This window comes from Ambystoma mexicanum, chromosome 9, assembly GCF_040938575.1.
Source record: "Ambystoma mexicanum isolate Mex_15411 chromosome 9, UKY_AmexF1_1, whole genome shotgun sequence".
Classification (NCBI taxonomy): Eukaryota; Metazoa; Chordata; class Amphibia; order Caudata; family Ambystomatidae; genus Ambystoma; species Ambystoma mexicanum.
Window position 1 is genome coordinate 185,427,011 of NC_090931.1, and position 1,153,433 is coordinate 186,580,443.

General features: G+C 47.7%; 2 protein-coding genes across 5 annotated transcripts; one reads left to right on the forward strand and one right to left on the reverse strand.

The window, feature by feature from the left end:
* Positions 1-15,466: 15,466 nt before the first annotated feature.
* On the reverse strand, positions 15,467-930,803 carry UBE4A (ubiquitination factor E4A). Of its 4 annotated transcripts, XM_069614442.1 has the most exons (22): positions 930,669-930,774; positions 877,527-877,580; positions 855,662-855,807; positions 854,573-854,608; positions 851,871-852,044; positions 773,829-773,941; positions 757,134-757,286; positions 662,014-662,173; positions 595,227-595,429; positions 448,518-448,709; positions 447,094-447,427; positions 361,240-361,366; positions 332,320-332,627; positions 331,990-332,122; positions 325,347-325,534; positions 245,536-245,636; positions 245,048-245,161; positions 237,167-237,341; positions 160,664-160,844; positions 159,448-159,595; positions 89,806-89,963; positions 15,467-16,632 (listed from the first exon to the last, which is right to left on the reverse strand). In XM_069614442.1, the coding sequence occupies exons 3-22, from the start codon at positions 855,771-855,773 to the stop codon at positions 16,497-16,499; spliced, it is 3,246 nt and encodes a 1,081-aa protein (XP_069470543.1). In that variant the 5' UTR covers positions 855,774-855,807; positions 877,527-877,580; positions 930,669-930,774; the 3' UTR covers positions 15,467-16,496. The 4 variants fall into 4 exon arrangements, with proteins under 4 accessions (XP_069470543.1, XP_069470541.1, XP_069470542.1 ...); XM_069614440.1 differs by lacking the exon at positions 877,527-877,580 and having other exon boundaries at positions 930,669-930,803; XM_069614441.1 differs by lacking the exon at positions 877,527-877,580 and having other exon boundaries at positions 855,662-855,804; positions 930,669-930,788.
* A 91,235-nt stretch (positions 930,804-1,022,038) lies between these two features.
* On the forward strand, positions 1,022,039-1,025,125 carry SPAG6 (sperm associated antigen 6). Its single transcript, XM_069614444.1, has one exon. It carries the CDS (start codon positions 1,022,693-1,022,695, stop codon positions 1,024,217-1,024,219), a length of 1,527 nt encoding a protein of 508 aa, XP_069470545.1. The 5' UTR covers positions 1,022,039-1,022,692; the 3' UTR covers positions 1,024,220-1,025,125.
* The last annotated feature ends 128,308 nt before the right edge of the window (positions 1,025,126-1,153,433 follow it).

The following is a 1,153,433-nucleotide window of genomic DNA, read 5'->3' on the forward strand; positions in this document are numbered from 1 at the left end:
CAGTATAAACATTTACTCTGAGTCCCTGGGATATCTCACACGCTCTAGTCAAAGGAATTATTTCGGCAGTCTGTGCAGAGTTATGAGGAATTCTCCTGCTTTTGATAGTTGGGTCTACGGTGGTAATTGCATAGGCAGCGGTGGAAGTGCCGTCTGGGAGTTTCAAACAAGAACCATCACAAACTATTTCCCAGTCTGGGGATGGCAACAGCGTTTCTCTCAAATCAATCCTCCCTTTGGTGTTTTGTTCAGTGACAGAGGCAATCATGGGTCGTGTCATTAGTACTGTCCTCTTTTAGAGGAGGTAAAAGTTCAGCTGGATTCAAACAACAGCATCTTTTAATTTTGATGTGGAGTGCAAATAGAATAAGCTTGTATCTCGTGAGCCAGGCAGATGTGAGATGCTAAGTTTGTGTTCTATTCAGTAGTAAATCTACCCAGCGAGGCACCATTAGTGTATGATATTGTCTTGTGGTTTTATATTCATTTTGACCTGGGATATGTTTACTGTGGCTCATGATGCTTAAAGGATTTTTTTTTTTTTTTTTAAACAAATCCAAAATAATGAAATGAAATGACGTTAGCGGAGTAGAGTGTTGGACAGGTGGTCCAAAGCAACCTGTTCGCATGAGGTGAGCCTCTGTCAGTCGCTCCTCCGAGTCTAATAGATTCACATGCTGCTGAATAGATTGCAGAGCAGTTCAAAATACATGAACAGTCCTGTGCTGGAGAAGGAACAAAATACTTACCTGTAAACTAAGGTACTCCAGCGTTGGTATCTTTCATAGATTTACACGCAACCCTGCACCCCTCCCTGCTCCCCATGATACTCAACGCTACACACTGCCTGTACATTAAAGTGATCTGAAGATTACTCCTCCTGGGGGTAGGGGGGTAAAGAGGGAAGGGGGTGCCTATTTGCTTCAGAGCAGATGAACCAGACATGGCTCTAATAGATCTCTAAAGTGAATGCAGGTCATTGTTTCTACAATGCACACAGCTATTTATATACAGAGGATTCCTAGCCTGGAAATGGGGAACATTGCACGACATGTGAATCTATGAAAGATCCAATGCTAGAGAATCTGGTTTGCGCTGCACGAGGGTCTCTGAGACATCAATCCACAGCTATATGTCTGTGGATGCAAAAGTGTAGTTTGGCTAGCTAACCTTAATTGGAAGGCCAGCAACACTTTGAAAGGTGCACAGATGTTGACTGGTGGGCCAGCATGACCATCAGCCTGTAGGGAGACCCAGAGTCATTGTAGATATTACTTACTGGAAGATCCTGGAGAGATGAGGCGGCCTTGAAGATCAGCGGCTGGTTGTGCTGCAGACACCACATCCCAATGACAAACTATGCCTCTCTATATACTGGAATCCTGCTTTAGGATCTTCCGGATTTTTTAATTCAGCAGGCACAGCTGGAACCTGCGGCCTTGAAGTCCTTTGTGCTCCGGGTAAATGTGATAGTTATAGGATCTAAAGTGGGAGCTGTTCCTTGAACCTCTGCTGCTGCAAAACCTACCTGGTCCTTCATGGTACATACTGGCTCAAACTTCTGCTGCTACACTTCCTTTTGGGACCGGCCTGCATCTTCGTCCTGAGAACCTTTATCTGCACTGAAGCTGCCTGTGATGTCACTGTTGTACTTCCTCACTGCTGCGGTCAATCTCTCCTCTTAGTCACCTGAAGGGTGACTTAGCTGCCCAAAGAACACAATCACAGACCATGGATATTTCCAGGGGCTTTGCTTTCAGATCCTGCAACGTGGACTGGCACTGCCATCAAAACTAAATTCCACCATGATATCCAACTACCTGTTGCTTATGGGCATCATTGACTTCTTCCAGCAACCTCAGCCACATCACAGGAGGCTTTTGATCTTCAATCCATCACTGCACCTCTTCTCCAGCAGCTTGGGGAACCATCCGCAGTGCCTTTTGCAAGTGACACTCGTCTGCGATACCCACTGCAACAGGGTTTGGCTCCAACTCTTCTTCTCTGGGCCTTTGTTATCATTCTTAGGTTTGCAACTCTTCTGGTGGGGGTGTATTAGCCTCACCAGGCCGAAGGTTATCTCCTTTGTATTATCAGCTTCCAGAGGAGCTGCAAACTTTATTTGTTCACTATAATAATTAGGTGTCCATAGACTTTAACAGGACAAGCATTTGAGCTATCTGCGAGGGGTCAGTAATGCGGGGTGGAAACAGTCTCCTTTGTTCCACCGTATGCTACTTCCACGTGATATCCACTGACAGTTTATACACTACCACAGTTCATGTACTTCTGCTTCTTCTTATACAATGTTATACTTCAGAATGTGTAGGTATATAAAAGACAAGACACTTCAACCTCTACAGGTAGGCAAGGCACTCTTCTTTCCTATGCTACAAGAAAAGGGCAGCCGCAAGTATAACCTGCCTCTGCTCCAAGACTGACTTAATCTGGAAGATTGCTGAAGTTAAGACAATAATCTTCTGCATCATTCTTTTACAAGAACCCAGCTCCCGTCCCCAGCTTGGTTCCCACCTTCTTGGTTCCATTAATTACCCTGATGCTGTGTTACCATTCATGCAGCTTCACATAACAATGGCACACTTGTATCAGTGGACACTGGACCTTTAACAACCTCGAGATCAGGTGGATATTTCTTAATAGGACTGGTTTCACTATGGAAAGGGTTCGCCTCTTGGCTTGGGTAATGCTTGTTCTTCTATTCAGTACAATTTATGGGCTTAGAGAATAAATGTTCTGAATACTACAAGGTTCAGTCATCAAAGGCACACATATTTAAGTACATGCAACCACTCTGAGATAGATCTTTAACCTTAAAGAGATACCAATGATTGTATTTCTCTTCAATATCACAGAGATGGTTTCAGACTCCTGTAGGGAAATACAATAGATACACAACCTTCCTTTGATGCTGCATTCACTTGTAACACTTGTGGAAGTCAACATTAGGTTTTCGGAATGGTTTGTAACAGGCGTTCCCTTTTTTAATGAGAGACACGCGACCACTCCGGCAATAGTAAATTGCTTAACAAGGGAAATAATAGGCTTTTCTTCCTAAGCGAGCACTAATACTCCCACTAATAGTTTGTGTGTTACATTTCCATTATTAAAATGAATTTCCACAACAACAGTTTACACTCACTTTTGAACTTAAGCTAGTTACTTCTGAGCTGGCAACATTTACCAGCAAGGCTTGCTGAGTGAACCTGAACATCAAGCTTCACTCTCCGGCTCCAGGAACACAGCGGATGTGGGCTGCTCCACTCTCCAGACTTCAACTGCTACTTTGGGTACTCTTAGCACCCACACCCTTCTGCAGCACGGGTGTCTCCGGTCCGGCCATGCTAGTTGGAGTCTTCTTCACTCCTCAGTCCCTTGACTTGCCTTCTGCTACAGGCCTCGGGCTTCAGCATGGTCATGGTTCTGCAATCAAAACTACTCGGCGCACATGGGGAAAAGCTCCTTTCTCAGCACATCTTCCTCAGTGCAGCCACGGCAATGCAAGGTTTGAGACCACAGGACCCTCTCAGAACTTGCAGGTGAAATCTGCTGTCCCCACGTATCCTTTCTGTGATCACACTTCCTTGTGAATTGCCAGCTTTGTGCTCTTCTACTACTGCTGCCAGCCTTCCAACTCCTACACCAGCTCCTTCCTTCTCTCCTGTTGCAGCCTTTTATGCCTTCAGGTGTGAGCCATTAGTTTCAATTGCCTGACCTGTGCAAAGGCTGTTAGGCCTAATTGCCGGACTACATCTACATGCCTCTTAAGCCCTCTTCTTCGTTTTAGTCCCTATAGGATTCTGGGACATTTAGTTTACTTTATTAAAGTCAGGTTTTTCTACTTTTTGAAAATCTTTAAGGGTAGATTTAATTCCCTTAGTAATTTTAACAGAGGGGCTGTATGTTTTAACTGTGCTAGAGGAAGCGGATTTAGAAAAGACAACATTTCCGCCATTCCTTGTAGTGTACCTTTGGTATTGAGGAGGGCATTTGATTTTAGGCACCAAAAAGATAACTTTTGGTATAATATGTTTTGGTATTACAACTTTAAGGTTTACCAACTTAGATTGCATAGGAGGTTTAGAGACTTTTTTTTGTATTTAATTTATTTCTAAAGCGCTGGAACAGGACTGACTCACAAGAAACATAAAACAAAGATTTGATGAACTAGGTATCAGCAGCCAGATTGACGAAATGATAGTAAGCCATAGCCTTTTCTGGTACAGTGGTAAGAGTCTGCCCTGTTAGAGGAAAAATACTGTGTCTCATCCCACGGAATCTCCCCACTTCCCGAGGCCTTGTCTCCACCCAGCTGATCCTCCTGCATTACAACACCTCCATGGTTGGGATCAGGAAGCGTCTGCCATCCCCTGGCCACCTGGAAGGAAACTTTAGGCAGGGTTTCAGTGACGGATCTGCAGGATTCTTAAAATTTCTAAAACTATTAGAACCTTAGAAACATGCTCACCTGTAAAATTATATTTACTACTTGTTCAGATAGGAGGTTGACATTCATCTTTAGGAACACCTCTGATTTTTTTTACATTATTAACTTCCATTCATGAAGGACAGGTGTAGTTTAACAAAGTGTCCTAATCAGCTAGTTAAGTTTACTTACTTGTACAAGTGTGTTCAACTGATTTTAAAAGTGCTGTCTCAGTTAGACTTGCTGTAAAATCCTTAAAGTGCCCTAGTTATTACTTGCACTGTAGCTATTTCTTGTGGCTTGTCTTGAATTTAGAACAAAGAGTATATTTTTCAGAAAATATACTGTGATGGCTTTACATTTATTGTTAGCCGGTGGAGCCTGACCAGGCTCTTGAAGTTTGGGCTGTAAACCTTTCTTATAATATTTAAAAAAACGCATCTCTCCTTATCTCTAGTGGTGGTTTTCCCTACATCAATCAAACTAAAACTCGGGTTTGTCAGGAAGTCTGATGTTCTGGTCCAAACTTCTAAACTATCCCTACTACTGAAACAGAAAAGTCCAAACCAATAAAACCACACCCCAGGAGAATACCTCCCAAGCTTGGGTGTTGGAACTGGGATTGAAAAGTCTTCTTATTTAGTTTCATCTTGATTCTCTTATAGTTTCTTGTGCAGGGGGTTAAGGGTTTTATCCTTTTTTTCCTTTGGTGGAAAGGGGAAAAACAGACTCTCTGGGTGATCAGGTGTTGACACAAAAACCACTCGTTGACGTATGTAGTCTCTCTCTACTGTGGGGGGGGGGGGGGGGGGAAATCTTGCTGTCTCGATGCTTTCGGAAACAGCTTCAAAACAATGCTCGTTTCTGCTTACTGGGCTTTGCCCACTGCCCAAATTACTAAGCTAACAGAGGCGTTCTTATCACAACTCAGGAGAAGAACAAGTTACTTTCTTACCTGGTAACGTTCTTTCGATGGGATGGTCCGACGACGTATTCCATATCTATGACATGTAATCACCACAGCTGTGCTGCTTCGGAAACTTTTTCGGCGTCTGCGTCCTGCGTCGATGACGTCGATGCGCCGTCGTCAAGGACCTCCTCCGACGTCCGACGTCATTCGATGTGATAAGTAGGACGCACGACGCCCATAGCCTCAGTTGTAGTTTTTTCCCCCAGAATGTGTGACATAAGTCAACTGCCAGTCAGACACAAAGCCTTGCGGAACGTAAGCTGCAATCGCAAAAGAAATTCTGTAGCGGGGAAGGCAGGGCGGGAGCGATATGGAATACGTCGTCGGACCATCCCATCGAAAGAACGTTACCAGGTAAGAAAGTAACTTGTTCTTCGAGGGGATTGGGTCCTCCGACGTATTCCATATCTATGACAGACTCCCAAAGCAGTACCAAAGCAAGGAGGAGGGAAAGAATTTAGAATCAAAATGTAGAATAGCCAATCAAATAGCAGAGCAAAGGACCGCCTTGCCAAAGGCCAGATCCTGTGCTCGGATGGAATCAAGGGAATAGTGACGTACAAATGTATGTACTGAAGCCCAGGTGGCTGCAGCACAGATGTTGCGAATAGGAACACCCCTCTGCAGGGCAGTAGACGCAGCCATACCCCTGGTAGAATGGGCCCGCAAGCCAGCCGGTGGGTCCTTACCCGCCAAACGGTAGCACTCCGAGATGGCCAAAATAATCCAGCGAGACAAAGTCTGTTTCGTCACAGCTTGCCCCAAACGCTTTCCAGCGTAACCAATAAAGAGTTGATCATCCACTCTGACCCGGGACATGCGTGAAACATAAAAGCTTAAAGCTCTCCTAGGATCAAGCCTATGGAGCCTCTCCTCTTCCTTACCAGGATGCGGAGGAGGATAGAATGCCGGAAGAACAACCTTCTGGGCCAAATGAAATTCCGTCACTACCTTCGGAAGAAAAGAAGGACGAACTCTAAGGACAACCCTGTCCTTGTGAAATACAGTGAAGGGAGGCTTAACTGAAAGTGCCTGTAACTCACTCTGCGAGCGGAAGTAACCGCAACTAAAAACACAGTTTTCAGAGTTAACAGCCTCAAAGGGCAAGAATGTAAAGGCTCAAACGAAGCACCCATAAGAAACTTAAGAACCAGGTTTAAATCCCAACCGGGCACCAGGAAAGGTGACGGAGGGAACACATTAGTGAGCCCTTTCAGGAACTGTGAAATCAAAGGGATTTTAAAGTAAGAACACTCTTCAGACGAGCGCTTAAAGATGGACAGCGCCGCCAGGTAACCCTTAACGGTACCCACTTGCAAGCCCCTGTGGGCCAAAGAAAGTAAAAAGGACAGAACCATAGGGATGTCGCATGCAAAAGGATCCACATTCTGAACCCTGCACCAGTCGCAGAACTTACGCCAACGGCAACGGTACAGAGACTTTGTTGCCGGCCTTCGGGCCGAAAGCAACACCTCCATCACGTCCTCAGGGAGGTCCCAATCCTTATACCTCAACCTTTCAGAAGCCAAGCGTGAAGGTTGAGGGATCTGACCTCTGGATGGAGAACCTGACCCCCCTCCCGTGAGAGCAGATCGTCTCGGTAGGGAAGACGACGTGGAGGGCAGATGGATAAGTCGAGAAGGTCCGGGTACCACGTCCTCCGAGCCCACGCCGGGGCAATGAGGATCATCCGGGAACCGAACTTCCGTAACCTCCGCAGCACTTGCGGGATGACGGGGACTGGAGGAAACGCGTACAGCAGCGGGAATGACCACTCCACCACGAACGCGTCTCCTAAGGCTCCTTCTGGAGGAAATTCCCGCGAGCAAAACCTTTCGCACTTCCGGTTGACACTGGAGGCGAAGAGATCCACTTGAGGGGTCCCCCAAAGGGCGAAGATCTCCAGGAGAATCTCCTGAGCCAACTCCCACTCGTGAGAGATCGCGCTCTGCCTGCTCAGAGCGTCCGCCGTCACGTTTTCGGCTCCGGCCAGATGAACTGCCGAGATCGAAACTTCCTGCTGGATGGCCCAGAACTCGAGCTGCATCGCCTCTCTGCACAGAGGAAGTGACCCTGCCCCCCCCTTTTTGTTGAGGTAGTGCATGGCCACTGTGTTGTCCGTCAGGATCAGGACATTCTTCCCTCGCACAGACGGCAGAAAAGCCTTCAGGGCTAGCCTGACGGCCCTCAGCTCCAACAGATTGATATGGAGTCTGGACTCCGACGGAGACCAACGACCGCTGACTGTCAGCCCGTTGGCATGAGCTCCCCATCCCGTGAGGGATGCATCCGTCACGATCGTCACCTCCGGCCAGGGAAGCCAAAATGGAGCCCCCTTCATCAAGTTGCCTTCGACGGCCCACCACAGAAGGTCCCGGGCGACCGAGGACGGCACCTGAATCGAGTCCGACATCCTGCCGGAGGACTGCGACCATTGCGTCTTGAGTGCCCACTGCAAAGATCTCATCCGCAGGCGAGCCTCTGGCACCAGAAGAATGCAGGATGCCATGAGGCCGAGCAACCTCAAGAACTCGAACGCTGGGAGCGTCTGGGCATGCTGAAACTTGTGCACCATCTGCTGAATGTGAAGAGCCCTCACCTGGGGAGGAAAACACTGCCCCAGGGAAGTGTCGAGCACTGCTCCGATGTACTGGAGCCTCTGTGTTGGCGTCAAATGGGACTTCTTTAAATTGAGGGAGAAGCCCAGCCTGTGAAGGGAGCGACAGGTGATCGATAGATGATCCAGGACTTGCTCGGGAGAGCTCCCCCTGATCAACCAATCGTCCAGGTAGGGGTAGACGTGAATCCCCCCTTGCCTGAGATGCGCTGCCACCACCACCATGAGCTTGGTGAAAACCCTCGGAGCGGAGGTCAATCCGAACGGCAGGACCCGAAACTGAAAGTGCGAGTCGCCAACCGCGAACCTCAGGTACTTCTTGTGCTTGGGATGGATCGGCACATGGAAGTAAGCATCCTTGAGGTCGAGTGACACCAACCAGTCCTGAAGCTGAAGGGCCTGGAGGACTTGAGAGAGAGTAACCATGTTGAACTTGTCCTTCCTGAGGAGTTTGTGCAAACCGCGCAAGTCCATGATGGGTCTCAATCCCCCGTCTTTCTTCGAAACCAAAAAATAAGGGGAATACCATCCCTTGTTCCTCTCCGCTACAGGCACCAGTTCTATGGCGCCTTTCTCCAGCAGGGCTTGAATTTCCTGCGCAAGGAGCGGATCCGGACTCTGCAAAGAGGGGTTCCCCGGTGGATTGTCGCGAGGCCTGTGCCGAAAAGGAAGACAGTAGCCGTGGGTTATGATCTCCAGAACCCACACATCTGAAGTAATGGCTTGCCACTCTACAAGATGCTGCGCCAGCCTTCCCCCAACCGGCGAACCATGGGACATGGCCTCACGACTGAGTGGGAGCGGCTGCGGCGTTACCTGAGGGCAAAGAGGCAACTGCCCGAGCGGCCTTGGCACCACGGGTACCCTGTCGTCCACCTCTGGTACCCCTGCGTTGGCCTCTTTGACTGCCAGCTCCTCTCGCTTTACTGAAGGATGAGTAATAGCGAAAGGAACCACCCCTCCACTGCTGTCCCCTAGGACGAAAAGGCGGAGGTTGGCGAACTGCAGCGCCCAACGACTTCGCTGCAGCTTTTGAGGTCTGCAACCTCTCAAGGCTCTCGTCAGCCTTGCTGCCAAAAAGGTGTTCACCATCAAAGGGCATGTTGAGGAGCCGGGACTGCACATCAGGCGCAAACCCTGACTTCCGCAACCACGCAAACCTGCGTATCACGGTGCTCGCCGCCATGGACCTACTGACGCATTCAGCTAAGTCCAAACCCGACTGAATGGACTCACACATGGCATCCTTACCATCCTGGACCATAGCAAGGAAACCATCCCGTTCATCCCCTTCGGGAACATGTTCAGCCGCTAACGCAACACAGTTCCACAGAGTGTGCGTGAAACGTTACAAGGCACAAATGGAGTTGGCCGCCTGAAGAAACACTTTCTTCGCCCAGCCATCAAAACGTTTGTCGTCCCTATCAGGAGGGATGGTAGGGTACGACGCCTGCTTCACCGGGGCCGTGGCCGCCTGCACCACCAAACTCTCCGGAGTGGGGTGCCTGGTCAAGTAGCAGGGGTCGCCACTGGCTGGACGGTATTTTCGCGACAAGGATCTGCCCACCGCCGGGAGACTCTCCGGAGCAGTCCAAGTGTCACGCCCCTCCGAGGACGGTTGTCCTTGTGGCATAAATGGACCTTAGGACGGCGGGTGTCAGCCATTTTTACTCACAAGATGGCCGCCGTAACCGGTGTTGCGGGTCTAGTCTCTGCACAACCCGGTTTCCAGGAAGTGCTGCCTCCCTACCCGGGAGTTGGTATATCTGTCTCCGAGATCAGCACAGAGTTGCGTTGCTACTCCGCTATCACAACGCTACGTAAGTTCGCTTCTAGGCATCCTTATACGATTGAAAGACATTTCATTACAGCTGTCTAATTCTTTTCCTGTTCTGCCTCGCCCTTTTTAGTGCAGCTCCCTTTGCCTCCCTTTCTCCCGATTCCACGGACTCCGTCCCTCTCTAACCCAAGTCTGCCTTCCGGGGCTTCTCCGGATCGCGGTAAGCTGAATTCGATACTCTTCGGAATATCTGTTCCCGTCTTTCCTTCCTTCCCGGCTCACTATGCTATCTCCCTTCGCATAGGTACAGGAACAAGTCACCCCGACATTACGACCGCCCACGCAAGACTCTGCTACACCATAACAACTTCTAGCTCCGCCCTATTAGCCTCTCAGGTAAAGACTTCCCCGTGGCTTCCCATTATTCTTTTCTACTTTCCCACGGTTTTCTCATCCAACCTCTTTTATAATTATAGAAGTATCCTAAGGCTGACTGGCACCTTTCCCCACACAACGTTCCTGTTTAAGGGTAATTTACATTACTCAGATTCTTACATATCCACTATTCACTTACCTGCTGATACTTACCAGTCTCTTTCTCTTTCAAGACGAACGACCTTCGGACTGCTCCGGAACCTCCGTCTGCAACTGAAGACATCATACCGCTACCTTCGGCACAGGGTTTTCTTCCCCAGAGGGTTTCCCTAGGATTTCTTCTCCTGCCTGGTTTTATCTAGGGAGGGAAGAAGTACTTGGGAGGCTTTTCGCTTTCTTCTCTCCGCTTGAAAATTGAGGAGCCGTTTTTCCCTGCAGGAAGGTGCCAGTCATAGGAGGAGGAGGAACAGAGGTAACGGTGAGTCCCTGGGGGATACCTGCCAGTTGTTTTCAATTATAAATATTGTGATCAATCACATCGGTTTGACACCAAGCCGCCGCCACCCTTCTCTGTAAAGCCATATGGAACGGCAGAACCGGGTCAGTTGGGGGACCAACATCAAGGATGTCTGTCAGATCATCCTGCACAAACTCCCCTGGGGGAGCAGACCATCCCAAGTACTCAGAAACCCTAGCCATAAGGCGCCGGTACGAGGAATCAGCATGAGAGCCAGGCTCAGGCCTACAAAACTCCACCTCCGGAGAGGTGTCCAGTCCACTGGCATCATGCAGTGACTGTCTCAACTCGTCAAACTGACTATGGCCCGAGACAATGTCATCCGGAACCTGACTAGGAACCAGGCCATCAGAATCCTCATCCGCCTCTGAAATATAGTCCAGGTGGCGAAAAGAAGGCACTCGAGAGTGCTTGCTCTTAACCAGAGCCTTCCTAGGGGGTCCACCCGTGCCCTGGGGTACCTCCGACACGAAAGGCGTCTATGGCGTCGAGCGAATCGGCGCCAGCGTCGAGAGAACCGGCATCGGCGCCGAGAGGATCGGCGTCGACGTCGAGGAAATCGGCGTCGACGGCAGATGCAGCGCCTCCAGAATCGGCGGCGTCGACACAGCCCTCGAGGCCGGAGCCCCGAGCGTGTCCCTCGACGACCTGAGCGTCGACGGCATCGACGACTTCCTCGGAGCCAGAGCCTCGAGAAAGCCTGTCGACGCCACAGACGTCGAAGCCTTCTTCGAAGACCTCACAGGTGCACACGGTCTCGAACGCGTCGAGGACCGGGAACTGGAACGGGTAACGTCGAGAACGAGTCCCCTTGTCCGAACGGAACCTCTCCCGTGACTCGTGCCGACCACTCTTGCGAGCGGTGTCTCTCGACCTCACACGACCGACCCCACTCGGGGGCGCGGACCGACCCCACTCGGGGGCGCGGACGGCTGAGTACCCTGCGACTCAAGAATCGCCAACATCTGCTTCCCGAAGGAAGCCCATTCCTCCGGCGTCGCACGGCCTGAGGGGTAAGCGACGTGCCGGGCAGAGCCCTCTGAAGAGGACCTGGAAGACGACCGATGTCGGCGCTTCCGAGAATGCCTCGAAGAGGCAGAGGAGTGGCGAGACCGACTCCTAGAAGGAGACCCACAAGACTTCCGACGATGACACGGAGAGTCACCCCTCGAATCATCCGTCGAAAGCCCCGCAGACTTCGACTTCCGGGGCTTGGACACCCGACCTACCGACAACTTCTTCTTACGTTCGCGTAAGGCTTTGGACGTGAGCGACTGGCAGTCGATACAGTCATCCGTGTCGTGGGCCTCCCCGAGGCACCAGAGGCAGGCGTCGTGCGAGTCCGTCACCGACATCTTGGACCCACACTCCCCGCACTTCTTGAAACCCGGACGCGGGGTCGAAGACGAAGTAGACATCTTCAGAAGGATTTTCACAAACGAACAGGTTCGAAGAACTGAGAAGAACAGAACTCCAAAGAGTCGAGGCGTTTAAACCGAGAAACACGAAGCAACACGTTCGCGGAAAAAACGGATCTGAGGCTATGGGCGTCGTGCGTCCTACTTATCACATCGGATGACGTCGGAGGAGGTCCTCGACGACGGCGCATCGACGCAGGACGCAGACGCCGAAAAAGTTTCCGAAGCAGCACAGCTGTGGTGATTACATGTCATAGATATGGAATACGTCGGAGGACCCAATCCCCTCGAATGACTTCCTTCTCTCCTAGGTAGAAGTATCTCACAGTTTGGGTTTTTATACAGTTCCACAAATATCCTGGGACCAGGAGAATGGCTCCCTTGTCCTAGTTTACAACCACCCTTTAGCAGGCTTTTCTTGACTTGAACACGGTCTCTCAACTTCCTCCCACCGGGATGAGGGAGAGACTCCCCGAGCTCTCCTTCACCTGTAAATGTTTTCTTGAGTTACTTCAATTTTAGATTCTTCATCAATTCTTTACGTTCTCTCCACAGATTTAGAATTCTTTCTATTTGAACATGGTTGTTCAACTTGCCCCCACCAGGATGACAGAGAGGCTCCCAGAGTCCTTTTTGACTCTTCAATACCAAAGTCTTATGGAACCCGACCAAAGAGTTGCCTCACAAAATGATCTACTTCTCTTTAGTCTTTGTGTTTCACCTTCTCAAGTTTTCCGGCCCCCTCCCGGACTTATTACTGTTTCCAGTACCTTCTCTCTGGGAACTCTTCACTGGTTTCACCAGGGGCCACAGGTTTGTTTCTTCGCTTTCTTCCGCTCTCGTTTGGGCTGCTTGACTTCACAGCCAGTTATGGTTGGCGGTCAGGGCGCATGTTTCAGACCAGCCGGTCCACCAGTTACAGGTTGTGCAACCACCACAGTTCCTTGTACTTCTCATGCAATCGCTTACGCTGCACCAAAGTAGGCTAGTGTTGGCAGTCTCGACAGTCCACCCACCATAGGTCACACCACCACAACGACTCAACTTCAGGGCTGTTGGCTCACAGCCAACTGACAAGATGCTTTTCTTGCATCCCTCGGTCCCTGGTTATCACTTCACACTGCTGCTTCGACACAGCCTTTGACCGCCTTGTTACAAACACAGGCTTTTTGGCAGCCTCTTAGCTCACCGACTTCTACTTCCAGATGTTGTGCTCGCTCTACGGAGGCTACTCTCTTTGACCTTCTTTATTGTTGGGACTGCCCCAGCATAACTTCAGTTTGATTGACAACAGCTGGTCGAACACTCTTCATGTTTGATGGTAGCATTCTTTGGTTCTTCTTTGTCCCAGTACCTATCATAATGAGACTGAAACATTACAGTAACACATGGTCCTGGATTTCACCATAGGTAAGGAAGGGTTGGGTGTTGTCCTAACCCTGTGGGGTTGGGAGATAAAGGGGCTGTGTCTGAGATGTACATCCTTGTCCTCAGGAGGCGAGTTCCTCCTACAGGTTACCACCACAGGGGGACTTGAGGTTAGCAGCCTCAACTCCCTAGCCTCATCGAAAGGGGCTTCCCTCTGGGGAGAAGTGAGGCCATCTGAAGGATCACCATGCCTCTGCCCCACTAAGTGGGGGTCAACTGCTCGATCGCAGCTACCAATACAAGTCAGAACAACCTAGATTTAAACCCTGCAGGTTGGTCTTTGCAAACCTTCACCAGAGGCCTTGTCAAAAAAACCTTATTGTTTATTGTGTGGAAGTATATTATTTAAGTGTACGACCCATGCATTTCCAGAACAGGTTTATTGCATGGACATGGATGAAAAATGAGAACATGTTTCACAGTTTTTCCCCTTTCCATGTAGGATTACATCTTTCAGATTTTGCAGTAGATCACGATTGGTAAGCCATTGTCACACTGCTTGAAAGCAGTCTGCAAGTTTCATGCCAAATGGCTTACCACACCGCCCTCCCCTCAAGATAACCCTCTGCATACAAGCCCAATCACACCTCAACCAAACATCTCTAAAAGATGCTACTTCTCTAGATTTCTTCATGAAAATGTCCTCAAAAGATATTTAGAGGGCCCAAATTAGCACATTCCCATCTCCATTTACACTAATTTTTCGCAATCCGTGCTTCACCCCAGGGAACAGAGGAAAGGGGTTTAGTAAATGGCGGGAGGGAGGTTGCCATAAAATCCGGGATATGTTCGAGGGGATAGAAATAAAATCATTCACCCAATGTAAGGCAGACTTTGGGGTGGAAGAAGGGGAGAGGTTTATATATACACTCAAATAAGACATTGGTTAATGCAGTCCTCCTTGAAGGAAGCAGTGACGCAAATGTTAACCCCTTTTGAGAATTTCTTAATGACAAACACCAGGGAATAAACATATAGTGGGGGCAATCTACTCCTACACCAAACAGGGTGAGGTGCCAAGCAAAAGGAGATACATGGCGAGTTGGGGAGGGGCAACAGGCTAATCAATAGAAGAAGTAGAGTCGAAGAAATTGTGGGCCAATATTCCCAAGCTAACAAGGTCTCTTCCAGTCCAGGTAAAATGTATGCTACAATGGCACCCAATTCCATACATTTTATCCCACAGTGCCCAATTCTTGTTGGAGGCAATGTGGAAAGGTGGGAACCTGGAAACATATTTGGTGGGAATGCTAGAGTATTCAAGAGTTTTGGGGGGCAATACAAGAAGCAGTAGTGGAAACTCTGCAAGTGCAGGGAGGGGGCAACAGATGGTTGGCAATGTTGGGCCTAGGAGGAACTCTGGAGGAATTATTCACAAGAGCAGAACGTAAAGTATACGTGATCTTCATGATGGTGGAGGCGTGTGGGGTGGCGCAAAACTGAAAATCAAAAGGACCCTCCTACGGAACACAAATGGGTGGGGAAAATTTGGAACGTAGCAGCCCTGGAATGGGTAACCTACTCTCTACAAGGAGATCAAGGATTTTTACCAGATTGGTCACTGGTGCTAGGGGTACCTACAGAAAGGAGCCGGGGGGGGGGTGTGGAGATGGGGGGTGGATCTGATGCTCGAGGAGAATAAGACTGTTGTGAATATATGTGGAGATCCACCATAAGGGGTACAAGGTTGGGGACATTCAAAATGATGGGTTCTCGCCAATCTAGCAGGGCCCAAGACACAAAGAAGAAGGAGAACATGGAAGGTGGGGGCACGGGGGAGAGGGTCCAACGAGGGGATCAAGATCAGACTACAGGGGGGAGGGTGGGTTTATATGTTGGAAAAGCTTGAAAATGTCAAAAAGTTACATGGAAAAAAAATGATGTTAATAGCAGCATGTAGAATAAACAACACATTGCTGAAAATGGATCAGATTTATTTCATTTCGCATTGCATTGGGCCCTCCTTGAAAGGCTGTTAGGAGAGCATCTGATGAGAACATGCCTGCAGCAGTTTACGGGTCAACTACCCGTGAAAGGTTTGCTCTACTTCGGACTTGGATGCAGTTGGTGATCTGAAAGCCAGCATTATTAAGCTTCTTGCGGTACATTTTCCTTCAGGATGCAGAAGTATTTCGTCCAACCAACCACTGCCCACCACCCACTGCTGAAGTACCGGGGCCCTCCAACATACACTCAAGTTCTCACCTGATCCACAATCAGACAAACCCTCCCAGCAGCAGCTTTCAAAAGGGACAATATTCTGGGTACAACAGTGGCTTCTTTATCCAGTGTATCACTGTCAATAAAAGAAAATAAATATGTATACATATATATATATTTTTTTAAAAGCTAGTTGGCCACCAATTTTAGGCCCTTAATTTACAACACCATCCTGCTGTAATAGTCGCAAAAAAAACCAAAAAAAAAAAAAAAGACGACTCTGGTCTTGGTTACTGCGCAGTTCACAGGCCTCGTCAGTCAATAGCAATGGCACAATCTGCAGAGGCAAGAAAGTTGGGCATTTAGTCTCGGCAGAACCCACCTGGGAAAGGTACAGTGTTAAGGGAGAAAGGGATAGCACTAGGATGGTTCCACCTCTTTTCATGGCATACAATGACCACTGAATTATTCCCCCAAAGTCTTTTTTTGCTCTTTCTATATATGAAAAATACAAATCTAGCAGCCAGCGATATCTGAGGGCTTCTTAGCACAGCAAATGGCACCAGTGCCGATAATGGTTTAGAACACCAGTGAATTGAGAAATCTGGCCTGACAAATTTGCAGAATGGAGAAGTTGTCAGATTACGGACAGCACTGTCTAAAGAAGGGCTTTCAGCCACGAGTCGATGGATTGATTTCATGTGTCATTCAATGAAAACTGCTCATTTACACTTCAGGTGGTTTGCCACAGCCAGCTATGTATAGGTTTAGTCTTGTTTTGCTTGGCTCATGACATCTCCTCCCTCTCTTCCTTCTGACGTTTTCTCTCATCTAACCATGCCTGGATTTTATCCTTCAGCTCTGTGTTTGGCCTGATCTGGTCCATGGTGAGGGGGCTTCGATTGAAGGGATCCGTCTGATCACTGCAACAGAGAAAAGCAAAGATTACACTGGAGCCAAGCAGTGCAACTACTCCATTCACATATAGCCCAAGAAAAATATATGTACATTCTTTTACACAAGGGAAACCCTTCACACTGCAAGGTGGTAAACACCATGGTTTGCACTGTATCAATGCCCCCAATCATGGTGCAAAATGCGCGCTCAGCACTAGCCATTGGCAAGTGATATTTGACACTCGGTGAGTATGAAATGGTGTGCTGTTTGTATGCATATAGTTGGGGTGGCCAGCAACTTTTTTTTTTAATGCCTGGCTAGTAGCTTGCCACTTGATTATTTGCACCCTGCTCCCAGTCACTCACTGTACATGATGTTAGTGTGTCAATAAAGAACAAATTACTTACCTCCAACTATAGATCCAGTCACAGGTAGAAAGGTCAACAGATGACCCAAGATCCCAAATAAGTTCCAAACCACAGGGATTTATTTTGGTCAAAAGATATAGGATTGAGAAGGGCTAGAACTAAGAACTTGTAAATCAAATCAAACAAGGATAAATGTCCATGAGACAGTGCAGGAGTCCAAGGAAAACCAAACTGGTGCGAGGGGGGTGTAAAACCCTAATCTAAAGTAGAACTGTGGTCCCAAGTCTCAGTACCCTAGTCTACAAACGTTTGTAGTCAGGGTGGCTCACACAAAGCTACTCCCAGTGGCTAGGGAGTCCAGTGCCCTGGTGCTTGGGCAAATGGGTCCACTAGGGTTTTGTCCAGGTGACAGTCTATTTTTTCCAAGTCTGTTTCGGGTGGATTTTCAGGCTGCAGTCATTGCTGTGTCCTCCAGCCAAGCGTAGTATGCAGAGTCTGGAGTTAGTCATACGCTTTGGTATCTCAGGAGCTCACCCCTTGAAGGCCTTTCATAGACAACACAAAGCTTCCTCCCTTGCCGATTCCAAGAGGAATTGCATAAAATAGATTTGTTTGTTTCTATTTCCTTTGCCTCTCCTTCCCCTCATATCCAAGTTTCTCAGGGATCTACAGTCTTTCCCCTGGATCTAGGTACCTAGCCTCTGCAAGGCTCATTGTGCTGTTACTTCCTGTCAGGTCTGACTTAGCCAGGGTATGGGGCAGAACTACCAGCAAGGGTCCTCTCCTGCCAACCCAGGGGCTGGACTTACTTTCTGAAGCTTGGTTGAGTCGCCACTTTACTGATTTTCTGTTGCCTTTTTCCTTCCTTTTTCTCTGCGATTCAATGCCATCCTCCTCACTTCACTGTTTTCTTCGTCCTCCTTCATCTTGTGCTCCAACCTCTGCCTTATTCGCCTGCCTCCTTTTTGACCTTTTGCCTCTCCAGTCCCCTCTCTTTCCAAACTGCTTTTTGATCTTTCCCTAGTTCTGCTCATACTTTTGTTCTCCTTCCTCCTTTTCCTCCAAATTCCACCTTGCTCTCCTTCGTACATCCTTGAGCCTTCCCTGCACAACTCCCCCTTTACCCCTTTCCTGCTCACTCACTTTTCCAACCTCCTTCCAAACGCCATCACTTTGGTGCAGTCTCCAATCCTTATTTTTTTTTAATTAGTATAATACAGCCTTTAAGCATTACATTTACAAAGCCACAAAATTCATTGTATTGAAGCAGTAAATCATAACTATTACAGACATTAATTCAAGGAAAATAGAGCAGTGTGCTCTCCAACTCAGTGCACTGCGTTACTTCAACACCAGAATTATCACAAGGCACCTTTCATAATTGTGACTTAATGTGAAGACATAATCTAGTGAAGTGATAAATCGGCGGTATATGGTTTCCCTTCAGGTATTCAACCCATAGTAACTCATCTTCTAGATGCAACCACCCCCATGTTCCTGAGGCTACTAATGCTTTTGTTTTTAATTCCACCATTGCGTCACAAGAGCACAGTAAGTGCTTCGCTGTTTCCACTGTCCCAGTCTAGCACATCCTACAAGTGCAATGGATTCGGTCTGTCAAGGAACGTTCTCCAATTACATCTTGTGTGTTGACCAAGTGAAATTTTACCATTGTTTGAGGAAGTTCAGTGATCAGGAGCATTGTAGGAATGAATATAGTCATGACTGGTTGACTTGGAAGCTAAATTGATCATATTCTGCTTCCTGTCTAGGCATGGGACAGATTTCTTGGAGTTTTCTAAATGTAGGCCCATTAATGTCCTTCGGATTAAGTTGTAGTAAGTTGAACCACGTCATACCATCGTTCAAGATTCTGGTTTGTGGCTTCAATTTCTGCCTGTAACATCACTCCTGGTAGGCATCTTGGATCATTTAAATCACTTCCTGTGACCATCTTGAGTCAACCCACTCTCCAGCTGAAGGCCACAAAAGACTCCTCTGGGAAAACTAATCCAGAAGTAATTGCCTCATCCCAGCAACAAAATCAGAAAGAGCAACCACTGATGGACTAGGCGATCAGGTGACAAGACTCTACATCATCACTTCTGAACTTCTTAGAGGCGTCCAGTCTGGGGTGTCCCAGTTAAGGGTGGTACAGTGAAGGGTGATGACCAGCCTATTTGTTTATGAGCCTGTGCTCTTGTATTCCTCCCTGCTGCACCTGTGAGTACCCCCAAGCTTCCAATTACAGTACTCCCCTATTAGGCATTCACCCCAGCTCCTCATCCTAGTCACCGCTCCATACGCTTTCTCCAATCATGCTACAACTTCCTCCTTCCCTATCATAAAACTAACATCTCGAAATCCCACATACTTCCAACAAAGCCGACGAGCTAATCATACCTCCTATAACACCTATCCACCTCTCCTCTTCCTCTGAAACTCAACTTCTCTACTCTTCATTATCGCATCAACTGAACATTGCACTCTGGGATGCTCAATCTCCATGCAACCAAACTTCCTTTATCACTGACTACTTTCACTCCAGCTCTCCTGCTCTAGACCTTCTTGCTATCACTGAAACCGGGACACTGCCACTCTGGCGGCCCTAGAAGGCTACAAACTGTCCTTCATTCAGTCTCCTCGACTGACTGAGGTGGAGGCGTTGGACACCTACTCTCTTCCTGCCTCACAAATATCCCATGCTACCACCTCTTACCGCTTTTGAATTTACCATTTCTACTATTGCTCGGTGCAAATCATCTCCATCTGTCGCCCTCCTGGTCCCACCGGATCATTCTTTGATGACCTTGGGCAACTCCTTGATTCTATTTCCACTAAACATCACCTCATTCTCTTCAGTGACTTTAAACTTCCCTCTCCAACCACATCTCAGAAATCTGAACTGCAGTCTATTCTTAGTGACCAGGTTCTCCACTCCATCCATGACGTACATACCCACAAAGGGTTTAACTCTTTGGATCTCTTCTTCATCTCCACCTCTCTCTCAGCCACTAATACTACTGTCACACCATCCCCCATCTGGTCACTCAATTGTTTCCACCACCATCTCCTTCCACCCTCTGACCTCTCCTCACCATTTGCCTCACCTATTACTAAAATGAAATGTGGGTATCCAGTCATTTTATCGGAACCAAAACAGAGTGGTACATAACAGAGTGGACAATAACACAAACCCCTGAAAAGTTTAAATAAGTGGGGTAAAGGGTTAAAATGGGTTGGGATGGCTTTAAAAGGGACGAAAAAGGGGGAGGGTGTTTGGGGGCACACCCCTCAAATTAAAAAACAAAATTCTGAGTTTTTCAGTGTTATGTCCACAATGAAATTTACCACGCTGTAATTGTGGTCGCTAAGATCACATATAACCGAAAATGTGAACCTTCTGCCATTTCTCCCTTTCTCTCTGACCTACAATTCGCTCTCTTCTTTCACATCCGACGCCTCTTCCACCAACACTCCCATCTCCAGCTTCCAATCCCTACTATACAACTAATTCTCCCATCACTTACCACTGCTTACTTTCACCCCTACGTCTCAGCATCGTCAACCATGGGTCACCCCATTCATATGCTCTCTCCACACAGACCTGCGTTGGCTGCTGCACAAATGGAGGCATACCCACTCGCCTGAGGACCTGCAACTCTACCTCTTTGCCCTGAACTCTCCCAAGTCCTCTCTTGATATAGTGAAAGGAACAAGTTACTTACCTGTAACTGTTGTCCTCCAGCATGGGTCTGGCATGGATTCACATGCTCATGAATATTCCCCGTCGTAAGGCCGGGAATCCTCGGTAAAGAAAAAAAAAATCAGTAACAGTTTCGTTTCTGATCTGTCTTTCTCAGTAGTAACCAATCACTGGTCTCTGTGTCATACTGCCCCCAGCCAATGACTGCCCTCTCGCTAAGCCCCGCCTCTGGCAGCAATCCTCAGATTTGGTAGCATGCAAAGTGGCAGTATGACCAAGTGAAGAGCCGCAGAGGGGTAGGAGGGAGGGTTCGCATGTGAATCCATGCCAGACCCATGCTGGAGAACAACAGTTACAGGTAAGTAACTTGTTCCTTCTCCAGCATGGGGTCTGGCATGGATTCACATGCTCATGAATATAAGAATACATAGCAGTACACACATGCACAACCAACAGGAGGTGGCAAAGGCTCAACATTAAGCATTACATCAACAACGCAACATTAAGCAATTCTTACCTCCTCACCAGGCTCACCTTAGGCGAACAGGTTGCGCAGCACTGCTTTGCCGACCCTGGACTCCTCCCTGGAATCCCGGTCGACGCAGTAGAATCTCGTGAAGGCGTGCGTCGACCTCCACGTAGCAGCCCTGCAGATGTTCAGCAGGGGCACACCAGACAAGAACACTGTGGTAGCAGCGATAGCTCTGGTCGAATGGGCTCTCGGACGGCCAGGCAACGGCCGGTTTGCCAACCGATGACAGTGCATGATGCGGCCGGAGAGCCATCTGGAAATGGAAGCCTTCGAGAGAGCCTTCCCTTGGTTCACAGGTCCAAAGTTCACATATAGCTGTGGAGGTGATGGCCACAAGAAACGCAGTCTTCCACGACAGGAACTTCAACGTTGCCGAATGCAGGGGCTCGAATGGCGCCCCCATGAGCCTGGTCAGCAACATGTTGAGCTCCCACGCCAGGACAGGGGCCTTCACCGGCGGGAACGATCGGAACAGTCCCTTCATAAATTCCTTCACCAGGCGATGGGACCAGAAGGACGCCCGTCCTGTGGTTCTGGTGTATCGGGAGATCGCAGCCAGATGTATCTTGATGGAGGTGTGAGCCAGTCCAGCCTTGGCCAGTGACAGTAGGTACGGCAGCACTTGAGGGGCCGTAATCCGTAGAGGGTTAATCTTCTGTGCACGGCACCAGACAGAGAACCTCTTCCACTTATGTCCGTAGCACTTGAGAGTTGAGGACGCCCTGGCCTTTGCAAGAACCTCTCTGCAGTCAGCCGGGATATCGTACCCTCCAAACTCTAGTGCTGCAGGAGCCAGGCCTGCAAGTTCAGCGACTCTGGGGCGTGATGAAGTATGGCGCCTCCTTCTCTGGAGAGAAGAGCCGCGTCCGTCGGCAGCTTGACTGGTGGGGACGCTGACAAGTCCAGAAGGTCCGGGAGCAGGATCTGCCTCGGCCACGCCGGTGCGACGAGGATCATCCTGCACCGGGACCGCTTGAGCTGGTTGACGAGTCGGAGCAGCAACTGAGGGAACGCATATAGGAACAGGCCGTCCCAGGGGAACGAGAAAGCATCACCCATGCTCCTCGGCTGGGGGAACCTGCTGGCGAACCTCTGGCACTTGGAGTTCGTCGCCGTTGCGAACAGGTCGATCTGCGGTTTTCCCCATCGTCGGAAGAGTCGATCCACTTGATCCTGACGTAGTTCCTGACGTAGTTCCCACTCGTGGCACGAGCACAGCTCCCTGCTGAGTGAGTCGGCGATGGTGTTCTTTATCCCTGCTAGATGAAAGGGCACCAGAAACATCCCTTGGGCGACGGCCCAATGCCACAGATCCTGGGCTTCCTTGGAGAGGGCTGGGGATCTGGTTCCTCCCTGCTTCCGGATGTAGAACATCGTGGTGGTGTTGTCGGTGAAGATACTCACCACCTTGCCCTTGAGGGACGGGAGAAAGGACCCGAGGGCCCAGAACACTGCACGGAGCTCCAGGATGTTGATGTGGAGCGGCTTCTCCTCCGGGAGCCAAAGGCCTCTCGCGTGAAGTTCTCTGGTGTGCACTCCCCACACTTCCAGGGAGGCATCTGTCGTCACCGTTATCCGGTGAGATGGGGTCTGAAAGTTTGTGCCCGCCGTCAGATGAGCGCTGGTGCCCCACCACCAGGTCGCTCGTCGGAAGGTCTCATTGAGCGGGATCCTGTCCTCGAAGCTGCCAGTCGCTTGGATCCAGCGGGCATCGAGGAACTCTTGCAGAGGGCGCATCCGAAGCCCGCACAGGCGCACAAGATATATGCAGGAGGACATCATCCCGAGGAGGGACTTTATGGACCTCACCCTGGCCACGTCTGTGGCCAGCAGACGCTGCACCTTGCCCAGGATGGCCTTCGTCCTTTCCTCCGACGGTGAGGCCAGATGTGCCACTGTGTTGAGCTTGGCTCCCAGAAACAGTGCGACTTGCGACGGGACCAGGTGGGATTTGGGAAAGTTGATGGAGAATCCCAGGTCCGTGAGCAGCTGGACGGTCTTCGCTGTGTGATCTACGGTGAGGCCAGACGCGCCACTGTGTCGAGCTTGGCTCCCAGAAATAGTGCGACGGGACCAGGTGGGATTTGGGAAAGTTGATGGAGAATCCAAGGTCTGTGAGCAGCTGGACGGTCTTCGCTGTGTGATCTACGGCAAGCTCCCTTGTCCTTGTTCGGATGAGCCAGTCGTCCAGGTAGGAGTAGACGTGGATCCCCTGCAGGCGCAGCCACGCCGCCACCGGTGCGAGGCACTTGGTGAACACCCTGGGTGCCGACTTCAATCCGAACGGGAGGGCCTTGAACTGGTAGTGCCGTCCTTGGTCCACGAACCTGAGGAACTTTCGGTGTCCTTTTAGAATGGGGATGTGGAAGTACGCATCCTCCAAATCCAACGACGACAGGAAATCGCCCTCCTCCAGCTGTCCCAGCACGTGCTGGAGGATGACCATCCGGAACTTCTGTGCCGTGATGTACTTGTTCAGTCGTCGCAGGTCCAGGATGGGGCGCCATCCTCCTATCTTCTTTTTCACGAGGAAGTACCTTGAGTATACTCCGGAGCCCCGGAGCCTTTTTGGGACGAGCTCGATGGCACCTTTTTTGAGCATCGCCCTTACCTCCAATAGCAGTTGAGGGACGTGATTTTCCTTCCTGGCCACGGGTGGAATGCGGGACTCCCACACGCTGACGAACTTCGCCAGCCGGCCTCCCACCGGGGTGCTCCGGTGGGGGCCCGACACCGCTGTCGGTTCAATCTTGCTTGGAGGATGCCTTGCCGCCTTGGCCTCCCTGGCGACGACGGAAGGTCCACCCGACTTGCAACGTCCTCTATAGGCTTCCTGCAACGAGGAGCGGGCCGCTTTGCAGTACGTAGAGGAGCCACCGCCGAATCCCTTGGAGGCACCCTGCTTGCCTCCGGTGCTCCAAAAGGACGGCCTTCGTTGCCGGAGAACGCCTAGGGCCTTAGCTGTCTCTGTGTCCGCCTTCATGGCTTGGAGGGACTCATCCACTGTTTTCCCAAACAGATTGTTCCCGTCGAACGGCATGTCCAAAACCTTGGCTTGCAAGTCCTGGCGGAAATCCGTCGCCTTGAGCCACCCTCGTCGTCTAAGGCAAACGCTGTTGCCTAGCTGGCAGAAACCGGTGTCGGCAATGTCCGTTGCCACCATAATGGCGTGGTCTGATGCCACTTCGCCTTCTTGCAAGATCTCCAGGGCTTCGGCCCTCTTGTCGTCCGGTAGGAAGTCCAACAGGGGGGGCGATCTTGTACCATAACTCCCTGTCGTTGGCTCTTCGACGCCCTCGTCGAGGCCCTCTAAGACTTCTACCAGCTCCTCTTTGGATGCTGTGTCCGTGTCCACAATGGACACCGCCCCCCCGCACCCCCTCTTTTACCGCCGGGGGTCTTTTCGATGGGTCTGAAAGAGGCTTCCCTCCGCGGAGGCAGGGAGACTCTGGGCCCGAGGTCGCCTCCACTGGTGTAGCCTCCACAGGCTGCGCCAGGGCCGCCGCAACCTCCTCGATAGAGGCCTTGGCCGGGTGAATCAAGGCCTTTACCACCTTGTGTGGGCCTGTGGCCTTCACCTTGGGGGGAGGGTCACCGCCTCGCTCCCCCTCGGCCGGATCCTTCGAGCTCGACCGGGGCCTAACCAGAAGCTTCGCTGGTTTCTCAGCCTTCCTCTTCGCTGATCCAGAGCGTTGGCTCGTGGTTGATGGCGCAGGAGAGGGTGCGCCCTGCCTGGCAGCCGAGGAGCCCGACCGTTCGGCGCTCCCGGTGCCCGCGGACTCGCAGTGCTTTGCCTTCTGTTGGGCCCCTGTCGCCAGGGCGCCCTCACAGGACTTAGAAGACCGCTTGGACTTCTTCTCACCTGACGGGCTCTTTCCTTCCAGCCAGTTGGAGAGACGAAGGTGTCGGTCCCTGATGCTCCGTTCCGACATGTTCCTGCAAAACGCACAGTCCTTATCCACGTGCGTTTTGTCCTCATGAAGGCAGTAGACACATTTCGAGTGCGCGTCCTCCTTGAGCACATTCTGCAGCTGGCATCCAGGGAAAACCCTGAACAGCTTTCCGGGCGTCGAACTTCCTTTCTCCTGGGCCATGTTCGGGTAGGCCGCAGAAACTTCTGGACTCCTCCAAGAAGCGTAACTCGACGAAATCTTCACCCTTGAGGGGTGTAGAAAAATCCGACATGGATCCCCGTTAATCGGATGTAGAGACGGTGGAGCTTAAGGCTCTATTTGACCGAAAAATGAGAAATTCTCTTTGAAAAAGCGTGAAAACACAGCAAACGCTTGAGAGCTAAACACGAGGACTCCCAACACTTGTGTGCGGTAAAAATCTGAGGTTGGCTGCCAGAGGTGGGGCTTAGGGAGAGGGCAGTCATTGGCTGGGGGCAGTATGACCCAGAGACCAGTGATTGGTTACTACTGAGAAAGACAGATCAGAAACAAAACCGATACTGATTTTCTCTTTACCGAGGATTCCCGGCCTGACGACGGGGAATATTCATGAGCATGTGAATCCATGCCAGACCCCATGCTGGAGAAAGGGAGTTCTACCTCACCCTCATTGACTTACTCCAACCATCCCCACCAGATACAGAGCACCCTAAACTCACTCCTCACAAATCTACGACTATCAACTCCACTCACAGCCATTGACCTAGATCAATACTTTGCTTCAAATATTTCCAAAATTAGAGACTCTCTTCTGACCTTCCTCACTCGCTCCTCCTACATTCTAAACTCTGCCTCTAGCTGCCACTTTAGTCACACTAATACTGACAATGTCCTATCTCTACTGATGATGGCTAACCCCTTGTGCCCCATAGCTAGCCAAGACTATTGCTCCTTTTGTGGCCACCCACTTCGGCAGAGATCTTCAACTTGTCCTTCGACTTGGCTTGTTTTCCCTCCATTTTCAAAACAGCCATGTCATCCCTCTCCTAAAAAAGCAAGGGGCTGACCTGAACTTGTCGGCTAACTTTCACCCTGTGTCTCTCCTTCCGCACTAATCTAAAGTGCTTGAAAGGGTTGTGTTCTACCATTTTACCAATTTCTTAGACATCCACAACCTTCGAGACCCCCTACAAGCAGGTTACCGCTCATGTCACTCCATGGAAACTGCTCTCATGAATGTGTCCAAGTTAATCGCCTCTACTAAGCACTCCAACATATGCTAATTCTCCTGGACTTGTCTACTGCCTTTGACACTGTCAATCACTATCTTCTTGGGATTTTTCAATCGAGCCATTGCCTGAATTGAATCCTACCTAGCACCTCGCCAATTCTCTGTCGCTTGCAGCAACGATAACTCTGAACTCACTCCTTTAACTGTTGGTGTTCCACAAGTCTCGGTCTTGGGTACACTCTTCTTTGAACTCTACACCTCTGTTTGTGGATGACAACCAGATCTTCTCTTTTCCTGAACTCTCCTCTGATCGCTCTATCAACATTTCCAACTTTCTCTCTAGCATTAAACATTGGATGGCTTTGCACTCTCTGATGTCAAACTCTACTAAAACAGAGGTGCTCTTCTTGCCTGCCACATGCTCTCTCCCTCTTATCTTGTCCTCTGCCTATCCAGTTCCCACCTAACACTATCCTCTACTCAGCTTCAGCTAGAAACCTCAGGGTCATCTATGACCCTACTCAACTTTCATCCCCAAAACTGCAACAGCAGCTCGCCTCAACCTCCCAAATATTAGGAAACCTGGGCACTTCCTTCCTTTTAACACCGCCAAGCATCTCTCAACCACGCTTGTCTTGGACTACTGTTCCAGCATCCTCTTTGGTCTCACCAACTACGCTTTCTGTCCTCACAACAAGATCATTAACTTCGGTACCAGGACTCTCTTCGAACTCCCTCCCTTCACACCATAGTACCATCACCAGGCTGAATGGCTTATGACGCAAAACAGGGCCAGACCTAAATGTCTTCTGCTGGTTCACAAATCCATCCACAGTATGGCACCCCCGTATTTATCAAACTCTACAAGCCTTTTTGTAATCTCTGCTCTGCCTCGACTACCCTTGTGGCTCCTGACCCTCCCTGTGCTTCCTCTTGCTTCCGCTCGCTCTCTCTTCTTGCTCCACTTGCCTGGAATACTCTTCCCCAGATATCTGAGAAACAGTCCACATAGATTTGTTTGAAAACAAACTAAAAACCTACCTCCTCGCATCAAAGAGTTACCCTCTTAACCTACCGCTCATCTGTCTTCTAACATTTTTCTCCTCGCCTCTAACCTGCCTCTTTCCCTCACTTTCTCTGCCTCCACTCGAGAACTTATTACATCATGGTCACAACCCGAACACAGCTTGCCATACCGCCTACCTGCACTTAAAAATGTCTAATGTTGATTGTCCCTTATCTATGTTTGTTATGTTAAAGGTTCTTACACAGCGCACTGTCGCCATTTGCTTGGTTCCTTGGCGCTGTATGTCCACTTATGTATTGTCCCCGGTGACTGTTCCATTTACTCCCCTCCACAACCTTGTCAGAATGTCCCTCAAATTCACCCCATTGTAAGAAGACCACTGCTTCCTGTCAAATCAGATTTCTTATCTATTGTACTTTCTTTTGTGATCAAAAGAGCATTGTTCCTCCCTGCATGTATAAATAAATCTTGTAAATGTCAATTAAGGATGTCAGGAAGAAGCATGCATAGGATTTATTATTTATTTATTACATTCATATAGCGCGCAGGCAGCCCAGGGGCATTGTGGCGCTGTTACTTGTAAGGAGACTTAGTTACACTGGGTACAGGTTTTGCCTTGGGTTACAGTAAGGCAGGGACCTGTGATCGGCTATAGGTGGTATCATACAACATAATACATCATACATGTTATTCATGAGAACTTGGACATATGGTGTTGGTTAGGTGAACAGGGTAGTTTTCATGGCTTTACGAAAAGCAGTCAGTGAAGGTTCAGATCGCAGGGAGGTGGGAATGGTGTTCCAGTGTAAGGCAGCAAGGTAAGGGAAGCTGGAGCCCCCTGCTCTGGCTCTTTTTACCCTAGGTACTGAAAGCATGTTTGCATAGGGTGACCTAGTGGGTCTTGTGGAGGAGACCGGGTGGATTCTTTGGGATAGGTACACTGGGGCTGCAATGGGACGCTTCTCTGGCAGCAGTGATGTGCTCTCTCTTGGCAATGCCTTGTGCAGCACGTAGGGCACTGTTCTGGATTACTTGCAGCTTCTCAAGGTTTTTGTTGGAAGTCCCTAGGAAAAGAACATTACAGTAATCTAGCCGCGAACCAGTTATGGCTCTGGCTATGTTGGTGCATGTGTCTTTTGACAGAAAAGGCCCGATTGCGTTGAGGAGTTTTGCATGGTAAGCAGCAGAGGAGGCGATGGCGTTTACTTGTCTGGTCATGGATAAGTTGGAGTCTAGATAGATGCCTAGTGTTTTTACCGTGTCTAGTACTGGGATTTTGATTGAGTCAATGGTAAAGTGACTAAACTGGGCGTTAAGTTTCTTGAGGGTGTCAGGGGAGCCTACGAGTAAGAGCTCAGTTTTGTCAGAGTTAAGGCAGAGGCCGTTGATAGCCATCCACATTTGGATTGTGTTCTATATGTTGTTGCGAGTTGCGCAGTCAGTGTCAGTCGACTGTCAGTGTCAGAAGGATCTGAGTGTCGTCGGCGTAGTTGGTGTAAGAGATGCCCATGGCGTCAAGGATGAGGAAGAGGGGGCGGGTGAAGATGTTATAAAGGGTAGGGGAGAGGCAGGAGCCTTGGGGCACCCCACATAGCATGATGGTGGGTGACGCAGTGGCTAGGTCAGAGAAAACCTGCATGGTCCTGCCTTGGAGGAGGAGGTGATCCATGTGGTGGCTTCTTGGGAGAAGTTGGCTGTGGAAGTGAGGTGATGGCAGAGGATGTCGTGATCTACAAGATCAAAAGCTGCCGAGAGATGGAGGAGGAGTAGGACAGGTTTGCTTTGGTCCCTTGCATGATCCATTTGGTTTTTGATGTCGAGTAGGGCGGTCTCTGTCCCGTGCCTAGGGCGAAAGCCAGATTGTCTCAGTCCTAGGAGGTTGTGCTCTTCGGGGAAGTGCTGGACCTGCAGGTAGGCTGCTTTGTCTAGAATCTTGAGGAGGAATGGGACTGTGGTGATGGGGCGGTAGTTATTGGGGGAGGTGGGGTCAAGTGTAGGTTTTTTTTTATGAGAGGTCGGACCCATGCTTCCTTAAGGCATGAGGGGACTCTTCCTGTGGTGAAGGAGGCGTTGACGAAGGCTCTTAGGAAAGGAGCCAGGGTGTCTGTGCAGTCTTTGATGATGGAGGCAGGGCAAGGGTCACCTTTGCAATTGGAGGGTTTTATGTTTTTCATGATGTTGATCATGTCTTTCTCCTGGATGGGTTTGAATGAGAAGGTGGGTGGGGCCTCTGTGGGTGAGGGGAGGGATGGGGTGGGGGAGGAGGTGGAGAGCGCTAGTTTGGTGTTCAGAATTTTGGCTTGGAGAGAGCTAATCTTATTACGCATGGCTGTTTGGATGTCATCACACCATCTTTATCCTTGGTGAAGTTTTGGGGGGTGGGTGTAGGGGTCTCAAGTTCCCTGAATATGGCGAACATTTTCTTGGTGTTCGATTCGGCCTCAGCGATTCCATCTTCAAATGATTTAGCTTTGACTTTGATGATGGCTTTCTTATATTCATTTGCAAGGGATTTGAAGTTAAGTTTATCTTTATCATCCTGAGATGTTTGCCATTGAGCTAGTGCTGCTCGTTTGTCTGTGTGCAGTTTTAGACGGTCTTGGGTGAACCACGCGTTGGTGTGTCTAGTGGGTTTGGTTTTGCGCGGTATAAGTAGGGCGATAGCACTGATTGCTGCCGTAATAGCAGTATCTTAGTTTCTGGCCAGGGTTTCTGGGTCTTTGGAGAAGGGGGCTCTGAAGGCAGGTCCCTGTAAGAAGGGTATGAGTCTTTCTTTGGTCAGTTGACGGGCACTTCTTGTGAGGGCTGGTGGTAAGGGTTAGGGGGGTGGGATGTAGTTGAGGTGGTGGGGATGTTGAAGGTGATGGTGTGGTGGTCGGACCACGGGGTGGGGGTATTGCCTGTGACTGTTAGGGGGCAATTGTGGTGGGCAATCCAGTCTAATGATCTGCCTAGGGCGTGTGTGGGGTCAGTGATGGTGTTGGCGAATCCTAGAGTGGCTAAGGCTGTGTCAAGTACTTTGGCAGCAGGGTATTTGGTGTCGTTCAGTCCAAGGTTGATGTCTCCAAGGAGAATGGCTTTGGAGGGCTTTCAGGTTGTCAGCCAGGAGGTGGGTGAGGGAAGCCTGGAAATCTAGGGGGCTGGTGGCCGATAGATGAGGTGTAGGGTGATGGTGCAGTGGTGTGAGATGGTGAGTTTCAATTGAAGGTAGTCGCTGTTATTGTTAATAGTTTTGTCAACCTTTCTAATGGTGATCGAGTCTTTGGCTATGAGGGTGACACCGCTCCCTGTGGACAGGCGGTCTTGTCTAGTGATGGCATAGCCTGGTGGGAGTGCGAGGGATAGAGCGGGGCCTCAGACTGTGTGTAGCCAGGTCTCAGTGACCATTAGAAGATCTAGATCTAGGGTGGTGATGAGGTCGTGGATGTCTAGAGCGTGAGCATTGATGGATCGTGCGCTGGCGAGGGCACATTTGATAGAACCACGTTGTTGGCGTACTGCAACCTTTATTTTGTCCAACTGGGCTGACCAACTAAGATGGGGGTTGATATTGACTCCCAAATTATAATATACGTTAGTTGGCCATGCTCCAGATAGAGCTGCATTTCTGTTTTCTCATTCCCGGAAGAAAGGACATTAACTTGGTATTCGTGATGTTAATCACTAAATCCATGGATTTGGCATACTCTGATAAGGATTTAAGTAATGTTTGTAGAATCCTGGGCGTCGGTCTAATATCAGGTCATCAGCATAGCCAAGCCATGAGACTTGGGTGGTACCAGTTTTTGTAGGGTGTGAGTCTGTTTGAAAATATGCTGCAAGGTCAGCCATGAAGCGATTGAACAATAGCATGGCCAAAATACAGCCCTGTTTCAGCCCCTTGTATGTAGGCAGAGCATCTCCAACCCTCATTAGAAATGGGACTCACAGTAAATTGGCAGCATTCATTTCCTCAGGGACACCTAGGCGATTGTAGCATTGGTTAGGTTTTCTGCGAATTACACCTGCTCCCTGACCAAATGTGCAGAAGTTTGGCTGAATTACTGCTTTCAGACCCGCAGGACTGAGTGAATAAATGTGGGTGCCGCAATCTGGGAATCAGGCAGTATGCCATGGCAGCCTCCAACTTTGCCATGGTTTGCTGGTTAGTTCAAGATGATACGTGTTGTTTACTTGCCTCCAACCCCCTCACACAAAAACTCTATAAGGTTTTCCAGCATCACCAGTCCTGAAAAAATGGACTGTCTGCTATAACTGATTTACACAAATGTATAACAAGTTTATTATTCAAATAATTTAAACTGAATTTAAACAAAAAACACTACCCTCACCTAACACAGTGTACTAAACATTAAAAAACAAATATAAAACAAATGTAAAACATCCAATAACTTATTTATACGACACAAAAGATATCACATAACACACAAAAAAATCTCAATGTGTCACTAAAACAACAAGCATCCCAACATGTTTCTGTTCTTAACTGCCCAGTTCAGGCGAACATTCTTCAGGGGATAAAATTAAAAGCATCCACTAATCTCTTCCACACCGTGTTGAAAGGGTAGATTCAGGCACCTAAGAGGGTAAAAGGAAAACAAACTCCAAGCCTTTAAATGGTGAAACTTCAAAGCACGTCACAGAATGACAAATTTGCTTGTTTCCCTCCAAATGAGAAATCAATACTTCAACAAAGCATCACAGTCCGCTAGAGTATCGCCACACCTCCACAAATGTAGGGATCAAGACTGCAATTCACAATTAAAACATCCATACGATCAAGCAATAAAGTACTCAGTACTATCCCAAGGCCAGGAAGACCCACACTAGCCTGTTGCGGGTGCCTTGGACGCAATCCTGGCGCCGTTGGCACCAGGTTCACTTGGCAAGTATGGTTTCCACTGGACAATGGGTGAACATGGCTGCCCTCACAAGGATTAATCGGGGAACTGAAACAAGCAGGCTAGCTTCAGGGCGGGGTCCACCCCAATGGCACCTGGGATACCTGCCGGGTATTTAAATCACCCCTGATCGGAGGCACGCGATTCGCGTTATTCTGCTTTTGCAGCGTGACGTTCACCGGGTCCTGCTCTGTATCCTGGCCTGCTCGGGCGAACAACTTGGAAGAACATAGCTATCCTTACCTGCTCAGCTCCAGGTCTTCCATCCAGTAGGAGCCTTTGAGGACTTTTCTATAGGTCCCCAGCTACATCTTCAGGACAAAAGAGGCAAGAATGAAAAGCTACTTACCATCTCACCTGGAAGGCCTCCGCCATTCCGAACATCACCTTTGACGTTCTGTCCCAATGCATCGTCGCTTCCAGGAATTCTCTGCAACCTGCGAAGAAACAAAGCACAGGTCAGTCAACTTGCAAGGACGCTTTCAGCGCCGCATCTAGCGCATCCTTACCTTCTCGAACTCAGTTGTCGGCCTCAGCAATCTCCATCAGCCTCTGCAAGACAAGAGAAGGTGGTTACTTGGACATTCATCAATATAGACTTTATTCAAAAAACACTAAAGACTTACCTGAAAGATGGAGTTACAGCCGGTCTGGACTCCAGGCAAACGCCAGTGAAGTAACTTGGCGGATCAAGCCAACAACGACACGCCCCTGCCTAGTACGGCAGGACGGAGAGTGCGGCATTACAAAAATCAAGGTGAGCGAAGTTCCAAGGGGAAACCGCAAGGGAAAACTGGGAGGCGGGCCGCGGGAGAAAAGGAGAAGTCGCTAAACCCCCTCCTATCTTCTAGAACTGATTCCTGGCAGAACGAAGTCCGGGGAAGGTGCCGAGAGGCCAGAGGTGTCCCAGACCAGTTCAGAGGCGTCCCTGTGGATACAAGGTGAGCATTACCGAACGCGAAGCCGTACTTAATAATCCACCCGGGCGCCTGGTATGGAAACTTCAGACAGATCAATTGGCCAAATTGTTGGGGCAGTTGCGCGTAGAGACCCACTCGTCGCGGCAGGAAACCAACGCCTTGAGGAGAGAGCCAATTGTGACCAAGGAAAGGACGGACGACCTTAGTAGGCAACTTCTTCAATCACAAGCCGGGCAAGCCCCGTTGCCAGGGATCGCCCCTTCTACACCAACTCCAGTGAACAATCCGGTTCAGATCAAGCTACCTGGAACAGTACCATTAGCACATCCGGAGCGATTCTCGGGAGATCCCCGACGATATGCAACCTTTATGAACCAGTGTCGCCTCCATTTTCTGTGCAGGCCCGGGGCATTCCCAAACGACCAGTCGCGGGTGGCCTTCGTCCTTTCCTACCTCAGTGGGCGTGCTGCTGATTGGTCGGTGCCATTCATCAGTCGGGATGTTCCCCTATTGCAGGACTTTGGAAGGTTTCTACAGGAGCTGGAAAAGCTTTTCGCCCGACGCCACCACGGACAGGCGTTCGATGACACACTTTTGTCCCTTCGACAAGGGAACCAGGACTTGCTGACATATATCGCCAAGTTCAACAGACTGGTGGGAGAGGCAGATTGGCATGACGACAAACGGACTACCCTGTTCCATCGGGGTCTGCGAGGAGAGCTGAAGGATGTGTTGGCTCAAGTGGTGGACCCACCTCGGGATTGTGCTGCATTCATTAGCCTTGTAGTGCAACTAGATCAACGACTGCAGGACCCAAAAAGCGAACGTGGTAATCCAGAGGCCGGCCCAGTATTTGTACGACCCAAAGACCAAGCTCCTCAAGCGTCTGAAGGTACCATTGAACCCATGCAAATAGGAGGAGTCAGACCTCCTTTAAACAAAGCCGAACGGGAAAAAAGGAGAGAGTTGCAATTGTGCTTGTATTGTGGCAAGGGTGGCCACTTCCTAAGAGTGTCCTGTCAAACCGCCCAGAAGGACCGTCGGAGCTACAGACAAGGAGAATCCCGGTGAGGAGTCGGAAAACTGCCAAGCACGGCAATTGTAGGGGTCCAATTGTCGAGCGAGGAGATTTATCTACAGATCTCCCATTTTGCTCTGCCTGTAATCTTAATCACTCACCAGCACCCATCGGTCATGCATTCCATAGAAGCTTATATCGACAGTGGAGCAGTGGGGAACTATATTGATCAGGACGTCGCAGCAAAGATGGGGCTACCACTCTGCCCCAAGTCAACCACCGAAACGGTCACAACCGTTGACAGCACGAGATCGCTTTGGGACCTGTGTCTGAATGCACGACAGAACTCACCCTCTTGTGTGAGGATGGACATCGTGAAATCATCACCTTCGATTTGATCAAGGCACCACAGTTCCGGCTAATCTTGGGAATGCCATGGCTAGTCGCACACAACCCGCAAATCAACTGGCGTGCCCGTGAACTGGTTTTCGCCCATAGTTGCACGCACACTTGCTACCCAAAAGGTCGGAAGGGGAAGCACGCCAGTTCTCCAGTGCGTGAGGGTGCGGTGAGAGTCCTGGGAGGTGTCGCTACGCTGCCCATACACTATCAAGACTTTCGGGAGGTTTTTCAGAAAGAGCAAGCAAATACGCTCCCCCCTCACAGACCCTACGATTGCCAGATCGATCTGCTGCCTGGAGCCCGGATTCCGTGTCGGCGTATCTATGCGCTCACAGAACCAGAAAACCAACACCTGAAAACCTATTTAAAGCAATACCTGGCCGGTTTCATCCGCCCGTCCAAGTCATCGGCTGCGGCTCTGTTATTCTTCGTACCGAAAAAAGAAGGGGACTTGAGAATGTGCATCGATTACTGTGCCCTGAACCAAATTACCATCAAAAACAGTTATCCTCTGCCGCTGATCCCGGAGTTACTAGACCAGGTCAAAGAAGCTCAGATCTATACCAAATGAGACCTTAGAGGGGCCTACCATCTAGTGCGCATTAAAGAAGTGGACGAGTGGAAAACAGCATTCCGCACCAAGTACGGCCTATACGAATATCAAGTAATGCCGTTCAGTCTGTGCAATGCCCCAGCCGCATTCCAATACTTCATGAATGATGTGCTTAGAGAACTCATTGACGTCTGCGCCCTAGTGTACATTGATGACATCCTGGTGTACTCTAGATCGGAGCAAGAACATGTAGGGCATGTACGGCCAGTCCTGACCAAGCTTCGACAACACCACCTCTACGCCAAGCTGTAGAAATGCTCGTTCCATGTTACGGAGGTGGAGTTTCTGGGTTTTGTCCTTTCACCCAGGGGAATATGCATGGACGCTCATAAGGTTGACGCGGTTTTCAACTGGCCAGCGCCAAGTCCCATCAAGGGTGTCCAGAGTATGCTGGGTTTCGCAAACTTCTACCGCCGCTTCATACCCGGGTTCTCCCAAATTGTGCACCGGATTACTTCACTCTTATGGAAATGCAACAAGACCTTTCGCTGGACAGAAGAGGCGAAGGAGGCTTTCCAAGAACTCAAGGCGAAGTTTACTACTCCCCCGATCCTGCGGCATCCACGTCCAGACCTTCCCTATATTGTAGAAACAGACGCGTCCAGTATGGCGATGGACGCAGTTCTGTCGCAGAAGGACCCACACACAGGCCAACTGCATCCAGTGACCTTTTGGTCACGGAAGTTCACGCCGCCGGAGCTCAACTATGCCATCACCGATAAGGAGCTGCTGGCTATTAAGGCCGCATTCAAGGCTTGGCGACATTACCTATTGGGAGCCAGATCTACCATCACTGTGATAACAGATCACCAAAATCTCCAATATTTGAAGGATGCGAAAGCTTAGTCATCTCAGCAGCTACGTTGGGCCCTTTTTTGGCAGAGTACGATTTTGTAATCACGTATCAACCTGGAGTTAAGAATGGCAATCGGATGCCCTTTCGCGTATGGGCACAGAGGAAATGGCACTTGTGCCTCCTAATCCCGTGGCCATTATCCCTAATGACAGAATCCTAGGTATCACCACCACCATGACCCAGGACGAGCTCTTATCCGAAGTTCGGCAAGTGCTAACTTTGCAACTACAAGAATGGGGTTCCAGAGGTGAGCACTTTTGTGTTAAGGACCAGCTGTCGTACAACAGGAACCGGTTGTTCGTGCCGGTGAAGGAACTGCAAGAACAAGTTATATCCGAGTACCATGACTCTCTCATAGAGGGGAAACCCGGGAATTGCAAGACCTTGGCTAAAGTGAAGAGGAGGTACTGGTGGCCAACGTGGCGCAAATATGTAATCAAATTCGTCACGTCTTGTGGAATCTGTGCCCAGAACAAGTCCTCCAAACAAAGACCCGCAGGACTCCTTCAACCTTTGGACATTCGGCCGGCTCTGTGGCACACGCTGTCCCTAGACTATTATGGACCTCCCTTCTTGTCACGGCTATGACACAATCCTGGTAGTCGTGGACCCATTCTCCAAAATGGCTCATTTCTTTCCATTCAAGGGTTTGCCTAATGCCTCCAGCCTCGCCCGGATCTTCCTCGAGCAGGTAGTGCGCTTGCACGGATTCCCTTCGGACCTAATATCGGATCAAGGAACTCAGTTCGTATCCAACTTTGAGAAAATGCTGCTCTCTAGCCCAGATAGACATCCAACTGTCCACTAGTCGCCACCCCCAGACAGACAGTCAAACTGAGAAAACTAATCAGACCCTCGAGCAGTACCTACGCTGCATGCTCCACCAAACAGAAGGGGATCGGAAGGACCTCTTATGGATCGCCGAATACACCTACAACACATTGCAGAACAGCACTGGACAAACGCTGTTCTTTACGGTCTACGGAAGACACCCACGCACGTCCGAGCTAGACATCCTGACGACTCTGGAGTTGCCAGCCGTCACCACCCTCCACACGACCATTACACAGGCCTTCAAGAGAGCTCAAGAACATCTGCAATTAGCCAAGGCACGCCAGAAAAAATATGCAGATCAACATCGCACCAAGGCTCTGGACTACCAAGTGGGGGGATCAGGTGTGGCTAGCCTCAAAACACATACCTATTAAGCGGAAGCAGACATTTCGCCCGCGGTTTCTCGGACCGTACCCAGTGGAATCCATCATCAACTCAGCTGCTGTAAGGTTGTCATTACCTGTCCACATGAAGATATACCCGGTGTTCCACGTGTCACTTCTAAAGCCGGTAAAGTTGGGGACTCGGCTTACTACCCCCACCAGGGCCCATAATCATTCATGGAAAACCGGAGTATGAAGTAAAGGACATCCTGGATTCTAAGTATGTGAGGACAAAACTCTATTTGGTGGACTCAAAAGGCTACGGTCTGCAGGACAGAACATGGAAGCCCAGTGAGTACATCCATTCTCTGCGCCTGCTATAACGTTTCCATCAAGAGCACCCAGACAAGCCAGGTACAGGAAGGAGGGTCTCCGTGAGAGGGGTCTGGGGGGGAGGGGGAGGGTAGTGCTGTCATGACCTCAAACCCAGACTATGGGTCTTGGGCACCATGGCCCCTGCCTCAGTACTGTCCCAAGGCCAGAAAGACCCACACTAGCCCGTTGCGGGAGCCTTGGATGCAATCCTGGCGCCGTTGGCACCAGGTTCACTTGGCAAGTATCGTTTCCAATGGACAATGGGTGAACATGGCTGCCCCCACAAGGATTATCGGGGAACTGCAACAAGCAGGCTAGCTTCAGGGCGGGGTCCGCCCCAAAGGCACCTGGGATACCTGCCGGGTATTTAAACCACGCCCGATCCGAGGCACAGGATTCGCGTTATTCTGCTTTTGCAGCATGACGTTCACTGGGTCCTGCTCTGTATCCTGGCCTGCTCGGGCGAACAACTTGGAAGAACATCGCTATCCTTACCTGCTCAGCTCCAGCTCTTCCATCCAGTAGGAGCCTTTGAGGACTTTTCCATCGGTCCCCAGCTACATCTTCAGGACAAAAGAGGCAAGAATAAGGAGCTACTTACCATCTCACCTGGAAGGCCTCCGCCATTCCGATCACCACCTTTGGCATTCTGTCCCAATACATCGTCGCTTCCAGGAATTCTCAGCGACCTCCGAAGAAACAAAGCACAGGTCAGTCAACTTGCAAGGATGCTTTCAGCGCCTCATCTAGCGCATCCTTACCTTCTCGAACTCAGTTGTCGGCCTCGGCAATCTCCATCAGTCTCTGCAAGACAAGAGAAGAAGGTTACTTGGACATTCATCCATACAGACTTTATTCAAAAAACACTAAAGACTTACCTGAAAGGTGGAGTCGCAGCCGGTCTGGACTCCAGGCAAACGCCAGTGAAGTAACTCGGCGGATCAAGCCAACAACGACGTGCCCCTGCCTAGTACGGCAGGACGGAGAGTGCGGCATTACAAAAATCAAGGTGAGCGAAGTTCCAAGGGGAAACCGCAAGGGAAAACTGGGAGGCAGGCCGCGGGAGAGAAGAAGTCTCTAAACCCCCCTCCTATCTGCTAGAACTGATTCCTGGCAGAACGTAGTCTGGGGAAGGTGCCGAGAGGCCAGAGGCGTCCCAGACCAGTCCAGAGGCGTCCCTGTGAATACAAGGTGAGCGTTACATTTCGGTTTACTACATTGAACACTGTCTCCATGGGAACTGGATGAGATGGCCAACGATGGGAGGAGAGGCTCTGTGGGATCCACCACATACTGCCTCCAGATTTAGCATCGCAAAGTAGGTGGCATTCCATGGCTCCTAAAGTCTTTCACCCCTTTCCCCAGCTACTCGCATGCAATTCCCTCACAAACCCTAACTTGCGACATATGTAGTTAATCTCTCAACCAACACAAAATGTCCAGCAAAAGGAGTAAAGCATTTACTTATTCCTAGTTTACTTTACTGCCAGTGTACAATAGCAGATATATTAGTCCTTCAACTTTTCTCACTGGATCGGTACAACTAACCTAGTGGCATGGAAAATTAGAAAGTTCTGTTAATGTATGGTGAAGCATCACATCAGGGCTCCCTTTGTCATGCAGTTTGCATTTTAACAGGCAAACCAGCATCAATAAGCTGTAGTTGCAATAGGGCAGCCTGGGGCGATAGACAACTGGCAATGGCTTGGTTGGTCCCTGGTAAGAGAAGATCTGAGTTTCCAGGATGCCCCTGAATCCACACACAAATGTTTTCATAATTCAGTGTGCAAAATACAGACCAGGTGCTGCACTACAGTGGTATATGACGTAATCTGCCTTGGTGGGAAAGCAGAGAGATACTCTGGATTTAGAAGCACACTCACCACAGCAGGTTCTGGAGCAGCTCCCAAAATTAAAAGGCAGAAGGGTTGTTTCGGAGTACCTTACATAAAAGGATGAGTTGTCTTTCATCCTTGAATTTACATCTGTAGAGCACAGGAAGCAGGAGGTGTTTTCAATAGGATGGCACTCTTGAGGGTCTGCAGATTCCAAGCAGAGGGGCTTTTGCTTAGGAGACTCATTCATTCTTACAGAAGGATGAATAAGCAAAACTCTCACCCAAACTGCAATCAATCTCCACAGGCTGTCCTCAAAGATGTTGTTACTGGAGTAGTTACACAAGCGAAGGATTAGGACATAGTATTCCAGGGTGTCAACAGCCCTCATGCTTTTTAGAGGCCAAAGATCCTAGCCAGAGAGGGGATGTTTCACCTTTCACCTCCTTGGCTGGTATACAGCCCATGCTTTCAAAGCACATGCCCTGCCCCTACTCAAAGGGAATTCAAGGCCAAATGTAACAGTTGGAGGAATACCTTGTTCCTCTCCCCTAAGAGAAGTCATTCTAAAGCAAAGGGATACTTGGGGACACCTTTCCTTCTCCAGAAGGTGTGGGAAAGAAGGCCTGGCTCAGATAGGATTTTGATCAAGTCTTTCCCAGAAATGGCAACTGCTCACACATCAGGGAGAGCCCTTGGAAAGAGGGAAACCTGACAGTCAAAACAGCTGCAAATGACAGAAGCCTTACTTTAACTCAATGGAGCATGCCACAGAGCTCAGTACTGTCTTCAAAGCGTAAAGACAAAATGTTTCTTGCTCTACACAAAAATACGTGAAGGCTGTATTCCATTTACGAGTTAAAGGTTTGGAAAATTCAGTTACTGTCATTGGTTTGTCTGCGCGCCCCTGCCCCCCCTCCCCAATCTACATTTGGCAATACTGAATTTATAGCCATATACAAAAACAGAGGCATGCTTCCTCCCTACAACTAGAAAGGCATCTGGGTATGCAGCAACCTTTGGAAGTTATGCTGCACCCTTCTATCAAGAGGATCCAGTCACATCACAGACATAGACCAGTCAGGGGAAGACTGGGTATAGGCTTCCCTTGAAGAAATACATATTTTGGGAATCCAATGACTTACCAGTAACTGTACATAAGCATGTGCATCTACCACCTACAATGTATCACATATACACCACTGTGTTCTAGTCCTTTATTCAAATGCATATGGTGTTAATGTTAGGAGGATTTCTTTTAGAACGAACACCAGTGTGGGTTTCTGGAAAGCGAACCTATTGGACCTTAATGGGTTTTCAACAGTTGGTCGAACCAAACCCTGTGGATAGAGCAGTCTGTGTAGGAAGGCTTAGTCATAGGGGGTCAGAGGCTAGGTGCCAGGTACAGCTGCCATCAAATAACATGGACAAGGAAGTGAATCTACACACAAGTTTAAAAATAAACCATTAAGAAAACCTCACAAGCATTAAATCATTATTTCTACTTGTTAGGGGTAGTTTTTCTAAAGTCTAACTAAGGGCTTCATAAAACCATATCTGGGGCAGTAAATAACTCCACTCTTAGTAAAAGGCTGTACCACCTATGAATATTTGGTAGCGTACACAGAGCAGCCAGGCTTATGTTAGGAGGGAGAGGGGGCTGTAGCTTAGTACAAAGAAATTGTAGCATCTATATGGTCAAAAGAATCACCATGTATTGTAAAAATAAAGGGATTATTTAAATACAAGTAGGACAAGATAAATCTTGGGGAAGGTATGCACTATCACATATCCTATAAACACAATTATAAAAACCAACTCAATACTATGGTATACAACAAAAGAATAACCATATTAAGAATAGTAGTCAGCAGTTCAACACATTCAGAGTGGCATTCAGCTATTCTTGGGGAGTTAAACCACAGTAGTTAGACTTCTAGAATACCATAAGTAATTCAAGGGTATGTGAGAAACCTGAGGGTACTCTCACTCCTTCCCCTGGCTCAGGTGGCCAGGGGACGGCCATTGCTGTTGGATCCAGAACCTGGGGGTGGAAAAGTGAGGGAGGATCACCTGGGTGGAGGGTCCTTGGGGATTGGGAGTGAGGTATCCACGGGCGTGATGCAGTATCCCCCCTCCTATTGAAGGCCAATTTACCCTTACCTCTCCCACGACCTCTTTAGGTTACAGTAAAACATCTCTCATGTAACTACTGGTACAGAGACACAATATTCCCCCCTTCCCAATTATACATCATAATCTCCCTTTACTAGGTATTTTCCGTCTCATCCCGTTCCCCCCTGCCCCATTTCCAACAAACACTGAGGTGAGGAAGATGCAACTAAGATCAATGAGGATTACCCCTAGGAACAACATCGAGATGCAAAAAGAGGTCTACTACATACCACCATTAGGCTGTCCCATTAATAGTCAGGCAAAGTCAGGAACCTGACTACAACTGTGCACACCAGACTGTACTTGATGCTCCCATACAAATTATTAGAAAGAAAGAGCGGGGAAGGAAAAGGGATACTGCACCTTTAAGATCTCGCTAACCCTGTTTTTGTGAGGGGCTGCAGAGTGGCTTGGTAGCCGTGCCTCCAAGGAGTCGGAGTGAGGCAGCCTGCATCCTGCTGGCAACAATCAATGAAGTGCTCGTTCCCTTGGGACCTGCGCTGGTGCCAAGGTTGTCTGAATGGCAGGTTGCGAGACCCTGACCTTAAACCCACATATTCCGAGGGAGACCGCCTGTCAACCTGACGCTGCCCAGTGAGTTTTGTGAAAGTCAGAAATAGAAACTCGGGAGCGTGCATTTGACCGGACGGGAGAAAGGCACAGTTTGCAAAGCAACACGGAACGGAAAGAGAGAGAAAGCATTAGAAGTACAGACAGTGTAAGAAAGAACAGAAATGGGGAAAACAGAAGAAAGCAAAAGGCGCTAGCGGCGCTGATGGAAAGTAAAGGCATATGAAGTGAGCAAGAGGCACAAGAAACAAGCAGACAGGTACAAGTGTGCACGGTGAAATAAAGGAAACAAAGGATGGCAAGAAGGGGTGCAGGAAGCACCAGAAGGTGAACAGTTAAAAAGGAATAGCAAGGAATAAGGAGAAGGGTCAGAGTGGTCGCGCTTAGGAGGAGTAAAGAGCCCAGCATTCACGAAAGTCTCGGATACTACCCCATGTAATAACTGTACAGTGAAAGGTACGTCCTGACTAGGAGAACTTCGTTTAAAGACAAAAGAGAATAAGCAGGGAGAATGGAACCCAGAGAGGCCTAACAAGAGTTGTGCAAGCGACATTGTTGAACTGTGTAAAGAGGCATAAGTTTGGGGAGGGGAACCCTGAAAAGGTGAAAGAGGAACTGCATTATATTTCTTTTGTTGTGTTTGGACAAGTGAAAGTTTGTGGAAGGGAATCCGAAGGAACCAAAGACATTGAAAGTATTTGAGAATATTTCAAGGGCCCTGTGGAGAAAATCTTACAAACAGCCCTTTTTGATTGAACTCATTTTTGTGACATTGACCAAACTACACCTGGTGAGAAGACCACCTGAAACCAACCCGAAACCCCAGGCCCCCCCACCCCTCCACATTTCCCAAAGACAAAGCCAGGTGCTCCCTTATTCAATCTACCCTCACTATCAAAACACAACCTCAGAAACAAAACTCAAGATATCCTTGTTCTCCAAAGACAAAGGCCACACACCCACTGCCCCCCTTTCCACTTCCACACCGTCTCGCAGACAGGTCTCTTACCACAATCCAACATCTCAAAGCCTCAAACTGCACTGGTGTGATGACATCTGTCCAGTCCGCCTCATTAAGCTGTGTGCAGAACCCCTTGCTCCCATCATTACCAAATTTACCAACGCCTCCTTCAACTCCTGCACAGTGCCCATCTCCATAAAGGAAGTATGGGTTGTACCCATCCTAAAGAATCCCTCCCCCAATTGGACCCAAAAATTACTGCCCCAACACTACAGTACCCTTCCTCCTGAAAATTCTGGATTGCTCAGCCTATTTACTCCATCTTACCTAGAAATAATCCTCTTCCACTAGAGTATTCACCGGTGCAGAAGCAGCTGATCCCATCCCTGTCTCCTACGGGGTTCCCCAAAGTTCCTGCCTCTCTCCCACGCGGTACAACATTTACACCAAGCCCCCTCTTCAATCACCTGGACAGTCTGAACATCCCTTACACTAACTTTGCTGATGACACGCAGGTTATTCTCAAGCTCACAGGCAACTACGAGCTCGATTCCGCCAGCATCAATCATGTCTACAGCATTATTCAGGTTTGGATGACTAATTACCATCTCGGTCTTAATGATGAAAAGACGGAACTGCTCATTGTTGGCTCTCCACACTGCCCGAAACACCTGGACCCCGCCTTCTTCAACCTCCGCATCAACAGGAACACCATTCCCATCTCACCCCATGTCAAAACACTAGGGGTTCTACCTTGACTCAGAACTCAACATGCACACAAACATATCAAACCATAGTCTCGTCCGCAGCATACTCGACTAAACTCAACCTATCCAGAAAGTTTCTTACCCCCAACAACTGCCTCATGCTAGCCACAGCCATCATTGGCAGCAAATTAGATTATTGCAATGCCATCCTCGCAGGCACCTCTGCAAAAATCATTAAACTACAATTAATACAAAACAATGCCCTCAGAGCAGTGTGGGGCCTGAAACGTTCAGATCATATCTCCCAAATTAGACGTAAAGCTCACTGGCTTCCTATCAAGGGTCGCATTGAATTCAAGATACCATCCATCACGCACTGTTGTCTCCACAATGCAGCACCTCCTTACCTCTCCCATTGCATCTCCAAAAATATCCCATCCACGCAACCTGCGCTACTCCACAAGCTCATCACTATCCACCCCCAGATTCATCAGAAAAAGAGCTGGAGGATCGAGCTTCACTATCATTGATCCCTCCCTTTGGAACTCCCTGCCCCCTCCATCCAAGAAGAACTCTCCTACCTGACTTTCTGCAAAATGGTCAAAACGGCTCTGTTCAACTAATTGGCCGCTGTATTTGTCATCATGCTGTCTTATCGATTGTAGCCATATCAATACCGAAATACTATGTTCTTGCCCGGTGCTCAGAAGGTCTACACCTACTAGTGCTGTGTTACCTGCAGGTCCTGGGCGCTATCAAATAAAATAAACCTTGGTTTCCTATTTTCTGTTGAAAAACTATTTTTCCTTTTTAAAGTCTCCCTAACACATTTTTGGAATGAGTGTGGGCAAGCATAGGTTTAGACACAGACGTATTATTGTTTTGGACTTTCAGACATCGACAGCCCTTAGAAACATCAGTTTAGGGAACCATCTCTTTAGAGTTAGGGCCAGTAAGGCATTACACCAACCCAGGAACCTCAGTAAATAAAGATTTTGAAACTAACATCTTTGAGTCTGTGTCTCTTGATACCATGCCTGTCTCACGGGTAGACCATATTGGTCAGAGTATACTGTGTTATTCAGATACAGAATCACCTAATTAGACCAAAACGTGTTACAAGTCTATCTTGTAACCTATGTAACTTTCTTCTTTTAAGAATGGATCCAGTTAAATACCAATGTTATTTTTTTGGAACACCGTTAAGAGTGATAAACTTAACTAGTAGTGGCTCATGCCAGCCCCTGTTAGAGAAATTACAGTAACGACAGTTCCACTGTTTAACGAGTAGTGGCTTGCACCTGCAATTAACACAGTCAAATGGTAATTCAGTTATAAGCTATTAGTGTTAAAAATAATGTAATAGTTTAAAGCATAGAAATAGAAAGTTTAACAAATAATATTTTTCAGAAGTGTGTTATACGATTCTAAGGTAAGTTAGAACTCTTATGACTATTTTAGAAGTGCTCTAGAGCAGTTCAGGGAAAGCATAACCCAGTTATACACTTTTTGAAAGACACAATGGATTTCAAGGTAAGTAAGGAACCTAGTATATTTTTAAGAATGACATTGAGCAATTCATAGTTAACTAGGTGTCTCGGAGGATAGCTCATGGGCAACGTGCGCGCCTTGGAAGCAAGATGACACGGAGCAACACAGGTTCGGTCCGCACTAACAAACCTGTGGGTATTAAGTGCGTTATAAATAACCTTTAATATATCATTAACTACAAGACTGTTTTAGAAATGCACTAGGCAGATCAGGGAATGCAAAACCCGTTGGTACACGTTAAGAAGAACACAGTCATTCAAGGTAGGTAAACCCTATTGGTAAGCTTTTACACTCATTCACTTAAGAGTAATAAAACATTACCAACACCATTACTTTTAAGAAGAGTGGAACACTATTCAAAGTATATACTTTTTAAAGGAGCAACCAGCAACTTAAAGGTAAGTAATAATACATTACAAACCCTTTTTATACTTTTTAAGACAGAAGCCTTATCTTTTGTATTCCTTCCCTATTGTAAGCATGAGTGATCTCAGAGGCAGACAAGGGACCGTAGTGGTCTAGGAGCCAGCTGTAGGCAGGTCAGGAGAGGGTTTAGATGCAGGAAAGTCAGAGTTCCAGTGGATATCCTCTTCAACAAGTAGGTATTAGCTTTAGAGTTAGATAAGTGTTCAGGGACTTCACAGAAGACTCCCTATATGCGTTCCAGCACTGGGCAAGGGTGAATGGTATGGGCAAACTCGCAACCGCACAAATCACCCCCTCAGCCTTACAGGATTCACACAAGGCTTAATGTAAGTATTACCCAAGCCAACACAGTACCCTAGAAGAAAATAAAAGCTTCTGGGTGGAAGCCTTCAAGATGAAGCAGCACAGGACCCGGATCCTAGATTCTTGGTCTGGAGACTAAAGAAATGGACACTGGATCCGAACATGCAGCAGCAGTCACCCGAGGAGGCTTCCAGCAAAGGATTCTTCGCCGTTTCTCGCGTCTGTCGATTTGGTGCCCTTTAACAGGAACCAGATGGACGGATATTGCTGGTCGGATTCTCTTCCCTCTCTCGGTCCTGCACTCTGGTGAGGGGACTTCAGGGATTCCAATCTGGTCTCTGAAGGTCCAGCAGGAGTCCACCAAAGTTCCAGACGGATTTGGACATCGGAAGACCATGCACTGCACTCAGGGTCGATTTCCCCTGGTATTGGTGTTTTGCAGCCCACGAAGGTCACAGCATGTCGGGGGATGGCTCGTTTTGCAGGTCTTCATGAGACTAGGGGATCTCACCAGCCTCTGGGTAGGAGTCATGGCATTCGGGATCCCCAGGTTGTTTGGAATGGTTGCATCAGGCTCCAGTCACAGAGCAGGCTCTCGGTTGCTGGAAATGGCTAGAGATGTCTTTTCTTCATCTCCCCCTTTGGATTCAGCTACAGTGGACGACTTGTCAGCAGCTTCCAGAATCGGAGTATTTATCAGGAACTGCAGCACAACTTCTGCAAACTCTCCCTGCAGTTTACAGAAAGGGGCGGTCTGGCTGTCCAATCAGGACAGCCAGCCCACAGTGGGAACTGTTTCCTTTCAAGCAAGGTGAAAGATAAAGGGCTTCAGAGTTCTCGACTCCTCTCTTGCTTCCTGCCTTCTCAGGCACTCTGGAGTCTTGGCAGAGAATACAAAGGATTCCTGCTGAACACAAAACTTCAAACAAGGTTGTTCACGCCTAGGATGGCAGAAGACAACCTAGGAAACAATAAGCAATCAAGAAATGGTGAAAAAAGAAGGAGCCCACCATTCTAGAGGAATGGTGGCCCTCTTGTGCATTACCGAGCTGATTTGACAGCATACGAGTAATAATGACTAAAAGTCATAAAAGTAGTTACACTGCCACCAGCCATTCAGTAAACTTGCAATTATAAAAGAAATGTTACCAGATAAGTAAGAAAGGGGATACATTGTATCACCCAGCACGCCTCATAAGTTGGGGCATGCTGGCTCACTATATAAAAGGTGAAGCCTGTGGGGATCAAGGGCGCATGTGTTGGGCCTGGCATACTCATTGTTTTTCGCCCAGGAGGACCACCGTATCCTGCTGCTGGGCAAGGTCATGCCCCCTCTTGCCATATAATCACAGACATTACCCGCCAGGGCCGAAGCCCGTGGGATTCAAGGGCGTGGGTGATGCGCTCTCGCAGGGTGTTCTGCGAGCGCAAAGTGATTGGTCTCTAGACCAGGCGAACAGACCACATTTTGTTCCCAAGCTCTGGATCCCACTGAATATTGTAACTGAGGAACCTTACACGAAGTGCTTCACGAAGTGAGAGTGGAGAGGGTTGGGGGCTGAAGTGACTAGTCTTGATTTCACTGTGTGAAGCCGCATCGAAGATCATTCACAGAGGTGCCGGAGCCTATCTTCACCGCCTTACAACCCTCACATTCCCACTCCATACATCCCATTCCCTGCTAATCATGCAAGCTTACGTCGAGCCCAAACGCAAGATCCTAACAGTGAGACGCAAATTGGGAACTTGCCCCCCTCAACATGGCTTGGATGGTAATACTGCACCAATACTGTTTTTTTGCAGAAAAAGATTGCAGCCCCGTTAAAATTACTGGAGAAGCCCATTCCTTAATAAAAGAAATAAACCCGTTGTTGGGGTCTAAGCAAAATGTCCTGGGGCAGTATAGGGGGGGCATACATAAACTCAGAGCTCATCACATAGGAGATACAAATAACAGCCTGGGGGGGGCCGACTGGTGCATGCCCCGAAGAATACCTTATCGGCAAAAATCAAGACGAATCAACCATAAAAGAAGGTCTGTTGATCGCCCTAGGACCCTCCAACTGCCCTGACAATGACGGAGAAAGACACTGGCAGTGGAAATGAAACGTTAACGACTATGGCCGAATTCCCCCGCATGACAAATTCTCTGTCACCCTCCCACTTATTGATTACCTTCCAACCCCGAACAGTGCTGTCTAGCTATGGATTAGAGTCTCCTGTACAAGCTGCTACCCTTTTTGTACTCAGGGGGGCTGCCTTCCAATACCACTTTTAAGGAGCAACTGCTTGGCTCCTCAGCCTCTGATTGTGCCTGGGCTAATCCAAATGGACAACACTCTGCCTATACTGGTAGAGAAAGTTAGCCCCCCTGGTCCCATTGGCTCAAAGGAACACTGAGAAAGACGATGTGCCTGAAGATAAGCCCTCCCTTACTAGTAGTGCCTGGTACAAGCACATGATAAACATGTGTTAAGGGAACAGCTCTTTGCTCTGTTTAACCCCATTAAGGGGCTCCAAGCAAACCATTCAACATACCCGACCTAATTCTGAATTTTCTTCTAAGGAGGATCTCTTTGTTCAGGGATGCAACTGTAAACTAGCGTGAAGTTGCATGCCAACTTGAATGCTGTTTGGTTGGCTGGCTGGTTGTGACCGAGCTACCTTTCAATCTGGAACACTTTTACGAGGACGTTCATTGCCGTGGTACGCTGCTTTGCTTCTTTGGATTCAATGCACAGCTCGGACTATCAAGTGCGACGTGCCTCTGCCTGAACATTCAACCTGGATTTTGCTGGAACTTTTTCCTGAACTTTAATTTTAACCCCCTTTTTTTTTGGTTTTGTTTCTAGATCCCACCCTCCTTGTTTGAACGCATATAGCATGGGTTCCTCGCGCATAGCGCACGCGCCTTTCCAAGTTGCATGCCAAGTAGAATACGGTTTGGCTGTTTGGCTTGTTCGCTGTAAGCCCCTGATTTTACACTCTTAGTGCGTGAGTTCATTTCTCCCATTACTTGGAGTGGTTATACTCAACTGCTGACCCAATATTTTACTTGAACACGACACTGCAATCAGTGCAAAGAATACACGAGCACTCATATACGGACTCATTTCTAACGGTCCTTACACGCTTAAAACGGGCATGCCTTCAAATTTGGTGGTTTCCCGGGTGTGTGTCACCTTGAAAGCTACCCCTTTAAAGCCTTCTCCCATTATTGCACATCGTAAGAAAATCACAGGCGTAAAATCTTTTGTGCTCGATAAGCAATCAGTGGCAGATGACATCTGCGATATTCGCAATGTTTGCAATGTTTGCCGACCTCGAGATGCTGTTTCAGAAGTTGTGGCAGTGGCGGAAATTGTTGGTCTCTCTTGTCCCGTGATGCATACTGAATTGCAGGTAAACCCTCAAAATGTTCTTAATAAGTAAATAACTGACATGCAATTAATGTCTGGGGGGTATGGTTTGCTGGACGGGTTTGATCCGCAGTTTCCCACTGTTGACTTAACTAGTCAGCCTACGACTGATTGTGCAAATAACTTAGGGCGTGCTGAGGAAAAAGTGTGTACTTCCAATTTGAATGATGTAGACTTACAAGCATGCTCCGGATGTTGTGGAGGTAAATCCTGTAGATGTGGTCCTTGTGAGTCCTGCCGATAAGGACTCAATTCTTTCTCCAATTGGAGTACCTCGTTGTTTCTCACCGCCAACTGGTCGTGACAAATCAGTTCATTCATTAAATCAGTCTCATAGGTTATTTGAGCCTGCAAATCCGACGGCAACAAATCTATCAGGGTCTTACATTCAGCCTACGCCCAGAAGGCCCCAACATATTTCTTCACCTTACAACAATCTGAGTGAGGCTGTTGGGCGTAGCCAAGAATTGTCATCGTTGCTTGAGATCACTTTGACTGCGATTAACACCTTGGTGTCATCACTCCTCAAGTTGTTTGAGAGCATAGAACAAAAAATCAACCGTCAATCTAAACAGATTGATGACTTAGCGAGGTGGATGAAAAGCATCAAGCTCAAAATGAAAGAAAAACTAGACTTGAGGGTAGAACATTTTCCAGTTGTTTGTGATAAACCATGTGAAGTTAATTCTGTTGATTCGATGGCCATCTCCGGGAGTGTTCTACCAACCTTTCCTCCGATTATCAGACCGGATAGTTCTTGTTTGGATCAAGGTACTCTTCAGGTTCCGGGGTGTGGTTCCATTTCGGCTGAAAATCAAGAGATAACATTAGGCAGTATAAGTCCTGTCCCCATAAATTCGATGGTGAACTTGGACATCCAGCCTCCTGTGGCTACTCTTCCTTTTGAGCCAACTAACCCAATAAATAAGCCCTCAGTTTTGACATATAACATGTTTCAATTGAAATCCCCATGGAAACCAAAAGCCCGACATACCATACAAAAGTCACAAAGAATAATCCCTCCCCCCCCAAAAAATACCCACATTTCTAAAAATCGGGTAAAAAATGTTGGCCAGGTTTTAGCCAGCAGTCAGTCTGGAGCTCTTCCACCGCCGCCTAAAAAATCATGTAGACTCCCGAAAAGAAAAGATTATGGATTGCTCGATGTTGGAAACCGGGCTCCCAGACTATGCTCCACTTAATGCATTAATATCAGCACTGGCTGGAGAAGAACCACCCCAAAAGTGCAAGCAGGTTGAATCAAATGTGACTTTGGGGCAGTCACATGGTCTGGTGCGTTCTACCAGTAATGATCCTGAGCAAATCAAGCGTGTACTTCCTGTTGAAGGTAAAACAGTGGCAAACCAAGATAAAACATGCAGTAGTCTGCCAGCTGTAACCAAAATACAAGAGACTATGCAGGAGTCTGATATAGCCAAAAATCTGTTACCACAGATTAGACAAATGATACATTCCACCTTGAACGACCCAATGGATCCTAAAAATCAGGCTAATAACTTGGTTGATGGTGTGACCTCACATGACACGCTGAGAGATGTCCCCCCCTGCGTAAAATAATCAACTCCACCAGCATGGTCAGATGACAAAAACGCTTGCTGATGGTAAAGCAACCAGCCTGAACAAAAAGTCCCTAGCTGCGCACTGCTTCATATTAAAGTGTTGCGCGGCTCCGTATCCTATGTATGATCTGAATAGATCCTCAATCTTGCCAATATTTGAAGACATCTCAAGTCTTCAAGACATTAACACCAATGTAATTGTGCAGGGTGACTTGCTTAACGACCTAGACCTTTCCATAGTGAGAATTTGGATTTCGTCTAGTGTTGTGCGAAATCTTATTTGGAATGCTAAATCAGAGTTATTTGCTATGGGAATTTTGCTGGCTCAAGACCCATCAGCGGTCAAAGATGTTGCAGAGTTTGACTCCCTAAGAACTGTAAGTGTAAATTCAACTGTGAACATGCGCCAGGTCCATGGAGTCCAACAATCTGGTGCACGTTTTGATGGTCATATTCATGATCCTTATGTTGACCTGTAACCAACAAGATTGATCAACAATAAAACATTAAGTCTGGTCAGTTGGAACACTTGCAGATCTTCACACTTAAATGAATCTAGCTTCAATTTCTTATTGCTATTCCAGATATGTGCGCTTCAAGAGACTTGGTTAGTCACTACGCCTGTTTGGAATGGATAGGATATCAGTTTACACCCGGCTAAATCTAATGCCAAGGGCAGACCATTCTCAGGATTAATGGTGGCAGTGAATCATCAAGCAGGCTTACAGTTTTTTCCTTGGTTAACTCCCAACCTCAATACACAATTGGTCAGAATCATGTTTTGTAAGCTTCATATATCGTTATTTAATGTTTACCGTAACCCTGCTGCTGTTGCGGATGGTGGTTTTTTTGTGTGATTTAGAAACACTATTAGATACAGTGGTTCAGAAGCCTGAAATTACCAATGTAATACTGGTCGGTGATCTGAATTTGCATCTGTTGGGGTCAAATGCCGTAAAACTCAAGAGAAAGAACGAGAGTGTTGTACGGTGGTTGACCTTGTTGAAAGATACAGTTGGTTATGCTGAATGGTGCCTTTTCAAAAGACATTCCGCCTAGAAGCACATGGCATAGGAACAAGAGCGAGTCCATCATAGATTATATATTTACGGATAGGACAACATTCAATCACATTAGTGATTTTGAGATAGTCCCTCAAATGGCTAGTGATCACCATCTAATAACTGTAAAATGGTTTGTCGATTTGAGTGTACTTCTCCCCAATGTGAACGTATATAACCATTGTATCAGCATTAACAACGCTGGTATCCACTTTAAGTGGAATGAAGCAATGCTAGATAATCTCTTACAGAATGGGTGGCGAGATGAACCATACACCAGAACTCTCCAACTTTACCAAGTTTCAAATTGTAATTACTCAAACAGGGCGGTCAAAAACCAACATAATTTTGATGTTGAGGTTAAAGTGCGTAAGAAGACCTTACACAATGATCTTAAATTGGCTCGCCTTGTTCCTCTCGCCTCACGACATTTGCTTACTCGATACTTATAAAATGTAAATATCGGAACTGGTTACGTATGTATAGGAGTACACTGTATCAACATGATGGCGAAGATATGTTGAAAGCCAAACGTAGTAAAAACACTTTTGATACATGGACTTTATTAAATAATGCTATTGCTCCGAAACAACTGTTAACACAGATAAATGGCGTAACTGAATTCCAATGGAAAGAATACGTGTTAAAGATGTATGCGTTACCAGAAGGCCAGACTAAGAGCAACTGCAAACTAAAGCATTGTTACAGAGACCTGCAAATAACCAGAGAAGATATTTTGTTTTTTATAAATAGTTCCAGTGACTCACTGGCTCCAGGCCCGGATGGGTTGAGTAACTGGGTCTTTAAGCAGCATCCAGAGAAGTGGACCCAAATTTTGTATAACCTTTTTCAACAGATTATTACGTCCAATTGCATTCCTGAGTCATGGAGAAGCTTGGTGGTTGTTTCAATTTTAAAGAGGGGGCGATAGGTCAGGGCCTTCCAACTACAGGCCTATCGCCCTTCTTGACGCCCCGGGCAAGCTCTTTTCTTGATTCATTCTAAGGGAATTTAATGCTTGGTCATATACATACTCTAAACGTGAACCGTTTCAAACAGGGTTCATAACAGGAATGGGCACTTCTATTAATCTGCTGACCATTAAAGCCTTGGTCTCATCTCCCGCTAAATCAGAGTCGAACGCTGCCTTCAGGTTGACATAAATCATGTAAAGGGACTTTTTCTAGAGAACTTCTCATTGAGAAGTTGACTGAGGCTGAATGTCCTGCACATTTGGTTCAATTAATCAGCGACCTGCATACCAATACCAATATGCAAGACAGACTAGATCTACAGGGCACGATGACTGCAGATATTGAGACTCGAAGGGGGGTGAGGCAGGGATGTATCCTTGCCTCTGCCCTCTTCAATTTCTTTATCTCTGATGTTAGAAACTCCTTTGTTGATATTGTGGCTGATGCGCCTAAATTGGCTGCCAGACCGATAACAGCCATTCTTTATGCTGATGATCTTGTTTTAATCTCTAAGTCTCCGCAGGGACTGCAGAGATTGCTGGAGGCACTTTCCAGATATGTAGAGAACTTTTTGACCATCATTTTGACAAAAACGAAAGTCTTAGTTTGTCACAAAAGTAACTCTAAGATCAAAAAGAAATATCAGTGGATGTTGCAAGTGTTGGATCAGGTTTATCAGTATACATACGTGGTGTAATGATAGCGAATAAATTAGATGACATAGCTCATTACCAATGCTTGGAGCTAAAATTAAACAGATCTATGTCTCAAGCTACAATTATCGATGGTATATATGGGAAGTTCTCCCTTCAGTCCACCTTAACATATTTTCTGCAGAAAACAGCTCCCATTATTCTATATGGTGCCGAAACTGAAGACACAATCACTGAAATTATATGGAATAAATTGGAATTTCGGTTTTGGAAACATGTTCTAAAGTTTCCAGGATGTGTCCCAGGCGTAATGATTAAATACGAACTGGGTATGATCTTACATTATGCAAGTTACATATGGCAGGTCATTGCACTCTTTAGGAAATGCCTTTTGGCGCTTGATTCAACATAACTCAGGTATTTTATCGCGACATATGTTTCGATCTCAAAATCTGTTTACCAGGAGATGGCGAGTGACTGCCACTCGTGCTTTGATTAATGCCAACATCACACTTGATTCCTTGTTGCTTAATCCCACCAAAGCAAAAGCATTATTGTTTCAACTAGATTGGATTCAAACCAGACGCAAATGTATGAAGTATCAAGAGTTCAATGACCAAATATAAGAAATAAAGTCAACCTGAAAAATATTTAGATTTCTCTCCTACAGCCAAGCATAGACTTGACTTTATGTGCCTACGTTTCAACCGATGGCCTACCAGGCAAATTCAGCATAGGCGGAAAATAAGTATTGAATACGCCTTGCACCCCCACCCCCCCAGCAGTGCAGGGCATCTGCCAGCAGGCCCCCACACATATCCCCTGCACCCCCACCAAAGCAGTGCAGGGCACCTGCCAGCAGGCCCCGACACATGTCCACCCAGCCAACACGTCATCACAATCTAGATCCCTGGCCCTTATGGCCAGCCTCCACAGGCCAAAGACCCCACCCAGTATTGCATCCACCCACATAGAAATGCCAATTACATGATACAACCCCAATGACAAGTATGTAAATGAACACATGTCCGTCACACACACACACAATGGGTGCAAGTGAATGTCAAAACCCATATCATGACATGCATGAAATCAAGGAGATAATACCACAAATGCAAGTGTAGAAAAATATATATTAAAGATAACATGAACGTAAATCAAATTAAACACACAACAATGGGAATAACAAAAGAAATGGTCCATGTCCGATAAATAATGAAAATCAAGAAAACATAAGCACAAGAACTCCAAAAAGAAATGTTGTCCAAAGTCACAGTCCAAAAAAGCAAATCCAAGGGAAAATAAAAAGTAAAAACCATTGCTCCATGGTGAACACAAAAAAAATATTTAAAAAGATGAATCCAATGTAGAACTAAGTACAATTAAAGAATCCAGGGTCCCTGAGCCCAACTTAAGAAATGAAACCTACCAAAAACTACTACCTAATAAAAAAACTATATACAAAAATGTGGTGCATTGTCCAAGCGGTCCAAAATAAAGAAAAAACAAAAGGAAACCTAATACTAACTAACTATTTACAAGGGCAGCGGGCAAGTCCAACGGCTCATTTGTTGATGTCCCAGGCCAGGGCATCATCGAACTCCTGCTCGATGTCCCGGAGGCGGTCCTCTTCAATGGCCCCGAGGGTTCGCAGGGACGATGACATCTGGATCTCCATGTCCCTGCGAATGGCCTCGAGCCACTCGGCCCGCCTCAGGGCCCTACGTATGGAGTTCTCCGCCCTGACCATTGTGAGCCGCGCCTCTTCCGCCCGCCGCCGCTCCGCACCTATCTGCTGGCCCAACCGCAGCCACACGGAAGACACTCCCATTCCTCGGTCCTCCTGCCCTATGGCCGATGCCTGCCCCCTCCGATGTTGATGGCCCCCGAGCCATCATTGCTCCCACCTACAGCCTCCTCCTGCTGCTGCTGTCCATGTGCCCTGTCCGTTGGTGCCTGCACATCCTCCATCTGCTGGTCTCCAGTTGTGGTGTCCACCCCTGCTGGACCGCCAACTCCCGACTGTGGCAGGGATGGGATCTCCACCAAGCTGGCTGTGTTGGTCAGGCCAGGTCCACAGGGGGCCCTGGTGGAATCTGGGCCGGAAGACGATGTGGAGAACGACCGGCGCATAGCCTCCACAGAGGAGAGGTCAGCCAGAGTCCGCGTCACATGTAGGAACCCACCGACCAGGGCCCCTCCCAGCAGTGCCACGTCACGACGCTGCTCTTCGTGATGGCGTGCGTTCTCCGCCCAGGAACAACGCACGTCATCACGAATGTCACGCGGGCGCAACGCGACATCCACCAGGACGGATCCCATACGGTCGTGGGACCCCTCGCCCGCAGGTAGTGGAGAGGCAGGTGATATGGCACTCTCCCATACCTGCGGACGGGCCTGGGACAGGGCCTCCCTGCTGGTGCATGATGGTGCAGTCACAGCGTCAAGGACAGCGACATGCACAGGCCCCTCCGCGGTGACCTGTGCTGCCTCCTGGCCCTGTACTGCACCACTTGCACCAGTGGTACTACCCCCACCAGGCCCCATGTGCGGCTCAGTAGCGGGCTCCTCCTCCTCTGTGGAGACCACCAACCTGGATGTCTCCACACCGTCTTCCGCCATTAGAAGCCCCTGTGGGGGCTCACCCGGCCCTTCCGCCACAGCTGTTGTGGCAGACGCGGCACCAGCCCCCTCGCTCCCGGATGATGGTAATTCCTGGGAGGGTGGCTCGGCCTTGCGTCGCCGCCGGTGGAGGCATCCCCGCCGCTTGGCTCCACAGCGCCGTCTCCGCCCTCTTCTTCACTTGACGCTGCGTAGAGGGAGACACAGAACACAAGCATCAGGGTACAGCACAAAATACCCTAGACAGGAAGCAATAACATGAGTGGCACTGTCAAATGTCACTTCCATCCTGTCCTTCCACAACACATGGGTCAATGCATGCAACACACATGCAGAAACACTCCTGGCGCCTGCAATCAACATCAACACCCATGTACAAGGGCCCCTGTAAACAAAGATGTTGCCTTCAAAATCACATGCGTCCATGGCGTTTCAAAGTCAAACACACACTTCTCTGGCACACACACACACACACACACACACACACACACACACACTTTCTGGTGTGCATTCTGCATAGAGGTCCCCATGTTGCATTAAAACACATGCACCTACCATGTGGTTCACACATAACTGGTCCCACATGCATGACCATGATGTCCCTGCACACACACATCCATACATGGCCTATGTCACACATACAGGCAAGTATCAGACTACCAGGACACTGCAACATGCCCTGTCTCACACAGCAATGCTTGGCCACTTACCGCTCAACTCCAGACGGGTCTGCCTCCGAAGGATCTGGGCGTGGAGCGCTGGGCCTACGCGTTCCAGGACCCTCATCTGGATGTTGCTCAGGCTGACCCGGCCCCCCTCCGCGAGGCGCCAGGCCTTGTTGAGGGTCCTGGACCTGAAGTCCTCCCAGCACTTCTTGACATGTTGGTAGTTGCAGGCTGCCACCCCCTTCGCGTTGATGGCAACCACTGCGTCATCCCAGATCCTCTCCCGTCCTTCCTTGTTGGCGCGTCCTGTTCCGAAGAGGGCATCATAATGCCCCAGGACATGCTCCACCAGGACACCAACTTCGGTGGCAGTGAAGCTGGTGGCCCTCTGCCTCTCTGGCTGGGGGTTGCCAGTGGTGCCAGATGGAGATGTGCCCGACATGGCAACCCCAGAGGCAGGAGTGGGTGGGCAACTGCGTCCTGGGGCTGGGCTGTGGAGCGATGGAATCCCAGTTGGGAGTCTTCTGTTCCAGCAGGGGTGGACACAGCAACTGGACTCCTGCAGATGGCTGACGTGCAGGCACCAAATAGCAGGGCACGTGGGCAGCAGCAGATGGCTGGTGGGAGCGTGCTCGGGGCTCTTGGGGGCAGGAAAATGGCCTTCAGGGCAGGAGCATGGTCTTCCGTGTGTGTACGCGTGGCCAGCTTGATACGGAGTGATTTGGCACGTGAAAATCTTGCACGTCAGCGTGCAATTCGAGGAAAGGCCCTTAGCGCGTATGCGCGTCAGCACACGTATGCGATATCATTGGACCAAAGGCCCTCAGCGCGTAAGAGCGTCTGTGACGTATTGTGCACAGGTGTTGCCCTTTCGCATGTAAAACTTGCCGCGCACCCCTGAAATACACGTACTCCCTCGAACAGGGCCCTTTCACGTGTGAAACTTCACACGAACCCCGTAATACACGTACCCTGCTGAAATCGCGGGTGAAACTTCACGCAAACCCCAGGAATACACGTACCCTGCTGAAATCGCTGGTGAAACTTCCCACAAACTCCAGGAATACACGTACTCCGCTCAACAGGGCCCTTTCGCGTGTAAAACTTCACGCTGTACCCTAGAACTAAACGTACCCCGCTTGCTCGGACAGGGCCAATATTCCTGGGGTTCGCGTGAAGTTTCACACGCAATAGGCTCTGTGCGAGTGGGGTACGTGTATTACTGGGGTTCGCGGGAAGTTTCATACACGATAGGCTCTGTGCGAGTGGGGTACGTGTATTACTGGGTTCACGGGAAGTTTCACAATCGATAGGCCCTGTGCGAGTGGGGTACGTGTATTATTGGGTTCGTGGGAAGTTTCACACGCGATTTAGCTGTCAGAGCGGGGTACGTGAATTTCGGGGGTGTGCGGGGAGTCCTACACGTAAATTGGCAGTGTGGGTCCTCCCAGGTGTTCCCTCTATACCCTCCACGGCCCCTGCAGGCAGACCACACCACAGGGGACTACCCCGCACCCCTGGTCATGTCCCGCAGGCAGCCCATCCACCATAGGCATGCACCCCAGCCAAGCCACCTGTCCGCTTGCACCACTGATCACCAACTCATGTCCCCCTGAACCCCCACCCCCTAGCAGTGCAGGGCACCTGCCAGCAGGCCCCCACTCCTGTCCCCTTGCACCCTCACCTCCCAGCAGTGCAGGGCACCTGCCAGCAGGCCCCCACTCATGTCCCCTTGCACCACCCCCCCCCAGCAGTGCAGGGCACCTGCCAGCAGGCCCCCACTCATGTCCCCCTGCACCTCCACCTCCCAGCAGTGCGGGGCACCTGCCAGCAGGCCCCCAATCATGTCCCCCACAACATGTCATCACGATCCACAATCATGGGCCTAATGGCCACCCAAATCCCAACCCATGCCACCCCAGTCGAAACACACAACCAAGTATTACATACACCCCACATTGAAATCCCCATCACATGAAACATCCCAAAAGGCAAGTATGCACATCAATACATGTCCATCACACACACACAATGGGTGCAAGTGAATGAGAAAACATGCATCGTGACATGCAGGAAACCAAGGAAAGCATACCACACAATGAAGTATCAAATAAAAATTGATTAGACACAAAAGCAAGGGAATGAAATGAAATCACACAATAATGTAAATAATAAATAAAAAGCTGCATGTCCAAAATATGAAAAAGAAGATGTGTAAAACTAGAATAAAAATCAATCCAAAAGCAAATGGGTCCAAAGAGTCTGTCCGTCAAATCAAATCCAAAGTGAAAAAAAAGAAAAATCCATTGATCCATGTTTAAAAAAAAATGGCAAATGAAGTGAAATCCATTGTGGAACTATATACAAAGTACAAATCCAGGGTCCATGAGCCCAACCATTGAAAGGAAACCTACAAAAACCCTACATGATGAACAACTATATACAAAAAGGTGGGGCATTGTCCAAGCGCCCCAAATGAAAAGAAAAACAAAAGGAAACCTAACACTATATAACTATTTACAATGGCAGAGGGCTAGTCCAACGGCTCACTTTCTGATTTCCCGGGCCAGGGCATCATCGAACTCCTGCCCCATGGCCCCGAGGGTTCGCAGCGACGATGACATCTGGACCTCCAGGGCCCTGCGAATGGCCTCGAGGCACTCGGCCCACCTCAGGGCCTTATGCATGGAGTTCTCCGCCCTGACCATCGTGAGCCGTGCCTCTTCCGCCCGCTGCCGCTCCACATCTATAGCATGGCCCAACCGCTGCCACACGGAAGACACTAACCGTCCTGGGTCCTCCTGCCCTCTGGCCGATGCCTGCCCCTCCGATGTTGAAGGTCCCGAGCCATCATGGCTCCCACCTTGTTGCTGCTGCTGCTGTGCCTCTGCTTGTGCCTTGGCTCCTGCTGCCTGCACATCCTCCTTCGGCTGGGGTGCAGTTGTTGATGTTGCCACCCCTGCTGGACGTCCGACTCCCGACCGTGGCAGGGATGTGTCCTCCACCAGCCTGGCCGCAGGGTCAGAGGCAGCTCCACAGGGCACCCAGGTGACACATGGGTGGGAAGATGGCACAGAGGACGACTGGCGCATAGGGGGTTCAGTTGAGGGGGTCGGAACAAGGTCCAGAAAACGGAGGAATCCGGCCCTGGTGAGCTGTCCCAATGGGCCAACGCGGTCAATGAGCCATGCAAGAAGACGTGCAGTCTCCTCATGAAAAGACTGCAGGTCAGCTCGCATGGCACGTTCACGTAACGCCACCCCACTTGCTGCTGGTGCGGGATGATGCAGTGACAGGATCGGGGACGGGATTACACACAGGCACCTCCGCGGCGGCCTGTGCTGCCTCCTGTCCCTGCCCCGCACCACTAGCACCAGTGGAATCCCCACCTCCAGACCCCGTCTGTCCCTTGCATGGCCTCCTCCTCCTCCAAACCCCCCACCAACCTGGATGACTCCGTGCCATCTTCCTCCGTCGGGCGCTGTGGGGTCTCAGCTGCCCCTTCTGCTGCCGAGGAGTCCAACTCTGACCTCCGCCTCTTGGACCTCCCCTCGGCAGCTGCGACCTGGGACGCGGCACCGGACTCCTCACTCCCCGACGAGATGACAACCTGGGAGGGGAGCCGGGCCTTGCGTCTCCGGCTGGCGGTGCGATCCCTGCCGCTGTGCTCCACAGCACCCTCTCCGCCCTCTTCATCAGTCGACGCTGCAGACAGGGAGAGATAGGACACAGGCATCAGGGCACTGTACAATGGACTCATACACACAAACGACAGTTGCACACGAGTGTCATTGTCAAACTTCAGACATGGCATCACAATCCCCAACACACATGTCATTTCAAATCACACACGAGCTATTCCACAGCCATATCGCAACAGCCAGCACCATCCATACACATACAACAGCATGAGCAGGCAAAGATGAGCCAGACATCACATGACACAGGGAGAGCACTAGACATGCACACACGCCACCACACTTACATGCATGTGTACACCTCCACCAAGTGTCGCAGTGATGAGATCGGCATCCATGTCACATCTGGAAATCAGTCTTCTACATATCAGTCTCACATGCATCCATGTTGCATGACAGTTGCACATTTGTCAGATACACATACATGCACATGTACACAGTGCAGATACATGCAGCTGGAACCAACATCCATGTGTGACACCACAAACTTGACAACTGACATACACAGCCATTCAAACATGTGTGCTCACACATCTGTATTTGGCCAACATGCTTACCCACAAATACACCATCCATGTGTCTTACACATGAAAGGACTCACATGTGTCAGCCTCACGGCCCTGTACATACACATCCATACATGGCCCTACAAAACCACATACATGTGCAACCTGCACACTACCACACGCACAGCTTCCAATCAGTATGCATGTACACTTACCGCTCGACTCCAGACGGGTCTGCCTCTCAAGGACCTGGACGTGGAGCGCTGGGCATAGGCGTTCCAGGACCCTCATTTGGTCTTCCGACAAGTGGCCCCGGCGCCCCTTAGCATCCGCTGCCTTCAAGAGGCGCCGGGCCTTGTTGAGGGTCCTGGACCTGAAGTCCTCCCAGCGCTTCTTGACATGATGGAATTCGCGGACTGCCACCCCCTCCGCGTTGATGGCAGTCACGATGTCCGTCCAGATCCTGGTCCGTCCTTCCTTGTCAGTGCGCGACATTCCGAAGAGGGCATCATACTGCCCCAGGACTTGCTCCACCAGGACACCAACTTCGGTGGCAGTGAAGCTGGTGGCCCTCTGCCTCTCTGGCTAGGGGTTGCCAGTGCCGCCAGATGGTGTAGTGCTGGACATGGCAACCTCAGAGGCAGGAGTGGGTGGGCAACTGGGTCCTGGGGCTGGGCTGTGGAGCGATGGAATCCCAGTCAGGAGTCTTCGGTTCCAGCAGGGGTGGTTACAGCAACAGCACCCCTGGCTGACGTGCAGGCAGCAAATGGCAGGGCATGTGGGCAGCAGGCAATCAGGCAGCAAAAGATGGCTGGTGGGAGCGTGTTCGGGGCTCTGGGGGGCAGTAATTCAGCCTTCTGGACAGGAGCGTGGTCTTCCGTGTGTGAACGCGTGGCCAGCTTGATACAGAGTGATTTGGACAAGTGAAAATCTTGCACGTCAGCGTGTAATTCGAGGAAAGGCCCTTAGCGCGTAAGCGCACGTACGCAATTTCATTGGACCAAAGGCCCTTAGCGTGTAAGCGCGTCTGTGACGTGACGCGCGCGGGTGTTTCCCTCATAGCACGTGATGACAGAGCACACGTGGAAAAGCTGCACGTCCGAGTGTCAGTACGTGTAATAGGAGGAAAGGGCGCGTACGTGACGTGTACTTGTGGGCCGGTTTAAAAGGTACGTGTAGGATGCTTATTTTTGTGTTTCTCGGTGCCACAGCGTAGTGCGGGTTCATTTTTCCACGCACGTGGTCTACGAGGGGTTGCGTGCACGTTTATTTTTGTTTTTGGGCTGCCTGTGCGTTGCGTGACCCTTCATCTTCCCCCAGGGGTCACAGACAGGCTTGTTAGAGCACTAGGGCACAAATTCCATCTAGTAACCTACCCCTTTGACCCCCAATTGCCCAGGACAATAGTTTACTGCTCCTCCCATACACACAACAACATCAGTGCCATGGTTGGGAGGCGACCAAGTGATAAGGGAGGCAAAGGTGGCCGACCTTCAAAAGGAAGACGTGGTGGGCGCGGTAGGGGACGTGGCCAGGATTTGCAGGGTGCCCCTAGACCCCCATGTGTGGAGGACCAATCAGGGACACCCATGCCCCCCCCCCATGGTTGAGGGAAACGTGGCTGAGACCATCCCAGCTCAGCCCCTGTTGGACCAGCCCATTGTGGCACCTGACCTGGCACAGGATGACTCCCTGGCGGACTTCCAGGTCAGCAAGTCTAGGCCACGTGTGGCGGTGCAAGTTGTCGCCAAGGCACGCGGATCTGGGGCAGCTATGTCATCTGCTGCCCCAAGCATGCAGGGTGGTGAGGCTGCAGGGGCAGCTGCAGCTCCATCCGCCCCAGCTCTGACTCTCCCAGCCAGGACAGTGTCAGTCCTGGTCCATCATACTGATGTTCCCCCTGCCAACATCACACTTCAGACAATGCCTGCACCAAGTCCTTTGGTCAATGTGCATTTGCACACTCCAACAACCCAGTCCACCGGTGATTCTGCCCCTACTGACCAGAGCGGCGTTAGCCACTCTGGCTCCGCTCCACCTTCTAAAAAGAGGAAGAAGGGTGCTCTGGCACGACAGGCTGAGACCCCAGGCACGGCTACACACTCCGGCACGTCAAGGAAGCCTTGCTTTAATGACACAGAGCTTAATGCACTTGTGAGCTATGTGTTGCAACATAGCCACGAAATGGTGGTGACTGCAGGGTCCAAGACCACACCTGGTCAACGTAAGGCACACTGGCAGACCATCGCCAACCACATAAGTGCCCTTGGATTTGTGAGGCGCTCAGCTAATTGCTACAAGCGGTGGAACGACCTGAAACGCAGAGCAAAGGACAAGCTGGCCTCAAGTCATGCCGCTACTCTGGTGATTGGCGGTGGGCCTCCACGAGAGGACAACGAACTCACTGAACAGGAGTCTGTTGCTGGGACCTTCGTCACAGAGGAACAGATCTGAGGTGTGGGAGAACTACCCGATTATGACACATTGTCCGGTGAGTGCCCATGCGTGTGTGTGTAATGCATGTGTATGTTGTTTGGGTGATGGGTTCTGATTGAGTGCCAGGTGAGGGTGTGTGTGACTGAGTAGTATGGGTCACCCATGTGCTTCATCCAAAACATTCTGCGGCCTTGAATTTGGGTGTGACACTATCCCTTCTGCTCACAGTAGTAATTTAGCGCAACATTACGGCAGTTGCCCTTGAGGTGGCGTCATGCAACAACATTGTTTGTATTTTACAGTGTTCTTTCAGGCTGATTGTTTCAATTCTCCCACTTTTGCAACACATTCCTCAGCCCTATTGTGACATATGTGACATGCTTCCGTCAGTGAAGAACCCCACATAGGCCCACATGTGTCACCTTGGTAGTTGAAAGATTTGACCATTCAGGCTGAATGAGTATTGTCCTGATCACATGATGTTTTTGGGCCTGTTTGAATGCAGAACATGCTAGTTGTTTCCTGTCATGTTGAAGTGCACAACCATTGATGTGTACATGGCCCTGCAATCACTGTATTTTTGTACACGATGTGTTGCAGTGAGGGCACATGGCGTATCTTTTCACACTATGTGGCATTTTTCATCTCTTCATGTCCATCTCACATGGATGGGTGACAGTACTCATTCACTGACATATGGATGTACTTGTGGAATGTACCATGGCTATGGTACATGCCATCTGTGTGATGGCATGTGTCATTTATGTGTATAGGACAAGCGCCTCACAGGCCAATGTGTGATGGCAGTGCTACCCAACATGCAGCAAATGTGTTGCTCTTCCATCTTGGTGTCATCAGTGTCAGACGTTTACCTCCCCTTCCAACTCTGTGACAGTGCATGCATGGGAGGGTTATAGTCATGTGGGACATGTGTAAATCATGTACTGGTTCTGTAGCTTGTCAGGCCTATTTGTGTGCTATGGTGCTAATGCCTGTTTCCATTTTTTGTCTTTCATGTTTTTGCAGGGGATGACACACTTGATGCTGGTGAGGTTGAGGAGATGGTGCAGACCCAGGAGGAACCTGAGGCACAACCGGCCACCAGTGGGGGACGTGGTGTGGTGGTGGGTGAGAACCCACTCTTGCTGCAGACAATTCTGTCAAGGGGTGTCTCTGGGTGCACCTCCCCAGACCTCTATTCAGGTGTTGATTCGGATGATGAGACCTATGTGGCGTCGCAGGTAAGTGTTTCTGGAAGGGGTTCTGTTCTGTCCAACCCACCTGCACCAGGGGTAGTACCCTCTATGGGGATGTCAGTGTTGGTTAGTCAGCCTTTGGCGGTTACGGGTGCAGGGTCACACTCCACAACATCTGTTCCTGGTCCAGCAGATCAGAGGGGGAATGCAGTCCTGTAGCCTCAGGCAGTGCCGGCACAGCAAGGCGCAGATCGCCTTGCCCCAAACAGGTGTGGTGCCCGCCGACGCGGTGGCCATACGCCACCAGGCAATACCGCATGGAAACAATCCATTTACGGTATGGCAACCCAACAGGCAGCATCAGTTGAGATGATGGCTCAAGCAATGGAGAGGGTGGCCACTTCCATTGTCCCCCCTGAAAGGCAGATGGAGCTACTACAGCAGGCAACAGACTCCATTTGCCAATCACACAGGGATGACATGTTGGCGTCCAACAGGGACAGACGGGCGGCACTGGAGACTCTATGCCAATTGATATCAATAGAGTCCCAGGGAAGCCCTGAGGGTAGAACTCCATCACCTCAGGGAGACTCTTGTTGACCTTGAGACTTCCACTAACTTGAGGACAGAACAGCAGCTGGAGCGGCTCACAATTTCGCTCTCAGCTGAGATGCAGGGAACTCGGGAGGAGTTCCCCCCCCCCCTCCCAACATCCACACAGGCGGCTGTTGGTGCGCACCCTGTCCTCTGATGACCTCCTGGTTGCCCCCCCCCCCCCAGCCCCCACATGGCCATTTTTGATTTTTGCTTTTTTTGATTTCTGATTATTTTTTAACAGTGTGTTGCCTTGTGTTGCTCCCGTGGGCATCCACTGTATTCCGGCTGGGCACATGCAGGCTTGTCCTGAGTTTGGGTTCGATACTTGGGTTCGTGAGACACACACCCCTCCTGCTTCCCGTTTCCATGGGCTTGCAAAGGGTGTGACCAAGTGACAGTGATGTACACAGTGATGTTGGGCTCCCAGGAGCTGTGTGGGCAGTCTGTAGACAATACTGTGTAGACATTTCTTGTGTATATTGTTGTATTGTACACTGCATGTTGGAATTATGTATGCTCCTGCTTCCATGTCTCAGTCTGAATTTGCAGGTTCATTCCTCATGTCTTCATAAGGCCGTCTACTTTGGAGATGGAGTTCATGTCGTATGCAGTACACAGACAAGTTTTGAAGCCTGCAAGACTATAGTTGGAAGGGGGCGATGTGGTGGCATAGTCAGGTTGTAAGACTACGACTACTTTAACTTAGTACTGTCATGTTTTAGTTATGTTTGAGCTTGTGTAGCTGCATTGTATTGTTGGTAAGTATTTGGTCATGTGTGTTGTTAGTTCAACATTACTGGGAGCATATTGTGTGTGGCCAGTTTCCATTAGGGACACTGTACTTTGTGACACTTGTGTCAGGTTTTCGGGATTGCTTTGTTTGCTCTCACATAGCATGACATGCCATGGTGTGGTGGGTGGTGGTGCTGGGGAGGGGTTGGGTGACATGGCACTGTTCTCATGTTGTATTTTGCAAGGGGGTAATGCATTTAGCAGCATATGTGTCTTTTGATGACACAGCATTGGTGATGTTTCTGTAGGTAGGGATGCACACATTGTGACACTTCCAGGTGACCAATCTCAGGCTGGTATGGTTGTGACAGTTCACTGTCCCTTGTGTCATCATCGATTGTCAGCTGTGTGCACTCCGCAGGGGTGTGATTCTAAGTGAAGTAATTAGCCACCAGCTGCGTGCGGGCTGCCCCACCCCGTGCCCTTTCCCCTCCCATGCACAGAGGGCATGCATGTGGTTGGGGATGTGGGGGCACCACCATGTCCACCGGCAGGCCCCGGCGTGTTGCAACGTTGTGCAGGACACATGCTGCCACTATGATCCTGCACACTACTGGGGGAGCGTATAACAGCTGCCCGCCAGAACGGTCAAGGGAGCGAAAGCGTGACTTGAGCACGCCGAATGTGCGCTCCACTATGCCCCGGGTTGCAATATGGGCTGTGTTGTATCTTACCTCGGGTGGCGTGGTGGGGTTCCGAATTGGCGTCATCATGTGGGTGCTCAGAGGGTAGGCACTGTCCCCTGGGGAGGTGGTGATGGGTATCATTAGTAGGGTTGTGACATTACTCAGTATCTGGCATACATGCATGTGCTGTGGCATTCATACTTACCGAGCAGCCATGTATCGCCATGCCTCCCAGCTGCTAGGTCCCGGTTTAGGGTTGACATTCTGTAAATGAAACTGTCGTGGGTGGACCCTGGATAGTTGGCATATACTGAGGTGATGATTCCTTTGGCATCACATACTACCTGGACGTTGATGGAATGCCAGTGCTTGCGGTTTCTATAGATGTGCTCTGATGCCCTGGGGGGGGGATGTAGAGCCACATGGGTGCAATCAATAGCACCTAGGACTTTGGGGAATTGTGCCACCCCGTAGAAATCCTGGACGGCAGCCTGCCTTTCTGCAGGTGTTCTGGGCAGGTATATGTGCCTGCGGACTGATGGGCGTGCAGTCATGATGGCCAAGACCCGGTGTAGGCAGCATGACTGCGTGTCCTGTAACCAACCCCCCCCCCCCCCCACTATGGCACTTGTCCGCTAAAATGATCCAGTGGCCAAAAAGTGAGGTACATTGAGGACCTTCTCCAGGGGGCTGAGTGCTTGGGAGCAGAGGGTGGGTGATGTGAGGTCATCCTCCCACTCACTGATCAGGTCGAGTATTATGTGAGGTGGAAACCTGTACCTCTCATACACCTGGTCATCAGGCATGCCAAAAAGGCTGGTTCTGGGTGTGAAAGTTCTGGGTCCGACTATCCTCCTCCTCCTCCTGCGGTATCCCACGACCACTACTGCTAGGAGCGGTATGTTTATCCTGGCGTCTGAGCTTGCTTGTTGTTTGCGCGCACTTTTATGCTGCGCAGGTCCACGTACGCCTGCTTCCTGCTGGCGTACGTGTTTCCGGATTAGCGCGTCTTTTTTGGCGACTGCGTGTGGGCGTTCCACGCATTTGCCTCCTGTACTTCCCCGCCCACCCCAGTAATACACGTACCCCGCTCGCCCAGGCCCAATCGCGTATAAAACTTTCAGCGAGCCCCTGAAGTACACGTACCCCGCTCACCCAGGCACAATCGCGTGTAAAACTTCCCGCAAGCCCCTGAAGTACACGTACCCCGCTCGCCCAGGCACAATCGCGTGTGAAACTTCCCACGCACCCCCGCAATACACACTATTTTTGACACAGCGTGTGTCCGTGTTTGTTGCGTGCCCCTTTGCACGTCATTTGTCCTAGAGGGCCACAGTATGGGACATTCATCAGAGCTGTATATATGGGCTTTTTGTTAGCGCAGGGACGCTACCGCCTGCCTTCGTGTGGCAGACATGTGTTGATGTACATAGTTGACTTTTGGTTTGTGTCATGAGATCGCCATTTCACTGCTCGGGGGTGGGGGTGCAAGGGGACATGAGTGGGGGCCTGCTGGCAGGTGCCCTGCACTGCTGGGGGTGTAAGGGGACATGAGTGGGACATGAGTGGGGGCCTGCTGGCAGGTGCCCGACAGTGCTGGGGGTGTGGGGGTGCAAGGGGACATGAGTGGGGGCCTGCTGGCAGGTGCCCTGCACTGCTGGGGGGTGGGGGTGCAAGGGGACATGAGTGGGACATGAGTGGGACATGAGTGGGGGCCTTCTGGCAGGTGCCCCTTAGTGCTGGGGGGTGGGGATGCAAGGGGACATGAGTGGGGGCCTGCTGGCAGGTGCCCTGCACTGCTGGGGGGTGGGGGTGCAAGGGGACATGAGTGGGACATGAGTGGGGGCCTGCTGGCAGGTGCCCTGCACTGCTGGGGGGTGGGTGTGCAAGGGGACATGAATGGGACATGAGTGGGGGCCTGCTGGCAGGTGCTCCTCAGTGCTGGGGGGGTGGGGGTGCAAGGGGACATGAGTGGGGGCCTGCTGGCAGGTGCCCTGCACTGCTGGGGGTGCAAGGGGACATGAGTGGGACATGAGTGGGACATGAGTGGGGACCTGCTGGCAGGTGCCCTGCACTGCTGGGGGGTGGGTGTGCAAGGGGACATGAATGGGACATGAGTGGGGGCATGCTGGCAGGTGCCCTGCACTGCTGGGGGGTGGGTGTGCAATGGGACATGAGTGGGGGCCTGCTGGCAGGTGCCCTGCACTGCTGGGGGGTGGGGGTGCAAGGGGACATGAGTGGGACATGATTGGGGGCCTGCTGGCAGGTGCCCTGCACTGCTGGGGGTGCAAGGGGACATGAGTGGGGACCTGCTGGCAGGTGCCCTGTACTGCTGAGGGGCGGGGGTGGAGGGGGTCATGCGCTGGTGATCAGTAGTGCAAGGTGACATGTGGCTTGGCTGGGGGGCATGCCCATGATGGATGGGTTGCCTGCGGGACATGACCAGGGGTGCAGGGTAGTCCCCTGTGGTGTGGGCTGCCTGCAGGGGCCGTGGAGGATGTAGAGGGAACACCTGGGAGGACCCACACTGCCAATTCACATGTAGGGCTCCCCTGCACCCCAGATATACACGTACCCCACTCGCATAGGGCCTGTCGCGTGTGAAACTTCCCGCGCACCCCCGAAATACACGTACCCCGCTCGCCCAAGGCCAATCGCGTGTGAAACTTCACGCGCACCCCAGATTTACACGTACGCAGGCCAATCGCATGTGAAACTTCCCGCGCACCCCCGAAATACACGCACACGCTATTTTTGACACAGCGGGTGTTTGTCGCGTACCCCTTTGCACGTCATTTGTCCTAGAGGGCCACAGTATGGGACAATCATCAGAGCTGTATATACATGCTTTTTGTTGGCACACATTTTGGCGCACATTTTTTTCATGCGCAGGGACCCTACCGCCTGCCTTCGTGTGGCGTACGTGTTTAGGCCTGTGCGCGCCTTCGCCGGTGCGCTGGTTTGCCCTATTCGATTCCATGAATACGTGTTGTAGGCGAGCGTGTGGGCGTTCCGCGCACTTGCCTCCTGTACTTCCCCCGTGACGCCCACATTTTCACGCGTTGTTCCCCATTCCGCGTGTCACGCCCCCTGTTATGCCTACTTTTGTTATGTGCGCCGCGCTATGTGCGCTTTCGCTGTGGCCGTAGCGCACGCCGTTCGATGACCTGTGCGCCAGCGTGCGCAACGCAGATTTTCAGCGCACATCCCTCGCGCATGGACTTCCATGAATCGATGTGCGCGGGTTTTGCTGCGATTTTCGCACTTGCACTGCGATTCGCACGGTTTCGCGGGAATTTTCAGCGCACATTAATTTCATGAATCGGCCTGTAAATCCTTACCAGTCCTAAAGGGAACAGCCATGTTGGACCATTCAGTGATGGCTACGCAGCCCAACTTTGGGGGTTTTAGAGATCTGACAGATATTAGCATCATTGAACTGGCTGATCAAGCTGAAAACGAATTGGAGGCCTTGATTATGGAACATTCTAATCTTCAGTCTCAGCAGCCTCTCAATGCCGCTACTCTTGACTCACCAACTCCATTGGTGGATGCTATAAATGAAGAATTACCTGGTCACAACCAAGAAGACTCTCAAATTCCTTTACCAACGAAGGAGGACCTGGGGGTCTATGAAGGCTCCTCAGAGTTACATCATACATTGTAGGAGGTGGATGAAAGTATTTGCTTATCTCACCCTACTGTTTCGGCTTTGAATATGGTGTTAAGTTCTTTTGTTGGCCTATATGACAACATGGGCGGAACTGAAATCCACCAACACTATATTGACTAATGTTACTTCAAAACTTGAGGAATTAAGAGTTTGAGATTCGGTTTGCTAACGTGCCCATGAGAGATGAGGATCAAATTAGATCTGTACCACAGCCTAAAGCAAATTCAGATAATGCCTTGGGGTCTGTTATTGAAATCTCTGACGATCAGGGCTCTAACGATCAGCCAACCCACATGGGAGCAAGGTCATCTTCTACTGGAATGGACCCTTTAATTAACTTGCCAAGACAGAGAACTTCTGGGACCGTGGTGGACATTATTGACATCTCCAATGATGAAATCCCAGTAAAGGTGGTGGCCAATATGCCCCTGGAGGGTGAAGGGACACTAGCGAAAGGGCAAGAGAATTCCCCAGTTTCTAAAAAAAAATGTACTACTGCGATGAAAGGTTCTGATTTGAAGCAGAGGGCGGTGGCCAAAAAAAACCAGATTGTTATCTCTAAGAAAGGCCCATCGGACTCTTTCAGGCTGAACTATCCCCTGTTACGGAACAGGTAATGCCAGTACCGATCCAGAACTGGTAACTCAGAATACATCTGAGAATATTGCAACTATACCAGATAGGGTGGTGGGGGTTTCGGCTCTTCGGAATCCTATCATAGATTCACTGGTAAAGAGTATGGATATTACAAGGGCAGGGGGAGCCACCAATATGAATCTGGGTGTGAGACTGAATGATTCTCCGATTGCCCCATTCCCGTATTTAACTGGGTCTTGGGGTGAGCAGGAAGGAGGTTCTGGAAGAGTTAATTCATTCAATTCAGTTTCTAGTCAATTTCTGTCTATCTGGGGTCCATTAGAGGGGGCAACTACCTCTCTTATGTTGGGGAATAAAGTGGATGGGAAACTGGTACATGCAAGCTCCTTCGTAAAGCCCCCTGTAGTCCAAAATGATGTGCCGGTAGGTGAGTCATGGTGTTCTAAACAACCTGGCCATACCCATGTTGGACTCAGGGGATATCCCTATCACTCATCCGGCCCTCACTTGTCCTAATCCTACTTTCACTATAGACAGGGTAGTGGCAGGATCTGGAATGGGGAAATCAATATTCCTCAAAGAGGTGGTTGACCTCCCCCCGGAATCTAACTACCCTAGAGTGTCAGCTAGTATGAAGAATTTGTTGCAGCGCTTTCACTACCCCTCAAGTGTTATTGCTCGAGGGCCTACTGGTGCTCCTGTAGGGAATGCAGAGCCATGTGATGGTCCAGCAGGAGTCCCTTTAATGAAACATTCTTATTCGGATGTACTCAAAGGGAAAATAGTCACCCAACAGAGGGGGAAGGGTGGGAGTTTTGCAACTCATGAAGTCAAGATCCACTGCACTCTAGGGTCGGACTATCAGATTTGTCGGAATCGGCCTAATATTCTAACCATTTTTGCATCTATCCCAAGCTTGGCCTTGGTGTCATCAGCAGATATTGGGAGAGTTTCCTTCCCAGTCAGAGAAGATTTGAGTACAAGTATTATGTCTCTGTCCTCTCCGCTGGTAAGAGAACTAATTTTTACCCAAAAAAAAGTAGCAGAGATGGGTTTGGAAATCTCTCCGATTCAGGAATTAAAGACGGAATTATCAAGAATGGGAAGAGCCAATCTACTGCTATAGTAGACCTTAAATGGGTTTTGCCAACCTTTTGAAAATAGGCATCCCCACACAGATTTATTCTATTTCAATTCATTCTAACCATTCACTTAAGTGCCCGTTGGATCTCTTTTCTCCCCTTTTTTCCTTTCTTCGATTTTTACAATAATAAATGTTAGCGCCCTTCAATCATGCACGCGCTAGATTCTTATTAGAGGCCACTCTTCGTGTGGTATTTTCACAAATGTGCATTCTTGAATGAGATGCATTAGCCTGCTCCGATTTCTTCCATTTTTCATGAGTTGCTGCTTTTTATTGACATGCTGACTGTGGCTGAGAGAGGCTTGACTTCTTTAACCTATAACAACGCAGACATCGGCAGACATGTCTTTCATAGCGCGACACACATGCAGGCCAATCAGAGGCAGTTATGCACTCTGCCTCTTTTCCTTTTCTTCACCCTCTCGGACAGTGCCCCGTAAATCTCTTGGATTACTGCTGTCGGGACGCATTTGGATACATTCCAAAAACCGTGTGATTTCAACTTTGGAAACAAGGTAAGAGGGAAACATTCACTGTGAACTCACGCAGCTGACTAGGTTTTCCACATAATATTGTTGTTCCTCTAAAGTGAGGCGTTTTCTGTTTTATGGCTTCTTGCAGAATGGATTAAAACACTTTGGGGACATGAGCCTAGCAGACCGATTTGTCTCCCACTTTTCACTATTTCTAAGATAATTGGGTCCAACAAAGCAATTAAAGGGAACGCTCTCGCCATTATTTTGGCCAATTCCATATGAGAACTTAAGGTAGGCAGATTTTACTACTTCCGAGCCCTGCTTAGTTGTTTTTTCCTCAAGCATTTGCACTTGTCCTTAGCAACACACGCATGATTTCTCATGCATTTTCTTTGATTTATTTATTTCTAAGGTTATCAACATGGAAACTAAGAGGCGTGAAACAGAATTCAGCATTTCCTACCTACAAAACTTGTCTCACTTGGCAAATGCATGCACTTATTCCCGAAAACAGCGAGACAGCCAGGTATGCCATTTGTATTTGGCCAGATGGCACCTTCAATAAATAGTGCATTTTTTCTCTATTTTCCTTTTTTAATTTCTGAGCCTTTAACTGCGCAAAATTATTTTCCACAGTGGTCGTGTCTACTGGCGCGCCATCTGTGAGGTTGCCCCGTGGTTGAGATCATCTCTGGCCTATTTTCCATATGCTCTGCTCCGTTTTTTTGTCGGTAAGCACCACATTTGGTTACCTTTACTTCATTACAGTCAAACTTTGTGGCATTCTTTGCTGTATGGCCAAAACTTACTTTGCAAGCAATCTCGATAAAATTTAGTGCTCGAAATCGAGAATTCATGTTCTTTTTCTAACATAAAAGATATTTTTTGTCTGCTTCCCCACAGGGTCCAGTTGTTGTTTCTTTCGTCCTGAGGAAGGCAACATTTGGGAGTTAATTGCCAGACAGGTGGCTTATTTGCCGAAATGTGCTCTGGACATCCGAATTCTTTGCCTATTAAAAAGTCTCAAAGAACATTTATGTGAAAGAGACCTGCACGTTGGCAGACCTGTTTTAAGTTACAATTTGAATTGTGGAGATATGACAATGCATTACTTACCGTAAAAGCATTTCTGATGGTTGTATCTGCTTAGATTCACATGCTGTGCATAGGTCCGACATCCAGTGGTCACTGCGGAGTATTGCATTTTGTTTTTCGTAGTCGAAAAGGGACTTCGACAAGGCGTGCCTGAAATACTATCCCTATAGTGACGTGCGTTGTACCCACAATCCCTCACGCGTCGAGGTCCCTCTGTTTGTATTTTTCTGCCCTGAGGGAGCCTTCTAGACGCGAGTGTACAGAAAAGAGATATAAAAGGAAGTCTATGTTCCTTCCATCCGAGCGGGGAGGAAGGGTGGGCGCATGTGAATCTAAGCAGATACAACCATCAGAAATGCTTTTACGGTAAGTAATGCATTGTCTTCTGATGTTTGTTAATCTGCTTAGAATCACATGCTGTGCATAGACTAGCGAGCAGTACCCGGAGTTGGCGGTGGGTTATGAGAAGGAACAGTAGAGAAAAGATGTTTTAATACTGCCTGTCCCACCTGGGAGTCAGATCTCGAGTGTGCATCTAGACAGTAGTGTTTTGTAAAGGTGTGCACAGAACTCCAGGTAGCCGCTTTGCAGATGGACTCAAGGGGAACATTTGCAATGAATGCTATGGACGCCCCCGTGCCTCGAGTAGTGTGCTCTAGGCTTAAAGGGCAGTTCTCTCTTAGCAAGAGTATAGCAGAGAGTGATGCATTGAACAATCCATCTAGAAATAGTGGACTTTGAAACTGCATCCCCTTCTCTTCCTGCTGCCACCGAGACGAAGAACTGATTAGTCTTCCTCAGTGGTCTGGTTCTTTCCATGTAGAACATGACCGCTCTGCGCACATCTAGTGTGTGCAGAGTTTTTTCTCCCAAGTTGGAAGGATTTTGAAAGAACGTTGGCAGTTCTATAGACTGGTTTACGTGGAATTTCGAGATGAATTTCGGAGCAAACCTTGGGTGCGTGCGTAGAACCACCTTATCTCTGTGAACTGTAACGAAGGGGTCTAGAACAGAAAGAGCCTGTAGTTCACTTACTCTCCTGATGGAGGTGATAGCTATTAGAAAAGCAGTCTTAAGAGTGAGGTGTTTAAGAGATGCTTTGTGCATGGGCTCGAATGGTGAGCCCATGAGTCTGGTAAGTACCACGTTAAGGTCCCATCCGGGAGCTGGGTCAGCTATCGGGGGGTGTATTCTTTTTACTCCCTCCATGAAGGCCTTTATAACAGGGATCTTCCACCACGACACTGAGTTGGGAAGTGGTGTATGCAGAAAGTGCCGCTAGGTGGACTTTAATGGAATTGAACACTAGACCTGAATCCAATAAGTGGGTCAGGTATAGAACAATATGTGTGGGAGAGCAGTCAATCGGGTTGATGCTCTTTCCCCTGCACCAGATGACAAATCTCTTCCACTTGCTAGAATAGCAGTGGCGAGTGTTAGGTTTTCTGGCTTCCCTGAGGATGTCCATGCATCTTTGCGGGAGCTGTAGATGTCCGAATTCTATGATCTCAGGAGCCAAGCTGCTAAGTTCATGTTCTGGGGGCATGGATGCAGAGTCCTGCCCTTGTCTTGTGGCAGCATGTTGTACGGGCAGGGGAGTTTCACTGGGGGAGATAGAGACATCTCCATTAAGTGAGCGAACCATGGCTGTCGGGCCCACATTGGGGCCACCAGTATCATGGTCACTTGTTCCTGGTGCATCTTGTGCACCACCTTGTTGAGAAGGGGAGTCGGGGGGAAAAGCGTAAACAAATTTCCCTGACCATTCCAACGACAGACCGTTCCCCTTGGATTGGTTCTGGGGGTACCTGGAGGCGTAACTTTGGCATTGTGAGTTCTCCAGGGTTGCGAACAGGTCTATTTCTGGGAATCCCCATTGTGTGAAGACGTCGAAGACGATGTCTTCGTGCAGTCGCCATTCGTACTCTTCGGGCAGGGGGAAATTTCTGCTGAGTCTGCCAGCAGATTGAGTTCCCCTGGTACATGTTGTGACAGTAGGAACATGTCCTGTTTGAGAGCCCACTTCCAAATATTTTGGGCCAGTTTGGACAGTCCTGGAGAGTGGGTGCCCCCCTGCTTGTTGATGTAGTACATGGCTGTGGTGCTGTCTGTAAGGACCATCACAGTCTTGCCTTGTAGGTGTTCCTGGAAGGCTTTTAGCGCCTTGAACACAGCTAGTAGCTCCAGTAGATTTATGTGTTTGGATGCTACGTTCGGAGTCCACGCTCCGTGAGCAGTCTGATGGGATAGGTGAGCCCCCCCATCCTGTGGGGGATGCGTCTGTGGTTAGAGTGGCTTCCGCCGCGGGTGTGGCAAAGGGTTTCCCTCTTACCAGGTTTTCCTTTGTCCACCACCGTAGCGAGAGAACCAAGGGCTGCGAGCCCGCCACTAGATCGTCCCATAGTCCGCTGGCCTGACACCACTGGCTGTTGAGCCACTCTTGCATAGGTCGCAGGCGCGCGTGAGGTACCAAATAAATACACGACGCCATCATGCCTAGCAAGCGCATTGCTTTGCGTACCGTCACCTCTCGACCGGTCACATATTGAGGGATCTAAACAGCATGTTTTGGACCCTCTCGTTGGAGGGGAAGACGAGGCCGTCCTTTGTTTGAATTAGAGTCCCTAGGAATTGTTTGATTTGGCTGGGGTCTAGGCTGGACTTCTTTTCGTTGATGGAGAAGCCCAACTGGAACAAAAGGTCTACAGTCTTTTGGGTATTGGAGAAGCATGTTTCGTAAGAATCCCCTGTTATGAGCCAGTCGTCGAGGTAAGGGTAAACTGGGATGGACAACCTGCGCAGGTGGGCCGCTGCCACTACCTTCGTGAATACCCTTGGTGCCGATGCTATGCCGAAGGGTAGCACTCTGAACTGGTAGTGTTTGCCCTCTATCATGAACCTGAGGTATCTTCTGTGCGCTGGCAACATTAAAATATGAAAGTATGCATCTTTCATGTCCAATGTTGTCATGTTATCTCCGTGTGATAGAAGTGGGATCACTTCCTGTAAGGTCACCATACAAAACTTCTGAGGTTTGATAAACTTGTTCGCTGGGCGCAGATCTAATACAGGGCGCATGGTTAGATCCTTTTTGGGTACAAGGAAGTACACTGAATAAATACCTTCCGTTACCTGAGATAGAGGCACGACCTCTATGGCTCCTTTTTCCAGCAGTTGTTGTACTTCTTGGAGAAGGATGGCAAGGTGTTCCGGTGTCATGCGTCGTCCCCTCGGGGGTCTGTATGTTGGGGAACTGTTGAATTCGATGCAGTATCCGTGGGCTACGGTGGAAAGTACCCAGCGGTCTGACGTTATTCCCTCCCATGCTGGAAGAAAGGATGTTAACCGGCCCCCGACCGGTGTTGCATGGGAGGGGACGCGAATCTTCGCGTCACTTGGTGTTGTTGGGGGCTTGGGAGCCTCTGGGGGTGGACCCCCGCCCTCTCCCCTTGCCCCTGCGCTGTCCTCTTTGGCTGTACTGCCCACTATTGGTCTGGTAACTGGTGGCAGGGTACTGTTGTTGCTGATTCTGCTTTTGGCGTTGGCCACGAAAAAAGCGTGTGTTGCCATAGCCGCGTCTGGTAGTGGGCTTAGAGATCTGGTCAAGAGTTTTGATAGTATCAAACTCTTTTTTAGCCATTTCTAGAGCCTCATCCACCGCTTTCCCAAAGAGGTTTGCGTCTTCAACAGGTTTATTTATTAAAGACGCCTGTGTCTCTGGTTTGAACCCTGAGTTGCGCAGCCATACATGGCGTTTTAGGAGTATTCCCTGAACCAGGGAACGTCCCGCTGTCTCAGCAGCATCCAGAGAGTTCTTTACAATACTCTGGTTGTCCTGGGTTCCTTCGCCAATAGTTGAAAGCAGGCGTGTACGTAGTGGTTCCGGCGCTTCTTCGGCGTCCTTGCGCAGTTTGGCCCACTGCGCGTCCGCGTAGCTAGCTAGCAAAGAATTGTTGTTCGCAATTCTTGCCGAAAAGGCAGCCGAGGATGTGACTCTTTTAGCAAGGGCATATAACCTCTTGCCCTCCTTGTCAGGTGGTGCCTCACTGGTGGACAGCGGCACCCCTGCCCTCTTCCTTGCATTAGTTACTACAAGGGAATCCGGAATGGAATGTCCCCTGATGTACAGCGGGTCTGAGGGTGAAGGAGTGAAAAGTTTTTCAATCCTTGGATTAACTTCTCTGATTAGTGCGGGTGTGGATAGCGAAGGGATGATTCTTCTCTTCACTGAAGCGAGGAGGGGAATGGTCTGGCTGACTGGGGGTTTCTCCTTAATTACTCTTTCCACAAAGTCTATTTCCGGCGAGATCTCCCCAGTGTCCAGTTCGAAATGTGCTGCTGCTCTGCGCAACAGGGCATTGAATGTGGGCTGATAGTCAATGGGAGACGTGTTTCTAACAGGTGAATTGTCTGGAGGATTTAGGTTCAGGACATCAGTGTCCGAATATCCTGATGGGGATTGCCAGGGATGAGAAGGTCCTTCTTCTGGATTTTCTCCGAAGCCTTCTCCTACCATGTCTGGGCTGTCTTCCAGACCTTCCTCTTGGTTCTGTCCTTCATTGTCCACAAAATCATCCTCCTCTTCCAAGTATTGTTCCTCACCAGTGAGGTCATACACATTATGGAAGTCTAAGGCTGTATCCTGCCTCGGGTATTTGGCCCTGGGGTCCTCCTGAGGCCCTTCTCTTGTTCTCTTGGGAGTGGGAGGGTTTTGGGTGTTCATAAACCTCTCCATTCTCTCCATGCAGAGATGGAGCCTTTCCATGGTTTCATGGGGTACCCCCGAGCGGTCTAGCGGGGGAAAATTAGTGTTTTCTTGCTGAAAACGGCTCGACCTCTCCCACAACGTCGAGGAAAGTGTCCCGTCGCCCTCCGAAAAGCCTTCCGGTGTGCTGGGGGTCCCCCCGACTGAAGGGGGTAGTCCCTGTTTTTCTTCGGGCTTTTTCGGCGTGTCTTTCGACCTTTGCGTAGCGCTCGACGTATCTTTCGGCGTATGCTTCTGGGCGTCGGCTACAACGATCCTCGCCAAGCTCTCTGACTCGTTTGTCAGCGGAGGGCTGTGGTTTCGACGTTACGGGCGTCGAACGTTCTACGGCGGCGTGCGCTCTCTGCTGGTGCTCGCCGGCCGATGGTTTGGGGGCGGCGCCCTTATTTGCCGAAAGTCCAGTCGCTGGTCGCGGCTGCGGTTGCGAGAGGGGCTTCGAACCCGAATGGTCCGAGGAGGCCGCCGGTGTAACCTGCGTCTCCTTGGGCGCTGATGCTTTCTTCGTCTTCGACGAAGAAGAGCTATGGGTTGTGTGTTTTTGTGTTGTATCGTGTGCGTCAGTGTCGCCGGGGTGTTCATCCCCATAAGCAGGGCGTGAGCCGAGCCCGTCGGGGCCGGGGACAGACGACGAAGAGCGCGAGCGCTCTTTAGAGGGGTGTACGACTTCTGTAGCGGAGGTTGTGTTATCACGTTCCTCGTCACTGTCGGTGGTAGCAGCGGCGGGTGAAGACCCGGCCTTCGACATAGCGTAGGCCGCCCACCTCTTGACCCTACGGTCTTTTAGAGTCTTTGGCTTTAGAAGCCGACAAGCCGAGCAACCCTCCTCTACGTGATCGAGGGGCAAGCAGCGGTTACACCGTGAATGCTTGTCCTTCCAAGTAAACTTGCCCTTACAAAGTGGGCAAAACCTAAAGGGTGTCCTCTCCATAGCTGAGGCAATAAAGCGTGATAACTACCCCAAGGGAAAGGAAGGGGAAAAGGAAAGGCATTCTCAGAAAAAGAATCAGAGATGTCCCACGACCCCACTCTCCCTACTGTATTTGGCCTGCGAGGCCAGGCCACGTGTTCGGCAACGCCGACGGATCTCCTCCGCTCGTCCCCTCCGTCGAAGATCTTGCTCGGCGGAGACAGCTTCACCACTGCGTCGAGGGAGGGATCGATATATTAAATTTTTAAACAGGAAAAAAACGACCAAAGGTCGAGGAGATGGAATCTGCAATGTCTCTCGAGGAGCTCCGCGTAAAGGCGACCAGTAGCTGGGCGGAAAAAAACAATCTGAGGGACCTCGACGCGTGAGGGATTGTGGGTACAACGCACGTCACTATAGGGATAGTATTTCAGGCACGCCTTGTCGACGTCCCTTTTCGACTACGAAAAACAAAATGCAATACTCCGCAGTGACCACTGGATGTCGGACCTATGCACAGCATGTGATTCTAAGCAGATTAACAAACGTCAGAAATATTGTTTCTTAAATCAAAAACGATCTATTCTGTTTTTCTTGTTAATGTTTAATTTTTTCCTGTTTAAATACTTTTTCGGATTATTGTCCAATTCTAGACTGTCTAATAAGTGTCACAATGTTTTCACTGATTTCATATGTATTTGTCTACTGATTCTTTGGTCCAATTTGGACTTTCGTAACACAATTATCAAAATAAATGTTTTCCTTTTTTACCCCTTCTACTTTTTCAATATTGTCTTGATTGCTTTCAAAGTCTGAGAACGCCTCCACATTTGTTTTTTCTAGTGAAATCATTTGATACACTGCATATCTGAATCATTTTTAAAAACATTCTGTTGAATCATTTAACCAGCAGTTCTGACCTTATTGTTATTGATATATTGTTGTTCCGCCCCACTGCTGTGTTTGGGACACTCCCCCAATTTTTTGTTTTGAAGTCTTCCCAAGGCTGCCACGATTTCTGAGGGGTTAACCCAGTGTGGAGTGTCAAACAATATGTATTGGGCATCCATTATCTCCTCTTTATGGCAACAATTGGTCCCATGAACAGACTCCCCCTGTGGGAGAGATTTGGAATAGCATAACGCTATGTTTGAAATCTTGGAATACCCGAGTTATATCCACTTATTTACAAACCCTGGCTGTATGAAAACTCTTGAGAAAAGCGAACTGTATTTGTCTGCAAGAGACATGGCCAACGTCAGCACCCACTCTGGAGGGTTATAATGTTTTTATCCAATCGACTAGAGATGGGACGGGGGTGGGGGGAGGGAGACCATCAGGGGTCCTTTTGATAGCTGTAGGTATTTCCCTTGGCCTCAGTGGGGTGACAATTGCGAACTTGCCCTTTGGTATATTGGGGGTTGACTGTAGGTCATTAGACGGTTCGCTTAATTTGCTATGAATCAATATCTATTGGCATAAAGGTATTGAATTGGTTGGCCCATTTATAGATTGCCTTTGTCGGGTGTTGGATGAGTGGATAGAAAAATCACCCAGATGGCAGGGTTATAGTCACGGGAGACCTAAATGCGAATTGTGTACATTCCCATATATCAGGAGAATTGGAAATGACTGGTGGGGGTGCCTCAGCGAGGGATGCGGCTGGTCAAAAAATGGTTAATGAATTTGGAAGGGAGGGGTCTTTTTCCATTGATTGGGAATAGCACTGGATTAGGGAATTCTAGTAAATGGCATACTTGGCACAGAGGGGATAGTTCCTCACTGATTGATTATATTTTTGTAGACTGCTCTCTTATGAACTCATGCCAGTCATTTGAAATATTTCAAAATAATTGGAGCAATCACTGCATTCTCACGGCACAATTCAATTGGGTTCTGAAAACAGGGGCAAAAAATGTATTTAACGGCCAAGGTAGGGCGGAATGCTGTTAAGTGGACTGACCCCAAGATTCGTGCCTTGAACTCTGAAATATATCACACATGGAGTCGTTCAACTTATGATTGGAAGCTCCAGAATTTGAATGCAGTTGAGTTCCAGTAGTTTGTGGGTTAAATGACTGATTTAAAAAAGGTTATGGCTTTGGGGATGATAACGAATGGTTCCCGCAAAGTTAGGCATGTCCATTGCCATAATTCCGAAGTAACATCAGCAAAAAAGATGTTAAGAAGAACAATAAAGCAGATTCAGGGTACTAATCAGGATGAGGCAGTGCGCAGTATGTTCATTAGGAAGATTAAGCAATCATAAGAATTATTGTAAGTCTATGAAATGTGTAATGTTGAAGAATGATTCAGAAAAAATGCTCGGGACCCTAATTTCTGCAAACGCAAGTGCATTTTGGTATTTGGTCAATGGGCAGGACCCAAATTATACAACTTGCCAGTCAAATTCAATTTCAGAAAAAGAGTGGGCCGAATATTTGGAGTACAGATTTGGGAACTCACCAAAGGAGCAACCGTTGGTTTTGGACTCGACTACAGAGCATAGGTGGATCCCAAAAGTTGAGCTAGAAACCATCTCAAAGTTAATCACCAGAAGTAAGCGCTCTAGGGCTCCAGGCCCAAATGGCCTAACAAATAATACATTTAAGGATGATCCTAATTTGTGGGCTCAGTTGCTGCGGCTGGAGTTAAGTGACATTCTGTCCTCGGGGACGACCCCTGTATCCTGGAATACAGCACATATTGTACCACTCTTCAAGTGTGGCAGCAGGATTGATCCGGCGAATTATCGTCCGATTTCTTTAATTGATGCGGATTATAAGATCTTCTCATCTTTCCTGTTGTCACACTTGGAGGAGTGGGCTCTTAGATGCCACCCGCTGGCCCAATTCCAGAATGGGTTCAGAAAGGGCCATTCGACCAATGTCAACGGTCTGGCCTTGAAGTGTGTACAAGAGGCGGCTTGGTCAACAGCGGGGGCTGTACGTATATGGCTTCAATTGACCTGACGGCCGAGTTTGACCGGGGCAGGTTGTGGCTAAAACTGGCTGGGGCCTACCGGTAGGTCTTTTGAGATTAATCTGTGTGGTCTATGAGAATTGTGGGGTTTGGGTTCGTTTGAACCAAGGAGATTTATCAAGGAGAATTAGATCCCATCAGGGGGTCAGATAGGGTTGCACTTTGGCACCCTGGCTGTTTAACCAATATTTTTCAGATGTAGCCATCTCACTTGCCAAGGAAGGACAGCTGGCCCCTAAAATTGGCAATAACATTATTTGGTTAGCTTATGCTGATGATTTGTTGATATTTGATAACACCAAGGTGGGGTTGCAACGGTCTTTAACAACATTTGAAGCTTATGCGAAAACCAATGCTTTACTAAGTAATCCCTCCAAAACTCGAATTTGTCCTTTAGAAAAGGCAGGGGCAAGTCTTCAAGCGTTATTGGTAAGTTGGGGGAGACTCCTTTGAAATTGGTGGAGTCTGTGCGATACTTGGGGTTTAACATCTCAGCCTATCAGGGCTCTAAGCCTTTAATTGAATCTATATTAGATAAGGCAAAATTGTTAGAAGCACAGTTGGTCAGGATTGACTGAAAGTTTGGTTAATTTTCTCTAAAGCCTGCTCTGATATTTTATGAGAGGAAAATTATACCCAAATTGATCTATGGTCTGGAATTGGTTCCAGAGAGAGAGAAGGAGTCACTTAATTGCATTGAGGGGCGTATTTGGAGAAGATTGTTATGTATGCCAAATTCAATTCCAATCTCTGAAATTCGATTTGAATTGGGCGTTACATCAATGTGAGCTCGGGTACAGTGGGCTTCTTTATCTCTGTATGCAAAAATTAAAACTGGAATGTTAAGCACATTGTACCACCTATTAGATAGAAATCTAGGTCATTCAAGTACATTGACTTCTTTAAGGGATCAATCAGAGGCCATTTTAGAAAAGATTGGAGTGACAACTGAGTCTTTAATCTGTAATCCTATGTATGTAAAACGTGCATTATTCAATTTTGATTGGTGTGAAACTGTAGATACATTCCATTCTTATCCCTCATTGGTGCACTTGAACCATGAACACAGAGCCCGGGGATCTGCCGCAAAGGTTATTCTACAATTTCCAGATAGATTATATTGGGGTATTGTTCTTAGAGCTAGATGGAATGTACTTCCCACCAGAGACATTTTGGCCAGAAGAGGGGCGATCCCTGTGGATATAGCTGGATGCAGGTTCTGTCTGGCCAAGGAGGAGTCTTTAAAACATTTGGTTATGGAATGTGCGACTCTTCGTCCACTTAGGGTAAAATATCTGGAATCCCTAAAACTGAACTCTAGTTTGTTTGAGGATGAGTGGGCATGGAAAAGATGTTTAAATATTCAAACCATTCATGAGGGATTGGCCCTATCTGGATTTATTAAAAGCTTAAATGTATAAACTTTTAACACCATATAGCTAAATTTGTTATAGTAGGATTATGAAATTGTTTATGAAATTGTCTATGAAATTGATTTTGTAATGTTTGAGTACAATAATCAAACTTTTTTTATCTTGTCTTAATGGTCGGCAGAGTTGTCTATGTATAATGTGAAAATATTCTTTTTCACTGTGTTCTCCTTTTAAATGACTGTTTTAAATAGTGTTCAAATGATTTTTTTTTGATGTTTTTTGTAAAGGTTTGAATAAACCATTAAAAATATATATATATATTATCGTCAACAATGCAAAGTGTTAAGATGGATTTCCTAAATCAACCCCGGTGGATTTCGGAGACCAACCTATTACAGTGAACAGGAAAGAGACTGTAGCCTAGCAAATCCAAATCAAGGTAAGTAGCAGAGTGGTAGGGCTCAGACTCAGGAGGGGCGTGAGAGTGGTTTAGTGCTACAATGAGAAACAAACAGAGCACTCAAATAATTCCAGTTAGACAGAAACGTACAAAAATATACAATGATTTATTAGGCCTTTAAAATACAAACTAAGCAATAAAACATTGATTTGATTTTATGTTGCACACAGGTCCTCCAGGGAGGATAAATAACTGGGCAAAATGAACTGCATCTGGGTGCTGATGTTTCTTTCCATGGAATTACATGCTAAAAACATTACCTACAGAGAAATGCTCGGTTATTTGAAAAAGATACGTTTTAGACTTTTCAGAAAAAGTGGAAATGAGTCCAGGACTGAAAATAATCTGTCTCTTCTATGCGTATGATGGGATACTAGTAAAACAGGTAGACGTTGGTTGCCACGGAAAAGAGATGGAGTTGGCCGATAAGTATGGTTCTAGGGTACCAGATATGCTGGTGCTAATCCATTGATACATTTAAATAGGAAAATCGTATACTTACCTTGAGGCAAGTATTGTCACACTACTACACATATATAATCAAAAAATAGTCGAAAGGCGCCCCTCTGCGAGAACGAACACGTCTAAATGACCTGTTCTTTGGGAAGGTACCCACTCGAGAGTCTGTAGCCACACTTTACCTTTCACAGAAGGTAAATAACCATTTGCATATCAGTCTTGGTCCCACCCACATCGGCAGTCCAGCACCGAAATGCTATGGCAATTCTCTTCTGAACAAGTGTACCAACAGCAAACCCAGACACGGGTTTCAGCCTTGTTGGGCCTCATCAGTGAGGTGGAGCTGTGCCTCTGATGTATATATGTATAAACTCAGAGTATACATATATACATCCGACGTTGGCCGTCCCACGGAGGAGCCAACACTTTAGCTTAAAGATAGTTAAGCAACAGTTTAGTACAGTTATCAGAAGCACTTTCAATAACTCTCTGGTAAGGTTAGTGAAAAGACAGAAGCAGTTGATTCACAATAAGATAAATGAAACACTAGTAAGTAATAAGGTTATAAAAAACACTTACTGAGAGTTAGGGATTTCATTCAAAGATTGTTTGTAATAGCTGCCCCGAGAATGGAGTCTAGTGACCTAGAGTTATCAGTTCCACAAATTATACTGATCAGGTAGGTTTACTATTGGATTGTGCAAAGCCAATGGTTGCAATTCAGTGTTCCAAAAGTTAGAAAAGTTTCAGGCAAGTATCTCTCTCGGTCTCACCACATTAGAGAAGTCTCTGGGATATCCTGGACTAGACTACCACCCGTCTGAGCCAGGAAATGGATGGATAGGTCCAGGACCTTATGCCCATGTAACACTATGGAGGACAGGGAGGAGGGGGATAATGAAATGGGTATGTTAACCTGCCCACCACCCCATACTCCCGACCCCTTACTTAGATTTTCCCAGAGACCACTTCAGGGGTTCTGGAATCCGTTAGGTTAATGTACTTCTGGGATCTTCAGATGCAAACCAAGTAGCAGGCTATGCACAGCTTCTATTGGGACTGGAAGGCTGAAAATGCAGGCGCAGCAGTGTTGTAGCACAAGTTGAAGATCCTCCAACTCCGACGGATGGACTCGGAACGGCGATGACTGCAGCGAGGCAGCCCAGGAGAGAGCTGGTCAGTGCATTGAGTGGTCGAGGGATGCTTCTGAATGCTCAGCAGGCACATATAGTCATGCAGGGGTTCGAGACTGGTGATTCCCACTGATCCAGGAGTAGAAGTAGCAACAGGGGCCTTCTTGAACTCAGGACAGAGGAGCAGGGTTTCAATAAGACTTTTCTGGGCTTCTTTGAAGCAGGCTGCACTTCTTTTTAGGGGTCTTGGCTCCAATGATGATCTGTTGAATGCTTGCAAGAGTCCTCCTTTCAACTAGGATTTGCACTGGAGTCACCACCAAGTCCACCTATTGTAAGGAATTGCACCATTGAAACTGTCAGGGGCTGTCCAATCAAGCATATCCACTGTTCAAACAGTCTTCCCAACAACAGACACTCAGGGACAAGGATGTGGACTAGGACCAGACAGTTTGAGCACCCACATCATGACTGACACACACACTTTGCATGTATGGCAATTCTGGACCGAGAGGCCAGGAAGAAGGACCAAGAATAAGATAGCCAAAGCACAGGCAAAATGTTGTGGCACAGCCCTTTTAGACCAATGCTACTCTTTAGGGCATTATGCAGTAAAATTCAGAAGTGAAAAGTGAAAAACATGGTAGTAAAATATCTGCTGCCACCAGCCCATCCTGGACAGACGGAATGCATTTGTACCCACAAAGTTACAAAAGAAAATGTTAAAGATAGAAAGCATCCTAACCGCATTTCGCTGCAAGGTGATGCATGCAGCTTTTAATACACAAGCAATCCAATAAGGGAGATAGTCTCCTGTCTTATGGGACAATCCTTTTCCCCATATAAATGAGCACAAAGCAAGGGGAGTAAAGCATAAGGCTTACCTTGCCTCCAAAATGTCAGGTCAGCAGTTAAAACAAAGCAAAAAGAAAGGCTGTCCCATAGAAGTCTAGACTATGGTAGAAAAGAAGCAAACAATCTCTTTCCTAACACTTAGGAATGTTGAATGTTCTTTTGAGCTATTAGGGTAGTCGTTGGTCTGGGGTCCAAGTTCCTGGGTGACCTGATCCTGCATTTCGATTGCGAAAGGGACACTTGGCTTACCAGATTGTTTATCCATTCATGGGCAGGTTTCCACAAACTGCCACAAGTACTTACCTTTGGTTCTTGGGTTGGTGGATTATTCAAGATACTTACCCTTAGGGTTCCCCCATGGTGCATGATCATTTGGTTCAGCAGGCCCTTTCAACTGCATTTTGCCATTCATTTGTACAGGCTCGGATTCTGCTCTGCGTCTCTACTCCGTGGGACGAAGACCTTGCATTAGACTCTTTAATAGGGCCTTTTCTGATGTCCCCTGGGGTCGGCTGTCTTCTCTGAACCTGTTGGATAGAATTTGGACACTCACCACAACCGCAGATCTGCCTACTGACTTTGGCCTATTATTCCCGTGGGGAACTTTTAAAACTTTGCTAACACTATACTGAAGTGGCACCTACCTTGACATTTTTCCTGGGTTTGCCATCGGTCTCTGGATTTTATGCCCAAAGACTTTAATTTGTGCTGCATTGCTGATGTTAGCTGCCTTTTAAAAACCTTTGCTACGCTCCTGCCTTTGGAAACACCTTTCTGACACTTGCTTGTACTTTTGTTTTTTGTATTTGCAAGGAATGTAATGAGTCCCTGTGGCTAGAACTGTAATTCTAACCCAGTTCCTTCCTTTTGGGGTGCTCTCTGCATTTGGCTATTAAAAGTTTAACTTCCTTTTCTCCCTCTAGGTCTATATGTATTCAAGGCATAGTGTGCATTTGTATCTACCATGTCGCTATGTGCTGGAGGGATCAGAGGACTGTGCTTACTGTTGGTATCTAAATTCATAACAATGACTAAGTGAATGCAAAGTTTACCAAGTCTAGGGTTCCCCTGCCCGCCACCGCCACCCCTCTCATATTATATGTACAGAGACGATCACCAGATAGTGGACTTGTATGATAATAGTAAGGGTGGATTGGGTCTTTGCTGACCATTCCTTTACAAACACTGTTTCAATTATTTGCTATGTCTAAATCAAGTATTTGTTTTGACCCAGTAGAGATTACACGTGTGACTTTAATAAGTGTATACTTTTTCAGCAAGCATGCCAGTGTTTGGTGTTCCTATGTGGACTAGTTGAAATGTATTAACAGCCTTCCTTCATCCCTTGAGTTAAGCATTACTGCCTTGCTATAGGTGCCACTTTAAAGAGGCGTGGCTTCACCTTTGCTGGGAATTACTCTTTCACCATTAGGTTAAATGACTGCACATCTCTGACCAGAGGGCTGTGCAAAACTATCCCTAACAACTGTCAGACTCTGTCTGCTACACACAATGCATCTTATGCTCTATAAAAATGATCTTTCCAGTCACACATCTTGTCCCCCGTTTTCTTTTACGGGCAAGGCATCCACCTTTTTAGGTGATGCCACACTGTGGTCCTCCACCCAAAAGCCACTTTAGCTTCGACATCTCTAGCACTCTACCCAATGTCACAGCATTCTTGTCCTCCCAACTCCATGGAATCCACAGAGCCCCCTCCATCCAAGTAGCTCTCAACCATGGTCTCCGACTCTTTAGCTGGGGTATTGAGAGCCCCGACACCATTAATGCACCAAAGCTTTGCAACACTGGTTTCCGTTTTCCAGATCCATGCTGTTGCGCAAGCACAGTGGGACCAACAGACAGCTGCTGTCCTCTTTCTGCAAATATGGCCAACATAGTCAGAAGGACTTCATGACCCCAATATCACTGGCATGGCATGGCAAACCAGTGCCTGCAGCTCTGTAAATACCAGCTCCACAAACCCTTCAGGTGAGACCCTGTGTGGTGACTTGTCCTCTTCCTTTGCTGGAATGTTTGTTTTGGGTGGATCTCGACGCACTCCTGGAGTGGGGCCTCTCCCTATGCTTCTTGACCTTGGAACCAGCCGTGGGACTCTAGTCGATGTCCCTCCCAAGGAGAGCACTGGCTACGCTGAGCCAATCCAAATCTCTGGCAGCAGTCTTGTGTCCCTCTGAGACAAATAAAGTCTGAACTCTCTAGAACAATGGCTTTCGAAAGTCAGACATGGGCAGTTTTTGCTGTCATGATGCGTCCCCAGACACTACATGCAACGTTCATGGGATTCCTTGATAAACCTTGTCCTTGAACAATTACTGTATATACTTGCACCCCAAGGGCTTTTTTTGCAAATTAATTTTGGTCAAAGTTTTGAGAAAATCCCAATAATTCAAACATGTAGGATAAGATTAAAATTATGTGACTGTTTGAGTACAATATTCCAAGTGCGTTCTGTAGTTCAGTTAATTGGCATCAGAAAAGGAACCGTAAGGGTAGGGGCAGAGAGTGCCAAGTTCTGACACTGCCACTTATGGTGGAAGTCACAAGATGCACTTGCATTGTCATCGATATGTGTTGGCTCTGCAAGCGTGATTTAAAAACTTCTGAGGTCGCAGCCTGGTGGCTGGACAATTCAAAGTTAAAGAAACAGGAGAGTGGATAGTATCCAAAAAAATGAATCAATATATGTAGAGAACATAGAAAACGCAGTACAGCCACTAGAAAAGAGCAGCAAGACAGGTTACAGCAGCACACTTGACAAACATTGCTTCTATGGACCATTGAGTTTCAAGGAATCAACCACAAGGGAATTCTTTCTCCTTCTGACTGCTGCCTGGCGGAGAAGGGAAGTGGAGAGTTGGTGATTGACAGTTAGGAAATAAAGGAAAAGCAAGAGACTATACTAACCTTAGAAGATGGCGGGCAATAGTGGCCCTGTCGACAGTGACTCGGGACGATGGCAGCATCACAGGGTCAACCATCAGGGCACTCATAATGGGATCCAGAAACTCGTCTGGTGCATCGGCATACGTCTCCTCGTCCTGATGCTGACGATCTGCAAAAGACTGTAGAGTAAAACCCATCAGGGTCCCTTCCGGGAGAGCTTATGTTCAAATCAGTAAGAATATTGTATAACGTGTCCAAATGCGCCGAGACACGTTATGATTTATAGGTGTGGCCTGCCGCATGGCAGGTCGTTTACAGCTAACCCTTAAACCATAAAGTTATGAGAAATACATGAAGTATCCACTAGCACTTCCCGCATTGCCTCTGCTTTCAAAGGCATCAATTGCCTGTAGTTTCATAAAACAGTCCTTCAAAGAAATAGTCCCGATTCTTGAGAGAGCATCACTCGACACTTAAAAGAATCGGGACAATTTTATGAAACTACAGGCCTTTGAAAGCAGAGGCTATGCGAGAAATGCTAGTGGATACTTCATGTATGTTCAAATCAGTAATGGTGCAAAAAAATTGCTTGTGTGTCTTTGAGACTCAGTTTTTGTAAGTCTATTTATCATGATAGCATACACCACTACAGTGAGACATAGCGACTTTTCGCAGTTTGATTTCCATTCTGCTCCTAGTGGCAAAGTCACGCTGTGGGAGTCATTTGGAGAGAACTATAAGGCTCAGGGGAAGCCACCTGCTCCACGATGCACCCCCCCTGGAGGTGGTATATGGAGAAACATGCACAGCTTCCTTTTCCTCCCCAACCTGGTGTGTGAGATTCCAAGTAGAGACTACTGGACAGGGATTAGAACATTAGATGGGCGCTGTAGATTCATGCCAGAGGTTTGTGGATGCCATAGCAGAAAAGAAGCCGCAGTGCTCACAAGCTCAACCCTGCCTCATCCACAGCAGAGTGGTCATCTCCCTAACCTGCTCATGTAGACAAGGCGTGGAGGGTTGACAACCAGGGGGCCCATGAAGTGAGTGTGTGGGTGGAGGTTTAGGGGAGCTAATATCCAGTGAAGCAGGCAGCTGGCCCACAGAGCTGCACAGATGTCATGGCTGCCCCGCCAGAGTCAAAGATGGTGGACCAAGGGATAAAACCCTTGGTGCACACAGAGAAAGAAATGTGGCAATTGTTTTGATGGATTTTCAAAATAAATCAACTGTTGGGGTTGAATTTTGGGAGGCCAACCTATAATGTACAGGAAAGACACTGAAGACTAGCCAAACCCAGCCAAGGTAGGTAGCAGAGCGCAAGGCATAATCTCAGGAGGGCTGTGAGAGTGGTCTAGAGATAAAATGAGTCCACACAGGGCAACAACAATAGTTCCATTTAGACAGTTAAGTACAAAACAAATCTACAATAATTGATTATGCCTTTAAAATACTAAGCCATGAAACCTCTAGGCAAATATGTCACCCATTTATTGTAAAAACCGCACACCCCACCCCCCCAAGTGCTTCAGAGTGAGGTGAAATGCATTTGAAGCACTATGATGGGCCAGGGGCGAGAAGGGAGGGGGGGGTCGATGAGAGGACCACCTCCCAATACAAAGGACCCCAGTTTAATATAATCAACCCACATAGTGTAGCACAGGGCACGAGCAGCATTGATATTTAGCGTAGATTTTAGTAGGGTTCTCATACTGACCAAACCATGACCCAGCCCATCCCCAGGCGACCACGGGTTATAGCCCATAACTGACCAAACCTTAACATCCCTGAATTCCATGGATCCAGATGCCCTCTGACTGCCAACCCCAAATTAACAAGTCCTGAAATGTTCAAAGAGGACGGGCAGGGCACATTGTTGAGCGACAATCGTGTGATTTATGCTGGGAGGCATACATTATAGTTCAAAACAAGGGTGGAGACTTTGGAGCCGGATGGCGCAGAGGGAAGTCAGTGAAATGTGTGTGTGAATGTTAGAATGCTCCAGAACCTCCTTTGTGTCGGTCTTAAGTCCTGCGTGATGGAAGACTGACAGACTGGGCTGGAACCAATGGCCTGGAATCTCTTGTTTTCCTTTAAAAGATTCCACTTGTACTACTTTTCGGCATAACTCTTTCAGAATTGTTATCATAATGAGCATATGTTAACTTGAAGAGTGCAGGCTGGTGTTGGAACCCCATGATGGAGGAGTTCGGGTGAGCACACACAGGTGAGTAGAGTCTTGTAAGTGATAACAAGTAGCGGACAGATGCATGGGGAGGTGTACAAGGTGTGAGCAGGTGGAGAGTGAGGTCATTGATGTGACATGGGTGAGGTTTTTAGCTTGCCATTTTAGTGTATTGTATTTGTGTTCTATTGGATAAAGAACAGGCCCTAGAAGGGGCGGTAATTGTTTGCGTCGCGGTGTGGCGTGGCATTGGATGGTTTCTTGGAGTGGTGTAGGTGCGCAAGGAAGTGGGACAGGAAAGGGTGGGTGTTGATTTTCTTTCTTTTTAGTTACAAGCAAGCGGCAGTGTTAGCGGCACTTTGCAGGGTCAGTAAGGGATAGACCTCATTAGCATGGGGGAGGAACTCCAATAGAGTACATGTACAAGGCCCTGCCACTGTTTCATGACAGGGTGGAGAAATATCACAATCAGTGAGTTGATCGCGGAGACAGGAGGCTGGGGGATGCCCTGCCCATGGCCAGAGCAGGGCTCACACAATAAGAGCGTTTTGGAACATATGTCCACATTGTTAGTAGGAAAATATAAGGGGAAGCAGTTACAGAAGAGAAGAAATCTTAGACCTCTGGCGTATGTTTGAAGACACAGAAGACCAAGGGAACAGAGTAGGGGCACAGAGACAGAAAGATGGAAAGTGCAGGAAGGGAGAAGGAGAGGGTGGAGTGCCAGTGGAGCGTGGGGGATTATATCCCTTGATGGCGAGTCCCGCAGAAGAGTACACAAATCCCATCTATGTACCAGTCGTGATAGGGACCCCTTCTGCTGTGGTAGAGACCCATTCAGCACCAGTAACACCACAGGCTACCGCTCCCCCACCCCCATAAGCAAACCCACCTGAAGTATCAGCATCCGGGGGTGTCAGGTCAAGAGAGTTCAAAGACAGGTTGTCAGAGTTGTTAACAGAATTGAACAGGATACACACATCCTCAAGAGAGGTGAGGGATGTAGGGGCACGGGAAGATGGATCAGGAGAATGGAGATCAGAAGATGTGTTGCTTAGAATGAATTGGGGAGAAATAAAAAATGTATGTGCGGCAAAGGAAGGAGGTGGGGTAAGCGGACATATTTCGGATCAGATACGGTGGTGGGAGATGTTGAGAGGGAGGACGATAGTGACTTGTTCACTGAAGAACAGGGTGAAGTAGTAAGGGTGAAGAGGTGGCTGAGAGTACCCCCCCCCCCCCCAAGCAGTAGGTGCCTGTGGGAGGGACAGGTTGAGGAGTAGGACCGGCCGGATGGAAAAAAGGGAAGTGTGAAGAAGGGTATGGGGTAAAGATGCAGATACCCCTTAAACGTAAGGGGGCGGGGAGAACATAGTATGTGCCCTGGACCCAGATGGATAAGAATATTTTAATTAAGGGCCTCCCAAAGCTAACAGCAAGGGCATTAAAGTGGATATGCGAATTTGAAAAACAAACAGCAGGGATGCCTCTGGCAATAGGGGATATTAAGAGCTTGATGGTTGCTATAATTGGGGACCAGGCTGGGGACTTGTGGGTTAAAGCTGGGTATTCGGGAATAATCCTGGGGAAGATGACCATGATGGAGCATCGTTTAATTGAATTAGAGCACAGGTGTGGGATGCGTTATAGGGGGCTTTCCTGGATACCCCAGATTTACAGTCCCTGATGCAGTGTACAATTGGGGATGAGCATCCAGCTAAATGTATTCTTAAATTGCAAGAGATGTGGAGAGCTGAAACGGGAGGACTGTGGGATCGTTCAATATCGTTTTTCTATTTCGTTGTAAATCAGAGTTTGCCAAAGGAAGTGCAGGAGGCTTTAGAGAAGATTGTGGGTAATGAGGCAAAGGGGTGGCCGGAGATGCAGAGTACAATAGTGCATCTTTTCAAAAGGATTAAAGAACTGGAGAGGGATACAGCTCAAAGGCGTCAGGCGGAGGAAGCAAAATTGGTACAAAAGAAATTGGCAACGGTTGTCGTTCAGGTGCCTGCGTTGACGCCTGTACGGGTTGAGGGGTCAGAGTATCCAACAAGTTGTGAGCGCCACAATTGCTGCGCTCTGGGCTGAAGGAGGACAAGGACAGTGGGGTGGGGACAACAGTATTCTGGCCCACAGTGGCAACAAGGAGGACCGCAGCGAGGAAGTGGGGGGGTTGAGGAGCAAGAGGGGAGGTTTTGGACCCAGAGGGGGTGGGTTTGGACCATCTCACTGTTGGAATTGTTTAAGGTGGGGCATTTGGCAAGGGAATGCAGGAGCAGGTCTGCAATGGGGTATAATTACAGGTCACAGCAGCAGGGCCAAGGGCCCCAAAGATTAGGGTATCAGCAACAGGGTCAAGGATATCAGCACCAAGCGTATCCACAGGGGCAACACCAAACCTATAGTCGGCCTCAAGCAGCTGGCATGCAGGTGCAGCATCCGTCACAGCAACAGCAGGGTGGTGCTGCCCCGGTGAGTAAGGTACCGAGTGGGGCTACCGCTCCCTTTGGAGGAGAAGCTGTGATGGGGGTAACCCCTTCTCGTTCCCTGAAACAAACATATCCTGATTAGGACAGCCCACAGAGAGCACTCGCGTGTCTGGTCTTTTCAATGACCATCCACCCTGAAGAGGAACCTTCTGTTGGGGCAAAGATTGGAAGCAGTTCATATTTATGGTGGACTCAGGTGCAATAAATCATGCAGGGAAATGTTCCCTTATCAGGAAAAGATCTTGACACAGACAGGGATTCTCTGGGGCTATTTCCAAGGATCCATACACTGAAGAGCTAGACGTAAAGGTGGGAGGGAAGGTAGTACGGGCACTCTTACTATATTCCGAAACTTCCCCTGTTAATTTACTGGGCAAGGACCTGTTCAGCAAATTAAACATGACAATATGATTTACGAATCGTGGTATAGTTTGCTCCACGCCTGGGATGTGGAACTATAAGAGTGATGTTGATAATACACACAATGAGAAGGGAGGTGGTGGTCCGCAGGACTCCCGTGGACCCAGACATGTTCAATTATGGTATCACTGTGCTCATGGAGGCAGTGTCTCAGATTGCTAAACAGTGTTGGCGAGTGCCCACAGATTTCATCTTTCGTTTAGCAGTGCCACCTGAGGTGGTGGTGGTGGTGGTGGTGGTGGTGGTGGTGGTGGTTGGAACAATATTGTTGCTGGATTTGCAGGTATTGCTGGTCTTTGACAAGAGGGTTGTTGTGTTAGGAGTTGACAGTGACCGGTGTGAGGGGCGCAGAGTGCCCTGTATACATCAGTACAGCTAAAGGAAGTGACGGATAACAAGTTGTTTGAAAATAACAAAGAAGGCAAGCTAATATTAGAGATTTGTATCTCCTGTGACATAATTATACAGTACCGAAGGGTGCAGTGCCCCCTGATGGAAGTATTAACCTCACCCCTATTTTTTGACGAAGATTTACAACAAGTGCATTCAAAGTTGTGGACTACATATTCTACATGATGTAGGATTACTGAAAGACATGACCCCTGTGCGTATAACACTGAAGCCAGGTGCAGTGCTGTCCAGAGTAAGACAGTGGGCCTCATTACACGGTAGGCGGTGGAACAAGGTGCTATTAGCACCTTGGTCCATGCCGGTAAAATACTGGCACCGCCTTGGAGGAAAGGGGAATTACCGCCCTATTCCAAGGTTGGCGAGGCGGTAATTCCCCCTTCCCCCATTGCCCTTCCCCATTCCCATTTTTGCCCCATAGGGCATAATGGGAATGGGGAAGGTGCTAATTACGGTACCGCAAATTGCGGTACCGTAATTAGCACCCTGGTCCCTTTGCGGGTTGGTTTTTAACGCCTGCTAAAAAGCAGGTGTTAAAGTACCAACCTGCAAAGGGACCTCGTAGTAAGGCGGTAAGGGTTAACGGTCACTGGTACCATTACCGGTGACTGTTAACCCTTACCGCCTTCCGTGTAATGAGGCCCAGTATCCATTATCGAGGGAGTCAGAGGAGGGTATTAGAAAGAAAATACAGGCCCTACTGGACCAGGAGATCATTGTGTCGTCAGCATCTCTGTGCAACACAGTGATATACCCTGCCAAGAAACCAACAGGGCGCAACTGGAAAATGATCCAGGACTTGCATCCCCTCAATGATGTGGTACAGAAAAAATTTCCAGTCGCCCCGAATCCTGTGACAATTTTATGCAGCCTCCCCAGAGAAGCTACATACTTCACTGTGGTGGACTTGAAAAATGCATTCTTCTCGATTCCACTCCACCCTAAAGTCAAGGTATCTCACGGCATTTACACAGGGCGAGATGCGGTTCAAACATACTAGGTTACCTCAGGGGTACTGCGAGAGCCCGAGCATATTCAACAGGATACTGCACACTGATTTAGGGAACATTCAGGTGCCTAGCACGATTATCCAGTATATGTACGATCTGCTAGTGTGTAGTGAGTGAGCAGCAATGCCAAATGGATTCCATTACACTCCTACAATTGTTGGCCTATAAGGGGTAAAAGGTCGACAAGGCTAAATTGCAATACTATCATCAAGAGGTGCTCCATCTGGGGCAGTTCATATCAGTGAATTGTAAAAGAATACTACCAGATAGGGCATGGTCAGTACGCGCCACTCCCAGACCTGCCTCAGTTAAAGAAATGCAGATGTTTTTGGGCCTGTGCAACTACTGTAGAGCATGGATCCTAGATTACATGGCATACACAAGGCCACTTTGGAAGGCCATCAGGGAAGCACAAAAAACAAAGGACCACAAGTTACAGTGGACGGCAGACATGATCAAACAGTCTGGAATTTTACTTATTTTCATTCAGGTGGCCAGCTTATGTCAGCAGTATTGAGAGAAGAGCACTATGAGCCATACGCCATTGGCCTATTATAGCGGCACTATGGATGCAGTGATGCAAGGGCAGTTCATGTGCGAACAAGCTTTAGCAGCTGGTGCTTTCGCAATAGAGACAGGTTCTACAATTGGAATGGGGTGCTCAGTTAAGTTGTATGTGGAATAAAAATGTGTGCCATTCTAGAAAGGTCAAAATCTACTCTGATTACACAAAGATTTTCAGTGTATGAGATTATCATTTCTAAACCCCATATTCATGTGGTTAGATGTAAAACAATGAACCCTGCCACCTTCTTAACAGACGAGCCTACTACACAAGACTTAAGGGTGCACGACTGTGCCACATACGAGGGGGAGGATAACGATATTCCCAAAACAAGGGACTGCGCATTGTCAGAGGGTGAGATACTTTTCGTTGAACGGTCTTTCACAATTGACAGGAGGGTGTGCAAAGACATACAGGGGTAGCGGTGGTACGACTTGAGGAAGGGGAGTACAAGACGGTGGTTATGAAAAGGTTGCCCATGCGCATTTCTGCACAGGTGGTGGAACTTATTGAAGCTTTGAGAGCGTCTCAACGGTGACATGTCACAATATATTCTGACTCAGCGTATGTCAAAACAACTGTGCATGCGGGTCTATCCCGCTGGAAGAAGATGGGGTTTCGGAGGCAGATGGATCTCCAGTGCAGCATGCGGCACTGTTAGAAGTACTGATAGAGGCATTATCCTAGCCATCTGTTGTGGTGGTCGTAAAGTGTGCTGCCCATACTAATGGGACAGACAAAATATCAATGGGGAATGCAGCCACCGATGTGGCAGCCAAAATGGCGGCGTATCTGCCAAATGAAATACCTGCTAAATACGTTGTGACTGTCCCACCGGCAAGCCAACATCCAGCACCTTACACAGCATTGCCCATCTCCCAGATTATTGAACTACAAGGAAGAGCCCCTTAAAGGGAGAAAGAGGAGTGGTTACGGAGAGGTTGCAAGCAATCCCGAGAGATCTGTTATGGAGGCAAGAGTTCTGGGAAGACAGTAATGCCCCAGGAGCTGCTAGCAGTAGTCTTTGAACAGTTACATTACCCATGATCCCACAGTTCGAAGCAGCACATAGCAGTAGATATACAGGAAGATTGGTTTATACCAAATATTCAGGAGAGGATCACCTAAATGGTTGTACATTGCACCACATGTCAAAGTTTCAGTACAGGGATGCACTATGGATGTTACAGGGCACCTTACCCCGCCCTACTGGGCTGTTCCATGAATTACACAGATTATGCTGCCATGGGTGAGCGTTGTACTGGTTCTAGGTACCTCATAGTAGTGGTTTGCCATTTTTCAAGGTGGGTGGAAGCAGGGCCGTGTTTACACCCGGATTCCAAGTGGGCTGCTATATTTCTAGTATGCAAGGTTTTCCCTCGATGGGGTGTGTGCATGGTTTTAAGTTCAGACAATGGCACACATTTCTTCAATGCATTGTTTCAGCATGTCACAGCGCTACTTGGTATCAAGCACCGGAAGTGTTCGATTTACCACTGTGAGAAACTTGAAGGTGTCTCACCCGCTTGTCCCCGGGGATCTGTCATCCAGGTGGCCAGGACACAGCCATCGCTCTTGGATCCAGTTCCTGGGGGTGGACCAGTGCAGGAGGATCACCTGGATGAGGGGTCTTCGGGGAGTGGAAGTGGGACACCGAAGGGTGAGACACGGTATCCCCTTCCTTATAACACCATTTCCCCATCCTAGCAGGTAGGATACGTAGGAAATCAACCCCCCCCGCCCTTTCCTGACAAGAACACATTCTCGCGGACTAGTGACAACAGGCTAACACCAGAGCCTGATACCTGAATTGTCGCAACAATGTTGTCAGGCATGATCAGTCAAATATGGATCATTACACACAGCTGACTGCCATTACACTTCCCCACACAGATACAAGGTGGAGCACGCAAGCACACTGTGAGCGAGGCAAAACACATGAGGAGCCAGCAGTTCCAAGATGGCAGTTTAAAGACAAGGAGAAAGACGGTGAGAGAGGGTAGCAACAAGGGAAGTTCCCTTGAATTCTAAAGACTGTTACTTTTGTGAACCTTGGAAAGTAAGAAACCTTAGACCAGGAATGAAGGCTGATCAAACCTGTACAGTGTGTCAGAGGTATCCAGGGCTCGCCAGCGTTGATAACCCAGGCGGGGAGCAGCGATTCCTGCCCAGCCAGTGAGTCGGAGAGCCTGATACCAAACCAACTTGTGTTTCGAACCAAGGTTGTAAGCAGCAACTTTGTATAAAGAGAACTGTGAGAGGCGTTTGACATGAGCAACGCGAATAACTGAAAGCTATCAAGGGTGATTGAACTTTTGGAAGGTCAAGCAAAGATCCCATATACAGACTGGTCTGGCGCCATATGGGTGCTCATTCGAAAGTCTGTTAGGTATTCAACTGATGCCATATGTTAAGAAAGGAAAAATCAAAGTGGTCATATAACGGGTCGAGATAAATCCTGCATACGAAAGTCTTCGAACGTGTGAAGTGCATCAACGTTGGTCCGAGCCCGGCTGAGGTAGACTAATTGCTGTGAAAAGGATCTGAGCCCGGCTGAGGGGTATCCAGGGTGATTCGTGAGTCACCCGAGAAAGAATTCTATAATATTGTTGTGAAAATAATCTGAGCCCAGCTGAGTGGGATTCAGGGTGAACCGAGAGTCACCCGAGAAAGAAGTCTATGATATTGCCGTGAAAGAGATCTGAGCCCGGAAGAGGGAGATCTAGGGTGAAACGGCCTACTGGCGAATACTGGTGCAGGGAAAAGAAAATGTGTTTTGTACAATAGGCCCCTTTGAGTCAATAGACTTGTAAGAGGCAAAGAGGCCTGGACACAGAAGGCCCGGAATTGCTGAAATTGAACTGTATCCTCGTGCCGCAGAAGCCAGCATGTGTGTTCTGCTCGAGTGCCCCGCCTTGCCCTTTGCTTAAAACATGGAGAAGGGAGGCCAACAGCCCAAGCATTCTAACATACCATTTCGGAACACTTTTCTTTTTCATGAACATTACCCCCCATTATTTTTAAATGAGTGGTAATGAGTGACCATTTTTTTTTTTTAGTATAGGCCCTTTTTATTAGACAAGGCTCCACTAGGACAGAATTATGATGGTCGTAGCTTGCTCTCATCTGTAGATTTAGGTTTACCATTGCTAAAGTTCAGTAAACACCCTTGAACTGTGGTCACTTGTGTCTGCCTTACTATTGCCACCGTGCGTTTCTTAGTCCACCCACAGGCCAACAGTGTTATCGAAACTGTGTACCACGTTGAAGAAGAACTGGGTGCACTGTTTGCCCCTGGCTCACTTCAGTTTATGCACACATCCTAGCAAAGACCACCATCTGTCACCTCACAAAGTGGTCACTGGTCGGCGTATTCACAACATTATAATCGACTCTAAGAAGAGCTTCAGACGCACATAGGACAGCATCGGTGCTAGTCGATGAGTATTTGACCATACTAACTTGGGCAATTAAATATGTCTCCCGACAGACTGCACCTCCCACAGTTGAGAAGACAGACAATGGACATAGCGACTACTACAGCGACAGATCCTGAGCATATGACCACACAACTGCTGCTGCCTGGTGACTTTGTATACATCCGTAATTTCATGCGCAGGTGGAACAACCCTCGGTTCCACAAGCCCTACGAGGTGGTGTTTCCCACTTCCATTGCAGTGAAAGTTAAGGGGTTGACCTATTGGGTCCACCTCTGCGACATTCGGAGGGCATCCCCAGATATTACATTGGTACACAAGCTATCTGGAAAAGGAGGGGTAGCAATACCTGTATGCCATCTACTTCACCGGCCTGTCCAGGCGTAATACGTGTGCAGTGGCACATTGCAGTGGCGGCCCGAAGCTCAGCTGCTAGCTCCACAACTTTCTTTTTTCAGGATCTCCTTCCTTTCCTTCTTTTGTTCCTTTTCTTGATCTCTCTTTTCCTCTGTATAAAAAGTAAGTCTTGTACATCTCTCCCTCTCATTGTCTCGTGTATCTGTGTTTTCATTTCAGGAAAGAAGATGGACGTGGCTAATGTAAATAATTTGTTAAGTAGGGACCCAAAGTATAGATGCACAAGAGCATGTATAGGATAATGAAAAGATTAGTACGAAGAAAGTATAATACGTATCAAGGGCTGGGGTTTGGATGTGATTCTCGGGAGGATAGCTCAGCGGCAACGTGCTTGCCTTGGAAGCAAGACGACACGGAGCAACACCAGTTCGACCCCCAGGTCCGCGCTTAGAAACCTCTGGGTATTAAGCGTGTTATAAATAACCCATCATATCATTGAAGATATCAGTCATCCCGCATTTACCAACTCATGGTATTCCAACATGAGTGATGTGGGGAGAAACGCTGTGAATGGAAGCCGTTATGCTATGTGTGTTCACTCATTTTGCAAGCATCAGGGGCTCCCAAGGTATTAGTGCTGTTAAAGAGGATCAATGCCTACTTTATCTTGCACTATGCAGAATAAAAGGAATGTTCCAGGAACATAATGTGCAACTGCAGATGGTGGGTCCAGATCTTGTACAATGCAGCAGCGATCCAAAAGACATCCAGTGTGTGAAGCTACCATATCTGATGGTGAAAGGATGTAAACATGTCAATAACTGACAGGACACTACACTACCTTGGTTGGCATAAGGAGTGGCAACACATAGCAAGGAAAGGATAGCATGGGTGGACACTTTCTGTGCACAAATCTGGACAAAGCATATCACAAAGCTGGCGTGGATTGCAACAATGGAAAATCCGGTGCAAGTGCACGAGGAAGAAGAATATAGACTCTGTTTCCGCAGTAAGGGTACATTCTTTGTCGGCTTGAACAAACGTTGCAATAAGAGTCTCCTGATCACAGACATGAAGAAAGGAACAGCAGGGATGACCGATTAATACTTGGTCTGTGGCCAACAAGCTTACTTACACCGCCAACCATCATGGAGGGGCTGTTTGCTAGCCACATTGCACTCAGCGCTACTAGTAATCCCAGAAGAACACCTGAAGGGGGAACACTGCCTGCCGAGGGGCCAACTAGTCTCCCCACATTTAAAAATGAAAATAAGGGGTTGATCCCCATACAAGAGCTCCACATCCTGCCAGGAAAAGGACAGTTTCAAGGATTAAAGAGGACGAAAAGATTACATTGCATATCCTTTCTATAGCTGAAATACCAGAAGAATACAGGCTCTTTAACTCAGCAGAATCTGTTTTTTGCATCTATACTCTTGCCGGGAGTGCAGGCCGCAGCAAATGCCAAATGGTTGCAGATTGTGAGATGGGAGCTGGTCTAGCCTGCGAACAATACAGAAAACTGGTTCAATGTGATCAAGGTTCAGTTGTGTGCATTGAGACTTATGACGATGCAAAACCGATGTGTTGAACATGTTAACAGCAATGGAAGGAGGGGTTTGAAAAAGGTTTGGCGATTCCTGCTGCACATTCTTGCCTCCAGACGATGCAGAGAACGCATCATTATCCCACATCATCGCAGCTGTCCATGGCCTGGATGTTTGCATGAAGGAGGGAGGACTAGACAACAGTGATTGGTTTACTTTGGCATTCAGTTGGGCCCCGCTGTGGCTCAGTGCGGTCATGAAGATGTTGATGCCCATCAACATGTTCATCCTTGTTATTTTTTGCACCCATCAACTGTGCCTTTGATGTTGTGCCAATGTGCCTAATAGCGCAAGAATTATGGTATAAATTGGGGTTTCAAAAGCACCCCGGGAGACAAAAGATATTGAAGTACAGACTGATATCCCACAAAGTGGCCCCAAGTATGAAATGCTCCCCATCCAGTATGGAGATGAAGTTGATTATCTATACCACACTCATTTCTCCACCGCCTGATCTACAAAATCACAGAGGTTTGGGTGGACCTGGCGGGGATGGATCTATATGACTTGCTCACCTGAAGAGTACACACATAGGGGTATGGGGGAGAGTTTGCAGTCAGTGTGTAGGGCCTGGGTGCCAATAGAGCCAACCCAGCCACGTGAGGAAGCAGAGAGGGAGCGGGAGCACAGAGGTATCCCAGAGTTGTTACTGTAGAAGTAATGAGGGGGGAATGTTCGTTCCACCCCCTAAGTGCTTTAGAGTGAGGCGAGATGCATTCAAAGCACTATGATGGACCAGGGGGGAGGTGGGGATAGTGAGAAGACCATTTCCCAATACAAAGGACCCCACTTTAATATATTCAAATATAATCAACCTATAAAGTGTAGCGCAGGGCGCGAGCAGCATTGCTATTTCGTGTAGTAAGCATGGGTGGAAGGGAAGGCCTGCGCGGCAAATGCAGCATTGTTTGCACTAGGCCTAAATTGCGAGACGATTGAAATCTCCAGCCATGCCCAAGCTCCCATGAGGACAGCCCACACCCCCAACTGCAAAGATGTGTTTTTTACTCAAGAGGAATGCGACCACCGACCGGCGCCTGGTGTGCATGTTATCTCACACTGGCCAAAGCATAACCTGGGCCATGCCCAGGCGACCACGAGTTATAGTCCATATAACTGACTAAACCTTAACATCCCTGAATTCCATGTCACCAGGTGCCCTTTGACCACCAACCCCAAAGTAACAAGTCTGAAATGTTCAAAGAGGACAGACAGGGCACATCATTGAGGGACAATCATGTGATTTGTATTATGAGGTGCTGGGAGGGATAGAGTATGGTTTAAAACGAGGGTGGAGACCTTGGAGCCAGACGGCACACAAGGGAGTAAGTGAAATGTGTGTGTGAAGGTTGGAGTTCGCCAGAGCCTCCTTTGTTCCTATATATTTAATTTGTCGTTTTTGACCTTCGACACGAGAAGATGATCACGGCAGCACCCATGTGATGGAAGACCTACTGACTGGGCTGAAAGCAATGGCCTGGCATCTCTTATGGAGTGGGCGGATCATGTATAGGCACACACCAACCAGCCGTGCAGGTTTTTACTACATGTATTGCATCATCTATGACAATGTTTTCCTTTAAAAGATTCTGCTTGTGCTACTTTTCGGCAGAACGTTCTTTGCTGTTGCTCTCATCTGCGTGCGTGGTTATCCTTACAAGATCGACTTGGGCCTCTCTTCCCTAGCGGGTTGTATTCTCTCTAGTGTGAGCGTTCTGGGACTTGCCTTCATTAGTCAGATGCATAAGAGACAGTAGCAACACTAGAATGGTTTCCCTAGCACTTAGTAAGCCCAGCCCTAAAATGGAATGGGGTCTTATGCCCTAAAGTCATCAGTTCCAAATGAATATACTTTTCAGGTAGGTTTACTATGCGATTGGACAATGCTAGTGGAGATTCAGATTTCCAATAAGTTGAGGAAAGTTCAGCCAAGTAACTCCCTCAATCCCACCACACTAGGGTAGGCCTAGGAGGGGGACACTTAACCAGATTGCAGGCTATCTATGTCAGGAAAGAAAGAGATGGGGACAGGACAGGGGGTGGAGGGGGAGAAACGGGTATGTTAATGATTTGATCAAGCTTTATTTTGGGTACAACCCATAAAAGCACAACAAACATGTTAAACTACTTGTAAATTGGGGACATGTTATGTGCTTGGTCTGGTCTATGGAGGTCCAGGGGTCTTGGGTGCAGAGGTCACTTTCTTATGCAGGATTTAGTTTTGGTTTGACACAGTGCTTGAATCCCGGCTTCAGGCACCTGCCAGCTGAACACATTTGTGAAAAAATTAAGACTTTTGCAGATCAGGTGACTTTACGACACCTCCAGGGAAAGAAGACTACTGGTTGCAACAGGAGTCGGCCTGGTCATACGGCAGCAGGTGATCTTCAATGGACAAAGAAGCAGGGCCACGTTGCCCATGTAGCCGCCTTACATATGTCAACCCGAGGAACATGCCTTTGAAAAGCTATTAATGGCTATTAATGCAGATTTCGCCCTTAGTAGGTGGGCATGCAGCCCTTCAGGTCGACCCCTTCCTTGTTTTGTGAGGCCCTATGATAGCCGTGAGCAACCAGCACACACTTGTTGCTTTCGCTGCTGCTTTGCCAACTGTTAGATCACCAGAAGTTATAAAGAGCCATGTAGCCTCCCTCAGTAATTTAGTACACTCGGGACAGAATTTTAATGCCCTGGCCACATCCAACATGTGTAGTGTCCTTTCCGCCTCCATTTTGGGTCTGTGAAAAAGACGAGCAATGCTCGTTCCTAATTTATGTAAAAAGTGGAAACCACCTTTGGTAGAAATGTGGGTGTTAGGGAGAATTCTCAGAAATGCGCTAATTCCCCTCTACCTCCCCCAGAATCTTTGCTGGATTTTGAGGACTTAAATGTTTTACCTGGAGAGAGCGAGACCCTTTTTCCACACTCATGTATTTTTGCTATGACTTGAGCACTGTTTTTTTTAGTTGTGGAGTCTGACAAACTCCATAGGCATCTTTTACATTGTACCACACAACACCTTCAGTGCAGTGGCACAGGGAAGTCTTTCAGATTTCCCAAAGGTTTAAATACCTGCTCTTGGATAAACTACTGTTTCCAAGAGCAGTGAAGTGAAATTGACTTTACTTACATTGTAACTTACTAGACCCAGCACACATTATCTTACAATAGGGTGCTGCAGGGGTTACTTAGTATCCCCTTTGTCTAGTTTCTCATGGAAAATTTTTATGTTACCCCCTCCTTGATGGATGGCTTGGTGGCAGTGGTTTACTTTAAACTACTGTGGTGTGCATTTGCCGCAGGCTGCATTCGCAGCTGCAGTAAAGCACCAAAGGGTGCATTTATTTTCAAAATGGCCTGGTCTTTTTTCGCCATTTCTTTGTGGAAAGGTCCTTCTTGAGATTTACTCTGCTCGCCAAACCAGGTTTGGTCCCTTTGTTCGTTTTGTCTTTGGTGGGATTCACGAGTGAAGCCAGCTTCTGGCTCCAGGGTGTCTGGCGGAGGCAGGAAACGAGGGAGGTGCCTGAAACTCCCTGTGCTTAGTCTCCTAGGAGACAGGAATGGGCCGGCTGGCTGTCCGGCAAGGACAGCCATCCTGTTGTGTGACTGACAGCTGGGCTGGAATGAATGGGAGAAACCTGCATAAAAGGCAAGGCTTTTTGGCTTGGAAGGCAGAGTCGACCACTGGACGAAGGAATCCGAAGAAGAACTTGAAGACGACGCCTGCTGCAACTCCTGGAGCGTTGTTTTTTTTCAATTTCGTTTAGACTAGGGAAGCCCTGCAAGGAAGACTTCTCCCCTTGAGTTGGTGGGACCAATCAACTCCTAAGTAAGCCACCTGGACATGCTCTCAGAGCTGGTTGAAATTCCACTGCAGTTGCTGCTGGAACAGAATAGCCATGGAGAGGAACAACAGATTGTGTCTGTTGCTTTTAAGCTGGCCAAGAGCTCCAGGAATATCCTGCGGACTCCCAGGAAGCAGGACTGACCGAGCCTGAGCCACCTCAACAGAGTGCTGAACCGCAGATGCAAGGAAAGCCCATCTCGACAGCCAGGAACCGCAGTGTTGCTATTTGCGGTAGACGTGAGGAGCTGAAACACCGAAGTGCCACTTGTTTGAAGGTTGCGGTCGGTGACTGTTGCATTGCAGTAAAGGAGTCCCCAGAAGTCCTCCCTCTTGTCCCCACAAAGGAAGCCCAGGATCTGCAGAGCTGCACAGGAACAGAAGCCATCTGCTGCACTTTTCTTCAACCTAAAGGTACTGTACAGTCTAAAAGAACTTACCTCTTGTTGTGTAACCTCACATGTCCTCGTTGGAGACTTGTCTTGGTTGCATCTGTAGAGTTGCTAACAGCTTCTTTACCTCACAAGCCTAATCAGTTTGTGGCCCTGCTTGGATTTCTTCTCTTCTACAAAGACTTCTAAAACATTGTGCAAGACATTCTACTTATCTGCAAAAAGTGCTTCAGTTCACCTTGACTTTTGCCAACATAACATTGGCTAGGCTGGCTCCCTGAATTACTCTTCTCTCTTTTGCTTAGGTGTTGTGTCTTCCTTCCAGGAAGGGGTTAACTGACTTTGCATTGGGGGGTTATTTTGAAAGTACTTAACTGCTTAAGAATCATTGTGTGAATTCTTGTCTATTCTGAAACCTCTCTTCTTTTGACACTAAATGCAACAGTGATATATTAATGGCCCCAACTATTGAAGTCACTGAGGGTGTAGATAGTGTCTGTGGGCCATCCCAAAAGGGTATTTGCTGATTTAGAAAACTAAGTGTGTATTTTGAATTATATTTGTGTGCTGCTTTATATTGCCACCTTCTGAAGAAGGCTTACTCTAACTGACTATTAAAAAAATTAATAATTGTTTAATCAAGAAACCTTGTGCGTAAGAGTTTATTTGAATACTTGTCACTGTGAATCTGTGTAATTCCCCCACAGCTCACATTGACCCCTCTTGAGATAAGCCTGGCTGCTCAACACACTACCAACCTGTGTAGTACAAAGGTTGGAGTCCTATTGCCAGGAGGTCAGGGTTGTTGTAGTGCACCCAAAGGGTACTGCATACAATATTGCCTAACAATGGTAAATGAGTATCAAGGTAGCTAGACGAGTGTAAAAGAGAAAGAGGGAAAAGGTATTCTCTAAAGAAAAATGTAATTATGTTGAACCCCTCTCTCCCTGCTGTAAGGCCAAGCATGGTTTAGGCCGCAGCCAGCAGTCGAGGAATTTGCAGAGATTTTCTGGAGGCGATGGCTTCAGTTGAGATGTTTGTCAAAGAAGCGTCTGTTGAAGACTGAATAATATTAATAGTCAAGATTAGGTAGCCATGCTACGAACTCTGTATAACACGCCCAACCACTAGGTGGAAAAAAACAATCTGAGGGACCTCGACGCGTGAAGGACCATGGGTACAGTACACATCACACTAGGGATAGCATTAAAAACATGTCCAGTCCACATCTGGTTTTGAACTTCGAAAACAAGTTATGCAATACTTAGCCCTGTACCACTAGATGTCGGCCTATGCAAAGCATGTGATTCTAAGAAGAAAGTTTGTACTTTCAAAGGCCAATAAATCATTGTATATTTGTGTACTTGCCTGTCTAAATGGAATTATTGGTGGTTTTGTGTGTGGACTCATAGTAGCTCTAGACCACTCTCACACCCGTCCTGAGACTATGCCTTGCCACTCTGCTACCTTAACTTGATTGGGTGTGGCTGGGTTCCAGTGTCTCCCTGTTCGCCATAATAGGTTGGCTTCCCGAAATCCACCCCCAGGGTGGATTTTTGAAATTCTTCTGAACAGTAATTGTAACCACAAAGGTACAAAATAAAAATGTGAAATAATACAAAGTATTCTAATCACACTTCACTTTAAGATGATGTGTAAAGCTTTAAAAATACAAGAAATCCACTAAGAGACACAATGGAACGCATTACAAGCTTCCCGGTATCCCGCTGGTAATTCCAGCGGGATACTGGGAAACTGCACTTGTCTCCACTGCCCAATATCCCGGTATTACCGGTATTGGGAGGAATTTGACCATCCACATTGTGGGCGTGCGCTCGCCTGGGCTTTTTGAAATGTTTAATTAAATGGAATGATAGTAGACCAACTTCTGGAAAATATGTGGGGCTAATCCACTGTAAGAAACCTGAAGGTGTCTTACCCGCTAGTCCCAGAGGATCTGTCATACAGGTGGCCAGGACACGGCCATCACTTTTGGATCCAGTTCCTGAGGGTGGACCAGTGCAGGAGGATCACCTGGATGAGTGGTCTTCGGGGAGAGCAAGTGGGACACCGGAGGGTGGGACGCAGTTATCCCCTTTCCTGTAACACCTTTTCCGCATCCTACCAAATAGGATACATAGGAACTCAACCCCAGCCCCTTTTCCCAACACGAACACTTTCTCACGGACAACTCACCATGAGCGAAAACGGACTAACACCAGAGCCGTATACCTCACATGTCCCCATACAATGGTCAGGCAACGTCAGGCAATTGCTGATCATAACACACACCTGACTTCAATCACACTTCCCCACACGGATAAAAGGTGGAGCACGAAAGCACACTCTGAGCAGGGCAAAACACATGTGAAACAGCACTTCCAAGATGACAGTTTAATACAAGGAGAAAGACGCCAAGACCAGAGAGGGTTGCAAGGAGGGAAGTGCCCTTTCAGACCGTTACTTTCGTGAACCTTGGAAAGTGAGAAACCTAAGACCGGGAACTAAAGCTGAACAAATCTGCATTGTGTGTCGGAGGTACCCGGGGCTCTCCTGCGTCGGTAACCAAGGCAGGAAGGAGCGGTTGCCACCCTGGTACTGTCCTTGGCTCCCACAACAAAGCAGCGCCAGTAAAGACAGCACAGCTGTTGAGTCCGATAGCAAACCAGCCTGTGTTAGAATCAAGATTGCAAGCAGCAACAGTATATGAAGAAATCGACAGAGAACAGTGTGTGAAACGTATGTGATGAGCGACGCAAATATAATTGAAAATCAGAGGAGTGATTGAACTTTGGGAGACCAACCAAGATCCCGTAGACAGAGTGTTCCGGCGCCACATGCACGCTCATTCGAAGGTATCTGTTAGGTATCCCAACTGATCAGCAACTGTGGAAAAGGGAATTTTGAGATCCAAGTGGTCCTGCAATGGGTCAACCTAAATCCTGTGCACATTCGAAAGTCTTCGATAGTTTAATGCAAACTGCAATTGGTCCAAGCCCGGCTGAGAGAGACTAATTGTAAAGGAGGAAGGCTATGAGACCAGCTGAGGGGGATCCAGGGTGAGCACCCGAATCGAACACTTATAAGAGGAAAGGAACTTTGTGCTTTGATTTTTTACATCAGTCCCTCTGAATCATGAGACTCTGAGAAGTAAAGAGACTTGCACCACAGAAGGCCTTGATGCTGGTAATGGAACTGTATCCTCGTGCCGAAGAAGCCAGAGTGTGTGCTTTGCTTGAGTGAACCACCTTGTCCCATGCTGAAAACATGCAGAAGGGAGCCCAACGACCTAAAAATGCTGACATATGATTTTGTGAACAATTTTCTTTTTCATGCACACTACCCCATAGTATGTATATTTAGCGGTAGGGATTGGCAATAGTTTTTGTTTTAGTATAGGCCCTTTTATTTTTACAAGACTCCACTAGGACTGAATTATTATTATTTGATGATCGTAGCTTGCTCCCATCTGTAGATTTAGGATTAGATGGGCGTTTCACACCCTTGATGAAGTTCAATAAACACCCTTGAACTGTGGTCACTTATGTCTGTCTGTTGATACCATGCCTTCCTTACACCACACACATTTTCCTATGCTCACACCACGACAAATGCATAGACCTGTGTACTCTGGGTGGACAGAGCCCACAGGCACATTCCGCCCTGTTATTTAGTTGGAATGTGACAGCCAGGAGTGCACCATGTCATCTGCAGGAAGGGGGAGGGCCAACCTTACCCCTGCCATGGTCAGTGTGATTAACTAACAAAGGCTCCATGGATATGCTCTGCAGCTGGTGGCAGCAATTAACATACCAATTAGAGGGCATTTCAAACAGGCCCACATGGGGCCTGGCTGCAGAGGTTAACAAAGGAGACAGGACACCTAAACACCTTTCATATGCAACTGTCAACCTGAGACCAGCTGCCGCCCTAGTCAATGACAGTTAACTGGCATGTCTGGGGCCCCATACATAAGGTAGGAGAACATGGTTTGCAGGAGCCAGAGAGACTGGTCTCGCCACAACTTAAAAGGGAGAACTGCCGCTTTAATAAGGAACCACAGAAAGACCCATTTCCCAGAGAGACTCGTTGATCAACGATAAGAAGATGGATGGGACTTCGTATCACAGGTTTTCACCCTTTTACCTTTCCTGTTGCAAAGCGCTCTGGTTATGACCTGACACAGGAGATTTTTGGTAGGGAGCCCAGCATTGGTCCATTAGGGTAGGCTTAGCCTACACCAATCAATGTGGCCCACTTGATTTTAAAAAGAGGGCTGAGACACTCTTGGCAGATCATCTGAAGACTTCACAACACATCCTGGACCCTGACTCGAGGTACAGTCTGCCTTACAGCTTCTGCCAGTGATGGAATGGCAGGACATCCAAAGAGGAAAGCAAGATCCCTCCCTGTAACTTCTCCCAGAGGGCAATAAAGAACTCGGAGGACCCTCGAGCAGTACACAGCGTGCCCTGCTAGGCTCTGCAGCAAGCTCGTGCTAGGTGGTCGCTGAACCTACAACCAAGAACAAGGCAGCTGCCTGCAACACACTCCACAGCTTTGGGCCATTCGCCTTAAAGGACGATACAAGCCCATTGAAGAAGCTAAGAGAAGTGCCTCGACAAGCATCTACCGGCATCCGCCTTAAAGGACATTTTCGAGCCAGTCGAGTTCCTCGACGGCTACCGACTGCAACTCTGCTCGTTGTCAAGTCGCAGTCCCTGAAAGAAACCCGAGATGTGTCCACCAGTGCCTTAGAACCACTGATCAGCACTGAGACAACAATTCCTGACCCCGAGCCACTGTGTAGGCCAGCCTGCAGCTGTTTGTCCAGCTTAGCTCGCCGTACCGTCGTGCCGCTTGATACCCACAGCGATTCCAGTCTCGAACTCTGTCACAGAAGCCTGCAAAGAGCCCTGAAGCTGACTTGACCCTATCCAGCACCAACAACATGTACAGCACAAGGTACATTGTGGTTCTGTCCCCGTGGTTCTTCCGAAAAGGCCCCCAGAGACATTTTAAGACACATTGCTCCGTTTGTGCTAAAGCCAAGAAACTTCAACAAACGGTTGTGGCTAATAACCATACAGATTATCCTCCTGTCATTATTCAGAGTACATCCCTTTTCCTTCTTTCAAAGAGTTTGTCCTCTGCATTCCTTTACATGGTGGGTTGTATTTCATAGTGTGCTAGAACTGTCTGTTGGGATAATAAAGTAGATATTTTGAATACAGCCTTGACTGGCCAGTCCCTTTAATCAATGGGTAATTGTATTTTCGCTGTGTTGCAACTAACCAACGATCCACGACCTTTCGGAGATAAGCCTGCCGCTCTGTCGACGATACCAAAAATTAGACAATGAGGTTTATAATTTGCTTATTATTCCAATCTGTTTGGATCCCTTCTGGTGTATTAAAGGTGTGGGGCCGATTGATGGTTTAGAAACCGATGTTCACCCCTGGATAACTGGTACCCGGAAGTTGATATTAGGGGCAGTGGAGACGTCAGTAAATTCCCATTTACCTATAGGACTCCATGGGATGGGATTGCTGGAATGACCAGCACCAGTATTCCAGCATTTCTTTGCCGGTAAGGGCCTGATCTACCGGCAGGTCAGGCCTGCTGGTAGATCAGAGTCCCCACTGGCAAACTCGGGTTTCCCCGGTCCGGTAAAAATACCAGTGCCAGTATTGCCAGAGATTGTGATGAATTTTAACAGACTGGGGACCTCGTAACGAGGCCCAGTGTTTTAGGATTACTATACCCATTAAAGTGAGCAAAAAGCAAGGGAAGTAAAGCGGAGGGCTTTACTTACATCTGTAATCAATCAGGAGTAAGACTCGGGCACAGAGGCATTGTGACGATTGCAATAAAAGTTTATAGAAGTAAAAGGAGGGTTTGAGAAAGACCTATCTCGCCGTATCACAATGAGGTGTTTCCCTGCCTCAATGAAACTAAAGGATGTCAGTGTCAGAATTCGAAAAATTAAGAGTTCTCTGCCCTGTGTTCAAAATCCGTTCCTGAAGCTAAACTCAAAGAAATGCGCTAAAGGATGAAGTATTTCAGCTCGCCATCTGTAGATTTTCCAATGTTCCAACACAAAGTTCCAAAAAGGGTGTACAAACGCACAAAGTTCCACAATCCTCAGGAGGGGGGGGGGGGGTTCAGTTTCCCTGAGTTTATCAGCCTCTTCCCAGCTTAAAGTCACATTTATTTTCCAAGCATAGGTTATTAACGAATCCTGGGGGTATGGCTCCCTTCCTCTGGATTCCACACACTCATGGGGTTCTTTTCTACTCTCTGCTTTCCACACTTTATTCACCTTTCCAACCCAAGAGAAATGGTTCCCTTCCCAACTTTCCATAGGCCTGCCTGGTATACTCTCCTGCCAGGACCTTTCAATGTTCTCTGTATTTAGTTGCAGGCCCAGACACGCAACCTACTGCCTGGTTTACACTCCTGCCAGGACCTTACAATGTTCTCTGTATTTGAGTGCAGGTCCCAGACTCGCAATCACACTGCCTGGTTTACTCTCCTGACCGGGCTTTCACAATCTTCATCACCGTTAAGGACACAAGGGGGTATGCCCCTTGCCCAAGTATCTCATTTGTAGTCCTTCACTGTTATTTACTTCGGTGTACTTGTCCTTTAACTTCCCCAAGCACTGGGATTATTCAGAACACTTAGTATGCACACCGTGGGATTTTGTTCCCCACGTTCGGTGAGTAATATGTTCCCAGAGCACAACCCAGTGTCCCAACCCTTCACCGTGGGCTCACCAGTCTTCTCTTCTCTTCTCTCTTCTCTTCTCTTCTCTTCTCTTCTCTTCTCGGTTTCTGCCTCACTGGCTTCTCGTCACGGTGCGAGCGGCTCTGCCCTGCAGCTGAACAGTGTTTGCCTAACGCTCCAGCTTCCCTTGCTAGCATGAAGCTTCTCCACTGCCTCCTCCTAGCTTTCCAATATCTGAGTTCCCAGTCTAAGCTAGGGAGAGTTCTCTGCTCTCGCCTGGCATCTCCGTGCTCAACTGCCCAGTGGACAGCTTGGCTTCTCTCCACTTCCAGACATGCGTCGGGTGAAGTGAATCTCCTTCCATCTCGACGTTTCATCCTTTTAAACATCGTGCCACCTCCTGGACTCCACAAACAATTAGAGTGCGTCTCCAGTTCCGTGCTCATTATTGCTCCCATGTTCTTCCTTGTCTCAGTGTCTTTACAGAACATGTTGGAGTTCTACTATTGATGTAAGGTGGTTGAACTGGGTCTACACCACAATAAGCCATACAAATATGGGAGTTTGGGAGGGCAGGGGGAGGGAGAGTCATGTTCTGAGTACAAAGGGGGAGCTTTGATATTAGTCATCATGGGGCAGGCTAATGCAACATTGCAGTATAAAGGTCTGGTATTGAGGGGGAGGTCATCAGGATCTAGGGGAAAGGGGGAATACCATCTCTTGTCCGACGATGCCTCTCCAGACCCACAAGGGTTATCCCCCACCCCCCCCCCCAGCCGCCCCATGTGGTCCTGCCTCAGATAGCCACTCCCAGGGTTAGGATCAGGCAGCTTCTGCCTTTCCCTGGCCACATGAGGAGAGACTTTCCCCAGGAAAGGAGTGATGACATTGCCAGATTCATCACACCTCCCAAAAATTAGGTAAGCAAGCAAATAAAAGTAAAAAGAAAGGGGCCCATGCAAGTCTAGTGGAGGAAAACAGCAAAAATAAGCTACTTCAGCAAGATTGCAGACCTGCCACCTCCAAGTTCCAAAAACATAACAGCAAGAGAGGGAAGCAGAAACCAGGTAGAGCCTAAAAAACACTTCACAAAGGGTCCGGTTAAAGGTTGCTGAGGGCAAAGCGTCATATCACCAACCATTCTGGTTTATCAGCAGGATTGCCATGTAGCCATATATACCTCCACAGGAAGTGAGATGGTGAGCCAATGAACCTACAACGGACCTAAATTAGTTAGGACCAATATGGATACTGCCACTGAGCTCGCCAAGTCGCCAAGTGCCCACAATGTTAGAAAAGCTGTTTTAAGTCCACCTTGTGGTTGCCCTGAATTAAGGAAGCCCCGAAACAAATTGCAAAAGCAGGATAAAAAAAAGAAGAAAAAAGAAGAAGAAAAAAAATTGTTTTCCCAATGGCTACTAAAAAAATACATTGGGCTACCAATGCAGTAAAATCGCTGGCACTCCTGTTGAACCCAAAATTAAAGTACACGGGCCACATATCTACTTCTTAAAACCTGGGCAAACATGGGTGGTGAGAGGGGGATCTCTGGGACTGGACGCCTTAGGGGCAACCCAATACCTACCTTAAGTAAAGTAAAAAGGGTCATACATAGCAGGGGGACGTCTGGAGAAATCCCTTTCTTCACCAAAAAGAAGGCAATGATCCAAATAAAGAAAGGGAAAAAGCTAAAAGTTGAGGGACTCAAACGTTACACTAGAGTCTCCAAAAATCGAAATTCTGTGTTAAGAGTGCCCATCTCCAGATAGTCGGCCTACAGCATGATACAGGAGCGTGGTGTGTCATTATGGCATTTACAGTAATACACCACGAATACCTTTACCGTTTGATTTTGCTTACTAAAGCAAGCATTACTCAGTATACCCGAGTGGTGTATTTTCTATGGGTAAGCAACTTTGCCTCAATTTTTATGGACCTTCAAACCTTTTGGTTTTGAACTCTGTCTTGAATTTTCCACTGAAGTGAAGCCTTCTGCTTCACTCCACTGCACCTTTGCTCATGTTTATGGGGAACTGACCAGTCCTTAAGGCTCTCAGTACTTGGAAACTAGGTTTCCCTTTTCTTTATACAGTCTATTTTTTGGGTAACTTTGTATCATTGCACAATGCACTGCAACAGGGATTATTTTGTATGACCCTAGACTACAGTCAAAGGGATGTGTTGGTTACTTTAGATGTACCTAAAGAGAAGCTGGTGGCAGCAGTTGCACTTTGACTATTTTTGCAATAGTTTTTGATAGCCTTACCACGTTTGGCTACCAACTGTGGCTAGTGCCCCAACATGGCCGTGACACAAGGTTTTTGCTTGTTCTTTTGGCTATCATGCCCCGTGACCTTCTTCCTGCCCTGCCAGGTCGGGAAATGACATTGCCTGGGAAAGCCTTGGTTTTCATGGGCTAGTGCAGAGCCATGTGTGCGTGTTCCCAGGAAGTGGACTGGACTGGTTTCTGTATGGAGAGAGAGAGTGATCTTCCATTGGGTGAGCTGAGGTTCTGAATAAGGAGGAGTCCTGCAGCCATGCCTCAGAGATCCTGGATAAATCCTTCAAGGAGCCAAGTATCCTGCGTTGCTGAAAACGAGTAACAAGGCTGTGGACCCGTCTGACGAAGGCCTGGTGACCAACTTCTGCTGCTGTCCTGGTAGAGCCCTGTCTAGCAAAGTCCTTGGGTGGAGCTTCGACCCTGGGAGTGGAGGGGACATCCATTGAAGACATCTGCCTGGTGTCCTGCAATCCAGGGGTACCTGAGCCAATCGGGGGATGACCAGCTCCAAATTTGGGCTACCACGCTTTAGACATCACTGTTCTGTGTTTTCACTCAGAACTTTGAGGACCGCCGGCTTGTCCTACAAGAGTCGCCTCTGCGAAATTACTGCATTCCAGCCTCCAAGATACCCGAGACTCGGGGCCAACTCGGACGCGATAACTGCATCTCTGTGCAAAGGTGACCATTGCCAGAAACTGCTTTCCCGTATCCAGTCATGTGCGGAGAGGAGGCCTGCACTCAAGTGAGCTGCATTCTTCCACTGGAACATGTTGTACGATCATCTGTGGACGGTCTGAGGATTCACTCGAACCTGCAACTCCTGGGCACAGAGGACGGGAATAAACGGTAGGAAACATGACCTCTGAAGACTTCAAGTCCCAAGAGAAACCAGAGTACAGGGGATGGGTTACTTACCTGAAAACCTATCTCCCCTTTTAAAAGTGTTCCTAACAGTTAAAGCTTTTATAGTATTTTGGCTTTGCCAATGACATTGCTTGTTTGTGCATGCACTCCGAAATCTGGGGACAGTTTTATTCACTAGAATAGACCCTACTCGACTTTTGGAACTCTCCTCCCCATCCACAAGACCCTCCTCCTAACTTTTTCTTGGCTCACAAAACTACTGGAATGTTTGTGAACTTTCAGGGCACAAGGTCCATGGCAACCTAGGGTTGGACTTGTAAAGTTAGGGTTGAATTCTTGTGGACTGCCTTTGTAAATCTAACCATTACCTCCCCTTTCATTATTTTGGAGTGGGAGTATTGTGATTTTATTGCACTGGCTAGATGGTTTTTTATATGCATTTTAAGATGTGTTCTGTGATATTATTACTTGCTTATAATCATTTTCATAGGGTTTGATTGGCCATAAAAAAATATAGTATTTGTTTAACTACTTGTCTAATTGTAATCTTTGGTTACTTACTTTGTGGACTCATTGTGGACCCTTGGCCAGGCTTACCCCTTCCTGAGACTTAGCCTTGACCACTCCCCACGCTACCGTGATTGGCTTGGCTACAGCTCCCAGAGTTGTCTGTCCCTGTTCATTAACTAGGTTGGCCTACTATACCTCTGTCCACCAGGCCACAGTATATAAATCCAGTCTAACAGTGTGAACTAATAGACTACAATCTCTTCATTGAGTTAAAACTGATTGCCTACTACTCTACCATTTTAAGAGGGGTTTAGCATCCTTTTTGGGCTATGTGCTCTGCTTCACCTTAAGGTCCGCGGCTATAGATCTTTCACCAGAGGCCTGTGCGAAAACCACCTTAATAGTGATGCAAGTGGAATAACTTATTGTGCTTTTTACTGTTTGTTGTTGCTTGGAAAAGACGCTATATATGAATAATACATAAATGGCTACCCAAGCTGTTAGGATACTGAGTGGTGCAGCAAAACTTAAAAACACACGGCTGGCAGACACCTACTACTTAACTACCGCTCCCCTCCCAGGTAATGGTCCACTTAAGATAGGACACCAAAGATGAGTTGCAGATGTCTGAGACCGCTATCAAATTTGGTCAGCAAAAAGTAAGCCTAGAAACAAAAAAGCCAGCATATACGTAGGGGACTATTAAAGTTAGCAAGAGGAAACACCAATATACAATGATAGTGTGGGGAGGAGCCGTCATGAACAGATGCTTTACAGTTCAAACATTTTGCTCTCTTGGTAAAACTTTAAAGCCCTACTGGGGGCTTGAGTGTGGTGGGTTTCCACAGTTTGACCCTTTTTTTTGTAAATGAGACCAGGAGATTAATTTCTTGATTTTGATCCAATGTCAACAAGCATTTTGTAAAAAAAAAAAAAAAAAAAAGTGCTGTCTTTATGAAGGATTAGATAGGGTGACCACTGAGCAAAACACCAGAATTTCAGGGACATCAGGGCTACCAGAAAAGCCATCTTGCAGGAGACATACTTGATATCTATTGATTCTACCAGGGAAAATGGCCTATATACAGGAGTGGTGAGCCGGATTCTCACGTCCCAAATTGGATGTAGTCTCAACTTGTGGGAAAACGTTTTGAGTCATCTTAGATTGGAGTGCCAGACAAGGATTTCTAATCTGTTCAAGCATTTGACTTTTAGCAGGAATTTCTCTTTGCAGAGTTATTTTATTGGACTGGGAACCCACTACCAAGATCTCCCTGAAAGCTGCAACAGGTTTGGTGATATGCTCTACGTAGCCCATATGGCTACCGTGTCAGGGACACTGCAAGGGCTCTAAATTTGTTTCAGTGCGAGTATGCTGAATAAGTCAAGCTAGCAGACGGGGATATCGGTGCAAGAGACTCTAAGGGCCGAGTAACGCATTCAGCTTTGCGGACATCCGAGGCAGTAAATTGATTATTTCCCAGAGACTCTGACCCGTACCCAGCATGTGTAATAGGGTCCTATGTGTTCACATGGGGATGTTGAGTAAAGGAAACATTACCCGAAAACCTTGGAGAACCAGAGTGGTCCATGAGCCAGGACTGTGAAATTAATGAGATCCATTTTAGAGCACAGGTACAAGAGAGTGCTGTCCGCTTGCAGAACTTCAGAAAAGCATTCATACTCTCTAGCTTGAATGTGCGGAGGACAGAACCGCTCATGAATGGGGCATCAGAGAAAAGGTAGGTTTGGAGCCGGGGAGTGAAAAGTTGAGTATAGGGTGGCTATGAGAGGGTTGCATGACTACAAGATGGTCCACCTCCGATTATCTCTGCCTGCAACCAACCATTAACACAAAACTCTGTACATCTGATCCACAGTGTAGGGTAAAGTTATCAATGCCCCAATTTCCACATAGGCGAGAGTGTAAAAGGGGCTGGGTCATGAGCAGATCAAGGTAGTTTTATAAGAACATTGCAGAAGCAGAGCTTTGCAGAGAATGAGCAAGGAGGAAGGAGCGTGAGGGAGCGGTTGGGGCTGGAGGAGGTAAAGACCAACGAGGAGGCAATGAGAAACGCAAGCATGAGAAAAAGGTTTGACTCTAGGATGGCCAGATAAAAGAGAAGGAAGGAGAGGGAGGCAGGAATTGGAGCTGGGTAATACCAAGAAGGAATAGGAAAGCAGAATATGCATGATAACAAAGTGAGGCAGTGGAGCGAGCAAGTCAGGCTGAGGGAGGCATCAAGGTGTTGTCTTGCCTGTAACTTGTCGCAGGTTCTAACCAAGATCTTGAATCAATGAGAAAAGCTTGCATATAGCCCGTTAAGGAGATTTTTCCACAGACCTCTGTAAGGATGTGAAATCATCTATCCCAAGACGAAACAGGGTTCCAACCAAAAGGAGAGACCAGACCCCTGTATGGGAGTAGCTATGGCAGAGCGGGGTGGGGGAAAAGGATGGTAGTGAAGTACAGTTAATCCCCACAGTTACTTCAAAAGAATACACTAGATTGGTATTCTGAATATCTGAATAACACATTACTGGTACTCTGAAAAAGTACACTATTATAAAATCAAACAAAGACCTCGGGTTAGGTACAATTAAACCTATGGGTTAAACAGAACACATAGTAATAAGAGTGTATCCATAAAACAGTAACAGTCAGATAAAACCCAACCCACTCCAAAACTACATGTGTTTCCCAGCATCTGGTGGCATGGTAGACAAGACAAGGAGTGGGAAGAAAAGGGAAACCTTTACAATAAACGGCACACATTCATAAAGTCATAAGGACCTAATATGCCAATACAGAACAGACACAGTAATTCCTGAACCACTAGTATATAGTAACATACATGATACAAATGCACCATAATACACTAAGTACAGCACCTAGAGGGAGGAAAGAGGTTACTAATTTAGAACCCAAGATCCTAAGGCCACAAACGTCAAGATACAATTAGACTGATAGTGCCAGACCCATACAGTCAAATTACAATCCTAGTTGCAAGACATTTCCATAAACCAAAGTGTAATGGAAAACTTGAAAAATGCATTAAATATTCAGTGGTACATGCCAAAATTCTAGTTTTTGGCCTAAAGCTCCCTGGACCCAAGGGCAGGTAAGTGCCCGCAAAGGCACTTAAGAGTTTCTTGTAAGTTAAAAAAGATCCCTATGGGAATCAGCAGGACACAAATTATAGGTACAGCCACGGTGATGGGGAAAAAGAAAAAAAAGGAGGTAAGCCTCTGTTCTCACCCAAGAAAGGGCAGCAAACTACCCCCATGAAGTGCTAGAGGACACACTAAATAAGAGTTCCAGGTTCAAGTCACAAGAGCCCCAGTAGACAAGGAAGCACAGTAGGATTCGGGCCAGTGCAAGTGAATGGCAAAATGCAGTTGGAGGCCTACAGAAACCGTTGACCATGAACCACTGGGACCCCTGAAGAGAAGTGTTAAAATGGATTTTCAGAACCACCCTGTGGGATGATTTGGGTAGGCCACCATACTTCGTGAACAGGGTAATTGTCCTAGGTCTAGCCAAACTAGATGAAGGTAAGCATGGACTGAGCGGTGAGGCACACTGTAGAAGACAGGAGAATGGTGTAATACATAAATGTACAGAATGTGCGATCTCCTAGTGATATCACCTACCTAATACACTTCAAACAGTAAAAACAGTACAAAATAATTGGAGCAGGGGAAACAGAGCAGTAAAGTGGAAAGAAAATGCAATACAATACAAAACCATATAGTCGGTCTTAGAAACCTAAGGTCCTTGTGACTTAAGAAGTCCTTCCCTACCAGTTAAGTAGGACTAGTGCCTCGAAAGGAGGCAATGTCAGAGGGAAGCATATGTGTATGGAGCAAGACGTCACAAAAATTCACCAGAACACACTTTGGCAAAGCGAACAGGGGAGTACAGGGGCCATGGCACATGGCCAGAACTACACCAATCCCAACCATGCAAGGTAGAGTTAGGGAGTGGACGCTGCACTCATACAATATCCATGGTGTAAGGGGGCGAGAAAACCGGTATGCAAGCTTGCGCCCTGAACTCCAATTTCCTGAGTGACTGCCTGTAGGACATCCGAATCGTTGGGCCCACTTCTGTTGGTACACTTGCAGGGATCCAAGGGCCGTGTGTCTAATGGCAGTATTTGGCTTCAGGATGGGTCCCACTAGTCGCTGGTTCTGCGATTCTGCTGCACTGTTTGCAAATGCTTCTTACAGGACGGCGTACACACCTCAAAACCGCAGCCACAGCAAGTCCCACGGTTAGAGAAGACCCACAGAACACAAACGACAGACAGCAGCAAGGATCACCACGATTAGATGGAGGCAGGGGATACTCATGGTAACAAAGAATATCAAGTTCCAGGAAAGCCCCTCTGCATGCAGTAGAGATGGTCTCTGTTAAGATGGATTTCTAAAATCTTGCTTGGTGGACAGATTTCAGGAGGCCACCCTAGTTATAGTGAGCAGGGAGTTTAGCCAAACCCAATCAAGGTAAGCGTTGAGAGTAGTCAAGTCTCAGGAGAGGTGAGTGAGTGGGGTCAGCAGTCCACAATGAGTTCACACAGTGAAATACACAATGAACACAGAGTGTTTGTACTTAGACAGTCAAGTACAAAAATACTGTATTGTAGTCCCAAAAACACACTATAAAAATGAATCAAGCAGGTAATATCACACAACACTCTAAACATAAAACATATGGGATACAATACTCACCGTTATCGTATTTCAGGTGCTTGTATCTGCTTAGATTCACATGCTCTGCATATCCGACATCTAGTGGAATTCGCAGAGTATTACAGGATTTGTTTTCGAAACTCGAAAAACATACGCCAACAGGGCGGGTTTAGTAATACTATTCCTAGTGTGACATATACTGTACCCATGGTCCTTCACGCATTGAGGTCCCTCAGATTGTTTGTTTCTGACATGAGGTTGTATGAAGTGTAGCATGAGTACAGATGTGATAAAGAAGAAACAGTGATAGCCCAGAAAACATCTATACGCCTTCCACTCCAGTAGGGTTTGAAGGGTGGGCGGATGTGAATCTAAGCAGATAAAAGTACCAGAAATACGATTACGGCGAGTAATGTATACCTTCAGGATCTGCTTAGATCACATGCTCTGTATAGATTAGCGAGCAGTATCTGGAGAAGGAGGTGGAAAGTTAGAAGGTACAGTGGCAAAGAGATGCTTTAGGACCGCTTGTCCCACCTGTGAATCTGCTTTAGTGCGAGTGTCAATGCAATAATGCTGTGTGAAAGTATTGATGGAACTCCATGCAGCAACTTTGCAGATGGCGTCTAGAGGGATGTTTACAATGAAAGCTGAGGTAGCTCCTGTACCTCTGGTAGTGTGCGCCCTTGGGGCGAAAGGTAAGACTTTCTGGGATAGGGAACAGCAGAGCTGTATGCATTTGACTATCCATCTGGCGATGGTGTTCTTGGATATGTGATCGCCCTCTCCATCAGGTGCTATGGAAAGAAAGAGTTGGTCTGTTTTCCTTCGAGGTTTCGTTTTGTTCACACAAGATTGCCCTGCGTACATCAAGTGAATGGAGGCTTCTTTCTGCTGAATTTTGAAAAAAGGTAGGAAGTTATATGGATTGGTTTACATGGAACCCTGAAATTAACTTAGGCGAGAACCTAGGATGTGCTCGGAGGACAACCTTGTCCTTGTGTATAATGAAAAAGGGTTCTTGTACAGACAAAGCCTGTTCCTCACTGACTCGTTTTATGGAGTTGATAGCTACCACGGAATGCAGTCTTAAGTAAGATGTTTAAGGTTGGGCTTGTGCATAGGCTCAAAGGTTGGACCCATGAGCTTGGAGAGCACAACATTGAGATCCCAACCCGGAGGAGGGTTGGAAATTGGGGAGAATAGCCTCTTTACCCCCTTCCATGAATGCCTTAATGACAGGAACTTTCACCAGGACACTGTTCTGTGAGGTGGTGTATGCCAACAGGGCCGCTAGATACACCTTTATGGAATAAAATACCAGGTCGGAGTCTAGTAGGTAAAGCATGTAGTGTAGAATGTTAGCTGGAGAACATTCTATTGGGTTTAGTGATTGTGATGTACACCATTACAAATCTTTTCCACTTATTAAAATAGCAGTGCCATACACCTCTGTGGAAGATTTAAGTGGCCAAACTCTAGGACTCCACGAGCCAAGCTGCCAAGTTCGATTGTGGACGTTGGTGGAGTGATGCTCCTTTGTGTTGTGTCAACATGTTGTATGGGCACAGGAACTTGATTGGGTCGCACATTGCCAGTTTGAGCAGATGTGGAAACAAAAGGCTGTCTCGCCCTCATAGGAGCAACCAGGATCAGAGTTACTTGTGCACTATTTTGCTCAGGAATGGTGACGGGGTGAAAAGTGTAAGCAAATTTCCCTGACCAGTTAATCCACAGGGCGTTCCCCTTGGACCCTGGTTGGGGAAACCTGGACGTGAAGTCTGGGCATTGTGCGTTTAGATTTGTGTCGAACAAGTCAAGTGTGGGGAGACCCCATAGTGAGAATATTCTGACTAGGATATCTCTGCCGAGTTGCCACTCATGTTCTTCTGGTAGAGGGTGTCTGCCAGAGGATTGAGTTACCCTGGAACATGTTGAGATGTTAGGAACACGTTCCGCTCGAGTGCCCACTTCTGGATTTTTTGGGATAGCTTGGACAGAGTGTGAGCCTCCTTTATTGTTGAGATAGAACATGGGCGTGGGTGCCGTCTCTGCAGACTTGCACCGTTTGACTCTTGAGATGTTGCTGAAAGGCCTGAAGAGCCTCAAGGGCTGCCAAGAGTTCTAGGAAGTTGATATGACTATGGGCAGTAGTGTGTGTCCACTGTCTGTGGGCTGTGTGGTGGAAGTGGGCCCCTATCCGGCGGGTGAGGCGTCTGTAGTTAGGATCGCTTGTGCTGGTGGAGCGCAAAAAGGTTTTCTTTTTAACAGGTTGACCTTGGACCACCAGCCAAGAGCCTGAAGGAACAAGTTACTTACCTGTAATAATTGTTCTCCAGCATGGGTCTGGCATAGATTCACATGCTCATGAATATTCCCCATCGTCCGGCTGGGAATCCTCAGTTAAAGAAAAAACAGTTTCACTTTCAAACTGTATTTCTCCTCTAAACCAATCACTGAACCGGTTGCTTTGCGTACAATTATCTGGCGACCGACCTTGCAGTGAGATACCTGCAACAGCATGTTCTGTACACTCTCGTTTGAGGGGAAAGCCAGCTCCTCTTTTTTTTTTAATTTAAGATAGCCCCTAGAAATTGTTTTATTTGGCTGGGGATTACACTTTATTTCTTCTCGTTGATGGAGAAACCCAGATTAAAGAGAAGGTCTATTGTGTTTTGCATAATTAATTAGCATATGAGGCGTTTCCCCTGGTGATTAGCCTGTCGTGCAGATAAGTGTATACTGGGATGGACTTTCTGCGGGGGTGTGCTGCCACTACTGTGAGCACCTTTGTGAATACTCGGTGCCGCGGCAATGCTGAATGGGAGTACCTTGAACTGGTAGTGTACTCCCGCCATCCTGAAACGCAAGTATTTTCTGTGCGCAGGGTGCATTGAAATATGAAAGTATGCATCTTTCATGTCCCATGTCACCATGTAGTCTCCCTGTTTTAGGAGTTGAATCACCCCACTTGTAGCCTGGTCATAAAAAACTTTTGGGGTTTGACATATTTGTTTGCAGGGCGCAGATCTCATACTGGGCGCATGGTAAGGTCATTCTTTGGCACAAGAAAGTACGTTGAATAAATACCCTTGTTTACCCCGACGATCTCTATGGCGTCCTTCTCGAGCAGTGCCTTTATTTCCTCCAGCAGTATGCTTTGTTCTTCTGCAGTCCTCTTCTTTTAGCAAATCAATACAATACCCACCTGTCACGGTGGACAACACCCACTTGTCCGATGTTACTCCCTCCCATGCATGGGTGAAGTGAGAAATTCGGCCTCCTACTGGAGTGGCATAGGAGGGGATCCGAAACGGTGTGTCATTGTTTGGGAGGGGTTTAGCCACTCCCAGGTGAGGTTCTGACCCTTCCTCTGCCTCTTGCATCCTCTTTGAAAATTGGACGAGGAACATTGGCCTTGTGAATGGCCCCAAGACGAGGACCGCCCCTTCTCCCCCCCCCCCCCCCCCCCCAGGGTGTAGCCTGAGGAACGTTGCGCACTCTGGCCCCAAAATCTCCTAGAGTTTGGGGAACCGCATTGGCAATAGGGTTTGTCAACTGTTTAAGAGTGTCGTACTCCTCCTCGGCACTCGTAAGGTTGTCTTCCACAGTCCTGCCGAAAAACACATTTGGCTCCACTGGCATGTTTAAGAGGGTTGCCCGATTCTCTAGCTTGAACCCTGACTGCCCAAGCCAGGCATGGCGCTTGATGAGCGCTCCCACTGCTATGATACACCCTGCATTATCTGCTGCATCAAGGTTATTCTTTAGGATGCAGTTTGAGATCTGCTGCTTTCTGAGATAGTCTTCAGTAATTGAGCCCTTAGTGGTTCTGGGACGGCTTCGATTTGGCGTTCCAGATCATCCCATTTGTGGCAGCCGTAACTAGCTAACAGTGTTGTTAGCGATTCTGGTCTGGTATATGCTGCAGAAGAAGCGACCCTTCTCCTGAAAGTATACATCTTTCTGCTCTCCTTGTCTGGCGGGGCTAAAGCCAACGCCAGGGGAGTGCCTGCCCTTTTCCTGGTGGTAGTGACAATTAGGGAATCTGGTTTGAGCTGACCCCGAATATACAGGGGGTCAGTGGGCACAAGTCTGAATAGCTTCTCTATTCTAGGGTGAACTGCCCTCATGACACTAGGTGCCAGTAGGGATGGCTGGGTATGTCTTAAGACAGACTGCAGGAGTGGTATAAACTGGAAAGGAGACTTTCTGTCCCCAAGAATATCTTCCACAAAGTTCTTGTTGACCTATGTCTCCTGAGTGTCGATATTAAAATGCTGTGTCGCCTCAAGTAGCAGTTCATTGTACTGAAGTTGATTGTCAATAGGCGAATCTGCTACCGGCTGGTCCTGATGGTCTGGCGACTGGATCACATAAATGTCGTCATCATAAACTGGTGTTGACTACAGAGGTCCCCCTGAGACCTTGGGTCTGCTTAGTCATAATACGAGTTCTGAGAGGGGTCTTTCCTTGTGGTGCATAGCCCGAGAGAGTATCGAAGTGGAAAACCCCGTTTGTGTCTCTTTTGGGGCCAAGGGTGTGGAAAAATGTGTGTTTCTTAATGAGATCCTGCATGTTCAGCGTTTTCTTGAGGGATGCCGAAACGCCTTTCGTCGCTTGTTTTTCAGGATGAGAAAGGAGGGCTTTTTAATGTGTGGTGTCCGAACAGACTTTCGCTTTCGGGGAACTGTCGTGAGGTGAAAGTGTGCGCGATGGCCCAGAGGACAGAAGAACCTGAGACTGTATCCCAGGGCACCATATGGGCCTCGACGCTACCGTCGAGAGTCGGCTGTGGGTTATGTCTTCAGTGCGTTTGTGCTTGTGTGTGCTTTGGCCGCCGGGTGTCTTCTCCATCAAAGAACCGCCGGCCTGCTTCTTGGAGTCGGGGGCCCGCATCAGGAGTTCTGACGGACCCCGTTCGCCCTCAGCGTTACTCATGACCCCGATACTGCCCTCGCTGGATTCTTCCATCACGTCGATGGAGGCCTTGGCCTGCATGGCGTGAGCGGCCCAGCCTTTAGTTCGCCAATCCTTTAGGGTCTTAGGCTGAAAAAGTTTACAGGATTTATAATCCTTTTTGGAGTGATCCCCTAGAAGACTGATTGCACACTCAGTGCGTGTCCTTCCACAGGAATTTGTGGTGGCAGCAGGGGCATAATTTAAATGAGGTTTTGTCCATTATATTTTTAGAAGGGGACATTGGTGAGAAAAGAAAGGGGATGATGGAATGAGCATGGTCTGCAGAGGTCAATGTGAAGAACCTCCCCCCTCTGTCCCTACTCTAATGGGCCGAAGCGGCCTGTGAAGGCTGCGCCTGGTCATCGATCAGTCAGTCGCAACGCTGACGATGATGAGGGTGCTCGTCAGGAGCAGTCGAACAGTTACACGGTCGTGCGGCAAGGCAAACAACAAAGGAAAGCAAGAAAGTCTATGTACAACCTTAGCTAATCAAAGGCATCTGCCTAGAAGAGAACTCGGCATTTGCGACAGACTTCAATGGTGGAAAAAAACAATCTGAGGGACCTCGATGCGTGAAGGACCATGGGTACAGTACACCTCACACTAGGGATAGTATTACTAAACACCCCCTGTCGAGGTCTGTTTTTCAAGTTTCGAAAACAAATCTTGTAATATTCTGCGACTTCCACTAGATGTCAGACTATGCAGAACATGTGATCTAAGCAGATCCACAACCTCCCGAAATACAGTCAAAGTTAGTTCATGTAATGCATACAGTTCACCATATACCTGAAAGGAAAGGTAAGTAGTTGGGCAATTGTATCAAGAGTCAACAGGAATAGAAGCCCAAACTTTAGAAGCCCAACCCTAAGTTCAATGGGGCCTTGTGCCCAAAAGTTCAAAGTACCTTTAGAAGTTGGGACAAAGTTAGGAAATGTTCCTGTGGGTGTGAAGATTGTTCCAGAAGTTGCTCAAAGGGATTTGCAGGTGAGTAAATTACTTTTCCTAGCTTCTAGAGCAGCTTTTTCAAGAAACGTTTAAAAAGATATTGAATGGAATAACAAATTAGTTTGTCACAAACTAATGGAGCAGATAGGGGCACCGGTGAGCATTGAGACCACTCACTGCCGTTACTCCGATTTTCCCAAAGGCAGGTTGAATACTGGAGGTAGGTTTTCCTGCCATCGGATCAAGTAGAAGATGCCCAGGAGCGGCGGGTACAAGCAAGTTTCCGGTCGGGTCCAGGAGAAGAGTGCAATCCTTTCTAGTGAAGAAATGCAGCAGGCACCGATGCAGGACTCGTCAGGCCACTCTACCAGATGGTGAAAGGCCAGTTCCAGCGACAGTCACTACACACGGGCAGGCTTCTCAGTTGTCGTGAACAAAGGAAGGCTCCCAGAACAGGATCTGTCTATGCTGGGAGCTGAAACTTGCAGGAGGGCTAACTGGAGACCACTGACGTTCCGGGCTCAAATGCAGAAAAGCAGAACAGCGACACATTTAGCACGGTGGCCCAAACGGAGCTGGTCAGTCTACCAGGTTGTCCAGGGACACTTCAAGGGTCCAGTATTGTTAGAAGGCATCAAGAGTGGTTGGGCTCACCAGTCCAAAGCGAGGGTCTTCTCAGATCTGGTAGTCCAGTAGGGTTTCACTGGGACAGCAGCAAGAATGATGGTCGCTCGGCCTCTTCAGGATTTGTCCTTGGGTCTTTTGTCGTCTGCAAAGCTACACAGGATACTTGGTTCCTCTTCTGATCTGCTGGTATGGCTGCAGGACTCCTCTTATTCTAAATTCAGGTGAGTGGTCAACCTCCACCCCCCCCAATGGCAAGGATCTGCACCATGAACACCAGCAGTGGTCCAATCAAGGACAACTGTGGGGTTGACTCATGCATGCACATAAGTCATACTGGACCCAGTATGAGGAATGGGACCAGACAGACCCAGCCCACACACACATGGCATGCACACGCCCACGAAAACAGCAGCAAAATCCATGACCATGACAGGGAATTCCTGACTTGAGAAGGCAGGAAGAACAAGTGAAAAATCTCGGGACACTAGCCACATTTAGAAGCCAAACGCAGTAAACGTGAATTAGCCAACTAAAAATATAGCAAAAATTGTACAAATGTAACTGCTGCTGCCAGCTTGTCATCAGATTCTTTTGAGCAATCACTGACAAGTAACTTACCTGCAACAGATACATTCTGGAGAGAAGCATTGTGGCAAATGTGACTTTCTTAGGTATAGAACTGCTGAAGTTATGAAATATCACTCGCTTCAATCTTTACTGCTTCACTTTACTTACATTCTTTGCTGATTTAAGTCATTGAATCAATTTTAAAAACATATGGTAACCGTATTTTGGAGTATTGTGATAGTATCACCTGCTTGTTTCATTTTGTTAGTGCGTGTCTTAAGACCTCAAATAAAAATTTGTATTTTTAGACATTCTTGTCTAAATTGAACTTGTGTGCTTCACGGTGTGGACTCATTGTGGAGCCTCTGACCCTGCTCACACTCTCCAGGGAATAGCCTTGATTGCTCTCCATTGCTACCTTGATTGGGGTTTGGCTAACCTCTGAAATACCGGAGGGTACCTCACATAGCAAACCTCGAGAGACTATTATTCAGGTGGCCAACGAAGAACTGATCCTGCTCAGATACCAACTCTGGGGGTGAAAGAGCGAAAAAGGCTCACCGGGATGGGGAAGGCCGGGGTTATACTCGAGAGAATAACCCAAGGGAGACGCTGTATGGCACAAGCCAGGGAGGAGGAGAGGAGGTCGAACACCCCAAGATCTTTAGAGGCTATCATAAATCTGCCTCGCTTCCTTCCATTCAATCTCTCCTGCCCGATCCAATGATCCCTCTGTACCGAGCCAACACCCTGGCACATCCAAAAACTCTCCCTCCCAGAATACCTGTTTTCCTGCATCCTGGCCGAACATTCTTCTCCACGTCCCTATGATCATTCTTACCCAAATACTCACAGTAATTTTCCTTCCCATCCACCTGGTTTATTTCATGGTCCCAGCTATTCCCGTTTGCCCCACAAACCCTATCAATCCCGTCCCTCTGATTGTCATTTTCCGAACACTCAATCCATTATGACAGAACACTACCGTTCCCCCAATCCTCTCTGTTCACAATCCCAGACATTCTCATTTCACAAACCCTACCTATCTCGTCTTTCTCAGTCTACCAACCAACCCCCTTCTTATAACACCTTTCCCCATCCTCTCACGTAGGACTTTCAAAAACACTGCCCACCCCTTTCCCGACACAAACACTTTCTCACCACACAATAGACAACGGACCAACACTAGAGCCGTTTACCAGACATGCCCCAATACAAGGGGGTCAGGCAATTGATCAGAATCGCACATACCAGACAGCCCTTTCCCTTCACCACAGGGACAAAAGGTGGTGCAAAAGAGCACAGTACGAGCAAGGCGAGCACGGCAGACAGCGCGACGAGACAGCTAACCAGGCGCAGCAGTTCAAGAGAAAGAGAAAGGCGGTGAGAATCGAGAGGGTGGCAGGGAGAGAAGCGACCTTGCCATTTTTTCATCCCAGGCCCACTGAACCTTTGTGGAGTAGAGCATATGACTGCGAACAACAGCGCAAGTATCTTGCAGCACATGTCAATGGTACACGGGCAGGCATACGCCGATAAGCAGGAGCGAGGGAAGCTCCCACACCCGTGGTACCAGCCTTGACTCCAGAAAAGAGAAAAGCCAAGCGGTTCACCACAGCCAGGTGAGTCGAGGGGAGAACCGATAAGAACCAGGATGTGTTGAGTGAGAATCGCAAAGTGGCAAGTTTGAACCATGTTCAATGAACTGTAAAAAGTATGAAGGAGAGACCAACTGCAGAGGAAAACCGGCACCACGTGGGTGGTAACTTAAGAGACTCTGGATCAATCCCCATCTGAGCCAAACTACAGATACCAGAAGGCCATAGGAGAGCCATCGAAATAGGTCAAAGTGGTCATACTGAGGGTCAAGCAAAATCACTGTACAATCGAAAGACTGATCTACAAACTGTGTGAAAGAAAGATGTGAATCCACAGCATTGAAAGTATTGAACTGGCAAGAGTGAACACGAAGGAGGGATACCAGGAGAAGAGGGGCAAAGTCTGAAGTCCCAAGAAACGGTGTGTTGACAGACATGAACCTGGCAGAGGGATGCCCACTATGAACTGTTTGGAAAGACATTGAGAAACCAATGGAATTGAATCCTGCTAAAGAGAAGAGACAGCCATAGTGAACCCGGAGGAGGGAGGCTGAGATTTGAGAAGTGCCCGAGCCCGAACGAGGGAGATCCAGGGGTGAAGCTATCACCCAAGTACTGGCAGTCAAAAGGGGGCCGAGCCCGAACGAGGGAGATCCAGGGGTTCATTGAGAAAAGAATGGATACGTAAATTGTGGTATACTATACATGAGGGGTTGACGCCCAGAAGAGGGACCGAGGGATGAAGCCATCACCCTACGTGAACTGTGGCTAAGAATTGAGACGGTTCAGTGCCCAGAAGAGGGGGAACCAGGGGCGAACCATTATCACCCTAAAGAACTTTCATTTGGTGAAAGGAACTTTTTGAATTTGCTATTTAAAACACGCCAGGCCCTCGAAGGCAAGAGACTTTAAAAGGAAGCGAGACTTGGCCATCAACGGTCCCGAGAGCTGCAATTTGAGCTGTCGTCTCGTGCTGGAGAGGCTTGAGAGTGTACTGTGTTCCAAGATCCCACCTTACCCTGTGCTCAAAACGTGGGGAAGGAAGACCCAAGCTACCGCATCCTGACATATTGTTTGAGAACACTTCTTTCTTTTTCTTGAAAACCACCCACACTCGCTTGCATTAGTTGTAAGGATTGGCAATGGGTTTTTATTAGTATAGGCCACTTTTATTTGACACAACATCACTAGGACTGCCTTATTTTTCATTTGATGGTGGATGCTTGCTTCCATCTTAGATTTAGGTTTAGATTAGGCGTTTTTCTAACCTGCATACAGTTTAACACCCTTGAACTGTGATCACTTGGGTCTTTTGTACTTGTTGCCGCCATGAGTTCCTTACACCTCTCACAGATTCCCTGTTCACTATAACTAGGGTGGCCTCCTAAAATCTGTCCACCAAGCCAAGATTCTAGAAATCCATCTCAACACCTGGCAACAGACCTCTCCTGGCTGGAGTGTGGGACAAGAAAGCCTGATTTCCCCCCCCCCATATCTAGTCTAGATGCATACACATCCAATCTTCTCGGGAAATCTAAGGTGAAGCATGTGAAGGTTCATGCCATATATACCCAACAGCCCAAGAATGCGGCCAAGGAACAAGATGTCGAAATGACAGGGCGAAACTGCACAGCGCTGCTATTTTGAGTATATGGTTCTCAAAAGGGCATTTTTAAAGGTTAAAAAAATTAAACATGCACAGAAATAGAATTGAACAATGGTAGCATATAATGCACTGCCATCAGCATCTCACACAGGAGACATTGTCCCCCTGTACTTGTAACCATAGGGCCTGACCTCTTCCCCCAAAGGAGGTAAATTGAGCAAGGGAAGTAAAACTAAAATACTTCAAAAGTCAGTGCAGGGTTCAAGCCATGCCAAATAGTTGGTGGATCTACTGATGGAAGGAAACTTGCAATAAGAAAAAACGTTCCCATCAGTAAGTATCTTGAATAACCCAACAAGAAGGGCCCAGTGGAAGGTAGAGTGTTATTTTCCAAAATGATGGCTAAGAAATGCCAAGCAACCCAGTGAGTAAAGGATCTCTCGCAGGGAAGTTTACAGGATCCAGTGCCCCAGGGACTTGAACCACGGATCAACTACACCCAGACGACTCAAAGGAAGAAAAATCGACCTTCGTAGGAATGAGACTCAGTGGCCAGTAGAAAAGAACAGCTATGAAGATGTCAAGAAAGCAGTGGTGCCCGACCATGCAGATTTCAACAGCTCAAAAAGGAGCGGTCAGTCAGCAGAAAACCATTGATAAAAACAGTGGAAGCGACTTAGGACAGCTAAGACAAACAGGTTGGAGTACAGCTGCTTCCTACTCTGAGGTGCATGACTCATGCAATATTTTGGAAAGAGGCCAGAAAAACAGACCAAAAACCATCCCAGCATGGTGTGAGCAACCTGAAGGTTTCTCAACTGCTAGTCCCCGGGGATCCGTCATCCAGGTGGTCAGGATATGGTCATCGCTTTTGGATCCAGTTTGGGAGGAACACCTGCATGAGGGGTCCTCGGGAGTGGAAGTGGGACACTGAAGGGTGAGACGCAGTATCCCCTTCCTTATAACACCTTTTCCCCTTCCTGCCAGGTAGGATACCTAGGAAATCATCCTCCCCACCCCTTTCCCAACTCGAACACTTTCTCACGGACAGCCCACCGTGAGCGTCAATGGACTACCAGAGCCGTTTACCTGACCTGTCCCAACACCAGGGTCAAGCAAGATCAGTCAATTATGGATCATTACAAACACCTGACTTCCATCACACGGATAAAAGGCAGAGCACGCAAGCACACTCTGAGCGAGGCAAAACACACGAGGAGACAGCATTTACAGGATGGCAGTTTAATACAAGGAGAAAGACGGCGAGACCAAAGAGGGTGGCAAGAAGGGAAGTACCCTTGAATTCTAAAGACCATTACTTTCGTGAACCTTGGAAAGTAAGAAACCGAAGACCAGGAGGAAAGGCTGATGAAGCCTGAACAGTGTGTCTGAGGTACCAGGGGCTCTACTGCGTTGATAAGCCAGATGGGGAGGAGCGATTGCCGCAGTGGTACTGTCCTTGGCTCCTGCAAAAAAGCAGTGTCAGAAAAGACCACACAGCCGGTGAGTCGGAGAGACCAATATCAAACCAGCTTGTGTTTCGAACCAAGGTTGCAAGCAGCAACTTTGTATAACGAGAACTGTGCGAGAGGCGTTTGCGATGGGTGACGCAAATATAATTGAAAGCTATCAAGACTGATTGAACTTCTGGAAGTTCAAGCAAAGATACCATATACAGAGTGGTCCGGCGCCATGTGGGTGCTCAATCGAAAGTCTGTTGGGTATGCAACTGATGCTTTTTATTAAAAAGGAAGATTGAGATTGAAGTGGTCATACAACAGGTCAAGATAAACCCTGTGTACATTCCAAAGTCGTTGATCGTATAAAGTGCATCGCCATTGGTCCGAGCCCGGCTGAGGGAGACTAATTCATGTGAAAAGGATCTGAGCCCGGCTGAGGGGGATCCAGTGGGAACCGTGAGTCACCTGAGAAAGAATTCTACGATATTGCTGTGAAAGGGATCTGAGCCCAGAAGAGGGAGATCCAGGGTGAACACCATAATGGTGGATACTACTGCAAAGAAAAGAACATTTGTTTTGTACAGCAGGCTCTTTGATTCGAGAGACTTGCAAGAGGTAAAGACGCCTGGACACTGAAGGCCTGGACTTGTGGAAAATTGAACTGTATCCTCGTGCCGTAGAATCCAGAGTGCGTGCTTTGCTCAAGTACCCCGCCTGGCCCCATGCTGAAAACATGCGGAAGGAGGCAAATAGCCCGAGGATCCTGACAAATGATTTGTGAACACTTTTCTTTTTCATGGCCATTACCCCCTATTATTTGTAAATCAGTGGTAAGAATTGGCAATAGGTTACTTTTGTATAGGCCCTTTTTATTTGACAAAACTCCACTGGGACCGCATCATTATGATTTCATGGTCATAGCTTTCTCCCATCTATGGATTTAGGTTTTGATAGGTGTTTATCACACCCTTGCGAAAGTTCAATAAACACCCTTGAATTGTGGTAACTTGTGTCCGTCTTACTACTGCCACCATGCGTTCCTTACAACGGGCATCCTAGTAGATAATAATGAAATGTACAATCACTGTACAAATATATTCTTTATATTGATAGTATGTAAACGCTGACAAAACGAAGAAACGCGTTTACAACAGCAACTTCCACAGAAGTCACTCAAAAGTTTAAAGGTTCAGTTCTTGAGTCCCATCAAGTGTGGAGGGACCAGCAGAGGATGAAGACTGCCCACTGTCAGGTAAGATTTTCATATTTGTGATAAATCTTCCTGACCTGTCCCTTTTTGCTTGGACTTGGGGATATTTTCTCCTTGTCCCTAGGTGCGTGGGAATCTTTTTCCCCTCTCACCTAGTCTTTTACTCTTGTATGGGTGACATTTTTATGTCTCTCTCCATTTATCATAGTTTCCTATAACTTTTGGGCTTAGGCTGGGTTGCTCCTTTGGGCTTCCCTGTTAATTTCTCTTGCATGTACTTGGGTGAACTACTGTTCCAAAGGGGTAAAGAGGGATTTTCATCCCCCTTTACATTTTATATAGTGAGCCAGCACAGCCCGCCTATGTGGAGTGCTGGGGGATACAATGTATCCTCTTGCTTACTTACCTTACAATTGCAAGTTTACTTGAATGGCTGGTGGCAGTGGTTTTACCTTAGTGACTTAAGTCTTATTACTCACAGGCTGTTAAAATCAGCCTTGGTAATGCACAGAAGGGATACCATTTTGCTAAAATGGTGGTCTCCTTATTTTGCCATTTTTCGTTTGCTTGTAGTTTGAGGTCTTTCCCTGCCATTCTAGGTGGGAACGACTTCCGTGGAAATTTGGTCTCTGGCGGAAATCCTTTGTATTCCACGCCCAGGTTCCAGAGTGTCTGAGAAGGCAGAGAGCAAGGGAGGAGTCCAAGACTATGCAGCCCTTTGTCTTTCGCCTTGCCTGAAAGGAACCCAGTCTGAAAGGGGGAGCTGCCTGTCCTTATTGGACAGGCAGACCGCCCCTTTCTGTAAACCGCAGGGAGAAATTGCAGAAGTTGTGCTGTAGTTGTTGATAAATACTCTGAACCCAGAAGCTGCTGACAAGTCGACCACTGGAGCTGAAACTAAAGAGGAAGATGAAGAAAAGACATCTGTAGCGATTTCCAGCGACCGGAGAGCCTGATGCAATCCTTCCTTCCAATCAACCTGGTGGTCCCATATGTGACAACTCCTACCCACAGGCTGGTGGGATCCACTAGCCTCAAGACAACCTATATTATGAGCCATCCCACGACGTGCAGCGACCTTCCTAGGCTGCAAACCACCAATACTCTGGGACCTCGAGCCTGAGTGCGGTGCATGGTATTCCTAAGTCCAAATAGGTCTGAATCTTTGGTGAACTCCTGCTAGTTCTCCGGAGACACTATTCGAATCCTTGAAGTCCCCTCAACAGAGTGCAGGAAGAGAGAGTGCAGAGACTCCGACCATTTGTTCTTCATCTGGCTGCTGTAAAAAGGCACGAAACCCACAGAGCCAAGAGAATCAGTAATGAAACATTTGCTGGAAGCCTCCTCCAACGACCGCTGCTGCAAGTTTCCATCCAATGTCCAGTTCTTTCGTCTCCAGACCAAGAATCCATGGACCAGGTCCAGTGCTCCTGCATCCTGAAGGCATCCACCCAGAAGCTCTTGTTTTCTCCTAAGGTACTGTGTGCAGTGGCGTATTTAGAATTTCTGCCGCCCTAGGCCCAAATAAGTGCATGTGCCCCCCCCAATATTACTCCACCTCTGCCAGACGCTGCACCATAACCAGATTTCGCCCCTTCAACAAACTTCGGCCACGTTGACCAAAGTACACCCTTTCACACCCGTTTTGGCACCATAACATAAGGAGATCTTTAAGGTAGCAGTGAATAGAAACATATTGCTTCCTCTCTATTAATACAAGCCCGGCATCTTCTAAGTTGTGCTAGTTGAAAGTGTTTTCAGGTCTCTGCTGCCCAAGATTTGGAGAAGGCAGCAGGTTCTACAGTTGAGTGCCCGAGAGGTCATTGTTATGGCCAATTGTTTACTTTCAGTTTGGTCCGAAAAAAATCTTTTAGAAGAAGTGAAAAGAACATAAGCCCTCTGCCAACTGGACACAAGTGAGAGAAGTTTGGAACGAGGAATTTTGGTTTCAATGAGAATATCTGGTTTCTCTCAGAAATTGCCTGCTGTCACTGAGTAGTACCTAGCCTGGTCTGTAATATTAATGCAAAAAAACAAAATTTCTACATCCGGTCTTGTCAAATGGTAAAGTTTACATATGAAATATATTCAAGTGGTACAGGCACATATTATACTTTTTTTTTATTTAAAGAACTCGGCCCCCTTCTCTTGGTTACAGCTCTGGTGTTAGCAGGGGCAAAATGGAAATAATGCAAGCAGCCGATGTACCTCCGATCCCTTGGGCTGGAACACCATTAAAATATGGGACAATCACAAGTGAAGTTTGTAAGCTCTACCTAGGCATAAACACCTCAGTAGAGTAAAGACAGTTGGAGAAGGTTCTTGGAATCTTTGGCTGGGCAGGTGTCCGGACATTTCATCGAAAACAATTGGTCGACAGGACATTTGGTCGACGTAATTTCGTCGAAAACCAAATGGTTGAATTTTTAATTTTTTTAATATATATATATATATTTTTTTTTTTTGAGGTTGTAGTTTAGGGGAAAAAAAAGGGTTTTTTTAGACAAAAAAGGGGGTTGGGAGGGGACCCCCTTGATCCCCCCCCAAAAAGGGGGTAAACATAATTAAAAAAAAAATTCGACCATTTGGTTTTCGACGAAATTGGTTCGACCATTTGTCCAGTCGACCAATTTTTTTCGATGAAATGTCTGGTGACCGGCTGGGCATTCTCATGGTAGAGTAATGGATAAAGGTGACCCTGAACATTCATGTGTGGGAAGCAACAGCATTCCTCGTAGCTGAACAATGCAGGCACCTTTTATAACAAATTTAGTGGTACATACTGTTTACATCATTGCTGTTTGTGCAATCGTTCAAAATACCCAAGACTCCAAGAGTAAAAGTCAGCATTGGATCGGACGTTCCAGCACAATATTACTTTTGTGGGTGTGGTTTAGGCTACGGGACTTGCCCGCTTGCGTTTAAGGTAATTACAACTTGTTGTTAACTCCGTAGAGTTGGACTGTGCAATACATAGGAATTATTTGAGATTTGTGGGTATAGATATAGACGTGCCTCTATCGTTTGAAGTACTGCTTCACAGTAAAAACCCTACCTTGTATTTAAAATATAATTAATGTAAAGATTACTTATACACATTACATCTGTGCATTGTGTGACATGCTTTGCAGTTGGTTCTCCTGATAGTACTGAACCTGCAGCAGAATCAAAGACGCATGATAAACCCAGCACAGGTGCCATTTGCCTGCTTAGCACTGAGCAGCTTCTGGCTGAATGGATATCTTTATGGGGCACCCTTACAGCTGTGAAACAGTGTTCCTTTGGCACACAGTTTTTGTTCTCAGCCTTTTATGTCTTTGGGTATCCTTTCATAGGATTTACTCTTTCCATTTTAACTTCTCTATGATCTATTTCATGCTTGCATCTTTTGGGTGGCCACAAACCTCTGAAATGTGGTGACATGGAGCAAAATGAGTGCTTGTTTCTGAACATCATTTTAGTGCCACCTGTGAGAACTCTGTTCTTGATTTCAGCATAGGCATGTCTTTAATATTTTTAAAAATGATGCATCATGTTACACCTTTACTTTTCCGAAGGGAAACCCCTAATTTTTGCAACAGTTTAAAAAAAAATACATGTCGTGTATTTGAATATAAAAGTGATTGCTTAACACAGTGTATGTGTATTGATTCGAAAGAACTCCAAATATAATGTGAAAGAGTACCAATAAAACCAATGAGGTTTTGGTTGTTTTTCATATTAAAAAACATTTTGTGAAGATGAGAATGACCAAAAAGCTTTATATCTGGCATATATATCTGTGAGAGTTGTACGACTGAATCACTAAATACCTAAAGCACGCTGTGTTTGGTACGTGTTGCCTTTTTTCTTTTTAAAACAAAAGTCAACCAAACAACAAAGCTTTTTTAAATATCAAGCATCTATACAAGTTTTGCCATCAAAAACATAAGCTGTCAGGGTGGAATGACTACTAACAGCTCATAATTACATGTGGATCAGCCAGACTTGGAGAAACAAAGCTGGCTTTATATTTTAAAAATGACAACCAGTAAATTAAAAAAAACTGCAATCAAATTCTGCTCCTCTGACATTCTGCCACCCTAGGCCTTGGCCTAGTCAGCCTTGTTGTAAATACATCTATGACTGTGTGGTCTTCGGTAATACTTACCTTAAGTCTGGTGTGCATCCTGTGAGGCTGAGTGGGTGATTAGTGTGGTTGGGAGTTTGCCCATACCACTTTCCTAGGCCTAATGCTGGAACACATATAGGGAGCCTTCTCAAAAGTCCCTTAACACTTAACTAACTCTGAAAGTGAATACTTACTTGTTAAAGAAGATATCCTCTGGAACTTTGACTTTCCTGCAACTGAACCCTATCTCAACCTGCCTACAGCTGGCACCAAGACCACTAGGGTCCCTCTTCTGCCTCAGAGAACTCATGCAATAGACTAGGGAAGGACTGGATAAGAAAAGGATTCTGCCTTGAAAGTATAACAAGTGTAAAAGTACTTACTTGCTGCTGTAACTATCTCTGTGAAAGAAGAAGTTGCAAAGTGTCATTAAGTTTATGCTTACCATTGAGTTGCATTTTGCCCCTCTAAAAAGTATATAAGTTGCTAACTTTGAATGGTGTTTGCCCCCTTCTGAAAATCAATAAGTATTGGTACTGTTTTAGTATTCTTAAGTAAAGGAGTTTAAAAGCTCACCAATAGGGTCTCCATACCTTGAAGAACAAAGTGTCATTCTTAAAGTGTATTAAAGGGTTTTGCTTTCCCTGGTCTGCTTTATCTTTTTTGTTGTTTTTTTTTGTTTTTATTGTGACTAGACAATTTTACAAATGAAGTCAGTGAATTTTTCTTGGTTATGTTACGTATAAAAGCTTCTCAGTTTTGAGTTTGTGAAGTATTGCTTTGGGGCTTTTCCCTCTAAATCGAGGCTCTGCAGGAATTTGGCTATGGGTATGGTCAAGGATAGGTTCTCGCCACACATCGCCCAGTTCTACCAGGCTTCTTCAGTTAATTTCAAGTGTTGCAGCCTGTGTGATTGGAGGTAAGTAAGTCTGAGTTGCTCGGTTCCTGGGCATAGCATGAGAAAATGGCACACTGTTTCGGTGGAATTTGAATTCTCACAGAAGCAACATCTGTTGCACTTAAATTGTCTTTGAAAGTGCAATATTTCGTTTGTTTTCATAAGATTGAGACGTGCCCCCAGGAATGTTGTTCAAAGCCCTTTGTCCGGGAATCTCTTTAAATATTTTCAAACCTCATTCACTTTTTGTGTATCCCATGAAAGGTCCATGGATGACTTGTACTCTTTGGCTCTATCAAGTGTGACAATCCTATCCCAGGTCTTCAATTTTCCCTCGACTTTATCTGGAATGAATTCGAGCTCCCATTGGGAACTTCCAATTGTTTCGAGCAGATCTAGACAGTTTTGGAGCCATGCTGTTAGGGTCCTGCTTTTTCCGTTGGTCAGTTTGTTGTAAAGTACGTGGAGGATTTTTGGTCTTGGCTTTCTTAAGATATTTCCCAGGAAAAGTATTGTGTTCCTCTCGACCACTGATTTCATTGATGGTAGGCATAGTTCTCTTCGAATTACAGCCATGGGGGGTCGAAGATGGTAATCTCAAGACATGCCGCCAAATTAGGCCTTCAAGTTTTATCCACAATGTGGAGGGTAATTGGGGCATGACCTTGGCACTGTATGTTATTGCCGGTGTGAATTTTGTTTTGAAGAAGTTTAATACCGGAAGTAATGAACATTTTCCAAACTTTCTTTCCAAGATCGTTGCTTGAACGGCAAGGGTTCTTGCTTTTGCAAATAGATGTTCCTGCATAGTGACCTCGGTGAAGCTCCGGGATATTTTAACCCCCAAATAGCTGAGGCTTTCGACCAATTTCAATTTCTCCGAGTTCATAAACCACTGATGTTTTCTGTTAGATTTTGTTTTGTTCTTTTCAATGCGCAGCATTTTTGTTTTACTTGCGTTGAAATCCAGGTCGTTTTTCTTAAGGTATATCGCCAAGCTATTTATTTGGCGCTGTAGGTCAATGGCTGTCTGGTCCATGAGTATTATATCATCAGCATAGAGGAGCCGGGTGACCTTGGCCTCCCCTATTGTTGGTGGAAAAGAACGAGTATCATTTTCAATGTCCATAATGTCGGCCATGTAGGCATTGTAGAGAGTGGGGGCCAGTGGGCATCCCTGCTTGACCCCCATGGATGTTATGCAGGCGGACAATTGGCCCTCAGCGTTCAGACGCACTTTCATTGAGGTGTCGGTGTAATGCTGTAATAGGGTCTAAGATGGTAGCTTTTTGTCAGAGTTTTACCCTATTCACACGATCGAAAGCCTGGACCAAGTCAATAGATGCCATGAATATTTTTGGCTGGTCTTCCATCACTGTCACCTTTAGGATGTTAATCATCATGATGTTAATTGAGGTATTCAGGTGTTTTACAAAGCCAGATTGGAAAGGGTCCGCTATTTTAGACTTTCTGCCAGGCTTGGAATTCATCCAAGATCAGAGTTCCAAATAGCTTGCCAATAACGTCAAGTAGCGCTATTGATCTATAGTTTAGGGTCGTTCTTCTTTCTCTTCTTGTAAATCGGAACAATATTGGCTGTCTTCCATGATCAAGGTATATTTCTGGTGGCAAGGGACCCGTTAAAGATCTCGAAGATCAAGGTAGCCCATTCTTCCGGGTCTTTCTTAAGGTGGATGTTTGATATTCCATCAGGTCCCGGAGCACTTGCGTTGTTCAGCTGCTTTATTTTTTCAAGATGGTTGTCTTATCGTATGGAATGACCCAGTCGCATGGCACTTGTTTGGCCCCGTTGTTTACAGGTGTTGGTGGCTGTTTAAACAGATCAATAAAGTACTTCGTCCATGTGTATTCACTGATAGTAAATGAGATCGCAGAGGCTGTGGGAGCCGTTGTCTGTTTAACGATAGACCAAAAGTCTTTGGAGTTCCTCTTACAGTTTTCCCCCAACATTGTTTCTGCATCCCGTTGGTAAAGTGTCCATCGAGAGGTTTTTAGACAGTTTTTATAGCTTTTCTTCAGTTCCAGTGCTCGAGCGATGTTTCCGGGGAAGGGCACCATTTTGGCCAATCTTGAAGTTTTTCTGGAACTAGCTTTTCTTACCATTAGTTCCTCGTTACGACTATGCACGTGTGGGTTTCCAAGGCCACTTCTTGTTGGTCTTGGCTGTAGATGCGGGACCAGAAGTGGATAGAAGTCCAAGTTTGTTACTCTCGAATCGTCCGTTTCTAGGAAGTAATTTTCCTTGTAGGTAGTTGTGATTAGGCTAAGGGCTTCTTTAGTGATTTTTAGCCGGGTTCCTTGCAGATTGGCTTCAACCTGCTGTGGCATTACCAGTGGTATTTCTTTGGAAGAAGGCCATGATGCTGTTAAGAGGTTGTGATCACTTCAAGTGGTTTTGATCACTTTAAATGAGTCGATAAGTGCTTAGAATTCTTTGGAGACGTAAATGTGGTCGATAGTGCTCTTGCGGCCTGCGCTCTCCCAAGTAGGTTCGGGCTCAGTGGAGTTATCCAGTTGGTTTAAGTTGTATAAGTCCCAGGAGTCCATAAGATCGGCCCATGCACGTCCTCTCAAAATTTTACTCTTTGGTGGAGTGTGTTCAGGTTGACTAGATTTTCCACTCCTTTTGCATGGATTGATGAGTTACGGTCTCCACATATCAAGAGGTGGTCCACATTATGGGCACTTATTGCCTCGGTTAGAATCAAATCCACATCGTTTAGGAATACTTTGGTTGGTTGCATGCAGGGATTTCAATATACGTTCATTAATAGTATTAAATCCGCCTTCGTGGTCATAGGAGACATACCGCTTTGGTTCCATATCAGCAGGGCCGCTTCAATAAAGGTCAATAAGACCAGGCTACATTTTATTCTCAGGCTCCCTCCTATACGAACTGCTATTAGGAGACCTGAACTCAGACGACCCTTGATTCCTTTAGATGCGGGGGCTAATGTTTCAAAGCATCTATAGTTGGCGGAAGGCAGAGCCAGGTTTCTTGGAGGCTCAAAAGATCAAAATTGACCGATGTTGAGCTCGCCTGCATGAGTAGGATGGGAGGAACCTCTGGTATTCCAGGATCCAATGGTTAATCTGCATTGTAACGCTTTGTCATTGGATGTTTTTGGTTGCTATTTCCTGGTGTAACGGGACAGTGCTGCAGGTATCCAGGCCCACCTGTTGTGGTCTTTGTCACTGGTCTTCTGTTCATTTGTTTCTGAGGGGGCTCCTGACGTATCTTTTCTAATTATTTCTGAGCTCTCCAGTTTAGCTCTTGGTCCAGGAGGTTTGCGCGGGACGTCTGTGTTCAAGTGAGGAATTCCTGGGGGCATCAATGAGGAACTCGATGTAGTTCGTGCCACGCTTGCATCGGTAGGCTGGCTTCTAGATAGTGTTCTGTCTCGAACACGGACTCCATCTCTCAAACTTGAAGACCCTGCAGGGTTAAGTTGCAATTGTCTTTTCGCAATTAATGATGGGTACATTTTTCCTCTCCCCTTGTTATGGCTAGACTTGTTTGATCCATCACTTTTCGCGCACTTTATATTATGGATATCCATACCTCTTTCTTCTGACGTAGTTTCGCGGAGATGGTAACCTTCTTCTTAATTACTGAATGCGTGGGCGGACCCACGCAGGCGCTTCCCCATCCAATATGATGATGTGCACCAACCCACCAATCAACACATAGCCCACAAACTCACAACTCCTCCCACCGCCCCGTCTGTCTCACAAAATCCAACAACACACTGCTCCTCCTCCTGCCTCTCACCCAGTCACCTCCCAGCAAAGCCTTCCCACTCATCTCAGCCACACCCAGCGCAGACAACCGAACCCTCATCAATTCTCTCTCCACAACATGTCTCTCACACCTAAGCAAAAAATGTCCCACAGTCTCAGGCACCTCACACACTGCACAGTCCCTCGACTCACGCTTCCCCACTCGATGCAGGCAGTCATTCAGCCAACCGATCTTCTGTAGTTTGCCAGCATTCTAGAGCAGAACTTTCTTTATGGTTTGCGCTGTGATGTGTAGGAAGATACTATCAGACCTCCCTTTGTGCGCAAATTCTACGACCTTTATATCCTCACTGCGCAGCTGGTCTTCATTCAAAGTTGTCTTGAAGAGCTTCAACATTGCTCTTCTGTTTAGGATGGTTTTGTCATCTGTGATTGAGGCCGTTTGTAGCTTTAAGGTTCTTGTGGCCTGGCTCTTATGTGTAAAGAGTGCTGATACTCTTATTTGTTGAGAAGCGGAGTATGAAGGCAGGTAAGGGTTGTGTCAGTGGTGTCTGTTTTGTCGGCTGGTTTTGCCCACGGACTATAGGCACCATTTTGTTTGGAGAGGTGGCTCCGCTCGTGGGGGCGGTTAGACTTCGATCTGTCTCTTACACTGAGAAACCCGTTTCCTTTGGGTATTCTTTTGTCCTTTTGCGAGTCTTCATTGTATCTAGAACCAGTCGATCGCCGATTCCCTGGACTAACCACGTGGTGTTCGATGTTGCTTCTGGCTCCTATGTGTTGACTCTTGTTTAACTTCAGACCTGACAAGCGACTTAAAGTTCTTCTTTCTGGGCTAATCCGATTTCTTTCCAGAGGGACCTCAGTGTTTTTTTTAGAGGCTCTTTCAGTGAACCTGTATTGTTATTAGAGCAATACTTCCATGGTCCCGATCGAGTTAATGGCTCATCCGCGAAAGACTTTCCTTTTTTTCCCCTGGGGGAGTAGGAATTTGAGTCCGAATTTTCTACGGAGTACACACGGATGTTGGATAGATCGATCATGTCCCTTCCCGAGTCTTCTTGGGGCACTGCAATGTCACTCCTTAGAATCAATGGGTTTACTTGTTTCAGAGAGCCTCTGAACACCAGAGTATGTGCACTGTTTTTCTTTGAGTAAACTGGCACTTTTCTTAGGTTTGTACCATTGAGATCTTTAAAGTCCTCATGTTTAAATTTGATTTTCTTCGTGCCTACTTCAGTATGGCCCACTTTGACTTTTGGTTGGAGTCAGATGGCTGTCTTGTTCCAGCTTTTGACAGGAGACAATCCTGTTGCTACTGAACTATAGGGAGGAGCACCTGTTTCACAGCTCTCAAAGATTACTCCCCGTCTTTATTGAAGATTTTCCCTTGTTGAGATGAGTCATCATTCGGGGGGATGTTCCCCAGACAATCCAACCTATTTGAATTAGTAACCTCCTTCGCCAGGACTTTCTCAGTAGTTCTTTCTGGTTTTGATGTTAAGGGCGTTTGGGTTTCAGCCACTACCGACTGCTTTTTAAACAGAAAGACCTCTTGTTTTTTCTTTTCAGCCGAATTGGTTGGTATGGGAGTACTTTCCGTCATTGAACCCTGGTCTCTCGTATTCGCATTCCAGGCTTCAGTAGCCATGATGTAACCCTCCAAATAGGAATGTTTGGCACTCATGGTAGCTGTCATGAAGGTGTGTTCTTTCAGTATTTCATTTAATGATTCATATAGCTTTCCGAAAGGAGCCAAGGCTATCGCCACTGCCGACATTATGGCAAGTATGTCCGTCTTCTTTTCCCCAGCAAATTTCTGTTGAGCTAGGTATAACCTTTTGCGGTTTCCCTTGTGATGGGGTGATAGGTATAGATCTTGATATGTCCACGTGAATATCCTCTCTTGAATTGGGTAAAGTCAATTTCGGGTGGGAAGTCGCCTCTGTGTTTAATACGTTTCTTTTCTTTGAAGTTTAAGGTGATGTCGGCCGGTTTATCTTCTTTAAAGCCCGTCGGGTGAACAGGTGTGTCAAGTAGGGTGTTGGTCGATTTCAGGGGATCGAAACTGACGATCCACAGTTCATTCATCTTTTCTGTCGTTTTATGGTGAAGATCTGTTTTTTTTCTTTGGGGAGCTTTTTTTTGCCCCTGAGGGGCGGAGGAGGCCTGCGACTGATCAGCCAAGCTGGCAAGTCCAGGCGGCTTGGCCAAAGTGCCAGCGTATTGGGATCGAGGATTTACCCCTGTAACAATGGACGTCTTATCATTCTGAGCGAAGACGTTCTCACTGACTGATGCAGACATTCCCTCCAATATTTCGGCGTCCGATAGTTCACCTACATTGCTCAATAACGTTTCGTCCATTTTATTAAAAAACTTGCCAATGGGGTAGTTAATGTAGGGCTTGATTGAAGTCAGTTTCCTAGGGTGAGTTTTTGTAGGAGCTCTCTGCTGAGGTGTCGATGATAAGGTAATGCTTGTTTTTGTTGATATAGAGCGTTGGTTTCGAGGTACTTCCAGCATTTTATGAGAACTTGTCTCTCGAGGGGCTTTCAAAATGTTGAGATCATCTGTGTCAAAATCGTCCAGATCTTCTAAGGTGATTGAGGTTGCATTGGCAAGAGGATTTTCTTTGAAATCCGTTAAGTTCAGCTGTGGGCTGGGTAATTTGCCTCTGGCCGTTACCAGGTGAATTTCGTTATCTATGTCAGGGCAATTCGATGATAAAACGCCTTAGTGTGCGTTTAGCATTTCTTGCAGATTTTGAGGACGAATTAGCCTTGTTGCGTTATTGCCTGTGGGCTGGTCCTCATACAGCTTGGAAGGTGTGTGTGGACAGTCCGTGCTACAAGTTTTCGTATTAGAAGGAGCGTGCTCGGGGCTCTGTGTTGATTTGGACTCACCTGGCGCCACAGCCGTGTTCGGCTGCTCTCCCTGCGCCACGTCCACGTTCCTCCCCCGACCCGGCGCAGAGGCGGTGCATGCCAGCGCTGATCTCACCGCGGGCGGGCTGCGACACTCGCCCGACTCCGCCCCGGCACACACCGCCACACCGGTCCTCTGCGCCCCCAAATACAGCCCCGCCGACACCGCCCGGACATGCGGGCCAGCCAGTGTCAAGTGGGGGTTTCACTCTGACAAAGGCGCACGTTCCGTGCCAGTCCAAAGGTGAGCGCTGTTTGTGGGGAGACCTCAGTGGTGGGATTGGAGGACTGAGGTTTGTCACCGAGGGCGAACCTTTCGGGGTGGAATTGTTTGTAATTGTATGCGATTCAAGACGGTAGAGACCACTCGTGATCTCATCACTGAGTCTGGGTCAGAGTCAGGGGGAGAGTAGGTGAACTAGAATTGGGGCCCTCAGGGCAAGATGGGCCAAGCCCTCCGACCCTTCTGTCGTTATCAAACGTCCACTACGCAGGAGCCTGCCAGATTCTTCTAATATTGCTCCTGCGTCTTCCATTTTTCCCTCATCAGTAGCAGATCTCATTTTCCTTTGGTTTTGTGTGTTCGCAATGAGTGTCTTCTCTCTCAAATCGATCTTAGGTGTCTTAGTTGTTGTTAGTACTGCCATTTTGGTCCTCGTCGAGGGCCTGGGCTGCCAGAGTGCACCTACTTCTGCTGGCATACTCGGATCAAAGGCTCACGGGCCACCGTCTCCGGTCGCCAATGGCTCTCGTGATGTCAGTATTGATTGTTTTTGATAATTGTAGGTGGACACCCAGCACCCAAGCAGCTAACAGCCAACAGCAAAAAGTAAGTCGCGCCCTTCACTGGCGCGGGCTTAACCGCTATACAGATCTAAAAAACAGTCTGGAAGTTAATACTTGACTTTTGAGTTGCATGGAGCCCCTCTTGAAAGTATATGGTACTTACCTTTAATAGCTGCTGCTCTTCTAAACTTTTTAACATTGGGTTGTGCCTTCCCTGGAACTGCTTAGAGCATTTCTAAAATAGTCACAGGGTCAATTACTTACGTTGAAATACACTGTATATTTCTTAAAGCGTAATCGGGTTTTGCCTTCCCTGATTTGCTTTGTGCATTCTAAAATAGTTATTCTGTGTTCATATTTGTCATTGAGTAGTTTAAGGCCCCTGCAGAAAGTATATGAGTTGTTTTACCAGCTCTGAACTGATTTCTAAAAAGTAATGTTGCAAGGTGTATACTTGTAACAGGTTTGGCTTATTATGTGATTTCTATAACAGTGTCACTGCACGAATGACCGGGTCTACTACCCTTGAAATACTGATTGTATTCTAAAAGTACATCTAACCTGGTCTTATTCCCCAATAATTGTATATTACTATCCTGAATGTACAACCTTAGGTTTGGCTCACCTCGACTTGCTTCTTGCTTCTCTAAATAAGATTATACTGTGGTTTGCATACCATAGGTATTCAGTTGGTGTTCTATGATTGCGTTTATATGATGTTCTAGTACTTACCCAAAAATGATCTTGGTCTACTTGTATTTAAATAAACCCTTTATTTTTACAATACATAGTGTTTCTTTGGACTACATGTATGCTACAATGTCTTTGTACCAAGCTACAACCCTCTCTCCCTACTAAGATAAGCCTTGCTGCTCTGTCCATGTTACCCCATTCTCAGGTGGTACAGGCCTTATACTAAGAGTGGAGCAGATGCATTGCCTCAGATGTATGGTTTTATGAAGCCCTTAGTTGGACTTTAGAAAAACTGTCTTAACACCCAGGAAGGCTATGCAGCAGCCGAAAACAAAGAATTGGAACAATGGGAAGGATATGAGACCTAGCCACGATGGCCAGACCTGGGCCCAAAATTGTAGCAGCAACGGCTCTGTGACAAATCTTCTCCAGCAGGCAAATAAGCAACCTACCAAAATCCCACCACCTAGATATACCAAACAATCATGGGCTGGTCTAGGCACAGTGGCACTCAAAGGTTTTGGCAGCTAGCCAATAAGGCCTGCATAGACCAACTTCACTCAATATCACTGTGTGCCTATGGGAATTGAACTATCTTTGGAATCCTCAACCAGTTATAAATGGACGCTATTCACACATAGGGGCTTCTGTGGGCTCTGGAGAGCGCACAAAAAAGGTAAAAATGGCTGCTCATCATGGTGAAACACACAAGAAAGAAACAAACACTTAAAAACCCCTTGGTAGCCTTCGGGGAGCAAGTGGCTATCAATGAATTAAAAAGCCTACACCCCTGTTGAAACAAACATAAGGTATAATGCACTACCTGCCTATGACTTTAACCCACTTTCAAGCCCTTTGTCTGGACCAGAGCATCCTGTGACGAGCTTAAGAGGGTTAATATGCTCTCTGGCTGCTGCTTCTTCTTCTGTTGAGTTTAGCTCTACGTGGGGGCAGCTTGCAGTGGTCGTCCAAAGTGAGTTTCTTACCGAGTCATCTCTAGGGGCTCTGCTTACAGATCCTGCAACAGGAACCTGCACCATGACCAAAACAAAAACAGGATCCCAAACAGCCATCTGCACCCACACATTTTGGGCTCTGACTTCCATCAGCATGGGCCACATACTTTCAATCCATCACTGGTCTCATTCTCTTAAGTCTTGTGGCATCGCTTGAATCCTTCTCAATCCTGCACCACTCCACTCGCTGCAACAGGGCTGGCTTAATCTCTGCGCCCTTCCTTTCTCTGAGGTTCTTGTCATTGAACACTCATTTGGAACTCATTGGGTTAGTCCTCCATCTGCAGCAGGCTGAAGTTGGTCTCTTTTGCAGCTCCCCTGGAACTGTGGTTATATTTAAAGGTTTTCATTATAAGCAGGAGCTTCCTATTGACTTTGTCCCATTCATTTCTACGGACAATCTTTCTTAACGTCTAAAACGGTCTAAAAAGTACAACAACATATTACATACCGGTAATATTGTGTTAGATAGTTTAGGATTTTGAGACACTTTAAAAATATAACACCAGCATATTAAAAAATAGCGAAGTACTGCAAACGTGGACATTTCTTTATGCCTTACTGTAAATAATGGGTATATTTTCAGTATATACTGTGAGGCAGAGGCATTGCTGGGGGGGTGAGGGGATATAGCCCCCAGTCTTTTGGTTTTAGCCCCGGACAGAAGCTCAGGGACTGCAACAAAAAGGCTTTAGCTAGCCCCGAATCCCGCCAGTCCCGACATTAACTTAGCCCCTGATCTTTTACAGACCTAGCAACACCCCTGCTGTGAGGACATTCTTGTGTGCTTGTGTCCACAAATTGTACTTTTTGACCACCCAACTTCTGGGCTAATGCATAACTTGGTAGAAACCTCCAGCAGAACATTTCAGGTTGTTTTTCTAAGACTGCATGAGAGGACACTTAAAAAATGAAAAGCCTCCCTAAACAACCTTTTAAAATGCCTCTTTGCCACTCGGTTGGCAAATGAAAAATAACTCTGAATTGTGACAGCAACCCAACAACAAGAGGCAAGTCCGGCATAAATCTAACTTGATGTTTTATCTGGTCAAATCTAAGGTGAAGAGAGTATAGCATCCATGGTCTTCTAAAGAGGGTTCATTTGCCTTTCCAAACTCCAACAGCAAAACCCGGTCGATTTGGTGGCATATTGAGCCCTTGCAGAATGCTTTGCTGTCTTTAGAATTTTAAGGTTATTCTGAGACGGAACAAGACCACAGTACATCAGTTCATTAGGGGCCAGGCCTCTAAGGACAGTTGAGAGGGGAAGAATCAGACCGGCTACCCCATACCCCGACTGAGAAAGCATGTGATTGTGTCCTGGTATATTACCGGTGGAAGCCACAATAACTCCAGATGGTAAGAAGACCAAAATATGCAGTGCCAAATGGGAGGAACAATTCATAATGTGTTCGGAAATATTGTTTAGCTGCTTTTCCTCCATTGACATCAATGGGTCACCCAGCTTTTTGCAATTGTTTTGGACCGGTACTGACTTTTGGAAGCCAGAGAAACATTTTTACTTCACTGGCCTTGCTAAGAATATTTGATTTTGGGTTACTGATCAGTTCCTATGGCTATCAGTGCATAATAACTACGTTCTCCTTAGGAACATGTTCTGTTCATTTTTCTGTGCACACATCAACTTCTGTGATGTGCAGTAGGGACGCTTTGTGTCCCTGTAACTTTGTTGTTTGTAACTTTTTGGTTACAAACATGTGTCCACGATGAGCTGGTGGCAGCAAATAATTTTCTACTATTTTCTTCTTAATGGTCTCGTGAACTTTTGCATTTTGCTGCCTAATGCCATTTAGGGTACCATACACCAGTGGCCCTACTTGGCCTTTTTCCTGCCAGTGGCCCTACTTGGCCTTTTTCCTGCCCTCCCAAGGCTGGATTTTCGATATATGCTAAGCCCTTTTCCTGTGGAAAGCTCCAGCTTTCGTGGGCAAAGGGGCAGTGTCTATGCAGCCAGGACTGTCTGGTCCCAGTCCACATCCATGCCAAACTGTCAGTTGCTTGGGAGATTTGTTGGCCAGAGGCTGTCCAGGATTTGACAGCCCCTTCCAGCCCCTGAATGTTGCAGATCCTCACCATTGGTGGGCTTGGGGACAACCTCATCTCGAATCTGTATGAAAGCGGGACTCCTGCAGCGATTCCTTAAATTCTCATTGGAGCCAAGACCCCTGCAAAGAGGAGCATCCTGCAGAAGACCATAACTCATCGTTGGAAGCCAGCAAGCAGCACTTTCTTTGATCATCCTGGAGAAGCCCTGCTCCACTGCTGCTCTCTTAAATGCCTCCATTGGTCCTTTGACCCCTAGACCGGTGGAAACAACCAGTCTTGACCCCTGCTTGAGGATCCTGCCCTTGGAAGCCTTCAGAAGCATCCCGGAACCATCATGTGGGCTTACTGGCTTCAAATTGGGCTACCTCGCTGCAGCCTTGAGACTCCACAGACCCTCTACTTACAAAACAAGAAGCATTCCCCTGCAGTTACAGCTCTCAAAAACAAAGGGTGCCTGGTTGAGCAGCCTGAGTAATGGCTGCCTAGCTTTGTAGCTCCGTGTTCAGACATCAGACATCACAAATCCGACATCATCTGCGGTTAGACTCATTATCCTGCATCTGTAGCTGTTACCCTGTGTGGCGGACGTCTCGTGCTACATTAGTTCCCAATCCCGAAGGAAATCGGAGCTCAACAGCCCCACAATGACTCTCCTGCCTGCGTGTGTGGCCTGGCTGGAGGCCATTCCGGACTAGGCCATGTGGAACCTCTAGGCCGTGTGGAACCTCAGCGCGCCCACTAGGGTGCCACCATCCGTCTGCACCCTCCACCTGCAGCGATCAGGCACCGGCTGGGGCGGCGGACACTTGTTCAACCTTTGCGCTGCCCTGTGTGAGGCCCGAACTCGTCACGAGCGTGTGGTGTGTCTGGCAGGCCATGTTCATCCACGGCCCCTGAGCTGCACGGCAGCCCGGCAGTGCGCACACATTGCCCCAGTGCACTGTCATACAGGGCTTGCCGCCGCGGCCCAGGGCTGCAACTGTGCAACGGTGCCCCTCCCAGCGGGACCCCAACGCTCTCCCTCAACCAACAGGAGCTGGATCTGCATCAGTACAGGTGAGGAGCTGGGGAGGGTTACCTGCTGAGCTCTGCAGAGCCCTTGACACTGGACTGGCACAATACCCCAACTCGCTCTTCAGCTGCCACCCGGTCACCCACGTGTGTGGCCTGCGCCGTAGGTCTCGCCCCCCCATACCTGCAGACCTGATCACTGCCATCCATCGGGGAGTCCAACCGCATCAGGCCACCTACCCTCCCTCACTACCACCATTGACTTTTGAAGCGTGGTCCGTGCCCCAGGTGGTGCCCCCTATGACCTGCATGCTCCTGAGTCCCGCTAGCACCATGGTGCAAACTACACTATCAATACACACATAATCATCGGCATTACTCTTCGCAATTAAACTGGCTTAGTTTCACCTGCCGCAATTGCATGAACCACCGCTTGGCAGTAGCGGTCGGCCCTCGCACCCATATTGCTACTAACCTTGTCTGCAGAGGCAAGACTTCTTGGCCCCCATCATCGCTCACCTGAACCTTGCTGCGGGGTGGTCAGTCTGCTGTACCTAAGCTCATACCTGACCACGGAGTGCCTAGTCTTCACAGCTAGATCACCCTGCTCTGCTGGGTCACCACCTCAAGGTCTCATCGCCCCCTGCCGCAACAACCGGGTGCGAACTAACCGATCTGGTCCGCAGAGGCCGACCCCACCTCCTAACTATCACTGATTCAACATTCTTCCATCTCCAGCCACCCAGCCATGTCCAACAGATCCCGTGGCACTAATAAAATGGGAACTATGGATAAATTCACAAAAGCAACACTTAGGACGGAGTCCGGTCAGTCATCCTCGACCCAAGATGGATTCATGCCCGAGAACACCAACCACCGACCTTACTGCAATGATGGAATCCATGGCAAAAAACTTCGCCTCTTTCCATGAAAAATTGGACGACAAACGCCAATGTCGCATCGCTCAAATCTCGACTGGACAAGGATCACTGAAGCAGAAACAAGAATTGGAGCCACTGAAGATGGGCTGCATACCCTTTAGGACACTGTTGCTTCCCTTACACGTGACATGAAGACCGTAAAAACAAAATGTGATGATTTAGAATCCAGATCACGCAGGAATAACATTCGGATTATCGGGGTCCCGGAGAATGCGCTCAAGGGCCGTATGGAGCTGGCGGTCGAAAATCTACCACAACCTAAACCTGGAGATTTTCCGAGACCTATCATCACTAGGATTCTCAATTACAGGGACAGAGACCTCATCCTCCGCCTGTCATGTCCGAAGGGTGAACTCCGCCTTGGATCCCAGGTCATTAGGATCTTCCCCGATTTTTCTGTGGGAGTGCAGCAAGAGAGGCGTCAGTTCCTTGGCGTGACAAAACTGCTCAGAGATTGAAACATCCCGTATGCAATACGGTTCCCGGCTCGACTCAAATTCACTTTTAGGGAAAAGGTATACTTTTTTACCGTCCCGGATGAAGCGGTGAAGTTTATAGAGGCGCAAATACCTTGCCATAAGCTGGCTGAAGACCTCATGGACAATGACTGAGTCTTAATTTAGCTGGCCTCCTATTGTCTCCATTATGTACGTTGCTATACACCCATCATTGGGCCGGTAATAGTATTGATCACGTCGCCTTTCCACTGCAAATGTGGGAATTCTGATTGAATGCAGAGCGCCCGCTCTCCGTGTTGCACCTTGTCACTCATTGAGGAATATTTAATTTTGACTTTGCGATACAGCTTGATGCTTTCGCCTAGGTACCAACCACCACCTTACATGTTATTCAATATAATTGTACCGCGTTCACCGTTACTCATACTTTACTGTTGCACACTTACACTAAAATACATTGGTGGGTGGAAATTGTGCTGTGGTAACAGTCAATCCTCGTATCAGTAATGGTACTCCTTGCTCCTAAATAATTTTCTGCACGGCAACAGCGACCCCCACTGCGGTTGCAATGACTATTCTTTAGTTACTGGCCCCATTTGGGCCTTTGGAATCGCTGGACCAAGTTGGGGTGGGTCTGCCGGAGTTCAGTTTTTTTTTTTGGGGGATTGGGTGGCGAGGGGGGCGGGTGGGTACATCTGGGGAGGTAATATTGAAAATGGCAGAGGTGTTGCGGTGGGCCGCATCATGGAGGAGTTTCGTAGTGTTAATTACCATAGTAGGAGATACACACTGGTTCGCACTTCTTGGGATGTACCCTGAACTTTTGCCGTGCTCACTAAGGTAATGTCCTGGAACGTCCAGGGGTTGAGCAATTGCACCAAGGATCGTAAGATTGTGGCTTATGCCCAAAGGCATGGCGTTAAACTGTTAGTGCTGCAGGAGATGCATGCTCGGACCCACCTGGCTACCACTATTGCACCTTCCAGGGGGCCCAACAGATTCTATACTACCTCTTCCACACAAGCTAGGGGTGTACCGACTTTGGTCCATACATCTCTTAAGTTCATCCTCCACAAAAGCTACGTGGACCCTGAAGGTAGATATGTTATATTACATTGCACATTAATAAACAGGGAATACCTACTGGTGAACACTTATGCCCCCAATGTGGATTCCCCTGATTTGACAATGTGGCTGCAATCCTGATGAGCTACGTGGATGTCCAGATCATTTGGGTGGGTGACATGAACCTCATATTTAACACTGATTTAGACAGAACTGGGAGGGCACCCAGGACGCTATCGCGAGCAGCACGCAATCTGCACACACTGTTGAACTCAGGATCTGCGACGTGTGGAGGGTTCTCCACCCCTGACTCCGCGAGTACACGTATTATTCAACCATGCATGTTAGTTCATCTAGAATAGATCTCTTTTTGGTTGCCGAGGAGTTCATTGGGAATATTAATGAAGTTCAGATCCTCGCTCGCAATCAGATCGTGCTCCAATAACCTTGTCGGTGGAACTCGGATCGTCTGCGTCCACTTGTAGCGCTTGGCACTTTAAGTCTGCCGCCCTCTTGGACATAGTATTCAAGGCTGACATACTTGCAGACATAGTCACATTCTTTGAATGTAACACCTTTCAGGCCACTACAGCCGGAACTCGCTGGGATGCCTTCAAAATATAAATTAGGTGGATGTCTATTTCAAGGGAATCAGGAGTGTTGAAGACCATCAGAAACCGCCTCACTCGCTCCGAATCCACGCTTCATGAACTGGAACTAGGCTGCACTACTGCTGCCGACCCTGCCAAACTGGGCCAAATCAACGAAGAACTGGAGGTATTCAAGACGCACGCAGAAAGGGATGTCCGCTATTTTAGTTGCCCGCAAGCTGCACGCAGATATGGGGAGGGTGATGGACCCGGGAGAACGCTGGCTAGGCTGATGAGGGGAATGGGCCACACCCAGATTGTATCTATCAAGGACACGCTGGGTATTTCTCAGTGGTCTGACCAACAAATCTTTACCGACTTCTATACTAATCTCTATTCACAGCCCCCTGAACACTGAGCAACACATGAGAGATCTCCTGGGCCAGATCCCCACCACATAATTCTCTGACGCTACAACGGACCAGCTAGACTCTCCCATCCTGTTAGAAGAAATAGTCAAGGCGATCTCGGACCTCCATAGGGGTAGGGCACGCGACCCTGATGGGCTTACTCCCGAGTTTTATCAGGAACACATTGCCATTCTCTCCCCCAAGAGAGGTGTGGGATGAATCACTCCGTCTGGCGGTCCTCCCTCCCTCCCTACGCGAGGCCCTCATCACAGTGCTACTTAAGGCTGGCAAGCAGAGTGATGAGTGTGGATCGTATAGGCCCCTCTCTCATATGAATCTAGACACCAAGATCTTTGACAAAGTTATAGCTAATCGCTTCCTCCCGATTATGACCCATTTGGTGCATGAAGACCAAGGGGGGGTTTGTGCCTGTGAGATCCACTTCCCACAATATCCGGCGGCTTTTTGATGTCATGGCAAGAATTCACCAAGACTCGAATGCCACTGCTGTCACTCTGGATGCCCAGAAGGCATTCAACATGGTCTCGTGGAAATATATGTGGTTGGTCCTGGAGACTATGGGTATCGGCCCCAACATGATTGGATATAGCAAACTGCTATACACTGGCCCAGTGGCCAGGGTCCGGATCAACTCTAACTTCCACCATGTTCACGTTCTTTAGGGGTACCCGCCAGGGCTGTCCATTCTCCCCGATTCTCTTTGCATTAGTAATAGAACCCATGGCGGATCATGTCAGGACACAACATGCTCACAGAGGGATACGATTGACAGGCAACCCCGAAATAATATTATATGCCGACGATGTGCTATTATACATCAGAGACCCCGCAATCAACCTTGACCCCATTCTTCGCGACATCACACGCATTGGTACCTGCTCAGGGTTCACAATTAACTACTCCAAGTCAGAAATCTTCCCCCTGACTAGCAATACCCCACAACCTGTTTCAGAGTATCCACTCCGCTGGTCCCCTGAGGGTTTCAGATACTTAGGTGCCCAGGTGTCCCTGACCAAACACATCCTGCTGACGGACAACTATACAGCCATTGCACAGCTTTCTGAATTTGAATGGCTCCCTTCCTTTGTCCTTAGCCGGGAAACTCTCTCTCATCAAAATGATTCTGGTCCCTAAACTGTTGTATGTTTTTAGTAACATACCGATCTGGCCAGGTAGACAGTACTTCACGTCCCTACACAAAGCATGTGCGCAGTTCTTATGGTACTCGGGTGCGGTTCGTAAAAAATTGTCAGACATGGTACTTCCATATGAGAAGGGGGGTTCACTGCGCCAGATCTGCTGTTATATTGGACGGCGGCTCAAGCCCAATACGCCACGTACTGGTATCCAGGTCCTTTAATCCGCCTACCTGTCAAATTGGAGACGCTAGCTGCAGATAAGACTAATATTATGACCTTGATATTTCATCGGGAATACTCCCCCGACTCCCCACTCGATCCAGTGGCGGCTACTCTATTCGCTTGGAACCGCCTCCTAAGCGGGACAGCTGACCCGTGCCCCTACTATAAATGGCTCCCTTTTTGGGGGTTCCCGGCACTGAAGCAGAATTATGATGCTGCTCTGGCCCGCCACTGGGGTGCTTTAGGCTACAATGATATTGCTGATTTCTTTCCCAACGGGAAGTTCATTGATCCACAGTCATGGAAACAGGGCCACTCGGGATCTGCACTTGCGATGTTACAATATTACAGGCTTCACGCCGCCTTCCGTGCCAGGTGGCCCACATTCCCGAACGAACCGTCTGATACTCCTGAAGTCGCCTACATAGCTAACTCAAGTGGTACTCGTGGTGTTGTCTCCTCTCTTTGCAAGCTGTCGTTGGCTAGCATACCTGACCAGCCCTCTAGGGCACGCACCGAGTGGGCAGACGAACTGGGCATGGAATTATCAGATAAATTGTGGAAGAAAATGTGCTCACACACAAATAAAGTCTCCCTTAATTACCGCCACCGAGCAATGCAATTTAAACTGCTTAATAGACTGTACTATACCCCCCACAGAATCTCTAGGTTTACCAATACTGATACTAATACTGATACACAAGCATGCTCCCATTGTGGAGAGAAGGGTGCAGATCATCTACATATGTTCTGGGCATGTCGCAAGTTGAACAACTTCTGGGAAGGGATTCTGAAGGTCCTAACTGAAATCACAGGTGAAGTGGTTGACCCCGGACCATTGGGAGTCCTGTTCGGGGTATGGGGAACTGAGGGCACTAGGCGAGACTCTACATTTCTGAACATAAGCTGTATGATAGCCAAGAAATGTGTGCTTCAGTGCTGTAAAAGCCGCCCCCCCCCGCCCCAACCTTTCAGAAGTGGCTTGGTACACTCGCCTGGTCCCGGACCTGCGAAGAGGAATACTTGACCATGCTCCCTGTACACACTCGCCCCAAGAATGTGTGGTCTTCCTTTCATAGTTAACTCAATAATATATCTGAAAATGCAGAGAATGGTAGCTCGCCTCTGGTTTCACAGGATTGCTCTTAAATGTTATAATGCTTTATTAACCATTGTTTCTCCTATCGATGTAGTACCTATATATTACCTGTATAATGCACGAGTAGTGTATTGAATGTACATTGTTCTCCAACATGTGTGATCACTGTAAACCTCTGCCTATAAATAAAAGTTTTTTAAAAAAACAAACAAAGGGAGCCTAGTATGAGCAGTTTCTTTGTTTCTGCCACAAGGGTCGACTTCCGGAATGTCTTCAGAGTGGCTATCGCTGATCACGACCTGCATTGTATCTTGGGAAATCCTCTGAAGTAGTCACCGGAGAAGGGATGCTTTCTTCAGTCCAGTAGATGTGTCCAGCAATGATCCAACAGAACCGTAAACTAGACAGACCCAAAAACCCAATGTCGAAAGTGACCGCTGCACACAAGCCCAATTGTCCCCCTCGACAGAACTAAGGTGTGAGAAAAGGGGGACTGGAGATTTCAGGAACGACTACAGTGGTCCCTTAGTGAATCGAAGTACAAGGGGTGAGGAAGCAGAACTATTCTGCCCCTCCCCGTCTCTAAAGGGCTTGACGGCATGAAGTCCTTACCCTACCGCTTCCTTGCCCGACTGTGAAAGGTGGCATTCTGGTCAAGTATTCTCCCATGGGCATCTCTTCAGGTGGTTGGATTGGGAGGGGGCCTCCTAAAAATGTTTCTTTAATAGTTATCCAACTTTAGGACACTTACAAACTGTCTGTTGGCGTTGTCAACTTATGTTTAGACTGTTAAAAAGGTTTGCAGCCTTCGAAAGAGAACTACATTGGTATCTGTGACTCTAGGGCACTAGCCCCATCTTTTCTAGTTAGGAAGGACATTTTACAGTGAATTGCCTTATTTGATAATGCTTTTATGGTGTTTTTAACTTCTTTATTTTGAACATATTTCTCAAACTAATGGTTACTTATCTGGTTCTTTTCATTCACTTGCTTTGCTAATCTAAAGTAGTCTAAACTGCGTTAACTGTATTCTAAAAGTGAAGTGTTGGTGATCTTAGCAGAGCACACCAAAGATATTGTGTATCGAACAGTAGTGAATGTATTCGTGTGTTACTTAACTGTGGTCTTTCATGGCTAAGAGTTTGTCGAAGGCTCACTAAACAAGTAATTTTATACATTCTGTCGAACTTGTATTATTAAGAATGCTCTGTGTGGGCTTAACTGAATTCGTCTCCACTCTCACACTTCCAGTGTCTAAGCATTGCTGCTTAGTCACACTGCCAAGATAAAGTTTGGCTAGATATTAGTGTCTGTTCGCCAGAACAGGTTGGCCACTCAGAATCTGTCCACAGGGTTGATTCTCAAAATCCATTTAGGAAAAATAAGGTTGGTGCAATTGAGCATGCTACTGCTAGTTGCTCTTGCCATGTCCAGATGGAGGACTGCTGGCATTTGGGGGCGGAATCATGTTTGAGAAATGTATTGTGGGTAGGGGCGTAACTAGACACGTGCGCCGGACCACTATATTTTATAATCTAACCCTGCCCTGCATCATGCACTCATCCTGTTCCCCACTCGGAATGACACCATACAATTATGGAGCGGGGGATGGATGTAGGAATGGCTTTGTGCCCCTTCAATCACATGCACAAGTGTGATTCCCCATCACTCACCTTAATCACCTCCGCCAGGTCACTGAAACCCACAATCATGCTCCCGGGCTTGTTGATTTTCTTTAGGACCCGCAACGTCTGTGCAAAGAGCATGGGTGAGTATGATCGACCATCTTTAGGCACAGTGGCACAGAAATTCTGCTCATTGCTGAAAGGGTAGTAGAGAAGAACAAAAGAGTGCATCAGGCAAAGGAACAGAAAACAGTTCACGAGTGAAAGCATGCAAGAATAATGAAAACTGCAGAACGCCTGTCTGACACTGGTGGTGGCCTCGCTGCGCTTTGGTCTGCAAGATAAAATGGAGGTGGGGTTCATTAGTTGGAAAGGCAGACATGAAAGCTGTGGCATTGATGGATGCTGGTCGGAAGTTCACAGTACTAGGTCAAGCCTGCTTTCTATGCGTTTGGCGGAAGACACTTTGGAGAATATTATAAATAGGGAAGATGCCAAGATTTGATAGATTTCAGTGTTTTGGGCCTGGTTAGCCGCTGATGTGGGAGAAAGCATCAGGGCCAAAGAGGAGAGCTTAGCCGTGGCTTTGTTAGTGTTGATGTGCTAACAGCTAGGCCTGCGGTGGCCTTCTGTGGGGGGTTTGTGTGTGTGTGTGTGTGTGTGTGTGTGTAATGTAAGGTGGTAGGAGATCTTAGAGGGGAGTCAGTCGCGGGAAGGCAGGAGTAGGCCTGACAATGCAAAACACCTGCAACCTTGCACTCCTACCCCAGGCCATTTCAAATGCATACATTGTACCCTATGAGGAACAAAACAAGCACCTGAGAGTTGGCAGATAAGGTAAAAGGGTGGCATTGCAACAGAGACATTACCATAACGCCCTTCTTAGGCTTAAAGGGTGGCAAGAACTTAAGGTTCAGTGGAAGGGAAGAGTGGCAACAACTACTGGATTTAAGCAGGCATCATAGACAGTTCAACCAGCTGATGAAACAAGACACAATGGCACAGCAGCCCAATTCTTTACCTACAGACTGTCACAATCCCTTAACCCCTTAACCCTGATTCAGGCCCATGTTCAGGTAACAGAACTCTGCTTCCAACCTTCGGTGGTGGTATGTTCTAAACAGACACCATTGCCCCTTGTATGAGACGCATTTAATAGATCAACATCACAATGCCTTGACTAAGGTTCACATTTACTAGTTATGCAGAACTAGCCCCCACCCCAGATTCAGATATACCCTGCAGGTACACTACAGTCACTTACCCCAAGTTCAGGTAGATGGTACAAATGTCAGACACCAGCTGCTGAGGTTTAAAGTCAAATTCGCTAAAATCCTTCACCTTCAGAGCTCCCATCTTTGGCCCAACTAAGTGCTGCAGAAAGTAGTTCAGCATGGATATGATTCGTTCAGCGAGAAATGGGTGTGCAAACAGGGAACGGATCTCTGGGGGAGAAACCACAGGCTTAGCAGATATCTCCTCTTAATGTTAATGAAGAGAAAGAACAAGGAAAAATAGACTTCAGTAAACACACCTATCTAAGTCACCATAGCAAAGGAGGATTCTCCTCAGCCCCATAAGCATGTCAAGCAAAGACTGGCCCTCATTTAGGTTGTAGAGCCTTTCCTTTAGATGCCGGACTTACCCAGACAATAAGCAAATGTCCAAACATTGTAAAAATATATTCTTTATAAAGATGAAATTCAGAGATGAAAAGGTGCAGTGGTTAACGGCTAAGTAACCTAAGGTGCGAGTTCAGAACAGCAGCTTTCAGAGAAGTCACGCAATTGTTCAAGGCTGTTTCGAATTGTTTCAATTCTTCAGTCAAAAAACAAGTCTTAGTGAAACCCAATGTTACTCAACGGTGTGACCCCAACAAGAGAAAACTGAGTTTATTATAAAGTTTCTAAAGTCAGCACAAGCAGCGGGTCAGAAGCAGCTTGCACTCCCTAAGGCTCTTGTGGTTATGGGAGCTGTCAAACATTTCATGGCAAGCATAACTCATGGTTTAACTAAGAAGGTGCAGGGTATGCAGTGTGAGACAGGCATGGTATCAAGAGAGACAGACTCAAAAGATGTTAGTTTCAAATCCTTTTTTACTAAGATTCCTGGGTTGGTGTAATGTCTAACTGGCCCATCTCTTAACTGATGTTTCTAAAGGCCGTCAATGTCCGATAGTCCAAACTAAAGGTCCGGTTGTGTCTAAACCTATGCTTTCCCTCACTCTCTAGGAAGTCCTTAAAAAGGAAAAACAGTGGTTCAACAAAAATAGGAAATTAAGGTGGGTTTCAGGTGCTCTTCTCAACAGGTGTAGCTTGGTCAATGCCACAAAAATGAGTTCAATCAAAAAGGGCTGTTCGTAAGACCTTCTCCAGAGAGCCCTTGCAATATTCTGAAATACTTTGTGTCTTTGGTTCCTTGGGGCTCCCTTACCAAGCTTCACCTTGTTCAAAGTCCAAGCACCACAAAAAAAATATAACAGTTCCTCTTGAAGCTTCTCAGGATTCCCTTGGCCAAGCTTCAATCCCTTCAACAGTGCAAGACAATAAGTCTCCATATTGGTTAGGCCTCTCACAGTTCCTTTCCCCAAGCTCAAGCCCATTTTCAGTTTCCAACACAAATTCAGTTTGGTCAGGATGTGCTTTTCTTTTCTTTCAATATCACAAAAAATAACAAGTATTACACTTTGTTAGGCCTCTCTGGGTTCCCTTACCCAAGCTTAGCCCCCTCTTGGTTTTACACACAAGTTCATCTTGTCAGGATGTACCTTTCTTTTATATAGTTCTTTCAAGGGGTAGCATCAGAGACTTTCGGCAGGTTCCTTGCTCCTCCTAAGCCCGACCACTCCGAGCTTTAACCCCTCTCTATTGTTTCTGGCTTTTCCTTCTCTTAACCTTTTTCCTTCAGGGGCTTTCTGCACCCCTTCTTATTCCCCTCTGTTTTCTCGACTTCCTTCTCGTGCCCACTGGCACCTTCTTCCCTTCTCCTGTACGCGTGCCCCTTCTTGCGCACCAGGCACTTTCTACAGCTTTTCTGTGCCCCCTTGAACTCTCTTTATCTTCCAGTACCCACTAGCACGGTTTCCAACTTTCCTGTGCCACACTTGCACACTTTCTACTCTGCCGAGTCGCTTGTACCCTTCTCTTTCGTTTCGGGTCACACGCGCCCTCTTTTATTATAGTTCTTTCACTTCGCACCCCTTGCACGCTCTGCTGCTCTTGCTTTCTCTTGATCTTGTCACTCTTCCTTCAATCTATATTGCTTTACTAGTTTCCTTTCATTTCCCCTTTTCTGTTGTGTGCCGCTTTTATGCATTCCTTTGGCCCACTCCTTCATTCAGCCGCATGCTCCAGATTCTCTCTCTCTCTCTCTCTCGCTCTTACTTTCACAGGACTCACACGGGCAGCAGCGTGGTGACAAGCAATCTTTTCTGGTTGTGCGGGCCCGAGGTCAGGGTCTAACCACCTGCACCTCAGACACCCCTGGGGTCGGCACAAGTCCCAAGGGAACTAGCAATTCTCTGACCGCCAATATCAGCCTGTAGGGTGCTTCACTCCAGCTTCCTGGAGACACGGCTCTTTAGCCACGCTACAGCCCCTCACAAACACTGGGCTAGCGTCTCGGCACGCCATTTTCTTCTGGGCCGTAGATGCTGCTGCCCTCTGCTCCATGGCTTCTCTGGTCCAGACAACGTCCCCAGCCCGCTCAACTCCTTGTGAAAAACCACACCTTTTATAGTTGAAACAGTCAAGTGGAGTCAGGTGTGAATGGTCATTAAGTGCCTTACCCTGCCTGACTATTAGTGGCATAAATTGTGTTCTTTCTATAGTAGATCTCCCTTACTTTCCCCATGTTGTTTCTATGGGTAATCTTTACTGCTCTTAGTTGCCTTCTCCTCGTCTCTGTATTTGTTGGAAATGGGGAGGGGGACATGAGAGGAGATTGAAAATACCCCATGAAGGCTGAGGGGAAAGTGGGTTGGGGTATTATTGGGAATGGGGGAATACCATGTCTCGCCCTTGGGTAGCCTCCTCCCAATCCCTCGTGACCCTCCACTCTGGTGATACATCCCTCGCTTGTCAACCCCCAGTGTCGGGATCCAAAAGCGATGGCCCTTCCCAGGCCACCTGAATGGATGATCCTCAGGGAGTAGGTGGGAGAATACGGTCAGGTTTCTCACAGCAGGCAAAGAACCATGAACTGGGGAGGAGTGAACCAAGGGCCCTGGATGTCTGAGAGACTACAGCGACAAATCTTATGGCGGGCCGTGGTGCAGCGAGTTTGGTTAACAGATGATGTAGGTCCAGTGGAAACCAGATGCAAGCAGTGCTACAGTGGTTTGAAGAAGTTTAAGAGCGAGAATCCTCGGATGCTCTGGCAGTGATGCCGCTGCTAGTTCTTCAGAGAGGTCTGATCAAGCCAAAGGATGAACCACTGTGGATCCAGCACATAAGCAGTCAGGAGCAAGGAGTCCTTGAGTTGAGTAAACTAGCTAGTTCCCATTAGGAGACGGGAGTCCTGATCTGCTTCCCTGTGGTTACTGATGAGGTCTGGATTATACTTAAATGCTGCAGCAGTTTTTCTACAACCCGCTGGTGAGGACTGTTGAACCACTAACCCTTTATTGGGTGGGGGGAGGTGGAGGGAAGAGATGATTGAGGCAACACCTGGTGCTAAAGTGGATTTTCATTTTCAACTCCAAGGGTGGATTCTGAGAGGCCAACCTATTATGGAAAACAGGAAAGACACTGAAGTCTAGCCAAATCCAGCCAAGGTAGGATAGCAGAGCAGACAGGATTAGATTCAGGAGGGGAGTGGTGGTCTAGAGCTACAATGACGCACACAGAGCACTCCAACAATTCAAGTTAGATAGGCAAGTATACACATTATTTATTAGACCTTTGAATACAATATAAGCAATGAAAACCTTAAGTATCACAATACAACCACTTCAGTATACATCCACTATGGGGGGGATTGTGGAGGAGCGGGGTGTTCTGTACAGAACCCTTACACTTTGCCTTTGAGACAGTGAAGCAGCAGTTAGCTTAATCATAAGTAATACTTGTAATAGCTGTGTAGTAAAGCGAGTGGAGTTAGAAAAACTGATTCAAAACCAGTAGACTACAGAGGTAAGTAATCAAGTACAAGAATTTTGTAAAAATACTTATGAGCAATCCTAGAATTCGATCCCTAACCCATAGTAACTTCAGGCCCAATATTAAATGGGGCCTAGTGCCCTAGAATCATCAGTTCCACAAACTATACTGTTCAGGTAGGTTTACTATTGGATTGTGCAATGCCAGTGGTTGCAGTTAAGCATTCCAGGAATCAGACAAAGTTCGGGTAAGTGTCTCACTCAGAACCACCACGCTAGAGAAGGCTCAAAGGGGGTCCTTAAACAGGCCACCACTATGTTGGTCAGGCAGGCAATGGAAATATAGGACCAGTACTTTACACCCATACAACCCTATGGATGGAGGGGGTGCAAGGTATGTTAACTTATCCTCCTTACTCGGATTTTCGCAACTACTTCAGAGGTTCTGGAATCCGCTGGGTCCACTCATCAATGCATGGTCTGGTCGAGAAAGGTCCAGAGTCGCGGGTGCCGAGGCGGTTTAGGAATCAGGATTTTGTTTTGGTTGGTTGCAGTAACTGTATTATGGTTCCAGAGACTAGCACACTGGGCACCCTTGGCAAAAAAGGAAGACTTCTTCTGTGAAACATCATGACTTCGAGACCTCCAGGGATTGAAGGTTGGATTCAGCAGGAGTCACCATAGTGACAGACAGTCTTCAGTTTGCGAACAAAGGACCAGGCCCTGCACTGCTTCTGTTGGGACTGGAAGGCTGAAAATGTAGGAGGAGAAGGGGACGTAGCAAAAGTTGCAAATTCTCTAGGTTGCACCCAGAACAGCCATGGCTGCAGCAAAAGCAAGGTAGCCCAAGGGAGGACTTGCAGTCCACCAGGTGGCCCAGGGACACTTCCAAAGGCTCAGTAGGTGCGAATTCTTGAGCAGTGATCGAGGCAGGTTGTCCTCACTGGTCCATGGGTTGTAGCACCAATGAGGGCCTTCTTGAGATAAGGACAGAGGAGCAGGGCTTCACCAAGACTTAGCTGGAGGCAATGCTGGTCAGCTGCAACGGTTGTCCTCAGGTGTTGAGCGTACTGCACTTCTTCCTATGGGTCGTAGCTCAAATGATGATCTGTCGAATGGCTGCAAGAGTCCTTTTATCCATGATTTGGACTGAAGTCACTAGCCAAACATTCTGCCAAGCAACAGATACACTGTGGTTTGGATGTGGACTAGGAACATCCAGCTACATACATAGACCGCCACTTTGACAGGGCAAGCAGAGGCTTTGCCCAAGAAAGGACTTTATACATATGGCAATTCCAGACCCATGAGGGCAGGAAGATAACTAACATACAAAATGGCCGAAGAACAGGCAAATATCTTGTGGTATGCCCATTTTAGAGTACATGGTATTATGCGGTAAAATGAAAAGCTACACTTGTAAAAATGTAAAAAACAAAGTGGAAAAATATCTTTTGCTACCAGCCCAACCTGGACACATAGGAATTGTAGTTACAAAAGAAAAAGCTATAAAGGATACCAATTAGCCTAACCACACTTCACTTTAAGGTTATTTGTGCAGCTGAAAAAATGCAAGAAATACACAATAGGGAGACGATAGTCTAGTAATGGTAGTCTTAGGGACTGATCAGTTTACCCAAAAAGCAAGGGAAGTAAAGTTGAGGGATTTACTTAACTCAAAAGAGTCAGGTCAGCAAGTAAATCCCCTGCAAAAAGAAAGGGTGTCCCATAAAATGTGAGGAAAGCAGCAAAAAAAGTATTTCCTTAAACTGAACACTGCCTTCTTTTGTTCGCTGAGCTGACGGATGCCTTTTGAGGGTTCCTAAGTCTTCATGGGAACCTCCTTGCCGAACTCTTCTTTGCAGGCTTGAGCCTTTGTTCCTTTTCCGGGTTGGTGGTAACATTGCTGACCCAGGTTTCAAGTGCCTGGCAACCGAATCCTGAAAACTGCACCCGTAGAAAAAAAGCCCTTTACTCACTGGGTTGTTTTGAGTTGCTGGAGTCTTTTTTTTGCTGAAACCTCTGTTGCAAGAACCTACCTGTGGGTCATGGGGTAGGAGGATTATTAATCGAGATGCTCCCCCTCAGGTGGCCCTCCGGTCTGGGGTAGACATTACCTGGAGGCCCATCTTTACTGCAATTCCCATTTTATTGAGCCTTCTCATGTTCCATCTTCCTCTGGGGACCTGGAACACCATCATGCGGTCTCCTTTGGTCTCCTCGCGGTTGCTTGTTTCAGAATCTGCTCTTGTCGGGCAGATACAACTTACAGCCATTAAAGCAGATGGCCCTTCAACTGCTCATTAATTCCAATGGAACTGTGAAGGTATACAAACTCTCCTGAAATTGACTCGCACTTTTGATTTTATGTTCATCAATCATAAACTAGATTTCTCTTTAGGGGTATGGCCTTTCAAAACAGTGACACATTCTGGTAACAAAGTGTATATTTTTCCTTGACATGTATCAGGAAGGTAATTGGGTCATTCATGTGGATTAATTCTTGGAACCCTTTGGCTACGGTTTATACTTGTTTGTCATACTCTTTGTGAGTATAGTGTATTCATATGTGTACTTAAGGATTCATTTTAATATAATGTTACTTATGAATAAGGATTACTGTTACAGGCCTTAGGGAGTTTGAAAAGAATGTTATGCTGGTAAAATGGTGTTTCCCCTTTTTTCATCCCATACCCTATATGCGTTATTTGCTGACCAGCAGGTCCAAGCCGTCAACATATTCTAGAGTGGAGTTTTGTCTTTAGGACACTGCGCATTATTGCGCAGGCTCATAAGGGATTTACCTGCTTGTTGGGTTTTATGGCCCCTTGGCTCACTCAGCCACTTGTTATTTTAGTTGGGTGCTCACTTATGGTACAGGGGCCTCCTCTAGACATTGAGTTAGGAGAGTCCTTATAATAGGCATTAATATACACTATTAAAAAAATACTAAGAATATTATAAAAACATTACCTAAAGTAGTTACTCAAAATTATGTGCAACTTTATTAATGTACATTGTTTTCAGGATATCAGTGTTTTGTATGATCTATAGATGTGTGTGTGGACTGACTGTACCTTTGTGCCAGCCATTCAATAAAGGAGAATGGGGGTGGTGGGGCTGGTAACTGTTAAAATGGATTTTGGGAGGCCAACAGATTATGGTGACCGGGGAGACACTCGAGTCTAGCCAACCCAATCAAGGGAGGTAGCAGAATGGTATGGCTTAGACTTAGGAGGGGTGTGAGAGTGGTCTAGGGCTACAATGAATCCACACAGAACACCACCAATAATTCTAGTTAAGACAGGCAATTTAAAATATACAGTGATTTACTAGGCCTTTAGAAATACTGACAATGGACGGGATTCTATCAGCAGCAGTCTCGAGGGAGGGACTGTGACACGACTTTCAGCAACTTCTTGGTTCACTCTGTGGTTTTAGCGCCTTTTCTGCAGCACCAACAAAAGACACGAATCGCCTGGTCAATCTTCTTTGTTCCTGCAGTGCCCATACTCTGTTGAGGGTGTCTGGGTGAGTTGGATCAGATCCCTGGAGTGTCCTTACGGGTTCAGCAAAGATTTGGACAGATTCAGCCTTTCCACGACGATGCACTTGCAATGGGCAGAAGGTCTCCTGGTATTGGGGTTCCGCAGCTCTGGAAACCTCTTAGCACCTCGGGTGAATGCTTGTTTCAAAGTTCGTCTTGGGACTGATTGTTCCCACCAACTAAAGGGAAGGAGCCGTCTTCTTTGGAGCTCCTCTGTGGCATAGAAAACGGGGTCAGGAAAGCAGTGGCCACTTCACGGTGTTGCAAAGGGGGTCTTGCAGGCATCTCTGGTTGTCTTCTTCGGCTACATCAGCTTCCAGTGATCGATTTGCTTTTCACTCCAGAAGCCTCACCTTTTATACAGTTCCAGCACACACTTCTCTGCAATCTCTCTCAGCATTTTACAGAAAGGGGCGTTTGGCTGTCCAATCAGGGCAGCCAGACCCCCTGTGTGAGCTGGACCTATTCAGGCACTCTGGTAGACAAAGGACAGGGGGCGGAAAACTCCTCCCCTACTTCCTGCATGCCTAGACAGTCTGGAGCCAAGGTGGGGATACCTACAGGTTCCTGCCAAAGGCAAAACACATACACTGACCTCCCCATCCCAGAATGGTAGAAAAAGGGCCAACAAAGAACAACCACACTAGTACTGGCGAAAAAAAGAAGGGATGCCCCAAGTTGGTACTTGGGTGCCCCTATTGTGCCTTACTGCGGCTATGGAAATAGCCGGTGGTATACAAAATACACAACAGTTGGTAGAACATGTCCACTACCACGAGCCATAACTAGGTGATGGTCTATGTGACTAAAAAGTAACAGGAGCAGATAGAAGGGGGCTACTAAGTATCCCTTTGGCACTCCACTGAAGGTGGTGTGTGCCAATCTCTCAGACTACAGAGTTTTGGGAGAGATACTAAGTCTCTCTCTGTCGTTAAGAACTGTAGTTCCTTTAGGATACAGAAAAATAATCTTAAAGGAGGACCCTATCGGTCCCCAGCAACACTGCCCATAAGGTGCTGTGTGCTGCAGAAGTAAAAACACTGATGCCTTTAAGAGCTATGAAGCAGACAGACTCCATGGTATAGGTAGAATACAAAAAATAGAGTTCCAAAAGGCAGAGCCCACAAGAATGAATGAGAGGAAAAAGGCTCCATTCATTTAGGATTAAAAGAAAAAGGACAAAAGTCGAGCAAAAAATTGCTGGGGGTCTCACTCGGAGAAGGGGTGAAGCATAAAAATTATAAATCACCCTAACACTCGTCCCCCAAGACAAGGGACAGGAGTATCTAACCCACTACTGGATGGCTCTCTTGATCTAGTCAGTCATACTTTCTGTAGAGACCATCAGCATTCTTATGTTGGGTACCTGACCTGTGCTCAATAGTAAAGTGAAAGCTTTGTAGGCTTAGGGAGCACCTGAGCAATTTTGGGTTTTCTCGTTTCATCTGCATCCGCCCCCTAAGGGTTGGTGGTCCATTTGAATCTTGAAAGTAGCTCAAAAGTAGGTATGGTCTGAATTTCTTCAGTGCCCACACAATAGAAAAACATTCAATGGTTTCCCACCTTGTTTCCCTAGCTTTTAATGTCCTACTAATAAAGCAGAGGGGCGCTCCCTGCCTTTGCCATCAAATTTGCTCAAGAATGCTTCTATCCCTGTGCTGTAAGCATCAGTTTGGACTAGGAAGGCCTGGGTGTAATATGGAGCTTTCAGAACTGGAGCTTTACAGAGGGCATCTTTAAGCCCCTGGAAGGCTTTTTCACAGTCCTCATTCCACTTGACCCTTTTAGGGTACTTGGGAGAGGATTTGGTATTCAGAGGCAAAGCTAGGGTCCCATAGTTCTCAATAAAGTTTCTGTAATAACCACAAAGTCCTAAGAAGGCTCTTACTTGTGTTTGAGTAGTTGGAGTGGCCCATCTTGTACAGCCTGTACTTTGCTGGGTAAGGGCTTGATCTCTCCTCCTCCTACCTCATGACCAAGGTAAGCCACTTTACTCCGACCACCTTGGCATTTACTTGCTTTGATGGTCAGATTGGCCTGTTGAAGGGCCTGCAACACATGTCCCAGGTGGTTAAGAGTTTCTTCCCAGGTAGGGCTGAACACTGCTATGTCATCCAAGTATGCCCTGCAGAAGTTCTCTAAACCATTCAGAACATGGTTAACCATTCTCTGGAATGTGGCAGGTGCATTCTTTAAACCAAAGGACATGAACTTAAACTGGTACAAGCCTTTGTGGGTTGAGAATGCAGTCTTCTCCCTGGACCGGTCAGTCATGGCAATCTGCCAATAACCACTGGTCAAAAGTGTTGTGAAGACGCAGGCGGAGACAGGTAAGACTTAGTATATATATATTTATTGTAAATCATAAGAAGGAAAGACCCCCAGCAACAGCAGAGGTCCCCTTCCTCACTGTAATATCTCCAACTGACACAAATAGAACGTAAACAAAGGAACAACAACTAAGATTCCATGACATCATATAGAACGCCATGTAGTGAGGATTCTACTTGCGCTTGGTACAAGCTCCCCGCTACCTGGGGAAAGCATCACAACACATCTTCCCCCTTTTTTTTTATCACATCAGCAGATTAAACTTATGTCCTACTTCAGCATCTCACACATGATGACTCATCACTGTGGCGATTCTATCTTTATTCCACACTTGCCCTCCAGCCACACGCACAGCCCCTTTCATGACTGCTACCACCCTGACGGGATCAGAGTAAAGGGAATCTCCTTTTCTCTTAACAACCGCCTTCTTTATCCTGACCCAGTCACCACATTCCACATGCAGTTCCTTCCTTCCTCTCCTCTTATTTTCACGCATGACCCATTCAGTCTTCTTCACCAAAGCATTCCTCACTTCCTCAATAACCACATCCGTCTCTCTACTCCTACCAAGCCATGGCGGACACACCAAGGAATACGGCTTTCGTCCCCTCAAATTCAAAAGGACATGGACCAGTTGTAGAATGTGGCGCCATCCGCAAAGCCCATATCCTGTTTTGTATAGTAGCTAGTTTATCGAAACCACACTCTTCCCCCATGCGGATGCTCTCCATCACACACCTATTCATCCTCTCAACTACTCCATTGGTCTCTGGATGATATAAAGCAGCCTTTCTGTGACCAACTCCACACTTTCTTAAATAGTTTGAAAAACATCCACCTATAAACTGAGGACCGTTATCGGTCAAAACACTTTCAGGCAGACCCTCATTGGCAAATATTTCCTGCAATACTTTAATCATACTTTCTCCAGTGATATCTCTCACAATTTTAAAGTCTACCCACCTGAAAAACAAATCCACAACCAAAACAATGAACTTTCCCCGTCCATATCCTAAATCCACAGGGCCTAATATATGTCCATGGCAAGATCACTCCATATCCTTGATGGAAGTCCAACATCCACCAATGGCTGTTTCTTAGCCACAACTCCCTTCCCACTTTTGATACACAGCTGACAATCCGCTAAACGTTTTTCAATCTCCTTATCAAAACCCGGCCACCAGTAGTCCGCTCTTAATACTGCCTTGGTTTTGGTTACTCCAATGTGGCCAGTATGAGCTAGATCTATCACCCTTTTTCGCAAACCAACAGGAACCACTGCCCTTTCCCATCTGAACAACATGCCATCGGCAACAGATAATTAGTCTTTTACCTCCCAAAATGGCTTCACACCCTCCGCCAACTCCGACTTATTGGGCCAGGACGTGGACATTACATATGGGATTACCCTATTGATTACTTCATCTCTTTATCTCATCTAACCACTCTTGCTTGGACACAATACCATCAGTGTTCACGAACACCACTTCCATTTCCTCATTTTCCACAACATCTGAAGAAATAACTCTTACTCTCGATAAGCTATCAGCCAGAATGTTATCCTTTTCAGGTATAACCTCCATTCTAAAACAGTGCGTTTGCATTCTGGTGACCCCTCCTGCTACTCTACGCAATACTTTGTCTAGACCTTTATTTTCAAATATAACTTTCAAAGGTTTGTGATCAGTCCGGACCACAAACACCACACCCCACACAAAATTTCTGAAGCGTTCAACAGCCCAAAAACATGCCAGGGCCTCCTTTTCGAGAACAGAATACCTCACTCTTGCTCCTCGGCTTCTCAATATTCTTTATGGAATTTATCATATCTTCTTGGGTCTAATGGGTTTTTGGGTCTAATACCCTCGCCTGATACCTCGTGACCTAGATAATCTACTTTTGTCACCGCAAACTTACATTTCTCTTCTCTCAAAGTAATGCCCCTCTCTTCAAATATCTTCAACACCCTACTCAAATTTTTATCATGCTCTTCCAACGTCACTCCACTCATCAACACATCGTCTTGGAAGCAAAACACACCTCTCAATCCTCTCAAAAGACGATCCATGATTTTCTGAAATACTGACGAGGCTGACGCCAAACCAAACGGCATCCTTCTAAACTGCAACACTCCTTCATGCGTCACAAAAGCTGTGACTTTCCTACATGCTTCTTCCAATTCGGCCTGATAAGCCGATGTCATATCGAGTTTCGAAAAATACTTTCCCCCACAAACCATGGTTAACATCTCACCCATGTTGGGTAGAGGGTGTCTGTCCACCATCACACACTTGTTTAACTCACGCATGTCTACGCACAACCTCAAATCTCCTGAACTCTTCTTGACAATCACTACTTGAGAGACCCACTCAACCCACCCAGCTCTTTCAATTACACCCGACTGCAACAATTTCTCTATTTCTTTCTTTACATTATCCCGTAAGGCAAAAGGCACCGGCCTGAGTTTTGCAACAACGGGCGTACTGCCCTTTCTTAAAATTATTTGGTGTTGAAATCCCTTCACTTTTCCCAAAGTCTTATCAAACACTCTACCATACTCTGAAGCATACTTGCTGGAAACCGGGGACAACTGATACTTGCAACACTTGTTCTGGGTGATTGGGATCAAGTTTGATACCAAGATTCTTCTGTTCCCTCCATCCCAATAAGGATTGGCCCTTCTTGGTAACGTACACTTTGCCTTCACATTTGCGTCCCTTGAACTCGAACCTGCTCCACACATATCCCAGTAGCTCAATTCTATCCTGATTATAACCACCAGGATTGATGTCGGGTTCCGACAATTCCGACAGCAGCCCTTTCATTTCACTCTCAAATGCACTCCTGGACAATAGGGTCATTTTTGAACCAGTGTCAGCCATCATCGATACCTTTCATCCATTCACTGTCAAAACGACATCATCTGAGCTTTCACCATTCGTAACAAAATTGACAGTATTGACAATGACATTCTGCAATGGCATCGTTATTTCCTCTTCCGACGATCTCCCGTCTTCTTCTTCATTTACATAAAGGACCTTTCTTTGGCCTGCCTGGACAAATTGGTAGTTTTTGCAGCACGTCGCAAAATGTCCTCTCCTTTTGCATTTGGTACATATGGTTTCCCGACCTGGGCAAACTACAGAAGATGCAAAATGTGATGCACTAGTGCAGCGAAAGCAGAGTCTCATCTTTTCTTTCGTCTTTCCTTTCATTTCTCTGCACTGGTTCTTGATTCCTCTTTTATTCAGTGTTACTCCGACTTGTCAGTTTGTTTCGTCCTCTTTTGTTCTTCGCTTCGCCCACATTTAATATTTCCGACTTGTTTTCCTTTGGCTCACCCCCTCTGTGCTTGAGAGTGTGGCTACACACGCCAGAGAATGTTCCACACGCTTGGCCAGGTCTAGCACTTAGTTCAAGTTTGACTCATTTCTTAACCAAATTTCCTCCCGTATTTTATTGGAGCGACAATGGGTCATGAACTGATCGCGAATATGTTCATCAAAAGCCTCTTGGAATTTACATGGTAAAGCCAGATCCCGAAGTGCTGTAACATAACCTTCCACGGACTCTCCATGGCCTTGTACTCGCATGCGGAAATTATATCGCTCCAGGATAGTACTGGTTTTAGGGTTGAAGTGTTTATTGAGCTTCAATAAGGCCACATCAAATTCGTTTAGGTCACCACTGCCTTCACCAGTCTGCTGAGGGAGGGTTTCTAAGATCCTTTGACCCTTGTATCCAAGGAAATGTAATAATAAAGCCACTTTTCTCTCACTGGAATAAGACGTTCCACCAGCAGCCTTCATATAGTGTAAAAATCCTTTACGCCATTGGGGCCATGCTATTTTTGCCGGTCCCGGCATTGGCATGAAAATAGGCGGGCCCGCTATGCCTGGTAAAGCTGCCATTACTTTGTGCGAGACACTTTGGTATCACAAAGCTTTCTTTAGCAGCTTCCTTTCCTTCCAAGTCTGACTATGTTTCCTTGAAAATCCGCACAGGTGAGGACGTGGGAGAATGCTGGGTTTCAAACAAACTCACAATCCTCTATTATGACATCCACCAATGCTTCCAAATGCACGCATCTGGCAATAGTCAAACTGTTTTCCTTACTTCGCCTTACACCTCTGTATAGAGTTGGTGGTATAAAGCACTTCCTCTGCGTATCATTAAAATGTCACATAAAATGAAAATTATGTGATGTGTCTTCCAATGCATGCGCACCCAACACCAAACTATTTGCCACTTGCACGTTCGGCTTACATCACAGTAAGCAAGTTAACGTTGGTTGCCGTCCTCCAGCCCAGTTTGTCTTGCGCCTCTATGAGGGTGTGTACGGTAATCTGCGTGCGTACACTTCCCCTCTCTTCCTGAGCAGGGGCGGATCTTCGGGTCCGGCTGGTATGGGAGTGGAACGCGCAGTCACATAGGGGTAAAAAAACCACTTACTTGTGGGGTGGACGGCAACGTCAATTGGCGGCCGCTCGACGCCTAGCGGAGGCGGAGCGGCCTGCGGGATACCCAGTCTTCTCTCGTTCTGCGCTACCCCGCACGTGAATCAGGCCGATCGACACCACACACGGGTGGAGCAGCCCGCAGGGGAACACGTCGGGGTATCCGACGGTCTCTTCTTCGGCCGGCGTAGCTGATGCTCTTTACACGGGGCCGCCGCTTCGAAACCTGGGGCAAGGCAGAGCACGTCAGCGGATCACCTCGCGGCTGGCACAGCTGATCTTCTCGTCTTGGGGCCGCCGCTTCAGCGTCAGGGAGAGACGGAGCGGGTCAGCAGGGCAGCTCGTAGAGGGGCACAGCTGGCGCAACTGGTGTTTTCTTCAGGCCGCCGCTACAACGCCACGTTGAGGCGGAGCGGAGGGGCAATATGGCTGCTGGGGGTCTCCTGTCTCCACTAGCATCCCATCCTCGTCGCCATTGTTGTGAAGACGCAGGCGGAGACAGGTAAGACTCAGTATATATATTTATTGTAGATCATAAGAAGGAAAGACCCCCAGCAACAGCAGAGGTTCCCTTCCTCACTGTAATATCTCCAACTGACACAAATAGAACGTAAACCAAGGAACAACTAAGATTCCATGACATCATATAGAACGCCATGTAGTGAGGATTCCATTTGCACTTGGTACATGCTCCCAGCTACCTGGAGAAAGCATCACAACAAAAAGTACTGAGTCCAGCTTATCCAGCAGTTTATCTGTCCTTGGCAAGGAATGGGCATCCGTCTTGGTGGCTGCATTTAATGCCCTATAGTCCACACAGAATCCAAGTTCCTTAGTTCCTGCCTTTGGTACTAACACAACTGGGCTAGCCCATGGACTTGTGGAATGTTCGTATCACTACAAGGTCAAGCATCTTATTAACCTCTTCTTTTAATGCAAGTCCTCACATTATTGGACATCCTGTAGCCCTGGCTTTTAACAGGTACACTATCACCACCGTCAATGTCATGCTGGCCCCAAAGGGTCAAGCCTGGTGCAAGTGAAAACAGAGGGGCAAAGTGAGTTAACAACGCTTTGCACTCCTGTTGCTGCATTGTCAGATTAGTTTGACCCCTTCTACTGACCCATCTAAAGGGTGTCCCTTAGAAGATCTGGGAGAGGCTCACTCTCTTCTTCATCTTGATCAGAAGCTAAGAGCAAAGGTCCCATCTCTGGTCTGGAAACATAAGCCTTCAGACGGTTGGCATGAAAGACCCTGGGGCCCTCCTTGGGGTTGTCCAAGTCTACCAAATAATTGACCTCTCCAGGTTTTCCTACAACTATGAAGGGTCCTGTCCATTTGTCCTGTAAGACACTCTGTCTTACTGGGACCATGACGAGAACTTGTTGGTCTCGAGTAAACTGCACCATGTTTGCCTTCTAGTCATGCCAATGCTTAACCAGAGCTTGAGCAGCTTTGAAATTCTCAGTGGCCTCTGTCATCATGAGTGTCATCCTCTGTCTGAGGCCAAGCACATAGTCAGTGACCCTTACTGCCTTGAGGGAAGGAGCACTCCCCAGGGCTAAAGGGCCTCTGACTGGATGACCATAAAGTAACTCAAAGGGGCTAAAGCCCACTACAGCTTGAGGAACATCTCTGTAGGCAAATAAAAGGCATGGCAGAAGACGTTCCCACTTTCTTCCAAGTGGTTCTTCCAAAGCTCCAATCATGCTCTTCATGTGTAACGCTCACCTGATTCCCGCAGAGGCGCCGGTCTTGACTGGGTGAATGCCGTATCTTCAAAGGTGATGTGTAACACACGGTTGGCTCTTTGGGCTGGACCTCTGTGCACTGTATGTCTGACTCGAAGAGTAAGATGTCTTAGGTAAGTGAACGCCGAGCTCTCCATCTGCCTCGGGGCAGGGTGCCGTAACCAGTTTCTTCACTGGATAAGGGTGCAGGCCTCTTGACCGCAGAGGACTGCTGTCCATCGTTAACTGCATGAACGGTAAGTTCTGGGCACTTCAAATGTCTTAAAAGTCTTTTGTAATGATATCTCTTGTTTTGCAGGGTTCCGGCGATGGCGGATGGCGGGCTGATGAGAGTTGAGGATCGAACCCGCGTGAGGAAGGAACAAGTTACTTACCTGTAACTGTTGTTCTCCAGCATGGGTCTGGCATGGATTCACATGCTCATGAATATTCCCCGTCGTCAGGCTGGGAATCCTCGGTAAAGAAAAAACCAGTATCAGTTTCGTTTCTGATCTGTCTTTCGTAGTAATAACCAATCACTGGTCTCTGCGTCATACTGACCACAGCCAATGACTGCCCTCTACCTAAGCACCGCCTCTGGCAGCCATCTTCAGATTTGGAAGCACGTGAAGTGGCAGTATGACCAAGTGAAGAGCCGCAGAGGGGTAGGCGGGAGGGTTCGCATGTGAATCCATGCTAGACCCATGCTGGAGAACAACAGTTACAGGTAAGTAACTTGTTCCTTCTCCAGCATGGGGTCTGGCATGGATTCACATGCTCATGAATAAAGAATACATAGCAGTACACACATGCACAACCACGGGAGGTGGCAAAGGCTCAACATTAAGCATAGCATCAAACTCAACATTAAGCATCTTACCTCCTCACCAGGCTCACCTCAGGCGAACAGGTTGCGCAGCACTGCTTGGCCGACCCTGGACTCCTCCCTGGAATCCCGGTCGACGCAGTAGAATCTCGTGAAGGTGTGCGTCGACCTCCACGTAGCAGCCCTGCATATGTCCAGCAGGGGCACACCAGAAAGGAACGCCGTGGTAGCTGCGATCGCTCTGGCGGAATGGGCTCTCGGACGGCCGGGCAGCGGTCGGTTTGCCAACCGATGACAGTACATGATACAGCCGGAGAGCCATCTGGAAATGGAAGCCTTCGAAAGAGCCTTCCCCTGATTGACAGGTCCAAAGTTCACAAAGAGTTGTGACGTCTTCCGAAAACACTTCGTGCGGTCCACGTAGAACTTCAGCGCTCTAGCTACATCCAGCGAGTGCAAAGTCCTCTCAGCCGGCGACGAAGGCGACGGGAAGAATACAGGCAACACCAAGGGTTCGTTGAGATGGAAGTCCGACGGTACCTTGGGCATGAAGGAGGGGTGCGTCCTGAGCACTACCCTCGTGTCGTGGAAAGTCAAGTACGGGGCCTTGCAGGAAAGGGCCTGGATCTCTCCCACTCGTCGTGCGGAGGTGATGGCCACAAGAAAAGCAGTTTTCCACGATAGAAACTTCAACGGGGCCGAGTGCAGAGGCTCGAACGGAGGTCCCATGAGCTTGGTCAGCACCACGTTGAGCTCCCACGCCGGGGCCGGAGCCTTCACCGGCGGGAACGATCTGAACAGTCCCTTCATGAACTCTTTCACCAGACGATGAGACCACAAGGACGTCCGCCCCGTGGTTCTGGTGTATCGGGAGATCGCAGCAAGATGAATCTTGATGGACGCGTGTGCCAGTCCAGCTTTGGCCAGCGTCAGCAGGTACGGCAGTACTTGGGGGGCCGTAATCCGTAGAGGGTTAATCTTCTGTGCGTGGCACCAGACAGAGAACCTCTTCCATTTGTGTCCGTAGCATTTAAGAGTCGAGGACGCCCTGGCCTTTGCAAGAACCTCTCTGCAGTCGGCCGGTATGTCGTATCCTCCAAACTCTAGCGCTGCAGGAGCCAGGCCTGCAAGTTCAGCGACTTCGGGTCGTGGTGGAGGATGGCGCCTCCTTCCCTGGAGAGTAGATCCGCGTCCGCCGGCAGCTTGATCGGCGGGGACGCTGACAAGTCCAGAAGGTCCGGGAACCATATCTGCCTCGGCCACGCAGGTGCGACGAGGATCATCCTGCACCGTGACCTCTTGAGCTGGTTGACGAGCCGGATTAGCAGAGGCAAGGGAGGGAACGCGTAGAGGAACAGGCCCTCCCAGGGGAACGAGAAAGCATCGCCCATGCTCCTCGTCTGGGGAAACCTGCTGGCGAACCTCCGGCACTTGGTGTTCGTCGCCGTCGCGAACAAGTCGATCTGTGGTGTGCCCCACCGTCGGAAGAGACGATCCACCAGACCCTGCCGTAGTTCCCACTCGTGGCACGAGCGCAGCTCCCTGCTGAGTGAGTCGGCGATGGTGTTTTTTATCCCTGCCAGATGAAACGGCACCAGAAAAATCCTTTGGGCGACGGCCCAATGCCACAGGTCCTGCGCCTCCTTGGACAGCGCTGGGGACCTGGTTCCGCCCTGTTTCCTGATGTAAAACATGGTGGTGGTGTTGTCGGTGAAGATCCTCACCACCTTGCCCTTGAGGGACGGAAGGAAAGACCTGAGGGCCCAAAACACTGCACGGAGCTCCAGGACGTTGATATGCAGGGACTTCTCCGTCGGGAGCCAGAGTCCCTTTGCGTGCAGATTTTCGGTGTGCGCTCCCCACCCTTCCAGGGAGGCATCCGTAGTCACAGTCTCCTGGTGGGCTGGGGTCTGGAAGTCCATGCCCGCCGTCAGATGCGCGCGGGTGCCCCACCACCGTATCGCTCGTCGGAAGTTCTCGTCGAGCTTGATCCTTTCCTCGAAGCTGCCCGTCGTCTGGATCCAGCGCGCATCCAGGAATTCTTGCAACGGGCGCATCCGGAGCCTGCACATGGGAATGAGGTAGATGCAGGAAGACATCATCCCGAGGAGGGACTTGATGGACCTCACTTTGGCCGCGTCGGCCACCAACATCCGTTGCACCTTGCCCAAGATGGTCCTGGTCCTCTCCTCCGACGGGGAGGCCAGAAGGGACACTGTGTCTAGCCTCGCTCCGAGGAACAGTGCGACTTGCGCGGGCACCAGGTGGGATTTGGCGTAGTTCACGAAGAGTCCCAGGTCCGTGAGGAGTTGGACGGTCCTTGCCGTGTGAACCACGGCGAGTTCTCTCGTCTTGGCGCGGATGAGCCAGTCGTCCAGGTAGGGGTAGACGTGGATCCCCTCGCGGCGCAGCTGCGCCGCCACCGGTGCGAGGCACTTGGTGAATACCCTGGGTGCCGACCGTAGTCCGAAGGGGAGGGCTCTGAACTGGTAATGACGCCCTTGTACCACGAACCTGAGGAATTTTCGGTGCCCCTTTAGGATGGGAATGTGGAAGTAGGCATCCTCCAAATCCAACGACGACAGGAAATCCCCTTCCTCCAGCTGGCCCAGGACGTGCTGGAGGGTGACCATCCGGAACTTCTGCGCCTTGATGAACTTGTTCAGACGTCGGAGGTCTAGGATGGGGCGCCATCCTCCCGTCTTCTTCTTCACGAGGAAGTATCTCGAGTAAACTCCGGAGCCCCGAAGCCTCTTTGGGACGATTTCGATGGCGCCCTTTCTGAGCATCGCCTTTACCTCCAAGAGAAGTTGAGGGACGTGAAGTTCTTTCCTGGCCACGGGGGGGGCACGCGGGCACCTTCTTTGAAACTCGAGCGCGTGACCCCGGGCCAGGGCGTCCAGAACCCAACGGTCGGTGGAGATGGACTCCCACACGCTGACGAAGCCCGCCAGCCGGCCCCCCACCGGGGTGCTCCGGTGGGGGCCCGACCCCACAGCCGGTTCAATCCTGCTTGGACGCGGCCTTGCCGCCTTGACCTCCTGGGCGACGACGGCGGGGTCCGCTAGACTTGCCTCGTCCTCTGTAGGCCTCTTGCGACGACGAGCGGGCCGCTTGACGGTAGGAAGCGAAACCGCCGCCGGAACCTCTGGAGGCGCCCTTGCCTCCGCTGCTCCGAAAGGGCGTCCGACGTTGCTGCAGGACTCCGAGGGCCCTGGCCGTCTCAGTATCCGCCTTGATGGCCTGAAGGGAATCGTCCACTGTCTTCCCAAACAGGTTGTTCCCGTCGAAGGGCATGTCCAGGACTCTGGTCTGGACGTCCTGCCGGAAATCCGTAGCTTTGAGCCATCCACGACGTCTAAGGCAAACGCCGTTGCCCAACTGGCGGAACCCAGTGTCGGCGATGTCCGTCGCCACAGTGATGGCGTGGTCCGAGGCCACCTCACCTTCCTGCAGGATCTCCAGGGCCTCCGCCCTCTTGTCGTCCGGCAGAAAATCCAGCAGGGGAGCTATCTTGTACCAGAGCTCCCTGTCGTAGCGAGCCACGATAGCCAAGGCGTTGGCCGCTTTAATCGTCGTCGCTGCCGACGAGATGACTCTACGTCCCATAGCATCCAATTTCTTTCCCTCGCCGTCCGGCGGGGAAGTCGATGTGGAGGCCGCACCCCCCCCCGCTTTCTTCCTGGCTGCCGCGGAGACGACGGAATCCGGGGTAGGCTGTGCCCGGAGGCACAGGGGGGCCGTGTCCGGGACCCGGTACTTCTTCTCGTACCGGTCTCTTCTAGCTGGCGTCGTGGAAGGGTTCTTGAGGAGGGAAAGGCCCTCATCCCAAATGTCGTCCAACAGAGGCACTGCAAGGACCGTTCCGACATGTTGCCGCAAAACGCACAGTCCTTCTCCACGTGCGTCTTGTCCTCATGAAGGCAATAAAGGCAGAAAGAGTGTTCGTCCTCCTTAAAGACGTTCTGCAGCTGGCATCCAGGGCAGACCCTGAACAGCTTTCCGGGCGTCGAGTTTCCCTTCTCCTGGGCCATCTCCGAGACAGGGCCTGAGAAGCTTCTGGAGTCCTCCGAAGTGTAGCTCGACGAAATCTTCACCCTTGAGGGGCGCAGACGAATCCGACACGGGTCCCCGTTGATCGGATGTAGGATCGGTGGAGCTTGAGGCTCTTTTGACCGAAAGAATCGAGTTTTTGTGAAAAAACGCAAAAAAATAGCACTAACGCTCGAGAGCAATAGCACGAGGATCCCAACACATGAACGTGCGGTAAAAATCTGAAGATGGCTGCCAGAGGCGGTGCTTAGGTAGAGGGCAGTCATTGGCTGTGGTCAGTATGACGCAGAGACCAGTGATTGGTTATTACTACGAAAGACAGATCAGAAACGAAACTGATACTGGTTTTTTCTTTACCGAGGATTCCCAGCCTGACGACGGGGAATATTCATGAGCATGTGAATCCATGCCAGACCCCATGCTGGAGAATAGAAGCGCCTGGAAGCACGTAAGTAAGCGCTTGTAGCCTGCTTCATGATGCGCACTAACTGTCCCTTTTATCTTGCAGGTACAAGTTCGGAGCTTTAGAGAAGCTGAAGGGTGCTGGAATACCCACTGGATTCGGCGTGGGAAGGAGTAATGGCACGTGAGTAATAAAGTTGCCCAATGTCTTTAAACGCACCTTCTTTTGTCTTTCAGATGCGGGATGCAGCGCCGAAGGCCTCCGGAGCATGCGAAGAGTAGGTAAGCCTTTGTCTTTCAGATGCCGGAATGCAGCGCAAGGCGTTGGTGACAGCCGATGGACCAGGTAAGAGATGCGCTGCCACTGAAGACCGTAGTGCTAACCTGTTCTTTCTTTGTCTTTACAGGTGCTGCTGAAGACTGGATTCCTGGATGGTAAGCCTTTGTTCCCTTAGGCCCAGGATCAGAAGCAGAAGACACGATGAGCGTTCTGCTGCAGAGAATGCAGAATAACGCAAAGCAAGATTCATCCATCGGGTGTGGTTTAAATAGCCTCCTGTAGTGCTTAGGTGTCTCCTTCCACAGCCACGCCTAGGTAAGAAAAGAGTTCCTGCTTTCCAGAAGAGTTCCAGTGTTCTGAACCTAGGGAGTGGCTCCTGCCCCACCCAACAGGAAAAGTAGTCCCAAACAGAAGAGGATCAGGGGTTCAACTGGCAGGTAAGTAAGCAGCATGGTCTGCTGCAGGTAAGTCCACCCAAGCATTATGAGCCCGGCGCTTCCAGCGCTGGGACTGGGCATCTTTATGAGCCTGGTGCCACTGGCGCCAGGACAGGGTCCAAAAGGTCCCAATTGGGACTGGCTGGCACTCGGAACCGGGGTTATGGGTCTGCTTCCAAGGGAGTCGGGCAAGTCCTGATCTTTTGGAAGCAGAGATCATGACATCATGGTTCTATTAAACCTCTCTACCAACCCATTTGTCTGAGGGTGGTAGGCAGTTGAGAACTTGTATGGGACTCCACAGGTGTTCAACGTAACTTGCATGTAGTGGGACATAAAATGTGACCCCCTGTCGGATACAACCTCCTTAGGAAATCCTACTCTAGTAAAAACACCAAGTAGGGACTTAGCCACAGCCTGAGCAGTAACAGCTCTCATTGGAATAGCTTCAGGGTACCTGGTGGCATGGTCCACCAAAACCAATATAAATCGGTTGCCTGAAGATGTTGGAGGGTCGAGGGGACCAACAAGGTCAATCCCTACCCTCTCAAAAGGGACTCCCACGACTGGGAGAGGCATTAAGGGTGCCACATTCGTGGCTCCACTCTTGCCAGATACCGGGCAAGTGCGACAGCTCCTACAGTGTTGTTCAATCTCTGCACCCATCCTCGGCCAGTAAAAGTACAATTAAATCCTCTCCTTGGTGATCTTAGAGCTTAAGTGACCAGCCAGAGGGACTTCATGTGTTAACTGTAGGAATCTGGGTCTCAATTTCTGAGGTACCACCCGTCTCATGAGGTCTCCTGGAATACACACCATAAGCTCACCGTATAGAAGTTGTTAGGAACCAGAAGTTGTCTCACCCACTAGTCACCTGGGATCTGTCATCCAGGTGGCCAGGACACTGTCATCCCTTTTGGATCCAGTTTCTGGTGGTGGAAAAGTGCAGGAGCATCACCTGGGTGAGGGGTCTTTCAGGGAGTGGGACACCCGATGGTTAGACACAGTATCCCCTTCTCTGTAACACCTTTACCCCATCCTACCAGGTAGGATATTTAAGGACTCCATCCCAGCTTTAAAACACTAACAGTTTCTCACATACAACCTGCTATAAGAGAAAACAGACTCAGGAAGTGTTGAGGGCAAGTGCTGTTTCGCTGTGGCACTCTGAATATTCATCGAACCTCAAATTGGTTGAATTATATGTGTATTATTGGATTTACATTGAAACCGGACCTACCAATGCCCCTTTACCCACAATCCCTCTTTAACAGCCACGCGCGCGCGCCTTCGAGAAAGTGATAAGGGCAAGTGCTGTTTAGCACGTCAGCGGAAAGCGTTTCCCTCTAGAATCTCATTTCAGTTTTTCAGTATTGGTCCGATTTTAAACTAAGAAATAAAGCACCATTCACTGTATACTCATTAAGCCTTGTGTGCTTTGCGGCATGATCATTACGACGGGTTTGTATACACCAACAACTTCAATCGAGACCCATATCAAACGGCTTTATATGTGGTCTTGGAACGGCAATTAACCTTACCACCATGAGTGCCATCAAGGCTCACTGAGCTGAAATCAACCAGCTCTTGTACATGGCGTTTGTCGATTTTAAGTCGGCTTTTGACACTGTATATATAGAGCTGTTGGCTAATAAATTAGCACTGGCTGGGTATCCGCAATCTCTACTGACACTAATAGTTAGAATGCATTCAAATACGACAGTTCAGGTACGTCTAACAATGGATGGACATTTGACGCAGCTTATAAAGACCTTGTGAGGTGTAAAGCAGGGCTGTATATTGGCCTCAACGCTAATTATTTTATATCTGATATGAGTATGACATTTGCAGAAGTTGTCTCTGATGCTCCCAAACCGGGTCCGCATCGTGTCTTATGGCTTCTCTATGCGGACGATTTAGTCCTTTTGTCAAAAACTCCAAAAGGCCTGAAGAATCTATTAGGTGCATTAGAACAGTATACTGTGAATAATCATCTGGTGATTAATACAGAAAAGACCAAAGGTTCTTCAATTTGTACAGAGGCGGGTAAAACAAACCTCAATCAATTTGGTCTCTACATAGTATTGAGATAGTAGATGAATATCGATATTTGGGAATTAACATAAATAATCTTGATCAACCATTTTGTCTTGAACTTAAGAGGAAAGTCCAAACAGCTGTATCTCAAGCCTTAATCATCCATTAAAAGTATGAGAAATTCTCTTATTCAGCTGTAATCATCTTCTACCAGCAAAAGATTGTACCTGTCCTGCTACAAGGTGCTGAGACCAAATCCTTGAGGTTAAAAGTGTTTTGGACCCAAATCGAGGGTTTTTTCTGGAGATGTATTCTGAAGTTACCCCAGTCGTAGCCAATGTCCATTATCAGGCACAAACTTGGTTTGTCATATTTGTACAGTATGTACGAATGGAAACTAATTGCCCTTCTGGTTGAGTCTTAACCTGGAAACCTCTTGCAAATTCTAGCATCGTACTTTGCCAGTTCAGACCATCGTTATGCAGTTAAATGGAGACAGCGAGTTCGGTCAATACAACAAGCGACAGACATCTCACCGGAACTACTCCTCCCCAATCCTGCCCAAGCTAAGAAACAAATCTTTCAGAAAGATTGGATTGAAACTTGTGAAACATGTCTCACCCATTCATCATTCTGAGCCAGTCCATTTGGCCTAAAGAGACGGGGGAATCCAGAGACTTAATCAGATTTCTGTCTCAGTCTTATAGAACTGCATACTTCCGATTTAAAAAAGATCTAATGGCCAGGCGAAAGATAATATCACAAATTGACAATGTATGTAGATTTCGGAAGAACCCTAATCAATGTGGAACAACTCAACATCTTATGGTCGAATGTGTTGGTCTGGTTGATAAGCAAATGCAATACTTTGCAAGCCATTTTAGGGCTCGAAGGGTATTGACACATGAAACAATGTGGCAAGAACTATTTGCAACTAGCAGAAATGCTCTGAGAATTACGATTGTTAGATTTTTTAACTCTTTAAATCTCATTTAAGTACAGATATGCAAAATCGTGTTCTTTTGTTGTTGCATATATTTTATATATCTCATCTATTACTTATCATTGGACTATATGACGTCTGTTTTTATATCTGTTAGATGTTGAGTTAAATTGTTATATGAACATATACTACATTTCTCTTTTCTAGGTTACATTGAAAGGTTGATTAATCAACCAAATCAATAAAAAAAAAAAAGAAGCCCAAGCCGTATACCAGACATGTCCCAATACAATGGTCAGGCAATTACTGACCATCTCACACACCTGACTTCCATTACATTTCCCCTGTCAGGGACATCAGGGGTCATACGGGAAGAGTCAGGCTAAGATCTAGGATACACAGTCTCTGGGGTGAAAAGGTTGGAGGGTTGTGGAATTATGTGCAATTCAAAATGGTTATCTTATTTCCTTAATGCCTTTTCTCAGAGATCAGCATAGTTAAGCACTCAAAATGGGGGTTTGGGCTCGAACCCAAGCCAAGATGGTGGATTCCCTCAGCAGTGATCCAATTTAGAAAAAGGAAGTTTGAAGAGACCAGCTATCTACTATGAACTGGTGGGAGCGAAGCTTTTTGGTGAGCTAACAGCAAATTAAATGTTTAGTTTTAAAGACTCTGAACAGCCTGACTAGTCAGGGAAAGCAGCGCATGAAGGAATGAGTTAATGCTCAGTTGCAAGGTGTTTCATGTAATGACTGATTCCTGAACTGATGTGATCAGACTGAGCATTCAGCTTTGCATCGACCTTCGCGCTTTCTTTATTAAACAGAAACTGACTTGCGTGTCTACACGAGTTGCAGCGTAGTGGCGCTTGATATAATAAGTATTTTGTACGTGACAGGCAAAATGGTTGCTTTGATGTTCCTGAACTGTTCCGTTGAAACTAGGAAAGCTTTCTGACGAAACGCGACCTTTCGCATAAAGTGATTTTCTCAATTGTGAAACCGCGCAAAAAGGATTACTACGTTGCTGGCAGGGCTGGAGCTTTGAATGTTTCCCGAACAGTTTCGCTATAAAAAAAAAGCATTCCGAGTAAATGCAATCTAGAGTGCGTAATTCATTTCTGTGCTGGGAAGCTTTGCAAAGCCGTGCATGCGTTTTTCGTTAATATAAAAGGATTACTGGAGTTCTGCTGGCCCACGCACAATAAGCAAGCAAGCTTTAGACTTACGAATTTGAAAATAAATAACAAGAAAGCCCGTACCTGCATGAGCACCAGGAAGCAACACATTTTCTGAAAGCCTCGCATTTATAAAAAGCTGGTTAAGACACTTTTCTCACAATCAAAAGGCCGGCGGCCATCTTGTTTGGGCATTCTGGGAAATGCAGTCAGAGATGCGCATCTTAGTTAGCTAGTAGTTATTTTGTCCGAAAATAAACTATTTTCATTTTTAGTTTCTTTCTGAAGTTTAATACCTTCTAGTTGAAAGACTAGCCGAATATGCTAAGCAGTGGGGCAATTAAAGGTTATTTCACAAGCTGCACATTTTAACTACCCTTTTTTGGAAAACTGGTTCGATGTTCTAATACAGTATAAGGAATGCAAGTTTACCTGGAAGGTAAAAGGTGAAATCTGAAGAAAGGCAATAGAGCCAAAGAAATTTAGAATTTCAAAAGACATTTAAAGCATAACAAGACTAATCCTTTCCTCCAAGTCAGAGGAGTCACAGGTATATTACAGTTGAATTGGACGTGTTCAATTTCAATTATATGTGCTATTCTGTTTTTACCTCCTTTAATTCCTTGGCAGGGCGTGCGCAAGAAGAGCTCCTGTGTCGTTTATTGTTTTGTCCCATTCCCCTCCCCCCACCCCAATCTGATCTGATCCACATTGTAAATCAAAAGTGAACAGCTGGAGAGGGACCGTGGGTTCAGCAGCTACTAGGGAAAGGCAAAACAGAAACCTGAGAGTTCCCCACACGGATAAAAGGCAGAGCACGAGAGCACACACTCAGCGAGGCAAAGCACACAAGGAAACAGCAGTTTCAAGATGGCAGTTTAATAAGAGGAAAAAGATGACGAAACAGAAGGGGATCGCAAGGAGGGAAGTTCCCTTGACCTTTTCGACAAGGAACCATTACCATCACAAAGCCTGCAGCATAGAAAGTGCAAGACCAGAAAACAAGGCTGAGGAATCCTGCATTGTGTGTCAGAGGTACCCGGGGCCCTCCCGGTCGATAATCAAGGCGGGGAGAATTGCCAGCTGCTGTGGTACTGCCGTTGACGCCAAATACAAAGCAGTGTCAGTGAAATCAACCCAGCTGGTGAGTTGGGGAGACCGATACAAGACTGGTCTGTGTTGAAGTCAAGGTTGCAAGCAGCCACATTGTATGGCGAGCGCTGGAATGAACATTGTATGAAATGCGTGTGATAACCAACACGAGTCAAGTTGAACTGCAGATGAGTGATTGAACTTTGAAAGCAATATACAATACCTTTGACAGTGTGGTCTGGCACCCCGTGTGTACTCAATCGAAGATCTCTGAAAGGCATCCAGCTGAGAGTTGACTAAAGTGAAAGGGTAGCAAAGGATTGTGAATCGAAGTGGTCCTGCGACGGGTCAAGCAAAATCTTGCACAGTGCGCACAATCGAAAATCTTCGATGTTAATACAGTAAATGACTGTTTGTGTTACAATAGATAAATTGTTCCGAGCCCGGCAGAGGGAGACGGATTAAAGATTTTGTGTCGAATCGGATCTGAGCCCAGCAGAGGAACTGGATACATGAAAATCCTGAGAAGATTGTGTTAAAGTGGATCTGAGCCCGGTGGAGGGGGATCCTAGGTGAATAGTAAAATCACTTAAGAAAATTGTGTGTATGTGAAAAACAAAAAGGAAAGGAAATTCGTTGCATCAGGCCCTCTGAAAGAAGAGACTTTGAATGGCAAATAGGCTTTGGCACAGAAGGCCATGATGGTGAAACTTTGAACTGCAACCTTGTGCTAGAGAAGCCAGAGACCGTGCTAAGCTAGAGTGTGCCGCCTTGTCCCGTGCTGAAAACACGGGGAAGGGAAGCCAACTGCTTGAATATCCCGACATATCATTTCTTGAACACTTTTCTTTTGCATAATATTATTTCCCACTATTTGTATGTAGAGGTAAGGATTGGCAATAGGTTTATTAGTATAGGGCCTTTCATTTTGACAAGACACCACTAGGACTGCACTATTATTAGTTGATGGTCGTAGCTTGATCCCATCTTTAGATTTAGGATCAGATAGGCATTGTTCAAACCCAATTGAAGTTCAATACCCTTGAACTGTGGTCACTTGTGTCCGTTTTGCGGTTGATACCAGGGCTTCCTTACAAAGACCATCTTCCCAGTCCAGCCTTTGTTTCCCAGGATCTTGCCCTCCATTCTGGGAAGCTCCCTGCTGATGCAGACCTTCTTCAGAGGGATCCTCTGTTTGTCCCCTAATGAAGTCTGTCCTTGAGGGTCCACCTTCTGCAAGCGAAGTCTGCAGCTCAGGATGGTTCTTGGATCCAGATCTCCTAGACAGGGTTGAATCTCCTCTTCTGACTCATTAGAAGAGGGTTGTTCAGGGGATTCCTTTGGTACCAACTCAGCCTCAGCAGGTGGTGGGGTCACAGGAGTGACCTCTAGGTTTTCAACAGGAACCTTTTTCCTTGTGGAGGTTTTGGCGCCTGGGGCCCTTCTTTCCTTTAGACTCTAGGTTTCCCCCTGGTCTCAGATGGAAGATCCTGTAAGGTTGCCTCTCTGGCTTTCCTGGTCAACTCCCTTCTCTTCTTAGATTGGGGGTGGGGGGGAGGTTTGGGTGTGCTGGAAACTACACCTAAGTCCTTCAAATCATTGCCTAACGGTACCCTTCCTGGCACTTCTGATTGAACACTTATAGGAATCTTTAGTCATCTCATTACACTTAATAGCTGGCAATATTGGGAAATTTGGACAGGGCCCTGCTGCTAACTTGGTAAGGCTTTTGGGAGCCTTATCAACTTCCTCAGGTTGAAAGAAACTTTCATCTACCATAGTTATACCAGCCCCAGTGTCTCTAATGGCACAGGTGTCCCGACCCTCCATAGGTACACTGTTTTTATAATACTCTTTAGTATTATCAGGAATGGAATTATAGACCTCAATGTTCTGTTGGTCCCACAGTCCCAGAGATACTTAAACTCTAGCCTGAACTCCCAATGGGTTCTTCAGCTTGAGGGTGTCATTGGAATATCCACATCATGTGTGAATGCTAAACTGACAGAGGGGATCCCTGAAGGTTTACCCTTAAATCTGGGATCTCCTTTCACATGGTCACTAGACCCACAAACCACACATTTGCCAAATATATTTTTGAATGGAGGTTTCTTATAACCTGCCTTTGGTTTGGGTCCAGAGGTTTCACTAGCCCTATAAGGTTGTTTATGGAGGAATTTACCCTGGTTATGTCTGTGGCCCTCTTTTGGTGGGTGATTTTTGGAATTATCCTTCACATCCGTTTCATGCTTTCCACCCTCCTCTTTCTTGTGAGGAACCCCAGCATCCTTCTGAGTAGCCCTATTGGCCACCTATAAGTCAACAGTCACTGCTAGCTTCTTGGGGTCCAGTTCTTTAAAGTCAGCAAGGTGCCGTCTCAGGTCTAGGGAATAGGCATCAAACACTTTGCAGCATGAAGAGACACCTCATGCCTTCATAAGAGCTCATCTTGTAGCCCTTAATCCACCCATTTAAGTTTATCAGGCTTTCACACACCCTTGGTCCACAAGTTGCCATCTCTCTTCTTGTGGTCTCTAAATCTTCTTAGGTATTAGGAAGTAGTCTTCCCAAACCAGGCTATGAGAGCAGTTTTTACCAACTGGTAATCTTGTCTATCAAAATCATTTAACTCCATCACATCCATTCTAGGGGAGCCCAGAGATTATCCATAGAACAAACTCACTTTCACACATACCGTGTAAATTCAAATGTACTCAGCCAATCAAGAATATCAGTTTTCACATCATACACACCAAATCTTTGGGGAGTCGCGGATCCCTGCTTCTGGAGTGGTCTGGCAAAAAGGACTGAAACAAAAGTGGAATCAAGGGACAACTTTTTAATCTCTAGCTCATGATACATCTCGTTTTCCCTGAGTTGCAGTTCCTTCCTCATTGCTTTGTTTCTCATCTCAGACAAAATTTCTAGTTTCCTGAATTCAAGCTTCTTTTTTTTTTAAGTTCTAGAACCAGCTCAGCCGACGTGTTAGATACAGGTAGGGTGAGGTCAGCGGATTGGCAGGTGGATTAATATTTACATTTTCATTCACCTGCTCTTCTACCTCATTACCTGGAAGTTGAGGGCTAAGAGTTAAACTTTGACCATCATTGTCTTCTAGATCTATTCTGGAAGCAGGGGTTACAGGCCTACTTACAGTTTGGTAATCCAACACGTTTTGTATTAACTCAGCTTTTGTACCAAGACATTTGTCTTTCACATGTTTCTTTCAGTTTTTCAACAGTAAAACATAAGAGCTTCTGCATCTTTGTGTACAATCCAACCAGATATCGGTGTAATCAAACCTACGCAAATCTCACCAGCTGTAACACCAGTGTTAGGGGAGTTTTTTTTAAGTCCTACTGGCAGTAAGACTTTAGTAAGCTATCCCAGTGGTTTGTAGATCCCCCAACTCATAGTATCACTCTGCACTAGCTCAGGACCTCGGTAGAGTGGCAGAGCAGTATTTTAAGAGGAAGATGTGAGCTGTAGGTAAGCACACTGAATCTTAGCTAGGCACAACAAAGAAGCACTTACAGTTATATAAAAGTATATATTACATATACACCAGAATCACCTGAAATACTTCAGAAGTATAAACTAGAACATGTAGGATTACTTGATAATACACTTCAAAGAGAACTTTCACTTTTGTGTTTGTTTGCAGTTACATTTGTAGCAATGTTAGAAAGGGAAAAGACAATGTTATCGTATTATTGGGCACTCATGAGGTTTTCAATGGTTCATAAGGTAGTACATTTACTATGCAAACACATAGCAAAGTCACTTAAGGAAGGAAAATGGTTAGTTAGTGCAACAAAAGCTTAGTTTAAGGTTCTAGAGACTGTTTCTTTGCCTAGTAAGTCTTAAGTCCAAAAACACAACCCTAGCTAAAGGCAGTTCGGAGAGGACTTGAAATCTTGACAAGCAGCGAATTACAAAGAGTTCCTGTAGATTTCTTCCAGTGTCTAGAGTTATTGAAGCAGCAAGTCAACAACTAACAAGGGACACAGACTCGAGAAGGGGACACAAGCAGTGGCTTGGGTTTGAGGTAATAGGGGGTTCTGTCAAGTTCCCACTGAGCAAGTTGGTTAAAGGAAGGTTTAGAGTATGGAGCAGGCAATCAGGTAAAGGGTTTCAGATTCTGTGATTAAGGCAGTGGGTTAGTGTGAGCCATTTGCTGTCTTTTTCCTTAGCTCTAATAGTCAGGGGGTGGGTAAACCACGATACAGTAATAAACACATACAACCCAATAGTAGTAGCACAGGGGAAAGAGTTGAGAAAAAAACTTTTAAAAGCCTGAGAAATATTCCGAAACGGACCAGAATTGCAGATACAAAGAAACAAAAGCAACGCTACCAGAATTGGCTAAAACAATACAAATTCAATCTTGTGCAAAATGATGCCACAAACATGCTGCAACTTATATTGAGCAAGAATTCTAGATTGTTTTGGTCAACAATAACCAGTGCGCTCCTATGTAATCCCATCTTGGAGGATGTATGGGTGTCACATTTTAATAAACTGTTTGGGAATACGCATCAGATCAGCCCAAGGTCCATCACGAGTAGTGATCACATCTGGAAAATATCAATGGACTGAGATGACCTAATAGATCTGATAAAACAAGCAAGTGCCTCTCGAGCGGCAGGACCAGATGGTCTTTCCAACTACATCCTAAAAACAAATTCAGACCAATGGGCCAACTTTTATTTCATCTTGTTCAACCACATATCAGAACAAGCTTGTTTACCGCCATCGTGGAAACAAACAATTCTGGTGCCAATATTTAAAAAAAGGAGAGCGAATGAACCCTGTAAACTACCACCTGATTGCACTACTGGACATTCTGGGCAAATTATTTGCAAATACTATTGAAACATCTCAAAAAGTGGCCCATAAAATCTGGCAATTACGATAAAAGACAGACCGGTTTTGTCAGAGGAGTAGGGTGCGACCTAAATCTCCTATTACTTAACACATTGAAGATTCGAGCACTGTCATCTGGAAGACCGCTATTTCTGGCCTTTGTAGATCTGAGACAGGCCTTTGACAGTTTCAATAGGTCTTCTTCTTGGGGCAAATAAAGAGCATGGAATAGCCCAGATAATCTTCTTACTCCGATCATCGAACTACACTCAGGCACTAGGATACAAATACGGCTAGATGCTTCTGGTTATCTATCAAAAGAAATCTTGACGAAAAAAAAGGAGTAAACAAGGTTGTCTCTTAGCCACCAAATTGTTCAGCCTCTACATCTCGGACCTAAAACATGTATTAAACAACTCTGAGACATGTCCACCAAGGTTCAATGAAGAACCCTTAGGTTGGATTATTTATGCTGACTATTTAGTCGTGCTATCCCAAACCCAAATTGGTCTACAAATAAGGTTGGCCATCTTGCAGAACTACCTGAAGATGAATGATCTTGAAATCAATACAGGAAAAATCATAATTCTGATATTCCAAAACTAGGTAAAAAGAAGAAGTAATTTCGCTCGAGATTACACAATGACTTCCTGCAAACTATAAAAGTGACAAAATACATAGGTACATTTGTCAATTCAAATCGAGATGACAGATCCAGAATGTGTGAGTTGAAAAGGAAAACAATAAGCCTAAGATACCAGGCCCAAGTCTTCCACAAAAAATATGGCAAGTTTTTCTCATCTCCCGTTATTGAATTTTATAAAAATGAAAGTAACTCCAGTGCTGACATTTGGTGCAGAAGCAGCCCTCTCAACGTCTTGGAAAACGTGGGACCTACTAGAAAGCAGCTTCTGGAAAAAGATTTTGGGTCTTCCAAATTCACTGCCAACAGCTGCAATCAGATGGGAGTTGGGTCTAACGTCCATGTATGGTCGAGTCATGTGGAACACTCTCAATTTGTTCAGGAAATCCATTTTGGAAGACAGCCTGCTGCAATTTGAGATTTTAAAATAGAAATTCAATCAAAAGCAAGACGCAATACGATTGGCTTGGTCTACAAATTGTAAACATATATTACAAGACATTGATTCCACGGAGGATCAAAGGGAAACAAACCCTAACAAAACAAAACTTAAATTATGGTGTGCTGATAGGAATCACACTTAAAAACAAATGGGATCAATGAATTTGGGGAGTCTGGCGAAGATGCATGGCAAAGTGCCAAACCAAATACCCAAGTATCTGCTAAAATATCCATGCCTGAAGCAGAGAAACATATTCCTCTGCATTAGGATGAATGTGATCCACACAAAAGAAGTCCTTTACACAAGGAAAAAAGAAGACATTTGTGATTCAGCATGTAGATTTTGCTGTGGCCAGGCAGAAAATGTGAAACATCTTCGATTGAACTGGGTGGCAGTGAAAACACAAAGATCAACACACTTGGGCCATTTAACATCAGATGCCATATGGACGAATGATGAGTGGTGGGAGCGTCTTTATGGCGGAAACAAGTTCAAATTCATTTTTGGGCTGACAAATTTCTTAATGGACATTTTTCGACAGATAAATCGATTGTAAGGCAAAGGAACCTCACAAATTAACTCTTGAAAGAACCAAAAATGCCAAGATGTCCTTTTACAACAGGAGGAAGACTTGTTTTGTTCTCTAGTTTCAGCCCTATTGTTTTCTTTTATGTTTTTCTTAATGAATTCAGTTGTGTATGGCAAACGTTTGTTAAACTATTTTCCGAATAATTAAAAAAAAATAATAATGTTAGGCAGCAGGAATTTTACTGATGTAAGATGGTGGCCCAGCAGAACAACACAGATTGCTCCAGAGCTTTTGTGAGGTAGTTTGGAATCCCTGCAGAGGTTCTAAATTGCCTTTCATTCAAGACAAAGCTCACAGAAGGTCACAGCAACAAGAAGCACCAGAGAAAATGTAATTAAGCAGATGTTTCCTGAAGTTAAAGAACTAGGAACAAGAACTCCTTGAACAGTGAGATCCAAAGAAGGAAGATTCAGATAAGTGACAATTAATATAAGGAAAAGAGACACTATGTTTTAAAGAAGTCAGAGTAATTGAACTAGTAACTGTTCAGAGACTTTTATGAGGAACAGTGAAGTAAATATTTATTTAAATCGTTGAAATATCTGGCTAAAGTTTACAGTTTAAAAGTTTATGTTGAACGTTTTCTAACTGTTGCAGTTCGGGATAAATGCAGATGCAAGCTGCTCGTCACACAAGCAATTTTAAATACCTGAATACCGGTGTTTCGTATTAATACAGGACGCACGCGATAGTTGAAAATATAGCATCGGGTAGCAGTGAGAGTGCGTAGAGTTTTCCTTGACTTGCACTTGAGTAAAGGACCCTGTGGCGTGCGCTTGCGTTTCGTAATAAGGAAGAAAACCACGGTGAGGCTTTACAGGTTCCTATTCAGCTGCACAGCAAGGATTACCGATTGATGTGGAGGAGAGCGTCGCGTCGGATGCCTGGTGTCAGATTCGCGTTAGTTTGTGAAAGTGAGACAGACACGTTGAATTTACTCTGGGAATGATTGCGCAGTGAGATTTAGCAGCGCGGCTCACTTAAAAACATTAGTACGTAGTTGAAGTTGTGGACTCAAGGTTTTGTAAGGGACAAGGAGAGACAGACAGGTAAGTGGAGTTTTAATCACAACAGTTATTCTAATGAACCAAAAAAGAAAAGCTACATTCAAGAAACTCAATTAGTAAGTGCACAAGGAAGTGATAGCTCATGCCTAACCATTAGATGCATTTATTTTATGTTTCCTGATATCAGAAGTTTTGGAGTTGAAGACGTTTCGAGGAGACCTGATGTTTTTTATATTATCCACTTCCCCTTTCCCCTCGGAACAGTCACAGTAGTTGAAATCAAATAACTGCTGGGAGGACTGAATTAAGGGGTCTGCAGGGCTATTGTCTGCTCCTGCAGGATTCTACGCTGGGACCCGATAGGTTGCCCTGGGCACCTCTTGCAAGCAGGCAGGCAGGCAATACCTTATTCCCCACAGTAACTTAGGTTAGAAGAAAATGTTTGTGTTGGATGCGCCGCGATGTTGCAGCTCTGGACCCAACCTGCGGATTCCTTGGTCTGGTTACGGAAGGCAGGAAAATGGACGGGCTCTCAGCAGTAGACTCGAGGGAGGACCTGTGGCATAACTTCCAGCAACTTCTTGGTTCACTCTGCGGTTTTGGCGCCTTTTCTGCAGCATCAACTAAGGACACAAATCGCCTGGTCAATATTCTTCGCTTCCTGCAGTCCCAAACTCGGTTGAGGGAGTCTGGGTGAGTTGGATTGGATCTCTGGAGTGTCCCTATGGGTTCAGCAAAGATTTGGATGGATACAGCCTTTTCACAATAAAGCACTAGAAATGGGCAGCAGGTCTCCTGGTATTGGGGTTCCGCAGCTCTGGAAACTTATAGGACCTCGGGAGATGGCTCATTTCAAAGTTCATCTTGGAACTGATTGTTCCCACCAGCCAAAGGGAAGGGGTTGTCCTCTTCGGAGCTCCTCTGTCGCATAGAAAATGGGGTTATGACAGCAGCGGTCACTTCACAGTCTTGCACAGGGTCTGCAGGCGTCCCTGGTCATCATCTTCTTCGGTTACATCAGCTTTCAGTGGTCGACTGCTTTTCACTCCATCTCCTCTCTTGGTGAGGTAGAACATGGTCACTGTATTGACAGTCATTATCAGGACATTCTTTCCCCTTACAGAGGGCAGAAAGGCCTTCAGCGCTAGTCTGATTGCCCTCAGCTCCAAAAGACTGATATGCAGTTTGGACTCTGATGGAGACCAACGACCGGTGACTGTCAGATCGTTGGTGTGGGCTCCCCACCCCGTGAGTGAGGCATCCGTCACTATTGTTCTCTCTGGCCATGGTTGCCAAAAAGGTTCTCCCTTCAGAATGTTGTCCTTGCAGGCCCACCACAGAAGATCCTGTGCGACCCTGCTTGGAACCCGAAGTAGGTCTGACATCTTTCCTGATAACTGGGACTATTGAGTTCTGATAGCCAAATGAACAGATCTCATTCTCAAGCGAGCCTCTGGCACCAGAAAAATGCAGGATGCCATGAGGCTGAGCAACCTAAAAAAAAAACTAAAAAAAAACATAAAAGCTGGGAGACACTGGACACTTTGAAACTTGGTGACCATCTGTAGAATGTCTTGAGCCCTTAACTTAGGTGGCAAGCTCTTTCTCAAGGAAGGCTGTATCCAGAACAGCTCAGATGAATTGGGAGTTTCAGAGAAGGTGCCATATGGTGGTACTTGTAATTGAGGGAGAAGCCCAGTCCGTGAAGGGAGTGGCAGGTGATGTTGAGATGATCCAGGACTTGTTTGGGCAAACGCGCCCTGATCAGCCAATCCACCATGTAGGGGTTAGACGTGAATCCCCCTCCTCTCCTGCGACTCGCTGCCACTACCGCCATCAGTTTGGTGAATACCCTTGGGGCGGACGTCAGCCCGAATGGCAGAACCTGAAATTGATAAGGAGAACCACCAACTGCGAACCTCAGGTATTTTCTGTGCTTGAGATGGATTGGCACATGAAAATAAGCATCCTGAAGGTCCAATGACACCATCCAATCCTGAGGTTGGAGGGCCTGAAGGATCTGAGAAAGTGTGACCATCTTGAACTCGGCCTTCCTGAGGAACTTGTTCAAGTATCTCAAGTCCAAGATGGGCCTCAGTTCTCCGTCCTTTTTGGGCATTAGGAAATAAGGGGAATATGAACCTGTGTTCCTGTACGCTACAGGCACAGGTTCTATAGCGCCTTTCTCTAGCAGGGTTAAAATCTCCTGCACAAGAAGCGGATCTGGAATCCTCAACGGGTGGTTCCCCAGTGGATTGTTCTGAGGTCTCTGTATAAAAGGAAGGCAGTAACCGTGGGCTACAGTTTCCAAAGCCCAAGCATCCCAAGTAATGTCTCGCCATTCTTCTAGATGCTGAGACAGTCTGCCTCCCACTGGTGAACTGTAACTCAAGCCCTCAAAGGTTTTGAGGCAGCTGATGCAGTGGCAGATGGTAACAATGCCCCTGCTTGAGCTGGCTTTGCACCTCTTCCTCGTCCACCACAAGGAAATCATCTTTGGCCCCTCTGACCAGCCGTTCCTCTCGCCCTTCCAACTGAGGAGTAGTAGCGAAAAGATCTACCCCCTCCAAGGTTGTCCACTAGGTCGAAAAGGCTGATATTGCCTAATAGCAGCACCTTAAGATTTGGCTGCCACCTTCCAGGTCTGCAACTTCAAGACTCTCGTCAGCCTTGTTGCCAAAAAGGTGATACCCGTCAAAGGGCATGTTGAGAAGTCTGGATTATACATCTGGTGTAGAACCCGACATCCGCAACCACGCAAACCTGCACATAGCATCAGCCGAGCCATGGCTACGAGCACTGTTATCAGCAGAATCCAGACCTGAATGAAGAGACTCACACATGGCTTCTTTGCAATCTCTAATTATGGCTAAGAAACGGTCTCATTCATCCCCTTCGGGAATGTGCTCTGCCGCCATGGAAATGCAGTCCCATAGAGTGAATGTAAATTTTGCAAGGACACATGTGAAGTTGGCACATTTGAGTGCCATACTCCCTGCAGAAAATACCTTCCTTGCCCATCCATCTACTCTTTTGTTGCCCCTATCTGGAGGGATGGTAGGGTAAGCCGCTTGCTTAGATGTTGCAGTAGCTACATGCACCACTCTGGAGTGGGGTGTTTCGACAGGTAGTCAGGGTCACTACTGGAAGGGCGGTACTTCTTGGTCAAGTTTTTATTTACAGCCAGATTCGTTTCTGGTGTTTCCTAATTCGTTGCCACCTGTTTTTGCAAGGATATATGAAACGGTAATATATGATCTGACTGAGGACCTTTATCTAGGATGCCTGTTAAATCATCATGTTTGAATGGCAATGGAGGCCTCCTCCACCCCATGTAGTCCGTTACCTTGGACATGTTTGTACGATGCATCAGCATGCTCCCCAGCCTCTGGTCTCCCAAACTCCAACTCAGGCGAGGTGTCCACCCCACTTGCTGTCTGTAGGTTGTCAGAGGTCTCTCAACCTTGACTCCTCTGCTATAAAACTCTGGTACATTTGGCGTATCATATTGGAGGCCAAAGGGAGCCTTGTCATCCGATTGTTCATTCTCCTCATATATAGAAGACACTTAAAATAGCTTTTTCTTGGCAGAGGTGCATAGGTCTTCTCAGGTATAAGGGGTTTTACAAACAATGGATTCGACGCTGGAGGAGTTGTCGAAACTTTTTTCATTGGCGCCATAGGCTTTAGTGGGGCGATCAGTGTCGATGGTGCAGCTGGCGTAGATTCCTTCGGCATCGAAGTCGAGGGTTTTGCTGGCGTCGAAGGCGCCGCCAAAGTTGTCGACTGAGTGGACGACCTTGACTTATGCTTTCGGCTCGACTCATCTTTCGATGGAAAGTCATCGGATCGAGGCCTTGACGGCTCCCGATGTGGATCGGGCATTCGTCCTGGGCTGGAGGGATTTAGGTCAATCCCTTTCATTCCGGCTATTTTCGAAGGCGCGGTAGGAGCATTGCTTGGAGGCTTCTGTTTTTCAAATATGCTGGGACTGCGTTATTTTGTATTTGATGGTCGAGACTACTTCCATCTTAGTTATAGGGTTCCAATCGCAACCATTTGTGATACCATGCCTTCCCTACACCAGTCAAAGGGAAGGAGTCGTCCTCTTCGGAGTTGCCCTGTCGCACAGAAACTGGGGTCAGGACAGCAGTGGTCGCTTCACAGTGTTGCGAAGGGTCTGCAAGCGTCTCTGGTTGTCTTAATCTGTTACTTCAGCTTTCAGTGGTCGACTTGCTTTTCCCTCCAGGAGCCTCACCTTTTATACAGTTCCAGCACTCACTCCTCTGCAATCTCCCTCTGCAATTTACAGAAAGGCACTCTGGAGATCCGACCAAAGGCAAAACACACACCGGCCTCCCCCTCCCAGAGTGGTAGAAAAACGGCTGACAAAGAACAACCATGCTTGTAATGGCGAAAAAAGAAGGGAGGCCCTAAGTTGGTACCGAGGCTATGGATATACCAATAGTTTATAAAACACGTCCACTGCCACCAGCCATAACTAGGGGGACTGTCTATGTGACTAAAAAGTCACAGGAGCAGACAGAAGGGGGGATACTAGGTATCCCTTTGATACTCCACACAGGGCGGTGTGTGCCCATCTCTCAGACTATGTTGTTTTTGGAGAGATACCAAGTATCATTAAGAACTGTAGTTATTCTAGGATAAGGAAAATAATCTCAAAGGAGGACCCTACGGTTCCCCATCAACACTGCCCAGAAGGAGATGTGTGCTGCAATAGTAAAATACAGATGCCTTTAAGAATTATGGAGGAAAATAGACTCCATAGGATAGGTACAATACAAAGAATAGAGTTCCAAAAGAGCCCATATGAATGAGTTGAAAAAGGCTCCACTAATTCAGGAAGTCCAGCAAAAAGTGCTGGGTGTCTCACTAGGATAGGGAGATGAAGCATAAAATGATAAATCTCCTTAAGACTGACACAAAGATGCAGCATTCTCAACATTAGCCATTTTATTAACAGAAAGGGGTTTGGATAAAGGCCTAACTTTCCCTTTCCTAATAAGAGTGTCCCTTCCTATGAAACTAAAACTAAAGCAGGATGACCGTGTGTCCTAACTCAATCTGACCCTCGCACTAAAACACACACAAAATGTGCAAGGTCAATGTTTCAAAGTTCAACTCGGCAGAAAAGGAACAAGTTAGTTACCTGTAACTATTGTTCTCCACCATGGGTTTGGCATGGATTCATATGCTCATGAATATTCCCTGTTGTCAGGCCGGGAATCCTCAGTAAAAAGAAAAAAAAAAAAACAGTCTCATTTTCACTTACAAGTGGTCTTTCTCCTCTAAACCAATCACTGAGCTCTGGGTCATACTGCCTCCAGCCAATGGCTGCCCTCTCCCTACGCCCCTCTTCTGGCAGCCATCCTCAGATTTGGTAAGCACGTAAAGTGGCAGTATGACCAAGAAGAGTTGCAGCGCGGATGGTGGGAGAGTTTGCATGTGAATCCATGCCAGACCCATGCTGGAGAACAATAGTTACAGGTAAGTAACTTGTTCCTTCTCCAGCATGGGGTCTGGCATGGATTCACATGCTCATGAATAAAGAATACATAGCAGTACAACATTACACAACCACTGGAGGTGGCAAGGCTCAAAAGAAGCAATTATTCTTACCTCCGGAACAGGCTCACCTTCAAGCGAACAGGTTGCGTAGTACTACCTGGCTGACCCTGGACTCCTCTCTGGAATCCCTGTCGACGCAGTAGAATCTTGTGTAGGTGCGAGTGGACCTCCACGTAGCAGCCCTGCAGATGTCCAGCAGACGCACACCAGACAGGGACGCTGTTGTTGCAGCGATTGCTCTGGTGGAATGGGCTCTCGGACGGCCAGGCAGCAGTCGGTTTGCCAACCGATGACAGTGTGTGATACAGCCGGAGAGCCACCTGGAGATGAAAGCCTTGGTCAAGGCCTTACCATGGTTCACAGGACCAAAGTTTACAAATAGTTGAGACATCATCTTTGTGCATGCCAAATAGAACTTCAGAGCATGAGCCACATTCAGCGAGTGCAAAGTCCTTTCAGTAGGCGACAAAGGTTTCAGAAAGAACACAGGCAACACCAAAGGCTCGCTGGTGGAATTGTGACTGAACCTTTGGCATGAAAGAGGGGTGCGTCCGCAGCACCACCCTTGTGTTGTGAAAAGTCAGAAAAGGCTGTTTGCAGGATAGGGCCTGGATCTCACCCACCATCCTGGCAGAGGTGATGGCCACGAGGAAAGCTGTTTTCCACGAGAAGAACGTGAGGGGCCTGATGCATAGACTCAAAGGGGGCCCCCAATGAGCCTGGTCAGTATCACGTTGAATTCCCACGCCGGGGCAGGAGCCTTCACCGGCAGGAACAATAGAAACAGTCCTTTGAGGAACTCCTTGACGAGAGGGTGGGTCCAAAGAGAAGACCGTCCTCGAGACCTGGTGTATTGGGAGATAACCGCCAGATGCACCTTGAAAGAGGCGTGCGCCAGCCACGCCTTGGCCAAGGACAACAAGTACGGAAGAATCTGTGGGGCTGTAACCCTCAGAGGGTTGATCTTCTATGACTGGCACCACGTAGCAAAATGTTTCCACTTGTGTCCGTAACAATTAAGAGTCGATGACACTCTGGCCTTGGCAAGGACCACCCTGCAGTCCGCCGGTAACCCGTACCCTCTGAACTCTAAGGCTGCAGGAGTGAGGCCTTCAGATTCAGCGATCCTGGGTCGTGTGCAGAATTGTGCCTCCTTCCCGGGTGAGCAGATCCGCGACCGCTGGCAGCTTGACTGGAGGCGACGTTGACAGGGTGAGAAGGCCTGGGTTCCAAATCTGCCTAAGCCATGCCGGGGCGACAAGGATCATCCTGCATCAGCACCGTTTGAGTTGATTGATGACTCCCAGCAGGAGAGGCAACAGAGGAAACGTTTACAGGAAGAGGCCTTACCATGGAAAGGAAAATGCGTTCCCCATGCTCCTTGGCTGGTGGAACCTGCCGGCGAATTTCTGGCATTTAGAATTCACCACCATCGCAAACAGATCGATCTAGTGTCTGTCCCATTTGAGGAAGAGGCTGTCCACTTGATCTGGTCGAAGCTCCCACTTGTGGCAAGAGCGTAGCTCCCTGCTGAGGGATTCAGCAATGGTGTTTGACTCCCGCCAGGTGGAAAGGAATGAGGAACATATCCTGGGCGACGGCCAAGTGCCACAAGTCCGGCACCTCTCTCGAGAGCACTGGGGATCCGGTTCCCCCCTGCTTCCTGATGTAGAACATAGTGGTGGTATTGCCCGTGAAGACACTCACCACCTTGTCCTTGAGGGACATAACGACTTGAAGGCCCAGAACGCTGCCTGCAGTTCCAAGACATTGATGTGGAGATCCCTCTCCTCCAGCAGCCACAGGCCTCTGGCGTGGAGACGTGCGATGTGGGCTCCCCAGACCTCCAGAGAAGCATCTGTGGTGACGTCTCCTGGCATGTGGGCTCTGGGAATCCGAGCGACCAGAGATGTTGGAGCGCACGCCCCACCACCTTATTGCTCAATGGAACTCCTCATCGAGAGTAATCTTGTCTGCAAATCTTCTGTATACCTGAATCCACAGAGCGTCCAGGAATTCCTGAAGGGGTCGCATCTGCAACCTGCAGAGGCGGATCAGGTAAATGCAAAACGACATCATGCCGAGTAGAGACTTGATGGTCCGCACTGTGGCCGTCTTCAGTGTCAAAAGTCGTTGCACCTTGCCCATCAGGGCCGCAATCCGCTGGTCCGAGGGAGCTGCCAGGCAGGAAACCATGTTGAGTCTGGCCCCCAGGAACAGTGCTTTCTGTGATGGTATCAAGCAGGACTTTGGATAGTTGATGGAGAACCCCAGATCCGTCAGCAGCCGGACGGTCCTCTACGTGTGTACAACGGCCAGTTCCCTTGACCTGGCCGGGATGAGCCAGTTGTCGAGGTACGGGTACACATGTATCCCCTGTAGACGCAGGTGCCCCGCCACTGGTGCCAGGCACTTTGTAAATACCCTGGGCGCTGACTTCAGTCTGAAGGGGAGGGCCTTGAATCAATAGTGCTTTCCCTGCACTTCGAAGTGCAGGAATTTTCGATGTTTTTCGTGAACGGGGACATGGAAGTAAGCGTCCTCCAGATCCAGCGACGTCAGGAAGTTTGTTGATTTATTTATAACGTGCACCAGACCCGAGGGTATAAGGGCGCAAGAGGCATGAGGAGGGTTGTTCAGCTTTGGTTACATTGCTGTGAAATATACATTATGTACACATTATGGCAAGAAAGCCTCAAAAACAGTCAATATGTTCAATAAGAGACAGTTATATACAATATGTGCAAACAAGGGAGAGGATGTGGTGACAGTGTGGTAGGGAATCAGATGTCGTGTTCCTTAATCCACTGGATAAGGTTGGATCTAAAGCGTGGGTAAGGTGAGTCGAACCTTAAGGTAGGTGGGAGCGAGTTCCAATACTGGGCAGCTTTGACCGGGAAGCTACTTCCACCAGTCTTCGTAAGTTTAAATCTAGGCACCTGTAGGAGATTGACGTTGGCCCTTCTCGCAGGGCGGTTGGAGGATTGTCTCGAGAATCTGGCAATGAGGTATTGTGGGGCAGCTTGGTTTAGGCATTTGTGTGTCAGGGATGCTGTTTTAAGGAGACTTTTGTCTTTAGTAGAGAGGCAGTTGTTGGATCTCCTGATGTCAGAGATATGGGCTTTCTTGGGAATACCGAGGGCTGTTCTCAAGGCATTATTTTGCAGAATCTGGATCTTATTAGTGATGTATTTGTTGCTCCCTACATACAAGGCATTACAATAATCAAGTTTGGATAAGACAAGTGCTCTTGCTAGGGTGATGCAGTTATTGGGTGAGAGGAATGGTTTGGCAGCTCTAATTAACTTGCAAGTGTAGGCAGTAGTAGTTGAGGCCATGGAGTTCACTTGCTTTTTGAAGGTTAAGGTGGAGTCTAAATAGAAGCGAAGAGTTTTGACTTCCTTGGCTACTGTAAGGATGTTATTGTCAATTTTGAAGTTTGAATAGTGGTGGCCTCATTTATTAAGGTTGGCAGGGGTGCCAAGGATGAGTTCCGTTTTGTCATCATTTAGGCATTGACCATGGGATGCCATCCATGCCTGGATGATGAGGTACACTGTCCAGAAAGGCCAAATCCTTGTTATAATCTCCCGTCAACGGGATGAGGATCTGGGTATCATCTGCATAGTTTGTGTAGGTGATACCCAGGCCATCTAGATCATCAAAAAGGGGCTTTGTAAAGATGTTGTACAATGTGGGCGAGACGCAGGAACCCTGGAGCACACCGCAGGTAATAGGTATGGGGTCAGCAGCTGCTAAGGGCGAGAAGACCCGCATTGTTCTGTTGTCCAGGAAGGATTGAATCCAAACTATGGCTTCTTGTGAGAAGTGAGCAGCGGAGTCCAAGTGTTTGCAGAGAATCTTGTCGTCGACCAAGTCGAACGCCGCTGAGAGATCAAGTAGCAGTAGTAAAGCTGTCTGGCCATTGTCTCTCAGGGAATCCATTTGTGCTTTAAGGTGGATAAGCGCAGTTTCCGTTCTGTGTAACGGTCTGAAACCTGAATGACGTGCTCCTAAAAGGTGGTTGCCTTCCAGAAATTGCTGGATTTGGAGATGTCATCTTATCTAAGATTTTTAGTAGGAATGGGACTGTGGTGATGGGGAGGTAATTGGTAGGTATAGCAGGGTCAAGAGTTTGTTTTTTGAGAAGTGGTTGGACCCACGGTTGTTTCAGGTTGTTTGGAATGATCCTGGTAGAAAGGAAGTGTTTATAAGCTTAGTAATGAAAGGTTAGAGGTCACGTGCAGCATCCTTTATGATTTGTGCTGGGCAAGGGTCACTGTGGCAGTTGGACGGTTTGATGGTTAGGATGACTTTTTCAACTTCTTAGATAGATACTTTCTTGAAGTTAAAAAGGCCGTGGGTGTAGTATGGAGGGTAGGAGGCAAGGTGGTTATAGACGGGGGAGCAAGTATTTTATTTGGAGTAGGGACGGTGATTTTAATGGGAGAATGGGGGAGGAGGAGTATTTCTTTTTTATTGGTAATCTTAGTCTGGAGGGTTGTTATCTTGTTAGGTAAGGCACACTGTCTGCTTGTACACCCGTTTTTATCCTTGAGGCAGGTGTCAGGAGCTTGGATAGGCCTTTCTATTTCTTTGAGGATTGTGAACAGTTCTTTGGTGTTAGAGTTGGCTTGGGAGATGCGCATGTTGTATGACTCTTGCTTGGCAAGGGTGATTTCTTTTTTGTAGAGGGAGGCTAGTTTATTAAGATTGCTTTTATTAGTGTCAGACGGCTCTAGTTTCCAGATTTGTCCGCTCTAACATTTCTCTAGTCCGATTGCTTTTAGGTAAGGAGAGAACCATGTATTGACACATTCTTTCGGTTTGCTCTTTCTGATTTTCAAAGGTGCTATGGCATCTAGCGCAGATAGCATTACTTTGTTGTATTCTTCTACCAAGGTAAATGGGTTAGTATAGTGGGTTGGTAAGAGTTCAGGGTGGGAAGAATCAGAGGAGTGAGTTTATCAGCTGTAATGCTCTTTTTATTTCTGGTATGGGTAGCGGGAGCTATGATATCGGTGAGTGAAGGAGCTGCAGCTTCTAGGGAGAAGGAGATCAGGCAGTGGTCAGACCAAGGCTGCAGTGTTAGAGGTGATAGAGGTCTGGCAGTTGTGCTCAGCTATCCAGTCATGGGTCCTACCTTTGGTATGGGTCGCACCCGTTACCTTCTGGGTGAACCCTAATTCCTCGAGGGACTCATTGATCTGTGTGGTGTTGGGATCTGAAGGGTCTTTAAATCCAAGTTTAAAGTCTCCAAGGAGAAGGCATAGTGAGGAGTTCTTGAGGTTGTCAGAGAGGATGTTGGTCAGGTCTTCTTCAAAGGAGCCGAGAGGGCCAGAGGGTCAGAGGGTCTGTAAATGAGGTAGATAGATAATGTCTTGGTGTCTGAGATGGTCAGTTTGGCAGTGAGGGATTCGCAAGAGTCTACCTTAAGTGAGGGGGTGAGTCTCAATGCTAGGCTAGATTTTGCAATTATGGCAAGGCCACCGCCTCGGGAGGTATTGCGATCTAATCTTAGACGTGTGTAATCCTCGGGAATGGCGAACATTATTGCTGGGCCCGCTGCTGAGTAAAGCCAGGATTCAGGAATGGCAAAGAAGTCCATTTTTTCTGTTAAGATGAGCTCGGCTATCTCTGTGGCATGGGCGTCCATAGATTGGGCATCTATAAGAGCTCCTTTTATGCCGGTCCGAGTGGGCTCCATAGGTAATGCCTGGGTGCTGTGGTGGTGTCGTGGGTGGGTATTACGGTCTCGAGTGAGTCGGCTGTTAAGTTGGAGTGGGTGCTGAGTGCTGGTAGATTTGTGCAGGGGGGGTTTGAGGTTGGGTTGAAGGCCTCTTGGGTTGCAGCTGAAGTAATTTGAGAGGTATAGGGATTTGGCTGGCGGTTCATAGATTTTAGGTAGTCTAGCACAGAGTTTAAAGTTTCTTAGGAGGAGGCTACAGGGTCTTGTAGAGGAGACATGATTAGAGAGTGTGTTGGGGGTGGCATGGTAGAGGCTAGTGTGCCAAGTAAGTATAGGATAGTCCTTAGCAGGACAGTGTAGATTGTGGGCATATACATAGTTAGTGCGTGGAAAGCTGTGCCCAAGTGTCTGGGCGTGGAACTTTCACAGTAGTCACAGGTCGCAGTGCAGTATGAGCAGTGTGGGCGTAAGGCTGGAAACAGGTATCTAGATTCGAGAAACACAGATAGTACTTTCACTAGGCTGAGACCAGATGGGTCCAAGGCTTGGTGCACATTCAATGTTGGCAATTGTAGCTAATTACATATGTCTAAATATGGAGCTTTTACAGTGGTCACAGGTAGGTACAGTAATCTGGGACAAACGCATGTGCAGGTATCTAGATTCGAATTAGCTGCAGATAATATATTCGCAGGTTAGAAGCAGAATAGGTGCAAGGGCTCACAGGTATCTCATTGCCAGATGTATAAGCATGTCAAAATATGGTCCTTACACAGAAATCGCATGCTATGGGCAATGTGGGTACAGTAGGCTAGAATGAAGAATGCATAGGTATCTAGATTCAATTTAAATGCAAATAATACTTTTGCAAGGCTAGAAGTGGAGTAGGTGCAGAAGCCCACGACTAGGTAGTCAACATAAATAATTGGTTGCAAAGTGGGCACACATCTATGCATAGGATCTTTCAACGTAGTCTTGGCAGGCTAAGGACAATGTAAGCACAGTATACTAGGATAAGATATACGTAGGATACTAGCTTTGGCATAGACATAACAGTAATGATACAGTAGTTATAGCGTTCGACTGGTCGTGAATCGGCTGTGAACAGGACATGTATACTAGTGGTGTGAGCATATAAGGCACACAATGTATTATACAGCTTTGGGAGAGGGCATCAAATGATAACGAGAGTCAGATGCCGGCCGTGTTGAAAAGTCCGTTGCCACGGTTGGCGCAGTGCCCCTCTTCCCCATACAAGGCAGGCGTGGGAAGGCACATCTTGGAGTTGGTTGCTAAATAGACTCCGTATGTTTGTGCTACTGGTGCAGGGAAGGTAGCGATGTTTGGTATGATGCCGTGTAGATGGTTAGATTAGTTAACTGAAGTACAGGTTCTAGAATGTAGAGTGGGACTTACCAGAAGGGTGACAGCATGTGGGGGCCCATGGCCCAACAGCTCCAGACAGGCTCACGACAGGCCCTTTGGCTTGGCCCTTTGGCGCCGACTTCCACGCGGCGGCTTCCACCTGGCAGTGGAGGCGGGTGCTGGATGAGGGGCAAGGTAGCCACGGCTTTGCCAGGTCCTAGGCCTTTAGAATTGGCTAGAGGACTCGAAAAAGGTGGCGGCCATTGACCACGTTGCGAGCAATGGGGAAATCAATGAGTATAGGTCTTTTTGGAAGCTATATGGCCTTCTGGTGCTTCCTCCAAATGCAGGTGCTGTAAACTATCCCCATTGCACAGTGTGGGGAATATGCATCTAGGGAAGATGCTATTTGCAGGCCGCGATGATCATGGGTGGTAATCTCCTCACTTGGTGGCTCCGTGCTGGGGAAGGGGGAGAGGGGGCTCCTGCCCGCTCCTCTCGTCAAGTTGGCCGAGATGTGAGGGGGGACAGGCTCACGACAGGCCCTTTGGCTTGGCCCTTCGGCGCTGACGTCCGCCTGGCGGTGGAGGCAGGTGCTGGATGAGGAGCACGGTAGCCAATCATGGCTTCAGCAGGTCCTAGGCCTTTAGAATTGACTGGAGGACTCGAAAAAGGTGGCAGCCATTGACCGCGTTGCAAGCAATGGGGAATCAATGAGTATAGGTCGTTTTGGAAGCTATTTGGCCTTCTGGTGCTTCCTCCAAATGCAGGTGCTGTAAACTATGCCCAGTGCACAGTGTGGGGAATATGCATCTAGAGATGATGCTGTTTGCAGGCCGCGATGATCATGGGTGGTAATCTCCTCACTTGGTGGCTCCGTGCTGGGGAAGATGGAGGGGGCTCCTGGCCGCTCCTCTCGTCAAGTTGGCCAAAATGAGAGGAAGTCTCCTTCCTCCAGTTGGCCGAGTACGTGCTGCAACATGACCATCCTGAATTTCTGGGACTTGAGGTATTTGTTGAGGTTACGCAAGTCTAGAATGCGCCCCCAGCCCCGGTCTTCTTTACCAAGAAAGATCTGCAGTAGACTCCGGAGCCCGGAGATGCTTTGGAAGCAGCTCGATCATTCCCTTTTATCATCATGGCCCGTACCTCCTGCAGGGGCTGGGGGATGTGCTGCTTCTGCCGGGCCTCCGGCGGCATCCGCAGACACTTTAATTGGAATTCCAGAGTGTGTCCGTGGGCGAGAGCGTCCAGCACCCATCGGTCGGTGGAGATCTTTTTCCACTTGCTGACGAAGTCTGCCAGCCGGCCTCCCACTGGGGTGCAAGGGTGGCGGTCCCGAGGTCCTGGCCGGTTCAATCTTGCTTCGGGGCCTGCATGCTGCCTTGGGAATGACAATGACGTTGGACACCTCCTCTGAAAGTATTGGAGCGGCCCCTGCAGGCCTCCTGAGACGTGGATTGGGAGGTCTGGTGGCACGAAGAGGACCCCCCGCCGAAGCCCTTCAAGGACCTGCCAGATTTTTCTCCTGAGGCACGAAAGGAAGGAAGATGTAGCTGAAGCGTACCCAGGGCACGAGCTGCCTTGGTGTCGGTCTTAATGGCCTGCAACGAATCGTCAGAGGCATACACCGTTCCCCATCTGGCAGAACTCCATGTCCGCGATGTCCATGGCTACAGTGATGGCATGCTCCGATGCCACCTCGCCCTCCTGGAGTATCTCGAGTGCCTCGACTCGCTTGTCTGCAAGAAACTCCAGGAGCGCAGCCATCTTATACCACAGCTCTGTGCCGTAGCTGGCACGGATTGCAAGCACGTTAGCTGCCTTGACTGTCGCCGCCGCAGAGTAGATCACTTTCGCACCCATGGCATCTAACTTCTTCTCTTGAAGATGAGGGGTTAGATGGAGAAGGCTGAGAACGTAGGCACTTGGGTGCAGACTCCGTTACCTGAACTTTTTCTCCAGTCTATCCCTCTTTGCCGGGGCAGAGGCCGGGTTTCTCATCAACACCAGGCCCTCATCCCAAACGTTGTCCAGGAGAGGCACCGCTAGAATGCTCACTCTTGGCTTCACGCCATTGGTAATGGAAACCTTCCTTCTTGGTCTCTTCTGGCATCAGCTATAAGAGCTCTGATGCTCTGGCTACCATGGCATCCAACAACTCATCCGGGGGAGAAGCCCTCAGCGGCGGAGAAACACTGCTGTCGTCCGTGTCCGTAGTCGCTGTGTCCATCCCTATATCCCTGGGGAGCAGGGGGGTAAGGGCATGTGCAGAGGCTGATGCAGCAGTGTAGGGTGCAGTCTCCTCTTCTTCGAAGGGGGCTGGCCTGGTGTCATCGGAGGCACAGTCGGCATCCTCTTCTGGATTTCCGACACCAGGGTGTGGAGGGTCGAAAGGATGTCCAGCGATACGTCCCTTGGAGGTGTCAGGGGCGGAGGTTTGCTGGGCCCAGCGTCGTCGGCATTTCTGCCGTCATCGTCCCCCTCAGCGTTTATGCCGTCATTGTTCCCCACGTTCTCTGGGACCGTGTGAACGGATGCCAGGTCCTCCTCATCCGAGGAAGAAATATCCGTGCCCTGGAGCCCGGTTGAGGCCTCCCACACCCGCCTTTTTTTGCATCCGGAGGGGTTGGTCTTAGGGATGGCATCCTCTTCTCCACCGGCTTTGCTGAGGCCTACTGCCTTAGGGGAAGGGATACTCTAGGCAGAACTGGGGCCCCCTGGACCGGGTCAGCGCTTTTCGCCTGCGAGAGGGCAGCTGCCACTAGCTCGATCATCGAGGATGACTTTTCCTGGGCCTTCAGCGGTAGGTCTGGCACCTTGCCCTGCGCCTTGGTCTTCTCCCGCAGCTTCCCTGGGTTAGCTGACTTCCTCTTCGAGGAGGAGCTGGAGCGATGACTAGAGATGGAGGCAGACGGTGAAGATGCGGCGACCCTGACGGAAATGGACTTTGGGTGCTTGACCTTTTCTTGGGCTACCATAGATGGCACACCCTCAAAAGACTTAGAAGCCCGCTCCTCGGATCGGGCGGTCCTGGGTGAGGCATGCCCATGCTTTCCACACGGGGTAGAGGCCTCAGCATTGAGCCACGCCACCAACCTACTGTGACGATCATCGACGGTCCGCTAGGAAAAACCAAGGTAGATATCACAGTCCGCTTTCCTCTGGTCTGGATGGAGACAGTAGAGGCACTGGAGGTGCATCTTCTACAAACACATTTCTCAACCCACAGCTGGAGCAGAGCTTGAAGAGGGATAATCCCTCCTCCTCCGACATGGTCCGGCATGCAGTGTAGGCCCAAAGGCTTCTGGAATCTTCGATGAAACTTTGACGATTCTTGCCCTTGAGGGGTGTTGAAGATGCCGACAAACAGATCCCTGCTTGCTAGTCAAAGCAGCAGAAGAGCACACAGCTCAATTGACTAAAAATAGAACTTTTCTATTGAAAAAAAAAAATCACAAAAACGTAGAAAAGCTCACAGAGCAAAACACAAGGACTCCCAACACTTGAACGTGCTGTAAAAATCTGAAGATGGCTGCCAGAGGAGGGTCTTAGGGAGAGGGCAGTCATTGGCTGGGGGCAGTATGAACCAGAGCTCAGTGATTGGTTTAGAGGAGAAAGACAGTTTGTAAGTGAAATTTTTTTCTTTTACCGAGGATTCCCGGCCTGACGGGGAATATTTTAAGCATGTGAATCCATGCCAGACCCCATGCTGGAGAAGTGCAATAGCTCATATAACTTCAACTAAAACGCTTCTTGTATCCAAGGGTTGGCTCCTGTCCCCTGGATTGCTTCAGGCAAACTATTCACAATGTTGTGTGTCAAAAGCAGTCTCTTAAAAAGTATTACAAAGACCTTTTTTACCTAATACTCTCCTCAAGATGACAACACAAATGTTTCTTCCATGAGAATGATTTGAAAAAGAGAGTCTCTAGTCCTTCAGAATGGCACAAAAAAAGTATATTTTCCACAGTGTTGGTTTGAATAAGATAAAGTTAAGTCTTTAGTACTTTTCAGGATGCAAAACAAATGTCTCACTACAGAGATTCAAGTATGGCAAAAGGCAAGTCTTTTCAATGTTTCTGGTTGACAAAACGTTCAAAGGACACAAGAACTTAATATAACCAAGTTTCTTTTCAAGATACCAAATTAAAGTGAGTTTCCCGGTACACTCTCCTGCCAGGAAACTCATCAACTGAAAACTCTATATATCCTGGTTTAATATCCCCCTTTTGGTTCACTTGGATCCCCTGGTGTACTCCCCGGCCAGGTATCCTTGTCCAAAAAGGTTTCACTACCCGATATCCTTATCAGGCTTCTCTTCACATTAAGTATCACAACTGTGCTTCTTCACTAGCACACTTTTGTTGACTTCAACTGTTACTTGTACCAGTTTCACCAAAACTGACATCCAATATCGGAGGGCTTGTTCAAGTTTTTCTTTCAACAATCTCTTGACTCTTGGCAATGCTTGTTCCAGGCTTCCCCCAACTGGCATCTCATGTCAGGAGAATTGCACCACATTTGCCTTTTCCATTTAGTTCTATTAGGTCAGTATTCAAAAGTACTTTTACTAAGCTTTTCAGCATATCCGTACATCCCAGGCCCCCTTTTGAAATAAGGCTAACTCGCCGGCTCTTCGTGCGCCGGTTGAGAAGTGCTTGCAAGGAGACGGCTTCCCTTTATTGGCAGAGTCCCGCTAGGTCTCTGCGTCGGCTCTTCCAGCTTTCGCTGCCAAGACCAGCGCAGCTTTGAAGTACCGCATCTCCGTATGCAGCTATGCTGTGCACCATCTGCTTACTCTGGACCGCCGCTCCTCTCCTCCGGTCCTGAACGCCGCCAGCTGACTTCTGGCAAGATTTTCATCCCACAGATCTACGTAGGATTTCCTTTGCCATCCGTCACGATCTCCATTCAGGTTCCATTAACTGCAGGTGATTTGGGAATTTAAAAGTCCAGCACAGCTGATTTGATTTGTGATAACTAGAGGGCACAGTATTCTCAAGGTCAAATTTCCTCCACATACACTCCTTGCTCCTCTTCCTCGTCACAGTACTTACAGATTTCTGGGACTTTGAGTCCAAGGAAGTGTCAAGGGATTTCACATTACATGGTGGAACAGTTGCAATAACATTACAATTACCATAAACATCAGATGTTTCATAAGTTTTCATTTCGCCATATCTCCATGAAGACTGAATGGATTTTTGTTCAAACAGAGAATTTCCTATGGTTTTACAATCAGATGGTTTTGAATAATGGCTAATGGCCATCAAAACCCCTGGGATCTTCTTCACAATAAAAAGAAGTATATTGCTTCTCTCCTTATGGAGTCACCACTGCAGCTGCCGGTTCGGGGGGTGAGGTCTCCTTGGACCCCTCTCAAGCACCTTGAGGATGGCGCTCCTCCTTCCTGGAGACTTCAACATCCATCTGGATGCTTCCTGTCCCTCCTCTGGACTCTTGAGACCTTTGCAACTCTTTCTGTTCTCCCCTCTGGCTGAACTCACTCTGCAGGGCACTCTCTGTATGTTCTGGTCTCTTCAGACCTCCCTCTCTCTATCCCTGTGACCATTCCTCTCCTCCCATCTCTCCCTCTCTAGCCCTAAGGGCAAGCTAACTGCAACACTGCCACCTACCTTCTCGGTCATCCGTTGAGGCTTTCGCTCACACCTTTTCTCCCCCTCTTCCTCCTCGGGCTGACTCACATCCTGACACAGCCCTTTCCATGCTCTACTCTTCTATCTCTGATATTCTTGATGTTCTTGCCCGTCATGAGGATCCACTTGAAGCCCAAAGCCAAGTGCAACTCTTGGTACGACTCGGACCTAGTTACCCTCAAACGCAAGTGTACGGTGGCTGAGAGGAAATGGCGGGTTTCTTGTGCATCCTCTGACAAACTGGCCTCCTCGTCCGCAGTAAGAAGGGAGCCCATATCCAAGTCTGCGTCTCTGCAGCATCTAACAACTCAGCCAAACTCTTCAAACTCTGCAAAGAGCTGGCCAACCCTGCTCCAGTCTCTACCTCTCCTGTCGCCTCCCAAGCCCTCTGCACGACACTTGCCTCTAAAAAATCCAGGACATCCTGTCCACCCTCTCGTCCTCTCCTCGTCTTCCTCCATCTCTCTCCGCTACCTCTGGCCCCCCTGCAGCCGCCTTTCCTCCCTCTTTCTCATCTTTTCCTCTGTTCTCCCCCAACGTGGTTTCCAGACAAGTCTGATCTATGAAAGTCTCATCAAAACAGGTTCTTCCCTATTCATCCAAAACTATCAAGGACCACATTGACATCCTTGCTCCTATTCTGGCTGACTTCTGCAACCACTCCTTTGCCTCTGGAGCCTTCCTCTCCCATCTGAAGCACTCTTGCGCACCCTCTTTTTAAGAAACCCATAGTTGACCCCTCTTGCCCGGATAACTACCGCCCGATGTACATCACTCCTTTCCTGGGCAAACTCCTGGGAAAGCTGGCCAACTTCCAGCTTAATCTTCACACAGATTCTGTTGGCTGTCTCCATGACAATCACTCTGGCTTCAGAGCTGCCAGAGGCACGGAAACTGATCTCCTGAACATCCGTGAAGACCAGCTCTCCAACCTTGAGTTTAATATCCTATCTTTCCTCATCCTACTCCATCTTTCGTCTGCCTTTGACACGGTCAACCATGTCATCCTGCTCCATCGCATCCGTGATAACCTGGGCATCACTGATCAGGCCCTGGTCTGGCTGAACTCCTTCCTCTCCAACTGACCCTCCCAGGTCCAACGTGGGTCCTTCCTTTCCTCTATCTCACTTTCTATCTGGGGTGTTCCCCAGGGGTCTAACCTCTCCACCTGGCTTTTCAACCAAGACTTGGCACCGCTTGCCCACTGCATTGCTGTTCTCTGCTCAAACTTTCAGTGCTATGCGGATGCCACCCAACTTGTTTTCAGGCTCCCCTCTGCCACCTCTTCTTCCTCTCTCATCTCCGACTGTTTGCAATCCGGGAGTGGCGCGCTGCCAACAACCTCTGCCTTATTGCCTGTAAGACAGAGATCCTCCTCATTGGTACACCTGCACCTTCCTTTCCTGTCACTATCTGGCTGGCCTCCCTTGGCCCACTCCCTGCTCCCACTTGCGAGGCTAAGAACCTCAGGGTCATCTTCGACTCCACGCTTTCCTTTTCTCCACACATCTCTGATGTCTCAAAAAAAAAAAAAAATCTAACTACCAACTGCACCTCCTCAGAGGCATTCTTCCTTTCCTCTCCTTCCCCAGAAGCTCAATGTCCATACAGCTCTGGGTCTCTCTATGCTGGACCATTGCAACAGCCTCTTTCTAAATCTGCCTGCAACCACTCCGCCCTCGGCATCTCATCCAGAACAAGACTGCGAGACTTGTCCTTCAAGCCCTGGGATCGTATCTCTCCAGCCCCGAAACCTCTTCATTGGCTCCCAGTGTCTGCAAAGATTAAATTCAAGACCCTGTGCATTGTCCACAGGGCTTTCTGGGGCCTTGGTCACAATACCTTCAACTCTCTCCGTAAATACCTCCCTACTCGAGCTTTTTGCTCCTTCACCTCCAACTCCCTCAGGGTCAGTAGCTTCTTCAAGCAACGAGTTGGGGGTAGCTCCCCTTCCTTGGCTGGGGCCTCCCTCTGCAACAGCCTCCCTGCCTCTCTGAAACTTGGAGAACCATCTTCGGTTCCGGAAGCACCTCAAGACCTTCCCCTTTGCTTCTGCCTTCGCTCTTCCTCTCCCCTGCTAATGTGTGCTTTGGCACCGGGCACCTGGCTACACTCTGATTTCAGACCCAGATCCCTGCCCTCCTAGCCACAGTCCTGCACTGCCTCCTGGCAACCCTTGCATTTGGGTCTGTATCCGTTACCCTACAGTACCCTTCCAGCACTTATCAGACACCCGTTGTCTACACCTTATTCTCGCACTTACCACCTGCTTGCCGCACTACCTGTTATGTTTATAACATTTCTTAAGTGCAAACGGTCGCCGTGGGGCATCTTGGCGCTGCAGAGAAGGCAAACTGTCCATATCAAAAGGGTAAAGAAAAGCAGATGCAGAGTTAGAAAAGAATAGTCTTTATCGCTTTCCTAAAAGCTAGGTGGCTGGATAGTTTCTTTATAGGAGGTGGCAACTCGTTCCATGCAATAGCAGCAGCCACTGAAAAGGAGTGACCTACTATCCTTGCACGATAAGGCGGCACCACGAGCAGGTAAGCAGTGCCAGAGAGAAGCTGGCGTTGATGGAGATAGCGCACAAACTTGGCTTACAGAAACTCTGCTCCCAAATTGTGTATCGCCCAGTGAACAATGCACAGAGCCTTGAATCTAATAGGCTGATACACTGGGAGCCATTGCAGGGAACGCAGAACAGGGGAAATATGTGCTCCATAGGGGGAACCAGTAGCTACTCTGGCGGCCAGGTTTTGCATGCGCTGTAGTGTCTGGATAAGGCCCCTTGGTTGGGCTAAATATAGAGAATTACTATAGTCTAGCCGTGAGAGAATTAGGGCAGCTACCACCGGGGGACGAAGATGCTCAGAGATTAATGGCAGCACCTTTTTAAGAACTGTCATCTGCAGGTGGCCAGTTTGACATACAGTAGCAACCTGACTCTCCATAGAGAGAGAAGCTGATAATGTAACACCTAGATTCTTTACCTTACCTGAAGGAATGGGAAGGTTGCCCAATGATGCAGTTGTAGTTCATCCACTTAACCACGGCCGTCAAGCATTCTCACAGGCACAACAACATCTCAGCCCGATCTAGATCTAAACGAATCAGAATATGAGTGTCATAGGCATACGAATAACACCTGACACCGAAGGAGTGGATGAGGCAAACTAAAGCCCAAATATAGATGTTAAAGAGAATCGGCGATAAGAATGAACCCTGCGGCACTCCAAAGCTAAGAAGGCATGGGGTAGATAAAAAGGTGGCATAGAGAGAGTCGGAGTACGATCCGCCAGGAAAGATGTGAACCATGCCAGTACTGGTCCAGATATACCCATCTGGACAAGACGGGGCAGCAGGATGGGGTGGTCGACAGCGTCGAAGGCCGCTGATAGATCTAGTTGAATCCCCCCCCCCCCTCCCTCCACTCCGAGTCCATCCACCAGCCTGGCCATATCATCCCGACGGAGATCAGAACACTCTCTCTGCCTCTGCCAGGTGTAAAGCCGGCCTGTGGCGGGTCAAGAAGAAAAGATGATTCCAAATAGGAAGAGAGTAAAGTAGAGACCAGAGATTCCAATCATTTAGCAAGAACAGGAAGAAGTGAAATGGGGTGGAAATTGGCCAAACCAGTAGGGTCCAGAGTGGGCTTCTTTAAGAGAGGGATCACTCTGGCAGCTTTCCACTCCGAAGGAATGGTCCCAGTCTGGCAAGAGTTGTTAATGGCTGCAGTAATTTCCCTTAGAAAATCAGTGGAAATAATTTCATGATCGCTACCGGGATGGCATCAGAAGGGGAGCAAGATTTAATCTTGTGAATAGCTGCTAGGACTACTTCCGTAAATGGAGGAAATACTGACCATTCAAATGAAGATGCTCTCTGATTGGGTTTGTTATTACTATCAGCAGTCAGGAGTGGTCTTAGCAATGTTGAGACGAACGTCGCTAATTTTAGTAATAAAGAAATGCGACAGATCGTCACAGTTTGTGTAGGTCTAACACTAGAGGTCAGCTTGTCAGAAAAGGAAAGAGCCTTAACAGCAGTAAATAGGACTTTAGGTTTACACAAAGCAGTTTCAATTTTCTCATAAATATATAGAGTTTTTGCTGCCTTAACTGCAGCCGAGTAGTATGCTAATTGTCGCCTAAAAAATGCTTTCAGATGAGGATCATAGGCTTTGCGCCAGATGCGCTCCATCTGTCCAAGTTTGAGCCTCTCCGCTTTAAGAGAATCGGAGAACCAAGGCTCCGATGGTAGCCTGCTGGGTTGTACAAGTTTAAGGGGAGCAACCTTGCCTGCCGTCTCCTGAAAGGATAGGGCTAGTGTTGATAGAGAAATGTAAGGAGCCGTATTACATTTGGCTGCCACAAGAGAAACCAGATCCTGTGAATCGACAGAACGCCATGAGCGAAGCCAGATTTTAGGAGCAGGTATATTAGCACGTGCTGTCAGTCCATTGAGCTTACGTGTAATTACAAAATGGTCTGTCCATACCATCGGCTCAACTGACTGTATCGATAGAGTATTAGTAATAAAGACCAGATCAAGTATATTCCCCAATTTATGTGTTGGAGAAGACACAATTTGATGCAAGTCCAGATTAAGCATACCATCGAAAAATAGGTTAAGAGCAGGGGGCCTAGGTAGATTGAATTTTAAATTGAGATCACCCGGTACTACTAGATGAGTATATCCCATCTTTAAGTCGGCGAAAAGGTCTGGCAGGAGGTCCCCAAATGTCCCTAAGGGGCCAGGGGGACGGTATATGAGCAAAAAATAACAAGAGCATGCCGGGATATGGTGCATTTAATAAAGCAGGCTTCCATATCAAGATTATGTGAAAAGCTTAATTGAGTAACAGTAAATTCAGATTTATAAAATGATTGCAATACTGCCACCATGACGTGGAGGGGGGCGGTCAAAATGAATAATGTGGTAGTTAGGAGGGATGGCTTGTACTAATGCAGGGGCTGAGCTAGGGACCAGCCATGTCTCGGTCAGACATAGCAAAGCTGGCCATCGTTCTGAGATCAGATGATGTATTTTGGCTGCATGCGCCGGTAGGGAACGGGTATTTAGTAACAATGTTGGGTATGATGGAATAACTGTGTCCATCACTGTAGTCATACCATCAAGCGCAGGTGTCAATAGGAAATGCATCCTTCCATCCGTGCAGTCTAATGGTATTAGAGGGGGCAAGTGCCATCAGCTGACTTCTACAGTAGAGCCGCCACCCCTTTTGCACCGCCTCTGCACGGACGGGCACAGACAGGCTTGCCTCAAGTGCGCCCTTGGCACGCACGCTGTGCCCGTCTGCAGTGCGTGCAGTCTACGCGGCACATAAATGCTGGTGCCAGCATGGAAATGAGGCGGAGAACCCGCCTACCTGTTCTATCTCGTGTTCAGCACTTTTCACTCCTTCGCTGCCCCTCACACTTTCCCCCTTCCCTCTCCCCTGCACTTGCATGTTCTCAAAGTCACTGGGCCTATTAAGATCGTCGTTTTGTCCTCCCTTGTTTCCCCTCCCTTGCCTGGTCGCGCTCTGAAACACTTGTGTATGGGTGTGATACAAATAAAATATATCACTCTCCCCTTACAGCCATCGCCTCCCATGTTATCCACTCTCAGAATACCACCTCCTAGGGTCAGGATCAGATAGCGACTGCTTTCCACCTGGACTCAAGTGAGGAGCCTTTAGGCTGGGGATTAGCGATGACTCTACAGGATTCATCACACTTGGTGTATATATAAAAGAAATAAATATTTGTATATAACCTTTAATGTGTCAGTGTTTCTTTGTACCTCCTTTCAGCCTTTCTCCCTCCCAAGAAGACTGGCTGCTCAGCCATTGATACCAACAAAAACTCTGTGGTTCAGGCCTATAATAGAAGTTGTTGGAGCCTTGTGTCCCAAGTGTGAGTCTTCTAAAGTCCCACCTAAGGTGGACTTTTGCAAAATTCCCTAGCAACACCCAAACAAAGAAAGAAGTCTTCTGCGAGACAGAACCTCAGAACGCCTTCAGGGAGCAATGAAGACTAGTTTCAACTGGAGTCATCACTGTTCAGTGGTGACCGGCGATCTTCGGTAGGCAAATAAGGGAGCATGTCCAGCACAGCTTCTGCAGATGCAAGAAGGCTGAAAATGATGGAGTAGGCATCGTTTAGTACAAGCTCAAGATCCCCAAGTTTCGAAGATGCACTCGGAATGGCGACGGCTGTAGCGAGGAGAGAGCTGCTCAGTCTTCTGGTTGGTCCAGGGACACTTCCGTTGGCTTAGAAAGCAAAGATCTGCCAGTAATGTCGAGACTGGTTGTTCCCACCAGCCAAGGGGACGAAGCACTGATGAGGGCTTCCTTGAGATTAGGACAGTGGAGCATGGCTTCATCGGGACTTGATGCTGGTCAGCTTCAGGAGTCATCCTCAGACTGCTCTTCTTTGTAGGGGTGTTTGGCTGAAGCAGCTCCTATTTTATTTATAATGCACCATGGCCCGGCAGGCATCAGGGTGCAAGAAAGACACATGAGACAGAACATAAAGCACGAGACAGCTATGCGAGAAGTAAGACGTAGAACACTTATTGAAGAATAATGTTTTTTAGTTGCTTTTGAAAGGGCAGCAGACGTCTGTCGCAGAATCAGCGACAATGAGCTCCAAGCAGAAGCTGCTAGAAAAGGGAAGGACTTGTCTTTCCCATTAACTCTTCTCGGTTTGGGACAGGAGAGTAAATGATTGCTGTGTGATCGCAATGTTCTTTTTGGTCGATAGCTAATTAGCTTTTCTTTTAGATAAACTGGAGACTTCCCGTAAACGCACTTGTGTGTCAGAGTAAGGATTTTAAATTGCACCCTGGCAGTTACAGGTAGCCAGTGGAGATCTTTCCTTGATTGAGATATGCTTTCCGGAAGGAACGCATTGGATTATGCAGATGGCATCATTTTGGATTACTTGAAGTCTTTGGCGATTACCCTTGTTAGGTTAGATTTTCATTTTTATGCTAAATCTCCATTACCTGCGAGACCCCCAGCACGTTTTGCTGGACTTGTGCATTTTTTTTCTATGTTCCTGAGTGAATGGGAATCTTTTCCACCCACTCACCCTTTCTTTTACTCTTTATGGGTGTCCTTTTTATGAATCTCCATAGTTGATTTTTGGAAGTATACTTTCGATTTGGGTGACTGAGCTAAAGTCTGCTGCACTTTTATTTGAAGGACTACAATTACCGGGTGTGTCAGAGGCAGTTGCGCTGCTTGAGCCTTTGAGTCTCTGTTTGGGCTGTATAAAGCTGGTGCCGACGCACTGGAGTGGCGCACAAGCAGCATGACAGCGACTTGCGCACAAAGTGCATCGCCATCAGGCAGCTGCCATGGAATTGGCTGTAGTGGGAGAGAGCTTCATGAGGTCTTCTTGAAAGCAGTGGAACAGGTGACCCGAAGTTCTACAAGCTCAGGCACCCTCGGACATGTCTGCAAAAACAATTAAAGTCTCAATGAATTTAAGTGGTGGTCTGAAATCTAACATTACACCTTTTTTGCGCAGAAAGGAGGTGGGAGGTGTGCCCTGCCGCTGCTCTAACTGAATTAGATTTGGTGTCTGAGCTATCTGCTTTGCTCTGTATCCTAGGCTCCAAATTGGTTTATCTGACCCACTGGAAACTGTAGTAGCCATTCGGGCTGTCAGGTCACATTGCAAGCCAAATGGGGCGAGTAATCCTATTAATAGTAATTATGTCCCCATTGAGGATCAGCCGAGCACGAAAACAGCACATCATTAGGGGCTGTCAGTACACACTTGATCGTGATCGATTGAATTAACTTGCATGAATCTACTGACGCTTCTGTTGGTTCCACACTCATCCCCTTCATCACAGATTGTGAAACTCTGGACATCTCAAGAGACAATGGAGGAGACTAATCTGGATTCCACCTATCATAGTGCCCACAGGGCCTCTTCTGAGACAATGGGCCTCATTACGAATGTGCTGGTCCGGTAACAACGGTGGCGGTAAGGCTACCGGCACCATTGTTACCGGACCGGCACACTACGGGTTTGCTTACCGGTGCCGCTTTGTCCGACAGGGCAGACCCTGCTGGTCACAGCGGCCACGGTAAGCGAGACATAATGGAAGCACCGGCACCATTATTAATGGTGCTGGTGCTTCTGTGTTTCTAATTCCCATTGAGTCCGCTAGGAATCAATGGGAATGGGGAATTACAAAATTACTGGCACCTGACTTCCTGGCCACCGGGCTCGAAATAGCCCGGTGGCACCGGGAAGTCAGGCGCCAGTAATTCATTACAGGTCCAGCGGCAACCTGCCGGTTTTACCGGCACCGTTACCGCCCAACCCATTGTTAGGCAAGATTGTGTGCAGTACCCTTTGGGAGACTACAGCAACCTTGACCTCCTGGCAATAGGAACCCAACCGTTGGTCTACACAGGTTGTTAGTGTGGCTGAGCAGCCAGGCTTATCTCAAGAGGGGTCAATGTGAGCAGTAGGTTTTTACGCAGAGATTCACAGTGACAAGTATTCAAACAAACTCTTACACTCAAGGTTTCTTGATTAAACAATTATTAATTTATTTAACAGTCAGTCCAATAAGCCATCTTCAGACGGGAGCAATAGATAAGTAACATACAAATACACTTCAAAATACACATTTCGTTTCTCTAAATCGGCAAGTACCCATTTGGGATGGCACACAGATGGTTCCTACACCCTGAGGTGACTTAAGTAACTAGGACAATGTGGATAGTAATATATCACTGGTACATTTAGAGCAATACTGAGTTGGCGTCAAAGAAAAGGGTTTGGGAATAAAACAAAAAGGTTATACAAATATTCTGCAGCACGTAAATACTTTTTAACCCCCAATGCAAAGTAGATTAACCCTTTCCTGGAGGAAAGGTAAAACAAAGTCAGAGGTAAGACGAGTCTTTCATGCAGCCAGGCCAGCCAATGTCAATTGAACAAAAGTCTAGGTGAACTGAAGCACTTCTTGTAGGTAAGTAAAAGTCTTGCATAATGTTTTAGAAGTCTTTGTAGAAATTAAAAAAATAAATAAAAGAATCACAGAAGGGCCACATGCTGGGAGGCTTGTAAAGGGCAAAGCTGCAAGCAACTCATCAAATGCAACCAAGACCAGTCTCAACTGAGAACAAGCAAGGCTACACAACAAGAGCTAAGTCCCCTTAGTGTTACAGTACCTTTGGGTAGAAGAAATGGTTCCTGCTGGCTTCTGTTCCTGTACAGCTCTGCAGATCCTGTTGTTCCTGGGCCTCAGTCGTGGGGACAAGAGGGAGGACGTCTGGGGACTCCTGCACAGCAATGGAAGGTCGGCAGCAGCAATGGGCAAACTTCAATTCAGCAGCACTTTGCAGTTTCAGCACCTCGCTTCTATAGCAAATAGCAACACTGCGGTTCTCAGATACCACTTCTGACTTTCCTCGCATCTGGGGTCCAGCACTCTGTTGAGGTGGCTCAGGATTGGTCAGTCCTGCTTCAGGGAAGTCCGGAGGATCTTCCTGGAGCTCGGGTCTGACTTAAAGACACCCACTCGATTCTGGTGTACCTCTCCCTGGCACTTCGGTTCCTGCCTGAGCAATGGAAGTACAGCCAGATCCGAGAGGATTTCCAGATGAGCTTGTCTTGGGGTTGATTGGTTCCACCAACCCAAGGGGAGAAGTCGTCCTTTGCAGGTCTTCTCTAGTCAAGGCAAATTCGGAGCTTCAGCACAGCAGCAGGGCTTCACCGGGCAAACCAACGGTCCAGGAGTTGCAGCAGGCATCTCTTCCAAGTTCTTCGGATTCCTGTTCCAGTGTTCGACTGCCCTCCAAGCCAAAAGCCTTGCCTTTTATGCAGGTGTCTCCCATCCATTCATTCATTCATTCATAGCCTAGCTGTCAATCACGCAGCAGGGTGGCTGTCCTCCAAGGACAGCCCTCCAGCCAATCACCCTTGGGTGCATTCCTGTAACCAAGGAGCCTAAGCACAGGGCGTTTTGTGCACCTCCCGCACTTCTGGCTCCAGCATGTCTGGCAGGGGCCAGAGGCGGGCTTCACTTGTGAATCCCGCCAATGACAAAATGAACAAAGGGATCAAACCAGGTTTGGCGCGCAGAGTAAATCTCAAGAAGGACCTTTCCAACAAGAAATGGCTAAAAAAACAAGACCGGGGCGATTTTGACAAAATGGGCACTCATGGGTGTCTCACTGCAGCTGCAATTGCAGGCCAAGGTAAAAACACAGTGGTAGTAAAAAGTAAACCACTGCCACCAAACATTAAGTGTAGAAAGGGTAACACACAGTTTACATGAGAAACTAAACAAAGGGGATACTAAGTAACCCCTCCAGCACCCTATTGTAAGATAGTGTGTGCTGATTCTAGAAAGTTACAAAATATAAGTAAAGTCAATTTCACTTCACTGCTCTTGGAAGCAGTAGTTTTAGCAAGAGCAGGTAATTAAACCTTTGGGAAATCTAAGAGATTTCCCTGTGCCACTGCATGAAGGTGCTGTGTGTCACAATGTAAAGAGGATGCCTATGGATTTTGTCAGGCTCCAAAGTCAAAAGAAACAGAATTCAAATCACAGAAAAATACATGAGTGGAAAAAAGGTCTCACTCTCCAGGTTAGAAATTAAAAGTCCTAAAGTCCAGCAAAAAAGCTGGGGGTCTCTAAGGTAGAAGGGAATTAGCACATTTCTGAGAATTCTCCCTAATACCCGTAATGAGGCCCCAATGTTCTCTAAATTGGAACATTGTCTACATATGTTAGAGGAGAAATGTGATAATATTGACCGTAAAATGGATGCACAAACTGTGGGGTTAAATCAGTGGTGGAAAAGTAAATGTAAAGATTTTAAGAATGAATGTACTAGTACGGATCATCCGTCGGGTTTAGTGAACTCGGGGGAGGAACCGGATGTCATTCACATCTCCACACAGGAGTCAGAAATGACCATAACTGCACCCAAGGAAAGGGCATTCGGTAAGATTGTAGGTGTAACTGGGAATTAGCTAGTTCGTGGAGGGCTTCCCTAAGAAGGAAGGAGCCAAACGAAAAAGGTACAGGGCTCACCAAGTGGTGATGTATATTAGACTAAAAAGAGATGAAATCTCTTCTGTATGGCACATTGCTGTGGATGAAGCTCTTAGCAGCGAGACCCCACAACTTAGTGTCAGGGGAAAACAAGGCACAATTAAAGGGAAAAGGGGTCACAAAAAACATTCAAGCCTTGGGAAGGGTAGTGTAGCCGATGAATCCTTCAGTATTGTTGAATGCCCACTAGTAAGTGCCCAAGATACAATGAATGTTGGGGGCAGATTGACACATGGTGCCATTAGGTCTTACCTTATGAAGAATAATACAAAAAACGCCCAACCACTTGTGGAGGTAAAAAGAGCTGAACGCAATGAAAGAAAACAGAGGGTTAATGCTGAAATTGCTGAAATGTCTTGATGGATATTTAAGGTATTTTTTCCACCACTGAAGAGAGAAGTAGAGCAGATCAAAGTGATGCTATAATTCAAACTTCCCCGAACATGCAAGAGTACATTACCAATACGCCTAGCCAAGTACTGGAATGCCCAGGGTTGGCAATGTAACTTGGTTTGAAGAAACGAGAACTTTACAGTTGAAGGTTGCTTCTTCCTTGAATCAACATCTCCCATTAAACAGGATTGTGGTTTTACTGATGTTAAATAGTGTGATTCCATTTAGAGTAATCTCCTCAGATTACATCAAATTAGTTGTTCAGATGGAAGATGTGAGCCTGCCCACAATCACTGTATGGTTTAACTGCAAGGAGACGTTTGGACTATGTACTGAATCACGAGAACAAGATCTTCAAAAAAGGATACTTGTATTCTCTGGTTAAAGTTCCCAGTGAGACATTTTGCAGGCAGGAACACAGAAATGTTATTGTTATACAAGCTGACGTGTTGAGGGGGAGTGGAGTGTACAAGTGGTGATGTAAATTATGAACATGTTATTCATTGGTCCCCTCTGGGTAAAAATAATGGCATGCCTCATCTAGCCAATTCTGCCAGGAACAAACATTTTCTAAGTAATGATCCATTAAAACCTGAATGGTATTGGCAGTGGTTGCCAAGGCTTTTTAAACCAATTTCCTCAAGGGACCCTGATGAAATGTTTACTATGTGTAGTTGGAACACAAGAGGTTCCTCACATGACATTGATGAGGGTGGTTTAGTGGAACACATTGACCGGTTTAATATTTTGCTGTTGGAAGAGGCATGGCCAGTGGATGTTATGGAGCATGATTGGAGATCTAAAAGACTGGTCCTAGACACCAAGTGCCTGAAGAGAAGACCTAAGGGGGCAGATTATTGTGCGTGGTTAGTCACCCAAGGATGATCACAAATTATATAATTCAGACTGAGTTTGTTTTGGCAGTAACAATACGTTTGGGTCCGGTCGGTTCCAACGAGTTGTTGCTAGTGAACGTGTATGATCTGTCTAGTAGAACATTTAACAAGCACATTGGGAACTTGATTAATACTCTTTTGGTGGGTGCTCCGGAACACTTACTGGTCATAATAGCAGGAGATGTTAATGGTAAAATTCCGGGGGAGGCTATATTTCTTCAGGGCAGAAAAGGTTTTATCAGAAATAGATTTAAAATTGTTTAATGCAGAAGGAGTTGCCTTGGTAGAAGTACTATACACGACCAACTTAATCATGTTGAACAGTAATAGTAAGGGGGATGAACACAGCCTATACGCGAGTGAACAAGAAGATGGACTGTTTTTGTTAACCAGTTCACCCTCTCTAGGATTAAGGATATGCAGTGACATGTAGAGGAGAGCGATCATTTACCCGTAGGTGTTTGGTTGGAGGCTGACACTAGGGGGCGGAATATGATTCAAACAGACATATTTATCTCCAATGGTCAAAATTGCATTGGTCGGAATCAAAGAAGGTTAGACTGGGCGATACCCATGGCTGAAAAGGCCCTTCTTAATTTCATTGGGAGCCCGACATTTGATCATCATAGTGGCCAGTCAAAATCCAGGCCAAAGAAATGACAAATCCAGGGAGGAAAGATGTAATATTGACAGGCGAAGAGATGGAAGCCACGATAAGAAGATACAAGAGTCAAAATGGCAGACGCGCCATGCTATAAGTAGATTGAGGCTGATGTGCTGCAGATAGGTGATCAACTTTCTGAAAAGATAACAAAACTCAAAAAGAATTTTCATAAGTGATTAAAGAACTATCGTAAGGAACTTGCAAATAATTGATGGAAGCTACTCGCAGAAAGAGCGACAAATCAGGACTATAAGAGAATGTGGAAGGTCATTAACAGCTCCATGAGACGCGCATTACCGCCGATTGGTGTTGATGAGGGTGAGTGGATCAATTATATTGGTTCCTGTTTGGGTGGTGATATGGTAAAAGAAAAGATTTGTATGGGTAAAAAGAGCCAGACTGGAATTATATAACAGGGGTGGATCATCTAGAGAACCGAAAAACGAGCGGCTTGCCCTGAGACCTGGGAGCTGCAATGTTTCAATCAAGCAACATCCACGTCTGTGGGTCATAGCACTGAATACATTATTTGTTGATATTGGGACGGAGGGGAGTGTTCCTGCATCATGGAAGGATAGTAATAGCCTTCCAAATCACAAAAAAGGCTGTTGGATTGATCCAGGAACTATAGTCTCCTAGCAATGCAAGACATTCTAGCTGAAACTCAAGCACTCAAGGTAGCAGGCGCCCCTCTCTCGGAAGAACAAGGCATGATAACCTGTTCAGTGATTGTTAACCACATTGAGAGTTCGCCATCTGCTTTTTGCTCACTGTACCTTTCACAGATGGGAAATATCCATTTGCATATCAGACTTTGTCCCGCCCACATGGGTAGTCCAGCACCGAAATGCTATGGCAATTCCTCTCTGAACAAGAGTACCAACAGCAACCCCATACACGTGTTTCAGCCTTGCTGGGCATCATCAGGTTCACCTCACTGATGATGACCAACAAGGAGATCATGGTCCGGGAGATCGAACGCTGCCGATAGATCAAGAAGAACCAACAGTACACACTTGTTTTTGGCCACAATATCAAGCGTATTAATCTGTAGATCGAGCAAGGAACTTTCTGTGCCATGGTTTGGTCTGAAGCCGGATTGGCTGAAATGTAAAGTGGAAGTTTGATCCAGATATACCTGAAATTGCCTAGTGGCTATTTTATCCACTATCTTCAGCAGAGAATATAGTTTGTGAAGGGCATAAGATTAGAGACATTGTCCAAACTGTGACCGGCCTTTTTGATTAATGGGGTAACTTCCTTAATATTGTCGAACAATTTCTTATCAAGAATCAATTTGGAAGGAAGGACATCGCCTGGGCAGAAGGTAGGGTGCATTCCTTTCAGCACTTCCTCCCATTCTAACACAGCTACGTCCTAAATGAAAACTCTTGGTGATCAGTCGCCTGAGTTGGTTCATTAAAAATTGGTAAATCAGTAGCTGGTTCCACAATAGGAGCACGGAAATCAGTTAACAGATCGGCTTTAATTTTATCACGTGCACTGAGAATTTTGTCTGTGAAGGCTTGTTGCACTCCAGTACAGTCTTCTTTAGTTGGCAAAGAGACCTGGGGCTGATCTTTGGGTTTTATCTAACATTTTCGAGATCTTGAAAAGTTGCTTAGAACGGTGTCCAGTCAAAGTTTTGAAACAATAGTTTCAAATGCCAAAAGTTCTGAAACAAAAGTGCTGGGAAAAAAAGTTTTGAATGTATTTTTTTTTTATATTAAAGGGTTTATTTTAATTTCATATTGTATAAGTTAAAAAAAAAAACTAAAAAAAAAATAACAGGGGTTCGGGGGACCCCCCCAATAAAAAATAAAAACTTTTTTTTGCGGCACTTGTGTCGGAACTTTTGGCATTCGAAACTTTGCCTGTCGAAACTATCACTAGGAACCGCTTAGAACTATTTTTAGCATTTGTTCATTTAAGAAATTCTTCTTAGTTTCATATATAGCAAGCCTGTACGTTGCTTTATTGTAGTTACATCAAGATACATTAAGATGTCTCACAGGAACCCATTGGCACCCATCACGCAGGCAGGCTCTCTTCAACTGCCTAAGTATGGAACCTTTGCACATAACATGCTCGCACTCCTACCACAACATTCTCCCAGCATTCTCTCATAAATCAAATGCATCCATCCAAGCACATTACAACAATATCATATATAGCTAGCCTGTAGGATTTCTCTTGAACTTTCCATGCATCTTTATGGAGGTCTGATTTAGACTTTTGCCAAATGCGTTTGACTTGTCTTTTCTTCTTTTTGAAATCAAGTGAGGGGGTGAACCAACTGTTGTGTGAACATCCATCCCTTGCAGTTTTTACACTCATTGGTACTAGCTGATTGAGCATTTGGGTCATATATAATCTGTAAGATGTTACTAGAGTATTGGAGTTGTCAGCTACCACTGTAACCGACAACCGCATATTAGTCCACTCTGGGAGGTTATAGGTTTTCATCTTTTTAAAGTTCCTACTGATGATTTTCTTAGGTGGATTCATTTTACGCTTCAAGTGTTTTGGGAGATGAATTTGAAATTTTACAAAAAAAAAACGGTCTGACCAGACACATGGTCCGGTATCAAATTTTACCAACAAGATTCCGAGTAGCCACCCAGTCTAGTGTTTTACCTTTAACATGAGTGGGGTCATTATTTAACACATGTTCAGTATTATTCAGACTTTGTTCTATGTAGATTGCCTCTTTATCAGAGGCATTTCTGTGCCAGAGATTAAGGTCCCCAAACCCTAGGGTGGCACAACCTTGCCTGTTTGAGGACTGTAGTAATTGCATAATTTACCCCTTGAGTTGGGCAGATCTTCTCGGGATGATAGACAAGTAAAATAGGATCTGATTTTAATTTAAAGTCAATAATTTCACAGCCAGAGCAGACAAGAAATTTCAAAACGCTTTAGTACCTTCCTGGCGATACACGCCACTCCTCCATTGCCAATGGTTTCGGTTTTGGTAAAAACGCATAGTTCTTGGGTACCGTCAGATCAATTTGAGTCCGGTTTCTGTTAAGCACAATAAGTCAATGTGATGTTCCAGGATATAGTCATGAACGCCAATAGCATGGGAGTTCACTGACCTGGCATTTAAGAGCTAGGCTTTAATGATTTATTTACCTAGAACCTTTGCAGGAAAACAAGACTATTTCGGGACTCAATTTGACAAGCAGCAGTCATTACTAAGTGGGGATTTTCCGTGCTACATTCTGAGGCGCCAAGATTTTGGGCTAGGAGACCGCCTAAGCCAATGGCAAGGATCTGCACCATTTAAACTGCCAGTGGCTATTCAATCATGCATAGCCACTAGCCACAACATCTGCCCAGCCAAATACATCGAGGCACTAGGTTGTGTACTGGGACCAGACAGTTCCAGCCCCCACATCAGGGCTCACAAAACCGCCTTTCAGCCTATATTTTCCATATATGGAAATTCTGGTCCTGACAGGGCAGGAAGAAGGCCAAAGAACAATATGGCCCAAGGACAAGCAATAGCCTTGTGGCACAGCCATCTTAGGGTGATGGCCACCCTTAGTAGCCACTTGCAGTACATTCAAAAGTGCACAAGTAAAAGTAACAAAACACCAGCTCACCTCCTATGCACATTCTAAAAGGAACCAAAAAGCCATTAAAGGCAAATGTATAAGTATCCTAACCACACTTCGCTTTAAGGTAATGTGTGCAATTCTAACAATACAAGAAATTCCCAAAGAGAGACAGTCTCTCAGTACTGATATTCTTTTGAACTGATCAGTTTCCTCCTAAGAATGAGAAAGAAAGGCAAGCAGCAAAAATAAATGTTTTTCTAACAATGACCAACTATTCTGGCTGGTCACTGAAACAGCCACTTAACTAAAGTACACCACACAAGAAGTGAAATAGCCCAGACACCCACAACAGCCTAAGCCAGTTACGACCAATATGGAGGCTGCTATTGTGGTCTCACAAAGAGCCTAGGTGGTCAGAACAGCTGTTTTAAGGCCACCTCGTGGTGACCCTGAACAAAGAAAGCCTTGAAACACAAAAATGCTGAATGCAGGTTTTTAAAAAAAAAACCTATTGGTAACCCAAAGGCTACCCAAAAAGTTCATTGTGCTACCAATGCAGTAAAATGGCACACACCCTTGGAGAAGCAAAAACTAAGGTATAGCTGCCACCAACTTCGTCCCTAAAACGAGTAACCCTAGGGGAAAAATGGGGATTCTGAGAGGCACCCCTGGGACTGGGCGCCTTAGACGTGGCGCAACACCATATAATTCAAGGTAAAAAGGGACTGTAATGGCAGGGGGACTTCAGGGAAAGTACCTTTTGCATCAAAAAGTCAAAGATCCAAGAAGCACAAGGGGACAAAAGAACAAGTTACTTACCAAAGTGGTAACGTTCTTTCGACTGGATGTCCCTCCAACGTATTCCTCATCTACGACATGTGATGTCCACAGCTGTGATACTTCGGAAAGATTTTTGGCAGAGGGCGTTGGGTCGATGTCCCTCGGAGGCCTCCGTCGAGGGTGACATCATCGGATGTTATAAGTAGCACGCACAGCGCCCGTAGCCTCAGTTCATGTTTTTCCCCCCTCACAACGTGTGGCACACATGCCGAGAACACAGCCTCGACTGCACTTAGCCCTGCGGGACGCAAGCTGTAATGGCATGGTAAATTCTTGCGAGGGGTAGGCTGGGAGGACGATGAGGAATACGTTGGAGGACCATCCAGTTGAAAGAACGCAACCAGTTTGGTTAGTAACTTGTTCTTCGAATGGATTGTGTCCTCCGTATTCCACATCTAGGACAGACTCCCAAAGCAGTAAAAATGATTGGAGGAGGGAAAAGAATTTAGACATACCCAATTAAATGGCAGAATAAAGCACTGCCTTACCAAAGGCAACATCCTGAGCATGGGAAGTATCCAGGGAGTAATGCTTGACAAACCTGTGTATAGAAGACCACGTTGCAGCGTCACAGATATTTTTCACCGGCACACCCCCCTCAGGAGGGCTGTCGAAGTAGCAATGCCCCTGGTGGAATGAGCCCGCAAACCCGCAGGAGGATCCTTACCAGCCAACTGTTAGCTTTCTGAAATAGTGAGGATAATCCACCTAGACAAGCTCTGCTTCGCAACAGCCTATCCTAAACGGGGTACAGTATACCCCACAAAGAGCTGGTCGTCCACTCTGATCTTTGCCATTCTATATAGATAAAAGCTCAAGGCTCTTCTAGGATCCAACCTATGAAGCCGTTCCTCTTTCTTACTAGGATGAGGAATAGGGTAGAAAGTGGGGAGTACCACCTTCTGACTCAAATGAAATTCAGACACAACCTCAGGGAGGAATAACGGACGTTCTCTCAGTACAACCCTGTCCTTGTGGAACAAAGTAAAGGGTGGCTTAGAAGTAAGTGCCTGCAACTCGCTCACTCTCCTAGCAGATGTAACTGCAACTAAGAAAACCGTTTTAAGGGACACCAACCTTAAAGGGCAAGAGTGCAAGGGTACAAACAGAGCACCCATCATAAAGTTTAGAACCAAATTAAGGTCCCAGACCAGCACCTGAAACTGCGACGTCGGGAACACATTTGTGAGCCCTTTCAAAAACTGAGTGATCAGTGGAATTTTAAAATAAGAACATTCCTCTGAAGAGCGCTTAAAGATAGACAGCGCTGCCAAATAACCTTTAATGGTGCCCACTTGAAGACCCCTGTGGGCCAAAGAAAGTAAGGTGAGTACCTCCGGAATAAAACACAGAAAAGGATCCACATTCTTTCCTCTGCACCATTTACAAAACCTACTCAAATGGCAACGGTACAGGGACTTTGTTGCAGGTCGCCTAGCCGAAAGCAACACCTCCATCACGTCATCTGGGAGGTCCCAATCCCTATATCTCAACCTCTCAGAAAACATGCGTGAAGGTTGAGTCTCTTGACCTGTGGATGGAGAACCCGACCTTCCTCTCGCGAGAGAAGATCCTCTCTTTGGGGAAGACGCATTGGAGGGTAGATGGACATGTCTAGAAGGTCTGGGTACCACGCTCTCCTGGCCCAATCCGGAGCAATGAGGATCATGCGGGTCCCGAACCGTCGCAACCTCCTGAGAACTTGAGATGATGGGGATTGGAGGAAAAGCGTACAGAAGCGGGACGAGCCACTCCATCACAAATGCGTCTCCTAGAGCTCCTCCCTGAGGAAATTCCCTTGAGCAGTACCTTTCACACTTCCCGTTTGCCCCCGATGGGTTCCACAAAGGGCGAAGATCGCTTGAAGGACTTCCAGAGCTAACTCCCACTTGTGGGAGACCGCGCTCTGCCTGCTCAGAGCGTCCGTCGCCATGCTCTCTGTGCCAGCTAGATGAATCACTGAAAGGGACATACCTTCGCTCATTGCCCAGAACCAGAGCTGCATTGCCTCCCTGGACAGAAGTAGCGATCCTACACCACCCTCCCTTCTTGAGGTAATGCATAGCCACCGTGTTGTCCGTCATTATCAGGACATTCTTCCCCCGTACAGACGGCAGGAAAGGCTTCAGCGCTAGCATGATGGCTCTCAGCTCCAAAAGATTGATGTGAAGTGTGGACTCCAATGGAGACCAACGACCGCTGATGGCTAGATAGTCAGCATGAGCTCCCCACCCTGTCAGGGAAGCGTCCGTCACAACCGTGACATCCAGCCATGGCCACCATAAAGGCTCCCCTTTCATTAGATTTGTCTCATCGGCCTACCACAGAAGGTTCTGTGAGACCGGAAATGGAACATGAAGGAGATCCGACATCTTGCCCGAGAACTGGGACCATTGAGTCCGTGGAGGCCACTGAAGGGATCTCATTCTCAAGCGGGCCTCTGGCACCAGAAAAATGCAGGATGCCATGAGGCCGAGCAACCTTAATTCAAAAGCCGGAAGACTCTGGGCTCGTTGAAATTTTGTGACCATCTGAAGAATGCGATGAGCCCTCACCTTGGGTGGCTAGCACATCCTCAAGGAGGTATCCAAAACAGCCCCTATGTACTGGAGCCGCTGGGATGGTGTTAAATGAGACATCTTGAAGTTGTGGGAGAAGCCCAGCTTGTGAAAGGACTGGCAGGTGACGCTGAGATGATCCAAGGCTTGTTCGGGAGAACACGCCCTGATCAGCCAATCATCAAGGCAGGTGTAGACGCGAATCCCCCTCTCCTGAGATGCGCTGCAACCACCACGAGCTTGGTGAAGACCCTTGGGCCGAGATGAGCCCGAAAGGCTGGAACCCAAACTGGTAGTGGGATCTGCCAACTGCGAACCGGAGGTATTTTCTGTGCTTTGAGATGGATCGGCACATGAAAATGAGCATCCTGCAGGTCCAATGATGCCAACCAATCCTTAAATTGGAGGGCCTGAAGGATCTGAGAAAGAGTGACCATCTTCAATTTGTCCTTCCTGAGGAACTTGTTCAAGCATCGTAAGTCCAAGATGGGTCTCAGTCCCCTCTCCTTCTTGGGTATCAAAAAATAAGGGGAATACCAACCCTTGTTCCACTCCGCCACAGGCACCGGTTCTATAGCGTCTTTCTCCAGCAGAATGAAAATCTCCTGTAACAGGAGCGGATCCAGAACCTTCGAAGAGTGTTTCCTCAGTGAATTGTCGTGAGGCCATTGGAGAAAAGGAAGGCGGTAACCGTGGGCGATCGTATCCAGAGCCCACGCATCTGAAGTAATGGCTTGCCATTCTTCGAGATACTCCAATAGACTGCCCCCCAACCGCAGAACCATAAGTCATGGCCTCAGAGCTGTTTAGAAGCGGCAGCAGCAGTGCCGGAAGGCAAAGAGGCAGCTGCCTGAGCGGCTTTGGCATCCCTACCTCGTCCACCACGAGTGCCTCTACGGAGGCCCCTCTGACTGGGCATTCCCTTCGCCTTTTCAAATGAGGAGAAATCGCGAAAGGAACCACCCCTCCATTGTTGTCCCCTAGGACGAAAAGGCAGAGGTTGTCTGACAGCAGCGCCCAAAGATTTGGTGGCTGCCTTGGAGGTCTGCAACTTTTCAAGACTCTCGTCAGCCTTGCTGCCAAAAAGATACAACCCGTCAAAGGGCATGTTGAGAAGACGGGCCTACACATCGAGTGCAGAACCGGACTTCCGCAACCATGCAAATCTGCGCATGACGGTGCTTGTAGCCATGGACCTTGCAACACAATCCGCAGTGTCCAACCCAGATTGAAGGGATTCACACATGGCATCCTTGCCATCTTTCACAATAGCAAGAAAGCCATCCCTTTCCTCCCCTTCGGGAATATGCTCAGCCGCAAGCGAAATACAATTCCACAGAGTGTGCGAAAATTTTGCCAAGACGCAGGTGGCGTTGTCCGATTTCATGGCCATACTCCCAGCAGCAAATACCTTGCACGCCCATCCATCCATGCGTTTATCGTCCCTATCCGGAGGGATGGTAAGGTATGCTGCCTGCTTAGAGGTGGCCGTAGCCGCCTGAACCACCAAACTCTCTGGAGTAGGGTGAGTGGACAGGTAGCTGGGGTCGCTACTGGATGGGCAGTATTTCCTTGACAAAGACTTGTTAACTACCGGAATAGACTCGGGGGAAGTCCAAGTAGCAGCCATCCTTTTTTGTAAGGCCACATGAAATGGCAACACCGGGTCAGTGGACAGACTCTGATCTAAGATGTCTGTAAGATCATCCTGATCATACTAAACCTGTGGCCTGGACCAAGCCAGGTACTCAGCAACTGTCAACATCAGTCTCCTATAGGAGGACTCAACATGCTCACCAGGCTCGGGTTTCCCAAATTCCATGTTAGGAGATGTGTCGAGGCCACTGGCGGCATGTAAGGACTGACGCATATGCTCAATCCGACTGAACTAGTCAATTAGACATTCTGGAGCATTAGGCGTCCCATAAGGCAGACCAAAAGGAACAAAGTCCCCATCAGACCTCTCATCATCATCATCTTCCTCATAAAAGTTTTGGAGAGACTGGAAAAACTCCTTCCTAGGGAGAGAAGTGCACCTCTTATCAGGAATAGGCTTCACAGATTTAGCAGGAGCCTTCCTTGGAGGTTCAAGAGACGCAGGGGCTTCGACGGCAAATAGTACCCAGCAGGCGCTGATGGCGTCAAAAAAGGCGCTGAAGAATTCAAAGGCTTCGAAGGTCTGACCCCAGGTAAAGCCCTAACAGACTCACTCGAAAGGTATGGCGCTGATGGCGTCGACACCTTCTTCGACAGCTTCTCAGGCTTCAACGGTTTCGTCGGAGACAAAGACTGCGACCTGGACCTGGCATGTCTCTGGCGATCCCCTGAAGCCTTGTCCGAAACGGCACCTTGAAGGATCCCGATGTTTATCGCGCTGAATGCCCGGGCCTGAGGGCACACGTGCATCAGACCGACACCGTTCCTTGCCGGTTTCAACCGAAGGCGCGCACGGAACTGTGCTGCGAGACTGAAAAATGGGTAACATTTTCTCCCGAAAAGCCTCCCTTTCCTCGGGTGTAGAGGATTTAGTGGGGCACAACATCTTTTTTGGGTATCCGTCATCCAAAGAGGACGGGGAAGGCGAACGGTGACGCTGCTTCTGGGACTGCCTCCACGAAGAGGACGAGTGGCGCGAACCACTCCGGGACCTAGATATTCTGGACTTCTTCCGACGAGGAGACTCGTCGGTTGACATTACCAGCTGATTTGGACTTACAGGGTTTGGAAACACAGCCTACCTTTAATTTCCCCTTATGCTCCCGCAAGGCCTTTGCAGTCAACGACTGGCACTTCGTGCAATCGTCCGTGGCGTGGTCCTCACCCAGGCACCACAATCAGATACGGTGCGGGTCTGTGATGGACATCTTGGACCCGCAGTCCTGACATTTCTTGAAGCCAGACTGCAGGGTCGTCAGGGTGGAGGAAGAAGACAATCGTACAATACAAAATTGAAGACACGAGGCGCACCGAGTTCTCAACGCAAATACATTTGCGGAAACAGACAGAGGCTTCGGGTCCCGTGCTTGCTACTTATAACATCCGATGACGTAACCCCCGACGAAGGCCTCTGAGGCACATTGACCCGACACCATCGACGCAAGGAGGCCCTCTGCCAAAAGAAATTCAGAAGCAGCACAGCTGTGGACATCACATGTCATAGATGAGGAATACGTTGGAGGACACAATCCATTCGAAGCACAATGTTCAGGAGACGTAAAACAGTGGTGCCAGACTATCAAAAATAGGAATTTTGATTTAACACTACTATTTTCTTTTACTATATTAGGACTGCTTTATAATTTTAGGATGTTTTCATGTAGTAGAGAAGAGGTCATTTGAAGCAAAGGGGTAACAGCACGACTGTTGAAAGGAACTGCTGTTACCAGTTATGAGGAAGGGAAGAACATAACCCTTCTGTATTGAGAATCCTCTCGACAGGGGACAAAAAGATGAGCGCGACTCTTATGAAGTTGAGAAAGTTTCCAGATATCTTACCCGAGGTCAGGAAGGCCAGAGTCCCAATTGTTTCATTGGACATAATGTTGTGGAATCGGGCTAGCTGTCCAAGCATCTGCAAGCTGGCCTCCTTCTCCCGTCGGGTCTCTGGGGCCAAGCTGTCCCATTCCCCCCGGTCCTTCTCGATCTGCTGGATCTTAATTTTACTCAAGTACTAGGAACAAGAAGAAAAGCATTTCATATGAAAGCCCACAAGGACTGAATTTATGTAGAGTACCACTGATTTCACATAAATGCACAGTGAATCCCTTTACACATATCAAAATAACCCAACCTCTGAGTACAAGGCTTTTATTTTTGGCAATTTCCCCATCTCTGGCAATAGGAACCAAGAGTATATACGTTGACGGTTTGTATGATCCTGATGTGATTTGAGCAAGGGAGGATAAGAATATGTCAAATACACTGGAGAGTCCTTAAGACTACCAGAACAGGGAGAGACTACCACCCCCCCCCCATTTAAGGCTGACCTAGTTCCCCTCTCTTTTTACTTCAGGGCCTCTATGCCCAGGTTTAATGTTGCAGGCTGGTGGCCGTGATACCATATTTACACACTGTTTAGATGGACCTCTTCTTTATAACTCGAACATAGCCATTTTACCACTGCGGTGGGCAAAAGGGCTAACCTTGTTGATTAAGCCCGGTCTTTTAGGGTCACAGTCTTTGTTGGCTCTCCTATTCCCAGGAGGGGTAGGATACATCAGTATATGGTCATTGTGTTCACGTACTCTTGTTACTCTTGTTAGCGCCGGGGAATTATCCTTTGAACTTGAGTGGAAATTGTTTTGGGGTGGCTAAAAAGGTGGCAGACAGCCCTAACACACATTCCAAATCCGAGTTCATGTACTGCCATCCAGAATTTGAATGTTGTAGGTCCCACAATAGGTGGGCTAGGGTTCCCCAGGCTAAATGTATGTATATGAACAGTGGGTGTGAAGTAATTCAGCTAGTAAACCACTGGAGACAAGAATAAGAAGCACAAGAGTCCAGTGTGCTGCTACAAGCTGCTACTGGGACAACCCTTGTCCAAGCAAACGACTGCATGGCGAAGCTCTGCTCCTTCTTCAAAAGGGGGCGCCTACTAAAGTCCCTTGTACTCTTGAACTAGTGGGCCCAATTAATTCCTAGTCCTACATTGCTGTGATCGTTGCCCAGAAGAGTAGTGGGCCTGTAGCTGGCTTCCAGAGTGGGGATGACTTCTTTATTTATTGGATATTTGTAAGGCGCCTATACAACAAATGGTGTTCCAAGGTGCCAATGGTAAAAAAAAAAAAAAAAAAAGAAAAGGGTGGGTGGAAACAAGGGAGAAGATAACAATAATGGTCCTACTAGGCCTTGTGACTTTTGGATTGTGCCGGTCTGCACGAAATGCAAAGTGCTAGGGTGGGAAAGGAAGTGCAGCGCAAAGAGGAGAGAGTGCAAGTGAGAAGGGGAGGAGAAGAGGGCCACAGGGGCTAGGGGAATGCTAAGGGGAGGCGGGATGGGCAAGTGCAAGGGATTGCATGGGGTGCAGGGGGTGAAAGTCCACATGCTAAGTGCAAGGAAGGGGTGGACTGGGCTGGAGGCCTGGTGCCCTGTACTTCAAGGGAACCAGGTAGCCGGTCACTGAGGCAGACGGGGGAGTTAGCAGGGTAGGGGGAGAGTGAAGGAAGTAGAGAAAAGGAGAGCCTTGAGGAGCTTCCGAAACTTAAGGAGATCTGACAAGCCTGAGAGGGGCAGGGAGACCATTCCATAGGTAGGAACCTATTGAACAGAGATTTTCGCCATTTCTTTGTGAACATTGTTTACTCTGAGCGCCAAACAAGGTTAGGTCCCTTTGTTTGTTTTGGCTTTGACAGGATTCACGAGTGAAGCCCGCCTCTGGCTCCAGGGTGTTTGGCGGGGGCAGAAAGCGAGTGAGGTGCTCCAAACTCCCTGCGCTTAATCTCCTATGAGACAGGAATGCACGCTTTGGTGATTGGCTGGCTGGCTGTCCGGCAAGGACAGCCACCCTGCTGGGTGACTGACAGCTAGGTTGGAATGAATGGGAGAAACCTGCATAAAAAGATGAGGCTTTTTGTCTTGGCTGAGTCGACCACTGGACGAAGGAATTCGAATTAGAACTTGAAGAGGGCACCTGCTGCGACTCCTGGACCATTGGTTTGCCCGGTGAAGCCCTGCTGCTGTGCTAAAACTACACATTTGTATCGACAGAGAAGCCCCTGCAAGGAAGACTTCTTCCTTTGAGTTTGTGGGACCAATCAACTCCAAAGTAAGCCACCTGGAAATCTTCTCAGAGCTGGTTGAATTTCCACTGCAGTCGCTGCTGGAACCTAATAGCCAGCGAGAGGAACACCAGATCGAGTGCGTTGCTTTTTTAGCTGGCCAAGAGCTGCAGGAAGATCCTCTAGACTCCCAGGAAGCAGGATTGGCCAAGCCTGAGCCCCCTCAACAGAGTGCGGGACCCCAGATGCAAGGAAAGCCCATCTCGACAGCCAGGAACCACAGTGTTGCTATTTGCGGTAGACGCAACGAGCTGAAACACTGAAGTGCCACTTGTTTGAGGATTGCCGGTTGCGGTCGGTGACCATCCCATTGCAGTGCAGGAGTCCCCAGAAGTCCTTCATCTTGTCCCCACGACTGAGGCCCAGGAACACCAGGATATGCAAAGCTGCACAGGAACAGAAGCTATCTGCTGCACTTTTCGTCAACCTAAAGGTACTGTAAAATCTGAGAGAACTTACCTCTTGTTGTGCCACCTTGCTTGTCCTCGTTGGAGACTTGTCTCGGTTGCATGTGTAGAGTTGCTAACAGCTTCTTTACCTCGCATGCCTAATCAGCTTGTGGCCCTACTTTGATTTCTTCTATTCTGCAAAGACTTTTTAAACACTGAAAGAATTTCTACTTACCTGCAAGAAGTGCTTCAGTTCACCTTGACTTTTGCTAACTTAACATTGGCTGGCCTGGCTCCCTGAATGACTTCTCTTCTTCTTACGTGTTGTGCCTTCCTTCCAGGAAAGGGTTAACTGACTTTGCATTGGGGGGTTATTTCAAAAGCACTTACCTGCTTAAGAATAACTGAATACTTGTTTTATTCTGACCTCTTCTCTTTAACACACCTCAAGAATATTCTAAATGCAACAGTGAAAAATTAATGTCAACAGCGCCCTAACTATTGAAATCACCTGAGGGTGTAGGAAGTGTCTGAATGCCATCCAAATGGTTATTTGCGGATTTAGAAACTAAGAGTGTGTATTTTGAAGTATATTTGTGTGTTGTTTCACATTGTTCCCTTCTGAAGAAGGCTTATTCTAACTGACTGATAAATAATTGTTTAATCAAGAAAACGTGTGTGCACGTGTTTATTTGAATACTTGTCACTGTGAATCTCTGTGTAACTCCCCTACAGCTCACATTGACCCCACTTGAGATAAGCCAAGTTACTCGACCACACTACCAACCTGTGCAGTACAGACCTATACCAAAGGTTAGGTTCCTATTGCCAGGAGGTCAGGGTTGTTGTATTGCACCCAAAGGGTACTGCATACAATCTTGCCTAATAGAAAGTCACAGAGGCTGCAAAAGAGCCCAGTGGCCGAGTCAGGAGAGTCAAAGTGAATATTGAAGTCTCAGAGGAGGAGAAACTTGGAGGTGGAGGCAAGAAGAGAAGAGGCCCGACCACTCCAAGAGGAAGAGGGAGATAGGACCAGGGGTCCTGTAGATGATGGCGAGAGTCAACAAAAGTGTTGGAGACACCAAGCCACAGCCAAGGCATTCGAAAGAAGAGGCAGTCCGAGTAGGAATGATAGTAGCAGGGACCCATACAGGGAAGATCAAGGCCACTCGCCCACCAGACCGGTTCGGCCTGGGCTTGGATAGGAACTTGTAGCTCTCAGGGAGGAGTGTGTCAAAAGCAGTGACAGAGCTGGCAGTGGACCAAGTCTCAGTGAGAGCGAGAACATCAAGGTCAATGTCTTCAAGGAGGAGACTATTAGGCAAGATTGTGTGGAGTATCCTTTGGACGACTACAGCAACCTTGACCTCCTGGAAATAGGAACCCAACCTTTGGTATAAGTCTGTACTACACAGGTTGGTAGTGTGGCTGAGCAGACAGACTTCTCAAGAGGGGTCAATGTGAGCAGTAGGGCTTTTACATAGAGATTCACAGTGACAAGTATTCAAACAAACTCTTACACTCAAGGTTTCTTGATTTAACAATTATTAATTTAACAGTCAGTTCAATAAGCCTTATTCAGAAGGGAGCAATATATAAGCAACACACAAATACACTTCAAAATACAAATTCTTGGTTTCTCTAAATCGGCAAGTACCCATTTGAGACGGCACACAGATGGTTCCTACACCCTGAGGTGACTTAAATAGCTAGGACACTGTGGACATTAATATATCACTGGTACATTTAGAGCAACACTGAGTTGGTGTCAAGGAAAGGGGTTTGGGAATAAAAAACAGGTTACACAACTATTCTGAAGCAGGTAAGTACTTTTAAACCCCTAATGCAAAGTAAATCAAACCCTTTCCAGGAGGAGAGGTAAAAGACAAAGTCAGAGGTAAGAAAGAGTCTTTCAGGGAGCCAGGCCAGCCAATGTCAATTGAACAAAGGTTTAGGTGAACTGAAGCAGTTCTTGTAGATAAGTAAAAGTCTTGCATAATGTTTTAGAAGTCTTTGTAGAAATAAAGAATCACAGAAGGGCCACAAGCTGGGAGGCTTGTGAAAGAAAGCTGCAAGCAACTCTGCAAAAGCAACCAAGACAAGTCCCAACTGAGAACAAGCAAGGTTACACAACAAGAGGTAAATCCCCTTTGGTTAGAAGAAATGGTTCCAGCTGGCTTCTGTTCCTGTACAGCTCTGCAGATCCTGTTGTTCCTGGGCCTCAGTCGTGGGGACGTCTCGGGACTCCTGTACTGCAATGGGAAGGTCAGCAGCACATCACGGTTTCAGCTCCTCGCGTCTATAGCAAATAGCAACACCACGGTTATCAGATACCACTTCAGCCTCCCCTCTGGGGTCCAGCACTCTGTTGAGGTGGCTCAGGCTTGGTCAGTCCTGCTTCAGGGAAGTCCGGAGGAGCCTCCTGGCGCTCGGGTCTAACTTAAAAGGCATGCACTCGATCTGGTGTTCCTCTCCCTGCCACTTCGGTTCCAGCAGCAGCAGCGGAAGTACAGCCAGCTCCGAGAGGATGTCCAGATGAGTTCACTTTGAGGTTCATTGGTCCCACCAACCCAAGGGGAGAAGTCGTCCTTGCAAGGCTGCGCTAGTCAAGCAAATTCGGAGCTTCAGCACAGCAGCAGGGCTTCACTGGGAAAACCAACGGTCCAGGAGTTGCATAAGGCTTCTCTTCCAAGTTCTTCTTCGATTCCTTCGGCAGCGTTCGACAGTGCCTTCCAAGGCAAAAGCCTCGCCTTTTTATGCAGGTTTCCGCCATTCATTTCAGCCTAGCTGTCAATCACACAGCAGGGTGGTTGTCCTCCAAGGACAGCCAGCCAGCCAGCCAATCAGCCTTGAGTGCATTCCTGTAAACAAGGGGATTAAGCACAGGGATTTTCGGGCACCTCCCCCACTTCCTACCCCAGCCACACATACTGGAGCCAGAGGCAGGCTTCACTTGTGAATAATGCCAAAGACAAAATGAACAAAGGGACCAAATCTGGTTTGGCGCGCAGAGTAAATCTCAGGAAGGACCTTTCCAACAAGAAATGGTGAAAAAACAAGACCGTGGCCATTTTGACAAAATGGGCACCCATGGGTGCCTTACTGCAGCTGCGAACGCAGCCCGCTATAGAAACACACAATGGTAGTAAAAAGTAAACCACTGCCAACAGCCATTAATTGTAGAAAGGTTAACAAACATGTTACATGAGAAACTAGACAAAGGGGATACTAAGTAACCCCTCCAGCACCGTATTGTAAGATAGTGTGTGCTGGGTCTAGAAAGTTAGAAACATGTAAGTAAAGTCAATTTCACTTCACTGCTCTTGGCTTGGAAACAGTAGTTTCACCAAGAGAAGGTATTTAAACCTTTGGAAAATCTAAGACTTCCCTGTGCCACTGCACTGAAGGTGCTGTGTGTCACCATGTAAAGATGATGCCTATGGCGTTTGTCAGACTCCAAAGTCAAAATCACAGAAACATACATGTGAAAGTGGGAAAAAGGTCTCACTCTCCAGGTTAGAAATGAAAAGTCCTAAAATCCAGCAAAAAGAGCTGGGGTCTCTAAGGTAGAAGGGAATTAGCACATTTCTGAGAATTCTCCCTAACAGACGGATGTCAGGAGAGTGTTTAACTGCAGAGTGTGTGGTGAGGGCAGCTAGGTGAAGCCGGTGGCCACGTTTGAAGGTCTTTGCCTGGATCTCACACAGCCTGGGTTAGTGAGTCTTTCAGTGCACCCTCATCATGGGACCTGGACCTTAGGCTTCAGAAAGGCTCCTCTTCTTGGCAGAGAGCCACAGAGCTTGAGTACTTTGTCTTCATGCCTCTAGACACTTTGTTGGGTCACAAAGGGTGGGTCACAAAGACTGTTCATCCCAAATGCAGCATCCCGTGGGCTCTCATCAACACAGGACCAGAAGCAGAGGCCCTTCATCTTCAACCCAAGTCCAGCCTAGCAATCCTTAGGACAGTTACTGCCAAACCGTGCTGCAAAAGTTGTCAAATAAAATCAACCAACAGTGACTGCAGTTGTTCCCAATGGCCTTGGCCTAGACTTACCTACTGCCATTGTCTGTCCTAATCATAGTCCAAGGCACTGGTTAACATACCTGTTTCTGTGTCCCTGTGGACCTAATTCAGTTTTATGCAGCATAAATTCCTGCATAGCAGCTATCTTTGGCCTACCTTTGGGTGGTGGAACCTGGGTGTAAGAATCTTGTCTGGGGTCCTTCTAAACATCCAGGATTGTCGGAGGCCCATTAATACACAACACACCTATGATCCCTATACTAAGAAAAGTGTCACTATCTAAAGAAATGGACTACTGTATTGAGCATATTGCTTCAAATGAGAAAACATTTGCCCATTACATCTAACTCAAAGTACCGACAATTTGGTTACTTAGCGGACATTTTGTTGAACACGTTTGTAGGTGAGGGTTGGAATCATGAGGTTTAGTGTGTTGGTGTTGCTTTATAATTTTATAAGGCCTATGATACCTACACTAACCTCTTTTCCCATCAATGTAGTTCTTGTAACAGTATTGCATTGAATTTTATCAATTTTCAATTGTCTTCCATTTAGACACCTTAACTGTGATTGCATATATCTGTATATGGTTGTTACTTACTTGTAGTAGTCTAGCTTAATGCATTTGTATTGTGAAAAAAGTATATTTCTGATACTTAAACCAAAGTGGGCAAGCTATTGCTTGATACTCTGTTGCATATGTTCACTGTACTTTACACCTAGCTCCTGATTTCCTTACCCTAAATGTCTTACTGCTCAGTCACTCCGCCAAGTGATTTTGGTTAGAAGTTTGTGTTAAACCTAGCAGGTACACGAAGATTAGCTTCCCAGACCCCTACACTAGTAGTGGCCCTGAAAAACCATCAACGTTCAGATCAAACAATAACCTCGCTCGCGAGGGCAACTAGTGCTGAAGTTGCAGTCCATACAAGCATAGCTTCAGTTCTCCAAAACCGTTCTGTGGATTCATATCCTATAGGGATCTTCCAGCAAGCTTCAGAAAAGTTCCTAAATGCATGTAAATCTATGAAAGATTGCAACGGAAAGCTAGCATAACTCACCGCTCCTATCACTGGGCCAGCATTCAAGGAGACATTAAAAAAATAAAAAGGGAGGGTAACACGTGTCTGTTTGGACAAGAGCACAGCCAGGGGACCTGGGGTCTCATGGTCACCCCTTACCTGGATAGCTTCATCCAGCAGGAAGATCGCATCATTCATGAGCAGATTAAGGAAGCGTAGAAAGAGTGGAGGGTTCATGGCCTCAAGGTTCTCTGAAGCATAGTTTGCCAATTCCTGCAATAGTAAAGCACACTCTTAGAAAGCAGGGACTCTGCTGTGGCATCAACATCATTTAAATGGAGTAGGGGAGAACCAGTGTGTTTAAGTCGCGTACATAGCGAACAGTGACATAAGCCATTAACTGAATCTTCTGCAGACAAGTGCTACATTTTCAGACAAAGTCTACAGGCTCCAATCAGGAAAAAAAAAGTATTGTGCTGATGTAGCGTCTTTTTCCCCACCAGCGTACAGGCAGACATTGTAGGTTACAAACCAAGCCCATAGCAGACTATCTCCCCCCAACTGTGTGTACGCAATCTAGTCCATGCCCTCAAAAATAGTACCTAGAATGCAGAAGGCTACATGAAGACATTGACTAGGTTTCTCACCCTGATGCTTTTCCGGTACGAATCCTGCCCCCACATGTACTTCAGGATTGGATACATGGGCCTACGATAGTTAAACTTTTGCTCAAACTGATGGGGATCCCCTGCAAAAGGATGCCAAAAAAAGAAACAATTATTAGTTCGAAAAAGGACAACACTCTAGTTTATACCTCTAAAACCAGTAGGATGCAGACTTCTCATCCAGGGCTACCTTGTCCAATCCACACTTTCACCTCTACATTCTTTTGAGCACTTCATTCACAGAGCCATCCAAAAATTCACAAACACGACCCATTGGCAGTGTCCTCACCAGGTCTGGGAGGTGCATTGTGTATACAGCCAGAAAATGAAGTAGACTACAACGTTAAATCGTCAAAGGAGGCATCTGCAGCATACCACCAACCAAATCCTAACCCATTATTATTATTATTATATAACCCTAAGCCTCCCAACATCTAGAAGGCCAATGTGATCACTTTTACTATACATTCTTTAGTTCATCGTTTTTGATCACCTTTTGTACCAGTTCACAGAGCTGGTGAGAAACAGTCATGTTTCCATAGTTTCCTTTAAAAACAGGAATGCCGCCAAAAAAAAGAGAAAACCACCTGATTAATCTTTGGATAGGTGGAAATGAGAGGCTGACTTTCTGACTGTCCCCGTTAGCAACACAACCAGAAAAAAGACTCTCCTGCAGAACTACTTGGTGTGAAGTGATGCTATTATAATAAAAGTGAACTGTTGTATTTACCTCTTGTTGATAAGAGAGTAATTTGCTCTAATGGGGTCCTGTTACAGTATTATCAAGGCTGTTTGGAAAGAATTATCTTTTGGCAATTCTTCCTCTATAGTTCCATGTACCCCCAAATATTTTGTTTTACTTTTGAACCTGTCCTGACTTTGTACAGGGAAGTGAAGCCTTCAGTTTCACTCCTTGTCCTTTTGCTCATTTTGTTCTGGGGAAACTGATCAGTCCTTCAGACTATCAGTACTGGGAAGCTAGGTTTCCCTTTTCAATTTTACACTTTACATTTTAACATTGCACACAATCTTACAATGCAGTGCAATGTGGATACTTTTGTATCACCCTAGTCTTTCATACTTGGCATTTCTGGCTACATTTATATGTGCCTAAAGACAAGGTCATTGCAGCAATTATATTTTTATCATTTCCTTCCGATTTCTAGTGTGTGCATTCGCGTTTACAGCGTGTGGCTTCTAAACAAAGGCAGTGCCCTAAAATGGCTACGCCACCAGAGATTTCATTATTTTTGGGCTATGTTGTTGTTTGGCCTTCTTGCTGCCTTGCTAGGTCAGAATATCCCATATAAGGCCATGCACTTGCCTGGGAAAGCTGCTGCTTTCGCGTGCTAGTGATGCCTTTCTGTGCATGGCTCAGGAAGTGGGAGGGACTGTCTGCCAGAGAGTCTAGGTGTGTGGCATAATTGAAACCAACGTTGGTCCCTGATTGGACCACTGCTGGTAGTTTGCATGATGTAGATCCTTACCAGTGGGGTCTTGGACTCACTACCAGGCTGGATTTTGGTTAAGAAGAGGACTCCTGCAGCAATTTCACTAGATCAGTATTGGCGCCAAGAACCTGTCTAGAAGAACAGCCAAATTAAGAACCAAAGAACACTCCTGAAGAGGCCTAGCATCCCTTCCTGCATCTGGTTGGTGAAGCCCTCTTGGACTATCTGATCTGCGACGTTCCCGAGAGGGACTTCAACCGTTGGGACTAAACCAGTCTTGAAGAGTTCTTGAGGATACAGCTGTCCTGAGCCTTCGGATGTGTCCCTGGACCACCTGGTGGACTGACTAGCTCGCGAGTGGGCTACCTTGCTAGAACCGTCGCTGTTCTGCGTTTAGAGCCTTCCTCTCAAATTTCAGCCTCCCAAGGGATCCTGCTCTGGAAGATCATCTAAAACCGCGACTGGAAGGATGCCTGCTGTCATCTGTGTGCCATGGCCGTCACTGGAACCCGCCTTCCCCTATCCTATGACGTGTCCTGAAGGTCTGCATTGGTGCTTTCTGCATTTCTCCATCGCCAAGGTTTGCACTCTGTTCCTGGGCCCGACCCGGATAATCCTTGCAACCAACCTCCAGCAGCCTCCAGTCAACCCATTCAGTCCTCTGGGAAAATCGGAGTCAGGAGGGTTAAGTAAATACAAAGCATTTGTCTCTCCACCCCCGGTCCTCTATAGGATAACAATGAGAACAAGTCTCTTCGTATCCTTCTATTCCACTGCTTTTTGGTTGTCATACCCTGGGCAGTGGAACCTGAAAGGTAAGAACACATTATTTACTTACCAGTCACTTTGTTGCATTACTTCTTTTGCACATTCACCAACACACGTACTTTACCTGCATCAGATACATTCTGGGGAGAAGCATTGTGATCTATGGGCACAAGGTCCCACTTTTCATAGGGACTGAACTTCTGAATCTAGGGCATATTTCTTGTGACTTGGTTCCATTTTACTGCATCACTTACTTACCGACCTTTATTGATTTAAGTCAATTAATGCATTTTAATAACCTATGATGACTGTACATATGTTTATTGGAGTTGTGTGATATCACCTGCTTTTTTCTTTTTTTAGTGTGTGTTTTGGGCCTAGAATAAATATAGTAGCTTCGTACATTCCTGTTCAAGTTGAATTACTGTGTGCTTCACTGTGTGTCCTCATTGTTGACCGCTTGCCCCACTCACACGCTCCTGAGAATAGCCTTGTCTGCTCTCTGTTGCTACATTGATTGGATTTTGGCTAACCTTTGACAAAACTAGAGTATCTATCTTCAAAGCACTGAAAACGTCAGGCAGGGTGAGTAGCACTCTTCACTTTTCCAAAAATAGTAAGGTCCGGACATCAAAGTTGAAAATAAAATAGTCTTTATTTATGCTTTGCAAAGTGGCAAAAAAGGTTAAAAAGCGATTACAGTAAGGCTCTCCCAAAGTGCAAAATATCTGTGCGCGTGATCACAACACATATATATATATATATAATACATTACTCACCATAATCATATTTCTGATGCTTGTATCTGCTTAGATTCACATGCTGTGCATAGGCCGACATCTAGTGGAAGCTGCAGAGTATTTGTTTTTCGAAACTCGAAAATGGGCGTCGACAAGGGGCTTGCCAGTAATACTATCCCTAGTGTGATGTCCACTGTACCCATGATCCCTCACGTGTGTAGGACCCTCAGATTGTATTTTTTTTGACATGAGGTAGCATGAGGAGTAGCGCGAGTACAGATTATCCAAGCAGATAAAGGAAGATAAGACTACAAGTATCCATGCGCCTTCTCTCAGAGGGGAGGAAGGGTGGGTCGCATGTGAATCTAAGCAGATACAAGCATCAGAAATACGATTACGGTGAGTAATGTATCCCTTCTGAGGCTTGTGGAATCTGCTTATATCACATGCTGTGCATAGATTAGCGAGCAGTATTAGAAGGAGGTGGGATGTGAGAAGGGTCCGGAGCAAACAGATGTCTTAGAACCGCTTGTCCCACTTGGGTATCGGTCTTGGAATGAGTGTCAATGCAGTAGTGCTGAGTAAAAGTGTGAATAGAGCTCCAAGTAGCTGCTTTGCAAATGGTGTCAAGGGGGACATTTGCAATGAAAGCCAGAGTGGCCCCAATGCCTCTTGTAGAGTGGGCTCTTGGCGTGAAAGGCAGAGTTTTTTCTGAAAGGGAGTAACACAGCTGGATACAATTAACAATCCACTTAGAGATGGCACCTTTAGAGACACAATCTCACTTTTTGCCTGTAGCTACAGAGACAAACAGTTGGTCTGTTTTTCTTAGCGGCCTGGTCTTGTCTACATAGTAGAGGACTGCTCTTCGCACATCTAGAGTGTGTAGTTTCACCTCAGCCGAGCTCTTGGGTTCTTGGAAGAAAGCCGGAAGCTCAATGGACTGGTTAACGTGGAATTTAGAAATAAATATAGGCGAGAACCTAGGGTGTGTACGTAGAACCAGTTTACCTTTATGAATAGTAAAGAAAGGATCCTGCACTGACAGAGCCTGAATTTCACTGACCCTTCTTATGGATGTAATGGCTACTAAGAAGGCAGTTTTATAGGTTAGGTGTTTAAGACTGGCTTTATGCATGGGTTCAAATGGTGGCCCCATGAGCTTAGCAAGCACCACATTAAGGTCCCAACCCAGTGGTGGGTTAGAAATTGGAGGGTGGAGTCCTTTTACCCCTTCCATAAAAGCTTTAACCACTGGTACTTTCCACCACGAAACCTTGTTATGGGAGGTGGTGTAGGCTGACAGAGCCGCCAGGTGTACCTTAAGTGAATTAAATACCAACCCTGCCTCCAGCAGGTGGAGCATGTAGGTGACAATACTGGAAGGAGTGCAATCAACCAGGTTGATTTGTCTATTCTGGCACCAGATAACAAATCTTTTCCATTTGTCAAAATAACAGTGCCTAGTGTTTGGCTTCCTAGATTCCTTTAGGATGTCCATGCACCTCTGTGGTAAGTTGAGGTGTCCAAACTCTGACTTCAGGAGCCATGCTGCCAAGTTCATTGAGCTGGGTTGAGGATGCACTGTTTGGCCTTGGTGCTGGGATAGTAGGTTGTACCAGCACGGGAGTCTGATGGGTTCGCACGCTGCTAGTCTGCGCAGGTGTGGGAACCACGGTTGTCTCGCCCACATGGGAGCATCTAGGATGAGCATCATCGATTCCTTGTGCATCTTGTTGACCACCTTCCTCATTAGAGGTGGTGGTGGAAAAGCGTAAGCAAACATCCCTGACCAGTTCGTCCACAGGGTGTTCCCCCTTGGAGCCTGGTTGGGGAAACCTGGATGCTAAGTCTGGGCATTGTCTGTTTTCACTTGTGGTGAATAGGTCTATAGTGGGGAAACCCCACTGTGAGAAGATGTCTTCTACGACTTCTCTGTGTAGACACCATTCGTGTTCTCTTGGGAGGGGATCTCTGCGCAAAGCGTCCGCTAGTGAATTGAGATCCCCTGGAACATGTTGAGATGACAGGTAGATGTTCTGTCTGAGTGCCCAGATCCACATTTTCTGGGCAAGCTTGGAAAGATTTGGCGAACGAGTCCCTCCCTGCTTGTTTAGGTAAAACATTGCTGTTGTGCGGTCTGTCAAGATCTGCACTGACAGGTTCAACAGGTGGGGCTCGAAAGCTTGAAGCGCCCTGAATACTGCCAGAAGCTCTAGCAGATTGATATGATTCTTGGCCACTGTGTGAGACCAGAGACCCTGAGCTGTGTGGTGAAGGTAGTGGGCTCCCCACCCTGCCAGGGAGGCGTCTGTTGTGACAAAGGCCTGTATCTCTGGATCGTAGAAGGGCTTCCCCTTCCTAAGATTCTCTCTTGTCCACCAGCGAAGACTCTGTACTAGTGTTGGCGAAATGACCACTATATCGTCCCACTGACCGCTTGCTTGAGACCACTGTTTCGCCAACCATTCCTGCATGGGTCGCAGGTGCCCGTGGGGAACCAGGTAAATGCAAGATGCCATCATGCCTAGCAAACGCATAGCTTTGCACACCCTTATTTGGCGACCAGCCCGATATTGAAGAATTTGCAGCAACACATTTCGAATTCTTTCCTCTGATGGAAACGCCAACCCCTCTTGGGTATATAGGACAGCTCCTAGGAACTGCTTTGAGGTGCTTGGCACCAGGCTTGATTTTTTCTTGTTGATTGAGAAGCCCAATTGGAAGAGGAGGTTGATTGTTCTTTGGATGTTTAGTCTGCAAATTAGAGGGGTGGGGGGGACTCCCCTGTAATGAGCCAGTCGTCCAGGTAAGGGTACACTGGGATTGTCTCCCTGCGTAGGTGCGCCGCCACCACCGCCAGTACCTTGGTGAATACCCTTGGAGCTGAGGCTATTCCGAAGGACAGCACCTTGAATTGTGGTAGTGCTGGTTGTCTATCTTGAAAACGCAAGAATCTTCTATGCGCTTGGAACATTGAAATATGAAAATAGGCATCTTTCATATCCAATGTTGCCATGTAATCCCCTTTTTGGGTAGGGGAGATTACCTCTAGTAGTGTAGTCATGCAGAATTTTTGTGGCTTGACATACTTGTTTGCAGGGTGCAAATCTAATACTGGGTGCATTGTCAGATCTTTTTTGGCACAAAGAAGTAGGCTGAATAAATACCCCCGTTTACCTGGTTGAGCGGGACGACTTCTATGGCGTCCTTTGCTAGCAGAAAGGCAATCTCCTCGAGGAGGATCCTTTGGTGTTCCAGCGAGTGTATTTTCTGTCGCGGAGGATGGTCGTGGCGGCGCCCTAGCAACTCTATGCAGTATCCTCCGGACACTGTGGACAGCACTCATCTGTCCGAAGTGATCCCCTCCCATGCGTGGGTGAAGGTGGAAATGTGCCCCCAACTGGGGATGCATGGGAGGGGACCTGAAGCGGAACCTCACTGCTTGTTGGGTGGCGTACCACCTCTGGCGGGACTGCCTCTACCCCTAGTGCGGCCCCTGCGTTGCCCGCTGGGGAAGCCCTGTGAGAAATGGGATTGTTACGCCATGAGGTTCCTTGATTCTGGTAATAATTTGAACCCCTTTGGGAACTTTGGCCCCGAAAGCGGCGAAAATTGCTGTTTCCCCCTCTGTCCAGAGGGTTTATTGGTGAGTTCGCCAAGAGATTTTAAGATCTCGTACTCCTCCTTTGCCGTCTTAAAAAGCTTTCTCCACTGCCTTGCTGAATAGTACATTCAGCTCCACAGGCATATCTATCAGAATTGCTTGGGCTTCAGGTTTGAACCCTGACTGCCTTAGCCAAGCATGACGCTTTATAACAGTGCCTTCGGCGATTAACCTCCCAGCATTATCTGCTGCCTCAAAGTTTGTTTTTAGCATGCAGCCTGATACAGACCTTCCATCTGCTGCCAGTTGAGCCAACTGGCTCTTTAAGGGTTCCGGTGCGGAGGATACCAAAGCGGATACCTCCTCCCACTGATGGCAATTGTAACTTGCCAAGATGGTGGCACTGTTGGCAATTAGTGCCTGATAGGCAGAAGTGGAGGCAACCTTTCTACCCAGAGCATATATTCTTTTACTGTCCTTAACAGGAGGTGCTTCCGCAGAAGCAAGCGGTGTACACGCCCTCTTTCTGGTGGTTGTTACGACCAGGGAATCCGGTTTTAATTGGCCCCTAATGTACAGGGGATCTGAGGGTGCGGCACGGAACAATTTCTCGACTCGTGGATTAACCGCACAAGTGAGATTTGGGGTTTGCAATGAGGGATCAATTCTACGCTACCTCATTGAGGAGGGGTTTGTTACCTATAGGTGAGTCATGCACCGGGGGGTCTTTAGGAACTGGAGAGTCAATATTGTAGGCTTCAGCCGGGACCCACTGCCAAGTAACCCACCAGGTCCCACAATTTCCAAAATGGCGCTATTATTTTTCCATAACTCTCAAGACTAAACCCCTTGGTTATTTCTAACCTAAGCCTTTCTGTCCCCCTTTGTTGCACTATTATAGGGACAGGAGTCATAAGGATTAGGACAAGGTATCAGCCATTTGAGAACTTTGGTAACACAAAAGTGTAACGGCAGCCGCACACGAGGTTGAGGGACGGCCTAGGACGCCAAACCAGACACGACCTAAGACTTGGGATCAAGCTATCGGCAGGTAAAAGTCACTACCGATACATAAGAGGTTTTCATTTTCATTTTTAATGCACTGAGTCCGACATATACTGACTTATTTTGAGAGAGGGAAATTCAAAATCTTCCCCCCTTTTTTTCTTTTCTTTTTCCATATCCATACAGGGTCTTCAAAATAAGACGCCCTGATGAAGGCGGACGAACAAAGTAGATTGACCGCCGAAACGTGGAAAGTTTGGTTGAACACCAAACCCCACGTAGGCAAAGAATTCTTTTACTAGGCAAGACCCAGATACGTGGCTAAAACAAAGCCCCAGAACAATTCTCAGAACCCTCATTAACCCCTGTCTCGTTTTCCAAAACAGAATAATTACAAGGAAACGAAATAGGGAGTTCTTTTCAAGATATCTACTACAGAGGGTTAAATCAGGGAACTGAATTCAAGTCTTTCCCTTTCAAAAATTCACTCTGAATGTCACATTTTGAAATTTTAATTTTGTCAGATTGTGGAATGTTTTTTGTGATGAACCATGAAGTTAAATGTTTTTTCTTTTGATTATGATATGTTCACTATGGAATACATCACGGACTTCTATGTTGAGCACCGATTATTTTTGTATTTTTGTATTAATGTTTTCTAATTTTATTTACAAGAATGAAACAGCACATGTGATTGAAAAGGTTTTCTCTCTCCAACCAGCTCAATTATTCTAGGATGTCTATAAACAATTTGATTAGATGATTGATGCAACCTTAAGGTCACCTGTAAAGCAATAATTAAGTGACCTCCCCAAAATTGTTTTTTCTGTTGAGATAATAGGGTGGGATACATCTTTATGTATATATTCAGCCTCATCCTCATCATGGTCCTCGACATCCCCATAATAAGAGACACCCGTCTGGTCATAAACCAATTGCGGTTCTGTTTCATTACACTATGAATCAGGGTGGTAAGGTTCAACCACAAAGGTGTCTGACTAAGCCCTGAACCGGGGCGTCAGAGCGGAGTTTCTTAGCAGGGGGTTGAGAGGACTTGGGTATTGCCTTGGACCCTGAGGGAGCAGAGGTAGGAAGGGGTGTTGGAGTAACTATAAAAGTAATTAGGGTCCTTTTCATAGAAGTCTGCCATGAATGATAACCTTCTCATGACCCTATCAATGTCAGCTGAGTTCCAGAGCTAGGAACAACAACATGTTCTAGTTCCTCATCAGTGCCCATATCCTGAGCAGTGGGAGGAATAAGTTTACTCTTAGTGGTAGGATCTAAGCCCTTGGACTTCCCTATTGATTTAGGGGCTTTATGCTTCTCTTTATGAACATGGGGTTCTGAAGATGTCTATGTTGTTTATCCCCTCCCCCATGACTAAAAGGAGTGTTTCCCAGTGTTTTTATGGGCCTCTGAGGGGTTTGATGCCTCGCGTCGAGTTTGGGCAGTAGGATTCGAAGAAGGATGTCGAATCTCGGGTGTACGGTCAGACGTCTCACGTTTAGCCTGTGGAGGATAGAGGGCGGATTAGTCATCTGACGATCAGGCCTCAGGGACTATTGATCGTGCGACACCTTTACCAACTGAAGTCGGTTGGGCTTTGTCATGAGGCGAACGCCCAGAGGACACAGATTCGTTGGACCGCTCTCTTGGTGTCGTACGGTCACGGCCGGGGTTGATGTGCTTAGTGGAGGTAGAATGAGTAGCGCTCTTGCCGCCACGTGTCCGAAGTCACCCTTTGCCATTCACCGTCCAATTTGGCGGCGTTGCTGCCATCAATGAATGTCCCCTCTACTTCCATGGCCTCTAGTTGCCTGGCGTAGTGGGCCCAGCGCTTAGTTGAGCGGTCCTTAAGGGTTTTCGGCTTGAAGAGCTTGCAAGCTCGACAAGTAGCGTCGGGATGGCCTTGTGGGAGACACAGATTGCACGTATTGTGCTGATCCACCCAGGGAAACTTCCTATTACACTTAGGGCAGAATTTGAATGGAGTACTCTCCATATGTTACAAAATGGCAGCGGGCGGGTATATGTACGAAAAGGTGGGAAAGAAGCCTGTACGATCACCCCCCACTCTCCCTACTGTACAGGGCCGAGGCCATGGGCCTTCCAAGCCCAAAGTCCGTCGAGGCAGTCCTCGAAGGTGGATTTCCTTGATCTTCACCGGCGTCGATCTTCGGCGTACGGTGGAAGTGAAAGGAGGAATATTAACAGGAATATTAACAGTAATTGTTAACTATAAACAGCTAAGCACCGAAAGAACTCTGCAACATGCGTACGACTAATAAGGCGGAAATAAAAAACAATCTGAGGGTCCTACGGTGGGGCGTGGCTTGGCAGCCATGGAATAGGCTGCTCTATTCGGGTGCTCCTGGATCCGGCAAATGATCTGTGCGAGCGCATGCTTTCCGACCGTCTGTTTCAAAAAGAAAGGCGACAGGAATAAATGGGAGCTGAGCCAGATGCATAGTTCTGCGAGAAGATAGAGTGTCAGGGAGGAAAGTTGTGATACTTTGTAGCCTTAGACGGTGGATGAGAGGCTGGCGGCAAGATGGCGGCGAATAGTAAACAAAAGAGTCTCCGGGAGCTCGCACCGCGCCTGCCACGAGAAGCACTGCAGCAGTGAAGGGACACGGCTATCTAAGTGCTAAGGACAACCGGCGTACACGTTAATGGAAGGAAGTGCTGGAGCGCCCGGACCGAGGGGAAGGAGAGGGAGGACCCTGCGAGCGCCGGCGCAAGAGGAGGTCTCGCCGTGGAGGAAAGATGAAGGTCGTTGCACTGCCAGGGAAGAAACCAGCCGCAGAGTTCTTCGGTTAAAAGGTACTACCATTCTATTCGCGGTAGTGCTAAACCGTGGTATTCCGGTTGCTGGGGTGCTTGGCACGGGCAAGGCGGCCACGAGATGCTTCAGGAAGGTGAAAAGGCGGTAAAACTGGTTATCCCCACCAGTCAAAGGAAGAAGACTCTTCGTACTGGAGATCTCCTGTCTTCGGGAAAAGTGGTGAGACAGTTCAGCAGGGCTCCACCGGTGGTGTTGTCGTTGCAGGTCGGCTCAGCTTCTCCCTCCTCGGATTCTTAGGTCCTGTGGCGACTTCTGAAGTTCCAGTCCCCAAAGCCCTGCTTTTATGCAGCAAACCCCCATTCATTCAGCCTAGCTGTCAATCTAACATGCTAAGTGGTGAGCTGGCCGGCTCACCACTTGGGCCAATCACACAAGAGTGCGACTTGAGTTGCCAAGGCAACTCAGTCCAGGGTGCCTAAACCCCCTCCCATACCCCCTGTGGTACCCAGACAGAGTGGCACCACTTTTGGAGGCTTCTGTGGAGAAGCCCGCCAAAACGTGGAACAAAGGGCTCGACTTGGGTTGGAGTCACAGAAGAGAACACAAACGCCATTTTAGAATCGAGTTCTGGCAAAAAATACCAACCGGTGAATTAATATTAAATAAATAAACCGGCGGTATGTTCGAGGCTATAGGAATTAAATAATTAAAGTTGGTAGCCTCGAACAATGGGAAAATCCCATAGAGATATATTTGCGGTCGAATATAAAAAGTAGTATCCACTGCCACCAGCCAAAACTCGATCAGGGGGGACGGAGACGTGCCCCCTCGAACAACAGACCCCGGGGCAAGAGAATTGCCTCGACCAGTACATCCACAATATGATGGTTTGTACTGATTTCTGTTCATAATTTGGGACTAGTAAAGCCAATGGTGACTTTACATGCCCTGGGAGACAGTAGTCAGTCCCAGGGTATGGAGTCTATGTTTGGGGGTCGCTGCGACACCCCAGGGTTACGGCACGGAGGGTGCTGTGTAACCCACATCAAAAACACATGAGACCCTATGGAACAAAAGACCCCATAGCCCATAAAACACATGGAAAGACAAAGGAACACCTCAAATCATGTCTAAGAGTGGGAGGAAAAGAGTCTCACTCTTAGCAGGAGAAAAAAATAAACCCCAAAAATCCAGCAAAGCCGCTGGGGGACTCACTAGGTTTGGGAAATTAGCCTTTACAGAGAATTCTCCCTAACAGTCTGGACCAGATAAGAGGATATGAACGCCGCATGGGCACGGAAGGCGAACATGGAGTACACACCATGTGGAAAACGAGACGATATTGAAGAACTAAGGCAACACAGTTGCTTGAAGTGAGTGTTCTGGGCGGGCTACGAAGCTGCGGCCGCTCAGTGACTGACCAAAGGAACGGAGGCGGACTGGAACAGTACGACGGGCAGCGCTATAGGAGGCCTGCAGCCACGGAAAAGAAGCGGCGAGGGAGCAAAAGACCCGCTCACTGTTGGGAAAACGGATCCTGGTGTGAAGACAGGGTGGAAAATGTCTGTAAGAGGAGGCAAAACTAACGGCAAGCAGCCCACAATGGACATCTTCGCTAAGTCGCAGCAGGCCCCCACTACCCCAACACAAGGTATGGCTACTGCATCCGCAGACGCGGCCTCGCCGAGAGAGGACCAGGGAATAGCGATGGTAGACCTGAGAACCGTGCTAGAAACCAAGATAGATGCAGTGGGGATAGAGGTTAATCTGCTGAGACAAGATGTGAGCGCTTGCGGAGAGAACGAGTGGCCTAGAGTGCGCGGTGAAAACCAACACGGAAACCAGCACAAACAATGCCAAGGAAGTCCACATAATGAAACAGCAGGTGGCCAACCTGGAGAACCGAGCGGAGGAGGCCGACGGACGAGCGAGACGCAACAACATACGCGTGGTCGGCCTGCCGGAGGGGGAAGAAGGCCAAGACCCCACAGACTATGTGGAGAACATGATTATACAGGAAATCGAAGCTAGCAAGCTCTCCCAAGGGTTCGCATTTGAACGTGCACACAGGGCCCTGATGAGGAAACTGCAACCCGGAGCCCCCCCTAGAGCAATCAAAGCAAAGATCCTGAACTACAGGGACAGAGAAGATCTCGGAATTCTTCCGGAAAGGGGGGACGATAACAAGGGCGTCAGCGACCATCACCGAGTACTCTGATTACACCATGCTGGTACAGAGACAGCGTTACAGCTATGTGGCGATCAAGAGGAGACTGCGCACAGCTGGATTTAAATACATGCTCTTGTATCCCGCAAAGCTCAAGATTTTACATAAAGGCAAAGCGCACTTTGACACCCCGGAGGAAGTGGCGAAATGGTTGGACGCACATGGCTGTCCGGAACGAGATGAGGAGCAAGGCCAAGAGGAACACGATAAGTGATTAAACAGCCATGTATGATAAGAAGTGGGCGGGGGGTCTGGGGGCAGAGACAGTAGAACAGATAATAATGGCGCGGCCAGAAAAGATAGTAATGGGAAACTGTGACATTTGAATACGCTGGACTGGAATATAGAACGTGAAAAACAAAGTGGGCGGCATTGGGCACGCTTAGCTTGATGACCAAAAAAGGAGTAATAGGATGGAGACACCCTACGCCTGGGAGTTAGAATAGTAGTATTGCCACTAGGGCGATATCTCCCTGCTGATCTGCGAGTACGGCAATAGCTAGAAAAGGGCTAGATGTGTGGGTGCCTGAGATCCAGGGATGGAGCTGGGCAACAGTTGGGGAGGGGTAGAGATAGGAGGGGGTTGAAGGGCAAGTTGGGGCGGGGGAGTAAAGGGGGGAGGTTGGGGAAGAGTTTGGTAGTGTGTTGGGGCTGGAAAGGAGGAGGGCGGGAGGGAGGGTGGTGAAGTGGAAGTGTTCATAGTTAGGGAAAGTTTATATAGGAGAACGAGCCTACCCGTAAAGGGGAAAAAACCTAAATATGGACTGTACTTTCGGAGGGAGAAGCGGAATCCTAATACATTATGGGGGACCTTAAAGTAAATACTTGTAACGTTCGAGTGCTCAATAGCTATTTAAAAAGGAATAAGGTTATGATGTATCTGCGTAGACAGAAAATAGACATAGCTTTGTTACAAGAGACCCACCTCACACAAGAAAAGCTAGAGGTGATCCAGAACAAGTGGAGGGGGACCGTTGTAGGCGCAACATATTCCGCCTATGCTGTCCCATTACAGCGATTGCAATCTACAGTTGAGGCAGATGGGAGAATGGTTATAATAAGAGGCTGGTGGAAAACAGGGAAATAAACAAACGCATTTGCTCCGAACCAGGATACAGCGGCATACTTTAGGACTCTATATAATAAAATCAGCATGTGCTTAGGGGGGGCGGTGATAACTGTGCACTAAACCCGAAAATAGATAGATCAGATAGCAAAATAGACGGACCCACTCCAGCCGCTAGGACGTTGCAGTCACTGTTAATGGACTTAGGGTTTGAGGATGCATGTCTGTCGCGCCATCTACAGGACAGACAATACTCGCATTATTCAGCTCCACAAAATCTACATACTAGGCTCGACTACTTGTTTGTCACACAGGAGCTAATGACAGAAATAGCGCAGACAGAATATAAAGCGAGGGTCCTTTCAGACCACTCGCCATTGATACTGGTATGGCAATACCAACCCCCGAGAGCAAGGATACCGACATGGCACCTCAGAGCAGAGGCATTGAAAGATACCATTTTCAGGGAGGATCTGAGAGAGGAAATAGTAAACTATTTTGAGATCAACACTGGCAGTGTAGAGACAGCGGGTATGCTCTGGGAAGCATTTAAAGTGGTAGTGAGGGGGATAGCCATAGCAAAGTCCAAGGGACTACAAGGAGGGATTTTAGCAGAATTACAAGAGGTGAAAACAGACCTAGAAACAGCGTCAACAAGGGGAGGTAATACCAGGGAAGATAATGAAGCAATACTCAGGCTGCAACAAAAATGCGCTGGGCACTGGGAGAGACTGTGCAATCTCAATTATAAAAAGTATATAGAGAGAGAGCATGCAGGAGGGGACAAACCGGTGAGGGCCCTGGCATGGTTATATAAGAGCGAGACCCCTAGACCCACAATCAGAACGATAACGAAGGAGGATGGGCGCATAGAGGACACCGAAGAAGGCGTTAATCAGGAATTTGCAGACTATTACCGACTCCTGTACAGTGATGAAGAGGGGAGTGATTGCAAGGAAATAAGAGAAACACTGGAAGACATTGGGTTGCCGCAAATTAGTGCAGAAGAGCGAGAGGAGCTGGATGCTCCGATTACTCTAGATGAACTGGAAGAGGTAGTGGTGCAGCTACCCACCAGAAAGACTCTGGGGGCAGACAGACTCCCTAGCAAATTTTATAAAATGTACAAGAACGAGGTGCTCCCCCTGCTTTTAGAGATGCTAAATGAGGCATACGAAGTGGGAAGGCTACCAAAGTCCCTAAGAGAGGCGATTATCATACCACTCCCTAAACCCAATAAGACTGGCAATGATTGCGGCTCATATAGACCACTGTCAATGCGGAACCAGGACAGTAAAATACTAACAGCAGTCTTGGAAAACAGAATGAGCAAGATCATTAATAAATTAATACACCCTGACCAGACTGGCTATGTCCCTAATAGGAATATATCCAACAATCTCAGACGACTCCACCGAGTCATTGAACACGCGAATGGGGATGCGGGCGAAATGGAAATAGTATCGCTGGACGCAATAAAGGCCTTTGACTCTGTCAAATGGCCTTGGTTGATTGCGGCCCTGACCAATTATGGAATAGGACCTGGGTATCTTAAATGGGCCAAACTATTATATAGCGTGCCGCTGGCCAGGGTCAAAACAGGAGCTGTTATATCAGAGAGGTGGCAACTCAGTAGAGGTACTAGACAGGGATACCCGTGATCCCCCATGCTCTACATCTTAGCCCTAGAGCCTGCGGCAATATCCCTGAGGCAACAGTATGACATAATAGGCATCACCATAAAAGGAGAACCGCACTGGTACGCAGATGATATGCTGTTGTATCTACGCTACCCAGAAGAAAACCTCCAGTATGTCCTGGAAGTGATGGAGCGATTTGCAAGGCTGTCTGGCATAGCTATGAATCCTAAAAAATCTTGTATATTTCCACTGGGCAGATATAAAGGGATCCCGTTAGATCAGTTACCGGTCTTGCAGATACCTTGGGAGATCAGTACGTTTCGATATCTTGGGATAGACATGTACCATACGTTGGAGGCAGAGCACCAGCATAACACTGAGAAGGCGATTAAGATTATTGAATATAGTATGATTAAGAGTATTGAAAATAGTATGAAGTTCTGGGTGAAGCTCCCCTTGGTGATGAAGGGACGAGGGGCAATGCTGAAAATGGTGGTCCTGCCAAGACTATTGCATTACTTTGGGAACATCCCATACCTGATATCAAGGCGATTCTTTGCTAGGATACATAGCATATGCAGGGAATTCCTCTGGGATGGGACGAGGAACAGAGTGGTCCTTTGGAAGCTACAAAACCCACATTAGAAAGGGGGTATAAAACTGCCAAACTATGAAATCTACTATATAGCAAGCCAGCTACAATATGTAGCAAAATGGCTCTCTGAAGAACCAACCTCAGAGTCCAGACTGTTTCGACTGAACTGTGCCCCATTCTTTTTAAAAGAAATGATGTGGTTGCCCAGATCGGAGATGGAAGGGTGCCCAAAGATGATACTAGGGTGGGAGATATGGCGTAGGGCCTGTCAGGTAATGGAGAACCCATCCCCGTGTTCCCCGCAAGTGCCACTGGTTGCATTGGCAGGAAAAGAAAAGCAATTACGGATGATGATTAGGAAGCACTTGGATCCAGTTGGGATAGCTACAATGGGAGCTATATGGCAGGAGGGGAAGATAAAAGACTGAGATGCTGGAGGAGGAAACGGGGCTACACACGGGACAATTTATCACATATCATAGGGTGGTGCGGTGAATTGCGTTGAATCAAAGAGACATGGTCCGAAGTAGTACTAGAAGACCAACCGGATGCCTCCATAGATCCAATATATGACATAGCAGAACGAGGACACAAGATATCTAGGATATATGAGATGATTATGTCGAAAGCAGGAAAGGAAGTAGTACAACTGAAGAGGAAGTGGGTGCCCCAATGAGTGATGGGATGAGGGAGCGAGCCCAAGGGTACCATAAGAAAGTGTCAAGGAATGCAACACTACAACAGATACAGTTATATATAACCCACAGGGCGAATAGGACACCCCAAAGGATAGCCAAATTCAAAAACACAGGACGACAATCATGCCCCAAATGTGACGAAGAAAACGCTGGAATGGTGCACATGTGTTACGGTCACCTGGCTCTCACAGGGGCGTCGATCTGAACTGGACAGCTGCGGCCTCCACCAATGTGACGCGTAGTGCCGAGATGACAGACTGGACTGGCCCACCTAGCTTCGTTTGCTTGGCCCATAGGAATATTCTTCTGCAAATGGAGAAAGGGAATTAACCACCCGTGGAGTTGAGCGTTAACCCTCCCCCACTCCCGCTGTTCTCCCCACTGATCACCTTTGATGTCCCCTCTTATAGTCTCACCTGATGGTTTGGAAAGACGAGCTCTCCATCCTGCATTGAGCGCAGGGGCACGTTGATAACCAGTTGCTTCACTGGCTCGAAGGAATTGGTGAGTTCCAGAACAATATTGACTCAGATTCTCGGCAAGACGCCGTAAGTATGTAGTTCGTAAGAGTTCAAATGTCTGACATTCACTCTTGTCCGATTCCTTGCAGGTTGCAGCTTGACCCTAGCGAAGAGTTCCTCGTGGCAACCGAAAATATTCAGGTAAGGATTTGTATTATCTAACAGTTCGATAAAATAATGTCAATATGTAACCTGTTGCGTTCTCCCTTATTCAGGCGCTGAGAGAAAATATGAAGTCGGGGAATAATGCCTCCGGCGGTAAAATCAGGTAAGTCTATTGTGGTGAGGAGGTTTCCCCTTGTTTGTCCCTTTGTTTCACCTTGCTGTTCCTTTGTTTCCCCTTAGGGGCCGGGGTTCGGCGAGGATGCAGTGGAAGCTGCGCCGACCCGTGAAGAGGAATAGTACCCCCAGTGGTAAAATCAGGTAAGTCTATGGGGGGTAACTAATATTGCCTCTGTGTATTCCCTTGACTCACCTTGCTGTTCTTGTCTTCCCCTTAGGTGCTGGAGTGCGGCAGGAGCATGCAGAAGGATGCGGTGGAATGTGAAGATGCTGCAAAGGCCGGTGAGTTCAGCGCGGCGCTGCTGTAGGCGTGTCGACGCGCATTAAATAACTTCTTTCTTCCAGCTCGAAGGCGCGATGGATCGGGAATTCAGGTAAGGATCAAAGGTATTGCTCTTGTTCTAACCTTTTCTCCTTCTTTCTCCCTTTTTCTAGGAGCTCCAGACTCGAGGCGGGCGTGGCAGAAGACTGGATGCAGACTTGCAGGCACGGTGAGCGTTATGCTGCTGGATGCAGAATAACGCGAAGCGTGTGCTGCTCTTCGGGCGTGGTTTAAATAGCCCCCAAAGTAGTCCCAGGTAAGTATTCCTCCCCAGCCCCACCCGAGTAAAAAAATAGTCCCTAGGTAAAGTAGTCCCTTCCAAGCCTCTTTTGGCTTGGAGCTCTTGCAGCATGCATCAGGTAAGTTTTAATCTATGAGCCTGACACTCTCCATATGAGCCTGGCGCCATCGGTGCCAGGACTGCACCCAAATAGGCCCTAGCAGGGGTTGTTGGGCTTGCTTAGAATAACATGATGCCTGCTTCCGGGGTTGCTGGACTTAGTCTGGGTGCCCGGGGGTAGGCATCATGACAACATGTTCTGGACATGTCCAGTAATTGAAAGGTTTTGGGGAGAAGTAGCACATAGGCAGGAGGAGAAATGGATTACGATAGTGGTGGATACACTGTGGGCTTGCCTGAAAGGGGGGTTTCCTAGACCATGTAAACTCAAGCATGTAAGCAAACTAAAAGATCTGGTGTATGTACTCGCAAAGCAAAGAATCGCTATGGGGTGGAAGGCATGCCATAGACCAAGAATAGAAGTATGGTGGAAAGACCTGCAAAAATGGGCCGAAGCTGAAACTACAGTATGGCAAGACGCCAGTGGTTCTGGGGGGGAAGAGGAGGCTGAAACACTGATAGCCTGTAAATATCTAATAGCAACGGTATTTGGGCCCCCGCAAGACCGATCGAGTGATCGGGACACAACAGAGACCATGGAAGAGGAAACCCTACTGCAAGACGAAGAAATACAACATGAAGAAGAGTAGGCTCGAAAGGGGGGGGGAGGCAATGGGAGAAGCAGTGGACATAGAACGAGTGATGTAAATTCAAAATGTTATTATATGCACTGCAAGTTTGGTTTGTATTTGTTGAAATAAAATTAATAAAAATTGTTAAAAAGCAAAAAATCTGAGGGTCCTACACGCGTGAGGGATCATGGTACAGGGGACGTCACACTAGGGATAGTATTACTGGCACGACCTGTTCGACGTCCCTTTTCGAATATCAAACTAATACTCTGCAGCTTCCACTAGATGTCGGCCTATGCACAGCATGTGATCTAAGCAGATTCCACAAGCCTCAGAAAATATATATATTACATGGCCTGCGGTAGCAGCCATGTAGTTATATTTAGGTTGCTAAATCCATAGGAAGAGCACTTTTTGGGTGGCTTATAACTTTGCTCCCCCTGGACGAATCCGCACCAAACTTTGGAAAAAAAAGTATAGTGAGGTTTGGTCAAGGGTGGGGAGCAAAGTTATACGGGGGTCCCAACATTTATTTTTTCCCATAGACTTAAAGGGAAAACATTTCCGTCATGCCTACAGCCCAAACCACTGGACGGATTGTCACCAAATTTGCGGCAGGAGCTGCGGCTTGGTCCCGAAAGCGTGCTTTTGTTAATTTGGTGTAAATCCGTTCAGTAGTTTTTTTTTTTAAACAACCAAAACGTAAGGCAAAAAAATTAGTGCCATCTATGCCTGCTCCGTGGACTCGCTTCCCTGTTCGGTCTGCGGACTGGCCCCTGATTGGCCAGAAAAATGTGGACTTTTGCATGGTCCGCAGACATCGGTCCATGGGTGCCAATTGGGTTGTGAGAAAATGTGAAATGCGTTGGTTTTCCCGAAACGCCTGCCATCTTGGATTCGCATACTTTTTGGGTCCGCGGACAGCGCAAAGAAAATATTTTTTTAAAAAGCAGCATTGCACTTGTCAAACTCAACAATAAATCTCTGGGGATGCGGGGGGGGGATGAGGATGGGATATGGCCATAAGAAGCCAAAAAAACGGTTGTTTCACCCCCGACTATCCGCAAACACTCCAGATGTCCTGGGGCAGTCCTCTGGTGTTCGCGGACACTTCAGATGTCCTAGGACATCTGTACCTGTTTCTGCATTACACGGTTGGGAAAAAGCAGTTTCTGGATGGCTTATAACTTTTGTGCAACTCTATGAAACTGCATGTAATTTTGCAATTTTATTCTAGAACTAATCCTGAATGTGGGATTCTGTGAAGAGGGGGCAAAATTAGAGGTCGGGTCCCCAAAATATTGTAAAAGCATATAAATGTGGTGTCATTTGACGAATCTGCACAACATTTGGCAAAACGATTTTGGCTCTAGATATAAATGGTTGGATTTTCTCAAGAGGGGGCGAAATTAGAGGGGGGGGGGGGGTGAAGTCTCAACATTTTTTGATGGCTTATAACTTTGTTACTATTTGATGGATGTGGACAAAGGTTTTGAGAAAGATTATAGACCCTACCTTCAATGTTTGTGTAAAGACTGGATAGATTTTGTCAAGTGGGGGCTAAGTTATATGACTATTGTATGTACATACATTTTGATACTTTAAAAAAAATAAAACATGTGCAGATTTCAAGCAAACTCGTGAGGAGCATTGGCAAGGAAATTAAAGCATGGCTTTGCAAATGTGCCTGTTTTATTTTTTGACAAGTGTCATAATGTAGGTACAAAAAATAGTCATATACCTTTGGTGACTGAGGTATATAGCCTTTGGCCGTGGGCAGTAGCCAGATTGTCTGGGTCATGTCATAAGGTCATGACGCGGACAATCTGGCTACTGGCCATGACCGCTAGGGACAAGAAATTGTGTTAAAGTGGCTATGTCTACCAGGAACCGGCCATGTGGTAAAGTTATTAGAAGGTAGAATAGGTTTGAAAGGGAAAAAAAGTGCTTGTGGTAACATCTTCAAAGGGTTTTGCAGGCTGCCATGGCAAGGGAAGAGGGGCTGTGTACGGAGCCCCACCTTCTCTTTCCAGGTTGGCTGTCTTGGAAAAGGATTTTCCTTCCTACAGAGGGACACCGCAGGCGTCCCGCTATAGGAAGAAAAATCGATGTTTTAGCACCCTGGGTTCCCGCTTTGGGAACCCGGGGTGCTAATGGCCTTTATCCCCCATTTCAGGGGCTGCAATAGACAATAATGGTCCGTAGCCCTCCTTATTTATTTATAACGCGCCAAAGCCTGCAGAGATCAGGCTGTGTGGTTACAGTATTTGTTGAGGAAGATGAGGTGGAGGAAGACAGCTTACTACTTCCTGAGAAAGAACAACCTTTCTGAGAGCATTGCGGTCATTGGATTTGGTGTGGCGGTGCATGGAGGTGGTCCCGTAGGAGTACTGTCCAGGGAGTCTCCGACCGAGTGCAAAATCGGTGCATTTCACTTTGGTAGCCTTAGCCTTTGGTACACTCCCAACAGTAGCAAAGAACGGGCACACCCATGATTCGATCTTGGTGCTAGAAGTAGGCACTTCCTCTACCTCATCTTCTTGGTCCTCTTCACCGTCTTTGAAAGTACTACGCTTTTTTTGTTGTGAAGATCCTCCAGCTGGTGGTGGCTCTTGGGGAGGAGGGATGGCAATAACTGATGCCATTTAAAAGATAAATAGCAGTTTTGATAAAATTCTTCAAAGTATGTACTGTGTACTAGATTGATAATGAGTACGAAAAGGTGCAGGAGGTGAGCAAGGGAAATTTTGAAGTTTAAGGTTCCTAGATGAGTAGAAAATGCAGTTCCGGACGGTCTTCAAAGCACGGATCCGATCACGAAGCGCAGACGCCTTTGCCAACACCTCACCATGGCACGTGCAAGCGTATGGTCACGTGGCACCGTCCAGAAGGTCTGCGATTAAGTCAGATGTTCCCGGACATCTACAGATGCATAATTATTTCAAAAAGTTTCAAGTGTATAGACGTGTTAAAAATTATGCTACAAGGTGGGAAATGGCAGCGTTTTAAGGTGAAACTTTGTAAATTGGACAGAAATATTGCTTATTGGCTAAGTATGATATTAGTAAGATGTAGGAAAATAGCATGCACTTAAAAACCCATGAAATTCACTGAACATTTTTTGTTAAAGGGACATTCTGGTTAAGTTGCACTAATAAAAACCTATGATATTCAATGGAAAAACATTGTTACAGGGACGTTATGGTTATAGGTAAAACCGAAAAACCTCATAAATTCGCTTGTTATGGTAAGCTAAGCAACCATAACTCGTGCCACCACTGTGCACTGCTAAGACTAACACTCAGGACATCAATGATGACATCACAAATGCCATTGATGACATCACTGATGACATCACATATCTGGCTCACTTATTTTGATTCACTTAAACATCCTAGGCCAGGTGGTTTTATTCACTGACAATCAGAGTATTAAAATTCAAAAGGTGCTGTATATCAAAACGTTAATCTTGTTGTATGTTCTTAAAGTACTTTCTTTAGGGTTTGGTCTCAGCTCATGGTGCACATGCATGGGGCAATAGCAGGCCTCAAACACACAATTCATTTGTATACAGGAAGATAAACATTAATGCTATTAACATTTTCTGATGGTGCCGTTTTTTTCTTCCTTACTTTAGTTCCCCTGTATGTGCCTCTGATTTATATGCAATGTGGGTCTTCATATGTATTGTTTGTACTAGCAGAAGTGTGTAGTAAGTTGAATTGTTAGCTCGTTATTACATGTTTAACATTACACAATCACCCCTGACATCTTGTTACCAACATAATATAAACAACCCCTTGTAGGTACGGACTTTTCATCAACATTCATTTCACATGTGATGTCATCAGTGATGTCATCAATGACATTTGTTATGTCATCTTTGATGTCCTGAGTGTTAGTCTTAGCAGTGCACAGTGGTGGCACGAGTTATGGTTGCTTAGCTTACCATAACTAGCGAATTTATGAGGTTTTTCGGTTTTACCTATAAGGAACAAGTTACAGTTAAGTAACTTGTTCCTTCTCCAGCATGGGGTCTCGCACGGATTCACATGCTCATCAATAAAGAATACATAGCAATACACACATGCACAACCACGGGAGGTGGCAAGACTCAACATTAAGCATTTCAACATCTCAACATTCAGCATCTCTTACCTCCTCACCTTCAACCGAACAGGCTGCACAGCACTGCTTGGCCGACTCTGGACTCCTCCCTGGAATCCCGGTCGATGCATTAGAATCTCGTGAAGGTGTGCGTCGACCTCCACTTAGCAGCCCTGCAAATGCCCAACAGGGGCACACCAGACAGGAATACTGTAGTTGCAGTGACCGCTCTGGTTGAAAGGGCTCTCGGGTGGCCAGGCAACCCGTGACAATGGGTGATGCAGCCGGACAGCTACCTGGAAATGGAAGCCTTGGAGAGGACCTTCCCTTGGTTCACAGGGCCAAAATTCACAAACAGCTGTGATGTCTTCCGACAGCGCTCTAGCCACATCCAGCGAGTGCCAAGTCCTCTCAGCCGATGATGAAGGCGACAGGAAGAAAACCGGTAACAAGGGCTCCTTGAGATGGAAGTTCGACGACACCTTGGGCATGAAGGAGGGGTGTGTCCTTAGCACGACCCTCGTTTCGTGGAATGTCAAGTACGGAGGCTTACAGGAAAGGGCTTGGATCTTTCCCACTCATCGTGAGGCGGTGATGGCCACAAGAAACGCTGTCTTCCACGATAGGAATTTCAGAGGCGCCGAACGCAGAGGTTTGAACGGAGGACCCATGAGCCTAGTCAGCACCTCATTGAGCTCCCACGCTGGGGCCGGAGCCTTCGGCGGGAACGAGCGGAAAAGTCCTTTCATGAACTCCTAAACAGGCGATGAGACCACAGCGACGACCGCCCGGAGTTCAGGTATAGCAGGAGATAGCCGCCAGATACATTTTGATGGACGTGTGCGCCAGCCCCGCCTTGGCCAGCGACAGCAAGTACGGCAGCACTTGAGGGGCCGTAATCCGTAGAGGGTTTATCTTCTGTGCAAGGCACCAGACGGTGAACCTCTTCCATTTGTGTCCATAGCACTTAAGAGTCGAAGAAGGCCTGGCCTTGGCAAGTACCTCCTTGCAGTCTGCCGGGATCTCATACCCTCCAAACTCTAGTGCTGCAGGAGCCAGGCCTGCAGGTTCAGCGACCCTGGGTCGTGATGCAGAATCACGCCTCCTTCCCTGGCGAGAAGATCTGCATCCACTGGAAGCTTGACTGGAGGGGACGCTGACATGTCCAGAAGGTCCGGGTACCATATCTGCCTCGGCCATGCCGGTGCAACAAGGATCATCCTGCACCGGGGTCTGAGTTGACTGAGTTACAGAAGCAACGGCAACGGAGGAAACGCATAGAGGAACAGGCCGACCCAGGGGAAGGAGAATGCATCCCCCATGCTCCTCGACTGGGGAAAACGGCTGGCGAACCTCCGGCACTTGGTGTTCGTTGCCGTCGCAAACAGATCGATCTGGGGATTGCCCCATCGTCTAAACAGTATGTCCACCTGATCCTGCCGAAGCACCCACTCGTGGCAAGAGCGCAGCTCCCTGCTGAGCGAGTCGGCAACAGTGTTCTTCACTCCTGCCAGATGAAAGGGTACCAGGAACATCCTCTGGGCGACCGCCCAGTGCCATAGATCCTACGCTTCCTTGGAGAGGGCCGGGGATCTGGTGCCCACCTGCTTCCGAATGTAGAACATCATGGTGGTGATGTCGGTGAAGAGCCGCACCACCTTCCCCTTGAGGGACGGAAGGAATGATTTGAGGGCCCAAAACACAGCCTGGAGCTCCAGGACATTCATGTGCAACGACTTCTACTCCAGGAGCCAAAGGCCTCTTGCACGGAGATTTCCGGTGTGCGCGCCCCATCCCTCCAGGGAGGCGTCTGTTGTCACTGTCTCCTGATGTGCTGGGGTCTGAAAGTCTGTGCCCGCAGCCAGATGCGCGCGGACGCCCGACCACTGAATCGCTCGGCGGAATGTCTCGTTGAGGGCAATCTTGTCTTCAAAGCTTCCCGATACCTGGATCCAACGGGTATCTAGGAACTCTTGCAGTGGCCGCATCCGCAGCCTGCACAGCCGAACGAGGTAGATGCATGACGACATCATGCAGAGTAGGGACTTGATGGACCTCTTCCTGGCCACTTCGATGGTCAACAGCCGTTGAACCTTGCCCAGGATGGCATTTATCCTGTCCTCCGACGGTGAAGCCAGGCACGACACTGTTGAGCCTGGATCCCAGAAACCGAGCATCTAGCGATGGCACCAAGCAGGACTTCGCACAGTTTATCGAGAACCCCAGTTCTGTGAGTAGGCGGACGGTCTTCGCTGTGTGCTCGACAGCGAGTTCCCTTGACTTCGCTCGGATGAGCCAATCGTCCAGATAGGGGTAGACGTGGACCCCCTGCACGCGCAGCCGCCCCACGACCGGCTTCAGGCACTTGAAGACCCTTGGCGCCGACTTTAACCTGAAGGGAAGGGCCTTGAATTGATCATTTTACCATGGACCACGAAGCGTAGAAACTTTCGATGCCCCTTGTGGATGGGGATATGAAAAGAAGCATCCTCCAGGTCAAACCACACCAGGAAGTCCCCTTCCTCCAGCTGCCCCAGCATGTGCTGGAGGGTGACCATCCGAAACTTCTGGGACTTGATGCATTTGTTGAGGCGGCGGAGATCCAGGCGGGGCCGCCAACCACCAGTCCTTTTCCTGACGAGGAAGTACCGCAAGTACACTCCGGAGCCCCTGATCCTCTTCGGGATGAGTTCTATTTCACCATTTCTCAGCATCGCTCGTACCTCTAGAAGCAGTTGTGGGATGTGGTTTTCTTGCCTGGCCACTGGTGGAACGCGGGGCCACTTCCTTTGGAACTCTAGGGTGTGTCCGTGGGCCAGGGCGTCCAGCACTCAACAGTCGGTGGAGATGGACTTCCACGAGCCAACGAAGTAAGCCAGCCGGCCTCCAACCGGGGTGCTCGCATGCGGGCCCGACGTCCCATGGCGTCTTGCTCCTTTCCCTCGCCGTCCGGTGGGGAAGTGGAAGTCGCCGACCCTGTAGACTTCTTCCTGGCTGCCGCCGAGACCACCAAGTCCGGGGAGGGCTGCGATCTGAGACACTTCGTTGCAGAGTCTGGCACCCTGTATTTCTTCTCATACCAGTCTCTTTTTGCTGGGGCTGAGGACGGGTTCTTCAGGAGGGACAGTCCTTCGTCCCAGAGGTCATCCAACAGCAGGATCGAGAGCACAGTCTTCCTCTTGGCCTCTCGACACTGATAAAGGAATCCCTCCTTCTGCTCCGCGGGGTTCAGCTGAAATAGCTCCCCCTAGAGATCATGGAAAGGGCCGATCTCATCGAGTGGCGAAGCCCTGGGTCCTGGCGACTGGAGGTCCGTTCCGTCGTCGCCACCATTGTCGCCCATCCCAGTCGTCGCTGCCTCGAGGGGATGGAGGTGAAGGATGGCAGGGTGTAGGCGGATGGACATGTCTCCGCTTAGGAGGCGGGTTCCCTGATGGTCCAGGCACCGCTGGATTGCCCGCCGGGGGCACGGGCATCCTTGTCCGTATCTCTGACAACAGGGTGTGCAGAGCTTGTAGGATGTCAGCCGACATGTCCGTCGGTGGTGGAAGCGGTTGGGACGGGCACGTCGGCAGTGGCGTTGTATCCTCCGGTTCCTCACCGTCCTGCCGCCCCTCGTCGGTTCCCTCGTCGCTTTCCACGTCCGCCTCGTCGGGGTCCTTCCCGTAGGACCAGGCCTCAAAAAACTTCTTGTCAAGCACCGTCTTCAGCCCCAAGAGTTCCTCCTCAGAGGAGTTATCCAAGTCCGGCAGACTACCATGCCCCCCCCCCCGCCCCTTCTTCCTCGGCCAGGGGCAACGGCCTTGGGGAGATGATTGGCATCGCCTTCACGGGGGTCTTTTCAATGTGCAGGAAAGTTGATTCCCTCGGAGTGGGCAGGAAAACTGGTTTTGGAGTTGTCTCCCCTGGGGCCGCATGTGCGGTCTTCGCCGGGGACGCCACCACTCCCTCAATAGATGCCTTAACCTGGTAAATCTGGGCCTTCACGACCTTGGGTGCGTCTGAATCCTTCACCTTGGGGGGAGGGTCAACGCCTCGCTCCCCCTTGGCTTTCTCCATCGGAGCCGACCGGGCTTTCTCCCGAAGCTTACCCGGGTGGTCTGACTGCTTTTCTTCGCCGAGCCGGAGTGTTGGCTCGTGGTTGACGGTGTCGGCGATGCTGTGCCCGGCCTGGCTGCCGCAGAGCCCGTACCAATGGCGCTCCCGGTGCCTGTGGACGCGTGGTGCTTTGCCTTATGTTGGGCCCCCGTCGCCAGAGTGCCCAAAGGTCTTAGAAGACCGCTCCGATTTTCTCTTGGGAGAAACATGCTGCCGGGGCTCAACCGCCACCGGGATCTTCGTCTGCAGCCACTCGGCGAGTTGCTTGCGACGGTCCTTCATGGTGCGTGGCACCATGTCCTTGCAGAACGCACAGGCCTCCTCCATGTGCGAGCTGTCCGAATGTAGGCAATAAAGGCACAGGGAGTGCCCATCGTCCAGGAAGATGTTCCGCAGCTCGCATCCTGGCCAGAGGCTTCGAGTCTCCTTTATCCTCGGCCATGTCCACGTGGTGTAGGCCTCCAATAATCTTCTGGAATCCTCCAAGAAGTGAACTCAACGTAAATTCGCCCTTGAGGGGCGTAGAAAATTCCAAAAAATGGGTCCCAGTTAGTCGGTTGATGGATCGATGGAGCTTGAGGCTCGATTGACAGAAAAATAGAGCAAAACTCTGAAAAATCAAAAACGCAGTAAAATCTTGAGTGCTATAGCACGAGGACTCCCAACACTTGAACGTGCGGTAAAAATCTGAAGATGGCTGCCAGAGGAGGGGCTTAGGTAGAGGGCAGTCATTGGCTGGGGGCAGTATGACCCAGAGACCAGTTATTGGTTATTAGGAGAACGACAGTTCAGAAACTAAACTGAAACTGATTTTTTTCTTTTCCGAGGATTCCCAGCCTCACGACGGGGAATATTCATGAGCATGTGAATCCATGCCAGACCCCATGCTGGAGAACCATAATGTCCCTGTAACCATGTTTTTCCATTGAATTTCATAGGTTTTTATTAGTGCAACTTAACCATAACGTCCCCTTAACTAAGTTTTTTCATTGAATATATATATATATATATATATATATATATATATATATATATATATATATATATATATATATGATACATTACTCACCGTAATCGTATTTCTGATGCTTGCATCTGCTTAGATTCACATGCTGTGCATAGGCCGACATCTAGTGGAAGCTGCAGAGTATTACAGTTGTTTTTGAAATTCAAAAATGGACATCGACAAGGTGTGCCAGTAATTCTATCCCTAGTGTGATGTCCACTGTACCCATGGCCCTTCATGCGTCGAGGTCCCTCAGATTGTTTTGTTTCCGACATGAGGTAGCATGAAGTGTAGCGCGAGTACAGGTGTATCAAAGCAGTTATGTCTCAGACAAGGTCATAAGCACTCATGCACCTTCTCTCCAAGGGGAGGTGCATGTGAATCTTAGCAGATACAAGCATCAGAAATACGATTACGGTGAGTAATGTATCCCTTCTGAGTCTTGTGGAATCTGCTTGGATCACATGCTGTGCATAGATTAGCGAGAAGTTTTAAGAGAAGGTGGTGGGTTGTGAGAAGGTTCATGGGCAAACAGATGTTTTAGAACCGCGTGTCCCACCTGTGTATCGGTCTTGGAATGGGTGTCAATGCAGTAGTGCCGAGGGAAAGTGTGTACTGAGCTCCATGTAGCTGCTTTGCAAATGCTGTCTAAGGGAACATTTGCAATAAATGCCAGAGTAGCTCCTGTGCTCCTTGTGGAGAGAGCTCTTGGCGTGAAAGGCAGTGTCTTGTCTGAAAGAGAATAGCACAGCTGTATACATCTGACTATCCATCTTGAGATGACATTTTTGGAAATGCAGTCTCCTTTTCTGCCTGGGGCTAAGGAGACAGTTGGTCTCTTTTGCTTAGCGGTCTGGTCTTGTTTACATAGTAAAGCACCGCCCTCCTTAAATCTAGTGTGTGGGGTATTAGCTGAGCTTTTTGGGTTCTGGAAGAAAGCCGGAAGCTCAATGGACCAGTTCACATGAAATTTAGAGATGAACTTAGGAGAGAACCTAGGATCAGTATCTAAAACCAGTTTGTCTTTGTGTATGACAAGGAAAGGATCCTGCACTGAATGCTTGCAATCCATTAACTCTTCTTATGGAAGTAATAGCCACTAAGAAGGCAGTCTTGTAAGACAGGTAAGCCATTGGCTCGAAAGGTTGCCCCATGAGCTTAGCAAGTACTACATTGAGATCCCATCCTGGCGGTGGGTTTGAAATTGGAGGGTGGAGTCTCTTTACTCCCCCCATGAATGCTTTGAGGACTGGCACTTTCCACCATAATACCTTATTGTGGGAGGTGGTGTAATCAGACAAGGCCGCCTGGTTGACCGTTATATAGTTGAATATTAACGCTGAGTCTAGCAAGTGGAGCATATAGTTTAGAATGTGGGATGGGGTGCATTCTATGGGGTTTGTTTAGACTGGCACCAAATTACAAATCTCCTCCACTTGTCGAAAAAGCAGTATCTAGTGTTTGGCCTTTGTGCTTCCTTGAGGATATCCATACACCTCTGTGATAGGTTAAGATGTCCGAACTCTAGGACTTCAGGAGCCATGCTGCTAAGTTCATCGAGTGAGGTTGCGGGTGCACTGTTAATCCCCTGTGCTGAGTGAATAAGTTGGACTGGCATGGGAGTTTGATGGGATCGCACATCGCCAGTTTGTGCAGATGTGCATACCATGGCTGTCTTGCCAACATAGGAACAGCTAGGCTGAGCGCCACTTGTTCCTTGTGGATCTTGTTCACCACTTTGTTCATGAGAGGAGCTGGGGGGGAGATACGGGGGGGGGGGGGGAGTGAGCAAATCTCCCTGACCAGTTCATCCATAGGGCGTTTGGAACCTGGTTGGGGGAACCGCGATGCGAATGCGAAGTCTGGGCATTGTTTGTTTTCGCTTGTAGCAAAAAAGTCTAGCGTGGGGAAACCCCATAGAGAGAAGAGGTGGTCTATGACCTTTGTGTCTAGTTGCCACTTGTGTTCCTATGGTAGGGGATCTCTGCTCAGTGAGTCGTCTAGAGAGTCGAGTTCCCCTGGAACGTGTTGAGGATAGGAATATTTTCCGTTTGAGTGTCCATTTCCAAATTTGTTGTGCTAGTTTGGACAGATTTGGAGAACGTGCGCCCCCCCACCTCCTGTTTGTTGATGTAAAACATTGCTGTAGTGCTGTCAGTGAGGACTTGCACTGACGGGTTTGCTAGGTGTATCTCGAATGCATGTAGGGCCTTTAACACCGGCAGTAGTTCCTGCAGATTGATGTGGTTCTGCGCCGTGCCACGAGTCCACAGACCTTGTGCTGTGGGATGAAGCTGATGAGCACCCCACCCGGCGAGAGACGCGTCTTTCGGAACTATCGCCTGCACTTCTGGATCGTGGAAGGGTTTCCCCTTCAACAGATTTTTCCCTTGTCCACCAGCAAGGCTTTGTACTAGTGTTGGCGAAACTACCACTAGATCATCCCACTGACCGCTCGCCAGAGAACACTGTTTCGCCAACCATTCCTGCATGGGTCGCATGTGCAGGCGTGCGTGCAGTTCCAGGTAAATGCAAGATGCAATCATGCCTAGCAAACGCATAGCTTTCTGTACACTTATCTGGCGGCTGGCCTGATAATGAGGTATTTGCAGTAACATATTTTGGACTCTTTCCTTGGACTGGAAGACTAATTCCTCTTTTGAGTCTATCACAGCTCCTAGGAACTGTTTGGTTGTGCTTGGCACTAGGCTCGATTTTTTCTCGCTTATTGAGAAGCCCAATTGAAAGAGAAGGTTGATAGTTCTTTGAATGTTTTGCCTGCAAATTTGGGGAATCTTCCCTGCAATCAGCCTGTCGTCTAGGTAAGGGTACACTGGGATTGCTTCCCTGCGCAGGTGCGCTGCCACCAACGCCAGTACCCTTGGTGCGGATGCTATTCTGAAGGATAGCACCTGGAATTGGTAGTGCTGGTTTGCTATCTTAAACCGCAAGAATCTTCTCTGCACTGGGAACATTGAAATATGAAAATAGGCATCTTTCATATCCAATGTTGCCATGTACTCTCCCCGCTTTAGCAGGCGGATTACCTCTTGTAGCGTAGTCATGCAGAACTTATGTGGCTTGACATAGATGTTTGCAGGCCGTAGGTCTAATACTGGGTGCATTGTTAGATCTTTTTTGGCACATGGAAGTAGGTTGAATAAATTACCCTTGTTTACCTGGTTCGCTGGGACGACTTCTAGGGTGTACTTTTGGAACAGCGTTGCGATTTCCTCGAGAAGGATGCGTTGTTCTTCCTTCGAGTGAGTTTTTTGACGCAGGGGATGGTTCTGTGGTCACTGGATTAGTTCCACACAATAACCATCCGCCACGGTGGATAGCACCCATTTGTCTGAGGCGATTCCCCTCCCATGCCTGGGTTAAGTTTGAAATTCGCCCTCCTACTGGAGAGGCATGGGAGGGCGGTTAGTTACTGTTTTTGAGGTGTGGCTCCACCTCTAGCAGAGGAGGACCTCCCCCAGCCGCGAGATCTGCGCTGTCCCCTTTGGTAACCCTGTGAGGCCTGGCCTCGATTGTTACCCCAGGACGATCCCCGATTTGGGTTGTAGCTTGAACCCCTCTGAATTTTGTCTGCGAAAGCGACGAAAATTATTATTACCCCTTTGCCCTGTAGGTTAATTGGTAAACTGGCCCAAGGACTTTAAGGTGCTTTATTCCTCTTTAGCAGATTTTAGGGCGTCTTCAACTGCCTTTCCGAAGAGGACGTTGGGCTCAATAGGCATATTAAGAAGCGTAGCTCGAGTCTCCTGCTTGAAGCCGGACTGGCATAGCCACGCATATCTCTTAATTGTTCCTTCTGCAATAATTCTGCCTGCGTTGTCAGTAGCGTCTAAATTACTTTTCAGAATGCAGCTCTAAACTGTTCTGCCTTCTGCTGCTACCAGGGCCAATTGTGTCTTAAGGGGTTCAGGAGCTGAAGACAATGCGGACACTTCATCCCATTTATGGCAGTTCTAACTCGCCAGAAGTGTGGTATTGTTGGCAATCCTCACCTGAAAGGCAGCTGAAGAGGCTATTTTCTGCCCCATAGTGTATAGTCTCTTACTCTCCTTGTCAGGTGGTGCCTCCGAAGAGACCAAGGGTGTCCCTGCTCCCTTTCTTCTTCTTTCTTGTTACTACAAGAGAGTCTGGTTTGAGCTGTCCCCTGATCTATAGAGGATCTGTGTGAGCAGGTCGGAAGAGCTTCTCGATGTGTGGATTAACTGCCCACGTCTGGTTAGGTGTTTCCAGAGAGGGCTCCATCCTCTGCTGGATAGACTGCAGGATGGGAATGAACGGTGTGACTGCTCTTTTATCCCCCAAAATGTCCTCAAAGTCTTTGTCTTGTTAAGTTTCCCGTGTTTTTATCTGAAAATGCTCAGCTGCCTTGATGAGCATGTCGTTTTGTAGTGGCTGGTTGTCTATTGGCGAATCTGCTACTGCGGGGGGGGGGGGGGAAGGCCGTCTAGGGTGACGGGAGAGGCTATGTTATACAGCTCTCCCTCCTCATTGTTATCGCCATAGTCCTGTTCTGTGCCCTCCTGTGCTGTATAGGTGTCTTCATTGTCGGTATCTGGGTCATACAGATCAATGAAGGGTGGGTTCTGCTGGGGAGCGATAGTCCGGGTATCAGGATAAGACCTTTTAGGAGGGGGCTGAGTGAGGGCATCTGCAGGGATTTGAGAACCAGAGACAGCTGTAGTGGGAGGGGTGATCTGAACATTTTGGAAAGAATCTGTTCATTTCGAAAACATGTGTCATAAAGGTCATCCTTCTCATGACTATCAATGTCCTCACATACCCATTGGGCCGAGCTTGGAATGGACATCGGGCCTAGTTGGAAATCCTGACATTGAGGTGTGACTGGGACGGGAGGTGAGGGTTGACCCTTGTTCTTTAGAGCTGCTGACAAGGATAAAACTTCCTGTGGAAGTAAATCCTTTTCCTTGTGTGGATGGGAATCCCTCTCCCCGGGTGTAGAATGGGACCTTTCCTTATGAGGGGTCTTAGAAAAGTGCTTCTTGGACTCCTTCCCCTTCAGTAGGCTCTTCGGGACGTGTTTTTTAACCAGGTGGGCTAATCCCGACTGTTTAGGGCTTTTAGCCGTCTTTGACGAGGCATGTAGAACTTCGGCTGCGGAGTGACCCGACGTCTTGTCAGCCAACGTACGAGAACTGATTTTGGTACAACGTCTGTGCTGTCTTTCTATAGTCGGGAACTGTCATGCGGCGATCGGGACCTTGTGTGCCCAGAGGACAGGGATTCTGTGGACCTCTCCCTAGACGTCATGTGTGGGCCCTTGTTAGGGAGAATTCTCATATATGGCTAATTTCCCTTACCTAGTGAGTCCCTCAGCAGCTTTGCTGGATTTCTAGGATTTATCTTTTTCACCTGGTAAGAGTGAAAGCCCTTTTCCCACTCTTACATGTGTTTTGCTGTGTGTGTTTAACATTTATTGTGTTCATGGACTGTGGAGCCTCACCTACTCCCCAGGCATCATCTTTTAACTATGTGTTACACAGCACCCTCAGTGCAGTGATGCATGGTTGTCTTTTAAACTTCCCAACTCAAACTCCATTTTCTGGGGCTGACTACTGTCCCCCAGAAATGTAAAGTTGCCATTAACTTTACTAGTCTCTTTTAAAATCCACGGACCCAGTACAGATCATCTTACATGGAGTACTAGAAAGGGTTACTACTTATCCCTTTTTGTCGGTCTCTCTTGGAGCATTGCTTTGCTCCCTTTCCATTAAGACCTGGCTGCTGGCAGTGGTAACTACCCTATTTTTTCTACCGCAGTTATCTTAAATAACCCTGGTATTGTTTTAGGCTATCTTGGTAGCCTCGAACTTAAACCCGCTTGACCATATTGTTTTTAATATTGTTCTGGCTGGGTTTAGTCGCCATTTCTTTTTGGAAAAGTCTTTCTCGTGTTCGTCTCTATGCAACAAACCAGGTTTGGTTTCTTTGTTCACCATCTTTTCGCGGGCTTCTACATAGAAGCCCTCCTTTAGGCGCCTGAAAGTCTGAGTAGGCAGGATTTGAGGGAGGGGTTTTAGGACCCTTGCCATAGGTTCCCTTGGTAACCCAAGTCACACTCATGTTTGATTGGCTAGGTGACTGTCCGGCCAGGACAGCCACCTTGCTGTGCGATTGATAGCCAGGCTGTGTGAATGGGGGAAAACGGCATAAAAAGTAGGTCACTGGGATTGGAAAGGCAGAGTTGCTACTGGAACGAGAGAACCGAAGACGAGCTGACAGAAGAGGACCCCTACAACTACTGAACCGCCCGGTGAAGCCCAGCTGAAGGTCCGAATCTTCAGACTCCAACGACAGAGGATCTTCCAAGCATCTTCTTCCCTTGAGCTGGTGGTACCAACCAGTTCACCAAAACTCCAAGCCAGGACCCCCCTCTTCTGGTCGAATTCACTGTACAGAGCTACAGTGGGCCGGATAGCCAGGAAGGTCTGACCCTGCTTGGGTTTTAAGGAGCGGACCTTTTATTCGTTGCTTTGCTCTGCTGCTGGTTTCTTCCCTGGGTAGTGCAGGACCCTCCAGTCTTCCTACTTTGTGTCAGTCTGACAGTCGCTTCAGGAACCGTGAGCCTGAACTACCAGCAACGTCCGCCGCAGCCACAACTTCTTCTCCATTTAAGGTACTGTTCAACATCCGGTTGTTCGTTCCGTCCAGCCGCGGTGGCAGGGTGTGAAACCTTTCGCCAATCCGAGGGCTTGTCCTTCTCTTCTCTTTAAGGTAACTTTTCTGCTGACCAACTTCGTTCTGAACTCTTGGCAAAGACTTAACCACGAACTACCCTGAACTGTGTGATCGTGAGCAAAAGACTTTTGTCCTATTGACTTTAGCCCTAAGCCTGTTTGACCTGATTCCATTACTGTAGTTCTTCTTTCTAGATTGCCCTGCTTACTCACCTGTTGTATTGCTTCCTTTCTGCCCAATTTTGACTTTCCCTCCCTTTTAAATTAACAGAGTGCCATTTTGCTCCCACTATTTTGTGAGCTTAACTTGTCTGGAAACTATTGGGAGTGGTGTGGTGTATTAAGAGTGTGATTTTTGAACTGCTTCACTTTGGTGAAATGTTATCCAACTGAAGAGTAAATAATTGTATGTTCTTTTACTTGGAAACCTTGAGTGCGTGTTTGTTTGAATCATAGTAACTGCTGTCCTTTGTGTACATTTGATTCTGCTCACTTGCTCTTGAGATAAGTCTGGCTGCTCAGCCATTGCTCCCACTTTACTGTGTAGTACAGGCTTGTACCAAAGGTGAATTTGTGCTGCCTTTTGAAATCCTAATTGTGTGTAGTGTTCCCAAAGGGTACTGCATATAATTCTGCCTAACAGCCCTTGATCGACGAACGTGTTGAGTCACGGCCCTTGGTTGCGTGTTTAGTGGTAGGGGTAGTGTGAGCGCCGATGCCACCAGGGGTCGTCACCGTAACGGGGTGGAGTCTCTTTACCCCTTCCATAAATGCTTTGACAACTAGTACTTTCCACCATGACAACTTGTTATAGGAAGTGGTGTAGGCTGATAAAGCTGCCAGGTGTACTTTAAGTGAGTTAAACACTAACCCTGTGTTAGGCAGAAACCTGTGCAGTTCCCTTAGGGACCACTGCAAAAGATTTAGGACTACAGGTGGTTGGCAGTAAACCCAATTGGTAGCTGTCTGTACCACCCAGCTTTACCTCGTAGCTGTGGCTGAGCAGTCAGACCTCTCTCAAGATGAGTTAGGCAGTATATAGAGTATACACAATAGGTACAGAGATACAGTAGCACAAGCAAACACTGACCAGAGCTTTGGTGTAAAAGTATATATTTATTTAAAGAGACACTTGTAAATTACACTAGCACACAAAGAGGTAAGTCAATTCAACACACAGTCACTATTATATATACAACCCTAATTACTTATTAGACAAGTCTTAATGAGAAACACCACTTCTTTTCAGACAGAGGTGAGCACTTAGCATAAGATGGCACTCTTATAAGTTATTAAAAAGGGAGGGAAAAAGGCAGAGTTATGAAAGCACACACATTTCAATACTTTTCAAAGAACCACAGTGAGGCAGGTTAGGCAAAGTCTAATGGAGAGCAAGGAAGTTCAAATGCCAGGCCCACTCTTAGAGAGCAAGCGAAATGTGTCCAGGATCATACAGTGGGGTTATGCCCAAAGAGTCTTTGTAGAAAGTTCAAAAAGATGAGATCAAGTCAGGAAAAGTTAGTTAACAGGTCCCAGGCTAACCCAGGTTAGAAAGTCGAGGATTTACTGTCACCCCGAACGATCTGTCGCAAGGGAGGCCAGGCGGGACACAGTACCTGAAAGTGGGAAGAACGCTCCAGCGGGGACTATAAGTCGGTGTGTCGTCCAGAGGAAGAGGAGGTCTCGACGTGGAGGAAAGCTGAAGGTCGTTGCGCTGCCAGGGAGGAAACCAGCCGCAGAGTTTCCCGGTTACAAGGTACCACCCTTTTCTTCGCGGTAGTGGTAAACCGTGGTATTCCGGTTGCCGGGGTGATTGGCACGGGCAAGGCGGACACGAGATGGTCCAGGAAGGCGAAAAGGACGGGCAAACTGGTTATCCCCACCAGTCAAAGGAAGAAGACTCTCCGGACTGGAGATCTCCTCTGTCGTCGGGAAAAGTGGTGAGACGGTTCAGCAGGGCTCCACCGGTGGTGTCGTCGTTGCAGGTCGGCTCGGCTTCTCCCTCGGATTCTTTAGGTCCTGTGGCGACTTCTGAAGTTCTAGTCCCCAAAGGCCTGTTTTTATGCAGAAAACCCCCATTCATTCAGCCTAGTTGTCACTCAAACATGCTAAGTGGTACTTGGGCCAATCACACAAGAGTGCGACTTGAGTTGCCGAGGCAACTCAGTCCAGGGTGCCTAAACCCCCTCCCACACTCCCTGTGGTACCCAGACAGAGTGGCACCACTTTTGGAGGCTTCTGTGGAGAAGTCCGCCAAAAAGTGGAACAAAGGGCTCGACTTGGGTTGGAGTCACAGAAGCGAACACAAACGCCATTTTGGAACCAAGTTTCGGCAAAAAATACCAACCGGTGAATTTATATTCATTTAATAAACCGGCGGTATGTTCGAAGCTATTTTAAAAAGTGGTAGCCTCGAACAATGGGAAAATCCCATAGGAATATATTTGCGGTCGAATATAAAAAGTAGTATCCACTGCCACCAGCCAAAACTCGGTCGGGGGGGGACTTGACAGTGCCCCCTCGAACAACAGACCCCGGGGCAATCAAATTGCCCTGACCATTACGTCCACAATAGGATGGTTTGTACTGGTTCTGTTCACAATTCGAGACTAGTAAAGCCAATGGTGACTTTACATGCCTTGGGAGACAGTAGTCAGTCCCAGGGTATGGAGTCTATGTTTGGGGGTCGCTACGACACCCCTGGGTTACGGCACGGAGGGTGCTGTGTAACCCATCTACCAAAAACACATGAAACCCTATGGAGTAAAAGACCCCATAGTCCATAAAACACATTACAAAGTCAAAGGATATCTCAAATCATGTCTAAGAGTGGGAGGAAAAGAGTCTCACTCTTAGCAAGTGAAGAAAATAGACCCCAAAAATCCAGCAAAGCTGCTGGGGGACTCACTAGGTTTGGGAAATTAGCCTTTACAAATAATTCTCCCTAACACCCTGCATCCAATAGGTGGAGCATATAGGTGACAACATTAGAAGGAGTACAATCAACCGGGTTGATTTGCTTATTCTGGCACCAAATAAATCGTTTCCATTTGTCATAGTAACAGTGCCTTGTGTTAGGTTTTCTTGACTCTTTCAAGATATCCATACATCTCTGGGGTAAATTGAGATGTCCGAACTCTGACTTCAGGAGCCATGCTGCCAAGTTCATTGAGTTGGGCTGAGGATGCACTGTTAGTCCCTCGTGCTGGGAGAGTAGCTTGTACCGGCATGGGAGTTTGATGGGGTCGCACACAGCCAATTTGCGTAGGTACCACGGTTGTCTCGCCCACATAGGAGCAACTAGGATGAGCGTCATCGGCTCCCTGTGGATCTTGCTGACCACCTTCCTCATCAGAGGGGTTGGTGGAAAAGCGTAGGCAAACATCCCTGACCAATTCATTCATAGGGCGTTCCTCTTTGAGCCTGGCTGGGGGAACCTGGATGCAAAGTCTGGGCATTGCCGGTTTTCGCTTGTGGCGAATAGGTCTATAGTGGGGAAAGCCCACTGAGAGAAGAGCTACGACTTCTTCGTGTAGTGTCCACTCGTGTCTTTCTGGAAGGGGATCCCTGCTCAGAGCATCTGCTAGCGAGTTGAGATTCCCTGGAACATGTTTGGATGACAAGTCAATCTTCCGTTTGAGTGCCCATCTACAAATCGTCTGGGCAAGCTTGGACAGATTTGGCGAACAAGTGCCCCCTTGTTTGTTTAGGTAAAACATCGCCGTCGTGCTGTCTGTTAGGATCTGTACTGACAGGTTGGATAGGAGGGGATCGAATGCCCGAAGCGCTCTGAAGACTGCCAGACGTTCTAGCAGATTGATGTGGTTTTGAGCCACTGTGTGAGACCAGAGACCCTGAGCTGTGTGGTGAAGGTAGTGAGCTCCTCACCCTCCCAGGGAGGCGTCTGTTGTGACGACGGCCTGTATCTCTGGATCATGGAAGGGTTTCCCCTTCGTAAGATTCTCTCTTGTCCACCAGCGAAGACTTTGTACTAGTGTTGGCGAAACGACCACTAGATCGTCCCACTGACCGCTTGCTTGAGACCACTGTTTCGCCAACCATTCCTGCATGGGTCGCATGCGCAGGCGCGCGTGGGGAACCAGGTAAATGCAAGATGCCATCATGCCTAGCAAACGCATCACTTTGAGCACCCTTATTTGGCGACCGGCCTGATATTGAGGAATTTGCAGCAACAGATTTCAAATTCTTTCCTCTGATGGAAAGGCCAACCCCTCTTGGGTGTTTAGAACAGCTCCTAGGAACTGTTTTGAGGTGCTTGGCACCAGGATTGATTTTTTCTCGTTGATTGAGAAGCCCAATTGGAAGAGGAGTTCGATTGTTCTTTGAATGTTTATTCTACAAATTACGGGGGTTTCCCCTGTGATGAGCCAGTCGTCCAGGTAAGGGTACACTGGGATTGCCTCCCTGCGTAAGTGCCCCGCCACCACGGCCAGTACCTTGGTGAATACCCTTGGAGCTGAGGCTATACCGAAGGGCAGCACCTTGAACTGGTAGTGCTGGTTGTCTATTTTGAAACGCAAGAGTCTTCTGTGCGCTGGGAACATTGAAATATGAAAATAGACATCTTTCATGTTCAATGTTGCCATCTATCCCCCTTTTTTAGTAGGGGGATTACCTCTTTGAGTGTAGTCATGGAGAATTTTTGTGGCTTGACATACTGGTTTGCAGGAATCAAATCCAATACTGGGCGTATTGTTAGATCTTTCTTTGGCACAAGGAAGTAGGTTGAATAAATACCCCTGTTTACCTGGTTGCCCGGGACGAGTTCTAGGGCGTCCTTTGCAAGTAGAGTGGCGATTTCCTCGAGAAGGATTTTTTGGTGCTCCAACGAGTGTACCTTATGTCTTGGAGGATGGTCGTGGAGGCGCGCTAATAGTTCTATACAATATCCTGCGGACACTGGATAGCACCCACCTGTCCGAAGTGATCCCCTCCCATGCGTGGGTGAAGGTGGAAATGCGCCCCCCTACTGGGGATGACTGGGAGGGGACCCGAAGTGTAACGTCACTGTTTACTAGGTGGCGTGCCACCTCTGGCGGGGCTGCCTCTACCCCTAGTGCGGCCCCTGTGCTGGCCTATGGTAAATCGCTGTGATGTTTGGAACGGATTGTTGCCCCACGAGGTTCCTTGATTTTGGTAGTAGTTGGATCCCCTGTGGGAGCTTTGGCCGCGAAAGCGACGAAAACTATTATTTCCCCTTTGACCTGCGGGTTTATTTGTGAGTTGGCCGAGAGATTTTAGGGTCTCGTACTCTTCTTTAGCTGTCTTTAGTGCCTACTCCACTGCCTTGCCGAATAGAACGTTCGGCTCTACCGGCATGTCTATAAGCGTGGCCTGGGTCTCGGGTTTAAACCCCGACTGCCTGAGCCAAGCGTGGCGCTTTAATACTGTGCCTTCGGCTATTAATCTTCCTGCATTATCTGCTGCATCAAAATTTGCTTTAAGGATGCATCCCGACACAGACCTTCCGTCTGCTGCAATTTGGGCCAACTGGCTTTTTAGTGGTTCAGATGCAGAGGCTACCAGAGCAGCTACTTATTCCCACTGGTGGCAGTTATAGCTTGCTAACAGAGTGGTACTGTTAGCAATATGTGCCCGATAGGCTGATGTGGATGCAACTTTCCTACCCAGAGCATATATCCTTTTGCTCTCTTTATCGGGAGGTGCTTCTGAAGAAGCTAGTGGTGTGCCTGCCCTCTTTCTGGTGGTTGTTACTACCAGGGAGTCGGGTTTTAGTTGACCCCTTATGTACATGGGGTAGGAGGGTGCGGCCCGGAATAATTTTTCCACTCGTGGATTCACTGCTCGAGTAAGATTTGGGGTTACCAGCGAGGGATCAATTCTGTGCTGGATTGATTTTAATATGGGGATGGCTTGGGTAATGGCTCTATAGTCCCCTAGGATTTCTTCCGCGAAATCCCTATCTTCTTGGACACTCTGTGTGTCTATTTGAAAATGAGCTGCTGCTTTCGGCAGTACCTCACTTTGGCGTAAGGCGCTATATAAATCAATAAAATACAAATACCTCATTGAGGAGTGGCTGATAATCGGCGAGTTACCGGGGGATCCTTAGGAATAGGGGAGTTAAGATTGTAGGCTTCCGCCTCATCTTACTCTTCCTGGTCCTCATCATCCCCATAATAAGCAACCCCTGTCTGGTCTTCCAGCATCTGTGTCTGCCTCCTCACCATATGACTCTGGATGGTAAGGTTCAATTAGCAAAGGATCTGAAGCCAATCCCTGCGCCGGACCCTCAGAGCGGAGCCTTTTAGTAGGGGGTTGAGAGTCCTTGGATCCCAAAGGGGCAGAGGTAGCTGGTGGCTTGCATAGCTATGGAAATAATTAGGGTCTTTCTCGTAGAAGTCTACAAAAAAAGACATCCTTCTCATTACCCTATCAATATTGGCTGCGTTGCATTCCTTGGAACTGGGAATAAACCTCTCTTGCTCTGGTTCCTCATCCATGCCCATATCATGAGGAGTGGGAGGGACAATTTTACCCTTAGGAGTAGCGTCAGGGACCTTGGACTTTTCTATCACTTTAGGGGCCTTCTGAAGGTCTCTTGTGCGGTTTATCCCCTTCCCGCGACTAGAGGAATGTTTTCCAGAAGTTTTATGGGTTTCTGAGGGTATTCGACGCTTCGCGTCGAGATTCGGAGGTGGTAGAAGGAGGGCGTCGAATCTCGGTAGTAGACGCTACACGCTTGGACTTGGGAGCATAGAGGTCGAAATAGTCTGACGACGGAGCCTCTACAACTATTGGTAGTGCAGCACTTTTCCCCAACCATGGACGGTTGGTCCTTGTCATGTGGCGAACGGGAACGCCCAGAGGACACAATCGTTAGACCGCTCTCTCGGTGCCTTCCGTTGCCGATCTCTCGACATGCGTGTCTGGTCATGGCTGGGGCTGATGTGCTTAGTGGGAGTGGTGTGAGTTGTGCTTTTGCCGCCCGGTGTTATCCCCATAACTGGGCCGCTGGCCAGTCCTTTGAGGTCGGGGGCTTGCGTGTGGGTGTCTGAAGTCACCCTTCTGCCTTCGCCGTCAGACATGTCAGCGTTGCTGCCATCGCTTAAGGTCCCTTCGGCGTCCATGGCCTCTCGTTGCCTGGCGTAGGGGGCCCAGCGATTAGTGGAGCGGTCTTTAAGTGTTTTCGGCTTGAAGAGCTTACAAGCTCGACAGGTAGCCTCAGGATGGTCTCGTGGGAGACACAAATTGCACGTATTGTGCTTATCTACCCAGGGGAACTTCCTGTTACACTTTGGGCAGAATTTGAAAGGCGTACGCTCCGTATAAATTAATTTGGCAGCGGGCGAGTATATGTAGGAAATAAATGTGGGAGCCTGTATGACCACCCCCCACTCTCCCTAATTGTACAGGGCCGAGGCCAGAGGCCTTCTGAGGCCCAAAGTCCATCGTGGAGTTCCGACGGCTGGTGTCCTCGATCTTCACCGGCGTCGATCTTCGGCGTAGGGTGGAAAGAACGGGGATTTTTTAACAATAATAATAGTATAATTGGCTAATGCCAAGGGAACTCCGCAATATGCGTCCGACTGGAATGGCGGAAAAAAACAATATGAGGGTCCTACACGCGTGAGGGATCCTGGGTACAGTGGATGTCACACTAGGGATAGTACTACTGGCACACCCTAGTTCGACGCCCCTTTTCGAGTTTTGGAAAACAAACGAATACTCTGCAGCTTCCATTAGATGTCAGCCTATGCACAGCATGTGATCTAAGCAGATTCCACAAGCCTTAGGGAAAAAAAAAAATATATATTATATATATATATATATACACACACACACACACACACACACACACACACACACACACACACACACAGGAATGACGTACATAACGTCTTTGAGGGGCAGAGCAGTGTGGCATCACAGAGCCCGCAAAGGAAGGAATGCCAGAAGAAAACGCTGGAGACCTGGCGCAACGGAGAGTAGGGAATCCGCTGTCAGGATATCCTGTGTGGTGGCGTGACCACAGAAAATCTATATAGAATATGGGTACTTCTCTACATTTTTGTTTACGGGGGACAGATTGAGTCAGGAAAGCTAAATATATACTGATAGGCGCGAAAATGGGTTACCCCTCTCTTAGACAATCACAACTATTGTGATTACCCTCAACGATCTAAGTGGTTAGTCAAAACCAACATTAAACAGGGCATCCGTGTCGACAATTGACTAGAGGACATACCTTCACCTAGTCCCCTATTTTTTTCCATAAACGACATTGTAATAACAAGGTCCATGTCCCATATCTATCGTATTTTTCTGTAAAATGTTTACATAGGTCATCATTGTGACAAGTGCATTTTGTGTTATTTAATCTTCGTAGTGGAAGTACAGATTATAGCTGTGGGCATTGTTTTTGTTTTTTTCTTGATGAAAACAACTGAATAAGTTGTCCTGATCCATCTGTCAGAAACAGTGTACTGGATATGTTTTGAAGTCACTCAGTACTGACCCCATACACTTAAAGGTTTTAGAAGAACAAGTTACTTACCAACTGTAACGTTCTTTCGACTGGATGTTTCTCCCACGTATTCCTCATCTTAGATAACTTGTCTCCCAGCTCTGCTGCTTCAGAAAATAATTTTCATCAGAGGGCGCTGTGCTCGAAGCCGCAGAGTTGTAGTTTCTCAAGGACCGCAGTCGAGCGTCTAAGTCATCCGCAGTATAAAGGGCTCGAGCCGCGCCCGTTAGCTCATTTCTGTTTTACGGTGTTAATGGTCGCATCAGTTGATCAGGCTTTCAAAGTCCTCTGGCTCTTAAGGAAGTTCGAGTGCAACTGGCGTAAACTGTACAGAGGGGTAGGTTGGGAGGGCTCGATGAGGAATACGTGGGAGGAACATCCAGTCGAAAGAACGTTACAGTTGGTAAGTAACTTGTTCTTTGAATGGCTTGTGTCCTCCCACGTATTCCTCATCTTAGGTAGGCTCCCAAAGCAGTAAGAATTTGGAGGAGGGAGTACCAGAAATTTCAATCATGGACTGAATGAAGGACAGTTTTTGCAAAGAGGCATCCTTGATTTGATGTAGAGTCCAAGCAGTAATGCTTCACAAAAGTGTGCATTGACGACCAGGTGGCCACAGCACAAATATCCTGCACCAGAACACCACTCTTAAGAGCCGTGAAAGTAGCCATGCCCCTGGTTGAATGCGCCCTTAGCCCATCTGGCAGCTCCTTCCCAGCCAATATGTAGCACTCTGAGATTGCTAGAATTATCCATCTGGATAGAGTTTGCTTAGACACGCCAAGGCCCAATTTGTGTCCAGTATATCCAACAAACAGTTGGTCACATTGTCAGAAATTTGCCAGTATAGAAATATAGAAACTGAGAGCCCTTTTTGGGTCCATTCTGTGCAATCTCTCCTCTTTACTTGCATATGGAGGAGGGTAAAAAGAAGGTAAGGTAATCTTCTGTGACAGGTGAAAGTCAGACTATTTTAGGTAAGAAGGATGGTTTGACCTTTAGAATGACCTTGTCCCTATGGAAAATGGTGTGAGGAGGCTTACAAGAGAGTGCCTGCAACTCACTCACCCTGCGGGCTGATGTTATAGCCAATAGCAAAATTGTTTTCAAAGTGAGGAGCCTTAACGGGCAAGAATGTAAAGGCTCAAAAGGGGCACACATTAGAAACTTTGAAACAAAAATGAAATCCCAGATGGGAACCTGAAAAGACGTTAGAGGGTACACATTTGTCAGTCCTTTTAGAAACTGGGTAACTAAAGGTATTTTAAAATAAGAAACATCTTCCGAGGAGTGCTTGAAGATAGATAGTGCTGCCAAGTATCCTTTAATAGTGCCAACTTGGAGCCCCAAATTGGCTAAGTGTAAAAGGAAACAAAGTACTGTAGGAGTACTACACAAGAATGGATCCACAGTCTTATCCCTGCACCAGATACTGAACTTGTTCCAACGACACTGATACAAGGATTTTGTTGCTGGCCTCCTGGCCGAAAGCAAAATATCCCTTACGTCATCCGGAAGGTCCCAATCTTTATATTTCAGCCTCTCAGAAACCATGCGTGAAGGCCGAGTGTCTTGACCTCTAGATGGAGAACCAGCCCTTCCTCTTGCGAGAGAACATCCTCTCTTTGTGGAAGACATATTGGAGGGCAGATGGACATGTCCAGAAGCTCCAGGTACCACGTCCTCCTGGCCCAATTCGAGACAATTAGGATTATGGATTTCCTGAACTTTCTCAACCTCCTGATCACATGTGGAATGACGGGGACAGGAGGAAATGCAAACAGGAGTGGAAATACCCAGTCCACCACGAACGTGTCCCCTAGAGCTCCTCTTGGGGGAAATTCCCTTGAGCAGTACAGTTCACACTTCCGGTTGGCTCCGGTCACGAACAGATCCACTTGAGGGGTTTCCCAAAGGGTGAAGATCTCTTGAAGGACTTCCTGAGCTAGTTCCCACTCGTGTGAGACTGTGCTCTGCCTGCTTAGAGCATCCGCCGCCGTGTTCTGCTCACCGGCTAAGTGAACTGCGGATAGAGAAATTCCTTATTGCATTGCCCAGAACCAGAGCTGCATTGCCTCTCTGCACAGTGGAAGTGATCCTACGCACCCTCTTTTGTTGAGGTAGTACATGGTCACTGTGTTGTCCGTCATTATCAGGATGTTCTTTCCTTGTACAGGGGGCAGAAAGGCCTTCAGCGCTAGTCTGATTGCCCTCAGCTCCAAAAGGTTGATGTGTAGTTTGGACTCCGATGGAGACCAACGACCATTGATCGTCAGAACGTTGGTGTGGGCTCCCCACACCGTGAGTGAGGCATCCTTCACTACCGTTATCTCCGGCCATGGTTGCCAAAAAGGTTCTCCCTTGAGGATATTTTCCTTGCAAGCCCACCATAGAAGATCTTGAGCCACTCTGGCCGGGACTTGCAGAAGATCGGACATCTCCCCTGAAAATTGGGACCATTGAGTCCTGAGGGCCCATTGAAGGGGATCTCATTCTTAATCTGGCCTCTGGCACCAGAAAAATGCAGGAAGCCATGAGGCCCAGCAACCTCAGAAAATCGAAGGCTGGCAGATGTTGGGCATTCTGAAACTTTGTTACCATCTGCAGAATGTGGTGAGCTCTCTCCTTGGGAGGCGAGGCTTTCCCTGAGGAAGTATCCAGGACTGCTCCGATGAATTGGAGTATTTGGCATGGAATCATTTGCGACTTCTTGTAATTGAGGGAGAAGCCCAGTGTGTGTAATAAGTGGCAGGTCATGGTCAGATGTTCCTGGGCTCGTTCCGGTGAACTTGCCCTGATTAGCCAATCGTCCAGGTAAGAGTAGACCTGAACCCCCCCCCCCCCTCTCCTGAGACTCGCTGCCACAACAGCCATCAGCTTGGTGAAAACCCTCGGGCAGAGGTCAGTCCAAATGGCAGAACCCGAAACTGACAGCGAGAACCGCCAACCTCAGGTAGTTTGTGCTTGAGATGGATTGGCACATGAAAGTAAGCATCCTGAAGGTCCAACAAAACTAGCCAGTCCTGAAGCTGAAGAGCCTGAAGGATCTGAGAAATGGTCACCATCTAGAACTTGTCCTTCCGGAGGAATTTAAGTCCAAGATGGGTCTTAATCCTCCATCCTTTTTGGGAATTAGAAAATACGGGGAGTACCAACCCTTGTTCCTCTCCGCTACAAGTACATGTTCCATTGCACCTTTCTCTAGCAGGTTTGAAATCTCCTGCACAAGTAGCGGGTCTGGAATTTTGACAGAATTGGCTCTCGGTGGATGATCTTGAGGTCTTTGTTGAAAAGAAAGGCAGTAACCATGGGTCACTATCTCTAGCGCCCAGGCATCTGACGTAATGTCCCACCATTCCTTCAGATACCGAGTGAAGACCTCAGACTGGCTTTGCAGCGGCTGTAGAAGTGGCTGAGGAGGAAGTAGCCGCTGCTGGGGCTGATCTAGCACCCTTCCCTCTCCACCACAAGGGGGTTTTCTCTGTTGGCCTCTTTGACTGGCCTGTCCCCTCCCTCTTCCAAAAAAGGAGTAGAAACGAAAGGGACTGTTCCTCCATGAAAATGACCCTGCGTAGGAGTGTTGCTGAAACTGTTTTATAGCGGCACGGAGTGATTTAGCTGCCATTTTCGACTTCTGCAGCTTCTCCAAGCTCTCGTCCGCCTTACTGCCAAACAGCTTCAAGCCGTCAAAGGGCATATTAAGTAATCTGGACTGCACATCGGGTGCAGAGCCAGATTTCCTCAGCCATGTAAATCTGCGTAGGACCGTGTTAGATGCCATGGACCTGCTTACACTATCAGCAGTGTCCAATCTTGACTGGAGGCATTCTTCCATAGCCTCCTTTCCATTTTTCACTATCGCCAGGAAACCATCCTGTTCCTCACCCTCCGGGATATGTTCAGCCGCTGATGTCATACAGTCCCACAGGGTGTATGTAAATCTTGCCAAAGTGCAAGTTACATTTGTAGATTTAAGGGCCATGCTGCCCGAAGAGAAGACTTTACGGGCGCAAGCATCAGCTTTTTTGTCATCCCGGTCAGGTGGTATCAAAGGATAAGCGGACGGCCTAGTGGAGGTTGCAGCTTGTACCACCAAGCTTTCTGGCGAGGGCTACTTAGACAGGTACTCAGGATCTGATGAGGATGGCCTGTACTTTCCCACAAACTTTATTTACTGCAGGCCCAGAATCTGAGGTATCCCAAGTTGCCATCACCCTTTTTTTGCAGAGCCTTATTGAAAGGGAGAACAGGGTCCCTCTGAGGTCCCTCATTAAGGATGTCTGTTATATCGTCCTGGTCGAATATTGGGGAAGTTGTTTTCCATCCCATGAAGTCAATCGGCCTCATTACGACCCTGCCAGTCCGGAAAGAACGGTGGCCGTAAAACCGCTGCCACTGTTGTTTCTGGACCAGCTGATTAAGAGTCCTGCAGGCGGGACCAGCAGCATTTCCACCACCCGCCTGCAGGCGCAAATGGAAACACCGGCTCTGTCATAGACAGAACCAGTGTTTCCATTGTCCCCATCGAGTCCTATGGGATTCCATGGGAATGGGGACTTGCAGAATTATGCCTCCAGAATTCCCAGGTCACCAGGGTCGTAATGCCCAAGTGATTCCAGGAATCACGGAGGCGGAATGGTAATACGGGTCTGGCGGTAGCACGGTTAACGCCGGACTCGTAATGAGGCACAATGACTCTTCCCATTAGGTTTCTATACCCAGGGTCTGTATGATCTGCAGGGTGTGGCCTCTCAAACTCTACTTCAGGGGAAGTATCTAGGCCACTGGCTGTCTGAAGGCAATCATAAAGATCAGCCATCTTAGAATTTGGGTCCATCAATTCCTCAGGAACCTCCTTGGTGCCAAATCTAACCCCAGCTGAAGTAACATCCTCTTCAGAGGACTGCTCCTCGTAAATAGAGGACATAGATCTAAATAATTCTTGCCTGGGTTGAGGATGGAAGATTTTCTCTGGTAAAGGGGATGGCATTGACCTAGGCTTAGACAAATACATCGATTTATGCATCGGGATTAAAGAATGCCTCGACAAAGGCGTCAAAGGTATGGACGCTGGCTTCAACGTTTTCGAAGAAGGCTTCGACGTCATCGAAGGAGGCTTCAACACTGTTGCGGAAGGTATCGACGCCATCTTCGATGGCGGCCTCGACGCCCAAGGCTGCATCGAGTCGATATTCAACTTCGATGTGGACGCCATTTTGTCATCCGTTACCCCCCGATTTATGCACCAGTGGTTTTACTCTCGTTTCAGGAGGTGCCACACAGCACATTTTGTTCATGTGGGCAACCTACAGATTTGGGCCTAGGGTGTCGAAGCCAGCAAGGAAAAGAGGACACCCGTGGGAATGCACAGAGGTCCGACTTGCGCGCAGCGGCCTAGAATTGATTACCCAGAACCCCAGCCAAAGTGAACATTGTGTTTTTCCCCCACCAAATATCACACTTTGTCGGGGATTGTGGCTAATAAAAACTGGGGCCCTTTGCGCAAGTCAGACCTCTGTGCATTCCCACGGGTGTACTCTTTTGGGAAATGCATGGGGTTCCCCGTTTTCCTTGCTGGCTTCGACACCCTAGGCCCAAATCTGTAGGTTGCCCACACAAAGTGTGCTGTGCCGAAAGGTTTGGGGTTACCAGTGGGTTACCCTTTTCCTATTGCCCCCCGGTAGGTGCACCTATACATGTGAGGTACCACTTTCGTCGGGACACCTGTGGGAACGCGGGAAGGTATGACATCTGTTGTTGGCGACGTGTTTCGGTGAGTGGACAGAGGGAAATGTCTCTGAAATTGGCTGGAAATAAAAGACAATTCTCAGACATTTGGCTCTGGCCACCCACCGAAACACCCCGCCAACACCACATGTCCGACCTTGCCGCGTCCCCACATGTGTCCCGATGAAAACAGTACTGCACATGTGTGGGTGCACCTAACTGGGGCGCAAAAGGAAAAGGGTAACCCCAAGCCTTTCGGCACTGCACATTTTGTTCATGTGGGCAACCTACAGATCTGGGCCTAGGGTGTCTTCTGAAAAGAAGACACCCGTGGGAATCCACAGAGTTCGGACTTGCACAAATCGGGCCAGAATCTAATACCCAGAACCCCCGGCAAAGTCCAGATTTGGGGGTAAAGAACACAATTTTCAGACATTTCACTCGGCTCACCCACCGAAACACGCCGCCAACAACAGATGTCATACCTTCCTGCATTCCCACAGGTGTCCCGACGAAAATGGTACCTCACATGTGTGGGTGCACCTACCGTGGCACAAAAGGAAAAAGGCTACACCACTTTTAAACCCCAAAGAGTTTGGGGAGACAATCTACCGATTTGGGCCTAGGGTGTCCAAGCCACCAAGGAAAACAGGGAACTCCATGCATTTCCGAAAAGAGGACACCCGTGGGAATCTGCAGAGGTCTGACTTGCGCAAATCAGCCCAGAATTTATTACCCAGAAACCCCGGCAAAGACCGAAATCTGGCGAAAAAAACCCCGCATTTTCCGCACATTTCACTCGGCTCACCCACCGAAACACGCCGCCAACACCACATGGCATACCGTCCTGCGTTCCCACAGGTGTCCTGATGAAAATGGTACTTCACATGTGTGGGTGCACCTACCTGGGCGCCAAGGGGAAAGCCTAAAAGACCCCTAACCCCAAGTCTCTTCTGACAGCTGAATTTCACACTTTTTCCAGACAGGCACACCATACAGATATGGGCCCAGGGTGTCCAAGCCACAAGGAAAACTCGGAACCCCATGCATTTCTGAAAAGAGGACACCCGTGGAATACACAGAGGTCTGACTTGTGCGAAGTGGGCCAGAATGTATTACCCAGAATCCCCGACAAAGTGAACATTTTGTTTTTTCCACACCAAACATCACACTTTGTCGGGGATTGTGGCTAATAAATTCTGGGCTGCTTCACGCAAGTCCAACCTCAATGCATTCCCACAGGTGTCCTCTTTTCAGAAATGCATGGTGTTCCGAGTTTTCCTTGGTGGCTTGGACACCCTAGGCCCAAATCTGTATTGTGTGCACATTAGTCAAAATCCTGCTGTGCGAAAAGAGTTGGGGTTACCAGTGTTTTAGGCTTTCCCCTTGGCGCCCAGGTAGGTGCACCCACACATGTGAGGTACCGTTTTCATCGGGACACCTGTGGGAACATGGGACGGAAGGCCATGTGTTGTTGGCGGCGTGTTTCGGTGGGTAAACTGAGTAAAATGTGCAGAAAATGTGTTTTCTTCGCCAGATTTCGGACTTTGCCAGGGTTTCTGGGTAATACATTCTGGGCCGATTTGCGCAAGTCAGACCTCTGCAGATACCCACGGGTGTCCTCTTTTCAGAAATGCATGGGGTTCCCCGTTTTCTTTGGTGGCTTGGACAACCCAAGTTACATATCTGTATGGTGTGCCCGTCTGGAAAAAATTTGAAATTCAGCCGTCAGAACTGACTTGGGGTAGGGGTCTTTTAGGCTTTCCCCTTGGTGCGCAAGTAGGTGCACCCACACTTGAGGTACCGTTTTCATCGGGACACCTGTGGGAACGCAGGAAGGTATGACATTTGTTGTGTTTGTGTGGTTTTCATAAGGTTTTGACCCATTTGCTGGTGCCCTTTGTCACACAACCCTTTCATTTCCTAAATGTGCCCTACATTTAGTCGCTGCTTTAGGCACCATACACTTTTGTAACCTGCTCAAGTCACCTACCCTTGAAAAGGTCTGCCTGTGCTCTTTCAAAAAATGTATGCGTGCCATTCCTCACCACATTGGTTTTCCTGATTTACACATGCTAAGTATGTCTGTTCAGGCCGTAAGCATAAAACTCCTGTGTATCATGGCTCAGTGTTTGGCTTGTGGTATTGCTTGTTTTGTGAAACACTATAAAAAGTATGTGCTTTTCTAACTGCAAGAGTCGGGGGAATGTAGCAGAGCATTTTTTTTTCCTCAAAATTCATAGAAGCCATTGCCATACCAAGCCAACCATGTCCACCACATACCTTTTTTTTCGGTCATTTTCCCGCTTTCCCCCCAATCTATGGCATTTTCCCCTTCCTCGTTTTTGCCCGACCTATGCAAATCACCCCTTCCTAAACTTGGAATATTGTCTACGTTTCAGAAATATATGCCTTTCTGTCCTCCAATTCGGCTTTCCTACCCTTTTCTTCCATTCGGTCCATGCATGTCCAATTGGCAAAAACGGCCAAAACCGCCTACCTCTCACAAAACGGTGGATAACCACATCAAAATATTTTATTTTCGTTTCCACTTAACCTGTTCTTGAAAGCCAGGAAATTGGGGAATTCAGCACAGCAAACCATTTGTTCCTAGCTCTTACAATGAAAAAACACAGGCTTCTTTGTACATCATTCTATTGGCATTTTTTCAAAAAACCCATATTTTCACACTTTCTGGTTATTTTCTCTCACCACCCTACAGCAACCTAGGATTCCTGGGTGGTGTTACGCCCGCCTACATGTGGGAAAAAAGGGGCCACATTTGGCCGAGATATCTCATGTAACAAAAAAGTTACAAGGCATTGAATGGTCACATACCAAAATCACCAAAAAAGGCCTTGGCACTGGGGGGAAATATCCATGGCACTTAAAGGGTTAAAAGTAAAGTGTTGGTGAGCACCAGAGAACCCAAAATAAACATGTATGTTTACTGTGATATGAATCCATTAAATTCATCCCTTCTTTCCCAAGGGGGAGTCTCGCGCCCCCCCCCACCCAGTGATACTAGGGAGGTAAGCCAGCTATGCAAAACCCCCCTTAGGGGTTACGGCAAGCGGGATCTCACTTGGAGTGAATCCCTCTTAGGGGACAAGGACTCCCAGTTGAACAAGGTGCAGCATGGAACAAGTTACTTACCTGTAACTGTTGTTCTCCGCCATGGGTCTGGCATGGATTCACATGCTCATGAATATTCCCCGTCGTCAGGCTGGGAATCCTCGGTAAGAAAAATCAGTATCAGTTTCGTTTCTGATCTGTCTTTCGTAGTAGTAACCAATCACTGATTTCTGCGTCGCACTGACCACAGCCAATGACTGCCATCTCCCTAAGCCCCGCCTCTGGCAGCCATCTTCAGATTTGGTAGCACGTGAAGTGGCAGTATGACCAAGTGAAGAGCCGCAGAGGGGTAGGCGGGAGGGTTCGCATGTGAATCCATGCCAGACCCATGCTGGAGAACAACAGTTACAGGTGAGTAACTTGTTCCTTCTCCAGCATGGGGTCTGGCATGGATTCACATGCTCATGAATAAAATACATAGCAGTACACACATGCACAACCACGGGAGGTGGCAAAGGCTCAACATTAAGCATTACATCCAAAACTCAACATTAAGCAATTCTTACCTCCTCACCAGGCTCACCTTAGGCGAACAGGTTGCGCAGCACTGCTTGGCCGACCCTGGACTCCTCCCTGGAATCCCGATCGATGCAGTAGAATTTCGTGAAGGTGTGCGTCGACCTCCACGTAGCAGCCCTGCAGATGTCCAGCAAGGGCACACCAGATAGGAACGCCGTGGTAGCTGCGATCGCTCTGGTGGAATGGGCTCTCGGACGGCCAGGCAGCGGTCGGTTTGCCAACCGATGACAGTACATGATACAGCCGGAGAGCCATCTGGAAATGGAAGCCTTCGAGAGAGCCTTCCCCTGATTGACAGGTCCAAAGTTCACAAAAAGTTGTGATGTCTTCTGAAAACTCTTCGTGCGGTCCACGTAGAACTTCAGCGCTCTAGTCACATCCAGCGAGTGCAAAGTCCTTTCAGCCGGCGACGAAGGCGACGGGAAGAAAACAGGCAACACCAAGGGTTCGTTGAGGTGGAAGTCCGACGGCACCTTGGGCATGAAGGAGGGGTGCGTCCTGAGCACCACCCTCGTGTCGTGAAAAGTCAAGTACGGGGGCTTGCAGGAGAGGGCCTGGATCTCTCCCACCCGTCGTGCGGAGGTGATGGCCACAAGAAACGCTGTTTTCCACGACAAGAACTTCAACTGAGCTGAGTGCAGAGGCTCGAACAGAGGTCCCATGAGCTTGGTCAGCACCACGTTGAGCTCCCACGCCGGGGCCAGTGCCTTCACCGGCGGGAACGATCTGAACAGTGCCTTCATGAATTCCTTCACCAGACGATGAGACCACAAAGACGTCCGTCCTGTGGTTCTGGTGTATCGGGAGATCGCAGCAAGATGAATCTTGATGGAAGCGTGTGCCAGACCAGCCTTGGCCAGCGTCAGCAGGTACGGCAGTACTTGAGGAGCCGTAATCCGTAGAGGGTTAATCTTTTGTGCGTGGCACCAGACAGAGAACCTCTTCCATTTGTGTCCGTAGCATTTAAGAGTTGAGGACGCCCTGGCCTTTGCAAGAACCTCTCTGCAGTCGGCCGGTATGTCGTAACCTCCAAACTCTAACGCTGCAGGAGCCAGGCCTGCAAGTTCAGCGACTTTGGGTCGTGTTGGAGGATGGCGCCTCCTTCCCTGGAGAGAAGATCCGCGTCTACTGGCAGCTTGATTGACGGGGACGCTGACAAGTCCAGAAGGTCCGGGAACCGTATCTGCCTCGGCCACGCAGGTGCGACGAGGATCATCCTGCACCGTGACCTCTTGAGCTGGTTGATGAGCCGGATCAGCAGCGGCAATGGAGGGAACGCATATAGGAACAGGCCCTCCCAGGGGAACGAGAAAGCATCGCCCATGCTCCTGGGCTGGGGAAACCTGCTGGCGAACCTCCGGCACTTGGAGTTCGTCGCCGTCGCGAACAGATCGATCTGGGGTGTGCCCCACCGTCGGAAGAGGCGGTCCACTAGATCCGGTCGTAGTTCCCACTCGTGGCACGAGCGCAGCTCTCTGCTGAGCAAGTCGGCGATGGTGTTTTTTATCCCTGCCAGATGAAACGGCACCAGAAACATCCCTTGGGCGACAGCCCAATGCCACAGATCCTGAGCCTCCTTGGACAGGGCTGGGGATCTGGTACCGCCCTGCTTCCTGATGTAGAACACGGTGGTGGTGTTGTCGGTGAAGTTCCTCACCACCTTGCCCTCTAGGGACGGAAGAAAGGACCTGAGGGCCCAAAACACTGCACCGAGTTCCAGGACGTTGATATGGAGGGACTTCTCCGTCGGCAGCCAAAGGCCACTCGCGTGCAGATTTTCGGTGTGTGCTCCCCACCCTTCCAGGGAGGCATCCGTGGTCACTGTCTTCTGGTGGCCCGGGGTCTGGAAGTCCATGCCCGCCGTCAGATGCGCGCGGGTGCCCCACCACCGGATCGCTCGTCGGAAGCTCTCGAGTGTGATCCTGTCCTCGAAGCTGCCTGTCGTCTGGATCCAGCGAGCGTCCAGGAACTCCTGCAACGGGCGCATCCGAAGCCTGCACAGGCGGATGAGATAAATGCAAGAAGACATAATTCCGAGGAGGGATTTGATGGACCTCACCCTGGCCGCGTCCGCAACCAGCATCCGCTGCACCTTGCCCAGGATGGCCCTCATCCTTTCCTCCAGCGGAGAGGCCAGAAGCGCCACTGTGTTGAGTTTCGCTCCCAGAAACAGCGCGTCTTGCGCGGGCACCAGGTGGGACTTGGCGTAGTTTATGGAGAATCCCAGGTCCGTGAGTAGTTGGACAGTCCTCGCCGTGTGCTCCGCGGCGAGCTCCTTGGTCTTTGCTCGGATGAGCCAGTCGTCCAGGTAGGGGTAGATGTGGATCCCCTCCAGGCGCAGCCGCGCCGCCACCGGTGCGAGGCACTTGGTGAACACCCTGGGTGCCGACCTCAATCCGAAGGGAAGGGCTCTGAACTGGTAGGGACGCCCTTGGACCACGAACCTGAGAAACTTTCGGTGTCCCTTTAGGATGGGGATATGGAAGTAGGCATCCTCCAAATCCAACGACGACAGGAACTCGCCCTCCTCCAGTTGACCCAGGACGTGCTGGAGGGTGACCATCCGGAATTTCTGTGCCTTGATGAATTTGTTCAGTCGTCGTAGGTCCAGGATGGGACGCCATCCTCCCGTCTTCTTCACGAGGAAGTATCGTGAGTAAACTCCGTGGCCCGAAGCCTCTTTGGGACGAGCTTGATGGCGCCTTTCTTGAGCATCGCCTTTACCTCCAAGAGAAGTTGAGGGACGCGATGTTCCTTCCTTGCCACGGGGGGGACGCGCGGGCACTTCTTTAGAAACTCGAGCGCGTGACCCTGGGCCAGGGCGTCCAGCACCCAACGGTCGGTGGAGATGGACTCCCACACGCTGATGAAATTCGCCAGCCGGCCTCCCACCGGGGTGCTTCGGTGGGGGCCCGACCCCACGGCCGGTTCAGTCCTGCTTCGACGAGGCTTTGCCGCCTTGTCCTCCTTGGCGACGACGGCGGGGTCCGCCCGACTTGCCTCGTCCCCTGTAGGCTTCCTGTGACGACGATCGGGCCGCTTGACGATAGGTGGAAAATCCGCCGCCGGAACCTATGGAGGCACCCTGCTTGCCTCCGCCGCTCCGAAAGGGCAGCCGTCGTTGCTGGAGAACACCAAGAGCCCGGGCCGTCTCCGTGTCCGTCTTGATGGCTTGTAGGGAATCGTCCACCGTTTTCCCAAAAAGGTTGCTCCCGTCGAACGGCATGTCCAAGACTCTGGTCTGCACGTCCTGACGGAAGTCAGTTGCCTTGAGCCATCCATGCCGTCTAAGGCACACGCCGTTGCCCAACTGGCGAAATCCAGTGTCAGCGATGTCCGTCGCTATCGTAATGGCGTGGTCAGATGCCACTTCTCCTTCCTGCAAGATCTCTAGGGCCTCCGCCCTCTTGTCTGGTAGGAAATCCAGCAGGGGGCGATTTTGTACCACAACTCCCTGTCGTAGCGGGCTACGATAGCCAAGGCATTAGCAGCCTTGATTGTCGTCTCTGCCGATGAGATGACTCTGCGTCCCATCGTGTCCAACTTCTTTCCCTCGCCGTCCGGCGGGGAAGTTGACGTAGAGGCCAAGGCCCCCCCCGCTTTCTTCCTGGCCGCCGTGGAGACGACCGAGTCCGGGGTCGGCTGTGCCCGAAGGCACAAGGGGGCCGCGTCCGGGACCCAGTACTTCTTCTCGTACCGATCTCTTCTCGCAGGCGTTGTGGATGGGTTCTTGAGGAGGGCGAGTCCCTCATCCCAGATATCGTCCAGTAGCGGTACAGCGAGGACCGTCTTCCTCTTGGTCTCGCGCCGTTGATAAAGGAAACCTTCCTTCTTCTCTTCCGGGCAGAGCTGGAAAAGCTCGGATGCCCTGGCGATCATGCCATGAAACGATCCAATCTCGTTGGGCGGGAAAGCCCGGGGAGGAGGTGACGACGGGAGATCCTCATCGTAAACCTCGTCGTCTGTGCCCGTCGCGGCCGTGTCAGTCCCCGTATCATCCCCACAGGTCGTGGACGGGGAGGAGGGCTGAGCAGGGCGCGATGGTTGAAAAGGAGGTGGAGGATGAATCCTTCTTCTCTTAGGAGGAGGGCTCCCAGAAGGGCCTGGCTCCGGGTCCCCCGTCGGGAGAGGTTCCTCCGTTGGTGGTAACGGCAATCTCGTCCTGATCTCCGAGCATAAGGATTGTATAGCCAACAAAATGGCTGCCGAGTTGTCTTGCGGCACTGGTTGAGGGTAGTCCAACGGGCGGTCAGGAGCCCTGTCGGCACCCTCGACGTTCTCGTCGTCTCCTACGTCGGGGTCCCTCCCGACGGGCTGGTCTTCCACGCCAACACCGTGGCTTAAGACTTCGATCAGCTCCTCCTCAGAGGTTGAGGCCGAATCCACGACGACCTCCTGCCCCCCCTTTTTCTTCTCCGTCGGAGGTTTCACGGGGGTCCTGTCAATGGGCATGAAAGAGGACTCCCTCCGCGGTGGCAGGGAGACTCTGGGCCGAGGTCGCCACCACTGGTGTAGCCTCCACAGGCTGAGCCAGGGCCGCCGTGACTGTCTCGATAGAGGCCTTGGCCGGATGGATTAAGGCTTTCACCACCTTAGGTGCGCTCACCGCCTTCTCCTTGGGGGGAGGGTCACTGCCTCGCTCCCCCCTCCGATGGGGCCTTCGAGCTCGACCGGGGTCTCTCCAGGAGCTTCGCCGGGTGCTCGGCCTTCCACTTACCCGAGCCAGAGAGTTGGCTCGTGGTTGATGGCGCCGGGGAGGATGCGCCCTGCCTGGCGCCCGTAGAGCCGGACCGTTCGGCGCTCCCGGTGCCAGCGGACTCGCAGTGCTTGGCCTTCTGTTGGACCCCCATCGCCGGGGCGCCCTCAAAGGTCTTAGAAGACCGCTCGGACTTCTTCTTGCCTGACGGGCTCTTCCCTTCCAGCCAGTTGGCGAGACGCAGATGACGGTCCTTCATGGTCCGCTCCGACATATTGCCGCAAAACGCACAGTCCTTCTCCACGTGCGTCTTGTCCTCATGCAGGCAGTAGAGGCAAAGGGAGTGTTCGTCCTCCTTAAAGACATTCTGAAGCTGGCATCCAGGGCAGACCCTGAACAGCTTTCCGGGCGTCGAGCTTCCCTTCTCCTGGGCCATGATCGACATGGGCCTGAGAAACTTCTGGAGTCCTTCAAAAGCGTGGCTCGACGAAATCTTCACCCTTGAGGGGCGTAGAAGAATCCGACACGGGTCCCCGTTGATCGGATAAAGAAACGGTGGAGCTTGAGGCTCTTTTGACCAAAAGAGAAAATTTTCCTAAGAAAAAGCACGAAAAAAAGCACTAAAGCTCGAGAGAAATAGCACGAGGATCCCAACACTTGAACGTGCGGTAAAAATTTGAAGATGGCTGCCAGAGGCAGGGCTTAGGGAGATGGCAGTCATTGGCTGTGGTCAGTATGACGCAGAGATCAGTGATTGGTTACTACTACGAAAGACAGATCAGAAACGAAACTGATACTGATTTTTCTTACCGAGGATTCCCAGCTTGACGACGGGGAATATTCATGAGCATGTGAATCCATGCCAGACCCCATGCTGGAGAACTCCCTTTGCCCCAATGCCCCCTGTGTTTTCTGCATACATGGGAGCAGATGATAATATTCATGTAATGCGCTACTTGTGCATGCTTGGTTTGGCTTCCGATCCTTCCTTAAAGAAGAAGCCCCAGGACCAATTGGATGGTGTCCCTCAATTTAAAGAATCGGGATAGAAGGGACAAAACTCTCACCTGGTGAGCGAGAGGAGCAGACGTCAATCCACCCAACCCAAAGGAAGCCGCGCAGAGCCGAAGTAGCTTCTACAGTGCGTAGCCGATGCAGCCTGAAGTCAGGACCACAGCATCTACATGGTGGGCGAAGAACCTGCACAACCCTGCTGAGCCCAGGATTAGAGTCGCAGCTCCCTCCAAGATCTTTGCCGGCAAGAGACCAAACCGCGACCGATGCGGAAGACCGGTGCGCCTGAGAGAAAGCAGCTGCAACAGAGAGCAAGTAACCAGCGTTCCATGCAAGAGTGTTCTGCCACAGATGGAGCGACCGCCTCCCCCTGGGAAGGAGAGCGCGGAACAGCAGGTATACAATAAGGAGAGGTGGAGGGCAGCTAAGGTCTGTGACACTACACAAGAGATTCTGAGCAACAAAGCCATTCAAGTAGCTCACAGGCCCCAGGGGCCTAACAAAGTGAAAATAAACTCTGAGGGGGAAGAGTGAAGATGCGGAAAAGTCCAGAGAGGCGTTTATGTGAAAGGCGTAGTCTTCCTGAAGCAGACTTGCCTGAGAGGCAAAGGCCTGGAACGGCCAGATAAACAAAGCCAAAGACGGTGCCTAGAAAACTATAGTCAGTCACTTGAATCTGAATCTACAGGTTCACATGGGACTGAAAAAAAAAAAAAAAAGAGCCATCCCATTCTGGGAACAAAACAGCCTCTAATGGGTGGGCCAAAGTAAACCTTTTAACAAATGAAGTACATTCCAAACCACACGCGTGGAGCACACATAATGGGTGAGAGGGTCCCCTTGCACTGATAGCCAGAAGGATCAATGAATTCCAAAATAGATTACTTAAGCAAGGTTAGTGGAGTAAAAATATTTTACCTTCAAAAGTCAGGTTACAAAAAAATAAATAAATAAATAAATAAAAAAAAGCAAAGCAGCTAAAAGAATGCATTTTCCAACAAGGGGAAAAACCAAAAGTTAAAGGGTTCCTAAAAAGAACCAGAACCCCCAAAAACGAAATTATCTTGACATTGTCCCAGACATTCGGGCTTACTTGCCTTGAGTCCTCAGCTGACAACAACAGCATTTCCTCACTACTTAACAGAATTCAACTGGGCTTTCCTGTGCAGCTGCCAAGAGCTTGAATTTTCTATGCCTTTTCGTAATCCGGCAGAAATTCTTGACCGGCCACACGGCTCTATAGTTCAGTGCATGCTCCTTTGTTAGTTTCTGTCAGACCTGCTTTGCGATCTGTGGAGTGACCTACAAGTTCTCAACAGCCTACCATCCCCAAACAAATGGGTTGGTGAAGAGGTTTAATAGAACTACGATAGGTGCTTTAGAAGAACCCTTTAGAAGAAAGTGGGGCTTTCTACTGCCATGCCTTCTCTTTGCTTATAGAGAAGTACCTCAAGAAGGGGTTGGCTTCAGCCCCCTTTGAGCTTCTCTATGGTCATCCGGTTAGAGGTCCATTGGCCCTAATCAAGGAGTTGTTGTAGAGTTCTCCTTCCCACAAGCCAGTGAGAGTCAATGACTTTGTGTTAGGTCTCCGAAGGAGAATGACACACATGACAGAAGCTTCAGAAAACTTGAAAGCAGGGGGAAACTGACTAGTCCTTCAGACTGTCAGTACTGGTAAACTTTCCCTTTTGTCTTTTTTAAATGTTATCAGTTTGGGTAACTTTTTCATGTGCACAAAGCATCTTTCAATAGAGTACAATGGGGATACTTTTGTATCGCCCTAGACTTGCCCTCAAAGGATTTTTGGTTACTTTTAAATGTGCCTAAAGACAAGCTGGTGGCAGCAGTTACATTTTCACAATTTTTGCTATATTTTAGTTTGCCCGCGTGTTTACCTACTAACTGTGGTTAGTGTCCTAAAATGGCTGTGCCACAAGGTTTTTTTTTCTTGTTCTTTGATCATGTTGTTCTTTGGCCGCCTTCCTGCCTTTTATATAATACAATTGAGCAAGGTCATGGGAACCCACAAAGAGAGGAAACAATAAACCTGACAGTCAATGTACGAACAAATAGTGGCAATGACTACTGCATGTGATTCAATTTTAATGCATCAGAGCATATGTTGCATATACATAGGGAAGGAGCATAGGACATTCAATAAAATATATAAAACGTACATAAAACAGTATACAAATACATGTGCCAAAATATGATGATGATTTGGACATTCAGACTGTAAGCCATTGTGCAACACATTACGATTACATAGGATCTTTTCATATAACATTCTTCTCCATTCTGATGAAGGCCGATCAAGTTACAGCTACACAAGAACAGCTCTGAGGCCGACATTTTTCACTCACCAACAGTCCAGTCTATCGACTTGTACCTAATGTACTGCAATTGCATCATCCTACCTCATGTTATCCCCCACAAGAGACCATAGAGATTGTAATTGCTGATAAACTCGTCCAAAAGAAGTTATTTTGGCACATGTATTTGAAAACTGTTTTATGTAAGTTATATATATTTTATTGAACGTCCTATGCTCCTTCCCCATGTATATGCAACATATGCTCTGATGCATTAACATTATCACATGCAGTAGTCATTGCCACTATTTGTTCGTCCATTGACTGTCAGGTTTAGTGTTTCCTCTCTTTGTGGGTTCCCATGACCTTGCTCCTTTGTATTATATAAATGTTCACCTACCTGGGTAGAGCAGGGATGTAACCAGGCGCCCTTTCTTATAAAATGATGCCTTCCTGCCTTGCCAGGTCAGGAATGTCCTTTTATGATCATGCATTTGCCCAAGAAAGCAGTGCTTTTTGTGAGCTAATGCATGCCCTGTGTGTTGGAACCCAGTAAGTGGGCTATAACTGTCTGGTCCCAATTCACATACTGGTTTCGGTGTGTCTAAAGTATATGCATGAGTTTGGCAACAGTGGTCCCTGATTGGACCACTTCTGGAGTGTGTGTGTGGGGGCAGATCCTTCTATTGGGGGGCTTGAGTTTCTACACACAGCAGATATTAGAATATGAAGAGCAGTCCTGCAGTCATTCCAGCAGATCAGAGGGAGGCGGCAAGTATCCAATGTAGCTCTGCAGATGACAAAGACCAGAGGAAGAATCCTGGCAACCAATTCTTGCTGCTTTCCCGGTGGAGCCCTGTCTGGCTACTGATCTCAGAAGACTGAAGAATTCTATGGATCCCTCACTGAAAGCCTCTCTAAAGTCTCCTCCCAGGTGGCCAGGGAAAGACAGACGTCTCCTGATCCTGACCTTGGGGTGGTGTACTGCGGGAGGATTACCTGGGAGCAGACAGGGCCCAGGGTGGTGAGGAGATCCCGTGGGATGAGGCACAGTATTTGTCCTTTGAAAGGAAGTGTCTTTCTGTGTTACCAAAAGAGGTAATGGCACATTGTCATTATAATGTTCGTGACCCTTACATATCTGTGACCCGGGGTACACATTTTGTTAAAGCAGAGCAAGCCTTATTAACAGAACGATCTTTCAAGGTATCTCAGGATAAACACCCCCTTTACTTCTAGAGGTATGATGTAAAAGGATCTAGAGAAAGTGCCTTAAATCCAATGTCTTCTTCTGTCACAGCCAATTATAACAGTTCTTCTTTTAATGAGTTTAAGGGAAATAAATCTACCCTTAAAAATAACTAAATTGTTAAAAGAGCTAACTTTGCTAAATGGAACTACAAGTCCCATAATCCCAGGAGTATTGGGACGAGGAAGAGGGCTGAAGAGGCATGCAGATGCAGAAGTCAGGCAATTAAGACAAACAGCCAATACCTGAAGGAATCTCAGAGCCATAAAAGGCCCCATCAGGTGCAGGCAATTGGAAGCAGAGGAAGGAGCTGGAACTGTGACTGGAATGCAAGCTGTAGCAGAAGGTATGAGGCTGGCAAACCAAGCAGAAATATGAGAAGGAACAAGTTACTTAACTATTATTCTCCAGCATGGGTGTGGCACCTGGATAAAGTCTGTTTCGAAAAGCCTGACCCAGTTTGTGGCCTTTATAGCCAATGAAAAAGCTGCTCATCAATGCAAAGTTTTGACAGCCTGGATATATAAAAGCTCAAGGCTCTGCGTAATCTCTCCTCCTCCTTGCCAGGGTGAGGTGGGGGATAGAAAGAAGGTAAAACAATTTTCTGCCCTGCGTTAAAATCAGAAATGGTTTTGGGTAAAAATGAAGGTTTCACCCTTAGAACAACCCAATCCTTATGGAAGATAGTAAAGGGTGGCTTGGACGAAAGTGCCTGCAACTGCTCACTCACTCTGCAGGCTGAAGTTAAAACTACCAAGAGAATGGTTTTAAAAGTTAACCTTAAGGGACATGAGTGTAAAGGTTCAAAGGGTGCACACATGAAAATGTAATACCAGGTTAAGGTCCCAAGTTGGAACCTGGAAAGTGTGGAATTTTAAAATATGAACATTCCTCTGACGAGCGCTTAAAGATGGACAGCGCCGTCAAATAGCCTTTAATAGTACCAATCTAGAGCCCCAGATTGGCCAAGGATAGAAGAAAGGATAAAACACAGAAAAGGGTCTACATTCTTGTCTTTGCACCAGTTGCCGAATTTGTTCCAAAGGCACAAAGACTTTGTTGCTGGCCTTCTGTCCGAAAGCAAAATCTCCATTACGTCATCCGGGAGGTCCCAATCCTTGTATCTCAGCCTCTCAGAAACCATGCGTGAAGGCTGAGTGTCTTGACCTCTGAATGGAGAACCCGACCCTGCTCTTTGTGGAAGATGTATTGGAGGGCAGATGGACATGTCCAGAAGCTCCGGGTACCACTTTCTCCTGGCCCAATCCGGGCAATTGGGATCATGTGTTTCCTGAACTTTCTCAACCTCCTGATCACGTACGGAATGACGGGGACAGGAGGAAATGCGTACAGGAGTGGAAACTCCTAGTGCACTACGAACACGTCTCCTAGAGCTCCTCTTGGGCGAAATTCCCTGGAGCAGTACAGTTCGCACTTGCGGTTGACACTTGTCGCGAACAGATCCACTTGAGGGCTTCCCCAAAGGGTGAAGATCTCTAGAAGGACTTCCTGAGCTAGCTCCCACTAGTGGGAGACTGCTCTGCCTGCTCAGAGCATCCGCCGCCGTGTTGACCTCCCCAGCTAGGTGAACTGCCAATATGGAGACTCCTTCCTGAATTGTCCAGTACCAGAGCTGCATTGCCTTTCTGCACAGTAGTGGTGACCCTACACCTCTTTTGTTGAGGTAGGTACATGGCCACTGTGTTGTTCGTCCTTATCAGGACATTCTTCCCCCGCACAGAGGGCAGGAAGGCCTTCAGCACTAGTCTGATTGCCCTCAGCTCCAAAAGATTGATATGTAGTTTGGACTGTGATGGAAATGACCGCCGACTGTCAGATCGTTGGTGTGGGCCCCCCAACCCATGAGTGAGGCGTCTGTCACTACTGTTAACTTCGGCCATGGTTGCCAAAAAGGTTCTCCCTTCAGTATGTTGTCCTTGCAGGCCCACCACAGGAGATCCTGTGCGACTCTGCTGAGAACCTGAAGTAGGTCTGACATCTTGTCTGATAACTGGGACAATTACGTTCCGAAAGCCCAATGAAGGGGTCTCATTCTCAGGCGGGCCTGTGGCACCAGAAAAATGCCATGAGGCCGAGCAACCTCAAAACAAATCGAAGCCCGGGAGACGCTGGGCACTTTGAAACTACGAGACCATCTGTAAAATGTCTTGAGCCCTCACCTCGGGTGGCAAGGTCTTTCCCAAGGATGTATCCAGTACAGCTCTGATGAACTGGAGCTTTTGAGAAGGTGTCATATGGGACTTCTTGTAATTAAGGGAGAAGCCTAGTCTGTGAAGAGAGTGGCAGGTGACGTTGAGATGATCCCGGACTTGTTCAGGAGAACGCGGTGTGATCAGCCAATTGTCTAGGTTGCGGTAGACGTGAATCCCCCCCCCCCCTCTCCTGAGACTCGCTGCCACTACCGCCATCAGTTTGGCAAAAACCCTTGGGGCAGAGGTTAGCCCGAAATGCAAGAACTCTAAATTGATCATGAGAACCGCCAACTGCGAATCTCAGGTATTTTCTGTGCTTGAGATGGATTGGCACATGGAAATAAGCATCCTGAAGGTCCAATGACACCATCCAATCCTGGAGTTGGAGGGCCTGAAGGATCCGAGAGAGTGCCGTCTTGAACTGTACCTTCCTCAAGGATCTTGTTTAAGTATCTCAAGTCCAAGATGGGTCTCAGTCCTCCGCCCTTTTTGGGTATTAGGAAAGAAGTGGAATACCATCATTTGTTCCTCTCCGCTACAGGCAATGGCTTTATAGCGCTTTTCTCTAGCAGGGTTAAACCTTCCTGCACAATGAGCGGATCTGGAATCCTCAAAGTGTGGATGTGGAATTCTGAAAGAGTGGCTCCCCGGCGGATTGCTCTGAGGTCTCTGTATGAAAAGATGGCAGTACCCATGGGCTATGGTCTACAATGCCCAAGCACCCGAAGTGCAGTCTCACCATTCTTCTAAATGCTGAAATAGTCTGCCCCCCACTGATGAGTTCCGACTCAAGACCTCAAAGAGGTAAAGATGCCCCTGTTTGAGCTGGCTTTGCACCCCTCCCTCGTCCACCACGAGGGAACTTTCTTTGGCCTCTCTGACCAGCCATTCCTCTCACTCTTCCAACTAAGGACTAGTAGCGAAAAGATCTACCCCTCCAAGGTTGTCCACTAGGGCGAAAAGGCTGAGGCTGCCTAATAGTGGCACCTAAAGATTTGGCTGCCGCCTTCGAGGTCTGCAACTTCTCAAGGCTCTCATCAGCCTTGTTGACAAAAAGGTGAGACCTGTCAAAGGGCATGTTGAGGAGTATGGATTGCACATCCGGTGCAAAACCCACTTCCTCCACCACGCAAATCTGCGTATAACGGTGCAAGTAGCCATGGCTCTGCTGATGCCGTCAGCAGAATCCAGACTTGACTGAAGAGACTCACACATGGCTTCTTTGCTGTCTCTAATTATGGCTAAGAACCCGTCTCTTTCATCTCCCTCGGGAATGTGCTCTGCCACCATGGAAATGAAGTCCCATAGAGTGAATGTAAATTTTGCAAGGGCACACGTGGAGTTGGCCGATTTGAGCGCCATGCTCCCTGCAGAAAATACCTTACTTACCCATCCATCCATCTACTCTCTTTTGGCATCTGGATGGTAGGGTAAGCTGCTTGCTTAGAAGTTGCGGTAGCTGCCTGTACCACCAGTTCTGGAGTGGGGTGTTTAGACAGGTAGTCGGGGTCACTACTGGAAGGGCGGTACTTCTTGGTAACATTTTTTCATTGACAGCCGGATTGGTTTATGGCGTCTCCCAATTCGCCACCACACTTTTTTGCAGAGCAATGTGAAATGGTAATATAGTATCTGACTGAAGACTTATCCAGGATGCCAGTAAGATCATCCTGTTCAAATGGTAACAAAGGCCTACCCCACACCATATATTTATGTTTATGGAATGTATATAGCGCTTTACGCCAAAGCGCTATATAAATATATTCCACTACCTTGGACATGAGCGGTATATATGACGCATCAATCAGCATGCTCCCCAGCCTCTGGTCTTCCAAACTCTAGCTCAGGTGAGGAGTCTACCCCACTGGCTGTCTGCAGATTGTCATAAAGGTCTTTCAACCTTGATTCCTCAGAGATCAAGCTTTCTGGGACATTTGGCGTACCAAAATGGAGGCCAAATGGTGCATCGTTGTCTGAGGGTTCATTCTCCTCATATATTGAGGTAAGGGACTTAAAATAGTCCTTCCTTGGCAAAGGCACATTAGTCTTTTCAGGCATCAAGGGTTTAATGAATAATTGATTTGACGCTGAAGGAGTCATTGAAACTTTTTTCAATGGCGCCATAGGTTATAATGGGGCACTCAACGTTGATGGCGCAGCTGGCAATGATGGCACAGTTGGCGTTGATGCTTTCGGTGTCGAAGGCGACGTCAAGGGTTTGACTGGCATAGTAGGTGCAGCCGGCGTCAAAGGTGTCGATGAATCCTTCGATGACACGTTATCGGATCGAGGACTCAACGGCTTCCGATCAGGATCAGGCCTTCGTCCCAGGCTCGAGGTCGCCCTGGATTTAGCTCAAGCCCTTTCCTTCCCGGTATCTTTGGAAGGAGCAGTAAATGCATGGCGTGGGGGTTTTTGCTTTGCAAATATTTTTTGCATCTATGCTCTAAAAGCCTCCCATTCGACCATGGTGGATATCTTTGTGGGGCAAGATACCATCTCAGGGGAAGTGTCCGACGAAGTCCAAGAAGGCGACTTATGGTGCCCTCTTCTTGGACTTCAACGACGAGGATTGGTGGGAGCAACTCCTCCATCTCGACCTCTTAACTTTCTTCCTCCAAGAACAGTCGCTTCTCGACTCGCTGGTCAAAAGATTTTGGATCGAGGTATATGATTTGAGCTTTCGACCTACCATCAATTTCCCCTTTGGCTCCTTCACGGCCTTTCCTATCATCGACTGGCAATTGGAGCAGTCTGAGGTCTCATGCTCCACCCAGAGACACCATAAACCTATACGGTGTGGTTTGGTCAGTGACATTTTCAAACCACACTTCTTGAACCTGGTCTTCGCCGATGAAGAAGACAAACTCATATGAAGTAATGAAGTTGTATGAAGTAATGAAGCGCGCCGTATTTCTCAGAGCGACGTCATTCGCAGAAAAATGGAACTGAAACCAAGGGGCGCTGCGTGTGCTAGATAGGACTTCAATGACATCCTTGAGACGGAGGCCCCAGAGGGACAACGGGTCGACGCCATTGACGCACAGCGCCCTCTGCCAAATTTTCTTTTTTTTACAAAGCAGCTGAAGCTGGTTATCGAATATCAAAGATGAGGAATACGTGATGGGTGATGAGTATCATCCTGCATTAGCACCAAGTGTGTTGATCACTCGTAGCAGGAGAGACAACGGAGAAAACACGTACAGAAACAGTCCTTCCGACGGGAAGGAGAAGGTGTTCCCCAGGATCCCCGGTTGGTGGAATCTGCTGGCAAACTTCTGGCATTTGGAGTTCGCTGTTGTCGCAAACATATGGATCTGCGGCCATATAGATCTGGGGAAGGACACAATCCATTCAAAACAATATTACAGTTACGGGAGGTGGCAAGGCTCAACAGAAGCAATCTTCTTACCTCTGGGACAGACTTACATCAAGCGAACAGGTCACGTAGCACTGCTTGGCCGACTCTGGACTCGCAGTGATCGATCTGGTAATGTGGGCTCTCGGACGGCCGGGCAGCGGTCGGTTCGCCAACCGATGACAGTGCATGATGCAGCCGGAGAGCCACCTTGAGATGGAAGCCTTAGACAAGCCCTTCTCATGGTTCAGAGAACCAAAGTTCAGAAACAGTTGAGAAGTCTTCTGAAACTCTTTGTGCATGTCACGTAGAACTTCAGGGCATGAGCAACGTCCAGCGAGTGCAAGGCCCTTTCAGCCAGTGATGAAAGCTTCAGAAAAACACCAAAGGGTCGTTGAGGTGGAATTCAGATGGGACCTTCGCCAAAAAAAAAAAAAAAAAAAAAAAAAAAAGAAGGAGGGGTGCGCCCGCTGCACCACCCTCGATTCCTGGAAAGTCAGATGGGCATGGATCTCACCTACCCTCCTGGCAGAGGTGATGGCCACAAGGAAAGCTGCTTTCCACAAGAGGAACGAGAGGGGCCCAATGCATAGGCTCGAAGGGGGCCCGCTCCATGAGCCTCGTCAGCACCACGTTGAGTTCCCATACCGGGGCAGGAGCCTTCACCGGCGGGAAAGATTGAACAGGCTTTTGAGGAACTCCTTGACAAGTCGGCGAGACCAAGATCTTCCTGGAGACATAGTGTAGCGGGAGATGGCCGCCAGATGCACCTTGATCGAGGTGTGCACCAGACCGGCCTTGGCCAAGGATAGCAAGCATGGAAGAATCTTCGGCCGTGACCCCCAGAGGGGTACATTTCTGAAACCAACACCACATAGCAAAACGCTTCCACTTGTGACCATAGCACTTCAAAGTCGACGACACCCTGGACTTGGCAAGGACCTACCTACAGTCAACAGGACACGCACATCCTTCAAACTCTAGGGCTGCAGGGGCTAAGCCTGCAGGTTCAATGATCCTGGGTTGTGGTGAAGGATTGCGCCTTGTTCCCTGGTGAGAAGATCCGGAACCACTAGCAACTTGACTGGAGGTGACGCTGACAGGCTGATAAGGTCTGAGTACCAAATCTGCCTCGGCCACGCCTGGGTGATGAGTATCATCCTGCATTGGCACCAAGTGTGTTGATCACTCTTAGCAGGAGAGACAACAGAGGAAACACGTACAGAAACAGTCCTTCCGACGGGAAGGAGAAGACGTTCCCCAGGCTCCTCGGTTGGTGGAATCTGCTGGCAAACTTCTGGCATTTGGAGTTTGCCGTCGTCGCAAACCTATAGATCTGGGGCCTGCCCTACTTGAAGATACGGTCCACCTGGTCCTGTCGAAGGTCCCACTCGTAGCAGGGGCGCAATTCCTTGCTGAGGGAGTCTGCGATGCTGTTCTCGACTCCTGCTAGGTGAAGAGGAACAGCTCTTTTCCGACGGCTAGGTGCCACAAGTCCTGCGCTTCCTTGGAGAGCTCTGGGGTGCGAGTGCCCCCCTGTTTCCCGACGTAGAACATTGTGGTGTTGTCCGTGAAGATCCTCACCACCTTGCCCTTCAGAGACGAAGAAACGACTTGAGGGCCCAGAACACTGCCCGTAGCTCCAGGATGCCGATATGGAGATTCTTCTCCTCTGGTAGCCACATGCCTTGTGTGCAGACGCCTGGGTGGGCTCCCCAGCGTTCCAGGGAAGCGTCTGTGGTGACCGTTTCCTGGAATTTAAGGTTTTAAAACACTCTGCCCCAGGCGATGTTGGGGCAGATGCCCCACCACCTTATCGCCCGACGGAACTCGTCCAGCGTGATCTTGTCCACAAAGCTTCCGCACACTTGTATCCAGCGAACATCCAGGAACTCCTGAAGAGGTTGCATCTGCAATGAGGTAGACGCAGGACGACATCATGCCAAGCAACGACTTGATGGTTCACACGGTCTGTCTTCATCAACACAAGCCGCTGCACCTTCCCTTGAATGGACGATACCATCTCCTCCGAGGGTGACGCCAGGCAGGACACTGCATTGTGTCTGGCTCCTAAGAACAGCACGTTCTGCGATGGTGTCAAGTAGGACTTTGATCTCGGATTCTCCATCAATTATCCAGTCAGCAGCTTAATGGTCGCCTCAGTGTGTCTGACGGCCAACTCTCGCGAGGGGCCCCAGATGAGCCAGTCGTCGAGGTATGGGCGAGAGCGTCCAGCATCCATCTGTCGGTGGTGATCTTTTCCCACTCGCTGACAAACCTCGTCTCCTGGCCACCCACCGGGGTGCATGGGTGTTAGGGAGAATTCGCTGTTTAGGCTGAGTTTCCTAACCTATTGAGTCCCCCAGCAGCTTTGCTGGATTTTTGGGGTTTATTTTTATTTTTTTCTCCTGCCAAGAGTGAGACTCTTTTACCCTCACTCTTGGGCATGATTTGAGTGTGTTTCTTTGAATCTAGATGTGTTTAATGGGCTATGGGGTCTTTTACTCCATAGGGCTTCATTTGTTTTGTGATGTGTGTTACACAGCACCCTCAGTGCAGTGACACAGGGGTGTCATAGTGACCCTCCAGTATAGACTCCATACCCTGGGACTGACTACTGTCTCCCAGGGCATGTAAAGTCACCATTGACTTTACTAGTCTTAAATTCTGAACAGAACCAGTACAAACCATCATATTGTGGACGTACTGGCTGGGCAATTCAATTGCCCCAGGGTCTGTTAGTCGAGGGGGCACGTCTCCGTCCCCCCTGATCGAGTTTTGGCTGGTGGCAGTGGATACTAATTTTTATATTCAACCGCAAATATTTTCCTATGGGATTTCCCATTGTTTTAGGCTACTATCTTTATTTAATTATTTACGGTAGCCTCGAACATATCGCCGGTTTATTTAATTAATATTAATTCACTAGTTGGTATTTTTTGCCAAAACTTGATTCTAAAATGGCGTTTGTTCTCTTCTGTGACTCCAACCCAAGTCGAGCCCTTTGTTCCACTTTTTGGCGGGCTTCTCCACAGAAGCCCTCCAAAGTGGTGCCACTCTGTCTGGGGTACTTAGGAGGGGTGGAGGGGAATTTAGGCACCCTGGACTGAGTTGCCTAGGCAACTCAAGTCGCACTCCGTCCTGATTGGCCCAAGTGGTGAGCCGGCCGGCTCACCACTTAGCATGTTTGAGTGACAGCTAGGCTGAGTGAATGGGGGTTTTCTGCATAAAAGCAGGGCTTCGGGGACTGGAACTTCAGAAGTTGCCACAGGACCTAAGAATCCGACGAGGGAGAAGCTGAGCCGACCTGCCACGACACCACCACCGGTGGAGCCCTGCTGGACCGTCTCACCACTTTTCCCAACGACAGAGGAGATCTCCCGCCGGAGAGTCTTCTTCCTTTGATTGGTGGGGATAACCAGTTTCACCGTCTTTTCGCCTTCCCAACGTACCTCGTGGCCGCCTTGCCTGTGCCAAGCACCCCGGCAACCGGGATACCACGTTTTACCGCGAAACAAAGGTACCACCTTTAACCGGAAAACTCTGTGGCTGGTTTCTTCCCTGGTAGTGCAACGACCTTCATCTTTTCTCCAAGTCGAGATCTTCTTTTCCCCTGGAAGTCGACGCGACTTGCACCCACTGCCAGGAACAACTGCCACCGCTGGAGGATCCTTCCCACTTAAGCTACCGTGTCCCGCCTGGCTTCCCTTGCTACCGACTGTACGGGGTAGATTTAGCCCCCGGGTTTCGAACCTGGGTTAGCCTGGGACACCCTGGCTTAACTTTCCTAAGCCTCTCTAAACTCTTTTTGAACTCTCTGCAAGACTTTCTAAGCCTAGTGTAACTGATCTTGGGCGCATTTGTGCTCTGCTCTCTCTAAGAGTGGGCCCAGCCTTTGGACTTTGGCTCACCAGTGACTTTTGCTCTTCTGCCTTGCTAACAGTGTTCCTGAACCTTAAAGTGGTGTACCTTTCCATATTCTGTCTTTTTCCCTCCCTTTCTCACAAACTATTGGAGTGCCATCTAGTTAAGCGCTCACCTCTGTATGAAAATAAGTGGTGTTTTACTGTGACTTATCTGATAAGGAAAAAGGGGTGTACATATTACAATAGTAACTGTGTTTAGAATATTTTACAATAAGAGTGCTGGAGTGTTTCAAACCGTGTGTTTTTAAATAAAATAATTATATACTTTGATACCAAAGCTCTGGTCAGTGTTTGCTTGTATTATTGTGTCTGAGTGCCTATTGTGTATACTTTGCATACTGCCTAACTCTTCTTGAGGGAAGTCTGACTGCTCAGCCACAGCTACCAGGTAAATCTGGGTGGTACAGACTGCTACCAAGTGAGTTTACTGCCAACACCTGTAGTCTTAAATCTTTTGCAGTGTTCCCTAAGGGAACTGCACAGGTTTCTGCCTAACAATGGGTGGGGGCCCAACGTCCCGGTCGGTTCAGGCTTGCTTCGATGCTGGCATCCTGCCTTGCGGGTGACAATGCTGTCCTCCGCCACTGTAGGCCTGGGAACAGCCCCTGTAGGCTTCCTGAGTTGTGGATCTGGAAGGCTGACTGTACTAGGAGGATAAACCTTTTGAAGACCTCCATACTTTTATCTGGAGGAGCAAAATAAAAAAGGAGAGTGGCGCGGCTGGAAGGTGCCCAGGGAATGGCCCGTCTCTGTATCCGCCTTGATGGCCTGTAGGGACTCGTCGACAACCGTCCCGAAAAGGTCATCTCTGTCGAAAGGCATGTCCAGTACTTTTACTTCGACCTCCTGGCGGAAATTCATAGCCTTCATCCAGTCTTGGCAACAAAGGCAGACACTGTTCCCCATCTGCCGGAACCCTGTGTCGGCAATGTCCAGTGCCACTGATGGCGCGATCCGACACTACCTCCCCTTCCTGGAAGAGAGCTATTGCCTCATCTTCTTGTCGTTGGGGAGGAACTCCAATATAGCTTGTCCCACAGCTCCCGGTTGTACCTGGCTAGGATCGCCAGTGCGTTGGCCGCCTTGATGGTGGATGCCGCGGTGTAAATAACCTTCCTCCCCAAGGCGTCAATCTTCCCTTCGCTGTCCGGAGGGAATGAAGATGACAAGGACAGGTTAGCCAACAGTTTCTTGCGGCCGCTGAAACCACTGAATCTGGCGATGGTTGTGACCTCAGTGACTTGGGTTTGTATTCCGGCACCCAGTACTTCTTCTCCAGCCTATACCGTTTTGGCTGGAGCCATGAAAGGGTTCTTCAAGAGGGCCAGGCCCTCCTCGCACCCATTATCCAGAAGGGGCAACAGCATGATTGTCTTCCTCTTGGCCTTGTGCCTCTGGTACAAGAAACCCTCCTTGGTTTCTTCAGGCACAAGATGGAACAGCTCGGAGGCTCTGGCGATCATGGAATGACCCCACCTCATCCGGCGACAATGTCATCTGTCGTCGTGGCTATACCCGTCCCCATACCTGTGTCTGGATCTGGTGTGGGAGAGGGGGCCCCGATGCAGATGTGGAGGCTGAAATGGGGCGTTGGAGGACTCTTCCTCTTCTTTGCTGGCGGCTGATCAGGGGGCTGGGGGACCATTGGAACCAGGCCTTGTGGCATCCTCCTCTGGATCCCTGACACCAAGGTGTGGAGGGTTGACAGGATGTCCAGAGGCACATCCCTTGGCTGAGCTGGCGTGATCGGAACACTAGGCTCTGTGCCATTGTCGCCGTCCTCCTCCTCCTCCTCCTCTTCCTCTTCCTCTTCCTCCTCGTGGACCGTGGACTAAACTTCCATGGCTTGGGCCAAAGCTGGGGACTGATCCGGGGCCTCCTTGCCTGCCGCCCCCCCCCCCTTTTCCATCTTGAGCGGCAGGAACTGGGTTCTGAGACTGTGTCCCCATCTCTGGCGTGCCAGCAGACTTTGCAAAAGTTAGTGCAGCGGTTTTGTGCTTCGGGGGCAGGGATACGCCCCCTTAGCCTCAGTGAGAGTGGCCGCCACTAGCCCTATCGTCGACGAATACTTATTCTGAGCCACTTGGGCCTTCTTGGGCAGTTCAGCCTTCTTCTCCTCCGTCCGTGTCTTCTCCTTCAGCTTAGTCGGGTTGGACGATTTTCTCTTCGAGGAGGAGCTTGATTGCCGGCTGGCAATGGAGGCAGAGGGTGATGTCAATCGCGCCCTGTCCACCGCAGAACCCGCTTCCGCAGCGACCCCGGTTGACATGGACTTGCGTATCTTGGCCTTGATTTGGGCCCCCACGGATGAGGCGCCCTCAAAGGACTTAGAAGACCGCTCCTCGGACCGGACAGTCCTGGGTGAGGCATGACCCTGCTCGGAGCACGGGGCAGAAGACTTGGAGTTCAGCCACACTGCCAGTATACTGTGGCTATCCTTTGTCCTCTTCTTGGAGAAATCGAGGCATATCTCTCATTCTCTTTCCTTGTGGTCTGGATGCAGGCAGTAGAGGCGTTGCAGGTGGTGGTCCTCAACAAACATTCCGTAGCCCACACTTGGTGCAGCACTTGAAGAGATCTTCCTTCTTTCTTCTCCGTCATGGTCGGAGGGTGCGAAGTAGGCCCGGTGGCCTTCTGGAATCTTCGCCCTTGAGGGGCGCCGAAATTCCCCCGACAGCTGATTCCCACTGTCGGTAGATGGAGAAAAGAGCACAGGCTCTTTCGAAACAAAATTTGAACCCTTTTCTGTCAAAAACACGAATAAACGTAGAGGTAGCTCGCCGAGCAAACTCGAGGACTCCCAACACTGAAGCGTGCTATAAAAATCTGAAGATGGCTACCAGAGGAGGGTCTTCGGGAGAAGGGTGTCATTGGATGGGGGCAGTATGACCCAGAGGACAGTGATTAGTTTAAACGAGAAATACAGTTTGTAAGTGAAAGTGAAACTGTTTCTCTTTTACCAAGGATTCCCAGCCGGACGACGGGGAATATTCACAAGCATGTGACTCCATGCCAGACCCCATGCTGGAGAACAAGAGGGACGCCAGAACATGGAGACAGCATTTATCACCTGCTAATTCTGAGGGGGTCCTGTTCCCCCAAACTCTTGTGCAGAGACTGCACAGGGGAAGGCATGCAGGAGACCGGTCTTTCTCCATGTGAGCCTATTGCTGTGGTTGGCAAAGAGCGAGCATGCTGGAGACCGAGGCGAGGAGCAGTTGTCAAGCCATGGGTCTTAGGAGCAAGAGGGGCTCCATAAACATGTGGCCGGAACAGAAGCACCTTAATAGAAGAAGGGTGTGGGCCCCTAAGAAGCCAGAAGCAGTAGAAGTTTTTACAGAAGTCATGGAAGGAGTGCGACTTGCAGAGAAAGTGTTAAAGAAGCTGGTAAGTGAAGTACAGCATTCTAATACCTTGCCGGCAACAGTATCCAGCTCCTTATTCACTCGCATATGCTTTAAAGTGAGTAGGAGCTGTTTGTTGAAGCTGAAATACCTCAACAATGGCAATGTAGCACACGTATGATATGAAAATCCTTGACTTTTGCGTGAAAAGCAAATGCTACTAAAACTCATTGTTCAACCCTTAAAAGACGCGTGTCACTAATTTAGAAGACTAAACGTTGCAAAGACCAGGCACCTCATAAGTTTGGCTTCACCCCGCCTGGTTGCTGCCAGAACACTGTTTCCGCTGCCTGAGATCCCAGTGCCGCCCGCGGGCCATTACAAGTCCCGGCAGACCGAGATATCAGGCGGTGGAAAATGTTGTGCACCATTCCCGTGGGGTCCCATAGTACTCCATGGGAATGGGTGCACGGAAGCATCGGTACTCTTAGCGGTGTCAGCGCTTCCATTGCAAACATGCCTACCGGTGCCAATGCACCTGGCTTGTCAGACCTGCTGGGTGCATCGGCCCTGGCAGGCAGAGTTGTAGTCTGCCGGTACGTTGCTACTGGCACCCTTATTTCTGGACCAGCAGACTTATGACGCCCCATCATTGAAAACGTACCCTTAACACAATTGTTGAAATCTTTCACTTGTAAAAACTACATCAAGGAGTGGTCGCATGTGCCAAATTGTAATTCTCAAAAGGAGGACTTCACCCTAGCCTTCACTTTCATAAGGGAATACAATTCAATACCAATCTGAACTTTGAAAACTACATTAAGACGTGGTTGCGTGTGCCCAATTATAATGACTAAATAAAGACTAAATTGTATTCTTAACTTTATTTAACGCGGCATACCGTTCATTTATAAGTTAAAAGTGTATATATTATTGAAAAAAAGAACAAGCATTGTCCAAGCCAAGAGTCTCCCCATGTTAACAGTGAAACCAACCTTTATGAAAGTCAAAAAGCAATATGTTACTGTAAAGCTAATAACAGTTCAATTGGCATAAGATACCAGTGTGCAAGCATTACCTGAAGTTAGGAGAGTATCACCAAGGCTTCTGGGTTATTAATTGGGCTGATGGCTGGCATAAAGGTGCAGGTAAAGTTGGGGAAGGGAAACTGGCTGCTTGTAAAGAATAATTGTGAAGTGGACACAACCTGTAGTGCAGGAGACTGTGGAAGACAAGAGAGAAAGGAGTCTTAAAGGAAACTCCAGGTTGTTATTGTGGCACACAGACAACAGAGGCAAAGAGGCTGCCCCTTTTGAAGAGTGATACTCAGAGGAAGAGTTCCTTGCCTATCTGAAGGTGTTGAAGGTCTTTAAAGTAGATCTTGTCAAAGCCTGTCTAGAAGTACAAATCACTGAAGCTGTGGTAGTAGTCGAAAGTACTGAAGCTGTGGTGGTTGTCAGTAGATGCAACACTGTAGTAGTCTAAACAAGGTGGAGTACAGTGAGACCAAGGTGACTGTTCTCATGGTGAATCAAGTAGAAGCGAAGTTGTTGAAGTGGAAGCAGCAGCACTGAGAAGTCATCCTGGCAAATATACCATTCTGAACTCTAAAACTTTAACTAAGGAAATACCAATTGTTAAATAAGAACAAAGTTGTGGAGATTGCATTTCTTTTGAACTGTGGCAAATCTTCTGGAAGAGGTGATCAAGCTTTTTGACTGGGATTACCATTGGTGCTATTTGGTGGAAGTAGAAAGTGGATATTTCACCAGGGAGAAGAGATTTGCCATAATTGGAACTTTGGTTAAACTTTTACTATGAAACATCAAAAACTGAGTTGAGACATTTGTTCATTTGGTTGGACATTAGCAGAAATGACTTTGAATCCTTGGGAAGGGAAATTACCCAAGACCTTAGAAGCTCATTTAGAAACTGTGAATGTTGTTCATGTCATGTTGTATTGTCATATATTCTGTTTATTTGTTGCTTAGTGTGAGGGCCAGTTATACTGTGTTAAGAGCGTTTCCCATTAGTTTGGATAGCCAGGGAAATCCTCAGCAGAGTAGGGTGTGACAAACCAGAAGGTGTGACAAACCAGAAGGTGTCTCCTTAGCTAGTCCCCGGGGATCTGTCATCCAGGTGGCCAGGACACAGCCATCGCTATTGGATCCAGTTCCTGGGGGTGGACCAGTGAGTGAGGATCACCTGGATGGGGGATCCTTGGGGAGTGGGAGATGGACACTGATGGGTGAGATGCAGTATCTCCTTCTTTCAGCACCTTTTCCCCCATCCTAACACGTAGAATATTTAGAAACACTGCCCCCTCCCCATTTTACCAACACAAACACTTTCACGCACCAAGAAAGACAATGGACTAACACCAGAGCTGTTTACCCAACAAGTCCCAATAGGCGGGTCAGGCAAAGCCAGGCAATTGACCAGAACCATGCACACCTGATGGAGTTTTCCCTTCCCCACAGGGATAAAAGGTGGAGCACGAGAGCACACTACGAGCAAGGCAGACCGCATGACGAGACAGCAAATCCAGTACAGCAATTCAAGAGGAGGAGAAAGGCAGCGAGAATCGAAGGGGCGACAAGCGACTTTGCCCTTTCCGATCCAGACTAGCGAAGCCTCCCTGAAAGGAACTGAAAGACCACGAACAATAGCTAATGTATGTTGCAGCAGATATCCATGGTACACGGAGCACGTCTACGCAGATAAGCAGGAGAAATATGTCTGCTACCGTGGTACCGTCCTTGCCTCCACATGCCCTTGCCTCCACATGCCAAAGATGGCAAGCAGTACCTCCCAGTCGGTGAGTCGAGGTGAGAGCCGATGAGAATCAATGAATGAAAGTTGCAAAGTGGCTAAGTAAGGGAAGTTCAAAGAACATTGACTGTTAAGGGAAAACCTGCCGCAGAGGGGTCCAACACCACGTAGGTGCTCAATCGAGACACTGGTGAATCCCGCAATTGTGAAACTACAGGTACCAGAAGATCAAAGTAGTCATAAAGCGGTATTGCCAAAATCCTCTGTAACGTCGAAAGTCTTTGCCCGAAATAGGAGAGATATCCTGCTTAAGACACTGTGGGACAAGAGTGAACCCGACGGATGGACGCCCAACAGTGTATTGTTTAAAAAGACATTAAGACCTGTGAAGTGCAACAGGTGAAGGTGTTTATGAAAGGCCATAGTGAACCAGACATAGGGACACCCACAGTCAAGAGGAATCAGAGCCCGAACAAGGGGGGATCGTAGGCTGAAAAGCAGTCACCCTAAGACTGGTGAATATAAAGATGAGAAAGCGTATGAACAAGGGCCATAGTGAACCCGACGGAGGGAGACAGATTCGAGAGGAGTCGGGCGATCCAGGGGTGAACCACTATCACCCTAAGTGCCAAAAGAAAGGAACTTTTTTTGTTATATATTGTATGTCAGGTCCTCGAGAGAAAGACTTCTTCTAAAAAGAGCCTTAACCATCGAAGAAACTGAAAACGAAACTGTCAGCTCGTGTGCTGGCAAAACTCGTGTGTGTTATGCTCACAAGTGCCAACTTATCCCATGCTCAAAATGTGGGGAAGGGTGACCTCTGGCCAACACATCCTGACTTATTTGTGAACACTTTTTCTTTATTGTAAACCTTATCCCACACTCTTTCTATATTAGTCGTAAGGACTGAATATTTTTTTTTTAGTGTAGGCCCTTTTACTCTGACTAGACGCCACAAGGACTGCCTTATTTTTCATTTGATGGTCAATGCTTGCTCCCATCTTAGATTTAGGTTAGATTAGGCATTTTTCCAACCTGCATTCTGTTTAAACAAACACCCTTGAACCCTGATACTTGTGTCTGTCTTTACTGTTGCCACCATGAGTTCCTTACAAGGGATAGTGAGGCATATTTCATTTGAGAGTAAAATGGCATGTTTTGTACAAACAGTCGTCCTCCTCGCATTACTCTCCCCTCACAAGACCATTGCTGGGGCTTCAACCCTTTGGACTGGTGGGACCAACCAGTCTTGAAATGTTTTCGTGTTCCTGCAGCCTGGAGTTGTTAGAAGCTTCCCTGTACCACCCATTGGACTGAACAACTCCAATTTTGGCTACTGTGCCAGAGGCATCGCTACTGCACGTTTTCGTCTGGAACTTCAATGATCTCCAGCTAATCGCATCAGTCGCCTTCCTGCGAGATTTCAGCATCCCAGCAACAAAGGGTCCTGGACTGGAAGGCTCTCTTTGACCAAGACTACTGAGACGTCTGCTATCACCATGCACGGTGACAAACACTGGATCCGGTCATCCCCCTCTAGTAGTGTGTCCCGAAGAGTCCTGCATTGGTGCCTGCTGCATTCGTCCACTGCAAAGGGCTGCATTTCGCTTGCGGACACAACTGGAACTTCTCTTGCACCCGCAGCTCCTGGTATCTGCTACTGGGTCCAACAGCGGGAAGACCTACCTCCAGTGATCTTCCTTCGACCTGCCAAGTCTTGGGAACAATCAGAGTATGGGTGGTGAGTAGTTGCCATACTTACCAGTGCCCCCATTTCCTACATAAGGTTTGTGAAGAACTTTAATTTGTTTTAAACTTCTTTGCTTTGGCAACACTTTTTGCAAAAGTCTTACAAAGATAAAACAAAAAGTATTTTACTCACCAGTAAACTCCTGTGAAAGTATTCAGGACTCATCTTCACATCTCCAGGAATATTTCCCTAACATTTTTCCAACTTCCAAAAGTACTTGTGAGCTTTTGGGCACAAGGCCCCATTCAACTTCAGGTTGGACTTTACAAGTTAGAGTTCCTATTCCTGTGGACTGTGGAGCAATTGCTACTACAAATTCTAACGTTTTGACATGATGTGCAGGGATTTCCAGATATGGAAAGATATTATGAAATCTCACGGCAAAGAAGCTGTCTGCCAGTTCATTTTCTTGTGGCCTAGTGGAAGAAAACACTGGAACAAGAAGAATACTTGTTGCAGGGATATGAAATGCTTTCATTCCATCCATAGACATTAAATCTTTATACTGCTTTTGAGACCAATTCTTTAAGATTTCTAAGAGGCTGCTGCAATAATTGTTTTGGAAAGATGTGATGGAGGCAAAATAAAAGGCAACATTTGACCTGGCACCGTTTGACTTCCAGAGCACTCAGTCAATCGCATTTACACACTCCTACGTACCTGTAAACTCTATGTCCACAAAGACCTTGATGAGGGCCTCTGCCAGGTGTGCCGCATGGCGGTAAGAGCAGAAGACTCGTTCCCTCTGGAAGACACTGGACAAGAGAGGATTCTGGACAGTCTCCAGATGGGGCATCACCGCCTCCAGCACTTCTGCCAACTTGGCACGCAGATGAGGGTTCTTCATCCTACAGCAGAGCAAGAAAAATCACAATGTGGTCCCCGGGGGCGAACAGCAAGGAGCATGTGCCACACGGGGTAAGGATCCAAGGTAGATATAGATGGTAGCACTTCATGAGGCAGGGAGCCCAGGGCTAGACAGCTGGGAGAAGATGGGACATGGGGAGGCAATATAGGAGCAGACTGGTTGGGTGCTTTGAATATGGATCATTAGCACTCTGGGTGGGGATGCCAGCCAACTGAGGGGCTTGGAAAGTGGGCAGTATTCACTGGTATAAGCCTGAGTTACCCAAGTGCTGTGTGCCCCTTGGCCCGTGTGCCTCTCCTGCTCCCCCTTTAACCCCATGCCACCTTTAGCACCCATTGGTGATAAAGGCTAAAGCAAATTGAAAAAAAGGAAAACCTGCCTCACCTTCCTTCCTGCGACAACCCGCTTCTGTGACAGAGAGTCTGCATTCAATGATTAAGTCATCACACTCAACACTGAAAACGAATTCCTTTCCCAGAAGCAGCGCCACTGGGACCAAAAGGTCATTAAGTCACTTTTAAAAAAACAAATATATTTTAGCAACACACCTAGGCTTTTTTTGTGGGTGCTGCTGGAGATACAACACTTGAGGTTGGGCTGACTGTCGGTAACGGCATGGTCATCCACATTAAGAGACCCTTGCTTCCCTCTGGCCCTTAATTTGGGCAGCAGACAGTTACTGGCAGGATCAGCCTGCCACTGCGGATTAGATCAACTCAGTAACTACAATAGACAAGGATCCAAAGCACATATCACTGGGAGTGCCTGTGACAAGGGACAAAGATTCAAGTAACAGGCAGCAAGGAGCATGTGCTACATAGGGCAGGCTTGAGGTTGTGGGCATGCTGCCTGGGTCAGACATTACAAGAGCAGACATCTATGGGTATCCGCATCCTTACACATGGATACCAAGCAGTAGCAGCTGGATTCACATGGAACAAACGTATGTGGGCACATGCTACACGAAGTAGGGATCCCAAGGGACAATAAAAAAGGGGCACATGCATCTAGTAACATGTGTAGCGATGGAAAAACAGGGAGTGACTGTTTATGGGCATGTCTTATATGAGACAGCTGCTACATTGGAAAGTGGCCACAGAGGTGGACTGCAGGCACCATGATCCAAAGTGGTACAGCTTCCTTCATTAGCACAAGACATTTTTTTTAAAAACTATTGCGGGAACAAGAGCAAATTTAGACCAACATGGGCAGAACACAAATCTTGCCATCTTTAGTCATCTAAACCCCATTTTCTATGGTATAACAACAAATCCTTGAACAACCAGGAAGGCCTAGAATTTAAGTAACGCAGGCTCAAAATTGTCTTGACCACTGATGGGAGGGAGGACGAGAGGCGGTGCGGGGATGGGGAGGGAGGGGGGAGAGGGAGCTGGCAGAGCAGGAATGGCTGGTATACAAGAAGCTGAAAAAGGTTTTTATTCCTGGTGTTGAGATTTCCAAGGATTGTGGGGGAGGAGGTGGGAGGGAGGTGTCAACCCATCATGACGAATAGGAAAGATGGTGTAGCCTAGGCAAACCCAATCAGGGTAGGTAGCAGAGCAGTAAAATCTAAACTCAAGAAGGGTGCGAAAGAGGTCAGGGCTACAATGAGACATACAAAACATTACAATAATTCTGGTTATACAGAAGTACAAAAATATACAATTATTTATTAAGCCTTTAAAATACACACTTCGCAATGCAAAATTAAGGTAAGCACTGTCACACAATTACTATTGAATACATATGTGCATCCACCATTGGGGGTTCTAGAGAGAACCCCTACACTTTACCTTAAAGACAGTTGTGCAACAGTTAGCATATTTATCAGCAATACCTTCAATAACCGTATGTGGTAAAATCAGCAAAAAGATAGAAAAACAATCGATTCAAAACCATTAAACACAGGCAAGTAATCACTTGAGAAAATATAGTTCAAACACTTGGGAGCAATCATAGAATTAAATCTATAACCCTTAGTAAGCCCAGCCCTGACATGGAAGGTGCCTAGTGCTCTGGGGTCGCCAGTTCCACAAATTACACTGTTAAGGTTTACTATTGGTTTGTGCAAAGCCTGTGGTCACCCTAGCCACGAAAGGAAGAAGACTTCTGCGGAGCATGCAACCTCATGAGACCTCCAGGGAGCAAAGTAACTAGGATGCAACAAGAGTCACGATGGTTAGGCAGAGACAGGCGATCTTCGGTTGACGAACAAAGGAGCATGACCTGCACAGCTTCTGTCGAGACTGGAAGGCTGAAACTGCAGGAACAAGCATCTTGTAGCACACATTGAAGATCCTCTAAGTTGCAAGTATGCACTTGGAACAGCGATGGCTGCACCAAGGTAGCCCCGGAGAGAGCAGGTCAGTCCACCGGGTGGTCCAGGGACCATTCCTAAGGCTTAGAAGGCACAGATCCTCAAGCAAAGGCCAAGAGTGGTTGTTCCCACTGGTCGAGGGGTTGAAGCACTGACAAGGGCCTTCTGGAGCTCACTATAGGGGAGCAGGCTTTCACTGGAACTTATCTGGAGAGAGGACTGGTCAGCTGTAATGGTAATCCTTCAGTCTTCGGGGGGCTGCACTTCATTGTAGGGGTCTTGGCTTCAATGAAGATCTGTCAGGGGTCTACCTTTTATCCAAGATTTGGACAGATTTGCCACCACGTCCACCAATGGTAATGATCTGTAATATTCAAACTGGCAGGGGATGTCCAATAATGGACAGCCACTGGCTAAACATTCTGCCCAGCAACAGATACTCGGGCACAGATATGGACTGAGACCAGATGGTACTAGCCCACACATCCGACAATAGACACAGGACGCCACTTTGCCCATGAAAGCTGAGGCTTTACCCTGGAAAGGACTTCCAAGAGGGCAGGAAGCGGGCCAAAGGATAGGGAGAAATATTGTGGCATAGCCATTTAGAGTATATGGTACACTTTATGGCACAAAGCAGTAAAACGCAAAGTGCGTGAGTAAAAAGTAAAAAAATGAATAGAAAAATATCTGCTACCACCAGCCCATCCTGTCCACATTGTATATCCAAACCGCACTTCACTTTAAGGCAATGGGTGCAGCTTTAAAAATACAAGAAATCCATTAAGGAGGACTGTATCCCGGTATTGATAGTCTTATGGACTAATTGGTTTCCCCATAAAATGAGCACAAAGCATGGAAAGTAAAGCTGAAGGCTGTACTTCCCTCCCAAAACATCTGGCCAGCACAAAAAGCAAAAAGAAAGGGTGTCCTGTAGAAGTCTGAGAGGAACAAAGAAAAAATGAACATCCTCCTATGTCCTGAACTCAAGAAGGCCCTTGTCAGTGTTTCGTCCCCATGACCGGTCAGAACAACCAGTCTCAACCGCTGCTCAAAGAACCATGCCAGCTGAACATTCAGAAGTGTCCCTGGACCAACCGGTGGACTGACCTCTCTCCTGGGCCATCTTGCTGCGGCTATTGTTAATGCATCCTTGGAGGCACTTCAACTTGAGCTACAAGTGGCCTGCTCCTGAAGTTCAGCCTTCCATTCCCAATAGAAGCTGTGAAGGGCCTGCTCCTTTGTTCACCAACCGAAGATCGCCTGACAGTGGTGACTACCGTTGATTCCAGTCGTCTTTGTTCCCTGGAGGTCTCCTGCTACACAGAAGTCTTCTTCCTTTTGTGTACACAGTGACTAGATAAGCCAGTCCCAAGAACCACAATATGGGTTCTGCGACCAACCAAAACTAAATCCTGCATCCTATAATGACCTCTGCACCCACAACCCCTGGACTTCCCTCGACAGGGCCAAGTGCAGATGTAAGTGGGCGCAATGGATTCCAGAACCTCTGAAGTGGTCTCAGGGAAAAATCGGAGTAATGCGGGGGGTAACTTGACATATCTGTTTTGTTCCCCCTCCTCCTCCATAGGGGTACATGGGCAAAATGGCCTGGCTTATCTCTGCCTTTGCGGACTCAAATTGGGTGGTGGTCAAGTCAAGGATTCCCCCACACCCCCAAGGCCTTCTCTAGTATTGTGGGATGAGGGAAATACTTAACTGAATGTTTTGAACATGAATCACAACCACTGGCATTGCTCAATCCAATAGTAAACCAACCTAAACAGTATAAGTAGTGGAACTGGTGACTCTAGGGCACTAGGCCCTATATCCATGTCAGACCTGGACTTACTAAGAGCGATGGATTTAATTCTAGGATTGTTCTCAGGTGTTTGAACTTTATTTTCTCAAGTGATTACTTATCTGTGTTTTACTAGTTGTGAATCAACAGTTTTTCTATCTATTCACTGACTTTACCACATTGTTATGGTAAGTATTGCTGATACATCTGCTAACTGTTGCTTACCTGTCTAAGTTAAAGTGTAGGGGTTCTCTCTAGAACCCCCAAGAGTGAATGCTTATATGTATTTAATATTTTCACCCGGGGAGGGTGCGCCAACCGACACAATCCTTACCTGCTTTTCCAGCCACCTGAGGCCCTTCCCCAGATGTCGCTTTTTTTTTTTTTCTAACGTGGGAGCCTCTCCATGTTGCCCCCCCCAAAATAACCCAATTGCACTCCCCCCCGCCCCCGACACCAACTTACCTGCGTGACCCGAGACTTGCTCTCCGGACCAGATCTCCTCCCGTCTGTCTGCCACAATTAAAATAGAAAAGGGACTAGGTCCCTTTTCGGATGACAGTGGCCATTATTTTACATGCTTTCCACGACTTCCCTCATCCGAAAAGGGAACTAGTTCCTTGTCAGTTTCAATGGCGACGGGCATTGTTTTACACATTTTTTTCTCCAATGAGCTCGCATAGAGCTGATCTCCCGTCGGATGAAAAAGAAAACCATCTGCACCATGGTAAATCGCAGGATGCAAATAGCTTTCACGGCCCGGGTGAGGGGCAGACATGGGCTTTAACGGGTCACAGCCTGAGGGGACGCCCGAGCCGGCCTGGTGGGCTGTTAAAGCCCATGTCCGCCCCCCCCCCGCAGGGTGTAAAAGCTATAGTAGTTAATATTTGTGCAACAATACTTACTTGAAGGAATTGCTTAACGTGTATTTTAAAGGCCAAATAAATCATTGTATATTTTTATAATTCTCAATCTAACTTGACTTGTTCAAGTGCTGTGTGCGTCTCATTGTAGCCCTCGATCACTCTCGCACCCCTCTCAAGTCACCTACCTTAATTGGGTTCGGTAGATTTCACTTTCTTTACTGTTCACCATTGACGGTTAGCTTCCCAAACTCTACCCCAGGGCTGATTTTGGAAATCCAGCTTAACACTTACAAAAAACTATGAGAATTGGACACCAAGTAGGACATCGAGGTCCTGCAAAAGTTGGGCAAACTAGCAGACTTTCTGCCATCATTTACTAAAACTGGGAGCCCATCCAAATACCCTGGATCTCGTGCCCTCAGATCACACTTAGATGTGTAAAGCCCTTTGTTTACTGAGTCGATTCATTTTACCCCATTTTGCTATTACTCTGAAGCAGTCGTATTGGCGCATTTGAGAATACACTAAAAAAGCACCTGCTAAATAGCGACAAACAAGCAAATTGAGTAGAAGAAACAACATATCTCTGATATGCGGGGATAAGTGATCTGCAGAAAGAAAATACTGAGGGTTGGCATGGCTTAGTTTTTGTTATTATGATTAGGGTTTTTATTGAGCACTGACCTAGCTTTGGGAAGCAACCAAGCACTTCACAAGTAATTTCCTATGGAACTTTCAACCTGCTCTGCTAAAAGCCTCTTTAAAAGAGTGATGTGTTAATGACGAAATAGGCTATTCAGTGGGTATGACTGGCACCAAAGGAGATCTTTACAGATTGCACATTATACATTATACGTTTGAGATCATAGTTTGACTTCACATTGCTTTGTTACTGTACATACAAGCAGAGGCGTATCCAACGCTGCATTTCCCTGCTGCTACATCACCTAATCAGCCAGTGACAATCTTCTGCAGAAAAAAGGAGCAGCCCTCTCTTTGTATTATCAACTTGGGTTAGTGTCTGCCCCTCTACACTTCCAGTCCCTGATCAACATGGGCTTCTCTGCAATTTCCACTATCGAAACTACTGGTTGTGTTCATAGCACCAAATCAGGTTTGAGTTCCGGCCAACGTTCTCTTTCCTCTGTATTTCTAGGTCAAGAAAGGGCCACTTGTCCATACAGTGACTATTACTGGTGCCAAAGACGACTCACATTTGTATGCTTCCTGTTGTGGAGCAAAGGGCCTTACACCCCTTTATGCGCTACGTTCTGGTGCCAAGTCCCGCTAATGTCTGTATGTGCCCCAAGATGGTGCACAGTAGCCCTCACCTCTCTATACTCCCATTTTGATATCAGCAAGACCCTTTAACATCCCTATGCTCCATCTTGGTGTTGGAGGGAGCTTCACAGTGCTCTACGGTCCCTATCCTGGTGCAGAGGGCCTCTCACCTCTCTACGCTCCCTGTGAAGATGGTGACGAAGTGCAGGACCTGCTCCAGTGAGTCTGCCGAGGTCTCCAGGACATCATCGGCAAAACGCCGGAGGAAGATGAAGAAGTCTCCCAGGTTGTCAGCAAAGAACTCTGCAGGCAAAACATAGTTGCTAAGGTTAGGGTTAGGGATGACATACCTTTTGGAGTTTGGGATTAGAGAGTGCAGGAGATATGGCCTTTAAGATGGTGTAAATCGAAGCTGAAGAAGCAGTGCATATGCATCGCAGGGATGGCATGTACAGATTATAAACCCCTGCAAATACTCCTCAGGAAGACAAGTAAATCACCTGGTACAAATGCCAGCATGCTGTGCTGCACCTCTGGCAATGGGAAGCTCAGTTCAATTGTCTCGGTTCCTCTGTTCCCGATAGCAAACTGCACCAGGAGAAGCGCCATTGAAACCTGCAGGTTCAGGCAGTTCTGCAGCATCTGGGGTTCTGTCATGACAGCCTTGGTGGAGAGGTAGACTGTCATAAGCCGCTCAAATTGCTCACGCAGGGCCTCAGATGTCGGGCTGGAGCTTTGCTGGGATTCCCTCCATGTTACCTGTAGTCGGTGTAGACTCTGGTTCATCTTTACCATCTGATCATGCAATCTAAGAAAAGGCAGAGCGATATACATGAGGTTAAGCGAGCACTGAGAGGAAAGGGATATGACTGATTATAGAGGGGCTGACAAACGGCAGTAAAGATATGACAGAGCTCCAATAAAAGGCAGACATATGGGACGGTTTAGACAATAGCATTTCAGTAAGGGCCAAGACATGACAGCAATAAACAGATACTTCAGATAGGGAATGTATACAAACAGTTCTTTATTTAGGCATTAGCAATGAAAAACACAATTAAACGAATACATACATACATATATATATATATATATATATATATATATATATTCACATTGGTGTGCTCTGCTAGGAGCACTAACACGTCACTTTGAAAATACAGCTAGAAACAGTTTTCAGAATACTGTAAGTGTAATAAAGCAAGTGAATAAAGAAATCGGACCAGGTAAGTGATCAACAATTTGAATTTAATAGACTTATGTTAGGGCGGATTACAAAACTACTGTGAGATAGCGCTTCGGAAAGCCCAACTTGGGTGAACAGGCTTACACTACTTAGGCTTATCCTGGATCACACAAGAGTTTCGTAGAATAGCGAGCAGCAAGGCTTAGTGTAAGGAGGGAGTAGGGCTGTAATGAGGTACAAAGAACTCACAGCATACACTTGGTCCAAGAAAACAATGATACAGTTTCTTCCTCCCGCCTAGTCATTGCTCCTTCCTCCCCTCCCTCCTACATTTCATGTTACAGCACTAGCACGTTCTGAATGTCTCAAGGCCTACTAGGAATGTTTTTGTTTTCATCATCTCTGTTTCCTCCCCGACATCCTCTCCCATGCATGTTCTTGTTCAGCACTTGCACAATCTGAATGTCTCAAGGCTTAGTAGGATCGCTTCTGTATTTTTTTCTTCATCCCAGTTCCTCCCCTCTTGTCTTGATGCACCTTGCCACAGTTATGCTACGTAGGTGCATTACAAATAACCAATAAATAAAGAAATATAAATTAGATTACAAGTTATATACCAAATAGTTATTTATTATACACACTAAGGCACACTGTTGTAACTTTCAAGTCAAGTAAGTACTATAAGAACACTTGAAATATTCTTTGGATAATAAACCACAGATGTAGTCAAATTAGAATAGCTTTTCAGGAACAAATCATAATGTAAAACCATCTGAAACATATATGCAAACTTTTCCAAACTCTTATAATAATGTTTAGTAACTTTGTTCCAGCCTGTCATAAAGAGTCCAACCCTATCCTACGAGAGTCTCATAATGTTCAGAGGTTACACTGGTCGTGCAAAAAGGTACACTGGCAGCCTGAACAGAGAGCTTATCACAGTAACCAAAAAGCTACAAGAGTTGAGAAAAGGCATACATGGCATCCCCTCAGCCCTCCACATAAGGTGGTGTGTGCTGATCTTGCAAAAGAAAAAGCAGGTAGGATAAAAAGTATTCCACTGCCTTGTTAACGGAGTTAACCAAGGTAAAGTAACGAAACATTAAAGTGGAATGCTCTAGGAGCTTCGAGCAACACTGTACAGAAACTGCTGTCCTGCTGCTTTAGTAAAATATGGATGCCAGAAAAGTTGGAGGAAAACATGACTCCAAAATGAAATACCAAAAAAGGTTCCCAAAAGCAGAGTAAAAGAATGAGCAAGTGTGCAAAAAGGTTCCCACTCACTCAGGAGAACGAGTCAAAAAGTGCAGGTGGAGAGAATTTTATACAAAAAGGGAAATCTACTCTTAACAGCTGAAAATAAAGGAGTTACGAAACACCATGCAAAACCTGAAAACACAGGTACTATTCTTAAACAGTCGTACCCTAGCCTGAAAAGAATGAGCCTGGTGCCCTTAGAGCCAGAGGTCCCAATACAAGTATTTTCAGGGATCAGTGATCACTGCAGGCCCTGTAATTTTGGGTGTCTAAAAATGTCAAATCCGAAAATGGTAGTGCGCTTTGATCACTTAGATCACCATTTCCTGCATCCCCCTTACCCGCTACCCGTTTCCCCCTAAAAACCTGTGGGCTGCACACTCACCTTCTTTCCGTTCCCTCGTCTAGGCCCTTTCCCTGCGACGTCAGTTTCCAAACCCAAATGTGGGTTGGAACATTAGGACAAAGGTCTTCTTATTAAACTTTATTATCCCCTGCTCTCCATGCAATGGAAGCGGGGAACACCCCTGCAATCCCTAAACCCACTATACTGTTCAAAGGGAGCGGGGCACCCCCCCACCCCCCCTCTGCCCCCACCCGTCTCCCGCTCCCACCCGCCACCCCCTGCTCCCCTTGTTCGGTATTCTGGGGTTTGCCATTTTCGTAAATACCGAATGTGCAGTTAGAGCGCATTCTGCATTTTATTTACGTGATTTTCAAGTGATATCCTTTTCAGAAGGCTAGGAATCTCTTCAGGAAGTTGAACATGTGTAGTCTTGAGCAAACAAGTAGTTTGTAAGGGTTCCAAAGTACAATAACAGAAGTAAAGTTCTTTAACAGAGCCTCTCCCAATCCAACCACCTTAGGGGAGATCAAGGGGAGGATGCCTGACCAGAAACCCATGGTTCAAGGCTAGGCAAGGGAGAGGTAGGACCAAGGCATTACTCTCATACAACCGTAGACGGAGGGGGATGAGCCAAATCGGGAAGGTTTACTCACTTCTTGTTCTCCAATTCACCCAAGGACCAAATTAGGAGTTCCTGAATTTGGTAGCCTTCTGGATTCATGCCTTGGTTCTGTTGAAGGAATTTCAGTGGCCCCAGGTACAGCGGTTACTTCATTTATCAGGTTATTGGGTCCCATTAGTTCATGGCTGCAGGCTCCGATGGAGCAGTTCTGGAAACTCATCCAACACACCGACTATTGGACCACCACTACAGCAGCAACCTCAGAGGACTCCCAGAATGAGATGCAGGCAGACGACAGTGATGGCCATGTACAGCAAAAAAGGCAGATGTGTATATAGTACTCCAAATGGCACTATGAGGGGAAGATGCACAAGACAATAAAAAAGACAGCACAAAAGTGACGTGTGCAGGTAAAAAGAGACAGAATATTACTAAGAGTGTGAAAATTTGAAAGTGCGACAGAAGATGGAGAATACATAAAACCACCTTTAAGTGGACTTTATGAATGGATACAGTGTGCCAAGGCCAAAGACTGGCATAAGACGTGTGACACATGATGGAAAGGCAAGAGGGTAACCAGGAGAAGCCAGGGGAGTGTGAACCTGCTCATAAAGCCAAGAAGTTGACAAAGAAGTTAAGTGAATGTGAATCTGTACACAAGGACACACAGAACAACCTGTGTGGGCTGAAGAGCCTAGGGTTCTTGGTTGCACGACCTGTGATGGGTGGAACATGTGGTCTGACAAATGCACCTAGACCAGGGAGGCCTGAATTGGGAAAGCCAAAGACTGTGAAATAAGCCAAGAAGGAGCACTGAGTGAACTGTTAATGCACTCTAGAAGGAGGGTCAAGGTGACCTAGGTTTGTTTTGAACTTTGAAAGACTGAAACCAGTACAAGTTGCTACGTTGAAGTCTTGGGGAAGGGAGCCCTGAGACTTGATGAACTGCAATTACTGTCTTGAGGACGGAGCCTCAAGACCCCTTTTCGTTTGAACTATTTTGCATCGAACTTGGGGAAGGGAACCCAGAGCAGATGATTGTGTGGGGCTATACTGCCTTGAACTTGGGAAAGGTAATCTTGAGGCTTTTGTGGAACTGTCGAACTTGGGGGAAGGGGAGCTGAAGAGGTAGTTAAGAGCTGGCAGAAGCTCAGCATTTTGCATTGATCACCATTTCTTTTATTAGCGACATCCCTACACATTGTTCGCTTTAGTGTTGTGGGCAAGGATAGGTTTCAGACACAGACAGACTTAAGTTGAACTCTTTGACTCAGACTTTCCTTGGTTTCGTTCAGGTAGGAAATCCCACCTTAGCATAGGGCAAGTAAGGCCTGCTACCATTTTGACATTTGATTTAATAAAGCATTTTATTTTGAACTTTGAATCTGTAGTCTGTGTCTTACTTCATGATGCCTTCACAGATCCAAAAACAGACTCCCATTTTCCAGATCCAATCTGGACGTAAGACAGAGCCAGCCGTGTTCAGGGTGCAGGAGGGTGCGGGGGGAGTTTGGGAATGGGGCTCAGTCTTTAAAACCCCCACATGTGCCATGCTTGTTAAACCCGGTGCCACCCGTCATCACCCAATGCCTCACAGCACTTTTTAGGGGCAGTATTCTCTTTTCTTGTGTAGAACTACAGGTCCCAGAAACCCTGGCAGCAGAAAAATCAAAAGATCCACGAGAGAGAGGAAAGTGGACCACTACACAACTTACCTGTAGTCAGATGGAAACCGCTTACTATGCACTGACAAAACACACTCCAACGCAGCAGAGCGAAAGCTACACACCACATGAGCAGATTGTAAAGACGCCATCAGTCACGGCTCACAAAACTGCGATGAAAAGGAATGCAGGGCTTGAAGGATTTTTTAAAGTATTTTACCTGTATTACCTGGCCGCTGGTGAAAAAGGGAGGTAAATATTGTTCCCTAGAGTCAGGTGAGCGTGGCAGATAATGGAAGAGAAGGGAGAGTCAGAACTAGAACACTATAGTACGGGGAAGAATGGAGTGCTGGGTGTGGGTTGTTTGGCAGTGCTGGTGCGGTCAGGTTGAGGGGAGGCGGACCAAGAGACCAGGCGGAGGAAGGATAGTTGAACAGAACATGAAGGACACTGGTGGAGAACCTAAGAGGTGAGGTAGTGACTGTGAAAGAGAATGTTACCTGTGTATTAGTGTGTCTGAATGACTGTTGAAAGTTGTGAGTGAGGATTAAGGAGAAAGAGTACGATACCAAGTGAGTGAGACGAGTGTATGAGCGTGTGAAACGGGCAGCTGTGTGAATGGAGAGGAAGGAGGACAGTGGGGAGGGGAGGGGAGAAGACCGGAGAGTAGTGGGTAAAGGAGAGAGCAGAGTGGAGAGTAAGATAGGAGAGTGGTGAGAAGACTGGAGAGCTACATAGTAAAAGAAAGAATGTGTAGCCAAGTTTGTGAGACCAACAGACACACAAGAAGGGAATACAGAGGAGAAAGAAGGCGAGAGAGAAGGAGGGGAAATGCTGAGGGAGAGGAAGAATGAGGAAATAAACATCAGGGAGAAGAATGCAAGTGCACAGGAGTGCCGAGTGCAACGATATGGGCATTTGAAAAGGCACTAGGTCCTATTGAGAACCCGACATCCAGGGGAACTGTTGGGATAGGTTTTCCCATAAATGTCCAGGTTTTCCCATAGAATGCCCAGGAGGGGGTAAGATAGGAAAGGCTGAAGCCTTTAGGCAATTATTCTAGTCAGAAATATAGACAGGAGTAGTTGCCAACCTAAGGTTGAAAACTAGCAGAAATAGGGAAGCCTTGGCTTCATTGCGAGACCTTTTTCCTACTGTGGTGCTGCCCACCTTTGCTCATCGGACCACCAGGACGTGCTTGGCCAGGTTCCCCAGTCTTCTACGAGCCATCCTTGCTGTTGCATTTACTTCTTGCTGAATGGTCTCACTCCTAGGAAGGCTGATTATTCTTCATTTCCACCATCTGGTTTATCATTGGGTCGAGTTTCAAGTCCCTGGCTGTTAGGGTCCTGAAAGCACATCTGTAAAAGGTGAGTTGTACTCATCAGTTCATCCCTCCTTCCTGGAACAATCTTTTTGGGAAATTCCATTGTCGGTTCATACCTCTGGACCTTCCATAATTAACCTCAGGGGACCCTGTGGTCACTAGTTTGTGGGGTACATTTACCAGCCTAGCAGAACTCCCCAACATTACCAAACTGCACTTCAGCAGTCACCAGCAGAATGGCTGCGCTGGCTCCGTTGAACACTATTGTCTTGCATCAAAAATGCATTTTGCAGTCACCAAAATAATGGCTGCCCTGTCTTTACGAGGCACATATGGGGCGAGATGAAACATAGAATACCCTGAGAATTACTGCAAGTTATTTTTCTTCATGTGCACCAAAAAGAATTCAAAAGCAGCCTAGTGCAGCGCTGCTATGCTGCCAGCTTAAAACCTCCGACTGGAAAAGAAAATATTCTGTGTTAAAATGGCTTGACACGGATGCCCTTTCCATCTTTTCAACATGAGTGTTTCCAGTAAGACACATTCATGCCCATCTATCTTCAAGCCATACACCAGCAAAAGAGGCCAGTCCTCCATGAAAAGCATAATCTGTCAAGCAAATCTGTAAAATAGCAGAGAAATTAACTTCAGCCGCATGGCAAACATTTTCCCTTTGCAACAATCTAACACCGTTCAAACTCTTCAGAAAAGCCCTCTACTTTTGTTTGATGTCAGTTTCAGAGAATCCTTGTTTTGGACAGATTTCTGTGTATGAGAAATTGACTAGGGTTATAAATAATGTTCAGAATATGGATGCAAGGAAAAATCGCATCTGTAAAAGTGACATTCAAGAAGAATTAACCCACGTGTGAAATGGTGCTTTTGCCAAGCAAGTACAGGTCTTTTAAAAGTAAATGTTAAAATTATGCCCTGTGCTTGCACAGAAATGTGATTGGAGTTGGGGGTTGCCCTATAATGTACATATTAGTCCCAAAAGACTTGGCTTTTGTGAAAGAAAAAAAAAATTAAAAGCTGTTTGAAGACTTCAGAATGTGCTGTCAAACCGGTTTTTGCAAGGCAGGCACTTCAAAGTTGCCCTGCCTCTCCTGGGAACAGAATTACTTCCCCCAAGTGGACCAGCCCCCTGGGCACATGAAAAGGGCCAACGTGGGGGATTTCCCAATCTCAGACTGCTTGGCATTCTGCAGCCAAAAGACAATGGACTGCCAGGACCCATAGGTGTGAATTCCTGGTGACAACTCTCCTTAGCTGCAACTGCCAGGGTCAAAGAAGTCGTCATGACCACCTTTGAGCCAGTGGGCCAGAGAGAGACATTTGGCTTGGCAGGTGGAAAGACTGCCTCTTTGGGGACAAAGCTGGCCCACCTGGGTCAAAAGACTTTTCTTCTTAAAACTTATTTCTGCAACCTGAAAATGCAGTAATGTGAAATTTTTAACAGTTTGTCATTTTCGTGCCTTTAAAACAAGACTATGTGGACCTCTCTAGCATGGGGGAGGGAGGCGCAAACACCAGAAAAATGACATTTATGAAAAAATTGTTCATGACACGGTTATGAAAGTTGGATGCAAATATGTCACTCATTGATCGGCTTCAATGTACCGATTTGTAGATTTTTAGGGGAGACGATTGCCATTAGAAATTGCCAAAGATTATTAGAAGGACTAAACGGCATTCCAAAAAACTTGGGAGTTGGAATGACAGGATCTGTGTAAAATATGGAATCTGCCAATGTGATTTTCAAAAGCGCAACAACTGTAAAAAGGTGAATTTTTGTGTCATAACCAATTTTGGTAAAAGTAACTGTGGCATGGCCCTGTATATCATAAATGCACACAGCATAAAACTGAGTCAACTCCTTCAGTCCAATATTTTTCCAGGGGTGAGGCGACAGTAAAGCTTGACCTATTCGATTTTAGAGGTAGGCCTAGCTTAGTTCAGCCCACATAGTAAAAATACCCTGTCATGCTCCTTGTATAAAGGGGAGGCCTAGAGAGCTCTGGGCAGACACTCTCTTCTGACTTTCCAGCTCCAGCACATCCAGAGATTGACATTCCATATTTACCCAGCAAAATTCCAGATTCCAGAAGCCAGGCCGGAGCTAGCTGATTTATCCTGGAAGTGCCATCATCCAGAATTAAACCCCACAAAAATCCCAATAATTCAGGGAGCAAGGGGGAAAGGCAGTGGTACCCTTTTTGGGATCATCCTCTGACCAGACCTGCTTTGCCCAGCTGATGCACCTCGCTATCTACTGACACCAGACCCCGGTTGCCTCGCTGAGTCCCTAGAGGAGAGATTAGCTGGTGCACAGTGACCAGACTCCTGTCCCTGTCCAGAGACCTGGTTAGCTGTCCAAGCTACCCCCACTCAAGTATTGGTTGTAAGTATTTCCCTTCCCCTTAGCAAAACGTAGCATATCCCATTTTGATACCTTGCCATTTGTTCCACCCTATAAGTAATCCCATAAATACCCTAGTAACTTGTTATAATGGTCAGAATCCTCTGTGCATCCTGTTTTTGATCTCCATGTGTTAGCACCATACTTTTCTGTCCTCTTAGTCCATTGCATAAGTCCTTAGTCATATTTGGAATAAACAAATTCCCACATAGAGACACACAGTATGCAGGGGGGTGGGGGGCTAAGACTTCAGCTTAACCCTTTTCACGGGCAGCATTTGTCTTCTTTATAATCTAGCCACAAAATTATAGTTGCAGTAGCACTTATCATTTTCCTTTTTAAATTGATTTTTCCCCCCCGTGTAGTGCTAGTATCCCTCTTAAGAATCTTATCCTACCAACCACCAAAAGTTACCCTTTCACTGTAGTCTCACTGCTATGTGCCTTGGTATGTTAGCATAAAAACTGAAATTTGATTATCTCTGTTTAATTCATACTCCTACGTCCCGTCCCCTTTCCTCCATACTTATGGGACATTCCTCCGTCCTGTGGGATGGGACCGGAGCACTTTGTAAAAAGCATCACATTTTTCAAAAAGGTGTCCTCTTTTTACATAGGGTAACCCACGCGGCCGTAACCCGTCCCTCCTTAGCTCCACCCAGCGCATCGCCCAGTCCTTTACTCCGCACGTTCGGGACTGGGCGCACCTGCATCTTCGGAAGATTTTTTTTCCTTCCAGTGTTGTCCTCTCCTGCTCAGGCTTAGCAGTCGCGTGGTAGTCCATCTATGCCGCTTCGGTTTGATTTTCCTAATTGTTCTTCCTGCAAACGAGGCTTCGCTAGGGCGGATCCCCATCCTCTTTGTTTAGTGTTTGAGTCCGGACCACCGGTGGGACTCATGCTTCTATTGCGATTCCCTTTCGGTCCGGGCACTTCAACATCGTCTGGAACGGTGGGAGGCGGTGTTTCTGCACGTTCCTCCTCTGCATTTTCAGAGTTTCATCGATGAGAAGAGGCGCCCGGTAAGTTCTTTCATTTTTAGGGCACCCCGACCGGGGAACTCCTTCCTGGGGTCTTCGCGGACCAGGAGGGGCTTTAAAAACTCTGTCACTGGGATTTCCCCTCAGGTGCCTTCCAGGCCTAAGAAAAGTACCAGAGTTTTCTCCGAGGGTCTCCGTAAAAGCCTACTCACACCGGATTGCAATCCGAGGCCCCTCCTGTGGGGGCTATTCAACAGCCAAGTTCTACTGAGGCGGTGGGTACTGGAGCTTGCCCTGAGGCCTCTATTGAGGTTTTCTGTACCGAACCAAGGTTCGAGGCCCCTCGTGAGGGAGCTGATACTGGACTCTGGTCCTAGGTTCCTCTTTTGGAGGCTAAGGCGACCGACAGAACTGAGAGGCCTGTTAAGGTCTTGTTGGTGAGGTGGGTTCCTCATCAGTCCCGCTCTAGTGGGGATACCGGTTCTGTTGAGGGGGCACAGAGTGAGGTCACTGACCATAATTCCTCTGTTGCAGAGGTTACTCTTTCAGAGGCTAATTTGGCTACTAGTATGTCTCTGAAACATCCTAGGCCAAAGTACCGGCTCTTCTGAGGTTCCTTGTGTCAAGGCTAAAGTGAAGACCCCTGACCTGTCTGTGGAGAGCCCTGCCTCACTCGCACATGTGACGCAGTTTCTCAGGTGTTGAGGAAATGGTGCCCGTTCCCACGTGAACTGCGATGGCCATTTTGGACTCTTCCCTTAGACCTACGCCATCGGCGTTGGGTGCTGGGTGCATCTTTTCGGGTGAACAGTGTTTTTCTGTTGCACCGTTTCGTCCAGTTTGACTGGAACGCTTGGATGCCATTACAACATGCAGTCTCGCTCCCTGCGGCGTCTGCGCCTTTGATATGTCAACCAAGCTGGTGAGGGGCCCCTCTTGGCATCCCTCTCCTTTGCAGCCCTGGAGCTATTCAGCTCATGAGAGGCCAGCCAGGTTCTCGTTTTTGGAGCTTCAGCATCTATCAGTGTGCCCGCCGCTCAAGTTTACACAGGTTCCTGACCTGCTTCACCAGAGCGATCAACAACTGTGGCACCCCTCCCCACAATCGTTCAGCTTGGCGACTTGGTGCCGGAGTTCAGATCTCACTCGCACAGATCTCAGTATGAAAGTAAATGGCTGCGATTCTGTCACTGGTGTTTGGCGAGGCAGCTAGACCCCAGGGAGGCTACTATCAACATGGTCCTGTCTTTTTTGTCTCACATTTGGCAGACTGGCATCCATGTCTTGTCCTGCAGGACATATTTATTGGCTGTTGCCGCTTATTTGTCCACTGACCAGTGTTCCTTTTCACTGTCTAATCAAGTTATTAAAAGACACTTTGCGGGCATGATGCATCTTTATCCTTCTGTTCGCATTCTGCATCCAAGGTGGGATTTGAATGTGGTCCTTACGGCCTTGTGTCATAAGTCTTTTGAGCCCATGGCTATGGTCGATTTTAAGTACCTTTCCTGGAAAGTGTACTTTTTGATTGCTGTGACTTCGGCAAGGCGTGTAAGTGAGCTTCAGACCTCGTCGGTTGAGCATCCATTCCTTACTTTTCATAAAGAGAAGGTTGTCCTGCAAACAAATCCCACCTTCCTTCCTAAGGTGGTCTCTGATTTTCATCTGAATCAGTCCATTTCTTTGCCTGTATTCTTCCTGGACCCGGCCGAAAGGGTTCTGCTCTGTCTGGATGTTAGAAGAGCCCTTAAGTTCTATCTGGACAGAACATCTGAGCTCAGGAACTTCTTGCAGCTTTTCGTGACCTTCAGAAATCCGCAAGGAAAGCCGGCCTCGAAAGCGTCCATCTCCCGGTGGATCGCTGCCTGTATTTCTGAGGTGTATACCATTCAGGGTCTTCGGGCCCCAAATGGAATTCATGTTCATCTTGTGCGGGGCAAGGCGGCTGCCGTTGCCTTCCAAAAATATGTTCCCTGGGAGACCATCGCAAAAGCGTCTACGTGGGCCTCCCCATCGGCTTTTTGTAAGCATTACTGTCTGGATCTGAGCTCCAGGGATGATGCTCAGTCCGGTCAAGCTGTGCTTAAGAACCTGTTTCAGTAAGGAGTTTCCATCCACCTGTAATTCCTGAGAGGAGTGCTTGGGAATCTCCTATAAGTATGGAGGAAAGGGGACGGGACGTAGGAGTATAATAAAGTTACTCACCGTAGTGACTACCTTACTCCTAGTCCATAGTCCCTTTTACTCCATACACCCGCACGCAGTCCCCTCTAAAAAGGTTCCTCTGTCATTACTTAAAGGTCATAGAACCAGTGTCTCAAAACGGCCTCCCAAAAGGATAGGTGCGCTAACACACATGTCTTCACAGGTCCGATTCATCCTGAGGGCGAATTATGGCCAGTAGTTCCATGGCCTTGGGGCACCAGGCATGGCGGGCTCCCACTTTTAGATAGGACAACAAGTTGGCCCAGTCCGACATGAACCGCATGTGGAGCCCCTGGAACGAGTAGGTGAGCCACTCCATGGCCACCAATGACCACAGCCTCGCAACCCACTCATGTTCCTGTGGGGGGTCCTTCGACTTCCACTTCCGGGCCAGGACCAATGCAGCTGCCAACATTAACACAAAGTTTGCGGTCCGCTCTAGTAGGCAGGGTTGTCTGCATCCCATTAAGGCCTAATAAGTCCCGCCCTCTGTCACAGCCCTGCTCGACTCCCAACACCTGGGCGATCGCCCGCTGGACCGGAGGCCAAAAGGGATCTATTTTTGGGCACTCCCACCAAATATGAGCCCAGGAGCCCACTGCGCCGCACTCCCTCCAACAGAACCATGATACAGTAGAGTATATTTTATTTAACCTGAGTGGGGTGAGGTGCCATCTCAACATCAGTTTCAGCCAGATCTCCCGAATTTGAATGGATCTTGCAAGTTCCGGGATCTGAGACCACAGCTTAACCCATTCCTGTTCCTCTATGTACGTCCCCACATCCTGCGCCCATTTGATCATGTATTTCCTGGACTGTAAAGTTTCTTCCCATTTTATAAGTTTATAAATGGACGCCGCCACCCCCTTGTCTCCCGTGTCCGTGTCTAGATACTTTTAAAACTGGGTGAGGGAACGAGAACCCGCCTGCTTAACCAACAGCTGGGAGATCCAGTGCCTAATCTGTAGATACGAAAACCTCTGCAGCGCCCCCAAGCCAAAGTCCTTCTTACACTGCTCAAATTTTCTCACCTTGCTCCCCACCAACATATATGGCAGCATCCGGCAGCACCCCTGAAACCATGGATCAAAGTTTGGCGCATTGGTGGCCGCTGGCGTGAATTGTGGGTTACCATGTAGGGGCGTGTACGGGGATGGGAAGGAGGTAATATGCACCCCATCAATGGCTTGATCGCAAGCATCCCCTGTAGTCGACGTTAGTTATATCACTACAATACATTCTGGCAGGCCTATCCTGCCTCGGCATCCACAGAACCCCTTCCAGGTCCTAAAATAAGTGTTTTAATGTGCACTGCATCCTTGGCCAGTATCAAGAGTCCTGGTCTAGAGTGTGATGCCCCTTTCTAATACTTAACAGGTTAAAGATCTCTGCAAGTGACTTCAAACAGCGTTTTTAAACAAGTGAAAGAACAGTGGGCACCACTAAATATTTAGAAATAGTAAACCATTATTGCTATTACCAAAAGCATGTTTGATTTCTCCCAGAACTCTTGTGCCACACAACAATGTAATCAAATAATACAAATACAGCAGTACTCCATGCAGTACTAGGAAAGTACTTGTCACAGCTTATGCACGGTAAGAAGAAGAATGTGAACGAGCTGTAGCAGCCTGTTAACAAGCATCAGATGGCCTTAAGAATATCCAAACTCCCCAGGGTGTTTCAAGCGTTTGTTTGGCAGAACTCAAATGATGCAAAAGCTTGTTAAGTGTATAGAAATGGTACACCAATGGCCGCCCCTCCCTCCTTTGGACTTCCCATCTCACAAGCCAAGGCTTCCCTATTTCTGCTAGTTTGCAACCTTAGGTTGGCAACTCCTACTGTCTATATTTCTGACTAGAATAATTGCCTAAAGGCTTCTATGGGAAAACCTGGACATTTATGGGAAAACCTATCCCAACAGTTCCCCTGGATGTCGGGTTCTCAATAGGACCTGGTGCCTTTTCAAATACCCATATCGTAAGAAACCCTTGAAAGCTTAAGTAAATAGGAGAGGCGGGTGTTGGGGGGGAGGGGGTGGTCACAAGACTCTTGTGGGCAAGGGCAGCTTTCTACACGAAGAAAGATGACCAAGGCAGTAAAAAGAGGAAGACTGCAGTAAAACAAGGTGTCTAGTTAAAGTACCACACGCTGGAGACCAAGTAATACTGGGTCACACAACCGCTCTCATATGGGGCCCAAGATGGGCACGTATTTATATCTGGTTCACGACAATATGTTCAAGTATCCATAATATACCATACTTCTTAGAGAAAGGAAGATGAGTCTTTCTGATTCATATCAAAAATGATTTATCCATAGTAGTTCAAACAAAAAGCTATCACTAATAATCCTTAGTGAGGAAGCGGTTGCCACAATCCACATGTATTAGACTAAAAAAGCCAATGCATTTCGGAAATTATTTCCTTCATCAGGGCGAGTCTCATTGGTGTGGTCAGTGGTGAAAAACAGAACGTCCTGCGTTCATGCCCACTCAGCAGTGGGTTGTAAATGACATTATGCACAAAGGCATGGAGAAAATCCACTTGTGCTTACAAGGAAACCAATCTTGTAATACACAGAGAGAAACGATCCTCCACTGTGCAGCTGCAGGGCAGTGACTCAGACAGTGTTCTTCTCTGTTTGTCTAGTTAAAGTACCCAATACAAAAGGATTGAATGCCAAAGGGTAGACTCAATTTGACCTAAAACCAAAGGGTCAATTTTTTTTTTTTATATCTATATTTTTCGGGGTTTCCGTTTTTGAAAAAAAAGTGGTTTTACCACTAAGAAGGGGGGTTTGGGGGCCCCCCCACCTCCTCAAAAAAAAAAATCTGACCCTATGGTTTTAGGACCTTTTGTTTCGACCCTTTTGGCATTCGATCCTATGCATTCGAAACTTTGACCTATAACCGTAAAACAACCCAGAGACTGCTCCCAGAACATAAGCCCAGCACGTGAAGATGATCATTGGGAACCCCAGGAAGGATGCCCAGAAGCCGAAAAAGAAAACTGGAGCAAAGTACAGAGACAGACCCAGCAAGTATGGCCAGACATGTTCTCAAAATACCAGCAGCAGCTTTTCGCCAGAAAAAACCTGCAGCATTCATAAAAACATCAAACAGAACTGAGTGTAGGCCTAGAGTCTCCCATGGACATAGCACACATACAGGGGCTGGCCCAAGACAGCCCAAACAATTAGGGATGGGCGAAATTACCACAAGTGAAACAGAATAAGAGGTAACATTTGCCTCCGATTCGGTTTCGCTGGCAGAACATTTTGCACCCATTTTACAAATGTAGGTGAATCTTTTTTTTGTAAAATGTAATTTTCCACAAAATGTCATTTTGTAGCATATAAAAAACGAAATTTCAGATGGAAAAACAACTGAAATTTCATTTCTTACATCACAAAATTGTGTTGTAAAACGTGTTGTGGCATCAAATTAAATCTCAAGAAGAAACAAATGTTCAGGCAGAAAAAAGCCTAAAAGAGGCAATTTCACTGTGAAGGCAAAACTGGAGAAGCAGGGAAATTTTGCTAGGAATTGGACTATTTTTCTGCAAAGCAAAAATCTGCCATTTTGCCTATCCATACAATTAATCAGACAGGATGGGTTAAAAACAAAGGTTCTGGTGGCTAGCCAATCAGGGTGGCACAAAGAACCGCCAAAGAACTAGGGGCAGCACCAGGAACAGGTGCAGACCAGTTGAAACCACTAAGGAGGGTTCAGGGTTGGGCGTGAGCCCAGGTTTGCAAAATGACTATTTAAGACCTGCTTCATGGTTTCCTTGGTTTCCCTGAACAAAGAAAGGACCCAAAAACAAAATGGCCAAAAGCAATGACATTAGTACTCCGATGGCTACCATAAGGATATAAATATACATTTGGTGGCCTGTACACCTGATAAAGCCAAAACTAAATTAGGGACTAGATTGATACACACCCTAGGTCCAAAGTGGGGGCTTAAAAGCACCCCAGTTGCCAGGGGAATATGGGCTATCATGCGGCCATATATCAGAAAATGGTTGCAGGGGGACTTCAGTAAAGGTCCCAGTGGCCCTCACAAACAAATCAGAGGGGATCAAAAAGGACCAGTAGAACCCCCAAACATTGAATTCTATTTTAACAATGACCTAAGCCACCAGGTACTCTTCCCCCCACCCCCAAACAAGTGCAACAGCCTGATGATCTCTCGAAAACCAAGAAAGCAACTTCAACAGCTGTTGGAGCAATTTGTGTACAAATCTCTGTTGAGGCATCTAGAACCACGGACCTTAATGGGTGGCTAACACACTGGAAGAAAAATTTAAACCAACCCTCTTAAAGGGAGGTAACAGAGAGACAAGGGTTAACTCTCAGGAACGGTAGCAGGCTGATACAAAGGTACAGTCCACACACTTGCCTCTAGAAAATACACCACATTGATATACTATAAAATAGATCCTGTTATGTTACATACATAGATCTCGATCCGATCAAATTAATCCTTTGCCCATAATACATAGCGTTACTGAACACACATTATAAAAATAACAGTAAATGTCCTTTAGGACTCGCCTCAACCCACTATTTTTCTGTGGGTCCACTATCACAAATAGGCACTAAACATAAAATGAACCGGAGCGGGGGGGATTGGGGGGTTTGTTAGGCAGAAACCTGTGCAGTTCCCTTTGGGAACACTGCAAAAGATTTAGGACTACAGGTGTTAGCAGTAAACCCACTTGGTAGCAGTCTGTACCACCCAGATTTACCTGGTAGCTGTGGCCGAGCAGTCAGACTTCCCTCAAGAAGAGTTAGGCAGTATGCAAAGTATACACAATAGGCACTCAGACACAATAGCACAAGCAAACACTGACCAGAGCTTTGGTATCAAAGTATATTATTATTTATTTAAAAACGCACTGTTTGAAACACTCCAGCACTCTTACTGTAAAACACTCTAAACACAGTTACTATTATGATATATACAACCCTTATTCCTTATCAGACAAGTCTTAGTTAACACCACTTATTTCCAGACAGAGGTGTGCGCTTAACTATAGATGGCACTCCAATAAGTTCATGAAAAAGGGAGGGAAAAAGATAGAATATGTGAAGATGCACCACTCTAAGATTTAGGAACACTTTTAGCAAGGCAGAAGAGCAAAAGTCACTGGTGAGCCTAAGTCCATAGGCTGGGCCCACTCTTAGAGAGAGCAGAGCACAAATGCACCCAAGATCACACAGTTACACTAGGCTTTGAAAGTCTTGCAGAGTTCGAAAAGAGTTTAGAGAGGCTCAGAAAAGTTTAGCCAGGGTGTCCCAGGCTAACCCAGGTTCGAAAGCCGGGGGCTAAATCTACCCCGTACAGTCGGTGGCAAGGGAAGCCAGGCGGAACACAGTACCTTAAGTGGGAAGGATCCTCCAGCGGTGGCAATTGTTCCTGGCAGCGGGTGCAAGTCTCGGCGTCGTCCAGGGGAAGAGAAGGTCTCGACTTGGATGAAAGATGAAGGTCGTTGCTCTGCCAGGGAAGAAACCAGCCGCAGAGTTTTCCGGTTAAAGGTACTACCCTTTATTTTGCGGTCGTGGTAAAACGTGGTATTCCGGTTGCCGGGGTGCTTGGCACAGGCAAGGCGGCCACGAGATGCGTCGGGAAGGCGAAAAGACGGGGAAACTGGTTATCTCCACCAGTCAAAGGAAGAAGACTTTCTGGCGGGAGATCTCCTCTGTCGTTGGGAAAAGTGGTGAGACGGTTCAGCAGGGCTCCACCGGTGGTGTCGTCGTAGCAGGTCGGCTCAGCCTCTCCCTCGTCGGATTCTTAGGTCCTGTGGTGACTTCTGAGGTTCCAGTCCCCAAAGCCCTGCTTTTATGCAGAAAACCCCCATTCACTCAGCCTAGCTGTCACTCACACATGCTAAGTGGTGAGCCAGCCGGCTCACCACTTGGGCCAATCAGGACGGAGTGCGACTTGAGTTGCCTAGGCAACTAAGTCCAGGGTGCCTAAATCCCCCTCCACCCCTCCTAAGTCCCCCAGACAGAGTGGCACCACTTTGGAGGGCTTCTGTGGAGAAGCCCGCCAAAAAAGTGGAACAAAGGGCTTGACTTGGGTTGGAGTCACAGAAGGGAACACAAACGCCATTTTAGAACCGAGTTTTGGCAAAAAATACCAACCGGAGAATTTATAATTAAATAAACCAGCGGTATGTTCGAGGCTATCGTAATTAAATAAATAAAGATAGTAGCCTCGAACAATGGGAAAATCCCATGAAAAATATTCACGGTTGAATATAAAAAGTAGTATCCACTGCCACCAGCCAAAACTCGATCAGGGGGGACGGAGATGTGCCCCCTCGACTAACGGACCCCGGGGCAATCGAATTGCCCCGGCCAGTACGTCCACAATATGATGGTTTGTACTGGTTCTGTTCAGAATTCAAGACTAGTAAAGTCAATGGTGACTTTACATGCCCTGGGAGACAGTAGTCAGTCCCAGGGTATGGAGTCTATACTGGGGGGTCACTAGGACACCCCTGTGTTACTGCACTGAGGGTGCTGTGTAACACACATCACAAAAACACATGAAGCCCTATGGAGTAAAAAAACCCATAGCCCATTAAACACATCTTGAGTCAAAGGAACACACTCAAATCATGTCCAAGAGTGAGGGTAAAAGAGGCTCACTCTTGGCAGGAGAAAAAAATAAACCCCAAAAATCCAGCAAAGCTGCTGGGGGACTCACTAGGTTAGGAAATTCAGCCTAAACAGAGAATTCTCCCTAACGGGGGTATGGGTGTCAAGGGTACCACACAACCCAACAGGTAAAATCCCATAGGGCCTGCACACTAAAGCTCAGGGTCCTAAAGACAAAACCCATTTTGTTATATATGGTAGGTCTTAAGCAGGGTGGTAAGCACCCAGCATGCATATAAGCAAGGGATAGGAAGAAAATGAAATTCTAACCCACAGGAAAAGTAGTATAAACATCATCAAGGGCATTTTTAACATGTAGGACAGCATGAGCATTAAGAGACTAAATTCCCAGGAGCAGAAAATCCAAACCAGTAAGGGCTCCAATTACGGTACCCAGCCAGTATGGCTAAGTGAGTTTAAAAACGGGGGGAAAAGGGTGGAATCAGAGAGACTCTTCTCCACATTGAACAATGTTCTTCGCTATATCAATGCTATACATGCACATATTCAGTTTAGAGCAGCGATAGGTAAAGCAAATGAACATTTCTTGGATGTGGAAGTTTTAGCTGAAGATGACAAGATATCGAATACACTATATACCAAGGAGACTGACGGAAATAATCTACTTCACCGATTGAGCTTTCATCCTCCTGCTACACTAAGGAGCCTTCCCTATGGCCAGTTGCTTAGAATAAAAAGGATCGTTAGTGACTTAGAGCAATGTCACAAGAAATGTGCCAAGCTTTGCGATACGTTCAGAAGGAGGGGGTATGAACATGAACTGCAAAAGGTCACAGAGAAAACTAATTAGAGAACGAGGGAGTCATTATTGCATGTCTCAATCAGGACATTAGCACCATCCATGATCTATGTTTCCACCTTTTTGTTAAAAAGTAATAAGATCAAGAACAGCATTCTCAAACATTACGGTATACTAGAAGTTGATGATAGGATCAAATCTTTACTTACTAGCCCTCCCGTGTTTACCTACAAACGCAGCAAAACCGAATGAGACCTATTAGTCAGTACAGACTGAGAACATATCCTTGTTTTAACTGTGGGAACTGTAAAAGTATAATAAAAGGATCTGTAGTGTGTCATCCCAGAACGGAAGAGAAGATTGGGTTTCAAAATTATGCCACATGTGAATGTGTGCGTGTGTGATCTACTGAATAAGATGTCCTTGTGGTTTATCGTGGGACAGATGGCAAGAAAAGCCTGAATATGCTATAACTAGCACAAATCATGTATGCAAACTGGGAACATGAACTTGTTAGTGGCACGCGATTACTACGAACGAGGACACTACTGTACAAATGAGGTTTCATATTCTTGAAGTGGTCTACAAAAAGAACCATTGCAGTGATATACACAAGAGACTAGAGCAAAGGGAAGCATTCTGGGTACATCTCTTGGACTCTCTTGTACCTGGAGGGATAAACAAGGAGTTGAATTTGCTTTGTTTTCCATGTAAATTGCTTTCTTGGAACGTTGTTTGCTCTTGGCCTTTGAGTTCTACAATCCCGTCTTATAATTCTGAATTAGCATTTTAAAATATAGTTGAAGTAACATTGTATGCTGTGCGACAGGCATGGATCCAAAGTGAGACAAAGGCTCAAAAGTAAAAGTTTGAAAACCTTTATAATCAAACTGTGGGGTTGGTGTAATGCCTACCTGGCCCTAACTTTAAGGGGATTATTCCCTCAACTGATGCTTCTAAGAGCCGTCAATGCCCTTAAATCCAAAACCAAAGTTTGCCTTTGTCCAGACCTATGCTTGTCCTCACACTTAAACCAACTGACAGGAGATCTTCATAAAAGGAAAAACCGTGACAAAAGGAAATATAAACCACAGCTGGTTTCAGGTAGTCTTACCAATAGGTGTAGTATTGCCAGTTCAAAATAGTTCAACTCAAAAGCGTTGCCCTTGGAACCTTCCAAGTAGGGCTCTTATTGTACGTCAATAGAGTTCACAATGTCTCTGGGTCTCTTGGGGTTTTTCCCTTCCCGACGCTTCGATCCTTTCAGTTCCATACAAAAAGTTGCCGTACCTGTTTGGCCTTGCAGGGTTCCCTCTCCCAAGTGTAAGCCTCTCATCACAAAGTTCAACAAACAAAAAGTTCCTCTTATCAAGATGAATTTTTCAATGTACAGTTCTTTCATGGGGGTAGCATCAGAGACTTTCGAGAACGTCAGGATCTTGGCTCCTCCAAGGCTGGACCACTCCGATCTCTCAACCCCTCTCCTTTTCTGTACTTGTCGTCCTCTTAGCTCCTCCTTACAGGTGCATCTTGCACCCCCTTTTACTTAATCTGTATTTCTTTTACACTCTTACTGTTTTATCGTGCACACTTTCTTCTAGTTGCGCCTCTTGCACACTTCTCACTTTGTTTTGCACACTTGCACCTTTACCGTTTGCTTTCAAGTCGCTTGCACCCCTTGTCGCTCGCACCCTCTTGCTTTCAGGCCGTTGCACCCTTTCCTTGCTTTCGGGTCGCATGCACCCTTTCCTTCTATTCTTTAAAGTTCACTTTCCTTCTGCGCCGCTAGCGCACCTTTATTTATGCTTTCTCTCTTGCTTTCTGCTCGCTTTACCTTCGTGTCGCTTTCAAATCTCGTCTGTTTCCACTCCTGCTCCAACCACCGGCACACTCCTGAGTTTTTCTTCACTTTCATGGAACTCACCAGGTAGCAAGGACCTGGCGAGCGGTCTCCTCGGGATACACTGGGTCGAGATCAGGGTCTCAGCACCTGCCCCTCAGACGCCCTTGGGGCCGGCACACGCCCCAAGGGTACGTCCATCTCTCTGGATTCTGCCAGCAGGCTGCAATCTGTCTCACTCCAGCTCTCTGGAAACATGGCTCCCTAGCCATGCTGCAGCCCCTCAAACACACCAGGCCAGTGTATCGACACACCACCCCACTCCGGACACTCAAGGCTTCTCCTGCTGCAGTTCCCAGCTGATCGGCTCTCCGGGTCCGGTCAGCAACTCCAGCTCACTCAATGCTTCTGGCAGAACTACCCTTTTTATAATACAGGTGAGAGTCAAATATAGTCAGGTGTGCAGTTGGAGTAACGTGCCTGACCTTGCCTCACTCTATTAGTGGGACAATTCAAAGGTGTTACATGGTAGGCCTCACTTTGTATTCCTAGGTTGTTTCTATGGGTAATCCTCATTTCTCCGATCACCTCTGCTTCGTCCAAGTACTTATTGGAAAAGGGAAGGGTGTGTAAGGAACTCATGGTGGCAACAAGTAAGACAGACAAGTGATCACAGTTAAACTGTGTTTATTGAATGAGTGCATGGTGGAAAAATATCTAATCTAACCCTAAATCTAAGATGGGAGCAAACGTTGACCATCAAATGAAAAATAAGGCAGTCCTAGTGGCGTTGTGTCAAATCCAAAGGGCCTATACTAAGAAACCTATTGCCAAACCTTACACTATTACAAAAAGGGTGTGGAATGGTTTTCAACAAAGAAAGAAGTGTTCTCAAATAATAGGTCAGGATGTGCTTTAGCCAGGGTCTCCCCTCCCCACGTTTTGAGCACAGGATAAGGTGGCAGTCCTGTGCACAGCACACGCTCAAGCTTTTCAAGCACAAGCTGACAGAACCTGATACTTGCAAAGGAACTAAGGACCATCTATGACCAAGTCTCTTGCCTTCGAGGGCCTGATGTATTCAAATAATAAAACAAAGTTCTTTAGGGTGATAATGGATCACCCCCGGGTCTCCCGCATCCGGGAGTTCACCCTTCTCATTACCTCAACAAAGTTCCATTCACACGGTAGAGGGGCAGTAATGATTCCCCCCTGGCCCCCTTCTTTTGGGCGCTGACCCTTCTCGAATCTCAGCCTCCTTCCTCTGGGTTCACTATAGCTTTTTCTTCTCTTTTACAGGTTTCACTTCCCTTGGCTTCTCAATGTCTTTTCAAACAGTTCACCATGAACATCCCTTGGCCGGGTTCACGTTTATCAACACTCCAGACTTTGCCCCGCTTTTCTGGCATCTCTCCTTCTGGTTCACACTTGCCACTTCATCTTTGCTTTCAAATGTTTACGGGATTCACACCCCTTTCTTTCATTCATGGTGCGGGATTCACTTCCCTTGCTTTTCAATTGTTCTTAGGTCAAAGCCTTTCGATTGTACAGGGATTTTGCCAGAAACCCTTTATGACCACTTTCACCTATCTTTTGCGGCTCTCCTACGGCCTTCTGGTATCTACAGTTTTACTCAGATGGGGATCGATCTGAAGCCCTCGAGTTAGCACCTACGTGGTGCTGGTTCCTTCTGCAGCTGGTCTCCCCTCAATACTTTTCAGTTTATTGAACAGTTCAAACTTGACACTTTGCGATTCTCTTTCAACACAGCCCAGTTCTCCCCCGACTCGCCGGCTGTGTTGAGCAGCTTGGCTTTACTCTTCACTGGAGTCAAGGCCAGTACCACGGTCACAGGAGCTTCTCTCGCTCCAGCTTATCAGCATAGGCTTGCCCCGTTTACTGTTGACATCTGCTGCAAGACACTTTAGCTATTGTTCGCGGTCTTATGCTCTCTTCCACAAAGGATCCACTGGGCTGGGATGAAAAGGGCAAGGTTCCTTCCCTCCTCACCACCCTCTCGATTCCAGCTGCCTGTCTCCTTCTATTGAACTGCCGTGCCTGGCTAGCAGTCTTGTTGTGCTGTCTGCCGTGCTCACCTTGCTCCCACTGTGCTTTCGGGGCTCACCTTTTATCCCTGTGGTGAAAGGAAAAGGCCACCAGGTGTGTGCGATTCAGGTTAATTTCCTGACTTTGCCTAACGTTGGGGTTGGGACATGTCAGGTGAACAGGTTGCATGTTTGTTTGTTGTCTGTGGTGTACTAAAGTGTTAGTGTCTGAAAGGGGGCAGGGGTTTGAAGTGTCAGAGTATCACAGAAGGTAGGATGGGGAAGAGGTTTTATAGGAAATTATAACCCTCACGTCAGGAGGGTTGATGTCCTTCAAAGGGGAAGATTAGTAGGATTTGTGAAATGAACTGGACTGATCAATGTTTTTATCATAAAATAAACAAGGGGGATTGTGGGAACAATGGTGTTTTATCCAAGCCGGTTTGGAGTGTGGGAAACAATCAGAGGGACGTGGAGAGGAACGGTTGGAATCATTCAGGTAGGAAATAGAAAAGAAAGGATTCTGGGATATGTAGTTTCTGGGAGCAATGGAAATTAGGATCCTAGAGGATTTGTTATATACGAAGCAGTTGTTGGATTTAAGAAAAGGAAGTTTATTAGATGGGAGGGAGGTCAAGTTGGTACAGCCTATAAAGGCTTCAGAGACCTAGTCTTTTTTGTCCCGCTCTCCTATATAATACTGCGTCTCACCTGGGGTATCCCCGCCCCCGCTACCCCCAAGCACGACCCTGTGTTCCCCTACCCAGGTGAGCCTTCCTCGCTCGTCCACCCCCAGGGTTGGGATCTGAGAGCACCAGCCCTTCCCTGGCCACCTGATTAAGGTATTTTCAAGGTCTTACTGGGCGAATACCCTCAGGTTTCCCGACAGGTGTGATTAAAAATACCCCATGAAGGCTGACGAAGAGTGGGTTGGTGTAGAATTCGGAAAGGGGGACACCAGGTCTCGCCCTTGGGTATTCTCTCCCCAATCAGGTGATTCTCCCTCGCTTGTCCACCCCCCCAGGGTCTGGATCCAAAAGCTATGGCCCTTCCCTCGCCACCTGAATGGAAGCTCCCGGGGGATTAGGTGGGAGAACACCGTCCAGTTTTTTTTAATTTTATTTACGTGTTTATTAAGTTTATATACAGTACAACAGAAAATCAAAAACATACCAACTATGCAGAAACAACTAAATTACAAAATTCATCACACTCAGGACCCCAAAACCATCCCACCCAAGAGGAAATATAGCACCACTGGAATCTATCAAAATGACATCAATATTACAATTCTAAACATCTACCCCATATAAATTAATCTTCTTATCCCTGTAAAGGTTAATTCTCTCAAATGTCGCCACTTGCTTCAGATCATCCATCCATTCTGAAAAAGTTGGTCTCTTCACTTTTCCATTTCCTCAAGATGATTTTTTGGCAGAATTTGCAGCTCTGAAAAACCAACACTTCTGTGGGAAAGTAAGCTATCCCACCATGTCGTCTTCTCCCAAAATTACAGTAGCGTAATCATAATCTTCATGCAACAAAAGAATCTCATTCATCTTCATCGCAACCCTTCTCCAGAAAGACCTTAGCTCATAACAGCCACAAATCATATGCTCAAAAGATCCACTAGCATGCTTGCACCTCCAACATGCCTGTGAATCAACCATACCTCTTCTCATGTAGTCTTTGTGGCGTCCAAAAAACTCTGTTCAGAATTTTAATTTGACGACTTCTCTCTCCCAGGTTCAACGAGGTTAGAGACACATTCTTGCATACATTTCTCCATCTGCCCTCAGACATCTCTGATCCAATTATATCTGACCATTTTGACAGTAAGTCCTTATTTGGTTCTTTGTATTGGTCTAGATTTTTGTACACCTTTGACGCCATACCACCTTCAGATTTATATTCTCTCAGCCAGACCTGCCAACCAATGCCTTCATCTGCGATCTTGTTCACTAGAACTTTCTTCAACTTCCTGTACTCACGCCCCCCCAATAGTGCAATCTTTAATGCCTTTAACTTGAATTAGCCGTTTAAAAGGGATCCATTTTCCTCCTTCAACAAGATCCTTCAGCCACTACACTCCTCCCAATAGCCAATTCGGCCAAAAAAATAGGCTTTCCACCCAACTTTATACCTGGATTCAACCAGATTGAAGTAAAACCACTGTCGGAAACCTTTTTCCTGCTTTTCTGCCAAAGGTCTTTCCAACATGATGCCATGATTCCTGCCCCTCATGTCCCCACCCCTCTAAGATGTCAGGCTGGAGCCAGGCCACAATCACCTACATGGCCCTCAAGGGCCTCTCCATCCCTCTAAAGACCCACTTGGAGTCAGACTTGGCGCTTGTGGCACCAGACTCACTCACTACCATAGGATAACATTGGGTATTGGACTTGTAGTGCATTGATGGGGACAAGATGGATGCCCCCACATATTTCGGTTACCAGAACTGCAGTCTAGTCTTTTGGGTGTGGTTCAGCCCAGAGACACCTGGGACACCCACAGACTATTTAAGCCACGCCCAGGCTGAGAAACATGCTTGCGTTTTCTGCACCTGCAGCGTGACACTCACCGTCTCCAGTAGGCCTGCATCTTTCTTCTGCGCTCAGCTCCTGCAAGAACAAGAACACTGTTAGGAACAGCCTTACCTTGCAGCGCTTCTGCCCATCATTCATCGCTCCTTCTGTTCTGCGGGCATCTTTGGCGGCGTCATTCATATCCCAGCACGCCGCTTCCTAAGGAAAATGGAAAAGAACAGAAAAAAAAGGCATCAGTAAGCATTCAGCAAATCTTTGCTTATTTTTAAAGACTGTACGAGCTTCAAACGCTTAACTGAATCCCAGCCGCTCTGGGGGAACTCTGTTTCCGGAACTTCTCATCCATCTGCAAGAGGGAACAGACACTCCAGGTTAGCGTGGAAACATCTAGAGGCGCCGCATGCCGTGCTTACTCACCGCATTTCTTCTTCATAACCGGCATCCACGCTGAAAACGTTGCGGCACCTAAAAGACACAGAAAATGAACTCCGTTCAATACAAATATGAAAGGGTCGCATTGTGCTCTCACTCACCTTCAGCGCTACTCATCTCAGCAGCACGTCGCCATCCCCGGACGCCGGCCATCATCTAAGGAAGGAAAGGAATGAAGTTAGAGAACTGCTCAAAAGACTCATTATACTTACCGGTCTGACTCTTGCCAGTGAAGTAACTAGGCAGCAACGAGCCCGCATTAATCAAATCTGAAAGCAGGACTGAGAGCACACTTTCCAAGAAAACAAGGCCCAGTCTCCAGTCGAGTAGTCTCCAAGGAAGGGCTCGGGGTCGTAAGAGGTCCGAACAGGCCAGAACAGGCTGACGTCCCCGTGGATACCAGGTGAGCGTTACACATGACCTTAGAAATGCTGTTGGTGGAAACGATTTACATCCAGTCCCATCCACCGTAGACAGAATTGCTCTGGGGGAAAGAGAAGATCTACTGGTCTCTGACAATGTCCAAACAGCAGTTGAATTTTCTATGAAAGGAACCAAATGTCTAGCTCCCAATGCCAAATGATAGTTTTCAAAGTCTGAAACCAGCACATTCCTGTGATATTTGCAGTTTCCAAAGTTTTAGACGAGGCTGTTTATTCTCCCATAGGAAGGACTGTATCACACCGTCCTGTTTCTCACAATGCCTAAATTGATATGAGCATAAGAGGATGTATATCTTGGTATTTCTCTGCCACACCACTAACCAGTTCGCGTTTTGAAGATTAGTATACCCTAGTAGGTATGAGTCATCTAGTGCTGAAGCTTATGGAAACCTATCTTGTGGGATGACTAGCAGAATATGTTCACGATGGCTTGTATATAGAACCACCCTGTTTTTTTGGTGGTTTCTGATTTACTTGTATTCTGGATGATTTGACTTGATTGTTAGTCTTCTTTTTACTTCACATTTAAGGATCTTTTTCCCTTCTTTTCCCCTTCACCCAAACCCCTTTGGTCCCGCACCCCGGTCATTTCTTCACACCACCCTTTTTGTTTTTCCTTTTCCCCATACCCTTGTTCTTTCACACCAATTTGTGTTTCTTTTCCCTCCTCCTCCCCGCTAACCATCCCTCACGTCCCCATCTTTTTTTCTCAGTTTTTGCATTTACCTGGAACGACATCACGTTCGCAATCTTGCTTTGACTGTCAGTTTCAGAGGGAGCAGATCACGCACAAATCATAAGTCCGTCCAATTCTGTAGCAAGGTAGGGGGTTTGTGCCCTGCACACGAGCGAGCATAGCAGTAGGAAGGAATTACTGGCATGATTAATTACATACATGGATTACTTTGTTTATTTTACAGAAGGTTTGCTTTTCATTTTGTCTTACTACATGCATCGGCACTAGAAGCTCTTCATTATTTGCTGAATACTGTGATTTTTAAGGTATGCATTTGGCTAATTTCAAACACTCGTGTTTTGAACATGAACATGTAATTTCATGGTTTTGCTAATGTTTATTCATCTATTTATTTGCAGATCACACTTGTTTTTCTATTGTTTAGTTTTACACACAGGCTAGGTATAGTCACCATTCTTTTCAGTGTATGTTTATTATGGAGTTGGTTTATACATTTTCTTCAGTGAGATAACTATGCATTTCTTTTGTATTTAGTTTCATAGACCACACCATGAAGGACCTTCGTAGGTCTGAAATGCACTGGCCATTCGGCGTCGGCCTGGATTATAAAGAATGTTTACCACCAAAATATGTTTATTAAGAAATGTTGATGATTAGTACAAGTGTGAGTTTTAACAAAACATTTTGAAAAATTGACACCGTTCTATTACTGTTTAATAATGTGCAGCCCTTACCATGGCTCACGCCCTGATATGTTTGCTATTATAAAAATATTATTGCTGCCACCAGCTTTTCTTTAGGCACATATAAAAGTAACCGAAAATCCCAAGTGTAAAAACCTAGAGTGATACAAAGGTATCGCTACTGCACTGCAGTATAAGATGCTGTGTGCAATGTTAAAAAGTTATAAAAAGTAAAAGACAAAAGGGAAACAATTTCCCAGTACTGATAGTCTGAGGTACTGATCAGTTTCCCCATAACAAAGTTAGCAAAACGCCAGTGAGTGAAGCTGAAGGCTTCACTTACCTGTAAATAGTCAGAACGAGTTTAAATATAAAAGAAAAACGCTTGGGGGTGCATAGAACTATGAAGGGAAAGTTGCCAAAAGAGAAATCTTTCTAAACACATGGTCAGCAGATTCCGTGCAGGCTTTCCTAAAGTACTGAATAGTTAAAGCACAGGCAACAGCAGTGCAAGCCCACCTTGCATAAAGAATATTCAGGTACGGGACAGCGCAAACTTCTCTCCAATAAAGAACAGATACAGAAGATGCACAACCTTTGCTCATAGAACAGGCAGGTGCAGCAATCAAACATTGCCACAAACATTTAGCACCAGAAGAATCCATCATGCACAAAACCTTTACTGCCTGACCACAACAGGTGCATTATTTTTTCATAGAGAACTTGCACTGAAAGGGTAGCATCAATGTAAGCATGTCTTCCAATCCGAACAGGGAAAACATACAAAGCAGTAGTGCAAGCTTCCCTCAAGCACTAAGCAAATGGGAAGCTTCTCACGCAGGATGTAGAACACAAATAGCAGCAGTCGAAGGTTAATTACAGAACACTGCACTTCCACTGTGCCTTAATACAGCTGATGCAGTATGTCGGACAGTTTGTCAGACAGGTGACATGGATAGCCCAGGAGACAAATCTTCTGTGCCGATTTACTTCCAGGTCTAGCAGCGGCCATCTAATCCAGAAGCTCTGGCACTAAGGCTAATTACCTGAAATGAAACTCCTTTTATGATGAATTGTCAATCGGCAGCTTTCAGGCCATGCCGTCTATTAATTTTCAACAAAATATATTCCCATCCTTCCCCAATTATACAATTTTTATAATTTTACCAAAACTGTTTCTGTGGTGGAAAAGCTATTCAAGAGAGATTGTACAGTAAGCCACCCTCACATAAGCAATGATCTTCTCTGTATATGGCAGAATGTTAGTCCCAGAATTTAGGGGATTATCCCTTAGTTACCTGTGAAAACCCAGGTGTAGTGAGTACTGGGTGAGGACTAGATTCTCAGTTACAAGGTTGTAGCTTGGAGCGAAATCCGGCTGCTGGTCGGTCGGAACGGGAATCAAACATGTTTCTTTCTCAAGGCCTACAAAGGAGAAAAACATATCCATAAGTGACTGTCCTGAGTGTTACAATTCTTAAATCAACCTACATAGTTGTTAAAAAGAAATGCCCCAGCGAGAGGAAGACAGTAGCACACCACTCTTGAAGCCCCCAAAGACAACATGTCAGAGGCAAAGTGAGACCCAATGAGATAGGAAGAAACAAAGAGTGAGAGAAATAAAGAAAGGAGAAAAAGAGAAACAATTATTGCGAGAAACACTGCCTCATGGAAAGGTAGATGAGTGGGAAACGAAGAGAGAAATATGGGAAGTACTGGAGAAAGTGTTGGTAAACACATGCACACACAAAAGATTTCTTAAGAGAAAGAAGTTTACAGTTGGGGAGACAAGTTGAATAAAATGACTCCGATGTTTCATCAACAGAGCAATGAAAGTCATGCTCTCTGCTGATATCCAAATACATGTCAGTACCTCAAGGGCTTCTGTTAAAAAAAATATATGTCATTACCTCCAGGAGTTCACAGCCAAAATGTATCTTTATTGCACTTCATGATTCACAAGCAAGGCCACCATAAACCTGTACGGAATTGAACATGGGGTGATGTTAAGTGGGGTGAGGGACAAATGGGGGGTGCAATGAGCTTTTAGCTTAGCGTGGAAACAGATATGACAATTTCAGTAAAAAGAACCTATTGGCAGTTTGTGTGAGAACCAGGTGTTAGGGTAGTTTTTCTAACGTCCGTACTTTGTAGAGGAGCAGGTGGATGCCTCTTCTCTAGTCCCGCCCCCTCACCATTGTCTTATTGGAGAAACAGATGAAGAGCTACAATTGGGAACCCATGCACAAATCAGTTTTTGCGACATATCCAGAACGTGTTGATTATATGAAAGACGATATGCACTCAGACAGCCGTTCAGACGATACCTCCACGTTGATACAGTGGAAGGATGTTACCAAGAAGGATGCCTACTGCCAAAGTGCCAGAATGTGGCTATGGGAATCACGGATGAACGACAACAGAATGTCATGAAGAAGATATATAACCCTATGTTAAAACGATATGAAAATACTTTAGCCTGACAAAGTAACAAGCACAAAAAGAAACGGGTATCTAAAAATTAAGTAATTATGGAAGTAATCATGAAAATAAGATGAAGTTAACTTGCTGACCAATAACTAAATACGCTGTAAGACAAGGTAGATCAAGCACATAGAACATAGCCAAAAAGGAGGCACATACATAACATTTAGGACGGCAATTGGAAGAAAATGGCTGACGGCCCGTGTTAAAGAATCAACCCAGCTACCTCAAAACACGAGCCTAGGATTGCAAATTAAAGAAGCTATTTTCGTGTGCAGAATAAGGTAGTACCTTGACTAGGGATCAAGGAGGCCATTTTGAGAGATGGGTGCCAGGCACAAACAGCCGAATTAACAGACCATGCGCATAAGACATATTTCTGCTAAAAGATTGGAGAGACAAGGACATTTGCAAATGCCAAGTGTTGGAAAACCACGAAGGCAAACATCCTATGTGAGGTGGAGTGAGAAAGTCTCTAAAGGCCAAAAGGGGTAATGACACCCTGTTTAATAAAATCAAACAGCAGTAATTGAGAGGCTGAACTGGAAATAATCGTGGTCTCCTAACATGTGAAGAACTCAAACCAAAGGCTCTTCATGAGAGCTTCGAGTTAAGATAGTGGTGTGCTCGCACTCCCTCGAATGTCCCAGAACAGTGAGCAGACTACGAGGTCAACTACAAACGATGGACTTTGGCTCCGAATTGGGTCGATCACATATGATGGACTAATTGGGGAATCAAAGAACATGCTGACGCAGCACTAACAAGTAGATATTTTCCCCTAATCCAATCCCTCCCTGTGATGGGTTTTATGAAATGCCACGTAGGATGACGTCATAAATTACGTATGTGAAAGTATATAAACTATGTACAAGCAAACATGTGTGAATATTGAGCCTCTACTTTGATAGCTGTCCTAGCTCCCTTCTTTCATTCATTGAGATTAAATCAGTATTTTACCATCTTCCTTTGGTCTGTCCGGTTATTTGGTCTAAGAGGATTACTGTTAATTCCATCTAGCACATAGAAGATGCTTCAAGGTGCTAGAGCACAACTTTATAAAACGATATACTTTCGCCAATACAGAAACTCCCACTCTTAGTATACGGCTATACCACCTGAGATAACAGTAGCAATGACAGAGCAGCCATGCGTATCTTCGGAGGGAGAGAGGGCTTTAGAGACGTACAAAGAAATTAGAGAACATAGACAAATGAAACACGGATACACAAATGTATTATACAAATAAACCATTATTGTATATACACATAGGCAAAGATAAATCTGTGGAAATGTAACTACTATAATCATAACTCAAACAATTATAAAAACTGACATAATACTTATGGTTTGCAAACTAAAGTATCATTTTTAGAAGAGCAGTATGCCGTTCAAGGTGAGTAAAACCTAATGATACACATTTAGAATGGCATCATTAGTTAGACTTTAAGAATGACACAATGTAATTCAAGGTAAGCAGACCCTATTGGTAATAACCTACAGTGTTTTTCAGTTTCAAGAATCACCTAGTTATCTGTTACAAGTATACATCTTGCAACATACGCAAATTGTTCTTTCAGAATGGATACAGTTAAACTACTATTAATTTTCAGAACAGTTCAAAAGTTAAGTAAATAACTTACATACTTTTCAGAGGGGCAGTCAACTACTCATGGACAAGTAAGAACTCTGTAAGTCCTCACAGAATCCCTGCCAAAAGTCTCCTCCCTGGTGGCCAAGGGAAGGCAGCCGTTACCTGATCCTAACCCTGGGGGTGGTATTAGCCAGGTGGATCACCTGGGTAGAGAAGACACCCAAGAGAATGGGACGGCTTGTTAGGAGAGACTCAATGTTCACCCTTCTTTGAGGTACCAGATGGCCCGTTGTCATAGTGAGGTTTTCCTTCCCAAAATTGCTCAGGTTGTCATTCCTGAAAACCCCTACAATACCTGTAGTAATGATACATGTAGAAATCAGAGAACCAATATTACTACTTATGATAGTTCCAATTGCACTTTAGGTTCGAAGTATAAAATCAAGAGTCACTCATTCATTCCTTTACAATCTTCTACTGAAGATATATTTTGTGAATCATTAGGTCAGAGGGAATTAAATGAAGTAACATGGAACAAGAGCATTAGGGACTTCAAATCCCATACTGCTCTAGGTACTGGGACGGGAACGAGGAGCTTAGAGGTGCAGAACTATGATGCGCTGTCTAGTTGTTCTAATGACCTACACCTGAGCTGGACTTTTGGAATATTATCTGCATTGCCTGGGGCAAGCGATTTAAAGTGAGAAGCATTACCAATGCGTGGTGATTTATCATGAAACAGTTGTTGGGTTTGTACTTTTCCACATTGAGGATTGAAGTGTGGAAAGCTTGAAGCAACCTCACCACTGAATACTTGTAGTAGTGATTGGTTGTATTCTGGCAGGCGAGTACACCAGGAAAGGGACTGTTAGTGGTTAGTCCTGGAAGAAGACAATTGAAGTACTGCTACGTGGTAAAAGGTTGTGGTGGCAAAACAGTGGCAAGGGCACTAATGTGTTGTGCTAAACTGTGGAAAAATCATCCTGATAAAACAATGCTTAAGAAGAATACATGTGAAAATAGCTGTGTATTGCAAGGAAGAGAAATCATATTGAAAACTGACTGGAAGTGCAAAGACAAAGTCTTTTGGTTTATCACGCAAGAACTGTGGAACCTTGACAAACATTTTGAAGAGTGATATATTTTGCTAGATATTAAGTCGGTTCATGTGACAATTCAAAGACTTGTGGAGTGAGAACAACTTGCTAATATATTTGAAACAGAACTTGGCCATTGAAAGGAACAGTTTTTATTTGAACTCTTGTTTAGAAAATCTTGAATTAATCCTGGGGCAGGTGATCCGACCCTGGTTACAAGATTACATGTTTACAGAATTAATGTTTCAACATTGTTATATTATTGCATTTAACCCAGCCTTATGATACCTGTATGATCTGCGGTATGTAGGAGTGTGAGGGACAAATATTTATTTTAAGTGCTTTCCTTTAGTCTTAGTTGGGTAGGCAGGGAAATACTCATAAGGTTAGGGAAAGTGAGGCGTTTACCCCACCTTTTATTATTTAATAAATGGTTACTGGTGGAACAACGTGACGTGTCCTCACATTTCTGACCCTTCACAGTAAGCACAACCCAATGTTACACTTTTAGAATGGCAGCAGCTATTCAAAGTGAGTAAAATCTTATTGGTCATAAACTCTAACTATTTCTATTACATGAATAATCAGTTATATCAATGATACTTTTCAGAAGAGTGGAACACAATTCTAAGGTCGACCTTTGTATACTTTTCAGGGGGGCAGAATGGAACTCTAGGATAAGTGAGAACTGGGTAAGACTATTTTAGAAATGCACTAAGCAGTTCAGGGTAAGCAAACCCCAATGTTACACTATCAGAATAGCCACAGCTATTCAATGTGAGCAAGACCCTATTGGTAAGCTTTTACACTTATTCAGTTTCAGGAATAATAAAATAATACAAACTCGGTTACTTTCTAGAAGAGTGGAACACAATTCAGCGGTAGGTAAATCACCTTGTTATACTTTTAAGAATGACATTAAAGCAATTTACAGGTAAGTAAGAACTTACTTTTTATTGCAGAAGTACAGTTACAATACTAACACCTTTAGCAAATACTTGTTATCTTTTCAAGACAAAGGCTTATACTTTTCAAGTCCTTCCCTATTGTAGGGCATGAGTGATCTCGGAGGCAGAAGGGGAACACTAATGGCCAAATGGCCAACAGCACGCAGGTCAGGATGAGGCTCAGATGCAGGAAAGTCAGAGTTCCAGAAGATTTCTCCTTCAACAAGTAAGTGTAGACTTCAAAGATAATGGAACGTTTTCAGGGACTTCGTAAAAGGCTCCCTAGATTCGTTCCAGCTTAGGCCTGGGCGAACTGTATGGACGAACTCCGAAAAAAACAGGGATCACACTCTCAGTCAGAGGATCGACACAAGACTTTAGATAAGTACTACTGAAGCCAACATAGTACCTCAATAGTGAAGAGCATGCAGACAGATGCCTTCACGATGCAGCCGCACAGGACCCAGTCCCAGGATTCTTGGTCGTGGTGACGAAAGAACAAGTTACTTACCATATCTGGTAACGTTCTTTCGATGAGATGTTCCTCCAACGTATTCCACATCTATGACGGGTAATGTCCACAGCTGTGCTGCTTCGGATTATTTTCGGCAGAGGGTGTCCTGTGTCGATCCGTTGTCCCTCAAGGGCCTCCGTCGAGGTGGCCCTACCTACCTTCAATTTCTTCTTACGTTCCCGCAAGGCCTTAGACGTCAGGGACTGCCAATCCTCGCAGTCGTCGGTGGCGTGGCTTTTGCCGAAGCACCAGAGGCAGATGTCATGCGGGTCTGTGATGGATATCTCCGAACCACAGTCCTGACATTTTTTAAAGCCAGACTTCGGGGTAGTAGAAGACGACAAAGACATTGCTTTCGAAGAGAAGAATGGAGCGCGCCGAGATTCCGAAGCAAACACGTTTGCGTAAAAAACGGAACTGAGGCTACGAGCGCCGTGCGTCCTATATATAACATCCAGTGACGTCAACCCTCGAGGGACAACGGATCGACGCAGGACACCCTCTGCCGAAAATTTTCCAAAGCAGCACAGCTGTGGACATTACCTGTCATAGATGTGGAATACGTCGGAGGACACAATCCCCTTGAAAGAAAGACACTGGATGGGACCTTGCAGAACCAGTTGGCAGAAAAAGGCTCCCAACAAAGGAATCTTCAGTGCTTCTCACGGCTCTGTGGATTTGGCGCCCTTTTACAGGCACCAGATGAAGGACGGTTGTCAATGGTCGGATTCTCTTCACTCTCTCGGTCCAGCACTATGGTGGGGGGACTTCAGGGATTTGAAACGTGTCTCTGGAGGTCGAGCAGGAGTCCAAAGATTCAGTGAGAATCACACTTCAGAAGACAATGCACAGCACTCGGGCTCGAGGACCGATGGTATTGGCGGTTTGCAGCCCAGGAAGGACGCAGCATGTCATGGGATGGCTTGTTTTGCTAGTCTCACGACTATTGAGTCTCAACAGCCTCTGGGTAGGTGTTGTCTTCTGGACCCCCATGTCGCATGGAAGGAAGGGTCAGAACAGGCTCTGGTTACGAAGCAGGCAGCTCCGGTCACTGGAATCAGTTACAGAAGACTTTTCTTAATCTTCCTCTTTGGATTCAGCTCCAGTGGTCGACTTGTTTTCAGCTTCCAGAATCAGACTTTATACAAGAACCCATGCACAACTTCTGCAAACTCCCACTGCAGTTTACAGAAAGGGGTGTGTGGCTGTCCAATCAGGACAGCCAGCTCCCTAGTAGGAACTGGTTCCTTTCAGACACATCAGAAGACAAACGGCTGCAGAGTTTTGGACTCCTCCTTTACTTACTGCCTTCACTTTGGAGCCTCGGCTGGAAACACAAAGGGTTCCCGCTGAGGACAAAACTACAACCACGACCTCTCCCACCTAGGACCCAAGAAAGGGCAGGCATACTACAAACGGCGAAAATAGAAAAAAAGCCACCATTCTAGCAAAATGGTGACCCTTCTGTGCATTACTGTTGATGACTTGACAGCCTGCGTCTAGTATTGACTTTAAAGTTATTAAAGTATATCCACTGCCACCAGCCAAAAGATTTAGCTTGTCACAGTAGCAGAAATGTTACTGGGTCTTTGGGAAAGTGGATACCATGTATCCCCCCCTCAGGTCTCCACATAAGGTGGTGTGTGCTGGTCTCACATAAAAAAAATGTAAAGGGGATGAAAATCCCTTTCTACCTCTTGGAAACAGTTGTTCACACAAGGTACATCAAGAGAAAATAAAAAGGGAATCCCCAAGGGCAACATTGCACATAAAGCGCTGGATACTGCCATAGGAAAATGCATTAAATCCAAAAGTTATAGGGATCTATAACTACAAACACACTATGGAGAGACATAAAAAGGTCACCGATAAAAAGAGTAAAAAGAAAGGGTGAGAGGGGAAAAATATTTCCACTCTCCCAGGAACATGGACAAATAATCACCAAGTCCACTAAAACATTCTGGGGGTTTCACAGGTGAGAAAGATTTAGCATAGAAATTAAAATCCACCCTAACACTAGGTGAAGCCTCTACATAAAATAGTAAATGTATTAAAAAAAAAATATAGCAATGAAATGAGGGCAGTTCATCGGGAGTATCTTCACTGAATTCATAAACACTGAATATCTCCACCATTGTGTGGCATCTCAGAAGATTAATTTAAATGAGCGAGAGAAAAACCTTTTCTCTTTATAGAAGAATACATTTCATACTTGAAAAACAATTCAGTTATAAATATTCTGCCCTGTCTAATCTTTTCGCAATCTTTTCTAGAGGAGTACACATGGGGCCCCAGAGAAGGTATTTCTGTATACAAACCCCCACCCATAGGGAATATATGAAGACAGACAGGGCAAGTAAATTGTTAGGAGGAAAAATGTCACTGTCACTTTAAAGAAAGCCAGCAGCTTCTGATGCACCGGATACTTTGTAACAGCAGTGAAAGTTCGTTTTTTTGAGCCTTACACAATAAGCAATCCAGTGCCATTCTCCCTTGAACATTTCTCTCAGGTTTTGATAATGGGGGCGGGAGCGGTTTATGAATAAAATGACGAACAGGATTTACATGCAAGTAAACTTCTCTTTATTCCTCCTCGGATCTTCACAATCTTCACAAACACAGTAGTAGCAGACTCATCCCCATAGGCTGAAGAACCAGAAAAGAAGCAAATAAGGAGTGGGTGTAAATGCCAAGTATGCCATACAACCGAATTAGCCAGTAATATAGATTTAATCAATGAAATAGAGCTGAGAAACACTACTAGACATTTAGCCAAATAGATTTCTTAAATAAGCAGGCCCACCTGGAATGTCTAGAGAAAGAATGAACAGTTTTCCATGTGGACACTTTGCACATTTCCGCAATGGGAACATTTCTCAGAAGATCAGCAATAGCAACCTTCGGTGATGAGGTGGGTTCAGGGTTTCCCTGAGTGACTGGTTTTCTTCTTGGCAAAATAAAATTTAAAGAATGCAGGATACTATTCATCTACATATGGATTGTGTTGAGGCTGGAAGGCCTTTGTGGATTGAACTGTAATTAACAAGTTGGTTACAGTTTCTTTACTCTTTAGATATAAAAATATAGGATTTAAGTGCCCTTTTTACATCTAATGTATGTAATGTTCACCCTACTGTGGAAAACATTTGGAAAGATTGAAGGTAGACATACTATCCAATTTATGGGGAAATCAGAGATAACCTTAGACTTAAAAGAAATGTGTCCTAAAAACGTCCTTATTTTCATTAAAAACTGTGTACGGGGGGCGTGGCCAGCCGAGGACGCCGTTAGATGCCTCCTCGGTGAGCTCCGGGTTCCCTGTCCCTTCTCGAACCCCCGAACCCCTTAAAATATGCGTCTGGAACAGCGAGTCCCAGCAACAGGTGTCGGAAGCTCAGGGGAATAAAAGATGAGCCGTAGGTGACTCCAGAAGCAACGATAATGCTGTTTCACTGACCTTTCTACTTCGGTCCCCCCACACTCAAAATGGCGGACGGGGCCGAGCACCTACCCTGAAGGACTCGCAACCGGTTGACATCTGAGGAGCGATGACCCGGTGAAGCACCGAACTAGGTTGGAAAATCACCCATATGTTTCAGGAATGGAATAGTTTGCCTCAGAGGGAACGTCTCAAGCGAAATTGTGAACTTTGGAAGCAGTGCTGGGATTGCCTTCCCCGCCCCCTCTGGCGCCTTGAGGTCCCCCGGCGAGCATAGCGCAACACCCGCGGACCTGACGCGGATTTCTCGACCTGCAGGGGCTGCGTGAAGCCGCGAGACGCCGTAGCCCGAACAGACCGCTGCGGCGACCTCGGCTCCAGCCCGCGGCTTGGAGCGGAGGAGAGGGGCCACGGCGGGGGAAGCTGCAGCGTCCATTGGCACCGCTGAGACCCACGTGGGCACCGAAGCACTGTTGGAGGAGACCTCCAGGACACCAGCACCCAGTAGCGGCGTTACCTCATGAGCACACACAGCGGGGTCCCATTGGTGACAGAGGGATGGCGCGTTAGCCAACCTGCACTGGGGTGGACGCCTTACCTCTCCCCACATGGTGCGGTCCCGCTCTGGTGCTGCTGAATCTCCGGCGTGCTTGGAGGTGCGATTCCGGCCCGGGGTGAAGCGGTCGGGCTGGGGAGTGCACCAGATGCCTGGGGGAGCGCGGCTGGTGCGGGGTCAGCGTCCCCGAGCGCCCTTGGCTGGAGCTGCGGGTGGAGGGGCTGTGCCGTGGCGGCTGGCTCCCGATGTATGTAAGCCATCGGCACGCGAGGAGGTAAGGAGACGGGGGATGATGGACTGCAGGTGTGATCAGGGCGCCATCTACAGATAAGTGCTGCGACAAGCCCATCCATTTTACACACACGGTTGTCCTGTAACATGAACCTTTACTGATTCACTGGATTGCATTGCAGCCCACTAATGATAGCAGTGGTGTCCAAAGGCGGAGCCTGGATACAATGGTCGCATTTCACCACTTAATGACTGGGTTGTGATAGGCGGCGAACCCACAAAGAGGCACAAATGGATACAAGCGGCCACCTACGCACGGAGTCAGGACGCATAAGCACCCCGTCACAACACAGCGCTTTGAAGCACACTGCCCTGGAAGTGCGGGTGGTATGGGTCAAGTGGCCCCCAGAGACTACTCCTGAATGTTCAGAATGAATCACAACCCAGAGTATAAATGTAATGTAGCGGATTGGCTATACTGGGCTTCATAAAACCTCCCAAAGTGGTTGATATAGGAAAGCTCACCCACGGTCCTGGGATGGGGAATACCGCCGACCTTGGCTCGCGAGACCTGTTCTAAAGTGACGAACCTACGGTATACCGCCCACGATGTCAAAACAAACAACGAAAACCAAAGGCCAAGGGTCTGGCGACATCATAAACCCTGTTGCAATCAGCAGACGTACAGAAAGGCAACCAGATACAAGCGTTAGCCCAGGTACATAACCTTCCTGCGGAGGGAGCTGAAACTCTGGACGGCCCACTTATCAGAAAGTCGGATCTCTTGGAAATGCTAGAGGAGCTGAAGGATATTAAAGAGTGCAAACGACCTGGCTAAATCCATCTCAGATCTTAATAAAGGAATCCTGGCAGCAGAAAAGAGGATCGACGAGGTCGAAACGGTAGTAACTGAGCAGAGCCACGAGCATGATATCCTGGCGAATAGAGTTTATGAAATGGAGCAGCAAATGGAACGAGTTCAAAATAGACAAGAGGATGCTGAAAACAGGTCCAGGCGCAATAATATCCGGATTCGTGGAATTCCGAAATCCGTAATGGACTCAGACTTGCAGCAATATGTGACGGACCTGTTCCGACACATCCTGAATGTGGAAGAGAACAAAGAAATTATATTAGACCAAATGCACAGAACCTACTCCACATATCAAATCAACAAAAATCTGATTCCAGACGTCCTGACCCAGGTTCATCTGTACCAACTGAAAGAGGACATAATGCGAGCCGCTCGCAACAAAGAGCCCATCAACTTTCGCTCTACGTCCATTCAACTGTTCCAAGACTTAGCCCCAGCTACACTTGCCAGGAGGAAAAAACTGAGGGTGGTCATAGACTGGCTAAGAACTAGAACGGTGCGTTACGGATGGGGACACCCACCATGCCTCCACTTCGAGTGGAAGGGCCAGAGATACTCGGTTGCCAAGGAAGAAGAAATGGCAGATCTTATGCAGGAAGGCGAAGGAGACAACCTCACGGACAGAGAGGGATCCCCCATCTCGGAGCGACAACCTAGAGGGGAAGCCTGGGGAAGGCAAGTGGAGACCTGGGCGACCACGATCATGGAGGCGGAACAAAGAACCGCAGCTCACTGGTCCGTCCTGAAAGGCCATAGAACATCTAAAACTTAGGATAGTCTCTTCGAGGCAAGAGCATGGCGTCACCAACGGGGGAGGGGAAATGCGAAAGGAAAATCCTGCGCTTGGGACAGAATCCCAAGTCAAATCAGAACATAAGTGGTAATCACGCAAGCTGTCATGCGGCAAAAATGGGGTTCAAAAATTGAGAAGGGGGGGGTGAGACCGGATCCCAATTTCCCGGGGGAATAAAAATACCCGGTGATACATTATACACATATTCTGTTGGTTATGCAACATGGAAGTTACAATCCAAAAGTTGGGGGGGGGGGGGGGGGAGTTATGTTTTGATTGTTTTGGGTGGGAAGGGTACAATATATAAATATCATACCTAATACACATGAGTTGGAACACAATGACCGGGACAAATGGCTAAAAGTATGGGAATGGCTGATCTAACTTATCTCACTGAATGTTCAGGGGCTGAATTCCCCAGTTAAGCGGAAATCTATATCAAATAGATTGAGGGATATGCATGCCTCAGCAGTATGGTTACAAGAGACACACCTGCTCCCAGAAGATGAACTGAGGCTGAAACACAGGGCCTTCCCAATACAATACCTGGCCTCTAGTGGAACTAAAAAAAAGGGGAGTGGGCATTTTGCTGGCAAAAGGTGTCAACTTCGAGAAACGTTTCGTTAAAAAGCACCCGGAAGGTCGTTATATAATGTTAGGGGGGAAACTGATGGGACAATTGGTCACGTTGATCTCCATTTATGCCCCTAACGTAAGACAAGACCACTTTCTGTTGAGCCTACTGCCCGGGATTGCACAATGGGGACTGTTCTAATCGGGGGCGATTTTAACGGGGTGATGGATGCATCCATGGATAAAACCCTCCCGGCTACCTCCCATGACCACACATTCAGACAAGCCTTAGCCACATTTTTAAGGGAATTACACCTGCTGGAAACATGGCGATTCTTTAATTTACAAGAACTTACACCCACTACCACGCCATACACAGGGGCCATTCCCGTATTGATATGGTACTTATCTCAGAAACACTGGTTCCACAGGTTACAAGCCTCGAAATTTGAGTGCGATGTTTATCAGATCATGCCCCAGTACTTTTAAAGATAGAACCAAGCCACCCACAACAACAGTCCCACAAACCCTGGCGCCTAAACGAGATAATTTTGAAAGACCTAACGGTTCGAACAGACATAGAACAAGCCTTACGAAATTATTTTCAGGAAAATATAACACCTGGGACTGATTAGTCGACCATTTGGGATGCAAGCAAAGCGGTAGTATGGGGGGAGTTTATCGCGCAAACATCTAATTATATCAAGACTCGGGCGAGGGCGAAACTCAACATGGAGGCCAAAATACACATAGCAGAGGTGGAATATCAAAATAGGGGCTCACAAAAGGCATGGCGGGAACTTAAAAAGGCGAGAGCGATCTTAGAAACCCACCTAACGGATGACACAGCACGTCTAATGGTGCAAACAAAACAGTTTTATTATATACACGGGGGTAAAGCCAACCGATTCCTTGCCGCCAAACAGACACCAGAAACTCCAGAACCGTATATCTCAACTTCGTAATGAGAATGGAGACATGAGGGGAGAAAAGGAAATAGAAGAGGCAATGTTCTCATACCACTCCAAAAATATGGGGAAAGAAAATCTTGAGGGGGGAGCACAGGCTACCTTCTTGAATCAATTGGACTTACTACAAATTAAGGAGGCAGACAGGCGACAGCTGGAAGTTCCCATAACAGAGGAAGAAGTGGGGGAAGCAATAGGGGCATTAAAAGGTCACAAACCCCGAGTCCAGGAGGGTTCAGCAATGCATATAATAAAACATTTAGAACCATCCCAACAGGCCCCCTAACACAACTATTTAATTCCATCAGGGAGAAGGGACAGGTCTCCCGAGATATGTCCCCAGCAACCACAATATTACTGCTGAAACCAGGCAGGGACCGAGCCGATTGTGCAAGCTACCGCCCGATCTCCTTACAGAACGGGGATGCAAAAATTTACTCCATGGTCCTAGCGAGAAGATTGGCAGCGATACTGCCAGAGATAATTCATTCAGACCAAGCCGGGTTTGTGAAAGGGCGACACACATACGACAATATTCGTAGAGCCATTGACACGATTGATTGGGGGCGGAGGACAGGTCAAACATTTTCAATAGCGGCTCTGGACGCTTCCAGAGCCTTTGATAGCCTACACTGGGGATTCCTTCTACTAACTCTAGAAAAATTTGGATGCGGGCCATTCTTCACTCGCATGGTAATGGCTAATTTTGCATACTCCCCCACTAAACTAATGATCAATGGGAAGTTCACAAAAGACATCCCCATCCAGAAAGGCACAAGACAGGGATGTCCACTATCGCCCCTGATCTTTGCTATGGCTATGGAGCCGTTTGCATGCAAGATCCGGGGGGTTGAGGTGGACGGTGTGGGTCAGCAGAAGGTGGCACTTTATGCGGATGATATCCTTTTACTCCTAAGGGACACAGCGAGCTCCCTACCAGTGGCCATACAATTACTGGAGGAATTTACACAAGTCTCAGGCTTCCATATCAAATACCCGAAATTTAAAGCCCTTAATATTTCTGAAGAGGTGACCCGAATTCCAGAATGGGAGAGCCTATACCCCTTGAAGTGGAAACGTAAGTCAGTAAAATACCTTGGGGTGCAACTAACCCCCAGATATGACAGGTTATATGGGGCTGTTAGGCAAAATCCTGTGCAGTTCCCTTGGGGAACACTGCAAAAAGATTAAGACTACAGAAGCAGCAGTAAACCCAATTGGTAGCAGTCTGCACCACCCAGATTTACCTAGTAGCTGTGGCTGAGCAGTCAGACTTCTCTCAAGAAGAGTAGGGCAGTATGCAGAGTATACACAATAGGGTCAAAACACAGTAGAGCAAACAAACACTGACCAGAGCTTTGTATAAAAAGTATATAGTTATTTATTTAAAAACACACTTTAGGTAATACACTAGCACTCTCAATGAAAAATACTCTAAAACACAGTCAGGTAAGTATATACACTTCCCTTGATAACTATCAGACAAGTCAGGGTTAAAGTACAACTATTTGTTAAGACAGAAGTGAGCGCTTAACCTGGTTTGGCACTCCAATAGTTTAAGATAAAAAGAGAGAGAAAAGGCAGAGCATAAAATAAAACCGTTCACAACACTTTTAAGAGTTCAAAGCAAGGGGAGAAAGGCAGGTTATACTGTAGAGCCAAAGTTCATAGGCCAGGCCCACTTTAAATGGAGCAAAGCGAAATGTGCCCAGGATCACACGGTTTAAAATGCACCGAAAGTCTTTGCAAAGTGTTCAAAAGAGGTTGGGGTGATTCAAAAGATATAGTTAGAGGTCTGGAGCCAACCCAGTATAGAAGCCAAGGATTTAAGGGTCACCTTTAGCAATCTGTAGAAAGGGAGACCAGGCAGGACACAGTACCTTAAAGAGAAAGGAAGCTCCAGCGGGGGCAGTTGTTCCTGGCAGTGATTGCCATTCATTGTTCTGACCAGGGGAAGAGGATCTCATCGAGGAGGAAACTTGGAGTCGTTGCACTGCACAGGGATGAAACCAGCCACGGAGTTCCCGATTAAAAGGTGCAGTCCTTTTATTCGCGGTCAAAAGTGGTGAGCTTGGCTATCCGGCCGCCGGGGTGCTTGGCACGGGCGATTCGACCAAGGGCCGTCTTTGGAAGGCGAAAAAGGGTGAACTGGTTGGTCCCACCAGCTCAGAGGAAGAAGACTCGTCCAGCAGAAGATCTTCTCTTGTCGTCGGGAAAGTGGTGAGGTAGCTGCAGCAGGGCTTCACCAGTGGTGTCGTCGTTGCAGATGGCTCAGCTTCGTTCCTCTTCGGATTCTTAGGTCCTGTGGCGACTTCTGAATTTCCAGTCCCAAAGGCCCTGCTTTTATGCAGAAAACCCCCATTCATCAGCCTAGCTGTCAACCACACATGCTAAGTGGTGAGCCGGGCGGCTCACCACTGGGCCAATCAGAGTAGAGTGCGACTTGGGTTACTAAGGCAACGCAGTCCAGGGTGCCAATTCCCCCCTTCCTGTGGAACCCAGACAGAGTGGCACCACTTGGAGGGCTTCTGTGGAGAAGCCCCCCAAAATAGTGGAACAAAGGGCTCGACCTTGGTCAGAGTTACAGAGACGGACACAAACACCATTTTAGAAACAAGTCCTGGCAAAAAGACCCAACCGGTGATTTAATATTAAATAAATAAACCGGCGGTATCTTTAACATTGCACCAAAAAGTGGTGCGTTTAAAATGAATGGGAAAATCCCATAGAGAATATTCCGGTGGAATATTTCGCATGGTAACCACTGCCACCAGCCAGAAACTCGACGAGGGGGAACGGGACAGTGCCCCCTCATGAACAGACCCAGGGGCAATCGAATTACCCCTTACCAGTACTTCCACAATATGATGGTTTGTACTGGTTCTGTTCACAATTTTGGACTAGTAAAGCCAATGGTGACTTTACATGCCCTGGGAGACAGTATGGAGTCTATGTTTGTGTGTCACTGTGACACCCCTGTGGTACTGTACTGAGGGTGCTGTGTACCACACGTACAGAAAAACAGATGATACCTTATGGAGTAAAAGAAACCCCATAGCCCATAAGCACATAAGTCAAAGACATACCTCAAATCATGCCTAAGAGTGGGAGTAAAAGAGTCTCTCTTAGCAGGAGAAATAAACCAAACCCCAGAAATCCAGCAAAGCTGCTGGGGGACTCACTAGGTTTGGGAAATTAGCTTTATAAGAGAATTCTCCCTAACAGGGGCCAAAATCCCAGATCTCCTCAAAACTAAGTGATCTGAAACGGTGGGAATTGCAAGAGTTGTCCTGGCTGGCACGCATCACAGTGGTCAAAATGACTCTACTTCCAAAACTTCTATATGTGGTAGGCGCTCTCCCAATAAAAATCCCGGGCCCAGCTATTCAAACACTGCAGAAAGAAGTGATGTCCTTCATCTGGGGAGGGAAGAGGCCCAGAGTCCCGAGAAAGGTACTTTTCAGACCACAAGTGCTTGGAGGGCTGGGGGTCCCGGAATTTCGCAGGTGCCTGTGGGCAGCACAAGTAGCCCCGATGCTACAATGGTCATCTGAAGAAGACAGCAATCAATGGTTGACAATAGAGAGAGCAGCGACAAAGATACCTCTGGGGAATCTTGGTTTTCTTGCCACACGTCACAGGGAAAAAAGGGGTATGCCACTGGAATCAACTAAGACTACCCTATGGTATTGGGATAGGGTATTGAGAAATAGGAAGATTAAAGTGGGAGAAGGCCCGCTAGCACTGATCGCCTATAACCCAGACTTTACTCCAGGAATGGAGGCCAACATCTGGATACACGGGGGGGGGGGGCAGGGAGAACAATTTGACTCTAAAAGATCTCTACACAGAAGGGTCACCCCTGATGTTCGAGGACTACAAGGCCAGGTTCTACATACCGGAGCAGGAACGATACCATTATGTTCAGCTTAGGCATTGGGTCTCCAATGCAAAAGTAAAAGAAAAGGCAACCAGAAACCCAACAGGGATAGAGCTAACCATACAGGAAGGGCAGCCAGACAAAGGCATAACCAGACTATACCGTCTAATGGGAGGGGCAGACCCCGAAGAAAAACTCTCATATATGCAAAAGTGGGAGACAGACCTAGAGACAGACCTAGGGAAACCAATTCCGGAAGAATCTTGGGGTCGCATCTGGCATAGAACTGCTAAAAGTTCCAAATGCACCTCCATTAAGGAGACAGCACATAAACTCTGCCTCCGGTGGTATATGCCACCCGCACGTATACACGACATTAACCCAGAATATCCGGCAACATGCTGGAGGAACTGTGGTCAATCCGGGGACCTTATTCATATGTGGTGGACTTGCCCACTGGCAGAGACTTATTGGAAGGAGATCTTAAGCCATATTAAAGATATCACTGGTATGGGATTACCCTTTGACCCGCTTGTGGTACTATTAGGGGAGGCGGCCAGGAGTACACTGGCACAGGCATGGAAGACAAAGGAAGGCCCAATAACAGCCATGTGGTGGGTAAGACTGTGGGGAGTGATGGCCATGGAGAAAGTGACAGCACTGGCCTGCGGCTCTTACTCCAGGTACCTGAACACTTGGTTAACACTACATGAATTTATGGACAACAAGGAACAGATGTTTTTTAAACCAAGGTTGCTCCGCGCAATATCTATCATTTGATAACCCCGAACTTTAAGCTGGGAACGTGACTTAACCTGTTGATCGATACAGAGGCCCCTTCATCCAAGGTTATTTGAAGCAACACAACCCATTTGACGAACTTGAATTTTACATTGGAAGTGATCCAATCTCTTGAACTTACAAATCAGAATGATGTACCTTTTTACCCATAAGTTGGGGAAATGTTGGGGGGGCGAGAGGGGGCTGCTTTGACGTTCCTTTTTTTTTCTTTTCTTTCTCTTTTGTTTGCTTTCACTTTTCTCTGGTATCTCCTTTTCTTATATGAGCAAAGCAGTTTCATTCTTTGTGTTGAACCCCAATAGGGGATATTATGAGTTGTTAAGCATAAGAACAATGCACACCTGGCATTAAGTGTTTATCGATATATTCATGTCTGTGATGCTCAAAAATTAAATAGAGTTGGTAAATAAAAAATAAAAAAACGTGTACGGTTCTTTGATCACAACTTAAAGCTTGCCAACGTTTGTATGAAATATGTCCCACCAAACAAATATGCCTTCCACATCAGATGTTGAAGTGTTGCTTTGTGAATAGACTCACAAGGAGGGCCCATTAACCTGGATAGAAGAATGATGAGCTCTAAAGAACAGGAGGGAATGCGAAGGGTCCCCTAACTGGCCCAGACAACCTTTCTAAGCCTTCCAAAAAAGCATTAATCACTGGAATGGTAAAGAACGATTTTTGAGAATTAGTTTCTATATAAAAAATTGCCACACAAACGCACTCTAATAGAGAACATTTGAAAACTCTATTTAGCTAGAGAAAGTAGGTAGGGCGGAACTGTCTGTCAGGCAGGAAGTCGGGGCAATGCCTCTCTCCAGACATACAGGAAGAATACATTCCATTTGAATGCTTAGGAAGATCTTGTGTATGGATTTCTTGCTTTTTTTAATACTATAGTGCATTCTTCTGGAAAGTTCAGATGGCCTTACTGGAGGAACTTAAGAGCCATGAAATAAAGTTAATTGATGGAAGGCTGCAATTCCATGTGCTGCCATTTTTTTTCTGGCAGGAGGTCCTGCTTGTAAGTAAGAGGCCACTTGGTTGCACAGACATTTGGATCATTTACAGTACGAACATTGACAAGGCCACCTTGGAGCAAGGAAGATCATCCTAGTGTCCGATTCTCTCAACCTCAAGTTCAATCTTGGAAGCACAACAATTGTTGGGAAGGAAGGGGAGGGAAGGTTGAGGAAAACGGTCAAAGCAGCTGATTGAAAGGGCATTCCCCCCCTGCCAAAGGTTCTGGGAATTTTGAGGCATTTTGTATTGTCTGTGGTAGCAAACAAATCAAACTGAGGCCTTCCCCATTTTTTTTAGAAATATTGGCTGCTACCTTGCTGTTTTGGGCCCATTTGTTTTCCTCTTACAGTGAACTGCTCTGAAGGTCTGCGTGTGCCTTCTGGATTCCTTGAAGATGCATTGCTCTGATAGATAGGTGCCTGGCTATCGGCCAGTTCCAGGTTGTCTATACTTCCTTTGAGAGGATCCTGGATCACACTCCTACCTGATACTTGATATGATGCATTGCTGTTGTGTTATCCATCTTATTTTGCATTGGAGGGGACTACATCGTGGGAAGGAATCCTTGCAGACCCAAAAGCACTGGACGGAGTTCCAATATTTATTTATGATGGAGCTTCTCAGACCAGACACCCGAGTGGGTAAATGAACCAAACGAGCACCCAACCGCCTTCTCTAGCGATGCACCAGTGACAATGGACTGGCCTGTGAGGTGGCTTAAGGTACTCCCCAACACCATGCAGAAGCATGTTCTCCCCTTGCATCACCAAGCGAAGGAGGCCCTTGCCATGTTGGTTAAACATAGATGTTCTTCCAACTGGCCTTTCTTTAATGGCCACTGAAGCTATACACACTCTTGCACAGGTCCCCGGTTCAGCCATGCATGTGGTAAATTGAAAATACAGAAGGCCATAGCCACCAGGAGAGAGCAAGTCCTTCTTGCCAAGGATATTTTGTTCTCCATCAGATTAATGTTATGATAGGTTATTTATAACGCGCTTAATACCCACAGGTTTCTAAGCGCAGACCCAAGGATCGAAACTGTGTTGCTCCGTGTTGTCTTGCTTACAAGGCGAGCATGTTGCACCTGAGCTATCCTCCCGAGACAGCAATAGCAATTAGACAAGGTCAGCTTCATTATGTTCCGAGAACAAATTTATGCCTACCCTTCACTATTCATCCCATGTACTGTGGGTCTAAAAGTCACAAAATATTTGGATAAAAAACAGTTTAAAGATTTTGGGGGAATTTACAAGGATTATCAATAACACACATTTAACATGCAAGCATGGAACGTGAGTCAGATTGAGTGTAAATCAATCCTTGAATGGAGATTGCATTAAACAGAAACAAAACCATGGAAACACATCACAAACATTACAGAGCCCTTAGTACTAACTATGCAAACATCCACCTATAGATGATCAATAAAGAACAGCCAACTGGCATATAAATTCATTTTAATTATACTGCTTGATGCAAGAGCTAACTTCCATGTGCATTTTTCCAGTCAACGGGTTGTTTAAAAAAAATGTTCTAAAAAAATTACATATTTCAGTTCTTTCCTCATGAGGTGTCAAGACACATGCTCATGCAGACCCCTGGTGCTAAAAGAACTAACATTTTTCAGTCCGCCTCAACATTGCAATCCACACCCTGTCTTTCCATAGGTCCCTTTTTATAGAGTAATTTTCCTTGTTCTGATCCCACCACACCCTCTTTGATTGGTTCCAGCGCTCACCTGAATTGGGGAAAATCTGTACCTGTCTTTTCCCTATACGTGCAAAGCTTTTTAAACCCCTCTCAATCCCACCCCTCTTTTTAATCTCTGTTTGCAGGGAAGCAGCCATTTGCTCAGGCTACTCGTTTTTCATGTGGCTTTCTTCGGTTGCTGGTGAATTCTGTTGCCAAATCGGTTTAGGAAGAGGTTTCTGTGTCTCTTTCGCCTATGATATATCTGGGGTTGGGAGGTCAGGTGTCGGCTCTCATCTCTGGTTGACAAGAATTCCATTCTTCTGGTTCTGGTCCAGGTTTTCTTGGTGCATCCTGGGAGTTGCAGATCTGAAACAAACTAGAGAACACTGACCAGAAGCAGTACTTCGAGGCATCATGTGGAGAGGCATCATGTGAAAAGGGGCGGTACGGACTATAACATAGCACTTGAGGGGTGGCAAGTAAAGGACTGGCCCCTCCCAAACTCCCCCTCCTCACCCCTGGCTTGCATCCAGGTAGCCCCTCAGTCCCAGGCCATGTGGGGTCCATGTCACACCTGACTGTCAAAAAGTGTTAGGCTCGGGCAGCCACTAGCCCCAATTTGGGATGATGTAAAGACAGTCCACCCAGGGCACATTTGCACCTCTGGCATCCTTTGTCAACTGGCATGTATGAATAGTGTGCAGATAGTTCACAGAACCCCATGACCACAGGCTCATAAACGCCATATCCCATTTCCCACCTGCTTCTTAGATCGCATGCTATAGATGGAGGGTGGAGGCCCTGGTGAATCCCTACAGAACATTCCAGGACCAGCTTCGAGGAGTGGGTGGCAGAGCCAAGGGTCTCCCAATTCCAATCCCCTAACCCCTCAGCTGTTAGCCTGTTATCTTGTATTAAAGCCCATGCAAGAGGTTTATTCCCTCAATATTAAACAGTGTTAGGACACACTAAGCCAGTTGACCTTTAATTTACAGGGACCTTTACTTCCCAGGATCACAAGGACACCAGGCTACCCATTTTAGTTATTTGTGATTCTGCATTATCTTTATCGTGCACAGCAAAGATGTTGAAAAATATTGTAAGTGCTATTTATTCATTTTATTTATTTATTTGGATTTGTAGAGCGCGCGACAGCCCGCAGGCATCAAGGCGCTATAACAGAGCTTAAAGAGGCTTACTTGAGGTTTACAGTGAAGCCGCCCAATGAGAGAACTTGTTCATATTACAGAGTCACATGTTATGGAACATCACAGGTTACAGCACAGGATACATCAAACAAAGGTTTGTTTTGATGGCTTTGCGAAACGCTGAGAGTCAGTAAGCCTGAGGTGTGGTGGGAGGGCATTCCCGAGAGTGGGGGCGACTGAGGGGAAGCTAGAACCGCCCGACAGGCTTTGCGTGTTCTGGGGATGGACAGCAGGTTGGAGTACGGGGACCTGGAAGGTTTGTAGGTAGTGGGTTTGGTGATCCGCCATGCTAGATAGGGAGGAGCAAGGTCATGGAGACACTTGTGAGTCAGGGCTAGGGCTTTAAAGATGATCCTTTGCTTAACTGGAAGCCAATGGACTTGTCTTCTAAGTTCAGAGATGTGTTCTTTGCGCGAGAGACCAGTGGCGGCTCTGAGCGCGTTGTTTTGAACAATTTGAAGTTTGGCCACATTCTTGGCAGAGGTACCTATGAATAGGGCATTGCAGTAGTCGAGCTTTGATCCAATGATGGCCCTGGCGATGGTTAGGCAGTTTTGTTGGGACAGGAAGGGTTGGACTGCGTTGATAAGTTTGGAGTGGTAAGCCGACGTGGAGGCTATGGCATTGACCTGCCTATTCATGGTCACTTCGGGCTCTAGGAAGACACCTAGGGTATTGATGGTGTTAGGGAGAATTCTCTGTTAAGGCTAATTTCCCAAACCTAGTGAGTCCCCCAGCAGCTTTGCTGGATTTTTGGGGTTTATTTTTTTCTCCTGCTAAGAGTGAGACTCTTTTCCTCCCACTCTTAGACATGATTTGAGATATCCTTTGACTTTGTAATGTGTTTTATGGGCTATGGGGTCTTTTACTCCATAGGGTTTCATGTGTTTTTGGTAAGTGTGTTACACAGCACCCTCAGTGCAGTAACACAGGGGTGTGTGTCATAGTGACCCCCAAACATAGACTCCATACTCTGGGACTGACTCCCAGGACATGTAAAGTCACCATTGACTTTACTAGTCTTAAATTGTGAACAGAACCAGTCCAAACCATCATATTGTGGAAGTACTGGTAGGGGTAATTAGATTGCCCCTGGGTCTGTTTTTCGAGGGGGCACTGTGCAGTCCCCCCTCGTCGAGTTTTTGGCTGGTGGCAGTGGTTACTACGCAAAATATTCCACCAGAATATTTCCTATGGGATTTTCCCATTCATTTTAAACGCACCACTTTTTTGGTGCAATGTTAAAGATACCACCGGGTTATTTATTCAATATTTATTCCCCGGTTGGGTCTTTTTGCCAGGACTCGGTTTTAAAATGGCATTTGTGTTCGCCTCTAACTCCAACCCAAGTCGAGCCCTTTGTTCCACTTTTTAACGGGCTTCTGCACAGAAGCTTCCAAAAGTGGTGCCACTCTGTCTGGGTCTACAGGATGTGGGGGAAGGGGGTTTAGGCACCCTGGACTGAGTTGCCTCTGCAACTCAAGTCGCACTCTTGTGTTATTGGCCCAGTGGTGAGCCGCCCGGCTCACCACTTAGCATGTTTGAATGACAGCTAGGACTGATGAATGGGGGTTTTGTGCATAAAAGCAGGGCTTTGGGGACTGGAACTTCAGAAGTCGCCACAGGACCAAAGAATCCAAAGAGGGAGAAGCTGAGCTGACCTGCAACGACGACACCACCGGTGGAGCCCTGCTGAACCGCCTCACCACTTCCCGACGACAGAGAAGATCTTCATCCCGGAGAGTCTTCTTCCTCTTAACTGGTGGGGATAACCAGTTTGCCCTCTTTTCGCCTTCCTGGATCGTCTCGTGGTCGAATCGCCCGTGCCAAGCACCCCGGCGGCCGGATAGCCACGCTTCACCACTACCGCGAATAAAAGGGTAGTGCCTTTTAACCGGGAAACTCCGCGGCTGGTTTCTTCTCTGGCAGTGCAACGACCTCCAGCTTTCCTCCACGTCGAGATCTTCTCTTCCCCTGGACGAAGCACCGACTTGCACCTGCTGCCAGGAACAACTGCCCCCGCTGGAGCTTTCCCACTATTTCAGGTACTGTGTCCCGCAGGGTCTCCCTTGCAACAGACTGTTCAAGGTGTCCCGTAAATCCTTGACTCTCTATCCTGGGGTGACCTGGGACCTGCTAACTAACTTTTTCTGAACTGATCGAACCCTTTTTGAACTATCTGCATAGACTTTTCAAAGTGCTGTCCAGTCATTTGGTCGACAGACAAATAGTCGACGCAATTTGGTCGAAAGACAAATGGTCGAATTTTTATTTATATATATATTTTTCAGGTTTTCGTTTAGGAAAAAAAAGGGTTTTTTAGCCAAAAAAAAAAAAAAAGGGGGGTTGGGGGGTACCCCCCCCCCCCAAAAAGGTGAAAATACAAAAAAAAAAATTCGACCATTTGTCTTTCGACCACATTGCGTCGACCATTTGTCCCGTCGACCATTTATTTTCGACCAAATGACCTGTAACCTTTCAAAGTATCATTCCACTGTGTGTTCTTAGACACATTCCGCCTTGCTCTCTCCCAGAGTGGGCCTGGGCCATGAACTTTCTTGCTCAACAGTTCTGACTTGCTGTGGTTCTTTTAAAAGTGTTGGTATTGTGTGCTTTCCTAAATCCTGCCTTTTCCATCCCTTTTTAACTAACCTATTGGAGTGCCATCTTAGGTTAAGCGCTCACCTCTGTCTGCAAATAAGTGGTGTTTTAACTAAGACTTGTTCAATAAGTAATCAGGGATGTATATATATTAATAGTGACTGTGTTGGAACTTACTTGCCATATTAGTGTTAGTGTATTTTACAAGTGTATTTTTAAATAAATAATTATATACTTTTGTACCAAAGCTCTGGTCGGTGTTTGCTTGTGCTACTGTCTCTTTGTACCTATTTTGTATACTCTATATACTGTCCAACTCTTCTTGAGAGAAGTCTGGCTGCTCAGCCACAGCTACCAGGTAAATCTGGGTGGTACAGACTGCTACCAATTGGGTTTACTGCCAACACCTGTAGTCCTAAACCTTTTGCAGTGGTCCCTAAGGGAACTGCACAGGTTTTTGCCTAACAGATGGATGGTGACACGGTAATGGGAATGTTGTCAATGATGAAAGAGGAGTATTGAGTGCACAGCTTACTCAAGGTGGAGGGTGAGCCAACCAGTAGAAGCTCAGTCTTCCCACTGTTGAGGCATAGCCAGTTTTCTGCCATTCAGGATTGGATTGTCGAGTATAAGGAGTTCAGGGTTTTCTGGTCAGACAGTTAGTCGACCGAGAGGGGCATCAGTACCTGGGTGTCATCTGCATAGTTCGTGTACGAGATGCCCAGAGAGTCCAGGATTTTAATGAGGGGTCTTGTGAAGAGGTTGTAAAGGGTAGGAGCCGTGCAGGAACCTTGCGGAACCCTGCACTTGATGGTACTAGGGTCAGCGCAGGAGGAGTCAGAAAAGACCTTCATAGCTCTGGCTTTTAGAAATGAGTCTATCCATTTGCTGGCCTCGTCAGAAAAGTTGGCAACAGAGGATAGGTCCTGGCATAGAGTTTTGTGATCGACCAGTTCAAAGGCCGCTGACAGGTCGACAAGCACGAGGAGCGCGGGTTTGCCGGCGTCTGAGTTTATCAATTTGTTTTTTTAGGTCAAGGAGAGCTGTTTCGGTCACATGACGTGGCCTGAATCCTGATTGAGTCCAAGGAGATGGTTGTCGTCTAGGAATTTCTGAATTTGCAGGTAGGCTGCTTTATCCAGTATTTTCAAATCGGAAGGGGACAGTGGTGATGGGCCTGTAATTGCCTGGGATGGAGGGGTCAAGGGAGGGCTTCTTAAGGAGCGGACAAACCCACGCTTCATTTAGTCCTAGTAGGACGTAGCCGGTAAGAAAAGAGCCATTAATTAATGCCGTGATGATCGGGGCTAGGGATGGGGCATAGTCCTCGATGACTTGTGCTGATGATATCACCTTTGCAGTTAGAAGGTTTGATGGTTTGGAGGAGTGAGATGACCTCTGATTCACTCATATCTTTGAAGTCGAACAAAGGGGAGGAAATGGAGTTGGTTGTAGAGGTATGGGTGCTTGGACTACTGGCGACCAGTTTGGTGATCTCCCTTTGGTGGGAGAGGATTTTGGCCTGTAATGTCTCAAGTTTATTTAGCATGGCAGACTGAATGGAGTTGCACCAGGATTCGGCCTTCACAATTGGTGAAGGCAGGGAAGAAGGGGTCTCGAGTTCTCTGAATATGGCAAAGATTTTGCAGCTTCCAGATTTAGCATTGGTAATCCTGGTATTGTATGATGTGGCTTTGGCGTTGGTAATGGCGGTTTTGTATAGCTTAGAGATTGTTTTGAAAGCTGTTCTGGTAGCTTCAGTCGGGTTATTGACCCAAGTGGTGAGAGCAGTTCTTTTTTTCCCACGCATCTGTAGGTCGTCTTGGGTGAACCACGCATTACAGTGCATGTTTTTTTTTGCTTTTTTGAGGGCGATAGGGGCTACCAGGTCAACGGCCTGGGATATGACCCTTTTGAAGTCGTTCGCAAGGAGTTCAGTTTCATTGGAAAAGGGAGGTAGCAGGGCGGGTACCTTGAGATGCTGAGAAAGGTTGTTGTGGGTGAGTAGTTTCAAACTGCGTGAGAGTGTAGCCGGGAGGGGGATGGAGGGTTGTTGAGGGTCCTTAGAGGTGATAATGTTGAATGTAATGTAGTGGTGATCAGACCAGGGTAGAGGTGAGATCAAAAGGTGGCTGAGCGAGCAGTTGTGGTGTGCAACCCAGTCCAGGGTGCAGCCTTTTGTATGGGTGGGGATAGAGATGGTTTGCGAAAACCCTATGGTGGATAAGGCTTTATTGAGGGCTTTAGCGTGTGTCTTTGGGGTCATTGAGGCCCAGGTTGAAGTCTCCCACGAGCAGGATTTTAGAGGATTTTTTTGAGGTTATCAGAGAGGGAGTGGGTGAGGGCATCTTTGAAGTCAATGGAAGGGCAAGGAGGTCGATAGATGAGGTGAAGGGCGATGGTGCAGTTGTGGGAGAGCTCAAGTTTAAGTAGAAGGTAGTCCGAGCTCTGATCGATTTCCTTCTGAATTGAGAGTGAATCTTTGGCAATGATGGCTACCCCACCACCTCTGTGCGAGGAGCGGTCACGTCTCTATATAATGTACCCAGAGGGAATGGTTTGGGCAAGGGCGGGTCCAGATGCATCAGTCAACCATGTTTCGCTAAGGAATAGGAGGTTGAAGTTGTTGTTGCTGATTAAGTTATGTACATCAAGGGCGTGCGCCAGTAGAGACCTGGAGTTGACGAGTGCACATTTTAGGTGGGCTTGAGATGGGGAGGAGGGGGTAGTGGAGGAGACGTAGCTGGGCAGGGCTGGCAGCTGTGCAGTGGTCAGACTGCCAGCAGAAGGCATGGGGGGTAAGACTCGGATAAAGGCCCAGTAGCAGAGGTGCTGGCAGTGGTACAGGGTAACATTACAGTAGGTACAGACTTGGCTAGAGGTACAGTAGCAGTGGTGTTGGCAGTGGTACAGGGTAACATTACAGTAGGTACTGATTTGGCTAAAGGTACAGTAGCAGTGGTGCTGGCAGTGGTACAGGGTAACAGAGTAGGTACTGACTTGGCTAGAGGGACAGTAGCAGTGGTGCTGGTAGTGGTACAAGGTAACATTACAGTAGGCATCAAAATAGGCAGCAGAATAGGTGTGGTGTTTATAGCTTTGCGTTGGTTTACAAGGGGCCCTGGCACTTCTGTTTGCACGGTGAGTGCAGAGGTATCGTTGTTCAGTGATAGTTTTTTGCTGGTGGGCGAGGCCTCTCGATTGCATACTGGCTGCTGCCGGGCTGCAGAGCGGACGCACGCTGAAGAATGCGAGAGGGGGCCCTGCTCAGGTGCGTGTATGCTGGCGGTAGTGGTGGTCGGGGGGGGGGGGTGAGGTGTTGAGGGGCTGTGCCTCAGACCAATGGGCCATGCGGGCAAAGGCGGTACGGTTTTGCCAGCAATTTCTTTGGAGATGTGGGTGGGAGAGTGAGATGGGAGCCTTGTCCTCAGGCGTAGTAGCCGCGAGGAAGGGCTCGGGCAGTAAGTGTGGACGGCGACCCTTTGAGTGCACGTACACAGACGCCGTTTTCTAGTGGGAATGTTGTGGAACGAGTTTGCATCAGGACGGTAGGGGATGGAGGTGTTCTTACCATCCTTCCGCACCTTCGAGCAGCGAAGAGCTGCTAGGAGCGAAGCTGGCCTTTCCTCACGGCCTTCGCTCTGCGGCTTCGCCTCGCGGCGCGCCTCCCCTCCATTTAAAGCAGGAGGGGAGGGCCTGCTGAGGTGTGGGGGCCAATGGGGCAGCTGGGCCATGTTGTGCTTCTTGGTTGCCATGGAGACAGTGGCAGCGGCCATTTTCTCGTCGATCCGGGCCTCGTGGATGGGCAGGCAACTTTGGTTGTCTGATACAGCATGGAGGTGCGGATCAGCTGTTTTCATAAGCAGTATCTGGATGGTGACTCGCAGCAGAGCAGATTAAATTCCCTTATTAAATATGAAGTTTTAAAAAATATATATTTTTATTGGCACTTCAATTTTCTTCAAAAGTAAAACAAAAACTTTGACCCACCCAGTTCCCTTCCCCCTCACCACCACCCTTGCCTCCCTTCCATCACGATCTAAATAAAACATGGACTACTGCTCAGTAAACCAATCACCTAAACTAGCCACAAGGCTTACATAATACCTAAAATCTCAACCTTTGAAGGCACAAGGGCATGCTATAGTTATTTTGTAGGAAGCATAACACCGCATCCCAATCTTGTTTAAACAATGCTTGTTCCTCCTGGATGGAATATGTAAGCCATTGCAGCGCTACTAAATTCCACACCGTCCCCATCTATTCTTGCTCTAATGGGGGTTCTTTTTGTTTACACATCTACACCAACAATAACAATGCCGCCAATATTAATACCATGTAAGCTTTCAATTGTGGTTTCAAATGTGGTCTATTTGTAGGGTCCCATAACCCCAATAAACATTATTCCATTCCCATTTTAATGTTTGTTCCCAAAATCTCTTCTAATCCTGCCTTTGCAGCATTCCAGAAGGGGTCTATCTCTGGGCATTTTCACCAAATATGACCCCAGTCACTTATACTCGTGCAGCCCTCCAACATAGTGAGGATGTTAAGGGAACATCCTATGTAGCTTATCTGGGATAGAATGCCATTGAATTGCTACCTTATACCACATTTCCTGCAATTGTATAGCTCTAGTTGACGTTGGAATATTTCACCACAAGATGTCCCACGGGTCTTGTGCTATTGTATGCCCCTGGGTCAACTCTCATTTACTCCTATAAGGACCCTGAAACTGTGGGGTATTTTCTGTGAACATGTTATATAATGGTATTAACCTTTTAACTCCTGATTGGGTGGTTAAATATCTTGTTGCAGCCTTTTTAATCTGTGGGTCTAGAATCCAGTGTAGTAGTTCATGGTAAAGGGGCCGTTCACCCTCATCTATACCAAAGTCTGTTTTACACTGCTCAAAGGTTTTAATTTCTGTACCCTACATCATATCTCTCAACCTTAAGCAATCCACTCATGCTTCCGTGTGTACAGGCTCCACTCGCCATCCCTGGTTTAAACTGTGGGTTACTAAACAGAATAGTGAAAGGAGAAGGGGGGGGGGCATGAAATGCTGATCTTCTTTATCAACCCATCCCACGTAGCTTCCACCAGGGCCGTAATCTGCCTCATGTGTAGGTTTTTGGCTCGATCCTTATTAAGCTTATAGGGACCTCGGTCAATGCTGCGACCGCCACCCACTTATCCATTCTAGCCCAAATTCTTTGTGTATGCGATGAGAACCATGCTCTTCCAACCCTAAGTTATGTTGCCTCATAATACCTGGTCAAATTTGTGCTATCCTATGTGCTATCGATTTTCTTTTTTTTTTTACCAATTGTCATTTTAAAATATTAAACCCAACGCAAACATCAAAATAAGGTCAGTGGGTTATATCCAAACAAATCAGAGGATTCTTTCCCAGTGAGGAAAGACCTAGAATAGCTCCATTGTTCTCTGAAGTGATATCATAGAACCATCAACTATATCAAACCCTATGCAATTATTGTTAGATATGAATTAGAGAAACACAAAACAATGACATACAAAGACGTGTACAGACAATACAACACAACTCAACCAGTATTATCCCACTCACTCACATCTTCACTAAATTACATGTTTGCCCAACATTTCCAACTCTTGCAATAGTAAATTAGCCTCAACCATACAATTAAATAGCCCCCATGACTCCAAATACTCATCTCTTTTCTGTTTTTGTAGCATAAGTTTCTCATAGCTGGATAGAGTATGCAAATCAGACAACCATCCCTCTACCTTTGGCTTTTTTCTAGTTTTCCAAACCCTCAAAATGTGCTTAGTTGCCATCACCAGAGTCTTATTTATCCAGCTACCATAGTCTTTAGCCACGTTACATCTCCCAGTACCTGAAAGCAGGATTACTGAATAAGGAGATCTAGGAAACTACTCCCAAAAGTGTATCCAACCTGTCCAGAACTGCCCCCAAAATAATTGATCACTCTTGAACATTACCGTAACATGTGTAGCAGGGTACCCCCCCCCCCTCTGACCAAATCCCCAGCAAGATTCCTCATTTGTCATACCTAAATCAAGCATCCGTACTGGGGTCCAATACAGATGACAAAATCCTCTGACGAATGAATCACAGATTCCAATCCATTTTTTATCGTGTACCAACCCTTAATAAAATATCCCATTCCTTTACGGTTATGCCTCTGCCCAGCTCTTTCATTCATGCTTTCTGTAATCTTTCACAGGAGGCAGTATATGAACCATCAATAGTCATCATTTTCAGGAATGTTGAAACCATATGAGGTGGTGCATTAAACATATTACAAGCCATATGTTTATCAATTATTGGTCAATTCAGCATCCACGGTCTCTGTGTAAGAAGGGACCAACTCTGTATACCTCCTTAGTTCCCTCTTTCCTAAACCAAAGTTGATTCTAAAAGAGTCAAAAGAAATCATCCGCCCTTCATTCCAAACATTAACCACTTCACTCCTTTCGCCAACCAACTTCGCCAGCATAAGGTCTTATTATCAATTTGAAGTCCTGGGTTGTACCACAAGGATGCTCCATAATGAATCCATACATTCCCACCATAACTGGCTATCAATGAAATAAGTGCATCTCTAGTTGCCTCTGTAGTGGGTAATTTTGTGATTGAGTTGGGCATTTTTCCCATAAAATATACATCTTGCAAGGAATACAGCGAAAACAGATTTCTCTATAGACATCAACAGTGGCATGCAATTATCCCTTTGAGTGAAGTAAGGTGCCGATTTTTATTAAAAATATAAATACTTTGTGATAATGCTCCAAATTAGGAAACCCAACCCCCCCACACCCCCACCCTCCTCTCGCACTAAATTCAGTAAAATGTTTCGCGGAATGCCAGGCCTCTTGCCTTCTCCCCATAGGAAATTCTGGAAGACTTTGTCAATACCACTGAGATCTTTCTTTGGAAATCTCAGAGGAAGTGATTGAATAATGTAGAGAACTTTGGGTAAAAGCACCATCTTAATTGCATACATTTTTGCCCAAATATTAAGCGTTAAGAGTCCATTTTGGCACATCCCGTTGAAGAATCTCTATCAATTTGGCTATATTAAAATCTACTACCTTCTTCAGATCACAGACAAGATGAACTCCAAAGTACTTCACACCTGTGTTATCCCATTGACAGTTCCAAGCAGACAGGTCTCCATGTGGATGCAAGACAGTAAGTGGAAAGACCACTGACTTCTCCCAGTTGATTTTGTGGCCTGATCAGAAACCTACTTCCACAAACATGCTTTTCAGTGCCCCCCTCTCCCTTTTGGGTTGGCTAGGATTATGGCCATATCTGCATAACACACAACTTTCATTTCACTATCTCCCACCCCGATACCTCGAAGACCCTGCTCCTGTTTGATATAAACCACAAGGGGATCTAGCGTCAGATTAAAGAGAAAGTGGGAAAGTGGACATCCCTGCCTAGTACCTCTAGATAAAAGGGAAGGGAGCTGAAAGTTCTCCATTCACCCATAGCCTGGCACAAATGGATGCGTCTAAGGCTCCAACTGCTCTCAAAAAAGTGTTTTCAAACCCCATCCTGATTAATATATAGTTTAAAATGTTCCAATTAACACGATCAAATGCTTTCTCGGCATCCATAAAAATCAATAGAATCTTTTCCACCTCATTCTTAGGGAGCACCAAGATATCTATGATGGTTCCGATGTGATCATAGCCATGTCTCTCACATAAATCCGATCTGGGAGTGATCAATCAAGCCACCAATTCATTTGTCCAACCAATTAGTCAATACCCTAGTAAAGATTATAGCATCCACATTAAGCAGCAAGATCGCTCTATAGTTACAACACTTAGTTTGCTCCCTGCCTGGTTTTGGAATTACCGTGATACATGCTTCCCTCATGGTTGGACATAACAACCCCTGCATCAAGAAATAATGATATAATCCACATAGAAATTGAGCCAGTTCAGTACTGAAAGCTGTATAAAATGTGACTGGCAACCCATCCAGACCCAGTGATTTACCTGCATTAAGCTGATCAATAGCATGTCGTATCTCTGCCTCACTAATCGGCTCATCAGGGGGTGCTGCATGCTCCATAGTCAATTTTGGCAATTCAATTTTCCCAAAGAAATCCTCCAAATTGGCCTCTGATGGAAATGGTGTTTCAGTATGCAAAGACTTATAGGTACTCCGAAAACACTCATATCTCTTCACCATTGTTTCACCTTGTTCATCTACTATTCTTTGGATACATGTCCTATCCACTATGCCTTTTATCTTATTAGCCAGGATTCGACCACCTTTATCGCCCTCCTCCCAGTATTTGTTTCATATACTCTTCCTGTAGAACCATCTCACATCGCAGATTCTCTTGCTCTGTCCATTCTTACCCTGTACTCACTTCTTTTTGATAATTAATATTTCTTTCGCAGTTTGCTAAATTCATCCTTCAAATGTCTCAATTCTCCCAATCCCAACTTCCTAGCACGAGATGTCAAGTTCATCAATTTCCCACGGATAGTCGCTTTAAAACTGCCCCAAACCTTTAACTCATTAGCTGCACCTTCATTTACCCCAAATAATGAATTGATAAATGATTTAAGTGCTTCAATATATCTTGGTCATTTTGTAGGAATTGTTTCAGGCGCCACCTACTGAAGTCAGACCTCATGCCGCCTAGATTTAACATTAAATTTAATCAGAGTGATCCGACCCAGTCTTTTGGATGCACCTTCTATATTTTCACAGTTTTGACATCCAGTCTCGGGATAATCCCAGTTGCCTATTGGAGACCCCCAGATCATATCAGCGTGTTGATACTTCAGCAAATTATGTGGCGCACGCTACAGCACAAATTGTATTTGTGTTATTTGTCTAATGTGTGTTCCCTCGTACCTATTGATTTCCAAGGATGCGACTGTTTTTTATAGTCCTGAAATTATTTCCTTACTTTCTATTCATTATAAATAAAAGCTGTGATACGATTTCTAATCCTGCCTGCACCTATAAATGGCCATACCATTGGAACCGCGTGTATTAATTGCATACGTGCGGTAAAAAAAGAAAAAAATGCAGAGTGGTTCTTTCTGTATGTGCTTAAGGCAGAATCCACGAAGGTCTGCATGCGACTTTTAATACTTGGGCAAAACGAAGCGAAGTCACAGGGTCCGTTTGGCTCTTACCTCTGTTCTGTGCTATTCAGTCCTCATTCAACTCGGTCGACCGGTCATGTTGTTATCAGGTCGGGTCGCGTAGCAACCTCGTCCTATTACTATTTCTATTCTGGTCGCCATATTTTGGGCTGTTGTGTTGTACGTACCTTTACTCCTATTCTAACCATTCAATGCAGTATGACAAGACCATTGTTTTTATAAAACGATGTTAAGCATCCTCCACCCTTTGAACTCCGTGTTTGGGTAATTTGTATTTTCATATTCCTACTGCTCCGTGCAAAAAATGAATAAAAAGAAGAACAATCTTTTTCCAATTATCCTTTACAATTTCAACTACGTGTGTTCGTGTAGCTTCAATATTTCACATTAGCGCCCATAGTGCAAATTATGCCTTATATTCTCATGATTCTATGGATCTAACCAACAGACCCACGTGTCATGTTTACGGTGCTCCTCCCATTCTCATCTACGTGTATGAGGTGTTTTAATTTAATATGATGTTGAATGTTCTAAAAATTGTGAGTCCTCTCATGATTCCCTGTTAACAACTGAACTATCCCTGGGTTTGAGTCTCTTTTAGTGATCAAATGAGTAAATCTTACATTTCCCTGTTTTATACACAGTGTCCCTCAAATTTTGCTGCGGTTTAAGTGTGTGTCCCATATTCTGTTTTACAAGTGCCAAGAACAAAGCATTATTTAATCAGAGAAAAGATTACAGCTCATTGTCCGAGTTTAAACCCCTTTCCACGGAGCGGAATTTACAAATCATTCTGGCGTCTTCGTGCCGTAATTTAAGTTCCCGGTTCCCTCCTCTTGGTCCCAAGGTCACTTTTTTCAAACCCACAAATCTTAAGGTTCTTTTGTCATTGCACTAATGTTCCTTTTGCCAATAGTGAATTGATGTTCTGGTTTCCCCATCAACAAGATGTGCTCTCTTATTCTCGTTCTTAATTCTCTTTTGGTACTTCCTATATATATTTTCTGACATAAGCATATGTTGACATATGAAAAATTTAGTTTTGCAGTTGATATGATCAGAAATGTAGTGCCTAATGCCGTGGTTGTCTGCAAAGGTTAATGTATTATCATTAGCATGTTTACACATTGAACAAGTTCCACATTTCCTAAACCCCTTCATCTGTTGCGGTAACCAAGTTGTTTCATTGGATTGTTTGAGTACTGGAAGTAACAATGGACTGAGTATATTCTTTAAAGTCTTTGCTCGTTTGTAGATAATCACTGGATCTTCCTTGATGTAGTTTTTAACATGTGGGTCCAATTGTAAGAGATGCCAGTTTCTTTTTAGGGTGTTTCTCAAAGTCCCATTGCTTTTACAATAAGTGGTGATAAAACTGACTTCCTCCATTTGATTCCTGGTCTTGTTTTTCGGGGTTAAATTCTCTGTTCTGTTCAAATTGTTAGCTTTCAATTGTGCCTTGCTAATGGTTTGAGTGCCATACCCTTTGCTTTGAGCCTCCTTGTGAGCAGGTGACATTCTTCTTGAAAGGTTTCGACGGGCTCTGACATATTCCCCACTTGGAATGTTTCTAATCACCGAGTTATGGTGACTGTTGGTAGCAAATAAGGTTGAGTTTGCCTCCATTTCCTTTCGAAATGTTTTGGTCATCAAACGGTTCTCTTTGACATAGATGTTAAGATCCAAGAAGTTAATTTGCGTTCTTGCTAGAAGTTCCAGTAAACTCTATACCCATAGAGTTTACGTTTGCTCTGTTCTTGAATTTTTCCAGACCTTCCTCTTCTCCTCTCCAAATCAGTAATACATCATCTATAAATCGAGTCCAAAGTATAACATGTTCTGGGTATGCCTCATCTGCATACACATGTTTGTCCCCGTACATCGCCATCACTAGATTTTCGAGTGCGGGGGAAAATTTTACCCCCATCGCCACTCCTCTGGTTTGTTGATAGAATCCACCATTAAAGATAAACACATTGTTTTGTAGAGTCAAAAGTACCATTTCTTTGAGCATATTTACTGATTGAAATTTTGATGCCGTCTCTTGAGAAAAAGTGTAATCTATTGTTTCAATTGCAATGTCGTGTCTGATGGATGTGTACAGTGATTTGACATCCCAGGTGGCTAGTATGTATTCAGAGTCCCACTTTATTGAAGCCAATTTGTTGATAGCAGAGGTGGTGTCTTTCAGATATGATTTGGTTTGATTGACAAGAGGTCCGAGTACATTATCAACGTACTCCGCCATGTTCATTGTGGCCCAATTTATCCCACTAAGAATGGGTCTCCCTTCTGGTATTTTATCAAAGGCCTTATGGATTTTTGGTAGGAAGTATATTGTAGACAAAGTTGGATGTTGCATGTCTAAGAATGGTTTTTCCTCATCAGTTATCGATCCTTGTCTGTGCCAATTGTTGATGGCGTCTTTTAGCTCTAACTATTTACTGTTTTGGGTTAGAATCAAGCTTGATGTTACTTTTCCGAATGGAGTAGAATAACCAAGGACTCCATTGTTACCAACGCTAATGCAACCTGATAATTAGAGGAAGTCAAAAACAAATAAGGGCGCAGAGTTCTAGCCAAGAAGTACCTTGAAACAGGTTCCTCATAAACTTAGTAAACACCTTTTAGATTTCAAAGCTTTTCAATTGTTCGTGCTGCAGCTGGTGCCCCGAGTTGTCTAGCCAAAAGGCGATTTGCTTTATTAGCTTTAATGTAATGTCTTTGCCGCATGAATAATAAAAGACTTTCTCCGCTGGCCTAGTGCGTAGTAATTCGAATTAGCCTTGTATACTTCTATTTGGCCTCAGAGTGGTTCTACTGGGTCATTCTATCATTGCCTGCATAATTATGATACGAGGTGGCATTTATAAAACGCACCTGTACACAAGTGTTTCTAGGCACAGCAAGACCAGGAGGGGGGAAACAAAGGGAGGACAAAATAACTATCTTACTAGGCCTTGTGTCATTCAGATCGCGCAAGTGTGGGGAAGAGGTAAGGGAGAGGGGAAGGGAGAAGTGCAGTTAATTCACAAGTGCAGCCAGTGGGAGGCTCATAAGTGCAGAGAGAAGGGACTGTAGGGTTGCAGATACAGACCCTTAAGTGCTTGGGAGCCCGGAGGCAGTGCAAGGGCAACTGGACATGCAGCAGTCTGGTCTCGAGTTCAGAGGGTGACCAGGTGGCCAGTGCACGGAGCAGTCAGGTGCATCAGCAGGGGAGAGGAAGAGAGAAAGCTGAAGCGAAAAGGAAGGTCTTGAGTTGCTTCCGGAACCGGAGGTGGTTCTGCTCAAGTTTGAGAGGCAGGAAGGCGCCAGCCGAGGAGATAGATCTGCCCCCAACTCTCTGCTTGGCGTCTGACCCTCAAGAAAGTTGGAGGTGGATGTGCGGCAAGCTCGAGAAGGAAGATGTTATGGAAGACAAAGTTGGAGGTAGAGTGGTCGCAGGCCCCAGAAAGCCTTGTAGACGATGCAGAGAGTCTTGAAGCTGATCCCTGCAGCCACAGGGAGCCAGTTAAAAGATTTCAGAGCTGGAGAGATACGATCCCTGGGCTTCAGGCCAAGGACAAGTTGTTAGGGAGAATTCTCTGTTTAGGCTGAATTTCCCTACCTAGTGAGTCCCCCAGCAGCTTTGCTGGATTTCTGGGGTTTAATTTTTTTCTCCTGCCAAGAGTGAGACTCTTTTACCCTCACTCTTGGACATGTTGAAGTGTGTTTTCTTGGTTAAACCTTGTGTTGAATGGGCTATGGGGTCTCTTACTCCATAGGGCCTCATGTATTTTTGTGATGTGGGTCACACAGCACCCTCTGTGCCGTGACCCAGGGGTGTCCTAGGGACTCCCCAACATAGACTCCATACCCTGGGACTGACTACTGTCTCCCAGGGCATGTAAAGTCACCAAAGACTTTGCTAGTCTTGAATCCTGAACAGAACCAGTACAAACCATCATATTGTGGACGTACTGGCTGGGGCAATTCGATTGCCCCAGGGTCTGTTAGTCGAGGGGGCACGTCTCCGTCCCCCCTGATCGAGTTTTGGCTGGTGGCAGTGGAAACTACTTTTTATATTCGACCGCGAATATTTCCCTATGGGATTTCCCATTGTTTTAGGCTAACACATTTAATTATTTATTTACGGTAGCCTTAAACATACCACCGGTTTATATATTTATTTTTATAACTCCGGTTGGGACTTTTTGCCAAAACTTGATTCTAAAATGGCGTTGGTGTTCGCCTCTGTAACTCTGACCCAAAGTGGAGCCCTTTGTTCCACTTTTGGCGGGCTTCTCCACAGAAGCCCTCCAAAGTGGTGCCACTCTGTCTGGGGTACTTAGGAGGGGTGGAGGGGGATTTAGGCACCCTGGACTGAGTTACCTTGGTAACTCAAGTCGCACTCCGTCCTGATTGGCCCAAGTGGTGAGCCGCCCGGCTCACCACTTAGCATGGTTGAGTGACAGCTAGGCTGGGTGAATGGGGGTTTGCTGCATAAAAGCAGGGCTTTGGGGACTGGGACTTCAGAAGTCGCCACAGGACCAAGAATCCGACGAGGGAAGAGCTGAGCCGACCTGCTTCGACGACACCACCCGGTGGAGCCCTGCTGAACCGTCTCACCACTTTTTCCCGACGACCGAGGAGAACTCTTAACGGAGTGGCTCCTTCCCTTGACTGGTGGGGACAACCAGTTTTCGCCTTCTTTCCGTTCTTTGAGGTATCTCGTGGCCGCCTTGCCTGTGCCAAGCACCCCGGCAACCGGAATACCACACTTTACCCCCATACCGCGAAAGTCGGCACCAACCCTTTAACCGGAGGACTCCGCGGCTGGTTTCTTCCCGGGCAGTGCAACGACCCTCTTCTTCTGCTCTTCAGCGAGAACTTCTTCTCCCCTGACCGACGTCGAGCCCTGCTGCCACTGCCTGGAACAACTGCCACCGCTGGAGGATCCTTTCCGCTTAAGGTACTGTGTTCTGCCGGGCTTCCCTTGCTACCGACTGTACGGGGTAGATTTAGTCCCCGGCTTTCGAACCTGGGAGTGCCTGGGACACTTTGGCTAAACTTTCTGAGCCACTCTAACCTCTTTTTGACTCTTTGCAAGACTTTGAATCTCTAACTAACAGTGTGATCTTGGGCACATTTTCGCTCCGGCTACTCTAAGAGTGGGCCCTGCCTAGTGACTTTTGCTCACCTGTGACTTTATTCTTCTGTAAGCCTATTGCAAGTGCTCTGGACCTTAGAGTGGTGTGTCTAACCCATTTCTGCTGTGTCTCTCCCTTTCTTGGAAACTACTAGAGTGTCATCTAACGTTAAGCACTCACCTCTGTTTTAATTAAGTGGTGTTTTACCTAGAGTTGTCTAGATAGGAGAAAGGATTGAATCTACTTTCATTATAACTGTGTTGAAGTACTTTTACTATATTTTTGCTAGAGTGTTTTTAACTTATGTGTATTTTAAATAAATAACTATATACTTTTGAAACCAAGCTCTGGTCAGTGTTTGCTTGTGCTATTGTGTTTTGGTACATATTGTGTATACTTTACATACTGCCTAACTCTTCTTGAGAGAAGTCTGACTGCTCAGCCACAGCTACCAGGTAAATCTGGGTGGTACAGACTGCTACCAAAGGGGTTTACTGCTCTACCTGTAGTCTTAAATCTTTTGCAGTGTTCCCCAAGGGAACTGCACAGGTTTCTGCCTAACACTGGTGTACAGCGGTGGGATTTGTATTGAGTATACATTTTATTGTGCTTTAGATACCTTAGTGCAACTAACCACAAAGCTTAGCACTGAAAAAGTAAAACCTCTAACATGTCAGTTATAGAAAGCTATAGTCAAGAGTCCCTTGCAGCCAAAACTGCTGATTGTTTAAGAGTGCTCTGTAAACATAAGGATCTCCTGACTAAGGGCAAGAAAATGGAGCTGATTGAAAGATTGTTAGCTAACCAAAGTCTGGGTGATGGTTCAGAGGAACCTACCACTCCAGCGACTGTAGATGACAGTGTTGAAGTTAACATGGAGCAAAATGTTGATGTTTCTGAGGAAGAGTCAGAAGAGGAGGGTGAGGCTGTTGTAACTGTCCCCCCTAGGCCTCTGCCTGCTCTACCTGCTGTACCTACTGGACCTTTACCAGGTCCCACATTTAGTCCTCAGTACTTTGAACTGGAGAAAATGAAGCTAGAATTGGAGTATAAGAAACTTAATGCTCAAACTGACAAAGAACTAAGGCTAAGGGAAATGGAGCTCAAGTATGACTTAGAAATGAAGAAATTATCTGTTGAGAATGTTTCTCTCTCTGGCTCCTCTAGAAGTTCCAGTCCTAAAAGACCCCGGATGCCTAAAGAATTGGTTGGTATGTATGAGCCTAAGTTGGATGTGTTGGATTGGTTGTCTCTGTTTGAATATAATCATGGGCTCCAGAACATCACAGGAAATGACTTACTCACCTGGTTGTTCTCTAGGCTTCCCCCTGTTGCAACTGATGTGGTAATGGAGATGGGGGAGGAGGATAGGAAGGACTATGAATGTGTGAAACTAGCTTTGATAGCTAGGTTTGGGAAGACCCCTTCCCAGTATCTTAAGAGGTTTAGGAGCCTCAAAAAGCATGATGGTACCCCTTGGGCTACCTGGGTGAGTGAATGTTTGAAAAACTTAGAGGGATGGATTAAGGGTTACAAGGTGAACACTTATGAGGGGATGAGAAATCTCTTTATGTTGGAGTCAATTTATGATGCCTGCTCTCCTGAGCTCAGACAGCACTTGGCTGATTCACAGGAATTGGATCCTAGGAAGCTAGCTAGGGCTGCTGACTTGTGGGTTGCCAACAGGGCCACTCCCAAGGATTCTGGGGTAACTCAGAGGAAGGATGGGGAGAAACAGCCAAAAAAGGACTCCAAAGAGAATTCTAATACCTCCCATACCCAAGAGGGCCACAAACAACCAAATAACCAGGGTAAGCCCCAGGGTAAACCGAATCAGGCTAGTGTACCTTCTGGCCACAAGCCAGAAGGAGGTCAGAACAAGCCACCCTTCCAGAGAGCATTTGGACAATGCTATGTCTGTCAAGGTACTGACCATATCAAAGGAGATCCCAAGTGCAAGGGTAAACCTGCAGGGATCAGCACAGTCTCCTTAGCCTTCACTCCTGAGGATGAAGTACAGATGGCTAGTGCCCACTTTGAACTCTTTGCTGAAGAACCCTTGGGTCTTCAAGCAACTGTAAACTTAGAGCCTATGGGTCTGGTTAGTCCCCAGAATAGGGTTGTGTATAACTCCCTACCTGTTAACTCTAAGGTGTATTATGTGGACAGTGTTCTTGTCAATGGCCAGGATACTCCTGCTAGGAGAGACACTGGGGCCAGCAGAACAGTAGTGGATGAAAGCTTCTTTCAACCTGAGGATGTGGCCAAAGCACCCAAAGGTCCCACTAAGATGTCTGGAGGCCCTGTCCAAATGGTTCCTATTCTACCAGCCCTCATTCAGTGTAACAACATGACAGTGAGGATCCCTGTCAGTGTTCAGACTGAGGTACCTGGGAAGGTCCTGTTAGGGAATGACCTAAGAACTCTAGGAGTAGTGTCACATACCCCCAGGCCTCCCAGTATGGAGAAGCAGAACTTAACCAAATTGGCTAGACAGGCTACCTTGAAGGACCCTTCTAAGCCTGTGGGACCCTCTACTGAGAACCCCACTACAAGCCCTGGTGTTAGTAAGTTGACCTCTAACCCAGGCACATTTCAGGATAGTATGCTAGGAACATGGGCGCCCCAACCAAGCTCCATCATTGTTCCCCTAGTCTCAGAGTCTCTGACTCCCCCTGCTTCTGAGGAAGAGGTGGATAGACCAACTAGGCCCCTATCTGGACCTGAGAGAACTGGTAATTCTCAGTGCTGGTGGAAAACCAGAAAAGAAAAGTCTAAGGCCAAAAACCTTCAGACTGTTGGACCTTCTACTGAAGACCCCAACTCAAATCCTAATATTAGGGGGGAAACTCCTAAAATAGGTAAGGGTAGATCTAAGAGGAAGGGGAAGCAGGTGCATTGCCTAACCCCAACCCCTCCAACCAAGAGGCCTAAGACCCAACCTGCTCCCACAAGAGAGGTGGTGAGGAACCTTGGAGGCCCCTCTAGATCTAAGGGAATCCTTTATAAGGACCCCTTGAAAAAGCCTAACATAGGTTCAGAAGTTGTACCAACTTCTGAGGGACTGGTCAACCAGATCCCCTATAACAAAAAGACTGATGTTCCTCAAAGGGTCTGTAGGTCCGTTAGCTTGCAAAAGAAAACCTTTGAGTTCTCCATTGAACATAGGTCAAGGTGTCACCATCAAAATGCTGATGGACTCTCTAGGATGTATATCATCGACTAGAGGTATGAGGTTCATCCAGGAGTGGATTAAATCCTCCTGTCCCTTAGTCTGGGGGGGGCGAGTGTTAGGGAGAATTCTCTGTTTAGGCTGAATTTCCCTACCTAGTGAGTCCCCCAGCAGCTTTGCTGGATTTCTGGGGTTTAATTTTTTTCTCCTGCCAAGAGTGAGACTCTTTTACCCTCACTCTTGGACATGTTGAAGTGTGTTTTCTTGGTTAAACCTTGTGTTGAATGGGCTATGGGGTCTCTTACTCCATAGGGCCTCATGTATTTTTGTGATGTGGGTCACACAGCACCCTCTGTGCCGTGACCCAGGGGTGTCCTAGGGACTCCCCAACATAGACTCCATACCCTGGGACTGACTACTGTCTCCCAGGGCATGTAAAGTCACCAAAGACTTTGCTAGTCTTGAATCCTGAACAGAACCAGTACAAACCATCATATTGTGGACGTACTGGCTGGGGCAATTCGATTGCCCCAGGGTCTGTTAGTCGAGGGGGCACGTCTCCGTCCCCCCTGATCGAGTTTTGGCTGGTGGCAGTGGAAACTACTTTTTATATTCGACCGCGAATATTTCCCTATGGGATTTCCCATTGTTTTAGGCTAACACATTTAATTATTTATTTACGGTAGCCTTAAACATACCACCGGTTTATATATTTATTTTTATAACTCCGGTTGGGACTTTTTGCCAAAACTTGATTCTAAAATGGCGTTGGTGTTCGCCTCTGTAACTCTGACCCAAAGTGGAGCCCTTTGTTCCACTTTTGGCGGGCTTCTCCACAGAAGCCCTCCAAAGTGGTGCCACTCTGTCTGGGGTACTTAGGAGGGGTGGAGGGGGATTTAGGCACCCTGGACTGAGTTACCTTGGTAACTCAAGTCGCACTCCGTCCTGATTGGCCCAAGTGGTGAGCCGCCCGGCTCACCACTTAGCATGGTTGAGTGACAGCTAGGCTGGGTGAATGGGGGTTTGCTGCATAAAAGCAGGGCTTTGGGGACTGGGACTTCAGAAGTCGCCACAGGACCAAGAATCCGACGAGGGAAGAGCTGAGCCGACCTGCTTCGACGACACCACCCGGTGGAGCCCTGCTGAACCGTCTCACCACTTTTTCCCGACGACCGAGGAGAACTCTTAACGGAGTGGCTCCTTCCCTTGACTGGTGGGGACAACCAGTTTTCGCCTTCTTTCCGTTCTTTGAGGTATCTCGTGGCCGCCTTGCCTGTGCCAAGCACCCCGGCAACCGGAATACCACACTTTACCCCCATACCGCGAAAGTCGGCACCAACCCTTTAACCGGAGGACTCCGCGGCTGGTTTCTTCCCGGGCAGTGCAACGACCCTCTTCTTCTGCTCTTCAGCGAGAACTTCTTCTCCCCTGACCGACGTCGAGCCCTGCTGCCACTGCCTGGAACAACTGCCACCGCTGGAGGATCCTTTCCGCTTAAGGTACTGTGTTCTGCCGGGCTTCCCTTGCTACCGACTGTACGGGGTAGATTTAGTCCCCGGCTTTCGAACCTGGGAGTGCCTGGGACACTTTGGCTAAACTTTCTGAGCCACTCTAACCTCTTTTTGACTCTTTGCAAGACTTTGAATCTCTAACTAACAGTGTGATCTTGGGCACATTTTCGCTCCGGCTACTCTAAGAGTGGGCCCTGCCTAGTGACTTTTGCTCACCTGTGACTTTATTCTTCTGTAAGCCTATTGCAAGTGCTCTGGACCTTAGAGTGGTGTGTCTAACCCATTTCTGCTGTGTCTCTCCCTTTCTTGGAAACTACTAGAGTGTCATCTAACGTTAAGCACTCACCTCTGTTTTAATTAAGTGGTGTTTTACCTAGAGTTGTCTAGATAGGAGAAAGGATTGAATCTACTTTCATTATAACTGTGTTGAAGTACTTTTACTATATTTTTGCTAGAGTGTTTTTAACTTATGTGTATTTTAAATAAATAACTATATACTTTTGAAACCAAGCTCTGGTCAGTGTTTGCTTGTGCTATTGTGTTTTGGTACATATTGTGTATACTTTACATACTGCCTAACTCTTCTTGAGAGAAGTCTGACTGCTCAGCCACAGCTACCAGGTAAATCTGGGTGGTACAGACTGCTACCAAAGGGGTTTACTGCTCTACCTGTAGTCTTAAATCTTTTGCAGTGTTCCCCAAGGGAACTGCACAGGTTTCTGCCTAACACAAGTCTTGCAGTCCTGTTCTGGATAAGTTGTAAAGGTCAAAGAGTAGAGGCAGAAAGATTTAGAAAGAGGCTATTGCAATAGTCCAGCCTACAGAGGACCAGAGCTCTGGAGACAGTGAGCTTCGGGGGGAAAGTGAGAAAAGGAAGAATACCTCTGAGGAGGTGCAGCTGATAGTTTGACTTGTCAGAGATGTGAGGAGACAAGGAGAGGGTGGAGTCGAAGATGACACCAAGGTTCTTAGCCTCACAGGAAGGAGCGGGAAGAGGGACCAGAGTGGGCGGCCAGAGAGGAACGGAGGGAGCGGGTGTCCCAATGAGGAGGATCTCCGTCTTACTGGCATTATGGCGGAGATCATTGGCGGCACACTATTCCTGAATAGCGAGCAGACAGACTGGTATAAGAGAAGAAGAGGTGGCTGAGGGGTGCCTGAAAGATAGCGGAGTGTCACCCGCATAACATTGAAAATTGGAGCAGAAAGTAGCAATGTAGTGGGTAAGAGGTGCCAGGGAGAGAGGTTAGACCCCTGGGGAACACCACAAGTAGAAAGAGATCGAAGAGAGGAAAGACCCCAGTTGGACGTGAGGGTCGGCGAGAAAGAAGGTCAACCAGGCTAGGGCCGGATCCGTAATCGCAAGGTTATCATTTGCTTGTCTTCTAATTCCAATTCCATCTGTTTCAATGGTTTCTCTGTGTTTTCAAGAGATTACTTATTAGCGTCTTAAATGCACCCCGAAGTATAGTTGGTGTTAGTTCTGGTACAGCATTATCCTCAAAATATCCCCTTATCTTATTACCTATGGGTTCCCTTACGACTTCTTCCGTAAGTATTTCATTTGGGAAATTCGATATCTGAAGTTGTAGATGGTCGGCAAGATAAACATGACAATGATGGGAGCGTGATCCGATAGTGATATAGTCCCCATTTGCAATGCGTTTAGCATTTCCTAGCAGCTGGACAGACATCCATATATAATCAATCCGGGACAATGAGAGAGTAAAAGGTGAACTCCTTCTGTCCCATTAACAGTCCCCCATGTATCCCCAAGTGATAATTGTGCAAGGGCTTTGGAAGAGAATCTGCTTCTGGTAGATGTTCTTACTTCTACCTCCCTTCGGTGACCATGCCATATTAAAATCTCCCATCAAGACAGTTTCACCAATAGCCAACTCTGAATTCAGAGCATATACGTTTGCTATGGTCAAAGTAAAGTTTCCCATTTGCGTCTTGATAAATATGTATCGACACCCCACTATCTTGTCCTCACGTGTCCGCAGAAATGTCATTTTTGTATATTCCGAAATGCAATGAGAATCCCCCGGTTTTATCATATTTATTGGCCTGGAAGAATTGGGATAGGACTGCAATCTAAATCTCTTCATCTAGTTCACGAATGTAGGTTTCTTTTAACATCACTATTTGTTTTTCGCCCTCATTAAGGAATTGCTCAATTTTCTGTCTTTTCACTGGAGAGTTCAAGCCCTGTATATTATACGTTATTTTGAATTGATCTTACATGTGACCAGATAGTAGTTAAACTTCCCCGTTGGTATTTCCCATCTACTCTGACCAATTGCTGAGAGCCTATTACAGAAAGCCTTGGTCCTCTTTGATTTCAAGCATTGTTTCAACAACCATAGCCTCCTTGGATCACGTTATCCCCACACCCGTTAGTCGCTTCCCCACTTTCAAAACAGAACCTCCACCTACCCGAAACCCCTCCCCTCTAAACCAACAAAACGTCACAACTACCTGGGTCAGGTTAAAGTTCCTATTGGAGTCCGAAAGGATTTCACCATCTGAATTAACCCGAAAAAAATAACTACCTGGGATATGAACTGTTGCAGGTTCACTAAGACCCTCAGAAGTATTCCAACTGATGCTTAGAGTCACTGAGATCCGCTCTAGGGCCTCACTCTCACTGAAAAAGCGCTATGCGGTTGAAATTTCTCTGTGTTCTTTTGAAAAAGCACACCACCACCATAGGCCTTCTGCTTCCCCTCCCATACCTTCTCAATGGGTATTGTGGTATTAGTCTAAACAGTGGTCTCAGTGGGATTGCATTAAGCGACTAATCTGTAGACCTCCCTCTTCATGGAACTTTAGATATCACTTGAGAGAGAGTATTACCCCGTCCCCCATGTGGGACCCTCGACCGCTTCCATGGTCGACTTTGGATGGGAAAAATTGCTGAACAGCTAGTGGGCCTCCTGAGTCATCCTTTCCATTTCTGTAGGATACTTAGACCTTCATCATAGGTGGAAATTCACTGTTTACTTTCCCACATTAAAAAAAAGAGCAAATGAGAAGATCCATATATATCTTATTTAATTTTGGATGGGCGTTCACCACCAGTCCCATTTCCTGTGGCTTCTGGAGGGTCGTTTGGGCGAGCTCCTGGTACAGTTGGACCTCTGCTCCGTTAATCCTCGTGGGAACCATTGTCCTTGCTGCAAGTTGAATCCTTTCTTTATGACCAAATGACATCACCACAAGTACATCTCTATTTCTTGCACCTGGTTCTGCTCTCTTAGGCCTGACCCGATGAAGCCTGTCTACGAGAACCGACTCTGCAGTTGAGTCTCCAAGCAAGTCCCCAAACAATTGTTGGATCGAGTCTTTCAGATCTTTTTTTTTTTTTTTTTAAAACCTTTTTATTTTCATTTAACAACAAACAAAAAAACAAACAACAACTCACTACACATTTGCTCTGGCACTTTCGAGTTTAGGTCCATAATGTTTGTTGTCTACTCGGGCCACGGCAGGCCTCCTCCTTCTCGGTCGTGTGTTCTTCACACTGGTCCATGTACCACCCCCGGGTGCGAGCGGGTCATTGTCCCTCCTCCTCTGGGCCACTTTAATCACTCGTGCGGTCTCCTTTACCGTTCCCGAACAGATCTAGTACGAGAGTGTTCCACGCCAGTACTCCGGCTCTGCTGTTACCTTCTCCCCTTTGCGTGGCTCTTGTCCAGACAGCTGTTTCTGCTATTGCCCACTTTTGTAAGTCTGCCCACCAGCCCTATATCGTGGGTCCCGCGTTTGTGTCCACGCCACTGCAATGCGGCGCTTCACCAATATTGTCATCAAATCTTTCATCTTTGCCACGTGCTTCCTCTGCTTATCCCCTCTCGGGAACAGGCCCAGTACGTAGGATGCCGGTGACCGAGCAAGCATATAAATTCCTGCTTTTAGCGCTCTTTCTTTTATTGTGTTCCAGAAATCCGTTATTCTCGGGCACGACCAGAACATATGTACCATGTCTGCTTGTTCTTCTTGGCAGTATGGGCAGCTCCGGGTTTGTCTGTCCCCCATATTCGACATTCTCTTGGGAGTTAGGTATGCTCTGTGCACAACATAGATTTGCAACTGCCTGAACCTTGTGTTCCTGGAGACTTTTTTCGCGTACTGGAGAGCCCTGTTCCATTCCTCATCTTTGAAAGGTTGCTGAAGCTCCTCCTCCCATTTCGCTCGAGTATTTAGTGTCTTTGTGTTGATGGTTCCCAACATTTGCTCGTAGTGCCTGGACACGGTGTGTCCCCCTTCTGAGACGTCGTACTACGCGTCTAGCGCACCTCCAGTATCTTCCTCCTCTGGTAGGATCTCCCATCTCTTTCTTATTGCTTGAACCATGCTATTATACAGTATGAATTGGCCCTTGTGTACATCTTGCTCCTCTGCAAGGGACTGGAAGTCCACCCATTGTCCATCTTGCCACAGATCCCCTATTTGGGCCACTCCTTTGTCTTCCCACTGTGTTCTAAATGTTGCTAAGCTTGCGATTCGGGTGTCCACCAATCCCACCAGGGGGATTTGCCTTGAGCAAGGGCCTCGCATGCCCTGTGCCTTCCACACTCTTTTCCATAATGGTCGGCCCTGCTGAGCCATTTTAGGGAGGGTTTGGCCCGGGTAGCGTTTAATAAGAAGAACAATTTCCCCAAAAAACAAGCTACCTATTGGTGTCACACATTTAGACTCAGGGTCTAGACGAAGATTTGGCACATTTCAAACATAATCTTGTGTTGGAACAAATATCACAAGATATACACAAAAGCTAGTATTTGGCCCATAATATATATGGTTTTATTTAACTTCATAAAACATTGAGCCCAATGGGTCCAATTCTTAAAAGAACACACGGAACAGCAAAGATAAATCACAGTCCTGTTGGACAAAAAGAAAAATCTGTGTAAAGATGATTGTGTGAGTCAACTTGCTTCATTCTAATCGTATATCGAACCTCTATTATTTTTAAAGGTGATGTTAGTAATTCTATAGGTGACTTTACAACACAGATATGTGGGCATGAGCCCATCTATAAACCGTGCTCATGCCCACACACTGTACCAACTGGGGCCTTTGCAATAGTTTCATTATGTAAATATCTGTGTTGTAAAGTGATTGTGATTTATCTTTGCTGTTCCGTGTGTTCTTTTAAGAATTGGACCCATTGGGCTCAATGTTTTATGAAGTTAAATAAAACCATATATATTATGGGCCAAATACTAGCTTTTGTGTATATCTTGTGATATTTGTTCCAACACAAGATTATGTTTGAAATGTGCCAAATCTTCGTCTAGACCCTGAGTCTAAATGTGTGACACCAATAGGTAGCTTGTTTTTTTGGGAAATTGTTCTTCTTATCATGTTCTGACCACATCCCACAAGCCCCTATCAAAAAAGTGGTCCCCCGTAGCTCAACATATATACCCGGGTAGCGTTTATCCATAGGAGTTCTCTTAGATAGTATTGCTGGAGCGCTGGCCGAAAGAGTATTGCGTCTATAGAGGTTTCCTCCCCCAGCCATCGCACTACAAACTGGAGTTGTGCCGCCAGATAGTATCGCTCAAAGTCTGGGAGTTTGATTCTCCCCCACTCGTAGCCCCTTTGTAGTGTACTCGGTGCTACCCTCTTTCTCCCCCCCGCCCCACAGGAAGGTTCTTACCAAGGTGTGTAAGGGTTTAAAGAAGGACACTGGAATGTTGTAGGGGATATTGGTAAAATAGTATAGCAGCCAGGGTAGGACCGTCATCTTCAAAAGGGCCGCTCGGCCTATCATTCCCAATGGTAATGTCTTCCAGAACTGCATGGCGTTCCCAATTTTGTCCAGGGCCGCCTGTGTGTTGGCCATGTGTGTTTCAGTGGTGTCGTGGTAGATGTCTACCCCCAGGTATCTAAAGGTGATCGGGGTCCATGTGAGGCCCAGGTGTGGTAGTTGATCTGATGCCACTGTTCGCAGGCTTGCCAGGGGGAACAGCAAAGATTTTTCCCTGTTAATGGGGATTCCCGATAGCCTGCCAAATGCTCCCAGCGCCTCGAGCAGGTCCAGCAGGTGGGTGCGTGGATCTTGGACGTAGAGCAGTATGTCGTCTGCTTATATCGATATCTGGTGTATTTCTCCATCTATCATAATGCCAGCGTCCCTGTATTCTGTTCTTAGGAAGGCCGCGAACAGCTCCAGGGCCAAAATATATAACATCGGGGACAGCGGGCACCCTTGCTTCGTGCCCCGCACTATGCCCCACTCCCCTGAAACATGTCTGCGCATCTTAACCCTTGCTCTCGGGTCCTTGTATAGCAACTTTATCCAGCGTAGGAATCCCTGCCTTATCCCAAAGTGAGAGAGTGCTCCCAGGAGCCAGTCCCAGTTCACTGAATCAAATTCTTTAATCGCATCTAGTGAGGCCACGGCGCATTCCCCCTCTACTTGATTCGTCCTGTCAATGACATGGTGTCGTCTCTGGAGATTCCAGGCAGTGTTTTGCTCCGGTACGTACCCAGTTTGGTCCGTGTGGACCAGTGTGGGTATCACCCTTTTGAACCGGTTAGCTAATGCTGCTGTTAGAATCCTGGAGTCTTGATTTATCAGGGAGATTGGTCTGTAGGACCCACACTCAAGGGGCGGTTTCCCTGCTTTAAGTATTGAGACTATTATGGATTCTGACATACTGTTCGGGAGCCTCCCCCTCTCCTATGCCTCCTCCAGCGTTTCCAGTAATCTTGGGGCTAAGCTATCTTTGTATTTCTTATAGAATTCCCCTGGTAACCCGTCGGGACCCAGGGATTTTCCCGTCGGTAACTGGGTGATAACTTCCGCCAGTTCCTCCACAGTTAGGGTGGGCATCCAGCATTTGGGTCTGCTCCTCTTTCTGTTGTCGGAGCCTGATTTCCGCAAAGGCGTCTTCTAGGTCTCCCTCTTCTGCCTCTTGGACTTTGGTGTATAGTTTCTCATAGAATTGCGAGAACACTGCATTTATACCCTCCTGGGTCCTTATCACCTCCCCCTGGCTGTTTTGGATTGCGTTTATCGGTTTCCTCCTAGTCTTCTGTTTAGTTAGCCAGGCTAGGAGTCTGTTGGGCTTGTTCCCTTCTGCGTGTAGCTTCTGTATATATTTCCCGTGATCTAGGTGCCCTAGTCTCTCCCAGGCTGCTATACGCTGTTGTCGCAGGGTGATAAGGTCTCCCTGTTCTCCTCTGTTCTCCCCTGCCTGTGCTTCAGCTCTTTCGATCTTCCTTTCTAGCTCCTCCAGCTGTACCAGGATTTCCCATCTAAGACCTCCCGTCTTCACCATCGCCGCTCCTCTAACCACCACCTTAAAGCCTCCCAGGTCGTTCCCGTGCCGTTATGCTCGAAATAGTCATCTATCATGCTTTGGATATGTTCCTGAAATTCCCCGTCCCACAGTGCTTCTGTCCTTAGTTTCCATGTGGATATGGGGGCTCTCCTGTATGTGTGTGCCCATGTTACTCTCAGGGGGGGCGTGGTCGGACAGGGTTCGTGCGTGTATGTGTGCCCCAGTAAATTCACCCAGTGTCCCTTTGCCCGTGAAAAGGTAGTCTATCCGGGTGAATGTCCCGTGCAGGGCGCTGTAATGTGTGTATCCCCCCTCTCACTCTCATGTACCTTTCTCCAGACGTCTTCTAGCTCGAGCTGGTCCAGTATCTTCTGTAGTACCCATGCTGGTGGTGCCGCTCTTTTATGTTTGTCATCTGACCTGTGTAGTTGGGGATCCAGGGTACAGTTAAGATCTCCAGCCCAAATGATTGTGGCGTTCCTGTACGGGGCCAGTCGAGGTGTAAGTGACTTAAAGAACGCTGTTGTGTCGTGATTGGGGGCATAGGTGTTCACCAGGCAGACCTCTCGGTTCTCTAACATTCAATGAACGATCAGGACCCTGCCCTCAGCGTCCCTTTCCTGGTTGATGAGTTGGAATGGGGTGCCCGGGGCAATCCAGGTCGCTACTCCCCTTGCGTAGTTTGGAGTATGTTGAGCTATACGTCTGGCCTCCCCTTTTTTTGGCCGCCTTGCCTTGTTTTTCGGCGTCAGACGTGTCTCCTGTAACATTGCTATATGGGCTTTTGCTTTGTTTACCCAGGTGTAAACTCTTAGCCTCTTGACATGCATTTAGCCCTATGACGTTCCATGTAACAACGTTTAGTTCATCTCGGTCCTTGTGGCAGTTGCCTTCAGTGGCCCTCTCATTCCCATGGGCATGCCCGCTGTTCTATCCTCTTGGTATGTCGCTTTAGGAGGGGGGGGGGAAATCAGCTTTTCGCCCTCCCTCTGCTGTACCTTTGGTGATTTGCGTGTCCGCCTTCTCTTGTGTTTCCCCCTGGCTCGGCTGATCCTGCGACTACTAGGTTCAGTTTTTTGCTGGCTCGCTCCCTCAGTGTACCCCGCTGGCTTCCCGTGTTCGGGCGCAGCCACACGTGTCTTTCTTCCGTTCCTTTGCCGTGTCCCCATTGTCCATTATGTCCTCTCTCTCTCGTGCCTTCTCCTCGCAAACTTAACCACACAGCTACTACTAAAAACAAATGCCCAGCCTCCCACCCCCTGCTCGGGCCCCACCGCATTCCAGTGTCGCCCTTCTTCCCGCGGGCGCACTCATTGCGGCGTAGTGTCTTAAAACTGGCACTGCAAACATTGTCTCTACTTGGGGTCTCTACTGTGGGTCTTGGCGGTCCTGTTCCGGAGGTCTTGGGCTCCCGTTATGAACCATTGAGGCTCGCGATCTGCTGATTGTTCTGCTAATTCTTGTTTCAACAGGGGCATCCCCGAGTTCTTGTTTCTGCGAGGTGTTAGGGCATCTGGCAGTTAACTTGGGTATCTCTCGAGTTTCTCCTTGCCCAGTCTTATTGAGCTTCTGGGTCATGTGTACAGTTCACGTTCTCACTCCCTGTCTCGCCAGGGTATCTCTCTGTTCCTCTCATTCCCTTCCCTTGGCTGCGGGATCCCTTGCTGGTCCATCCACTCTTGAGCGTCCGCTGTAGTCTCGAAGATCTGTGTCCTCCCATTGTGCAACACTTTAAGCTTGGGCGCATATAGCAGCATGAATTTCACACCCGCAGCACGAAGGCTCTCTTTGGTTGGCCAGAACTGGGCTCGCTGTCTTTGCACGAGTGCTGTATAGTCCGGATATATGGTCACCATGGCACCATTTCGGGTTATCACCCCACCCTCCCTTGAAAATGTCAGGATTTTTTCCCTGTCTTTGAAATTCATGATCTTCACAATCATAGGTCTCGGTGGCGCTCCCGGGCGGGGTTTTCTAGTTAGTGCTCTGTGTGCCGTCTTCACTACGAAACCCTCGGACAGGATCTCTGCGCCCACCTCCTGGATCCGTAGGTTCTCAATGTAGTTCGTGGGGTCTCAGCTTTCCTCTCCCTCTGGCAGCCCCACAATATGTACATTATTGCGTCGGGCCCTGCCTTCCGCATCTTCGGCCCTGCGTTCCAGTGTGCTGATCCGTTCCAGCGCCTCGGTCATTTGCGAATTGGAGGTGGTCACATTCGCTGCGTTACTCTGCACTTGTTGTTCCACCGTGGTCACCCTCTCTGCTAGATTCCTCGTGTACTGTCGGAGGAGTGCGAAATCCACGATCACTGCATCGAGCTTGCCTTCTATCGATGTTTTTAGTGCCTCTATGGCCTCCAAGATACTGCCTTCCACTTGTCTGATCTCTCCCTGCGTGGCATATGGCTCGGCCGTGTCTGCCCCTGTTGTCCCGGGCTGCGGATCTTCATTTTTATGGGTAAATGACTCCATGATCATCTGTCTCCTCCTGCCACCCTTCTGTTTATCAGGCATGCCCGTTTCCGTTGCTCCTTCTCACTGTATGGATCTTGCCTGTGCGAAGTCTGTGCCTTCTCTTGGAGGGGTGTGCTTGCTGACTCATGTTAGGCTAAGACCCCTTTCACAGTCCCCCACTTGTGCTTCTTCGGTTAAGTAGCTACCCCCTGTTCTTCCTCGGTGTAGTCTGGCGGCTGTGTCTATGCCGTTTTGCTGTCGTACGCAGCCACACAGGGGATCGTTGTGGTCTTTTTGCCTTCACCGTGGGGGCCAGCCGGTGAGACTGTTCCTGGAAATTTCATCTGCTCTGGCGTGCTAGATGGATCTAGCCGTTCGTGGGCCGTTCTTTTCGCCTGTATTGTGGTTCGTGGATCCGCTCCCTTTCTCCCCTTTTGGAAAGCGCCTTTAACGGCTTGGGTGCCGTTTGGGTGGGCTGTGTCCTCCCACGTTTATCCCATGGCTCCTTGGTTGCCTCTAGGCCTGGGCTCTCCGGTTGTCCCCCTGGCCGCCTGCCCTCGGGGTCTCCTGCTCGTTTCGCTGGGTCCCCCTCTGGGTCCCCTCAGGCGCTCTTCTGTTGGCTGCCGCCCCGTTTCTGCTACGGTGCAGCGGCCGCCTGTGTTCGGGGGGAGGGTCTCACCGGGTTTCTCTGCTGCTGCCCAGGTGTGCTCCAGCTGGGCTCCTTCGCTGCTGCTGTTAGTCCACTGCGTGCCGGGATGCCTCGTCTGTTCCGGGCCACGGCCCGCGGGTGCTGCCGCTTGTTCGCAGCTGCGGATTCCCGCGCCTCTGTCTGTCCCGGCTCGGCACACCAGTGCACTTCTCGCTCTCCGCCCTCGACGAGTTGAGCCGAGCTGTCGCTCCCCTGGACGTGTCACTGATGTCTGCTGGGCTATTTGCTGGCTGTCCACGCCGCCGCGCTCGGTCCTCTCCGCCTCCAGCGTTCCTTCATCCTGTGGCGCGGGCGATCGCTCAGCAGGTCGCGTCCGACGTTGTGTGGCGGTTCCACGACTCTTGCAATATCCGTTCAGGCATCCTCGTCCTCCGATTTTCCTCGGGCTTTCGCCTGTGTGTACCCCGAACCTTCCGGTGCCGCCTCCTCGTTTTGTTTGTTCTTCCTTGCTTATATTCGGCTCATTTCCAGGATCAGTCGCCGGATCGAACGGGAGCTCTCAAGATCTGCTCACGCTCGCATGGCCGCCAAGCCACGCCCCTGTCTTTCAGATCTTTATGACGGATATGCTCAGACAAATTCTTTATTCGTATGTTCGAGTTTTGCCATTTTTCTTCACATCATCCACAACTTCCTGTACAGCTCTCATTTGTATTCACTCATCTTCAAATTGGGAGATCTCACCCTTCAATTTCTGCATGGATTGTCATAGTTCTGCCTTAAGTAGTGCGAATTGGCCTTGAAAAGACTGTGATCTTGTCTTTGAAGTCCTTTAAGCACTGTACCATCTCTTCTTTATTCACTACCATTTGTTGTAATATTGTTCTATCCACTGATTGTAGGTCCCCCTCCACCACAGTCCCCTGGCCCCAACAGCAATGTAGACCTACCTTCTGATTGATGACGCACCGATTTGGATCGAGCAGGAGTGCATTTCCCACTCCTTTTTGGCATCGAGGTAGTATGTGTAAAGTCGCCCCAGGGAGATAAACCGTTCTATCTATGCCAGCTTGTTCACTGGAACTTTTAGTTGGTATTTGGTGCTATCCAAGGGGAGGTTTTCCATTGCGCTGATCTCGGATAAAATATAAGTATGAATGCCTTGAGAGGTCAATTCCCAGTTATTAGTGCTAAGCTTTGCTCCATTCTGAGAAGCCCGACATGGAGGTGGCACACTACTCTTCTAATTAGGACCCTGAAGGTCCTAGGTGATGAACATTAATGGGAGTCACAGAAGTTAGTGGGTCTGCATCCTTAAATTCTGGTAGTGTGCTCACTTTAAGAGCTTGAGCTCTCTCAAACACCTCGCCACACTCCACTTGTCCCATCACTCTCTCTCAAAACAAATGTCTGTAGCCCCAGTGCCTACACCAGACAGCATCCACGATGGGGGAAGCTGTGCTTTCACTGTAGCATCTATTATTGTCGACACTGAACTCTGGTCTTTCAGCTGCTCTCATGGAGTGAATTAAAGCGATCCGGCACCTCACAGACGTGCCTCTGGCCCTTCGTCCTGAGGCAATCCCTCTCCTTTAAATCATTGGTTCACCTGTGGGGTCAGAGCCGTAGTATCTGTGTCCCCGCTGTCTCGTCCTCTGCAATGCGTCTCTCAGGTAGTGTAACAGATGTCTTCTTGCCCCTGGCACAGCCCTCTGATGAGTTGGCTTTCTCCGTTCATCGCTGCTTGGCTTGCACCACCTCTTATGGGCGGCCGTTGCTACCTTAACTGAAATAGCATCTCCTCACTCCTTTGGGGATTTTACACATGCGACTACACACATGTCGGGGAGTAGGGGGGTGCTGCCATGCCACATACACCCTTGGTGCAGAGGCCCTCATTTCCAAGCAACCGCGCTCACGTCATCCTTCATGCAAGCACCATTTTGGAATCCCCAATATTATGACGTTTTAACAGTACCTTTAACCAGCCTGCTCTTCATTGGCTGCTTTGCCACATACCATGAGGACAGGGAAAAGGTCTTGATGGGAGCATTGTTACCTAGTCCGTTTGCAAGCTGAACAGTGGGGCAGAGAGAAATTTGCCCAATATCGAACAATATGAGCAAACAAAAAGGTTCATGGAGATGGTGTGTTAATGTGTTAGTATTGTTAGGGAGTTTTGCAAAAGTACACCCAAAAGTAGGACTTTAGAAGACTCACTTGGGACACAGGGCTTCAACTCTTAGTATAGGACTGACCAACACACGTATGTTGAGGGGGGGGAATCCTGTGAATCCCTCAGCAAATCGCTACCTAAAGTCTGCTCCCAGGTGGCATGGGATAGGCAGATGCTTCCTTATCCTGACCTTGGGGGTGGTGGTGCTCTGTGGGAGGATCATATGGGAGAAGAAAATGCTCAGGGAAGTGAGAGGAATCCATGGGGCGAAACACAGTATTTGTTTCCCTAAGGAAGAAGTATTAAAAAATGCCAAAATACCTAATGGTTTGTTGCCACAATAATGTAACTGTTCCACCGGATGAATATCTAAATGTGGGTAAGATCAACCAACGCTCCTGTGGTATAAATGTGAATAAAACCCATAGAGCAAAATCATTTCCCAACTCAAAAGAAGGTAATGGACAAAAGTCTGAACAATAATCACCAAAGGTTTAGAACACCTTACTCCTCTTTCGGAACCACACTGGGAACTGATTTGTATAATATTTCCTCAATGAATGTTGTAGAAAATAGAAAGCAAATCAACAAAACACAAAGAGTTAGAAAAACGAACTTTGTTGCCACGGACGTCAAGTCCCATAATTCCCTCCCTTAGTACTGGTATGAGGAAGAGGGATGCAGAGGAACACTGCAGTATGGAGTGATTGCCTAATTAGTGTAGATGACCTACACCTAAAGAGGACTGAGAGGCTTAAAACGCCCCTTCAGGTGCAGGTAGAGGAGAGAAGCAGAACAGTGGAAGAGAAAGAAACAGCGCGGGCCGTGGTTGCAGCTGAGAGAGAAGCCGGAGGCGAGACGAGACGCTGGGACCACTGAATCGGAAAAAGCTGTGGTGGGTCCTGGGAGAGTCTTAACCTGTGACTCTCCCTGTTGCAGAGGTCGCGCAGTAGGAAGCGTGAGGATGAGTTGCTTACCCGATAACATTTCAGTGTGCAGAATTCACGCAGTGGGAAGCAGCAGCGAGGGAAGGGTTCCCTCTTATGAGGTTCAAGGTGACTGGGCTGCACCTGGCCCTCTCCGGAACAGGGGAGGTCCAGAGGAGGCTGTCCACTCGACTGGAAGAATCCACATGCCTTGAAGACCTCTGAATACCGAGCAAACAAATCAAGCGACTTACCCAGTGACTCTTCAGCACTCTAACGCTGTCCGCGTGTTCCCAGCAGGCCGCTTCACTCACGAGTGAGTGATAGCAACATAGAAGTAATTTTGAATACCGAACTATAAGAAATCTACAAAGGTTATGCCTGTTAAAAGCGAATAAGCACGAGAGTGTGGAAAGCCCAAAACCCCCACAGGAAAGCTGCAATTGTTCAAAAAGCTTACAAGCAATACCCAAGCCAAGAGATTATAACAAACCAGCAAAACCAGTGTTCAAACAATACTCGAGGCAAGAGGGGAATATCGAGAGGCTAACATATTGTAAGGCTTACATGCTTATGTGCTTTGAAACGCAAATCTTCAAATGATAACCTACATTGCGCCAAAGCCAAGATCTAAGAAAAGAGAGGCTATCTTATAAACAGAATTTGGTTGTTGGCACAGAGGGGAAAGAAAGGTGGCAAACAGGCTGCCCTTCGAAAGTAGATTATCCAGAGGGAGAGGAGCATAGTGTAAAGATACTGGTGGGGAGTGCCTGTACTTCTGCTCTCTATATGGTAGAGGAGAGGCACAGAGGACCCCAGCCAAGATTATCTATAGGGTAGCAATGGACGAGCAATCAAGGCCTAGCTTCTCAGGAGTTGATGCGGGCTGGTTCTTAAGCACAGTGTAGTCCCCGAGCCCCCACAAAGGAATGTCCACACACTGTATTACTGAAAACAGTCTTTATATAATTAATATTCAAAGATATGTACACAATCACAATAACGCACTTTGTACTCGGAAATCAACAATGATAAATATATACAATTCTAAAGTGGTACCACCAATGTTATCAAATCATATTTAAGTGCATCAACTGTACGGTTGAAATGTCACACAGAGCAATACCAAGGGAACCATCAATAGAGATAGGAAGGAACGCAAGAGGGTTGAAACAATGGACAGAATACTGGCCTCTACCTTTAAGGACAGTTCTGTGTGGAGATCCCTGCCCCCCCCATCCACCTGGGCAACTGTAAAATAAAGATATAGCACAAGCCCAGTCCATATACTGTTCCCCCCCCCCCCAATGTACCTAGTGGAGTAGAGTTCTTCGAAGACGCGTCGAAGGATCCTTCTTGAGTGACTCCCTTTAAAGCAGGAGCCACGGATCGTCGAGAGGCGTCGAAGATGGTGAACTTGTCGTCGACGGCGATAAGAAGTTCAAGGGTGCCGAGACCACAACGTCGATCCAGGCGTCGCTCGTCAGCGACGTCCTGCGAGGATGAGGTGTGCGAGGCACCTTGGCGATAGATTGTTCAGGACCGCAAAGAGTTTCAGAAGAACGCTGGTCCAGCAAGGGCGTCGAGTCGTCAAAGTCTTCATGGCCTTCAGGTGGCGGGAAACCCACCGGCGGATTCTCCTCGGTGCGTTCGTCATCCTCAACTTTCTCCGGCGGGACAAAGCGGTCGACGTTGCGGACAAGGGAGTCCTTCGATTCAAATGTTCTTAGGCAAAGGAGCGGACGTCGGCGGCGGCACGGCGTCAGGTGGTCCCCACGGCTGGGCAATACAACTTCAACGGGCCTCCAGCGGTTACACAAACCTGTAAACCCTGATCGACGGCAATAGACTTCGACAGCGGCGAAGTCCGAGTGCTTTGCTTCGTTCTCCTGAGCGGTCCAGTCTCGAGTCGGCAGCCTTTCGAGGGTCTGACTTCCAGGGAGCTTTGGCAAAGGTTGGCGGTGCTCGATGGTCCCTTGGAGCACGGGAAGAGGGCGCCTTACCAGGTCCTCTCTCGGATCAGTCTTCGACGAATTCGGCAGCTTTCAGATCAGGACGAAGCAAATGCAACAGCAAGTTTTCTTCCAGCTGGGCGTCGAGGATCAGCAGTTCCAGTTACTCTTCAAGTGTAGACACAGCTTCTGAACAATTTCCAGTGGTGAGAGGCCCCAGATATACTATCCTGTCTCTAATCCACACTGCTGGGTCACTCAGCAGCCAATCATACAGAAGGGCATTCATGCAGTCAGCCAATCAGGCACACAGTGCATTCAGGCTATCCTCCTCCCTCTCAGACACTCACAACAAGGAATGTGGATTGGGACAAGTACCCAGTCATTCAACACTACACACTGCATTCTGGCCAGTTTCGGGTAGGGCTGTCTCAGTCTTTGTCCCTCATACCAGAAGCCAGACAGCCACAACAAGAAGTGCATATTGGTCACACACTCCATTCACCCAGGTCCCACCCACAGGGCGTACTCACAACATACAGTCACTGGGAAGGCTCCAGCCAGTCTGGACTGGACTTCACACCACCACCATATATGGAACTTCCACCCAACAGCCAGTCAGGGGGAAGGGACAGAGTCAGGGCTTCCCAGGACTTTGGGAAAACAAGGTAACAGGCAATAGAAAGCCACAGGGGCCATTTTGTTTTTCATCAGGAATCAACTGATTCCAATGGCAGGGCCGGGGTATCCCAAAATGGAGGATACTCAGCGCACCTGTCAAATTCAGCATGGAGCTGCCACCAGCCCATTCCCTGCTCTGCGGGCCACCCACAGCTGCCCAAAAACATACACTAGGGGCACAGGGTTGTACCCCCCACCCATGGGTGCCGTAAGGGTATCCCATGGGTCTGTTCACCAAACCAAAAGAGAGCTGCACCGCCAGGTGTCCCACATGAACGCCTGCGCAGAAAACACAACAAAAGACACGATAAAAAGGCAGTAAAGGACAAGGATACGGAGGCCCTGTCCCTCCGATGTATTTCCAGCATCACACAGTTGCCAAGAAGTCTTGTAGAGCACTAATGTGGTTCCTTGTTTCCACAACAACCTGTTTAAAGTTTGATGCTGAAGAAGACTAAAGAAGTTGTTGTTACGCTAAGTTAGAAGTTACTACTGAAGTAATTTTCTGTTGTTGATGCAGTAGACTGGCAGGCTAGTAAACCCGTAGGCCAAGAGGCATTGCCCAAAAGCGCTTGGCAAAGGCATAAACCAGGTAGTAGTTCATACAAGTGCTGAACTGTGGTTCTAACAAACAACTCATATTGATTTGTGACATTTGAAGGCTTGTGCAAACTTGAAGAAAAGTTACAATTCTTCCTGAAGTTAAGTTCGAAGTAAACCATCCTGACAAAGACATTACTTGTTACTTACAAAGGTGAAATGTGTTAAGAGTTGGAATAGTTTATTTCTTTTTTAAACCAAAAGTTGTGACAAGTATCCTGATCAAAACCTGTGTTGTTGCTTATGGAAAGAAAACCAATGTGAGACAGTTCTTATTCTAGGAGTGGGAACTTATAATTTCTGGAGATACTTTATTGAAGCAGAGGAACTTTATACTAAACCTTGGAAAATGTGGTGGAACTTTGTATCAAAACGGATTTCCTGGTTTTCTTTGAAATGTGGAGAAACCCCTGGTTCAAATCTGGGGAAAGGAAATTTACCCAGGTTATGAGAAGAGAAATTGATTATATTGCAAAGCAGATATGTTCTACAATATTGATGAATTGAATTGCCAGACATTTCCTTATTGCTTTATTTGTTGTACAAGTCTGAGGGTCAGATATTCTTTTGTTAGAGTGTGCCCTTTGTTTATTTTAGACAGGGAAATCCTTGTCAGGGTAGGGACAGTGAGGCGTTTATCCAACCTTTTTATTATTTAATAGAATGGCTAAAGTTGAAAACTCTTTAGGAAGTTGTCCACCTCACATTTCTGACCCCTCACAGTTGGTAGCAATGGCTGAGCAGCCAAGCTCATCTTAGGAGGAAGAAATGGCCGCGGGTGGTACAAATAACTTTATACATATAGGCCAAATAAACACTGACACTAAAAGTTATATCAAAATGTTTTATTTTATATATACACTAAAGGTAAGTAATTATTCATAAAGGCAAGTACTATATATGTTAGGGAGAATTCTCTGTAAAGGCTAATTTCCCAAACCTAGTGAGTCCCCCAGCAGCTTTGCTGGATTTTTGGTGTTTATTTTTTTCTCCTGCTAAGAGTGAGACTCTTTTCCTCCCACTCTTAGACATGATTTGAGGTGTTCCTTTGACTTTGTATGTGTTTTATGGGCTATGGGGTCATTTACCCCATAGGGCTTCATGTGTTTTTGGTATATGGGCACCCTTCATGCCGTAACCCAGGGGTGTCGTAGCGACCCCCAAACATAGACTCCATAACCTGGGACTGACTACTGTCTCCCAGGGCATGTAAAGTCACCATTGGCTTTACTAGTCTCAAATTGTGAACAGAACCAGTACAAACCATCCTATTGTGGACGTACTGGTCGAGGCAATTCGATTGCCCCAGGGTCTGTTGTTCGAGGGGGCACTGTCCAGTCCCCCCGACAGAGTTTTGGCTGGTGGCAGTGCATACTACTTTTTATATTCGACCGCAAATATATTCCTATGGGATTATCCCATTGTTCGAGGCTACCACTTTTTAAAATAGCCTCTACATTCCGCCGGTTTATTTAATTAATATAAATTCACCAGTTGGTATTTTTTGCCGAAACTTGGGTTCCAAAATGGCGTTTGTGTTCGCTTCTGTGACTCCAACCCAAGTCGAGCCCTTTGTTCCACTTTTTGGCGGGCTTCTCTACAGAAGCCTCCAAAAGTGGTGCCACTCTGTCTGGGTACCACAGGGGGTGTGGGAGGGGGTTTAGGCACCCTGGACTGAGTTGCCTCGGCAACTCAAGTCGCACTCTTGTGTGATTGGCCCAAGTGGTGAGCCGCCCGGCTCACCACTTAGCATGTTTGAGTGACAGCTAGGCTGAATGAATGGGGGTTTTCTGCATAAAAGCAGGGCTTTGGGGACTGGAACTTCAGAAGTCGCCACAGGACATAAAGAATTCGAGGAGGGAGAAGCCGAGCCGACCTGCAACGACGACACCACCGGTGGAGCCCTGCTGAACCGTCTCACCACTTTTCCCGGCGACAGAGGAGATCTCCAGTCCGGAGAGTCTTCTTCCTTTGACTGGTGGGGATAACCAGTTTGCCCGTCTTTTCGCCTTCCTGGACCATCTCGTGGCCGCCTTGAGCCTTGGCGGGCTTCACAAAGGGATCCTGCCGAAGACTGAAGTCAAACCAGGACCTCCCACCAACCTGCACGGCAGAAGGACCAAGAAGGGACAAACCTTCTTGAATTGGCGAAAAAAGAACACTGTCACCATTTTGGGTCAATGGCGACCCTTCTGTACACCACCACGACTGAGTACGGCCTGGGAGTAACAATATCATGCAAGTCAGTAGGATAAAACCACTGTCGCAAGCCATTTAGATTAGCTTGTCACTAACAAAAAAGTTACAGGAGCAGGAAGGGTAACCCCTCAGCAATCCACATAAGGTAGGGTGTGCTGATCTCACAATATAAAAGATAGGAAGGATGCTAAATATCCCCCCTCCTCACAGAGAAAATAAAAAAGGGAAGCCCGGGGTGCCCCCAGCCAAAATGCACAGAGTGCTGTATGAAGCAAAAGTCAATGACAGATGCCATAAAACTTGGAGAAAGGTATAAAAAGAAATACAAAGGTATCCCAAAAGATAGGGTAAAAAAATGACTGTAGAAAAAGGTTTCCACTCACTCAAGGGAACCGACAAAACATCTACAAGTCCAGAAAAAGATGCTGGGGGACTCGCATGTGAAGGAGATTTCACATAAATGAAAATATACCCAACAAGTAGGCCTCTACTTATTCAATGATCTTGGCAAGAAGACAGATTTCCTAATTTGTATGATGTTGTTAGTAGTTGAGAAAGCACTTGGAGAATCCCACTCCACATATGCATTGACCCAGGCATCTCCACATTAGACATTACACATCAGACCAGGCCCAAAATCCTCACCCTTACTTTTGACAAAATCCAGACTAAAAAGTTTCTAGACTTTGAATTTCTATCCCTACATAAAATCTGTCCTGAATCCCCCACCTCTATTCTCTGATCGAAAGTCATACTGTGCTTCTTTCACAAAGGTAATGCATTTTTGCTCCCCCACCCGACTGGTTCAGCAACCTTTTGACCCCAATGAATCCTCATCTAAGCACACATCACGGTTGCAAATAATGAATGTGCCTAAGACCCTAAGCCTCTAAGGATTCAGGTTCCCAAAAGATACCCGGTTACCATCAGAGTCTTTTCACAGAGTTAATGGTTTGGCTTCAATGCTTGGTGGCAGCTCTTCTATATTATAGTTGGGTGCAACAAGCTGTTCCCCGGAGGTGCCCCTAGAGGGACCCCCCCACCACCACATACAGGCTCACACATAAATCGCCACTTTGCCAGTTGGGAAAGGGCTTCCCATATATTATAATTACGGCCCCTAGAGGGCAGGAAGGCGGCCAAAGAACAATATGGCCAAAGGCTCTTGTGGCACAGCCACCTCAGAATGCTACCTACACTTAGTAGCCATTTGCAGCAATTGCAAATGTGCCAGAGTAAAGGGTTTAAAACACGTCATAAAAATATTTGCTGAAACCAGCCCATCCTGGAGACATCTTGGTAACCCAAAAGATGCAAAAGAAAAAGAGAAGGATACAAAGCATCATAACCACAATTCACTTTAGGGCAAAGGTCTTCAAACTGTGGGCCGCGAGAGACCAGCATGAAAATAAAAATAAAACTTTTTTTAATTTTTTTATTTTTTAGAGTGAAGGAAATGGGCAGGGGCGGCTCACATGGTCAGACTGGACCATAAAACTGTCTCAGGCACCAATGAAAAAGTGGCCCACAGTTGCAAATGGATATTCATTCCTTTAGTCACAGACTGTTTGAATAGTACCCAAGGTGGCATTTTCTTTTAAAATGTAAAGAATATTTATTCAGCAACAATGGTCAAAACTACTAGCTGCATAGTGAAGTAACTGGCCCACATTGGCCAGAAAACTGGCCCATTTTGACTGGCCTACACTAGCATTTTGCATTTTCGGTACGGCATTGCCCTATAGGCTAGTCCGAGCCTTGCAGCTTTTCCATAATGGGTGAGGAGGAGTCTACCCAGTGGCCCCCTCAGCCATTATGGAGGAACCGAGGAGCCAGCCCCGTGAAACACTGAGCACTCCCTCAGCTGCTTTTTCCAGCTAAGGGAGAGCTCCAGGGCTGGCTGAACTGTCAAAGGGAAACACTGTTCAGTTCCCCAGCCGCACATGCTCACTGAGCCATGCAAGGCTGGGAGCATTTTGCTTCGCCAGCCTTTCATAGCTCCTTGGAAACGCTGGCTGAGTCACTGCATGTCTGTATGTACGAGTGGGAGCTCCTGCACCTCCTCACACATTTGGACAGAGCAACCCGGAGCGGGGCATTTTAGCACCCACACGCAGACCCCTGCAGAAGGTACGTTTATATTTATTTATTTTTTAATATGTGTACGAATGCATGTATGCTTGTGTTATGAGTGAATGTATGGTGATGGGTGCTTGTATGAATGATTGCTGTGTGAATGTGTGTGTGCGCGTTTGTTTTGGTCCGTTGAGCTGATTTTGGCGAGTGGGGTGGGGGGGGTGTTGGTTGGGGGGGGTGGAGGGGGAGGAGGGTTGTACAACAAAAGCATTTTTAAAAAATGCCTTTGTTGCACAATCCCCTACCCACCTGTCAAAATCAGTCCTCCTGAGGCGCCGTGGGGCCCAGGGTATAGGAATGGTATTTTTTTTTTTACTGGATATCCATCATAGATGTCCAGTCAAAAATACCATGCTTCCCACTTTGCCATCCAGCTCAATTGCAAACTGGCTTTTTACCCATTTTGTTTTTTAAGTATGCCCAGGGACTGTGGTGGGAGAAGGATGGGTGGGAGCAGATAGTGGTGGGAGCAGGGTGGGGAGAGCCCAGGGTCTGTGATGGGGTGGGGAGAGCCCAGGGACTGGGTAGGTGTGGGATGAGGGATGAGAGAGCCCAGCGACTGTGATGGGAGCAGGTGGTGGAGTCCAGGAACTATACTGGGAGTAGAGTGAGGTGACTGAGCGCAATAGTTCATAGCCATTTGTACATACTGTCCATTTGCCATTTTTGGGGGGCACGGCCTGCTCAAGTTTTGCTTAGGGGGAGTCTAAGCCCAAAAGAGTTTGAAGACCACTGCTTTAGGGTGATGTGTGTAGTTGTAAAAATACCCGAAAACCATAAAGAGACATAGGGCATCATTGCAAGTGTGCCGCTCTGGTAAAAAAGCCAGCAAAAATGCTGGCATTACCAGATTCTGAATTTTTGCCGGACTGGCACACTGAGTTTTCCAGTAGAGGCAGTGAACTACCAGCAGGCCCACCAGGAGTTTAGTCCCCTACCGGCAAAGAATTGCCCCAATCACCAGCACCGGTACTATTCGTGTCAGTGATTGCAGCAAACCCATTCCATGGAGTCCTATGGGACTGCATGGAATGGACCTTACCGCTGTTGACGGCATTACAGGTGGGTTACCGGCAAACCCGTAATGACTCTCATAGTAGTACCTTCTTCCTTTCCATGGCGGCATGTCGCAGATCAGGAGCGGACACGCGGGGGACAAAAGTGTTCCCAGCGCTTCCGCTCCAGAACCAAAACTAAAAAGAAGTTAAGTGGGTTGGGGGGGAATCTGTTGATGGGGTCGGAGGGTGTCGGAAGCACCTACCTCGTTCCCAGGCGGGAAAGGATGGCGGTCTCCAGCCCTAATGAGGCTCAGGGCGGTGGGATTACCATCTGTTAACCCCCCCCTCGTTCTGATCCTCCTCATTGGCTGTGAGGCTACCTTCCCCCCCTACCGGGTACTAATAACCTTTAATGTGCAAAACGTCATTCACTGAATATTAGGAAGGATTTTCAGATCCAGCCCTGTGAGATGATCGAGAGGCCAACCTAGCTGGTGAGCAAGGACACTTGGTCTAGCCGAACGCTCAGGAATAACGTAGGCCCACTTCCGGAGATCAGGGTATGGTATGGTGTGGTGTAACACAGCCAGCCAGCCAAGCAAGCAAGCAATGAAGCATTACACAGAAGTATAATCGTATACTATTTATTAGGCCTTAAAACACATGCATGTAAAACAACAAGTTACTCTTACCTGGTAACGTTCTTTCGATGGAATGGTCCGACGACGTATTACATATCTATGACAGTAATCACCACAGCTGTGCTGCTTCGGAAAATCTTTCGGCGTCTGCGTCCTGTGTCGATGACGTCGATACGCTGTCCTCGAGGAGCTTCTCTGACGGCCGACGTCACCAGTTGTTATAAGTAGGACGCACGACGCCCGTAGCCTCAGTTGTAGTTTTTTCCCAGAACGTGTGGCACCAATTGTCTGCCATTATGACCAGAGAAAGCCTTGCGGAAACGTAAGCTGCAATTGCATAAGAAATTCTGTAGCGGGGAAGGCAGGGAGGGAGCGATAAGGAATATGTCGTCGGACCATCCTATCGAAAGAACGTTACCAGGTAAGAGAGTAACTTGTTCTTCGAGGGGATTGGGTCCGCCGACGTATTCCATATCTATGACAGACTCCCAAAGCAGTATCAACGCAAGGAGGTGGGAAAATAATTTAGAATATACAAATTTAGAATGCCCAATCAAATTGCAGAGTAAAGGACAGCCTTTCCAAAGGCCAGATCCTGCCCATGGATAGAATCAAGGGAGTAATGACGTACCAAAGTATGGACCGAAGCCCAGGTGGCTGCATCACAGATGTTATGAATAGGAACACCCCTCTGCAGGGCAGTAGAGGCAGCCATATCCCTAGTGGAATGGGCCCGTTAACCAACCGGAGGGTCCTTACCCGCCAAGCGGTAACATTCAGAAATTGCCAAGATTATCCATTGAGACAAAGTTTGCTTAGTGACGGCTTGTCCCAAACGCCTTCCAGCGTAACCAATAAAGAGTTGATCGTCCACTCTGACCCGGGACATGCGTGAAATGTAAAAGCTTAAAGCTCTCCTAGGATCCAGCCTATGGAGCCTCTCCTCTTCCTTACCAGGATGTGGAGGAGGATAAAATGCCGGAAGAAAAAACTTCAGGCTTAAATGAAATTCTGACACCACCTTCGGAAGAAAGGAAGGACGAACTCTAAGGACAACCCTGTCCTTATGAAACACAGTGAAGGGTGGCTTAACCGAAAGTGCCTGTAACTCACTCTGCGAGCGGAAGTGACCGCAACTAAAAACACAGTTTTAAGGGTTAACAGTCTCAAAGGACAAGAATGCAAAGGCTCAAATGGAGCACCTATTAGAAACTTGAGAACAAGGTTCAGATCCCAACCTGGCACCTGGAAAGGTGACGGAGGGAGCACATTAGTGAGCCCTTTCAAAAACTGAGAAATGAAAGGGCTTTTAAAATAAGAACACTCCTCAGACGAGCGCTTAAATATAGACAGCGCCGCCAGGTAACCGTTAATGATACCCACTTGCAGGCCCCTGTGGGCCAAAGAAAGCAAAAAAGACAGAACCATAGGAATGTCACATGAAAAAGGATCCACATTCTTAACCCTGCACCAGTCGCAGAACTTTCGCCAACGGCAACAGTACAGTGACTTTGTTGCCGGCTGTCTGGCCGAAAGCAACACCTCCATCACGTCTTCAGGGAGGTCCCAATCCTTATACATACTTCAACCTTTCAGAAGCCAAGCGTGAAGGTTGAGAGACCTGACCTCTGGATGGAGAACCTGACCACCCTCCCGTGAGAGCAGATGGTCTCGGTAGGGAAGACGACGTGGAGGGCAGATGGACAAGTCGAGAAGGTCCGGGTACCACGTCCTCCTGGTCCATGCCGGAGCAATGAGGATCATCCGGGAACCGAACCTCCGTAACCTCTGCAGCACTTGCGGGATGACGGGGACTGGAGGAAACGCGTACAGCAGTGGGAAGGACCACTCCACCACGACCACGTCTCCTAAGGCTCCTCTTGGAGGAAATTCCCGCGAGCAGAAACTTCGCACTTCCGGTTGACACTGGAGGCGAAGAGATCCACTTGAGGGGTCCCCCAGAGGGCGAAGATCTCCAGGAGAATCTCCTGAGCCAGCTCCCACTCGGGAGAGATCACGCTCTGCCTGCTCAGAGCGTCCGCCGTCTCGTTTTAGTCTCCAGCCAGATGAACTGCCGAGATCGAAATTTCCTGCTGGATGGCCCAGAACCAAAGCTGCATCGCCTACCTGCACAGAGGAAGTGACCCTGCCCCCCCCCCTTTTGTTGAGGTAGTGCATGGCCACTGTGTTGTCCGTCAGAATTAGGACGTTCTTTCCTCGCACAGTCGGCAGAAAAGCCTTCAGGGCTAGCCTGATGGCCCTCAGCTCCAACAGATTGATATGGAGTCTGAACTCCGACGGAGAACAACGACCGCTGACTCAGCTCGTTGGCATGAGCTCCCCATCCTATGAGGGATGCGGCCGTCACTATCGTCACCTCCAGCCAGGGCAGCCAAAATGGAGCCCCCCTCATCAGATTGCCTTTGTCAGCCCACCACAGAAGGTCCTGGGCAACCGAGGGCGGCACCTGAACGGAGTCCGACATCTTGCCGGAGGACTGAGACCACTGGAGCTTGAGAGCCCACGGCAGACATCTCATCCGCAACCTGGCCTCTGGCACCAGAAGAATGCAGGATGCCATGAGGTCGAGCAACCTCAAGAACTCGAACGCCGGGAGACTCTGGGCATGTCGAAACTTGTGTACCATCTGCTGAATGTGAAGAGCCCTCACCTGGGGAGGATAACACTGCCCCGGGGAAGTGTAGAGCACTGCTCCGATGTACTGGAGCCGCTGAGTTGGCGTAAAGTGGGACTTCTTTAAATTGAGTGAGAAGCCCAGCCTGTGGAGGGAGTGGCAGGTGACGGACAGATGAACCAGGACTTGCTCGGAAGAGCGCGCCCTGATCAACCAATCGTCCAGGTAGGGGTAGACGTGAATCCCCCCTTGCCCGAGATGCGCTGCCACCACCACCATGAGCTTGGTGAAAACCCTCGGGCGGAGGTCAATCTGAACGGCAGGACCCGAAACAAAGTGCGAGTCACCAACCGCAAACCTCAGGTACTTCTTGTGCTTGGGATGGATCGGCACATGAAAATAAGTGTCCTTGAAGTCGAAAGACACCAACCAGTCCTGAAGTTGAAGGGCCTGGAGGACTTGAGAGAGAGAAACCATCGTGAACTTGTCCTTCCTGAGGAGTTTGTTCAAACCGCGCAGGTCCATGATGGTTCTCAATCCCCCGTCTTTCTTCGAAATCAAAAAATAAGGGGAATACCATCCCTTGTTCCTCTCCGCTACAGGCACCAGTTCTATGGCGCCTTTCTCCAGCAGGGATTGAATTTCCTGCGCAAGGAGCGGATCCGGACTCTTCAAAGAGAGATTCCCTGGGGGATTGTCATAAGGCCTCTGCCGGTAAGGAAGATAGTAGCCGTGGGCTATGATCTCCAGAACCCACACATCTGAAGTAATGGCACGCCATTCTACACGATGCTGCGCCAGCCTTCCCCCAACCAGTGAAACGTGGGCCTCATGACTGAGTGGTAGCGGCTGCGGGGTTGCCTGAGGGCAACGAGGCAACTGCTTGCGCGGCCTTGGCACCTCGAGTACCTTGTTTTCCACCTCTGGCACTCCTACGGTTGCCCCTTTGACTTGCAGCCCCTCTCGCTTTACTAAAGGATGAGTAATAATGAAAGGAACCTCCCCTCCATTGCTGTCCCCTACGAGGAAAAGGCGGATGTTGGCAGACTGCAGCGCCCAACGATTTCGCTGCAGCTTTGGAGGTCTGCAACCTCTCAAGGCTCTTGTCAGCCTTGCTGCCAAAAAGATGTACACCATCAAAGGGCATGTTGAGGAGCCTGGCTTGCACATCAGGAGCAAACCCTGACTTCCTCAACCACGCAAACCTGCGTATTACGGTGTTTGCCGCCATGGACTGGCTGACCGTCTGCCATGTACAAACCCGACTGAACGGACTCACACATGGCATCCTTGCCATCCTGAATAATAACAAGAAAACCATCCCGTTCGTCGTCTTCGGGAATATGTTCAGCCGCTAAGGAAATACAGTTCCACAGAGTGTGCGTGAAACAAGACAAGGCACATACGGAGGTGGCTGTCTGAAGCGCCATACCCCCTGAAGAAAACACTTTCTTCGCCCAACCATCAAAACGGTTGTCATCCCTATCAGGAGGGATGGTAGAATACGACGCCTGCTTTGCTGGGGCCGTAGCCGCCTGCACCACCAAACTCTCCAGAGTGGGGTGTGTGGTCAAGTAGCAGGGGTCGCTACTGGCCGGACGGTATTTTCGCGGCAAAGACTTTCTCACTGCCGGGAGACTCTCCGGGGCAGTCCAAGCCGCTGCCACCCTTCTTTCCAGAGCCATATGGAATGGCAGTACCGGGTCAGTGGGTGGACCTTGGTCGAGGATATCTGTAAGATCATCCTGCACAAAAATCAACTGGGGGCGCCGACCACCCCAAGTAGTCTGTGACCCTCGACATAAGGCACCGGTACGATGACTCGGCATGGGTGCCAGGCTCAGGCCTACAGAACTCCACCTCCGGAGAGGTGTCCAGACCACTGGCGTCATGCAGTGACTGATGCAGGTCCTCAATCTGGCTATGACCAGAAAGAATCTCATCTGGTACCGTGCGAGGAACCAACCCATCTTCAGAACCCTCTTCCACCTCGGAAATATAATTTGTAGGCTGGAAAGTGGGCATTGAATAAGGGAGAAAGACATGTTTTGCCTTTGACAGAGCCTTTCTAGGGGGGTTGCCCCATGCTATGGGGTACCTCCGACACCCCAGCCTCGAAAAAGGCGTCGACCCCCTCGCGCAATAGGCATCGAGCGTGGCGCCGACTGCATCGACACAGGCCTCGCGGCCGGAGCCCCGAGCGTGTCTCTCGACAGCCTAGGTGTCAATGACTTCCTCGGAAGCGGGGCATTGAGAGAGTCTGTCCACGACCTCAGCGCCACAGGCATCGACGTCTTCTTTGAAGACTTCATAGGTTCACGTGGTCTCGAGGGCGTCAAGGACCGGGACCTGGAACGGGCATGACTAGAACGATTCCCCTTGTCCGAACGGGACCGAGCCCTAAGGCGTACGAGCGGTGTCTCTAGTACGATCACGGCCGACCCCTCTGAGGCACGGACGGACTGGAGCCCTGCGATTCAAGAATCGCCAACATTTTCTTCCCGAAGGAAGCCCATCCCTCCGGAGAGGAACGCTTGGTGGGATAAGAAACCCGCCGACGGGCGGAGTTCTCGGAAAAGGACGGGGAAGGCGTCCAATGACAGTGCTTCCGGGAGTGCCTCCAAGAGGCAGAGGAGTGGCGGGACCCACTCCGGGACCGAGACCCCCTAGACTTACGACTGCAATGCGGAGAGTCGCCCCTCGAATCGTCCGTCGAAAGCCCAGTGGACCTCGCCTTCCGGGGCTTGGACACCTTACCGACCGACAGCTTCTTGTTGCGTTCCCGTAAGGCCTTGAACGTAAGCGACTGGCAGTCGACACAATCATCAGTGTCGTGGGCCTCCTCGAGGCACCAGAGGCAGGCGTCGTGCGAGTCCGTCACCGACATCTTGGACCCACACTTCTTGAAGCCCGGACGCGGGGTGGAAGAAAAGGAAGACTTCCCGATAACAACTCCACAAAACGAACAGGCTTGAAGAACCGAAAGAACAGAAACTCCAAAGAGTCGAGGCGCGCCGAGATCTCCGAAGCTAACACGCTCGCGGAAAAAACGGAACTGAGGCTAAGGCGTCGTGCATCCTACTTATAACATATGGTGACGTCGGCCGTCGGAGGTGGTCCTGGAGGACGGCGTATCGACATCGACGCAGAAAGATTTTCCGAAGCAGCACAGCTGTGGTGATTACGGTGATAGATTTGGAATACGTCGGAGGACCCAATCCCCTCGAACTCAAGTATGCTAAACCCTACAAAACACTCCAATCTACGCACAAAATATATATCTTTTTGTTTTTTCCACAGAAAGAACTTTAGTTAAGAGACAGTTAAGGTGATAAGATTTCACGCACCAAAACCCTTGTAATTCAGTGAATGGGGAAAGTGATGATTATCTTGGGGGGTGGGACACAAATTCCCTCGATTCGTCACAAAATATACATATGGATTAAGTTAGTTACTTACCTGTAACTCCGGTTGTCCAGCATTGGTATCTTTCATAGATTCAGATGCTGTAAATATTCCCCGTTGTCAGGCTGGGAATCCTCGTAAACAGCAGTTTAAACTTACACTGAAACTATCAGACACTTTTGCGCTCTATGAGTCATACTGCCCACAGCCAATAGGAACATCCCCCTTAACTCTTCCCCCCGTCGACCATCTTCAAATTAGGCAAGCCACGCGAGTGGCAGTAAGCCAAAAGATGAGCCATGCGGAGTAGGTCGGAGGGCCGCATGTGAATCTATGAAAGATACCAATGCTGGAGAACCGGAGTTACAAGTAACTAACATTCCTTTTCCAGCAATGGTTCTTTCATAGAGTCACATGCTGTGAATAGATTACAAAGCAGTATTAATAAACACTACATAAAGGCGGAGGCACGCTCCCAGCACAACCTACCACTTGAGACTTACGAACCTCAAGCAAAGAGGCGCCTCAGAACTGACAGGCCAACTCTAGATTCCTCTGCTGAATCTCTGTAGACACAGTAGAACTTGGTGAATGTATGCACCGATCTCCATGAGAGGAAGGCAGCAACCACTCTGGTGGAGGGAACCCAAGGCCTGCCCAGGAGGGGCCTGCCCGCCTTTTGGTGGCAGAAGGAAATGCAGGCTGCAATTCACCTTGAAATGGAAGGCTTCGACAAAGCCTTCCATGGGCCAGTGGGCCCAAAAGACAGAAGCAATTGGTCCATGAGACAGAGTAAAGTACGGGCCACATAGTATGTAATGCCCGGTCAGCTGGAGACATTGGCGTGCCGAAAAAAAAAGGTAAACCTACTGGTTGAATCATATTGGAGGACCGCACCTTAGGCATAATTGTTGGGTTAGAAGGAAGAATAGCCTTCTCCTTGTGAAATTTCAAATAAGGAGGTTTGCAAGAAAATGCTTGGATTTCACCTATCTATTTGGCCGATATTATGGGTCAAGCCTGCCCGAGCCAAGGATAAGGCAAATTGTCTTGTGGCCGGACGGCATGAGGCCTCAACTGCTGGCTCCTGCACCACACGTGAAGCATTTCCACTTGCTCGTGTAACACTTCAAAGTGGACTGAGCCCTAGCCCGGGCCAGGACCTCTTGGCAGCGTTGTCCAACTCTAAGAACACAGGAGTCAGGCCGTCAGAGTGAGGCCTGGTCGTGGTGCAGCACTGCCCCTTGGTTCATGATAGGAGCCTGTTGTGGGTTCAGCTTGAGAGGAAGAGCGGACGAGATGGCGAGGAGGCCAGAGTACAGGGCCAATAATATTAGTTTACACTGATATAGTCTGAAAATGTGGATGACCCGCTGCACCAGGGGGGAATTGGAGGAAATGCATACAGGAACTTCCACTCCCATGGAAACTCGTGGCAAGAGCGCAACTCCCTGCTGAGGGAATCCGCTAGGGTATTCTGAATCCCTGGTAGGTGGAGGAAAATGAGGAACATTTGGTGTTGCAACACCCAGTGTCAGAGGGCCTGAGCTTCCTTGGATAGCTGTGGGGACCTGGTTCCCCTTGCTTACAGACAAAGCACTGATGTCATATTGTCGGTGTAGACTCGTACCACCTGCCCCGCTAGTAGGTGTAAGGAACCTATGGTGGCAACAGCAGAAAGTGAAAACAGTTCAAGGGTGTTTAATAAACTGTAACAAATGGGTCAGATACACACGAAATCTAAACCTAAATCCAAGCTGGGAGCAAATACTACCATCAAATAATAAGGCGGTGTTGTGTATGCGTTATGTATTGTTGCTCTGTGCAATGTGCCAATGTAAGGGGAGGAGATGTGTTGTGTCTGGCTTAGCTTGGTAGTGGGGATGCAGAAGGAATGTGGTGATGTCATGTGGAGTTTTTGTGTCTGAGTGTCGGAATGCTTGAGGGAAGGTTCGATGTTGGGCAGGTAGTCAGCCTGAAGCCTGGGTGATGGGCTGCCAGTGTTTATCCTATTAATGTAACTTACTTAAGGACTATGTAACTGCTTGTGAAGGTGTCCTGAGAAGCTGTAATAAACTTAGCATGTCAACCTAGGAAGGCTGGGAGCTGCTTCGTAACAGGCGACCGTAGTGGCGTCTTGTCAAATAAAAGAGCCTATACTAAAAACAAAACTATTGCCATTCCTTACAGCCAATTTCAAAAAGAGTAAGATGAAGTTCACAAGAAAAGAAAGAAGTGTTCACAAATGATAAGTCAGGATGTTATAGCCAGGGGTCTCCCTTCCACATGTTTTTAACACGGGACAAGGCAGGACCTTTGCGCACAGCACACTCCTGGGCCTCGCCAACAAGTGGTTGCAGCTCCTTTCAACGATATCAGAACCTTCTGGGGCCAAGTCTCTTTCCGGCAAAGTCTCTTGCCTTAGAAGTCCTGTTGAACCATAAACAATATACAAAAAGTTCCTTTGGTAATCGTTCACATTGGGCGATTGCGCTTCGCTGCTTGGATCACCTTCTGCCGGGCTATGACCATGGGGGAAGAGGTTTGAAAGGAAAGGGGAAACCGTGTCTCACCATCGGGTGCCCCTACCTTACTTCCCGTGCCCCTCATCCAGGTTATTCCCTCCCACTGGTCCACCCCCAGGAACTGGACCCAACAGCGATGGCCATGTCCTGGCCACTTGGATGACAAATCACTGGGGGGTCAGTAAGTGAGACACTCTCTGCTTTCTCACATAGGGCCCAGAAAATCGCCTGCAACTCCAGCAGGTTGATGTGCAGGCCCTTCTCTTCTGCGGACCAGAGGTCTCATGTTTTGGTCCAGACAGTGGGCGCACCAACCTTTCAGTGAGGCATCCGTCGTGACGGTGGGCTGATTGTCTGGCAGCCTGAACGGGGCACCCTTCACCAGATGTTCCCTCACTGACCACCAGCGAAGGCCCTGCCTGAAGGCTTTCGTCAGAGTGACGCGATCGTCCCAGGACCCTGACGCCTATATCCATCAAGTGTCCAGGAATTCATGAACCAGCCGCAAGCGCCGCCTGCAGTGAGTGATCTGAGGAATGCACAAAGACATCATCCCCGGTAGTGAATTTTAATTGTGGACTGGGGTCATCTGGACACTGCTGAGGTAATGCACCTTTGCAAGAAGCACCACCACCATCTCATCCGAGGGCGTGGCAGGTCTCAGTTTCGAGCTTCGCTCCTAAGTGGAGTGACTGTCTTCATAGCACTAGACACGACTTTGGGAATGTGATGGACAATCGGAGCGGTTCTAGACACTGGATGGTGGACTCCGTGATGTCTTCTGCCAGTGGGTAGGAAGGGGCTCTCACCAAACAGTTGTCCAAGTACAGGGATATATGTGAATGCCCCTCCGCTGCACGTGAGCCACCACTGGTGCGAGGCACTTGGTAAACACCCATGGAGCTGAACGAAGGCTGAACGGTAGGGTCTTGAATTGGTAGTGCACTCCTGCTGCTACGAAGCGTAGGTAGTGCTGGTGTGAGCGACAATATGGATGTGAATATAAGCATCCTCGAGTTCAAGGGACACCAGGAAGTCTCCTTGTTGCAGCTGGCAAAGAACCTGCTGCAGCTTCACCATACGGAAGGTCTGTACCTTTAGGAATTTGTTGAGCACCCTGAGACCTCATATGGGTCTTCAACCCCCTCACACTTGTTGTGCAGTGCCTTGTTTGTTACCAGGAAGTAGCGGGAGTACACTCCTGTAGCCAATTTGTCCTTCTCCACTGCCCCTTTCACTAGTAATGCCTGCACTTGTAGCAGGAGGTGTCACAACAACTTCTACGGCTTGTGTGCGGGTGGAATGTCCAGTTGAAAGTGTATGAACTCCAGCGAGGGGCCCTGCTGAAGAAGGGATAGCACCCATTTGCCGAATGTGATGGTTCTCCATTCCTTCACATATCTCGACAGCCGTCCTCCCACCGGGATGCTGAAGTGGGGCGATTGGGCCCTGGGATGGTCATGGTTGCTTGCTGGACTGGCCCCTGGATTGGGAGGAGCCACAGAAGCGGTGAGAACCTCTGTAGGACTGGGACTTCTTCCTGTATTGCTCCCGAGCAGTATGGTCACTTGTATGAGGCGAGGAAGACAACAGGTACGTGGAACGGTTGTCCCATGAAGTTCTACTGTAACATCCTTTTCCGGAGCAAAAGGACCGGCGCCTTTGCTGCAGCATGCCCATGGAGTGAGCGGTCTCAGTGTCCATCTTGATAGAGAGCAAGTCCCTGTTAACCTTTTTTCCAAACAGGTCTACGCTGTCCAAAGGCATGTCGACGACTCTGGATTGGACATGGGGCCGAAAATCGGAGGCCTTGAGCCACCCTTGTCTGTGAAGGACCGCCCCATTACCAAGCTGGCGAAATTCTGTGTTGGCGTTATCCACTGATACTGTGATGACATGGTCGGATGCCAAATTGCCCTCATGGAAAATGTCCATTGCCTCCTGTTTCTTGTCGTCAGGCAGAAACTCTAGGATGGGGCCCAGTTTATACCATAACTCGATCACATCTTGCGAGAATGGCCATTGCGTTAGCAGCCCGAAAGTCGTGGCTGTAGTGGTTATGATTTTCTTGCTGAAGGCATCAAGGAGTTTTCCCTCCTTGCCCTGAGGAACGGAGCAGGAAGACGACTGGTTGGCTGACCTCTTCCTGGCAGCAGCAGAGACAACTGAATCTGGTGGTAGGCCGAGTGCAGAGGCAGGCGGGGGTGCTGTCTGGGGCCCTGTATTTTTCGTCAAAACGTTTTTTACCAGAGCTGTTCACGATGTGCCAAGGCCATCCTGCCAGACAAACTCCAAAAGCGGAATGGACATGACATTTCCTCTGCTGCTCCCTCTGTTGGTACAAGACACCGTCCTTGCGCTGCTCCTCCGCAGAGCCCGAACATCTTGGCTGCTCTGCCCATGATCGCATGTAAAGCCCCCACTTCATCTGGTGGAGTCCCTAATTGGGACCTCATTTGGTTCCCCAATGGCCGGGACAAAATATTTGAACTGCGGTGTTGGACGTGTGCGTTGACGCCACATCATCCAGGTGATCTAGGTCTGTGTCCGTACCCGTTTCTGACAGTTGCCATGGCCATGCCTGGAGATCAACCATTTTAGACAGTGGTGGAATATCATCCTCACTGGATGGTCCAGGGGCATCGGCGAAAGGCCGTCGTGGAGGAACCAGGGTTGGTGCTGGAAGCCTTTGTTGCAATGTAGCCATCAGTGTAGTCAAGGTGGATAAAATGTCAGGTGACCCGTGCCTCGGGAGGAGGCGGCGGCGGCAACGGTGCCGTTGGACGCACCAGAGGCAATTTGTCCCCAGCCAGGGTTGCATGCAAGGGTGGCAATACTGGTAGCCCTAGGAGGCTTGACTTACCACGTGCGAACCAGGCTTCTTCCAGGAGGTGGTATAATGCGTTTCGGGGAAGAGGGAGGTGACATGACAGGTTCCACATCCCGTTCTTCTAGATCTTTAGAGGAAGAGAGGTTTGGCTCCAGTATTATGGTCCCCTCTGGGAGCATCACCACTCCGAGTTCTGGGTATGATGGTTGAGGGAACGCAGCTAGCGCAGACACTGTGATGGGGGGGATGGGGGGGCATTCGAAATTGTTGTCACAGTCGATGCAGTGGTCGTGACCATGCTCAAAAATACCGTTTTTGCTGTTGACTGGTTCATCGACAGAGCCATCGACCGCGGTACCACAGTCGTCGATGTAGTAGTCGAAGTCTTTGTCGACGGGAGCCTGCTTGCTCGTCGTTGTCGACGGGGCACTCGTGGACCGTGTACATGGCTTTGGCGTGGACGCTCTGGAGGCAGAATTGGCTGTCGACGAGGACTTACTGGGGGCCGACTTCGAGGACGATGTGGTACATTTGAACTACGGCGAAGGGTGGCCACCAGACTTTGAAGTGGATTTGCTTGACGGAATTGCCTCCATCGGGGGTTGGGGGGGGAGGCTTTGGTTGCTCTTTTCCTTAGAAGCAGTCTGGGCACGGACCTTAATTGATGACCGGTAGAGAAAGAAATTGAGACTCCCCAAACGTGCAGTAAAGTATCTGAAGATGGCCGACAGGGGATTAAGAGAGAGGTTCCTACTGGCTGTGGGCATGACCCAAAATGACTGTACTAGAGCATAAAAGCAACTGAAAGTTTCAGTTTAAACTGCTCTATGTTACTGAGGATTCCCAGCCTGACTGAAGGGAATATTTACAGCATGTGAATGATCCAATGCTGCGGGGGAGGGAAGGGGCACACACACACACACCTTTACCTCCAACATAGTTAAAAGAAATTCAACAATACAATTCACAAACTTTAACAGTAAAGTCAAAAGAGAACACTATAAAAACATAATATATCACAGCCGCCTTATACTTATGCAGTACTTCCCTAAGTGGTAAGTCAACTATTCAATGTCTCAAGAGTCAGTGTTCAGGTAAGTACCTGGTTGGAGGGCTAGGAAGTCCAACCTTCACCCAAGGGTTCTCGAAGCCAAAAGTTAAGTAATAGGCATGCCTTTTAAAAACACATCTTGCAGAAAACAAATACGATAAATTAGGGGTGCACTCGCAATCCTATCACAATAATGGTTAACCAGGGTAGGTTGGGGGCCAACAGGGAAGGGGGGGGGGAGAGACCATTTGCTAGACCTCTACCAGGAAAGTGCAGTGCTAGAAAGGGGGCTTTGCACCCTTACAATTCGTATGGGATGAGGGGCGGTCTGGGGGGGGGGGGAGCGCAAGGAAACGTTAAGTACACTCTGACCCCTTACTCCATGTTTCTAGGTGATCAGAATCACTGGGCACACTTACTTCATGTGTTGATTCCGTTGATAGGGTTTCAGGGGTCGCAGGTGCAGTTTCTGGAGATGGTGTTGTAACTGAGGCTGGCTATCTCCAATTCTGGGATGACCCAGATTGACTTGCAGCTGGATCAACCAGACACCTCACAACAGCAGCCATAGCCACTCTTATGAGGATAGACCGCCAGAACTCAGCAAATGAAATGCGACAAAGAAACCTCATTAAGGGTTCAACAGGCCAGACTTGTGGTGGCAGCAATAAGCAGGTTCCAGGAAAGGCCTCTTAGCAGTGGAGAGAAGCAGCTGCTGCAGCGATGTTCCTGCCCCGAAAGCTGAGGATCTTCACAGTTGAGTTTCAGCTCAGGAGTGCGACCGTAGGACCAGATATCCTCGTTAGTAGATGGGCAGCCCACAGGATGGTCACAAGACATTTCTGAAGTCCAATAGCAGACTTCTGGTTCAGGGCCCAGGACCACATGAACCCACCGCTCCAAAGGCACCATTAAAGGTCTTCCCAGGTAACAGCAGAGGTAGCAGTAAGCAGTGGCGGTTGGCTCCAGCACTGCTGGTTCACTTCACAACAGTCGCCCGGGTCTTCTTCAGTAAGCTTTTCACCTTTGGACTCTTGAATTCAGTGGGTGACCTCTGGAATGGCTGCAGGGCTCCCCTTATTCAAAGTCCAGGCTAGGGGTTAACCTAGCTCACCAATGGCGAGGATCTGCACCATTCAAACAGGTAAGGGCTGCCCAATCACAGACAGCCACATCCCCTACTTCTGCCCAGCAAGAGATACTTCCTGAAAAGAGTATGCATTGGAAATGGAAAGTTCCAAAATCAGCGATGGAGCATAAAAGGGACAGACTACCCGAGGAATCCAAACCAGATCCCGGGAACTGCATGCTCTTATATGAAGTGCCCGACCCGACAGGGCAAGAAGAGGGCCACATTACAGGACTTAAACCAGAGGGTATGGGCATTTTTAGTATACGGTACTTGAAATGGCATTATGCAGTAAAAAGGGTACTGCACCGAGATGAAGATGAAAAACAAAAAGTTCACTACGACCAGTCTGTCTTAGGCACATCAAAAAGGCATAAAGTATGTTACCCAACAAAAGTGAAAAAGAGATACAAAGTACACCTGTAAGGTGGTGTGTGCTACATTAAAAGTAAGGAACAAGTTACTTACCTGTAACTGTTGTTCTCCAGCATGGGTCTGGCATGGATTCACATGCTCATGAATATTCCCCGTCGTCAGGCTGGGAATCCTCGGTAAAGAAAAATTCTGTTTAGTTTCTGAACTGTCTTTCTCCTAATAACCAATCACTGGTCTCTGGGTGATACTGCCCCCAGCCAATGACTGCCCTCTACCTAAGCCCCTCCTCGGGCAGCCATCCTCAGATTTGGTAGCACGTAAAGTGGCGGCAGGACCAAGTGAAGAACCGCAGAGGGGTAGGAGGGAGGGTTCGCATGTAAATCCATGCCAGACCCATGCTGGAGAACAACAGTTACAGGTAAGTAACTTGTTCCTCCTCCAGCATGGGGTCTGGCATGGATTCACATGTTCATGAATACAAGAATACATAGCAGTATACGCATGCACAACCACGGGAGGTGGCAACAGGCTCAACATTAAGCAATACAACAACTCAACATTAAGCATCTCTTACCTCCTCACCAGGCCCACCTTCAGGCGAACAGGTTGCACAGCACTGCCTGGCCGAATCTGGACTCCTCCCTGGAATCCCGGTCGACGCAGTAGAATCTCGTGAAGGTGTGCGTCGACCTCCACGTAGCAGCCCTGCAGATGTCCAGCAGGGGCACACCAGATAGGAACGCCGTGGTAGCAGCGATCGTTGTGGTCGAATGGGCTCTCGGACGGCCGGGCAACGGTCGGTTTGCTAATCAGTGACAATGCATGATGCAGCCGGAGAGCCATCTGGAAATGGAAGCCTTAGAAAGGGCCTTCCCTTGGTTCACAGGTCCAAAGTTCACAAACAGCTGTGACGTCTTCCGAAAACTCGTCGTGCGGTCCACGTAGAACTTCAGCGCTCTAGCTACATCCAGCGAGTGCAAAGTCCTCTCGGCCGGCGACGAAGGGAAGAAAACGGTTAACACCAAGGGCTCGTTGAGATGGAGGTCCGATGGCACCTTGGGCATAAAGGAGGGGTGCATACTCAGCACCACCCTTGTCTCGTGGAAAGTCAGGTATGGAGGCTTGCAGGAGAGGGCCTGGATCTCTCCCACTCGTGGTGATGGCCACAGGAAATGCTGTTTTCCACGACAGGAACTTCAACGGCACCGAATGCAGGGCTCGAATGGCGGCCCCATAAGCCTGGTCAGCACCACGTTGAGCTCCCACGCCGGGGCCGGAGCCTTCACCGGCAGGAACGATCGGAACAGTCCCTTCATGAACTCCTTCACCAGGCGATGGGACCACAGGGATGAGCACCCCGGAGTTCTGGTATAGCGGGAGATAGCCGCCAGATGGATCATGATGGAGGCATGGGCCAGCGACAATAAGTACGGCAGCACTTGCGGGGCCGTAATCCACACAGGCTTAATCTTCTGTGCCCGGCATCAGACAGAGAACCTCTTCCATTTGGGTCAATAGCACTTGAGAGTTCAGGATGCCCTGGCCTTTGCAAGCACCTCCTTGCAGTCTGCTGGGATATCGTACCCTCCCAACTATTGCTGCAGGAGCCAGGCCTGCAAGTTCAGAGACCCCGGGTCGTGATGGAAGATGGCGCCTCCTTCTCTGGCGAGGAGATCCGCGTCTGTCGGCAGTTTGACTGGGGGGGGCGGACGCTGACAAGTCCAGAAGGTCCGGGAACCAGATTGGTCTCGGCCACGTTGTGCGACGAGGATCATCCTGCACCGGAACCGCTTGAGTGGGTTGATGAGTCGCAGCAGCAACGGCGGGAACGCATACAGAAATAGGCCGTCCCAGGGGAATGAGAAGGCATCACCCATGCTCCCCGGCTGGGGAAACCTGCTGGCGAACCTCTGGCTCTTGGTGTTTGTCGCCGTCGCGAATAGGTCGATCTGGGGATTGCCCCATCGTTGGAATATCCAATCCACTTGATCCTGCTGCAGTTCCCACTTGTGGCACGAGCGCAGCTCCCTGCTGAGTGAGTCGGCGATGGTGTTCTTTATTCCTGCCAGGTGGAAGGGCACCAGAAACAACCCCTATGGGCGACGGCCCAGTGCCGCAGATCCTGGGCCTCCTTGGATAGGGCTGATGGGGATCTGGAACCTCCCTGCTTCCGGATGTAGAACATCGTGGTGGTGTTGTCGGTGAAGATCCTCACCACCTTGCCCTTGAGGGACGGAAGGAATGACCTGAGCTCCAGGACGTTGATGTGTAGCGACCGCTCCTCCGGGAGCCAAAGGCCTCTTGCTTGGAGATCTCCGGTGTGCGCTCCCCATCCCTCCAGGGAGGCATCCGTCGTCAACGTCTCCTGATGTGCCGGGGTCTGGAAGTCCGGACCCGCCGCCACATGCGCGCGGGTGCCCCACCACCGGATCGCTTGGTGGAAGGTCTCGTTGAGCAAGATCCGGTCTTCGAAGCTGCCCGCCGCTCCAACGGGCGTCTAGGAACTCTTGCAGTGGGCGCATCTGCAGCCTGTACAGGCGCACTAGGTAGATGCATGAGGACATCATGCCGAGAAGGGACTTGATGGACCTCACCCTGTCCACGTCCATGGCAAACAGCTGCTGCACCTTGCCCAGGATGGCCTTCGTCCTTTCCTCTGACGGAGAGGCCAATCACGCTTCTGTGTCGAGCTTGGCTCCCAGAAACCGTGCGACCTGCGTTTGAGACAGGTGGGATTTCGAGAAGTTGATGGAAAAACCCAGATCCGTGAGCAGTTGGACGGTCTTTGCTGTGTGCCCGACAGAGTTCTCTTGCCTTTGCTCGGATGAGCCAATAGTCCAGGTAGGGGTAGACGTGGATCCCCTGCAGGCGCAGCCGCGCCACCACTGGTGCTAGGCACTTGGTGAATACCCAGGGCGCTGACTTCAATCCGAAAGGAAGGGCCTTGAACTGGTAGTGCCGCCCTTGGACTACGAATCTGAGAAACTTTCGATGTCCTTTTAGAATGGGGATGTGAAAGTAGGCATCCTCCAAGTCCAGCGACGATAGGAAGTCGCCTTCCTCCAGCTGCCCCAGCACGTGCTGGAGGGTGACCATCTGGAACTTCTGGGCCTTGATGTACTTGTTTAAACGACGCAGGTGCAGGATGGGTCGCCAACCGCCGGTGGTCTTTCTTAGGAGGAAGTATCATGAGTACACTCCGGAGCCCCGGAGCCTCTTTGGGACGAGCTCGATGGCTCCTTTCTTCAGTATCGCCCTTACTTCCAGCAGCAGTTGAGGGACGTGGTTTTCCTTCCTGGCCACGGGTGGAATGTGGGGGCACTTTTTTTTTTTTAGGAACGAGTGTGTGTCCGCGGGCCAGGGCATCCAGCACCCATCGATCGGTGGAGATGGACTCCCACATGCTGACGAACTTCGCCAGCCGGCCTCCCACCGGGGTGCTCAGGTGGGGGCCCGACGCTACGGCTGGTTCAGTCCTGCTTGGCTGCGGCCTTGCCGCCGACGAGATCCTCCGGACCTGCCGCGTCCTCTGTAGGCCTCCTGCGACGAGGAGCGGGCCGCCTGGCGGTACGTCGAGGAGCCGCCGCCGAATCCTTTGGAGGCACCTTGCTTGCATCCGGAGTTCCGAAAGGGTGGCCATCGTTGCTGCAAAACTCCCAAGGCCAGAGCCGTCTCAGTGTCGACCTTGATGGCCTGCAGTGACTCGTCCGCTGTCTTGCCAAACAGGTTGTCCCCATCGAAGGGCATGTCCAAAACTCTGGTTTGCACATCCTGGTGGAAATCGGTCGCCTTGAGCCAACCACGCCGTCGAAGACAAACACTGTTGCCCAACTGGCGGAAAGCGGTGTCAGCAATGTCCATGGTCACCATTATGGCGTGGTCCGGTGCCATCTCGCCTTCCTGCAGGATCTTAAGGGCCTCTGCCCTCTTGTCGTCCGGGAGGAAGTCCAGCAGAGGAGCGATCTTAAACCAAAGCTCCCTGTCGTAGCGTGCCACGATCGCTAGGGCGTTGACCGCTTTAATGGCGTCCAGTTTCTTCCCCTCGCCGTCCGGCGGGGAGGTTGAAGTTGAAGCCGTAGCCCCCGCCGCCTTCTTCTTGGCCGCCACCGAGATGACCGAATCCGGGGTCGGCTGCACCCTAAGGCACAAAGGGACGGAATCCGGGACCCGGTTACTTCTTCCCGTACAGGTCTCTCTTGGCAGTAGTCGTGGACGGGTTCTTCAGGAATGACAGCCCCTCGTCCCAGATGTCGTCAAGTAACGGGACCGAGAGGTCAGTCTTCCTCTTGCCTCACGCCGTTGATAGAGGAAGCCGTCCTTCTGTTCTTCGGGGCAGAGCTCAAAGAGCTCGGATGCCCTGGCGATCATGGCGTGGAAGGAGCCAATTTCGTCGGGCGGGGAGGCCCGAGGAGGTGGTGATGGAAGGCCCATCCCGTCGTCACCACCGTCGCCATCCGTCCCCGTTGTGGCCGTCTCTGTTCCCGTGTCATCCCTAGGATCAGGGGAAGGAGATGAAGGCTGTGAGGGCCGCGAAGGCTGGAAGGGTGTGGGGGTGATCTCTCCTCCGCTTGCTTGGAGGGCTTCCCGACGGGCCAGGCTCCGCTAGATCGTCTGTTGGGGGTAAGGGCATCCTCATCCTCATCTCCGTACATAAGGCCTGGATCGCCATCAAGATGGCTCCCGAGTTGTCCTGTGGCATGGGTACCGGCTGCGACGGGCGCGACGGTTGGGGAGTGGAATCCTCCGCCTCCACGGGAACCTCGGCACCACCGTCGCCCTCTTTGTCTGCCTCGTCGGGATCCCTCCCGTGGGACCAGACCTCCTCGAACTTCTTGTTCAGGATCTTCACGACTCCAGCCAGCACCTCTTCAGAGGCTGTATCTGTGTCCGTGATGGCCGCCGCCCCCCCCCCTTTTCCACCGGGGTTCTCCCGGGGGTCTTATCGATGGGTTGAAAAGAGGATTCCCTCCGCAGTGGCAGGGAAACTCTGGGCCCCGAGGTCGCCTCCACTGGGGTAGCCTCCACAGGCTTTGCCAGGGCCGCCACGACTCCCTCGATAAAGGCCTTAGCCGGGTGAATCAAGGTCTTCACGACTTTAGGCGCGCTTGAGGCCTTCACCTTGGGTGGAGGGTCACCGCCTCGCTCCCCCTCGGCTGTCTCCGTCGGGATCGACTGGGACCTCTCCAGAAGCTTACCCGGGTTCTCCGATTTCCTCTTCCCCGAGCCAGAGCGTTGACTCGTGGTTGATGGCGTCGGTGAAAGTGCGCCCTGCCTGACAGTCGAGGAGCCCGACCGTTCAGCGCTCCCGGTGCCCGCGGAATCGCGGTGCTTTGCCTTTTGTTGGACGCCCGTCGCCAGAGCACCCTCAAAGGACTTAGAAGACTGCTCAAACCTCTTCTTCTCACCTACCGCTGGGCTCTTCCCTTCCAGCCAGTTGGTGAGGGGGATACGCCGATCCCTCATGGTCCGCTCCGACATGTTCTTGTAAAATGCACAGTCCTTCTCCACGTGCGTTTTGTCTTCGTGGACGCAGTAAAAGCTCAAGAGCTAAAGCACAAGGACTCCCAACACTTGAACGTGCGGTAAAAAAACCTGAGGATGGCTGCCGGAAGAGGGGCTTAGGTAGAGGGCAGTCATTGGCTGGGGGCAGTATGATCCAGAGACCAGTGATTGGTTATTAGGAGAAAGACACTTCAGAAACGAAACTGAAGCTAATTTTTTCTTTACCGAGGATTCCAAACCTGACGGGGAATATTCATGAGCATGTGAATCCATGCCAAATCCCATGCTGGAGAACTAAGAAAACAGGAAACATTCCCCCTGCTCATCAGTGTCCCCAAAATAAATTAGCTGAGCAGGTAAGCAAAGCTAAAAATGTTTTACTTACCTCAAAAGTCAGGCAAGGGTTCAAGACAAAACGTTGCCGGGGACTCCATTCAAATCCACGGTGGAAAATGCAAAACAAATGAATCTTCCCCAACACTTACCGTTCATGAAATATAGGTTATTTTAATAACAACCTTTGTATGGACAACCCTTTATCTAAAGTAATAGTGTGGTGCCCTGCATTTACCTCTACCTGAAGCCATCCTAAGGGCCAACCTTGACTACTCAACCACAGACACCACTAGGTTAGCCAAGGAAAGCTTCAATTATTCTAACAGACTAGAAAAGGGCTGACAGAAACCACCCTAACAACGGACTACATTTTCCTAAACTCATTCTCCCCATCACTCCACTCCCTATATACCTTTCATGTGCACATTCCTGCTTTTCTGCTCTTCCTCGTTCAACTCCTTAAGGGCACAGTATGTGGGATTAAAGGTGAGCAGGCGCGGCGACTTGGGTTTGCAGAATGGCTGGCAGAGTTTCAGCAGGGCTGCCCCCAAGTTGAGGAAAAAGGCGTCCGAGGCATACATCTGAAAGAAGATTTCTGGCATCTGATTGGCCCAGATCTTGGTGCGGCCGGCGTTGGCATGGAGACAGTTTCCCAACCAGGACAAGATGCGGTGCTTGGTTTCTGGGGAGAGCTGCAGCAGGTTCTTCAGCATCTGGTAGATCTTCTCATGAAACTGAGACATGAACTTGTGGGAAAGGAGAAAGAAAAATGAAATAAAGTAGCAGTGTGGACTTTCATCATAGTATGACTAACTTCCTAAAATGCTTGTGGCAGCCTAAGGATGCAAAAAATGGCAAAACTTCACATATTAACAATGTTAGATTAATTTGCAAAGAGCAATGTTTTACCGGGAAATCCAGAGCCAAAAACTAAGTTTAATGTAGGCAGAACCAACTCTCGCTCTACAAAATCTTTGATTAGTTTGACCTTTTTTTCCCATTATTGTTTGAAGCCAAATCCCTCTACCTGCTATTGTACATGGAATCTGACATCAGAGCACCTGGTCAGTATACTTCGATGGATGTTACTCAGTAGGCACAGTTATTCTCCAAATTGCTAAGCACACTATGGACCATGCAAGCTTACTTCCTGAACTGCTTACAAAACTTTGAAAAGGCAGACATGGTTAAAGTTTTAATTGCTCAGCAAGCTGTAGCACTTCAGGCATGGTCACTATCTGGGTTGCTCCGGAAGAAATGACTGGCAGTGTTTTACTTTCGGGATTGTTTGGCAAAATGTGGCACAACAAGCACACGGATGCTCTGAATTACTTATGGAGCTGTAATACAGCAGGAACATTACTTTCTAACTTGAGATAAAGCAGACACTTACTTTCTGAGTTGGTTAACATATGTCAACACTACAGTTACTGCTCCTTTATAAAATGATTAGATGCATGAAGTGGATGAACTAGTAAACCGCTCACAAAACCAAGCTCTGGCTTGTTGTGAGGGACTCTCAGTGTGCAGACATACCATCATTTGAAGGACAGAACCACTATATATAGTGAATATACTCTGACCTGCAATATCAAGCTGGCATTCAATTGCTAACATAAGGGTTGTACCATCCGCATTAGGGATGTCCAATATAAAATGCATTCACAATAGTGCTCAGGGTAGAAATCGGACTGCTTTGGTTATGAAAATGTCACAGAATAGTCTTAGAAAATAAAATCTAGTCTCAGTCCTATTCTTGGATATTCTCAATACAAATGCGTCTTTCTTTAAGGTATGTAGCACATATTATATCTACTACCCTTATGGTTCAATTACCTGATGGATGTTGGATTCCTGCACTTTGATTTCCTGTGGGCTGGAACGTGAGGGGCTCAGGAAGTAGCCATGATTCTCTACCACCCCTGGGGTCTTCAGCAGGCAGGAGATACTCAAGATGACCCCTAGAAGGGTCTTTTGGTACATCTGACCATTGGTGGGGTCCTTTGGTTGAATGTACTCCACAAACACCTGAAAGAGAGAAAAAAAACAGTAGCTGTGAATACATATTTAAGTGTTTTGTAGATGGTGGAAAGTCTGGCCTCAAGTTCATTGGATCTTTTGATTGTCTGATCACCAAATTGATTATTTAATCTGCAGTTTGAAGGAGTGTGTCTAAAAAGTAATCAGTTTGGTGGGACTCTGTTCCTCAGACAGGAGTTGGGGGATCCCAAACCAATTTACTAGAGTGTAAAAGCTATGCTTTAGTTCCACAGTCTGCAAAAACTATGAGCACTTAGGATGATTGAAAGGCTGAACAGGTGAATGCATTGTAGAGCCACTCCTAAGCTCACCTTCAAATGGATTGTGTCCTCCCAAGTATTCCTCATGTTTGATATTCCTTTCCAGCTTCAGTTGCTTCAGAAAGGTTTCCCTCGACAGAGGGCGCTGTGCACTGGTGCCATCAACTATGTCCCTCGAGGGCCTCCGTTGGACTGTCAACATCATCATCATCATTATCATTATATGTAGCTCACGCAGCGCCCGTTTGTTTCAGTTCCGCTTTTCCAACGCAGCTTTCGCTTCGAAGAATTACAGCGCATTTCAGTTCTTCATCGAATCAACACATTTATATGCAAAATGTTTTCATCATCAGCTCCATCCACGCCTGAGACAGGTTTAAAAAAATGTCACGATTGTGGGGCAAAAAGGTTGATCACAGGCCCCCACCGCATAGGTCTGTGGTGTCTCGGCTCTCGGCACAGAACATCGCAAGACAGAGTGTAATTCCTGTCAGGCAATGACCGACAAAGCTCTAAGGGAGCGCAAAGGTAACCTAGAAGAGGGTAGGATCCCTTCAAGTATACCGAAGAAAAGAAAATCCGACGAGTTGAGAGAACCTCCTTGATGATAAAGATCGATCATGTCACTCTTCGTCTTCGTCCAAGAAGGCAAAGAAACGTCACAGGTTTCCTTCGACCTCTTCCTCCATGCCTGATCAAATGCGACTCCCCGTCCAAGTGGAATGCATTTGAGAGAAATTATTAAAGTTTGAGAAGGCGGTCCAACCCCCTCGAAAGAGAAGATAAATCATACCCCCGTCGCTCTGCATAAAGATGACAAAGGGAAGTCGAAGACTAAATTCTGAGAACTCTCGGGTACGGGACGCAAGTCTGATTCTCATTGAGAGCCATCAAAGCCTCGAATCAACGGGAAGTTGTTGAGAATGCAGCCCTTCGAGGCCCTCTTTCATGAAAAACAAGTAAACAGCCTCAATGAAAACTGGGTCCATTGCATCAACGCAATCGGCATCGGAGACGTTGAAGCCTTTGTAGAAGTCATCAACAATACTGTTGAACACAACAACGTTGTTGGCTTCGAAGTCTTTTCAATTACTTTCTCGAAGCAGTCGAAGTCTCCAATGACAAATGAAAAGATTAACAAGCCTTTAGCAAAAAAGGATCTCTTTAAATCCTTAACATCAATATATGAAAACCATGAGTCTTCTGATAATATGCCACCATTTGGCTTGCAATATGGTACTCCAACTGTACCAGATGCATTCATTTCAGAGAAGTCCAGGATTAAAGATTTGTATGAAAATCTTCAAACAGCCAGTGGTGTAGATACATCACCAGAATATGAATTTGGAAAGCCAGACCCCTCTGACCATGCTAATGCCTCAAGGTAGATGAGTTTTTACAGTGGAGTAAGCCTGCTCCCCCATTTGAGCAGGTGGATATGACTGACATAATGGACCATTGTCCACAGAGAGATCCAATTTTACTATTCCATGTTGCTCTCCAAAAAAGGGTTACTTCAAATTGGGAATCTCCAGACACTGTTTCTGCAGTCAACAAGAACTTCTCTAGGATGTACAGGCCGTCCCAGTAGTAACCCTGAATATTTGACTAAAGATCCAACACCAGAAGGTTTAGTGATCCAGGTGGCCACATCCACCAAACAATCTGCATACCCTACTATTCCTATGGACAGGGATGACAAACAGGTGGACGCTTGGGAATGGAATATCTTTACGGCCGGTAGCAGGGCTTTGAAGTCGGCAAATGCCACTTGTGCCATGTCAAAGTTCACATTCAACCTGTGGGATTGCGCAACAATGGCGGTTGACCACATTCCCGAAGGGGAAGAAAGAGGGCTTCCTGACCATCATCAAGGATGTTAAGGAGGCAATGTGTGAGTGCCTTCAGTGCGGACTGCATACTGCAGATAGCATTAGCAGATCCATGGCGACTATTACTGTGCTCGCAGGTTTGTGTGGTTGTGAAAATCAGGGTTTGCACCAGACATGTAATCCAGGCTTCTCGATATGCCTTTTGACAGCTCTCGACTGTTTGGCAGCAAAGTTGAGGAAAGTCTGTAGAAGCTGCAGACCTCTAAAGCGGCAACAAAGTCCCTTAGTGCCACAATCAGACAGCCTCATCATTCTTACCCCAGTACATCATCTTGGAGGGGTAAGTCCTTTCGTTTGTATTCCTCAGTTGGAAGAGAAAGAGGACAGGCTGGTCATAGAGGCCAGAAGAGATTTCCTCATGATGGACGATGGAGATGAGGTACTAAGTCCGCCCAAACAGCAGCTATTTTGCCCTCAGCTGCTGCTTAAGCCGCCTCAAAACCTCTGAGGCCTTAGCCCACAGGACCATGGTGGGAGGCAGGCCCTCATGGCATCTGCAAGAATGGCGGGGCATTACTTCAGATGCATGGGCACTCGAATTGGTATCCTAGGGTAACGGCCTCTCCTTTCTAAAAAGGCGACAGGATCAATCACCGGGGGACTACTCTTTCAGTCAATTCCAGATCCACTCCTTGTGCAGGAAATTTTGACCCAGCTAGAGAAAAGGGGCTATAGAACCGATACCTGTAGCGGAGAGGAACAAGGGTTGGATTCCCCTTATTTACTAATCCCCAAAAAGGACAGAGGATTGCGATCCATCTTGGACTTAAGAAACCTGAACAAGTTCCTCAGGCAGGAAAAGTTCAAAAGGGTTATCCTTTCTCAGATCCTTCAGGCCCTCCAACTCCAAGACTGGATGGTGTCATTGGACCTTCAGGATGCTTACTTTCATGTGCCTAACCATCACAAGCACAGGAGGTACCTTAGGTTTGCAGGTCTCATTTTCAATTTCAAGTTCTGCTATTCGGGCTGGCCTCTGCCTGAGGGTTTTTACCAAGTTAATGGCATTGGTGGCAGAGTCTCAGGAAGGGGGGGTTTGGGGGGGGGATTCAGGTCGACCTCTACCTGGATGATAGGGAGAACAAACCTGGATCAGCCTAACAGACAGGAACATCTCAGAATAACCTGCCACTCTCTCCACAGACAGTCCCACATGATACCATCGCAAAGGCTCCAATTCATCGGATGCATCCTTGGGAAAATCCTTGCCACCCGAAGCGAGAGCTCAAGACATTCTGCAGATGGTCACCAAATTCCAGAGTGCCCAGCGTCTTCCGGCCTTCGACTTTGAGGTTGCTCTGCCTCATGGCATTCTGCATTTTCCTAGTGCCAGAGGCTCGCCTGGAAATTAGATCTCTCCAATGGGCTCTCTGGACTCAATGGTCCCAATTCTCAGGCAGGATGTCAGACCTTCTTCAGGTTCTGAGCACAGTTACCCAGTATCTTTTGTGGTGGGCTTGTGAAGACCACATTCTGAAGGGAGAATCCTTTTGGCATCCATGGCTGAAAATAATAGTGACGGATGTCTCACTCACGCAATGGGGAGCCCACAACAACAACCTAACAAATCTAACAATAAGCGGTCACTGGTCTCCATTGGAGTTCAAACTACACATCAATCTTTTGGAACTGAGGGCCATCAGACTATCGCTGAAAGCCTTTCTACCATCTGTATGGGTATAGAATGTCCTGATAATGACGGACAACACAGTGACCATGTACTACCTCAACCAAAGAGGAGGTGTAGGGTCACTACCACTGAGCAGAGAGGCAATGCAGCTCTAGTTCTGGGAAATTCAAGAAGGAATCTCCCTATCAGCAGTTCACCTAGCTGGAGAGGAGAACACGGCGGTGGACGCTCTGAGCAGGCAGAGCACAGTCTCCCACGAAAGGGAACTAGCTCAGGAAGTCCTTCAAGAGATCTTCACCCTTTGGGGAAGCCCTCAAGTAGATCTGTTTGCAACCAGTGTCAGCCAGAAGTGCAAACTGTTCTGCTCCAGGGAATCTCTCCCAAGAAGAGCCCTAGGGGATGCGTTCGTAAGGGACTGGGAATTTCTGCTCCTGTATGCGTTTCGTCTAGTCTCCGTCATTCCACAAGTGATCAGGAGGTTGAGAATGTTAAGGAAAACCATGATCATAATTGCTCTGGATTTGGCCAGGAGGACGTGGTACCCAGACTTTCTGGACATGTCCATCTGCCCACCAATACAAATTCCACAAAGAGAGGACCTAGAGAGAGGTGTCGGGTTCTCCATCCAGAGGTCAAAACACTCAACCTTCACGCACGGTTTCTGAGAGGTTGAGATAGGAGGATTGGGACCTCTTGAACGACGTAATGGTAACGTTGCTTTCGGCCAGAAGGCCAGCAACAAAGTCCTTTTCCCACTGCTGTTGGAATAAGTTCAGCAGCTGGTGTAGGGATAAATAGGTGTTTCAATGCGATACACCACCTACAGTGTTATCTTTTTTGTTACACTTAGCAAATCGGGGGCTCCAGATTGGAACAATAAAGGGGTATCTGGCAGCGCCCTCCATTTTCAAGCGCTTTTCAGAAGAAACCTCATACTTTAAAATCCCTTTAATCATTCAGTTAGTTTCTTAAGGGACTCACTAATGTGTTTCCACCTACTCCCTTTCAAGTTCCTGTATGGGATTTAAATCTTGTATTTACATTTCTAACACGTTTTCCAATTTAACCATTTGAACCACTGCATTCATGCCCTTTAAGACTTAACATTAAAGACTATTTTGCTAATCTCAATGTCAGCCCGCAGGGTGTGCGAGTTGCAGGCACTCTTGTAAACCTCCATTCACGGTTTTCTTTAAGGTCAAAGGTTGTTCTTGAAGGGAAACCTTCTTTGCTGCCAAAAACAGTCTCTGACTTCCATTTATCACAAAAAAATGTTTACCAACTTTTTACCCACCTCCTCATCCTGGAAAGGAGGAGGAGAGGCTACATAGACTGGATTTGAGATGGGCTCTCAGTTTCTATATCTCTAGAATGTCTAAAATTCACCAAGATAATCAATTATTTATTGGTTATAATGGTCATAAATTAGGTTTAGCAGTATCAAAACAAACTCTAACCAGATAGATTATTCTGGCTATTGGAGAATGTTACAGACTAGCTGGTAAAGATCCTCTGGAAGGTCCGAGGGCCCATTCTACAAGGGGCATGGCAACATCTTCTGCTCTACAGAGACGGGTGCCAATTAAGGAAATCTCTGCGGTCTAATATTCACAATTCTGTGAAACATTATTGTTTAGACACAACTTCCACCCAGGAAGGAGGAATTGGAAAGGCTGTCCTTCATTCTGTCCATGATAATTTTTAAAGGACAAGTCTAAATTGTTACTCCCACCACCAAGATCAGTACTGCTTTGGGAGTCTATCAAAGATCAGGAATACGTGGGAGGACGCTATCCATTCGAAGAACAAGTTACTTTCCCGTGGTAACATTCTTTCGATTGGATGTTCCTCCCACGTATTCCTCATCGCCCCTCCCATCCTACTCAACTGTAGAAATTACATGGTTTTTACACTTTACGCTCTTTTTAGGGTCTACTACGGTCTATGCTATTGCTAGTAATTCCTTTAGGAGGGGGGGGACAGAACTGAAGCTAACGGGCGCTGCGCGAGCTACATATACTGGTGATGACCACGACAGTTGAACGGAGGTCATTGAGGGAAAGCGAGTTGAGGGAACATTTTCTGAAGCAGCTGAAGCTGGAAAGGAATATAAAAGATAAGTAATACATGGGAGGAATATCCAATTGAAAGGACGTTATGACGGGTAAGTAACTTGTTCATTTACGGATATGAGCCTCACACCAACTCAATCAGGAGAAAAGGGAGTTAGGCTGTGACAATCCCCTGTAGAGAAAATACCTGCTTATTTCAACCGCCGCATGGCGATCTTGGGGCCTAAAACACTGCTGGGAGAGCTTAGCAAGCTGGTGTGCCGCCATATTCAGATGAGTGCTAGGCAATTAACTGCTCAGCTGCGTGTGTTCATTTATTGATGTCATTGTTCTGTAAAGCACTTATCACATTTCAATCACTTTAGACTGATTGACAAGCATCATAATAGAAATAGAACCATGGCCAACAGATTTGAGGACCAACCCACATAAGAAATCAGCTGTTTTGAGTATTTTGTGAACTGTTCAAAATTAAAAGGCCAACAATGGTAGCTGTTGGGCAGATCAACCACAAGTCCTCTGGCGAGGATTTAGGAAGACCAACCGGTAGAGAGAGGAATTATTTTATTCAGCATTAGCCATTAACAAACAAAAATACACACAAATACATAAAACAACGATAAACTATAAAACCATAAACTCATTACAAAAAAAGTGTCTACCATACCTTTCGAGTCCCTCCTTTACAAAAATATAAACATCAGATAAAATTCAGGACATTAAAATTCATAAATAAACGCATAGCATTTGTAATGTCCCCAATTCCAAAATCAACAAAAAGAAATGTAAAACACTGGGCCTCATTAAAAGCTTGCAGGTCCGGTAACAACGGTACCGGTAAGCTTGCCGGCAAAGTTGTTACCGGACCAGCAAACTACGAATTCTGCTCGCGGGTGCCTTCCCGCCCACCAGGACTAGCCTGGCGGGTGCTCCGGCACCTGCAAGCAGAGCATGTAAAGCAGAGCATGTATGATGCACCGGCACCATTCTGAATGGTGCCGGTGCATCCGTCCTCCCCATTCCCATTTAGCCCTATGCGGCTCAAATGGGAGTGGGCAGCATTTCATTCCGGCACCCAAAAATGGGCAATACGGCAGAGCCGTAATGACCCAGTAATTGCCCATTCACGGGCCCCGGAAAAATTCGCAAGTTTGGCGGCAGCCTGCCGGTTTCACCGGCAAGACTACCGCCAAACTTGTAATGAGGCCCACTGTCTTCTAAGAGTTAAGGATTGGAGCGATCAGCAAAAAGTGTAAAATATTCTCTTCACATCCTAGCCCACAGGAGCATTTTGTATGGTCACTCAGCCTGGTCATTTTTGCTAGCAGTGGTCAAATATTTAGGCGGACCAATAATAATATTTGTCTGTGCTCCCGAGATCTCAAGGAATCGACAATGCCCCTTTCAGTAATATTCCAGCTCAAGGCAACATAAAATTACATTGACGGCAACGAATATAAGCGATTCATCATACATAAATGTTCCAGCCTGATAGCCTCCTTCCCCCTAACCCCCTCAAGGACAGTCTTCACTTCAGATGGGCAATTAATTTGGTCAAGTTTAATATCTCACTTATTCAGATTATTTCCACATTTGAGCCATGTATATTTCTCGTTGGCTAGAGACGAGAGCATTTCTCTCACTGCGTGATGGTGTTTCGAATGTCAAGTGTATTTGTTTTAAGGTAACATTGCAACAACTTGCGCTCAGCAAGGACTGCAATACTATGCACCACAAGTTCTGCTCGTAAAGCGTCCCCTGGCACACTAGGGTCGATCACAGCTATGTTCCTTAGGATTCCATTCTGTACCACATCCAACCTTATGAAGTTGGAAAAGCCCCATATTTCACAGCCGTACTGAAGAGACACGTGTACTTTCGCTTCCATGACCCTTAAACATTTATCCATTCTCTTGCCTCTTGTGAGAAACCAAAAGGTATCTCACCCGCTAGTTCTCTGGAACTTGTCATCCAGGTGGCCAGGAAACGGCCATTGCTTTTGAATCCAGTTCCTATGGGTGAACCAGTGCGGGAGGGTCAGAGGAGCCTTAGGGGAGTGGAGGTGAGACAGCCAATGGTGAGACGCAGTATTCCCCTCTTTTTTGTACATCCAACCCCTCTATTTTTTAGGATCTGGATGTCCTCCCAACTCCCCTTGACCCACTTTTCTGCACAAACACTAGGCAGAGGGTGAGGGCGACAGACGAACAAGAATAACTCTTATATATCGTGCTGGACATGTCACGCTAATCAGGTCCGGCAAAGTCAGGCACTTGACTTCAAGTGCATACACCCGATTCCAATTAGCTCTCCTCACACGGATAAAAGGTGGAACCTAGAGACACTCTGAGCAAGGTGGAACACGAGTACAAGCAGAAATTCTGGGCTGAAGGCGAACCTACTGGAGTAGAGCGACTGACCAAGGGATGAGAGCAGCGGGTCGAAAACCCCAAGAGTTCCCTACACGAGGTTGTTCCCTCCACAAAGCTGCAAAAGATACGTGGGGAAGGCCAGATCCCAATATCGAAGACTGCATTGTGTTTGAAGGATGCCAGCAACCCTCCCGAGTGAACAGCAGAGTTGGGGAGGCAAGGCCAAGCCTGTGGTACTAACCTTGACTCGTGAATTGGAAATCGAAAAAAGCAAGGAAGAACCGCCCACAGCCGGTGAGTTGGCGAGTGATGTGAGACCGGTGTGTGCCAACAAAGATTGAAGTTTGCAACAATATATCGCAAGTGAAGGCTTCATGCGTGTGGATGAGGCACGAGGAAAGGCAGACCTGTGAATGAGCTCTAAAATAAAGACAGCTGTGGAAGAACAAGTTACTTTCTTACCTGGTAACGTTCTTTCGATGGGATGTTCCTCTGACGTATTCCACATCTATGACAGGTAATCACCACAGCTGTGCTGCTTCGGAAAATTTTTCGGTGTCTGCGTCCTGCGTCGATGACGACGATATGCTGTCCCTCGAGGGCCTCCGTCAAGCAGACGTCACTAGATGTTACAAGTAAGATGCACGACGCTCGTAGCCTCAGTTGTAGTTTTTTCCCCAGAACGTGTGGCACCAATCTTCTGCCAGTAGGACTACAGAAAGCCTTGCGGAAACGTAAGCTGCAATCGCATAAGAAATTTTGTAGAGGGGCAGGCTGGGAGGGTGCAATGTGGAATATGTCGGAGGAACATTCCATCGAAAGAATGTTACCAGGTAAGAAAGTAACTGGGTCTTCGAAGGGATTGTGTCCTCTGACGTATTCCACATCTATGACAGACTCCCAAAGCAGTACCAACGTATGGAGGCGGGAAAAGAATTTAGAATTTTAGAATGCCCAATTAAATTGCAGAATAGAGGACCACCTTGCCAAAGGCCAAATCTTGCCCATGGATAGAATCCAGGGAGTAGTGTTTTACAAAAGTATGGACAGAGGCCCATGTGGCTGCTTCACAAATGTTACGAATGGGAACACCCCTCTGCAGAGCAGTAGAGGCAGCCACACCTAGTAGAATGGGCCCGTAAGCCTACGGGAGGGTCCTTACCCGCCAGACGGAAGCATTCAGAGCTTGTCAAGATAATCCATCTGGACAAGGTCTGCTTAGTAACAGCTTGACCCAAAAGCCTTCCAGTGCATCCTACAAAGAGCCGATCGTCCACTCTGACTCGTGAAATTCGTGAGATGTAGAAACTTAAAGCTCTACTAGGATCCAACCTATGGAGCCTCTCCACTTCCTTACCAGGATGCGGAGGAGGATAGAACGCCGGAAGAATGACCTTCTGGCTCAAATGAAAGTCGGACACAACCTTCGGAAGAAAAGAAGTACAGACCCTAAGGACAACCCTATCCTTATGGAACACCGTGAAAGGTGGCTTGGCAGATAGTGCCTGCAACTCACTCACTCTGCGAATGGAAATAACCGCAACCAAAAATACAGTTTTAAAGGTCAACAGTCTCAAAGGACAAGAATTTAAGGGCTCAAACAGAGCTCCCATTAGGAATCTCAGAACTAAGTTAAAATCCCAACCGGGCACCGGGAAAGGTGACTGTGGAAACACATTAGTTAGCCCTTTCAGAAACTGAGAAATCAAAGGAATCTTAAAATAAGAACACTCCTCAGACGAGCGCTTAAATATGGACAGCGCCACCAGGTAACCCTTAATGGTACCCACTTGCAGGCCCTTGTGGGCTAACAAAAGCAAAAAAGACAGAACCACAGGAATGGCATATGAAAAAGGATCCACATTCTTTTCCCTGCACCAGTCGCAGAACTTTCTCCAACGGCAACGGTACAGGGACTTTGTCGCAGGCCTTCTGGCCGAAAGCAACACCTCCATCACATCTTCAGGGAGGTACCAATTCTTGTACCTCAACCTTTCAGAAACCAAGCATAAAGGTTGAGAGACTTGACCCCTGGATTTGAGAACCCGACCCCCCTCCCTTGAGAGCAGATTGTCTCGGTAGGGAAGGCGGGGTGGAGGGCAGATGGACATGTCGAGAAGGTCCAGGTACCACGCTCTCCTAGCCCATGCCAGAGCAATGAGGATCATTCGGGAACCGAACCTCCGTAACCGCCGCAGCACTTGCGGAATGAAGGGGACTGGAGGAAACGCGTACAGCAGTGGGAAGGACCACTCCACTACGAACACGTCCCCTCAGGCTCCTCTTGGAGGAATTTCCCGCAAGCAGAATCTTTCGCACTTCCGGTTGACACTGGTGGCGAAGAGATCCACTTGTGGGGTCCCCCAAAGGGCGAAGATCTCCAAGAGAACCTCCTGAGCCAGCTCCCACACGTGAGAGACCGTGCTCTGCCTGCTCAGGGGGTCCACCGCCTCGTTTGTGTCTCCGGCTAGATGAACTGCTGAGATCGAAATTTCCTGCTGGATGGCCCAGTACCAGAGCTGCATCGCCTCTCTGCACAGTGGGAGAGACCCTGCCCCTCCCCCTTTTTGTTGAGGTAGTGCATGGCCACTGTATTGTCTGTCAGAATCAGGACATTCTTCCCTCGCACAGACGGCAGAAAAGCTTTCAGAGCTAGCCTGATGGCCCTCAGCTCCAACAGATTGATATGGAGTCTGGACTCCGACGGAGACCAACAACCGCTGACTGTCAACTCGTTGGCATGAGCTCCTCATTCTGTGAGGGATGCGTCCATCACGATCGTTACCTCCGGCCAGGGTAGCCAAAACAGAGCCCCCTTCATCAGATTTTCTTTGCCGGCCCACCGCAGAAGATCCTGGGCGACCGAGGGCGGCACCTGAACGGGATCCGACATCCTGCCGGAGGACTGCGACCACTGCATCTTGAGAGCCCATTGCAGAGATCTAATTCGCAACCTGGCCTCTGGCACCAGTAGAATGCAGGATGCCATGAGGCCGAGCAACCTCAAGAACTCGAACGCTGTGAGACTCTGGGCACGTTGAAACTTGTCCACCATCTGCAGAATGTGACAAGCCCTCACCTGGGGAGGCGAACACTGCCCCAGGGATGTGTCAAGCACTGCTCTGATGTACTGGAGCTGCTGGGTAGGTGTCAAGTGGGGCTTCTTTAAGTTGAGGGAGAAGCCCAGTCTGTGAAGGGAGTGGCAGGTGACTGACAGATGATCCAGGACTTGCTCGGGAGAGCGCGCCCTGATCAACCAATCGTCCAGGTAGGGGTAGACATGAATCCCCCCTTTCTTGAGATATGCTGCCACCACCACCATGAGCTTGGTGAAGACCCTCAGGGTGGAGGTCAATCCGAACTGCAGTACACGAAACTGAAAATGCGAGTCGCCAACCGTGAACCTCAGGTACTTCCTGTGCTTGGGATGAATCGGCACATGAAAGTAAGCATCCTTGAGGTCGAGAGACATCAACCAGTCCTGAAGTTGAAGGGCCTGGAGGACTTGAGAGAGTAACCATCTTGAACTTGTCCTTCCTGAGGAGCTTGTTCAAACCACGCAAGTCCCTGATGGGTCTCAATCCCCCGTCTTTTTTTGGGATCAAAAAATATGGGGAATACCATCCCTTGTTCCTCTCCGCTACAGGCACCAGTTCTATGGCGCCTTTCTGAAGCAGGGATTTGATTTCCTGCACAAAGAGCAGACCCGGACTCTTCAAAGAGCTTCCCTGGTGGATTGTCGTGAGGCCTCTGCCGGAAAGGAAGACGGTAGCCATGTGCTTTGATCTCCAGAACCCACACATCTGAAGTAATGGCACGCCATTCTACAAGATGCTGCGCCAGCCTTCCCCAACCGGCGAACCATGGGACATGGCCTCATGACGGAGCTGAAGCTGCTGCGGCAGTGCCTGAGGGCAAAGAGGCAACTGCCCGAGTGGCCTTGGCACCCCGAGTAGCTTGTTTTCCACCTCTGGTACCCCTACGTTGGCCCCTTTGACTGGCAGCTCCCCTCGATCTACCAAAGGACAAGTAATATCGAAAGGAACCTCCCCTCCATTGCTGTCCCCTAGGACGAAAAGTCAGAGGTTGGCGGACTGCAGCGCTCAACGACTTTGCTGCAGCTTTGGAGGTCTGCAACCTCTCAAGGCTCTCGTCCGCCTTGCTGCCAAAAAAGATGGTCACCATCAAAGGGCATGTTGAGAAGCCGGGACTGTACATCAGGAGCAAACCCCAACTTCCGCAACCATGCAAACCTGCGCATCACGCACTTGCCGCCATGGACCGGCTGCCACGTCCAGACCTGAATGAACGGATTCACACATGGCATCCTTGCCATCCTGAACGAGGGCAAGAAAACCATCATGTTCCTCCACTTCGGGAATATGTTCAGCCACCAAAGATACACAATTCCACAAAGTGTGAGTGAATCTTGCCAAGGCACAAACAGAATTGGCTGCCTTTAAAGCCATACACCCAGATGAAAATACGTTCTTCGCCCAATCGTCGAAGTGCTTGTCGTCCCTTTCAGGAGGGATGGTAGGGTACGCCGCCTGCTTCGCTGGGGCCGTAGCCGCCTGCACCACCAAACTCTCCGGAGTGGGGTGCAAAGATAAGTAGCCGGGGTAGCCACTGGCTGGACGGTATTTTTTAGGCAACAACTTATGCACTGCCGGGAGACTCTCCAGAGCAGTCCAAGCCGCCGCCACCCTTCTTTGTAAGGCCATATGAAATGGCAACACCGGGTCAGTGGGTGGACCTTGGACCAAAATATCTGTCAGGTCATCCTGCAGAAAATCCACAGGTGGAGCAGACCACCCCAAGTACTCCGTCACCCTCGACATGAGACACCTGTACGAAGACTCGGTGTGTGTACCAGGCTCAGGCCTGCCAAATTCAACCTCCAGGGTGGTGTCCAGACCACTGGAGTCATGCAAGGATTGACGCAGGTCTTCCATCTGGCTATGACCAGACAAGAGTTCATCAGGAACCTCAGGAGGGACAAACCCTTCCACATCTGACCCTTCATCCACCTCTGAGATATAATCCAAAGGTTGGAATAAATCCCTAGATGAGGGTACAGAAAAAGGCTCAAACACAGGCCTCACTGACTTACTCAGTGCCTTCTTCGGGGTTTCCACTGGTCTCCGGGGCACCTCCAATAAAGCCTCCTCAAAAGGCATCGACGGAATCGGCGTAGAAGCTGAAAGAGGCGCCAATGGCTTTGAGGCCGGAGCCCCGAGTGTGTCTTTCGACGGCCTTGGCGCCGATGACTTCCTCGGAGGCAGAGCCTCAAGAGAGCCCCTCGACGGACATGGCACCAATGCCTTCTTAGAAGGCCTCACAGGCTCAGACGGTCTCGAGGGCGTTGAGGACCGGGACCTGGAACAGGCATGGCTAGAGCGATCTACCTTGTCCGATTGGGACCTTGACGGCTCCCGATGATCGCGCCGACCGCCCGAGCCCGAAGGCATGCGAGTTGTGGCCCTAGCGCGTTCCTTGCTGGCTTCTCTCGAAGGCGCGGACGGAACGGAGCCCTGCGATTCACAAATCACCATCTCCTCCTTGCTAAATGCGTCCCATTCCGCCGGAGATTAATGTTTATTGGGACAAGCTACCTGCCGTCTGGCGGAGTCCTCGGACAAGGACCGGGAAGGCGACCGGTGACGGCGCTTCCGAGATTCCCTAGAAGAGGCAGAGGAATGGCAGGAACCGCTCTGGGACCTAGACCCCCTGGACTTACGCCGACGCGGAGCGTCGCCCCTCGAATCGTCAGTCGAAAGCCCAGCGGATTTCGACTTTCGGGGTTTGGAAACCCTACCTACAGTCATCGTCTTACGCTCCCGCAAGGCCTTCGACGTCAAAGACTGGCATTCATCACAGTCATCGGTGGCGTGGTCCTCGCCGAGGCACCAGAGGCAGACGTTGTGCGTGTCCGTAAGCGACATCTTGGAACCGCAGTCCCGACACTTCTTGAAGCCCGACCGCGGGTAGAAGACGAAGACATGATACTTCACAAACAACCAAGTTTGAAGAACCGATTAAATCAGGAGAAGAACCGAGGCGCGCAGAGATTCCGAAGCAAACGCACTCGCAGAAAAAACGGAATTGAGGCTACGGGCGTCGTGCGTCCTACTTATAACATCTGGTGACGTCGGCTCGACGGAGGCCCTCGAGGGACAGCGTATCTACGTCATCGACGCAGGAAGCCGAAAATGTTTCCGAAGCAGCACAGCTGTGGTGATTACCTGTCAAAGATGTGGAATATGTCAGAGGACACAATCCCTTTGAATCAGCGATACTGAGTAATGGAGTGGTCTGGCGAAGAGTAGTAACCCACTCAAAAGTCTCAGTGAAAGGTGCATTGTTTGAGGCAATAAAAGTGAATGAATTATAAAAGTGAAAGTTAACGAAGTTAACTCCGAGAAGGGGAGAGGAAAAGCTGAACATTGAATTCCAAGTCAAAGTGGTCCTGCAATGGTCTGTAATGACGCCCCGCACATTCCGAAAAGCGTCCTGAGCCCAACTGAGGGAGACCCGAAGTGTAAAAAAGCTTGGGGAAGTTTTTTGAACTGTGAAAGGTCTGAGCCCGACAGAGGGGGGACCAACGTTGAACTTTTTGTTTTATTATTTGAGGAAGACTGGAGCAAGTACCTTTAGCGTGGAAGGCCAGGCAGGCCTTGAGTCACCTTCCTAACTGTTTCAGTGTTAAAGCCCGAGTCAGAGCGTGTCATCCTGGCTACAGAGACTGCCTTATTCCTTGCTGTCTAAACATGGGGAGGGGAGCTGATTCAGCCACATTTATTCTTTGTCGAACACTGATTTTCCTTTTATATACACAACTCCTTTACACATTCTTTGTACATGAGATAGGACAGGCATTAGGTTTTGTTAGCATAGGCCATTTTGATTTGACAGACACCACCAAGACCGTTGTCTTTATTATTTGATGGTCGAGACAACTCCCATCCTAGTTATAGGTCAAAGTAGGAGTTTTCCAAACCCTACGAAGTTAGGCTTGATAATTTGTGTCAGTGTCATACTTCTGATACCATGCCTCCCCTACACTCCAAAATTGTAATCAAAATCCCTAAGACCTCTGTTTCAGTTCATTTTATCATCCTTTTAATATGGAGGCCAAGTGCCATTCCGATGCAACACAATTCCTAGATAATTATATGTACTCTCCACTGAAATATTTACATTGTTTATTACCCATGCAGACTTTTTTTACAATTCCAAATTGCATCTTTGTTTTCTCCACATGCAATTCAAGACCGTGCTCCGTGCTCCTTAAAGAACCTGGCTGCATAGTTTAAAGACTGTTGCAGACGCTTGTGTGTTAGTTAAGGAGAGCGGTGCCATTGGCATACATTAGTGCCCCCCATTTTGTCTCATTTATGAGCAGCGGATTAGTCTTCACTAAATAATTGTATGGGTCGAAATCGGATAGGAATAAAATAAACAGTAATGGGGCAAAGGGGCACTGCACCCTTGCCTGACCCCTTTATTAGTAGCAAACTCCCTGGAATAACTTGCCAGTCTGGGCATCTAACAACATCTGAGGTTTCTGTCGAAAGTCGAAAGCCCAGCAGATTTCGACTTTCGGGGTTTGGAAACCCTACCTACAGTCATCGTTTTACGCTCCCGCAAGGCCTTCGACGTCAAAGACTGGCATTCATCAGTCATCGGTGGCGTGGTCTTTAGCTATATTAGCTATGGCAAACATGCCCCAAATGCGGAGAAGAAAACGCTGGGATGATACACATGTTCTGACATGTCCAGAAAATGGAAAGTTCTGGGAAGAACTGGACCACCAATTAAACGAGAAAGGGATCAAGCTAAATGTTGAATAAGTGTGGGCATACATGTTAGGGGGATTCCCCAGATCGCGTACATTGAAACATGTGAGCAAACTTAAGGACTTGGCTTATATACTTGCCAAGCGCAGAATAGCCATGGGGTGGAAAGCAAGCAATAGACTGAAAGTAGAGGTATGGTAGAGTGACCCCCATAAATGGATCGAAGCAACTGTGTGGAATGAAGCGGGTAGAGAGGAGGGGAGGAGTAAGCGGAAACCCCGACGGCCTGGAAACACCTAGTGGCCACACTGTTTGGGTCTGCCCAGGATTACCCAAGCGAGCATGACATTTCTGGGAATACAGATGGAGGCAACTCCAGAGGGGGGAAAAAGCGGAGTGTGAGGTGGAGTAGGCTCGAGTTGGGGGGGTGGGTATGGGGACAACAGCAGACGTACAACGATATATACATGATGCTAAAATATGTTGTCAAATTACACATTTTGTTGAATGTTGATTGTTTTTTATTGAAAAACCAATACAATTTTTTTTATTTTTTTTAAAACAAACAGTTGGATTAGCTGGAGTAACTCTAGAGGCACCCCCAACCTGTACAATTTTGTTTCCAGAGTATTGTCCTATGTAAGGAATCAAATGCTTTCTGGAAGTCCAACAATTCAACAAAAACATCCTGCCTTAATCTTGACATATTTGTCTATACTAGTGTTCAGCGGGTAACAGTGAACCTGCGTACTATAGCCCATAGTGAAGAGGCCTTGGAAGACTGGCTGCAGAGGCCACGCCAGTTGGATGCAGACAGTCACTGTACAGGAGACGGCCCAGGGTATGAAATGAAGGAACTAGCGATGAATGAGGAGGCAGTGGACCAACAAGATGTCAACTGACTGCTTTAGTCCATTAATCAGGTCTACAGCATGAGGGGGCTGACGGCGGTTTCAGGATTGTAATGCACACCGTTAAGGTTTTTTCTGAAAGATGACCAGATCAGTAGTGTGTGCACTGGGAGTAAACCAAGTCTACCCAGACAGTCTCAATGATAAGCTAACATATGTGTGACTTCCTTCTGAGTGGGGGGAGAAGGCTAGTATGAAGTTACAGTTCGCTCCACACAAGCACACAACAAAATATTCCACAACACATACTGCAAAATACACAATCCTATTTACGGCAATTGGTAAGAAACAAAAACGCCCAGCAGAAGGGAACCCGAGAACCGAGAGAAACAGGGAAAGGGAACACCTTAAAACCTGGGCCGGTTAGCTTTTATTTATTGTGTGGAATTACAGGGGGATACCTGGTCCTGGACTTATTGAGCAATGGCAGACATTTGTTGAAATACTACTTTCATGAAAGACACTTTCTTTTGGACAGGTTTTCCCAGAGCAGTACCGCACTGAAGAGAAGAACTGTCCTGACAACTTTTAGTTTCATGCAGACACTACATGTAGATGTTGGCCAACCCATTTGGCCAACCCTGTACACATTCATTAATGAAACACCTAGTTAACCTGATTCCCTGGTCTGGCCTGTTAATCGAACTATGTACACTGAGTGACAGTGGGCATAGCAAGAGAAAGCCAGTTTCCCGTTTCTCGTTGCGTCCTAGTTTAGTCTTGAAACAGTCTAGCTCATAGAGAGCTCAACCCAAGTTTGTGTGCTTTTTGGTTATGTATGCTGGTGTTCGGGCAGTCTTTGCCTTGTGTGTGATGCATTTACACAAGGGCAGGGGACCCGTACACAACCAGGAACTGGAGATTTAAAAATACAAAGAGCAGAGTGTACCTATTGGGCAGAAGTTAAACATAAACTGGTTATTTATTCAAGTCTCACAATTAATGTGTATGTGTCAGGTAACCTTATATAGCGTCTACTTGGGCAGACAATCTAAATCTCAAAGTTTAAAGACCAAGGGCCTCATTACGAGTTGGACAGTAAAGATGGCAGTAATTCAGCCTGGCGGAATTACCGTTGCCACCATGGTGTACAGCGGTATATCCACTGAATCATGAGTAGGCAGGGGCACGCACCACCCATAGGTGGTAACAGTAATTCCGCTGGCAGAATCAAACAGGAAAACACAACTCCAATGGCAATTCTGTGTAAAAACAGCAAAATTGCAATTTCCACTGTGCATTTGGCGTTAATTACGACAGCGGAATTAGGGCCAGCAGAAATAGTCATAGCTGGAATGGGAAGCATGGCGGCAGCCATCTTTAAAAACCCAATCCATTCAAAATCAACTGAAAAGGAGTGCCATCCGCTCCCAGAAGAAAGCCCAATCATGTTGGGAGGAAAAGGCAAGGCCCCCGAAATGTGCCTGTGGAAACCTAAAATCACAGAGCAGGAGCTTATTGTCCTATCATAGAAAGTGGTGGCCCATGCAGAGGAGCTGTATGGGTCACACCACCACAGGACCAGCCAGTAGCGTAAGAAAGTCAACTGGGCCGAGATCACGGACAAGGTGGTGGCTGTTAGTCATGTCCCACAGGACAGTGAGGATGAGGAAGAAGAACAAGTTACTTTCTTACCTGGTAACATTCTTTCGATGGGATGGTCCGACGACGTATTCCATATCTATGACATGTAATCACCACAGCTGTGCTGCTTCGGAAACTTTTTCGGCGTCTGCGTCCTGCGTCGATGACGTCGATGCGCCGTCGTCGAGGACCTCCTCCGACGTCCGACGTCATCCGATGTGATAAGTAGGACGCACGACGCCCATAGCCTCAGTTGTAGTTTTTTCCCCCAGAACGTGTGACATAAGTCAACTGCCAGTCAGACACAAAGCCTTGCGGAACGTAAGCTGCAATCGCAAAAGAAATTCTGCAGCGGGGAAGGCCGGGCGGGAGCGATATGGAATACGTCGTCGGACCATCCCATCGAAAGAACGTTACCAGGTAAGAAAGTAACTTGTTCTTCGAGGGGATTGGGTCCTCCGACGTATTCCATATCTATGACAGACTCCCAAAGCAGTACCAAAGCAAGGAGGAGGGAAAGAATTTAGAATCAAATGTAGAATAGCCAATCAAATAGCAGAGCAAAGGACCGCCTTGCCAAAGGCCAGATCCTGTGCTCGGATGGAATCAAGAGAATAGTGACGTACAAATGTATGTACTGAAGCCCAGGTGGCTGCATCACAGATGTTGCGAATAGGAACACCCCTCTGCAGGGCAGTAGACGCAGCCATACCCCTGGTAGAATGGGCCCGCAAGCCAGCCGGTGGGTCCTTACCCGCCAAACGGTAGCACTCCGAGATGGCCAAAATAATCCAGCGAGACAAAGTCTGTTTCGTCACAGCTTGCCCCAAACGCTTACCAGCGTAACCAATAAAGAGTTGATCATCCACTCTGACCCGGGACATGCGTGAAACATAAAAGCTTAAAGCTCTCCTAGGATCAAGCCTATGGAGCCTCTCCTCTTCCTTACCAGGATGCGGAGGAGGATAGAATGCCGGAAGAACAACCTTCTGGGCCAAATGAAATTCCGTCACTACCTTCGGAAGAAAAGGAGGACGAACTCGAAGGACAACCCTGTCCTTGTGAAATACAGTGAAGGGAGGCTTAACTGAAAGTGCCTGTAACTCACTCACTCTGCGAGCGGAAGTAACCGCAACTAAAAACACAGTTTTCAGAGTCAACAGCCTCAAAGGGCAAGAATGTAAAGGCTCAAACGGAGCACCCATAAGAAACTTAAGAACCAGGTTCAAATCCCAACCGGGCACCAGGAAAGGTGACGGAGGGAACACATTAGTGAGCCCTTTCAGGAACTGTGAAATCAAAGGGATTTTAAAGTAAGAACACTCTTCAGACGAGCGCTTAAAGATGGACAGCGCCGCCAGGTAACCCTTAACGGTACCCACTTGCAAGCCCCTGTGGGCCAAAGAAAGTAAAAAGGACAGAACCATGGGGATGTCACATGCAAAAGGATCCACATTCTGAACTCTGCACCAGTCGCAGAACTTACGCCAACGGTACAGAGACTTTGTTGCCGGCCTTCGGGCCGAAAGCAACACCTCCATCACGTCCTCAGGGAGGTCCCAATCCTTATACCTCAACCTTTCAGAAACCAAGCGTGAAGGTTGAGGGATCTGACCTCTGGATGGAGAACCTGACCCCCCTCCCGTGAGAGCAGATCGTCTCGATAGGGAAGACGACGTGGAGGGCAGATGGATAAGTCGAGAAGGTCCGGGTACCACGTCCTCCGAGCCCACGCCGGGGCAATGAGGATCATCCGGGAACCGAACTTCCGTAACCTCCGCAGCACTTGCGGGATGACGGGGACTGGAGGAAACGCGTACAGCAGCGGGAATGACCACTCCACCACGAACGCGTCTCCTAAGGCTCCTTCTGGAGGAAATTCCCGCGAGCAAAACCTTTCGCACTTCCGGTTGACACTGGAGGCGAAGAGATCCATTTGAGGGGTCCCCCAAAGGGCGAAGATCTCCAGGAGAATCTCCTGAGCCAACTCCCACTCGTGAGAGATCGCGCTCTGCCTGCTCAGAGCGTCCGCCGTCACGTTTTCGGCTCCGGCCAGATGAACTGCCGAGATCGAAACTTCCTGCTGGATGGCCCAGAACTCGAGCTGCATCGCCTCTCTGCACAGAGGAAGTGACCCTGCCCCCCCCTTTTTGTTGAGGTAGTGCATGGCCACTGTGTTGTCCGTCAGGATCAGGACATTCTTCCCTCGCACAGACGGCAGAAAAGCCTTCAGGGCTAGCCTGACGGCCCTCAGCTCCAACAGATTGATATGGAGTCTGGACTCCGACGGAGACCAACGACCGCTGACTGTCAGCCCGTTGGCATGAGCTCCCCATCCCGTGAGGGATGCATCCGTCACGATCGTCACCTCCGGCCAGGGAAGCCAAAATGGAGCCCCCTTCATCAAGTTGCCTTCGACGGCCCACCACAGAAGGTCCCGGGCGACCGAGGACGGCACCTGAATCGAGTCCAACATCCTGCCGGAGGACTGTGACCATTGCGTCTTGAGTGCCCACTGCAAAGATCTCATCCGCAGGCGAGCCTCTGGCACCAGAAGAATGCAGGATGCCATGAGGCCGAGCAACCTCAACAACTCGAACGCTGGGAGCGTCTGGGCATGCTGAAACTTGTGCACCATCTGCTGAATGTGAAGAGCCCTCACCTGGGGAGGAAAACACTGCCCCAGGGAAGTGTCGAGCACTGCTCCGATGTACTGGAGCCGCTGCGTTGGCGTCAAATGGGACTTCTTTAAATTGAGGGAGAAGCCCAGCCTGTGAAGGGAGCGACAGGCGATCGATAGATGATCCAGGACTTGCTCGGGAGAGCTCCCCCTGATCAACCAATCGTCCAGGTAGGGGTAGACGTGAATCCCCCCTTGCCTGAGATGCGCTGCCACCACCACCATGAGCTTGGTGAAAACCCTCGGGGCGGAGGTCAATCCGAACGGCAGGACCCGAAACTGAAAGTGCGAGTCGCCAACCGCGAACCTCAGGTACATCTTGTGCTTGGGATGGATCGGCACATGGAAGTAAGCATCCTTGAGGTCGAGTGACACCAACCAGTCCTGAAGCTGAAGGGCCTGGAGGACTTGAGAGAGAGTAACCATCTTGAACTTGTCCTTCCTGAGGAGTTTGTTCAAATCGCGCAAGTCCATGATGGGTCTCAATCCCCCGTCTTTCTTCGAAACCAAAAAATAAGGGGAATACCATCCCTTGTTCCTCTCCGCTACAGGCACCAGTTCTATGGCGCCTTTCTCCAGCAGGGCTTGAATTTCCTGCGCAAGGAGCGGATCCGGACTCTGCAAAGAGAGGTTCCCCGGTGGATTGTCGCGAGGCCTGTGCCGAAAAGGAAGACAGTAGCCGTGGGTTATGATCTCCAGAACCCACACATCTGAAGTAATGGCTTGCCACTCTACAAGATGGTGCGCCAGCCTTCCCCCAACCGTCGAACCATGGGACATGGCCTCACGACTGAATGGGAGCGGCTGCGGCGTTACCTGAGGGCAAAGAGGCAACTGCCCGAGCGGCCTTGGCACCACGGGTACCCTGTCGTCCACCTTTGGTACCCCTGCGTTGGCCTCTTTGACTGCCAGCTCCTCTCGCTTTACTGAAGGATGAGTAATAGCGAAAGGAACCACCCCTCCACTGCTGTCCCCTAGGACTAAAAGGCGGAGGTTGGCGAACTGCAGCGCCCAACGACTTCGCTGCAGCTTTTGAGGTCTGCAACCTCTCAAGGCTCAAAGGTGTTCACCATCAAAGGGCATGTTGAGGAGCCGGGACTGCACATCAGGAGCAAACCCCGACTTCCGCAACCACGCAAACCTGCGTATCACGGTGCTCGCCGCCATGGACCTACTGACGCATTCAGCCAAGTCCAGACCCGACTGAACGGACTCACACATGGCATCCTTACCATCCTGGACCATAGCAAGGAAACCATCCCGTTCATCCCCTTCGGGAATATGTTCAGCCGCTAACGCAACACAGTTCCACAGAGTGTGCGTGAAACGTGACAAGGCACAAATGGAGTTGGCCGCCTGAAGCGCCATACCACCAGAAGAAAACACTTTCTTCGCCCAGCCATCAAAACGTTTGTCGTCCCTATCAGGAGGGATGGTAGGGTACGACGCCTGCTTTGCCGGGGCCGTGGCCGCCTGCACCACCAAACTTTCCGGAGTGGGGTGCCTGGTCAAGTAGCAGGGGTCGCTACTGGCTGGACGGTATTTACGCGACAAGGATCTGCCCACCGCCGGGAGACTCTCCGGAGCAGTCCAAGCCGCCGCCACCCTTCTCTGTAAAGCCATATGGAACGGCAGTACCGGGTCAGTTGGGGGACCAACATCAAGGATGTCCGTCAGATCATCCTGCACAAACTCCCCTGGGGGAGCAGACCATCCCAGATACTCAGACACCCTAGCCATAAGGCGCCGGTACGAGGAATCGGCATGGGAGCCAGGCTCAGGCCTACAAAATTCCACCTCCGGAGAGGTGTCCAGTCCACTGGCATCATGCAGTGACTGCCTCAAATCGTCAAACTGACTATGGCCCGAGACAATGTCATCTGGCACCTGACTAGGAACCAAGCCATCAGAATCCTCATCCGCCTCCGAAATATATTCCAGGTGGCGAAAAGGCACCCGAGAGTGCTTGCTCTTAACCAGAGCCTTCCTAGGGGGCACACCCGTGACACGGGGCACCTCCGACATGAAAGGCGTCGATGGCGTCGAGCGAATCGGCGCCGACGCCGAGAAAACCGGCAACGGCGCCGAGAGCGAAATCGGCGTCGACGAAATCGGCGTCGACGTCAGATGCAGCGCCTCCAGTATCGGCGGCGTCGACACAGCCCTCGAAGCCGGAGCCCCGAGCGTGTCCCTCGACGACCTGATCGTCGACGGCTTCGACGAGGCCCTCGAAGCCGGAGCCTCGAGAAAGCCTGTCGACGCCCTCGACGCCTCAGACGTCGATGTCTTCCTCGAAGACTTCACAGGAGCACACGGTCTCGAACGCGTCGAGGACCGGGACCTGGAACGGGTACGGCGAGAACGAGCCTCCTTGTCCGAACGGGACCGCTCCCGTGACTCGTGCCGACCACTCTTGCGAGCGGCGTCTCTCGACCTCACACGGCCGACCCCACTCGGGGGCGCGGACGGCTGAGTACCCTGCGACTCAAGAATCGCCAACATTTTCTTCCCGAAGGAAGCCCATTCTTCCGGCGTCGCACGGCTGGTGGGGTAACCGACGTGCCGTGCAGAATCCTCGGAAGAGGACCTGGAAGGCGACCGGTGACGGCGCTTCCGAGAATGCCTCGAAGAGGCCGAGGAGTGGCGAGACCCACTCCTAGAAGAAGACCGACGAGACTCCCGACGATGACGCGGAGAGTCACCCCTCGAATCATCCGTCGAAAGCCCCGCCGACTTCGATTTCCGGGGCTTGGACACCCGACCTACCGACAACTTCTTCTTACGTTCGCGTAAGGCTTTGGACGTGAGCGACTGGCAGTCGACACAGTCATCCGTGTCGTGGGCCTCCCCGAGGCACCAGAGGCAGGCGTCGTGCGAGTCAGTCACCGACATCTTGGTCCCACACTCCCCGCACTTCTTAAAGCCCGGACGCGGGGTTGAAGACGAAGTGGAAGACATCGCCGAAGGAAATTCACAAACGAACAGGTTCGAAGAACCAGAAAGAACAGAACTCCAAAGAGTCGAGGCTTAGAACCGAGTAACACAAAGCAACACGTTCGCGGAAAAAACGGAACTGAGGCTATGGGCGTCGTGCGTCCTACTTATCACATCGGATGACGTCGGACGAGGTCCTCGACGACGGCGCATCGACGTCATCGACGCAGGACGCAGACGCCGAAAAAGTTTCCGAAGCAGCACAGCTGTGGTGATTACATGTCATAGATATGGAATACGTCGGAGGACCCAATCCCCTCGAAGTGGGGTGACCTCAAAAGCACCAGGTCCACACCCACATTTGCCAACCACTGCCAGGAGACAGCAGCCACAGGTGGAGAAACAGTTGATCCACTGCAGCTGACCCCCTCGGAGGAGACAGTGAGCAGCATCCTCCACAAGGCAGGCCTGGAGGGTGTGGGTTTGGCAAAGGTCAAAGGCACAAACTGCCATGCATTCAGGCGAGAGTAACCCAGACAATGCATGATCCATCAATGTGACCCCGCACGCAGGCCAGTACATCAGGAGTCATGGAAGGGACCCCTTCAAAAGGTGCCAGTACCTAGGGCACACCTTCCCCAGTAAGTGGGAAAAAGGCCATGCTTCAGCCAGGAACAGGAGTGCCCAAAAAACACCCAAGTCCTAGGGCACTGCATCAGCCACCTCTGTGGGCACTGGCACACCGGCCACAACAGCACCACCAACACAAACCTTGACAGAGGAGTCAGGGGACCAAGACACCAGCCCATGTGCCGATGACATGCAGGCACGGCCCCAGCACGCTGACACTGTACAACCAGGGTTTGTCCCCACTGGCTCAAGTCCTGCAGCTTCCCCTGTCCACAGAATCCACCCACCCCACTGCCCGGCATATCCCCCATGCAGCCCCCCCCCCCCCACCTACAGGTCATCTCGCTGTGCCCTGCATTTTGACCACCCCAAGGACACGATGACTATGGAGAAGACTATGGGGAGTAAGCGGGCCGGACATCCAGAAATGAGGGAATTCACACTCAATCATCTCCTGGGCCAGTGCAGAAGCCCACTTTGAATACCATATGGTAGCACCTTATCCGAATCGAGAAACGACAGGAGGCAATGCATCTCATCGCCCAGGAGCAATTGGGACAGTTGCAGGCAATGTGGCTCAGGGTGCCTCCAGGCGGTTGGCATTTCCCTTGACCGTCTGTCAGCGTGCAGCAGAGTCAAGTGCCAATAACAGCCTCATTTGTCAGAGGGTGAGCGAGCTAGCACAGCAAATCTCAGTCTCACATGAGACAATGGCCAAGGCCATAAACATGACAATGCAGCATCTCCAGGACAGTGAAAAACAGCCTGTTCTGTGTCGGACATGCCTACCTGCCGAGGGATCAGTGGCCAGCACGCCACCTAGACACTCCCAGCACTGCACAAGTCATGCTCCCATGCCCATACAACAAGGGGCCAAGAGGAAGAGATGAAGTTACTTACCCGTGGTAACGTTCTTTCGACTGGATGTTCTTCCCCTGTTACAATGGGCAAGTGTCCTCCCACGTATTCCTCATCTTTGATACACTCCCATAGCAGTTTGTCTCAGGAGGTGGATGCAATGAATGTCCATTTGCTGATATTATGGAGAACAGCCTTGCCAAATTTGGCCTCCTATCCTGACATACTAGTCTAGGCAGTAAAACCTGCTGAATACATGACGGAACAACCAAGTTACTGCTCTGCAGATGTCCTGCACCGGCACCCCCTCTTTCCAGAGCTGAAGAAGCAGCCACTCCTCTGGTGGAATCAACCCTCAAGCCATCGGGCGAGTCTTTCGCTGCTAGTGAGTAGCATTAGTAATGCACATAATTATCCATCGTGAAATGGTTTTCTTTAATACTGTCAAACCTAATCTCTGTCCTACATATCCTACAAAACGTTGGTCATCCTTTCAAACATTAGCTGCTCATGAAATGTAGTAACTAACACACTTCTAGGGTCTAGCCGATGAAGCCTCTGCTCTTCTTTTGATGGATGAGGCGGTGGGTAAAATGTCATTAAGACTATTCGTTGCGTTAGGAGAAATTCCACCAGCACTTTTGGAAGAAAAGATGAACGCACTTAACACTAACTTGTCCTTAAAAAAAGGACGTAAAAGGCGGTTTTGAAGAAAGAGCATGCAGTTCACTTACCCTGCCGGCAGACTGGATATCTAACAAGAAGGCAGTCTTAAGTGTTAGCATTCTCAAAGGACAGGAGTATAATGGCTTGAAAGAAGCCCCCTATAGAGTTACCTCAACACTAAGTTCAAGTCCAACATTGGTACGATAAAAGGAATTGGTGGAAACAAAAGTGTTAGTCCGTTCAGAAATTGTATGACAATCGGCACTTAAAAGTACCATCCCTCATCAGGAGATCTCAAAGATCGCAGGTGCTGCTAAATAGCCTTTGGCTGTAGTCACGTGTAACTCTGAATGGGTCAAATGGAGTAAAAAAGAAAGAACAGTGGGAAGTTTGCATGTGAAAGGATCAACTTTCTTTTCCATGCACCAGCTTCAAAACTACTTCCCACGGCAGCGGTATAAGGATTTAGTTGCCAGTCTTCTGGCCGAAAGCAACACCTACATCACATCCTCAGGAAGGTCCCAATCCTTATATCTCAGACAACAGGGGTGAAGATTGAGAATCCTCATCTCTGTGTGAAGAATGCAACCTTCCTCTTGAGAGAGTAGGTCCTCTGAGGAAGATGAATTGGAGGTCAGAGGGCCATTTCCAGAAGGCCCGGGTACCACGTTCTCCTGGCCCAATCCAGAGCAATCAGGATCATGGTTTTCCTGAACTTCCACAGCCTCCTGACGACACAATGAATGACGGGGACTGGTGGAAACACGTACAGAAGTGGAAACTCCCAGTCCACCACAAACGCATCCCTTAGAGCTCTCCAGAAGGCCTTCCTGAGCCAACTCCCACTCGTGGGAGATCGTGCTCTGCCTGCTCAGAGCGTCCGCAAGCATATTTTCTTCACTAGCTAGATGAACTGCCAGAAGAGAGATTCCTTCTCTTAGTGCCCAGAACCAGAGCTGCATTGCTTCTCTGCACAGGGGCAGTGGCCCTACGCCCCCTCTTATTGTGGTAGTGCATGGCCATCATGTCTGTCATCATCAGGACACTTCCCCCCCCGTATTGAGGGCAGGGAGGCCATCAGCGCCAGGCTGATTGCCCTCTAGGTTGATATGGAGACTGGACTATGACTGAGACCAGTGTCCGCTGACAGAGATCCTTCATGTGCGCTCCCCATCCTGTGAGGGAGACGTCTGTCACAACTGTCATCTCCGGCCATGGTTGCCAAAAAGGGTTCTCATATTCTCTCAGCAGGCCCACCACAGGAGATCCTGGGCGACCTTTGTCGGGACCTGGAGAAGGTCCGTCATTCTGCCAGAGAATTGAAACCACTGGGATCTGCAAGCCCACTGAAGGGATCTCATTCTGGCACTAGAAAAATAAAGGATGCCATCAAGGCCGAGTAACCTTATTAAGTTGAAGGCCGGGAGATGTTGGGCACTATGACATTTTTGGACCATCTGAAAAAGTTGGCGAGGCTGAATCCAGGACTGCTCCAATAAATTGAAGCTTCTGTGAAGGTGTCAAGTGGGACTTCTTGAAGTTCAGGGAGAAGCCCAGCTGGTGGAGGAAGTGGCAAGTTCGATTGAGGTGAATCCAAGATTGTTACGGAGAACTAGCCCTGATCAACCAGTCGTCCAGATAGGGGTAGATGTGAATCCCCTCGCTCCTTAGACTTGCTGCCACCGATGCCATACGCTTGGTGAACACTCTCTGGGCAGAGGTCAGCCTGAACTGCACAACCCAAAACTGACGAGAACCACCAACCGCGAACCTCAGGTACCTTCTGTGCTTCTGAGTTATAGGCATATGAAAGCATACTGAAGGTACACCACCCAATCCTGTAGTCGAAGGGCCTGAAGAATCTGTGAACGAGTTACCATCTTCAACTTGTCCTTCCTGTGGAACTTGTTCAAGGATGTCAAACCCAAGATGGGTCTCACTCCTTCGTCCTTCTTGGGGATTAGGAAAAAGGGAGAGTACCAACCCTTGTTTCTCTCTTCTGCAGGTACCAGCTCTATTGCACCTTTCTCCAACAGGATGAGAATCTCCTGCTAGATGCAGATCTGGATCTGGGCCTCATTATAGACTATCTAATGCGGTGTACCAGGGTTCCTCACAGGTGTCATCAGCCAGGGTAACTGCGGATAGCCTGAGTCACCTACAAGTAATAGGATGCACAGTGTTAGACATGGCTGTGTGTCCTTTGAGGTACATGCATATTATCCTTCTGTGCTGGTGGCCTATGTGTGCTCGTCTGTGTATACGTATGACGCACATTGCATCAATTGGGGAGGAGGGGGGTTGGCCTAAGGAGTGCACTTGCAGTCATTTACATTGTGTGCAGCATCAATCGTGTTTGTCTATGCGCTGACATCACCCCTGCAGTTGGCACAGAATCTTACCAAAATGTCACCCTCACAATTACGATGGCCGAAAATGATGACTTTTTTTGGACCCCCCCCCTTGCACAACATATACACGGTGGGGGGGGTATAGAATATAATATTAATACGGGGGGCCTGCAAGGGGGGGGGGGGTCTCCCCCGCATATAGATGTGGTGTAAAGGGGTTAAAAATAAAAAGATTTAAAAAAAAAACATTAAAAAAAAAAGATAATCGCTTTTTTCGGCCGTCACAATAATCACATAGATCCGTTAGCACTATGGCGATGGAGCTAGGCCATGTACTGCCCCATGACCATGCATTGGCAGAGAATGATTTCTTGAATTAGACAGGGGCCTTGCTTGGTGTGACCAACTGTGTGTCTGCTTCCATGCATGCCAGGATGTCATGTGGAGGCACCCGAGTTCACTATGTGCATTGCGGGAAGTAGGTCATGGGCCATGGTCCATTCATTGTTATTCTTGGTGATGGATTATGAGACTTGAAGTTTACTTACAATTGTTCTCAGCTCGGTCTCCATGTGTGTCACTGTGCCATGTAATTGTCAGTTTGACTACCCACTAGCCAGGTACGCTGTCCTCTGTGTACTTTCATGTAAACCGGTAGGGTGCTGTTCCTCTGTATCATGGCATCATGTGTGGGACCTGGGAATCGGGTGCAGCATGGCTGATGGTGAGATCAGCATCACATGCCATCTATATGTTCATGGAAACCATTTCCTGTGCTGGTATGCCTGCTTCACTCCATTTACAATGTGTACAGGATGGGCTGGTGGCAGCAGATACTTTTCTACTGTGTTTAATACTTTCTACTGCACTTCTGCATTTACCGCAAATGCCTCATAAAAGTGGCTATCATGCCAAGGTGGCCCTGCCACACCTGTTCCTCCCCAAAACCCTTTTCTGCACAGAGTTACATAGGCATAAAATCCTGTGGCCATCTCACTTTCCTAACTTTATTCAGTATATGCCTGGTCAAGGATCTCTTCAGAAGTTATCCCAGTGCCTGGTATTGAGAGAGCGAATTACCAGAATTTTCCTTACCTTTTTCAACTTCTGTATAGGGCTCGACTTACTAAGTGTTATGGGAACTGTTCTATGGTTATTCTAAAAAGTCTTTACTGAAATGCATGCATCTGAGTATTTACCAGTGATTTTACAAAGGGTAATTAAATGTGTTCATTCTCCCAAGGGTGAATGTATACAACTGATATTTACCTAGGTTTTATTTGCTTGTACTTACCCGTCTAACTGGAATTATTAGTGTTGCTCTGCGTGGCGTCATGGTAGTCCTAGACCACACTCACACCCCTCTTGAGGCTAAGCCTTGCCACTCTGCTACCTTACCTTAATTGTATTTGGATAGACTTCATTGTGTCGCTGTTCACCACAATAGGTTGGCCTCCAAAAATCCATCCCCAGAGCTGATTTTGGAAATCCATTTTAACAGTCTGCCATGAGCAGGTTTTCTTTCTCTCTGCCATGGAATCTGCTTCTTGATGTTGGTTCTCACTCCTATGTTGGACGATTGTTCTTCTGTTGGGCCATCGCAGGCTTAGGGTGCAATCCCTGTGTGATCTGATGCTTCATCTAGTCTAGCAAAAGAAGAGTGGTACTTACCCGGATGTTCCATCTATTGGTAACAGACTTTCTAGGAGCAAAAACAGTACTTCTGCAGGCCTTGCGTAAGGTGGTTTCTGATAGCGGGATAGCAGTGGTCCGTGGTAGTCAGGTTCTGAAGGTCCACACCAACCTCATTTCTCCATTGTATTACATAGGGGACTGAATCATACTGAATCATGCTCTGCTTCTCCTGGAGCTTCTGTGACACAGTCCCAGCACTGGATCTATACTTTAGCATCGCCAATGGTGTCCCGTTGGTTCAGCTATATTCTTCTTAGTACATATGGGGAGGAACTGGGACTTACCTGGCTGTTCACAATAACCGCAAGTCAGCATATAAACGTTGTTCTGCCATTTCCTATAGTGCACTTTTTACAACACCGGAACTCCTATATGTGACACTGAATTACGTATCTGATGTGATGAATCCTGTAGAGTCATCACTGATTCCCCATCAGTGACCTCTTCCCATATGGCCAGGGGACGGCAGCTGCTATGGGATCCTGACCCTGGGGATGGTAATCTGAGGGAGGATTATGTTGGAGACGACTGCGAGGGGAGGGGGGGTTTTGGGGGGGGGGGGTCAAATGACTGCTGAAAGAGACGTGGTATTCCTCCCCTCCTCCTGAAGAAAACCATATGACACCCAAATGTCTGATGGCATACTGACATTCTAGTCAAAATCCCATTCATACATCCAACACACACATACCATCTCTTGTTTCTGATGTTTTTCTATGTAAGAATCTTAAACAACATTATTTTAGAAATCCCATAAACTCTATGGACTTCTACTCCCATAAAGCCTCAAGTACCTAGACGAGGAAGAGGAGGAAGTAGTTGATGTATATTGAAAGAAAGCCAAAACTAATTGTTTGGTTGAATCACAAATAAGCGAGACATTAAAAAATGGCATTGTTAGGCAAAAACCTGTGCAGTTCCCTTAGGGACCACTGCAAAAGATTTAGGACTACGGGTGGTTGGCAGTAAACCCAATTGGTAGCAGTCTGTACCACCCAGATTTACCTGGTAGCTGTGGCTGAGCAGTCAGACTTCTCTCAAGATGAGTTAGGCAGTATATAGAGTATACACAATATGTACAGAGATCCAGTAGCACAAGCAAACACTGACTAGAGCTTTGGTGTAAAAGTATATAATTATTTATTTAAAGACACACTTGTAAATTACACTAGCACAAAGAGAGGTAAGTAAATTCAACACACAGTCGCTATTATATATATATATATATATATATATATATATATATATATATATATATATATATACAACCCTGTTTACTTATTAGACAAGTCTTAATAAGAAACACCACTTATTTTCAGACAGAAGTGAGCGCTTAACATAAGATGGCACTCTAATAAGTTATATAAAAAGGGAGGAAAAAGGCAGAGTCATGAAAGCACACAATTTCAATACTTTTCAAAGAACCACAGTGAGGCAGGTTAGGCAAAGTCTACTGGAGAGCAAGGAAGTTCAAATGCCAGGCCCACTCTTAGAGAGCAAGCGAAATATGTCCAGGATCACACAGTGGGGCTATGCCCAAAGAGTCTTTGTAAATAGTTCACAAAAGATTGTGATCAAGTCAGGAAAAGTTCGTTAAGAGGTCCCAGGCTAACCCAGGTTAGAAAGTCGAGGATTTACTGTCACCCAAATGATCTGCCGCAAGGGAAGCCAGGCGGGACACAGTACCTGAAAATGGGAAGAATGCTCCAGCGGGGGCAGTTGTTCCTGGCAGCGGGTGCAAGTCAGTATTTCGTCCAGAGGAAGAGGAGGTCTCGACGTGGAGGCAAGCTGGAGGTCGTTGCGCTGCCAGGGAAGAAACCAGCCGCGGAGTTTCCCAGTACAAGGTACCACCCTTTTCTTCGCGGTAGTGGTAAACCGTGGTATTCCGGTTGCCGGGGTGCTTGGCACGGGCAAGGCGGCCACGAGATGATCCAGGAAGGCGAAAAGACGGGCAAACTGGTTATCCCCACCAGTCAAAGGAAGAAGACTCTCCGGGCTGGAGATCTCACGCATCGGGAAAAGTGGTGAGACGGTTCAGCAGGGCTCCACCGGTGGTGTCGTCGTTGCAGGTCGGCTCGGCTTCTCCCTCCTCGGATTCTTTAGGTCCTGTGGCGACTTCTGAAGTTCTAGTCCCCAAAGCCCTGCTTTTATGCAGAAAACCCCCATTCATTCAGTCTAGCTGTCACTCAAACATGTTAAGTGGTACTTGGACCAATCACACAAGAGTGCGACTTGAGTTGCCAGGCAACTCAGTCCAGGGTGCCTAAACCCCCCCCCCCCCACCCCCCTGTGGTACCCAGACAGAGTGGCACCAATTTTGGAGGCTTCTGTGGAGAAGCCCACCAAAAAGTGGAACAAAGGGCTCAACTTGGGTTGGAGTCACAGAAGCGAAAACAAATGCCATTTTGGAACCAAGTTTCGGCAAAAAATACCAACCAGTGAATTTATATTAATTTAATAAACCGGCGTTATGTTCGAGGCTATATTAAAAAGTGGTAGCCTCGAACAATGGGAAAATCCCATAGGAATATATTCGCTGTCGAATATAAAAAGTAGTATCCACTGCCACCAGCCAAAACTCGGTGCCCCCTCGAACAGACCGACCCCGGGGCAATTGAATTGCCCCGACCAGTACGTCCACAATATGATGGTTTGTACTGGTTCTGTTCACAATTTGAGACTAGTAAAGCCAATGGTGACTTTACATGCCCTGGGAGACAGTAGTCAGTCCCAGGGTATGGAGTCTATGTTTGGGGGTCGCTACGACACCCCTGGGCTACTGCACGGAGGGTGCTGTGTAACCCACATATCAAAAACACATGAAATCCTATGGGGAAAAGGACCCCATAGCCCATAGAACACATACAAAGTCAAAGGAACACCTCAAATCATGTCTAAGAGTGGGAGGAAGAGAGTCTCACTCTTAGCAGGAGAAAAAAAATAAACCCCAAAAAATCCAGCAAAGCTCCTGGGGGACTCACTAGGTTTGGGAAATTAGCATTTACAGAGAATCCTCCCTAACAGGCATCCACAGTCGAAATAAAAGCAGAGGACCGTGTCGGAGGAAGGCAAGAGAAAATGTACGTCCATGCGGTAGCTCGCAAACTTGAGAATCACATACCGGTGTGGCATGAAGGAAGGAGACATGATCGTGCGCCTTTGGAGGACCGTAAGAGTATCGGGAGCAGTAAAAGAGCTCTCGGAGATACAGCCGTGCCAAAAAGCAGCATTCTCCAATCCAGGCCACTCCAAGAAGCTGGCGGTTGAGCGCAGAGCTGAAAGGAACGCTGGAAGAAGATCTGCAGGAGGCCGTCCAGGAGAGGAAACCTCATTGCAGAGATGTGCCACGGGTCGGGAATGCTGCAAAGTACCGGCTAGTCTACCCACAGTCATTGGGCATACCGACAGGAATGTAGACCAGTGAATGAATTAAGGCCATTTAAATACCGGCCAGATAAATGACAGACAAAACGTGAACACGTCCCTATGGATTTGTATTTGTATTTGTTTTATTTGTAACACGCACCATCAGGCCCGGAGGCATCAGGGTGCACCTTAGACATGGTTACATAACGAACATACATATATTCAAACTATAGGTACAGTGCAAAGTATTCAGAGCATACAGCTATATACATCATTTACAAAGGAGAGATTAGAGCAGGCACTTTACTGGGGCAGGGCTCCCAGGTAAGAAGTCAGAGTTTCAAGACTGATTGAAGAGCCAGGCTTTCGTTTTGGCCTTGAAGGCACTAAAGCATTCTTCTGATCTAATGGTGATGGGGAGAGCATTCCAAAGCTTGGAAGCTAGGACGGGGAAGCTTGATCCACACACTTTTTGTAGTTTGAACCTAGGGATAGTTAAATAGTGGGTATGGGCGGGTAGGCGCGTGGCGGGATAGCTGGCTGCAGAGATACGGGGGGGGCTTGCTTGGCTAGGCATTTGTGGGTAAGGCCTAAGGCTTTCAGTGAAATTCTCTGTTCGACAGGTAGCCAGTGTAGATTGGATCTAGAGTCTGAGATGTGGTGGTTTCGTGGGATGTTTACAGCGCTCTAATGGCGTTGTTCTGGGAGATTTGCAATTTGTTCAGGTTCTCTTGGCTAGTTCCTAGGTAGAGGGCGCTAACATAGTCGATTTTGGCCATGATGAGGGTTCTGGCCAGTGTGACCGTGTTTGGCGTGGTCAGAAATGGCCTGCAGGCTGCAATGAGTTTGCAGGTGTATGCTGAAGCAGATCTGACTGCATTTGTTTGTCGGGATAGGGATAGGGATAAGGTGGCGTCAAGGTAGACGCCTAAGGTTTTCGTGTCTTTCGAGACTTGGATGGTGTTGCCATCGATGATAAACGATTGGTATGACGGTTCAAGTTTACTAAGGCTTTGCGTAGTGCCCAAGATGAGGAGCTCAGTCTTGTCATCGTTGAGGCATAGTTGGTGTTGTGCCATCCAAGCTTGGATGACCAAGTAGACATCATTCAGTGCTTTAGTGTCAGCCAAGTAGTCTCCAGTGATGGGAATGAGTATATGGGTGTCGTCAGCGTAATTCGTATAAGAGACACCCAGATAGTCAAGTACATCAAAGAGCGGTTTTGTAAAGACATTATAGAGAGTTGGCGACACGCAAGAGCCCTGGGGGACGCCGCAGAGAATAGGGGAAGGATCTGCAGCTGCAGATTGAGAAAAGACCCGCATAGATCTATTACTCAAGAATGATTTGATCCAGGCCGTTGCTGATGGAGAGAAATGGGCGGCAGAGTGCAGATGCTTGCATAAGATTTGGTGATTGACCAAATCGAATGCTGCAGAGAGGTTGAGTAGAAGTAACAAGGCCAGTTTGCCGTTGTCCTTTAGAACTTCAATTTGAGTTTTTAAGTCTAGTAGAGCTGTCTCAGTTCCGTGTCTGAGACCGAAGCCAGATTGTCTAAGACCTAGAAGATTATTGGCTTCCAAGTACTCTTGGATTTGCAGGTATGCTGCGTGGTCTAGGATTTTTAACAGGAACGGGACAGTAGTAATAGGTCGGTAGTTGGTAGGTATGCTCAGGTCCAAGGAGGGTTTTTTGAGCAGGGGGAATCACCCATGCGTCCTTGAGGTTGTCAGGGACAGTTCCTGTTTTAAAGGAAGCGTTAATGAAGGATGTGATGAATGGGGCCAGATCATGTGCCGATTCCTTAATGATTGGGGCAGGACAGGGATCACCCTGGCAGTTGGATGGTTTGATCCTCAGGATAATGTTTTCCACCTCCGCAGTGGTGAGCGAAGCAAAGGCAAACCGTTTGAGATTGGGCAAGTCAGGGGAGAGGGCCCCAGCTGGGGTAGGAGGGCGATTGTCCAGTTTCAGACTGTCTTTTTTAGCTATGATTTTAGATTGAAGCGTGGTGATTTTGTTCAGTAATGCTGCCTGAATGTTAGCACACCATTTGCTATATTTAATGCAGGTGTGTGTGTGTGTGTGTGTGTGTGTGGGGGGGGGGGGGGGGGGGTAATAGGAGTTTCAAGCTCTTTTAGGATCTTAAAGAGTTCCTTGGAATTGGAGTCCGCTTGCAGGATGCGATTATTGAGGGACTCTTTTTGCCTCTATAATGGCTGCTTTGTAGGTGAGCGATGCCAAGAAGAAACTATCTTTGTGCGTGTCAGAAGGGTGACTTTTCCAACGATTTTCGGCACAGCGTTTGGTTTTGCAGAGTACTCTTAGCTGTGGTGTGAACCAAGAGTTAAGGTGTGCCCATGGTTTGGCCTTCCTCAGTTTGATGGGGGCAATAACGTCTATAGCTGTGAGCATGCTGCAGTTATAGATGTCAGCTAGAGTGGTGGGGTCATTGCCGGAGTCAGTGGCAGCTTTAAGCGAAGGGAGTAGCAGAGGGAGAGGTTTCTCCTTGGTTATCTCCTTTTTGTTTCTGGTCGGGAGAGCAGGCACTGTCAAGGTCGGGATACGGGGGGGAAGCTTCAATATTAAAAGTGATAATGTGGTGGTCTGACCATAAGCATGGGGTATTGGCCAGGACATTAATATTGCAGTTAGAGCTGGCTAACCAGTCAAGGGTCCTGCCTTTGGTGTGTGGGCTCTTGGATGTGCAGGGTGAAGCCAGAGTTAGAAAGGGTGTTTTCCAAGTCTAGTGCAATGGGATCTTTGGGGTCACCAAGTCCTAGGTTGAAGTCTCCAAGGATAATAATTTGTGAGTTAGTTTTTGCATTGTCAAGGAGGAGGGTAGAGATTTCGCCGACGGAGGGTGCAGGGCCTGGAGGCCTGTAGATTAGGTGAAGGGTGGCTGTTTGATTAGGTGTTAGTGCAAGTTTGACTGATAGTAGTTCAGCGGACTCGAGTTTGGTGTTGGTCGATACTCTTAAATCCAGAGTCGTTTTGTGGATGATGGCTAGGCCACCACCTCTGGTGTCGGAGGCAGAGGTGCGGTCACATCTCATGATGCCGAAGCCTGGTGGTAGGGCAAGGGATAAGGAAGGACCGGATGCAGCATGAAGCCAGGTTTCAGCTATGGCAACGAAGTCGAGATCTGAAGATATTATAAGGTCTGCTATATCTAGCACGTGCGCTGGGAGGGATCTGGCATTGATGAGGGTGCCCTTGATAATCGGCAATTTCGCCTCTGTAGAGGGGAATTTGCTATTGGTGGGTGCAGTAGATGAGCACGGTGGTGTGTGTTGTATTTGCTTGGGGAAGTTACTACGGGTGGGGCGTATGCGGAATCTGGTGCCTAATGTTTTGTTTCTGAGAGATCAGGAACATGGTTGATTCGGAGTGGGTTTACTAGCGAAGTGTTTCAGCCAGAGGGCTGGGTTATTGAAGTATGGGTTAATGTCAGTGTTGAGGTGCTGGAGGCCTATGGTGGGTGTCATAGGGTCCATTGTGGAGGTCGCCATGCGTGGGATCGGGGGGACAAGGCTTGGGAGAGATAAGGTGGCGGATGGCTGGAGGTGTGTCGGCCGTGTTGGACGTATGCGTGGCTGGGTGATAATTGCTGCTTCTACGGGCAGAATGTGGTACAGTATGAGGAGCGCCCTAAAGAGCATGGTGGATGGGCACCTGGGAGATGCGTCGCAGAAGTAGGCAAATTCGATTATGCTAAGGCGGTGCAAAATCAACAATAGGCAGGTTCGAATTTGACTAGGGCAGTGCAAAATCAGCAGTAGGCAGGTTCGATTTTAGCTAGGGCAGTGCAAAATCAACAGTAGGCAGGTTCGAATTTGACTAGGGCAGTGCAAAATCAGCAGTAGGCAGGTTCGAATTTGACTAGGGCAGAGCAAAATCAGCAGTAGGCAGGTTCGAATTTGACTAGGGCAGAGCAAAATCAGCAGTGGGCAAGAGTGCTATTAGCTATGGCAGTGCACAGTCAACAGTGTGCAGGTTCACTTTGGTTGAGGCAGTGTAAAGTCAGCGGTGGACAGGTACGATTTTAGCTAGGGCAATACACAGTCAAAGGTAGGCAGGATAATTTTTAGCTAAGGCAATGCACATTCAGGGAGCGAGTTGCAGAATGCTTCAGGATAAAGGGGGACATGGATTGGGAAGTGGTCAGAACAGTGCGTGTATGGTAGACATTAGGTGAAGTGGAGGTTCCCGCACCTCGCGAGTGAGTACCTAGAGAGATGTCAACGTGAGGAAAGTTGGAACAAGTATTACATTAAGCAAGCAAATTGAAACACAGCAAAGTAGTATACTGTGGCATACTTGAAGGACAGTGAAATTGATAAGAAGTTCTGGTGAAGGGAATAGACCAGTCATTTGACATTGGGGGTTGGGGGAGAAGATACCTGGCAGAGAAGTACACCAGGGGATATACAGGACCCCATATCAGGATTCATGGTATGGGAGTATACCAGGCAATATACCGGAAGCATGGAAATTCGTACGCCAGGAGTGGCAACATACCTGGCAGGGGAGTATACCAGGGGATCTAAGGAGTCCACAGGGAAAGGCCTGGCAACCAAATATACCAGGCAATTTGAAAAAGAATACGACCTTTAAATGTGTGGGAGGATACCTGGCAGGAGAGTATGCCAGGGGACCTGAAGAGCCCACCAAAGGATTCCTGGCAGGGGAGCACACCATGAAGTTCCCTCAAGTTGTACAAGGAAATTTACCAATGTTGTAAAATACCTGGAAGAGAAGTATACCAGTGAATCGAGGGAGCACATGGAGGCACCACACATTTGAAATTGTGAAGTTGAACAAAGACTTTGTAATAAGCTACCTGGGGTACACCAGAAAATCTGAAGAGCTCACAAGAAGATTTCTGATGAAGAAACACAGATAATCCACCAAAGTGCAAGAGAAGTTAAATAATACTGTGTGTGGAATTTCTCATCCGAATAAGAATTCTTATAACTCCAATACAAAGAAACTAAAGAGGAGCTGCATATTATAAGACCCTTTTGTGAATGCAGTACAGAGAAACCAATGAAGAGTTGAATGATCTGGAATGTTTGTTTTATTATTTGTAATGCGCCAGAATACCCTAAGGTAACAGGGCGCAGCAGTTACATGAATTTGCGAAGCTTAGTTACAACAACAGCGATATATACATGGACATACACAAAGTAATAACAGGATTATATACATATATGCAGGTAAACACATGTGGGTTCAGTATGTACAGTTGGCAGGAATATGAAGGACTTAATGAATAGATGTATTGTTTGCACAAGAACTTTCTGAAGCTAACCTAATGAACCAAGGAGATTTTTGTTTGAAAGACTTTTGCCGTGCTGCCTAAAAATCCAGGCAAAGGGAATCACCCTCTGGATCCAAAGTTTTCTCTTTGGAAAATACTTCCTGTTGAAGTTACTTATTTATTTTTGATTATGAACACTTTTTGCCAACCATAAATCAGACATTTCCTTGCACCCTTAGTTGTTCATTTATAGTGTGAGAGTCAGATTAGAATGTTTTGGACACAAGGACAGTTTATAAGTTTAATGACTTGACATAGACTGATCTTTAGTTTTTAGTTTCCTAGGAAGGGAAACTCTTTAGGATAGGGATAGAGAGGCGTTCATGCAACCTATTTCTGTTTAATAAACATGTCTGATAATGAGAAAATTACAACTTTGTGTCCCCCTCTCATTTCGGACCTCTCACACTGAACTATGACATTTCCTAGAGTCCCGGGAGCTCCCCACCACCCCTGGATTTTTAGAGACTAATGTAGATGTATTAGCATTTTTAAACTCAATGTTTTGCACTCCTGACTCAGGATTTACAGTGTATTAATGTGCGTCTGTCCCTCTTGGCTATGCAGGACATTGTGTACCCCCGTTTTATTACCTCTACGTTTTACTTCCTCTACGTTTTACCACTGTGTGTATTAGGTGTAACATTTACTTGGTGTAGTAAGAAACCTCTAATAAATTCTGTGTGACTTATCGGATCCTAATCTTGTATGACTTATTGCCCAGTAAATGGCAGTGTTGAACATGGATTCGATCACTTAATTGAAAATTAAAAACGAAGGTCAGCATTGCCATCTAGTGGACATTTTCATGCATGAAAATGATCCAAACGGACCCTATTATTTTATGGACCATGCATTTTAAAAAGTAGAAATTTGGAGGCAATGAATGGATACCCAAAGCTACAGTGCTTAAAAAGGCAAAACAAGGATACATGCTTCTCTGCACTGGGAAAACACCGCCATCTGTGATTTATCATCGGAAATTAATGGGCAATCACTGATACAGATTTTGGAACATTTTGAAAACCCTGGAGAACACCAACATAATTGGATAAACAATGAAAACAGAAAACCATGTAGATGTGTGACCTTGTAATAAAAGTGCATTTTTCAGTATACCAGTATGGGGTATTCTTTTGTAGTGACTATTGGGACTAATTATACCTCCCTACTAACCTTTATCCCCCCACCCCACAGGCCTTTCCTTTTTGGTTACACACTGTTAGGTTAGATAGTTACACAGCCGTCACTAGAGGGCGATCAGAAAATCTCCCTAACAAATGTCAACAAAGAGCCAGACTGATTGCCACATGATGACCAAATATGAGGTCAGATTTTAGCCGGGCATAGGAGACGGATTACCAACGTCTCCTCCATCTGCACTTTCATCCTGTGTTTTCTAAATTCACTGGCATGGAACATTTTTTGCTTACAAACTGCCAGTTAAAATGTACAAATGAATGTTTTATTTGCCATGCCGCTTGCATTGATGTCATAGTGAATGTATAACTATGCTTTTGTGTTCCACAATTATAGATTGTCATATATAAAAATCTTCTAAAATGCTTTGTATAAAGAAAATAAGCATCAGCTAAATAATAAAAAGCTACAATTTTGTATAAAAGAATTGGAATTTTGTACATGAAATCTGTATTGGAGATACCCGTTTGACAGCAGCAAGCATGCGGTTTCTTTCAACGGTTGCCCAAACTGCACGGGCACCAGTAAGAGTCTAAAACCAGTGTGCACTGAATTCACCCTGCGCACCCCTAAGATCCATAGAGGGCAGGACAACCCCCCTTGTTATAATTATTGATTGCCACATGAGGCCAACTGAAGTGTGAATCCATCAAGGTGCATGCCTTTCAACCACTTTTGGATGGCTTCTGGTTTAGTTTGATGGTGTGAAGATAGATGTTCAGATGTTCAGAAATAGCCTTATGAGTGGGTTCTGAGAGGTTCGTTTGTTGATGAACAAGGTGATTGGTACAGAGGTGTATCCAAACTCGTATTAGTGCGTTTCACCGAATCCATTTTCACCCAAGGTGAAATCTTCTAAAACATTTTTCTTCGAATTTGGTTGGGTAAGTGAAAAGTATCCTGCTAACAGATTGGATTCCTAAGTGATTTCTTAACTGAGTGTCACTGCATGACTGACAGGGTCTACTACCCTTGAATTACTGACTGTATTAAAAACGTATATGTAACCTGGTTTTACTCCCCAGGAATAGCTGATTGCATTCTGAATGTGTTATAGGTTTACCTAACCTTGAATTGCTTACTGCTACTCTTAATAAGGTAATACTTTGAGTTGCATAAGTATCGAGTTGTTTTTTTAAAATTGTTTATGTATAATGTGATGGTACTTATTTACCCAAAATTCATCTTGGCCTACTTGTATTTAAATAAACCATTTTACACACAATACATCGTGTTTCAGTGTTTCTTTGGACCATATGCATGCTGCAATTTCTTTGTACCAAGCTACAGCCCTCTCTCCATCCTAAAATAAGCCTGGCTGCTCTGTCCATGCTACTTCATTCTCAGGTGGTACAGCCTTATACTAAGAGTGGAGTTTATGTACTGTCTCAGATGTATGGTTTTATGAAACCCTGAGTTGGACTTCAGAAAAACTCCCCTAACACCTCTGTACCGGTAGGCATATGGGGTGACTAGTGCCCGCAAAAGAGATTAGCTTATCAAGGAAAGTAGACCAAAAAGACTTAACTTACTTTGAAAAGTCGGGACACCGGTCAAGTCATAGCAAAGGTGTGGGGGCTCAATTGATGTCCACGGAGGGAAAGCTGCAAATAGAGAATCTTTCCTAATAGGATGAATTCAGTTTTGGCATTATTGAATTTTTGGTAAATGCTTGCCATCCATGCTTAGACGGAGAGAAGCAATTCCTAAGGTGTGGGATGTTTTGATCACAAACCATTTTGGAGGTATAATTGAGTATCATCGATGTATTGGTGCAGTGAGTTCTATATGGATTTGAAGACCAATAGGGGAGTGGGACTGCACAGGTGATGGGACGATGGTCAGATCTGAAGTTACCCATATATACGGCTTGGTATCTGTCCAAAAGGTAGGAGGTGTCCCAGTTGAGGGCTGTGCCTATGAACTCCATTTTACTGGAGTGTAGTATTGAAAGTGAAATAGCAAACTGTGAAACGCAGCAAAGATGTCAAGCATGACCAAAAGGCAGGAGTTGTATTTAGCTGTGAATTTCAAGAGCATCATCTGGGACCTAGACGGTGGCAGTTTGGGTGATGCATCGGGATCTAAATCTAGATTGGTAGTCACAGGGCAGACCATGTTCATTAATCCGATCAAGTTGGCAACTGCCTTCTCAATTATTTCACCAATGAATGGAAGGCTAGTGATCGGACGGTATTTAACAATACATCTGTTCTTGAGTTCATATTTTGTGGAGTGGGTGGTTTAATCCTCTTTTCAAAGGTGCTTGGGAAGATGCACTGATTGAGCAAGGCATTGACTATTTTGAGGCAGGTGTAAGTGAGAATCCTGAAAACGGTTTCATGATGGCGGAGGGAAAGAAGCCATTCTTGCATGAGGGAGGTTTTAGTGAGGTTTCACTGATGCAAGAGTATCGCCAAGGTCCTTGTGGGTGAGGGGTGGGAAATTGACCAGGGTTGTGTTGAGCGAGGTGGAATTGGGAGCAGGTGGCCACCTGATAGATAGGAAATAATATGCATTGATTATAGCTTTCATGCCCCGGCTAGGGAGAACATGGGCTTTAACTCGGGCCTACCAATGCTCGGGCTGGTGGGCTGTTAAAGCCCATGTCCACCCCCAGCCAGGCATAAAAGCTATTCACAGGAGTTCTCTTTTTTTCTCTCCATCCGATCGGAGATGAGCTCAGCACAAGCCCATCTCCTGTCGGAGAAAAAAAACACAAAACTAAATCAAAAAATGGCAGTGGGTCCCTCACCAAAACACTGTCTAAAGTCTCCTCCCAGGCCCGGGGGTGGTGTACTGCAGGAGGATCACCTGGGTGGAGACAAGGCCCAGGGAAATGGAGATTCCAGGGGATGAGACATGGTATTTTTCCTCAGATACCCTTACTTCCATTCCAGAAGTAGTTATGGCTTGTCGTCATTCTAATAGTATGCAGCCTACAGTTAAAACTAAGGTGCAAAACCCTGAGATTGAAATATCTAATGATATTCCATTAAAATAACTTTTTCTTTAACATATGTCTCTAATAAGGTTAGGCCCCCCCAATTCATCTTCACGAAATATTAAGGGAATGAAAACCACCCTAAAAGGGGAAAAACCCAATTTCCTTAAAATGAATTATGTGTCCCAGAAATCTTCAGGGACTGTAACGAAGAAGAGGCCCGAGGAGGCATACAGAAGGAAAAGACAGGGAAATAGGCCTAATAGCCTTTGGCAGGGTCAGGCAATTAACAGTAAGGGCCTACACCTGAGGTGAATTGCCCCACCCGAGAGGCATAAAAGGCTGCAGTAGGAAGGAGCAGGAGCTGGAAGGCTGGCAGTAGAAGCAGAGGACACGGCTGGCAGTTCCCAAGGAAGTGTGACCATTTAAAGGATGCCAGGACGAGAGAAGAGCAGATTTCACCTTCAGGTTCTGAGTTGATCCTTTGCTCACAAACCCTGTCCGGCTGTGACTGCACTGGAAGAAGTCAACAGTTTCCCCAAGTGCGCCCAGTAGTCGTGACTGCAGAGCTGAGGTTGTGCAGATACCCGAGGCCTGTGTGCAGAACCAAGCTGAGAAGCTGAGGGAAGTGTGAGAAACCTGAAGGTGTCTCACCCGCTAGTCCCCGGGGATCTGTCATTCAGGTGGCCAGGACACGGTATCGCTTTGGATCTAGTTCATGTGGGTGGAACAGTGCAGGAGGATCACCTGGATTAAGGGGTCTTGGAGGAGTGGGACACCGGATGGTGAGACACGGTATCCCCTTCCCTGTAACACTTTTTCCCCAACCTACCAGGTTGGATACTTAGGAACTCTACACCCCCCACCCCGTGCTCACTGCGAGTGAAAACGAACACCAGAGCTTTATACCCGACATGTCCCAAATACAATGGTCAGGCAATTACTGATCATTATGCACACCTGAATTCCATCACACTGCCCCACACAGGTAAAAGGCGAAGCACGAAAGCACACTCTGAGCAAGGCAAAGTACACAAGGAAGCAGCAGTTCCAAGATGGCAGTTAAGTACAATGAGAAAGAAGGTGAGACAAGAGGGTTGCAACGAGGGAAGTGCCCTTGACCTTTTCAGACAGTTATCGTGAACCTTGGAAAATAATAAACCCAAGACCGGGGACTAGAGCTGAAGAAACCTGCATTGTGTGCCGGAGGTATCCGGGGCTCTCCCGGGTCGATAACCAAGGTGGGGAGGAACAGCTGCGGCCGTGGTACTGTCCTTGGCTCCTACAACAAAGCATCGCCATTAAAGACAGCTCAACCGGTGAGTCGGAGAGACTGATACCAAGCCAGCCTGCGTTAGAACCAAGGTTGCAAGCAGCAACATTGTATGAAGAAATCTAAAGAGAACTGTGTGTGAAAAGTATGTAACGAGCGACTGAAATAATTGAAAACCAGGTGTGACTGAACCTTTGGAAGCCAAGAAAGATATCGTAGACAGAGTGGTCCAGTGCCACTTGGGTCCTCATTCAAAGTTCTGTCCAACGGATTGGCAACTGTAAAAAGAAAAATTTGAGATCTAAGTGTTCCTGCAACAGGTCAACCAAACCATTCCAACATCTTCGATAATTTAATACAAACTGAAATTGGTCCAAGCCCAGCTGAGGGAGACTAATTCTGTAAGAGGAAGGATCTGAGCCCGGCTGAGGGGGATCCGGGGTGAACCATGAGTCACCCGAAAAAGAATATTTGTCCAGATTTGTCATTTCCTTCACCATAATTTCAGGGCTGTCAGGGGTCCTTGTTACAGTCAGCACTTTAAGCATTCTCTCTGGAGGTGTAGGAAGGGGGAATGGTCTAGGGTTTAGGTAGGACTTGGGTGGTTGAGTTGGTCTGAAGAAATGTTTCCTTAATGTTCCTTTCTCAGGAAGCATTTGTTTCCCCAAGCCAAGATGGAGGGGAAAATCTACAGCAGTGATTGGTTAAGGCTGTTTATGATGTAACTTGGAATTCTTAGTAAAATTCTAAACTGCCTTTCATTAAAGTTTGTTGAGTAGGTCATAGCCTTTGTAGTTCTTGTAATTTAGAGTTAAAAATCCCCATACTTGTAGGAAATAATTATTTGAGGAAGAGTTTTTCCACTTTAAGTGAAGAAGAGTCACATGTGAGTTCAGAGTGTGGCTTTTCCGTGAACTGAAACAGAGAAAAGAAGATTCCAGTCAGCAGTAAAAAAAAGAAGCTGAACAAAAGACTGAGCTTAGTGCTTTAGTATTTTTAAAATCTGAAAATAAACCAAGGTTACCAGAGATTGAGCAGAAGAATATAGAAAAGTGCTAAGGAAAAAGTTAAGGGTTAAGTACTACAGAACTAATATGCAAGTTTTGAAGCCTATGGATATTTGAAGTCATTCTGGAGAAAATGTTTTCAAGCTTGTTTGCGCGTGTAATTTAATTAACATTAACCCGCGGGCGTTAGCGTTGAGGCAGTTACTAATGTAACTAATGTCAGCTGTTATTTTGGACTCAGTAATTTTTCGGTTCGGCCTTACGCGTTTAGTGTGCAGCGTTCTGTGCGCACTAGAGGAAGGCACCTGCAGAAGTCGCATGCGCGTCTCCTGAAGACAACACATGCTCGTACTGGCATTCAATGGTAGCATTCTGTGTTACGCATTTTTCTCCGGTGGCCCGCCCGAATACTTTCTCTTTTGTTTGAAATGCCAGCCGCGGACAAATTCACAGCATATCTTCACGTGACGCAAGTACGTTTTAAGATTGGCAATGTGCTAAGCAACGTGCCAACAGCTGAGAAAACTTTTCTAGCAAGTAAAAGAGGCAAAGAAGTTAATAAAGACATTGTTTATTCAAGAGAAAAGTCGAGCATAATTACTTCTGCATGAAGCAGCGGAGACGCAGTTGATCAGAGCAGTCTCAGCATCACACGCTTTTCCAGAAGTGTAGCAGTCTGAGACATTTATACAAGCCTAATAGCTATATCAGCTTAGGCAGCAGGTACTGAAGGGGTACTGGTTAAAAGATAGATTCAAGAGGTAGTAGCAGCAACAACAAAGTGAGTAATCTGTTGTCATGTTTCATAGGTCTACTGAAGATTCCAGTCGATTAAGAGAGCAAGAGAGACAAGCAGTAGAAGATTTCTGCGTTTGTTATTTTCTCCAAATCCCCTTTGGTTTGCCAGCTTGATAATTGTTTTAAGATGGATTGTTGGGCCAGCGCCACTCCCGCAAGAAGAAATGGCAGACCTGACAATATTCTCTGAAAGGGGGATCTGAGCCCAGCTGAAGGGGGATCCAGGGTGAATCACAAGAATTGATTAAGTATGAGAGGAAAGGAACTTTGCGTTTTGTTTTGATACATCAGGCCCTCTGAATCAAGAGACTTTGAAGTAAAGAGACTTGGGTACAGAAGGCCCTGATGATGGTAATGAAACTGTAACCTTGTCCCGAACAAGCCAGAGTGTGTTTTGCTCGAGTGAACCACCTTGTCCCGTGCTGAAAATGTGGGGAAGGGAGGCCAACAAACTGAACATCCTGACATACCATTTTGTGAACACTTTTCTTTTTCATGAACACTACCCCACACTATTTGTATTTAGCAGTGAGGATTGGCAATAGGTTTGTTTTAGTATAGGCCTTTTTACTTTGAGGAGACTCCACTAGGACTGCATTATTATTATTTGATGGTCGTAGCTTGCTCCCATCTGTAGATTTAGGGTTGGATAAGCGTTTATCACACCATTGTTGAAGTTCAATAAACACCCTTGAACTGTGGACACGTGTGTCTTACTGTGTATACCATGCCTTCCTTACAGAAGTAGGAGAGGACGAGACTCTGGTTGAGGCCGGATCAAGGACACCCATGCTCCAGAGGGCTGTGGGTCCCAAGAGTGAAATTCGGGAGTGAAGCCCCCAGCAACCGCTGTGTTAGGGAGCCGGTGAGTCGAGCTCTGTACTCCAATACAACTCCTTGCCGGTGACTATAACAAACTTCAATTGAACTCATATAGCAGTAGAAGCGAGTAAACATTGCTCGTTGCTGTGGGAAGGCTTTAACAACGGAAATGTTATCACACTCACGTTTAACATAAGTGCTTGCGTGTGAAACTAACATTTTATTTTCTATTGTTACCTAAAATAAATGTACTGGAGTGGTTGTGTGTCTCCATTTAAGAGGGAGAAAATTAATAGTAATCACTCGCACAGTAGCAGCTGACTTCCCCAAATTGTTACAAGAACATTATATCAAAGAAAGGTTGCGCATGAATGAGTGATTCCGATCAACGTTAAAGCAGCATTCTACGTGGAAAAAAAGGGCAAGCAAGTCATACAGTGATTTCAATTGGAATTCTCCATCAAAGTGTTTGCGTGTACCCAATTCTGTTTCCCTTAAGAAACTTGAATCTTGTAACTTCTAGAATTAAGTACTTTTCAGTTGTAAAAGTTATTAACCCTTTAAGTGCCATGGGTTTTTCCCCCCCAGTGCCAAGCCCTTTTTGGGTGGTTTCGGTATGTCGCCATTCAATGCCTTGTAACTTTTTTGTCACGAGATATCTCGGCCAAATTTGGCCCCTTTTTTCCCATATGTAGGCGGTCGTAACGCCACTCAGAAATCATAGGTTGCTCTAGGGGGTGAGAGAAAACAACCAAAAGGGGCAAAAATGTTGTGTTTTTTCAAAAAATGCCAATAAAATGATGCAAAAAGAAGCCTGTGGTTTTTTTCTTGTAAAAGCTAGGAACAAATGGTTTGCTGTGCTGAATTCCCCAATTTCCTGGCTTTCAAGAACAGGTTGAGTGGAAAGGAAAAAAATATATATTTTGATGTGGTTATCAGCCGTTTTGTGAGAGGTAGGCGATTTTGCCCATTTTTGCCAATTGGAAAGCCGAATTGGAGGACAGAAAGGCAAACATTTCTGAAAAGTAGACAAAATTCCAAGTTTAGGAAGGGGTGATTTGCGCAGGTCGGGCTACAACTAGGTAGGGGAAAATGCCATAGTTTTGGGGAAAAGCAGGAAAATACTGAAAAAAAAAGGTATGTGGTGGACATGGTTGGCTTGGTATGGCAATGGCTTCTATGAATTTTGAGAAAAACAAAGCTCCGCTACATTAACCCGACCCTTCAGTTAGGAAAGCACACATTTTTTGTATTGTTTCACAAAACAAGCAATACCACAAGCCAAACACTGAGCCATGGTACACAGGAGTTTTATGCTTACGGACTGATCAGACGTACTTAGCATGTATAAATCAGGAAAACCAATGTGGTGAGGAATGGCAAGCATACATTCTATGAAAGAGCACAGGCAGACCTTTTCAAGGGTAGGTGACTTGTGCAGGTTACAAAAGTGTATGGTGCCTAAAGCAGCGACTAAATGTAGGGCACATTTGGAAAATTAAAGGGTTGTATGACAAAGGGCACCAGCAAATGGGTCGAAACGTTATGAAAACCACACAAAAACAACAAATGTCTTACCTTCCCGCGTTCCAACCCCAAGTCTTTTCAGACAGCTGAATTTCACCATTTTTCCAGACGGGCACACCATACAGATATGGGCCTCGGGTGTCCAAGCCACCAAGGAAAACAGGGAACCCCATGCATTTCCGAAAAGAGGACACCCGTGGGAATCCGCAGAGGTCTGACTTGCGCAAATCGGCCCAGAATTTATTAGCCACAATCCCTGATGAAGTGTGATATTTGGTGGGGAAAAAACACAATGTTCACTTTGTCTGGGGTTCTGGGTAATACATTTTGGGCCGCTTCACGCAAGTCAGACCACTGTGCTTTCCCACGGTTGTCCTCTTTTGGGAAATGCATGCTGTTCCCGGTTTTCCTTGCTGGCTTCGACACCCTAGGCCCAAATATGTAGGTTGCCCACATGAAAGCAGTTGACCGCCTTACATTACTGACCCCTCACATGGCACAACAGAAACATAATTCCCATTGTGAAAACCTAGGTAGTCTTAGGGAACCGTTAGGAGAAGCCCGGAGAGAGATCAATCGTTACTGATCGCTAGGCTCACATTCAGATAAAGACCACCTGGAGTGCAGGCCATAGGAAAAGAGGCTCAATCCTTTTTTAGACGCCACCATGCCCCTCTGATTGTAACAGAGGGCAAGAGGGGCTCCCAGAGGATCGTCCTCAAAAACAGGGGAAAACCCAAAGGCAGAAAAACCCAACATTGTATCCAAAAAGGTAACACTGGAGTTGGCAACAAGATGCGAGTCCCAGCAACCTGCGTCTCGGCCTAATCAACAATCCCGATGACAAGGGCACTGAAATCGCTGGCCATCTTGAAAAGTACTAGAAGGGTACTTCATGCTTCCAAAATAGCGGGAGGGCACCAGCCAGTCTCGCAACGGTAGTCTCCAGCGCTGAGATACCACAGTTGTGGCGCGTTGACAGCATGCCCCCTTCCCTAGGCCCCCCATGAACCTGGTTTCGAAGGATGAGTATGATGAAAGGTGCAGACCAAGCGAGGGCCTTGAAAGTGACCAGCAGGCTCCCAAGGGCGCTCACAAGGGGCATAACCCTTGTCGATCAAATATTGAAGACAACCATGATAGAAGCGCGAGTCACAGATGCCGGCCACTTTGTACTCCATACCAAAATCCCTTGCGACCAGAGCAGGAGGCGGAGAAGTCCTTCCAGAGAAACGATCCAGAACGAAACATTTAAACCAAGAAACCTGGAAATCAGGATGGCTACACCTCGTCAGGTTTAGCACGGTGATGAGTGTGGAAGTGTTGGGGATTAGTTTTAGGGTGGTTGAATTTGTTTTCTTGGAGAAGTTTTTTTTCAGCCTTAACTACAGTGTTCAGAGTGAAAGTAACCCAATCCAACATGGAGGAGAGGGGCAGAGTAGTGATTGGTCCAGGTAGTCACCTGGTGGACTTGGCAACATTCTAAACTGCCTTTCATCGTCCAGTCTGAATCAGGAAGGTCCCGTTTCTCAAGAGTTCCCCATAGAAGTTTGAAAATACAGTTAGTTAAGGTTTCCTGAACCCCTAAGGTGAAGAAACTGTTCTACTCCTGCATGGGAGAAGACAACCAGCAGAACCCGGTGGGAGCGTTAAGTTACTCAGAGATCTTGTGGAGACATATTTCTTGCAAGAGGAATTAACTGTGCCAGTTTTCATTTGTAAATATTCATGATAAGAACTGCCATTTAGTTTAGGTATTTAGCTAGGAAAGGCATGCGCTCAGAAGAAGATTATTACTGTATGACAAATGATTTAAAGCTTAAACTTGCATCGTTCATAGCCGTCTCAGACTTCATCAGAAAATGAAATTCGAATATTAACCAATGTTTTAGTCTGGTGACTCAGGAAATGTAGCAACATTATCAGTATTAAGAGGTTTAATGCGCTCACTTAGTTAAAGGTGCATTGGGAGTTCAGTATCAGAAATTGCACGCTTGCGCAGGGTTGTGACAGAAGTTTAGGTTTGATGCGCAATTGAGTTACTGGTTGACCTGCATAAGAATTACAACACGCCTGCGCGTAGTAGTAAGTCTACGTAGTTTCTTAAAGCTCGTCTCACGCATGCGCGATTATTGATTGTCCCGGGAAGTCAGGCAGGTGCGTGCGCATTGTAGTTTGTGTACGTAGTTTGTTAGAGCTTCCAGTGCACATGCTTAAAGGTTGAATGTCCCAAGACAAGAGGCCAGGCTGCGCGCGCATAATCTCCGTAGTTTTAGAGTTTAGTTTTCTTTTCGATTTAATAGTGAAATCTGAAACACGCTGATACAAGATCGCATTTATGCCATCAGGAGATGAGAAACCTTAGTTAAAGGAACTGCAATGTTTAAAATGGCATGAAGAAACTTCTATAACTCTGTGGTAATAAGTGTCTTTCTTCCCAATTAGACTCTATCTAAATACAGAATTTAACTCTAAAAAAAGAACAATTTGAAAATAAACTACTGTGTTCTGAAATCTACTTTCCATTCTGGAGCTGTGAAGTGAGAAAGACATTGGTGTATTTAAGAGACACTTGAGAGCATTTCAGTCTGGAGAAAAAACTACAAAATGTCAGACCTTTCAAAAGTGATGTAAATAGTTATCTGGATAAAATTCAAAAGGTTTCTCTGAACAGTGAAGATGATTCTTTAGGAGTTAAAATTGGAGTAAAAGACAGAAAATTCAAAAGAACAGTAACTAATCACCCTCTAAGCAATTAGCAGAGGGAACACAAGTATGAGACCTCTGTGGGAATGTATTTGAATGCGTGCAGAAACGAAAGCAGGGTACAGTAATAATTGTTAATTTATTTCTTTTTGCAGATTGATGCCAGTTTGGAGATAAAGATCTGTGTAGTATTTAATTTTCTCCACTTCCCCTTTCCCTTAGGAGGGGTTGGAAATTCAGCTGTTTATTTTGACCAGTTGTTGCTCACACCTTCTTGGGAGACTGTGGGACTCAGCAGCTTTTGCAGACAGAAGAACGCAAGGACCGGACACACCGCCAATGCGAAAAGCCACAGGATTGAGGCGTTCCACAATCTTGAAGGGGCCCAAGAAACGGGGTGGCAATTTCAAGGCACCAGGTGAGTAGGTAAGTGACGGGAGGAAAGCCAAACCATATTACCCACATTCCAAACTGGCGGTTCTCGATGGCGACGATCTGCATATTCCTTGGTACGTTTTCGAGCTGCCTCAAGATTAGAGACCACGGTCGAATGTCCTCTGCGTATATTGTCCAAAAGACTATCAAGAGATGGAATATTGGACTCTGGAAAAGTGAAATGACTGAGGAAGATGTCTGGTGGAGCAAAAAAACAAACAAAAAAGAATCATTTTGGTGGACATGTGTGTAGTGTGAAAAGCGAATTCCGCCATAGAAGGCAAATCTGACCAGTTGTCTTGTGAAGCAGTTGAAAAACACCATAGGTCCTGTCCTGTTCCATGGTCTGCTTTAGTCATTCCGTCTAGCCATTGGTTTGGGACGTGTTAGGGATACATCGCCGCTGCAAACAGGGACACGGAACATTCCAAAGGCAAATCTGTTTTTGTGGGTATTCCGCGCACCCGGGCGACTTGGATCTGCAGTGCAGCATCATGACATCGCCCGACGCCGAGATTTGTGTCATTACTCTTTGCCAATGAAGTGGCAGTGCATGGAACGTTTAGCACGCTTTCCTTTAGCCGTGTGGTCACGCTCCACCGTCTGTCACAGGTGGACAGCATTTTCAATATAGAGCCGTGCCTGATGAGAAGCCAGCATTCTCGCAACCATCGCAATTCAAGGCTCTGGAGGCAGGTCAGTATTAGGGAACCAGGTATTTAGGTACATTTAGAATATTTTGACTGCCTTGCTGGAAACCAGGTTCACTATGCACAGAAGCTAATCCCAAGGCCCTCAGCTGGGGTGTGCCTCTGTTATTACAATTAAGTGAATTCATACCTTCGGTTTATGGGTTGGCTTTATTAAATGACTTGTGTTTGTATTGTTGCTGTAACCCCCGTCCTGACCTCTGAGATCAGGGTGTGTGTCTCATAGCACTCCCGCCTGGGGGGGACCTCCTTCCCATTGTAGTCTGTGTTAATTACTTGGGGAGAGGTTCCCCCTATGTGGGCGATGTATTGCTTCAAAGACTCCAGAGGATTGCATGCAAAGCACATTCCGGTCCCTGTCAAGTCTGCAAGAACCCTTAACTTTCCTCCTGAGTCATGGAGGCAGTACTGAAAGACTTGGCTCCCGAAGTACAGAATGTACAGGTCGCTGTAGCCACGCCTCCTCAGGAAAACGAAGTACTTTTCCAATCTAGGACTACTCTACAAACTACAGTAGAACATGTGACAAAAAACATTTCTGAGTATTAACCATTGGGGAACCGGGCTAGGGTCAGCTATGTGTTCAGGTTCCGGGGTTGCCACGACTCGTACGGAGACCCGACCTATTCTCACCCCCCACTACATTACCAAGCGCAGGAGGTACAGGTAGCACCTCATCTTCTCCCATGCCCAATAAATATGGGTAAGACCCAAAAGAATGCAAGGCATTTTTGAGCCAATGCCGAATTCACTATCTAAACAAAACTCAATTATATGCTTCAGATCAGGCCAATAGAGCTTTTATTTTGTTTAACCTTGAAACAGCTCTGTTGGGTCACACATTTCGTCAATAGCCAGTTATTAACAGATTATAATAGATTTTTTGAATCATTCCACTCCATGTTTGAACGGCAGTATGCCGCTCAGTCAAGAACTGTTAGATATAAGACAAGGGAACAGAGACTTACCTACATAGTAAAGAAGGTGGGGGAGAGAGGGAAGGAAAGGGAGAGCGAAAGGAAGAGGGAGATGGGGAGAGAGCTCCTACCCGAGAGAGAGCTCCCAACCCTTCTAATGGAACTGAGCATATGCAATTAGGTAGTATTCGAGGGCCTATCTCCTCTGAAAAGCGTGACAGAAGAAGAAGACTGAACCTCTGTTTCTATTGTTGCGAAACAGGACATCCTGCCCATTCTTACGCCTGTAGACGTTCTCAAAGTATGGGAAACAAATCCACTCATCCTCAATAGGGAATCTGATGATGGGTGATGGGTCTCAGGATTCCCAAGACTCGGTTTGGCCTGTTACGCATAGTCATTCCAACCATTTTCATGTGTCCATTGATTTATATTTTGAACACGACATGGGAAAGAGTTATTGCCTTAGAAGATAGTGGGGCCACAGGTCATTTCATTGACCTTTCCTTAGCACAACGGCAACATATGATACTTGCCATTTATAATGCGCCTGTACACAAGTGTTTCTTGTTTCGTATACCTCTGAAGTCCAAAGCCAAGAACAAACTCATGACTGTTGACAGTTCACCTTTACGATCAGGGCCCCTTTCCCTACATACTCCAAATTGACCGATGGTGTGTGCCACGTATCTTCAGGAATACATTTCTTTTGATGCAATCACTGCACCGCACCACATTTCCATATATTTTTGGGTATTGCCTGGTTAAACTATCATAATCCCTTGGTAGACTGGAGAAACCAAACATTTGGGGAGGACAATGCCCTTCAATTTGCTCCAGGACCTTGAGTCCATATGGTCATCCTACAAGTCCCACACCTGAGATCACAAATCCACCACCTCTTTCCCAACATGCCTCGGTTATACCTACCAAACTGCCTCGGAAGTATCATGGGTACCTGGATGTGATTGATCCCAAAGAAGTGGACAAGCTACCACCTCAAAGTATGACTGCTGTATTAAATGATATCAAAATTCCATATAGGAGAACCTATGCTCTCTCTGAGAAGGAAAACGTCAAACTAAAATAATATATAGATGACAATATGGAAAAAGGTTTCATTAGACACTCAACCTCTCCTGCAGGGGGCACCCATTTTCTTTAATCCTAAAAAGGATGAGGTGGAACTTAGACCCTGTATTGACTATAGACAACTTAACGCTACCACCAACAAGACCGTTACCCTCTACCACTTACACAAATTCTCTTGGATCAGGCTCAAGATAGTCACATATGTTCTAAACTCGATTTAAAGGGAGCATATAACTTGGTGCGTATGGCAGTAGGGGATGAATGGAAGACCGCCTTCCGTACCCGTTTGGACGTTTTAAATATCTGGTGACGCCCTTCTGGCTCTGCAATGCTCCTATGGTATTTCAACACATCCTCAATGATGTTTTCAGTGATCTTTTGGATGTCTCTGTAGTCATTTACTTAAATGATATTCAATATTCGCTTATTCGGGACTACATTTACCCACACCCAGAAGGTTATTGAATTGAGAGATTGTTTCTAACAAGACACAGTGTCATGATCGCTTAGTAATATGACATGTAAATGACATGCCTATTATGTGCAGCAGCTTACACAATTTTTCATTTTTCTTTCTCTATATGTGGTCTACTCTGGTTTACTGTATGTATGTCCTGTGGCCTAACATGTGGTCGCAATTTGAATTGAATATTGGTTTCTTTTTATGAAGAAATGTACATGCACCATGATTGAAACACCATGAACATGAATATTTACCCTGTTTTTCTCTTTTTTTTTTTTACTTTGTTCGTCTAGTCAATACGTCATACCGGTAGAAGTTAAACTTCACCTTATCTCGGTTGCCACTATGCAGGGGGTCTTTGATAACATTTTTGGATAACATGGGTCTCATAGGGTTTTCGTGAATAATGTTTTTGGTATATATGTATATCATACTGATCAAATGATGTAAAGACTAATTACAATCCGAAATGCAATGGCTATTAATTGCATCTCCAATTACTATGTTTTTTTAAATACATTGAGCTTTTTGAGCGTTCAGATTCTGAAGGATCTACTTATTTATACAAAATACAGTTACAGTCATCTCAAATGTCACGTACAGAATCAAATTTAGGCAACCAAAGAGTGGTTACAAGTGTGTGCACCCCACACCGAAGGCTAAACAGCATAGGTCATTTGTTTGTTATTCTCACCTTCCTATGGAATCCACATATATCATGTCCTTGCACGACTGCGTTATCATCTGTATGCCAAAATATGGAAATGTGAAATTCATAAACAAACAATAACCTATATGGGTGATGTTCTAACTCCTGGATGTATTGGGATGGATCCTGGTAAAATCTTGTTAGGCAGAAACCTGTGCAGTTCCCTTTGTGAACACTGCAAAAGATTTAGGACTACAGGTGGGTGTTAGCAGTAAACCCACTTGGTAGCAGTCTGTACCACCCAGATTTACCTGGTAGCTGTGGCTGAGCAGTCACACTTCCCTCAAGAAGAGTTAGGCAGTATGCAAAGTATACACAATAGGTACTCAGACACACTAGCACAAGCAAACACTGACCAGAGCTTGGGTATCAAAGTATATAATTATTTATTTAAAAACACACTGTTTGAAACACTCCAGCACTCTTATTGTAAAACACTCTAAACACAATTACTATTATAATATATACAACCCTTATTCCTTATCAGACAAGTCTTAGTTAACACCACTTATTTCCAGACAGAGGTGGGCTCTTAACTATAGATGGCACTCCAATAAGTTCATGAAGGGAGGGAAAAAGACAGAATATGGGAAGATACACCATTCTAAGATTTAGGAACACTTTTAGCAAGGCAGAAGAGCAAAAGTCACTTGTGAGCCAAAGTCCATAGGCTGGGCCCACTCTTAGAGAGAGCAGAGCACAAATGCGCCCAAGATCACACAGTTACACTAGGCTTTGAAAGTCTTGCAGAGAGTTCGAAAAGAGTTTAGAGAGGCTCAGAAAAGTTCAGCCAGGGTGTCCCAGGCTAACCCAGGTTCAAAAGCCGGGGGCTAAATCTACCCCGTACAGTCGGTGGCAAGGGAAGCCATGCGGAACATGGTACCTTAAGTGGGAAGGATCCTCCAGCGGTGGCAGTTGTTCCTGGCAGTGGGTGCAAGTCTCGGCGTCGTCCAGGGGAAGAGAAGATCTCGACTTGGAGGAAAGATGAAGGTCGTTGCACTGCCAGGGAAGAAACCAGCTGCGGAGTTTTCCGGTTAAAGGTGTTACCCTTTATTTCGCGGTCGTGGTAAAACGTGGTATTCCGGTTGCCGGGGTGCTTGGCACAGGCAAGGCGGCCACAAGATGCGTCGGGAAGGCGAAAAGACGGTGAAACTGGTTATCCCCACCAGTCAAAGGAAGAAGACTCTCCGGCGGGAGATCTCCTCTGTCGTTGGGAAAAGTGGTGAGACGGTCCAGCAGGGCTCCACCGGTGGTGTCATCGTGGTAGGTTGGCTCCGCTTCTCCCTCGTCGGATTCTTAGGTCCTGTGGCGACTTCTGAAGTTCCAGTCCCCAAAGCCCTGCTTTTATGCAGAAAACCCCCATTCACTCAGCCTAGCTGTTACTCAAACATGCTAAGTGGTGAGCCGGCCGGCTCACCACTTGGGCCAATCAGGACGGAGTGCGACTTGAGTTGCCTAAGCAACTCAGTCCAGGGTGCCTAAATCCCCCTCCACCCCTCCTAAGTACCCCAGACAGAGTGGCACCACTTTGGAGGGCTTCTGTGGAGAAGCCCGCCAAAAAAGTGGAACAAAGGGCTCGACTTGGGTTGGAGTCACAGAAGGGAACACAAACGCCATTTTAGAACCGAGTTTTGGCAAAAAATACCAACCGGAGAATTAATAATAATTAAATAAACCGGCGGTATGTTCGAGGCTATCGTAATTAAATAAAGATAGTAGCCTCGAACAATGGGAAAATCCCATACAGAAATATTCACAGTTGAATATAAAAAGTAGTATCCACTGCCACCAGCCAAAACTCGATCAGGGGGGACGGAGACGTGCCCCTCGACTAACAGGCCCTGGGGCAATTGAATTGCCCCGGCCAGTACGTCCACAATATGATGGTTTGTACTGGTTCTGTTCAGAATTCAAGACTAGTAAAGTCAATGGTGACTTTACATACCCTGGGAGACAGTAGTCAGTCCCAGGGTATGGAGTCTATACTGGGGGGTCACTATGACACCCCTGTGTTACTGCACTGAGGGTGCTGTGTAACACACATCACAAAAACACATGAAGCCCTATGGAGTAAAAGACCCCATAGCCCATTAAACACATCTAGAGTCAAAGGAACACACTTAAATCGTGTCCAAGAGTGAGGGTAAAAGAGTCTCACTCTTGGCAGTAGAAAAAAAATAAACCCCAAAAATCCAGCAAAGCTGCTGGGGGACTCACAAGGTTAGGAAATTCAGCCTAAACAGAGAATTCTCCCTAACAAATCTCTACCATCCTGGAGTGGCATGCGCCTTCTTCTGTTAAAGAAGAGATTTTTAGGATTCTCCAACTTTTACCACAGGTTAATTCAAAATTATTCAGAGTTACTCTTAAAAAAGAATGTCAAATTTGAGTGGGACCTAGACACAAAGCTTCTCGCACTCTAAAAATCCCTGTTCCCCAGTACTTTTATTACCTGACCCGAATTACGCCATCTTATGGAAAATGACACCTCTAATTTTGCCTTAGGAGCAATTCTCTTGTAAAAAGACCCCTAAACGAAATGTACCCATTCTACAGCTTACTATTCTCGTACATTAAAGGGGAAGTTCTCTCAGGAATTGTATTGTCCCAATGGATAGGGCATGTTTTTTTTAGCATATATCGATCGATCCTAAAATAAATTCCAATGCATCTTACCTTAGGTTTTATCACATTTACACACGCGAAACTCACACGTTGGAAAGTGCCATCTTGTGCTAATCTTATCCGTTGATCCATCTCCCTAAGTTCAAGTGCCCTGTGGCAGTAAATCATAAGACCTTGTGAGGAACTCATGGTGGCAACAAGTAAGAAAGACACAAGTGATCACAGTTCAAGGGAAAACAATGAAAATGCTGTATGCCGACTTGTTTCCTTTGAAAGTCTCTTGCCTTTGGGGCCTGACGTGTTCCAATAACAAAAACAAAAGTTCCTTTGACCAAATGCAAAGTTTGTTTCCGATGCTCGCTGGGTGATTGTTTCACCCCTGGGTCCCCCTCTTCTGGGCAATGACCCTTCTCAATTGATATCCACAGTTGATATAGGAAGATGGTTTCACTCCTGGATCCCCCTCTTCTGGGCGCTGACCCTTCACGTATCGTATTCCTCAATTTATAGGTCAGTTCTTTTCTTACTTGAAGTTTGGATGATAGCTTTACCCCTGGATCTCCCTCGGCCGGGTCGGACCCCTCTTGACTGCTAGTACTTGGGTGATGGCTTCATCTTGGATTGCCTTAACTTTTGCTTTTATTTTGTCTTTTCATCTTGGGGTGATGACTTTTCACCCTTGAATCCCCCTCCTCCGTGCACTGACCCCTCTCGATTCTTAGCCTCCCTTCACCGGGTTTACTGTGGCCCTCGATTAGGATGATAGTGGCTTGCCCCTGGGTCCCCCCTCTTATGGGCACTGACCCCTCTTTACTTTCAATGTTCTCCTTTTTACACAGTTCAATGTTTGTGAGATTCACCTCCCTTTCTTTCACACTGCTTGTAGATCAAAGTCTTTCGATAGTACTGGGATTTTGCTTGACCCTCTGTATGACCACTTTGACCTATTTTGCTGGCCCTCTTACGGCCTTCAGGTAATTGTAGTTTCGTTCAGATGGGGATCGACCAGTGTCTCTTGAGTTTAGCACCCATGTGGTGCCGGCTTCCCTTTATAGTTGGTCTCCCCTTAACACACAGTTTTTTCACAGTTCATCAAATTTGGTTAAAAAAACTTGCCACTTTGCGATTCTCACTCAACACAGCCCGGTTCTAATCGGTTCTCCCCTCAACTCACTGGCTGTGATGAACCGCTTTGCTTTTGGCTTCTCTGGAGTCAAGGCCGGTATCACGGGCGTGGGAGCTTCCCTTGCTCCTGCTCATCGGCATAAGCTTGCCCCGTGTACCGTTGACATCTGCTGCAGGACAGTTGTGCTGTTCACAGTCTTCGGCTTTCTTCATCGAAGGTTCTGCAGGTCTGGTACGAAAAGGGCAAGGTCACTTCTCTACTTGCCATCCTCTCGACTCCTGCTGCCTTTCTCCTCTTGAACTGCTGTGCCTGCTTAGCCGTCTCTCCGTGCTGTTTGCCGTGCTCGCCTTGTGCTCTCTTGTTCCACCTTTTATCCCTTATCCCTGTGGGAAAGGAATTGGACGTCAGGTGTGTGTGCGTGATTCAGGTTGATTGCCTGACTTTGTCTGACAACGGGGTTGGGACATGTCAAGTAGACAGGTTTTACATTAGTCCTCTGTCTCGGGGGTGTAAAGGTGTTCATGTCGGAAAAGGGGCAGGGGGTTGGAACGTCAGAGTATCCTGCGGAACGGGACAGGGAAGGTTTGTGAAATGGACGTGAATGACCAGGATGGAGAGCAGAACAGTGGGTCCAGAACGAGGTGAGAACCGCGGGGAACACCCCCCTCTCCCAGTGCGACAGAATCCCTCCTGCATTCAGATATGTTGACACATGCCGGCCACTATGGAGGACGGAGGAGGATTAGTGCATACATCCCTTGAAGTATGCAATGGAACCGTGCGGGCTCCATACCATGGTACCTCTTTGCTATAAGGCAGGTCACAGGTGTACTGAAGAGACCCCCGGCCGGCCCATAGAGTCGCAGTTTGCTCTGCAGTACTTTAAGACGAGATAGCTACACCTTGAGGTGGATGGGGTGCAGGTTTTCTTACTCCAACACCAATCAATAAAGACAACTCAATGGTTTGGCAAAGGGGAGTCAGTTTAATCAATCCATCAATCATTACTTTAGTGGCTATGTATCAATTAGTTGGCTGTGGTCGGCCTCAAAACTATCTTCTTGTCAGAAAAAGTTACAGCCAGGCATAGGTGTGAAACTGTGCCTCTTCTCACTCGGCTGTTCACGTGCTACGACACCGTGAACCTGCCTAGTTTTCCTTCCATTTGCACATTTAATTCTTATTCGGCTTGCCACATGCCTAGGCCTACTTATCTCAGTCTTCCTGAGATAGGCTGCTCTGTTCTTAAGTTTCGATTCCACGAAGCTACTGTTCACTCCTTCTCTTGGTCTGACCTTGGCTTCCCAGACACGAGCTGCTCTTGCTGAGTTTCGATTCAGCCATCTCTTCTAGTTTTTAACTGGAATACGAATCCTGTCCTGTTTGACCCCTAGTAACCGGAGTTCATTCTGCTTTTGTGTAAAGTGGACTCGCAATTATATAGTGTGCTTCGTTGAGGTAGATATGTATAGGTGGCGCTTGCCGCTCTATTCTACTTAGCATAGCAAGCCGCACTGTTTTCTTAGCTTTCTTGCTGTTACAAGCATATGTACAGGCGTTAGCTGGTGTGAATGACTTCATCCTGCTTTACAGTTTGTTTCTTTACATTTCAACATCGTCTCTCCTTCTAGGTTCACGATATCCTTATTCATGGCGTTTCGCCTCCGTGTGTCATCTTTTGGTTGTCGTTCCTTTCATCTGTGAGTCTGTCCAGGCCCTCGTGTCGTCACCATTCATCTTCAATTAAAGGCCTTTTGAGTTTCTTGTGGGACAGTGTTTAAGCAATCTTCATTTCATTTGCTGGTAGGGTTTTCTCAATGGATACCTTACTGTCCATGGTTGTCTGCTTATTGGTACTTCAATAGGTATTGTTCTTCTGATAGGCAGTGGGCAGAGCCCTACGGCAGCTCTCTGCTGGTTTATTTGCTCATCATACATCACATATCTCAGTGTGAACGTTCCCGGTACTACAAAATGGGCGACTGGAGTGCAGGCTATATTTGGGACCTCCTCTACACTCCCCCCCTCTGTCCGATACATCGACCACTTCCGCTGCCTCTTTTGGATTCATCTTACTTGGTTCTACTGTATTAATTTCTTCTTCATCTTCTGGGTTTGTACATGATGGTTTGAAGGAGTGTCTCTTTGGAGTCCATATTTTTATCACTCCTTTTAGGCTTCCTGCTGTCCTTACATGTTCCTCTTTATTCCATGTCCTTAGCTGACATTGTCCATTTGGGCTGCAATAGATCCATTTTCCTTCATAATTTCTGCATTTCCTGGGATAATGAAACTTCGTACCTTCTGGCACAGGTTTGCTGGCCTTCACAAAGTCTTTTATTTCATCATCAGTTATATCTCTGGGCTTCCATCCTGGTTTCACATCAATCATGATTTTCATCCCTATGGCTTTCTTCGCAGTTTTCTGGCATTGCGAGATTATTATATTGATGACACAAAATCCTAGTAATATCATTAGTAGCAGGGCTCCTAGGAACTTGAATGCATCCGCCATCCATTGCGGAACCCATGAAAAACAGCGATCCAAACCAGCTGTCGTCATCAACTTCGTCAGTTTCATTGATCATCTGGTTCTGTAGGTTTGTCAGCATACCTATAGCCTCTGTTAAAGTTCCATTTTCTTCATCGTGAGAAGGTGTAAATGTGCAACATGATTCTCCAATTTTTGCACAAACTCCTCCATCCATAGCTGTGATCATGTCAAGTACACATCTGTTCTGGAAAGTCATCAGTCGGATGGCTCTTGACTCTTCCTTAATTGCATTGAATTATTTTATTGTCGTGTTGATGGTTTGCAGTAACTCACATCTGGTTATCTGCAACCATTTAGTGTTTGCTCCAACCTGAAATCTCAGCATCAGAATTGTCGTGAACACCGATGAGGTGAGGCTGAACAGCCTGTGTTCATATGGGATTGCATGAAATGCTTCTTCTGATTTGGCAGAGAAGTAATTTTCTCTCTTCACTCGAGTTATCAGTGCCACAGACTCTTCCTCAGGTGGGCATCTGCTTTCAGGAAACTGTCAATATTTAGGTCACTTTTCGGGATCACTAGTATTGGAATGTGGACATTCACTATTGTGCATATGCCTCCCCAGTTTATCGGCAGTCTGATGTATGCTTTGGATCCACATGCCCAATAATGATCCATAATTACTGCAGTCCCATGAGTCATTCCTGGAGCTTCAAGAATTCATCTGCAGTTCTGATTCTCTCCCATCTTCCTTGTGCCATTGTTCCTGAAGCACAATTTCGGCTTTCTAGTGGCACTATCTGCAAGGGTCCTTCTCTTCTTCGACCCATGTCAGTAATTTTGTACATTTTGGCCATAGTGGTTTGCACAGTCTGAGTTTTCTATTGCTTCCTTGCAGGCTCCAAGGACCATCCATGCTTGGCAGATCACTACTCCTTCCCATCCATTTGGTGAAAGCACTGTTCCCCAAATCTGCATATGACCTCTGTTTTTCCAAATTTGAGCCTCTTCTGGAGTTTTTCCTTGGACATTCAGTCTCCGGTTTATTTCCCCATCTCATTCCTGCTCCTTTAACTTCAGGTTTCTTGTACCTGATCACGTGATTCCTAGTATGGGCTCTATTTCTCATCTCAACGTCCTGGACATAACCATCTTCATCGGGATAAGCTGTTTCAGTTGCCCATATCAATGAGGCATCATTTCCCATGAAATGGCCTCTGGTGTTGCACATTGCTATGTGTGAGAGCCAGTGTGCTGTCGGGACATCGATTTCTACAGCCACGAAGATCTTGGATTTCCCCATGCTTTACGGTAGAAGTGCACAAACAAAGCATTCTCCTAAATTTCATCTTCTTACTTCTTTCATGTGCTGGTACCAAATGTTGTTTCCTAGATGTGCTGTGCTGTCCAGGTAGTCGTTTAGTTCATTATTATCTTCATGCATGCTTCTCTTGATTCTTAAGGTTTTCCTGTAGTTTGCTATACCTACATCTTTGAATGCCTCTGTATGGCTTTTTCTTGCTGGAGGGTTCTGAGGTATCCTGGTCCATGGTGCAGGCTTCCTCATCTGCGCCATTTGAGTGGACAAGAGTCTGGCAGCTCTTTCCTGGTCTTCGTGCATCTTTTCTCTGCTGCGTGCAAATGCCCATGCCAACCAGCCTGACACTGGTCCAGTATATGGCTGTATTGTAGGCCTGGTACTTGTCCCTTGTGTTGGAACATGTGTGTTTGTTGATACAGTCTCTGCCGTTTTATCCTTCGGTTCCTCTTGTAGTTTCCTCACTCTGGCTATGTGAGTAAGGAATACATCTATCATTTGTGCTCGTGCAGAGTTTCGAGTTGGCTTCTGTTTTCTCAAGAGTTTCTGATGCGACCGTTTCCGTTGGTCTTTCTCTTAATTCTTCTTGTTTTCTCGCACTATCTTCTGTGAAGGTTTTTATAGTAGGCAGTCTCACCTTCTCTGCTGCTTTAGTTTGTGGTTTTGTGGTCATTGACACTAGGCCCGTTTCGTGTGCATTCAGTGTGTGTGCGTTTAGTTGTCAGTGCTTTTTCTTCATTCATTTCATGCCGACCCTGTCTCCGGCTTTCCTGCCCATTCGTTACTATAAATGTGTGTATATATCACTATAAATCAGTTCATTTCAAGTTCATTTACTCTACCATCAGATTTTCTAGCAACTGGAATTACTATACAAGGTATGGGTGCTTTTGTGGGTTTCATGCGCATATCATCAGGTGGGTGCACTGAAATGGGAACGCTTCGTGCACCAATAAAGAATGAAGCTCTGATCGTTAATGACAGAAAAATAATGACAAATATAATACATAAGTACATTATGCTTTAATAAGTCATGCGACAACATTTTCTTCCAGAGAAGCGAGGGTGCGTCTCTGCTTGTGGGAGGACCAGGTTGATGCTCTGGGCCACCATCTCGATCATTCGCCAAATGTCAGTGTTATTGTTCCCCCACCCAATATCATTCTTCGAGTTCTGTATCAAAAGTGTCAGGTGCTTCACAAGTGTCCCCCCTCTTGTGAGTGATGATTGTCTCTTAATACAGGATACAGTTCCTTTGCTAAACTATGGGAAAAAATAGATTAAAATAAAACTTCGATGAGTCACCTTTACTGTGCATGTTCAAAGTATGTGAGTTCCCAGTCCACTCCTCGAATCTGCTTCAGTCCGGAGGACATGCTGGACACTGATCAGTACAAGAAGAAATAGGAAGGAAAAAATAACAGGTGCAACAAGTGAAGTTTTCAACTCTTCTTCCTCGATCTGTCCCTCAGCGGAAGGTTTCACAGTCTTCTCCTAAGAATTCGACGGAGATTGGAAATTTTGATTTGAGCTATAATACCCTGTAAGAGCATGTTTAGCTGAGTGCACTTTACTAGATCTCTGAGAAATGTAAGTACGTCAACATTGGTTGGTCTTCCCACTAGCTCTGGAAAGTTCTCAATGAGGTGAAAGAAGACGTATGCCAATCTGTTGTCTTCTGGTGACAAGGACATCCGTTCTGTCCTCTTTGGGATTCGGGATCATAGGTTTTTTCCTCGATGTAAACAATGTCTGCATTGTCCGTTAGCGTGGAGTGCGACCAAAATGATTATTTTATTTAAAAGATGGCTTAAATGTTCAGTGTTCGCTGGGTCTCGAAGAAACGTGATTGTGTCTGTCGTCATTCCAATAAGAGTTCGGACAGTCTTCGAGCATGCGAAAGAACAGTGTGTTGATAATCTCATCTATTTCCGCCTGTGTTGGGAGCATTTGCTTCTTTCTCGCTGTACTCAGGGAGTATGATGAATTGTTCGGCAATGACAGTAAGCAGTTGTCTTATTATGTTTTCGCTTTCAGGATCTTGGAGAAAGTCTGACACTGGTGAGCCTCCCTACCAGTGACGGGTATGATCTTAACACTAGGTTGAAATAGGTGAACACGTCCTTTCGATGTCTCTACTGTGTGACACCATAAGTGCTTTCAAACAAAGTCTCGGTTTTTGGATGAATCGTGATACTGTATCTGTTTCCAATGTAAATATCCTAGGACAAAATTTGTCATCGTCTTTTTTCTCATCACGGCTTAAGTGTGCCTTAGTTCAAAAGTTCAAATCAACAAACATGTTGTGGCTTACACGCGCAATTTCTTCTCCACCCTGCAACTAGGATGCACAGAGTATCCGTTTTTATGTCCTTATCCCCTTTTTTGCTTAGAGGAAGTGTCCAATTTAAGCCACAACTTGCAAAAAGTTATTTATCTACACTTTGCTAGTAATGCGTCCTTCCTCGTCATGGATCTCGTCTGCACGTGCTGTGGTTCTTCCCCGTTGTCTGTAGTCTCTTCGCGGTGGGGTGCAGGCAGGGGGTTCCTCCGATGTTTGGCTTGATATCACCCAGGAAGATCTAAGCTCTTCTTCCTTTTAGCTTGACTGCGGATGGAGTAACGTCTTCAACTTTGAATGGTCTGTTGAACCTTGGCTCGTCCCACTTTTTCCTTGTATGGTTTCTCACCAAGACGGCGTCTCCAGGGAAGACGAGTGGAACACGTAGACCTTGAGCTGAGTCTGGTGTAGTGTCTCCTTCTGTGTTCTGTGCTGCACTGCACCCTTTTCGTCGTCGCTGCAGCTGGTCTGAAATTACAGTAAGGCAAGATGTCAGACAGTTTTGCATTTCAGACCCTAAAACCTCTCCTGTCGACTTGGCATCACATCTAGCTCTATCTCGGGGTGTGAGGGGAGTTCTCATTCTTCTTCGTGTGGCGTAAAATGATGGTCGGAGCCAGGTTGGTTCTGAAGAGCATACATACAGTGGAAGGTAGTGCAACCATCCCTTCTTTAGAGTAAGCTTCAACTTGGCTATACTTTACTTTAACAAGCCGTTGAGCCTCTCACAGATCCTGTGATTACCTTCTGGATGATATGGCGATGAGAACGTGTGCTTTATACCAAGCAGCAAGCTAATCTGCTCAAAGACTGCATTGACAAAGCGAGCTCCATTATCTGATCTCATGACTTCACCCGCCCCCCCCCCCCCCAACCTGGGGAACACTTCCCTCAAAAATGTGGCCGCACAGGTAGAGTTTGGGTGTGTACATGGACCTGCTTCTATACATCTAGAGAATGGACACACCACAACAATTAAGTATCTGTACCCGTTGCATACTTGAGTCATGTCGATGTAATCGACATGCAAGTGCTGAAAAGGCCTATTTGGCCTGGGGATGACCCCTCTCATTACGTTTAATGTGTGCCCAGCGGTGAACTGCTGGCCGATTATGCAGTTCACCATAAAGAATGCAACATGCTCAGCTAAATTCGGTATGAACCAGTCTTCCGCGAGCGTTGCTGCTAGATTCTCCTTTGTCATATGCGCCGGGCAATGTAACTACTCCAGTGCTATTTTTAGTAGGGCTACAGGCATTACTGGTTTACCAGTGCTGTCTTGACGCCACAAGCTGTCAAAGGGATTTAAAGAACACCCTCAACATTTCCACAGGTTTTTCTCTTCCTGTGGTGCCTCCCCTTGGAGCTCCATTAGTTGCGTTTGCCCAAGATCGTTATAGGCTTCAGGTGTGGTTCGTGCAACCATCATTCTTTCATGGTTGCACGCCATTTCCACTTCCATAATCGTCTCACTTTTGGATGCCATACGCTTGGCTTCCGTGTCTGCTGCACGATTTCTGCGTGAGAAAATCTGTCCCTTTCGTGTGGGCGGCGCATTTCACGACTGCTATGCCCACTGGGAGCTGTAGTGCCTTTATCAGCATGTCCAATAAGGCTGCGTGCTGCACTGGCATACCGTCCGCTCCGAGATAGCCCCTCCTTTTCCAGCGCGCTAAGCCTGCGTGCACCGTTGACGTCACATAGGCAGAATCACTATACACCGTTACTTCCTGGTCTGAGTGATTCTCAATGGAGAGTATCAAAGCCAATAATTCTGCAGCCTGTGCTGAATAATGAGATGGTATTCGAGCACTAAGAAGCACTTGAAACTCCATTTGCTGTGTGCTTTATCACAGCAACTCCTGTGTATCTTTGCCCATCACATTGTTCGATTCTCGAAGACACGTCAATAAAGACGATCTCTCCTCCTGCCAAGGCATTTTCTTTTACCCTGGGAATTTCGTCATGGAATTCTTCCTAATTCGTGCAGTCATGTATCGGCTCTCCTTCAGTGACCGGCTCTGCTATAAAACATAGCTGGGTTCACTATCTTACAGCGGATTATTTTAATCGATGGGTTTTATATGATCACTGCATAGTCCCTCTTGAGTTTAGCAAACCCTTTCTCCATTGTCTCAGACCATTCAATTTTTTCTTTTGTCATTTGGGCCTTCTTTGGGGCCTGAAGTAAAGGCTTAGTACAAGAGCTGTAATCGAAAACCCATGCCCTAACATAGTTGCAGTCCTAGAAAGCTCTGCATTTGCTTTATCTTGTGTGGCTTAGCCGTGTTAAGTATGGCTTCGGCTCTTTCTGGGGTCACTTTCTTGCCTTCATGTGAGATCAGATGGCCTATGTACAGCACTTCCTGTTGACAATATTGTAACTTTTCCTTGTCAATCTTATATCCTTTCTCAGCCAGCATAGTCAGTAACTGAACAGAATCGTGCCTGCATTGCTCTTCTGTGGTGCTGCACATTAAGATGTCATCCACATACCGCAAGACGACACTTTCTAATGCAATATTGCTTAAGTCCATCTGCAGGACTCTGTTGAAAATAGACGGAGACTCTCAGTATCCCTGTGGTAGCCTCGTGCTTTTCAGACACATTTGTCTGAATGTTAATGACATCAGATCTTGTGAGTCGCGATGCAACGGGATTGAGAAAAAGGCATTTTTCAAGTCAATCACCGTGAAATATTTTGCCTCGACGGGTATATTGCATAATATTCTAACTCTGCCTCAACAATATCATTTATCGGTCTAAAATCTTGAATTAGCCTCTAAGACCCCCCCCCACCCCCTTTGATTTCTTGACAGGATAAACTGACGTATTACATGGTGACTCTGACGTCACCAAGATGTCCTGGTCCATCATGGCAGAAATTGTCTTAGAAATCCCTTCATCTGCCTCTCTGGACATGAGATATTTTCGGGCTCTCAGTAAAATTGCTCCTGGTTTTAGTTTAATGTTCACTTCTCCCACCCCCTTCAAGAGGCCTCCGTCATAGGGACTTGTAGTCCACACGGAGACAGGCACTTTAGCTATATCATAAAAATATTCAGGACGTTTTAGCGCCAACATCATTCTCTGAGGCACTTCTCTTTTGATCATCTTTACCCAAAAGGTGAGACTTACTTCCACCATTGTCTCTCCTGTGTCTGCTTGTTCTTCAAACAGATCGTCATCGGTGAAGTCAGTCACTCGATATCCTTCTTCGATGGCGATAATCGCGCACCATTGTCTGCCGTCATCATCGTAACCGTCAACCAACACTACTTTCCCTCGCACTGCAGCTGCGTGTATCATCAAGGGAAATATATGTCCCTCCTCCTCCTGCATAGGTAGTCTTGGTCTGAATAAAAGCTCTTCAGGGGTTCTCATGAACCTGTTTGCAAGGCCTGGCAATCACGCCATAGGCACACGCACGCCATATGCGAAAGTTTCTGGCTCCAATGGTATGGCCCTCATGGCTATGTGTCCTGAGTATGCTCTAATAATTTTGCATACATTTGAGTAGTGCATTCCTGGAGTGGAGCATACTATGCCCTCCTCCGTGAACACAATTGTCATGTTCAACTTTGTCATTAAGTCTTGACCCAAAATGTTTACGGGGGTCTGACGTGAATACAATAAAGGTACATTCATTTCTCACTCTCCTATGGAGACTGGGAGTGCGTCTGTAAAGGGAACTCGACTGTGAGCTCCTGTAAAACTGAGTATCTATGGTCTCGCCAGACAAGGAAAACTTGCCTTCATGTATACACTAGCGTGTTGCACCTGTGTCCACTAGGAAGGAATATTCTTTACCCCCTATAACGACATCCACCCTAGGTTCCCTATGAGAGTCTGGTGTCACTGATAGGATAGAGCACATCAGGGGTCCCAGTGAGCTGTCCTAGTTACTATACAAGTTTGGCCCACTGTGCACTTGTGGATTTTCCCCCCCCATTTCCATTTTTACTTCCCCCTTCCAGGGTTCTGGGCCTGCCCAGTGCTCAACTTGTGGGACACTTGCAACAGTGCCTGTTGGGTTTGTCTTTGTGGAAAACTGCCCATGCTCTGAGGTGGCACTCCTTGTTGCGCTCCTGGCGCTTGTTGCACCATGTGATTCTGTGCAGCGCCCCGTTGTAAAATTGCAGGTGGATTCGCCGTGCCTGCTCCAATTCCTTGTCATTCCGCATCATGCCTTGACTTCTGCATGTGCGTGCCAAATGCCCTGTCATTCCATACAGCAAACGTACTGGCAGTGGTCCGATTATTTGCCCATTCGACATATCCGGGTTTGCATTTTGCATATTTTGAAAGCCTCCTTGATTATTTTGGAAACCTCCCTGATTGCTCTGCCATCCTCTTTTTCTAAATCCTCTTCCCCGTGGGTAAAACCCTATGTTACCCTGATTATTCTGTTGTGGACTAGCCACCTGCTGCATGCTTTGTTCAGCTGCGTTAGTTAGCATGACTCCTTCAAGAGCATACTTCGATAATTTCTGTTGCACCAACTTCGCTTCCTCACCCTTCTGAGTTGCTTCCTTTTTGTGATTCTTTTCTTGCAACAGTCTACAATAATGTGCAATAGTCAATTGAATTTCGGCCCAAGGTTTAGCTTCGATTCCCACCAATTTCTTGAGCTGTTTTTGTACCGGTTCTGGCAATCCTTGGCACAATATATGGTAAAATACGGATATAGACTTTGTCCAAGATTCATGCGTTTCGAGCACCCACGCGTCTTGGAAATTCTGTATATAAATTAACAAATCTTCAGAATCCTTCATTTTTCAAGTCATAGCTCCCATATCGGAAGTATCTGGGTAAAGTACTCGTAGCACTTCCCATACTGCTGCTCTACAATTATTAAATGGCACTCTGTCATGCGCAGTATTAATTGTGGTTACACCAGGGTAGCATGCCCGTGTCAACACATCGCCCGCTCTCTCACCAAGTATGGCGATCAGGAGACCTTTGATGTCCCCTATAGCTAGCGTGTTTCCTCCTGTCATTTTTTCTAACTCGCGTATCCATTTTCCGGCTCCCAATGTCAGCATTGGAAGCTTGTTTTTCAAGTTTTCTCGATCCATGTGTGGCCATGGAATATATTGTGGTCTTACTCCCCCTTCTCTAGTAATGGAAATTGGAAAGCACAGCCCTCCTTCTCTTCTCTCAAAGTTCTCCTGTCTATTGCAGGGGTAATATTCCTGCATCACTGTCTACCTGGCAATGTCCTTAGTCTGTCTACATAGGGCGGTGAAGACACCCCCCTCCGACCATGAGGTACTTCTTCATGTCGGTCAGACTGCGTGGCTGACTCTGATGCCCTTGGTGTGGACTTGCTAGTGTCTGACCATCGTGTCCCTCTTTCCCTTGGGGGGGGGGGGGGGAGTCTTCCGCTCCGTCTCCCTTCCTCGTTTTCCTCGCGCTCCTCCCCTTCGGAGTCAGACTTTTTTGGTCCCCAATTCACGCAACTTCTTGTGTCTTCATTGTTTCTACTGATTTCTAATCTATCCAGAGACAGTTTCCTACTCCCACTACTTCGGGTGACATCCTCAGTGTCATACAGCCGAGTGCTTTCCAAGCGCTCGTCCTCCCCCCTCTCCTTGGGGTATTTGTTCTAGCCCCATTTCATCGATCGTTTCCCTGATGCTTCTGGTGTTGACTTCAATATTTGCCCTAGACATGCCCGGTACTGAATACGCAGGAAAGAATTCTTCAATGTCTTCCCAGTCTACAACTGGATCGGGTTTTTTAACTTCCCTCTCCAGATAGTCAAGATTGCGTGCTCTCGGTCTTCGCTTACGTTCGATATCATCATCAAATTCTTAGCGCTTCCTCGACTCTTCTCTGGCCCTATCTTCTTCCCTTATTTCATTTCTATGTTCATCTGCCCTTCAAAATTTCCTCATCTTTTCGTCTCCTTATCCTTATCCTTTTTTCACGTACCCCTTTGCTCTTCTTCTAACCTTTGCTGTTTCTGTCTGTCTTGATCATAGGCTTCTCTTGGGTTGCGAAAAAGCAGTTTTTCTTGCTCTTCGCGATCAAGCTGTTCTCGCCTTAGTCTGTCTTTCCTTCTTATCCTTTCGTCTCTTAACTCCTTCTCTTTCTCCTTTCTCTGTGTCTCATCTAACCTCTCTTTTGGTCTCATATCATCACTGCCTTTCCCCATCGAGTCTCAATAAGATTTCTCCTCCCATCCATTCGTCTTTTGCAAATGCTATCTCATCAGTTCTGTCCTCGCTCCCTTTCCATTTCTTCCCCTCTCTCTCCTTGTCGAGAGATGCACTTGTCTGTGCCTGATCCTTCCTTTCGTCATCGCGCCTCCCCTTGTCCCTTGGTACTGCGGAGGGAAGATTCTTGTCCTTATCCTTCCCTTGATTTTCGTCAATACTACGTGTAGGTGACTCAAATGCAGGGTTGATGTATCCCGTCGATGCCTTAAGTTCCCTCAACGGGTATAATCCCTCGTCCTTAAATCCTTCAATTGTTGTTTCGGGTAGGGCAGGTGGCGCGGTAAGCGTCTCACCCCCCTCAGTGCATACATTAAGTATCCAATCTGTTGGCGGCTCCTCTTTTGTTTGTTCATACTTCCACAATTTGAGAACAGCAAGGCATTTTTCTAGCTTCTTGCCTGTGTATATAGTTTGCAAATATGTCGTCATATGTTGTAAGACGGCTTTAGATAATGACCCATTTTGTGGCCATGGCATAAACATCTTGTGTATAGTACCTTTAACCCACTCAGTGCTATACTTCTTTAGCTTGGGTGCGTGTTTTGGCAATTGCTTGCCTAAGTGTGTTAATGGAGTTATGTCTTCCATGGTTAAATCTGTTCCCTTTCCTCTTATATGACACTTGTTAATGCTTTCATGCGATTTAAACAACTTGCAACAATATGAGCGAGCACCAAACACTGCAAGCTCCAATCCAAATTTTCCACTAAAATTTTATATTATCAATTTGCTCAAAAAACATCAATTCATGTGTTATTCTGTCTCAGCTATCGAAACACGCATTTTTTTTTTAAATCAGTTCTCTTTACAAAAATTTCACATATGATGTTACAACAAAACATTTAAGACAGACACTTGACAAACTAGACAGACACAAATACCTCTGCCTCTTATCATTAACCCTGCATGGAGTGTAAACAAACCCCTTTCACAACGTCTTTAAACATTGTGGTAGTCTATTTGTTCCCCATTATGTGGGACTCTGGGTTCACGTTTCTTCTGGCCGCTATATTTAAAGCGCAGGAAAAAGGCGAATCCTCTCACTTCTCAGGTGTACGCCCTGGTAACCTCTATTTATTAACTTATTCTTGAGTCATTATATGACAATGCATTACTTACCATAAAAGCATTTCTGATGGTTGTATCTGCTTAGATTCACATGCTGTGCATAGGTCCGACATCCAGTGGTCACTGCGGAGTATTGCATTTTGTTTTTCGTAGTCGAAAAGGGGCCGTCGACAAGGCGTGTCTGTAACACTATCCCTATAGTGACGTGCGTTGTACCCATAATCCCTCACACGTCGATGTCCCTCTGTTTGTATTTTTCTGCCCTGAGGGAGCCTTCTAGACGTGAGTGAGTACAGAAAAGAGAGATATAGAAAAGGATGTCTATGTTCCTTCCATCCGAGCGGGGAGGAAGGGTGGGCGCATGTGGATCTAAGCAGATACAACCATCAGAAATGCTTTTACGGTAAGTAATGCATTGTCTTCTGATGTTTGTTAATCTGCTTAGAATCACATGCTGTGCATAGACTAGCGAGCAGTACCCGGAGTTGGAGGTGGGTTGTGAGAAGGAACAGTAGAGAAAAGATGTCTTAATACTGCTTGTCCCACCTGGGAATCAGATCTAGAGTGGGCATCTAGACAGTAGTGTTTTGTAAAGGTGTGTACAGAACTCCAGGTTGCCGCTTTGCAGATGGACTCAAGGGGAACATTTGCAATGAATGCTATGGATGCCCCAGTGCCTCCAGTAGAGTGTGCTCTTGGCTTGAAGGGTAGTTCTCTCTTAGCAAGAGTGTAACAGAGTGATGCATTGAACAATCCATCTAGATATAGTGGACTTTGAGACTGCATCTCCTTCTCTTCCTGCTGCCACCGAGACAAAGAACTGGTTAGTCTTTCTCAGTGGTCTGGTTCTTTCCATGTAGAACATGACAGCTCTGCGTACATCTAGTGTATGCAGACTTTTTTCTCCCAAGCTGGAAGGGTTTTGAAAGAACGTTGGTAGTTCTATTGACTGGTTTACATGAAATTTAGAGATGAATTTTGGTGCAAACCTTGGGTGTGTGCGTAGAACCACCTTATCCTTGTGAATTGTTACGAAGGGGTCTAGAACAGAAAGAGCCTGTAGTTCACTTACTCTCCTAATGGAGGTGATAGCTATTAGGAAAGCAGTCTTAAGAGTGAGGTCCTTAAGAGTTGCCTTGTGCATGGGTTCAAAGGGAGGGCCCATGAGTCTAGAAAGTACCACATTTAAGTCCCATCCGGGAGCTGGGTTAGCTATCGGCGGGTGTATTCTCTTTACCCCCTCCATGAAGGCCTTTATAACAGGGATCTTCCACCACGACACTGAGTTGGGAAGTGATGTATGCAGAAAGTGCCGCTAGGTGGACTTTAATGGAATTGAACACTAGACCTGAATCCAGTAAATGGGTCAAGTACAGAACAATGTTCGTGGGAGAGCAATCCACCGGGTTGATGCTCTTACTTCTACACCAGATGACAAATCTTTTCCACTTGCTAGAATAGCAGTGGCGAGTATTAGGTTTTCTGGCTTCCCTGAGGATGTCCATACATCTCTGCAGGAGTTCTGCAGGAGTTGTAGCTGTCCAAATTCTATGATCTCAGGAGCCAGGCTGCTAAATTCATGGTCTGAGGGCATGGATGCAGTGTCCTGCCCTTGTCCTGTGACAGCATGTTGTACGGGCAGGGAAGTCTCACTGGGGGAGATAGGGACATCTCCATCAAGTGAGCGAACCATGACTGCCGGGCCCACATTGGGGCCACTAGTATCATGGTAACCTGTTCCTGGTGCATCTTGTGCACTATCTTGTTGAGAAGGGGAGTCGGGGGAAAAGCGTAAACAAATTTCCCTGACCATGGAATCGATAGACCGTTCCCTTTGGACTGGTTCTGGGGGTACCTGGAGGCGTAATCTTGGCATTGAGAGTTTTCCAGAGTTGCGAACAGGTCTATTTCTGGGAAACCCCACTGTGTGAAGACGTCGAAGACGATGTCTTCTTGTAACCACCATTCGTACTCTACGGGCAGGGGGAAGTCTCTGCTGAGTTTGTCTGCTAGCAGATTGAGTTCCCCTGGTACATGTTGTGATAGTAGGAACATGTTGTGTTTGAGAGCCCACTTCCATATGTTCTGGGACAGCTTGGACAGTCCTGGAGAGTGAGTGCCCCCTTGCTTGTTGAGGTAGTACATGGCTGTGGTGCTGTCTGTGAGGACCATCACTGTCTTTCCTTGTAGGTGTTCCTGAAAGGCTTTCAGTTTTTGAACACCGCTAGTAGTTCCAGCAGGTTTATATGCTTGGATGCTAAGCTCGGCGTCCACGCTCCGTGAGCAGTCTGATGGGATAGGTGAGCCCCCCCATCCTGTAAGGGATGCGTCTGTGGTTAGAGTGGCTTCCACTGCGGGTGTGGCAAAAGTTTTCCCTAATAACAGGTTTTCTTTTGTCCACCACCGTAGCGAGAGAACCAAGGCCTGCGAGACCACCACTAGATCGTCCCATTGTCCGCTGGCCTGACACCACTGGCTGTTGAGCCACTCTTGCATTGGGCGCATGTGCAGGCGCGCGTGAGGTACCAAATAAATACATGACGCCATCATCCCTAGCAAGCGCATTGCTTTGCGTACCGTCACCTCTCGACCTGCCACATAATGGGGGATCTGAAACAGCTTGTTTTGGACCCTCTCGTTGGAGGGGAAGACGAGGCCGTCCTTTGTTCGAATTAGAGCCCCTAGGAATTGTTTGATTTGGCTGGGGTCTAAGCTGGACTTCTTTTCGTTGATGGAGAAGCCCAGTTGGAACAAAAGGTCTACAGTCTTTTGGGTATTGGAGAAGCATGTTTCGTAAGAATCCCCTGTTATGTGCCAGTCGTCGAGGTAAGGGTATACCGGGATGGATAACCTGCGCAGGTGGGCCGCTGCCACTGCCAGTACTTTCGTGAATACCCTTGGTGCAGATGCTATCCCGAAGGGTAGTACTCTGAACTGGTAGTGTTTGTTCTCTATCTTGAACCTGAGGTATTTTCTGTGCGCTGGCAACATTAAAATATGAAAGTATGCATCTTTCATGTCTAGTGTTGTCATGTAATCCCCTTGTGATAACAGTGGGATTATTTCCTGCAAGGTCACCATACGAAACTTTTGGGGTTTGACAAACTTGTTCGCTGGGCGCAGATCTAATACAGGGAGCATGGTTAAGTCCTTTTTGGGTACAAGGAAGTACACTGAATAAATACCTTCTGTTACCTGAGATAGGGGGACAGCCTCTATAGCTTCTTTTTTCAGTAGCTCTTCTACTTCTTGAAGAATGGTGAGGTGTTCCGGTGTCATGCGTCGGTTCCGTGGGGGTCTGTACTTCGGGGAACCGTTGAATTTGATGCAGTATCCGTGGGCTATGGTGGATAATACCCAGCGGTCTGACGATATTCCCTCCCATGCTGAAAGGAACGATGTTAGCCGGCCCCCGACCGGTGATGCATGGGAGGGGACCCGAATCTTCGGGTCATTTGTTGTTATTGGGCGTGGAACCTTTGGGGCTGGAGCCGCGACCTCTTTCTCTGCCACGGCGTTGGCCTCTTTGACTGAACTGGGTGTTGTTACCCTGGTTAGAGGGCCAGTTGGTAGCAGAGTAAAATTGCTGTTGGTTTTGCTGCTGGCATTGGCCACGAAAGGAGCGTCTATTGCCATAGCCGCGTCTGTTAGGGGGCCTAGAAATTTGGTCAAGAGTCTTGATGGTATCAAACTCTTTCTTCGCATGTTCTAGGGCCTCATCAACTGCTTTCCCAAACAGATGTGTTTGTTCTATGGGGTTATTTATCAGGGAAGCATGTGTTTCCGGATTAAATCCCGAATTGCGCAGCCAGACATGGCGTTTGAGAAGTATTCCCTGAACCAGGGAACGGCCAGCCGTCTCTGCGGCATCTAAGGAGTGCTTTACGATGCCCTGGTTTACAAGAGTTCCCTCTGAGATTGTAGCTAACAGGCGTGAACGCAGGGGTTCTGGTGCGTCCTCTGCTTCGCTGCGCAGCTTGCTCCACTGTGCGTAGCTAGCTAGTAGGGAATTGTTATTTGCAATCCTAGTTGAAAAGGCGGCGGACGTTGTGATTCTCTTCCCCAGTGCATAGAGCTTTTTGCCCTCTTTGTCAGGTGGTGCCTCACTAGTGGATAGTGGTACCCCTGCTCTTTTCCTTGTATTAGTAACTACGAGGGAGTCCGGAATAGAATGGCCTCTGATGTACAAAGGGTCAGAGGACGAAGGGCTGAAGAGCTTTTCTATCCGAGGGTTGACCCCTCGGACTAAGGCAGGATTGGAAAGGGAAGGAGTTATTCTTCTCTTTATAGAAGCCAGGAGCGGAATAGACTGACTAACAGGGGCTTTTTCTTTAATAACTTTCTCTACAAAGTCTATGTCAGGAAGAGTCTCCCCTGTGTCTATTTCAAAATGCGCTGCTGCCTTGCGCAATAGTGCATTAAGTGAAGGTTGGTCATCTATGGGAGAGGTGTTTCCAATAGGTGAATCCTTGGGAGGAGAAGGGTGAAAGACATCAGGGTCTGAGTGCACTGATGGGGATTGCCAAGGCTGCACTGATGGGGATTGCCAGGGCTGCGAGGTAGCTGTATCTTCTTCGAAAGCTCCTGCACTAGTGTAAGGATCTTCTTCAAACCCCTCATGTTCTTCCTCTCCACCCAAACATTCCTCATCTTCCTGGAGGTATTGCTCCTCTTCAGTGAGGTCATATACGTCTGTAGAAGGGGGAAACAGCCTAGGAATCTTGACCCTAGGGTCATCCTGGGGCCATTCTCTTGGTCTTTTGGGTGTGGGTGGGTTTTGGTTTCCCAAAAACCTTTCCATTTTCTCCATACAAGAATGGAGTCTTTCAAGGGTCTCATGCGGGACCCCTGAATAGTCTAGAGGGGGGAAATCAGTGTTTTCACCTTCAAAACGCTTAGAACGCTCCCACAACGTCGAAGAAAGGTTTCTGTCGCCCTCTGAAAAGCCCTCCGGTAGTTCAGAAGTGCCCTTAGATGAAGGGGGCAGTTCCTGGCTACTCTTGTGCTTTTTCGGCGTTTCCATAGCTTTTTGTGCGGTATTCGACGTTTGTTTCGTCCGCTTAGTTTGTCTTCGTAAACAATTCTCGCCAGGCTCTCGACAACGAGTTTGTCAGTAGAGGACTCTGGTATCGACGTTGCCTGCGTTACGCGTTGTTCCTCAACGGCCGCTCTATGGAGCGTTACGTCGGATGATTTTGGGGTAGCGCCCGTGTTTGATGAAAGCCCAATCGCTGGTCGCAGCTGCGTTTGCGGGTGGGGCTTGAGACCCTTACGGTCTGAGGTAGACGCCCGAGTGCCCTGCGTCCCCTTCGGCGCTGATGGATCCTTCGTCTTTGACGAAGAAGAGCCGTGGGTTGTGTGCTTAGGCCTATGGGGTCTGTGTGCGTCCTTGTCGCCGGGGTGTTCATCCCCATAAGCAGGACGTGAGCCGAGCCCGTCGGGGACGGACGTCGAGGAGCGCGAGCGCTCCTTCTGGGGGTTAATGACTTCCGTAACAGACGTCGAGTTATCACCCTCCTCGTCACTTTCTGTAACAGCGGCGGCGGGTGAGGAAACCGACTTCGACATAGCGTAGTCCGCCCACCTCTTAACTTTGCGTTCTTTAAGAGTTCTTGGTTTCAAGAGCTTACAGGCCGCGCAGCTGTCTTCCTTATGATCGAGGGGCAAGCAACGATTACAGAGCTTGTGTTTGTCCTTCCAAGTGTATTTGCCCCTACAGCGTGGGCAAAACTTAAAAGGTGTCCTCTCCATAGCTGAGGCAATAATAACTGGTGATAACAACCCCAAGGGAAAGATAGGGGAGAAAGAAAGACATTCTCAAAGAGAAGATAAAAGTTCGAACCCCCACTCTCCCTACTGTATGTTGGCCGGCGAGGCCAGGCCACGTGTTCGGCAGCGCTGAAAGATCTCCTCCGTCTCTTCCCCTCTGTCGAAAACTTGCTCGGCGGAGAAACAGCTTCACAGCTAACGTCGAGGGGAGGGATCTTTAACAATATAATAAGTATAATTAAGGACCGAGGTCCGTCGTAAGTATTAGCAATGTCTCTCTAGGAGCTCCGCGTAAGGCGACCAGAAGCTGGGCGGAAAAAAACAATCTGAGGGACCTCGACGCGTGAGGGATTATGGGTACAACGCACGCCGCTATAGGGATAGTGTTACAGACACGCCTTGTCGACGTCCCCTTTTCGACTACGAAAAACAAAATGCAATACTCCGCAGTGACCACTGGATGTCGGACCTATGCACAGCATGTGATTCTAAGCAGATTAACAAACATCAGAAATATATATATCTCCTTCTCTACTAACTATATTTTGTTTTTCCCTCCTCCCTCCGTTACCGTTTCCCTTTACTCGTTTCTAAAGCATGCATGGTTTGCCAAAGCACTACATTTTTGCTTCACTCACCGTGCGCATGGTTCGTCTCTGCACCTTCGGGATCACCGCCTTTGTTACCGCCTTCTTCAGATTTTCACCCGATCGGCTGCCCGTAGGAATGGGAAGGGATGTGTTGGGAAAACGGGTCACGGCAGTCTTCTTTTACACTACCATTGTCTACGGGGAGCTTCACGGTCTACTCAGCCGAATGGCAAAGGACTTGCGATATTGCCGAAGACCTAGAGTTACTTTATATCGACGGTCAATAGGTGTCTTATTTTAATCAATAATCAATGGTTACCAACCATCTTCTGCTACCAAGTGTACTGGAGAGACCCCCCCCGGCCGGCCCATAGAGTCGGAGTTTGCTCTGCAGTACTTTAACTGCACCTTGAGGTGGATGGGGGTGCAGGTTTTCTTACTCCAACACCAATCAATAAGGACAACTCAATGGTTTGGCAAAGGGGAATCCGTTTAATGACAAGTACAAAAAACGGGGAAACATGGAAATCAACAGTGATGCGATAGCCCGTCTCGCTTCAACTCCCAAAAAAATTCATGCAAACAGTAACATTTATACCCAAAACTCATCATCATTGATGTGTAACACTCAAAAGTTAACATGCAATTCTATTGGTTGGGAAAAGATAACTTAAATATATGTGCTATATCTGTATATGGTAACGGAGTGTGGGGATTGGATAAACACTATCAGGTGGGCGTCTAAGCCCTTCCTTCATGAATGACTACGTTGGTCGTCACTAAAAGTATGACATCCCATTGGTTCGACTATCTATAGGACCCTAGATTATTTGGTCCATTGCGAATGGGTTGGCTTCAACCCCATGCATGAATCTCCACTTTAATTAGCAGCACGCAGAATGCGTCAACCAGGTGCAGGATGCCCCAAGATTCACCCGGCCTCTCTTCCATCCTCATTACTTTAGTGGCTATGTGTCAATTAGTTGGCTGTGGTCGGCCTCAAAACTGTCTTGTCAGAAAAAGTTAGCCAGGCATAGGTGTGAAACTGTGCCTCTTCTCGCTCGGCTGGTCACGTGCTAGCACACCGTGAATTTGCCTAATTTTCCTTCTATTAGCGCATTTAATTCTTATTCGGCTTGCCACCTGCCTGGGCCTCCTTATCTCGGCCTTCCTGAGATAGGCTGTTCTGTTCTTAAGTTTCGATTCCGCAAAGCTAGCGCTCCTCCTCTTGGTCTGACCTTGGCTTCCCAGGCACGAGCTGCTCTTGCTGAGTTTCGATTCAGCCATCTCTTCTGGTTTTTAACTGGAATACGAATCCTGTCCCGTTTGACCCCTAGTAACCTCAGTTAATTCTGCTTTTGTGTAAACTGGACTCGCACTTATATAGTGTGCTTCGTTGAGGTAGATCTGTATAGGTAGCGCTTGCCACTCTATTCTTCTACTTAGCATAGCAAGCCGCACTGTTTTCTTAGCTTTCTTGCGGTTACAAGCATATGTACAGGCGTTAGCTGGTGTGAATGACTTCATCCTGCTTTACAGTTTAAGTTTCTTTATATTTCAACATCGTCTCTCCTTCTAGGTTCACAATATCCTTATTCATGGCATTTCGCCCCTGTGCGCCATCTTTTGGTTGTCGTTTCCTTCATCTGTGAGTCTGTCCGGGCCCTCGTGTCGTCACCATTCGTCTTCCATTAAGGCCTTTTGAGTTTCTTCCGGGACAGTGTTTAAACAATCTTCATTTTGTTTCATTTGCTGGTAGGGTTTTCTCAATGGATATCTTACTGTCCATGGTTGTCTGGTTATTGGTACTTCAATAGGTATTGTTCTTCTGATAGGCAGTGTGCAGAGTCCTATGGCGGCTCTCTGCTGGTTTATTTGCTCATCATATATCCCAGTGTGAATGTTCCTGGTACTTCAAAATTGGTGACTGGAGTGCAGGCTAGATTTGGGACCTCCTCTACACAGGTAGTAAGTGGCGTGGCCTAGAGGGTCAAACAAAGGAACCCGGGCCGGGTGGAGAAACTGTATACAGACCCTGCTGGGCGAGATAAGCAGTTGCCAGACACATACGTTGTTGGATGGTAGCCATTGTGTACAGAGAGAGTATAAGAACCTGGGCCAAGCAGTGAAGCTACGGGACAGGCCACTGCCACGCCATGCCTAGAGAGACTGGATAAGAAGTTACCAGACAGGCTACTGGTAACAGTTACAAATAGGGTGAATACATGAACCCGGGCTGGGTGGTTAAATCAAGTGCGCAACCCCCGGTGCATTGGGCCCACAGAGGCCAGACAGCGGATCGCAGACTGCTGGTGGCAGCCACGTGGGGAGCGATAAGAGGGACCGGGGCAACAGGGAGAACGGCAAGGAGCAGCATAGGATGCTGTTGACTGTTAACAAAAGGAGGCGATAAAATAAAACAAATAAAGCCACATTCTGGAAAAGAAAGGACAGGATTGGTCCCCCCTTCTCCCCACATCCCCCAGGTGCTCCTCCGAGACCGATTATAGCCAAGGTCTTAAATTAGAAGGACAGAGAAAAAATACTGGCCGATTCCAGGCAAGGAGGAGAGTTGAAAAGGTCCTGTGTGGACCTAGCAGTCTATCCAGACTATATATTTCAAGTACAAAAAAAGCAGGGTACAATTTACCGCAGCCAAGGCAAGGCTCCGAGGAGCTGGCCTGAAATATATGTTGATCTATCCAACACGACTCAAGATTATACACAAGAACAAAACCCGTTTTTTTTTACCTCTGAAAGGAGGCATGGATGGATAGAGAGCAGATAAGACCCTGTGAAACAGACGAAGATAACCAAGGAAGACGCAAGGGAGGCCCCATCCAATCTGGGGCTAAAGACAACTGAGCTGTGGGCTCCGGTGGAACTGTAATTGGATGAACACCTGGTGATTCAGGTGCTTTTGTTAAAGGAGGGTCTATTAGTAGTCAACATTATGCAACAAAGAGGAGGGGGCCGTGCCTACGGTTGCGACCGCCACACCCTCCAAGTTCCATCTTTTGCAGGCACTTGTTTTTGTGCCCATCCGTTGTGCACACGTCCCAGTTTTTTTTAGTTTGGGATGTTCTAGAGGGGAAAGGGTTGCCTGCATGTATGAGGAAAGGGATAAGAAGCACAGCAAGCGCAAAATGGGGAGCTTAATGGGATGTTAAGGAGGGTCTGCCAGCCAAAAAGGGACAGAAGCAAATGGCGAGAACTATGCATGTACTTACCTGGAATGTGAGGGGTCTGAAGGCATATGTAAAGAGAAACAGAGTATCCACATACCTTAGGAGATGCAAGGTGGATATTGCCTTGCTACAGGCAACGCATCTCACGGCGGGAAAAACAAGCATTGTTAGCGGGTAAATGAAGGGACAGGTGCTTGGTTTCCCATATTCCACCTATGCTCGCAGTGTCTTGATATGGATAGCGCCCTCAGTGCCATTTAAGGTTAAACACATTAAAACGGACAATGAGGAAAGGATGGTTCTAGTACAAGGCCTCCTGGAACAAGTAGACACTTGTCTGGTTAATACGTACGCCCGCAATCATGGTGTTGCTGGGTTTTTACAAATGCTATATTCACAGCTAGGCCCCATCGGGAGAGTAACAGGATATAGGGAGGAGACTTTAATTGCACTTTAAAAGGTCAGACACCAAATACACGAAAATGGCTTCGCCTGCCAGAGCACTACGGATGCTCCTGGACACCTTTGCTTTGGAAGACACCTGCAGTGTTCTGCACCCGGACGCCAGACATTCACACTTCTTAGCCTCACATGCGGAGGAGCGATTGAGAAAATTAGAGCAGTCCTGGGAGCGACAAGCAGACAGTAATGCGGAAGCTGGGGAACTAAAACAGAAATGCATAGATTGCTGGGAGAGGTTGGGCAAACGCAGCTTTGCTAAATACACAGAGAGGCAGCATACAAATCGGACAAGCCTGGCCGATGGGCTTACATGGTTATACAAGAAGGAAGGGCAACAGGGGCATATACTCGATAAAAGTAGAACAATGGCACTTATGCCACACCCAGAATGGGGTGAAGGATGCGCTCCGGGACTTTACACCTACTGTATCAGGGGGAGGAGGGGCGGCAGTGTATAGCACCCACCTAAAGGAGGTGTTGGATGAGATCGAGCTCCCGGAGCTGACCCAAAAGGAAAGATAGCCTTGAGGTTCCCCTCACATTGGAAGACATACAGAACACCATTGGGGGTTTACAGACAGGGAAGACACCAGGGTCGGATGGCTACCTGGGGAATCTATAAAGAATATTAAAAAAAATTAGCCTCCTCCGCCCCCCATTTGTTTAGTACCTTCAATGATGCTTGCAAAGTGGGGGTCCTCCCACTCAGCCGGAGAGAATCTATTATCATACATCTCCTCAAACCTTACAAAACCCCAATGGAATGCGGTTCTTATAGGGCCCCTTTCAATGCTCAATCAGGATAATAAGATTACGGACGTCCATACCAGCAACTCGAATGAAAGGGGTGATACACAAGTTGGTGCAACAGAATCAGTCTGGTTATATTCCAGGCCGGAGCATGGCCTGGAACTTGAGGAGATTGCATCATGTTATGGATAGGACAGCATTCCGGGAAACACTGTGCGCCATAGCTACATTGAACGCGGTGAAAGCGTCCGATTCAGTGCGATGGGACTGGCTTTATGCAACCCTGCACAGATTTGGTTTTGGGCAAGTTTACATTAGGTCGGTCCAAATAGTGTACACTAGGCCGATGGCTAGGGTCAAATCGGCACATGCATTTTGGAGACTTGGGAATTGGAAAAAGCCACGAGGCAGGGTTGCCCATTATCACTGCTGCTCTTTGTCCTAGCCATGGAGTCGATTGCCCAGTACCTCAGGACGGAATATAAAGATGCGGGTATTGAAATAGATAGGGCCAGATATCCGATATCTTTATACGCAGATGACACATCTATTCAGAATTCGAGGATAATCTGGAGCCGTTACTAGAAGCCATGGTTTATTTTGCGACACTGCTAGGGATTATTAGCATGGAAAAAAATTGGCATTATTCCTGATAGCGGGACTGCGCCTAATAGAGTGCAGGGTGCTGCCTGTGCTTGCCCTGAAGTGGAAGGTGCGCCCATTTAGGTACCTGGGGGTCAATGTGCATCACGACCCAGCGGAGGAGCACACACAAAACACTAGGTGCTCTGGGAAACATCAGGAGTTCTATGAAGTTCTGGACTAAATTGCCCCTCTAAATGATGGGCAGGGCTGCCTTGTTGAAGATGGTGGTATTGCCCAGACTGCTACACTTTTTTGTGAATGTCCCATTTTATATCTCTAGGCCCATTAAGACTGAGAGGCATCTGTAGAAGCTTCCTGTGGCAAAATGGGAGGAACGGAATAGCGCCATCTACACTACATAGATCACATGCAGAGGGTGGCATCCGGGTCCCGTACTTCGAATTGTACTACATAGCAGGACCTCTGCAATTTGTGGTAGATTGGCTTGTCGACGACCCTACTCCGGATAACCTGATGTTGCAATCCACTGATAGGCGTTGTTATCTAAAGGAGATATTGAGGCTTGAGAAGCCTCGAGGGGGCCGGCGGTCTCAACTAATGTCCCTAGATTTGAGAGTATGGGACAGACCCGGTGTTGGCACAGATTCCGCAGGTCTCGATAGTGGTATCCTCGTCCCAGGTGAGAATGGGTATACGTACGTACTGGGAGGCCTGCGGGGTGACTACCATAGGAGACTTGCTCCAAGATACTGCTTTCAAACCATTCTGATAGCTGGCAAGGCAAACAGGCATGCTCAAAGGCCAATATATACTACATGACACAAGAGATTGCATGTAGTTGGCCTGCATATAGCGAGCTGATGGAGAAACATTCGATAGTGGACATACTATATGACATAGCTGAAGGTGGGCACACTATATCGTGAATATATGATCTATTGTCCAACGGGTTTGCTTCCCCTCTGGAGATAAAAGGGAAATGGGAAGGAGATTTAGGGGTGACCTTTACAGAAGCGCAATGTGGGAGGATACTGGGATACCACAGGAACGTGTCACGTAATGCGAGACTGAAGCTTATACAGTTGCGATTGACTCACAGAGCTTATTTGACACCTCAGTGGATCTCCAGGTTTCCAGGGACACTGGTACAAGGTTGCCCCACGTGCAATGTGATGGACGCGGGAATGCTTCATATGTTCTGGGCATGCCCAGTGGGCAGGGCTATTTTAGCTGGAGGTGGCAAATGTATTAGAAAACGCAGGGGGGGAATTGGATGTACTCTTCCCCAAGTGCATGCCTACTGGGCTGCTTCGCACGCCCTAAGGGCCGGAGACATGTTAGTAAACTGAATGATCTGGCGTGTATCTTGGCCAAACACAGAATAACTGCGGCATGGAAATCGTTCAGAGGCCCTGGATTAGAGGAATGGTGGAGGGATTTATATAGGTGAGGAGTAGCAGAAATTGCAGCATGGAAAAGAGCGGTGCAACAAGACCAGGAGGAGAACTTGGGGGGGGGGGGGGGGGGGGGGTAATGGGAAGTTCTGCTACCAATCCTGTTTGCCAAGACAACCACGGAGGACGAAGTGGCGGACTGATGTGTGGAATAGTGGGGTCTCCGAACCGTTCAAAAAGCAATGTGCTTGTAGTGTAAATGGGATGCAGGCAAACAGGGGGGTGGGAACAACGGGGTATTGTTTAGGACATGCTATAAGTTGATGCGTGTTGATATTACATTTGTTTATTGGTGTTTGTTTATTGGTGCCAAGTTATTATTTGTGTTTTGGTAAAACTAATATAAAAATAAAATTAATCTTTTTAAAAAAAAAAAAAAAAAAAAAAAAGTCTGTCCCTCTGAATCTCCTTTGGTTATTTCAATCTGTATCGGAATCTTGCTCTCTATCCAGATCAGTACCCCCCCAGGAAGAGTATGTGGATCCCGCTACGTGCCACATTGCCCCCATCCCCATCCCCCCCCCCCCATCTTCTACAAATCTCTGCCAGGCCACACCCCGTTAGATGCATTTCTTCCAGCAGTGCCACCTGAACACCATGGCATTGCAGACACTTCAGTAGCTTCGATCGTTTGGCCGTATTACACAGGCCTTTTGCATTCCACGTCCCGATCGCGATCAGCATCTGACCTCCACCGAGTATTACTTGACTCCAGGTCTGATCCGGTTCCCCTGAGTGTCATACCTATTCTCCCCAACCCTCTTGGGCGTGTTCTCATAGGAGGATTCCCAACCCTTCTATTGACCATGTGACTGCTCCAACCATAACTGTACTCTTCCCCCAACTCCCCTTTCCCTCAAACTCCTCACCATACCCAAACTTCCCCTTTCCCTCCCCCATCTCTTCAACTGTTAATTCCTGCTCATTGCAAAAAAAACTTCACTCTTAACTGAGGCATACTCCTGCCACTGACCCTCTTTGAGAATTGTAGTGCGACTATTCATTACATCCGCCCTACCAGTAGAAGCTTCCAGGGCCGATGGAACTACAGTCTGGGGTGTGGCCATAGTATCGGCTCGATCCTCTATTGTCACACATCTTCACTTCTTATCCTTCTGTCCAGGCCATGTGTCAGCAGAGTCTTGGCCACTATCCTGGTCTTCAACTCTGTGTTAATTGTCTGTGCAGTTGTTCCCGTCTCTCAGGCAGTATTTCCCCTCTTTGCCAGTCTCCCGAGCCGCCTTCAGTCTAGATTCCAAACAAGAACATACTTCTTTCATCGCAAGAAATAGAGTGTTCATCTGCCTGCACCTTCAACTTCACCAGGAAGAACAATGTATTTCAAGTTACAAAGCTTTCATTTCACGGAGTCAAAGGATCTGCTTTGTTTCTGCACTTCTTGCATAAAAAGTCAGGAAATATAAGGATCTTCGCATTTCCCTTCTGTATGCTGCCAAACCCCCTCGCCTCCTACAAGATCACATCCCGACCTCTGAAATTAAGTAATTTAGCCACTATTGCTCTTGGAGGTGCACCTCGTGTTGGCGGGTGCCACGGTATTCTGTGAGCTCTGTCAACTGTGTGAACAGCTTGAAGAGACTGCGAGGGCGCAAAGTGTCCATCAACATTTCTACATATTCTGTGCAATTGCCCTCGTCTTGCTCAGGTACCCCCATCAGTCAAATATAACATCTCTCGGAGCGACTCTCTGCATCATCCGCTCTGTCCTCTAGGACCTTTGTTGCTCCAACCATACCTTAAATCTGATTTCTTATTGACCCCACTACATCCTCCAGGTCACTAACTCGTTGCTCTGCCTCAAACACACGGTCTATACTTTCGTCAGACTGGCACACACTAACGAAACGTCCACACCAACTGCCTGAATTTTATTCTCTAGTGCTTTTCGTGAATCTTGTATGGCGGCCAGGAGGCTCTCCATAGTAACTCCCCCTGCCACGGGTGCCATGCCTGCGTCTTCCTCCAGCTGGTCTAGAGTTTGTTTGGATGATTTGGACCCCACACATGGCTCCATCATTTGCTGCCCCTTTACCATTGTTCTTCCTTAGGGGGGGGAAGCAGACCACTGCCTCAGCCTGCGTCCTACCCGCGGTTTCTGTATACAATCTGAACCAACCATGAGGAAGTGTTCCTGGGTGGTATTGCCTGGGCCTGAATCTGTCAGTGGCAGCCTAGTAGCTATTCACTGTAAGCCGGGCCTTTCTTCTTCTCTCCGTGCCCATTGCTATGTTATCAGTGGCAGTCGACGCAGCAGACCCGCAAACGGTCGCCACCCACCATCGCCGTCTCAGGAAATCCAAAGATGGTCCCACCCCCCGCCCCCCTCTATCCTCGATCCCTGCTGGCGCCTTGTCACTAATGTTCTTAAATGTTCATATTATGATAGAAAGGGCCTCCGCTGTACTCGCCTCTATGGGTTATATGTTTCCGGGATCCCCCTCTCTCCTGTTGTTTCCAACGGTGTATCGAGATCTAGTTTTGCAGCTGCATTTCTACTGTAATCAGTGTCTGTCACGTTTCCCCCCCCCCCCCCCCAACTGGGATAGTTAATACAGAGTGTGGTTAACTTACCGCAATAATCTTGTAATCTTGTCTACACTCTAGGGATATTGTTCTCCAGTTCTCACAGGCATTAGGGCAATAATCAACATAGAGATATATGTTGTGTGTGCAATTACAAAGATTGTTCGTGCAGTCTTCCAAATGTGTGAGGCCAGCCGTGGTTTCAATATTAGCCCGCATTTGTTGCCAGTATGACCACCGTTTGTGCCAGTATCTTATTCTTAAATCTAGGCTCTTACCTCGTCTGTGATATTGCAATCACTGCCATGGACCGGGACCTGCTGTAGTGTCTGTTGGGACGAGTGTGCCCCCACGGCAGTGGCCAGCTTGCTCACATTATCGGTGTGCACCAGTCGCTTTCCCTCCCCACGTGTGCTCCAGGTGTAATCCACTCCTGGGGCTCCCGGTATCTTCTGCCCGCTCCGCAGGCTACACAAACCTCACCACGGACCGGTGCCTGCTTCCCTCGTTATGTGTCAGCGCTAACGAGCGTCACTGTGTTGCTCAATGCACTGTCGCCCCGAGGCACCCAACGTCATCAACCCCGCACCGTGCCAGTCAGTGACTGTGATCTCACTTCGATAATCTCTGCTGCCAGCCGTAGCTCCGGCAGGCAACCCACCTGCTTCTCCAACCGACACCATTCAAGATGGCGCTCGGCACCCACTCGGCTCGAGCGGCCGATCAGGAGATCCTCTGCTCCCATTTCGCTCGGAGGAAGAACAAGTTGTAGCAGCTACTTTCCGCCTTCAGTGAATACATAGATCTCTGCAAACTTTAGCCGATAAACAGAATTTTGAAAGCAGGATTTCAATGGCCATATCGGAGCGACAGAGGCTTACATCCTCATCCGCTCGCTGAACAGCGCCCCTCGGCAACCAGGTTAAAAAAGACTAGACCAGTAGGTACCTCACGCTTCCAAAAATCACACAATGGCATCAGCCTGTCTCGCAATGTTCATCTCTAGCGCTGCCAGAGAGACCACTGCTGCAGCACGAACCGTAAGATCATGACAGCTAGTTGGAAAACATGGGTTTTAGTGATGGCTGTGTTCGGGTGGAGGTAGCCCACTGGATGCTGAGAGAGGGAAGACCATCAGTATACCCGCTTCCAAACCTAGCCAGAATAACAGGCATAATTTTATTTGTGAAATAAAGATCCTTGAACCATCCTTCAGAGTCTGGGAGTTTGTACTGCCATCCGTCACTGAGTGTTAACGGGCTCAGGTTATTATGAATGCGGGAATGGTAGGCAACAGGTGGAGACACATTTTAATGTCTCCTTGATGTTGGAAAAAAAGGCAGGGGTTTCAGCCCGTAGCCCTGTTCAGACCCAAAACAGGCAATTGCCTGGTGTTCAACCTAAACTGATAACGCCTATTGAAAGCTGGATTTAAGGAAGATAAGGTGGCACCTAAATACATAAGTAACAGGCACAGCAAAAAAAAATTACTAAGCATGTGGCTCAATAGTTGTATAATGTACTAGTTGTTAGGACATTTTTCTATTGTCAACTTTCTCCTGTGGTGAATTGGCAAAACCTGCTCATCCTCTTTTGTGAGAGGGGGAGCTGCAAGTGACTGGGTCGAAGACTGCAGAGAGATGGGGAAAGATTGCTGATATAACCATCATTGGCAAAGCTAACCATTGTGAAGCTCCCCAGCCATCTTTATCGGCAAGGTGAGACCTCGACCATGGTCTCCTTCCCTTGGACTGGTGGGCGCAATCGATCTGGCATTCTGCATCGATGTACTGCCATCTTTCGAATGCTGGAGACTAGACTGGTTGTTCCATGGTATATACCATACAGATAGGTATACCATTTCTTTGACCACTTCTGGTCCTTGGGCTAGAAGTCCTGCAGACATCTTCCTCGTAGAGCTGGACTTTCCTTGCCTTGCTTTGCTCTCCCACACAAAAATGCCCTACTTAGAACCAAAGTTCTCCATCCCTGTGACCAGGTGCCTGCATGACCCTGAGTTGGGTCACCTTCACAGCTCACATTAACCTAAAAGTGTCTTGGGGTTCCAAGATGCCATGGGAGGTGAAGAAGTCCTACTTCAGCCTCGTCTGTCCAGTCTGCTAGATTTCTGGAACCACAAAGTTTGCAAGAGACCGGAACTGCTGCCAGTCCGACCTACAATGGTCACTTGAAACAACTACGGCACCCGGACCCCTGCATCTCCAGCAACCAACGGAAACAATGGAATGAATAATTGTCCCCAGCACTTCTAAATACACCCAATTGAGTTTTCTTCTGAAATCGGATGTTGGAGAGGGGCACAAGACGACATAACTGTTGGAGCATCCCTCCTTCCTTGGCGATCAATAGGGCATAACATCCTACCATTTGCTGCCCTTACCTGGACACAGGTGGTGAAGTCAAAAATGCATCCTGGGGCCCAGTAAGGGATATTGTTCCACAGCACTCTGGGAAGGAGTGCAAAAGCAAATTTACCTCAATTGGGGGGGAAGGGGGAGGGGGAGGGTTGCGGGATAGGCCAGCAGTAAAGCACAGACTTTCCTAATAGTTACCCCACAAAGAATACACCACACTGGTATAACAAAAAATGCGTATATTAATATAAAAATCACATACAGAACATCCATAATATGAAATGGAGTTTTAGGTTAAACATAGTAAAAACAATATATATGTATAAAAAAGCTAAAAACACCTTACGCACTCCGAAACTAAACGTATGCCCACTATCTGCTGGTTGCCAAAATATATATAGGGCTAAGGGGTAGGAAGAAAAAGGAAACCTGCTGTTCAGTCAGAACCTAAAATGCTATACATACACAATAATGTCCCCTCCCTTCTAGTAAATAACAGCAATGTTACAAATGTACCCTATACATTTTCCATTAAATCTCTACCAACCAAAAGCAGAGGGCCACCATAAATTACAATTAGGCGTATAGTACCAGACACAAGGTCTTGTTACGCTCTTAGAAGAAGTAACCTTTATTAAGCGATAATAGAAAATGCCTTACTTTTCCCTAAGCTAGGGGTCTCCCTACCTAACGGAACTAGCTAGGGTGCTCAAAAGCTAAGCTGCACTGACCCTACCACTAATACTACACAACTAAAGTACAGGAGAAGGGCTCTCACCCTCCCTCCAATCATAAGGCGGGAGGATTATATACAATGCTCTTCTCATTCCCAGTCTTATTCCTCTGTTGATTTATCTCTTGTTTGGAAAGGATAGGACTCGCCCCCCCTCCCCACCTTATGACTATTTTCACTCTTCCTGGGTCTTTCACTGGGACGACTACCATCAATCAGTGAATTGCTATATTTGTTTTTTAGTGCTTAAACTACTATTATCTCGCCCTTGGTTTATTTGGTCTCCCTCACTGATACCAAGGAGATTACGGTTAGGGAGTTTACACAAGTTGATGTATGACAGAACTTGAAAAAACCCACCTTGGGTGCCAGGGTTACACCTCTTTGTTTAGGCCTGGTCCAACCAAAGGTTTGGTAGCTATGGCTGAGCAGTCAGGCTTAGTCTAAGATGGCAAAGGGCTGTAGTGAGGCACACAGTACCTAGAGCATACACATAGTTCAAGGAAACACTGATACAATAGAAGTTATATACACATTGGGATTTATTTCATATACACCAAGGTTGTAACAGTAAGTTAAGTACTAGTCACATAGTAATATCACAGTAGAACGGTACCACACTGTAAATCACCTATAGAATAAAAGGTAGCACACTGTAAATCAAATATAAAGTAGCACAAAGTTAGAGAAACTATTAATACTTAATAGCAAACAGTAAATCAACTCTTGTAACTTCAATTCCCTGCTTAACACATCTTTCAAAGTCCATCCCTATACTAAGTGAGTCTTAGAGTCAATGGGGGCACTGGGGCTCCAGTGACCAAGGGCTGAAGAGGAGTGAAGCAGGTAAGTAATAGAGCAGAGTCTATGAAGACTTCTTCAGGTCTTGCAGGTAATAGTTATTTTCTCAATTTAGATCCCAATGGATGGTTCACCCCAAAGGGACATAGGGTGCCCTGGAGGGGGGTGAAAGTAACAGCTTAACTGCAGCCCAAGCTACAGCTCTCCAAGAACCCAGCCAGACCAAAGTACCTAGGCTCGATCCAGTACCTTTCCAACTTGATGCAGTTGTCCCTGGTTCGGATTTCTGGGCCTGGATGGCTGAAGAAGGAACTCTTGCGGGAACAGATTGATGTACTTGCGCAGTGGGATGCCCAGCAGTGGATCTTTGCAGCACTGGTGTGCTGGAGCCCTTCACAGGCTTCGGTTCAGTGACGGTATTCATCCGGTACAGTCACTGCAGGCTCCAGCCGAAAGCGTGCTTCGCAAGATGTTGCACTGCAAAATGTCACAGGTACCAGGAGATTGGAGTTTGCAGCCCAGGAAGGCTGCAGCTCTTCATGGAATGGCACAAAATGCAGGTGGTCTTGAAACGGCTTATCCCCACCAGTCCATGGGAGGAAGCAGCCCTCAAGAGATCTTCCCGGTCGCTCAGAATTAGCGGTTGGGTCTCCAGCAGTCACTCAACGGCTCTGGCGGTCGCAGGGAATTTACTGGGATGTCCTTCTAATTCCTCTTCGGATCTTAAGTCCAGTGGTCGACTCTTGATTCAGCTCCAGGACAATTGCCTTTTACGGAGCAAAACTGGCCACCAATCACCAGAAAAGCCTCTCATGCAAATCAGGGGTATACCATTATAATGGTAACGTACTATGTTAATTGTTCACCTTATGTTGAACTGGTAGCTCGGCCTGAGGGGATTTAACCAAGCTATTACTTTTGCAACAAACCTTGGCAGAGCTACCAGTTCAACGTGATAAGGTAAACAATTAACATAGTACGTTACCATTGTAATTACCAATTTGGATGAAATAGGATGGGTTTTTGTATGTCCTATCTGGTGCCTCTATATAGTTTGTCCCATATTTACCCAACAATTTGTTGATGTTGCAATTGGACATCAATGGGTACAATACGTGTACAAATGACAGAACTATATTATTGCAATGCAGACCATAAAACTGTCCACCAACCAGTACATATTACCTTATAATTTTCTTGAAATCCAGACTTGTAAATATGATTTGAACATAATGTATATTTTGGTGTTTTCATTGTTTGTGTCTTTGTGTTTTAATTCTTTGTTTTTTAACTTTTTATCCCCAAAAAAAATCCTTTTTCATTCCCCGTCCTTCATCTCTCCGTCTCGAATATTACTATATGTGACATTTTCAATGACAGCAATATTTCTAATTGTTCAAATATGTGGCCAACATTGTGATTGATTAGGATTTGTTTTTGAAAAGCCCTGATTTGAAAAAGGCAAAGAGTTTTGCCGAAACACGTGTCAAAGGGCAAAGTGTGATGTACACTCAAAACTGTTTGTTCAAATAAACAACCATCTTCTGAATTGCATTCCCTTTAAGTGTGGCGCAGAGTCATTTGGGAGGGCATGCATATGTTTTTTGTTTTATGCCCAGAGGTGGGGTCTTGACCTCTGTCCCTACGCAGGCTGTGACATCCATCCGAAAAAGAAACCTCATACATATGGGCGCAGAATGTTCGTAAATTGGTGCAATCACCCCCGTGTTCTTTTCAACAGTTCTACAATTCTGCTGCAACTTGATACTTTAGCATGCAACTTAAATAAGAATCTTCAACCTCTATAGGTAGGCAATGCACTTTTCCTTCCTATGCTATAAGAACGGGCAGCCTCTTTGCCTCTTCTGTCTGTCTTACAGCTACCACCAGAATCTGTCTCGGCTTATAGACTGCTTCACTCACTCAGCTTCAACAGTCTAAGCTTCACAGATTGTTGATCAGTTATTTTAACAAGCACCCAGCTCCCTTGCCCAGCTTCATCTACACCTTGTTTCCAGTAGTTACCCCAAAGCTGTATTGCCACTCTTCCAGCCTTGAATAACCTTGTCACCCTTGTATTGGATGACTCTGGGTTTACAACAGCTTCAACAACTTTAAAAAAAATCAGTGTTTAGATTTTATTTGGGCTGGTTTCACATTAGAAATGCTCTGTCTACTGGATTGGGCAATGGTTGTTCTTCTTGTGACTTCGGCAGCTTCTACAACTGGTAGATAATTGTTCTGAATGTTAAGTGTCAGGTTTCATTTTGGAAATGAATTTAGGTATATGCGATCACTCTTTGATAATAAACTTCCACTTAAAGACTTGCGTTCCCTTTTGTTAGTGCAGCGTTCTACTTCAACGTGGATCAGGAAACACAATTTCTTAAACGCAACCATTCTTTGAGCTGAAATATTCTTGTAACACTTTGGTCAAGAAGCAGCAATTGAATTTCCCAATTACCGATAATGTTCTCCCGGTTAATAGGAGACACGCGGCATCCCAGTAATGGTTTTAAAGGTAACAATGGGAAAAGAAAGATTTTCTTCTTACGCTGTCCCTTTAACTTGTGCTGAAAACGCATGATACAAATTCCCTTTATTATTGAAGGCCTCCCACGACTGAGAACAACTTCACTTGCACCAACTTCTACGGAAGTGTGAATTCAACTAGCTACAGTTATTGGCAAGGCAATTCTTGTGCTTTGGCAGTACGAAGCTTAACTCTCCGGCTCCAAAGTTACAGCATTGCGGGAGGCTTCCACTTCCCGACTCTTACTACTGCTTCAGGCTCTCGTGAGACCCATGCTCCTCTGCAGCACGGGTGTCTGGCCTCAACAATGGAGGCTTCTTTTCTCTAACTTCCCTCGGCTATCTTCTGCACGTGGGCCTCTGGTGGATGCACCACTTCAGCTCTGCATTCACAGCAATTGGGTGCACCTGGAAAGACTGATTGTTTCTCCCAGTCTCTTCCAATTCAGCCACAGCCAAACAGGGTTTGTGAGCACAGGACCAACTTGGAACCTGCAGGGGAAATCTGCTCTTCTCTTGCTCTGTCGTCCCTTCTGTGGGCCAGCCTAGTGTTCTTCTGCTACTGCCAACGACCTTCCATCTCAATCTTCAGCCTCTTTCTACTGCTCCTTCCTGCAGCAGCCTTGTATGCCTCAGGTGAGGCAATTTGCTTCAGGTGCAGTCCCTAAGGGTAAATTGCCTGACCTTGGCAAAGGCTATTCGGCCTTCTTGCCTGTCCTTTACCTCCGCATGACTCTTCAGCCCTCTTATTCGTCACAGTCCCTGAGGGATTCTGGGGCATGCATTTCTTTTTAGAGAAATGTGTGGCTCCTACTTCATTGTTTTTAACTAGTATTTTATTTCTTCATATGTTGTTAGAGGAGAGATGGTACAGAAAAGGCTAGATTTGCGTCAGTCTTTTTGGCATACCTTTGGCATTAGGGAGGACATATGATTTTAGGGTTATGAAAGACCTGTTCTTTGGAGACAACTCTTTGTTGGATCACACCCTTGGAGTTCACCCTCCCATTCTTAATAGGAGGTTGAGATATCAAAATGACAAAAAGCCAATTCCTCCTGTAACTCAGTGTTAAGGGCATCCCTCTCAAAGGAGAAATACGGTGTCTGTTAGGCAGAAACCTGTGCAGTTCCCTTAGGGACCACTGCAAAAGATTTAAGACTACAGGTGTTAGCAGTAAACCCAATTGGTAGCAGTCTGTACCACCCAGATTTACCTGGTAGCTGTGGCTGAGCAGTCAGACTTCTCTCAAGAAGAGTTAGGCAGTATATAGAGTATACCCATTAGGTACAGAAAGACAGTAGCAAAAGCAAACACTGACCAGAGCTTTGGTATAAAAGTATATCATTATTTAAAAACACACTTGTAAAAATACACTGGCACTAATATGTCAAGCAAGTTCAAACACAGTCACTAGAAATATATACACCTCTTGGATTAATTATTCGACAAGTCTTAGGAAAAGAACACCACTTATTTAGCAAAACAGAGGTGAGCGCGTAACTATAGATGGCACTCCAATAATTATTTAAAAAAGGGAGAGAAAAGGCAGAAATAGGAAAACACACAATACCAACACTTTTAAAGAACCACAGCAAGTCAAGAAAGGCAGGGTCTACTGTAGAGCAAAAAGTTCATAGGCAAGGCCCACTCTTGGCGAGAGCAAGGCGGAATGTGCCCAAGATCACACAGTTGAAGTACACTTTAAAAGTCTTTGCAGATAGTTCAAAAAGGAGTTAGATCAGTTCAGAAAAGTTAGTTAACAGGTCCGAGGTCACCCCAGGATAGAGAGTCAAGGATTTACGGGACACCTTGGACAGTCTGTTGCAAGGGAGACCAGGCGGGACACAGTACCTGAAATGGCGAGAAAGCTCCAGCGGGGGCAGTTGTTCCTGGCAGCGGGTGCAAGTTGGTGCTTCGTCCAGGGGAAGAGAAGATCTCGACGTGGAGGAAAGCTGGAGGTCGTTGCACTGCCAGGGAAGAAACCAGCCGCGGAGTTTCCTGGTTAAAAAGGTACTACCCTTTTATTTGCGGTAGTGGTGAAGCATGGCTATCCGGCCGCCGAGGTGCTTAGCACGGGCGATTCGACCACGAGACGATCCAGGAAGGCGAAAAAAAGGCGAACTGGTTAACCCAACCAGCTCAGAGGAAGAAGACTCTCCTGGAAGAAGATCTTCTCTGTCGTTGGGAAGTGGTGAGTCGGTTCAGCAGGGCTCCACCGGTGGGGTCGTCGTTGCAGGTTGGCTCAGCTTCTCCCTCTTTGGATTCTTTAGGTCCTGTGGCGACTTCGGAAGTTCCAGTCCCCAAAGCCCTGCTTTTATGCAGAAAACCCCCATTCATCAGTCCTAGCTGTCACTCAAACATGCTAAGTGGTGAGTCGGGCGGCTCACCACTGGGCCAATCACACAAGAGTGCGACTTGAGTTGCCAAGGCAACTCAGTCCAGGGTGCCTATTTCCCCCCTCCCACACATCCTGTAGACCCAGACAGAGTGGCACCACTTTTGGAGGCTTCTGTGCAGAAGCCCGCCAAGAGTGGAACAAAGGGCTCGACTTGGGTTGGAGTTACAGAGGCGAACACAAATGCCATTTTAAAACCGAGTCCTGGCAAAAAGACCCAACCGGGGAAGAAATATTAAATAAATAACCGGGCGGTATCTTTAACATTGCACCAAAAAAGTGGTGCGTTTAAAATGAATGGGAAAATCCCATAGGAAATATTCCGGTGGAATATTTTGCGTGGTAACCACTGCCACCAGCCAGAAACTCGACAAGGGGGGGACTGGACAGTGCCCCCTTGAAAAACAGACTCAGGGGCAATCGAATTACCCCTACCAGTACTTCCACAATATGATGTTTTGTACTGGTTCTGTTCACAATTTAAGACTAGTAAAGTCCAGGGTGACTTTACATGCCCTGGGAGACAGTAGTCAGTCCCAGGGTATGGAGTCTATGTTTGGGGGCCACTATGACACCCCTGTGTTACTGCACTGAGGGTGCTGTGTAACACTTACCAAAAACACATGAAGCCCTATGGAGTAAAAGACCCCATAGCCCATAAAACACATTACAAAGTCAAAGGACATTCTCAAATCATGTCTAAGAGTGGGAGAAAAAGAGTCTCACTCTTAGCAGGAGAAAAAAAAATAAACCCCAAAAATCCAGCAAAGCTGCTGGGGGACTCACTAGGTTTGGGAAATTAGCCTACACAGAAAATTCTCCCCAACAGCCTCACCCTCTGAAATCACCCCACTACCCTAGGCCTCGTCTCCAGCCAGGGGATCCTCGCGCAATACACCACCCCTATGGTTGGGATCAGGAAGCGTCTGCCCTCTCCTGGCCACCTGGGAGGAGACTTTAGGCATGTTTTAGTGGGGGAGCCATAGGATTCTGCACAGTAAGCAATGTAGGATTTCACCCAATGTTAACCAAAAGTGGACCGCAGCAGAAAGGAACCTGCAGAAACCCATCATGACAGGTTAAAGGGACTCTCAGAGGGAGAAGTTTAAAGAATAACCCACAACTCCAGGTCCTGAAAAGGCAAGTACTTACAGTGCCAGTTTCGATTAACATCGCTCAGGAATGGTGAAAGTACCTATGGGCAACTTTTGCGAGCAGAGTCACAAGATCCAGTTACCCAGGGACTTGAAATCCTGACCATCGACAACCCAGAAGAAGAAATGTCCTTCCCAGGAGGGCGCGGAAACAATAGTGAGGAAGACAGAGGAATCCAACCAAACAGATGCAGATGACTCAATGGGCAACATGGAGCAGCCAGCCAACAGAAAACAGTACCACAATAACAACAATGGCAAGAGACCCACCACAGACCACATGAAGAGCAGGGACAGGATATTGGTGTCCCACCACAATTCTAGACAGCAGTAGCTTCCTATACCAAGGCGCACAGCCAGGAAGATATTTCAGGAAGATTGCAGGAAAGCAACCCAGAAAACAGTCCCAGGATGGGATACCGATCCCTTCCAGTGAGGAGGAATAGAAGGACCTGACACAGGCCAGGAAGAACATCCAGCAGCCAAAAATCTAATCTAGAGCCAAGGGAAAAGATGCAGGACCCAGCAACTAAGCCAGACCAAGTGCTTGAAAGCAGAAGCACAGAGTTGTAGCAAAAGTCCTCCAGCCGCCGGTTAAGATGGATTTAGTGAATCTGGCCTGGTGGATAGATTTTCGGCAGCCACCCTAGTTATACTGAACAGGGGCACTCCGAGAGGTTAGCCAAAACCCAATCAAGGTAGCAATGGAGAGCAGTCAAGGCTATTCTCAGGAGTGTGTGAGTGGGGTCAACTACGAGTCCACACAGTAAAGCACACAATAATTCAATTTAGACAAATACACAAAATACCATACTAATTCTAGCCCTTAAAGACACACTAAAAAAATTAAACAGGTGATACTATTGCATAACCCTAAATTTTATATATATACAGTCACCATAGGTACTTGAAATGCATTCAATGACTTAAATCAATAAAAGAAGGTAAGTGATTCAGCAAGATGGAACCAAAATCACAAGAAATACACCCTAGCTTGAGATGTCCAGTCCTTATGAAGAGTGGGGCCTTGTGCCCAAAATTCACAATGTTTCTCCACAGAATGCACCAGAGAGAGTTAAAGTACTTGTGTTGGAGATTGTTCAATAGAAGAGATGCAACAAAGTTACTGGTAAGTAAAAATGTGTGCTAATCTTTCAGGGTTCTCTACCCAGGTGCGATGATCAAAAAGCAGTGGAATAGAAGGACACAAAGACTGGTTCTCAATGTTATCCTATGGAGTACAGAGGGAGACAAATGCTTTGCGTTTACTCCCACCCCCAACCCCCCGACTCCGATTTTCCCAGAAGACTGGATGGAACAACAGGGGGTGTTTGCTGGAGGTTGATTTTCCCGCCATTGGTTTCCGGTCAGAGATACCCAGGACCTGCAGGTGCAAGAATTCTTCCAGTCACGTCCAGGAACAGAGTGCAACCCTTGGCGGTGGAGAAATGGAGAAATGCAGAAAGCACCAATGCAGACTTCACCAGACCGGGAAAGGAGAGTTCCAGAGATGGTCCCGCATATGACAGCGTGATCCAGAGAAGGATCCTGTGAAGCTGGAAGGCTGAAATTCGGTAGGAAGGTGTCTTAGATCACAAGCAGGCAACCACTCAAGTTCCGGCTGCAAACACAGAACTGTGACGGTTCTAGCGAGGTAGCACAAAGGAGAGCTTGCCCACAAAATATGGGGGCTTTCCGGGGCAAGTGCATGACTTGCATGGGATTTCATGACCTGGTAAGGCAAGAAGGCGGCCAAACAATATGGTCAAAGAACAAGCAAAAATCTTGTGGCTTGGCAATTTTAGGGTATTAACCACTTTAGAAGCCATACGCGGTAAACACAAATGTGCACACTAGAAACAACAGAAAAAAGGTAAAAGATTTAAATTGCTGCCACCAGCTTGTCTTTAGGCACATGTAAAAGTAACCAAAAATCCCAAGTGTAAAAGACTAGGGTGATACAAAAGTATCCTCATTACACTGCATTGTAAGATGCAGGCAGTGTGAAATGTTCAAGTTACACAAACGTACAAAGTCAAAAGGGAAACATAGGTTCCCAGTACTGATAGTCTGAAGGACTGATCAGTTTCCCATAACAAATTAGCAAAAGGCCAGGGGAGTAAACCTGAAGGCTTTGCTTCACTTCACTGTAAAAAGTCAGGACAGGATCAAAAACGAAAGCAAAAAGGTTTGGGGGTACGGGGGGTACATAGAACTATGGAGGGAAAGTTGCCAACAGACAACACTGGTAAGCACACCTATAAAACGTCAGCAGAGTTGAGAAAAGGCCAGGGTCTCTCCAAGATATACTAGCCCACCTGAGCCCTCCAATCACACACAAGTGCAGACACATCAAGATTTTGCGACTCAGTCCCATTCACACACTCTGTATTGGCCTGTCTCCAGCCAGTGATCAGTTGAAACGGAGCACAAACCAATGAGTGAGCCCATGTTTGCACAACAGCCAATGGTGTCCTGCCTTGTGGTTTCCGAAAACAAAGGCTACTAACGTGGCAAAACCGGCTGCACCCTTGCTGAAAACAAAACTAAATAACAGCTACCATCAGCTAACACCCCAAAAGCATATTAGGGCGATATCATCACCATAGGGCCAAAGTGAGGTGCTTAAAAAGCACCCCTTTGCTGAGCTGTATGAGCTACTAAAGGACCATAAAGTATAAAAGGGTTGCAGTGGCATATGAACTGTATATTTTACAAACAGGCAAGATGGTTATCATGTATTAACGCAAACTGAGTTATTTTTACTACATAAAACTTGAGTATATGCTGAAGTCAGTTTTGGTGGTTTTAAGATCATTAGCCACGGGGGGGGAAAAAAAAGGAGAAGGGACGTCCCATGGGTGGACTTATTATAGGCGCTAAAAATATCAGTTGCGTAACAGAATACAATTATGTTTTTTGTGCTAAAATGAAAATTAGTACTCTATACAAAGCCCTACATCTTTTGGATTAGATAGAAAATATATGTCTGTGTGAAGGCCCACAGGAATAATTATTCACTACATCTCTGAGTGAATAATAAGATGGACATGGGAAGATCAAAAGGGAAGGCCACCGCCATCAAAGGGCGTAAATGGAATACCTTTATAGTTAACCATCGGTCATACAACTGTATGGGACACAACAAAAACTCTTAAGAACTTTTCAAAATGGCAGAGTGGCACTAAAATAAGCCCAATAGGCTATATAGTCATCAGTCATGAATTAACCCACTCAGATTCTCTTCCACTTTTCATGAATTAAGCGAAAACACAATTATAAAGCTGCTTTTAGAACTACACTCCGCAGAGGAAACCTACGCTTACTGGTAGATATGAAATGGCTAATAAAGAAAATAGAAAAAAACATCCTTAGAGTTCATCTGGCAGCACTTTCTGCATACACCACTTCTCAAAGTAAAGTGTCTTGGTGGTAATTTAAGCCTTTATGGAAGGGGGTTCAAAGATTACAACCCCAATTGGAAATCCAACTCCCGGCTGGGGCTTCAATATTTTACTTAGCAAACTCATGGGTCAAACTTTTGAGCAGAGGCTCAAGCCCAGTCTTAAGCATCTCACTTAGAAGACTACGTTTACGTTTATCGTGGCCGTTACTTCTATAAGAAGAATTAGTTAACTGCAAGCCCTCTCAGTTCAAGACCCATTTGTAGTTATTCACAAGGACAAAGTGGTTCTGCAAACACATCCATGATTTCCCCCTAAATTTATCTCAAAGTTCCATGTTAACCAATCCACAGAACTGCCGGCTTTCTTTCAAAATCAGACTAATTCAGCTGAACAAAGTCTTCATACACTAGATGTCAGAAGGGCTGTCATGCAATATCTGAACCAGATAAAACTACTAAAGAAAAAAAAAGACAGCTCTGTGTCCATAGCAACTGGAATAGAAGGTGACCCTGTCTCTAAATCAGCTAAGATGCATTAAATTATGTTATTTTTTATCCAAAAAAACAACCTTTCACACCGAGAGCACCCTCAATTCGAGGCACAGCCAAAAAAACATAACCTTTCACACAGAGAGCACACTCAATTCGAGGCACAGGGGCTACTCTAGCATTTTTTGCAAATGTACCTTTAAATGCCATTTGCAAAACAGCCACCTGAAGCTCAAACCACACATTCACAACACACTACTGCTAAAATGCACATTTCTCGTGCTTGCATCTGCATAGATTCACATGCGCCCACCCTTCCTCCCCTCTTGGTGGTTGAAGGTACATAGACATCTTACACATTTCTTTTCTTCTCTGTACTCTGTTCTCAAGCATACGCTTCATGCTCCCTCATGACAGAGATAGGACAGTCTGGGGGACCTCAGCGCATGGGGGACCGTGGGTGCAGTGCATGTTGCACTGGGGATAGTGTCACAGTTGGTTACTACAATGCATACACTGTGCTCTCTACAATGCATACACTGTGCTCTCAAGTCTACGGTTGCACTGCCAATCTGTAGCCATCCTGCACAACAACCACTTGGGTAATGAGTTCTAGGGCTTGCTTGGTGCTCTTTGGAGGGATCTGTGTATGTTTTACTTTGATTTGCAATCCGTTTTTTGGCCTGGTTGATGGTATTTAGGAGGGATTTGTCTGTGCACTGGGGCACCCAAGGCACAGCCAATGCTTTTTAAACCTGTTGCACTCCATGCTTATGAAACTTTAGCCTAAGGCACGACTGCAGACTCGTAACCATCTGCCATCATGCACCACTCAAAAACACTTCACACAACACCTCTGCCATAAAAATGCAGCCATTGTTCACAACGAAAATGTGATATATAGCTGCACACGTAATAATTATCCGGCTCTCGCATACGCACTCTAGACTTCCTCATACCACCCATCACACACGCCAGCTCAACACCTCCTTCCTCCTTTCCAATCTGGCTTCCGTCCTAAACATTCCACCGAAACTGCCCTCACCTCTATCCTCAACTCCCTCCTCTCGCTCGTCATGCGAAGCAATCCTCTATCCTTATTCTCCTTGATCTCTGCTGCTTTTGACACTGTCGATTACCCACTTCTGCTCCACACTCTCTCCTCTTTCGTGTTTAAATGCCCTGTCCTAAAATGGCTATCCTCTTACCTTTCCTCTCGTTCCTTTGCTGTCTCATGGGGAGGTCAGACCTCTCCTTCCTTCCCACTTAGTTACGGTGTTCCTCAAGGCTCTGTACTTGGTCCTTTCCTCTTCTCTCTCTACACCTCCCTCATTGCCCCGGTTATCTCCTCCTTTGGCATCTCCCATCATTTCTATGCCGACGATACTTTTTCTCTCTTTCTCCTCTTTCACACCTGACCACCACCTTAAACTCTCCTCTTGTCTCACAGCCATTAAGAACTGGATGTTCTCCCGGTTTCTCTCACCCAACACCGATAAAACCAAAGTCCTTTTCTTCCCCTCTAATACTCTTCCTCCTCCCCTACTCCTCCCCCTTTCATCCACTTTCCTCCTTCCAATCTCCCCATCTCCACTCATGCTTGCAACCTAGGTGTTCTCTTCGACTCCTCTCTCACCTTCTCGCAACACATTTCACTCACCTCCCGTTCCTGCAGATACCACCTCTACAATATTCGCAAAATCGGTCCCTCCCTCACATTCCATGCTACTAAACTCCTAATCTCCTCTACCATCTTCTATTGCTCCTCTCTAATCTTCGGTCTTCCCTCATCTCAGCTTACCCCCTCTCAAATCTATTTACCACTCTGCTATTCCTACCCTCTGTCTCCTTACCTCCCGTGACTCCATCTCGCGCCCTCACCTTGGCTGGCTACCTTTCCACGTACAACTTAAATTCCACTTTCTCTGCCTTGTTTTCAAAACCCTCCATGGTCTTGCACATCCCTATCTCTCCTCCCTTCTCTCCTTCTACTCCCCCTCTCGCCCCCTTCGTTCTGCTGACCACTTCCTTCTCACTGTTCCCCCTTCCCCCTGTGCTTCCTCCCGGTTCCGCTCCTTCCAACTTCTTGCTCCTCTGCATTGGAACTCTCTCCCCCTCTCAATCCGCTCTTCCACTTCCCTCACCTCATTTCGCACTTCCCTTAAATCCCTCCTCCTCCACTCCCCACCTTGATGCACCCCCCTCCCCTCTTTACTCCCCCCTGTTCTTTTTCCCCCTCTACCTTTACTTTCTTCCTCCCCTCCTATTACATTTGTTCAATCCTTCCCCTGCCCCTCCCCCAACACTCCTGTTCCCACTCCACTCCGCCCCCTCTCAGTCAATTGCTCTTTGCACTGTTTTGACGAATGATTCAAGTTGTTATTTGCTCATAAAGTTATTGTTATTACTCTATTTTGTTCTTCCAATGTACAGCGCCATGGTGTAAAGCGCTCTATAAATAAATAAATCAATCAATGGTGGCTAGCAGGTACTTGGCCTCCCTTTTATTTCTTTGTACTGGCTGTTATGCACACACGCATACTAGCACTTCTCAAATTTTCCCATACCTGGTCTTCGGTCCGCCGTGTGCGTTCAACCTACACCGTGTTGGGACCATACCAATGGTGAAAGGCGCATACCATTATCAATACAATCCAATTTCCTCTCTATAATAGCGGAAAGACATGGCCAATTTCTCAACAGGTGCATATTGTTCAATTTGAGCAATAATATAATAATATATGATGCCTCCACCGCAGAAAAGAACTGTTAAATAATATAAGAAGAAGATATAACAGAACAAGTTACTTCTTACCTGGTAACGTTCTTTCGACGGGATGTTCCTCTGACGTATTCCTTATCTTTGATAATACGTTTCTAGCTTGTTGGCATCGGAAATTTTTTCTGTAGAGGGCGCTGCGCGTCGACGTCCGCCGAGTCAATGTCCCTCGACGGCCACCGTATCAGTGCCGACGTCACCATGCCCATAAATAGCCACGCGCTGCGTCTGTTGCTCAGTTCCGTTTTGTAGCATAAGAAAAGTCATGCCTGAATTGGTTAGTGACCTTGAAGGAGCGTAAGCTGCAACCACAAGGGAAGCTATCACTGCGGAGATGGATGGGAGGGGCGATAAGGAATATGTCGGAGGAACATCCCGTCGAAAGAACGTTACCAGGTAAGAAGTAACTTGTTCTTCGGATCTTCGAAGGGATTGTGTCCTCCGACGTATTCCTTATCTTTGATAGACTCCCATAGCAGTGGCATGTAATTGGAGGTGGGAGTGATAGTGTTATGTATCCCTTTAGCGATGGACCGAATGTAATACGGCCTTGCCAAATCTGGTCTCTTGAGCAGTGGAGGAATCCAGATTGTAAAATTTTGCAAATGTATGTGCGGACGACCATGTGGCAGCCGCACATATGTCCCGGACCGGTACCCCTCTCTGGCGAGCCGAGGAGGCTGCGATACCCCTGGTTGAATGAGCCCTGAGATTTTGGGGTGGCTCTTTCCCTGCTAGTCTATAACATTCCAGGATGGCCAAAATAATCCACCTGAAGATGGTTTGTTTTGTTATGGGTAGTCCCAACTTGTGACCTGAGTATCCTACAAACAGTTGGTCTGCTTGCCTGATCCTAGCCATTCTGCTGATGTAAAAGCTGAGAGCTCGCCTAGGGTCCAGCCTATGTAGCCTTTCCTCCTCCCCATCCAGGGAAAGAGGAGGGTAGAATGAAGGCAAGGTAATTTTCTGAGTAATATGGAATTCAGAAACCACCTTTGGGAGGAAATTAGGCTTCACCTGTACGACAACTTTGTCCTTGTGGAAGATTGTATGTGGGGGTTTACAGGAGAGAGTTTGTAGCTCACTCACCCTCCTAGCAGATGTTAGTGCTACCAATAGGACAGTTTTAAGCGTGAGAAATCTCAGCGCGCAAGAGTGAAGTGGTTCGAATGGAGTGCCCATTAAGAAGTTTAAGACTAAATTTAAGTCCCATAAGGAAACCTGGAATGGTTTTGGAGGGTAAACATTAGTTAGACCCTTGAGAAATTGTACCACTAGAGGAATTTTGAAATACGATGGTTCCTCCGCAGTGCGCTTGAAGCTAGAAAGCGCTGCGAGATACCCTTTTACAGTGCCAACTTAAAGGCCTGAGTTTGCCAAGTAGAGTAGAAACGATAACACCGTTGGTGTACCACATGAAAAAGGGTCGATATTCTCTTCCCTACACCAGCTGCAAAACTTGTTCCAACGGCAGCGGTATAAAGACTTTGTTGCTGGTCTTCTGGCCGAAAGCAACACCTCCATGACGTCATCAGGGAGATCCCAATCCTTGTACCTCAACCTTTCAGAAGCCAAGTGTGAAGGTTGAGGGTTCTGGTGTCTGGATGGAGAACCTGACCTCCCTTCTGCGAGAGAAGATTCTCTTTGAGTGGAAGACGGATTGGAGGACAGATGGACATATCTAGAAGGTCCCGGTACCACGTTATCCTGGCCCAATCCGGGGCAATTAGGAGCATGGTTTTCCGGAATCTTCTCAACCTCCTGATCATTTGAGGAATAACAGGGACTGGTGGGAACGCGTAAAGGAGTGGAAACTCCCAGTCCACTACGAACGCTTCTCCTAGAGCTCCTCTCTGGGGACATTCCCTTGAACAGAACAGATCGCACTTCCTGTTGGTGCTTGCGGCGAACAGATCCACCTGAGGGGTTCCCCAAAGGGCGAAGATCTCTTGAAGGTCTTCCTGAGCTAGCTCCCACTCGTGGGAGACTGCTCTGCCTGCTCAGAGCGTCCGCTGTCAAGTTCTTCTCTCCGGCTAGGTGGACTGCCGATAGAGGGATTCCTTCCCGAATTGCCCAAAACCAGAGCTGCATTGCCTCTCTGCACAGTGGCAGTGATCCTACGGCGCCTCCTTTTGTTGAGGTAGTGCATGGCCATCGTGTTGTCCATCATTATCAGGACATTTCTCCCCTGTACTGATGGCAGGAAAGCTTTCAGCGCTAGTCTGATCGCCCTCAGCTCTAATAGGTTGATGTGTAGTCTGGACTCCGATGGCGACCAACGACCGCTGATGGTCAAGTCGTTGGCATGGGCTCCCCACCCCGTGAGCGAGGCGTCTGTGACTACCGTTATCTCCGGCCATGGTTGCCAAAACAGTTCTCCTTTCAAGAAGTTCTCTGGATAGGCCCACCATTGAAGGTCGCGGGCTACCTTGTCCGGAATCCGGAGGAGATCTGTCATTCTCCCTGAGAATTGTGACCACTGACTTCTCAGTGCCCACTGAAGAGATCTCATTCTCAGGCGAGCCTCTGGCACAAGGAAGATGCAGGATGCCATGAGGCCTAGCAACCTCAAAAAGTCGAAGGCTGGGAGACGTTGGGCATTTTGAAACTTGGTGACCATCTGTAGAATATCTTGAGCCCTTACCTCTGGTGGCGAGGCTTTTCCCAGGGAAGTGTCCAGGACCGCTCCAATGAACTGGAGTCTCTGATGGTATCATCTGTGACTTCTTTAAATTGAGGGAGAAGCCAAGTCTGTGAAGGAAGAGGCAGACATAATCTAGTTGGGTCTGGGCCTGTTCCGAAGATATGGCCCTGATCAGCCACTCGTCCAGGTAGGGGCAGACGTGGATCCCTTCCCTCCTTAGACTCGCCGCCACTACCGACATCAGCTTGGTGAAGACCCTCGGGGCGGAGGTCAGCCCAAATGGCAGAACTCGAAATTGATAATGAGTCGCCAATTGCGAACCTCAGGTATTTCCTGTGTTTGAGATGGATTGGCACATGGAATTAAACATCATGAAGGTCCAGAGATACCAGCCAGCCCTGGAGCTGGAGGGCCTGAAGGATCTGAGAGAGAGTTACCATCTTGAACGTGTCCTTCCTGAGGAACTTGTTCAATTCTCGCAAGTCCAGGATGGGTCTCAGTCCTCCGTCTTTCTTTGGTATGAGAAAGTAGGGGGAGTACCAGCCCTTGTTCCTGTCCGCTACAGGTACCGGTTCTATGGCACCTTTCTCTAGCAGGTCTATAATTTCCTGCAAGAGGAGCGGATCTGGAACTTTTAGAGAGCTGTTCCCCGGTGGATGACTGAGGGATGTGTAGAAAGGGTAGGCAGTAACCTTGGGCAACTGTCTCCAATGCCCAAGCATCTGACATTATAGCCTGCCATTCCGTCAGATGGTGAGTTAACCTGCCCCCTACAGGTGTATTGTGTGGGAAGGCCTCAGAGTGGTTTGGGGGCGGCTGATGCCGAGGGTAAAGAGGCACCTGCTGCGGTTTTAGTACTTTTGACCCGTCCACCTCGGGTGGATCTCCTTTGGCCTCTTTGAGCCGGCTGTCCTCTGCCTTTCCCGAATGCGGAATAATAGCGAAAGGACTTTCCTCTCCCAGAGGTTCCTGAGGGGCGAAAAGGAGTTTTGGCGGATAGCAGCTCCTAAGGATTTTGCTGCTGCTTTAGAAGTCTGCAACTATTCCAGACTGTCATCAGCCTTTTTCCCGAATAATGAAGAGCCGTCAAAGGGCATATTCAAAAGTCTGGCCTGTACATCAGGGGCAAAGCCCGACTTTCGCAACCACGCATGCCTGCGGATTGTTGTACTTGCCGCCATGGCCCTGCTGATACTGTCAGCGGAATCGATGCCAGTTTGAAGTGATACGCACATGGCATCTTTGCCATCTTTAATAATGTTAAGGAAGGCTTCCTTTTCCTCTCCTTCGTGTATGCAGTCAGCCGTTGATGAAGCACACTCCCATAGTGTGTGACTGAACCTGGCGAGCGTACAGGTGGCGTTGATGGACTTCAACGCCATACTATAGGCAGACAAGACTTTCTTTGCCATAGAGTCGTACCTCTTGTCATCTCCACCCTGTGGGACAGTAGGGTAAGCGGTCCTACTGCTGGATGAAGTTGCCGCTTCAACCACCAGGCTCTTTGGATTCAGGTGTTTTGACAGGTATTCAGGGTCAGCAGCCGCTACCCTATACTTGGTTGACAATCTTTTATTGACTGCAGGGATAACTTCGGGAGTTTCCCAATTAGATGCAATTTTTCTTTGTAAGGCTGCATGGAAGGGGACCACCGGGTCCTCCTGTGGGCCTTTGTCCAATATATCTGTTAGGTCATCCTGTTGGAAAACAGGTGAAGGCGCAGACCAACCCATAAACTCAATTATTCTTGCCATCAGGGTTCTATATGGTGTTTCAGCATGTTCCCCTGGGTCTGGCTTAACCAATTCCACTTCTGGGGAAGTGTCCAGCACACTTGCCTCATGTAGCGACTCCTGTAGTTCCTTCAGCCTTCTTTCCTCAGAGGTGAAATCCTCTGCAGTAGGCAGCGTGGTCCTCTGTAATCCGAATGTTTCCTGGTCAGAATCTTCCCCTTCTTCATAAATTGAAGAAAATCCAGGGTATTCTGACCTCTGAAATGGAGTAAAACCCATTTTTAAGGCAGAAGGAGCCAAACTCGTTATTGGACGAGAAAACGTTGATGTCCTCGACGTCGATGTAACAGGCTTCGAAGGCGCCGAAAAAACTGAAAGGGGTCTCGAAGAACTCGAGAGGATCGGGATCCTACTCGAGGGCATCGACGACGGTGTCGGCGTCGTGCCGGAGGCCCTTGAAATCACCGTTGGCTGTGGGGTGGCCTTGGTCCTCTCTTTCATCCGCGTCGACGATGGCGTCGAGGAACCCTTCGACAACGGCGTCGATGGCGCCGATCCGTGCGTCGAAGGAATCTTCGACGACGGCGTCGAAGGAATCCTCGACGACGAAGCCTTCTTACCCGATGGCTCATGGCGCTCTCGGGTGGAATGTTTCGCCGGGTGCTGCGACTCGTGGGGTTTTGATTTTTTTGGGTTTTTCACTTGTGGTATCACCCTCAGCTGTCTTCGAGGGGGTCGAGGCCGCGGTCTCGAAGACGCTTAACATTTTCTTTCTGAATTCCTCGCACTCAGCTTGAGAACTGTGTTTGGTGGGACAGGAGACTCTTTCTGGGGACACAGAAGACGAGGAGGAGGAGGAATGGGACCTTCGACGTCTCTTTTTTGAGTGTCTAGATCTCGACGAATGGTGGGAGCTGCTTCGAGATCTAGAATGGGAGTGTTTTCGACGGCGAGGGGACGAATGCCTCGACCGACGAAACCTTCGAGGAGGTTTTGGCTGACTTACCTCTCTCGAGCTTCCCCTTTCGCTCCTTCAAGGCTTTCGCCGTCATGGACATGCAGTCCTCACACTCCGAACAATGGTGCTCGGATCCCAAGCACCATAAACAAACCCTGTGTGGATCCTGACATTTTTTTTACCGCAGTCTCGACATTTCTTGAAGCCGGATCGCGGCGTCGTCGGTTCTGATGAAGAAGCCATCGAGAACGATAAGGAATATTCGAGTAGAAATAGAACCTGACTGAACTGAGCAACGACGTTCCGAGGCCCCACGAAGCACGGAAAAACGGAACTGAATGGACGCAGAGCGTGGCTATTTATGGGCATGGTGACGTCGTCGCCGATACGGTGGCCGTCGGGGGACATCGACTCGGCGGACGTTGACGCGCAGCGCCCTCTACAGAAAAAAATTCCGAGGCCAGCAAGCTGGAAACGTATGATCAAAGATAAGGAATACGTCGGAGGACACAATCCCTTCGAATGACAGAAATAGAAACATTTAAAATTGTCAGACAATTGAAGTTTTATTTTATCTATTAGTTATTTATAATGTACCTATACAGCCAAATGGTGTTTCAAGGCACAACAAGAGAAGGAGGGGAGGGCGTAGGTTTTGTCTAAAACAAAAACAAATCCTACTAGATCTGGAGACATTCGGAACGTGCAAGTGCTATAACATGAAATGAAGGGGAGGGGAGGTGCAGGTAGTGGGAAGAGGGAGCAATGCTAGGAGGGAGGGAAAGGACAATAATGTGTGTGAGCAAGTTCAACACAAGATTGGAAATTAAGAGACAGTGGGGTGGGCAAGAATTGGGAAGGCCTCATCACATGGTGTGGGGGGGGGGGCACCACAACGGGTATGCATTGACAAGTATACAACAGAAACACCACCAAGGAGCACAATTTGGGAAGCCAACCTCTAGGTGTGGTGGCCACATCAAATAAGCAGCAGCAGGTGGGCAAATAGCAACAGTGAAAGGCAGTAAGTATGAAAACCACATTTAATATTGTACAGATACTACAGCAAACTCACAGCCTTGGGTAAAACAAGAGGTAAAGCAGATGAACAAGTAACCAAGTAAGGGGTTTGGAGGGGGGGGGGGGTAAACAAGTGGCAGGTATCAACAGCAATTGTTTTCAGAGTTAAGTCGGCAGTGGCAGGCCTAGGTGGTAGAAGTAGAAGAAGCAGGCTGCTATAGCATAGAAAACAAAGGCATAGTTTATATGGTGCAGGTCTCCAACAGTAGCAGCCTGCTGATTGAGTCACAGAAGGATGATGTTTAGGAGAACAGTAGCGGCGTTAGGAGGATGCAGACAAAGTGCATTTAGAGAAAGTTTAGATTCCAAGGACATGGGTATCAGGGCTTTGAGAAAGTCAAGGGGAGACACATGGAAGAAAAGGGGGCAGCCAGACTCAGTTCAAGGTGAACGCCAAGCAGGCAGGAGCCAAGAGAAGGGTCTGATGGCATAGGAGTGGACAATCAAGGGACCAAGCATGGAAAGATAACGTGCCCATAAGGGGCAATCATGTAGATGCCATAGGAGCAGGATGCGGGGCGCGCAGCCAAGGCTAGTGAAAGGCTGGCAATGCTTACCTTTTGGTAATAGAGGTGGAGCTGCTGTAATCGGCCGAATGGAGGAAGGCTGGGTCTAATACAGAGCGGCAAATGGGCAAGCAGAGCGGATGAAGAGAATAAAGTGGAGGTGGGGGGGGTGGATTGCCGGCACAGCACTCGGCCACAGCCGGACAGGCCAGTCAAGAGAGAGGCCTTTGTGTGGGCCTTAGTGGGGGGCCGGCTTAGCACAGAGTCCAATAGCAACTATTATTTTATATAATGTGCTGCAAAGACAAGAATATTCTGGCAGCTGTGCGAAAAATGGGATTACCTTAGCCCTAAACACAAGATAAATACGATTTCTGAAAAAACATGGAGCACGGATCTACAATCTCACTTTATTGAGAAAAAACAGACTGTATGCGTCAGTAACCAAGTAATTTCATACAAACTTGAATTCACTGATGGATATTTGCATCATAATCAAACAAAGTAACAGATCCTGCATTCCGGATCCAGGCGGATTTGCTAATATTGTATAAAAACGTGAAACTGAGCGTTGGGCTCTTCTCCTTCCTTGTTTAGGAAAATCATCTGAAGCATAGTAATTCCCAAGTCTTGGAAAAATGCAATTATAATACCGATCTCTAACCTGAAAACTATTGCTTGTTAGCCATGTTAGACGCTTTAGCAAGTGTGAGAAAACTGAGGGTATCATCACTCCTACTCCCCCTTGGATCTTCCATGCAGGTGGCCAGGGAAAGACCAGCATTATTGATCCTGAACCTGGGGGTGGACAAACAAGGGAGGATCACCTGGGTGGAGGGTACTTGGGGATTGGGAGTGAGGTACCTTTAGGCAAGACATGGTATCCCCCCCCTTATCCTCGTGACAACCAACCTAACCCTCCCCCGACCTATATGGGTCATTGTAGAGCAGTTCCCCTTTAGTCCCCTCTTCGGGTACCCGACAGTACTGAGACAAGGAAGAAGCAACAGAGTAATGAACACCACTTACGCTCACCACTTTGGTACGGGGACAAAGAAGATGCATGAAGGTCAGGCATGTCCATTTAATCAGAGTCAGGCATCATGCATTGATTGATTGATGGAATACCCTTGCAGCCCTTTAAAGGACTACAGGTGTATAGAAGGTGGAATGCAGATCACATGGAAGTAGCCAGGGAAGAGGATGCAGCAGCAGAAGGAGGAGGAGGAGGAGGAGGAGAGACCTGGGGAACTTGGGCAGAGATCATTTTAATACCCAGGGCCGTTCTGGTGAGCGAGATGCCGACAACGATCCCAGGAGTCTTGCCAGTGGGACTGTGTAAGATGGGGAACCCTCTTAAGGAAAGGTGGCTGGCCAGAGCTGCCGTGGAGCGGAGCACGCAGGCCGGCGTCTGCTGAACGAAGCACCCGGAGAACAGGCTTTACCCCTTGGGGAGAAGCCGCCAAGAGGAGCTACCGGGTGGTCCTGGTAAGTGTCAGGGACACTGGAACCACCTGGGCTATCCAAGAGACCATATAGTAATATTTCACAAAAGTAAGTAACGTTCTCATATGACATGCATTACTTACTGTAATAGCATTTCTGATGATTGCATCTGCTTAGATTCACATAATGTGCATATGGTTCGACATCCAGTGGTAACCGTGGAGTATTGCATCTCGTCTTTCGGGGACCGAAAGGGGACGTCGGCATAGGCGTGTCTGTAACACTATCCCCATCGTGACGTGTAGTGTACCCAAAATCCCTCTCGCGCCGAGGTCCTTCCGATTGTATTTTTTCTGCCATGAGGGAGCCCAAGCAAGCACATTAAGAGAGAAAGTAGTAAGATGTCTATGTACCTTCTACCCAGAGTGGGGAGGTAGGTAGGGTGCATGTGAATCTAAGCAGATACATTCATCAGAAATGCTATTACAGTAAGTAATGCATGTCTTCTGATACTTGTTAATCTGCTTCAAATCACATGCTGTGCATAGACTAGCGAGCAGTACCCGGAGTTGGAGGTGGGTTGCGAGGAGGAACAGTAGAGAAAAGATGTCTTATTACTGCTTGTCCCACCTGAGAATCAGACCTAGAATTAGTATCTGGGCAATAGTGTTTTGTAAAGGTGTGTACAGAACTCCAGGTTGCCACTTTGCAAATGGACTCTAGGGGAACATTTGCAATAAATGCTATGGACGCCCCAGTGCCCAGAGTAGAATGTGCTCTAGGCTTGAAGGGCAGTTCTCTCTTGGCAAGAGAGAAACATAGTTTGATGCATTTGACAATCCACCTTGAGATAGCCGATTTAGAGACAGGATCCCCTTCTCTACCAGCTGCCACTGAAACGAAAAATTGGATGGTTTTCCTCAGTGGTTTCATTCTTTCCAGGTAGAACATAACTGCCCTGCGCACATCTAGCGTGTGTAGGCTTCTTTCGGCCATGCTAGTGGGATTCTGGAAAAAGGTAGGTAGTTCAATCGATTGGTTCACATGGAACTTCGAGATGAAGTTTGGCGCGAATCTGGAATGAGTGCCCAGAACTACCTTATCCCTGTGGATTGTAACAAAGGGGTCTAGCACAGAAAGGGCCTGTAGTTTGCTAACCCTTCTGATAGAAGTGATAGCCACTGGGAAGGCCGTCTTATAATTCAGGTCTTTTAGACTTGCTTTATGGATTGGCTCAAAGGGAGATCCCATGAGCCTGGTTAAAACCACATTTAGATCCCATCCAGGAGCTGGGTGAGAAACAGAGGAGGAATCCGCTTAACCTCTTCCATAAAGGCCTTAATCACCGGTATCTTCCACCACAACACCTTTTGTTGCGATGTGGTGTAGGCTGAAAGAGCAGCCAGATGAACCTTTAGGGAATTGAAGACCAACCCAGTGTCAAACAAATGGGTTAGGTACAGCACAATGTGTGTGGGTGCGCAATCAATGGGATTGACTCCCTTGGTATTACACCAGATGACAAAATGTTTCCATTTGCTGGCATAGCAATAAAGGGTTTAGGTTTTCTAGCTTCCCCGAGTATGTCCATGCACCTCTGATGGAGCTGTAGGGGTCCAAACTCTAGGACCTCAGGAGCCAAGCTGCTTCAGAGTTTGTGGGCATGGGTGTAGGGTCTCCCCCCTGTCCTGAGACAACATGTTGTACGGGCAGGGTAGTTTTACTGGTGGGTAGAGGGACATTTCCACTAGATGAGCGAACCAGGGTTGGCGGGCCCACATGGGGGCCACCAGTATCATGGTAACTGGTTCCTGGTGCATTTTGTGCACTATCTTGTTGAGAAGGGGAGTCGGGGAGGGGGGGGAAGCATAGACAAATTTCCCTGACTAGGTTATCCAGAGACCGTTCCCCTTGGAGCGGTTCTAGGGGTACCTGGAGGCGTACTCTTGGCATTGGGCGTTCTCCTGAATCGCGAACAGGTCGATCTCTGGGAAGCCCCATTCTGCAAAGACGTTGGACATGAGGTCTTATTTCAGACGCTATTCGTATTCCAAGGGCAGAGCGAAACTCTGCTGAGCACGTCTGCCAGAAGATTGAGTTCCCCTGGAACATGTTGGGACAACAGAAACATCTTGTGTTTGAGAGCCCACATCCAAATGTTTTGGGACAGCTTGGATAGCCCTGGAGAGTGAGTGCCCCCCTGTTTGTTCAGGTAATACATGGCTGTAGTGCTGTCTGTTAGATCAGCACTGTCTTCCCTTGTAATTGCATCTGAAAGGCCTTTAATGCCTTGAACATCGCTAATCGCTCCAGTAAATTTATATGGTTGGACGCTACTTGTGGGGACCACACTGTCTGCTGAAGCAGGTGAGCCCCCCCTCCACCCTGTGAGATGCATCTGTCGTGAGTGGCTTCCACTGCTGGGGTGGTGAAGGTTTTCCCCTTCAAGATGTTTTCCCTTGACCACCACTGCAGAGAGAGAACGAGGGCTGGCTAGACAACTACCAGATCTTCCCATTGTCCGCTGGCCTGACACCACTGGCTGTTGAGCCACTCTTGCATGGGACGCATGCGCAGCCGCGCGTGGGGAACCAAGTATATGCATGACGCCATCATTCCTAGCAAATGCATGGCTTTGCGCACAGTCACCTCCCGACTGGCTACATATTGAGGGATCTGAAAATGCATGTTCTGAATCCTCTCGGAGGGGGAAGACGAGGCCGTCTTTCGTCCGGATTAGAGCTCTGAGAAATTGTTTTATTTGACTGGGGACTAGACTGGATTTTTTCTCGTTGATAGAGAAACCTAGACTGAACAGAAGGTCTACTGTCTTTTGGGTGTTCAAAAAACACGTGTCGTACGAGTGCCCTGTTATGAGACAGTCGTTGAGGTAAGGGTAAACCGGGAAGGATAGTCTGCGCAGGTGTGCTGCTGCTGCCAGGACCTTTGTAAACACCCTTGGCGCCGAGGCGATGCCAAAGGGGAGCACCTTGAATTGGTAATACATGTCCTCTATCATGAACCTTAGATATTTCCTGTGCGCTGGCAACATTGAAATATGAAAGTATGCATCTTTCATGTCCAATGTTACTGTAGTCCCCCTGTTTCAACAGTGGGATCACCTCCTGTAGCGTTACCATGCAAAACTTTTGAGGTTTTATGAACTTGTTCGCTGGGCGCAGGTCTAGAACAGGGCGCATGGTGAGGTCCTTTTTGGGTACAAGGAAGTACACTGAATAAATACCCTTGTTTACCTGAAGAATAGGGACAGCTTCTATGGCGTCCTTTCACAGCAGTGCTTCCACCTCTTGATTCAGGATCTCCAGATGGTCCGGTGAGAGGCGCCTAGAGCGCCGTGGTCTGAATTGTGGAAGTTGGGCTAATTCCATGCAGTACCCGTGGGTGACCGTCTTGATGACCCACTGGTCTGAAGTTATCCCCTCCCATGCTGTGAGGAAAGATGTTAAGCGCCCTCCAACCGGGGTGACATGGGAGGGGACCTGGATCTGATGGTCATTTCTGACCAGAGGCTGCGGCTCCTCTAGGATTGAGGCCTGTTATGCTTGAGCTAAAACACGGCGCTGGTGCACAGCGTATTCTGGAAGCACTCAGAGCCATGATGGATATTTACTTCATGCCCCAGTGAAAAGCTGTACTCATTTTACAGAGAGCTAGAGTCACGATGCTGAAGAAAACATGCTTTACAAACCTGGTATGCAGTCAAGGACATTTCTGCTGGGAAAGCTAGATTTGTTATGTCTTATGAGTTAAGGGAATGTTTTCCGTGGTGCTTGTTTTTAGAGGAGGGAAGCACTTTGCTCCTTGAGGTTACTGTCGGTTGACCCAGCTGGCAACCAACGGCTGCTCATCAATGCGCAAGTGCGTTGCCAGAAGGTTCGAGAAATTGCCGTCCCTTTTTGAGGAGTGCATATACGTGGAACCCCTTAGCGGTCAGGTGAGACCTCAGCCAGAGGGAGGACGCTTTTGTCTGGCATACCTGTGGGCTGTTGTGCTCTTGGCCTGGCTGTCATTGGGGTCTAATTCTATGTTATCACTTATTGCTTCCAAGCTTTGAATAAATAGCCTTATAAGTGCTCATTATTTTCTAAGAGTGTGTGTGGTTGCAAGTTATTGCGTCTACCTGCGTTTAAAGTATTGGCTCTGTAATTGCACTGGTGATTAATTACTGTCCGTGCACTCTGGGCGAGCAATACATTTTGGCGCTGTGAGCAGGGTATTTGTGATGAATTGTTCCAAATACTAAAGAATCTGTTTGAACGTAGATAGGCTTTCTTTACCTTGCAAGCGAAAGTAATTTGGCAGTGACTGTTGAACTGTTTTTTTTTTCTCTTTGCTGGTGTGTGCGTGCTTGCGTGAGTGATTGCAGTGTGGAAAGAAAAAAAAATAGATATAAAAAAGTTTTGTACCGTTTTGCAGTAATGAATAGTTTGTTCAGGAAAAAGAGCGTTCCCGCTGGCGGTGAATGTTCTGATGTTATCATTCCAGGCTGGACTAAGAGCCCATATGATAAATTGGCCCAGGTGTGGGCATGCGGCGCGGGGCTAAGTGAAACATGGGACCAGGGATTGGGAGATGCTGATCCGTCTGATGTAATGTTGTGCTTACAACAAGTTCCAGTGGAACGGGCAGAGAATGCGCTGCACTAGGTAGGCGAGGTTGGGTTCTCTTGCATGCCTATAGGAAAATACATCAAAGGAATTTGGAAATGAAAAATGAGGTTTTGCGATTGGAAAGAGCTGGCTGCAGAAAGGCAGACTGCGTTAATGCAGCAGATTCAAATGAAACTTTTTAAAGATAAGGCTGACACATACCAGGCTGTGGCCGAGAGGGCAGCAGTCAGAGTAGCCCGGTATAAGTATAGGAAAAGACGGGAAGGGGTCAACCAAAGAAAGGTGGCAGCTGTAATCTCTACCGCCGGTGTGGACTCGGACCCGGATAATTGGGATGGTGATATTTTTGACCCAACCAGTCCAGAGAGTGGTTCCGCAAATGAGTCAGACCCCAAAATGGAAATTAAGCAGAAGACAGTGGCTGCTAAGCCAGTTAGAAGACGGAGAGCCGGGCCCCACCCGCAGAATCTTGCAGGCGGGGCTGTGGATTTAACCACGCTGGAGGATTATACCCAGCAGGAGGTTGGGGAAATTATTACCCGTTTGAGGCAAAAATCAGGGGAACCTTTATTGACATGGATGGTGAGGTTGCTAGATGGGGGCGCTGCGGGGTTGTTGGTAGATTCCACGGACTCACCTCGTTTACTACCCTTGTCAACTGACACCAATGTACAGGAGGTCTTAAGGGCAGGGCCGACCCCTGATGAGAATGGTCACGATTCACAGGTGTCTTTGTTGCACCTTGCAGCCCAAGCATGTAACCGTAAATACCCCATTACCACAGATTGGCTTAGTGAGGAAACAAAGTGGTATACTTTGAAAGAGGCCATTCAAAAGGTCAGAGAGCATGCTATGAAAGAGGCAATTCACGTAGATGCTTCAGGACACATGGGGGCCGTGCCGCTCTCAGTTTCAACTAGAAACATGGTGATCAGAACTGCACCACCCGCATACAAAAGTGTCATTATGACTTTGCTCGTAGGTATGACGGGCAAACCCACTGATGAGGTAGTGGATGCCATTCGGCAACTGGCAGATTTAGGGGAGTGGGACAAGAGTGATGACAAGCCACAGGAGAGAGAGAGGGGCGTAGTGAGAGAACAACTGAAGGCAGGAGGCAAGATAGTAGAGACTCCCGAGTGTCCAGAAAGAACATGTTTCTGGCTTTGTTAAAAGATGGTGTGCCACGAGAAGAAATTGATGGCATTGAAACTAGGGTAATGTATGAATTATACAAAAAAAGAGGACTTGCAGCCAAAGAGCACTATAAACAAGTTAAGAAACAGGTAGTAACCAAGCCACAGGGGGACACCTCACCTTCCGCTCCTCCTGAGGAAGAACAAGAAGAAAGGTCTATGGGGACACCTTCCCCATACCAGCCAACATACGCTGATTTGAGGAAGGTGGTGAGTGCAATGCTAGAGGCAGAGTCAAGTCACACTCATTTTGAAATTTGACTAGGGCTACGGCCAAGCTCCGGCAGCGTCTGGGTCTTGGAGGATGACAGTGGATTACCGTGAGTTGAATAAACACACTCCTCCGTTAGTGCCCCCGGTCCCAGATGCCATTATCTTGATTGAGAATGTCCAAAAGTTTGAGGGGACTTGGTATGCAGTGGTAGATTTAGCCAATGCATTTTTCTTTGTGCCAATTGCTGAAGAGTGTCAAGAGCAGTTTACATTTTCTTGCAGAGGGCATCAGTACACCTTTACAAGGTTACCTATGGGGTACATACATAGCCTGACTGTCACCGGCTGGTGGCAGAGCACTTAGACAAGATACTGTGTAAACCTGACATACAAATATCTCACTACATTGATGATATTTTGATTCAGGGCAAGGATGAGCACAGTGTGCAAAACCAGTTAGATGTCATTATGGAAGGATTGAAGAAGGAAGGGTGGGAGATTAACCCGAATAAAATTCAAGGCCCAGCTGAAACAGTGATATTCCTAGGGATTCAGTGGCATAATGGGCATCAAGAAATGGTGCCGAAGGCCCAACAGAAAATACTTGAGTTCACCACTCCAATGAACACAAAGCAAGCTCAGCAGTTTATAGGGCTGTTTGGGTTCTGGAGACAGCACATTCCCATTTAGGGCAAATATTGCCCCCCCCCCCCCTCTACAAAGTGACACGAAAGAAATATGAGTTTCAGTGGGGAGGAAGGGGGGGGGGGGGAGCAGCAGAAAGCATTTGATTTGGCGAAAGACACCGTGCAGCAGGTGCTTGATTTATGGCCATTGAAGGAAGGCGAAGTGGAATTGAATGTGTCTGTACAAGACAATTATGCTAACTGGAGTGTGTGGCAGAAACAGGACAGGAAACGTGTGCCATTGGGGTTCTGGAGTCGTAAGTTACCCGATGCTGGTAACTCATACACTCCGTTTGAGAAGCAGTTGCTGGCATGCTATTGGGCCCTTGTTGATACCGAGCAAATGACGGTGGGCCATGATGTATTGATGAGGCCAGAAATACCAATTATGCAATGGGTTCTGAGCTCTCCTAAAACACATAAAATAGGACATGCTCAAGAAGCCAGCATAATTAAATGGAAATGGTACATTCAAGACAGAGCCAAATCAGGGAAGGGTGGAGTTGCGAAATTACATGAGAAAGTAGCCAACATACCGCCCTCAGATTACATACCACCGGAAGTGCCTGAAAAACGCGAGTCCCCTGTGAAATGGGGAGTACCTTACGGCAATTTGACCGTGGAGCAGACAGAGCATGCCTGGTTCACAGATGGCTCAGCCCGATATGTGGGAACTGAGCGATACTGGAAAGCAGTGTCGTACAATCCCCAAGACTAAAAAGATTTCGACAACGTCAGAGAAAGGGAAGAGCAGTCAGTTTGCAGAGCTTTACGCAGTTTACCAGGCATTGAAACAAGAGACCCCTGGTCGATGTCATGTGTACACAGATTCATAGTCCGTGGCGAATGGGTTGGCGGTGTGGTTGCCAACCTGGCAAAAGAATGGGTGGAAGATTCATTCAAAAGAGTTGTGGGGAAAGGAACTGTGGCAAGATATTGCAGAAATGTTATCACAAAGTGAAGTCACTGTATCATGTGGACGCGCATTGTGCCACAGACTCATTAGAAAGTTGGTTTAATTCTGTTGCAGATGAACACACCAAGATTTCATCTGTGGATGCGGAGGCTCAGGAAGACGATTTGGAGGGTTTGGCCAAGTGGGCTCACCAGAAATGTGGGCACCTTGGAGAAAAGGCTACTACCTAGGTGGGCACAAGCTCGAGGAATCAGTATTCCTTTAGAGGTATCATTTTGCAATGTCCAGTGTGCCAACACCAACAGCATAGGCCTATCCCTCAGATTGTTCAGGGTACAATGCGAAGAGGAAAACTACCAGGTCAAATTTGGCAGATTGATTATATCGGTCCCCTGTCAATCAGTAAAGGTTGTCAGTATGCATGCACTATTGTGGATACATACTCAGGATATATGATGGTTTTGCCGTGCAAGCGTGCCACACAACTGAACACCATTAGGTTGTTAGATCAGATCATATTGCATTACAGAGTGCCTTTGCAGATTCAAAGTGACAATGGGTCACACTTCAAAGGCAAATTGATACAGGAATATTGTCAGGAAAAGAGCATTGAGTGGCTCTACCATGTGCCTTATTACCCTGCCGCTTCAAAGCTGATTGAACGAATGAATGGGTTGTTGAAAGAACAGCTGCGCAATTTGTCAGGCTGGCGTGATCGTGTGATGCGGTGCAAGTGCTAAACAATAGGCCTGTGAATGAGCATGAAACTCCTTTGATGCGGATAATGACTCCTGCTTTACAGATTCAACCCAATTCAGTCAGAGAAACCCTATTGTACTGGGAAATTACCCCGGGTTCTTTAGCTCCCTATCGGGCGACTCCAGAGTCAGCAGGGGTAGACTTGCATTCCCATGAGGAAATCAGATTAGACCCAGATTAGACCCAAGAGGGATTGTTGTAATTGAAACAGGGATTGGAGTACAAATTCCTCCAGAGCATATGGGATGGATTGCCCCTAGATCTGGCCTAGCATTGAAGGGAGTTCAAGTGTTGGGAGGGGTAATTGACGCCGATTACCAAGGCGAGATCAAAGTCATCCTGATGAAGTGGGGACCAATTGTTACCGATCCACAAGGGTGATCAGTGTTAACTACCCGTGGGGATCGTGGTTTTGGCTCTACAGACAGTATGGTACCGGGTGCGAAGGTGAGGGTGGAAAGGCCAAGTTGCCCACCAGTGCCCGCAGATGTCATTGCATCAGGCAAAGACCAAGTAGTTTTAGTAATGGAGCCCAGTAGAAAGAAATGGCAATATGTGCCCGCAGACAAATGTTACCTGAGAGAGTGATGTACAACACTGATATCTCTTTTCTGGGTTTGCCTTGTAGATCCTGTGCCTGGATGGTGTAATTGTGGGACTAAATGTTGGGAGAGTTAAACGACATGCTGCTATCAAAGAAAAATGTCACATCTGTGCCAGCGATCAAGGGAAAACTGAGGATGATTAATGATGTCCAAAAGCAGCCTTATGCCGATGCTGAAAAGCCAGCCAGACCGAAGAAGTGGATTCGTGAAATGCGGCAAACACGTCAGGCGCAAGTGAAAACATTGATGCCAGTCACGCGAGAGGCATCCTCAGGACGGCGAAAACATTCTCCCATAATCACCCAAGCGGAGAATATGTGGATATACCTGGCACAACAGGCGCTCAACATTACGCACTTTTGCCTAACTGACGTGCCCAATGCTGAAGCCTTATTGACTACGTGCTTAGTAGCAGTGCCAACGCCAGTTCCGGTTCTAAAGCATATTTTTGGCGTCACGCACAATGATTCTTTGGTTCAAGATTCCGATATCAGGCAATCTTTTTCCGTCTATAAGTACTGCAGGATGTGCCAGGAAACAGACCGCAAATGGAGAAATTTGACACGTATTATAACCTATAATATAACCCAAGGCGATGTGTGCTTCCTTATGGCATGCAATGCAAAAGAAATTGGCAAATGCCAACAGCTCAATATAGCCAAACAGCAAAATCACACTGTGTTCGAGCAACAATTGTGTTCGCGAGTTCCACGCACATGTACCAGCGTGAATAACACTAGGGGCCTCATCACGACCTCGGCGGTAACCCTTAAATCCGGCGGTAGCGCTATTACAGCCGGATTTAAGGGTCCGCCGAATCAGGGCCTCGGCGGATTTCAACCCAGCTCTGAGCTGGTGTGAAATCCACTGAGAATTTGCACTCATACCGCCGGCGGGAAATCTGCCAGCGGTATGAGCGCGAAATTTCCCCATTGAGCCCAATGGGGAATGGGGCATTCCTGAATGGGCTCAATGGGGAATGGGGACTTCCAAGTCCGCCCAACTCGTGATCCCTCGCTATTAGCGCCGGGGGCTATGGCGGTCGCGCTAATAGCCCCTGCGCTAATACCGCCGAAGTCGTGATGAGACCCTATGTCTTGTAATCATACAGTGATAGCTGCCAGTCATCTGAATCATGTGAAACTTCCAACAGGATGGCTCTTTTCATGTGGCGTTAGGGAGAATTCTCCGTTTAGGCTGAATTTCCTAACCTAGTGAGTCCCCCAGCAGCTTTGCTGGATTTTTGGGGTTTATTTTTTTCTCCTGCCAAGAGTGAGACTCTTTTACCCTCCCTCTTGGACATGATTTGAGTGTTTTTCTTTGGATCTAGATGTGTTTAATGGGCTATGGGGTCTTTTACCCCATAGGGCTTCATGCGTTTTTGTGATGTGTGTTACACAGCACCCTCAGTGCAGTGACACAGGGGTGTCATAGTGACCCCCCAGTATAGACTCCATACCCTGGGACTGACTACTGTCTCCCAGGGCATGTAAAGTCACCATTGACTTTACTAGTCTTAAATTCTGAACAGAACCAGTACAAACCATCATATTGTGGACGTACTGGCTGGGGCAATTCGATTGCCCCAGGATCTGTTAGTCGAGGGGGCACGTCTTCGTCCCCCCTGTTCGAGTTTTGGCTGGTGGCAGTGGATACTACTTTTTATATTCAACCGCAAATATTTTCCTATGGGATTTCCCATTGTTTTAGGCTACTATCGTCATTTAATTATTTACGGTAGCCTCGAACATACCGCCGGTTTATTTAATTAATATTAATTCTCCAGTTGGTATTTTTTGCCAAAACTTGATTCTAAAATGGCGTTTGTGTTCTCTTCTGTGACTCCAACCCAAGTCGAGCTCTTTGTTCCACTTTTTGGCGGGCTTCTCCACAGAAGCCCTCCAAAGTGGTGCCACTCTGTCTGGGGTACTTAGGAGGGGTGGAGGGGAATTTAGGCACCCTGGACTAAGTTGCCTAGGCAACTCAAGTCGCACTCCATCCTGATTGGCCCAAGTGGTGAGCCGGCCGGCTCACCACTTAGCATGCTTGAGTGACAGCTAGGCTGAGTGAATGGGGGTTTGCTGCATAAAAGCAGGGCTTTGGGGACTGGAACTTCAGAAGTCGCCACAGGACCCAAGAATCCGACGAGGGAGAAGCTGAGCCGACCTGCCACGACACCACTACTGGTGGAGCCCTGCTGGACTGCTTCACCACTTTTCCCAACGACAGAGAAGATCTCCAGCCGGAGAGTCTTCTTCCTTTGACTGGTGGGGATAACCAGTTTCACCGTCTTTTCGCCTTCCCGACGTACCTCGTGGCCACCTTGCCTGTGCCAAGCACCCCGGCAACCGGGATACCACGTTTTACCACGACTGCGAAATAAAGGGTAACACCTTTAACCGGAAAACTCCACGGCTGGTTTCTTCCCTGGTAGTGCAACGACCTTCATCTTTCCTCCAAGTCGAGATCTTCTCTTCCCCTGGACGACGACGCAACTTGCACCCACTACCAGGAACAACTGCCACCGCAGGAGGATCCTTTCCACTTAAGGTACCGTGTCCCGCCTGGCTTCCATTGCCATTGACTGTACGGGGTAGATTTAGCCCCAGGCTTTCGAACCTCGGTTAGCCTGGGACACCCTGGCTAAACTTTCCTAAGCCTCTCTAAACTCTTTTTGAACCCTCTGCAAGACTTTAAGCCTAGTGTAACTGTGTGATCTTGGGCACATTTGTGCTCTGCTCTCTCTAAGAGGGGGCCCAGCCTTTGGACTTTGGCTCACCAGTGACATTTTGCTCTTCTGTCTTGCTAATAGTGTTCCTGAATCTTAGAGTGGTATACCTTTCCATATTCTGTCTTTTTCCCTCCCTTTCTCACAAACCTATTGGAGTGCCATCTAGTTAAGCGCTCCCCTCTGTATGAAAATAAGTGGTGTTTTACAGTGACTTATCTGATAAGGAAAAAGGGGTGTATATATTATAATAGTAACTGTGTTTAGAATATTTTACAATAAGAGTGCTGGAGTGTTTTCAACCGTGTGTCTTTAAATAAATAATTATATACTTTGATACCAAAGCTCTGGTCAGTGTTTGCTTGTATTATTGTATCTGGAGTGCCTATTGTGTATACTTTGCATACTGCCTAACTCTTCTTGAGGGAAGTCTGACTGCTCAGCCACAGCTACCAGGTAAATCTGGGTGGTACAGACTGCTACCAAGTGGGTTTACTGCCAACACCTGTAGTCTTAAATCTTTTGCAGTGGTCCCTAAGGGAACTTCACAGGTTTCTGCCTAACATGTGGCAACATCACATACACTTATATTCCAGCTAACATTTCCGGAGGTCCATGTGCCTTAACTCGGTTAGGACTAATGATGTTCCCTCTACACCCAGCGATATCTCGAGGCAAAAGGTCAATTTTAGAGTCTGTGGGTCTATCCCCCAATTGTGATTCACATGTGCATTTGCCATCAGAAGCTGAGGTTCTAGCATTAACCCCTTCATTAGTGGGAGTTTGGGGTTTAGCTGATGGGGTTACAAATCTTTGATCAAATTAGCATGTTTAGTAGTCAAAGGACTTAATCATACTTCTCAAACATTAGAAGAGTTACTCCTTTATAGCAGTTATTAGAAAAGCAACTTTGCAAAACAGAGCTGCTGTTGATTATCTATTGCTAAAGCATAATTTAGGTTGTAACGCAGTTGATGGTATGTGTTGTTTCAATCTAAGTGACCATTCACGATCCATTGAAAGTCATATTCGAGGTTTGAGGGATCTCATTGCTCAAGTGTCCCAAGATCATACTGGGAATTGGTGGGATTGGTTATTTTCATGGATTCCTGATGTTGGGGGTACACTGCGTTACGCTTTTGCTTGTATTTGCATTATATTAGTTATCATAATAGCTTGTTATTGTATTCAATGCCTTCCCAACTTACTTTTAATATTTCGTCGGTTTCAGAGACCGGCTCCTCTGCCACTGGGCTATGGAAGATAAATATCCAAGGGTGGAATTGTTATGCTTGAGCTAAAACATGGCGCTGGTGCGCAGTGTATTCTGGGAGCACTCAGAGCCACGATGGACATTTACTTCATGCCGCAGTGAAAAGCTGTACTCATTTTGCTGAGAGCTAGATTCACGATGCTGAAGAAAAACATGCTTTCCAAACCTGGTATGCAGTCAAGGACATTTCTGCTGGGAAAGCTAGCTTTGTTATGAGTTACAGAACTGTTTTCCGTGGTGCTTGTTTTTAGAGGAGGGAAGCACTTTGCTCCTTGAGGTTACTGTCGGTTGACCCAGCTGGCAACCAACGGCTGCTCATCAATGCGCAAGTGCGTTGCCAGAAGGTTCGAGAAATTGCCACCCCTTTTTGAGGAGTGCATATATGCGGAACCCCTTAGCGGTTAGGTGAGACCTCAGCCGGAGGGAGGACGCTTTTGTATGGCATACCTGTGGGTTGTTGTGCTCTCTGCCTGGCTGTCATTGGGGTCTTCGAGCCGCTTCTGGCGAGATGAGGGATCCAGTTACGCCCACGGTGATGTATTTTCTTTTGAACTCTGTTTCTTCTGTGATTTATTTCTATGTTATCACTTGTTGCTTCCAAGCTTTGAATAAATAGCCATATAAGTGCTCATTATTTTCTAAGAGTGTGTGTGGTTGCAAGTTATTGCGTCTACCTGCGTTTAAAGTATTGGCTCCGTAACTGCACTGGGGAATGACTGTCCATGCACTCTGGGCGAGCAATACAGGGCCTCTACCTCTGACTTTGCTGTGTCGCTGACCCCTTGGTGGGTAGTATGCAGGGCCTCCTGACGTTTGTCCAGCATTAAAGTTACCCATGCTATAGTTGTTCTGACTTGCACGGGACTGCCCTCGAAAGGACCAACGAGAATTACTTCCCCTTTGGGGTGGGGGGGTTTGGGGAGGTTTTTGAGTAATCTGTTGCAGGGACTTTAGTCTCATGCTCTTTTTTGGCAGTTTCCAGGGCCTCATCGACCGCCTTTCCGAAGAGGTTAGTTTCTTCAATGGGTTTGCTGATGAGAGCGGCCTGTGTCTCAGGCTTGAAACCTGAGTTACGAAGCCAAGCGTGCCGCTTAAGTAAAGTGCCCTGGGTCAGAGATCTGCCTGCTGTCTCAGCAGTGTCCAGAGTGTTCTTTATTACATTCTGGTTTACTTGCCTGCCTTCGACCACAATGGTGAGAAGCCTGGACCCGACGGGTTCTGGGACCTCCTGGAGACCTTCCTATACTAGGTAGTATTATTTTCTATGCATGTGGTATATGCAGCAGCCGAGGTAACCCGCTTACCCAAGGCATACAACCTCTTGGATTCTTTATCCAGAGGCGCCTCCCCCGTAGCAAAGGGTACTCCTGCCCGTTTCCGGGTGGTAGTCACTACAAGGGAGTCAGGGGTGGCATGCCCTTTTATGTATTGAGGGTCTGAAGGAGCTGGCCGAAATAACTGTTCTACTCTTGGGTTCACTGCCCGGGTCTGAGCTGGCAACACCAGGGAGGGGGCCAATCTTCTTTTAACCAAATTAAGGAAAGGAATGACCTGGCTTGAGGGGGGTTTCTCCTTGAGAATGTCTTCTACAAAGTCCTGCTCGGGTACCGCTTCTTGAGTAGTGATTTGGAAGTGATCAAGCCTGTCAAGCCGGGGTGGACAGAGGAGAATCGGTCCTCATTGTAGCCCTGCAGGAAGGAGGTTCTTCATCTTCACTGTAAAATGTCCTGATAAGTATCCATCTGGATGATGTCTTCATGATGGACGGGGACCGAGGGATGATCTTCTTGGAAGCCGATTTAAGATTAGGTTCTCCACGAGATCTTTTCGGTGAAGAATGTTCAGAAAAATTGATAATTTTTTCAAGACGATCCATGCACCCTTCAAATTTCTCCCTTGTCCACTTAGAGGAACCAGAAGGGCCTACGAGTGGAAAAACGCCGTCTTCCGCCCCTTGATACCGAAATTTGTCACTAAGGGTGTTGGAAAGAGGCTCCCGACTTTCCTCGTAGGTCTCGTGAGAATTGGGGCATCGTGGCGTATCTATAGATTTGTCCGCGGCCTGCCCCTGTTTTTCGACAGAATAGGTATCAGACCAACCGCCGAAGTAATTCTTGCGATACTGTTTTTATTCACCTCCAAATCGGCATGAGTTAGTAGGTCCGAAGGTCTAACGATAGATTTACCGCCTACCGTGGCGTTAGAGTGCCTAGCTTTAGGTTTTTCGTCTTGAGGCCTAGTCGTAGATTTTGGAGCGTCAAAATTCCACGCTTCGACGTGTAAACCTGATTTAGGCGTAGCACCCTTGTTTGTTTTGGAATGCCCAGTCGCAAAACACTGCTGTGGATGCGGGGAAGGCTGTTGATCTGAACGATCAGAGGAATCCGCCGAAATTTTCAACAGCCCTGCTGGCGCTTTCACCTTTTTTTTTTCGACGTACCCGTTGAAATAGGTGGAGGGGTTGTGTGTGTAGTGTAATGCTTTCTTTGTACGCCCCTGTCACCGGGTGTTGTCCCTGAAGCGAGACTAGTGTCAGGCCTTGAAAGGTCGAGGCCTATCACATTTGCAACGGATGTTTGGTCATCGGAGGTGCCCCCGTCACTTTCGGCGGGTGTGGCGGTGGGGGAAGAGGGATCCGCCCGCGACATACTGAACGCGGCCCACCACTTTACACGTCGCTCCTTAAGGGTCTTAGGCCGAAGGAGTTTACAAGCTACAAACCGCTTCTCGTCGTGATCTAAGGGGAGACAGGAGTTGCACGTCCTGTGCTCGTCCTTCCACAGGTATCTGACCCTACACTTAGGGCAGAACCTAAATGGAGTCCTTTCCATAGCGAAAGGTGTAAACAAAGATGACCAGACCTAGAGGGGAAAGAGGAAAGACATAACGAAGATATGGCCACCCCTACCCCACTCTCCCTACTGTGAAGGCCGGCCAGAGGGCCCGGCCACGTGGATGCTTCAGCCGCCGGATCTTAAGCGCCGAAATCCACTGCTGTAGAGAAATGCCCTGCAGTCTTCGTCAAAGTTGTTCCTGCCGTCGAAGTGACTTAAAGGGGGAATAACCGACAAGTCGGTTTAAGATGAACAATGTCTCTAATGTAAGAGCTCTGCTATAGGGGGACCAGTTATCTGGGCGGAAAAAAACAATCTGAGGGACCTCGGAGCGTGAGGGATTTTGGGTACATTACACATCATGATAGGGATAGTGTTACAGACACGCCTATGCCGACGTCCCCTTTCGGTCCCCGAAAGACAAGATGTGGTTATCACTGGATGTCAGACCATATGCACAGCATGTGATTCTAAGCAGATTAACAAGCATCAGAAATTGAATACCAAACAATGAAATAAGCAAAACTGCATTTATTGAATACCAAATTGAATGAAATAAGAAAAACTATACATAAGTTAATACTGAAGTGAAAGGAAAGGCAAAACTGCTCATTTTGAATGTTGAACGGCATGAAACAGCACAACTAACATTGAATACCAAAGTGAATTCAAATAACAAACCTGCTTAAATTGAACTATGAACAGAAAGAAAATAGGAAACTAAGTTGAAGGAAGGACTGACTGCAGAGTTAAAGTCAAGGCTGAGAAAGTGCTTGTTGTGGAGCTGCATTTGAGAAACCACTTGTTTAGATGAATATTGAACTACTCAAAGATAACGTGAAGTTCCTGGTTATGTGACCTTTCATGGGTCCAGAACAGTGAAATCCGACATGTTGAATAATGAACTACTGAAAGCGAATACAAGGTTTCTGGTTGTGTGACCTGTAAGGAACAAGTTACTTACCTGTAACTGTTGTTCTCCAGCATGGGTCTGGCATGGATTCACATGCTCATGAATATTCCCCGTCGTCAGGCTGGGAATCCTCGGTAAAGAAAAATCAGTATCAGTTTCGTTTCTGATCTGTCTTTCGTAGTAGTAAACAATCACTGATCTCTGCGTCATACTGACCACAGCCAATGACTGCCCTCTCCCTAAGCCCCGCCTCTGGCAGCCATCTTCAGATTTGGTAGCACGTGAAGTGGCAGTATGACCAAGTGAAGAGCCGCAGAGGGGTAGGCGGGAGGGTTCGCATGTGAATCCATGCCAGACCCATGCTGGAGAACAACAGTTACAGGTAAGTAACTTGTTCCTTCTCCAGCATGGGGTCTGGCATGGATTCACATGCTCATGAATAAAAGAATACATAGCAGTACACACATGCACAACCACGGGAGGTGGCAAAGGCTCAACATTAAGCAATTCTTACCTCCTCACCAGGCTCACCTTAGGCGAACAGGTTGCGCAGCACTGCTTGGCCGACCCTGGACTCCTCCCTGGAATCCCGATCGACGCAGTAGAATTTCATGAAGGTGTGCGTCGACCTCCACGTAGCAGCCCTGTAGATGTCCAGCAAGGGCACACCAGATAGGAACGCCGTGGGAGCTGCGATCGCTCTGGTGGAATGGGCTCTCGGACGGCCAGGCAGCAGTCGGTTTGCCAACCGATGACAGTACATGATACAGCCGGAGAGCCATCTGGAAATGGAGGCCTTCGAGAGATCCTTCCCCTGATTGACAGGTCCAAAGTTCACAAAAAGTTGTGACGTCTTCCGAAAACACTTTGTGCGGTCCACGTAGAACTTCAGCACTCTAGCCACATCCAGCGAGTGCAAAGTCCTTTCAGCCGGCGACGAAGGCGACGGGAAGAAAACAGGCAACACCAAGGGTTTGTTGAGGTGGAAGTCTGACGGCACCTTGGGCATGAAGGAAGGGTGCGTCCTGAGCACTACCCTCGTGTCGTGAAAAGTCAAGTACGGGGGCTTGCAGGAAAGGGCCTGGATCTCTCCCACCCGTCGTGCGGAGGTGATGGCCACAAGAAACGCGGTTTTCCACGACAAGAACTTCAACAGAGCCGAGTGCAGAGGCTCGAACGGCGGTCCCATGAGCTTGGTCAGCACCACGTTGAGCTCCCACGCCGGGGCCGGAGCCTTCACCGGCGGGAACGATCTGAACAGTCCCTTCATGAATTCTTTCACCAGACGATGAGACCACAAAGACGTCCGCCCCGTGGTTCTGGTGTATCGGGAGATCGCAGCAAGATGAATCTTGATGGACACGTGTGCCAGTCCAGCCTTGGCCAGCGTCAGTAGGTACGGCAGTACCTGGGAAGCCGTAATCCGTAGAGGGTTAATCTTCTGTGCGTGGCACCAGACAGAGAACCTCTTCCATTTGTGTCCATAGCATTTAAGAGTTGAGGACGCCCTGGCCTTTGCAAGAACCTCTCTGCAGTCGGCCGGTATGTCGTAGCCTCCAAACTCTAACGCTGCAGGAGCCAGGCCTGCAAGTTCAGCGACTTCGGGTCGTAATGGAGGATGGCGCCTCCTTCCCTGGAGAGAAGATCCGCGTCCACTGGCAGCTTGATTGACGGGGACGCTGACAAGTCCAGAAGGTCTGGGAACCATATCTGCCTCGGCCACGCAGGTGCGACGAGGATCATCCTGCGCTGTGACCTCTTGAGCTGGTTGATGAGCCGGATCAGCAACGGCAATGGAGGGAACGCGTATAGAAACAGGCCGCCCTCCCAGGGGAACGAGAAAGCATCGCCCATGCTCCTCGGCTGGGGAAACCTGCTGGCGAACCTCCGGCACTTGGAGTTCGTCGCTGTCGCGAACAGATCGATCTGGGGTGTGCCCCACCGTCGGAAGAGGTGGTCCACTAGATCCTGTCGTAGTTCCCACTCGTGGCACGAGCGCAGCTCTCTGCTGAGCGAGTCGGCGATGGTGTTTTTATTCCTGCCAGATGAAACGGCACCAGAAACATCCCTTGGGCGACGGCCCAATGCCACAGATCCTGCTCTTCCTTGGACAGGGCTGGGGATCTGGTACCGCCCTGCTTCCTGATGTAGAACATGGTGGTGGTGTTGTCGGTGAAGATCCTCACCACCTTGCCCTTGAGGGACAAAAGAAAGGACCCGAGGGCCCAAAACACTGCACGGAGCTCCAGGACGTTGATATGGAGGGACTTCTCCGTCGGAAGCCAAAGGCCTCTCGCGTGCAGATTTTCGGTGTGCGCTCCCCACCCTTCCAGGGAGGCATCCGTGGTCACTGTCTCCTGGTGGCCGGGGGTCTGGAAGTCCATGCTCGCCGTCAGATGCGCTCGGGTGCCCCACAACCGGATCGCTCGTCGGAAACTCTCGTTGAGTGGGATCCTCTCCTCGAAGCTGCCCGTCTGGATCCAGCGCGCGTCCAGGAACTCCTGCAAAGGGCACATCCGGAGCCTGCACAGGCGGATGAGATAAATGCAAGAAGACATCATTCCGAGGAGGGACTTGATGGGCCTCACCCTGGCCGCGTCGGCAACCAGCATCCGCTGCACCTTGCCCAAGATGGCCCTCGTCCTTTCCTCCGACGGAGAGGCCAGAAGCGACACTGTGTCGAGCTTCGCTCCCAGAAACAGTGCGTCTTGCGTGGGCACCAGGTGGGACTTGGCGTAGTTTATGGAGAATCCCAGGTCCGTGAGTAGTTGGACGGTCCTTGCCGTGTGCTCCACGGCGAGCTCCTTCGTCTTCGCTTGGATGAGCCAGTCGTCCAGGTAGGGGTAGACGTGGATCCCCTCTAGGCGCAGCCGTGCCGCCACCGGTGCGAGGCACTTGGTGAATACCCTGTATGCTGACCTCAATCCGAAGGGAAGGGCTCTGAACTGGTAGTGACGCCCTTGGACCACGAATCTGACTCGGTGTCCCTTTAGGATGGGGATATGGAAGTAGGCATCCTCCAAATCCAACGACGACAGGAAATCGCCCTCCTCCAGTTGACCCAGGACGTGTTGGAGGGTGACCATCCTGAACTTCTGTGCCTTGATGAATTTGTTCAGTCGTTGTAGGTCCAGGATGGGACGCCATCCTCCCTTCTTCACGAGTTAGTATCTTGAGTAAACTCCGGAGCCCCGAAGCCTCTTTGGGGTGAGCTCGATGGCGCCCTTCCTGAGCATCGCCCTTACCTCCAAGAGAAGTTGAGGGACGTGATGTTCCTTCCTGGCCACAGGGGGGACGCGCGGGCACCTCTTTAGAAACTCGAGCTCGTGACCCTGAGCCAGGGCGTCCAGCACCCAACGGTCGGTGGAGATGGACTCCCACACGCTGATGAAGCTCGCCAGCCGGCCTCCCACCGGGGTGCTTCGGTGGGGGCCCGACCCCACGGCCGGTTCAGTCCTGATTCGACGAGGCTTTGCCGCCTTGTCCTCCTTGGCGACGACGGCGGGGTCCGCCCGACTTGCCTCGTCCCCTGTAAGCTTCCTGTGACGACGAACGAGCCGCTTGACGATAGGTGGAAAATCCGCCGTCGGAACCTTTGGAGGCACCCTGTTTGCCTCCGCTGCTCCGAAAGGGCGGACGTTGCTGGAGAACACCAAGAGCCCGGGCCGTCTCCGTGTCCGCCTTGATGGCCTGTAGGGAATCGTTCACTGTTTTCCCAAACAGGTTGCTCCTGTCGAAGGGCATGTCCAAGACTCTGGTCTGCACGTCCTGACGGAAGTCAGTAGCCTTGAGCCATCCACGCCGCCTAAGGCACACGCCGTTGCCCAACTGGCGAAATCCAGTGTCCGTGACGTCCGTCGCTATCGTAATGGCGTGGTCCGACGCCACTTCTCCTTCCTGCAAGATCTCTAGGGCCTCCGCCCTCTTGTCTGGTAGGAAGTCCAGCAGGGGGGCGAGTTTGTACCACAACTCCCTGTCGTAGCGGGCTACGATAGCCAAGGCGTTGGCAGCCTTAATCGTCGTGCTGCCGATGAGATGACTCTGCGTCCCATCGTGTCCAATTTCTTTCCCTCGCCGTCCGGCGGGGAGTTTGACGTAGAGGCCGCACCCGCCCCCCGCTTTCTTCCTGGCCGCCGCGGAGACGACCAAGTCCGGGGTCGGCTGTGCCCGAAGGCACAAGGGGGCCGCATCCGGGACCCGGTACTTCTCGTACCGATCCCTTCTAGCCGGCGTTGTGGATGGGTTCTTGAGGAGGGCAAGACCCTCATCCCAGATATCGTCCAGTAGAGTTACAGCGAGGACCGTCTTCCTCTTGGTCGCCGTTGATAAAGGAAACCTTCCTTCTCTTCCGGGCAGAGCTGGAAAAGCTCGGATGCCCTGGCGATCATGGCGTGAAACGATCCAATCTCGTCGGGCGGGGAAGCCCGGGTGGGAGGTGACGACGGGAGATCCTCGTCGTCAGTACCCGTCGCGGCCGTGTCAGTCCCCGTATCATCCCCACGTGTCGTGGACGGGGAGGAGGGCTGAGCAGGGCGCGAAGGTTGAAAAGGAGGTGGAGGATGAATCCTTCTCTTGAGAGGAGGGCTCCCAGAAGGGCCTGGCTCTGGGTCCCCCGTCGGGAGCGGTTCCTCCGTTGGTAACGGCAGTCTCGTCCTTATCTCCGAGCATAAGAACTCTATAGCCAACAAAATGGCCGCCGAGTTGTCTTGCGGCACTGGTTGAGGGGGTTCTGACGAGCGATCAGGCGCCCCGTCGGCACCCTCGATGTTCTCGTCGTCTCCCACGTCGGGGTCCCTCCCGACAGGATGGTCTTCCTCCACGCCAGCGCCGTGGCCTAAGACTTCGATCAGCTCCTCCTCAGAGGTTGAAGCCGAATCTACGACGACCTCCTGCCCCCCCTTTCTCTTCTCCGTCGGAGGTTTCACGGGGGTCCTGTCGATGGGCATGAAAGAGGACTCCCTCCGCAGTGGCAGGGAGATTCTGGGCCCCGAGGTCGCCACCACTGGTGTAGCCTCCACAGGCTGAGCCAGGGCCGCCGCGACTGTCTCGATAGAGGCCTTGGCCGGATGGATCAAGGCTTTCACCACCTTAGGTGCGCTCACCGCCTTCTCCTTGGGGGGAGGGTCACCACCTCGCTCCCCCTCCGATGGGGCCTTCGAGCACGACCGGGGTCTCTCCAGGAGCTTCGCCGGGTGCTCGGCCTTCCTCTTACCCGAGCCAGAGCGTTGGCTCGTGGTTGATGGCGCCGGGGAGGATGCGCCCTGCCTGGCGCCCGTAGAGCCCGACCGTTCGGCGCTCCCGGTGCCAGCGGACTCGCGGTGCTTGGCCTTCTGTTGGACCCCCGTCGCCGGGGCGCCCTCAAGGGTCTTAGAAGACCACTCGGACTTCTTCTTCTCGCCTGACGGGCTCTTTCCTTCCAGCCAGTTGGCGAGACGCTGATGGCGGTCCTTCATGGTCCGCTCCGACATATTGCCGCAAAACGCACAGTCCTTCTCCACGTGCGTCTTGTCTTCATGCAGGCAGTAAAGGCAAAGGGAGTGTTCGTCCTCCTTAAAGACATTCTGAAGCTGGCATCCAGGGCAGACCCTCAACAGCTTTCCGGGCGTCGAGCTTCCCTTCTCCTGGGCCATGCTCGAGAAGGGCCTGAGAAACTTCTGGAGTCCTCCAAAAGCGTGGCTCGACGAAATCTTCACCCTTGAGGGGCATAGAAGAATCCGACACGGGTCCCGGTTGATCGGATAAAGAAACGGTGGAGCTCGAGGCTCTTTTGACCGAAAAAGAAAATTTTCCTAAGAAAAAGCGCAAAAAAAGCACTAAAGCTCGAGAGCAATAGCACGAGGATCCCAACACTTGAACGTGCGGTAAAAATCTGAAGATGGCTGCCAGAGGCGGGGCTTAGGGAGAGGGCAGTCATTGGCTGTGGTCAGTATGGCGCAGAGATCAGTGATTGGTTACTACTACGAAAGACAGATCAGAAACGAAACTGATACCGATTTTTCTTTACCAAGGATTCCCAGCCTGACGACGGGGAATATTCATGAGCATGTGAATCCATGCCAGACCCCATTCTGGAGAATGGGTGGACCGTTTGGTCTAACAGCTTCACCAAGACCAGAGAACCAATATATGCTAACAAGGAAGCAGGCTATTGTGTCAAAAGGAAAGCTATCATTGCTGCATATAAGACTTGGGGAAGGGAACCCTGAGCTGTAAAGAATTGTTGAAACAGTCTAAAGACAAAGCTTCAAGATACGCCTTTTTAGGACATCTTTTGATTTTGAACTAGGGGAAGGGAACCCCGAGATGTGCTGCCCTGGAACTACATTGAACTAAGGGAAGGGAACCCCGAGACGTGCTGCCCTGGAACTATATTGAACTTGGGGACGGGCCATCCTGACATTTACAAAGGTGTGGAACTTTATTACCTCAAGTCCAAAAGAAGGTAAATTGAACATTTTGGTGAATTTATTGACATTTGGGGGGAAAAAGGCTGAAGAGTAAGCTGAGCTGGAAATAGCTGAAATGTACTTTTTGAACACTGTTTAGTTCATGGTTGACATCCCTACAAATCGTTTTGTCTTAGTTGTGAGGACAAGCAAAGGTTTTGGACATAGAGAGACTTTTCAGTTGAACTTACTGACAAAGACTATCCTTAGTTTCTTTAGGAATGGAAACCCCACCTTAGCATAGGGCGATTTAGGCCTTACACCAGCCTGACGTTTTCTTTAATTAAAGCCTTTTTTATACATTGAATAGGTTTGTCTGTGTCTCCTTCCATGATGCCAACCTCATACAAGCTATTTGCAAATATCCTACTGAGGAACTCAAAGCATGTATCACTAAAGAGAAGCTCTTGCATATGTTCCATAATGGCTTTCGACTTCTTAGTGCTGCAATTGCTCATCTACACGACGAACACGAAACCAAACACGACTACCTTTAGCTTATACAGACTTTTCAGCCATGTTTGACTCAGTAGATCAGGAATGGTTATGGGTGAAACCAGAGAAGTGGAACATTCCTACTGGACTGCTGGGTCTCAATTTGTCAATTATACAAAGACACTGCTGTCAGAATAAGGCTCAATAACGACAACATGATCTCACGACTTATAACAACTAACACAATGCCTAAAACAAGGCAGTGTTTTAGCTAAGTTATCATTCAACCTTTATATCGCTGATTTATATCAGGACTTCTCATCTGCACACTCCTTCCCCCACAAATTAGGAGATACACATATTGGGTGTCTGGGATAGCCGGAGGACATGGTTGTGACCGACCAAACAGCAGTGGGCTTACAATATTCATTAAACACCCTATCTCTGCTTATGTTGACACTAACAAGCTACACATTAATCTGGCCAAGACGAAGATTATGTCCTTCAGAAAAAAACTATCAGATCTTCATTAAAATGGTAAGTCAAGGGAGTTCTAGTCGAAAGAGTACAGAAGAACAAGTTACTTCTTACCTTGTAACGTTCTTTCGACGGGATGTTCCTCCGACGTATTCCTCATCTTAGATATCTCCTTCCAGCTCTGCTGGCCTCGGAAAATTTCTCTCTAGAGGGCGCTGCGCGTCGACGTCCTCCGAGTCGATGTCCCTCGACAGCCGCCGTATCGACGTCGACGTCATCCTGCCTATAAAGGCCGCGCGCAGCGTCCGTTGCTCAGTTCCGTTTTGTAGCCCACAATAATTCTTTCTGGACTAGACTAATCACCCTGAAGGAGCGTAAGCTGCAAAAACAAGGGAAGTAGAACTGCGGGGATGGATGGGAGGGTCGATGAGGAATACGTCGGAGGAACATCCCGTCGAAAGAACGTTACAAGGTAAGAAGTAACTTGTTCTTCGAAGGGATTGTGTCCTCCGACGTATTCCTCATCTTAGATAGGCTCCCATAGCAGTATTCTATTATCGGAGGAGGGAGTACTGACTTCATGCTGTCTTCTATTGATGAATAGAATGCAGTACAGCCCTTCCAAACCTAGTCTCTTGACTGGAGGAGGAATCCAAGTTGTAAAATCGTGTAAAGGTATGGACAGACGACCATGTAGCGGCCGCACAGATGTCTTTAACCGGCACACCTCTTTTGAGGGCCGATGAAGCTGCAATACCTCAGGTCGAATGAGCTCTAAGGTTTTGAGGGGGCTCTTTCCCTGCCAGTTTATAACATTCCAGAATGGCTATAATGATCCATCTGGAAATGGTCTGCTTAGTTATTGGTAACCCCAGCTTGTGACCTGTGTAACCTACAAACAGCTGGTCTGCCTGTCTTATCCTGGCTAGTCTACTGATGTAAAAACTTAAAGCCCTTCTAGGGTCTAGCCTGTGTAACCTCTCTTCCTCTTTCCCCGGATGAGGAGGAGGATAGAAAGATGGTAGGGTAATCTTCTGAGTGATATGGAATTCCGAAACCACCTTTGGGAGGAAATTAGGCTTCACTTGCAGGACAACTTTGTCTTTGTGAAATATTGTGTGAGGGGGTTTACAAGAAAGAGCTTGTAATTCGCTCACCCTTCTAGCAGATGTAAGTGCTATTAATAAAACAGTTTTAAGGGTAAGGAATCTTAACGAACAAGAATGGAGTGGTTCGAAAGGTGTGCCCATCAGGAAAGTTAGTACTAAGTTTAAATCCCATAGGGGAACTTGGAATGGTCTTGGGGGATAAACATTGTTTAACCCCTTTAGAAACTATTACCAAGGGTAATTTGAAATAGGATGGTTCCTCCGCAGTGCGCTTAAAGATGGATAGCGCTGCGAGATAGCCCTTAATGGTGCCAACTTGAAGGCCTGAATTCGCCAAATATAGAAGGAAGGACAAAACCATTGGTGTACCACATGAAAAAGGGTCGATATTCTGTTCTCTACACCAGCTGCAAAATCTGTTCCAACGGCAGCGGTATAAAGACTTTGTTGCTGGCCTCCTTGCCGAAAGCAACACCTCCATAACATCATCAGGGAGGTCCCAATCCTTGTACCTCAACCTTTCAGAAGCCAAGCGTGAAGGTTTTGATGTCTGGATGGAGAACCTGACCTCCCTTCTGTGAGAGTAGGTTCTCTCTGAGTGGAAGTTGAATTGGAGGGCAGATGGACAAGTCTAGAAGGTCCGGGTACCACGTTCTCCTGGCCCAATCCGGGGCAATTAGGATCATGATTCTCCGGAATCTTCTCAACCTCCTGATCATTTGAGGAATGACAGGGACCGGTGGGAACGCGTACAGAAGCTGAAACTCCCAGTCCACTATGAACGCGTCTCCCAGAGCTCCTCTCGGGGGAAATTCCCTTGAGCAGAACAGATCGCATTTCCTGTTGACGCTGGTGGTGAACAGATCCACCTGAGGGGTTCCCCAAAGGGCGAAGATCTCTTGAAGGACTTCCTGAGCTAGTTCCCACTCGTGGGAGACTGTGCTCTGCCTGCTCAGAGCGTCCGCTGTCAAGTTCTTCTCTCCGGCTAGGTGAACTGCCGATAGAGAGATTCCTTCTTGGATTGCCCAAAACCAGAGCTGCATCGCCTCTCTGCACAGGGGTAGTGATCCTACGCCTCCTCTTTTGTTGAGGTAATGCATGGCCACTGTGTTGTCCATCATTATCAGGACGTTTTTCCCTTGTACAGCTGGCAGGAACGCCTTCAGCGCAAGTCTGATGGCTCTCAGCTCTAACAGGTTGATATGTAGTCTGGATTCCGATGGAGACCAACGACCGCTGATGGTCAAGTCGTTGGCGTGGGCTCCCCACCCCGTGAGTGAGGCATCCGTGACTACTGTTATCTCCGGCCAGGGTTGCCAAAAATGTTCTCCTTTCAGAATGTTCTCCTGACAGGCCCACCACTGAAGGTCTCGAGCTACTCTGTCGGGAACCTGAAGAAGATCTGTCATTCTCCCTGAGAATTGTGACCACCGAGTCCTCAGTGCCCACTGGAGGGATCTCATTCTCAGGCGAGCCTCTGGCACTAGGAAAATGCAGGATGCCATGAGGCCTAGCAACCTCAAAAAGTCGAAGGCTGGGAGACGTTGGGCATGTTGAAACTTGGTTACCATCTGTAGAATATCTTGAGCCCTCACCTCTGGTGGCGAGGCTTTTCCCAGGGAAGTGTCCAGGATCGCTCCTATGAACTGGAGTCTCTGCGATGGTATAATTTGTGACTTCTTTAAATTGAGGGAGAAGCCCAGTCTGTGAAGGGAGTGGCACACATGATTTAGTTGGATCTGAGCTTGTTCCGAAGAAACAGCCCTGATCAACCAATCGTCCAGGTAGGGGTAGACGTGAATCCCTTCCCTCCTTAGACTTGCTGCCACTACCGACATTTACTTGGTGAAGACCCTTGGGGCAGAGGTCAGCCCAAATGGCAGCACTCGAAATTGATAGTGAGAGTTGCCAATTGCGAACCTCGGGTATTTCCTGTGTTTGAGATGGATAGGCACATGGAAATAAGCGTCCTGAAGGTCCAGAGATACCAACCAGTCCTGGAACTGAAGGGCCTGGAGGATCTGAGAAAGAGTGACCATCTTGAATTTGTCTTTTCTGAGGAATTTGTTCAATTCTCGCAAGTCCAAGATGGGTCTCAGTCCTCCGTCTTTCTTTGGAATGAGAAAGTAAGGGGAGTACCAGCCCTTGTTCCTCTCCGCTACAGGTACCGGTTCTATGGCACCTTTCTCTAGCAGGTCCAAAATTTCCTGCAAGAGGAGCGGATCTGGAGCTTTCTGAGAGCTGATCCCCGGTGGATGACTGAGGTATACTTAGGAAAGGCAGGCAGTAACCTTGGGCAACTGTTTCCAATGCCCAAGCATCTGACGTGATAGCCTGCCATACCGTCAGATGTTGAGTCAACCTGCCTCCTACAGGTGTCCTGTGAGGGAAGTCCTCAGAGTGGTTTTGGGGCGGCTGATGCCGATGGTAAAGAGGCACCTGCTGTTGCTGCGGCTTTTGAATATCTACCCCGTCCACCTCGGATAGTTCTTCTTTGTCCCCTTTGAGCCGGTCGTCCTCTACCTCTTCCGAATGCGGAGTAGAAGCGAAAGGATTTGCCCCTCGCAGAGGTTCCTGTGGGACGAAAAGGAGTTTGACGGATTGCAGCTCCTAGGGATTTTGCTGCTGCTTTTGAGGTTTGCAGTTTTTCTAAACTGTCATCCGCCTTTTTCCCGAACAAAGAAGAGCCATCGAATGGCATGTTCAAGAGCCTGGCTTGCACATCTGGGGCAAAACCAGACTTTCTCAACCAAGCGAATCTCATGGTTGATGTACTTGCCGCCATTGCTCTGCTGATACTGTCAGCCGAATCAATGCCCGTCTGGAGGGATTCACACATAGCGTCTTTACCGTCCTGTATAATATTCAGGAACACATCCCTTTCTTCTCCCTCCGGGATGCAGTCAGCCGCTGTAGAAGCACACTCTCAAAGTGTATGGCTGAACCTAGCAAGGGTGCAAGTAGCATTAACAGATTTTAACGCCATGCTACATGCTGAAAAGACTTTCTTTGCCATAGCATCATATTTTTTATCGTCCCTGTCCTGTGGGACGGTAGGATAAGCCGTCTTGACATCGGTAGAGGATGCTGCCTGTACCACCAGACTTTCTAGGGATGGGTGTTTAGACAAAAACTCCGGGTCTGTAGAGGATACTCTGTACTTAGTAGACAGTTTTTTATTTACTGCTGGTACGACATCTGGGTTTTCCCAGTTTGTCATGACCTTCCTCTGAAGAGCTTTATGAAAAGGCACCACAGGATCCTCCTGTGGGCCTTTGTCAAGAATATCCGTGAGGTCATCTTGTTGGAAAGATTGTGAAGGTGCAGACCACCCCATGAACTCTGATCCTGGCCATTAAGGCTCTATAGGGAGTTTCAGCATGCTCCCCCGGGTCTGGCCTAGCAAACTCCACCTCAGGGGAAGTGTCTAACCCACTTGCCTCATGTAAGGAATCATGAAGATCCTTTAACCTGCGTTCTTCAGAGGAAAATTCCTCTCTAATTAGGGTTACAGGTCCCTGCAACTCAAATGTGTCTTCCTGTTCAGACAATTCACCCTCTTCCAAAATTGAGGACATAGTTCTCAATTGTTCTGAACTCAAAGGGAGTAAATCCCATTTCCAGGGCAGAGGGTGCCGAGCTTGTCATTATTGGCCTCGAAAACGATGTCGTCGACGTCGAAGGCTTCGAGCGTGGCGTCGAAAACAAAAGCGGAGGCTTCGATGACCTCGACAGAATTGGGATTCTACTCGACAATCTCGAAGCCATCGCGGACCTGGGGATAGTCACTGGGTGTGTCGTGACCGTGACTTTTCTTGGCGTCGATGCCGGTGTCGAAGCTGGCGTCGAGTCGACAGACCCGTGTGTCGAAGGTTCCTTCGACAAAGGCGTCGAAGACACCGACCTCGGCGTCGACGGAACCCTCGTCGACGGAACCTTCGAGGAAGGTTTGGAGGTCATTGTCCTACTCGAGGGTTCGAGACGCGCTCGAGAGGTTTCCTTCGCCGGGTACTGCGACTCACGGCGTTTTTGACCTTCGGGTCTTTCGACCAGAGCATCGCGCTCGGCAGTCTTCGAGGGGGTCGAGGCCGCTTTCTCGAAGACGCTCATCATATTTTTGCGGAATTCCTCCCATTCAGCCCGGGAACTATGTTTCGTGGGGCAAGGGATTCTTTTTGGCGAAACAGAGGAAGAGGAAGACGGAGAAGGGGATCTCTGACGTCTCCTCTTCGAGTGTTTCGATCTCGAGGAGTGATGGGACCCACTCCGAGACCTGGAGCGCGAATGGTGACGAGGAGACGAATGTCTCGACTTCGTCGACGAAGAAGAAGCTTTAAAAGTCTTACCTTTCTCCAGCTTCCCCCTACGCTCCTTCAGAGCTTTAGCTGTCATGGACATACAGTCCTCGCACTCCGAACAATGATGTTCAGCTCCCAAACATCACAGACAAACTCTGTGAGGGTCAGTCAGCGACATCTTTTTCCCACAATCTCGGCATTTTTTGAAGCCGGATCGAGGAGTTGTCGGTTCCGATGAGGAAGCCATCGAGTACGGATCGAATAACTCGAGGAAAATAGGATTAATCTGACAAGAACTGAGCAACGGTATTCCGAGGCACTGAGTAAGCGCGGAAAAACGGAAGTGAGCAACGGACGCTGCGCGCGGCCTTTATAGGCAGGATGACGTCGACGTCGATATGGCGGCTGTCGAGGGACATCGACTCGGAGGACGTCGACGCGCAGCGCCCTCTAGAGAAACATTTTCCGAGGCCAGCGGAGCTGGAAGGAGATATCTAAGATGAGGAATACGTCGGAGGACACAATCCCTTCGAAATATGTTTACTTGAGCACCACCATTAGCCTGAGAAAGCAAACCCAAGCAATCTGTGAAAGAACTAGTAGAAAAATGTATTGTAGTCAATTATATAGCACCATTTCCCCATTTGTATGGCCTCAATGTGCTTTGTGGTTGGAACAACCAGTTCATGTGGATTCTCTATTGAAGGTCTAATTAAGATCTATAAAATGAGCAGTGTTCCATATATCCTTTATGGCTTAGACATGTATGCAAATTGAGATTTTAAATGGCTGAATATCCTTGAGGGAAAACAGCACTGAGGCTTCCACAAAGCACCCCCATACAGCCTATTAGAATAGAACTGTGTCTGAACTCTTTGAACACAATGTTAGAAATTAGGCAGTGCTTTTTATCATAACCTACTATTTGCTCCTGAATTGACATTTCCTAGTGTCATTGGTCAATTCCTGAAACAAAAAAAAAACAAAAAACGGTCTTCATGCTTGTACTAATCCTTTTGCCGAACTGTGTCAGTAATTTCACACTGATCTAAATTATAAAGTTTGATGTAGAAGAGACTAACTATAGCTTAAAAATGCAAGTCACTAAGAAAGCATTCTCGAATTACTGGATTTCTTAATTCGATCATTTAGCTTGCAAACCCAGTTTCCACAAATTTACAAGACAAGGCTTTCCCTTTCTAGGCACGTCTTCAACCATATGTGCATCTAACGCTAGATTGCACTGTTTTATTACACCTCAGAGATTCAATCAATTACCTAGTCTCATGATTATGGGAGGAATAATAGAAAGAACTAGTCCCAAACATGAAAGAACAGGCGTCTTTGCTACTCATCTGAGTTGGAAACTGATAGACCTATACTTATATCATGAAGTGCATTAATAATAATAATTTAGCATTTATATAGCGCGACGAACCTCAGGCATCTGAGCACTGCTTATTATTACCCACAGTGTGTGGTGCTCATTTATCGAGCTCGGAAAGATGAAAGGCTGAGTTGGCCCTGCCCGGATTCGAACCTGCAACAGCAGGATCTGCACAGATGTTAAAGCGAGCGCTCCACTAGCTGTGCTATCGGACCGGCCATTAAAATAGTCTACATCAAATTATTAAACAACTTCATTTCCGACATACAAAACATATCTTGCAATGCGTTTTGCAGCTCTTGTATGTTGGGCAAATCTTTAATATTGGCTAATGCACCAAGTACAAAATAACTTTACTATGAATTGTATTGGAGGAGTACACTAAAATGAGTAATGTGTTATGAACCCATTCTTAAGGATATACGTTTGTTTTAACAAGCAACATAAGTTAAATTGCAACATGGTGTGCAACGTTAAACAACTGTATCACACTCATTAAATAAAAAAAGTTCAGTTGACAACAAAAATAGGTCCGAGATCACCCCCCACAAAAAAAATAACTTGCACAGAAAACAAAAAACAGGGGGCCCATTAACCGGCCAGCAGAACTACCAAAAAGTGTACTGAGGCCCTTAAAAGGTACTCCTAGTGTTTAGAATCTGCAACTAGGGGTGGGCATAGTTACTGCTGGTGAAATGGAATTGGTGAAATTCACCAACCCTTCCATTCTGCCAGCTGTGTGGTTTCCTACCTTTTCTGCTACAGTTTGTGTTTTTTTTAGCTGGGAAAATGTGGTCACCCCCACATTATTTTTTTGATTGGTCAGAAACACCAAAAATCTGAATTTCTGCGAAAAATGAAATTTAAAAGGGTAAACCACCCCTTATCTCCCAAAATGGCTTTTTTTTTAAATCAAAATTTTGAAAAATGCAAATTTTTGGGAGAAATCCTCCTCAAACTGCCAGTTGCACTGTGCAGGCAAAATTGGATTGGCTGATTTTTTTTTTAACCTAGAATCTGCCAATTTTCGCACTGAATGATTTGAACATTTAGTCCACCCCTAGCTGCAACTTCCCTTAACAGGAAAACACTCTTCTATAGCATGCATTTTCACTGGTTCTATATCGTTTTGCTGACATGAGATCTTTCAAAATAATTTTTCCCAAAGACATTTTGAAAAAACTCAAATCTTACTTTAGGCGAGTTTTTTTTTTAGATGTAATTTCATTGAAAGAAATTACATCGAAAAGACAAACACTTGTCGGCAAATCAACACAATATCATTTCCACTATAATAAAAGAGCACATATTGCACTGATCCTAATGCTTTCCTATGGGGCCCTTTCAAGACTGACTTCAGCCTCTCCTAAAGTTCTTTGAACGAAGCTCACAAGGAACATTGCTCATAAGGCTCCAGGAGTAGAGAAAGACTAATTAAGCTCCCAGTTTGAAGGAAAGTATATGGTTTTCTGTGCGCAATATTTTTCTTCTCGCTCACTTGATCTCCCAAAAGTATTACATTGCTTTGCATATTTGACTTGAACGGTGCTAATTTAAAGTTAGGCTGGCGGATCCAAATGATCAAACTGTGACTATGTGGAGGTGAGCGATAAGAAGAAGAGACAGGGGAAAAAAGGAAAGATGAGATAAAGAAGAAAAAGAAACCTAGAGAAAAATTAGACAAAAGTGAGGGATCGAGAAAGAGAAATTCTGTTTCGAATTGGGTTTCACTTAATGTTTGTAAGAGTATTTTTGAACGTACCCGTTGAGGCCTCTGTTACTTAGACTCTAGTAGTTAACTATACTGTACATTAGTCATACCTCCTCCAAGCCTTACTTATCTACCCACTCAATCTCGGATTAGACGTTTCTGTAAACCGTGTTTGATCCACTAAGGTTGACTTCTCAAAGAGCAGGTTCTGAAAAACCAACTTTAAATAGTAAATTGCCTGAGCCCTTTCGGGAACTTGATATGTCCATTTGATTTGTCCAAGTTTAAGTGTGGTCTCAAAGTGGGCAAGTATTGCCCACTCTGAGAAGGTTTCTTAAGAATGCAGTTTGCTTTACAACGAACTGCTCACTTTCCTTGTCAGCGCGCACAACTTTCACATCTGCATCGGTTCTATCTTGTGAGTCCAGTTCTGCTGTACCACATCCAGGCTTTCACAGCTTTGGCTCGCCTTGAAACCGTTACTTTTCCTGGGAGCCAATCTACATCTGAATATGAGATCCAAGGTGCAAAAGTAAGTAAAAAAATCTGCTCTCTGAATACATGTTTACACAATGGTGAAGAGGTTCTGGGCTCTCAACACTAAATATTTCACTTTCAGGGACAAGCTCATGAACCAAGGTATCCGTCATGTGGGGACATTTGTTGCTCACCTTAGCAATATCATTCTGCCGGGTGAAGTAAAGCAGTATATCGAGGTAGGTGTACAGCAGCATCTGGCAGAGATCCAGGTCCTTTACACGCCCAAGTAGCACATCAAAAACTGGCACCATGACCTCAGCAAAGGAGCACACATCCTCGTCTGCTGTGACTGCTTCAATCACCTCTTCCAGGAAGGCAGTCACTTCTTCAAGGTCTAACAAGAAAAAGAAGCAAAAGAACATACCAAGTTACCTGAAGGGATCTAAGAAACAGTTTACAAATTATTATTTTGTCATGGAGGTCAAATATTAACATATGGCCAACACTCCCCATCCCTCTCTGCTGAGCATGTGAGTGATGCTTTAACTGTCTTGCCAATACAACATCCTCTAGTGCAGTGCTCTGCAACCTGTGGTTCACCAAATGTTTTGGCCTACTACTCCCATGATCACTAGCTATGGAATTTGCTAATTGGTTTAATGGGAGTTGTAGTCCAAACATTCTAGAGAGCCAAAGGTTGCAGACCACTGCTCTAATGAGTGGAGGAATTTATGGAGCGCAAAGTTACAAACCTTGTCATCCTGATGAGTGTTAGGAATGATTTTCTTTACAGCTTTCCCTCCATTGACATCAATAAAATCCCCATCTTTTTGCCTAGACGTGAAACGGTCATGACTTTTAGAAGCAAGTTGTCTTTTTGCTTCACTTTCCGTCCTCAGCTCATCGCTTCTGGGGGCACTGGTCAGCACAAGAATCTTGATTTTTTACTGTAGCCCACATCAAGTGTTGCAGGGGTATTTTATCCCTTGTTTGTAACATTTCTGTTACTTTTAAGGGTACCACCAGACGAGCTGGTGGCAGCAGATATTTTTCTACTGTGTTTTTCGTTTTTACTGTGTGCACGTTTGCATTTTGCTGCAGAATGGCATTTTAAGTTCCATAAACTCAAAATGGCCAAAGGATTTTTCACCATGAACTTTGGCCATATTGTCTCTTCACCTTCTTTCATAGGTCAGTAAATGCTATATATGGTTATTGCTTTCACAGGTAAAATATAGAGTATCCTGGAGAAACGATGGTTTGAGCATCTGGATGGATGTGGGGGCTGGAACTGCCTTGTCCCAATCCACACACCAGCCAGGACCTGTGGTGGTAGTCATCCTGAGGTGCCTGATCATCCAGGCTTAAGGTATAAGAAACCAGCTTGAAGTGCAGAACCGCTGCCTAGCTGGACCTAATCCTTAACTTAAAAATCAATCATTGCATACGTGACCCGTGGGAACCCCCTGCAACCAGACCTTCGACTGAAGTGACACCAGCGAACCCGAGAACCTTAGGGATGGCTTCTCAGAGGAGTTAAAGAGGGAGGAATTTGCATACTTGTCCCACCCACCTACCACTATAGGGAGTTTATGGTTGTGAACTTAACTCCCTACCTCTCACTTGCCTGGTAGTGATCAGTGGAGTTCTGGCCAAGGATCACCCCCCTGGGCTTAGTGTAGCATCCAAATTCTAGTCGCTTGGACCCCAAATGAACAACCTCTTATCTTTTGGGTACATTTAGGCTTCAAGGACAATTAGAAGAAACGATTGGGTGTACATCAGTCCTAATATTTTTTAATTTTGTGTTTGAAATTGGAAACTAGTTCAGCCAGCACTTGCGATGGAGTTATAACATAGGGTCTGGTTCATTACAGATCCCACTGACCACTGTAAGCACCATCCTATGGGAATTAGGAGGAGAATCAATCTTGCATCCTTAGAATATTTTATTTGCTTTTGCAATCTCCTTTTTGATACGCAAGTTGATGTTTCTGAAGTAATCTGCAGTTCTCGTCATTACATGATTGTCACCACTGCCTCTCCAAGTTCCTGAATTTTCATTTTAGAACGTTTTCGGGTGAACCATTGTTTGTTTCCATTGAATGCGTGGTCTAACAAGAGTGTGTGTGTGGTGCCAATTTGTAGATCTCTATGGTAAGAAAGTTTACATTGTGTAGCTCACTGTACCATTACACCATCCCATACCTCTTGAAGACTTATCTTAAGGCTTTGCTACACTACCTTGACTGAGTTTGACTACACCCAAGTTTCAATAACCCTTTTCACTAACTAGAGTGGCCTCTCAGAACCCTCCTACATGGCGATTTCTGAAAATCCATCTTAATAATGACTTTTCATTGGACCCCCTTTGTCATGCTATACATTTCCTCCATTTGTAATTTTTTCGCGTCTGTTCCAACAGCTACTACAGGGATGTCAGTGACATGGGGGATGCACACAGCTCCTACCTCTGGCAGGCAACATAGCAAGTACACAGTACAAATGTAGTGTGACGAATCCAGAGGTATTGTCACTGCTTCAGATGGGGGAGCCCCTTTCCATGAAGCCAGAGAGGTGAGGCCGCTACCCGAAAGTCCCCCTGGGAGTAGTACTCAGTGGGTGGATCTCATGGGGAGGGAGGACCCAGTTGATAGTAGGGCATATCCTGGGAGAACGCGGTATCCCTTTAACCCTCCCACCTTCCCTCAAAACCCCTCCAATTTCACACTACCCAATGTCCCCATGTTTTGTGGCAGCATATCTCAGGCAGGAACTACTGGGATGAGAAAAATCGCTAGTAGTGAATAGCACTGCCAAGAACGAATACATATGCTCTAGCCTTTCGAGTGATCCTATTGGCCAGCTGCCATTCAAAGGCAGCGAGCGAAAAGAAGGATGGAGCCTTCGTTGTCAGCTTGTCCAGAGCCGAGAGTGTCTCCATGGATGCTCAGGACCACAGCGCAGCGAGGCAGATGGTGGCCAGCAGAGAAGCACTATCGTGGAGTGCCAGTGATACAAAAGCAGACTGGAGGAGAGGGGGATAACACCCGCCAGCGACCAAACCTGCTCGAGTGCTGGCGAGCTGCAGGCGAGAAGCGTAGGGGACCAGTGGAAGGTCCATAACCAGGAAAGCCGCAAAAACACCTTGGAGACCCGCAACAACCGGAAGGAGATGGCCAAGACTCTACATGTACATGGGTGGCTAGTCCCAGGGTTAGGGTGACCCAAAGAGTGCTTGAGGACCACAGTGAAGGACAGAAGGAATACCCACAGGGGCAGCGTGACCTAGTGAAAGGGGTCTGGGACCCACATCAGAAAGACATACCCAGACTAGTGATAAAGGGGAACACAAACTTTGCATACATTGAGGTTACTCACAGACCTTGGCAGGGGAGTAAACCAAGGCTGTGGATTGAAGAAAAATCAGATAGAGAACTGGGAGAGTAACCACGTGAAGGGGGGTCTGCGGCCCACGCTGGGGATGCCCACCCCAAGTAATAAAGAGGAATACGAACTTTACATGTACAATTAGTACTCACAGTCCTTGGAAAGAGAGTAAACGAAGGGTGTGGGGTGAAGAGATATCTGAGAGCCCAAGGTGGGGCCACACAGCTCAAACAGTGATTAAGGTTACGAAGCCTACTTGTACAAGTGCCACTCGGAGAACTTGGCAAGAGAGTAAACCAGGGCTGTGGGTGGAAGTGAAGAGAGAGAGAACTGTAAATCTAAGAACATTGAGGACCCCAATTGGCAGGAGAGTGGGCCAAAAGGGGTACTGTAATGCTCAACTGGTATCCACAGGGACGCCACCCAATCTGGCTGGACTGCTTCCGACCTGGACCCACTCCCTCAGGTTCTTGTTCTGCCGAGGACCTAGTCTGGAATACGGGTGTACTGATTTTAGCTTATAGTCTATTTTCCCTTGAGCCCACCTCCCTTGTGGACCCAACAACCCCCTTAGTGTTTTCCTCACCTTGGTTTTCGATATGGTGTGCTCTCCGTCCTGCTGTTCTGTGCAGGGTTGTGAATGAATGGGCGCGTCACAACCGAGTTGCTTCACTGGTGCAGGCCCTGTGAGTCCAGTCCTGCTGCGACTCCATTTCTCAGGCAAGTCTGCTGTTTTGACAATTTGTCCTTAATTGCAATTCCCCCCTGTTAATGTCTTTGCTTCTCTTTTAGGTGCGGAAGAAGTTCTGAGGAAGCCGTGCTGGCTGGGGATGTGCTCGAGATGGTTAGTGAAAGCGCTCAGCGCAGCGCTATGTGCTTTTCTTGCCGTGTGCGGACCTGTGTTGTCCCTCTCTTGCAGGTCGCCGTGATATTCCGGATGATAGCTGCTGAGAGGATGCGGAGTGGTGAGTAGGTGTTGTTCGAATTACCTCCAAGTAGTTGTTAATCAGTCTTGCCTTTTCTCTTGCAGGTAGACGGAAGACCGAAATGGCCTTGAAACAGAAGCAAGTTAAACTCAGGTAAGCGTGAGACTGCCGATGGTTGTTTAAATGTGATGAATAAATGCTTACTAATGCTGCTTTCTATTTTTCAGGTTGTGGCTTCCAAGGAAGAGAGCGAGCGTTCGCCGAGAAGCTGGATGTTTTGGACACTGGAGTGGATGACAGGAGCTGGCTCGCTAACAGGTAAGCATACTAATGATGTTCTTCTTGCAGATGTCGGCCCGGAATGCTGAAGATCAGACGGGTCGTGGTGAATGTCACGCTGCGAGCGCAGAGCAACGCAAAGCGTGTTCTCCAGCTTAGGCATGGCTTATATAGCCTGCATGTATCCCAGGTGCCTTCAGGCCAGATCATACCCTAAATGCTAGACCACAAGGTTCAGTTCTGGAACTGAACCATGTGGGGGCATCCATGCTGTGACACGGCCATTGAAAGCTCCAGCTCCCCTTTCTGCTATATGAGCCTCACTACAAGAGAGTCTTGGGGGACTGACTAGGCCCTTGGGGCCATGATGAGATACTGTGGTGCGGCCCAGGGGGCCTGGCTGCCAAGGCGAGGGGTAATGGTCATGACAGGTACTGAGAAGGGGTTGCGAAACTCAACACAGCTAGAGAGAGAGAGAAACAGGCAATCTTCCTCTTCGCAATACCAGAGAGGCATACTGAGACTGGGGTGTGGGCCCTGTAGCAACTAAGAGAAAAGTCAGAGCACGGCTTGGGAGAGAGAGCCTGGTTCATCATGGCAGTAACTGAGAATCGGGTCTGTCCACCAAGAGGCTGAGATCCTCAAAACGGCTTGGAAAGGGTGTCCATGCCATTCTTCCTCGTTGTTGGGCCTGGGAGCCATGCCTACTAAGAAAAGATAAAGACTAATCCGGAGCACTGAAGATAAAGAGGCATTCTTGGATAAAGTAGAGTCTCTCAGGGAAGAGGGAATCATGATATGATATTTTATTTGTATCGCGCTCATACACAAGTGTTTCAGAGCATGAGTCATGTGGAACCTTTGCTTGTTTTTTTCTACACATTTGTGGAACCTTCGTTTGAACTACAAAACTGGGTTGCAGGTTGACAAGCAAGAGACATTTCTTTTCAGCTTTTTGTTGAGTTTAGCTTGTGAGGGACACGTTAGGATTTGGACACAGGGCGGAAAACATTACTTTGGACATTCTGACATGGACAGTTTCATTAGCTAATTTTGTTGAGGCAGGGAAATCCCCCCCCCTTGCTTTTGTTATTAATAAAAGGCTTTGCCAATCGACTTAGCATCCATGTATTCGAGTCTTACTTCTACACCCTCACAGAAGTCCGAGTACTTCAGTACTTGTTACCACAAAGGGCCCTTGGACACCAACACATTATGGCTCTAGAAAACTATTCTCCCATACCCTGTTCTACTCAATATCCCAAATGCAGATTATGCATCAGCACCCTCAGTAATAATCCTGCCTTCAGAATGAAAGTTCGAAAAATAATTTCAGGGAAACAAAACTGAAGAACACAGTGACTGATGCATGACTGGGGGTAAAAGCTGGGTAACTGGCACTTCTTGATAAGGAAAACATCATTAAAATTGGACTTGATCACTAATTCAGCTAGATCATGTAAAAATGGATTTTCAGAAACAACCCTGGGGGTGGATTCTGAGAAGTCAGCCTATTTTGGTGAACTGGAAAAACACGGAGGTCTAGCCAAACCCAGTCAAGGTGGTTTAGCAGCACTGTATGGCATAGACTCCGGTGGGGTGCGAGAGTGGTCTAGGGTTACAATGAGACACAGAGCACTCCAATAATTACAATTAGACAGAAGTACAAAAATATACAATTATTTATTAGGCCTTTAAGATACTCTACGCAATTGAAAACTTCGGGTAATTATTGTCACACAACTACTATCGTATATATCTATGCACTCACCATTTGTGGGTCTACTAATAGGACACCACCTTTCCTTAGGAACAGTTATGCAATAGTTGGCAAAGGTAGAAGTTACATTGTAAGTAACTGTGTGGTAAAGCATTTGAGTATTATTAATAACTGTAGATACTAAACCAATCAAGGAAGGTATGTATAAATAATGAGAACACCTTACAGATCAGCCTAGGACAAGGTCCATATTACTTAATAAGTCCAGTCCTGAGTGGGAATGAGGCCCAATGGTCACTATTTCCACAAGTCACTCTGTTCAGAGGGCTAGCCTATTGGATTGCGACAATAGCTACCCCAATAACCACAGGCAAGTGATGCAAAAGGTAAGTAAAGTTCAGAAAGGTTTCTCTCACACTCCCACCACTAGGGAAGGATCTGAGGGGAGGGGGGAATTGACAGGAATCCCTGACCAGGCCATCACCATCTTAGTCAGGCCAGGGGGAAGACAGGTTGAGGAGTTGCAACCCTGTGTCAGGGGAGAGGGCAGGAATAGGAATGCCAATTTACACCCCCCCCCCCCCCGACCTCCCCAAATCTGAATTTTCCAGGAACCACTTCAGGGGTTCCAGGTCCAGAGGTTGCAGGCGCAGAGGTAACTTTTGGCATTGTGATTTGTCAGGCTAGTAGATGGTTCAGGCTCCCGTGATATGATGGGGTGCAGTCCTCCACGAGACAGGCAACCTCAGGAGACCTCCAGGACATGAAGACAGGAGTCACCATAGTCAGGAGGTGGCAGGCGACCTTTGTATAATGAACAAAGTAGTAAGCCCTGCACAGCTTCTCTTTAGTGTAGGAGGATGCGTCATGTTACACAATCTCAATATCCACAGAGTTGCAAAGATGAACTCAGAACGGCGACAGCTGCAGTGAGGTAGCCCAGGACTTAGTCCACCAGGTGGTCCAGGGACACCAAGGCTCAACAGGTATGGATCCTAGGGCAAGGGGTCAAGACTTTGTTTGCACCGGTCCGAGAGTCGAACCACTGACAAGGACCTTTTCCAAATCAGGACAGAGGAGCAGGACCTTCACAGAGACTTGGCTGGTCAGTTGCAACAGTTGTTCTTGGGTGTTCAGTGGGCTGCACTGCTTCATAGGGGGTTTGGCTCCAACAATGATCTGTGGAATGGCTGTAGGAGTCCTACTTTTATCCAGAATTTGGACTGTAGTCCCCACCAGGTCCACCAATGGTAAGGATCTGCATCATTTAAACTGGTAGGTGTTCGGGAGCATTTTCATTTCTTGTGCCAATTCCCCTCAAACTGAGAGACCCCGAGGAATTGGGACTTTTTCTCACTCACTCTTGTGCTCAGACTTCAGAATCCTACTTTACTGCTACTGTAATTCTTTTTTACTTTAACGAGTCAGACTTTCCTCCATGTATTTTATTACAGGCATCTGTAAGTGATTGTTGCAGCAAGAAGCACCCTATGTGCAGGTGATGCTGGGGAGTCCCTTGGGCATTCCTTTTTCTTTTATATTATTGTCCCATGAGAACTACTGTTCTCAAGGATAGTAGGACTCATTTAAATCTTGCAAAACAGGGGGGTCTGGGAGACTACCAGCATGAACACAGCCCATTGACTTGTTCTTGGGCGGATGGCCCCTGGGAGAGTCTCAACCAAGTCTTTAGCTCACTGTTCTTTTCTATTGGTACTCTTGTTCAGAGGAGAATTGACTAGTATTTCGGTGCTGGACTGCCCCTGGGCAGGACAAAGACGGATATGCAGGGAAATGTCTTCTCTGTGAAAGGATACAGTGAGTTAAAGACTTTGTAGAGTCTCTCCCAGGGGGTATTCACCCAAGAACAGGTAATTGGGCTGTGTTCGTGCTGGTAGAGAGATTCCCAGACCCCCCCCCTTTGTTTTACATTGAAATCGTATTTACCTTTTCTTTTGTTCGATCACTGCACACCACCTTATGTGGGGTGCTGAGGGGTTAACCAGTAACACCTTTCCCACTGCTCCTGTAACTTTTCAGTTACTCACAGACAAACCTAAATGGCTGGTGGCAGTGGATACATTTGTCAACCAATTGTGTAAGTTACTAGCAGCATGTTTTAAGAGCTGCAGTACAGCACCCATGGGTAACTGTTTTCCCAAAATAGCCACAGTCTTCTTTTATCACCATTTTTCATGTGTGTGTTCCTTCTTGGCCCTTCTTGTACCAATCTAGGTGGGGTGGGTACTCTAAGTTTTGCCTTTGGCAGGATTCCTTTGTGAAGCCTGCCAAAGCGCCCATGTGTCTGCTGAGGCAAGAAGTGAGGGAGGAGCCCGAAACTTTGCATGCCTTCATCTGAGAGTATGCTCGGTTGGAACCAGTTTAAACTGGGAGCCCGGCTGTCCTGCAACGACAGCCACCTCCAGGTGATTGACCGATCAATAGGACTAAATGAATGGGAAAAGGCGAGGTTCCTGGGACAGAAGGCAAAGTGGACCACTTGAACTGAAGCTCCGAGGAAGAACACCAGAGACACCTGAAGCACATCCAGTAACCACAGAAGCACTGCTGAAATACTGGTGCTATCCTGACCCAGTTTATTTAATAGACAGGGAAGCTCCACCAAGGAGGACCTCCTTCTTTGGACTGGTGGGCAGAATCTGCCTTGAAACACTTCAATTTGAGTCATCCAACAACGTCCTACGACCTTCCAGGGCTGCATAATCCTACTACCTGGGATCTCTCAATCACCTTGCAGTTGATGAATCGCGTTGGAACCGCAGTGGCATCAGTGTGGACCTCCAAAAGCATGAATCCTCTCCTCAGAGTCCCCTCACCACAAGAGTGCAGGACCGAGAAAAGAAGAAGAGTCCAAACGGCAGCGATTGTTCCCTTCTGGTTTAAGTTGAGTGCAGGATCACAGGAGAGGCATGCACTTTAGCATTTAATGGTGATATAATATAAGTAAAGAGATCCTTCAGTACATTATAGCGACAAATCTCTCCTGCCTTTAGCTTATACTTAAATTGTAAGAATTCAAAATCAGGCATGTTCTGACCATCATGAACCTGCTCAAACCTCTAAATGACCGCCTTTTGCCAAGAAATCCATGACAAAGCACAATTATCCTGTTGCACAGCCAGATTTCTCAACTAGCTAGAGTCTGCACAGAGTAAACTATTTTTCACCTCGAGTCACATTACATTTCTAACATTCTTTTACCACATGTTTTATAAATGGGGGCGTAAATTTGGCCAGAAGCCTTTTTTCTGCAAATAGGACATCAATTGGCATAGGTGAGACCGCTTCTCTCAATGTTAATCTAACCTGCACAGTCTACTTGGTCAGGCATAATCCAGGGATGCAGAGGACGTAATGCAAACGCAGAATGATAACTCATTGTATCAGTGTAGCCAAAGCCACCTAAATGCACCAGTCTTTGTAGAACATCTTTCGGAATTCGTGCACAACCCTTCTCCCCCACAAACATCTATTCAGCAATTTATTAATATTCAAAAGTAGTTTGTTTTTGAGTGGTAGGGTCATTTTTGCCACACTAACCTTGCCCCAAAGTGTCAATTTTAATTTCTCCCATTTACTGCAGAGTCTCTATCTCAATAAGATTCCACTGAGATTCAACATCGAGAGATTCAACATCTCTGTCAACATGGACACCCAAATATTTGAAACCTGAGTCAGCCCATTCCGCCCGATCTATATTAAATAGTCCTCTACTGCACAAAAGAGAGATTTGAAAAACTAAGGTCTTTGAGACAGTCACCTTATTGTTAGAGACATTTCCAAATCTCTGTAGTGAATGTATGAGTTTCTGGTAAGAGAACTCAGGATTGCAGATTAACACCAAAAGATCATCTGCATAGAAGAGGACCTTTGAAATATAGTCCCTGAATGGGATGCCATAATGTCCGGATTATTCCTCACTATAACTGCTAGAGGATCAATAAACAAGGCAAATAATAACGGAGACAGAGTCGCCCTGACGAGTCCCTTTATGGATTTGGAAAAAGTCTGAAATATATCCACTAACAGTTACAGCTGTTCTTGCACCACCATAAAGACCTCCAAAGAGTTTGAGGAAACGTGGTCCACAGTTAACCCTAGACAAGCCTTGGCAGAGTAAGAGACAAATCACTATCAAAAGCCTTCTCGGCATCTATATTGATAGCTGCATAAGCGTCAATAGTTTGTCTCTTGAGGTAGATAACGTCAAGCAATTCATGCAAATCATCATAACTATTCCTACCACATATAAACCCGGTCTGGTTTTTATGAACTATTTAAGGAATTAAACCATCAGTCTTCTGGCAAATACTTCGCCAAAGGTCAACATTTAAAAGTGACATAGGTCGATAGCTCTCACACAACGATACATTATTACCAGGTTTAGGAATAACCATGATTAACGCCGTGTGCATAGATTCAGCAACCGCCTCAGTATATATAATCTCCATATTTAGTTGTACAAGAAAAGCAGTCAAGACTAAGCAATGGGCTTGTAAAATTCTATTGGGAGCCCATCAGGCCAATTGCTGAATTTCCAATAGAATGTTCAACTTCCTGGACTATAATCTCTGCATCGAGATCTAACCTTAATCTTGTTATGATATGTTATTCATAAGAGGCCATAGATCGGGTGCGTAGAGATTTAAGAGTGTCAAGTAAACATTGCCTATATATAATTTAAGCTCAACAAATCTCATATCAGGGTCAACCCACACCCCTTCAATCTAAGTCATTCCTAAACAGGAATGAGACACCACGAGAGTTACTGGCAAAATAGCTTGAAAATTCTTTGACATAAATTATTCAAGATATAACCTGCCTGTTCATCAGTAAAATGAGTCTCCTGTAGGAATACTATGTTAAATCTTTATTTATTTCTAAACATCAGGATTGGTCTCCTCTTGACCAAATTATTTAGACCTTTAACAATTCAACTTAAGAAACTCAAGCATGAGGCCATTGATTCAAACACATCAAAATATGTATATAGATTAAGTTGTACCAACACATATTGTCGAACAATTTCATGTACATAAAGACGTAAGTATTATAATGCAGAAAGTGTTGCAGAATGGTGGCTCAGTAAGAAAATCCTGCAAAGGCTTGCACACAAAACAAACCAAAACTAAAAGGAGGAAATGGTGGGAAAAGAAACAAACAAAAAGAAGAAATGGGGGTAGGAATCAACACACAAAAGAAACCATTTAAACATTTTACCCAATTAATCAAGCTTAACGCTTGGATTCCGGTCTTCTACTTACTAAACTAGAACCGGTTAACCAAAGATAGCAGAGAGGCAGTAGCAACCACCAACCAATAGACTTTAGATGATGGGCACATCTTAATACAACAAATCACAGTAATTGCACCTACACCTGCATCACCAGAGGTATCTCAACTAATTAGTTCAGGGTTATAATATCCAAATAATATATAAATAAACCAATCTAAATGAGAAGTGTCAATCTAGCACATATACCAATATACACCAAGATCGACATATTTATCAAATATACACTCACCTATGCGTACAATGGTCTAACTATTATTGTAAATGTGTGTTTGATGTGATTAGTTGATACAGTATTTCTTTGGTCATTACTTGCACTGTGTAAACATAAAATAAATGTATAGTTTGATATTACTAAGTGTGTAAGTGCTTCTTTGGATCTATATATGTTGATTTCTGTATACGGATTAACAGCTCACATTCCTCCTAAAATAAGCCTGGGAGCCCTTCCATTCTACGAACCATGGGTAGTACGGGCCTATATTAGAAATTTGGTCCCTGAAACCAAGGGATAAGTCTTGCAGAGTCCAACCATAACTTGGCTTTAGAAAAACGTACCCAACAGCAGGGACTGCCCAATTATGGACAGCCAATGGGCAAACATTCTGCCAAGCAGACTCTACGGCTCAGATGTGGACTGGACCATCCAGTCCTAGCCCCCATATCCGGCCACACACAGACCCGCTGACTTGCCCAGGAAAGAAGAGGCTTTGCCCTGAAAAAGGGCTTTCTATATATGGCAATTCCAGACCTAAGAGAGTAAGGCGGCAAAAATTAACCAGGTTACTCACCGTAGTGACCACCTTACTCCTAGTCCATAGTCCCCTTTCCTCCATACTTATGGGACATCTCTCCGTCCTGTGGGACGGGACCGGAGCACTTTGTAAAAAGCATCCAAAAAGGTTTTTCAAAAATGTGTCCTTCCTCTCTTTTTTGTGCTAACCCCACCCACCTTAGCTCCGCCCCACGCATCGCCCATCAGTCCTTTTCTATCGCCAGGTCAGAGACCTATTAGCAATAACAGAGTAACCTTAGAGGGGACGGCGGGCGGGCGTATGCAGGAAAGGGGACTATGGACTAGGAGTAACCTGGTTATACTCCTACGTCCCGTCCCCTTTCCTCCATACTTATGGGAGATTCCCAAGCACTCCTAACAGGAACTACGGGTGGATGGAAATACCCCTTACTGAAAAAGGTTCTTCAGCACAGCCTGACCAAACTGAGCATCAGCTCTTGAGCTCATGTCAAGTCAATAATGCTTTCAAGAAGCAGATGGGGAGTCCCAAATAGCTGCCCTAGCGATGGACTCCCAGGGGACATATTTCTGAAAAGCAACCGCGGCTGCCTTGCCCCGCACCAGGTGTGCATGAAGGTGTGCATGAATACCCTTAGGAGGTTTCAGCCCTTGGACGGTGAAAGACTAATGCAGGCGGCGATCCACCGAGAAATAGTCGCCTTAGACGCCTGCTTACCCTGAGGGTTACCAAAAGTCACAAACAGTTGAGAACTCCTAAGCTCGGAAGTTCTGTCCAGATAGAACTTAAGAGCCCTTCTGACATCGAGACAATGCAGAACCCTTTCTGCCTCTGAGGTAGGGTTCGGAAAAAGGGAGATCGACTGATTCAGATGGAATTCAGTTACCACCTTCGGCAGGAAAGCAGGATTCGTCCGTAGGACTACCTTATCCTTGTGAAAGACCAAAAAGGGATGCTCCACTGACAAGGCCGGACGCTCACTCACCCGCTCGCTGACGTAACGGTGACCAAACAGGACACTTTCCAGCATAGGTGCCATTGGTTCAAAAGGCTTATGGCACAACGCCGTCAGGACTACACATAGATCCCACGGCGGGTGCGGACTACGAATTGGAGGGTAGAGGCGTGTCAAGCCTGCAAAATGCCTCTTAACCACTGGATTACACAGAGAGTAAGAACATTGGTCCGAAGAAAGATAAGCGGAGACCGCTGAAAGATAAGTTCTGCATGACAGAATGTGAACACCCGACTCTGCTAGGAAGGATACGAAAGATAGCACCGTGTCAATCGTAGCCCCCCCTTGGATACAACTGCTTTTCCAAACACCAATGACAGAACCTGGGCCATTTACTTCTGTATTGGGATCTAGTCGAGGGTTTCCTGGCTGCCTGGATAATACGCATGTTATCCGCAGACAAGTTAAGATGTTCTAAAGACTTGAACTCAGGCACCATGCCGCCAGGCTGAGCGATTGTGGGGAGAGGTGCCACATCTGCTGTTCCCCCTGATGAAGAAGATAGAGGGTCACTTGTAACCTGATCGGCGGATACACCGACAGGTGTTGAAGTTCTGAGAACCAAAACCTGGCCGGCGACCACGGGGCAATGAGTAGAAGGGAACAGTTCACCGAGTTCTTCAGCTTCCAAATTGCTCGATGGACTAGAGGGAGAGGCGGGAAGGCGTAAGCTCTCATGTTGTGCCATGGAATCTCGAGAGCATCCCCCAGAGAGGAGGCTCCCAGCCCCCCTCTGGAGGCATTCTGAGGAAGCTTCTGGTTTACCGCCGTAGCGAAGAGGTCCACCTCCGGTGTGCCCCAACGCAAGAAAATCCATGAGAGGACCTCCGCCTTCAACTCCCACTCGTAGCTGAACACTGTCCACCGGCTGAGGGCATCCACTGCGACATTCAGCTGGCCCGGGATGTGCACTGCAAGCAGCCAAACACCATGAAGAACAGCCCACTCCCAAATCTGGATGTAAAGGTCCACGAGAGGGAGACTTGGTTCCCCCTTGCTTGTTGATGTAATACATCGACAGCACATTGTCCGTGCGTATGCGGACCACCTTATTGGCTATGATCGGTCTGAACGCCCTGAGCGCTAGGAAGATCGCTAGAAGCTCTAAATGACTTATGTGGAGGAGCTTGTCCTGAGGCGACCAGAGATCTGAGACCTGAAGAGGATCTAACCTCGCACCCCACCCCGGGAGGGAGGAGTCTGTCGTGATCATCACCGTAGGGTCTGGGTCCTGAAACCCTGCACTCACCGACAGGTTGCTGAGAGATGACCACCATTCCAGGTCCACTCTCATGGAAGCCGGAATCATTATCAACTTGGAATCCGGGTCCACAGCCTGACGCCAAGAACTCCGAAGAGCCATCTGGGTCTGCCTCATCTTGAGAAGAGGAAGAGCCAGCACTCACGAGGCCATGCGGCCCAGAAGCCTCTGGAACCACCAGGCCGACATGCTCTCCGACTGCGCAAACATCTGACACGTGGCTAACAGATCTGCCATCTGTCCCCAGTCAGGTACACTCTGCAGTCGATCGTGTTCCAGCGAAAACCCACGAAAATCAAGTCCTGCGAGACCGTCATGGAAGATTTCTGCCAGTTCACCGACAGGCCAAGATGGAACAGAAGCTGAAGGAGAGACTGAAGATTGCCCGCTGCTTTCAACGGACAAGGGCTGCGTAAGAGCCAGTCGTCCAAATATGGATACACATGGATACCCTGCAGACGAAGATAGGCCGCAATCACCGACATCTCCGTGAAGACATGCGGCGCCGAGCTGAGGCCAAAAGGAAGCACTCGAAACTGGAAGTCCTCATCTCCCAAAGATAAACAGAGATATCTCCTGTGTGGATTCCAAATCAGAATATGCATGTACGCATCCTCAAGATCCACCACACTGAGCCAATCGCCCATCTGCAAGGAGGACCGTATCTGGCTGGGCGTGATCATCTTGAATTTCTCTTGGGGTAGGAAAAGATTGAACTGGGAAAGGTCTAGGATGTTGCGCAGGCGAGCCTGGTTGGGTTTGGGCACCGTAAACAGCCGGGAGTAGAAGCCCTCCCCTATTTCCCCGAGGGGAACGGGTTCCACAGCTCTGAGGTCCAGAGGTTTCTGAACCTCGGCTTTGAGGGAGGGCGAGGGCGAGCCCGACAGCTGAAAAGGAGGGTTGAAGCGTGGGGTACGGGGTAGGGGTAAGCGGAAGCCAACCCGAGCGACTGACAAGACCCATCTGTCTTCCGTGATGGTCTGCCACGCCTCCCAATGAGACGCAATGCGTCCTCCCACCGGGGTCTCGTGCGAGCGAGGAGAACCCTCATTTTGTAGGTTTTTCAGTGGTGTTGCCACCTGAACCTGAGGAGGAGGCTGAGGAGCGGGAGAAAAACAGTCTGTTGTTGGCTACAGCGGTTATTCCCCAAAGAGGCATCCACTCTGCAAGATTTCCGGTCAAGGAAGCCACTAAAGCCAGAGGAGGGTCTGCTTTGCGACAACGGTCCCTGGGTTTTGAAAGGGGTCTTAAAAAGGACAAACAAGGACTTAGCTGTCTGAGTGCTATCCTTCATCTTGGTGAGCTCTACATCTGTTGTAGAATGAAAGAGCACCTTACCATCGAACGGAAGGTCCAACACCTTGTCTTGCACTTCTTTTGAGAATTTAGTGGCATGCAAGTGTTAGGGAGAATTCTCTGTTTAGGCTGAATTTCCTAACCTAGTGAGTCCCCCAGCAGCTTTGCTGGATTTTTGGGGTTTATTTTTTTTCTCCTGCCAAGAGTGAGACTTACCCTCACTCTTGGACATGATTTGAGTGTGTTTCTTTGAATCTAGACGTGTTTAATGGGCTATGGGGTCTTTTACTCCATAGGGTTTCATGTGTTTTTGTGATGTGTGTTACACAGCACCCTCCGTGCAGTAACTCAGGGGTGTCATAGTGACCCCCCCCCAGTATAGACTCCATACCCTGGGACTGACTACTGTCTCCCAGGGCATGTAAAGTCACCATTGACTTTACTAGTCAAATTCTGAACAGAACCAGTACAAACCATCATATTGTGGACGTACTGGCTGGGGCAATTCGATTGCCCCAGGGTCTGTTAGTCGAGGGGGCACGTCTCCATCCCCCCTGATCGAGTTTTGGCTGGTGGCAGTGGATACTACTTTTTATATTCAACCGCAAATATTTTCCTATGGGATTTCTCATTGTTTTAGGCGACTATCTTTAATTATTTACGGTAGCCTCGAACATACCGCCGGTTTATTTAATTAATATTAATTCTCCGGTTGGTATTTTTTGCCAAAACTTGATTCTAAAATGGCGTTTGTGTTCTCTTCTGTGACTCCAACCCAAGCCGAGCCCTTTGTTCCACCTTTTGGCGGGCTTCTCCACAGAAGCCCTCCAAAGTGGTGCCACTATGTCTGGGGTACTTAGGAGGGGTGGAGGGGAATTTAGGCACCCTGGACTGAGTTGCCTAGGCAACTCAAGTCGCACTCCGCCCTGATTGGTCCAAGTGGTGAGTCGGCCGGCTCACTACTTAGCATGCTTGAGTGACAGCTATGCTGAGTGAATGGGGGTTTGCTGCATAAAAGCAGGGCTTTGGGGACTGGAACTTCAGAAGTCGCCACAGGACCTAAGAATCCGACGAGGGAGAAGCTGAGCCGACCTGCCACGACACCACGACCGGTGGAGCCCTGCTGGACCGTCTCACCACTTTTTCCCAACGACAGAGGAGATCTCCCGCCGGAGAGTCTTCTTCCTTTGACTGGTGGGGATAACCAGTTTCACCGTCTTTTCGCTTTCCCGACGTATCTCGTGGCCGCCTTGCCCGTGCCAAGCACCCCGGCAACCGGGATACCACGTTTTACCACGACCGCGAGACAAAGGTACCACCTTTAACTGGAAAACTCAGCGGCTGGTTTCTTCCCTGGTAGTGCAATGACCTTCATCTTTCCTCCAAGTCGAGATCTTCTCTTCCCCTGGGCGACGACTCAACTTGCACCCACTACCAGGAACAACTGCCACCGCTGGAGGATCCTTCCCACTTAAGGTACCGTGTCCCGCCTGGCTTCCCTTGCAACCGACTGTACGGGGTAGATTTAGCCCCCGGGTTTCGAACCTGGGTTAGCCTGGGACACCCTGGCTAAACTTTCCTAAGCCTCTCTAAACTCTTTTCTGAACCCTCTGCAAGACTTTCTAAGCCTAGTGTAATTGTGTGATCTTGGGCGCATTTGTGCTCTGCTCTCTCTAAGAGTGGGCCCAGCCTTTGGACTTCGGCTCACCAGTGACTTTCTGCTCTCTGCCTTGCTAACCATGTTCTTGAATCATAGAGTGGTGTACCTCTTCATATTCTGTCCCCCCCCTTTTTCACAAACTTATTAGAGTGCAATCTAGTTAAGCGCTCACCTCTGTATGAAAATAAGTGGTTTTTTTACTGTGATTTTGTAATAGGGAAAAAGGGGTGTATATATCATAATAGTAACTGTGTTTAGAATATTTTACAATAAGAGTGCTGGAGTGTTTCAACTGTGTTTCTAAATAAATAATTATATACTTTGATACCAAAGCTCTGGTCAGTGTTTGTTTGTATTAATGTATCTGAGTGCCTATTGAGTATACTTTGCATACTGCCTAACTCTTCTTGAGGGAAGTCTGACTGCTCAGCCACAGCTACCAGGTAAATCTGGGTGGTACAGACTGCTACCAAGTGGGTTTACTGCCAACACCTGTAGTCTTAAATCTTTTGCAGTGGTCCCTAAGGGAACTGCACAGGTTTCTGCCTAACAGCAGCCACGCCTGCCGTGAGGCATCAACCCCCAGCACAAGGCCACGAGCCGAGGTGTCTACGTGATGAGCCGCAGCCTCCAGGAGATCCTGGGCCAAGACCCTGGCGTCGGATAATCCTGCCTTAAAGTCTTCCAGCTTCTCGACCGGGATGAACTCCTCAAACTCCGACAGACCTTTCCACATCCGCATATTAGCCCCCGCTAACACCAGTTCGGCATTGGCCTGCCTGAGCTGCAAGGCCGAGTTGTCGAAAAATTTTCTCCCAAGGGAGTCAAGGAGCTTATCCTCCTTTCCCTCAACCTGAGTAGCCGTCGTGGAAGAGGATGCTGCAGGCCTGGACTGCAAAGTGGCCGCAGCCACCACTGTGGAGGAGGGGGGCGGACAAGACAGGGCCACCTCTTCCGAAGAATGCAGCCTGTATCGCGCGTCAATTTTCTTATTGACGAAAAGTCCAGAGTGTGGCTTTTCCCAGACCCTGCGGACCTCGGCCAGAACGTCCTTCTGCAAGAACAGGCCGGTACGCTCCAAAGGAGACAGGGTGAATGCCCCAGAAAGCACGCCCAACTGCGGAGCGGGTGCCTCGTCACCGGAACATCTAAGAAGCACATCATGTCCAGTACCCGGTCATGAAAAGCTCTAATAGAGCGGGGCAGGTCCTCGTTGTCCTGATCGCCTTGCGCGTCATCCGACAGGTCAGGATCCTGCTGAGCCGTGTCGGGCACTGCCTTGTCCACGGGGGACAATGGGGGGAAAACGCGGAAGAGTCGGGGGAAGGCCCCGTAGGCAAGGGAGGCGCCGGCGGAACCACCGGAGGAACGGGTGGAGCCGGAAGCGCGGCAGACATATCTCCCTAAAAAGCACTTTGAAATATTCCCTCATGGGGTCGGTACGCATGAGCGTTTGAAATTTATCGAAAAAGGCGTCCTCCGGGGACTGCTTTGGAACCGGAGGAGGCCTCTCATGAGGAGGATAATTCCAGGAACTTAACGGGGAAGGGTGCCACACTGGCCCCTCCACCGACGTATCCACATAAATCAAAGGTGCCGACCACGCAGGCAACGACATTGTGCGAAAGGGGCATCCGGGTGTTACAATTATAAACTGGCCGATAAGGATGCGCACAAGGAACTCTATGTTCACCAACGGAACCAAGTCCTACACAGGAGGCCGATGGCGTAGTTGTAGGGGCAGCACCCAAAATGGCCGCTGCGGTCATGGCGGGAACGGGCGCCATTTTGTCACCGCCTGAGGGGAACTGCGGCACGTGAGGAAGTGAGGCAGGGGTCCCCGTCGATGGATCAGGGGTCTTAACTTTAGCCTCAACATAAGGAACCTCGGCAGAGCCGGTACTATGAGGCCTGGCATGTTTCTGAGACATACCAACCGCCAAATTAGCCTTCCCAGGAAGGACGTCGGCACTGCCGGCAAAAGACGAACTTTCCTTCTTTGCCCCCTCAACAGATCTGGTGTTGCCGCAAGAGCGGGAACGGTGAGAAACAGCCTTCACTGATAAGGCCTTGTCAGGCCTCTCAGAAATCTTGGTAGCTTTAGCCTCTGTACGAGGGACCTCGGACCCAGGACCGGTAACAGCCTTATCCGCGCGGGCCTCGAACATCCGATCGGCGACACCAAGCCCAGCCAAGGCCTCGGGGCGCACCCCGGTCTTATTCTTGGGGGAAGCCGATAGAGAGGCCTCAGAGCGAGCTCCGGTACCCCACGACTCAGTAGAACTGGGTCTACAAACAGCCCCCACAGGAGGGGCCTCGGAGCGTGCTCCGGTATCCACAGGCCCCTTACGGAGACCCTCGGAGAAAACTCTGGTACAATTATTAGGCCCACCGGGCACCTCAGGGCAATCCCCGGTGACAGAGCGATCAACGCTTCTCCCGGCCCGGTTGGAACCTGGAAAGGTATCCCCCGGCCGGGGTGCTCTGAAAAGTAAAGAACTTACCGGGCGTTTCTGCTTTTCATCGATCAACGCCTGAAAATGCGAAGGAGGATTTAGTTGGAACACCTCCTCCCACCGCTCCAACCGACGTTGAAGTGCCCGGACCGAAAGGGAGTCGCAGTAAAAACAGGGGTCCCAACGGTGATCCGGACCCAAATACTCTAAACAAAGAGGATGGGGATCCGCCCTCGCAAAGCATCGGTGACAGGATGAACAATCTGGAAAGTCTAGTTTGAACGACAGACAGACTAGTACACGATCGCTACCGAGAGCCAGAGAGGAAAAAAGGGAAGAAAATCTTCAAATGATGCAAGTGCGTCCAGTCCCGAACAAGCGGAGAAAAGGACTGATGGGCGATACGGAGCCAAGGTGGGTGGGGTTACGTCCGCGTACCGGACCCCGCGCAAGAAAGAGAGGAAGGACAAATATTTGAAAACATTTTTTGGATGCTTTTTTACAAAGTGCTCCGGTCCCGTCCCACAGGACGGAGAGATGTCCCATAAGTATGGAGGAAAGGGGACGGGACGTAGGAGTAAGAGCCAACTCACTGGCAAAAATCTTGCAGCACAGCCATCAATAGTATGTGGTTCTCTATATAGTATTATGCAGTAAAACGCAAAAGTGCACGAGTAAAAAGTCAAAAACAGGGTAGAAAAATATTTCCTGCCACAGCCCATCTTGGACACATTGTAATTGCAAACACAATGCTATAAGGATACAAAGTATCCTAACCACACTTCAAAGTGCTGGTGTAGTTTAAAAAAAAGAAATTAAAAAAGCATCCACTAAGGGAAACATACTCTCCTAGTACCGATAGTCTTAAGGACTGATCAGTTTCCCCATAAGAATAAGCAAAAAGCAAGGTAAGTAAAACTGGGGGCACATAAAAAGGTCTGGGTGTCCCTCTACCAAGAACAAACAAGGATATATTACCTGTTCTATGGTTAGGTGCCCACCCTGGAAGGTCTACCATCACGTTTTAGCTCACTACCTTTCACAGAGAAGGTTCCATTTGCATATCAGTCTGGTCCCACACCCACTTGTGTAGTCCAGCACAGAAATGCAAGCAATTCTACTTTGAACAAGAGTACCAACAGCAACCCAGACACCTGAGGTGAAGCTGTGCCTCTCTAAGCACAGTGAGCAAGGGGCCACATCTGGATTACCCCGGGTAACTGAGTGAAACCCTAAATTCCTAAAAATGCACAAAAAAGGTCTCAGAGAGGCTCCCACACACCTTTTCAATGAAGCAAAGCAGAGGGCTTTACCTACCTCCAAAATGTCAATTCAGCAGCCAAAAACAGAAAACGGAAAGGATGTCCTACAGAGGTCTATGGGAAAACAGCAGCAAAAAGAAAATATTTCCTAACACTGCTCTTCAGGGCATTCCTGGGTCACCATAGTCGTTATCATGGGACATTTTTCTGTGGCTGGGCTGCCCTGCTTAGCCCTTCGAGCTGCTGGAACCTGCTTTGAGGGGTTCCATGGCTGTCCTAGAGTCTTCATCATTACTGCTTTTGACTTGAGGGGGTCTCTTCTAGGAAGGCTGTTTGTTCTTCGTTTCCGGCTTTGCATTAGTCGCTGGCCCTGGGGACACGTCTCAGAAGTTGCATCCTGTAAACCACACATAGAAAAGCCTCATTTACTGGATGGTGTAGCCTTACTGGAACACATTTTCAGGGAGTAAACAATGCGAGTACTTACCTCTGGGTCCTGGAAAGGTGAGTTATTCAAGATACTAACCCTCAGGGATCCCTTAGGTCTGTAGCAAGACTATCAACAGGTCAGTCTTGTGCATTTCCCCATTGGCTTAATTAGAGCTTATTTTGCTGTGATGCATCTACTTCTGGGACTCCTGGGTCTTTAACAGACCACCATAACTTTTCATTGGGCTCTCCTTTGGTCCCCCTAGGGTTATTTGCCACAAATGTCCCAGCTTCGGGTTAGAACTGGGACTTAACAGTCTTTTTCCCTTTGCATGCAGTTTTCTTATAGACTTTGTCCCATTGCTTTCTATGTGAATATTTTACCTACCTGAAACTCTTTTTGTGACTTTTGGGGGTACTCGCCTGTCCCCCTCGACTTTTCCTGAATCCAGTCTGGATCCAGGGTGTTTTAGGCCAATAACTGCAATGTTAGCCATCTGATTTTTAAAGTCATATTTTTCACTTCTGTAATTGTAAATTTACACTGTAATTATGTCTGGTGGCGCTATTGTTTCCTGAAATGTATTGTCAATTGTGACGAATCGCAGGAATTAGTCCCTTCACCCCAAGGGGGAGCCGGCCCCCACTGTGAGGCTGGGGAGGTGAACCCGCTACTCAATACTTTCCCTAGGGGTAGAGAGGCAAGTGGGACCCGACTGGGAGAGACTGCCTCTTTGGGGACAAAGACTCCCGTACCAGGAGGAACTCCCTAGAAGACTTTGCAAAATAACACCTTTAAACTTTTCTGAGGAGAAGATCTGTTAGGCAAAAGTCAAAGTGTGTTACTGCCATCACGAAATGGAAAACCTACTTTTAAACTCCCATTCCACTATGCGAGTAGTCAGTAATGCGAGGCGGACAATTGCTTGTGTTTTTCTTAAAATTGAACATTTAAAATACATCCTTGCTAGTGCTACTCTATCAGCCAATTCCCTACCTAGTATAAAAGAAAAAGAATTAACCCCCAACATAAACAAACAGGACTTCACACGCAACAACAAAACATTCAAATAAAATCATAAACATAAAAGAGCCAACAACAAATAAACAGTGTTTTGGATCACCTTCACCTGTCCTGGGTAGATCCCTTCCCCAGGATTCCCATAGTAAACTTCCCAAATGTTCAAAAGGGAAGTCTTGAACCAGTTCCTGTAAGTTCCAAGTAAAAACAAACGTTTATCAAACAAAAATCCACTCGTAACTGTTCTTCAGCTTTCAGTTGAAAAGATTCCCTTACAATATCTGCCAAAATAATAGCACCAATGGTAATCCTGGATATCCTCTTACCAAGATTGTTTTGACACAGTTCAAAGAATAGATTAACAACTTCTCCTTCTACACCTTTACAAGTGGTTATGACCTCTGCAGTGTATTTGTCAGGATGCTTCTTCGGTTGTTGCTTTCCTCTTGACAACCACCTTTCTACTACAGTGACAGTGGGTAGAGTCTTTTGCTTCGTATTACCCAAATTGACCTTTTACAATTGACCTTTTGTCCTAACCTCAGTAGTGCCAAGGACGAACTATCTCGTCCTTGGGATTCCCTCCCTGTTGCCAAGGACGAGATAGCTCGTCCTTTCAGGCACTCTGTTTTGAGCAATCCTGCAAAGCAGGAATCGCACAAAACTGTAATCCAACCCCGGGCTATGTGAAGGGGAGGTCCCCCTTCACTGACCGAGGGTTGGATTACCTTCAATTTCACGACGGTGTGCGTGACGCATGCTCACATGAAATTGAAAGTAAATTCACTGCGGCAGCCATTTTCGGCTGCCGCAGTGAAAACAGAAGGTGAGCGTTCACCTTACTCTGCCACGCTCTCCAGCTGTATTTCAAGCCGGAGATCGAGGCAGGTATCGTTGGAAAGGGGAGATTCTCCCCTTTCCAACAACTCAATTTTTGACGCATTGCTGGTCGCGTATCGGCGCATAGCGCTCGATCTGTGACCAGCAACCGACTGGATCACCAGGGATATGTTTGTGATGTGGGGGGAGGAGGGGGGCTGCTTAATGTAAGCAGCCCTCCCTCCCCCGCCCCCAAAGCATGGGGGCACATATCTGATAAACCCTTTGGGGCAGATGGCTGATAATCTTCCCCCAGGGAAGGGGGCAAAATAAAAAAACAAAAAAACAAAATATGGGGGGTGGGGGAGCAGGGATTTTTTTGCCCCCTTGAAAGGGTGGTGGCCCTCCCCCACCAAGTGGAAAGGGGGGGCACCCCTTGTAGCCCTCCCTGGGGGCCGATTTTTGCCCCCAGGCAGGAGTACATGAGGTGGCCCCCATCCAATTGGGGGGGTGTGGGCCAACAGGAATAAGTGTGCAGGCCCCCCAAAGGATGGGGCCTGCAGGTTAGGGCTCCCCTGGGGGAAGATGGCTGATCACTGCCCCCAGGGAAGGTGCAAAAAAAAAAAAAAAATGAAATAAATAAATTACAGGAGAGATTTTGGGTGGAAGGGGGGGGGGTAGGGGTACTAGCCACCAGGGATTTATTTTACAGAAAAGGGGCTGGCCCTATCCCCAACACCCCAAGGGGAAATGGGGGCACCCCTTGTAGCCCTCCCTGGGGGCAGATATCTGCTCCTAGGAAGGGGCATCTGACCCCAGGGAGGGCTGCATGAGATGCCCCCCCTGCCTTTGGTGTGAGGGGGTAGAGGGTCACCCCCCATTACATTAGAAAATTACCAGGCGGTTGAGGGTGCCCCTCAGCCCGCCCTAAAGTGTAGTGTACCATTTTCCATTTTTTTTCCTTTGTTTACGAAACTTGCCTTGGCGCAGAGGGGCGCATTGGTGTGCCAATCTGGCCCCAGGGTGCCCAAACCTTACTTCCCCACCCACCGGGGGGCCTGTCGCACACATTTTTGGTGGCCCTCTCCCCCCCAACCCAAATGGAGGGGTGGGGGGTGTACCTCACGCAGCCGTTTGTAGGAGGCCCAGGGAGGCCTGCATGAGGTGCCCCGCCACACATTTGGGGTGAGGGCCCCCAAAAACGGTGGGACAGGCCCCCCAGTGGGTGGGGCAGTAAGGTTTGGGCACCCCAGGGCCAGATTGGCACATCAATGTGCCTCTCTGCACCAAGGGGAGTTGGTTTACCAAAGGAAAAAACTGAAAATGGTGGAACGCTTTTTAGGGGGGGCTGTGGGGCACCCCAAAGGGTCGGGGAATTTTCTAATGGGATGGGCATTGACCCCCACCCGCAATGAAGTGGGTGCCATGCCATGCAGCCCTCCCTGGGACCAGATATCTGCTCCTAGGAATGGACGCCTGAGCCCAGGGAAGAGTTCAGGACAGCCCCCCCTTATCTGCCCACAGGGAGGGCTACATTTTGCTGGCGTGACCGTAGGTAACATGTTTTTTGTTTTGTTTACAGTTTTTCTACACGAGCAGCTGCAATGTTATGGGAGTACTGTTTTTTATTATTCTATGGTTAGGGCCCTCTGTCAGTGGGGTGGGTGAGACTGGGGCTGGATTGTTGGTGGTGTGGGTGGGAATGGGCCGTCTGGGCAGATATGTTGGTGGGCTGGGACACAATTGCAGGGGCAGGCCACAAATTGCCCCCCATGCCAGCAAAACAATTGGTGTTTCCCTGTAAGCGGATCCCTCCCATGTGGGTTGTGCGTCTGCAAGCCCAGGGTCCACCTCTGGCTGTGCTACGTTACAGATGTCACCTCCGGGGAGGAATGGGGATCCTGCTCAGGCTTCCTGGAGCTGCTGCTGTGCTTAGGGGACGGTACACCCACATGGTACATGGATGTCCAAGGCCAGGGACATCACCTCCAACCGTCCTGGAGTTGCGGCTGGGCTGCATTACGCTTTTCCCTTCAGGGAGCTATTGGCACACTGCCGAGACTCCCTGGTGGGGAGAAGCTGTAATGCAGGGCAGCCAGGGCTCCAGCAAAGTCGGCGGTAATATCCCTGGCCTTGAGCACCCTTCTCCCATGTGGGTCTTTGCCAGGGGTTCTGAGTAATAAATTCTGGGCCGATTTGCGTAAATCAGACCTATGTAGATTCCCGAAAACGGTACCTCACATGTGTGGGTGCACCTACTGGGGGCGCAAAAGGAAAAGGGTCGATCTGTGACCAGCAACCGACTGGATCACCAGGGATATGTTTGTGATGTGGGGGGAGGTGGGGGGCTGCTTAATGTAAGCAGCCCTCCCTCCCCCGCCCCCAAAGCATGGGGGCACATATCTGATAAACCCTTTGGGGCAGATGGCTGATCATCTGCCCCCAGGGAAGGGGGCAAAATAAAAAACAAACAAAAACAAAATCATGGGGGGTGGGGGGAGCAGGGATTTTTTTGCCCACTGGTAACCCCAAATCTTTCGCCACAGCCCATTTTGTTCATGTGGGCAATGTACAGATTTGGGCCTAGGGTGTCGAAGCCAGCAAGGAAACAGGGAACCCCATGCATTTCCCAAAAGAGGACACCCGTGGGAATCCACAGAGGTCTGACTTGCGCAAATCGGCCCAGATTCTACTACCCAGAACCCCCACAAAGTCCAAATTTGGGGGTAAAAAAGACAATTTCCTCCAGACCTTTCACTCTGCTCACCCACCGAAACACGCCACCAACAACAGATGTCATACCTTCCCGCGTTCCCACAGGTGTCCCAACGCAAACGGTACCTCACATGTGTGGGTTCACCAATCTAGCCGCAAAGGGAAAAGTCTAACCCAGTGGTAACCACAAAAGGGTTTGGGGAGATAACCTACAGATTTGGGCCTAGGGTGTCCAAGCCACCAAGGAAAACTGGGAACCCAATGCATTTCTGAAAAGAGGGCACCAGTGGGAATCCACAGAGGTCCAACTTGCGTGAAGCGGACCAGAATGTTTTACCCAGAACCCCTGACAAAGTGAAAAATGTGTATTATTTTGGCACATTTCAGACTTTGCCGGGGCTTCTGGGTAATAAATACTGGGCTGATTTGCGCATATCATACCTCTGCGGATTCCCACGGGTGTCCTCTTTTTGGAAATGCATGGGGTTCCCTGTTTTCCTTGATGGCTTGGACACCCGAGGCCCATATCTGTATGGTGTGCCCTTCTGCAGAAATATTAAAATTCACGTGTCAAAACAGACTTCGGGTTACCCGTGTTTTAGGCTTCCCCCTTGGCGCCCAGGTAAGTGCACCCACACATGTGAGGTGCCGTTTTCATCGGGACACCTGTGGGAACGCAGGAAGGTATAACATTTGTTGTGTTTGTGTGGTTTTCATAACGTTTTGACCCATTTGCTGGTGTCCTTTGTCACACAACCCTTTCATTTCCCAAACGTGCCCTACATTTAGTCGCTGCTTTAGGCACCATACACTTTTGTAACCTGCACAAGTCACCTACCCTTGAAAAGGTCTGTCTGTGCTCTTTCAAAAAATGTATGCTTGCTGTTCCTCACCACATTGGTTTTCCTGATTTACACATGCTTAGTGCGTCTGTTCAGGCCGTAAGCATAAAACTCCTGTGTACCATGGCTCAGTGTTTGGCTTGTCGTATTGCTTTTTTTGTAAAACACTACAGAAAATGTGTGCTTTCCTAACTGCAAGAGTTGGGGGAATGTAGCGGAGCATTGCTTTTCTCAAAATTCATAGAAGGCATTGCCTTACCAAGCCAACCATGTCCACCACATACATTTTTTTCAGTCATTTTCCCGCTTTTCCCCCATTCAATGGCATTTTCCCCCTACCTATTTGTTGCCCGACCTATGCAAATCACCCCTTCCTAAACTTGGAATTTTGTCTACTTTCAGAAATATATGCCTTTCTGGCCTCCAATTTGGCTTTCCTACCCTTTTCTTCCATTCTGTCCATGCATGACCAATTGGCAAAAATGGGCAAGTTATCACCTACCACTCACAAAACGGTTGATAACCACATCAAAATAAAATGTTTTCGTTTCCACTCAACCTGTTCTTGAAGGAAAGGAAATTGGGGTATTCAGCACAGCAAACCATTTGTTCCTAGCTCTTACACGGAATAAACTACAGGCTTCTTTGTACATCATTTTATTCGCATTTTTGAAAAAACATCACATTTTTGCCCTTTTTGCTTATTTTCTCTCACCCCCCTACAACAATCTAGGATTCCTGGGTGGCGTTACGGCCGCCTACATGTGGGGAAAAAAAGAGCCAAATTTGGCCAAGATATCTCATGTAACATAAAAGTTACAAGGCATTGAATGGCCACATACCAAAAAAGGACTTGGCACTGGGGGGAAATACCCAAGGCAGTTAAAGGGCTAATTGACCGAACAGGGCATGCCAGTAATACTATCCCTAGTGTAACGTCCCCTGTACCCATGATCCCTCACGCGTGTAGGGCCCTCAGATTGTATTTTTCCTGACATGAGGTAGCATGAGGAGTAACTCGAGTACAGAGTAGCCAAGCAGATAAGATTGATAAGACTACAAGCAACCATGCACCTTCTCTCAAAGTGGAGGAAGGGCGGGCGCATGCAAATCTAAGCAGATACAGGCATCAGAAATACAATTACGGTGAGTAATGTATCCCTTCTGATGCTTGTGAATCTGCTTTAGATCACATGCTGTGCATAGATTAGCGAGCAGTGGAAGAAGGAGGTGGGATGTGAGAAGGGTCATGAGCGAACAAATGTCTTAGAACCCCTTGTCCCACTTGTGTATCGGTCTTGGAATGAGTGTCAATGCAGTAGTGCCGAGTAAAGGTGTGAACAGAGCTCCATGTGGCCGCTTTGCGAATACTGTCTAAGGGGACATTTGCAATAAAAGCCAGAGTGGCTCCAGTACCTCTTGTGGAGTGGGCCCTAGGCGTAAAAGGCTGCGTTTTATCTGAAATAGCACAGTTGGATACATCTGACTATCCACCTAGAGATGGCATTTTTAGAGATGCAATCTACTTCTCTGCCTGGCGCTATGGAGACGAACAGTTGATCTGTCTTTCTAAGCGGTCTGGTCTGGTCTATGTAGTAGAGGACCGCCCTCCTCACATCTAGTGTGTGGAGTTTTACCTCGGCAGAGCTTTTGGGTTCCTGGAAGAAAGCCGGTAGCTCAATAGACTGGTTAACATGGAATTTGAAAGTGAACTTAGTGAGAACCTAGGGTGAGTTTGTAAAACCAGTTTGTGCTTATGTATAGTAAAGAAAGGATCCTGCACTGACAGAGCTTGGATTTCACTGACCCATCTTATGGACGTGATGGCTACTAAGAAGGCAGTTTTATAAATCAGGTGTTTGAGACTAAACCTGTGCATGGGCTCAAAGGGTGGTCCCATGAGCTTAGAGAGTACCACATTAAGGTCCCAACCTGGCGGTGGGTTAGCAATTGAAGGGTGGAGTCGCTTTACACCTTCCATAAATGCTTTGACGGCTGGTACCTTCCACCATGATACCTTGTTATGGGAAGTGGTGTAGGCCGACAAAGCTGCCAGGTGTACCTTTAGCGATTTAAACACCAACCCTGCATCCAGTAAGTGGAGCATATAGGTTAGAATATTAGGAGTAGTATAATCAACGGGGCTGATTTGCTTATTCTGGCACCAAATTACGAATAGTTTCCATTTATCATAGTAACAGTGCATCGTGTTCGGTTTTCTTGACTCTTTCAAGATATCCATACATCTCTGCAGTAAATTGAGATGTCTGAACTCTATAGGAGCCATGCTGCCAAGTTCATCGAGTTGGGCTGAGGATGCACTGTTAGCCCCTCGTGCTGGCAGAGTAGGTTGTACTGGCACAGTAGTTTGATGGGGTCGCACACGGCCAGTTTGCACAGGTGTGGATACCCCGGTTGTCTCTCCCACATAGGAGCAACCAGGATGAGCGTCATCGGTTCCCTGTGGATCTTGTTTACCACATTCCTCATCAGAGGGGTTGGTGGAAAAGCGTTGGCAAATATCCCTGGCCAATTCATCCATAGGGCGTTCCCCTTGGAGCCTGGCTGGGGGAACCTGGATGCGAAGTTTGGGCATTGCCTGTTCGCTTGTGGCGAATAGGTCTATAGTGGGGAAACCCCACTGAAAGAAGAGGCCTCCTACGACCTCTTCGTGTAGTCGACACTCATGTTCCTCTGGGAGGGGATCTCTACTCAGAGCGTCTGCTACCGAGTTGAGTTGCACCGGAACATTTTGGGATGACAGGGAAATCTTCCGTTTGAGTGCCCATTTCCAAATTTTCTGGGAAAGCTTGGACAGATTTTGAGAACGAGTGCCCTCCTGTTTAAGTAAAACATTGCAGTCGTGCTGTTGCACTGACTGGTTGGATAGGAGGGGTTTGAATGCCAGAAGCGCTCTGAAGACTACCAGAAGTTCTAGCAGATTGATGTGGTTCTGAGCCACTGTGTGAGCTCCCCAACCTGCCAGGGAGGCGTCTGTCGTGACAACGGCCCGTATCTCTGGATCGTAGAAGGGTTTCCCCTTCATAAGATTCTCTTGTCCACCAGCGAAGACTCTACTAGTGTTGGCGAAATGACCACTAGATGGTCCCACTGACCACTTGCCCGAGACCACTGTTTCGCCAACCATTCCTGCACATAGGTCACATGCGCAGGCGCACGTGGAGAACCCTGTAAATGCAAGATTCCATCATGCCTAGCAAACGCATCACTTTGCGCACCCTTTTTTGTCGACCAGCCTGATATGGAGGAATTTGCAGCAACACATTTCAAATTATTTCCTCTGATGGAAAGGCCAACCCCTCTTGGGTATTTAGGACAGCTCCCAGGAACTGTTTTGTGGTGCTTGGCACCAGGCTTGACTTTCTCGTGGATTGAGAAGCCCAATTCGAAGAGGAGGTCGATTGTTCTTTGGATGTTTAGTCTGCAAATTAGGGGGGACTCCCCTGTAATGAGCCAGTCGTCCAGGTAAGGGTACACTGGGATTGCCTCCCTGCATAGGTGCGCTGCCACAACCGCCAGTACCTTGGTGAATACCCTTGGAGCCGAGGCTTTACCGAAGGGCAGCTCCTTGAATTGGTAGTGCTGGTTGTCCATCTTGAAACGCGAGAATCTTCTATGCGCTGGGAATATTGAAATATGAACATAGGCATCTTTCATATTCAATGTTGCCATGTAATCCCCCTTTTTAATAGAGGGATTACCTCTTGTAGTGTAGTCATGCAGAATTTTTGTGGCTTGACATACTTGTTTGCTGGGCGCAAATCTAATACTGGGCGCATTGTCAGATCTTTTTTGGCACAAGGAAGTAGGTTGAATAAATACCCCCGTTTACCTCGCTGACAGGGACGACTTCTATGGCGTCCTTTGCTAGCAGAACGGTGACCTCCTCGAGGTGGATCTTCTGATGTTCCAGCGAGTGTACTCTTTGTCACGGAGTATTGTCGTGGGGGCGCCCTAGCAACTCTACGCAGTATCCTCCGGACACTGGACACCACCCATCTGTCCGAAGTGATCCCCTCCCATGCGTGGATGGAGGTGGAAATGCGCCCCCCCTACTGGGGATGAATGGGAAGGGACACGAAGCGCAACGTCACTGCTTGTTGGGTGGCGTACCACCTCTGGCGGGGCTGTCTCTAGCCCGAGTGCGACCCCTACGCTGCCCTCTGGGTTAGCCCTGTGAGGATTGGTTGTTACCCCATGAAGTTCCCTGGTTTTGGTAACAATTGAAACCCCTTTGGGAATTTTGGCCCCAAAAGCAGCGAAAATTGTTGTTAGCCCCTCTGTCCAGAGGGGTTGTTGGTGAGTTGGCCAAGAGATTGCAGGGTCTCGTACTCATCCTTTGCCGTTTTTAAAGCTTCCTCCTCAACTGCCTTGCCGAATAGTACATTCGGCTCCACAGGCATATCTATTAGGGTTGCCTTGGTTTCAGATTTGAAACTTGACTGTCTAAGCCAAGCCCTCAGTGGCCTCAACGATTAACCTCCCAGCATTATCCGCTGCATCAAAGTTAGTTTTTAACATGCAGCCTGACACAGATCTGCCTTCTGCTGCCACCCGAGCCAATTGGCTCTTTAAGGGGTCGGGTGTGGAGGAAATCAAGGTGGACACTTCCTCCCACTGATGGCAATTGCAGCTTGCCAAAAGGGTGGCAGTGGAGGCAACTTTTCTTCCCAGGCCATATAGACGTTTGCTCTCCTTATCAGGAGGTGCTTCCGAGGAAGCAAGTGGGGTGCCTGCCCTCTTCCTGGTGGTTGTTACAACCAGGGAATCAGGTTTTAATTGACCTCTAATGTACAGGGGATTGGAGGGTGCGGCACGGAACAATTTCTCGACCCGCGGATTAACCGCTTGATTGAGATTTGGGGTTTGCAGCGAGGGATCAAATCTGCACTGGATAGATTTTAGCAATGGGATAGCCCGAGTAATGGCTTCCTTATCCCCTAGGATTTCTTTAGCAAAATCCTTGTCTTCCTGAACACCCTGTGTGTCAATACTAAAGTGGGCAGCCGCCTTAACCAGCACCTCATTAAGGAGGGGTTGGTTGTCTACAGACGAGTCATGCACCGGGGGGTCTTTAGCAACCGGGCAGTCAATGTTGTAAGCTTCAGCTTCATAATCCTCCTCCTCCTGGCCTTCGTCATCCCCATAATGAGGGTCACCCGCCTGGTCATCAACATATTGAGGCTCTGTTTCGTCGTAATATGAATCAGGATGGCAAGGCTCCACCACAAAGGGTTCTGTGACCAAGCCCTGGAAAGGGGCATCTGATTGAAGTCTTTTAGTAGGGGTTTGAGAGGACCCAGGTGTTACCTTGGACCCAGAATGGGCAGAGGTAGGAGGGGTGCTAGAGTAACTACGAAAGTAGTTTGGGTCCATTTCATAAAAGCTAGCCATGAATGTTAACCTTTTCATGACTGTCAATGTCTGCTGAGCTCCACTCTTTAGAACTAGGAATAACTGGTCTGGTTCCTCATCAGTGCCCATATCCTCAGCAGTGGGAGGAATGAGTTTTGTTTTTGGGGTAGGTTCCGAAACTTTGGACTTCCCAGTTACCTTTGGGGCCTTATGCTTCTCCCTATGAACATGGGGATCTGAAGATGTCTGTTGTTTATCCACTCCCCCATGGCTAGAGGAGTGTTTCCCAGAGTTTATAGGGGCCTCCGAGGGGTCCGACGCATTGCGCCGAGTTTCGGAGGCGGGATTCGAAGAAGGACGTTGAATCTCGGGTGTACAGTCAGACACCTCGCGTCTAGCCTCTAGAGGGTGCCGGGACGGTATTGTCATCCGGCGATCGGGCCTCGGGGACTGTTGATTGGGCAACACCTTTCTCAACCGAAGACAGTCGGGCCTTGCCATGAGGTGAACGCAAACGGGAACGCCCAGCGATCAAAGATTCGTTGGACCGCTCTTGTGCTGTCGTCCGGTGCCAATCACGCGACACGCGTGTCGAGTCACGGCCGGGGCTGAGGTGCTTATTGGTGGTAGAATGTGTCGCTCTTTTGCCACCGGGTGTTGTCCCTACAACGTGGCCGCAGGCCAGTCATTCAGGATCGGGGGCCTCATGCGGGTGTCCGAAGTCACCCCTTTGCCCTCGCCATCCGATTTGGCGGCATTGCTGCAATCGCTGAATGTTCCCTCCACATCCATGGCCTCTAGTTGCCTGGCGTAGTGGGCCCAGCGCTTAGTTGAGCGGTCCTTACGGGTCTTCAGCTTGAAGAGCTTGCAAGCTCGACAGGTAGCCTCGGGGTAGTCTCGTGGGAGACACAGATTGCACGTAAGGTGCTTATCCACCCAGGGAAACTTCCTATTACATTTAGGGCAGATCTTGAATGGAGTACTCTCCATATGGTACAATATGGCAGCGGGCGAATGTGTATATGGAAAGGGGGGGGAAATAGAGAATCTATATGACCATCCCCCACTCTCCCTACTGTATAGGGCGAGGCCTTCCAAAGCCCGGAGTCCGTCGTGGCAGTCCTCGATGGTTGATTTGTCCAATCTTCACCGGTGTCAGTCTTCGACATCAGTGAAAGGGGGGGGGATATTAATGTTAAAGTACAAAACGGCTTAGCGCTGAAGGAACTCTGGCGAAAAACACTATCTGAGGGTCCTAAACGCGTGAGGGATCATGGGTACAGGGGACGTCACACTAGGGATAATATTACTGGCACGCCCTGTTCGACGTCCCTTTTCGAGTTTAAAAAAACGAATACTCCGCAGCTTCCACTAGATGTCGGCCTATGCACAGCTTGTGATCTAAGCAGATTCACAAGCATCAGAAAATTATATATGTGTGTTTGGGGGGGTGGGTTTGGGGTAATAAATAATATAATGTAGGGGATTGCGGGGGGTTTGGATTGAGTGGGGGTTGCAAGGGGTTCCCCCCCCCCACATACATGTCCTAATTGACCTTAATTTCACGATCAATTGTGAGGAAGGTCAATTCTCCCGCGATCATTTGTGAAAAGGTCAATTAGTATACATCCCTTTGTTCCACAGTATGCCACTACTTCAACCACCTTTAATGTAACATCCACTGATAGTGTTACACACAACCACAGTTCGAGTATTTCTGCTTGAACTTTTTACTTTATACTTGAACTCGTGTTAGCAGCACTAGGAGCAGGAGCTCCTAGGACCAGCCCCCGCCCCTGCAGGAGCAACGGGTAACCTGCGGTATCCTGCACTATGATCTCGGCACCTTCTTTTGATTTTAAGGTAAGCGCTAAGTCGTTAGCGCAGCTCGCCACAATTTGCATTTAAATAATTGCATCTGCAATTGCAATAGATCTGCATCATTTTGAAACAATCGCAAGGCTATTACACAGCCTATTACATCCGGAACATATTTAAAATATATGTGATGTACCCAAATCTCCATTGAAGTACACGAGGTACTTGTAATTCCAAAATGGCCGACCTGCTCTTCATTACCTACTACAGAGCCTGCTGAGGTTCCAGCTCTCTTCACGGATAGGCCGCTGGGCCTACCTAATCCCCTATTGGACGCCGGCAGGCGAAGCCGGCCCACACCTCTCAAGGCCCACAGGAACAAGGCCAGCACCTGTTAGATGCCCGTTTGTGCCTGTGTCTGCCGTCTGCCACCCCCCCCTGCCTGTCTCACATCAGGTAACTTTTGAACTCCCACTACACTAACATTATGAAGCAATGCCAGCTATATGTCCTCACTGCCTTCTATTATCACGAGTACCGCGGTACACCAGATAATGACACTCAGAGTAAAATACACTTGGCACAAACTTTGGCATAAATTCTGCTCACTACCAGACTTTTTTAAAACTGAATACAGATTGCCTTAGCAAATTGCATCTAGTATGTTCGAATTTTTCTTGGCTAATGGCTTTCTGAACGTCTCGCATGTTAAGCACCCCTGACTCTGCGTGATTGCTTTCACTACTGTACTCAGCGTACCTTCCTGGCAACTGCACTTAGATTGTCATCTCCTGGGTGACTTCTTGGCCACATTAGCAACTACAATAGCAACCTGCACTCAGAGTATCCATGACACTGTTAAATTTAGGTGCACCCTGCTGTGCGCATTTCAGTTAATGTGTATGCATTTTTTGTCACTGTTGGGATTGTCAAATTTAGCTGCCCTGTGCCATACTGTTCCCAATATGTACACTACCAAGACTTATCATATATAAACCCTCTGTGCCTTATTCTGGACCATTCTAAATATCACCACAGCAATGGCCCAAACTTGCGAATTAGAGCGCGATTGCCTCGTCTCTATGACCCCAAAAATGAAAGAACTAGACCATCAGGTGCCTTATCAACCCAAACTGCCCCCCACCCTAACCCTTTTGACCCAGTTGCAGAAAAGTGTACTAAAATACAAACTGACCCTCTCCACATCCAGAAGAAACCCAAACTCCCCAATCCTAGACCCACCCAAGATAAAAACATAACCCCCACCCTATCAGGAGCCCTTATCAATGCGAGGTCCCTCATAGTACATAATACGGAAATTGTCGATATACTTTCCATGGTCAACTTATATCTACTCGCGATCACTGAAACCTGGCTCCACAATGCCGCAGGTCCATACCAGAGAACTATAACATTCTAAGAGTTGACCGCCCCAGCTCCAGGGGAGGTGGCTTAGCCATCATTGCCAAAACTCAGTTAGCTGTAAGACTTATCCCACACTACCCAGCAATTATATCATGCGAGCTTCTCTCAGCTAAAACACCCATTTCCAACAACAGTACACTAACTGTCCTCCTGGTGTACAGACCACCAGGCCCACTAGGCAACTTTGAGGACAACCTATCCAGCCTCCTCACTAACAACATCAAAGACTCCACCCAGCTCCTACTATTAGGTGACTTTAACCTGGGATTCAATGATGATGATGAGGAGGATAAACAGGCCCAGTCCATCCAATCAATCTTAGTCGATCATGCCCTTACCCAAAAAGTCTTAGCCCCTACACACCTTAAAGGATGCACACTAGACTGGATAGCCAACCGTAACTGTACTACCACCATCTCTAATATTTTACCACAAACCTGGACCGACCACCACCTTATCTGCTTCTCATCCACCATTGAGCCTCCTAAATTAGATAACCTGCAAACAGCACCACCTATGCCAACTAGAAGTAAAAAAGAAATTACGGCAGAAAAACCTCCCACTCCTACTACCAGCTCTCACCGTCAGCGATATCAACTCTGACCCTAATACGCTAGTCGAGGCATTCAACAATATTATGACCAAAGCCTTGGACATAATTGCCACCATCAAATTACGCAAAAGTAAACAAGAATCTCATCTCAAGTCATGGTTCACTTCTCAACTTAAAGAACTGCGAATCCAAAAACGCAAACTCCAAGCTATCTGGAGGCATCCACCTTCAGAGGAGAATAAAACTACTTGACAACCTTGCCAAGAAATATAAGAAGGAAATAATCCAAACTAAAAAAAAGACACATTTAATGAGAGCATTAGTAAATTAGTAACTAATTCCAAAGAACTCTTTTCCATCCTTCGGGAAATGGAAAACTCGATTGGTCCCATAGATAATATCCCAAGGACAATCAATGGTGTACTAGTATCCAGAAGGCCTTAGCTAATAAAATCACCACCTTACAATCCAAAATTGCAAAGAAGAAAGCGTCCTTGAGTTCCACTGGAACCTATACTACCCATCAGCTAGAATCACCCACAACAGTCACACAAAAAAAACTGAACCATTCAGATTTACCAACATCTCCATTCTGGAAACTGAAAAGGTGATATCATCCCTAAAACCATCGAACTGCCAACGGCGACAGCTGCCCAGCACAAGTTATCAAGGATGCAGCCAGAGATTTAGCACCCTTCATCTCTAAACTAATCAACGCCTCCTTTAGATCCAGCACTGTATCCACCAACCTTAAAGAATCTTGGGTATTGCCTCTCCTTAAAAAACAGACTCTCGACCCAGCCATCCCCACCAACTATAGGCCTATCACCACAGTCCCATTTCTCCTTAAAATCATTGACAGAGTAGCATACCTCCAGATCCAAAACTATCTGGAGAAGAACCAACTTCTAGGATCACGCCAATTTGGATTCAGACCACTAAATGGTACTGAAAAAGCCTTAATTGACCTCAAGACACAAATCGACGAGTTGAAGGACAAAGGTAAAACAGCTATGCTCCTCCTCCTTGACCTGTCGGCGGCCTTTGACTTGGTGGACCACGCAGTGTTATGCAACCACCTAGCGTCTGCCGCCCACCTCTCAAGTTAAGCTATAGCTTGGGTACAATCCTTCCTAGCCAACCGTACGATGAGAGTGTTCTCCCCCCTAGCCTCAGCGGACCCAATACTAATCACCTGTGGCGTCCCACAAGGTTCATGTGCGTCTCCCACAATGTACAACATCTTCACTAAGCCACTCTTCGACAAACTTGACAGAATGGGGGTAACATATACTAATTATGCGGATGATACGCAGATCCTCATACCACTATCTGGCAACTTTGTCGAAGAACAGCTCTAGTAAACAAGATTTACCTCCTCATTCAGGCATGGATGGCCTCTCACGGCCTTTACCTGAATGACGACAAAACAGAGCTACTGATCCTGGGTTCCGACTCTAACCTGAAAAAACTCAGCCCTAACTACCTCGCCTTCAACATAGATGGCAATAGAATCAAAGTGGCAACTGAGGTAAAAACACTAGGTTTCTACCTTGATTCCACATTATCTCTCAAAAAACAAGTTAACTCCCTGGCTTCCTCCACAGCCTAAACCTGCAAATTAATTAGGGCCTGCAGACCCTACCTCTCCAAAATCAACTGGATCACATTAGCCAATGCCCTAGTAATGTCCAAACTGGACTACTGTAACGCCCTAAATGCGGGTGCCAGTAAAACTGTCATAAACAAAATGCAAATACTGCAGAACAACGCTCTTAGAGCAGCCTTGGACATACCACGCAGAGCGCACATTTCTAACATCGGGAGAGACCATCATTGGCTAAAAATCAGTGACAGAATCCTCCTCAAGACACCATCTCTCACCCATAAAGGACTGAACAACACTGCACCTCCCTACATCTCAGCTAGACTCACCAGAAAATCCTCTAGTCACCACACCAGAGCCTTTAACCACCTCCTACTTGAAACGCCTAGATTCAGACTAGCTAAAGCAGGCGGAGCAAGCTTCCCTGTTACAGCTGCCCATGCCTGCGAGCTAATCTACCCGATTCTAGATTCAGATGCAATGTGAAAAGTTGGCTCTGGACCAAAGACGACTAACAACTTGATCCTCAGCTCTAGACCAGGTTCCCTGTATATATTACCCGTTATGACCGAATTGTGACTATAGACTCTCACATGTATTGTAAATTTGTTACCAACTCATGGAATGTATCCTCTGCATGTATCTCCTGTATGTAACCTAAGCCTAAGTAATCTTGTTACTGCTGCGCCTGGCTACCCCTGGGTTTGGAGCGCATTATCAAATAAAAAACTAAACTAAACTTAGGCATATGGAGACAAGAACCTTCAACCTCTACAGGTAGGCAAGGCACTCTTCCTTCCTATGCTCCAAGAAAAGGGCAGCCTCTTCCGTCTGTCTTGCTGCCACAAGTATAAGCGGTCTCTGCTTTAAGACTGACTTTCCCTCAACTGCAGCAGTCTCAGCATAACAGATTATTTTCTCAATCTTCTTTACAAGCACCCGGGTCCCTTCCCCATCTTTGTTCACACTTTCTTGGTTCTGGTAGCTACTCTGAAGCTGTACTGCCACACTTCCAATTTCAGTTAACAATGTTACACTTGTATCAAAGGACACTGGCCCTTTAAGAACTTGGCCGTGCGGAGGTTAGATCTAAGCAGGACTTGCTTCACTATAGAAAGAGCCCACCTCTTGGCTTGGGTTATGCTAGTTCGTCCCTTTAGTACGACAACTTCTGGGTTTAAAGAATAATTGTTCTTAATACTACAAGGTTCAGTCTTCAAAGGGAAAACAGATTTAATCACACACTCTTTAAGGTAGATCTTTAACCTTAAAGGACTGCAAGTGATTGTATTCCCACGTAATTTCAGTGAGACTTTCTAAGTCGGGATTCACAATTGGCCAAACAAGACCTTCCTTTGATGCTGTATGTACTTGTAACAATTGTGAAAGCCAACATTAGGGTTTTCGGAATGTTTTAGCAGGTGTTGCCTCTTTAATTAGGGACAAACAACACTCCAGCAACAGTAAATAGTTCAACAAAGGAAAATTAGATGCTTTTCTTCTTACACGAACATTATGGCTTTCACTATTAGTGCACGCAATACATTTCCATTGTTAGCAATACTTTTCAGAATGACTAACAGTTCATACACGCTTCTAGTCTTATGCAAGTTACTTTAGAGCTGGTAACAGTTACCGGCAAGGTTTTCTGGGTGAACCTGTACATCGAGCTTCACTCACCGGCTAAGAACCTTGGGGTCATCGTCTACTCCACCCTCTCCTTCTCTCCTCACATTTCTGACGTCTCTAAAAAGTCAAACTATCAGCTGCACCTCCTTAGACGTATTCTTCCCTTCCTCACTTTCCCCCAGAAGCGCACCGGCTCCAGCGCTCTGGTCCTTTCAAGGCTGGACTATAGCAACAGCCTCTTTCTTAATCTTCCTGCCTCTACTCTGCATCCTTTACAACTCATCCAGAACAGGACTGCAAGACTTGCACTTGGCCTCAAGCCCAGGGATCGTATCTCTCCAGCCCTTAAATCTCTTCACTGGCTCCCAGTGGCAGAAAGGATCAAGTTCAAGGCTCTCTGCATTGTCCACAAGGCTTTCTGGGGCCGCACTACCTCCAACTCTCTTCCTAAGTAGCTCACTTCTCGTGCTCTCTGCGCATCACCTCCAACTCTGAGGGTCAGCCGCTTCTCCAAGCAGAGAGTTGGGGGCAGATCTCTTTCTTCGGCTGCGGACTCCACCTGGAACAGCATCCCTGCCTTTCAAGCTTGAGAAGAACCATCTTTGGTTCCGGAAGCAACTCTAAGACCTTCCTCTTCGCTTCCTCTTTCGCTCTTCTTCTCCCTTGCTGATAACCTGTGTTCCGCGCAGTGTGTTTACCTAGCCACCTTCTGAACTTGGGACGGTCCATGCCTGCCCAGTTTCACCCAGCACTGCCTCTTACCCCTGCCCCCTAGCACTTGTGGTCTGTATTTGTAACCCTAAAGTTCACATACTCTCTGCACTTATTAGCCAACAGCTGGCTACACCCTCCGATTACAGGCACCAAGTCACCCATTGGCTGCACTGTTTCCTGCACTTCTCCCTCTCCTATCGCTTGTGCACTTCTCCACTCTCCCTACCCCCCTCCCTTTTTGAAATTCTCCCCCCCCCACCCTCCCTGCGCTTGCGTGATCTGAATGACAAGGCCTAGTAAGATCGTTGTTTTGTCCTCCGCTTGTTTCCCCGCCTTGACTTGGGCCTAGAAACACTTGTGTACAGGCGTGTTATAAATGCCACATATCAGGAACACTGTGGTTGTGGGCTGCTTAACCGCCCCGACTTCTTCCACAGCTCTGGGCACACTTGGGACCCACACCCTTCTGTAGCACAGGTGTCTCACCGCCAATTGGGAATCTCCTTCGCTCCTCTCTCCCTCGGCTTGCTTTCTGCTGAGTCTCGTGCTTCAGCATGGTCAAGGCTCTGCAATGGGAAAACCTCCACATCTTCCTCAGTGCAGCCACAGTGTTAAAACAGTTTTTTTCCGCAGTCCAACCAAGGGCTTAGCAAAACCAGTCAACTGAGATAGTACAATACTCCGCTCTCAGCATAAGGCTGCACCACCAGAGTTCATGGTAGCGTAAACGAAGCAGCCAGGCTTATTTCAGGAGGGGAAGAGGGCTGTAGAATCAGTACAAATAAAATTATACACATGGTCCAAAGAAACACTGAACCACTATGGATTGTAAAACTAAAAAGGTTTATTTTATATACAAGCAGACCAAGAGATTCTTGGGTAAGTACTATCATAAAGCATATAAACACATTATGAAAACACAAAACTATGCTTTAAATACCCAGATCAAAGCACATACCTTATTTAGAAAACCCAACAGTATTTCTAAGGGGGTAAGACCTTTGTATACACATTCAGTATAGGGCACACCTATTTGTGAGGCGTATTACCATAAGTTAATTTCAGATTACTTTACAGTAATACAAGGGTAGCAGACCCTGTCAGTTATGCAGTGACACGCAACAAGGAATTCACATAGTAAACCAACTTGCAAATATACTTTTCTGAATAGTGAAACACAGATTCAAGGAACGATATATACCTCTACTTTTGTGATAACACAGAGTTCTACTAGGTGAGTAAGACCTGTGTGGTGCAATATACAATTACAGCTGCTTTTGAGCTCCGTGGAACACAGGCTAAGATAAGCAATAACTCCTTACACTAACTGTATGCACCAGGCAGACCAAGGTTACCTACACCTAAAGGAACACTTTTCAGGAATGGCACACAGCTACTGTAGGTAGGTAAAACCTAAAGTAGTAATATTATATTACAGGTGCATTTGAAGATCAATGGAACACAGAATGAGATGAGCAATAACTATTTAACTTGTTTTAGGATGGCACACAGCTAACACAAGGTAAGGTAACTCCCTCAGAACAGAACCTTCCGTCCACTCTTTCAAAAATAAAACCAAACTCTGGCTCCACGAACTTGATGCTTATCAGTATCTGCCTAAACTTTGTGGGACTACCACAGCAAGTTGGGTCTTGCTCTTCCTCCTCCTACCCTTCGCAATACTGCAGCCAGACACACTGCTTAATTGGCACATGCTGTTAAATCGCCTAGGGATTTCTCTTGTAACCTCTCCACATGCCTGTCTATATCTTGTTTTTTCTCCTAGCCTGTTTCTATATCTTGCCTGTAATCTTGCCTGTATCTTTTGGCCTGCGCTCTGTTTTTCTAAGATGTACCCTTTCCCTGTGGAAAGCTATTTTGTGTTAACGTGTAACCATTGTAACCGCTTACTTCAAATTATGCTCCCAGCAACTAAGATGGCCGCCTGATCGGAGCGCTCCGATCCCACGAACATCCTATATATTAATAAATCCTTTTTGGAGCCGTGGAGAGAAGAAACTACTACACCGTCTGTTTCCCGTACTCCTGCTGCACATTGTGTGCAAATCCTGCTCGAAACCGCGGGGGAGTTCGCAGCTCCCTTCAGACTAACGGCTTCTCCAGTGAACCGCAGGCCGCCCCAGGGCTCCAGGAGAATCCTACACCACACCGAGGCGCCGTCATCAGCACAATGCCGCGAGGGGGAGGAGCGCCGAAAACCGCGGTGCAGCCCCACAGCAAGGGCCTGAGGGCGGACTGTGTGTGCAGACATCAGGACCCAGGGTGGACGCGAGATGGTCTGTGGCTCCGGCCCACCTCCCGGATAACGACTGGGTCGGCACACCATCTTTCATGTAGGGCCCCAGCCGACTCAGGCCTGCCGCCGAGCGAGCCCTCGTCCGACGTTGCGAAAGCAGGCGAGATGTAAAAGCGTGCAGACCAAGAGACAGTGGCTGTGTCACAAAGTAAAGTTTTATAAAATCCTTTCTATACTGGCTACCACTCAGAGACAGTGCTAACTTGGGAGGTCACAATACATCCGTGAAGTGTACTATACCTGCAAGTTTCGGCGTGGGTTCTCCAGAGGGCACCGCCCCGCCGCTGGTCACCGCCGAGTGGGCCCACACAGGACCCCATTGACCCCTCAACACAGCTCATGCTGCCAGAGGACGTTTGAGATCCGTAGCAGGGGGGCCCCCTACGCAACTGGCCCGATTGAGTTCTGGTCGCGCCAGGGAGCTGGGCGTCCAGCGGCACAAAGACCGTGGTGCGGTGCGCGGGAGGTGGCATGACATACAGTCAGCGGACCGCTGGGTGCCTGTGTGGGGACGGGCTGACAGTGACGGCGGTGAAGCTCTAATACGAAGACTTGCGACATCAAAAAGACAGAAGCGCCGTTACCACTTGCTGCAAAGGACCTGAACCAGTGTGTGCTTCGACCCGAGCTCAGCCTCAATTCATTTAAATGCTCAAACTACCCTTTCCTAGCCTGTAGCTACCACCTTTAGGAATCTGAAACACACTGCCAAGAATGACCAGCACGAGACCACTGCCACCACTAGCTGCACAATACCTGAACCAGCATATGCAGCGGCCTGAGCTCGGCCTCAATCCAATTTAATACTCTGGCTAACCGCTCTTACAACATACGCGGCCCTCGCCTGCAGCTACCACTGATGAGAATCCGATATACACCGCGGAGCATTTCCTCCCCGCAGAACAACTGAGGACCCGTGTGGCAACATAATATACGTGACATAAGATTCGGTACACTGAAACCCAACAGGTTGCACAATATAGGTGTTAAAGTTGTTCTGTACAGGCTATACTAAGCCTGTGTGGACGACCGGCCTGACCCGCGTCATCGACCCTTGCTCTGCACAGGTGACTCATGGGCCGCAACGATAAAAGCATGGGTGGGGGAAAAAAACTGGCCCAATGGACTCCTATGCCAGTTCCCAACCTCAGGTGACGCCGGCCGCCATAACCATGGGGGATGACAATCCTGCTGTAATTGAACATGACGACAGAGAAGACCGCCTAATGACCATGGTACAGAACGGCTTCCTGGCAGTGAACGTCAAGCTGGACGATATTGTCTCAACTATCAGCTCCCTTAGGGCTAGAGTGGACAAGGAGAGGTCTTGCGTTACAGAAAGTGAGAACGAAATCAGCACAAATGAAGATATGCTAACACAACATGGTGGAGACATAGCACAGCTGAAAGGGGAACTGCGTAAGACTCAAGCAAAATGCGATGACCTGGAATCTCGATCTAGAAAAAACAATATCCGCATTGTCGGCATTCTGGAATCCTTCTGTAAGGGTCTGATGGAGCGACAAGTCAAGGTCCTTTTGAAAACCCTTCTGGGCATGGAATCCTTTTCTAACCACTTTCTTGTTGAGAGGGCTCATCTCACCCTAGCGCCGACTCCCAAGCCTGGGGCGCCACCGCGCACGATTATTGTGCGCCTCCTGAACTATAGGGACAGGGATGCGATCCTAAAACTTTCAAGGGAAAAAGGCTCCCTGCAATATTAAGGAAATGGAGTCCACATCTATCCGGATTTTTCGACCAGCGTCCAAATGCAACGCAGATCCTATGAACAAGCCAAAATGCTTCTGAGATTGCGTCATGTCCCATACGCCCACATCTTCCCGGCAAAACTACGGATTCAGCATGGAGGCAGGTCCCATTTCTTTGAGACCCCTGTGGAGGCCATAGCGTACATTGAGGCGTCCATCCCCATTCCTCCCAAAGAACATCCACGAGATCGGAACAGGCCACCACGACCGGGAGACGAAGTCCCGGACTCTGCTGACTGAAATGGAGTTTTGGAGACATACTTAAGCTGTGAAGAGGTCTCTCCCGAGAGCAACGGCTCCAATTGATATTGTTTGAAAAGGGTGGGATTGTGAGCCTCTACTGATGGAGGCCCTGCGACTGCAACTAGCGACCCTCCGGAATGTTCCACAGGTTATGGAGAAAGGGTTACATCGTAGTATGTTCAAATAGGTATAAACAGTCCCTATAATAACATCCTACTCTACTGACAGGGATATCAATATGTATAATACAATAAAGAGTAAGATAACACGTCTTGTTTTACTTACATCCAACCCCCTTTACACAGGAACTCTAAGGTTTTCCGGCATCACTAGTCCTGACAAAATGGACCGTCTGCTATGATTGATTAAAAAATGTGTATAACAAATTTTTATTCAAATAATTCGAACTGAATTTAAACATAAAACACTACCCTCACCTAACACAGTGTACTAAACACTAAAAAACAGTTACTAAAACATGAAATACAAAGTTCACTTATTTGCATGACAAAAAAGATATCACATAACATAACACAAAAAAATCTCAATGTGTCTCTAAAACAACAACCATCCCAACATGTTTCTGTTCTTCACTGCCCAGTTCGGGCGAACATTCTTCAGGGGAAATTTTTTTAAAAAAAGCATCCACTAATCTCTTCAACACCGTGCTGAAAGGGTAGATTCAAACTTCTATACAGGCAAAGGAAGGAAAGAACCTCCGAGCCTTTAAATGGTGAAACTTCAAAGCGCGTCACAGGATGACAAATTCGCTGGTTTCTCGCCAAATGAGAGACCACTACTTCACAAAAGCGGCATAGTCCGCTAAAGTATCGCCACACCTTCACAGATGTAGGGATCAAGACTGTAACAAGCAAAGCAGCAATCAACGTGTTTGCAAAGGAGAAATCCACACAGTCAAGCCGTAAAGTATCAATCTGTACACTCAGAGGGATTAAATCACTCTAATGGCAGCTTCCAAACGCACACAGCCTGTGAAGAACAGAAACATGTTGGGATGGTTGTTGTTTTAGAGACACATTGAGATTTTTTTGTGTTATGTTATGTGATATCTTTTGTGTCATGCAAATAAGTGAACTTTGTATTTCATGTTTTAGTAACTGTTTTTTAGTGTTTAGTACACGGTTAGGTGAGGGTAGTGTTTTATGTTTAAATTCAGTTCGAATTATTTGAATAAAAATTTGTTATACACATTTTTTAATCAATCATAGCAGACGGTCCATTTTGTCAGGACTAGTGATGCCGGAAAACCTTATAGAGTTCCTGTGTAAAGGGGGTTGAAAGGGTTACATCATCAGGTTGGGGTTGATGGTGCTGGCGGGGGTGGGGCTAGGTACAAAGTTTTGCCACGGTTGGCAAGAGTTCTAAAATGCAGAGACGGGTTGCATCGGGTTCAACTGTTATGGTTGTTGGCGTAAGCAAATCACTTCACACATTGATAGTAATAGCACACTATGGTACTGGGTGACAGGGGGGTAACTGTTAAACCTTTTCATGGAATATCCGGGGCCTAAACATCCCGATTAAGGCCAGGAAAATCGCTGCATACATAACCAGACATAACCCCCAGATCGTGTTACTGCAAGAAACTCACGCACTAGGGCAGGTCTGTTCCAATTTTCTCCCTAGATGGGGCGCATTGCGACATTATACGGAATATTCCTCCCACTCCAGAGGGGTTCTAACCCTAATACATCCGAATCTGGGCTTCCGTATCCAGGACGCTAAAACTGACACACAAGGGATATATGTTGTAATCTCGGGCGAGTTGGCGGGATGGAAGATGGCTATAGTTAACACGTATGGCCCCAACATAGAAGACCCTGAATTCAAGAATGCTATATATAATAGGTTGGTCGAAGCTGAGGATGCTGCAGTGATTTGGGGAGGGGATTTTAATACGATACTTGACGACTCTCGACAGGTCTACAACTTCTCATAGAAACTTGACCAAAACCGCGTTACCTATACGACAAATAATGCAACAGACGACCATGGTAGACATCTGGCGAGAACTACATCCCCAAGAACAGCGCTTCACTTTCTATTCATCAGTACATGACTCTGAATCTCGAATTGATTACTGGCTTATCAGCTCAACACTCACGAATATGGTCCAGCACTGCGAAATGTACCCCCGTACCCTCTCAGATCACTCCCCTGTGTCAATTACTTTGTGTTTCAGTGAAGCTGCCCCGAGGGCCAGACGCTGGAAAATGCCCCCTGTTCTACTTAGAGACCCTAACGTTTGTGAATCACTGCGCACTGAAATGAGGAATTTTTTCAACTAAATGCGGGGTCGGTAGACTGATGCGCTACACTGTGGGAAACATTTGAAGTATGGGTACGTGGCGCAATTATGGCCAAAACTACGGGTCTACTGAAGGCAGTTAGGCGAGAGTTCGACACAATGGAGGCCAAACCTGAGCTCCTGGAGTTCGAATACACTTGTACACATAGCAAAGAGGACCTTCTGGACATTCACACTACATTGGCAGAATTTAATAAACTTGCTGCAAGGGAGGTACAATACATGGCTGCCCCGGTCCGAGCTCGTAGATACGGGGAAAGCAATAAAGCAGGGAGATTCCTAGCCCGGATGCTTAAGGCCGAACACGGCCATCCCCCCTATAGCGACAATCCAGACACCTAGCTGTGACATAGTCAATGGGGACCAAGAAATTAATGATACGTTTGCTGCATTCTATAAATCACTATATTCCAATAGGGACACCAAAACTAAAGAAGAAATAGTGGAGTATCTGGATGTGATTGATCTCCCAACCCTGACTCCGGAGACACGCATGATATTAGACACCACCATATCACTTGAGGAAATTACAGAGGCATGAAAGCATTAACATCAGGTAAAGCCCCCGGCCCGACGGTCTAGGTGCTGAATTATACAAAGAATTCCATGACATGCTAGCCCCTGTCTACTGAAAGTATGGGAAGAGGCGATGGAGTGCGGCATACTGCCAGATGCTATGCGAGAGGCAGTGATAACGGTCCTTCTTAAACCCCGTAGACCCCCTCAGGACATGGGGTCATATAGACCCCTCTCACTCATTAATACTGAAGCGAAGATTTTTCGCAAAGGTACTAGCTACCAGGCTCCTGCCCTATATGCCTATATTGGTTCACCCCGACCAGGCTGGCTTTATACCAACAGGGAAACTGCTCTTAATCTGCGCAGACTCTTTGGAGTGATGACACAGATAGACCCAGCGGCGGATGCGGTGGCGGCGTCCCTTGATGCCGAGAAAGCTTTTGACTGTCTCCTGGGTCTATCTGTTTCAGGTCCTTGAGAGATTTGGGTTGGGAAGATACTTTGTTAGCTGTGTCAGGTTACTGTATACTTACCTGGGAGCAAAGGTACTAACCAATCAAACAACGTCATCCCTGTTTCGCCTGGGTAGAGGCACCAGACAGGGCTGCCCTTTCTCCCCAATCCTTTTCGCACTTACAATAGAACCCATGGCCGAATACGTCCGACAAAACCATGCATGTAGAGGTCTTCGTATGACAGGGAGACCACAAATCATTTCCTTATATGCCGATGACACCCTACTATATATTAGGAACCCGGAGGTAAATCTAGCGCCAATTATGGCTGAGGTTAATAGGTCCTCTGAATACTCGGGGTACAGGGTTAATGTTTCCAAGTCAGAACGGTTTCCGCTTACACCTAAAACTAGAGATATGTCAGACACACAGGGATTCAAATGGTCACCAACACACATCCGCTACTTGGGGATCAGGGTATCCAGAGACGGGAGTACATTGCTCGCAGAAAATCATGGTGAACTCCTACAATCCCTAACAGTTAAACTACAAGTCTGGAACAAGCTCCCTCTATCCCTATATGGGTGAATATCGTTACTTAAGATGATAGTGCTACCCAAACTCCTATACCTTTTTTGCAACATACCGATTTGGCCGGGCAGAACATTCACCAAACTCAATACGCTTGCCACTACATTTGTATGGGGAGGGAAAACGCCCAGGTTGAAGTGGTCCAAAATGACAGAACCCTTTGCAAAAGGTGGGATTGCAGCACCAGACTTTGAACTTTATTACCTAACATCACAGGCACACTTCGCGAGACACTGGTTCGACCCAGAGGATAGGGCACCACACATTACCCTGAAAAGATTTGCGGCATCCCCCTCAGACCTGCGAGCGGTTATGTTTGACCTTCATCGGAAGGAAAAGTGCAAATGTGATCCTGTAAGCGCCACTGCGCGTGCATGGGCCAGGATATATAAGACTTGCCATTACAACCCATGTATGACCCGGAGGTGCCATTGTGGAACTTCCCGGGCATAAGACCCACATTTGATAAGGCACCCCAGGGTACCTGGGACCCACAGAAGCAATTTAGAATGCGCGACATGTTCCCGGAAGGGAGATACTGTGCATTAGACGATTTTGTCGGGGCAGTGGGTGGAGATCACCTTGAGCGATTTCAGTTTCACAGGATGAAATCTGCCTTCGCCGCCCCTTCGCCGCCAAATGGCCCTCCTTCCCAGAAGAGCCACCCACACACAAATGTATTCCAGCCATGACGGAACCAGGGGGACACAGGAAAAGACTGTCTGCACTATACAGCCTTGTTCAGATCCATTCCAAGCCATGCAATAACATTAAAGAGACCTGGGAACGAGATCTGGGTGTGGACCTGTGTGAAACCACATGGTTGAGATATTGCCAGTTGACTAAATGTGTATCCATGAACTCAGGGCTACGTCTCATTCAGTTTAAAAGTCCTAAACCAGTTGCACTACACCCCAGCCAAGTTAGCTACGTTTGTGCAGGGCCACACGGGAAAATGCCCTAAATGTGACGCCCCTGACGCAGACTCCTATCACATGTATTGGGCTTGCCCGCCGAGAACTAAATTCTGGGGGGAGGTGGCGGAGATTCTGGAAGACATTACGGCAATACCTGCTACACCTTCCCCACAGCAATACCTTTTTGGGGATATTAAGTCTGCAACTACCACTAGACGATCGTTCAATTTAGCATATGTGGTTGCGAAACGAAATATACTGAAATGTTGGAAGTCCATAGATCCTCCCAGGCGACTGGACTTCTTGAAAGACCTGTCGATGGTCAATGAACTTGTAGAACAATTTATTATTACATTACCATCGAGATGCCGCCCTAAAGACATATGGTCGCTGACTATCTATGTAACATGATATCTGATGAAGAGGACAATCCATCGTCACCGCTCCAGTACTGTCAAACAATGTGCAAATGTGTAGTGTATACTGTAAATGTTCATCCATGTTATATCATGCTGTGTTCCGCTAGCCGCTGGCCAGTTTGGTCTTGTTGTACCTCTCTGAACAAAAATAAATTAAAAAATTATGCTCCCAGATGCCTCAGGGCAAGGTGCGCAATACAAATAAAACAAATACACAAATATATACTTTTTAAAGGGGCTATCAGCTACTTAAAAAGGTAAGTATAACCTTAGGCAGACTTATCCTGGACAGGCTAACAAGTCAGGGGAAGCAAGACCCAATTGGGGACACTCATACATCCATCCTAACAGGAATAGTACAGTGAAGCCTGCAGCATTACTTTTGGGGAAGAGACGCAACCAATTCACAGGTGAATAGCTTAACCTTATATATACACTTTTCAGAATAGTGCAACACACAATCAAGGTAAGTAAGAACTTTTGTAACTACTCACTCTCAGAGTTACAGTTACCAACCAACATCTTCTACAAGTTAAGTAACTTTTGAACACGTTTTATTCTTTTCAAGGCAGAACCCTTTTCTTATCCAGTCCTTCCCTTATTCTATAGCATGAGTTCAATCAGAGGCAGTAGACTAGTGGTTTAGGTGCCAGCTGTAGGCAGGGTGCGATAGGGTTCAGTTGCAGGCAAAGTCAGAGTTCCAGAGGAAGATTGTTCAATTAAGTATTTCACTTTAAAGTTAGTTGAGGGTCCAAGGAATTCAGAGAAAACACCCTGGGAGGATTCCACAGTGGGCCTTGGTGAACTGAACGAGTGGCCTCCCAATCACAGAAAACAACCCAAAGCTATACAGAAATCACAAAGGCTTAGGGTAGGTAAAATAACTCAGTACCTAAGCACAGAAGAAGAGTTGCAGCAGGAAGACTTCAGGATCTATAGCCAAAAACCCAGTCAATGGATTCATTTGTCAAGAAAACAGAAGGCAGGACTTTGGAAGGATCTTTACAGCAGGGATCACAGAAAGGCTCCAGGTAATAGTTTCCTCGCGGCTGTATGCAGCTCTGTGGATCTGGCGATTTTGTCAGAAGGACAGCGGAATACAGAATATCCCTGGTCAGATTCTGGTCGTTTGCAAGGTCCAGCACTCTGATGAGGGGACTTTCTGACCCAAATCGTGCCTATTGTGATCCAGCAGGATGCCCACGAAGTTTCAGGGAAATACGGCAATCTGAAGATTGTGCACCGCACAATGGCTCGAGATCCCAGGGTATTGGAGCCCGCAAGGTCGCAGCACAACGTGGGATGGGTCAAAATGCAGTTCCTCTTGAGTCTAGTGGGTCTTGCCAGGCTCTGAGGCTCTGGGTCGGGATCATCATTTTCGGAGTCCCCAGGTCAATTAGAAGGAAGGGCTAAATCGTCCTAGCTGCGGTTGTTTCATCGTCCTCTTTGGTTTTGGTTCCAGTGGTCAGCTACCTCTTCAGCTTCCAGGATTGGACTTCTGCAGGAACCCAGCCAATCAAACAACCATGCAACATTCAAACTGGGGGGCGGAGGGGGCAATCCTTTCAGGATAGCCAGCCTGCCAGTTTGAACTCGATTCTCGCAGTCAGGATGGAAGACAAAGGGCTGCAGAGTTTTGTACTCCTCCCTCGCTTCCTGCCTTCACAGACACTCTGGAGCCTGGGCAGGGAATCGCCATAATTACTGCCAAAGATTTTTTCTTTTTAAATCACACAAAGGAATTTCCCGCCCTGGAGGTCAGGGTAAGGAACAAGAAAGGACAAGGAACACTGAAATGGCAACAAAAAAAAAGAAGACAGGGGCCATTTTAGTATAATGAGCACCCATGGGTGCCTTTACCAGGGCTGTGCAAACAGACCGCAGTAAAGATGCACTGAATTAATAAAAAGGTTCACTGCCACCAGCCATTAAGATAACCTTGTCCTTGTAACAAATATTACATTTAAAATGAGAAAGGGGATACTCCGTATCTCCCCAGCACTCGTGGGGCTTGCTGTTCTCACCTGATAAAATGTAAAAGGGATACAAAGATCCTTTCTACCCTTGGGAACTGTAGTTCTATCAAAGTTAGACAGAGAAAGTTAAAAGGGGAGCCCCTAGGGCAACCCAGCAAAAATAGGTACTTATTGCCAAAAAAGATGTCAAAGAGGATAACTTTTAAAAGACACTATGGAGAGTCTTAAAAATGGCACTCATAAAAAGAAAAAAAAGATTCTGTGAGTGTGGAAAAATGTTCCCACTCAGAGGTTTAAGGAAAAATAATCCACCAGTAAAAGCAAAATGTCCAGGGGTTGACACAGGTCAGGAAGATTTATCATTGCTAAATCTTACCTAACCCAATGCAGGGTTTGAGAACACAGGACCCTCTCAAAATTTGCAGGTCACATCTGCTGTCTCCACACTCAAGCGTTCTTTCTGGGAATCACACTTACTCATGAATTGCCAGCCTTGTGCTCTTCCAACACTGCTACTACTGCCAGCCTTCCAGCTCTTGCTCCAGCTCATTCCTTCTTCCCTCTACTGATGCAGCCTTTTATGGCTCATAGGTGAGCAGGGACGTCATTTCACCAAAATGCCAGGGGTAGCGGAAGTGACATCACACGTCCCTTGACCCCCCTGATGACATCACAGGAAGTGATGTCATTGGACCCCACCCCGAAGCGGATATCGCGGGAAGCGATGGAACACAACCTTTCACCCGTTGACAAAACAGTAAGTGGCATCACATAGCATTGTACACTACAAAAAAATATGGTTACGATATCACTATAATGTGATGTACATTTCATACAAGAATGGATCGCCATATGTATCGTTAAGATCAGTGTGTATAGGCCCATATTACCAAATTACTGTGAATGCAAGCAGACCTCCATGAATGATAATGATGTGTTATTATATAGCACTTACACTTAAGCGCTTTATATAGAAAAAATATAAACCCAATATCCCCCAACCTGTGTTGGTACTCATTTATCGACCTCAGAAGGATGAAAGGCTGAGTTGAAGTGTTTAAGAACAGACTAAATCAGTGACTCAACAGCTGAAGTGTGCTTGAAACAAACCTTTAATGAGTGTAGCAATTATTTTATATAATTCCAGAAAGACACATTATTTGCTATTCCTATTCTTTCTCATTTAGGGTCATTGCTGAAAGTGTTAGACTTGTGGCACTCCTGTTCTTATTTTTATTCTTTTTTTTTTTTTAAGGGGCCTGAACAAGAAAGCCAGCCACTCCAGAAGTAAAGAGCCACATGGGGATGGCCACAGCACAGGAGCTCGCAATGTTTTTTTTTTTTTTTAACAAATGTTGCAAGCGAGACCTCGGAGGTCGCAGTTTTGACCTCTGGCGACCCCTTAATGCATCCCTTTAGGTGGGGCGATTGGTTTCAGGTGTAAACCGTTAATATCAATTGCCTGACCCTTGCGCCAAAGCGGTTAGGCCTCATTTTCCTGGCTTCTACATCTACATGCTTCTTCAGCCCTCTTCATAACAGTCCCTATTGGATTCTGGGACATGTAGTTTACTTGGACAAAGTCGGGTCTTTCCACTTCTTTATTTTGACAAAAAGCCATCAAGAGGGAGGGATTACGGGGAAAGTTAAAAAGGGGTTCCTCCCAGTCTTCCTGTCTGGTTCCCCCTGATGTGATCCGCCCCTAGGTACACCACTCCCAGGGTCGGGATCAGAAAGCGCCCGCCTTTCCCTGGCTACATGAGGAGGTCCCAGACCAGGTTTCTAGGGAGAACCCATTAGATTCTTCACAACTGGGACGAAGAAGAGGACATATGGATGAGAGGAGAATTTGAAAGAGAAAGTAACCAAGTTTTGCGCAGGGGATCCCCATGGTTATGACAGTCCGGAAAGGGGAAGAGCCTGGGGAATTGCAAGAAGAGCCAGCAAGTTTTAAAAAAGGGGGGGAAAACGCTGACTTCAGTACGCAGCAGAGGCAAGACGCACAGCATCCTGGAGACGCGAGACCAAGAGGTTTCTGGCATGTTGCAGTCGGAAACCAGGAAGCCAGAGAAACTGACACTGGGTGCTGGACGTCCCGAAGCAGAGAGCGAGAGGAAAGCAGGCACGGCTGGCGTGGCCACGGGAAAGACTGGTGGACCAGAGGTCCAAGTAACAACGCCGAAACCGTTCCAAAATGATCAGCTTGGGAGAAGCGGACAACAGAAATACCGAAAACGCCATCCTAGATGGAGTAAGAGGTTGGTGGAAATGACAAGCCAGTTTAGGAGAAGGAGCCGATCTCAACAAACGAAAATCCTGGTGAAGTTAGCCCTAAGAACGGAAGGTAATAGACATAACGGGAGACAGGGGGTGTGGATGAAAACCAGTATTAGTTGAACACTCCTACTCGTCATAGTCAAGAGAACACCCAACAAGAGTGAATGAGAATCATTGTTGGACTGCTCATACTCATCTTGGTCTAAAAGGAAGTGTTGCACAGTTATGTTATGTTAGTTGAATTTATAGCGCGCCAAAGCCCACAGGCATCCAGGAGCCGAGAGACAGATATAGAAAGGAAGCTGGACGATGATCCTAGTAAAAAAGCATTGTCTTCAGCGGTTTGCGAAAGGAAAGATGGTTCTCTGTCTTTTGTAGCTGAGATGGGAGGGCATTCCATGCTGGAGCACCCTGAACGTGGAAGGCCCGCCCTAGGCCGCGAGATCTTTTTATCTGCGGCAATGCCAACAAGGAGCCTTTTGTAGATCTTAAGCATCTCTTAGGTCGGTAAATGCAAATCTTCTCCTTCAAGTATAGGGGAGCATTTCCAAAAATGCATTTGTGACATGTAGTGAGCAGTTTAAATTGGATGCGGGCTACCACCGGGAGCCAGTGGAGTTTTTTTCCTCGCAGCTCTAGTGGGTTCAAAGCTTTTCATCTGAAAGATGATCCGCACGGCAGCATTTTGTATCTTCTGTAACTGTTTGATATCGGCCTTCTTGGCACCTCCCAATAAGGCATTACAGTAATCCACACGTGGCAATATCACTGCCCTTACAAGTTTATACACCGAGATTAATGGGGCTACTTGTCCGAGTACCTTTAAATGTTAGTTACTGTTGGTGGAAATGGCTGCGACATGTGCCTCACTGTCCAGACTTTCTTCCATGTATGTACCTAAGGTCTTGACTTTCTGCACTATTTTAATTTGAATGCCCTCAATAGTGAAATAGTCATATATATGTTTTAGTTTAGATTGGGCGTACTGAGAACTGAAGAGCATTAACTCAGTTTTGGCAGCATTTAAACAGAGCCAATTCAAAGACATCCATTGTTTTATAACATGGTAAGCGGTGGCTAAGGTTTGTTGGTCAACATCATAATTCCCGGTGATGTTCCGTACCAGCTGAAAGTCGTCTGCATAATTACAGAAGAAAATCCCCAAGGATTCCAGTTTGACACACAGAGGAAGAATGTAGATGTTGAACAACAAGGGGGAAAGACATGCCCCCTGAGGGACTCCGCATGTTATGGTCTGTGACTGGGAAGCACAGTCACCCCAATAGACGCGTGACTGGCGGCCCTCCAAAAAGGATCTAAACCAAGTAATGGCATTACTGGAATCCGCCAACAGTAGCCATCCGGTCGAGCAGGATTTTAAGGTCCAGCAAGTCAAAGGCTGCCGATAGATCTAGCAGCATCAGTAGCCCTGATTTGCTGTGTTCCAATTTACCGAGCATATGTGTTTGTAAGTCTAACAATGCAGCCTCGGTTCCGTGGAAACTCCGGAAGCCCGATTGCTTCACGTGCAATTTACCAGTATCGAGTGCATAAGATTGCAGCTGCAAAGTGGCTGCCTTATCTAGGAGCTTGAGAAAGAATAAGGCATTTTTAATAGGTCTTAAATTAGCCGTGTCCAGCGGGTCCAAGCCAGGTTTTTTTTTTTTACAGGGCAGTGACTGCCACATTTTTAATAGAGTGAGGAATGGAGCCAGTACAAAAAGAAGAATTGACGAATCGACAAAGAAATGGCAAACAATTTTGGATGCTCCAATATGTATTTAGAAGGGAAAATTTCCCCTGGGCAATTTGTGGGATGCATATTTAATAGCTCCAACATTTCAGTTAAGTTGGGTTCTATAAAATTAAAGCTGGCTGGTAGGTTAGTACAGGTAACTGCTTTAGTTCAGTTAAGTTTGAGTAAAGGGTCTGACAATGGGAGTATTGGTGTTTCCTGTTCAATTTTATTTTGAGTCTTCAGCAGCTTCTCAGCAAAAGGCCTTCTGGACTCTATTGCAATCATCAGTGGTAGGTTTAATGGAGAGGATACAGACAGTAGGTTTCTCCCATGTCCTAGAGAGCCAGAAGAGTTCCTTTGTCTCATCTCCAGCCTGATTTATTTGATCATCATAGAAGGTTTTCTTGGTCTCCATGATCATCTTCTTGTACTGCTTCTCAATGAGTTTCCATGCCAACAGATTCTCATTTCATTTAGCTTTATGCCAGGTATGTTCCGCCTGTCTTTTGCTGATTGTAAGTTCAGTTAGTGTGGGAGAGAACCATTTAGAGCGGTTAGGCAAATCTTTAACCGTTTTGTCTTTCATGGGAGCATACTTATCCAGCATTTCCAACATTACTTCGTTGTACACTGTTATAAGTCTCTATGGGTCATCGAAGTTTTCTGTTTTGTTCAGGAGTGATTCTACGCAAGTTGTTAGTATATGAGGGGTAATGTTTTTAAAATTACGAGATTTAACCGTGTGTGCCATGGCATGCACTCTTACGGTTTTAACAGGAAGCTCCAGGCAACATGTCAGGAAATAATGATCCGACCAGATGCATGGAGTGGTAGAAATAGGTCCAAATTGAACGTGGCCAGTCAGGACAAATAGGCCTGAAGGAGATATATTTTGGAATAATTAATACCAACAAGGTCTAAAAAAAATTATTATAAGCAGCAACTCTGAGAACAAGTTGAAGTCGGTAAAATCTCATCAAGATAAAGCGTAAAAGGGAAACCAAACACTATGACTGTTCAGGAAAATGGGAAATAGCCCGGAAGGAAAAGATAAATCTGTGAGAAGTTTACTAGAAGAGGAAAAAAGGATCAACCGTTATTGAAGAAAAAAGGAGAAGACAACAGTCCAAAACAATAATACATGAACTGCTAAACGTAATCACTGAAGAACATCTATTGAAAAGTGGCTGAAAGATAAGTCAATACACCTCAGGAGAAGATCTCCTGAATTTGAGTTGGTAGAAATAGTTGTAGGGTCAGATAGGTTAGAGTCAGACGTTGGACGGTTTCATTTATAGACATTCACGAACGACTGACTAGCACCTTACCTAGTTTCGTTAAGTAGGGACGACATGTAGTAAAGGGAAGGACAGGCTTTATTCCTTTTCTTTAAATAAACCTACCAGTGACATGTCTCAACAGAGTCAGTGTCCTACTCATGACCTAACACACAATGTTGCTCTTAAGCTCAAATTTAGCCTGCCTTTTGGGAGCCTTTGGCTATGTCTTAGTAATGATTCCTCACATTTAGAACTATTGAGAGATGCGTGCTTTAGTATTTTCTTAAATAATATGATCTAGAGCTCTATAAATTCTAGGACTTCGATAGTATTGGGATCTATTACAACAATTTTAACTTCGTTTTAATGTCACTTTTCCTTTCCGTCCCACCCCTTGTCTTTATGTGAATCATGCATATTAACAGTTGGTGGACATAGCACATAAAATAGAACATATATATGATTGTTTTTATAATATATTATGCATTTTTATACTGTGTGTTTTGCTTGCCAACTTACTTATTTAACTAAACGTGTGTGTGTGTGTGAGATACGACTTAATAAATGTGTATATAAGTATGTGGACTAATTGTACCTGTGTGTCAACTTTCTTGATCTTCATAGAGTTAAGCCTGACTGCTAGGTCGGCTTACCAAGTGTGACAGTCTGGATCCCAGGTGAACTAATGCCCTTTACCCCAATGAAGCGGTAAGAGAGATGCAAACTCTACTGGACAAATAATTGGGTGGAAAGGATGGCAGGAACAGGATGCGCCTTCAGACCCCTCGGTTGCTGCAAGCAGAAAAAAAAGATAGGGCTTATTGTATCTAAAAACGCTAAGTTCCCTGTGTTTTCCCCTGGAACTCCACATACCCTCAAAAGGCAATGCGGGGTGGTGTCCAAGGAGCAACTTCCTGCTGTTTAGACGTGGTAAGAGGGATACATCCATAATACTAGTATCCAAGAGTGAAGAAAACAAAGCCAAAGTACTGCACCCCGAGAAAGGAAAACACCAAAATACAAAACCACAAACTAAGGAAAAACCAATATAATGAAAGTTCCAGTAAAATGTAATCCATAGGCAATCCAAAAAGAGTCCCAAGAAGTCAAGAGTCCAGGTGATCCATCCAAAGAGTCGTCAAAACCAAAAGAGGGCATAGACCAAGGCAGTCCATGTGGGAGGTCGAAGGAAACCAGAACAGTATGCAGAAGCTTTAAGCAGAGCAGGTAACACCAGTCGCCTGCAGCGTAACAGCTAAAAAGCAGTGAAATGAGGAAACAGCCGTGTTTTATAATTACAGCGTTTGCGTTCTGATCACAGGGGCACATGAGGTACTATCATGTGCATGGATGGACAGGCGCACACAGTGTGCTGGGAATTTTAATCGTCTGCGCGGCCTGTCCTGACTTCTTCACCGCAACCTCTAGGAGCGGTCTGCCTTTTTGAGAGACCAGCATCTGGTTAGTTCGATATGGAAATCGTGACAGAAAAGCCTATTTATTTATTCTGCGCACAACGGACCCTTAAGCATGATGGCGCGTACAGACATACAATAGAAAACTTAACATGAAGACATAAAAAAATAAAGGCAAAATAAAAAAAGCACAAGCGCCATTAAGTAAGGACCATTCAAACTAGAACTATACAGGTATGTTAATTCATAAAGACCAAATGATCAAGAGATTAAAACTAAACAGTGGACACAGGCCTACAGTATCAACTTGCAATTCGAACAGCCCCTGGGTAAGTATTTGCATAGTCTTAAACATGAGGGGAGGTTACTAGAACCACAGCCCAGTAATACAGTGTCACTAGATTGCTGCGAGCACCAGTAACTAATATCAATCCTATGCACGATCTTTAGGTCCAGTGATCTAACCACTCCTGATCCAGTTCTTTGCCGTAGCCAGGCAAGTACTTTATTTCTCAGTGAGTCTCTGGATTCTTTCCCCTTCACTTTCCCAAAAAAAGTAATTCTAAAGTTCCTTTGATCCAGGACGAACAATTTAATGTCCGAGTTCTCAAATGTAGGCACTAGATGCTTCTTTGATTTCAGACTAGGAAAGGACACCCGTTTAGAAGTCGAACTTAAGGATTGTTTGGCGCATGTCTGGGCGGAAGTAGGAGCAAGTAAGTCATGTCCTGCCCGTGGGGGTTCAGCAGCCACGGGAAAACATTATCTTCCGACTAACTGCGGGGACAAGCCTGAGGTGGCAGACATAATATCGTAGGTTTGGCAGCCTTGATGGACCCTGTGCTGAAGACGGGAAGTTTGTAACGATTTTTCAATTACTCCGGACTCTAGCAAAGGTATCTACTGATGGCACGATTGAGATAGTGGGGTAGTTGTTAGTGCCAATATTCAACATCAATTTCTGGAAATCTTCCATGGTGGAACATGCCCCAATATCCAACATTATTTGTTCCTTAAGCAAGCACCAGGCCACTGATGACTTGGGTTCAGCCGCCCCCTTGTCCCTACTTCTTCCTGGGAAGTCCAATATCTGGACTGCAATAGAAGAAAGTTGGGATGCCCCCAAATGAGCTTCCTTCAGGATGTAACTTTCAGCATTCTTGTGTTCCTTATTCAGTAAAAGAGACCCATTACTCCCTTCATGTTCATAGATTCATTAGTTTAGGGCGTGGAGACATTGGCATACCTACAGGAGGGTGTACCCCATTCTCATCCTTTGAGGCACTCAGGAAATCTTTATTAACATGCAGAAGTTTTGTGAGAGCTGCTCTAGCAACAGCTTCCGTCTCCTTTTGGCACTCTGTGCCAAGACTTCAGATAACAAATTATCTCTCCGTCTTGGGGTACTAAATGAGGGACATGGCATGGAAGTGGCCCTCCTTGAAGGGTCAGGAAGGGGAATGGTCATCCCAGGATGGAAACAGTGCCAACATCCATAAACTTCAGAGGGCGTGATATTTGGGCGGCTTGGGCGACAGTTAAACGGCTTGGGACCAGCCGTTAAAGAGATTGCTTACCCTGAATACTTCTGTGGGCGGATAGTATGCCGGCCGTGTGACTGCCGCATTCAGTCAAGAAGCGCGTTCAAACCAAGAGCACGAATATCCCTTCCGCCGGAGGATATTGCAACGTGACCACGGTGGCTAAGGTTCTGGAGTACTGAAAGGATTTAGAGTTAATATTACAACAGGGTTTTACAGAAAGCACGGACAGTTGGAGGCTGCAAGAAACGCCAAGCATGATACCCTCTACTCTATGCTTTGTTGCAACCAGGCTTTTAGAGAAAAGGACCCCAAGCAGGAAATCGGCATCAAGCCGCACCGCCTAACATGGCCGTCTCTGACAACTTCCTGGGAGAAGTAAGCTTGGCTTCCCTTTTGTGCTAGATGCTGTGATGAATCCAATGGCGTCATCACTGATCTCCTGGCAGTAACCTACTCCCATGTGGCCAGGGGACGGCAGCCGCTACCGGATCCTGACCTTGGGGGGCAGGTATATTGGGGGGGGGAGGGAAATCACATGGGAGGAGACAGCCTCCGGGGAGAGGTCATGGCTTCATTGGATGAAACATGGTATCCCCCTCCCCCCATTTGCCCTTGAAGATAATCCTCTCATACCCAATGCCCTCATGGCTTATGGGAAAATAGAGAAGACCATTCTCCAAAGCATGTAGACCAAATGTCCATCCTTGGACTAAAACGTGAAACTACAAGACCACCTTTTCCAGTTTTAATTATCCATCATATAGAACGGATTCACAATTCAGAACTACTGAAAGTGACTTTCAAAGCCATTTAAGTCAACCAACAATGACTCCTTTTCCCAGAATCACCAGAACACTGGGACGAGGAAAAGGGAAAGAGCAATGCAGAGAAGAATTAGCCACAAGCTCAGTGAGCGCTCTAGTTGTTTTCCGAAAACACCTGTGCCCAGAAGATTTTAAGACCAGAGGCAAAGTGTTCAGGGCTTCTGCTGTAGGAGAGAGAACGTCTCACCACTCTGCAAGGCTCGAGAAGCTTGGAAGCACAAACCAGTGTGGTGCAGCCGGGCAACTCACCAGCCATGGAGAAGGGAGACACTGCAAGGACAGGACATGCTCCCGAAACGCCAGGAGACCGTGGAAAACTCCTAAGCGTTCGAAGACCGCAGAAAGCATCATCTTACCTACCGGAACCAAAGCGGGCGTGCTGAAGTGAAGCTGCGCGAGACACTAGAATGAAGAGAAAGCAGTTACGAGAGGAAAGCAGGCAGTACACCTTTGCCAGTAGTAATTCGAGCAGCAGAAGGAGAGAAATCAAAGAGCCTAAATGTGAAACAAAGAAGTGTATTCCAAACAAGACCCCAATAAGTATGTGAATGTATGGAATGCAAATACATGGGAACCCAAATCAAAGGATATCAAGAAGACACATTATGCAACACGGGGGATGCACAATTAGGGGAGTGGAGAGAAACAGTGTGTAAATATAAGAAACCCTGGCAGGAGAATATACCGGGCAATTACAAGTGTGTGTGAGAATATAAGTGTTGGCAGGAGAGTATACCAGGCCATTGTAAGTGAATGAATCTAAGAAGCCCTGGCAGGAGAGTATACCAGGTAATTGCAAGAGTGTGGATACCAGAGGTTCTCGGAAGAAATATCAGGACTGTGTTGATTGGAAGGCTGAGTAATTTCCTGGAAGGAAGGGATACCAGGAACCCGTAAAACATAATTATAAAAATAATCAACTTTGTATGCGACAGTGCTATTGTGGGCAAAGAAAGACACAAGGAACCATTAGATAAAGAATCATTTGTGTTGAAGAGGAAATCCAGGGGAAGGGAACTATCCCCTGAAACAAGGACCTTTTTACTTTGAGAACTTTTCGTTATTGAAGAAAAATTCAGGTGAAGGGAGGAATGGAGGTGAGGGGGGATAATCACAATCTGGAACATAATCACAATCTGGAACAAATACTCTGTCCTTGGAGTACCTGTGGGTTGGAACCATTTATTTTTCCTTTACAAACTCGTTTAAGCATCAACAGCTGAAGACATTTCCCTTTTCACCTTCTAGTTTAGTTCATAGTTTGATGGACGGAATAGAACCTTTGGACACAAGGACAGTTTTGATTTGGACATCCTGACACTAGACAGATCTTTAGTTTTGGTGTTGGGTATGGAAATTGCTTTTAGAGCAGGGTCAAATAAGCCTTTTCTCAACCCTTTTATTTTCAATATAAGTCTTTAACCAAAAACATGGCTAACATGTTTGAGTTTCATTCCCGATTCCCCACAGTGGTGTGCCCTCTCTTAAGGTTAATGGTTGTGCAGGCCTCATCTGAGGCAATTGTAGAAACCAACTTAATACCCTTCAACAAAAAATGTATAGGTTCCATCTGGGAAAGGAGGAGACCCATGAACCTATAGAGGAGTGATGCTGAGGCCTCCCTTAATAGGAGGTATGGCATTGTCAAATGTTAAGAATTATACATTTGCAGCACAATTCTCCCTTACTGGCTGGGTTCAGGGTTGAACGCAAAATTGACAGATACTGAACAAGGAGTCGCCTGAATTCTTCTGGCTCACCTCCCCTTCCTATAACTCTTGCTGGGGGAGGGGCTTGCTGACTTCCATGATTAATAGAGACAAGTGTGTGGACTAATTGCACCTTTGTGCCAGCCCGCTACTCCAACATGAGAGTTATGCCTTGTTGCGCTGTCCACGTTTCGCACCTTAAGAGAGGTTTGGCTTCCATTCTTGTGAGAGGTGTTAGCCTCACTCCTAGGGTTAGTAGTTGTACAAAGCCGGTCTTAATATTTAGCATCCTCCAATTGTTCTTTGCACTTTTCATTTGTTAAACTTTGTGACTTCTATGGGGTATTTCTTCTGACCTATAAAAACAAAAACAGAAAAATATACGGAAGTAGATGATGCCAGGGTCCAGTTCCCAAGAGAAGGCTCCCCAAGCCAGACCCTGGCACCCAACAACAGAAACAGCAGCAGATCGAAAGAACCTCAAGATTTGGAGCTTGTTGTAGAAAAATCAAAAGATCCATGGTACAAGGGTACGAGGTCAGTTCCTATGTCAGGTTTCTGCAGGTCATGGCTGCAGTCCTGGACCTGCAGAAGGACGGGACTAATGATATAGGCCAGGTCGGAGAAACCCCACGAGACAACACTCAAGTCAGTGAACCTTGGTACTGTGGCAGCAACAAGTTAACAATGGTGACCCTTCGGGACAGGTCAGCAGATGCTTCGGTCAGAACTTGGCTGTTCGGGATTGGAAAAAAGTAGGTCCCCTCAGAGGAATGAAAGAGTCCAGCCTGACGTGTCCACGAATGGAGCAAGTACTTTGGACATCAGAAAGTATGCCATCCCGTTTCCAACAGCACAACTGGCCCTTTGCTTTGGATTCAGCAATGCAGAGAGAAAGTAGCTTTAGGGGAGCACGTGACAGCTGCTGAGATGGGTGGGGCTACAGTTTCCATCAGATTATTTGAGGGACTGCCTGATTCAGGTTCACTTTTGTTAAGAACTTAAAGGGCTTTTCCTTCATGAGGACCAAGAGCCCAGAAATGGACCTTTCAGCCAGGATCGTCATGGTTGTGTTCTTTCAAGTACTCATGTGCAGTTGCAGTCCGTTCTCAGCTAATCAGGACCTTCAGTGGTTAAGTCTCCTTTCTACAAAACATCTCTTGCCTCAGAGGACCTGATGTATACAAAATAAACAAAAATGTATTTTCTCTGCAAGTATCTTGGGGGATTCATTTTTCACCCCTGGTTCCCCCTCTTCTGGGCTCAGACCCTTCTCGAATGTTAGCCTCCATCCGTCGGGTTCACTATGGCTTTTCCCAAACAAGTTCCCCTGTTGTATTCACAAGGATTTATGTCCTTTTAGACCATCCACTGGACATCACACTTCGATGGAATTCTTAACTTTAGCCTGCGTCACATCTAGACAGGATTATGAATGTTAGCATGTGTCACACTTCAATGGAATTCTTAACTTTAGTCTGTGTCGCATCAAGATAGAAATGTCAGTGTTAGGATGTGTCACACTTAGATGGAATTCTTTTTTAGTCTGCATCACATCTAGACAGGATTATGAATGTTAGCATGTGTCGCACTTAAATGATACTGTGCACTTTGACAAGTGCCACACTGTGATGGAATCGTTGTCACTGGCCTGCCTCACATCTAGACAGGATGTTGTAGATTAGCAAGTGCCGCACTCAGATGGAATGGTGAATGATAGCAAACATCACACCTAGACATAATTGCAAGGACAGCAATGCCAAACAACCAATCCACTAACAATTTCATACCTCTGCATACACCTCTCAGACTCTAACCAAACACAACCACAAACTTAAATACAGCAATACGCACAAACTTCACTACATTGCTACAACAAAACAAACCACACAGACTTGCACAACAGCACACGACTACCGACCGTAAAACAACCCAAGTCCAGCCAACTGACCCACCGGGCTGAGGCTGCCAACAGCACATCACTGCTCTTGCACTTTTCCAGCTTATTCCCACTAAATCACCCCCCTCCTCGGTTTTCAGAGCCGCCAGAGGACCACTCCGGTGGTGATAATGTTAAAGGATATTTGTACCGCGCACTAACAGCTCTCTGTCGGGTACACTCTTGTCAACACAATGTTCATTGGGGTCTCATGCTTCGCCCCTTTCTGTCGGCATCCCTCTGTCAGGTTCACTCTTGCCATCCTCCCAGTTTCTTCTACGCGGGATTCGCTTCCCTTGGCTTTTCCATTACGTGCCGGTCAAAGACTTTCAACTGTAAATAGGATTTTGCCACACCCCTGTATGACCACTTTGACCTTTTCTTGCAGCTCTCCTATGGCCTTCTGGTGTCGGTTGCTTCAACAAACGGGGAATCAACTAGCGTCTCTCACATCAACACCCACGTGGTGCCGGACCCCTCTGAAGCTGGTTTTTCCCTAACATTTTAACAATTCTTTGCACTTCGCTTAATTTGCCTTTGGCAACTTTTGTTCAACACAGTTCAGTTTCTTATCTGTTCTCCCCTCGACTCACCGGCTGTGATGAACCCTTGGCTATTCTTGTGTCTAGTCGAGGCCGGTACCACGGCAGCAAGCGGCTCTCTGTCCGGATTACCAGTGTAGGAGAGCTCTGTGTACCGTTGACATCTGCTGCAGCACACGCCGGCTATTGTTTGTGATCTTAAGATTCCTTGCACAGAGGCTTCGTAGCTCTGGGCTGGAAAGGGCAAGGTTGCTTCTCTCTGTCGCCCTTTCGGCTCTCGCCACCTTTCTCCTCCTCTTGTGCTGCTGTACTTGGATAGCTGTCTCATCGTGCGGTCTGCCTTGCTCATAATGTGCTCTCGTGCTCCATCTTTTGTCCCGGTGGGGCAGGGAAAGGGTCGTCAGGTATGTGTGTGTGTGATTCTGGTCAATTGCCTGACTCTTGTGTTGGGACAGGTGAGGTAAACAGCTCTGGTGTTAGTCCACTGTCTTTTGTGTTGTGCGAAAGGTTTAGTGTCGGACGTGGGTGCAGAGGTAGAGCTTCTGAGTATCCTACATGGTAGGATGGTGAAAAGGTGTTGGAAGAAGGGGAATACGGTTTCTCACCCGTCGGTGTCCCACTTCCACTCCCTGAGGACTCCTCATCCAGGCGATCCTCCCTCACTGGTCCACCACCAGGAACTGGATCCAATAGCGATGGCGGTTTCGTGGCCACCTGGATGACAGATTCCGCGAGGACTAGTCAGGGAGACACCTTCAGGTTTCTCACAGCAACCTATAAAAAAGAAAAAAGCTGCCAGTGTGTAACACTAACACACTGGGTGCTTAAATGCACAGTGACTTTATGAAGCACTTCTGCAGTACGCTAAAGCTGTTAGTCTTCTGGGCCATTAAGGTAACAGATACAAAAGGAGTGGTAGCTTCCAATGAGGCTTTGGATAAAGCAACACTTTTGACATAAATAGGCAATGAGACACAAAAAAGGAAGCACACATTCCAAAAGGCTAACAAAGTAGTAAGCAAACACTCATTTATGACCTAACATTCAATATCATAATGCCAGTCTCAACTGCACCCTTCAGCTGTAGGTTTCCAAGCCAAGGTGTTTCTTTACATATGGTGGCCGGACACGTGCTATTCAAATAGGAAAAGCAAGAGGAAATGGAGGAGTGCTATAGAGTTTGTAATGCTACAAGTATTTATGTATTGTAGGTTTTTATACAGTGTTAAAGTACAGTGTTAAAGTAAGTTGGGAAATGAGCACAGTGGGCAGGCTTGAAGGCCATTTTGTGATGTCAACCTAAAGGGATCCACCATCTTATTACAAAGATTACTGTCTGGACCGTACCATTGATGGTCTGAAATGTCTGCCAAATAGGGCAATCCTCATGTTATGTTATGTTATAAGAATATCTAGAGTGCATCTTACTCCTGAGGGCATCATGACGCTAAGAAAGAGGACTCTTCAAAAGAAACATTAGAACAGATACGTTTTAAGACAGCAGCGGAAGGGTGGGTGGACAGCAATCATTCTCAGAAAACGTGGCAATTTGTTCCACAGGAGGGCGGAAGCAACAGAAAAGGCGCGTCCGCCAGTTCAAGACCAATATACTCTGGAGACCTGAACTAAGAAGTTAGACGCAGAATGGAGTGATCTGGGAGGGGGGGGGGGGAAATGTAACTACAGTACTTTTGCTGTAATTAATCGTCTACAAAGCCATAAAAGGCTTGATGGCCCTAAGACAGTGATCATGACTACAACCAAACAGATCCCAGTATAAAGATTTTTAAACTTCTACAATTATATACTGTGCCAAAATTGATGGAGCGCTAGTGTAAATCAGTGAACCAAAAGGTGCAGTAAAATGGATAAAAGGATCAAAATATATACTTACTACCACCCCTGAACGCTTCCAATAACAGGTCCAACAGCTGCTCATGAATGTTCTGGTTTTCGTAAATCTCAGGAGTAAGGAACACTGTGCGCGAGTTGGAAACGATTAGGTTTTTACAACGGGTGGCGTATGGAAGCAGATGCTCTGGGACTTTGGTGATCTGTGTGAACAGAGCCAAGAAGCAGAAATGTAGACACCATTTCCAGAGAGTTTTCAGAAATTTCTACAAAAATGTCTATCACAGAAAAATGTATATTTGAGAGCACTTCCCTTCTAAGGGTCAAAGCTCACCATTTCAAATATGCCAAACACGGACTGCTCATATATGGGATACATTACTCACCGTAATAGTATTTCCGATGCTTGCATATGCATAGATTCACATGCTCTGCATAGTCTGACATGGTAGTCAAAGAGTATTACAAACGGACGTCGACAGGGAGTGTTAGTAATACTATCCCTAGTGTGACATGTACTGTACCCATGGTCCTTCACGCGTCGAGGTCCTCATATTGTTTGTTTTTGACATGAGGTTGCATAAAGTGTAGCGCGATTACAGATGTGATAAAGCAGAAACAGTGATTAACCAGAGAACATCTATGCGCCTTCTACTCTAGTAGGGGAGGAAGGGTGGGCACATGTGAATCTAAGCAGATACAAGCATCAGAAATACGATTACGGTGAGTAATGCATCCCTTCTGAGGTTTGTGGATCTGCTTAGATCACATGCTCTGCATAGCATAGCAAGAAGTATCTGGAGAAGGAGGTGGGATATGAGAAGGTACAGCAGAAAACAGATGTTTTAGAACCACTTGTCCCACCTATGAATCTGCTTTAGTGTTTGAGTGTCAATGCAATAATGCTGTGTGAAAGTATGAATGGAACTCCATGTAGCAGCCTTGCAAATGGCGCCTAGGGGGGGCGTTTGTAATGAATGGTAAGGTAGCACTGGTACCTCTGGTAGAGTGAGCCCTGGGAGTGTACTCTTTTGGATAGGGAATAGCAGAGCTGTATGCACTGGTCTATCCAATTGGAGAAGGTGTTTTTTGATATGTGATCACCCTCTCTCCCAGGTGCTATGAAAACAAAAAGATGGTCTGTTTTCCTTAGGCGTTTGGTTCACATAGTTATGTTATGTGGCATTTATATAGCACTCTATATATCATTGGTATGATCTCAAAGCGCTGGTAGGTTGAACGCCCTCGGGGACCGCAGTCCAGGTCAGTAGAGAGAAAAAGTGTTGTAGGGTGCGTGGGAGCACCAGTTGTGTGCAGCTGATGTAATTGCCTGATGGTGGCTGCATGCTAGCGTTAGGGTGGTGGTGGGGATATCAGCAGAATGTGTGCAGACTGGCTTCTGGCTGGTTAGGCCCGAAGGATGCTTGTATGAGCAGCTAGGCCAGTTTGTCATGGGATATAGCTGCGTTTTATTAGAGTGATGAGGTGTTCATGGGGTAGTGTTTGTATGTGAACAGCTAGGCCGAATTTATCGAGGGGTATAGCTGTACTCTAGTTGCGTGATGGTGTATAGTAGAGAATAAGCATAGTGATATGACAGGATGATTCATCCTTAAAAGCGCCCGAGACCAGGCAGGTGAGCAGGAGGGCAGGGGTACACAGCGACACACAGGGAACAACGGGGCACACAGTGACAGAGGGCTGAGCTTACAGAGACAGGACGGGAGGCCAGAGGGATATAGAACATCAAGGGGAACAACAAGACAGGGTACACAGTGACACACGGGCACGGTGGGCGCACAGCAACATCATGGGGACTAGAGGGTTGGGCAGTACAGAGGGATGCATAGCGACATCAGGGAAACAGGAAGGCAGGGTACACAGTGACACACGGACACAAGGGTGCACACAGCGACAGAGGGCTGGGCTTACAGTGACGGGGCAGTAGAGGATATATAGCGACACCATGGTGAACAAAAGGCAGGGTACAGAGCGACACAGGCGCAGTGGGGCATACAGCGACATCACAGGGACACTTTATGGGCTGGGGGGCACAGCAGCCTCATATGAATTGGAGGAGTTATGATCCAAGGAGATCATTATTCAGTGTTCCGGGATACAGTGGTCTATAGCATGATCAATGGGCCCATTAATTGGTGACATGGTTGGGAGTCACATTGTGGATTTAGTCGTTGGAAGTTCAGTCGCATCTTTACAGTTGCAGTTGGTGTTATGGAAAGAGCCATGTTTTTAGTACTTTGCAGAATGTCATAGTCTTGGGTGTGTCGAATGTGTGGTGGAAGAGAGTTCCACAGAGTCGGGGCCAAGGCTGAGAAAGCAGATCCTCCAATCCCGACAGAGTTAGTGGTTGGGATCACTAAAAGTAGGGCAGTGCTTGATCTGGGGGTGTGGGGTGGGAGGTAAGGTTTTAAATTATCTTTAAGGTATAATGGGCCTGTCTCGTTCACTGCACGTCAAGTGATGCACATGGTCTTGAAGGTAGCCCTTCGTCTGACTGGAAGCCAGTCGAGGGTTTGGAGAGCTGGAGAGGTGTGGTCTCTTGGATCCAGGGCGAGGAGCAGTTTAGCAGCAGCGTTTTGCGCTCTTAAATTGGTATGCCGGGACTCCTACATATAGGGAGTTGGCATAGTCCAGTCTCGACATTACAATAGACATAGCAGCGGCAAGTCTGTTCGGGTAGGAGAGGTAGGGAAAAATGCGTCTGAGGTGTATAAGATGGTAGTGACAACATTTAGACACATTTTTGATCTGTCGAGAGGGGGTTAGGCCAGAGTTCATAGTGCAGCCTAGGTTTTTTTACTGTGACGCAGGGGGGCGGAGGGAGTTGGTCCAGGGAAGGGGGCCAAGGGAGTGGATGAGGTAGAAGCGCAGTGTTGCCGCGCACCATGATTTCGGTATTAGTGGGGTTTAAGAGGAGGTGGTTTATTGTCATCCATCAGTCAATATCTTGGAGACATGCTTCGAGGTCGGGCAAGGAGGGTTGGAGTCTAAGTTGTGAATTTTAAGGAGGATTTGGGTATCACAAGATATTGTGCAAGCGGATGATCCCAGGAAGAGTGCTCTCCTATTCAAACTATATGTCCAGATAGACATGCGCCTTGCGGTACTCCAGTATTAACCGAGTGAGCAGCTGTGACAAAAGAGTAGAGGAGCGTTATTTGTTTCCTGTTGCTGAGGAAGGAGGCGATCCATTTGAGAGCAGTGCCACGGATGCCAAGGGAGTGGGGACGGTCAAGTAGGATTGAGCGGTTAAATCGTGTCAAAGGCTGCAGATAGGTTGAGAAGAATTAAGTGCCGCACATCCTTCAGAGTCTGCAGTGATCTTGAGATTTGTTTAGTTTTGTTTAGTATTTATTGTGCGCGCCAGACCCGAGGGTATCAGGGTGCAGGAAAGTAAGAAGTCATACAGCTTGGTGCAAAGTTACAAAGGTTACAAAGTATCAACAAAAAACATGTGATCAAACAGTCCATGGTAAAGGTACATGCGATAGCCAGTGGACGGGCATAAGCTTTAAGGTAAGTAAAGAGCAAACAGTTATGTACAGGAAGATCAGTAGTTATATACATGTAGGATCAAGTTTTGTACGTTCATTTATCATCCTTCTCCATTAGCCATCTATCAAGATTGTCCCAGATTGAGGTCAGAGTGGTTTCGGTTCCATGTCGTGGTCTGAAGCCTGATTGTGCAGGGTCGAGGAGGTTGTTAGATTCAACAAAGGCGTTTAGTTGGGAATATGCTGTCCGGTCAATGAGTTTTGCAAGGAATCTGGTGTTCAAAATGGGTCTGTAGTTTTAGGGGTCAAGGGATCATTTTTTAAAGAAGAGGCTTGACATGCGCAATTTTGAAGGCATTTGCGAAGATGTCAGAACGGAGGGAGTAATTTAGTATGGTTCTTGCGTGTTCTCCTGCGCAGGTGGACGAGAATATTTATTTTAGGACTGAGGCGGGGCAGGGGTCAAGGAGGTGAGCCAGACGGTTTGCTAGCAGATAGTAGGTAAAGAAACTCATCTCTGGAGATGGATCTGAATGAGTCGAAGGTGGGCGAGTTGGCGTTTGGGGAGGGGGTGGGTGGGTGGATTGGTCGGTTGTTGGGGGGGGCGAGAGGAGGAACAGTTTGTTGGTAAGCGAGGTCGTCCTGTCACGAGCAGTGGTGTAGAAGTGTAGGGAGAGGGAGTCGCAGAGCGATTGTGAGGGGGCAGATTGGGTAGAGGTGCAGGTGGGTTTGATGAATTCAGTTAGGATTCTATGGAGTTCTTTGCTGTGGTTTCCACAGAAGAGAATCTGATTGTTGTAATAGGCTTTATTGGCTTTCCGGATTTCAGCTTTGTAATTGCGATGCTGCAAGGCGAAAGTGGATCTGCTGAGATCGGATTTTAAAGCTCGCCATTTGCCTTCGAGATTTATTTTGTCTTTTGGCGATCCTCAGTTCGTGCGTGAACCATTTGGGGAATGGTCCATTGCATGAGGAAGCGGGGCGTGAGAGGAATTAGTGATTCATTGAGCCAAGAGTCGAAGGAGTCGATGGTTAAGAATCTGTCAGGCGATAAATGGGAATCCAAGAAGTAGGGCTTCGGAAAGGTCAGGAAGGATCTTTACTTGTTCCAGCATTTGAGGGCATAGGGGACGACGACAGGGGGATGTAGCAGGGGAGAGTATGGAGAAAGGGGAGGACAAAGTGGTCGGACCAGATGAGTGGTGGTGGGGGGGGGGGGGGAGAATAGATAAATCAGGTCATGGGAGCTAAAGATAGCATCTAGGGTGTGCCCTCTAGAGTGGGTTGGACCGTTCATATGAAGGGAGAGGTTGAGCGCATCAAGACTGTAGACATGTGGATGGGTCACTGGGTTGGTGGGAATGTCCAACTATTATTATCATCATCATCAGATATTGAAGTCTCCTAGGAGAGTCAGAGAGGGGTGGTTTACTTGAATGGTGGCTACAAAATAACAGAAGTGGTTTGAGAAATGTTTGTCGTAACCAGGAGGTCTGTAGATGAGAACGAAGCTGTGGGAGAAAGTCGGGGGTAGCGAGAGTTGAACTAGAAGGGATTCACATGATGGAATGCATATCCAAGATTCAACGAGTGAGACAGAGAAATGAGATTTGAAAAGGACTGCCACGGCGCCTCCTCTGGAATGTCATATCTGTTGAGCGGAATGAGCGAGAAGCCGAGGGGGAACACTTCGTGTGCAACCGGGGCAAAGTCGTCAGAGAACCAGGTTTCGGTGATAAATAGTAGGTCTGCACTGTCAGAGAAGAGGAGGTTGAAGATGCTGTGTTCGTTTTTCGCTACAAAGCGGGCATTAAAAAGTATGCGTTTGACTTGGGAGTGTGGTGTGGTCATGGAGGAGGTCATCGGGGTGAGAGCAGGAGGGGCATGAGGGGTTGGGGGGATATTCTGGGTCGTTGGGACAGGAAGATGAAGGGTAGTGAGGGGGTAGGCTGCCAGTAGGATCTGAGTGACGGGGATGGGGTTAGATCAGTGGAGGCTGGGAAGAGTATGTGGGCGGAGGAGGACATAAGAAGGTTTTGGGTAGAGTAAAGGAGGGCCGGGCGAGTGAACAGATGATCAGTGGGTAAAGGGGGTAAAAGGGGTTAGACACAGGAGTGAGTCTCGAAGGATTTGAGGGGTCTGGTCTGCAGGGTGCAAAGTCGAGAGAGAGGGGGTGGAGGTAGGGCAAGGGTGGGGGGGTGTGTTGGGGAAGGGGAGGGAGAGATTGGGAGGCCAGATTGAGGTAGAAGTGGTGAGGAGTAGATAGTCGCAGAGGGGGACCAGGCTCATTTTCTAGTGTTTCGGAGCAGTAGGGGTGCGAGAGAGGGTAGGGGCTGATGAGATGATGCTACAGTTCTAGCGAGTGCGAGACGTGCTGCTTTTAGAGAGGGGAAGGGTTATGATGGGGGGTTGTTGGCAGGGGTCTGGGGATGGATAAGGTGTGGGAGAGGGAGGTAGGGGGGTGGGCGAGAGGGAAGGCAGTTTTGTGGCGGATTAGGTGAGTGGGATTCTGAGGTAAGGGGGGGCGAAAGGGAGGCAGGGATGTTCGTTGGAAGGAAAGAGCGGAAGAAGATGAGTGTTTGGGATGTTTGTAGCACCAGCAGGCTACTCTGGCTTGGGAGTTTGAAAGGGGGCAAGGTCTCTTGGCATGGGGTATCAGGGAGTTGGATAGCGGTAAGCAGGAGGGTGGGCGGCAATGAGTTTAGGTGGGAAGGGGGAGGGGGAAAATGATTCTGCAGAGGCAGGTGGTTGGCACGCCAGTGTGCACCTCTGATTTTTGAGTTGGATGCAGGGTGGTGGTAGGAGACTGGGCGAGTGGTGTTAGGCTGTATTGAAGTGGGCCGGAGGATTTCTAAGGGTGTGCTCAGGGGAAGAATGACTGGGGGTGCTCAAGAAGGTGGGTGCTAGAGCACGGGTGGCGTGCCGTGGGGCGTGAGTGAGGATGGAAGGGAGGGGGCGGGGGATTCTAGGGATGGGTTTGAGAGTGGGATTCTTGCGAGTCGGGGTCTCCATCTGGTGAAGTGAGGCTAGGGATTGATGAGCTAGTGGTGGTAGATGGGCCCTGGATATACAGCTTGTGCCTAGGATCGGGACGGCGTGGGAGGTGCTAAAGAGGTTTGGATAGGGTGGAGGTCAAGATGAGGAACGGGTGCTTAGAAACATACGCGGGTGAGTTACAGTACTATCTCAGGCAGCAGTTGTAGGGAAGGCAAAGCAATAATTTATAGGGCGTACTAAGTAGATGCGGGATAGGCTAATGAGGGTAATGTGAGCCAGGCAGAAGCAACACAGTAATTCTAGGGCGGACTTTCTGGATGGGAGATGGCCTAAGAGGACAGTTTCGAAGCGTTTTAGACTGGCGGAATACAACACAGTAGCAGCAAAGGTGCAACACAGTAGTAGCTAAGGTGCAGTTCTAAGTGTGTGTGATAGGCAGTGAAACAACACAGTAATCTCTTGGACTCACTATCTAGATGCAAGACAGTCTTAAGAGGGTAGCGTACCACACAGTAATCTTATGAGCGCAATATCTAGATGTGAGACAGGCTAGGAGGGCAGAATACAACACTGTACTCTCTTGGGCACACTATCTAGATGAGAGAAATGCAAAATGGGAACAATTCTACTTGTTTTAGACTGGCAGAATACAACACAATAGTAGCTAAGGTGCAACACAGTAGTAACTAAGGCGCAACAATCTTAAGTGAGTGAGACAGGTAGAACCAACACAGTAATCTCTTTGGCGCACTATCAAGATGCGGGCTACGCTAATAGGAACAATTTAAGCATTTTTGATTGGCAGAATACAACACAGCAGTAGCTAAGGTGCAACGGTTCCAAGTGTGTATGACAGAGAGAAATAAACAGTAATCTCTTGGACTCACTATCAAGGTGTGAGACAGTCTTAAGAGGGCAGAGTACAGCACAGTAATCTCTACGGCTCACTATCTAGATGTAGAACAGGTTAAGGGGGCAGAGTGGCAGAGTACAACACAGTAATCGTTTGAGTGCACATCTAGGTGCGAGACACTCTTCAGAGGGCAGAATACAACACTAATCTCTTGGGCACACTGTCTAGATGCGTGAAATGCAAAACAGGAACAATTCTATGCATTTTGGACTGGCAAGATATAACACAATAGTAGCCAAGGCACAACAGTTCTAGGTGTGACAGGTACAAAAACAAAACAGTAGTCTCTTGGATTCACTATGTAGAAACGGGACAGGCTAAGAGGGGAAGGTTCAGTAGTCTATGACATACTATTTTAACATAGGTCAGTCTTAATTGCTTATTAGGTGTGACGTAGACTAACGGTTATCGAGATTGGTATTTTGTGAGGTGGGAGCCACCTTGGCTATGCCTGCTTTACTGGTTGTTGCTGGCCACTGGCTTCCCCTGCTGACACCTGCAGACACGATCTGGAGCCGCCTCTGTTGGAGCCGCCCTTTGCCTCGGGGCCCTTAGCCGCAGGGGCTGCATGGGCAGAGGGCTGCCCTGGAGCAGTCAGCAATGACCTTGGTGGAGAACCAATCAGGGACGTGGGGCGGGCAGGGAGGCGGGTGGTCGAGGGAAGCAGGAAGGGGAATCCGAGGGAGATGCAGGCACAGGGGGCAGGACCGCCCTCTGTACATTAAGTGTATGGAGGCTCCTCTCAGCGGAGTTGGATGGATTTTGAAAGAATGTAGGAAGTTCCATTGATTGATTAACATGGAACTTTGAAATTAACTTATGTGAAAACCTAGGATGTGATCGGAGGACAACCTTGTCTTTGTAAATAATCAAGAAAGGGTCTTGTACAGAGCAAGCTTGTAGCGCAGTCTCGTCTTATAGAGTTGATGGCTACTAGGAATGCAGTCTAATGTTTTAGGCTGGCTTCGTGCATAGGCTCACAGGACGGACCCATGACTTTGGAGACCCTGACATTAACATTCCAACGTGGTGGAAGATTAGAGATGAGAGGGTATAGCCTCTTTACTCCTTACATGAATGCTTTAATGACAGGCACTTTCCACCAGGACACTTTGTTCTGTGAATTGGTGTAAGCTGACAGAGCCGCCAGGTGTACTTTGATGGAGTTGAATACTAGGCTGGTAAAGCATGTGATGTAGAATGTTAGATAGTGAACATGCTATTGGGTTTAAGGTTTGTGGCCTGCACCATATCACAAATCTCTAACACTTGTTAAAATAGCAGTTTCTGGTGTTTGGTTCCTGTTCCTCCTTTGGGATATCCATAAGTGGTTGAATTTTGTGACTTCAGGAGCCAGGCTGCCAAGTTCATAGATTGAGACCGAGGGTGGAGGGATGCTCCCTTGTGTTGGTTTAGCCTGTTGCATGATCACAGGAGTTTGAATGGGTCGCACATCGCCTGTTCGAGGAGATGAGGAAACCAAGGTAGTCTCGCCCACATAGGAGCAATCAGGATTAAAGTCACTTGGTCCTGGTGCATCTTGTGCACTATCCTGCTCAGGAGTGGTGTCGGGGGGGGGAAAAGCTAAGGACATTTCCCTGACCATTTAATCCACAAGGCGTTCTCCTGTCAAACGGGAAATTATATTGTGCCTCCTATTGTGAGGACTACATGTATATTGGCCTACGCCAAGCTGATTGTAAGCCACTTGCGAAGAAATCCGTGTTGCAAGGTCCTGACCTTAGAATCAATGTAAGCCACCATTTTAGGTCAATCCGCCATTTTAGGTTCTCTCTGTAAAGTCACCCTGTGAGTTAAAATGGTGGACAATGTCATTCCGAAATACAACATGGCCGTCTTAACCTCTGTGTGTAATTAATATGTAACTTGCCTGCAGGCCACTTGTTGATCTCGTGAACTGAGACCTTGTCCTTCGCTGACCTGTGTGTAAAGGATTACTCGTGCCAATGAAACTAATCCGCGAGCACATGTTAACAATGTATCCAAATACTGAACTAAGAACACTTGTTTAAACTACATTGTATTAATGTTTGAGATGACTTTATGAGAAATCCTAAAATACACTGTTACCATGTAGACTTGTTGGCGAATGTATTAAAGGCAAAACCCTAAGCCTATAGATGTGGGAAATCGGCATGAACCCTAGATCAGTAATGTGTTAGTGGAATATTAACCCACAGTAGGGTTGGACATCATGTTTGCAAACGTATACAAAGTGGGACTATTCTAATGTATAGTCCCACTCACTGAGCACACCGAACCATGCTGGAGTTCGCTGTGTCGTACTGAGAGCCGATAGCTATCCGTTACTTTTTGTCCTTTGAAACTGTTCAGTATAAATGAAAGATCTTTTTATGTTCCTTTGTAACCCGTGTTCGGTGTATTTCCTTTTGGGGTACTCAGCCTCGATATTTTCTCTTTGTTTTCACAGTAGGCGCCCGAATAGGGACCCTCAAGATTGATGCCAGATTGACACCCGCTATCAGACCGGGATCGGACGGTGTGACAAAATAAGGGGCCCCTTCTGAACGAGACGCGACACCTCAGCAGCGTTGCACGTTCCGATCCCTGGACGATTAGCTTGTGGTCCCAGACGGCATCTTGACGAGGGTCCACTTATCGAGGCGGGCAGATTTGCCAAAATCACCAAACACGAGGTAAGATTAGTTAGGTAAGATTCTTTGTAATCCGACCGGACCTCCTTAGGATTGATCAGGTGAGTCGTGACCCGATTCTTAAATATCCTGATAATGATAATTTGATTTTGGCGTATTGTATCTACAGACACAATTATTGACCAGGTAACATCAATATTTTGATATGCCTGGGAAATGGTCTACCTGCTTCAGGGCGTTATTCCACAGTGATAGACAATCTCTGGAATTTAGCCGTCCGGCACCTCAGGAGGGGTCGCCGGCATGTACTATGTACTGTAAGCAGGGCATTGTAAGAATAGTGTTTAATGATATTTGGCACAGACAAACCAGACATGCCTCTGAACTTCAGTGGCCAATCAATGGTAGTTTTGAAATCCCTCGTATTGAGTATTTAGAGTCAATTCTATTAAAAAAAAAGGCTAGACCTGCAGTATTCGATGTTTTGCAGAAAGGGAAAAAAGAAGCGTTACAGCAATTTAAGAGTAGGGAAAAACATGCGCGCCATCATAAAACAAACACCGAAAAAGCATTGTGGTATGACCAAGATAAACAGTCCGAGTCGGTTAGGAATATGGATGGGGCTTTCTCACTTGGTATTCAGAAAATCTATCCTACTAAAGACTTCCATATTTCTGATGAACTTATTGATAAATTACTAAATGAACGAAGGCCTGGTGCCTCTGCACCACCTCTGTATGTTCCTCTTCCTGCTGCTTTGCCTCTCCCTGCTGCTATTCCTGCTCTTCCTTCTGTTGTTCCTGCTGTTCCTCCTAATGTTCCTATTCCTCCAGTTGTTATTCCACCTGTTCCTCCACCTCTTCCTATTGCACCAGTAACAGTACCTCCATTGAATTTGCCTGCTCCCCCTCTTCCAAGTGGTCTTGTACCGCTTGTTGTCGACCAGGGTGCGGGGTCAAGGGTTGTCACTCGCAATACTGTACCTCCAGAGAAGAAACGCGACTTGATCTCATGGGCTAAGCATTGTATGTAGAGGGATGATCGAGCTAAAGTTTTTGCCACACTTTCTAATATGGACAATTATCCTGAGAAAAATGTTTTTATTGAAGCACTAGGAATTCATTTATGTGTAATGTGGAGCAGATTAAATAATACAGATCTTCCACAAGGATTGAGGGATCTGAACACCTTAGCATTCTCTAGAGACTGTGGTGAAAGTACAAGAACATGTTGAGAGGGTATTCGAGTATATAAAGGAGTTGGAAAGGTTACAGAATGAGGATGAGGAAAGTGTGTATGTACAGAAACTGTTCCTTCCTTGTTGAAAATCGACATCTGAGGAAGTACGAATCTGTACGAAAGACGCGATTAGATGGATTTCAGACATATCGATAACTCCAGTAGAGGTATATGACACGTATAGTCAGTATACGCCAGAAATGCCGAAGAAAGTGATACAAGTAATGATAGAGTACCTACAGGATGATTGTGTAAAGAGAAAGATTTGTTGTCCCACAGATTTATTGAGTATTTATAAGAGAACGTTTTCACTTGACACTTCGACTGCTTTAGCGCTCGACTTAGCTCTGTTGCTCAGTAAGCGTTTGGAGTTGCCTACTTCTCAGTTGCCTATGAGAGAGGTTCCTCCGACATTTGTCCCGAAGGTTGAGATCCCAGCTAATGTTGCAGCAGGTACAGCTGCTGTGGACATTCCTGCACATTATGTATCGCAGTTTGTTCACGTTCCGTTCTCAAGACAGGAAGTGAATACTGCTGGACAATCTAATCCTGACATTAGGAAAAATCCGACAGGATTCTATAAAGAAATAGAATCTGTCTTACAGTCCTCAGTATTCACCTTGAGTGATATTGATTTGTTATTTCCTGTACTCCTGCCCGTAGATTTGTGGAAACAAGTTAGGACTATAGACTACGTACCAGGGTTGGGAGATACCTGGGCTAATATAACTAGGATCGATGGATAAGCGATACTAACTTTGCCTGATAGAATCATTGCAAAATTGAAAACCATAATTCCCGAAAAAAGAATTATTTGGGACAAGCTTACTGCCTGTGTCCAGGGGAAGTCTGAGGGTGCTACCGAGTTCTTTAAAATCGGTTTGAACAAGTATTCTCGGACTTCAGTGGACAGGATTTAGGCACAGAGTCTGGGAAAAGGTTATTTGTGGACACATTTGTGCGTGGATTGCTGCCTGACATCCAATCACAAATGATGTCTTCTGAGAGCGAAGTCCCAATCAGAAGTACTGCACATGGCTCAGTACTATGAGAATCGTGTCAATAATGAAAAAGATAGTTGAGAAGCGAAAAGTTGATTTAAAGAATAAAGTATTATTACAGCAAATTGTCAATGGCCCCAGAGGGGGTAGTTCGCAGATTAGAGGTCAGTATGTTCCGCAAGGGAATGTGCCCTTGGGTCCTGTGAACATTAACCAGGGTGCCTATTGCCGGCAAGAGGGTCATTGGCGTGCACAATGCCCCGTCCTTCGACAAAGGTCGAATAACACATTTGGTAATATGGGTAGACGATCCAGAGGTCGCCTGGGTGTAGGGGGCCCTGGTAGAGGTCAGTTTGCACAGGATCCTCAGCAACCTTTTTCACAGGATAATCAGACTCAGAGTGTGGATACTAGAAACATATTTGATCATCCTACTGCTGCATATTTATCTGAAGAACTTCCTTTTGATGATATTCTGTTTCGTTAGGATTGCCCGAAGCAGGGTTTGGAACCTACACCTCTTCCCGTTAATCAGAAAGGTCCCTACGTTGAAATGGTAGTGGGAAATAGGAAACATCTGTTCTTGATAGACACTGGAGCACAGAAGTGTTCCATTGATCATTCTCGGGTTCCAAACATTCCACTGTCAGGGCAAACCAATGTTTCCGTAGGGTTTTCTGGTACACCAGTTGTCTGTCCAGTTTCTTCGCCAGTACTTATTTCTTTGGGTCCCTTTACGGACCACTGTCCATTTCGGTTGACTTCGAATTGTGGAGAGACTTTGCTGGGGTTTAATCTGTTGAAGGAATTAAATGCGGTAATTCATTGTTCTTCTGACGGAGTGCATTTGACGATTTCACCACAGCAACCTTCTGTCTATCAATTCTTAACCAGACCTTTGCCACCAGAATTCAGTGATGTACCAGAGTGTTTATGGGCAATTGACGAAAATGATGTCGGTGTTTTACAGATCGAGCCTGTAAAAATAATCTTGAAACATGGGATAAAGCTGCCGCGCATTCCACAGTATAAGATTTCAGTTGAAGGCCATCAAGCTTTGAAATGCATCGTTTCCGATTTTGTGCTTCGAGGGGTGATTGAGGAAATTGCAGGTAGTTTGTGCAATGGTCCGATTTTACCCGCGTACAAAAAAGGCGATAATGCAATTCCATTCCGTTTCATAATTGATTTGCGTGCCATTAATAAAGTCGTCGCTCCGCAATTTCCAATTGTGCCTGATGTGACGACAATATTAACTATGATTCCAGCTACAGCTACTTACTTTAGTGTTGTGGATCTGAAGAATGCTTTCTTTAGTATTCCTATACACAAGGATAGTAGATACTTGTTCGCGTTCACCTTGGGGGGACGCTCGTTCACATACACCCGTGCACCGCAAGGTTACACGGAGAGTCCTAGCATTTATAGTAGGGCTTTGAAAGAACAGCTTGATATTCTTCAATTGCCCTCTACTTGTAAACTGCTTCAGTACGTTGATGACCTGCTTTTAGCTGCTGACTCAGAGCGCTTGTAAGGAGGGTACTCTGTTATTGCTTATTCACCTGGCTAAACATTGTCACAAAGCTTTGCTTAAAAAGTTTCAATATTATTGTCAGGAGGTCGCCTATTTAGGCCATCTCCTGTCAAAGGAGGGAAGAAGATTGACACCTGAACGTATAAAACACATTTCTGGCATGTCTGTCCCAAATACGCAGAAGGAAGTTAGCGCCTTGATGGGTATGGCTTCTTACTGTAGGTTGTGGATCCCAAACGTCTCACTAGTGATCAAACAGATGTTGGCTTTGACGAAGGGCATTTCTTCGCCAATGCCGTGGAACACGGAGCACCAGCAATCATTTGATTTGCTCAAGACTGCATTATGCTCGGCACCGGTTTTGGGCACACCAAACTATGAAAAGGCCTTTGTGTTTGTGCATGAATGTGGTGGATGTGCTTTGGCTGTATTAACCCAGGAACATGGAGGGAAGAATAGGCCATGCGGTTCCTTTTCTTCCGCCCTTGATCCTGTAGCATGCGCTTTGCCATGCTAGATGTTTGCTAGCGGTCGCTGCTGCTGCGTCTGTAAAGCAGAGTGAGGGAATGGTCCTAGGCCATGATCTAACCCTGATGGTGCCTCACTTAGTAGATGTTCTACTGAACAGAACCCAAACGCAACACCTCACCTCCACACAGTTGACGAGATATGAATTGATCTTGTTTGCTCCTCACATACAAAGAGGTGTTGTGTTCTTAATCCGGCTGAACGCTTACCTTTCCCGCAAGGTACTGCTTGCGGTGACCAAGAGTCACATGACTGTCTGTAGACTACCGAACAAGAGACAAAGGGTAGAATTGATCTAAAAGACACTCCTTTGAACAATGCACAAGGGGAGCTGTTTTGTGATGGCTCCTGTTTCAAACTCCCAGATGGTTGCATTCGTACTTATGCAATCACCACATTGAGCACGGTCGTGGAAACCAAGAGAATCACGCATAACTCTGCGCAGGCTGCATAGATTATAGCATTGACCCGAGATTTTGAACTTTCCGAAGGGCTTACAGTAACCATATATACCGATAGTCAGTATGCCTTTGGGGTGGTTCACAACTTGGGAGATTTTGGTCAGAGAGAGGGTTCTTAACTTCGCATGGCACAAAGATCCAACATGGCTCCCTAATAGTACAACTGCTCTCAGCGCTTGTACTCCCTACTCAGTTAGCTGTCGTAAAATGTGCAGCACATCGAAAGATTATAGATCTAGGAAAAGGGAATGTTTTCGCTGTTCAGATAGCTAGACAAACTGCCACCGATCTCTTTACGGAGATGTATGTTTCAAGGGAGACTGTAAATGCCTATGCAATGGACGAGAGTGTCGGGTCTGTACTGGATATCCAAGCCGATGCCACATTAGAAGAATCCAAGAGGTGGGCTGAAGGCTTGGGGAAACTTGATGATAAGTGTTGGGTGGACATAATTGAAGGGAAATTGCTACTTCCCGACACCTATGCGACGATGATGGTTGTCATGGCACATGGCCCTACACATATATGTGCCCAGAAGGTGACGAAAATGTTACAGAAAGTTTGGGCAAATGACAAAATTTCAAAAATTGGCCAGCGCTATGTTCAGGACTGCATGATTTGCCTACAACACAATGTGGGAGAGGGGACATCAACTCCAAGGGGAAGTTTTGGGCCACCTTGTCCTCTTCGAAGTCATCCACTTCGATTTTATTGAAATGGAACGCTGCAATATGAAATTTGTGTTAGTAGTCATCTGTGCTTTTAGTAAATGGGTCGAGGCTTTCCCCGTCAAAGATGCTACAGCCATAACTACTGCGAAAACCATGTTAAAGGAGTGTTTTCCTCGGTTCGGGCTACCAACAGTCATCTGGTCGGACAATGGTCCACATTTTGTCACTGCTGTAATTCTGCAGTTGTGTGGCATTACAGATCGACAAACTGTTCCATTCCGCAAGACACGCTCAGAGCGCCGGACTAGTAGAAAGACACAATGGTATCATCAAGAACAAGCTCGCTAAGACGTGTGCCGGCACCAAACTAAAATGGCCGGATGCCTTACCGATCTTGTTATTAGCCATGCGTACAACCCCTCAAACGAAGACTGGGCTCTCTCCATTTGAGGTGGTAATGACCTTCCTAAATGTAGATCCTTGAAAAATGTTGAAAATGTACTTCTTTCAGATTATTGCAGCCAGTTGACTAAAAACCTGTATTTGATTTATCACCAGGTGCGAGAGGCTTTACCTGTGCGATATGAGGGCCCGGGCCACAGCATACGGCCTGGGGACTGGGTGCTTATCAAGGCATTTGAGCATTCTTCCTGCCTTGCACCTCTTTGGCGTGTCTCGGGCAGAAAAAACTGGATCCACGCATGCATGTCAAGAGATATCCTCACCCAGTGCCACACGATACAGAAGAAACAGAACACCTTGCTAACGCTGCAACCAACGATCCCAAAGCAGTAAATAGGGCTGAGAGTGCATCAGAGAATCTTTGAGCCTGTGAGGCTTGGGAAACCAGTCATCTTGTCTCCTCACTCTCCAAAAGTTTGGCTTCTGGAAACTGTTGTTTCAAATTCGGCATCTTCACTTGCTCCTGGTACGTTGCTTCCAACAGGAAGTGATGACACATTGTTTCCAGATCAATCAGTACCGGGAAAAGCAAGGTACAATCTGCGTCCAAGGAAATATACTTACGGCACAGTTCGGCTGTGCATTCGGAGAAGAAAAGGAATCGAGGGCTTGCTTTTTGCCCAAATAATTGTGTGAGGAAAAGGGGATTCTGTTGGCTACGGTTGTGGAGGACTAAGAAGTCGCGCGGCCGGGAGGTCGCCAGCTAATAACATTGGGGTTTGACGACTACAATGCCTGCCACCGCTCGTATGGGACTTGTAAATGATCGTGTGATCAGCCGGGATAATGGACAAAGCACTTGGGCCCAGAAAACGTATTGCTGTGTTTTTATAATATTTGGTTTTATAATAGTCACTGGGCCTCATTACGACCCTGGCGGAGTGGGTTTACGCCAGCGGTATTCGCGGCGGACCCGTCCGCCCTACTACGAGTTCCCGTAGCGCCATGGAGCGTTTTCCGCCTGGTTTTTCCGGGCGGAGAAATCCATGGCGCTACGGGACCTTGTTGTTAATTACGCCACCGTATTTTACGGTGGCGTAATTAACACCTTCCCCACTCCCATTATACCCTATGGGGCAAAAATGGGAATGGGGAAGGGTAAAATGGGGGATGGGGATTTACCGCCCCGCCAAGGTCGGAATGGGGCGGAAAATCCGCCAACCCCCATGGCGCTATCGGCAGCTTTCCGCCGTGCTCCATGGTGCATTTTGCACCACGATTTCCGCCAGGGTCGTAATGAGGCCTACTGTCTTAGGCCTATGGTACCTCGAGGAAACTCATCCTTTAGAGTCCTTGTTACTGACTGAAAATGTACCCACTGTTCCTACTCCCTTCGTACATCTGCATACTCTGTCCCCTAGGGACTCCCAGCATAGACAAAGGTACCATAATAATACTCTGTTACTTATAATGAATGCTACACATGCCATCTTTAATAGGTCCAACTTTTGGGTCTGCTCGCATTTACCGCAACATGGGGATAAGGGGTTAGGTTGGTATATTCATTCTTTACCTTTAACAACTGCTTGTTATGCTTCTCTTAGAGCACTGTTCTTTGGCCGAGGGAACGATAGCATCTCTGGGAACTTTGATGGCACTAATTTGAATAGTTTTGAGAAACGTGTTCTGACTCCCCTGGGATGCTCGCTTTTTGCAAATAGGAGCAAGCTCAACGTTGCTTCTATAAGGCCTTCTGTAACGCTCACCTGACTCCCACGGAGGCGCTGGCCTGGTTCGCGCTGCTGTGACCTCTTCTAAGGTGATGTGCAGGGTTCGGAAGACGGACTGGACCGGGCCCCCAAATCTGGCTTGTCTGGCTCGCAGAAGTATCCTTCTGTAGGCGAAAATAGGGGATTAACTGTCTGCGGGGTAATGCAATCAGCCTCCCACTTTCCCCTCTCACCCTCCTCGAAACCCTTCTGTGATTCCTCGTAGCGTCTCACCTTAGGGTCTGGAAGGACGAGCTCTCCATCCTGCTTCTGATGCAGGGGCGCGTTGGTATTCAGTTACTTCACTGGATTTTCGGATTGGTGAGCACCAAACTTGCTTGGCTTCCAGGTAAGTTTTTTGATAAGAGGTTCCCCTTGTGTCCATGCATTAATGTACTAATGCTAGTGTCTTTTTCCCCATAAGGGCCGGGGTACGGAATGCCGGTGAACAGGCACCGACCCGAGATGAGAGGTGAAATCCTTGTAGAAATCAGGTAAGTCTTTAATGAGCGTTTTTTGGTAATGTCTTTTCATTCGCTCATTAACGCTGATGTCTCTTTTCCCCTTTGGGGCCGGGGTCCGGAAATGCCAGGATGCGGCGCGGACCCAAAATGAAGAGGGAATGAATCAACAGGTAAGTCTTAACATGGAGATTTAGCTTTCCTTATTCCCTTCTCTCTCTCACCTTTTGTTCTGGTATTTTTCTCCCTAGGCGCTGGGGCGTGACTGCGAATCCGGATGATCGCTGCTGAACATGGAGGCGCCGTGTAAAGGTGAGTGGAATGCGGCGCTGCAGCGATCGACGCGATGAGCTTTTAAATCAAAGTCTTCCTTTTCAGGATTGTCGGCGAGATGTCTCCGGGATGCGGATTTAGCAGGTAAGGACTTTTCCTTCTTCTGTTCTCTTCTTCTCTTCCTTTGCAGGTGATCCAGGATTCTGGCAGGCGTGGCAGAAGTCAGGATGCAGGAGCAGACACGGTGAGCGTCCAGCTGCTAGATGCAGAACAACGCGAAGCACGTGTGGCTGTTCGGGTGGGGTTTAAATAGCCTTGGAAGAAGTTCCAGGTATGTATCCTTCACCGGCCACGCCCGGATGGTAAATTAGTTCCACAGGTAAAGTAGTTCCTTTCAGGCCTCAAGGAGGCCGGGATCCTGCAGCATGGTCTGCATCAGGTAAGTGCACCCAAGCACTCCCATAATGAGCCTGGCGCCTATGGCGCCAGGACTGATGTCTTTTATGAGCCTGGCGCCATAGGCGCCAGGACACTGTCCAAAGGGCCCCTATATGGGGTTGCTGGGTCCTTCCTTGGGGACTGGATGTCCGCTTTCGGGGACGCAGGGCTTGAACCGGCTCCCCGGGAGCGGGCATCATGACACCTTCTGATAGACTGTCTTGTCCTTTTCAATCTTTGATCTCCTTCAAGATGGCTCCGATAGGCAATAAGGATGCCATGCCTCCTTCTTACACTGTTAACCATAGCCCTGATTCAGTTTCTTTCTGCATAAAGAGGAATGGTACTCAGTCAATGGGAGATTTTAAAGGTTGTGCCAACGTTGCAAATTTGACTGGGGAAGACAGACCTTTGTATGTAGGCGACCCGGTCTACTTTGTTTGCGGTAATGTAGCATTTCCATGGTTACCTAGGGATTGGCAGGGAACCTGTTATTTAGGGATCCTGTTGCCTGGGGTGTTCATAGCTAGTACAGTAGAGGTTTCAAAGGCACGTCCACGGTGGGACGAGAACGGTGACAGTCCAGCACAGGTCTTGGGAGATGTAGCATTTGTGCCATTTTGAGGGCAGATAGCGAATTCTGAGGATATCAGAAGACTAGCGAGAGTACTGGAGAGAACCATCAACCGGACCACAGACATACTTTATAATATGACATTAGAACAGAAAGCGATAAGACTAGTAGCACTCCAGAACCGGATGGCATTAGATGTCATTCTGGCTGAACGTGGTGGAGTGTGTAAATTAGTGGGGTCCGCTTGCTGTGTTTTCGTGCCAGATTCCTCCCCAACTGTCTTCAAGGCAATACTGAATCTGCACGTCCTTAGTTCAGAAGTGCATGTTCCCGAGGGAAACTGGGATCTTAGCGCTTGGTTCTGGGACTTCTTGCGATCTTGCGGTTGGATGGTACTTTCGGTCTTACTGATCATTTTGGGAATTCTGTTCCTTTGTTGTTGTTGTATCCAGCGTTTACCTAGTATATGTTCGATGCTAGGGGGATGTTGCGCACAAGCGATAGGTACAATAGGACAAAGTGTATGCCCCAGATAAAACTTCCAAAGAGTATGTGTTAAAAGAAATTTTAGTGAATGATCTGATGGCAGTAGATATTTCTGACAGTGATTCAGGGTGCATGGACGATGATGCATGGAGTTGTTTGCAAGTAGATCAGAAGTAGTTTAGCACTTGGCATAGGCCAAAAGGAGGGTTTGTCAAATGGGAAATTATATTGTGCCTCCTATTGTGATGAATACTTGTATATTGGCCTACGCCAAGCTGCTTGTAAGCCACTTGCGAAGAAATCCGTGTTGCAAGGTCCTGACCTTAGAATCAATGTAAGCCGCCATTTTAGGTCAATCCGCCATTTTAGGTTCTCTCTGTAAAGTCACCCTGCGAGTTAAAATATCATTCCGAAATACAACATGGCCATCTTGACCTCTGTGTGCAATTAATATGTAACTTGCCTGCAGGCCACTTGTTGATCTCGTAAACTGAGACCTTGTCCTTCGCTGACCTGTGTGTAAAGGATTACTCGTGCCAATGAAACTAATCCGCGAGCACATGTTAACAATGTATCCAAATACTGAACTAAGAACACTTGTTTAAACTACATTGTATTAATGTTTGAGAAGACTGAGAAATTCTAAAATACACTTACTGTGTAAACTTGTTGGCGAATGTATTAAAGGCAAAACCCTAAGCATATAGATGTGTGAACTCGGCATGAACCCTAGATCAGTAATGTGTTAGTGGAATATTAACCCCACAGTAGGGTTGGACATCATGTTTGCAAACGTATATAAAGCGGGACGATTCTAATGTACAGTCACACTCACTGAGCACACCAAAACAATGCTTGAGTTCGCTGTGTTGTACTGAGGGCCGATAGCTATCCGTTACTTTTGGTCCTTTGAAACTGTTCAGTATAAATAAAAGATCTTTGTATGTTCCTTTGTAACCCGTGTTCGGTGTATTTCCTTTTGGGGTACTCAGCCTTGATATTTTCTCTTTGTTTTCACACTCCTTGGACCCTGGTTGGGGAAACCTGAAGTCTGGGCATTGCACGTTTATGCTTGTGGCAAACAAGTCTAATGGGGGATGACCCCATTGGGAGAATATTTAGTCTAGGATATTTTTGTCGAGTTGCCACTCGAGTTCTTCTGGTATCTGCTTAGAGTGTCTGCCAGAGAAGGAATTCCCCTGGAACATGTTGAGAGGTTAGGAACATGCTCCGCTTGAATGCACACTTCCATATTTATTAGGATAGCTTGGACAGAGAGTGTGCCTCCCTACTTGTTTATATAGAACATGGCAGTGGTGCTGTCTGTAAGGACTTGCACTGTCTGACCTGTAAAATGCTGCAAAAAGGCCTGAAGAGCCTTGAGGACTGCCACAAGTTCCAGGAAGTTGATGCGTCTTTGGGCAGTAGCAAATGTCCACTGAAGGAAGTGAGACCCCCATCCGGCGTGTGAGGCGTCTGTAGTTATGATCGCTTATGCTGGTGGAAAGCAAAAGGGTTTTCCTTTTAGCAGGTTGTCCCTGGCCCACCAGCGAAGAGCCTGTACCAAAGTTAGCCAAACAACCAATAGATTGTCCCATTGACCACTTGCCTGAGACCATTGTTTCGCTAACCATTCATGCATTGGGTGCATGCGCAAGCGCACGTGTGAAACCAAGTGAATGCAGGAGGCCATCATACTGAGCAAGCGCACTGCTTTGCGTACAGTTATCTGGTGACCGGTCATGTAGCGATGTACTTGTAACAGCATGTTTTGTACTCGCTTGTTTGACAGTAAAGCCAGCTCGTCTTTGGTCTTTAGAATAGCCACCAGAAATGGTTTTATTTGGCTGGGGACTAGACTATTTTTCTTTTTGTTGATGGAGATGGAGAAGCCCAGAATGAAAAGAAAGAAGGCCTATTGTCTTGTGTATTTAGTTTGAAATTTGAGTAGATTCCCCGGTAATTAGCCAGTTGTCCAGATAAGGGTATACTGGGATTTGACTTTCTGCGCATGTGTGTCGCTGCTACTGCGAGCACCTTTGCGAATACTCTTGGTGCTGAGGCGATGCCAAAAGGGAGTACCTTGAACTGGTAGTGAACTCCCGCTATCTTGAAATGCAGATATTTTCTGTGCGCAGGGAGCATTGAAATATGAAATTATGCATCTTTCATATCCAATGTTGCCATTTAGTCCTCCCGTTTTAGGAGGGGGATTACTTCTTGGAGTGTGGTCATGCAATACCTTTGGCGTTTGACATATTTGTTCGCAGGACGCTGATCTAGTACTAGGCGCATGGAAAGGTCTTTCTTTGGCACAAGGAAGTAAGTTGAATAAATACCCTTGTTTATTTGCTGGGACGACCTCTATGGCGTCCTTTTCCAGCAGTGCCTTTACTTCTTCTAACAGAATGCACTCTTCTTCTGGCATCATTTTCCTCTGTCTTGGTAGGCGATTGCGTGGTTTTTGTAACAGTTCGATACAATATCCGCCTGCCACGGTTGGCAACACCCACTTGTCTAACGTCATCCAATGCGTGGGTGAAGTGAGAGATTCGGCCTCCTACTGCAGTGTCATAGGAGGGGACCTGTAGCGGTGCGTCGTTGTTGGGAGGGGTGAAGCCTCTCCCAGGTGAGGTTCTGCCTCTTCCTCTGGACTTTTCATTTCCTCTTTGAAAGCCGAAAGAGTAAGTTTGTCCTTACGATGGGCCCCCAAGATGAAGACTGTCCGCCCCCGCCCCGAGTATATCTGGAGGAGCCCTGGGAACTCTGACCCCGAAACCTTCTTGAGTTTGAGGAGCCCCGTTGTACGCAGGGCTAGTTTGTCAACTGACCAAGGTATTTAAGAGTGTCATACTCATTTGCACTCTTGAGAGCATCTTCGACAGCCTTACTGAAAAGTACATTAGGCTCACTGGCATGTTAAGGAGGGTGGCCTGTGTTTCTAGCTTAAAGCCAGACTGTCTGCGCCAGGCATGTCCCTTGATGAGCGTGCCTCCTGCGATGATTCAGCCTTTGTCTGCTGCATCAAGATTATTTTTGAGGATGCAGTTTGATACCTGCTTGCCCACTGCAATAGTACTTAATTGCGACTTTAGGGGTTCTGGAACTGCTTCAATCTGATGTTCCAGGTCATGCCACTTGTGGCAGCTGTAACTAGCTAGAACCGTAGGGTTGTTAGAGATTCTGGCTTGAAATGCTGCTGAGGAAGGACCTTATCCTGAAAGTATAGATGTTCTTGCTTTCCTTGTCTGGCGAGGCTTCTGCCGATGCGAGGGGAGTGCCCGCCCTTTTCCTGGTAGTGGTGACCACAAGGGAATCTGGTTTGAGCTGACCCCTAATAGACAGGGTCCCCCAGAATATCTTCTACGAAATCTTTGTTGACCTGTGCCGGAGTGTCGCTATTAAAATGCTGTGCTGCCTTTAGTAGCTTCCTTTAGTAGCAGTTAATTGTACTGGAGTGGATAGCCTAGTCTGCTAACGGCTGGTCCTGGTGGTCTGGCCATAAGATCCCCCCTGAGATCCTGGGTCTGCCTGGTCATCATAATACAAATCCTGAGAGGGGTCTTGGTATGTCAGAGGTGTCTTGAAACGTCAAGGCCGGAGTGCTGTAAGGGAGGAAATGTCTTTTCAGACCCCCCCCTGACATTCCCACGTGAAAGGGATCTTGTGTTTACGCAAATGGCGGGAGACGTCCCCACATTTGTTTGTCTGTTCTAATAACTTGGCCTTAAAGTAATCACAAAAAAGACAGTAAACAAAGCCATCTGGTGAGACGTACAGACTCCATTTTTTTCCACCATAAAACGACATTATTTTCTAGGCCCTGTCATGATTTCTAAAAAGCCATATCTCCCTCTGTCCATCCTCCCCATTCATCTCCTGGCAGCTCTGCACAGACATTTCTCACAGAAGCTCTTGGCCATGTATTGTTGCAAATATTCAGTATCCTTCGCTCTTCCTCTGAGCTCATTGCCCTGCGTATGGCCGCAGCAAACCCTGGCCTGCATGCTCACCCGTCTCCACAAACCTGCCTGTGCCACCTCAACCCCAGCCTTTAGAAGTTACAGCTTACAGACCCTTTGCCCGCATTCTCCACTCTTTGAACCTAACTTCTTGAAGACCCTTCCCCCGACCCCCCGGACCACCCTAAATTGCCCACCATATACCTAATCCTATGTGATCGTATATCGTCCTCTAAATTAACATCCATCCATTGAATCGTGAGGCACCAGGGAGAATAAATCACAGATCAAACCGTGTAGATAAGGCACCTGGGAGAAGGGCCAAAGGTACCCTTTCCCCCATAAAATCATGGGTTGGAATGTGCATATATCGGTCCACATTTTATAGTCACCTCCATCTAAATAATGGTTTCATGTTTAACAATACTCTGTGCGTGTCAATGCTCATTGTGTAATTTGGATTAGTTAGGATTGTGAGCCTGTGAAGATGAGCCCAGCTGACCCACGTGCCAACTGACCGCCCCAGCCACAGCAACCAATTGGAGCCTGACATCACCAACACTCCATACTGTGCCGTGTGGGCCAACCAACTGAAATGGTTATATTGTACTATATGTCGTTCCATCGCTCATGACGATTTTTTGGTTCATAATGTGCTGCACGTGTATGGTTTGGCAGAGCGCTCTCAGGGCAGCAGAGTTCTCTGCGTGTCTCAGGTTTGACAGGTTGATCAAGTACAGTGTCTACACAACTAGCCCCACTAGCCCAATCCTCACCCGATGAATCTGTTGGAGACGCAGTAGATTCGCCTGTAGAACTTTCCTTCTTTTCTCTCCAGGTGGTTTCGATGTTGTTCTTGGATTTGAAGATAGGACGGGCTCGCCTAGAGTCCACTTTGCCAAAGAGGCTATGTGCCCGGCAGCGGGGACTCCAGGGAGCCCACCCCAAACCAGGGAAAAACCGGATGAAAAAACCCTGGTAGATCTTGATATGGATGGTAGTTGATGTAGCCCGTAGAGGAATCCAGTTAGAGTGAAGGCAAGAGTAGTCTTGCCTACAAGTACCAGAATGCACTGGTTGTTTTCGTAGTTAGTGATTGCCTGTTGTCCGGGCAGAGTCCAGTTGGCGCGTGGATAACACGCGGATATAGTAGTACACAAGGAAGGAACTGTGTGTCGGGAACACACCGCTCCAACGGTAGACACCACTCACAGAAAACAATGAAAGCTGAGGAATCGCCCAGCGCGGTAGAGAGTACAGCAGTAGCAGGAATGGCGGAGAGAGATGCAAACAGGTAACAGTGACAGACGCCGCACAAGCATAGAGGAAAGCAGTCCAGAACGGAAGGAGGCAAGGAGCCGTTCGAGTGGGACGCAACCCACTAACAAACGACCAAAAAGGTAGGCATAAACCGGAAAGGGAACACAAGAGGGAGCGTACGCAAACTTACTCGCGGGAACAAAGTAAGGAAGTTGCAACGCACAGGTGCTTCTCATCTGCTGGTCTTTAAGGCGGCTAATACTGGAAGACTAGAACGCGCTGTGCGTTGCATGGAATAATTCAGTCCTTCCATAGCGACCATCTCCTCCATACTTTCCATGGGCGATATGTGACAGCGTGCATATCATTATTGATATAAAACTTTGTTCAGCTTGCAATCTATCTTCTGGTCTCATTCCCTACTGGGGCGTGTCCTTTTATTTGGTATATTTTGTATCATGTTGGCACTAGGCGCCCTCAAAGTGGTGACCGGTCTGACGTAATATTTGTGGACACCCCCGTACTGCGGCGAGATCCAGGCCTTCCCCGGAAGGGCCAAACGCCACCTACGGCTGGCCAGGTTCTACAAAGGCATACACTCCTAAGCAGGTTCAGTGGGTCCTGGCTTTGCGAATACCCAAATGCTCGCCGGGCAGGGCCCTCTGCGGGAAGGACCCGACTTGTGGATAGACCGCGAACAGAGGCTCTCGGAATACCACGGACACGTGAGTGTTGATTGCAAGAAGAATTAAAACTGGGAAGTACGAAGGGCATGGAGCAGATTTAGATAAGGGAACAGCGTTATGATTTGGGTTGCATGTAAGTGAATAGAGTGATCATTGAATTTAAAGACATTGATCTTTCTTCTATGGCCATTAGGTTTTTACATGACTAAGGTAATGAAATAAGAAGAGCTACAGAAACCTTCTTCCGAAAAGGGGTGGAAGGGGGTGCTGCATAGCACTGTTCTGACCAGTGCATGAATATAAGTGGAGATAATGAAAAAGTAGGAGCCTCACAAATTTAGAGGGCTAAGGAAATTGGAAGTTGTTCTTTTAGTATCTATTATCTTTTGGATGAAGGCCCAGGTGGGGTGGAGGAGATGTGAATGTTGAATGTGAGCGGGGATACAGATTCTTAATTAACAAAGGTCTGGGGAATAAGGGACAGACTAAGGTTTCATGTTTTATGTTCAACGTTTTCAGTAAACTTTGTTGGTCAGTTATGTCTAAATGTTAATTGGTTAAATGTTTTTGTGCTTCTAGTTGTTTATCGTTGCAATGCATAAGGAATTGATTTATGTATGAAGTAAAAGGTGTTAGTGAGGTGTTGAAGGGTAGCTGTGTAAGTAAACAAATACAGACATACCAAGGGGGAAGAAAATACAGTGACATCATGGGCTTAGACACGCCACTTTAGCTCATTTGCAAGCACCTCCCCTCTGTAGTGACAAAATAAAGAAATATCATGGGCAGTGGTTGACAGAAGTAAAAGGGGAGGGGCTGCCCCGGGTCTGGCCAGAAGAAGATTCTTTTGATAAAGTTTTATTAGACCATTTAGAAACATATTTAATGGCCAAGTATAAAGGGAAGAAGCTCCAAAACATACATGAAGTATTAGATTTGTGGAGGATGTATGAAAAAACACCCCCTACAAATAGCAAAGCAAAAGAACCAGAGACCCCAATAATGTCAAAGGGTGAGGCAGGAGAAAAAGAGAAGGAAGGTTAAAACCAAAGTAATTATACCCACTACTTACAAGACCCTTCTCTGCAGAAGATTACTGTGATCCACTATATTTACCTCAGCCTAGTGCACCAGCCACCCCAGTAACTGTACCACCTCCCCCATACGTCCCAGTAAATACCAATTGCACTCCTGTAGGTTTACACTCCCACAAACACAGTACTTGCCCCTGCAGGACCCACCACACAGGATTTAGAAATACAAATGACCAATACATAAGCAGAACTATCCCGATTATGGACATTGTACGAGGCAACCCTCCCATTGCAGCGGGGAGGGCGACAGTTGCCGCCCCCACTAAAAAGTTCCTCTGAAATACCAGAGGATGAATGGAAATCCAGGGATTTCCTTTTAGAGTACATTGCACCCATTAAAACGGTGCGGGTGGAGCCAGGGGAGAGACAGCGAGTGTGGGATATGACACAGTAGCATCAGAAAGAGAAATGTTGGAGTGACTTCGATGAATCAGAGGAAGGGGCAGTGGGAAGAATACCGCAGCTACAGTGGGTAACCCCTCAAGTAGCAGGAGCAGGAGAAGAAGTATGGAGGGGAAGGCTTCCTAACAGACTAGGGCGAAAGGCATTAGCAAATAAGAAAGGAGTGAAGGTAAGTAGGGAAAAAGTAAGGTCAAATTTGCAGATGCCCCTCATTCACAAAGGAGCCGGATGTCCATTATGTCCCACTCTCAGGGCGTTGCTGGAAAGTGGATATATGCATTTGAGAAATACAGCCGGAATACCTTTGGCTATAGGAGATGTTAAAAGCCTCCTAGTATCAGCAGTGGGTGATCAAGCAGACGAGGCGTGGGTGAAGGTCGGGTTCCCGGCAGTTACGATGGGGAATGATTGGCATGACAGGGCATCTTTCAACAATGCAAGGGCAAATGTATGGGACGTACTGCGGAGAACCTACCCAGATTCCCCAGATTTACACTCTGTCATGCGTTGCACTATGGGCGACGAGAAAGTGGCCCCGCAGTTCATTCTTCGGATGCAGGATATGTGGCAGGCGAAGACGGATACAGCGTGGGACCAATCCACCTCCCTGATCTATTTTATCAAAAAAGGCCTCCCAAAGGATGGCCAGAAGGCTCTTCATAAAATTGCTGGGATAGAAGCCAAAGGATGGCCAGAAATTCGGAGTATCATAGTACAGCACTGTAGGAGGAACAAAGAGAGAAAAAGAAATAGCACAAGATCAGCAGATGGAGCAAAGCTGGTACAGAGCAAATTAGGGAAGGTTGCATCGTTAACAGCAGGACCGCCCCAAGAAAGGCAGGGAGGGGAGGGGAGGGAACAGTAGCATTACAGGCTAGAATGGGGTCTACGTGGGCAGACAATGGTCAGGGGCAATGGGGTGGAGAAGAGCAGTACACAGGACCCCAGTGGTAAGGAAGCCCGCAAGAGGAAGAGGTGGGTACCGAGGGCAGCGTGGAGGAGGATATGGAGGACAAGGACTGAGGGGAGGAGGACAGGGTGCATGTTGGTCATGTGGAAGGTGGGGCCACTTTGCGAGGAAATGTCGTACCCGGCCTATGGCTAACTATCAGGATAATCAGAGAAACCAATATAGGCACCCGCACCCAGGGAGCCCTTATGGATTGCCTATGGAAGGATATGCACAAGATTAACAAAATGATAGTAGATACACAGCAGGACCCAATGCACCCAGACAGCCGCCGCAAAATATGCAGACACGTTTTACGCGTCAAAACCAAATGACACATGCATGCCAACCCCTTCGTTACCACTGCAAATGGCACCCCCAGCCCCGTTCCGGGGAGCATGTGTGCTCAGCGACGATGCTTTCTCCTGTCCCGGAACAGACACTCACCCAGACTAGGATAGCCCACAGAGAGCCCTTGCTTGTCCAGTCCGATCAACTACCTTACGCACAGACGAGGAACCACTGGTGGGGGTAGAGATAGGAAACCAGCAGCTCATCTTTATGGTGGACTTGGGGAGAGAAATCAGGTCTATGTGAAGGCAAGTTTCCGCTACCTGGCAACAATCTCGAGACACAGGGATTTGCTGGGGCTGTGGTCACGGTTCCTTAAACTAAAGATTTGGATGCAAAGATAGGGGGTAGAACAGTGAGAGCACCCCTACTGTACCATGAAGACTCACCTGTACATTTATTGGGAAGTGATCTCCTTGGAAAGCTCAATATGATCATTGCATTCACAGACAGGGGTATGGTATGTTCTACACCTGGCATGTGCCCCCCTACGGGCGATGTGAATAATACAAACAATAGCAAGTGAAACAGCAGTGCAAGGAATTCCCACCAATGCAGATATGTTTATATATGGCATACAGGTATTGGCAAGAGTAGTGCCAGAAATAACACGGAAAGAGTGGAGTGTACCTTCCGATTTTGTTTTCCGCCCCATAGCAACACCCGATATATTACCTGGTACGGTGTTCTTGCTAGACTTGCAAGGAGTGCAGTGTCGGCAGAACAAATTGTGGCAATTGGACTGGACACGCACAGGTGTGAATGGCGAACAGCGTTATGCATAGATCCAAACAAAGCTTTGCGCGAATTGACAGATGAGTTGTTCACGGACGATGACTATGACAAAGAAATAATAATGGAAATATGCATGCCCTGTGACATAACGGTACAGAACAGATGGGTCACAAACCCCCTCATGGCTATCATCAGTGCACCACCGTCATTTTGTAATACCAATTTACAAATCTGGAGGGTCTCAACTGATGCCCTATCTCCGGTGCAAACAATGTCCCAAATTCAGAGTGTTCCAGAAGCGAGATGGATTAGTTACTTTTCCAAAATCTATGCGCTTCCGCCAAATTCTGTCCAATTCTCTACCACACTCTCTCACAAACCATTTCATATTGATATCTCCAAGTCTGTCATATTATATTTCATTAACAAAATAAGTCACTCCATAGCCCCGGGTCCCGATGGTATGTCTAACAAAATCTGTAAACAGCATCCTGAACTATGGTCATCGATTCTGTATCAATTTTTTGAGCATATTGATGATACGCAAGAGATTCCTGCCTCGTGGAAACTCTTTAATTGTCCCAATCCACAAAAAAGGTGATCAGTGTCTGCCTGAGAACTATAGACCCATTGCCTTATTAGATGCCCCCGGGAAATTATACAGTCGCATCATTTTACAAGAATTGAACAGATGGACTGTAGCCGATCTCAAACGAGACCCGTTTCAAACCGGCTTTGTGGCGGGCTTAGGGACTTCGGTGAATTTAATCACGCTAAACATGCTAAAGTCGAAATTTGCCAAGATTAATCAACCACTATATATGGCATTCGTAGACTTTCGTTTGGCATTTGATTCGGTTGATAGAATGTTACTTTTTCAGAAATTGCAAAATTATGGCTGTCCACCCTCAGTACTAACCATAATCAAAAAGCAACATTCAAATACAACTATGCAAGTTAGACTGTCCATTGAGGGTGTCCTGTCTGCGAACATTGAGACATTAAGAGGCCTAAAACAAGGGTGCATTTTAGCGTCAACATTATTTAATCTTTTCTTATTAGATATAGGAATTTCCTTTGAAGAAGCAATCGCTGATGCACCCAAGTTAGGGTCCCAAAGGATTATATGTCTTCTTTGTGGAACACTCCCTGTTTGTGGAACACTCCCTGTTCGCAATACTTGAACTATTAAAATCCACCTTAACTACCCAGAGTGCAACAGCATGCGAAATAATATCAAGCCCAAACATTCATATAGTACGTTGTAAAACAGTAAATCCAGCCACCTTTCTCACAGAACAATGCACAGTAGAAGACATGCAAAATCACGATTGTGCCACATATGAAGGGGAAGGACACGACATTCCCAAACCAAGTGAAAGTGCATTAAGTGAAGGAGAGGTGTATTTTGTAGATGGGACCGCTTCAGTTTGCCCAGAAACAGTTGAAAAAAATATGGGAGCAGCAGTAGTAAGACAAGAAGGGGAATATGAAATAGTTGTACAAAAACGTTTGCCCATGCACTATTCAGCACAAGCTGCAGAATTGGTAGCACTAATTGAAGCACTCCATGCAGCTAAGGGTTGTGCAGTGACGATTTATTCAGACTCAGCATATGTAACCACTATGGTACATGCTAGATTATCCAGGTGGAGAAGGGGGTTCACAAGAGCATATGGGTCCCCAGTACAACACGCTGAACTTTTAAATGAGCTAATAAAGGCACTTGCAGAACCATCAACAGTAGCACTGGTAAAATGGCAAGCCCATACGAACAACAGTGACGAAATCTCATTAGTAAACGCAGTGGCGGATGCCGCAGCAGAAAAGGCAGCATATTTTTCAAAAACGCTGCCTGCAGAATGTGTGCAGAAAAGTCAAACGAAGAACAAATGGACGACGGGTACAATGCTTTGCCAATAGCACAAATAATAGAATTGCTTAAAGAGCGCCACCCGCAGAACAGGACCTATGGTTAAAGAGGGGTTGTACGCAATCGCAAGCAGACCTCCTTAGGAAACAGAATGCAACAGGGAAGGTGGTGATGCCCATAGAGTTATTACAAGTAGCATTCCAAAAATGCATTTCCCTGCCCACATTACAAAACAGCACATAGCTGCAGACATCCAGGAGGACTGGTTTGTTCCAAAGGAATATCCCACCACAATGTCCATTGAATGTGTAACGTGTCAAACATACAGTTCAGGAATGACCCTTCGAACAATAAGTGGGACACTACCCCGCCGCCCCATTTGCCCTTTCCGTGAGCTGCACATTGATTACGCGGACGTGGGAGAGAGGTGCAATGGAGCAAGATACTTAATAGTGGTGGTCTGTCCATTTTCACGATGGGTGGAAGCAGGACCTTGTGCACACCCAGACGCGAAATGTGCAGAGACATTTTTGGTGAGAGAAGTGTTCCCATGTTGGGGGAATATGTGACGTCATTCGCTCCGACAACGGAATGCATTTTGTTAATGAGCTGTTCAAGGAAGTTACTACACTATTGGGACTAAAACATTTTTTCGATTTATCATCCTCAAGCAAACGGGAGTCGAGAAAATCAACGGACTCCTTAAGAGCAGATTATCAAAACTGTCACACTCAAGAAAAATTGAGTGTATTGCCTGCCCTTGGCACTCTTTCAGCTCTGCACACAGACCAGCAAAGACCACCACTTGTCCCCCCACGAAATAGTAACAAGGAGACGCATGCAGACACCACTGTCACCAGTAAGACGAGTTTCAGATGCCCACAGAACAGCAACAATATTAGGAGAGGAATTCAAAGAATATTGAACGCAACTGACGAGCGGTAAGATGCATTGCCAAACAAATAGCGCCACCCTTCACACAGGATAGTGAAACAAACAAGAACACCAGCTGCAGACAGACCCGCAAAACAATTAATGCCAGGGGAATTAGTGTATGTCCGCAGCTTTGTGAGAAGGTGGAATTCTCCAAGATTTCACGGCCCTTATGAAGTAATATATTGCACTGCTTCAGCAGTGAAGGTAAAAGGCCGGAAATATTGGATCCATCCGTCGGATGTCAGGAAAGAACGTGACAGCGTAGCACCACAGACAGTTCCCAAGCAACATGAAGTAGCAGTGCCTTAATGAAAATATTGAGTATGGGGAGTAGTAACTGCTAAAGTACTAAAGTGACTAAAATAATGGGAATAAGGAGAGTACTGTCATCTGGTTCTATACATGCAATTGAGATGAAAAAAGAGAAAAGCAGTGACTAATGAAAGCATATACTGTATGAATGACAACTCTCGTATTTTGAAAAATGTAAAAATGTATTATAACTATAACTGCACTTAACCCACTTTATTCCACCCTGTATGAGCGAAAATAACTGAGACAAGACCGCTGAATACAGACAGAAGAGAGTTAGATAGTAGTAGGGATAATGTAAGTGCCACTAGAGCTTACTCATATGATTGTGGTTTCTACTTTGTAGCAAAAGTTTTTTATTTATCTGCTTGTGTTTATACTGGGGTTTGTCTTTTATCATTGAGAATGTAATAGAAGGGGGGAACTAATACAGGAAGGCACTAAGCTAATATGGGATGGGGTAAAATTGATAGGGGACCACAATGCTTCTGCAAATCTCACCACGTTACAAAAGAACCGTACAATTAACCCTTTCCAGCCTGAATTACCTATAACGAATGCTAGTGAAAATGTAATGTGTATATGATGACGACCAACCAACTGTAGAGGCATTTGCAACACCACACACTCATCTGCAGACAACCTGTGATCTTACCTCAAATGTTGAATTCATGTACACCATGTCCCAAGCTACCACACTAGCTACTCCTCCAAATGCACAGTGTTGGAAGTAGAATACTCAGGAGCAAATGTTGAACACGGGTATTTTTCCCCTTTTATTTCCAGAATGCTATGTATGCCCATAATGGCCTAGGGGGAAAAGGGGAATACAACAGTGCAAACATGATGCTTCCCATGGACTGGGTTAGATGCAATTGAAGACCCCCCCCCCCACCACCCAGAACAATCCAACAAATGGTACTCCGATATGAGCACCACTGGCAAGCAAGCTACCAATGAAGGTTATGTGTGTTCACTGATCTCCCATGCATCAGGGAAACCTATGGTTTTAGTGCCTCAAGAAACTCCCATAGTGGAAGCCCAGTGTCTCCATCTCACAATGTGTAGAATTTGAAGTACCTTCCAGGCACACAGTAAAATTACAACTACCCCCTCCTGATGAGAAATGATTCAAAAAGAAGAAAGAAAGAAGGTGCTACATGTTTCAAGGAGCCGTTTTTCGAAATTAAAACGGACAATGTTTACTGAAAGCAAGTATCATGACGCAACAGTGATGTGTAAGGCTGAAGCACTACGCGAACAGACAGACGATAGACTGAAATGGATGGAAGACACATGCGCTGGAACCTGGTCAAGACACATCACAAAGCTCACTTGGGTCACAGCTCTCGAGAAACCAATCAAAAGACAGCATGAAGAAACATTCGAACGTTGCCTTCATGGAGAAGGAAAAGTTGTCTTAGGATCAAACAAGAATTGCAATAGAACACTCGTCATCCCTGTTATGCGAAAAGGAACTGCTGCTTTGATGGACAATTATTGGGTATGTGGTAACAGGCATACTTGCACCTCCCGCAATCATGGACAGGCGATTGTGCTCTGGCATCGCTGCATTTTGCCCTGATGGTGATCCCACCAGATTGCCACCAGCACCCCAGTCAACAAAAGAAGAACCAGAACCCCCCACCATTCATAATGTAATAACAGAAGAACAGCTGCAGGAACAGGTATCGCACAAAAAGAGCATCCAACTACCTCTCTAGAGACTCTTCTGACATCCTGGCGCAGATACCTGATCAGTATAAACTATTTAATTCAGCAGAGCCATTTTTTGCATCACTCGTACCAAGCATCCAAGCCCAAACAAATGCCAAGTGGTTGCAAATAGTGAGGTGGGAGCTGGTCCAATTGGCTAACGACACTGCAGAAGGGTTCAACGTCATCAAGGTGAAACAGAGCACTGCGGTTGATGACAATGCAGAATCGCTACGTTCTGGACCTCCTCACAGCAATGGAAGGCGGGCGCAGGTTGCACTTTTATACCTTCTTCAGATGCGACAATGGGACCCTATCACATGTAATTGCTGCTGTGCATGACCTCGGGGTGAGAATGAGGCAGGAAGGAGGGGTCCAGCCTAGTGACTGGTTCGACACAACTGGGTACCATCATGGTTCAGAACTGTAATGAAGCTGCTGGACCCTATCATCGTTTTCCTGCTACTGATTTTCTGTGTGTGCCAGGTAGGGGTTTGATGCTGTGCAAAAGCAATCCCTAGTAGTGCTATGATGATGGTGACAGTGGGTAACCCAAATAAGGTGCCTCACGATACTGGGGAAGCGCAAGCACAAACAGGTGAAAATAATGAGCCTAAAAACCACCTGACTGCAGTATACGATGCAGGAGATATAGTAGATAACCTGTGGCACACAACCATTGACGAACCCCAAGACTTAGAGAACCATCAGGAGGTATGGGTGGACCTGGCTGGGGATTGGGGGGGGGGGGGTTGTATCTATATATGACATGCATTCCTGAAGAATATGCTCGAAGGGGCGAATGTCTGAGAAATATATGCCGTGCATGGATGCCAATAAAAAGCACTCCAGCATGGGATGCAGCGGTAAAGAAAGCAGAAGCACTGTTCAAAGGTATTTGTTACTTTAGTAGTAATAAAAGGGGGGAATGTAAGGGAGGAAAAGTCTTTTCAGACCCACCCCCCCCTGACATTCCCACGTGAAATGGATCTTGCGTTTACCCAAATGGCGGGAGACGTCCCCACATTTGTCTACATTAAGGCCAAGTTATTAGAATAATCACAAAAAAAGACGGTAAACAAAGCCATCTGGTGAGACGTACAGACTCCATTTTGTTTCACCCTAAAACACCATCATTTTCTAGGCCTCGTCATGATTTCTAACAAGCCATCTGTCCCTCTGTCCAGCACTGCACACAGAAAGCTTAGCCTCCCACTTCATCTCCTGGCAGCTCCGCACAGACATTTCTCACGGAAGCGCTTGGCCATGTATTGTTGCAAATATTCAGTATCCTCTCTTCTTCTGAGCTCATTGCCCTGCGTGTGACCGGAGCAAACCCTGGCCTGCATGCTCATCCATCTCCACAAACCTGATGGTGCCCCCGGTGCTCACCATATACCTAATCCTGTGTGATCGTATATCGTCCTCTAACCTAACATCCATCCATTTAGTTTGAATCGTGAGGCACCAAGGAGAATAAATCACAGATCAAACCCTGTAAATAAGGCACCTGGGAGAAGAGCCAAAGGTACCCTTGCCCCCATAAAGCATGGGTTGGAATGTGCATATATCGGTCCACATTTTATAGTCATCTCCATCTAAGTAATGGTTTCATGTCTAACATTACTCTTTGCATGTCAATGGTCATTGTGTAGTTTAGATTAGTTAGGATGGCGACACGTTGTGAACTAAGCCCGACCTTCACCCTGTGAAGATAAGCCCATGTGCCAACTGATCGCCCCAGCAACCAATTGGAGCCTGGCATCACCTACACTCCATACTGTGCCGTGTGGGCCAACCAACTGAAACTGTTATATTGTACTATATGTAATCAAGATGATTATTTGGTTAATGTGCTGCCTGTTTATTGTATGGAAGAGCGCTCTCAGGGCAGCAGAGTTCTCTGCGTGCATATCTTTATCGATATACAACTTTGTTCAATTTGCAGTCTATCTCCTGGTCTCATTCCCTACTGGGGTGCGTCTTTAATTCGGTATATTTTGTATCATGTTGGGACCAGGCTGCCTCAGTGCCTTGGGTAGAAGTACTAGGCTGTGACTCGAGACAAGACTCTTTGGCAGGGGCTGGCTGTGCCGATGCCCCTGGCTGTGAGCCCTCTTTAAGAAGTATCAATTGGTCAGGATGTCTGTCCAAGAAGTCTACGAAACAAGACATTCGCCTTAGAATCTTATTAAATTGTTCGGGTGGATATTTGCATTTGGGCGGGAAACTTGACATGACAGGGGTGGCCTGGGAGGCAGAGACATCCTTGTGGTGCATGGCCCCTGAGAGAGTTTGCAAGGGGATGGAAAATCCTGTCTGTCTTTTTGGGCCAAGGGCGTCAAAAAAGTAGACTTTTTCGGTGACCTCGCCTTAAGCAGAGAAGCACGAACGCGTTTATCAGTTCTTGCATGTTCAGCATTTCTTGGATGACGCCGAAAAGCCTTTCGCTGCCTTTTTTCTGCACGCGAAAGGAGGACCTTTTTATGTGCGGCGCCCGAACCGACTTTCACTTTTGGGGAACTGTTGTGAGGCAAAAGCGGTTGCGATGGCCCAGAGGACAGTAAAGAACCTGATGCTTTATCCCTGGACACTGCATGGGCCTTGACGCCCGACGGTACTGTCTATAGTTGGCCGTGGGTTATGTTTTTAGTGTGTTTGAGTGTGCCCTGGCCGCCGAGTGTCTTCTCCATCACAGAACTGCCAGCCTGCTTCTTGGAGTTGGGGGCCTGCACCCAGGGTTCCGCGGACCCTGCTCACCCTCGGCGTCACTCATGACCCCGATACTGCCCTAGCTGTAGTCTTCCGTCACATCGATGGAGGCCTCAGCGTTTGGTCCGCCGATCTTTTAGGGTCTTCAAGTTTACAGGATTTACAATCCTTTTCGGCGTGATTCCTCGGAAGACAGTGATTGCACACAGTGTGTGTCCTTACACAGGAATTTTCGGTGGCAGGAGGGGCAAAACTGGTTTTGTCCGTTATATTTTAAAAGGGCAGATAGGTGAGAAAAGAAGAAAGAGGATGATGGAGTAAGCATTCTCTACAGAGGTCAGTATGACGAACCTGCCCCCACCCCAACAAAGATTTGGCTCACGCCTACAGCCCAAAAAGCTGGATGGATTTTCACCAAATTGATATGACCATAAAAAGCCAAAAAACAGGCTTTTTCTCATCTGTGTAGTTCAGGGACAGCCATGTGATGTTCGCGACATCTCACGTTAGGGGGCATCCATACATATTTTTGCATTACAGGGTTGGTAAAAAGCAGTTTTTGGATGGCATATAACTGGCGCCACTAAATGAAACTATGAAATTTTGGGATATTGTGTACGTGACCTTGAATGGTTCTACAACGTTTGGTGCTGTTTTGCCAAGAGGTCCCGAAATATTTAAAAAGGCTTATAAATTTGGTGATGTTTCACGAATCTGTACAAAAGTTTGCTAAAAGATTTAAGACCCAGATTTGATTGTTTTTGCAAAGTTTAGTGGGATTTTATGAAGAGTGGGCAAAATTAGAGGGAGGTTTCAACATTTTTAGATGGGTTATAACGTTGCCGTTTCACGAATGTCCACAAAAGATTTTAGAAAGATTATAGACCAAATCTTGTATTTTTCTGCAAAGTCTGAATGGGTTTTGCCTACTGGGAGCCAAGTTATATGACTATTTTATGTATTAACATTGACACTTTAAAAAAGAAAAAGCGAAAAGTGCCATAATTTAGGTACAAAAAATGGTGATATATATTTGGTGACTGAGGTATAGCTGGTGGCCATGGGCAGTTGCCAGATTGTCCTCGTCATGGCCAAAGGCCACGACTCGGATAATCTGACTACTGGACATGATCACGAGGGACTGGCTATGTGGTGAAGTTTCAAAATCGGGTTAGGTTTGAATGGGGGGAAAAAAGAAATCTGCCCGTGGCTAAAATTCTGTCCGTGGTTACAGCCTGAAGTGCTGCACAGGACTGCATCAACAGATCGCTGCGATTATTGCTGCATACACTCTGAGAATGCTAATCAGCAGATAATTACCAAGCATACCAAACCAGGTGCCCACGTGGTCACCAGGCCACTGTTACATGCTCGCCAGGCCCCCGATCCCTCAGACTGGTCTCGAGGGCCTGGCGACTAACCCTGCTGGCACCGGTCCCACGGCACCCTCACGGCCATGCCTCCTTGCCGCCGCACCCACTCCCACTTAACTGCCAATTTGAAGCTCCGTTTCTTATGGTGCAGCAGACGCAGTTTCCAGCACGTCGGGTGTTCCATGCCTGGGGACATCACCGGCTCAGGGAATCGAGGCAGCGTCTTCCTCCGACGCACGTTAATCCACGCCTCGTTGCCAGGCCCCTGGCCATCAAGAGCCTCATTCCCATTCCTTGAGGATAAAAGCCAGGAAGTCACTCTTCGTCTCAACTACCTTATTGCTTAGCTCCCGAGCTCTGCTCTTTCTCCGTTCACCTGATTCTGGGCGATTTTGCTTTGGTCCTTAATCTTTGTTTAACCCGTTTCTTGTCCTGTGCTTATCCTTCCTTCTCCGCCTTGTGCCCTCTTGTTCTCGAGCCTTCAATTGCCTCACCAACATTCAGTGGTACCCCAGTACAGTGCCTTGCACTGTCCCCTGTACCACATTAACCAGGGGTACCAGTCCGTGGTACAGTGAGAACTGCTCCAGCTTTGCCGCCTTGAGTTATATATTGGAAGGCAGGCATAGAGCAGCATTCCTGTATCGCCCTTCTGTCTTATCCTGGTTCTTGCCCTGGCTCTTCCAGACAAGAAGTCCACCAAGACAGGTACGCACCAGCGCTCTTTAATCTTTGACAGCCACCCCTTGCAATCATTAACCACCCTTTTTTGCGACCATTGTGGGACAAGATATTGGGATTGGATGCCAGAGTCATTTCCACAACCTCGCAGGAATGACTGGCCCACAATCCACATGCCTTGACAAAGACCCTAGAGAGTCAAATCACGTGTTGGCTGACCTGTAACAATAAATATAGCTTCAAGAATGGTTTTGAAGACTGCTTTAACTTATTGTATAACAGATCACTGAGGTGAACAGGTGTTAGGGGAAAATTGCTCTTAAGGGAAGTCTCTCCTCCCTTTGTGAACCCCCCCAAACTTTTTGCTTTTGTTTGGAGTACCTAACCCGACTTTCCAGTGGAGCACAGCTTTCAGCTGCACTCTTCCAAACTTTCACTCATTTGTTATGGGGAAACTGACACACCCTTCAGGCTGTTAGTACTGGGAAACTGTTTCCCTTAGTCTTCGACTTTGTTGCCATTTCTGGCTAAATTCTTTATCTATGTGCCAAGTACCTTACAGTAAAGCACATAGGTGTCCTTTTGTTTTATGGCCCTAGCCACCCTGCAAGGATATTTTGGTGTTTGTACAAGTGTGCCTAGGACGAACTGGTGGCAGCAGTTTACTTTTAAAGTATTTTTAATTCGTTTTCATGGCATTTACCACGTTTGGCCCAAGACTGTGGCCAGTGCCGAAAATGGCCGTGCCAAAAAATCTCTTGTTCTGTCCTTTGGCCATTTTGTCCCTTTGCCTTCCCCAAGGTCAAGAGATCCAGATATTCCTTATTTGGGCATGCAGCCTCCTGCGAAAACCGCAACTTTCTCAGGCCCCTACATGTCACGTGTGCTAGTGCCCAGGAAGAGGGTAGAGACTGTCAGCCGTGAATGACTGGAACCACTGTGTGCCATAATTGGCCCACGTCCGGCTTGCATGCAAGAGAGCAGATCTTCAATTAGCTATCTGAGATTTGAGCACAAACCAAATCTTGGATAACAGAAGGGGCTCTGCATCGATTCCAGGTCGAACTACTGAGGTTCACACCAAACCTCAGAATGAGCCAAGTATCCTTAAGAGGAAAGCAGACTCGAGGAACCGCCGGTGACATGCTTGGAAGGTTTGGCACCCTGACAACGCGGTTGTCCCGTTGGACCCCTGGTCCTTAATCGAACCAAGAAGGCCTGCAAGGCCGCTTCGTGCCTTTGGAATAGTGGGAACAACTACTCTCGGCTTCTCCTACTTACCCTCGGAAAGAGCCCCTTCGGAAGTGTTCCTGAGCCATCCAGTGAACTGACCAGCTGGAACCCAAGGTATCGCACAGGAACGCCACCAGCCTGGTTTGAGACTCTGGGAATCTCCATCTTGTGGTCCTGGGCCTTCTCCCACCAAAACTCATTGTTCGAGCTCCCCTGGGTCATGATTTACTAGAGTGCGCCATGCCACAAGCATTTGCGCTTGCTGCGTCACCCCGCTGTGGGGACCATCGCTGAAAGTGCCAGCAGTTCTTGCCTACTGTGTCCTGAGACGAGCCGCACCGGAACTATCCTTCCTCCTTCAAGGGCTGAGAAAAAGCAAACGTCCGGTCACAGATAATCGTCCCGTACCATAGCCGCTGAGAGCCGGAGCATCTGCAGGGTAAACACCTACAGGCAAAGTTGGCTATACTGCCAAAGTTTGGTCCGGACTGTGTCGCGGGTCGGGGAGTACTTTCCCAACTTACTGGTGGCCCCCTGGCACATCCATTCACTTTTACGCAGTGTCCCTCAAAAGATCCTCTCCTTGGCTGGGATAGCCTGTGCTCCCCAGCTATTTCCGAACTCTTGAGTCGCTCTCATCTGCAAGAGTAGACCCTCTTCTAGGAATAGAAACTTATTCTTCATCGCCTCAAGCCCCTTCCCGACCAGCTACAGCCCCCTGCAGAGAACCTGCTTTTTCGTTTACACAGTCACACGTTGTTAACGTTAGATTGTCTTAGCAATGTTGGGATGGAAATGAGCCTATCCCACCCTCCTAGGCACTTCCAATGTGGCAATATAAACTACCAGGGGGGGGGCAATGCATCATTAGGCACCATACAAAGACCCTGCCATGCATAGAAGTAGGTACTTGGCACTAGAAAGGCCCACTTCCCGCAACTCCATTTTGTATTAGGCCTAGAAAGGACAAGCTGCAAACCCGCGCTGCTCACGTTCGGAGTTCACAGTTACCAGGCCCAATCTCTGCACAACATGCTTGCTCTGCCTGAGCCTCGTCACAGTTCCCATGGAAGTCCATTTCCCCCGTTGTCCCTTTTGTGTTGAGAATATTTAGTATCTCTAGGAATGTGCCGACGACGAAGAGCGTGAGACAGCACCAGGCTCTGCACCAGGATCATTAATCTCCACTAACCTGCCATCGGGCCTCTTACCCACCCCCAACCAGCCATGCCCGGGCCAGCCCCACACCACTCACTCGACCCCCACACAGCTGAATTCTTGGTAAACACATGACCCTCAGGTCCTAACATCCACTAAGTGGCCACCACAGATGTAAAAGCCCACATGACTATTTCTCTCCAGCTGCCACACCAGTCTCCTAACAGGTACCGGAAAGGGTCAAAGATCAATCCCCTGGGGGAGACGTTGGTTGCGGGAACTGTGGTATCAATAAAGCCCAGAATGTATGGGTCAGCAAGACTGTACTTTATTCTCCCCTCTTCCTGGCACCCCTTTCCTGTGCCACCCAGGTGCCTGCCATAATGAGTGAATAGTCGGTTTTAGTTGTTTAGCTTAGATATGTTTTGATGTGTGCCCTGACCTTCACTGCAAGGATGAGCCCAGCTGAGCCACGTGCTTCGAAATCGACAGGGAAGAACCAGCCAATTATAGCCTGGCATCCCCTATGGAGCAGGCCCATGTGTAGGGTGCCTCCAATCAGGAGCACCAAAATGCCCCAAATATGAATGATGCTTTTTGTGTTTATAAACCCATGTTTGATGATCTAAGACCAGAGCGCTCTCGAGCAGCAGAGTTATTGGATGGCATTTGTATTTTATACGAGTAAACCTTGTTATCCTTGCAAAGCTATCTCTTGGTTTATTTCCCTAGCAGGTTGTATTTAGTCTGGATTGTGCATAGAGGGACTTGCCTTCATTTGGTGACCCATATGACGCCATTCCTCAGCCCCATACTTGCAGCGATATCCAGGTGGCCTCTCCGTAAGGGCCATGCCCACCTAGAGTGACCAGTGCCCCAAAACACGTACGCAGCAGAAATGGTCCTCGAGGGCGCAGTCTTTTCAGAAGTCACGCCTGCTTGTTGGAGCGGGTGTGGCCTCAGGGAGAGGCCTAGACCTGTTGTGGATTACCCACGAACTGAGGCTTTCGGAAGAACGTGGACACTCAACTATAGATGGCAAGGGATAACATTGTCTGGGTATGGGGCAGTATGATAGGGGGGAACACACGAATGAAAGTGTGGATAGACTGGCTTTTTGATTGTTGAAGTTTTTTGGACTTTTTTCATTCATTTTCTTTGTTCCAAGTTATACAGAGAATATAAAAGAGGAAGAAAAGCAGCCTCTCTGTCTGAGTAGAGAAGGTGGCAGCCACAGTGCACTGTCACGACCAGTGCAAGGAAATCAAAATAAGGAGAAACTTAGGAGCCCCATATAAGTAGAGGGCTCGGGGAAAAGAAGTGGTTGTTGAACTTGTTATTTTAGCTTATTATTTTCAGTGTATTTTTTCACATGTATGGATAAGGCCTAGGAGGGGCGTGCATGCTGTGAATGAGAAGTGAGTAGAGAAGGCGTGCGGAGAGTGAGTGGGAATGTTCCAAGGTGGAGAAAATAGATAAAGGTATATGTTTTTTGGTATAAAAACGATTGTGATCAAATTGTCTGACAGTATAGTGACAATTGTAATGTGCATGTGACAAAAAGTATTGACCGACACTAAGACGTGAAGGGATAGACTGACAGGGAGAATACTGCACGAACACCTTGGTGACACGCACTTTAGCCAGGTGATGACCATGGGGACAGACACCCATAACTCAAATATTTAAAACCCTACCCCTATAGTGACAAAATCAAGAAATATCACAGCCAATGGGTGACAGAAACGAATGGGGAGGGAATGCCCCACTCCTGGCCAGAGGAGGGATCCTTCGACGAGTGTGCACTAGACCATATGTCAACATACTTGACTGTAAAATACAAGGGGAGGCCATTGCAGAACAGACGGTAGATATTGGGCTTGTGGAGGATGTTTGAGGAAACAGAGGTCCCAGAGATGGGAGTGGTGACGCCAGACAAAGAAACAGTGACTAACACATGGGAGAGTGAGAAGGGGGAAAACAAACAAACTTTACCCGTTGCTAACCAGACCAGCAGAAGGGTACACAAATCTGACCTGTGCGTCTGGGGGAATAGCACTGGTAGATCACGGTACAGCCTGCCCCTCCGTACGTTGCAGCCTCCCCCCCCACCCCCACACAGTGTCCACCCATACAGGAGCTAGCGTGAGAGATCTTGAAGTGGCATTATCCACCACACGCACAGAATTAGATAAGATTACAAGCAGTGTGTGAGACAACCAGGTCAATGGAAGTCCAGGTACTGCCCCCGGGTACCCCACCCTTACCACCTGGGGATGAGTGGCAATCAGGAGACTTCCCGTTCATAATTGACAGCGCACCTATAAGAGTGGTACATGTAGAAAGGGAAGGGGAAACTGACAGCTTGGGGTATAAGAACGTGGGGTCCGCAAGGGGCGACTAGGAATATAGAGCGATTTTGATTATACAGAGGAAGGGGAGAGACCGAGCGAATACCTCCACCAACACAGAGTAGAAAGCTTGTGGGACGGGAGATTAAGAGAACGATTTGGGAGAATGGCGTTGGCAAAGAAAAAGGGAAGTGGTCTAAAGACGGGGAAACTTAAAACAAAGTTGCAAATGCCCTTAATCCATAAAGGAGCAGGTCGCCCTCATTATGTTCCCTGGGCGCAGATGGAAATTGAAGAAAAAAAAAAAACACTTCTTAAATACACCCACCACCCCTCCCCCACTCACAGCAGGTACAGGGAAGTGGATATATACATTTGAAAAACACAGCAGAGGGTGCCCCTTGCAATAGGAGACATCAAAAGCCTATTAGTATCAGCAGGAGGAGATCAGGCAGAATCAGTGTGGGTGAAGGTGGGGTAATGGGGAGTACCATTGAGCAAGGACTCCCACGAGTGGGCTTCGTGCAACAATATTAGGGCACGTGTCTAGATGCACTGCAGAGGGCCTTTCCCCCCGATACTCCCAATTTACAATCAATAATGCAATGCACTATGGGGGCGGGGGGGAGGAAGATGGAACAAGTTACTTACCTGTAACTGTTCTCCAGCATGGGTCTGGCATGGATTCACATGCTCATGAATATTCCCCGTCGTCAGGCTGGGAATCCTCGGTAAAGAAAAAAATCAGTATCAGTTTCAGTTTCGTTTCTGATCTGTCTTTCATAGTAGTAACCAATCACTGACCTCTGCGTCATACTGACCACAGCCAATGACTGCCCTCTACCTAAGCCCCGTCTCTGGCAGCCATCTTCAGATTTGGTAGCACGTGAAGTGGCAGTATGACCAAGTGAAGAGCCGCAGAGGGGTAGGCGGGAGGGTTCGCATGTGAATCCATGCCAGACCCATGCTGGAGAACAACAGTTACAGGTAAGTATCTTGTTCCTTCTCCAGCATGGGGTCTGGCATGGATTCACATGCTCATGAATAAAGAATACATAGCAGTACACACATGCACAACCACGGGAGGTGGCAAAGGCTCAACATTAAGCATTACATCAAACTCAACATTAAGCAATTCTTACCTCCTCACCAGGCTCACCTTAGGCGAACAGATTGTGCAGCACTGCTTGGCCGACCCTGGACTCCTCCCTGGAATCCCGATCGACGCAGTAGAATTTCGTGAAGGTGTGCGTCGACCTCCACGTAGCAGCCCTGCAGATGTCCAGCAAGGGCACACCAGATAGGAACGCCGTGGGAGCTGCGATCGCTCTGGTGGAATGGGCTCTCGGACGGCCAGGCAGCGGTCGGTTTGCCAACCGATGACAGTACATGATACAGCCGGAGAGCCATCTGGAAATGGAGGCCTTTGAGAGAGCCTTCCCCTGATTGACAGGTCCAAAGTTCACAAAAAGTTGTGACCTCTTCCGAAAACACTTCGTGCGGTCCACGTAAAACTTCAGCGCTCTAGCCACATCCAGCGAGTGCAAAGTCCTTTCGGCCGGCGACGAAGGCGACGGGAAGAAAACAGGCAACACCAAGGGTTCGTTGAGGTGGAAGTCCGACGGCACCTTGGGCATGAAGGAGGGGTGCGTCCTGAGCACTACCCTCGTGTCGTGAAAAGTCAAGTACGGGGGCTTGCAGGAAAGGGCCTGGATCTCTCCCACCCGTCGTGCGGAGGTGATGGCCACAAGAAACACTGTTTTCCACGACAAGAACTTCAACAGAGCCGAGTGCAGAGGCTCGAACGGAGGTCCCATGAGCTTGGTCAGCACCACGTTGAACTCCCACGCCGGAGCCTTCACCGGCGGGGACGATCTGAACAGTCCCTTCATGAATTCTTTCACCAGACGATGAGACCACAAAGACATCCGCCCCGTGGTTCTGGTGTATCGGGAGATCGCAGCAAGATGAATCTTGATGGACGCGTGCACCAGTCCAGCCTTGGCCAGCGTCAGAAGGTACGGCAGTACCTGGGGAGCCGTAATCCGTAGAGGGTTAATCTTCTGTGCGTGGCACGAGACGGAGAACCTCTTCCATTTGTGTCCATAGCATTTAAGAGTTGAGGACGCCCTGGCCTTTGCAAGAACCTCTGCAGTCGGCCGGTATGTCGTATCCTCCAAACTCTAACGCTGCAGGAGCCAGGCCTGCAAGTTCAGTGACTTCGGGTCGTGATGGAGGATGGCGCCTCCTTCCCTGGAGACAAGATCCGCGTCCACTGGCAGCTTGATTGACAGGGACGCTGACAAGTCCAGAAGGTCCGGGTACCATATCTGCCTCGGCCACGCAGGTGCGACGAGGATCATCCTGCACCGTGACCTCTTGAGCTGGTTGATGAGCCGGATCAGCAATGGCAATGGAGGGAACGCGTATAGAAACAGGCCCTCCCAGGGGAACGAGAAAGCATCGCCCATGCTCCTCGGCTGGGGAAACCTGCTGGCGAACCTCCGGCACTTGGAGTTCGTCGCGAACAGATCGATCTGGGGTGTGCCCCACCATCGGAAGAGGCGGTCCACTAGATCCTGTCGTAGTTCCCACTCGTGGCACGAGCGCAGCTCTCTGCTGAGCGAGTCGGCGATGGTGTTTTTTATCCCTGCCAGATGAAACGGCACCAGAAACATCCCTTGGGCGATGGCCCAATGCCACAGATCCTGCTCTTCCTTGGACAGGGCTGGGGACCTGGTTCCGCCCTGCTTCCTGATGTAGAACATGGTGGTGGTGTTGTCGGTGAAGATCCTCACCACCTTGCCCTTGAGGGACGGAAGAAAGGACCTGAGGGCCCAAAACACTGCACGGAGCTCCAGGACGTTGATATGGAGGGACTTCTCCGTCGGAAGCCAAAGGCCTCTCGCGTGCAGATTTTCGGTGTGCGCTCCCCACCCTTCCAGGGAGGCATCCGTGGTCACTGTCTCCTGGTGGCCGGGGGTCTGGAAGTCCATGCCCGTCATCAGATGCGCGCGGGTGCCCCACCACCGGATCGCTCGTCGGAAACTCTCGTCGAGTGTGATCTCTCCTCGAAGCTGCCCGTCGTCTGGATCCAGCGCGCGTCCAGGAACTCCTGCAACGGGCGCATCCGGAGCCTGCACAGGCGGATGAGGTAAATGCAAGAAGACATCAATCCGAGGTGCGACTTGATGGACCTCACCCTGGCCGCATCCGCAACCAGCATCCGCTGCACCTTGCCCAAGATGGCCCTCGTCCTTTCCTCCGACGGAGAGGCCAGAAGCGACACTGTCGAGCTTCGCTCCCAGAAACAGTGCGTCTTGCGCGGGCACCAGGTGGGACTTGGCGTAGTTTATGGAGAATCCCAGGTCCGTGAGTAGTTGGACGGTCCATGCCGTGTGCTCCACGGCGAGCTCCTTCGTCTTTGCTCGGATGAGCCAGTCGTCTAGGTAGGGGTAGACGTGGATCCCCTCTCGACGCAGCTGCGCCGCCACCGGTGCGAGGCACTTGGTGAACACCCTGGGTGCCGACCTCAATCCGAAGGGAAGGGCTCTGAACTGGTAGTGACGCCCTTGGACCACGAACCTGAGAAACTTTCGGTGTCCCTTTAGGATGGGAATATGGAAGTAGGCATCCTCCAAATCCAATGACGACAGGAAATCGCCCTCCTCCAGTTGACCCAGGACGTGTTGGAGGGTGACCATCCGGAACTTCTGTGCCTTGATGAATTTGTTCAGTCGTCGTAGGTCCAGGATGGAACGCCATCCTCCCGTCTTCTTCACGAGGAAATATCTTGAGTAAACTCCGGAGCCCCGAAGCCTCTTTGGGACGAGCTCGATGGCGCCCTTCTTGAGCATCGCCTTTACCTCCAAGAGAAGTTGAGGGACGTGATGTTCTTTCCTGGCCACAGGGGGGACGCGCGGGCACCTCTTTAGAAACTCGCGCGCGTGACCCTGAGCTAGGGCGTCCAGCACCCAACAGTCGGTGGAGATGGACTCCCACACGCTGACGAAGCTCGCCAGCCGGCCTCCCACCGGGGTGCTTCGGTGGGGGCCCGACCCCACGGCCGGTTCAGTCCTGCTTCGACGAGGCTTTGCCGCCTTGTCCTCCTTGGCGACGACGGCGGGGTCCACCTGACTTGCCTCGTCCCCTGTAAGCTTCCTGTGACGACGAACGGGCCGCTTGACGGTAGGTGGAAAATCCGCCGCTGGAACCTTTGGAGGCAGCCTGTTTGCCTCCGCCGCTCCGAAAGGGCGGCCGCCGTTGCTGGAGAACCCCAAGAGCCCGGGCCGTCTCCGTGTCCGCCTTGATGGCTTGAAGGGAATCGTCCACTGTTTTCCCAAACAGGTTGTTTCCGTCGAACGGCATGTCCAAGACTCTGGTCTGCACGTCCTGAAGGAAGTCAGTAGCCTTGAGCCATCCACGCCGCCAAAGGCACACGCCGTTGCCCAACTGGCAAAATCCAGTGTCAGCGATGTCCGTCGCAATCGTAATGGCGTGGTCCGACGCCACCTCTCCTTCCTAGAAGGTCTCTAGGGCTTCCGCCCTCTTCTCATCTGGTAGGAAGTCCAGCAGGGGGGCCAGTTTGTACCACAACTCCCCGTCATAGCGGACTACGATAGCCAAGGCGTTGGCCGCCTTAATCATCGTCGCTGCCGACGAGATGACTCTGCGTCCCATCGTGTCTAATTTTTTCCGCGCCCCCCCCCCGCTTTCTTACTGGCCGCCGCGGAGACGACCGAGTCCGGGGTCGGCTGTGCCCGAAGGCACAAGGGGGCCGCGTCCGGGACCCGATACTTCTTCTCGTACCAATCCCTTCTAGCCGGCGTCGTGGATGGGTTCTTGAGGAGGGCGAGGCCCTCATCCCAAATATCGTCCAGTAGAGGTACAGCGAGGACCGTCTTCCTCTTGGCCTCGCGCCGTTGATAAAGGAAACCTTCCTTCTCTTCCGGGCAGAGCTGGAAAAGCTCGGATGCCCTGGCGATCATGGAGTGAAACGATCCAATCTCGTCGGGCGGGGAAGCCCGGGTGGGAGGTGACGACGGGAGATCCTCGTCGTAAACCTCGTCGTCTGTACCCGTCGCGGCCGTGTCAGTCCCCGTATCATCCCCACCTGTCGTGGACGGGGAGGAGGGCTGAACAGGGCGTGATGGCTGAAAAGGAGGTGGAGGATGAATCGTTCTTCTGTTAGGGGGAGGGCTCCCAGAAGGGCCTGGCTCCGGGTCCCCCGTCGGGAGCGGTTCCTCCGTTGGTGGTAACGGCAGTCTCGTCCTTATCTCCAAGCAGAAGGACTGTATAGCCAACAAAATGGCCGCTGAGTTGTCTTGCGGCACTGGTTGAGGGGAGTCCGACGGGCGGTCAGGAGCCCCGTCGGCACCCTCGACGTTCTCGTCGTCTCCTACGTCGGGGTCCCTCCCGACGGGCTGGTCTTCTTCCACGTCAACGCCGTGGCTTAAGACTTCGATCAGCTCTTCCTCAGAGGTTGAGGCCGAATCCACGACGACCTCCTGCCCCCCCCCTTTTTCTTCTCCGTCGGAGGTTTCACAGGGGTCCTGTCGATGGGCATGAAAGAGGACTCCCTCCGCGGTGGCAGGGAGACTCTGGGCCCCGAGGTCGCCACCACTGGTGTAGCCTCCACAGGCTGAGCCAGGGCCGCCGCGACTGTCTCGATAGAGGCCTTGGCCGGATGGATTAAGGCTTTCACCACTTGAGGTGCACTCACCGCCTTCTCCTTGGGGGGAGGGTCACCGCCTCGCTCCCCCTCCGATGGGGCCTTCGAGCTCGACCGGGGTCTCTCCAGGAGCTTCGCCGGGTGCTCGGCCTTCCTCTTACTCGAGCCAGAGCGTTGGCTCGTGGTTGATGGCGCCGGGGAGGATGCACCATGCCTGGCGCCCGTAGAGCCCGACCGTTCGGCGCTCCCGGTGCCAGCAGACTCGCGGTGCTTGGCCTTCTGTCGGACCCCCAGTGGCCGGTGCGCCATCAATGGTATTAGACGGCTGCTCGGACTTCTTCTTCTTGCCTGACGGGCTCTTACCTTCCAGCCAGTTGGTGAGACGTTGATAGCGGTCCTTCATGGTCCGCTCCGACATATTGCCGCAAAACGCACAGTCCTTCTCCACGTGCGTCTTGTCCTCATGTAGGCAGTAAAGGCAAAGGGAGTGTTCGTCCTCCTTAAAGACATTCTGAAGCTGGCATCCAGGGCAGACCCTGAACAGCTTTCCAGGCGTCGAGCTTCCCTTCTCCTGGGCCATGTCCGAGATGGGCCTGAGAAACTTGTGGAGTCCTCCAAAAGCGTGGCTCGACGAAATCTTCACCCTTGAGGGGCGTAGACGAATCCGACACTGGTCCCCGTTGATCGGATGAAGAAACGGTGGAGCTTGAGGCTATTTTGACCGAAAAAAAGAGCAATTTTTCTGAGAAAAAACGTGAAAAATAGCACTAACGCTCGAGAGCAATAGCACGAGGATCCCAACACTTGAACGTGCGGTAAAAATCTGAAGATGACTGCCAGAGGCGGGGCTTAGGTAGAGGGCAGTCATTGGCTGTGGTCAGTATGATGCAGAGATCAGTGATTGGTAACTACTAAGAAAGAGATCAGAAACGAAACTGATACTGATTTTTTCTTTACCGAGGATTCCCAGCCTGACGACGGGGAATATTAATGAGCATGTGAATCCATGCCAGACCCCATGCTGGAGAAGCTGCACAGTACATTCTTCGGGTTCAGGAGATGTGGCGAGCAGAGACTGGTAGCGCTTGGGACCAATCAAAGTCATTTTTTTATTTTATTGTGAAACGGGGGCTCCCAATGGAAGTGCAGAAGGCCTTAGATAAAATAGCGGGGGTGGAAGCAAAAGGTTGGCCTGACATTCAAAGCATCATAGTGCACCATTGTTGGAGGATCAAAGAGCGAGAAAAGGAAACTATTCAAAGAAGACAGGCAGAGGAAGCAAAATGAGTTCAAAACAAACTAGTGAAAGTAGTAGCCGTATCAGTAGTACCGCCCACAGAACAGATGGGAGATGAAGGGCGGGCCTCCGTCGCCACACAGGCAATCAACGGGCAAGGACAGTGGGGGGGGGGAACCAACAATATACGGGACTCCAGTGGCAAGGAGGGCCGCAGAGAGGACGAGGTGGGTTCCAAGGGCAAAGAGGAAGGGAATTTGGAGGACAAGGACCAAGAAGTGGTGGCAAGGGCAATGCTGGTCATGTGGGAGGTTGGGGTCACTTTTCTAGAGAATGTCATAGTAGGCCAAGGGGGAACTATACATACAACCCACAACCTTATGGAAACCACCGCCCCGGGAGCCAACAGGGGCCCGGTCACGGAAGTACACCAAGCTTACACCCAGTTACCTCCCCTGATCCCAGACACTCATCGCCATTCACCACAACAAGCCATGTAACAATACCAGACTCGTCCCAATTCACAGGTTGAGGGAAACCGACACCCTTTCGCCCCTACACCAAACGGTGCTGCAGCCCCATATCAAGGAGCCACTGTGGTAGGGGGCGTTAGGAAAGATTTCGTAATTGTAGGTAATTTTCCTTCCATGTGGCAACCCCTAAACTTTTTGCTGTTGTTTTTCACCTTGTTTTTGTCTTTACCAGAGAAGTGCAGCCTTCTGCCGCACTCCTCTGGGCTTTCGCTCCTTTTCTTATGGGGAAACTGACATGCCCTTAAGACAGTCAGTACCGGGGAACGCTGTTTCCCGTAATTTCTTTTATCATGTTGCGGCTTTAGTGCAACATGACACAAGAGGGCACTGTAAGCTAAGTTACAGCTCTCTTGGGTCTCTAGCCTTCTACAGGCCCTAGATACTCGTTTAGGATTGTATTTGATCGGTGCAAGTCATTCAGGGATTGGAATGGTGGGAGCGATCGTTTTGTGTATTTTGAGCTCCTTTTGGCGTTCTAAGCGCGTTTTTCGCGCTGAACCCAAAATGGTGGCCTGGCTCCCAAAATGGCCAGACCACGAGGCTCCTTTGTCCTGTCCGCTGACCGTCTTGCTCCCTTCACCTTCCCCAGGTCGAGCCGACCCGGGGCCTTCCTTATTTGGGCATGTACTTTCCCGCGAAACCTGGTTGCTTTAGCGGGCTTCTACATGTCTTTTGTGTGCCTCCAGGGTGTGGGCTGGGATGTCTGGTCCCAATACACATCCTGGGTGCCAGAGAGTCTAGGGTGGTGTGAATGCCTGGGACCACCGTGGTCCGTGATTGGTCCACGAATGGTGTGTGTGTTGATGAGCGGATCTCCCATTGGCTCCCCTCCGTTTTGGCGCGAAGGGAACCGTGGATAAGAGGGGGCTGGAAACACCACTACCATGTCGATCTCCTGAGTTCTCACGAACGAAGGAATACAGGAGCCAAGTATCCTGCAACCAAGAGGCTGGACCGAGGAATCGCTGGTGACCCGCTGAAGGACTCCTCCTTTGCACTGCTGTCGTCCTGTGAAACCCCTTCCTCCTTTGATCGAACCAGAAGGCCTGTACTGGTGCTTCGACCTTTGGAATAGCAGGAACAGCTATTCCCGGCGACTTCATCATCTCCTGCCAGTAAGCCTTCTGAAGCGTCTCTGGGCCATCCAGTTGACTGACCAGCTTACACGGGAGTCCTGCTCTGTAACCGCCGCCAGGTTGTGTTGTATTTCGAGTCCTGGTCACTCACACGCTTCGTACACTTGGCGTTCCCAAGTCTGAAGTGAGTAGTGTACATTTGGCTCGGATACACACGGCCGCTCCGTTGCCCTGCGGTGGTGACAAAACTGTGCAGGTTTCTTCGATTGGGACGTCTTTTTTTCTCTACACGACGACGAGGCATTCCCGGCTCTTCTGAACCTGCCAGCTGCTGAAACTAACGTGGAGAAGCCTGGGTCTGCTTGCATCGGGGACCGGTGAGTAGTTTAGCTAGGATCTGGTCCCCCTCCTGCAGTAGCCCATTGCTTTTCCCCGCTGTGTAAAAACAGCACCCTTTTGTCCGTACTCGCGCTCTGCTTCTGCTCACTGTGGAGGCTGCGCTTGAGTCGCGGAACCTGTTCTTCTTCTGTTGTGCACTAACCCGAACTGCCTGACTTCCTCCGAAGAGCTTCTCCTTTTGCCCGTTGGCACCAGCGCATGCAGGTACTTTGAGCACAAGGCTCCACTCTTCGCAGGGCTCGGACTTCCATCTAGTTAGGTGCCTCTGAAGGCGAACTGAGTCTAAAGCATTATCGCACTGCCTGTTTTCCTTCCCTTTCAGGTGGACTACACATTTCGTGCATATAACTCTTGCGACTGTCGTATTTGTATATATATTGTGTTGATATGGTATGTGTTGGCTTAATATTGTGATATTGTGATTTTCTCGCTACGGTCATTATTTTAAAGGCCTTAAAATAAATGTGTATATATTTTTGATATAACAACTGTTTGGAGTAGTTTGTAAGCGCTCTTGCTTTGTGTGCTCATTGCGGGCTTTCAGTCACCCTCACCCCTCTTGAGACCTAGTCTTGACCGCCGCGATCGCTACCTTGATTGGTCTGGCTCGTCCAGAGGTTACCCTGTTCCAAGTAATTAGGTTGGCCTTCTGAACTTCTGCGCCACCAGGACAGAGTTCAGAAATCCGTCTTAACAGGGGGGAAACCCCTTCTCGTGTCCAGGGACCGAAACCTATCGCAACTAGGACAGCCCACAGAGAGCAATTGCGTGTCCAGTACTATTAAAGACTTTTCAGCCAGAAGAGGAGCCACTGGTGGAGGTAGATATAGGAAATGAGCAATTCATCTTCATGGTGGACTCAGGGGTGGAAAAGTCATGCATAAGTGAAGGTGACTTCCCGCTATCAGGAAAAACTCTCGACATGCAAGGATTCTCTGGGGCTGTAGTAACTGTACCATACACAGAAGATTTTGATGTCAACATTAGGGAGGCTCGGAGTGGGGGGGGGGGAATGGGGGAGATTGTACGGGCGCCGCTCCTATTTTGAAAGCTCCCCTGTCAACTTACTAGGGAGGGACCTGCTAAGTAAACTGAACATGACCATATAATTTACAGTCAGCAGTCAGGGGAATTGTCTGTGCCTCTCCTCCGGGCAATGTTAGTGATACATGCAGTGGCAAACGAGATGGTGGTGAGAGGGATACCTGTGAACCCAGATATGTTCATCTATGGCATCAGAGTGCTTGCTGGAGCAGTGCCGCAGCTCACCAAAAAAGAATGGCGAGTACCTGCTGATTTCATCTTTCGCCCTGTAGCACTCCCTGAAGTGGTTGCTGGCACCATCTTGTCCTTAGATCTAAAGGGATTGCAAGTGTCTGCGAAAAGAATTGTAGTACTGGGAACAGACACCCATGGGTGCCAGGGGCACACAGTGTTATGCATTGACCCTAATATACCCCTACGAGAACTGACCGATGAGGATTTGTTTGAAGACAACAATGATGGGGAGATAGTGCTCGAAATGTGTATACCTTGTGACATGATACAGTACCGAAAAGTGCAGAGTCCCCTTATGGCTACTGTCAGTGGGCCACCCTCGTTCTGTGAGAATGATCTGCAGCAGGTTCCACCACACTTAGGGACCACAAACCCACACGATGTAGGGATGTTAAAAGGAGTGACCCCCCAGTAAGAATAACACTCAAACCAGGTGCAGTGTTAGCAAGAGTAAAACAGTATCCCCTGTCCAGAGAAGCAGAAGAAGGGATTCAAGAGACATTACAGGCCTTGCTACAGCAGGGGATTATAGAGCCCTCCACGTCACCATGCAACACTGCTATTTATCCGATCAAGGATGCCACAGGGGGTAGTTGGAAGATGATCCAGGACGTACACACCCTTAATGATATTGTAGAGAAGGAGTTTTCTCTCGTTGTTTAGGCAGAAACGTGTGCAGTTCCCTCTGGGACCACTGCAAAAGATTTAGGACTACAGGTGTTTGGCAGTAAACCCACTTGGTAGCAGTCTGTACCACACAGATTCACTTGGTAGCTGTGGCTGAGCAGTCAGACTTCCCTCAAGAAGAGTTAGGCAGTATACAGAGTATTCACAATAGGTCAAAAGAACATAGTAGAGCAAGTAAACACTGACCAGGGCTTGGTGTAAAAGATATAATTATTTAAAACCACATCTAGAAAAACACACGCACTAATAGTAAGCAATCCAAAAACACGGTCACTAAAAGATATACACTCCCTTCAAAGAATATTAGACAAGTCTTAAGTGAAGCCCCACTTATTTTCAGACAGCGGTGAGCGCTTAACGTAGATGGCACTCTAATAATTCGTTTAAAAAAGGGAGAGAAAAGCAGAGAATAAATTGGAACAAATCCCAACACTTTGTCACGAACACAACAAGAGAGGAAGGCAAGTAACACCGTGAGTTTAGAGTCAGTAGGCCGGATCCACTTTAAGAGGATCAAACCAACTGTGTCCAAGGTCACACAGTTGCAGTGCACAAGAATCTTGTAAAGGTTCAAAAAGGAGTTGGACCAAAGAAAGGGACCAGTTAGAAGGTCAAGGCGGCCAGCCCAGTCCAGAAGGTTAAGGGGTTATTATTACCTTGTAGCAATCTTTAGAAAGGGAGGCCTGGCGGACACGGTACCTTAAAGTGGTGAGAATACTCCAGCGGGGGCAGTTGTTCCTGGCAGCGGATGCAAGTCGGTGCTTCGTCCGGGGGAAGAGAGGATCTCGTCAAGGAGGAAGACAGGAGTCCGTTGCACTGCCAGGGAAGAAACCAGCCGCAGAGTTTCTCAGGTAAAAGGAGCGATCCTTTAGTTCGTGGTCCAGTGGTAAGTGGCTATCCGGTTGCCGGGGTGCTTGGCACGGGCAATTCGACCACTTAGCCGGTCAGGGGTGCGAAGAGAAGAAGGTAAACTGGCTGTGCCCACCAGTCAAGGGAAGAAGCCTCTCCAGCCGGGAGATCTTCTCTGTCGTTGGGAAGTGGTGAGTCGGTTCCGCAGGGCTCCACCCGTGGTGTCGTCGTGGTAGGTCGGCTCAGCTTCTCCCTCGTTGGATTCTCAGGTCCTGTGGCGACCTCTGAAGTTCCAGTCCCCAAAGCCCTGCTTTTATGCAGCATACCCCCCATTCACTCAGCCTAGCTGTCAATCAAACATGCTAAGTGGTGAGCCGGCCGGCTCACCACTTGGGCCAATCACACAAGAGTGCGACTTGAGTTACCAAGGTAACTCAGTCCAGGGTGCCTAAACCCCCTCCCATACCCCCTGTGGTACCCAGACAGAGTGGCACCACTTTTGGAGGCTTCTGTGGAGAAGCCCGCCAAAAAGAGGAACAAAGGGCTCGACTTGGGTTGGAGTCACAGAAGAGAACACAAACGCCATTTTAGAATCGAGTCCTGGCAAAAAATACCAACCGGCGAATTAATATTAATTAAATAAACCGGCGGTATGTTCGAGGCTATGAGAATTAAATAATTAAAGTTGGTAGCCTCGAACAATGGGAAAATCCCATAGGAATATATTTGCGGTCGAATTTAAAAAGTAGTATCCACTGCCACCAGCCAAAACTCGATCGGGGGGGACGGAGACGTGCCCCCTCGACTAACAGACCCCGGGGCAATCGAATTGCCCCGACCAGTACGTCCACAATATGATGGTTTGTACTGGTTTCTGTTAATAATTTGGGACTAGTAAAGCCAATGGTGACTTTACATGCCCTGGGAGACAGAAGTCAGCCCCTGGTATGGAGTCTATGGTGGGGTGTCACTATGACACCCCTGTGTTACTGCACGGAGGGTGCTGTGTAACACACATAGTAAAAAAAACATATGAGACCCTATGGAGTAAAGGACCCCATAGCCCATAAAACACATTAGCAGTCAAAGGAACACCATAAATCATGTCCAAGAGTGGGAGAAAAAGAGTCTCACTCTTGGCAGGAGAAAAAAAACAAACTCCAGAAATCCAGCCTAAAGAGAGAATTCTCCCTAACACTCGTTCCTAACCCGGCCTCTATCCTGTGCAGCATCCCAAAATCAGGCCACCCATTTCACTGTAGTGGCCCGGAAAAATGCATTTCTCAGTAACACTCGCCCCAGAATAACAGTATCTCACAGCATTTACTCTGGGAGGGAAGCGATACGAACATCATCGCTTGCCCCAGGGGTACTGTGAAAACCCTAGTATCTTTAATAGAATTCTACATGAAGATCTTGGCAGCATTCAGGTGCCCAGCACGATCATTCAATATGCAGACGACCAACTGGTCTGCAGCTACAGCGAGCAGAGCTGTCGGAGGCACTCAATTGCCTTACTCCAGCTTCTAGCACAAAAAGGGCACAAGGTGGATAAGAAAAAGCTCCAGTATTGTTTACCAGAGGTTCTGTACTTGGGCCAGCTCATTTCCAAAGATGGCAAACAAATAATCCCAGACAGAGGTGCCACAGTGTGTGCCACTGCTAAACCAACAGTAAAAGAAATCAAATATGTCTAGGGATCTGCAACTATTGCCTACCCTGGATTTTAGACTATTCGGCATACACCAGGCCACTCCTGCAAGGTTTCGAGGGGGCACAAAAAGACAGAGCGATTATTCAATGGTCAGCAGAAATTAGGATTGCCTACAATGACTTGAAAGAAGTAATTTCCACAGCCCCAGTTCTAGCGACCCCAGATTACATCCAGTTCTACTTATTTTTGCACTCCAATGGTGCCCTTATGACTACAGTACTGACACAAAAAAGCTTTATGAAACACAAATCTTTGTCATATCACACTGGCATGCTCTATTCCGTCATGCAAGGTCAATTTGCTTGCGAATAAGCACTTGCAGCCGCAGCCTTCGCCATTGAAAAGAGTTCAACTATCATGATGGGGTGCTCAGTAACACTGTACGTCGAGCACTCAATGTATGCAATACTAGAACGATCAAAATCCCCCTTGACCACACAGAGCATCGGCATATGAAATTATTTGGTCAAGCCCCCATATCCATGTGGTGCGATGCAGAACCGTAAACCCAGCCACATTTCTGACAGAACCATGCACTGCAGAAGACATGCAACAGCATGACTGTGCAACTTATGAAGGGGAAGGGGATGCAATTCCCAAAGCCAAAGTGCAATGGAAGGAGGGGAAATATTCTTTGTTGATGGGTCAGCGTCAATTGATCAGGAAACAGGTGAAAAACATGTTGGGGTAGCGGTAGTGGAGTTGGAGGAGGGGGAGTGGGGTGTACAAGGCACTGATCATGAAAATATTTCCAAAGCATTACTCTGCACAGGCAGCAGAGCTTGTAGCACTAATTGAGGCTCTGCAGGCATCAAAGTGATGCTGTGTTACCATTTATTCAGACTCTGCGTACATCACTACCACAGTGCACTCCGGTCTCTCAATGGGGAGGAGAGGGTTCAGAAGAGCAGATCGCCCCCCGTGCAACAAGCAGAACTACTAAACACATTTCGGCCCTCACAGAACCCTCAGTAGTAGCAGTTGTTAAATGTTTAGCTCACACTCACAACAGACAAAATATCCTTGGGGAATGCTGCCGCTGCAGCAATCAGAAAAGCAGCATACCTGCCAATACATGTGGGAACAGAATATGTCCTAACCACACCAGTAACGCCCCAGACGGCAGACGCCTACACAGCCCTACCTATAGCACAAATAATTGAGTTGTAACGCAGGGCACCAACTGAGGATTAAGATCTATGGCTCAAACGTGGGTGAATCCAATCACCTACGAATCTCCTCCGGCAACAGCAAGCACCAGGAAATGGTTGTGATGCATGTCGAGCTACTGTACAGAGCATTTGCACAGCTGCAATTCCCATCCCACAGTTCCAAACACAATGCTGCCGATCTCCAGGAAGATTTGTTCATTCCAAATTTGCAGGAGCACCGGACAAATGGTGGTCCAATGTACCACATGGCAAGTGTTCAGCACAGGGATGACATGGAGAACTCAACGGGGGAATATTGCACCGCCCTGTGGGCACATTCCGTGAGCTGCACATGATCATGATGACATGGGAGGACGATACAATGGGGCCCACTACCGGATTGTGGTGGTGTGTCCATGTTCTCAATGGGTGGAAGCAGGACCATGCGCCCACCCTGATGCCAAGTGTGCTGCAAAATTCCTTGTTAGGGAAGTATTCAATGAGCTGTTTAAGGAGGGGCTACCTTATTGGGGATCAAACGCAAAATGTGCTCCATTTACCACCCACAAACGAATGGAATAGTAGAAAAAATAAAGAGCCTCCTCAAAAATAGACTATCCAAACTATGCAACACCCTCAAGAAAAATTGGGTATACTGCTTGCCCTCCGCACTGTTCCAACTGTGCACACTTCCCAGCAAGGACCACCACCTGTCCCCCCCACGAAATAGTGACTGGCCGACGCGTGCAAACGATACGGTCACCACTAAGGATAGCATCAGATGCACACAGAGCCGACACTCTTAGGAGAAGAATTTAAACACTACCTCACACAACTCACACGTGTGATTAGATGCATTTCAAAATAGATTGCACCACCGCACACAGAAGACAGAGAAACTACTATGTCCCCAACTGACATCATCCCAACCCTTGTTACGAGGGGAATGGATCTATGTCAGGAGTTTTGTCCGAAAGTGAAACACACGCAGATTCCACAGACCCTATGAGGTAGTGTTTGCCACCCTGCTTGCAGTAAAAGTAAAGGGGCTCAGATAATAGATACCCCTCTCAGATGTTTGCAAAGCACCAGGCAGCACCACGCAAAACATACTGACTGAGAACAACTAAACTACCTCAACATAAGTAACCCTGCGCCATCCTTATCCATGGATGTCAAATGTGCTAAAGAACATGCATTGCTGCTAGAGCATGGGCTACATGGAATTAAAAATCTGTTTCCCTCTCCAGCCCACCCCGTTCTTTCCCTGTCTGCAGGTGCAACGATGATGGAAATGAGACCACTGCGGAACGCATCAAACGTAGATACAAGTAGGAACAGAAATAGGCTTACGAGAGCAGGTAGTTTTACCTGTGGTTTGCATTTTTCTGCCATATTGTTTGTTTTGTTTTATTACTTGTATTGCGCATTACTTGTATTGTTTACTATTTTAATGTTTGAGTTGAGTATTTATTGCGGAACATCTTGTATCTGGGGTGACCATATAAAAGAGGGGGGTGGGGCAAATGGACATGGTACGGATACAAGTAGAGTGGGAATGGAAATGTACCTATAAACCTAACGAGTTTACTTCGAAATACTACAAGAAACGTCCCAGGTGTTATTATGGCAACAGAAAATGTAACTGATAGGTCACCAGATACCCCCCAATCATCTACCTCAGTGTTTAACATGTTGTCTACCCCAGCCTCTAATATGGTTACAGGTTTCTCTTGCTTCTTGACCCTGAGTGAAAGAGTGAACGAAAACACCAATGTAATGAGTATTGAACAAGCTGTTGGAGCAACGAACACAATGTATAATACCACAAATACCACATGTAGCAACTCCCAATCCATGATCTGCAATAGTTTAATGTCCCAGCTATTAAAACCTTGTATACAACGTTCTTTGTATATCACTCAGATTTCTCACAGAACAGTGCTGGGAGGTAGAAGGTTCCACTTGTGCAGTAGCAGAAGGAAATGACAAATACGCCCACATAAGTATGACACGTATCATGGTTTAAGATTAAATGCAGTTGAAGACCTTCGCCATCCCGAACATTCAAACCGTTGGTACTCTGATATGTGTGCAATGGGAAGGTGAACGACTGACGGGAGCTGCGATGTTTGTTCTCTAATACCACATGCATCTTGGGCACCCAAAGTTTTCATACCATCAGAGGTACCATTAAATGAAAGCCAATGTCTGATTCATCTTGCACTATGTAGGATAAAAGGCACTTTCCAGTCACACAGTGTTCACTTCCAACTACTTGAGCCAGACATGCGAAATGCGAAACCAGCTCCACCAACCCAACCTGTTTTAAGAAAGAATTCCTTGCTATACAAGGAACAAATTATATGGACAATAAGTGTCAAGAGGCAACTTACATGTGCAAAGTGGAAGGACTTGTCGATTACTCAGAAAAAAAATAGTCCTTGTTGACCAAGCATGCTCACAAACATGGACAGACCATGTTGCAAAACTGACCTGGGTCACACCAATTGAAAAACCGGTAAAGTGCACCAAGAAGAAAGCTATGAACTTTATTTTTACAGCGAAGGAACTGTCTCGATCGGGTCAAACAAACAATGCAACATAACACTGCTCCATACAGATCTCCGAAAAAGGCACTGCGGCACCGATGGATTACTACTGGGTCTGTGGCCAGAAAGAGTACTTGCACCTCCCATCATCAAGGAGGGGCTATTGTTTACTGGCAACGCTGCATTCGGCCCTGCTGGTAGTACATGAAGGACACCTGAAGGGGGAACCCTTGCCTGATGAAGAACAAGCGGTGCCTGAAACCACAAAAGTAATACCCACCATTCCACCTCCAGAGTTTTGTTTCCTTCCAGAAAAAGAACGCCATGATCGACTCGAAAGAAACGAGCATCCAACTACTTGTCCCAGGAGTCCTCTGATCTGCTTGCACAGATACCCGATGAATATAAACTATACAGATCGGCAGAGAAATGTTTTGCATCCTTCTTGCCCAGCATTGAGATAAGGGCCAATGCTAAATGGCTCCAGATAGTTAGATGGGAATTGATCCAGCTGGCAAGCGATACAGAAGAATGGTTCAACGTCCTAAGGTGAGGGAGCCAGATGCATCATCAGGCACTATATAAAGACCCTGCCACGCATAGAAGTAGGTGTTCAGCACTAGAAGGGCCCACTCCCCGTGACTCCATTTTGTATTAGGCCTATAAAGGACAAGCTCCAAACTCACGCTGCTCACTTTAAGCCTGAATCTCTTGTCCCTTTAGTGTTGCAAATATTTAGTACTGCCTCTAGGAATGCGCCGGCGAAGATGGCGAGATAGCACCAGGTTCTGCACTGTGTCCATTCATCTCCACCAACCTGCCATTGGGCCTCTTACCCCCACCAAGCCAGGCCGGAGCTAGCCCCACACCACTCACTTCACCCCTACACCTCTGAATTCTTGGTAAACACACGACCCTCAGTCCGTAACCTCCATACAGTGGCCACCACAGATGTAAAAGCCCACACAACTGTATTTCTCTCCAGTTGCCAGACACGTCTTCTGTAACATGAGGTACCGGGAAGGGTAAATCAAAGATCAATCCCCTGGGGGAAGATGTTGGGTGCAGGAACTGCGGTTTCAATGAAGCCCAGAATGTATGGGTCAGCAAGACTTTTATTCTCCCATCTCCCTCGCAACCCTTTCCTGTGCTGCCCAAGTGCCTGCCATAATGAGTGAATAGTCAGTTTATGGTTGTTTAGCTTAGGTAAGATACAATGTTTGTATCTGTGCCCTGACCTTCACCGCAAGGATGAGCCCAGCTGACCCACGTGCTTCGAGATCGATGGGGAAGAACCAGCCAATTATCGCCTGGCATCCCCTATGGAGCACAAACATGTATAGGGTACATCCAATCAGGAGCACCAAATTGCCCTGTATAACAATGACGCTTTTTGCATTTATAAACCCGTTTTTGATGATGTAAGACAAAAGCACTCTGAAGTAGCACAGTTCTTTGCTGGCAGCTGGCATTTGTATTTTATACCAGTAAACCCATCTCTTGGCTTACTTCCCTAGCGGGTTGTACTGACTCTGGAATGTGCGTATAGAGGGACTTACCTTCAGCAGTACAAGGCAGTGGCACGAGTTATGGTTGCTTAGCATACCACAACTGGTGAATTTCTGGGGGTTTCGGTTTTACTTGTAACCATAACACCCCTTTACCAATGTTTTGTATTGAATATATAAGTATGGGATACATTACTCACCGTAATCGTATTTCTGGTGCTTTTATCTGCTTAGATTCACATGCTCTGCATAGTCTGACATCTAATGGAAGTCGCATAGTATTAAAAGATTTGTTTTCGAAAATCAAAAACAGACGTCGACAGGGCATGTTAGTAATACTATCCCTAGTGTGACGTGTACTGCACCCATGGTCCTTCACGTGTCGAGGTCCCTCAAATTGTTTGTTTCTGACATGAGGTTGCATGAAGTGTAGCGTGAGTACAGATGTGATGAAGAAACAGTGATAGAGGTTTTCTGGGCTATGCGCCTTCCACTCCAGAAGGGGAGGAAATACGATTACGGTGAGTAATGTATCACCTTGTGGATCTGCTTAGATCACATGCTGTGCATAGATTAGCGAGCAGTATCTGGAGAAGGGGGTGGGAAGTTAGAAGGTACAGCGGCAAAGATGTTTTAGGACCGCTTGTCCCAACTGTGAATCTGCTTTAGAGTGTGTAATAATGCTGTGTGAACGTATGGATGGAACTCCATGTAGCAACTTTGCATATAGCGTCTAGAGCAGCGGTATTCAAACTGTGGGTCGCGGCCCAGCAGGGGGCCGCGGCCGCATCCCTGGGGAGCCGTGAGAGGCCAGCATGAAATTAAAAAAAAAATATATATATATATACACACACACTTTTTTTTTTAAAACAGGGCGGCTCACATGGTCGGGCAGAAGCATGAAGCTGTCTCTGGCACCAATGAAAGTGGACCTCAGTTGTAAATGGATATTCATTTCTTTAGTCAGACTGTTTGAATAGTACCCAAGGGGGTGCTTTGTGTTAAAGTGTAAGTAAATTGTGATATTTAAAGAATATTTATTCAGCAACAATGGTCAAAATTAATAACTGCATAGTGAAGTAACTCAAACTGGCCCACATAGGCCACAAAAAGTGGCCCATTTTAAATGGCCCACACTAGCATTTTGCATTTTTGATACATGCATTGCCCTATGGCCCTATAGGCCAGTCCGAGCATGGCGGCTCATCCTTAATGGGACGGGGTGCCCACCCAGTGGACCCCTCACCCATTATGGAGGAGCTAAGGAGCCCACCCAGTGAAACAATGAGCACTCCCGCGGCTGCTTTTTCCAGCTGAGGGAGTACTCCTGAGCTGGCTGAACTGTCAAAAGGGAAACAAATTTTCCTTTAACAGTTCAGTGCTGCAGCCGCACATGCTCACTGAGCCATGCAAGGCTGGGGCGTTTTGCTTCGCCAGCATTGCATAGCTCATTGGAAATGCTGGCTGGGACACTGCATATCTGTATGTGGCGAGGAGGGGGGGGGGTTCCTGCGCCTCCTCGCACATACGGACAGAGCAGCCTGGAGCAGGGCATTCAGCACCCACATGCAGGCCAATGCAGAAGGTACGTTTATGTTCATTTTTTTTATTTTAACATGTGTATGGATGCGTGTATGCTTGTGTTATGAGTGAGTGTATGGTGACGGATGCTCGTGTGAATGTGGTGTGTGAAGTTTGTTTTGGTCCGTTGAGCTGATTTTGACAAGTGGTGGATAGAGGGGGAAGGAGGGTTGTACAACAAAGGCATTTTAAAAATGCCTTTGTTGCACAATCCCCTACCCACCTGCCAAAACCAGCTCTCCTGAGGTGCTGTGGGGCCCAGGGAACAGGGATGGTATTTTTTTACTGGATTTCTATCATAGATGTCCAGTCAAAAATGTCATGCCTGCCCCCTGGTCCCCCCAGCACCAATTGCAAACCGTTTGGCTATTTACCCATTTATTTTTTAAAGTATGCTCTACAATGCAACATGTTAACCCATTATTTAAAATAAAAAAATACAAAATCGCGGGGGGAAACCTTCCCCCACCCCCCCCCCTTCGATCCTCCCTTGATGCTTCAGGCTCCCTCACTGCGTTCAGTCACTTAAGCATTTTTGGGGGAAATAGTTATGCCACTCAACTTCAAAAATTCACCAGCCACCACTGGCCCCCAGACTGTTGGAAACGGGATGGAGAGCCCAGAGACTGTGGTGGGAGCAGGATGGGTGGGAACCATGTAATAGTGGTGGCAGCAGGGTGGGGAAAGCCTATGGTGTGTGATGGGATGGGGAGAGCCCAAGGACTGGGTAGGAGTGGGATGAGGGAGCCCAGCGACTATGATGGGAGCAGGTGGGCGAACGCAGTGGCTATACTGGGAGTAGGGTGTGGTGACAGCACGCAGTAGTGGTCACAGCCCGAGAGGACAGCTCAGTGGCAATGTGCTCACCTTGGAAGCAAGACACAAAGCAACACAGGTTCGATCCCCAGGTCCGCACTTAGAAACCTCTGGCTATTAAGCGTGTTATAAATAACCTATCATATCATACATACTGTCCATTTGGCATTTTGGGGGGGGGGTCCCAGCCTGCCCAAAATTTGCTCCGGGGGGGCCCCTGACCAAAAAAGTTTGAAGACCACTGGTCTAGAGGGACATTTGCAATGAAAGCTAAGGTAGCTCCTGTACCTCTGGTAGAGTGCGCCGTTGGGGTGAAAGGTAAGACTTTCTTGGATAGGCAATAGCAGAGCTGTATGCATTTGACTATCCACCTGGAGATGGCGTTCTTAGATATGCGATTGCCCCCTCCACCAGGCGCTATGGAAACAGAGTTGATCTGTTTTCCTTCAAGGTTTCGTTTTGTTCACATAGTACAAGACCACCCTCCGTACATCAAGTGTATGGAGGCTTCTTCCTGCTGAATTTGATGGCTTTTCAAAGAAGGTAGGGAGTTCAATGGAATAATTTACATGGAACTTTCGGTGAGAACCTAGGATGCGTTCCGAGGACAACCTTGTCCTTGTGTATTATGAAGAATGGGTCTTGTACGGACAAAGCCTGTAGCTCACTGACTCGTCTTACAGAGGTGATAGCTACTATGAATGCAGTATTGCAAGTCAGATGTTTTAGGCTGGCCTTGTGCATAGGCTCAAAGGGTAGACCCATGAGCTTGAAGAACACAACATTGAGATCCCAACCCGGGAGGGGGGGTGGAGTGGGTTACAGCCCATTTACCCCTTGCATGAATGCCTTAATGACAGGAACTTTCCACCAGGATACAGGGCTGCCAGATACACTTTGATGAAATTAAATACTAGGCCGGAGGTAAAGCATGCAGTCTAGAATGTTAGCTGGGGAACAGTCTGTTGGGTTTAGTGTTTGTGACGTGCACCATATCACAAATCTCTTCCACAGTGTCTGGTGTTGGGTTTTCGTGCCGCTTTTAGGATATCAATAAACCGTTGTGGAAGATTAAAGTGGCCAAAGTCGATGACTTCAGGAGCCAAGCTGCCAAGTTCATAGAGTGAGGGCGCGGGGGGAAGTGATGTTCCCTTGTGTTGGGCTAGCATATTGTACGGGCATGGGAGCTTGATTGGGTCATACATTGTCAGTTTGAGCAGGTGTGGAAACCAAGGTTGTCTCGCCAACATAAGAGCAACCAGGATTACGTTACTTGTTCCTGGTGCATTTTGTGCACTATTTCGCACAGGTGTGGTGTTGGTGGAAGTGGTGGTGGGGGGTGTTGAGGGTCAGCAGGTGGGGGATGCGCAAGCAAATTTCCCTGACCAATTCATCCACAGGGTGTTCCCCTTGGACCCGGTTTGGGGAATCCTGGACGCAAAGTCTGGGCAGTGTGCGTTTAGATTTGTGGCGAACAAGTCTAGCGGGGGGTGACCCGATTGTGAGAATATTCTATCTAGGATATCTGTCGAGTTGCCCTGTTCTTCTGGTAGAGGGTATCTGCTTAGAGTGTCTGCCAGAGAATTGAGTTCCCTGTGGAACATGCTCAGATGTTAGGAGCATGTTGCGCGTGAGTGCCCACTTCCATATTTTTGGGGATGTCTTGGACAGACTTTGGAGTGTGTGCCTCCTTGCTCGTTTACGTAGAAAATGGCAGTGGTGCCATCTGTGAGGACCTGAACTGTTTAACCTGTAAGATTTTGCTGAAAGGCTTGAAGAGCCTTGAGGACAGCCAATAGCTCCAGGAAGTCGATATGTTTGTGCTGTGGTGCATGTCCACTGGCCATGGGCTGTGTGGTGGAGGAAGTGAGCCCCCCATTCGGCGAGTGAGGCTCCTGTAGATCACCTGTTCTGGTGGATTGCGAAAGTGTTTTCCTTTTAGTAGGTTGTCCCTGGACCACCAGCGTCGAGCCTGTACCAAGGTTAGCGAAACAACCACTAGATCGTCCCACTGACCGCTAGCCAGAGTTGTTTTGCTAAACATTCCTGCATTGGACGCATGCGCAGGCGTGCGTGTGGAACCAAGTGAATGCATGAGGCCATCATCCCGAGCAAGTGCATTGCTTTGCGTACAGTTATCTGGCGACCGACTTGTAGTGAGGTACTTGCAATAGCATGTTTTGTACTTTCTCGTTTGAGGGGAAAGCCAGCTCCTCCTTTGTCTTTAGAATAGCTCATAGATATTGTTTTATTTGGCTGGGGACTAGACTGGACTTTTCATTGATGGAGAAACCCAGATTAAAGAGAAGGTCTATTGTTTTTTGCGTATTTTGTTTGCAAGTTTGAGGAGATTCACCAGTGATTAGCCAGTCGTCCAGATAAGGGTATACTGGGATGGACCTTCTGCTTAGGTGTGCAGCCACTACTGCAAGTACCTCTGTGAATACTATTGGTGCTGAGGCGAGGCTGAAGAGGAGTATTTTGAACTGGTAGTGAACTTCCGCTATCTTAAAGAGGGATATTTGCTGTGCGCAAGGAGCATTGAAACATGAAAGTATGCACCTTTCATATCCAATGTTGCCATGTAGTCCATCCGTTTTAGGAGTGGGATTATGTCTTAGAGCGTGACCATGCAAAACATTTGGGGTTTGACATATTTGTTCGCAGGGCGCAGATATAATACCGGCCGCATGGAAAAGTCTTTCTTTGGCACAAGGAAGTACGTTGAATAAATACCCTTGTTTACCTAGTTTGCTGGGACTATCTCTATGGTGTCTTTTCTCCAGCAGTGCCTTTACTTCTTCCAACAGTATACGTTTTTTCATCTGTTGACACTCCCACTTGTCTGACGTTATCCCCCTCCCATGCGGGGGTGAAGTGTGAAATTCTGCCTCCTACTGGTGTGGCATGGGAGGGGACCTGAAGCGCTGCGCCTGTTTGGGAGGGGTGGAGCCTCTCGCAGGGGAAGTTCTGCCCCTTCCTCTGCGCCTTTTATTTCCTCTTTGAAAATTGGGAAGAGGAATCTTGAGCTTGCGATTGGCCCCAAGACGTGTACTGTCCACCCTGAGTGTAGCCTGAGGAACGGTCGAGCACCCTCACCCCGAAACCTTCTAGAGATTGAGGAGCCCCGTTCAACATAGGGCTTTTTTTGTCAACTTGCCAAGGGATTTGAGAGTGTTCTATTGCTCCTTAGCATTCTTAAGGGCGTTTGCAACGGCCTTCCCGAAAAACACATTAGGCTCCACTGGCATGTTTAAGTGGGTTTCCAGAGTTTCTTACTTAAACCCTGACTGGCTGAGCCAGACGTGGCGCTTGATGCCCTCTGTAATGATGTGTCCTGCTTGATCTGCTGCATCAAGGTTACTTTTCAGGATGCAGTTTGATATCTGCTTGCCTTCTGAAATGTTTAACAATTGAGCCTTTAGGTGTTCCGGGGCGGCTTCGATTTGGAGTCCCAGGTCATCCCATTTGTGATAGCCGTAAGTAGCTAAAAGCATAGTGTTGCTGGCGATTCTGGTCTGGTACGCCGCAGAGCAGGCAGCCTTTCTCCCAAAAGTATATATTCTTTTGCGCTCCTTGTCTGACGGGGCTTCTAGCGACACCAGGGGAGTGCCTGCCCTCATTCTGGTGGTGGTGACCACTAACAAATCTGGTTTAAGCTGATCCCTAATCTACAGTGGGCGCTGGTCTGAATAGCTTTTCTATCCTGGGATTAACCTCCCTAGAGACTAGGCGCCAGTAGGGATGGCTGGATGAGTCTTTGTACAGACAGCAGGAGCGGAATAAACTGGGTAGCAGACCTTTTGTCCCCCAGAATGTCTTCCATAAAGTCTTTGTCGACCTGTGCTTCCCGAGTGTCAATATTAAAGTGGTGTGCAGCCTTTAGTAGAAGTTAATTGTACTGTAGTTGGATATCAACAGATGAATCTGCTACCGGCTGGTCCTGGTGGTCTGGTGACTGGATTACGTCAATATTGTCATCATCGTTGTCATAAAATTGGTCTGGACTATAAAGGTTGCCTTGAGACTTGTGACCCTGAGAGGTCGTCATAGTACAAGTCCTGAGAGGGGTCTTGGTAGGTCGAGCCTGGGGTGTCTAGAGCAGAGGTGCTATGCTGTGGCTCAAGATGAAACATTTTGGCAGGGGCTGTGCTGAGCCCCCTGGCTGTGAGGCATCTTTAAGGGATGCCAGTTGGTCTGGGTGTCTGTACAGAAAGACCACAAAACTGGACATCCTCAAGATTTTATTGAAGGTTTATAGTCATATGAAGGTGGGACGCCTGACATGATAGACGTGGCCTGGGAGGAAGTTTGATCTTTGTGGTGCATAGCTCCTGAGAGAGAGAGTCTACGGGGGATGTGGGGGGAATTGAAGCCTGTATGCTTTGAGGGCAAGGGCGTCGAAATTTGGGACTTTCAGAGACCTCGCTTGAGGCAGGGAAGCACTGACATGTTTCTTAATTAACTCCTCCATTTTCTGCGTTTCCTTAGGGGACGCCGAAATGCCTTTCGCTGCCTGTTCTCCCGGCGCACAAAAGGAGGGCCTTTTTGTGTGCGGTGTCCGTACCTACCTTCGGTTTCGGAGGCCTGTCATGAGGCGAAAACGTATGCGATGGCCCAGAGGACAGAGGCTTTCTCCGTCGACACCGCATGGGCTTCTACACTCAAGGGTACCGTCGAAAGACAGCCGTGGGGAATCTTTTTAGTGTCTTTGTGCATGTGTGCTCTGGCCGCCAGGTATCTTCTCCATCACAGAGCCACCAGCCTGCTTCTTGGAGTCGAGGGCCCGCACATGGGGTTCAGACAAACCCTGCTCGCCTTCAGCATGACTCAGACACTGCCCTCGCTGAAGTCTTCCATGAAATCGATGGAGCCCTCGGCATACATGGTGTGAGTGGCCCAGCGTTTGGTGTGCCGATCCGTTAAAGTTTTCCGTCAATAAAGTTTACAGGATTTGCAAACTTTTTCGGGGGGGATCCCTCGGGTGACAGTAATTGCACACTCTGTGCGTGTCATTCCATAAGAATTTTCAGTGGCAGGTAGGGCAAAATTTAAAGGGAGTTTTATCCATTATTTTTTTACAAGGGCACGTTGGCAAGAAAAAGGGAAAGGGGGGGTGACAGAATATGCATGCTCTAAAGAGGTCAGTATGAAGTGCCTCCCCCTCTCTCCCTACTGTAATGGGCTGAGGCCCGTGTAGGCTGCGTCAGGTAGATCAGTACGTCGTCTACGATGAGGTTGTTCTTCGAAAGCCGTCGAGCAGTCTGTTGGCCGTGCGACAAAGTGAACAATAAAGGAAAGAAAGAGTCTACAAGTAAACTTTCAACTGATTAAAAAGGTATCTGCTTGGAAGAGCACTCTGCATTTGCGACCGACTTTAATGGCAGAAAAAAAACAATCCGAGGGACCTTGACGCGTAAAGGACCATGGGTAGAGTACACGTCACACTAGAGATAGTATTACTAACACGCATGTCTATGTCCGTTTTCAAGTTTCAAAAACAAATCTTGTAATACTCTGCGACTTCCACTAGATGTCTGACTATGCAGATCATGTGATCTAAGCAGATGTTTTCGAAACGCAAAAAGGGACGTTGACTGGTAGTGTCAGTAATACTATCCCTACTGTGCCGTCGACTGTACCCATGGTCCTTCACGCTTCAAGGTCCCTCCGCCTGTTTTGTTTCTGACATGAGGTAGCATGAAGTGTAGCGCAAGTACAGATGTAATAAAGCAGAGAACAAGCGAGAAAAGAAACATCTATGCACCTTCTACTCCAAGAGGGGAAGAAGGGTGGGCACATGTGAATCTAAGCAGATACAAACATCAGAAATATGATTATGGTGAGTAATGTATCCCTTTGTAGGCTTGTGGATCTGCTTAGATCACATGCTATGCATAGATTAGCAAGCAGTATCTAGAGAAGGAGGTGAGTTGGGAGAAGGTACAGCGGCAAATAGATATTTCAGCACTCCTTGACCCACATGTGAATCTGCTTTAGACTGTCAATACAGTAATGTGGAGTAAAGGTATGTATGGAACTCCAGTAGCTGCTTTGCAAATTGCGTCTAGAGGGATGTTTGCAAAACATAACCAAGTAGCTCCTGTACCTCTGGTAGAGTGAGCTCTTGGTGTGAAAGGCAGGGTTTTCTTTGATAGAGAGTAGCACAGCTGTATGCAATTAACTATCCATTTGGAGATGGCGTTCTTTGAAATGTGATCCACCTCCCTGCCTGGTGCTATGGAGACAAACAGTTGCTCTGTCTTTCTTGGAGGTTTTGTTTTGTTTACATATTACAAAACTGCCCTCCTTACATCTAGAGTGTGGAGGCTCGTCTCAGCCAAGTTAGATGGATTTTGAAAGAAAGTTGGCTGGTTAATATGGAACTTGTATATGAATTTAGGTGAAAACCTAGATGTGTTCTGGGTACCACTTTGACCTTGTGTATAACAAAGAAAGGGTCTTGCACTGATGGTACTTGTAGCTCACTAACTCATCTTATCGAGGTGATGACTACTAGGAAAGCTGTCTAGTAGGTCAGGTGTTTGAGGCTGGATTTGGGCATAGGCTGCAAGGGGGGGGACCCCCCCTCCCCCCATGAGCCTTGAGAGTACAACATTGAAATCCCAACCAAGTGGCGGGCTGGAAATGGAACGGTAAAGTCGATTTTCTCCCTCCATGAAAGCCTCGATAACAGGGATTTTCCACCAAGACACCTTGTTTTGAGAAGTGGTGTACACGGACAGAGCCGCTAGGTGAACCTTGATGGAGTTTAAATACTAGGTCTGTTGGGAAACATTCAATTGGATTCAAAGCTTGTGACCAGCACCATATTACAAATCTTTTCCCCTTGTTAAAGTAAAAGTGCCTGGTGTTGGGTTTTCGTGCATCCTTCAGGATATCCATAAACCTTTGGGGTAATTTTAAATGTCCGAACTCTAGGACTCAGGAGCCAGGCTGCTTAGTTCATAAACTGAGGATGTGGATGGAATGTTGCTCCCCCACCCCCCGACCCCCGTGCTGGGATAGCATGTTGTAGGGGCATGGAAGTTTGATTGTTTGCCCACCGTCCGTTTGAGCAAATGTAGAAACCATGGTTGTCTTGCCCACATAGGGGCTATCTGGATTAGCAGGGCTTATACCTGGTGTATTTTGTGCACTATCCTGCTGAGGAGTGATGTTGGGATGGGTGTAAGCATAAACAAATTTCCCTGACCCGTTCATCCACAGGACGTTCCCCTTGGATAGAGGTTGGGGAAACCTAGATGCGAAGTCTGGGGATTGTGCGTTTTAGTTTTGTGGCGAACTAGTCTAAAGGAGGACAACCCCACAGGGTGAAGATTTTGTTTAGAATTTCTCTGTTGAGTTGCCACTCGTACTCCTCCGGTAGAGGGTATCTGCTTAGAGTGTCTACTAGATCACAGAGTTCCCCTGGAACGCGTTGAGAGACTAGGAGCATGTTGCTCTTGGTTGCCCACTTCCACATTTCTTTGTGATTACCTGAACAGATTTGGAGTGTGCCTCCCTGCTTGTTTATGTAAAACATGGCAGTGGTGCTGTCTGTAAGGATCTGCACTGTCTGACCTGCAATTTGCAGTTGAAAAGATTGTAGGGCTTTGAGGACTGCAAGTAGCACCAAAAGGTTGATGTGGTTTTGGGCTGTGGCGTATGTCCACTGGCCATGCGCTGTGTGGTGGAGGTAATGGTCTCCCTATGCGGAGAGTGGGGTGGCTGTTTTAAGTATCGCTTGAACTGGTGGATTGTGAAAGGGTTTTCCTTTTAACACATTTTCCTTGGACCACCAGCAAAGAGCTTGTAATAGGGTTAGCTAAACAACCACTAGATCGTCCCACTGACCGGTTGCTCGAGACCATAGTTTCGCTAACCACTCTTACATTGGGTGCATGCGCAGCCATGCGTGTGGAACTAGATGAATGCATGAAGCCATCATCCCGAGCAGCCACATTGCATTGCGTACGGTTATTTGGCGACCGGCTAAGTGGTGAGGTATTTGCAGCAGCATGTTTTGAACTCTCTCGTTTGAGGGGAAGACTAGTGCCTCCCTTGATTTTATCATCGCTCCCAGAAATTGCTTCGTTTGGCCTGGGACGAGACTGGACTTGCTCTTTGATGGAAAACCCCAATTGGAATAGAAGGTCGATAGTTCTTTGGGTGTTGAGCCTGCACATTGGTGGGATTCCCCGGTTATCGGCCAGTCGTCCAGATAAGGGTACACAGAGATTGATTCTCTGCCTAAGTGCACTGCCACTTCTGCAAGTACTTTGGTTAATACCCTTGGATCCAAGGCTATGACGAAAGGGAGCACCTTGAACTGGTAGAGTTGTCCCGCTATTTTGAAGCATAGGTATTTTCTGTGCGCTGGGAACATTGAAATATTAAAGTATGCATCTGTCATATCCAATGTTGCCATGTAATCCCCTTGTTTCACTAGGGGCAGGGGTGGAGGGGGGGGGGTTTACCTCCTGTAGAGTTTTCAAGCGAAATTATTGCGGCTTGACATATGTGGTCGCTGGACGCAGGTCTAGGACCGGGCGTATTGTTAGGACTTTCTTTGGCACAAGGAAGTATGTTGCATAGATACCCTTGTTTACCTGGTTTGCGGGGACGATCTTTATAGCGTCTTTCTCCAGCAGTACTCTGACCTCTAGCAGTATGCATTCTTCCTGCATCGTATTCGTTTGTCTTGGCGGGTAGTTGGGTGATCTATGTATGAGCTCTATAAAGTAACCGCCTGCCACGGTTTTCCTACAATGTTACTACAATGTTAGAATAAATAATGCCCAATCCTCTGCTAAAGAACTCTTCACCATCCTGAAGGAATTAGAAAATCCGAACCCTCCGATCGATACCTACGTGACGGCACAAGCCATGGTGCACCAGTATCCAAAATGCCCTGGCTAACAAAATCGCTGGTCTTCAAAACAAAAATCGAGTCCAAAAGATTACAACTCTCAAACAGTAACGCCTTCATACCTAGCACACCCACCCCGACCAGCAACATTTCCGGCTTCACATTCAAAATGGTCACTATACCCGAAATCCAAAAAATCATAGCATCCCTTAAACCTAATTGTAAAGGGGACAGCTGCCCCGCCCAGATCATCAAAGAAGCTGCGCGGGACCTAGCCCCCTTCATCTCCGAACTAGTAAACCTATCCTTCTCGACCAATTCTGTACCTAACAATCTGAAACAGTCATGGGTTCTCCCCCTTTAAAAAAAAAACAGTCTCTCAACCCGGCCATTCCCACCAACTACAGGCCTATCACCACGGTCCCCTTCCTGCTAAAAATCCTCGACAGAGTTGCCTACCTGCAAATTCAAGATTACTTAGAGTCCAATCAACAGCTAGGCCTGCGTCAATCTGGCTTTCGTTCTCAACACGGAACGGAAACTGCCCTTGTTGACCTCAAAAGTCAGATTGATGACATCAAGGACAAAAACAAAGCAGCTATCCTACACCTCCTAGACCCCTCAGCAGCCTTTGACCTGGTTGAGCACAAAATACTCTGGAACCACCTCTCTTCTGCTGCCCACTTCTCCCCCTCTGCTGTCACTTGGATACAATCCTTCATAGCCAACAGAACCATGAGGGTTTTCTCATCTGTGGCTGCAGCAGACCCCATCACCTGCGGTGTCCCACAAGGGTCTTGCGTCTCCCCCACCCTAACATCTTTACAAAGCCTCTTTGACAAGCTGAACCATCTGGGTGTCACCTACACCAACTACGCAGATGACACCCAGATACTCCTCACCATCACTGGCAACTACAACACAGACGTCACCAGGATAAACGAAATCTTTGCCATCATTCAGGCATGGATGGCCACACACGGCCTCTGCCTGAATGATGAGAAGACCGAGCTCCTCCTAGTCGGATCCCCCAATAACCTACAGAAACTCAGCCCTGATTACTCCAACTTCATCATAGATGGCAACATCATACCAGTTGTGAATAATGTGAAAACCCTAGGCTTCTACCTTGACGCCAATACCAACGTCTCCAAACAAGTTAATATGACCGTCTCAGCCACCGCCTACACTGGAAAACTAATCAGGGCCTGCAGACCTATGAACAGCTGCCTCATTCTGGCTAGGGCCCTCATACACTCGAAGCTTGACTACTGCAACAGCCTCTACCTTGGTGCCAACCAAGTTATAATCAATAAACTTCAGATCCTCCAAAATAACGCGCTGAGAGCAGCTTTAAATATTCCCAGGTGAGAGCACATCTCCCACATAAGAATATCTTGCAAATGGTTATCCATTCAACAAAAAAAAAAAAAAACGACTTAAAAACCCTCTGCCTCACCTATAAAGCCCTAAACCACCTAGCCCCCCAGTACCTCACCAACAAACTCACTCTAAAACCAAACAAGAATCACTAGATCCTCCAATACTCTCTGCCTCACCGTGCCTAGATTCACCACCAAAAGAGCGGGGGGCTCGAGCTTCACTGTCCTTGCCTCTCAACTCTGGAACACCCTGCCACTGAATATTAAATTGACCAAATCCTTCGAATTGTTCAGAAAACTAGTCATTAGTTGGCTTCTGGAGAAGGCAATCCTCAGATAGACTAAGCTCATTACTAACTGTATATATTGTACATACTCCGAGATGTTTAACCGCAAAATCTTACTACCTGCCGTACATACCATATATGACATATTACCGCCACAATTGTATAACTGCTATATATACTGTAATTATGTAACCTGTCCTTAAGCGCCCATTTACCCCCGGGTCTGGAGCGCTATACTAAATAAAATAAACAGTGGATAGTACCCACTAGTTTGAGGTGATCCGCTCCCATGCGTGGTTAAATTGAGAAATTAGACCTCCCACTGTAGAGGCATGGGAGGAGACCTGGAGTGGGACGTCATTGTTTTGGGTGGGGAGGGGGATGAGCCTCTGGCTGAGGAGGCCCTACCTCTGCCTCTAGACCTTTTGTAGCCCCTTTGAAAGTTCTGAGGGGGAGGACTATCCTTGCGAGTCACCCCAAGATGATGCTTGGCCACCCTGACTAAAATCAGGAGCGTTGTGAATTTAGTCCCCGAAAACGCCTTATGTTGAAAGCACCTCTTTGCACAAAGGGTTTGCTAGTTAGTTGCCCAAGGTACTTTTAGTGTATCATACTCTTTTGCACTTTTAAGGGCGTCCTCGACCACCTTACCAAACAGGGCATTTGGTTCAATTGGCATATTTTAGAAGAGTGGCTTGTGTTTCGAGTTTAAAGCCAGACTGTCTAACTGCGTTTAATAAGAGTGCCCTCTGCCATTATTCGTCCAGCATTATCAGCGGCATCCAGGTTATTCTTTAGGCTACAGTTGGCCACTTGCTTACCTTCATCCACTGTGTTTAGGAGCTGTAATTTCAACGGCTCTAGGACTGTCTCAATCTGCTGAAGTATTTCGCCGCACCTATGGCAATTGTAACTTACCAAGAGGGTGGTTATTGGCAATTCTTGCCTGGTAGGCAGCCGAGGAAGCCACTTTCCTGGCTAATGTATATCTTTTTACTCTCCTTATCAGGAGGGGCCTCAGCAGAGGCTAGAGGTGTACCTACCCCTTTTCTTGTGGTGGCTACAACGAGAGAGTCAGGTTTTAATTGACCCCTGATGTACAAGGGGTCAGAGGGAGCTGGCCTGAACATCTTCACAGTACGGGGGTTAACTGCCCTCGTAAGGTTAGAAGGAAGGAAGGAAGGCTGAACGCGTCTTTGAATAGACTGCAGGGGAGGGGATGAATTGTGCCGCAGACATTTTGTCCCAAAGGATGTCCTCCACAAAGTCCTTATCTACCTGGGCCTCTTGCGTGTCAATTTTGAAATGTTCTGCAGTCTTTAGGTGGAGTTCATTGTACTGGAGCTGGTTATGTACTGGGGAGTCAGTTACAGGCTGGTCATGATGGTCTGGAGATTGGAGGACATAGACATCATTGTCGTCATCATAGTACTTGTCACCATCATATTGGTCCCCATGTGAACCAGGATCTTTAGAGCATTATGCGTCAATAAAGTAGAGATCTTGGACTGTGAGGCATTTAACCCAGCTCCTTTGGCAGCTGGTTGACCTTTAGCTGCATCCCCTTGTGAGGGCCCTTTATGGCGTAGGCAGTTGATCAGGGTCGCGGTCAAGGAAGTCTACAAAGCATAACATTCTCTGCATTATTCTGTCGAAACTTTCTGTGGTCCATTCAGTAGAGCTAGGGAACACTGAGGAAACAGGGGTCTCTTGTATGTGAGGGGTACCGCCTATATAGAGAAGGTCCCTGGCCTGGTAAGTAGGGGATTTTTGGGAAGTAGAAGATTGACATTAGGGCCGTCAAAATTTTTGGAGTTTGACACCTTGGTCTTAAGGAGTGGGTCTGGCAAATGTTTAATGAGTTCCCTCATTCAAGGAAGTGGAGGGGGCCATTGATGCGTCTTTGGACGCGTGTTCTCCGGTGCCCATAACGTGGTCAGATTTATTTGCAGTGTCGGAAATAGATTTGGACATCTGTTTTGGGAGCCTGTCATGCGGCGAACGTGAGCGCGGCCGTCCAGCAACAGTGACGTTTTGGAGGACTTTCCCATTGACACTGTTTACCTCTACGGACGACGGCGCGGTCCACTGTTGGCCATCGGATATGTGTTTTACGTGGTGTGCAGTGTGCGTGCCCGAGCCGCCGGCTGACGTCTCTGCGACATGACTGCCAGCCTGCTTACTAGAGTCAGAGGCTCACACGCAGGGAGCCATCGGGTGCAGATTGCCCTTGGCCTCACGTAGGACGTTGATGCTGCCATCGCTTGATGCTCCCTCCACGTCAATAGCGGCTTCAGCCCGAATGGCGCGATAGTCCTAGCATTTCGTTTTACAGTCCTTTAAAGTTTTAGGCTGAAATTATTTGCAAGATTTGCAGTTTTTTTTTGTCGCCGTGGTCCCTGGGAAGACAAGTGATTACGCACCCTGTGTGTCCTTCCAAGGGTACTTCCTGTTGCAGGAAGGGAAAAATGGAAAAGGTGCATTTTCCATAATACGGGGTGATGGCAGCATGGAGATGGAAAGGGAAAGATAGGGAAGGAATACACATTCTAAGGAGAAGAAAGTTATGAACGTCCCCCACTCTCCCTAGTGTCAAGGGTCGAGGCACTGTGTCAAGTTCGTCAAGACGGCATGGGCATTCGTCATCGACGATTAATCAATCCTCGAAAGCCACTGAAGATCTTGCGGTGGTACAGCAGTCAAAAGGGAAGAGTCTAATTAAAAACTTTGATAATTAAAGGCGTTAGCCAGAAGGAAACTCTGCAACTTGCGGCCGACTATGATGGCGGAAAAACAATCTGAGGGATCTCAACACGTGACCATGTGTACATTGGACGTCACACTAGGGATAATATTACTGACACGCCCAGTCGATGTCCCTTTTTGAGTAATGTAATACTCGCGACTACCACTAGATGTCGGCTATGCATAGCATGTGATCCCAGCAGATCCACAAGCCTCAGAAATGTATACACACAATAACGGTGCCATGTACTCTAGCTTCAGAACCTCTAAAAGTGTTCTGCTTTTCTAGCATCATGACCTCATTTAAGCACTTGTACTTTGATCTTCGCATTACCCTTTAATCCAGGCATGAGTGGTCAGCACCCATATTTAAGCTATATTCGAAAACATACGCATTTCATCCCTTGAGCCTAACAAGCCTGATTGAGATACTGTTTTCTGTGCCGATTTTGAGACTTTAATTGATACAGCTGCCTTGCTTTTTTCATGTTTTAAGAGCACTGTAGCAACACTCTTATCATAGGATTCTGCAAAAGTGTTGCGAGAAACTGGCTGGTGAAGCATACTTTGGTATTAATGCCACTGTTCTGCCCTTCTGTTCCTTTTGCCATGATAAATATATCAGGGCACAAAAACGGCAGTAGCTGAGTCACTTCTGTTCTGAGAACACTTCAAATTTCAATTAATGTGATGCGTGCGCGAGTTACGCCAATGACACCCTTTTATAAATATTTTACATTGGCCGCCATGATAAATATGTAAGCTACCTTGAATGCCGCGCACAATAGGTGACGAGGAGCGTATAATGCAATGAAAAAGGTGCCTAGTGTGCCCTTAGATGGGTGAGCGATATGCCTGGATGAGGAAAGACCTTGCTCCCTAAACTTGAGGAACGGGGCATCCACAAGGAGCCCTCAGTAGTGCTTCCCCTGAAAATACATACAAAAAAAATATATACCTCCAGGAGTGTGTAAATGAGGTTTCTCTCAGCCCAGTCTTTATGGTGGGAGTGTCATGCATTAGGCTGTAAGATAGGACTGGGGAAATCATGGGGTTTGGGAGGCACCACCTGCTATGTGAAGTAACCCCATGGTATTCCCCAGGACTCCTGAGTGCATACCGAGCCTTGTATGCTTCAGAAACTATGGCACCCCAAAAAGCCATGTGCCAATCATGACTAAAGAAACATGCAAATGTCACAGAGTAGGTGCTTCAAAAGGACTCTGCCGGCCATGGACCCATAACAGCAGGAATATGTAACCCACCATAACAAAGAGGAGGCCTGGTTTCAACAAAATCACACGTCTGCTACTTTACATCCCATGCACCATTGCAAATGTAAACCAATAAGCGAATCCTTTGCAGTACTGCTCTGCTGTCAGTTAATCGAGCCGTATGCAAACATCACTTACCACAAGAAAGCTGGTGGGCAGCTGCTGCAGCAGTACAAAATGCAAATCCAAGATGAGCCCACTGATGGCTGGTGGAGCTGTGCATGGGCCCATTAGCAAACTGACATCAGATGATAGTTCTGTACTTCCACCGCAAGCAAGAAGCTCACAATGCTCGCTCACAACATTAACATCCAACTGAGAACCCTTGAACCATTACTCTGCATGAGCCACCCTACATCAGTATAAAAGGGAGCAGGCAAAAAAAAGCGTGGTGTATGAGCTAGTTGTAGGTAGTGTCAAGAGGAGCGTGCAAGAGGAAAGCTTCAGAGAAGGAGAAACGGGGGTGAAGGGGTTGGCGAGGAATGTTACAGAGTAGGAGGGGACATGTTAAGGTCTGCAGAGGATGGGAGGAGTTGAGGAGCACTAGGGAAGAAAGAGGAAAAGTGGAAGAGGTGGTGCAGAGAGATTGTGAGGAGGAGTACAGAAAGACAACAGTGAAGAGGAAGGAGGCAAAAAGAAGACGGGCACATAAAAGTGGAGGAGCAGATCCATGCTGGAATGTCAAGTAGAAGAAAAGCGAGAATAAGGATAGCAGAGGTGGTGAAAATCAGAAAGGAGGTTGGGGGATGTGACCAGGAAGTGGGACAGCAAGAGAACAGAGTGGTCTGGTATTAAGCTCCTAGAGAGGCTCCTTAGCTGGTGGAGGAGTAACTCCCAGGGAATGTCCCTGCAGCACAGACCAGGGGTTAAATGAAGAAATCTCAGGGGACAAAGAATCTGGTAAATGGATGACGTTCAGACAATCAATGGCACGACAAGTGGTGGTGCCAGGTTTCTACCAGAGCAAGCTAAAAGACATCCCAATGCTCTACTAGAGCCAAGGAAGTAATCACATCAGAGCAAATGCGAGGCACTTAAATACAAAAACACTGAGTGACTTTTCCCAACCAGGAAGGAACGCTTTATAGGGAAGAAAGGACTGGAGAACACAGTCTAAATGAAGAACCCCACTTAGTGACCCCAGTTAAAACGAATCCCTCATTTTCTGTTTGTAATAAATACTTGAATCATAAACCTTGACTTTGAATCATCAGTTGTTCCCCAGCCCATAACAAAAGGCATCTTTCTAAAGCTAGGCAATGGGGTCCTTCAGATTTTCTTGACTCACCAAGTGGTAGCACTGGATCAAGCATTCAAGGTCAACTCTCACATGGGGAGCAGGTTGGATAAGAATTCATGGTAAAACTATCACTTTGGATAAAAAGGGACGTTGTGAAAATAAGCTTCAGATTTCGTGAAAAGTGTGAAAATGTACCCGGTACACAAGAGATGGTAATGCAGGACTTGCCCAGCACCCTACATTTGTCTCAAGACCCACTGGAGTCTCGGCAGCCCAGGTAAGCTAATCTACAGCATAAACTAGCTGGAAGCAATAAAGGGAGGGAGCTGCAGAGGACCCCCCTCTCTCCCTTCATCATTTTGACCATAGCCTAGTCTAAGCGATGTTACCACTGAAGAGAAAGTTGGACCATTCTAGTTCATCAGATAGCACCCTCAGTAGTGCCCCTATGAAGATCTGGAGAAAGGTTAGCCTTAGTTTCAGCTCAGATGGCTTAGATAATGGTGGCTCACCTGTTCTGAATTACTTTTACCAAAAGATTTATACAGCAGAAAAGAGGGGAGCAGAGCTTACAGATCAGGTACCCATAGAATAAGAAAAGCCCGTGCTCATAGAGGGCAGCCCGGGACTTATGCACAGTCTTACCAGTGTGGAGATAGGATTTGCCAGGCTGATAGTGAAGCAAAGGCTAAAGGAAGCCGGCCAAACCTGGGGAGCTAGGTCCAACATTCCAACAGATTACGCTGGAGAACAGTGGCACTTCCCATAATAAACATAGCTGATGGGCCTTTCATCAGTAGAGCACAGACTTAAGGTCAATTGTGATGTACATAAAGAACGAATAGGGATGCCACATGCAAACAGAGTACATCGAACCAATCGGAGACCACGAAAGAAAGTTAAACATGGAAAGGTGAATGAAGACTGATTGGGGAGGAGAGAGGTGAGAGCTAGATAGATAGATATTGTAAGGGTGCAGAAGTACAAGTGTCATAATGGTGGCATGGTGAAGACTTATTAGATGAGAATAAAAGAAGGAAAACCCCTAACTATCCTTAACACTAATGAAAGTACTATGGAAACTCTCAAGATGTGCAAATTACAAGAGTCCACCGTGCTGTGTCAAAAACCTATTTAATTCCCATACATTCTGAACTGTGGTGGGCAGGGGGTTCAGCAATTCACAATTGAGACTGTTCTGAGGGCACGCCTTCCGTCCTCCGGTTGCAGTCTTGGTCGAAAGTTACAATGTTCCCATTTTAGTGGGTTGCTCAAAACATAGTTCACAATCAGTGTTCCTTCTCCAACATAGCCATTTTCACTGTGTCGTCTTCGGAATATATGGTTCCTCAACTTTAACCAGTGGGAAGACTCCCTCCACTCTGGCCCCAGTTCAATGGGTTAGAGGGATGACAGCCTCTCCCTCATCTTCCTCAGGTTTTTGGGTTGCTCAAGTCTATTGCGGGAAGGTCTCCCTTCCCCTGCCCTTTCTCAGGCTTCCTATGTAACACAGTGGCTGCTGGGGAAGGTCTCCCTTCCCCTAGTCTTGTTGAAGCTTCTCAAGACCTGGTTCACTCTCCTTCCAAGTGCCATCATGCGATCCAAAATAGGATAGCATTTCTTTCCTTTGGTCAGGGTCCCAGACCCTGTGGTTCTGGCATGCTCGCCTCGTTTGGGCTCCACTACTTTCTTGGGGGCCTAGCGGCAAGAATACCTTCTGTCTGCGTTAGTCCTGGGCCTAACCTGGCTTTTGGAATCAGCTCTGGGGCTTCCCTGACTATCGTGGTCTGTCTTCTCGCTGCAGCAGCAAGCTTTGTGGGTTGTGCAGCTCTCCCCTCTCACGCGGTCAATTGGTTAGGAATGCCTGGGGCTTCTTTTGGCAGGGCTGCTAATGTCCTCCCACTCCACACCAGTCCCAGAGCTCCTTGTTTCCTTTTCAGCACCCCACACTGCTTTCTCTTCTCAGCTGTGCTGGCTCTCATGGCTCCTCCAAGGTGGATCCGACCAACTTTGCAGTCCTTCCTCCCTTTATATGTATTTCAAATGTCCATATTGAATAGAATGCGTATCTTGGTTCTGCATTGTGCTCGCTATTCCTCCGCAGACCTTCGTCCCAGTGTTATCCTTATTACTCTCCACTGGGTTACGTGGGATCCTCCTCGTCTCAGTTCCTTTATGTACTCTGTATGGGTAGTACCTACTCTTCCTCCTCCAGTATGTCCTACGAGGATAGAGCCTTCTACTTTGCAGAACCTTATACAAGTGAGTGTAAGGTAGGAGGACAAGGGAGGTAGGAGTGTAGGATGGGAATACTGCATTCTCCCCCCGCCTCCCCCTTTAGTTGTCACTGGTCCCATATGGGGTTTCCCTGCCCATGAGATCCTCCCGCCGAGTACCACCCACAGGGGGATAATCAGGTAGCAGCCTCACCGTCCTGGCCTCATGGTAAGAGGCTCTCCCCATGGGAGCAGTGGCAATTCCCTGGGATTCGTCACAATATCTAAGATGAACTTTTAGAACAAGCCCTGTGGGGGGAGGTCTGAGAGATCGCTATAGTTAGTGAACAGGGTAAGGGATACTTCAGTTTAGCCACACTCTATCAAGGTAATGTAAACTGAGCAGTAAAACTAGATTCACCCATGCCAGGCAAAGATGGATTCACCAAATCCATCTTTGCTGAACACAGGTCACCAAACCTATGGAGAACCAACTTGCCTGTGCAGCAAACACAGGAACGGATTAAAGTATTATCCGTTTTACCTTTCCAGTGTTCATTGCACAAAGCAAGGAAAAGGAGCATGGCGTGGCTAGGATGAACAGATAGAGATTATGGGAGTTTGCGGTAGGGAGTGGGGTTAAGGGGTACAGGGGTGGTGTGGGAGGAGTGGGGGTATGGGGCAGGCTGGGTCTCTGGCAGGATCGTGGGGAGCAACGTACCTCCCCCCCTTGAGTGCACAGGTTAGAGAGGGGCGAGAGGCAGCTGGGAGGGGAATATGGGCTGAACCCCCCAATCCTGCAGATTAGCAAAGAGAGAAGAGGCCATGGGTACTAAATGACAAATACGGATTCAGCGGGTTGGATCGCAGGAGAGGGGCTTGGTGGGCGGAATTCGAAAGGGTGGGGGCTCGGGTAGGTGTGCTTCGGTTAAAGCACACAGATCCACAAGTCACACTTCAGGAGCTATTGGGAGCCTGCAGTAGTACAGTAAACTTCATAAAGCACTGAAATGAAATAGCCAACACCAGAGAACAAACACATTTATTAGACATTTAACTCTAAGCAGGTGAAGTAGAAGTCACGCAGCTATCACTAAAACACATATGTACAAAGCAGGTGACCTCAAAATAAGATCCCACACATTACAATTGAAAACAGCAAAAACAGTCCAAATCAATGTAACTAAAAAACATAAGTAGTAAAGGTAGAAAACCATTCATTTAAAATCAGTAACCATATACCCTGCTGTTAAAAGTATAAGGCCTCTATAGATTCAGCAGTACATCCTTACCAGGCAAGTAGGCCTACTGTCTAAACAGAGTCAAGGCTGCAAGTAAGTACCTATGTAGGGTGCAGAAAGTCATTAAAGCCTCCTTAGAACAAGCTTTGGTGAATCCAATAGGTTGGATACAACTGTAGACTAAAGCACTGTTGGAGTTTAGAAGTTAAGTAAAAGGTTTTAGGGATATTCTCCCAATCCCACCACACTAGGGGCTACTCTAGCAGTGGTCCTGGCCCAAAACTCAACCAATGACAACCAGGCAAGGGAGAGCTAGAAAGTGGGGAGCAGAAGTGTGCATGCATGCACAGCTTACTCCGATTTATTGGGTGACCACTCTTGGGGCCACTTCTGCCACTGGTCCAGTTTCAAGGGATCCAGGTGCCACGTTTGCAGTGGCTGAAGTCGCAGTTGTGATTGGTTCAGGCTAGGTGGCGATTCTGTGCTCTAGTAGGATGGTTCTGAAAATCTAGCATGGGGACTCCAGGCACTTCAGGATAGCAGCCATTGGTGATCCAATGACATGAGGAGAATGCCAGGACAAAGATCTCCCCGATTGAGGGGGCAGCATGCAAGATTTATGGCAGGGAGGAAGACTCTGTTCCAAGAAGGTTCCCCTTTGTTTTGGAGAGCCGCAGCAGGAGAGATGGTCTTCAGTCACAAGTCATCAAGCAGAGTCCCCAAGCTCCAGCTCAGGATGGTGACCGGTGCAGCACAGAGGACTTTGCAAAGGCTGGACAGGATGGTCCCGGGGCACTTCCGATCCGTCCAGATATTGGACTTCTCATTGAGGGGTTCAGACTGGTTGGCCACCTCCAGTCCAAGGTTCAAAATACCAATGAGGGTCTACAAGGATGGAAGCAAGAGGCCGGGCTTCACCGGGAATTGGCTTTGGCAATGGTTGTCCTCAGCATTTAGGGTTTTGGCTACAGCGGTCGATCTTGGTATCCACAGCCCACCAATGGCAAGGGCCTGCACCACTCAAAAAGGTATGGGCTGTTGAAAGATGGACAACAGCAAACCCCACATCTGCCCAGTAACAGACACCCTCTTATTGGAGTCTGAATTGGGTTGAGACCGTCCCAACCCTCATTTACGGCCAGGTCTCACAAACAACCTCACTTTGCCTGGGAATCCAAGCTGGATCCTGCAAAAATATGCCAAATATGGCATTTATGGACCTCGAGTGGGCAGGAAGATGGTGAAAACCACATAGCACAGGCATTCAGAGTACATGATACTGAAAATCGCATTATGCCCGTCCTACACACATCTAAAAAGGTAAGAAATGTTTACTATAGAAAAAGAAAAAAGGATGCAAAGTACCACTGCAGCGCTTCACTGGACAGTGATGTGTGCTACAGTAAAAAAGAAAATAAAATACAGGTATCTTGCACGGGGGACAGAGTTTTCTTACACTGTTAACCTTATGGGCAGACCAATGCACCCAGAACGTCCTAACGCGAGTCAAGCAAGGGCAGTATAGTAAAAAGACTACTTGAATCCAAATGTAAGAGCAGGTTTCAAGCCATAGCAAATAGCTGGGGGTTCCACTGCTGTCAATGGAGAGAAATTTGCAGAAAGAAATCTTTTGTATTAAAAAGAGAATACAAAGGTGGCCACCAGGGGGCGCAGAGACATCCATGAACTCTGCGTGAGCTCCGCTGCAGCCGCCCAAAAAGATGGATTGAGCCCCCACTTTTTGGACCCCCCCCCACCGGAGAAAAAGCGTGAAGCTGCTGTGCGAATATCTCCCCCAGCACTGGGAAAAACCCTGAGCGAAAACGGGCCTGGGATCCCGACGAAATCCGACTCACAAGCCGCGGCCGTCCGGACCGGGGAGAAAGCGAAACCAACCCGGCACACGTGCGCTGCAGGGCACTCTCGGGAAAAGCCCACAACACGAACCCGCAAACGGAGCCTACACGAGCGCGGATGACCACGGCCCTGAGCAGATCCCCGACATGAACAGGTGGGTGCCCTAGCCCTGAACCCACCCGAACCCCCGTTCAAGAAACCTCCCCTGCCTGGCATCCACGAAGGACCCATAACGCGTGGCGAGGCCTGTTCACTGCCCGCCCCCCTTCGAGCAGCCTAACATTGAGAGCTCAGGGCCACCCGACATCTGCAATCCACCGCCCCCGGCCCACGTCGGGTAGCGGCTGCGGACCCACTCCTCGTGAGCGGTTTTGGGACTCGACGCTTCATCTTGCCCCCCCCCCCAAACTCTCCGGTGGATCCCGACGCTCCAGAGGGGGACCTAACGTCGCTGAAGCACTCTGCGCTTACTAGAGAAGAGGCCTCTGCCCCAAGCGACCCACGGACCACCTAACGGACCACCCAGGAGCCAAAACGGGGAGAGTCTACACAACACGCTCGGTTCCACTCCAGAAGCGAGGTGCACCCACGGCAAACGGGTACGTGGAAACAACCACCCCACCACGGACTGGCCCTCCAGAAGGTAATTGATGGCTTCCTGCACCCTTTAAAGGGGCCCCACCGGTAAACCACACACACTCCTGAAAGTGAGACGAGAAACCCACCAGAATTACAATCTGCCTAGGCCCCACTAATAGTGGAGGTGAGCGGGACAACCCTCCGAACCACGAACCCCGGCAGAGAACGCCGTAGTGTCGAACGGAGAAAGCGACACTAGAGGTAAACCAGGGGTGAGACCCCAAATCTTGGCACGTGTACCAAACGGTGCTGCGATTCACCTGAGAACACGCGCGAGGCATCTCCAATCCTGAGGGGGGCCCCCCCCCCCCGGAGTACACCTCGCCGGCGAAACAGAAAACATACCAAACGGAGGGTAAGGCCCCTGGACACAGGGCGTGTGCCCCCTCCATTCAAAGGAACCGAGTACGCACTCCCCGCCATCATCACAGCAGTATACTGTCAATACCCAAACCTAAAGCTGCAATCAATCCACCACTGCCAAGAGGGTACTACCCCATGTGCCTTGTAACGGATCAGTACAGAGGGTAAGGCCCCCAAAACAGGGGTGTGTGCCTCCTCTGCCTGTCGCTTTGAAGGAACCACGACATTACCATCAAAACCCTGCATGAACTTCAAGCACAAGCTCCTGCACTTCGCCTACGCCCCCACTTCTCCCGCCCTGACTGAACCAGCAATGGCAAACAACATCACTACGGGAAATGAACTGGCGGCGGCAACGAAAGGAGACATTGCTGCCCTTCTGGGCGAAATAAAGAACTTGGGCACTAACATAGGAGGCAAAATAGACAGGATCACCCAAAGACTCGACAGCATGGAGGACAGGCTTGAAGGGGTGGAAAATAACCAGACCTCAATCGACACGTTAGAGATACAACATGAACAGAGATTGAAGGACCTGGAACGCAAAGAAGATGAGTTCAGACTCAAACTGGACGATTTGGAAAATAGAGAAAGAAGGAACAATATACGCATCTTTGGAATTCCTGAGAAAGAGGGGGAAACGGAGGCGGACCTCAAGGAAACACTTCACAACATTATCAGACTCCTCACAGCAGACGATGAAGTGGATGAACCAATAACGGAACGAATACATAGAGCAGGTGGCCCCACAGGTGGTCCACGATCGGTTCTTGCCCGATTCCATCGCTTCAGAGACAAAGCTAGAATTCTCGAAAAAGCCAGAAGGAGCGACGAGATCACGCTAGGGGGAGCACAAATCTCAATATACCAAGACCTTTCCTCCCTGACCCTGGCTCTCAGGAAAACATGTGGTCCACTCACAAAGATGCTCAAAGAAAAGAACGTTCGATACAGGTGGGGCTACCCCTTCTCACTTTCATTCGAATGAGAGGGAACCAGATTCAGGCCGAGATCCGAGAACGAAATACAAACATGCATATCTGACCTTCTTGGCACTCGGGGAGAGGCGGCCAGCCTAGGAGAGACGCATGGAGAAGGACGAGAGTGGCGAATCCAAGGCCCCAGGAGAAAGAAAGTAAAGGGGTCACGAAAATTCCGGAGAGGCAATATCTCCCCAGAAGCAGATCACTGAACCCAAGCGACACTGGTAAGCCAGTTCCAATTAAATAAGTGAATGATGTAATGAGGCGATACGAACACATACACGTTTTCCTGACTCTAATGACAAAAATTAGGGGGGAATCAAGGAGGGGCTCACTCCGGACAAAGATAACTTATTTGGTTAAGGGGCGTGAAGTAACGGGCCCCCCCAAGTGGTCCGATGCCGACCTGGAGCAACATGCCGGGTTCGATCGGACGCCTTCAATTAGGAATGGGGAGGGGATGGAGGGAGGGGGAGGGAAAGGCCACAGGGCCGAGGCGGGTCAAAGCAGCGTACATAGTAAACCAAAACAAGCGCAGCAGCAAGCACTCCACAAGTAAAAAGCAGTACCAATTACACACGAAGAGACTGTTTCCCATGAGAAAGAGCAATGACAACTGACACTAACACAAGGAAAAATGTCTCCTTGAGAGCCGGGACACAATGTAAAAGGACTCAATTCACCGACGAAACGGTCCCTCGTCGCCAGAGAATTCCGTAGGGCTGAAATAGATATCCTCCTCCTGCAGGAAACGAAATATATAAAAGGAGAAGAAAGACCGATCCTTGGGAAACGAGTTGGGAACGAATACTGGGGCTCTGGCCCGTTTAGAAAAGGAGGAGTGGGAATCCTCATTAGAAAAGGCATAGCATTCACCCCTACCAGGACATGGTCTGATGTGGAAGGACAAGCTCTGCTCGTAAATGGGCAAATAGGTAAGGTGAACGTAACGATTGCGACCCTGTATTCCCCGAACACGGGACAATCGAGATTCCTCTCCAGAACGATTCCCAAGATATTACTAGAAGCCACCGGGCACATTATTTTAGGCGGAGACTTTAACCAATGGGCGGACCCGGTCAAAGATCGAAAACCTGGGAACCCCAACACGAGCCACCAGAACAGACTTGAGCCAACTGAGCTTGCGCAAATGATGGAAATGTATAATATGATAGACGCGTGGAGGGCACATCATCCCGAAGAACGAGGTTACACCTTCTATTCCGCTCCACACAATACGTATACCCGAATTGACTACATATACCTATCCAGAGCCCTCGCTGAGGCTACAGCTAAAGCAGGCATAACCCCGATCACTTGGTCGGACCACGACATGGTCCTCACAGACATTCAGTGGGCGAATCTTCCGACCAGGAGTGGCAAATGGCGCTGCAATAAGAGCCTCTGGAAAGACGCAGTCTTCAGAGCCGAAATGGAGATGGAAATCTCCCAATTCTTCGAAACAAATGATAATGGGGAGACGTCCAAACAGACCGTCTGGGAGGCAGGAAAGGCTACCTGGAGGGGAATTCTGATAAGAGAAGGCTCCTCAAAAAAGAGGGAACGTACTCTTATCGAACAGAAGCTACGAACAGAAATTCACCAACTGGAGAGCAAACCCGACCCAGACGCAGAATTAGATCCCATAAAAATGAGTAGAGCCAGAGATAAAAGAAACGAACTGAAACTATTAGAACACGAGCAAGTGGTGCGCAAATTGAGGTTTCTGAAACAAAAATTCTATGAAAAGGGGGACAAGTCAGATGCGCTTCTCGCTGCCAGGCTTCGAGAGCAGAGAGCTGAACGAAGAGTACTAGAAATCTCTGAGGACAACTCCCAAACGTCATACGCTCACACTACTATTCCAGAATCCTTCGCCAACTTTCACGAGGCACTCTATTCCTCTGAAGTTAACCCTGAACAAATAGATACTGAAACGTACCTGTCCTCAATAATTGTCCCCCACATATCACAACAAGATGCTGAACTGTTGGAATCCCCTATCACAGAATCGGAAGTCCAAGCTGCCATAAAGAGACTAACCCTAGGTAAATCCCCGGGAGAAGATGGCTACACTGCTGGATTCTATAAAACCTTCATTGCAATACTGTCTCCCTTCCCGACGACCCTTTTCAATGAGATAATGGACACGGGGAAGCCCCCGGACTCCTTTACCAGGGCACTGATCACAGTGATCCCCAAGGCACGGAGGGATCCCACAAAATGTGCCTCGTACCGCCCCATATCCCTGCTTAACCTTGACGCGAAAATCTATACTAGAATCCTGGCTGCAAGGTTGGAAACGCTAATCCCGCAACTCATACATCCAGACCAGGTTGGATTTATACTCGGGAGACAGGGGGCTGACACGATGCGCAAAACCCTCCATCTCATTCATACATCCCAGACCCTGGATAATGACCCGGTCCTACTCTCTATCGACGCAGAAAAGGCTTTTGACAGGGTGGAATGGGGATTCCTAAAAGCGGTATTATGTAAAGTGGGAATGGGCACGAGGTTTAGGACAGCAATACAAGCAGTATACTCAGACCCTAAAGCCTCAATATTCGTGAACGGTGAATATTCTAGATGGTTTAACTTGCAATGTGGGACTAGACAGGGATGTCCCCTCTCGGCAATTCTCTTTGCACTCTCACTAGAGCCCCTGGCAATAACGATGAGGGCCGACCCCATCCTAGAGGGTATTCGAATGGGGTCGACGGAATACAAAATTGCCCTCTATGCAGATGACATCCTCCTCCACATTACTAACCCCCTTTCTTCCATCCCTCGAGCCCTCTGTCTGCTGGAAGAATACGGTAGACTTTCAGGGTTCAAAGTAAATAAAACTAAGTCGACACTCTTCCCCCTTCAAGGCTCAGAAGATGAAAATATCACCAAATTCTCTCCCCTGGGCCTTAAAATTGAACACACAAAACTACAGTATCTGGGGATACAAATTACGAAAAAGCTGAGTGACCTATACGAGGCCAACTTCCCTACCCTACTAAACCAGTTCCGGTCCGACCTGGCAAGATGGGATAAGCTCACAATATCTTGGCTCGGTCGACTTAATGCAATAAAGATGGTATCCCTCCCGCGATTCCTATACCCCTTCCAAATGTTACCCATCACGATCCCGATTGGTTTCTTTACTGAAACCAAAAGGGCCATGCTCCGATTCTTATGGCAAGGGAAGAAAGCGAGGATCCCGTATAAGATCTTAACACTCCCCAAAGACAAGGGAGGGGTCGGACTCCCTAACCTACACAAATACTACGAAGCATCCCAACTAAGAGTTCTAATCCCACATCTGCGTAATCAAACAGACATCCATTGGGTCAATATGGACAATCACTATTTCTCACCAGCCACGGTCTCGGAATGGCTCTGGGCTCCGAAGGACAGAATTCGAAGAAAACTCAAAGGTCACCCCATACTGAGCACCATCTGGGACATCTGGACACAAGGAAAGAACATGCAAAACATTACCACCTGGCCAGCCCCTTTGAGCTACTTATGGTCTCCCGGAATCAACGACCACATTCCAAATGTAGGACGATTCCAAGCATGGTATGAGGCAGGATTAGAAAGAGTTGGGCAACTACAAAGAAAAGACTCCTTCATCCCTCTCCCAGAACTAACGGAAGCCCTCGGAATAGGTCCACTATCCACTTTCCAATATATACAAATTAAAGGCGTTTTGACGAGACCTCTGTGGAAGCCTAAATTTATGAGAGATCTCACTCCCTTTGAAAAAATACTTGATTCAAGAACTGAGATGAAGGGCCTAATATCCGACATGTACAGGGCACTGATAGGAGGGGAGGGAGTGAACACGGACGCACTGAAAGGCAGATGGGAAAAAGACTTTGCTGAACAGATCACACCGGACCTATGGGACACCATATGCCAAGCGGCCACACAAATATCCATCTCAAACCAATACAAGCTCCACGCAATCAAGTTACTGCATAGATGGCAATACGACCCAGTCAGGTTATCCAAAATGTTCCAAACAATCAAGCCAGAATGCTGGAGGGGATGTGGGGAAAAAGCAGACTATTGGCACATGTGGTGGGGGTGCCCCCGAATAAAAGTCTTCTGGTCTGAAGTGTTGGGCTGGATCAAGGAGGTTGACGGCATTACCAGAACATCTAATCCCTACCTCATGCTCTTCGGCCTTGAGAAGGATGAGGATGACTGGATCAAAATAAAGGATATAGCTCCGCAACGGCTATTAGCAGCAAGAGCAACGCTGGTAATGAAATGGAAAGCCCCCATAACCCCTACGAAAAGCGAATGGATCAACGTTGCCAACAACATTTGCATAATGGAACATATCACAGCGTCACTACACGGAAGATCGTCGCAGATCGAAGCCCTCTGGATCGAATACAAGAACATACACCTACCCAACGGACTCCTCAATTGACCACCCCAAGAACAGAAGAGCGAAACGAGACCTAAATAATACTGAGTCCGCCCACACTAAAGTGTCCTCTCAGGACTGCGGAAGTTTCCGACAACATATACTAACTCTGATTACCACACGATGAATGCTGCAAGAATTGTACTAAACACTGCCTGACCACGGGGAGGGAGGGGGGAAGTCATGTTTATACTCGAACATTATGTATGGAGATCGTGTCTGCTGGACAAACACGGAATACATGGAGTTTTATAGCTTAGTTCTACTGATAGATAAGATATGTACTGGTTTTCTTATTGTTGTACCATGACTCACACTTGTAAAACTTAATAAAATCAAATTTACAAAAAAAAAAAAAAAAGAGAATACAAAATGAGAGAGGGGAAGAAAAAAGAAACAAGGGAGTGGAAAATGAGAGAAAGCAACGAGAGGGAGATAAAGAACCAATGACAGGGGACGCGAGAGAAAAAGAGGAAGGGAGAGAGAGAGAAACAATAAGAGAGGGAGAGAGACTGACAGGCCAGATTTGAGCACATAAGTGCTAGGCGATATATCTCAGAGTGTATATTGCATTTAGTGCACCATGAGGAGACTAGCATCTCCATAATAGACATTACTCAAACACTGTTTTTTGTTTTTCCTAACCTGACACAAAGAGACCAGTCCCAAGGAGGGAACCCTATTGTGTTGTTGAAATTACCCAAACCATGCAGGCATTTACCCTATCCCTCTCCTTGTGTAAATAAATGCATACATGTGTTTTGTCGAATTGCCACATTTAGCTCAACCTGGATCCAGTATGTCATAAAAAACAGGAAAAAGACAAGGGCAGAAGCCTTCTTTTTTGTTTAAGGGGGGCATGGTACTGAAAGGCAAAGTACACTAAGAAGCAAAAAAAAAAAAAAAAAAAAAAAAAAAAAAAAAAAGGAGAGACCAGGCTACCCCTTCCTTAGATGTGGGAAAGGTGGAAGGACCTATTCAAACGACTAGTAATATATTTAAACTAGTTATACAGAGTCACACTCAAGATTAAGCATCTAAAACAAAATTTAATAGAAGGAACATGTTATAAACATTCATCAGAATAGGGCAGTGCAATTTATATACTTTCAGGGATTATTTCTATAGTTCTTAACTGAGGAAATGTGTTCGATGACAGTGAAAATGTGTTGCATATCTAGTACTGCACATAAATCAATTCTTTTTATGTAAATATCTTTCTGCTAATGTTAAGACTTACGTCAATTTTTGGGGTACCAATTGCACTGCCCTATTCTAATGAATTAACATGTTCCTTCTATTAAATTTTGATTTAGCTGCTTAATCTCGAGTGTCACTCTATATGACTAGTTTAAATATATTACTAGTCTTTCGAATAGGTCCTCCCACCTTTCCCACGTCTAAGGGAGGGGTAGCCTGGTTTCTCTTTTTTTTTGTCTTAAGAAACAACCGGAGAGACAGTCCAGCTTCTGTTTGGCTGAGCAGGATACTCAACCTAATGGCGAGTGTTACCCACTGGATAAGTTTAGGAGCCAATGTTGAAGGCAGGACCAATGATAGGCTACCTTTCATACTGTTATCTGAGTGAATGGAAGCAGAGTCCGTTTCTGAGTTTGGGTGGTACAGCAGTGGTTTGGGTGCAGCTGCAGAACTTCAAGCATGAAGGACTGCTGTGGAACCACTGGTGATGTGGCTGCGTCTACGAAAGACCAGCTGGAGCAGTTGTAAGATTTGTTAGCGATGCACACCTGGTACCAGGGAGGTACAGGGGATGTCCAGCGAGTCAGTTTTAGTAGAAGTTTGACACCCTGGAGTGCCAATGGTACTTAGGGCATCTGCTGGGAAGTCTATTCTTTTGTTACATTAGGTATGAAACACAGGCGTTGGATCTGGCTGGTGCTTCTGGATCATCATGTCAGAGCTATGCAGGAATTATGCAGCAATGGTTTACTGGGAGCACAGAATCCTAGAAGCTTGTAACTCGGCTGTGCCTAATGGGTCAAGGGAAGAGATTGCAGGCTCTCAGTTACCTGTGGTTAGACCAAGGACTCACAGGTTCTCACTTCTCTGTGGTTGATTACAGTTTGGTGCCTGCAGATACCGGGTACAGCTTCATCTTCAGAACAATTCTTGGAGGAGTGCAGCAAAGACCAGAGCTTCCCCACAATTCTTCTTCAAATGGCAGTCTCCTTTGGTGATTCCAGACTGGCCCCATGGTTCAACATGGGAGGGGATTAAGATCTGGCGATCTGAAAGGTTAGGGGCCGACACACTGCTTCCAATTACAGGATTACATACCTTCAAACATTTGGCAGCTACCCAATCACTGGGGACGGCATCATTCAACATTTTGGGGGTGGGGGGTTCTTCCAGGTGTGGACATATGTTGGAATCCACATAATTCACCAACAGAACATATCTGATTTGGCAACTGTAGCCCTTGCTCTCCAAAAAAAGACAGTAGCTATGATTCTATATGACAACAGATGTACGCCACTAACTGTACTGTAGGAACATGGTACAGCTGTTGGACTTTTTACCTCATTTACACAAGGCGTCCCTGTAGGGATAACCCAGGGTAACAGCAGAGACCACACAGTCGGATGTGCAATGATACAAGAACAGGGAAACCTGGTGCCTTGGGCTATCCCGACCAAAACGGATTGAGGATACCTCTAGAATGAAGTCAAAGAAAGCATTAGATGAGGACTATCCAAGGAAAGCTCAAACTAAAAATGTTCCACACCTAATGCCAGAGAAGAAAAATGATACTTCAGTCCCTCACTTCACCCATCCCGCACATAAAATAATTCAATAAAACAACCAGTCACAAACATGACAAAATATCTGCTCCCCAATGCTATATTTTGCACATTTGGACCTGCAGCACAGACATACCTCTTCCTTAGACCTCTGGAAGCAGGCATTCAGATACGGGATGATATGCTTTTCACCAGCATCGCGGTCTGCTGAGAGGTTCTGAGTGCCAAGAGAAGTCATGTAAATTAGGTGGTTTCCTGGGTCTGGGAGCAGCAAACGAGTGAAAACAGCCTGAAAAACCAAGAGTGGGTATGATGAGAATACTCACCAACTAAGAAAGAGCAAAGAAATACATTCTGTGAGGTCATACACATGGCGAATCCCCACGACATGGTCCCTGAAAGAAAGATGGATCAAAAGCCAGAGGAAGAACCTTCCAAACATCTCAAACATATTTATTAAACAAAACAGGTGGCAAAAAGCATATGTAAACTAGAAGCCGAGAGGAGCTCACAGGCCAAAAAGGGGGTGCATACAAAACAGACACTAACAAAATCCACAACTATATTGTATGGATGCACAAAACAAAAAACCGGACAAAAGCCTGTAACAAAATCTCAGGACTCTATAATACAAAAACCATAATCTAAAGCCTCAATTAATTGTGGGGCCCATATACAAAACATGAAAGAACCTCAAAATCCCACATGCAAATATATAAATGGGGTAATTCATAGAATTTCACGCACAAGGGGCGCACGCGGCTGGCGCACAGTGTGCACGTGCGAATGTCTGCGCCAGCCGCGTGCGCTAAAATAGATTTCCGCGCACAGCGTATTCATGGATTTTAGCCTCCAAAACCAGCCGTGGTGCAGAGTGGCGCAGCGCCCCTGCAGCAGCGCCAGTTACGCCCCCAAGAACGCCCTCGCGCAAGGAAAACCCATCAAAATCCCCAATCCAGAGCAAAGGGCTGTGCTAACCCTGGACCAGTTTACAGGGCTGCCAAACAGCAAAAGCCAAGCGGGGAACGTGCATTACTGGGGTTCGCGTGAAGTTTCACAGGCGATTGGAGCAGGGTACGTGTATTAAGGGGGTGCGCAGGAAGTTTTACACGCGCAAGGGCCTGTGCGAGTGGAGTACGTGCACTCCTGGGGTTCGCGTGAAGTTTTACACGCGAAAGGGCAACGCCCGTACGCGATACGTCACAGACGCGCTTATGCGCTAAGGGCCATTGGTCCAATGAAATCACGTACGTGTGCTGACCCGCTTACGCGCCAAGGGCCTTTCCTCTAATTACATGCCGACGTGCAATTTTTTCATGTGCCAAATCACTCCTTATCAAGCTGGCCACGCATACACACACGGAAGACCACGCTCCTGCCCTGAAGGCCATTTTCCTGCCCCCCAGAGCCCCGAGCACGCTCCCACCTGCCATCTGCTGCTGCCTGACTGTCTGCTCCCCACGTGCCCTGCTATTTGGTGCCTGCACATCAGCCATCTGCAGGGGTCCAGTTGCTGTGTCCAACCCTGCTGGAACAGAAGACTCCCGACTGGGATACCAACGCTCCCCAGGACCCAGTTGCCCACCCACTCCTGCCTCTGGGGTTGCCATGTCGGGCACATCTCCATCTGGCACCACTGGCAACCCCCAGCCAGAGAGGCAGAGGACCACCAGCTTCACTGCCACCGAAGTTGGTGTCCTGGTGGAGCATGTCCTGGGGCATTATGATGCCCTCTGCGGAACATCACGCGCCAACAGGGAAGGACGGGAGAGGATCTGGGACGACGTAGTGGTTGCCATCAACGCGGAGGGGGTGGCAACCCGCGACATCAAGCACGTCAAGAAGCGCTGGGAGGACTTCAGGTCCAGGACCCTCCACAAGTCCCGGCGCCTCGCGGAGGGGGGCTGGGCACCATGAGTAACATCCAGATGAGGGTCCTGGAACGCGTAGGCCCAGAGCTCCACGCCCAGATCCTTCGGAGGCAGACCCGTCTGGAGTTGAGCGGTAAGTGGCCAAGCATTGCTGTGTGAGACAGGGCATTTTGCAGTGTGCTGGTAGTCTGATGCTTTCCTGTATGTGTGACATAGGCCATGTATGGATGTGTGTGTGCAGAGACATCATGGTCATGCATGTGAGACCAGTTATGTGTGAACCACATGGTTGGTGCATGTGTTTTAATGCAACATGGGGAGCTCTATGCGGAATGCACACATGAAAGCATGGCTGTCTCTGTTCCTGGACATGGAGGGGGGTGAGGAATGGGTGCTGATGTCATGTACATGTATGGTGCACATGTGTGTGTGCCTGAGAAGTGTGTGACTTTGAAACATCATGGATGCATGTGACTTTGAAGGCAACATCTTGGTTTACAGGGGCCCTTCTACATGGATGTTGATGTTGATTGCAGGCGCCAGGACTGTTTCTGCATGTGTGTTGTGTGCATTCACCCACGTGTTGTGGAATGACAGGATGGAAGTGACATTTGACAGTGCCACTCATGTGTTATTGCTTCCTGTCTAGGGTATTTTGTACTGTACCCTGAAGCTTGTGTTCCATGTCTCCCTCTACGCAGCGTCAATTGAAGAAGAGGGTGGAGACGGCGCTGTGGAGCCAAGCAGCGGGGATGCCTCCACTGGGCGGCGACGCAAGGCCCAGCCACCCTCACAGGAATTACCATCATCCGGGAGCGAGGGGGCTGGTGCCGCGTCTGCCATAACGGCTGTGGCGGAAGGGCCAGGTGAGCCCCCACAGGGACTTCCAATGGCGGAAGACGGTGTGGAGACATCCAGGTTGGTGGTCTCCACAGAGGAGGAGGAGGAGCCTGCTACTGAGCCGCACATGGGGCCTGGTGGGGGTAGTACCACTGGTGCAAGTGGTGCAGTCCAGGGCCGGGGTCAGGAGGCAGCACAGGTCACCACAGAGGGGCCTGTGCATGTCGCTGTCCCTGACCCTGTGACTGACTGCACCACCATGCACAGCAGGGAGGCCCCGTCCCAGGCCCGTCCGCAGGTAGGGGAGAGTGTCATGTCATCTGCCTCTCGGACACAGGACATTGGTAGCAGCAGGAGCAGGCTCTAGGTTGGAGCAATGATGGCTCGGGGCCATCGACATCGGAGGTGCAGGCATCGGCCAGAGGGCAGGAGGACCCAGGAATGGGAGTGTCTTCCGTGTGGCACCGGTTGGGCCAGCAGATAGGTGCGGGGCGGCGGGCGGAAGAGGCGCAGCTCACCATGGTCAGGGCGGAGTTCTCCATGCGTCGGGCTTTGAGGCGGGCAGAGTGCCTCGAGGCAACTCGCATGGAGTTGGAACAGGCCACGAGTGCCTACCTGCGAGACCTCGGGGCCAGGACAGAGGCCCGCCTCTGGCAAATAGACATGGAGTTCGATGATGCCCTGGCCCGGGACACCACAGAGTGAGCTGCTGGACTTGCCCGCCGCCATTGTATATAGTTAGTGTTAGGTTTCCTTTCGTTTTTTTCTTTATTTTGGTTGCGCTTGGACAATGCACCACGTTTTTGTATATAGTTTTTTTATTAGGTAGTATTTCTGATAGGTTTCATTTCATCAGTTGGGCTCATGGACCCTGGATTGTTCATCTGTACATAGTTCACCATTGGATTGTTTTTTTTTGGAGCAATGGTTTTCACTTTCTTTTTTCCCTTGGATTTGCTTTGTTGGACATCATTTCTTTGGATTATGATTTCTTGTTTTTTATTCTCTAACGGACATGCAGCTTTTCTTTTATTATTCCCATTGTTGTGTGTTGGATTTAGATTACATTCATGTTGTGTTCAATACATTTTTTTCTTCATACTTTGATGTGTGGTATTATCTCATTGGTTTCGTGCATGTCATGATATGGGTTTTCACATTCACTTGCACCCATTGTGTGTGTGACGGACATGTGTTCATTTACATACTTGCCATTGGGGTTGTTTCATGTAATTGCCTTTTCTATGTGGGTGGATGCAATACTGGTTGGGTCTTTGGGCTGGGGAGGCTGGCCATAAGGGTGGAGCATGTCATGTCCCACTCGTGTCCCCTTGCACCCCCACCCCCCAGCAGTGCAGGGCACCTGCCAGCAGGCCCCCACTCATGTCCCCTTGCTCCCCCACACCCCTGCAGTGCAGGGCACCTGCCAGCAGGCCCCCACTCATGTCCCCCTGCACCCCCACCCCCCAGCAGTGCAGGGCACCTGCCAGCAGGCCCCCACTCATGTCCCCCTGCACCCCCACCCCCAGCACTGAGGGGCACCTGCCAGCAGGCCCCCACTCATGTCACCCAAGCCAACAAAAATTGTCCCCACAGGTTACAGTCTATAGATGATACGGTATCTAAATTACCTATACACACCTCATTTTCACTGCACAAAAAAGCAAATAAATGAACAACCAAATGATATTAAACCAAGGAGAATGCCAAAGTAAAGGATCACTACTTTCTGGGTGGGCTAATTCGTAATTCCAGGTGGTGTCCAGAATTTTTTTTTATGTGTTCAAATTAACATTTTGTATGTAAATGGTGGCACACTCCATGCCATTAACAAGGACATATCATTCAGTTTTTTCACTCAGCTGAACATAAATTCTAACTAGAGACTTCAAAAATACTTTTCTTCATTTAATATAAAACATAAAATAGTCTTTCGTACATGAGCCTCAACCGCACCTTACAGGGCAATTAACAATATTCTTTTAAAGTAGGCTCAACTTCAAGTATATTGCATATCACAAAAAACTACCAACATTTAAATAAATCATAAATCAATATAACGATTGGATGTCAACAAACAAAACAGGAACATCTGTGAAATCAGAAAAAGCAAAAGTAATCATGAATAAATAAGGGAAGAGAAAAAGACTTCCCAATGCATAACAATTTCACTAAGTATCACAAGAGTTCAATTACTCTCCTCCATTGGGGGGTGTTGCTAAATGGCTCAGTTTAAACTCAACTTCAAATTATGAAAGTCCAAACCATATATAATCTCCAACTGTGCCAGAGAGGTGTTCAATTGTTATTCTTTGTGGAGATTGGAGGTAGATTGCTAGTGTTAATTAATCCATGTATAAGCACTAGCCCATTGTTTTACAATTCTGCTGGGGTCTACGTATGCGTCCTGGCCTTCCAGATATAGGCACAAGGGCCACCCCTTGGTGCTGAAAACGTCAACCAGGCGTGGTCAGATACGTTTCGGCGTATTGAACTAAAACAGAAGACGCCTTCCTCAGGACCGAAGGTCAGATATGCAAGAAATAAGCCCCTAGGGAGTGAAAAAAACAAAGATAAAACACAACCCAAAGATGACTTCTATGTTTGTACAAGGTTCAATCATGTCCCAGAACCACTTTTATATAGGGGACTACAAGGAATTAATAAACATGGCTAGTCAGTAGAGTGACTCAAAATTATAAAAAGAAAAAAATAGAAAAAGGGAAATAAAAATGTATTTAGTACCAAGTTAAAGTGTGTAGTCATTCAACACCCATTGAAAAGTTCGGATTCTACTACCCTGCACCTCCACCCCCCAGCACTGTGGGGCACCTGCCAGCAGGCCCCCACTCATGTCCCACTCATGTCCCCCTGCACCCCAACCCCCAGCACTGAGGGGCACCTGCCAGCAGGCCCCCACTCATGTCACCCTGCACCCCCACTCCCCAGCAGTGAAATGCCGATCTCATGACACAAACCAAAAGTCAACTATGTACATCAACACATGTCCGTCACACACATACACTGGTTGGCATTGCTTGTGTAAACCCACATTTTCACATGCATCAACCCAATGAGCGAATCCCACACAAAGAAGTAAAAAATGAAAATGTATTATGTACATGAAATCAAAAATGAAATGAAAGCATACCAAAATATGAAACATGAAATGAAAAGCATGTGAAAAAGGTGATTGAATGAAAATGATAACCAATCCAAATAAATTTGAAAGAAACACAGTCCAAAGTCACCCTCCAACAACGCAAATCCAAAGGGAATGTAAAAAAAAAAAATCTCCATTGCTTCATGCTCATAATAAAAAAAAAAAAGAGAAATCAATCCATAGTCCAACTATTTACAATTCATTGCTCCATGTACATAATGCAAAAAAAATAATGAATACATGATGAAACTATATACAATCCATTGTCCAAGGATGTAAAGGGCCCATGATCCCAACCAAACAAATGAAACCTACCTAACAAACTACCTAAAAATATAACTATATACAAATTTGTGTGGCATTGTCCATTGACCACAAATAAAAGGAAAACGAAAAGGAAACCTAACTCTAAAAACTATTTACAAGGGCAGCGGGCTAGTCCGACGGCTCACTTTTGGATGTCCCGGGCCAGGGCATCATCGAACTCCTGCTCAATGTCCTGGAGGCAGTCCTATTCCATTGCCCCGAGGGTTCGCAGGGACGACATGTTCTCCTCCAACTCCCTGCGAATTGCCTTGAGGCCCTCGGCCCGCCTTAGGGCTCTCCGCATGGAGTTCTCCACCCTGACCATCGTGAGCCGTGCCTCTTCTGCCCGCTGCCGCTCCGCATCTATAGCATGGCCTAACTGCTGCCACACGGAAGACACTTCCAGTCCTGGGTCCATCTCCCCTCTGGCCGATGCCTGCCCCTCCGATGTCGAAGGCCCCTAGCCATGATGGCTCCCACCTTGTTGCTGCTGCTGCTGCTCTGCCTGTGCCTGTGCCCTTGCTTCCTGCACATCCTCCTCCGGCTGGGGTGCAGTTGTTGAGGTGGCCACCTCTGCTGGACGTCCGACTCCCGACTGTGGCAGGGATGTGTCCTCCACCAGCCTGGCCGCAGGGTCAGAGGCAGCTCCACAGGGTACCCAGGTGATACATGGGTGGGAAGATGGCATGGAGGACGACTGGGGCATAGGGGGGGGTTCAGTTGACGGGGTCGGAACAAGGTCCAGAAAACGGAGGAATCCGGCCCTGGTGAGCTGTCCCAGTAGGTCAACGAGCCATTTGAGAAGACATGCAGTCTCCTCATGAAAAGACTGCAGGTCATCTCGCATGGCCCATTGACGCAACGCCACTCCACCCAGGACAGGCTCAACCCGGTCCCGGATAGCCACGTCTGCAGGGAGAGGAAGGCCAGTTGTTGTAAGCGAATCCCCTCCCTGAAAATGGGTCTGGACGTAGGCATCCCTGCTGGTGCGGGATGATGCAGTCACAGGATCGGGGACAGGATTACACACAGGCACCTCCGCGGTGGCCAGTGCTGCCTCCTGCCCCTGCACTGCACCAGTGGAATCCCCACCTCCAGACCCCGTGTCTGTCCCTTGCACGGCCTCCTCCTCCACCAAACCCCCCACCAACCTGGATGACTCAATGCCATCTTCCTCCGTCGCACCCTGTGGGGTCTCAGCTGCCCCTTCTGCTGCCGAGGAGTCCAACTCCGACCTCTGCCTCTTGGACCTTCCCTCGGCAGCTGCGGCCTGGGACGCAGCACCGGACTCCTCACTCCCCGAGAAGATGACAACCTGGGAGGGGAGCCGGGCCTTGCGTCTCCGGCTGGCGGGATGATTCCCTGCCACTGTGCTCCACAGCACCCTCTCCGCCCTGTTCTTCAGTTGACGCTGCAGACAGGGAGAGATAAAACACAGGCATCAGGGCACTGTACAATGGACTGATGCACACATGACAGTTGCACATGAGTGGCATTGTTTAACTACAGACACGGCATCACACTCCACGACACACGTCATTTTAACTCACACACATGAACATTTCAACAGCAATATTGCACCAGGCAGCAACATCCATACACATACAACAGCATGAACAGCCAAAGGTGAGCCTGACATCACATGAAACACAAGGAGTGCACTAGACATGCACACACGCCACCACACTTACATGCATGCCTACATCTCATCCAACTGTTGCAGTGATGAGATCGCCATACATGTCACATCTGCTATTCATCCTTCTACATATCAGTGTCACGTGCATCCATGTTGCATCACAGTTGCACACTTGTCAGATACACATACATGCACACAGTGCAGATACATGCATTATGAACCACTATCCATGCCACAACCATGCCAATGTACATACACAGAAATTCAAACATGTGTGCTCCCACACCTGCATTTGCCCAGCATGCTTACCAACAGATACACCATCAATGTGTCTCACAACTGAGAGGACTCACATGTGGCAGCCTCACGCCCATGTTCATGTTCATACACATCCCTACATGGCCCTACATAAACACATGTGCAACCTGCACACTACTGGCACGCCACGACACGCACAGCGTACTATCAACATGCATGTACACTTACTGCTCGACTCCAGACGGGTCTGCCTCTCAATGATCTAGACGTAGAGCGCTGGGCATATGCGTTCCAGGACCCTCATTTGATGGTTCGACAGCTGGCCCCGGCGCCCCTTGGCATCCGCTGCCTTAGCGGGGCGCCGGGCCTTGTTGAGGGTCCTGGACCTGAAGTCCTCCCAGCGCTTCTTGACATGATGTAAGTCGCAGACTGCCACCCCCTCCGCATTGATGGCAGTCACGATGTCCATCCAGATCCTGGTCCGTCCTTCATTGTCGGCGCGCGAACTTCCAAAGAGGGCATCATACTGTCCCAGGACTTGCTCCACCAGGACACCAACTTCGGTGGCAGTGAAGCTGGTGGCCCTCTGCCTCTCTGGCTGGGTGTTGCCAGTGCTGCCAGATGGTGTTGTGCTGGACATGGTAACCCCAGAGGCAGGAGTGGGTCGGCAACTGGGTCCTGGGGCTGGGCTGTGGAACGATGGAATCCCAGTCGGGAGTCTTCGGTTCCAGCAGGGGGTGGTCACAGCAACTACACCCCTGGCTGACGTGCAGGCAGCAAATGACAGGGCACGTGGGCAGCAGGCAGTCAGGCAGCAGCAGATGGCAGGTGGGAGCGTGCTGGAGGCCCTGGGGGGCAGTAATTCAGCCTTCTGGGCAGGAGTGTGGTCTTCCGTGTGTTTTCGCGTGGCCAGCTTGATACAGAGTGATTTGGGATGCGAAAAAATTGCACGTCAGCGTGTAATTCGAGGAAAGGGCCTTAGCGCGTAAGCGCGTCAGCACACTCACGCGATTTCATTGGACCAAAGGCCCTTAGTGCGTAAGTTACATTACGCGCGCGGGCGTTTCCCTCATAGCACGTGATGACAGAGCACAAGTGGAAAAACTGCACGTCTGAGTGTCATTGCGTGTAATTGGAGGAAAGCGCCCGTGTATCTGACGTGTACGTGTGGGCCGGTTTAAAAGCTACGTGTAGGACGCCATTTCCTTGTACGTGCTTTTCGTGGAGAGCGAGTGGGTGAAATCTGTACTTCTTGTCGGTTCACACGCGATTACTTCACAGCGTTTCTAGTTCGTACTCCATGTTACCTCGGACAGCTATTTTCTGAATTTTTGTTGGGCCCGTTTCCTCAAACAGAGTTCACTTCTCCTTTTGTCCTGTCTCCTCAGACAGCGTACAATTCTTTTTGCGGGGGTGTTGCCAATGCGCACATGCGCGTATTTTTCATGTTCTTTTTCCAGGCAGACGGTGAGTTCCGCACGTAGTTAGCAACTGTGCTTGCCCCGTATGTCGCGTTCCCCTTCAGAGGTAATTGTAGGCTGCATGTATTACACGTATGCTTAGTTTTGCGTTTCTGGGTGCCACAGCGTAGTGCGGGTTCATTTTTTCACGCACGTGGTCTACAAGGGGTTGCGTGCACGTTAATTTTTGATTTTGGGCTGCCTGTGCATTGCGTGACCCGTCATCAACCCCCAGGGGTCACAGACAGCCTTGTTAGAGCACTAGGGTACGAATTCCATCTGGTATCCTACCCCTTTGACTCCCAATTGCCTAGGACAATAGTTTACTGCAACTCCCATACGCACAACAACATCAGTGCCATGGTTGGGAGGCGACCAAGCGGGAAGGGAGGCAAAGGTGGCCGACCTTCAAAAGGTGGACGTGGTAGGGGACGTGGCCGGGATTTGCAGGGTGCCCCTATACCCCCCTCCCATGTGTGGAGGAACAATCAGGGACACCCATGTCCCCCCCCATGGTTGAGGGAAACGTGGCTGACACCATCCCAGCTCAGCCCCTGTTGGACCAGCCCATTGTGGCACCTGACCTGGCACAGGATGACTCCCTGGCTGACTTCCAGGTCAGCAAGTCTAGGCCACGTGTGGCGGTGCAAGTTGTCACCAAGCCACGTGGATCTGGGGCACCTATGTCATCTGCTGCCCCAAGTATGCAGGGTGGGGAGGCTGCAGGGGCAGCTGCAGCTCCATCCGCCCCAGCTCTGACTCTCCCAGCCAGGACAGTGTCAGACAAGGTCCATCAAACCAACGTTCCCCCTGCCAACATTACCCTGCAACCAATGCCTGCATCAAGACCTATGGTCATTGTGCATTCCCACACTCCTACTACCCAGTCCACCGGTGATTCTGCCCCTACTGACCAGAGCGGCATAAGCCACTCTGGCTCTGCTCCACCTTTAAAGAAGAGGAAGAAGGGTGCTCTGGCAGTACAGGCTGAGACCCCAGACACGGCTACACACTCCGGTACCTCAATGAAGCCTTGCTTTAATGATCCGGAACTTGATGCACTTGTGGCCTATGTGTCAGCACATAGCCGCGAAATGGTGGTGACTGCAGGGTGCAAGACCACACCTGGTCAACGTAGGGCACACTGGCAGACCATCGCAGACCGCATAAGTGCCCTTGGATTTTTGAGGCGCACAGCTGATTGCAACAAGCAGTGGAATGACCTGAAACGCAGAGCAAAGAACAAGCTGGCCTCAAATCATGCCGCTACTCTGGTGACTGGCGGTGGGTCTCCACAAGAGGACAACAAACTCACTGAACACGAGTCTGTTGCTGGGGCCATCGTCACAGAGGAACAGATCCAAGGTGTGGGAGAACTACCTGATTATGATGCATTGTCCGGTGAGTGCCCATGCATGTGTGTGTAATGCATGTGTATGTTGTTTGGGTGACGGGTTCTGATTGAGTGCCAGGTGAGGGTGTGTGTGCCTGAGTGGTATGGGTCACCCATGTGCTTCATCCAAAACATTCAGCGGCCTCGGATTTGGGTGCGACAGTATCCCTTCTGCCCACAGTAGTAATTTAGCGCAACATTACAGCAGTTGCCCTTGAAGTGGCATCTTGCAACAACATTGTTTGTATTTTTCAGTGTTCGTTCAGGCAGATTGTTTCAATTCTCCCACTTTTGTTATGCATTCCTCAGCACTATTGTCAGATTTGTGACATGCTTCTGTCATTGATGAATCCCACATTGGCCCACATGGGTTACCTTGTTAGGTGAATGATTTGACCATTCAGGCTAATTGAGTATTGGCCTGATCACATACATTTTTGGGGCCTGTTTGAACGTGGAACATGATGGTTGTTTCCTGTCATGTTGAAGTGCACAACTACTGATGTGCACATCGGCCTGCAATCACTGTATTGTTGTACACTGGGTGTGTAGCAGTGTGGCACATGCCTATTTTGTCACACTATGTAGCATTTTTCATCTCATCATGTCCATCTCACATGGATGGCTGACAGTATTCATTCACTGACATATGGATGTACTTGTGGAATGTACCATGGCTATGGTACATGCCATCTGTGTGATGGCATGTGTCATGTATGTGTATTGGACATGCCACTCACAGGCCAATGTGTGATGGCAGTGCTACCCAGCATGCAGCAAATGTGTTGCTCTTCCATCTTGGTGTCATCAGTGTCTGCCTTTTGCCTCCCCTTCCAACTCTGTGACCGTGCATGCATGGGAGGGTTATAGTCATGTGGGACATGTGTAAATCATGTACTGGTTCTGTAGCTTGTCAGGCCAATGTGTGTGCTATGGTGCTAATGACTGTTTCCATTTTTTGTCTTTCATGTTTTTGCAGGGGATGACGCACTTGATGCTGTTCAGGTTGAGGAGATGGTGCAGACCCAGGAGGGATCTCAGGCACCAGTTTGGGACGTGGTGTGGTGGTGGGTGAGAACCCAATCTTGCTGCAGACCATTCTGTCCAGGGGTGTCTCTGGGTGCACCTCCCCAGACCTCTATTCAGGTGCTGATTCGGATGATGAGACCTATGTGGCGTCGCAGGTAAGTGTTTCTGGCAGGGATTCTGTTCTGTCCAACCCACCTGCACCAGGGGTAGAACCCTCTATGGGGATGTCAGTGTTGGTAAGTCCGCCTTTGGCGGTTACTGATGCAGGGTCACACTCCACAACATCTGATCCTGTTTGTGGGCCAGCAGATCAGAGGGGGAATGCAGTCCTGCAGCCTCAGGCAGTGCCGGCACAGCAAGGCGCGGATCGTCTTGCCCCAAACAGGTGTGGTGCCTGCCGACGCGGTGGCCGTACACCACCAGGCAATACCGCATGGGAACAATCCATGTACGGTATGGCAACCCAACAGGCAGCATCAGTTGAGATGGCTCAAGCAATGGAGAGGGTGGCACTTCCATTGTCCCCCCTGAAAGGCAGATGGAGCAACTACAGCAGGCAACAGACTCAATTAGCCAATCACACAGGGAGGACATGTTGGCGTCCAACAGGGACAGACTGGCGGCACTGGAGACTCTACGCCAATCGATATCAATAGAGTCCCAGGGCTACAGGGAAGCCCCGAGGGTAGAACTCCATCACCTCAGGGAGACTCTTGTTGACCTTGAGGCTTCCACTAACTTGAGGACATAACAGCAGCTGGAGCGGCTCACACGTTCGCTCTCAGCCGAGATGCAGGCAACTCGGGAGGAGATCCGGTCATCACGTCAGGTGGTGCATGGGGATCTCCGCACTATAATCCTCAGAACGAGACCTTCCACACCTGCATGCTTGCTGCCATGGAGGACCATACCAGGGCTTTGTGTGGGCTGCCTCCCATAGCACCACCACCTCCTGTGGCAGCAGCAGTTCTCCCACATTGGCATAGCCGTGCAGGCCATGAGCCCATGGAGGTGTTCGCCCCCCCCCCCCCCAACATCCACACATGTGGCTGTTGGTGCGCACCCTGTCCTCGGACCTCCTGGGTGGCCTCCCCCCCCCCCCCCACATGGCCATTTTTGATTTTTCTTTTTTTTTTTTTTTTTTTTTTTAACAGTGTGTTGCCTTGTGTGGCTCCCGTGGGCATACACTGTATTCCGTCTGGGTACATGCAGGCTTGTCCTGAGTTTGGGTTAGATGCTTGCGTTCGTGAGACACACACCCCTCCTGCTTCCCGTTTCCATGGGCTTGCAAAGGGTCTGCCCAAGTGACAGTGACTTACACAGTGACGTTGGACTCCCATGAGCTGTGTGGGCAGTCTGTAGTCAATACTGTGTATACATTCCTAGTGGATATTGTTGTTGTATTGTCCACTGCATGGTGTATTGATATGTGCTTGTGCATCCATGTCTTCCTCCTAATTTGCAGGTTCATTCCTCATGTCTTCACAAGGCCGTCTACTTTGGAGATGGAGTTCATGTTGTAAGCAGTGCACTTATACATTTGTGTGGCAGCAGCACTGTACAGTTGGAAGTGGTCGATGTGCTGGCATAATCAGGTTGTAAGACTACCACTACTTTTTTTTAGTACTGTCATGTTTATGACATGTTTGAGGTTGAGTAGCTGCATTGTATTGTTGGTAAGTATTTGGTCATGTGTGTTAGTTCTACATTACTGGGAGCATATTGTGTGTGGCCAGTTTCCATTAGGGACACTGTACTTTGTGACACTTGTGTCATGTTTTGGGGATTGCTTTGTTTGCTCTCACATAGCATGACATGCCATGGTGTGTTGGGTGGCGGTGCTGGGGAGGGGTTGGGTGACATGGCACTGTTGTCATGTTGTATTTTGCAAGGGGGTAATGAATTAAGCAGCATACAAGTGTGTCTTTTGATGACACAGCATTGGTGGTGTTTGTATAGGTTCGGATGCACACAACGTAACACTTCCAGGTGACCAATCTCAGGCTGGTATGGTTGTGACAGTTGACTGTCCCTTATGTCATCATCATGGATTGTCAGATGGTATGTGCCAGGGCTGTGTGCACTCCACAGGGGTGTGGTTTTAGGTGAACTAATTAGCCACCAGCTGCGTACGGCTGCCTCACCCCGTGCCCTTTCCCCTCCCATGCGCAGCAGGCGTGCATGTGGTTGGGGATGTGGGGGCACCACCATGTCCACGGGCAGGCCCCGGCGTGTTGCAACATTGTGCAGGACACATACTGCCACTATGATCCTGCACACTACTGGGGGAGCGCATAACAGCTGCCCGCCAGAACGGTCAAGGGAGCGAAAGCGTGACTTGCGCACTCCTAATGTGCGCTCCACTATGCCCCGGATTGCAATGTGGGCTGTGTTGTATCTTACCTCGGGTGGCGTGGTGGGGTTCCGAATTGGCGTCATCATGTGGGTGCTCAGAGGGTAGGCACTGTCCCCTGGGGAGGTGGTGATGGGTATCATTAGTGGGGTTGTGACATTACTCAGTATCTGACATGCATGTGCTGTGGCATTTATACTCACCAAGCGGCCATGTATCGCCATGCCGCCCAGCTTCTAGGTCCCGGTTTAGGGTTGACATTCTGTAAATGAAACTGTCGTGGGTGGACCCTGGATAGTTGGCATATACTGAGGCGACTATTCCCTTGGCATCACATACTACCTGGACGTTGATGGAATACCAGTGCTTGCGGTTTCTATAAATGTGTTCTGATGCCCTGGGGGGACGTAGAGCCACATGGGCGCAATCAATGGCACCTAGGACTTTGGGGAATTGTGCCACCCCGTAGAAATCCTGGAAGGCAGCCTGCCTTTCTGCAAGTGTTCTGCGGACTGATGGGCGTGCAGTCATGATGGCCAAGACCTGGTGTAGGCAGCGTGACTGCGTGGCCTGTGACACCCCCCCCACTATAGCACTTGTCCGCTGAAATGATCCAGTGGCCAAGCAGTGCAGTACATTGAGGACCTTCTCCAGGGGGCAGAGTGCTTGGGAGCACAGGGTGGGTGATGTGGAAACTCCTCCTCCTCCTCCTCCTCCTCCTCCTCCTCCTCCTCCTCCTCCTCCCACTGCTGCTAGGAAGGGTATATTTATCCTGGCGTCTAAGCTTGTTTGTTGTTTGCGCGCACTTTTATGCTGCGCGGGTCCACGTACGCCTGCTTTCTGTTGGCGTACGTGTTTCAGGATTAGCGCGTCTTTTTTGGCGCACGCGTTAGCCCCGTTCGAATCCATGAATACGTGTTTTGAACGTGCATGTGGGCGTTCCGCGCATTTGCCTCCTGTACTTCCCCGTGACGCCCACATTTTCACGCGTTGTTCCCCATTCCGCGTCACGCCCTCTGTTCCTCCTACTTTTGTTGTGTGCACCGCGCTATGTGCGATTTCGCTGTGTGCGTAGCGCGTGCTGTTTGGAGACGTGTGCGCCAGCGTGCGCCACGCAGAATTTTGGCGTACATCCTGGGATTTACACGCGCACGGACTTCCATGAATCGCTGTGCGTGGGTTTCGCTGCGATTTTCGCACTGGCACTGTGATTCGCACGCTTGCGCTGAAAATTTCAGCGCACATTAATTCCATGAATCAGCCTGAAAATAGCCAGCCATGCAAACTGCCACTCCCACAGCATTAAAATCTGCAGATCAGTATCCAAAATAAAACAAAAAACCTAGGCATGCAAAATACACAAACAGTGTTCGAAACTGAGGGGGGCTGGGAACTATTTAGCCTAGAATAGCCTTGTTAGCTTGACACCAACAACTACTAGGAGCTACATTTGGCTCACCAGGCCAACTGATGCTGAAAAAACATACCTATGTAAATTTGACTGTGCATTTGGGGCAATCTATAAACAAACATTAGGATACATCTGTACTACATTTAAAGCATAAGTATTCATAAATAATGGACTAATTGATACTTTGCATTATATACACGACAGTTAGATTTGCAGAACACTATGTACTAGCTCCTTTTACGCCAATGGTAGCTCCTGACCACTGGTTAGCGCTAGATACCCTGGAGCTGCCTTCATCTCCCACTTATCAAACCTTAATTTCGATCCCTGAACAAAGCAAAGACAACCTCAAACCTTACCAGGCAGTTTAAGTAACACATCTAGAATGTGAGCCTTTTCAAACCAAACATGAAGGTCCAAAAAAGCCCTTCCACTCCCAAGTCTCAGAGTTTATACAGTATAGAACACCAACCCCCAGAGCAAAGTATGTAAAACAGAAGAAAGGTCTGAAACTGCAGAAAACGGAAGTGATTGTAAAACAAAACCAGACGGAAACATTGATCGGCCTAGCAGGAAGTTCTATGAACCAAACCCCAGGAACAGTGCCCCAAAACCTGTGGATTTTAGTATTAAAAACATAAGACTCCTGCAACCCCATCTAAATGGACTAAGAAATAAAATAGGATAGCAACCTTCAAACCATAACAGTCACAGCATGCAAAACAAAAGGCAGGTCTCAAACGCCAAACCCATGGGCAATGAGGGCAGAAATCTCAGAACCAAGACAATCCCTAAAGATATAGAAACTCAAAAGATCAACCTCCATAACAAAAGCATACAGTTCTAAGAAAAGAAAACAAGGGGTCTTTGAAACAGAGGTGAAATGTATTTAAAAATCACTATTCAGACAGGTTTAGCAAATAGAAAACATAAAAGAGGATCAATCTGGAAGTCCTTCTACAGGCCAAACTACCAAGTGGCGCTCTCTTCCCCTTGGCGGTGTAAACACTTCATTTGGACAGTAGGTTCTTAATGAAAACAAAGAGGAATATAGTGCCTTCGATGGGGACTGGAGCCGGATACAACTGACCTGTAGGTAGTCACAAACCTGTTCCACATTTTCCATGTCCAGCCAGTCCTGTCCATCCAAGTCAGCCGCCATTTCCTCAAGGTAAACGCAACGCATAGGGATTCCATTCCCACTCTTCAAGCTGGGATCACCTGGGAAGAAATAACTGCCACAATCAAAAGCAAGGCAAAGTTCAAATACCTGCAACTAGGGAGAAAAGAATTGCCTAACAGCATAACAGAAAAGATAAGCATGCGCATCTACGCAATACATGGACACAAATGGTCTGCGCTAATTTGCGGAAAGTACAGCTCAGAGATGTGCAGATGTATGTAGCAGTATTTAGTGAAAATTGACAACAAAAATAAGGGAAGTAAAGTACTGACCTACGTATATGTAGACTGAATTCAAATACAGGGTATAATTTGGGATTGGATGTTCAAGGTTAGTTGGAAAGTATGGGGGATGTTTCCATGATGTAAGGGGTATGTGGCAGCCTGCTATTGCCCAAATGGAAGGGGTTTGAGATAAAAATACATGCTATGTGCTTGCAGGGGGTTGAGATACATTAAGAGGGTGTAGTTAATAGTGGATGGATCGGTTTTGCTGTTTTGGGAAGAGGGGTAAAACATGGATTTTGAGAATTTGTAAAATAAATAGGTGGTGAATATTTTTCTAGTCAAAATTGTGGCGATTTCCTAACAACAGACAGACTATGAATAGAGTTCAAAGATTTTATTTTTGTTGTCAGGTGGTCAGGACAATCAAGACTTAAGATTTTGGATCACTTGGTCTCAAATCTCTCCCTCTCTGGTAAAGGAGAACTTCGACTCCACATCTTCAGTAATCACAGGATTGCCTTTCAGTTTCCTTTGACAAGAAAAGCTAGGATGGTTGACTCTGGGGTTCCTGGATTCAATATTGCTGCCCTTTTTATCTCTCAGCTGATGTTGGAAACTCTGCCTCCATATTCCAAGATTCAGCAGTACTCACAAAACTTGGTTTCTCCACAATTGGCACAAGACCCTGTGCTCAAAGTTCCAGGATTCAGCATTTCTTCTGAAGGTTTTCTTTCTCCAATATAGGTAGCTTATTGAACTACCTCCTCTGGAGTGTTGATCTGTCTCTGCTTAGGACTTGTCACTTTTGTCCATGGCCTCCTTCACAACTTCCCCTCCCCTCTAGGACAGGTTTCCACAAACCTTGTCTCTTAGATCGGCTTGCCAATTTCCCTCCACCTTCCAGCCTGCTCAGTTGCACACCTTTCCTGCACAAGGAATTCTGATGCCTCTGCATTGTTCTCGTAGATGTCCACTCATTTTATACTAATCACATCATTTTTAATTCTCTACTGTTTGACACACCAGCTCCATCAGGACTCGTGCTTGTAATCGGTCACTTTTCTGATTTGCAGTACATATCATGCATTAGTTTTACATCTGTCAAGGAATGAAGCATAAGCGTGTTTACCAATTTTATTTTACTGCACCCTTCATCCTCCTTCTCCAGAACACTGCAAAGAAAATCATGAATTGCAGCACAAATACCAATGTGTAAACTTAGTGTCTCCCTTAAGAGCTTTATTGTTCTTATTGGATATATATTTAGTGTTTAAGGCGAGCAAAATAAGTACCTGCAAAAAGAGAAACAGGCCGGCAGCCAACCAATACATTTTTCACAAAGGTTGAACTATCGCTCAGTGCCCTTGAATGCCAAACCCTGCAACATATTTTCTTTTACAATGACGAATGAAAGGTTTTTGCTACCCTTCACAAAAAATGTTTCGAATACATAATAGAATGATGTTCACGCAAGACTAAGGGAAATTAGTACCTGGGGCGGGTGGAGCGACCATCAGGTGGCTTGGATAGCAGGCTGAATCCCACAAACCAAGCCCGCGTTCCAAGCAACCCAATGGCTGCTTCCCCCACGACAACCCCCCTTAAATTTCATTTTCCCGTCCCTCCGACCTCCACGTAGCCGATGGTGGCGGCGGTTACTCCGCCGTTCCTTTTTGCCTTCTTCTGCAACCTTGGAAATTGAACAGGGGCTCTGCATGGGCTAATAGCAATAATCACCCGTTTCATGGGCTGCAACGGGTAATAACGGCACTCGGGCCCCAACTCTGGCCTCAGTACATCGTTTCTGCCTCCAGGAGGCACTATCACTTTCACAAGAGAAGGAAGGAGTCAGTGAGGAAGAAGGAGTCAGTAAGGAAGGAGGAGTCGGTAAGGAAGGAGGAGTCGGTAAGGAAGGAGTTTAGTTTGTTTATTTGTATAGCGCAGCCAAACCCTAAGGTAACTGGGCGCATTAATTCGTAAGACAGCATGAATTACAAATGAGTACAAATAGAGTAATAAATAGAATAGAGGGACCAGGTTACAAGATGGTCCGGATCAGTGAGTGTCACAAATGTTACAATGACGACCAGGTTACAGAATGGTCTGGGTCTATAGACAGACAAGATGTTACATGAAGCGACCAAAGGAAGACCCATCGTGAATACGATTGGCGTTACTTGGTTGTGAACAGTGCCTTCACCTTGGCTCTGAATGACCAGAACAAAGGGTCAGCTCTGATATCTGTAGGTAGCGAGTTCCAGCATTTCGCAGCAAGCACAGGGAAGCTTGCTCCCCCTGCTGCTTTCAGGTTGAATTTAGGAATGTTTAGTTGGTTCAGATATGGGTATCGGGTCGGTCTGGGGGTGCCTTGTCTGGTAAATTTGTCTGAAAGGTAGCGTGGACCAATTTAGGTAGGAGTCAGTAAGGAAGAAGGAGTCAGTAAGGAAGAAGGAGTCCGTGCCAGCCTTCCTTGCGGAATTCTCACAGCACACAGTCAATTTTATCTTTTAAAAGATGTATGCATAAAAGTAAAACATTTTGGGCACACTGGATACAGTTCTTTTCATTTTAGAACACTGGAAAACAGGGATCTAGGGAGGAGGGGGCAGGGGATTTATTCCCATCAAATTCCTCAATGGTGGAATACTCTGACTCATCTGTCCCCTCACCCTCGAACATCCAAGGTGGAAAGATGCAGTGGGAATGAAAAAAGGGAGAAGTGATGGGCTTTGTGTCATGGGTTAACAGCCATGTTTGTTGTCAGTTCAAAGAGCCTTTTAAATAAAGGCTGTGCTGCATCTGCTGCCCTGAAAATTAGAATCCACTTTTGGTTTACAACAAATGTTTCATACAATAACATCCTTAAATAAGTGACTGAGTCAATGTGTTTATTAGATGATTTCACTAAACTTTATTATTCCACAAACTGATTTCAAATATAATTTCTACGCATTTAATCGTTATACAGCACATTATGTATTAGATCCCAAATATGTACTCACTGCTGCTTATCTATATATATTCCTGTTATTACTTTACTATGTGTATGTTTGTTTGTTTATTTATTTGTATAGCGCTCTTGACCCAGGGGTATATGTGCGCTTTGAACATCAAGTTACAGGCAACAGTAGGGAACAATAGTACAGTAGTAATGAGGCAAAGTAAAGGTTGTCAAGCAGGCAATTAGTGCATAGATGATAATAGGCAAAACATAAAAAGAAACATTTGTACATTAGGTATGCATACATACATGGTTGGTTATTTGTTGAGTAACCAAGTGATGACCTTAGTTCTGAAGGGTTGGAAGGTGGGTGTGGATTTGATATCCAGTGGAACAGTGTTCCAAAGTTGTGAGGCCAGAGTTGGGAAGCTGGAATTTTTGTTGTTGTAACTAAGCCTTGCGATCTCATGTAAATGTTGCGCACTGGTCATTTAGGGTATGCTCACGCATTACAAATAATAAAAACAAACAAATAGAACTTGGATTAAAAAATGAAAATCCAGTCCATATAATAAACCTCTTCACCCGATAATAGCATTAGTCAAAAATATTCAGTTAGCGGTTATATCATACTATAAACAAATGAGCAGAATAGAATTTGACTGAATTCATTAAGGCTTGGGCATTTCCCGTACACATGTTTTACAGATTCTAATGTGTCACTTTTTTTTTGCCCCATCGGCTCTCTACCTGGAGACGGAATCAGTTATTTTCCTGGTGTCAAGTAAATTAAACCGCAATTTAAGAAAAGCGACACCTTTTTCTGCATGGCAAATTATCAAAGAAAGGAGCCAACTTTAATGATGGTAGCTTACTTTTAAAAAAAACCACTGCTCTGATCTTCCGACTGAATTTATGGTGGAATAATTCCACTTCAAGGGCACCCATTTCAAGCTTTAAAACCTTTTCTCGCAGCCACTGAACTCATGCAACCCCCCCCCCCCCCTGACACCTGCACATTTATTCACTAGCGGAGTCTGCCTGATTTTTGTCAGAAGAGCCTCAACAGAATACATTTTCTATCTAAACAATTGAGCACAAGCTTGTGGTGGTTTCACCCATAATATTAGACCATCTCTACCCACAGATATTTCTCTCGAACACCCTTGCTCATCCCACAAAGCGCTTAATAGCTTGCCTACTAAATTGTTTTAAGCACATGGTGCAATCTCGTCCCCAAAGCTCAGAGCCATAAAGTGCAACAGCAGTTACATTCATCTTATATGCTTGGATAAAATTCTTGAAGTTGTATCCTCTAAATCTTTATGAGAGCATTAACAATTTGTGTTGTCTTTAAAGTACAAATTGATGATTACAAAGCCTTAAAAATTGTTTTTCTGCAAACTAAGAATTTATTTTGTCATTTTTAAAGCACTCAGAAAGTTTTGATTATCAATTTATGTGCCAATATTTCTGAAATCTTCATTTGTCAAGAGTATTTACCTTGTGTTTTAATTTCTGTTTCACTTTCTCACAAGTTTCAGATACTTCCACTGGGTCTTTTCTGTCTTTTTACACCACCCTCCATTTCTCCTTTCAATTGCTTTCCCTACTTCAAGAGTAGGATTTAAATGTACCCGTCCAGTTTATACTTTTCACCGAGTAAAATTAAAATGTATGGCTCATTTAACACATTCCAGTGGTCTGTATGACACTGTGGGTAGGAATACAAATGAAATGAATATTATGTAATAGGTTGATACAATCAGGTTAAAATCAATACCCAATTAAGTACCAACAGTAGCCGTCCCCCTTTTTTTGTTCCTTAGTCCTCTTCGCCCCATCTGCTACATGTCCATTAGGGCACCCGCTCTTTATTTAGCATTTAAAGCAAAGTCAGCCTGAAGATCTTTCCAGGTTATAAGGTCATTAAAGGTAATGTTCAGATATTTAAAGTCGGACTATCAATATATACCGTGTTAAAATACAGCTCAAAAGGTAGGCAGGAAGGCTTATGAATGAGATCAGGGAGATCAAAGTATTGGGTTTCAATCGCCAGTTCATTCTCCAATGCAAATTGCTAAAGCCCCTCAAACTGTCTGGACACAAATTTGTGTCCCACCTAAGAGAAAAGATCATCTGCACACCACCAATTGACCATCAATCTTACTAGAGCAAACTTTGTCTTCTTCAAATGCAGTATGTCGACTAGATACAAATTTAATAATATGAAGGATTGAAAGCAGTCCTGTATAAGGCAGCAAACAATTTGTATACGTTTTCTTAAGACCCCATTAGTTCCTAAGCATATTCTTACCGAAGTGGAATCTTGGGGAGCAATCAGCATAGAAAGTTCACCTAAATCTATGCCCATAGACCGTGAATTTGTTCCTGTGCCTCCATCAAAACACTGCATCTCTGACTCTGGGTGGCTGTGTATGCAGACTGGCTGTGTTTTGGCAACCATCAGCAGAGATGACCCTGAATCACAATTCCAGCTCTCCATGCTGTGACGATTCAGAAGGTGTCGTCACTTCTCCCCAAGGGGGAGCCCTTTTCCATGAGGCTAGCGAGGTGTGGCCGCAACCCAAAAGTCCCCCTAGCAGTGGTTTAGTGTCGGAGGACCTCGTGGGGAGGACGACAATCATCTGAGGTACAGCCTGTTAAATGTCATTACCCCCCCGTCAGGGTCCTCCCAAGAGTATTTGCAAGAAAGAGGGTCAGGTGCTTAAGGCTGGGGTGAGACGCAAGGGGTGCTTTGCCCAATGAGTACACCGTTTAGGAATAGGTATATGTTGCAAGTACTTTTCCTTAACATTACTTGTAGGAGACTGGAGTAATCCCAGTGCAAGATGGAGATGACTCAGCGCTGAATGGCTGGTTGGTGCCTAAGAGGTAGTTCGGACTCTTGTTTAGGATTCTAAACTGCCTTTGATTCAACTTGAATCCAGAGCAGGTCACAGCAATTTGAGCTTCTGAAAGCTACCACAGAAAATCAACCCAAGGCCATTTCCAGCGTGAGCAGTTCAAAAAAGAAATCCTGGAACTTAAGCAGGAAGACTAAGATACGTTTTGAAAACCATTTTAAGATTGGTAAATGTTTTAAGCTTAATAGAGACTACAAATCGGATGTTAATGTTTTGGTGTGTTCTGAGCTGTTGGAAACCTAGTGATAAGATTCAAGTGAAACTGTATATAGAAGTAAGATGCTGCAGTTTATGGTCGTTTTTCAAAGAAACTAGCTGGGGGTAGATGTCGGTCTTCGGCTGGGGCCTCCCTCCGGAACAGCCTCCCTGCCACTCTAAAACTTGAGGAGAACCATCTCCAGTTCCGGAAGCACCTCAAGACATTCCTCTTTTCTTTTGCCTTTGCTCCCCCTCTCCTCTGCTGATCTGTTCCCACTTGGCACTGTGCACCTGGCCACCCTCTGTCCTCCGGGCCCAGGTACCTGCTCCCCCCGCCACCCTCCTGCACTGGGGTCTGCATCTGTACCAATATAGCCCCGCCCCTTTCTCTTCCTGCACGTATCAGACCTACCCTGTCTGGTGCCTTAAACCTAGCACTTGCAAATTGTTGGCTGCACTACCACCGTTTGTTGCCTTTATTATTTTCATTTTTCTGTTTCTCCTCTGCTTCGCACTTTCCACTTCTCCCCCCCCTTGCATGCACTTTTCCCCTACCTCTCTCCCATGCACTTGCGCGTTCTCTATGTCACTGGGCCTAGCAAGATCGCTGTTTGTTCTCCTCTGTTCCCCTCCCTTGCCTTGTCGCGCTCTGAAACACTTGTGTACGAGCGCGATAGAAATAAAATATCAATATCAAAAGCATTGTACGTGCTTAATTTTACTAACACCCGTGCTGGAGATTTTTCTGTAATCCTTTACAGTGCCTTTGAGTATTCTGCTAAAGACTGTGCGCATTTGAAGGGAGAGGCAACGTCGCAGCTGAGGCCTTAGAGTGAAGCACATTGCTACAAGCTTCAGCGTGACACGCGTATCATTTGAAGGCCTCATCTTGAGGAGAAAAAGATAATTCATTCCCAGTGTTCGGAAGAAGGTTAGAAACCCAACATTCCTCTGGAAAGGGAGCAGATAGGATTGCCTTAAGCACGCTCCAGAGAACCTAAGAAAAAGGAGGGATCAGGGTACCCCAGTTTGAATTATATTTTCTAGCTGGTCAGTTGCAGTTCATAGTTGGCTGGCTTGCAGACGAACCAACGTTGGATACTGCACTATTACAGCCTGCCATAGAGCACTACTACTTGAAAGAAATCTTATGGATACAAAACTCACATCTTGAGCAGCTCCTGCACCTTTTGACACTGGGTAATCAATTGTGGTGCAGGACCTGTAGAATGTTTGCTGCGGAAGACTCCTCCCTGCAGATCGCTCTAGTTGCCATTCCGGCAGAAAAACAGCAGTGTGTACTGGCAATCCGTAGACATTGGGAAAGTATTGGAGTTGTCACTGTAGGCGACCTGCTCCAAGATGGGAAACTGGTAGATTTTCAGAAAGTAAGATAGAAGACAGGAATGCACAATAGACCATTTCTATTGCATCTGAACAATATACGCACACTGGAACGGAGCTGGCCAGACTCCGGGAGGCTTGTGAAGAAAACGCTGGGCTAGAGACATGGCATGACAGGGGGAGGACAAGTGGTGTCTAGACTCTACGAGTTGTTCCTGTCCAGCCTGTATGCTCAAGAGCTAGGTGTGCGGTACAAGTGGGAGATGGACCTGGGTAAGCCTTTCACAGACGCTGCATGGGCAAGAGTAGTGAGGTACCCAAAACCGGTCTCCAGGAACGCCAGGCTAAAACCTACACAACTGTACATAACCCACAGAGCATACCTGACGCCCCTTAAGATCTCCCAGTTTAGGGGTGCGGACAGACAACATTGCCTCAGATCTTGGAAGAAAGCGCAGGCATGCTGCACATGTTTTGGTCTTTTTCGGAAAGTACGGCAGTGCTCGGTAGAGGATGAAAACAAAATGGCCAGGAGGGGATAGATTTGGACTTGAGGTCTACAGAGGTCTGTCTGTGGGGCCATTACCACGCAAACGAGGCGCAAAGCATATTGATAGAATGAAGGATCTTGCCTGTGTGCTGGTCAAACGCAGGAGTGCAATGGCTTGGAAGTCTGGAGAAGGTCCTAGGGTGGAAGCATGGTGGAAAGACTTGCTGTGATGGGCAGTAGCTGAGACTAACAAAGTTACTCACCGTAGTGACTACCTTACTCCTAGTCCAGAGTCTCCTTTCCTCCATACTTGTGGGACATTCCGTCCATTGGGACGGGACTGGAACACTTTATGGATCAAAAGGTTTTACGCTGGGCCACTGCACGTGACCGCAGCCCCAACTTCCTGTGTTTCGCCCTGCACATCGCCCTTCAGTCCTTTTCTATCACCAGGTCCAGGGCCATTTAGCAAATTAGAGGATAATTATTCGAGGGGATGGTGTGCAGGCGTATGGAGGAAAGGGGAATATGGAATAGGAGTAAGGTAGTCACTACGGTGAGTAACTTTGTCATACACCTACGTGCCATCCCCTTTCCTCCATACTTGTGGGAGATTCCCAAGCACTGCTTCGCATTTTTTGTACTGCTGAGCTCGGCTACCTTCGGGTCTGGTGCGCATTATAAATGAATAAAACAAACAAACTGACCAAAGGAAAACGGGAGGATGGAAATTCCCTTATTGGAACAAATTCTTAAGAACTGCTGGTCAAATTGGGCATCAGCCCAGGAGTTGTGGTCAAGACAATAATGTCTGCAAAAAGCAGAAGAGGATGCCCACGTAGCAGCCTTGGATATGGACTCCCAAGGGGCGTATATTTGGAAGGCAACAGCAGGCGCTTTGCCACAGACCAAATGCTCATGAATGCTCTTTGGGGCCAAAGGCCTTGAATTTTGTAGGCCTTGGAGATTCATGAAGCTATCCAACGAGAGATGGATGCTTTTGAGGCAGGTTTTCCTTTTGGGTCCCCAAAAGTAAAAAAAGAGTTGTGAAGAATTTCAAGTTCGCTTGTTCGGTCGAGGTAAATCCTCAGAGCTCGTCTGACATCTAGGTTGTGTAAAACACTCTCGGCATTGGAGACCGGGTTTGGAAAGAAAACCGGTAAAGAGATTGACTGGGAAGTGGAATTCGCAAACAACTTTGGGAAGGAAAGAAGGATAAGTGCAAAGCACAACCTTATCCTTGTAGAAAGTTAGGAATGGATGTTAGACAGAGCTTCAAGCTTGCTTATTCTCACGGATGTTACTGCAATCAAGAAAGCCACTTTCCAAGAAAGGTACTCGAGCTTGGTAGTAGCCAAAGGTTCAAAAGTCTTATGACAAGGCGGTGAGAACTACATTCAGATCCCATTTTGGATGAGGAGGCCTAACTGGTGGAAAGAGATGAAGAGATGCAAAATGCCTCTTGACTGGGTTTGCCAGTGAAAAAGAGCAACTGCTTGTAGATGATAAGTCGCAATGGCGGATTGGTATGTCCTACATGATAAGACATGAATGCCAGAGGCTGCAAGGTCCGATACAAAAGACAAGACGCAGTCAATCGAAGCCTGTCGGGGATCAATCGGTTTAGACAGACACCAATAACAAAAACTAAGCCATTTGCTGTTGTACTGAATCCTTGTAGAAGCTTACGTGGCACCTGAATTATGCAAATGTTATGCTCTGAAAGGTTGAACTGCTCCAAAGACCGGAACTCCGGTACCAGGCCGCCAAGTTGAAGGATTGTGGGGAGGGGTGCCACAACTGGCGATTGCTCTGGTGAAGAAGGTCAGGAATCTACGGCAACCTTATCGGGTTGCACACCGACAGGTGCTGCAGTTCCGAAAACCAGAACCTGGCTGGCCACCAAGGAGCTATGAAGAGGAGAGTGCAGTTGGAAGCACTCCTGAGTTTCCAGAGTGACTGATGAATCAGCGGCAAAGGAGGGAAGGCGTAAGCTTTCATGGTGTCCCAAGGGATCTCAAGAGTGTCCCAAGCAAGACCATCTGAGACCGTCCCTGTTAGTTGAGGTTGCAAAGAGGTCCACCACTGGAGCACCCCATTGCTGGAAGATCTTGGTAAGAACATCAGTGTTCATCTCCCACTTGTAACTCGCTGCAAATTGACTGCTGAGGGAGTCTGCTGCAACAGTTATGTGACCCGAACATGCACTGCCTGAAGCCAGACATTGTGGTGGATCGCTCAATTCTAGATATGGATAGCTAGAGCCACCAGAGGAGGAGACCTGGTGCCCCCAGTTTGTTAATGTAGAACATTGCTATGGAATTGTCCGTGCAAATTCGAACCACACCGTTGAGGGCTGAAAAGCCTTGAGCACCAGAGAAACTGGCAGAAGCTCTAAGTAATTGATATGGACCGTCTGTCCTGGGGCGTCCACGAATCGTACACTTAAGGTAATGCAGCGTCGACCCCCCCCCTCTCAACTGAGAAGGGAGGAGTCTGTGGTAACCGTTACTTGTGGCCAGGGCTCCTGGATGGAGGTTCCAGCAGAGTTCACTGGCGGAAGACCACCATTGAAGAACCGCTGTCATGGAGGATGAAATTGGAATCATCTTGTAGTCCAGATGTCTGCAATCCTGTCCTCTGTCAGAAACACTCAGGTACTGACAGTATCCCAATGGAAACTCTAGAAAGATTAGGTCTTGAGCAACCGTCAGACGATTTCCGCCAGTTCACCAACAGCCTGAGATGGAACAGGAGCTGGAGGAGTGACTGAAGAATGACCAATGTTGCTTATGGGCAAGGGCTGCACAGGAGCCAATCGTCCAAATATGGATATACATGAACTCCCTGCAGTCTAAGGAACGCTGAGATGACCACCATCATCTTCGTAAACACACGCGGCGCAGAGCTAAGACCAAATGGTGGCACTCGATACTGGAAGTGTTCCATTCCCACGGAGAACCGAAGATATTTCCGATGCGGCTGCCAGATCAGGATATGCATGTAGGCGTCCTAAAGGTCTACCACGCTGAGCCAATCACCCTTCCGGAGAGAGGAATTTATCTGGCTGGGCGTAATCATCTTGAATTTCTCTTTGGGTAGAAGTAGATTGAAATTGGAGGGGTTGAGGAAAGTGCGTAGGCCAGCCTGGTTGGGTTTGGGCACTGTTATCAGACAGGAGTAATAGCCCTCCCCTTGCTGTCACAAGGGAACAGGCTCCACTGCTCCAAGGTGTAGATGTTTCTGTACCTCTGATCTGAGGGAGGGGCAAGCGGAAGGCCGCCAGGGCGACAGACAAAACCCATCAGTCTTCTGTGATGGTCTGCCACACCTCCAGATGAGACGATATTCATCCTCCCACCAGAGTCTCGTGCAACCGATAGAAAACATCAGTTAGATGGTTTATCGGACGGGAGACCTCCATTTGCTGAAGAGAAGGCTGCTGACAGAGAAAAACCGGCCACCTTGCCTTTGCTGCTTGCAGTGAGGCCCACCCGCAGGAGCTTCTGCCCGACGCGCACAGCGGTCCTGGAACCCTCTGAAACCAAAGAAGGCCTTTGTAGGAGACCCTGACCTCTGAGTAGAAGCTGCTTTAGCTGGGGTTTTGGCAAGAACCGACAAAGATTTAGCCTTTTGCGTGCTTGCCTTTGTTTAGGTGAGTTCCTTATCAGTGGAGCAAAGGAAAAGTTCCATGCCTTCGAAGGGAAGATCAAGTACTTTGTCCTGAACCTCCTTCGAGAATTTTGTAACATGGAGCCACGCTTGGCGGGAGAGGTCTACTCCAACCATTAGCCCTGAGCGGAAGTGTCGACATGGTGGGCCGAAGCTTCCAACAGGTCTTGAGCCAGAACTTTGGCATCTGAAAAGCTGCCCTTAAAATCTTGTAGCCTGTCAGGAGGAATTAATTCCTGAAACTCTGCAAGCTCCATCCACAGCTTGAGATTAGCAGCCATCAGGATGACCTCAGTATTAGCCTGTCGCAGCTGAAGAGCCGAATTAGAAAAAACCTTTTTTCCAATGACATCAAGAAGCTTGTCCTCCTTGGAAAGGACTTGAGACGCTGCAGTGGAAGATGTAGAGGACGGCTTGGACTGGAGCATAGCTGCTGCCACCAGCGTTGATGACGGGAGCGGACATGCAGTCAAGGGTATGTCTTCTGATGCATGTCGCAAGCGTCAATTCTTTTGTTCACATGCTGCCCAGAATGCGGTTTTTCCCAGACCCTGCAGGCTTTGGCCAGGATATCCGTTTGGAGCCTTTACTATGTCGACACTTTTCCTTCAGAGAGAACACCCTCCTGTGGAGACGGAGCCTCGGGTATTGGATTATCTAGCAGCGCCATGATAGCCACTACCCGGTCATGAAAGGCTCAGAGCGGGGAAGGTCGTCGCTATCCTGGTCCGCTTGATCTTTATCCTGTGTGGCAGGAACAGAATCTTGATCCACGGCTCGTGGCACCTCAGACCCCATGGGCAGACTGGACTATGCAACAGGGGTCTTCAGCACAGCTGAAAGTGGAGGCAGCGGTGGTAGTGGAGGAGGGTCTCTTCTCCCCCCCCCCCCCAAATGGAAGAGGCACTACCGGAACCTTCAGAGGAGCTGTAGCAGGTTGCAGCTCGGGAGGGTTAGGATACATTTCCTTGTATAGAACCTTAAAGTATGCTTTCATCTGGTCAGAGTGCATGAGTCTAAAACTTGCCAAAAAACGCATCCTCAGAAGAAGGCCTAGTCATCGGAGTGGGTAGAGGACGCTCTGAAGGGGTATACCCACAGGACTGCAACGAGGATGCTTGCCAGGATGGCCCTCCACCGGTGGAATCCATGTAAACCAAGGGAATGGACGTAGAAGGGAGCGAGACAGTGGCTGCGTTAAGAGCATGCCAATCCTTCGAAGGGCGGATCAGATTCCTATTATCCACATTACGTGGAAAAGGTTGCTCACCTCCAGAAACAGGCCCCTCAGTACCACCCATTGAGAAAGTTGGTGTGAGAGGTAACCAAAATAGCAGCTGCAGACCGCAGGGGTTGGACCGCCATTTTGCTATTGCCCGAGGTAAACTGCATCACAGGTGTCAGTGAGGCCGTTGTCACCACAGTGGTATCAGGGGACTTCTGTTCCATTTTAGCCTTGTGACAGGGAACCACGGCAGAGCTGGTGCTAGCAGGTCTGGGGCGCTTTTGTGACCCCTTAGAGTCTACTGAAGGATTAGCCCTCAGTGAGAACCTCAGCAGAGCCGGTACTTGAAGACTTAAGACATTTGCCCTTCTTCTTTGCCCCCTCAGCAGGATCGGTTCACACTTCTCCTGTGCCTCTTGTACCATCCTGCTTTATGGGGCTTCTTGCACCCTTCCATTTCCTTGGCTGTACCCATCTGCACTTCTTTTCATCTGCTGTGCACCCGGGCACCTTTACACTGTCACTTTCCTTCTCCGTGCTCACTCGCACAGTTTCTTGCTTTCCGCGCGGGCCGCTTGCCCTCTTGACTTTCTCACATGCCCTCACACTCTCCTCTTACTTTACTTCTCGTTAGTTTTCAATTTTACATGTGGGCCGCTTGCCCTTTCTTTCAAATCACTTTCCTTTCGGTTTGCTTTTATTTCTGCGCTGCACGCAGTTTCTGTTCTGTTACTTGCTTTCAATTTCTTTACTTTTCTCTTTCTACTTTCCGCTTTGTGCTTTCCGTTGGGTGCCGCTTTACAATCTTGCTTTTCCTCCCTCTCCAGCCGCCTGCACGCTCCAGAGTGTCTCCGTCACACGAAACTCATGGATAGCGTAGCACTGAACGGTTTCTCTGGGATTTTCCCTTAGACACCCTTGGGCCCGACACATGGCCCAAGGGAACGAGCAAATACACAGACTGACAGCAGGGTCCGAGCTGCCTCTCTCCGGCTCACAGGAGACCACTCCCTACCCACGCTGCAGCACTCCTTACACACCGGGCCAATGTTGCAGCACACCGCTCTCCTCCGGATTCTCAAGTGGACTCGGGTGTAACGATTAACTGCCTGACTATTAGTGGGACAACTCAAGTTCTTTCTAGGGTAGGTTGCCCTTACCTTCCCTAGGTTATTCCTATGGGTAATCTTTACTGATCTTAGCTGCCTCTTCCTTGTCTCGGTATTTGTTGGAAATGGGGCGGGGGGGATGGGGTGAGATTTAAATTCATCGGCTGTCACATTATAAAGTGATTGGTAAAGGACAGGGGGGATTCCAATACTTGTCAGTTTTTTCCCCAGTTCAGTTCATGCAATGGGTTATACGGGCCCAGAATCGCATGGCTGGGTGAGAAAGAAAGAGAATATGTTAATACAGAAAAAAAAAAATCTAGTTTGATAGAAAATGGTGATTTTTTCCCTTGTTTTAACTTATTCTCTTTCTTTCATACCCAGCCACGTGATCCTGGGCCCATATAACCCATTCCATGAACTCGGGAAAAATTAGAATTAAGATTAGGTCTTTGTCTAACCTTGCTTTTGCCTTTCCCCGGGGTTGTTTTAGAATCACCGGTTTGTCTCTCTCTCTGGGGTTAGTGGTAAAGAGACCTTCATAACCCATAAAGGGTTCTGGGACCTCTTCACCTATTGTCCCATTTGAATACTGTGTCTCTCCTAGGGCATTCTCCTGAGGGCAACCCTGGTCTCCCCTACCCAGGTGATCCTCGCTCGCTCGTCCCCCCCCCCCCCCAGGTTTGGGATCCAAGAGTGATGGCCCTTCCCTGGCCACCTGAATAGAGGATTCTCAGGGTTTACATGGGAGAATACCCTTAGGTTTCTCACAATAGTCATAAACCTTACCCTGCATATTCAGATGCTGCCTCTTGTTTTGGGTTGTACCCTTACCCCTTAGTATGAGCCCTGAGCTCCATGACCCTTCTTTCGACGCTTGCTGTTCGTTATCTTGCTTTAGTCCCTTTGCCATGGTTACCTCATTCTACTCTTTTGTGACAGTTGCCTAGCTCTAGTACATTGCCTCAGTTTTATGCATTCCTTGTTCCTGTTCCAAATTCTTCTCTCTGACATGTGCCTCTGTGTATTCCTTTGTTCAGCAATCAGCTTATATACACTAGGAGGCAAACTCTGCCCCTTCATTTGTCTCGTCTTACCTGTAGTCTTCAGTGTTTTTCATACAACAGTCTATTGATTGCTGTTCCCACAGCAGGCATCCACTGTATAGTCCATCTGGACCCATGTATGCTTGTCTAATGGAAGTATACTCCTGGTTTGTGTCTTAGGGTCCAGGCACAGAAGCCACTCTTGCTGCACCCTCTTCCATGGGGTGTAAGTATCAGTAAGAGTAACTTGCATAGAGGCATTGATCTTCCCTTATTTCTGTGGGCAGTCTTAAATCCGTGTATACCCCTAATGGGATTCCATATTGTTAGTCGGTGCACGGTCTGCATCCAGTCTTGTTCCCATCTACTTACCAGGTTGTTTCGGGTCCCTTGAGCCATTGCAGCCGAAACCACGGATGCAGGTACCTACCTTGAGGTCTGAGGAAAGGCGATTTCTCACTACATTAATTCCTGGTATTCCCTTGATTCTTAGTAGTTATTCCTGGGAGGCGAGTCTTAACGGCAATGTCAAGGAGTGGCAGGGGTCCTATAGCAGTCACCCCAATTACCAGCAAAGAGGCCCATCAAAAACTCCCCACTGCAAGGACGGAAGACTCAACCATGGGGCAAAGTTTACTGTCTTTATTATCTAAGAAAATGACAGGTATCAAACTAGGAAAACATACATTCTCCAGGGTTGTCGTCTTCTGAGTGTTTGTCACCCGGTTATATCTAGTGGGGACATCACAAAACCAAGTTCCATTCCCGAAACCTATCAGGCGTTCACACTGGTCAGTTTAGGCGAACCATGTATGTGTCCTATAAGGGTTATTTCTACCATTGGGTAGCCATATCTGGTGGCTCCTTCTGGGACCACATCTACATGAATCGAGATACAATGTTGCAGGGTCGTGGGGAGACCATTGGCTCCTGCAAGATATACTATCTTCACGTGAAAGTTAACTCTGGATTGGGCAGAATGTGTCCTCCCAGCCCTGGAACCCTGGGTGGTTACAAAGCTGAGTGTACCTTTTCAAGGCAATTGGAATGAACATGGAGGTGCTGTGTGTTCCCTAATGTTGCCATTTCTAATCACCTAACCCGGGGAGAATGCATTCAGTTGGCAGTTCGTGAGCAACACTTGTATCTTTCCATCTCTTATTTGGTGGGAACAGCTTCTCTTTGTCAACCTTGATTGAATAGGCATGGTCTTGCTCTGCTGGGTCACGTGTGTGGAGACCACAAAATTGAGCTCTCTTGTCAGGATTCTAGCCTGAATTTCTTGCAGGTGGCTGTTCGTCTTGGTAACCAGGAACTTTCCCATCTCCAATCGCTCTTAGCTGGGTGCATCGTTCCGCTTGTCTCTAGCTGCAGCGATCATGCCAGCCCTTCCATGTATTCAAAGACGGTCTGAAACTTCTTCTCTGGGGTTCATCTCTCGACCTGCGGAATCCTTCCTGGTCTCCTGTGGCATGCCCTGGGGTAGAATGTTGCAGCATATGTACCTGTGCAGTAGAACCATACTCACCTCCAGTGTGAATGGGCCTAGAACATTTCCCCAATATGTCCTATAGAACTGCAAACTAACACTGGCACGCTCCAGGTGTACCCACTTGCCCCATGACATTTCTACTGCCTGCCCCCCAGGGATTCAGCAAGCTCTGGACTAAGAATCACAATTTCTGTACTTATCTGATTTTTCTGTCCATTTTTAAAACCATCCCTCTCATTTCAGCAATGGTAAAAGTACCTGAAACACCCAACTACAACTGGCAACAATGTGTATATTTAACTGTACTTAAATGGTCATTGATTCTTGGAAGCTTTTTTGCTACAGTTCGCTGTGGTTTCATCCTTTTTGTGGCTTTAATGTATTGTTCTGGGCAACTGGGCATTAATACTGTGAGAAAGCTTTAGGAGGTCTAAATGCATTAGTGAATTGTGTTTTAGGCCTTAGGGATTGCACATTTACTTTTCCTCAGGATACAACTGGATTTCCCTTTTTAATCTCACGCCCTGCCATATGTGTTAGGTGCTGGCCACCAGGTCTAAGGCCCCTCCACATGTACTAGATTTGGGAGGGGTCTTTAGGAAACTGCACTTAGTTGTGCAGACTAAGTATTCACAAGCTTGTTGGGTTGTATGGTATCCTTGTTCTCCCCAACCCCTGTTATTGTAGGTTTGGTGCTGGTCCTTGGCAAGGGACCCACATTTAGACATTGGTGTTAGGAGACTGTACATGCATTACTGTTTTTCTATAATGTACTGGTATCTTTTTAATGCTATGTACTTCTGTTTAAAATACTTATTTTAACTGATATATACTGAAAAGTATGTTCTTTAAAAAAGTCACATCTAATAACAGTACAATGTATTTTCTAGGAGAGAAAGAGAGAAAGAGAACCAATTGTACCTCTGTCAAACTACCACCCCTATCTGAGAGTTAAGTCGATTTGTTCTGAACACGCTACCCACGTTTAAGGGGGGGAAGGGGGGGGGGGGTTGGCTTCCCTTTCTTGTCAGGCATTTAGCCTGCCCCTTAGTTGTTGTAGCATCCTCGGAGAGTGGTACAAAAGCTCACTTAACAGATCTCCTTCTCTCCTCCTGCATCCCCTCCTTGTTTTTTCTCCAGCACTTCCAGGTCTTTTACAACCTTCCCTGTTCCAGCTTGCCCTTTTCCTCATCCTTCTGCTCTGCTCTTCTCTTCTCTGCTCTGCTCTGCTCTGCCACCCCCTTGTGGCCTCAAACTGCAACTGCTCTCTGACAAGCTCCAACCTCTCTCTCACACTTCTTGCTGATAATTACGAACTTATATACATATGCGGGCCTGCCTGCAAGGACCGTAAAGGAGGGATTATACTCAGCTGTGTCTTTGTCTCAACTAAGCATTGACACTGGTTTCAAATCCGTTTTGGATCATCGTCATTGCAAACTGGCCCTGGAGGTCCAATGCACCTGCGGCGAGAGCCCACTGTTGCTGTACAGTGCTGGCATAAGTTAGCATTTTGGATACTCACTTGTAGGTGTGCATGGCACTTGACACTGCTTCGCACACCTATGTAGGGCATTCATGAAGTCCGCAGGGACCCACATTTGTTTGTCCAGGAGAGGATCACGCGCACACAAGAAATTCTCTCTGCACAGTCACTCTCAAATGGTCGTGCTACAGCGATCACTGCGGAAAGCAGTTGCAGGAACAAATGTTCATCAGATCTGCTGTGGTGCCTTGGTCTTCTCGCACCTGGATCGTGCCAGTTCCCTTTGACACATTGTGACAATTCTTCCCTCCTCGCAGAGGGGAGCCACCCCCCCTTTGAGGCTAAGGAGGTGGGTCCGTTCAGCAAGACGCTTCCCAAGGGTCTAGGCAAGTGGGAGCTCACTGGGAGTGACTCCCCTCTTCGGGAAAAGGACTCCTATTGCGATAAGGAACTCCTGGTCAACTGTACATTGTCTGCCTACATGGGAATCGGAAAGACTTACTCCGTTTTGGATTCACCAAATATTGACAGTTCTTTAATCCGTTTGATTTCAGGTAATGCTGGATCTCGCCTGAACTCCAGTCAAATAGAAATGGCACGTCCCTGTTGCTTGGGAGGATGTACATAAAACCATGATGAACTTTACGCAAAGGTGATTCTCTGACTGGAAAAAAGTCGTAAAAAAATGAAGTCCTGTGGTGGCGGAGCCAGGCCAGCATGAAGAGTGAACGAGACGCTGGAAGGCTGGGGGGTCCTGACCGGCAACTAGGCCTAGGTCAAGGGGGAGTCAGGGACGTTAAAGCAACATGCTTGCCTTGTGGCGCGAACACACAGAAACTGTGGCTGGCATGGGGCCCAGTCACCAACGCCGGGACCAGACTGAAGCCGAGAGCACTGTAAGGTCCCAGCTCCCACTTCCTGCACGAGTGGACGATGAACCCACAGACCCCCTAGCTTTGCCCACTCAACAATATTCTATGATAAAATTGCAGGATTGGCAACCCGGAGTGGAAAAGGGAAGTAGATGAAGTAACAAATCAGGTCTTGCCTGCCGCCCACTGAAGCTTCACATTCAACACTGCGGATAAACATACAGAGGATTACAAATGTCCCCAAAGATTGCTTTTTTTAATTATTGTAATTTGTATATGGTTTACAAAGAAACCTTTACAAACATCAATATGTCAAATATGAATAAACAAAAAAAAGAGAAGTTCTTTTAAAATACCTAACTCACCATAATGTCAACATATGCTTTAAGATCGTCGAATATTATATAAAGCAAAATACATTTTTGAAAGTCAACGTAAAATAAAACATTCCAAAACATGAATAAGGCGTCATTTGTCAATGTACCTTTTGATAACTAAGTTAAACAATTTAAGTTAAAACATCTTCTGAAAACCATAAATTATGGGCAATGAGCCACTTTACAAATTAAATCATTCAAATTGAATCTGGTTCAACTTAACAAGCATTTCTTCAAGTTTAAACAAATATCTACCCAGTTGCAATAACAGCCGTGCGCTATCCCCTCTCATAGATCTTTCCCAGAATGACTGTCGGCCGATCAGCGTTAACTCTGGATAGAAGCCACCCATCAGCTCATTATTCGTTTTCAAATTAAGGACAGTACGGGACTAGGTGTTTTAGTGTTTCCTCTTGGGAAGATGCAAGACAGAATCCAGGATCTAGTGTTGCATTCCATTAATGATAATTTGTAGTGAACACACTCCAAGGTCGGAAATTGGTTTAATTTAAACATCATGTAGATCAGACATACCTTAGGACATGGAAACTTTAATATATACAAAGAGTGGACATATCTTTTTCTTTCAAAGGAGGCATATTCTGTATAGGTCTTCTATGTATGATTGGAATCGATATTCTTGATCCAGTCCATTTCATACAACTTGAGTTTCACGTTTGGAAGTTCCAACATTAGATCATCCTGTGTAGAGTTTGTGTACTAAAACATCATCAATTTCAACAGCAAATGAAACGAGTGATGGGACCTTTTGGTCCATCAGAAGTTCATTGAGTTCTTGATACAAAGAGTTTCGTGATGGAGCCAACATTTTGGCATACAATGTTAACTTACGCCATGAGTAATTGGCAGATAAAGATAAAAGCCTGAGTTCATGCCGAATTATAGAATCCGGAACAGCAAGGCCAAGTCCCAATGTCATTTTCCAAATCTGTCCTTGTATCTTATTCAGAACATCTAGATTTATTAAGCATATGCCTAGGCCAAACAATAACGTAGGCTCTACTTTAAGTACATAGAAATTTAGGACAGGTAATGAAAATTTGCCATACTTCCTAAAAATAATTTTCATCTGGGAAAGCAGAGGGCGAACCTTGGCTTTTAGTCCCGCTGTCCAAAATTTTAGCGAGTTGGAATCAGCTAAATGATAACCGAAATAGCGTAAAGATTTAACTCGCTGGATATTTTGGCCAGCCATGTCCCATTGATAGGATTTTGTACGCTTTGTTATCAAATAGGATGACATTAGATTTTAGCGAATTAGCGTGTAGGTTATGGCCAGTCGTGAAGTTATAGAAAGCATTCAATTTTAACTGCAAACCAGAGGGGGTTCTATCAATCAAGTTGATTTCGTCAGCGAAACATAACCAGTGCAAATGTAATTTGCCCAGTCTCGGCGGGTATATAGCAGAATCGGTCCATAGTAAATCAATGTCGCATTTGTAAAGATTAAAAAGTGTGGCGGCAAGGTTGCACCTCTGCTTTACACCCGTCATGGTTGGAATATGAGCAGTAATGGCGCCCTCCTGATTTATACGGACCTGGAAGGATGCGTTTGTGTGTAATAGGGAAATCAACTGTACTAATTTACGTGGAAAACCCAGCTTCAGCATCTTGAGCCACAGTAATTCTCTTACCACTGCATCAAAAGCGGATGAGAGATCCAATGCTGCCATATAAACCAGGCCTATATCAGATGTTAGCGACAGCAAGAACAAATGAGCTATCGCCGCAGCATTAAGTGAAGTAGTCATGTTTTTTCTCAAACTCACTTGAAATCTCGAACAGATCATTCGAGAATATATCTTTCCAGATGTTTGAGCAGCAGAATGGCAAAGATCTTTGCAGCAGAGTCCATCAGGGCAATGGGACAGAAGTTTGCCGTATCATGCGGGTCACCCTTCTTATGGATAGGGATGATTATAGCGTTCCACCAAGAAGAAGAAATAAAACTGGACCGCAAAATATAATCAAATTTGGTGTGTAGAATAGCCACCCAGAATATCGGATCCGATTTAATAATGCAGGGCGCTATTGCATCGGGTTCGGCGGCCTTTGATTTCTTCAATCGTCCGATCACCCAAAGGATGTCTTCAATCGAGAATGAGAAATCATCTGTGTACATAGAGTGTAAAATTCCTGAGTGCCAACGTTTAAAAGACAAAGGTAGTTGGAATTTAGTTGCGATGTAATTTTGCCATACATCTGCAGAGATGGAGGAAAACATGTTCAAACTGTCAGATTGGACAGTACCCCATTAAGATGGACCATATGTTACGAACATCTCTTTTGCAGAGAAGGGTAAGCAATCTCTGTTGCCTAAATAGGTTAGCCGTCTACACAGTACACAGAGAGCATTCTTCGATAAGAGTGGATCGACGCCAAAGCTAGATTACATGAAAGTAGTAGTGTCTGTGTCCTAATGCATAACGTGATAGGAAGATGATGGCCAAGTGAAGTGGAACCAATCACTACAGGATTGACCATCCCAAGCAGGTTCGGGGAGACAAAAAAATCCAAGAGCACCCCTTTTCCAAGTCCTAGTAGAAGGGCCAGAATGGAAGTTGACCAAATGACAATTCCATTGGTCGAAATATTGAACCCATAATTCCCGTCTGAGTCAAGTGTTCGAACGCAGACCAACCACATCAAATTTTGAATGGATGAGCAGTGGACTGTTGCATATAGCATTAAAATCTCCACCAAAAATAGGATAATGAGGATTGTTTAGATTCAGTACTTGAAGCCGCTTTACTAAAGAGTCACAAAAATCAAGAGTACTTTTCAAGGGATTAAAATAAATACATATAATCAAAAAGTTAATTGCAGAGGCATTTAACTGGATGTACTCGATTGCCAAAACGTCATTTTGGGAGGAGATCACCATGGCTTTAGCGTGAACATTAATGTATTAATGTAATAGCAAGTCCCCTCAAGGGTAAAACGTGGTAAAGCCATCTACACCAAACTAGTGTACACACAGTTTCTTGAATGAGGAGTATGGCAGGTAAGTCATCGTACAGGAGAGAGTCAAGCCATGATTTAAGGTCCAAGTAGCCACAGCAGTTCCACAAAGTGATTGGAAGGAGTGCGAGGCTACGGTTGCTTGCCGTTTTTGCAATTTCGGATATGGTGGCAAGCAACGGAGCAAGCCACGCTAAGCTTGCAGCATTAGCTACCAGGGCTGTCAATTGAGGTATGTCGCGGTTTGAAGCTGCAGTCTCAGAGTTTACATTAGCCAATACCGGAGGTTGGGTCGCGGTAGGTAGGGAAGCATCTAGGAAGTCGTTGGCCTCTTCTATAGAGTGAAACAAACGAAGAGATAGACCTCATACTTTAAAGTCCAACCTGAATTTCCATATGAGAAGCATGATATTAGATTAATCTGTACCACATATCATCCGATGGTTGTTCTGGTTAGAAAGGCAAATCCACTCTATATGATTGGAAATCAAGGTGCTCAGTTGTGTACCATGCTTTAATGTACTGAAAAGAAATGAACGGTTTATTCTTTGATGGCCATTTTTCGCCGGGTCATTTACCCGTTCCAAAACATTGGGCATGTCAGTGGAGACCTCAGTCTAATCCGTATTCGCCTCCACGTGCTCCTGAGATGAAGGCCCAGATAGAGGCAAATCTGAGCAGTGACTCGGATCGTTAAGTATAGCATTTTGAGTTGTAGAGGCCGAAGGAGAGTCCCCAGACTGTTTGCCATTGTTATTAGTGACCACGTCATTGAAAGTTTGGGGGGCAGGATGACAGCCATCACTAGAAGGACCTGATCAAGACCGTCGTTCAAGTGATTCAAGAGTCGGTGGTTTGGAGAGTGCCACACAACGCAAATGGATTTTATTCCCAAATCAGTTTTTTTTTTAAATGCATGTAATCGGGTAAAATTTAAGCAGTTGACTTTGAGTAGGCTTTTCCCCCGGGACCGAGTTGTCTGGTAAAGGTAAAGATATTGCATGCGTCCATGCTGCAACACTACCGGTACTAGGCCAGCTTGCAGTTGGTACGATTGAGCTATGCACTGCCTTACTAATATTAGTGACTGTCACATTACTATTTTTTATAAGTTTTATTTTCCATGTTTCCTCTTGTTTGTCCATGTTGAATAGCATTTTAGATTTATCATTTAATTGTTCCAAATCGATAATTGCATCATCATTAGAGGATTGAGGAAAGGGATTAGTGGCCAAAATGTTATCAAAGTTTTATATCGGGTAGATTTTTTTGTTTGTTCCTTTGTATGAGATTTGTTGTTCATCTTCATAGTGTTATTACGTTTCAGAACTCTCGCATGGGCCCGCTTGAGCGTATCAGAATCTAATACGTTGTTTGAAGAAGAAGATTTGTATGGTGTTGCGAGAGACGTTTTAACTTTCTCAAGCTCTTGCATAGCCTCAATAAGCCGCAAAGGGCTGTTTTGCTCCACATCTACTTCTTCGGTGGTGTTTTGTTGAGCAGCAACGTTTAATTGGCTGTCCCTTCTTTCCCCATGATATAGATTCCTTTTAGTAGTAAGGAATCTGAATACATCGTCCAACTTTAGTGAGTTGAGTTTTACAGCGTCGAGCAGCGGAACAGAAACCAGGTTTCTGTCAGCGCACTCGCCTGTAATCCCACCAGAAGCTGCTTGAGCATAAGTTCTTAATGTCAAGTTCTCGAGTGTCCCACTCTCCAATATTTGTGTGGATTTTTTTTTTTTTTTTTGCATGGGCATTTGTGCTTTTACAATTAGTGAGTCTAAAGTCACACTTTTTTCAACTTGAAAGTTAGCATGTGCGAACATAAAGCCCTCCAGTTTGCTAATTTTCCCAGTCAGGTCCCCAATGAGATGTTTGATATAATCTAACACTGCATGGGTCCTTTCATGACCTTTGTCAAGGAGATTAAGAATCTGAGTAATCACCGGATAGTCAGCAGAGTCAGGATGGTTAATAGGGCCCAAGGTTTGATTGTTAGCGAGATCCACAGGGTTAGTTTCTTCGTGGTTCGGAAGGGGAGAGACCGTGTTAGCAAGTGCCTTCTTACCAAAATCAAATTTGGAGAAATGGGTGTGATGCAGGGAGGTTGGCGAGCTTGTGGACTGATAATGAGATTTCCGAACATTAGGCGTCCCATGAAATGAAATATGGTAATCAACATTGCCTCCCTGAATATTGTGCAGACAGATCTCTTCAACCTCAGAGGGGAGAACAGACATGGGAGAAGATCGGCCCAGTGATACACGACAACGCTTGCTCCATTCAGTCTGCACAGTCAGCGACAATAGGGAAACATCAGAAATGCAGTTACCGTATGTTCCATCGTGCCGTAGTAAAGCTTTTCCTTTTGCTAAAGAATTACTAGGCACTGAACCAGAAGCACGTGCAAAAGGGGTTTTGTACCCAAATTGCCCGAGCAGAATGTGATCTTTGACATCAGTTTGTGCCAGCTTCACAACAGCGGGCGGGTCCAAACTGTCATTTGGTTCCACGGCCAATGACTGAAGACTATAAGGAACAGTATCTGAATCCATGACACGCTTGCCGTGCATGGAGTAGTCAGATAGAGGGTGATAGTTTAAGTCATCGCCTTCCTTCTCGTATGATGTATGGAACTGTATGGGAGCAGTCATATTGTGGCTAGAATTCATTTGCCTCTCATCAGACATTTCCTGCTACGTAAGCTCCCGACCACGATACAAAAACAAGTGCGAGCACAAGAAGATATAACAACCAATGAACAGTGAACATTGTATTAAACAGAAAAAGTACATGTGCATAGTTAGATATTTGCAATAATGGCAGTCGATTAGACACTCAATAAAGGTAACCGAAATAAGATCAAAACACAGCACAAACAGCCACTTAGTGCATAACGTATTCAAAGGACCAAGTATGAGGCAACATTGAGAGAATAAATCACAGACCACAGTTAAGGAGCGTACTTCACTACTCGAAGCTGTAGTTCAGTGCCACAAAGACGCAGCACCTCACGTTGGATGAATACCAAGTGTGGTGAAGTCACAGTAGATCACAAACAAAACCGAGTCACGTTGGTCAGCCCCACCTGCCTGCCGCATCGCCGAACAGCCCGACAGCCAGAACACTTCCAATTCTCCGATTTTCTCCCGAACTTGAGCAATTGATTTACAAATTGAAGCATAAAGAAACTGTTGTAACGAAAAATCTTCTCTCCCAACTTCAGAAAATAAGTCTATTAGATTACAGACAGCCTACTTGAGTCTTGTTGCTGTCCACATGCACAGAATGGAACTTCTCCCCCCACGCTACATCAAAAACACTGCAGTTCATTCTTTGTGTTGAACTCAAACAGCTTCTGCTGAAGGAAAAGCTCAACTGCTTTCAGGCAGTTCAGTATGATGCGAGTGTCGTGTGGTCCTTTACTCTAAAGGCCTTGCCTTCGCTACTGCGGCTTATGTACATCGAAAGCCACAGAACCATGGAGAGTCTGGAGACCTCACACTCACAACTTAATAAAGTTAGTACACGCGCAATGTTAATGAAACGTTGCTAATAACTCATTACGTTACTTGCCAACTAATGGCCCAGTTACTTTAAGCACTAGTTCACCCAACATAAATGGATATTTACATTGAATCTATACTGGTTCTCTCATTTAGACTTGCTCTAACCATGAATTCACTTAGCTTTCTGTTGCTGCAGTTGCTTGTACTTTGATTAGCTCACACTTTCAACTTGATGAGATCTTGGACTTTGTTTTCTTAAAATGATTTTCCTATGGATCTTCTCAGGAGCTCTGATAACTGGGACCTTCTTAGCTGAATGTCTGAATGAAAGGCAGTTTAGAACTCCTCAAGTTAGCAAACAACCTCACAGATGCTGAAGAACCAATCAGCACTAAGGAATACAGTTGCGATCTTGCGCTGGGGTCACTCCTGACTGGTACAAAAGAGTGTTGACCCAAGCCATCATTTTAAACATGAACTGCAATTTTAAAGTCCAACACCTTTCTTACATCTCACCCCGGCCCTGCCCACCCAAAGACCTTTCCTAGCCTGTGAGCTGAAGAGGAGCCTGACAGCGCAAACCCCTGAGCGGCACATGAGCTGTACATTAGCTGATAAACTGAGCAGTGGAAGGGAAGTGAACGCTCCTGAAAAGTAACACCTTGGAGAGGGGCGAACAGTGAGAATCAAGGCTGGGAGAGCCACAGGGGTTATGGGGGCCCGGAAAACCATAATCGAGGCAAAGCAAGCCTATCAGATGGCATAGGAGGATTTGGGGAGTCCTGGGAAACTGAAAGACATCAACCTTTAAGACTAGAGAAGCGATGAGGATTACAGGAGCCCGGAAAACCGGAATGGGAAGACGCTGTATCGAGTGCCTGCTAAAAGAAGCCTGATAGAAGGCCCAAGGAATTAAGGGAGTCCAAGAAACCCAAAATATAAATATCTGAATTGGGAAGAGAGAACCTGGAGGGTGCAATTGCTTGAAAATAAAGACAAGGACACGTTTAAACACCAAGTGGGAAATGGTGGAGTTGTGTAAAGAAAACCTTGTCTTTGGGAGAAACCGTATGAAATCTATAAAGACTGAGAACCGTGGCATACAGAACCTGCAGACAGAGAGACGGAGGATTGTTTTGCAACAAATTGATGAACTTTTTTTTTTTTTAAAGAAACGATTTGTCAAAAAAAAAAAAAAAAAAAAAAACTTTGTCGGTGAAAAATTCAATCCATAATTGAACGAACTTTTTAAATCTGCTTCTGGGAGAAGATATTCAAGTGTTGGATCATGCAGAAGCCAAACACTGCGGCTATAGTTCCAGCCTCCTTTTTTGTTAAGTTTTCTTAAGTGGTGTGGCCAGTTAGCTGAATATGATTTGGATTAAGGACTCTGTTCAGGACTTTGAAGAGCACGATTAGTTTTAGTCTGTTAGGCAGGGCACTTCCCTCATAGTGGTAGGGCTAAAAGGTGTTTACATTTTTTTTAAATAAACACCCTTGAACCGTCAGTCATTAGTCGACTCCTGGTTCGCCACAGCGCACATGAAAGGCCTTTTGGAGACGATGCTGACAATGTTGAGAGGTTTCCTACATACTACAGCACTACTCAAAGGACTATGAAAATGTTACCACAACACACAACCCTCAAACTGGAATGGCTCCCGCTGCAAGCACCCATCACCTTCAAATCCTACATCCTCTACAAGTCTGTCCCCCTCAAGTCCCAAAGCTATCTCGTTAAGATAAGCATCGCCAGAGGCCTACGATCCACCAAAAGGCAGTAGATGTGCAGATTTGAACTCCGCCTGTGCAAAAGGAGAGAACCAGAAGACAGGCCTTCTTTCTCTATGCTCGAAACTCTGGAATTCACCACCCCCCCCGCACCCCGATCAACACCGGGCTCATCCCTTCGCTTCCACATTTCGGCAAGGAGCTCAAGGTCCAGTCATTCCTTGAAGAGGTGGCCCTTAACACCTGCTCCACCTTACCAGAAACTGGGCAATCTGCTCCTCCATGTTTCCTCACCAAGTTGCTTGTTGAGAGCTCTCATTGCTGTTCTGCCCCATCCCCATTGATTAGTTTCCTGCTCCCTTGTCTTGACCCCTTGCAACCTGCTTCCCTTGTCGTGCACTTTCCCCTAGGACTTGTAAAGTGCTCAGATGCTTCCCAAAGCTAGGACCATGCTTAATTTTTTTTTTTTTTTAAAACACATTCAAAGTTTGTTAAAAAAATAAAATATAAACATTGCCTTCTATGGTGTTGAAGTTTCCTCTAACGTAGGCTCCAAATCCCTACACAATATATGGCTGGTGACACACCGTTTTGCCTCATATTTCTTGAAGTGTGCTTAATAAATGTAAAAATAAAACAAAAGTAAGTTTTAATGAGGTATATCCCTTTCTACTCTGGTGTGATGCTGGAAATGCATTGGAGGGACAGGGCCTCCCTGTCCTTGTCCTGTAGTCCTTTTTCATTTGTGTTCTGTATTGTTTTCTGCCCAGGAGTCCATGTGGGACTCCTGGCAGTGCAGCTCTTCCTGTTTTTGCTTTGGTGTACAGACCCATGGGATACCCTTATGGCACTCTGTGCCCCTAGTATATGTTTTGGGCACCTGTGTGTGGCCCAGAGAGCAGGGTATGGGCTGGTGGCAGCTCCATGCAGAATTTGACCGGTGCTCTGAGTATCCTCCATTTTGGGATACCCCGGCCCTGCCATTGGAATCAGTTGATTCCTGATAGGAAACAAGATGGCCCCTGTGGCCTCTTGCTTTCTATTGGCTGTTACCTTGTTTTGCCAAAGTCTTGGGAAGCCCTGACTCGGTCCCTTCCCCCTGACTGGCTGTTGGGTAGAAGTTCCATATATGGCGTTGTTGTGAAGTCCAGGCCAGACTGGCTGGAGCCTTCCCAGTGACTGTATGTTGTGGGTACACCCTGTGGGTGGGACCTGGGTGAATGGAGTGTGTGACCGATATTCACTTCTTGTTGTGGATGTCTGGTATCTGGTGTTTGACACAATGACTGAGACAGCCCTGCCCGGATCTGCTATGAATGCAGTGTGTAGTGTTGAATGGCTGGGTACTTGTCCCAATACACATTACTTGTTGTGAGTGTCTGAGAGGGAGGAGAATGGCCTGAATGCCCGATTGGCTGACTGCTGAATGACTGATTGCCTGAGTGTGGCCCAGCAGAATGAATGGGAGATCAACTAGTATACCTGGGGGCCTCTCACTGCTAGTAATCTTTCAGAAGCTGGAGTTGAAACTAACATTGAAACTGAAGCTGAATCTCAAAGCCGAGCCTGAAGAAGGTTGACTGCTGGCTCCTTTCGCCGAAATCCAAAAGCCGTCGAGACTGATCCAAGAGAGGACCTGGTTAGGCGCCCTCTTCCTGTGCTGTGAAGGACCATGGAGCACCGCTGACCTTCCCCGGAAGCGCCCTGGAAGTCAGACCCTCGACAGGCTGCCGACCGGAGACGGGAACTGCCGAGGAGAACGAAGATAAGTACTGGACATTCCGTCCACCGTCGTCAACCAAGGTTTGCTATAACTGCTGGAGGCACGCCGAAGCCGTGTTGCCCAGAAGAGGGGACCGCTTGATGCCGTGCCATCGACGACCAGAGCCACAACTCTCCTTTGACTAAGACTTTTGATTCACGGACACGCTCGTCTGCACCGTCGCCCGCCTTATCCCGCCGGAGAAGGCCAGGCCGCCAATGCACCAAGGAGCATCCGCCGGTGGGTTTCCCGCCACCCAAAGGCCATAGAGACGCCGGACGACTCTATGCCCTTGCTGGACCACAGTTCTTCATAATCTCTTTGCGGTCCTGAACTATCGACATCGAGGTCCCCCGCACGCCTCTTCCTTGCAGGACGTCTTTGCTTCGTCGTCGACGACCACCGCTGGGACCGAAGCTGCCGCCTCGATGCAGAGTTCACTTTCTTCGAGGGATCTGACGATCCGTGGCTCCTGCTTTAAAGGGAGCCGCTCAAGAAGGATCCGTCGACGACTCGTCGTTGAACTCTGCTATTCCAGGTACTCTGGGGTGGTAGAAACATTATAGAAGGAAATAAGACGTTTCTGAACAATATATGGACTGGGCTTGTGGTATATCTTTATTTTACAGGTTGCCCAGGTTGGGGGGAGAGTGGGGGGTCTCCACACAGAACTGTCTAGTGGTAGGGCCAATATTCTGCCAATTTATCTAACTAACTGCTTTCCCTCCTATATCTATTGTTGGTTACCTTGATTAATTGATTTGTGGGACATTTGACCAGAGTATAGTTGATGCACTTTAATGAGATCGGATAATAATTGTGGTACCACTTACAACTGTATTTATTTGCCATTTTAGATTCACTGAGCACAAAGTGAGTTATTGTGATTGTGTATATAACCTTGAACCTTAATTATATAAAGACTGTTTTAACTAATACAGTGTGTGGACATTCCTTTGTGGGTGCGTGGGGACTACACTGTACTTAAGAACCAGCCTGCATCACCTTCTGAGTAGCTAGGCCCGATTGCTCGTCCATTGCTACCAACAATAGAGAATCTTGGCTGGGGTCCTCTGTGCCTCTCCTCTACCATATAGAGAGCAGGAGTACAGACACCCCGCTCCCGTCTTTACAGCTGGATTGATGAAAAGCCGCTTATTAGGGCAAATTTTCCACACGCCTATTGTGAGGGGTAAGTAAACACTTATCCATAGTGAACTATTAGGTGTCTCTCAAGTTAGTCCCAACTCTCACTACAGTTACCGTGGTGAGCAGTCAGGCCTTGGGAGGCGATGGGCTGGTACCAAAGTGCACTTCGTCCAATACAGAGATATAATAAAATATACTCCACGGTAAAATTTTAAAATACATATATACACACACCATATATCACATATTGCATGGCGATAAAGACAGTCAAATATGTACCTACAAAACATGCACCAACAAAAAGAACATATGAAAATACTACTGAAATAAGGCATTCTCTGCAAGACGAATATGTAACAGATAAGCATAAGGCCCATATGAGCCCTAAAAATGAGGGAAAAAAGGGGTTAAAACAATGTAGGAAATTGTGCCAAAGCCCAACAAAAACACACAGTAAATTTATAAAAACTGCATTGGACCCAAATAGGGGTCAGTCTCAAGCAGAAATAGCACAACCACTACCGGTTACTTTTTAATTATTACTTCCCATAATAAAGCATGAACTGCAGTGATTTACTATAATAAAATCTACAATAAAACTACAGAAGGACACAAAGTAGCACCTGAGAAAAATGACTGTGCAAGTAACTATCTAATAAGTCACTCAAAAGCAGTTTAAGAAGTTGTCCAAAGGTTCTCCCATAAAAAACAATGGCATCAAATCCAGACTGCCTGCTACGGTTAGAGGAAAAAAGTTGAGAATGTTCTCCTTTTACCCCCACAGGTGCAGCTGAAGAGGCAACCAACACAAGTTCGAGGTTTGAGACCCAGCAGGCAGCAGAGGAATGGAAGCGGAGCAGACTTGGAGACTAACAAGTAGAATTGTGATACTTCGTGGAGGGGGTAATCTGCAAAGTCCTAGTGCTCCTAAACGGGGGAGAGCGGCTCTACCTACAGAATCAGAGTCCAGTGTGCCAGGCACAGGTACCCATGAAGAGGTACCTGCAAAAACAGCTGTTGAGGAGCTGTTGAGGAGCTTTTTGGACAACCCTTTGTTGAGGACTACACAACCATCTAAGAGGTGGGGCATTGCAGCCAACCTAAAATCAAGCTGCTCTACAGTATTTAGTAGAAACGGAGCAGTTAGGCTGAACTCTAGCGGGTGGTGGGTAGGCTGGCACTGGGTAAAATAAGTTTACAGTTAACCAAAGAAACTACACTGCTATCCGGCAAACTGACAACTTTACTAAGTTACTCATAAATAATTCTGTTATTTCAATGGAGTACTAGGTAGACAAAAAACCTGGCACAAATACAGAGAGTATGTATAAAATGAGCACAATGCCAACTAAGACCCTTCTCACCCCCTGGACTGAAATGTAAGTGGACTATCTAGTGATAAGCACAGAAAATAGTGACAGTGGGAGTCATTACGAGTTTGGAGGTAGCCATGGTGCAAATAGCACCATGGCTGCCTCCAAACCTGTGTCCGGGTCCGTGGTGTCAGAATGGGGACTTAGCGGGACATTCCGACGTATGCGGACCCGGTAAGTCCCCATTTTGAAAACCATTCCCCATTCCCATTTGAGCCCCCATAGGGCTCAATGGGAATGGGGAAGGAGCTAATAACGGGCCCGTTATTAGCTCCATGGTCCCTTAACGGGTCCCGCTAAGGGCGCTGGTAAAACCAGCCGGCCTTAGTGGGACCCGCTAAGGGACCTCGGAATGCGGCGGTCGGGGCTTAACGGCACCGGCATCCTTAACGGTGCCATTAAGCCCCTACCGCCGTACTTGGAATGACCCCCAAGGTGTGATGCGGGGGGGGGGGGGGGTTGAGGTTGGGATTCAGGGGTTAGAGCAGACATTAAAACCCACAATATTAAAGTCAGATGCAGGACCCCAATCGCCATTACCAATCAGTCTCATTATTCCTAATCTCTAGGACACAGCATCATGGATAATAGAAATCTGCATCTCACAGTAAATGTAGAACCTAAAGTGAGGAAAAGGGCAACACACTCAACACTACCAGAGGCCACCAAAAGCTATGATATATTTAGGTTATTACCACCAGAACATTACTGTCTTAGAGAAAAATAAATACAGTAACAATATAATGAGGCACTCTAATAAGCAGAAGTGTAATCCAGACTTTACAAATGCTGGGGAAATCACTGGTGTAAGCTACATTTCCAGACTTTGACCTCACTGGAACAAAGATGGACACAGGAACAATTTTCAGAGGTAGCGAGGCACCTTTAAAGTCACTTTGAGAAGAGGGACAGGTGAGTTGAAAATCTGCTGTAGGAATTAATGGGACAAAGTCCATAGGCAAATATGCACATAGGGGAAATAAGGAATGCACGTCCCAGTTCTAGCACACAGGTGCGTAGATGGCAGCAACCCAGGAGCAGAGGACGCCAGGGGAGACCCTCAAGCAGAGCTCTTGTGCTAGGTTCAAGACCCAGCAACACCACCTGGAGATGCAGCCAAGCATGATTCAGCCCAAATACAAACAAATGGGAAAACACACAGTTGGAAGAAACCTGCCGACACCTTCGCCTACAGACCAAGGACACCCCTGAGGTAAGTCAAGAATAACAACAACCCGGGGCCCAGAGGCAAGTACTCACAGTGATAGCTGCAATAAAAAGTGGTGCAGGAAGCCTGAAACATGGCTACTTCACTCTTCTTTTTCAGGTTTGTTTTACAAGATCGGAAAAGCCAGGGACTTGAACCCCAAACCAGATACTACCCAGACAGTGGAGAAGAATAGTCAGGTGTCCTAGCAGTGGGATCCTCCAGCCAGAAAGCAAAGGACAAAGAATGCACCTACAAGACTGCAGAAAGCAAACCTGGTCCCGATGAACACCAGAGAGCAGCACACCAGCAGAAAATGGTCCTATGAATATGGTGGAGGCAGCCCAGGACGGCCCAAACAGGTACGACAGGTGGGGTGTTTGGGTCCCAAACCACTTCTGGGGGACAGCAGCTGCCTGCACGCAGGCAGAGAGCCAAGGTGGTTAAAATGGCCCAGAGACAGTCCCCAGCACGGAAGGCTCTGCCCACAAAGAGGACAAGGGGAGAAAGAGGACTGCCCAGGAAGGACGTCCAGCAGAGAAAAATCAAAGCTGGAGCCAGGTACAGAGACACAAGGCCAACCAGTGTGATCAAAATCTTCTAAGTAAGCAGAACTGATCGTAGGCATGGGGGTCTACTCAAGATAAACACTGCAAGGGTGCAGAAAGAGACTGACACACAGGTTGGCAAAAACTTTTATTACGCCATAAATAAAAGGGAAAACCTCTTTTTTCCTAACTCTAAGAGGAGCTCCCCTACTGCAACCAAAGTACTAAGAGTTCCATCAGGATGTCCATATAAATCAAGAGTCTACCATCCTGTGTCAAAAACCCTGCTTCTGTCCCTTACACAGTAACTAGAGTAAAAAGGTACTGGGTCTTCTTGGACCAGAAGGACTCTGTTCTTCTGGACAATGCATAACAGTTCTGATTGTAGGTAGGATATTCACCTGAGCGAACGACTCCCTTCCACAGGTTTCAAACCCTTTCCAAGGCACGAATTAATGTTCCAGATAAAAGTTCCAACTCAAACTTCAACATTCCTTATTGACCATAGTGGTTTCTTCACTAGTGGGTTCCTGAAGAATGCCTCCCTTCAAACTGACACACGGAGAGGTGGGGGAACAAGGTATTTATACTGCTCCACCAAACTTGCCCCCTAACTCAGGTAAACCTTTCTATACTAAACAAAGGGTTTGGTGGACAGTGGAGTGCCACAGATGAAACATCAGCCTCGCGCTGGAACACTCATCCAAAAAAAAGGGGTTAGGACGACCCTAAAGTAAAGACTGGACCAGCCAAGTTACCGCTGCACAATGCACATTAAACAAAATTTCAAAAATATATTTTATTTGATTAACAATGGTTAAAAGTAACTACCTTCAAAAGGCTGTTAATATTCAGCAACTCAATACAATACAAAATGTGAAATGTAGACCAGGGAAAACTCAAGAACAAAATACACAGGGAGAGTGAGAGAAAAGGAACCACCTTAATTCGGGTTCTACATTCAAAATAAGTGAGCAATCACAATCATCAGGTCACAAGAACAAATCAAATTGACCTACACCAAACTATACTTTACTGAATTATACATTAAAACTCACACTTCATCACACCCAATCAGCCCAACATGTTTCATTCCTCATTCATTCACACCAAACACAGGAAAGGAAAATTCATCAGGGGCGTGCACCAAGATAAAAACAACAATTGACATTAAAAAAATGTTTGTACAATTTGGAAGGCTATAAAGAAGCAGCTAAAACCGTTTTCTAAATGCAGGGTTTCCCAGTCAATCCCGGATCCAACCAAAACGCACACTGTTGATATAATGTGGGGGTTAGTCCCTCTATAATGACAGAATGTTTAATTACAATTCTGTGGAGTGTCAAAAGATTAATTGGCAACTACAAGTCCCTGTAACACATCGGTTATCTAATCCTGGAACACATGATGGATCGTGAAAAAAGGTTACACTTATTGACACATAAATGGCAGAGTCGCATTCAACTACCACCACCCGAGATTTCACCCTACAGGTGGACTCGTGGAGCTGACTCAACCTATCCATCGCTAAACGAAATGATCAGAGGCAACCACTAAACTATCCTACGGTTTATTTAATTCACCAAGACTTATGGGGCGTTTGAGTGTTGTACCCATAGTGATAGAAACAGTCGCCCAGGCATCTATAGGCATAATTCACGGCCCGCAATCTGAGCTGTAACTATAAGTGCAGCACAGAAACATTCCAAAAGAGCACACAGGACCATCTACAGAAAATGGCATTCCCTCTATACACAGCCTAGAAGCATCCCCACTGGGCCAGAAAGTGCCAGAGTCAATCATCAAACACAGTATTGGGCCTCATCATGAAGATCCCTTAGTCCATACCTTACTTAAGACTTTCAAGCAAGGTCTATGAAGATTTTTCACAAGGGCAGACACCTTCAGTCTTGAATCTGAAAAATGGCGCCAATCCGGCTTGGAGTTACGCTGTGGGAGTAATACCAAATGTAGTGGAGTCTGACATAGTGAGGACTCAATACAGCACATGGTTTCAAACTGGATATAGACAACAGCTCTGTACCTTTGCATGCGGCCTGATCCGGCCTGCATCCCATTACACCATACAACTCGCGGTATCCACTCCCCTGGCCACGTCTTCATCAGTTGTAACTACCGACACTTGGCCGATCCAAACGTCATCAGGTTAGCACGCCTAGCAAAAGCAGAAAAAAACCTGTGGGTACTGAAATTAAATGTATCAAAAAAATCAGTATCCCAACAAACGATCGATTACTACTGGCATAATGCCATATTCCACTACTGTTGGCATAAAGACGATGGACCAAGGCCGCTGTCGGGCCATACACCCGGTGGCTCATATGAGGGGCGCCGTTATTTGCTGTAGCTTAAGAAGATGTGCGCCGGCCGTCAGGCCACCAGCAAGCTGAATATGAGCAATGCTTACCGAAAAGTACGGCCGGTGCAGACGCGGAACGGGGGGTTCACAATACCTCCTCTCAGTGAGCAAAAATCCACGATTGTCTATGGAGTACTCCCAGAATCAAGCGGGGAAACCCGAGCCTCGCTTACTGTTTAGAAACTGATATAGGCTGCATGGCTACATGTTGCAGCTGCATGAGATACCGCCCACAATTGTGGGAAGGAAACGCACGTCAGGTGTGTGCGCGCGTGCTGGTGATTCTGGTACAGCGAGTCAGCACGTATTCACTCAATCCACGGACTAAACAAAACTGCTCCTCCAGTGTCACACATTATTAGAACAAACTACTCGCATTGATTTCAAAAAAGGCAAAGTAGAGTCGGCAATCAATGTGAACGTGAAACGTGACGGCAATGGTGTGCTCTCATACTGTGTAGTAAATGGAGAAGAAGGATTATCCCCCAATATGAACATGTGCGCTGGATCTCATACCTGAAAGAGTTTGCCGGCATTCTGTCTGCACACATAAAAAGGGAGTGTAGAACAATGACAATAAACCCAGGGGAATAAACTGGGAAATGCGGGGGATAACTATATAAAATACCGAAGACAACCACACAGATCACGGCGTAAGTGATCTATTAAGTGGGTCAACAATATTGTGGGGACCGACCCCACTGGCCCCTCAAGATTGAATTTGCAAAAATAAAGTTGCTCAAAAACTCCCAATGAAAATAGACAAGGCAATGGCGAAACTCGCAAATCGAGTATGCAAGAGTGTAGAGATGAAGGTAGAGACCAAACGGGGGTTGTGCACTGAAAAGACCACACATCTCACCAGGCTCATATGTCAAGTGGACATTCCTGTCTGGTACCGCATTTACGCCCCCCACTCAATTTTATCATTCAATCCAATCTCAGTGCTACGGGTTAAGAATATTATGCGTTGTTCCTTCTGTAGTAACCTAGTCTTATCTCGATTACTATCACCAGTAGGGCTGATTGTCAAGAACACACTCTTGTGTGTCCTCCACTTTGTACACAAATTCCACCTGGTGCCCCACCAATGGGGCATTCAATGTCCTATTCCGGATGCAGCCCTTATGCTCTCCTATCCTTATTTTGATCTTACGTTCTGTTTTACCGACATATAGTCGATCACAAGGGCACCGAATTCCATAAATCAGTGTGTTGGAATTACAATTGCTGAATTGATGTTGCCGCCACAATGTTTTCAGACCCAAATTAAGTTCTGTGCTTCTGGAGGTACAATTACAGCACAAACAATGCCCACACACAGAATGACCTATCAGTTTGGGAAAACACAATTTTTTATGCAGTGTGCTCTGTTTGGTGGGTTTCAAACAAATGTCATTGCGCGAGATAAGTTCTTTTAAGTTGCGACTTCTTTTGAACGCAACGATGGGTTTAGCAAGTGGTTTGGGGCCTTGTTGTAGGATATTTCAATCTTTGAGCATCATGATCTTGATATTGTTTGAAATACGACTAAAAGTATTAACAAATACCAATTTGTCATCCTCATAGGTCTTGGGGTGGGTGGTATATTCAAGAAGGGCCCGTCTGTTATTCAGGGCACGCTTCTTCGCCAAGTGTGTCAACTTTTCAGGGTAAGCCCCTGTCAAGCGTCTGGTGCTTAAAACATCTGCCTCTTATGTCGACGTACTGTTTCTTTTCAGGCGTAAGAATTGGCCTAATGGTAAATTATCTGACGCGCCTGGGGTGAAAACTCTCATAATATAATAAGTTTGTCTGTGCTTTTGTGAAAAGGCTTAACGCTAAGCACTTTGTTGGTAACGCTGGACACGATCGTGATATCAAGAAAGTTCAATTCAAAGTTGCTCTGAGTATAAGTGAACTTAAGGTAGCGATCTTGCAGATTCAACCATCCAAAGAATTCACTAAGTTATTGTGTGTTGCCCAACCATATGACGAAAATATCGTCGATATATTGTTTCCATATTATGATGTTCTGTTTATATGGATTCAGTACCGATAGGATTTTGTTCACTTCAAATAGCTCCGCATAAAGATTAGCCATACTGGGTGCTAGAGTGGCACCCATTGCGTTGCCCTGTATTTGTTTAAAATACTCGCTGTTGAAATGGAAGTAGCTCTCTGCGAGTGCCATTTCGGCACACCAGAGCACAAACGACACAGGGGTTGTGGCGCTTGGATATTCTAGGAGTAAACGCTCTTCAAGCATGTCAAGAGAAGCCCTCTGCGGTATACTGGTATAGAGGGCAACAACATCAAGACCAACCAACAATTCGACACTCGGGTCCAATGTCATCCCTTCAACCTCATTGATCTGGATCGTATCCTGCACATGATTTCATTTTGCGCACTAGAGGTTGAAGGATGAAATCTGTGAATCTGGACAGGGGTTCTAACACAGAATTAACCCCCGATGCAATTGGCCTACCCGGAGGGTAGTCCGTACCCTTATGAATCTTGGGGAGGGTGTAAAACTGCAAGATTTGAGGTTTTGGGGCACACAAAAAGTCAGCTTCTTTGATCGAAATCCAACCACGCTCTGTAGCTTTGATGACTTTAGCAATAATCCGTTGTTGTAATACTATGGTCGGATCAGTTTGTAGCGGTGTGTAACATTGGAGGTCAAGAAGTGGTCTATTGCATTCGAGAATATATGCCTCCCGATTCTGTAGCGCCGCCTTTATCGGCTTTGCGGATGATTATAGCTTTGTTATCAAGTAAGCCCTCGATTGCTGCTTTCTCACGATTGCTGGTGTTATGAAAAACAGATTTATGAATTCCTTGGGACTCTAGCTTCTTCAAGTCTTGGAGTACTCTTCTTTCGAATACTTGTGCCTCTGCTGTTCTTTCACTGGCTGGTACAGAACAGGTAGACTTATTGTGTAAACCTGTATCTGTGTCGTCCGTTTCCAATTCCTTATCTTGAAAGAATTGCTTTAAACCTTCCTCATGAAGGCATGGAATTCTTGACAGAATAGAAATTCATTGTGCAGATTGGTGGAAACCCACCCCATCCCATCCCCTTCTCTAAAACTGTGATCTCATCATTGGGCAGACTATGGGAGGACAGATTCACCACAAGGCTTGCATGCTTCTCGTCACACGTGTCTCAGGTTCCCATCCGATTTGGCCCTGGTCTAAAAAAGGTTGCGGTGTGTTGGCACCTCTATTGCCACATGTCCCTCGATTACCGGCATTCCTCCCACGGTAATTGTTGCATCCATTGCCTTGGCTTCGTTTCGGGCCACCACAACTAGTACTGGTGTCACCATAGTTACTTCTGTCACTCGAGCTAAACGCGGTGTCACGAAACGTGACCCATTATTTCTTGTTCGGTGCACCCATATTTGAGGAATCGTCAGGTTTGTAGTCATCTCGAGTGTAGCTAAACGCTTTTTCATGTGTAAAATTCTGGATGTTCTTGTTAAGCCTTCTTACTCGATCCTTCAGGGTGTCATCTTTAAAAGCAGTCATCTCTGCAAGTAGAGATTCAGCTCGTTTCTTATATAGGTCGAGGGTGATAACTTTTTTTTTTTTTATTTCTTCCTCCAGTGCTGAGAGCTCTATTAAGATTGTCTCAGACATCTCGTTGGCAGTATGGAACAAGTTACTTACCTGTAACTGTTCTCCAGCATGGGTCTGGCATGGATTAACATGCTCATGAATATTCCCTGTCATCAGGCTGGGAATCCTCGGTAAAGAAAAAAAATCAGTATCAGTTTCGTTTCTGATCCGTCTTTCTTAGTAGTAACCAATCACTGATCCCTGGGTCATACTGCCCCCAGCCAATGACTGCCCTCTCCCCAAGACCCGCCTATGGCAGCCATCCTCAGATTTGGTAGTATGACCAAGTGAAGAGCCGCAAAGGGGTAGATGGGAGGGTTCGCATGTGAATCCATGCCAGACCCATGCTGGAGAACAACAGTTACAGGTAAGTAACTTGTTCCTTCTCCAGCATGGGGTCTGGCATGGATTCACATGCTCATGAATAAAAGAATACATAGCAGTATACACATGCACAACCACGGGAGGTGGCAACAGGCTCAACATTAAGCAATACAACAACTCAACATTAAGCATCTCTTACCTCCTCACCAGGCTCACCTTAAGCGAACAGGTTGCGCAGCATTGCTTGGCCGACCCTGGACTCCTCCCTGGAGTCCCGATCAACGCAGTAGAATCTTGTGAAGGTCTGCGTCGACCTCCACGTAGCAGCCCTGCAGATGTCCAGCAGGGGCTCACCAGACAGGAACGCCGTGGTAGCAGCGATCGCTCTGGTCGAATGGGCTCTCGGACGGCCGTGCAACGGTTGGTTTGCCAACCGGTGACAATGCATGATGCAGCCGGAGAGCCATCTGGAAATGGAAGTCTTCGAGAGAGCCTTCCCTTGATTCACAGACCCAAAGTTCACGAATAGCTGTGACGTCTTCCGAAAACTGTGTGGTCCACATAGAACTTCAGCGCTCTAGCTACATCCAGCGAGTGCAAAGTCCTCTCGGCCGGCGTCGAAGGCGACGGGAAGAAAACTGGTAACACCAAGGGCTCGTTGAGGTGGAAGTCCAACGGCACCTTGGGCATTAAGGAGGGGTGCGTCCTAAGCACTACCCTTGTGTCATGAAAAGTCAAGTATGGAGGCTTGCAAGATGGGGCCGGAATCTCTCTCACTCGTCGTGCAGAGGTGATGGCTACGAGGAACGCCGTCTTCCATGACAGGAACTTCAAGGGCGCCGAATGCATAGGCTCGAATGGGGCTCCCATGAGCCTGGTCAGCACCACATTAAGTTCCCACGCCGGGGCAGGAGCCTTCACCGGCGGGAATGAACGGAATAGTCCCTTCATAAATTCCTTCACCAGGCAATGTGACCACAAGGACGCCCGTCCCGTAGTCCTGGTGTATTGGGAGATGGCAGCCAGATGTATTTTTATGGAGGCGTGAGCCAGTCCAGCTTTGGCCAGCAACAGTAAGTACGGCAGCACTTGAGGGGCCGTAATCCGCAGAGGGTTAATCTTCTGTGCACGGCACCAGACAGAGAACCTCTTCCATTTATGACCGTAACACTTGAGAGTTGAGGACGCCCTGGCCTTCGCAAGAACCTCTCTGCAATCAGCCGGGATATCGTACCCCCCCAAACTCTAGCGCTGCGGGAGCCAGGCCTGCAAGTTCAGCGACTGTGGGTCGTGGTGTAGAATGGCGCCTCCTTCTCTGGAGAGAAGATCCGCGTCCGCCAGCAGCCTGACTGGCGGGGACGTTGACAAGTCCAGAAGGTCCGGGAACCAGACCTGCCTCGGCCACGCCGGTGCGACGAGGATCATCCTGCACCTTAACTTCTTGAGCTGGCTGATGAGGCGGAGCAGCAACGGCAATGGAGGGAACGCGTACAGAAACAGGCCGGACCAAGGGAACGAGAAAAGCATCGGCCATGCTCCTCGGCTGTGGGAACCTGCTGGTGAACTTCTGGCACTTGGAGTTTGTCGCGAACAGGTCGATCTGGGGTTTGCCCCATCGTTGGAAGAGTCGATCCACTTGATCCTGGAGCAGTTCCCACTCGTGGTACGAGCGCAGCTCCCTGCTGAGTGAGTCGGCGATGGTGTTTTTTTATTCCTGCCAGGTGGAAGGGAAACAGAAACATCCCCTGGGCGACGGCCCAGTGCCACAGATCCTGGGCCTCCTTGGATAGGGCTGGGGATCTGGTGCCTACCTGCTTCCGTATGTAGAACATCGTGGTGGTGTTGTTGGTGAAGATCCTCACCACTTTGTCCTTGAGGGACGGGAGGACTGACTTGAGCGCCAGAACACTGCACGGAGCTCCAAGATGTTGATGTGAAGAGACCTCTCCTCCGGGAGCCAAAGGCCTCTTGCGTGGAGATCTCCGGTGTGGGCCCCCCAACCCTCCAGAGAGGCGTCCGTAGTCACCGTCTCCTGAAACGCCGGGGTTTGAAAGTCTGTGCCCGTCATGAGGTGAGCCCGGGTGCCCCACCATAGGATCGCCCGACGGAACTCCTCGTCGAGGAGGATCCTGTCCTCGAAGCAGCCCCCTGCCTGAAACCAGCAGGCGTCGAGGAACTCCTGTAGCGGATGCATCCGAAGTCTGCAAAGGGGTACAAGGTAGATGCACGAGGACATCATCCCGAGAAGGGACTTGATGGACCTCACCCTGGCCACGTCCGTGGCCAACAGTCGCCGTACTTTGCCCAGGATGGTTTTGGTCCTCTCCTCTGAAGGGGAGGCCGATTGCTCCACTGTATCGAGCTTTGCCCCCAAAAACAGTGCTACATGTGACGGAACCAGGTGGGATTTGGGGTAGTTGATGGAGAACCCCAGCTCCGTGAGCAACCGGACGGTCCTCGCCGTCTGATTGACGGCGAGTTCCCTTGACCTTGCCCGGATTAGCCAGTCGTCCAAGTAGGGGTAGACGTGGATCCCCTGCAGGCGCAGCCGCGCCGCCACTGGTGCCAGGCACTTGGTGAAAACCCTGGGTGCCGACTTTAATCCGAACGGTAGGGCTCTGAATTGGTAGTGGCGTCCTTGAACCACGAACCTAAGGAACTTCCTGTGCCTTTTTAGAATGGGGATGTGGAAGTAAGCATCCTCCAGGTCCAGCGACGATAGGAAGTCGCCTTCCTCCAGCTGTCCCAGTACGTGCTGGAGGGTGACCATCCTGAATTTCTGCGCCTTGATGTATTTGTTTAACCGACGCAGGTCTAGGATGGGGCGCCAACCGCCTGTCTTCTTCCTGACGAGGAAGTACCTTGAGTATACTCCGGAGCCCCGGAGCTTCCTGGGGACAAGCTCGATGGCACCTTTCTTGAGCATCGCCTTTACCTCCAACAGCAGTTGAGGGACGAGATTCTCCTTCCTGGCTACAGGAGGAATGCAAGGGCACTTCTTTAGGAATTCCAGCGAGTGCCCGTTGGGCCGGGTGTCCAACACCCAACGATCGGTGGAGATGGACTCCCACACTGTCAGTCGGCCTCCCACTGGGGTGCTTTGGTGGGGGCCCGACCACCCGGCCGAGTCAGTCTTGCTTGGAAGCAGCCTTGCCTCCTTGGCGACGACGGCGGGAACCCCCTTGCTTGCCGCAACCTCTGTAGGCCTCCTGGGAAGAGGAGCGGACTGCCTGGCGGTAGGTGGAGGAGCCACCGCTAGATTCTTTGGAGGCACCCAGTCTGCCTCCAGAGCCCCGAAAGGGCCGTCGCTGCTGAAGCACCCCAAGGGCCCGGGCCGTCTCCGAGTCGGTCTTGATGGCCTGTAGAGACTCATCCACCGCCTTACCAAAGAGGTTGTTGCCGTCGAACGGCATGTCCAACACTCTGGTCTGGATGTCCTGGCGAAAGTCTGTCGCCTTGAGCCATCCTCGTCGTCGGAGGCAAACTGTTGCCCAGTTGACGAAATCCAGTATCGGCAATGTCCGTTGCCACCGTAATGGCGTGATCCGACGCCACCTCGCCCTCCTGCAGAATTTCTAAGGCCTCTGCTCTTTTGTCATCAGGCAGGAAATCTAGCAGGGGAGCTATCTTGAACCAGAGCTCCCTGTTGTAGCGGGCCACGATCGCCAAGGCATTGGCCGCTTTAATCGTCGTCGCCGCCGACATGACGACTCGTCGTCCCATAGAGTCCAACTTCTTACCCTCGCGGTCCGGTGGGGAAGTGGAAGATGAAGCCGCCGCGCCCGCTGCCTTCTTCTTAGCCGCTGCCGAGATGACCGAGTCCGGCGTGGGCTGGGCCCTGAGACACAAGGGGGCAGCATCGGGGACTTGGTACTTCTCGTACCCGTCCCTCTTGGCGGGTGTCGTGGCAGGGTTCTTGAGGAAAGCAAGCCCCTTGTCAAAGATGTCGTCGAGTAAAGGCACCGCGAGGACCGTCTTCCTCTTAGCCTCTCGTCGTTGGTACAGAAACCGCTCCTTTTTCTGTTCTTCAGGGCATAGCTGGAATAGCTCGGATGCCCTGGTTATCATGGCGCGGAAAGAGCCAATCTCGTCGGCTGGGGATGCCCGCGTGGCGGGGGTGGGCAGTTGTAGTGACGACGGGATGTCTGCTGTGTCATCGCCGCCGTCCCCGTCTCCTCTCCCAGCGAGGGGGATAAGGGGTCCACCGGCCTCGCGGGCACGAAGGGCGGAGAGGGGTGGACTCACCTCCGCTTGTTCGGAGGGTTTGCCGACGGGCCTGGTTCTGGATCCTCCATCGGGGTCCGTGGTAATCTCGTCCTTATCTCGTTACATAAGGATTGGATTGCCAACAAAATGGCCACCGAGCTATCCTGGGGCTCGGCCAATAGCTGCGACGGATGGGATGCCCGCTCCACTGGGCCCTGTTAGTCGTCCTCGTCGCTATCTTCGATAACGTCAGCAGGGACCGTACCCTGGGATCGAACCTCTCATTGAGGTTTATGAACCTGTCATTGAGGCTTATGGACCTTTCTTTGAAGCCCCTCTCGGTCTCCACAAGTTCCTCCTCAGAGGCTGATTCCGAGTCTGTAACGGCCAACGCCCCCCCCCCTCTTTCAGCCGGGGGCTCCGTGGGGGTCTTAGCGGTGGGCTGCAAAGAGGATTCCCTCCGCGGCGGCAAGGATACTCTGGGCCCAGAGGCCGTTTCCATCGGCGTAGTCTCAGCCGGCTCCGCCAGGGTCGCAGAGACCACTTCGGTTGAGGCCTTAGCCGGGTGGATCAAGGCCCACACCACCTTAGGTGCGTCCTGGGCCTTCGCCTTGCGGGGAGGGTCAACGCCTCGCTCCCCCTTCGAGATCGACCGGGTCCGTTCCAGCGGCCTACCCGGGTTCTCGGACTTCATCTTCCCCGAACCAGAGCGCTAGCTCGTGGTCGAACGTGCCGGGAAGTAGCACCCTGCTTGGCAATCGAAGAGCCCGACCTTTCGGCGCCCGCGGACTCGCGGTGCTTGGCCTTCTGTTAGGCCCCTGTCGCCAGGGCGCCCTCAAAGGACTTAGAAGCCTGCTCAGACTTCTTCTTCGCCTTCTCACTTGCTGTGCCCTTCTCCAGCCAGGAGGCGAGGCGGGAACAACGATCTTGTTTGGTCCGTTCCGAAAGGTTCTTGCAGAACGCACAGTCCTTCTCCACGTGCGTCTTGTCCCCATGGAGGCAGTAGAGACATCGCGAATGCTTGTCCTCCTTGAAAATGTTATATAATCCACATCCAGGGCAGTTCCTGAACAGCTTGGATCCGGGCGCCGAGCTCCCTTTGTCCTGGGCCATGTCCGTTGAGGTAGGCTGCAGATCTTCCGGAATCCTCCAAGAAATGTACACTCGAAGAAAACTTCACCCTTGAGGGGCGTAGAAGAATTCCGAAACGGGTCCCTGTTATCGGAAGTAGAAACGGTGGAGCTTGAGGCTCGATTAAACCGAAAAATGAGAAAATCTCCTGAAAAAATGTGAAAACGCAGTAAAAAACTCGAGAGCTAAACACGAGGACTCCCAACACGAGTGTGCGGTAAAAATCTGAGGGCTTAGGGAGAGAGCAGTCATTGGCTGGGGGCAGTATGACCCAGGGATCAGTGATTGGTTACTACTAAGAAAGACAGATCAGAAACGAAAGTGATACTGATTTTTTCTTTACCGAGGATTCCCAGCCTGACGACGGGGAATATTCATGAGCATGTGAATCCATGCCAGACCCCATGCTGGAGAACTATAATTAGAATCATCCAGTCTCTTCCACATTTCGTAGCAACATAGCTCCACTGGAGAACAAAGTTATTATTATCAAGGAAGAGCCGAGGTGCATTCCGTACAACGAGTCCCTGGGGCAAAATGCCCTTCCTAAAATACACTAACATAATGGACCTGTGTAACTCAGTACAGATGAGCCTCTTTTTCATTTGAGATAGCTCGTCCCATTTAGTAATATTGGCTGTAACTTCAGCCGCACCTCCCAGTAATGAAGCTTTGTTGAGTAATTCTGTGACATAATCGTCATTGTAGCTTCTGCAGCGTTCAAGTGCCATACTGGTGCCTCTGAATCAATAAAGGTCTAGACCACGCCCTGTATTAAACAGACGGGGACCCACAAAAAAGAGAATTATCAACTTGCGTATCCTAGAAAACAGATAAACCAATGTGATGCAGAACTAAACCTCACAGCCACTCGGCTGTACTGGGACAAACTGACACACGGAGAGGTGGGGGTGGGGGGGGGGGGGACAAGGTATTTATACTGCTCCACCAAACTTGCCCCCTAACTTAGGTAAACCTGCCTCCCTTCACCAGGTATTTTGCTCTCAGTATTTCTACAATGCTAGGGGAGGGGGAATGACCCCCTTCCACTGAACTTTCTCAGGCTTATTTTGAAGTCCACAATGCCAGGGGGAATGACTCCCTTTGCTTGGCCCTTTCTCTTTGGCTCGGCTCACTTGGTGTACTCTCTTGCCAAGCACTGCCATGAGGAAGACATCTCCCTACCCTGGTCTCTCTTGCTCCTTTATTTGACCAACTTAGCTCCCTCTCTCACCAAGTACTATCACGAGGAAGATGCCCAATTTTTACATGTGGGTCCCAGTCTCTGCTTTCTCTGCCATTTCATTCCGAGCAACATGGCTCCCTCTCTCTCCAAGTATGGTAACATTCTTTCAACTGATGTTCCTCCCACATATTCCTCATCTATGATATCTTAATTTCCAGCTTCAGCTGCTTCAGAAAACATTTTCTCTTGGCAGAGAGCGCTGTGCGCCGAGACCGTCGACTCAATGTCCCTAGAGGGATTCCATCTCCGGTGACATCACCGTCGAGTATATATATATCACGCGCAGCACCCATTGGCTTCAATTTTTTCGCCACCCATATGCAGAATTACTGGCCTTGATAAGTGCCTTTAAATTATGAGACCTTAAAAGAGCGCAAGGTCTAAAGATCGGAAATTCTGGGGTAGATTGGGAGGGCGATGAGGAATACGTGAGAGGAACATCCAGTCGAAAGAACGTTACCATGGGTAAGTAACTTGTTCTTAGAATGGAGCATGTCCTCCCACGTATTCCTCATCTATGATAGACTCATAAAGCATTATTAGGATCTTTGAGGATGGAGTAAGAATTGAGAGTTAATGTTTGACCAGAATTGAGAATAGAACTGCCTTCCCAAATCTTCCTTCATTGTTAGAAGTGTCTAAACAATAATGTTTTATGAACGTGTGGAAGGTGGACCAGGTAGCTGTCTCGCAGATGTCCTTTATCGGAACTCCCCTCTGAAGGCCAGGGGAAGTTGCCATGCCTCTAGTGGAATAAGCCCTTAAACAATCTGGGGGATCTTTCCCAGCTAGCCTGTAGCACTCCAAAACAGCCAGTATGATCAATCTGAAAAGGGTCGGTTTGGTGACTGACAGAACTAGTTTGTGTCCTGTGTATCCAATGAAACGTTGGTCATGTTGTCGCAACTTTGCCATCCTTGAAATATAAAAGCTTTGAGCTCCCCTCGGATCGAGTCTATGAAATCTTTCCTCTTCCTTGCAAGGATGAGGTGGAGTATAGGAGGCTGGAAGCACACTTTTCTGTGCTACATGGTAATCCGACACAATCTTCGGTAGAAAAGAGGGTTTGACCATAAGGACAACCTTATCCTTGTAAAAAGTGGTTAACAGAAGTTTACAGGATAATGCCTGCAACTCACCCACCCTGCGGGCTGATGTTATCGATGTTAACAAAATCGTTTTTAAAGTTAGCAACCTTAAAGGGCAGGAATGGAGTGGCTCGAAAGGAGCGCACGTCAAAAACTTTAAAACAAAGTTAAGGTCCCAAGTTGGTATTTGGAATGCTGTAGGAGGAAACACATTTGCGAGTCCTTTAAGAAATTGAATTGTAAGGGTTTTTGAAGTAGTATACCTCTTCCGAGGTGCGCTTAAATATGGAAAGCACTGCTAGATACCCTTGATTGTTCCAATCTGGAGCCCCAGATTTGCCAAATGTAGTAAAGATAACACTGTAGGTGTATTGCAATGAAAAGGGTCCACGTCCTTTTCCCTACAGCAGCTGAGGAACGTGTTCCAACGGCACAGGTATAAGGATTTTGTTGCTGGCCTTCTGGCCGAAAGCAAAATCTCCATTACGTCATCCAGGAGGTCCCAATCGTTGTACCTCAGCCTCTCAGAAACCATGCGTGAAGGCGGAGTGTCTTGACCTCTGGATGAAGAACTCGACCCTCCTCTCGCAAGAGAAGGTCCTCTCTTTGTGGAAGACATATTGGAGGGCAGATTGACATGTTCAGAAGGTCCAGGTACCACATCCTCATTGTCCAATCTGGGGCAATTAGGATCATGGATTTCCCGAACTTTCTCAACTTCCTGATCAAGTGAGGAATGTCGGGGACTGTAGGAAACTCATTCAGGAGTGGAAACGAACACGTCCCTTAGAGCTCCTCTTGGAGGAAATTCCCCAGACCAAAATATTTTGCACTTCCAGTTGACAATGGTTGCGAACAGATCCACTCGAGGGGATTCCTCAAAGGGTGAAGATCTCTTGAAGGACTTCCTGAGCTAGTTCCCATTCGTGGGAGACTGCTCTGCCTGCTCAGAGCATCCACCGCTGTGTTCTCCTCTCTGGCTAGGTGAACTGCTGATCGAGGGACTACTTCTTGAATTGCCCAGAACCAGAGCTGCATTGCTTCTCTGCACATTAGTAGTGACCCTACGCCTCCTCTTGTTGAGGTAGTACATGGCCACTGTGTTGTCCATCATTATCAGGACATTCTTTCCCGTACAGAGGGCAAAAAGGCTTACAGCGCTAGTTTGATTGCCCTCAGTTCTAAAAGGTTGATGTGTAGTTTGGACTCCGTTGGAGACCCAACGACCGTCAGATCGTTGGTGTGGGCTCCCCACCTAGTGAGTGAGGAGTCCATCACTAATGTTATCTCCGGCCATCAGTGCCAAAAAGGTTCTCCTTTCAGAATCTTGTCCTCACAGGCCCACCACAGAAGGTCCAGCGAGACTCTGCTCAGAATTTGAAGGCGGTCCGACATCCTGCCTGAGAATTGGGACCAGTGTTCTGAGAGCCCGTTGAAGGGATTTCATTCTCAGGCGATCCTATGGCAACCTCAAAAAGTCAAAGGCCAGAAGACGCTGGGCCCTCTGAAATTTGGTGCCCATCTGCAAAATGTCTTGAGCCCTCACCTCGGGTGGCGAGGCTTTTCTCAAGGATGCAGTCAGGACTGCTCCAATAAACTGGAGTCTGAGATGGCACCATGTTAGACTTCTTGCAATTGAGAGAGAAGCCTAGTATGTGGAGGGAGTGGCAGGTGATACTGAGATGTTCTTGGGCCTTTTCGGGGGATGTGCCCTGATCATCCAATCGTCCAGCTAGGGGTTGATGTGAATCCCTCCCTACACCCCCCTTCTCCTGAGACTTGCTGCCACCACAGCCATTAACTTGTTGAAAACCCTTGGGCAGAGGTCAGCCCAAACTCGAAACTGATAATGAGAACCGCCATTGGCGAACCTCAGGTACTTCCTATGCTTGTGATGGATTGGCACATGAAAGTAAGCATCCTGAAGGTCCAACGATACCATCCAATCTTTGAGCTGGTGGGCCCGATGATGGATCGGAGAAAGTGTGACCATTGAGAACTTGTTCAAGTATCTCAAGTCCAGGATAGAGGAAAGGTCTCAGTCCTCCGTCCTTCTTGGGGATTAGGAAATAGGGAGATTACCATCCACTGTTCCTCACCATCACAGGTACTGGTTATATAGCACCTTTGTCTAGCAAGGTCAACCTTTCCAGCAACAGGAATGGATCTGGAACATTTAGCAAATTGTTTCCCGGTGGATTATCCCTGAGGTCTTTGTATAAAAGGGGAGGCAGTAAACCTGGGCTACGGTTTCCAGTGCCCATGCATCCAAAGTAATACCTCACCATTCTTTCAGATGCTGTGACAGTCTGCCCCCCACTGGGGTGTCGTGAGTCAAGACCTCAGAGTGGTTTTGAGGCAGCTGAAGCAGCAGCTGATGGTAAAGAGGCTGCCGCTTGGGCTGCACCTCTCTCTCGTCCACCACAAGGGAATCTGCTCTGTCCTCTTTGACCAGCCGGTCGTCTCGCTCTTCCAATTGAGTAGTAGCGAAAAGACCTACCCCTCCAAGATGATCCGCTGGGGCGAAACAGCTGTGGCTGCCTGACTGCGGCACTTAAGGACTTTGCTGCAGCCTTTGAGGTCTGCAGCTTTTCAAGACTTTCGTCAGCCTTATTTCCAAATAAATGGGAGCCGTCAAAGGGCATGTTAAGGAGACTGGATAGTACATCAGGCGTAAATCCTGACTTCAACCACGCAAATCTGCGTATGACAGTGCTTGCTGCCATGGCCCTGCTGACGCTGTCAGCCGTGTCCAGACCGGATTGCAGATGCTCACACAGCCTCTTTGCCATCCCTTATCAGGTTCATGAAGCCATCTCTTTCCTCACCCTCAGGGATGTGATCAGCTGCCATCGCTATGCAGTCCCACGGGGCGAATGTAAACTTTGCAAGGGCACATGTGGAATTAGCAGACTTTAAAGGCCATGATGCTAGCAGAAAAGACTTTCTTTGCCCAAGAATCAATGCGTTTGTCATCCCTATCAGGGTCTATGGTTGGATACGCAGCTTGTTTGGAGGCAGACGTAGCTGCTTGTACTACAAGGCTTTCCGGAGGAGGATGTATTGACAGGTAGCCAGGGTCGCTATTGGATGGCCTGTATTTTTTTTGTCTGAATTTTGTTAAGTGGTGAGCTGGACCCTGGAGCCTCCCAGTTTGCTGCAACCCTTTTTTGAAGTGCCATATGGAATGGTAATATAGAGTCATATTGAGGACCTTTGTGCAATAGGTCAGTCAGGTCGTCTTGTTCAAAAGCAGGAGCTGGTCTACTCCCAGGAATTCCACTACCCTGGACATTAGGCTTCTATAAGATGCATCTGAATGATCAGCCGGGTCCGGTTTTCAAAAATCTAGTTCTGGGGAGGTGTATACCCCACTAGCGGTTGGTAGCATGTCATGCAGTACCCTAATCCTGGTCTCTTCTGAAATGAACCTTTCAGGTATGTTAATATTTTTTTGAATACTTGAAGTATTGGTGCAGAAATGGAGCATCAACGGGGTTGATGGCTTGACTTTGGGCTTGTGCTTCGAGGGACTCAACCATGAACTCGACAGCTTCTTCGATGATTTCTTATCCTGTAGAGGACTCGAAGATTAGAGTAGTCTTAGGCTTATGACCCAGGCTCGAGGGGGTTTTACCTTGGCCTCAGGCTTGTAAACTACCGTAGCATGGCCACTTTTCTTGTGCTTCGAGGAGGGCGGGGCTTGATCCTCGAAGATTTTGCACATCTTCTTCCTAAAGAGTTCCCACTTCTCTTTAGAGGTAGCTTTAGTTGGCCAGTCTACGCTCCTTTCTGAGGAAGAAGATGAAAAAGAAGAAGGTGATCTGTGCCTGCTCTTCGATTTTTTCGATGACGAGGAGGGTCTGCTCCTCACGTGGGACCGATTATTTGATTGTTTTTTTGTAAATAGAGGACTTTCTAGACACATGGGATGACACAAATTTAGATGGAGTGGATGGGGATTTGGGGACAATCCTACTTACTGACAGTTTAGATTTGCGCTCTTTCAAGGTCTTATCCGTCATCGACTGACAGGATCGACAGTCATCGGTTACATGCTTGATGGCCAGGCATACATCTTATGCGGGTCTGTGATGGACATTCTGGCGCTGCATTTTAGGCACTTTTTGAAGCCTGTCCTCGTAGTGTTCAGAGCTGAATACAAGGCCATTTTCAATAGGTTTTTGAAGAAAACTGGAGCGCGCCGTAATTCTCGAAGCAATCACATTTGCGGCAAAAACTGAACTGGAGCCAACGGACGGTGTGCATGGTATATATACACTCGACGGCGATGTCATCCAAGATGGAAGCCCTCAAGTGACCTCATATTGACCGCCTCGACGCAGTGTCCTCTGCCGAGAGAACATTTTTTTCCAAAGCAGCTGAAGCTGAAAACGAAGAGATCATAGATGAGGAATATGTGGGAGGACACAGTCCATTTGAAACCTTGTTTCTGCATGTGGGACTTAGATCCTGCCTTCTCTTCCATTGCATTCCAACCAACTTAGATCACTCTCTCACCAAGTACTGTCACAAGGAAAATAGCTAGTTTCTGTATGTGGGTCCCAGGCCTGGTTTTACCTATGTGGGCTACTGGATGCTCTGCCGATCCTCCTTGGGTGCTTGCGGTTTGCCGGGCTGCATGGGTGTTTCTCTGCCAGCTGGCTCTGCTCCCACGCTTCTCGCTCGCTGTACCAGTCTCCTGCTCACAGTGCGCCTCTAGGTTCGTTCCAGGCCATCGGGTCCACGGATCCACCCCCAGGTCCCCTAAACCCCCCAACCCAAGGGATTTCTTCTTCTCGGTCTCCTTCGAATCTCCCGGGCTGGGCCGTCCTTCTCCTTTGGCCGCTGGTGCGGCTGCGGCTCTCCCAAAGACAGTTCCTCTGGCTTCTCAGACAGTTCTTTAAGTCCTTTGTCAGTTTTTATCCTAACCTCCCAGCCGCGCCTCTGCAGAAAGCTAGAATGGGGATTACCATTCCACCAGGTATTCTTCATGGCTCTGAGCCTCTTCACCTCAGTTGTAGTCCCATAGGTTTTACTTGAGTCATCTGGCCTCTTCCTTGTCTCAGTAGAGGTCAGCCCTATGGCCATACACACATACATACATGGGGTGGTTAGGTAACATGGAAGTGGGGTCTGAGGGATACGAGGATGTATGGGTGGTGGGTACCATGTCACCCTTGGATAGTCGTCCTTGTCCCCAGAGTGTGAGTCTCTCCCCATGGGATTCTCCCGCTGAGTACCAACACCAGGGAGACGATCAGGTAGCAGCCTCACCTCCCTTGCCTAATGGGAAGAAGCTCACCCTCAGGAAGAAGTGACGATTATCCGAAGATTTGTCACAAAACACACACTTTTTAATGTTAGGGACATAGAAAAAGAGAGAATAAAAAGGAAAACAGTTTTATAGTCCCTCGCCTTTTAAAAATGTTAATGCACATTTACACTCTTTGTCCGGATAACCAATGGTTTTGTCGGACACACATGCACAATGTTGGAAAGGGAGGTCAGAGCAGTGAAGGGAGCAGCAAGTCCCGCCACTGCAGCGTAAGTGGGTTTGGGGGGGGTGGGAGTTATTTTTTTTTTAAAGCAGGGATCGGGTGGTGGGAGATGGTGGGCAGGGGGGCCTGCCATCTAGCGACATAGAACAGGCTTTCACTGGTAGCGTCAGCATGAGTTCCTTGCCACCTGATTGGATGCCCCCCCCACTCAGGGTGCTAATTTTCTATAGGGCAAGAGTGAGTGTTGTACAGAACCAATTAGTCAAAGTGATTCTTTCATTCATGTTTTAAAATGTATAGTTTCAGACTGTTGAAAGAAAGCAAGCACCCGAGTAACCGCCTTTTGTTGCATTGCTAGACCACTTCATGCCAGTACGGATGTGCACAACACCCATTTTAGGGATGTTTTGTGGTTTCCCTGAATAAAGGCTGGCCCCAAAAACCAAATGGCTGACAGCAGAAATAAAAAAATACATTAGTACCATAATGGCTACTAAAAATCTATGTTGGGCTATTAAAGTAGTAAATCTGCTTGCACTACTGGTGAAGTCAAAATTTAAAGCTGCCATCAGTTTAGTCCGTAAAACCAAAGTAGGGTGAATGAATCATCCTAGGGCCAAAATGGAGGGAGGGGGGGGTTAAAAGGTATCCATGTTCCAGGAGACTTATGGGCTACTACAGGAACATATAAACAAAAAGGGTTGCAGTGCCAGGCAGACTTCAGTAGAAATACGTCTGGGCACAAAAATAGGTCAGATTTGTTTGATTGCTTTCTTGTTAGGCGCTTATAAATCAAGTAAAATACTGTTTCAAAGCGCTCACAGGGCGAGGGGAAGGAATAAGGAAGTGGAAGTGAAATACATTACAAAACACAATAATTAACAAAAAGCAGTGGAGGGAAAAGGAGGAAGAACTGACCCAATATGCCTTGTGAGTAGTCAGAACGTTCAAGTGCATCAAGGAAAAGGGCAGAGGGAGTAAGTGCTGGGGAGTCCTGATGAGTGCTACAAAGGCCAGGGGACACGTTAGCAGTAAGTGTGAACCTCAGAGGTGGAGGGTGTGGAAAAAAGTAAAAAGTTGGTGTCCAAAACGTATGTTTTTTTTTAAACGACCAAAAAATGAATCCTTTAACGGCGGCCAAGGATCGTCGTGCAAAGGTGATTTTCCAAGTCAGTTTCCGGTTCGGCTACCGATGGTTAAGGCCTCGAGATGAAAGCACTCAAACCCACAACCCATTCTGCACCTGGAGAGGATCACCAGGATAGGCTAGAAGGACAGACAATGTGCTGGGAGTGGGGGTGGGGGTGGGGGGAGAACACAGCAGCAACATTAGAAGCACGGGGAGAGATTAGAGATTGGCTCCGGACGACAGTAAGGTTGATCAGAATGAGTTGACCCTTACAGCATTGTGAATTTTCGACAATACAATCGTGAGGGTTGTTGAGTTTTATTGCACATGATAATACAGTGATGATTTTCTGAAGTCTTCCTTGGACTTAATCTTATGAGCAATTAACTATCCACAAAAGCCAGGAATGGTTTTTCTTTCTCAATATACACCTGAATAAAAAAGATGCAACGGTCATGCACTGTTGAAAAGTTCACTTTTCTTTCTGAAAACCCAATTGACAGAATGTGATCTTACTGATATCCACAGTCCAGCTTTGAAGCCGCTCATGAAACAACTTCCAATATACTTTTTCATGCCAGTTGAGCATCAAGATTGGCCTTTAATAGGATGTGTTATTCCTTGTTTTTTTTAAATATCAGAATAATTTCTGAAAAACACCAAGATGCAGTAACCACCATTCACCTGGTTAAATAATGGTTAAAACAAATTTACAAAGTATTCCTGACCTTATTACAGAGTCCTATTTTGCAGGGCAACCGGGACATGATCCGAGTCAGTTACCTTTGTAGTTTGTGTTTTAACGCTTCTCCTACATCCTGAAGCATAATGATCGATGAAAACTTTAAGTGTTACCTCGGAATGTTTGTGAACAATTCGATTCTTGATGCCAAAGGCTGTTTTGGCTGTTCTTGTAGTAAGGCTAAATAGGTGCTGTTGGCTTCTGATCTTTTTAGAGTTTGGGACCCTCATGCGACTTCATTGTTGGATAAATACCGGGATGCATAAAAATGATACCATCCTGAGCCATTCATATCAGTATTGAAATTGTGGTTAGCTTTACTACCCCTTGCAACAATGGGCCGGAAAGGCTTATGGCCATTGCTGGTTGCCAGGTCATATACAAAATAACCATACATTCCTGGTATTCTTTTTCTACTTTAGCAAACCTTTATACAGAGGTAAACATTTATTGTCTGATTTTACTATTGCCACAAGCACCCCTTTAGCCTTCCTACAAGAAAAGCCTTGGCAAAGAGAAGAATTGTGCACAAACCTTATCCCCAGGAAGTACCTTACAATCCTCAGTGTAAGTGATTAGTAGTAAAAGAAAAGGTTGCTTTAGGATAGGATATTAGACCATCTCGTTGACAGTGGATCTCACCTCCAATCGGGAATCTCTTGACTGAGCATTGCCACCACACAAGTAGCTACGAGTCAACCGCCCCACACCTCCTTCAGCAAATAAATACATCATCATGGTAGAATGCCAGGAATACATCATTTTGTACTTCTGCTTTACCACTAGTGCATTAATGGAAGCCGTGGTATGCCAAATCTGCAGAGATTGGTCAATGGAATACCAGAGGTCCTTTTCCTAGCCCCTTCTAAAGACTTTAAAACCGGTTTATTCAGTTTTCACCAAAACCTTACTTCAGGCCATTAGGTCTTCCGTGGATGATGGAGTTCGTAGATTCTCCCCCACATCAGTTACCTTGCTGCTTTCACCTGTTCTGCATTCAAGTTGCAACGCAGGGATGGAGCTGCCAATATTGCTAGCGATTATTCTCATTCAGAGACCAAAGTAAGACTTATAGTCTGAAAATCCTTTCAAGGTCCTCCCACAAAAGAGATCACATGCTTAGTGCATCACTTATTCATCATTGGGAAACTGGTTCTATCCCCAGTGTAAAATCTTGTTGGTTGAGAGGCGTAAAAGGAAAGGGGTATGCGGTGCTACTCCTTGTCCCAAATAGGGCCATGCCTATTTGGACACATTTTTCATACATTTTCCTATACCCTAATCTCGGAGGTTTGGAAATAGTTGAGCAGATTAGGGCAGCTCAGACACGTCTGGACCTTAGACTTAAACAAGACAGCCCTTTCCACACTTGGCATTTTCCCACACCAAATATAATCTCAAATGATAGTTTACCAGCGTTTCAGTTCTACATTCAGGATGTGAACAGGAGGAACGGCTTGGAAGCAGTAGAAAAGAAAGCAGGACATTCCTTTTTTAATTGCCATTCTTCCCATTTGGGATATTGCCAGACCGCTCTTGCGACAGTTCTTGTCGAACAGCTTTGAATAGTCTCAGGAAATCTATCCTGTAGCTATTACTCAATTTCCCTATTATATGGTGTTAGGACGATTTTACAACTTGGAGTAGTATTTGGAATAGCCAACCTTGGGGAACAGGGGTGTCAAACCAGACTTCAACTTAACCACATGCTCTTAAAAAAGGTAGCATGGCTGAGTAGGCAGGCTGAGCGAAGGAGGAGGGTACTGTTGTGCAGTACAATTAGCACTTTAAAGTATGATAAACAAAAATGAACCATCTGACTGTTGTAGAACCATCCAGCATCTTTCATTTGGTACAGGCTTGCATTGGCGCCGGACATGGTCAGAAAGCCACCCTGCAACTCAAGAGTTGGACTCTGGGTCAATGAGAGGTTCTTCTGGTGAAGGTCAGCACAGGGGGGGGGGGGGGTTCCAGCAGAGAACTCAGCATGCACACAAAGATTCCAGCCAGCAGACTGGAGACAAGTACTTGCAAAGGATCAAAATGGGTAAAGTGGCGTAGGCGAATTGCATGCCTGCTGACTTCTGCTCGAGTTGCATAGGTATTCCCCAGGTTTAAGAACATATCTAGTCATGCCCACCTGTTAAAGGTAGGGAGGTGTCTTGCAAAGGTCTTCCCTGTCTTGTAGAAGGTTGAGGTCAGTGCTTTTTGGCTAAGACAATGCAGCTTTTTTCAGCATTCCTCCGGCATCCATCAGTCATCATCTCCTTTGGATGTCTACAGGTTCCAGTGGTGGACTTGTTGCCTGGGTCCCAGTCCCTCTCTCCTCTCCCCCCCCCCCCCCAATATATCCAGATGTCAGGCTGGGAGCAAGCCTATCCCTTCAATATTAACTTGCAGCATTTGTGGTGTCTGTCCAATTGGGGCCAGCCAGACTCACGGAATCTACCCAGCAACATCTATGTATCTGGAAAAATGTGCATTGGGATTAACAGATTCCTGCCACTTCCTAGCAGCTGAAACACACTGCTCATCTTTTGCAGATTTACAAGTGGAAGCCCATGAAAATGCATGATGAGAGGGGGCGCTCGCTTGCCTGGAAATACTGAGACAAGCAAAGGACAAGAGCAATAGCCATTTGGATTATGTGTTACTATTAAATAAATAATATAAAATAAGAAAACGTGCAATGGTGCACCGGAAGGAAGGGTCAACAGGAATCTACTGCCACCAGCCTGTTCAAGAGGTACATGAAAAAGAACAGAAATTGTAATTCTCACAAAGAAAAGGGGACAGAAAGTGTTATGGTGGCCTGCGCTGAAATAAAAAGAACTAACATGTCAGAAAAATGGGATGGCTGCATGGTTAGCGCATGGGTCGCCCCAATGTACCTAACAGGATGGCAAAGGGGGAGCCAAGGGCCCCTGGCAGCGCTCCATACAAGGTGGGTGGTGTTACCATAGGACAACACCAGAAATAAAAAGGAGGTCTGACAGACTGGTAACCAAAAAGAGTACTGGTGTCCCCAAAACAAAGGAATGTAGTACCGAGGTTCGAAAATAAATCTCTCACCCTAAAAGTTATTGACGAAATGCAGAAAAGTCCAGCAATCGTCGTGGGGGCTGAAAGTACGTAGTTGGGAGATTCGAAGAACAAATGAAATCTTCTTAAAAGATTCAAGGGCTTAACACAGGGAAAGTTAGAAACCCTAGATATTTCAGAAAAAATCCCCTCAGAATAAAAGTGATTGGTGAGTCACTGTCAAAATAACATGGTCTGATTTGATGGTGTGCCCTCGCCGACCAGCAAATGAGTGATTGTTTGGTTTAATGTATACAGCAAAAGGCGCCATTACCAGAGCAGAGAGTTGTGCAAAGACGACAGCTCTGCTTTGTCCTCTTCTTCAGTGAAAAGGAATTGAAAAGAGCCTTTGAGCCCCAACCTTGCAAGTTATAGAATAGGATATTCAATGTGCTGTAGGCATGTGACCATGTGTCTACCTGATTCTGTGCGTCGCAGGATCTGATCGCAGCTGCAAAGGCGGTTTCTCAGAACCTATTCTCGCTCCCTCTGCAACGCTACCCTCTGTGTGTGTTGTTGAAATTACATATTAGCCATGTTTGCCAGTGCCTTTTGACCTGTGACCAAGCACATGGCAGCCTGCAGCGAAGAGCTGGATTCGGACACCGGAGAGCTCAAATAGCGACTGCATTTTGCAAGCGTATTTGTTTTGCTTGACGGCTCTGATGTGTCATTTGAGAACAGGCAACGCTTTAACTTCACGGTGTTCTTCGTATCGTTATCAACAGTGTCGCCATCACACCGCATGCAGCTGATCTATTAGCATGAAAGACTCCTACAAATGTGTACAAAAACGCCGTCAGAAATACTGGCACGGGTCTGTGTTGATCTCAAGAGAACTCTAGGAGAAGCGCTACAGAGGAGCTTTCAGAAACAATATATACGGACATGGAAGATTTTGCACTTGAATTAACTGACCCGTGTCTTTTTTCACATATGCAAGGGTTTCCTCTAGCAGAGGCTAAATTGGCCAGTCTCGTTTCCAGAGGCATATAACTTGACTGTCCATCTTCATTTGGAGTTCCCGACCCTCAAAATATCTTTATTCACCAATATCCTACAAAGACCCTCCAAAACATTCACGTCACATGCATTTCAATTAAAGGTTCAATCAGTACCAGTATTTACATGTAAGAGGGCCCTCATTATTTAAAGGTGTGGTGCAAGGATGCCCATTTCTACGGCTGAAAACAGATTCCACCACCAAATGCACACAGACATCTTCAGTGATGTGGTGTGGGATTGGACGGGGCTGTGTGCATTACACGTGAATACCTCCCCTTGCAGGAGGAGGCACATCAAAAGTCATGCTCAGGGCCAAATGTATAGTATGCTCTGCAGAAGGATGAAGCGCAGATGTCCTGTAGCAGATCCATAGCGTATCAACAGCCACGACTGACTGAGAAGGGGGTGGGCAGTGTCACTGCTTATCTATGTCCAACATCCAAAAACGTGTCTCCCTCGTGAGACAATCCTCTAGCTGCTGTGCTATGGGACCAGTGCACCTGAAACATAACACTCCTAAACAACCGTGAAGACTAAAATGCACACAGAGGCAATATAAATAGAGCACCATTTGCAAGTGTGGTCCACTTTGTTTTGCACCTGGGCTATTTATACTCCCAGCCCAACCATGAATCACTACCGGAACAGGCTCAAGAGAAGAGGTAAAGCAAGAGCAGGATTACTGAAGGCAATCAATCGTTGTCTAGAGCAGGAGGAGGAAGCACTGTACATAGAGGCTGCAGGGCACACCCTCCGACTCGCAGGATCTGGCTGCCTTGAAGGGAGCTTGATGCGGTTGCAAAAGTCTTCAGAACTGAGGAAAGCACTTTATGGTCCACCTACACCAACCTACATGGCTTACAGCAGTGGCCGTCAAACCTTTTAATGCAAAGCCCAAATCGAGACATACAATTTGAAGTCAGGAATCCCCATCCCAATCCCCACCCAGCAGTCACTAAATGATGGGTGGCCATCGTTTTCCAGAGACCACTTACTTACACATGGTTAAATGGGGTAGCTGCGGGCAAGTAGGTCTTGGTCCCTTGAATTCAATATCTGGCATTTCTGTTAGTAGAATTAGTCAAATACATCACTGTTCAAATAAGGTAGAGTAGATACATTTGCCTTTGTAGCAGGAGGGTTGGGGCAGAACCCTGCTCCAGTTACCTTCTGTCCCAATTTGATTTAATGCAGAGGAGGAAAGGCCGAGTGCATAGGTCACAACTGGACATTATCAAGCTTAGTGACCAAGGATGGGATTACACAGTGCAGCAAGACTTTTACACTGTCAGCATCTCTCCCCTCTGCCATGCCGTTCTGCCTTACCCAATCTCTCCTGTTTTTAATTCCATCTCTTCTGTACTAGGTTATCCTTTCTCTAATGCAGCTGTTCCTCCCCATTCTTCCTTGCTAGTTCTAGTTCCCCTGACTGGATTCTTCACCCATTCTCCTGTTCCCCCTTTCCCCATTTAGATTATTTCCCCCCATTCTTCTCCTCCCTCGCCTCATATTCAGCCTCTTATCTCTCCTTGCTGTGCACTTCCATCTAAGGTCTTCCTCCATCATGCTCTATACCCACTTTCCAATTCTGGCTGGCTCACGTTACTCTCTGCCTTGTGCTCAGTCTCTCCCTCTTATATCCACTTTTCTGTCTCTCCTTGTCCTGCGTCGCTCTTTTACTCTACCCTAGTTGTGGCTCCCTTCTATTCTGTTTCTTCCTCCTATTCCATCTCTCCCACCTATTGTCTCTCCCTTATATCCTGTCCTAATCTGCCCCCCCCCTATTCTCCCTTTCCTTCTATTCAGTCTCTACCTCATTCTGTCCTCCTTTGACTCCCTCCTGTTCATCGTATTAATTCTGTTCTTGTCCATCCCTCCCCCTATTCCATCCCTTCCTTGTGTTCCCCTAGCTCCTGCCTTGTTGATCCCTTCTGTATATACACTCTACTCGGTCTATACCTCTTATTCCGTCCCTCCCTGGCATTCTGTCTCGCTCTCCTTAATCCAATAATAGGATGGGGCCAAGTCAGTCAATCCAAACAACGATTCAGCATTTTGTTTCACCCCTTCTTGCCCTCTTCAATCTCCTCAACCTAAATTTTTAAATCCTTTTCTCTCATCTCTAGACCCAACTCTTTGTCTCCCCGTCTTGTTCTCTTCTGCCCACTTTTCACCCCCTCCTGTTCTATGGCTATAATTGTGCGTCACTCTCTCCTGTTCTCAATCATCACTCGTTCTTGCACGTTCTATCCATACCCCACCCCCCCACCCACCCCATTCGGTGTCACTTTCACGCTCCCTCGAGGCCTCTTGATATTGAATTGAAATATTTGAATAGCGCTAAACTTGGTAGAATGAACTGCATTTGGGCACATGACGCAAAAAGACTGAACAATGTAACATGGCTGAAGTTATTATTATTTTTTTTTTAACTTTTCTTTATTGGCAAGAAGCAGTAGTAGGCACGGTACATGTTACAGTAACAACATAGGGTACAGGTCAAAAGAGTAGGTGTCGATGCAAAGGCGCAGCAAAGAAAACACTCAAGCATATACCAGCAGGTAAATTACAGCAGGCCATTCATTTTACAGCATGGTCCATCCCCTGCCCCGAAGATGGGGGAGAAGACAGAAGCTCCAGGTCAACCCTTCTGTTCAGGTAGCTACAGAACTCAGTCCAAACATTTTTAGGTCTAGCATTCCCAGGCAACATGTTGATGTAGTCCTCCTCACATATTTGTGTCCAAGTGAGGGCTTTCAACCACATCTGTAGTGAAAGGGGGGGGGGGGGGGGGGGGGGGGAGAAAAAAAAAAAAAAAAAAAAAAAAATCGCTGTTTCCAACACCGCAGAATGCACTTCTTGGCCACAATCGCATTCAGGAATCTAGCAGCCCGCTTCGCGTCAGTCCCCTCCCAGACCCCAAACAGTAGAGACAGGGGGGTCAGGGTCAACACGGAATCCCACCATCTCAGAGAGAGCCCCAAGGACCGCGTCCCAGAACGGAGCCAGTGCCCCACAAGACCAGAACATGTGTGCGTGGTCCGCATTGCTGGATCTACATCTCTGACAGGAGTTGGAGTGGTCCCGTGCAAATCTCCCAACCGCGTGAGGGGTGTAATATAGGCGATTAAGCAACTTGTATTGAATGCATCTGACCCTGGAGCAGAGAGAAACCTTGCGTGTATGCATGCACATTTTGGTCCACATACCATCTGTGATGTCTAACCCCAGATCGCGGCTCCAGGCATCCCGGACAGCATGGGAGGGTTCGGGGGGCTCTCGCCATCAACATTTTATACAGGGCGGACACTATGCCCCTGCCCCCAGCGGAGTTCGCAATATAGCAAATCTCTGGGGACTCAGGGGGTTCATCAGGATACGAGGGCCACATGTCCTGGACAGCCGCTCTGAGTCGAAAGTATTGCAGCAGTTCCAGAAAGGACTTGGAGTGCCCTGGCCTCCAAGTGTGAGGGGTGATAAATTTCCCATCGGGGAACAAGGTCGGCGAATGATCTGTATCCCAGGTCCAACCAGTGACGCATCAGTAGCTTATCTTGTGTGGGGGTGAGGCCAGGGAACGACCATAAGGGAAGCCATTTATAGTACGGGGGGGAGGGGAGGAGTCGGAGTAGGGCATCAGAACCTGTCGCCACGCTCTGATGGTGGAGGCCACCGGGTCAGCGGGGGCGTCCGAGTGATACGAGTGGAAGAGGATAAGGGACATGACATTTACTTCCGCAGTCGCGAGTCTCAAGCTTAACATGGGGAGGAGGGTCCTGGTGGTGGTACCAGTAGGTGGCGTGCTGAGCTTGTGCGGCTATCCAGTACTGAGTAAGATCGGGCGCATTGAAGCCCCCTTTCTCGTAGGGCAGAGTCATAAATTGCCACTTCCTACGAACGGCACCGGAATGCCACAGGAAGCGAGCGCAACCCGCGTGCAGGTCAGCAAAGTATTGTTTTCCGGGCCAGAGTGGGACATTAGCAAATATGTATAGGAGCTTTGGGACAATGATCATCTTGATTAGGGACAGCCTCCCTGATAGCGAGAGTGGAAGGTGGCACCATCTTTTCATCCTAGTCTCAGTGTATTGCGTGGCCGCCCCATAGTTGTCAGCCAATAGAGAGGATTTCGAGAGGGACACCTGGACCCCCAGGTATTTGATGCCCTCGGGGGCCCACTTGAGTGGGAATTCACATGCAGGTTGGGGAGTTGCGGGTGTGAGGGGAAGATTTCTGATTTGGTGTAATTTATAGTGAAGCCCGAGAAGGTGCCAATTTTGATTATTTCACGAATGATCGGGTCAAGATGGACCGATAGGTCTCTAATGTACAAGAGCACGTCGTCCGCATAAAGTGATATGATCTCAGGGGTGTCCCGTAGCCGTATACCTTCACGGGTGTGGTTGTCTCTGACACTATCCGCCATGGGCTCGATAGCCATTGCAAAAAGGAGGGGAGAAAATGGACAGCCCTGACTGGTCCCTCTATGGAGGGTGAAGGGAGCTGAGAGGTGAGAGTTAACCAGGACTCTGGCGACAGGGTTAGTATATAGCAGTTTAATGCAGGCCAACATGTATGGGCCGATCCCCATCTTCACCAGCACCGCCCACAGGTATTGCCATGAGACCATGTCGAACGCCTTTTGGGCGTCTAGCGTCACGGCAACCGCATTGGCTTTGGGGTCTATCCTAGAAATAACGTTGAATAACCGCCGGATGTTTAATGCAGTGGAGCGGGCAGGGACAAAACCACTTTGATCTGGGTGGATCAGATATTTCATGATGGGGAGGAACCTGTTAGCTATGACCTTTGCGAAAATTTTGGTGTCGGTATTGATGAGGGACAGGGGTCTGTAGGAGCCGCATTCATCAAGAGGCTTACCCGGCTTGGGAAGCACAGTGATGAGCCTCACGCAGGGTCTGGGGAAGGGTGGCCAGGCGCAGGGACTCGACCCAGACCTCATGAAGTCACGGGGAAAGAAGGGCAACGTGCTCCTGATAGAATTCGGCAGTTAGGCCATCTGGGCCAGGAGCTTTCCCCTTAGGGAGGGCGGAGATGACCGAGGCGATCTCGTCGAGGGTGAAGGGTGCATCCAATTGTTCTTTAGTAGCTAAAGATATGAGGGACATTGGGATGCGGTCGAGGAGAGCATCCAGGTCCTGCGGGCTGTGCTCCCGCTGTTGGGCATAGAGGGTAGCGTAAAAATCTGCGAAGGTCTCGAGGATGGACCGATCGGACCAGTGTCGCACTCAGTTATTGTCGATGACTTCAATCCGGGCTCTGCCTCGCTCAGACAAGACGGGCAAGGGTGCGACCCGGCCTCTCTCCCTCCCCATACCTCCGGGCCGCAACTGGTCGGGCAAGGTATCTTATCTCGCTGAGGGCAAGGGATTCAAATCTATCTAGTTCAGAACGTATCTCTGCCAGCTTCGGTGGGGAAGGGGAGGCAGCGTACTCGCGCTCCAGCCCCCCCCCCCCCCGTCTCGACTCAGAGCGGCGTAAAGAGTTTCTAATATCTTTCAGGACCCCCGCCTCCCTGGAGATACACATGCCTCTGATGAAGGCCTTGAATGCCTCCCGTCTCACCCCATCCGTTGTGTCATGTCGTTTGTTAGTGTCAAAAAACAAGGTAATATCGGCGAGGATATCTGCCCTGAAGACAATATCCTGGAGCGCCTCTGACTTAAAGCGCCAGTTAGAGTGCTGGGGGAGGGCCGGGTGCAGGGCTATGTCCAATGTGATCGGGGAGTGGTCGAACAGCGTGCGTGGCAGGATCTGCGTGGTAAGTGTTTTGGCCATGAGCCCGGCAGAGAGAAGGAAGAGATCGATTCTGTAGTGACTGTCATGGGCAGAGGAGTAAAATGTAAACTCTTTAGACAAAGGGTAGAATGCTCTCCAGGCATCGACCAGCCCAGCAGTTACCATGTGTGCATGGAGGCGGCGAGCAGCCCTGGACAACACCCTAGGTGCGGTTCTGGATCTGTCCAACTCGGAGTCCAGGATGAGATTCATGCCCCCCCCCCAAATAATTGGAACCCCGACATATCTTAGGAGGGTGTCATTAATGCGATCAAAGAAATCAGGTGTATCGATACTCGGGGCGTAAGTATTAACGAGTAGGCATTCAGTATTAGCGAGGAAACAGTGGAGAATCACGTACCTGCCCTCCGTATCTATGTGGCTGGAGCGCAGGGAGAATTCCAAGGATTTGTGAATCAAGGTAAGGACCCCCCTGGACTGTGAGGAGTACACTGTGTAATATTTGTTGGGGCCCCATGCCGGGGGTTTCTTGCAAGAGAAGTATTTTGACCCCGTGTCGCTGGGCATATGCAGTAATCCTGCGCGCCTTCGTGAAGTTGCTGAGCCCTCTGATATTCCATGACATTAACCTAACCGCCATTCAGTAGTGTTTTTAGGGGGGATTCCAGTAACGAATGCCATAGTCAGTTAAATAAGTATCGGTCACCCCAACAGTAACACACTGCATCGGGCCATGAGCCACTGCTATCTCGCCATTTTTACCATAACATCCCACAACTGAGCCCGCCCCCCCCCTCCCTCACTGCCACCCCCAACTCAGCAGTGCCCGTGTACCCACCCAGAAAACCAAAGCGAGCGTGCGAACCCCAACAGGACACCCCACACTCGCGCGCCCAACAGGGGCGCAACCAGGGATCAAAACAAGCCAAACTCGGCGTTGCAGCTGCAGCAGGGGTCGCTGCTGCCGTGAGCCCGACTAAGATGACTGATCGGTGGTATACACCGTATAGCAGAAAACATGGTGATTTCCCAAGAGACACCACAACAGAGTACGATAGACAGAGGGTATAGAACTAGAAGTCCCCAGTGGTCGGTGAGATATACCGTAGTTCGTGCTCCAGTGTCCCATATTAAATTTCAGGAGACGTTACAACAAGTTACAGCAAACAAAGGATATGCAAGACAAGGGTTCATGAGATTGCGAGGCAAATGCAGATGGCGAGGAGGCCATCAGTACAGTAAAGGATTCAAGTCTCGGGGCGAGGCCAACCCGCTTAACCCTCCGCTGATGGTTCGTCGAGAGGGGCAGGGAGAGGAATATGGGACTCAATAAATATCACCGCCTCCTCTGGGACCGTGAAAAAGTACAACTTATTGCGGTGGGTAAGCTTCAGCCTTGCGGGGAACAACATGGCGTATTCCACCCTCCTCTCCCTGAGCAGTTTTTTCACGCCATTGAATTGTCTGCGCTCCATTTGGACATTGACAGAGAAGTCGGGAAAAATACGGATTGTCTGGGACTCAAATTTCAGTTCACCCTTTTCTCGAGCCAGACGTAGAATGTGATCCCTATCCCTGAAGCTGAGAACCTTGGCGATGATTGGTCTGGGGAAATCGCCAGGTTTGGGGCGGGGGCCAGTGCGCAAGGAGCGCGCTCAATAGTGAAAAACGGGGAGAGTTGAGGATTGCCCAAGAGGTCTTTCAGGAGATTTTCAACAGCATGTTCCATTTTGCCCTTGAGGGCCGCCTCCGGGACCCCGACGATGCGGATATTGTTCCTGCGGGATCTGGACTCTAAGTCATCGCACTTCGCCTTGACCTGCTTCATATCGCGCACCAGGTCAGACACCATGCTCTGGAGCGTGTGCACCACATCCTCATTGGCCCCAATCCTGGTCTCAGCCTCAACCAGCCTAGTACCATGCTGGTCCAATTTGGTGCGTAGTGAGGCGACACTGGCGTTGATGTCATCTAATTTTTCGTGAAACGAAGCAAAGTTTTTGGCCATAGATTCCATCAATGTTGTAAGGTCTGGCTGAGGGGAGGGCGAGGGAACATCAGAGTCATCCTGAGGCAGGGTAGTTCCTCCCTGCTCTTGTCTAGAGAGGTTTTTGGCGAATTTGTCCATTGTCCCAGTTTTGTTGGCCCCACGTGACTTGCCAGACATTTTGGCGACACACCAAGATCCAGAGGGCAGTTAATCAGAATGCACGTACCAGGCCACAGGGCAGGCGATGGCGGGGGCTTCAGAGGGGGGGGCAGGCCACACAGGGCTAATCACCGTATAGGGATGAGAGCGAGGTGCGCAGTAGGCAGGTGCGTTGCGGGGTGCGTGTATCCCTGTACGAGGAGGCAGTAGGTCCGGCTGGCAGGAGTGATAGGGGAATATAGCGTGGAGACAGGCACAGCAAGGATCAGGTCGAGTAGCAGTCAGAGCGATCGCCAAGCAGCGCAACCCAGGCCCAGGATGCCAGGCGGGCGAGGGGCGCCAGGCGGAGAGTGTTGTAAGGGGGCAGCAGGCAGGACGCCCAGGCGGGGGAGTGAGAGGTTGGCAATGGGGATGGCAGGACCAGAGTGATCCCCCGCAGGTCGTCCGCAGTGCAGGCGCAGCAAGGCTCCAGGGCTATACACAGCAATCAGGCAAGTGTGGGGGGCGATAGTGCTCCGCAGGGGCGCCCCCCCCAGGATTGGTAAGTTAGAGAGGGCAGCAAGCTGTCGTGAAGGACCCCCTACTCCTCGCCTGCAATCAGCAGCCCGATGGATGTGGTGCCGGGAGCGGGCCAAGTCCAGCACGGCTACCCCAGGATCCGCGGGCAGCATAGAGGGGGCCAGCCGCCGCCGGTGGCCAGGGCCATCCCACGGGGCCGGGGAGCCGCGGTCAGAGAAGCAGCAGGAGGCGGGATGCCCTGCAGGCGGCCAGCGGCAGGGAGAGCAGGTCGAGGAATGAAGGCCCCAGCTCCCAAATGGATCAGAGCACAGGCGAAATAGCAGGCGAAATAGCAGGGAAGCCCTCGATGTTCAGGCGTCTCCAGGGACCTCGGGTTGTAAGGGCCGGCGGTGGAGGATCCACTCCAGGAGGCCAGAAGGGGCCCAGCGATCCGGCAGTAGGAGGGAGAGCGGGGCGCCGAGCCCGCGCGAAGTCAGCGGTCAAGTTGGGGAAGCCGCTCCGGCGGCTCCCGCAGGTGAGTGTTGGCGGGCCTGCCTGCCCCCGTCCCACTCGGGAGGCAGGCCGGGAAGAGGAGTCGGCCCCAGGTGGTGGGCAGTAGGGAGAGCGGGGGGCGGAAAGAGAAAGCCCAGCAGCGCGCGGGCCCGCTCACAAAGCCGGGCGGCCGAAAGAGTAGAGTCCTCGGGGCGCCGCTCAGCGGTCAAGTTGGGGAAGCCGCTCCGGCGGCTCCCGCAGGTAAGTGTCGGCAGGGCTGCCCGCCCCCGTCCCACTCGGGAGGCAGGCCGGGAAGAGGAGTCGGCCCCAAGTGGTGGGCAGGAGGGAGAGCGGGGGCGGAGAGAGGAAGCCCAGCGGGGCGCGGGGCCCGCTCACAAAGCCGGGCGGGCGAGTCTTCGGGTCGCCGCCCAAGCTCTAGGACCCGCAGGCAGGAGGCAGGCAGGAAACCCAGCCCCCGGAGATCCTCAACGGGCGAGGCCGCAGCCCGATCCAGCGGCAACGAGGCCTCAGCCGCCCAAAGAGCCGGCTGAAGTTATTTTTAATGATTTACAGAAATGTAGTAGGCTCTGTCATACTGCCTAACTCCCATGGAAGGGAATGCCAGAGTTTAGGGGCTTGCGCAGATGCTATGAAGAGTGGAAAACAGATTGAACCTTGGCTGCCACTTGGGTTTCACCACCGAGACTCCGCTGGCAAATACATCCCAGATTTTTCAGTTTAGGAGCATAGTATTGAGCCTTCCTGTTCGCTTTATCCAATTCTGGCGTGTCCAACTCCTGGAGATAAAATATGCACTCTCCTGTCCCCTCTGTATCTTCTGCTATCTGGAACGCGTTAGAGAGAGGACAGAGATCACAGCACCCAGCTGCCTTGGAAGCCACAAAACAAAAGTGAACACAGCATGGAAAGGCTTCCATGCTGTGTTTGACTGATTGGTGCACCAAAGGCCGGGGTTCAGTGTCAAAAAGGCAGTATTCACAAGACAGCTTAGAAAAACAATTAGCTACTGTTCTGCCTTTATATCTGTGGAACTTGCGCCGCCCCACGCATGGCACCGAGCCCCGCAGATTGGCAACGCTGGTTTACAGGGTGTTCCTGCAGAGCTATTCTAAATTTCTAAACGAATGGCTGAGCAGTTAAAAATCACTCTTCAGACGGTGACGGATGGTTTAAAAGTACAGTAAACACTTAAGCCACGAGACCGAGCCAACAGGCCATAGGGTGGCAACGACCCAGGGTAAGGGTCTCATTGCCATTAATTCAAACAAAATACTTACTGAAGATGGCTGCCGTGCGGAGCCCCGCTTTCATTTTTATGTCAGCTGTCAGGGACACGAGTGGCGCCAGCCTATCAGATATGTGGCGGAGGGGGGTGGGGGGGGGGGAGCACAAAACAGAGGGGAAGGGTGGGTAGGAAGTTGGTGTGGCGGTCGTAGCAGTCATTAGGCTGCTCGGAATGCAGGCTGAGGTCATGTGAATAAGCCCGCAATCCCAGTAACCTGATTGGTTGGCTTCCCCGCCCTGGGTGCTAATGGAGGTTAGTACACAATAAGAAAAGGTCAACACATCTGTAAACATCTATTCCTTATCATAAAATGGTGCAAAGTAATATGCACGGTTACATGTAAGTAATATTTCAGAATAGTAGAAAACAAAGTGACCTCATTTGATCATGACAAATACAACAAGGTTCTGGACTTTTAGTACGGCTCGCAGGGCCCAAGATTCACTTTAGCCCCCAACTAGAATGTGATCCCTCCATGATGATCCTAGATGACGAATGGCCTACTTGTGGACAGAATGGTTTAAAGCCCTCAGGGCACCAGACTCCCTCAGTGCTTGCTGTAACATATACCCATCCTCTCTCGCGGGGCCGCTCCTCGCCTCCAGACATTCCCTGAGGCCCCGCGAGTGCAAAGATAAGTAATCTCTCGGTGTACAACCCAATCTGATGCGAGTGAAGCATGTTTGGTGATTGATAATACGGCCGCACCTGGCCGAGAGATAAATGTTGGGAAAGTGCTTGGGGAACGTGACTTCTTGCGCTGAAGCGCCGTGATTTAACCCGGTGTGGAAACTAATACACGCATGGCAGTGGAGATGCACTGCATGGAGGGTGCACTAATCCAACTGTTTTAACCCTTCAGACCACGATGCGCTGTGAGCGCGTACTAATTGTATTTTCTTCTGGCAGACGCTGTGTGTTTCCTTTACCTTCCGGACATTGCTGAAACCGGATTTGGGCACCGGACTTCAGAGCAGCAATCAGAGCTAAGTGCCGTTTCATTATTTGGCACCGTAGTGCATTCCAAGTGTGAATTCAGGGAATAGTTAAAGGTGTGTGTACTGTAAATTGGGGATCCAATTCCACGCTTTTGCATGTGCCCATTGTTCAAAGAGCAAATCACATGTTTGATAGGTGCAAGCACACAGTGGTGCTTGTTCTTCATTTGGCAATTCTACTCATAGCTACTGTGTAGGAGCAATCCAGTTCTCACTCCTGAATCTGTGTCAGAGGGTAGGAATCCTTTTAAAGATTTGGAAGCAACTCAGTGCATTCTAACTGGGTGGTGTGCCTTCCAAGTGGTACATTCATGGTGCATCAATGTAAGGTGCAAGTATAGGTAGTTCTATGCGAGTGTAATAGAACAAATTCCTGGTGGTATTTCTCAAAGCTGACATCAAGTGTGATAAGAAGCTCCAAGGTCTGAGGAACAAGAGCCAAGGAGCATGTTTTCCCTGTTCTCCCCTTCCCTGTAATGAACCTCTGCCTAATCCTCTTTCCGGTCTTCCTGCAACCCCCTACCTATCCAAACCGTGGACCCTAACCCTCTTTCCCCGTGGTGGTTGCGGAGGTCTGTGCACTTTGTAGTTCCAGACTCCAAAACCATTAAGGGGAGGTAGGAGTTTGTGCTGCTTCTGCGCTGGACCTGAGAGCTACACGACAATGAGTTGTCCACCTGACTGTAGAGTCCCAATCACAACCCGACCCCTTATAGAAAGTATACTTAGATGTTCCCCTTGAGCCAACCACAACCCCCCCGTATTCTTATTTGCCACGTAGTATGACATCACATATGAGTTTTTACTATAACTGTATGCTTTTTTATGAAATGCTTTGAGAGAACGCTCTGAGACATCCGTTGCAACTCCCCATTTAAGACAATTGATGCTAAAACTGTAAACCAACTTTCCCATCATCCCAAATAGGTTTGAATACTTGGTGTAAAGAGTTACTCTGCTTTCCATCCAACTGCATGGCACGCTACCTGCCAAGGGCCAATAAGTTCACATCTCTTTGCTGGTGCCCCTCGACCCAAAAGGGGGGCCTTCCTGGAGCTCGAGATTACCAGTCTTGCCTCCTCATGACTGCTTACCCTGTGCACAGTCATCCAACTGCTCACCATGTGGAAAGGCGTCATGAGGTCCTCCTAGGTCATGCAAGTCATCGCAGGGTTCTTACTGAACTTAAGAGTCCAGCCTGGCAGTAACCCCACATCCAAAAGGTCATGGTTGGAGAATGAAACTGCTAAACCGAGCATTCATCGTGGTCACCTGAAGACAACTCTACACTAGCAACCGTCCAGGCCTTCAACAGGGTGAATAGTTGTCTCAAACAATCCCGACTGATCTGGGGTGGTTGCTTTACTTGATCATAATGTGAAGGGCAGGGGTGCTTGCCCGTTTGGAATCCTTCCTATTCCCAACGGTGAGCAGTCCTTTCCTGCAACTACCTAGCCCTGACTTGTGCTGGTGGAAATAGAGTCTGGGCACCCTGGATGACTAGGTAAGGTAGCTCCCATTCCCAACCCAGGAAGCCAAACTTGCATATATTACTAATGTTTTGCACCAACTCCTACTACTCTAGAACATGGAATGGATTTCTGAAGCTTAGTGTTGATGTGCCTTGTACTTTTTCCCGCTCCAGTTTAGTAACAGTAATATTGAAACTATTACTTGAACAGTTTGAATCCTAAAGTGTGGTGAGTGACAATTTGTATTATATGTGCATATATTGACTTATTAACCTTGTAGTGTCCTTTAGTTAATGCATATTTCTTGATAATAAACAGGAGGATTTTTGTACTTCCACGAGTGGACATTCCATCAATTGTAAAGCTCTTGCGTTTGTTCATTTTATACACTAAACCCCTGATCACTTAAGTCTCACCCTAACTGCTCATCATTGACAAGGCAGATGTGTAAGAAAACCTCTGCATGTTGTGACGAATCGAGGGAATTCGCCTATTCTCTCTATGGGTGGGGGAGGACCTCCAATTAACTGGGACGAGTATATTGAATGAGTACATGCCGAATGAAGGTGAGAGAGGAACGCATATGCAGACAGGGGAGGCCCCCTAGACGCGCAACATCTCACAGAGGTGGAGCGAAAGAGACATGGAGCCTGCGACAAACAGGCCTGCTCTGAATGGCAGAAGGAAATGCTGGAACCCAGCTTGCAAGAGAAGAGAGAAACGGGGGCAAAGGGAGAAACGGGGGCAACGGGAGCCCCAACCTCGGTGGCGTGACCACGAGGAGTTTGTGGTGCGTAGACTACCCATCCAATTACGCTGACATCACCAAGCACAAACTGCAGCAAATGGTCCGGTTATCCACAGAGTTACCGAGACCCTGTGAAGTAGAAAGAACCACAAGAAGAGCAGTATGGCGGAAAAACCAAAGCGATTGTGCAGAGGAACAAAAGATAAGGTCCCAAGCCATTACGGGTCCTGGAGACGTGAATTGATAAAGAAAGTAACGAGAAACTATTTAAAAAAATTACCAAGAGAAAGAAGATAACTGCAAGAAGATATCAGGAAAAGGGAGCCATTCTTCAGACCTTAGTTTGTTTAGAATAGTGGTAGGATCAGACTACTTTTGGACAGCAGACTTTTTCCTTTTGGACATTCACGAATGACTGACTAGCATCTTAGTAAGCAATATAGGTAGGGAACACGCCGTTGTCATAGGGAAAGCCAGGCCTTATTCTCACTCTTTAAAAAACGCAAGTTGGAAATGTCCTCTGCATCCTCCTGATCTTCCACAATGCCCACAAAGATTGGCTTCCCTGAACTCTACACAAGTAGTGGTTCTGAAAAACCCATCAGCCACCATACACAGTGAAGACTGCAGGTGCATTATGAAATGCCCTCAATTTCGTACGTAATGTTCAGCACTCTTGCCAGCTCCGAATCACCCAATGCATAACAGAAGCAACTTGGGTGAGAGCAGCTTCCTGCCTCAAGGATATCTGCTCATCAACTTGGAGTTGGATATTGTAAAGGAGGCATGGTATCACACGTGAAGACAGACTCAAGATGGTATTACCCAAATGTGGTAATAAATATAATGGGATTGGTAGGGGGTAGCGGCGGTGGTTTGGATTGAGGGGTTGTGGGTGGTTTCCCCCTGCAAATATGTCATAATTGACCTTCATTTCACGATCAATTGTGAAACGGTCAATTCGTATACATCCCGAGAGATGCAAGGTTCAAGGCTGTTTAATGAACAACAAGGGTTGGAAAAACTATCTGGCCCTATAGCTAAAGATGGGAGTACGCTCTACCATCAAATAATAAATAACAGTCCTACTAACGTCCGTCAAAATAAAGTGGCCCATTCTAAATACACCTATGGCCAGGCCTTCCGCTATTACAATAAATGGGTGCTTGGAAAAAGGTGTATGTAAAGGAAAATCAATGTTATAACAAAGGATCAAGATGGCTGAGTCAGTTCTCCTCCCCACATTGGACAGCACAGAGTAAGGCGGCCCCCGTAGACAGGATGCCACTGTCAGGTTCTCAAAAATGAAAGCAGCTCAAAACGTGGATTAAGGCACGTCTGCCCTTCCACGTTAAAGTCACTTATTCTAGCCTTCCAAAAGTTATTTCACAGTTCAAAGTTCACGTAGGTCTCCCTCCGTCGGGCCAGACCTCAATCACAGCGCTTGCAGGGGTTCCCTTGCCCAAGCTTAATTCACATTCGTTAGGGGTTCCCGTCCCCTAACTTATCACACTTCCAGACTCCCTCATTCGGGCTCAGACCTCTCACTTTGCAATTTAACGTGATTCACTTACCTTAGGCTTCTCTTGCCTTGAAACCAAACACAGTTGGCTCGCACCAGAACTCACTCAGACTTCGACTGGGCACTGTCGCTATGCCGGACCACTCTGTTATATTGTATCACTATTATTCGTCACTTGCTCGCTTCAACTCACCGGCTGTGTTAGTTTCTTTGTTCGTATCCTTGATTTGGGACCCAAGGATGATACCACAGATGCAGCTTCACGTCCCCAGCTCAGCTGGCCATTCACCGGGGAGGGCTGCTGGTATCTTTCGAATGCAATGCTGGAGGCACGGTTCTCTTTTGCTCCATCCTCTCAGGGGTCTCCCTCAGCCAGGCTCAGGCCCCTTCTTGATTTCAAGTTTTAAATTCTCCACACGTCATGTCCCAGGATACACTTTTCTTATTTCGATCCTACTTCATCCGCTCTCCTATACAGAATTCTAGGGTTTTGGGAGCTGCAGGAGGTAAAGGGGAGAACTTGATGAGGTCAGGGTCTCGCCACCTGCCCCTCAAAGGCCTGGGCTTTCCTGTTTTGCCCAGGGGAGTAGCTCTGGTGCGTGCACTGCCAGGTAACCCTCGGCTACCGCTGGTTGGCTCCCTGGAGTTAGAACTCCCTCGCCACACAGCAGCCTCCCCTGTACTCAAAGGGCCAGCATTAGACAGTCCTTCCTTCAGGCCTTCCAGGGTCTCTCCAGCTCGAATTCTCTCCTCTCGGCCTCTGTGCACCATCCAACATCCCCAGCTCGCTCAAAGTGTGTCTGTGTTCCACCTTTTATACTTCCTGGGAGAGTTAACAGGTTTCAAGTGGGATTGATTGTAAATGGAGGCCTGACCTTGCCTGGCCTCATTACCGGGACACATGGCGACTGCCCATAGGAATCCCATGTGCATTGGTTTCTATGGGTAATCTTCAAAGCTCCCTCTCACCTCTTCTTCCTCTCAGTGGTTTGGTAAATGGGATTTCTAGAGTGGAGGTAAGAATTGTGAGAGTTGTTTTTTTCCAGAGGTGGTAAAAATAGCATCGGAAGAACGATTTTGTTGTTGTGAGATATAGGGTGTTTGATCTCCTACACCTCCATTTGATGTGGGTACCTGTTGGAATTGGGGAGGGGGCAACGGGATAAGACTTACAACAACCTATAAAAAAGGTGGAAGTGTTGGGTAGGGGTGTGTTGTGAAGAGGGGGATACCGCGTCTTGCCATCGGATGTCTCACCCCCCCACACCCAGAGGAACCCTCACCCAGGTGATCCTCCCGCACTTGTCCACCCCCGGGGTCTGGATCCAGAGGCGATGTCTGTGCCCTGGCCACCTGACAAGAGATCCCCAGGGTCTAGATAGCGAGACGCTCTTTGGTTTCTCACAGGAGCTACCGGAAAATAAGAGAAAACCATAGATAGAAAAATAAAACAAAATCAAAATGGACTTCATCTTCCCTTCCTACTACAGTAGGTAGAACTCTGACCACTTTAGAGACTGTCCCATATTTACAAAAGAAAGAATTGCTTGAATTCAGGGAGGTGTGGCTTAGATGACAACTTCCCATTCTATTTTTTAGATTTCAATAAGAGTAAAGAGCTAGCTAAATCCTGTTCAATTTTTTGCAATAATGAGCAAATGAAAGAAAAAAACTTCTCCCATTTCCTTAACTTCTCCCATTTCCTGAAAGGTAATTGCACTAAACAGTAAGCAGGGAAAAGGGAGATGACCAGCTAAGAGGAGCATTCAATTAACGGATGTGCAGGAGCCGGGAAAACAATGCATTAGTGCGTACACAATGCCAGAACAAAGTTCAATCTGTCGCTTCGTGAATTAATGCAGTCACTACATGGATTTGTGTTTGATTTCATGGACGCTGGGTCTAATCGCAGCAGGTTCACTCAGTCCTGCATCCTTCAGGAGGTTGATAAAATGAGTACCCAAAAATACGAGTTATTTGTGCTCATCGATGCCCCCAACGGGCAGATGTATTGGTTATATAAACATGGATTAGATGGTAGTCGCTTGCCATGCAGTTCCAAAGGGAGGTATAACAGAAGTAACAACCAGTCAAGGAGATCAAAAAACATGTGGTAGAGAGCAAGAATAAACATTTAAAACAGGACAAAAAAAAAAAAAAGACAATTTTGAAAAAAATGCACAAGTTAGAGAGGAATAAGACCAGCGCTAAGAGGTAATGCTTGTTCTACTGGCTACCACACAATGCAGTCAAAATGGATCCGATAGAAAGATTAAACACGCACATGGGAATAGATGGTACTACCTGGAAGTGGATCGCCAACTTCCTTGACCATCAAGCACTAAGGGTTAAAATATAAGACTTCAACTGAACCAATTTCCCTTGAAGTGCGGTGTGCCCAATCTTAGCCATTTAATGTGTACATTAAATCCCTAGAAGACATGATAAAAATATTCTCCAAATCTTTCCCATTATATGCAGATAATTCTCAGGCTTTATAGAACCAGATAATCAGCATATAAATTAACTCCTCCAGAGAAAACATAGGATATCTCGATTTTAACCAATTTAAAACTGATTATTTTATCTTGTTTAGGATCCCAACCCAGGCAACACCGCCGTTCAAATGGCTACCCCTCGTGGGTAAGGCACCCAACCCGTTGGACCAGGTAAAGAATATAGACATAATTCTCAACACCAAAGTCTCAATACAACCACAGACTTTGCAACTCAATCCTCAGCAGAAGTTTTACCCTACTTGGAAATGACGTACAACACAGAGGTAACCAGAGCTCTTGTACTCTCTCACTATTGTAATATCTATAAAGGGGTAAACAAAAAACTGAAAATGACCTACAATAAAATAGCTATCTTATTTCGTGACTCAAGCCCTGAAACCAGCTCACCAGGCCTCAAAAACCTCAACTGGCTCCCAGTAATCAAGAGAATACATACAATCAACTATTCTTTCCCATATCCTTCCTAGCAATGTGTGTACATGCCTTAAATCTCACACACAAATTGGCACCTTCAATGCCACCAAGATCAGAAGGTAACAACCCAACTACACTCAAGAGAATAGACTGAAACAAAACGAAGATAGATCCTTGCAGTATTCGATCTTGGCACAGAAAACAGCAACATTACAGGAGTCTTTGATAACATGAAGCATGCCATATTAGCACCTATGCAGCACCCTTCAGCCACAGGGCTCGTAAAGGTGGGTCTTACACACTGATAACAGGCTGAATTCCAAACCCTGGGATCAGTCCACCTCCCACAAACTCCCCGGCTCCCTCGCCTTCTGTGATTTTTCCCAATGCCCCATGTACCGCATCTTTCCACCCTCTGCAAAATCATCACTTACCTGCTAGTTTGCCACACTCCATACCAGTCTCCCTTAGAGCTCTCCTGCTTAGCCACCCATGCCATGGGAAAGGGAGTCTAGGTGTTCCTGTCACATTTTCAAACTGGCCATCTTTGATTGCAGTATTTTCTTTTTTACATCAAAAATGGAGTTCGATATCCAATATCATGGGTACTACTGACACTAAGTGTTGTGCGAGTCACACAACTGCATGGCCCTTATAAAGTGGGCCAGGAAGGTGGTCAGTCAAAATGTCGAATACAAAAGGTCGAAAGACAAAAATCTCGAAAAAATAAGGTCGAAAAAAAGTCGAATTCCTTTTTTTGAAATTATAAAAAACGTATTAAAAAAAAATTGACTTTTTTTCCGAGATTTTTTTGTTCGAGATTGTCATTCGACCTTTTCACTATAAAACGGCCAGGAAGCAATTTACATTGGTTTCTGTACATTGGGATGATAATAACAACACCCACATATGGTTCTAATTTAGGGCAGGACTAATTTGTCTTGGCAGGAGGCTGCTGATATCTCAGTACCAATATGCACTCACTATTGTCCAGAGTGATGAGGAAGATCCGCTGCAGCATGTGGTTGATGTTAAGCTGCTCGCACAACTCCTGCTGGGAGCGGAAGGAGCGGCTGATTTCAGCCACTGAGTCGTCGTAATCATCCAGGCTCTCGGATACGCTGTTATCAGATTCATCTTGATCACTCTGGCCTTCCTCTGTAGGAAACAAGAGACAATGAATAGCCCTCATCTGCCAACAGAATCAATGCAATTGCAACATTGTACACCATCACACCAGAAGTGGATGTAGAGAGGGCAGGCCCAGTCACTTTTCTAGATCAGAGAAAAGGGAACTGATTTATAAACGCATTCAAAAAACAATTGAAGGATATAACAGAGCCATTGGCTCCAAGACAGACCTGGTTAATGTGATCCATTTGACAAGAAACATTCCATTTTATAAAGTATCTGCATTGCCAATTATCAGAACATTAAGAACCACAAACAACAAGCAGGCTAATATTAACAAATGCGTTCAAGGGGAACAACAGACATGGGATGTGAAAACGCTTTAAACAAGAACATTCATTAATCAAATGACAAAACGAAAACGTCCATTTAAGAGGGCCCCACTCTACAAATAAACAGAATTCACCACAAGCCTTCAACAACACTTAACTCCTGGACGAGAAGGCGAAGATACTTTTTGGAATTTCATTAGTTAGCAAATGGTAAATGAAAAATCTGACTGACGACCTAGATCTGGCAAGTGCTTTTTCGGAATGTTAACAATGTGTTAGAGCTTGTTTTACTTGGGGAAAATAAATACCACAAGCATTTGTGAAGGGTTTTGTCCCTCGATCACAGATGTATTTCCCAAAGTCAGACAGTGATGAAAGGGTCAGTGTACACAGCCCTCATTCATCAATGGGGAACTGGTGTAAGCCAATGAAAGTGTATGGAGAAATTGAACCCACCACTTTCCAGAAAGTTTGAAATATGAGAATTTAAAAAAATGCATATTAACCAATTGCTAAAATCGACGTATGAAAACTAAATCCTACCTTGTAGTCTTGGACAGCACAAGAAAAATACAGTTAAAGAAATCCTCATCGGGAGATTGGAAAAATAGGAATCACCGACCTAGCCCTACTATGGATCAAATCCTTAACAGAAATCATATGGATCAAACCTTTCATAGCCACTACTAGGGAATCCACCTGTGGAGTAGCACAAGGATCCTCCTTCTCCCCACTGCCTTTCAACATATAATTGATGCCTCTAATAAAGCTCATTAAAAAACACGGCCTCACTTGCTACAACTATGCGGATGACACACAGATCGTCTACAAGATACACAGGAAGGAAACAACCCTGGAAGAATCCCTACAAGAACTCTACAGCTGATGCACACCAACAGCCTCAAACTGAACCCGAACAAAACAGAAATAATGACCATATCCAAAAGCGGGGAAAAAAAATCACTACATCCCATGGCCGACTGAACTGAGAACAGCACCGACTCCTTCAACGATAGTTAGTTGTTCATTAAGACTCCCGGGTTCTAAACTAACAATGGAGCCACAAGTAAACGGGTTTCTTCCTCCTACATGCACTATAAAGGATCCTACCATTCCTCCTTCACCCACCATCATCACACTCATGTCTAGAGTGGACGAATAAAAAGCTCCAGCACATCCAAAATGCTGCAGCCAGACTAGTGCTCAAATTACCGCAAAGAGAACACATCTCACTAGCGCTGAAACTGCTACACTGGCTACCAATAAAACAGCGGATAAAGATCAAAATGATGTGCATAACACACAGAGCATTCCACGGCCAAGGAGTAGAGACCCTAAAGGAGAAAATAACTGTCTACTATCTGACCAGACCACTCCGATCAAGCAACATCACTTAGAACCAAAACCATACAATAAAAGAAAAATCGGAGGATCATCTTCTCTCACCTGGCAGCAATATCCTAGAATCACCTACCAAAAAACATAGGATCATCTGTAATTCAGAAAAATACTAAACGCTTGGCTCTTTGCTCTGAAAACAGGAGGAAACAGTTCAGAAGCATAGATCCAATGAGAAACAACAATCCCAGGGAAGAAACAATGACTCCTAAATTAATCTTCACCTAACCAGAAGGAGTGGGCGGGGGGGGCGGGGCACCCAACCACCCATGTCCACATACCGATAATCCACAGAGGAAACCTAGGTAGGTAAGATCCCCCCCTCCCCCACACACGGGATGGGCAGGGAGGGACAAGAATCCTCCAACCTAAATATCCACAATCCCAGGCTGCGGGAAAACACCAGCATAAACCAGGTACCCATACCACTAGAGTAACAGAGGCAGAGGAAAAATCCCACACCCAAACAGGCCTGTCAACTAGGCAGACAAACTACAATACCAAACACAGAATAATCATAGATGTCGATAACAGAAACGCAAAGACTAAGAGGTAAGAAAAAACCTGCTAACCCAATCATCAACTTTCCTCATACAGAAAGTCAGACAACCACCTCTCGGAACCGCACTCCACACGTACTTCACCACATTGTAACAACAGACTAATAACAAATAACCCGTCACAACAGCACATGGGAATTCGCACAGAGCCGAAAACCGCACTTTAGCTCAGTGAATGGTGCAAACCGAACTGAAGCTGCCAACACAACATCACAACTCTCACTCCCCCCCCCCCCCCCCCCCATTTCCACTTCACCCTACTAACCTTCCTCTTCAAATCCGCCAGAGCTCCTCGGGTTCACTTCACAACATTGTGCAAAAGAAAATTAAATTTAGAATGTTGAAAATATTAAAATGTATGCTATTAATGTATTTACGGTAGAAGTCCTTCAAAGCAACCATTTCTTGCCAACTTCAATGAAAAGTACATGCCCACTTTCTATGTATAAACACCCCTCCTCCCCTTCAGTACTGGGGTATGGGTTAGGCTTGTTCCTAATATTGTCTCTCATTAGAATATCGAGGACAAAAGCCTGGAGTGAGTAGGTGCTTCACCCATGAACACAGAATGTGGTCAGTTGCAATGTTGGGGAAGAAAACGGATTAGTGAGTCAACAGCATAAGCACTAGGACACAACTGCGCAGCAGATATTGGAGCTCAGAGAATGACACTTTCAGTTTTCAGATGTACAAGACTAACAATACATCCAAAGTTAAATTATTTTTCAAGTCATGAACAAAATTCCTACAACTCCATGTAAAAAGAGGAGAGCGGGGTGCCCAGTGTCATATTCCAGTGCAACGCAATAGTTGCTGGATCGAGATTGCACCAGATCTTCAACAAGATAGAAATGGCTCTTAGTGACTAAGAGGACCAAGAGACTGGAATATCAAGACCTATGTTGTGGCCTCGATGTCCCACTTAACCAAATTGTGTTATCAAGGATAATGGTTACCATGTCCCTGAGCACCCAGGAGCATACATACTCCATTGTGTGTGCAATGAGTATTATACAAATGAAACTGACAGCACATGGTAGGGACGGCATTGGATACAGACTTAGGAGAATCATTTGCTAAGAAATAAACTAAATATATCATCTTAAATAATGAGTGGTTAATAAAAAGGACTAAACTAGCATCAAGGCCTTAGGAAGTGCATATAAATTATTCTGCCATAAACTACTTCAGACAGTAATCAAAACATGCCAACTGATAGAGGACCTTGAAAGTGGAACTCCATGACAAGAAAAAGACATACACCAACATCGATTACAATCCTCTTCTGTCTAGCTGACCATTTCTCAGTATCCCACAGACCCGTCGCCCTCCTCTCCTAGGAACTAATACTCACCAGAGAGTTGCTGCTTTTGCACCAAGGCAAACTGTTTGGCATCTGCAACAGAGCCAAAGAGAGCTGCAAAGGGATTCTGGGAGATGCTATTGTTGTTCTCCTGGTCAGTCATATCTTGGCCAGTGCTGCTCCATCCAGCTGGGCTGCTGAAGGTGGGTGTGGGGAGGAGGGGGGAGAAAAAACATAGAAAGATTATGAAGCATGGTAGGGAGTGTCAGCACTCAGAACAGATGGATTACCAGAGTCCACAGCATGTGCACTATACCCTGGAAGGCACCTACCATCAGAACACAAGTGTGATGGTAACCTAGGATGGCTATACACCCAAGCATTGACACATAACAATACATCCCTGTATAGCTGCCATGATGCTGGGAGCCAGGGAAGATGGTACAGACCAATATTATCCAATAGCATTAAAAATCCCAAAACTCGCAGGGTTTTTAAGTGGTAAAAATTGCCATTTTTGCATTCAGAAATTATCCAAGATTTAAAGGTGTTCATACCATGTGCACAAGTGTAACTTTGGGGTTTACAATGTACAGAACTCCTATTGTGCATGAGTAACTCAGGGCTCCAAAATAATTTAAACCACAGGGGGACAATGGGCTCTTGAGCTAAAAAGTATGGGAGCCAACAAAGATCAAACTTAGTTTCCAAAAACCATACCAGCTGTAAGGAACTCATGGTGGCAACAGTAAAGACAGACACAAGTGATCACAGTTCAAGGGTGTTTATTGAACTATAAATGCAGGGTGGGAAAATGCCTAAACTAAACCTAAATCTAAGATGGGAGCAAAAGTTGATCATCAAATGAAAAATAAGGCAGTTCTAGTGGAGTCGTGTCAAAATAAGTGGGCAAATACTAACAAAAAACGATTGCCAAATCCTTACAACTTATCACAGAAAGTGCGTTGGATAGGTTATCAAAACAAAGGAAACCGTGTTTAAATAATAAGTCAGGATGTGATTGGCTGGAGGTCTCCCTTCCCCACGTTTTTAGCATGGGACAAGGTGGGACTTGGAGCACAGAACACACACTCAAGCCTTCCCAGCACAAGCCAACAGTTCCTGATCAGCTATCAGGTTCTTCGATGGTTAAATCTCTTTTCAATAAAAGTCTCTCGCCTTTGAGGCCTGATGCTCTCAAAATACAAACACAAGTTCTGTTCTGCGAACACTTAAGGCGATGGCTTCAACTCTGGGTCCCCCTCTTCTGGGTGTAGACCCCTCAGAAAATGTATTCAAATTCACAAGACAGTTCCCTTCTCCATTAACTTTGGGTGATATCCTTCTACCCCTGGATCTCCCTTTGGCCAGCCTCGGATCCCAAATGGGGGACACTTACCTTCCCCTTGTCTTGCAATACTTACTGCTTTCACAAATCTTAAATGTCTTTTAAAACAGATTTTTCAGGCTTTGCCCCTCGCCTGTTCACTCTCGCTGACATTTGCGATATACAGTTCATGTACTAATTTGCACTATGCAGGATTCACTTCCCTGAGCTTTCACATTCATCTGCCGGTGAAAGACTTTCGATGGTACAGAGGATTTTACAAGACCCCTGTATGACCACTTTGACCTTTCTTCGCCTCTTCCCAAGGGCTTCTGATTAAAGTAGTTTCTACCTACGGGTAATCACCAAGAGTTTCCTGCTTGAGCACCCACGTAGTGCCATACTCCTCTGTTGCTGGTTTTCCCCTTCTTTTATCAATGTATCATTAAGCCTTTCAAAGTACAAATTAGCCATTGGCTACTTTTCGTTGAACACAGTTCGGTTTCTTATCGATTCTCCCCTCAACTCACCAGCTGTTATGAACCCTGTGACTTTCTTTATCCCTGGAGTCAAGGTTGGTGCCACCGAGACCAGCGTCCTTCCCGGCTTGGTTATCAGAGGAGGATCATCTTGCATACCGTAGACATCTGCCGCAAACACACGCTGACTGTTAGCAGTCTTATCCTTTCTGCAGAGGTTTCACAGGCCATTAGTCCATTAGACGTCACCTCATTCTCTTAGGTGACTTTAACCTTCCCTCTCCAACCACTTCACGGAAATATCAACTTCAGTCTTTCCTTAGTGACCACGCTCTACACTCTATCCATAACCTACCTACCCACCGACACGGGGGTAACTCTTTGGATCTCTTACTCATCTCCACCTCTCAGCCACTAATACTACTGTCACACCATCCATATCTGATCACTCAATTGTTTCCACCACCATCTCCTTTCCACCCTCTATTCCATTTTAGTAATAGGTGAAGCAAGTGGTGAGGAAAGGTTAAACCTTCTGCTATGCCCCCTTTCTCTCAGACCTACAGTTCTTACTGTCGTTCTCACTGATACCTCTTCCACCAACACTGCCTGCTCCAGCTTCCAATCCCTACCATAAAACTAATTTTCCTCTGACTTCCCACTGCTTACTTTCACCCCCAAGTCTCAGCATCCTCAACCATGTGCCACCCCATTCATGCACTCTACACAGACATGAGTTGGCTGCTGTACAAATGGAGGCATACCCACTCGCATGAGGACCTGCAACAATCTTCTCTGCCCTGAACTCTATGAAGTCCACTTTTGGTAGAGCTAAATGGGAATTCTACCTAACTCTCATTGACTCTCACTCCAACCATCCTCGCCGGCTACAGGGCACCCTAAACTCACTCCACCCAAGTCACTATCAACACCACTCTAACAGCTAATGACCTAGCTAAATACTTCCCTGCAAACATTTCAAAAATTATATGCTCGTGACCTTCCACATACTCCCTCCTCCTACATTTTACACTTCCCCCTACTCTACCATCATCCTCCATCTCCCACTTTAGTCAAACAAATACTGACAAAATACTATCTCTATTGATGAAGTCTAACCCCTCGTGCCTCATCAAGCCCCCTTCCTCCTCAGCTAGTGAAGCCTAGTACCCAGATAGTGGCCACTCAACTCGCTGAACTCTTCAACCTGTCCTTCGACTCGGCTTCCTTTCCCGTTATCAAAACAGACACGGGCATTCCTCTCATAAAAAAGCAAGGGCTGTCCTGAACCTACCGGCTAGCTTTAGCCATTTGTCTCTCCTTCCGCACTACTAAAGTGCTTGAACGGGTTGTGTCCAACCATCTTACCAATTTCTTAGATGTCCACAACCTTCGAGACCCACCTACAAGCAGGATTCCACTCCAGTCACTCCACAGAAACTGCTCTCATGAATGTGTTCAAGCATCACCTCTGCTAAGCACTCAAACCTGTCCTCCATCCTAATTATCCTTCACCTGTCTGCTGCCTTTGACACTGTTGATCACTCGGATCTCCTTAATACTCTCTTCTTGGGATTAGCAATCAAGCCTTGCCTGGTTTGAATCCTACCTTTCACCTCGCCAATTCTCTGTTTCTTGGAGCAACACCACCCCTCATCTCACTACTCTAACTGTTGGTGTTCCGCAAAGGCTCTGTATATGGTCCACTCCTTTTTACACTACACTTCTGCTCTTGGGGTACTAATTTCCTCCTTTGGGTTCTCAAATCTTTGCGGACGGCACCCAAATTCTTCTCTTTTGCTGAACTCTCCTCTGATCTCTATCAACATTTCAAACTGTCTCTCTGCTATTAAATATTGGATGGCTTTGCACTTTGATGTTAAACTCTACCAAAACAGAGGTGCTCTTCTTCCCTGCCAAAAGCATTCCCTCATCACTTCCACTGCTGATCCAGTTCCTACCAGACACTCTCCACCACGCTTCCTCAGCTAGAAACCTCTGCATCATCTATGACCCTTCCTATCACAGTCTCTACTTTCATCTCCAAAACTGCGAGAGCACTCGCCTCAAACTCCTAAATATTATGAAAATCAGGCACTTCCTTCCTTTCAAAACCAACAAGCATCTCTAAACTGAACTACTGTGCCAGCATCTTCTTTGGTCTCCCGAACTAAGCTTTCTGTCCTCAGCAAGATCATTAACTTTGCTAGCAGGACTCTGAACCCCCTCACTTCACACATACTTCTGCAAATCGTCACCAGGCTGGATGGCTGATGCAAAACAGGGTGAAATTAAAAATTCTTCTGGTTCTATCCACAATAAAGCACCACTTACCTATCCAACTCTCCAACCTTTCTCGTAATCTCCGTTCTTCCTAGACTACCCTTATGACTCATCGCCCCCCCTGTGCTTACTCTCGCTTCTGCTCCTTCTCTATTCTTGCTCAACTTGCATGAATTCTCTTCCACCGGACATCTGCAACAGTCCACAAGGATTGGTTCAAAACCAAACTAAAAGCCTACCTCCTCACCTCAGAGTTACCCTCTTAACCTACCTCTGTTCTGCCTGCTAGCTAACGTTTTGACCTTGCCTCTAACCTGCCTCTCATTTCCTCTGCCTCCATTCTAGCACTCCACCCATCATTGTCATGTCAAGAGCAGAGCTAGCCGCACCGCCTACCTGCACTAAAAATGTTTAATGTTAATTATCCACCTATGTGTTGTACCCAATGATTTTTCCATTTACAACCTAAGGTTCCTCAAACTCACCCCACTGTAAGAAGCTCAATGCTTCCCGTCAAATCTGATTTCTAATCTATTGTACAATCTTTTGTGATCAAAAGAACATTGTTCCTCCTGTAGATTAATAAATGAAATATATAACATAATATGCCTTATTGTAAACATCTTGAGAAAAAACATTTGAGAAGTAGAAACCCAATGACATTCATGGACTACAACTCCCATAATCACTCGGGTACTGCGACAAGGTGGAGGATGAGAGTGTGTGTGCAAAGTAACAAGTGCCTAAAGTACAACGCGCCTACATTGCACGGGACATTTGAAGATAGTGACCGCACACAGAAGTCGAGCAGTGCAGGAGAAACAGCTGAACTGCAGGCAGAGGCTTGCGAGCGCAAGACACAGAGAAGGTTACCGTGACAAAAGGAGGGATGCCGCAGACTAGCAGGGAAAGCTGTGGAGACACGAGGAGCTGCGCAGAAGGTCCTGGGTGTCATGCTACTTGCGGAAGCAGCGTTCATCCGTCCAGAGCAAGAGAGGAAGCCAGCATGTGACTGTAGAGCCGCCCCGAACGCTGGGGAGATCTCTGCTGACTCCAGGGTGGAAAGCGGACAAAGCAGCTGTTTCACAAAGGCGCGGGCAGAGTTGGAAATGCAGGAAGAAAGTCTACCCAAAGCATCTGGGAATCCTGGAGCATTCTCACAAGTGTGCCATCCCATATTTGATAAATATGAGATTGCTAACAATGAGAATGTTTGAATGGAGTCAAGACAGTACTACTGCAACACCCAATAAGAACAATGTTTGTATGTAGATAAGACAGTAAAAAGAACAACCCCAAATCAATACAGGTGCATAAGATGCAACGGTGCGGGAGAAGTTTGAACAAGTGTTACCATTGGCCAATATACCAAATTCCTCACAGTATAGGCCATTTTGGTATAACCAAGGAACTGTGAATCAATTAAGAGAAGTCCTGGCAAGCGAGTAGACGAGGCAGTTGAAGTTAGGTAAAGACCCCTGGCAGGAGAATACCAGGTAATTGTTTTTTATGTTGTGTTTTGATCAATACAATCCCATCTAGACAGAACTGTGAATACTTGCTTGCGTCACACCTAGACAGGATTGTGAATGTTAGCCAGAGCCACATTTAGAAGCAAGTGTGAATATTAGCTTACAACACATTTAGACAGAACTATGAATATTAGCTCATGCCACATCTAGACAGAACTGTGCATACTTGCTTACATCACATCAAGACAGGATTGTAAATGTTAGCCAGCCCCACATTTAGATACAAGTGCGAATATTAGCTTGCATCACATCTAGACGAATTACAAATATTCCCAGTGCCACATTTAGATAAAACTGAATATTAGCATGCGTCGAGAGTAGAACACCCACTCCAGACACTCATCTCTCCTACCACTATGCTCGCTCTCTACTTTTCACCAACACACAATAGAACGCAACTATACCCTCGATTGGCCTAGTTGCTCAGATACGAACATTACTCTATGAACACCTCAACATCCTGCTAGAAAGCAGCTATACCCCATGAAAAATCAGCCTAGCTGCACACATATCCGTCCGACACAGGCTTAATGCCGTGAGAATGCAGTCTCGAAAACCAATCTCCTAACTGCACACATTCAACTGATCTCTCACTACCACCACACCTAATGTTAGGCTGCAGCTTCCATCTGGCATCTCACGCTAGCTGCACACATACAAAGTGCATCCAAGCATTCTATACTAACCTACTCTCGACTGACCTGGACTGTGGTCCTCCAAAGCACTTGTGGGTTGAACGCCCTTGAGGTCATACCAATGATGTATGGAGCGCTATATAAATGCCAAATAACAATTTGGGTACTGAAGAGGGAAAATGGAGAACCTTGTTCCAGATGCGACCTTCAACCCTTTCCCATAGCAATTCCAATGAGGAGATAACCATTTCCAAACCATACATAATCTTAGGTATAACTTTTCAAGTATAGTATTGCAGTAATGATTTGATAGAGAACTTACAATACTTCATTTGATACATCTGATTTGTATGCATGGAGAGATGAAAGCTCAAATATATGGTCTCCTGTACCACTTCAATTTCAAAGCCAACGATAGTCTATTTGAAATTACCTTTTTTCATTTGATTCCCTCCGAACTGGATTATATAACATTTCTTATGATTTATTGGTAAATCATTCAGTCTTGCATAATCACTCAGGGCATACAGAGTAGTCGTCAGAGCCCAATTGGAGTTGCATCGAGAAGGATAACGTCATCTGCATATACCAGCAAATTACCACATAACCCTCCAATTTTCAGACTGAGCAATGCCACACCTTTTATGGTTTCCTTCAGGTCTGCCAAATATAGATTAAAGAGGCAGGGTGTAAGGATGCAGCCCGGCATCAAACCTCTTGATATTTTTATCTTTTCCGATAGATTAACATGAATCCAGCCTTATCTTTGAGATATCAGTTTGGATAGATTCCAATATTGACCCGAGTGAAGACAAAAAAAAAAAAAAAAACTAAAAAAAAAAATTTAAAAAAAAAAATCACCCAATTTTCACCAAAGTAGGGAATGAATGACCATATAATATGCTTTTGAAAAGTCAATCATAGCAGCATATAATAAGGAATGTGATATGTTTTGGCATTTGGACACCTATCCTTTTAAGGGAGCAATTCCTAGGCCATTTAACATGGTCACCGTTCCTTTCCTAAAGCCAGTTTGTAGTTTTGACAAGATTCCTCTATCCAGAGCCCAAGATTCCAGATGCAAACATTTTACCAGCAGTCATCATTTGATTCCAGTACAGATTACCAGAACACACCAGGTTTTATTTTTATTGCAGATATCTAAGGTTACGGCTATGATGCCCGTAATTATATATTTGATCGAACCTCAACTGCCTTTATTTTTGAGTTTCTTGTGGCAATCAGCAAACCTCCGGATGGCCTACCACCATCAGATTTACTTGCAAGTTGTTGAACAGTAAAAAAAACCATTCGAGCATATTTCAAACGTAAGCCAGGTTTCCTGGAACAGCATTATATCATACACATCAAAAAATGTATTCTCTGCTTTATGTTTCATAAAGCTATGGAACCCTCTTGTATTCCAATCCAGTAATTTGATTTCACAGACTTAAGAGCCCCATATCAGACCCGTTTTCCCACCATCTCTTTTTTCAGGAATTTCAACAACTCACTCCAAATTCCCTGGTCATCCAACCTGCTTGAAGGCCCGGCTTGCTCTAGTTGTGGCCCCACCATTTGCCAATCTAGAGCAGTGCCATCATTCAATCCCCTTCGATTACCTACTCCAGCAATTTAACCATTATTACCCATTTGAAGTATGTATTTCATTTCCTTCCTCTCAAAGTACACCAAACATCCAAATATCAGTCTCATTTCTCTTCAAATATTGTTCTTGCAACAAAGGAGAAACTCCAGTGGACTTCAACCAAATCAGTACATGCTACAAAATGGAAAGCTCACACACTCAATATCAGGAGTAGAGATTTTCTCCAGAGCTGGGATTTTCCCAAGTAGTTTCAAGATATCTGCACAATTTAGCATAACATCCTATTTTATATCAAGGAAAATTTCAAAATAGAAGATCACAACCTACTCTATGTCACTCAATTTGGAGTTCCTGCTCCCCATTTGTTTAGAGCTAGACTTTTTGCCACTTGAATAATTGCTGATCCGATTCCCCCTCACCTCCCCCGACACACTTTGGTTTGCAAGGAGGTAGCAGCCTAACAACTTGATAAGTCTATCCCGACCTCCCCCCTCCAAATCCTGCTCCAAGACTTGGCATTGTGAATGCCTTACATTAGGATTTGATTGTTCAAGTGGATGAGTTGGGGGTCCTGACCCAGCTGGGGGAAAGCCATTGATTTACCTTATGTGCCATTTGGAATTGACCATTCAGAGGAGTCAATTTCTGCTGTATTCGATTTTGGGTACTAAAAAATAGAGGACCAGCCTTCGTTTGCCTATGTCAGTGGGGATTTTTTTGTACTTTTAAGTTGGAGTACTGCCACTGGGACTACACCTCTATTCATGCTAGATCCTTAATCAACTGGTCATCAGCTGCTTGTGTGCATGGAGCCTCGCACATTTTTGCCTCGGTCACCAATTCCTCCAGGCCTGTAGCAATAGTGGTGAAAGTATGAACCCTACCTATTCCTCCTGCACTGGTGGCATACCCTCGTCTTTACTTCAGTGGACATCGGAGGCTGGTAATCGACTTATACAGCCCTGGCTAATACAGCTGTATCCTTCGAAACGTTGTCAGTCGCATTTATTAGGGGTGATGACTGTATACGCACATCTGTATTTGTTAATTCAATATTAAGGTTTTGAATATTTTCAAGGCAGCTCACCAGAACCTGTGGGCAAGCTGTGGTTTGGAATACTAATAACAGTTTTGCTTGGATTCATATTATTTCCACGATCAGTTTTACTTCATCTGAAATATGTAAATTACATAAACATTTCTTTGTATTATTTCTTAAAGGAATAGTGCGCTCAAAAATATTGTCCCGAGCTTTCAGGCATGTGGTTTTAAGCAAACTGATAGATTGTAAAAACATTTCCTATGCACTTCCTTAGTTTTCCTCACTTTTACACATGCGAAATCAGGCAGCAGGGCGTGACCATCTTGTGCTAATCTTATCCGTTGCCGCATTGCACGACGGAGAACTGCCCTCGTGGCATTAAATCATATCCCCCGCCCCTGAAATCACTATTCCTAGTGATATTCTCTGCCTATTTTCATGACGTTAGTGTGTAGCGTAGCCAAACGTGCCCAGTCATCACCTACGTCTTGACGTTAGTTGACGCACAACCCGGAATATCAACACACAACTCCTCTCACAGCACATCCCAAATTGGAATAGAAAACACTATTGTTAAACGAAACACCAATACTTTGCAATTTATAATATGCTTTTATTTCACAATAAATGCTCAGAGAGCATCCGCCAATTTCCATTTTCAACCAAATGTTTTATTTCTTTTTTTTTTTTAAATCAAATCTTTATCTTGAGGCACACTGTGCTCCTTTCGTTAGACGAAGCATATTGGACTCCGCTTGAATTGCAAGGCTTCGGCATCAACTTCTTGCTAGATCACCGTAAATGATGTCAGGTTGCGCCTTATAGCTGGTACTGCTAAAGGGCATACCGGTCTCGGGCGATCGTCCCAAGAAAAAGAGTAATTGTGATCCAGCCATTTAGGTTTATTTGCCAGTGTCTGTTGAAGAAGCCATCACTTGGTATCTGGAAACGATGACATTTGCAGAAAGGCAGGATGCATCTGTGTAGAAAAAAAAAAATATATTTCAGTAGCCGTTTCAAATGTATCCATTTACTCTTTAACTCTGCACCGGGTGAAACCTGATAATTAACACAAACCAGATACAATGGAAACACAGAAAACATCATGGAAAGTTGGAGTCTACAATGTGCTTGAGAGGTTAGTGCTGTGGAGTATGTTTAGATCACAATGGGATGCGGAAAGGGACGGAAGATGTCGAACAACACATAGCCGGCATTAAAACGGAATATTAGCAACAAACTTTGCGTTGGTGGAACCTGGGGGAACCCATACGTGGACTCCATGCATTTCGGTGCTGGACTGCCCATGTGCCCGGTACAAAGACAAATAAATACAGGTTGCGTTTGCATGTCGTCACTATATTCCCCAACCAATGTGCCGCAACTTCAGTAAAACGTACATAATATTTGGGATTTCCATTCTCTTGGCGTAACACAGAGTGCCCGCTCAGATCAACGGTTTTCGTGAAATGAAATTACATGTTCCTTTGTCCAGTTTTAAAATGGTGAACCTTATCATTTTTGCGGGCATTACACATCTCCCGTCCTTCAATCCTTCCTTTGTTCCAAGGACAAACAACAATTGTTCCTTCTTCGGAGAGCGTATGCCAAGTTTCCCTTTGGTGAAGGAAAGCCACAAATCAAAACATATTGTACAGGATGCCTTGGTGTGAGCAGCCCACAAGCAACATCAAACGCAGTGAGTGACCTTCACTCCACGGTAGCGATTAGCCCAGCCGTCCAATGTGGCACTCAAGTCACAAATTCAAGTGCCCTTACATCTCCACTGAACTTCCCGTGCACTAACAAATGTTGAAGGAGAGGCGGCATATCCCGCCCCCTGAACCATTTTCGCAAAATGTTCGCTCTCCCTCTTCCAGTGCCGCGCACAACCAGTCCCCCCCATAACCGTCTCCCCCACCCCACCACCACCTCTGTCAGCTCAGCGCATCTCCTGTTCTCACGTAAATGCAGCTATTCATTTTAGCAAGTATCGAGCACTTACAAAATGTGTGTATCCAAGAATGTGACACCAAGGCGTGCCCCATCCATCTCTGTTGGCCTACTCATGCCCTCTCCACCCCCTCCCTGCCAGGTCACGGTCCCCTAAAAACATGCCCCCCCCCCCATTCCCTTTGAACGCACCTGGTCACCAGACCCCCTACCACCCCCTACCACCCCCCCCCCCCACCTCCAATTCACCTACCATATACCCAATATAGAGTGGTCATATTTTGGTAACACTAACACCTATCCCCACTGTGTTTGAAATTGTAAGACTCAAAAGGCCACACATCAAAGATCTCCCCTTATGAGGCATCCGAAAGGAATGACCACTAACACATGCCCCCATAAAATATTGGTCAGAAGGCAACTATTTCACACCAACAGCCCCCTTTCATGCAGAGTTTTGCTTACAGTCATTAGTTATTGCATGCTGAAAGTGGTAATCCCCCCCAAAAAATATGATGCTGCTTGATTGGCTGGTGCTGAACTGGTTGCTTCTTGTGGCATGCAGGTTAGCTGGGCTCATCTGGGAGGGGTGAAGGTCGGTTGAGTCCACACAGTCGATTATTCTAGCTAATCTAAACTACACAATGATGACTGACATGCAAAGATTGGTGTAAAACATACCGTATACCAGAATCAACTATAAATTGTGGGTAGACGTGGACATTCCTGACCTACGCCTCATTGGGGACAGGGATACGGAGGTCCAGGTTCCTTATCTGAAAGTGTTGTTCTAAGATTCATTTGCCTACTGCCTCAAGGTTCAAACAAATAGATTGATAAGTGTTGGCCCATGGAGAATATATGATCACACCAGATTAGTTATATGGGGGCAATCTAGGGTGGCCCGTGGGGAAGGGTCCCACCAATTGCTACATGAAAGGGACGCAATGGAGCAAAGGTTATACAGGCAATAATTCCTAAAGGTTGGGGGGGGTGGAGTCGAAAGAGCAGGGACGTGTTTTGTGGAGACAGGAGTTTTGCGAGCCAGGCCCCAGCCCGGTCACACACACGGCAGTGATCTCAGAGGAAGACGAATACAGTGTTTGTAAGAATTTGTGTCCAGGCTTCCATGAGAACAGGATTGCTGCAGCACCGACAGGAGGAGGGGAGGGGGTGGTTATGCTGGTACAACGTAATTTCATCGCTGGATGTTTTTTCGCTGTGTTTTTTACCGCAGATTTTTTTTTTTGGGGGGGGGGGGTTAAAAAAAAAAATTATATAAATTGGGTGTGGGCGTACGAGGATATAAAAAAAATGAAAGGGTTTGGAGGGTAACCCTCCCAAAAATAAAAAAAATGTGATGAGTTTTTTTGGAAACAAATCTGCGGTTGAAAAAAAACCCTGCGAAAAAAACATCCCGTGATGAAATGACAGGGAACCGGTTATGCCGTCTGTTACTGTGAGAGGGGAGAAAAAGCTTATTAACAAACTTTGTGCGGGCTAGTAAAAAAATGGAGTTGTGAACAACACAAAAATGTAGTCACTATGTGTCATGCAATGGCTTCCAAGCTCTGTTGCAACTAGCCCGGACATAAGGACATCTCCAGCAATTGAATAGCATTCACTTCATACGGAATGTAGGGGAGTTGGGTCAAAAGGACTCTTCCTCCCTTACAATGCCTAGTGTGTTATTGAGCTTAGGTCTCATTCCCTAGTGGGACGTGTATTTATTCTGTCTATTTGGACACGTGCATGCAAAGCCAACTACAGACCTGGAGTTGCTTTCAGGGTGATATCCATCGGACCCTCCCGAGCCCTGATCAGTGAAAGACCCACAAGAGCTGGTCGAAAGTGGTAAAGGGGGGTCGGGGGGGGAGGGGGGAAACAGAGTTACACTGTATGGCATCCTCCAACAGGCTCTTCTTGCAAAAAATTGACAAAGAGGATACATTTGAAAAGAAAAATTGCACGCTTTAAACTTCTTGATACTTTTAATAGCTTTGAAATGAAAGTTAAATAGAGGTCCACTGGTCATGTACAAACATTGTGGAACGTACACACCGCTGCTAATCATTTATACCGGGAAATCAACTGTCCAACAAGTTCTGCTTTTGTTGGACAGGGCTCGCTTGCATTGTTTTGTGGCAATGTATGTGTCCCAGGAACAAAATCAGGATCAATTCCATGAGATCTTTTACAAAATCGAATTCCATTTCCTGGTATATTGGCTTGGCCACCCACTTTTTGCTTCGTTTTGAAAAGGCCATGGTGTATCAAATCCTTCCCTGCAGTTCTTGATTGTGCTCCCTCATTTCTCGTTATGCACCAATATCGTTAGTAATGTTCAAGTGATCATCCAGTCTATGCCAAAATGCAACCTCTTGGGCCAGTACTTTAGGCACATATTGTGGAACACCTCCAAATCTCCGGTGTGAGAGAACTCTGTCCCTTCAGGTCTCTTGCGTTTTATCAAACATGATCTTCTCAAGAGCTTTGTGTGTAGGTGAAGATGGAACCAACCACTTCTTGCGTTCCTGTTCATCTGATAAAGGTCCATGTGCACATTGGTGAAAATGTTGGTTCTCGGTCCATGAGTGAACGTTGGAACAGTGGTGTATCAATGAGCGCCATTTTTCTAGTTGAATTTCCACAGATCCATCACAAGTTTTGGAGCACCACCAAAGATGGTTGCTGAAAGACTGGGACCACTGTAAAATATTTTCAGAACCCTTTTTGTTACTAGAAACTGTTTTTTTTAATTATTTATTATTGATTGATTGATTGATTTGGCAACGTGTCATACATCAACTTGATGGCGAATGTTTGGAAACTGTTCTTGTATGGCCTTGGCTATTGAAACATGTCTGTCAGTGGCTATGAGGTCTATTTGCATTCCCTTCGATTGAAGATGTTCAAGGGATTTTATGAAACCAATTTTCTCCAGGGCCACTGAGGATTTACTTTGGGACACCTGCACGACCTCCGAACTCACAATTATTTTAGTTTCCATGTCCTGAAAGTGGTATGTGCAGTACTTTGCTGAAAATCCGGCGCTGTCACACTGGGCATCACCAGCTAGCCTGACCCCTTTGCCAGAAAATGTCCATTCAATAGGCATTTGTTCAGTTTTCCTGGCTGGACTAATAGCAGGGAATAAAAATTCTTTGATATTTGTAGTACTGCGTTTTAGCCATGAACTGAATTCCAACAAATTGACAGAAACTGGACAATTTACTAAAAGTAGAGCCACTGAAAAGTAAAGCTGCTGCACACAGATTATTTCCAGCTGGCACTTTGCCAAGCATCGGTTGAGCGTACCATGAAAATGTACCATGGAGCTGGGCACAGGTGGATTGGATTTTCAGGTTAGTGCCTTGTGATACAAGAGTCACATTCACCAATGACTCCCTGCATACTGTCCCCCTCACTGGATGGACACATTTCAGCATCAGTATAATCTCTACCAGGCAGCTGTCGAATATAATGTATTTGTGCTCCTTTATTAGACTATCGTTCTGCATGAATGTGGTTTGAGACTCAATTGTGGTGGACATATCAGCCAAACTAGACACACTGTAGTCGAGATCGTTGGCAAGTTCCTTGATCAATTGCGTTGAGGCTTCAGTCTGTTATTTCAGTTTGTGTTATTTGCACACAGATTGGAGAAACCATCAATGTCGATTGTTTATTGGGTGTCCCTTTTTGCGGATGTAGATTGTGTGAAGTGGTCAGTGAGTAATTTAAAAGCATCTTCCTTATATTCAGTTTCATCTTCATCTTGTCGAGTTCTCACGTTGTAGCAATGGTCCAACAACACTTTGCTTGCTTTGCCGGTCAGATTCAATTCATTTTCTGGCCATTGGGCATAAGCCTCTCGAGTCTGCTTATTGACTTGACCACGCTGTGCCACAAATGATAGTTGCTCCATGGTGAAATCTGTTTGGCAAGCAGCATCTTTGGTTTCATTTGTCATCTGTGTCTTCATACTTCTTTTCTTTCTGGTCCTCTAGGAGATCGGCTGTGAAAACATGTTTAGTGTAAATCCAACATACAGTATATAGCACTTTAGATTAAAAAAACAGGCCATGAAGACACCAGCCCAAAACACTTTTAGTAAAAACAAAATTGTTCATTAGGTACCTTTGTTTTCTTGATTTTCTGTGAAACCGTGTTCTTCACTGTAATGACCGCACAATCAAGCTGGTCCACCACCTCTGATCCATGTGCCTCCCTCCTCTTCTAATTCCCAACCTTGTATACATTCCTTGAATAAAATATTCATTAAAAAAACAAAAGTCAATCATATTTGAAATCAAAGTCTTTCATCGCACACATACATACTGCCGTAAACAGTGTACGTCATTCAGTCAAAATAGACATTTTCGAATTTCACCTGATTGATGGCAAGTGTACTCGATCAGAGATCACTGTGCAAAACCTACTGATTGTAATGTTGCACTCAAGCATTTTGCGATATATTCCGCGTTAAGGTAGAAATTGTAACGTTAGAACTGACATGATAAAAGTTCTAAACACTGCACGTTTATATGAACGTCACTGTCTAATAGTATCCAATGTAGGATTACTTTCTTTCAAGGGAACTGTCAGTTCGCATACCTCATACTCTGGACCAGCTCCAAAGGATGATGTAATTGTGGTCAAAGTACCAGCATCCCCCTGTAACACAGTACTTGTTTTAGTATGGATGAAAACAGTGAAATTGAACAGAGAATAGGATGCAGACAATTGTACATATAAAGAGAAACCCATAAATGAAACATGTAAACAAATGACAGGATACATAAAACTATTTCATATTATTTAAAATTCCAAGCATAAAACATTCTCATAATTGAAAAACAAAATAAAACTACCTGATAGGTGCTCGAAGTTGTTGTTGACTCCGGAAAAGAAATGAATGTAGAATCTTGCTTCTTCATTTTCAGTGCATTGCCACAAAGTTGTAAAAAGGGAAAATTAGATTTGCATTAAATATGTGGGAAGATCCAACTCTCGATAATATTAATTTCTGCAAGTCTACATCGCTCACCATTGGTATACTGGAGGTGTCGGTGATGATGTCACTAGCAAGGGTCTGTGCTTCCGTCAGTATACTCTCCTAAAAGAATTGACATGTGAAGCAACCGATTACGAAAAGATTATGCTTATTTCGAAGGGCACTATGGCATAGTTTTCTATGGTCAAAATTACCTTCTATGATGCTCCTAAAATCATGGACAGATATTTAGCAAAATGTGGTACAATTCTAAAGTAATACAATCTCGTAAATATGCAAAGTTTAGTAAGAAACATTTACACCGAAAACACCAATCCGTTCATGTAGTTAACTGTTCAGTACCTCAAGGCCTACAGCTAATTCGTCATCCGCGACTCACCTGGTCCAGCGGGTGCATGAATAGAGTTGGAAATGCATTTGGAAGCAATTTATGAGACGTTCTGAGTCGATGCTTTGTGATTGGTCGTACATATCCGGGGTAAAGTGCAGGCTGTAGATGCAGAATAGATTGGCCCTCAAGTCCCCCAAGACATCCTGGGCAAGACATCCTGGGCTCTACTTTCCATCTGGACCACTGCAAATCCACAATATCTGACCCATTCTCTTATTAGATCTATATTCCTCTGGAATGTATGCCCGATTGTGCCCTTACTTTTGTAATGGCTCTTAGAACGGCAACCGAAAACCATACAAGCAGGCATTCTTGAAAAATCTGGATAAAAAAGTACACAATTATTAAAATTCTACTCAATGCATGAGATAGATAGAATTATATCAATGTTAGAATTATATCAACGTTTTCTATGCAATTCTATGCAAAAGGCATCATGCTTATAGACATGGACAGAGAAACATTCAATTCTATCACAACTGACACTGATGAAATTTGCTATATATCGAGATCTGAACACTTAATAAGTAGACAACTGTAAAGTCATTGAGATGAATGAACATTACTCTACTGGGTACATTCGTCCGAAATAGAAAGAACATTTTGAGATCAGAAAAAGATGATTAGGTGACCAGCCCTTACCTTGACCAACAAACAGTTAGATTCAGCAAGCAGGGTAGTTAGTAGCTGGAGAACAGGTAGCACAATCACAAGTTGACTTCCAGTGCTCACAGGATGTTGTCAGGATAAATATCAAGGGGTTTAGTAAGAATTAGAAGAGTCGGTGTGCATATGAATGAGCGACATGTTTCTGGGGCGGTCTGAATCAGGGGAGCCTGGAGACACTGGGTCTGGGGAGGCCATGTGTACAATGGCCCCTGTGCAGAACATACCTTTGAAGTGCACATGGTGTTTGGCACCTTGGCCGTTCCCACCATGCCAGGACAAGTGAGCGAGTCATTGATTCACCGAAAAATGTAAACAACTATTCATAAAAATTGAATTGTATTTTATTTTGTTGCGGATGTTGATGGCACAAATGTACTACAAATTGTAAACTTCGGGTTGCAGCACAGTGTGGGAAAATCCCCTGTACTGACCGCTGTCACTGGGGAATTTGGCTATAATGGTACCAACGACACAGGCGGGTATTACTCAAACGCGGTATCCAAGCTTCCCATATAGCCACCAGGTAAATGCACAATAGGCCACCAGCCTGTATCACCTGTGGAAGAGAAACATACAAACTGTATTTAAATGAACGCAAGTGTACATACCTTAGTTGAAAATGCATTCTTATATCCTATGGCATAGTTGCCAGTACAAATGTTACTTCATGGATCAATCAACTTGGGCTTTAAAGCGTAGACCCATTACAAAAATGAACACTCATGGAATCCATAACGTTTGGGGCACAGAGAAATAGCGTTTCTTGGTTGTACGTGAAAGACGCATAAGATGACCACTATGATTTCCCCAAAATCACGAGAGATGTATTGAATTGCCAGACCACATTTATTTGGCAGTGATAGATCAAAGTTACTACAATATAGGAGACAAACATGAATTGTTAGTGGCCTAAGTGACATCAAATCTAGAGTACACTTACTCATTACGTGGATTGCGGGGGTGAACTGTTGCGAAGTTCATGCATAAGCACCATCATTATCCTCAACACGGACCTTGTGGGGCAGGCTGCCCTGAAGTCATGCAGCTCGGTAACTCATTGCGGCGGTGTCTCTTCTTCAGATATGTAGGCCAAGCATCCAGAGTTTTCTCGGCAGCAGCAGTTCTCCTGGCTTGGCATGACCTCGCACTGATTGCAGGTACACCAGGTGGAAACGCCTTCCATGTGACTAGGCTCAGGCCCATAATCTGGCGATTCGTCCGATGCCCCATCGTTTCTGCATCTTTCTCTTTAAACTAATTCTGCCTCGGAATACTCCAGCTCGTACTGGTAGGGCTGTATTGTTGCCATTATACAACAAAATTAAAAACAGAAAGTGATGCTAGTACTAGTATCTGTTCGAACTGGCAACGAGCAATGAAGATAGCTGAACAGAGCAGAAACGAGTCACAGGATACAAAAAAACACAAACTTGTAAAAGCAACTGATCAGAAGTGGTCTGTTTATACTTATTGAGGAAAGAGGCGTCCTGCCATTTCCATGGAGACACGTCATTAGCTGGAGCGCAGAGAACGTTGACACGAGACGTGCATTCGCAGTGTGAAATGGGCCGTATGCGTCTAGTGATGTCAGCTTCAGGGGCTGGGGATACGATTTAGTGCCGCGAGGGCAGTTCTCTTTAGGGCGATGCGGCAACGGATAAGATTAGCACAAGATGGCCATGCCCTGCTGCCCGATTTCGCATGTGTAAAGTGAGGAAAACTAAGGTAAGGTGCACATGGGAAAGGTTTGTATAAATCGATCAATGTATGCTTAAACCCACATGCCTGAACACTCGTGACAATAATATTTTTGTGCGCACTATTCCTTTTAACTGGCTTCTCCTACCATTTTTAGATTTTAACACTTTTGAGCATTTTTTCCATTTGAACCATTTCACTGCTATCACTTTTCTCTTTTAGTACAACATTTCTTGCAGGGGAATATTTTCTGTCAGGTCCCACTTACTTGTCATACTTTAATGAGACCATCGGTTTAGAAGACCAGGCCCAGTTACTAAATATGTCAATCTTAATATTCAATTCGGCCAAAATGAGCTTATGGGCCTAGACTTCATCCCCGACATTGCCGTAAAATTCAACGGATGCACTTGATTTAGGGCCGAAACAGGGTGATGTCAATTTAACAATATCATCCGCTTCCTTAAGTGAGTGTGGTGGAGCATCTGCTGGAATCTGGTCCTTGCGCAGTATTACTTGTGGAAAGTAGCTCTAATAACTAACGGGTTAACCTAGTGTAAGGTCATGTAGTGAAAAGGGCATTTGCACCCCCTGGAACCAGCCTTGATTGCAATAAAACACCCCATCACCCCCCATACAGGTCCCACTCTGCGCGACAGCCATGAACACAGTCTTGGAGAGATGACACCTTCAGCATAAAACGTAGCATTTATTTGAAATTAAGTAACATAATAAAATTTGGAAATAATAAAATGCAAGTAAGAGAAATCACAAATACTCAGAACACATCCTCACGTTTTTTGTATCCATTAGCGCTGGAGACCCAGGTCATCTTAAAGGAACTGCTGCCCATTAACCAGGTGGATTGCCCCATATCCTTCAGCTAGCTCTTAGATGACAGCGCTACAAGGAGCCGAAGGGGCTACATCACGCTCCGGGCGCTTGCTCGCCAGCAGCCCACGGAAGAATCCCCCAGGTCATGTGTGCATGCATACTTGTACCTTTGTGCTGTCAGTCAGCGTGACGCACTATTCTAGAACTTGCTCAGTGCAAAAATGTTTACTGATGGAAAAACCCAGCTTCCAAAGCGTTCCCTTTTACCCCTCCCCGAGACTTAGAGCTCATCTGCAAATTCAGGAATGTCTCTTATCAGTGCATGCAAGACCGTGCCATTCCTTCTCATGCGAAAGAGAATTTGTTTGCAAAGGCTTGCAGCGCTACGGTTGCAAAAAAAGAATATTTCAGGAGAAGCTGAAATCATACGCATTGTAGTTAACCCCTAATGAGCAAGCTTTACCGGGCCTACACTCTGCTAGCTAGTGTCTTGATACAAGACTGGCTAAGCGCTATAATGCTTTAAACACTCAAATACATATAAATGCCTCTATTAGCTACTACACTTGGGCCTCTGCCCTGCCTTTCTATGCACTTGAGCATGATGTAACCTTCCACCCCTTTGATGCGTGCACACTTAATATAGCTCACTTTGCTTAGTATATAGGTGCTACTAAATCATTACTAATCATCTATAAAAGGTATGTTTCAGCATTTAGCACACACTTCGAATAAGCTATTAGTCTTAGCTGTTAATGCAGCCATCTTAGGACCCAATATGTGATATGGTTAGCTCAGCAGGCTAATGCACCCGCAAAAATGCACCTTCCTTCACACTACAGGTCACGCTCATAAAAAGGTCCTACCTTCCAACACCTGTGCATTATTTGCCCTATGCGCTCACCTGATTTGATTAATATCAATATTTGATTCCTCATCAGAGCAAATACAACCTATAGCACCCACACCCTCCAAGATGCCAATATCAGTTAGGTTCCCCAGATCATAACACAAGCGGTGTGAGGTTTAGAGTGTCTCTTTTCTGTGCTGGATCCAGCATAACGATAGAAATCAGTGATCTTGTGACCCGCAACCGGAGTCGCAACTTGCAGAAATTTAGGTTTTCTAATATTTTTTTAATGTTGCGTGTCGACCTTTATGTTCCCTACTAGGGTTGCAGGTGTCTCCCCTGTACTTGTCGAACACCCGACAGTCAGCATTAGAGACAATCATACCCAAATCAGTGCAAATGGTACCAGGTAATAGAGATTCAATGAACATTCCTGGCAGGGGAGTACACCAGGCAATCTGCAGAGTTAAAGAAAAGGCTTACAGAAAAAGTGTTGCAAAGCTTGTGATTTAAACAAGAACTATCTAGTTAAAGAAACTGAAAGTGGAACTTTTGCCATCTTATTTAAGAAACCAGTGGAAAGGGAACCACTCTCTGGATCCAAGGGTTTCTACCTTGGACAACATTTCTGTTGGAGTGATTATTACATTGTTGTTTTTGAACCCTTTTTTGCTACCATCAAGAAAAATACATTTCCTTGCACCCTTTATTTTAGTGCGAGGGTTAGGATAGGACAGGACATTTTGGACTCAAGGACGGCTTTTCAGTTAGATTTCCTGACATAGACGGATCCTTAGTTTTGATTTTCAGCTAGGGAAAATCCTTTTAACAATAGGGCCAGTTAGACAGTTTGCCAACCCACTTTATTTTTAAAAAAAATGTCTTTAGTGGAGAATATGAATACCTTGTGTCCGACTCATTTCTGACCCCTCTCAGCAGTTAGACACTCACTGTTCCAACAGACCAATCAAACGAGATTTACAGTGTGACAGCAACAGGCCCTAGGAGATTTCATTTGCAGAGAGGTTAACCATGACAAGGTGGAAGAAATGAAGCAGCAAGAATATAGAAGGAGGAAACAGGGGGGACTATGGTGGTGACAGGAGAGATCAGGAAGTTAAGAGGGAAAGAAGTCAGATGCAAGAGGAGGTGGAATTATAAAGGTCACTGAAAGCAGAAGGAATTATAAGAGATTGATCTTTAGATGCAGGGAGAGGTTGGAGACTGAGAATGGACAGAGGGAAGGTGGAGAGGTCAAATATAAAAAACCATATTGGCCAAGTCAAGGGGTTGAAGGTGGCGTTGATATGCAAGAGACTAGAACAGTGTTGCAGGAGCTTAGAGGAAGAGAATAGAAGTGCTGAGAAGTAGAGATTCTTGTTACCTTGGGCCCAGCGATTGATGTGGCAGGCAGTGCTGGAAAGGGAGAAGAGGCAGGGCAGAGAAAGAGCAGGGAGCCAAAATCCAGATTCAGGTGCCCGCCAAACACAATGAACAACACTTGCTAAGAAAAAGAGGAAACTAGTGAAAAGAAGAGACTAGCCAGGAGCCACAATCTGGATTCCAGTGGAACTGGGAAGTAGCTCAGAAAACTTACCAGCCCGTGGCTGGCCGGCAGGTGTGACAAGGGGTGTCTCCAGTCTGAAAATACCTAGAAGGAAAGGAAATAAATAAACCCAGACAGGCCAATATTCACATCCAGCAGCTACAAAAAGGTTCCTGGCCCTTTAAAGAGTCCACATAAACTGATCAAATTCTTTCAGGGCAGGCACCTCTGAATCTGGTCTGCAGTAGACTGCAGGGGTAAACATATCAAGTTGCAAGCTACTAGTTAGCCACTTTCCACCTCAATGCAACACATCCACACATCATACCATTTCTTACTTGCCAAGAGTCAATTACCTCTAGCCAGTGGGAAGTGTACATTTTGCAGCCTGGTAGACTTGCCACTTACACCATGGCCCTGTTGTAGACTGGGATTTGGTGTCAAAATATCCCTCTCTGGCATTGTATTCTTCTGGGACTTCAAATGATTATACAGAGATGGATCATGATTTGATCATATCCTTGCTATATCCTTTGTGTCAGAAACCTATAAAAACCTTTTTGTTACACTGCACTTCATCTCAAATTGTCTTGTCGATCCTCTGATTCTGAGCGTCAACTAAGAAAGTCTTGTGAACCTCACAAAGCAAACAATGCACTGGAAGGGACTACTGTAAATAAACACTTATAACAAGCCGTCAGGGCAAAAATGTAACAAAACACATTGTTCGTCACAGTAGCCTGGATAAAATGCTTCCCATCAGTCCATAATTAGAGGCTTTATCATCTGCAGTGTGATCAGGAAGACCAATTACACACAAAACAGGTGACTGGTTGCTCGCAAAGAGTTTATCAAAAACGGGCCACCGTCTAAAGCCCTATAATTTATACTCTTCTTGCAATGCACACTATTTAGATGTAAGAACGTGATGGGTGGGGGAGTGAAGCAATGCAAATTGTGTGTGACGTTTTACTTCCGACATGCATATCGAAATAAGCAGAGTTCTTAACCCATGTGTGACTAGGAAACACAAATCATACATAACAATTGTCAACATGAGATCAATCGATCAGCACATGGCAGGATTGCCCGCTTTCTGAATGCAGACACAATGTGCATAATAACCACATTGGAAATTGGGATTTTCAAACTGACAAGTTCAACATGAGAATTGGCCACATTATCTCAAAACGAAGTGAAAACATTTACGTTTGCCAAATACCAGTTAACAAACCAGGCAAGACAGAAGTGCAGAGTTGAAAAGGATGGTGGCAGGTCAAGTTTCACTTTGAGAGGCTACTAATGAAGTTAATTGGGGACATATTTCTAACAAATTGATTGCAGAGCTGATTTTGAACAAGTGTTTGTGGATTATACCACCAGAATGCAAGAAAAGAAACCAATCTACTCAAACATAGCGCTGATGAGGACATTTTTTAGTGGTCGAAACATGTGTCGGCTGGTTATGTGCATCAACTCAATATTACATTCTTGAATCAGCCTAGAGTCTTAGTGTGTTAAATTCAATAAAGTGCAATTAAAACATGGTTTGAGAGGTTTTACTTCCAAGTGGTACAAGACTTCTACATGGTTTGATAAATGGAAAGGGTCGCATGGATTGCTGCTAACCAGTGCAATATGAGATCAATCCAAACTTTTATTCAAAATGTTTAATATTTCATGCCTTTTTTTTAATTCATGGCAATCTCAATATATATGAATTCAGGAAACTGTACATTTTGATTGTATGTTGATGTAATTACTATTACAATTAATCTGTATAAAAGTTACTTCTAGAACGAAACTTGAATATATCCAGCAAGTAAATTGTGCTAAATTGAGAGAGAACAGTTCATAATTGAACACTGTGAGGGGTCAGAAATACAACATGGACACAAAGGTATAGTTTTCTTGAGGTTTGCCATTTATTTACATGCACTGGTGCTCTCCCTGGTTTACATTGTACTTCCATTTCTTAAATCTGTATTCAGGGGTGGCCTGGAGGAGTTGAGGGACCCCAGTCCCTCGCTCCCCAGAGTGTACAGGACTATTGGTAGCACTTATCCCCATCTCTGCACATAGAAACCCTCCGCCATGGCCAAGTCTCAGTCATTTCAGAACATTGCAAGAAGACACCGAGATCTGAGCAGCTCGAGAATCCAGTACTAGAGGTTATGTTACAGGACATTTATACTGTGCACACTCACCACCAGAGTGGTACAGTGGTGCTCAGGAGCATCTGAGAAGCAAAAGGGGTAGGGTAGGTTAGGACTTACAGTGTTGTGCTGTTGGCAGTTTCAGTTCGGTTTACACCATTCACTGAGCGTGGGTGTGATTTTTCAGTCAGTAACTGTTGCGTGCGGCTATGAGTGACTTGTTTCATTGTTGCAGTGTAGTGAAGAGTGTGTGGGGTTTGCTGTGCAGTATAGGTACGGATGCGTTATGTTTAGAATTTGAGAGGTGCGAGGAAAGGGATGAGATTATTAGTGGGTTTGGTTAGTGGTGGTACTACAGTACTACAGCATACCTCCTACGCTATGTCCACCTATGCTAGGCGTCCCTGCTAGTTTTGTGTATTGTGGCGTTTTAGGGCCATGGGGGGGGGGGGGGGATCTCCCTCCTTTATTCTATGTAGAGTTGTCTGCTGGGCTATTAGAAGATTCCCCCCCCACCCTCTACTCAGTAACCTGGATAATTTATTTCTGCACCCGTTTTGCCCTTTGGCTTATACAGGTGTGCACCTACCACTTCTTTCCTCTGCCTCTTTCGGGGGTGCAGTGGGACCTTTCCCCTGTGCTCTCAATCTACCTGGTCCTCATGATTCTGTTCAGTCACCAATCTTTCTCCTTCAACTCTGATCCTCTGTCTGTGGTTCCGTCTAAGGTGCTCCCATCTCACTCTTTAGAGTCAGTTAAGGCCCTCCTTGGGCACCCGGCTATACCTCCCACTCTGAAGTATCTGCAACTCCCTGCACTTGTGGAACGCTTTAATCCTCTGTCTTGTAAGGTGTGTGTTAATTCCGATGGGTGTGGGTGTTGCCCCTTCGTTTACGTCCAGCTCTGAGTTGAACAGTCATGTTAAGATGCACGACCTACAGTAACTAACAGCCAGAGCAACCTCCAAAAGAACGCAAAACTAAATCTTCCAGAATGCAACAGTCAAAAACTGGCCTGGACTAGTTTTGCTTTGCTTTAACAAACCTTGTGTTGCATCAAGTTCCCCAACTTATTAAAGTACTCAGAAAGGAGCACCCAAACAACCTTCAGCTCCATAAATGTCACTAAAAGGGAGCCGTGGGACAGCAACCCAAGAATTCGAATTGGCAAGAGACTGCAGGGGAACAAAGGAAATCCAGAAACCCTCCACAACCCGTGCACAGAAACTCAACATTTGTCAAGAATGCCAAGATAAACAAGCAGCCGAAGCCCATGGGGCTACAAGCCTTCTTAACATCTTGCAGGGGAAGTCCCGACCCCCCCCCCCCCAACAGGGTAGCTCAGCTACAGAATGGCCAACGGAAGCAGCTGACAAAGCCAAGAGGAGCTCCACAACAGGAAAGGCAGACATAAAAAGCCAGCAGTTTCAGTAAGGATGAAAGGTCTATGGGTGAGGTTGGAGGAGGCAGCAGTGCTGGACCGAGAGACCAGAGAGGAGCCCAGGAATTGGGCTTTTTGGAAAAAGGGATGGAAGGTGTTAAGAGCTGAGGGAGTGAAACCAATTATTGAGCGTTTGGGAGAGGTGAGCGAGAGTGAATATGAGATCGAGAGAGGGTGTTTACTAGTAGGCAGAGGATATTGGAGGGTGGAAAGGCATAGGAGTAGTAGTTTTGGAGAAAGATAGAAGAGGGGAGTTCGAGAATAGGTTTGGGAGACACTGGTGGTGTGCGTGTAGGAAAGAGGGAGGTGAGACAGGATGGAAACAGGGAGTGTGGAGATAGGGATGACCAGGAGGGAGTTGGTGGGCAGAGACAGGATAGTGGAGATAGAGAGAGTAGCAAGACCAGGAAAAGGAGTGCAGAGTAAGAGAGACACAGCCAGGAAGCAAAGTATATAGAGAGTACAGTTGGAGGGGGGGTGAGTGGGGGGAGAATGAGAAAGAGAGAAAAGACTGCTTCTCCAGATAGAAGACTAACCTGTTCGGTCCTTCAGGACATCCCTGAGGGAGACCGGTAGATAAGCACATAGCCTTTAGGCCACCCGTATAGAAAGGGTTAGACCCAGACAGGTAGGGGTAGTCTACCAATATTTAGAAAACCGCTGTCGTAAAATAGGGTAGCCTGAGGCTAGGCAGGTGGGAGCCCACTTAGAGGTTGATGTGAGGTGCAGGGAACCCCCATTAAGTTGAATATACCCATTTCATACTAAAAAGGTTTAAATGATTAGCAATTCCAGTGAGTTTATTTGAGCAAAGCGCCACTTACATGCAAGAACACCATGTACATTTTTCTGCTGTGAATTTTGTTGAACGTTTTGTGCTGGGGACACTGCAATTTTACTACATTCCAATCCTTATCAGAATTATCTAGCCTGACAAAAGTGATGCATGTGCAGCTGAGCAGGCCATTATGACTGAAGGTCATGAGCCAAATCTGTGAATATCAATGAAGCAACAAGAGCAATTCCTGCGCTCTAGTAAAGCATTAAAGGAGGTGTAAAGCAGGAACCAACACTTCACTGCTTGATACTCGGAAGCATGTGTACTTTGCTACCTTTGATTGATCTACTGTACTGAAATGCGTGCCCTCTGTTGGGTCAGCACACCCTTTACGAGTTAACACAAGCGTCACACGAAATACACAAAATCAAAGAAGATGGGAGCAGTCAAAGAGAAAGGAGTTCTGCGCTGATCAGACAAACTTGGTGGTCAGATGTAGGAGCAATAGCAAACCAAGATGGCCCCCAGTGTGACACATTTCATCATGACAACTAGAAGCAAGAATGCTCTCAGTGATGGGCGCACTGCATCACTGGATGCAGAATCACGAGTAAAATATTAGTGACAGTGGAAAGTATTCTGTGCAGCGATTCATTGGATGTAGGAGAAATAGTAATACTCCTAAATCCCGTCCCCTTTCTTCCATAATTATGGGACATCTCTCCGTCCTGTGGGACGGGACTGGAGCACTTTGTAAAAAGCATCCAAAATTTTTCCAAAAATGTGTCCTTCCTCTCTTTCTTGTGCGGGGCCCGGCACACGGCCGTAACCACGCCCACCTTGGCTCCACCCCGTTCATCGCCCATCATTCCTTTTCTCCGCTCGTTCGGGACTAGACACACTTGCATCCTCAGAAGATTTTCTTCCCTTTTTTCCTCTCCGGCTCTCGCTAGCGATCGTGTACTAATCTGTCTATGTCGTTCAAACTAGACTTTCCAGATTGTTCATCGTGTCACCGTCGTTTCGCGAGGGCGGACCCCCATCCTCTTTGTTTAGAGTGCTTGGGTCCGGATCTCCGTTGGGACTCCTGTTTTTACTGCGACTCCCTTTCGGTCCGGGCACTTCAACATCGGTTGGAGGAGGTGTTCCGACAAACTCCTTCACACTTTTAGGCGTTCATCAATGAGAAGAAGAAACGCCCGGTAAGTTCTTTACTTTTCAGAGCACCCCAGCCGGGGGATACCTTCCGGGTCCCTCTCGGGCCGGGAGGGGCGTTGATCGCTCTGCCACCGGGGTTCGCCCTGAGGTGCCCGTTGGGCCTGATAATTGTACCGGAGTTTTCTCCGAGGGTCTCCGTAAGGGGCCTGTGGATACCAGGGTACGCTCAGAGGCCCCTCCTGTGGGGACTGTTTGTTGACCCAGTTCTACTGAGTCGTGGGGTACCGGAGCTCACTCTGAGGCCTCTGTCGGCCCTCAAAAATAAGACCGGGGTGCACCCCGAGGCCTTGCTGTTACCGAACAGATGTTCGAGGCACGCGCAGATAAGGCTGTTACCGGGCCTGGGTCCGAGGTCCCTCGTTCAGAGGCTAAAGCTACCAACAGTTCTGAGAGGCCTGACAAGGCCTTGTCGGTGAAAGCTGTTTCTCACCGTTCCCGCTGTGACACCAGACCTGTTGAGGGGGCAAAGAAGCAAAGTTCTTTTTACCGGCAGTGCCGAGGTCCTTCCTTTGAAGGCTAATTTGGCGGTTGGTAAGTCAAAAACATTCCAGGCCTCACAGTACCGGTTTGGCCGAGGTCCCTTATGTTAAGGCTAAAGTTAAGACCCCTGATCCATCGACGGGGACCCCTGCCTCACATGCCCCAGTTCCCCTCAGATGAGGGGAAAATGGCGGCCATTCCCGCCACGACCGCGGCGGCCATTTTAGGTGCTACCCCTACAACTACGCCATCAGCCTCAGGTGTAGGGCTTGGTCCCTTGGGTGAACATAGAGTCCCTTGTGCACATCCTTATCGTCCAGTTTACGATTGGAACGCCCAGATGCCTCTTCAGCACAATGTTTCGTTGCCTGCGGGGTCGCCACCTTTGATTTATGTGGCTACGTCAGTGGAGGGGCCTGTGTGGCACCCTTCCCCGTTACGTCCCTGGATTTGTCCACCTCGTGAGAGTTCTCCTCAGGTTCCGAGGCAGTCCCCGGAGGAGGCTTTTTTCGGTACATTTCAAACATTAATGCGTACCGACCCCATGAGGGAATATTTCAAAGGGCTTTTCAGGGAGATATGTCCACCTGCGCCTCCGGGTCCACCCGTTCCTCCGGTGGTTCTGCTGGTGCCTCCCTTGCCTACGATGCCTCCCCCCGACTCTTCCGCCTTTGCCTCCATTGTCCCCAGTGGACAAGACAGCGCCTGACATGGCTCAGCAGGATCCTGACCTGTCGGATGACGCCCCCCCAAGGCGATCAGGACAACGAGGACCTTCCCCGCTCTATCAGAGCTTTTCATGACCGGGTAGTGGCCATGATGAGGTTTCTTAGATGTTCCGGTGCCCGAGGCACCCGCTCCGCAGGAGGGCGTGCTTTCTGGGGTGTTCACCCTGTATCCCTTGGAGCGTACCGGCCTGTTCTTGCAGAAGGACGTTCTGGCCGATGTCAGCAGAGTCTGGGAAAAGCCACACTCTGGACTTTTTGTCAATAAGAAAATTGACGCGAGATACAGGCTGCATTCTTCGGAAGAGGTGGCCCGGTCGTCTTGGTCGCCCCCCCTCCTCCACAGTGGTGGCTGCGGCCACTTTGCAGTCCAGGCCTGCAGCATCTTCTTCCACGACCGCTACTCAGGTTCTGGGAAAGGAGAACAAGCTCCTCGACTCCCTCGGGAGGAAAATCTTCGCCAACTCGGCCTTGCAGCTCAGGCAGGCCAACGCTGAATTGATATTAGCGCGAGCTAACACGCGGATGTGGAAAGGTCTGTCGGTGTTTGAGGAGTTTATCCCGGTCGAGAAGCTGGAAGACTTTAAAGCAGGCCTATCTGACGCCAGGGTCTTGGCCCAGGCTCTCCTGGAGGCCGCGGCTCATCACTTAGACACCTCGGCTCGGAGCCTTATGCTGGGGTTGATACCTCACGGCAGGTGTGGTTGCATGCAACTAAATTCTCAAAAGAAGTGCAGGACAAGGTGTTGGACCTTCCGTTCGATGGGAAGGAGCTCTTTCATTCTACAACAGATGTAGAGCTCACCAAGACGAAGGATAGCACTCAGACAGCTAAGTCATTGTCTGTCCTGGTTAAGGCTCCTTTCAAAACCCAGAGACCGTTGTCGCAAAGTCGACCTTCCTCTGGCTTTAGGGGCTTCCTCGACCGCAAATCTCGCAGAGTGGATACCCCTGCGGGGAATAACCGCCGTAGGCAACAACGGACACGGTTTTTCTCCCGCTCCTCAGCCTCCTCCCCAGGTTCAGGTGGCACCACCACCGATAAACCTACTAAATGAGGGTTTTCCGCGCTCGCACAAGACCCCGGTCGGACGATGCATTGCGTCTCATTGGGAGGCGTGGCAGACCATCACAGAAGACAGATGGGTTCGGTCAGTCGCTCGAGCGGGCTTCCGCTTACCCCCACCCTCTACCCCACCCCTCAACCCTCCCTTTCAACAGTCGGGCTCGCCCTCCATCAAAGCCGAAGTTCAGAAACTTCTGGACCTCAGAGCTGTGGAACCCGTTCCTCTTGGGGAGCGATGGGAGGGCTTCTACTCCCGGCTGTTTACGGTGCCCAAACCCAACCAGGCTGGCCTGCGCACCATCCTAGACCTTTCCCAGTTCAATCTTTTCCTACCCCAAGAGAAATTCAAGATGATCACGCCCAGCCAGATACGGTTCTCCTTGCAGATGGGCGATTGGCTCAGCGTCGTGGATCTTCAGGATGCGTACATGCATATCCTGATTTGGAACCCACACAGGAGATATCTCCGCTTCTCTCTGGGAGAGGAGCACTTCCAGTTTCGAGTGCTTCCTTTTGGCCTTAGCTCGGCGCTGTGTGTCTTCACGAAGATGATGCGGCCTATCTTTGTCTCCAGGGTATCCATATTTGGACGACTGGCTCTTACGCAGCCCTTGTCCGCTGGCAGCAGCGGGCAATCTCCAGTCTCTCCTTCAGCTCCCGTTCCATCTTGGGCTGTCAGTGAACTGGCGGAAATCTTCCATGACGGTCTCGCAGGACCTGATTTTCCTGGGTTTTCGCTGGAACACGATCGATTGCAGAGTGTACATGACCGGGGACAAAATGGCGTATCCGTTAGCCACGTGTCAGATGTTTGCGCAGTCAGAGAGCATGTCGGCCTGGTGGTTCCAGAGGCTTCTGGGCCTCATGGCCTCGTGCATGCTGGCTCTTCCTCTCCTCAAGATGAGAGGGACCCAGATGGCTCTTCAGAGTTCCTGGCATCAGGCTGTGGACCCGGATTCCAAGCTGATAATGATTCCGGATTCCATGAGAGTGGACCTGGATTGGTGGTCATCTCTCAGCAACCTGTCGGTGGGTGCGGGGTTTCAGGACCCAGCCCCCACAGTGACAATCACGACGGACTCCTCCCTTCTGGGGTGGGGTGCAACATTACATCTTCTTCAGGTCTCGGACCTCTGGTCGCCTCAGGACAAGCTCCTGCACATAAATCATTTGGAGCTTTTGGCGATCTTCCTAGCACTAAGGGCGTTCAGACTGCTCATTGCCAACAAGGTGGTCCGCATACGCACGGACAATGTGGGGGTCAATGTATTACATCAACAAGCAAGGGGGAACCAAGTCTCCCTCTCGTGGACCTGTCCATCCAGATATGGGAGTGGGCCGTGCTTCATGGTGTCTGGCTGCTTGCAGTGCACATCCCCGGCCAGCTGAAAGTCACAGCGGATGCCCTCAGCCGGCGGACAGTGGTCAGGTACGAGTGGGAGTTGAAGGCGGAGGTCCTCATGGATTTTCTTGCGTTGGGGCACACCGGAGGTGGACCTCTTCGCTACGGCGATAAACAAGAAGCTTCTTCAGTATGCCTCCAGAGGCGGGCTGGGAGCCTCCTCTCTGGGGGATGCTCTCGAGATTCCATGGCACAACATGAGAGCTTACGCCTTCCCGCCTCTGCCTCTAGTCCATCGAGCAATTTGAAAGCTGAAGAACTCTGAACTGTTCCCTTCTACTCATAGCCCAGTGGTGGTCGGCCAGGTTTTGGTTCTCAGAACTTCAACACCTGTCGGTGTATCCGCCGATCAGGTTACCAGTGACCCCCGATCATCGGGGGGGAGGGGGGGAACAGCAGATGTGGCACCCCCCCCCACAATCGCTCAGCTTGGCGGCATGGTGCCCGAGTTCAAGTCTTTAGAGCATCTTAACTTGTCTACGGATAACATGCGTATTATCCAGGCAGCCAGGAAACCCTCTACCATATCCCAATACAGGAGTAAATGGCTCAGGTTCTGTCATTGGTGTTTGGAAAAGCAGTTGGATCCAAAGGTGGCTACGATTGACACAGTGCTGTCCTTAGTGTCCTCCCTAGCGGGTGTTCACGTTCCGTCATGCAGAACTTACCTTTCGGCGGTTTCCGCTTATCTTTCTACAGACCAATGCTCTTACTCTGAGTAACCCAGTGGTTAAGAGGCAGTTTGCAGGCTTGACACGCCTCTACCCTCCGGTTCGTAGTCCGCACCCGCCGTGGGACCTAAATGTAGTCCCGACAGCGCTGTGCCATAAACCTTTTGAACCCATGGCCACGGTGGACCTCAAGTACCTATCCTGGAAAGTGTCCTTTCTGGTCGCTATTACATCAGCAAGATGAGTGAGCTCCAGGCCTGGTCAGTGGAGCATCCTTTCTTGGTCTTTCACAAGGACAAGGTAGTCCTACGGACAAACCCAGCCTTTCTACCGAAGGTGGTAACTGAATTCCATCTGAATCAGTCGATCTCCTTACCGGTCTTTTTTCCGAACCCTGCCTCAGAGGCTGAAAGGGTTCTGCACTGTCTTGATGTCAGAAGGGCTCTTTAAGTTCTACCTTGACAGGACCTCCGAGCTTCGGAGTTCTTCTCAACTTTTTGTGACCTTCGGTAGCCCTCAGGGTAAGCAGGCGTCTAAGGGGATTATTTCTCGGTGGATCGCCGCCTGCATCACGGAGTCTTTCACCGTCCAAGGGCTGAAACCTCCTAAGGGTATTCATGCACACCTGGTGCGGGGCAAGGCAGCCGTGGTTGCTTTTCAGAAATATGTCCCCTGGGAGTCCATTGCTAGGGCAGCTAGTTGGGCCTCCCCATCTGCTTTTTGTATGCATTATTGTCTTGACATGAGCTCAAGAGCTGATGCTCAGTTTGGTCAGGCTGTGCTGAAGAACCTGTTTCAGTAAGGGGTATTTCCATCCACCCGTAATTCCTGTAAGGAGTGCCTGGGAATCTCCCATAGTATGGAGGAAAGAGGACGGGATGTAGGAGTATAACCAGGTTACTCACCGTAGTGACCACCTTACTCCTAGTCCATAGCCCCCTTTCCTCCATACGCCTGCAAGCCCACCGTCCCCTCTAATAAGGTTCCTCTGTTATTGCTAATAGGTCTCTGACCTGGTGATAGAAAAAGGACTGATGGGCGCGGGGCGGAGCCAAGGTGGGCGGTGATACGGCCGGGTGCCGGGCCCCGCGCAAGAAAGAGAGGAAGGACACATTTTTGGAAAAATGTTGGATGCTTTATACAAAGTGCTCCGCTCCCGTCCCACAGGACGGAGAGATGTCCCATAAGTATGGAGGAAAGGGGACTATGGACTAGGAGTAAGGTGGTCACTACAGTGAGTAACCTGGTTAATCTAGGTCACCTCTGCAGGCACCCAATCAAGATTTCATGAAAAGATGTGTAAGAAAGAGCAAAGCAAGAGGTCTATTTTACCTGGACAGCTGCTCCATATCATGCGATGTAACAGAGTTCAAAGCAGATTGCCAATCGCACTCATAAGTCATCAAATGCACTGCATCATGGCATTTAGGTGCAAGAGCAAATATATATTAATGCCTAAAAGAATGAAGCAAAGTATTTATTTTTCAAAATCACTTCATTGCTTTTTACAACAGTGACTAATCTATTAAACAATGATAAAGAGATACGAAGGAACAACCATCTGCCTATCAACTCCCGTAGTTAATTAATGTTTAGACCGCTCTGCCAAAAATTAGACGGCCAGCACATTAAAAAAGGCCAAATGCATCATCAGTGACGTGGACATATATCGTAAAAATTCACATAACTGGTTGATGCGGGCATATAGCAAGGCCCGCTCCATAGGGGATGTCAGGCGCTAATTGGCTGCCTCCTCCCAGTCAATCTTGGTGCACGTGGGTCAGCTGGGCTCATCCTCGGGGTGAAGGTCAGGCCGCACATTAGAAAGATTCTATCTAATCTAAGCTAAACAGGAACCAATTAGTCATTAGTTATGGCAGGCAGCTGTACATCAGATGAAAGGGGTGCCCAAACGAAAGGAGCATAATATATAGGTATATTGACCCACATTTAGGGCTTCATTAATACCACAGTTCTCGCACCCAAGTCTCCCCCCCAGTGTCTCCCCCCTCCCCCCCCCGCGGGTTTGATCTACAGTCTACCTTCTCTGGTGCCTCATGATACGAAGCTACACGTGTTGCTTTTAGGAAGAGATACAGTCATGCAGGCTTTAGATCTGTGGTGGGTAATCTGAAATGGTCAGGTTCAGAGGGTCAAATTGGTATGTGAAGAGGTGGTTGGGGGGAGAGGGGGGGGTCGGGGTGAGGGAGTGTGGTGGACTGGCCTGGGGGGAGAGGGGGTAGAGGGTGTGATCATTTCCTTCCCAACATTCCTTTGTGGGATTGATCGTCTTTCTCTCCTCTTTTATGGGAGGTTTCTTTCCCCTTATTGAGATTCTTTGTTCTGGGTTACAGGAGTCTGAATATTCCTATCTAAAGCCTTCTCTTCTGGGGCTTTTGTTTTACGGACAATCATTCATTCAGCATTTCCTCATGTAGACTTTCTTTTACAACGTTTATCCTGGGACCGTCTCTGCGTTTTAGTTCATAGGTATGTCTCTCTCTCTATACTTTTAGACTTTTCAGGTCTTGCAAAAGGGCTTACTTTTCACCTCCCCCTCCATCACCCCCACCCCACCCCCTCAAAAAGGTAAAGCTATTCCATTTCGGTTTCTCTAGGATTCTTGTTCTTCGCTTTATCACAGTGGCGTGGTTCAACTTTATTAACTTGGCTTTCCCAATCTTGTCACAGGTACTTGGATAAGTTCTCGGACGCTATAACGAGTCACCTTCAGCTTCACACAGTTACATTCAGTTTTGTGGGGGCGGGCAAGGGGACGTCTCCAGTATCCGCAAGTACTTGGGATCCTCTCCTTCCCTCTTGGTATGCTTTCCACATCATCCGCTTCTTCACGTCGGCTTCTCAATGCGGTAGTGTTAATTGTATCCTTCGTCGGGTGGAGTCGGCATAGTTGAACGGGCAGCCTGCACACCAGGATTGGTTCGTGGTCACACCACCAAACTTTCTGCTCCAGCTGCCTCAGCTTTGTACACACCAGGCTTCCAGCGTCTCCCTCTGACTCAAAGCAGTTCTGAATTATGGGTTTTGTGCCGAGCTTCACTCCCTTCAGGTGTTCTCGCAAAGGGGGACCTCCCCTGTGTGGGTCTGCTATGGTCTCCCTCTCATTCTCTCCCCATCTCGTTTTGCGTGTCCTCGCTCCAACTTCCTCATGCCAGTTAATTGGAGACTTGGATTTAAAGAGACAACTGCTCTCTTTCAGGTAACTACATAACTTACTTTCTCTTCATACTGGTCTAGGAACTTGAAATTATTTTGTATATTAATTGGTTCCATATAGGACATCATGTGTAGGGTATCAGGGAGTTCCTCGCGAAACCAGGAATCTTTGTCCCCAAAGAGGGAGTCTGCCGGTGAGTTCCCACTTGCCACAACCCCTAGGGAGGCTGTTGTGTAGTGGGCTCACCTCCCTAGCCTCACAGGGAGGGGCTCCCCGTTGGGGAGACATGACAAATTTCCTCACTTCACCAAAGCACCTTCTCTTTGGATGGGTTTCTTACATGCTACATTTAAACAAATCACCTCTAAAGGGAGTATTCCAGGCTCCATAACCACGGAAGCACCACCCAACAGGTGCCAAGACACCTTTGCAGCAAATCTTGTTGCAACCCGCTATCCTAACCAGTAAAGCCAAGGGCCACAGAAGAATAGAAGGCAAGTTAATAACTTCTTCATTGCCAAGACACAAAAATCACACAAAATATTGATGCCTGCAAAACGGTGGCCTCCCCACTCTCAAACCCCCCCCCCCAAATTAAACTAGGAACCGCGTTCAGGCCCCTCGCACTTAGGGAACTCGCTGATATTCTAGCATCACTAAAACCGAATTCATACAAATACAACATTCTACCTGCCAACATCATAATGCAGACCTAAGAGACTGCCTTTAAACCCCCATCCTCCAAATCGGGCCTCTAAATGTGCATTCGCCACCAACTACTGGATAGTGATAATTAGCACGTGGCGAGTAAAACAATTTACTGGGTGCATTTCATACCTGGCTAGTAGCTTGGAACATGACATCCTTACCCCTGCTCCACACAGTAAATGACATACTCAATGAAGGCACCTTTCCATGCTACCAAAAAAACAGGACTCGTCTGACCACTTTCCAAAAAACCCACACTAGGCTTGGATGAACTTGCCAACCACTGATCATTAGCTTTCCATTCATTGGCAAAGTCAGTAAAAAAGCAGTGACCAGCCAACTATGTGACCTGATCAACCGACAAGGTCTACTCTGTGAAACTGGCGCCATCCAGATCATAGACTATGCTCTCCAGATCAAGGACAAGCATGCCTACCTCCTGGATCTCGCTCTGCCACGTTCGACCCCACCAGATTAATCAGCCTTCTCAGTAACAGAATGAGGTTCACAGGCACAGTACACAAGTGGGTTTACCTCCTATCACGCGACCACCAGTTTTCACACCTTACTGGCCTCTTCTTATGGATTCTTGGCCAGCTCCAGGCAGACAGCATAAAATAGGCTGCTGGTCACGCAACTAGGCCCTGCCACTTAGCAGCTCCACCTTCTATTTCACCAGTCCTGCTAAGGCTTCCTCATTTCCAGCGTCCACAGCAAAGGACTAACAAAGACCTCACCGGTTCATGCCCGGCAGGGCCAAGGGACAGACAAATCCAGAGTGTGGTTTGCGACGTCCTCCTACCTCAAGGCTACTGCATCCAACATGCTTGACTGGCCAGGAAGGGCGGGAGGTGGTGTGGCATCATCCACTCTCCCAGAACAAGCTCTTTTGATTCACTCGCCTGCCAGTTCACTTTATTGCACAAGGAATCCATCACCTTCCACCCCATAGGAGTGACTCTTTCATTGCCAAGATCTCAAACTTACTCTCCTCTGCCAAATTAGCACAATCTAATAATGTCTTTCTCAGAGATTTTAACATCCCAGTTTAACAGGCCAACAACCGCACTAGAAGCATGCTTTTCGGCCCGTTTAAAAGGGTTCTATGCAATATTACCACATTTAAAAAAACATTTTTTTTCCAGCCGTTATTGGATTGGCTTTTAAATGCAGCAAAATGACATCCACCCCCCTCCCACCGGTTCTTATGTTAAATAGGGGGGGGGGGCGGGGAAGGGTGTTTCGCCCACCCAAACCCTCTCTTTCCACACCCACCAACCCCTCCCTTTCCACACCCACCAACCCCTCCCTTTCCACACCCACCAACCCCTTCCCAGCACAACACACACCAAATCTGCACATAAACAAAAACACTCACCGAACAGCCAGTCAGCCCCTGCGCACACTCGTGTGGGGGCAGAGGCTGACAGATCGATTTAGATTGACCGCTCTGTGCGGTCACAGAGGTCATTCTAAAATCAAACTTTCAGTCCAGTGAAAAGACCATTTAAAGTAGTAAAGCATTATACCAAACTCTCACCCAACCCAGAAGTATCAGCAACTCAGGTAAAATGCGATGGAATCAACACATCTTATCGAGAAAAAAAAAAAATAGACAAAATCTGAGAGACCATTGAATTAATCTCCCACAGCATTAGCGCCCCCAGAACCCTGGCACACACACTGCCTCCCTGTACCATATTCAGTCCGCTCTGCCCCTCGGATCTCCTAAAAACGATTGCCACCCTCAAACCTAGTTCTTACTCTGACAATACCATTCTAGACTCCATCATTATTAAACGACTGACGGGCAAGGCACTCAACGTGCTCCTCAGCATCATTAACGCCTCCCTCAAAGAAGGGTCATTCCCGGCCCCCCTCAAGAGTTGGTCTCATAGACCTCTTCTGCAAAAATCAACAATAGATCCAGACGACCTGGCCAACTACAGGACCATTACATACATCCCGTTTATTGGCAAAATCTTGGAAAAAGTAGTTGCTTCACAACTACTTGCCAGAATCGAGCACCTTCACATCCTAATAATTATAAGCCATGGTTCTGCCCCATGTGTAGCAATGAAACAGCCACCATCCAGGAGGTGAACGATGCCCTCCATACCATGGATAAAGGAGACCCATGCATTCTTGTCCTCCTTGACTGCATACAACAACGTCGACGACCACCACCACCACATGCCCTCTCCCTCCTTGCAGACAGGATGCGATTCTCTGGCAGTGTCCCAAATTGGATTACTGCCTACCTCTCGGGCAGATACCAGGCCGTCCAGATGAACTGGTTGTGTTCTAACCGACTGCATGTCTCCTGTGGAGTCAGTCAAGGCTCCATCCTCACATCAATACTTTTTAACCTTTACACAAAGCTTTTGGGCACTCTCCTCAAAGATCCCAAAATAGCCATACACCAATATGCAGAATATATGCAGTTGTACAGGACAGTAAATAGAATGCAGGACATCATTAGTCTCTGCAATTACCCAGCCATCATCGAATCATGGAGGTCGACTGCCTACCTCAAATTAAACCCAACTAAGACTGAATTCATCCACATAGGTCAGCCCGCTGTGAGAAACCTAGAGGTGTTCCCACATCTACTCCCCCTGGATCCTCTATACAGGTGGCCAGGGAAAGACCATCGCTTTTGGATCACTACCCCTGGGGGTGGACGAGCGAGGGAGGATCACCTGGATAGAGGGTCCTTTGGTATTGGAGATGGGATACCTTTAGGTGAGACATAGTATTCCACATCCTCCTTGCAGAAGGAAACCCCTATCCCAGAAGTGGCTATGGGATTTTTCACCATGTTCCGTTGTCTCTGAGGCTGGCAGGAGGTATTCTCACCCCAGACGAGAGACAAAGAGGGAAACAGATTGTAGATAAGATGCTGGGTCAAAGCACAGTATCCCTCTTATCCTCAGAACAATCAGCCTAATACCCCTTTTTGGGTAATTCTAAGATCTTTCTTGTTAATTCCCCTCTTGGGATACATAACAGTGTGTTAGGGAGAATTCTATGTTTAGGCTGAATTTCCTAACCTAGTGAGTCCCCCAGCAGCTTTGCTGGATTTCCGGAGTTTGTTTTTTTCTCCTGCCAAGAGTGAGACTCTTTCTCCCACTCTTGGACATGATTTGTGGTGTTCCTTTGAATGTTAATGTGTTTCATGGGCTATGGGGTCTTTTACTCCATAGGGTCTCATGTATTTTTCTATGTGTGTTACACAGCACCCTCCGTGCAGTGACACCGGGGTGTCATAGTGACCCCCCACCATAGACTCCATACCCTGGGACGGACTACTGTCTCCCAGGGCATGTAAAGTCACCATTGGCTTTACTAGTCCCAAATTACTAACAGAACCAGTACAAACCATCATATTGTGGATGTACTGGTAGGGGCAATTTGATTGCCCCTAGGTCTGTTATTCGAGGGGGCACTGTCCTGTCCCCCCTCGTCGAGTTTTGACTGGTGGAGTGGATACTACTTTTTATATTCAACCACGAATATATCCCTATGGGATTTTCCCATTGTTCGAGGCTAATACTTTAACATAGCCTCTAACATACCGCCGGTTTATTTATTTAATATTAATTCACCGGTTGGTATTTTCTGCCAGAACTCGGTTTTAAAATGGCGTTTGTGTTCGCCTCTGTAACTCCAAACCAAAGGTCGAGCCCTTTGTTCCACTTTTGGCAGGCTTCTACACAGACGCCCTCCAAAGTGGTGCCACTCTGTCTGGGTACCACAGGGGGCGTGGGAGGGGGTTTAGGCACCTTGGACTAAGTTGCCTTGCCAACTCAGGTCGCACTCTTGCGTGATTGACCCAAGTGGTGAGCCACCCCGCTCACCACATAGCATGTTTGATTGACAGCTAGGCTGAATGAATGGGGGTTTCTTGCATAAAAGCAGGGCTTTTGGGACTAGAACTTCAGAAGTCTCCACAGGACCTGAAAATCCGACGAGGGAGAAGCTGAGCCGACCTGCTACGACGACACCACCGGTGGAGCCCTGCTGAACCGACTCACCACTTCCCAACGAGAGAGGAGATCTCCCTGCTGGAGTCTTCTTCCCTTGACTGGTGGGCACAACCAGTTTACCTTCTTTTCTCGCATCCCAGGACGTCTTGTGGTCGAATTGCCCGTGCCAAGCACCCCGGCAACTGGATAGCCACTTACCACTGGACCGCGAATAAAAGGACTGCTCCTTTTAATTGAGAACTCCGCGGCTGGTTTCTTCCCTGGCAGTGCAACGGACTCCTGTTTTCCTCCCCGACGAGATCCTCTCTTCCCCCGGACGAAGCACCGACTTGCACCCGCTGCCAGGAACAACTGCCCCCGCTGGAGCGTGCTCACCATTTTAAGGTACTGTGTCCGCCAGGCCTCCCTTTCTAAAGATTGCTACAAGGTAACAATAATCCCTTAAGCTTCTGGACTGGGCTGGCCGCCTTGACCATCTAACTGGTCCTTTCTATTGGTCCAACTCTTTCTGAACCTTGTGCGAGACTTTTGGGCACTTTCAACCGTGTGACCTTGGACACATCGACCGGAGCCTCTTAAAGTGGGTCCGGCCTTGTTAACTTTGACTTTACGGTTTTAATCTGCCTTCTTCTCCTACTGTGTTCTTCCGAAAGTGTTGGGATCTGTTTCTATCCCTCTTAAACCGATCGATTAGATCTAGACCTACAATTCATTCACCATCGACAGCAACGACATTAAGGTCTCCAAAGACACCAAGACCCTAGGCGTCTATCTTGACTCCACGCTTTCCTTGAACAGACAAACAAACGCAGTTAGGTCAGCATCTGCCTATACTTGCAAACTTATCACCGCTTGTAGACCCTTCCTTAACTCGACCAACTGCATCACCCTCGCCAGCACTCTCGTCATGGCCAAAATTGACTACTGCAGTGCCCTTTACCTAGGGACTAGTCAGTCTAATCTCAATAAACTGCAAACTGTTCAAAACAATGCCTTAAGGGCAGCCTTAAACATCCCGAGACGTTCCCATATCTCCTCTGTCAGATCGGACCTACGTTGGCTCCCGGTAAAACAAAGAATTGCCCTGAAACCGCTAGCCTTGACTCACAAATGTCTCAACAACAAAGCCCCACCTTACCTGTCTGCCCGCCTCACACTTCACACATCATCACGTCCAATTAGAGCAGCCCAAACTCACAGCCTCACGTTGCCTAGATTTAAACTCCAAAAAGCGGGTGGGGCGAGCTTCCCTGTTCTAGCCTCCAAACATTGGAACAAGCTCCCCACTCCTATCAGAACTGAATCATTGTTCCAAGCCTTCAAGAACAACGCTAAAACTTGGCTGTTCTCCCATGATCTATGAGACCCTCACTCTATCTAGTACTCCTGTGCGTTTTAGGCCATGCTTTACACCTCACTGTACTTACACTACAACCTGCCATGGCACTCTTTCTGTACATCTCGGCATATTACTGTATTTGTGTGCAATTTCTTTGTAATTAACTAATTCTGTAACTAATGTACTTAATGTAATGTAATTATTTGCTGTAACATGTCTTCAAGAGTATGCGCCCGGTTGCCCATGGGCCTGGTTCTTTGCGCTTTATAAATAAAATACAAAAATACAAAGAGTGCCATCTTCGTTAAGCGCTCACCGCTGTCTGGAAGTGTTGCTTTACTTAAGACTTGTCTAATAATCGTTGAAGGGAGTATATATCTTTTAGTGACTGTTTTTGAACTGCTTGATATTAGTGCCAGTGTGTTTAACTAGATGTGTTTTAAAATAAATAATTATATCTCTTTTACACCAAGCTCTGGTCAGTGTTTGCTTGTTCTACTGGGTTCTATTGACCTATTGTGAATACTCTGTATACTGCCTAACTCTTCTTGAAAGAAGTCGGACTGCTCAGCCACAGCTACCAGGTAAATCTGGGTGGTACAGACTGCTACCAATTGGGTTTACTGCCAACCACCTGTAGTCCTAAATCTTTTGCAGTGGTCCCAGAGGGAACTGCACAGGTTTCTGCCCAACACAATGTTGAGAAGAGGAACAACTGGATTTGGGGTAGTTTACCAGAACGGAAAACCCACGGCAGAAAAAACCATAGCGATTTTGGCCCAAAATACGGTTTAGTCGTTATGGTAAAACAAATATATTACACGCTCCCCGTACCCTTACTTATCTTGCAGCGGCACACTTTGCTGTGCCGCCGGCGACTCGCCATGTCCCTGCGAGGCTTGTCCCCATTCACTTCTGTTAACACGAACTGGCTCCGCAGGGTCCTTTTTAAAAAAAAAAACATTACGCAAACGGTTGCGTAGGACACCCACGCTTCCCTTTTTCACTGCAATGCCATCAAATGGTGGGGTGGGGGGGGGGGGGTCGATTTTGGTAGAATTTTAAGCTGGTTGAAATTTTCGCACGGTCAGAATTCGACCAAATCTCCCATTCAGTAATTTAAATTCAGTCTTTTTAGGTAAACCCAAAACTGAGGGTTATGAACAGTACATACTTTTCACACTCTAGTACTGCGACGAGAAAGAGGCAACTGAGTGTAAGACAACAGTTACTCTCACCACTTTGGTACTGGGACCAAAAAGATGAAAGGTCATGTACGTCCTTGTAATGAGAGCCAGGCAGCCTTTAATGAAAAGCACATGCAGCCTACTACCGGACCACAGGAGTATAAAAGGTGGAATGCTGCTGCATTAGAGAAGCCGGAAAGAGAAAGACACAGCAGAAGCATCCGTGCGGGAGCGAGAGAGGCCGAGACGCTGGAATGGTGACCGAGATCCTGGGAGCCCTGCTGGAGTGACGGTGCAGGACGAAGATCCCACAGAGGGAAAGGCAGGTAGCAGGCACTACCGAAGAGCGACAGCAACGCTACGCACGAAAGCCAAAGTGGGCTAATTGAAGCGCCCGGTGACCAGGCTTTCCCACGAAGGGGGAGAAGCCGTTACGAGGAGCTGCAGAGTCAGGTTAAGTGTCCGGGCGCTCCAAAAGACCATGCATGTAGTAGAGGTCTAAGTAAGGAGGCAAAGTTGTCTTTATTGAATACCTGAATGAAAGCAACAAAGATGTCTTAATTGAATGCCAAACCGAAAGAAAGCAAAGTTGCTTTTATTGAATAAAGAACTGAATGAAAGAAGCACATTTGTGTTTATTGAATACCGAATTGAAAGCAACAAGCGAAGTGGTGTTTATTAAATATCAAATTGAATGAAACAAGCAAAGCAGCATTCTTTGGAATACCGAATTACATGAACAAAGCAAATATGCATTTATTGAACACTGAATTAGAGGAAATTAGCTAAAAGACATATATGTTGAACATTGAACCGAATAAAATAAGCAAAACCTGCACCTGTTGAACTAAAAAGAAGGGAAAGAACAAACCTGTTAAATTATTGCACCATGAACTGAAAGCCAGTAGAAAGTTAAGGCAAATAAAAGATCCTGAGTGCAAAGTTCAAAGTTGAGAAACCACTGATATATGAAAGTCAATGAACTGAATTTGAGAAACTAGTTGTTCGATTATATATTGAACTACTCAAGGAGACCCAGCAGTTCCTGGTTGCGTGACCTGCAAAGCGTGGCCCATTCAGTCTAAAACTGGGCCAGGACCAGAGAACCTCTATATATTACCAAGGAAGTTTGCTATTGTGGAAGAACGAAACTAAACATTGGTGTATACCAGACTTGTGGAAGTGAACCCTAAATTGTAATTAACTGTGCAACTACGAAACCAAAAGCTTCAAGACACATTTGTGCCCTCTTGTTAGATTGATCTTGGGGAAGGGAACCTCAAGATATGTTTCCCTGAAATTAACTTGGAAAAGGGCATCTTTACCGTTACAAAAGTATGGAACTTTATTGATTCAAGTCCAAAAGGAGGTAAACTGAGCGTTGTGATGAACATATTGGCATTTGGGGAAGAGAAGCTGAAGACTAAATTAGAGCTGGAAATAGCTCAGAACTTCACTTTTGGAACACTGATTAGTTTATGGTTGAGATCCCTACACACTGTTGGGCAAGTATAGGCTTGACACAGAAACTTTTCAGTTGGACATATGGACAGACTTTTCCTTAGCTTCTTTAGGTAGGGAACCTTCGCAAAGGGCAAGTTAAGCCTTACTCCATCTTGATATTTTCATTAATAAACAGCTTTTCGTTATATATAAAATCTGTTGTCTCCTTCCATGAGGCCATTCTCACACTGCTAAACAACTTGTCCAGTAATGAAAAAGCACCTAGACGGATTTGATCCACAACTCTTGGACTCGCAAAATCCTTAGGCTTCATGATTGACAGCAGACAGTCCTGTCCAGAAACACATAGCCAAGACAGTCTGGCTCCAAATCTCCACCCTTTGCAAAACCAAACCCTACAGGACTTCGGGACAGTCGTGCAGGACCTTAGGGTACCGCATATCAATGGCGGAAATGCCCTCCTGGCGAGGCTCCCAGCTGCTCACTTGGCTCCCCTAAAGCAGTACACCACGTCTTATTACAGGTGCATGCCAATTAGACAGAATCAACCCCATCATAGACAAACTACATTGGCTTCCTTTCTAGGCTAGGATACTGTTCAAGAATGTATGCATCATCTACAAAGGAGTCACGAGTAGCACACCAGCATACCTGGCGGCTAAGCTCGACATATCTGGTGGCACTCCTTGTGCAGCAAATCGACAAACCTGCTTACATCACAACTCGTCCACAGAGAACCCACAAACAATCCTTCTCTTGTGATGCACCCACCCTCTGGAACTCTATCCCGGCTCGGAATGCCCCCACAATTCTCCAATTTCACAAATCTCTCAAAACATGGCTTTTCAACAACACCTGACCAAGTACTTATTCCAATGGACGCACAGACCCCAACTCAATACTGTGCTACTGTAAAGATGCCAATCCAAATGTTGGCTAGCCACACTCTTGAACTAGGTCCACACTTTAAACACTACAATAGCTCTAAGAGACGCCAAACCGTGCAGATGGATACCTTAAATTCAGACCATCCTCCATCAACCTGCAAAGTCCCAAAATGAGGCCCAATCTTGCCCCAGTGATCTTCAAATTTCTAATTGGACGTCCTGGAATCACTTCTCGCTGACCCAAACATCTCCCTTTACTAACATCCAGATGATACACAGTTAAACCTCAAAGCAAATTGTGGTCAATAGATCTTTTGTCTCAGAGTGCCTTGCTTCCATCCAAGTAAGAAGACAAGTATCTACTTGCAACTCAATCCTACCAAAACAGAATTTGTCCTTCAAGGGCATCGAGCTATAACAGGAAACCCTTCAAAGTCAACACACCCCTTGATGGATTCTCTCCAACTGCCAAGCTACTCCGAGTAATCAACGATATTGATCTTGCCTACCTGCAACATTACCAAAAAATGTAGACCTTCTGGTTTCAACTAGTGCTCCTCCACAAGATAGAGCACTACCTTCCACCAGAGGACTTCAAAACCACAGTCCAAGCCCCAGTAATTCACAATTTGCCAGAGAAAGACCTCCTCTCGACATTTCTCGGCCACATTCCCAGCCCCATAAAGGCAAGTCAGCATGTTGCCACACGTCTGATCACAGGACCAAAGACATTTGAGGACATCTCCTGTCCTAAACAGAGGTCGAAATTAAGATTGCATTAGCAGGAGCTAAAAGCAGCTCCTGGGTATCCAGCATTAATCAGCGACCAGGAGCGTCCAATGGGAAACAAGGACCTAGTACATACCGTGCAACAAATCTAACTACCACATGAGATGCAAATATGACATTTTGTCCATTATTTATGACCCCTTATGCTTTAAATGTTTATAGACGTGTACAAATGTGTATTTATAAATTAACCCAAATGCAGAGTTAAATTCACATAGGTGTGTTCGTTCAACATCAGTTGGCACGGGAAGCCAACAGCAGCTCCTGGTAGTTAGTGGTATTAAGTTAATCAGGCTCTTGAATGCTACAAGCAAGAGCTAAATAGCTCCAGTCCTGCTATAGGAACTGCACTGGTCCTTTGGAAGCCAGCATACTCAAGGTATCCGGTATCACATATATAGAAACCACTACCTGATGCCCGCCTACCTACCCATAAACCTTGCCAAGTCAGGTTGCACACTCATCTCCAGGAGTCAGACCATTACAAGGTTTGAGACAAGATTGGTGCACAAAAGGGAAAAGGCATTTTCTTGGTGGTACACTATCTTGGTAGCAATTAGGAAGGCCTGAATTCTCTTGCCGTTCAGGAAGTACCATAAGAACCAAGCTCTTCAGTGAGTATCCAGGGAACAGGCAGGACTCTCACCTCTGCCTCCCAGATCTACAGCCTCAACTTAGCCCCTCTGGGTCCCGCTAACATGTTTGTCGTAATCCTCAACCAGCATTGTACAGCCCTCAGTTGCTGCCTAGATAGGTTTACACTTTATAAGCCCAAATACAAAGCTGAGGACTTTGTTTGGGGAAGCCAATTAGCAGATGGAGCGCCCCTGGCAATGAATTGAGCAGTAGTCAAGAAGACTAAGAGCCAGGGTGGATGTAAGAGTTTAGGTAGGGTAGATGCGAAGAGTGAGGGTTGAGGAGGATCTTTTGGATGTTTAGGAGGTTGATCTTGGCAGCAGAGGTGATGAAGCTGGAGCTTAAGATCAGTGTTGTAGAGGAACCAGGGATGCAAGCTTTAGGCAAGGGTGAGGGGATCTTTGTCAGCGTTTGCCTAATTTTAAAAGGTGGGGTGACGAAGATCTCTTGCTTTGCATTGGTGGCTGATAGGGTGGTGGTGGTTCTAGAGGCTGAGGACCATGTTAGGGAGATTCGGCCTTTAAGTGCATCTTCCTGACTTGTGTACTGCTAGTGATCACTTTAAACTCACCAGGCCCCCCAAATGGTAGTTGTGACAGAGCAGCACAGGTCAACCGCTCAGGGTGGAATTGGGTGATTCACAGACATAGTGCACACTAATACCAAGTAAGAGTCCACATATGGCATTTTAATAATAATATCATTTTCATTCAAAAAAAGGCAAAAAGAAGAAGCAATACACTTGTAGCAGGAAGGCTTTGTTGAGCGGCATCTAAAAGAAGCACCTGGGTATCCTGCATGACCAGGTAAGCAGAAGCTATCTCTGGCGAATGAGGAGCCAGTGCATAGTGAGTTGGAAACTAAACTGCCACGTGGGAGGCAAACTATAACCTTTTGTCCATTATACATGCTTCACTAAAGTTTAAACATAATTTAGAGCGGTCCGAATACTCAAAGACAAATTAACAAAACACCAAGAGTTAATGTCACATAGGCATGCTTCTAGAACGGTTGGCATGGGGAGTCACAAGTATCTCCTGGTAGCGGTTGGTGTCAAGCTAACCGGACTCTTCTAGGCTGCACAAAAGCTAAATAGCTTCCAAACACTGCCAATTCTGAACGCTGCAGCGGTAAGTAACTTTGCTAAATAGATGCCACAACGAATTAGGTAACAGTTTTAGGAAAGAGTTCTTTAGAGACAGAGAATCCTCCAAAGAGTAAACACAATAGAAAAGCCTTTTATTTAGTTGGCACTAAGACTTACATATTCATGTAAGAGTCCAAGATAGACTAGTAATGAGAATAGGGCATTTTTTTTTATTTATTTTTTTTTTTACACAGAAGAGGTGGATTGGTGGTCTGGGAACCTGAGAGCGCCGACAGGGGCAGGAATGCTGGCCTTGCCCAGTCATTGGGGCTGAAGGCATTGCCGTTGTGGCGTCTCCGGGAGGGCCGACCCCATGGGGACCAGGGCGCAGTGTTCACCGGAGGAGGAATCTGTTTGAGACTGGATAAGAACTGCAAGCTGCAACGCTGCAGATGGTCCCTATATGTGCGCTACTGGCTTGTCAGAGGGGCAAAATCACAGGAGGTGTGCAGAGGAAGGTGCCGAGAGCTCACAGGAATTGCATGGCACTTTATCCTGAACGGCATGGGTGAGAAGACCAATGCACTACGCCTACTGTAATGTTACAAGTGCTTGTCGGTGAGCAAGCATATTGACTGCTGGTGCTCCACCGATCATTCGTCTGGCCGATTGGGGACACAGATCACTCTTTGCCTTGCTGTTTGGATTGGGAGCAATTAAAAGGCCCCTGGGCGAAATACCCCCTGGGACCTGTCAATTAACACACTGCTACAGTTGTCCCTCATGGACGCGCCGGTGTTACATGCGTCCCAGGTGGTCGACTATTAACATAGGAGCTTGCTGGAACTACTGTACCACATAGATACTGGCTTAATTGAGGATCCGATTGTTAAATACTCTGCCGGTTAAACAACTTATGGTTTGAACTGGTGTGCTGGCACTTTTAGGCATACCAGCTGATCCCCGCATAACTGCCGCGCTGATGTTTGTGACTTTTCGTTTCTTACAAGTCGTTTGTCCTTGCACACTGCTGCGCAGGTGATGCCATTGATGTGTGTTGCCTCTGCACACCGAGATCGCTGAAGGGACTCGGTGCGGCTACATCTCCTAGGAAGAATCCCCCCGCCCCCTTCACCTTTATTATTCTGGGACATCAGAGCTTGGCGCCACTGATTGGGACCCAGAATTGTCCCCTATCAAGAACAAGGGTACAATAATGGAATCCCTTGCGAGCCAGTGGAAGCACCAGGATCCTGACCAGTCGGTGGACTCTGAACAGGGAGGGGGCCCAAGCGATGCAGACTTGACTCTCAGGAAAGCAAGGTGCTGGCTGCCATTGCGGCCCTATGGGCCTCCCTATGGGCCTCCCTGGAAAATAGAATTGAAGAGGCGAAGGTGGACATTCAACTTCTTAGGCAAGACGTACGGTCAAGTGGCACAGCGAGTAGAGCGCCCGCTTTGACACCCGTGCAGAGCCTGTTAACGCAGGTTCGAATCCCGGCGGGGCCAAACTCAGCCTTTCATCCTTCCGAGGTCGATAAATGAGCACCACACACCGTGGGTAATAATAAGCAGCGCTCAGATACCTGAGGGTTTGTAGCGCTATATAAAAGCCTAATTATTATTATTATTATTATTACTTGCAGAGAGGGTCACGACGACTAGGTCACTCTTGAAAGAAACAGTCACCATTACTGAAGATCTGACAAGTATGAAAGTGCTAGAGGCGAAGAATGTCATGCTGGAGCAGAGTGCTGAAGAAGCAGAGGGCAGACCCTGTAGAAACAACATCCGAATACTGGGGCTGCCGGAGGGCATGGCAGGACTGGACCCAACCACTTACATTGAGACTTTACTGATGCAGGATGTAGGCCCTGGGAATCTGCCACAAGTCTTTGCTGTTGAGAGCCCACCGATAGCCTTCAGAAGAAACCTCCACCAGGATCATATCCCAGACCAGTCATAGCTAAGATTTTTACATTTCAGGGATAGCAAAGTGATCCTTCAATTCTCCAGAAACGGTGGGAAGATACAGAGGGGCAGCTCGATAATCGCTATATACCCTCATTATACGCCCATGGTACAACAGAAAAGAAATAGTTTTGTGGCTAAGGCAGCAGGAGCTTAAATGCATGTTTATGTGCCCAGTGAGGCTAAAAGTACTATATAATGGGAAAACACTCTTTTTGAAAGCCCAGAGGCAGTGAATATGCGGATGGATCATTTTTTAACAAAACATTTTTATTTGCATCTTTAAAGCGCTCACACAGCCCGGGGGCATCAAGGCGCCGTTACAGGAATATGTCTTAGTGCAGATTTATAACACGCTTAATACCCAGAGGTTTCTAAGCGAGGACCAGGGGATCGAACCTGTGTTGCTTTGTGTCGTCTTGTTTCCAAGGCGAGCACTTTGCCGCCGAGCTATCCTCCCGGGACGATCTAATGGCTAAAGAGGATGCAGCAGAGCAGAGGAACAAGGACAAGGCCCCCTGAAACAATGGAGTCGGTAAGAGGCTCTTCTAAATTAACTTTAGCTGACATGAGGTGCATCTCCGGGGCGGAAGCGATACCCTAAAGTGAATTATCCTGTGAAGTAACGGGAATCAACAGTAATAAAACAGATTATGTTAACATAATGGCAAAATGAGGCAAATGGGTCCTGAGATGAGATGGGATGGGATGCACCTGCTGTAGATGACCGAACAGCAGCTGACTGTGTGCTTTACATAAGTGGGAGTGGGCATTGTCACACACTAGGTGGCGATTGGACGACCCCGGTTTCAAAGACACATGGCACCAGCCGGTTGCTGGTCCTTTTACTCAGTACCCAATGGCTAAGGGAAGCTTTGGTGGTATGGGTGTGCCCGAACAGAGAATGTCTGTTGGGTGATTTGTACCCCACATGTAGGGGTTTGTTTTTTGGGTTATATTTTGTTTGTTATAAGGGGCTTGGTGCGTGCAAATATTGGCAAGAAGGCGGTGTTGGTGAAATTAATTGGCTTACTGTGGGCGCACGCCCCACACACAGGCTGAGGACAGGGGCAGGGGGAGGGGTCAGAAGTGGCATTTGGGGTAGAAGAGGTGTGCTGAAAGGGGTTGAAGAACTGGAGAGTAGCGCAGTCCATGAAGAGGGTAAGGTGGGAATGGAACTATGGCATCGCTCAGGGTCTTGACCTGGAATGTTAGGGGAATGGGAACATATATGCGTAGAAATAGGGTGAGAAAAAATAAAATGAAAATAAAAAAGAGCCATCACCTTGTTGCAGGAGACCCATTTACAACCGGAGGGTCAGGAACAGGTTTTGAAATGGTGGGGAGGTGTTGGTTGTGGTTACATACTCCCAGTTTGCGAGAGGTGCGTTAATTTGGGTGGATGCGAGGATACCATTTAAACCCTTGGAAGAGGTGAAGTACAAGGAGGGGGAGGTACGTGAGCTTACGTGGCTATCTTGGCCATAGGGAAGTACTTATTGTCAACTCTTATTTTCCCAATCACATGATCCCAACCCACATACATGCACAGAGTAGTCAGACAGCATTGAGGGGTGACAAATTGCTCCTGTGGGGCATTGATTCACGACATATCATTGGATAGATCTTCCCCCATAGGGGAGGGTCATCCCCTGCTACCGGAGCTCTTAATGTGATTTTGGCAGAGCTCACTGTGGCAGATGTCTGGAGAGAACTACACCAAGGCACTCATGGTTATTCCTTTTACTCATCCCCGCATAAGCTACACACTAGGATAGATTACTTGTTAGCGGGTGGGGCAGAGCACAGGGCGGAATTTACAAGTGCTGAATATATGGGACGGAAAATGCCCCATCACTCCCCGAGAACAGAGGACCCAAGCCCCCAATTCCGACATGGCATATGCCTGCGGATGGTCCTTTTAGGGACTCTCTGCTGGTGATCCTAGAAAAATAATTCTTGCAGACTAACACTGGCAGTATGGACAGCTGGGGCTTAATATGGAAACCATGAAAGTGGTGGTCCAAGGAGAGGTCATAGCAAGTGTGGGGTGGAGGGGGCATCGTAGGAGGCTGTGGGAAGATTCAGATGCCATGGAGGAAAGGATAACTATGCTGGAGCCCCAGGAGTGGGAATCACAAATGCAGGAAAATGACCTTGGAGGCCTGAGCTGCAATGTGCACAGGCTTGGGACAGGCTATCAAAATTCGACTATGGAGGTACGAGTGGCACAGCACAACATGTTGAGGGGGATAAAGCTAGCAGACTGTTGGCATGTTGTGCCAACGTGAACACCCTAAAGTTTTGACCACGCTGCTGCAAGACGAATGTAGTGCTCCGTGGCGGTCTCAGACAGCAATTAACGATATTATTGCCACATATGGCCATCTGATCAGGCATGACACTAAGATATACTCCGAGGACCTCAACGCTACGTTTACACAAATTTGGCTCCCGAGGCTCACTGAGGACCAGTTGTCTGCCATGGATCAGCCTTTTACACTGGAAAAACTAAAGGAAGCGATTGTCTCCCTTTACACTGGAAAGACCCCTGGAAGTGATGGGCTCCCGGCCGAATTTTATAGAACATAGCTCCACGCTAGCACCAACATTTTTGAAGGTTTACGAGGAGTCCTACGAGCAGGGCCTACTTCGAGAGCATGACGGAAACACTGGTGATGCCTATTCCCAAACCTGGCAAACCAATAGAGGTATGTGACTCCTACCGTCCCCTGGCCATGCTGAACTATGATGTGAAAATACTTACCACTATCCTAGCTGGTCGTATGCGCAGTGTGATCACCTCCTCAATAGATATAGACCAAACAGGGTTTGTACCTGGCCGCAACACTGCTATGAACCTTTGCAGATTGCAACATGCCATAGATTGGACTAACTCACAGCCAGCGCAGTATGTAGTTGCATCCCTTGATGCGATTAAAGCCTTTCGACTTGGTATATTGGAGTGGAAGTACACAGTGCTCAGAGAGTTTGGGGACGCTTTTATCTGCCTGGGTCGATCTACTGTATACCAGCCCGGTGGCCAGGGTTACGTCGGGCAGGCAGATATCAGGCGTATGGGATATACAGAGAGGAACCCGCCAGGGATGGCCACTCTCGCCAATGCTGTATATATCGGCTCTGGAAGTGTTCTTACAGCAGGAATACTCGGAAGCTGGCATTGCCGATTATGTTGTATTAAATATATGTGTGCACATGCTCATAACTTGCCTATTTTGTAGGTATTGGACGAGTTTGCAAAGCAGTCTCAGATATTCTTTAGCAGACAGAAATCATGTCACTTTCCCCTGGGGGGACTTCAGGGGGAGGATGCTGCAGATTTGCCAGACCTGGGAAATAGTCTCCTTTAAATATTTGGGAGTCTGAATTGCACATACACCCAGGGATACACACACACACGGTCAGGGTGGCAGAGGGTGTTAGAAAATACATGAAGTTCTGGGCTGGCTTACCACTTTCCCTTTTGGGTTGGGTTTCAATAGTGAAGATGATTGTTCTTCCCAGATTATTATATGCATTCATTAATGTACACTATTACATAGAGGCTAAATATTTTCGAACTTTAGACAATATTCTCAAAGGCTTTCTGTGGAGAGCAGGACAACACAGAATAGCACTTTAGACACTGTATTTACCTTACCGAGAGGAAGAGTACAGCTTCCTCACTTGGAACTTCATTACCTGGCTTCCCAACACCGCTTTGTGACAATGTGGCTGTCTGATGTCACATCAGAAACTGGTCTACTGCAGACAATGGTGAGACCGGCTCGGGTGAAGGAGGTTTTATGGGTACCGAGATATTGTATGGACTCTCACGCTCAGATTGTCGGTTTGGGCAGGAAGATCTGGACCAAAGTTATGAGATTGACATCACATCCATACTCACCAAATGTCCCCGTTGTTGCTGATGTTCGTACCAGCGAGGACGATTTGAAGGCTGCTAGAAGATGGGAGGGATTAGGCATATCCACTTGAGGGGACATGTATGAACATTGGTTGTTTTGGGATTTAGAGAGTTTGGTACAGAAGGAGGGCCTTTCTGGAGGCCAATTTGTGTGGTACAAGAAAGTGGCTAATTTGAAATGGGGAGTTTGGCCTACAGAGCCGGAGGAGATGGTGCTCCTAGTCCTAATGTCAGTTTGGAGTACGGCTGGAAGCCTGTGCCTAGGATATAAGAGTGCCTGCGGAATCTGACTAGTGCGAAGAATGTGCCACTGAAGGGCAAATGGGAAGCCGATGCCGAATTGGGGTTGACTGAAGTGCAATGGGAACAAGCTTTAGCTTTTGTTAAAAACATGTCTTGGAATGCACAATTCCGGCTGATCTAACTACATGACCCCAGATAGAGTGGCCAAATTTGGTGTGAATGCGATCATAAAATGCCCCTGGTGCAACGGTGAAGGCGCTGATTTAATGCATATGCTTTGGCGTTGTACCAAGGTACAGGTCTTTTGTTCCCTGCAAGTGAGAGGTCCCCGATTTGCACTTCAACACTCCCAATGAGAGTCAAATAGGACACATGCCCAAAGGGAATGAGACCAAGACCAAGTGCATGTTTAAGATGCAGCCTCATGTTACACAAACAAATGGGATTCTTTGCTTATAGGCTTTGACACACATTCATTACAGTGAGATTATACCATCCATGACATGTGAATACTTGGTTATTATTAAACACTTCGAGGCATATAGTTACTTTAAACTAAAATGAGGTAGCTTGTGCTTACATGTGCAGTTTTATATTTGCATGTACATTCTACTATTATAATCTATTTCTATCACATCTCTAATATGTACATCATACTATTCTATTACATGTCATACTCATACACATGGATCTTGGTGGCAATACTCCATTATACATGTCTCGTGCAACAAAACGATATGCTGTCATTTACTACAATTCTCTTAACACTCCATATTCAAGATAGCGATTCATGAGCAACCCATTCTTAAATGTGCGGTTTTAGAAGGGAATGTGCCTTCACATATTGAGGCATGAGCAAACATTCGAGGGTCGCTATCAATTATTCAGGCACGTTCAAAAAGTATGGGGGTGATATTCTGTATGGCCTGGGTCTGCATGTTGGGGGCAGGTTTATGGAGACAAACGACTTTCTGCAGCCAGGCCTTGAGCTGGGCCGCGTCAGTGAGGTAAGACGGAAGACAGAAGATACAGTGTGAAGTTTGTTACATTCGTGCGGCCAGTCTCCCATGAGAACCGGACGGCTGCAGTTATGACAGAAGGGAGGAGGGGGGTGCAGGAGGAAGGGGGGGGGGGGGGGGAGTAGCTCGATTGCTGTGCGCGTCTCAAGGGGAGAGCTGCAGGCCTATGTGCCTAGTTCCATGGCTGGGCCTGCCATGGTATGAAAACAAGATGTTGTCGGTGGGCATACAAAATTGAGTCTTGTTAGGTTCTAGTCTGGGCTGTCCTCAGGGGTCAGTTTTCTGGGGTACTCCCGTGCGGGTGCTACGGGCCGGGGCCCTGAGCCCAAAGCAGCCACGCCCAAAATCACCCAGGCAGGGGCAGGTTTTTGGGTGACTGACACACACACACACACACACACACACGGAATGGGTGGGGGGGAAATCTGGGACCCCCTCCTCCCACACATCCCATAAAGAAATAGTCTGCATGAAAGCTGGAATCGTTTATGATTGGACCCCGTTGGAAAGCCTTGTGGATCACAGACATAGTAAATATAGACATGTGACTAGGTTCATGGATCTAGCTTGTGTCCTAGCAAAGAGACATTTGGTTATGTCATGGAAATCCAAAACCGGTCCCCAATACGACTTGTGGTACAAAGTTGCTCTCTGGCTGAGACGAGGGCATGGCTCGGTGCCTTGAAGCAGTGGGACGAGGGATTTACCGATACTTCGATGCCTGGGAAAGCCTTAACATTGCAATGTCCCACCCATCAGATGATAGACCGCCTTGACCGTTGAATTGTTCGCAGCTGCTATTGTTGTATGTTGTGGGGAACGCATCAAAGCCAGTGTACTACTCTTCACTAGAAGTACCTGTATGGGGATCCCACACTGCCTCCTTTACTGTACCTACTGCACCGCCTAGACTGACTCGCTAAATTATGTGTTTGCCACCTAAGCTCTGTTTGTTTGAAAGTTCAGTTAATGGGTCGTAACTTAGGATACTGTGGAACAAGAATATATGCATTACCATTAACGGCCAATATCACACCACATCCTTATGGTTTGCAATGCTATGCACAGAGACCTTATCTTAAACAAATTTGAAAATAAATACAGGATGGTAGCCCTGTAGAAGGTACACAAGGGAATCCCCTGGTACACCACACTGCAGGCCCACCACTTCGCAGTGGGCGGGGTGGCCATCAAACGGCTCACCTGATAGCAATAGCTTAACGTAAGCGATCCCTACCTTCAATACCCAGTTGATTAGGGTGCAGATTAGAAGAGAGGACTACCAATCTAGGATTGCCCACTGTGCAAAAGTCAAATGCTGGACTGGATCCAGGTAAGGCAACTAGGGATACCAGAGACACCACAGTGGGGAACGCCCAGCAAAGCCAATAAAACCCCAGGGAATACTTCCACAATTTAGTACACCCATTGATTTTGCCTAGAGCAGGAAGGGGAGCACTACATCCTCCATAATTGATTGATTGATTTATTGAGCGCCTTACACCAAGGCGCTGTACAAAGGAACAACAAATACAGAGAAATAACAACAATTAACATTGTGAGCAAGAATACAACTTGATTCATTCTACAAAACAGTGCAAGGAGCAATTAACTGAGAGGGGGGGGGGAAAAGGAGTGGGGATAGGAGTGTTGAGGGGGCAGGAGAAGGATAGAATAAGTGTAGAAGAAAGGGAGAAAGAATGTAATGGGAGAGGGGAGAGAGGAATTAAAAGAGGGGAGAAACGGGGGGGGGAATGGAGAGGGTTAGGGTGGACTTCAAGGTGGGGAATGGAGAAGGAGGGATTTAAGGGAAGTGCGAAATGAGGTGAAGGTAGAGAAAGACCGGATTGGGAGGGGGAGAGAGTTCCAGTGCAGAGGAGCAAGAAGGTGGAAGGAGCGGAACCGGGAGGAAGCAAAGGGGGAAGGCGGTACAGTGAGAAGGAAGCGAGAGGGGGAGTAGAAGGAGAGAAGGGAGGAGATATAAGTAGGAGCAAGACCATGGAGGGATTTGAAAACGAGGCAGAGAAAGTGGAATTTTAGTTGTAGGTGGAAAGGTAGCCAGCCAAGGTGAGAGCGAAGAGGAGATGGAGTCGCGGGAGGTAAGGAGACAAAGGGTACGAATGGCAGAGTGGTATATGGATTTAAGAGGGGCAAGCTGAGAAGAGGGAAGTCCGAAGAATAGAGAGGAGCAGTAGAAGAGGCGGGAAAAAATGAGCGAGGAAATTAGTAGTTTGGTAGCATGGAATGTAAGAGAGGGGCGGATTTTGCGAATATTATAGAGGTGGTCTCAGCAGGTGCGGGAAGTGAGTGAAATGTGTTGCGAGAAGGAGAGAGAGGAGTCAAATAGAATGCCTAGATTGCGAGTATGGGAGGAGATAGGGAGATCGGAGGGAGGAAAGTGGATAAAAGGGGGAGGAGAGGAAGGGGGAAGAGTATTAGAGGGGAAGAAAAGGACTTCGGTTTTATCGGCGTTGAGAGGACATCCAGTTCTCGATGGCTGTGAGACAAGAGGAGAGTTTAAGATGGAGGACAGGTGTGAAGGAGGAGAAAGAGAGAAAGAGCCGAGTAATAATCTACCGGGTTTGCCAAAAGAAAACTGGAACTAAGAAACCACACTCATGGTTACAGAGACATGAGAACTGGTGGGGAGGGTACGTAAGGGAGGGGGGGGCGGAGGGCTAAACTACAGAGGTGCTTTACAAATCCCAGTGTGGCTAGCACAGAGGAACCAGTACCCATTGCCCACAAAGTGGAGAACAAAATATTGCAGCCTCCCTTTCACTCTAAAGAAGCATCTAGTATTCAGACTAGCATGCTGAAGACAGGAAAACGGCACAACTATCTCAAGGGATAGAAAACCTACCTGTAACAGACAGAGCGTGAGCTGCAGACAGCAAACTAGTGAATACCATCAAGATGCTACTGTAATGAAATGACTCCTGCTATATAGGAGCAGCGGGATGAGAAGTGGCTAGACCGCCTGCTCATCCCCACACTAATAGTAAACCAACAGTGATCCCAATCGGTATAACAGACACTACTCAAAATGGGACTGAGCCACGTTGATCCAGGCGGTAAGTCAGCATTAAGAGGGGGCTCTGTGCAGAAATCAGAAGTCAATGTGGTCTGAACGATCAACAGGTTCGATCAGCAGTTGGGTCGCTTTAGAGACTATGTTCGTGCTGGGGCAAGTTGGTGCATGACAGTTTCCAGCGATTCGAGACTATGTTTGAATCGGGTCAAAGAGAGTCGAAGACTTGCATAGTGGAGAGCCAGTGTTCGAGCTGAGGCGGTGTAGAGCGCTTTCGGTGCAAAGTGGTGTTGGGTGCAAAGTGGTGTTGAGCCGGTTCAATGATGCAGATGAGCATTATGTAGATTTAAGAGTGCTAAAAGGAGCACTGTGGGTCCCATCGGCTTGAAGGAAGTCCAACGTGGTTTTAAGCTGTGAAGCAGGATTCCAGTGGCTCTTGAGCTACTGCTTGCTGGGAGTCCCAATCCAGGGTCTTCAGAACAAGGCAAGTCTTTCAGTTCTGCACTCCCACTCCAGAGAGCTTGGGTGACACCTACAGGAGGATCTGTCACCTCCAGCAAGGAGCATGTTTCCAGAACAGCTGGTAGATAATCAGGCCTTGGTCCAGTGGACCAACAGCAGTCAACCCCACAGTTCCCTGGAGATGGTTAGCGGACAGATCCCTCTTCTGCCTTGGATGCCTTTTATCATCACCTCAGCGTTAGAGGACTTTAGAACAAACTGCATGCCTAACAGAGGATGAATGAATTCTTCTCGACTTCTTAAATTCCAAAATTAACCATGGAAGGGGTGATTGACCCTTTGGCAATCTGTCACCAGGGGCTAGACAGAAGCAAACCGGATCTAAGGGGATCGAATCACTGTTACTTTAACAAGTGAACCTTGCATTCCTGCATCACTTCCAGAGTGCCTTGTCCTGTGGCAAATGGAAGGGGCAGGAAGGGAAAGCGCCCCAATAGAAGAGCAAGATGGTGGAACCTTTCTCAGATTTACATTTCCCTCTCTGGCTATTCTTACCTGGCCCACTTCCCATGCCTGCTGTCGTCAAAGACCTTCTGTAGTGCAGCACTCTGTTGCAGGGCTGGCCTTTGTTATAAGCGTGCCCCTTTGAAGCAGGGTTTGGTGAGAGCCCAGTGGCTGAGGGGAGGCGTTACCCTTCTTCCCAGGAAATTAAAAGAAGACAGAATACTGCCTAATGTCTTACTTGCTGAAGCAGGGACAGCCTGGCTTCCATGAATATACATTACCCTTACGTAGCTGGTTGGGACTCACAGAGCCGACACTTGCTTGATATCAAATTGGTGTGGGTTTAATAATTGTATGCTCTGATCAGTCACCATAACCAGGTAAAGTTTATTAGAGATTAATCTTCCACCAGAAAGATAAGGCAGCAATTATTACATTTTGAATCTGAGGTGCAAAAGTGAAAATGCCACCTTTGGCTGCAGTGAGTGAGTCACAGCAGCTGTCAGGGATGCATGTGACCTTCGAGTCTGCTTTGTGGCACTGAAGAGCAGGTGCTGCGGTTACTAGGAGAGTGGTGCAGCAAGGGCTCATACATGCACTATTTTCTTTGCATGGGCGTACGTGGGGTGGGGAGGGATGGGCAGTCTGATTAGCAGACTCTCCTTTCCAAAACAGAATTACCCACATAATATTAGAATTAAAACAGATAGGGCTTTCACACCCTCACCAGATGGTATTCTGTCAGTCATCCCAACTCTTATAGCATCTGGAAGTGTCAGCTGGTGTCGGCAGTGCTAACCTGGTCCCAAGTCGGTTTTCACCTTCCACTACTTGGAGGCGGACCTATCTTTGGAGATTACTACAAAACACTCCTTCTGTAGCTGAGTGTTTGGGGTCTTTGGGGCTTCACCAGGCACTGGCCAGGAAAGTGTTACTAAAAGCAAATAAATAAATAAAAGATTCTCCTTGAGGGTGGAAAATGATCTATACCCATTAAGCATTAGAAGAGATCCTTCGCCCTTGAATTACACAAAGACCAAGTCTCTAGACCTCAAATGAGAATTTCCTGTGGCTTCAGAAGTCCTCAGTATATTGAGCTCTTGACCCAATTACATAACCAGAACACCCCTAAGTGCACTAGGGTGGCAGAAATTAGATCAAGGAATAAGCCCAAAAAAAAAACTTGGAACTGTACATTTGAAACTGGCAACCTGGAATACTAAGGGTTTCAAGCACCCATTGATTGAAAGAGGGAATCCACTACGTAACCTAGATATAGTTATGCTCCAAGAAACATGGTTTTTGAAACCACTGGTTTGGGAGGGATATGCCTTGGCTGCCGATACCAGCTATAAGACCTAATAAAAAAAGTAGACCTTCAGCGGGTCTATTGACTGCCTGTAAAAAAAAAAAAAAAACAGGTGGTTTAATTCTGGAGCAATGGGCTTCACCAAACCCTTTCATCCAACTTACAAAACTGACCTCCTCAAAGTCTCAGGTTGCCTTGTTGAACTCATACTGGAACCACGCCGCAATTACTGAGGATTTCCTTTTTCAGGGGGTTTTGGGGGAGCGGGGGGTGGAGAAATGTGGTGGTTGAACAAATCTTATACTAGGTCTTCCAAAATTCCACAATTACTTCAACAATTACAGAAGGCAATTTCAATATTCAATGTTTGAAGCCCAATTTGGGTGCATTAACCGACTCAGCAAAGCAATGGCAAACTTTGATGAGAACCAGGGATTTCATTATGCTTAATGGTGCTTTAAAGGGTGATATTCCCCCCTAGGCCAACGTGGAGACGGGACCGCCAGGCCTCTGTTATTGACTACGTTAATGTCCAAAGAAATATCTTTAAGTCTATAAAAGATTATGAAGTCATGCCACAGACTCATAGTGACCATGATTTATTAAACCTAATTTGGGAATAGCTGGCTATTGTTGCACAAGTAGATTATGGTTTTTATCTGGAGCCCATGCTCGGAAGGAACAGCCTTAGGTGGACTACTGAACTCCTTGTATGAACTCAATGCCTGTATAATGAATGATCAGTCCTTGGGAAATCTAGAATTAGCAAAGTCGGAGGGCCTTTATGTGGCTGCTATGAGTTTATTTGTAGAGTATAAGCAACACGGCCTGAAACCAGTATTTAAGCAGAAGCATATTGTTGACAATATGGTTAGACATAGAAAGACAAAACTAAGGAAGGCCCTGTGAGCATTTTCCGCATTTAACCTTGGCTATGAGATCTGTCAGGTCACATAAATTGAAACTAGCGTATACAAATTGGCTCAAATCTCATCCTGCATTTATGCATCAGAGGGATGGGGGACAAATGTTTTGGACACTGGCATCTATATACTCAAATTCGGTCCTTATTGAATAAAGCCAATGATAACCTCCAACTTCCTCTCCAAAATATTCCAATTCAAGAGACAGTCTGGGTCCAATGTTTTCTGGAATATGTCTCAGCCTGTGATTCAGGAGGGGAGGTGGGAGGGGGGGGGGTATTAATATTTGGACCACCACGGATACTTTAGTCTTTGATTTGGATGATATTCTAGGCTGGATACAAAAACAGTATATCTAGGGCACTGGGCCCACATGGTCTTCTGTATTGTAGAGGTCCACCCAGAGGCCTGGTCCAGGATTCTTATTTCCATCTTTAATCAGGTAATCTACTCCAAGCAAATTCTGCAATCCTGGAAAAAGTCAGTTATCATCCACATATTTAAGAGGGGAGATTGTGACTCCCTGCAGAACTATTGTCCAATTGACCTCCACGATTCCCCAGGTAAGATTTTTGCTCGGCTGCTCCTTAGGGATACTACTCATTGGTTTCAGCGATAAGCCCTGGGGACAGACTGCAACCCATTTTGTCCCCAAGCTGGGTACTTCTATAAACCTCTTGGCACTTAGCAAGGTTAAAAAAAAAAAGTAAATCAGGCCAATTTATTTATATGGAGTTTATAGATTTAAAATTATTTTTGACTCTGTCCCAAGGGATTTGCTGTTGTCAAAGATGAAAGAGGCAGAATGCCCGGCATACATTCTGGCGTTGGTTTCATAATTTTATTCAGACACGTCTATCTAAATTAGGCTGAATCAACATACTCTTGACTCAATCAATCCCAACCTTCAAGTCTAAAACGTGGATGCATTTCGGCACCAGCCCTCTTTAAATTTGTGTATAGCTGATCTGGGCTTACATTTAAATAGCGTTATGTCTTACCTGCCAAAATTGGGATCCACACCACTACTCTGGCTATTATATGCAGATGACCTTGTCATTTTAGACAAAACTCCTATGAGTCTACAAAATTCATTAAATGCCCTCGAGTCATATGCAATCAAGAATCACCTGACCATTAATGTGAAGAACACTAATATTCTTATAATGAGCGCAAGAAAGCCTTTAAAGAAACACTTGTGGAAGTGGTCTTTATATCAGAGGCACCTGATAATTCTTAAAGATTATTAGTACTTGGGGATGAACACTAACAACTGCAATCAAGAGGTTCCATATAAAGTGGATCTTCAAATTAAGCTTTTTAAGCAGTTTCTCAATACATAGATAAAAAAGGGAAATTCTCCTGCAAGGCGCAAATTACATTCTATAAGCAAAAAGTTGTGCCCATTTTAATTAACAGAACTGAAACCAAACTGGTAGAAGCTATGCCGGTCTGGTACAAATTAAAGGGCAGGTACTTGAAAAAAGTGCTGCATCTTCCAATATTATTTGAACTGTCAAGAGTAGCTTGCCAGTTTAAATGATAAGCTATGAACTGAGTCTGTTATCATTGAATGTTGTGTATGTGGCGAATGATCACCTTGTTAAGGAAGTGTACCGACTCATAGATAAACCTGATCGAGCTAAGTTGAAACTGTAGCTCTACGATTGGAGACTTGCCTGGGAGCAGTGCTGCACTTTTAAGAATGCCAACTTTGACTTAAAAACTTTTAAAACAAACTGCTGCTGACATTTCTGTTTCCTAAATCTAGAGCCCTGTTTTTAAGGTTTAATTTATGGCAGACTAAAGAGGTACTAGGCATTAGATTAAAGTTAGTTGGGGAAAGAACTTGTCGATATTGTAAAATTTTGAATCAGCTCGAAACTTTGAAACATTTAGTGGTCCACTGTCCGTTTTTGCTCTCGCAAACAGTTATTTTTTTACAATATTTGTTTAAGGATTATAGAGTTTTATGTCAAAAGATTTTTAAGGGGAGCCTATATCTGTGATTCTAGCAACAGTGACATTTTTAGAGTTTTTAAATTTCTAGACCTAGAGTTGATTTTAGCATGGAAAATAGTTTTAATGGTTGTAAAAGAGTGATTTGCTCTTATATCACCTTTCCCTAATTATTGTGCGAGTTACATTTTCTTCCCTGTATTAAAAGGTTGAACTTTGTTTTCAAATGCAACAAGAGATAATATAGCATCCGTTTTACTAAGACCAAACCCCAGAGTGTCAAAGGAAGAAATTAGGCACAGTGAATAACAGTGGAGCCCTCAGCTACAGCCTAACCAAGGAGGTTGTTCCACAGGTCAACTTCTTAAACACTCCAAGGCCGATGCAAAGAACCCAACTAACCCCGGTCAACTCTCCGACATACCTTTGACTGCCACAATCATTGAGAAATGTATTTACCAAGAGTAACTGAAATCAAAAACAGTGTCCTCCACCGGTAACGCAGAATCGGGCCAGCAAGAGGAACACAACTCCCAGTATGCTCAATATGAAAACTCATGAAGAATAACTTGGACACCAACTCAGCATGTGTACGCATCCCACTGGACATTTTGCCTGCTTTTTTTTTTTTAACCTTTATTTGGCAACATAAACAGTACAGTAGCTTACACTTAGCATTAAAATCAGGATAATTGACACAAACATCGATTTACACGAGGATAGAAAACCATGCAACATCTGGTGGTCATTAGATACAATCTAAACTGGAAAACCATAATCTTGATAATACCTTTAGACAATTATTCAGCGGGGGCGAGGTTGACCAGGTAGGTTTTATACTCAAACCATACATCAGTGGGGGGGTTAATGAATTAATGTACATCTGCATTTTGCCTGCCTTTGACACCATCAGTCAGAAGTGCCTACTAAGCAGGCTAGAGGATATTGGCGTAAAGGGGATAACCCTGCGCTGGATCAACTGTGGTCGGAAGGACTCAACACTCGTGGCCCCTTTCAGATCAGGTCCTCCCAACCCAACATGTGGAGTACCCAAAGGATCCTCTCTTCCCTTAACACCTACATGGCCTTGCTACTGAAACGCATTAACAACTCGAGCTGAACATGCCTTAACTATGCACCCAATCAGAACAGAGCTGATGATCTGCAGCACAACATCACCAAACCCCAAACCCCACAACTATCCCCTGGCTGGATGAAATGGGCACCTGCCCACTTCCAAGATTCTTGCTAGTTGAATCATGATGGACAACAAGCTTACACTAGAAGCTCCAGTTAAAGCCTTGACAAGAAAATGCATCTTCAAACTCTGTACCATCTAAAGCAGTATGCCCTACCGGACCTTTCCACATAAAACCATGGCAGATATTACACTTGTACTAGCAAAACTAGACTATTCCATCAGCCGCTACCTTGGAACTGCCAGAATATGTACTCAGACTACCAAGAGTCCCGAATGTGGCAACCACATCGCTCTTCAGACTGAAAAGACACAAACACATTACACCAGCATTCTGCGCACTGCAGAGGCTCCACACCAAATGGAGGATTCACATCACAGCTCTATGCTTCGCCAACTGTGCCTTCCATGGAAGAGTTTGTGAATCCATCACAAGAAAATTCACACACACTACAAACCATTGATCACTTCAAAGCTTCAACTGGAAACAGCACGAAGGAGCTTCCTTCTCTATCCCCTCAACCAAACTCTGGAAATCTCTACACAAACACACACAGAAGAAGAGCAGCTGACCTTCACAAAACTGAAGGACAGGCTATATCATGAGACGAGCACCGACATATCACCCTACCACACACCTATTGCATGGCAACCATAACTTAACGGATGCCCCCTCTAAAATGATATGAACATACCATCAACCCATACACATGTCTCGGTCTAATTCCTGTTGATAATAAACTCATCTGGGTCAGACAACTTGAAACAGAAAGGAACGATAAAGAACACTACCACAAAAAGAATGGACATCCTACACATCTCCACAGAAGTTACCAATGAGCTTGCTCTCACAACGCCTCTACCACGCTTTATAGACCCAAACACCCCCACCCCACCCCAAACAGACTCCATCTAAAATACCCTATCACCCTGAAGGCCTATAAATTAGCACCCTATATAGCAAGCATTCATACATTCAACTAATACAACTCCTAAAACAATTCATTTAAGTTTTTTTGTAGAAATATAGGAAAGTGCAACAACAATTCCATTATTTAGATAATAGTTGTTCATTCCAGACAAAAAATTATCGACTATTAGTGCCCATGCATATGAATTTTCTTTAACAGGCTTCTTGGTAAATAGTTTCGACTCGATAGGTTCATCCAAATCCTGATGAAGACATAGATAACCAAACAACACTTCTAAAAACAAACAAAAATACATTTTTACAATTAAAATGTTAAAAATACCTTAATGCCTTCATTCACTCAGTTACTCTCTTTAAACAACAAAAGTCCAAACTCGGGGAGAGGACTATATAGTCTATCTCTATACCCAATAAAAAATTTGGCTAAATGAAGGGAACTGACTCCAGTTAATTTTTCACAAAACTGCCTGAGTGCGGCATACATCACAGGGGCCTCATATATGATCTAGCCCCCCCTCCCCCGTCTCCCTCAAGAATGAGTTTAAGACAGTGTAATCAAATCCAAAAAGAAAAGAAAAATCATTTCCCAATTGTGAAACACTATCAATTAGTGCCACTGTACTTTCCCTTAATCCCCCACCTTGTCTCCTCCACGTCTCCATTTGAATTTTTGATAAAAATCATACCTGAAATCATACTTGGCTTGCATGAAGTCATAATGTGCATACCTTAGACTCTGTTAGACGTCTTTTGTTCTCGGTAATGAATTGGCTATACCAGACATTATTGCTTCTTAGATTTTTTGAAAACGTATAATTGTTTTTCAAAATATAGTTATTTATTATCTTCTTGTTTTATTTAAAAGCAGGACGGCGCCTAAGCGGCTCCAGTCACGTCTAATTCATTTGTTGATGCAAATAACGCGTGCGGCGAAACTAATCCTGTTTTCGCCTTTTAGGATAGCTCTAGGTCACACAAACGTTCTTGGTCCGTTGTTTGTGTCTATTAGATGGACTTCAGACACAAAAGAGGGACCAGCGTATGACGTTTGGTCTCCTCTGCTGGTCGGAAGTCATTGTGGGCAACGATCTTTTTGCTAAACAGTGCGAGGTAAGCAGAATGGCTGGCCAGTAGCATGAGTGTCCCTCCCCTAACATTACGACACGCAGCATTGAGCCGCCTTTTAATACTAGCTTTATACGATCTATTTGACTTTTCAGAAGTGTTTCTACACACAGAATAGGAACCGCTATACGGAGGGAATTGGACGCCTCGTTTGCATCATGTTTACTTTGCGCGTTCAGAAGACTTTCTAAGTGGGAGTCACAAGACCGTAGCCAATCACATTGGGTGAGAGAATTTGGCGGTTTCACCATATGCAGAGTTTATCTAGAGGGAGGGGGCTTAATGTTTGACTCATGGCTTTATCTCTGTTAGAGACAGAATGTGTTGGTTTCTAATGAAACGAAGCGAAGGTGAACAAGCCATTCGGCTATAAGGTAATTGTTGTGGCCATTACATACCTCAGCTGGCCTGCTTTAGAGTTAGAACACTATATAGATTGAGATGGAATTGTTTTTTTCGTCTTTTGTCTTTTAGGGACTGCTTATTTTTTAGTAACCCTAAGGCACGTTTGTAATTACGTAAATCTGAACTTGAACCAGTATCTCTGGCACAAACGAGAGGCTGCTTAAGCAAAAACCATTTGACCATTGGCAGTTTGGTTTTCAGGTATGATTTTTATCAAAAATTCAAATGGAGACGTGGAGGAGACAAGGTGGGGGATTAAGGGAAAGTACAGTGGCACTAATTGATAGTGTTTTACAATTGGGAAATGATTTTTCTTTTTGGATTACACTGTCTTAAACTCATTCTTGAGGGAGACGGGGGGCTAGATCATATGAGGCCCCTGTGATGTATGCCGCACTCAGGCAGTTTTGTGAAAAAATTAACTGGAGTCAGTTCCCTTCATTTAGCCAAATTTTTTATTGGGTATAGAGTAGACTATATAGTCCTCTCCTCGAGTTTGGACTTTTGTTGTTTAAAGAGAGTAACTGAGTGAATGAAGGCATTAAGGTATTTTTAACAACATTTTAATTGTAAAAATGTGTTTGTTTTTTAGAAGTGTTGTTAGGTTCATCCAAATCCTGATGAAGACATAGATAACCAATCAAGTCGAAACTATTTACCAAGAAGCCTGTTTGATAAAGAAAATTCATATGCATGGGCACTAATAGTCGATAATTTTTTGTCTGGAGTGAACAACCATCATCAAAATAATGGAATTGTATTTGCACTTTCTTAAGTTTCTACAAAAAAACTTAAATTGAATGTTTTGATAATTTTTTGTCTGGAATGAACAACTATTATCTAAATAATGGAATTGTTGTTGCACTTTCCTATATTTCTACAAAAAAAACTAAAATTAATTGTTTTAGGAGTTGTATTAGTTGAATGAATGTATGAATGCTTGCTATATAGGATGTTTTTTTTATAAAAATGAATTAAAGACGTTCATGATGATTTTTTACCATAATTTAAATAAAACAAAATGATGATTTGATCTATTACCTTTGCCTTGTCCATCAGTTGCTCTCCTTATCTTGGCACCATTACTTGTTCTTATATATTGCTTTACCTCAAGGTGTCAGATATTCTGTGAGGTTCCCACCATTTTTGTTGATCTATACACCAACATTAATAGCCTATGATAATGCTCATCTATGTTGCTCCATCACATCATCGCCTAACTTAGAACCACAGTGCTAACTTACCTTATCTTGTGCTCTTCCCAAGTGTCACCGCCAAACACTCAGGACTCAGTACTTCTGACCTGCAGCCATCAGCACTACACGTTTCTCATCTGCCTCTCTGTCCATCCCACTAACACCACCACTCTCCCTTTTCATACAAAGATAAGCACAGAAAGGCAAACAAAACAGCAACCGCGAGCATATATGGCCACGTTACCCAACATCTGCTTTTAACCCACAGTAATTAATTCAACTATTAGGGTCTGACCAAGGCTTTGCCAAAAAGGCATCTATCACAAACAAAGCAGCAAAAGAGAAAAATACGATCCGTACTAGTGTCAACACACTGTCAAAGAAAAGGGCACAAAACATTGATAAATGAGACAGGATTTAAGAGACTGAAAAAAACAAAGCAGAACCTAGAGACTTTGCACACCTTAAGCAGGGACCCAGTAAACTCTGGACTGCAAAACACATACCCGAAAGCACTAAAAGCATATAAATTAATCACGACAAAAACAAAAACAAAACAAAAATATTAGACTACATATAATCTAAACCAAATAAAGGCTGCAACAGATTCTTTTTTTTTCAATTATTATCTGGCTAATAAAAACATCAACCTTTCCAAAACTCTGAAAATAAAACATACGAAATACAAAACACTTCATATCAATATACATCCACTAATATAGAATACATACATTTCAAATGAGCCAAAAATCTCATTACCGCTATAATCAATTAAACACAATTTACCACTTAAAATCCACTGCCACAAATTATCTACATCAATAAAACCAGGCATGTGGACAAACTTTATTTTGTCTTTTTTTTTAACTTGGTTTTATTTGCATTTATAAAGAGAACAAGACATTTCAATAAAACAGATAACAAGGAAAAGCCACCATCGTATCAACAGTATGGGGCCCCCAACCCATCCCTCCCCACCCTGTACCGACCCCTACCCTATCCCACCCACCCCCCTACCTCCACCCAGCCCCCCACTAACTCCAAACGTGTTCAGTGGTGCAAGTCATCTTGTCTTGGAGGCAGTATTCCTCATTATGTCTGTTTATTACCGTCGTCGGCTAGCTCCGGAGCTCTCCCCCCTCACCCCCGATTCAAGTTCCACTCACTTGCTTGTTCGACCTCTGAGGTTTCCTTCCTCCAGTCCCAATTTGAGGGACAGGGAGCTTCACTCCACTTGAACTTCATCCAGGTTATCGTTCACTACCGCTGTCAACCTCTCCATTACCATCATGGTTTGTACTTTCCCGTCCCAGACCTCTTTAGGGGGGGGGGCATTTCACCTTTCCAACTTTGGACTATGGCCAGTCTCCCTGCCCTTAACATTGCTTCCAACATCTTCGGGAGTCTGTATTCTTCCCTATCTTGTGGGCAAACTCTTTAAAGTGCATAATGCGTAAATCGGTTAGGGAGGGCATTTCATCACTAGATGATTTAGTGCCCATCTCATTTGTATCATCACAAAAAACGGCAATAAAACCATTTAGTTGGCATTAACTAAAGAATGGTTAAAATGTATCATTAGTAATAAATTCAATCTGAATCTCAAAGTTATTACTCAGAAACCTATTCAGCAGTCTTTTCAAAGAGAGCTTGAGTACCCCTCTTTGTGTGGTCATTTTTTAATTGAGAAAAAAGGGCAGACTTCTGGGTCATTTTACAGGTGTCGATCCAATCTTTACTATAAAGCAACTAATTTTACTTGGTTCGGATTCTGAATCAAGACATCAGATGGTAATTCCATCTCGATTATATTCTGACACCCCTTAGTAAAATATGAAACTACATTCTCTGATGATACATTTGACAGACGTTTCAAATCACCATAAAAAAGGAATCAACCAGGGGTTACAAAATCTTGTCAAAAGTCTACGTTTAGCAACTGCCTTTAAAGATGCGACAGCCAACTCAAAAACCAATGACAGCTGCTGGAACGCAAACACAGAGCGTCATTACAATTTAAGATCCTCCTCCACAATTCTTCGTCCGTAGGGACAAAATTCATTGATAAAATTTGAGACCGCAAAGTCCATATACTGGGGCACTGCATGCACAAACGCTTTACAGTCTCTATGTGCTCGTGACAATGGCAACAGAGCCTCTGGTCCTGTGGGATGTTATTACTTCGTCCCAGGATTTCTTGTGTTAGCACTAGGTTTAGCCTCAGTCTTACAGTGCCTTGAGGGATGCTTTTCGAAGTATGGTGCAAAAGTATTAAAATGTTTAGTTGACCAGACAAAATGATCACCAAAACATTGATATTGCAGTAAAGACTCACAAATTAGCACAGACATCTCTAGATAATTCTGTCTTGGCAAATTTGGGTGTAGTGCCCAGTTCTTCTGAGGATGCACTTATTTCTTGTAATGTTTTTAAGCAATCGGAAGCCAAGTCTACGAAATCCATGTGCACTGACTTACAGAAACCCCCCCATACATAATCAGGTGCTGCTGTCCTTATTTTTGTCTTGAAGCAGTTCATAAAAAAGGTCCTATGATGTTAGTTTGACAGCCTATTGAATGGCATGCTAATAGAATCCGCTTCTGGGTCAAAATGACCATCTCAACATTTCTGTCACTCAAATTGATCACTGGTTCCAGCAAGTAGTTGCGGTTTACTTAAATTTTTTCTTTTCCCGAAAATTGGGGCCACAGAAGGATCCATAGGTTCAGTTTCCTCTGTCCTTTTAATGTTTAAGAATTATTAGGATGGTCTACCTTGGTTTTTCTTAGATTTCATGTTTTTTCGACTTTTGCGGCTGTGCCACTCTTGCGCGATTGATTTTTCTATGTACGTGAAGATGGTTGGATAATCTGTGGATCTATACACTCAGGATCCTCCAACGGGACTTTCTCGTCCATGTGAGACAATTCCTCCCTTCCTCCGTCCATGTGAGACGTTAAGCATAGAGGCATGTCATCAACATGTGCGCCCACACACAGCTCGTCTGCCTCAATTACTGAGTAAAGAAATACATTTACTGTGGGCTGAATACGCGGGGCATTTCTCAAAGATACACAAGCAATCCTTTTCTTCAAGGCCGTCAACAAAACAGTATGCTCTTTTACTTCAGCATTAATATTCTCATACAGTCTGACGAATGAAGTTAAGATGAAATTCAATGCAGTTAAAGCATGGTGGCTCAACTCTCCCTCCGAGTTTTGTTAAAGCAATGAGGCAAAATCACTTTGATTTGTACGCAAAGTGGAGGGAGAGAAGGAAGCAACAGTTTTCTCTGTCAGTCGGCGAAAATTGGGGCGTGGGGGTTGTTTAAATAAGAATCATCAATCCCTGCTTGATTATGAGCACCCATTAAAACACCCCTTATCCCTCGCCTTGTTATTATCCAGCCCCTTCGCCGCTTTATCCTCGTCTCGATTTTCCATCTGCAGATAACCACTTACAACAACCGCGGAATAAAAAAATGTTTGCAATTATTTGTAGTTTTACTTTTTGACTGCATGATATCAGTCTAGACTTGCTTGAGCTTTCTATAGGTGAGGCTGGCAAGGGCAAAACTCTCGCAAAGTCAATGAGTGCCTTTTTTGGCATTCATAATCAGGGCATCTGGGGTACTTTGCTGAGCTGCACGCAGCACCGCAGATTTTGAATAGGTAGTGTGTCACCACAATACCAGAGCGTGCTGAAAGCACTCCTCCGGCAGCAAAGATTCGCTCCAGCAGACAAACAGTAATATATTAATTTATTTCAGAACCTCTGGGAGAAACTTAAAAAACATTTCCAATCCACAGAGTAATATTCATCCAATTGTTGAGAACGGTTAAAACTTTAAATTCAGGATTAAAAATGAATGTACCAAGTCTGAAATATTGCAGCTAACAGAAAACACTAAAGGCATTTGGGAAGAGTGGGGATTCAAGTGGTCTCCCCGGGAAGTGTATTACTTGGGCATCTGTGTGTCAAAAGACACAGCAGCCCTTCTCCAGAGTAATTCTAAAATAAATTTGGGTGGGAGGACCTTGCAGGGTTGCTTAGGACACAACCATTCTACCACTTGACAAGGGCGGATTTGGGGATTTCAGATCTAGAACTGTGCTACTATATAGCCTAAATCGTCCACATCATTCTGTGCTATGAGAGAGCTTTGCTCAACATGTAGCTATCGAGAGAGTACGAATATCAACAATGAACTCATACGGCTCCTTCATGGGCCTCCTGAATGTGGGGCATTCAAGGTGTAGTGACTGTCCTAATAAAATCATTGCAAGAAAAGCACTGTTCATTCTATGCCATTAACAAATAAACCGTTTATTTTACACCCACTGTAGAAACCAATTCTGACACTTTCACAGCATCATTTCTCCATTCCCACTCCTTGCAATTGATGTCCTATGCCCAGAATTAAACAGGGAGTCTTCAGAATGTGGAAAATACCCTGCACATACAGTGATACATTGACAAAGAAACTGTCCATACTTAAGGTACAGAGCAAAGCTGGGGAGATACGTGTGCTGCTAAAAGCGTATGCTGCATTTTTCGTATTATGTTCAAATTGCAAGGTATTTGTTGCTTTAGAATGCAACTTATTAACACTAATCAGAACTTGTAAAATTACCCACTAGACCTGCAGGGTGAGCTCCTTAATTTACATACTCAACCTAAGACAAATACACTTGCCCCACTGTGACGGGTGCCAAATCATTTACCAGTGCTTTCTGTAAAATGGTGCATGTCATCATAAGCACACTGAATATTTGGGACAATGCTGTCGCCCTAAGGCTAGCCAAGCACAACAGAACTTTTATTTGCCGTTTACTGCAAGCAAAGCTTGTTTTTAGTAAAAGGTTTTAAACATTACTATACTCACCAACGAGGTAGAGTAGCATGCAAATGTTACTTGCCCTTCATAAATTCCCCTCAACTATGCAAGTGAGCTAGTACATTTTGAGCCCAGGGATTCTTTAAAAAGAATAAACGTATGGTTTGGGGCTGGGGGTCCAGGGATAAGAGTAAGGAAAAAAATAACGGGTTTGAGAAGCCTCCATGTATGCCGGGTCGTTAAGGGAATTAAAAACAAAAAAACACAGGAGCCAGCATTCGTTAAAAGGCAGGTTGGGACAGCCGTCCACAACCGCTGAATGTCAAAACTGCCACATTAAAAAGAAAGTACCAAACATCATGCACCACTATGCACTACCGGGCCAAAGAACCATTTTCAATCAATAATCTCTAGAGACCTACATCAGCACAACGGCTATCAACATCGCCAACCAAAACGGGTGGGGGGGGGGGGGGGGGGTGTGAACCAAACACAAACACAGGAAGAAGTAGCTCTCAGGAAATTATAATAGATCACGGAGAGACCCTAAAAAGCATTCTAGGAAACACAGCTTGCACAGTCCAAACTTGAATGCTACAGAATATGTGCCATGGATATAAAACTTGCACAATACCGGAAGGTAGTACGAAACAAAGAATCGACTTGCACATTTTCACTAAATGCACTAAAACAGGACCCAGACGATACAGATGGACCAGAGTCTGTCAACAATGTAAAACGGGATAAGTGGAGAGACTTTTCGCCTTCGCAAATATTATTTATACACTTCCTAAAGGAAAAGGAAACTTCAGGACACATACAAGATAACTTGCTCTGCGTTATTGTTGGGAAAATTAAAGAAACTGCGTAGAAAGCTGCAACCTGTTGTGAAGGACGCCCTGCACTATATATCATAAATGGGAAAAGCAAGGCTGTCTCTTTAGGGACCCATGCAGATGCACAAACAGTCCCTTGGACAGGTGTGTTGCAAGCAGATACATTGGATGTCCGGGCAGGCCGTAGGATTTGCAGAGTCCTATGTGGCAAAAGATGTGGGGGGCCCCTAATTTGCATATGTAGTGACATCAAAGACAGTGGCACCTCAGAATTAGTCCTTGCTACTCGAGGGTTCATGGGAAGTTACATTAAAAGAAGTTGCCAGAAGACAAGTAACAAATATGTTTTGTGATGTCCAATATATGATTGGTCACTTTTTTTAATATGATGCAATATCACAAGCTAGGCCTCTTTTGGAGTAGCGGACAGTGGAAGTTGAACCACTTGTAGGGACTTCAATTTTGGCAGATACATCATGGTGAAACAAAATGATCTGCTTGAAAGCAAACACTGAATAAGTGGCAAAATCAGGATTTGAGACCAGTCTGCAACTCAGACATGACATCTTCCCAGCTGTATTTGGTAGAAATAATGTTGGCCGCAGGTCCTTTTGCAATTTAAGCTTGAAAGCACCACCTGCCTTCCGATTGCAGTGCAAAAGAATAAAAAATAAATAAAATGGGGCTTGTGTTTTGCTAACTGAAATTAACTGTTTTCTAGAGATTTGAATTTGATATGTTTATGGTCTATTTGTCCATATTGTCCCAACGAGCCATATGCTTTGAATTTACGAGATACAGGTGAATTATCTCCAACTATGTTTGTAGGTTGCAAGGACCTAATGCCCAGGATTAGCTTTGGGGCAGACCAAGCAAAGTGCCTCCACTTCCGGATTGCCTATGGTGTGATCAAAGCTGAGCCTTTTCAAGGGAAGGACAAGTCCTCAAATTTGACCAAATCAAGACAGCGTCAGGACCAGTGAAAACAATCTATCCAGTCCAGCAACCAGTCTTCTTCGCATGCCCCTGTACCAGACAAATCGTCATGACCTGCTCCTCGTTCCCTTCCTCAGTTCCAAGTTTGGCTTTCAACAATAAGCCACTGGTGCATACATATATCCTTAGGGAAACATGTTAAGCAAAGAGTATGATTGCAGCATTATTTTCCCCTCAGCTTGAATGAAAGACTACAAATACCAAAATGCAATTCAGCGTGGGGGAAGCAGATCCTGGGTATCCAGAATTTACCAGTGACCAGGAGCTACCACTGGGGAATGAGGAGCTAGCACATAACTTTGCAAAAATATAACTTCCATATAAGATTCAAACATAATTTTGACCATTACTAATGACCCTTATTTATAGATGTTCCTAAATGCACAGTTAAATTCACGTTGTTCAGCATCAGTTAGCCAGGTGAGCCAAAGCTCTTCTAGTCGGCTACAAGCAGGAGCTAAATAGCTCAGAGCTCTCTAGAATTGCGAACCCCAAGGAGTGATAAAAACATGACATTCGACAATGCTTTTTGGTGACAAATAAGTATACATGAAAATAAGGGATATAGTTTAAACGTTTCTGTGCGACATTTTAATTGTGTTGAAAGAAGGCATAGGCTTGAATACCTAACTGGTGCTTTGGGGGTGCCATCAGAATAAAAACGCTCCTATTGTTCTTATGACCTAAATATTAACACTTAAGCTCTCATTGAAAACAATGGCTATTTAAATAGGCCATACAAATAGCTTCATAAATTAATGATGTAATAGGAAATTGGAGTATGAAGTGCTTATTTGCAGGCCCCATTGGCGAGCTGGGGGGGTGAGATTTCTCTTCGGGCGTCAAAGAGGTTTGGGAAGGTGGTGAGCACGGACTATATCACTATAGACAGGACACTGATCATTACCGAAAGGGCAAGACATGACGCTGAAAGCAACGTACCCCTCCGGCAACACCTGTGTACATGGAAGGCTGACAGCTGGTGCCTGCGGGGCACTGTGTGCAAAGGCACAGACTGCCCCGAGGGGGCCCTGATGTCAACAAAGGAGGCTTCTGGGAAGGTGTCAGGGGAAACCGGGGACGTTGAGGGCAGCTTAACAGAGGAGAGGGTATCCTTACTCACCCACTATGCTCTTGGCAACTCCTCTTCTTTGACGTTTCTGGAGTGTCTAGCTCCCATCCGAGAAACGAGAAACGGACCTTGGCAACGCCCCGCCCCTTCGTCTTCACGTGACTTTGGACGCGTTGTTCCCTGCCATGCACGCAGCGCCTCGCGTCATCTTATCCACACCTGAAGCGGATTCAGGGAAACGTGCGCGCGCTTAGGCGCCTGTGCTTTTATAGTGGCGTTTTGTGCCAAAGAAAGGGAAGTTTCAGTGGAAGCCAGAGCATCAGGCAGGGCACCAATTTGTGGACGTGGGAGCCTGTCGAAAAGATTATTTCAACCAGGGTTGGACTGTACTATAGGGAACTCTGGAAATGTCCTGGTGGGACGCTGCACCCTGGGACTCTTTTGTGTGGCATTTTTCCAAATGTTCTCATAGGAAAATGTTTGGCTTGCTGAAAATGTGTACTATGGGGTCATATTGCAAATTATTTTCAGGGTCTATTTTGTTTCCCAGGCCACCCCTGATTTCAACATCCTATTTGCTTTGACAGGTATGGAGGGCTAAGAAAGGAACAGTGCATGGGACAATGGGGTGATATGATATTATATAGCACCTATACACAATGTGTTTAAAAGCGCTTCAAGTCAAGGGAGGTGTTGTATATTCTTGCACAGATGACAGGAGGCGTGATGACAGGCTGGATGGCTTTTATTTCACATATAACAAACTGCCATCAACATGTAAGTAGTGCAAAGTCTGAAGGCTAGGCAGGCTTGCCTAATAACTGTTTCTGGGCTGAGAGACAGAAATGTCCAATATTAATAATGGCCCCAGGCCCAAATCTCGGAGGAGCCGGCAGGACGCGTCTTGCCGCGTCCTCTGGTGCTCCCGTAATGCGCGCGAAGCGCGCGGTCCTAGCCACCAACGCGAGATCTCGCGAGAGTAGGAGACTCTCGCGATATCTCTACACACCTCCCTTTGATAAAGAAAGAGGAGGTTCATTGCATAACATAGTCAGTGTATCTCACCGGTCTTCTGTGCTCTCTTCTCGGCCGGTCACCCTTTCCAGTGCGATCTTCCTGTTGCTCCTGTTCGGATTCTGGCATGGGTGATCCCGGTTCCATCTCTGTTTCTTCCCTTTCTTTGTCGTTTCTCTCGGGCTCCCGTGGTTCCCTTCGCTCGTTGTCTATTCCTTCTTCGGTAGGTGTTCTCTCCGGGGTTCTTGCTCTTTCTTGTCTCTTCTGATATAGGGCTACTCTTTCCAGATTCCATGTGCGCCCGTCCTCTGTGCGGACATGATTGGTTCCCCTGTGGACCACTTTGGTGGGTCTGCTGAACCGAGAGCCCGTGATTTGGTCCTTTTTTGGTAGTCTTATTTTAACCCAATCTCCCCCTCCAATGTCTGACGCTTGCTGGGTTCTTCTTCTTTGGTCACTCCATGTTTTCATGCGTGCCTTGCTGTTTTCAATTCTCCACACCACTTCTGACATGTCCACGGCTTCATCTTCTCTCACTTTGGATAACCATGGTGGTATGAGCGTGGAGGCTGCACTCCTCCCTCTCAACATCCGAAACGGAGATATTTGCGTTATTCCGTTAGGCGTGAGTCTGTGGGCCGCTATGGCCTCCTTGGTAGTTTTTAGGGGGTCCATCCCCGAAGCCGTGGCTAGTTGTATAGCTCCCTTAATGAACCTGTTGGCCCTTTCAACAAGCCCATTAGCTTGGGGATGGTACAAGGCCGCCTTCCTTTGGCCTATATTGTTCTTTCTTAGGAATTGTTCCATGTCCCGCGAGATCAGTTGTACCCCATTGTCTGTTACCACTTCCTTGGGGAGGCCTTCTCTTTGAAAAATTTCTGTGAGGACTTCAATTACCGTCGCTGTGGTAATGTTCGGGACAAACTCTGCCTCGACCCACTTGGATAGGTAATCAACCAGCACTATGCCGTACCGATGTTCTGGTGCCATCGCTTCCAGAGGTCCTATAAAGTCTATGCCCACTTTTGACCACACCGCTTCTGGTATTTCTGTGGGAATTAGGGGTGCCTGTCTGAGTTTCAGTCTTTTGTCACTATTGAGGCACTCATGACAACGCTCTATCATGGTGCGAATCTCTTGGTCCATGGACGGCCACCAGTAGGCCTCCCGGACTCTGCGCCGGGTCATCGTGTTTCCCAGGTGACCAGCGTGGGCTCTGCATAGGATGGTGCTCCTCATGCCTATAGGTGGGATTATCTGGTCCGTCTTCATTATTATTCCGTCCGTTTCCGATATCTCTTCGGCCACCTTCCAATAGGGTCTCATACCTTCTGGCACCATTTTTTCCCCTGGCCACCCTTCCTTGATCCACTGACGGATTTTCGCCATGGCCGGGTCTTTCTTGTCCTCTTCCAGCCAATGTTTCTCGCTGAGTTCCATATACTCAGGTGCTTTTATGTCAGTGATCGATGCTACTATGCATTCTCCTCTTAGAAACGTGGTGGCCTTGTCTTTACCTTCTGGCAATCTAGACATGCAGTCAGCCTGCGAATTCTTCCACCCTGATATGTGCTGCACTTCAAACGTGTACTCCTGCAGTTTTGCTGCAATGCGTGCCAATCTGGGTGTGGACACTTTGGTACCTCCTGGGCTGAGCATGTGGATGAGGGGTTTGTGGTCCGTCACCAACTTGAATTTCGTGCCCCACACATATGTTCTAAAATGTTCTACCGCCCATGCGCACGCCAACATTTCCTTTTCTATGGTGGAGTAGTTTTGTTCCGCCGAGGACAAGGCCTTCGAGGCAAAGGCTACCACATGCTCCGTGTCCCCCTTCTTCTGCGTAAGAACTGCTCCTAGTCCGTATGCACTGGCATCCGTGGTGATGACTGTATCCCACTCCGGGTTAAATGGCTGTAAACACGGCGCTTCCATGATGTGCCGTTTTATACTTTCAACCGCCTTCTTCTGGGGTTCTTGCCACGAGAATACCGAACCCTTTTTGAGTATGTCACGGAGTGGTGCTGAGGTTTCAGAGAACAAGGGAATAAATTTAGCGTAATACTCTGCCAGTCCCAAAAATGATCTTACTTCATCTTTGCTGGTCGGTTCTGGTGCTTCTATGATTGCATGCATCAGATTTTGTTTTGGACTTATCCCTTTTTCTGAGATTTTGTACCCCAAGTATTCGACCTCTTTCACTTTAAATGCGCATTTGTCATGGCGTAGTCTCACCCCTGCTTCCTGCAACTTGGTCAGGACCGTTTTCAATGTGGCGTCATGCGTTTGTTCATCCCCTGCATACACAAGGATGTCGTCCTGGAAATATGCGACATTTTTGACCTTTCGTAACAAAACATCCATCATGCGTTGAAACGCTGATGCTGCCGACGATAACCCGAATGGCATCTTGGTGAACTGATAGGTGCCAAATGGTGTGATGAATGCTGTGAGGGGTTTTGACTCTTCATGCAATTGTATTTGGTGGTATGCGTTTCTCATATCCAGTTTTGAGAAAATCTTGGCTTCCTTCATCAACAAAATGAGTTCATTTATGCTCGGTAGTGGGTAGTTGTCGGTGATGACTTCTAAGTTTAAGCTGCGAAGGTCTATACACACCCTTAACTCTTGCGAGTTCGGTTTCTTTATCAGCACTACTGGGCTCAGCCATTCTGACGCTTCAACTTCTTCAATGACCCCCTCCGCTCTCATTTTGTCCAACTGATCCCTGAGAGTGTCTCTTGCGGTTGCTGGCACTGGCCGCACACGATGTTTGACCGGGACGGCATTTTTTTTTAGCATTATTCTATGGACAAAGCCCTTTATGTGACCCGGCTCCTCCGAGAAAAGTTTTGGGTAGTCACTCTTGACTATGGGCCCATCCCTCGCGCAGACAGACAGTACCTGGTCTTCTGTGCTTGGGTCCAATTTGATTTTGAGCTTGTCTTGGTCGTCCCATCCCAGTACTGCTGGGCCTTCGTGGCTGAAATAAACTCTGGTGGTGGTTTCTCTTCCTTTAAACTCCACCTTCCCTTTGATATATCCCAGTAGTTCAACTGACGCCCCTCCAAATACTGTGGGTTTGTGACGTGTGGTGAGAACTTGGACCTTTTCTTTTCCCACCATTTCCTTGTATGTCCGTAGAGGTATTATGGTGAGGTCCGATCCAGTGTCCGCCATAACTCTTGTTTCGCAACCGTCAATTTTGATTGTGCAATGGGGCTTTTCTCTTCTCGCCCTTGTGCTGTTTACCATGATGACTGTGGGTCTCCCCTCATCTTCTGAGGACGATTCTTGCTCCCTGTTGTGATCGGTGTTTACACTGGTAACTTTCTTGTTTCTCCACCGACGCACCAACGAAAAATGGCCAATGCGTTTGCAGATTGAGCACTCCTTATCTCTAGCTGGGCACTCCCTATCGAATGCCAGGTGTTTCGTGCTGGTGCACCTGTGGCATTTCAGAGGTTCTTTCCTACCTCCTCTCCCCTCTCTTGTGTCCGGTGTATGTCTTTCTTTCTTTGAGTGAAATGTGACTGCTTGGATTTCAGCAGAACTCTGGGTTCCCGTGAGTTCTTTTCGTCTTCCCGCGGTTTCTTCAACCGCCCTGGCAATTTCGATCGCCTTCTCCAGTTGTAATTCTTTCTCCATGATGAATTTATCTTGAACTTTTCTGCTGTTGGTGTGGACTGTCAACATGTCGCAGATGAGGCTCTCAGCATTGTTGCCGAAACTGCACAGCGCTGCCAGTTCTCGCAGCTTGGTGACGTAATCGTCGACCGGTTCGGATATTTCTTGTCTGCGAGTGTAAAAGCGTATTCTATGCAACACCGTGTTCTCTTTACTGGCAAATCTCTTCACTATTCTCCTAACCGCCTCCTTAAAGACGTCATCGTTGTCGCCTGCCACCGGGATCGGGGTAAGACTCTCAAACACCCGCTGTCCTTCCACTCCCAGGGCATTAAGTAACATAGCCCTACGCCGTGCCGCTGAAAATCCTGCCCCTCCTAGTGCCTCTACATACGTCGTGAACAGGGGTTGCCATTGCGGCCACGGGATGGCAGGTTTACCTGGAGTTTGCAGGAAGGGGGGTGGCGGCGTCGCTCCTTGCATGTTCCCACGTGGGTTGTAGTGGTGATCCTCGTCGCCAAATTATGTTGTATATTCTTGCACAGATGACAGGAGGCGTGATGACAGGCTGGATGGCTTTTATTTCACTTATAACAAACTGCCATCAACATGTAAGTAGTGCAAAGTCTGAAGGCTAGGCAGGCTTGCCTAATAACTGTTTCTGGGCTGAGAGACAGAAATGTCCAATATTAATAATGGCCCCAGGCCCAAATCTCGGAGGAGCCGGCAGGACGCGTCTTGCCGCGTCCTCTGGTGCTCCCGTAATGCGCGCGAAGCGCGCGGGGGCGGTCCTAGCCACCAACGCGAGATCTCGCGAGAGTAGGAGACTCTCGCGATATCTCTACAGGAGGGAACACGGGAAAATACAATGACATTCTTACAAGCCATGAACAGTAAGGATGTGAAATTAACTATTGTACTCGGCCTGACGACATTTCAGATAGTGCAAGTGCTAAGATATAGATAAAGAAGGGAGGGGGAGAGTGGGAAGGAAATGGAAACAGACAGGCGACTACGTACTAGGCCTGTCAACATTTCAGACAGTACTGCGGGAGGAGGGGCAAGTAAGGGGAGGGGAGAGGAGACAGACAAGGTTGCTATCATACTAGGTCCAGGGACAATTCTGATAGAGAAGCAAGAGGGGAGAGAGAATACAATTGCAAAAGTCAGTAGTAACACATGATGTTGCAAGCCTGGATACAAGATGAAGATGGGAACAGCATGATTCAGGGCCACCATGAGAAAGGGTAATGCACCATGAATCAGTGAAGTCCATAAAAGTCACATCCAGCATTGGCCACAACACGGTGATGGTGAAACCAGAATATATCAAGACAGACTCCTGCAGAAGTAGGCTGGAGGGGGAGCAGGGTAGAAGAATCAAACAAAACAGGCAACACCTGTGTGCGAGAAGGGTGGGGCACAAGGGAACATCACAGGGGACCAGAGAGGAGACGATGGCCTGTAGGAACAGAGGCAGTAAACCCATGTTGGTGCATGCTAACCTGCTGTCTGAGCAGGGGTTCGGGCCCTGCATCCTACTGGTCCAAACAGGAATTGCCTTTTTCATTGTCTGCACTGCGCTTCAGATGCCCGGGCGAGAGACGCCCTTGAGCTAAGAGTTAAGAGCAGGAAAGAATTGGCAGGGCTAAGAAGGTGGGCGAGGCTTGGGCTACATGAGCAAGATCCACTTGCACCTGCTCCCCATCTGCAAAGGAAAAGAGGCTGGAGAGCTCCTTAAGTAGGGAAAAAGAGCAGCAACCAGGAAGGCACCAGGTGGTGTGGGTTGGGAGGGGGTATGGGTATAGAGGGAAGGTTAGGGCATGTAATGGGGGCACGTGGGTCTGGAGGGACGGGTGTGGGTCTGGTGGTAGGTATGGGTCATTTGGGTGTGGTTCTTATGAGGGTTCAGAAATGTGAGGCGGACACATTTTAGAGGGTTTTTCAAACAATGCCATTTTATTAAACCATCATTTTTAAATCCAACACCTTTCTCGCCCTACTATAACAGGGATTTCCCAGCCTAATTAACCTAAGGAGACACACTCTAAAATAACACGTCTGGCCCTCACAAGTATACACAAACTTAAACAAGAAAGTATATGGCAATTGGTAAGACAAATACCTGTATGTGTAACACCTTTAAAGTTGATATTTATGACCTGAGTGAATCCCCTTTCCCCAGGCTCAAAGTCAGGTCCGACACAAAACAACAAGGACATTCAAGGTTGAAACAGAGTTCAAATATAGTTCTTAACAAAGTCTATTTGGATTGAATGAAACGCCCAACACTTCACAGTTCAACCCAGAGAAGATCTTTCTCCTCCAGGAAGTATATGTCATCCGCAACCGCTACCGCGGATGGCGGCTCCTTCCACGTTGGAGGCTCTCCGGCAGGTAGAGCCATTTAGTCCTTTCTTTGTATCTAGTACCTACCACCACCAATCACAGCACTGCCGGCAGTTTATCTGTCATCCAAGCCCGACAGTCGCTGCGTTTCAACCGTTGCTGGCGCTCTCTCCAGCGGCTCGTGTTTTTGCGCTCTCCAGCGTTGCCCTCTGCTAGCCTCGACTTGCAGCGGGTCTCCTTTGCTTGCTCACTCCTCATTTTTGGTATAGGAGTTCTTTTCCTCTTACCTATTTCGCTGTTTGATTACAGCGGCAGTTTTTTGCTTTTTGCAGCATTTTGTACTTGCCGATCCTTCGGCTCTTCTTCGTTTTTTCTCTTTCTAGACTCGCCGCTCCGGCGGCGGGCGTGCTATTTTTATCCTTTCGCTTTGCCGCTCTTTTCTCTCGCGGCTCTCCAGTTTTCCTTTTTTCTCTGTCCATCAGTTTTCTTTTCTCTTTCTCTCACCGCTCCCAACTTATCCGTGGCCTGGTTCCTTCCACCATTCTTTGGAGCATTGGATATCCCTCCTGAGTTCTAACCAGTGGATCACGCATCAGCTTCCAGTTCGATTCGTCCCACTCCTCTTTACCAGAACTTCCTAAGGGTTTTTTCCCACTTGTGGGTTTTTCCCTTTCTTGTCCGGCCTGTTCCCGGTCAAGGGGTCCCAGGACGGCTGTCCAGTCAGCGGTCACTGTGGCTTCTCACCGAGACAGGCAAGTGCTACCTAAAAAACAACGGGATTACCTGAGCCGGCGAAACCTACAGAACACCGGTGACTCTGAGGACTCAGGTGAGGAGAGTGTGGAGGGAAGAAAAGAGAAAGGGGAGACACAGCTTTCACAGCCACGTAAATCACAGATTGAAACGCCTTCTAGGACCAAGATGTCTGCCGAAGAACAAGTCCAAGAATTATGGAAGGCTTTTCAGGCCATGTCACTGGAATTACAGGGGGTAAAGTCGGAGAATGCCCTTCTAAAGCAAATGGTAGCGGTCCGGGAACCCTCACATCCTCCGGAATTGCCTCCTATGACTCTTTCGTCAGGAAGATTTGATGGCTCACCTAAAAGGGTGAAGGAATTCCTGGAAGCCTGCAATGTATGTTTTACCTTCAGACCACACACCTTCTCTACAGATCAAGCCAGAGTAGGTTTCATGATCTCCAATATGACAGGGAATGCTTTAGCCTGGGCTACTCCGCTAGTTACGAGCAGCAATGCTATTCTACAGGATTGCTCAGGTTTCCAGAACCTATTGAAACAGACTTTCGAGCGACCTGAACTATCTTTTACTGCAGGTGAGGACCTGCTGGATGCACGACAGGGTGCACTGGATGTGCTGTCATATATTTCCTCTTTTAAGACACTGGCGGCAGGAGCAGGATGGTCCGAACAAGCACAATACGCTGTATTCCGAAGAGGGTTGAGAGAGGAGATCAAAGATGAGTTAGCCAGATCTCCACGCTCTCCCACATTTCCAGACTTACTTGCTGCCGCGCTCCACATTGAATACCGTCTCCAAGAGAGAAGGACAGAACGCAGGAAACAAAGAGGACCAGGAAATCTCATGAACCCTCCTTCACACTCTCCTTCTGGACGATTCACCTCTACTCCAAGCGAAGAACCGATGCAGATCGGAGCTACCAGAGCACCTCTATCGTCAGCGGAGAGAAGGCGAAGAAGAGAAAATGGGTTGTGCGCCTATTGTGGTTCCGATCAACATGTACTGAAGGACTGCTCTGAAGTACCGGAGAAGAAGGTGGGAAACGATTACCCTCGGCGCCAATAGGGACGGGCAGCCGGGGGTATTCAGATCTTTTTCAGCGTCCCTATGTCACACTTTCGGTATCAGCGTCAGAATCCCAAGAGGATTCCAGACTGATGGTACTATCTGTTACCTTGAATTTGAATGGAAGACTGGTAGAAACATTAGCCTTATTGGATTGTGGAGCAGCCGGAAACTTCGTGGACACTCTGTGGGCAGACAAGATGGGGCTCACACGGATAGTACGGAAGGTGGGTCAGAAGGTAGAAGGAGTGGACGGTACACCTTTGTCATCCGGATTAATCACTCATACCACTGAACAACTCTCCATGGTCATCAACCAACACACAGAAAACCTGCAGTTCGACATCATTAGAGCCGCACATTTCCCCATAATCTTAGGCATTCCCTGGCTGCGCAGGCATAATCCGTATATCGACTGGACGGAAAATCGACTAAGCTTTTGCTCTACTTACTGTTCGGTACACTGTTTTCCTCCCGATACCAGGGCGGATCAACAGTCTATCAGAGTTCTCTCCAAGGATCATATAGGTATTCACGCGCTTCCTAGTTTCTGTGCAAGATATTTCGGGGTATTTCAAGAGAACCTTCACGCTCAGCTACCTCCCCATAGACCAGAAGACTGTGCAATCGATCTCGAACCTAATGCACTGGTACCATTTGGGCGCATGTTCTCTCTCTCTCAGGCCGAGAAGAAGGCATTAAGAGTCTATCTAGATACCAACTTGGAGAACGGTCTTATTAGACCTTCGAAGTCGCCTGCTGGCGCCTCCCTGTTCTTCATTAAGAAAAAAGACTCGACTGATCTTCGACCCTGTATCGATTACCGGGGCCTCAATAAGGTTACAATCCGTGACCGGTATCCCATGCCACTCATAACCGACATTATTGAGGCAGTACAAGGGGCTCGAATATTTACAAAATTGGATCTCCGAAATGCGTATCATTTGCTTCGCATCACCGAGGGGGACGAATGGAAGACGGCTTTTCGAACTCCATTCGGTTTGTTTGAGTACAGAGTAATGCCGTTCGGCCTAGTGAATGCACCGGCTATATTCCAAAGGTTCATGGACAGGCTATTCTCTGATCTGCTGTCAGTCTCAGTCATCATCTACCTCGATGACATTCTGGTTTTCTCCCCTACCCAGGAGGAACACGTTCAACATGTCACACAAGTACTGTCTCGCCTTCAGAAAAATCAGTTGCTAGTCAAGAGCGGGAAGTGTAAATTTGCAGTATCCTCAGTTCACTATCTCGGATTCATTCTTTCAGAGGAAGGGGTGGCCATGGACCAAACCAAGGTGGATGCGATTCTGGATTGGCCAGCTCCTACTTCAGTCCGAGAAGTCCAGAGATTCCTAGGACTAGCCAACTACTACCGCAGATTCATTTCAGACTTTTCAGAGGTAGTATACCCGATTACGCGCTTACTCAAGAAGGAGGCTATTCCTTTTTTTTGGTCTGAGGAAGCAGAGAAAAGCTTCAACTTTCTCAAAAGATTGTTCTGTACTGCTCCCATTCTCCAGCATCCGGATCAATCAAAACCTTTTGTTCTGGAAACGGACGCGTCTGCGGTAGCTGTAGGAGCGGTGCTTCTCCAGTTTATCCAAGGAGCGGAACACCCCGTAGCCTACATGTCAAAGACCCTTTCTCCCAGCCAGCTCAACTATTCGGTACTGGAGAAAGAACTCCTGGCCATGAAACTAGCCTGCGAAGAGTGGCGCCATCTCCTGCTAGGAGCCAGACATCCTTTTCTGATTAGGACCGATCACAAGAACCTCAAGGTATTACAAGAATTGGAATGTTCAAATTCCAGACAGGCCAGGTGGGCACATCACTTCGCACAGTTTGAATTCCAAGTCTCGTATATCCCGGGATCCCAGAACAGTCTGGCGGATGCCTTATCCCGCAAAGACTCTACCAAGGAACACTTGGAAGTAAAGAGGGAATCCATGTTCAAACGCAACCAAATTCTGGCCTTGGTTGGTTCTTTCCTCAAAGAAGTGAAGACTGCCCTCACTCAGGAAAGACTTCAAATACCCCTACGTAACACCTCTCCTTTTCAACAAAGAGGTGACTGGTTATTCTACAAACAGAAATTTTACATCCCCACGGGTCCTCTTCGTTCGAGAATTCTAAAGTGGAGTCACGACTCTCGCTCGGCCGGCCATAGAGGACCTGAGAGTACTTTGGAACTTCTCTCTAGAACATTTCTTTGGCCAAATGCTAGAAAGGAGACATACGAGTATGTCAACACTTGTCCAATTTGTGCCAGAGCCAAGTACCGCCTAGGAAAACCATTGGGTCTGCTCACTCAGGTCAAACTTCCAACGCGCCCTTGGGGTCTTATATCGACCGATTTCATAGTTGATTTGCCTGTTTCGGAATCCTGTACCTGCATCATGGTCACAGTAGACGCTTTTTCAAAGTTGGCTCATTTTTCTCCCCTTCCTGGTCTGCCCACTGCTGCTAAGATGGCGGAGGTTTTCTCTCGAGATATATTCAAGCTACATGGTCTTCCCGATAAGATAATCTCGGATCGGGGAAGTCAGTATATCTCAAAGTTTTGGACCGCCTTCTGCCACCGTTTGGGCATTGAAAGAGCTCTGTCTTCAGGTTTTCACCCAGAGACCAATGGTCAGACGGAACGCCTTAATGCAACACTGGAACAATACTTAAGGTGTTATATTTCTCAACATCAGGACAACTGGGTATCGCTGCTTCCCACAGCGGAATTCTCATACAACAATACTAGACATTCCTCGACAGAACTCTCTCCTTTCTACTGCACTTACGGGGTTCACCCTCGTGCAGTATTTCCGGAGGTTCCCAGTTATACTAACTCCCCTACAGTGGAAGAGGTATTAGGAAATATCAAGGAGGCCCAAACCTCTGCTATGCGGAGTTTAGAGATTAGCAGAAGACGGACGAAATCCAGTGCCGATCAACATCGGAAAGAATGTCCTGTTTGGAAGCCAGGGGATCAGGTGTGGTTATCCACCAAGTTTCTACCTAGATGGACAAGGCCTTCTAAACTGTCTCCTCGTTTTCTGGGACCTTTCACTATTCTCTCTAAAGTGAATCCTGTAGCTTTCCGCCTTCGGCTTCCTTCCTCTCTTCACCGCATTCACCCGGTCTTTCATTCCTCTCTTCTCAAACCTTACCATCCCGATCTTCACCAGAGAACTATCCCCAGATCTATACTAGCAAAGTCCTCGGAGCCTGAGGAATATGAGGTATCTAAGATCCGTGATTCCAGGTATTATCGTGGACGTCTTGAGTACCTTCTGTCCTGGAAGGGATACCCGGAGTCGGAGGACTCATGGGAACCGGCTTCTCAGGTTCATGCACCAAGGTTATTGGCTACTTTTCACCGCCGCTATCCGGGGAAGCCTGGGGCGGTTAGGTGGGGAGGGGGTCATACTGTCATCCGCAACCGCTACCGCGGATGGCGGCTCCTTCCACGTTGGAGGCTCTCCGGCAGGTAGAGCCATTTAGTCCTTTCTTTGTATCTAGTACCTACCACCACCAATCACAGCACTGCCGGCAGTTTATCTGTCATCCAAGCCCGACAGTCGCTGCGTTTCAACCGTTGCTGGCGCTCTCTCCAGCGGCTCGTGTTTTTGCGCTCTCCAGCGTTGCCCTCTGCTAGCCTCGACTTGCAGCGGGTCTCCTTTGCTTGCTCACTCCTCATTTTTGGTATAGGAGTTCTTTTCCTCTTACCTATTTCGCTGTTTGATTACAGCGGCAGTTTTTTGCTTTTTGCAGCATTTTGTACTTGCCGATCCTTCGGCTCTTCTTCGTTTTTTCTCTTTCTAGACTCGCCGCTCCGGCGGCGGGCGTGCTATTTTTATCCTTTCGCTTTGCCGCTCTTTTCTCTCGCGGCTCTCCAGTTTTCCTTTTTTCTCTGTCCATCAGTTTTCTTTTCTCTTTCTCTCACCGCTCCCAACTTATCCGTGGCCTGGTTCCTTCCACCATTCTTTGGAGCATTGGATATCCCTCCTGAGTTCTAACCAGTGGATCACGCATCAGCTTCCAGTTCGATTCGTCCCACTCCTCTTTACCAGAACTTCCTAAGGGTTTTTTCCCACTTGTGGGTTTTTCCCTTTCTTGTCCGGCCTGTTCCCGGTCAAGGGGTCCCAGGACGGCTGTCCAGTCAGCGGTCACTGTGGCTTCTCACCGAGACAGGCAAGTGCTACCTAAAAAACAACGGGATTACCTGAGCCGGCGAAACCTACAGAACACCGGTGACTCTGAGGACTCAGGTGAGGAGAGTGTGGAGGGAAGAAAAGAGAAAGGGGAGACACAGCTTTCACAGCCACGTAAATCACAGTATAGTTCAAGAAGTTCTTTAAAAAAAATGTACTGCTTCTCTTGCAGTGCCTTGTAACACAACAACTTCTTCACTCAGAAAATATCACAATGCTTCTTCCTTGGCACAATGAAACAAGTCTGCATCCTCAGAAATAGCACAGTGCTTCCTCCTTGGCACCATGAAATACAAGATTTGCTTAACAGTACTTTTGGCACCATGAAACACACAACACTCCTCAGTGCTTTTCTCTTGGCACCATGAAACACAAGACTCTTCTCACAGTGCTTTTCTCTTGGCACCATGAAACACAAGGCTCATCTCTTGGCACCATGAAACGAAAAACTCCTTACACCGTGCTTTTTTCTTGGCACTATGAAACACAAGACTCTTCTCACAGTTCTCTTGGCACCGTAAAACACAAGACTCTGCTCATAGTGCCTTTCTCTTGGCACCATGAAACACAAGACTCCCCTCACCAATGCTCCTAATAGGATTTTGAGGTGAGAGTATGTTGGTGCCTATTTTGAGATTTGAAGAGTAAATCCAAATTCAAGAGAGTAAAAATGAGTATTCACCTTTGCAAGAGAGTACAAGGTATTGGACATCCATCCGATGTGTGCATAAAGTTAAACGTTTGGAAAATACTAGAAACAGTATAGTCGTATTTCATTTGATCTGGCTTCAAATAAGTTTTTACACTTGTGGAAAATGCTCTCTCACGCAATAACTTGTAGTTGTGTGCTATCCAGCTGCATCTTCATGACATTAGGACACAGGACCTCATAGGAACTTACTATAGCTACAGGACCATATACCAACTAGTTGGGTATTCATAAATAAAGAGTCCCTTTCTCTACCTGCATCACTACTATGCTTTTCTCCTCTGACTGGTGCTGCCGCTTTACCTATGTTTCATGGCATCTTCCTCATGTTTTGGCTCTACCCTTCCTGTTGCTACTTGTTTTCCTGTCTTCCACTTTTCTGCTCCACCTCTCACTATTGAGTGTTTCCATGCTTATTGTTATGGTCTCTTGCTCTGTATCGCTCTGCATATCCTGTCTCAGAATACTATTATTGCTGTTCCTCTCCTCTGTCTTGCTGTCCCCATTGCTGAAACTCCAGTGCCTTTCACTTGTGTTAATTCCTCAGGTATCTCTCGCATTGTATACCCTGGCTCTCCCTCCTTTCCATTACTTTCTCCATTCTGTCTGCCCAACATCAGCCCATTGTTGTCCTGTATCTCCTAAGTCCGTAATTGCTCTTCATGTCTTCTTTTTATTTGGAATTTGGCACAGCGTTTATAAGTGATACAAGCTGAAAATGCATTTTCCATCTATAAATATTTTTCAGTTTGAAAATTAGAGGCTGGTTCCTTTTAAATGTATGCAGACTTGCTTTTGGAAGTTAGGCTGGAAATTGCATATTTAGCCTTTCTATCGGCAGGTGCTGAATTTGTTTCCATGCAAATGCGTTACCGGCACGGAATGCCAAGTATGGCAGCACAGCTGAGATGTGTGAGTTCTGAACCATCAAACATATCAAACATTTACCCCGCGGAAAGTTAAGTCAGTTCTGCTATAATGCAAACCTTTTATCTCCATCTTCAACACATATCACTGCATGCATGAGCACGCCGAGTTATTGACAGTTTTGGAACTCGCAGGTGAAACATTGATCTGTGTGGCAGGTTTATCAACCCATTGAACTAGGTTTCCTGACAGGCTTAGGCAGGAAACTAACTTATCTGAAAGGCAAGTTTGGTTGGGGAATCGCAATCCCATGCACGTCTTACCTGACATAACTGGCTTATCCCAATCACCATGCCTCTTTCAATGAACTATCCTACACCTGAAGCAGGAGATGTATAGAGGTACCAGAGATTTGGCAGACATGGGAGAATCAGAAGTTAGGAAAAGCACAATACTGACAGCAGGATGCCCTGAATCCTACCAAAGCAATGCAGTTTTTCTCTCACTGTCCACCAGTGTGCCTACTACCAGCTCAGGAAAGTGGAGGAGAGAGCTTAGAGACTGTTTCTCTTCACTGCTTTAGCTACATACTGAAACTGCAAACACATGTTGATACTGTGTCATTACAATGCCACTGCTGAAATATTCAGGTACTGTTCCAAAACATAGCAGTCCTTCTAGAAAATCTGGTCATGATGCCACTAAATGTGCTTTAGCCCTTCTGTGAATAGTTTATTGTCCCATATGGCAGCTCCGCTGAGCAGCTACAGTATGATATGATATGATATTTTTTTTTGAAAATCAAATTTTATTAGCTTTCGCACCAGTGTTACAACAACGCAGAGCATATTTAAACATGAATAAACAGGAAACCAGTTATAACCCCTCGCCCCCCTCCCCTTTCCACCCCCCGACCCCCCACCTGTTCAAGTTCTCAATAATTGCATATTTGACGGGTTCCGAAAAGAGCATAGCAAAGTTTACATGTTGTGCACTTGGCACGCCGAAGTCATGGGCCGAGCTTTGAAGGACTCGGAGTTGGACCAGTAAGCGCTGGTCTGAGGTCCCCAGAGGGGGGTTCTCCGGATCTGGAGCCTAAGATTACACTGTGCGGCCGTATTTTTCGAAGAAGGGGAGCCATATTTCCTCAATGTTGGATCTAGATTCGTCGAGTAAATGCGTGAGGAATTCCATGTCGTAAATGGCCCGTACCTTGGTTACCCATGCTTTTTCCTCGGGCATTCCGGGGTTCTTCCATTTTTGTGCCAGGCAGCACCTGGCCACCACCAACATAACCTGGAGCATGTGGTCATGGGTATTTTCATGATCGTCGCCAATGTCAATTCCGAAAAGGAGAAGCCAGGGGCAGGCAGGTCGCTCCACCCCATCTATCCCCTTAATCCATGTCAAAACCTCCTCCCAGTACTTTCGGACCACCGGGCACCTCCACCACATGTGAATATAATCCCCCCTTTCGGTCTTACACTTCTAGCAATGTGGGTCATATCCAAGCGTCATTCTGGCAATCCTCTGCGGGAGGTAGTGCCAGCGATGCAATACCTTGAGGGCCTGGTGGCGATACTGGAGTGAGGCTGTGGAGCGGTTAGCCCGCCGAAACATCTCCCTCCACCTCTCGTCGTCGATCTCCTCACCCAGGTCCTTTCCCCATTGTGTGCGTGCAGTTGGGGGGTCTCGTGGGACAGAAAAGAGGAAGAGCTTGTAGAGGCGGGAGCCCCTCGCCGAAAGGAGTAATTTTTCGAAGTCTGTAAGGTCTCTCCTGAGGGTGTCCCCCCAGGATGGTTCGGTGAGGACTCCCTTAAGCTGGAGATAGCGAAAGAGGGACAGGGTGCCTATCCCCAGGGCCTCCTCCAGATATTTCAAGGGTAAGAAAGAGCCCCCCACCCAGAGGTGACCAGTCCTGCTAAGGCCTGCCTCGAACCACGTCTGGTACGCCACTGGCTCCGCTATCTTGGCCAGGAAGGGGGGGCCCAGATGCAGCTCAAGGGGGAGGGCCAGGTTGTGAGCCAGCGGTAGTAACCCCCTCCCTCTTTCCATAGGGACCACAACACTTTTAGGACTGGGTGACACAAGACACTTCTGGGGATCTTTTTCCTCGAGACCCAGAGCCATTCCTCTATGGTGACGGGCGCGAGAGGCCCGTTGTCCATGGCTACCCATTGTTTTTTCGTCCCCGGGGCAAAGTGGTCGACCAGGACCCTCAGTTGGGAGGCCCTATGGTATGTTTCAAGGTCAGGGTATCCCACCCCTCCATCCTCCTTCTGTCTGGTCAGCACCTCGTAGGAGATTCTGTGTTTCTTCCCTGACCAGAGAAAGTTGAGGAGGACTTGCTTCGTTTCCTTGAAAAACGTTTTGGGGATCAGCACCGGGAGCATTTGGAAAAGAAATAAAAACTTGGGGAGGATTACCATTTTTATGAGGTTGAGACGTGCCATCCAGGAGAGCCCCGACCCTGACCATCGCTCTATGTCTTTCCGGATTGCTGACCAGAAGGGGGGGAAATTGGCCGGGTATAGGCCCTCGGGGTCACGGGTGACCTGGACTCCAAGGTACCGGAATCCGTCGTCTCTCAGCCCGAAGGGGAGCCCGTTAACAAAGGTCATCTCTGAGTCTGGTAAATTACCCCCTATGAACGCCACCGATTTCTCCAGATTAACTTTGTACCCCAATAGGTCCCCATAGCGCGAGAGGCCCTGCAGCATTCGGGGGACTGTTTGGGATGGTTTTGTGATATAGAGCAGTGCATCGTCAGCAAAAAGGCAGACTTTGCACTGCATCTCTCCGACCTGTACCCCCATGATGGCCGCATCTTTGAGGATTGAGATTGCCCATGGTTCCATCACGAGCGCATAAATTAGGGGGGACAAAGGACATCCCTACCGTGTACCACGCTCGAGGGGGAATGTCCTCGACTCGGTCCCATTTGCCACCACTCTAGCGGAGGGGGAGGAGTAGAGTGCGGAGATCCAACCCAGCCACCTCGGGCCCATACCCAGGGTCGTGAATACCTCCCTCATAAAGGCCCAGCTGACCCTGTCAAAGGCCTTCTCCGCATCAAGGGCCAGTAGAAGCGCGCCCTCGTCGCGGACCCCTCTCGAGGCAAGCACAGGGAGCGTCTTCCGCATATTATCAGAACCCTGCCTGTTCAAGACAAATTCCGCTTGGTCGGGGTGTACCAGGCGCGGGAGGCAGCCCTCAAGTCTGGTGGCCAGGACTCTGGCAAAAATCTTAGCGTCCAGATTGAGGAGTGAGATGGGTCTGTAAGACCCACATTCCGTCTGGTCCTTGCCGGGTTTGGGTATAACAGTGATGAGGGCCTGCAAAAATGTCGGTGCAATGGACTCCCGGTTCCTGATCTGGTTAAACAATTTGGCCAGGGGCTTCAGCAGGACGAGTTTGGACTGTTTGTAAAAGTCGGCTGTGTAGCCGTCTTCCCCCGGTGCCTTTCCCACCTTCAATCTTTTGATGGCGCCCTCCACCTCCTCCTCCGATATCTCTCTCTCCAGGACCTCTAGCTCCACATCGGACAGCCTGGGCAGAGGGTGTTCCGCCAGGTAGGCACGGATGTCCTCCGGTGATTCGCCTACCTTTTTGGAATAGAGTTTGCTGTAATAGTCAGCGAAACACTCCACTATTTCCTCGCGGCCCCCGTGAATCCCGCCCGCTCCATCCCTGAGACGAGTGACTCCCCTCTCAACCCTGCAGCCCCGAGCCCTCTGCGCCAGTAGGGTCCCCACCTTATCTCCCCGTTCATAGTACCTCTGCTTAGTGTATCTCATTTTCTTGATGACTTCCCCTATGAGGACCGTATGGAGTTCCTGTCTTTTGCCCTGCATCTCCTCCAGGAGAGCCCCTCGATCCACCCCCGGGAGGCCCAGTCTGGATCGCAGAGCGCCCAGCTCTGCGTGGAGTTTACCCTCGATTAGGCCTCTCTCCTGCTTACGGCTCGAACCCTCCGCTATGAGAAGGCCCCTGAAGGTGGCTTTTGCGGCATCACACACCATGGACATATCCGTCTCGCCGGTATCGTTTGTCTCAAAATAGGCCAGCATTTCCTGCCTCATGAAATAACGAAATACTGGGTCCCTGAGGAGTGTATCATTGCAACGCCATCGGGAGGATCTTGGGGAGATGGGGAGTGACCAATTCGCTATGAGGAGTTTGTGGTCCGACCAAGTTATGGCTTCCACCTTCGGCTGTTGTGCCACCCCGTTCCCCTCCTCCGAGATTAACAAAAGGTCGATTCTGGTGTAGGTGCAATGAGGGGGCGAAAAAAAGGTGTACCCACCCTGGTTCGGGTTTGCAATTCACCAGATGTCCACCCAATAGTGCTCACTCAGGAGGGCCTGCAGGGCCAGATTGTCCTTGGAAATGCCCCTGGGTGTCCCCCCTCTCGCGGACCACCAGTCGAGCCTCAGGTCCATTATAAGGTTGAAGTCCCCACCCAGTATCATGGCTCCCTCTGCCCACTCATCCATGACATGAAAGACCTCGGTGAGAAAGTGTATTTGTTTTGAGTTGGGCGCGTATAGAGTGGCCAGGGTAACGCGCTCACCCTCACAGGTTCCCTTAATGCCCAAGAACCGACCACCAAAACCCCTCTTGGTTTCTATGTCTGTGATATGGAACGCCCTGCTCAGGAGGATTCCCACCCCTTCCTTCTTAGAACTTCTGTGTGAGGCCCAGTAATTGCACCCAATGTCTTTCCCCTTGATCTTCGATTCCCTGCCTTGCCTGTAATGTGTCTCCTGTAGGAAAAGAACCGTTAGGTGTTGCTTACGGAACATGTTGCTCGTGTGAGATCTCTTATTCTGGGAGTTTAGGCCCTTGACGTTCAACGTGCCTATCTTTGCTTCAATCATTGTCATTTTTCGTTACGCGCACTGATATCGCCTCTAAGTGTCCGCTACTCGGAGCCCGTTGCAGAAAAAGTGTCCATAGTTTGAGATGGTTTCCCCTCGAGCCCCCCGTGGGGCAACACCCCCTCCCCTCCTCCCCCTCCCCCTCCCCTTACCTGTTTTGTGGGGCGTTCGCCGCCGGGTCCCCGGGTGGGGATGTGACTGGCAACAAACCACCAGGGTCGCTTCCCTGGCCCCGGGAAAACATTTTCTTAGGTGTAGCGCTTTCCAACCTGTCTCTCTTTGTTAAGTACCGGCCCTTTCTGATCCGCAGTGGGGAACCCCGAGCCAGGCCCCCCCCCGACTATGGTACCTGGTCGTGTCTCCTTTGCCCCTAGCGGGGCGTATCACGACATGAGGCCCGGAGAGGCGTCGGCCGTTGTCCGTGTGGAGTCGCCGTGCTACTTCCTATGAAACCATACAACAGCCTCTAAATGGGCAACACTTCAACCCTGACCGAAGTCGATTAAACAAAGAACTCCCCACGGGTCGTGGGACGAAAACACTATGAACGGCGGGCTTTGGTTGCTGCTCGTACGCTCATATAGGATCTCCTCGGTCTGTGGGTGGATGTCTGGTTTTTTGGAATTTACGTGAGCCTTTGACCTTTAGCTTCCCCTGGGAGAGGTCTGGGCCTCGAGGGGCACGAGGGCGGTCTCCGTTGGTTTCATCCCGATTTTCTGATGGTCCCGTAATGTCGCCTGTGAGATCCTCTGTGGCCCTTCGGATTTCCGCCTCTGTGACTAGTTGGTACCTCTGGCCCTGCCATTCAAATACTAGGTGGAATGGGGGGCCCCAGCGATAGCGTGTCCCCTTTTCCTGCGGCCACCTGGTGATAGTGCCGCATTTCTTTCGCATCTGGAGAGTGAGGGCCGAGAGATCCTGGTAAATCGTCACCCTGCAGTTACCATGTTGAATATCCCGTATGGTTCTAGCCCTCTCCAACACCCTAGCCTTGTCCTTATAATAGTGAAATCTTGCAAGAACTGAGCGTGGACCTCTGCCCCCCCCCCGCCGGCCCGATGGACTCTATCAAGCAGGAGAGTCTCCCCCGAGTCCGACCCCAGGACAATCCTGATGATGTCTTGGATTTTGCTTTCGAGTCCAGCCGGGGTCTCTCCCTCTGTCTCCTCAAGGCCAAACATTCTCAAGTTGTTTCCCCTCTCCCGGTTCTCCATGTCGTCGACCTTGAGCCGGAGGTCCTCCTCGCGGCGGCGCAGTTCCTGAAATCTAGTTTCCATTTGTGCCTCGAGGATGTCCGTCGATGCCTCGTTACACTCAACCCCTTCTACCCGATCCTCCAGCGTTGAAACCTTGGCCGTGAGGTCCGCCAACTTGGCCCCCATGTCTGTCCTCATACCCCTAATCTCTTCTAGGATCGTTTGGATGTTGCTCTGTATGGCATTCATGTCCGGGGGTTGCGAGGCTGCAGGGCCGGTCTCCATTTCGAGGGACCCAGCCGTGTATTGGTATTGCGCAAGGGTCTCCCTCCAGTTCATGGGGTATCGATCGCACCAAGCTATAAGGTTCTCCTGAGGTGTCCGCCGGGTGGCGGGTGGCCCAGGCGCGCTCCCGCGACGGCCTGAGCCTTCTCCGGTGGTCGGGTGGGCGCCTCTGCCACTAATCCGGAGCCCCGTGGGGGCTGTGAGGAAGTAGGCGGTTGGGTCGGTGGTCAAGTGTGGAAACGTAGGCTGTTGAGGTGGTTCCGCGATGTGCCGCTGCGTCGGCTCGGGTGTGGCGGTGGTGCCCCCGTATCGCCAATGATGGGTGGGCCGGTCGCCGGCAGCCGTTGGAACTTCTTGGAAGGCCCGCCCGGCGTTGGGCCCTGTGTGTCGGTCGCACGGGCCGTTACTCCTCTCTGGTGGGGTCGGATAACCCGTCGCCTCCGGTGTGGGGACTCCTCTGAGATGTCCGGAGAGGCGGGATCCGTCAGCCGTGCGGCCCAAGCCGCTGAAGGGGAACTCCGCAGGGCCCGCCTGAGCCGTCGAGAGGACCTCAGGCCCAGGTGCATGAGTCAGAGCGGGTGGGGATTTCGACTCCTCCCACCGCTACGCAGCTAGGCAATGTGTGGCTCCGACACGGGGCCTTCCCTCAGGTGCAGCGGGGTTGCCGTTCACAGGTCGTTATCTCGGGAACGGGGGCATCTCCGAAGTCCGGACCAGCTTCTGGGTGGTCCACAACGGTTCCCCTTCTCAACGATCGCTGATAGATGGGGTTAAAAAGCACTTATGCCATGTTTTTCCGTGAGTTTCCCGGAGCCATGCGGGGAGCTTGAGATTCAGGGGGCCATCTTGCCCGCGCCCCCTGGTGGCCTCCCATGATATGATATTTTATTTGTATTGCGCTCATACACAAGTGTTTCAGAGTGTGACGAGGCATGGGAGGGGAACAAGGGAGGACAAAACAGCGATTGTACTAGGCCCAGTGACATTGAGAACGCGCAAGTGCAGGGGAGAGGGAAGGGGGAAAGTGCAAGGGAGAGGAGAGGAATGGAAAGTGCAGAGGAAGGGCTAAAACAACAACTGGTAGTGCAGCCAGCCAGAGTACTGTGGTTAAATATATAGCAGAGCTGTTGAGAAGTACTAATGCAGTCAACCCTGCTAAAAATATGTACAGCAATGTTGGGAAGTGTCCACCTGGTCTCATTTAAGAATTAATAGCTAGTCCTGATGGGCAAAGGACTGCTAATGTCCCATTAAAATTATGTAAAAGTCCATTAAAGAATTGCTGATAGATTTTCAGCCTCCCAATATGTATGAATTTAGCAGAGTGGCCCCTTTTAAAATCAATGAAAATAGCAGCAATAAACAACACAAAAATGCAGCCCTTGCTAGAACACGCTTTAACACTGTACTACACCAATCTTCAAAATCAGGCTCAATAAAAATGCCAATTCTAATGAAACTTCCTAAAGTGTCAAAGCAGTTTGCAGTGCACATTAGTGATGCAAAATTCTGAAATAACATTGTGTAGAGGAGCAGCTGAATGCCTCTGCAGGAAGTCCCGCCCCCTCCTACCTATATGCTGGAAGCGTGAAATCGTGTCATGCACAACACCAGTGGTTATGACTATTCCGCAGAGAGCCTTCGAGAAAAGGTATCCACTAAAAAAAAACCTATCTAATGTATCCTGTAGAGATGACAATCTCTTGGAAGAGGTCCCAGAAGGAATATGAAAACGGAAGAAAGAGAAGTTGGTGACATCACAAGAGATGAGCGTGTCGCACTGAGAAGAGTTGTTAATCCAAAAATATGAGGCTACTCTAAAGTAATGAAGACACACTAGTCACGAGAAACAAATATATAAGCAACAGTTTATTCACACTCTAGCGTACTCGACTTTTACAATGTATGGCATACGAGCATAGGAAAAGTGAGCAAAAATGTGTGGGCGTAGGGGTGTTTTATGCACCTTTACAATACAATGACGGATTCGGGCTAGCTCATCACGTGATAATGACTTGTGACCTACAGACCCATGAACGTGGGCAATTCACCATGGCAACATGTGGTCGAACACTCCATGTCACCCTGCAGACTATTTACTGTCTGGGAAACAAAGCGGAGAGGGGTGTAGGAGGATACCGTGTTCTTCAGTACAAGGTAACATTCCTCGCGCTACTTTTTCTATGTTTGTGCTAGGCTAAAAGGTCAGTCTATTCCTGCTCAGTAGCTTGATCATCGTAGAAACAGAATATGCTGTAAATCGTGCTTCGCTTTAATTGTCCGGAACGCACACGTTCACAATCAGCTGCAGAAAACAAGACAGTCAAGGAAGACAGAATGGCACCTAATTTACAGATTAGCTGCGTTTGTGCCAATGCTTCAAGGTTCGGTGTTGCAGACTTCAGCGTGCTCAGTGATATCAACATTCCTGTGTAGGGGCATGCTTTAGGGAAGCTCCCGAAGCGGTAACTTTGCGTGTCTTCACCACGTTCAGAATGAAAACTCGAAAATGAGAGCAAAGCAGACAAGATGGCATTTTTGGAAACCGCAATGGCGTGATTCAATGTATATGTTCAATGTGTATGTTCAATGTGTATGTGCTTAGGCCAATATTATAATGCAAAATACATCTACTTTTACAAACCCTCCTTTTGGCCTAAGCCAACACATTGCTAGAAGCAAGTGACCATATATCATTGTCATCATCAGAACAACCAGAGTCATCACTGTCCTCTATATTGTTAGACATAAACTGTTTGATAGTGGCTTCTTGCATTATCAAGGCATTAGTTGCATTTACAGGTGGACGAGGACTAGGTCTAAGCTTTATTAGAGATTTAAAACAACAACTACGTAGTGCAGAACCTAAGATAGGCAGACATTGAATACAACAGCAGAAAAATAGAATTACCCCAAGGATAATAGCAAGCGCTGAGAAGATTTTCCAACTCCAGGTTTTAGCAGATTCGAGGCACATGTTCCTATATCCCAATTCCCTTCGGGAACCGGAACTTCAGTACTAAGTATGTGTAGTCTTTTTATCGCTTGGAACACCGTGGGGGAGGAGTCAGGTACATACACACAACATGCGGACCAGACAATTTTGCATACACACCACGTTCAGCTAACATGACATCTAAGACCATTCTATTCTGAAGAGCCACTAGTCTAATTGCCCTTTGCTCCAAAGTCATTTTGAACAAGATATCAGTAGTCTCCTAATATCTTGTGAATGAAGGACTTGGTCCCAGAAAGGAATCATGTCTTTCGCTACATCACCCAATACCTGGAGGCGGTTGTCATCATCTATTCCCCATCTAGGGCGATGTTTCAGTATGTCTGCAGTAGAGGTGACATAAACCCCGGGCAGCAATATCCCCAGATAACAAGTCCCATTCCAATCTTTAAGTAACCATGGATATGCCTCTTTTCCACAAACAAAATATATGGATCCCCCAATGTATAAAGGCCTATTTTCATTCACTAAAACAGCAGTATTTACACATTTATCATATGTGCCCATATACCTGGATCTTTCTTTTCTTAAACAAAATGGTACTATATCTGGATCATGATTAATGGTGTAAGATGGAGGGACTGTGACCCGGGTTTCCTACTGGTGCCATTTTAAATGAGATCATGGATTGATAGGGTGTAGAATGTTATCCTAGCGGAGGCAATATTTGATGTACTCTTGTTTGCAAAGAAAAAGCATCCTAGGGCTAGTAGTACAAAATGATCGAATTCATTGATGTTTGTGCTACCAAAGTTACCAGTGGCACTATCGTTCCATCTCCCAAAGAATAGGGCTCTAAAGGATGCATAACACAAAGTTGATAGTGGAAGTGGATCCCAAACCTTTCTCACTGTGTTGTGGTAGGTGAGAACATACTCAGCAGTTAGTTAGTTATATTCAAGATTGCATGTGTGGCATTCATAATTTGTATGAGCGTGTTGTTGTGGTAACCTTTTCGATGTTTTAAATCATGTGGTTGAAGAGTGTGATAATGCACATAAAGAGGGGACAACGTGGGGTTGGCAGTAGGCAACAGGATACTAAGCGGATGTGAACTTTTCAAAAACCATAATACAGGTATTAAAAGGATCATAACACAAGCTGCAAGCATGATTACGATAAATATTTCCTTTGTTGACCATAGCCCTCTAGATATGGGCTTTCCAGTAGCAATGCCATTCCTGTCCTCATTTGCACGTACCCCAAAGATAGGCTTAGTTTTCAGTGTCTGTTAAAAAGCCTCACTGAAACAGGCATTATAAGTTCATCCGTAGGTGGCACTTGACCACGTGGCCTATCTTGCTTGTAGTCTTCTTCTAGTTCGATAAATCTCTCAGTCTTCTTTTCCCAGCCCCATGTTTCTCTCGAAACAAAACGGCCCTGCATCTTTGTGGGGATCAGAGGGCAGGCCGTTGGTTTCTTGTGGATGCAGTATACAAACTACACTTTCCTAGTCTAGCAGAAATGTCATTCCCTATGTATTTTCCGAGGTCGAAAGTTGTACCTTATGCCTCCAGGTACAGTGTGATTGATTAGAAGAGAAACGGGATCTTCACAAAAAAGTGAAAAATTCTCGAGTTATTTGAGCTCAAAATCTAGCCTGTGATCAGAATAGCCCTTGTCCATGGGCACATCTTTGTAGTCAGGATCATTAACAACCCCCTCCGTAACCCATTTAGCACAGGGTAAAGGCAAGGGCACTCATTTCAGCTGCACTGCATTAATCCAGTGCCGCTTTCCGTCAACTCGAACAGCCGTCTGAGTAGCCAGTAGCACCTGATATGGTCCTTATCAATGAGCTGCAAGACAGGACTTCCTCTCAAAGTCCTTCACCAAAACAAAGTTCCCCAGGTCAAATGCGATGACCAGGTGCTTCGTATTTCTCAGGCAAAGCAGCTCGAACCTGTTGGTGAATCAAACACAGGTTTTGAGTCAATTGGTCACAGTAATCAGTTAATAGCTGATACTCTATTCTCTTCAATTTCTTAGGTCTGGGCACATTCCATATATTAGCAGGTCTCCCCATGACAATCTCATAAGAAGAAAGTCCTGTTTTAGACTGTGCTGTTGTTCTCATTGACAGTAAAGCAAAGGGTAATGCATCGGGCCGTTTCAGTTTGCTGTGTGCACATATCTTTGCTACTTTATTCTTAAGGATACAGTTGTGACGTTCCACTAAACCGGCACTCTGTGGATGCCGTGCTGAATGGAATCTCTTATCTATTTGTAGCGCCCGCACTCTTTTAGTATGATAGCCGCTATAAAATGCAGTCCATTATCGGACCAAATTACTCTGGGTAGTCCGAATCTAGGGAAATACTCCTTCAACATTACTTTGGCAGTTGACATGGCAGTGTTATCCTTCAGAGGGAAGGCTTCGACCCATTTACTAAAGGTACATATCACCACCAACACATATTTGTAGTTTTGGCATCTTTCCATCTCAATGAAGTCAAAGTGTATCACTTCAAATGGCATAGCGGGAGGTCCAAAACTACCTCTAGGTGCTGGTGTACCCATATCAATATTATGTTGTAGGCAAATCATACAGTTCTGAACTAGTTGTTCTGCCTTTTTGGGAATGTTATTGTTATACCAAACTGCATCTAAGTTTACAAATGCTCTTCACATTAATGTGTACTGGTCCATGTGCCATAGTAGCTATCGCTGTTACATATGCGTTGGGCAGCATCCATCTCTGTTCTCCCCGATCTACCCAGCATCCCTCTTTGTCCAATCTTGCAGGTCCTGAAGCCCAGTATTCAATCTCTTCCTTCTGGGCCTCAGCCTGTATCTCTTTCACACTACTAACTCCCTCCTCCATCATCCCAGTTTCAGAAACCCATTAAGCAGAATCTATCACATACATACGTGAGTGAGGGCCAGTAGCAGTTTGTTTAGCTATGTTGTCTGCAAAGGCATTTCCTTTTCCAATGTTGTCAGTCACCCTCTGGTGTGCTGCGCATTTCAATATAGCTAATGGTTCGGGAAGGGCTAATGCAGATAACAGTTGTACTATCAAGGGACCATGCTGAATTTTTGTACCATGAAATGTTAAAAATCCCCATTCAGCCCACAATTTACAAAAGTTGTGAGCGACTCCAAAGGCATACTGACTGTCAGTGTATATGTTAACGGTGAGCCCATGGGATATCTCACAAGCTCTAGTTAAAGCAACTATCTTCGGAGCCTGTTGTGTGGAATTCTTTTGCCTTCAATAATGCTGTCTAAAGTGGTGATTGCATAGGCAGCAGTAGAAGTGCTGTCAGGTAGTTTAAAGGTGTATCGTTTAGATCGATTCTGCCTTTTGTATCTTGTTCAGTAATGTAGAGACAGTCATGAAATGTATTATCAATGCAATCCTCATTCAAAGGAGGCAATAATTCAGCCGGATTTAAAGAACAGCATCTCTTAATTTTGATGTGAGGAGCAAATAAAATCAATCAATACCTTGTGAGTCTGGCAGGTGTGAGATGCTGAGTCTGTGTTCTATTCAACAGAACATCCACTGAGTGGGGTACCATTACAGTCAAGGAGTGACCCAAGACCATAACCTCACTTTGTTTGACTGAGGCGGCAGCAGCAGCTGCAGCCCTTAGACATCTTGGCAAAGCGCATGCAACAGGATCTAACATGGAGGAAAAGTAACCGCACGTTCTACTTCGTCCCCCATGTTGCTGTGTCAGAACAGCCAAGGCACACCCATCCCTTTCATGCACAAATAAAACAAAATACTTTCTATGATTTGGTGGGCCCAAAACTGGCGCTGAACATTACGCGGTTTTGAGCAAATCAAAAGCTTTCTGACAATCCATATCCCAAGGTAACAGTATAGTTACATCCTTTCTAGTTAGTGCCAACATTGGCTAAATTAAAAGTGAAAAATTCAGAATCCATTGCCTACAATATGAGTATACGTTCAGGTGCAAGCCGTTTACCCTTCTTTGACAGGGGGTAGCCTAAATGGGCGACCTCATGTCAACAATATTGGAACTTTTTTGATTAAGCTTTATGGCCACATTCAGCTAGATGCTTTAATAACACAACAGTGCCCTCTTTACAAGTGTTGTCAGAATCTGCAGCTATAAGTGGGTCATCAATGTACTGTATCAATGTGCAAGTGGAAGGCAATTCAAGCATATCGAGTCGTTCCTTATGTGCTCTACTGTAAATACTTTGACTCTCAGTGTATCCCTGTGGATAACTTCTGTGCCCTAACTTCTTTCTGCGTATTTAGAACAGTCATACCAGAGATGCTTCGTATACGTTCAGGTGCAAGCCGTCTACCCTTCTTTGACAGGAGATAGCCTAAATAGGCGACCTCATGTCGACAATATTGGAACTCTTTCGATGAAGCTTTATGGCCACATTCAGCTAGATGCTTTAATAACACAACAGTGCCTTCTTTACAAGTGTTCTCAGAATCTGCAGCTATAAGTGGGTCATCAATGTACTGTATCAATGTGCAAGTGGAAGGCAATTCAAACATATCGAGTTGTTCCTTAAGTGCTCTACTGTAAATACTAGGACTCTCAGTGTATCCCTGTGGTATGCGTGTGAAAGTAAAAGAGCGTCCTCCCAGCGAAAATGCAAACAAGTATCTGCTGTCTGGATGAATGGGTATGCTAACGAATGCGTTTTTCAAATCGATTACAGAAAAATGTGTAGCCGTAGCAGGAATCACAGTTAAGATGGTGGTGATGTCAGGGACAATGGGAAATTGTGGTGCTAATACCTTGTTAATCGCGCGCAAATCAAAAACAAAACGGTAGGGTAAAGCATTATCACCTTTCTTATAGACAGGCAGAAGCAGGCTATTACATGTACTATAAGAAATCTTTTCAATAACACCTCGATGACTTATATCCGAAACAATACTTCTAAACACCAGTTCACCTTCTACAGATACTTTATGCTGCGGAATACGTGGCAACGTAATACCGGATTTCAATACTATTCATACAGGTTCAACATTTAGTATCCCTACATCATTGTCGTTTACTGCCCATAAATGCGTAGGCACTTGCTGTAACTCACTCGGTAAAGGCAAAGTCATAAATTGTGAAGTGGAATACAGCTGGGGTGAAATGGTCAAATACACTCCATCTGGCGAGCAGTGAATCACTGCATTCAATTTCTTCAACAAATGTAATCCCAGAACATTCGCACCACAATTCGTAGTCAACAAAAATGGACATGAGCCAGTGAATGGACCCAAAGCTATCGGTAGCGGTCGAGAAACCGGACTCACTACTTTAGTACCAGAGAACCCTACGGAAACATTATTTTGCCCTGACGGTGGGATATCTAGAACCCGCAAATGGTCAATGGAACACTTCTGTGCCCCTGTGTCTACTAGAAAAACATGCTCTCCATTCCCAACTTTCATTTCAAAGTAGGGTCCTTTCTGATCTAGGGAAATAGGAATAGGTTCCAGACTCTGCTTCGGGCTGTCCTAGCGAAACAAAATATCATCAGATGTGAAATCTTCAGTAAAATAGGAATGCAAATTGGTGTCAAAAGCATTTGTATTACCGGTATTCTGTTGCTGACCTCCCTGATTATTTGCATTATTATCCTGTGGCTGGTTCTGTTGATTTTGAGAAAACTGATTCCTACTCATACCGGTCATGCCATTGCTTGTTCTCGATCTTCTACCGATCGTCCCATTCGCTGCTCTTTGCTGGAGGGTCAGAGACTGTGCCCTCCAGTGACGTTCTTGCCTACAATAGGCACATTGGTTCACATGCACTGGCCCTGTTTGTGGTATGAACCGTTTTCTTGATTGTGTATTCCCATTATTTCCACCCCGTGCACCTCTTGCAATCTGTTGCAGAAGTACCCTAGTTTTTAAATCTCCTTTCTTCTTCTCTATCTTATCTTTCTCATTATTAACTCTATTCTCATAGTACTGAGCCATATGTAAAACTTCTGACTGAGATTTCACCTGCCATGCACTTTCAGAGGCCATGATCTGCAACTGAATGTCCGGCAGTAATCCTTGCACACGTTTGTCAACAAATAATCTCTTCCCTGGCTCCGTACTTAAGTCTTGACCACTAAAATCTGAAAACACTTGTTCAAACCTATTGAAAACTCGGTTGCCCCCTCTGTATTTCCTTGCATACATGCAGTTAATTTATCCCAAATGATTCTCTTCTCAGGCACTAACGTTTTAATTTAAGTCACTATGTGGTTTGCTAACATCAATATGCTCTGCAGCGGTTTTTCTCCAGCTTTCCTAGATCTATCAGCTAATTCTAGGGCAGCCCAAGTATCTCCCATGGCTGCCTGGTCGTCCATGGTCCTAATTTGCTTCCATAAATCTGTCAGTAAAATTACAGGGAATAATAGATCGATATCACCTAAAGTGAAAACCGACGACTCTATCTCTTTGTAAAATCCTGTAGGAGTCTTTCTAATATCTGGAATTGATTGCTTAAGAGTGTTTACTTCCTGTTGTGAAAAGGGAACATCAACAAATTGGGAAATGTAATGTGCTGGAATAGTCGTGGCAGGTGCTCCCCCTAGAGCAGGTATCTCTACCTTCGGGACAAGAGTTGGAGGAACCTCTCTCATAGGCAATTGCATTGTGGGAATGTTCAAACGTTTATTAAGGAGTAAAGCCAAATCGACTGACAATGAAGTTAGTGCAGTGTCAGCAGAAAACGCACGTTTATAAATCACCATAATGTCAGCAGGACAACACAAATTCTTTTTCAAACATTCATCTTGTAAATATTCTACCATAACTTGTAATACCGTTCTCTGCATAGATGGAGCAGGTGGGCTAAACGTGTCGTATACTTCAATAGGTGTAATGGATGCGTCTAAAATCCATCTGAGAGCCTCGCATGTTTCTTCATTGACTATTTTTGATGGTGGCAAAAATCTCTTCTGCACATACGATGGCAATCACGTGCCTGCGTCTAAGGCTATTTGGTGCAGACGATCTAATTAATGTTTATGGAAAAACAGTTTTGACACATGGTTGTGCACTTTCAATGCAGTATCTCTAGTAAGAGACAACAAATTCTAATCCTGCAATTCTTGTGGTACTATCGAATCAGTTAAATCACCCCAAACCTCGGCTAACTATAAACCCATTTGTTCTATCAAAACCTTTTGTTCGGAAATATCCTCATGGTCTAATAGAGAATGCAAAGTTGCTGTCATGACCGCAGCCTCCAAGGAGTCAGGTTTAGCCCAACTGCCTCGGAAGCTGGGTCAAAACTTCATTTCCAGGCACCCATCGGCTCCCATAGGGGCCTTATGGACCTTGTCCTGGCGCCAGTGGCGCCAGGCTCATAAGGGGACCCAGTCCCGGCACAGGACGTGCCGGGCTCATGATGTAAGGAATGGTGCTTGGGTGGACCTACCTGCTGCAGACCATGCTGCTCACTCACCTGCAGGATGAAATCCTCATCCATCCATGGCTGGAACTACTTTACCTTCTGGGTGTGGCCAGCACCACTCCCTGGGACTGGATACTGGAACTATTCTGGAAGCTGGGACTTCTTACCTGGACGAGGCTGCTGTGGAAGGAGACACCTAAGCACTCCAGTAAGCTATTTAAACCACGCCCGATCAGAGCAACGTGCTTCGCGTTATTCTGCAATAGCAGCAGGACGCTCACCGTGTCAGCTCCAGAGAATCTTCAACTTCTGCATCTGGGGAAGAGAAATCCGCAATCTTACCTTCCGAAATACCATCTTCGTCTTCAGCAGCATCTGAAAAGGGAAAAGAACACCAGGTTAGCACGAGATAAAAACCAGCGCAGCACTTACCCAGTCCATCGGTGCATCTCAAGCCACGGGCTGCAGCTTTCCATTTTTCCGGCACCTTGTGGAAGCAAAGACATTGGTTAGCAAACCTCCGTGAAACTTTCCTTACCTGCGCTGCATTCTTCTCGCCTCCGCCGACGCTGCTACTCGCATCTGCAAAACAAAAGGACATCATTAAGAAATACAAAAACTCCATCTATACGCACGTGTTTTGGGCAGCGCTCATCTTTCTCACTCCTCGGTGCATTCCTCGACATCCATTTTTCTACCCAGCTGCTTCTGCGACCTGAAAAAGGAAAAGAGACATTAAGAAGTGCTTTTAACTTCGAATTGACATTTTCTACTTACTTGCCTGCAATACCTTCGCCATTCCATCGCTCTCCGGACCTCCATATTCAAGCAACCGCCGTTCGTGCTGCTAACAACGGCCTAGCTCCAAATCTTCATCCTCTGCAACCAAGAGGCTGGACAATTAACCAGTGAAGTAACTGGCTTCGGCGCCCCTGCACAGACGCAGGATGGAGAGCTCCGCTTTCACCTATATAAGGTGAGCACATTTAGCCTACGAACTACTTGGGAGTACCAGGAAGGGGAGGCAGCTTACCCAGTCAGGCTTATATATCCATATTAACCCCTTGCTCTCATAATTGCAGACACCTCACCCTTCAGATCAAGATCTCAGTGAGGAAAGGGCCTTTCCAGGGTGGCATTCGAAGCCTGCGCGTGACCCTAGAAGACTCCGAGAACCCCCAGCCCAGACCTGCGCCTCCGAGGGATTCAGGTGAGCGTTACAGAACGCGAAGCCTACCGCAATTTTCCCACCCAGGCGCAATGGAAACCTCGGACACAGATCAACTGGCTCAATTGCTTGGGGAACTAAGGGCAGAAGTACACGCATCTCGCCAAGAAACAAACGCTTTACGAAGGGAGTTGATCATTGCCAAGGAACGGACGGACGATCTGGCCAGACAGTTGCTACAGGCTCAAGCGGGACAGACGCCACTGCCTCCCTATGGAGGGGGCGGCACTCCTACAACCTCAAGTAATCCGGTGCAAATTAATCTGCCAGGGAATGTGCCTTTGGCCCCGCCCGAACGTTTTTCCGGTGATCCAAAGCGATATGCAGTATTCATCAATCAATGCTGCTTGCACTTTCTGTGTAGACCCGCCACATTCCCAACGGACCAAGCCAAGGTAGCATTTGTTCTTTCCTATCTTAGCGGTAGTGCTGCAGATTGGTCCATTCCTCTTGTGACACAGGATGACCCGCTCCTCTATAACTTTCAAGACTTTCAGACCAGTATGGAAAAGTTGTTCGCAAGACATTCACAGGGGCAGGCCTTGGACAATGAACTCCTGTCACTCAGACAAGGTAATCAGGATCTCCTGGCTTACATAGCATCCTTTAATAGGCTGGTGGTTGAGACCAGGTGGCCTGAAGATAAGAGAATCACGCTCTTCTACAGAGGTCTACGTGGGGAACTTAAAGACGTTTTAGCACAGGTGGTTAATCCGCCGCAAGACTGTTCAGATTATATCGACCTAGTAGTCCAATTAGATCATCGGCTACAGAACAGGAAGACCGATCGATCCAGATTTAAAACCCGGGTACTTTCAAGACCTCAGAGCTCCGCTAAAGGGAATGACTCCGTGGAACCAATGCAAATAGGAGTAGTAAAAGGACCATTAACTCAGAAAGAACGGGAAAGAAGAAGGCAATTACAGCTGTGCCTATACTGTGGGAATTCTGGACATTTCCTTCGTGATCGCTCAGTGAAACCGGTCAAGAAGACCGTAGGAGTTTCTGATAAAAATGCTGAGAAACTGGAATCGGGAAACAACCTCGCCCGACAAGCGTAGAGGTCCGCTTGCCGAGCGTTAAAACCAGTTCCTTGACCTCGCATTTGGTAATGCCTATGGTCCTCATTAGTCCCAATAGACCAGATCGCATGCATGCTATCAAAGTATACATTGATAGCGGAGCAATCGGTAATTATGTGGACCAAGACTTGGCTATCAGGATGGATCTTCCCCTACGTCCCAAGATGGTAAAGGACGTAATCACTACAGTGGATGGTACTGAAATAGCTTCCGGACCAGTTTCTCATACCACCATGGAGGTAACGTTGTTATGTCAAGACGGACATCGGGAGAAGATCGTGTTTGATGTAATCAAGGCCCCGCAGTTTCAGGGGATTCTGGGAATGCCTTGGTTGGAAAAGCACAATCCTCAGATAGACTGGCGAGCCAAGGTAATTCGGTTTCCAGAATGCGCTTCAACCTGTTATCCTCAGCCCGAAATCAAGCTAGCAGCCATCACTTCCGAGGACCCCCGATTACCTCTGGAATACCAAGAGTTCAGTGACGTCTTTCAGAAAGATCAAGCCAACACCCTGCCTCCGCATCGGTCATACGACTGCCAGATAGACCTAATACCTGGGTCCACCCCTCCGTGCAGTAGAATATATGCCCTCACTGAACCAGAAAACCTTCATCTCAGGCAATACTTGGACCAGTACTTGGCTAACGGATTCATCCGCCCCTCGAAATCCCCGGCTTCCTCAGCTTTGTTCTTCGTCCCGAAAAAGGAAGGTGACCTAAGAACTTGTATCGATTATCGCGCCCTGAACCAGATTACAGTCAAAAACCGATACCCGTTGCCCTTGATTCCTGAATTATTGGACCAGGTAAAAGGCGCCTGCATATACACAAAGTTAGACCTCAGAGGAGCTTACCATTTGGTACGCATTAAGGAGGGCGACGAATGGAAGACGGCCTTTCGCACTAAATATGGATTATTTGAGTATCAAGTAATGCCCTTCGGACTATGTAACGCACCGGCCGCTTTCCAGTTTTTCATGAATGATGTCCTCAGAGAACTTATTGATGTGTGCGTAGTCGTTTATATTGACGACATCCTGGTATACTCAGCCTCAGAAACTGATCATCGTAGACACGTAACAGCGGTTTTACAGAGACTTCGCCAACACCGCTTGTTTGCTAAACTGGAGAAGTGCACCTTTCACGCAAAAGAAGTGGAATTTTTAGGGTTCATCTTGTCACCCAACGGAGTTCACATGGACTCAAGAAAAGTGGATGCTATCACCAAATGGCCTTCCCCAACTTCCGTGAAAGGTGTACAGAGCATGCTGGGCTTCGCTAATTTTTACCGAAGGTTCATTCCTGAATTCTCTCGGGTAGTCCAACCTATCACGGCTCTTCTGAAAAAGAATAAAAAATTCAAGTGGACTCCAGAAGCCGAACAAGCCTTCCAAGAATTAAAAGCCAAATTTATCTCTGCTCCAGTCTTAAGGCATCCCCGTCCAGAACCTCCCTACATCGTCGAGACAGACGCTTCCAGTCTTGCAATGGGGGCGGTGCTGTCACAAAGAGACCCCGAAACGCACCAGTTACACCCTGTAGCCTTTTGGTCTCGCAAATTTTCGGCTCCTGAGATCAACTACACAATTACGGACAAAGAACTCTTGGCAATTAAGTCCGCCTTTAAGGCCTGGCGGCATTATCTTTTGGGAGCCCGGCACACAGTAACTGTAATCACGGATCACCGTAACCTCCAGTACCTGAAGTCAGCTAAAGCTCAATCTTCGAGGCAACTACGCTGGGCTTTATTCTTCGCAGAATTCGATTTTGTAATCACATATCGACCAGGCGTTAGGAACGGAAAAGCAGACGCCCTTTCCCGGATAGGGGTAGACGAACTTACAGCTAATCCGGAGCTGGTGCCAATAATTCCTGAACAAAAGATACTAGGAGCAATCAACACACTATCCCTCGAAGAGATTAAAGCAAGGGTCAATCAACTCATAACTCCCGAAGATTCATCGAATTGGCAATTGAAAGGAAAGGATTTTACAATAGATCAGAACCTATTGTATTTCCAAGGAAGACTATTCTTACCCTGCGTTGACTTACAAAAACAGGTCATCACCTGCTACCATGATTCTCTAATGGAAGGACATCCTGGAGTTGCCAAAACCTCAGAGAAAATTAAAAGGCATTTTTGGTGGCCATCTTGGAGGAAAGATGTTAAAGAGTTTGTGGCTTCTTGTGGTATCTGCGCACAAAACAAGAGTCAGAAGGAAAAACCAGCAGGATTACTACGTCCAATAGACATTCCACCAGGCCCTTGGCACACGCTCTCGATGGATTTTATCACGGATTTACCCCCTTGCTCCGGATACAACACAATTCTAGTGATCGTGGACCTTTTTTCAAAAATGGCTCATTTTATCCCACTGAAGGGTTTACCTACAGCTTCCATTCTAGCCCGAGAATTTCTTGAAAACATTGTCCGGTTGCACGGTTTCCCTTCAGTACTAATCACTGACCGAGGGAGCCAATTTATTTATTGTTGTCGTTTAGCACAAATTGATGTACGACTTTCCACCAGCCATCACCCTCAAACCGACGGGCAGACTGAGAGAACTAACCAAACTTTAGAACAATATCTGCGCTGCATGTTGCATCAATCCGAGGGTACTTGGAAGGATGTCCTTTGGATTGCTGAATACGCTTACAATAATTCAATCCATTCTGGGACGGGAAAAACCCCTTTTTTCCTGCTGTATGGAAGTCATCCTCGAACCTCAAATCTGGACCCACCTCAAGCTCTCGGAACACCTGCTGTTGACCATCTGCATTCGACGATAACTCAAGCATTTAAAGAAGCCACAGCTCATCTTCAACGAGCTAAAGAATCATACAAAAAAGGAGCAGACCAACATCGAAAAGAGGCTCCTCAATATCAAAAAGGAGATCAAGTCTGGCTGTCCACTAAACATTTATCTTTAAAAGGGCCACGCACCTTCAACCCAAGATATTTAGGACCCTACTCGATCACGGCCGTGATTAACCCAGTGGCTGTCAAACTAGAATTACCTACTCGAGTGAAGATACATCCTGTCTTCCATGTTTCTCTCCTGAAACTTGTGCAACCCGGAACCCGTTTGACTAAACCTCCTGAGCCAATCCAAGTTGACGGAGAATCCGAATTTGAAATTCGAGACATCTTGGACTCCAAAATTTCCAAATCAAAACTATACTACCTGATTGATTGGAAGGGATATGGACCCCAGGAGAGATCTTGGGAACCCTCAGAATATGTACATGCACCTCGTCTAGTCCGAAAATTTCATCGGGCTTTTCCCAACAAGCCAAAACCTCCGGAAAAGACAAGCTTGGGAGGGGCCTTGAGGGGGGGTGCTGTCATGACCGCAGCCTCCAAGGAGTCAGGTTTAGCCCAACTGCCTCGGAAGCTGGGTCAAAACTTCATTTCCAGGCACCCATCGGCTCCCATAGGGGCCTTATGGACCTTGTCCTGGCGCCAGTGGCGCCAGGCTCATAAGGGGACCCAGTCCCGGCACAGGACGTGCCGGGCTCATGATGTAAGGAATGGTGCTTGGGTGGACCTACCTGCTGCAGACCATGCTGCTCACTCACCTGCAGGATGAAATCCTCATCCATCCATGGCTGGAACTACTTTACCTTCTGGGTGTGGCCAGCACCACTCCTTGGGACTGGATACTGGAACTATTCTCGAAGCTGGGACTTCTTACCTGGGCGAGGCTGCTGTGGAAGGAGACACCTAAGCACTCCAGTAAGCTATTTAAACCACGCCCGATCAGAGCAACGTGCTTCGCGTTATTCTGCAATAGCAGCAGGACGCTCACCGTGTCAGCTCCAGAGAATCTTCAACTTCTGCATCTGGGGAAGAGAAATCCGCAATCTTACCTTCCGAAATACCATCTTCGTCTTCAGCAGCATCTGAAAAGGGAAAAGAACACCAGGTTAGCACGAGATAAAAACCAGCGCAGCACTTACCCAGTCCATCGGTGCATCTCAAGCCACGGGCTGCAGCTTTCCATTTTTCCGGCACCTTGTGGAAGCAAAGACATTGGTTAGTAAACCTCCGTGAAACTTTCCTTACCTGCGCTGCATTCTTCTCGCCTCCGCCGACGCTGCTACTCGCATCTGCAAAACAAAAGGACATCATTAAGAAATACAAAAACTCCATCTATACGCACGTGTTTTGGGCAGCGCTCATCTTTCTCACTCCTCGGTGCATTCCTCGACATCCATTTTTCTACCCAGCTGCTTCTGCGACCTGAAAAAGGAAAAGAGACATTAAGAAGTGCTTTTAACTTCGAATTGACATTTTCTACTTACTTGCCTGCAATACCTTCGCCATTCCATCGCTCTCCGGACCTCCATATTCAAGCAACCGCCGTTCGTGCTGCTAACAACGGCCTAGCTCCAAATCTTCATCCTCTGCAACCAAGAGGCTGGACAATTAACCAGTGAAGTAACTGGCTTCGGCGCCCCTGCACAGACGCAGGATGGAGAGCTCCGCTTTCACCTATATAAGGTGAGCACATTTAGCCTACGAACTACTTGGGAGTACCAGGAAGGGGAGGCAGCTTACCCAGTCAGGCTTATATATCCATATTAACCCCTTGCTCTCATAATTGCAGACACCTCACTCTTCAGATCAAGATCTCAGTGAGGAAAGGGCCTTTCCAGGGTGGCATTCGAGGCCTGCGCGTGACCCTAGAAGACTCCGAGAACCCCCAGCCCAGACCTGCGCCTCCGAGGGATTCAGGTGAGCGTTACAGTTGCTGCTTCGTCACCCCTTCTATATATTTTTCTGCCCAATCCTGTAATTCCTTCTTTCGTGCAGACGATATCGTGCTACGAGTTACAATCCTTGGATCATCAACAGTATTGTCATGTGTCAACAGTGGAGTGCTAGAAGCAGTCGGTAATGAAAGTAAGAGTAAGTCGTGTGTACTAGGAGGCAAAGGAAAACTATCGGAATGCGTAACTGGTGCAGGAGGCAATGCTGGTTGCACTAGTGGTGCTTGTGGCTGTATTTGTGGTGATACGTATGGAGGCGGTGCGATGGGAGACGTTCTCTCATTTAATAATTTATTTATCAATTCATCAGATGCATGCAAATCTTCTGACGGGTATATTTTCTGTACTTCTAATTGGAACCCCCTATCCATTTTTCTTATGGCCTCTTCCTCTTTTTACTGGTCGTGTGCTAAGGCTTTACCAGCTTGTGTAATATGTCTGCGTGCATGTTTCTCTCTGCTTCTAATACATTGGGTGGCTTCCTTCATCCAATCCCTAACAACGTCAAATGCTGCCAGCCTCGCTTTCTTTTGCAACAGCACAGTTTCCAAATGCCCAATTCTCGCTATTTCAAAACTCCTCAATTTCAACCACTGAAGTTCTGGTTCATGTTTGGTTTGACGATGCCAAACAGTATTAAACACTACAGCCCCTATACCATATTTTATGAACATCTCATATGCCGGCGACCCTGGCGGTGGCGCCGACTGATTAATTTCGAAGTCATTCAATTGTCTTCCTCTACAACAAAGTGTTGCCTAACAGAATGACAATTTACTAAAGCCTGGCATGCCTAAACAAGCAGTTCTACCAGGCCAATATTTGAATGCATGCAAATATATATCAAATCAAATCAACATCAGGCAGTAGTACACTGTCGGTTTGAAACAGATTCACCTGATTCCAATCAAAAAGAGAACTCTCCCATCAATCCAACCATCGTCATGGCTGTCCATCTTCCCAAAAAGCCTCTAGTCTGGGCATCTTGCTGTCAGGACCTCTAGGCGAAGCGTGGCGCCCGGAGATCGCTAGCAGCAGTCTGCTGAGAAGTCACATCTCAAGATGTGCAGGGGCCCCCGATACTCCGATCTCAGTCGGTCCACTCCATCCTCGCCAAGCGATTGGTCCTGATCGTAAGAGCCCACATTCCGGGCCCCATTCTGTTAGTCCAAAAATATTGATAATGATATTGATATTTTATTTCTATTGTGCTCATACACAAGTGTTTCAGAGTTCGACAAGGCAAGGGAGGGGAACAGGTGACAACAAAACAACGATCTTACTGGGCCCAGTGACATTGAGGACGTGCAAGTGCATGGGAGAGGAGGAGGGGAAAAGTGCATGGAAGGAGAGATAAGTGGAAAGTGCGAAGCAAAGGAGAAACAGATAAATAATAATAAATAAATAAATAAATAATAAAGGCAACAAGCAGTGGTAGTGCAGCCAGCAATTGGCAAGTGCTAGGTTTAAGGCAGCAGACATGGTAGGTCTGATAAGTGCAGGAAGAAAAAGTAGGGGGGTGTATGGGTACAGATACAGACCCCAGTGCAAGGGGTGGCCCGGAGGCAGTGTGGGAGGGTGGCAGGGTGAGCAAATACCTGGGCCAGGAGGACAGAGGATGGCCAGACGCACGGTGCCAAGAGAGAACAGATCAGCAGGGTAGAGGGTGAGCAAAGACAGAAGAAAAGAGGAAGGCCTTGAGGTGCTTCCGGTGACGGTACTCCTCAAGTTTTTGAGTGGCAGGAAGGCTGTTCCAGAGGGAGGCCCCAGCCGAAGACAGAGATCTACTCCCAGCTCGTTTCTTTGAAAAACGACTGGCCCTGAGGGAGTTAGAGGTAGAGGAGCGAAGAGCTCGGGAGGGGAGGTATTTGCAGAGGGATAGCTGAAGGTATTTTGGACCCAGGTCCCAGAAAGCCTTGTGGACAATGCGGAGGGTTTTGAATTTAATCCTTGCATCCACTGGGAGCCAATGGAGAGATTTCAGAGCTTGAGAGATATGATCCCAGGGCTTGAGGCCAAGGACAAGTCTCGCAGTCTTGTTCTGGATTAGTTGCAGATGGCAGAGAGTAGAGGCAGGTAGATTTAGAAAGAGGCTGTTACAATAGTCCAACCTAGAGAGAACCAGACCTTGGGAGACCATGAGCTTCTGGGGGAAGGAGAGGAAAGGCAGAGTACCTCTGAGGAGGTGCAGTAGGAAGTTTGACTTTTTAGAGTGTAGGTGCCTTTCCCCATCTTACTACGTGGAAGAGAAAAAATAAAATAGCAGACAAAACCCCTTGTCGGGGAAAGAGGCACTGAGACCCGACTGCAAGAGTTCAAAGGATGGTTTATTTCTCCAGCTAGGAAATAACCCAAAAAAAAACACATTTACATCAGTGCCAACATTTATATTAGTTAAAGTAACTCTAACAAAAAATACTAAATGGACCCGATTGGCCAGGCGGTGTGGTGCTGTAGGTGTGGGTAGCATCTCTTCCTCCTGGTTGGCTGAGTAGCTGATGGACGTCAAACATCCTGTGCTCCATGCAGGTCAGGGTCCGGTCACTGTGGTAACTACCTAAGCTAATATGTTACATACTAAATAACAAATTATTTAAAACATTTTATGCTACTTGTCACATTTCTACATAAATTACACACAAGGATTATTGTCAGTACAATTGAGTCATTCTTGGCTTTAATTGAAGGCCTTGACCTTCATTGAGCATGTAAAAGAATCAGGCTATGTTTCGCATCTCTTCTAGGTTTCAAACTCATTAGTACAAGTAAAAACATATATAGTAGTAAAAATGCTTAAGGTTAGTAGTGGGTGTGTTGGGTGGATTTTGCAGCACAGGCGAGGGTCTGGCACTTGAAAGAAATACCTTACGGGGGGTGCAGGGTCAGGATGGCAATATATTGTTCTAATGGGGGTGGGTGGCTTGCACGTTTCTGAGAACGAATCGAACAGAAAGTGCTTAGCTGATCCTGGTTCACATGCCGGTTCTCAGATGAACAGTGATCTCAGAGGAAGAAAACTGTAGCATATTGATTGTTGCAACTTTCTCCAGCTTCAGCGTGAGAATGGAAGCGCAGAGCTTTCCTTCGCAGGGGGAGTGCAAGGGTGGGGGCCAGCCAGCTGCCTGCACGCCTTGTGTGTGTGTCTCTGTCCTTGGCTGCTGCGGTGGAAAGGGGAGCTGAGCATTGCTGTACTATCGCAGTGAGGCCTGTTTACCCAAGATGGAGTCGAAAGGGGGCACAAAAGATGTATGCCCCGTGTCCTGCTCAGTAGTCCCATCTATGTAGCAGTCAACCATGGTTAACTTTACATAAGGGCAAGGGGCAATCCCACTACCAGAGGCACGCGGTCCAAGCCTTGTACTGAGGAGTGTATGACGCGAGAGGGCCTGAGGACCCCTCGCTCCCATACATTCCCCCCTTACTAAATACTTTATCTCGTTCTTTCCGTTCTCCCTTCGGTAGCGCTCAGCTTCGGCCACAGCCTCATCCCAAGCAGGTGTACCCTTTATTGGCATCCATGCTTTGCACACACTTCTTAAGCTGTTACCTCTTCTTGCATATTCTTCTGGGGTGACCATTAAGTATATCCCACCATCCCCATCTAAATCTATCCAAACCTCGTTATACCACATCAAGTTTTTTGGTTCTCTAATGGTAGTGTAATGTAGATTATCGACCACGTCCCCATACTGTCTATAGATGGCAGTCATCCTATACTGTGGTGTGGTGTATTCTCCGGTTTGTACTTGGGCATCTATCATGGTAGCCACCGTTGTCTGTCGGCCCACGGTTACCATCATCATTGCTGAATTAGGCATATTATTTTCACAGCATCTTAGTCCCAGTTGGCACACACAGAATATTAGGAGAAGAAAGACTATGATGGGAATGAGTATTTTTGCTGCGATGTTTACCCATGATGGTATCCAGCTGAACAGATTGTCGAACCATGTGTTGTTGTCTACTCCACCTTCTGCTCTCATTCTTTCTCCTAAATTATGCACTGCTGTTATCACATGTGACAGTGTCCCGTTATCAGCATCGGAAGTTGGTACGAACGTGCAACACGCACCCCCAATTTCTTTGCAAACACCACCATCCATCACTGTGATAAGATCTAAGACATGTCTGTTTTGCATCGTCATCAGGGGCAGTGCACGGAGCTCTATTTTTATGATGTTGAATCCTTCTTCAGTGTCGTTGGCCAGCTGGATGAGCTCCCAGCGTGTTATCTGCAGCCCTTTCGCGTTTGCCCTTGCTTGAACGCCTGGTGCTAGGAACGATGCAAAGAATGTTTCTGCAGATGAGAAAAGCTTATACTGTTGTGGGATTTCAGCAAGAAGTTCTGACGATTTGGACGAAATATAATTGGATATTTTGCTGCGTGACAACTTGGTTTTCAAAGTTTCTTGCGACAATAGTTCGTATGCTGGGGGCTCTGTGATTGTCTCATCGGGCGCTGCCGATGGTTCAGCCGATTGCCCTGCTGCCGATGTGTCAGTCGATTGGCCTGCTGTCGATGTGTCAGCCGAAGGCCTTGCTGTAAACTGGATGTGGCTCTCTGGTATCACCATTAGTGGTGAGTGAAGTGTGGCTAGGGCACAAGTGCCCCTCCAGGATGCTGGGAGATGTAGGTAAGCTTGTTTGCCACAGATCCAGTATATGTCCATTAATGCAGCAGTGCCTTTTTTCTTGACTGCCATTATTAAAGTCTTATTGCACTGCCGCACGGTTCCCATGTTCACTTTCCCTTCTCCATGGAAGCAAAGTTCGTGCAGTATTTCCTTTTGAATCTTTATGGGTCTTTCCAGGGGTGTGCTGTAACGCTCACCTGATTCCCGTAGAGGCGCCGGTCCTGACTGGGCGTATACCGTATCTTCAAAGGTGATGTGTAACACACGGCTGGCTCTTTGGGCTGGACCTCTGTGCACTGTATGTTTGACTCGAAGGGTAAGATGTCTGCAGATAGAAAATATGGGATTAAGGAACTGGGTTATTGAATGTCTCTCTCTTCTTCCCTTTCTCTTCTCCTGTAGAACCCCAAAGGTTAACGCTCTCACCTTAGGTAAGTGAACGCTGTGCTCTCCATCTGCCTCGGGGCAGGGTGCTGTAACCAGTTTCTTCACTGGATAAGGGAGCAGGCCTCTTGACTTCAGAGGACTGCTGTCCGTCGTTTACTGCACGAACGGTAAGTTTCGAGTAATTCTAATGTCTTTAAAGTCTTTAGTAATGATGTTTCTTGTTTTGCAGGGTTCCGGCGATGGCGGATGACGGGCTGAAGTGAGTTGAAGATGGAGTCCGTGTGATGAATAGAAGCGCCTGGAAGCACGTAAGTAAGCGCTAGTTGCCTGCTTCACGATGCGCTCTAACTGTCTTTTTATTTTGCAGGTACAAGTTCGGAGCGGCTGCATGGTGCCGGAATACCCACTGGGTTAGATGTGGAAAGGAGTAATGGCACGTGAGTATTAAAGTTCCCCAATGTCTTTAAACGCACCTTGTTTTGTCTTTCAGATGTGGGATGCAGCGCCGAAGGCCTCCGGAGCGTGCGAAGAGTTGGTAAGCTTTTGTCTTTCAGATGCCGGAATGCAGTGTGAAGACCTCCGGAGCGCACGAAGAGTAGGTAAGCCTTTGTCTTTCAGATGCCGGAATGCAGCGCGAGGCGTTGGTGACAGCCGATGGACCAGGTAAGTGAAGAGCTGTCACTGAAGACCGTAATGCTAACCTGTTCTTTCTTGTCTTTATAGGTGTTGCTGAAGACTGGATTCAGGATGGTAAGCCTTTTTCCTTAGGCCCAGGATCAGATGCAGAAGACACGATGAGCGTTCTGCTGCAGAGGATGCAGAATAACGCAAAGCAAGATTCATCCATCGGGTGTGGTTTAAATAGCCTCCTGTAGTGCTTAGGTGTCTCCTTCCACAGCCACGCCTAGGTAAGAAAAGAGTTCCTGCTTTCCAGAAGAGTTCCAGTGTTCTGAATCTAGGGAGTGGCTCCTGCCCCACCCAACAGGAAAAGTAGTTCCAAACAGAAGAGGATCAGAGGCTCAACTGGCAGGCAAGTAAGCAGCATGGTCTGCTGCAGGTAAGTCCACCCAAGCATTATGAGCCCGGCGCTTCCAGCGCTGGGACTGGGCATATTTATGAGCCTGGTGCCACTGGCGCCAGGACTGGGTCCAAAAGGTCCCAATTGGGACTGGTTGGCACTCGGAACCTGGGTTATGGATCTGCTTCCAAGGGAGTTGGGAAAACCCTGACCTTTTGGAAGCAGAGATCATGACATGTGCCCATGTCAGCTTGGTGATATGCTGTGACCAGATGGGGATGCACGTTTCTTTTGCCCATTCGTATGTTTCATCTGGCAGCCCTCGAAACCCCTAAGCTTTGCATTCAATCGTTTCATCGTGCCACTTGTCATCTGCATATCTTGTCCCTTTTATAACGAAAAATGGCTCCTGGAGGCAGATTACTCCTTGTCGTCTGCTGGTGCAAGTTTGTTTGTTTTCCAATTTTTCCATAGTGACTGTGGGTGCTTGAAATGTCTTTTTTATTCTACACAGCATCAGATGAATCAAACATTGGGCCTCAGACAAGGGTACTTCCTGTGGGATTAACATTTTTGGGGTTCCAGTTGCGTGAGGAATAAGTGAGCACACGTAACAACTTTCGTTACTTGCTTGCTTTGCTGCGGTGCTCATGTCTGAATACCATTTGTTTGATTGGTCAGGGTGTCGGGGGTCCTCTATTTCATCTAACCCTAGGTTATGATAAATATCGTATCTGTTTTTTCCCACCCCCCTTTTTCTCCTCCTTCTGTTTTTTAATTGGGTACCAACTCGTGGATATTGCAGCAAGAATATTCTAGACCATGCTTCATCTATATTGTTCATGGTGACATGTGTGTATTCAGTAGTGGTTTCTGGTGCAGTGTGTGTACGCATGCTTGTTTTTCTGGAATTAGTTAACCAATAGTAATCATCATTTACATTCCATCCAAGCTCTATTTCCTTGGCTCCAGTATTATTCAACAATGGAATAGCAGTTTTGTTTACATGCAATTGTACAAGGTGTAACGTTATATTTTTACTATTCAATTCAATGTTATAAGTGTCCTTCAAAATAGCCGTTGCTTCAGTCCATATTAGTTTAGACCCTGGTTTTGTCATATTAGTTCTGCTCCCCTCTTTGTTCATTTCATTTGCCACATATAAAACAACATTATACCAAATAAGATAAAACATCATTATTGCAAATAGTATGGCAGCATATTTTATAACACATTCCAAATTATTTAATCTACTGACCCTAGTGGCATCCCTATTTCTATCTAACATTTCAGCTTGCTCAGCCATTTCGTCGCATTGGCTCATGTTGAACCTATGTGGGCGAGACAAATTCGTTAAGTCATATGAAAAGAAACATAATTGCAATTGTTCATTCTTTTTCATTTCTTTACTCAGGCATTTAACAATTCCTTTTCATTTCATCATGGAAATAATGAGGAAAAAATAGAAAAAACAACACGATTTATATGAGAAGAAAAGAAAGAGAGAGAGAGAGAGAGAGAGAGAGAGACAAAATATGTAAAACCTTTGCTTTTCCCCTATACTTTCCCTGTCTACGTTGCAATTTTCATCATGTCAACCTGTGCCAGTGATGGCATCCACACAGTCGGTTTCATTTTGGGGAGGTTTAACACTGTGTGCCCTTCTCACGTCTGAGAGGTGCACCCAGTACTTTAACCCTGTAACTTCAACTGCAGTTGGGGTGCTGTACACCACTGTGTATGGACCATGACATCTTGGTGAATTCCACCTTCTTACAAAATTTCTAACAAGAATTTGCTCCCCTGGCATTAAAGGCCCCTCCGGGCTGTCTGCTGTCAGCATGGAGGTGTCTGTTGCTACATCTTCAGTAAATGGTGAAACAATTTGTTTTGCTATGCTGCGTACTGCGCTCGTTAGCTGCGCTAGGTATTCCTTAAACTCTTCTCCCAGCACTGTGGCAGCCCTGTGTGCATCAGACGCCCTCCTAACAGGGGAGAGCGGTGTGTGCATTCTCCTTCCCGTCACAATTTCGTGCGGGCTTAAATGATGATCCTTGCATGGTTGGTTTCTGAGTTGGAACAGTGCTAGGGGCAGAAAATATACCCAATTTTCTTTCAACGTGCTGCATAATTTCGATAAATTGCTTTTGAGCAGCCCTTTGATCATCTCCACAACTCCATTGGCCATTGGATGGTAAATCGAACATAGTTTGTGTTTCACCCCCAGAAGGGAGGTTACTTCTTTGAAGAGGTCATTCACAAAGTTCGTGCCGTTGTCTGAACGGATCACGTCACAGATTCCTCACCGTGAGAATACTTCTCGCACAAGGAACTTGGCAGCACATTTTGCATCAGGATGGGGACAGGGGCCCGCTTCTACCCACCGTGAAAAAGGGCATACCACCACAATCAAGTATCTTGCTCGGTTACATCTTTCTCCCATATCGGCATAATCGATATGTAGTTCTCTAAATGGCATGTAATACATTCAATCACAATTTTAGACAAGTATTCGTGTAGATTAGGAACAAACCAATCCTCTTGAATATCTGAGGCAATGTGTTGTTTTGCAACGTGAGCTGGGAAATGTAGTTGTTGGAATGCTACTTCTAATAATTCTACGGGCATCACTACCTTGCCTGTCGTTTCCTGGCTCCAAATGAGATCTGTGGCTGATTGCTTACACCCTCATTTGCCCCACAACTCCTGCTCTTCCGGTGGGGCCCTTCTCTGGAGTTCTATCAATTGTGCTATGGGCGTGTTATTTTATGCATTTGCTGGTTGTTCTGGTGTGGTTGTTTTTACAGTGTATTCTGATGTTGGTGTCTTATTGAAGTACGAGGCTTCTTTCGCTGCCGCGTCGGCTGCCGCGTTCCCCAATGAGACGGCATCTGTGTTATGGGTATGGGCTTGGCATTTAACCACCGCTACTACCGATGGTTCTGCTAAAGCTTCTATTAGTTCATTTAGCAACGTGGCATGTTGTACAGGGGACCCGTCTGCTCTTCTGTACCCTCTCCTTCGCCAACGTGATAGCCCTGAGTGAACTGTGGTGGTGACATAAGCTGAATCTGAATATATGGTCACAGCACAATCTTTGGCTGTGTGTAACGCGCTGATTAGCTCAGTCAGTTCGGCTGCTTGTGCAGAGTAGTGTGAGGGGAGGCGTTTTTGAACAATCACTTTGTATGTGTCTTCTTCCATGCGCACTACCGCCATGCCCACATGTTTCTCTCCTGTCTCTGAGTTTATGGATGCTGAACCGTCTATGAAATACATTTCTCCTACTATAAGGGCGTTTTCGCTTGCTTTGGGAATGTCATCGCCCTCTCCCTCATATGTGCTACAATCGTGTTCCTGTAAATCCTCAGTTGTGCATGGCTCTGTAATGAAGGTGGCTGGGTTCACTGTCTTGCATCTGACCACATGTACATTTGGACTTGATATTATTATTTCATAAGCAGAGGCTCTCTGTGTTGTGAGGGTAGATTTTGATCTTTCTAAGATAGCAAATAACGAGTGTTCCGCATATAGCGTCACTGAACATCCCATTACGATCGTGGCACTTTTCTCAATGGCGAAGGCCGCTGCAGCGAGGGCCTGTTCGCAAGCGAAATGTCCCTGCATTGTTGGGTCTAATATTCCACTGTAGTACGCTAATGGTTTGTGGCCTAGCGATGTCTTTTGTGTCAATACTGCTGTCATCAATGTTCCATTGCTGTGTGAAAACAGGAAAAATTCCCTTTCATAATCTGGATTTGCAAGGACTTGGGTGTCTGAAATAAGGTCTTTTAATCGAGAGAATTGAGCATTTGTCTCCTGTGTCCCTTTTATTGGGGCTCTGTTCTTTTGTGCTTCTTTTAGTGCTTGTAGCATTGGCCGTGTGTATGCTGCGTAATCGAGGATCCACGCTCGGCAATAGTTACATATGCCAAGAAATATTTCTGCATGTCCTTCACTGTTTTTGGTATGATAATGTGTCGAATGGCATCTGCTCTGTCTGGTAGTATTCTTTTTCCATCTTTAGATATTTGCTGGCCAAGATACACAACGTCAGCAAGGCAGTATTGTAACTTTCCTTTGTCCACCTTGTATCCTTTGGCAGCCAATACGTTAAGCAGTGTTATCGAGTCTTCTCTACACTCTTCTTCTGTTTTACTGCAGATGAGTAAATCGTCTACGTATTGTATAATGGTGCTCCCTACATCTATGTTGTCAATGTCTTCTCGCAGTACTCTGTTAAAAATGCTTGGGCTCTCGCAATACCCCTGTGGGAGTCTGCGATGTTCATATCTGTTGTTTCCTAATGTAAAAGCTGTAAGGTACTGCGACTCTGGTGCGAGTGGCACAGAGAAAAAGGCATTTTTCAGATCAATGACAGTGAAGCAAGTTGCCTCTTTTGGTATACTGCACAATATTGATGACGGGTTAGGCACTAAAGGGAACTCTTTTTGGATGACATCATTGAGTGGGCGGAGGTCCTGGACCATTCTCCACGCCCCTCCTTCTGCTTTCTTAATCGGAAAAATTGCTGTGTTGCATGGGGAAGTTGATGGCACTAAGATACCTTGGCTTAGGAGTGCATTCACTGTTTCTCTAATACCTTCCTCTGCTTCTTTGGATATTGGGTATTGTTTCACTCTGGGCGGGAGGGCATCTGGTTTCAGTTTTATTTTTATGGGAGTTACCTCGTGCAACAATCCTACATCGTGTGGTCCTGTAGTCCAAATTTCAGGTGCTACCCTGGCCATGTCTTCTTCAAATATTGTCAGTGGGGCCTTTATGTTAGCCATGAGTGGGTTGTGTATCTCTCTGTATTGAATCATAATGTCACATGGTATGCTTATTTCCATTATTATTTCTCCATCCCCTTCGTAATCAGTAAACAATTCTTCATCAGTTATATGTGTTAGCATTATGTTTGGCTCTATGCATAGCACACTTCTCCACTCGCGTCCCTGCGCCTCCAGGAAACTTGAACTGCCTCAATGTCTATAGACATAATTGTGCCTAGCACTACATCTGTTGGTGTGATTGGGTGGAATATGAAGTTGGATGGTATTCTCCACTCTTTTTGTGTTATTTCAGGCACTACTCGGGCTAATACCTGTATTCCATAGACGAACATGTCCATGTCAATGGGAATCCCTCTTACTGCAACTTCCTTTGTAATCGTGCTTATTAGCAAGAGTGCCCGTACGGGGCATACCCCTGGCGTTGAACACACTATTCCTCTTTCAGTAAAGGCTATGGTTATGTTTAACTTACTGAGCAAGTCTCATCCCATCAAATTGATTGGCGCGTCTTCGTAATACAATAAGGGTGCACGCACTGTTTTTCCCCCCACTGTTACATCAAGATCTTTTGTATAAGGAACTTTTAAAATAACCCCGGAGAACCCCTGAGTCTCCAAATTTCTTCCCGAGAGCTGAAACCGCCCTTCTGTGAGGCATGATTTTTCTGCTCCAGAGTCTACCATAAAGATAAACTGCTTGTTTCCTATCTCTGCCGCCACTAGTGGTTCCTCATTTGCACTCTGTGTGGTGGATAGGACTGGACACGCAAGTGCACCCTGTGGGCTGTCCTAGTCTTGTTATCTTTGTTGACCGGGCATTGAAAAAACATTGTCACTCACGACCGTTACGCCGCGGAATGGTGCAGGGGCACCGTTTGCGGCCGCTGCAAAAGAGTTATTGTTTATGTTCCCTACTGGGTTTTGTCTCGCCATGGGCTGTAGTGCATTTTGCTGTTGTGGCTGCTGCTGCTGTTGCTGCTGTTGTGGGGCTGGCTGTCTCTGTTGCATTTGGGGGTCATAGCAGTATTGATCCTGTTGTCCCCCCCTCCCCATTGGAGCTCCACAAGGGCTACCTGGGTGTGGGCAGCCCCACCCCTGTTCATTGTTCACGGGCTGTTGTCGCTGCTGTTGAAAATACCCTGATGGTCGCATTCTACAATCTCGTGAATAATGTCCCCATCTTCCACAATTCCAACACGACCCCTGTTGTCCTCCCCTTGGTCCTTGCCCACCATACCCTCTGTTTCCCATTCCTCCGTATCCTCCCCTTTGCCCGCGGTACCCACCTCTTCCTTGGGCCGGCCTGTTCTGCCACTGCGATCCTTGGCATGGCTGTTCCTCTCCGTTCCACTGTCCTTGGTCCTCTTCAACCCACTGCGCTGCTATCCTGACGGGCCTCCCTCCCGCGTTTTCCTCTCCTTCGTTACCTCTGTCTGCTGTTGTACTGGCAGTAATGGCGGCGACCTTCACTAATTTCGTCTGTACCAATTTTGCTTCGTCAGCCAGTCTCTTTTGCGTGACCTCCTTTTCCTTCTCTTTGATCCTCCTCCAGTGGTGTACAATTATGCTCTGAATTTCAGGCCACCCTTTGGCTTCGATCCCAGCTATTTTGTCCAAGGCCTTCTGCACCTCTTTCGGCAACTCCTTTTTAATGATAAAATAGAATAAATCTGTTGATTGATTCCATGCCGTACCAGTTTCGCTTCTCCGTAAATCTTGCACTCGCAAAATGAATTGCACAGGATCCTCGTTCTCCTCCATCGTGCACTGCATCACTACATGTAAATCTGGAACGTCTGGAAATGGACGCCGCAATGCATCCCACACTTGTGCTCGAACATTGTTAAATGGTGATCCATCGTGTCGGTCACAGCTCATCGTTACTCCCGGGAACCCTGCCCTTTCCCAGATTGTGTCTGCTTGGTCCCCGATTTCTGAAACTAATAGACTTTTTACATCACCTATAGCTAACGGCACACCTGCCGTGTTCTTCTCAAAAACATGTATCCACTTACCTGCCCCTCCCGTCTGCGGGGGGAGGAGTTTTAACAAGTTGGTTTTGTCCATTGGGCCCACGGAATGTAGTTTGGCCTACCTGCTCCTTTATGTATCAGTGGCATTTGTACTTTTTGTTTCTTTCCCGTTCTGCTTGTCTTCCCTTTTTTCGTTTTACTTACCAATATGTTTCCTATCCTCCCTGTTCATTGTCTTAATCTACCTTGCTATAATGGTGGCGATAGTGTGTCTGGGTAATGGCGGTTTGGCAGTGGGGAACCCTCCGCGGCAGCTGCCTCTTCGTATTCATCTAAATCGTCCCATATTTCTTCTATTTCTGACTCTAGCTCGTTATTATCCTCCCAGTTTTCCTTGGGTTCACTTCCTTGTCTTTCACCCTGGTCTCCACTTTGTTGACTCTCTGGTGTATCTGGGCGTATAATTCTCACTGGCTTGTTATTCAATTGGAACAGGAACTGTCCTGTCTTGTTCTTGCCTCTGCTGCGATGACGTCCCTTGCGATACTATAGACTGCCCTGATACCGAGGCTGCTGGGGTTGCATTGATTGCTGCCCCGATCGGAGGTGTGAGATCTGCCAGTGACAGCGGGGGTACCTCCCCTCCCCTTGGCAGCATTTGCCCTTTGTCACATAAAGCTCTTAACCGTGTTATTTCCATTTGTGTGTGTGCTAGCTGATGGTTCAAATCACCTGTTAAATGTGCTATGTCCACAGGAGGCGCACTTGTGGGGCCATACAGGCCTCCTTTGTCATATGGTGGAGGTTCGGGGGCTGTTGCCCCGCCTTGGGCAGTGGCGGTGGGTGGTATATACAGGGGTTCACTAAACCCTACCACTGACCTAGTCATTAAGGGATAGATTTTTGTTACTTTGTTTTCGGTTGTAGTTGTTGAGCATTACCCTTTTGGTGTCCCACCTACTTCTTCAGGGTTTTTCTGCTTTTCTGTCATTCGGCTTGTACCTACCTCTGCCGTGGGGGAAACTTCCTCAAACATTTGCCATAAATCTAACACTTCTCTCCGGTTCTGGTACCTGTTCCCTTTGTATCGTGCTAGCAAATGTGTTGATACTAGGTCCAACACTCTTTTGTCAAATGATCCTCCTTCTGGCCAAATTGGTGTAACCCCGTCTCCCTTTATCTCAGTGATCCACTGATCGTGATACTTCTGTATCCTATCGCTATAAAGTGGAAGGTGCTGGCAAATATGTGCCAGTGGTGTTACTCGCCCCATGGCAATGTTTCTTTTCCTTTCTTGTGTATTCTATTACCTTTGAATCTCTTCCCACCTCTAACTTGGTATGTCAGTTACAATATGTAGAAATAATATGTTCTTTATCAATGCTCACAATTACCATATTTCACATTAGCCTTCTGAGAGGTGTTACCTGATCACCCCTCACAGTTTATTTCTTCTGCTTTACCTTATATCAATCACAAATTACTTGTATTAAAATACTTTAGCATGTTCAACAAGACATATACATAAAAGCAGAACAACAAACATATAATCATGCAACATACACATGCACTGCCTGCGCGCGTTTGTTCTTTCCCTATTCCCGTTACTGTCCCTGTTTTTTCTTCTTCCCTATACTGCCTACTATTTCGCATTCACTCCCCACCTCTTTCACCTTTATTATGTCTCAAGATTTCTTTTCTCTTTATCTCTATTCTGCACTTGGTTGGGACAAATGCTACGCGGCGCCGCCTTCTACCCCCTACGGGCTAGGATACCACTTCTCTTCTTCTTCTCACTTCTTACAACACCTAATGGCCATATAAAGGCTAGATCAGAAAAGCCTCACCGTCACTCACGCAGAGCCTATTCAGGTACTCTGAAGGTCGCCGCTCACGTCCGGACCGCGCTCAGGTCCGTCCCACAACCAAGCCGTGGCCTGCCTTGGCGAGCAGCTTTTTCGATCGGGTATTCGTCAACCGGGAACCCTTGACCCTTTCTTCTTAGTGTGCACAGTCTGGTCAACCACGGAGGCGATGGTTCTGCTGGGTGGCGCCCTGGATCTCGCTGCCGGGTGGCGCAGGCATCAAGGCACCTCTCTAAATCACGTCGCGGGGGTCACCAAAAATGTAGGTGCCTTTCCCCGTCTTACTACGTGTGAGAGAAAAAATAAAATAGCAGACAAAACCCCTTGTCGGGGAAAGAGGCACTGAGACCCGGCTGAAAGAGTTCAAAGGATGGTTTATTTCTCCAGCTAGGAAATAACCCAAAAAAACTCTTCCACATTTACATCGGTGCCAACATTTATATTAGTTAAAGTAACTCTAACAAAAAATACTAAATGGACCCGATTGGCCAGACGGTGTGGTGCTGTAGGTGTGGGTAGCATCTCTTCCTCCTGGTTGGCTGAGTAGCTGATGGACGTCAAACATCCTGTGCTCCATGCAGGTCAGGGTCCGGTCACTGTGGTCACTACCTAAGCTAATATGTTACATACTAAATAACAAATTATTTAAAACATTTTATGCTACTTGTCACATTTCTACATAAGTTACACACAATGATTATTGTCAGTACAATTGGGTCATTTGTGGTTTTAATTGAAGGCCTTGACCTTCATTGTGCATGTAAAAGAATCAGGCTATGTTTCGCATCTCTTCTAGGTTTCAAACTCATTAGTACAAGTAAAAACATATATAGTAGTAAAAATGCTTAAGGTTAGTAGTGGGTGTGTTGGGTGGGTTTCGCAGCACAGGCGAGGGTCTGGCACTTGAAAGAAATACCTTACAGGGGGTGCAGGGTCAGGATGGCAATAAATTGTTCTAATGGGGGTGGGTGGCTTGCACGTTTATGAGGACGAATCGAACAGAAAGTACTTAGCTCATCCTGGTTCACATGCCGGTTCTCAGACGAACAGTGATCTCAGAGGAAGAAAACTGTAGCATATTGATTGTTGCAACTTTCTCCAGCTTCAGCGTGAGAATGGAAGCGCAGAGCTTTCCTTCGCAGGGGGAGTGCAAGGGTGGGGGACAGCCAGCTGCCTGCGCGCCTTGTGTGTGTGTGTCTCTGTCCTTGGCTGCTGCGGTGGAAAGAGGAGCTGAGCATTGCTGTACTATCGCAGTGAGGCCTGTTTACCCAAGATGGAGTCGAAAGGGGGCACAAAAGATGGATGCCCCGTGTCCTGCTCAGTAGTCCCATCTATGTAGCAGTCAACCGTGGTTAACTTTACATAAGGGCAAGGGGAAATCCCACTACCGGAGGCACGCGGTCCAAGCCTTGTACTGAGGAGCGTACGACGCGAGGGGGCCTGAGGACCTCTCGCTCCCATACAAGAGACATCAGAGATGTGGGCGGAGAAGGAAAGTGTGGAGTCAAAGATGGCCACGAGGTTCTTAGCCTCGCAGGCGGAGGTAGGAAAAGGGCCAAGGGAGGCCGGCCAGAGAGTGAGGGGAAAGGATGGTGAAGGTGTGCCGATGAGGAGGATCTCTGTCTTGCTGGCATTCAGACAAAGATCATTGGTGGCACACCAATCTTGAATGGCAGTTAGGCAATCAGAGATGAAAGATGGAAAGGAGGTGGCCGAGGGCAGCCTGAAAATTAGTGTCGTCAGCGTAGCACTGAAAATTTGAGCAGAAAATGGCAATGCAGTGGGTGAGAGTTGCCAGGTATTGGTTGAAAAGCCAGGGTGAGAGGTTAGACCCCCGGGGAACACCACAGGTAGAGAGGAAGATAGATGATAGGAAGGACCCAAGCTGGACCTGAGAGGGTCGATCAGAGAAGAAAGAGGTCAGCCAGGTCAGAGCATGAACAGTGATACCCAGGTTATCACAGAGACGGCTGAGAAGGATGGTAGGGTTGACCGTTTCGAAGGCAGAAGAGAGATCGAGGAGGATGAGGACAGAGGGAATTTTGGAGCCAAGGTTGGAGAGCAGATCTTCACGGATGTTCAGAAGAGCAGTTCTAGGCTGCTGTGAATTAATGAAGACACACCAGTCACGAGGAACAAATATATAAACAACAGTTTATTCACACTCGAGCAGACTCGACTTTTACAATGTACAGCATACAAGCATAGGAAAAGTGAGCAAAAACGTGTGGGCATAGTGGTGTTTTATGCACCTTTACAGTACCATGACGGATTCGGGCTAGCTCATCACGCAATAATGACTTGTGATCTACAGACCCATGAACGTGGGCAATTCACGATGGCAACATGTGGTCTAACACTCCATTTCACCCTGCAGACTGTTTACTGTCTGGGAAGCAAAGCTGAGAGGGTTGTCGAGGATATTGTGTTTTTCAGTACAAGGTAACATTCCTCACGCTACTTTATCTATGTTTGTGCTAGGCTAAAAGTTCAGTATGTATTCCTGCTCAGTAGCTTGATCATCTTAGAAACAGAATATGCTGTAAATCGTGCTTCGCTTTAATTTTCTGGATCGCACGTCCACAATTAGCTGCGGAAAACAAGACAGTCAAGGAAGACAGAATGGCACCTCATTTTACAGATTAGCTACATGTGTGCCAATGCTTCAAAGTTCTGTGTTGCAGAGTTCAGCGTGCTCAGTGATAGCAACATTCCTGTGGGCATGCTTTAGGGAAGCTTCCGAAGCATTGACTTTGTGAGTCATCACCGCATACAGAATGAAAACTCAGAAATGAGAGCAAAGCAGCCAAGATGGCATTTTCAGAAACCACGATGGCGTGGTTCAATGTATATGTTCAATGTGTATGTTCAATGTGTATGTACTTAGGCCAATATTATAATGCAAAATACATCTACTTTTACAGAGTGGCTGATAAGAGGATGTATAGACTTTATGGAATCTGATGACAAAGTAAAGAATTGAGTAAACTTTCATATGCGAAGTGAAGATTGCACATGTGAAGAGCACTGCAGAAAATGCAAGCCATTTAATAACTGTGCAGATGCAGCAACGCAAATAGACTAAGTAATCTTAGAAGCTGGCTATACGTAGTGAATAGAGTGCAGGCGGTGCCGCCATTATATAGAATCTGGACTTCAGTGTCACAATTTTAGTAAGCTTAAGCCCATGACGAAGATGGCTGAAAGTTGTGTTGCAGCAAGAGAGCAGCTGGAATCGATGAAGGACAGAGAAAGATTGCCTGTCCTGGTGTCAAAGACTGGAGCAGCCAAGAACCGGTCATCCCTTGTTAAGTTGCAAAGAAAGAACACATGAGTGCCATGGTTTATTCATTTAACACAATTAAATGCTAGAAAATTAGCCGAATTGCAGTCTCCTATCACATGGGCTATTGATGGAAATAGAAGTTGGGCATGCAGCTCTAGACTTCAGATAGCGTGTCGTCACACTCCCATATATTCCCAGGAGCAAGAATACTTTTCAAGGCCAAGTTCAAAGGCACTCTCCATGGCAGAAGGCATGGACGATGAGAGATGTTGGCCTAATTGGGCGGGGTGACACAGTTAAGTCCACCCACTGACACCTGGGGTAGCAGCTTACGTGCTGGTAAGCCAAATGTTCCAGAATGGCACAAGCGTGCCAACCAATTATAGGTGAAAAAGAAGGGGGAAACGTAAGATTACGTAGAGGGGCACTACAATTTTAATGGCTGTTAACTTCTTTCCTATTTATGATTTCATAAACATCTCCTAGTATCACAAACTAAGTTATTTAAAATACACTTGTGGTGCATGGGGGTATAATCTCCTGGCTCAAGGAGATCTAACACAACACTATCACAACCTCTCTGTTGTCACCAACAGGTAACCCCTGTGCACTCTTAGAGGACAACTACCTCATACATACATTTTCTCGTGTTCAAACAGTAAATCCAATGATTTTGTGTTCAATATCACAATGGAGTGTAAGTTACACAACCAGAGAGAACTCCAACAATAAAAAACTCTTTAGTGTCACATTTATATACAATCCAAATGTATTGTAACATTCATAAATTATAATCCAACATTATCCAATGATCTAGTGGTGTTGGCTAAATTCACACAAAGTAAAACTTCCTAGGTTGGCACTTCTGGCCAATGTACATATTTCAACATAAACAAAATCTCAATACAGGTATGTCAAGTCTAGGTGTACAATTATATTTCCATTGAAAACACTCATGACTCAAAACCAATTCTCAAAAAGTAGCCGATCCAAGTGCTGTGGTCTGGACTAATCGTACCCTTTTGACTAAGTTCCCTCAGGGGCACTCGACAGGGATTTCCACCTTATTATTTCCCCGTACAATTGAATTTCTAGCTGTGCTAATTCAGTTCAAACATTTGAATATAGGGGTTCAGAACAATGGCCCCCCACAATTGATCTTGTTATATGCTGATGGTTCTACCATCCAAGAGATCCACGCAATTGAATATTATTAAATTGTTAGATCAAGTGGCAGTGTATTATGGAATTCCTTTACAGATTCAGAGTGACACTGGGTCACATTTTAAAGGAAAATGGATTCAGGATTATTGTCAGGAAAAGGGGGTTGAATGGATTTTTCACGTCCCCTATTGCCCCGAGGCTTCTGGGATTGATTGAGAGAATTAATGGTTTGTTGAAAGAACAGCTGCGAAAAACTGGTGAAGGTAATCTAAAAGGGTGCTGTGAGTGTGTTTTAGATACAATGCAAGTGTTGAATAATAGACCAACCGCTAATGGTGAGACCCCATTGATGCGTATGTTAACGCCAGCCATACAAATGAAGCCGAATAGAGCATTTGAAACATTGATGTACTGGGAAATGTGACCTGGAGCGCTAGCTCCTTATCGAGCAACAGCAGATAACCAATCATAAAACTACAGTGCAGGGCACCCGCAGAAGAACAGGATCTATGGCTCAAACATGGGTGCATGCAATCACCAACAGATCTCTTGTGGAGACAGCAGGCCACAAGAGGAGTAGTGAAGCCTGTGCAGTTACTATACACAGCATTTGAACAGTTTCCTTTTCCATCCCACAGCTCTAAACAACACATTGCAGCAGACCTTCAGGAAGATTTGTTTATCCCAAACTTACAGTAGCACCTGGCAAAGATGGTGGTCCAATGTACAACGTGTCACGTTTTTAGCACACAAATGACAATGAGAACTCTGAGAGGGACATTGCCCCATCCTGTCAGTCCTTTCAGAGAGCTGCAAATTGACTATGAAGACATGGGTGAAACGTGCAATGGGGCACAATATCTAAACGTGGTGGTGTGCCCATTTTCCCGATGGGTTAAGGCTGGCCCATGCACCCACCCATATGCCATGTGTGCTGCAACATTTCTTGTTAGAGAAGTTTTCCCCCATTGGGGAGTATGCAATGTCCTATGTTCAGAGAATGGGACACATGCTTTCAATGAACTCTTCAAGGAGGGGACCACTCTGTTGGGGATTAAACACTGTATGTGCTCCATTTACCACCCACAAGCAAACAGGATAGTGGAGAGAATCCACACCCTCCTTAAAAGCAGACGTGCCAAATAATGTAACACCCTGAAAAAGAATTGGGTGTACTGTCTGCCCTTAGCACTGTTCCATTTGCGCACACAGCTTAGTAAGGACCACCACCAGTCCCCTCACAAAATAGTGATTGGATGACACATGAAAACACCCCTGTCACCAGTATTTAGGGCATCAGATGTTCACAGAGCAGCTACAATATTGGGAGAAGAAATCAAACAGTACCTCACCCAACTTACACAGGCGATCCGATGCATCACAAAATAAATAGTGCCGCCCCACACAGAAGAGAGTCAGACCACCACTACCCCACTGGCAGACTCCACCCCTGCCCAGCCATTGTTGCCTGGGGAGTGGATCTATGTCAGATGTTTTGTTCATAAATGCAAGAACCCCAGGTTCCATGGACCTTATGAAGTGGTGTTTTCCACCCCTCTTGCAGTAAAGGTGAAGGGGCTAAGATATTGGATACACCTCTCTGATATATGTAGGGCACCACAGGACACTACATCAGGGGTCCACATGGGGAACAACGCCACTACCTCAAAACCATAGCTCTATGCTGACCATATTTGTACATGTGAGAATAGTTAAAGTACATGCATTTTTGGTAGAGCACGAGCTATGTAAATTAAAAACTCTCTCTGTCGCTTTTTCTCTCTGTCTCCCTTTTCTCTTTTTTTTCTCCATCTCTTACCCTCCCCAATTTGTCTAATTTCCGCAGGTGCAACGATGATGGAGATGGAACCACTGAGAGATTGTTCAAATGTAGATAGTAGTAGTAGAATTAGTGTTACTAGGGCCTACAGCTATGACTGTGGCCTGCATTTTACTGCAATTGTGTTTACGATACTTATGTTTGTATTAGCGATTCATTGGGGGGCATCTTTTATCGGGGCGGGCATCTAAAAGAATGGAGGGAGGGGCCTAAATGGACCTGGAACAGGAGTACACCCATGAACGTAAGTGGATTGGATTTGAATGAAACAGAAATACCTTCAAATGTAACTGAAATGCCACCCCATGCCCTCAGTTCTATTATTATGCACTTTACAATAGCTAAAATCACCCCCAGCCCCCTCCCTGATCCAAATTAAAGGATGAATGTCAGTAACAGCAGTTGAATTCCCCACAATGTCAACTAATGAAACAGATTATAAAAATAGCCTTGTAAATAGTAGCAGCTCTCAAACGAAAATAGGCAATAGTAAAATGTTTAACTACTAATGCCAGGGGTAAAACAAACCCTCTGCAATGCTAACATTACTAGAGAGACAATTTCAATGGGAAAAAGACCCACGTTGCGCAGTAACAGAAAGACTATATTTCCTCCATTAGTTTACACCACAAATATGTCTGTGACCTAACAGAAAGTCTATGGAGTACAATTGCAGAGCCTGAAAGGCTGTTACGGTCCAATTGTGTTCATATGTTACTTGCTTTAAAGATTTATATTTCATACCCAAACTTCATTAAAGTGAAAGGGGTAGAGTCTGTGAATTTTATCTCGCTTACCTAAACATCACTAAGGTGAAAGCCGGCGTCTCTGAGGCTGGTATGGTCCGCATTTAGCATCTATATACGATATAAGAGAGGTAAGAGCATGTCTCAAATGGACGGTGGGCCTGATTAGGGAGACCCCGGTGGATGAACTGCGTCCATGGAACATGCGTGCACCATTGGAGTTAGTATTTATTTATTTATTTATTGCATTTATAATACGCCCAAACCCCTAGGTATCACGGCGTTGTACAGACAGTTTAAGAAATAATTAACAGATTAAGATACATATACAAAGTTTAAGGTATAATTACCAGGTTAAGATACATATACAAACAAACCATACAGTCTTATGGTGTAAAAAAGGTTCCATGCGTTCTAAACATAATACGGAGTGTTGAGTGATCATTGTTGAGAAGAACTACCTCACAGTTACTGTCTTGATTGACTATTGGGGGCATTAGGTTCGAATTTATTGAATAACCATGTTTTAAGTAACTTCTTGAAGCATTGGAATGAGGGCTCAGATCTGACATGCTGAGGGAGGGTGTTCCAGATATTAGGGGTCATTACTGAAAAGCTGCTCCCTCCAGCTCTGGAGTATTTGAAACGTGGGATGGTGAGGGGTGCCTTATTGTTGGATCTTAGGGTTCCAGTGGTTTTGTTCAAGGAAATAGAGTTGTTGATGTATAAAGGGGCCTTTTTTGCAAGACATTTGTGCGTAATGCAAAGCGTTTTGAAGATAATTCTTACTTTGATCGGGAGCCAATGGGCTTTTTTTCTTCAGCTGATGGAGATGTGGTCCGATTTTTTTAGGCCAATGGCTGCTCTTAATGCTTTGTTTTGGAACAGTTGTTTAGTTACTTTGGTCTTGGAGGTACCTAGTAATAGTACATTACAATAATCTAGCTTTGATATTATGAGGGCTCTGGCCAGTGTTGTGCAGTTTTGTGGTGTCAGAAATTGTCGGCTTAGTCAAATGAGTTTGGACATGTATGAGGTGGTTGAGGAGAGGCCGTTGACATGTTAGACATAGTTAGGTTGGCGTCTCAGTAAACACCTAACGTCTTGACGTGTTTGGAGACTGGAATTTGGATGCCCCCGATGGTGATTGAGGCATACTGTCAACCGCAATCGCTACCGCGGGTGGCGGCTCCTTCCACGTTGGAGGCTGCAAACCGGCAGGTAGGGCGGTTTAGTCCCTTCTTTGTGTCTGGTATGATTCATTGGCCAATCGCAGCACTGCCGGAAGTTTATCTGCCCCTCAAGCCCGGCAGTCGCTGCGTTTCAACCCTTTGCTGGTCCTCGCTCCAGCGGCTCTGGTTCTAGCGCTCCCCCAGCGGTGCCCTCTGCTCTCTTCGGCGTGCGGCGGGTTTTCTCTGCTTGCTCGTCCCTTATTTCCTTGGGAAAGAGTTTCTTCTCCTTCTCTGTCGGCCGGTTCGTTTTGTCAGCGGCGGCCTTTCCTCCTTCAGTCTCTTCCTTGCCGTTCCCTCGGCACTTCCTCGCTTCCTCCTCCTAGTCTCGCTGCTCCGGCGGCGGGCGTTTTTTTCTCCTCTTTGCCGCTTTTTTCACTCGCGGTTCTCCAGTTTTCCCTTTTCTTCTCTCTGTTGTATCCTCTCCTGCAAGTTCTCTCTTCCTTACCGTGCCTGTATTTCCCTTGGGCCGGTTGTGGCATTTGGCATCCTTCACTTCGAATTGTGTCACATTGGACATACTTCCTGTGTTCAACCCTGTGGATCTCGTATCTGCTTCCAGTCCTACTGTCTACAAGATTGGATCTTCACCTACCTCATTGCCAGAAGTATCCTAAGGGTTTTTCCCACGTTTGGGTTTTTTCCCTTTTGTCCGGCCTGTTCCCGGAAAAGGGGCCCCAGGACGGCTGTCTACTCAACAGTCACTGTGGCTTCTCACGAGACAGGCAAGTGCTACTTAAAAAAGAACGGGACTACCTGAGCCGGCGGAATCTACGGAACTCAGGTCACTCTGAAGACTCAGGTGAGGAGAGTGTGGAGGGACGGGAAGACGAAGGGGTTCGACAGCTTATGCAGTCACAGATTGAAACGCCAAGAAAGACCAAGATGTCAGCCGAAGAACAAGTTCTGGAGTTATGGAAGGCTTTCCAGGCCATGTCACTGGAATTACAGGGGGTCAAGACTGAGAATGCCCTTCTAAAACAGATGGTAGCGGTACGGGAACCCTCACATCCCCCGGAATAGCCCCCTATGGCTCTTTCTTCAGGTAGATTTGATGGTTCACCTAAGAAGGTAAAGGAATTCCTGGAGGCCTGTAATGTGTACTTCACCTTCAGACCGCACACCTTCTCCACGGACCAAGCCAGAGTAGGGTTTCTGATCTCAAATATGACGGGGAATGCTTTGGCCTGGGCTACTCCGCTAGTGACGAACAGTAATCCCATCCTACAGGACTTCTCGGGGTTCCAGAACCTACTGAAACAGACCTTCGAGCGACCCAAACTATCTTTTACTGCAGGTGAGGACCTGCTGGATGCACGACAGGGTGCTCTAGACGTGCTGTCATACATCTCCTCCTTTAAGACACTGGCAGCAGGAGCGGGATGGTCCGAACAAGCACAATATGCTGTATTCCGGAGAGGGTTGAGAGATGAGATCAAGGATGAGCTAGCCAGATCTGCACATTTCCAGATTTACTTGCTGCCGCTCTCCACATCGAGTACCGTCTCCAAGAGAGAAGGGCAGAACGCCGGAAGCAAAGAGGACCAGGTAATCCCATGAACCCTCCTTCACACTCTCCCTCTGGACGTTTCTCCTCTACTCAGAGCGAAGAACCGATGCAAATCGGAGCCACAAGGGCACCTCTGTCATCTGCTGAGAGGCGGCGAAGAAGAGAAAAAGGTTTGTGCGCCTATTGTGGTTCCAATCAACATGTACTAAAGGACTGCTCTGAGGTACCGGAGAAGAAGGCAGGAAACGACTACCCTCGGCGTCAATAGGGACGGGCAGCCGGGGGTACTCAGATCTTCTTCAGCGTCCCTACGTCACACTTTCGGTGTCGGCTTCAGAATCCCAAGAGGATTCCAGACTGATGGTACTATCTGTTACCTTGAACCTCAAGGGAAGACCGGTGGAAACATTAGCCTTATTGGATTGTGGTGCGGCAGGGAACTTTGTGGACACTCTGTGGGCCGACAAGATGGGGCTCACTCGGATAGTCCGTAAGGTGGGTCAGAAAGTGGAAGGAGTAGACGGTACACCTCTGTCGTCCGGACTAATCACTCATACCACCGAACAACTCTCCTTGGTCATCAACCAACACACAGAGGTCCTGCAGTTTGACATTATTAGAGCCGCACATTTCCCCATAATCCTAGGCATTCCTTGGCTGCGTAGGCATAACCCGCATATCAACTGGACTGAAAATCGACTGAGTTTTTGTTCCACGTACTGTTCGGTCAACTGTCTTCCTCCCGATACCAGAGAAGATCAACAGTCGGTTAGGGTTCTCTCCAAGGATCATATGGGTATTCACGCGCTTCCTAATTTTTGTGCAAAATTCTCCGGGGTATTCCAAGAGAATCTCCACGCTCGGCTACCTCCTCATCGGCCAGAAGACTGCTCAATCGATCTCGAACCTAATGCACTGGTTCCATTTGGGCGCATGTTCTCTCTCTCTCAGGCCGAAAAGAAGGTATTAAGGGTCTATCTGGATACCAACTTGGAGAATGGTCTTATTCGACCTTCGAAGTCACCAGCTGGCGCCTCCCTGTTCTTCATCAAGAAAAAAGACACGACTGATCTCAGACCCTGTATCGATTACCGGGGCCTAAATAAGGTTACAATTCGTGATCGGTATCCCATGCCACTCATAACCGACATTATTGAGGCGGTACAAGGGGCTCGAATCTTCACCAAATTGGATCTCAGGAACGCATATCATCTACTTCGCATCACCGAGGGGGACGAATGGAAGACGGCTTTTCGAACCCCATACGGTCTTTTTGAGTATAGAGTGATGCCGTTTGGCTTGGTGAACGCACCGGCTGCATTCCAGAGATTCATGGATAGGCTATTTTCAGATCTACTGTCGGTCTCGGTTATAATATACCTCGATGACATTCTGATTTTCTCCCCTAACATGAAGGAACATATTCAACACGTTACCCAGGTTCTGTCTCGCCTTCGGGAAAACCAGTTGCTGGTCAAGGGCGAGAAGTGCAAATTTGCGGTATCCTCGGTTCACTATCTCGGATTCATTCTTTCCGAAGAAGGGGTGGCCATGGACCAAACTAAGGTTGATGCTATTCTTGATTGGCCAGCTCCTACTTCAGTCCGGGAAGTCCAGAGATTCTTGGGGTTAGCAAATTACTACCGTAGATTCATCTCAAATTTTTCAGAGGTAGTATACCCGATTACGCGCCTACTCAAGAAGGAGGCTGTTCAGTTTTTTTGGTCGGATGAGGCCGAGAAGAGTTTCGATTTTTTCAAGAGATTGTTCTGTACCACCCCCATTCTTCAGCATCCTGATCAATCACAGCCATTTATATTGGAGACCGACGCATCTGCTGTCGCTGTAGGAGCGGTATTGCTCCAGACCATCCAAGGAGTGGAACACCCCGTGGCATACATGTCAAAAACTCTTTCTCCTAGCCAGCTCAACTATTCGGTACTGGAGAAAGAACTACTGGCTATGAAACTTGCCTGTGAAGAGTGGCGCCATCTCCTACTAGGAGCCAGACATCCATTTCTGATTAGGACAGACCATAAGAACCTCAAGGTACTACAAGAATTGGAGTGTTCAAATTCCAGGCAGGCCAGGTGGGCCCATCATTTTGCACAGTTTGAATTCCAAGTCTCGTATATCCCGGGATCACAGAATAGTCTGGCGGATGCCTTATCGCGCAAAGACTCCACCAAGGAACACCTGGAAATCAAGAGGGAGTCCATGTTCAAACGCAACCAAATCCTGGTCTTTGTTGGTTCTTTCCTTAAAGAGGTGAAGACTGCCCTCATTCAGGAAAAGCCCCAACTACCCCTACGTATTACCTCTCCTTTTCAACAAAGAGGAGACTGGCTTTTTTACAAACAGAAATTGTACAATCCCGAAGGTCCTCTTCGTTCTAGAATCCTGAAGTGGAGTCACGACTCTCGCTCGGCCGGCCATAGAGGGGCCGAGAATACCTTTGAGCTCCTCTCTAGAACGTTTCTTTGGACAAACGCTAGAAGGGAGACATACGAGTATGTCAAGGCTTGTCCAATTTGTGCCAGAGCCAAATATCGCTTGGGAAAACCTTTGGGTCTGCTCACTCAGGTCGAACTTCCAACTCGCCCATGGGGTCTTATATCGACCGACTTCATTGTTGATCTGCCGGTCTCGGAATCCTGTACCTGCATTATGGTCACGGTAGACGCCTTTTCTAAGTTGGCACATTTTTCTCCCCTTCCAGGTCTACCCACCGCGGCTAAGATGGCAGAGGTTTTCTCTAGAGACATATTCAAGTTACACGGTCTCCCCGATAAGATAATATCGGATCGGGGAAGTCAATATATCTCGAAGTTTTGGACTGCCTTCTGCAACCGTTTGGGCATTGAAAGAGCTCTGTCTTCAGGGTTTCACCCGGAGACCAATGGTCAGACGGAATGCCTGAATGCGACCCTGGAACAATATCTAAGATGTTATATATCTCAACATCAAGACAACTGGGTCTCGCTACTTCCTACGGCAGAATTCTCGTACAACAATACCAGGCATTCCACCACAGGACTCTCTCCTTTCTTCTGCACTTATGGGGTTCACCCTCGTGCCGTGTTTCCGGGGGTTCCCAGTTACACCAACTCCCCGACGGTGGAGGAGGTATTAGGAAATATTAAGGAAGCCCAGACTTCAGCAATGCGGAGTCTAGAGGTCAGCAGAAGACGGACAAAATCCTGTGCCGATCAACATCGGAAAGAATGTCCAGCATGGAAGCCAGGTGATCAGGTGTGGTTGTCCACCCGGTTTCTGCCCAGATGGACAAGGCCTTCTAAACTGTCTCCTCGTTTTCTGGGTCCTTTCACTATTCTCTCTAAAGTCAATCCTGTCACCTATCGTCTTCGGCTTCCTTCCTCTCTTCGCCGCATTCACCCGGTTTTTCATTCCTCTCTTCTCAAACCTTACTGTCCCGACTTTCACCATAGAACCATTCCCAGATCTATCCTGGCACGTTCCTCGGAGCCTGATGAGTATGAGGTTTCTCGGGTCCGTGATTCCAGGTATTATCGCGGATGTCTTGAGTACCTCCTGTCCTGGAAGGGATACCCTGAGTCGGAGGACTCATGGGAACCGGCTTCTCAGGTTCATGCACCAAGGTTGTTGGCTACTTTTCACCGCTGCTATCCAGGGAAGCCTGGTGCGGTTAGGTGGGGAGGGGGTCATACTGTCATCCGCAATCGCTACCGCGGGTGGCGGCTCCTTCCACGTAGGAGGCTGCAAACCGGCAGGTAGGGCGGTGTCTGGTACGATTCATTGGCCAATCGCAGCACTGCTGGAAGTTTATCTGCCCCTCAAGCCCGGCAGTCGCTGCGTTCAACCCTTTGCTGGTCCTCGTTCCAGCGGCTCTGGTTCTAGCGCTCCCCCAGCGGTGCCCTCTGCTCGCCTCGGCGTGCGGCGGGTTTTCTCTGCCTGCTCATCCCTTATTTCCTTGGGAAAGAGTTTCTTCTCCTTCTCTGTCGGCCGGTTCGTTTTGTCAGCGGCGGCCTTTCCTCCTCCAGTCTCTTCCTTGCCGTTCCCTCGGCACTTCCTCGCTTCCTCCTCCTAGTCTCGCTGCTCCGGCGGCGGGCGTTTTTTCTCCTCTTTGCCGCTTTTTTCACTCGCGTTTCTCCAGTTTTCCCTTTTCTTCTCTCTGTTGTATCCTCTCCTGCAAGTTCTCTCTTCCTTACCGTGCCTGTATTTCCCTTGGGCCGGTTATGGCATTTGGCATCCTTCACTTCGAATTGTGTCACATTGGACTTACTTCCTGTGTTCAACCCTGTGGATCTCGTATCTGCTTCCAGTCCTACTGTCTACAAGATTGGATCTTCACCTACCTCATTGCCAGAAGTATCCTAAGGGTTTTTCCCACGTTTGGGTTTTTTCCCTTTTGTCCGGCCTGTTCCCGGAAAAGGAGCTCCAGGACGGCTGTCTACTCAGCAGTCACTGTGGCTTCTCACCGAGACAGGCAAGTGCTACTTAAAAAAGAACGGGACTACCTGAGCCGGCAGAATCTACGGAACTCAGGTCACTCTGAAGACTCAGGTGAGGAGAGTGTGGAGGGAGGGGAAGACGAAGGGGTTCGACAGCTTATGCAGTCACACATACGCCGAGGGGAGAGCAGTGATTTTGGCAGAGGAGCCCACTATGAGGATCTCCGTCTTTTTGTCATTTAGGCATAAGCTGTTTATTACCATCCAGTTTTGAATAATCGCATATATTGATTAATCATGATAGTGTCCTAATCGTAATTCCCAGTTAAGGGTATTAGGATCTGGGTGTCATCGGCAAAGTTTGTGTAGATGACACCCATGGTATCCAAAGGCGGAAAATAGAAGCTTTGTATAGGCATTGTAAAGGGTGGGCAATAAACAGGACCCTTGCGGGACTCCTGGTGGCACAAATATGGGGTCAACGGCTTCGCTGCCAATGGAGACTCAAGATGTGCGGTCTGCCAGAAAAGATTTTACCCAGAGAGTGGCATTTTGTGAGAATTGGAAATCATTTGCCAGTGTTGCACATTATTTGTCGTGGTCAACTAAGTCAAATGCGACAGATAGGTCTAGTAGTAATAGTATACAGAGTTTACCAGTGTCTCTTATGGCGTCCTTCTGAATTTTAAGATCGAGGAGTCCTGATTCAGTGCTCTTGTTAGGCCGACAGCCCGATTGTCTTTCTCCTAAAAGATTGTTTTCTTCAAAGTGGGATTGTATTTGTGCATTTGTATTGATTACGTGTGTGTGACGTCACACGTTCTAAGTGCGTGATGACACAGGCGTAAATCAAAATGTACAAGGCACAGAAATCAAGCCAGCGGATATAAACAAGTCCACTATAAACAACACAATCCCACCAGTATTCGGGGCGGTCCCTCAATCAACCCAAGATTAGGTCAAACATCTATATAGATTTACCTATATGTTGGGACCTTGTAGTACTGCTACTTAGACTATACAACAGACACACAGATCCTGTTTGGACTGATGTAAGTTCAGTTTTTTAATGAACTTTCAGATTATGCTTCATGACTTGATTCCATACAGCGCAGTGTTGCATTCTATGTATGTAATACTTTGGGACATTACAGATGTCTTACTAGTTTGTTGTACTTTCTATTGCCCCACAGACTTCGCCTATCCTTTAATGACATTTGGGGATTCACCCTTCTGGGGAACCTTCGGACACCGATTCTGTACATGTAGTTGAGGTCGTTCTACACATTAAGGAATCATCTGTTGATGGTTCTTGATTGACAGATCTGGGCTTGATCAATGGTGAGCATAATGACAACTATGATGTTGGTTCTATCCTTCTTCTTTGGGTGCAGGATCTTCCTTTATTTATTTTTATGGATACCACTGCATCACTCATTCGTTTCTTTCACTTTAATTCTCAATTTCTTTTAATTTATCTTCAACATATGGGCAGTCCCATTTTTGGGCTCCTCTTTTCTATACATATGTATTTTTTTTGTATGTTTATTTCATTAGAGTTATATTTATCTATTTTTCTACTTCTGGTTTTCTCTTTGGCTGCTTGTATCTTGCTCGAATCCGTTAACCAGAGAAATTCATGACCAATTTGTGGCCTTCTTTTCTCTCATTTTTTACAGATCTAATTCAATTGTGATTTGTTTTGGTGTGGCCGGATCGCTATTTCCTGGACTTTTTTGTCAGGCTTCTGGGCCCACCTCCAAAGGGTCTGAGATCATGGTAATTAGATTTTCTCCCCTACTAGCCACTATACACGTCCCAACCCAGTGTTGGGGACCGGGTCCTTCATCGGGATCCTCAGATCACTTGTTTTTATGGTCATTATGTATGAATGATTGTGCGGCCTATATGAAAGGCTGCTTTGATGTTAGCATTACTATTTTCTCGCTTCTTTTTCTTTATTTCACTGTTTGGAGAACATACATTTTTAGTGTCTCTTTTTAATTTATAACATTTGTGTAGGTAATTTCAAGACACAGATGAATCTTCATGAATGTTTATACGGGAATGCTACGTCCTGACGAAGATGGACATCATCTGTAATCCAGCTAGATGTGTTTTCCATCGAAACTACCTGGTTTAAGGCGCCATGCTCACGATACTGTTTTACGTATTTGTGGTTTATTTCGCATGTCACCTTAGTAGTTGACGTATAGCATCCCATGTTTGACTTTTTAGAGTATGGGTTTATGAATATCATTTTTGTGAAGACCTTTCAGTTTCTTGTCTATTGCAATGTTCAAACTGATAGATTCGGAACTAACGACTTTTTTTGCTGCCACTATCAGGATTTAATCCATCTTCGAATTCATTTCGAAACCATCCTGACTATATTCGGTTGACTAGGATTTTTTCCACCCGAGGGATTCCCTTCTCTCGAGTGGATTTTATCCTTCGACATTGACTTGGACTTATTTTGGACGATGGTGATTATTACCCAGCTTGTAAATGGGCAGCAAGTTCCCAGCAGCTCTATTGTGATATTAGCATTTTTCTTCACATTGTGCACTTTATTTATGTTGTATAACTGTATGTCCTATATTTATTCTTACTCTTATATGAGCTCTGATCTATTTAATAATCATTTTAATGTTTCTAATTAAATAAAGAAAAATAAATACATTTTTCAAAAAAAACTTGTCTATGTATTACGTGTAGTGATCTGAGGGGTTGATTGAGGGACCGCCCCGAATACTGGTGGGATTGTGTTGTTTATAGTGGACTTGTGTATATCCGCTGGCTTGATTTCTGTGCCTTGTTTCTGGTTGTTTCCCCTCTTGCCAGCGATGTAGGGGGAACCCATCTATTGTATTGCTGTAAATCAAAATGTACACATACCGCCAATATTGATGAAATTAAAGTCAGCTCAAAATGTGTGCAAACCGCCTCATCTGGGGCCGGTTTGTAAAGTAACCAATGTGTTAGCCCTCACACCTCAATGGATATATATATACATAGCGAATCTCACAGGGTGCACAACTAGGATAGTGCAGTCATCTGTAATTGGGAATGTGAGAGGGCATATGAAATGTCAGTATGTCCAAAATTGGACATCAGATCCCAAGGTGGGATTGGTGGCATCATATAAGTAACTCAGTATCCAGTTGTAAACCAAATTGGAAGAACTAATATGATGAGGGAATTGTCATAACCAGTAACCATCATATGAGTAAGTAAGTTGGGTGCTTCATCCATCCCATGTTGAAATAGTAACATGTTACCTTTGTAATGGCTAATGATAATTATTCACTTAGTCTAACAAAGCACTAGGTGCTAGATACCAGAAATATGTAGTGTGACAAAAGACCCTAGAATTGTATTCCTCTCAAAACATTTGGTAGACATGTCCTGTCGTTGAGTCATACATAGAGCATATTGTACAAATATACTATGGCACATTCAAACTCGAAATTAACATATGGATATAGGCAGGGACGTCATTTAGGGGTCACCACGGCTCGCAACTGCGACCCCTGAGGTCTCCCTTGCTACCCTTAAAAAGAAAATGAAAAAAATAATAACTTTCCCTTTTTTTTCTTTTTTTTTAAATGCAAGCTCCTGTGCTGTGGCCAGCACCATGTGGATCTTTGCTTCTGGCTGGCTGTCTTGTTCAGGCCTCTTAAAAAAAAAAAGACAAAAAAAGAACAGGGGTTCCACAAGTCAAACACTTTCAGCAGTGACCCTAAATAAGAAGAAATAGAAATAACAAATAATTTGTCTTTCTGGAATTGTATACAATAATTCCTAGACTCATTAAAGGTTTATTTCAGGCACACTACAGGGGGTGAGGCACTGATTTTGTCTCTTCTTAAACACCTCAACTCAGCCTTTCATCCTTCTGAGATCAATAAATGAGTACTAACACAGGTTGGGTGATATGGTATGTATTATGTATAAAGCGCTTAAGCGTAAGTGCTATATAATAACACATCATTATCATTTGGCAATGGACGTCTGCTTGCATTTACAGTAATTTGGTAATATGGGCCTATACACACTGATCTTAATGATACATATGGCTATCCATTCTTTTATGAAATGTATATCACATTATAGTGATATTGTAACAATATTTTTCGAACTGTACTTAAGAACAATGCTATGTGATACCACTTCCTGTTTTGTCAAGGGGTGAAAGGTCGTGTTCCATCATTTCCCGTGATATGACTTTGGCGTCGGGTTAAATGACAACATTTCCTGTGATGTCATCAGAGGTCAAGGGTCGTATGATGTCACTTCCGCTACCCCTGGCATTTTGGTGAAATGACATCCGTGGATATAGGCATTGGTTGCATACACCTCAAATTACATAAAAACAGTCATAGCTGCAGTTGTACTCGGAATAGACATTACATTGTAGCAAAAATACAAAACAGATTAAAGAAAGAAATTGATCTCATGTTCTGTGTTAAGACCATCCATAGTCCAGTGCAGTTTGCAAATACATTTAGACTGCATGCCTCTTAGTGTCAATGTGAGATTACTCTGTGGGGTGCCCCAAACCGAAGTCCCTTTCACATGAATGGCAGGATTTTAAACACGGAAGCAAACCAAATATTTTTCACCCACAAAACTCCAGTGACATTTGAAGAGCCACTTTGTCTTCATGAAAAAAATGTTAGCCCAAGGCAGACCCTTTTGCTGGCTGTGGGCAAAACTTCACAATGGAAAACTCCCACTCCCAACCTGGATGTCACATCTCCCATCTAATGACCAACCGCAATACAAATGTCCTGTTAAAGGTGTCAAAATTCAGTGATCTCCAGACCTGCGGGCTCTGAAAGAAAAAGTTACCCTTGGCTGGAGCATGACTAATACGTGTGGAAACCCACTTCAAAGTGCAAGATTCCAACACAAAGGAGATTGATTAAAAAAAAACTGTGGGCACAGGCCTACCCAGTGAAAACAAATGACCGGAAGCAAGAGCAGGACCATTTGTCCCACATGAAGATTCACAATTTATTTAAAAGGAATAAAGGAATATGATCATTTAGGCCTTTTTCTCAGCCATCATAAGGTGGGCGGATTTAATCTACGTACCATTTTTTTATGTGATTTCCAGGCGATTTTGGGGGTATCAAATTAATCTTCCTGTGACTCTGGGAACTGTAATGGTCAGTTAAACTAAGTTAATGGCTGATCTAAACATGTTCCAAATGTGAGAGTTGGTGAGCAGGTGGAAAATAAAATTAGGGATATGCTTAATTACTTACATATTCATAACTGTTGTGCTTTTTATGGAAACGGCAGAAAGGTGCCAATGGCCGTGCTACATGATACAGATTTGGTGATTGGCTTATCTAATTCCCTGTGATTAGCTGAAACAGAAAATATGTTTAGTTTGGCAGTTGCTAGTAAAATTATGAAGTTGTGATACATAACTAGTTTTTGCCAAAAGGTTGAAAGGAAAACAACGCATAGTGACAAATGGGAATTGCCAGATGTTGCTCCAGACCCCTAAACCAATCCTGACTTGGAGACTGGTTTGGGCGGAGAGAGAACGGTAATTGTCCAATCCTAGTGGCAGGAATTATTGCAGGGTACCTCCCCAAGATTGTAAAATTGGTGGTGTCCTCGCTGCTGTATAAGGGGGACTGCACTAGGGCAGGGGATAGACAGAAAAAGGAAACACTAAGACAGGACAGAGAGAAGAGACAGACCATCAGGAAGGCTGCTGAAACCTACCATCTGACAGCTGTAGGGAGACACCAGAGGAGATTGCTGAGAGTGCACCTGGGTGCATCTGCCTATCCCTAGGAAGGCCTCAAGCTGACTGGGTTCTATGGTGGAGAGTGGGTGGCCATATTTGAAAGTTGAGTGACCAGACCCCTGCCCTATCTTTCCAGAGTGTCCTGAGATGCAGCTGGCTTTCCTGAACCTTAAACAGAGGCTTGCTATGTAAGTAGAACTGAGCCCTGGGAAACTAAAAGGTTGCTTGCCTTGAATCCCTTCCCCATATAGTGGGCGCGGGTTGGGGAGTAGATCCTTAGCCTATTTAAACAAAAATATTAATTTAATTAATTCCCCATTTGGCAGAACACTACGGGGTGAATTTTGTTAAAATTTGAAATCAACAAAGCTCACTGGCCAGTGTGTGCTGAAAACTATAGCCTATAAATTAATTGGATAATCCTTGTTGTCCAGCTGACCTCAACTTCTTTAAGGAAGAGGGGTGTCTTTGTTCTTATATCAGTCCAACCTTTTATCCAGCTTCCCCAGCCCAGGCCTTTCAGTGAGGGGGGTCTGAAATCCAAAATTCCCCAAAGCATTCCCATTGTATTGTATGACTTCCCAAAATAGACCAAAGCAAGGGCTGGGTCTAAAAAACAAACCAATAAATCACCCTGGGCCTCATTACAAGAAGGGTGGAATGGGTTTAACGGCGCCGGTAATGGTGCTGGAGCCGTTAAACCCATTCCGCCCTATTACAAGGTTCCCTCGCGGCACCCGCTCTGGACGCTTGGTTTTACCAGACGTCCATAGCGGGTCCCGCGAGGCGACCAGGGAGCTAACAACAGGCCTGTTTCTAACGGGCCCGTTGTTAGCTCCCTCCCCATTCCCTTTGAGCACTATGGGGGCTCGAATGGGAATGGGGAAGGACTGGGTCCGGGTTCCCTGAAGGAGGAAATACCGGGCCCTCCAAAGTCAGAATGGCCCGGTGTTTCCCCATTCAGGGAACCCGGACCCGGACACGATTTTGGAGGCAGCCATGGCGCTAATAGCACTATGGCTACCTCCAAAGTCGTAATGAGGCCCTCTGTGTTTATTTTAAACCAAAAGTGTCAGCGAAATTATCATTACCAATCTTGAAATCTTACTGCTAGCCTTTTAAGCCTGTAGGAAAATCAAAATCACACAACATTACGTAAATGTCTTCTTTATTGATCATAGTAATTATTTAGTGAAGTGAAATTTCCAGAAAGTGAAGAATTGTGATGGTGTTCTTTTTAACTCACTTTTGTGATTTATTTATGCCGAGAGAAGTTGGTTGTGTTGTGCCCTGGATAAAGTGGTGTTTAACAATTTTGTGCTAATTTCTATTACTTTTAATAAATACAAATGTATTTTTTGTACACCGGCGTGGTTCTTGGCCCATTGTTAGCTCAGGGGAGAGGGATCCAAGGGGTATGGTATGTGTCTGAGATAGGGCTAAAAAAGAACTTGTTAAACTAAACAGTGTATTGCATAACCACGTGAGTGGGGAGGGAAGGGACTTCCCGTGTTGAAGGGGGCTTCTCAATAAACTGTTACAAAGTGGGGGCTCGGGCCGGGATTTAACTTCCTTTTCCTGACCCATGACAAGTACACCGTGACAGTCTATTCATTTTGATGCAATTTCTTTAAGTTGGAGGGAAAGTTGTCTTTTTTTGTTAAAGTGCCATCAGGACTTGACTACTGAGTTCCAGGGAGGTGTATAGGTAAAGATTTAAGACTGTGTAATAATTTATTTGAGTGAGGAAATCAAGCAGGAACAGGGTGATTTTGCCTCTGAATAAAGAAAGTGTTATTAAAGTGCAAAACGCCAGTTGTGAAAATGAATACTGTACAAATTGAGGAAGCCAGGGAGCATCTCCTAACTACATTATTTCTCAAAGGAGAATGGGTTGAGAATGATGCAGGAAACTGGCAAACCAGAATTGTGCGGGAGGTTACCTCAGTAAGCAATGATATTTGGCTTGAAGCATTTTATATGACCACAACTGCTCATGATGCTCCACTTAGATGGAATTGTGAATGATAGCATGCGCCACACTTAGATGGAATCGCGAACATTAACCTGCATCACATCTAGATAGTGATGTGAATGTTAGCATGCGTCACACTTAGATGGAATCGTGAACATTAGCCTGAGTCGCATCTGGATAGAGACGTGAATGTTAGCATGCGTCACACTTAAATTAAATTGTGAATGATAGCATGTGCCAAACCTAGATGGAATCGTGAACATTAGCATAAGTCGCATCTACATAGGTTATGAATGTCAGCAAGTGCCACACTTAGATGGAATTGTTAATGATAGCCAAACTTAGATGTAATCGTGAACATTAGCCTCAGCCGCATCTAGATAGGATTATGAATGTAAGCAAGTACCACACTTACATGGAATTGTGAATGTCAGCATGTGCCACACTTGGATAGAATTGTAAATGTTACTTACCAATGTCTTAGATCATAACTCAACCCAAACTCTCACCCCCATATCACTATGCTTACCCTCTACTCTACACAGTACAACTATACCCCTAGATCAAATTCGGCCTAGCTGCTCACATACGAACATTACCCCATAAACACCTCATCATTCTAATAAAACACAGCTATATCCCATGACAAACCGGCTTAGCTGCACACATAAGCGTCCTACAGGCCTAACACAGCCAAAGCCCAGTCTTGGTGTCCACCCGCCGCACTGCACACATTCAACTGATATCAATAACACCACACCTAAATGCTAGGATGCAGCTACCATCAGGGAATTACACCAGCTGCACACATAACTGGTGCACCCAAGCACCCTTCGACACCTTATTCTCTCAACTGACCTGGACTACGGTCCCCAAGGGCGTTCAACGTACCAGCGCTTGGAGGTCATACCAATGATATATAGAGCGCTATATAAATGCCAAATAACATAACATAACATGAACAGATACAAATGGCTCAGCTAACTGCTCAGTTATATTTTCATTTGCTTTTAGTAGAAGACCGTTGCCAAAATAGTGAGGCTTGTATGATGAATCAAGCTAGAGACCTGTCACAGGCCCAGGATTTTGTCCAACAACTCAATGATGAGTTAAAAACACTGCAGCAGTTGAGTACAGCACCCGAAACTCAGTTTTTTGCACTGACAAATTCCCAAAAAGAGTGTGTAGAAAATCTGAGCGCACTGCAACACAAGCTAAATGACCAGTCTGCTCTTAAAAGCGTCTTTTTGGAGGACATTATCACATTCCAATCAGAAATAAAACAATTGAAAACTGAAAATAGTCAATTAATTATCAAAGGGGTTGATTCCCAAAATGACTTTGACCAGATACATCAGCAAGAAAGTACAGAGGATGCAGCTGGCTCAGGAAAAGACCTCTTGAATCAGGATAACAGCGTCCTATTACAGAGGATAAATCAGTCAGAAATGGAGGTAGAAAGGGAACAGTCAGGTTCTCAGGAACTGATCAGAATTAGAGAAGAAAGGAATGAACTTGTAGAGCGAGTGAGGCAAATAAAAGCTGAACTATTAGAGGCAGCAAAATTTAGGGATGAACAAGAGAAAGAGATTAGTCTCATGAAGGAAAAGCGCCTTGAATATGCATGTAGCATACAAGGCTCACAGAGGGAAAATTCATCACTTCAGCAGGATGTGCAGCAAACAAAGGATCAGTTGGTAGTTCAGAGCAGGGTGCATGAGATTAATCAAGCCTTAGTGTCAGAATTAAAAGGCCATCTCTCTGACTACCTACAGCAAATAAATAAAGAGAGACACAGGCGTGAGAGCCTCACCAAGGAAATCAAAAATTATAAACAGGAACTGAGGCACCCTGACCAATCATGATATGGGACAAGGCCCACTGATAAAGGTGAGGGACCCTTCCCAAGAGGGGCCTCATGCCATTCATTTACAACCTCTTGTGCACAAATGGGAACCAACCTCATGCATGCCACCTATCAAGAACAGGGTGACATGAGGCAGTTAGACTTACCCAGGCCTAGCTCCACTGATCAAGAAGACCAGTCCCTGTCTGATATTGATGAGTATTAATCTCTACCACACAGAAGGGAAAGTGGCTGGACCAGTGTGTCCTGGGATGTAAGGAATAACATGGTAAGTACTTCAGACCATGAAATCTCTTATGAGGAGAAAGTCAGGGAGTTAGATTGGTTGAAGATGCAACTACAAAGAGACCACTTTGCCTGCTTCATTGAATGAGAAAAGCCAGATCATCGGCCTTGGAAGGGCATTCTAAAAACCTCTGAATATTCAGGGGAAGGGGGGAATTCCCCAGACTCCCTGGTAGGAGGAATGAGGAAACTGGGTTCTCTCCTGGGCCTGAAAGGAACACCAGGGAGAGTGACCCAGAGAGTTCACTTTGGTCCAGGTGAGAGGAGTCCAGACCCCATGGTTCGGGGATATTCTGAGTCACATAGAGATAAGGAGCTACTAGAAGACAGGGAAGGGAGTGCCGGTAGCAGTTCTGAGTCAGAAGGTGAATTGACTCTGGTGCAGAAGAAGAAAAATACAGGGAAACAAAGAAAGGTATTGTCAAAGACCCAATAAGACAAATCAAAGCCATAAAGAGTTTCCTGACCCCATACCACAAGATTGCTATGTATTCTGTATGGGAGCACCTGGAACTTTATGAGCAGATGGTGGCTTCATTCCAGATCAGGACCCCCCAACCTGGCCCAATCGAATGGTAGTCAGGCGGCGGCCCAGAACAATGATCCCTCTTACCCTGCTAACTATATAGGTCCCAGGTACAAGGTTACTAAACCAATCTTGAGGTATGTATACACTCCCCCTGGCCCAAGGGGGGGACTAATTAGGTATGTACCTCCCCGGGAAACTTCGCAACAAACTTCCCTCAGGAGAGAAGTATCACTCCACCTCCCAATCTGAACTTTTCCCCCAGATATCACCCAAACCAGAACTTCCAAAACAATCCTCATCTCTCTCCCCGGTTCCAGGACAATAGACCCCGAACCTGGGAGAAGGGAGATTCAGGATGGAAAATTAGGGGGGAATTTCCAGTACCTGAGTTACTCCGGGAGAAGGGACAGTTACCCCTTTCAGGAGCAGCAGAGGTATGACTTGAGACCTCCCTACCACCCAGACAAGGTCTCACAAATGGAGTGACAGGTCCAGCAACTGACCAATGATCTGGGGCGCATGCTGAGGGCTCAGTCCAACTGTCAACCTAACCCTGCTTCCCAGAATTCCCCAACACCCAGATCTGATGCCCCAGGGGGAAAATGACAGGAGTACACCTCGGACAAACCACAGATTCGCGAGGAGGGGGCCCAGGTGGAGGCGAAATGCCAAGCCTTTGAGGAAGCTTTCTTTCTCATCCAAACACAACCCATAAAAACCTGTCAGCCTGAAAGACTCTATTCTATCCCCAAAATGTTAGAACCCAAAGAGCAAAGGGTAAGTGGGAGAGGCCAAAGAACTTTGTGGACGAACTCTGCATTATCCCCTTTGAAAGAGAAGAATCCCTGGAGGATTAAGGTAAGCAGACGTTCTCTTTCAAAAATGGGGGATCCTTCCCAAAGAAAAATGGGTCCCAAAAGACCCTACGTGGGACAGGGTAAGTGTAGTGACCGACCCAGAACCAGACACTATTCAACCCCAAACATGTGAGCCAAACAGAAGTGAAACAAAGGGCGTATCCTTTCTCCAAACAAGTTTTGAAAACTGTTGCCAGGTAACGGGGGACAACCAAGGAGCCGGGGAAAGAGAGGATTCCCCAAAAGCATCCATTGCGAGTTGCACATTTTTTTTTTAAGATTCCCAAACTCCGACACAGAAAATTGCCCAAGATCACACAGTGTCAGAGTTCAATATTAAAAAAAATGACAAGTGAGCTGTCAAACAACTCACACTTTCTTTGCACCTTGGAGGAGAAAGAAGGCTAATTTTATGGACTGGCTATGGTGCAGAGTCAGTGTGAATTAACGGCTCAGGTGGATACTGGATCCCAAGTCACCCTCCTGTCAAAAAGGGCGTTTGACCAACTAAACTCAGAACAGGGGAGGGTCACCAAATTCCACTCACCACCCCTTCCCGGACAACTCCAAACTTTCAACAGGAATGATATTTCCGTCGAAGGCACTGTGGATCTGGACATAAAAATTGGACGGCCCTCGGCTGAAACATACAGTGATCATTGTGACTCCAGAGGGCACACCTTGTTTACTGGGGAACGATCTACTGAGGAGGTTATCACCTCTGCCCGACTGTGTAAAAAAGATCCTCTGGACTCAGACTAACCACCCTATCAAATAAAAAATGAGTAGCAATTATGTAAGCCTGAATGGTACCTGTCACGCAATTGATCAACGCTGTGAGAATGTAGAGTTCCATTTAAAAAATAACCAAGTCCCAGACATCACAGTCATCTCTGTAGGAGAACAAACTGGTGATGGTAACCTTTCTCCATTCTTCAAAATCAACATTCCTCACAGTTTTAAGTGGCAATCCACCACACTGGAAGGGAACCCCCTAAAATGTTACACCAGTCCAAAATCAGAAGAAACCTTGAGTCCTGTGAAACCAGACAAGGGAGAGTCCACTCAAAGTCTGACAGACATTCAGAAAAAGGGTGAGCAGTTGTTTTTTCCCATTCAGGTAAATGAGAGGGACGAACCGGTGCTCGCCAGAGTATGTCTGAATAATGGAAGGAGCTTCATCAGCGAAGAATTATTCAGGAAACTCCCAAAAGATCAGACCATTCCCACATTTAAATTGATTGACAAATGGGAAGTAGGTCTAGAAACCCCAAATTCCAAACATCTCCTGCCTAGCAGGTGTATGCTAAAGATTTCCATTGGCAACAAAAGCATACACTATAATTGTTGGGTTGGGAGAGATGTCCCGTACGCCTTTTATCTGGGAAGTGACATTCTCAACCGATTTGCAATCTATTTGAACCTAATTAATAATAAAGCCTGGTCCCGACTGGGGAGCAACCTCATGGGCTTTGACAACACTGAAAAGCATTCCGGTCAGCTCAATTGCTACCTTACGCGGTTGAAGTTCAAGTGCGAGAAGTGGTTACCATCCCAGGACATGTGCGTCAATTTACTCTTCCCCTCAAAAATAAGCGAGGACAGAACCTCAAACATCAGGACGCACGTATAAATATAAATTCCCATTTCCAACAACAAGGTTTATATTTAAATCTGACATCTTTAGTAGACCTAAAACACAATACCATTTGAATATTGGTGGATAACAGTGACCCTCAAAGTATCACTTTGGGCGCAGACACCTTTATTGGAATGGTGGTTGATGCCCAACATTATTCTATTGATTTAGGTAATGAAATAATGGGACCAATCTTGAAGGACTGTTTCGACATCAGTGATGGTATTCCTCCAGAAAAGACTTTTACTAGGCATGGAGGGAATTTTCTGGTGTACTCTTCCTGCCTCTATGGTGTGCAAGAGGTGACCTGTGACATTAGGAAGAAGGAGGTAGTGTTCAGAGTCAAGGACCACTACCTCGAATCCCCTGTCCAGGTCAACACCATCAAAAGAGATCTATCCACCCAACTTGAGGATACCGCTGAAATTGCCAAGCCTGAGGTCTTTCCAGGTTTCAAGCACATGTTCGAGGTAAGGATCAATCTTGCTGATGCCTGTGAGACCGAGGAGCAAAGACAAAAGCTAAAACAGGTCTTCCTGTAATTCCAAGATATCTTTTCAGTGGACTCATATGACTGTGGACACACATCCATTCATTTAACCACCATTCCCATGGACCCTTAGATGGCTCCCATATTTGTGAAACAATACCGGCTACCTCTCGCATACATGGAGTCACTCACAGAGATTATTAAGAATTTAGAATCCCGTGGGATAATTAGTCCTATTCACAGTACCGTCAAGAACCCGGTACTGGGGATCCTCAAACCAAACGGCCAATGTAGACTATGTGCAGACCTGAAGGAGTTGAACAAACAGGTTCACATGTCAAGATGGCCCCTTCCCTCCATCGATGAGGGACTGGCCCAGATCCAAGGGTCAAAGGTGTAAACCGCCATTGACTTGCCCTACGGTTACTGCACAGTAGCTGTGAGTAGGGAAAACCAGTACAAGCTGCCTTTATCTTGGGGCGGGGGGCAGTAGTACATGTGGACCCGAACGCCCTTTGGATACATAAACTCTGTCAATGAGTTCAACATCTACCTACATAAGGCCATGCCCGATTTGGGCAAAAGGGGAAACCTGGCCTCTGTGGATGATGTTTGGATCAAGAGCTCAAATGTGGAGAAACACATAGCAGAAATCCATTATGTTCTTACCCAGTTGCAGAAGGCCGGAACAAAACTGTCCTTTCAGAAGGCAGAGTGGTGTAAGGCCTGAGTGAACTTCTTAGGGTACGAGATCACACCTCCGGGTCTTAATCCCCAGGCGAAGAAGGTGGAAGCCTTATTGAAATTAAAAGTCCCTACCACTCTGCGAGAATTAAAAAGCCTTCTTGGACTTATTAATCAGGGGTGTTGCTAGGTCTGGAAAGGATCAGGGGTTAAGCTAAGGTCAGGACTGGCGGGATTCGGGGCTAACTATAGCCTTTTGGTTGTAGTCCCTGAGCTTCTATCTGGGGCTGCAACCAAAAGACCTGGGGCTATAGCCCCTTCAGCCACCCCCTAGCAACGCCTCTGTTTATAGTCAAAAGTTCATTGGAGAATACACACAGGTTACTCAACCCTTGGTCCATTTATTAAAGGCTAGAGTGAAGTGGGAGTGGGGTCCAAAACACTCAGATGCAGTTAAACAACTGAAAATAAGCCTTTCCCAGGCTCTTTGTTTGGCTTACCCCATAAAGAAAAAGGCGTTCTTCTTGGAGACAGGGTTCTCAGATACTTGCCTAACAGTGGTATTGTACCAAAACCATGACAAGGTCAACAAATTCATCTCATACCCGGGCAAGACATTGTCCTCTGTGGAGGAAAAATTCAATGACTGTGAAAAGGCACACCTGGCAATGGTGTGAGTGCTGAAAAATTACCGCCCATTCATACAGGAGGAGCACATCATTGTTGAGACTCCTCACCAACCCTTGCAGTATCTACAAAGTGACAGAATCCGGGCGGGGAGCGTTAGTCATTCCGGAATTACTTCATGGATTCTGTCCATGCAAGGCTTTCCTGTGGAAGTCAGATACGGCCGAAACAAGAAGAGTCCCCTAGGGCAAGGGTTTGCGGAATTGCATGAGTGTGCTCAAGCAATCTGTCTCAAGGACGAAAGTCTAATGACCAACAACAACATGCAGGCATACTTAACTTCCCCACACAAGGTCTATGAAGAAGACACGTGTCAGGGGAAACCCAGTTTATGTGGATGGGTGCTCCTACCATGTTGATAACAGCAGGGAAAAAGAACTGGTGGCTGGCATTGGGAATGCTTGAGTGAATGATACCCCGGAACCCTCGGCTGGTTATAAAATAGGACCCTGAAGTAGTCAGGTTGCAGAGTTGATGGCCGTTTATCAGGCTATCCTCACTGCAGTGCACCACCAACTCAATGAACTGGTCATAATCACTAACTCTGATTATGTCAGGAATGGGTTTGTGGAGCATCGGTTTAACTGGAACAATCAAGGCATGCATTGTGCCAACAACAAACCCCTGAAGCATGCCACAGTGATCCAGTCAATCGACAATCTGGTGACCTCCAATGAGATGACCATCTATTTTAAGAAGATACAAGGTCATTGCAAGATAGAGGGGCCAGATAAGACAGGGAATGACCTGGTTGACTAGCTGGCTAAAAACAGAATCCCTGCTGGGTGAAATCCAAATGGCAGCTGTCACCAGGTCACAAACTTGGGATAACAGCGAACTCTCAACAGCCCAGTGGAGTAAAGAGACCCCAGATGCAGATTTGATCACTGCACAGAAAGAGGACCCGATCAATGGGAAATTGTATCAACACGTTGAAGACCATGTAAGCTTTCCTCTAACAGAGTCGGATTATGCCGGTAATGAGGATCTCCGGGTGTTGATGAAGTTTTCCAAGGTGTTCCAGATCCAAGACGGTTTGTTGGCAAAAAGAGCCCTATCTGGCAGTGACCAGTGGATGGTACCTACCTCATTCCGAAGGCTGGAGTTGAACCACACCCATGACGCGGCCACTACCAGTCATATGGGGTTTCATATGACATTCAAAATCTTGCAGGAGGTTGCCTACTGGCCACACATGGGCCAGGACCTTGACACTTACATAAGAGGGTTTTCTTGTGTGTGCTCAATTAGAAACCTGTTCACTCACACACAGAGCTCCCCTACAAAAAAGGGGAATGACACTGCCTTGGTCAGGTTTGCAAGTTGATTTCATCGGGCCAGTGATTCGCTCCTCTAGAGGAAACAAGTACATGTTGACTGTGACATGCTTGTTCACAATGTTGGTAGAATGTCTTCTAGCCCTGAATTGTAAGACGGAGACGGCTGCTGCACTAATGATCAACCACATCTTCTTTTGTTTCAGCCTCCCGCAAAGGATTGAGTCTGACCGAGGAAGCCATTTTACCAGTCTGGTGATGGCGAAGATGTGGGTGATTCTAGGGGTAAAAAGAAAACTCATTGCCTATAGCCTGGCCTCATGTGGGGGGCGGGGGTAGAGAGATACAACAAAACAATTGTGAGTATCTTAAAGAAGTTTGTGGCAGACTCTGGTCCCAGTTGGGACATCTGACTGCCACTTGTCCAGATGGCTATTAGATCTACACCATCTTTTGCAACAAAGATGTCTCAATTTGAGTTTGTGACCAGATGAAAAATGGTTTTACCACAGAATTTGCTCTATATGACTCAGGATCAGACCCTGATAAATGCGTCCACTACTCATGAGTACATTGAAAATTTAAGTAAGCACCTCCAGCATGCTTTTGCTTATGCTCAGCACAATTTAGAAAAGTCGGCTGAAGGAACAAAGACCTACTATGATCTAAAGACCACCAAGAAAGAGTATGAAATAGTTGACAAGGTTTACCTGTACAATTTTCAAAGGAATCAGGCCAAGGAGCGGAATCTTGGTGTGGTGCCTTTGAAGATAAAATATCACCTGTTGCTTACAAGATCCGCATCCCAAAAGGAGAACTGACAGAAGAAAAAAAGGGCCACATCAATCAGTTGAAAAGCTGTCATCCCAGACACGCTTTACGACTGATTGATGAGCCAAATGAAAGTCGAGCAGAGGAACCATCCCGAAGAATGAAATGGAAGGATGAAAAATCGGATGGAAATATATATATATATATATATATATATATATATATATATATATATATATATATATATAACAGGGAGTAATTTACTTGGTGTTATTGTACAGTGAAGACAATAAATAAAATGTGTTTTGTGAAATGGGAATGTCATGTTGTAATTGTATGTTGTTGTTGTAAATTCTATGCAAATCTTCCTGGTGTAAAATAGGTGTAAAAAGTACTTTAACTCTTTTTCTATCTTTTATTAGAGAACTAACCTCCTTAACTTCCAGCCTGGAGGTCGGAGTGGAGTCTGTTGAGAACCCCAGGGACCTGGAAAGGAAGGAAGAAGGGGGGGTGCCATGCCATACCCCCAACCAAGTGATGGAAGGGGAGACTGGAGTGACCACTCCCCGATGAAGGAAATTACACCTAAGGAAACCCCACACTCCCCTGCTCTTCCGCCAAAACAAAGAGTCATGGAAGAACAGGGGGTGCGGGCATGTGGGATGCATTTAAATGCCCCAAACAGAAGTCCCTTTCACATGAATGGCAGGATTTTAAACACTGAAGCAAAAACAGCCTGGCCTTTGTTTTTGTTTTTCAAGTAAAATTAAAGAGCCATGTGGAAAGGGGTCTACCTGTCATTACCAATAGATAAGCAGCATTATTTATTTACAAAAGAAATAGGAATCAAATATCCCTGTCACATGGAAAAGGGGATTTTTAAACATTGAAAACAAAAACAGCCTGCACATGTGTGTGCAAATAAAAACGATTTGAAAAAGTAAAAGTGAAAACAATATCACTGATCACAGAAAAATGTCAGGAAAACAATACATGATGTGTGGGTTGACAAAGAGCAATGTATATTATGTTTCACCCACAAAACTCCAGTGACATTTGAAGAGCCACATTGTCTACATGAAGAAAATGTCATTCCAAGGCAGACACTTTTGCTGGCTGTGGGCAAAGGTTCACAATGGAAAACTGCCACTCCCAGTCTGGATGTCACATCTCCCATCTAATGACCAACCGCAAAAAAAATGTCCTGCTAAAGGCATCAAAATTCAGTGTTGTCTAGACCTGCTGGCTCTGAAAGCAAAAGTTACCCTTGGCTGGAGCATGACTAATATGTGTGAAAATGGGGCCACCCACTTCAGAGAGCAAGCTTCCAGCACAAAGGAGATTGATTAAAACAAACTGTGGGCACAGGCTAACCCAGTGAAAACAAATGGCCGGAAGCAGGAGCAGGACCATTTGTCCCACATGAAGATTCACAATTTATTTTAAAGGAATATTATCATTTAGGCCTTTTTCTCAGCTATCATCAGGCAGAGGAATTTTATCTATGTACCATTATTTATGTAATTTTCAGGCGATTTTGGGGATGTAAAATTCATCTTCCTTTGACTCTGGGAACTGTAAGGGTCAGTTAAACTAGGTTTCTGGCTGTTCTGAACATGTTCCAAATGTGAGAGTTGGTGAGTGGGTGGAAAATGAAATTAAGGATATGCTTAATAACTTACATATTCATAACTGCTGTGCTTTTTATGGAAATGGCAGAAAGGTGCCACATGGCCGGGCTACATGATACAGATTTGGCGGTTGGCTTATCTAATTCCCCACGATTAGCTGAAACAGAAAATATGTTCATTTTGGCAGTTGCTAGGAAAATTATGAAGTTCTGATACATAACTAGTTTTTGCCAAAATGTTGAAAGGAGAACAAATCATGGTGAGACATGGGAATTGCCAGGTGTTGCTCCAGACCCCTAAATCAATCCTGACTTGCAGGCTGGGTTTGGGCAGAGAAAGAAGGGTAACTGTCCAATCCTAGTGGCAGGAATTATTGCAGCGTACCTCCCCAAGATTGTAAAATTGGTGGTGCCATGGCTGTTGTATAAGGGGGACTGCACTAGGACAGGGGACAGACAGAAAAAGGAAACACAAAGACAGGACAGAGAGAAGAGACAGACCATCAGGAAGGCTGTTGAAACTTACCATCTAACAGCTGTAAGTAGACATCAGATGAGATTGCTGAGAGTGCACCTGAGTGGAGCTGTCTATCCCTAGCAAGGGCTCAAGCTGACTGGGTCTCAATATTTGAGAGTGACCAGCCCCTTGCCCTATCTTTCCAGAGTGTCCTGAGATGCCGCTGGCTTTCCTGAACCTTAAACAGAGGCTTGCTCTGTAAGTAGAACTGAGCCCTGGGAAACCAAAAGGTGGGAGGGAGTCTGCTTGCCTTGAATCCTTTCTTTTTATAGTGGGCGGGGGGCAAATCTGTGTAGACCCTTAGCCTATTTAACCAAAAATATTAATTAAATTAATTCCCCATTTGGCAGAAAACTACAGGGGGATTTTGTTAAAATTCGAAATTAACAAAGCTCACTTCCCAGTGTGTGCTGAAAACTATAGCCTATAAATTAATTGGGTAATCCTTGTTGTCCAGCTGACCCCGACTTCTTTAAGGAAGAGAGGTGTCTTTGTTCTAAAATCAGTCCAACCTTTTATCCAGATTCCCCAACCACTGCCTTTCAGTGAGGGGGTGTGAAATCCAAAATTCCCCAAAGCATTCCAATTTTTCTGTCTGACTTTCCAACATAGACCAAAGCGAGGTGGTCAGGGGGTCTGAAAAACAAACTGATAAATGACCTTGTGTTTATTTTAAACCAAAAGTGTGGGCAAAATTATCATTACCAATTTTGAAATCCTACTGCTAGCCTTTTAAGCCTGCAGGAAAATCAAAATCGCACATTACTTAAGCGCTATCTTTATTGATCAGTGCAATCATTTTGTGAAGTGAAATTTACAGAAAGTGAAGAATTGTGATGGTGTTCTTTTTAACTCACTTTTGTGATTAATTTATGCCGAGAGGAGTTGATTGTGTTGTGGGATGCCATGAATAAAGTGGCGTTTAACAATTTTGTGCTAATTTCTATTACTTTTCATTTAAACAAATACCAATATATTTCCTGTACACCGGCCTGGTTCTTGGCTCATTGTTAGCTCAGGGGAGAGGGATCCAAGGGACATGATGTGTGTCTGAAGTAGGGCTAAAAAAGAATCGGTTAAACAGTAGGTTGCAGAACCATGTGAGTGGGGAGGAAAGGAACAACCCCTGTTGAGGGTGGCTTCCCAATAAACTGTTATAACCCACATGTTTGCCACAATTGGCTTTCTTAAGGCCAAGGAATTTAATGTCTCTCTTATCAGACCTATGATGTTTAGTCTGCCAATGTTGGGCCAAGGGTAACTTAGGATCTTGGCTATTCAGGCTTGCAAGATGCTCTCTAATTCTTGCTCTCAGTTGCCTGATAGTGCTCCCAATATACAGTTTGTTGCATACACATACAATAGCATAAACCACATGGTTTGTTTTGCAATTACTGAAGTCTCTGATAATCATATCTGTGCCCGGTTTATTAGAGAATGTATCACAGTCTGGGTGTGCATATTTGCACATGTTGCAAGTCCTGTATCTGTGAAAGCCCGACAGGGTTCTCAGCCAATCACTGGCCCTGTTGGTATTAAGGCGTTCACTTGCTAGAAATGAGGGACATAACATGTTCCTAATAGTAGGCGCCCTTGTATATATACATTTGGGGTTAGTATTAATGTGTTGTTGTAGATCCTTATCCATATATAGGAGATGCCAATGTTCCTGTTCTATTTTGGAAAGGGTGTGAGAATTCCTGGAGTATTGGGTGATAATATCTGTAGTATTCCTCTTGTTGATATTGGTCTTGGGAATTGGATGGATGAGATCAGCTTTGGCCAATTTTACTGTCTTGTCGTTACACTGACCACAGGAGATGAATACCCTCTCTCCTGGAACTTCATTGACAACAGTGCACATTCATTATCAAATTGATAGTCCTCACTGCAGTTCCTTCGGGCACGATGAAGCTCCCCTGCAGGTATATTTTCTATAGTAGCTTTCCGATGGCAACTAGAGGGGTAGAGAGTTGAATTCACCTCAGTTGCTTTGCAAAAATTAGTAGTTTCGATTTTTCCATGTTTAATATAGATATGTAAGTCTAACACGTCAATAGAACTGTCATCACAGTGGCCTGTCATGCAAAGAAAGGAGACTTTATTTTTGCCAGTCAAACTAGCAGTCTTCATAGACATCAACGAACCTTCAAAAGGGTATTTTTATTATTGCTCGCTTTCATTGTCTTATCTAATTATTTATAATTATTATATTTTTTTATTTATTTACTTGAATTTAATCAGGCAGAACATGATTTTTATCAAGGTTACGATCTGACTTAATCTCTTCACTTCTTTCAGGTTTGAGGTGTTTTTCTTTATCATTTAGTCTCTAATTTTCTATACAGTTCCGGAAACCAACCTTGTCCATGGTCAGTTTGTGGGGCTAGGTTCCGCTAAACAGTGTCTGCACTTGTCTGTCTAATCTGCTGAAATGCTAGTTCTATTAGTTTGACCATTGCGATGGTCCATCTAGTAGTTTCTCCTGAAATTAGTCTGTTCCAGAGTTCTTCTTCCAGTGCCATCCAGGGGTTTGCTATCAGTGGTAGGAGGTATACACTTCTGTTTAGTTTGGTTTTCGGGAAGTGAATAACCAGATGTTTCAAAGTTTCTACCAGACCTTGGTTTTTGCAGAGGCGACATCCATGTGCAGTCGTCGGTGCCCGAATGGTCATGATTTCGTGTATAATGAATTTTGAAAGAAACTGGTGATGTGTGTGGGTTTTCAGTCCGAAAGATTTATCACAGTTCCACTTACATAAACATTTACATATTAGAAAAGGCACTGCTAAAACAAAGAAAAGTGTTAAAAACTTAATTGCCCGGCTTTCCAAATCATTCTGTGCTACATAGGAAAACCCTCAAGGGACACCATTGGTACTAGGTAAAGAAAGGCCCAGTAGTGAAATGGTATTCCAAGCTTGGTGTGCTGGCAGGAGCTGAATGTCTGCCTCTCCTCTTGTTCTGCCCTGAAGGAGACATTATGGGCACTGCAGGGGGTGGAGAGAGGAGGGAGAAAGTAACACTTTCAATAGAAAGGCTGCAGGAGTTTAGTCCTTTATTGCGATCCAGGTAACTGAAATGTTTTCCTGTTCAACTCTCCATGTAGTTGAGTACTGGTACTGTCTTTTTGGCTTTGAGACGTGCAGGTATGCAGGTACTAATTTTTGCAAGAATAAGAAGTGCCGGTACTCAGGGCCAGGTAGCACTGGCCCATTTAAAGCAATGAGCAACACTTAACCGAGTGGCTGGTCGCTCATTGGTCGATAGCAGAACTCCCCAGGTGCCCGTTTCGGAATATCATCACCTCAGATCATCCCATTTGAAAAAACCTGCGGCCCAAAGTGCCTGCTCTAGTGTATACCTAAATCAAGAGTTCCTCGAACTGGTTTGAAGCGTGCCCCACCATTTTGTGTGATTGCCAGGCAAACTGCAAACCTGCTTTACTTTTGGGCATAAACCTTATTTCTCTTCACCTCATACGTTACCCTCGGTTTCCTGGTTACTGGAGCTATGGATCAATCTGTCCTTTACACCAAGAGGGAGAAGGTGTAGTTACCCAAAGCCACTCTCCTGCTCAAGGGACCCTGTATGTATTTCTTCATAGTTATGTTCCGCCTTGTTATTTTCTTCATGGGTTTCATAAAAAAAGACAATTAAGAACATGTTTTAAACCCGCCATGTTGTGAGAGAGTGTTTGTGAGTGAAAGAGGCACTGCGTCTTGTTCATGGTTTACTTGGATAGCCCCTTGCTCTTCAAGTGGAGCCACATCATACACTCCCCCTTGGGTTTCTGATGTACAAAAGGGATTCAGATTGGTAACGATGGCTTCTCTCCTGTACAAGTGCAGCACCACAGCACATCCCTCTCACCATCTAGGGAGCATGCATGAAAAAGGTTAAAGAAAGTTACACTAGCATCTTAATTTGAGATGTTTTTATCACCCAAATCAATTCTATTGTTTTCATTAACCGTGGCAGAAAAAAAGGCTGAGCCAACTGTGTTTGGCTTGCAACTTATGTTACATACACACTTCTATAGCGAGGTTGTGCGTTAACCCTATGAGCTACCTCATTGAGACACTGTTTCTCTGCAGCAGGCACATTGACACAGTGAGCTATTTTACTAGGACTAAGTGAAACCCAACACCAGTAGGTTGCTCACAGATCTCTGCACAGGTGCATCAGCCCCCTGATGTATATTACTGGGAGTGGAACGCGTGATTTGCTTGTAATGTGCAGATCCCGGATTTCGATCCCTGTGAGCTAGCTCAGTGGTTTAAAGTTCATTCTGTATAGAACTGTTTGCAAAGTCCAATATGTAATGTAGTCTTCTAATTTTTGATAGGGAGTTCGTGTTGCTGAATTCTCTTTTATTTCTTTATCAATGCATCCTTGAAGGCTGTGAATCACATTTTATGAACCAACGATGCACACCTTTAATTCCCATAAAAAATACACAACCCACAAAACACAGACTGAAAGGACATATAACCACGAATATAGACCAGAAATGCATTCTGAATGATGATCCCAGATAGTAGTGCTTCATTTAATAACAGCTTCATACATGCGTTGTCATTCAAGAGCTCCTCCAACACTTGCCTTTTCCCTTGCTTTCTGTGACCTGTAGTCCTGCAAAAAGCGGTCCGTACGAGCATCATGTATATGATTGTTTATATAGTGCGTGATTCCAACATTGTGTATCTTTTTAGTGCTGTGATACTTGTTATTACACAAACATTCTATTGAACGGTTGTATTTAGAACCTGTTTCCATGCTACAGACCGATGACTGCAGCAGGCTGGTTAGCCCATTGAGTTGGTTTAGTGTGGTTTAAATCTGTTTTATTTACTCGTGTCCTTGCAAACAACCACTTCCTGCAATTTGTGGGTCCCACATGTGTCCACCGATCTCTGCAGCAGTCGTTTAGTGTCCGTTTAGTTTTATCAGGATTTAAATATGTGGTCTGCAAGCAAAACACTGTGGTATGTGCATTATGTTACTCGGCGTTTCAACGGGGATTTAAATATGCAGTGTCACGCCGCATATTTAAATCCCCGTTAAAACGCCGAGTAAGAGGAACATGGCTGAGCCGTTTTCATAATTTACCCAGCAGGCACTGCAGCAGCGAATAGACTTCAGCAGCGGGACTTCCGGCTTCAGGGACTGATGTTTGTTTCTGAACATAGACGCTTCCGGGGCGTTGCCATGGATTCACTAGGCGCACAAACACAATGCGGTTGCTACAGCGACAGAGGGATGCACAGCACATACTACGCACCGTGAGGCCTGGACCAGGCAGGGGCGAGGCGGCGCGCCAGTGATCTTCGCGGGACCCGCTGGTACGGGTGATCATCTCAACGGCCGCTGGGACCGGCGATCTGCAGAGAGCCCGCCCGTGCCACTCATCTAGAACTCGCCAATGCCAGTGATCTACAGAGAGCCTGCAAGCCCTGGTGATCTCCACACATCTCGCCAACACCGGCTATATCTCTAGAACCCTCTTGCTTCCGTGATCGCTCCAGAACACTCTAGCACCAGCACCCGTGATCTCTCCAGAGCTCGCCAACATCTCTGGGAGTGGGAGATAACCGAGGGGTCCAAACCAGCAGTGCTTCTGGTGAAATAATTGGGAAGGCTCGCCGACCAGAGCCCCAAGTGTGATAACCAGGAACATCAGACATCTGGGGCCTGCCGCAAGAAAACCCGGAACACAGACAGCCGAGGCTTCCTTGGAAGTAAGGTGAAATCGTAGAGACTTGTGAACTAAGAACTAGAAGGATAGCTCCAACCAATTGGAAAGCATGAGCCAGCGGCAGGTCCTCCAGGTTTTTGAGCAGTACCAGCGGGCCCGGACTCAGTTTGTCCAAACGGTGGCAGAGCTGGCTACAAGGCCCCAGAACATTGAGACACTCCAGAACGCAGGTGTCATGTCGCTGCTGCGTCCCCTCCTCTTGGACGTGGTCCCCACCATCCAGCAGACCTCAGCTTTGGCCCTTGGCCGCCTAGCCAACTACAATGACGACCTGGCTGAGGCAGTGGTGAAAGGTGACATCCTTCCACAGCTTGTCTACTCACTGGCAGAGCAGAACCGCTTTTACAAGAAGGCGGCTGCCTTCGTGCTGCGTGCGGTCGCCAAGCATTCACCACAGTTGGCACAGGCCATAGTGGATTGTGGGGCCCTGGACACTTTGGTGATCTGCTTAGAGGACTTCGACCCAGGTGTGAAGGAGTCAGCTGCGTGGGCCCTGGGCTACATTGCCAGGCACACTGCAGAGCTGTCACAGGCAGTGGTGGACGCAGGCTCTGTGCCACTGCTGGTGCTCTGCATCCAAGAACCCGAGATTGCTCTGAAACGCATTGCAGCTTCAGCCCTTAGTGACATCTCCAAGCACTCGCCGGAGCTGGCCCAGACCGTCGTGGATGCGGGTGCCATTGCTCACCTGGCACAGATGATCCTGAACCCAGATGCCAAGCTGAAGCGCCAGGTACTATCAGCATTGAGCCAGATTTCCAAGCACTCAGTTGATCTGGCTGAGATGGTGGTGGAGGCCGAGATCTTCCCAGTGGTCCTCACTTGTCTGCGGGATCCCGATGACTATGTCAAGAAGAATACGGCCACGCTTGTCCGGGAGATAGCCAAGCATACGCCCGAACTGGCGCAACTCGTTGTCAATGCTGGTGGTGTTGCGGCCATCATAGACTGCCTGGGCAGTAGCCAGGGCAACGTGCGGCTGCCTGGTATCATGATGCTGGGCTATGTGGCTGCCCACTCAGAGAACCTGGCTATGGCGGTCATCATATCCAAGGGTGTGCCCCAGTTGGCCATTTGCTTGTCTGAGGAGTCGGAGGACCACATTAAGGCAGCTGCTGCATGGGCCCTAGGTCAGATAGGCCGACACACGCCTGAGCATGCCCGCGCAGTGGCTGCTTCAAATGCCTTGCCCAAGCTTCTGTCACTCTATATGGAGTCTGATAACTCGGAGGACCTGCAGACCAAGGCCAAGAAGGCATTGAAGAGCATACTGCAGAAGTGCACCCACCTTCCAGCCCTGGAGCCCCTACTGCATGATGCACCCCCCAACATCCTGAAGCACGTGGTGGGCCAGTTCAGCAAGGTGCTGCCCCATGACAGCAAGGCCCGCCGCCTTTTTGTCACTAGTGGCGGATTGAAGAAGGTCCAGGAGATCCATCCAGAACCAGGCTCTGTCCTCCAGGAATACATCAACACCATCAACAACTGCTACCCTGAGGAGATTGTGCGCTACTACTCACCAGGATACCCTCAATCCTTGCTGGAGCGTGTGGACCAGTACCAGCCTGAGATCTAGGACTCCACTCAGCGAACCATTCAATCCTTTGTTACCTCCACTCATTGACCTTTCGAGTTTTCCCCAATTCATCTTCTAAAATTCATGTACTTGCAATCAATATCTCTTTCCCGGGCAATGCAGTTTTCTGTTAGTCGAAATGTTATAATTGGGCAACTCTCTCCCTTTCCATCAGTCACCCCAACCTTCTTTCTATTCCCATTATCACATCTAACAGTCTTTCTCTATGAACCGCACCCTTTGCATTTGCCTACCCTGGACACCGAGGGATTAATGTACATTTAAGAACTTTTGCCAGGAATTCTAATCTTTCCCCTTGAGGTGTACCTTTTGTTGCTTACTGTAGCCAGTTATCATATTAAATATTCAACTCATTGGGGTGGGGGGAGATCTTACACGTTTTAACAATTTGCCACACATTTTGTACCAGTTCATCTTCATTGTTTGCCATGTTATCACATATAAATGCCCCTCCCCTATTTTCAGATTTTAATGCAACCACATTTATTTTAATCAGATTCTCCAAGGTGTAGTTTAACTCACTCCTTAAAGGTATTTGCCTCTGGCATAATTTTAGCCACCACAGTCTCTTTGCACCTTGAGGATTTTATAACCCTTTTGGTTGAGCAGTTTTAGGGACACGCCTAATTGAGGTAATCCAGTTGTAAGTCAAAGGGTGGAAGGTTCTGTTTATAAGTTGGATCCTGGGTTATATCCTTTTTGGGGTCGTTTTCTGTAAAGTGTTGGCGTCCCTGGAGAAGATATCTGCTAACGTTGATACCATATGCATGTTTATTTTCCTAGGCCGGACCCTATTCTTAAACTAAACCCCAAACTTGTTGCCGAAAGTTGGTGGTGAAGCAATGCCACGCCAATACTGAGAAGTAAAAGTGAATTTTATGCCAACATGAATGTCTGGTCTTTGCTTTCTTCACTGGCCTTAGTCATGCCCTATCATCGTGGGGTGTGCATTTGCTGGAGGGCTACTCCAGCAGGGGGGATTGTGAATGTTGAGGGGTTTTCTCGACCTAACAATGGGGTTTGTTTGCTGATAGACCCGGAGCAACTTGGGCAGTGAATGGCATTGGCTGCCCATGTGCCCCAAGGTCCTCATACTGCCTGTCCATGTACTGAAAGTTACACTCTTGTTATGTCCTAAGCACCTTACAATCGCTATACCTGAGCTCCTCACGCTTTGTTCATGTCCCCGTCCCAACTTCTGCACCCTGTCCATCTGTCCAAAACTCCTTTCAATGTGTGCACATGTGCCACAAGCTCTCCTAGCTCTGGATTCTCCCCACACTGTCTGGCAATGCTCCCCAAGTTTCTAACATTGTCTGTCCATATGAAGCACGCTCTTCTATCTCTTTGGATTTGCACCACACCCCTCACTTCATCTGCCCATGCCCCCCAAATTCCTCGCATTGTCTGTCCATGTGCTTTCTTCACCCAATTTCGCACACTATTTGCCAGCGGAAGCCAAGCTCCCCTAAAGTGCATAAGCCTAAGCTCCTTCTACTGTATCGCCAGGCGTCCCAAACTCATCACATGATCTGCCTTTGTGCTTTAACTATCTGACAGTCTTGCAGTGCGGCCACGATCACAATACTTTCTTTCGATGCGCCCAAGTTACTGCACCCAAGTTACTGCACGATGTCACATGCCATATGCTCCTCAAACTGGTCATGTGTCTCAGCTCCTTACTTTTAATGTTAATGTGGCCCAAATTTCTCAAACTATCAGTCTTCCCCACAAAACGTACACTGGGCCTCATTCCGAGTTTGGCGGCATTCCGGCGGTGAATCCCCCGAATACTGCCCAATGGAATTACTGTTGGATTACAAGTGGCGTGGCAGTGTAAATCCTTTTTCAGCAGAGAGTTGGAGGATTCACCTCCATCGCGATGCTGGAGGTAGATCCTCCACTCCAGGGCCATACTCCTAGTATGGTAGAGCGGGAACATTGGCAGTAATTCCGTTACCGCCAATTTGTTCCCATGGGAATACTGAAGCACTGGCACCGTTGTTAACGTTGCTGGCCCTTCAGTGAATTATCTGCCGTCAGGGGCCTCAACTACTGGCAGTTCGGCCTGTTGGTTGTTTACAGCCCCTATCATCAGACTCGGAGTGAGCTGGTCTGGAAAAGGTGTCGACAACAACCTGCCACCTTAATTCGGGACTGGCTCACTTGTAATGAGGCCCAGTGTCTGGACATGTGCGTTGAGCTCCTCACACTATCCATGCATACTTATCTCCCCCACACTGTCTAACTCTGCTCAAATCTTGTTGCAGTTACGCTGTGTGGCCTAAACTCCTGACATGGTCTGTTTTCTCTCCTCTCTTCCTACTGTACGCTACAAATCTCTTCAAAGTCTGTCCAGGGGTCCTAAACTCCTCATGCTGCCCGTTATTTGCCCAGTGTTACCTAGCACTGTTTGTCCTTGTGCCCAGGGCTACCTCGCACTGTTTGTCCTTGTACCCACTGCTACCTCACAATGTCCGCCCTTGTGCCCAGTGGTACCTCAAACTGTTTTTATGGCCAGTGCTACTTCACACTGTCCTTGTGCCCTGTGCTAACTGGCACTGTCCAACCTTGTGCGCAGTGCTACCTCATAATGTTTGTCCTTGTACCTGGTGCTACCTCACACTGTGCAACCTTGTCCCCAGTGCTACCCCAAACGGTTTGTCCTTGTGACCGGTATATCATAATTTCATCGAGAGTCATTTTTACGACTGCCTTTTTTACAAGTACACTATTGCGAAAAAAGTAATCAAAATTTTGGGTGGGTTGGGGAAGGGCAGACAAGGGGCTGTGACGGTCAGGAATAGTTAAAAATAGGCAGGGGGCTTGCGGAGGGGAACCCCCCCCCCAAAATATTTAGATTACTTTTTTCGTAATAGTGTACTCGTAAAAAAGGCAGTCGTAAAATGACTGTCGATGAAACGACATAGAACCCTTGTGGCCGGTGCTACCTGACACTGTCCAACCTGGTGCCCAGTGCTACCTCACAGTTTGTCCTTGTGGCCAGTGCTACCTCACACTGTTTTTTCTTGTGCCCTTTGCTACCTGACACTGTCTAACCTTGTGTCAAGTGCTACCTCACACTGTCTAACCTTCTGCCAAGTGCTACCTCACACTGTTTTCTCTTGTGCCCAGCGCTACCTCACACTGTTAGTCCTTGTGCCCAGCGCTACCTCACACTGTTTGTCCTTGTGCCCTGTGCTACTGCCACTGTCCAACCTTGTGCCCAGTGCTACCTCAAACTGTTTGTCCTTGTGGCCAGTGGTACCTCATACTGTTGGTTCTTGTGCCCTGTGCTACCTGACACTATCCAACCTTGTGCCCAGTGCTACCTCAAACTCTTTGTCCTTGTGGCCAGTGCTACCTAACACTGTTTGTTCTTGTGCCCTGTGCTAACTGACACTGTTTGTCCTTGTGCCCAGCGCTACCTCACACTGTTTGTCCTTTTGCCCAGCGCTATCTCACATTGTTTGTCCATGTGCCAGTGCTACCTCATACAGTCTGCTTATGTGTCCAAAGCTACCTCCCAATGAGCTGCATTCTAAGTTTGGTTGTGCAGTAAAAAGATGTTAGTACTGGAATTAGCACCACTATCACCACACCACCAAGTTCTGAGTTTGGTGGTAATGTGGAGGAAAAAAGCCCAACACTTGGCTTGAGGTTTTTCCTCCACATTACCACCAAACAAGGGATGATTTACTGCAGGCTGAATTACCACCTGCACTAAATGCCCTAATTTCCCAGTGGAGTCTTATGGACTGCATGAATGAGGACTAACTCTGCCATTCCGACACTGATAATTTGGTCTTTATGGGATGCTGTAATGATAGATGTGTTTGCCTATATTTCTGCCAGAAATATGGCTAAACTTGTAATGATGCCCATTGACTGTCTCCATACTGCAGCATCCATATTCTGTTTGTCCATATGCCTCAGGTTCCTCTTACATCAAGCCCTTCACACCCTATGCTCTTGTACCCCAATCTTATCACACACTGTCCATGTGCTACCAGCTTCCCATAATGTTTTTTCTTCCCCATTTTCACACACTAGGTCGCATTCTGAGTTAGGCAGTATTTCTGCGGTAAATCCACCAGAATACCGCCCAATGGAATTATTGTTACCGCCACTTGGTCGGGCGGAATGATCGCTTGCTTACAAGTGGTGGTGGCAGTGTAAATCCCCATTTTTGTAAGGCGTTTTTGCCGAAATTACAGCAGTGGTAATTCCGCCGACTTTTTTGGGCAAAGAGTTGAAGGATTCACCTCCAGCACAATGCTGGAGGTAAATCACCCACTCATAGTATGGCGGAGCGGGAACATTGGCGGTAATTCCGTTACTGCCAATTCATTCCCGCTCAGCCATACCTGTAATGAGGCCCAATCAGTGCTCGAAGTGTACACAAAGAAGTAGTGGAACTATGTTCCCTGCTGGCCCACCTCCCAAAAACCCATTGTCACACCCCCTCCCACACACAATACAAACCCCATCCCTGGGTCCCACCTTTCCTCATTTCTACCCCCACCACTGTATAAAGGCTGAAAGAAACACAGCGAAAGAAAATGCAAAATGCACCTTAACTTTATTAATTGTCCCCCACAGAAAGCTCCCTCGCCCTATGCTAATCACCCACCATTCGCACGCTTGAAGGGACATGCTAAAGATTAAAGCCGCCTCTCCCACCTACCCCCGATGCAGTGCACGTTTTAACTACTTCTTGCACTTTTATTTGAAAACGTAACCATTGCAGAACGGTTTCTTTTTAAAAACTATTGGGACGGTGAAGCTTAATAAAAGAGGCTCCTGCCCACTTCAACCACGGGGGCCACTGTCTTTAAATATGGTCATGCTTCCTATAAAACACCTGGCACTGTGGGCCTCATCAGCAGTTGGACAGTATCCCGGCAGTGAATCTGCCGGAATACCGCCCAATGCAATTACTACTACTGCCACTTGGTCCGGTGGTCTAACCACCGAATCACAAGTGGCAGTGGCGTAAATTCCAATTTCTTTGAGTCCCTAGGACTCAATGGTGCATTTTTGATGCTAATGCTGCCGTGGTAATTGCGCCATGGTAATTGTGCCACAAATTGGTGGAAAGTCGGCACATTCACCTCCAGCTCAGACCTGTAGGTTAATCTTCCAACTTTTTACTGCACCGCCCAACTTCTGATGAGGTACAATAGCCCAAGCCTTCACACAGTGGGTCCATGTGCCCACAAACTCAGTGTGCTCTTGTGTCACATACTTGTCACACAGTACTTGGGCTCCAAGCTCCTCACACTGGCTGTCAATACATTCTGGCTTTCTTTCTTGCTGACTCTATATGCCCAAGGCTCCTGTAAGTTTCACCCCTTAAGAGCCCCACACAATGTCCATGTGACCTTGTTGGGTATTTTGTGGATATTTGGGGCTTTGCGGTATTTTCTTACCGCCAAAATACCTTTAGCAATAATCACTCTCTGTATTCACATTGGGTCACACATAACAATAATACATTGCATTATTTCAGAATTCAGACCTATTTAGATAATGTGCGCGATAATTTTCGTGGTTGGTTGGTATATTGGTTGGTTTATTTGTGGCCCCAATATCCAACATCCCTTGTTTTTTATCTAGATTTTTCTTGATCACTAGAGAGACCTCAGGCCTACATTTTAGGGATACCACATTTTCAGTGTTAGTGTTGTGTGCCACCATGGGCTATTGTGGTATTTTTGTGGTAATTTCCACTACCTTATATACGGTATGGAACTATGTCCAGAGAGTCTCTCTTCCCGTTGGCTCATGTACCTCCAACAAGCTATGCTACTGTCACTCACAACTGTCCATACTGAATATAATCATGCACACATCTGTTTTAAAATGACAATTGCACTTTTTAAAAATCTACCCACGTTTAAACCTTTTCCCATGCAAAATGAAAGAGAGAAATAATACACACTAGCTATCTGTTTTCAGATATTTTTGTATTATAGAAATTTCCTTTAAACACAGTTTAACCTTTTTTTTACAGAAATAAATGAAATGGTACAACATTATTTGTGATAAAATGAACAGAGAGCTGCGAGAATATATTCAATTGGTAACATTAAATATGCTGATACGGGACTGGGACTCCCTCGAATACACTGACTGAACAGTTTCGCACACTTTTGCACAGCTCCCACACACTTCTGTAATTACCTTATCTGTTCAGCATGAGTTTTCTCCGGCTATTCTCTTTCTGAATTTGGCTCCCTTGAAGATTAACCCCAGTGAAAACAAGCGTCTGCCGTTCTCAAACCGGGGTTATTGCCTGGAATTCTCAGCTTTTGCAGCAGGAATTCTCAGCCAGGAAACAGGTCCTTCTCCCAGCTCTGCAAGATCTCGATTGTTCTCCCCCTCTCCTCGAGCCTCCCCAGCAAAACTCTAATCACAGCCTCTAGCATGATACTTGCTATGACGCTGCTCCAATCAGAATCAATCATGTCATCTCCTCCCTCACTACACAATGGCTTATTTCTACAGTAAAAATTGTAACAAGCTGATTTCCTGTTCCTTCGAGCTCTTTGCTTCCTGTAGTTATGTGGACAGAGCAGCAGAGAAAAAAAAAATGAATGTGCGTTTAAAAGTTCACTTTTAGAGTAGGCCTAATTCTGCAGTGGAGACACATTTTTATTAGTGGGTTATTTTAAATTAAGTTTTATTAGTCAGGTTAGTTATTAATAAGGTTAGTTATTAATTTTCAAATGTGTCTCTTGCAACATAGGCATTTCAGGTGAAAAATAGTGTGCATTTTGAATGTGCACATTTGTGCTTTTAAATGTAAAAATAGATTTGCATCTTATATGTAAAAATCGTTTTTGACTGAATAGCCTGTCTTTACTTATATGTCCATGTTACTCTGGCAACACATATAGCAATGCACCACACCCATGTGGTGGTGCTGCTGCATCAAAAAAAATGCTACCTGTGCAGTAGTGCTGTACTCTGTGCTGTAACACGCCAAATATCCTTACATACCCTCCTTTTGTTTTTAGAACTTGGCTATGATCCAAGCCAATTCCTAAAAACAACTTGTTCTTTTTCTTCTTTTCACAATATAGCAATCCAACAAAATGAATATTCATGTGCATCAATGAAAAAGTTGCAATCAACACAGTATTCATCTGAGTTCATTAGTTTACAAAATGTTCTACATTTGCCTTCTCAGTGGAAGTGGCATTACTCTAAGTTTTGATTTTACAAGTCAATTAAAAACAATAAAATAAAACAACTAACTAAAACAAATAATTAATATAACAAATTAAAATAAATAATTAAAATAATAAATACGTGGAACTCCATATGTCAGGACTCTTGTCTGCCTCTGATATGTCCCGACCAGCGATGTTATTTGGTTCATTCGAGTACACTTTCATCTTGGCAATCTTGGATCCATAGGAGTCATCTTTTTTGGCATTCTGGTTATCTTGTCTTCACCTCCACCTGGAGGCAGGCATCTTTTGGTCTTCATCCAGGGGACTCCAGGACTCCATCGTCTCCCGTGGCCTGTGATCCCGGAACCTCCGACCAAATAATGTTAATTTTCTAAATCAAATAGAAAAGAAACAAATTAAGTACATAGCACAATACTAACTTCACCCTTTTGCCAAAAATAAAACATGCTTGGTAAAAACATTTCGTTTTTTTTTCTTTTCTTTTTTCCTGAAATTAAACACAAGTTAAAAAGAAAACAAACATACATAAAACAGCATTCAATATTTAATACATTTTCTCTCTGCACACCAACCATGAGCTTCCATTATATATATTTATTTATTTTATATTATATATTTTTACATATATTACCTTGTTTATGTGCCATTATAACAATCAACTTTTTAACTTCTCTGTCACTGCCTCCTGATTGTACCCATTTATTTTCTCTTTTTGTGTTCAAGGGACTTTATCTGTTTCTACATGCTCAAGCTGCCTGATCTCATGTCTGGGATGTCATGGTTTGATTTACATGGACGAACTGCTCTATTGCCGTTTCACCTTCATTTTTCAAAATTTTATAAACTACAGGAGAGACCTTACCTTAATTCGAAATGGCCCCTGCCAGGCTGCTAGAAATTTAGAATTTTTCTGTTTACTTTTTCCAAAATTAAACTTGTACACCTGATCCCCTACACTGTATTCCTTTACTGATGTCTTTTTGTCATAATAAGACTTTGCACTGTCAGCAGCTCTTTCCAGATTTCTCTGCACAAAAGCAAATGCATGTTGCAAATGCCTCCTCAGTTCATCAATATATTCATGAACTGTGGATGCACTCACAAGTGTTTGCTCATGTGTTCTGTATAGTAGGTGTTGTGGTAACACCATTTTCCTACCTGTCAAGACCTCATGGGGGCTAACACCTGTTGCTTTGGCAGGAGTTGATCTGATTGCCATCAAAACCAACGGTAAACGTAAATCCCAGCTGGAACCTGCTCTGCCACGAATTTCTTTAAAATATCCACAACAGACCTATTGCTCCTTTCAACTGTACCTGAAGACGCTGCCCGATATGCGATATGTAGTTTCCTTTTCACACCTAGTATTTGCCATCCCTTACTCATTAGAGTACTTGTGAAATGACTTCCTCTGTCTGACTCAATTCTTTGTGGCAACCCAAATCTTGAGAACACATGGTTCACCAGCAATGTGGCTGCTGTTTGTGCACTACAATCTGGTGCAGGAATGCATTCAATCCACTTCGACATCAAACATACCACACTTAAAATATAACGGTTTCCCCTGCTCGACCTTTTTAAAGGACCTACATAGTCTATTTGCAAATCTGACCGTGGGAGAGTTAGGCCTCTTTTCATCAATGGTCCTCTATGCATTGGTGAAGCAGGTTTAAATTGGGCGCATACTAGACATCCTCTAGTATATAATTCCACATCTTGGGACATATGTGGCCAGTAAGCATAATCTTTTAGTATTTCTAATGTTTTTTGTGAACCTCTATGGCCTGCAGTTATGGCATCATGTGCATGGTGTAGCATTAGCCCTCTGAATGAAAGGGGTACCACCCACTGTATTTGTCCTGTTATGGACTCTCTAATCATGAGTCCATCATGTAATCTAATTCGTGTTTTGTTCTTTAATAGCACCCCAACTCTTCTTTTCCCATACAATCATTTTCTGTTAAAGGATTTTGTTCAGGATCTATCAAATGATTATAATAGATTCCCAAAATTCGATCATTCTTTTGTGCCTCAATCAAATCTTGATCTGGTGTGTCATGACTCCACTGTACCACTGGTTGATCTACCTCCTTTGGTGCTTTAGAACGTGTTACTGCATCAATTTGTATTTCACCCATTAAATAATCAATAGGTAGCAATTCTCCCATCACAGCCCCAATCTTAGCCAGGTGGTCTGCCTTATCATTTCCCTCCTTATCCTCTCCTGGTGTTTTTAAATGCCCACAAATTTTTCTTCAGTATATTGTTAAATTATTCTCTGACACCAATTTGTCTATGGCTTGTATCATTTTTCCATGTTTAAGTGGCTTTTTGTTGTATGTAACCATGCCTCTTGCTTTCCAACCAGGCAAATACTCCACAAAGCTATTCCGTGCATAGTCAGAATCAGTCACCAGGACAATTTTACTGAACATTTTATCAACTGCAGTAGCAATTGCTTTATAAATGGCTGCCAATTCCGCCACCTGACTGCTCCTAGCTCCAATCCTCATCTCTATACTGGGGACGCCTTCACATTTCAACCAGACATTTCCTATTCCTGCCACTAATTGTTTATTACTGTCATTTTCAATGTGAAAAGCACAACCATCCACATATACAGTTGGTAAATCCTTGCATGTTTTTTCATCAAAAGCTTTGTGTGGTGATTGTTCAAATTCCTGCAAACTAGTTTCCACTTCCATTTCATTTGGTATTTGTTCAGCTGCGCAGTCATGTAAGTCCGCTAACCCTTGAGCAATTGGGTTCTTTTTATTTTGTCCATATCTCACTTCTACGGGAAAACCTTGTAATGCCAGCGTCCACTAAGTGATTCTGGACTGCGCTAGATTACCTGATCTAATTCTTTTACTCTCTAAAAATTGCAAAGGTTGATGATTTGTTTCAATAATCACCTTTTCTCCCTGAACAATGGGGCGGAAATGTTGTAGCGCCCACACAGTGGTTAATAAGGCCTTTTCACATTCATTAAATTTCATTTCAACTTGGGAAAATGCCTTACTTGCATAGGCAATGGTTTTGTGATTCAAATTGTGTTTTTGTGATAACACTGCTGACATACAATGTTCAGAAAAACCTATTTCTATAAAGTAATCCCTGTCCTTTATGGGGTATGCTAAACATGGTGCCTTTACAAGACATTCCTTTAATTTAGCCACTGCATCAGACTGCTCTTTTTCCCATTTCCAGGGAGTATTCAGTTTAAGCAGTTTAGTCAATGGTTGAGTGATTTCTGCATAATTTTCAATGAACTTTCTGTTATAGCCTGTCATCCCTAATAAACCTTTTACTCCTTTCACATTTTTAGGATCTTTTAATCTTTGTATGGCCTCTATTTTCTTCTTTTGTGGATTTAGCCCATGTTCAGTCACTTCATGCCCTAGAAAGTTCACTTTTTTCTTGCACCATTGTGCTTTTTGCAAAGATACTTTGGCGCCTGCTTTCTGCAATTGGCCAAGTACATGTCTTATTTCATCAAAATGGCTTTTCAGGCTTTCATTTTTTATCAGGACATCGTCCACGTAAACTATTGTTCCTCTTTCCGCTGCATCCGGCATGGCCTTTCTCAAAAATATGCCAAATTCACTCCCACTATTGATGTACCGGAACGGAGCTCTAAGCCAGGTGTACTGAGTCCTGACAAATGTAAAGGAAAATAAATGTATCTCCTCTGCCAATGGCACGCACCAATATCCAGAGGTGAGATCTAGGGGGTAATTCAGAGAATTCAGCGCACAAGTGGCGCACGCGGCTGGCGCACAGTGTGCGCGTGCGGTAGTCTGCGCCGGCCGCGTGCGCCGAAACACATTCAGGCGCACAGCGTATTCATGGATTCCAACATCCACAACCAGCCGTGGCGCAGAGTGGCGCAGCGACCCTGCAGCAGCGTCAGTTACGCCCCCAAGAACGCCCCTCGCGAAAGGGAAAAGCCATCAAAATCCCCAATCCAGCGCAAAGGGCAGCAGCAAACGCAGAGCGGGGAGCGTGTATTTCAGGGGTGTGCGGGTGTCCCCACACGCGATAGGCCTGGGTACGTGTATTACAGGGGTGTGCGAGAAAATCTACACGCGATTGGCCTGGGTACGTGGATTTCTGGGGTGCGCGAGAAATTCTACACGCGATTGGCCTGGGTACGTGGATTTCAGGGGTGCGCGAGAAATTCTACACGCGATTGGCCTGGGTACGTGTATTACAGGGGTGCGCGAGAAAATCTACACGCGATTGGGCTGGGTACGTGGATTTCAGGGTGCGCGAGAAATTCTACACGCGATTGGCCTGGGTACGTGGATTTCAGGGGTGCACGAGAAAATCTACACGCGATTGGCCTGGGTACATGGATTTCAGGGGTGCGCGAGAAATCCTACACGCGATTGGCCTGGGTACGTGGATTTTGGGGGTGCGCGAGAAAATCTACACGCGATTGGGCTGGGTACGTGGATTTCAGGGGTGCGCGAGAAATTCTACACGCGATTGGCCTGGGTACGTGGATTTCAGGGGTGCGCGAGAAATTCTACACGCGATTGGCCTGGGTACGTGTATTACAGGGGTGCGCGAGAAATCCTACACGCGATTGGGCCTGTGCGAGTGTGGCAGTGTATTACGTGGGTGTGCGGGAAGTTGAAGAGGTGAATTGCCAGTGTGGGTCCTCCCAGGTCTCCCCTCTACCCCCTCCACGACCTCTGCAGGCAGCCCACACCACAGGGGACTACCCTGCACCCCTGGTCATGTCCCACAGGCAGCCCATCCACCATGGGCATGCCCCCCAGCCAAGCCACATGTCCCCTTGCACCCCCACCCCCCAGCACCGTGGGGCACCTGCCAGCAGGCCCCCAACCATGTCCCACTCATGTCCCCTTGCACCCCCACCCCCCAGTCACCAGGGGCAGCCTCCACCAGGCCCCCACCCATGTCTCCCACCACCCCCACCCCTCCAGTCACCAGGGGCAGCCTCCACCAGGCCCCCACCCATGTCTCCCACCACCCCCACCCCTCCAGTCACCAGGGGCAGCCTCCACCAGGCCCCCACCCATGTCTCCCACCACCCCCACCCCTCCAGTCACCAGGGGCAGCCTCCACCAGGCCCCCACCCATGTCTCACACCACCCCCACCCCTCCAGTCACCAGGGGCAGCCTCCACCAGGCCCCCACCCATGTCTTCCACCACCCCCACCCCTCCAGTCACCAGGGGCAGCCTCCACAAGGCCCCCACCCATGTCTCCCACCACCCCCACCCCTCCAGTCACCAGGGGCAGCCTCCACCAGGCCCCCACCCATGTCTCCCACCACCCCCACCCCTCCAGTCACCAGGGGCAGCCTCCACAAGGCCCCCACCCATGTCTCCCACCACCCCCACCCCTCCAGTCACCAGGGGCAGCCTCCACCAGGCCCCCACCCATGTCTCCCACCACCCCTCCAGTCACCAGGGGCAGCCTCCACCAGGCCCACACCCATGTCTCCCACCACCCCCACCCCTCCAGTCACCAGGGGCAGCCTCCACAAGGCCCCCACCCATGTCTCCCACCACCCCCATCACCCAGTCACTAGGGGCAGCCTCCACAAGGCCCCCACCCATGTCTCACACCACCCCCACCACCCAGTCACCAGGGGCAGCCTCCACAAGGCCCCCACCCATGTCTCACACCACCCCCACCCCTCCAGTCACCAGGGGCAGCCTCCACCAGGCCCCCACCCATGTCTCCCACCACCCCCACCCCTCCAGTCACCAGGGGTAGCCTCCACCAGGCCCCCAACCATGTCTCCCACCACCCCACCCCCCAGCAGGCCCCCACTCATGTCCCCTTGCACCCCCACCCCCCAGCAGGCCCCCACTCATGTCCCCTTGCACCCCACCCCCCAGCACTGTGGGGCACCTGCCAGCAGGCCCCCAACCATGTCCCACTCATGTCCCCTTGCACCCCCACCCCCCAGCACTGTGGGGCACCTGCCAGCAGGCCCCCAACCATGTCCCCTTGCACCCCCACCCCCCAGCAGGCCCCCACTCATGTCCCCCTGCACCCCCACCCCCCAGCACTGTGGGGCACCTGCCAGCAGGCCCCCAACCATGTCCCCTTGCACCCCCACCCCCCAGCAGGCCCCCACTCATGTCCCTCTGCACCCCCACCCCCCAGCACTGTGGGGCACCTGCCAGCATGCCCCCAACCATGTCTCCCACCACCCCCACCCCTCCAGTCACCAGGGGCAGCCTCCACAAGGCCCCCACCCATGTCTCCCACCACCCCCACCCCCCAGTCACCAGGGGAAGCCTCCACAAGGCCCCCACCCATGTCTCACACCACCCCCACCCCCCAGTCACCAGGGGCAGCCTCCACAAGACCTCCACCCATGTCTCACACCACCCCACCCCTCCAGTCACCAGGGGCAGCCTCCACCAGGCCCCCACCCATGTCTCACACCACCCCCACCCCTCCAGTCACCAGGGGCAGCCTCCACCAGGCCCCCACCCATGTCTCCCACCACCCCCACCCCTCCAGTCACCAGGGGCAGCCTCCACCAGGCCCCCACCCATGTCTCCCACCACCCCCACCCCTCCAGTCACCAGGGGCAGCCTCCACAAGGCCCCCACCCATGTCTCCCACCACCCCCACCCCTCCAGTCACCAGGGGCAGCCTCCCCCAGGCCCCCACCCATGTCTCCCCCCACCCCTCCAGTCACCAGGGGCAGCCTCCACCAGGCCCCCACCCATGTCTCCCACCACCCCCACCCCTCCAGTCACCAGGGGCAGCCTCCACCAGGCCCCCACCCATGTCTCCCACCACCCCCACCCCTCCAGTCACCAGGGGCAGCCTCCACCAGGCCCCCACCCATGTCTCCCACCACCCCCACCCCTCCAGTCACCAGGGGCAGCCTCCACCAGGCCCCCACCCATGTCTTCCACCACCCCCACCCCTCCAGTCACCAGGGGCAGCCTCCACCAGGCCCCCACCCATGTCTCCCACCACCCCCACCCCTCCAGTCACCAGGGGCAGCCTCCACCAGGCCCCCACCCATGTCTCCCACCACCCCCACCCCTCCAGTCACCAGGGGCAGCCTCCACAAGGCCCCCACCCATGTCTCCCACCACCCCCACCCCTCCAGTCACCAGGGGCAGCCTCCACCAGGCCCCCACCCATGTCTTCCACCACCCCCACCCCTCCAGTCACCAGGGGCAGCCTCCACCAGGCCCCCACCCATGTCTCCCACCACCCCCACCCCTCCAGTCACCAGGGGTAGCCTCCACCAGGCCCCCAACCATGTCTCCCACCACCCCACCCCCCAGCAGGCCCCCACTCATGTCCCCTTGCACCCCCACCCCCCAGCAGGCCCCCACTCATGTCCCCTTGCACCCCACCCCCCAGCACTGTGGGGCACCTGCCAGCAGGCCCCCAACCATGTCCCACTCATGTCCCCTTGCACCCCCACCCCCCAGCACTGTGGGGCACCTGCCAGCAGGCCCCCAACCATGTCCCCTTGCACCCCCACCCCCCAGCAGGCCCCCACTCATGTCCCCCTGCACCCCCACCCCCCAGCACTGTGGGGCACCTGCCAGCAGGCCCCCAACCATGTCCCCTTGCACCCCCACCCCCCAGCAGGCCCCCACTCATGTCCCCCTGCACCCCCACCCCCCAGCACTGTGGGGCACCTGCCAGCATGCCCCCAACCATGTCTCCCACCACCCCCACCCCTCCAGTCACCAGGGGCAGCCTCCACAAGGCCCCCACCCATGTCTCCCACCACCCCCACCCCCCAGTCACCAGGGGCAGCCTCCACAAGACCTCCACCCATGTCTCACACCACCCCACCCCTCCAGTCACCAGGGGCAGCCTCCACCAGGCCCCCACCCATGTCTCACACCACCCCCACCCCTCCAGTCACCAGGGGCAGCCTCCACCAGGCCCCCACCCATGTCTCCCACCACCCCCACCCCTCCAGTCACCAGGGGCAGCCTCCACCAGGCCCCCACCCATGTCTCCCACCACCCCCACCCCTCCAGTCACCAGGGGCAGCCTCCACAAGGCCCCCACCCATGTCTCCCACCACCCCCACCCCTCCAGTCACCAGGGGCAGCCTCCCCCAGGCCCCCACCCATGTCTCCCCCCACCCCTCCAGTCACCAGGGGCAGCCTCCACCAGGCCCCCACCCATGTCTCCCACCACCCCCACCCCTCCAGTCACCAGGGGCAGCCTCCACCAGGCCCCCACCCATGTCTCCCACCACCCCCACCCCTCCAGTCACCAGGGGCAGCCTCCACCAGGCCCCCACCCATGTCTCCCACCACCCCCACCCCTCCAGTCACCAGGGGCAGCCTCCACAAGGCCCCCACCCATGTCTCCCACCACCCCCACCACCCAGTCACCAGGGGCAGCCTCCACAAGGCCCCCACCCATGTCTCCCACCACCCCCACCCCTCCAGTCACCAGGGGCAGCCTCCACAAGGCCCCCACCCATGTCTCCCACCACCCCCACCCCTCCAGTCACCAGGGGCAGCCTCCACCAGGCCCCCACCCATGTCTCCCACCACCCCCACCCCTCCAGTCACCAGGGGCAGCCTCCACCAGGCCCCCACCCATGCCTCCCACCACCCCCACCCCTCCAGTCACCAGGGGCAGCCTCCCCCAACCATGTCTCCCACCACCCCCACCCCCCAGCAGGCCCCCACTCATGTCCCCTTGCACCCCCACCCCCAGTCACCAGGGGCAGCCTCCACAAGGCCCCCACCCATGTCTCCCACCACCCCCACCCCACCAGTCACCAGGGGCAGCCTCCACAAGGCCCCCACCCATGTCTCCCACCACCCCCACCCCCCAGTCACCAGGGGCAGCCTCCACAAGGCCCCCACCCATGTCTCCCACCACCCCCACCCCTCCAGTCACCAGGGGCAGCCTCCACCAGGCCCCCACCCATGTCTCCCACCACCCCCACCCCTCCAGTCACCAGGGGCAGCCTCCACCAGGCCCCCACCCATGTCTCCCACCACCCCCACCCCTCCAGTCACCAGGGGCAGCCTCCACAAGGCCCCCACCCATGTCTCCCACCACCCCCACCACCCAGTCACCAGGGGCAGCCTCCACAAGGCCCCCACCCATGTCTCCCACCACCCCCACCACCCAGTCACCAGGGGCAGCCTCCACCAGGCCCCCACCCATGTCTCACACCACCCCCACCCCTCCAGTCACCAGGGGCAGCCTCCACCAGCCCCCCAACCATGTCTCCCACCCCCCCCCACCCCCCAGCAGGCCCCCACTCATGTCCCCTTGCACCCCCACCCCCCTGCAGGCCCCCACTCATGTCCCCCTGCCCCCAGGTCCTGACGAAACGCAATCATGGCAGTAATGGGCAGCATACCCAGCACAAACACCCAGCCAAGGATTGCATCCACCCACATAGTAGATGCAATTACATGATACAACCCCAATGGCAAGTATGTAAATGAACACATGTCCGTCACACACACATACACAATGGGTGCAAGTGAATGTCAAAACCCATATCATGACATGCATGAAACCAATGAGAAAATACCACAAATGCAAGTAATAAATATATGTATTAAAGATGAAAATGAAGTAAAGAAATAAAACACACAACAATGGGGATGACAAAACAAATGGTCCATGTCCGAGAACTAATAGAAAAAATCAAAAAACAAAGGAATCCAAAAACTAATGTAGTCCAAAGCAAAATAATGGGGGGAAAAAATAAGGAAAAACCATTGCCTCATGGTGAACACAAATATAAATCCAACAAATGTTTTCCAAACATCAAACTATGTACACGAATAACCCAGGGTCCATGAGCCCAACACCATAAATGAAACCTACTACTACTAACTAATAAAAAATATATATACAGAAAAGTGGCCATTGTCCGAGCGGTCCAAAAAAAACTTTAAAAATAAAGGAAACCTAACACTAACTAAATAACTATATACAATGGCAGCGGGCAAGTCCTGCGGCTCACTCTGTGATGTTGCCGGCCAGGGCATCATCGAACTCCATGTCGATGTCCCGGAGGCGGGACTCTGTCCTGGCCCCGAGGTCTCGCAGGGACAACCCCGTGTCCACCTCAAACTCCCTGCGAGCTTCCTCGAGGCACTCAGCCCGCCTCAACGCCCGACGCATGGAGAACTCCGCCCTGACCATGGTGAGCCGCTCCTCTTCCGCCCGCTGCCGCTCCGCACCTATCCGCTGGACCAACTGCTCCCACACGGAAGACACTGCCATCCCAGGGTTCTCCTGCCCTCCGGCCGATGCCTGCCCCTCTGATCTTGATGGCCCCGAGCCATGATGCCTCCCACGTCGAGCCTGCTGCTGCCTCCGACGCCACTGCCTCTGCCAGCACGACGGCATCCAGGCTGATGGAATCCACCGATGCCGTCGTGCACGTGCCCTGCCAGATGATGCCGGCACATCCTCCATCTGCAGGGGGACAGTTGCTGATGTGTCCACCCCTGCTGGACCTTCGACTCCCGACTGTGGCAGGGATGGGGTCCCCACCGAGCTGGCTGCGTTGGTCGGGGCAGGTCCACAGGGGGCCCTGGTGGCATCTGGGCCGGAAGACGGCATGGAGCACGACTGGCGCATAGCCTCCACAGAGGAGGAGAGGGTCGCCAGAAGGCCACACACATGTAGGAAACCCCCGACCATGGCGGCTTCCAAATGGTTCACGTACGCACGGTGCTCTTCGTGATGATGTGCATGCTCCTCCCGGGAAGCATGCACCTCATCACGAATGCCAGCCGTGCGCAACGCGACACCAATCAGGACCCTCTTCACACGGCCAGGGGTCCCCTCGTCCGCAGGTAGAGGAGTGTCAGATGACATGGACATCTCCCCTACCTGCGGACGGGCCTGGGATGGGGCATCCCTGCTGGTGCATGGTGGTGCAGTCACAGTGTCAGGGACAGTGACATGCACAGGTACCTCCACGGCGACCTGTGCTGCCTCCTGCCCCTGGCCCTGGACTGCACCACTTGCACCAGCGGGGATGCCGCCACCAGGCCCCATGTGTGGCTCAGTAGCGGCCTCCTCCCCCTCTGTGGAAACCACCAACCTGGATGTCTCCACGCCGTCTTCCGCCGGTGCAAGCCCCTGTGGGGGCTCACCCACCCCTTCCGCTGCAGCCGTGGCGGCATCCCCGCCGCTCTGCTCCACAGCGGCTTCTCCGCCCTCTTCTTCACTTGCCACTGTGTAGAGGGAGACATAGAACACAAGCATCAGGGTACTGTACAATGGTCCCCTAGACAGGAAGCAACAGCAGATGAGTGGCACTGTCATACATCACTTCCATCATGTCCCTCCACAACACATGGGTCAGTGCAGGCAAAACACATACAGTAACAGGCATGGCGCATGCCATGGACATTGGCATACATGACCAAGGGATTCATGATTCATGCAATGTTGGTTTTAAACTCACATGCATCATGGGTCTTGCCATCACATGCACACACCTCACCGTAGTTCCATCCATCTGGCCTCGTACACCACAGACGCAGTGGATACAAGGATGACTAGGCTGCATCAGTGAATCTAAACATTGTCACAGACATGTGTCATGCATCCATGGCAGTTACAAGTCACAGACACGCAGGTCAGACACACACACATGGACACCATACGTGTACATGGGACCAGCACCCATCCCTCACCCCCCCCATGTCCAGGAACAGAGACTGCCATGCTTCCATGTGTCCATTCCGCACAGAGCCCCCCATGTTGCAATAGAACACATGCACCAACCATGTGGTTCACACATCACTGTACTCACATGCCTGACCATGATGTCCCTGCACACACACATACGTACATGGCCTATGTCACACATACAGGCAGGTATCAGACAACCAGCACACTGCAACATGCCCTGTCTCACACAGTAATGCTTGGCCACTTACCGGCCAACTCCAGATGGGTCTGCCTCCGAAGGATCTGGGCGTGGAGCGCTGGGTCTACGCGTTCCAGGACCCTCATCTGGATGTCACTCAGGCGTGCCCGGCCCCCCTCCGCAAGGCGCCGGGCCTTATTGAGGGTCCTGGACCTCAAGTCCTCCCAGCGCTTCTTGATGTGCTTGATGTCGCGGGTTGCCACCCCCTCCGCGTTGATGGCAACCACTACATCGTCCCAGATCCTCTCCCGTCCTTCCTTGTTGGCGCGTGGTCTTCCGAAGAGGGCATCATAATGCCCCAGGACATGCTCCACCAGGACACCAACTTCCTTCTCACTGAAGCTGGTGGCCCTCTGCCTCTCTGGCTGGGGGTCGCCACTGGTCTCAGATGGTGCTTGCCCCGACATGGCGACCCCCGAGGCAGGCGTGGGTGGGGAACTGGGTCCTGGGGCTGGGCTGTGGAGCGATGGTATCCCAGTCGGGAGTCTACTGTTCCAGCAGGGGTGGACACAGCAACTGGACCCCTGCAGATGGCTGATGTGCAGGCACCAAATGGCAGGGCACGGTGGCAGCAGGCAGGCAGGCAGGCAGCAGCAGATGGCACGTGGGAGGCTGCTCGGGGCACTGGGGGGCAGTGATTCGGCCTTCTGCACGTGATGACAGAACACACGTGGATTTCAACCAATCGCGTGTGAAAGTTCACGGCACCCCGGAACACACATACCCAGGCCAATCGCGTGTAGATTTTCTCGCGCACCCCTGAAATCCACGTACCCAGGCCAATCGCGTGTAGATTTTCTCGCGCACCCCTGTAATACACGTACCCAGGCCAATCGCGTGTGGAAAACTGCACGTCCGCGTGTAATGCACGTAATCGCGCGTGAAAAACTGCACGTCCGCGTGTAATGCGCGTAATCGCGCGTGAAAAACTGCACGTCCGCATGTGACGTGACGCGCGCGTGCGTTTCCCTCAGCACGGGTTAAAGGTGAGCGGGCCCAGCAGTTCGCTGTACGTGCCTTCCGTGGAGACCGACGTGTGTTGCTGCTTCCAGTTGTTTCGCGCGCCATCTACTTCACAGCTCTCAAGGACGTATCTCTTCTTTTGGCGGGGGTATTGGCTACGCGTGTTTTTCTGCATCGCGCTAGTCAGACGGTGAGTCGCAAACGCTCCTTTTCCCACTGCGGGTGCCCCTGTGTATTGCACCCATTTTCGATGTCATCGTAGCCTGCGTGTCCCACGCGTACGCGTTATTCGTGTTACTGGGTGCCACCGCGTACTGCGGGAGGTTAAATCCACGCACGTAGGCTGCAGGGTTGCGTGCACGGTTTTACTGCAGTTTTGGGGTGCCTGAGCGTTGCGTGACCCGTCACCACATCACCGGGGTCACATACAGCCTTGCAGGTGCAGGGGGCTGTTAACATCTTGCTTCCCACCCCCTTCACCCCAATTGCCCAGGTCAATTGTGCTGTACACCTCCCATTGGCACCACTCCATCTGTGCCAGCACTATTACATCTGTGCCATGGTTGGGAGGCCACCAAAGGTGAGGGGCGCCGCAGCTGGGCGTACTCCTCGTGGCGGGCGTGGTCAGGGACGTGGCCGTGGTGACCAGGGAGTAGGGGGACTCCAGGGTGTCCGGGGCAGCCACAGAGGGGGAAGAGGCAGGGGTGCGCCACTTGAGCACAATGTTATGCCATGTGTTGGTGCAGCCATGCCACCACCCCCTGTGGTTCCGGGGGATGCAGCTCCCGTTCCATCGACTGCCACGGGCCCAAGGGTAGCGGTAGCTGCAGGTGCAGCTGTGGACACCGCCACCCAGGCTCAGGGTCTGCCAGCGCAGGCTGCGTTGGCACTTGAAGAGCCCTTGGTAGATCTGCAACAGGCCAGGGGGGAAACCATAGGGGCACGCCGGGCTGCTCGGACCAAGACACGTGTCCCTGGGGCAGTCATGTCATCTGCTGCCCCGAACAGCCGGGTGTTGGCAAGTGCAGGGGCAGATGCACCCAACAGCACCCCGGTTGTGAGTCTGCCAACCAGGACCGTTGCGGTCAATGACCCTGCCACAGCTGATGTTGCTGCGCAGGGTCCATTAGTGGGCACCCAGCTGCCACTGACACAAGTCAGGCCTTTGGTCATCCCTCCACCTGCCACTCCCTCGGCTCAATCCACCGAACCCACTGGCCATACTGGTCAGGGCGGCATTAGCCAGCCAGGGTCTGCGCCACAGTCCAAGAGGAGGAAGGTTGCACCTGCAGCACAGGCTGGGACCCCACACACAGCCACGACCTCCTGCACGTCGAGGAAGAAGCCTTTCTGTAAGCAGGAACTGGACTTCCTCGTGGACTACGTGCGGGGACACAGCCGTGACATGCTAGTGGGTGCCAATAGTCAGACTACGGCTGCCCAACGTGACACCCACTGGAAGCATGTTGCGGAACATGTCAGTTCATTCGGCCATGAGGTGCGCACGGAGCAGGAGTGCAAAAAGCGCTGGAATGACATCAAGCGCAGCACTAAGGCTAAGCGTGCCTCAAATTACAACTTGACTCTGGTGACTGGCGGTGGGCCTGCACCAGAGGAGGAAGAACTCACTCCGCATGAGGCTCTCGTTGCGGATTTCATACCACCAGAATTGGTCGAAGGTGTGGGAGAGATGCTGGACTTTGATGCCCAGTCCAGTGAGTGTTGATGCGTAGTTGTTGAGGACGTGTGTGTTTCACTTGTGGGATGTGTTGTGCATGATTGCTGCTACATGTGACGTGTACATGGTTCTGATGTGTAAGTAATGCAATGCTACCGTCATGCATGTCTCCTCTGCCTGCATGCGGGACTCCATGTGGGCATGCTCCCTTGCCCCTCCTCCGCCACTCTGCACCCCAGTTCCACCTTTGCACTGGTCTGCTACATTCTTGCCAATGTGTAGTTTCTTGTTCATGTGTCCTGTGTAGATGCTAACTTCCAGCCAGACATATGCCGTGTGGTACAGCCTTAGTACTCGATGCAGGGTATCCCACTTGTACTGTGCATGGGTCAGATGTCCCGCAGGGACATGAGTGCCCATTCATGCTCCATGTGCATTGCACGCATGCCCCTATGTGTCCTTGACTGGATGATCACTGTAATATGAGTCCTTGGTTACATACATTGCCTGCCATATTATCGGCCTCCTCATGTCAACTGTGGCTCAGTCCTGCGTTGCACACATGTTTAGGCTCTGACAATCTGTGTGGCTCACAGGCCTCAGCCTGTTCAATGGCCAATGACTCTGTCCAACTCTTGTCGTGTCTTCTTCACACGTGGCTGGCCTCCGGATCTTCCATCATGTGTCCTGCCCACTGTCCCAGCATCATTTGCAGTGTTGTAATTTGAATCACATTAAGCTGTTGATGCCAGTCAACTCTGCTTGTCAATACACAGGTGTATGGGCAGCCTTTTGATACCATGCTAGGCATCCCTGCTTTGGTACTGGGGTGGAGGGGTGCTTGGCTGCTAGACATGGTACACATTGAATACACAATGCACGTGATGTCTGAATTTGACATTGCACTGCCTTCACATTTCCTGGCACACACCATGGAGTGCTTGTATATGTAGGTAGTGAGTGGCGTACACATTTTCAGCACTGCATAGACCCACTTCCATGCAAACAGCCACCTTTCAACAGGTCTGATCACAGTAGCTATTCAAAGTAGACCCAGCATGCATGCCAGGTCATATGTTGTGTGTCACATGTCTGCCGGATGCCTTTGCTGTCGGTGTGTGTGTGTGTTGTGTGCTTCTGACATGTGTAGTGACCTTTTCCTCTCTATTTTTCAGGTGATGACGCAATGGATGCAGAGGATGGTGTTGTCATGCCAGACACAGGGTTGGTAAGACCACATCAACCCGGCACTAGTGGGGGTCGTGGGGTGGTAGGCCACGAAAACCCCCAAGTGCTGCAGTCCATCCTGTCTCTGGCTGCCTATGAGTCCAGCCTTGATGACGACTCTGACGTCCATGTTGAGTTGGATGAGCATCAAGTCCATGTGTCAGGGGTGAGTGATTCTGATGTGGACACTCCTCTGTCTGCGACACCTGCACTGAGGGATCAGACAGTCTTGGTTCCTCCGCCCGTGGTGGATCGGGACGCAGGGTCACCCTCCACACCAGTCACTGATGTGCCTGGGACATCACGTCGACGGGGGCATGTAGTAGTGCAGCCGCAGGCGGTGCCAACACAGCGAGGACCTCCGGTCCTTGGGTCCCGCAGGGGTCAAGCCCGGCAACGCGGTCGCCGCGCGCAACCGCTGTATACTGAGTGGGAGCAAGACATGACTGCCAATTCCGAACGGCAGGGGGCAGCAATGGAGAACATCGCTGACAGCATGGAGCGTGTGGCCCGATCTGTGCTCCCCCCTGCTAGGCAGGTGCTTCTCCAGCAGCAGGCGGCACGGTCCACGGCCCGCTCGCTCAGGCTGGGCATGGCGGCCTCAGACAGGGCACGCCAGGCTGAAATGTCGTCTCTGCGTCAAGCAATTGCTGCTCACGCAGAGGCGCACATGGATGCCCTGAGGGAGGAGTATGCCTCCCTCAGATCCACTCTGGGTGTCCTTATGATGTCCCAGAGGCAGCAGGCAGAGGAGAGGTTTGCACAGCTTGAGCGCACCATTTCGGCTGAGCTACAGGCTTGCCGGGAGGTGCAGCGGTTGTCCAGCCAGGCCTTGCAGGAGGAACTCCGTGTTACACGTGCTACCTTGCAAGAGGAAGCACATGTATCACGTGAGGTTCTGCATGCAGACCTATGTAACATCGCCACACAGAACCAGGCTCACCTGTCCGGCAGACTTGCTGCCAACGAGGGGCAAGCTGCGGCTAGGCGTGGCCAGGCTACTGTGCCACGTCCTCCTTTCCGGGATGAGCCAGACTCGGACGACCATCTATCTCCCACATAGGTCGTGCTGTGCAGGCGTTGAGCCCATGGAGGTATTTTTTTTTGGCTCAGCATCATCGCATGTGGATGTTGAGCAGCACCCTGTACCTCCCCCCTCCTGGGTGCCTCCCCTCCCCCCCGGGTCGTATGTGGCCATTTTTGATTTTTCGTTTAGTTTAGTTAGTTACGTTTCTGTTTGATAGTTAGTTTAAATAGGTAATGTAGGTTTTCCATAGTTAGTGTAATTAGCTAATAGTTGAGTTAGTTTAAAATTTGTAGTCTATTGTGCTTTCATGTGACAGTGCGGTGCCTTGTGGTTTTTGAAGGCATCCACTGTCTGTTCCAGCTGGGCCCTTCATGGTTGTCTTGTGTATGTGTTTGCTGCTTGGGTTCCTTGACTCACATATGCCACTCCTGCCTCCCTTATCCATGGGCTCGCAAGGATGGTTCGGTGTTACAGAATTTTACACAAGGGCTTTGGACTGTCATATCTGTGGCATGTCTGGTGCTTTGTGACTTGTGTTGACACCCCTAGTGGGGATGATTTAGGTGTAATTGTCCACTGTTCAGCTTTTGCTAGATGGGGTGTGTCATGATTAATGTGGACATTGATTGCTATGCATTGTGTATTATGTCTCATTTCTTTCCTGTACACGTGCCTGTTGCAATTCATGCTGTAGATAGTGTTCCACACTTTGGAAGTCAAAGACGGACTGATGGTGTGATTTGTGATGTGACTCTCTGACATGGTCAAGTAATGAGATGCCTGATGAGACACACACAGATCACTTTGATGCATTAATCATTTGTTTCATGCACTTTCTGCAGGGGGATGAGGCACCAGAGCACCTTTGCCAGCAGACATGGCCCATTGGACGACGGAATTCCTGACCCGTTTGTTGGTGCCCACATGCACATGTGTGCACGAGCAGAGCCACAGTGATTGCAGACCCACATCCTAGAACTGCTGACATGTTCCAAGGAACTCCAGGCAAGGTGAGCATCACAGGGGGGCCACGACACAGCAAAGCTTGCACCAGGCGAGTTGCACATGCAGGCTTAGTCACAGCACTGAGGGTGAGCTTAGACGAATATTGGTGTTGAAGCACACAATGCAGCTCAGATGTGTTTGTGGACTGATGGCTGTTGATAGTAGGGTTGTCTGGGACACATGCAGGGGCAGTGGCACATACCCTGCGGTACACCAAGGTTCATTGAGGCACTTGTATCAACCATGTAGCCTTCCGAGACATGGAAAGGGGCAGCTCACAGGGACATACAGCAAGGGACATACTTGGGTGCAGTGCATGTCTATTCCACGTACTTCATGATAAATGCACTGCCAACTTTGTTTTGGTCATGGTGGTACGCAACTTGCTCTGTAGTCATGGCTTGCCATATGGGTATGTCTGCTTACCCAGGGAACATTGCATGTTGTGTGAATTGTGACACATTGGTGTTCCATTTGCCACGCACCCACCAGCGCCTGACTTACTGCATTGACTGTGTATGACCCGTCACAGGGGTGATGTTATATATGGGTACGAAGCATCGAGCACTGATTGTCTGTTTGTAGAGTAGTTTGTTGCTATGGGGCATGTTTTGTGTTGTGTTTTCGTGTAATTGGCACATACAGGTTGTTGACTGTGTCTCTCTTTGCAGCATTGGAGTGCTCCTGTAACCGGCCCTGAGAGTGCGCAGGCAGGAGGCCAGCACTCAAAACCAGAGCTAAGTGTCTTGTTGTTTTCCTTACAAACTGCCCTGCATAGGCTTGCTGGGGAGTGTACTGATGCATGGATGTATGTGTGGTCCTATTTGGTATGTTTTTTTCCCTAATCACCCGTGATCCTATGCAATTATGAAACCTGTACCCTCTACCCGGTGTTCCTGCTTCCCCTGCCTATCCAAGCAACGTTCCCTGACCCTCTTTCCCCACTGGGGTTGCGGATGCCTGTGTAAGCCCCGAACTTGCAGGCGCCAAAACCCTAGAGGGGGTGGTTGGTTCGTACCACTCCTGAGCCTGGACTACAGAAGGCCATGACAATGATGTCCAAGTTTGTTTGGATTGTGTATGTGTTCATGCAGGTTGTACATTTTCGTGCATTCCCTAGTTTCATGTGTCATTCCTCCTCCCCTCACCTGCCACTCATTCCAGTCATCCAGTGTGTCTACACCTGTCCCGACTGCATATCCCTGAACCTCATTCCCCACCATGATCTCAGGGGGCTGTGTGAGTTTGACCTTGCAGGCACCCGGGACATGGTGTGGGTGGTTGTTTCATGAGACTCCCGCGCCTGTACAGGGGACCTGTGACAGTACATATCCATTCATGGTGCATCATCCTATGTCATGTACCACACATGTCTCACATCCTGTCGTGACATTGTTCTGCTGTGCTACCTTGGTTGTTGCATCATTGTGGTAGTACTTGGCGTTTGTGAGGTACTGCTACGTCAAGTCATCTACTGGAGGGTGTTTGGGTCCGTTTTCATGCCTTGGATTTTGTGATTTTGGAAATGAGTGTGGATTCTGAGGGTTCAGGCATCTTTTTACACACAAGGTGGGAGATGGACACGAAGGGTAAAGGTGATCCTGTGGCCAGGTGGAAATGAGGGTTGGAGGCTCCATGACCCAGGTGCAGTTGTTCAGTGGGTCATGGTCATTTGCGTGGGAGGGGGGGGGTGTTGTTGATAGTTGCATTGCCCTGCAGTGTGATGGGAACTCTGACATTGTAATGTTGTTGTCCTATGTACATGTTGTGTTCTGCTGATCAATGCCTGTTCATGTGTTGTGTTTTCCTTTCAGGTGCGAGGGGATAGTTGTGGTTTGACATGCTGGGGTGTACACATGGTGGATGTTCACATGTGATGTGTAGGGAACACTAATGGTCACTTGAGTGCACATGCATATGTGGAGTGCATGTCCCTGCAGAACCACACACTTGCACTCGGATGCACTCCATGTACTCCCACCCTTGCATATCCACGTGTACACTGTTTGCCTTCTGGTGCCCACTGTGTCCCGGCAGCACATGTTCTGTGACCGATTATGGTTCCAGTACATGCCAAATTTGATGTTTGATGTAGTCTGTCACTTAGATGTGATGCTCAGGGTGTGCATCACACGCAATGGCTGTTCACTGTGCTGTGCGCTGAGCAGTGTGATGCAGGAGTGGGACACTGCACACATGAGCTGCAGTGTTGATTTTGCAATGCATAATGTGCATATAGACAGGCATTCATTGTGATGTTACGTCTACGACTGTTGCAATGCATTTGGAAACGACTTATTTTGGGTGGGACATTTTGTTGGTCTGTCATTTCATCTGATTCCGGGTCAGGCATCATTGTCCGATGCCACTGTACATTTAGGACATGGCAATGTGTACCTTATTGTTACTGCGTCAGTGTATGGGTATTGCTTGCCATGTCATGTTGATGTTTGGGAGGGTTTGACTGACATGACAGTGATGGCCATGGCCTGTTTTGCAGGTGTGTGTGATGCACACCTTGCATGTCCAGGTCATCCGCTTCTCAGAGCAACTAGCTGGGGGTAGGTTTCTCTCCGCAGCAGGGCCCTCCCCCTGGAACAGACTTCCTGCCTGACTTGAACTTGAGGGGAACCATCTCCAGTTCTGGAAGCACCTCAAGACCTTCCTCTTTGCTTCTGCTTACTCTCTGCCTCTCCCTTGCAGAATTCTTCACTGGAACTGCACAGGAGCTGTCCCTGGCCCAGCTACTGTCCACTTGCACTGCCACCCTGGCAACCCCTGCACTGCAGTACTGTCTCTCTATCCCTACAGCCCTCCCTTCCCAGCACTTGTCTGCACTTACCTTTGCAGTTGCCACCAGGCGACCTATGTATTATTCTTTTGGCCTACTTCCCCTGTACTGGACTCCCCCCCACCCTTCCCCTTTTCCCTTCCCCCTACCCCTGCACTTGCACAATCTCAATGACACCTGGCCTAGTAGTACCGTTCTCTGTGTTCCCTTATTCCCCCCCCCCTGCCTCATTGCGCCTTGGAATACTTGTGTATGGCCCATGTCATGTCACATGTCATATGTGTGCATTTTGGTTGCACAGGATAGCTTGTGTTTAAGTAGCTAGGGATGCAGACGATGTGGCACTTCCATGGCAACTATCTCAGGGTGGTAGGGCTGTGACAGTTGACTGTCACTTTGTCATCATCGATTGACACCTGGTATGTGCCAGGCCTGTGTGCACTCCGCAGGGGTGGGAGTTTAGGTGAAAAATGTGGCCACAAGCTGGGTCCGGGCTTCCTCGCCACGTGCCCTGTCCCCTCCCATGGGCAGCGCCTGTGCCTGTGGTTGGGGATGTGGGGGCACCACCATGTCCACCGGGACGCCCTGCCGTGTTGCAACATTGTGCAGGACACATGCTGCCACAATGATCCTGCACACTACTGGTGGTGCATAGAGTAGTTGCCCACCAGAGCGGTCAAGGGAGCGGAAACGTGACTTGAGCACTCCGAATGTGCGTTCCACTATGCCCCTGGTTGCAATATGGGCGGCGTTGTATCTTACCTGGGGTGGTGTGGTGGGGTTCCGGATTGGCGTCATCATGTGGTTGCTCAGAGGGTAGGCACTGTCCCCTGGGGAGGCGATAATAATTGAGATTATTAGGGTTGGGATGTTTGTCTGTGTGTGACTTGCATGCATGTGCAAGGGCATTTGTACTGACCTGGGAGCCATGTGTCGCCATGCTGCCCAGCTTCCAGGGCCCGGCTCAGGGCGGACATTCTGTATATGAAACTGTCATGGGTGGAGCCAGGGTAGTTTGCATAGACAGAGGTGATGATTCCCTTTGCATCGCATACCACCTGTACATTGATGGAATGCCAGTGCTTGCGGTTTCGGTAGATGTGCTCAGTGGCCCTAGGTGGACGTAGGGCCACATGGGTGCAATCTATGGCACCGAGCAAATTGGGGAAGTGTGCCACCCTGAAAAAATCCAGGACAACGGCCTGCCTTTCTGCGGGTGTTCTGGGCATGTATATGTGCCTGCGGACTGAGGGGCGCGCTGTCATGATTGCCAGTGCCTGGTGTAGACAGCGTGACTGCGTGGCCTGTGAGACCCCCCCACTATGGCAGTGGTCCGCTGAAACGACCCAGTGGCCAAAAAATGCAAGACATTGAGCAGCTTCTCCAAGGGGCTCAATGCTTGGGAGCAAAGGGTGGGGGATGTGAGGTCATCTTCCCACTCCCTGACCAGGTCTAGGATGATATGGGGTGGAAACCTATACCTGCCGTAGACCTGGTCGTCAGGCATCCCAAAAAGGCTTGTCCGTGGTGCAAAAATGCGTGCCCTGGCTATTCTCCTCCTCCTGCGGTGTCCCACGATCAGTGCAGCAACAAATGGGGCATTCATCGTCGCTGTATATACGCGTTTGTTGTTTGCGCGCACTTTTATGCTGTCCGCGCTCCGTGTGGGCGGACTCGTTGACGCCTGTGCACGTCTTTTGCCGTGCACGTGTTTCCCGTATTCGGGTGTCATCGCGTGTGATCGGAGGGGAGCGAGCGTACACGCGATTGGCCTGGGTACGTGTGTTTCCGGGTGCGCGGGTAGTTCCACACGCGATTGGCCTGGGTACGTGTATTACAGGGGTGCGTGAGAAAATCTACACGCGATTGGCCTGGGTACGTGTATTACAGGGGTGCGCGAGAAAATCTACACGCGATTGGCCTGGGTACGTGGATTACAGGGGTGCGCGAGAAAATCTACACGCGATTGGCCTGGGTACGTGTGTTCCGGGGTGCCGTGAACTTTCACACGCGATTGGTTGAAATCCACGTGTGTTCTGTCATCACGTGCAATGAGGGATACACCCTCGCACGACACGTCACAGACGCGCTCACGCGCTGAGGGCCTTTGGTCCAATGAAAATGCATATGCGTGCAGACGCGCTTACGCGCTAAGGGCCTTTCCTCGAATTACACGCTGATGTGCAGATTTTTCACGTGCCAAATCACTCCGTATCAAGCTGGCCACGCTAATACACACGGAAGACCACGCTCCTGCCCAGAAGGCCAAATCACTGCCCCCCAGTGCCCCGAGCAGCCTCCCACGTGCCATCTGCTGCTGCCTGCCTGCCTGCCTGCTGCCACCGTGCCCTGCCATTTGGTGCCTGCACATCAGCCATCTGCAGGGGTCCAGTTGCTGTGTCCACCCCTGCTGGAACAGTAGACTCCCGACTGGGATACCATCGCTCCACAGCCCAGCCCCAGGACCCAGTTGCCCACCCACGCCTGCCTCGGGGGTCGCCATGTCGGGGCAAGCACCATCTGAGACCAGTGGCGACCCCCAGCCAGAGAGGCAGAGGGCCACCAGCTTCAGTGAGAAGGAAGTTGGTGTCCTGGTGGAGCATGTCCTGGGGCATTATGATGCCCTCTTCGGAAGACCACGCGCCAACAAGGAAGGACGGGAGAGGATCTGGGACGATGTAGTGGTTGCCATCCACGCGGAGGGGGTGGCAACCCGCGACATCAAGCACATCAAGAAGCGCTGGGAGGACTTGAGGTCCAGGACCCTCAATAAGGCCCGGCGCCTCGCGGAGGGGGGCCGGGCACGCCTGAGTGACATCCAGATGAGGGTCCTGGAACGCGTAGACCCAGCGCTCCACACCCAGATCCTTCGGAGGCAGACCCATCTGGAGTTGGCCGGTAAGTGGCCAAGCATTACTGTGTGAGACAGGGCATGTTGCAGTGTGCTGGTTGTCTGATACCTGCCTGTATGTGTGACATAGGCCATGTACGTATGTGTGTGTGCAGGGACATCATGGTCAGGCATGTGAGTACAGTGATGTGTGAACCACATGTTTGGTGCATGTGTTCTATTGCAACATGGGGGGCTCTGTGCGGAATGGACACATGGAAGCATGGCAGTCTCTGTTCCTGGACATGGGTGGGGGTGAGGGATGGGTGCTGGTCCCATGTACACGTATGGTGTCCATGTGTGTGTGTCTGACCTGCGTGTCTGTGACTTGTAACTGCCATGGATGCATGACACATGTCTGTGACAATGTTCAGATTCACTGATGCAGCCTAGTCATCCTTGTATCCACTGCGTCTGTGGTGTACGAGGCCAGATGGATGGAACTACGGTGAGGTGTGTGCATGTGATGGCAAGACCCATGATGCATGTGAGTTTAAAACCAACATTGCATGAATCATGAGTCCCTTGGTCATGTATGCCAATGTCCATGGCATGCGCCATGCCTGTTACTGTATGTGTTTTGCCTGCACTGACCCATGTGTTGTGGAGGGACATGATGGAAGTGATGTATGACAGTGCCACTCATCTGCTGTTGCTTCCTGTCTAGGGGACCATTGTACAGTACCCTGATGCTTGTGTTCTATGTCTCCCTCTACACAGTGGCAAGTGAAGAAGAGGGCGGAGAAGGCGCTGTGGAGCAGAGCGGCGGGGATGCCGCCACGGCTGCAGCGGGAGGGGTGGGTGAGCCCCCACAGGGGCTTGCACCGGCGGAAGACGGCGTGGAGACATCCAGGTTGGTGGTTTCCACAGAGGGGGAGGAGGCCGCTACTGAGCCACACATGGGGCCTGGTGGGGGCATCCCCGCTGGTGCAAGTGGTGCAGTCCAGGGCCAGGGGCAGGAGGCAGCACAGGTCGCCGTGGAGGTGCCTGTGCATGTCACTGTCCCTGACACTGTGACTGCACCACCATGCACCAGCAGGGATGCCCCATCCCAGGCCCGTCCGCAGGTAGGGGAGATGTCCATGTCATCTGACACTCCTCTACCTGCGGACGAGGGGACCCCTGGCGGTGTGGAGAGGGTCCTGATTGGTGTCGCGTTGCGCACGGCTGGCATTCGTGATGAGGTGCATGCTTCCCGGGAGGAGCATGCACATCATCACGAAGAGCACCGTGCGTACGTGAACCATTTGGGAGCCGCCATGGTCGGGGGTTTCCTACATGTGTGTGGCCTTCTGGCGACCCTCTCCTCCTCTGTGGAGGCTATGCGCCAGTCGTGCTCCATGCCGTCTTCCGGCCCAGATGCCACCAGGGCCCCCTGTGGACCTGCCCCGACCAACGCAGCCAGCTCGGTGGGGACCCCATCCCTGCCACAGTCGGGAGTCGAAGGTCCAGCAGGGGTGGACACACCAGCAACTGTCGCCCTGCAGATGGAGGATGTGCCGGCATCATCTGGCAGGGCATGTGCACGACGGCATCGGTGGATTCCATCAGCCTGGATGCCGTCGTGCTGGCAGAGGCAGTGGCGTCGGAGGCAGCAGCAGGCTCGACGTGGGAGGCATCATGGCTCGGGGCCATCAAGATCAGAGGGGCAGGCATCGGCCGGAGGGCAGGAGAACCCTGGGATGGCAGTGTCTTCCGTGTGGGAGCAGTTGGTCCAGCGGATAGGTGCGGAGCGGCAGCGGGCGGAAGAGGAGCGGCTCACCATGGTCAGGGCGGAGTTCTCCATGCGTCGGGCGTTGAGGCGGGCTGAGTGCCTCGAGGAAGCTCGCAGGGAGTTTGAGGTGGACACGGGGTTGTCCCTGCGAGACCTCGGGGCCAGGACAGAGTCCCGCCTCCGGGACATCGACATGGAGTTCGATGATGCCCTGGCCGGCAACATCACAGAGTGAGCCGCAGGACTTGCCCTCTGCCATTGTATATAGTTCTTTAGTTAGTGTTAGGTTTCCTTTATTTTTAAAGTTTTTTTTGGACCGCTCGGACAATGGCCACTTTTCTGTATATATATTTTTTATTAGTTAGTAGTAGTAGGTTTCATTTATGGTGTTGGGCTCATGGACCCTGGGTTATTCTTGTACATAGTTTGATGTTTGGAAAACATTTGTTGGATTTATATTTGTGTTCACCATGAGGCAATGGTTTTTCCTTATTTTTTCCCCCCATTATTTTGCTTTGGACTACATTAGTTTTTGGATTCCTTTGTTTTTTGATTTTTTCTATTAGTTCTCGGACATGGACCATTTGTTTTGTCATCCCCATTGTTGTGTGTTTTATTTCTTTACTTCATTTTCATCTTTAATACATATATTTATTACTTGCATTTGTGGTATTTTCTCATTGGTTTCATGCATGTCATGATATGGGTTTTGACATTCACTTGCACCCATTGTGTATGTGTGTGTGACGGACATGTGTTCATTTACATACTTGCCATTGGGGTTGTATCATGTAATTGCATCTACTATGTGGGTGGATGCAATCCTTGGCTGGGTGTTTGTGCTGGGTATGCTGCCCATTACTGCCATGATTGCGTTTCGTCAGGACCTGGGGGCAGGGGGACATGAGTGGGGGCCTGCAGGGGGGTGGGGGTGCAAGGGGACATGAGTGGGGGCCTGCTGGGGGCTGGGGGGGTGGGAGACATGGTTGGGGGCCTGGTGGAGGCTGCCCCTGGTGACTGGAGGGGTGGGGGTGGTGTGAGACATGGGTGGGGGCCTGGTGGAGGCTGCCCCTGGTGACTGGGTGGTGGGGGTGGTGGGAGACATGGGTGGGGGCCTTGTGGAGGCTGCCCCTGGTGACTGGGTGGTGGGGGTGGTGGGAGACATGGGTGGGGGCCTTGTGGAGGCTGCCCCTGGTGACTGGAGGGGTGGGGGTGGTGGGAGACATGGGTGGGGGCCTTGTGGAGGCTGCCCCTGGTGACTGGAGGGGTGGGGGTGGTGGGAGACATGGGTGGGGGCCTGGTGGAGGCTGCCCCTGGTGACTGGAGGGGTGGGGGTGGTGGGAGACATGGGTGGGGGCCTGGTGGAGGCTGACCCTGGTGACTGGAGGGGTGGGGGTGGTGGGAGACATGGATGGGGGCCTTGTGGAGGCTGCCCCTGGTGACTGGGGGGTGGGGGTGGTGGGAGACATGGGTGGGGGCCTTGTGGAGGCTGCCCCTGGTGACTGGAGGGGTGGGGGTGGTGGGAGACATGGGTGGGGGCCTGGTGGAGGCTGCCCCTGGTGACTGGGGGTGGGGGTGCAAGGGGACATGAGTGGGGGCCTGCTGGGGGGTGGGGGTGGTGGGAGACATGGTTGGGGGCCTGGTGGAGGCTGCCCCTGGTGACTGGAGGGGTGGGAGTGGTGGGAGACATGGTTGGGGGCCTGGTGGAGGCTGCCCCTGGTGACTGGGTGGTGGGGGTGGTGGGAGACATGGGTGGGGGCCTTGTGGAGGCTGCCCCTGGTGACTGGAGGGGTGGGGGTGGTGGGAGACATGGTTGGGGGCCTGGTGGAGGCTGCCCCTGGTGACTGGGTGGTGGGAGACATGGGTGGGGGCCTTGTGGAGGCTGCCCCTGGTGACTGGAGGGGTGGGGGTGGTGGGAGACATGGGTGGGGGCCTGGTGGAGGCTGCCCCTGGTGACTGGAGGGGTGGGGGTGGTGTGAGACATGGGTGGGGGCCTTGTGGAGGCTGCCCCTGGTGACTGGGGGGTGGGGGTGGTGGGAGACATGGGTGGGGGCCTTGTGGAGGCTGCCCCTGGTGACTGGAGGGGTGGGGGTGGTGGGAGACATGGTTGGGGGCATGCTGGCAGGTGCCCCACAGTGCTGGGGGGTGGGGGTGCAGGGGGACATGAGTGGGGGCCTGCTGGGGGGTGGGGGTGCAAGGGGACATGAGTGGGACATGGTTGGGGGCCTGCTGGCAGGTGCCCCACAGTGCTGGGGGGTGGGGGTGCAAGGGGACATGAGTGGGGGCCTTCTGGGGGGTGGGGGTGCAAGGGGACATGAGTGGGACATGGTTGGGGCCTGCTGGCAGGTGCCCCACAGTGCTGGGGGGTGGGGGTGCAAGGGGACATGAGTGGGACATGGTTGGGGGCCTGCTGGCAGGTGCCCCACAGTGCTGGGGGGTGGGGGTGCAGGGGGACATGAGTGGGACATGGTTGGGGGCCTGCTGGCAGGTGCCCCACAGTGCTGGGGGTGGGGGTGCAAGGGGACATGAGTGGGACATGGTTGGGGGCCTGCTGGCAGGTGCCCCACAGTGCTGGGGGGTGGGGGTGCAAGGGGACATGAGTGGGGGCCTGCTGGGGGGTGGGGGTGCAAGGGGACATGAGTGGGACATGGTTGGGGGCCTGCTGGCAGGTGCCCCACAGTGCTGGGGGGTGGGGTGCAAGGGGACATGAGTGGGACATGGTTGGGGGCCTGCTGGCAGGTGCCCCACAGTGCTGGGGGGTGGGGGTGCAGGGGGACATGAGTGGGTGCCTGCTGGGGGGTGGGGGTGCAAGGGGACATGGTTGGGGGCCTGCTGGCAGGTGCCCCACAGTGCTGGGGGGTGGGGGTGCAAGGGGACATGAGTGGGGGCCTGCTGGGGGGTGGGGGTGCAAGGGGACATGAGTGGGACATGGTTGGGGGCCTGCTGGCAGGTGCCCCACAGTGCTGGGGGGTGGGGGTGCAGGGGGACATGAGTGGGGGCCTGCTGGGGGGTGGGGGTGCAAGGGGACATGGTTGGGGGCCTGCTGGCAGGTGCCCCACAGTGCTGGGGGGTGGGGGTGCAGGGGGACATGAGTGGGGGCCTGCTGGGGGGTGGGGGTGCAAGGGGACATGGTTGGGGGCCTGCTGGCAGGTGCCCCACAGTGCTGGGGGGTGGGGGTGCAGGGGGACATGAGTGGGGGCCTTGTGGAGGCTGCCCCTGGTGACTGGAGGGGTGGGGGTGGTGGGAGACATGGGTGGGGGCCTGGTGGAGGCTGCCCCTGGTGACTGGGCGGTGGGGGTGCAAGGGGACATGAGTGGGACATGGTTGGGGGCCTGCTGGCAGGTGCCCCACGGTGCTGGGGGGTGGGGGTGCAAGGGGACATGTGGCTTGGCTGGGGGGCATGCCCATGGTGGATGGGCTGCCTGCGGGACATGCCCAGGGGTGTAGGGTAGTCCCCTGTGGTGTGGGCTGCCTGCAGAGGTCGTGGAGGGGGTAGAGGGGAGACCTGGGAGGACCCACACTGGCAATTCACCTCTTCAACTTCCCGCACACCCACGTAATACACTGCCCCACCTGCACAGGCCCAATCGCGTGTAGGATTTCTCGCGCACCCCTGTAATACACGTACCCAGGCCAATCGCGTGTAGATTTTCTCACGCACCCCTGAAATCCACGTACCCAGGCCAATTGCGTGTAGCATTTCTCGCGCACCCCTGAAATCCACGTACCCAGGCCAATCGCGTGTAGATTTTCTCGCGCATCCCTGTAATACACGTACCCAGGCCAATCGCATGTAGATTTTCTCGCGCACCCCTGAAATCCACGTACCCAGGCCAATCGCGTGTAGATTTTCTCGCGCACCCCTGAAATCCACATACCCAGGCCAATCGCGTGTAGATTTTCTCGCGCACCCCTGTAATACACGTATCCAGGCCAATCGCGTGTAGAATTTCTCGCGCACCCCTGAAATCCATGTACCCCGCTCAATCGCGTATTTAACTTCCCGCGCGCCACTTTTTTGATGCGCTGGGACTCTACCGCCTGCCTTCGTGTGGCGGCCGTGTTTCAGCTTGTGCGTGTCTTTGGCTGTGCGTGGCTTTGCCCTATTCGATTCCATGAATAAGTGTGGTTCGAGTGCGAGTGGGCGTTCCGTCTGCTTCCCTGCAGTACATCCCCAGTTACGCCCTTATTTTCGCGTGTTGTTCCCCATTCCGCGCGTTACGCCCCATGTCCCGCCCACTTTTTGGTGTGTGCGCTGAGGTTGTGCGCTTTCACTGTGCGCGTCGCGCACGCCTTTCGCGATGTTGCAGTGACGTGTGCGCCATGCACGGGTTTGGCGCACATCCCGAGGAAGACACGCGCAGGGACTTCCATGAATCGCACGCGCCGGCTTGCGCGTAGATTTTCGGCGCACGTTTGTTCCATGAATCGGCCCCCTAATGTGGTAAATACATTTGAACCATGTACCTGAGCTAGGCCCTGATCAATGAATGGCAGTGGCCATCTAGATACTGGTACTCTTTTATTTAACTCTCTGAAGTCTGCACATAGCCGCCATTGACCATTTGGCTTTAACACACCTAAAATAGGTGTATTGGATGTGCTATGAATGGGCCTGATGATTCCCCGCGATTCCAAATTTTTAATAATCTCTGCCAATGATTCTAAACATGCCAGCGGTAGTCTATACTGGCGTACAAACACTGGATTTCTGCTACACCCTTCTGGTAGTGTGGCCACATGTAAATCAGTTAAACCACAATCATAAGCATCTTTTGCAAATACATCCTTAAACTCCATAAATATCTCCCTCAGATTGTCCCTATCCTCATTGCTTTCACACGCATCCGCTAAGGAGATCTGCTCTTCTACCATTTTGGAAAATTCTGGAAAATCTTCTGGTAAGGGAATCTCGGCGCTTTCCTCTAACTGTGTGGCTGTGTCTTTTTGTAAAGCTGCCACTTTTAAATATTTTGGCATATCAGCTTCCACTTCAATGGGCTGATTTTCTGTTTCATTTTCATTTAAATTAAATATTATGCAATCCTCTTGATGGCAGCACACTGTCTCATTTGAATCATAAGGATACACAGAATGAATTTTAAATATTCCTTTGGGCTGAGAGTCCAGGTGTTCTGGCAACTCACCCTTGGCATCTACATACTTTTCAGAGATATTTCCAATCGCCATGTTATTTAAATCTGCCGTATAATGTGATTTTTGTATGGCCATTCCTAATGGGGAGTTTTCCTCTAAATGAATATCCTGACAACCTTTATTATTTACCATAATTTTTACAGATCCTTCACCAATGTCTACCAATGGAATGTATTCATAATACAGGCATTGCTGTTTTATGGATTCATTCAGGCATACAAATGCATCAGAGCCTTTCATCTGCTGTCCATTTTTGCATTTCAGTGTTATTGCAAACTGTTTTGTAAATGCAGGAATAATAGTATCTTTCCTCATTTGTAATTCGATTGCATAAGGAACCAGTTGTGCACAATGATAAGCCCTTCTTTTGTCTTCAAATTCGGGTGCCGGACCACCTAGGCGTGACCATATATTTTGATTAAAGAAATCTAACACCATACACATTCTGTGCATGATGTCATTGCCCATGTAAAATTCATTTTGTGCTCCACTCACTATCCATACATTATGGTAAATTGTTTTCTGCCCAATGCTAATTTTAAGCATGCATCTGCCTGCAATTCGGTTTTCAAAGTCTGGACTGTCCAACCCAGAAACATATTGGTTTTTAATCCTAAATTTTGGGATTTCTTCCCTCTCCATTATTTCTTGCAACAATTTCTCATTAATGAAACTCCTTTCATGTCCAAGCGCTAAAGTGGCTTTTATTGTTTTAAAATAGCCATTTATACCAACATGAACCCCTGGTTGCTCATCTTCCATGTGTATTTCTGCCAGAGTGGTAATGTGTTTTTCTGAATCTGTTTTAGGAGCAATATTGTGTTTGCATGTTTTCTCTTTTAAATAAAAATGTAATGTGTGGGGCAGTCTGCCAATTTTTCCTTGGGTCCAAGTATATTTGTACAGGTAGTTTTTCATTGTCGCTCTGCATTTTGTCTTGACATATTAATATAACAGTGACACTAGGTATGCAGCTATTCTGGAGATATACCTCCACAGCATCATTTGTTTTGGCAACAGTGTGACATTCATTTATATTGCTGTTTTGTGATTTTAGTTTCTTAGGCCTCAATGGTTTTTTGGTTAAGGACCACAGCACTCCATTCACCCCATCTATGAGAGGAGACAATCTTTTCAGGCAATCTGTCCCCATCAGAAATGGAATTTCACAAATAGATGTGATCAATACCTCTTGTTTCATTCTGTGCTTTCCTATTTTTATGTCAACCTCAGTTACACCTATGATGGGCACCTCCTCCCCATCAAAGTTATGCACTGGACCTTGATTTTCCTTCACTGTGATCTGACTCTGTGGGGGTCTCCCTTCATTGATACTCTTTACCAGCTCCTTGGACATAATTGTGGCCTGTGCGCCAGTGTCAATCATAGCAAAGGTGTGGCATTTTTCTTCTACAGTGATGGGTGCATAATATCTGTTCTCAACTTCCTCCAATACACATAAGAAGTGTGAATTCTTACTGATTTCAGGGCTCACCTTTCTCAGATCTTTTTCACTTTTGGCTAAGCACATTGGTAAATGGAAAGACATTTTTCCCTCCTTTTTACCCATTTCTGCGCGAGAGACTTTATTCATTTCTCCATGATCAGAGTTTTTTTGGAGTGTGGCCACTGTTCGCCCATCCATCTGGGTAACATCAGAGACCACATTACAACCTTCCAACTGAACATGTGTAACAACATCATTCAGCAATTTGTCATTTTTTAATTCTGTGCATTTGTGATCATTTAGTGTGATACCAGCCTTTTCAGCCTCTTCAAAAATATGTGGCTCAAAGAATTCTTCGGGTGATTGACTTGTACCCTCCTTTTGAGTATTTCCTTTTTCTGTCTGTGTTTGGTCATTGTTTTGCTTGCCCAGGGAAGGAGCTATAGCATCCCCACTTACTCCCTGTTCACTGGTATTCCCCATGCATGAGTCATTTTTCTTAAATCTGTCCCTTTGTTCTTTTGGAATTCCTAATGTTTCTTTTTCATTTGTGCAAATCTTTACTGTTTTATTTAGCTCTAGGTTAAACCGTACCTCTTTTTTAGAAGCATTTGCACTTTCTGTCACAAGTTCATTTACTGGCACTTTCATTTTTAATCCATTAGGCATCTTAGAGTCGTTATGCAAAATTATATCAGAGCAATCTGTCATTTTGGCACTGCAGTTATCATGAGTACTTAGTCACTTTTCGGAAGCCCCCGGTCATTGCTATGGCCATCAGCCCCCTCTTTGGAAGGTTGTTTTTGCGCTGTATAGAGCTTTCCTATTTGCTCAGCTAACATTTTCACTTGGGCCTCAAGGCACTGGAACCTTTCCATCCCTCTAGAATCCTCTTTCTGTGGCCTAGGTCGATATTGGTTGTTTTCCCCCTGATTGGATCTATTCTGATACCTCTCAGGTGATTGATGTCGGTTGGGATGGTTTCTGAACTCTTGATACATTTGTGGAGGGGAGCGGGTTGCACCGATCCTTTGATTATAGTCCCCTGGTGGGGAATCATTGTACTGACGTGGATTGTAGTTCACGTTTTGCCTCATGTCTTGTCTCTCAGATTGTGGGTACTGGCCCCTATGTTGATTTCCATTATCAGTAAATCGATCCACACATCGGGGTCTATCCTGATTACCATATATCATGGTGTTGGGCTCAAATCTGCTCTGTGTCCCCAATGACTGGTAGGGACCATCATTTCTTTAAACTTGATTTTGTCTCTGGTTATTGTTCATACCTGCCATATCAGGCCGATATCCTACCCGGGGTCTGTCCCCTAAATACCTAGGGCTGATGTAGCTCTCTCTATTACTAGGATCATGTGATTGGAACATTGGTACAGGAAATGGCGATCTTTGTTCATTACCCCTTTGTTCAGGTGCACATTATTTTTACCTTGGCTTTGAGCAGACTCAAGGGACATTTTGGCTGACCTGATTTCCATTACTGTGGCTGAGGGTTCTTTAGATTTAGGTCTAGTATCTTTCATTTTATCACTTTCTCTACCCTGACAATAGAGTACCTCATATAGTTTTGTGCTTTGATGTACAATCCATTCAAGGGACTTGTCACGGTGAAATTCACGGACCAATTGGGATATGATGTCTTTCTGTAGCCCATAGAAGTATGCAGTTTTAAACTCATTGGAATTTGGGTCAAAAGATACATCAAAGCGAGAAAATGCTCTTGTACAAATTGGCGAGGGGATGTATTAGGTCCAGCAGTAATTGTGTAAGCGACTTTCTTTGCCTCCTGCAATGACTGAAAAGGAGAAAATTGACGCCTAATTTCTTTTTCAAACTCCAACCAGGTCATATTCTGCTGTTCATTTAATCCCCTTATGATGCTGGCTGTCGGGGCATCTAAAGTTAAATGAAAATATTGTCTGTACTGTTCCTTAGGTATCTGGAGTGCTTTAAAAATGTCATGCACCACTTCGAAGTGATCCTCAATGCAGCATTCACCTCCCTTTTTAAATGGTTTGATCAGGGCTTTAATGGATTTCATTATTTTTATGGGGCTACTTGTTGCAATGCATGGAATTGCACTATTTTGTGATTCAATCCTATTTTCAGGTGTATGAGATTGGTGGCTGCCCCCAATGGGAGTATCAAATCCCCCAATGGTGCTGCAACCAAGTTCAGTCACCGGCCCAGTCACTGGAGCACTAGCTCTTTGGGCAGAGCTAGAATTCACCTCCACTCCATTGAATGTGGTACCCTGCCGCCTCTCCTGGGACATGGGAATGCACATTTGCTGTTCTAAGTCCTTACACTTTTTAAGGAGTCTGTTTGCTTCATTTTGCAAGTAGTTGTTATCATCACTCATCTTATTAATCACCTCCTGCATGTCGCACATTTGCATTTTGCATTCATTGAACTCTTTATTTCTCTTGGCTCTTTCTTGAATCATTTTAATCATTTCTTGTTCTGCACTCTGGAGATCACATTCTTTTTCACAATGTTCTTTTTGTAAAATCTGCATTTCTGAAACAATCTCATCTTTATCCTGTCTAATGTGGTCCACTAAGGCTTTTAAGTGTACCAATTCTTGCTCACTATCCTCAAATTGTTTCTTGCTTTTGGATAACTGAGCATCAACGTCTCTGCATTTTAATTGCATGTCTTTTTGGCATACATCCAATTCCGCTCTTAACATTTCCTGATTTTTACTTGCCCCATCTAATTCAGTCTTTAACCTGTTAATTAGCTGGGTATCATTCTCCTGCATTCGCAGGGACTTATTCAAAATAAAACATATTTTGCCACATAGCCTTATTAAACAGTCTTTCTCTGCACTTTTATTGGCTGCATTCAATAATCTTGTAAGGCAGACCTGAATTATGCTGCCTTCTGCAAAAATATTGTCTAGTTTTTCTTTCTGCACCTCACCCTGAATGGGGTCACGCCATTCTAAGGTGCTGTTCGACGACCACGTCCCATGTGAAAACAACTTTGCCTCTAAATATTGCACTAGGTCTGAAAATGTGGTTTCCCTTTGTGACATTCTGAAATTCGTTTTTAGTGGCACACTGCTATTGTAAAATGGGTTCCCTTTAATGTGCAAATGGCAGTGTGAGACACGCTTGCCACGCCCAGTAGGTACTCTATGATCACTTTCCCGGCCTGCAACGCACCATAAATATGTTGGGTATTTTGTGGATATTTGGGGCTTTGCAGTATTTTCTTACCGCCAAAATACCTTTAGCAATAATCACTCTCTGTATTCATATTGGGTCACACATAACAATAATACATTTCATTATTTCAGAATTCAGACCTATTTAGATAATGTGCGCGATAATTTGCGTGGTTGCGTGCAAGATCTCGATTGTTCTCCCCCTCTCCTCAAGCTTCCCCAGCAAAACTCTAATCACAGCCTCTAGCATGATACTTGCTATGACGCTGCTCCAATCAGAATCAATCATGTCATCTCCTCCCTCACTGCACAATGGCTCATTTCTACAGTAAAAATTGTAACAAGCTGATTTCCTGTTCCTTCGAGCTCTTTGCTTCCTGTAGTTATGTGGACGGAGCAGCAGAGAAAAAAAAATGAATGTGCGTTTAAAAGTTCACTTTCAGAGTAGGCCTAATTCTGCAGTGGAGACACATTTTTATTAGTGGGTTATGTTAAATGAAGTTTTATTAGTCAGGTTAGTTATTAACAAGGTTAGTTATTAATTTTCAAATGTGTCTCTTGCAACATAGGCATATCATGTGAAAAATAGTGTGCATTTTGAATGTGCACATTTGTGCTTTTTACTGTAAAAATAGATTTGCATCTTATATGTAAAAATCGTTTTTGACTGAATAGCCTGTCTTTACTTATATGTCCATGTTACTCTGGCAACACATATAGCAATGCACCACACCCATGTGGTGGTGCTGCATCAAAAAAAAATGCTACCTGTGCAGTAGTGCTGTACTCTGTGCTGTAACACGCCAAATATCCTTACAGACCTACAACACCACTCACCATCAATTTCCCACAAACTATCACTCACAGGTTTGTACCCCAAGCTCTCACTCTGTGTCTATTGGCGCCAGGCTACTTGACGCTGCCTGTCGATGGGCCTCAAACTCATCACCCCATCTGCCCATTTGCCCAGAATCCAGTGAACATATCTTCTCAATTTTGTCGAATAAGAGTCTTATTGTCATAATAACATTGTCTACTTAGCCATCATGTGGTATTGAGGTCTGGTTGTGTATGGTTTGGTTTCCTGTTGGGTATTGTGAAGTGTTTGTGGTAGGGGTATGGTTGTCTTTTGTCCAGAGTTTTAGGGTGGGTATGCAGAAGGGCGAGTTGTTAGTATGGTTAGTTAGTAGCATTACATTTCCCACCCCCAACAATCAATCCAAGTGTAACATCCCCCCCACCCCACCAATCCACCTAATAGTGACACACCACCCACCTCCAACAATCCATCCAGGTACGATACACTTCCCACCCCCAACAATCCATCTACGTGTGATTCTTTTCCTATCCCCAAGAATCCATTCAAGTGTGACCCCGACCCCCAACAACCCATCTAGATGTGACACATTAATGTTCCCAACAATCCCTCCAAGTGTGACACACCCCTACCCCCAACAATCCATCTAAATGTAAACATATTTATCTAATTCTCGTGCTGGTTTATGCACTGAGTTTTAGGGTAACATGGGGAGGTTGGGGGTGCCAATTCCACATTATCCAGAGCCGTTTCCAAGAAAAGGGGGAGTTGATTGGGGCTTTGGTGGCTGGTGCACGGGCAGTAGCTGGGTGTCCTCGCCCTACTTCCAATATTTTCAGGACCCTAAGGGTTACTGTAGGCTGCAACTCCAATAGTGTTATTTTCTGATCCTTGCTCTGTAATTCAGCTTGTGTTGCACTGTGCATCCTTTGCCTTTGCAAAGACTTTCCAAACAGGTAGTAGCTTTGAAAATGAAAAAACTCTCGACCCACTGACGCCCTACACAGAACAGATCATGGGTCGGGATGCAATGAAGTGCATGTGCAGCACTGCTGAAGGAGTCGGGGATTGGAGAGCTACTGGGTGGGCTGTCAGCCGCATTTTTTGTCACATCATGGGTGTTTAATTGTGAGATACATGACAAAATAAGCCTCTTCACACCGCCCTGCCTGACACAGACTGGTAGTGAGGTTATAATGCAGACCGCACTTCTGGCCTGTTAACAAGCAGGGAGAGGGAAGGGTGAAAGGACCCTGTACTGAGCAACCTTCCTCTAGGGAGCAACCCTTCTAAAGAACAGGGCTGGTCTTCCAGTATAGCGTGACCTTTCACCTTTGGCTGCTGCACCAAGAGAATGTGTTTTACAGTGGCAATGCAGGCGTATATTGTTGTGACCGGTTTGATAATTTCCCTGGAGCACAGCCTGCATGAAAGGAAAAGAGGTAGGTGCAGCCTATGTTGGAACAGGACTCATGATTTTCTTTGGGCACAAGCAGCACGAGCATGTTTGTTAACAATAGCAATGCCGGCATATATTGTGTTATGCACCTTTTCATTTTCTTTGGGCATAGTGCAGCATTAAAAGAGACATCCCTGCATATATTGTGAGGCCTCATTATTGTATTTGGCCACAACCAGTTTGTACATGTTAACAGTGGCAATGCTTGCATACATGGTTGAAACAAGGCCTCCTGCTTTTCTTTGGGTGCACCCTGCATGAACATGTGTTGCAAATTGCTTCTGTTTACTGTGGGTAATCAACCATACCTTCCTTTCCTGTGCCATAGCTATCTCACTTTATATGGTCCTGTGCACAACACTTCCTCAAACTGTGCTTGTGCCTCAAGTTCCTCATACTGTCTGTGTATCTTTCATGAGTTTATCATACTGATATCTAGCCCAGAGTGCCTCGAGATCAGTGTACCCTGGCTCCTCACACTACTGCTCCAACTGTATCAACATCATTTCAGTTTGCTTTGAGCGTCGGGCCCCTTTACATTCACGTGATTAAAGACAAAACCCACTGCCAGGCTCCTATTTACCCTCAATTCTTTCTTTCCACATGTCATACTCTACCTAACTTTGTCTACCCTTGTGCCCCAATACTCTACATCTTCCAAAAGCCTCATACTGCCCATTTGTCCTCAACTCCTGTGACTATGTTGAGCTGTTCCACGCTACTCTGCAGCGTCTATGATCCCAACATCTACCTCTCTGTTTCTCATACTGTAGGTTTCTTTTCTCCTAGTTCCTTACACCGCCAATTTTCAAGGCTGCTCACCCTTACATTGCTTTTCATTGGGCCCTAAACTCTTCCATTGACTGACCATGCGACCAGGTCCCACTAAACTTTCAACTGTCCAAGCCACCCTCACTCTGCCCATCTGACGTAGGCTCCTCACACTTTATCCATGCAGCTGAGGCTCCACAGATGGTCTATCCAAAGTCCACGAACGACCTCTTCCTATATTTCCAAGACTTCTTACAGTCTATGTTGTACTCGAGTGCTTCGCTCTGATTGTTTTCAAGCCCATGATCCCACCATTTATTGTAAACTCTGTTTATTGGCATACGACAAGGAATTAATTGGCTGGGTTTTTGGCTGCAGATCCTTAAAACGTCCTGCTGCAAACTCTTCTTCTGTGCTGAGGTACTGTGTTGGTTGGGGTATTACTTACCTTAAGCCTTGTGAGATTCCTGTGTAGCTTGTGGGGTGTTTCATGTGCTTGGGAGTCCTCACAGCCAGTTCTCCCAGGCCCACTGCTAGAATCCTTCTAGGTTGTCCTCTCTGAAGTCCCTGGACAATAAATAACTCTAACGTGAACTACTTAATTGTTTTGAAGAGACTTCCTCAGGATCCCTATCCTTTTTCCTGCAACTGAAACCTATCCTTTTCCTGCAATTGAACCCTATCTCACCCTGCCTACAGCTGGCAACTAGACCACTGGGGTCCCTCTTCTGCCTCTGAAAAATGAGCAGTTACAAAAGTTCTTACTATCCTTTGAATGTGTTTTAAACATCCTGAAAAGTATATTTAAGGTTATTTTAATCCCACCGAGGCCACAGGTAAGCGCTATTGTCCTGTTGCCCCTGTGCTCCTAAAATCACCTTGCTGGCAGCTGCCCCCAGCGCGACTATCACGGCATCCCCCATAACTCCTCTGTGCTTCCCATCCACCGTCCCGCCTCCCTCGCCACCCCCCAGGCCCTGGTTGGTCATTATATCTGTTGTGCAGCCGAGGGCCTAACCCTCTGCACAAATGCTTCCTGGGCCATTTCCCGCCTAGGCCACAGGTAAGAGTTATTGTCCTGATGCCCCAGTGTTCCTAAAGTCACCTTGCCGGCGGCTGCCCTCAGCGTGACCCTCGCAGCTTCTGTCAGGAATTGGAGGCTGTGGAAGCGCTGGAAGCTTTGATCACGCTCCAGTCCTCACCTAAGATGGCCGCTGAACCTTTATAGGCAGGCTCCTCCCACAAGCCGACGCGTTGTATCTGTTTACCAGCGCTCGGTTCGTGTGGAGATTCTCTCGTGAAATTCATCCGTTCCGGCTTCCTACTTTCGCCTATTGTTTGATTCTTTACTGTACTCTTCAGCCCTTCTTGTGTTAGCCTTGTACACCCGTTGTTTTTTGCTTTCTCCTTTGCCTAAATGTTCTACTGCACTGTACGCGGTATTCGGCTTGCTCTGGGCCGTGCCGTGCTTACTTTTTTCTTTGCCTTCCTAATGTGTATTTCTGTTGGTAATTCTTTTGAGCACTATTGGTCTTTTCATTTCTTTTACTTTTAGGTACCGGGGGTATAATTGCAACCGGCGCCGTCACTCTGTTTTAGCGAGCGAAGCCTTGCTCACTAAGACCTTAAGGAGCATTTCTTAACTGGGGAGTGGGTTTCTTTCACGGTACTTCTTCCTTTCTTCCTAACTGTTCGCCTTTGCGATCTGCTCTGAATGGGTTCTTTTCTCCTTACCTACTTACCTTTTCTAGTCCTTTTTCTCTGTTATTCTGTTTAGTCTGAACCTCTGGCTCTAGTAGCTATCTTGTATTCTCCTGTTTAATATTCCACATCTCCTGGATACACTGAGCATTCATCAGCGGTGGAGTTTGTTCTAAAGTCTAACGGACTTCCTTGCCTGCTGCAAATGGAACTTTCATTATGGGAAGAGAGGAGTTCTAATTGCCGCCCAGCAGAACCCAATTGGGAACAGGGTTTTTTCTGCCTTAGTGCTTTTTCCCTGAATCTAGGACTGGCCCCCTGGGGATCCCCGCGGTCAGGGAATATCTCTGCCAAGGGGGCCTCCGGAGGGGACAGACCCTATCTGTACGATAAAAAGGCCCGAGCACCAAAGGACAAGACTCCCACAAGGAGGAGGGATCAGAAGAGATCAGAGGCTACTCTTACAGAACCCATTCCGGAAGAAACAGGTGAGGAGTTGGGGGAGGAAGCCTCGGTATCTGACAGCATACAACGCCCAAGATCCTTCATGGCGTCACTCGAGCAGTATCAGGAGTTGGTGGCTGCTCTGCAGAACCTTACTATGGAGGTGCAGGCCCTGCGAACAGAGAACGTAGCCCTCCGACAGCAAGTGGTGTTACATCGGGATGATCGCGGGGACCTGCCTACTATGCCCCTTTCCTTTGGCAAATACAATGGACATCCAGGAGAACTGAAGGAATTCCTTGACGCTTGCAGGGTGTATTTCGCCTTCCGACCTCACGCCTTTGAGACAGCCAGATCAAAGGTTGGGTTCATTATAGCCAATCTTACCGGAAACGCTCTTTCATGGGCTACACCCATTGTTACCCGAAACGATCCCCTTCTGAGTGACTATGACCGTTTTACGGAACTTTTCAGTGAAAGGTTTGATAGGCCAGAAGTATTCTATTCATCCTTGGAAGCAATCCTAGATATCAAACAAGGAAATACGGACGTTCAAACTTATCTAACTCGCTTCCAGAGGCTAGCAACCAAGGCAGATTGGCCTGATTCCGCCCAGCAAACCATCTACAGAAGAGGTCTCCAGGACGAAATCAAAGATGAACTAGCCAGAGTAGCCCGTCCTGCAACTTTTCAGGAGCTAGTGACATTGTCCCTTCAGATTGAATTCCGTCTTCAAGAAAGAAGATCTGAGAGAAGAAGAAACCGAAGCTTCTCACAACCTACCCCTACTCCTCCACCTAGAGCCAGCCCTGCTACAGATGAGCCTATGCAGATTGGAGCTTCCCGTGGTCCTCTGACGCCAGAAGAAAGAAGAAAGAGGAGAGAGGCAGGACTATGCATGTACTGTGGCTCCTCGACACATTTGTTGAGAGAATGCACTGAAGTCCCTCCTCGTCGACAGGGAAACTTCCGCCCCCGATCTATAGCAAGGGAAGTCTCGGGGGAGGTAACAAGCACCCTTGCAGCTACACAAGAGCAGTGAACACCCCGGAAGACAACAGTTTAATGGTGTTCAGAGTGGACCTATGGTTAACCGAAGAAGCTCCCACAGAAGTGTTCGCCATGTTGGATTGTGGAGCAGCGGGAAATTTCATCGACTCCAAGTGGGCTACAGAGCACTTGGTACCCGCCAAACCCAAGGTTACCCCGATTCCGGTAGAAGGGGTTGATGGTAGACCCTTGTCATCCGGACCCATAACTTTGGAAACTGTTCCATTAAGGGTGAGGTTAGGTCAACATGAAGAGTTTCTGGTGTTTGATCAGATCCGAGCTGCTCATTTCCCATTGGTATTAGGGATTCCTTGGTTAAGAAGACACAACCCTCACATAGATTGGACTGCAAACTGGGTTTCTTTCAATTCTAAGTTCTGTGATAATCACTGTATGACCTTGTGTAACGCTCCCCACACTGTAGACCGCAGGAGAAGTATCCAGAAGCCAGTCACAGTGGCCTCAATTCCCTTACATTACCAGGACTTCTCAGAGGTATTCATGGACACAATTCCAAAACAACTACCACCCCATAGAACCGAGGATTGCTGTATCGATCTGATACCGGAAGCAGTAGTATCATTCGGAAGAATGTACCCTTTGTCACTACCGGAAAGGAAGGCATTAAGAGAGTATCTAGATGCAAATTTGCAGAACGGACTCATTCAAGAATCCAAATCTTCATGTGGTGCCTCCCTATTCTTCATCCCAAAAAAGGACTCGACAGAACTTCGCCCTTGTATAGACTACAGGGGTCTCAACAAGGTCACTGTCCCGGATAGATATCCCATGCCCTTGATTCGGGACGTCTTGGAGGCTGTACAGGGGGCGGAGTACTTCACGAAGCTTGAGCTGAGAGGCGCCTATCACCTCTTGCGAATCAGACAAGGAGACGAGTGGAAGACGGCTTTCCGCACCCCATTTGGGCTCTATGAATATCGTGTGATGCCCTTTGGCCTAGTAAACGCACCAGCCGTCTTCCAGAGGTACATGGACAAGGTTTTCGCTGACATGCTGTTTGTGTCGGTAGTGGTGTACCTGGACGACATCCTGATCTACTCCAAGTCCTTGTCTGAGCACAGATCATTGGTCCGACTGGTTTTACAACGTTTGCAGTCCCATTATCTGCTAGTAAAACCAGAGAAGTGTTCATTCGAATCCAAGAGGGTGTCCTACTTGGGTTTCGTATTGTCTAAGGAAGGTGTTGAAATGGATGCAAATAAGGTAAAGGCCATACGAAACTGGAAAGATCCTACCAACATCAAGGAACTGCAAGGGTTTCTAGGATTGGCAAATTTTTATAGGAGGTTTATTCCCAATTATTCCAAGAAGGTACTCCCTCTGACCTCCTTGTTGAAGAAGGGCGTTAGATTCGCTTTTGACGGAGAACCTCGAAAAGCATTCGACTTTTTAAAGGAATGCTTTTCTACAGCACCCATCCTGGTTCAACCAGATCAGGCTAAGCCCTTTATTCTGGAAACAGATGCTTCTACGGGGGCAGTAGGGGCAGTATTACTTCAAGAGGCAGAAGACAGCTATGAACATCCGATCGCATACTACTCCAAGACTTTAACTAGTAGTGAGCGAAACTACTCTGTTATCGAAAAGGAACTTTTGGCAATAAAGCTGGCCTGCCAAGAGTGGAGACACCTCCTGCAGGGAGCCACACATCTTTTCACTATCAGAACTGACCACCGCAACCTACGGGTCTTACAACAATTGGAATGTTCCAATGCCAGACACGCCAGATGGGCGTATTTTTTCCTACAATACGACTTCATGATGACTTACATACCCGGCACAGAAAACAAGAAGGCAGACGCCTTATCTAGAAGCCTAGGAGATCCATGCGGATCCTATATAGTGCATGAACTGGTTTTGCCACATCTCACCGTGTTGGCTTCTACGGTTTCGTTTCTTCAGGATTTAATCCCTCAATATCAGATGTGTGCTGAACTTCCGCTGTCTACTAAACAGGAAAAAGATGGGTTGTTTTATCATGAAGGAGCCCTCTATATCCCCACAAAGAAGCTGCAAGAACAGATACTTTCTTGGTGTCATGACACCCCCCTGACAGGGCATTCTGGTATTAGGAAGACCTTTGATTTGGTCCGGAGAGGATTCTGGTGGCCTACCCTACGAAGGGACGTAGGTCAGTATGTCTCTACTTGTTCAATTTGTGCTTCCAACAAACACCAAACAGGAAAACCTCTGGGGTTATTACACCAACACTCCTTACCGGATCGCCCATGGGAACACTTATCCACTGACTTTATTGTGGATCTGCCTCCTTCATACGGAATGACCACGATCATGGTGACGGTTGATTCCTTTAGCAAGCTGGCACATTTCTCCGCCTTCAAGCAAGTGCCTTCGGCCTCAGAGATGGCTGCAACATTTCTCCAAGACATAGTCCGTCTACATGGCCTACCTAAGACCATAGTTTCGGACAGAGGACCACAATTTACCTCAAAGTTCTGGTCTTCGCTCTGCCAGGTTCTCGGAATTCATAAGGCTCTTTCCTCAGGATACCATCCTCAAAGCAACGGCCAAACGGAGAGACTCAATGCCAATCTGGAGCAATATCTCAGGTGTTTTTGTAGTCCCCAACAGGAAGAGTGGTATCGCTTCCTCCCGCAAGCGGAATTCGCCTACAACAACTCTCTTCACACCTCGATCCAGATGAGTCCTTTCTATTGTACCTATGGCTACCATCCTCAACACTTGCCCGGGCTCAGTCCGCCTTCAACCAAAGTTCCAACTCTGGATACGATTCTACAGGACTTGCAAGAAGCTCACAAACTCGCTAAGGAGGCACACCAAGCTAGTCAACTTTCACAAAAGAGATGGGCCGACAAAGGTCGGAGAGCCCATCCCAGCTGGAAGGTGGGACAATTAGTCTGGTTATCCACCAGATTCCTACCCAAGTGGGTTCATAGGGGGAAGTTCTCCTCTCGTTTCCTTGGGCCATTTTCCATCATACAACAAATCAATCCAGTTGCTTATAAACTCAGGATGCCAGAATACCTCAGAAGGATACATCCTGTCTTTCATGTCTCACTTCTCAAAGAACATAAGGAGGATCCCTTCAAGAGACCTGTGAACCGTACACGAGCCCGTGTGAAACCAACACCTGAAGAATACGAGGTGTCTCATCTGGTGGATTCTAGTTACCGCAAAGGGCGGTTGTACTATCTGGTCCATTGGAAGAACTATCCAGTAGCAGAGAGGACGTGGGAACCTGTGGGTCATATACACGCCCCGCGTCTGGTGCAGAAGTTCCATCAACTCCATCCGAGCAAACCCGGGGGTGCCCCGAGAAAGAGGGGGTATACTGTCAGGAATTGGAGGCTGTGGAAGCGCTGGAAGCTTTGATCACGCTCCAGTCCTCACCCAAGATGGCCGCCGAACCTTTATAGGCAGGCTCCTCCCACAAGCCGACGCGTTGTATCTGTTTACCAGCGCTCGGTTCGTGTGGAGATTCTCTCGTGAAATTCATCCGTTCCGGCTTCCTACTTTCGCCTATTGTTTGATTCTTTACTGTACTCTTCAGCCCTTCTTGTGTTAGCCTTGTACACCCATTGTTTTTTGCTTTCTCCTTTGCCTAAATTTTCTACTGCAGTGTACGCGGTATTCGGCTTGCTCTGGGCCGTGCCGTGCTTACTTTTTTCTTTGCCTTCCTAATGTGTATTTCTGTTGGTAATTCTTTTGAGCACTATTGGTCTTTTCATTTCTTTTACTTTTAGGTACCGGGGGTATAATTGCAACCGGCGCCGTCACTCTGTTTTAGCGAGCGAAGCCTTGCTCACTAAGACCTTAAGGAGCATTTCTTAACTGGGGAGTGGGTTTCTTTCACGGTACTTCTTCCTTTCTTCCTAACTGTTCGCCTTTGCGATCTGCTCTGAATGGGTTCTTTTCTCCTTACCTACTTACCTTTTCTAGTCCTTTTTCTCTGTTATTCTGTTTAGTCTGAACCTCTGGCTCTAGTAGCTATCTTGTATTCTCCTGTTTAATATTCCACATCTCCTGGATACACTGAGCATTCATCAGCGGTGGAGTTTGTTCTAAAGTCTAACGGACTTCCTTGCCTGCTGCCAATGGAACTTTCATAATGGGAAGAGAGGAGTTCTAATTGCCACCCAGCAGAACCCAATTGGGAACAGGGTTTTTTCTGCCTTAGTGCTTTTTCCCTGAATCTAGGACTGGCCCCCTGGGGATCCCCGCGGTCAGGGAATATCTCTGCCAAGGTGGCCTCCGGAGGGGACAGACCCTATCTGTACGATAAAAAGGCCCGAGCACCAAAGGACAAGACTCCCACAAGGAGGAGGGATCAGAAGAGATCAGAGGCTACTCTTACAGAACCCATTCCGGAAGAAACAGGTGAGGAGTTGGGGGAGGAAGCCTCGGTATCTGACAGCTTCCCCCATCACCCCTCTTTGCTTTCCATTCACTGTCCTGCCTTCCTCGCCTTCCCCCAGGCCCTGATTGGTCATCTTATTTATTGTGCAGCCGAGGGCCTAACCCTCTGAACAAATGCTTCCTGGGTCATTTCCCACCGAGGCCACAGGTAAGCGCTATTTTCCTGGTGCCCCTGCGCTCCCAAATCCGCCTTGCCGGCGGCTGCCCCCAGCACGACCCTCACGGCTTCCCCCATCACTTCTTTGTGCTTCCAATCCACCGTCCCGCCCTCCCTCGCCCTCCCCAGGCCCTGATTGGTCATCATATTTGTTATGCAGCCGAGGGCCTAACCCTCTGCACAAACGCTTCCTGGGCCATTTCCCACGGTTCTACGTTATTTGGTCGACCACTTTTTCATCGTGGGACTTTTCATCGCCAACATTTTTTTTTTTGTATTTATTCATGGGGGGCTGCGGCCCTCCCAATCCCCCCCTTTACTTAAATAATCATACCCCAACCCGCACAAACACCCCCCTAAAAAAATCTTTTTTAAAAAAAATTGCCGATGAAAGGGTCGGCGATGAAAAGTCCCACGATGAAAAGTGGTCGACGAAATACGTGTATACCTTTCCCACTGAGGCCACAGGTCCACGTTATTGTCCTGGTGCCACTGCGCTCCTAAATTCACCATGCTGGCGGCTGCCCACAGCGCGATCCTTGCTGCTTCCCCCATTACCCCTACGTGCTTCCCATCCACTGTCCCCTGCCTCCCTCGCCCTCCCTCAGGCCCTGATTGGTTATCATATTTGTTGTGCAGCCAAGGGCCTAACCCTCTGTATGAACGCTTCCTGGGCCATTTCCCACTGAGGCCACAGGTAAGCATTATTGTCCTCGTGCCCCTGCTCTCCTAAATTCACCTTGCCGGTGGCTGCCCCCACTGCGACCCTTTGGGCTTCCCCCCATCACTCCTCCGAGCTTCCCATTCACTGTACTGCCTCCCTCACCCTTCCCCAGGCACTGATTGGTCATCATATTTGTTGTGCAGCCGATGGCCTAACCTTCTGTACAAAAGCTTTCTGGGTCATTTCTCACCGAAGCCACAGGTAAGCGTTATTTCTTTTATTATTATTTTTTTTATTTTTATTATTTGTTACAGTTGGAGAACCAACTTTTCAAATATCGAAACTTAAGCACATGATACAACAATATAATACCAAGCATACACAATCACAAAATAATTACATTATATTGATAAAATATAATTTGCTGCCACTCATAGACTTCTTAATACTGATGGATGAGAGATAGAAGATAAAAGAGAAGAACCAATGATTATCATTTTTCAAGGTAGTGCAAATTGCATTAAATCTGCTGTTCATTTTCAAATTTCTGGCAGTACAATGTTCAAAAATTGCACGATTGCAATCTGAATTGTTAATCTCGGATTTGAAAACAGCATATTCCATATGGGTTCATTATTTGCATGAGTCTGTACCGTAAATTTCTTCTCAAAACATTTTGTTCTTACAATGGCCAAGGCAGTGCACTCAAATAAGAGATGCTGTAAGGTTTCTCTCTGTTCTGTATTCAAGCAGAATCTACAGTAATTTTTCTCTCTTGGGATCACTCGCCTTCTGCACAGAATGTCTTTCGTTTCATATTGATTTAATCTGAATTTTAATAATTTTCGCTGATGTAACCGCGACGGAAATTTTAATAGATAATCAGCTGTCACTCCATACCTTTTGGAACCAAATGCTCCCGAGTTGAAATCTTTAAGTTTAGAACACATTGCCATGCTGCTAATCCAATCATATTCATAGATTTTTCTTTCCGCGCAATCTGGGTTAGATAACAAAAGTTCAATTGTTACCGCAGCATCGGCTAAGGCGGTTAATGTATGTTGCCACCACTTTCTTGATAGACCATCGTTGGACGAAAACACATTTTGCGCTAGTGTGTTTAAAAGTGATGGTTTCTTTAACCCTTCTATGACATTTTGCATGAGGAAACATCAATTCCATAACACTTGTGAATATAATGACGTTAAACCTAATTCAAACCGCAGTAACGCTAATGGAGTCCCAGGCGATAGAGCTAGCACTGCTTTCCAATACTTTCCTTCCCAGCCATCCCAAAATCGACGCTCTTGTGGAAGGAAAGCCTCAACCTCATATAATAGGATCGGGACTACCTTGGACTTGTAGAAGGATATAACATGCTTTAATGTACATTTTCCCAATTTTTTTAGTAATATCTTTGACTGTGAAATTAAAGGATCTAACTTAGATTTAATTTCACAAGATTGAGTTTGAAGTGTTTTGCGGTGTTCAATAAAAATTCCCAGATATTTATATCTTAGAACAACTGATAATTGGCATTGATGAAGAAGCCATTTTAATCTCTGTTTTTTTGGTTTCTTACTGCAGATTACAATGTGTGATTTGGCAGTGTTGACAATTAGATTATAGGTTTCTAGTTGGTTCAACATATTTTGCAATCCTATAGGTCTTTTAGAAAGTAACACCAAATCATCTGCGTATAATAAATATGCTATTTTTTGTTGGCCAATGCGGGGCGCATCAGTAATACAGTTCGTTATTGAGGGTCCTAAATCCAAAATAAAGAAATTAAAAAGGAATGATGCAAGGGCATGACCCTGCTTTACCCCTCTATAAGTTGGGATTTCAGGTGACAACTTGCCTTCCAAATTTAGTTTTACTCGCATTGAGGTATTTGAATGTAATAATATTACCAAATTCATTAATGATGGTGGGCAGTGATGTTTCTTAAGTTTGTCAACCAGTATTGACCTGTCTATGGAATCGAATGCCAATTTGAAGTCAATAAATCCCAAATATAAAGGTCCACCACTCTCCACTTGTTTTGATTGTATTATTGACAATGCCATGATGTTAGGAATTGTTCCCATTCCTTTGATAAAACCAGACTGTAGGGGATCTTTTAAGTTACTATCAGACACCCATTGATTAAGATTTTTCAAAATAATTCTGCAAAATATTTTGCTAGGGGCATCTAAAAGTGAGATCGGACGATAACTCACTGGCGATTGACGATCTCCCTTCTTGTAAATTGGTATCGTAATTGCTTCAGTCCAAGATTTTGGCAGTTTTTGATGTTGGTTGATGGCTGAATATATTTTTAACAAGATCGATCCCCAGAGATCTAAATGTTTTTTCATCATATGATTGGAAATGCCATCCGGACCCATGGCACGTGAACTACTTGAGGACATGATTAATTGTTTTATTTCAACCAAGTCCAAATGTAGCCAACATTTTTGATTTTCCTAAAGTACAGTCAAAGGCTGAGAGTCGGAGGGTGGGGCATATACTTGCTCAAAATGGCTCACCCACTGATGTAGCTCTACTATTGCAGTTTGCATATCCATTTGGTGGTAACTTGTGGCTTGATTTAATAAAACCCACATTTTGGATATATTTTTTAGTGCTAACGCAGATAACATGCACAAGCCATCCCTTTGGTATAGAGTCGCTCGGGGCTCCTTGCACCAATTGTTATACATTGAGCGAGCCCTTTTGGTGAGAGCCACTCGAACCGACTGAGGATGCCTTGATAACCGTTTCAATTCTGCTCGATGTTCAGTCCTCCTAATATGGAGGGGCCCATCAAACCTGTGTAAGTGAACCTTTTTTCCACTTACCAGTATTTGATTGGCTAAAGGCCTGCATTGCTGTAAAATAGCCCCATCTCTGTTGTTTGTGAGAGGCTATTATTGTCAGAATTTGAAAGAATTTGATTAAAATGAATCAAAGCATTCTCCATCCATCAGAGGCGGTTCCCAGCACAATTAACCACCAGACAACCATTTGATGCGCCCTTCGGCTTATCAGCCTCAGATCTTAACCTGGATTGCCACCTGGCACACAGCAAGCCATGATCGCTTGCTGTGGACTGTGACACCTGAAACGTTTGCATTTTACACCATAATTCATGATTCACATATACATAGTCAATTGTTGATGAGGAGCTGGTCCTATGCCAGGTGGGTGCTGACGGGACATCTGGACGAATGGCCCCATTCAACATATATACATTTCTAGATGAAACTAGAGAGTACCATCGCACCAACCTCTCATTCTGCCGCTTATCATCTTTTACAAAGCAATTCAATTTCAAATCTCCTGCCAAAATGAGGTGAGTAACATTTCTATCTTCATCCACCATGTTTAACGAACACATTCAAGTCCTTAAACAGCAAATCAGTGAATATTGCTACAGGGTTCCAATAAATGTTACAGATGGCGTAGACGTCCCCACCAATGACAGCTCTAACAAGTAACATATAAGGATGTGACGCTGCCCACAATTTGGAGGTGAATCATGCCTTCTCTTAATGCTGTTACTAAACCTGCAGATGGCCTGCCTACTGCGGACCCTAAGGCCGGAGTATGATGGACTTGATGTTCCTCCCAAATTGGGGCTAAAGTTAACCAAGATTCTTGAAGAAGGATTATATCGAACTTGCTTAACCCACTATCATCATTATTCAGGAGATGCTTATGGCCTCGAGTGTTCCAACTTACTAATGAGAGGGAGTGTTGATTTACGGGATTGCTTAGTTAATGCTGATTTCGCTTGCAAGTACAGGCACAGGACACTCCTCCTTGCATCACTTTTGTGGTGTTTGACTCACATGAAAATTAGTTTTTAGATTGCATCACATTATCTATGCCATTTGGTGCTACTTCACTTGTCATGTTGTTTGTTTCTACACTCAATAAAAAACCCAGATCAAACAACTGGCTCTTTGCTTGCCAAATCAAGTTTTGAATCGCTCTAGATTGTATCCAAATTCTGATGGGACACAAATTCCACCAAGGTTAAGTCAACTGATGTGATTTCTTCTAGTGGTTGCACATCAGAGAAAATTGATAAAATGGCTCTTCGGTTTAAGTCATACTGAGTGCAAGGAGCCGGTCTACATTTAAGGATCAAGGAGCATAGGGCTGGTTGCCCTTTGCTTTTTACAGCTCTCTTGGTCTCTTGTTACCCCGGTGAAAAACTCACTGGATCTAATTCCTTGCCTTTCCTGTCTATGCCCAGATCGCATAGTGCTTTCTTAATAAGTGAAAGCACTGTATTTGACAGGTCACTAGGAATAATCACCTGGCTAGGCATCAATGGTTTTGTAGTAGTCATGGTAGTGCCCGTAGTTGGATGGGAGTCATTACCACTGATTGGAGTTGGAAACAGAGAGGGCACTGCCAAATCAATGACATTGACACTACATACATTAGTGGACACCGCCGACTGCTTCATTGCACTCGCGGGTGTAACAGACTCTTTATTTACTAAACCCTGTGGGGCAACAGGAGTACCGCGCGTCCAGAGCGGGAGATTGTACCCTAACATATAATCGTCTACCGCCTTCCTTATTTCCGCTCTGTGTCGCATCGCCTCCTCTGAGCTAGATGCTAAAGGCACCATGCTTGCACCAGACTGTTTACTTTCAGTTGTGAGTGAAAATTGGGATGGCTGAGCTTGCGACTTCAATTGTGCAATCTCATTTAACAAAGCATCCAACGGGGGATGGTCTTCCCTCTTCTCCCCATTAGATTCTTTGCCAGTCCTTTTTAATTTGGCTTGATTTAGCAGCATATATATGTTTTTAATGCCATTGGAAGTATTCACACTTGGAGTTTTATTTGCCACAGATGGAGTCGAGAGGGCATTCACAAATCGTTTAGTAATACTTCTTCCTATACTTTTGGGTGTGGGTTGGTTGTTAGAGAGTTTCGTCTGGACCTTCCTTTCGACAATATTACTGTGCACCTGTTTTTTCAAACCATCAGCCCCTTTTCTCAATATGGTCGCCTTTTTAGCATCACCATTGAAGATTGAGTAAACCTTTTGAGTGGATACTCAATTCAATGATTGGGCATGCTCAGATAGAAATTCACTTGTGATCTGCCCATTTGATTGCTTATATTCAGATACCGCAACTACCTCGCATATAACTGATTCAATGTGAGGTAAACAACTCCTATATCCATGATTTCCATGATTGCCTGGAGGTGCACGTGACAGTTGTAATGGACTAACTTCAGAATTTGTTTGTGAAGCAACAGAACATCTATGTGTGCCCCGCGACCCCCGCCCCTTAGAGCAAGCCTCAAGGTTCTTAATCATATTTTCATGAGTCTTAACATTTTGTTCTAAGGCGCCTAATAAATCTCTTAATGAATAAACTGCCAAATTTAGCGCTTGTAGCGCAATATTAGACTGTGGAAGTGAATGCGCGCTCAGGTCAATGTACGTGCTAGTACCACGCGAGTGCATCACAGGGCAAGGAGTGGTGTTCGTGCCCAGGGTGCCCACGCATGGATCAGCACTTCCAGATTCAAGCGAAACTATTGAATCCTCATCAGAACTCACAGAGGCATCTGTAAACATTATTGGGGTGCTAGATAGATTCTCTGACATACATTTGTCCGAGAATGCCGAACCATTCATGTCTAAATCAATGACTGCAGTATCCCCCCTACTTTTACCAATGACATTGTAACAATGGGAGGTATCGCATCAAGAGTTAATGAGTACAGCAATGCTGTGTCAGAGATGGATTGATTATGTAGATGGACATTGTGGCGTGCACAAGTAGACACCTGAGCCACTGCTGTGACTGGGATGGAATAGACAGTATTAAGCGAAGGACTCGCTCTTGTGTGATTTCTACTATCAGTTTCACCAATCATCTGTGTCTGACTCGTGTCCATTGCCCTCTTTGCTCTGTGAGCTGAGAATGAGTCACTGCAGAACATTCGAATGTCCCTATTCACCATGGACCCTTTTTTTTGCTGTGTTCCTGTCCGGAGTCAAGTTCGCCTGTGGCACTGACAAATCCGTGTTATTATAATAGGCTGTGGTCAAAGGAGATGGATTTTTGGGGTGCGCGCCAGTTTTGGTGGATCTAGTTAACATGGTTCCTCGTTCAGTTTGCTAGATTTTTCACCACCTCACCTGGACACGATATTACTGGTTGTGCACGCACCAATCGTTAGTGTTTTAATCTTCAATCAAACGTAGTGTGACTTCACAAGGTCTTTGACACACTTCGTGTGTATAAATGCACAGCAGCCGGCATCAAAGGGACTAGCCCCGCAGTCTCCCGCAGTTCACTAGATTCATACACATAAGCAGGATGAAACAGCAAATTTTGTTTTAACTACAGTTTTCACCGTAAACAGTTGTGTGCATCAGCGGACCTCAGCTCACGTAGATCTCCGGAGATCACCCTTCTCCTAACTTTTCGCTCCGCTTCGTCGTCCATGAAGCCATTAGTTGCAGCAGGAGCAGATTGAGGAGCACGTCGCCTACTATGATCTGCTGTCTTCAGAGTCGCCTCCAGCGCACAACAGCCGTATAACAGCCAGTGGGCTTAACTCCAAAGGGCTTTACGCCGCAAGGGCGGTTCAGGGCTCAATAAATACCCGCTGATTATCATGTGATTAGTCACGTGATGCTGCAGAGTCCTGCCTCCTCCAGGAAGCAGGAACAGTCCTAGCAAGAGCTCTCGGCTCGCAGTGCTAAGGACACCGCGTAGAATTGAGCAAGCGTTTTCAACAAAATGCAGTCCTTCACTTGGCAGCAACACACCGGTAAGCGTTATTGTCCTGGTGCCCCTGCGCTCCTAAATTCACCTTACCGGTGGCTGGTCCCAGCGGGACCCTTGCGGCTCCCCCCCTCACCCCTCCATGCTTCCCATCCACTGTCCCGCCTCACTTGCCCTCCCCCAGGCCCTGATTGGCCCACCTTGCTTTATCCTAGACTCGTCCTGGGCAGCCCCCTTCCCACCAGCCCCTGGGGCTAAGGACCCCAAGGCAAAGGACAGCCCCAAAGAGGCAGCCCAGGAGGTGCCGGTAGGTGTCAGAAGGGGAAGCAATCAGCCACTCGCACACACCAAGCATAATCTACCAGCTACCCTCAATCGTTCACTGACACACACATGCTTACAGGTCCACCTGCCCCATCACATAGCTGTTTCTCCACACTGGAATCAAAGGGAAACGACCTGCAGTGCTATCCACTTGAATCCTAGGGAGCTGTGCCAAAATCCCCCCACCCCCTCTAACAGCAGCAAACACCCCCTTGCTGCAATCCACATTCAAGAGGTGGTTGCAAGGGCGTAATTCCACCCACGATTAAGAAGTAGCAACCAGCTGCAACACCCAGACGAGCCAAACGAGTGACAGACTGCCGTCAACCAGCACCAACGGATAAGGTAGGAGCTATTCCCCACAACCACACCTGTACCTATAACTTCCATTCTGTGAAACATAGGCCTCACTGCCACTATCTTGGAGTCTCAAATGTGAATGTGTTTATATCTGCCGCCCATTGAAATATAGGCCTCTCCCACTATCTAGCAGTCTCAAATTTGACTGTGCTTAGAAATTTCAATTTGTGAAACATTGGCCTCTCTACCACTATGTAGGAGTCACAATTGAGATTGTGTTCATATATGGCTTTTGGGAAACACAGGTCTATTTCCCACTGTCTAAGAGTCTTGAATGTGAATCTGTTTATGTCTACCATCCATTGAAACATAGGCCTCTCTCCCACTATCTAGGAGTCTCAAATGTGACTGTGCTTAGAAATTCCAATTTGTGAAACATAGGCATCCCTCCCGCTACCTAGGAGTCTCAAAGGTGATGAAGCTTGGAACTTCAATTCTGTGAAACATAGGCCTCCCTCCGACTATCTATGAGTCTCAAATGTGAAAGTGTTTATATCTGATATCCAAAAAACAAAGTAACTCTACTTTGTTAGGAAAGGCGCTTCACAGTTTGCCCCATTTGGTTGCTGCTGATTGATCTGCTGTGAATTTTGCATAAAAGTCTTGACCATAAGTCAGTGATAAATTCAAAACAGTATGATTTGTTACAGGAAATGTTTAATGCACATTCCTTAAATATCCGTTACTATAAATTGTCTTTGCAAATCACACACTGGGTTTACATCTAAGTTTGCCCATAATACGCTAGTGCCAATGCATTTCGGATAGAACTGTCATGCATGCTGGACGTGGTTCTACCTCTTACGCTCATAGAACAGCTAGACCGTTCTATTCCAAAAGGCGGTTGTTCGATACGTTGCCGGGAAAACGACGTCTGCACTTTTCACGTCGCTAACTTCACGTGTATTCTGCTTCGTCACGTGAACTACGGCATTACGTATATAAGCAGTGTGGAAACTTCACTCGCTGCTTCTGATCAAATCATTTGGCGTTGTGTAGCTGAACCTCCGATCTGTGTCCTTGCAGTTTTCCTCAGCTGCTTTTTGGGCCTTCTATAGCGTGTTTTCCGCCACACGCTGATTCCTGGAGCTGTTTGTTTGCGTGTACTTCCACACGCACACGTTATCTTCAAACGCGGCTGTCCTGGGCTGCGTGAATCCTGTTCGCGTGCAAATCCACAAGCGCACGCTATCTACAAGCGCGGCTGGCCTGGACTGCGTGAATCTTGTTCGTGTGTAAATTCCACACGCGCACGTTGTCTTCAAACGCGGCTGTCCTGGGCTGCGTGAATCCTGTTCGCGTGCAAATCCACAAGCGCACGCTATCTACAAGTGCGGCTGGCCTGGACTGCGTGAATCTTGTTCGTGTGTAAATTCCACACGCGCACGTTGTCTTCAAACGCGGCTGGCCTGGGCTGCGTGAATCCTGTTCGCGTGCAAATCCACAAGCGCACGCTATCTTCAAGCACGGCTGACCTGGACTGCGTGAATCCTGTTCGCGTGTAAATTTCACACGCGCACGTTGTCTTCAAACGCGGCTGGCCTGGGCTGCGTGAATCCTGTTCGCATGCAAATCCACAAGCGCACGCTATCTTCAAGTACTGCTGGCCTGGACTGCGTGAATCCTGTCCGCGTGTAAATCCACACGCACACGTTGCCTTCAAGCGCTGCTGGCCTGGGCTGCGTGAATCCTGTTCGCGTGCAAATCCACAAGCGCACGCTATCTTCAAGCGCGGCTGGCCTGGACTGCGTGAATCCTGTTTGCGTGTAATTCCACACGCACACGTTATCTTCAAGCGCGGCTGGCCTGGACTGCGTGAATCCTGTTCGCGTGTAAATCCACACGCGCACGCTGTCTTCAAGCGCGGTTCCAAGACTGCGTGAATCCTATTCGCGTGTAATTCCACACGCGCACACTATTTTCTTCGCGGCTGTTCAGAACCGCGTGTACTTTGTTTATACCATAAAAGGGCGCTATTTCCAACTCCTGCACCTGTGATATCAACAGGGGGATTTATTCATTTCTATACTTTTCTCTACGTGGGAAGGAAGCTTTTCAAGGACTGTTGGAAGGTGACAGTGAACAGTACTTTGGACGCTATCCTGTGGTGCATCAACCCGGTATCTAGCGTGAGCCTCGTTCCGTTCAGGATAAGTCTCCCTTACTAATCTTCCCTTCCTTGTCGTTTGTTCTACTTCTGGATTTTCCTCAAGAGACTTCCACTGGATTCTTCTGCCCTAGACATAAGGTCAGTGTGTGCATTAATGTCAAATACTGTTCTATCATAGAGAGGCTATTTGGGGCAGTTTCTTATGATACTTTATTTTGTTCTAGGCTGACTTCCTATACCTTACCCACGCCCTTTCCAGTGATCCATCTCTCTGCCTGTTTTACCAGTCAGAGAGTTGTATCATTTGGAAGGTCTAAACTTGACTTCACGACTATCAAATCGTGTGAACAGGGATCCGGAAGACCCTACCATCTGTATCCTTTTGAGTACCGTATCCTTTTCAGTCAATACTTTGGTACTTTATGACAAGAACCTTCATCAGGTCGGTATTTAGGCAAAATCAGTGTCACATGACTGATATTTCATTCATATCTAGTTGATGTTCAACACATTAAGCCATTACATTTCAGTTAAACCAATACAAAAACACATACCATTCCGTGAGCGAACCACATCCGTTTGCATAGGTAAAGAAAAAAAAAACAAAATGGATGTATCAATTAGTTAGTCGGTAGTGTAATATACACTATGTGTATCAGCAAAAGCTGAGAGAGCATGTCCTACCTAAGTCATGCCAATTTCTTGATACCGTACGTCTGTACACAGATACATCTACAATATAAATAAAGTCTTGTCACCCTTTTGCTGATGTTAAGAAGGAAAACATGTAATCCCGTGGACTCGAGCAGTACTTATATCCCTCTCTGTAAGACCATTAGGAGTGGCCCCAGGCCCTCCCCACCGTTTCCACAGACATATACGGACATATACGGAGTGAGCTTCCTTCCCCGTACAAGCATCTGCATTCGTTCCTCTAGTAAACTGCATACATACGCACGCGCACCTTCTTTACACGTACATTTGCTTCCTAAGCGTCTGTTCCCATGGAGACATCCCCGCCCCAGGGCTCGCTCCCGGGGGTGGGGCGCGAGGCGTACGTGCTCCAGCTGGACCACGACGCCTCGCTCCGTCTCCATAGCAACACATAAAAAGAAAGCGAACCTGCCGCGAGCGTGGAATCCAGCGGCTCATTTGGCTTACACGTCCTGCGAGCACAAGCTGCACGGTAAGTACTGCTCGAAATGCATTGGCACTAGCATATTATGGGCAAACTGAGATGTAAACCCAGCGTGTGATTTGCAAAGACAAGTTATAGTAACGGATATTTCAGGAATGTGCATTAAACATTTCCTGTAACAAATCATACTGTTTTGAATTTATCACTGACTTATGGTCAAGACTTTTATGCAAAATTCACAGCAGATCAATCAGCAGCAACCAAATGGGGCAAACTGTGAAGCACCTTTCCTAACAAAGTAGAGTTACTTTGTTTTTTGGATATCATATGTTTGGACAGGTCCTTGTGCTATAGGACCATTTCGGACTGGCAGCTCCAGGCGAAAGCATTCTAAGTATTGGAATCAATTCATCTAACTTATCCGATAACTGAAAGACTGAATTTATAAGTGGTGCCCTCCTCTCCCTCTTCACATTTTCGATTTTCTTCATAGCACAAAAAGAGGTGGAGCACACAACCCTGAGTTTTTGTAATTTACAAATTGAGAACTCTAAGTTTGAGACGGATAAAAGATGTCATATACTGACATCGAAGCCCTGACCACAAACAGGGCAGACACATTGGGCTTTTCATCTGAAGAAGCGGATGTCATATTAGGTCTAATAAAAGACAGTGGTTTTGGAACTGGCAGTACTAAACGACAAGACCCTAAACAACAGATTAAACAATTGGAGTACCTGATTCGAAAAAAAATCAACCGGAAGCTACATGCAATAACGCTTGGGAGATACCATAAAAGCCAACGCATCCCAAGAGGGTTACGCATCCAATTGCATCTGACATTATGTAAAGAGAGTAAAACTTTCGTGAAAAAATGGGAAGCTATACTTAACACATGCTCTCTAGACCTCATATTGCTCACCATAAAAGAGTTGGCAAAGGACATATCTGATCTTAATAAAGAAATTCAAGAAATTGAAGCAGCTTTGGTAACTACATTGAACAGAGAGGAAGTGGATTCTATTCTCCAAGAAATAAATGAGAAATTGGCAGAATATAAAACAGAATTAGAATCCAAAGAAATCCGGAAATTCAAAAGGGATACTTACGACTATCTCAAAGATGAAGTCTACAACTGGATGGACAAGTATGGTCCCCCACTAAGGAAACCCAAGCCTGCAAATTCAAGCGAAACATCAAGTTCAGGGACAGATACGGAAAGAGAACCCCCGAATAGAGAAGAAGACAACACAGCGAGTACCTCAGGAGCATCGAGGGTATCAGAGACACCACCGAGAGACAGACCGGCTTCTTTTTTAGACAAAGGAAGAAGAGAACGAGACAGGGGAGGAGAAAGACAAAAAGGGAAACCCAACACAAGACTTCAACAAAAGAAAACATAGTAATGAACTTATCTACTAGAACACTGACCACCAAAGAAATAGAAACACTACAGAAAGGCTTAAGCTTTGTACCGACGTATGACAGCACACTATTTGAGTCTAAAATAGAACTCTACAAATTAATTAGAAAGATGAAGTTAAAGTATTTTTTAGTGAGCTGGATCATCAACAAGCTACTGAAGAAGAAGAATTGAAAGAGTTTAGAAGTAAAAGTACCTTTGTTCCTCCTATAAGCATACCTTCAATAGAAATTTTCCAAAAACAGGTGACAAGGGATTTCGAGAAACTCAGATTTAAAGGCCACTCAACACGCAATATGAAACCCCATGAACTCAAAATGATACAGGATTTATATGGAGATCCTTCCATCACAATAAGGGCTGCGGACAAAGGAGGTGGTCTGGTATTGCTTAACACTACGGAAAATGAAGAAGAATGTGAGAGACAATTGAGTGATGTTAATACTTATGCTAGATTAACACAGGATCCAACACCAGAGATACGAGAGAATTTGAAGATACTGCTAGATAAAGCGGAAGAATTAGAGTGGATTAACCACCACTCGAAGACATTTTTGACGAATCTACATCCCAGAATACCACACTTCTACACCCTTCCGAAGGTGCATAAAGATCCAATTAAACCCCCTGGGAGACCCATCGTAGCAGGGATGGACAGCATATTGGAACCTCTTGGCAAATATGTGGACTATTTTTTACAACCACTCATCCAAAAAACCAACACATATATCAAGGACTCGACTCATTTCTTACAACTTTTGAATTCAACACCATTTGATTGCAATAACATTTGTTTTACCATCGACGTCAAGAGTCTCTATACATCGATCCCCCACGATCAAGGGAGTGAGGCTGTGGAATGGATGCTTCTCAACACAGAAGAGATACCAGCACAAAAAGAATTCATAATGGTACTTCTCAAATTTATAAGTAACAACTCACACTTTCGATATAAAGATCAATACTACCTTCAAGTAGCTGGTCCTGCCATGGGAGCAACCATGGCTCCCTCTTATGCAAACTCATTCATGTATAAATTTGAATCAGAATACATATTACAGAATGAGCAATGGCATCCTAAATTGTGCCTATGGATTAGGTACATTGACGATATATTTGGAGTATGGAGAGACACAGAGGAAGAACTACTTAATTATTTTTACATATTTGAACAGTAAAGATGCCAGAATCCAATTTACGTATGAATACTCACAAGCAAATATCCATTTTTTGGATGTAGACATTAAGATCACTAATATGGGATACCAGACCACCATCTTTCGCAAACCTACAGACCGCAACAATCTGCTACAACGACTCAGCTTCCATCAACCGAATCTCATTAAAAACCTTCCGTATAGCCAGATGCTCAGGGTAAAAAGATTGGTAAGTGACCCAGAGGATTACAAAATTGCCATCAAAGAAATGGGGAAGAAGTTTTTGGACAGAGGGTACTCAGAGGGAGACGTAAACACAGCATAATCACGTGTAGCTACCCAGAGCAGAGAAGACCTACTGAAAGTGAAGACTAAACAAGATGAGGTTCCTCCTCTCGTCTTCGTGTCTAAATACTTGCGACAGAGTAATCGCATTAAGTACATTATCAAAAAGCATTGGAACACATTATTGTGTGATCAATGAGTAGAACATCTGTTCAAAGAAGTTCCCACATTCGCCTATCAGCGAAGTCAGAACCTTAAAGACAGGCTGGTCCAAACCAAACCAGCGCTCAAGAAGAGAATCACGGAAAGGATCGGGACATTCCCTTGTTTGAATTGCAGCAACTGCAGCTACGTTATGAAAGGCGAAACAGTGAAGCACCCCCACACGGGGGAGACAATCAGACTAAAAAGTTTTGCTACATGTGACTCTAATAACGTGATTTATGCTATCAAATGTCCATGTGGGCTGTACTATGTGGGTCAGACCCTTAGGGTAGCAAAAACAAGATGGAATGAACACAGGTCATGTATAAGGAACCACAATCCAAATTCAGCTGTGGCAAGACATTGGGATGAGAGAAAACATAACTTGGCTCAGATCCAATTTGTGATTTTAGAAGTGGTATTTAAGAGAGACACCCACGAGAATTTCCAAAAAAGGATGGACCAAAGAGAATCCTTCTGGATCGACCGCCTGAGCTCCTTAACTCCAAGGGGGCTCAATGAAGAAATTAATTACATGTGCTTTTTATAAGACTTGTTCGATTGCATTGTCAGATTTAAGCGAGTTGCACCAAGTGTTTTGGTAATATTTTTACTTTCTATCCACATTAAGTGGACCAAACGGTGCTCACTCCCGAGGGCTGTTTTTGGCTTTTTTGCATTTTCTGTTGTACACATTTATTAATTATACATGCCAGGCACCACTAGTATTTTTGTTTTCACTTACTACTTCCACTCTCCACTGTATAGCCTGTGGCTCTGATCGGACCACAAGCATACCTCGCTGTGACCCTGTGATTTATAGAAGGTATGACACATTTGATATCCCTCTCTGTAAGACCATTAGGAGTGGCCCCAGGCCCTCCCCACCGTTTCCACAGACATATACGGAGTGAGCTTCCTTCACCGTACAAGCATTTGCATTCGTTCCTCTAGTAAACTGCATACATACGCACGCGCACCTTCTTTACACGCACATTCGCTTCCTAAGCGTCCGTTCCCATGGAGACATCCCCGCCCCGGGCTCCCTCCCGGGGGTGGGGCACGAGGCGTACATGCTCCAGCTGGATCACGACGCCTCGCTCCATCTCCATGGCAACACATAAAAAGAAAGCGAACCTGCCGCGAGCGCGGAATCCAGCGGCTCATTCGGCTTACACGTCCTGCGAGCACAAGCTGCTCGGTAAGTACTGCTCGAGTCCATGGGATTACATGTTTTCCTTCTTAACATCAGCAAAAGGGTGACAAGTCTTTATTTATATTGTAGATGTATCTGTGTACAGACGTACATTATCAAGAAACTGGCATGACTCAGGTAGGACATGCTCACTCAGCTTTTGCTGATACACATAGTATATATTACACTACCAACTAACTAATTGATACATCCATTTTGTTTTATTTTTCTTTACCTATGCAAATGGATGTGGTTCGCTCACGGAATGGTATGTATTTTTGTATTGGTTTAACTGAAATGTAATGGCTTAATGTGTTTAATGTGTTGAACATCAACTAGATATGAATAAAATATCAGTCATGTGACACTGATTGTGCCTAAATACCGCCCTGATGAAGGTTCTATCCGAAATGCATTGGCACTAGCGTATTATGGGCAAACTGAGATGTAAACCCAGTGTGTGATTTGCAAACACAACTTATAGTAACGGATTTTTCAGGAATGTGCATTAAACATTTCCTGTAACAAATCATACTGCTTTGAATTTATCACTGATTTATGGTCAAGACTTTTATGCAAAATTCACAGCAGATCAATCAGCAGCAACCAAATGGGGCAAACTGTGAAGCACCTTTCCTAACAAAGTAGAGTTACTTTGTTTTTTGGATACCATATGTTTGGACAGGTCCTTGTGCTATAGGACCATTTCGGACTGGCAGCTCCAGGCGAAAGCATTCTAAGTATTGGAATCAATTCATCTAATTTATCCGATAACTGAAAGACTGAATTTATAAGTGGTGCCCTCCTCTCCCTCTTCACAAAGTGTTTATATCTGCCATCCATTGAAACACTGGACAAAGATTGTTGCAGCCGAACAGCATCGAAGCCTACGGTACATATACCTACACCATGTCTGTGGACACAGGTCGCAGGTACGGCCAAACATCCATGCAACATTGAATGCAGTTACGGCTATGCTCATCCGGTCTAGCAGCGCACATAGCCGGCCACACTGAAACACCTAACATACCTCAACACCTCTGTGACTAGCATACAGCGACCACCAACAAAAGAAATCCGGTATAGCTGGTGTAAGGGAGGAAGGGTGGATTTGCACCTTCCTGTACATTCGGCACAAAAGAGACTTAATACTCATGCAATAGTGGGGAGACGTCCTCCTTGCCCTTCCATGGCTACAGCAAGACACATTAGGACTCCATTTTGTGCACATCTAGACTCAATTTTTAGACTAGGCCGCATCCCGAGCCCTGCAAAGCCTTCTCTCCCCTTTGCAGCACTGCGCACCGCACACACTGATAGCCCCCACCTCCTCCTCCAATGTCTGTGCCGTTCAGGCTTCTTTCTCACGGATGCTCTGGCGTGAATTGTTGCAAACAGAAACTGTATTCTTTTATCCTTCCTCTGAGCTCATTGCCCTGTGTGTGACCGGGGGTGAATTTCACTTGTGGCCCAACTGTCCTCACAAATCTGCTCCTGCTCCCTTCACCCCCACGTTTGGAAGTTATTGCCAGCTCAACCTCTTGCCCCTCCATGATTTATTTGATGTAGCAGAAGCGGGACTTTTCCCCACTGACCACCCTAGAGTGCCCCCAATATAAATGAGCTTATGTCATCATATATCCCGCCTAAAACCAACACCTATCAATCCACTCACTCAAGCACTGGGGAGCCTTGGCAAATACATCTGAGATCTATCCCACTGATAACGCACCTAGTGGACAAGACCCTCATACCCTTCACTCCTACAAAGGCCTGTGGCGGGAATGTGTAAATACGGGTCTACAATTTATAGGTGTCCCCACATTTTGGTACATGGTTTATATTCTGTATTATTCATTGCATGTCAGGAGATAGCATGTAGCTTAGATTAGACAGAGTGGAAAAGACCTGACCTCCACACTGCCCAGATGAGCCCAGCTGCCCACATGCCGCTCGAAGTCACAGCCCTGCACCAGCCAACCATGTGAAGCCGGCCCATATACTGCTATACTGTATCTATGTTGTCCACCAATCCTAATGCAACTTGATGTACCTTTAGGGAAACGTCAATAGTGTAGTTTCCAATGCTTATAACAAAATGTTCTTGTATTATTTGGCAGAGCGTTCTCGGGCAGCAGAGTCCTCTGAATGTGTTTATCTTTATTAAACTTTACTTTCCTCACAACCATTCTCCTGGTCTCATTCCCTACTGGGGTGTGTCCTTTATTATTTGTCTGTAATTGTATTTTGGGGAATGACCACCTTCACTGGCCACACATCGACTCTTCAACAATAGCCCTCTATCGCAAACCACCAACAGTGCCCAACCACGTGCATGACCTCCTGGGATGCTTAGTCGAGCCTAACCAGCCACCTAAGTCCTAGACAGGCGGAAATGCACACACGCCTCTCTAAACCTAAACCCTTAGAACCTTCAGCACATTGACTACGGTCACCGAGGGCGTTCCTACCACAAAGCGCATTGAGGCCATACAAATGGGGAAAGAGCGCTATATAAATAACCGAATACAATACAATATGAATAATCAAGCGCAGCACATGAAAAGGATTCAAGGCAAACAGCAATACAAATAAACCTAGAGCAGAAACTGCAGGGCAGAGATCTCAGTAGTGGCTTCACATTGGGCTCATAGGGAGATCGCGTCAGACAATCCTATAACAAATTGAATAAATAAAACTAACAGGAGGATAAGAGGCAATAAATGTACATGATCTGGCACAGTACACATCATATAGTACTTGACGTTCAAGCTCACCGCAATATTCAAAATAACACCATCTGATGTATAGTAATGCCAGTACCTCAAAGGGGACTATCGGAGTGGGAAAACATGGCCAGTAAAAGAGCTTTCCATGCTTCTAAATTTGTTGTGGGTTCTAAATAACATCTCTTCAGGGTCCTATACCACTCTATTGTTTCTGCAGAGGACCATTTAAGTATGCCTCCCCACCGCAGTATAAGCTGGGCCCGCATGTAGTTTCCATGACATGGCAATCCGCCTCTTAGTCAATATACATGACAGGTCCATGAGGTTAACTACATGCCTACCTCCCATGGCCCCACCATCATGCCATTTGTCCCAATCTACCTGGGTTACAAGCTATCATATGACTTGTCCATAGTGGAGTAACTTTGCAGAAAATGTTAGGGGGACATGACATCGGAGGAAAAGGTGCCCCATGTCAAATGAATGGGGACAAAATGGTGTGCCATGAAAGTTGGGGTGGACAAACACCCCAGTACCCCCCTAAAATTACACCCATGCCTTTCCATGGGCCGCAGGCACCTCATAATAGCTCTCTATCTGACCTGGCTCCTCACAAAGTCTACCCATGTACCCGGCTCTACCAACTGTCTGTCCATCTACCACAAACTACCCCTGCCCATGTGTTCAAAACTCTTCACTGTGTCTATTGTACTCCAGTGTCCCACTCTGACCGCCAATGCACCCAAGACCCTGCCCTCATTCTTTGTGTCCCAAACTACCCTCTCTGTCCATGTGCTTCAAGCTCCCCCAGTGGCCTGCCCGTGTGCCCCAGGCGCCTCACAGCATCTATCTATCTGACCTGGGCTCCTCCAACCATCTGTCCGTTAGCCACAAGCTACTTCTGCGTGAGTTAAGAAACAAAGCACACTAAATTGGATCTTTATTTTTATTGTTTTTGGTTTATTCAGAAGAAAACCTTTACAAATTCAAGTAAGAAAAAAAAGGAATATATAAACCACATCAAAAATGAATACAATTTTACAATTTCCTACTAAGCTCTTTCAATCAATCAAACAATTCAATAAATACAATACAAATCGGAAAAAATACAATATTAATAGTTAATAGTTAATACACCATACAGATATCACTCAGACATTTTGAGCAACTAAAACAGTCATCCATACAATTGCAACACTATTTACATCAGTGTAAAGACTGGAGGGGGGTGTCTGTACTTCCGCTCTCTATATGGTAGAGGAGAGGCACACAGGACCCCAGGCAAGATTCTCTATTATTGGTAACATAGTCGAGCAATCAAGGCCTAGCTTCTCAGGAGGTGATGCAGGCTGGCTCTTAAGTACAGTGTAGTCCCCAAGTCCCCACAAAGGAATGTCCACACACTGTATTACTGAAAACACAGTTTTTATATAATTAATATTCAAAGGTATGTACACTATCACAATAACTCACTTTGTACTCAGAAGTCAACAATGGCAAATATATACAATTCTAAAGTGGTACCACCAATATTATCAGATCTCATTAAAGTGCATCAACTATACTGTCAGAATGTCACACAGATCAATAACAAGGAAACCCGCAATAGAAATAGGAAGGAAAGCAAGATGGTTGAACAATAGGCAGATTTCTGCCCCGTACCACTAGACACAGTTCTGTGTGGAGATCCCCCCACCTGGGCAACCTGTTTAATAAAGATATAGCACAAGCCCAGTCCATATATTGCTCAATAGTCTTACAGGGTAATTCATAGAATTTCGCAGAAAAGTGTCGCAAGCGGCTGGCGCAGAGTGTCCGCGTGCGATTGACTGCGCCAGGCACGTGCGCTAAAAGCGATTTCCGCGCACAGCGTATTCATGGATTTCATGCTCCCAAACCAGCCGTGGCGCAGAGTATCGCAGCGACCCTGCAGCAGCGCCAGTAACGCCCCCAAGAACGCCCTCGCGCAAGGAAAAGCCAGCAAAATCGCTAAATCATCGCAAAGGGCTGCGCTAACCCTGGACCAGTTTACAGGGCAGCCAAACAAGGAACGCAAAGCGGGTAACGTGCATATCAGGGGTACACGTGAAGTCATACACGCGATTAGCCAGGGTAAGTGTATTACAGGGGTACACGTGAAGTCATACACGCGATTAGCCAGGGTACGTGTATTACAGGGGTACGCGGGAAGTTTAACACGCGATTGGCCAGGGTACGTGTATTACAGGGGTACGCGGGAAGTTTAACACGCGATTGGCCAGGGTACGTGTATTACAGGGGTACGCGGGAAGTTTAACACGCGATTGGCCAGGGTACGTGTATTACAGGGGTACGCGGGAAGTTTAACACGCGATTAGCCAGGGTAAGTGTATTACAGGGGTACACGTGAAGTTATACACGCGATTAGCCAGGGTACGTGTATTACAGGGGTACGCGGGAAGTTTAACACGCGATTGGCCAGGGTACGTGTATTACAGGGGTACGCGGGAAGTTTAACACGCGATTGGCCAGGGTACGTGTATTACAGGGGTACGCGGGAAGTTTAACACGCGATTGGCCAGGGTACGTGTATTACAGGGGTACGCGTGAAGTTATACACGCGATTAGCCAGGGTACGTATATTACAGGGGTACGCGGGAAGTTTAACACGCGATTGGCCAGGGTACGTGTATTACAGGGGTACGCGGGAAGTTCAGCACGCGATTGGCCAGGGTACGTGTATTACAGGGGTATGCGGGAAGTTTCACATGCGATTTGGCCAGGTACGTGTATTACAGGGGTGCGTGGGAATTATCACACGCGATTTGGCTTGGTACGTGTATTACAGGGGTGTGCGGGAATTATCACACGCAATTAGGCTGGGTGGGTCCTCACAGGTGTTCCCTGTACACCCTCCACAGCCCCTGCAGGCAGCCCACAAAACAGGGGACTACCCTGCACACCTGCTCATGTCCCCCTGCACCCCCACCCCCCAGCAGTGCAGGGGCACCCTCCACCAGGCCCCCACTCATGTCTCCCACCACCCCCACCCCCCAGCCACCAGGGGCACCCTCCACCAGGCCCCCACTCATGTCCCCTATCACCCCCACCCCCCCGCCACCAGGGGCACCCTCCACCAGGCCCCCACATATGTCTCCCACCACCCACACCCCCCAGCAGTGCAGGGGCACCCTCCACCAGGCCCCCACTCATGTCTCCCACCACCCCCACCCCCCAGCCACCAGGGGCACCCTCCACCAGGCCCCCACTCATGTCTCCCACCACCCCCACCCCCCAGCCACCAGGGGCACCCTCCACCAGGCCCCCACTCATGTCTCCCACCACCCCCACCCCCCAGCAGTGCTGGGGCACCCTCCACCAGGCCCCCACTCATGTCTCCCACCACCCCCACCCCCCAGCAGTGCAGGGGCACCCTCCACCAGGCCCCCACTCATGTCTCCCACCACCCCCACCCCCCAGCCACCAGGGGCACCCTCCACCAGGCCCCCACTCATGTCTCCCACCACCCCCACCCCCCAGCAGTGCAGGGGCACCCTCCACCAGGCCCCCACTCATGTCTCCCACCACCCCCACCCCCCAGCCACCAGGGGCACCCTCCACCAGGCCCCCACTCATGTCTCCCACCACCCCCACCCCCCAGCAGTGCTGGGGCACCCTCCACCAGGCCCCCACTCATGTCTCCCACCACCCCCACCCCCCAGCAGTGCAGGGGCACCCTCCACCAGGCCCCCACTCATGTCTCCCACCACCCCCACCCCCCAGCCACCAGGGTCACCCTCCACCAGGCCCCCACTCATGTCTCCCACCACCCCCACCCCCCAGCAGTGCAGGGGCACCCTCCACCAGGCCCCCACTCATGTCTCCCACCACCCCCACCCCCCAGGGTCACCCTCCACCAGGCCCCCACTCATGTCTCCCACCACCCCCACCCCCCAGCAGTGCAGGGGCACCCTCCACCAGGCCCCCACTCATGTCTCCCACCACCCCCACCCCCCAGCAGTGCAGGGGCTCCCTCCACCAGGCCCCCACTCATGTCTCCCACCACCCCCACCCCCCAGCCACCAGGGTCACCCTCCACCAGGCCCCCACTCATGTCTCCCACCACCCCCACCCCCCAGCAGTGCAGGGGCACCCTCCACCAGGCCCCCACTCATGTCTCCCACCACCCCCACCCCCCAGCCACCAGGGTCACCCTCCACCAGGCCCCCACTCATGTCTCCCACCACCCCCACCCCCCAGCAGTGCAGGGGCACCCTCCACCAGGCCCCCACTCATGTCTCCCACCACCCCCACCCCCCAGCAGTGCAGGGGCACCCTCCACCAGGCCCCCACTCATGTCTCCCACCACCCCCACCCCCCAGCAGTGCAGGGGCACCCTCCACCAGGCCCCCACTCATGTCTCCCACCACCCCCACCCCCCAGCCACCAGGGTCACCCTCCACCAGGCCCCCACTCATGTCTCCCACCACCCCCACCCCCCAGCAGTGCAGGGGCACCCTCCACCAGGCCCCCACTCATGTCTCCCACCACCCCCACCCCCCAGCCACCAGGGTCACCCTCCACCAGGCCCCCACTCATGTCTCCCACCACCCCCACCCCCCAGCAGTGCAGGGGCACCCTCCACCAGGCCCCCACTCATGTCTCCCACCACCCCCACCCCCCAGCAGTGCAGGGGCACCCTCCACCAGGCCCCCACTCATGTCTCCCACCACCCCCACCCCCCAGCAGTGCAGGGGCACCCTCCACCAGGCCCCCACTCATGTCTCCCACCACCCCCACGCCCCAGCCACCAGGGTCACCCTCCACCAGGCCCCCACTCATGTCTCCCACCACCCCCACCCCCCAGCAGTGCAGGGGCACCCTCCACCAGGCCCCCACTCATGTCTCCCACCACCCCCACCCCCCAGCCACCAGGGTCACCCTCCACCAGGCCCCCACTCATGTCTCCCACCACCCCCACCCCCCAGCAGTGCAGGGGCACCCTCCACCAGGCCCCCACTCATGTCTCCCACCACCCCCACCCCCCAGCAGTGCAGGGGCACCCTCCACCAGGCCCCCACATATGTCTCCCACCACCCACACCCCCCAGCAGTGCAGGGGCACCCTCCACCAGGCCCCCACTCATGTCTCCCACCACCCCCACCCCCCAGCAGTGCAGGGGCAGCCTCCACCAGGCCCCCACTCATGTCCCCTATCACCCCCACCCCCCAGCCACCAGGGGCACCCTCCACCAGGCCCCCACTCATGTCTCCCACCACCCCCACCCCCCAGCCACCAGGGTCACCCTCCACCAGGCCCCCACTCATGTCTCCCACCACCCCCACCCCCCAGCAGTGCAGGGGCACCCTCCACCAGGCCCCCACATATGTCTCCCACCACCCACACCCCCCAGCAGTGCAGGGGCACCCTCCACCAGGCCCCCACTCATGTCTCCCACCACCCCCACCCCCCAGCCACCAGGGTCACCCTCCACCAGGCCCCCACTCATGTCTCCCACCACCCCCACCCCCCAGCAGTGCAGGGGCAGCCTCCACCAGGCCCCCACTCATGTCCCCTATCACCCCCACCCCCCCGCCACCAGGGGCACCCTCCACCAGGCCCCCACTCATGTCTCCCACCACCCCCACCCCCCAGCAGTGCAGGGGCACCCTCCACCAGGCCCCCACTCATGTCTCCCACCACCCCCACCCCCCAGCCACCAGGGTCACCCTCCACCAGGCCCCCACTCATGTCTCCCACCACCCCCACCCCCCAGCAGTGCAGGGGCACCCTCCACCAGGCCCCCACATATGTCTCCCACCACCCACACCCCCCAGCAGTGCAGGGGCACCCTCCACCAGGCCCCCACTCATGTCTCCCACCACCCCCACCCCCCAGCCACCAGGGGCACCCTCCACCAGGCCCCCACTCATGTCTCCCACCACCCCCACCCCCCAGCAGTGCAGGGGCAGCCCCCACCAGGCCCCCACTCATGTCTCCCACCACCCCCACCCCCCAGCAGTGCAGGGGCAGCCTCCACCAGGCCCCCACTCATGTCTCCCACCACCCCCACCCCCCAGCCACCAGGGGCACCCTCCACCAGGCCCCCACTCATGTCTCCCACCACCCCCACCCCCCTGCCACCATGTGCAGCCCCCACCAGGTCCTCACAATGTGCGTATTGGTCAGCCTCCACAGCCAAAAAGCCCTACCAAGTAACCCATTCACCCACATGGAAATGGAAATCACATGTTACACCCCCAATGTTCATGAAGCAAATGAACCCATGTCCGTCACACACATATATTCCAATTGAATGGGAAAACACACAACATGACATGCATGAAACCAATGAGATGAAACCACACAGTGAACAATGTAAAAAAAAATGTATTAGAAAAAAATACGAATGCTAAAGAAAGAAAACCAACTACAATGTAAATGTGAAAAAAGAAGCTGCATGTCCGCATAAAAACACAAAACTAGAAAATCTAATCCAAAAAATGTTGTCCAAAGTGAAATGTCAAAACTCTCCGTGCAACAAAGAACTATGTACAAAAATAACAAGGGTCCATCATCACAACAGAACTAAGGAAACCTCCTAAAAAACCTACCTAAATATCAACTATATACAAAAAGTGGAGCAGTGTCCGTCGACTCCAAATCATAAGAAAAAACAAAGGAAACCTAAAACTAAAGAACTATATACAAAGGCGGCGGGCAAGTCCAGCGGCTCACTCTGTGGTGTTCCGGGCCAGGGCATCATCGAACTCCTGTTCGATGTCCCGGAGGCGGTCCAGTTCCATGGCCCCGAGGGTCCGCAGGGACGACGCCGTGTCCTCCTCCAACCCCCTGCGGATTGCCTCGAGGCACTCGGCCCGCCTCAGGGCCCTCCGCATGGAGTTCTCCGCCCTGACCATTGTGAGCCGCGCCTCTTCCGCCCGCCGCCGCTCCGCACCTATGGCGTGGCCCAACCGCTGCCACACGGAAGACACTCTCTGTCCTGGGTCCTCCTGCCCTCCGGCCGATGCCTGCCCCTCCGATGTCGAAGGCCCCGAGCCTTCATGGCTCCCACCATCTTGCTGCTGCTGCTGCTCTGCCTCTGCCCGTGCACTGCCTCCTGCTGCCTGCACATCCTCCGCCGGCTGGGGTGCAGTTGTTGATGTGGCCACCCCTGCTGGACGTCCGACTCCCGACTGTGGCAGAGATGCCTCCTCCACCAGCCTGGCCGCACTGTCAGAGGCAGCTCCACAGGGCACCCAGGTGACTGATGGGTGGGAAGATGGCACAGAGGACGACTGGCGCGTAGGGGGTCCAGTTGAGGAGGGGGTCGGAACAAGCCCCATCAGACGGAGGAATCCGGTCTGGGTGACCTGTCCCAGCAGGCTGACGTGGTCAACGAGCCATTCGAGATGACGTGCAGTCTCTCCATGAAAAGACTGCAGGTCACCTCGCATGGCCCGTTGACGCAACGCCACACCAGCCAGGACAGGCTCAACCCGGACCTGGATAGCCACGTCCGCAGGCAGAGGAAGGCCAGTTGACGTCAGCTCATCCCCTGCCTGAAAACGGGTCTGGACGTAGGCATCCCTGCTGGTGCAAGATGATGCAGGGACAGGATCGGGGACAGGATTGCACACAGGCACCTCCGCGGCCGCCTGTGCTGCCTCCTGTCCCTGGTCCTGGACTGCACCACTAGCACCAGTGGGATCCCCACCTCCAGACCCCGTCTCTGGTGCTTGCACGGCCTCCTCCTCCACCAGACCCCCCACCAACCTGGATGACTCTGTGCCATCTTCCCCTGTTGGGCCCTGTGGGGTCCCAGCTGCCCCTTCTGCTGCCGAGGAGTCCAACTGCAACCTCCGCCTCTTGGACCTCCCCCCGGCAGCTGCGGCCTGGGACGCGGCACCGGACTCCTCACTCCCCGACGAGATGACAACACGGGAGGGGAGCCGGGCCTTGCGTCTCCGGCTGGCGGTCGGATCCCCGCCGCTGTGCTCCACAGCACCTTCTCCGCCCTCTTCATCAGTTGACGCTGCAGACAGGGAGAAACAAAACACAGGCATCAGGGCACTGTACAATGGACACATACACACATGACAGTTGTACATGAGTGGCATTGGCAAACCTCAGACATGCCATCACAATCCCCAACACACATGTCATTGCAACTGGCACACATGAGCCATACCACAGCCATATCGCAACTGCCACCACCATCCCCACACATACAACAGCATCAGCAGCCAAAGGGGAGCCATACATCACATGCAACACAGGAAGTGCACCACACATGTACACACACCACCACACTTGCATGCATGTCTACACCTCTGCCAAGTGTCGCACTGTTCAGACAGGCATCCATGTCACATCTGCCAATCAGGCTTCCACATACCGCTGTCACATGCATCCATGTAGCATCACTGTTGCACCTTTGACAAATACACACACATGCACATGTACACAGTGCTCATACATGCAGCCGAAAACAACATACATGCCTGACATCACGGACATGTCTACTTACATACACATTCATCCAAACATGTGTGCACGCACAACTGCATTTGCCATGCAAGCCCACACACACAAGCACCATCCATGTCTCACACATTACAGCCCTCGCATGTGTCAGCCCCACGGCCCTGTACACCCCCACCCATACTCCACCCCATACAAACAGATGTGCAACTGGCACAATGGGGAATGATCACCACACGCCCTGCTCACAACCAGGATGCATGTACACTCACCGCTCGACTCCAGACGGCTCTGCTTCTCTAGGACCTGGACGTGGAGCGCTGGGGATATGCGTTCCAGGACCCCCATCTGTTCTTCCGACAAGTGGCCCCGGCGCCCCTTGGCATCCGCTGCCTTCAAGAGGCGCCGGGCCTTGTTCAGGGTCCTGGACCTGAAGTCCTCCCAGCGCTTCCTGACATGTTGTAAGTCCCGGACTGCCACCCCCTCCGCGTTGATGGCAGTCACGATGTCTGTCCAGATCCGAGTCCGTCCTTCCTTGTCGGCGCGGGAACTTCCAAAGAGGGCATCATACTGCCCCAGGACTTGCTCCACCAGGACACCAACTTCGGTGGCACTGAAGCTGGTGCCCCTCTGCCTCTCTGGCCGGGGGTTGTCAGTGGTCACAGATGGTGTTAGCCCCGACATGACAACCCCAGAGGCAGGAGTGGGTGGGCAACTGGGTCCTGGGGCTGGGCTGTGGAGCGATGGAATTCCAGTCGGGAGTCTTCTGTTCCAGCAGGGGTGGTCACAGCAACAGCACCCCTGGCTGATGTGCAGGCAGCAAATGGCAGTGCACGTGGGCAGCAGGCAGTCAGGCAGCAGCAGATAGCAGGTGGGAGCGTGCTCGGGGCTCTGGGGGGCAGTAATTCGGCCTTCTGGGCAGGAGCGTGGTCTCCCGTGTGCTCACGCGTGGCCAGCTTGGTACGGAGTGAATTGGCACGTGAAAATCCTGCACGTCAGCGTGAAAACCGAGGAAAGGCCCTTAGCGCGTAAGCGCGTCAGCACGCATACGCGATTCCATTGGACCAAAGGCCCTCAGCGCGTAAGCGCGTCTGTGACGTGACCCGCACGGGTGTTTCCCACACAGCACGTGATGACAGAGCACACGTGGAAAGACTGCACGTCAGAGTCTCATTGCGTGTGATTGGTGGAAATGGCCGTACACCGGGATACAGGTGCGCTGACGTACTTGCGTGTGTAAGTGTCCGCGCACACCTCATATACACGTACATAGGCCAATCGCGTGTACACGCACTTTTGTCCAATTACACGCGATGAGACTCTGACGTGCAGTCTTTCCACGTGTGCTCTGTCATCACGTGCTGTGTGGGAAACACCCGTGCGGGTCACGTCACAGACGCGCTTACGCGCTGAGGGCCTTTGGTCCAATGGAATCGCGTATGCGTGCTGACGCGCTTACGCGCTAAGGGCCTTTCCTCGGTTTTCACGCTGACGTGCAGGATTTTCACGTGCCAATTCACTCCGTACCAAGCTGGCCACGCGTGAGCACACGGGAGACCACGCTCCTGCCCAGAAGGCCGAATTACTGCCCCCCAGAGCCCCGAGCACGCTCCCACCTGCTATCTGCTGCTGCCTGACTGCCTGCTGCCCACGTGCACTGCCATTTGCTGCCTGCACATCAGCCAGGGGTGCTGTTGCTGTGACCACCCCTGCTGGAACAGAAGACTCCCGACTGGAATTCCATCGCTCCACAGCCCAGCCCCAGGACCCAGTTGCCCACCCACTCCTGCCTCTGGGGTTGTCATGTCGGGGCTAACACCATCTGTGACCACTGACAACCCCCGGCCAGAGAGGCAGAGGGGCACCAGCTTCAGTGCCACCGAAGTTGGTGTCCTGGTGGAGCAAGTCCTGGGGCAGTATGATGCCCTCTTTGGAAGTTCCCGCGCCGACAAGGAAGGACGGACTCGGATCTGGACAGACATCGTGACTGCCATCAACGCGGAGGGGGTGGCAGTCCGGGACTTACAACATGTCAGGAAGCGCTGGGAGGACTTCAGGTCCAGGACCCTGAACAAGGCCCGGCGCCTCTTGAAGGCAGCGGATGCCAAGGGGCGCCGGGGCCACTTGTCGGAAGAACAGATGGGGGTCCTGGAACGCATATCCCCAGCGCTCCACGTCCAGGTCCTAGAGAAGCAGAGCCGTCTGGAGTCGAGCGGTGAGTGTACATGCATCCTGGTTGTGAGCAGGGCGTGTGGTGATCATTCCCCATTGTGCCAGTTGCACATCTGTTTGTATGGGGTGGAGTATGGGTGGGGGTGTACAGGGCCGTGGGGCTGACACATGCGAGGGCTGTAATGTGTGAGACATGGATGGTGCTTGTGTGTGTGGGCTTGCATGGCAAATGCAGTTGTGCGTGCACACATGTTTGGATGAATGTGTATGTAAGTAGACATGTCCGTGATGTCAGGCATGTATGTTGTTTTCGGCTGCATGTATGAGCACTGTGTACATGTGCATGTGTGTGTATTTGTCAAAGGTGCAACAGTGATGCTACATGGATGCATGTGACAGCGGTATGTGGAAGCCTGATTGGCAGATGTGACATGGATGCCCGTCTGAACAGTGCGACACTTGGCAGAGGTGTAGACATGCATGCAAGTGTGGTGGTGTGTGTACATGTGTGGTGCACTTCCTGTGTTGCATGTGATGTATGGCTCCCCTTTGGCTGCTGATGCTGTTGTATGTATGGGGATGGTGGTGGCAGTTGCGATATGGCTGTGGTATGGCTCATGTGTGCCAGTTGCAATGACATGTGTGTTGAGGATTGTGATGACATGTCTGAGGTTTGCCAATGCCACTCATGTGCAACTGTCATGCGTGTATGTGTCCATTGTACAGTGCCCTGATGCCTGTGTTTTGTTTCTCCCTGTCTGCAGCGTCAACTGATGAAGAGGGCGGAGAAGGTGCTGTGGAGCACAGCGGCGGGGATCCGACCGCCAGCCGGAGACGCAAGGCCCGGCTCCCCTCCCGTGTTGTCATCTCGTCGGGGAGTGAGGAGTCCGGTGCCGCGTCCCAGGCCGCAGCTGCCGGGGGGAGGTCCAAGAGGCGGAGGTTGCAGTTGGACTCCTCGGCAGCAGAAGGGGCAGCTGGGACCGCACAGGGCCCAACAGGGGAAGATGGCACAGAGTCATCCAGGTTGGTGGGGGGTTTGGTGGAGGAGGGGGCCGCGCAAGCACCAGAGACAGGGTCTGGAGGTGGGGATCCCACTGGTGCTAGTGGTGCAGTCCAGGACCAGGGACAGGAGGCAGCACAGGCTGCCGCGGAGGTGCCTGTGTGCAATCCTGTCCCCGATCCTGTCCCTGCATCATCTTGCACCAGCAGGGATGCCTACGTCCAGACCCGTTTTCAGGCAGGGGATGAGCTGACGTCAACTGGCCTTCCTCTGCCTGCGGACGTGGCCATCCAGGACCGGGTTGAGCCTGTCCTGGCTGGTGTGGCGTTGCGTCAACGGGCCATGCGAGGTGACCTGCAGTCTTTTCATGGAGAGACTGCACGTCATCTCGAATGGCTCGTTGACCACGTCAGCCTGCTGGGACAGGTCACCCAGGCCGGATTCCGCTGTCTGATGGGGCTTGCTCCGACCCCCTCCTCAACTGGACCCCCTACGCGCCAGTCGTCCTCTGTGCCATCTTCCCACCCATCAGTCACCAGGGTGCCCTGTGGAGCTGCCTCTGACAGTGCGGCCAGGCTGGTGGAGGAGGCATCCCTGCCACAGTCGGGAGTCGGACGTCCAGCAGGGGTGGCCACATCAACAGGTGCACCCCAGCCGGCGGAGGATGTGCAGGCAGCAGGAGGCAGTGCACGGGCAGAGGCAGAGCAGCAGCAGCAGCAAGATGGTGGGAGCCATGAAGGCTCAGGGCCTTCGACATCGGAGGGGCAGGCATCGGCCGGAGGGCAGGAGGACCCAGGACAGAGAGTGTCTTCCGTGTGGCAGCGGTTGGGCCACGCCATAGGTGCGGAGCGGCGGCGGGCGGAAGAGGCGCGGCTCACAATGGTCAGGGCGGAGAATGGAGGGCCCTGAGGCGGGCCGAGTGCCTCGAGGCAATCCGCAGGGGGTTGGAGGAGGACACGGCGTCGTCCCTGCGGACCCTCGGGGCCATGGAACTGGACCGCCTCCGGGACATCGAACAGGAGTTCGATGATGCCCTGGCCCGGAACACCACAGAGTGAGCCGCTGGACTTGCCCGCCGCCTTTGTATATAGTTCTTTAGTTTTAGGTTTCCTTTCGTTCTTATTATTATTTGGAGTCGACGGACACTGCTCCACTTTTTGTATATAGTTGATATTTAGGTAGGTTTTTTAGGAGGTTTCCTTAGTTCAGTTGTGATGATGGACCCTTGTTATTTTTGTACATAGTTCTTTGTTGCATGGAGAGTTTTTACATTTCACTTTGGACATAATTTTTTTGATTTGATTTTCTAGATTTGTGTTTTTATGCGGACATGCAGCTTATTTTTTCACATTTACATTGTAGTTAGTTTTCTTTCTTTGGCATTTGTATTTTTTTCAATACATTTTTTTTTACATTGTTCACTGTGTGGTTTCATCTCATTGGTTTCATGCATGTCATGTTGTGTGTTTTCCCATTCAATTTGAAAATATGTGTGTGACGGACATGGGTTCATTTGCTTCATGTACATTGGGGGTGTAACATGTGATTTCCATTTCCATGTGGGTGAATGGGTTACTTGGTAGGTCTTTTTGGCTGTGGAGGCTGACCATTACGCACATGATTGGGGATTGTGAGGACCTGGTGGGGGCTGCACATGGTGGCAGGGGGGTGGGGGTGCAGGGGGACATGAGTGGGGGCCTGGTGGAGGTTGAGCCTGCACTGCTGGGGGGTGGGGGTGGTGGGAGACATGAGTGGGGGCCTGGTGGAGGGTGACCCTGCACTGCTGGGGTGTGGGGGTGATGGGAGACATGAGTGGGGGCCTGGTGGAGGGTGACCCTGGTGGCTGGGGGGTGGGGGTGATAGGGGACATGAGTGGGGGCCTGGTGGAGGGTGACCCTGGTGGCTGGGGGGTGGGGGTGGTGGGAGACATGAGTTGGACATGGGTGGGGGCCTACTGGCAGGTGCCCCACAGTGCTGGGGGGTGGGGGTGGTGGGAGACATGAGTGGGGCCCTGGTGGAGGGTGACCCTGGTGGCTGGGGGGTGGGGGTGGTGGGAGACATGAGTTGGACATGGGTGGGGGCCTACTGGCAGGTGCCCCACAGTGCTGGGGGGTGGGGGTGGTGGGGGACATGAGTTGGACATGGGTGGGGGCCTGCTGGCAGGTGCCCCACAGTGCTGGGGGGTGGGGGTGGTGGGAGACATGAGTGGGGCCCTGGTGAAGGGTGACCCTGCACTGCTGGGGGGTGGGGGTGGTGGGAGACATGAGTGGGGCCCTGGTGGAGGGTGACCCTGGTGGCTGGGGGGTGGGGGTGGTGGGAGACATGAGTTGGACATGGGTGGGGGCCTACTGCCAGGTGCCCCACAGTGCTGGGGGGTGGGGGTGGTGGGGGACATGAGTTGGACATGGGTGGGGGCCTGCTGGCAGGTGCCCCACAGTGCTGGGGGGTGGGGGTGGTGGGAGACATGAGTGGGGCCCTGGTGAAGGGTGACCCTGCACTGCTGGGGGGTGGGGGTGGTGGGAGACATGAGTGGGGCCCTGGTGGAGGGTGACCCTGCACTGCTGGGGGGTGGGGGTGGTGGGAGACATGAGTGGGGCCCTGGTGGAGGGTGACCCTGGTGGCTGGGGGGTGGGGGTGGTGGGAGACATGAGTTGGACATGGGTGGGGGCCTGCTGGCAGGTGCCCCACAGTGCTGGGGTGTGGGGGTGGTGGGAGACATGAGTTGGACATGGGTGGGGGCCTGCTGGCAGGTGCCCCACAGTGCTGGGGGGTGGGGGTGGTGGGAGACATGAGTGGGGCCCTGGTGGAGGGTGACCCTGCACTGCTGGGGGGTGGGGGTGGTGGGAGACATGAGTGGGGTCCTGGTGGAGGGTGACCCTGGTGGCTGGGGGGTGGGGGTGGTGGGAGACATGAGTTGGACATGGGTGGGGGCCTGCTGGCAGGTGCCCCACAGTGCTGGGGGGTGGGGGTGGTGGGAGACATGAGTTGGACATGGGTGGGGGCCTGCTGGCAGGTGCCCCACAGTGCTGGGGGGTGGGGGTGGTGGGAGACATGAGTTGGACATGGGTGGGGGCCTACTGGCAGGTGCCCCACAGTGCTGGGGGGTGGGGGTGGTGGGAGACATGAGTTGGACATGGGTGGGGGCCTGCTGGCAGGTGCCCCACAGTGCTGGGGGGTGGGGGTGGTCGGAGACATGAGTGGGGCCCTGGTGGAGGGTGACCCTGGTGGCTGGGGGGTGGGGGTGGTGGGAGACATGAGTTGGACATGGGTGGGGGCCTACTGGCAGGTGCCCCACAGTGCTGGGGGGTGGGGGTGGTGGGAGACATGAGTGGGGCCCTGGTGGAGGGTGACCCTGCACTGCTGGGGGGTGGGGGTGGTGGGAGACATGAGTGGGGCCCTGGTGGAGGGTGACCCTGGTGGCTGGGGGGTGGGGGTGGTGGGAGACATGAGTTGGACATGGGTGGGGGCCTGCTGGCAGGTGCCCCACAGTGCTGGGGGGTGGGGGTGGTGGGAGACATGAGTTGGACATGGGTGGGGGCCTGCTGGCAGGTGCCCCACAGTGCTGGGGGGTGGGGGTGGTGGGAGACATGAGTTGGACATGGGTGGGGGCCTACTGGCAGGTGCCCCACAGTGCTGGGGGGTGGGGGTGGTGGGAGACATGAGTTGGACATGGGTGGGGGCCTGCTGGCAGGTGCCCCACAGTGCTGGGGGGTGGGGGTGGTCGGAGACATGAGTGGGGCCCTGGTGGAGGGTGACCCTGGTGGCTGGGGGGTGGGGGTGGTGGGAGACATGAGTTGGACATGGGTGGGGGCCTACTGGCAGGTGCCCCACAGTGCTGGGGGGTGGGGGTGGTGGGGGACATGAGTTGGACATGGGTGGGGGACTGCTGGCATGTGCCCCACAGTGCTGGGGGGTGGGGGTGCAAGGGGACATGTGTTGGTGTTCATTAGTTCAAGGAGACATGTGCCTTTGCTGGGGGGCATGCCCATGTTGGGTGGGCTGCCTGCGGGACATGACCAGGGATGCAGGGTAGTCCCCTGTGGTGTGGGCTGCCTGCAGGGGCCGTGGAGGGTGTACAGGGTACACCTGGGAGGACCCACACTGTCAAATCACATGTGGGACTCCCTGGCACCCCTGAAATACACGTACCGTGCAGAAATCGCGTGTAAAACTTCCCGCGCACCCCTGAAATACACGCGCCCAGGCTATTCGCGTGTAAAACTTCCCGCGCACCCCTGAAATACACGCGCCCAGGCTATTCGCGTGTAAAACTTCCCGCGCACCCCTGATATACACGCGCCCAGGCTATTCGCGTGTGGAACTTCCCGCGCACCCCTGAAATACACGGGCCCAGGCTATTCGCGTGTGGAACTCCCCGCGCACCCCTGAAATACACGCGCCCAGGCTATTCGCGTGTGGAACTTCCCGCGCACCCCTCAAATTCACGCGCCCAGGCTATTCGCGTGTGGAACTTCCCGCGAACCCCTGAAATACACGCGCCCAGGCTATTCGCGTGTGGAACTTCCCGCGCACCCCTGAAATACACGCGCCCAGCCTATTCGCGTGTGGAACTTCCCGCGCACCCCTGAAATACACGCGCCCAGGCTATTCGCGTGTGGAACTTCACCCAGGCCCGATCGCGTGAGGAACTTCCCGCGCACCCCTCAAATTCACGCGCCCAGGCTATTCGCGTGTGGAACTTCCCGCACACCCCTGAAATACACGCGCCCAGCCTATTCGCGTGTGGAACTTCCCGCGCACCCCTGAAATACACGCGCCCAGCCTATTCGCGTGTGGAACTTCCCGCGCACCCCTGAAATACACGCGCCCAGGCTATTCGCGTGTGGAACTTCCCGCGAACCCCTGAAATACACGCGTCCAGGCTATTCGCGTGTGGAACTTCCCGCGAACCCCTGTAATACACGTAGCCCGCTCCCCCAGGCCCGATCGCGTGAGGAACTTCCCGCGCACCCCTCAAATTCACGCGCCCAGGCTATTCGCGTGTGGAACTTCCCGCGCACCCCTGAAATACACGCGCCCAGCCTATTCGCGTGTGGAACTTCCCGCGCACCCCTGAAATACACGCGCCCAGGCTATTCGCGTGTGGAACTTCCCGCAAACCCCTGAAATACACGCGCACAGGCTATTCGCGTGTGGAACTTCCCGCGAACCCCTGTAATACACGTAGCCCGCTCCCCCAGGCCCGATCGCGTGAGGAACTTCCCGCGCACCCCTCAAATTCACGCGCCCAGGCTATTCGCGTGTGAAACTTCACGCGAACCCCTGAAATACACGCGCCCAGGCTATTCGCGTGTGGAACTTCCCGCGAACCCCTGAAATACACGCGCCCAGGCTATTCGCGTGTGGAACTTCCCGCGAACCCCTGTAATACACGTAGCCCGCTCCCCCAGGCCCGATCGCGTGAGGAACTTCCCGCGCACCCCTCAAATTCACGCGCCGAGGCTATTCGCGTGTGGAACTTCCCGCGCACCCCTGAAATACACGCGCCCAGCCTATTCGCGTGTGGAACTTCCCGCGCACCCCTGAAATACACGCGCCCAGGCTATTCGCGTGTGGAACTTCCCGCAAACCCCTGAAATACACGCGCACCGGCTATTCGCGTGTGGAACTTCCCGCGAACCCCTGTAATACACGTAGCCCGCTCCCCCAGGCCCGATCGCGTGAGGAACTTCCCGCGCACCCCTCAAATTCACGCGCCCAGGCTATTCGCGTGTGAAACTTCACGCGAACCCCTGAAATACACGTACCGTGCAGAAATCGCGTGTAAAACTTCCCGCGCACCCCTGAAATACACGCGCCCAGTCTATTCGCGTGTGAAACTTCACGCGAACCCCTGAAATACACGTACCGTGCAGAAATCGCGTGTAAAACTTCCCGCGCACCCCTGAAATACACGCGCCCAGGCTATTCGCGTGTGAAACTTCACGCGAACCCCTGAAATACACGTAGCACGCTCCCCCAGGCCCGATCGCGTGAGGAACTTCACGCGAACCCCTGTAATACACGTAGACCGCTCCCCCAGGCCCGATCGCGTGTGGAACTTCACGCGAACCCCTGTAATACACGTAGCCCGCTCCCCCAGGCCCGATCGCGTGTGGAACTTCACGCGAACCCCTGAAATACACGTAGCCCGCTCCCCCAGGCCCGATCGCGTGAGGAACTTCACGCGAACCCCTGTAATACACGTAGCCCGCTCCCCCAGGCCCGATCGCGTGAGGAACTTCACGCGAACCCCTGTAATACACGTAGCCCGCTCCCCCAGGCCCGATCGCGTGAGGAACTTCACGCGAACCCCTGTAATACACGTAGCCCGCTCCCCCAGGCCCGATCGTGTGAATAACTTCACGCGAACCCCTGTGATGCACGTACCCTGCAAATCGCGTGTGACACTTCCCGCGCACCCCGGTATACATGCACACGTATTTTTTGTCAGCGGGTGTCCGTGTTTGTGGGTACCCCTTTGCACGTCATTTTTCCTGGAGGGCCACAGTATGGGACATTCATCATGGCAGTATATAGGTGCTATTTGTTGGCGCACCTTTTGGCGCACATTTCTTACAGCCGCAGAGACGCTACCGCCTCCTTTCTTGTGGCGGTCGTGTTTGTGCCTGTGCGCTGGTTTGAGCGTGCGCTTTTTTCCCCTATTCTATTCCATGAATACGTGTTGTAGGCGAGCGTGTGGGCGTTCCGCGCACTTGTGCCCTGTACTTCCCCCGTGACGCCCACGTTTTGGCAAGTTGTTCCCCATTCCGAGTGTTACGCCCGTGTTCCGCCTACTTTTATTGCGTGCGCCGCGCTATGTGCGAATTTCGCTGTGGCCTGTGCGATTTTCGCTGTGACCTGGCGCACGCTGTTAGATGGCCTGTGCGCCAACGTGCGCCAACGTGCGCCGCGCACTTTTTTTTCGCACATCCGCTGGTTTTCTCGCGCACGGCCTTCCATGAATCGACGTGCGCTGCTTTTCGTGCGATTTTCGCACGTTCACTGCGATTTTCGCTATTCCACTGCGATTCGCACGTTTTTGCCCACTTGCGCCGCGCTAATTATTCCATGAATCGGCGTGTTATTCTCTTCTATAATGTTTTTACCCCCCCAATGTACCTGGTGGAGTAGAGTTCTTCGAAGAAGCGTCGACGGATCCTTCTTGAGTGACTCCCTTTAAAGCAGGAGTCATGGATCGTCGAGAGGCGTCGAAGAAGGTGAACTTGGTGTCAACGGCGTCGATGAGAAGTTCGAGGGTGCCGAGACCACGACGTCGATCGAGGCGGTGCTCATCGGCGACGTCCTGCGAGGATGAGGTGTGCGGCGCACCTTGGCGATTCATTGTTCAGGACCGCAAAGAGTTTCTGAAGAACGGTGGCCCAGCAAGGGCGTTGAGTCGTCGAAGTCTTTGTGGTCTCTGGGTGGCGGGAAAGCCACCGGCGGATTCTCCTCGGCGCGTCGGCAGCCTTGACTCTCTCCGGCAGGATAAAGCGGTCGTCGGTACGGACAAGGGAGTCCTTCGATTCAAATGTTCTTAGGCAAAGGAGCGGGCGGCTCCGGTCGTCAGCGGCACGGCGTCAAGCGGTCCCCTCCTCTGGGGCAACATGACTTCGACGGGCCTCCAGTGGTTACACAAACCTGCGAACCCTGGTCGACGACAATGGACTTCGACGGCGGCGAAGTCCGGGTACTTCACTTCGATCTCCTCGGCGATCCCGTCTCCAGTCGGCAGCCTTTCGAGGGTCTGACTTCCGGGGAACTTCGGCAAAGGTCAGCGGTGTTGGATGGTCCCTCGGAGCATGGGAAGAGGGCGCCTTACCAGGTCCTCTCTCGGATCAGTCTTCGACGAATTTGGCAGCTTTCAGATCAGCTCGAAGCAAATGCAACAGCAAGTCTTCTTCTTCCAGCTGGGCGTCGAGGATCAGCAGTTCCAGTTATTCTTCAAGTGTAGACACAGCTTCTGAACAATTTCCAGTGGTGAGAGGTCCCCAGATATACTATCCTGTCTCTCATCCACACTGCTGGGTCACTCTCAGCAGCCAATCGTACAGAAGGTCATTCATGCAGTCAGTCAGGCAATCAGGCACACAGTGCATTCAGGCCATCCTCCTCCCTCTCAGACACTCACAACAAGGAATGTGGATTGGGACAAGTACCCAGCAATTCAACACTACACACTGCATTCAGGCCAATTTCGGGCAGGGCTGTCTCAGTCTTTGTCTCTCATACCAGAAACTAGACAGCCACAACAAGAAGTGCATATTGGTCACACTCTCCATTCACCCAGGTCCCACCCACAGGGTGTACCCACAACATACAGTCACTGGGAAGGCTCCAGCCAGTCTGGACTGGACTTCACAACAACACCATATATGGAACTTCCACCCAACAGCCAGTCAGGGGGAAGGGACAGAGTCAGGGCTTCCCAGGACTTTGGGAAAATAAGGTAACAGGCAATAGAAAGCAAGAGGCCACAGGGGCCACCTTGATTTCTATCAGGAATCAACTGATTCCAATGGCAGGGCCTGGGTATCCCAAAATGGAGGATACTCGGGGCACCTGTCAACTTCAGCATGGAGCTGCCACCAGCCCATACCCTGCTCTGTGGGCCACCCACAGGTACCCAAAAACATACACTAAGGGCACAGGGTTGTACCTCCACCCATGGGTGTCGTAAGGGTATCCCTTGGGTCTGTTAACCAAACCAAAAGAGAGAGAGCTGCACCACCAGGAGTCCCACATGAACTCCTGCGCGGAAAATACGACAGAATAGACAATAAAAAGGCAGTAAAGGACAAGGATACGGAGGCCCTGTCCCTCCGATGCATTTCCAGCATCACAATTAGCCCACCCAAAATTAAAATAAGCGCAAACTGTAACTTAATCTCATTGATAAAGGGGAAGAACAAATTTCACTACAATCAAAATATAAATCATAATAAACATAATTTGTAAATCCGCAATTCCTCTGACAATTTGAGCTCAATGACTGACAAAACTGGATCTTGATTTCTAATTATTTGATATACTAAAGATTGGTAATATAATAGTCTTTTTTAGGGATTCGAGGTGCGGGGGAGAAGATAACCTTGGCATCTAGGTTGAAAGGCAATACAGAAAAAGAAGGGTGCAAACCCTTATTTTTTCTGCACAAGCTACTTCTGCCCGTGTATCCCAAGCCCCTCGCAGTCAGGGGTGGACTGGGAACCAAAAGAGGCCCAGGAAATTTTTTTGAAATCGGCCCCCTACACACATTTTCAGCAAACCCAACTCTTTTCCTATGAGAACATTTGTATATAAAAAATAGGTGACACCATTAAAGGGGCCCAGGGTGCAGAGGCCTAGCGGGAAATCTTCATAAATCTTCAGAGTTCCCTGTAGACCAGTCCATCACTGCTCACAATACCCAGGTGCCTTACTGTAACTGTCCATGCACCCATGGCTATACCATCACTCTATGTGTCCTAAGCTACCCTCACTCTGCCCATGTGGCCCAAGCTCCTCACACATCATATCTGTATTCTCAGAACACCTGTATGGGAGGACAGGTCTTTAGGTCCCCCTCCCCCACATTGCCAACCTACGTGAGGCTCATGACTCATCGGCAGCCCCCCATGCACCTGGGCCTGGGAGGCAGGGCGGCTGCGGATCGACACGTGAGGCTACACGGCTCGTAGTGTAGCATAACGTGGACACCATTTTGGAACACACCAAGACTCCATTTTGAGTACACTGAAGCCCCAGTAGAACAGCCTGCGTACAAACGCTGCAGCTCGGCCCTTACTTGACTGCGCACGGAGAGTCCTGCACTTCCCCCCTTCCTCCCCCCATGGCAGATCCGCTGAAGGCCCGTTCTCACAAGCAACTAGACGCGAACAAGTAACAGAACAAACACTGTATCATTTACCTTCCGCAGTACATCATTGCCCCAGAAGTGACCGGACTTGCAGCTGGGGTCTGGGAATGAACAAAAGTCATCCCTATCAAGTGTACCTCGACCCTGCGCCTAACCCGTTCTCCCAGATGAAGTGTTAACCATGTATGCTAAACCCTTGAGCCTCCCAGTCTTATCCATGCTGCTAAAGAATGCGTGTTGAATAGTGTTAAAACGTACAATGCAAGCCATTCGTATTAAAGCAAAGAGATCCCCGCCCACCCCTGCGACACCTTAATGTCCTGAGGCCCAGTGTACGACCACTCGAGAATCCGCTTTGTAACAACTAATGTTTGCTGCTATTGTAAAAAGGGTAATGGAAAAGCAACATATAAAATGCTTGTGTATGATGTGATGAAATATGTTGTATTGCATGTAAGCCACCTAGGGCATTGATCCAGTTTTTACTATAACCAAAATGTTAGATTAACACATTGCTTTCTTGCTCCCGAGTATATAAGCCAACCTGACACTACCTCACGTTTGTTATATGTTCCCCTCTCTCATGAATTGTAAGCATAAGACCAACTAACTTTATGTAATGTATGTGCCAAGGAAAAACCTCCATTGTTATGAACCTAGTAATGTAAGCACATGTAAACGGCAGAAGTGTGTAATTTACCGAATGCCCCCAGCCTGAACATCTGTCCTCTCTAATAGTATTTGTCCAGCCCAGTGAATAGAGACTCGCACAAAGTTACAAGGCCATCTCCCCCTCCACCCGCCAAGGCCCACCGGGGCTTGCTGGTGTTCGAGCAGCACAGCTTCACCTCCCCGCATTCTTGCTGGACCTGTTTTAAGTATTTACCTCCCCCATGTCAGAGGACACCATACAACAACTGTGTACTGCCACGGCCTGGCCAAGTGAATTACGAGCTACCAGGTCCTAAATCCCTTCGCCTTTGAGGCACCAGCTATGTACCCCCTCTGACCTAATGGTATTCCAGTTCACCCCAAATTTAACAGACCACGAAGACAGTCATCCGTCCTTGTGCAAACATCCCCCAGAGCCATCATTTACTGCATCTAACAGGATAAAATGATGAATGTAGCTTGACCCATGCCCCCTGATAAGCCACCTGAACCCAAGAGTCCGGACCCTTCGTTAATGACAACTTTAAGATGATGCATGGAGGGAGCCTCTTATTGCATACTGCCTTCCTGTGTCCCCACCCAGGTATCAGATTGATGTGGTAGAAGTTTACCATAACAACTTGGCATAAATAAATGTGACGAATGTGTATGAATGTCCACAAGGGCAAGTTTCTAGAATCAAAGTGGTGAATCTCCGTTGACAACCAGTGCCCTGGAGCTCCACCCCGATGAGCCCTGCTGACCCAAGCACGTCGTGATGCCACCACGTGGATCCCCGCCAATCACGGAGCGCCGAGTTTATGGAATACATAGTAGCTAGACGTCACCATCCAATCCCCAAGACTATGTGGCCCCTATAACTTAGCTCATGCATGACGTGTATTTGTAATATAACTGACTGTCTTTGCTATTGTCAGACAGAGCGCTCTCAGAGTTTGCAGAGTCCTTTGCATGCCCTATATTGATTTAGATAAAAACCTTTTAACTTCACCCGCACTTGGTTGTGGTCTCATTCCCTCCTGGGGTGTGTCCTTATTGCCTCTCTTGAGGGGCGGTTTACTGCCTTATTGGGGGATGCTTACTTTCAGTGGTGACCCCTTAGATGTGATTCGTTTTTATTGTCCCCTTTTGGCACGTGATGTCCCCGGCCGCAGTGGAGACGCACGGTGCGCCCGCTCAAGTGAGATGCCCGCCTACGGCAACTGGTACGCTTAGACGTGCGCAAGCAGTAGAGCAAAAGGGTACGGGTCCCGCTCCAAAAAACCCTTAGTACCGCGCGCCGGAGCCGGGGGCGGCCATTGAGTGTGAGGCAGTGCCGCCTGGACGGGCCGGATCCGGAGAGTCTCGGATCAAGACGGGCACATGAGTATTAAGTGCGAGTGACAATAAAAGAAGGGGGATAGAGACCTGAGTGTACGAGGTCAAGTGAGGTAAAGAGGGGATTTTTCTTAGAGGTAAATTGATGGGACTTAAATACATTAATACTGTTCTCTTTCTCTGCATATGGCCATTAGGATAATAAGGTGAAAAAAGGAAGACGGGAACCTAGCTCTGCAAGGGGGTAGAAGGCGGTGCCGCATAGTGCTATCTTGACTAGTATGTCAAGACTTGATCGTTGTGAAGATTAGAGAAACCTCCGTCCACAAGTACCACACAGAGAGAATGTAACACCACTCGCTGTGCGATCTTTGAGCCACAGGTGGGAGATTCTTGAAGACCGGAACCGCGGCACACTGGAACCCCAAGGCCACACACAGCCGTATCACGTGACCGGGAACCAACTGTCACGTGATACGGACGCGATCGTCCACGGATGCCTTCCCCAATGCCCCATGGCAACCGCCAGTGAAAGAAGGGGTACCTCAATCGGGGCTGAACACGGCGCCTGCCACGCCCCGAATAAGTGCCATGGCCCAGAGGGAAATGGGGAATTTGCCGCTCACGTGACCCCCGCCCTACGTGAGTAGCAGAGGAGGAAGGTACAGGGTCCGGGAGCGGTATGGGGCACCTAGATATTGTAGGGACATGTGTTGGAGTGTGGTGTGTGACAGACGGGAGCGTGACAGAGCCCCCCCTCAAAGGACCACGACCCCGTGGGCAGGAAGGATGGTCCCTATCGAAGCGAGAGACGAGCCGGGGAGCATGAACATCCTCAACAGGGACCCATGAACGCTCCTCGGGCCATAACCCGCCCAATCCACCAAGTACTGCAAACGACCCCTGAAGATACGGGAACCCAGGATGCCAGAGACCACAAACACATCGGGGGTACTCGGGGAAACCGGAGCAGCAGGGGAACGGAGATGGGTAGGAGCGGGGCAAGGTTTGAGCCACCAAGAACTCGGGACCCGGAGTCTATATGCCACAGGATTGACCACACGAGAAATCACATAAGGACCAACAAACCAGGGTAACTGCTTGCGACACCCTGACAGGTTAAGATGCCGAGTGGACAACCAGACCTTATCCCCAACTGAATATACAGGGGCAGCTGTCCAATTCCGGTCTGCCACAGATTTCAGAGTAGCTTAAGCCTCCAGGAGATGAACAAGGGTCTGTGAGTGGACAGCGGACAAATCACGGGCACAGGCAGTAGCAGCAGGATTACCAGAGAGGGATAAGTCAGGGATAGGAAGGACCCGGGGATGCTGACCATAAAGGGCATAGAACAGGGAGAACCCTGTGGAGGCATGCACAGCGTTGTTGTATGCAAACTCGGCCAGATGTAGAATGCGGAACCAGGACTGTTGATGCTGCAGGGTCATGCAACGCAAGTATTGCTCCATGGTCTGGTTGACTCTCTCGGTCTACCCGTCCGTCTTCGGGTGGTAGGCCGAGGAGTAACGAGAGTCAATACCCATCAATTTAGTCAAGGCACGTCAGAAGCAGGATGTCAATTGGGAACCCCTATCAGATATCAAGACGGAAGGTAACCCAAACAAACAGACCACAGACTTAAAGAACAACCCAGCTAAGACAGGAGCGGAAGGAATGCCCGCGCACAGAATGAACCGTGCCATTTTAGTAAAGGAATCCACCACCACCCAGACGGAATCAAACCCCTGCACACTTGGAAGGTCCGTTACAAAGTCCATGGTGAGGGTATGCCATGGTTTTGGGGGTACGGGCAGTGGTCGTAGTAGGTCCAAAGGACGTCCCTTACGGTGTTTACACTGAGCACAGATGGAGCAGGTGTTCACATAATATTCAACGTCCCGTCTCATGGAAGCCCACCAACACCAGCGCTTTAGGAGAGCCAATGTCGTTCTCTGACCGGAGTGGCCATTTATGGCGATGTCGTGGGACCACTCCAGGGCGAGATTACGGGCGTCTGTCGTCGGCAATACCAATCGGTCCTGTACAAAGGGTAAACCATCATGAAAAACAGGGTTCCATTCTGACAGCTGGTCTGGGTGACTGGACACCCAAGTACGGATAGAGTCCAAGAGGCGTAGGGGAGGAGTACAAAGACATATAACGTTCCTCTTATCTAATAAGGACTCAGGGTATACAGGTAGAGAAACGCCCCCATGGGAACGGGACAACGCATCGGCCTTCCCATGAGTAATACCAGATCGACGTTTGATTTGGAAGTTGTAAGCAGCGAAAAACAAGTGCTACCTAACCTGTCTACTGTTAACACACTTGAGGGAGGCTAAGTCCTGGAGGTTTTGGTGATCCGTAAAGACAGTAGTTCGACGTTTAGCATCCAAGAGATGGTGACGCCAAAGGCGTCTTTCACTGCTAACAACTCCTCCTCGGTAACTGTATAGTGACTCTCAGTGGGGGTGAACTTGCGGGAATGGAAAGCCACAGGATGTAACCGGCCTGTGGTGGGGCATGCTTGAGATAGAATCGCCCAAAGGGCAAACGAGGAGGCGTCCCCCTCAACTATGAATGGTAACTCCGGGTCAGGATGCTGAAGGACCGGGGCAGTGGTGAAGGCCATTTTTAGTGTGTCAAAAGCTTGCTGGTGTTCCTCCAACCAGAGAAAAGGTACACGGGGGCTGGTCAAAGCAGTGAGAGGGGCCACAATGGAGGAGAACCCAAAAATAAAGCGCCTGTAAAAATTGGCAAAATCCATAAATGACTCAAAGGCCTTGAGATTAAGTGGAATTGGCCAATCTAGTACTGCCCGGACTTTGGCCTGGTTCATGGCCAGCCCGTCTGGTGTAATATGGAACCCTAAGAACTCGACCTCGTCTACGTGGAACTGGCACTTTTCGGGCTTTGCAAAGGGGGAATGTTTACGTAACCGGGACAACACTTCTCGTACATGCAGCACGTATTCCTCCATATTCCACTAAAAAAAGGATGTCATCCAAATAGACAACCATGAAGATGTCTAAAATGTCACTGAAAACTTCGTTCATGAAGAGTTGAAAAGTGGCCGGAGCATTGCACAGCCCGAATGGCATGACCATGTACTCATAGAGACCATAGCGGGTGCAAAAAGCGGTCTTCCACTCGTCCCCTTTTCGGACACGAACCAAATTGAAGGCCCCCCTGAGATCTAATTTGGTATAGACCGAAGCATGTGTTATACGGTCAAGCAAGGGTGTTATAAGGGGTATAGGATACCAATCTTTCTTCGTGATGGCATTAAGCCGACGATAGTCCACACAAGGACAGAGATCGCCTTCCTTTTTGGGAATGAATAATATCAGACTGGCTGCAGGTGAAGAGGAAGGACGTATATGACCTAGACTAAGAGACTTCTGTACGTATGTTCTCAATGCTTGTTCCTCAGAAGGGGACAATGAATATATACGACCCGTAGGAACGGTGGAATCAGGGAGCAGATCCATGGGACAGTCGTATGGCCTATGTGGAGGGAGGACCTCCGAAGACCCTTGATCAAATACTTCCTTGAAGTCTTGGTACACTTCCGGGATGCCTTTGACGACTAGTTCCACAACATGAGAGTTGAGCGAAGGGACTGTAACGCTCACCTGGTATCCACGGTGGCATCACTCAGCCTGTTCTGACCTCTTACGACCTCGAACCCTTCCCTGGAGGCTATTCGACTGGAGAATGGGCCTGAAACACAGGATTGGTAGAGTTTAATTCCCTATTGTCTCTGTGTGCTTGAACCCCTTCTTCCCCGGGGTCCAACCCTTCCCTTTGATCCACAGCTCACCTTGTTTTCTTGGATAGTGTGCTGTCTCTCCTGCCTTCAGCGCAGGGGCGCGTTGATTGATGCGGGCTCGTTGCTGCCTAGTTACTTCACTGGCAAGAGTCTGACAGGTAAGTATAATGAGTCTTTTGAACAGTTGTCTAACTTCGTTCCTTTCCTTCCTTAGATGATGTCCGGCGTCCAGGGATGGCGGCGTGCTGCTGAGATGAATAGCGCTGAAGGTGAGTGAGAGCGCGATGCACTCCTTTCGTATTTGCATTGAACTGAGTTCTTTTTCTGTGTCTTTTATGTGCCGCAACGTTTTCAGCCTGGATGCCGGTTATGAAGAACAAATGCGGTGGGTAAGCGCGGTATGCGGCGCCTCTAGATGTTTCCACGCTAACCTGAAGTTTCTTTTCCCTCTTGCAGATGGATGAGAAGTTCCGGAGACAGAGTTCCCCCAGAGCGACTGGGATTCAGGTAAGCGTTTGAAGCTCTTACAGTATTTAAAAATAAGCGAAGAATTGCAGAATGCTTACTAATGCCTTTTTTCTGTTCTTTTCCCTTTTCCATAGGAAGCGGTGTGCCGTGATGGGAATGACACCGCCGAAGATGCCCGCAGAACAGAAGGAGCGATGACTGATGGGCAGAAGCGCCGCAAGGTAAGGCTGTTCCTAACGTTGTTATTTTTCTTGCAGGAGCTGAGCGCAGAAGAAAGATGCAGGCCTACTGGAGATCGTTCCGAACACGGTGCAGGTGCAGAAAACGCAAATCATGTTTCTCAGCCTGTGTGTGGCTTAAATAATCTCTGGGTATCCCAGGTGCCTCTGGGCTGAACCACACCCAAAAGACTAGACTGCACATGCAGTTCTGGGAACCGAAATATGTGGGGGCATCCATCTTGTCCCCATCAATGCATTACAAGTCCAAACCCCAATGTTATCCTATGGGAGTGAGTGAGTCTGGTGCCACAAGCGCCAAGTCTGACTCCAAGTGGGTCTTTGGAGGGATGGCGAGGCCCTTGAGGGCCATGTAGGTGATCATGGCCTGGCTCCAGCCTGACATCTTGGAGGGCTGGGGACATGAGGGGCAGGAATCATGACAGCACCCCCCCCCAGGCCCCTCTTAAGGTGGCTCTTCTGTCTGGTCCTGGTTTGGTTGGATGGTTTTGATGAAATTGTCTAAGCAAGCGAGGTGCATGGATGTACTCACAAGGCTCCCATGTCCTGTCTTGTGGACCATACCCCTTCCAGTGTACTAAGTAGTATAATTTGGATCTGACGTACTTTGAATCTAGGATGTCCTTGACTTCGAATTCTGGCTCCCCGGCGACTACTACTGGCTGCGGTGGCGTTGCTACCCGGGTCCCAGGTTGAACAGGTTTAAGGAGAGACACGTGGAACACAGGATGAGTTTGCATGTTTGACGGCAAAGCTAGTCTGACCGCCACACGATTTATCATGGAGGTGACGGTGAATAGGCCCAGGTATCTTGGACGGAAAGTTCAGGCTCCTTTAATGGACACGTGTTTAGACGCCAGCCAGGCTTTGTCTCCCACTTGGTAGTTGGGGGCCTTTGGTAGGTGTTGATCAGCAAACGTCTTTTGGCGATTCTTAGTTGAAGTAGGTGTTCAGCTGCCCTTTTAAAGGTTTGAGAAATTGTCATGTGCAAGGTTTTGACTGCTGGCATTTCCAGGGTTGTAGGAACGTCCAACTCAGAAGTACGTGGATGCCTGCCAAACATGGTATAAAAGGGTATCTGCCCAGTGCTGGTGTGTAGGGAATTATTATAAGCATATTCAGCTATCCATAATAGGTCGAACCAGCTTCCTTCAGCTTGGTGTAACATGCAACGCAGATACTGCTCGAGCGTCTGATTTGTCCTCTCAGTTTGACCATCCGTTTGGGGATGGTGACTGGTCAATAGCCGGATGTCGATCTGGGCCATAGAGCAGCATTTTCTCCAGAAGTTAGATACGAATTGAGTACCTCGGTCTGAGACCAAAACTGAAGGAAACTCAGGGAGCCGTACGATGCCTTCCAGAAATACCTTTGCCAGAGTGGAAGCATTTGGGAGCCCCTTAAAAGGAATGAAATGTGCCATTTTTGAAAATAGGTCCACAACCACAAGAATAGTGTTAAACCCTTGACTGGGTGGTAAGTCAGTAATAAAATCGAGGGACAACGTGTGCCAGGGTGCTGGTGGGATTTCCAATGGTTGTAATAGCCCAGCCGGTTTCTGCTTGGATGACTTGTCTTGAGCACACACTCCACAAGATAGGATGAATTGGATAATGTCTTTACGCCACGTGGGCCACCAATAATTTCGTTTTACCTTGGCTAGGGTTTTAGCGATTCCGGGGTGGCCCTCGATCAAGGAATCATGATAACCGGACATGACTTGTTCTCGTAGTTCTTGGTTTGGTAAGAATAAACGATTCCTGAAGTAGGGCAACTGATCTTTTATCATGCAATGTTCTCCTTGTGCACTCCATGCTTGTAATTGCTCCGGACTCATCAGGTTTTGGATTTCTTCATGTAATTCTTTCTGAGTTATGGTTGCTGTGATTCCTAGGAGCTTGTCACTCAGGGTGATTGCTATTGGGTCAGGGGTCTGATACCCTTGCTCTTCCACTCCCATACGGGAAAGGGCATCGGCCTTCCCGTTTTTCACCCCTGGTCGAAATGTAATCACGTAGTCATAGTCAGCAAAAAAAAGAGCCCAACGTAGTTGTCGTGAGGATTGGGCCTTTGCCGTTTTTAGGTACTGGAGGTTCCGGTGGTCAGTTATTACGGTGATTGTGTGTCTGGCGCCCAAGAGGTAGTGCCATCATGCCTTAAAGGCTGACTTAATGGCCAGGATTTCTTTTTCTGTGATAGCGTAATTGAGTTCAGGGGGTGTGAATTTACGCGACCAGAAGGCAACAGGGTGTAACTGGCCCGTTTCGAGGTTCTTTTGTGAGAGGACGGCTCCCATAGCCATGCTTGAGGCGTCCGTTTCCACCAGTTATGGGAGATCAGGGCGAGGGTGGCGTACGATTGGGGCAGATGTGAATCTTGCTTTGAGTTCCTTGAAAGCCTCCTCCGCTTCTGTTGTCCACTGGAATTTTTGTTGCTTATCCTTAGTAATGACGTGATGGGATGCACGATTTGCGAAAATCCTGGGATGAACCGGCGGTAGAAGTTTGCAAAACCCAGCATACTTTGAACCCCCTTGAATGAATTTGGGGATGGCCAGTTCAGGATAGCATCTACCTTGTGTACATCCATTCGGATTCCATTCGGACTGAGAATAAAGCTCAGGAATTCCACCTCAGAGACGTTGAATGAGCACTTTTCGAGCTTGGCGTAGAGCTGATGTTGACAGAGTTTCTCCAATACGGATCGGACGTGTTCAACGTAGTCCTGCTTTGATGCGGAATATACTAGGATATCGTCGATGTACACTAGAGCACAGACATCAATCAATTCCCGTAGGACATCGTTCATGACGTATTGAAATGCAGCAGGCGCGTTGCAAAGGCCAAAGGGCATTACTTGATATTCGTACAAGCCGTATTTGGTGCGAAAAGTGGTTTTCCATTCGTCCCCCTGTTTTACGCAAACAAGGTGATATGCCCCCCTCAGGTCTAGTTTTGTGTAGATTTGGGCATCTTTGACTTGATCAAGCAATTTAGGGATCAGTGGCAGGGGGTAGCGATTTTTTACGGTAATCTGGTTCAGTGCACGATAGTCGATGCACGTTCTCAAGTCCCCCCCCTTTTTTGGTACAAAGAATAGAGGACTGGCTGCTGGAGACTTCGAGGGACGGATGAACCAGTTGGCCAGGTATTGGTCAAGATAGGCCTTCAGGTGCTGGTTTTCTGGTTCCTTGAGTGCGTAAATTCACCCACAAGGGATTTGTGCGCCGGGTATCAGGTCGATTTGGCAATCGTATGGTGTATGCCGTGGCAGGGTATTAACCTGTTCTTTCTGAAGACTTCTTGAAAGTCCTGGTATTCACTTGGTAGGGTGCCGATTGCCACAGTCGCAAGCATGGAGGTTCTGGTCCCTATTGGTTGTTTCTCTTGGCGATTACATGTGTGGGCACAAGTCTCGGGAAAGGCCAATTCTTTTGCTCGCCAATCGATTCGAGGATTGTGAGCTACCAACCATGGCATTCCCAAAATCAACCGGAACTGTGGTGCCTTAATGAGGTCGAAAACGATAGATTCTTGGTGTCCATCCTGGCACAGAAGGGTTAAAGCTGCAGTGCATTGGGATAATGGACCAGAAGCTATTTCCGTGCCGTCGATGGTGGTAACAGTGTCGGTGGTTGATTTAGGGCGCAACGGAAGCCCCATCTTTGCCGCAAGATCCTGGTCGATGTAATTCCCAACGGCTCCACTGTCTATGTACGCTCTTACTGCGTGCATCCGAGATGGTTGTTGGTGATTGATCAAGACCACAGATAGTGCAAAATGGGAGGTCTGTAATTCACTTTTTTCCCTCGACAAGTGGACCCCCTACACTTGCCGGGCTGGGGAGTTTTCCGATTCCTTGATGGTATTTTCCTTGTCCGTGGCCCCTAACGTCCTCCTCAGTGGCTTCACAGGGCACTCTTTAAGGAAATGACCTGACCTTCCACAGTACAGACATAACTGCTGTTGTCTCCTTTTATCCCTTTCCGCTTTAGTCAAGGGGGATCTGACCCCCCCGATTTGCATTGGTTCTGCTAAACCTTCCGTTGTTCGGGCAGTATTGTCCTTTGAACGCACATACATAGGGTGAGGGTCCGGTCTGGTTTGATCTGCTCTTCGGTCCTGCAACCTATGATCCAGTTGAACAACAAGGCCAATGAATTCTGAGCAGTCTTTCGGGGGGTTCACTACTTGTGCGAGAACATCCTTGAGCTCCCCCGCAACCCCTGATGAAATAACGTGGTTCTCTTCTCCACTGGTCATTCTGCTTCAACTACGAGTCTATTGAACGTGGCTATGTATGTTAATAGGTCTTGAGTCCCTTGGCGTAGGGACAGAAGTTCGTTGTCTAATGCCTGCCCATGAGTACGACAGGCGTACAGCTTTTCCATCTCCTGCTGAAAGCCCCTGAAGTCATGCAGCAAAGGATCGTCTTGGGCCACAAAGGGTACAGACCAGTCCACGGCGCTACCACTCAGGGAGGAGAGCACAAAAGCGACCCGTGATTGGTCATTCGGAAAGGCCCCTGGCCTACAAAAGAAGTGCAGGCGGCACTGGTTCATGAACGTTGCAAACCTCTTGGGATCCCCCGTAAATCCTTCGGGTGGGGCTAAGGGAACTGCCCCAGGAAGGGTTATCTGAACGGGATTGGCTGATGGCGCTGGCATCGAGGGCACGCTTCCCGGCAATGGTGCATGCCCTTCTTGTGACTGGAGAAGTTGACGGCTTAAATCATCAGTGCGTTCTTGGGCTACTATCATCTCTCTCCTCATGGTGTTGGTTTCCTGCCTGGCTGAATGTACTTTGGAACGTAGCTCGCCCCAACATGTGGGCTAACTGGTCGGTTTCTGACGTTTCCATGACGCCCAGGTGGATTTTGATGTGAGTCTTTGCGTTCTGTAATGCTCATCTGGTATCCATGGAGGCATCACTCAGCCTGTTATGACCTCTTACAACTTCGAACCCTTCCCTGGAGGCTATTCGACTGGAGACTGGGCCTGAAACACAGGATTGATAGAGTATAACTCCCTATTGTCTCTGTGTGCTTGAACCCCTTCTTCCCCGGGGTCCAACCCTTCCCTTTGATCTACAGCTCACGTTGTTTTCTTGGATAGTGTGCTCTCTGTCCTGCCTTCAGCGCAGGGGCGCGTTCATTTATGCGGGCTCGTTGCTGCCTAGTTACTTCACTGGCAAGAGTCTGACAGGTAAGTATAATGAGTCTTTTGAACAGTTCTCTAACTTCGTTCCTTTCCTTCCTTAGATGATGGCCGGAGTCCGGGGATGGCGGCGTGCTGCTGAGAAGAGTAGCGCTGAAGGTGAGTGAGAGCGTGATGCGTGATGCACCCCTTTTGTATTTGCATTGAACTGAGTTCTTTTTCTGTGTCTTTTAGGTGCCACAACGTTTTCAGCGTGGATGCCGGTTATGAAGAACAAATGCGGTGGGTAAGCGCGGTATGCGGAGCCTCTAGATGTTTCCACGCTAACCTGGAGTGTCTTTTCCCTCTTGCAGATGGATGAGAAGTTCCGGAGACAGAGTTCCCCCAGAGCGGCTGGGATTCAGGTAAGCGTTTGAAGCTCGTACAGTATTTAAAAATAAGCGAAGATTTGCCAAATGCTTACTAATGCCTTTTTTCTGTTCTTTTCCTTTTTTCTTAGGAAGCAGCGTGCCGATATGGGAATGACACCGCCGAAGATGCCCGCAGAACAGATGGAGCGATGACTGATGGGCAGAAGCGCCGCAAGGTAAGGCTGTTCCTAACGGTGTTCTTGTAGGAGCTGAGCGCAGAAGAAAGATGCAGGCCTACTGGAGACCGATCCGAACACAGTGAGTGTCACGCTGCTGGTGCAGAAAATGCAAAGCATGTTTCTCAGCCTGGGTGTGGCTTAAATAGTCTCTGGGTATCCAAGGTGCCTCTGAGCTGAACCACACCCAAAAGACTAGACCGCACATGCAGTTCTGGGAACCGAAATATGTGGGGGCATCCATCCTGTCCCCATCAATGCATTACAAGTCCAATCCCCAATGTTATCCTATGGGAGTGAGTGAGTCTGGTGCCACAAGCGCCAATTCTGACTCCAAGTGGGCCTTTGGAGGGATGGCGAGGCCCTTGAGGGCCATGTAGGTGATTGTGGCCTGGCTCCAGCCTGACATCTTGGAGGGATGGGGACATGAGGGGCAGGAATCATGACAGGGACCCGGGGTTCATCGAGTGTGAGTTGTGCGATGGCGCCCAATGCCTGTGCTGGTGTTTCACTACCTTGGGGCAACAAGAGGCAGAAATCCTGACATATATCGGATTCAAAATGCACAGAACCTGTCTTCCAGTCAATAAGCAGGTTGTGTTGCTTCAGCCATGGTATACCCAATATGAGACCAAACTGTGGCATGGTAATCAAATCGAAACTGATGGTCTCCTTATGAGTAGACTGGATGATTAGGCTGAGCGGTGCGATTTGTTGCTTAACAGGGCCGGACACTAGAGCAGTCCCGTCCACAGCCTGTAAAGGTTCAGGACGCGTTTTGTTCACCAAAGGAAGGTTCAGGGATAAGGCCAATGTGATATCGATGTAATTCCCTGTGGCCCCTGAATCAATAATGATAGCCACAGGATGGGCGATGTCCGGTGTGGGTTGCAGGACAGCCTGTACAACAATGGGCCTGATGCTGCCAAATGCGGGAACTGAATCCTGGGAGAAACTAGGAGAGCTCGAACCAGTCCCAGGATCTATGATCGAGCTGCCTGAAAAACCTGGTTCTTGGGTTTCGGACGATGTGGGCATTCCTTAACAAAATGACCGACCAAGCCACAATAGTAGCAGGCGTTATCCACTCTCCTGTGTTCCCGTTCCGTTTGGGTGATTGGACTATGGATCCCTCCCACTTGCATGGGCTCCCCAGGTGAGTCAGAGGAAGAAGAGGCAGTAGTCGAGACAGAGGAACTAGGGAACCCAACTTCGGCTCTGTGTTCGGATCGACGTGCGTCGACCTGTAGAGCCAGATCAACTAGTTCGGGGAACTGTGTTGGCAAGGAAGGGACAACCGAAAGGGCATCTTTCATGGTATTGCTCAAACCCCTATAGAACACCACCGCCTTCTTGTTTTCGGGCCAAGAGGTTTCTGCTGATAACTGATTGAAACGGGTGATGTACTCTATGAGAGTCCCTCTTCCCTGATTCAAATCCAACAACTCCAAATCCCGAGAATGGACCGTGTGTCGAGTGTCAAAGACCAGTGACATCTCTGCCACCAGAAGGTCAAAATCATACAGGGTAGGGCTATCGTTTTCCAGAAGAGGATTGGCCCATGCAGCTGCAATGCCTGCCAAATGTGATAACGTAAAAGCCGCTTTAGTGGTGGAGTCAGGAAATGCAGAGGGCCTACACAGGAAATGCAGCTTACACTGATTGAAAAAGGTACAGAACTTTCTTGGGTCACCATGGTATCTTTCGGGAGCAGCCAAAGGGAATGGAGAGGGGAGTACAATGGGGATGGGGTTCTGTGGGTTGGGAGTCGGGAGAGGAGGGGGTGGTGGTGCTGTGTCCCCAAATTTGGCATCTGCAGGAAGGGGATGCTGAACACTCTGTATGGAATCTAGGCATTGATGGATGGCTGCAGCCATGTCGGCCCTTAACACTGTGATCGCCTGAACCACGGCGGCTATGGGGTCATCTGCGGAACCTTCCATAATCCGCACGACAGAAAGGCTTCACAGTCTGTCAAGACTTGATCGTCGTGAAGATTAGAGACACCTCCGTCCACAAGTTCCACACAGAGAGAATGTAACACCACTCTCTGTGCGATCTTTGAGGCCACAGGTGGGAGATTCTTGAAGACCGGAACTGCGGTACACTGGAACCCCAAGGTCGCTGTAAAGCAAAATGCCAATTAGCATCAAACGATCACAGTCAGAAATACAGTGTACATAAAGGACTATGGCCGGCTTACCTAGGAATGGCAGTGATGTTGTTGCTAACCAGACAGGGTTTAGGGATGGTTCCGTGGAGAGGGCACGTGAGCAGCACCCCAGATGGAAGTAGGGTGAGTTAAAATGACTCACTGCGGTGTGTAGTGAACACCAACTGGCCCACCTGTAGCTGAGATTGGAGAACACAAAGGAAGTCCGTAATAACAATCCTGAAGTTTGCCAAAGGAAAACCAAGAGCGGGTGCAGAATGCCAAGACAAAAGGGAAATCCAAAAGAAGTCTGAGTTGCAGTTCTGTGGTCCAATAGTCCGTAAAATCAGAGTAAAAAGTCACAACAGAAGGGTATATCCAAACGAAGTCTGTGTAAGAGTTCTGAGGTTGTAAAGTTCGTGAAGCAAGAACAAACAGTGCTCGCCGTACAGAGTTCCGAGGAAACAGCTGTGAAGCAAAGAGTAACGGGCGAATCACTGCTTAAGTACTGATGGCTTCCGCGTCACGTGACACACAGCCATATCACGTGACCGGGAACCAACTGTCACGTGACACGGACGCAATCGTCCACGGATGCCTTCCTCAATGCGCCATGGCAACCGCCAGTGAAAGAAGGGGTACCTCAATCGGGGCTGAACACGGCGCTTGCCGCGCCCCAAATAAGTGGCATGGCCCAGAGGGAAATGGGGAATTTGCCGCACACGTGACCCCCGCCCTACATGAGTAGCAGAGGAGGAAGGTGCAGGGTCCGGGAGCGGTATGGGGCACCTAGATGTTGTAGGGACATGTGTGGGAGTGTGGTGTGTGACAGACGGGAGCGTGACATAGTACTGGGAATAAGCGAAATAGTCGAAAATAGAAATAAAGGTGTCTGAGAAAGAAAAAAAAAGGAGACACGTGTATGAATTAGAAAATGCTTTTTCTTTCTCTTTATTCTGGGTGAATTAATAGCAGGGAGTATCCTATAAAAGGTCAAAGGGAAGAACTGGGTGAGGGACAGAGGGTCTTTTTTCCAAAGAAAATTACAGGGCAAGGAAGAGGAGGGTCTTTGTTATGTGTTGTACGTTAAATGTTTGTTGGATGTCTATTCTGTGTTGAATATGCCATGCTATTTACGTTTAAGAAAAATTGCACTACAAAGTAATAATGTTGAATTAATGGTACAAGAGGTTTCTGTGGTATGGTCATTGTAAGTATGACCCGGTAAGGTTGAAGACAAAGGTATTGTGTAACGGCATTTTAACATTTCAGAATTGTTAGTGATAAAACACACACACACACACACATGCACGTAACAGTGATAGTCACAAATAACACAGGAGGGTGACCGACTCGAAAATAACATGGGGGCAGAAACACCCCTGGCCCATATTTGTGAAAATCTACCTGGCTATGCAGAACGCATAATCAAGTATCATGATCAGTGGGTCACGGAATTGAAGGGAGAGGGGCTAACCAGGTATGGCCCCAAGGAGGGTCGTTTGATAAAAGTGTCCTGGACTTGGTAGCCACATTCATATTCATAAAATACAAGGGAAAACAATTCCATAATAGAAGAGAGATACTTGATTTATGAAGGCTATTTGAAGAGGTCCCCCCACTCGAAAGAAAAGACATGGCACCAGAGCAGCCCACTACTACTACCACTCCACTGGCAGCAAATGAGAGTGAAGGTGAGGGTAGGGGGAAGGAAGGGTCGCTAGAGGTAACACAGTTGTACCCCCTCCCGAATAAGCCAGTGCCCGCCGAGGGGTATAGTGATCCTGTGTATGTGTCCACCCCTACCCCCGCAGCTGCCCCACGACCCACAGCACCGCCACCATATGAGTGCCCCAGGACTAGTGGGCAGGTAAGTACTCCTACAGTAGATATTGAAAAATTAACAGAAGACTTAGATTCCCGACTCTCAGTGGCTCGAAGTGAGCTATCTAGAATACGAAACATATGTGAACAAGGTGGGACAAGCATATCAAGAGCAGAGCAAACGCCACGAACACACGCCCATGACAGATCCTCCGAGGAAAGGTGGAAGAAGGGGGAATACTATTCCGAATACAGGAAGAGCCAACTAGAACAATAGAGTTGGAACCACATGATCTTGGAGAAGACACAGGGGAGGAAGGAATGACCACTGGGGGAATGGAAGAGCTGTGGTGTGATATAGAGGACGATGAGCAGGAAGCAGGAAGCTGGAAGACTGGGGGTAGCAGCAGGGGGAAGGTCAGGATGAGACACCTCTGGGGAGGGCCATGGAAGAAGAGTGGACAGGGAGGCTAAGAAACAGGATGGGAAGAATGGCCACGTTGGGGAGAAAAGAGTCAAAGGTGAGTACTGGAAAAGGAATCAAAAATAAACTACAGCTTCCATTGATACATAGAGGAGGTGGGAGGCCAAATTACATACCCTGGGCTCAGATGGATAAGGCAAACCTGTTAAAATTATTGCCCCCGCTATCGGGAGGAGCAAGTAAGTGGATATATGCATTTGAGAAGCATACAGCAGGAGTGCCATTAGCAGTGGGTGATGTCAAAAGTTTGTTGGTATCGGCAGTGGGTGACCAAGCAGACAGGGTCTGGGCAAAGGCTGGTTTTCCGGGAATAACATTAGATTGTGACCGTTATGATGGGGCCTCCTTCAATACGGTACACGCGAGAATATGGGATGCTTTGAGAAACACATTCCCAGACACCCCTGATTTACAGTCAGTAATGCAGTGTACCATGAATGATGGGGAAGATGCTATGGATTTCATTTTATGGGTGCAGGAGATGTGGAGAGCGGAGACGGGTACGGCCTGGGATCAATCAACATCCCTATTTTACTTTATAATAAAGAGAGGGCTCCCAAAAGAAGTTCAGAAAGCACTCGACAAAGTATAATAGTTCACCACTGCAAAAGAATCAAACAAAGGGAGAAGGACATTGCACAGAGAAGGTTGGCAGACGAAGCAAAGCTAATACAGACAAAGTTGGTAAGGTCGCCGCGGCTGTAGCAGTACTCCCTACAGATAGGGATGCGGAGGAGGAGGAGGGATCAGTAGTGATACAAGGAAGGATGGTAGCAAATTGGGCTGGCAATGGGCAGTTACAGTGCAACGGGCAGAAGCAGTTTGGAGGACTGCAGTGGCAGGTGTGGAGCAACCAGGGAGGAAGAGGTGGGTACAGAGGGCGCAGAGGGGGTGGTCCAGGGTACGGAGGAAATGGCAGGTATCGGGGCAAGGACCTAGAGGAGGACAAGGAAATTGTTGGAACTGTGGGAGATGGGGACACTTCTCACGAGAATGTAGAAACAGGCCAAATAATAATTACCAAGATGACCAGCATTATGGTCATCCCCACCCAGGGAGCCCATATGGGTTACCAACGGGAGGGGGGCAAGGACAGCAGGAGCAGAGGTGCCCAGAACAACACAGTGAACAACCACACAACGTGCAACAGCGCCCACAATGCCGCAAACACATACCATACACACAGGGTAACCCGCCGTTCGACACAATAGCAAATGGTGCACCTGCACCATGTGGGGGAGTGGCGGTGGTATCAGGAAATGTTTTCAGCCAATGGGGGACCACGAGGCCTCCAGCATAGGACAGCCCACAGAGAGCACTTGCGTGTCCAGTACTATCGACGACCCTCGATGCAGCAGAGGAACCATTGATAGGGGCGGAGATAGGGAACAAACAATTCATTTTTATGGTGGATTCGGGAGCTGAAAAATCATGTTTACGTGAGGGCAGGTTTCCGCTATCTAATAAACTGGAGACGCAGGAGTTCTCTGGGGCGGTGGTCGAAGTTCCTTACACAGAAGAATTGGATGTAACAGTGGGGGGTAAAACAGTCAGAGCACCCCTATTGTACTATGAACAATCCCCAATTAACTTATTGGGAAGGGATCTCCTCAGCAAACTCAACATGACTATTTCCTTTACAGAGAGAGGAATAGTTTGCTCAACACCAGGGATTTGCCCTATGCAAGTAATGCTGGTAGAGCACGCGCGAGCAACAGCGCCAGAAGTGCGCAGCATACCAGTGGACCCAGATATGTTCATTCAGGGGCTAAAAACATTGGCACGAGTGGTCCCAGAATTGAAGCGCCTAGAATGGAGGGTGCCTGCTGAGTTCATTTTCCGCCCCATAGCACGCCCGGAGATTGTGCCTGGAACAGTAATGTCATTAGACCTACATGCAGCTCAAGTGTCAGTCCAAAGAATAGCAGTTATTGCAATGGACATTCACGGCTGCGAGTGGCGCACAGTGTTGTGCATCAACGCTGACATTGCACTGCGAGATTTATCAGATGAGGACCTCTTCACAGATTCTGATAGTGATGGTGAAATAATAATGGAGATAGCAATCCCATGTGATATCATGATACAAACAAGACAAGTGCCAGTACAACTAATGGCAGTGGTAGGAGCACCACCTTCATTCTTTGATAAGGACATGCAGTCAGTGCCGAGTGACCTGTGGACCACCGGCCCCCTTGATGTGGGACTATTACATGGGGTGACACCAGTTAAGATAAAACTCAAACAAGGAGCCATACTGCCCAGGGTAAAACAGTACCCCCTGCCCCGGGAAGTAGAGGAAGTGATAAAAGAAACAATCAGCGCATTATTGGCACAGGGGATAATAGTGCCCTCAAACTCACCATGCAATACCTGTATCTACCACATTAAAAAAGCGAAGGGAGAGACGTGGAAGATGATCCAAGATCCAAGCCCACTCAATTACGTCATCCAAAAAGAGTTCCCTTTGGTCCCCAATCCCGCATCTATCCTATGCAGTATCCCAAAAGATGCATCTCACTTCACAGTGGTTGATTTAAAAAACACATTCTTCTCAGTACCATTTGCGGAAAGTGCAGATATCTAACAGCATTCACAATGGGAGGAAAAAGATATGAACACTGTAGACTACCTCAGGGGTACTGCGAAAGCCCAAGCATATTCAACAGAATTCTACACGAAGATCTAGGAAACGTGACAACAGACAGCACAATTATTCAATACGTGGATGATTTGCTGATCTGTGGAAAAAATGAGGAGGAGTGCAGGAAGGATTCTATCGCTCTCTTGACATTGTTGGCCCACAAAGGTTACAAGGTAGATAATGGAAAGTTACAATATTGTCAGCGAGAAGTGTTGTACCTGGGACAGCTAATTTCAAAAGACGGTAAAAGAATCATACCAGACAGGGTAGCTGCCATCACAGCAGTAGACAGACTAAAAACAGTGAAGGAAATGCAAACATTTCTCTGCATGTGTAACTACTGCCTAGCATGGATATTAGATTATGCAGCATACACAAGGCCATTGCTTCAGGGACTCAAAGAAGCTCAAAGAGAAAATACGGAAATACAATGGACAGCAGAACTAGATGATGCATTCACATCACTCAAAGAACTAATTTCAAGCGCACCAGTACTCGCAAACCCAGATTATGAACGCAAGTTCTATCTATTCTCACACTGCAAGGGGTCCCTCATGACAGCAGTACTGACACAAAAGACATTGTTGGGACACAAGACCCTGGCCTACTACAGTGCCACATTGGATGCAGTAATGCAAGGACACTTCGCTTGCGAGCAATCTCTCGAAGTCGCTGCGTTCGCCATCCAGAAAAGTGCAACGATAGTGATGGGATGTTACGTGACGTTGTTCGTGGAACACTCCTTATTCGCTATTCTGGAAAGATCAAAAAGCACACTCACAACACAAAGAGCCACAGCGTATGAGATAATCCTGTCCAGCGCAAACATACACATAGTGAGATGCAAGACAGTGAACCCTGCAAGATTCATTTCATAGCCATGCTCAGTGGAGGATATGCAAGCTCACGATTGTGCAACATACAAAGTGAGGAGGGAGAAACCACCATGGTGAGTGAAAATGCACTGAATGAAGGAGAGGTATTCTTCATAGACAGGTCAGCATCAATCAATTCAGAGACAGGAGAAAAACACGTGGGGATAGCTGTTGTAAGGTTAGAAGATAGTGAGTAAGAAGTGCTAATACAAAAGTGCCTACCCGCCCATTACTCAGCACAAGCTGCAGAATTAATAGCATTCATTGAAGCATTGCATGCAGCAAAGGGGTGTGCGGTCACAATTTACACAGATTCAGCTTACATGACTACTACTGTGCACGGGGGACTTGCAAGATGGGGACGGAGAGGGTTTCACAGGGCAGATGGGTCACCTGTGCAGCACGCAGAGCTTCCGAAAGAACTGATGAGGCATTAAAAGACCCTACTATGGTAGCCATAGCGAAGTGCCAAGCCCATACAAACAATACAGATGTCATCGCTTTGGGAAACGCGGCAGCGGACGCTGCTGCCAAGGAAGCCTCTTACTTAATAAAAGAGAGAACAGGTGAGTACCTGATACAGAAACATGTAGAAGAGGACCTCCCAGACGGCTATAATGCCATGCCTGTGTCACAAATATTAGAGCTACAAGACGGGGCATCAAAAGAGGAAAAGGAACTGTGGGAGAAAAGGGGGTGTAGCCAATCAGCAACAGACCTTCTATGGTGCCAGCTCAGCACAGGTAGGTTAGTGATGCCAATCAACCTATTACAAGTAGCTTTTCAACAACTACACTTTCCAGCACACAATGCAAAACACGTCGCCGCAGAAATACAGGAGAATTGGTTCGTCCAAGGTTTGCAGGAGCAACTTTCAAAAATGGCAATGGAATGCACAACGTGCCAAATATATAATTCATGAATGACACCAAGAACAATTCGAGGAACGATACCGAAACCAATAGGCCCCTTCAGAGAGCTGCATATCGATTATGCAGACATGGGAGAGAGGTGCAATGGGTCCCGTTACATGATAGTGGTGGTTTGTCCATTTTCACGATGGGTCGAGGCAGGACCATGTGCACATCCGGATTCCAAATGTGAGGGAAGTCTTCCCGCGCTGGGGAATTTGCAAAGTAATTTGCTCCCATAATGGTACACATTTTGTCAATGATCTCTTTAAGGAAGTAACAGCTTTGTTGGGAATCAAACATAAACTATGCTCGATTTATCACCCGCAAAGTAATGGCGTAGTTGAGAAGATCAACGGCTTCCTGAAGCGGAGGTTGTCAAAATTGTGTTTCTCACTCAAGAAAAACTGGGTGCACTGTTTGACCATGGCCTTGTTTGAGCTGAGAAATCAGCCCAGCAAGGACCACCATCTGTCACCCCATTAAATTGTAACAGGAAGCCGCATGCACATGGCACACTCCCCACTCCGCAGACATTCAGACGCCCATAGAAGCGCCACGGTACTAGGTGAAGAGTTCAATGAGTATTTCACAAAACTCACAAGAGCAGCTTGTATGATACTAAAACAACTTGCACCACCATTCATAAATGAGGAAGGAAGCGAGGGATTAATGCTTCCAGATGAGAACCCAAAAGGTCAGCTAATGCCAGGGCAGATGGTGTATGTAAGGAGTTTCGTGCGTAGGTGGAATGCCCCAAGATTTCATGGCCCATATGAAGTAGTGTATTGCACCCCAACGGCAGTAAAGGTGAAGGGCCTTAGATATTGGATACATTTAACGGAGGTTTGAAAGGCCTACGATAGTGTCAGACAAGAACAGGACAAAGGAGTACAAGACATAGGAGCGGTGTCACAGTAAACACATATTTAACTGAAATCTATCATTAGATAGTGGTAAATGTTAAAAAGAAATAACTGAAGTAAAATGACTAAGTAACATGTAAAATGTATATCATTTTCAAAATGTGACATGAAGCTCTCTCTCTCTTGCTAATGAAAATAACATATAATTATTTTGAGGATGCTTAATGCACTTTTATGTTTTAATGCATAGGAGAAACCATGGCAACGAACGGGCAGCCCGCAACTAATAATGTTAGGGCAGATAGAAATGGCAATGAGAATTTTGATTTGTGTAGATATTCGTATGAGTGTGGTCTGTTTGTGTGCGCAATTATATTCTTTACAATGATGTTTGAACTAATTTTTTATTGGGCCATTACATTCATCTCTATTGAGATGAATGAGGGGGGAGGGAATGGAACCAACATGGGGAATGGGACGAAGATGTTTAAAGAAGGGGCCTATTTATCTGGGATGGCTTTCAGCTTATATGGGGTTATGACACTCACCCTGATCATGCACAGCACCCAAATGACACCAACAATAGGCTGATCTCACGCCCAACTCCCCCATACAATGCCTCTGAATATAGTGTCTATGGTTTAAATGATCGTAATCCTTCTGTTTTATCATGGTTATATGACACTACCGCAACCTTGCCCACACCAACAGTCAACCCATCCATGGAGCGTGAATAACCCACAAGTATACAGGAAGAAAATGCAGAAATGACTGAAAGATTCCTGACTCTATATGATGAGTGGGAAAAGGGGGGGAGGGTGTACAGGGCAAAACACTGCAAGCCGCAAGGAATGCAAAAGAGTACCTCAAAAGCAGCAGACGGAGGAGGGAGGTAGGAAGGAGGAAATATGACAACCCTAGGCACCCACATCAATCAAATAAATGGTATGCAGATATGAGCTCCACCGCAAAGCAAACAACGAATGAGAGCTGTTACATATGCTCCTTGATTCCTCACGCCTCAGGTACACCTAAGGTACTACTACCTCAAGAACTGCCTCTTGCAGATGCCCAGTGTCTCCTTCATCTCACCCTATGTAGAATTAAGAACACCTTCCAGGCACACACAGTATCTTTTGAAATGCTGCAAAACGAGAAAACGTGCTACTCAAGAGTCAAAGGAGTGATATGTTTAAAAGAACCATTTTTAGTGATTAAAGGAACATTGTTTTCAGAAAATAAGTGGAAGGAGGAAGTAATAACATGCAAAGCAGAAGCGCTACGAGGATTGCCAGAAGAGAAACTGCAGTGGATCGAGAAAACCTGCACACCAGTTTGGACGAAACACATCACAAAGCTAATCTGGGTGACAGCTATAGAAAAGCCATTCAAATTGCAAAAGGAAATCACATACAAACTATGCTTCCATGGTGAGGGGAAAAGCAACATGGGCACAAACAAGAACTGCAATAGAACGCTCATGATACCAGATATGAAGAAAGGGACAGTAGCCCTTATGGACACTTACTGGGTCTGCGGTAAACAGGCATACTTGCACCTCCCACAATCTTGGAGGGGCACATGTTCTTTGGCAACACTGCACTCTGCCCTGATGGTGATCCCGGAGAGTCACATCAATGGAGGAGAAGGACTGCAAGCCGCCTGTCGCCCAGAAAATTCACAACCAACAGAAGAACCACCAATGTATGTCCTGAAAGCAGAGGTTGTCCAACTACATATCCAAAGCCTCCACAGAACTATTGGTGCAAATTCCTGACAGGTACCGACTATTCAATTCCGCTGAAACATTCTTTGCCTCCCTCGTCCCAAGTATCCAGGCACGAGCCAATGCAAAATGGCTGCAAATAACGCACTGGGAGCTGATCCAACTGGCCAACGACACTGAAGAGGGGTTCAACGTGATCAAGGTGGAGCTAAGGGCCCTAAGGCTAATGACGATGCAGAACAGGTATGTCCTAGACCTGTTAACGGCCATGGATGGAGGTGTGCCAAAAAACTGGGAGCGCATGCTGCACATTTGTGCCTTCTGCAGACGCGGATAATGGAACACTATCACACGTTATCGCAGCGGTGCACAATTTGGGGGAACGGATGAAGAAAGAAGGTGGAGTGGACCCAAGCTCTTGGTTCGACAACATTTTTTCCTGGGTACCATCCTGGCTGGGGATGCTGATACCCATCGTTGTATTTTTGCTCCTGATTTTTTGTGTGTGCCAGCTAGGTCTTCGGTGCTGCACAAACGCAGTTCCAAATGGTGCAATGATGATGGTGACAATGGGCAGCGCTAGAGGGGCAGCACAGGTCATGCAGTAGGCACAAGTACAAACAGGTGAGGATCCTGAACCCAAAATAGAATGGTGGCATTATACTATGACGGAGACATAGTGGATATATTATACCACACAACAATAAAAGAACCTTTGGAATGGGAATGGTATAAGGTGGTATGGGTGGACCTGGAGGGGGGTGGGGGATGTATATATATGACCTGCACATCACATGAGTATGCTAGAAGGGGGGAAAGTCTCTGAGGGGTGTGTAGAGCCTGGATGCCAATAAAGGGAACACAGGCGTGTGATGAAGCAGTTGCTAATGAAAAGGAATGTCAGAGGTTAGGGGAGTTACAGTATTCGTTACTTAAGTAACAAAAGGGGGGAAATGTATGGGAGGACAGGTCTTTAGGACGCCCTCCCCCACATTGCCCACCTATGTGATGCTCATGACTCGTCGGCAGCCCCCATGCACCTGGGCCCGGGAGGCAGGGCGGCTGCGGATCGACACGTGAGGCTACACGGCCCGTAGTGTAGCATAACGTAGACATCATTTTGGAACACACCAAGACTCCATTTTGAGTACACTGAACCCAGGCCCCAGTAGAACAGCCTGCGTACAAATGCTGCAGCTCGGCCCTTCCTTGACTGCTCACGGAGAGTCCTGCACTTTCCCCCTTGCTCCCCCCATGGCAGATCCGCTGAAGGTCCGTGCTCACGAGCAACTAGACGCGAACAAGTAACAGAACAAACACTGTATCATTTACCTTCTGCAGTACATCATTGCCCTAGAAGTGACCAGACTTGCAGTTGGGGTCTGGGAACGAATAAAAGTCATCCCTATCAAGTATACCCCGACATTGCGCCTAACCCCCGCGCTTGTGATATATGGTGGTCATGACCCCCAGCCCCGTTCTCCCAGATGAAGTGTTAACCATGTATGCTAAACCCTTGAGCCGCCCAGTCTTATCCATGCTGCTAAAGAATGCGTGTTGAATAGTGTTAAAACGTACAATGCGAGCCATTCGTATTAAAGCAAAGAGATCCCCGCCCACCCCCGCGACTCCTTCATGTCCTGAGGCCCAGTGTATGACCACTCGAGAATCCGCTTTGTACCAACTAATATTTGCTACTATTGTAAAAAGGGTAATGGAAAAACAATATATAAAATAATTGTGTATGATGTGATGAAATATGTTGTATTGCATGTAAGCCACCTAGGGCATTGTGCCAGTTTTTACTATAACCAAAATGTTAGATTAACACATTGCTTTCTTGCTCCCAAGTATATAACCCAACCTGATACTACCTCACGTTTGTTATAGGTTCACCTTACCCATGAATTGCAAGCATAAGACTGACTAATGTTATGTAATGTATGTGCCAAGGAAAAACCTCCATTGTTATGAACCTAGTAATGTAAGCACATGTAAACGGCAGAAATGTGTAGTTTACTGAATTCCCCAAGCCTTAACATCTGTCCTCTCTAATGGTATTTGTGCAGCCAATGAATAGAGACTCGCACAAAGTTACAAGGCCATCTCCCCCTCCACCCACCAAGGCCCACCGGGGCTTGATGGTGTTCGAGCAGCACAGCTTCACCTCCCCGCATTCTTGCTGGACCCGCTTCAGTTATTTACCTCCCCCATGTCAGAGGCCGCCATACAACCACTGTGTACTGCCATGGCCTGGCCAAGTGAATTACAAGCTACCAGGTCCTGAATCCCTTCGCCTTTGAGGCACCAGCTATGTGCTCCCTCTGACCTAATGGTATTCCAGTTCACCCCCAATTTAACAGACCACGAAGACAGTCAACCGTCCTTGTGCAAACATCCCCCAGAGCCATCATTTACTGCATCTAACAGGATAAAATGATGAAGGTAGCTTGACCCGTGGCCTCTGATAAGACACCTGAACCCAAGAGACTGGACCCTTTGTTAATGACAACTTTACGATGATGCATGGAGGGAGCCTCTTATTGCATACTGCCTTCCTGTGTCCCCACCCAGGTATCAGATTGATGTGGTAGAAGTTTAACATAACAACTTGGCATAAATAAGTGTGACGAATGTGTATGAATGGCGACAAGGGCAAGTTTCTAGAACCAAAGTGGTGAATCTCCGTTGACAACCAGTGCCCTGAAGCTCCACCCCGACAAGCCCTGCTGACCCAAGCATGTCATGATGCCACCACGTGGATCCCCGCCAATCACGGAGCACTGAGTTTATGGAATACATAGTAGCTAGACGTTGCGTTGCCATCCAATCCCCAAACCTATGTGGCCCCTATAGCTTAGCTCATGCATGATGTGTATTTGTAATATAACTGACTGTCTTTGCTATTGTCAGACAGAGTGCTCTCTGAGTTTGCAGAGTCCTTTGCATGCCCTATATTGATTTAGATAAAAAACCTTTTAACTTGACCCGCACTTGGTCGTGGCCTCATTCCCTCTTGGGGTGTGTCCTTATTGCCTCTCTTTAGAGGGGGTTTACTGCCTTATTGGGGGACGCTTACTTTCACACCGTACAATATTTGTCTATCGGACCTGTATCCTCCAGCAGTCTCCCCACATGGCACAAAATACCTCTCCCCATGTGCCTGAAACTCATCACAGTGTCATTGTACCAGGGTGCTCCACTCTGATTGTTGATGTGTCGAAGTCCTGCTCAATTTGTTGATGTTCTCCAAACTCATTTCACCTTCTGTCCATTTGACCAAAGCTACATCTCACCTTTCTAGCACCTTACACTGTCTTTTCATGCACCCCAAGTTAACAGGCAATGCCCCCTTGCAACTTTGGGGGTGCACAAAATACTGACTCACATCACTGCACCCAAGCTGAGAGGGGATTGCAGGGTTGTCCTCTGCTCTCCTTGGGCTCAGTAACAAGAGTCGGGGGTTGTGGGGGTGTCCCCCGCTTACCATTGTGGTAAGCGGGGAACAATAAAGTAAAAAAAAACTACAAAAAAGCACCCTGTGGTGTCAGCTACGAACTGACGGCACAGGGAGAGCGGGGAGTCGCTGCCATAAAGATAAGTGGGGTGGGGCGGTTGGGTAATGGAATGCGGGGCGTGTGTAAAGTGTCAGGTCCAGCCTGAAATCTTTCTGCAGGAGTGATGCTGGCCCACCAGACCCCCTAAGTCTGCCTGCCCAACAGATATAACTACCAAGCTGGCAAACCCAAGGGGAAAGGGGAATGGAGAAAATAAAAAATGCAGATCTTCACTAGCACTCACTGACAACCTTAGAAACTGGATTATATGCCTCAATGTCTGTGATTATCTAAAAGACAATAATATGCAGATAACTATGTGTTCAGTCTTATTTTAATTACTACTTATGATTTGGCAACCGCTTCCTTAGTACCTGCTGCCTATGCTCAGAAGCTGATAGGCTTTCCTTATTAGTTGCAGTTGAATTTCAGAAAATCCTTTATTCTTTAGTCTCTTTCTCTCACAGAACTTTCACTGCAACCTTTCTTCCATGAACTCTTTGCTTGAACTTGTGTCTAGCTAACTCATTCTTTCACTTGTCAGTTGAAAAATACTAATACTGTATTCTCTTCTGCTACCTGCTTTACCTGAAATTTCAACTAAACTTCTTTGTATTGTCTTTTCTCTTCAGCACTTAAAATACTTTTAGCAATTAGACTGACCAGTTTCATAGTTTCTTATTTACTCGCTGGTAAACTTATGTACAGCCTGTAGCCTTAACTCTCTTTATTCTCGTGGACTCGCTCTGGACAATGCGACCGCTGACTGGATTTCTTCCGCGCAACTCCGAGTAGTCATTCAATGTTACCGACAGCCCCCGACACGAATCCGCAGTTGAGTTCCGATTAAAATCCCTTTTCGGAAAAAATACTACGCTTGCGCGGCACGTAGGCTATGTGCAAGGGTCCTTTCCTCGAATGTTGCCCGAACGAGGAATGCGCGAGACAAAAGAATAAGCTTGTGAAGATCAGGCTTTTAATAACTACATACAGGGTTAGTGTAAAACTAAATTGAATTTAACACGATCGATCACAGCCACGCGCCTGTTTATACCTTTACTTGCACACTTGTTAATACAATTACTCGCACATCTGTTAATACATTTACTCGCGTTCTCAGCACTACAGTTCAGTTCCTTGTAAATGCGCGCACGCTTACTAATTACCGAATTGCTCATACAGAACTTCTCTCAGTTACTGGATCTTGAACTCAACGTCTTTTTCATTCGGAAATTTCAGATTTCACTACTCTTACCTCTCTTAAAGGTACAAAACTATATTACAACTTAAGACTAGTAACTTTAAAAGTCCAGTTAAAGGAGACTTAACTTGCTTCATCTGTAATCTCTCTTCTGCTTCAAAATAAGACCCAAGTTTCACTGGAATCTTCAGGAGATTGTCTTTTCATTGGGTCTTCTTCTGGTTCTAAGATTTCTGGATTACTTTATGAACTTATTTACAGAACTAATGAAACTGCGACCTGCCTCTTGGGAAACTAGAATGAAAGGCAGCTTAGAATTCTCTCAGACATTCCATACTACCTCACATTCAGCTCAGCCAATCACTGCTATAAAACCAAGCCTCAATCTTGCCCTGGGGAGACAAAGGCTTTCTGATCGCCATATTAAGGAAAACAAAATATCATACTTCCAAACCCTGCCCTCTACAGCAAGACTCATACCCCACTCCGGCTGCAACATACTACAGATCCCTGCTCCTAAACCTGCAGAAAGAATGCTTAAATCGTGTACCATGATGTGGGAATCCCAATGAGCCTTTAACATGCATGCTGTCACCAGGAAACCTAACCATGCCCTGTGAAATCCTCCAATTTAAGGCCAAGAATTGACAGAATTACCGCTCACTGTTATTCCACAAAAATTGCCCACGAAGTCCTACGGACTCCAACAATGGGGATTTATGCTGGCGCGCTGCCACTCATCATCCTGTGGTAAGGCCATGGGACCGAGTGGCAGTAACGGTAATCCATTTTGTCAATAATTTGGTGAATTCACCTCTGAATTATTGCCAAACTCGTAATGAGGCCCAATTTTGAGCCTTTGCTTAGTATTACTGATGCTAACATTTAGGCATTAATATTAATCTGTTACTTATACAGCACCTGACGCTTTTATAACCCAACTGAAATGAATACTCAGGAGCATGAAAGCCTAAGTTGACCTTTATTGATCTCAGCACTGAGCTATCTTACCAGCTATTTCTCCTCAAATGTGTATACCAACAGCTTTTGGTAATGTCAGGACTCTGGGGGTGGCATTTCATATTAATAATGTAACACCTAATATTTCAATGCTTAGAAACGGGAAGAATGTTACTGTTCCCACTTCTTATAAACATGCTGACATAAATGCTACATTTTGTATTAAAAAAGGACTGGAAAATGTGGTGGGTAGATATAGTAAATGCTCGGCTGATCAAACAACATACTGTAGTGTGAGCGGATAGCTGAGCAAGTTAAACGCTGAGCTGTGACATGTGCCAGCCTGCTCTTTCCAAGTTCAAATCCAGGTAGGCCCGAATCAGCCCTTCACCCTTCTGAGGTTAAAAAATGGAGCACCATTAAACTTGGCCATAACCACATCTATTTTTAAAGTGCTTAATAGTAGGAGGAGTCAGGCATGAAGCGCTGTAGATAAAAATGTGATTGTAATGTCAGTTATTCTACCTGAATACAGGAGCATCCAGGCCACAGTAGCATCAACAAATGGAGCAGTTTGGCCTGCAGAAAATTATAGGCCACAGAAACATTAAAAAATTACATTGCTCCAGATCTGGGTCATCCAGTCTGCCTGCACTATCTGGACAAACCCTACATTCCCTCTGTACTTTTGCAAATGCCAAAACAAATGTGAAATGAGGCAGGCTTCTGGCCGTGGGAATTGTGACAGAAAGGTCATGCTGCAGCTCCCATTAGATGTAATATGGGGGTATTACCCAAATTTACCTTTTTTGGTCATAATTGACCTAATAATAGTGGTCCTAATTGACGTTCTGCACAATAGACCTTTGCCTTTATTTTACTTTTATATATGTGTGGGGTGGGTTTGGGGCAATAAATAATATAATGGGATTGGGTAGGGGGTTGAAGGGTTTTTTGGATTGAGTGGGGGGTTGCGGGAGGTTTCCCCCCGTTTATATGTCCTAATTGACCTTCATTTTACAATTAATTGTGAAAAGGTCAATTCTCCTGCGATCAATTGTGAAAAGGTCAATTCGTATACATCTGTAATGGGCACACATTAGAGTCTCTGTGCCACAAGGTTCGAGAGCCATTCTTCCTGATGCTCACTGCAGCCCGGGTGTTCTCTTGGGATGGGTATGCATCATGAAATTGGGGGCAAGTGTCCCCTCTGGCCCACCCCTAGTAACACCACTACAAAAAGAGCCCTGGGCTCATTAAACTACATGTCCATGTGCTTCAGGGTCCTTACACTTTCTATCCGCCATTGATTGCCAAGTAGTGAGTGAACCTAATAGAGGGCGAATTCACAGTCACACTGTAGAAGGGTGGGCAAGGACAGAGCGTGCCCACAAAACAAGGAACCGAATCATGATTGCCACAGCTGACTCTTCCCTTTGAAAAGGGTCCAGTCGGAGACCTATCAAAACAAGCCGACTCCCATCCAAATTAGCTGAAAAAACAGGCACTCACCTAAAACACTCTGTATAAGTCTTAAAAGTAGGAAACATAACACAATAATGCAAACATGCATAGAGAGAACACAGGCTTAGCATGCCAGAACAAAAAGCATTGATTAAAGTTGCATTTCTCTGACAATTAGTGTCTCTTCATTGGGATTTATAAAAATGCATTGTTGGCTTTTTGGGTCCATGTCCTTTTAGGTCTGTCGCCCAACTGGTCTTTGATTCCTTTGTAGGCTGCTCTCCTCTGGTCATTTGCTCCTTGAATCCTTCATCACTCTGGTCCTTGGCTCCCTTGAATAGCTGCCAGGTAGCCAAGCGTCGTGGGTGGCACAGCGAGCCAGTCCGGGCATTTCCTGTTGAATGTTTGCACTGGTATTTTCGTTCTTCCGATTGTAAGCATGGCCCCACAAAACATGAAAATCCAGGACTGTATCATGGTGTCATGCATGACATGGGATCACTTGGCTGCTATGCCCTCGTACGTTGCTCATTTGGTCATCACCCCTATGGTCAGTGGCTCGATTGTGAATCGTCCCCCCTGGTCCATCATTTCTTTCGTGCTTGGCATGTGGTGCATGGCTGGCTTTGCCAGTTGCTAGTTGATCGTTCCTGTCCATAGTCCCATCTAAGACTGAGCGGTGAGACAGTAGAAGTGTCTTTAAGGAGTCAGTGGGCAGTCAGACGAGAGGACTCAGAAAACTAACTAGAAACCATGGGCCCTACATCTTTGCCGGCATAGTGGTCTGCCAAGCAAGATATGGTAAGAGTATCCACCTGAAAATCATTCTGTATACCAACCTAACTCACCACACATCTCCACACAACTCCCCCACCAAAACAACACATGTTGCACAATGGAACGCACAGCACTTCGAAGACGTGTCTACTCTAAATTTCCCTAAAAAGCACACTAACTCAGCACAGATACACCGACACAACGCTCCACACTCCTTAAACACCACTCCGTGAGACACCACAATCACACAACCAATTTACATTACCAACCTGGAGTGCACATTAACCACTGCCCCAAACAACTTACAAAATATATGAAACTTACACACCACAAATCTTTTCAGATCATGCAAACATTAACATTGCAAAAAAGGAACCTTTCCCTGCTCCTACTTTAGCCCCCTTCGCACCTTTTATATTCTGCAACACAAAGAAACTGTGAAAATGGCACACTGTGTGCTTTACAAGACTCAATAACCTAGCATTACAGGACATAACAAAGCATTCCACTCATTCTCCTGTGGGGCAGCACTCGGGGTGGCCCACACAACTTTGGCCACTAGCAGCAACAGGGGAGGAACTGAATGTCGGCTCTGCTGAGGTCAGCTGGGGCTCGGTGGCCTTCTCATGCATGATCATGGGAAACGTTGGAGCTCCAATAGAGTTAACTTATGAAATACACACATCACATATTAAAGTAACCATACAATATGTACATATAAGAGACGTGTTAAGTCAAAATAATATTGTTGTATCTTTATTTTCCAAATCAAAACTCGATGTCTCAGAATGCAAAATAATGCAAGCCTGAAAAAAAGTCCTTCTTTCTACCCCACTGTACTTTAATCATTTTAAAAGCCACTAAAAGTTGTATAGCAATGTCATTTGGATAAAGATTACGTTTGTCACAAACTCCCAGCTTGGGAGACATTTTACTATCCATATAAAGCAATCAATGTTTTGAATGTCAAAATAGTAGACCTCATTACTAACCTTTAAAATGGAGCTTGATTGTATTACTCTAAATGTCTTGTAAGTGGACGCCTATTTGCTAGGTAGCAACCTTTGAGAGGTCTTTTAGGTGGAAATGTCCCATTACAGTGCCAAATTCCTAAAAGAAGGGCGTGCTACCCAACGCCTAGTCCAGGGTGCACTGTGTAGCCATGGAATGCAATGGGTTTAGCTGCACAGTCAAGCAGCCCAATTAAACATGCACATGTGTTGACATAAGCAGACAACATCTGTGACCAGCGACCGACACATATTATACGAGACTTTGGGCAAAAACACGCTCAAAGTGACTTTTAATGCGCGGACTTGGCAACAGTGTTCAGGGTTTACGCGCAGCTTCCGGCTCAGTGAGGTGGACATCTCTGCTGCCGGATCAAACCTGCACATCTCTAAACATGTACACATTGCACATGGTAGTTATTTAAGAATTGTATAATGTGTCGCACACACGCCCCCTTGTGGTAACATAAGCTAGATGCATGGTAATGTAGGCACTGATGTATGGCCAGAATGCATTTGTATCGCTTTCTTTTTCCCAAATTTTTCAGATCCTATTAAAAGACACAGAGTCACGTAATTATTATTTACTTTAACCAGCAGAAATGAAATACGTTTTACATTTTGTAAATAACATTTATATGAATTCCTAAAAAAAAGCGTTCCAATAACCCTATCCAAAATGGTAGACAAGATCGTGCCCCCAACCACCAGTCAGTCACAGTCGGAGACCATACACCCTCTAGACTTATTCCTTCATTTTCTTTCGCAGCTGTAAGTAAATTCCACATATTCAAAATGCTGCTTAAAACAGGAAAGCAGTACATCCGATACATCAATTCAAGGATTACTTCTGGAGGTCATCCACCATAACGTTGGACCGCCACATTCCTCTTCATTAGACAATCACTGCAAGAAAAAGAATAAACTCAAGGGTGAGTGGGAGGGATAATACCTACGCCTTTGTCTCTTACTAGAATCTAAACCCTGTGACACCCCACCCCCTTTGGGTATAGGGAGGGGAGCCCATTACACTTAGCACCCCATCTAGGGAAAAGGTCAAGCAGGATCCCACTGGGTGTGATCCCCCACCCCCTTTTAGGGCAAGATCTCCCCAGAACAGGATATCAGTTATCCTCCCTTAACACCAGACTCTAATTACTTTGTTGACCACGTGGGAGTGAAACTGTACGATAATTTACAACTTCCTGTTAGAATGGCTGGTTTGGTTTCTGACCCTATGCACAGTCCTCCCCGGGAATGAGAACCCCCTGGAGGACAGGTAGATAAAGAGCCAATCAGAACTGAAGGAGGTGAGAGGCCAGTGGAGCTCTGCAGAGTGTCAAAACCTCATAGGAGGTGTGGCAGGATGGAGCGAGCGTACACCAGAGGGGATGAGCCCAGGGGTGGCCAGTCCACCGAACCCTCACATTACCTGCCGAGCTAGGAGCCGGGAGCACGGGAGAACTAATGCCTGCCAAGGAGCAAGTAACGGGTGTACAGGGAAGCAGACGCAGAAGTCCCACCAGAAGGCAGCATGAAACGAGAGTAGTCTGCGCCCGACGGGGAGCCTGGTTCACAAGTCATGCAAGTGCCTCCACACCAGACAACTTCACCAACCTCCAGAGCAGCACTGCCTGGAAGATCAAGGGACGCAGTGGCTCCAGGGAACTGGGAAGGGCGGCAAGGCCCGAGAGAGAAACCCCAAGGCAAGGTGAACCCAGAGAAACCCAAAGGCAAGGTGAACCCAGAGAAGCCCCAAGGAAGGGTGAAACACGCGAAACTCCACGGAGGGGTGAGACCCAGAGAAACCCCAAGGCAGGTCGAGAGCAATGCGACCCCAAGGTGGGGCAAGAACCGAGCAGACCCAAGGTGGGCGGGACCCAGAGAGACAAGGCCGGGTGAGACCCAGTGAAGCCCCAAGGAGGGGTGAGAGCAGAGAAGCCGCAAGGTGGGGTAAGATCGAATCAGCCCCAAGATGGGGTGAAACCAGAGAAACCCCAAGGCAAGGTGAACCCAGAGAAGCCCCAAGGTGGGGTGAACCCAGCGAAACCCCACGGAGGGGTGAGACCCAGAGAAACCCCAAGCCAGGTCGAGAGCAATGGGACCCCAAGGTGGGGCAAGAACCGCGCAGACCCAAGGTGGGCGGGACCCAGAGAAACCAGGCGGGTTGAGATCCAAGGAGCCCCAGGGCACAGTGAACCCAGAGAAGCCCCAAGGAGGGGTGAGAGCAGAGAAGCCGCAAGGTGGGGTAAGATCGAATCAGCCCCATGATGGGGTGAAACCAGAGAAACCCCAAAGCAGGGTGAGAGCAATGTAACCCCAAGGCTCGGTGAGATCGGAGCATCCCCAAGGCGGGGTGAAAGCAGAGAAGCCCCGAGGCAGGGTGAACCCAATGAAACCCCAATACAGGTTAAACCGATTAAGACCCTAAGGCAAGCAGTGAGCTAAGAAGCCCTAAGGTGTGTAGAGCAGCAAGACTGCACAGGGTGGGCGTACAAGGAGAAAACCCAGGATGGGGTAAAATACAGAGAACCACAGAGTGGAGATGAAGACTGAGGCAAACCTCACAGTGGGCATTTGAGAAAAGTGTCCTCGAGTGGGAAAAGGAGGCGGACAAGATACTGTCACAAACTCCCCAGCAACGGAGAGAGAGATCAATCATAGCGGAGGGTAGAAAAGACTGAAGAGACATGCAGGATATTTGACTGTACTGTGCATTTTGGCAAGGAGACCCTTTTTGATAAAGAGAGACCAACCACAGACCCTTTTTGCAGGAAACAGCCGAAGTATATCTTTGTTGAATTTGAGTGCTTTCTTTTGTAGTGGTAAGGACAGAGCTCGGGGTAGAACAGGATTCTGGACAGAAGACTTTATTTTTGTGAGTTATCATGACAAGCACCCTTCTAAAAAGAGGGCTAAAGTCTCTAGCCTTATCAGCATAACATGGTAAATAACGAACCACACGTTGGGCCTCATTATGAATTTGGCGGTATTCCAGCGGTACATCCGCCAGAAGACTGCCAAACCGAATTAACAATACCGCCACTCCATTTGGTGGAATTACTGTTGGATTACAATTGGTGGTATGGAGGTGTTAGTCCTCATTTACGGAGTCCATAGGATTCCATGGGGATTGCAGTGGAATTACCACTGGCGGAAACTCTGCTGATTTGCAGTTTGTTTTACGGTAAGGTGGTGTAATCACCTTCAGCATTTTGATGGAGGTATTTCTTCTGCCTCACTCTGTTACCACTGCATTACTACAATTCCTTCCCACAGTGCCGTACTTGTAATGAGGCCCATAGTTTCTGATCCTCTGGGAAAGAAGGATAAGGATCCAACAGGAACATACACTTAGTTGTATTTGTGATAACCAAGGCCACTCAGTTAGGAGTGTAAATCATGTTGTCCACATCCAAAGCCTTAACATCAGAAACTCTCTTGATAGAAATAAGACTTAACAATATTGTTAACTTAGCTGACAACTGCTGTAATGTAATGAAATTGTTGACCTGCCTTGACTGAAACAAATGAAATACCATCCTGACATCCCAAAATTAGACAAGTCCTGATGCAAATGGAATGCAGTGCCTTCATTCCCAAGAAAGAATTGTCTACCGAGTCCCTTTAATCAAAATATGGCCAGCGGAGATTGTAGACCCAAAATGATTAACAACTCTATA

What these genes read in the sequence shown, in the direction of transcription:
- SPAG6 (XM_069614444.1), top strand. Translation starts at nt 1,022,693, where the DNA reads ATGAGCCAGCGGCAGGTCCTCCAGGTTTTTGAGCAGTACCAGCGGGCC.
- UBE4A (XM_069614440.1), bottom strand. Translation starts at nt 855,773, where the DNA reads ATGACTGACCAGGAGAACAACAATAGCATCTCCCAGAATCCCTTTGCA. An exon ending in CGTACCGGAAAAGCATCAGG is followed by an intron (nt 245,162 to 245,535) that starts GTGAGAAACCTA and finishes TTACTATTGCAG; the next exon opens with GAATTGGCAAACTATGCTTC. An exon ending in ACCATCTACCTGAACTTGGG is followed by an intron (nt 159,596 to 160,663) that starts GTAAGTGACTGT and finishes CTACCCTTTCAG; the next exon opens with CAATGAGCAGAATTTCTGTG.